Here is a 1,153,433-nt window from a genome sequence, read left to right on the forward strand (position 1 = left end):
TTTGACTTCATGACTATTTGCCTGAAGTTAAATTTGCAGATAGCAAGGCAGCGTTCATCTCTCTTACCCTATGTAGTCTTTTCAGTTTACCTGGGTTTTTGAACTAACGCCCTACGGCCCAGCCTATAATTTAAAAACTTCTCTAGCAGACACATTGTAACATTTGAATAACATAGAACAAAAGGTGGCAGTTATGGGAGATTTTAATCTGCATTTTGACTGTGCTGCATGTTTGAGTGCAGGCGTGTTGGCTTCATACAGGCATATGCCCTTCATTTAGTTAATGCTCATACGCACAAGTTCAGACGTACGCTGGACCCCTTTTTTTTTTTTCTTTCTAATGTTACGAGTTTAGTAGTGGATTCCCATTTCTTTGCTACACCTTTCCAAATCCCTAGGACGACATCTGCAGCTATACTCACCTTTTGGTCAGCCGGTTAGGACATGAATATGGGCCAAAAGTGACTTCTGCTGTTCTTACCCAAGCCGTGGTTACGAATCATCCCATTCTAAATTTGTGTAGATTCAGCACATTTTCAAGGAGAGGGATGGATCCTGGGTGTGCTTGATCAAATCACTGTTCTGACTGTCCATGTTAATAAAAGAACCAACCCTCGGAGGAGTGGTTTAATGATGAGCTGTTGTATTTAAAAGAACTCAGAAACCAGGTACAACTTGAGAGTTTATTGGCAACAGGTCAACACGTCTACTTCTTAAGATCAACCGTACACTGAGCCCCCCACGCTCCCACATTCCATAGATCTCTCCGGATTTCCACATTCCACCGCATACGACATTCCTTAAAGAAATCCCCCCCAATAACCTTAACAGAATATAACACATTTCCCCCCTTAATAAAAGAAATAAAAACAAAATATAACAATATTAAGTAAATGTAGGGGTATATTTATTTTCCCCTTTTACACGAACTCAGCCAATCGTGAAGATCTTTGCCTAGTACGGGCTTCATATTTCACTCTTGTGGCTTTGGAATCCTCTCGCACACCAATGGGAACATTCCTTAATTTTTGTACCATCGGTCTAGCATTCTCTTTCAGTCTAATCTTATGGCTGTCATTTTTTAACTTACCCAAGGTTTCAGAAAAAACGTGGGAATTTGGAAGAAATCCAATCTGTCTTATCACCATCCCCCACCAACATCACAGGTTCAGCAGCTCTAGTATTCAAAATTATCCCCAATTCTGCTTGGTCTCTCCACCCCAAAACATTGACCCCTTTTTCAGCTACATACATTTTGATTTCAGCAATACGTTCTTTAAAACTCACAGTAGTTTTCATGTACCCCACAACATTGATCGCTGTACCATCAAATCCCTCTGCCATAATATCTGATGGAGCCAAATCTGATACACTCCAAATAAATTTACATTTCTCAACAAAATAATCACGTGTGATGATTGTTCAAGGGGAACCAGAATCAGCCATGAGTTCTAATTCCTGACCTTCAATAAGTACAGTACACTTGGGCTGTTTCAGCTCCCTCCCAGCTTTGTCAATAAAATCATTCTTGAGAGACAAGACAATCCCTTTTTTTCCCTCTCTTCCTGCACACATGAGATTTTCTTTTTCACTCCACCCTCGCCCCTTTTGGTCTCCCTACATACTCTCGCAAAGTGCCCTAGCTTCCCACATTTGTTGCATTCTTTCCCAATAGCAGGACAACATGAGAAATTTGCTATGTGATTTAAACTTCCACATCTGTAACAAGACACTCAATCAATTTTATTATTCTTTTCATCTTTCTTAATTCCTGTAGTGCTCCGCGATGTGACTCTATATGAGACACTATTGTTCCCAACAGCTGCGACCACATCCCAGTCCGTTATTTTACTTTTTTCTGTGTCCTGTACCGTCTTCATCCACTTTTCTGATAGTTCCAATGCTTTTGCCGTATTGATTATGTCCTGTAATTTTGGATCACCCATAACTGCTCCTGAATTCTTCTGCTTCTCACATGCACGATGATCTGATCCCTGATCATCTCGTCAGTAATGGACCCAAAATTACAGTGCACGGATAGACTGCGCAGTCCTGTCAAAAATTCATCTTGTTGAGTTATAATATAAAATTTAAATCTATTCAACGCTATACTTGTGGTTGGTTTAAATCTATTCTCCAGCTTGCATAAGGCATCTTTGAAAACATCAATCTCTTCATCATGCTCATTGTGGTAATGTCCTGAAAATAAGTTGCCCTTCTGAGCCTAAACAATGTAACAAAATGTTCTTCTTTCTTTCGACATACCATCTTCGTCAATAGCTTTTAGATACGTTAAAAACTCCTCCTTCAACCTAGACCACGGTATAGGTGGGTCCCCTTTTAGTTGTAAAAATTTTGCAGGAGGATCGAATTGCATATTTATTTATGAAAGTGCAAAAATAATATATATATAACTCAAAGTAGCAGGTTTACAAGATTCAAAACGTAGTCTTTGGAGCTTAACCAGAGTTCAAGGGTACATTGATGTGAACATACAGCAAATGGTAAGCGTTAATGTCGTATTTTACCATTCACTTAAGTAATTTTCAATACATCAAGCATTTCAAAATATTCCGGCAGTGAGCGTCCAACACAATGCGCTCACACCGAGAAATAAATTATTCCTTTGCTAAGCAACGCTCAAGAGGCCTCCAAACAGGAAGAAGACCGACCGAACGCAGCGTGTGCGTCTTACGAAGCGAGCATGCGCTTCCTTGGGGCTGAGCGTTTACAAAAGAGCTCACATTCTTTCGGGGTTGTTGTTGCTAAGCAACTACAACCGCTCCTTGTAAAATACGCAGTGGTTTTGAAAAAAAAAAAAAACAGGATTTAACTGGGCATACCCAATGTACTTGCCCAGTACACAGTCGGTTCTTTGCCGCGTGTATCACCGACCGGCAGTCCAGCGTCTGGAAAGAGCGTCCTTCCGATAAATAGACAGGACACCAGGAACACGAAAACAGCATCCAGCAAGAACACCGTACACAGAAAGGGCCTCTCCGTGCTCGTCGCCAAATGTTGTATTTCATAGAACTCAGGAACCAGGTACAACTTGAGAGTTTATTGGCAACAGGTAAACACGTCTACTTCTTCATAAGATCAACCATACACTGAGCCCCCCGCGCTCCCACATTCCATAGATCTCCCCGGGCTTCCACATTCCACCGCATACTACATTCCTTAAAGCAATCGCCCCCCCCCCCCCCCCCAACCAAATAACCTTAACAGAATATAACATGAGCTACTTACTTTGGGAAAGAAACAGTTGAAACAAATATTGCGTAGGAATTTAAACCCTACTGGCAAAGCCAATTATTGAGTGCCTTTAAAGGATTATCCTAGACAGATCAAGCTACCTGTCAAACTTTCTATGCCAGGATAATTGAGATGGGCCAGAATTTTCGCAAACTTTCTCCCAATTGTAAAGTCATTATCATCTCTAGAGCGCATTGCACGCACCACCCCCTTGTCTGAGGAACAATACAATGATATTGCTCAGTTTTGTTTTTCTTCCAGGGTAGCCTGCATCTATCCCTCCTTTCCAGAGAAAGTTAGAGTTGTCCCTTGCCTGCTGGTTTGAATCTTCTGCTGACAACTTGAGACTCTCCACTTTTTACCCTGTTACGATCAAGGAACTGCTTTCTGTAGTTCCAGCTAAATCAGGTGCCCTGGTCGACCCTGTTTCTCCTCCGGTTATGGGTGTTGAAGATGCTTAGGGATGCTGTGTAACCAACAGTCGCCTTCCTGGCTCAAGCAATCCCATATAATCTATTCAGGTTTAGCTCCTCAACCCAGACTGAACTACACGAGGGTGAGTGTGGATCACATTCTCAAAATAACCTGTATCCAATTCCTCATGGATGATCTGATGGGGTACCTTGTCCCACAAGAGGCCCCTTAAACTTGTGTTCCCCTACCTGTATTCTTAGGAGAACCTGTATTCTCTTTAATCCGGGGCTGGACACTCAATCCTGATTAAATAATACTTAAATGGGTAATATTGTCACCTGTGATTAGCGCCTGCCCTTGCACTTAAAGCTAGATGTTTTGTTCTTCTTTGGACCCTCCATCATACCATAGGTTTATGTCACCTGGTGAGGTGTTCTGGCAACAGGTGTCGACGTCCCTCGGGGACAGCAGAAGTTCAGTTGCCTGAAACAGTTTCAGCAGTTTCCTTCTGGTGATAACTCTACTTTTGGGTGACCGAGCAGCTGCATGACTCCTCACATGAGTCCAGCAGACTTGGTTACAACTTTTGAGCCTTGGGTCCTGGTCTTTTGGGTTGCACGGTGGCGGGGGATTTCAGTCTGGTGATGTTGGCTACCAACTCATTCCAGCTGGCTTCTCTAGCTTTTGAGGCCTTGTGCTATGGACAGGAAGCCAGCCAACTGACTCGTGGAGTCTCTGCTTTTGAATGGGCTCAGAAGACAACTTCTCCACAGGCAGGATACAGCATACAGAGTTCTTGCATTCAGTAGCTCAAGGAGGAGGAGGTGCAGACCAACTTCTGTGCAGCATGTTTTCTTCCAATTCCAGGGTCAGCAGGGCAGTCCTCTTAACCCTCTTCTGGACGTTCTGCTAGTTGAGTCTAATTCTTTAGAAAAAAATGTCACTGGGTATATAAACATTGACAATAAATTCAAGGTTTCTTTTCATGACCTTAGAAATAACTCATCTACCATTCTGATAATGTATGTATGATAACACAGTAAGACCAGATCTTTAAAATGAATAATAACACTATTTTGTTCAGTGCAGGAGAAATACCAGCATCCTCAATCCACAAATAATAAAATAAAGAATCATGTATAGTATTCAAGTGTGTTTCGCGTAATATAACGTCACATTTCAATTTATTACAATAATCCACAATCTTGGCAGTCTTAACAGAGTAGTTGAGACCTTTGGTATACAGAGTATCATGACATTGCTTTAAACTCCTTCATAAGCCAATAATAATAAAAAATACTCTAAGCAGCAGCAGCAAAACTAATAGAGGAACTATCCATAGAACAAGTAAAGCTCAAATCTCAGCTATTTTATGATAAACACAAGGATCAGGGCACTAGCTCAGAGCGGAAGGTGGAGACCAGAATAGTCTGTAGAGCAGCTGGTTCCGTAAACAAAAAAATATCCTCCCCTTTGACGGTGAATCGAAATCTGGTTGGGCCAACAAGACTAGAATGGAATGGTCTCTGTTTTTGACGCACTGCGAGAAATCCCTTTCTGATGGATACAATTTGTATAGAATAGCCTTGGGTTATACCGATCTTGGAGCCATTCCACTGAACACCTTGTATTTTCCTCATATTTGCTAGTATTATTTTGGTGTGTTTATATCGTAGCGGTCTAAAGAGCATAGTTTGTGGATTACAATTCACAGAAGCCGCTTGAAGTCAATCTACTAATGGGTACTCTGATTCCTTTCTATTCCAAAGTCTCAATCAAAATAAATGCCTATGGTGTGAGGTATCCAGGTTTCAAGAAACTCATTGCAAGAGTTCACCTCACTTTGCGTTTTCCGGTAGACCAAAAGGTGTGCAAATTTCCTCTACTGTTGCGATCTTCATGTTCAGATAAATCTCTAGATAACGTTTTGACTCTACAGTTAGTAGCATCACTTCTTTTTCAAGAAAGAAGAGTCCTCTAGTAGGCCAATCCTAGATTCTACATCAGTAAGCCTACTTGCAAGGGTTCTAAAATCAGATTGGAATTTTTGTGTGTGCTGATGCATAGCATCAGTGTTTGTTTTTTTATTATTGAGCTACGTTGTGAAGAGCATCGAGGTGTTGTAGGATAATTTCAAGATCAGTGCTCTGATCTGTTGTTGGCTTAACTGGAGAATTGGGGCGAGGTGGTTCCGCTTCTGGGCGTTTAAGATTTTCTTTGGGGTCTTTGTCATTCATATCTTTTAGCTCTCTTTCATTTTGTAGTCTGCAATATCTATTAATCAATAGTACCAAAAGTGTAACTAAATCCTAGTTAAAACATCATATTACTCTTCACTAGTAAGAGGCAAATGGGTATGCAGTAGGTATGTAAAAATGTGAGACATCAGAAGATTAATCTACTGTAATACGATCAAACTCAAATTTTATGCACATAAAACTTCAGTTAGCCTGTATATTATTGTATAGATTCATATAGTTGGTGGGTTCATTTAGAGAAGAGTACTCTTATTCCACACAGCAGCAATAAGTGGAAGGGTATGGGAGATGTCCTAACATATGAATATATCTGCGTATCTTGCAAAAAGCAAAATAAAGTATAATGCAGCTGAAAGGGTGAAGGACCAGCACTTGTGATTGCCTCTAGGAGATAAAAGACCAAGGATAAAACAGTAACTCCACTTTGTTGTAGTGATGTGAGCACAAACATCTTATCGGTGTGTTTCAGAACATATGCATAAGCCCTAAAGTTGCAGGGATCATCGTGAGAAGATCTCTGCCCGATTTAAATGGAGAGGAAGAGCTGCAAGTACTGTAAAGCAGAGGTTCACTTATCCGTATTTGCAGCGGTGCGTATCAAACGAGAAGATAGAGCTTGCAAATATCTCAATAAGTGGCAGAGAGCTGATAAAAATAATGCAGTTCTCTGATAGAACGCATAGGCAGAAAAACAATTGCCTTACTGTTGAGCCAAAGTTTCTCAGAGGTGCAGACTGGTGGAAATCTGCTCACCTCCATCGTACCACAACCCTCGTTAATCCCCCTGAATGTTGTGTTCAGCTAAGACCATTGTCACACAACTTGTGACTTTCAGTAGTGCAAACGGTGCCTGGTGAGTCCATCAAGCCAGGGTCGGTGAGAAGCTGCCATCTCAGGCAGCCATTCTGCTTAGGCTCAAGCAACGCCTTTGACTCCTGATTTTTATTTAGTCCCCGTTTACCATGCTTTCAGTTTGTTCTGATGCTCATGCATTTTGAGTCTGTTAAGAATTTTGATCCCACTATCTTCTTTGTATTTCAGACTCTGATTCCAGTTGGGGGAATTGTCATTAATTTTTCACCTTGAAAGGTGCAGATAATCTAGTTATATTTCTCTTTATTTCCCAAATGCTTTTAAATAAGTCTCTGATGGGTGCATTTTCTTCACCGTATGAATGTTGCTTTCAGGCTTAAAATGTATCCAAAAACGTTTCTGCAGCAATCTCCCTCCAGGGACCAATCTTTCCTCACCCAATGCCCCATCACTGAGAGTTTGGTTGTTTAAGTCTCTTCCTCCCTGTGCGTTTCCTACCCGGATATGGGAATCGAGTAGGCTGGATAGTATGGGAAAGATGTTTTCTTCCACCAGCCTTGCATTGCAGCTGGTGAACACAACATGCGTGTCGGGCTGCTAGCCACACACACTGTGGGGACACAGTTGCAGACTCGCTGGGCAAACGATTTGGTCAACGATGGCACTTCAACATCACACCTGGCTGAGAACATCTGTTTTCTGGGGATGGCAAGGCTAACTTCATGAAAATGTCCTTCGATGGCACCCATCTCTCTGGAGAGGAGGTAGCCTCGGTGCTTGAGAGCTTTAAAGAATTGTGGGTTACAGCTAAGCCCTTGAGCCTCTCAGTTGTCCCATATCCCGTCTTTTGCGGATACAGAAGGGATGTTCCACTATACCAGCCCTTTGCCAGCCACCATCGTGCTCAGACTCCCTGGTGCGTATCTGCCCTGTGGGTCTGGTAGCCGGGTGTCTGCTACAACCACCAGCCCCTGGCAGCTGCAGCCTTCAGGCCCTCCTAATCTTGCCCTACAAGATCATGGTAGTCCAGTTGGTGGCGGTATCGTCCATCATTTACACCTCAGGCAGTTCATAACATGAGACAGGTGGGTTTTACAGATCATTTGGAGGGGCTATTGCCTCCCCTTTGAATCCTCCCCTCCCCAATACCTCTAACACACAATCTGGTGATAGGAGAAGATCTCGCCTTGCTCCACGAGGTGGTCACAACTCTCTTGGCCAAGAGAGACATAGAAAGGGTTCTGGTATTAGAAGTAGACGTTGGTTGCTATTCCCGATACTTTCTGATACCCAAAAAGAAGAAATTGAAACCCTCAATTTCTTCCTCAAAGAGGAGAAAGGATGCTGACATTGCCTCAGGTCTTTTCTGCCCTAGACCCAGGAGACTAGATGGTAGCGTTGAACTTGCAGTACACGTATTTCTATATTCCCATCCTTCCTGCTCACAGACATTACCTGCGGTTTACACTAGGCCATGAGCACTTAGAGGTCAGTGTGCTCCCCTTTGGCCTTACCAGCATCCCTCGGGTATTCACCAAGGTGATGGTGGTCGCAGCGTATCTACGGAGATTAAGGATGTCAGTCTTCCCCTATCTCGACGACTGGCTGTTGAAGGCTGGCTCACCCAGGTTGTTGTCTTCCACCTCAAGACTATGGAAGACCTCCTGCATTTGTTGGGGTTCACCATAAACATGCTTAAGTTGCACCTGAATCACTCTTAGACGCTCCCTTTCATCGGAGTCGTTCTGGACACAGTGCAGTTTTGGGCTTATCCTTCTGAGCAGCCAGTACAGGCTATGATACCAATGTTTCAGCCTCAATCCTAGGTTTCTGTGAGAATTACTCGCTGCTGGGCCTCATGGCCTTCTGCGTCCTGCTTGTGACATATGCCAGATGGCATATGCAGGCTGTGCAGTGGGACCTAAAGTTCCAGTGGGCGCAGCATCAAGGGAATCTCAGACGTGGTCCAGATCGCAGAGGGAACTACAAAGGATCTGCAGTGGTTGATAACAAACCACAAATGGGTTAGAGGCAGACTCCACTCCCTTTCTCCAACCAGATCTCACAGTGGTGACAGATGCATCACACCCCGGATGGGGGCGGCCATTTGGGAAGGGTGGAGATCAGAGGACTCTGCAAGCACCCCCCAACATCAGCGTAATATATTGAGGATGAGAATAGAAGTATAAATCGAATGATTGGACAAGCAGTATGTTTTTGAGTTTTCTTTTGAATGTTGTGTAAAGTACCCTCTTTTCGGCACGGTTACTCCCACGTTTTGCCTGCTGTCAGTGTTTTTTTTTTTTTTACTGTGTTCACTGGGATCCTGCTCTCCCATAACTTTGGTTGCTCCTGACTTGGAACACCCCACAATTGGCATACTGGTGCCCCCATGTAAGTCCCCAGTATAAGGTATAAAGGTACCCAGGGCTTTGGGGGTTCACCATGGGCTGCAACATGTATTACGCCACCCATAGGAGCCCGCGTAAAATGTGTCTGCAGGCCTGCCATTGCAGCCTGTGTGAAAAGGTGCACGCACCCTTTCACTGTAAGTCACCCCTGTGGCAGGGCTTCCTACCCCAGAGAGCAGGGTGCCAAGTACCCATGTGTGAGGGCACCCCTACATGAGCAGATGTTCCCCTATGAACTCAGCTCTATTTTTGTGGACTTTGTAAATGCAGGGAAGCCATTTTACCCATGTACTGGACATAGGTAGTGACCTATGTTCAGCTACATAATGGTAACTCCGAACTGGGGCATGTTTGGTATCAAGCATGTCGGAATCATACCCCAATACTGTTGCCAGTATTGGTTGTATGATTCCATGGACTCTGGGGGCTCCTTAGAGGACCCCCAGCTTTTTTCCTACAAGTTTGCAGGGCTTTCCCAGGCAGCCCGTGCTGCTGCCATCCTACAGACAGGTTTCTGCTCTCTAGCTGCTTGACAGCTCAAGTACAGCAAGGCAGAGCAAAGGATTTCCTTTGGGAGAGGGAGGCAATACCCTCTCCTTTTGGAAATAGGTGTTAAACGGCTTAGGAAGGTTAGCCTCCCAAGCCACTGGTTAGCTTTGAAGGGCACATTTGGTGCCCTCCTTGCATAAACTGGTTTGCACCAGAGCAGGGACCCGGTCCCTGCTCTGGTGCGAAACTGGACAATGGAAAGGGAAGTAACCCAAGGGGTGGTGCCCAGAGTTCCTCCGGGTAGCCACTTGAGTCTGCCATCCTGATTCTAAGATGGGCATAACCTCTGGGAGCATCTGAGTGGCCAGGAAAGGCAGTTGACATCACAGCCGCCTCCTGATAGGCAGTCAACCTGCTAGGTGACCAATCCCCCTTTCTGGGCTATTTAGGGTTTCCCTTTTGGGAGGATTTGACGTGCAAGATTCCAGCAGGATACCTATGCAACATTTACTTCACCTTTTGGCCACTGGAACTGCAACTGGGCACTCCAGGAACCAACAGTCTGCATCTACAATATTGTTTTTCGTCTCCTTCCAGCAACAGCAACATTTCCCCGGCTCTGCATCCTCTGTGGGCGACAAGTCTTCAGCCTGCACAAAAAGCAAGAAGGAATTTCCCTTGGAGTGAAGGAGTCACTCCCCTACATTTTCAAACACCTACTGCAAAGATAACCGGCTGCGTGGATCTCCTCTCATCCAGAGCTGCATGGATCCTGAATCACTGGTGGTGGTCTGGAGTAGTCCCCCCGCCACCCCCCCCACCGGTCCTCTCTACCAGCTATCCAACTTGGGAGTCGGTAAGCCCTCATCTCCCCACGCAGGACAGTAACCTCTTGCAGCTACCAAGGCTTGTTGGCATCTCCTCCAAAGGATCTTCAGCCTCCGTGTAGCCCCAGCACCCTTCCCTGAGACGCACAGATCTTTGCGTGCTTCTCCAGTGACGTGGGGCTTCTTTCAAGGTGTGCTATGTGGGCCTCGCTGTGACTCCACTGCTTGCTGCTTATGGTGGCTGCCTCCTTTTCCTGCAACTTTCCTCACTGCTGAGAGTCTCCCGGGACTCCCCTCTGTGGATTGAGCCCTCCTGGACTTTGCTGGTCACCAGCAGCTTTGCATTTCTTCTCCAACAACATTTGCCAACACTTGGTGGTTTTTCCATACCACTGGCCGAATGCATTCCTTCTTCAGGTGAGGGATATCGACCATCACTTCAGGAACTCTTCAGCTGCACTGCTGACTGTCTTCCTTCACCTTCGACCTGGCCTTGCATCCACAGACTGGTGGATAGTGTCTCCTGCAACGACTGGACACTCCATCACAAACTGGACTTGGTCCCCGTCCTTTGCAGGTCCTCTTCTGCCAGAATCCTCCTTTGGGTTCTTCCATTCTGGTCTGGATTCTGCACAGTCACTTTTCCAAGTCCTCCTGTTGGGTTTGGGGAAACCCATGTACTTACCTCTGGTAACTGGGGTTCACTCTGGTATGCACTGCTTGGGTTTTCTAGGTTTTCCAGCTCCCTTCTAACAATTCCACATCCTTGGGTGGGGGGCGGTAGTGCCCATTCCACTTATTTAGTGTACGGGTTGACCCTCCCCTAGATCCTTCACTATTTTCTATTACTTTTCTTTTTATGCTCTTTACTGATTGCTAAAGGGTATGTAAGATTGTTTTTACTTATCTCCAGTCGAGGGGACTGCCTGATGGTATTCTAATATTTATGATCCCCCAATAAATGACCTTTATTTTTGTAATACTGTGGTTCTTTCATGTGTGTAAGTGTTGTGTGACTACAGTGGTATTGCATAAGCTTTGCATTTCTCCTTGGCTGCTCCTCCACAGCTCTCTTCAGAGAACCCTGGCTTCCAAGACACTGTCTACACTTCACTAAAAGGGGGATACCTGGACCAGGTAAAAGGTGATAACACCATCGGTGCTCACCAGGCCAGCTTCCTCATTTGTGGTGCAGCAGTGGGATAAGACACTTGCAAATGCTTTACCACTTTGTCACAAGTCTCTTTCCACATGAAAGATCATTACTAGTTGTTAGGTACACACTGCATCTAGTGATTAGGATTCCTAGCTTCCTAATTTGGGTAAGTTAGGGGGTCTAGCAAAGCCCTTTCTCCACATGTTTCTAGGTAGCCTAGTTATTAGACAGGTGCACCCATATCATAGTAGCAAGATGTCTTCAGTGGATCACACAGGTCAGCTCTCAGACTCTCACAATGAGAGCTGTACTTTGCAAGAGTTGAGGGAGATATGTGCTTCAAGGAAGTTGAAGATAAGGAGAATCCAGACAAGTCTACTTCTGGGGTTACACTCCAGGCTGACCAAAGAAACTCAGGTAGCCAGGGGGAGGGGGCGGAGGAAGTAGAGACAGAATCTCCAGCCCTAGGTAGAGTAGATTTAGGCAACACTGGGGAGGGTGAGGAAGAATCTGGGGAACACCATAGCCCTGTTAGGAGCACAGTAAATAGTGACAAAGGTTATTTTAGTAGGCCCACTTTTACTCCTAGAGGGGTCAGAACCCTTGTCTCCTCAGTATCTGAAGGGACCCACTGCTCCAACTCAGAGGAAGGGAAGATTCCTTAGAGAACCTAGGAAACTGAGATTGGAGGAGGCCAAGCTGAGGCTGCAACAGCAGCAGTTAGCCCTAGATAGGGAGGCTAGACGCCAGACTATGCGATCCACTGTGTTTATGGATTGCTTCTCTTTAGGAGACTGCTGCTTCTCACGGTTGCGTTTATTCTCGGCCACCAGTGCAGCTAATAATTCTCCAAGAATTACCAATTTCAAAGCATTCCCGAACTACGCCATAGAGGTCTCTCCTGTGTTGTTCATTTGGAGGTAAGACATGATCGTATTGCGGTTAGAGGTGACCATTTTAAGGGAACAGAGCAGGAACTCCTGCTACCGCTGTTGGAGCCAGTAGGCTAAGGTGAGGGTAGGTGCGGCGTAAGAACATGATCAGAGAGGGAGCGTAGGGCAATGGATGTGTTGAATATAAATGCTAGTATAGAACGTGGGGAAAAGAAATAGTCAATACCTGCATACGTTTTATAGGCAGCAGAGTAGTCCCTAAAAGTTGGTGGGGGAGGGAGGTGTCACCAAACATCTTGTAGGCCGCATTCTGTGAGCCATTATATGCCTTTGTCCGCGAATGACCCCCATTTGGTCTTAGAGATGTCTAGATCGGTCTGAGTTCATAACCAGGTTCATGTCCCCCATGCGAACCACCCCAAAACCAGAATGGATGCATACGGAGTCTGAAGCAATGGCACCAGTGAGTTCAAGATAAAGGACTCCTTGTGTGTTTTGGCGGCCTAGTTGTTCAATAGTGCTAAGCGGAAGGAGCCCATCATAAATCTAAGCGACAAGGGACGCCCCTTTACGTCCGCTTCTGTGGGGAGGATATCCACTTTGACACCCTGGGGAAAAAAGAAAGGCACCTCCACCCTTTTTTGATAGAGCCAGAGGATCAGAACTGATGTGGGACCAGCAGGAGTGCATCCTATGGACATCTTTAGAGAGTAAAAGGGTCTTATGTAGGAGGCCGACATGACATCCTAATTGATCGAGGAGGTCCAGGACAGCCAGCCTCTTATTGGGGTTACTGAGGCCCCAAACATTAAGACTATGGATTTTGAGTTCTATAACAACTAATCGGTGTAAGCAATCGCCTAGGAAAGCCCCCTTGAGGGCCTAGGGAGAGCACCCCTACAAAACTGTCGGCCACCAATACCATGCATTCCAGTGTAAGGCAGGTGGGTTAAGAAAAGACGGTCAGCTTAAGGGACCAGAAGAAGTGGGAATTCGCCTTGGGACCCCTTGTTATCCACGAAACAAGGCATTCAGTATAGAAATACATGTTTTATTGTTTGGGGATAAAATAATAAATTTCAATACTTTGTTGCTAAATGTTTTCTTTCCACTTTTGTTCTTTTCTGTTGTTTCTCTTAAGATCATGGACTGTTTTCACCCTTTTTTCCTTCTTTTTTTTCTCATTCTCCTCTCCTTCATTCGTAGACTGCAGTTTTCTTTTTCATTTCCCTCCTTTCTTTTAATGTTTTAATTCTTCTGTCCTTCACCTCACATTTTCATGTTTCTATATACTTTATCTCTTTTCTTCCTCTCACCTCGTTGTCAGTTATTCCTTATGTGCATTCTTACTTTTTAGTGTTTTTTTGTTTACTTATTTCCTTCTTCACATTCTTTCATTGTCTTTCTCCTTCAACCCGTTCTTCTTTTCATCAAGCTTTACAATCTTTTTATATATATTCACTATTATTGCCCTATTTTTCCTCTTCCTTTGCTTATTTACTTTCTTCTAATCATTACTTTATCGCTTCCTATTCCCCATTTATTTTACTTTCCTTTCCTTCAACATTTGTTCATCCCTTTTGGTTCCCTTACTTTTTATATATATATATATATCTATCTAGCAGAAACGAAGTTGTCCTCATGTGAAAGCGCACTCCCAACAGGTTATATAAACGGGAAGAAAAAGCAAAGCCAGCAACTCACAGTGAATTCTTTAAGCAGTTTCATTATTCCAGGCCTTAAGTTATAAAATCATCTCTGGACACGTGTTTCAAGGTCAATCCTTTCTTCAGCAGAGAAAAATATAAAAGTGTTTCACCCTTGTAGGTGCAGCCAGTGCTGGAGGTGTTCCAGGCATCTCTTTCTTAATGCAAAGACCGGCATGGCTTCAGCTTGTCTAATTACAGGCCTCTCAAGTGAGCAGTGCATGCTGGTTGTGGTGGTCCTGCAATTTTTTCATTTTGCCCCAAGTGGGTTGCTGGAGCCAAACGAAATAATGAACCAAAGTGCAAAACCTTTGTAGGCGAATCCAAAGTAAAATTTGCTGTGAATAACCCAACCTGATTGCTCTTATGTGACAATCCATTTTTAGTCACACAGACCTGCTACGATGTGCAGTGGTGCTGCTTTCCCGACTGGACAGGCCGGTTAAAGAATTCACTGTGAGTTGCTGGCTTTGCTTTTTCTTCCCGTTTATATTAACCTGTTGGGATTGCGCTTTCACATGAGGACAACTTCGTTTTTGATAAATAGATATATATATATATATTAATTTAATCTTATTTTTCTTTTCCTCCTCCATTTATATTTATATATTTTCGCGTCTGACATTCAAACCTCGATCATTGTCTTATCGCTCCTGTTACTCACTTGAAAATTTTCATGGCTGGCCTCATTTGCTTTTCACTATTTCTACTGTTTAGTTTTCTTGATGATTGCTTCATTTCTGTTTTGTTTTCTTCCTACACTCCCTCCCTCATTTTTTGGATTGGAGCTTTTTCTCCAATCTCTTTTCCAGTACTTGTCTCTGCTTTACTCTTCACTCTTTTCTAGTAATTTCTTTCTGTATTCTTTCCCACAGTTTCTTCTTTTCACTAGTTGCCCACTCAAATGGGGAAAAAAACACTGGCAAGAAAAGAAAGACCTACAAAATAAAACCACACCTTCAGTTCTTGAAGACATTAGCTTGTAGAAAGTGTCATTTTGTTTCTTAGTTCCCAGTGACACACACACATGTTTCCGTAACAAAAATGTTCTCAGATTTTTGTTGTCAGGTTTTTTCCTGTTTTGCTGTCAAAGGAGGTGGCATGCAGGGAGAACGAGAGGGAGGCAGAAGGGGGAGGAGAGCGCAGTAGACAAAGCAGCTACAAGTCTTTTTTAAGCAGACTGGTGGGTGGTTAAAGTAGAAGCAGGGCTGGAGGAAAAATAATCAGAAAAAGATGAGGCACTCCCCCACCGCCCTTGTTGGGGCATCATCGAACTTTAAGTCTTTACAGTGGCTGCAGACAGGCCGATGTGCGGCGCAGGGGTAGTTCAGGGTGTAAGGGCACGACAGCTCCTTGATCACTCGCTTAACCTTATGGTAAACTTCTTTAAAGCGGTCTCCTTCAACGACCGCTGTAAAAGTAAGAGAAGTTAAAACAAGAGACTGATAGATGATCAAACTTCCTGAATTTGAATAAACAACTTCCCAAAGTTGCTAATCTTTCACTCTAACAAGTTTGATGTAATGAACTGTTCAGATCAGAAATTTAATATTTTGTTCGGCAAAACATTTGTTCTGCAACTAACATTTTCACAATGCAAGGGATCTAAATTCATTTTGTAGATGTTACGCAATTGCAGAAAAGTGTAAGTGGTATTATTAAGATATACCCTAGTCCTGCATTGTAAAAATAAACTATTTCTTATACTGCGACACCATATGTATCTACTTGTTTTGTTACATTGTAGTTTAATTTAGTGGTGTAGTATGCAAGAGTAGTGGATTCTTTTTAGCCTTGCACAAGTGAGTCTAGGGTAGGCCTGCTGCCCACTAAGATTTTGCTAGTATCCCGCCAGTCTAGAGAATGCTGGGCGTTTGTTGTTAGGATCCTCCCAAAGTCATCCTGTAAAGGGTGCACATATAGTCTGGTGTACAGTACAATTATTGCTGTGGAGGAAGCCGTCGTGGCCATCAGTTACATTACAGTTCTTACAGTCATAGGACGTGGTGTCTTAAAAAGAGGCAGCAGTTGCTGGAACGTCATCACCTCTATGGATTTGGGTGTGCCATCCCTGTATGTGCATTTAGTATGGACCCCAAGAAGGGTTGAATGAGTTGGAGATGTGACTTTTTCAGACTGACTGTGAAAGCAAGTAGGTGCAGTAAGGCCCTTGCTTGTTGAATGTGGGAGAGGGAATTGTTGTTTGCTTCTGGTCTTGATCAGACAATTGTCCAGATAAGAAAATACATGGATGGGGTGTCTGCCAGGCATGTGCTAAACACCCTTGGGGGGGGGGGGTGGAATTGGTAATGTTTTTCTGCTTACCATAAAACAAAAGGTAACAGTGGACTTCCGGACGCACTGTTGTGTTGAAATAAGTGTCCTTTCGGTCTAATGGTGCCGTGAAAATGTCCTTGTGTAGTAATGGGATATCGTCTTCTACGGTACCCATACGAAAATGTGATGATTGAATGGACTTCACAAAGACTGCGGAGCGATGATGGTCTTTAAGGTGCCGTCCTTCTAGGGAATGAGGAATTAGAGGGAGGCCACCCCTTGCTGGTGCGGTGGCACTGGTTTTAGAGCACCCTTTGACTGAAGCACTTTTACCTCTTTTTCTAGGAGTCGTAGGTGATCTGAACTCGGTATGTAATGATGAGGTCTGATTTTGGGAGGGCATTTGTGGAATTTGAGGCAGTGCCCTTCCAAACAACATATAGGACCTTCTGGTGTAATATAGAATGGTACCATTGTGACAGGAAGCTGGCAATTCCTCCCCCTACAGACGTAGGGTGATCCAGAGGAAGAGAAATTGAGTCACTTTTTTTCACGGCACCCAGCTTCTGTTGTGTAATGAAACTGATGCCAGTGCACTGGTGTGACGACATCATATCTGGCGACCACGACGGACGTGGAGTTGACTGAAGCCATCCATCAGCGTGCAGGGGCACAATTAAATGAAAAATGTCTCGATCCAGACTGATGCCTGGGCAAATTCAAAGGTAAGGAATTTGAAACTAGAATGTCTGTACCAGAGAGAACGTTACTATATGTAATTAACTTGTGACGTTGCTGGGGATTCCCTCCCCTCCCCTCCCCTCCCCAACATGACCTTCCACTGTGCTCCTCTGGGAGATCCCTGAGAAGCTTCTCTATAACCTCCCAGTGACATCTTATATCTTGATAGGCCACCAGATTTGACCTTGTGCCAATAAGTAGCAGTTCAGAAAGCCACCCCTTTCCCAGCTGTGTCTAGTTTTTCACATTCTTTACCTAAAGGAGGTGCATCGCCTGTAGTTAGAGGTGAAGGGCTCTTACATGGTGCATGTACTACAAGTGAGCAAGGTACGAGGCTTCTTTGATGTAGGGTGGATCATGAGTGGCTGGTTTATACATCTTTTCTATGCAGGTTGTGACAACGTGTTCCTACTATAGTTTTTAATCATACACTTGAGCATAGGGAGATGAGTGAAGGACCTATCTGTATTTGAGATGGTTTCTAGACATGAATCTTTGTCATCCTCAACAGTTTGCATCTTTATTTGATGATGTGAGGCTACATGACGGCATGCATTTTATCATCTGACTGGAATGCTTTCCCAAGTTATGGCACAGTGCTCTGTCAACACTATACATTTGACCCACAGGATGACCAAAGATCTTCCACCAACCCACACTGCACAGAGTAAATGGATCTTCCCCTGGTTCCTCCAGATAAAGAGTGATCCCTTGGTTTGAGTCACTGTAATGAGTATCTGACAGGGGCGGAGGAGTGCTCGGAAATGGTGGAAAACAAGACAGACTTGTGGTATGTGTGTACCCTCTTGGGAAAGGGTGATGGTAGGTGCAAAGGTGAATAGGGCTATTCTTCAGTTGCCGGAGGCCTGGAGCTGGAAACCTGGAAACAACCCTTCCAGTGCACAGATGAATAAGAAAACCTCCTTTGCCTTTCATTGAGTACATCTACAGCTGTTTTGTGCATTGACCGCTGGGTTTTATGGTGAGGCAGGAGCCATGAAGAAGGATGGTGCCCTTCACTGTTTTCAATGCTGAACCTGGAGGAGCATGCCTCAACGATGTTCGCTTTTTGCTCTGAGCTTTGTGGCAGACTACAATGATCTGCCTCAATTTTGGGGGGTGGATGAGACAGACATGGGTGCCACCGAGGTGCAGCTCTGGTCTTCATGTTTAGTCCTTAACTTCGTGGATTGCCACAACAATATGTCTATAATGTCATTTCTTCTTTTGTCTCTCTTCATCTTATGGAAAATATTCTGTACTTGGTGGGTTATGCTGTTTTGTACTGTAGATACGGCCTGGTCTTTTTCTGCACTTGTCATAATTATAGCTTGTATTTTTAGAATGTTTTACACTGATACTATGTATTTTGAGTTTATTCATTGCCATGGACATAGAAATGTTACAAAAGATTATAATGTATGTTTACAGCTGCCAAAGGTTTTTGGAATTCCTGTACCACACTAGGGCTACGTCAAGTTGCAGTCCAGTATGTATAGAGACGGTAAATGGTATTTGGTCTTGACTGTTAATAAAGGTGTGGATCTCTATTGTGACACGATGAATGTAATGCATGTTCCTTCTCTTTTTTTGGGTGGTGTGTCTCATAAACCAAGGCAGTTGTCGAGGTTATTTGCCATTTGCTCATTATTTTGTCTTTTAAAGGGCATGAGAGAACTCTTTTTGGGTGTGGTATCTTTTGTATTGTGATTGATGAAATATGTGGATGGAAGGTTCTTAGCCATATAAATGTGGGTGCTCAGACTTTCTACAAGGCTTTATATAGTTAACTGATGAAGGCGGAGTATGTGGATCCCGTTTGTACAATGGTAAAGTACACAGTGAAAATCATAGGTGTGCTACTGCTGTCTGGTGTAAGTTCATAGATGCACTTATGGTACTTCCTATCTTTTAATCTTTATTGCTGTAGACACGAGATGCATCATGAAGATGCAAAAAAAAAAAAAAGAAATGGTGCTCGGTCAGGGTATCTTAACGTATAAATCTATGGCTGCCCACTAAATGGAGCCTGTTCTTCTTTCATTATCTAAAACATTGGCACTTTTAGGCTCTGGTTCATACCTAATGTTTTACTTGAGAACATGAGCTGTCGACGCTGAGATTTTGCCAAGCGAATACTGTTGTCTACTATCAGGTACGAATGAGCAGTCCTGGTTTGGGTATTGAAACACGTTTGAGCTTAGTCAGTCTTTTGATGTTTGAACTGGGAGTTTATGTGGGAATGTGTTGTAATTACTGAGTTTACATAGTGATAGACTTTGGATTTTGTCTGTTCATATTTATGACGGCAGACTTGGCTGAGGTTTACTCATTTGGGTGGTTTGCTCTTTTGATTTTGCTCACTTTGCAGCTGTTTCATTAGACATATGGTGATACCTTAAATAGCTGAGTAGAGAATATTATGGGGTTGGCTTGTGACATAATGCTGTAATAGCTTTGACTGCACAAATCTAATTGTGTGACTTTCTCACATTTGTAGAGTCCTATGTGTGGTTTGGCATGTTTAGAAGATTATGATTGCCAGATTTCTGGATACCATAGGGGTGTGGAGATTCCCTGGGCGATTAGTGTATGAAGGCTTGATCTGTGGAAGTTGTCATACAAGTTGTGGTTGTAGGAAGTTATGGCTGTATTATGCTTCTTTTCTAATGTTCCATATTGACAAATGTAGCTCATTAGTGCCCCTGGTATGTTACTATTTGGGTGTAATCAGGAGAGGGTGACATTTCTTATGTTGTGAAGAGCTCTAATTGTGTTCAAATGTAAACGTTTCATTTTTGTTCAGTGCAAGTCTCTATACATTTTCATAAGTAACTGGTACTGTTTTCTGGTATAGATGTGTGTGTTATCTTACTTGGCACACTCTGTTTTCAGTTATTTCATGGATGTTTATTGCACTTGTCAAATGGTTCTTTTTTTGGCTATACTTATGCCTTTGTCCTTCATTTTACATGTCTCTTATTGTTTGGTTTGTCACAATTTAGGTTTCTTATTGCAATGTGTATTTTATTCAAAATATGTACAATTGTGTTAATTAGAATTCTGATTGTCAATTCTTTCACCATCTTTTAGCCATGAAGAAGCAGCAATTTCCCAAAACTCATGTTAGCGACTTCCTTGATAGGATTGCAACACAATATCACGTTATTGGAACTTTCTTTACAGAGCATTCTACTTAACAATTTGTTTTTTTTTTTTTTTTTTTTTGAGAATCGAAAAAATACACAACAGAAACATTTTATGCAGATACTTCACTTTTTTTTTTTTTTTTAAAAAGATGTGGCAATAATGGGAATTTCTTTTGAATTCTTTCTTTATAGAGAATTTTACTTATTTTTTTTTTCTTTTTTAGAAGGAAAAATATTCAAATAATATTTTATTCCATTAAAGAAACTTATTTGAACTTTCTTTAAAAAAGCAATCCACTTAACAATTTTTTTTTTTTTTTTAATAAAAATGCAGAAAATCAGTTTCCAATAAATGTAATTTATATTTCTTTAGATACGCAGATCATTTACGAAAACTTCCTTTACAAAGATTTCTACTTAACAATTTTTTTTTTTTTTTTTTTTCTCTTCCAAAAAAAAAAATTGCCTTCAATAATCTTTTGGAAAACTTTGTCTGTAACTTACAGCTCGATCACTTCTGCTGTTAATTATATGGAGGGAGAGGGGAAGAAGAGGGAGAAAGATAAGGAGGGGAGAGGGGAAGAAGAGAGAGAAGGAAGGAGGGGAAAGGGGTGAGAGATAGAAAGGAGAGGGGAAGAAGAGAGAAGGAAAGATGGGAAAAGGGGTGAGAAATAGGAGGGAAGAGGGGGAGAAAGATAAGGAGGGGAGAGGGGAAGAAGAGAGAGAAGGAAGGAGGGGAGAAAGATAAGGGGGGTGAGAAATAGAAAGGAGAGGGGAAGAAGAGAGAGAAGGAAGGAGGGAGAAAGATAAGGAGGGGAAAGGGGTGAGAAATAGAAAGGAGAGGGGAAGAAGAGAGAGAAGGAAGGATGGGAAAAGGGGTGAGAAATAGGAGGGAGAGGGGAAGAAGAGAGAAGGAAAGATGGGAAAAGGGGTGAGAAATAGGAGGGAAGAGGGGGAGAAAGATAAGGAGGGAAAAGGGGTGAGAAATAGAAAGGAGAGGGGAAGATGAGGGAGAAAGATAAGGAGGGGAGAGGGGAAGAAGAGAGAGAAGGAAGGAGGGGAAAGGGGTGAGAGATAGAAAGGAGAGGGGAAGAAGAGAGAAGGAAGGATGGGAAAAGGGGTGAGAAATAGAAAGGAGAGGGGAAGAGGGGGAGAAAGATAAGGAGGGGAGAGGGGAAGAAGAGAGAGAAGGAAGGAGGGGAGAAAGATAAGGAGGGTGAGAAATAGAAAGGAGAGGGGAAGAAGAGAGAGAAGGAAGGAGGGGAGAGGGGGAGAAAGATAAGGAGGGGAAAAGGGGTGAGAAATAGAAAGGAGAGGGGAAGAAGAGAGAAGGAAGGATGGGAAAAGGGGTGAGAAATAGAAAGGAGAGGGGGAGAAGAGAGAGAAGGAAGGAGGGGAAAAGGGGTGAGAAATAGAAAGGAGAGGGGAAGAAGAGAGAAGGAAGGATGGGAAAAGGGGTGAGAAATAGAAAGGAGAGGGGGAGAAGAGAGAGAAGGAAGGAGGGGAAAAGGGGTGAGAAATAGAAAGGAGAGGGGAAGAAGAGAGAGAAGGAAGGAGGGGAGAGGGGAAGAAGAGAGAGAAGGATGGGAAAAGGGGTGAGAAATAGAAAGGAGAGGGGGAGAAGAGAGAGAAGGAAGGAGGGGAAAAGGGGTGAGAAATAGAAAGGAGAGGGGGAGAAGAGAGAGAAGGAAAGGGAAAAGGGGTGAGAAATAGAAAGGAGAGGGGGAAAAGAGAGAGAAGGAAGGAGGGAAAAGGGGTGAGAAATAGAAAGAGGGAAGGAGGGAAAAGGGGTGAGAAATGGAGAGGGGGAGAAGAGAAGGAAGGAGGGGAAAAGGGGTGAGAAATAGAAAGGAGAGGGGGAGGAGAGAGATAAGGAAGGAGGGGAAAATGGGTGAGAGATAAGGAAGGAGGGAAAAGGGGTGAGAAATAGAAAGGAGAGGGTGAGAAGAAAGAAGGAAGGAGGGGAAAAGGGGTGAGAAATAGAAAGGAGAAGAGAGAGAAGGAAGCAGGGAAACGGGAGAGAAATAGAAAGGAGAAGAGAGATAAGGAAGGAGGGAAAAGGGGTGAGAAATAGAAAGGAGAGGGGGAGGGGGAGAAGGAAGGAGGGGAAAAGGGGTGAGAAATAGAAAGGAGAGGGGAAGAAGAGAGAGAAGGAAGGATGGGAAAAGGGGTGAGAAATAGAAAGGAGAGGGGAAGAAGAGAGAGAAGGAAGGATGGGAAAAGGGGTGAGAAATAGAAAGGAGAGGGGAAGAAGGAAGGAGGGAGAAAGATAAGGAGGGGAAAAGGGGTGAGAAATAGAAAGGAGAGGGGGAGAAGAGAAAGGAAGGAGGGGAAGGGGTGAGAAATAGAAAGGAGAGGGGAAGAAGAGAGAGAAGGAAAGATGGGAAAAGGGGTGAGAAATAGAAAGGAGAGGGGAGGGGAAGAAGAGAGAGAAGGAAGGAGGGGAGAGGGGGAGAAAGATAAGGAGGGAAAAGGGGTGAGAAATAGAAAGGAGAGGGGAAGAAGAGAGAGAAGGAAGGAGGGAGAAAGATAAGGAGGGGAAAGGGGTGAGAAATAGAAAGGAGAGGGGAAGAAGAGAAGGAAGGAGGGGGAAAGGGGTGAGAAATAGAAAGGAGAGGGGAAGAAGAGAGAAGGAAAGATGGGAAAAGGGGTGAGAAATAGGAGGGAAGAGGGGGAGAAAGATAAGGAGGGAAAAGGGGTGAGAAATAGAAAGGAGAGGGGAAGAAGAGAGAAGGAAGGGTGAGAAATAGAAAGGAGAGGGGAAGAAGAGGGAGAAAGATAAGGAGGGGAGAGGGGAAGAAGAGAGAAGGAAGGGTGAGAAATAGAAAGGAGAGGGGAAGAAGAGGGAGAAAGATAAGGAGGGGAGAGGGGAAGAAGAGAGAGAAGGAAGGAGGGGAAAGGGGTGAGAGATAGAAAGGAGAGGGGAAGAAGAGAGAAGGAAGGATGGGAAAAGGGGTGAGAAATAGAAAGGAGAGGGGAAGAAGAGAGAGAAGGAAAGATGGGAAAAGGGGTGAGAAATAGGAGGGAAGAGGGGGAGAAAGATAAGGAGGGAAAAGGGGTGAGAAATAGAAAGGAGAGGGGAAGAAGAGAGAGAAGGAAGGAGGGGAGAGGGGGAGAAAGATAAGGAGGGAAAAGGGGTGAGAAATAGAAAGGAGAGGGGAAGAAGAGAGAGAAGGAAGGAGGGGGGAGAAAGATAAGGAGGGAAAAGGGGTGAGAAATAGAAAGGAGAGGGGAAGAAGAGAGAGAAGGAAAGATGGGAAAAGGGGTGAGAAATAGGAAGGAGAAGGGGAGAAGAGAGATAAGGAGGCGAAAAGGGGTGAGAAATAGAAAGGAGAGGGGAAGAAGAGAGAGAAGGAAGGAGGGGAAAAGGGGTGAAAAATAGAAAGGAGAGGGGGAGAAGAGAGAGAAGGAAGGAGGGAAAGGGGTGAGAAAGAAAGGAGGGGGGAGAAGAGAGAAGGAAGGAGGGGAAATGGGGTGAGAAATAGAAAGGAGAAGAGAGAGAAGGAAGGAAGATAAAGGGGTGAGAAATAGAAAGGAGAAAAGAGAGAAGGAAGGAGGGAAAGGGGTGAGAAAAGGAAAGGAGAGGGGGAGAAGAGAGAAGGAAGAAGGGAAAAGGGGGTGAGAAATAGAAAGGAGAGGTGGAGAAGAGAAAGAGAAGGATGGGGAAAGGGGTGAGAAATAGAAAGGAGAAGAGAGAGAAGGAAGGAGGGTAAAGGGGTGAGAAAAGGAAAGTAGACGGGGAGAAGAGATATAAGGAAGGAGGGAAAGTGGTGAGAAATGGAAAGGAGAGTGGGAGAAGAGAGAAGAAAGGAGGGGAAAAGGGGTGAGAAATGGAAAGGAAGAGCGAAGGAAGGAGGGAAAAGGGGTGAGAAATAGAAAGGAGAGGGGGAGAAGAGAGAGAAGGAAAGAGGGAAAAGGGGTGAGAAATAGAAAGGAGAGGGGGAAAAGAGAGAGAAGGAAGGAGGGAAAAGGGGTGAGAAATGGAGAGGGGGAGAAGAGAAGGAAGGAGGGGAAAAGGGGTGAGAAATAGAAAGGAGAGGGGGAGGAGAGAGATAAGGAAGGAGGGGAAAATGGGTGAGAAATAGAAAGGAGAAGAGAGATAAGGAAGGAGGGAAAAGGGGTGAGAAATAGAAAGGAGAGGGGGAGAAGAAAGAAGGAAGGAGGGGAAAAGGGGTGAGAAATAGAAAGGAGAAGAGAGAGAAGGAAGCAGGGAAACGGGAGAGAAATAGAAAGGAGAAGAGAGATAAGGAAGGAGGGAAAAGGGGTGAGAAATAGAAAGGAGAGAGAGAAGGAAGGAGGGAAAAGGGGTGAGAAATAGAAAGGGGAGGGGGAGAAGAGAGAGAAGGAAAGAGGGAAAAGGGGTGAGAAATAGAAAGGAGAGGGGGAAAAGAGAGAGAAGGAAGGAGGGAAAAGGGGTGAGAAATAGAAAGAGGGAAGGAGGGAAAAGGGGTGAGAAATGGAGAGGGAGAAGAGAAGGAAGGAGGGGAAAAGGGGTGAGAAATAGAAAGGAGAGGGGGAGGAGAGAGATAAGGAAGGAGGGGAAAATGGGTGAGAAATAGAAAGGAGAAGAGAGATAAGGAAGGAGGGAAAAGGGGTAAGAAATAGAAAGGAGAGGGGGAGAAGAAAGAAGGAAGGAGGGGAAAAGGGGTGAGAAATAGAAAGGAGAAGAGAGAGAAGGAAGCAGGGAAACGGGAGAGAAATAGAAAGGAGAAGAGAGATAAGGAAGGAGGGAAAAGGGGTGAGAAATGGAGAGGGGGAGGGTGAGAAGAGAGAAGGAAGGAGGGGAAAAGGGGTGAGAAATAGAAAGGAGAAGAGAGAGAAGGAAGGAGGGAAAAGGGGTGAGAAATAGAAAGGGGAGGGGAGAAGAGAGAGAAGGAAGGAGGGGAAAAGGGGTGAGAAATAGAAAGGAGAGGGGGGAAGAGAGATGGGGAGGGGGAAAGAGGTGAGAAATAGAAAGGAGGGTCGTGAAGAGATAGAAGGAAGGTGGGGAGAAGGGGTGAGAAATAGAAAGGAGAGGGGGAGAAGAGAGATAAGGAAGGAAGGAGGGGAAAAAGGGTGAGAAATAGAAAGGAGAAGAGAGAGGGGGAAGGAGGGGAAAGGGTGAGGAAAGGAGAGGGGGAGAAGAGAGAAGGAAAGGAGGGAAAAGGGGTGAGAAATAGAAAGGGGAGGGGGAGAAGAGAGAGAAGGAAAGAGGGAAAAGGGGTGAGAAATAGAAAGGAGAGGGGGAAAAGAGAGAGAAGGAAGGAGGGAAAAGGGGTGAGAAATAGAAAGAGGGAAGGAGGGAAAAGGGGTGAGAAATGGAGAGGGGGAGAAGAGAAGGAAGGAGGGGGAAAGGGGTGAGAAATAGAAAGGAGAGGGGAGGGGAAGAAGAGAAGGAAGGATGGGAAAAGGGGTGAGAAATAGAAAGGAGAGGGGAAGAAGAGAGAGAAGGAAGGAGGGAGAAAGGGGTGAGAAATAGAAAGGAGAGGGGAAGAAGAGAGAAGGAAGGATGGGAAAAGGGGGGAGAAAGATAAGGAGGGGAAAAGGGGTGAGAAATAGAAAGGAGAGGGGAAGAAGAGAAGGAAGGAGGGGGAAAGGGGTGAGAAATAGAAAGGAGAGGGGAAGAAGGGAGAAGGAAGGATGGGAAAAGGGGTGAGAAATAGAAAGGAGAGGGGAAGAAGAGAGAGAAGGAAGGAGGGAGAAAGATAAGGAGGGGAAAGGGGTGAGAAATAGAAAGGAGAGGGGAAGAAGAGAGAGAAGGAAGGAGGGGAAAGGGGTGAGAGATAGAAAGGAGAGGGGAAGAAGAGAAGGAAGGAGGGGGGGAAGAGGTGAGAAAAGGAGAGGGGAGGGGAAGAAGAGAAGGAAGGATGGGAAACGGGAGAGAAATAGAAAGGAGAAGAGAGATAAGGAAGGAGGGAAAAGGGGTGAGAAATGGAGAGGGGGAGGGTGAGAAGAGAGAAGGAAGGAGGGGAAAAGGGGTGAGAAATAGAAAGGAGAAGAGAGAGAAGGAAGGAGGGAAAAGGGGTGAGAAATAGAAAGGGGAGGGGAGAAGAGAGAGAAGGAAGGAGGGGAAAAGGGGTGAGAAATAGAAAGGAGAGGGGGGAAGAGAGATGGGGAGGGGGAAAGAGGTGAGAAATAGAAAGGAGGGTCGTGAAGAGATAGGAAGGTGGGGAGAAGGGGTGAGAAATAGAAAGGAGAGGGGGAGAAGAGAGATAAGGAAGGAAGGAGGGGAAAAAGGGTGAGAAATAGAAAGGAGAAGAGAGAGGGGGAAGGAGGGGAAAGGGTGAGGAAAGGAGAGGGGGAGAAGAGAGAAGGAAGGAGGGAAAAGGGGTGACAAATAGAAAGGAGAGGGGGAGAAGAGAGATAAGGAGGGTAGGAATAAGGGGAGGGGAAAAAGGTGCGAAATAGAAAGGAGGGTCGTGAAGAGATGAGAGGGGGAGAAGAGAGATAAGGAAGGAGGGAAAAGGGGTGAGAAATAGAAAGGAGAGGGAGAAGGAAGGAGGGGAGAAGAGAGAGAAGGAAGGAGGGAAAAGGGGTGAGAAATAGAAAGGAGAAGAGAGAGAGGGAAGGAGGGAGGGAAAAGGGTGAGAAAAGGAAAGGAGAGGAGGAGAAGAGAGAAGGAAGGAGGGAAAGGGGTGAGAAAGAAAGGAGGGGGGAGAAGAGAGAAGGAAGGAGGGGAAAGGGGGTGAGAAATAGAAAGGAGAAGAGAGAGAAGGAAGGAAGATAAAGGGGTGAGAAATAGAAAGGAGAAAAGAGAGAAGGAAGGAGGGAAAGGGGTGAGAAAAGGAAAGGAGAGGGGGAGAAGAGAGAAGGAAGAAGGGAAAAGGGGTGAGAAATAGAAAGGAGAGGTGGAGAAGAGAAAGAGAAGGATGGGGAAAGGGGTGAGAAATAGAAAGGAGAAGAGAGAGAAGGAAGGAAGGAGGGTAAAGGGGTGAGAAAAGGAAAGTAGACGGGGAGAAGAGATATAAGGAAGGAGGGAAAGTGGTGAGAAATGGAAAGGAGAGGGGGAGAAGAGAGAAGAAAGGAGGGGAAAAGGGGTGAGAAATGGAAAGGAAGAGCGAAGGAAGGAGGGAAAAGGGGTGAGAAATAGAAAGGAGAGGGGGAGAAGAGGGATAAGGAAGGAGGGCAAGGGGTGAGAAATAGAAAGGAGAGGGGGAGAAGAAAGATAAGGAGGGAGGGAGGAAAAGGGGTGAGAAATAGGGAGGGGAGGAATAAGGGGAGGGGGAGAAGAGATAGGAGGGAGGAAAAGGGGTGCGAAATAGGGAGGGGAGAAATAAGGAACGGAAGGGGGAGGGGAGGAATAAGGAGAGGGGGAGAGGGAGGGAGGAAAAGGGGGGAGAAGAGAGATAAGGAGGGGAGGAATAAGGAGAGGGGGAGAAGAGATAGAAGGAGGGAGGAAAAGGGGTGAGAAATAGGTAGGGGAGGAATAAGGAGAGGGGGAGAAGAGATAGGAGGGAGCGAGGAAAAGGGGTGAGAAATAGGGAGGGGGAGGAGGGGGAGGAGAGAGATTAGGAGGGGAGGAATAGGGAGAGGGGGAGAAGAGATAGAAGGAGGGAAGAAAAGGGGTGAGAAATAGGGAGGGGAGGAATAAGGAACGGAAGAGGGGAGGAATGAGGGAGGGAGGAAAAGGGGTGAGAGATAAGGGGAGGAATAAGTAGAGGGGGGAGAAGAGATAGAAGGAGGGAGTAAAAGGGGTGAGAAATAGGGAAGGGAGGAATAAGGAACAGAAGGGGAGGGGAGGAATAAGGTGAGGGGGAGAAGAGATAGAAGGATGGAGGAAAAGGGGTGAGAAATAGGAAGGGGGAGGAGGGAGTGAAAAGGGGTGAGAAATAGGAGGGGGGAGAGAGAAGGAGGGAGGGAAAAGGGGTGGGAAATAAGGGGTGGGAAGTGATAAGGGGAAGAGGGGAGCAATAAGGAAGGGGAAGAGATGAGATAAGGAAGGGGGGAAGAAAAGAGGAGAGAAATAGGGAGGGGAGCAATAAGGAGAGGAGAAATAAGGAAGGGAAGGAGAGGACAGATAAGGGGTGGGGAGGGATAAGTGGAAGGAGGGAGGAAAAGGTGAGAGAAATAATGAGGGAGGGAAGGGGGAGATGGGGAAGATAAGGAGGGAGGAAAAAGGGGGGAGCAATGGGGAAGAGATGAGGAGTAAGGGGGGAGACATAAGGAAGGGGAAGAGGGGAGGAGAGGTAAGAAGGGAGAGGGATATGGGGTGAAGAGAGATGGGGAGCAATAATGATGGGGGAGAGATAAGTAGATGAGGGGAAGGGAGGTAAGGAGTGAAACATAAGGGGAGGGAGGGAGGGGAAGAGATGAGGGGGAGAGATAAGTGGGTGAAATGGGGGAAGAGATATAAGGAGCATGGGAAAGGGGAGAGAAGAGATAAGGGGAGAGAGATGATAAGGGGGGATGAGGGAGTGGAGTGATAATGGAAAGAGGGGGGAGGATTGAGAGAGTTGATAAGGGGAGAAAAGAGAAATGGCAAGAGAGATGAGGGATAGAGAGGTAAGCAGGGGAAGGGGAGAGATGGGGGGGGGAGATGAGGGTAGAAAGATGATAAAGGAGAGGGGAGCAATAATGGGGGAGAAAAGAGAAAGGGGAAGGGAGGTAAGGGAGAACGGGGGAGAAAGATAGTGGGAGAGGAGAGAGATAAGGGGAGCTATGGGGAGAGAGGAGGGGGGGGGGGAATGGGATATGGGGGGATGATGGAAGTATGATGAGGGTGTGGGGATATGGGGGGGGGGGGGGGTCTACTCATCCTGGAACCCCTAACCACACTGAGTTCATCTTACACTCTCTAATACACGTACGCTGATGACATCCAATAGTACCTGGAAATATTAGATCTCACTATACAACCTTACATAAAACAAATTAAGTTATAACCACCTCAAACACAATTCCTCTTACCCGCCCCACCCAGTCACTCCCTGGACATCGCAGAACAGATGAAACAACCAAAAGCTCCTAACTACATACCTCACATTATCAATTCAACAAGATCTTTAGGGGTAACACTTGACAAGAACTTTAATATGCAGGAACACACTTTCACATGAATATCTTACAGAAAAATAGAACACTTCCTAACACCTGAGGACCTCCAATCCACTGCCCATGCCATAGTGATCACTATGCTGGAGTATGGATGTCCTGCTAGTAGAAGAAAGTGTCTCTAAGAAAGAGTCTTCCTCTATAGCGTCTTCATGCTAGGGGACCGGATGATATGCCACTGCCCCAGCTGTAATTTCCTGGAATCATGTTGCATCCTCCAGTGCAAGATTATGGAGAGCCCTGTAGAATAAGAATCATTAAGTGAGTGATGTGGTGAGGCAGACAAAGGTGGCTGTAGAGGACTGCAGGTAGATCAGTGGCCTTCCCGAGAGGAAGCTAGCACTTCAATGGAGTAGGCGTGGCCTCAATGTGCAATCGCTTTTACTTTGGATCAAGGCTCTCCATCATCTGAATGTCTCAGTGGACTGTACGCAGGCATGGGTACTCACTGTCCTGAAGGAAGATCTTGCATCTGCATACCAAGCTCTATTTCAAAGTCAGATTGGGAGTCCAGTATGAAAAAAAAACCTTCCTCTGCTGCAGAGGCACTGTGTGATTCTTCCTCTTGTTCAGCAGAGTGGTGACTGAAGATGTCTGTTTTCTCTCCCAGGTCCTGGCACTGCATTTCTTTCTGTCGCCCCCGCCCCACAATCCAGGTACATTTTTTTTGACAAACAAAATCGACAAGCCTCCATTTTCCTCATTGGATTCAGAAGTCGTGTGCAGGGATTTCGTGTGGCAGCTGCGACAGAATCGAAATGGAGTCCATTCACATCATTGGTCAAACCCAATGAGATAATAAAGGCCTCAAGTGGAGCACATCATGGGTGACGATTTCTTCTGTTTTCAAAGGACAAGAGTGCACTGCAAAAAAAAAAACAACAACAGGTATAGGGGTTAACAGCGGACCAAAGGGAGCTCAGAAATTGTTCTCAAACTGCAGCACCGGAGAACACATCCACACCCGATCAAACAATGGAGTCGATGCCTATGCCCATTATAACCAAGAGAAGTGATTTTACCCCTTGACTTAAGAAAATTGTTCTAAGATAAACAACTTGCACACATCTAGACCCAACACTTGATGGCAGGAGTATGCAGAGCATGTGTATCTACAACCACAAATGCCATCAAACTTTATTTTAATGACAATTATTGGTACAGAGTGCCTACCATTTCTTAATCTGTTTTTTTGTATTGACTTTTGTCTATCGAATACTTCTAGAAATGACATTTTACCAAATGCGTAAGGAGAAATCATCTGCTGAAATGTGAATTATGTTTGTTTTATTAATTTGTTCGTGGAGTCAAGTTATTGAAAAAAAACATCCAGTCCCACTCTGTTGGCAAATTATAAAGAAATGGGTGGAATTTGTGTACAAACAGACAAAGAGGCCTGTTTCTGAGTGGTCCATTGACAACTGCAATAGTCTGCATCCTGTTTTCCGAAGATGGGTCACACAAAATATGGCAGATTTGCATACCAGGAAAGGAAACACATTATTTGTCTTAGCCCTGGTCTCAGAGCAGGGTTCTCTGAAACCACTCAGCTCTTTGCTCAGACGTAATGTCCTTACCAACAGCCCTCAGCAGCCCCACACCAATCTGCTTTATTATAATTGTCTCCTACCAATTACAGCATTTCCCTTTCCCAGGACTGTTCATAGGAGATGGGCCTACGCCTCAGGAAGGGGGTGATAGACGCAGACCACTAACCTGAGAAACTTTTGGTGAACTCCTGTTCCAATTTGTTGGCTCTGTCGAAGGCTTTCTACGCCTGCTCTTCTGTTATTCGCTTGTTATTTCTCTGCATGGAAGAGAATAATAAAATTCAACAGGGCATGTGTATATTTAGAATGAATAAACTCTGCAAACGTCATGAACTTGGTAGTATTTTTAATTTACTATACCCGTAGTCCCATTTGTTTTTGCTTGAGCACTTCTCATCTGTGGTGTGGGTTCTGTACTTTGTCCATGAAGCTGGAAATGTAAATTCTGCCACATTGTCTGACATGGCTCAGAAGCCTTTTCACCCAATTGGCTGTGTACCATGGGAGGAGCATTTTGGTGGACGAAATCCCTGCCAGAAACTGTACGGGCACAGGAGATATATCCCCAAAGACACATTACCACCCTAAGATGCTGCACAAGGGTCCCAGCATTTTAGTGACACTGTGCCTGCCTATTAGTGAAAGTCTGGCAGTCCTTCCATGGTAGCCTTTCAAAGGCTCTAACTCCACCAGACCCGTCATTCTGGAATGGGCAACTACTCAGATGCCAGTTGGTGGCACATGAGTGAACTCCTCCAGCAGGATGACCACCAACGAAGACGCACCCAGGACACCGGATGGCTGCTGTATATCAAAATGTTCAGTAATCTCTCCCTACAATTCTATAGTTTGTAATTTCTGAAAGTAGAAATAATCTTAGTGTACAAGTACCATTCCACAAGGCCAGCAAATTGTATCTGTTGCCAAATAGCACGTAAAAACAAGAAGTGTCAAAGCTAATCAGTCTTGGCTTAAAGTGCTAATGCATGCACCACATTAGACAGACACATGAAATGGAGCCAGCAGAAGTGGACAGAAAGAGTGATATTTGTAACATAATCCCTAATGCAGTTCAGTGCAAGCACTCGACTAGAGCAAGACACTCTCAAACAGCCAATCGCCTTAGCCTGAGAAATGCAAACTTCACTAGGCTGGGCCATGGCATGATTGACAAAGCCTCAGGCCAATGGCTGAAAAGGGCTGATCAAAGAAATCCAACTGCTAGAATGGGTAGGGTCTGGTTGTTGTTAACAATAGGTCGATTTGACAGATGAGCTGTCAATATCAACGTAGTAGGTTTTCACAAAGATAAAAGACAGGTTCCTCTTTCCCATAAAGTCACACATCATTAACTATTAGAAGAATCTCCGGTAAAAGTATAATTTGACAAATGGTATCCCAAATTTCAACAACATGAAGCTTCACAATTGTGTAACCTTTTTGTGACACAACCAGGTGGTGCTAGTCCTTATCCTGTGTGGGCAAGATTATTTTTAGTTGACATAATCTTATTGCACTTCAGTTCCATGAAGAAATTCTTCCTGTTACCTCTTGAGTCTCCAAGAGTTAGAGAGGTCAAGCAGTGAAGCCTTACTCCAGGAGGTGGAGGAGTTCAGAGGTTTAGAATACAACAGCAGACACCCACGGCCAAATTTATCAAGGTTCTGCATCGCCATCAAATCTGGAATTAGATTTGCCATGCACGGGCACCTAGCATAGCCCTAAGTGGCTTAGCAAATCTGGAGTAATGCAAGGCAGCGCAAATCGCTGACCTACGTTACTATACTCTGGGAAGTTCCTACTCATCCACCTATGGATTTTTGTGCATTCCCAGATTTACCAAGACAGGTAAACCTGAGAATGTGTCAACATGCTACACCTTCTCCTGGAGGGGCACAACAAAGAGAAAGATATATTTATCCTCATTTTTTCCTCTTTCTATGTGTGCTGTATTCGCACACCACAGCGCTATAGTGTCTGTGTTGTTGCTGGGCAACACATTGTGCACAAGGAGAAGGCAAGAATGTGCCATATAATGATAAAAATTACACATTCTAGCCCTCTCCCTTTCAGACACATTGCGATGCATGAAAGTATGAAAAATCTAGCTTTCAATGCGAAGTCGTCCCCAGGCATGACATCAGCACAGTCCATATATTTCCCTCCTATGACGCACTGACGTCAGTTTCTTTTGTGACTAGAAGCCGCAGAACAACACGCAACCACAGAGAAACTAGCAGTGAAATAGTGTATATGCAAACCAGGAAGGAAAGGGCACGTCGTGAGACATACAATAATAATAAAACAGCTAAGATCACCTCAAGCGAGACTGAGTACACAGTTCGCAAGTGGGGAGGATGGGTGGGCCAATAATAAAGCTGCAGCTGGTCTGTGGCTACCAGATAAAGCGTTACTGAAGTAAGTGCTTGTTCATCTGATAGAGACAACTAGCTGCAGATTCCTTATTTTAGAATTAGACAAGCAATCCCAATCCAGGAGGAGCAATGCAAAAGGGTCTCATCAGTCGCACAATGAACAACCTGGCAACAAAGAGGAAATAACCAGGCACGAGAAGATTACATAAATTACCAACAGGACAAAATGACCAGCATATCAATAGGGGATATGGGAAGACAGGACTGGAAAGGCAAGTCCCCACATGGCAGGGGGCACGACAAATGGGGCAGTCACAGCCACTAAAACAGTGGCACAAGAGAAAAGGATAACAATGTCTATTTGATCTCTGGAGATAGAAACTTAAAACATGTGAAAGAGAACGTGAAAAGAATAGACGGATAAGAAGTAAGAGAGACCAAAATTGGTATCAGATTGACTAGCGTAACCATGCAAGGGAGAACTATCTCACAGCAGATTTGAATAGCATCCCAGCAGAGCACACAAGCTAAGGCAGAAGGCAGTGATCTACCCGCAGAAAGAATAGAACACTCAAAAGTGTACAAGACAAGCAGTAATGGGTGCCCCAGAAGAACTAGGGAAAAAATAGCTCAAGAACCCAATGGGTTAATACAGTTGAAGGGACCAAAAAGGCTCACGCTAAAAGTGCAGCGTTTTCATACACAAGAACAACGCAGAGTGTTATAGAAGGGCTAAAGATAGAACCCTTGAAGTGGAAAAGGAACAACACAGGGTAAAAGAACCCGATGTCTCCATGTGTACACAATACAAAGAATTACCTTGAGAAAAGAAATGAACGGGAGAAGGGACCCCTGTCAATGAAAACAGCCACAAAGAGGCAACAGATGCAGCGATGGCTAGGAACTAAAGGCGGAATAATCATCTAGTCAAAAAGGGACCGACAGAACTGTGCAGCACAGAACAGACGAACAGAAGAAAGAAACAAAGCCATTTAATCCATGAGAGGAATCGGACCAGCCATGGCAACCAGAGAGAAAGACCAGGGCAGGAAAGTAACAAAGAAAATGGAGACACGTCATAGAGACAGACTCAGAATAGAGCCTTACCACTAAGAGCAAGGAAGTATGACCGTGGCCATAAGGGCACAAAAAATCCAGAGGGTAAGAACAACCGGAGGATGAGATGTTGATTGGAAGCCAAAGAAGAACCTGAGAAATATAAAAGGTGGAAAAGGAAAACACCTAGTGCATAGAATAAAGACAGTATCACCTCTGAGCCATAAGAGATGTAATGTCTGGGAAGGAACAGTAGGAAACAGTGTCCGTAAATAGGTGAAGATACAGGCAAGAGACACCCATGGATAGGAACAACCCCCAAAGGTATGCACAAAAGGGGAGCCAACCGACCTGACAACATCCACCCAACCAGTGACAATGGAAGGAATACAGACAATGTTAATAAATATGCAGCACACGTTCCAAGCAGCCACATTGAATAATGAAAGAAAGGAGGAAGTCCACTGAGGAAGCTGTAGGAAGCATGCATAACCCAAGGTTGTAACCAATACCATACCGCTCCTGCTGGAGGGAAAGGAACCGGAGAGGGAAGGCACTACAATAACAGAAAAGAACAAAGGAATCCCCTGTATAGGCAAAAAAAGAAAAGGTACAGCCTATGGAAGAGGTAGTTCTGTAATAGAACACACAAATAATAAAGAATAAAGAAACACGAGGTAAGGGGATTGACAACACCCTTCAAGACAGGGTGGAAACCTGCCAAAGGTATCAATATGGACCTACAAGCAGAAAAAGACAAAGTCTAATAGAGCACCAATAGCAGTAATCCTAAAAGAAGTTAGGAAAAAAGTGCCTCCCAGAGGAGTACAAGAACATATCCTTACTTGGTAAGAAGGAGGAAAATGTAGCAAATAACATGCACCAAAAAGCTCGAAAGAGCAAATGTCAAGCCAACAGAGATGATAGGCAATCCGCCTAGGGTCAAACTAAAGAAGAGGCAAATGTTGTCAAAAAGCACAACAAATAGATAATCACAATACGTGGTATAAAAAGATCAAGATCTGGCAGCGGTGATCCACCACTGGGAATGGTCAAATGATAACCAGGGCTCATGGCCATGCCTCAGAAATAGAGCTACTGCTCTACACGGCAATACACCGTTATGAAAGGGTAGGCTTCAAACACTTGTCAAAAGCATTTGGAGCACATGATTTTAACCACTAGTCCACCCATCCTTTAAGGGGTGGGGAGAACCATCAGTACAATGGTAAAACACTCAACATGGCGTAAAGCATCAACTAAGAACAGTAGTATGCTCTGGAGCGAACCAGAGGGCTGCAAGAAGTGCAAGAAACACAAAACAACAGAGAATGGGTATGTAACAGAACCCACACCTGGTAGGAACTTGGCAAATCAAAGAAGACTTGCAACGGAGTAGGTGGGTGGATACAGAAGAGGACAGTACATCAGTCCCCACCATGAGAATCCCGAAAACGGCGCAAGGCAGAATCTGAATGCGCCCCAAAAAGAGGCTTGCCATCAAATGGCATATCAAGAACAGCATCCCACACAGAAGCTGAAAAAATAGAAGACGAGAACCAAGCCCTGCGACTTATGGCAAAAGACGCAGCCATGAGCTGACCCACAGAATCGGTGGTATCCATGGCAGTGCAAACCATGATACGAGCAGCCTGCTTACCATCTCTGATCAAAGGCATCAGGGCAGTATGAGTATCCTCTGGGAGAGATGGCAAAAAACACTCCACGGAGTCCCACAAAGAATGTGAGAAGCAAGCCAACACACAGGAGGTGTTAGTGAAGCATAAGGCAGCACTAGAGGAAGCAAACATACCCCTGCCAGCAGCGTCCAGCTGTCAAGCCTCACAGTGCGGCAGGGCAGGAGGAATCTGCACCACGTCATGAATGCCCAAAGCAGTTTGCACCACAAAACCCCCAGCAGTAGGGTGGTGGCAAAAACATAACGATCCTCTTGTGCTGGCTGATGCCTGTGGGATGTAGAGCAATCCACAGAAGGACCGGAGACAGGGTTATTCCAGACATAGAGAAAAGAGACTTACAATAAGGCAGAAGGGCTTCAGAGGAAGACTGATCTAGATGAAAATCCAATAACAAGTCTTTAGATAGTTGCAACATTGGAAGTTGCAGTTGCAAAACAGCAGCCACCTGCCTTAACATATCTGCGAAGGCAGTACTGGCTTCTGTTGCCAATCCAGAGGAAGAGAGTAGTTTGTATGCCAGCAAGGAGTCCAGGCCACGTGCAGTGGCTAAATCAAGCATCCAGTCAGACGATAAACCCTTAAAAGGAGCCTTAGAAAGTGCAGAAGGCTCAGAAGTTGGATCCAGCCCAGTAACCCCATCCAATTCGAACAACGCCGCTCCCGGCTTCGGTGATGACATCGGCCAATGAGACATCGAATGGGGAAGCCTCCTTGGGAGCATCGTTGACCGACTCCAGGTAAATCAGAATATGAGTGTCGAGCAGAGTCGATTGGGCCATTGGTGCCATGAGGGGCATCGAGGCAAAAGGATCAGGTGGAGGAGACGGAGATTGCAAGAGGTCGTGCAGCGGCGCTGATCCGGCTCCAGAGTCAAGAGGCTGAACGGGCATTGAGGTTGAAACCGCCTGCTGAGACCCAGCCAGAGAACTCACCACCTCCTTAGGCCCCAAAGGCACCTCAGAGGGAGGGGAGGATCCAAAGATGGAATGCAGGGACATTCGGAGTCCCGTATTTGGGCCAGAGTCGCCCCAGCAATGAGATACGGCATAAGCAAAGGGGCCAACTCGAGCACGGACTGCACTGCAGGAGAGCACTAGGCGGTGACGCCATGCAGGAAGACTTACTTGGAGATGCCGATGGACCACCGGACATCTACGGAACTATACACAAACGGATTCTGGAACGCTCCTAGGACAGCAAAAGAAGAAGACGGACTCCGATGCAGCCGGTAAGACAACTTGTCTGCCCTCACCGCCAGGAGCTTCATACAACGCTTTCTCAAGGATTTGGGCTTCATACAATGCCACGCGTTGCAGCCTTTGGCATCGTGATGAGAACCCAAACACACCAAATTGGGGTCCGTAACCCACATTTGTTGGGTACAGGATCCACAGGGTTTAAACCTAGAAGGCACATACACTATTCAAGAAAAAACACCTGAACAAAATCAGGAGACAGGCCAAAAGGGCCCAAGGTACAACACTGGATCCAAAGAAAATTGACGTCAGCACATCGTCGGAGGAAATACATGGGCTTCGGTGACGTAATATCCGTAGATAGTTGCACCATTGGAAGTTGCAAAACAGCAGCCACCTGCCTTAACATATCTGCGAAGGCAGTACTGGCTTCTGTTGCCAATCCAGAGGAAGAGAGTAGTTTGTATGCCAGCAAGGAGTCCAGGCCACGTGCAGTGGCTAAATCAAGCATCCAATCAGACGATAAACCCTTAAAGGGAGCCTGAGAAAGTGCAGAAGGCTCAGAAGTTGGATCTACATCCAATTCGAACAGCGCCACTCCCGGCTTCGGAGATGACGTCGACCAATGAGACATCGAGTGGGGAAGCCTCCTTGGGAGCATCGTTGACCGACTCCAGGGAAATCAGAATAGGAGTGTCGAGCAGAGTCAATTGGGCCAATGGCGCCGTGAGGGGCATATAGGCAACAGGATGAGGTGGAGGAGACGGAGACTGCAAGAGATCATGCAGCGGCGCTGATCCGGCTCCGGAGTCAAGAGGCTGAACGGGCATGGAGGTTGAAACCGCCCACTGAGACCCCGCCAAAGAACTCACCACCTCCTTAGGGCCCAAAGGCACCTCAGAGGGAGGGTAGGATCCAGAGATGGAATGCAGGGACAAGTCGTAGTCCCGTATTTGGGCCAGAGTTGCCCCAGCACTGAGATACAGCATAAGCAAAGGGGCCGACTTAAGCGCAGACTGCACTGCAGGAGAGCGCGGGGCGGTGACGCCATCCGGGAAGACTTACTTGGAGATGCCGAGGGACCACCGGACATCTACGGAACCATACACGAATGACTCCGATGCAGCCAGTAAGACAACTTCAAACGATGCTCTCTCAAGGATTTGGGTTTCAAACAATGCCAGGCGTTGCAATTGTTGGCATCGTGATGAGAACCCAGACACCACAAACGCACCAAATGGGGGTACGGGACCCACATTTGTTGGGTACAGGATCTACAGGGTTTAAACCTATAAGGAATATACACTATTCAAGAAAAAAAACCTGAAAAAAAATCAGGAGAAAGGGCAAAAGGGCCCAAGGTACCACAACACTGGATCCGAAGAAAATTGACTTCAACTGAATCGAACGCAATGTGAATACAGACGCCCTATGGGCAGGTGACAGGTATGGGGAAAAAGAAGGGTCACCCTCCTTGATGTCAGAAGACAAAAATGCAGCTCCAGAAACTGTTTGCAGGAGAGGAATGCTATGTTCCCACTCCTCTCTGAGGCCGACCCACTCTTTTCTAGGGATGAGTGTTGGCATCAGGAAAAGTTTCCCAGAACGATGTTCACAGTAGTAGTCTTTGGACATCATCCAACACCAGAATTTTTGTTTATGACTTTATTTATTATTAGTTTTTCTTTTAAAAACAATACGTAATGCTTATTATGGTACCGAAGAGTGTTTAGAGAGAGGGAAAAGGGAGAATGATTTAGGTGCACACAGGGATAATGCAAAGACTCCGATGCCATAGAAGGCAACACTAGCTCAGTGGTTCCCAACCTTTTGACTTTTCTGGACCCCCACCTTTATCATTACTGGACCCACGGACCTCCCCCCACTGAATCTTTACTGTAATCTGGAGACCCCCCACTGAGTCATTACAGAAAGCTATGGACCTAATCTGTTAATATTATTTAATTTTCTGAGTAGTCGCGGAACCCCTGAGGAGGCTGTGCGGACCCCTATGTGTCCCCAGACCACAGATTGGAAACCACTGCTCTAGCTGGTTGAACGTGGGAGGAGACAGGTGTCAAGAGGAGAATGGTGAATTGTTTCATTATCATAAGTACGGGAAAAGATTTAGGTGTTCCATAATTAGCAAAAGTTTAGATGGTCACACCACAGAAAGTAGACCTTTGAATCAGGAGACACCTGCCACCAAATCTTTGGTGTTTGACAGGCGGAGCAAAATTCTGAGCTCCAAGCAATGAATCTGATTCCACATCTGTTACCTCAAATATCTGACCCACTGGACTTGGTTTATCACGAGTCCGATGATATTTCCAATACGAACAAAGTCAACCTAACCAAACTTCATGTTGGAGGAATTTCAAAATATATGTTCCACGAAAATAGTAGTTTTTCTAAGAAAATATTTATATAGCATAAAGAGAAAGGTAATAAGATAACGGAAGGAGGATGTAGAGGGGGGATGTAGTTAAATTATAATCAAGATAAGGGGGTAAAAACATGTGCATCAAAGTAATGTAAGGGCAGTAAATGGGGAAGAAAAGGGTCAAAGGGAACCCTCTACAAAAGAAGGATTAAAGGAGAGTTCAATATTGAATCTATAAAGGTTCAAACTGGACAAAACCATTATAAAAGATTTGCTGTAAAAAATAATTAAAACCACTTTCACTGTACAACCCAGTCCTAGGTTCAGTCCTGTAACTAACCAGTGCGACTGTCTAGTTTTTAAGATCATTGTTTGGTACTAGTTTTGAGGCCAGAGTTACCCCTCCCAGTGATACACAAGTACTAGTCTTTCTCTACTTACCAACCACTGGAATTGACACTACCTACCCCGCAGCCAGACCAGATACTCGCTGCGGCTGGCATGACCATTTGTAAGATTGTGCAGCCGGCGAGCAGATAAAGGGGTACCCATGAGACCTTGAATCAGCAGTCCAGGACAGAACATGGTGTTCTACTCACAAGATATTTTCAAGAGATTTCGGTCAGACGAAGACAGCAATGGGGTGTAGGTGCGCAGCCTGAAGCCGTCTCACAGCGTACGCAGACACGTCCAAGATGCAGTGCTTGCCCTGGATGTGGTAAATGATGAGGTTGGGGAGTGGATGAAGAGGGAAAAATGGTGGTTAGCTGGAGTCCCAGGCAGGAAAGTAGAGCAAAGGAAGAAAGGATGGTGGTGTGGGGAGAATGCATTGAAAGGATAAAGAAAATAATGCATCACAAATCTTTGAGGAGATCACAAAGCAGAAAACCCTCTCCTCAGGTCAGTCTTGAAATTTAAGAGATGAGGTGCTGAAACATCAACTGACAGCACAGAAAGAGTGACCAAGGAAATTGAGGGGGTACTACAAGATCCCCAAAAATGTGGCTTAATATCTCTCATCATTCCAATCGTATCTTATTCCAAGTGGGTGATGCCAGGTTCTCTGAAAAAAAACAGGCAAACTGCTGAGTTCATTCTCAGCTGGAATCACCCCTCAACCTGCATTCTTTGGACTGTGAAAAGACCCATCTGTGTACATGAGTATTTGGATAATATGGATACAAACTCATTATTATGCAGTGCAAAAAGGTTCTTGTGCTAAATCTTAAGCCCTCATGTCATGTCTTACAGTGTAGAGTATAAATGTGCCAAGGTGTAAGACTAGACCTGCAACGCGGCTGGCCAGAACCTCTTGTACGTCTTATACCACAACTCTTCAAACTGCTATCTTGACTTGCTTTTCCTTAGGACACCAACTAGTGGATCCTATCTGTGCCGGCATATTCGGCCCAGATGACCTCTAAGCACAGTCTATTCTTTCTCAATCATTTCCTAATCTCCCATCCATCTGCTCCCACGCCAGAACTTCCATATTGCTAAGTCTCTTTTCTCCAATTTGCTTGCCCACCGCCCAGGTCCTCATTTGTTTTTTGCTCATTTCTAATCCAAGGCTCCCTAGGTTTCTTTTTTTGGAGTGGATTCTTCTTTCTCTTTTGAAGGCTCTCCTGTGGCGATTTCCACTGCCAGTATGCTGCAGATTTTTTCAAGCTTGTCTACTGCAGAGTCCCCTTTCTCTTTTTTTGACTTATTAACTGTTGTTTGGCCCCAGTAGTGCTGTTTCTTGTTCCTCCAAGTCTTTTGCTTCTGACGTTCTGTCTTCTGCTCCCCAAGCTTACTTGAATTTGATTCAGTTTTCCATGTTCGGCATGACTGCTTGCTGCAATTATATAAGCTTGCGTATTGCGGATTCCCTTTCCTTGGATCGCTAATCTTTTCCGCTGTTGAGTCCCTTTCTCTAGTGCGCCACGCTGGCAGCTGATTCTCTTAACTGCTGACCTCGCTTGTCTGCTTCTATTTTCTTGTTTTCAGCAGCCTCAGTAATTCCACTTTCTCTTGCTTTTCATTCTTTGACACGTCTTGTGGCTTCTTGTTATCGCCTCGTACTGAGGTCTTGTTTAGTGTAGATTCTCATTCCGTTATCTACAAATCCATTAGGAGCTTTCCCTTGTATCATACAGTGCACTCTTCTGCTGACTTCCTATCATACCCTTATGCTGTTGTCTGTGACTGTCCTCCTCACAGGGAGATGCTAGTCACCTGCCCCTTAATGTTCCTCAAATAGTACCATTTGCTGTTCGAGTGCCTCACCTGTTCTGCCACTTTTCGTACAGACTGTACGCTGGTCCCGTATAAGTGGCTCTTGTACTGCCTAGCCTCGATGAATTTATGGCTCTGGGTATCTTCTCCATTTCGTCCTGGGATCCAACAAAGTGATAATCTCTTCCATCTACCTCGTATTCCCATTTTGGTTTTGTGGTGCCTGCAATGCGTGTGACACAATCATCAATATCAACTATCACAAACAAATAAAAAAACAATTAAGATTTTAAGAGTATTTTATATATATCTCAAGAGATGCCTATCAATATAGTTATATGAATAATCAAAACAAAATCTATTTCGTAGTAGCCTCTCTGTTCTTGGAAAAAACTAAATATTTTCATTTTTCATTAAAACATTTTTTTTTTCATTTTTACTTCAGACATATGGTGGTTGCTCTTACCAGCACTAAGTACATCTAAAAAGACTGGAATGGATTGTCAAATCTACACAAAACCTGAACTACCAATCTCCAGAAACCCTTTACCTTATGATGAGTGAATTTCCTTTATTTCTGCAGCATCTCTGTTGTTTTCCTGTGTCATTGGTTAACAAGACATCCTGCCTCTTCCAGTTGTTAGTGTTTTTATGTTCTATACAATCTAGTGCTTTGCCTTAGACTTGACCGACAAGTTTGGAGCTGCAAATACTACCAAACACGATTTAACCCCAAGAACAGTTGAAAAAGCCATTAAAGGAGATACGTGAGGCTTCTATTCATAAGATGTTGAAGTATACAGAAAGAGTGGGCTTACAGAGTGTTTCCAACTTACATTAAACCATGGGAGGCAGAGACCCCAAGAAACAGTCAGAGGTATCATAAACTAATACTTCATCTCCGAAAAGCTACTCACTCATAATAACAGAGGGCCTGTTTATAAGTTTCATTATTGGAACACCATATTGAAGGGTGGTGGTGAACATTACTTCTACCATCCTGATGGACTAACATCCATCAATTTTACAGATGACCACCGGCCCAACAGTCATTTCTGTAATTTGAAGGGAACTGCTATTGCGGTAGTTCTCTTCCAGATGCAAAACATTTGTTGGTTGGCCACCGTCTGTCTTGATGGTGGTCTCCAAAACTTTTAACATTTCTTTCCCTTTTTTATACCAAACCCCTAGCGATAAAAGACAGAAAACAAGCATTTACAATGCAATATGTCTTGCATTTGCTTGAGTTAGAGCTATTGGCATTTAATGCATAAGTGGACTTTTCTTGCCACATAAGTAAGTCAACCATACCGTATATTTTGGTCCTCTCTACAACATAATTCCAGTTGCCCTGCATATATGTCATGTAACAAATGGAATTAAAGTAGATGCTAAGGCAGAAACATGGTCCTCAGATGCATAAAGGAACAGCCATCTGCTTGGTGCAACCCCCACCCTCTCTGAGCTCAGCAGTGTATCGCCCACACAGACTCACAGGAGCAGCAGCATTTGTGACCAGATAAGAACATGATTTACAGCTCTGTTTACAGAAACGGACCACCAGAAGTTGGAGCTAGTAAAGGAATAGGGACTGGGGGAATAAACACTGTGTATGCACAAGCTGAATGAGGGGAACCTTTTGCAGTTTATTTACAGCCCTAACAGAACTGAAGCAGTAGAACTTGGAGCGAGTGTAAAAAACAAGCTTGTGAAGCGGAATGTAGAGATCTATTATTTATATATTTTTTTTAACTAATGAAACGCCATAATCAAGTTACAGAACAGAACAGAAATGGCATGAGTGGTGAATAATAAAATGGATCTGTGAAGGAAAATGAGCACCAGAGTTGGGGCAACTATCACCCTCCCGAGACAATCCAATACTGTTTTCACACCCTGCTTAAAACAAGGAAACAACCTTCCGAACTATAATTAGTGCCTAAAGGCCACGTTGATTTGTGTTGGTCAATACTTATTAAACCACCGAGGAGGCTTTCCTGTCTTCAGTCACTTCAGCACAATCTTGCTGTCAGCTACAGTCAAACTGTCAGCAAGCAAGCATAGCCTTCAAGAGCGAAAAGCACAATTGGAACTGCAACCATAAAAGCCATTTGTTCGTCTGGAAAAAGATGAGCACGCGCTTACATGTCCGCCGTATGGTCATTGTCAGCTCAAGTCTCACAACGTGTCACGCTGCTGGCAAAACTGAAGGGAAGTGAGGGAGAGGCAGCCAATCAAACACGAGTCAGCCATTCACGCTTCAAAACATCGCACCCATTTCCACTTCAGCGGACCCCAAATCTAGGACCAATGCCTTTTTAAGCAGGACCATGTAGCCAACAGACAAAATAATTTTAAAAGCCGCCAAATCGTATCCAAATGACAGGCAAAGTTCAAGTGTTTACTTGGCGTTGAAGCCGGGCGCTGATGCTGACAGGCATGTGCTTTCATTCCCTTTGTCCAAATATATATATGGGGTACAGATCATGGTTATTATGTAAACATAGCCTGGCAGTGGTTTCTTTACACATGCTACAAAGAAAATACAAATGAATCCTTTTCCACACCCATGGGCTACGAAACGAATACAATCTACGCTCTCAGTTGTTTGGAGTAGCAATCTTTGTTACATGCGGTCTTCATACAAAAGCATACCGAAAAAATATAATGCAAAAAAAAACACACAGCATTCCTTTTAAACTCAATTCTGGCGCTGACTGACATCATTCAACGGGTTTGCTAGGCACACTTTTCCATGCTGAAAAATGTTTTTCCAATAAGTAGAAAAGCAGGAGATGGAGAACAGCATAGTCTCCTTGAGTTGGGATGTTACGTCAGCAACCCTGACCGTACTGGGTTTATCTTCTGAAAGGCAGACTTCGACAGAAGAGGAATAGTTAAAAAATGAAAAATAAAACAGTTGACATAAGTGAGTCTATTCAAAATGCCGTGGCCACTATGAGTGCTAAGGGGAGACAGAAAAAGAACGAGCTGGACTTGGAAACACCTCTCTGTTGTCGTTTTGTTTGCAGAGGGAGCTGGGGGGGGGGGAGGGAGACCTGCTGGAGGAATTACCCGAGGAAGCATGACTGCTCTGAAATACAAACCCACAGTGTAAGACAACCAGGCAAAAACTTTAAAAAATCCCTTACAAAATAGATAAACCTGACAAAGAGTAGTAATACAGTACTTGGTGCCTGCTCTGAAAGAGAAAAAGGAGGGACAAAGAGGCAGAACTGACCACTAGCGAGCAAGGATTTTTAAAGGACACTGCAACCAACAAATGAAATTGCTTTAAGCCCACAGTATAAGTATACTTAAGTAAACACCAGGTCGAACACTTATGCTCAACCTAAAATGTACATTACACAGTTCAACCCAAATAGAGTGAGTGGTGTCATGCCCTTCCTCCAACAGCCCCTACTCTCTGGGTCTTAGTTGATGGAAACTTTATGGTCTGCCTATCTCTAAATGAAGAAAGGGACACAGAGTTTGGGTCACAGGGCACACTGTCTTCCAAACTCTAACTCGGATTCAAAGTCTCCTAAAAATGAATTGCGGGTGATATTTTGAAAACTTATCACTTAGTACAAAAAAAACCCTCACATGTTATTTACCCATCTTTCACACAGATTGTATTTTATCTCTAAATGAACTCACGTGGCACACAGGAACCAAATTTGTCGGGGAACTCAGACAGGAGGTCGTCATTCAATCTGTCCTTTGTGGGGCCGTGAATAATTATCGGTCAAACATTATGAACTAAGGAAATACAAAGAAAAACAAAGCCATGTAAGGATGGGGAGAAGAATGAACTATGAAAATACAAAGGAGGAAAGGGATGTAAAGAGTGAGAAAACATTACCAGAGGGGAGAAAGGGAGATGGTGCTTGAAATAGGCCTAGAAAGAAAAAGAGAATCGGATGCTGATAGAGAAAGCGGGCACTGGACCAAGCAAACAGGGAAAGGAAAGACAGACACAGATGAGGTATTCAGGAGCGGAGGAAGGCTGAGGACAGATATGAGAAACGGAAGAGGAACACAAAGAAGCATAACAGGAAAAAAGTGTGCAAAGAAGGGGAGAACTAAAGAACTAAAATACATACAGAAAATGGACACAGTAAGGAAACTATAAGCCAAAGAGGGCTACTGAGAGGAAGATGAGGATACCTTCCATTTGCATCACTGTTTCATAACTTAGGACAGAGTCTTCACGGCCTGGGAAAAACAACAACAAAGGAAATTAACAAGAGGACTGTGTAGTTCAGCCCTGTTGTGATCATCTAATGTCCCATTCATTCCAACCAGAAGCAGGAGAAGCTGTAAGGTAGGGTACAGATGTATCCGGAGAGACACTTGCGCACTGAGTAACAGGGATAATAGAAGAGCTTCAGGTCGGGGAGATGGGTGCATTGAGGGAGCTGTGTGTGGTATGCTAGCCAAGCAGAGACACACCGAGAAAAAATGGAAAATAAAAAGAACTTAAGTCATGATTAAAGTATGCTGCTAGGGATACCAGATGTGTTTCTACTGTGGTATTAAAGGGTGCTACAGGTTTTGATTGTGAAGCACTGGAATAGCGAGGGGTGCTGCACACCATGATTAGATGGTCTGGCAAAGTGGCGTGTAGTTCTGATTACTAGAAAATCACCGGGTGCTGCCTTCAGGGTTGCAGAGCATTGATCTTCTGATGTGTAGGCCCCAGTAATGGTGTAGCAGCAGGTGCTGCAGATCAGGGAGGAAGTCCGTCAAAAGACTTCATCCTAGAGGTAAGTAGCGAGCTAGGTGTAGTTTAGGATGGGGGTGCGATGGTAGAGCTGTCACTTGTTCCAAAGACAGAACAACAGCTGGTACTGCAAGCCCAAACTGAAGGGCAATGGCAAAGCTGTGTCAGGAACAGCAGTGGCGCTGCTAATCAGGGTGATGTGCATTACAACTGCTGTGAGTGAGTTGTCACTGTAGCAGATGTGAGGACTGCAGGATGAAGAGGTTTGCATCTTGTTAGCAAGGTGCTGTAGTTGGTCTTATGTGTTATGGGGAAGGGTGCTCCTTTTCAAACCCTAACAGCAGATGTAGAGAAAAGCCAGGAGGGAAAAAAGAAGCAGAGGAAGACGTACTCTGAGATCCCGTCCCAGACCCCCAGTCCTAAAGGAAAACGAAAGAGGAGAGAGATAAGGAGAAACTAGGATATACAGAGCCAAAAGCAAGTGTTGGGCATTACCCCAAACACACACACACACACACCTTAGACATCTTCAAGACCTGAGAACAATTCTGATCACATTTACTTTACATGCGACACAGCAATTCCTTTTTCTCTCACTAATCCCAACTTGAAATATCTGTTTTATTGTTATATCTATTTTGGTGATCTTATAATCCATGCTCTCCCTATCTAATGGTACAGCCATCTTAAGAGAAGTCCCTTAAAATGTAAAGTTAGCTCTGAGAAAGCAGGCAAGATTATCAAATCAGTTCTCAGGACTTCACCATTCGCACAGGAGGACCATCATCTGTGTGCTGTTTGGAACACAATCAGTGCAGAATGGCATAAAACTGGCAACAACACAACATTTTATAAATGGACAGTTCTACAACGGAGGTCAGATTAAACCTATATTCCAACAGATAATATGGAGAAAACACATTAATTACATGGAATGAAGCCTTGGGCAAGGATGTAAAACAGCAAGGTCTCGGTATCGGCAATGTTGACTTTTACAGGTCTTTTTTAATAGCTGTTGTTGGTGTAAATTTTTCTCATGCTTTCTTTAGCTTTGGACTAAGCTAGCAGTCCCCAGCTTTCCCCAGCAGAGCAGACATCAATCCTCAGCAACAATTGTGCACTTACTTTTGATTTTAGCCTCAACCACTCCCTTCTTTCCACTGTGGTGCGAAATGAAAAGAGTCAAGTGTTAGACGAGAAAATGGTGGCCTGCATCAGCCAAGCACTCATGGGCAGCAGGGAGTGGAAAGGAAAAATAAAGGCATATCACACAACACACTCACACATTTGACCAGAGCAAGCGTCCTTGCCTGAACTATTTAACTCTTATTTGATCTTTTCCATTGACAATGCATATCTTCTCAGCATGTAAAGGGGACATCAGCAGCTCATTGGTCTTCCTTGTCCGCGCTCACCCAGGAGACCAGAATTCCACTTGCCCCCTTTAAAACCTCACGTCCCACTCCAGGACAGTCACAACGATATGGTTTGAACAAGACCTAGTAATGGCTACAATATTTTGATGAAGAAAACATAATGCTACGGATGTGAAACTCGATAAACATCATATTATAATATTTCAGGATACTGGACAGTTGTTCATTTCTCAGAGACAACTTAAGATGGCTACACTTAATGAAAAACTGAGTCAAGATAGCAACTATCCTCTGTGCCTCACCAGTAAGTGTCTTCGGGCTCTCCTCTCATCCATTCTCAGTAACATTTAACTACAACATCTGCTTCACATCATCAGAGCCCAACCTGTCAGCCTGCATTCCCATGCTGATGAGACATAGTGACACCAATGAACGCAGGATGCCCTCCATGGTTTTGACGCGCTCAACCAGTTTGAAAGTTGGACAACAGATAATCTCAAACTGAACTCCCATTTCTCTATCCCTTTTGCAACCCTCAAACACCTTTGATACAGTTCTTAGAATATTTTACGTTTAGGCCCCCATGGCACCCACATCAAGGTCAAATCATCTTGGTATGAAGGTCGATCAGACTGCTCCCCATAATCAAAGGTGAACCCAGCCAAAAGCACCTTGTTCCAGTTTGATGGATGTTCAGTCTCAACCACACAGAATATGAAAACGTCTACATGCACATACTCTTTTCAGTTCTCCTGGAAAATAATTTCTAAACTGTAAAAGATCCAAATCACCGCAGTAAAAACTTTTATTGGCGAGAAACCAGGGCGGTCCACAAAAGGAAGGAGAAAACTATCCACATGGGCTCTCCATGAAGCAGCAATTGACTTTCAAAATTTTCACCATTCTGCACAGATTCTTCTGTGGCCAAATTCTGCTCATCAACATGCAAGCACTTTTTAACATAAAAACTTTGGAGATAATATTTGGTACCCAAGCACCATGAAAATTGGATATTCATAGTGAAGATGTCTCTAGGCAAGAAAAATAAAATATTTGTGACATGTAGTGCTTTCGATTCACATGCTGTGTATACTTCCACCAAATAGTGTCTGCCTCTGATGATTTTTACTTGTTTTTCTTGGAAGAAAGTCTTATCAAGACACAGGATCTAGTGACTCCACCTATTATTGGTATTGCGAATTGGCATCGGATCCATTATTAGATTGGAATTAAGATCTACAACAACGTAAGGCGACCGGGGAGGAGGATATTTGCATGGGAATCTACAGCACTACATGCCACTAACAGATGCTTACAGGGTAACATTTTCTCTTCGTGTCACATTTGGCTATAGATATACATGTTGTGGATAAACCATAAAGCCGTTCTCCTTAAAGCGGTTGCTCAGCCTGAGGATGTTGTCAAGACTGGAAAAGTGTATATAGGACAGCCTGGCCAACTCTAGCTTATTGTCTGACTAGGACATCCATGCAATAGTGTTTGGTAAATGTGAGGGGTGGACCGAGAAGCTGCTTTACAAATGCCAGCTAAAGGTCTATTACCTATGAAAGCCATAGAAGTCCCTTTCTTAGAAGTAGAATAAGGGCTGGGTTCTCTGTATACATCTGACCAACTAACGTATAACACCCACCTTGGAATCTGCACGTCCTTGTGTGGCTTGGAGTATGACATGAAAATGAGTTGTGTTTAACCAAACTATTTTGTGCTGTCAATGTAATACATTCACTCTCAACATCTAGAGTATGTAAGAACATGTTCTGCTACAGTCTCTGGGTGAGGGAAAAATGTTAAAATTCAACACTAGTGAGGGACCTTGGGTTTGTCCTGAGGACCACCCTATCGTGATGGACCTGAAAGAAAGGCTCTCTTAAAGCAATAGCGTGAATTTTGCCAACCCACTTGAGGGAAGTGAAGTTTACAGGGGAAGCCACCTTCCTGGGGAGAAATTGTAACTGGCAAGAGTGAAAGCATTCAAAAGACGGGCCCGTCAGTCTTGTAAGGGCTACGTTAAGGTTCCACACAGGAGCTGTAGGCATCCAAGGATGGATAACCTTTTTGAGACCTTCCATAAAGGCTTTAATGACTAGTATTCTGAACATAGAAGTATGATGTGTATTCTACATTGAGGCAGCTACAGCAACTAGATGTAACCTAATGGAAGTATAGACAAGGCCCAACATCTGCAAGTGGAGTAGGCAACAGACAATGTTTTCTACCAATCTTATGAGAAGATTGATGTGTTTGGGGAGACAGTAGTGCACAAAGCATTCCCATTTTCCTGGGGGTAAGACTGCATGCCTCTGAGTATAGACATACACTCTTCCAGAATGTTAAGAAAACTAAACTCTATAAAATCAGGAGCCAGATCGCCACGTTGAGATGCTGAGGGTTAGGATGGGGGAGACTGCTGTGGTTTTGTGTGAGAAGGTCTTCTGAAGAGGTTCTCATGGGAACTAGAGAAAGTTCTAGGAACGTGGAGTACCATTGCTGGCGCACCCAGGTTACTGCCAATAGGATGAGAATGACAGAAGTCTACCTCAGCCTTCAGACTGCAAACTGTAGAAGTAAGCGGTAAAGCTTAAGTAAATATCGGTGACCAGTTCATCCATGGTGCATTGCCCACGGACTGAGTGTGGTATCCCGGTGGTGAAGTTTGGGCATTTTGCTTTTTCTGCTGTGGCAAACAGGTCTATTCGTGAGAACCCCCAACATCAGAAGTAAGGGAGTAGGACCTAGGACTGGATTTACCTTTCATGGACTTGTTGAGGCGTCCTGCTGAGCAGGTCTGCCAGATCTTTGTCAGCACCTCAGGAACATGTTGGGTGAGCAGATGTACAATGTGATGTATTGCCCATTGTCAGATGCTCTGGGTTACACTGGACAGCTGTGCTAAGTGCATATTAGAACAATCTTGTCCTGTTTAATAGAATGAAATGCCCAGAGTGTGAGATGTATAGCGAGCAGCTCCAGGTGGTTGATGTGAAGGGATTGCTGGGCAGACATCCACATTCCCTGAACCGTGAGGTAATTGAGATGCGCCACCAGTGAGTGGGGTATCTGTGGAACTGTAACTGGAAGAAGGGCCACCCCTCCAACAGGTAGTGTTCCACCAATGCAGAGAGCAGTGTGTGCAAACCCCAAACCAACACTAGATCTTCTAGACCACTGTGCCACCAAACACTCCTGCAACCGGCCTATGTGCACTCAATGGGTGAGGAACTATGGCTATGCAAGATGCCTTTAGGCCGAACAACGCATTACGGTTCTGTCACCTGACAATCTTGCTGAAAAAGAGATAGCATGTTTTGGAAGTCTTGCACTTGTGGTGGACTGGGGAACGCCGCCCCAACAGTGCGTCTAGGATGGCCCTGGCGATGGGCTTCACTTGAAGGGGTTGGAGGTAGGATTTGGTCAGATTGATGGTGAAACCTAGTTCGTGTAAAGTCTGGATGTGTGCTAAGCATAGTTGGTACATGGCACACTTGCTCAGCCCAGTCGTTCAGGTAAAGAAAGACACAGATGCTGCTCGTCCTGAGAAGAGCCACTAAAACAGCAAGACATTTGGTAAAGAACATGGGGCTGTGGTAACCGTGAAAGGATGCACTTTGGAATGGTCATGTCTACTCGCCACAAGCCCCAGGTACCTTTGATGCATTAAGTGAATGGGTATGTGGACATAGGTGTTCTTCGGATTAATCACATGAAGTTGCCTTGCTGGAGTAGTGGTATGACATCTTGTAGAGTCACCATGTAGAAGTGCTCCAAAAGAAGGCATTTGTTGGGGGGGGGGTGGGGGGGGGGGTGTAAGGTCAATTATGGGTCTGAGGGAGCAGTCCTTCTTGGGGATAAGAAAGTATAAAGAGTAGACCCCTCTTCCGCAATTTTGAATCAGAACTGATTCTATGCCCCCATAGGTGAGTAAGGCCTATGTCTCCTCATGAAGGAGTTGCAAATTTTCTGTGGGCACTTTGTGTTGGTGGGGAGGAATGTATGGTGTTGTTTGAGTTCTAGACAGTATCCCTCTTGTACAGTGTTGAGAACCCTCTACCGATTCCACTTCTTTGGGTGGGGTCCATACTTTTGCATTCCACTTTCTTAGTATATGGTTTGGTCCCCGCTAGGCCTTCAGTATCACCTATTGCTGTTCACTGTTTTCTATTGTTTTTTTTATGCCAATGTCTGATTGCTACTGTACATACAAAAGTGTGTCTACTTACCTCCTATTGGAGTATTGCCTAAATAGTATTTTGGTATTTGTGTCACTAAATTAAAGTACCTACATTTTTGTAACACTGTGTGGTTCTTTAATGTGTGTAAGTGCTGTGTGACTACAGTGGTATTGCATAAACTTTGCATGTCCCCTAGATAAGTCTTGGATGCTCATCCATAGCTACCACTAGAGAGCCTGGCTTCCTAGACACTGACTACACCTCACTAATAGGGGGAACGTGAACCAAACCTGGTAATAAGATGATAATACCATAGGTAGTCACCACACACCAGGTCGGCTTCCTACATTGGTGGTGCAGTGGTGGGATAAGCACTTGCAATTGCCTTACTACTCTGTCACTTGGTACTTTCCGTAGCAAAGACAATTTACTAACTAGTAGGTACACACAGTACTTACTGTCAGCGGTGGAGTCTCCTAAGTTTGGGCAAGCTAGTGGTCTAGCATAGCCCTTGCTTCAAACGTCTTTGGGAGCCTAGTAGGCAGAGTAGTTTGGAACACCTACACCACTCTAGCTAGACATCATGTCCTCAGTAGAGCACACCTCTCAGGCCCTGGACTCCCAATATGAGGGTATGGCTTTCCAACAGTTGAGGGAGATGTGTGCTGATAGAAAACTGAAAACAGGGAGAAATTCCAGTAAAAGTCTGCTTCTAGTCCTACTCCTCCAGGATGAATAGAATCTGACCCCCTCAGTTCTATAGACAGTAGACTTGAATACTGAGAAGGGTCAGGAGGAACCCAGGGAATATCAGAAATGACCTATAAGCACTCAAAGTGCGGTTAGGAGCACTACGTGTAGTGGAGAGAGAAAGGCAGGGTATGGGGTTAGCTCTCCATGGTGGCAGCAGTTTTAGTTTCTGGGATACTAGGGTCAGAGAGGACTCTTGATTCCGGAAATCTGAACATGGTAGCCCCCCCCCTTACAAAGTGGAAGATGACACTTACAAGTGGTTCACTGCTTTGGAGAGGGCATGTAAAGTACAGAGGGTCTGCCAAAAGCAGTGGGCAGCAATTGTGTGGCTCTCCTTCTCTTACAAGGGCAGAGGCAGACTCCTTACTGGCAGAGAAAAGGATGCAGACAACTACACAGTTCTCACAACAGCACTGAACAATACAGAATAAAGTTCAGAGAGACCAGGAAAGAGTCCTCCCAAAACTGGATAGATTTTGTGGACTGTTCTATAAAGGCTCTGGAAGGCTGGTTGCATGGAAGCAAAGTCAGTGATTATCAGGGCTTGTACAACTTAATCTTGAGAGAGCACATTCTGAATAACTGTGTGTCAGGTATGTTGCACCAGCACCTGGTGGACTCTCATCTGACCTCTCCCCAAGAATTGGGAAAGAAGGAAGACAAGTGGGTCTGCACCAGGGTGAGTCGGAAATCTCACACAGGTGTGATCACAAAAAGAAAGAATCAGGTAAGCATCAGGAAAAGGGTGGTGACAAAGAAAAATCTAGGGGGTCTTCATCAGGCCTACAACATTCCTCTGGGGGTGGGGGCAAACCCTATTTCTCCAACTTCAAAAAGCCTTGGTGCTATAACTGTAAAAATAAAGACATCTCCTGCCCTAAGACGGACACCAAGCCAATCACCACTACTAACCCCACTTCTACTCCTAGTGCCCCTAGCCATAGCAGTAGTGGTGGGACTACTAACAATAGTCAGCCCAGGCAGTTAACTGGGCTTACTTTAGGGACTGTAGTAAGGTCTGGGTTGGTTAAAGAGACCATTGAGGCAGTGCTAGTCTCTGATTGGGGCATTGACCTTGCCAACCCTCCTACCTGTCCCCTTAACATGGGTAAGTATAGGCAGCATCCTCTGATAAATGGTGTTGAGGCTGAGGCCTACAGGGACACAGGCGCCAGTGTCACTATGGTGGCTGAAAAGCTTGTGTCCCCCTGAGCAACACCTACTTGGTCACACGGACACAGTGCCTGATGCTCATAGTAACACTTTGTGCCACCCCATGGCAGTTATTGATTTCAGCTGGGGTTGGAGGTTACTGGTCCTAAAAACGTTGTAGTGCCGTCAGACCTACCTGTAGAGTGTCTACTAGGGAATGACTTGGAAACGTCAGCTTGGAATGAAGTGGAGCTGTACAATCATGCAGCAATGCTGGCCATCACAGGGCATATTTATGCCCTTACCAGAGCACAGGCAAAGAAAAAGAAAGAACAAGGAACCTTGGAGCCTGTAACAATGGCCCAGGAGCTTCCTAAACCCAAGAACATGAAGAGTAAGAAAGTTCCCCCTGCTCAAACCTCCAGTGAGGATTCCTTGGAACCTTGGGTGGAACCTACACCAGAGGAGCTGCAAGCTAACACAGCTGAGCGCTAGGGTGCAGAGGGGCCGGCCAGGTAAGAGTCCAATAGGGAACAACAAACCTGTCCCACACTGGAGAACTTGAGGCAGCGAACTGGAGCACAAAAGGCAGCAGATTTCAATGGCACCCATAAGGTGTACTGGGAAGACAGTCTCCTATATTCAGTCAAGGGATCCCAAACCTGGTGCCACCACGAGGATGGTTCTCCCTTTGAAGTACAGAGAGTTTCTGCTGCCCTTAGCCCATGATATTCCTCTGGCAGGTCACTTGGGGCAAAGCAAAACTTGGGACAGGCTTGTCCCTCACTTTCACTGGCCCCACATGTCTGAAGACACTAAGAAGTTTTGTCGATCATGGGTCACCTGTCAAGCCAGTGGCAAAACAGGTGGCACCCAAAAGGTCCCCCTAATTCCATCTCCCGTGGTAGGGGAACCCTTTGAGAGGGTTGGGATAGATATTGATGGCTCCCTGGACCCTTCAACAACCTCTATGAACAGGTTCATACTGGTGGTAGTGCAACATGCCAAAAGGTATCCAGAGGCCATTCCTCTTAGGACTACTACAGCTCCTGCAGTGGCGAAATCCCTTCTTGGTATTTGCTCAAGAGTGGATTTTCCTAACCAGGTGGTATCAGACAGAGGTGCAAATGTCATGTCTGCTTACCTAAAAGCCATGTGGAAAGAGTGTGGTGTTACAGGTTCATCACTCCTTCCCATCCTCAAACCAATGATTTGGTAGAGAGGTTTAACAAAACTCTCAAAGGGATGATAATGGGGCTCTCTGAAACGCTCAGATGGAGATGGGATGTCCTATTAACATGCCTCCTCTTTGGCTATAGGAAGGTCCCTCAGAAAGGTGTGGGCTACAGCACATTTCAACTTCTGTTTGGGCATTCTGTTAGGGGTCCCCTTGCTCTTGTTAGAGAAGGCTGGGAGCAACCTCTCAAACCTCCTAAGCAAGACATAGTGAACTATGTACTTGGCCTCAGATCAAGGATGGCTGATTAAATGAAGTGGCCCACTAAAAACCTTCCGGCCAACCAGCAATTGCAGAAACAATGGTATGACCAGAAGGCTATGCTGACTGTATAGCAGCCAGGACAGAAAGTGTGGGTCCCGGAGCCTGTGATTCCCAGAGCACTCCAAGAAAAGCGGAGTGGTCCCCATACCATTGTTGAGAAAAAGGGCAAGGTTACCTACCTGGTAGACCTTGGCACTCACAGGAGCCCCCCCACAAGGTGCTTCATGTGAACTGCCGTAAGCCCTTATATGACGGGCTGATCTGACCCTGCTCATAGCAACTGAGGGACAGGAAGAAGAGTATGACCCTCTCCCTGACCTCTTCACCCTCTCTGCAGCTGATGGCTCAGTTCATGGGGTGGTACTGACTGACTGCCTCTCTCAGCCCAAAGGGAGGAGTGCAGACATCTCCTGGGAGAGTTCTCAGAACTGTTCTCACTGACACCTGATCAAACAACTTGGTGTGAACACACCATTGACACAACACAAGGGACAGTTATCTTATTAAGAGTAAAATTTACAGGCAACCTGACCATGCCAGCGACTGATTCATATCTGAAGTTCAGAAGATGCTATACCTAGGAGTCATGGAGCACTCAGAAAGCCCTTGGGCTAGCCCTGTGGTACATGTCTCAAAAACCCACTCCCAGAGTAGAAAAGGGGAGATGGGGTTTTGTGTAGACTACAGGGGTCTCAACACTATTACCAAAACAGATGCTCACCCTATCCCTAGGGCAGATGAGGTTATAGATACACTGACATCTGCCAAGTATCTAAGCACATTTGATCTGACTGCTGGATACTGGCAGATCAAGTTATCAAATGATGCTAAACCCAAAACAGCATTTTCTACCATTGGAGGGCACTATCACTTCACAGTGATGCACTTTGGACTGAAAAATGCACCTGCCACATTCCAAAGGCTGGTGAATACTGTTCCCCAAGGATTGGACGACTATAGTGCAGCTAATCTTGATGAGATAGCGGTATTAAACTCCACCTGGGAGGATCACCTGGTCCACCTGTGCCTCACAATGTGTGTGGTCTCCCTATCAAGGCCTCAAAGTGCCAGATAGGGCAGGGGAAATTGGTATATCTGGGCCACCTGGTAGGTGGAGTTCAGATTCAGCCACTACAGGGCAAGATCCAAACCATTTTAGATTGGACAGCTAGCCGCCACAAAGCTTTTGAGTATCTAAAACGGGCCATGTGCTCTGCACCTATTTTACGACCCCTATCTACTCCAAACAGCATATAGTTCAGACAGATGCTTCTGAGGTAGGGGTTGGGGCAGTCGTATCACAAATTAATGCAATGTGACCACAGCACACAGATATAAATAGTCCAGTCACGTAGCAAGGATATGTATCCCTGGTAGAGCGTTTGAGGTTGGAGAGAAATTACGTGAAGATCCCAAATTCGTTAGAGAAAGTGTCTTTAATTGTAGGCACAGTTTGCCTCAGGATTGCGCGTTCTTCAAAATACAGCCAACACGTGTTTCGTCACTCAGGTGACTTCATCAAGGCTGCAAGACAATGATAAAAGCAAACTTGTATGCAATAATACCTAGAATTTGGTAAGACATAAAATGTGTCCGATGGTAAACTAATACCAGTGCTTGCAAGAGGGAGGAAGTAGGAAATGTGCAACCCAAGTGAGTGAAGAGAGAGAGAGAGATGGTGGGCATGGTATCACAAATTAATACAGAGGGACAGGATCAACTTTTAGTTTTTATAAGCAGAAGGTTGAGCCCCAAGGAAAAGAGTTGGTCAGCCATAGAAAGGTAAGCCTTTGCTGTGGTTTGGGCTTTGAAAAAGCGAGACCATACTTGTTTGTCACTCACTTCCTTGTTCAAATAGACCACAAGCCCCTTCTATGGTTACAACAAATTAAAGGTAAAATCCCAAACTTTTGAGGTGGTCCATATCCCTACAGGGAATGGACTATACAGTGGAACACAGACCTGGGAGTAACCACTCCAAAGCAGATGGACTCTACAGATATTTCCACTTAGACAATGAAGATTCATCTGGACAAGGTTAGCCTTATTGTCCTTTGTTTGGATGGCATGCTTACTCTGAATTTCTGCCTGATGTCAGTATGTTTTGACTGTGTTCACTGGTATCCTGCTAACAAGGACCCCAGTGACTCTGCTCTCTCCCTCTAAATTTGGTTGCTGGGACTTCACACACCCCACATTTGGCATACTGGTGCCCCCATATAAGTCCCTAGTATATGGTACCTAGGTACTAAGGGCATTTGGGCACCATGTGTTCCCTGCCACCCAGGGGAGCCCATGTAAAATGTGTTTCCAGGCCTGCCAGTGCAGCCTGCATTAAAAGGTGCATGCACCCTTTCACCTCGGGTCACTGCACCAGGTCACTATAAGTCACCCCTATGGTAGGCCCTCCTAGCCCAGAGGGCAGGGTGCAGATACCTGTGAGCGAGGGCACCCCTACATGAGCAGAGGTGCCCCCACGAATTCCAGCTCCATTTCCTGGACTTCATGAGTGCAAGGATACCATTTTACGCATGTACTGGACATAGCTCACTACCTATGTCCAGCTACAGCATGGTAACCCCAAACCTGGGAATGTTTGGTTTCAAACGTGTCAGAATCATACCCCAGTACTGTTGCCAGTATTGGTTGTATGATTCTATGCACTCTGAGGACTCCTTAGAGGACCCCCAGCATTGCTCTTACCAGATTTCTGGGGTTATCCAGGCAGTCCATGCTGCTGCCGTCCTCAGATGGATTCCTGCCCTCCTACTGCTTGACCACCTCAAACCCAGGAAGGCAGAAGAAAGGATTTCCTTTGGGGGAGCGGGGTAACACCCTCTTCCTTTGGAAATAGGTGTTACATGGCTTGGGAAGGGTAGCCTCCCCAAGCCACTGGTATGCTCTGAAGGGCACATTTGGTGCCTTCCTTGCATAAACAAGGCTGCACCAGTTCAGGGACCTCCAGTCCCTGCTCTAGCATGAAACTGGATAATGGAAAGGGGAGTAACCACTTCCCTGTTCATCACAACCACAAGATGGTTGCCAGAGCTCCTCCAGATGGCCTCTTTATTCTGCCATCTTGAATCCAAGGTGGGCAGAGGCCTCTGGGAACATCTGAGAGGCCAGGTCAGGCAGGTGACCGCACTGCCGCCTCCTCACAGGTGGTCACCTGGCTAGGTGACCAATCCCCTTTCCAGGGCTATTTAGGGTCCTCAGATTCGATGTGAAAGAGACTGCAACAGGACTCCTCTGCAACATTTACTTCGACTTCTGGCCACTGGAACCACATCTGGACTCCACAGGAACCTACAATCTGCAGCTACAACAGTGACCCTCCCTGCAACATTGTTTCTCCGGGTCCTTCCAGCAACTGCGCCATTTCATGCAGCCTGGTTGCCGAGTCCAGCAAATAATTGAAAAAAGGCACCACAAATGCAAATGTCTTCATGATATTGGGACACCAGATGATGTGTGTTTTTGGATTTATAAAAAAGTTATTGATAATGGTGACATTGGTTCACAAGTCCCTGACCGAAGAGTGCCTACTTTAGATATTTCTGTGCTCCATGTGAAAAGCCAAAATGCAGTCAGGCACTGAGAAGTTACCCAGTAATTGAAGTGAGGTGACTCACTGTTCCATGCTGTAAACTCTGGTGGGTGGGAAAAAATGTGATTGACACAACAGATCAATCGATGAAGAAATAAGGCTGGAAGGGCCTTTATGTATGTTACACAGACAATTTTAGGAAAATCAAAAGGTCTTGGCTAATGGCAGACCTAAAAAGACATACTAATGCCTGGTTTATGCCACAGGGCTATTTTCAGCACATGCAATTTGAAACTCCCCGTCCAAAAATACAGGCTGCAAAATAAATATTAGCTACCACCACCCAGGAGTCTAGATGTAGAACTAGGGTTTCAACCTGGTCAGTTCTATACTGGCATAACAGTAAATATCAGAATAACACGCTTTAAATGTTAAAGGAAAAATGGGCTTGCTAAGAATTACTGCTGATGATATAATATAACTTTCTACTTAAGATTCCAGTCCCGGCCTTTGCAGAATCAGAAAACTTGAAGTAATGGCCGGTATTTGGGAAAAGTGTCACCCTATTTAGAACAGGTCGGCCAATCAGATTTTGCAGGCATTAACCTCAGTTATTTGCCAGGTGGCCACTGGATGATGGTAATCGAAGCCTCAGCAGGGATAGGTTGCTTTCATTTCCCATTCTTTTTCCCATATCTCCGTACTGTGTTGTCCACCTGTGAGCAGTTTTCTGCCATGTGTGAGGCCTTTCCTTCTCCCTTAAGTGACACAGTCTGGAGGGAGTGGTTCCAAGAGCACCAGGGAAGGGTTGAGGAGAGTTCATACTAGTGCCTGGTAGACACTGGATAACTCTGCTTGTATATGGAATGCACTATGGCTTGGAAGAGAGAGTGACACACAAAGAACTTAGGAGTGGAGGCAGTGCGAGGTGAAGCACAGAACAGTTAAAGTGTAAGGTCAGTGAGAGATGAGCCTGGGGTGCTTCCCTGCAGCAAATATTGACTGTCAGATTGCTCATCAGAGAGTTATACACTGAATACCAATCAACAGATGTTACTGCAGTCATCTGAGGGCAATATTAAACCATACTCTTCACAGAAACCCTCCACCAGTCAGAAAAGTCAATTCCCCCTACTCAGACCACTGCAGAGAAAAATATGTACTTATAATCGAGAAAATAAAAGGCTTCACAGCTGAAAGATGCTGATCCAGTCATGACAAAAAGAGGTTTTGAAATATCTTAAAAACTGAGTCAGAAACCTAATATACCAGGGTGGCATGTCAAAAGAGAAACTAAAGTTAAATGGTACCCATGGGGTTGTTTTATTAAACTATCAGAATTATGAGCCCTCACCAATTGGCTGCTCCTAATGAGAATGTGTGTAGGTGGATGCTATACATGAAAGCATCAAGGTGCCCAGAACCATAGGAAACAACAAAATGGATGGGATTCCAGCACTTTCCAGAACCTTGGGGGGGGGGGGGGAATGGGGGCTCAAGTCATTGTCCATCTAGGTGGGTTTCCAGAAACTCTGATGACCCATGACAATTACTCCATAGGAGATGAGTTGGAGTAGATCTTTATTTGAAGACAGCAAATATTTTGACTTAATTTTTGGATTAAGAATTTTGATTCTGAGGTAGAAGGGAGCAGAACTGTAAAGTCACTTGTACATCAAAGAGCGGCACTGGAACTGAAAATAGGTATCCACTCCAGTTCAGCGCATGAGTCCTTCTTGTGACTAAGACAGGTTCAGTCACCACTATAAACACTCCCTCTGCCACATTCTGTGCACGTTTGTGGATATTGATATCCTTTTGGACACACCTAAATATAAACAGACTCATTAATCCGATGTTGACCAAAGAACCGGCCCTGTGTGCAGGCAGGAATTACGGGCATCCCTACTGACCTTTTCCACCAGACTTCCCATCAAGAGATATCTATCTAAAAGTAGACGTAGGTTCCTTCGATTGCATGAAAGGGGAATCTCTTTGAAGAAGATTACTGACATGGTAGGTACTCAACAGCGCTGGGGCAACTGCGCCACATTCCTAGACTAATCTATTTATGCCGGAGATCACGATAATAGCAAATACATCAAATGTGATGATGGTGTGTCATTGGCATAGGCTTGAGAGGCCAGACCCCACCTTTGAATAATCCACAGAGGCGCAAAGAATAACTCTGAAAAGACAAGGGGATGGAGAGTCTGTGAAACCCTACAATTTGAAGCAGGGGGTGCAGACGAACAACAACTCCATTTAAACTGTGGTGCAGACTTCTGTAGCCATTGTAAGAGCATGCTGCGGTCAATCCTTTCAACATCACCTTGGTCCAAAAATTCTGAGATTCATCCTTACAGCAAAGTGTACTTGAAACATGTGTACCTGTGCAGGTTTCATGCTAGAGAGGTGATTGGAAGCAAGAAAAAAATGCAATTTCGCAAAATACCTCATTTTGCAAAGTTAATATGCTCACAAATCTTACTAAGCACTGACAGAAGGATGATCCAAATGAAAGCTTCATTTTACTCATTCACGCCGAGAGAAAGATTGTCTCAAATAATAAAAACTATAACGGTATTGGGTAGCTAACTTTACCCTAAAAGTTTTCAGAAATGCGGAGTGCGTGTGCATGTGGACAGGAAGAAAAAGGCTGAATAAACCAACGTAGAAAGGAAAAAACCTTGACATTTCAGTGACCAATCTGCAGAACATTTCACTCAAACCTCTAGTAAATTCTTATATACTTATTTAAGAAAGTGGCTCTGGTCAGTTAACATGGATGCTGAATCTCACAATTAGTTGTTAGTATTCCAGGCCGAGGGGTGTTCAGAGAGACATGATGGTTGGATGAAAATCACAAGGCGACTGACCCATGCAGAGTATAACTGGGCTGGTGACGTGCATGCCAAGACTGGAGAAACGTGTGGTAACCTCTTACCGTCGCTTGCTAGGAATGAAACTGACCTCGCTCTCTCCGTCAGGGTGCATCCATCTGGCTTGTCACCACGCTTCATCAGATGCATCGATGACATGGAGGATGTCACCAAAGAGGAAGCTCAGCGCTTGGCTCAAGAACCCGCAGTCCTTCGTCTTATAGTCGAAGATAGCCCTGTGGAGGAACACGATGCGGAGGTCAGTGAAAGAGCACAATCAAAGGTAGGATTGCTAGGGGCCACGAGCTGATCTGTCATGCCACCAGGGAAGGACAGTGTTAATTATAGAGGCAGGACATGAAGGAAGGCGAACACTTGTGCAGACACATCAGAGATGTAAATGCATTAAGGCTTGTGACTCTGGATAGGCTGCACGTCGCCACGGATGATTCATACTCCCAACCCACTGCGATGATGGATCTTGGCAACGCAACGTGACATCACAAGAGGGACCCATCAGATACCCCCGCAGACTGCCTTTCCACAATGCGGCTATCTCCAGTGCCCAGCAGGTAATGCAGAGCATGGACCTCTGCCTATGGAGGGACAGAATACTAACATTTTTCCCTGGGGCTTAGGAGGGATGTCCTAACTGCCTTTAATATTATAGAATAAGGTACGACCAACTATTCAGAAAAAAGGGTAAAAGTTATTTTGGCAGTGTGTGACTTGAGAGAAAAAGAAGCCCCAGAGGAAATGTAAAAAGAATTTTGATGACGAATTTCTGTCTTTAAAACATAGGTGCTGTGAGCACTTTAGTCTGCATATTTCACTATCCAGTCACTCCATTGCAGTCTCATTCCTTATTCCTAAGTCCCCCTGCTCCCAACTCCTTGTCACATCTTCCACCTAGTCCAGAGCGGGGAAGTGAGAGACTTTCTAACAGCCTTTCAATAACAGACTGCACTGTGTGGTTGCTCGACCTATGAACTGGAAACTGCAATGCTAACAACCTCCCATGTGGCCACTATCTGCAGAAAAAAAAGGTGACGAGGCAAATACTAGATTTTTAAGAACTTCTCACTAAGCACATGTTGGCACGTCGGTCCTTAATAAGTAAACTTACAAGGGGACGGGTATAGGTTGATGAGCCTTTTGATTTGTATAGGGTGTTCTTACCATACCTTCAACACAGAATCATTAATAAACAGAATAATCAATAACCATTAGTCAAATCAACAATCAATGGAGTCAGTAATTTTCACACACCATCTCTCTTCAGCCATGAATAACCACACCTTTAGGTATAAGTTTAGCAAGTTTATTCCCTATTCGTTAACAATACTAAGTCAGGAATCTTAATTCATCTCAACTCAAATTGGAAACAAATTTTTAATATACTCATTAATCAGCAAGTTGCAAAAGACGTGATCTAATCAAAGCTTGCATCAAAAGACATTTTAAGGCATCAACATATACCATTAGTAAAACCCAATTCAGCAAAACTATAACATCCATCAAGTTCAGCAAGATAGTCTGTCAACCATTTGTCTCTTTAATTTTGTCAGTTGTCATGAGAGTAACCTCAACTATCACAGATGAGCATCAGCATATGGGGCTTCATGAAAAACAAACAAGAACACAAATTTGGTAAACATCTACCTAAAGGAAGAACTAAGCTTAGGTGGTACCTAGAAAGAAAAGGCATGAAAATGCTATTCAGTCATTGTCATATCTAACTATCCACACTATGGGTCCGCAAGCAGAATCAGCCTTCGTCCTCAGGTCATCAGTCGATCAGCAAAACATGATGCTCTCAAAGAGTATGAGCCCAATGACAGAATCTCTTCTTCTGAACATTGCAGTAAGTCTGACTAAGATCTAATCTCTGAATCTGGTCTCCTCTGTCACGCTGTTATATCAAAGTTCCCCAAACCATCCCCCAATTTCCAACTGGTCAATTATTCGTACGTTATTACTCTACCCAAAAATGTCCCTTTACCAATTCTATGAATTCTAATCTTTTACAGTTCACATGTCGTTGATTGGTCTGCTTTACGATGTTCTCATCATCCGGCTCGTAGGGTATCAATTTTGTTGCATCTTCGTCTCCAGTCAGTGTCCTCATTGTTCACGTCCTGGGAAAGAACCCTTTGCTCATTTTACACACATTTAGTTACTTTACGAGAGACCTCGACTCCTGTCCGTCGGTTCCCATAGAAAGCCTCTGCTAAGCATTTTATTAAAACAATTAGCATTTCACCGTTAGTTCACTCTGTCAGCATTTTTCATTAAACGCTAAGAAATACAGCTTCTACATGAGGCCTGGCAAAACTAGGCCAAAACACTCGCTAAGTTAAGGCCTACAATTAATGAGCAATAACATACTTCATAACCCTTAATATCACATATTACTACATTAACCTAATACTTTTTCAATATTTCATATAGATTAATAATTATTTAGTACATTTCGTGAACACTGGTGGCCATTCTTCGAGGTAACATTTTCAAACGTGAACATTATTTTTCTACATAAGTCATTATTCAAAATTCATAAACATTCATTAATAATTTCTAATTAAGACATCTGCGTTAGCACCCACGACTGCAAAGGGAATTATTCTCAGCAGCCACGCTCTCATGCAACAGGCTTTCCTTTCGTCATCATAAAAACACTCCAAGCTAGGTATGGTTGGAACAACGTCACATTTTCAGGAAAACCCCATTACTATGTAAATTAATTCTAGTTAGCTTTATTTTCTTAAATGTATCTTTGGTATGTAACACTTACTTCTGTGTGGAATTCTTTCTCTTGGACCTACTGTATACACCGCCCTTCCTGGAGAGCGCAGAGCTACTTCAGTTGGAGAAGTTTGAGCATTGGTTACTCTGGACACTGTATCCCCCACATAGACTCAACGGAGGATCTGTTTTTCAAGTTCTGCACTGATACAAAAAAAGCAAACCTACCGTGTGCCACGTTTGGCTCCTTGTGCATTAGGGAATGAAACACACAGATTTTACTTCAGCCCATATACATTAAAATGTCCCCACCTGGACACAATTGGAGAAATTCAAGACATTTGTGATCCATTAATCATCTTAGTAAAAAAAAAAAGAGAGGAAAAAAAGAAAGAAATCTAAATGAGTATGGACTATTTGGATGCTTCCTTAATAAAGTTATAAGCTAATTTTGCTTAATAATTAGTCACATATTTCATCCCCAAAATGAAGAAAATGCATTTATTCTATTTTTTCTTGTGTCTCCAAGCAAAACGATTTGTGCTATTTTTTCTGTGAAAACAACATATTGAGGATTACAATCAGTTTCCTTCTCATTGCGCAAACAGCTAAAGTAGTAAAACAGTTTACTGTTGTTGTTTCTGCTGTGTCATCTTTTACCTACTAGCAACAAATGCTGCTATAGATGAGCTAGTGTATCTATAGTGTTTAAATGATTAAAGCTCAAAGATTTCCTTATAAGCTTGCTGCAGGTATAGCAGAATACAGAGGCTGCCTACTCTTGATTCCACACAATGCCGCTTTCATCCACCATTCTAAGCTTCTTTTCTCTTTATCTCACTCTTACAGATTCTTTTTCTACATTTCTTTCCTCGATCCTTTTCTGACAGTCTCTCTTTTGCTCTGAATCAGTGTCAGATGGTGAAAAAGACATTCCTGTACCCACCACATGCAAACTCCTGAGCAACTTAAGCAGTGGTTCTTGGACAGCCAGGAGCACAGAGGGAACCCTGAGCTGTAACAGCAGGTCCCCAGGCCCAGCCCTCCACCTACCTCTGTTGACCCTCAGCCAGCTCAAGGACCTGCATTCTCCCCGCGCCTCTCTCCTCTGCTGCATTCTACTTCCTCTTCCTGCCTCTGTGCCACTCTCTACACGAGCCTCTTCCTGCTCTCCTTCCTGTCTTTTCACCAGCCCCGCCCACCGCCTCCTAGCACTCCTCCGAGGACCTACTTGATGGTGGCCAAACAAAGGCAAGCCCATCTGCACCTGTCTGTACCTGGAACACACCCAGCACCAGGAACCCTCTCAGCTACAGGTCCTACCACTCTCCACACCACCAACCCTGGATGCTGCCATAAACACAGCCACCGAACCATAACACAGTACACGGTAGGAACTTTCACCTGCACTCTCTGCCACAACACACTCCCCCGCCAATCTCAGCAACACCCAGACCACACAAGGTTCAACACTAGCTACCCGCCATCAGCTCGTTTGCACCCTCAACACTCGTTCACTCAACAAACATGCCACATTGGCTTGGGACCTCACCAATACTCTTGTGCCGACAGTCTTCCTCATCAAGACCTGGCTCAATCCCATGTCTGCCTCTGACATCACCACCACCATACAAGCAGGATGCATAATCACCCATTGAACTGCATCAACAAGCCAGTAGGAGGAATCGCTGTCAGGCACAAAGACTCCATTAATTGCACCGCCCCCCACTGACAAAACCATCCAGGCAGTGGAACATCTAAACTTCACTATCCAAACGTACGAAAAATCCACCCTTAGGGGAACCCTTGAACTACCTTCTGCAACCGCATCACCAATTTCATTGCCCCCCTCACCATCGTCTCGAATGGCTGCACGTCTTGAAGACACAAGTGAGCCTAACTCCCTAAACCTCCTTGATGGCCTGAGCAACATCAGACTCAGTCAACCCATACACAACCCCACGCACATCCCAAGCCACATGCTTTACTCCATATTCACCTCCAACAACCGCCTCAAATACAGCCAAACCACTGAACTCGCATGGACCAACCACTACATTGATCATGTCATCATCACAACCCCCATGCCTCTGCCCCCTCCAGCGGAACCCAACACCACATGTTGCACCTGGAACAAGGCCTCAGAGCCCTGAAAGGAGCAAACCTTTACCCTCAACCCACCCAAACACCACAACAACGTGCACCAGGATGTCAGAAGCTTCAACTCGTGGATCACTGACTGTGCTGACATCATCGCCCAAGATGAAACACAGACGATCCACCAAGCAAGCCAGTTGGTACTCCTAGGACCACAGAATAGCCAAGCGTCACTGCAAGGACGCTGAAAGAAGGTGACGCACCAACAAAGACCAAACCAACAGAATCGCCTACAAATCAGCACTCAAAATATACCACCACCAACTAAGTGAAACAAAGTGAAAAACCCTGGCATCGTTCATCGAAGCTAACCCCTGTTGGGCATGGCTCTCATTAGGGAAAATCCTGACATTTTTTGCCTTTTCCTCCTAGCCTATATTGTCTCCCTGAAAGGAAGGGGTGTTGATTTAGGGAAAGACTGGCACTCAAGGCTTAAGTGATATCTGTGGGCTATAACCTAAAGTATCACACAGTGCACTCTTAGAGGACCACACCCCTGATCCCCCACTGCATGGCTAACCAAAACAGTTAACAAATATACACAAATAAGAGGCACAAGTTGTATACACATACATATATCAGAATGTACATGAGATGTCCATTGTGGTCACTATGATTATCCTTTGAAAAATCAAAAGTACACCGAACTGTGAGTCCTTAGAGCAGTGTAAAATATGATAATAAACATATAGCGAGGCACAGCAGTGTCCATTTAGTTCCTCCTCGGTTTAATGATAATACCCCACTCCAATTCAGTCCTCAAATCAATATTGCTGACTCACAATCTTGATATCTGAGGTTATTCCATTCAAACCCTCAGCCAACACGTGTTTCGTCCATCGACTTCCTCAGGGCTGAAAGTTGTACCAAAAAATCAACATCATCAAATATGGACTAATGTCAGATCCCAAAAGGGATTTCATGAGCCCGTCACCACTCCAAGACGTGGGATGGATAAAAGTAAACTTATAGGTAGAGCAAGTGCTATGAAGAAAAAGCAATGTTGTTCTCATAGAACATTGCGTGCCCCCCTGTGACTATCATGCATTGTGGATAGTAGTTATGTAGGGTAAATTTTCTTTTTTTCTTTTTCTCTTCCTTTCCTGCACTGGGATTGCCAGATCACGTAACAGTGCCAGTATGCCCCAATGGTGGCATATTTACCTTCTTTTTGTGTTATTCATTTAATATTTTTGTTTACTATTTGTCAGCAAGCCATTTCAGTCACTTTATGGGTACAATTTATGGTTTTTCTTTCTATCTGATACACATTTTGACTTATCATAACGACCAGGCAGTGACACTACTTAACTACTATCCACAATGCATGAAAGTCACAAGGGGGCACGCAGTGTTCTATGAGGACAACATTGCTTTTTCTTCATAGCACTTCCTCTACCTATAAGTTTACTTTTATCCATCCCACGTATCGGTGTGGTGACGGGCTCATGAAATCCCTTTTGGGATCTGACTTTAGTCCCAATTTTATGATGTCGATTTTTTTGGTACACCTTTCAGCCCTGATGAAGTTGATGGACGAAACACGTGTTGGCTATGGGGTTTGAATGGAATAACATCAGATATCAAGATTGTGACTCAGCAATATTGATTTGAGGACTGAATTGGAATGGGATATTATCATTAAACCGAAGAGGAACTAAATGGCCACTGCTTCGCCTCGTTATATGTTTATTATAATATTTTACACTGCTCTAAGGACTCACAGTTCGGTGTACTTTTGATTTTCCCTAGGATAATCATAGTGACCACAATGGACATCTCATGTACATTCTGATATATGTATGTGTATACAACGTGTGCCTCTTATTTGTGTATATATTGTCTCCCTGTCCTGGATCTTAGGACTTTGGACACTTCACTGATGTCGGGCAGTAGGGAAGTGAGCACCCCTTCCTACCGAAGATGGGGTATGGGGTTTGGGGGAGGATGTGGCCTGGGGTGCCACCCCTCCGACTGGCCCCAGACGATAGGAGTACTAAATACCGAGAGAAGGGGGGTTGTTGCAGCCCTGGTTACCAAGGGCAAGTCTGGCAAATGTACTGCCCATTTGGCATCCTGGTGACCATGTCCGAGACCTGATTGAGTAGGCTTGCAGGGCCAGCAGACACCTGCACTCAGGATAGGGACCACATGAGGGGGACTACACCCGAGTGTGCTCTACACTGCCCCCAGAGGGCCCTAGCAGAGGGGGTTGGTGGGTGGCATGGAACCAGGAAGGCACAACCCGAATGATGTGCTCAGGTGGGGTGGGTTGTTGGGGAACCCATACCGAAAGACAGACAGCCCGATCCCAAGGTTTCCTGATATGTGGCCATGGGCCACAAGCTTTGGACTCATGTGTGGGCAGAGTGGAGATGCAGGCGCGAACACTCCCTGACTGATGGACCGCGCTGCCCAACATGTGTGTCCAGCCATGGTTGGACCTGGAGTGTGCCTCAGGCCTAGAGGGCTGGGTAAAGTATGGACCTGGCTGGACCATACCAGCATACCCCCATGCTGGAGACCTCCCCCATGTGGTGCACTGGCGCAGTAGCCCAGAAGGTGAATAACTGCTGCTGAGCACCATACAACTCAAAAGCCTAGGAGCTCTGAGCATTTTCCCTCAGCCAGTACAGAGTGAATGTGCCCACACCATCCATATCATTTAGGTACAGGCACTGTTACCCCTGTGTGGGTTTGTATGCCCGGGCCAGGCCAAGTATGGATGGTGGATGGACTCTCCAACCCGGGCGTCCATGTCTACGACTGGATGGTGTGGTTCCTATGTGAATGGGCACATGGCCAAAGTGACCACAGCATGGTTGTTACACACAAGTATTCATGATAGGAGCGGAGTCTGAGGGCTCATGCCAACCGAGGTGCACAAGCACTGTGGTGGTGGAGGTGGTTAAAGTGTCACCTTGCTTGGCAGGTTGGTGTGGAGCTAGGGCATAAGTGCCCAAGAACTGACAAACAGTCCCGTGTGTTCGCAATGCCCATGAGAGCTGCTCAATCTGAAGGAAGCTGGCCTGGAGTGGTGAGCACCTATGGTGTTATCACCTTATAGCAGGTCCAGGTATCCCCTTTTAGTGAGGTGTAGGTAGTGTCTAGGAAGCCAGGCTCTCTAGAAGTAGCTGTGGATGAGCAGCCAAGTCTTATTTAAGAGACATAGCAAGCTTATGCAATACCACTGTAGTCACACAGCACTTACACACATGAAACAACCACACAGTGTTACAAAAATAAAGGTGCTTTACTATGGTAACACAAAAACCAAAATACTGTATAGGCAATACTCAACTAGCCGGTGAGTAAACAAACTGTTATATACAAATTAAAAGTCAGGAATTAGCATAAAAGGCAATAGAAAACAGCGAAAGCAATACTAAGTACTGAAGACTGGTGGGGAGCGGGGTTCAAACTATATACTATGAAAGTGGAATGCAACCTAACCTAAGGAAGTGCAATCGGTAGAGGGGAACTGGAGGAACTAGGAACCCCAGAACGTAAGTACCAGAGTGCCCCCAGCGACCAGGAGAAAAGAGTGAAATACCTTTCTCCCCAAACCCACCGAAAAGACTTCAGAATAGGATTTTGCAAGACCCAGATAAGACTGTAAAAAAACAAAGATGGATCCTGTTAAAGGAAAACCTGTAAAAGAAGGGGACCAAATCCAGGTCACATTGGAGCGTCCGGATGTGATAGGAGCCACTATCTACCTAAACGAAGACAGTCAGCAATGCAGCCCTGGAGCAGCTGAAGAGTTCCTGAAGTGATGCAGTCAACGTCCTACGCCGGAAGGATGATTCCATTTGGTCAGTGGTGTGGAAAAACCACCAACAAGTCTTGGCAAAGGCAGATGTCATTGGAGAAGAAATGTGGAGCTGCCGGGGACCAGCAAGGTCTAGGAGGTCTCAACCCACAGAGGGGAATCCTGGGTGACCCTCAGCAGTGAGGAGAGTCACAGAAAGAGGAGGCAGCATCCACAGGCAGCAAGCTCAGAAGCTGCGGTGAGGCCCACACAGCACACCTAGAAAGGAGTCCTACGTCGCTGGAGGAGCACGTAGAGGGCTGTGCGTCGCAGGGATGTGTGCTGGGGGATGGGGCTACACGGAGCCTGAGGATCCCTTGGAGGAGATGCCAACAAGCCTTGGTAGCTAAAAGAAACGCAGTACACGGGGGGTACTGTCCTGTAGGGAGAGACAAGGGCTTACAGTCTCCCAAGTTGGACAGCTGGTAGAGAGGACCAAGGGGACCACTCCAGACCACCACCTGTGATGCAGGATCCATGCAGCTATGGAGGAGAGGAGATCCACGCAGCCGGTCGCTGTTGCAGTTGGTGCCTGCGGATGCAGGGGAGTGGCTCCTTCACTTCAAGGGAGATTCCTTCTTGTGTCTTGTGCTAGCTCCTTCACTCCAAGGGAGATTCCTTCTTGCTTCTTGTGCAGGCTGAAGACTCGTCCCCCTCACAAGATGCACAGCCGGGCAAATGTTGCAGTTGCTGGAAGGAGCCAGAGAAACAATGTTGCAGAGCAGAGTTGTTACTGTAGATGCAGATTGTCAGTTCCTGGAGGATCCAGTTGTAGTTCCAGTGGCCAGAAGGTGAAGTAACCATTGCAGAGGAATCCTGCTGGAATTTTGCACATGGAATCTGAGGACCTATCCAAGAGGGAGACCCTAAATAACCCAAAAGGGGGATTGGTTACCTAGCAGAGTGACCACCTATTACGAGGGGTCTGTAATGTCACCTGGCTGTCCTCCCACTCAGATGCTCCCAGAGGCCTCTGCCCATCTCAGATTCAAGATGGCAGAATCAAGTGGCCCCTGGGGGAGCTCTGGGCACCACCCCTGAGGTGGTGATGGACAGGGGAGTGATTGCTGCCCTTTGCATTGTCCAGTTTTGCAAGAGAGCAGGGACTACAGGTCACTGGACTGGTGCAGCCCGGTTTATGTAAGAAGGGTACCAAATGTGCCCTTCAAGGCATTCCAGTTGCTTAAGAAGGCTACCCCTCCCAATCCATGTAACACCTATTTCCAAAGGGAGAGGGTGTTGCCTCCCTCTCCGAAAAGGATATCCTTTGTTCTGCCTTCCTCAGGTTGAGCTGGTCAAGCAGCAGGAGGGCAGAAACCTGTCACAGGTAGTGTACACTGATGAAATGGCATCCTCACACTTAGAAAGTTCAGGAAAATGGAGCTGGAGTTGGTAGAGGCACCTCTGCTCATGCAGGGGTGCCCTCACACACAGGTATCTGCACACTAGCCTTTGGGCTAGGAGGGCCTACCATAGGGGGTGGCTTACGGTGACCTGGTGCAGTGACCTGAAGTGAAAGGGTGCATGCACCTCTTCACACAGGCTGCAATGGCAGGCCTGCAGACACATTTTACATGGGCTCCCCCATGGGTAGCGTAATTCATGCTGTAGCCCATCAGGAACTCCTGGAGCCCCAATGCCCTGGTGACCATATAGTAGGGTCTTATATGGGGGCACTAGTATGCCAAATGTGGGGTGTGTTAAGTCCCAAGTAATCAAATTTAGGGGAGTGAGCACAATCACCGGGGTCCTGGTTATCAGGATTCCAGTGAAAAGAGTCTAGGCACACTGATAAAAACTGCCAAAAAGTGCAACTTTCCTATTACTGCCGCTCCCCCTTAAACAAAGGACAATAAGACTAACCTAGACCAGTTGAGTCTTCATTGTCTAAGTGCAAATATCTGGAGAGTCCATCTGCATTGGAGTGGTTACTATCAGGTCTATTTTCCACTGTATAGTCCATTCCCTCTAGGGAGCTGGACCACCTCAACAATTTGGGATTTTCACTTTTCATCTTTTTAAGCCATAGGAGGGGCTTGTGGTCTGTCTGGAAAATGAAAGTGAATACCAAACGGTTAGGGCCTCAGCTTCTTCAAGGCCCAGACCACAGCAAAGGCCTCCCTCTCAATGGCTGACCAAAGCTTCTCTCTGAGGGTCAACCTTCTACTTACAAAAGCAACAGGTTGATCATGGCCCTCTTAATTTAGATGTGAAAGTACTGCCCCTATTCCTACTTTCTTAGGAAGGGAGCAGAGTACATGGCCGGTTTCAGGTCATCAAATGCCTTTTGGCAGATAGCTGTCCACAAGACTTTCATTTAATGGTGCTACAATGAAACCATACCCGTTAATGAACCTCCTGTAATACAAAGTCAGGCCTAAGAAGGATCTGACTTGAGTCTGAGATGTAGGAGCAACCCAATCCATTATGGTTTGGATTTTGCCCTGGAGTAGCTGAATGTGGCCCCACCTACTAGATGGCCCAAATAAACCACTTTGCCCTGCCCTATCTGGCATTTTGATGCTTTGATAGTGAGGCCTACCTTTTTCATGGCTTCAAGTACATTTCCATGGTGGACCAGGTGATTCTTTCTGGTGGAGACAGCTATATCATCTAGATATGCTGCACTAAAGCTTTCCAGGCCTTGGAAAATGTGTTTCACCAACCTTTAAAATGTTGCAGGTGCATTCTTCAAACCAGAGGGCATCACAGTAAAGTGATAATACCCACTAGGTGCTGAGAATGCAGTTTTTGGTTTGGCATCATCTGATACTTTGATCTGCCATGAGATACTTTGCAGCAGCCAGAGTATCTATCAGCTCATCTGCCCTAGTGATTGGATGAGCATCAGTCCTGGTGACTATATTGAGGCCTCTGTAGTGAACGCAGAACCTCATCTCTCTCTTACCATTTTGAGAGTGAGTCTTGGGTACCAAGACTACAGGACTAGCCCAAGGTTTGTCTGAAGGCGCAATGACTCCTAAGTCAAGTATCTTTTGCATTTTGGCTTTGATGCATTCTCTGACATGTTCAGGCTGCCTATATATTTCGCTTTTTGCAGGCAGTCTCACCTGTGTCAATGATGTGTTTAGACCAGGAGGTTTGAACAGGGGTCAGTGAAAACAGTTTAGAGAACTGACCCTAGAGAATTTTACACTCATCTTTTCCTTCGTCAAAGAGGCAGTCAGCAAGAACTACTCCCTCTACTGAGTCATCTACTGGGTTGTGGGAGAAGAGGTCAGTTAAAGGGGCGCTCTCTTCTTCTTGACCTTCATCAGTGGCCATGAGCTAACTCATGTCAGCCCAGTCATAGCAAGCCTGTGGGGGGTTCTGAAAGTGCCTACGTCCACTAAGTAGGTGACCTCACCTTTCTTCTTCACAATAGTGTAAGTACCACTCCACTTATCTTAAAGTCCTCTGGGAGCCACAGGCTCCAGGACCCACCCTTTCTGTCCTGGCTCTTAAACAGTCAGCACAGCCTTTTGGTCATGCCACTGCTTTTGCAGTTCTTGGCTGGCCTCAAGGTTTTTAGATGCCCTATTCATGTATACAGCCACTCTGAATACTAGCACATAATCTAAAATGTCCTGTTTGAGGGGTTGCTCCCAACCCTCCCTCACAAGGACAAGTGTACCTAACAGCATGTCCAAACAAAAGCTCAACGGGGCTATAGCCCACTCCCTTCTGTGGAACTTTCTTGTAGGCGAAGAGGAGGCAAGGCAATAGGACATCCCATCTCCTCCTGAGTTTTTCTGAGAGTCCCATTATCATGCCTTTCTTTTTATTTAATCTCTCAACTAACCCATTTGTTTGTGGGTGATACCACAGTCCTTACACATGGCTTTAAGGTATGCAGACATGAACTTGGCACCTCTGTCTGGCACCACCTCCTTAGGAAAACCCACCCTGGGAAAGATTCACAGGAGGGCATTTGCCACTGCAGGAGCTGTACTCATCCTAAGGGGAATTGTTTCTGGGTAATTGGTGGCATGGTCCACCACCACCACCAGTAAAAACCTGTTCCCAGCTGCAGTTGGTTGGAGGGCCCAGGGGGCCAACAATGTCCACACCTACCCTCTCAAAGAGAACCTCATCCACTAGTAGTAGAATTAGGGGAGCCTTTGTAGTGTCAACTGTCTTCCCACTGGATTGACAGGTTACACAGGAGTAACAAAACTCCTTTGTATGCTCAGACATGTGTGGCCAGTGAAAGTGAGGGACAAGTTTGTCCCAAGTCTTGCTTTGCCCCAAATCTCATGCAAGGGAAATATGTGCTGAGGTCAATAAGAACTCTCTAAACTTTTGAGGAATGACCAACCTCCTGGCACCACCACGTTTGGGGTCCTTTGCCTCAGAATAAAGTAGGTTACTGTCCCAGTAGACCGTATGGGTCTCACTGAAATCTACTGCTTCCTGAGCTGCAGCTTACTGCCTCAGACTTTCTAGAGTAGGACAGGACTTCTGGTCTAGGCTAAGTTTCTTCCTGGTGGGTTCTCCTGCACTCAAGAGCTCAGCTATATCAGGTTTAAGCTCCTCTGGTGTAGGTTTCATCCAAGGAGCAGGTTTCTCTCCCTCAGGAGTGGGATTCTGAATACAAATCTGAACAGGGGAGTACCATTTTACCCTGCCTGCCTCTCTTTTTGGGAGCTTCCTGAGCCATTTTTCCAGGCTCCAGTGCTCCTCGCTCTCCCTCTTTCTAGATATGTGCACTGGTCAAAGCAAAGATGTGCCCATGGATTCCCAACATTACTGCATGTGATTCCATGAACTCTCCAAATCATTACCTAACAGACATCCTACAGGTAGGTCAGTGGATGCCACAACTTTCATTGGACCAGTAAACACCACCCCCAAGCTAAAGTCAACAACAGCCATGGGGTGGCACAGAGTTGCTGTGAGCGTCAGTAAATTGGTAAGCGTGACCAAGTAAGTGTTGTTCAGGTGACACCAGTTTTTCAGTCACCATTGTGACTGGCATCTGTGCCCCTGTAGGCCTCAGCCTCAACACCATTGATAAGGGGATGCTGCCTGTACTTACCCATATCAAGGGCACATGGTGGCAAGGTCAATGCCACAGTCAGAGACCAAAACTGCCTCAGTGGTCTCCCTGACTAACCAGAGTCCTCTCCAGTCCCCAGGGTGAGCCCAGCCTCACTCCTACCACTACTACTACCACTGCTATTGCTACTGCTAGGGGTAGAAGTGGTAGTAGCAGGCTTGGTACTCCTTTAGGACAGGTGCTGTCACCTGCCTTGTGGCCTTTTTGTCTCCCGATGTATGTAGGAGACTGGCCTGGCTTATAGTGGGTACCTTGTGGTAATTACACCCTGTGCCAGGTTCAGTTATCCCCTATTAGTAGAATCAAGGTGTTTCTAGCAGCTTAGGCTGATAGAAGGTAGCTATGGCAAAGCAGCTCAGGCTGAACTAGGAGACATGCAAAGCTCCTACTATACCACTTAAATCATATAGCACAATATCATAAGAAAACACAATAAATACTCAGAGTTACTAAAAATAAAGGTACTTTATTTTAGTGACAATATGCCAAAAGTATCTCAGAGGATACCCTCACTTAGGAGGTAAGTAATATACACAAAGTATATGTACACAAACCCAAAATAGGTAACTAACAGTAAGAAAAGTAGTGCAAACAATGTAGAATCACAATAGGATGCAATAGGCAAACATATGTCTAGGGGTAACACAAACCATATACTCCAAAAGTGGAATGCGAATCACGAATGGACCCCAGACCTATGGGAGATTGTAGAGGGTCGCTGGGACTGTAAGAAAACAGTAAGGGTGTCCAAAATACCACACCCCAAGACCCTAGAAAGTAGGAGTAAAGTTACTCTACTACCCCAGAAAGACACAATAGTCGTGATAGGGGGATTCTGCAAGAACCACCAGCAAAATACTGAAGACGGATTCCTGGACCTGAAAAGGAAGGGGACCAAGTCCAAGAGTCGCAATAGTGCCCAGGGGGGCACGAGCCCAGGAAACCCCGGATGAAGGTGCAAAAGGGCTGCCTCCGGGTGGAAGAAGCCGAAGATTCTGCAACAACGAAAAGGGCTAGGAACTTCTCCTTTGGATGGAAGATGTCTCACGGCGTGCTGGATGTTGCAGAAGTGTTTCCACGCAGAAATACATCAAACAAGCCTTGCTAGCTGCAAGCGTCGCGGTAGAGGTTTTTGAGTGCTGCTGGGGACCAGGAAGGACCAGTATGTCGCCCCTTGGAGGAGGAGACGGGGGGCGCTCAGCAACTCAGAGAGCCCCTGCAGAAGCAGGCAGCACCCGCAGAAGTACTGGAGCAGGCACTTGGACGTTCTGTGAACTCAGAGTCACAAAAGGAGGGTCCACCGACGTCGGAGTCCAACTCAGAGGGTTGAGCACTGCAGGACTGAGTGCTGGGGACCCAGGCTAGGCTGTGCACAAAGGAATCCTTGGAGAAGTGCACAGAAGCCGGAGCAGCTGCAAATCACGCAGTACACAGGTTTGCTGTCTGGCGTGGGGAGGCAAAGACTTACCTCCACCAAATTAGGACAGAAGGGCCACTGGACTATGGGAGACACTTGGACCCAACTCGTGTGTTCCAGGGACCACGCTCGTCAGGATGAGAGGGGACCCAGAGGACCAGTGATGCAGTCTTTTGGTGCCTGCGTTGGCAGGGGGAAGATTCCGTCGACCCACAGGAGATTTCTTCTTGGCTTCCAGTGCAGGGTGAAGGCAGACAGCCCTCAGAGCTTGCACCACCAGGAAACAGCCAAGAAAGCCGGCAGGATGAGGCGCTACAATGTTGCTGGTAGTCGTCTTGCTACTTTGTTGCGGTTTTGCAGGCATCCTGGAGCAGTCAGCGGTCGATCCTTGGCAGAAGTCAAAGAGGGAAGTGCAGAGGAACTCTGGTGAGATCTTGTATTCGTTATCTGAGGAATAACCCAGAGAAGAGACCCTAAAGAGCCAGAAATAGAGTTTTGGCTACCAAGAAAGGAGGTTTGGCTACCAAGAGAGGTAAGAACCTATCAGGAGGGGTCTCTGACGTCACCTGCTGGCACTGGCCACTCAGAGCAGTCCACTGTTCCCCCAACACATCTGAATCCAAGATGGCAGAGGTCTGGGACACACTGGAGGAGCTCTGGGTACCTCTCCTGGAAGGTACTGGTCAGGGGAGTGGTCACTCCCCTTTCCTTTGTCCAGTTTCACGCCAGAGCAGGGCTGGGGGATCCCTGAACCGGTGTAGAATGGCTTATGCAGAGATGGGCACCATCTGTGCCCATCAAAGCATTTCCAGAGGCTGGGGGAGGCTACTCCTCCCCAGCCCTTCACACCTATTTTCAAATGGAGAGGGTGTAACACCCTCTCTCAGAGGAAATCCTTTGTTCTGCATTCCTGGGTCGGGGCTGCCCAGACCCCAGGAGGGCAGAATCCTGTCTGAGGGGTTGGCCGCAGCAGCAGCTGCAGTGGAAACCCCGAAAAGGCAGTTTGGCAGTACCCGGGTTCTGTGCTAGAGACCCGGGGGATCATGGAATTGTCCCCCCAATACCAGAATGGGTTTGGGGTGACAATTCCATGATCTTAGACATGTTACATGGCCATGTTCGGCGTTTCCATGGTGACGCTACACATAGGTAGTGAACTATGTAAATGCACGCGTGTAATCGTGTCCCCGCACTCAGAAAGTTCGGGGAATTTGCCCTGAACGATGTGGGGGCACCTTGGTTAGTGGCAGGGCACCCATACACTAAGTAACTTGGCACCTAACCTTCACCAAGTGAGGGTTAGACATATAGGTGACTTATAAGTTACTTATGTGCAGTGAAAAATGGCTGTGAAATAACGTGGACGTTATTTCACTCAGGCTGCAGTGGCAGTCCTGTGTAAGAATTGTTAGAGCTCCCTATGGGTGGCAAAATAAATGCTGCAGCCCATAGGGAGCTCCTGGAACCCCAATACCCATGGTACCTAAGTACCATATACAAGGGAATTATATGGGTGTACCAGTGTGCCAATGAGAATTGGTAAAATTAGGCACTAGCCTGCAGTGACAATTTTAGAAAGCAGAGAGAGCATAAACACTGAGGTTCTGGTTAGCAGAGCCTCAGTTATACAGTTAGGCACCACACAGGGAACCCATACAGGGCATACACTATGAGCACTGGGCTCCTGCCTAGCAGGATCCCAGTGACACAAGGGCAACAACAAACATACATACAGTGAAAATGGGGGTAACATGCCAGGCAAAATGGTACTTTCCTACAATGTACCACCAAGGTTTCTTGTGGGAAGAGGAAGAAGACTTAGAACCCCCCCCAACCAAGAAGAGTTTTGTGTGCCTGATGAAAACTATTGCTTGTTTTATTTGTCCTCACCTTTGTCATGATTCTTGTAAGAATCCTCCTTCGTGTGGTCACCCCCTGTGAAAGTTTTCCCACCCACCCTGCATTTGTCTGCCATCTGTCCCTACTCTCGGGGAGTGGTCAGATCTGAGTCCACCAGATAGTGATGTATCTCATCAGATATACAATCGTTAAGAATGTGCTATCTCACAAGAAAATTGTACAAGCCCTGATAATCATGCACATTGCTGCCATGCAACCATTCTTCCTGATACTTGACAGAGCTGCCCACAAAATCTGTCCCATCCTGGAAGGACTCCTCCTTAATCTCCCTGAATTTGATTATATATTCCTCTGTGGTCAACCCAAATCCATCAAGGACTGCATTCTTAAGTGCATGATAATTGTCTGCATCACCCTTACCGACAGTGAGGAGTTTGTCCCTGCCTTTGTCAGAAAAGGAAAGCCACAGAATGGCTGCCCACTGTCTTGAGGGACCCTCTGTACCTTACAGGCCTCCTCCAAGGCAGTGAACCCCAGTGTAAGGTGGGACAATTTGAATTAGGTTCCTGGAGTCATAGTGTAGGAAGCTGGCCTGGAGTGTGGTGGGTACCTAAGGTGCTAACAAGAAAAACAAAATGCAGCAAGCTCATAGACAACGCACCGATCCCTATGAATACCTAATCATTCACAAAATTGAGTATACACATACTAGTTTTCAATCTCCATAGGCGTGCCACTCCACCAAGGCTCCTGCTGCATATAAAGCCTCAAAGGCAAGACTAACCCTACTAAAAGAAACCCAAAAAGGCGCTGCACCGCCACACGAGCACACACGTTGTATAAGGTGAAAAGAGAGTCCAGTGCTCCAATAGTGCAGATGAAAGATCCTTCTTTTTAATAATTCTTTGCAAGTCCAATACTTTGTGTTCTCGCAGTTCCCTAAATAAGGCAAAATAGTACAATGGATGGACAGCCTTGTGTTCTCACAGTTCCGTAAATAAAGCAAATGGTACAATGGATGGACAGCCAACGCATTTCCCCCACTTGAGGGACTTCTTCAGGGCTGTAATATAACATGAAACAAATGTATACAATATACACTCAGTTACAAGAACCCAATTACATAGAAACAAATAAGGTTCAAATTGAAAAAATAAATAAATAGAAGAAATACTACGTACCAACACGATATAGAGCACAGTAAAACAGGACGTAAGTGCATAAGGGTCATAAGTGCATTCTAGTGCGCACACATTGAGAGTAGTGTGATTACAAAGTGGCATATATCATGCAAAACTTAAAAGGGATGTGTAAGAAAGCACCAATGAAAAGTAAGCCAATGGAGAAATTGGACTCATCGAAAAAATGAACATGTAAGAACAGATATGTCCATACTTTAAAGGACAGAAGGATACAGGATATCACCCAGTGCCTGACCCTGTATAGGGCTGGAAGAACAAAGTCAAGAAATAATGTGTTAGATATAAAGATCAGAAGGAAAAACAAAAGTTCCTGTAGACAAAATATTATCTATGCCTTAGTGCAAGTTAATGGTAAAAAAACGTCAAGGTGAAGCGTGTAAAAGATAATGCACATAAGATTAAGCGTACCACAGTGGTATCCAGTCAGTCGCAATAATAAAAAAATAGCAGTACATACAGTACCTGATGAAAAAGAAAAGAACATGAGTCAAAAGAAATTGAAATATGGAAAGGCCAAAAATCAAGAGGGAAAGGAAGAAGTTTCTTTATCAAAACGGAAAGCACACTTTGTTTACTCAAAGGCGGGATCCTAGGGTGCCCAATGACCAATATCAGTTATAAAGAAAAATAAAATACATATGCGAGACAAGTATTAACGATTGAAAAGAAAAACATGAGACGAGCGGCAAAAAAGCCAAAATCTCAATCTTATCATAACAAAAAATTTAATCAAGGGTAAACTGAAAATATGCCCAATATCCAGTGTCGATTGTGTAGAAGAACTGAGTTAAAATACCAGGCATTGTGTTGATGGTAAACCATCTAAGCGTAAGCACGAGGCGGGCAAAAGTGTCCCTCATCAGTAAATCAAATAAGCATTCATAATAAACGCTCCAAAGTAAGAAGCGCTATGCCCACATAGCAAATGAAACAAAGTCAGAAAAAGAAACTATCTTACCAGATACGCTGGTGGCCGATAACATTCACGTCAGCAGTATAGAATAACGCGGTCAGAACGACTGTTAGAGTTAATGCGAAGCCAGTGGGAGTATAGTGCCGGTCCCAAACAAAAAACAAGCCAAACGGGCGCCCCCGTTCCAGGTGTCATTAATATATTGCACGGAACCCGGAAATCCGGGTGATGAAATTAAATAAAAATAGAAAATGGACTATAGCAGCGGCCATCTTGGAGCTGTTGTAAAATTCAAAAGATCAACCGATTGTTTTGCGCACAACCAGATGCTTCTACAGATGATTGACATTATTTTGTCCAGAAACTATTTTCTACACAATAATGAGTGGTTCCAACAGACACAAAGGACGGCAATGGGTTCAAAATTTGCCCCATCATATGCCTGTTTGTTCATGGGCTGGTATGAGAAAATACATGCCTGGGGCAAACATGCCTCGCCTTGGACTGATTTTATTGTTTTTTGGGGGAGATACATTGATGATATTATCATCATATGGAATGGGACTATTGATCAACTGACTATGTATCATGCATTCCTCAACAATAATCCTTACAATGTGCACTCAGCTTACACTACAGCAGAGATACTATTGACTTTTTGGACATCAGATTCTTTATAGAACAGAATAATATACAGAATGTCCTGTATAGGAAATCCACAGCATGTAATAGGCTTCTTCGTGCTACTAGTGCCCACCCTGTCTCGGTAATTCACAACATTCCATTCGGGGAAATGGTGCGTGTCAGACTTAATTGTAGCACTATTGCCAAATTTTGCACTCAGATTCAACTTACTAAACAAAGATTTATCAACAGGGGCTATAATGCCAAGATTTTGTCACAGGCAGCTCAACGTATTATGGATACTCCCAGAAAAGACACTCTGATAGTTAAATCACATGGAGACAACAAGAACCAAAAAGACTTTGTCATTTGTGACTCGTTACACTGTCCACAGTCAGGACATTTTCAAAATATTAAAACGCCATTGCCTCCTACTGACTGTAGTCCCGGGTCTCAAAGGACATATATCCAATAAACCCAAGATCACTTACCGCAGAGGATCAACCCTAAGGGACCATCTATGTCCTAGTTACATTTCTGCCCCCTAGTCCCACCACATGGCTTTCCACCAAACCAAGGGGATTTTACACGTCATGATTGCAACATTTGTATTTTTGGTTGCGATAAAGCTAAAGATTTTTGTTACAATAACACAAAGACATTTACTATCAATCACTTCATCAATTGCAATACTAAATTTGTTGTTTATGTTCTGGGATGTGTATGTAATAAAATCTATGTGGGCAGTAAGAAACGCTCTCTGAAACTTAGGATACAGGAACACCTACAAGCAATCAAAAAACATGACTTTGACTATCCATTAACAACACACATAGCATCGGTTCATCCTAATGATTCACTGATTTGGTTTCAGGGAATTGACCACGTTCCTATTCACCCTAGAGGGGGCAAAAGGGAATTGGCACTACGCCAAAGGGAGGCAGCCTGGATCTGCCGCCTGCGAGCGGTGGAATTGGGCCACAATACTGACCATGAATTTCACTATTTCCTATAGTGTAATATCTAGGTTTGCAACAGGACTATTCCAGATTAGGATTACAAATGTGTCATTAGGGCAGGCATACAGCCTATTTGATTGAACTCTTACTATTTTTAACTATTTTGTTTCATGTGGTATCATGTTCTATTTACTGTGGTCTTTGGAATACTCACCTTCAGTATGTATATATTTTTCTGCTCAAACTCCGTGTAATTATGTTTTTTATTTCCATATGGTTATACTGTACAATATTAGGATCAATATTAATACTTTGATTGGCCAGTAACTTTAATGTTTACATTTTTCACTTGTTCCGTTTGCCGAATATCTTGGAGTTTTTGGACGGATTTGCTCCTCTTTTGTTCACCCTTTTACTTTCTTTCTAAAATTACTTACATCTTTTTGGCATATTCACATTTCACGGTGGTATCCAGTCAGTCCTGTTTACATTATCTTGTTTTGGATGTTTGCTTCTACCAGCATGTTTTCTCTTTGTGACATTTTCTTGCCTTATATATTTTTTCGCTGAATATATTTTTTTTTGCTTAATATATATTTTTTTGCTTTATATTTTCTTTGTTTAATATTTTTGTGCTTTTTGAACACCGTATTTGGTGTTTCTATTAACCCCGTTTGTTGATCTTTTGAATTTTACAACAGCTCCAAGATGGCCGCTGCTATAGTCCGTTTTCTATTTTTGTTTCATTTCATCACCCGGATTTCCAGGTTCCGTGCAATATATTAATGACACCTGGAACGGGGGCGCCCGTTGGGCTTTTTTTTTTTTTTTTGGGACCGGCACTATACTCCTGCCGGCTTCGCATTAACTCTAACGGTTGTTCTGACCGCGTTATTCTATACTCTTGACGTGAATGTTATCGGCCACCAGCGTATCTAGTAAGATAGTTTCTTTTTCTGTCTTTGTTTCATTTGCTATGCGGGCATAGCGCTTCTTACGTTGGAGCGTCTATTATGCATGTTTATTTGATTTACTGATGAGGGACACTTTTGCCCGCCTCGTGCTTACGTTTAGATGGTTTACCATCAACACAATGCCTGGTATTTTAACTCCGTTCTTCTACACAATCGACACCGAATATTGGGCATCTTTTCAGTTTACCCTTGATTACATTTTTTGTCATGATAAGATTGAGATTTTGGCTTTTTTGCCGCTCGCCTCATGTTTTTCTTTTCAATCGTTAATACTTGTCTCGCATATGTATTTTCTTTTTCTTTATATCTGATATCGGTCATTGGGCACCCTAGGAGCCTGCCTTTGAGTAAACAAAGTGTGCTTTCCTTTTCATTAGGAAACTTCTTCCTTTCCCTCTTGATTTTTGGCCTTTCCATATTTCAATTTCTTTTGACTCATGTTCTTTTCTTTTTTGTCAGGTACTATATGTACTGCTATTTTTTTATTATTGTGACTGACTGGACACCACTGTGGTACGCTTAATCTTATGTGCATTATCTTTTACATGCTTCACCTTGACGTTTTTTTACCATTAACTTGCACTAAGGTATATATATTTTTTTGTCTGCAGGAACTTTTGTTTTTCCTTCTGATCTTTATATCTAACACATTATTTCTTGACTTTGTTCTTCCAGCCCTATACAGGGTCAGGCACTGGGTGATATCCTGTATCCTTCTGTCCTTTGAAGTATGGACATATCTGTTCTTAGATGTTCATTTTTTCGATGAGTCCAATTTCTCCATTGGCTTACTTTTCACTTGGTGCTTTCTTGCACATCCCTTGTAAGTTTTGCTTGATATATGCCACTTTTTAATCACACTACTCTCAATGCGTGCGCACTAGAATGCACTTACGACCCTTATGCACTTACGTCCTGTTTTACTGTGCTCTATATCGTGTTGGTACGTAGTATTTCTTCTATTTATTTATTGTTTCAATTTGAACCTTATTTGTTTCTATGTAATTGGGTTCTTGTAACTGAGTGTTGTTTCATGTTATATTACAGCCCTGAAGAAGCCCCTCAAGTGGGCGAAACGCGTTGGCTGTCCATCCATTGTACCATTTGCTTTATTTACGGAATTGTGAGAACACAAGGCTGTCCATCCATTGTACTATTTTACCTTATTTACATAACTGTGAGAACACAAAGTATTAGACTTGCAAATAATTTTTTAAAAGAAGGATCTTTCATCTGCACTATAGTAGCACTGGACTCTCTTTTCACCTTATACAACGTGTGTGCTCATGTGGCGGTGCACTGCCTTTTTGGGTTACCTAAGGTACTTAATCCTTCTACCAGGTATACCCTCTTAGAGAAGTGTAGGCAGTGTCTAGAAGCCAGGCTCTCTAGATGTTGCTGTGGATGAGAAGCCAAGGCTTTTCTAGGAGACATGCAAAGCTCATGAAATACCATGGTAGTCACACAGCACTGACACACATGAAAGAAAGCACTCAGTTGTACAAAAATAAAAGTACTTTAGTTTTGGAACAAATCACCACAAAATACTAGAAAGGTAACCCACCGTTAGGAGGTAAGTAATACACTAAATATATACACTAGTAATCAGAAACAGGTATAGAATAAGTTAGAAAACAGTGCAAATTGCATTAACCAATAGTGACCCTAGAGGGAGCAAAACCATATACTAAAACAATGTAATGCGAATAAGGTATCCCCACCTAGGTAAGTAAAATGTGTAGAGGGGAGTACTGGAAAACCACAGAGGTAACAAAGTACCCCCCCCAGCGACCAGGAATGCAGGAGTAACACACTCGATTTTCCCCAAACCACTCAAGAAGACACTCAGACAAGACTGTAAGAAAACCAATGGTGGATTCCTGAAGAACGAAGACCTGTGGAGAGAGGGGACCAAGGCCAAGAGTCACAGTGGAGTCCAGGAAGAGTAGGAGCTACTGCCCACTCAGCTGTGGATGCAGGAGTGGTCGACAGTGATGAAAAACAGGTCAGCATTGCAGCCCTGGAGCCATGGAAGAGTTCCTGGTGGATGCTGATGAAGTCCCACGCTGGAAGTAAGATTGCAGATGGGTGTCAGCGCAGGAATTCCACCAACAATCCTTGGCAAAGGCAAACTTGCAGTTGGTGGAAAAGAGGTGCTATCTGAGACCAGCAGGGCCCAAGAGGACTCAACCCAGGAGGGGGAGTCACAGGGGACCCTCGTCGCCACAGAGCATCCACAGGAGCAGAGGCAGCACCCACAGGACGAGGACACAGGAGTCGCAGAAGCCCACGCAGCACTACAAAAGAGGATCCCACATCACAGGAGAACCACGCAGGAAGCTGTGCTTTGGAGGATGGCGTTCTGAGAGCTGGGCCTACATGTTGCCTGAAGAACCCTTGAAGGAGATGCAAACATGCCTTGGCAGCTGCAAGAGATGCGGTGCACGGGGTACTGTCCTGTGTGGGAAGGCAAGTCGTTACTTTCACTAAAGTTGGAAAGCTGGCAGAGAGGACCAAGAGGACTACTTCGGACCACCACCCGTAATGCAGGATCCATGCAGTTCAGGATGAGAAAAGAACCTTGCAGCCGGTTATCGCTGCTGTAGGTGCCTGCGGTTGCAGGGAAGTGACTCCTTCACTCCAAGGGAGATTCCTTCTTCTTCATGTGCATGCTGAAGAGTTGCAGTCTTCAGAGGATGCACGGCTGGGGAAATGTTGCAAAGCTGGCAGAAGACATGGAAACAACGTTGCAGAAGAGTCTTCTTCGTTTTAGCAGCGTTTGTCGGTTCTTGGAGGGTCAAGTCGCGTTTCCAGTGGCCAGACTTCAAAGCAGAGGTTGCAGAGGAGTCCTGCTGGAATCTTGCAAGCCAAATCTGTGGGCCCACCCAAGACAGAGACCCTAAATAGCCCTGAAAGGGGGATTGGTCACCTAACCAGGTAAGCATCTATCAGGAGGGGGCTCTGACGTCACTAGCCTGGCCACTCAGATGCTGCCAGAGTTCCCTGCCAAACTTGGAAACAAGATGGTAGAACCCAGGGACCCTCCGGAGGAGCTCTGGGCACCACCCCAGGGGTGGTGATGGACAGGGGAGTGGTCACTTCCATTTCCATTGTCCAGTTTCGTGCCAGAGCAGGGACTGAGGGTCCCCTAATAAGTGTGGACTGGTTTATGCACAGAGGACACCAAATGCGCCCTTCAAAGCAAACCAGTGGCTTGGGGAGGACCCCTCCCAAGCCAGTCACACCTATTTCCAAGGGCAGAGGGTGTTACTTCCCTCTCCCAAAGGAAATCCTTTGTTTTGTTTTCCTAGGCTTGATCAGATCAAGCAGCAGGAGGGCAGAATCCTGTCTGAGGGATGGCAGCAGCTGGGCTGCCTGGAAAACCCGGTAAGACTGGTGGGTAGCAGTGCTTGGGTTCCTCTAAGGAGCCCCCAGAGTGCAAGGAATCATACCTTCAATTCTTGCAACAGTATTGGGGTATGGTTTCGACATGTTTGATACCAAACGTGCCTAGGTTCGGGTTTACCATTATGTAGCTGGACATAGGTAGTGACCTATGTCCAGTACACGTATAAAATGGCGTCCCCGCACTAACAAAGTCCAGGAAAATGGATCTGGAGTTTGTGGGGGCACCTCTGCTAGTGCAGTGGTGCCCTCACACAAGGGTACCTGCGCCGTGCCTCTGGGCTGAGAGGGTGCATGTACCCATTTCACGCTCGCTACAATGGCAGGCCTGTAGAACCCTTTGCATCCCTATGGGTGGCAGAATGACTGCTGCAGCCCATAGGGATCCCCTAGAACTCCCAATGCCCTGGGTACCTAGGTACCATATACTAGGGACTTGCGTGGGGGGACCAGTATGCTAATTGTGGTAAGAAAAAGTTATCAGCAACCAGATTTAGAGGAGAGAGCACAGTCACTGGGGTCCTGGTTAGCAGGATCCCAGTGAACACATTCAAACAGACTGACAAACAGGCCAAAAAGTGGGGGTTACCAAGCTAGAAATAGGCTTCTTTCCTACACCACCCACCCCCAAACGAAGAACAATAATGCTAACCTTGGCCAGTGATGATAGGTGGAGAGTAGCTCTGCAGTAGATTGGTTACTCCCTTTATCATCCACTATGTGGTTCCTTCCCTGTGGGGAGGTGAACCACCCAGTTTGGTTACTTTTACCTGAAGTACATTTAAACTGTGGACCCTGTGATTCCCTATTTTTAAGATGTGGTAAAGGTTTTAGAGTGGGGCAGGATGACTGTCCCTGGGTCCCTATGTTAGGACAGGGTTGCTGTGTGAGCAGGGATAGAGCAGGACAAAAAGGTTGTCCCAAAGTCTCTAAAGGAGGACAGGGGTGTTGTCCTACTTGGGGTACAGCAGGACAGGATTGCTGACCCAAGGGCTCTACATAAGGACAGGTTGGCTGTCCTAAGGTGTTGGGGTTAGTGTAGGGATGCTGCACTAATGTTTCTCTGGGAGGGCTGGAGGGTTGCTACAATTTTATAAGACAGGGCAGGTTTGCTGTTCTGTCTTAGGTTCCTCACAGAGAGGTTTTTACCCCTGGGAGCTCAACTGTGGCAGCTTTTGGCTCCTGTGGTACAGGCTCCACCCTGGGGGTGTATCCTCCCTCAGAGGAATGGGATCCTTATTGGGAAGATGTGCAAGGCATAATTTGGCATCCTGCATGCCTCTGTTTTTAGGAGTGTCCTGGGCCATTATTTCAGGTTCCAGCGCTCCTTCCCTACTTTGGTTTTTAGTCTCTTTCGAGATTAAATGGAACAATTGTTTGGGGATACCCAGTGTGGATGCATGGATAAGGAATGCTACCTCAGCCCAATATGAGGTATCTAGGTAATTTCTTAAGAGACACTCAACAAGTAAGCTAGGTGAGACTACTACCTGTTTAGGGCCAGTTACTCCACTCCAGCTAATGTGTACTACAACTAAGGGTAGGGGCTGAGTAGAGTTATTCACATCAGTGACTTGGTACTGGTGACCAAGAAGGTGTTGTGCAGGTGACACTAACTTTTCAGTAACTATGGTGCTACTGGCACCTGTGTCCCTGTAGGCCTCAGCCTCAACACTATTTACCTGAATCTGCTGCTTGTACTTATCCATATCAAGCGGACAAGCAGCTAGGGTGGCAAGGCCAGTGCCACCCTGAGAGACAGAAGCTGTCTTAGATAGATTCCACTATGGTCCCAAATGTGAACCCAACTACACTTTTGGGCTGACTACTGCCAGTAGTCCCACCACTATTACTACTACTACTAGGGGCACTAGGAGTGGAAGTGGATGTAGTAATGGTGGAAGGCTCTTTATCAGGGCAGGGGCTGTCCCCTGGCCTATGGCCTTTATTTCTGTACACATAGCACCAAGGCTTTTTAACATGTGCAGAAGAGGAAGAGGTTTTAGTCCCACCCTCAGAGGAGTTTTGTGGGCCTGATGGGGAGTCCTTACTTCTATCTTTGCCCCCATACTTGTACTGGGACTTACCTGTTTCCTTATCTTTGTCACTCTCAGTATGAGCGTTTCTGCTCACCCTTGTTCTGACCCATTCATCTGCCTTCTTTCTCACTTCTTGGGTAGATGTCAGATCTGAGACTACCAAGTACTGGTGCAACAAATCAGACACACAGAATTTTTGAGAATATGTGCTCTCAGAATTAGATTATACAAGCCATCAAAGTCACTGACTCTGCTACCATGTGTTCAGCCCTCCAAAGCTTTTACAGAGCAGTCAACAAAATCAATCCAATCCTGGGAGGACTCTTTTTTTGGTCTCTCTGAACTTGATCCTATACTATTCAGTAGTGAGACCAAATCCTTCAGGCAGAGCAGATTTCAAAACTGTGTAGTTATCAGCATCCTCCTCTCTGACAGTAAGGAGTCTATCTCTCCCCTTGTTGGAGAAGGAGAACCAAAGAATAGCAGCCCACTGTCTCTGGGGGAACTTCAGAACTTTACAGGCCCTTTCCAGAGCAGCAAACCACTTCTGGATTTCATCCCCACCTTGTATGGGGGAACAACTTTGCTAAGATTTCTGGAATCAGAGTCCTCCCTGACCCTAGGTTCCCTGAAAACAAAGCTGCTGCCACCATGGGTTGCTAACCCCAATTCCTGCCTCTCCCAATCTACGCCAAGGCACACCCTATCTAGAGCTAGCTGTTGCAGCTTCAGCTTGGCCTCCTCCAAACTGTTTCCTGAGCTCCCTGTCTAGAGAATCTTCTGCTGGAGTTGAGCAGTGTATCCCCTCAGATACTGAGATGACATGAGTGGCAGGATGAGGATCTGTCCCTAGGCGTACTAACCCTCTGAACTAGTCTCCTGGTTACAAAGGGAGGCCTACTAACATGGCCACCTTTGGCACTACCTGTGGTGCTCCCAGCTACCTAGTGGGTTTACTAGAGACCCTGTGATCCTCTGAGGGACCCTCCTCAGTGTCCGGATTCTCTCTTTCTATCACTGGTGGGGGTTAGAATCTGCATCCCCCTCTCTCTCCTCCAGGCTACCAGCTTGATCCTGGTCATCTTGGAGGAGAAGTCTTAAGAGCAGACTCTTATTAGGGTTCCTCCCAGACTTCAGTTTCCTACTCTTACACACTTCCCTCAGTTCCTGAAGGGTGAGGTCCTCATAGTGAGAACCCATGTTCTGAGATGTGCTAGGTATTGAAGACATGTTAGAGTGGTGTAGGGTGTGCCTAACCTCCCTAACTTCTAGTCTCTCTCATAGAAGTTTGGAGCAAGGGCTATACCTAGACCCCTCTCTTACCCAAACCCACCCTAGAGACTATGTCCTAAAACTAGATGTATGTGTATATCCTTAGCTAGTAAATAGTCTTTCCTGTGGAAAGTACAAAGTGACAGAGTGGCAAGGCAATTGCAAATGCTTATCCCACCAATGCCACCAATGTAGGAAGCTGGCCTGGTGAGTGGTGGATACCTAAGGTGCTTACACCTTCTACCAGGTCTAGGTATCCCCTCGTAGTGAAGTGTAGGCAGTGTCCAGACTCCAGGCTCTTTAGAGGTAGCGGTGGATGAGCAGCCAAGGCTTATCTAGGAGACATGCAATACCACTGTAGTCACACAGCACTTACACACATGAAAGAAAACACTCAGTTGTACAAAAATAATATTACTTTATTTTTTAAACAAATCACCACACAATACTAGAAAGGTAATCCACCCTTAGATGGTGATACATTAAATATATACACTAGTAATCAGAAACATGTATAGAACAAGTTAGAAAACAGTGCAAATTGCAATAACCAATAGTGACCCTAGGGAGAGCAATAAAAATAATGGAATGCAAATAAGGTACCCTGCACCTAGGTAAGTAAAATGTGTAGTGGGGAGCTGGGAGTACTAGAAAACTATAGAGGTAAGTAACAGAGTACCCCCAGCGACATGACCATGAATGCAGGAGTAAAACACTGGATTGCCCCTAAACCACCCAACAGGAATAAAAGAAGAAAAAGAAGAGACCCAGCCAAGACTGCAAGAAAACCAGCGTTGGATTCCTGAAGAAAAAAGACCTGTGGAGAGAGGGGATCAAGTCCAGGAGTCACAGTGGAGTCCAGGAAGAGTAGGAGTTACTGCCCACTCAACTGTGGATGCAGGAGTTGGTCGACGGTGATGAAGAACAGGTCAACACTGCAGCCCTGGAGCCAGAGACGAGTTCCTGATGGATGCTGATGACGTCCCACACTGGAAGGAATATTGCACATGGTTATCGGTGCAGGGATACCACCAACAAGCCTTGGCAAATGCAAACTCGCGGTTACTGGAAAAGAGGTGCTGCCGGGGACCAGCAAGGCCCATGAGGAATCAACCCAGGAGGGGAGCCACAAGGTATCCTCATTGTTGCAGAGTCCCACAGGAGCAGAGGCAGCACCCACAGGAGTCCCACAGGACGGGGACACGGGACTCACAGAAGAAGCCCACGCAGCACTACAAAAGAGGATCCCTCACCGCAGGAGAACCACGGAGGAGGCTGTGCTTTGCAGCATGGAGTACTAGGGGCTGGATCTACACGTCGTCTGAAGATCCCTTGGAGGAGATGCAAACAAGCCTTGGCAGGTGCAAGTGACGCTGTGCACAGGGTACTGTCCTGCATGGAAAGGCAAGGACTTACCTTCACTAAAGTTGGACAGCTGGCAGAGAGGACCAAGAGGACTACTTTGGACCACCACCCTTGATGCAGGATCCACACAGCTCAGGATGAGAGGAACCTACGCATCCGGTCATCACTTCTTGTAGGTGCCTGGGGTTGCAGGGAAGTGACTCCTTCCTTCCAAGGGAGATTCCTTTTTCTTCTTGTGCAGGCTGAGGAGTTGCAGTCTTTGGGGGATGCACAGCCGTTGCAAAGCTGGCAAGAGATGTGAAAACAAAGTTGCATAAGAGTCTTTTTCATTGTAGCAGCGTTTCTTGGTTCCTGGAGGGTCCAGTCACAGTTCCATTGGCCAGAGGTTGCAGAGGAGTCCTGCTGGAACCTTGCAAGCCAAATCTGAGGACCCACCCAAGAGAGAGACCCTAAATAGCCCTGAAAGGGGGATTTGGTCACCCAACCAGGTAAGCACCTATGAGGAAGGGGCTCTGACGTCACCTGCCTGGCCTGGCCACTCAGATGCTCCCAGAGTTTCCTACCAACCTTGGAAACAAGATGGCAGAACCCAGGGACCCTCTGAAGGAGCTCTGGGCACCACCCCTGGGGTGGTGATAGACAGGGGAGTGGTCACTTCCCTTTCCATTGTCCAGTTTCATGGCAGAGCAGGGACTTGGGGGTCCCTGAACCGGTGTGGACTGTTTTATGCACGGAACGCACCAAATGTGCCCTTCAAAGCAAACCAGTGGCTTGGGGAGGCTACCGCTCCCAAGCCAGGCACACCTATTTCCAAAGGGAGAGGGTGTTATCTCCCTCTCCCAAAGGAAATACTTTGTTCTGCCTTCCTGGGCTTGATCAGAACAAGCAGCAGGAGGGCAGAAACCTGTCTGGGGGAGGCAGCAGCTGGGCTGCCCGGAAAAACCTGTAAGGCTGGTGATAGCAATGCTGGGGGTCTTCTAAGGATCCCCCAGAGTGCATGAAATCATACAATTAATACTTGCAAAGGTATTGGGGTATCAGTGCAACATGTTTGATACTAAACATGCCTAGGTTCGGAGTTACCATTATGTAGCTGGACATAGTGGCCTATGTCCAGTACACATTTAAAATGGCGTCCCTGCACTCAAAGTCCAGGAAAATGGATCTGGGGTTTGTGGGGGCACTCCTGCTAGTGCAGGGGTGCCCTCAAACACAGGTACCTGCACCCTGCCCTCGGGGATGAGAGGGCATTCCATTGGGTGACATAGTGACCTGGTGTAGTGACCAGTAATGAAAAGGGGTGCAAGCAAGAGTTTCACGCAGTCTGCAATGGCAGGCCTGCAGAACCCTTTGCATGGGCTCCCTATGGCTGGCAGAATAACTGCTGCAGGCCACAGGGATCCCCTGCAACCCAATGCCCTGGGTACCTAGGTACCATTTACTAGGGACTCACATTGGGGGGGGGGCAGTATTCCAAGAGCACAGTCACTGGGGTCCTGGTTAGCAGGATGCCAGTGAACACAGTCAAACAGGCAAAAAAGTTGGGGTAACCAAGCTAGAAAGAGGCTACTTTCCTACACATAGTAGTCCTCCCTGACCCTGGTGTCCCTAAAGCCGTTGCTTCCACCATGGGATGTTCGACCCAAATTCTCCTTTCTGTTTCCACTGCCAAGGCCTCCTATCTAGGGCTAACTGTTGCTGCTGCAGCCTCAGTCTGGCTTCCTCTAGCCTCAGTTTTACTGAATTCTCTATCTAGGGACTCCTCCTCTAAGCTAGAGTGTTTAGTCTCTGCAGATACTATTGAGAAATTGGCATAGGCAGATGATGAGGATCTACCCCTCCTCCTGGAGGCCCTTTGCACCATCCCCCCTGGGAGTAAAAATGGACCTACTGGTGTGTCCCTTCTTTTTACTGCCATGAGGGCTCCCTACAGGACTAGTGTGTTCCCCAGTTTCTTCCTGACCCTCTCCAGTGAAATCTAGGTCTAGCCTATCTAAGACTGCAGGGCCAGTCTCTCCCTCTTGCTCTTCCTGGCATGCAGTGCTCTGGCTATCAGCTTGGAGGAGCATCTCTAGGAGAGAGTTATTTGGATTTCTCCCTGTCTACAGCTTCTTAGAAGCACACATCTCCCTCAATTCCTGAAAGGTGAGGCCCTCATACAGAGTCTGGGGCCTGAGCTATATTTTCTACTGAAGACATTTTTCCTAGAGCAGTGTGGGTGCACCTACCTACTCTAAGTAACTAGGCTTTCTAAACATTTAGAGAAAAGTTATGCCATACACCCAACCTACCTAAACTAGAAGCCTAGTGATGCTAACTACCAAGTGTAGTGTAACCTACAGACTAGTAGTAGACTTTTCTGTGGAAAGGTACCAGTGATAGAGTGGTAAGGCCTAGCCCACCGCTGCACCACCAATGTAGGACGCTGGCCTGGGGTGTGGTCAACACTTATGTTGTTTGCACCTTATACCAGGTCCAGGCAACCCCTAACAGTCAATGAAACAGTGTCTAGGAAGCCAGGGCTCTCTAGTGGTAGCTGTGGTGAGCAGCAAGGCTTATCTAGGAGGAGTGTAAAGCACTTGCAATACCACAGTAGTCAGACAGTAACTTATCTCACATGAAAGGAACCACACTGTGTTGCAAAAATAAAGGAACTCTATTACAATACCACTGAACTAGATTGCTTATAGGCAGTCCCCCAACTGGACATAAGTATACACTATATATATACATGCAGTAAGTATTAGGAATCAGCATAGAAAAACAACACACATTGGCAAGAAATAGTATAAAGTAGCTAGGGCCCTATAAGGGGGCAAAACCACACTGGTGGCTGCCGCAAATCTTGAGGGGCAGGTCGGAAGTGGGGGGTGAAAATAAAATAAATAAAAAAAACGTATCTTAATGGATGCTGTCTCCTGCCACTTCGTGCTCCTCTTCCTTCGATGTGATGTCCCAGCATTCACGGGGATACCAGCACAGGCTCCCCAGCAATCGTGGTGCTGCTTTCATGCTAAAGCTAGCATAAAAGCAGCGTCAGGATTGGTCTGAGCGGCTTGAACTGCCACTCAGACACAGTTTTGGGGCCTGTGCAGTTTCTCCAGCCTAGCTGTTAGACACAGCCTTGCTGGAGAAACCTAAGTGCCACAGGTGTGTTTGGCCGGCCAAACACGTGCACTCAGGTGTACTCTTTCCTCCTCCCCCTCCCACCTCAAGTGGCCCAGTCCGCCCCTCCCTTCACACGCTGCTGGCAGAACCAGCAGCAGAAAAATAAAACAATAGTGAACTATTGTTTTATTTTTCTGGTGCTGGCTCAGCCAGGGGGGGTGATACTCTTTCGCCATTACAAAGGGGCCGTACCTGACAAACCATATACTAAAATAGTGGAATGCGAAGTGAGGTCCCCATCCAAGGATATGGAGTAGGTAGGAGGGAGCTGGGAGAACTTGGGACCCCCCGAAGGTGTGTACCTAGATGACCGCCAGGGACCAGGAGAGCAGAGGTAAGTTATCTGGTCTTTCTCAAGAGTAACACAGGGACTTGGAAAAGGAAGTTTTCAAGAAAAGGACCAGTCCAGGGGAACTCAATGGTCTATTCTGGCAGAAGAGGACCTGCAAAAGAAGAGGACAGAGTTTAGTAGACGCAGGAGTGTTCAGGTGGAGCAGGAGCCACTACCTCTTCTGTGGATGAAAATAAGGGTCGACGATGCAAGATGAAGGCCAACTGTTGAGCTCTGGAGCAGTAGAGGAGTCCATGAAGTCATGCAGAAGCTGTCCCACGCTGGTCGATGGGTCGCAGTTGAATCAGTGGTCAGGATGACCACTAACAAGCCTTGGCAAATGCAAATCCCACAGAAGACGATTTTCAGAGCTGAAGAGGACTGTCAAGTTCCAGAGGACTCGACCCTTGGATGGGAGTCCAGGCTGACTCTCAGCTGTTAGGGGAGCCAGCAGAAGCACTTGTAACCCCATAGACAACCCACAGGCAGCAGGCACAGAAAATTGCAGCAAGGCCCAATCAGCACACCTGGAGAGGAGTCTCACATTGCTGGAGAAGCAGACAAGAGACTTTCCTTGCAAGGATGAAGTGCTGGAAGCCAATGTTACTTGGAATCTGAAGAGCCATTGGAGCAAGAGTCAACAAGCCTTGGTTGCTGCAAGAGGTGTGCTGTACAGTGTAGGAGGCTGGCCCTCTATATACTGTGCAAAGCTAAGCACACTGTGGGGGACCCTTAGAACATAGCAGGAGCCTCTTTGCAGGGCCCAGTGCGGCTGGGTGCAGAGTGAGTCGATGAGCCAGACGCTGTGCGCAAGGATGCCCTCAGAAGCAGGAGGTTTAGGTTGTTTCTGAAATTCCTTGACTTGGGCTTCCTCCTGGTCCTTTTACAGTCCCAGGTGGGCTGTTTTTTGAGATGTCTGAAGCTAGGTGACCAATACCCTGGGTATTGGTGCGGTTCAGCCACTGGAGAGCGCAGTGCCAACAAACTTAGCACACTGGCAGGGTTTGTCCTCACTGTCATTGGTGTGAAGTTTAGTCCGGCCACGGTGTCTGAATTCGAAGTTAGTGTCCGGTCAGTCAAGTGGACCTCACTGGCTTGTTGGTTCCTTATCAGTTTTGAGTCGTACCTCCACCCTGGAGGGAGTTCTCTGGCGATTTGAGAAGCCTGGAAGTCCTCTGGAGTTCTTTTCAGCTGTCTAGCAGCTCCTCAGCGGCAATTGTCAGGTTCTGGGTGCAGCAGGTAGGGTTTGGCGCCTTTCCTTTGTGCTACTCATGCCTTTGGATCTTCTTGGTGCTCGTCTTCTTCTGTCTGTTGATCCTGATTTGATGGTCTAGGGACTCCCACTAAATACTGTGTTTAGTGTGTGCTTTAGGGGGAACCTTGTAGTGGCCAATGGGGGCCACCTACCTTAGGGTGGCTACATCCCTAAGGGACCACTTTCAGTGGGCAGAGGTCACTTGCCTACACCTGATTGGCTATTTTCCTGACAGACAACGACCTGCTCATACACCTAAGATGGGTGGACAGAATTGTGGTGGGTTTTCCTGAAACAGGGTACAAATTTAAGAAAACAAATATTGACTTTTTCAGTGTCCAGTGACGAGTTATCAGACGAAGTAAAGAGCGTGGCACCCCACTTTTATAGCAAAGTGTGCGAAACTACAACCACCAAACACCATCAAGAAACTACAATAATTTGGCTTTTTCAATTTGGGCAGAACATACATTCCATATTATGAACAACTAATTAAACCACTTTGTGACTTGATACATCCAGACTGTTCAAGTAAATATTGGACAGTTGCACATACACACATTGTCAGAGCATTGTAGCAGGGCATGCTTGAAGCAAAGCACTTACACATGTGATAAAACAAACTTGGGCATCAGATTAATTGCTGGTGACATTGGATTCACCTAGGTAACATTCAATGAAGGCGATACCATCCCTATAGCATAGAAATCACATTGGTATTCAACAGATGAACAACAGTTTGCTCTCCCTGAAAACATTCTGATTGCTGTTCAAATGGTTGTCATAAAAGAGAGACCCCTAGCTCAGGGGAAACGCTGTTGGTGGCCAGGTCTATACAAACATGACAAACAGTATGTCCTTTGTTGTGACATCTGTCAACAAATAAAATAATCCATCAAACGCCCACCACTGACACCCTTCCTAATTTCCAACAAATAATTTCAATGTGTGTATCTGGACCATTGTGGACCGCTAACACCTGATGTTACATTTAAATTCATCTTAGTCGTTGTTCATTCTTGTTCCAGATTTCTATGGGTATGGCCACAACGATCAGCTGACGCCTTAACGGTTATTAAAGATTTGCATGTGTTCTTCTGGATATATGCAGTTGCGGCTTTCCATTCAGAGACGGTGCCTGCCTTTGCCTCCAGGGAATTCAGGGACACAAGAGGCGACAATAGGTGTCCAACTACATGTCTCATCTCTGTTTCATCCCGATGGAAACACCGTTGTGGATTGGAAGAACCGAGACTTAAAGCAATCCTTAACAGCTAGAGTATTAGGTTCAGGCCTTAGTTGGCTTAACCACCTGTATGGGGTCCAGACAGCCCCAAATAATCTGCCCAGAAGGTCTTTGGGAGGGGCCCCACCATAAGAGGTTTTGTTTGGCATGCCTGTGTATTCCCCAGATCTTGATTGCCCTGGCGCAATGGCAGTGGATACAACTTTTGATATAAATGAATGTGTCACTCTCTTACGGGAATTTACAACAGTTACGTGATAACTCATCTGCATGTGCAGCCACCTTAAGAATGAGGGCTTCACCAACATCTACCGGCTGGATTCCAAAATTTGGGGATCTGGTGCTTGGAAAGATAAGTGTAATAAATTTAATTTGGCCCTGCGTATCGAACACTGGTCCCTGTACTGGGAATACACGGTACCAGAACTGTCTTCCTACCACCTCTGATTGGTTAAAAAAAAAAAAAAAACGCTTTGTTTCAATTGACAATGTCTAGTTACACCATGTGGCCAGTTCTACAGAGTAGACCACCAGGAATCCTGAGCAGACCCCAAATCCCTCTCACTGCCAGTCAGGATGTGCCTCTTCAAAATTTCACCAACAGTAATGAGACTTCTTCGTGCTTGGGGAGGGTGGAAAATTAGCTTTCATTAGTAACCTTCTGTAAGGAAATGCCTCCTTGGCATGGTTACCCCCTGACTTTTTGCCTTTGCTGATGCCAAGTTATGATTTGAAAGTGTGCTGAGGCCTGCTAACCAGGCCCCAGCACCAGTGTTCTTTCCCTAACCTGTACTTTTGTTTCCACAATTGGCACACCCTGGCATCCAGGTAAGTCCATTGTAACTGGTACCTCTGGTACCAAGGGCCCTGATGCCAGGGAAGGTCTCTAAGGGCTGCAGCATGTCTTATGCCACCCTGGGGACCCCTCACTCAGCACAGGCACACTGCTTGCCAGCTTGTTTGTGCTAGTGGGGATAAAAAGACTAAGTCAACTTGGCATTCCCCTCAGGGTGCCATGACAACCTCACACTGCCTATAGGTATAGGTCAGTCACCCCTCTAGCAGGCCTTACAGCCCTAAGGCAGGGTGCACTATACCATAGGTGAGGGCATAAGTGCATGAGCACTATGCCCCTACAGTGTCTAAGCAAAACCTTAGACATTGTAAGTGCAGGGTAGCCATAAGAGTATATGGTCTGGGAGTCTGTCATGCACGAACTCCACAGCACCATAATGGCTACACTGAAAACTGTGAAGTTTGGTATCAAACTTCTCAGCACAATAAATGCACACTGATGCCAGTGTACATTGTAAAATACACCCTAGAGGGCATCTTAGAGATGCCCCCTGAAACCTTACCTTACAACCAGTGTAGGCTGACTAGTTTTAGCAGCCTGCCACACACCAGACATGTTGCTGGCCACATGGGGAGAGTGCCTTTGTCACTCTGTGTCTAGTAACAAAGCCTGTACTGGGTGGAGGTGCTTCTCACCTCCCCCTGCAGGAACAGTAACACCTGGCGGTGAGCCTCAAAGGCTCACCCCCTTTGTCACAGCACCCCAGGGCACTCCAGCTAGTGGAGTTGCCCGCCCCCTCCGGCCACGGCCCCACTTTCGGCGGCAAGGCCGGAGGAGATAATGAGAAAAACAAGGAGTCACTGGCCAGTCAGGACAGCCCCTAAAGTGTCCTGAGGTGACTCCGACTTTTAGAAATCCTCCATCTTGCAGATGGAGGATTCCCCCAATAGGGATAGGGATGTGCCCCCCTCCCCTCAGGGAGGAGGCACAAAGAGGGTGTAGCCACCCTCAGGGCTAGTAGCCTTTGGCTACTAACCCCCAGACCTAAACACACCCCTAAATCGAGTATTTAGAGGCTCCCAGAACACAGCAAGATAGATTCCTGCAACCTAAGACGAAGAAGGACTGCTGAGCTGAAAAACCTGCAGAGAAGACGGAGACACCCACTGCTTTGGCCCCAGCTCTACCGGCCTGTCTCCCCACTTCAAAAGAACTGCTCCAGCGACGCGTTCCACAGGGTCCAGCGACCTCTGAAGCCTCAGAGGACGACCCTGCATCTATAAGGACCAAGAACTCCCGAGGGCAGCGGCTCTGCTCCAAGAAAGAAGCATCTTTGCAACAAAGAAGCAACTTTGAAAGAACACAGGTTTCCCGCCGGAAGCGTAAGACTTTGCACTCTGCACCCGACGCCCCCAGCTCGACTTGTGGAGAACAAACACTACAGGGAGGACTCCCCAGCGACTGTGAGCCCGTGAGTAGCCAGAGTTGACCCCCCTGAGCCCCCACAGCGTCGCCTGCAGAGGGAATCCAGAGGCTCCCCCTGACCGCGACTGCCTGCTTCCAGGACCCGACGCCTGGTAAGGACACTGCACTCGCAGCCCCCAGGACCTGAAGGATCCGACCTCCAGTGCAGGAGCAACCCCCAGGTGGCCCTCTCCCTTGCCCAGGTGGTGGCTACCCCGAGGAGCCCCCCCCTTGCCTGCCTGCATCGCTGAAGAGACCCCTAGGTCTCCCATTGGATTACATTGCAAACCCGACACCTGTTGCACACTGCACCCGGCCGCCCCGTGCCGCTGAGGGTGTACTTTTTGTGCTGACTTGTGTCCCCCCCCGGTGCCCTACAAAACCCCTCTGGTCTGCCCTCCGAAGACGCGGGTACTTACCTGCTGGCAGACTGGAACCGGTGCACCCCATTCTCCATTGAAGCCTATGTGTTTTGGACACCACTTTGACCTCTGCACCTGACCGGCCCTGAGCTGCTGGTGTGGTAACTTTGGGGTTGCCCTGAACCCCCAACGGTGGGCTACCTTGGACCCAACTTCAAACCCTGTAGGTGGTTTACTTACCTGCAAAACTAACAAACACTTGCCTCCCCCAAGAACTGTTGAAAATTGCACTATCTAGTTTTAAAATAGCTTATTGCCATTTGTGTGAAAACGGTATATGCTATTTTGCTAATTCAAAGTTCCTAAAGTTCCTAAGTGAAATACCTTTCATTTAAAGTATTGTTTGTAAATCTTGAACCTGTGGTTCTTAAAATAAACTAAGAAAAGTTATTTTTCTATATAAAAACCTATTGGCCTGGAATTGTCTTTGAGTGTGTGTTCCCCATTTATTGCCTGTGTGTGTACAACAAATGCTTAACACTACCCTCTGATAAGCCTACTGCTCGACCACACTACCACAAAATAGAGCATTAGAATTATCTCTTTTTGCCACTATATTACCTCTAAGGGGAACCCTTGGTCTCTGTGCATGCTATTTCTCACTTTGAAATAGTACAGACAGAGCCAACTTCCTACATTGGTGGATCAGCGGTGGGGTACAAGACTTTGCATTTGCTGGACTACTCAGCCAATACCTGATCACACGACTAAATTCCAAAAATTGTCATTAGAAACTGATTTTTGAAATTTGAGCTATTTTTCTAAATTTTTAAAAGTCCTGCTAGGGCCTTGTGTTAGTCCCTGTTAGCATTTCTTTTAGAGTTGAAAAGTTTTGTAAAAGTTTGAATTAAGTTCTAGAGATAGTTTTAGATTCTTAAAAAGTATTCCAACTTTTAGAAACATAATGTCTAATGCAGAAGAGATAGTGATGGAACTAAACGTCACCCCTTACCTGCATCTTAGGATGTCAGAGTTAAGGTCTCTCTGCAAAACCAAAAAGATTAAAACTGGTTCAAACCCTACCAAAGTACAGCTCCAGGAGCTTTTGGGAGAGTTTGCTAAGAACAACCCCTCTGAGGATACCTTCCCAGAGGAGGAAGCTAGTGAGGTGGAGGATTTCCAACCCCCACTCCTAGTTAGGGAGAACAGGGTCCCTCAAACCCTGTCTCCACAAGTGATAGTCAGAGATGCTGCTTCTCTCACAGGAGAGTCCGGCAACTCTGTAAGCATTGAGGGCAGCCTCAATGAAGATGACCTCCGGTTCGCCAGGATGGTCAAAAGATTGGCTTTAGAGAGACAGCTCCTAGCCATGGAAAGGGAAAGACAAGAGATGGGTTTTGGTCCCATCAATGGTGGCAGCAACATAAATAGGGTCAGAGATTCTCCTGACATGTTGAAAATCCCAAAAGGGATTGTAACTAAATATGAAGATGGTGACGACATCACCAAATGGTTCACAGCTTTTGAGAGGGCTTGTGCAACCAGAAAAGTAAACAGATCTCACTGGGGTGCTCTCCTTTGGGAAATGTTCATTGGAAAGTGTAGGGATAGACTCCTCACACTCTCTGGAAAAGATGCAGAATCCTATGATCTCATGAAGGCTACCCTGATTGAGGGCTTTGGATTCTCCACTGAGGAGTATAGAATTAGGTTCAGAGGGGCTCAAAAATCTTCGAGCCAGACCTGGGTTGATTTTGTTGAGTACTCAGTAAAACACTGGATGGTTGGATTCAAGGCAGTGGTGTAAATGATTATGATGGGCTGTACAATTCGTGTAAGAACACCAGTTAAGTAATTGTTTCAATGATAAACTGCATCAGCATCTGGTAGACCTAGGACCAATTTCTCCCCAAGAATTGGGAAGGAAGGCGGACCATTGGGTCAAAACTAGGGTGACCAAGACTTCCACAGGGGGTGACCAAAAGAAAGGGGTCACAAAGACTCCCCAGGGGAAGAGTGTTGAGACATCCAAAGGAAAAAGTAAAGTGTCTTCTATAGGGCCCCAAAAACCTGCTCAGGAGGGAAGGTCCAGAGCCTCTTCACAATCCAATTTTGGGTACAAGGGTAAAAACTTTGATCCCAAAAAGGCCTGGTGTCGTAGCTGTAATCATCCAGGACACCAAACTGGAGACAGGGCCTGTCCCAAGAAAGGTTCCACTTCTAACTCTACTCCAGCTAACACTGGAATGGCCAGTCTCCAAGTGGGATCAACAGTGTGCCCAGAGCAACTCAGGGTCCACACTGAAGCTACACTAGTCTCTGAGGTTGGGGTGGATTTAGCCACACTGGCTGCCTGGCCCCCTAATATGCAAAAATACAGGCAGCAACTCTTAATTAATGGGCAAAGTGTAGAAGGCCTGAGGGATACAGGTGCAAGTGTCACCATGGTGACAGAGAAACTGGTTTCCCCTGGTCAATACCTGGCTGGACAAACTTATCCAGTCACCAACGCTGACAATCAGACTAAAGTACATCCCATGGCTATGGTAACTTTAGAGTGGGGAGGGGTCAATGGCCTGAAACAGGTGGTGGTCTCCTCAAATATCCCTGTAGACTGTTTGCTTGGAAATGACCTGGAGTCCTCAGCATGGGCTGAGGTAGAACTCAAAACCCATGCAGCCATGCTGGGTATCCCTGAACTGGTGTGTGTCAAGACAAGGGCACAGTGCAAGGCTCAGAGTGAAAAAGTGGTGTTGGAGCCTGGAAAAAGGGCCCAACCCTCCAAGAGAAAAGGAAAGAAGACTGGGGAACCAGCTTCAACACAACAAGAGAAAGAGAACCTCTCTTCCCAGGAAGAGGTTCTGCCCTCTGATGGAACTGAGCCCATGGAGTTAGAACCTTATCAGGTTGAGCTCCTAGGCCCAGGGGGATCCTCAAGGGAGAAGTTGTGTAAGGGGCAAGAAACCTGTCCCTCTCTTGAAGGCCTTAGGCAGCAAGCTGCTTTAGAGTCCAAAGGAAAAATAAGAGGAACACCTAGAGTCTATTGGGAAGATGGACTCCTTTACACTGAGGCAAGAGATCCCAAACCTGGTGCCACTAGGAGAGTGGTAGTGCCTCAGGAGTTTAGGGAGTTCATTCTGACCTTAGCTCATGATATTCCTCTTGCTGGGCATTTGGGACAGACCAAGACTTGGGAGAGATTAGTCAACCACTTCTATTGGCCCAACATGTCCCAGAAGGTCAAGGAGTTTTGTGTCTCCTGTGCCACCTGTCAAGCCAGTGGTAAGACAGGTGTACACCCAAAGGCCCCCCTCATTCCACTTCCAGTGGTGGGGGTCCCCTTTGAAAGAGTGGGTGTGGACATAGTGGGTAAACTTGAACCTCCCACAGCCTCCGGGAATCAATACATACTAGTAGTAGTGGATCATGCTACTAGATACCCCGAAGCAATTCCCCTTAGGTCGACTACTGCCCCTGCAGTAGCCAAAGCACTCATTGGTATTTTTACCAGAGTGGGATTTCCTAAGGAGGTGGTGTCTGACAGAGGTACCAACTTCATGTCAGCATACCTGAAACACATGTGGAATGAGTGTGGGGTGACATAAATTCACCACACCATATCATCCACAAACCAATGGTCTTGTTGAAAGATTTAACAAGACATTGAAAGGCATGATCATGGGGCTCCCTGAAAAACTCAAAAGGAGATGGGATGTCCTCTTGCCATGTCTGCTTTTCGCCTACAGAGAGGTGCCTCAGGAGGGAGTAGGGTTTTCCCCCTTTGAACTTCTGTTTGGCCATCCTGTAAGGGGACCACTAGCTCTTGTAAAAGAAGGCAGGGAGAGACCTCTTCATGAGCCTAAACAAGATATAGTGGACTATGTACTAGGCCTACGTTCAAGGATGGCAGAGTATATGGAAAAGGCAAGTAAAAACCTTGAGGCCAGCCAACAACTCCAGAAGTTGTGGTATGACCAAAAGGCTGCTATGGTTGAGTTTCAGCCAGGGTAGAAAGTCTGGGTTCTGGAGCCTATGGCTCCCAGGGCACTTCAGGACAGATGGAGTGGCCCTTACCCAGTGCTAGAGAGGAAGAGTCAGGTCACCTACCTGGTAGACCTAGGCACTACCAGGACCCCCAAAAGGGTGATCCATGTGAACCGCCTTAAACTCTTCCATGACAGGGCAGATGTGAATCTGTTGATGGCAACAGATGAGGACCAGGAAGCTGAGAGTGAACCTCGCCCTGATCTCCTCTCCATAGACCCAAAATATGGCTCAGTTGATGGAGTTATCTATTCAGACACCCTCTCTGGTCAACAGCAATCTGACTGTAGGAAGGTCCCGCAACAGTTTGTTGAGCTCTTTTCCCTAACCCCTGGTCAGACACACCTGTGTACCCATGATGTGGACACAGGAGACAGCATGCCTGTCAAAAACAACATTTTCAGACAGTCTGAACAAGTTAAGGAAAACATCAAGGTGGAAATCCACAAGATGCTGGAATTGGGAGTCATTGAGCACTCTGATAGCCCCTGGGCTAGCCCAGTGGTATTAGTCCCCAAACCTCACACCAAAGATGAAAAGAGAGACATGAGGATCTGTGTGGACTACAGAGGACTTAATTCTGTCACCAAGACAGATGCCCATCCCATTCCAAGGGCAGGTGAATTGATAGACAAACTAGGTGCTGCCAAATACTTAAGTACCTTTGACTTGACAGCAGGGTACTGGCAAATCAAAATGGCACCAGGAGCAAAAGAAAAGACAGCATTCTCCACACCTGATGGGCATTATCAGTTCACTGTTATGCCTTTTGGTTTAAAGAATGCCCCTGCCACCTTCCAAAGGTTGATGAATCAAGTCCTTGCTGGCTTGAAGTCCTTTAGTGCAGCTTATCTTGATGATATTGCTGTCTTTAGCTCCAACTGGCAGGATCACCTGGTCCACCTGAAGAAGGTTTTGAAGGCTCTGCAAGCAGCAGGCCTCTCTATCAAGGCATCCAAATGCCAGATAGGGCAGGTAACTGTGGTTTACTTGGGACACCTTGTAGGTGGAGGCCAAGTTCAGCCACTCTAGTCTAAGATCCAGACTATTCTGGACTGGGCAGCTCCAAAAACCCAGACTCAAGTCAGGGCATTCCTTGGCTTGACTGGGTACTACAGGAGGTTTGTGAAGGGATATGGATCTATAGTAACACCCCTCACAGAACTTACCTCCAAGAAAATGCCCAAGAAGGCAAACTGGACTGTAGAATGCCAACAGACCTTTGATACCCCAAAACAAGCAATGTGCACAGCACCAGTTCTCAAAGCTCCAGATTACTCCAAGCAGTTCATTGTGCAGACTGATGCCTCTGAACATGGGATAGGGGCAGTTTTGTCCCAAACAAATGATGATAGCCTTGACCAGCCTGTTGCTTTAATTAGCAGGAGGTTACTCCCCAGGGAGCAGCGTTGGGAGTGCCATTGAGAGGGAGGCCTTTGCTGTGGTTTGGTCCCTGAAGAAGCTGAGACCATACCTCTTTGGTACTCACTTTGTAGTTCAGACTGACCACAGACCTCTCAGATGGCTAATGCAAATTAAAGGTGAAAATCCAAAACTGTTGAGGTGGTCCATCTCCCTACAGGGAATGGACTTTATAGTGGAACACAGACCTGGGACTGCCCATGCCAATGCAGATGGCCTTTCCAGGTTCTTCCACTTAGAAAATGAAGACTCTCTTGGGAAAGGTTAGTCTCATCCTCTTTCGTTTGGGGAGGGGGTGGGGGGGGAGGTTGTGTAAGAAAATGCCTCCTTGGCATGGTTACCCCCTGACTTTTTGCCTTTGCTGATGCCAAGTTATGATTTGAAAGTGTGCTGAGGCCTGCTAACCAGGCCCCAGCACTAGTGTTCTTTCCCTAACCTGTACTTTTGTTTCCACAATTGGCACACCCTGGCATCCAGGTAAGTCCATTGTAACTGGTACCTCTGGTACCAAGGGCCCTGATGCCAGGGAAGGTCTCTAAGGGCTGCAGCATGTCTTATGCCACCCTAGGGACCCCTCACTCAGCACAGACACACTGCTTGCCAGCTTGTGTGTGCTGGTGGGGAGAAAATGACTAAGTCGACATGGCACCTCAGGGTGCCATGCCAACCTCACACTGCCGGTGGCATAGGTCAGTCACCCCTCTAGCAGGCCTTACAGCCCTAAGGCAGGGTGCACTATACCACAGGTGAGAGCATATGTGCATGAGCACTATGTCCCTACAGTGTCTAAGCAAAACCTTAGACATTGTAAGTGCAGGGTAGCCATAAGAATATATGGTCTGGGAGTCTGTCAAAAACGAACTCCACAGCTCCATAATGGCTACACTGAATACTGGTAAGTTTAGTATCAAACTTCTCAGAATAATAAACCCACACTGATGCCAGTGTTGGATTTATTAAAAAATGCACACAGAGGGCATCTTAGAGATGCCCCCTGTATTTTACCCAATTGTTCAGTGCAGGACTGACTGGTCTCTGCCAGCCTGCTGCTGAGAGACGAGTTTCTGACCCCATGCGGTGAGAGCCTTTGTGCTCTCCGAGGACAGAAACAAAGCCTGCTCTGGGTGGAGGTGCTTCACACCTCCCCCCTGCAGGGGAACTGTAACACCTAGCAGTGAGCTTCAAAGGCTCAAGCTTCGTGTTACATGCCCCAGGGCACTCCAGCTAGTGGAGATGCCCGCCCCCGTACACAGCCCCTACTTTTGGCGGCAAGTCCAGGAGAGATAATGAGAAAAACAAGGAGGAGTCACTGGCCAGTCAGGACAGCCCCTAAGGTGTCCTGAGCTGAGGTGACTCTGACTTTTAGAAATCCTCCATCTTGTAGAAGGAGGATTCCCCCAATAGGGGTAGGAATGTGACCCCCTCCCCTTGGGAGGAGGCACAAAGAGGGTGTACCCACCCTCAGGGCTAGTAGCCATTGGCTACTAACCCCCCAGACCTAAACACGCCCTTAAATTTAGTATTTAAGGGCTCCCCTGAACCTAAGAATTTAGATTCCTGAAACTACAAGAAGAAGGGGACTGCTGAGCTGAAAGACCCCTGCAGAAGAAGAAAAGGAGACACCAACTGCTTTGGCCCCAGACCTACCGGCCTGTCTCCTGCCTCCTAAAGAAACCTGCTCCAGCGACGCTTTCCCCAGGACCAGCGACCTCTGAATCCTCAGAGGACTGCCCTGGTTCAAGAAAGACAAGAAACTCCAGAGGACAGCAGCCCTGCTCCAAAAAGACTGCAACTTTGTTACAGAGGAGCAGATTTAAAGACCCCTGCAATCCCCGCAAGAAGCGTGAGACTTGCAACACTGCACCCGGCGACCCCTACTCGACTGGTGGAGAACCAACACCTCAGGGAGGACCCTCCGGCGACTCCAAGACTGTGAGTAACCAAAGTTGTCCCCCCTGAGTCCCCACAGCGATGCCTGCAGAAGGAATCCCCAGGCTCCCCCTGACTGCGACTGCCTGACTCTAAAGTCCCGACGGCTGGAAAAGACCCTGCACCCGCAGCCCCCAGCACCTGAAGGATCGGAACTTCAGTGCAGGAGTGACCCCCAGGAGGCCCTCTCCCTTAACCAGGTGGTGGCTACCCCGAGGAGCCCCCCCCCTTGCCTGCCTGCATCGCTGAAGAGACCCCTTGGTCTCCCATTGATTTACATTGGAAACCTGACGCTTGTTTCTACACTGCACCCGGCCGCCCCAGTGCCGCTGAGGGTGTACTTTTTGTGTGAGCTTGTGTCCCCCCCGGTGCCCTACAAAATCCCCCTGGTCTGCCCTCCGAAGACGCAGGTACTTACCTGCTGGCAGACTGGAACCGGGGCACCCCCTTCTCTCCATTGAAGCCTATGCGTTTTGGGCACCGCTTTGAACTCTGCACCTGACCGGCCCTGAGCTACTGGTGTGGTAACTTTGGGGTTGCTCTGAACCCCCAACGGTGGGCTACCTTGGACCCCAATCTTAAACCCCGTAGGTGGTTTACTTACCTGCAAAACCTAACAATACTTTACCTCCCCCAGGAACTGTGAAAATTGCACTGTGTCCACTTTTAAAACAGCTATTTGGGTTTTATGTGAAAAGTATATATGCTACTGTAATTATTCAAAGTTCCTAAAGTACTTACCTGCAATACCTTTCAAATGAGATATTACATGTAGAATTTGAACCTGTGGTTCTTAAAATAAACTAAGAAAATATATTTTTCTATAACAAAAACCTATTGGTCTGGAATTGTCTCTGAGTGTGTGTTCCTCATTTATTGCCTGTGTGTATGTACAACAAATGCTTAACACTACTCCTTTGATAAGCCTACTGCTCGACCACACTACCACAAAATAGAGCATTGGTATTATCTCTTTTTGCCACTATCTTACCTCTAAGGGGAACCCTTGGACTCTGTGCATACTATTCCTTACTTTGAAATAGTGCATACAGAGCCAACTTCCTACATGGATGAAGAGGGAAAAATAGTGGTTAGCTGGAGTCCCAGGCAGGAAAATTAAAGCAAAGGACGAAAGGTGGTGGTGTGGGGAGAATGCATTGAAAGGATAAAGAAAAGAATGCATCAGAAATCTTTGAAGATATCACAAAGCAGAAAACCCTCTCCTCAGGTCAGTCTTGTACTTTAAGAGATGAGGTGCTTAAACATCAACTGACAGCACAGAAAGAGTGACCAAGGAAATTGAGGGGGCACTACAAGATCCCCAAAAATGTGGCTTAATATCTGTCATCATTCCAATCGTATTCTTATCTTATTCCAAGTGGGTGAAGCCAGGTTCTCTGAAAAAAACAGGCCAACTGCTGAGTTCATTCTCAGCTGTAATCACCCCTCAACCTCACCCAGCATTCTTTGGATCTGTGTACATGAGTATTTGGATAATATGGATACAAACTCATTATTATGCAGTGCAAAAAGGTTCTTGTGCTAAATCTTAAGGGTTCATGCCATGTCTGATGGTGTAGAGTATAAATGTGCCAAGGTGTAAGACTAGACCTCCTGTAACGCAGCTGGCCAGAACCTCTTGTACGTCTTATACCACAACTCTTCAAACTGCTATCTTGACTTGCTTTTCCTTAGGACACCAACTAGTGGATCCTTTCTGTGCCGGCATATTCGGCCCAGATGACCTCTAAGCACAGGCTATTCTTTCTCAACCATTTCCTAATCTCCCATCCATCTGCTCCCACACCAGAACTTCCATATTGCTAAGTCTCTTTCCTCAAATTTGCTTGCCCACCGCCCATGTCCTTGTTTGTTTTTTGCTAATTTCTATTCCATGGCTCCCTAGGTTTCTTTTTTTGGAGTGGATTCTTCTTTCTCTTTTGAAGGCTGTCCTGTGGCTATTTCCACTGCCAGTATGCTGCAGAGTTTTTTAAAGCTTGTCTACTACAGAGTCCCCTTCCTCTTTTTTTTACTTATTAACTGTTGTTTGGCCCCAGTAGTGCTGTTATCTATGACTGTCTTCCTCACAGGGAGATGCTAGTCACCTGCCCCGTAATGTTCCTCAAAAATTACCCTTTGCTGTTCGAGTGCCTCACCTGTTCTGCCACTTTCGTACAGACTGTACGCTGGTCCCGTATAAGTGGCTGTTGTACTGCCCAGCCTCTGAATTTATGGCTCTAGATATCATCTCCATTTTCTCCTGGGATCCAACTAAGTGATAGTCTCTTCCATCTACCTCTTATTCCCATTTTAGTCTTGTGGTGCTTGCAATGCGTGTGACACAATCATCAATCTCAACTATCGCAAACAAATTTAAAACAATTAAGATTTTAAGAGTATTTTATGTATATCCCAAGAGATCCTTATCAATATAGTTATATGAATAATAAAAAAAATAAAAAAATTGTAGTAGCCTCCCTGTTCTTTGGAAAAACTAAATATCTTCATTTTTAATTAAATCTTTTTTTTTTTCATTTTTACTTCAGATGTATGGTGGTTGCTTTTACCAGCACTAAGGCACTAAGTACATCTGTAAAGTGTACACAAAACATGAATTACCAATCTCCAGAAACCCTTCACCTTATGATGAGTGAATTTCCTCTACTTCTGCAGCATCTCTGTTGTTTTCCTGTGTCATTGGTTAACAAGACATCCTGCCTCTTCCCGTTGTTAGTTTTTTTTATGTTCTATACAATCTAGTGCTTTGCCTTAGACTTGACAGACACGTTTTGAGCTGCAAATACTACCAAACAAGATTTAACCCCAACAACAATTGAAAAAGCCATGAAAGGAAATAAGTGATGCTTCAATTCATAAGAGATGTTTAAGTATACACAAAGAGTGAGCCTACAGAGTGTTTCCAACTCACATTAAACCATGGGAGGCAGAGACCCCAGGAAACAGTCAGAGGTATCATAAATTAATACTTAATCTCCGAAAAGCTACTCCCTCATAATAACAGAGGGCCTTTAAGTAGGACAAACAGAACACCATCTGGAAGGGTGGTGGTGAACATGACTTCTACCATGCTGATGGACTAACATCCATCAATTTTAGAAATGACCACCGGCCCAACAGTCATTTCTGTCATTTGAAGGGAACTGCTATCACGGTACTTCTCTTCCAGTTGCAAAACATTTGTTGGTTGGCCGCCGTCTGTCTTGATGTTCGTCTCCTATATTAAAATGTTTTTTTTTTTTATACCAAACCCATAGTGATAAAAGACAGAAAATAAGCATTTGCAATGCAATAGATCTTGCATTTGCTTGACTTAGAGCTGTTGGCGTTAAATGCATAAATTAACTTTTCTTGCCACATAAATAGGTCAACCATACCGTATAATTTGCTCCATTCTACAACATAATTCCAGTGGCCCTGCATATAAGTCATGTAACAAATGGAATTAAAGTAGACGTTAAGCCATCTGCTTGGTGCAACCCCCACCCTCTCTGAGCTCAGCAGTGTATCACCCACACGGACTCACAGGAGCAGCAGCATTTGTGACCAGATAAGAACACGATTTACAGCTCTGTTTACAGAAACGGACCAGCAGAACTTGGAGCCAGTGAAGGAATTGTAGCTGGCCACGTCGCACGTAGGGCGACAATAGAGGGGACAGCACCCTAGCGTCGCTCCCCTGTTAGGGAGGCATTTGGTCAGGAAGGGCCTCCGTACCTCTCCTTTATGGCCCCAAAGGTGTGAGAAGGGAGGAGTGAGGCCAGGAGGTCCTTTTAAGGGGTGACCTCGCTGGGCTGGGCCTCTTTGGAAGTAAGGCGAGCAACCTTCCACCCACCCCTACGACAGGGCGAACTAAGCCTTCATGCACTCATAGACGAAGAAATGGTCACATGTGAGACATACGTTTACAACACGATTTTTCTTTACAGGAAACTAAAGCATCGTCGCAAAGCGGAGTTACAGGGCGATCCTAAAGCTTCAAATTGGTTAAAAGGCCTCCAGATGGTGATTCCTGGAGCCAAAACCTATTCCTCAGGCTACTTCGAGCCTTTACGGCGGGGCCTGGGATGACGTGACGGCGCTCCTTAATCCCGCAAGGGACAGTTGAAATCCTGAGCAACTGTGGAGACTGGCCGGGGTCTCGCTCTGACTTGTCAGGAGCATGACAAAATTGATAAAGTGGTAAACCACAATAAAGGAACGAGCTGTAAGATGCTAAGCATGTTGGTGCAGAGAACACCAGACAGAACAGCTCTAGCTTTCTCAGGATGGGTGTCGGCCAATGTTTAATAACCTCATCTCCGACACCAGGATCGCCCGTAAGCTAACCCAACCTGTGTAAATAAAAAAACTTGCAACATATTATACCCACAAACGTTGTCCTAGCATTTATTATATTGCATGCATGATATTGTTGTAAACGCCAATTGCACACACCCTAAGGGACTAGGGGTAGCAGCGCTAGGGGACTGGGGGAATAAACACTGTGTATGCACAAGCTGAATGAGAGGAACCTTTTTGCAGTTTATTTACAGCCCTAACAAAACTGAAGCAGTAGAACTCTGAGCGAGTGGAAAAAAACAAGCTCGTGAAGCGGAATGTAGATTTCTATTATTATTTTAACTAATGAAACACCATCATCAAGTTACAGAACGGAACAGAAATGGCATGTGGTGGTGAATAATAAAATGGATCTGTGATGGAAAATGAGCACCAGAGTTGGGGCAACTATCACCCTCCCGAGACAATCCCATACTGTTTTCACACCCTGCTTTAAATAAGGTAACAACCTTCCGAACTATAAATAGTGCCTAAAGGCCACATTGATTTGTGTTGGTCAATACTTATTAAACCACCAAGGAGGCTTTCCTGTATTCAGTCACTTCAGCACAATCTTGCTGTCAGCGACAGTCAAGCTGCCAGCAAGCAAGCATGGCCTTCAAAAGCACAATTGGAACTGCAACCATAAAAGCCATTTGTTCGTCTGGAAAAAGATGAGCACGCGCTTACATGTCCGCCGTATGGTCATTCTCAGCTCAAGTCTCACAACGTGTCATGCTGCTGGCAAAACTGAAGGGAAGAGAGGGAGAGGCAGCCAATCAAACACTAGTCAGCCATTCACGCTTCAAAACATCGCGCCCGTTTCCACTTCAGCTCTGTATGCTGCTGCGGACCCCAAATCTAGGACCAATGCATTTGTAAGCAGGACCATGTAGCCAACAGACAAAATAATGTTAAAAGCCTCCAAATTGTATCCAAATGACAGGCAAATTCAAGAGTTTACTTGGTGTTGAAGCCGGGCGCTGCTGCTGACAAGCGTGTGCTTTCATTCCCTTTGTCCAAATATATATATGGGGTACAGATCATGGTTATTATGTAAACGTAAGCCTGGCAGTGGTTTCTTTACATATGCTACAAAGAAAATACAAATGAATCCTTTTCCACACCCATGGGCTACGAAACGAATATAATCTCCGCTCTCAGTTGTTTGGAGTAGCTTTCTTTGTTACATGCGGTCTTCATACAAAAGCATACCGAAAAAATATTATCCAAAAAAAAACCACATAGCATTCCTTTTAAACTCAATTCTGGGGCTGACTGACATCATTCAACGGGTTTGCTAGGCACACTTTTCCATGCTGAAAAATGTTTTTCCAATAAGTAGAAAAGCAGGAGATGGAGAACAGCATAGTCTCCTTGAGTTGGGATGTTACGTCAGCAACCCTGACCGTACTGGGTTTATCTTCTGAAAGGCAGACTTCAACAGAAGAGGAATAGTTAAAAATGAAAAATAGTTGACATAAGTGAGCCTATTCAAAATGCCGTGGCCACTATCAGTGCTAAGGGGAGACACAAAAAGAGCCAGCTAGCCTTGGAAACACCTCTCTCTGCTGTTGTTTTGTTTGCAGAGGGAGCTCGGGGGGGAAGGGAGACCTGCTGGAGGAATTACCTGAGGAAGCATGACTGCTCTGAACCACACACCCACAGTGTAAGACAACCAGGCAAAAACTTTTAAAAAGTCCCCTACAAAATAGATAAACATAACAAAGAGTAGTAATACAGTAGTTGGTCCCTGCTCTGAAAGAGAAAAACGAGGGACAAAGAGGCAGAACTGACCACTAGCGAGCAAGGATTTTTAAAGGACACTGCAGCCAACAAATGAAATTGCTTTAAGCCCACAGTATAAGTATACTTAAGTAAACACCAGGTCGAACACTTATGCTCGACCTAAAAATTACATTACACAGTTCACCTCAAATAGAGTGAGTGGTGTCATACCCTTCCTTCAACAGCCCCTACTCTCTGGGTCTTAGTTGATGGAAACTTTTTGGTCTGCCTATCTCCAAAGGAAGAGAAGGGACACAGAGTTTGGGTCACAGGGCACAATGGGGGTTATTACAACTTTGGAGGAGGTGTTAATCCGTCCCTAAAGTGACGGATATACCACCAGCCGTATTACGAGTTCCATAGGATATAATGGACTCGTAATACGGCTGGTGGTATATCCGTCACTTTTGGGATGGATTAACACCTCCTCCAAAGTTGTAATAACCCCCACTGTCCTCCAAACTCTAACTCTGGTTCAAAGTCTCCTGAAAATGAATTGCAGGTGATGGTTTGAAAACTTATCACTTAGTACAAAAAACCCTCATGTTATTTACCTATCTTTCACATAGACTGTATTTTATCTCTAAATGAACTCACGTGGCACACAGGAACCATATTTGTCATGGAACTTAGACAAGACGTCGTCATTCGCTCTCCTTTGTGGTGCTGAGAATAATTATCGGCCATACATAATGAGCTAAGGAAATACAAAGAAAGACAAAGCCTTGTAAGGACAGGGAGAAGAATGAGCTATGAAAACACAAAGGAGGAAAGGGATGTAAACAGTGAGAACACCTAGCAAGAGGGGAGAGTTGGAGGTGGTGCTTGAAACAGGGCAAGAAAGATAAAGAGAAGAGGATGCTGACAGAGAAAGCGGGCTCTGATCAAGCAAAAAGGGCAAGGAAAGACAGGCGCAGATGAGGTATCTGGGAGCCGAGGAAGGCTGGGGACAGATATGAGAAACGGAAGAGGGACAAAAAGAAGTGTAACAGGAAAAAAATATGCAAAGGAGGGGAGAACTAAATAAGAACTAAAATACATATACAAAATGGACACATTAAAGAAACTATAAGCCAAAGAGGGCTACTGAGGGGAAGATGGAAATACCTTCCATTTGCATCACTGTTTCATAACTCAGGACAGAGTCTTCACGGCCTGGGAAAAACAACAACAACGGAAATGAACATGAGGTCTGTGTAGTTCAGCCATGTTGTGATCATCTAATGTCCCATCCATTCCAACCAGCAGCAGGAGAAGCTGTAAGGTAGGGTACAGATGTATCAGCAGAGATACTTGAGCACTGGGTAGCAGGGATAATAGAAGAGCTTCAGGTCTGGTATATGGGTGCATTGAGGGAGCTGTATGTGGTATGCTAGCCAAGCAGAGATGCACCGAGAAAAAATGGAAAATAAAAAGAACGTAAGTCATGATTGAAGTATGCTGCTAGGGATACCAGATGTGTTTCTAATGTAGTCTTTAAGGGTACCACAGGTTTTGATTGTGAAGCACTGGAATAGCGAGGGGTGCTGCACACCACGATTAGATGGTCTGGCAAAGTGGCGTGTAGTTCTGATTACTAGAAAATCACCAGGTGCTGCCTTCAGGGTTGCAGAGCATTGATCGTCCAATGTGTAGGCCCCAGTAATGGTGTAGCAGCAGGTGCTGCAGAGCAGGGAGGAAGTCCGTCAACAGACTTCATCCTAGGGGTAAGTAGCGAGCTAGGTGTAGTTTAGGATGGGGGTCCAAAGTCAGAACAACAGCTGGTACTGCAAGATGGCAAAGCCATGTGTTGCTCGTACTACAGGAACAGCAGCGGCGCTGCTGATCAGGATGATGTGCATTACAACTGCTGTGAGTGAGTTGTCACTGGAGCAGATGTGAGGACTGCAGGATGCAATCTGACCTCTGGGTTTACATCTTGTTAGCAAGGTGCTGTAGTTGGTCTTGTGTGTTTTTGGGAAGGGTGCTCCTTTTCAAAAGTGAATGTAGAGAAAAGCCAGGAGGGAAAAGAGAAGCAAAGGAAGACGTACTCTGAGATCCCGTCCCGGTCCTCCGGTCCTAAAGGAAAGGGAAAGAGGAGAGAGATAAGACGGTAGCAGAAACTAGGATATATAGAGCCAAAAGCAAGTGTTGGGCATTACCCCAAACACACACCTTAGACACCTTCAGGACCTGAGAACATTTCTGATCACATTTACTTTACATGCAACACAGCAATTCCCTTTTCTCTCACTAATCCCAACTTGAAATATCTGTTTTATTGTTATATTTGTTTTGGTGACCTTACAATCCATGCTCTGCCCTATCTAATGGTACAGCCATCTTAAGAGAAGTCTCTTAATATGTAAAGCAAGCTCTGACAAAGCAGGCGAGAATATCAAATCATTTCTCAGATCTTCACCATTCGCACAGGAGGACCATCATCTGTGTGCTGTTTGGAACACAATCAGTGCAGAATGGCATAAAACTGGCTACAACACAACATTTTATGAATGGACAGTTATACAACGGAGGTCAGATTAAACCTAAATTACAACAGATAATATGGAGAAAACACATTAATTAGATGGAATGAAGTCTTGGGCAAGGATGTAAAACAGCACGGTCTAGGTATCGGCAATGTTGACTTTTACAGGTCTTTTTTAATAGCCGTTGTTGGTGTTAATTTTTCCCATGCTTTCCATAGCTTTGGACTTTACAAATATGAGTATTTTTTTCCCCCAGAGTAGAGGACATCAACCCTCAGCAACAATTGTGTACTTACTTTCGATTTTAGCCTCGACCACTCCCTTCTCTCCACTGTGGTGCGAAATGAAAAGAGACAAGTGTTAGACGAGAAAATGGTGGCCTTCATCAGCCAAGCACTCGTGGGCAGGAGGGAGGCGAAAGGAAACAAAAGGCATATTAGTCTTACAACACACTCACACATTTGACCAGAGCAAGCGTCCTCGCCTGAACTATTTAATTCTTATATGATTTTTTCCATTAACAATGCATATCTTCTCAACATGTCAAGGGGACATCAGCAGCTCATTGGTCTTCCTTGTCCGCGCTCACCCAGGAGACCAGAATTCCACTTGCCCCCTTTAAAAACTCACGTCCCACTCCAGGACAGTCACAACGCTATGAATTTGAACAAGACCTAGTAATGGCTACAATATTTTGATGAATAAAACATAATGCTACGGATGTGAAGCTCGATAAACATAATATTTGAGTATTTCAGGATACTGGACAGTTGTTTGTTTCTCGGAGACAACTTAAGATGGCTGCACTTAATGAAAAAATGAGTCAAGATAGCAACTATCCTCTGTGCCTCACCAGTGAGTGTTTTCGGGCTCTCCTCTCATCCCTTCTCAATAACATTTAATGACACCATCTGCTTCACATCATGAGAGCCCAGCACTCCCATGCTGAAGAGACATAGTGACACCAATGAACGCAGGATGCCCTCCATGCCTTTGTTGTGCTCAACCAGTTGGAAAGTTGGACAACAGACAATCTCAAACTGAGCCTGACTTAACGCATTCATGACTGAAATCCCATTTCTCTATCCCTTTTGCAACCCTCAAACACCTTTGATACATATTTTGCATTTAAGCCCCCATGGCACCCACATCAAGGTCAAATCATCTTGGTATGAAGGTCCATCAGACTGCTCCCCATAATCAAAGGTGAACCCAGCCAAAAGCACCTTCTTCCAGTTTGATGGCTGTTCAGTCTCATCCACACAGAATATGAAAACGTCTACATGCACATACTCTTTCCAGTTCTCCTGGAAAAGAATTTCAAAACTGTAAAAGATCCAAATCACCGTAGTAAAAACTTTTATTGGCGAGAAACCAGGGCAGTTCACAAAAGGAAGGAGAAAACTATCCACATGGGCTCTCCATTAATCAGCAATTGACTATCAAGATTGTCACCATCCCTAGGGCAGATGAGCTTATAGATACACTGGCATCTGCCAAGTATCTAAGCACATTTGATCTGACTGCTGGATATTGGCAGATCAAGTTATCAAATGATGCTAAACCCAAAACAGCATTTTCTACCATTGTTGGGCACTATCACTTCACAGTGATGCCCTTTGGACTGAAAAATGCACCTGTCACATTCCAAAGGCTGGTGAATACAGTTCCCCAAGGATTGGACGACTATAGTGCAGCTTATCTTGATGAGATAGCGGTCTTTAGCTCCACCTGGGAGGATCACCTGGTCCACCTGTGCCTCACAGTGTATGTGGTTTCCCTATCAAGGCCTCTAAGTGCCAGATAGGGCAGGGGAAATTGGTATATATGGGCCACCTGGTAGGTGGAGTTAAGATTCAGCCACTACAGGGCAAGATCCAAACCATTTTAGCTTTTATAAGCAGAAGGTTGAGCCCCAAGGAAAAGAGTTGGTCAGCCATAGAAAGGGAAGCATTTGCTGCGGTTTGGGCTTTGAAAAAGCGAGACCATACTTGTTTGGGACTCACTTCCTTGTTCAAACACACCACAAGCTCCTTCTATGGTTAAAACAAATTAAAGGTCAAATCCCAAACTTTTGAGGTGGTCCATATCCCTACAGGGAATGGACTATACAGTGGAACACAGACCTGGGAGTAACCACTCCAAAGCAGATGGACTCTACAGATATTTCCACTTAGACAATGAAGATTCATCTGGACAAGGTTAGCCTTATTGTCCTTTGTTTGGATGGCATGCTTACTCTGAATTTCTGCCTGATGTCAGTATGTTTTGACTGTGTTCACTGGTATCCTGCTAACAAGGACCCCAGTGACTGTACTCTCTCCCTCTAAATTTGGTTGCTGGGACTTCACACACCCCACATTTGGCATACTGGTGCCCCCATATAAGTCCCTAGTATATGGTACCTAGGTACTAAGGGCATTTGGGCACCATGTGTTCCCTGCCACCCAGGGGAGCCCATGTAAAATGTGTTTCCAGGCCTGCCAGTGCATCCTTCATTCAAAGGTGCATGCACCCTTTCACCTCGGGTCACTGCACCAGGTCACTATAAGTCACCCCTATGGTAGGCCCTCCTAGCCCAGAGGGCAGGGTGCAGATACCTGTGAGCGAGGGCACCCCTACATGAGCAGAGGTGCCCCCACGAATTCAAGCTCCATTTTCCTGGACTTCATGAGTGCAAGGATACCATTTTACGCATGTACTGGACATAGCTCACTACCTATGTCCAGCTACAGCATGGTAACTCCAAACCTGGGCATGTTTGGTATCAAACGTGTCGGAATCATACCCCAGTACTGTTGCCAGTATTGGTTGTATGATTCTATGCACTCTGAGGACTCCTTAGAGGACCTCCAGCATTGCTCTTACCAGATTTCTGGGGTTATCCAGGCAGTCCATGCTGCTGCCGTCCTCAGATGGATTCCTGCCCTCCTGCTGCTTGACCACCTCAAACCCAGGAAGGCAGAAGAAAGGATTTCCTTTGGGGGAGCGGGGTAACACCCTCTCCCTTTGGAAATAGGTGTTACATGGCTTGGGAAGGGTAGCCTCCCCAAGCTACGGGTATGCTCTGAAGGGCACATTTGGTGTCCTCTTTGCATAAACAAGGCTGCACCAGTTCAGGGACCTCCAGTCCCTGCTCTAGCATGAAACTGGATAATGGAAAGGGGAGTAACCACTTCCCTGTTAATCACAACCACAAGATGGTTGCCAGAGCTCCTCCAGATGGCCTCTTTATTCTGCCATCTTGAATCCAAGGTGGGCAGAGGCCTCTGGGAGCATCTGAGAGGCCAGGTCAGGCAGGTGACCGCACTGCCACCTCCTCACAGGTGGTCACCTGGCTAGGTGACCAATCCCCCTTCCAGGGCTATTTAGGGTCCTCAGATTCGATGTGAAAGAGACTGCAACAGGACTCCTCTGCAACATTTACTTCGAATTCTGGCCACTGTAACCACAACTGGACTCCACAGGAACCTACAATCTGCAGCTACAACAGTGTCCCTCCCTACAACATTGTTTCTCCGGGTCCTTCCAGCAACTGCGCCATTTCATGCAGCCTGGTTGCCGAGTCCAGCAAATAATTGAAAAAAGCCACCACAAATGCAAATGTCTTCATGATATTGGGACACCAGATGATGTGAGTTTTTGGATTTAAAAAAAGTTATTGATAATGGTGACATTGGTTCACAAGTCCCTGACCGAAGAGTGCCTACTTTGGATGTTTCTGTGCTCCATGTGAAAAGCCAAAATGCAGTCAGGCACTGAGAAGTTACCCAGTGATTGAAGTGAGGTGACTCACTGTTCCATGCTGTAAACTCTGGTGGGCGGGAAAAAATGTGATTGACACAACAGACCAATCGATGAAGAAATAAGGCTGGAAGGGCCTTTATGTATATTACACAGACAATTTTAGGAAAATCAAAAGGTCTTGGCTAATGCCAGACCTAAAAAGACATACTAATGCCTGGTTTATGCCACAGGGCTATTTTCAGCACATGCAATTTGAAACTCCCCGTCCAAAAATACAGGCTGCAAAATAAATATTAGCTACCACCACCCAGGAGTCTAGATGTAGAACTAGGGTTTCAACCTGGTCAGTTCTATACTGGCATAACAGTAAATATCAGAATAACATGCTTTAAATGTAAAAGGAAAAATGGGCTTGCTAAGAATGACTGCCGATGATATAATATAACTTTCTACTTAAGATTCCAGTCCCGGCCTTTGCAGAATCATAAAACTTGAAGTAATGGCTGGTATTTGGGAAAAGTGTCACCCTATTTAGAACAGGTCGGCCAATCAGATTTTGCAGGCATTAACCTCAGTTATTTGCCAGGTGGCCACTGGATGATGGTAATCGAAGCCTCAGCAGGGATAGGTTGCTTTCATTTCCCATTCTTTCTCCCATACCTCCGTACTCCAGTGCAGGAGCGACCCCCAGGCTACCCTCTGTCTAGCCCAGGTGGTGGCTACCCCGAGGAGCCCCCCTTGTGAATGCCTGCATCGTTGAAGAGACCCCCGGGTCTCCCCATTGATTCCTATCTGAAACCCGACGCCTGTTTGCACTCTGCACCCGGCTGCCCCTGTGCTGCTGAGGGTGTACTTTCTGTGCCTGCTTGTGTCCCCCTGGTGCCCTACAAAATCCCCCTGGTCTGACCTCCGAGGACGCGGGTACTTACCTGCTGGCAGACTAGAACCGGAGCACCCCTATTTCCATTGAAGCCTATGTGTTTTGGGCACCACTTTGACCTCTGCACCTGACCGGCCCTGAGCTGCTGGTGTGGTAACTTTGGGGTTGCCTTGAACCCCCAACAGTGGGCTACCTTGGACCCAACTTTGAACCCTGTAAGTGTTTTACTTACCTGTGAACATAACAATTACTTACCTCCCCCAGGAACTGTTGATTTTTGCAGTGTCCACTTTTAAAATAGCTTATTGCCATTTTTACCAAAACTGTACATGCTATTGTGATAATTCAAAGTTCCTAAGATACCTGAGTGAAATACCTTTCATTTGAAGTATTACTTGTAAATCTTGAACCTATGGTTCTTAAAATAAACTAAGAACATATATTTTTCTATATAAAAACCTATTGGCCTAGAGTAAGTCTTTGAGTGTGTGTTCCTCATTTATTGGCTGTGTGTGTACAACAAATGCTTAACACTACCCTCTGATAAACCTACTGCTCGACCACACTACCACAAAATAGAGCATTAGAATTATCTCTTTTTGCCACTGTTTTACCTGTAAGGGGTACCCTTGGACTCTGTGCACACTATTTCTTACTTTGAAATAGTATATACAGAGCCAATTTCCTACAAAGGCCCATTCCAGAGATTTAGCCTTACTTCATCTGACCTGGCGTTTCAGATCCTCCAAGATCTGGGATTTTTGATCAACAGTGAGAAGTCAGTAACACTCCCCTCGCAATGTATAGAATTCTTACGTTTTCAGGTGGATTCGGTCCAAGCCCAACTGAAGTTACCATTGGCAAAACGGACCTCGATCAGGAGAGAGTTACGGAAAGCCCTTGCCTCTCCGACTATATCATAATGGATTTTGGCCCGATTGTTGGGGCTTCTAGCTTCATCAATTCAGGCAATTTTCCCTGGTCCCTTGCATTATCGGGCTCTACAACGCCTAAAGATCCTGCACCTTCACAGGGGTCTAGCTTATACGGATCAGCCTCCGTTATCGGAGGAAGCCAAAATGGAGATTGTCTGGTGGCTGAACCATATGGAAGCATGGAACGGTAGAGCCATTTTTGCATCCTCTCCAGAGATTGTGATAGAATCGGATGCCAGCCAGTGGGGTTGGGGAGCTCGTTGTGGCTCGGTGGAGACGGGAGGACTGTGGTCTTCAGAGGAGTTGAGTCTGCACATCAATTGTTTGGAGCTGCTAGCGGGAGCCTTTGCAATTCACTCGCACTCCCCCAGCAAAGCCAGTTGTTGCATTCTGCTGCGAATGGACAACATATCAGTGGTGAGATATATCAATCGACTGTGCGGGACCAGATCTCACATGCTGGCGGAGATTGCCAAGGAGTTTTGTCATTATTGCCTTCAGAATCAGATCAATGTGATAGCGGAGTACATTCCAGGCCGCTCCAATGTGATGGCGGATTGGAACTCTCGTTTTCTGAAGGACGGCAGTGATTGGATGCTGCACCAATCGATTTTTCAGAGCCTCACAGAGAGATGGGTTTTCTGCTCAATAGATCTTTTTGCATCCCGCCTCAATTCCCAACTGCCTTGGTTTTTCAGTTGGAGACCGGATCCTTTAGCGAAGGGCTCGGATGCATTCCTTCAGGACTGGTCTCAGGACCTTCTATATGCCTTTCTCCCATTCTCAATGATTCAGAGGGTCCTTGCTCAAGTCAAAAGACAACTAGCCGAGATCCTTTTAGTGACACCTCTCTGGAAAGCTCAGGCCTGGTTTCCAGTTGCGAAGTCCCTATCATGTGCACCCCCGGTTTGTCTTCCATTGTTCCCATCCTTGTTTCTGGACCCATTGAGGTTTCCCCATCCTCTAGTAGTACAGGGCCAGTTAAGCCTCATGGCTTGGAGAATTTTCAGAGACGTTGGCAAGTACTGGGTGTTTCAGGAGAAGCTATGTTCTTCTTGTCTCAATCCTGAGCTCCCTCCACCCATAAACATGATAAAGCGTCCTGGAGGAGATGGGTGGGTTGGTGCAGTGAACGGAGTATTGATCCCTTGGGGGCCCAGATTTCCATGATTGCAAATTTTCTCTCGGAATTGGCTACTCAAGGTCGCGCCTACAGAACTGTTAATAATTTCAGATCTGCAATTTCTTCTGGTCATCCGCATTTGGACGATAAACCCGTTGGAGAGCATCCTTTGATTTCTAAAATCCTTCAGGGTGTTCAGATGGTTAATCCTCCTCAAACGGTTTTGTGGGACGTGAATGTTGTCCTTCGTTTTTATCAGGTCTAGGCTGTGCAATGACGACCTGTCGTGTAAGCAATTGTCTGCCAAACTTAACGTTCTTTTGTGTCTAATATCATGCAGACGCATATCAAATGTGAGAGCATTGGACTTGACAGGTAGAGTGTTTACTCCCTCAGTAGTCTCATTCACAGTTTCTAGACACACAAAAACTGCAACTAAGTGTATATCAGAACACAGCTTTTCCCCATAATCAGAAGTTGTATGTTGTACAATGTTTGAAGGCTTATGAAAGTTGTACCCGAGATTGTCGCAGGGATGTAGGGGGTCAATTGTTAATTTCTCTACAAAAACCTTATGGCCCTCTCTCAGCAGCTACTTTAGCTAGATGGGTTAAGTGGCTTTTGGAGGAAGCTTTTATAGACACTTCTATTTTTGGTGCTCATTCAATTCGGGAAACTATGGCATCTAAGTCTTTTGGGGCGGGCTCCAGATTGGAAGATATCATGGCAGCTGCAGATTGGTCTTTGGACAGCACGTTCAAGGTTTTTTTATCATAAACCTATTGTTGATATAGCATCTACTGTGGTGGATCAGCTTTAAACTAGCATAATCCGAAGCCTCCAGTCCTGACATAGAATAAAAAAAATTCTAGCAATCGCGTCAAGAATTTTCAATTCTGTTAAGGACACGGAGGCAAGGATTATCCCACCCTTTTACTAAAAACTATGATGTTTATTAGGTAGTAATCTTAAGCATACTTGTAATGATGAGATGTTTATATATGTCAAGTTTACCCCCCTTGAGATTTATTCTTTTCCAAATGGTATTGTTGGTAAATTTGCTTTATTCTTAGGTACAGGTAACAAAGGCGAATGATTCTTCGAACAGAGGTTGATTCGGGATCCAATCGTCGCCGTTGGTTGGACAGCATGTTCCGCTGCAAGTTGATGACTCGTCGGAGTGATGTTCGTCTGACGCAAAGAAAGAGGAAGGACTGTTGCTATGGTGACTCACATAGCAGGAGTTAGCCTGGGATTGGTCAGGCCGGACTACAAGTGTTCATGGGAGTTGTAGTTTTCTTTCTGTTAACTCTTTGGCTGCTGTTTTATGGTCAGTAAAGAAAGAGAAGCATAATCCTCGCCTCCGTGTCCTTAATATAATTGAAAATTCTTGACACAATAGCTAGAATTGTTTTTACTCCTTGTCACACCTAGTGCGGTGGGGTGCATTCCAGTCTTTTAGTAACAGACTGCACTGTGTGGTTGCTCAGCCTATGAACCGGAAACTGTGATGCTAACAACCTCCCATGTGGCCACTGTCTGGAGGAAGGAAAGGTGACGAGGCAAATACTCTATAAATGAAGTGGGGACTGGGAGATTATCTGGTCCAGTGCACAGTCTCCCTAGGATAAACCTATAATATCAATCAGGGTGCACTGTTCCACACTAGAGAAAGAATATATAAGGCAACCTATGTTTGTACTGAGTATCCTCAGGAGAGCCCTCAAGCACCCACTTGGGTGACTGATATCATCATCGGGCTTACTCCTCGCCAGACTGGTGCTGCAATGCCTGGCGGGCAACCCAGCAATCTGGGAATACAAAGGCTGCCTGTTCTTGATTCCATACAATGCCGCTTTCATCCACCATTCTAAGCTTCTTTTCTCTTTATCTCACTTACAGCTTCATTTTGTACATTTCTTTCCTCTATCCTTTTCAGACATTCTCTCTTTTGCTCTGAATCAGTGTCAGATGATGAAAAAGACATTCCTGTACCCACCACATGCAAACACCTGAGCAACTTAAGCAGTGGTTCTGGGATAGCCAGGAGCACAGAGAGAGCCTGAGCTGTAACAGCAGGTCCACAGGCCCAGCTCTCCACCTATCCCAGCCAGCTCCAGGACCCGCATTCTCCCCGCCCCTCTCTCCTCTGCTGCAGTCTACTTCCTCTTCCTGCCTCTGTGCCACTCTCTACTCAAGCGTCTTCCTGCATTTTCACCAGCCCCACCCACCGCCTCCTAGCACTCCTCCCAGGACCTACCTAATGGTGGCCAGACAAAGGCAAGCCCATCTGCGCCTGTCCGTACCTGGAACACACTCAGCGCCAGGAACCCTCACAGCTACACTCCTACAACCCTCCACACCACCAGCCCTGGATGCTGCCATAAACACAGTCACCAAACCACAACACGGTCCACGGTAGGAACTTTCACCTGCACTCTCTGCCCCAACACACTCCCAATCTCACCAACACCCAGACCACACAAGGTGGAACACTAGCTACCCGCTATCAGCTCGCTTGCACCCTCAACACTCGTTCACTCAACAAACATGCCACATAGGCTTGGGACCTTACCAGTACTTTTGTGCCGACAGTCTTCCTCATCAAGGCCTGGCTCAATCCCATGTCTGCCTCTGACATCACCACCGCCATACAAGCAGGATGCAGAGTCACCCAATGAACTGCATCAACAAGCCAGGAGGAGGAATCGCTGTCAGGAACAAAGACTCCATTAATTGCACCACCGCCCACTGACAAAACCATCCCAGCAATGGAACATCTCAATTTCACTATCCAAACATATGAGAAATCCACCCTTAGGGGAACCCTCGAACTAACTTCTGCAACCGCATCACCAATTTCATTGCCCGCCTCACCATCGTCTCGAAGGACTACATGTTCCTGGGTGACCTTGAAGACACAAGTGAGCCTAACTCCCTAAACCTCCTTGATGGCCTGAGCAACATCAGCCTCACTCAACCCATAGACAACCCCACGCACATCCCAAGACACATGCTTTACTCCATATTCACCTCAAACAACCACCTCAAATACAGCCAAACCACTGAACTCACATGGACCAACCAATAAATTGATCATGTCATCATCACAACCCCCATGCCTCCAGCAGAACCCAACACCACATGTTGCATCTGGAACAAGGCCTCAGACACCGAAAGGAGCAATCCTTTACCCTCCACCCGCCCAAACACCACAAAAACGTGCACCAGGATGTCAGAATCTTCAACACCTGGATCACTGATTGTGCTGACATCATTGCCTAAGATGAAACACAGACGATCCACCAAGCAAGCCAGTTGGTACTCTGAGGACCTCAGAATAGCCAAGCGTCACTGCAAGGACCCTGAAAGGAGGTGACGCACCAACAAAGACCAAACCAACAGAATTGCCTACAAATCAGCACTCAACCTATACCACCACCAACTAAGTGAAACAAAGCAAAAAACCCTGGCATCGCTCTTCGAAGCTAACCCCTGTTGGGCATGGCTCTCTTTAGGGAGAAATCCTGAAATGTTTTGCTTTTCCCTCCCAGCCTATATTGTCTCCCTGTCCTGGATCTTAGGACTTTGGACACTTCACCGAAGTCTGGCACTAGGGAAGTGAGCACCCCTTCCTACCGAAGATGGGGTATGGGGTTCGGGGGAGGACGTGGCCTGGGGTGCCACTCCGACTGTCCCCAGACGATAGGAGTACTAAATACCGGGAGAAGGGGGGTTGGTGCAGTCCTGGTTACCAAGGGCAATTCTGGCAAATGTGCTGCCCATTTGACAACCTGGTGACCATGTCCGAGACCTGATTCAGTAGGCTTGCAGGGCTAGCAGGCATCTGCACTCAGGATAGGGACCACGTGAGGGGGGCTACACCTGAGTGTGCTCTACACTACCCCCAGAGGGCCCTAGCAGAGGGGGTTGGTGGGTGGCATGGAACCAGGAAGGCACAACCCGAATGATGTGCTCAGGTGGGGTTGGTTGTTGGGGAACCCATACCGAAAGGAAGCCAGCCTGATCCCAAGGAGGGGAGCTGGTTCCCTGAACCGTGGCTATGGGCCACAAACTTCGGACTCATGTGTGGGCAGAGTGGAGATGCAGGCGCGGACACTCCCAGACTGAGGGACCGCGCTGGCCAACGTGTGTGTCCAGCCATGGTTGGACCTGGAGTGTGCCTTAGGCCTAGAGGGCTGGGTAAAGTATGGACCTGGCCGGACCATACCAGCATACCCACGTGCTGGAGACCTCCCCTATGTGGTGCACTGGCGCAGCAGCCCAGAAGGTGAATAACTGCTGCTGAGCACCATACAACTCAAAAGCTTAGGAGCTCTGAGCATTTTCCCTCAGCCAGTACAGAGTGAATGTGCCCACACCATCCATATCAGTTAGATACAGGCACTGTTACCCCTGTGCAGGTTTGCATACCCAGGCCAGGCCAGGCATGGATGGACTCTCCAACCCGGGGCATCCATGTCTACGACGGATGGTGTGGTTCCTGTGTGAATGGGCACATTGCCAAAGTGACCACGGCACGGGTAGTTACGCACAAGTATTCACAATAGGAATGGAGTCTGAGGGCTCATGCCAACCGAGGTGCACAAGCACCGTGGAGGTGGCCGAAGTGTCACCTTGCTTGGCAGGTTGGTGTGGAGCTAGGGCATAAGTGCCCAAGAACTTGCCAACAGTCACGTGTGTTCGCAATGCCCATGAGAGCTGCTCAATCTGAAGGAAGCTGGCCTGGAGTGTGGTGAGCACCTATGGTGTTATCACCTTATACCAGGTCCCGGTATCCCAATTAGTGAGGTGTAGACAGTGTCTAGGAAGCCAGGCTCTCTCGGGGTAGCTGTGGACGAGCAACCAAGGCATATCTAAGAGACATACAAAGCTTATGCAGTACCACTGTAGTCACACAGCACTTACACACATGAAAGAGCCACACAGTGTTACAAAAATAAAGGTACTTTACTATGGTAACACAAAAACCAAAATACTCTATAGGCAATACTCAACTAGCCGGTGAGTAAACATACTGTTATATACAAATTAGAACTCAGGAATTAGCATAAAAAGGCAATAGAAAACAGTGAAAGCAATACTAAGTACTGAAGACCGGTGGGGAGGGTGGGAGTCAAACTATATACTATGAAAATGGAATGCAACCTAACCTAAGGATGTGGAATCAGTTGAGGGGAGCTGGAGGAACTAGGAACTCCAAAACTTAAGTACCACAGTGCCCCTAGCGACCAGGAGAAAAGCGTGAAGTACCTAGTTCTCCCGAAACCTACCAAAAAGACTTCAGAATAGGATTTTGCAAGACCCAGATAAGACTGTAAAAAAACAAAGATGGATCCTGGTAAAGGAAAACCTGTAAAAGAAGGAGACCAAATCCAGTTCACGTTGGAGAGTCCGTTGTGATAGGAGCCACTACCCACCTGAACGAAGACAGTCAGCAGTGCAGCCCTGGAGCAGCTGAAGAGTTCCTGAAGTGATGCAGTCAACGTCCTACGCCGGAAGGAGGATTGCATTTGGTCAGTGGTGTGGAAAAACCACCAACAAGTCTTGGCAAAGGCAAATGTCATTGGAGAAGAAATGTGGAGCTGCCGGGGACCAGCAAGGTCCAGGAGGACTCAACCCACAGAGGGGAATCCTGGGTGACCCTCAGCAGTGAGGCAAGTCACAGAAAGAGGAGGCAGCATCCCCAGGCAGCAAGCACAGATGCTGCGGTGAGGCCCACACAGCACACCTAGAAAGGAGTCGCTGGAGGAGCACGCAGAGGGCTGTGCGTCGCAGGGATGAGTGCTGGGGCTACACGGAGCCCGAGGATCCCGTGGAGGCGATGCCAACAAGGCTTGGTAGCTAAAAGAAACGCAGTACACGGAGGGTACTGTCCTGTGGGGAGAGACAAGGGCTTACAGTCTCCCATGTTGGACAGCTGGTAGAGAGGACCAAGGGGACCACTCCAGACCACCACCTGTGATGCAGGATCCATGCAGCTATAGAGGAGAGGAGATCCACGCAGCTGGTCGCTGTTGCAGTTGGTGCCTGCGGATGCAGGGGAGTGGCTCCTTCACTTCAAGGGAGATTCCTTCTTGTGTCTTGTGCTGGCTCCTTCACTCCAAGGGAGATTCCTTCTAGCTCCCTTGGTCAGGCTGAAGACTTGTCACCCTCACAAGATGCACAGCCGGGAAAATGTTGCAGTTGCTGGAAGGAGCCAGAGAAACAATGTTGCAGAGCAGAGTTGTTACTGTAGATGCAGATTGTCAGTTCCTAGAGTTTCCAGTCGTGTTTCCAGTGGCCAGAAGGTGAAGTAACCATTGCAGAGGAATCCTGCTGGAATCTTGCACATCGAATCTGAGGAACTATCCGAGAGGGAGACCCTAAATAGCCCAGAAAGGGGGTTTGGTTACCTAGCAGGGTGACCACCTATCAGGAGGGGTCTGTAATGTCACCTGGCTGTCCTGGCCACTGAGATGCTCCCAGAGGCCTCTGCCCATCTCAGATTCAAGATGGCAGAATCAAGTGGCCCCTGGGGGAGCTCTGGGCACCACCCCTGAGGTGGTGATGGGCAGGGTAGGGATTTCTGCCCTTTCCATTGTCCAGTTTTGCACGAGAGCAGGGACTAGGGGTCACTGGACTGGTGCAACCCGGTTTATGCAAGAAGGGTACCAAACGTGCCCTTCAAGGCATTCCAGTGGCTTAGGGAGGCTTCCCCTCCCAATAATGTAACACCTACTTCCAAAGGGAGAGGGTGTTGCCTCCCTCTCCCAAAGGATATCCTTTGTTCTGCCTTCCTCAGGTTGAGCTGGTTAAGCAGCAGGAGGGCAGAAACCTGTCACAGGTAGTGATTTCGGTGTCCAGTACATGCATAAAATGGCGTCCTCACACTTACGAAGTTCAGGAAAATGGAGCTGGAGTTCGTAGAGGCACCTCTGCTCATGCAAGGGTGCCCTCACACACAAGTACCTGCACACTGGCCTCTGGGCTAGGAGGGCCTACCATAGGGGTGGCTTGCAGTGACCTGGTGCAGTGACCTGAAGTGAAAGGGTGCATGCACCTCTTCACACAGGCTGCAATGGCAGGCCTGCAGACACATTATACATGGGCTCACCCATGGGTGGCGTAATACATGATGTAGCCCATCGGGAACCCCCGGTGCCCCAATGCACTGGTGACCATATAGTAGGGTCTTATATGGGAGCACTAGTATGCCAATTGTGGGGTGTGTGAAGTCCCAAGTAATCAAATTTAGAGGAGAGAGCACAATCACTGGGGTCCTGGTTAGCAGGATCCCAGTGAAAAGAGTCTAAGCTCACTAATACCAGGCAAAATGTGGGGGTGACCATGCCAAAAAGTGCCTCTTCCCTTCAAACAAAAGACAATAAGACTAACCTAGACCAGTTGAGTCTTCATTGTCTAAGTGGAAATATCTGGAGAGTCCATCTGCATTGGAGTGCTTACTATCAGGTCTATTTTCCACTGTATAGTCTATTCCCTGTAGGGAAATGGACCATCTCAACAATTTGGGATTTTCATCTTTTTAAGCCATAGGAGAGCCTTGTGGTCTGTTTGAAAAAGAAAGTGAGTACCAAACGGTTAGAGCCTCAGCTTCTTCAAGGCCCAGACCACAGCAAAGGCCTCCCTTTCAATGGCTGACCAAAGCTTCTCTCTAAGGGTCAACCTTCTACTTATAAAAGCAACATGTTGATCCTGGCCCTTTTCGTTTAGTTGTGAAAGTACTGCCCCTATTCCTACTGCATCTGTCTGGACAATTAATTGATTGTAGCAGTCAGGGTGTCTTAGGATGATAACAGAGCACATGGCCTGTTTCAGGTCATCAAATGCCTTTTGGCATCTAGCTGTCCACAAGACCTTCTTTGGCATTCTTTTGGATGTGAGGTCATTTAAGGGTGCTACAATGAAACCACACCCTTTAATGAACCTCCTGTAATACCCAGTCAGTCCTAAGAAGGATCTGACTTGAGTCTGAATTGTAGGGGCAACCCAATCCATTATGGTTTGTATTTTGCCTTGGAGTAGCTGAATGTGCCCCTCATCTACTAGGTGGCACAAATAAACCACTTTGCCCTGCCCTATCTGGCATTTTGATGCCTTAATAGTGAGGCCTACCTTTTTCATGGCTTCAAGTACATTTCCATGGTGGACCAGGTGATCCTTTCTGGTGGAGCTAACGACAGCTATATCATCTAGATATGCTGAACTAAAGCTTTCCAGGCCTTGGAAAATGTGTTTAACCAGCCTTTAAAATTTTGCAGGTGCATTCTTCAAACCAAAGGGCATCATAGTAAAGTGATAATACCCACTAGGTGCTCGGAATGCTGTTTTGGGTTTGGCATCATCTGATAATTTGATCTGCCAGTATCCAGCAGTCAAATCAAATGTACTGAGATACTTGGCAGCAGCCAGAGTATCTATCATCTCATCTGCCCTAGTGATTGGATGAACATCAGTCCTGGTGACTATATTGAAGCCTCTGTAGTCAACACAGAACCTCATCTCTCTCTTACCATTTTGAGAGTGAGTATTGGGTACCAAGACTACAGGGCTAGCCCAAGGGCTGTCTGAAAGCACAATGACTCCCAAGTCCAGCATCTTTTGCACTTTGGCTTTGATGCATTCTCTGACATGGTCAGGCTGCCTATATATTTAGCTTTTTACAGGCAGTCTAACCTGTGTCAATGGTATGTTTAGACCAGGAGGTTTGACCAGGGGTCAGTGTAAACAGTTTAGATAACTGACCCAGGAGATTTTTACACTCATCTTTTCCTTCGTCGGAGAGGCAGTCAGCAAGAACTACTCCCTCTACTGAGGCATCTACTGGGTTGTGGGAGAAGAGGTCAGTTAAAGGGTCACTCTTTTCTTCCTGACGTTCATCAGTAGCCATGAGCAAAATCGTGTCAGCCCAGTCATAGCAAGCCTTCAGGCGATTCACATGAATCACCCTCTAGGGGGATTCTGGAAGTGCCTACGTCCAACTAAGTAGGTTAACTCACCTTTTTTCTTCACAATAGTGTAAGTACCACTCAATTTATCTTAAAGTCCTCTGGGAGCCACAGGCTCCAGGACCCACCCTTTCTGTCCTGGCTGGTAAACAGTCAGCACAGCCTTTTGGCCATACCACTGCTTTTGCAGTTCTTGGCTGGCCTCAAGGTTTTTAGATGCCCTCTTCATGTATTCAGCCATTCTGGATCGTAGGCCTAGCATATAGTCTAAAATGTCCTGTTTGAAGGGTTGCTCCCAACCCTCCCTCACAAGGGCAAGTGTACCTAACACCATGTCCAAACAAAAGCTCAACGGGGCTATAGCCCACTCCCTTCTGTGCAACTTCCCTGTAGGTGAAGTGGAGATAAGGCAATAGGACATCCCATCTCCTCCTGATTTGTTCTGAGTCCCATTATCATGCCTTTCATTTTATTTAATCTCTCAACTAACCCATTTGTTTGTGGGTGACACCACAATCCTTTTACATGGTCTAAGGTATGCAGACATGAACTTGGCACATCTGTCTGGCACCACCTCCTTAGGAAAACCCACCCTGGGAAAGATTCACAGGAGGGCATTTGTCACTGCAGGAGCTGTACTCATCCTAAGGGGAATTGTTTCTGGGTAATTGGTGGCATGGTTCACCACCACCAGTATAAACCTGTTCCCAGCTGCAGTTGGAGGGTCCAGGGGGCCAACAATGTCCACACCTACCCTCTCAAAGGGAACCTCATCCACTGGTAGTAGAATTAGGGAAGCCTTTGTAGTGTCACCTGCCTTGCCACTGGATTGACAGTTAACACAGAAGCGACAAAACTCCTTTGTATCCTCAGACATGTGTGGCCAGTGAAAGTGAGGGACAAGTTTGTCCCAAGTCTTGCTTTGCCCCAAATGTAATGCAAGGGAAATATGTGTCAAGGTCAATAAGAACTCCCTAAACTTTTGAGGAATGACCAACCTCCTGGTGCCACCACATTTGGGGTCCCTTGCCTCAGAATAAAGTAGGTTACTGTTCCAGTAGACCGTATGGGTCTCACTGAAATCTACTGCTTCCTGAGCTGCAGGTTACTGCCTCAGACTTTCTAGAGTAGGACAGGACTTCTGGTCTAGGCTACGTTTCTACCTGGTGGGTTCTCCTGCACTCAAAAGCTCAGCTGTATCAGGTTTAAGCTCCGCTGGTGTAGGTTTCACCCAAAGAGCAGGTTCCTCTCCCTCAGGAGTGGGATTCTGAATACAAATCTTAACAGGGGGTACCATTTTACCCTGCTTGCCTCTGCTTTTGGGAGCTTCCCGAGCCATTTTTCCAGGCTCCAGTGTTCCTTGCTCTTCCTCTTTCTAGACATGTGCGCAGGTCAAAGCAAAGATGTGTCCATGGATTCCCAACATTACTGCAAGTGCTTCCATGAACTCTCCAAATCATTACCTAACAGACATCCTACAGGTAGGTCAGTGGATGCCACAACTTCAATTGGCCCAGTAAACACTACCCCCAAGCTGAAGTCAACAACAGCCATGGGGTGGCACAGAGTGTTGTTGTGAGCGTCAGTAAATTGGTAAGTGTGACCAAGTAAGTGTTATTCAGGTGACACCAGTTTTTCAGTCACCATTGTGACTGGTACCTGTGCCCCTGTAGGCCTCAGCCTCAACACCATTGATAAGGGGATGCTGCCTGTACTTACCCATATTAAGGGCACAAGCAGCTATGGTGGCAAGGTCAATGCCACCCTCAGAGACCAAAACTGCCTCAGTGGTCTCCATGACTAACCAGAGCCCACTACAGTTCCCAGGGTGAGCCCAGCCTCACTACTACCACTGCTATTGCTACCTCTAGGGGTAGAAGTGGTAGTAGCAGGCTTGGTACTCCTTTAGGACAGGTGCTGTCACCTGCCCTGTGGCCTTTTTGTCTCCAGATGTACCACCAAGGTTTCTTGTGGGAAGAGGAAGAAGACTTAGACCTCCCCCACCAAGAAGAGTTTTGTGGGTCTGATGAAAACTATTGCTTGTTTTATTTGTCCTCACCTTTGTCATGATTCTTGGAAGAATCCTTCTTCTTGTGGTCACCACCTGTGGAAGATTTCCCACCTGACGTGGTGCAAACCCAATTATGTGCCATCTGTCCCTATTCTTGGGGAGTGGTCAGATCTGAGTCCACCAGATAGTGATGTATCTCATCAGATATGCAATTGTTAAGAATGTGCTCTCTCACAAGAAAATTGTACAAGCCCTGATAATCATGCACATTGCTGCAATACAACCATTCTTGCTGGTACTTGACAGAGCTGCCCACAAAATCAATCCCTGAATTTGATTCTATATTCCTATGTGGTCAACCCAAATCCATCAAGGACTGCATTCTTGAGTGCATGATAATTGTCTGCATCTCCCTTACCGACAGTGAGGAGTTTGGTCCCTGCCTTTTTCAGAAAAGGAAAGCCACAAGATGGCTGCCCACTGTCTTGAGGGACCCTCTGTACCTTACAGGCCCCCTCCAAGGCAGTGAACCCCTTGTGAATGTCATCCTCAATCTTGTAAGGTGGGACAATTGAATTAGGTTCCTGGAGTCATAGTGTAGGAAGCTGGCCTGGAGTGTGGTGGGTACCTAAGGTACTGACACCTTCTACCAGGTCCAGTTATCTCCTCTTAGTGAAGTGTAGGCAGTGTCTAGAAGCCAGGCTCTCTAGAGGTAGCTGTGGATGAGCAGCCAATGCTTATCTAGGAGACATGCAAAGCTCATGCAATACCACTGTAGTCACACAGCGCTTACACACATGAAAGTAAACACTCAGTTGTACAAAAATAAAAGTACTTTATTTTTGGAACTAATCACCACAAAATACTAGAAAGGTAACCCACCCTTAGGAGGTAAGTAATACACTAAATATATACACTAGTAATCAGAAACAGGTATAGAAAAAGTTAGAAAACAGTGCAAATTGCAATAACCAATAGTGACCCTAGAGGGAGCAAAACTATATACAAAAAAAAATGGAATGCGAATAAGGTATCCCCCCTAGGTAAGTAAAATGTGTAGAGGGGAGTACTGGAAAACCACAGAGGTAAGTAACAAAGTACCCCACAGCCACCAGGAATGCAGGAGTAACACTCGATTTTCCCCAAACCACTCAAACGGAGAATAAAAAGAAGACACTCAGACAAGACTGCAAGAAAACCAGCGGTGGATTCCAGAAGAAAAAATACCTGTGGAGAGAGGGGACCAAGTCCAAGAGTCACAGTGGAGTCCAGGAAGAGTAGGAGCTACTGCCCACTCAGCTGTGTATGCAGGAGTGGTCGACAGTGATGAAGAACAGGTCAGCATTGCAGCTGTGGAAGAGTTCCTGATGGATGCTGATGAAGTCCTACGCTGGAAATAAGATTGCAGATGGGTGTTGGCGCAGGAATTCCACCAACAATCCTTGGCAAAGGCAAACTTGAGGTTGGTGGAAAAGAGATGCTACCAGAGACCAGCAAGGCCCAAGAGGACTCAACCCAGGAGGAGGAGTCACAGGGAACCCTCATCGCCGCAGAGCATCCACAGGAGCAGAGGCAGCACCCACAGGACGGGGACACAGGAGTCACAGAAGCCCACGCAGCACTACAAAAGAGGATCCCACATCGCAAGAGAACCACGCAGGAAGCTGTGCTCTGGAGTATGGCATTCTGGGAGCTGGGGCTACATGTTGCCTGAAGATCCCTTGGAGGAGATGCAAACAAGCCTTGGCAGCTGCAAGAGATGCTGTGCACGGGGTACTGTCCTGCATGGGAAGGGAAGTCCTTACGTTCACTAAAGTTGGAAAGCTGGCAGAGAGGACCAAGAAGACTACTTCGGACCACCACCTGTAATGCAGGATCCATGCAGCTCAGGATGAGAAAAGAACCATGCAGCCGGTCATCGCTTGTTGTAGGTGCCTGCGATTGCAGGGAAGTGACTCCTTCACTCCAAGGGAGATTCCTTCTTTTTCTTGTGCAGGCTGAAGAGTTGCAGTCTTCGGAGGATGCACGGCTGGGGAAATGTTGCAAAGCTGGCAGAAGACATGGAAACGTTTTAGCAGCGTTTGTCGGTTCCTGGAGGGTCAAGTCGTGCTTCCAGTGGCCTGATGTCAAAGCAGAGGTTGCAGAGGAGTCATGCTGGAATCTTGCAAGCCAAATCTGAGGACCCACCCAAGACAGAGACCCTAAATAGCCCTGAAAGGGGGATTGGCCACCTAACCAGGTAAGCACCTATCAGGAGGGGGCTCAGACATCACCTGCCTGGCCACTCATGTGCTCCCAGAGTTCCCTGCCAAACTTGGAAACAAGATGGCAGAACCCAGGGACCCTCCGGAGGACCTCTGGGCACCACCCCAGGGGTGGCGATAGACAGGGGAATGGTCACTTCTCTTTCCATTGTCCAGTTTCGTGCCAGAGAAGGGACTGAGGGTCCCAAAATCAGTGTGGACTGGTTTATGCAGAGGACACCAAATGTGCCCTTCAAAGCAAACCAGTGGCTTGGGGAGGACCCCTCCCAAGCCAGTCACACCTATTTCCAAAGGTCAGAGGGTGTTACTTCCCTCTCCCAAAGGAAATCCTTTGTTCTGTTTTCCTAGGCTTGATCAGATCAAGCAGCAGGAGGGCAGAATCCTGTCTGAGGGGTGGCAGCAGCTGGGCTGCCGGGAAAACCTGGTATGACTGGTGTGTAGCAGTGCTTGAGTTCCTCTAAGAAGCCCCCAGAGTGCAAGGAATCATACCTTCAATACTTGCAACAGTATTGTTTGATACCAAATGTGCCTAGGTTCGGAATTACCATTATGTAGCTGGACATAGGTAGTGACCTATGTCCGGTAAACTTGGAAAATGGCGTCCCCGCACTAACAAAGTCCAGGAAAATGGATCTGGAGTTTGTGGGGGCACCTCTGGTAGTGCAGTGGTGCCCTCACACACGGGTACCTGCACCGTGCCCTCTGGGCTGAGAGGGTGCATGGACCCATTTCACGCAGGCTACAATGGCAGGCCTGTAGAACCCCTTGCATGGACTCCCTATGGGTGGCAGAATAACTGCTGCAGCTCATAGAGAGCCCCTAGAACCCCAATGCCCTTGGTACCTAGGTACCATATACTAGGGACTTGCGTGGGGGGACCAGTATGCTAATTGTGGTAAGAAAAAGTTATCAGCAACCAGATTTAGAGGAGAGAGCACAATCACTGGGGTCCTGGTTAGCAGGATCCCTGTGAACACATTCAAACAGACTGACAAACAGGCCAAAAAATTAGGGTTACCAAGCTAGAAAGAGGCTACTTTCCTACACCACCCACGCCCAAAACAAAGGACAATAATGCTAACCTTGGCCAGTTGATACTCTATTGTCTAAGTGGTGATAAGTGGAGAGTAGCTATGCAGTAGAGTGGCTACTCCCTTTATCATCCACTCTGTGGTTCCTTCCCTGTAAGGAGGTGAACCACCCTGTTTGGTTACTTTTACCTGAAGTACATTTAAACTGTGGACCCTGTGATTCCCTATTTTTAAGGTGTGGTAAAAGTTTTAGAGTGGGGCAGGATGACTGTCCCTGGTCCCCTATGTTAGCACAGGGTTGCTGTCCTAAAGGTTATAATGCTAGACAAGGGTGCTGTGTTAGCAGGGCTAGAGCAGGACAAAAAGGGTGTCCCAAAGTCTCTAAAGGAGGACAGGGTTGTTGTCCTACTTGGGGTATAGCAGGACAGGATTGCTGGCCCATGGGCTCTACATAAGGACAGGTTGGCTGTCCTAATGTGTTGGGGTTTATGCAGGGATGCTGCACTAATGTGTCTCTGGGAGGTCTGGAGGGTTGCTACAATTTTATAAGACAGGGTAGGTTTGCTGTTCTGTCTTAGGTTCCTCACAGAGAGGTACTTTTACTCCTGGGAGCTCAGCTGTGGCAGCTTTTGACTCCTGTGGTACAGACTCCACCCTGGGGGTGGTATCCTCCCTCAGAGGAATAGGATCCTTAGTGGGAAGATGGGCAAGGGATAATTTGGCATCCTGCATGCCTCTGTTTTTAGGAGTGTCCTGGGCCATTATTTCAGGCTCCTTCCCTACTTTGCTTTTTGGTCTCTTTTGAGCTTAAAGGGAACAATTGTTTGGGGATACCCAGCGTGGATGCATGGGTAAGGAACGCTACCTCAGCCCAATATGAGGTATCTAGGTAATTTCTTAAGAGACACTCAACAGGTAAGCTAGGTGAGCCTACTACCTGTTTAGGGCCAGTTACTCCACTCCAGCTAACGTGTACTACAACTAAGGGGAGGGGCTGAGTGGAGTTATTCACATCAGTGACTTGGTACTGGTGACCAAGAAGGTGTTGTGCAGGTGACACTAACTTTTCAGTAACTATGGTGACACTGGCACATGTGTCCCTGTAGGCCTCAGCCTCAACACCATTTATCTGAATCTTCTGCTTGTACTTACCCATATTAAGCAGACAAGCAGCTGGGGTGGCAAGGCCAGTGCCACCCTGAGAGACAGAAGCTGTTTTAGATAAATTCCACTATGGTCCTGTAGGAAGTTGGCTCTGTATGTGCTATTTCAAAGTAAGGAATAGCATGCACAGAGTCCAAGGGTTCCCCTTACAGGTAAAATAGTGGTAAAAATAGATAATACTAATGCTCTATTTTGTGGTAGTGTGGTCGAGCAGTAGGCTTATCCAAGGAGTAGTGTTAAGCATTTGTTGTACATACACATAGACAATAAATGAGGTACACACACTCAGAGACAAATCCAGCCAATAGGTTTTTGTATAGAAAAATATATTTTCTTAGTTTATTTTAAGAACCACAGGTTCAAATTCTACATGTAATATCTCATTCGAAAGGTATTGCAGGTAAGTACTTTAGGAACTTTAAATCATAAAAATTGCATGTATACTTTTCAAGTTATTGACAAATAGCTGTTTTAAAAGTGGACACTTAGTGCAATTTTCACAGTTCCTAGGGGAGGTAAGTTTTTGTTAGTTTTACCAGGTAAGTAAGACACTTACAGGGTTCAGTTCTTGGTCCAAGGTAGCCCACCGTTGGGGGTTCAGAGCAACCCCAAAGTTACCACACCAGCAGCTCAGGGCCGGTCAGGTGCAGAGTCCAAAGTGGTGCCCAAAACACATAGGCTAGAATGGAGAGAAGGGGGTGCCCCGGTTCCGGTCTGCTTGCAGGTAAGTACCCGCGTCTTCGGAGGGCAGACCAGGGGGGTTTTGTAGGGCACCGGGGGGGACACAAGCCCACACAGAAATTTCACCCTCAGCAGCGCGGGGGCGGCCGGGTGCAGTGTAGGAACAGGCGTCGGGTTCGCAATGTTAGTCTATGAGAGATCTCGGGATCTCTTCAGCGCTGCAGGCAGGCAAGGGGGGGATTCCTCGGGGAAACCTCCACTTGGGTAAGGGAGAGGGACTCCTGGGGGTCACTTCTCCAGTGAAAGTCCGGTCCTTCAGGTCCTGGGGGCTGCGGGTGCAGGGTCTCTCCCAGGCGTCGGGACTTTGGATTCAAAGAGTCGCTGTCAGGGGAAGCCTCGGGATTCCCTCTGCAGGCGGCGCTGTGGGGGCTCAGGGGGGACAGGTTTTGGTACTCACAGTATCAGAGTAGTCCTGGGGTCCCTCCTGAGGTGTTGGATCTCCACCAGCCGAGTCGGGGTAGCCGGGTGCAGTGTTGCAAGTCTCACGCTTCTTGCGGGGAGCTTGCAGGGTTCTTTCAAAGCTGCTGGAAACAAAGTTGCAGCCTTTCTTGGAGCAGGTCCGCTGTCCTCAGGAGTTTCTTGTCTTTTCGAAGCAGGGGCAGTCCTCAGAGGATGTCGAGGTCGCTGGTCCCTTTGGAAGGCGTCGCTGGAGCAGGATCTTTGGAAGGCAGGAGACAGGCCGGTGAGTTTCTGGAGCCAAGGCAGTTGTCGTCTTCTGGTCTTCCTCTGCAGGGGTTTTCAGCTAGGCAGTCCTTCTTCTTGTAGTTGCAGGAATCTAATTTTCTAGGGTTCAGGGTAGCCCTTAAATACTAAATTTAAGGGCGTGTTTAGGTCTGGGGGGTTAGTAGCCAATGGCTACTAGCCCTGAGGGTTGGTACACCCTCTTTGTGCCTCCTCCCAAGGGGAGGGGGGTCACAATCCTAACCCTATTGGGGGAATCCTCCATCTGCAAGATGGAGGATTTCTAAAAGTTAGAGTCACTTCAGCTCAGGACACCTTAGGGGCTGTCCTGACTGGCCAGTGACTCCTCCTTGTTGCTTTCTTTGTTCCCTCCAGCCTTGCCGCCAAAAGTGGGGGCCGTGGCCGGAGGGGGCGGGCAACTCCACTAAGCTGGAGTGCCCTGCTGGGCTGTGACAAAGGGGTGAGCCTTTGAGGCTCACCGCCAGGTGTTACAGCTCCTGCCTGGGGGAGGTGTTAGCATCTCCACCCAGTGCAGGCTTTGTTACTGGCCTCAGAGTGACAAAGGCACTCTCCCCATGGGGCCAGCAACATGTCTCTGGTGTGGCAGGCTGCTGGAACTAGTCAGCCTACACAGACAGTCGGTTAAGTTTCAGGGGGCACCTCTAAGGTGCCCTCTGTGGTGTATTTTACAATAAAATGTACACTGGCATCAGTGTGCATTTATTGTGCTGAGAAGTTTGATACCAAACTTCCCAGTTTTCAGTGTAGCCATTATGGTGTTGTGGAGTTCGTGTTTGACAGACTCCCAGACCATATACTCTTATGGCTACCCTGCACTTACAATGTCTAAGGTTTTGTTTAGACACTGTAGGGGTACCATGCTCATGCACTGGTACCCTCACCTATGGTATAGTGCACTCTGCCTTAGGGCTGTAAGGCCTGCTAGAGGGGTGTCTTACCTATACTGCATAGGCAGTGAGAGGCTGGCATGGCACCCTGAGGGGAGTGCCATGTCGACTTACTCGTTTTGTCCTCACTAGCACACACAAGCTGGCAAGCAGTGTGTCTGTGCTGAGTGAGAGGTCTCCAGGGTGGCATAAGACATGCTGCAGCCCTTAGAGACCTTCCTTGGCATCAGGGCCCTTGGTACTAGAAGTACCAGTTACAAGGGACTTATCTGGATGCCAGGGTCTGCCAATTGTGGATACAAAAGTACAGGTTAGGGAAAGAACACTGGTGCTGGGGCCTGGTTAGCAGGCCTCAGCACACTTTCAATTGTAAACATAGCATCAGCAAAGGCAAAAAGTCAGGGGGCAACCATGCCAAGGAGGCATTTCCTTACACAACCCCCCCCCCAAACGAAAGAGGATGAGACTAACCTTTCCCAAGAGAGTCTTCATTTTCTAAGTGGAAGAACCTGGAAAGGCCATCTGCATTGGCATGGGCAGTCCCAGGTCTGTGTTCCACTATAAAGTCCATTCCCTGTAGGGAGATGGACCACCTCAACAGTTTAGGATTTTCACCTTTCATTTGCATCAGCCATTTGAGAGGTCTGTGGTCAGTTTGAACTAGGAAGTGAGTCCCAAAGAGGTATGGTCTCAGCTTCTTCAGGGACCAAACCACAGCAAAGGCCTCCCTCTCAATGGCACTCCAACGCTGCTCCCTGGGGAGTAACCTCCTGCTAATGAAAGCAACAGGCTGGTCAAGGCCATCATCATTTGTTTGGGACAAAACTGCCCCTATCCCATGTTCAGAGGCATCAGTCTGCACAATGAACTGCTTAGAATAATCTGGAGCTTTTAGAACTGGTGCTGAGCACATTGCTTGTTTCAGGGTGTCAAAGGCCTGTTGGCATTCCACAGTCCAGTTCACTTTCTTGGGCATTTTCTTGGAGGTGAGTTCAGTGAGGGCTGTCACAATGGATCCATATCCCTTCACAAACCTCCTGTAATACCCAGTCAAGCCAAGGAATGCCCTGACTTGAGTCTGGGTTTTTGGAGCTACCCAGTCCAGAATAGTCTGGATCTTGGGTTGGAGTGGCTGAACTTGGCCTCCACCTACAAGGTGGCCCAAGTAAACCACAGTTCCCTGCCCTATCTGGCATTTGGATGCCTTGATAGAGAGGCCTGCAGATTGCAGAGCCTTCAAAACCTTCTTCAGGTGGACCAGGTGATCCTGCCAGGTGGAGCTAAAGACAGCAATATCATCAAGATAAGCTGTGCTAAAGGACTCCAAGCCAGCAAGGACTTGATTCACCAACCTTTGGAAGGTGGCAGGGGCATTCTTTAAACCAAAGGGCATAACAGTAAACTGGTAATGCCCATCAGGTGTGGAGAATGCTGTTTTCTCTTTTGCTCCAGGTGCCATTTTTATTTGCCAGTACCCTGCTGTCAAGTCAAAGGTACTTAAGAATTTGGCAGCACCTAATTTGTCTATGAGCTCATCAGCTCTAGGAATTGGATGAGCATCTGTCTTGGTGACAGAATTGAGCCCTCTGTAGTCCACACAAAACCTCATCTCTTTCTTTCCATCTTTGGTGTGAGGTTTGGGGACTAAGACCACTGGGCTAGCCCAGGGGCTGTCAGAGCGCTCAATTACTCCCAATTCCAGCATCTTGTGGACTTCCACCTTGATGCTTTCCTTAACATGGTCAGACTGTCTAAAGATTTTGTTTTTGACAGGCATGCTGTCTCCTGTGTCCACATCATGGGTACACAGGTGTGTCTGACCAGGGGTTAAGGAGAAGAGTTCAGGAAACTGTTGTAGGACTCTCCTACAATCAGCTTGCTGTTGGCCAGAGAGGGTGTCTGAGTAGATCACTCCATCTACTGAGCCATCTTTTGGGTCTGATGACAGAAGATCAGGGAGAGGTTCACTCTCTGCCTCCTGATCCTCATCTGTTACCATTAACAGATTTACATCAGCCCTGTCATGGAAGAGCTTAAGGCGGTTCACATGGATCACCCTCTTGGGGCTCCTGCTTGTTCCCAGGTCCACCAGGTAGGTGACCTGACTCTTCCTTTCTAGCACTGGGTAAGGGCCACTCCATTTGTCCTGGAGTGCCCTGGGAGCCACAGGCTCCAGAACCCAGACTTTCTGCCCTGGTTGGAACTCAACCAGTGCAGCCTTTTGGTCATACCAAAACTTCTGGAGCTGTTGGCTGGCCTCAAGGTTTTTGGTTGCCTTTTCCATGTACTCTGCCATTCTAGAGCGAAGGCCAAGTACATAGTCCACTATGTCTTGTTTAGGCTCATGGAGAGGTCTCTCCCAGCCTTCTTTAACAAGAGCAAGTGGTCCCCTTACAGGATGACCAAACAGAAGTTCAAAGGGTGAGAATCCTACTCCCTTCTGTGGCACCTCTCTGTAAGCGAAAAGCAGACATGGCAAGAGGACATCCCATCTCCTTTTGAGTTTTTCTGGGAGTCCCATGATCATGCCTTTTAATGTCTTGTTGAATCTCTCAACCAAGCCATTAGTTTGTGGATGGTAAGGTGTAGTGAATTTATAAGTCACTCCACACTCATTCCACATATGTTTCAGGTATGCTGACATGAAGTTGGTACCTCTGTCAGACACCACCTCCTTAGGGAAACCCACTCTGGTAAAGATACCAATGAGGGCCTTGGCTACTGCAGGGGCAGTAGTCGACCTAAGGGGAATAGCTTCAGGATACCTGGTAGCATGATCCACTACTACCAGGATATACATATTTCCTGAGGCTGTGGGAGGTTCCAGTGGACCAACTATGTCCACACCCACTCTTTCAAAGGGAACCCCCACCACTGGAAGTGGAATGAGGGGGGCCTTTGGATGCCCACCTGTCTTACCACTGGCTTGACAGGTGGGGCAGGAGAGGCAAAACTCCTTAACCATGTTGGACATATTGGGCCAGTAGAAGTGGTTGACTAACCTCTCCCACGTTTTGGTTTGTCCCAAATGTCCAGCAAGGGGAATGTCATGGGCCAATGTTAGGATGAACTCTCTGAACAGCTGAGGCACTACCACTCTCCTAGTGGCACCAGGTTTGGGGTCTCTGGCCTCAGTGTACAGGAGTCCATCTTCCCAATAGACCCTATGTGTTCCATTTTTCTTGCCTTTGGACTCTTCAGCAGCTTGCTGCCTAAGGCCTTCAAGAGAGGGACAGGTTTCTTGCCCCTTACACAGCTCCTCCCTTGAGGGTCCCCTGGGCCTAAGAGCTCAACCTGATAAGGTTCAAGCTCCAAAGGCTCAGTTCCCTCAGAGGGCAGAACTTCTTCCTGAGAAGAGAGGTTCCCTTTCTTTTGCTGTGTTGCAGTTGGTTTCCCAACTGACTTTCCTGTTCTCTTGGTAGGCTGGGCCATTTTTCCAGACTCCAGCTCTACTTTTTCACCCTGTGCCTTGCATTGTGCTCTTGTTTTCACACACACCAGTTCAGGGATACCCAGCATTGCTGCATGGGTTTTTAGTTCTACCTCAGCCCATGCTGAGGACTCCAGGTCATTTCCAAGCAGACAGTCTACTGGGATGTTTGAGGAGACCACCACCTGTTTCAGGCCATTGACCCCTCCCCATTCTAAAGTTACCATTGCCATGGGATGTGCTTTAGTCTGATTGTCAGCGTTGGTGACTGTATAGGTTTTTCCAGTCAGGTATTGGCCAGGGGAAACCAGTTTCTCTGTCACCATGGTGACACTGGCACCTGTATCCCTCAGGCCCTCTATTCTAGTCCCATTAATTAAGAGTTGCTGTCTGTATTTTTGCATGTTAGGCGGCCAGACAGCTAGTGTGGCTAAATCCACCCCACCCTCAGAAACTAGAGTGGCTTCAGTGTGGACCCTGATTTGCTCTGGGCACACTGTTGATCCCACTTGGAGACTAGCCATACCAGTGTTATCTGGATGGGAGTTTGGAGTGGAACCTTTCTTGGGACAGGCCTTGTCTCCAGTTTGGTGTCCATGCTGTTTACAGCTATGACACCAGGCCTTTTTGGGATCAAAGTTTTTACCCTTGTACCCATTGTTTTGTGAAGAGGCTCTGGGCCCACCCTCCTGTGCAGGTTTTTGGGGGCCTGTAGAAGACTCTTTACTATTTTTAGTTTTGGTTGTCTCATCACCCTTCCCCTGGGGAGTCTTTGTGACCCCTTTCTTTTGGTCACCCCCTGTTGAAGTCTTGGACACCCTTGTCTTGACCCAATGGTCCGCCTTCTTTCCCAATTCTTGGGGAGAAATTGGTCCTAGGTCTACCAGATGCTGATGCAGTTTATCATTGAAACAATTACTTAACAGGTGTTCTTTCACAAATAAATTGTACAGCCCATCATAATTACTTACACCACTGCCTTGAATCCAACCATCTAGTGTTTTCACTGAGTAGTCTACAAAGTCAACCCAGGTCTGGCTCGAGGATTTTTGAGCCCCCCTGAATCTAATCCTATACTCCTCAGTGGAGAATCCAAAGCCCTCAATCAGGGTACCCTTCATGAGGTCATAAGATTCTGCATCTTGTCCAGAGAGTGTGAGGAGTCTATCCCTACACTTTCCTGTGAACATTTCCCAAAGGAGAGCACCCCAGTGAGATCTGTTCACTTTTCTGGTTACACAAGCCCTCTCAAAAGCTGTGAACCATTTGGTGATGTCATCACCATCTTCGTATTTAGTTACAATCCCTTTGGGGATTTTCAACATGTCAGGAGAATCTCTGACCCTATTTATGTTGCTGCCACCATTGATGGGTCCTAGGCCCATCTCTTGTCTTTCCCTCTCTATGGCTAGGATCTGTCTTTCCAAAGCCAATCTTTTGGCCATCCTGGCTAACTGGATGTCCTCTTCACTGGGGTTATCCTCAGTGATTTCAGAGGTGTTGGTCTCTCCTGTGAGGGAACCAGCATCTCTGACTATTATTTTTGGAGTCAGGGTTTGAGGGACCCTGTTCTCCCTAGATAGGACTGGTAGGGGGGAATTTTCCTCCTGGTCACTATCCTCTTCCTCTGAGTTGCCACCCTCAGAGGGGTTGGCCTTTTCAAACTCTGCCAAAAGCTCCTGGAGCTGTATTTTGGTAGGTTTGGGGCCCATTGTTATTTTCTTTATTTTACAGAGTGACCTTAGCTCCCTCATCTTAAGATGGAGGTAAGGTGTGGTGTCGAGTTCCACCACAGTCACATCTGTGCTAGACATTTTGCTTCTAAAAGTTGGAATACTTTTTAAGAATCTACAACTGGTTCTAGAATCTAATTCAAACTTTTACAAACTTTTAAATTCTAAAAGAAATGCTAAACAGGATCTAACACAAGGCCCTAGCAGGTCTTTTAAGAATTTAGAAAACTTTTCAAATTGCAAAAATCAATTTCTAATGACAATTTTGGAATTTGTCGTGTGATCAGGTATTGGCTGAGTAGTCCAGCAAATGCAAAGTCTTGTACCCCACCGCTGATCCACCAATGTAGGAAGTTGGCTCTGTATGTGCTATTTCAAAGTAAGGAATAGCATGCACAGAGTCCAAGGGTTCCCCTTAGAGGTAAAATAGTGGTAAAAATAGATAATACTAATGCTCTATTTTGTGGTAGTGTGGTCGAGCAGTAGGCTTATCTAAGGAGTAGTGTTAAGCATTTGTTGTACATACACATAGACAATAAATGAGGTACACACACTCAGAGACAAATCCAGCCAATAGGTTTTTGTATAGAAAAATATCTTTTCTTAGTTTATTTTAAGAACCACAGGTTCAAATTCTACATGTAATATCTCATTCGAAAGGTATTGCAGGTAAGTACTTTAGGAACTTTAAATCATAAAAATTGCATGTATACTTTTCAAGTTATTGACAAATAGCTGTTTTAAAAGTGGACACTTAGTGCAATTTTCGCAGTTCCTAGGGGAGGTAAGTTTTTGTTAGTTTTACCAGGTAAGTAAGACACTTACAGGGTTCAGTTCTTGGTCCAAGGTAGCCCACCGTTGGGGGTTCAGAGCAACCCCAAAGTTACCACACCAGCAGCTCAGGGCCGGTCAGGTGCAGAGTCCAAAGTGGTGCCCAAAACACATAGGCTAGAATGGAGAGAAGGGGGTGCCCCGGTTCCGGTCTGCTTGCAGGTAAGTACCCGCGTCTTCGGAGGGCAGACCAGGGGGGTTTTGTAGGGCACCGGGGGGGACACAAGCCCACACAGAAATTTCACCCTCAGCAGCGCGGGGGCGGCCGGGTGCAGTGTAGGAACAGGCGTCGGGTTCGCAATGTTAGTCTATGAGAGATCTCGGGATCTCTTCAGCGCTGCAGGCAGGCAAGGGGGGGATTCCTCGGGGAAACCTCCACTTGGGTAAGGGAGAGGGACTCCTGGGGGTCACTTCTCCAGTGAAAGTCCGGTCCTTCAGGTCCTGGGGGCTGCGGGTGCAGGGTCTCTCCCAGGCGTCGGGACTTTGGATTCAAAGAGTCGCGGTCAGGGGAAGCCTCGGGATTCCCTCTGCAGGCGGCGCTGTGGGGGCTCAGGGGGGACAGGTTTTGGTACTCACAGTATCAGAGTAGTCCTGGGGTCCCTCCTGAGGTGTTGGATCTCCACCAGCCGAGTCGGGGTCGCCGGGTGCAGTGTTGCAAGTCTCACGCTTCTTGCGGGGAGCTTGCAGGGTTCTTTCAAAGCTGCTGGAAACAAAGTTGCAGCCTTTCTTGGAGCAGGTCCGCTGTCCTCAGGAGTTTCTTGTCTTTTCGAAGCAGGGGCAGTCCTCAGAGGATGTCGAGGTCGCTGGTCCCTTTGGAAGGCGTCGCTGGAGCAGGATCTTTGGAAGGCAGGAGACAGGCCGGTGAGTTTCTGGAGCCAAGGCAGTTGTCGTCTTCTGGTCTTCCTCTGCAGGGGTTTTCAGCTAGGCAGTCCTTCTTCTTGTAGTTGCAGGAATCTAATTTTCTAGGGTTCAGGGTAGCCCTTAAATACTAAATTTAAGGGCGTGTTTAGGTCTGGGGGGTTAGTAGCCAATGGCTACTAGCCCTGAGGGTGGGTACACCCTCTTTGTGCCTCCTCCCAAGGGGAGGGGGTCACAATCCTAACCCTATTGGGGGAATCCTCCATCTGCAAGATGGAGGATTTCTAAAAGTTAGAGTCACTTCAGCTCAGGACACCTTAGGGGCTGTCCTGACTGGCCAGTGACTCCTCCTTGTTGCTTTCTTTGTTCCCTCCAGCCTTGCCGCCAAAAGTGGGGGCCGTGGCCGGAAGGGGGCGGGCAACTCCACTAAGCTGGAGTGCCCTGCTGGGCTGTGACAAAGGGGTGAGCCTTTGAGGCTCACCCCCAGGTGTTACAGCTCCTGCCTGGGGGAGGTGTTAGCATCTCCACCCAGTGCAGGCTTTGTTACTGGCCTCAGAGTGACAAAGGCACTCTCCCCATGGGGCCAGCAACATGTCTCTGGTGTGGCAGGCTGCTGGAACTAGTCAGCCTACACAGACAGTCGGTTAAGTTTCAGGGGGCACCTCTAAGGTGCCCTCTGTGGTGTATTTTACAATAAAATGTACACTGGCATCAGTGTGCATTTATTGTGCTGAGAAGTTTGATACCAAACTTCCCAGTTTTCAGTGTAGCCATTATGGTGTTGTGGAGTTCGTGTTTGACAGACTCCCAGACCATATACTCTTATGGCTACCCTGCACTTACAATGTCTAAGGTTTTGTTTAGACACTGTAGGGGTACCATGCTCATGCACTGGTACCCTCACCTATGGTATAGTGCACCCTGCCTTAGGGCTGTAAGGCCTGCTAGAGGGGTGTCTTACCTATACTGCATAGGCAGTGAGAGGCTGGCATGGCACCCTGAGGGGAGTGCCATGTCGACTTACTCGTTTTGTCCTCACTAGCACACACAAGCTGGCAAGCAGTGTGTCTGTGCTGAGTGAGAGGTCTCCAGGGTGGCATAAGACATGCTGCAGCCCTTAGAGACCTTCCTTGGCATCAGGGCCCTTGGTACTAGAAGTACCAGTTACAAGGGACTTATCTGGATGCCAGGGTCTGCCAATTGTGGATACAAAAGTACAGGTTAGGGAAAGAACACTGGTGCTGGGGCCTGGTTAGCAGGCCTCAGCACACTTTCAATTGTAAACATAGCATCAGCAAAGGCAAAAAGTCAGGGGGCAACCATGCCAAGGAGGCATTTCCTTACAGGTCCCAAATGTGAACCCAACTACACTTTTGGGCTGACTACTGCCAGTAGTACCACCACTATTACTACTACTACTAGGGGAGTGGAAGTGGATGTAGTAATGGTGGAAGGCTCAGGGGCTTTATCAGGGCAGGAGCTGTCCCCTGGCCTATGGCCTTTATTTCTGTACACATAGCACCAAGGCTTTTTAACGTGTAGAGGAGGAAGAGGTTTTAGTCCCACCCCCAGAGGAGGTTTGTGGGCCTGATGGGGATTCTGTACTTATATCTTTGTCCCCATCCTTGACCTGGGACTTATCAGTTTCCTTTTTCTTATCTTTGTCACCCCCTGTATGAGTGATTCTGCTCACCCTTGTTCTGACCCATTTATCTGCCTTCTTTCTCAATTCGTGGGGAGATGTCAGATCTGAGTCTACCAAGTACTGGTGCAACAAATCAGACACACAATTATTGAGAATATGTGCTCTCAGAATTAGATTATACAAGCCATCAAAGTCACTGACTCTGCTACCATGTTTCCAGCCCTGCAAAGCTTTTACAGAGCAGTCCACAAAATCAATCCAGTCTTGGGAGGACTCTTTCTTGGTATCTCTGAACTTGATCCTATACTGTTCAGTAGTGAGACCAAATACTTCAGGCAGAGCAGATTTCAAAACTGTGTAGTTATCAGCATCCTCCTCTCTGACAGTAAGGAGTCTATCTCTCCCCTTGTCATAGAAGGAGAGCCAAAGAATAGCAGCCCACTGTCTCTGGGGGAACTTCAAAACTTTACGGGCCCTCTCCAGAGCAGCAAACCACTTCTGGATGTCATCCCCACCTTGTATGGGGGAGCAACCTTGCTAAGATTTCTGGAATCAAAGAGTCCTCCCTGACCCTAGGTTCCTTGAAACCAAAGCTGCTGCCACCATGGGGTGCTAACCCCAGTCCCTGTCTCACTCTCTCTCTACTGCCAAGGCCTCCCTATCTAGGGCTAGCTGTTGCAGCCTCAGCTTGGCCTCCTCCAACCTGTTTCCTGAGCTCCCTGTCTAGAGAATCTTCTGCTGGAGTTGAGCAGTTTGTCCCCTCAGATACTGAGATGACATGCGTGGCAGGATGAGGATCTGTCCCTAGGCATACTAACCCTCTGAACTAGTCTCCTGGTTACAAAGGGAGGCCTACTAACATGGCCACCTTTGGCACTTCCTGTGGTGCTCCCAGCTACACTAGTGGGTTTAGTAGAGACCCTGTGATCCTCTGAGGGTCCCTCCTCAGTGTCCGGATCCTCTCTTTCTAACACTGGTGGGGTTAGAATATACATCCCCCTCCCTCTCCTCCTGGCTACCACCTTGATCCTGGTCATCTTGGAGGAGAAGTCCTAAGAGCAGACTCTTATTAGGGTTCCTCCCAGACTTCAGTTTCCTACTCTTACACACTTTTGTCAGTTCCTGAAGGGTGAGGTCCTCATAGTGAGAACCCATGTTCTGAGATGTGCTAGGTATTGAAGACATGTTAGAGAGGGTAGGGTGTGCCTAACCTCCCTAACTTCTAGTCTCTCTCAGAGAAGTTTGGAGCAAGGGCTATACCTAGACCCCTCTCTTACCCAATCCCAGCCTAGAGACTGTGTCCTGAAACTAGATGTATGTGTATATTCCTAGCTAGTAAATAGTCTTTCCTGTGGAAAGTACAAAGTGACAGAGTGGTAAGGCAATTGCAAATGTTTATCCCACCAATGTAGGAAGCTGGCCTGGTGTGTGGTGGATACCTAAGGTACTTACACCTTCTACTAGGTCTAGGTATCCGCTCTTAGTGAAGTGTAGGCAGTGTGTAGACTCCAGGCTCTTTAGAGGTAGCTGTGGATGAGCAGCCAAGGCTTATCTAAGAGACATGCAATACCACTGTAGTCACACAGCGCTTACACACATGAAAAACACTCAGTTGTACAAAAATAAAAGTACTTTATTTTTGGAACAAATCACCACACAATACTAGAAAGGTAACCCACCCTTAGATGGTAAGTGATACATTAAATATATACACAAGTAATCAGAAATATGTATAGAAAAAGTTAGAAAATAGTGCAAATTGCAATAACCAATAGTGACCCTAGGGAGAGCAAAAACAACATGCTAAAAAGGTGGAATGCGAATGAGGTACCCCGCACCTAGGTAAGTAAAATGTGTAGAGGGGAGCTGGGAGTACTAGAAAACAATAAAGGTAAGCGACAGAGTACCCCCAGCAACCCGACCATGAATGCAGGAGTAAAACACTGGAGTTCCCCTAAACCACCCAACTGGAGTAAAAGAAGAAAAAGAAGAGACCCAGCCAAGACTGCAGAAAAACCAGCATTGGATTCCTGAAGAAAGAAGACCTGTGGAGAGAGCGGACCAAGTCCAGTAGTCACAGAGGAGTCCAGGAAGAGTAGGAGCTACTGCCCACTCAAATGTGGATGCAGGAGTTGGTCGACGGTGATGAAGAACAGGTCAGCATTGCAGCCCTGGAGCCAGAGACGAGTTCCTGATGGATGCTGATGGCGTCCCAAACTCGAAGGAATATTGCACATGGTTATCGGTGCAGGGATTCCACCAACAAGCCTTAGCAAAGGCAAACTTGCGGTTACTGGAAAAGAGGTGCTTCCGGGGACCAGCAAGGCCCATGAGGAATAAACCCAGGAGAGGGAGTCACAAGGGACCCTCATAGTTGCAGGGAGTCCCACAGGAGCAGAGGCAGCACCCACAGGAGTTCCACAGGACGGGGACACAGGAGTCGCAGAAGAAGCCCACGCAGCACTACAAAACAGGATCCCACACCGCAGGACAACCACGCAGGAGGCTGTGCTTTGCAGGGTTTCGTACTATGGGAGGACCAAGAGGACTACTCCGGACCACCACCCGTGATGCAGGATCCACACAACTCAGGATGAGAGGAGTCTACGCAGCCGGTCATCGCTTCTTGTAGGTGCCTGGGGTTGCAGGGAAGTGACTCCTTCCCTCCAAGTGAGAATCCTTTTTCTTCTTGTGCAGGCTGAAGAGCTGCAGTCTTCGGGGGATGCACGGCTGAGGAAATGTTGCAAAGCTGGCAAGAGACGTGGAAACAAAGTTGCATAAGAGTCTTCTTCATTGTAGCAGCGTTTGTCGGTTCCTGGAGGGTCCAGTCACAGTTCCATTGGCCAGAAGTTGAAGCAGAGGTGTCCTGCTGGAACCTTGCAAGCCAAATCTGAGGACCCACCCAAGAGAGAGACCCTAAATAGCCCTGAAAGGGGGATTGGTCACCTAACCAGGTAAACATCTATGAGGAAGGGGCTCCGACGTCAGCTGCCTGGCCACTCAGATGCTCCCAGAGCTCCCTGCCAACCTTGGAAACAAGATGGCAGAACCCAGGGACCCGCTGGAGGAGCTCTGGACACCACCCCTGGGGTGGTGATGGACAAGGGAGTGGTCAATTCTCTTTCCATTGTCCAGTTTCGTGGCAGAGCAGGGACTGGGTGTCCCTGAACCGGTGTGGACTGGTTTATGCACAGAACGCACCAAATGTGCTCTTCAAAGCAAACCAGTGGCTTGGGGAGGCTACCGCTCCCAAGCCAGTCACACCTATTTCCAAAGGGAGATGGTGTTATCCCCTTCTCCCAAAGGAAATCCTTTGTTCTGCCTTCCTGGGCTTGATCTGAACAAGCAGCAGGAGGGCAGAAACCTGTCTGGGGGGAGGCAGCAGCTAGGCTCCCCGGAAAACCCTGTATGTCTGGTGATAGCAATGCTGGGGGTCCTCTAAGGATCCCCCAGAGTGCATGGAATCATACAATTAATACTTGCAAAGGTACTGAGGTATGATTACGTCATGTTTGATACCAAACATGCCCAGGTTCGGAGTTACCATTATGTAGCTAGACATAGTGGTCTATGTCCAGTACACATTTAAAATGGCGTCCCTGCACTCAAATTCCAGGAAAATGGATCTGGAGTTTGTGGGGGACCCCTGCTAGTGCAGGGGTGCCCTCAAACAGAGGTACCTGCACCCTGCCCTCTGGGCTGAGAGGGCATACCATAGGGTGACATAGTGACCTGGTGTAGTGACCAGTAGTGAAAACGGGTGGACGCACCAGTTTCACGCAGACTGCAATGGCAGGCCTGCAGAACCCTTTGCATGGGCTCCCTATGGGTGCCAGAATAACTGCTGCAGCCCACATGGATCCCCTGCAACCCAATGCCCTGGGTACCTAGGTACCATTTACTAGGGACTCACATGGGGGGGGGGGGCGGCAGTATTCCAATTGTAGGAAGAAAACATTATCAGCAACCAAATTTAGAGAGAGCACAGTCACTTGGGTTCTGGTTAGCAGGATGCCAGTGAACACAGTCAAACAGACAAAAATGTTGGCGTAAGCAAGCTAGAAAGAGGCTACTTTCCTACACACAGTATTCCTCCCTGACCCTGGTGTCCCTAAAGCTGTTGCTGCCACCATGGGGTGTTCGCCCCCAATTCTCCTTTCTGTTTCCACTGCCAAGGCCTCCTATCCAGGGTTAACTGTTGCTGCTGCAGCCTCAGTCTGGCCTCTTCTAGCCTCAGTTTTGCTGAATTTTCTATCTAGGGACTCCTCCTCTAAGCTAGAGTGTTTAATCTCAGCAGATAATATTGAGAAATGGGCATAGGCAGATGATGAGGATCTACCCCTCCTCCTGGAGGCCCTTTGCACCATCCCCCTGGGAGTAAAAATGGACCTACTGGTGTGTCCTTTCTTTTCAATGCCATGAGTGCTCCCTACAGGACTAGTGTGTTCCCCAGTTTCTTCCTGACCCTCTCAAGTAAACTCTAGGTCTAGCCTATCTAAGACTGCAGGGCCAGTCTCTCCCTCTTGCTATTCCTGGCCTGCAGTGCTCTGGCTATCAGCTTGGAGGAGCATCTCTAGGAGAGATTTATTTGGATTTCTCCTTGTCTACAGCTTCCTAGAAGCACACATCTCCCTCATACTGAAAGTCTAGGGCCTGAGCTATGTTTTTTACTGAAGACATTTTCCCTAGAGTAGTGTGGGTGCACTAGGTAACTAGGCTTTCTAAACGTTTAGAGAAAGGTTATGCCATACACCCAACTTACCTGAGCTAGAAGCCTAGTGATGCTAACTACCAAGTGTAGTGTAACCTACAGACTAGTGGTAGACTTTTCTGTGGAAAGGTACCAGTGATAGAGTGGTAAGGCCTTGCCCACTGCTGCACCACCAATGTACGAAGCTGGCCTGGTGTGTGGTCGACACTTATGTTTGCACCTTATACCAGGTCCAGGCAACCCCTAGCAGTCAATGAAACAGTGTCTAGGAAGCCAGGGCTCTCTAGTGGTAGCTGTGGTGAGCAGCCAAGGCTTATCTAGGAGGAGTGTAAAGCACTTGCACCACCACCGTAGTCAGACAGTAACTTATCTCACATGAAAGGAACCACACTGTGTTGCAAAAATAAAGGTACTCTATTACAGTACCACTGAACTAGATTGCTTATAGGCAGTCCCCCAACTGGACGTAAGTATACACTATATATACACGCAGTAAGTATTAGGAATCAGCATAGAAAAACAACACACATTGGCAAGAAATAGTAGAAAGTAGCTAGGGCCCTATAAGGGGGCAAAACCACACCGGCCGCTGCCTCAAATCTTGAGGGGCAGGTCGGAAGTGGGGGATGAAAAAAAGTAAAAAGTACCTTAATGGATGCTGACTCCTGCCACCTCGTGCTCCTCTTCCTTCGATGTGATGTCCCAGCATTCACTGGGTTACCAGCACAGGCTCCCCAGCAATCGTGGTGCTGCTTTCATGCTAAAGCTAGCATGAAAGCAGCGTCAGGATTGGTCTGAGCGGCTTGAACTGCCACTCAGACACAGCTTTGGGGCCTGTGCAGTTTCTCCAGCCTAGCTGTTAGACACAGCCTTGCTGGAGAAACCTAAGTGCGCAGGTGTGTTTGGCCAGCCAAACACATGTGCACTCAGGTGCACTCTTTCCTCCTCCCCCTCCCACCTCAAGTTGCCCAGTCTGCCCCTCCCTTCACACGCTGCTGGCAGAACCAGCAGCAGAAAAATAAAACGATAGTGAACTATTGTTTTATTTTTCTGGTGCTGGCTCAGCCAGGGAGGTGGTACTCTTTCGCCATTGCAAAGGGGCCGCACCTGACAAACCATATACTAAAATAGTGGAATGCGAAGTGAGGTCCCCCACCCAAGGATATGGAGTAGGTAGGAGGGAGCTGGGAGAACTTGGGACCCCCCGAAGGTGTGTAACTAGATGACCGCCAGGGACCAGGAGAGCAGAGGTAAGTTATCTGGTCTTCCTAAAGAGTAACATAGGGACTTGGAAAAGGAAGTTGTGAAGAAAAAGACCAGTCCAGGGGAACTCAATGGTCTATTCTGGCAGAAGAGGACCTGCAAAAGAAGAGGACAGAGTTTAGTAGACGCAGGAGTGTTCAGGTGGAGCAGGAGCCACTACCCCTTCTTTGGATGAAAATAAGGGTCGACGATGCAAGATGAAGGCCAGCTGTTGAGCTCTGGAGCAGTAGAGGAGTCCATGAAGTCATGCAGAAGCTGTCCCACGCTGGTCGATGGGTCGCAGTTGAATCAGTGGTCAGGACGACCACTAACGAGCCTTGGCAAATGCAAATCCTACAGAAGACGATTTGCAGAGCTGAAGAGGACCGTCAAGGTCCAGAGGACTCAACCCTTGGATGGGAGTCCAGGCTGACTCTCAGCAGTTAGGGGAGCCAGCAGAAGCACTTGTAACCCCATAGACAACCCACAGGCACAGAAAGTTGCAGCAAGGCCCAATCAGCACACCTTGAGAGGAGTCCCACATTGCTGGAGAAGCAGACAAGAGACTGTCCTTGCAAGGATGAAGTGCTGGAAGCCAGTGTTACTTGGAATGTGAAGAGACCTTGTAGCAAGAGTCAACAAGCCTTGGTTGCTGCAAGAGTTGCGCTGCACAGTGTAGGAGGCTGGCCCTCTATATACTGTGCAAAGCTAAGCACACTGTGGGGGACCCTTATAGCAGGAGCCTCTTTGCAGGGCACAGTGCGGCTGGGTGCAGAGTGAGTCAATCAGCCAGACGCTGTGCGCAAGGATGCCCTCAGAAGCAGGAGGTTTGGGTTGTTTCTGAAATTCCTTGACTTGGGCTTCTTCCTGGTCCTTTTACAGTCCCGGGTGGGCTGTTTTTCGAGATGTCCGAAGCTAGGTGACCAATACCCTGGGTATTGGTGTGGTTCAGACACTGGAGAGCGCAGTGCCACCAAACTTAGCACACCGGCAGGGTTTGTCTTCAAGGTCATTGATGTGAAGTGTAGTCCGGCTACGGTGTCTGAATCCGAAGTTAGTGTCCGGTCAGTGAAGTGGACCTCACTGGCTTGTTGGTTCCTTATCAGTTTAGAGTCGTACCTCCACCCTGGAGGGAGTTCTCTGGCAATTTGAGAAGCTTGGAAGTCCTCTGGAGTTCTTTCCAGCTGTCTAGCAGCTCCCCAGCAGCAATTGTCGGGTTCTGGGTGCAGCAGGTAGGTTTTGGCGCCTTTTCTTTGTGCTACTCATGCCATTTGGATCTTCTTGGTGCTAGTCTTCTTCTGTCTGTTGATCCTGATTTCTTGGTCTAGGGATTCCCACTAAATACTGTGCTTAGTGTGTGCTTTAGGGGGAACCTGGTAGTGGCCAATGGGGGCCACCTACCTTAGGGTGGCTACACCCCCTAAGGGACCACTTTCGGTGGGCAGAGGTCACTTTCCTACACCTGATTGGCTATTTTCCTGACAGACGACGACCTGCTCACACACCTAAGATGGGTGGACAGAATTGTGGTGAGTTTTCCAGAAACAGGGTACAAATTTAAGAAAACAAATATTGCCTTTTTCAGTGTCCAGTGACGAGTTATCAGACGAAGTAAAGAGCGTGGCACCCCACTTGTATAGCAAAGTGCGCGAAACTACAACCACCAAACCCCATTGTAGGAAGTTGGCTCTGTATGTGCTATTTCAAAGTAAGGAATAGCATGCACAGAGTCCAAGGGTTCCCCTTAGAGGTAAAATAGTGGTAAAAAGAGATAATACTAATGCTCTATTTTGTGGTAGTGTGGTCGAGCAGTAGGCTTATCCAAGGAGTAGTGTTAAGCATTTGTTGTACATACACATAGACAATAAATGAGGTACACACACTCAGAGACAAATCCAGCCAATAGGTTTTGTATAGAAAAATATATTTTCTTAGTTTATTTTAAGAACCACAGGTTCAAATTTAACATGTAATATCTTGTTTGAAAGGTATTGCAGGTAAGTACATTAGGAACTTTGAATCATTTCAATTGCATGTATACTTTTTAAGTTATTCACAAATAGCTATTTCAAAAGTGGACACTTAGTGCAATTTTCACAGTTCCTGGGGGAGGTAAGTTTTTGTTAGTTTTACCAGGTAAGTAAGACACTTACAGGGTTCAGTTCTTGGTCCAAGGTAGCCCACCGTTGGGGGTTCAGAGCAACCCCAAAGTTACCACACCAGCAGCTCAGGGCCGGTCAGGTGCAGAGTTCAAAGTGGTGCCCAAAACGCATAGGCTTCAATGGAGAGAAGGGGGTGCCCCGGTTCCAGTCTGCCAGCAGGTAAGTACCCGCGTCTTCGGAGGGCAGACCAGGGGGGTTTTGTAGGGCACCGGGGGGGACACAAGCCCACACAGAAATTTCACCCTCAGCTGCGTGGGGGCGGCCGGGTGCAGTGTTAGAACAAGCGTCGGGTTCGCAATGGAAGTCAATGAGAGATCAAGGGATCTCTTCAGCGCTGCAGGCAGGCAAGGGGGGGCTTCCTCGGGGAAACCTCCACTTGGGCAAGGGAGAGGGACTCCTGGGGGTCACTTCTGCAGTGAAAGTCCGGTCCTTCAGGTCCTGGGGGCTGCGGGTGCAGTGTCTTTTCCAGGCCTCGGGACTTAGGTTTCAGAGAGTCGCGGTCAGGGGAAGCCTCGGGATTCCCTCTGCAGGCGGTGCTGTGGGGGCTCAGGGGGGACAGGTTTTGGTACTCACAGTCGTAGAGTAGTCCGGGGGTCCTCCTTGAGGTGTTGGTTCCCCACCAGCCGAGTCGGGGTCGCCGGGTGCAGTGTTGCAAGTCTCACGCTTCTTGCGGGGAGATTGCAAGGTTCTTTAAAGCTGCTCCTTTGGATAAAGTTGCAGTCTTTTTGGAGCAGGTCCGCTGTCCTCTGGAGTTTCTTGTCGTCGTCGAAGCAGGGCAGTCCTCAGAGGATGCAGAGGTCGCTGGTCCCTTTGGAAGGCGTCGCTGGAGCAGAGTTCTTTGGAAGGCAGGAGACAGGCCGGTGAGTTTCTGGAGCCAAGGCAGTTGTTGTCTTCTGGTCTTCCTCTGCAGGGGTTTTCAGCTAGGCAGTCCTTCTTGTTGTTGCAGGAATCTAATTTTCTAGGGTTCAGGGTAGCCCTTAAATACTAAATTTAAGGGCGTGTTTAGGTCTGGGGGGGTTAGTAGCCAATGGCTACTAGCCCTGAGGGTGGGTACACCCTCTTTGTGCCTCCTCCCAAGGGGAGGGGGTCACAATCCTAACCCTATTGGGGGAATCCTCCATCTGCAAGATGGAGGATTTCTAAAAGTTAGAGTCACCTCAGCTCAGGACACCTTAGGGGCTGTCCTGACTGGCCAGTGACTCCTCCTTGTTATTCTCATTATTTTCTCCGGCCTTGCCGCCAAAAGTGGGGGCCGGGGCCGGAGGGGGCGGGCAACTCCACTAGCTGGAGTGTCCTGCGGTGCTGTGACAAAGGGGTGAGCCTTTGAGGCTCACCGCCAGGTGTTACAGCTCCTGCCTGGGGGAGGTGTTAGCATCTCCACCCAGTGCAGGCTTTGTTACTGGCCTCAGAGTGACAAAGGCACTCTCCCCATGGGGCCAGCAACATGTCTCTAGTGTGGCAGGCTGCTGGAACTAGTCAGCCTACACAGACAGTCGGTTAAGTTTCAGGGGGCACCTCTAAGGTGCCCTCTGGGGTGTATTTTGCAATAAAATGTCCACTGGCATCAGTGTGCATTTATTGTGCTGAGAAGTTTGATACCAAACTTCCCAGTTTTCAGTGTAGCCATTATGGTGCTGTGGAGTTCGTGCAAAACAGACTCCCAGACCATATACTCTTATGGCTACCCTGCACTTACAATGTCTAAGGTTTTGCTTAGACACTGTAGGGGCACAGTGCTCATGCACTGGTACCCTCACCTATGGTATAGTGCACCCTGCCTTAGGGCTGTAAGGCCTGCTAGAGGGGTGTCTTACCTATACTGCATAGGCAGTGAGAGGCTGGCATGGCACCCTGAGGGGAGTGCCATGTCGACTTACTCATTTTGTTCTCACTAGCACACACAAGCTGGTAAGCAGTGTGTCTGTGCTGAGTGAGAGGTCTCCAGGGTGGCATAAGACATGCTGCAGCCCTTAGAGACCTTCCTTGGCATCAGGGCCCTTGGTACTAGAAGTACCAGTTACAAGGGACTTATCTGGATGCCAGGGTCTGCCAATTGTGGATACAAAAGTACAGGTTAGGGAAAGAACACTGGTGCTGGGGCCTGGTTAGCAGGCCTCAGCACACTTTCAATTGTAAACATAGCATCAGCAAAGGCAAAAAGTCAGGGGGCAACCATGCCAAGGAGGCATTTCCTTACACAACCCCCCCCCAAACGAAAGAGGATGAGACTAACCTTTCCCAAGAGAGTCTTCATTTTCTAAGTGGAAGAACCTGGAAAGGCCATCTGCATTGGCATGGGCAGTCCCAGGTCTGTGTTCCACTATAAAGTCCATTCCCTGTAGGGAGATGGACCACCTCAACAGTTTTGGATTTTCACCTTTCATTTGCATCAGCCATTTGAGAGGTCTGTGGTCAGTTTGAACTAGGAAGTGAGTCCCAAAGAGGTATGGTCTCAGCTTCTTCAGGGACCAAACCACAGCAAAGGCCTCCCTCTCAATGGCACTCCAACACTGCTCCCTGGGGAGTAACCTCCTGCTAATGAAAGCAACAGGCTGGTCAAGGCCATCATCATTTGTTTGGGACAAAACTGCCCCTATCCCATGTTCAGAGGCATCTGTCTGCACAATGAACTGCTTAGAATAATCTGGAGCTTTTAGAACTGGTGCTGAGCACATTGGTTGTTTCAGGGTGTCAAAGGCCTGTTGGCATTCTACAGTCCAGTTCACTTTCTTGGGCATTTTCTTGGAGGTGAGTTCAGTGAGGGCTGTCACAATGGATCCATATCCCTTCACAAACCTCCTGTAATACCCAGTCAAGCCAAGGAATGCCCTGACTTGAGTCTGGTTTTTTGGAGCTACCCAGTCCAGAATAGTCTGGATCTTGGGTTGGAGTGGCTGAACTTGGCCTCCACCTACAAGGTGGCCCAAGTAAACCACAGTTCCCTGCCCTATCTGGCATTTGGATGCCTTGATAGAGAGGCCTTCAGATTGCAGAGCCTTCAAAACCTTCTTCAGGTGGACCAGGTGATCCTGCCAGGTGGAGCTAAAGACAGCAATATCATCAAGTTCTCCAGTATTGGATCTTTCATAGATTCACATGCTTGAATCATCCCCGTTGTCGAGGTGGGAGCCTCACGGTAAACTTAAATATATAAAAAGCAGTAAGTCAGTAAAAGTAAAACCAGTAGGCCCTAGTAGGCCTCATAGGGTATTTTACAGTCTATCCACTTTGTTTTGTGAAAAGACCCAAACTTGAGTATCAACCAATCAGGATTCAGCCCCTCCCAAACACTCCCAACAGAGGCTGAATTCCCTCAGATTTTCTACCGCACGTCGTGTGAAGGGAGTCTCCCTGAGCTCTGCTCAGTTTTTTTCCTATTTTCTGACTGAAGATTGTTTTTTCTCTCAGGAAACTAGTTACAACTTTACTATGTCTGAAAAGGCAAAGAAGGGTCTGTTCAGAGACTGTGACAACTGTGGGAAGAAGAGACTACATATTGATGACCCCCACAAGAAGTGTATTTACTGCCTTCATCCAGACCATAAGGTGAGAGACTGCAAAATCTGTCGCACCTTTAGTCAAAAAACCCTCAAAGACCGAGAGGGTAGACTTCTCTTATGGCTGAAAAAACAGAAAGCCTTAGAGCATCCTTCATCAGACAGCGAAGAGTCACCACAAACTTCTCGCCCTCAGAAAAGAACAGGTGAGAGAGATAGAGGTGCGGATGAACCACCAAGAAAAATGCACAAAAAGACAAAACAAGTCTTAACTGAAGAGGCAGTTAAACATGGACCAAAAAAGGTTCATTCAGAACCTACTACGCCGTTACACCGGAAAAGCACCTCAAAGAAACCATCCCTGTCTCTGTCACCACAAAAAGAGCCAGAAAAACTCTTGTCGGTGAAAAAACAACCGTCGACGACCGCCCCTTTGACGACAGTGTCGACGGTAACAGCGACCACGGTATCGTCGACGTTCACAACACCATCCTCACCGATGATTATGACGTCGTCGCCGTTGTCATCGACGACGATTATTACTGCAAAAATCTTCAAAAGAGCTTCGTCGGCAACCACAGCGTCGACAGCGGAGGCCTCCTGGGTTCATAAATCATCCAGGGCACTCCCATCTACGCAAGATACGTCGGCGAAGCGACCGTCGTCGGTAAAATACCCGTCGACAAAGACGCAGTCATATACGGAAGCGTCGACGAGAGACCCGTCGACGAGAGACCCGTCGACGAGGGAACCGTCGACGAGGGAACCGTCGACGATGGAACCGACGATCACCACAGCATTAACAGTTTACAAACCTTGGGACATTTCACCAGATCATTCCTCATACCATCATGAGGACTCCACCAGATTCTTACCCCTTTCCCTTATTAATATAGGGGACAAGCCATCTGACATTTTGCCGATACATACATCACCAAGTAAAGTGCTGCCATACCCACCGCAACATCTTTTGGACGATGATGATGATGAGGATCAAGGAATGTTTGGGGCAGCTAGTAGCCCGTCCCAACTAAACGTCAAATGTCAAGAGTTTGATGAAGAAGAGGATCAATATTACCAGCATAGTTATGCTTCAACATCTTATCCACAGGCAAACCAACCATCGCCACTAGCTATGCCTAGCACATTAGTGACAGATTTACAACATATGTTGAAGGACTACTATAAAAGGTTCCCACCGTCAACTCAGTCCACGCCACCTAGACCTCAGAGTTACCAGCAAGCTCAAAATACTAATGTTTCCGAAAAGCCACAGGCTAGTAGACCTGTAACTAGCCAAGCTCCGGAAGCTTACCTCTCGTCGGACGATGAAAGGGAAGAGGGCGAGCTAGCAGATTCAGCGGCTAGTGAATGGGACGATTATCTCGTTCCCACACCATCTCCACCTCCAGCAGCTCCAGTGGATTCTCCTCTAGAAGACATAGGAGGTTTCCATAATATCATAGAGAGAGCGGCGAAACGTTTTGGCCTGGCAATTGTTTCCCATGAAACTGAGTGTTTTTTGTATGACTTTAAAGAGCCATCAAAGAGATCTGTAAGAGCCATACCGATTGTGGATTTCTTATGGCAGGAGGGTTTGAAGGCAATGAAAAACCCTGCAACAGTGCCTTCACAAATGCCAAGGCTAGAGAAAAAATACAAGGCCCCAGATGATTCTCCGGCCTGTTTAGTCTCACAGCCGAAACCTGACTCGGTTATATCACAGGCGGCTCAACGACGATCCAAAAACCCCTCTACGCCTATTGCGTCTCCCCCAGACAAAGAGGGAAGGATACTAGACAATATCGGTAAGAAATTCTCCTCGGTTGCTGCAGTAACGGTCAAGGCGGCCAATTCCCTCGCCATCCTGGGAAGGTACGATCGCCAGATGTGGGCAGACATGTCCGCTTTTGTAGATTCACTGCCAGAAGATCTCAAGGTGGAAGCTAAAAAGGTCTTGCAGGAGGGAGAAAGGGTCTCCGCAGAGATAATAGACAGTGCAATAGATATTTCCCTAACTGGTTTTCGACAATTAGCTGGAGCAGCAGTCCTGCGCAGACAAGGGTGGCTTAAAGCTACTTCATTCAGACCAGAAGTCCAGACTCGTGTTCTCGACATGCCCTTCGATGGAGAGCGTTTATTTGGCAAACATGTCGACGACATGCTGCAGGCTATCAAGACGGATACCGATACAGCAAAATCCCTAGGTACCCTGCAGTATAAAAAACTACCTTTTCGTGGAGCAAGGGGTAGAGGTAATTACTCCTTTCGAGGTGGATACCAACAATACAGGTCACAATATCCATCTTCCTCCACAGGACCAGGACATCAGCACCATCAACAACAGCAGCATTATCGATTACCACCAGCCGCAGCTTACAAACATCCGGCTAGAGGAAGAGGAGCTGCCCGAGGAAGAGATACAGGCAGAAAGCAATGACCAGCGGATAATCTCAACACCTCCCCAATCAATATTGAAGGTCGGAGGTCGCATCAATTCTTATTTCCCCAAGTGGAAGGCTATAACATCGGACAGATGGGTACTAGATGTAGTGACCAGAGGTCATACTCTGGAATTCATGCAAACACCACCGAGTGTCCCTCCATCGGGTACACCGCCTCCGAGGTTGAGCCAACTTCTCAGGGAAGTAAGAATAATGCTAACAAAAGGAGCAATAGAACCAGTCCCTTTATCTCAAAAGAACAAAGGATTCTACTCCCGGTTTTTTCTTTCTAAAGAAACCCTCAGGAGACTGGCGCCCCATCCTGGACTTGAGAGCACTAAACAAGTTTCTAAAGAAACAATCGTTCAGGATGGTAACGTTGCAGGATGTCCTGCGTCTCTTAAACACGGGAGATTGGATGGCATCCCTAGACCTCCAGGATGCTTATTTTCATATCCCCATATATCGCAAACATCGCAAATTTTTAAGGTTCAGGGTAGGACGTATGCACCTCCAATTCCGGGTTCTACCATTCGGTCTCAAATCAGCCCCCAGCATCTTCACAAAAATGTTAGCTCCAGTAGCAGCACATCTTCGCCAGTCAGGTATCCAGGTCTTCCCTTACCTGGACGACTGGCTTATAAAGGCACCCTCAAAATTCCAAGTAACAAATCATATTTCCTATTGCCTTCAATTGTTACACAGCCTGGGGTTTGTGGTCAACTACCAGAAATCTCAGATATACCCCAAACAAGAATTGAGTTTCTTGGGAGCAATTTTGGACACAGTACGCAGCAAAGCGTACCCTTCACACGAGAGGAAACAAAAGTTAACCTCTTTGGCAGACAACCTATCCAGAAAAAAGTTCGTTTCAGTCCGCATCTACAAATCATTGCTCGGAATGATATCATCGTGCATTCCGCTAGTCCCAGATTGCAGGCTCCATATGCGACCCCTGCAAGAGCAATTGGACATACAATGGACACAGGTCCACGGCTCCTTCGAAGACAAGATTCGCATAACGCCTCTAATGAAGAACACTATGAGGTGGTGGGCGACTCCAACCAATTTCTCAAAAGGGCTGTCTTTTCTTCTTCAAACACCAAGTTACATAGTAAAAACGGATGCCTCTCTAGAAGGATGGGGTGCACACTGCCAGGACCTGCAAATCAGCGGAATCTGGAATCAGCAAGAGAGCCAGCTCCACATCAATTATCTAGAACTCAAAGCAATACACTTAGCTCTAAAAGCTTTCTTGCCAAAGATACAATGTTCAAGCGTCTTAATCCGGACGGACAACATGACCAGCATGTTTTATCTAAACAAGCAAGGAGGCACAAGATCCCTACAACTCTCGCAGCTAGCCCAACAAATTTGGACATGGGCCATCAAACACAATATTTCACTAAAAGCGGAGCATGTGCCAGGACAGATCAATGTTCTAGCAGACACCCTGAGCAGGACAGTGATTCCTTATCACGAGTGGGAGCTAGACCAGAAAACTCTCAATGGCCTGTTTCTATTATGGGGCAAACCAAACTTAGACCTATTTGCCACTCTCGAGAACAAGAAATGCCAGTTCTACGCAAGTTGGCTTCCCCAAAAAGATTCGTGGGGGAATGCGTTTTCGATGAGATGGTCAGGAGTTTATGCCTACGCTTTTCCTCCGATCCCGCTCATTCCGAGAGTCATCAGAAAAATGAAGACGGAGGGGTGTCGACTTCTACTCATAGCTCCCAGATGGCCCAGACAAATATGGTATACAGAGCTCCTCATGCTCTCCGAACGACCACATCTACCACTCAGACAGAGTCCGACTCTTTTAACGATGCACCAGGGACAAGTCACACACCCACATCCGTCGTCTCTTCATTTGTCGGCTTGGCTCCTGAACACAATTAATACTTAAATCTAAAAATTTCCCCAGAGTGTAGAGACATCTTAGCAAAAGCTAGGGCTGACACTACCAACAAAACCTATAGACTTAAATGGAAACGGTTTTGTGTTTGGTGTGCAGCGAAAAATATACATCCTTTATCTTCTACTCCGGAACAGATACTTCCATATCTCCTGGCAAAATCAGGACTTGCATATTCTTCCATACGGGTACATCTGGCAGCAATTTCCAGATACCGCAGATCACCAGACAGACTCTCTTTGTGTTCCACAAGAATTGTCAAACAATTTATGAAGGGCCTTTTTCGGGTCTTCCCGCCAATTAGGAAACCTCCGCCTCTATGGTCATTGAATGTCGTGTTGATGCAGCTCATGAAAGCTCCTTTTGAGCCGATCCACAAAGCTGACCTAAAATTCCTCGCATGGAAAACAGCGTTACTGTTAGCTCTTACTTCGGCAAAAAGAGTCAGTGACATTCAGGCGTTCACTATCAAACAGCCGTTCCTCCAGTTTAAAAACTCAGGTGTCATCCTGCGGACAAATCCTAAATTCATTCCGAAAGTTCCCTCAACATTTCACTTAAATGAACCAGTCATCTTAAAAACCTTTTTTCCAAATCCGCAAACAGTGGCGGAAAAAACATTACATTCTCTCGATATTAAAAGATGTTTAAAGTTTTATCTACAGAAAACTCAGGCCATCCGCCAGTCGGATCAATTATTTGTAGCATTCGGCGGAACAAAGAAGGGACACGCGGTGTCCAAACAGACTTTAGCAAGATGGATTGGCCTGGCGATTCAATTCTGCCATTCAAAAGCAGGAAAGCCGCTCCACACCAGGGTGAGAGCCCACTCTACAAGATCGGTAGCCACTTCAGCTGCACTCTTTGCAGGTGTACCACTACATAGCATCTGTAGAGCAGCGACATGGTCCAGCCAACACACATTTACAAGACATTACTGTCTAGAGGAGACTAACCAGGTCGATACAGCAGTGGGACAAGCAGTGCTGAGGCATCTATTTCGTTAAGGTGAGCCTCTTACACATCCCACCACTACACTCGAGGTATGGTCATTAATGGTTCATTTTCTTATACTGTTTAACGTGTCGTATTCTCCATAATAATAGCATAAATTGTGTCAGGATTTCTTGCCACACACCTTTTATTCCTCTTATATTCGGATGTCTATGAATATAAATATAATTATATGTAAGTGCATATTTAAAACTGAACTAATGTGAATCACATCACGTATAGAATTACGATGGAATTACAGTCAATGTAATTCAGTAAGTAAGAAAACATTACTGCTCGTTACTCTGATTCAAGCATGTGAATCTATGAAAGATCCAATACTGGAGAAGAAAATGAGTTACTTACCTGTAACTGCAGTTCTCCAGTATTGGTATCTTTCATAGATTCACATGCGACCCACCCTCCTCCCCTCAGATGCTCCCCTATTATACAGATATTAAACTTCACACTCCTACTAGAAAATCTGAGGGAATTCAGCCTCTGTTGGGAGTGTTTGGGAGGGGCTGAATCCTGATTGGTTGATACTTAAGTTTGGGTCTTTTCACAAAACAAAGTGGATAGACTGTAAAATACCCTATGAGGCCTACTAGGGCCTACTGGTTTTACTTTTACTGACTTACTGCTTTTTATATATTTAAGTTTACCGTGAGGCTCCCACCTCGACGACGGGGATGATTCAAGCATGTGAATCTATGAAAGATACCAATACTGGAGAACTGCAGTTACAGGTAAGTAACTAATTTTCATAAGCTGTGCTAAAGGACTCCAAACCAGCAAGGACTTGATTCACCAACCTTTGGAAGGTGGCAGGGGCATTCTTTAAACCAAAGGGCATAACAGTAAACTGATAATGCCCATCAGGTGTGGAGAATGCTGTTTTCTCTTTTGCTCCAGGTGCCATTTTTATTTGCCAGTACCCTGCTGTCAAGTCAAAGGTACTTAAGAATTTGGCAGCACCTAATTTGTCTATGAGCTCATCAGCTCTAGGAATTGGATGGGCGTCTGTCTTGGTGACAGAGTTGAGCCCTCTGTAGTCCACACAAAACCTCATCTCTTTCTTTCCATCTTTGGTGTGAGGTTTGGGGACTAAGACCACTGGGCTAGCCCAGAGGCTGTCAGAGCGCTCAATTATTCCCAATTCCAGCATCTTGTGGACTTCCACCTTGATGCTTTCCTTAACATGGTCAGACTGTCTAAAAATGTTGTTTTTGACAGGCATGCTGTCTCCTGTGTCCACATCATGGGTACACAGGTGTGTCTGACCAGGGGTTAGGGAGAAGAGTTCAGGAAACTGTTGTAGGACTCTCCTACAATCAGCTTGCTGTTGGCCAGAGAGGGTGTCTGAGTAGATCACTCCATCTACTGAGCCATCTTTTGGGTCTGATGACAGAAGATCAGGGAGAGGTTCACTCTCTGCCTCCTGATCCTCATCTGTTACCATCAACAGATTTACATCAGCCCTGTCATGGAAGAGCTTAAGGCGGTTCACATGGATCACCCTCTTGGGGCTCCTGCTTGTGCCCAGGTCCACCAGGTAGGTGACCTGACTCTTCCTTTCTAGCACTGGGTAAGGGCCACTCCATTTGTCCTGAAGTGCCCTGGGAGCCACAGGCTCCAGAACCCAGACTTTCTGCCCTGGTTGGAACTCAACCATTGCAGCCTTTTGGTCATACCAAAACTTCTGGAGCTGTTGGCTGGCCTCAAGGTTTTTGCTTGCCTTTTCCATGTACTCTGCCATTCTAGAGCGAAGGCCAAGTACATAGTCCACTATGTCCTGTTTAGGCTCATGAAGAGGTCTCTCCCAGCCTTCTTTAACAAGAGCAAGTGGTCCCCTTACAGGGTGACCAAACAGAAGTTCAAAGGGTGAGAATCCTACTCCCTTCTGTGGCACCTCTCTGTAAGCGAAAAGCAGACATGGCAAGAGGACATCCCATCTCCTTTTGAGCTTTTCTGGGAGCCCCATGATCATGCCTTTTAATGTCTTGTTGAATCTCTCAACTAAGCCATTAGTTTGTGGATGGTATGGTGTAGTGAATTTATAAGTCACTCCACACTCATTCCACATGTGTTTTAGGTATGCTGACATGAAGTTGGTACCTCTGTCAGACACCACCTCCTTAGGGAAACCCACTCTGGTAAAGATACCAATGAGGGCCTTGGCTACTGCAGGGGCAGTAGTTGACCTAAGGGGAATAGCTTCAGGATACCTAGTAGCATGATCCACTACTACTAGGATATACATATTTCCTGAGGCTGTGGGAGGTTCTAGTGGACCAACTATGTCCACACCCACTCTTTCAAAGGGGACCCCCACCACTGGAAATGGAATGAGGGGGGCCTTTGGATGCCCACCTGTCTTACCACTGGCTTGACAGGTGGGGCAGGAGAGGCAAAACTCCTTAACCTTGTGGGACATATTGGGCCAGTAGAAGTGGTTGACTAACCTCTCCCACGTCTTGGTTTGTCCCAAATGCCCAGCAAGGGGAATATCATGGGCTAAGGTCAGAATAAACTCTCTGAACGACTGAGGCACTACCACTCTCCTAGTGGCACCAGGTTTGGGGTCTCTGGCCTCAGTGTACAGGAGTCCATCTTCCCAATAGACCCTATGTGTTCCATTTTTCTTGCCCTTGGACTCTTCAGCAGCTTGCTGCCTAAGGCCTTCAAGAGAGGGACAGGTTTCTTGTCCCTTACACAGCTCTTCCCTTGAGGGTCCCCCTGGGCCTAAGAGCTCAACCTGATAAGGTTCAAGCTCCAAAGGCTCAGTTCCCTCAGAGGGCAGAACTTCTTCCTGAGAAGAGAGGTTTTCTTTTTCTGACTGTGTTGCAGTTGGTTTCCCAACTGACCTTCCTTTTCTCTTGGTAGGCTGGGCCTTTCTTCCAGACTCCAGCTCTACTTTTTCACCCTGTGCCTTGCACTGTGCTCTTGTTTTTACACACACCAGTTCAGGGATACCCAGCATGGCTGCATGGGTTTTTAGTTCTACCTCAGCCCATGCTGAGGACTCCAGGTCATTTCCAAGCAGACAGTCTACTGGGATGTTTGAGGAGACCACCACCTGTTTCAGGCCATTGACCCCTCCCCATTCTAAAGTTACCATTGCCATGGGATGTGCTTTAGTCTGATTGTCAGCGTTGGTGACTGTATAGGTTTTTCCAGTCAGGTATTGGCCAGGGGAAACCAGTTTCTCTGTCACCATGGTGACACTGGCACCTGTATCCCTCAGGCCCTCTACACTTGTCCCATTAATAAAGAGCTGCTGCCTGTATTTTTGCATGTTAGGCGGCCAGGCAGCTAGTGTGGCTAAATCCACCCCACCCTCAGAGACTAGAGTAGCTTCAGTGTGGACCCTGATTTGCTCTGGGCACACTGTTGATCCCACTTGGAGACTAGCCATTCCAGTGTTACCTGGATTGGAGTTTGGAGTGGAACCTTTCTTGGGACAGGCCTTGTCTCCAGTTTGGTGTCCAGGCTGATTACAGCTACGACACCAGGCCTTTTTGGGATCAAAGTTTTTACCCTTGTACCCAGGATTGTTTTGTGAAGAGGCTCTGGGCCCACCCTCCTGTGCAGGTTTTTGGGGGCCTGTAGAAGACTCTTTACTATTTTTATTTTTGGCTGTCTCACCACCTTTCCCCTGGGGAGGTTTTGTGACCCCTTTCTTTTGGTCACCCCCTGTGGAAGTTTTGGACACCCTAGTCTTGACCCAATGGTCCGCCTTCTTTCCCAATTCTTGGGGAGAAATTGGTCCTAGGTCCACCAGATGCTGATGCAGTTTGTCATTGAAACAATTACTTAACAGGTGTTCTTTCACAAATAAATTGTACAGCCCATCATAATTACTTACACCACTGCCTTGAATCCAACCATCTAGTGTTTTTACTGAGTAGTCTACAAAGTCAACCCAGGTCTGGCTCGAGGATTTTTGAGCCCCCCTGAATCTAATCCTATACTCCTCAGTGGAGAATCCAAAGCCCTCAATCAGGGTACCCTTCATGAGGTCATAAGATTCTGCATCTTTTCCAGAGAGTGTGAGGAGTCTATCCCTACACTTTCCTGTGAACATTTCCCAAAGGAGAGCACCCCAGTGAGATCTGTTCACTTTTCTGGTTACACAAGCCCTCTCAAAAGCTGTGAACCATTTGGTGATGTCATCACCATCTTCATATTTAGTTACAATCCCTTTAGGGATTTTCAACATGTCAGGAGAATCTCTGACCCTATTTATGTTGCTGCCACCATTGATGGGTCCTAGGCCCATCTCTTGTCTTTCCCTTTCTATGGCTAGGATCTGTCTTTCCAAAGCCAATCTTTTGGCCATCCTGGCTAACTGGATGTCCTCTTCACTGGAGTTATCCTCAGTGATTTCAGAGTTGTTGGTCCCTCCTGTGAGGGAACCTGCATCTCTGACTATTATTTGTGGAGTCAGGGCTTGAGAAGCCCTGTTCTCCCTAAGTAGGACTGGAGGGGGGGAATTTCCCTCCAAGTCACTATCTTCATCCTCTGTGTTGCCATCCTCAGAGGGGTTGGCTTTTTCAAACTCTGCCAAAAGCTCCTGGAGCTGTACTTTGGTAGGTTTGGAGCCCATTGTTATTTTCTTTAGTTTACAGAGTGACCTTAGCTCTCTCATCTGTAGATGGAGGTAAGGTGTGGTGTCGAGTTCCACCACATTCACATCTGTGCTAGACATTATGCTTCTAAAAGTTGGAATACTTTTTAAGAAACTAAAACTGGTTCTAGAATCTAATTCAAACTTTTAACAAACTTTTAAACTCTAAAAGAAATGCTAACAGGGACTAACACAAGGCCCTAGCAGGACTTTAAAGAATTTAGAAAACTTTTCAAATTGCAAAAATCAATTTCTAATGACAATTTTTGGAATTTGTCGTGTTATCAGGTATTGGCTGAGTAGTCCAGCAAATGCAAAGTCTTGTACCCCACCGCTGATCCACCAATGTAGGAAGTTGGCTCTGTATGTGCTATTTCAAAGTAAGGAATAGCATGCACAGAGTCCAAGGGTTCCCCTTAGAGGTAAAATAGTGGTAAAAAGAGATAATACTAATGCTCTATTTTGTGGTAGTGTGGTCGAGCAGTAGGCTTATCCAAGGAGTAGTGTTAAGCATTTGTTGTACATACACATAGACAATAAATGAGGTACACACACTCAGAGACAAATCCAGCCAATAGGTTTTGTATAGAAAAATATCTTTTCTTAGTTTATTTTAAGAACCACAGGTTCAAATTTAACATGTAATATCTTGTTTGAAAGGTATTGCAGGTAAGTACATTAGGAACTTTGAATCATTTCAATTGCATGTATACTTTTTAAGTTATTCACAAATAGCTATTTCAAAAGTGGACACTTAGTGCAATTTTCACAGTTCCTGGGGGAGGTAAGTTTTTGTTAGTTTTACCAGGTAAGTAAGACACTTACAGGGTTCAGTTCTTGGTCCAAGGTAGCCCACCGTTGGGGTTCAGAGCAACCCCAAAGTTACCACACCAGCAGTTCAGGGCCGGTCAGGTGCAGAGTTCAAAGTGGTGCCCAAAACGCATAGGCTTCAATGGAGAGAAGGGGGTGCCCCGGTTCCAGTCTGCCAGCAGGTAAGTACCCGCGTCTTCGGAGGGCAGACCAGGGGGGTTTTGTAGGGCACCGGGGGGGACACAAGCCCACACAGAAATTTCACCCTCAGCGGCGCGGGGGCGGCCGGGTGCAGTGTTAGAACAAGCGTCGGGTTCGCAATGGAAGTCAATGAGAGATCAAGGGATCTCTTCAGCGCTGCAGGCAGGCAAGGGGGGGGCTTCCTCGGGGAAACCTCCACTTGGGCAAGGGAGAGGGACTCCTGGGGGTCACTTCTGCAGTGAAAGTCCGGTCCTTCAGGTCCTGGGGGCTGCGGGTGCAGTGTCTTTTCCAGGCGTCGGGACTTAGGTTTCAGAGAGTCGCGGTCAGGGGAAGCCTCGGGATTCACTCTGCAGGCGGCGCTGTGGGGGCTCAGGGGGGACAGGTTTTGGTACTCACAGTCGTAGAGTAGTCCGGGGGTCCTCCCTGAGGTGTTGGTTCCCCACCAGCCGAGTCGGGGTCGCCGGGTGCAGTGTTGCAAGTCTCACGCTTCTTGCGGGGAGATTGCAAGGTTCTTTAAAGCTGCTCCTTTGGATAAAGTTGCAGTCTTTTTGGAGCAGGTCCGCTGTCCTCGGGAGTTTCTTGTCGTCGTCGAAGCAGGGCAGTCCTCAGAGGATGCAGAGGTCGCTGGTCCCTTTGGAAGGCGTCGCTGGAGCAGAGTTCTTTGGAAGGCAGGAGACAGGCCGGTGAGTTTCTGGAGCCAAGGCAGTTGTTGTCTTTTGGTCTTCCTCTGCAGGGGTTTTCAGCTAGGCAGTCCTTCTTCTTGTTGTTGCAGGAATCTAATTTTCTAGGGTTCAGGGTAGCCCTTAAATACTAAATTTAAGGGTGTGTTTAGGTCTGGGGGGTTAGTAGCCAATGGCTACTAGCCCTGAGGGTGGGTACACCCTCTTTGTGCCTCCTCCCAAGGGGAGGGGGTCACAATCCTAACCCTATTGGGGGAATCCTCCATCTGCAAGATGGAGGATTTCTAAAAGTTAGAGTCACCTCAGCTCAGGACACCTTAGGGGCTGTCCTGACTGGCCAGTGACTCCTCCTTGTTATTCTCATTATTTTCTCCGGCCTTGCCGCCAAAAGTGGGGGCCGGGGCCGGAGGGGGCGGGCAACTCCACTAGCTGGAGTGTCCTGCGGTGCTGTGACAAAGGGGTGAGCCTTTGAGGCTCACCGCCAGGTGTTACAGCTCCTGCCTGGGGGAGGTGTTAGCATCTCCACCCAGTGCAGGCTTTGTTACTGGCCTCAGAGTGACAAAGGCACTCTCCCCATGGGGCCAGCAACATGTCTCTAGTGTGGCAGGCTGCTGGAACTAGTCAGCCTACACAGACAGTCGGTTAAGTTTCAGGGGGCACCTCTAAGGTGCCCTCTGGGGTGTATTTTGCAATAAAATGTCCACTGGCATCAGTGTGCATTTATTGTGCTGAGAAGTTTGATACCAAACTTCCCAGTTTTCAGTGTAGCCAATATGGTGCTGTGGAGTTCGTGCAAAACCGACTCCCAGACCATATACTCTTATGGCTACCCTGCACTTACAATGTCTAAGGTTTTGCTTAGACACTGTAGGGGCACAGTGCTCATGCACTGGTACCCTCACCTATGGTATAGTGCACCCTGCCTTAGGGCTGTAAGGCCTGCTAGAGGGGTGTCTTACCTATACTGCATAGGCAGTGAGAGGCTGGCATGGCACCCTGAGGGGAGTGCCATGTCGACTTACTCATTTTGTTCTCACTAGCACACACAAGCTGGTAAGCAGTGTGTCTGTGCTGAGTGAGAGGTCTCCAGGGTGGCATAAGACATGCTGCAGCCCTTAGAGACCTTCCTTGGCATCAGGGCCCTTGGTACTAGAAGTACCAGTTACAAGGGACTTATCTGGATGCCAGGGTCTGCCAATTGTGGATACAAAAGTACAGGTTAGGGAAAGAACACTGGTGCTGGGGCCTGGTTAGCAGGCCTCAGCACACTTTCAATTGTAAACATAGCATCAGCAAAGGCAAAAAGTCAGGGGGCAACCATGCCAAGGAGGCATTTCCTTACACCCATCAAGAAACTACAATCATTTGGCTTTTTCAATTTGGGCAGAACATACATTCCATATTATTAACAACTAATAAAACCACTTTATGACTTGATACATCCAGACTGTTCAAGTAAATATTGGACAGTTGCACATACACTCATTGTCAGAGCATTGTAGCAGGGCATGCTTGAAGTAAAGCACTTACACATGTGATAAAACAAACTTGGTCATCAGATTAATTGCTGGTGCCATTGGATTCACCTATGTAACATTCAATGAAGGCGATACCATCCCTATAGCATACAAATCACATTGGTATTCAACAGATGAACAACACTTTGCTCTCCCTCAAAACATTCTGACTGCTGTTCAGATGGCTGTCATTAAAGAGAGACCCTCAGCTCAGGGTTAACGCATTGCTGTTGTGACTGCAGTGCCAGCCTTACAAGCTGTGGCAAAAGCCAGTGTTCCAAACGCAAAAGCATTACATCCATGTTGGATTCATTGGGCCTCCTCTCTCGCTGCCACAGATGTTGATTATGTTTTGATCTAAGACTTCAGACACAGGAGTTCCTTCAATATGAACTTGAATACCCAACACCTACAAACATTTTGCCTCTTGATCAGTATCAAATGATAATATATACTGGTGGTTCAGCATAACCAGCAGTAAGCCCCAAAGATCAATACTCCACCGCTTGCGCCGCTGTGAGCAGATTCATGAGGGATGGCAAGTTCCACACTCAGAACACTTACATGCAGGACTTAGAGGACTGCACGGCACAATTGACCGAGCTTAAGGCTCTATTACTGGCAATGGAACATACGGATCCTGACCTTCTGTCATCCGTTGTGTGTGATTCGTACAATTGTGTCCAGTCCTTAAATAAATACCTGCATTACTGGCGCTAGAATGGATTCAGACATTCAAAAGGGAACTCTATCAAACACAGACTCCTGTGGGGGAAGGTGGCAGACCTAAAGGAGACACTACCAAATGCAGGAAACACCTTGGCTGATGAAGTAGCCAAGTCAGCAGTAGCCACGGCTTCTGTTGCTGAGATAACTCGTTCCAAGATGAGATTGGATAATGAAACACTGGCTGCTGTGAAAGCTCCAGTTGTCAGCAAGCCCTTGCCAAAGGCGTATTTTGCCAAATATCCTATCATCTAAGCGCTCAATGGTTAATGCCCCCGCTGCTCCGAACCAAATGCAGATCTCGTCCATATGCTGTAGAGCTGCACGGGGCTTGGGCTCTACTGGGAAGGGGTATTTAAGAGTATATCTGCAGTTACAGATAGAAGGCTTCCGACATCTTAAATGGTGGCCTTACTAGGGGAATTTCCCCGCCCAAACACCAAAACAACTACAAACAAGTAGATTGATTTGCCACTGTTGCTAGCCAAAAGGGAAATCACACTACACTGGAAAGATCCAGGGGGACCACATCTACAAAAATGGCAGAACACATTAATAAAATGATGCTGATGCAGAGGGGAGGGTGTTGCACCAGGAGGCAGCAAGAGATCGCATACCTGTAGACACACCACGGCAATGGAACCACTTGCTGGATGGCCTTAAGGAACCGAATGTAGAAACAGTGGACCAGGCCCAATCAGCTGATGAAACAGACAGTGACGAAGAACACAAACAGCAAAATGGGACTGGACTCTGCTCAAATCTGTTGACAAGATAGACAATGACAGAAACAGAGCGGACGCCTGAAGATAGGGAGCTGATGCGGGGGGAGGGGACCTAGGGAGGGGAAGGTTACGCAGGATGTTGTTTACACCTGTACTTGTTACCAACAAAACCAATAAAAAAAATATATATATTTTTAAATCTAAGCGCTCAAAATGTTGCATTTGCAGCAAAACCAGAAGCGGGGGATCATGTGATCCTCAACCAAGACCTAAGATTAGACCTAATAAAAGCCCAGCATGAAGGAATTGCTCCTGCCCATGGGGTTGTGGCAGCTACCGTTACAATATTACAAAAACGCTGTTGGTGGCCAGGTCTACACAAACACCACAAACAGTATGTCCTTTGTTGTGACATCTGTCAACAAATAAAATAATCCGTCAAACGCCCACCGCTGACACCCTTCCTAATTTCCAACAAATTATTTCAATGTGTGTATCTGGACCATTGTGGACCGCTAACACCTGATGTTACATTTAAATTCATCTTAGTCGCTGTTGATTTTTGTTCCAGATTTCTATGGGTATGGCCACAACGATCAGCTGGCGCCTAAATGGTTATTAAAGATTTGCATGTCTTCTTCTGGGCATATGCAGTTGCGGCTTTCCATTCAGAGACGGTGTCTGCCTTTGCCTCCAGGGAATTCAGGGACACCATAGGCGACAATGAGGGGTCCAACTACATGTCTCGTCTCAGTTTCATCCCGATGGAAACATCGTTGTGGAGTGGTAGACCGAGACTAAGCAATCCTTAACAGCTAGAGTATTAGGTTCAGGACTTAGTTGGCTTAACCACCTGTATAGGATCCAGACAGCACCAAATAATCTGCCCAGAAGGCCTTTGGGAGGGGCCACACCATATGAGGTTTTGTTTGGCATGCCTATGTATTCTCCAGATCTTGATTGCCCTGGTGCAGTGGCAGTGGATACAACTTTTGATATAAATGAATGTGTCACTCTCTTACAGGAATTTATAACAGTTATGTGATAACTCGTCTGCATGTGCAGCCACCTTGAGAATGAGGGCTTCGCCAACAATGTCTACCGGCTGGATTCCAAAATTTGGGGATCTAGTGCTTGGAAAGATTAGTGTAATACATTTAATTTGGCCCTGCATATCGAACACTGCCCCAGTACTGGGAATACACTGTACAGAATTGTCTTAATACCACCTCTGATTGCTTCCAAAGAAAACTGCTTTGTTTCAATTGACAAATTGAAGTTACACCATGTGGCCAGTCCTACAGAGTAGACCACCAGGAATCCTGAGCAGTTCCCAAATCCCTCGCACTGCCAGTCAAGATGTGCCTCTTCAAAATTTCACCAACAGAGATGAGAATTCTTCTTGGGGAGGGTGGAAAATTAGCTTTCATTAGTACCCTTCCCTACATCTTCAACAAGAAATATCCAAAGTTCTAAGCTCTATTACCCAAATTCAACACAAAGAGATGGAATCATTTACTACGAACCACCAAGGGACACATACGCCAGTTCTCCTTCTCTGACCCCAGCACCAGTGTTTGCCAACATCAACAATTCCTCTTCAAATTCTTCAATGTCTTCAGCAGCACCTGTATCAAGCACATGTAAGCTATTCAGCTGGCTTAAAACTATCTGTTTTGTCCATGGAATTATTTATGGGTCCTGTTAGATAAGCTTGCCTTCCTGGTCTGGATTGTGATAGATGGTCATTATCTTCCTGAACGTTCTGCTGTTGAACTGGTGGATGAGGTTTTGAAGCTTTAACTGTCCTCACATAAGGTCCGCAGAGACTTGTCCCTGGTGAACATTTCAGCTTCAGCTTCTAATGGGATTGTTGGGGATAAAGTATCATTTGATATATTCGGGCTGACACATGATTCAAATTCTTATAAATTCTTATGTATTCAAAGTCTCTACGATATAATAACACCTGGGTTGGTTTCTGATGACTGGGACGTGAAAACAGTCGATTCTTTGTTTTCTGAGCTTCAAAACTATATTGTGTTTAAAACTGAAGATGTTTACCAAACAACATCAAATTATTGATACCACGTTATACATAAAGCAAGCACCCCGAGAAACGTTTACAATTACACACAATGGAAACATTGTCCCACTCCACCAGTGGGGAGCTCTAAAACATATGTAGAAAAATGTGCATACTTTTCTGGACATGACGTCACAAATGCTGAGTGTTATTATTTCAAATAGACTCCTGTGAAATTGCACAATGTCCTGTTAACAGATACCAAATTGATCTATTCTGATACTTCTACTTCCCAGTTGGCTATTGAAGGATGTGAATATTGGTTGAAGTAGATCAACTTAAAGAGTGAGCTGGGCACCAGAAATTGGCAAATACATGGATGAGAAGCTGTGTTTAGAGTATGCCTCATTCTGCTGCAAATTATATATTTAAATTAAACTGTTCAACAAACAAGTTGTTTAGGCTTGGCAAAAATTAAGGAATTGAATGCACCCAGTATTTCAGCACCAGCTATATTTCACAAATGGCAAAAGATGTTAATTGTCCCTGTGAACAACTCAACGGGTGGGTCAAAATTTGAACATTTAATTCAACACTTTCAAGTCTTAATGGGTGGTTACTGTGGACAGTGGACACAGAGGGTTGTTAATGAGCATTTTGTAAACTTCACTGGGGGTTTTAGAGCAAGCCGACCTGATGCTAGTTACATAACATCACAACACTGGTAGCGTCACCACCTATAGTGTGGCCAAACTATGTTGACAATGGTTGAAATCTTCCACATTAACAGCTGTTAAAGAACACCTTAGTCTCCGGTCAGAAAACACAGACTTGCAAGATTTCTTGTTCGGTCCTAGAATACAATGCACAATGTGCTGCTCATATGCAGTATATAACAACATTTGGAAACTTTTGCAGAAAGAAGCCCACTGTCTGGTTGAGGCAATTAGATCAAGAACATTTGTAGAAAGCTCTGGCAGTTATAAATAATAGAATGAACTTCTTGTCCAACCACATTTACCCACTTAACAACACTTCCATCTGCAATTGACGACATTCAAAATGACATGTCATTATTACAACATGGACAGAGCTAGCTTAGATCCAATATGCAGTTAGGTTAGGAATTTTAGAAACAAGGTAACACTCAGTACATAGACTACGATTACAAGGCTCATTCAGAATTCAATCTCTAGTCCATGAGCAACAGTTCAAGCACCAAGGTTGGAAAGAGGCTGAACGTCAGGCCTTCTTAATACCTTACAGTATCAAATTTAGCAGTCCTAGTCAGATGTTAGCACAGCTGACATATCAGCTACTAACTCTGCAATTGCAAATGGGGAAGCTTTTCCCTCAGTAAAATAAAACTTGTGTTTTTTTATTTTTAGAACATGTAGAAATACATGTTTCATTGTTATAGGAAGTTGGCTCTGTATGTACTATTTCAAAATAAGAAATAGCATGCACAGAGTCCAAGGGTTCCCCTTAGAGGTAAGATAGTGGCAAAATGAGATAATTCTAATGCTCTATTTTGTGGTAGTGTGGTCGAGCAGTAGGCTCTTCAGAGGGTAGTGTTAAGCATTTGTTGTACACACACAGGCAATAAATGAGGAACACGCACTCAAAGACAATTCCAGGCCAATAGGTTTTTATATAGAAAAATATATTTTCTTATTTTATTTTAAGAACCACAGGTTCAAGATTTACAAACACTACTTTAAACTAAAGGAATTTCACTTAGGTATCTTAGGAACTTTGAATCATCACAATAGCATGTACAGTTTTGACAAAAATGGCAATAAGCTATTTTAAAAATGGACACTGCAATAATCAACAGTTCCTGGGGGAGGTAAGTATTTGTTAGGTTCACAGGTAAGTAAAGCACTTACAAGGTTCAAAGTTGGGTCCAAGGTAGCCCACCGTTGGGGGTTCAAGGCAACCTCAAAGTTACCACACCAGCAGCTCAGGGCCGGTCAGGTGCAGAGGTCAAAGTGGTGCCCGAAACACATAGGCTTCAATGGAAATAGGGGTGCCCCGGTTCCAGTCTGCCAGCAGGTAAGTACCCGCGAATTCGGAGGGCAGACCAGGGGGGTTTTGTAGAGCACCGGGGGGACACAAGCGGGCATGAAAAGTACACCCTCAGCGGCACAGGGGCGGCCGGGTGCAGAGTGCAATCAGGCATCGGGTTCGCAATAGGATTCAATGGGAGACCCAGGGGTCTCTTCAGCGATGCAGGCAAGGGAGGGCTCCACGGGGTAGCCACCACCGGGCTAGGAAGAGGGCCGCCTGGGGGTCGCTCTTGCACTGGAGTTCGGATCCTTCAGGTCCTGGGGGCTGCGGGTGCAGTGTGTTTCCCAGGCGTCGGGTTCTTTGAAGCAGGCAGTCGCGGTCAGGGGGAGCCTCTGGATTCCCTCTGCAGGCGGCGCTGTGGGGGCTCAACTCTAGCTACTCACGGGCTTGCAGTCGCCGGGTAGTCCTCCCTGTAGTGTTGGTTTTCCGCAGGTCGAGCCGGGGGCGTCGGGTGCAGAGTGGAAAGTCTCACGCTTCCGGCGGGAAACGTGAAGTCCTTGAAGTTGTTTCTTTGTTACAAGAAAGTTGCAGATGGTTGAACAGAGCTGCTGTTCACAGGAGTTTCATGGTCCTTGGGTGCAAGGCAGTCCTCTGAGGCTTCAGAGGTCACTGGTCCCTGTTGGATGCGTCGCTGTTGCAGTTTTCTTCGAAGTTGGGAGACAGGCCGGTAGGGCTTGGGCCAAAGCGGTTGTCGTCTCAGTCTTCACTGCAGGGCTTCAGGTCAGCAGTCCTTCTTCTTCTTTAGGTTGCAGGAATCTAGTTTCCTAGGTTCTGGGTGCCCCTAAATACTAAATTTAGGGGTGTGTTTAGGTCTGGGAGGGCAGTAGCCAATGGCTACTGTCCTTGAGGGTGGCTACACCCTCTTTGTGCCTCCTCCCTGTGGGGAGGGGGGGTACATCCCTACTCCTATTGAGGGAATCCTCCTTCTACAAGATGGAGGATTTCTAAAAGTAAGGGTGTAGGAAGTTGGCTCTGTATGCACTATTTCAAAGTAAGAAATAGCATGCACAGAGTCCAGGATTCCCCTTAGAGGTAAGATAGTGGCAAAAATAGATAATTCTAATTCTCTATTTTGTGGTAGTGTGGTCGAGCAGTAGGCTTATCAGAGGGTAGTGTTAAGCATTTGTTGTACACACACACAGGCAATAAATGAGGAACACACACTCTAAGGCAATTCGAGGCCAATAGGTTTTAATGTAGAAAAATATATATTTCTAGGTGCAGTGTGCAAACAAGCGTCGGGTTTGTAATAGGAATCAATGGGAGACCCAGGGGTCTCTTCAGCGATGCAGGCAGGCAAGGAGGGGGGGGGGCTCCTCGGGGTAGCCACCACTTGGGCAAGGGAGAGGGCCACCTGGGGGTCGCTCCTGCACTGGAGGTCGGATCCTTCAGGTCCTGGGGGCTGCGGTGCAGTGTCCCTACCAGGCGTCGGGTTCTTAGAAGCAGGCAGACGCGGTCAGGGGGAGCTTCGGGATTCCCTCTGCAGGCGTCGCTGTGGGGGCTAAGGGGGGGCAACTCTGGCTACTCACGGTCTCGCAGTCGCCGGGGAGTCCTCCCTGAAGTGTTTGTTCTCCACAAGTCGAGCCGGGGGCATAGGGTGCAGAGTGCCAAGTCTCACGCTTCCGGCGGGAAACACGAGTTGTTTCAAAGTTGCTTCTTTGTTGCAAAGTTGCAGTCTTTGGTGAACAGAGCCGCTGTCCTCTGGAGTTCTTGGTCCTTCTAGATGCGGGGCAGTCCTCTGAGGCTTCAGAGGTCGCTGGTCCCTGTGGAAAGCATCGCTGGAACAGTGTCTTTAGTCTTTATAAGTGGGGAGACAGGCCGGTAGAGCTGGGGCCAAAGCAGTTGGTGTCTCCGTCTTCTCTGCAGGGTTTTTCAGCTCAGCAGTCCTCTTCTTCTTAGGTTGCAGGAATCTGAGTTCCTAGGTTCTGGGGAGCCCTTAAATACTAAATTTAAGGGCGTGTTTAGGTCTGGGGGGTTAGTAGCCAGTGGCTACTAGCCCTGATGGTGGGTACACCCTCTTTGTGCCTCCTCCCTGAGGGGACGGGGGCACATCCCTAATTCTATTGGGGGAATCCTCCATCTGCAAGATGGAGGATTTCTAAAAGTTAGAGTCACCTCAGCTCAGGACACCTTAGGGGCTGTCCTGACTGGCCAGTGACTCCTCCTTGTTTTTCTCATTATCTCCTCCGGCCTTGCCGCCAAAAGTGGGGCCCTGGCCGGAGGGAGCGGGCAACTCCATTAGCTGGAGTGCCCTGGGGTGCTGTAACAAAGGGGGTGAGCCTTTGAGGCTCACCGCCAGGTGGTACAGTTCCTGCAGGGGGAGGTGTGAAGCACCTCCACCCAGTACAGGCTTTGTTACTAGCCACAGAGTGACAAAGGCACTCTCCCCATGTGGCCAGCAACATGTCTGGTGTGTGGCAGGCTGCTAAAACCAGTCATCCTACACGGATAGTCGGTTAAGGTTTCAGGGGGCACCTGTAAGGTGCCCTCTGGGGTTTATGTTACAATCAAATGTACACTGGCATCAGTGTGCATTTATTGTGCTGAGAAGTTTGATACCAAACTTCACAGTTTTCAGTGTAGTCATTATGGTGCTGTGGAGTTTGTGCATGACAGACTCCCAGACCATATACTCTTATGGCTACCCTGCACTTACAATGTCTAAGGTTTTTCTTAGACACCGTAGGGGCACAGTGCTCATGCACTTATGCCCTCACCTATGGTATAGTGCACCGTGCCTTAGGGTTGTAAGGCCTGCTAGAGGGGTGCCTGCATAGGCAGTGTGAGGTTGGCATGGCACCGTGAGGGGAGTGCCATGTCGACTTAGTCTTTTTATCCCCACTAGCACACACAAGCTGGCAAGCAGTGTGTCTGTGCTGAGTGAGGGGTCCCCAGGGTGGCATAAGATATGCTGCAGCCCTTAGAGACCTTGCCTGGCATCAGGGTCCTTGGTACCAGGGGTACCAGTTACAAGGGACTTACCTGGATGCCAGGGTGTGCCAATTGTGGAAACAAAAGTACAGGTTAGGGAAAGAACACTGGTGCTGGGGCCTGGTTAGCAGGCCTCAGCACACTTTCAACTCAAAACTTAGCATCAGCAAAAGCAAAAAGTCAGGGGGTAACCATGCCAAGGAGGCATTTTCTTACAGAGTGTTAGAAGTTGTTTTTCTTCTAAGAAGGTTTTGGAGTCACAAGATCGAATGACACCTCCTTTCTGTGATAGTGCGCATTGGGATCAAGTCCTTTGTTAGACTGTTTTCTTGCAGAAGAGAAACATAAAGAGTGCATAAGTGTATAAGTACATAAATAGCAAATAAATGAGATGTCCATAAAATGTATATACATATTTACAGAAAAAGTACCACAACCGCTACAGGCTTCCGGGGAGGAGGGAGGGCACATGTGAATCTGCAGCACAACATGCCACGAACAGATGTCTACTGGGTAAGTAACATTTTCTGTTTGATGGCATGTGTAGCTGCAGATACACATTCTTTGCATAGACTGTAAAGCATTCCCCTCCCAAAATAAGCAGTGGCTAGCCTGTAGGAGTTGGAGTAGTTAGAAATAGTGTTTTAAGCACCACTTGTCCAACATTTGCTTGTTTGTGAGATAAGATCCACATAGTAGTGTTTAGTAAATGTGTGTTGTAGGAAGTTGGCTCTGTATGTGCTATTTCAAAGTAGGGAATGGCATGCACAGAGTCCAAGGGTTCCCCTTAGAGGTAAAAAGAGATAATACTAATGCTCTATTTTGTGGTAGTGTGGTCGAGCAGTAGGCTTATCCAAGGAGTAGTGTTAAGCACTTGTTGTACATACACATAGACAATAAATGAGGTACACACACTCAGAGACAAATCCAGCCAATAGGTTTTGTTATAGAAAAATATCTTTTCTTAGTTTATTTTAAGAACCACAGGTTCAAATTTTACATGTAATAGCTCTTTTGAAAGGTATTGCAGGTAAGTACTCTAGGAACTTTGAATCATTACTTTAGCATGTATACTTTTTACATAAAACACAATAAGCTGTTTTAAAAGTGGACACAGTGCAATTTTCACAGTTCCTGGGGGAGGTAAGTTATTGTTAGTTTCAACAGGTAAGTAAGGCACTTACAGGTTTCAGTTTTTGGTCCAAGGTAGCCCACCGTTGGGGGTTCAGAGCAACCCCAAAGTTATCACACCAGCAGCTCAGGGCCGGTCAGGTGCAAAGGTCAAAGAGGTGCCCAAAACACATAGGCTATAATGGAGAGAGGGGGGGTGCCCCGGTTCCAGTCTGCCAGCAGGTAAGTACCCGCGTCTTCGGAGGGCAGACCAGGGGGGTTTTGTAGGGCACCGGGGGGGACACAAAGTAGCACAGAAAGTACACCCTCAGCAGCGCGGGGGCGGCCGGGTGCAGTGTGCAAACACGTGTCGGGTTTCCTTCAGTTTTCAATGGGAGACCAAGGGGTCTCTTCAGCGATGCAGGCAGGCAAGGGGGGGGGGGCTCCTCGGGGTAGCCGCCACCTGGGCAAGGGAGAGGGCCTCCTGGGGGTCACTCCTGCACAGAAGTTCCGTTTCTTTAGGGGCTGGGGGCTGCGGGTGCAGGGTCTTTTCCAGCCGTCGGGAAATGGAGTTCAGACAGTCGTGGTCAGGGGGAGCCTGGGGATTCCCTCTGCAGGCGTCGCTGTGGGGGCTCAGGGGGGACAACTTTGGTTACTCACAGTCGTAGAGTCGCCGGAGGGTCCTCCCTGAGTTGGTTGTTCTCCACCAGTCGAGTCGGGGTCGCCGGGTGCAGTGTTGCAAGTCTCACGCTTCTTGCGGGGAGTTGCAGGGGTCTTTAAATCTGCTCCTTGTAACAAAGTTGCAGTTCTTTTGGAGCAGGGCCGCTGTCCTCGGGAGTTTCTTGTCTTTTTCGAAGCAGGGCAGTCCTCAGAGGATTCAGAGGTCGCTGGTCCCTTGGAAAGCATCGCTGGAGCAGGTTCTTTGGAAGACAGGAGACAGGCCGGTAAGTCTGGGGCCAAGGCAGTTGGTGTCTTCTGTTCTTCCTCTGCAGGGGTTTGTCAGCTCGGCAGTCCTTCTTCTTGTAGTTGCAGGAATCTAGTTTCTAGGTTCAGGGAAAGCCCTTAAATACTAAATTTAAGGGCGTGTTTAGGTCTGGGGGGTTAGTAGCCAATGGCTACTAGCCCTGAGGGTGAGTACACCCTCTTTGTGCCTCCTCCCAAGGGGAGGGGGTCACATCCCTAATCCTATTGGGGGAATCCTCCATCTGCAAGATGGAGGATTTCTAAAAGTTAGAGTCACTTCAGCTCAGGACACCTTAGGGGCTGTCCTGACTGGCCAGTGACTCCTCCTTGTTGTTTTCTTTGTTTCCTCCAGCCTTGCCGCCAAAAGTGGGGGCCGTGGCCGGAGGGGGCGGGCAACTCCACTAAGCTGGAGTGTCCTGAGGTGCTGTGACAAAGGGGTGAGACTTTGAGGCTCACCGCCAGGTGTTACAGCTCCTGCCTGGGGGAGGTGTTAGCATCTCCACCCAGTGCAGGCTTTGTTACTGGCCTCAGAGTGACAAAGGCACTCTCCCCATGGGGCCAGCAACATGTCTCTAGTGTGGCAGGCTGCTGGAACCAGTCAGCCTACACAGATAGTCGGTTAAGTTTCAGGGGGCACCTCTAAGGTGCCCTCTGTGGTGTATTTTACAATAAAATGTACACTGGCATCAGTGTGCATTTATTGTGCTGAGAAGTTTGATACCAAACTTCCCAGTTTTCAGTGTAGCCATTATGGTGCTGTGGAGTTCGTGTAAAACAGACTCCCAGACCATATACTCTTATGGCTACCCTGCACTTACAATGTCTAAGGTTTTGCTTAGACACTGCAGGGGCACAGTGCTCGTGCACTGGTACCCTCACCTATGGTATAGTGCACCCTGCCTTAGGGCTGTAAGGCCTGCTAGAGGGGTGTCTTACCTATACTGCATAGGCAGTGAGAGGCTGGCATGGCACCCTGAGGGGAGTGCCATGTCGACTTACTCATTTTGTTCTCACTAGCACACACAAGCTGGTAAGCAGTGTGTCTGTGCTGAGTGAGGGTTCTCCAGGGTGGCATAATACATGCTGCAGCCCTTAGAGACCTTCCCTGGCATCAGGGCCCTTGGTACCAGAGGTACCAGTTACAAGGGACTTATCTGGATGCCAGGGTGTGCCAATTGTGGAATCAAAAGTACAGGTTAGGGAAAGAACACTGGTGCTGGGGCCTGGTTAGCAGGCCTCAGCACACTTTCAATTCAAAACATAGCATCAGCAAAGGCAAAAAGTCAGGGGGTAACCATGCCAAGGAGGCATTTCCTTACACAACCCCCCCAAACGAAAGAGGATGAGACTAACCTTTCCCAAGAGAGTCTTCATTTTCTAAGTGGAAGAACCTGGAAAGGCCATCTGCATTGGCATGGGCAGTCCCAGGTCTGTGTTCCACTACAAAGTCCATTCCCTGTAGGGAGATGGACCACCTCAACAGTTTTGGATTTTCACCTTTCATTTGCATCAGCCATCTGAGAGGTCTGTGGTCAGTTTGAACTAGGAAGTGAGTACCAAAGAGGTATGGTCTCAGCTTCTTCAGGGACCAAACCACAGCAAAGGCCTCCCTCTCAATGGCACTCCAACGCTGCTCCCTGGGGAGTAACCTCCTGCTAATGAAAGCAACAGGCTGGTCAAGGCCATCATCATTTGTTTGGGACAAAACTGCCCCTATCCCATGTTCAGAGGCATCTGTTTGCACAATGAATTGCTTGGAGTAATCTGGAGCTTTTAGAACTGGTGCTGCGCACATAGCTTGCTTCAGGGTGTCAAAGGCCTGTTGGCATTCTGCAGTCCAGTTTACCTTCTTGGGCATTTTCTTGGAGGTCAATTCTGTGAGGGCTGTCACAATGGATCCATATCCCTTCACAAACCTCCTATAGTACCCAGTCATGCCAAGGAATGCCCTGACTTGAGTCTGGGTTTTTGGAGCTACCCTGTCCAGAATAGTCTGGATCTTGGGTTGGAGTGGCTGAACTTGGCCTCCACCTACAAGGTGTCCCAAGTAAACCACAGTTCCCTGCCCTATCTGGCATTTGGATGCCTTGATAGAGAGGCCTGCAGATTGCAGAGCCTTCAAAACCTTCTTCAGGTGGACCAGGTGATCCTGCCAGGTGGAGCTGAAGACAGCAATATCATCAAGATAAGCTGCACTAAAGGATTCCAACCCAGCAAGGACTTGATTCACCAACCTTTGGAAGGTGGCAGGGGCATTCTTTAAACCAAAGGGCATAACAGTGAACTGATAATGCCCATCAGGTGTGGAGAATGCTGTCTTTTCTTTTGCTCCAGGGGCCATTTTGATTTGCCAGTACCCTGCTGTTAAGTCAAAGGTACTTAAGAATTTGGCAGCCCCTAATTTGTCTATGAGCTCATCAGCTCTGGGAATGGGATGGGCATCTGTCTTAGTGACAGAGTTGAGACCTCTGTAGTCCACACAAAACCTCATCTCTCTCTTTCCATCTTTGGTGTGAGGTTTGGAGACTAAGACCACTGGGCTAGCCCAGGGGCTGTCAGAGTGCTCTATTACTCCCAATTCCAGCATCTTGTGGACTTCCACCTTGATGCTTTCCTTAACTTAGTCAGACTGTCTAAATATTTTGTTTTTGACAGGCATGCTGTCTCCTGTGTCCACATCATGGGTACACAGGTGTGTCTGACCAGGGGTTAGGGAAAAGAGTTCAGCAAACTGCTGCAGGACGTTCCTACAGTCAGACTGCTGTTGGCTAGAGAGGGTGTCTGAGTAGATCACTCCATCTACTGAGCCATCTTTAGGGTCTGATGAGAGGAGATCAGGGAGAGGCTCACTCTCAGCTTCCTGGTCCTCATTTGTTACCATCAACAGATTTACATCAGCCCTGTCATGGAAGAGCTTAAGGCGGTTTACATGGATCACCCTCTTGGGGCTCCTGCTTGTGCCCAGGTCCACCAGGTAGGTGACCTGACTCTTCCTTTCTAGTACTGGGTAAGGGCCACTCCATTTGTCCTGGAGTGCCCTGGGAGCCACAGGCTCCAGAACCCAGACTTTCTGCCCTGGTTGAAATTCAACCAGTGCAGCCTTTTGGTCATACCACAACTTCTGGAGCTGTTGGCTGGCCTCAAGGTTTTTACTTGCCTTTTCCATGTACTCTGCCATTCTTGAGCGAAGGCCAAGTACATAGTCCACTATGTCTTGTTTAGGCTCATGAAGAGGTCTCTCCCAGCCTTCTTTAACAAGAGCAAGTGGTCCCCTTACAGGGTGGCCAAACAGAAGTTCAAAGGGTGAGAATCCTACTCCCTTCTGAGGCACCTCTCTGTAAGCGAAAAGCAGACATGGCAGGAGGACATCCCATCTCCTTTTGAGTTTTTCTGGGAGCCCCATGATCATGCCCTTTAATGTCTTGTTGAATCTCTCAACAAGGCCATTAGTTTGTGGATGATATGGTGTAGTGAATTTATAAGTCACCCCACACTCATTCCACATGTGTTTTAGGTATGCTGACATGAAGTTGGTACCTCTGTCAGACACCACCTCCTTAGGGAAACCCACTCTGGTAAAGATACCAATGAGGGCCTTGGATACTGCAGGGGCAGTAGTCGACCTAAGGGGAATAGCTTCAGGATACCTAGTAGCATGATCCACTACTACTAGGATGTACATATTTCCTGAGGCTGTGGGAGGTTCTAGTGGACCAACTATGTCCACACCCACTCTTTCAAAGGGGACCCCCACCACTGGAAGTGGAATAAGGGGGGCCTTTGGATGCCCACCTGTCTTACCACTGGCTTGACAGGTGGGGCAGGAGAGGCAAAACTCCTTAACCTTCTGGGACATATTGGGCCAGTAGAAGTGGTTGACTAACCTCTCCCACGTCTTGGTTTGTCCCAAATGCCCAGCAAGGGGAATATCATGGGCTAAGGTCAGAATAAACTCTCTGAAACCCTGAGGCACTACCACTCTCCTAGTGGCACCAGGTTTGGGATCTCTTGCCTCAGTCTACAGGAGTCCATCTTCCCAATAGACCCTATGTGTTCCATTTTTCTTGCCATTGGACTCTTCAGCAGCTTGCTGCCTAAGGCCTTCAAGAGAGGGACAGGTTTCTTGTCCCTTACACAACTCTTCCCTTGAGGGTCCCCCTGGGCCTAAGAGCTCAACCTGATAAGGTTCCAGCTCCATAGGCTCAGTTCCCTCAGAGGGCAGAACTTCTTCCTGAGAAGAGAGGTTCTCTTTTTCTTGCTGTGTTGCAGCTGGTTTCCCAGCTGACTTTCCTTTCCTCTTGGTAGGCTGGGCCTTTCTTCCAGACTCCAGCTCTACTTTTTCACCCTGAGCCTTGCACTGTGCTCTTGTCTTGACACACACCAGTTCAGGGATACCCAGCATGGCTGCATGGGTTTTCAGTTCTACCTCAGCCCATGCTGAGGACTCCAGGTCATTTCCAAGCAAACAGTCTACTGGGATATTTGAGGAGACCACCACCTGTTTCAGGCCATTGACCCCTCCCCACTCTAAAGTTACCATAGCCATGGGATGTACTTTAGTCTGATTGTCAGCGTTGGTGACTGGATAAGTTTGTCCAGCCAGGTATTGGCCAGGGGAAACCAGTTTCTCTGTCACCATAGTGACACTGGCACCTGTATCCCTCAGGCCCTCTACACTGGTCCCATTAATTAAGAGCTGCTGCCTGTATTTTTGCATGTTAGGGGGCCAGGCAGCCAGTGTGGCTAAATCCACCCCACCCTCAGAGACTAATGTAGCTTCAGTGTGACACCTGATTTGCTCTGGGCACACTGTTGATCCCACTTGGAGACTGGCCATTCCAGTTTTAGCTGGATGGGAGTTAGAAGTGGGATCTTTCTTGGGACAGGCCTTGTCTCCAGTTTGGTGTCCAGACTGACTACAGCTACGACACCAGGCCTTTTTGGGATCAAAGTTTTTACCCTTGTACCCAGAATTGTTTTGTGAAGAGGCTCTGGGCCCACCCTCCTGTGCAGGTTTTTGGGGGCCTGTAGAAGACTCTTTACTATTTTTGTTTTTGGCTGTCTCACCACCTTTCCCCTGGGGAGGTTTTGTGACCCCTTTCTTTTGGTCACCCCGTGTGGAAGTTTTGGACACCCTAGTCTTGACCCAATGGTCCGCCTTCTTTCCCAATTCTTGGGGAGAAATTGGTCCTAGGTCTACCAGATGCTGATGCAGTTTATCATTGAAACAATTACTTAACAGGTGTTCTTTCACAAATAAATTGTACAGCCCATCATAATCACTTACACCACTGCCTTGAATCCAACCATCTAGTGTTTTTACTGAGTAGTCTACAAAGTCAACCCAGGTCTGGCTCGAGGATTTTTGAGCCCCCCTGAATCTAATCCTATACTCCTCAGTGGAGAATCCAAAGCCCTCAATCAGGGTACCCTTCATGAGGTCATAAGATTCTGCATCTTTTCCAGAGAGTGTGAGGAGTCTATCCCTACACTTTCCTGTGAACATTTCCCAAAGGAGAGCACCCCAGTGAGATTTGTTCACTTTTCTGGTTACACAAGCCCTCTCAAAAGCTGTGAACCATTTGGTGATGTCATCACCATCTTCATATTTAGTTACAATCCCTTTAGGGATTTTCAACATGTCAGGAGAATTTCTGACCCTATTTATGTTGCTGCCACCATTGATGGGTCCTAGGCCCATCTCTTGTCTTTCCCTTTCTATGGCTAGGATCTGTTTTTCCAAAGCCAATCTTTTGGCCATCCTGGCTAACTGGATGTCCTCTTCAGTGGAGTTATCCTCAGTGATTTCAGAGAGGCTGGACCCTCCTATGAGGGAGTCAGCATCTCTGACTATTATTTTTGGAGTCAGGGCTTGAGAAGCCCTGTTCTCCGTAGATAGGACTGGTGGGGTGGAATCACCCGCCAAGTCACTATCATCATCCTCTGTGTTGCAAACCACAGAGGGGTTGGCTCTATCATACTCTGCCAACAGCTCCTGGAGCTGTAGTTTGGTAGGTCTGGAGCCCATTGTTATTTTTCTTATTGTACAGAGTGACCTTAGCTCTTTCATCTGGAGATGGAGGTAAGGTGTGGTGTCGAGTTCCACCACATTCATATCTGTACTAGACATTATTCTTCTAAAAGTTGGAATACTTTTTAAGAAACTAAAACTAGTTCTAGAATCTAATTCAAACTTTTAACAAACTTTTAAACTTCTAAAAGCAATGCTATCAGGGACTAACACAAGGCCCTAGCAGGACTTTAAAGAATTTAGAAAAAATAGTTCAAATTGCAAAAACAATTTCTAATGACAATTTTTGGAATTTGTCGTGTGATCAGGTATTGGCTGAGTAGTCCAGCAAATGCAAAGTCTTGTACCCCACCGCTGATCCACCAATGTAGGAAGTTGGCTCTGTATGTGCTATTTCAAAGTAAGGAATGGCATGCACAGAGTCCAAGGGTTCCCCTTAGAGGTAAAATAGTGGTAAAAAGAGATAATACTAATGCTCTATTTTGTGGTAGTGTGGTCGAGCAGTAGGCTTATCCAAGGAGTAGTGTTAAGCACTTGTTGTACATACACATAGACAATAAATGAGGTACACACACTCAGAGACAAATCCAGCCAATAGGTTTTGTTATAGAAAAATATCTTTTCTTAGTTTATTTTAAGAACCACAGGTTCAAATTTTACATGTAATAGCTCTTTTGAAAGGTATTGCAGGTAAGTACTCTAGGAACTTTGAATCATTACTTTAGCATGTATACTTTTTACATAAAACACAATAAGCTGTTTTAAAAGTGGACACAGTGCAATTTTCACAGTTCCTGGGGGAGGTAAGTTATTGTTAGTTTCAACAGGTAAGTAAGGCACTTACAGGTTTCAGTTTTTGGTCCAAGGTAGCCCACCGTTGGGGGTTCAGAGCAACCCCAAAGTTATCACACCAGCAGCTCAGGGCCGGTCAGGTGCAAAGGTCAAAGAGGTGCCCAAAACACATAGGCTATAATGGAGAGAGGGGGGGTGCCCCGGTTCCAGTCTGCCAGCAGGTAAGTACCCGCGTCTTCGGAGGGCAGACCAGGGGGGTTTTGTAGGGCACCGGGGGGGACACAAAGTAGCACAGAAAGTACACCCTCAGCAGCGCGGGGGCGGCCGGGTGCAGTGTGCAAACACGTGTCGGGTTTCCTTCAGTTTTCAATGGGAGACCAAGGGGTCTCTTCAGCGATGCAGGCAGGCAAGGGGGGGGGGCTCCTCGGGGTAGCCGCCACCTGGGCAAGGGAGAGGGCCTCCTGGGGGTCACTCCTGCACAGAAGTTCCGTTTCTTTAGGGGCTGGGGGCTGCGGGTGCAGGGTCTTTTCCAGCCGTCGGGAAATGGAGTTCAGACAGTCGCGGTCAGGGGGAGCCTGGGGATTCCCTCTGCAGGCGTCGCTGTGGGGGCTCAGGGGGGACAACTTTGGTTACTCACAGTCGTAGAGTCGCCGGAGGGTCCTCCCTGAGTTGGTTGTTCTCCACCAGTCGAGTCGGGGTCGCCGGGTGCAGTGTTGCAAGTCTCACGCTTCTTGCGGGGAGTTGCAGGGGTCTTTAAATCTGCTCCTTGTAACAAAGTTGCAGTTCTTTTGGAGCAGGGCCGCTGTCCTCGGGAGTTTCTTGTCTTTTTCGAAGCAGGGCAGTCCTCAGAGGATTCAGAGGTCGCTGGTCCCTTGGAAAGCATCGCTGGAGCAGGTTCTTTGGAAGACAGGAGACAGGCCGGTAAGTCTGGGGCCAAGGCAGTTGGTGTCTTCTGTTCTTCCTCTGCAGGGGTTTGTCAGCTCGGCAGTCCTTCTTCTTGTAGTTGCAGGAATCTAGTTTCTAGGTTCAGGGAAAGCCCTTAAATACTAAATTTAAGGGCGTGTTTAGGTCTGGGGGGTTAGTAGCCAATGGCTACTAGCCCTGAGGGTGAGTACACCCTCTTTGTGCCTCCTCCCAAGGGGAGGGGGTCACATCCCTAATCCTATTGGGGGAATCCTCCATCTGCAAGATGGAGGATTTCTAAAAGTTAGAGTCACTTCAGCTCAGGACACCTTAGGGGCTGTCCTGACTGGCCAGTGACTCCTCCTTGTTGTTTTCTTTGTTTCCTCCAGCCTTGCCGCCAAAAGTGGGGGCCGTGGCCGGAGGGGGCGGGCAACTCCACTAAGCTGGAGTGTCCTGCGGTGCTGTGACAAAGGGGTGAGCCTTTGAGGCTCACCGCCAGGTGTTACAGCTCCTGCCTGGGGGAGGTGTTAGCATCTCCACCCAGTGCAGGCTTTGTTACTGGCCTCAGAGTGACAAAGGCACTCTCCCCATGGGGCCAGCAACATGTCTCTAGTGTGGCAGGCGGCTGGAACCAGTCAGCCTACACAGATAGTCGGTTAAGTTTCAGGGGGCACCTCTAAGGTGCCCTCTGTGGTGTATTTTACAATAAAATGTACACTGGCATCAGTGTGCATTTATTGTGCTGAGAAGTTTGATACCAAACTTCCCAGTTTTCAGTGTAGCCATTATGGTGCTGTGGAGTTCGTGTAAAACAGACTCCCAGACCATATACTCTTATGGCTACCCTGCACTTACAATGTCTAAGGTTTTGCTTAGACACTGCAGGGGCACAGTGCTCGTGCACTGGTACCCTCACCTATGGTATAGTGCACCCTGCCTTAGGGCTGTAAGGCCTGCTAGAGGGGTGTCTTACCTATACTGCATAGGCAGTGAGAGGCTGGCATGGCACCCTGAGGGGAGTGCCATGTCGACTTACTCATTTTGTTCTCACTAGCACACACAAGCTGGTAAGCAGTGTGTCTGTGCTGAGTGAGGGTTCTCCAGGGTGGCATAATACATGCTGCAGCCCTTAGAGACCTTCCCTGGCATCAGGGCCCTTGGTACCAGAGGTACCAGTTACAAGGGACTTATCTGGATGCCAGGGTGTGCCAATTGTGGAATCAAAAGTACAGGTTAGGGAAAGAACACTGGTGCTGGGGCCTGGTTAGCAGGCCTCAGCACACTTTCAATTCAAAACATAGCATCAGCAAAGGCAAAAAGTCAGGGGGTAACCATGCCAAGGAGGCATTTCCTTACATGTGTGGTATGGACTATGTGGCTGCTTTGCACATATCTGCCATTGGTATACTTCCTAAGAATGCCATTGAAGCTCCTGTCTTTCTAGTAGAATGAGCTTTAGGATTTACTAGTAACTGTCTTTTAGCTTTCAGATGGCAAGCTTGAATAGACTTTACTATCCATTTGGCTAATCCCCGTGAGGTTTTTGAAACGCCACAAAGAGTTTGGACTTTCTGAATTTTTTTGTTTTATCTATATAATGCACAAGAGCCCTTTAAACATCAAGGGTATGAAGAGCTCTTTCACTAACTGAATCTGGCTGTAGAAAGAAGACTGGTAATTCCACTGACTGAATGATATGAAATGGTGAAACTAATTTTGGTAGGAATTTGGGGTTTGTCCTAAGGACTATTTTATTTTTGTGAATTTGAAAGAAAGGTTCTTTTAAAGTGAATGTTTGAATTTCACTAACCATTCTCAAGGAAGTAATTGCTACTAAGAAAGCAACCTTTCATGACAAAAACTGGAGAGTGCAAGAATGCATGGGTTTAAAAGGTGGACCCATAAATCTTGTGACCACGATGTTAAGATTACAGGCAAGAGCTGGTGGAGCTCTAGGTGGAATAATTATTTTAAAGCCATCCACAAAAGCTTTTACAACAGGAATTCTAAACAGAGAAGTATGCTGTCTGTTTTAGAGATAAGCAGCTATTGGTTTTAAATGAATTTTAATAGAGGAGTATGCAAGATTTGCTTTTTGTAAATGAAGCAAATAGACAATATTTTGTACTGATGCTTTAAGTGTGTTAATGTTTTGGGGTTGGCAGTAATCTACAAAATGTTTCCATTTAGCTGCATAACATTGTCTAGTTGTAGGTTTGCGTGCTTCCTTTAGAATATCCACCCATTCAAATGGAAGCTCTAGATAGCCAAATTCTACGACCTCAGGAGCCAAATCGCCAGGTTGAGCATACTGGGATTGGGATGCCTGATTTAACCTGTGTTCAGAGCCAATGGTCTGGTCTGTTTGGTAGTTTGTGATAAGGTACTACAGACAGATCCAACAGTGTTGTGTACCAGTGTTGACGTGTCCATGTGGGAGCTATGAGTATCATAGTGACAGAGGTGTGACAGATCTTGCTGAACAGAAATGGAATTAGTGGGAGAAGCAGAAAAGCGTAAGCAAATATCATTGACCAGTTGATCCATAGAGCATTGCCCTTGGATTGATGGTGTGGGTACCTGGATGCGAAGTTGGGGCCTTTTGCGTTTTCGCTTGTGGCAAAGAGGTCTATGTCTGGGGTTCCCCACATTGGGATATATTGTTTAATCACTTGCGGGTGAATCTCCCATTTGTGTACTTGTTGCTGCGTCCTGCTTAAGAGGTCCGCTAGTTGATTGTGTATCCCTCGGGTATACTCTGCTAATAATTGAATGGGATTGTGAATTGCCCCGTTCCAAATTGTGTGTGCTAACAGGGATAATTGAGGTGAGTGTTCCCCCCGTTTTTGCAGATAATACAGTGTGGTCCTGTTGTCTGTCCTTATTAACACTGTCTTGTGTGTGATTTTTGTTTGAAAAGCTTTGAGTGGTAGAAACACTGCTAGTAATTCCAAATGTTCTTTGTGATAAATTTGTTGAATTGAATTCCATTCCCCTTGTATGGTGAGGTTGTTGAGATGGGCTCCCTAACATATTCTTGATGCATCAGTTGAGATTATGGGCTGTGGCACAGGGTTCTGAAATGACCGCCCTTTTAATAAGTTGGTGTGATTCCACCACTACAGAGAGTGATAAGTCTGGCAGTCCAACACTATATCGTGGATGTGACCTTGTGCCCAAGACCATTGTTGCGAGAGACACTGCTGTAACGGTCTCATGTTTAGGCGTGCATTGGGTATTATTGCAATGCACAATGCCATCATTCCAAATAGTTTTGTGATCGACTTCATTGTTTTAGTGTGGTTGTATTGCAGTTGAGATACAAGATTGTGAAAAGCTTGAATTCTCACTGGGTTGGGGTATGCTAATGCTGATTGTGTGTTCAGAATTGCTCCTAGTTATGGTTGTATCTGTGCAGGCTGCAGGTGAGTTTTTTGATAATTGATTGTGAATCCTAGGGTAGGGTGTCCACTGTATACTGCGTGTGCGGTTGACAGGTTTGAATTGTACTAGCTTTTATGAGCCAGTCGTCCAGATACGGAAAGACATGTATGTGTTGTCTTCTGAGGAATGCTGCAACCACTGCCAGGCATTTGGTGAATACCCCTGGTGCTTCTTTTACTCCGAAGGGTAGTACTTTAAATTGATAGTGCTTTCCTGCTATAATACATTTTAGAGATTTTCGATGTGCCGGATGCATGGGAATGTGGAAATAAGCATCAATTTAATCTAATGCGGTCAAGTAATCTTGTTTCTGTAGCAGGGGAATGGTGTCCTGTAGAGTGACAATGTCAAAGTGTTCTGACAGAATGTACTGAATGAGGGGTCTGCGATCTAAGATTGGTACCATCTTTCTTTGGTAAGAGGAAGTATAGTTAATACACTCCCGACCCTTGTTGGGATATAGGTACCATCTCTATTGTACCTTTGAGTATAAGTGATTGTACCTCCTGTTTTAATAAATTGCGATGTTCCAGAGTAAGTTTGTGCAAGCGAGGGGGAATGTTTGGTGGAGTTGAGAAGTTCTAGGCAATAACCATGTTGGATAATTGCTAAAACCCGTTAATGGGTTTAGTAACGTTGTGCCATTGTTGGTAAGTTTTTTTCCAGTCTTCCTCCCACAGGAGATGTATGCTGTGTGGGGATCTGTAAAAAGTCACTGTTTGGTTGAGGTGGAGGGAGTGTTTGATTAATCTTTCTCTCTATAATCATTTCCTCTTTAAGAGCCTCTGAAGGAGCCTCTGTTGTAAATATGTGGCCCTTGTTTCTGTTGGGAAGTGGATGGCTCTGAGGTTGATGGTTTGAAACACCTCTAAACTTCGGCCTGCAAACAAGTCCCTGGGTAGGTGCAGTGTAAAGGGCACCCATAGCGTTAGCTGTATCAGAGTCTTTTTTTCAGCTTTTGTATGGCGGTATCAACCTTTGGCCCAAATAGGTGTTGCTTATCAAAGGGCATATTCAACACTGTCTGTTGTATTTCTGGTTTAAACCCAGAAATCCATGTGTGCCTCCTAATGATGACACTGGTGTTGAGATCCCTGCTGCTGTATCTGCTGCATCTATTACAGATCTAATTTGATTATTATAAATGACCCGCCCCTCTGCTAATATCTGTTGTGCCCTTTTCTGGTGTTCTGGTGTAAGGTACATAACAAATCTTCCATTTGGTCCCAGTGAGTTCTATCATATCTTGCCAGCTGTGCTTGAGAGTTTGCAATCCTCCAATGGTTAGCAGCTTGAGTTGCTAGTCTCTTTACAGCTGTGTCAAATTTAAGACTTTCCTTGCCTGGAGGAGGAGCATCCCCTGTAGATTGGCTACTTGCTGTTTTTCTTGCTGGACTGATGACTAAAGAGTCAGGTGGCGCTTGAGCTCTAATAAAAACCGGATGGGAGGGTGCAGGTTTATACTTTTTATCCACCCTTGGTGTAATAATTCTAGATTTTACTGGTTCCTTGAAAAAATCCTCTGCATGTGTAAGCATGCCTGGGAGCATAGGAACACACTTGATACTCCTTATGAGTAGGTGTTAGTATATCAAATAAAAAATCACCCTCAATGGGATCTGTATGTAACTCTACCTTATGATGTGCAGCTGCTCTAGCTATAATTGGATTGTAAGCGGGGGTATCTTCAGGTGGAGATGGTCTTGTGGTGTATAAATCAGGATCATTAGAAGGGATCGGATCTAAGTCCCATGGATCTATATCTTGTGTAGTGTCATATAAATCATCCCCAGGTGTTGAGATAGGGGATTGTGGAGAAGATTGTGTAGGTGAAAGTGGTGTAGTATCTGCTGGCAGAGAAGCAGGGAGTAAAGGGGAATGTGGTGGTGAAGGCTGTTGTGGTGCCTTTGGTTTCTCCTTCTGTTTAAATATTTTAGCAGGTAGAGGCCCAGTTTCTAAAGTCCATTTTCTTTTGATTTTTGGAGGAGGAGGAGAAGATATGAATCTTTCTGTTGTCATACGTAGATGGATTTTTCACTGTTTAGTGTCCATTGCTTCCATTTCAGAAGACTCCTCAGTAACTTGTGCATATTTTCCACCCTCAGGTTTCAGCACTGAAAGTTTGGAAACCGAATGCTTGAGTAGGGCCAAAAATGTCAGCTCCAAAAGCGTTGTTACTTTTTTTGGCTCCGAGGTGGAAGTCTCTGATTTTCGGCTCGAAACAGGTATAGCAAGCTGTTTGGTTGGTGCAGAATGCACTTTGGTCTTGTGTTTCAGTGCCGAACCCAAAGGTTGGTCATCTGATTGTATTTTTCGGGTCCAACAATGGCTGCCAAGCAGTGGGAGACCCAAGACCGGTGCTGAAGTCTTTTTGGTTGTTTTTTGTTGATGGGAAGGAGCTTATGTACTCACGTACTGCGCCAGTGGGATGGATTGGCTCTTGCCATCGCAATCTCGATCCGAATCGGAGTCTGCGATGGAAACTGTTGTGTGATGAGCCAATTCTTCTTGAGTGCTATTCCCCGAAGATGTCGGGCATTTGTTCCAAACACTTGGACGCCATCTCTAACCGACATGCTCTTTGATCCCTAAGAGTCTTCTTTGAACGAAAGGATGAACAAGCTTCACAGTTCTCTTCTCTGTGATCCGGATTAAGACAGATTGCACACACAGTGCTGATCGGTGTATGGAAACGTGGCGTGAGAGAGGGCAAAAGCGAAAATTTAGTCCTTTCCATCAGCCTGACATTGTTCAACTACTTATGTGATGAAGTGGGCCCAAGAAGGGCAAGGTCGCCCGTAAAGGGCGTTTAATCCACTGCGACGATTACAATCGAATAAAATGTGAGTTTGGAAAATGCAATCGGGAACTGTATCCACGTTTATAGAAAAGGAGAGAAGTCCAGATAGTACTGGAACGAGAAGAGACACATACAAACCAGACAGCAGAAACAAAAACAAAAAAAAATCAAAGGACTCAATGCCCATGCGCACTATCAGCAAGAGACTCCAGAACCTTCTTAGAAGAAAAACAACTTGTAACACTCCGAGCCCAACACTTAATAGCCGACTTATGCAAAGCATGTGTATCTGCAGCTACACATACCATCTAACACTGGTGACTACCTGTGGAAAATTCTACAGCCATACAGGAGTCCTATTAGGGATGGCATTGGTCGGTGCCACAATTAAATACCTCAAATGTCAATGCCAATCATTAGTTTTCACTTTAATTCACATCAATGAAAGGATGTCCTGCACAGCTTTCTCACTACCTACCCCCTTACTCTATTGATATAAGTGTCCAAAAGTTAACTGGGAGATCAACCTTTTTGGATGAACTATACATCTTCACCATATATTAACAGGAGAATAAACTTGAGATGACTAACTTGGGGCTCTGGTAAGTTGTTCAGAGTTCCACGTTTCCTAGCTAAAATGATGGTAGTAAGATACCACTACCTGACAAATGTTTAGTTTAAATCACTCGAGCCTTCAAGATAATCTGTTGAGCCCAAGAACTGGGGCAGGTAGACATAAATAAAAAATAATAATAGAAGAGTCAGAAAACATGACAATTTTATTTTTAGCAAAAGCTTTTTTCCCCTCTTTATTCATTATTAATATTTTTTATATCACACAAATTCACTAAAAAGGTAAAATCCACTGGCTCAGATTTTGTTATGTGAGTATTAGAACAGTGCAGTTAAAAAAGAAAGAATGGTGGATGGGCGGTGGGGAAGGGTTGAAGCCTGTTTATGGTTGTACTGACTAACAACATACCAATAAGAAAAAGCCAAAATCAAAGCAAAACAGACTAAAATGTCTCCAGGCCAAAAATTTAAATTACAGAGAAAATTGTATTTTACCTTGATCTGATTGTTCTACACGCCCAACAAAAACATAGGTTTATTTCTTTACACATTCTCTCATTGTTTTACGTGTACAAAATAAAATTCACTCACCCCCTCATTATACAGTACAGATATCTGCCTTCCCCAGTACGAACCAGTGTGATAGGGAAAGCATCAATATAGGTGAAAAAGGTGCAAAGGGAGGAATTGGGGGAGGGGGCTGTACCCAAGGCTTTATTATATACATAACAGCACCATTTGAAAGAAGACAATTTACCCAATACAAATGTGTTTTATTTGCTTTGTTAAAAATCCACACAGTATCGCAGAATCAACAATTGTTTGATTCTAAAATAAACACCCCCTTAGAGGAAAACACAAAAAATTATTACAAATCAGCAACCATAGAAGGGAATTCAAGATATTCATCAATAAATAAATAGGGTTTTAGATTGGATGCTTATGTGGTGTTTTCAGCAATGGTATTAAGTTTTATTTATTTTTTACTATTTATAGATCGGTAAATGTGTTTTGGTTTGTACTTTTATGGCAACTGCCGAATAAAGTTATTAAAAAAAAAAAAAAAAATAGAGAAGGGGGGTTGGGGGGGCATACCAAAAAGTTGGGACACTTTTATAAATAAGGTAATGTACAAAACCGTAAGGAGGTAATAATGCACAGATGCCAAAGTGGGGAACAGGTGGCTACTCTGTACTTCTCCCTTCAAAAGTGAAGTTAGAAGGGGAAAATATTTGGGAATACAACTGACCTGATGTACTTTTGTTCCCACAATTGGCACAGCCCTGGCACACAGATACGTCCCTTGTAAATGGTACCCCTGGCACCAAGGGCCCTGTGGCCAGGGAAGGTCTCTAAGGGCTGCAGCATGTATTATGCCACCCTGGGGACCCCTCACTCAGCACATGCACATTGCCTCAGAGTTTGTGTGTGCTGGTGGGGAGAAATTGACCAAGTCGAGATGGCATTCCCCTCAGAGGGCCATGCCCTCAACCCACTGCCTGTGGCATAGGCAAGTCACCCCTCTAGCAGGCCTTACAGCCCTATGGCAGGGTGCACTATACCACAGGTGAGGGCATAGTTGCATGAGCACAGTGTCTAAGCCAAACCTTACACATTGTAAGTGCAGGGTAGCCATATTGAGTATATGGTCTGGGAGTCTGTCAATTATGAACTCCACAGTTCCATAATGGCTACACTGAAATCTGGGACGTTTGGTATCAAACTTCTCAGCACAATAAATGCTCACTGATGCCAGTGTGATATTTATTGCAAAATGCACACAGAGGGCATCTTAGAGATGCACACTGAATACCAGTCCGACTCCTAGTGCAGGGCTGACCAGTTTCTGCCAGCCTGCCATAACCAGACGAGTTTCTGGCCACATGGGGTGAGTGCCTTTGTCACTCTGTGGCCAGGAACAGAGCCTGCACTGGGTGGAGGTACTTCTCACCTCCCCCTGCAGGAACTGTAACACCTGGCGGTAAGGCTCATGCCTTTTGTTACAGCGCCCCAGGGCATCCCAGCTAGTGGAGATGCCTGCCCCTCCAGCCACTGCCCCTCTTTTGGCTGCAAGGCTGGAGGAGATAATGAGAAAAACAAGGAGTCACCCACCAGTCAGGACAGCCCCTAAGGTGCCCTGAGCTGAGGTGACCCCCTGCCTTTAGAAATCCTCTATCTTAGTTTTGGAGGATTCCCCCAATAGGATTTGGGATGTGCCCCCCTCCCCACAGGGAGGAGGCACAAAGAGGGTGTAGCCACCCCCAGGACAGTAGCCATTGGCTACTGTCCTCCCAGACCTAAACACACCCCTAAAACTAGTATTTAGGGGCACCCCAGAACCCAGGAAATCAGATTCCTGCAACCTTAACAAATAAGACAGACTGCTGACCTACAAGCCCTGCAGAGAAGACAGAAGACAAAAACTGCTTTGGCCCCAGCCCTACCGCCCTGTCTCCTGACTCGAAAACCTGTAACCAGCGACGCATCCGACAGGGACCAGCGACCTCTGAAGCCTCAGACGACTGCCCTGGACTAAAGGACCAAGAAACTCCCGTGAGCAGCAGCTCTGCTCAATTTCAACAACTTTGCAACTTTCTTGCAACTTTAAAGAACTTCACTCTTCCCACAGGAAGCAAGAGACTTCACCCTCTGCACTCGACACCCCTGGCTCAATTTCCAGAGAACCAACACACCAGGGAGGACTCCCAGGTGACTGCGACCCCATGAGTAGACCAAGACAACCCCCCCTGGACCCTCACAGCGACAACTGCAGAAAGAATCCAGAGGCTCCCCCTGACCGCGACTGCCTGGAACGTATTGCCATTTTAACAAAAACTGCATATGTTATTGCTCTAATTCAAAGTTCCTTACTTACCTGTGTGGAGTACCTTGCATTGTATGTATTTACTTCAAATCTTGAACTTGTGGTTCTTAAATTAAACCAAGAAAATATATTTTTCTATATAAAAACTATTGGCCTGGAGTTAAGTCTTTGAGTGTGTGTTCCTCATTTATTGCCTGTGTGTGTACAACAAATGCTTAACACTACCCTCTGATAAGCCTACTGCTCGACCACACTACCACAAAATAGAGCATTATAATTATCTAATTTTGCCACTATCTTACCCATAAGGGGAACCCTTGGACTCTGTGCACACTATTTCTTACTTTGAAATAGTATATAAAGAGACAACTTCCTACAAAGAGGACCTGCATAAGAAGAGGAAAGCGTTCAGTCCACATAGGAGTGTTCCGGTGGGGCTGGAGGCACTACCCTCCCTTCTGTGGATAAAGATAAGTGTCGATGATTGAAGATGAAGGCTAGCTTTGGAGCTCAGGAGCAGCAGAGGAGTCCCTGAAGCCATGTAGAAGCTGTCCAATGCCAGTCGCCGTGTTTAAGTTGAGTCAGTGGTCAGGAGAACCACTAACAAGCCTTGGCAAGTGCAAACCTGGAAAGAAGAGGATTTGCAGAGCTGAAGAGGACTAACAAGGTCCAGGAGACTCGACCATTGGAGGGGAGTCCAGGCTGACACTCAGCAGTCTGGAGAGCCAGAAGAAGCAGTCGTAACCTCCACAGACAACCCATTGGCAGCAGGCACAGTAAGTTGTAGTTAGGCCCAGTCACCACACCTGGAGAGGACTCCCATGTCGCCGGAGAAGTAGAGGAGACTATCCTTGCAAGGATGAAGTGAGGGAGGCCAGGCCTACTTAGAACAGGAGTCAACAAGCCTCGGTTGCTCCAAGAGTCACGGTGCACAGGGATTCTGTCCTGCAAGGAGAAGCAAGGGCTCACTATTTCCCAGATGGATAGAAGGCAGAGAGGACCACTCATAACCACCACCTGTGTTGCAGGATCCACTTAGTTCCAGTGGAGAGCAGATCCCACCAGGTGGACGTGGTTGCCTTAGGTCCCTCCCTGCGGGGTAGTGACTACTTCACTCCAAGGGAGATTCCTTCTTGTTTCTTTATTCTTGCCAGTCCCAGAGGATGCACAGCTGTGGAAATGTTGCCATTGCTGGAAGTAGCCAGAGAGACGATGTTGCAAGGTGAGGTCCTCTCTGGATTTGGTGGCTTGTTTGGTTCCTGTGAAGTCCAGCAGCGGTTCCAGGAGCAGAAGAGGTTGATGCAGAGAAGTCCTGGTTGAGTCTTGCATCCTGAATCTGGAGACCCACCCACAGGGGAGTCCCTAAATAGCCCTAACAGGGGGCACTCTGGCAGGAGTTCAGGTCGTTTCTGAAGTACCTTGCCTGGGGCTTCCTCTAGGTCCTTTTACAGTCCCAGGTGGGCTGTTTTTTCAAGATGTCCGAAGCTAGGTGACCAATACCTCTGGGTATTGGTACAGTTCAGCCACTGGAGGGCACAATGCCACCAAACTTAGCACACTGGCAGGGTTTGTCCTCACAGTCATTGGTGTGAAGTTTGGTCCAGCTACGGTGTGTGGTTCCTAAGTTAGTGTCCGGTCAGTGAAGATGACCTCACTAGCTTGTTGGTTCCTTGCGGGTTTAGAATGGTAACTGCACCCTGGAAGGAGCTCTTGTGCAAATTGCAAAGCCTGGAGGTCCTCTGGAGATCTTTAGAGTTTTTCCAGTTGGCCAGCAGGTCATCAGCGGTGATTGTCAGGTCCTGGGTGCAGCAGCCAGAGTTTGGTGCAATTTCTTTGTACAGCAGGTCCACAGTTCTTGTGCCTTTGGATCTTCTTGGTGCTGGTCTTCTTCTGTCTGTTGAATCTGATTTCTTGGTCTACGGATGCCCACTAAATAGCTGTGTTTAGTGTGTGTTTTAGGGGGAACCTGGTAGTGGCTAATGGGCCATCTACTATAGGGTGGCTACACCCACTAAGTGACCATTTTGGCTGGGCAGAGGTCACTTTCCTACACCTGAGTAGCTATTTTCCTGACAAACAATGATCCTATCACACACCTAAGATGTGGTGGATTTTGCTGAAACAGGGTACAAATTAAATTTAAGAAAACAAAAAATTCCTCTCTCAGTGTCCTGTTTTTGGGATATGAAGTAAAGAGCCAGGCACCCCACTCTTTAGCAAAGTGCGCGCAACTACAACTACGAAACACCATCAAGAAGCTACAATCATTGGGCTTTTTCAATTTTGGCAGAACATACATTCTAGATTATGCACAGCTAATAAAACCACTTTATGACTGGATACATCCAGACTTTTCAAGTAGATACTGGACTGTTGAAAATACACGCATTGCCAGAGCATTGTAGCAGGACATGCTTGAAGCAAAACACTTACACACGTCATAAAACAAACTTGGTCTTCAGAGTAATTGCTGGTGCCATTGGGGTCACCAATTTAACAATCAATGAAGGTGATACCGTCCCTATAGCATAGAAATCATACTTATATTCAACAGCTAAACAACGCTTTGCTCTCGCTGAAAACATTCTAGTTATATCCATGAGGTGTGGTAGCTACCCTTTACGTACAAATGTTTCAATGGCATAAAGGTGATCTTTCCTAGCAGAAGAAAATGCAAGACTTCTGTGAGTCATTCGATAGTTTGTAAACAGCTGTCCTTGCATGAAGCATTTAATGCTTCAGTTGCAAATTTCTCTTGTTACCTGAAGGATGTTCCTGTCCCTTTCAATCGACCAGCGTTCCCGGTGCTCTCAAATGGGAGTTACGTAATGCTGAATGATATCAGCTGTGGTAAAATGCGAGCCGGAATTGGCTATGTAATTTCATTTTCCCACATTGTTACATCCTGCTGAAATGTGCTTTTCACCCAAACACATGAAATAAGAGTAGCAGAAATTAGGCTGTATATCGCTACTGCTAGTGTAAATTTTGACAAGTTGAGTAGACTGATGGCTCTTTTGTTTAAAAATCACCTGGCACTTACATCTGCTTGCAAGACCTTTGCTCTCCAAGTGGTGAGGTCATCTGCAGAGATATAGTTTCTTTTAAATACAACTTTTCCAAGACATTTTGGTGTCCATAGGTCACATTTTTAAAGCTGGGATTGTATACTTCTAGTTTTGTCAGCCCCCTTTCCTCTATATTTAGCATACTACCCTCAGCAATACACTATTGTTTTGAGTCTCTTTGGGGGAATTCCCTGTTACTTTGGCATTAATTGACAGCAATTTGCTGTTGGTATTCTTTCTTCCCAATAGCTGTCAATTTCAACAATGAGATCTGATGGCTTTTCCACCAGCCCAACTGTGTTGTGAATGCATGATGCAGTATTTTTTAGCACCACTCCTGGAAGAAGTGGATCCCAACTGGTCTTTGTCATTCAGACCTATTCTGAATTGCACGCAGCCCGTCTTTCGATGTTTGTGGTGCCCATTCAAACATGCACCGGGGAAGTGTGTCTTACCATGCAGCGCAAACCTTCCTTGGATGCTGGTCTGTTGCTGTTCTCAATGAGGTTTCACTACCAGACATGCACATTGAGGCTGCGATTGCTACTGGAAGCTTGCCAGGAGCCGCCATTTGTGGCTCAAGTAGCTCTTGGTGATACACCACTTGGCACCGCATTGGATGCTGCCAGCCACCATGGCCAGAGCTATGGCTGAGGCAACTGAGCATTAGTGCTCCCTCGCTTTCCTTGTCAACAAACTGGTTCCTTTACCATCTGCTGAAGTAGGGTCTTTCCTGGACTCAATAACAATTGCTGACATTGGTGATTTTCTAAAAGACCGTGATTATTGTTGATATTTGGCCTTAATTGATAATCCAGTTTTGCTAAAATTTTAAATTGACCTTTTTTAGTTTGGTTCATATTTCGGTCTGTTTTGCTTGTCGACATGGACATTTTGTCTCATTCACTGTATTTGAGCTTGCTTTTAGTAATTAATGTAGGATAGGTGGTTTTATTATAGACCTCTGCTCCTTTGAACCAACATCTTACACGAGCACATTATTCAGCTCTGGGCCTAGTTACATTTCACTTTTATTCCTTTTATTATCTTCATTTTAGTGGATATGTTTTTTTTCCTTTGATCAGTTGTTCTTCCTTGCAGAATCAGTTATTCATTTCTTTGCACAACATTTTCATCCTGCGCTCAACCCAAGGCTGTACATGATGTTTACTGAGTATTGGTGGTCCAAAGGGTACATTGACTATTCTACATAGAAAAATGTGTTGTCATATCAGGGCTGTTCCTAGAACAAGATATGTTATAAAATATCACACTTCCCACATCATCTTGAAGGGGACATTCCAGACAGTGTCGCAGTTTCTGATAAAACCTTTTGGTTTCTCTTCATATACGTCAGCAGACTAAGGGGGTCATTCTAGGGCCAACGACCGCGGAAGCACCGCCAACAGGCTGGCGGTGCTTCCTGGGCCATTCTGACCGCAGCAGTAAAGCCGCGGTCAGAAAAGGGGAACCAGCGGTTTCCCACCGGTTTTCCCCTGGCCCAGGGAATCCTCCATGGCGGCGCTGCTTGCAGCGCCACCATGGGGATTCCGACCCCCTTCCCGCCACCCTGTTCCTGGCGGTTGTTACCGCCAGGAACAGGATGGCGGGAACGGGTGTCGTGGGGCCCCTGCACTGCCCATGCCAGGGCCCCATAATGCTGCTTTGCAGACACTGAAAATCGCGATGGGTGCCACTGCACCCATCGCACACCAGCAACTCCGCCGGCTCCATCGTTGCTGGGTCTTTCCCGCTGGGCCGGCGGGCGGCCTTTTGGCAGTCGCCCGCCGGCCCAGCAGGAAAGCCAGAATGGCTGCCGCGGTCTTTTGACCGCGGTACGGTCATTCGGCGGTGCCCGCCGCGGTTGGAATGACCGCCTAAGAGACCTCTTCTTTACCTCTGCACAGATATGGGGGTTGGGCTTTCTTCTCCAGACCAGAAGGGTGGATTAGGGCTACCACTGATACCTGCTGTCATGTAGAAACTTAGGGTAGGTAGGAATGTTAGGCACAGTGGGACTCTTCCTGTGTTTCACTTTTTTGGTCTCTGTTGTAATAACGCTGTGTTTCATTACCCTCATCATTGCAAGTCATGCCTTTCTATATAGAAGGCAGTTGCTTTAATAAAACCTATTGAACCAAGATCCTGCTTCTGTTTTGTCCTTGCATGTATGAAAAGTGTATAATTCAGAGAAAGGGGTAAGATCTGTTCCACCACAACTTTCCTGAGGAGTCTGAGCTGAGTGTTTTGCGATACGCTGCCACAAATCACTTATACCTCTGCTAGCTAGCCAGAAAGAATAGGGCGACAGATGTCGCATGGTGTGGAATCAGACTCAGCCCCCCCCCCCCCCATGCTCAGTGGTGCTGCTGCCCAAATCTCAGCAGTCTCATTACCATTACTGGAGTCTACATCAATAGAGTCTCAAAACAGGAGGGGAGACAATTGAAAAGAGAATTTTCTCATCCACCAGTGTGGCTGTTCAATCCGGGAAGGCCAGCTGCCTCCTGGGGTTCAGCTGACCTTTGGTGGCTCAAGTCAGTCAGTCAGTCAGTCAAATAACTTTATTCGGCAATTGCCATAAAAGTACAAACGAAGACACATTTCCCAATCTATAAATAGTAAAATAAAACTTTAAAACCATTACTGGAAGCACCAGATGAACATCCAATCTGAAACCCCTTGACATACATAGATAAATATACTAGACATGATTAAAAATCACAAAGTCAGAAAAGTACAAATGTTTGCGTTAAAAAGATATACTATACGTACATAAAATATTTAAAAAGGAGTAGGCCTTTTCCTAATGCGTAAAGAAGCTGTGACAAAGTCTAATACATGGTGACAAATTTGGATATTAGGCAATCTCTGAAGGTATAGCAGGGCTTCCTTATAATGAATAGGTCTAAAAAGACGTAACGTGGGTAAAATAAAGGCCCCTCTAGGTGCAGCATATAAAGGGCAAAAAAGAAAAAAATGCAAAGTGCTCTGGGTTGATTTGGAGTCACAGGGACAAAGCGGTAAATCCTTTTTCCAGAAACATGGTTCAGGGAAAGCTACCTTAAAATGAATTAGATTAAGTCTAAAAAGTGTTAAAAAGGAAATTATTTTAAAACTTGAAAAACAAGACAAATAGGGTTCAAGGCATGGAACAGTCACAATCCGAGAATAAGAATCAAAAGATTTCAATTTCAGGGAACTATAAAATCTCAGCTCTGATATGTGCTTGGAATAAGTAGACTTCAAAACAGACCTAGAGTTTGTGGTTAATAGATGGGGATCATCAAACATATATCTAAGCCCTAGGTTCTCAAAGGAGTTTTGCAGAAACATAAGCCAGGGAATCCTATTTGAGTATTCCAATTGAAGACAATCAGTGATACAGTCTTGGACCAAACTTGCCATAGGGTTTGACCAACATTTGATCCACAGCAGTAGGGGAGCCATAAAGACCCTGTCCTCCAAAAAGCACTGACCCAGTTCTTCATGGCAGATTATGTTTGCGGTGCATTTTGGAACCAACAATAATCTGCGCAGGAATTTATTTTCTACACTCTGAAGAGACGGTATTTTATTATAGCCCCAGACGCCTGCCCCATAAAGGACTGATGCAGTGCATTTGGAATTATAAAGAGTTTTCAACTGAGCAGGGGGTCTGTGACCTAGTTTATTTGAAAAGCGAAAAATTGCTTCATTGTTCCTTATCAACTGTTGGAGCTTAAAATTAATGTGTGTCTTCCAGGACAAAGAAGAACTCATGTACATGCCTAGATAACAAAATTCTTTGACCTTATTAAGAGTGTGCCCTCCCATAGAAAATAGTTTAGACTTTGTATTGCGTGGGCCACAAGTCATAACAAAAGTCTTTGGGTAATTTACTTTCAGATCCAGATTCAGCATAAAATCGTAAAATACATCCAGTAGTCCCTGTAAACCGTTTGCAGTACGGGCAATTAAAACTGCATCGTCAGCGTATAATAAAACTGGAAGGTGTCTCTGACCCATCTTCGGTATGTCCTTTGCATGTTTTAAAAGTGAATCATAGAGCCCATTTATATAAATCAGAAAGAGAAAAGGGGCTAAGATACATCCCTGCCTTACGCCCCTAGTTGACGGGATGGGGGAGGTTCTCTGCCCATGTGAGCCGACCTGAACAGAAATTGTTAGGTCTGTGTGTAGGCGTTTAATAAGCTCCAATAGAGGCGGATCACAGCCTAAGGCTTCCAAAATTTGCCATAACTTTGACCTATTAACCATATCAAAGGCACTGGTTAGATCAATGAAAGCCATGTGAATAGACTCTTTTTTGACTGTCACATATTTGCTGAGTATCAGCTGCAAGTTTAAAACTTGCTCAACTGTGCCTACACCAGGTCTAAAACCAAATTGAATAGGGGATAAAATCTGGGCCTCGGACACCCAGTCTTCTAACCGGGACAAGATCACACTACCTAAAATCTTTGCCGTCGAATCAATAAGAGAGATTGGTCTGTAACAGGAAGGATCTTGGCTATTACCTTTTTTAAAGGTAGGAACAATAATGGCCGATTTCCATGAAAGGGGCACATTACTGTTTACCACACTATTCAAAACATTTGTAACTAGCGGACCCCAAAGATCAATTTCTGATTTATAAAGATCAGCGGGAACCCCATCGGGGCCGGGAGCTTTTCCCTGCCTTGATCTATTAATAGCATTTTTGACCTCGTGGAGGTCAAAAATAATGTTTGGGGCCTTAGTTTTGGAATCTAAATTGAAAAGTGCAGAAGGATTTACATGCAAATTCTCATAGGTTCCTGAACAGAAGACTTTCCTAAAATGAGTTAACCAGACATCCTCAGTAATAAGACAGTCATCGGCCAAAGAGTGGTGACCAGAAAAGTATGAGTGATTAATCACTTTCCAAAATTTAGAAGTGTCCTTCTGCTCAGATGCAGCCAAAAGATCGCCCCAGGCCCTGGACCTAATTTCTGATTTCCGTTTGTCAATGGCAGCCTTATAATCAACTCTGGCTATTTTAACTAATTGACGGGAGAGAGGAACTGCTTTAAGTGCATCTTTGAGTTTTTTGTGGGCAGATGAACACGCGGAGTCGAACCATCTGTGGGCCGCCGGCCCCTTCGCAGGCCTGTCCACCGCCAAGGCGCGTGAAATGTCAGTGCTTAAAAATTCAAATTCACGCACTATGCGGTCAGAATCTAACTGCTGGGAGAGACACATCTGAATCGAGTCCGACCTACTTCTTACAATTTCCTGGTTAAAAAGTTTTGGATCTATTTTGTCCCATTTTAAACGTATGCCACAGTTTGGATTATAAACAGTAGCAGCGCTCAAGCTTTTATTATTGGGTGCCTGAATAATTTTTAGGTCCAATATAATACTAAGGGGGTTATGATCACTCGCACAGTGGGGCGTAATCTTGAATTCTTGAATTACGTAAAAATCAGAGGAGCTGATAAGTATGAAATCGATAATACTCCCCCTCAAATTCCCTGTAAAGGTTGGTATATTGCAGGCGTCAGGGGCCAATTTCTCGGTAACATGGACCAAGTCAAATTTACAAGTAAAAAGGTTTAAGGCATCTCCTTCAGATGTATGGTTAAAATGAAATACTGACTCTCTGCCCTCAGCAGGAAAGGCACACAGGTCCATGTGTTCTTTGCTGCACAGAGGAGTGTTGAAATCGCCCACCCATATAATAATTAGGTCACTATTCTGCAAAGCATGTGAAGAATCTATAAAATCCGTTACCTCTTCCAAATGACCCATAAGGAGGCCCCGAGGGATATTGTTATAAAAGTTTAAAATAAGGATATCCTTTTGGCCACAAATAGAGACTAGGACAACCATAAAATAAAGGGAAGACCAGATTAAAGACACTTTTAAAAGCGGGAGATGTACGGAAACGAGAACTAAGAGGCCGCCACTAGCTCTCCCCATCTGGGAGGTTAATGCCGGCTGACACAAAGAGGTGAAACCGTTCAGGAGGAACGTATCTTTGGACCAGGTCTCCTGTAGACAGATTATATCGTAGGAGGAAATGAAGCTCTTCCAGTCCGAATTGTCAGATTTAGATCGCAGCCCTGCTATGTTCCAGCTAAGCAGAGTTAATGGTCTAGACACAGGACATGACATTAGAACTTTAGTATTTATAGGAGCTTTCAGGTCCAAATCAGGTTTTCCTGTGTCCCAGATACATTCAGCGTGGACATTCCCAGCCTTTGGTCTCTCCTTTTTAGAAGAACAGGGGTGGGTCACCGATAGTCAATCGTTCACGTCAAGGTGACTGAGAGTCGAGAACCGGTTGCTAGAGGGTACATTTACCTGTAAATGAAGCCTTTCAAAATCTGGTCTGCGAATACTAGAATTAGTGACAATGCGGTTTGGTAGGAGCACAGGGTCGTAAAAATGATACAGGGGATGTATTTGAATCCTGTTAGTTGACATTTTACAGTAGTCCAAATTGGTCAAAAAATTGTCTACTGAACGAGGATTAGCAAAATTTAAAACAACATAGTCTCCCTCCTCCAATACTTTGGAGTGTCCTACCCTCCTCACTCTTCGGGCCATGAGAATCTTATCATTGTGGAAACAATTGGATTTGAAATTGAAGTTCAACCAGTGACCAGCTTTTCTAATTAGGGAGTGGGTATCTTCTTGTTTGGAGCACTCCAGAGGAGGAACATTTGAGAGAACCAGAACGTACGGGTTGCAGGCAGGTGGTAAATGTAAAAAGTCTGCATGGTTAGTAAGTTTAGTAGGATCTTTGTCATGCGTTCTAGAGGAATAAACTTCCCTTATCGGCCCTGATGCAGGGTTGTCAGCGAAAGGTCCTTGACCAGAGACGGTTCGTGGATCAGGCAAAAAATTACTTACTCCTTGGGGTACCAAAGTAGGGGGGAGGAGTAGACTGATGTGCTGGTTCGGGGCTATGAAGTATTCCCGTGCATAAAGGACCTGGTTTTAAAAAACTAGATAAAAACCTGGTCACATCGTTACAAAAGCAATCGAGCTTCCTAGCGATCAAGGTGGAAATTTTTGCCTCAAGAGTTGCGCAAAAGGATTTGAGTGTCAAGTCAATAAAACTAGAAAGATCTTCAGGAGCATCCTTACTCGGAGGGCATTCGGGGAAGGAGACCAGGGGGATTGGGGGTTGGTCACTATGGGCCAGGGAGGTAGGTAGATTCTTATTGGAGCCCAGGGCCTTTTTTGTATTTTTGAGCTTTTTCCCGGCTCTCCTCTTCTTCAAAGGGGGAGAATCGGCCTGAGAGCAAGAGCTTTCAGGAGGAGGAATAGCTAAAAGGAGAGAAGAATTAATTTTGTCGGTTGTGGGGAGTATATCGGCGCCCAACTGGCTGGTATTCAGAGGCGAGATCAGTGATGAAGGACCAGTCCTTGGAAAAGTGGAAATATGGATGGTAGGTTCCAAGGGGGGGTGTTGAACAGTACTTTGGACAGCCCCAATCCTTTCTTCTACATGTTCAAGTTCGGATTCAATGGCCCCCATCACAGAGGATAAATAACTAGTGATGGAGGACTGAAGGGAGCTGGACCCGGCTTCCCCCTTCTGAACATTAGACTTTCTTTTCCCCATATTTGGTAACAAACTCACACAGTATCTGAAACAGCACCCCGATGGAGATTCCACAGGCAGAAGAAGTAGACGTTAGGGGGGGGGCCAGCCCGGCCTCTTCCGGTTGATGACGGGCGAAGGACGGGCCCGCCCTTGGCCCGGGCTTCGCCAGGGCGCCGCCCGCGCGCGTCCCGCGCAGCGGGAGCGCGGTACAGATTTAAAGGGCTCCTGCCCCTCCTCCAGTCACAGCGCTTCCCGCGACGGCGGGAGCGCGATTTACAAAATTAAAGGGCTCCTGCCCCTCCTCCGGTCACAGCGCTTCCCGCGACGGCGGGAGCGCGGTACAGATTTAAAGGGCTCCTGCCCCTCCTCCAGTCACAGCGCTTCCCGCGACGGCGGGAGCGCGATTTACAAAATTAAAGGGCTCCTGCCCCTCCTCCGGTCACAGTGGCTCAAGTCCTCCCAGATGCTCCTAAAGATCTCCCACCTGTCCTCGAAAGGCTATACTGGACTCTTGTGATGTGGCCAAGTACACAATTGTTTGTGGTGTGGACACCACCGATTTCACAGGGTGGCCATTGGCACTAGTGTAACCATTCATCCCCAACATTTGGCTGTGGTCAATCGTTTTTTCAGGAAATGTCCAGTTCCTGGACGGGGCTCAGCCATGTTACACAGCAGAAACCACTTTAGAGCGCTCAGTGTGAACAGTGCCATGGCATTCTTCCTGGGCTTATCTGCCCCACCACGCCAAAAGCATCAGTCCTATCACTCCTCTTTTGGCTTCTCTCGTTCTGTCAGCTAAAAAGACCTCAACAAGGTGCCTAGATGTTTCACAATTGAGGCCATGATGACCATCGACCCAATGGTCAAGAAAAATGTACAGTCCTGTACACTGCCCACCCCCTTTCAAGCCCACTTTCAAAACCCTTTTAGCGTGCTCTTAGTGCAGCACATCCATCTAGCAGGGTTCAATGTTTTTTGCCAGGTTGGCAGGCTGTAATATTGGATGGGTGGTTCTTATAAATTGTTAGGAAGGGATACGCCCTACCCTTCTTACATCTTTTTACTGCTGGGCATGCGGAGTTTCACTATGAATGGGTCACCCTAGTGACCCCCACACCCCACTGTAGGGAATGAGCTCCATATTTGACAGCAGCAAGAGTGTCCCTAACATGGATGAACCGTACAGGATTTGGAAGGTCTGTGTTTAGAGACTCAGAACTGTGAGGAAAATGGGTGTATTATATGGTGTGATCGAGTGACCACATTGTGTAATACTCATCACACCCTTTTTGGACCAGTAGGTTTCATCTGTTGAACCCTCAGCTCAATCCAGAGTACCTGTGGCACTGAGCAGCAAGGCTTAGGCAGAAGAAATATTGTCAATTTCTTCCTCAATTGTTTTGGTTCATGTAAGCAAATACCTCCTTGGCATGGTTACCCCCTAACTTTTTGCCTTTGCTGATGCTAAGTTATGATTGAAAGTGTGCTGGGACCCTGCTAACCAGGCCCCAGCACCAGTGTTCTTTCCCTAAACTGTACCTTTGTCTCCACAATTGGCCCAACCCTGGCCCTCAGGTAAGTCCCTTGTAACTGGTACCCTTGGTACCAAGGGCCCTGATGCCAGGGAAAGTCTCTAAGGGCTGCAGCATGTCTTAAGCCACCCTGGGGACCCCTCACTCAGCACATGCACACTGCCTCTCAGCTTGTGTGTGCTGGTGGAGAGAAAAGGACTAAGTCGACATGGCGCTCCCCTCAGAGTGCCATGCCAACCTCACACTGCCTGTGGCATAGGTAAGTCACCCCTCTAGCAAGCCTTACAGCCCTAAGGCAGGGTGCACTATACCACAGGTGAGGGCATATGTGCATGAACACTATGCCCCTACAGTATCTAAGCAAACCCTTAGACATTGTAAGTGCAGGGTAGCCATAAGAGTATATGGTCTGGGAGATGTCAAACACGAACTCCACAGTTCCATAATGGCTACACTGAAATCTGGGAAGTTTGGTATCAAACTTCTCAGTACAATAAATGCACCCTGATGCTAGTGTGCAATTTATTGTAACATACACCCAGAGCCCCCTGAATACCTACCCGACTTCTAGTGTAGGCTTACCAGTGTCTGCCAGCCTGCCACACACCAGACATGTTGCTGGCCACATGGGGAGAGAGCCTTTGTCACTCTGTGGCCAGGAACAAAGCCTGTACTGGGTGGAGGTGCTTCTCACCTCCCCCTGCAGGAACTGTAACACATGGTGGTGAGCCTCAAAGGCTCACCCCTTTTGTTACAGCGCCCCAGGGCATCCCAGCTAGTGGAGATGCCCGCCCCTCTGGCCACTGTCTCCACTTTTGGCGGCAAGGCTGGAGGGGATAATGAGAAAACCAAGGAGGAGTTACCCACCAGTCAGGGCAGCCCCTAAGGTGTCCTGAGCTGAGGTGACCCCTGCCTTGACAAATCCTCCATCTTGAGTTTAGAGGATTCCACAAATAGGATTAGAGATGTGCCCCGCTCCCCACAGGGGGGAGGCACAAAGAGGGTGTGGCCACCCTCAAGGACAGTAGCCATTGGCTACTGGCCTCCCAGACCTAAACACACCCCTAAATTCAGTATTAAGGGGCTCCCCAGATCCCAGGAAATCAGATTCCTGCAACCTGAGGAAACAAGGACTGCTGACCCACAAGGTTGCAGAGAAGGAGGAAGACGACAGCTGCTTTGGCCCCAGCCCTACTGGCCTGCCTCCAACTTCGAAAACCTGCTCCAGCGACACATCTGACAGTGACCAGTGACCTCTGAAGCCTCAGAGGACTGCCCTGGACTAAAGGGCCAAGAAACTCTGAACAGCGGCCCTGTTTAAAACCAGCTACTTCTTTGCAACAAAGAAGCAACTTTCAAAGACTGCATGTTCCCCGCCGGAAGCGTGAGACTTCACACTCTGCACCAGACACCCCCAGCTTGAGATCCAGAGAACAAACACCTCAGGGAGGACTCCCCGGCGACTGCGAGCCCGTGAGTAACCAGAGACGACCCCCCCCGATCCCCCACAGCGACGCCTGCAGAGAATCCAGAGGCTCGCCCTGACCTCGACTGCCTGTAACAAGCGACCCGACGCCTGGAACCAACACTGCACCCGCAGCCCCCAGGACCTGAAGGAACCGAACCTCAGCGCAGGAGTTACCCCCAGGCGACCCTCTGCCTTGCCCAGGTGGTGGCTGTCCCAAGGAGCCCCCCCTGAGCCTGCCAGCACCGCTAGAGTGACCCCTGGGTCCATCCATTGTTTTCTACCTGAAATCAGACACCTGCTTTGCACACTGCACCCAGCCGCCCCAGTGCTGCTGAGGGTGTGTTTTGTGTGCCTACTTGTGACCCCACCAGTGCTCTACAAAACCCCCCTGGTCTGCCCCCCAAGGACGCAGGTACTTACCTGCTGGCAGACTGGAGCCGGAGCACCCCTTTTCTCCATAGGTGCCTATGTGTTTTGGGCACCTCTTTGACCTCTGCACCTGACCAGCCCTGAGCTGCTGATGTGGTAACTTTGGGGTTGCCTTGAACCCCCCCCAACGGTGGGCTGCCTATATGCCCCAGGACTGAGACTTGTTAGTGTTTTACTTACCTCCTAATCTAATCTAACCTTTCCTTACCTCCCCCAGGAACTGTTGATTTTTGCACTGTGTCCACTTTGAAAATAGTTTATTGCCATTTTTACAAAGACTGTACATGATGTTGTTTTCATTCAAAGTTCCTAAAGTATCTAAGTGAAGTACCTTACATTAACTGTAAATCTTGAACCTGTGGATCTTAAAATAAACTAAGAAAATATATTTTTCAATATAAAAACCTATTGGCCTGGAGTAAGTGAGTGTGTGTTCCTCATTTATTGCCTGTGTGTGTACAACAAATGCTTAACACTACCCTCTGATAAGCCTACTGCTCGACCACACTACCACAAAATAAGGCGTTAGAATTATCTTTTTTTGCCATTATCTTACCTCTAAGGGGAACCCTTGGACTCTGTGCACACTATTTCTTACTTTGAAATAGTATATACAGAGCCAACCTCCTACAATTGGCAATACTCTGTTTTAAAAATGGACAGTGCAATTTTCAGAAACAGTTCCTTCGGGGAAGAAATGTTAGGTCGGTTAACAGGTAAGTACAACTCTTACAGTTTCAGTCTCCTGGGGTTAGGAAGTCCACAGGTTGCGGTTTGTTAACCCCAAACACCCACCACAAGCAACCCGGGGCCAGCCAGGTACAGAGGTATAGGCAAAATTAACATGGGCTCCTATGGAGATTGGGGGCACTCTGTTTCAGATCTGCAGGCAGGTAAGTACCCACGACTTCAGAGGTCAGGCCTGGGGGGTTTAGAGGATCACTGGAGGGGGTGGGGGAGAGGTGGGAGGGGGTGGGGAGAAGTTGGGGGGAAGGTGGGGGGAAGCACAATTAGGCACCAAACATACCCTCAGCGGCACTGGGCAGCTGGGTGTAGCGCGCAAACAAGATGTCAGGTCTCCAATGGTTCTCTATGAGGAGACCTCTGGGGCCACTCAAGCTGCAGGCGAGGTCCAGGGGGTCGTCTCGGGCAAACCACAGGCTGGGCAGGGAGGATGGACGCCTGCTGAATGTTGCTGCACCAGGGGTCGGTTTCTCTAAGGCCTAGGGGCAGTGGGTGCAGTGTGTCTTTAGACAACGGATATATTCATCTGGAGCTTTCGCAATCGTGTGTCGTCCTGCAGGGGTGGAGAGGTCAGCCCAGGGTAGGCACTTGATTGGAATCACCTGGGAGTCCTCTCTAGCTGGTTGGGCCACCTGGACATGGGTTGTGGACATCAGGTGCAGAGTGGTTAGGACTCGCGCTTTTGGAGTGAAGTGGGAACCCTTAGTTGTTGATTTCTTCTTGGACAGGGACGTTGTCCATGGATCTTGGTGCTTTTGGGTGCAGGGCAGTCCTCTGGAACTGGGCAGAGGTCGCTGGTCCTGCTGGATGTGTCGCTGTTCTTTTGCAGGTTCTTTGAAGGAGGAGACAGGCTGGTAGGGCTGGAGCCAAACCAGTTGTCTTCCTTCTTCTCTGCTGGGGGGTTCAGCTAAGCAGTCCCTTAGAGGTTGCCAGGAATCTGGTGAACTGGGTCCAGGAAGACCCTTAAATCCTAGATGTAGGGGCATTTTAGGGGTCAGAGGGCAGTAGCCAATGGCTGCTGGCTCTGGGGGTGGCTACACAATCCTTGTGCCCACTCCCTTTGGGGAGGGGGGGCACAAACCTAATCCTATTGGTCCCTGTCCTCCAAACCAAGACGTAGGATTCTACAGAGAGGGGGTCACCTCAGCTCTGGACACCTTTGAGGTGGACCTGACTGGGGTGGTCACTCTTTTCTGTTTTCCCTAATTTTCCCACCGGACTTGCAGCCAAAAGTGGGGGCTGTGTCCAGGGGGCGGGCATCTCCACTAGCTGAAGTGCCCTGGGGCACTGTAATCCGAGGCTTGAGCCTTTGAGGCTCACTGCCAGGTGCTACAGTTCCTGCAGGGGGAGGTGTGAAGCATCTCCATCCAGTGCAAGCTTTGTTTCTGACCACGGAATGCGCAAAGGCACTCACTCCATGTGGTCAGAAACTTGTCTGAAAGTGGCAGGCTGGCACAGACCGGTCAGTCCTACACAAGCAGTTTGTCTAACATACTGTGGGCATCTATAAGATGCCCTCTGTGTGCATTTTCCAATAAATCCCACACTGGCATCAGCAGGGGGGCTACTGTGCTGAGGAGTCTGATATCAAACTTCCCAGTATTTAGTGAAGCCATTATGGAGCTGTGGAGTTCGTACCAACAAACTCCCAGACCATATACTTAATATGGCCACACTGTACTTACAATGTCTAATAATAGACTTAGGCACTGTAGGGGCATATTGCTCATGCAGCTGTGCCCTCAATTGTGGTATAGTGCAGCCTGCCTTAGGGCTGTAAGGCCTTCTAGAGGGGTATCTTACCTATGCTACAGGCAGTGGGTTTTGGACATGGCACCCTGAGAGTGGTGCCATGTCGACTTTGCCTTTTTCTCCCCACCTGCACACGCATGCTGTGAGGCAGTGTGCATGTGCTGAGTGAGGTGTTCCTTGGGTTGGCAGCATAATGCATGCTGCAGCCCTTAGGGGCCTTCCTTGGACACAGGGCCCTTGGTACCAGGGGGTACCCTTTACTGCTTTGTTATAGTATTTCATGTGCGCCTCAAGAGATCGGTAGAGCATAAATATCAACTTTTGTTCTAAATAATATAACATTTCTTTAGATGATCCTTGAAATGGAAGACAAGAATTTTCACTAAGGTACAGTCTTTCACCACACCTAGGTCACATGGAATACAAGAGGGACCGACAGGACCAGGTAAACAAAGCTTTCTTGTTTTTTATTTTAATGCTTTGTGCGATAGCCCAGCAGCTTCTCACTGCTACTGGACTTAGGGTGACCACCCATCCATAAATTTCACAGTTCATCCGTTATTTGAAAGTCCAATCAGTTATCCGAAATAATTCTTTTTAAAGGACAGCTTTTGTCCATAATTCTGGGGATTTCAGCAATCCGCCCTCCCCAATCCGAGAAGCCTTAGAGGCATCAGCTGCCCCTCCCCGACCTTGCAAAGACTGTCAACTGGCCCATTGTCATTCTGTCTGTGGCCTGTTCTCACGTACAGAATGACAATGTGTCATGCTGCGGTTAGACTCAGAGGTGCATCAGCCCAGAGCATGCATCCCGCTTTGTCACGGGGCCAGTGCCACTGAAACAGGAGCCATGCTTGGAGGTGGGTCAGGGGGCGCAGCATTTTGAAATATCTGAGAGGGCTAAAGGCAAAGACCTAAAAATGCCAATCTAAAACTGGTGATTAATATATATGGAAAATGTCACTTACCCAGTGTACATCTGTTTGTGGTATGTGGTGCTGCAGATTCACATGCTATGCATAGGTCCCGCCATCTAGTGTTAAACACGGAGTGTTACAAGTTGTTTTTCTTTGAAGAAGTCTTTTTTTCTAGTCACAGGATCGAATAGCTCCTCCTTTCTGTAATAGTGTGCAGGGGCATAGACTCCTTTGTTAAGATTGTTTTCCACAGAAGGGTGTAGGAAGGAGTGATAGAGTCAAAGAATATAAATGTACAACTAAATGTAGTAAGTAAATAAGATGTCCAAGTAAAATATATGGAAAATGTCACTTACCCAGTGTACATCTGTTCGTGGGATGTTCTGCTGCAGATTCACATACTATGCATATTCTGCCATCTAGTGTTGGGCTTGGAGTGTTACAAGTTGTTTTTCTTCGAAGAAGTATTTTCGAGACACGTGATCGAGTGACTCCTCTTCGGCTCCATTGCGCACAGGCATCGACTCCATGTTAGACTGTTTTCCCGCAGAGGGTAAGGTAGGAGTGATAGAGTATAAAAAAAAGAGATGTCCATGCAAATGGAATATTATATATATATAGTAATGCTTTGTAAATGTATGCAGTGTTGACCAAGTGGCTGCTTTACAGATTTCGGCCATTGGTGTGTTTCCTAAGAAAGCCATTGTAGCTCCTTTTTTGCGGGTGGAGTGTGCCTTAGGTGTAACTAATAGCTGCCTTTTAGCGAACACGTTTGGGTGCATTTTACTATCCATCTAGCTAGCCATTGCTTTGAGACAGGGTTACCAGTATGTGGTTTTTGGAACGCCACAAATAATTGCTTGGTTTTCCTAAATGATTTAGTTCTATCTATGTAATACATTAGTGCTCTTTTAATGTCTAATGTATGCTGGGCTCTTTCTGCTATAGAGTCTGGCTGTGGGAAGAAGATTGGTAGTTCCACTATTTGATTGATATGAAACGGTGATATAACCTTTGGGAGAAATTTTGGGTTTGTTCGAAGTACCACTTTATGTTTGTGTACTTGTATGAATGGTTCTTGAATAGTGAAAGCTTGAATTTCACTAACTCTTCTTAATGAAGTGATTGCAACTAGGAAGGCAACTTTCCATGTTAGGTATTGAATTTGACATGAATGCATAGGTTCAAATGGTGGACCCATGAGTCGTGTGAGTACTATGTTTAGATTCCACGAAGGCACTGGAGGTGTTCTAGGTGGAATAATGCGTTTTAATCCTTCCACGAAGGCTTTGATAACAGGGACTCTAAATAAAGAGCTGTGTTGTATATTTTGCAAATACGCAGAGATTGCAGTGAGATGTATTTTAATGGACGAAAAGGCTAGATTTGCTTTTTGTAAATTAAGCAAATAACTTACAATGTCTTTTATTGACACTGAAAGAGGGGCGATTTGTTTAGATTGACAGTAGTATACAAACCTTTTCCATTTGTTTGCATAACACTGCCTGGTAGTGGGCTTTTTTGCCTGTTTAATTACTTCCATACATTCAGTCGGTAGTTGTAGATATCCAAACTCTATGATTTCAGGAGCCAAATAACTAGATTGAGCATTTTGGCAACTAATGCCTGATGAGTTGTTTGCTTTGGGTTAACAGATCTGGTCTGTTGGGGAGTCTGATATGTGGTACCACTGAGAGATCTAACAGCGTTGTGTACCAGGGTTGGCATGCCCACGTTGGTGCAATAAGTATGAGTTTGAGTTTGTTTTGATGCAGTTTGTTGACTAGAAATGGAATGAGCGGGAGAGGAGGAAAGCGTAAGCAAACATCCCTGACCAATTCATCCATAGAGCATTGCCCTTGGATAGAGGATGTTGGTACCTGGATGCTAAGTTTTGGCATTTTGCGTTTTTGCTGGTGGTGAATAGGTCTATGTCTGGCGTTCCCCAGTGGTGAAAGTATGTCTGAAGCACTTGGGGATGAATTTCCCACTCTCATGTTTGTTGATGATCTCGGCTGAGAACGTCTGCCAATTGTTTGTGTATCCCTGGAATGTATTGAGCTACTAGGTGAATGTTGTGGATTGCCCAATGCCAAATCTTTTGGGTTAGGAGGGACAGTTGAGATGAATGGGTCCCTCCTTGTTTTTTAGGTAATACATTGTTGTCATGTTGTCTGTTTTGATAAGGACGTTCTTGTGAGTGAGAAGAGGCTTAAAAGCTTTGAGTGCTAGGAATATGGCTAGCAATTCTGGGTGATTTATGTGAAATTGTTTGTGTTTGGTGTTCCATTGTCCTTGAATGTTGTGATTGTTGAGGTGTGCCCCCCCATCCAATCATTGATGCATCTGTTGTAAGTATGGTGTGAGGCACAGGGTCTTGAAAAGGCCGCTCTTTGTTTAGATTTGTGGAATTCCACCACTGAAGTGATATGCATGTCATCAACACTACACCTTGGAGTTGACCTGGTGCCTGGGACCATTGCTGTGCGAGGCATGTTGTAAAGGCCGCATGTGTAATCTTGCATTTGGGACAATGGCGATGCATGATGCCATCATGCCCAACAGTTTAATTACGAATTTGACCGTGTACTGTTTGTCTGGCTGAATTTGTGCTAGGACATTGTGAAGTGCTTGCACTCTTTGTGGACTTGGACTTGCAAGTGCTGTTTGTGTATTTAGCGTGGCTCCTAAATACTGTTGAATTTGCGCAGGTTGTAGGTGGTATTTTTGGTAGTTTATGGAGAACCCCATGCTGTGTAGGGTTTGTATTACATTATGTGTATGATTTTGGCACTGTGTATGACTGGTGGACTTTATTAGCCAATCGTCGCGATATGGGAAGACATGAGTGTGTTGTCTTCTTAGGTAGGCAGGCTACCACTGCCAAACATTTTGTAAAAACTCTTGGAGCTGTTATCCCAAAGGTTAACACTTCGGATTTGGTAATGTTTTCCTTGAATTACAAACCTGAGGTATTTTCTGTGCGCTGGATGGATGGGTATGTGAAAATACGCATCCTTGAGGTCTAATGTTGCCATGAAATCTTGCTGCTGCAGCAGTGGGACCACATCCTTTAGTGTTACCATGTGAAAGTGTTCTGACAGGATGTAAAGACAGAGATCTGAGATCTAATATTGGTCTTAAGGTTCCGTCTTTTTTGGGGATGAGGAAGTACAGTGAGTAAACCCCTGTTCGTATCTGATATTGTGGTACAAGCTCTATGGCTTGTTTGAGTAATAGCGATTTCACTTCTTGCAACAGTGAGATGCTGGGAGGAGAGATTGTGTGGTTATGGAGGTATATTTGGGGGAATTTGGGTTAATTCTATGCAATAACCATTACGGATAATAGATAATACCCAGTTGTCGGTTGTAATGGGTAGCCAATTGTTGTGGAACCTTTGCAGTCTTCCCCCCACAGGAAAGGTGTGAGTTGGGAAGAGATGGAGTAAGTCACTGTTTTGGCTGTGAGGCTTGTTTTGTTGGCTGATATTTTCCCCTGCCTCTGGGGAATTGGCCTCTCTAATTACCTCTGAACCCACCTCGTTGGTATTGAGGTTGGTAGGTTGGCTTTGATTGTGAAGTGGATGCCTCAGGTGTTTGTGCTCTAAAACCACCTCTGTATTGGGGTTTCCGAAAGGTTCCCCTGTATTGTGTCATATACAAAGCACCCATGGCTTTAGCGGTGTCTGAGTCTTTCTTCATTTTTTCAATAGCCATATCTACTTCAGGGCCAAAAAGCTGTTTCAGATTGAACGGCATGTTAAGGACTGCCTGTTGAATTTCAGGCTTCAACCCTGTAGAGCAAAGCCATGCGTGTCTCCGTATAGTAACAGCAATATTAATTCTTCTAGCTGCTGTGTCTGCAGAATCTAGGGCTGATCTAATTTGGTTATTGGTAATAGCCTGCCCTTCCTCGACTATTTGTTGTGCCCTTTTATGCTGGTCTTTGGGAAGATGTTGTATGATATCCTTCATCTCATCCCAATGGGCCCTATCATATCTAGCCAATAGTGCTTGGGAGTTGGCTATCCTCCATTGGTTGGCTGCCTTCGATGCTACCCTTTTGCCCGCAGCATCAAATTTTCTGCTCTCCTTGTCTGGTGGTGGTGCATCCCCAGATGACTATGAGTTGGCTCTCTTTCTGGCCGCGCTTACAACTACAGAATCAGGAGGCAGTTGTTGTGTAATGAATACCGGATCAGAGGGAGGTGGTTTATACTTTTTCTCCACTCTGGAAGTAATTATCCTGGCTTTGACAGGCTCTTGAAATATTTGGTGTGCATGCTTTAACATGCCTGGAAGCATGGGAAGGGACTGGTAGGTAGTGTGTGTAAAGGATAATGTGTTAAAGAGAAAATCAACCACTAAAGACTCTGTGTGCATGGCGACATTGTGGTAGGACGCCGTCTTAGCTAAAACCTGAGTATATCCGGTGCTATCCTCTGGTTGTGATGGTTTGGAGGGATAGCAGTCTGGGCTGTTGTCAGGAATGGGATCTGGATCATATAGATCCCATGGATCCACATTGTCTTGTTGTAAATCAAAATAATGTACAGAAGACTGTACAGGTGTGGGAGTAGTAGGTGGAGATACAAGCAGGTGAGAAGAATGAGGCGGAGACTGAGGAGGAGAAAATTGTGGAGGTGGAGATTTTAGTTTAGGCTTTGGTACTTTAGCTGGTGGCTGAGCAGTGTCCAATTGATCCTGAAAAACCAGCTTCCTCTTAGGCTTCAGAGGAGGTGCAGTTATGATCTTGCCAGTGTCCTTGTAAATGTGAATTCTGGCTTGCCTTTCATCTATGTCCTCCATTTGTGTGTGTTCCTCTGAAAATCTATGGCTTTAAGTACTTTGGAAAGTCCATGTTCCTCCGGATAAACTGGCCTTTTCGGCTCCGAAGCTGTTTTTTTCGGGATCCAAAGGCTGGGTGTGGATGTTGGCCTCGGCTCAAAGCGTTTTTCGAGGTTTCGACTCGAAGGTTCGATGTCTGCTAGTTTCTGAGCCAGTTGTTGCTTGGTCACTGAAGGTCTTTTTGCGGGTCGAGCCATGGCCTTCCGGCAGTGGCGTTCCCAAGGCTTTATGTTTGGGCTTGGCTGGGACAGGGGCAGGCGTACTCATGTGCTGTCCTGCCGTTACCGGTCTGTCCTCCTCAAACTCCTGCTCGGAGTGTAACCCTCGGACGGAGACTGCGGTGTGCATGATCTCCTCTTCCTCAACGTCTTCGACGCCATCTCCAGTCTTCGTGCTCTTCCGTCTCGGAGAGTTTTCTTTGAACGGAAGGATCTGCATGCCTCACAATTTTCCTCTCGATGGTCTGGGGAGAGAGAGAGATTACAGACAAGATGTTGGTCTGTATATGGAAATTTGGCGTGGCACTGAGGACAGAAGCTGAATGGGGTCCGGTCCATGAGGCTTCCACGTGGTCGCCCCAAAGGGCGAGTAAAGATGTTTGACCCGACGGTACCAAAGTTTCGATGAGAGATGGTACGCGATTGAAACAATACCGACAAGAATTAACGAGTTATAGAACTTTTCAGACTCAAACTATCGGAGCGAAAAGAAACACGTCCGAACCTGATGGTGGAAAGAAAACAATCTAAGATGGAGTCGATGCCCATGCGCAATGGAGCCGAACAGGAGGAGTCACTTGATCCCGTGACTCAAATACTTCTTCGAAGAAAAACAACTTGTAACACTCCGAGCCCAACACTAGATGGCAGAATATGCATAGCATCTGTATCTGCAGCTAAACATGCCATTGAACATGATGTACAATTAAACTGCAACTACAGGCTTCTGGGGAGGAGGGAGGGTGCATGTGAATCTGCAGCACCACATGCCACAAAGAGATGTTCACTGGGTAAGTGACATTTTCTTTTCAATGGCATGTGTAGCTGCAGATACACATGCTATACATAGACTAAAAAGCAGTCCTTCTCCCAGAACAGCGGTGGCTAGCCTGTAGGAGTTGAAGTAGTTTGAAATAAAGGTTTAAGTACTGCTTGACCAACATTTGCTTGTTGCTTTGAAAATACATCCGCACAGTATTGTTTTGTAAATATATGTGGAGTGGACCATGTGGCAGCTTTACGTAGGTCTGCCAATGGTATGTTACCTAGAAACGCCATGGAAACACCTTTTTACCTAGTGGAATGTTCTTTAGGGGTAATTAAAAGTTGTCTTTTTGCCTTGAAGTAACATGTTTGGCTGCATCTTACAATCCGTCTAGCTAATCCTTGTTTAGAGATAGGGTTTCCTTTATGTGGTTGTTGAAAAGCTACAAAAAGCTGTTTAGTTTTTCTAAACTCTTTTAATCTATTAACATAGTACATTAGAGTTCTTTTAAGGTCAAGAATATGAAGAGCTCTTTCAGCAGCTGAGTCTGGCTGTGGGACGAAGACTGCCAACTCCACTGTTTGGTTAATGTGAAAAGGAGAAACTACTTTTGGCAAAAAGTTTGGATTTTTCCTAAGTACTACTTAATGTTTGTTTACTTTGAAAAACGGTTCCTCCAGAGTGAATGCATGGATTTCACCAACTCTTCTTAAAGTAATTGCTACTAAGAAAGCAACGTTCCAAGTTAGAAATTGAATATCACATGAATGCATGGACTCGAATGGTGGTCCCATTAAGCTCGCGAGTACAATATTCAGATTCCATGCAGGAACAGGTGGTGTTCTGGGTGGAATAATATGTTTTAGTCCTTCCATGAAGGCTTTTATAACTGGGACTCTAAAGAGTGAGGTATGTTGTACAGTCTGCAAATATGCTGATATGGCAGTAAGATGCATTTTAATAGATGAGGAAGCTAAAATTGTAAATGAAGTAGGTAGCATACAATATCTTGTAATGATCCTCTAAGTGGGTCAGTATTTTTAGATTGACAGTAATAAACAAATAGTTTCCACTTGTTAGCATAGCATTGCCTAGTTGTAGGCTTGCATGCTTGTTTGAGAACTTCCATGCATTTTAATGGAAGTTGTAAGTTTCCGAATTCTATGACTTCAGGAGCCAAATCACTAAGTTCAGAGCACTGGGATTTGGATGTCTGATTTGTCCTTTGTTTTGTGTTAACAAATCCGGTCTGTTTGGAAGTTTGTAGTGAGGTACTACAGACCGGTCTAGGAGTATTCTGTACCAATTTTGTCGGGCCCGCATTGGGGCTATGAGTATCATGGTGAGAGAAGTCTGACGTAGTTTGTTGACCAGAAATGGAAGTAGTGGGAGAGGGGGAAAAGCGTAAGCCAATATCCCTGACCAGTTGATCCTTAGAGCATTGCCCTTGGACAGAGGGTGTGGGTGTCTGGATGCGAAGTTTTGGCATTTTGTGTTTTCGCTTGTTGCGAATAGCTCTATTTCTGGTGTTCCCCACTTTCAAAATTACTGATGAAGTACCCGAGAGTGAATCGCCCATTCGTGTATCTGTTAGTGTGTTCTTCTTAGGAGATCCGCTAGCTGATTGTGTATTCCTGGGATGTATTCTGCTAATAGATTAATGTGATTGTGATTTGCCCATTTCCATATTGTTTGGGCTAGAAGGGACAGTTTTGATGAATGTGTCCCCCCTTGTTTCTTTAGGTAACACATGGTCGTCATATTGTCTGTTTTTATCAAGACAGTCTTGTGTTTGAGCAGTGGTTGAAAAGCTTTTAGGGCGAGGAACACAGCTAATCTAAACGATTTATGCGATAATTTAGCTGTTTTGAATCCCATTCCCCTTGAATGGTAAGGTTGTTGAGATGAGCTCCCCTACCTATCATTGATGCATCTGTTAATATGGTCTGAGGCATAGGGTCTTGAAATGACTGCCCCTTCATTAAATGCTGATATTCCACCATTGAAGGGACCTATGTGTTTGGCGGTCTAACACTAAATCTTGCAATTGACCCTGTGCTTGAGCCCATTGCTGTGAGAGGCACTGTTGTAGTGTCCTCATGTTTAGTCTTGCATGCGGTACTATTGCTATGCATGATGCCACCATTCCCAATAGTTTCATGATAACCCTTACAGTGTATTGCTGATTTGGCTGCATTTGTGGTATGAAATTTTGGAAAGCTTGTGTCCTTTGTGGATTTGGACCGGCCAAGGCTTTTTGTGTATTGAGAATAGCACCTAGGTAAGGTTGCACCTGTGCTGGCTGAAGATGGGATTTTTGGTAGTTGAGAGTGAACCCTAATGTATGTAGGGTTTGTATTGTGTATTGAGTGTGTTGTTGACATTGTAGAAAATTGCTTGATTTTATTAGCCAATCGTCTAGATATGGAAAGACATGTATGTGTTGCCTTCTTAGGTAGGCTGCTATTACCACTAGACATTTTGTGAATACCCTTGGAGCTGTTACGCCAAATGGTAGAACTTTGAATTGATAATGTTTTCCTGCGATCACAAACATTAGGTATTTTCGATGAGCAGGATGTATGGTGATATGAAGGTATGCATCTGTAAGATTGAATGCAGTCAGGAAATCTTGTTTTTGCAGTAGTGGAATTACGTCCTGCAGAGTTACTATGTGAAAATGTTCTGACAGGATATATAGATTTAGTGGTCTGAGATCCAGAATGGGTCTGAGAGTACCATCCTTTTTGGGTATGAGTGAATATACTCCTGTTCCCTGTTTAGATTTCAGAACTGATTCTATTGCTTCTTTTAGAAATAAGGATTGCACCTCTTGCTGTAACAAAACGTTGTGTTCTGGGGACATTCTGTGATACCAATGGGGAATGTTTGGAGGAGTAGAAATGAGTTCTATGCAGTAACCATTGCGGATAATTGAAAGCACCCACTCATCTGTGGTGATGATGTGCCATTGGGAGTGGAATTGCTGCAGTCTGCCCTCCACAGGAGATGTGTGGGGCTGTGGTATACTGAGGAAGTCCCTGTTTGAGGGAATGGTGACACTGAGGCTTTAAATTTGCCTCTGAAATGTTTACCTCTTTAAGAGCCTCTAAACGCTCCTCTTTGGTAGTGCTGCTGACCTTGTTTAGCTTGCGAGGTGGAAGCCTCCGCAGTCAGGGGCTTGAAACCTCTAAATTATTGTTTACGTGTTAGTGTTAGTGTTTAGGGCTCCCATAGCTTTTGCAGTGTCAGAGTCCTTCCTGAGTTTCTCAATAGTTGTGTCAACCTCAGGTCCAAATAAATGTTTTGTATCAAAGGGCATATTGAGCACTGCTTGTTGGATTTCTGGTTTGAACCCTGAAGATCTTAACCATGCATGCCTATAGATGGTTATGCTAGTGTTTATTCTTCTAGCTGCTGTATTGGCTGCGTCAAGAGCAGTTCCTATTTGGTTATTGCTAATCGCTTGACCCTCTTCAACAATTTGTTGTGCTCTTTTTTGATGTTATTTTGGTAAGTTTTCTAAGAATTCCTGCATTTCCTCCCAGTGTGCCCAGTCATACCTTCCTAGCAAGGCTTGTGAATTAGCAATACACCATTGGTTAGCTGCTTGTGTAGCTAACCAATGGTGGTAACCCTTTTACCAGCTGCATCAAACTTTCTGCTTTCTTTGTCAGGGGGAGGGGTAACTCCTGAAGATTGGCTATTGGCCCTTTTTCTTGCAGTGCTGACTACAACAGAATCTGGTGGTACCTGTTGTGTGAGATAAATTGGGTCTGTTGGCGCAGGCTTGAGTTAAAATTCTAGCCTTAACAGGTTCTTTAAGGATGTCGTCTGCATGTCTAAGCATACCAGGCAGCATCGGCAAGCACTGGTATTGTGAGTGGGTGGAGGACAATGTGTTGAAAAGAAAATACTCCGCCAAAGGCTCAACATGCATTTGAACCCCATGGTATGCAGCTGCTCTCGAAATGACTTGTGTATAAGCTGTGCTATCCTCTGGTGGTGAAGGTTTGGACCGATAGAGGTCTGGGTCATTTAGTGGTATGTGATCTGGGTCATACAAGTCTCAGGGGTCAACTGTATCTCCATGTGAATATGTATGGGAATGTGGGTGAGGGAAATGGTGGTGGGGTAGTAGGTGGTGGAGAGAAAAAGTTGTGGCGAATGTGGTGGAGAAATCTGTATAGGTGATGGTTTCTCCTTCCTTTTAAATATCTTTGCTGGTGGTGGAGCAGTTTCAAGAGTCTCTTGAAACGCCAGCTTTCTCTTGGTTTGTGGAGGAGGTGAAGCAATGATCTTGCCAGTCTCCTTTTGGTTATGTATCCTCCTTTGTTTGGTGTCCATGATTTCAAGGATTGGTTGAATGTGTGAGTCATCAATTGCTTTTGAGCTGTGTTTTAATGGGCTTGAAAGGCTTTGTTCCTCTGTGTAAAAATATTTTTTGGGTTCCGAAGTGGTGGATAACTTTTGGTCCCAAAGATACAGACTGTGGTTTTCGGCTCCGAAGCCAGAAGTCTAATTTTCGACTCCGAAGAGTGTGGACGTTGGCTCAGCTCAGTTTTGAAGCTTTTAAGACTTGCTAGACTCTGGCATCGAAATAGGTGTGGCCTTTTTGGAAGCCGAACCCGAAGGTCAGTCGCCAACGATTTTCTTTTGGGTGGAACCATGACTCTTTGGCAGTGGTGCACCCAAGGCTTTAATAGTTCTCTTGGAAGTGGGCATAGGGGCAGGTGTACTCGCATGCCGAGCCACAGTGATCGGTTGGCTGGTCTCATCCGAGTCTGCTTCGGAGTTTGTGTCCTGAATCGAAACAGCCATCTGTGCCTGCTCTTCTAAGGTGTCAGTGGACTCTGTATGCTTCGACGCCATTTCGAGTCTCCTAGCTCTCCAATCACACAGTGTCTTTTTCGACCGGAACGACCAACAAGCCTCACAGTCTTCTGCTCGATGTTCGGAAGAGAGACAGAGATTACATATCACGTGTTGATCTGTATAGGGGAATTTTGTGTGGCATCGAGGACAGAATCAGAATAGAGTACGATCCATCAGGCTAAGGCGTGGTAGGTCTGAACAGGCCCGAATCTGGCACGAGCGCCCAAAAGGGCGTTTTCTGGTTTCTGATGGTACTATCGGCTCGATTACAGATGGAAACATAATCAAAACAATACCGACAGTAGAATTAAGTTAATATAAAGTTTCCGATTCGAAAGTCTTGGAGCGAGAGGAAACCCGTCTGAACACGACAGTGGAAAGAAAACAATCTAACAAAGGAGTCGATGCCCATGCGCACTATTACCGAAAGGAGGAGTTATTTGGTCCTGTGACTTGAAAAAAAAACGTATTCGAAAAAAAAAACTTGTATCACTCCGAGCCAAACACTGGATGGCGGGACCTATGCATAGAATGTATATCTGCAGCTACACATGCCATCGAACACATTCATTGAAGAAAAAAAAAAACAAAGGTTACAGGGGCGTTATAGTTAGGTTCTAAATTTACTCATACAAATTCAGTAGTTCTAGTTCTTTCAAGTAACTATAACTTGCACCCTAAGTTAACTATAACTTATGCCCTGGTCATCACAGTTTTCTTATCAATTTTACTGAAAATGTTGAAGTGATTGTAGATAAGTACCCTCTTTTTGGCATGGTTACCCCCACTTTTTGCCTGCTATCGGTGTGTTTTTTATTGTGTTTACTGGGATCCTGCTAACCAGGACCACAGTCACTGCTCTCTCCGTAAGTGTGGTTGCTTGAGACACCCCACAATTGGCATACTAGTGCCCCCATTTAAGTCCCTAGTATATGGTACTTAGGTACCCAGGACATTGATGCACCAGGGGTTCCCAGTGGGCTGCAGCATGTATTGTGCCACCCATGGGAGCCAATGCAAAATGTGTCTGCAGGCCTGCCATTGCAGCCTGCGTAAAAAGGTGAATGCACCCTTTCAATACACGTCACTACAACAAAGCACTAAGTCACCCTGAGGCATGGCCTACTAGCCTAGAGGGCAGGTGCAAGTACCTGAGTGTTAGGGAACCCCTGCATGAGCAGACGTGCCCCTACCAACTCCAGCTCCATTTTCCTGAACTTTGTAAGTGAGGGGAAGCATGTGAAACCTGTGTTCAGCTACATAATGGTACCTTCGAACCTGGGCATGTTAGTTATCTAAAATGCAGAATTAAGCCCTAATAGTGTTGCCAGTATTGGTTGTAGGATTCCGTGCACTTTGGGGGCTTCTTAAAAGCTCCTACCAGTCTTCTGCTGTTTTCTGGGCAGCTCATGCTGCTGCCACACCACAGACAGGTTTCTGCCCTCCTGCTGCTTGAACAGCTCAGCAGTGGAAGGTTGAACAAAGGAGTTCCTTCAGGAGAGGGAGGCAACCCCCTCTCTATTTGGAAATAGGTGTTACATGGCCTGGGAGGAATATCCTCTCCAAGCCACTGGTAAGCTTTGAACGGCACATTTGGTGCCCTCCCTGCATAAACCGATTAGACCCCAAACCCCTGAAAATCAGAACTCTTCTGCGACAAGGACACGGTCAGGAAGGACTGCTGTGTTGCCAGGGGCTACTTCCACGTCACACCACATTGCTGTGTTGGCCTGCTGCTGCTGTGAGCTGAACTGTCACCTTGCTGTTGCTCTGTTGTGTTGGCCTGCTGTATCTATCCTGCAGGAGAAAGATTGAACTCTTTCTGCCCCTGCCCCCAAACATCTTGAAGACTTGCCCCTGGTTGGACTGCAAGGTATTCAGGACTGCAGACCCAACTGTAAACATCCAGAGCTCAAGAACACCAACTCCCTCACCTCCCCCATCACACACACCTCACTAAAACACCATTCCAATAGCTTGCATTTGAAGAAACTTAAGGGAGAAGCAATTAAACAAAAATTAGGTCTCTACCTAGCACAAAAAAGTGCTACATACCATCTTCTAAAGATGGACTTGAATGCCATTTTAAACTGTCAACTCACAGGAACAAACCTTAGAGGAAACCTTGATCACTCTTTGCCATTCTCTCAAAATAAGCACAGACTCAAAAGTTCTGTTCAGTACTTTATTTTATAATAATGTGAAGCTGTGAAATGAGATAAGGCCTGGCCACCAAAGATTTCCTCCAAGAGGCTTCCTGTGGGAGGAGAGTCACCTACAAGAAAACAAGATGAAGAAAGTGAGTGAGGGTAGCTATGGCCACTTGAAATGTTGAAGCATCCAAAATGATCAACTAAGACTAACAGCTTCTTTACAGGTTTCGTCCATGGTCTGCTGTAGACCAAGCAGCTAACATTTCCCCCCTCAACCTACAGTGGAGAGATGGCTCTCCCAAGCATGGCAGTATATTAAAGTTAAGTAGGACAAGCATTTGCAATTCAATGGGTCTCACGTTTGCTCAAGTTGGAGCCATTAGTGTTGTAAACTTCTAACCAGACATTTCTTGCCACATAAGCTGAAAATGAAAAGCTATACAATTTCACATAAGGGAGCTGATTTAAAGCACCATGCCATGAGCGTGAAGGTGACTAATCAGAACAAAAAGAACAGCCCTGTTTCGTCACTGCATAGTAAAGAAAAAAAGAAGAAAAAAAAAAGAAACAAACATGCGTAATGTCGCAGTGTAAAACCTTGAATTCGTGAAGGAACGGTAGGATAACAGTATAATTTAACTGGTAGTCATGAAAAGCGCTCAATTACTGCCCAGCAAGATCACGCTGCCTACGAAATAAATAAAAATAGTAGTCCAGAAACCATACTGAAAACATGGAAGCCTATTATTTTTTCAGAAGTTGGCTGGTGCTCTCGAGGAGGGCTAAACACCAGAAAAAGCATGACATATACATGCCTTTCACTAATGAAATAAAGCAAATTTTAAAAGGCAAGTCCACGAACCAACGAAAGTGATGGGCGTGACATAGGCGTGGCTAAAAGCCCAGAGAGAAATTCCATCAGGGACAGAGCACATGCACGCTCGAACCTAAAATTAGTCTTGTGAACTGGCTTTAAATTGATATTTCACGTACACATACATCCCCCTTGGTAATCTTAATTCCTTGAAATTTGAATTGCTGGGTCACCTCTGGCAAGCAGAGATTACCACATTTGGGAGGTCATCCTTCTTATGAAACCAACACCCCTACATGCATGCAGTATGTCTGCATGTAGAGTTACACACTTCATAAGAACGTACAGAGAGCTGCAAAAGGTGACCCAGCAACTCAAGTTTTAAGGAGTGAAGATTACCAAAAGGGTCTATATAAATATGTGTACTTGAAACATCAGTTTAAAGCAGGATCCACTGGGGTCCTCTGCTATAAAACACATCTCTTGACATGGGACCAGGTTTAGAGTTCCCTTTTCCTCCTGTAAAAAGAAGGTCCAGGTTGTTTTCTATGCTCTTTGATCTCTTGTTTTACCATTTCCCTGCAGCCTCAGTTAAGGCTTTAGCCAAGTGATGAAAAGCTGGAGAGAGAGGGTGTGACGTAATTGCCTGAGCTGCCAACTTCTGAACTGGGAGAACCAGGTTCAAGTTTTGGCATCTCCTCAACATCCTGTGATTCTGGTTAAATAACTTAAGCTCTCAGTGCCTACAATTCAGCACCTTAAAACCCTCACAGGTGACTTGCCGCACTATTATAATCCAGGATTTGTAAAGCAAATGACAGATTTGTGCGAACTGTTAAATTCCCCATCCCTCCTAGCTAAGTCTTCATAATGTGAGCCTTCTCAGTCATGGTAAGCTTTATGGTCTGGACCATTAAACTCTTCTACATTCACCTTCCAAACCACATCCTATTGCAAAACAGTAGGATCTGCCTGTCACAGCCCTGACGCGGCACATCTGTTAGTTCGCAGATGTATTCTCATGGCACAGTAGGCTCCTCTTACCTCTTGATACATGTTCTATTCGCCCACATCCCTTCCACCTCCAGTCCTCATGCCCTTCCACCACCACCTCAGAAATCACTGATCCAAACTACTATAACAAATACAATCATATAAGTAACATACTTTTTTTTAGTGCATGCAACATACACAATTTATGAACCCATAACTTACTTTTCATAGTGAAGACAGTGTCAGATGCAAAGACAGGCTTCACACAGCAAAGTGGACACTTGAGCAACACCAGGTCAGCTGCAAAAAAAGCATAAAAAAACAAGACATTTGAATCTGAAACCACCAAGCACAGCGTGCATTTTTCAACGATAAGTACTACAAAACTTGGGCAGCGAATGCACCAAGCCAAGAGGGTGACTGATTTATCACAATAATGTATCAACTGCAAGACCCTATAACACTGCAGCCATAAATGCTCCAGCTTTTGCCTCACTCCATGAGTGCCACTTCTGGTTATAGGGAGAAAATGTGACTGCACTCTCTCAAGAAAGGCTCTCTGGGGTTTTCTTGGATGCCTTAAGTCGAGAAGAATAAGTTACTTACCTTCGGTAACGCTTTTTCTGGTGGATACAGTTACTACCTGTGGATTCCTCACCAAAAGAATTCTCCCCTCGCGCCAGCCTCGACGGAAATTTCTTCTAGCTCTGCACGTCGACGTCACAATCGCCCGACTCCACGCGACGCCACATGACGTCATCCAGGCAATAAGAAGCCCTCGTCGACGTGCAGACGTCAAGTTTCACCATTTTTTACGTGCCATAGAGGCGAACAGGTTAATCCTAAAGAGTACACGTTCATCCAGAATAGATGAAAATAAAAACATTTAATATAAAACTCAATAAAAATCAGTTTCGAATGCTCAATCCGAGACAGAAATAAATATATATCTATATGTACAATTCCAGTCCAAAATGTCCTTTTCACTATTTTAAATTGCAAAGGAAAAGTATATACAATGAAAACAGCCATAAGCATGTGAAAGCTATATACATATATATACAAGTCCAAGGATGCGCACCCAAAGAGATCTTGGCTTGACCAGTCAGGCAACGGGGAGGTGGGTGGGACCGTGAGGAATCCACAGGTAGTAACTGTATCCACCAGAAAAAGCGTTACCGAAGGTAAGTAACTTATTCTTCTGATGGATATACCTACCTGTGGATTCCTCACCAAAAGAATTGAGTCCCCTAGCAGTATAACCTCCGGTGGTGGGTGCCCGAATGGTCAAACCAAGAAATCCTGCAGCACCGAGTGAGCAAAATGGCCATCCCTCCTGACCTCAGAGTCCAAACAGTAATGCTTGGCAAAAGTATGGAGGGATGCCCAGGTCGCTGCCCTGCAGATGTCAGCCACAGGAACACCTCTGGCCAAAGCAGATGAAGCTGCTTTGGCGCTGGTGGAATGGGCATGAAGCCCCACAGGTGGATCTCTCTTCGCCAAAGAATAGCAGATCTTAATACATAGAATGACCCACCTGGATAGCGTTCTCTTGTGGACCGCTCTACCTTTCCTCTTCCCCACGTATCCAACGAAGAGCTGTTCATCCTGTCTGAACTCATTCGTCCTGGCGACGTAGAAGCTCAGTGCTCTTCGCGGATCCAGCCGATGGAGCCTCTCCTCCTTGGATGGGTGAGGTGGAGGGTAAAAGGAAGAGAGAGTAATTGACTGCCCCAGGTGAAAGGGTGTAACAACCTTCGGTAGGAAAGCCACCTTGGTCTTCAACACCACTTTGTCCTTGAAGAAGGAAAGGAATGGGGTTTTTACAGTTAGAGCCTGAAGCTCACTAACCCTTCTGGCAGATGTTATTGCCACTAGGAAAACAGTTTTAAATACTAGGAACCGTAAAGAACAAGAGTGCATGGGTTCAAACGGGGCTCCCATAAGAAAAGTTAAAACCAAATTAAGGTCTCACTGAGGCATAACGAATGGCGTGGGCGGATACTTATTAGTGAGTCCCTTTAGAAACTTTAAAACAATAGGTGACTTAAAGAAGGATGGTTGATCAGGAAGGCACGGAAAAGCAGATAGTGCAGACAGATAACCCTTAACAGTGGCAACTGAAAAACCTTTCTGTGCTAAATAGAGTGCAAATGACAGATAAACCAGCTTTTAAAGGATCTAAACTATTCTCTCCACACCAGCTTGTAAACTTAGCCCAACGATTCGCATAGATTGACTTGGTGGAGTGTCGCCTGGCCGATAGAATAACTTCCACCACATCTGGATGGAGAGAAAAGGAACTCAGATTGCCCCGTTCAATCTCCAGGCATGAAGATGCAGGCTCTGGAGGTGGGGGTGTAGAATCTGCCCCTGGAGGTCCACCCTGCAAGGGAGACGGAGCGGAGGGCACAGAGTGAGTTGGAGTAGGTCTGAATACCACACCCTTCTCTGCCAATCCGGAGCGATTAAGATGATTTGAACTCGGTCTTGGCGGATTTTCCTGAGAACTCGAGGAATCAAGGGTATGGGGGGGGGGAAACGCGTAAAGCAACTGACCCTTCCAGGACATCTGAAACGCGTCCCCCAAAGCTCCTTGCACTGGATACTGGAGGCTGCAAAATAGCGGGCACTGCGCATTTTCTTGAGTTGCAAACAGATCTATTTGTGGATATCCCCACATCCGAAAGATATACAGAACTAGATCTGGATGAAGACACCACTCGTGGTCGACCGAGCTGCGTCGACTGAGAATGTCTGCACGCACATTCAGGACTCCGGCCAAATGATGTGCAATCAAGCAGATCTTGTGGTCCTGAAGCCAGGACCAGAGCCGAAGAGCTTCTCTGCAGAGAAGATACGACCCCACTCCTCCCTGTTTGTTTATAAACCACATTGCGGTTGTGTTGTCTGTTAGAACCTGGACTGACTGACCGCGAATGGAAGGGAGGAAGGCCTTGAGTGCCAGCCGTACTGCCCGCAATTCTAACAGATTGATGTGTAATTTCTGTTCTACTGGAGACCAAAGGCCTTTGATCTCCAGGTCCCCCAGATGAGCTCCCCACCCTAGAGTGGAAGCATCTGTTACCACTGAGGCCACTGGTGGGGGTAGCGAGAACGGCCTTCCTTGAGACAGGTTGTCGACCACTGCCCACCACTGAAGATCCACTGCAGTGTCTCTGGAGATATTTATTGAGTCCTCGAGATCCCCTTTGTGCTGAAACCACTGCCTGCGGATGCACTACTGAAGAGCCCTCATGTGCCAGCGTGCATGAGTGACCAACAGTATGCAAGAAGCAAACAGACCGAGCAGACGAAGGACTTTGAGGATTGGAACTACCGCTCCATTTGGAATCAAAAAGCCTGTATGTCTTGAACCCGCTGTGGCGGAGGAAAGGCCCGATTCAATGTCGTGTCCAATACTGCCCCTATGAACAGGAAGCGTTGAGAGGGCTCCAGGTGAGACCTGGGTACATTGACTGAAAACCCCAGGTCGTACAACAATTGAGTCGTCGACTGGAGATGGCACCGCCCAAGCTCTGGAGTATTGGCTTTGATCAACCAATCGTCCAGATAGGGAAACACAGCGATCCCCTTTCTTCTGAGCTCTACCGCTACCACCGCCATCACCTTCGTGAAGACTCGAGGTGCTGAAGTAAGACCAAACGGGAGGACTGCAAACTGATAATGTTGCGATCCCACCACAAAACGGAGATACTTCCTGTGCGATCTGAGGATCGGAATATGAAAATACGCGTCCTGCAAATCGACCGACACCATCCAGTCCCCTTCGTTCAACGCCAAAAGAACCTGTGAGAGGGTCAGCATTTTGAACTTTTCCTATTTGAGGAACCAATTCAAAATCCTCAAGTCTAAAATCGGTCTTAGCCGACCATCCTTTTTGGGAATCAGAAAGTATCTTGAATAGCACCCCTGACCCCTCTCTTGCTCGGGAAACAACTCTATTGCACCTTTTTGTAATAGGGATAATACCTCCTGCTGTAACAGAAGATGATCTTCCGAACAGAAGGATGGGCGGGGAGGGAGGGTGGGAGGAAATTCTTGAAAGGGAAGAGCGTACCCCTTCTTCACAATGTCGATGACCCAGGAGTCTGATGTTATGACCTCCCACATTGGAAGAAAAAGGGAAAGTCTCCCCCCTACTGGAGACGAATGGACAGGGAATGGTGGAGGACTACGGCTGCTTTCCTTGCTGCACCCCTCCTGAGGAAGAGGCAGAGGCAGAGTGCTGCAAGGTGGCTCCTCTCGTACGGACTCTGCCCCTGAAGGATCTGTAAGGCAGGGTAGAAGCAGTTTGTTGTGGTCCTTGCAGTCTTCCTCGAAAGGAACCACGATCAAAACCTTTAAATCTGCGAAAGCCTCTAAAGGTGGATGAGGATCTAGCTGTTGCTCTGCTCTCTTTAAAGCGTTCTAAGGCAGAGTCAGCCTTAGAACCGAAGAGCCTTTCCCCATCAAACGGGAGATCCAGGAGCGTAGCCTGCACGTCCGTTGAGAAGCCAGATCTGAGCCAAGACTGCCTTCTAGAGACTATGGTCGTGCCCATAGCCCTAGCCACCGAGTCCGAAGTGTCCAAACCAGACTGGATGACTTGCGTCGCAGCCGCTTGAGCATCAGAAAAGAGTTGCAGCATCTCCTGTGATACATTAGAATGGCCCTTTGCCTCTTCCATAAGGGCATGTATGTAACGTCCCAGTATACATGTGGCGTTAGAAGATTTCAGGGCCATACTGCACGATGAAAAAGTCTTTTTAGCAGTATGGTCCATCTTTTTCGACTATCAGCAGGAACCCCAGGAAACGAGCCAGGAGAGAATCTGGAGGAACATGATGCTTGGACTACAAGGCTCTCCGGAGTTGGTTGCCTGGAGAGAAACACCGGATCCCCAGGCGCTGTCCTGTTGACTGCAGCGGTGGATACAGGCATCATCCAAATATCCTTTATAGGGTCCAGCAGAGCCTCATTGAATGGAAGAAGAGGCTCAGCAGAAGCAGATGTTGGATGGAGGACCTCAGTCAGCAAATTTCTCTTAACCTCTGCGGTGGGAAGAGTAATATCCAAAAAGTCTGCAGCTTTACGAATGACCTTATGGAATGTAGCTGCCTCCTCTCGGATCTCTCCAGGAGAAGCTAGATCCCACTCCGGGGTAGTGTCCAGGCCGCTAGCTGAGTCTAGACCCTGGAAGTCACCTGAGGGCTCAACAACTTCTCCTTCCTCCAGGTGTTGCCTTGCGTACTCTTCTTCTTCCAAGAGACGGAGGGCCAGACGCCTTGATCTAAGTCTAGACTCCAAGCCTGGAGTCGACAAGGCGTCAGCCGACGCCCTCCGTCGGCACTGAGCCTCGGATCCGTCCGAAGCCGGAGGCTCCGGCTCCACAGCGATCCTAGATGTCGATGGGATCCGAGGCGAATCTACCGGTGCCGTAACAGGTGTAGCCATCGGCGCCACTTCAGACGCAGTAGACATAAACGGGGTGAACGGCGCCGACTTGAAAGACGCCGGAACACCCAAGTCGTAGGCCAAAAGGACCAGACGGACCTGCGTGACTTCCACCCGGCGCCATGGAAGCAAAGATGTTAAACATAGCGTTCAAAAACGCTGCAGGATCCGATCCCGGAGTCGGGAAAGCCGGGTACTGTAGTTGCTGCACCGGCAAAGCTGCCGAAGAGGGTCCGGGTAACTCCTGGCCAGGAGAACCTTCAGGCCTCTGGAGAGGCTCGACCTCAAAGACCGACCCGGGTGACGTCGGGGTCGTCGGAGGAGGAGGGTTGACGGTCGGGCTTATCTCCCACGTCGGACGATGCCGAGCCGACGCAGAAGCCGATCTAGACCTGGACCGACCCTTGCTCGATCGGCGCCGAGATCCATGACGGCGCCGAGAGCCACTATGATGGTGGCGAGACCTCGAGGATCTCGACGAAGACTCCCTCCTATGACGCCTCTCTTTTCTTCTTCTTGGACCGAGCCAAGAATTAACTTCGCCTCTCTTTCTTTGAGCACCTTAGGGTTCATGCGCTGGCACGAACCGCATGCCTCGACCTCATGATCTGAACTAAGGCACCAGAGGCAGTTATCGTGGGGGTCGGTAACCGACATCCGACCCCCGCATTGGTTACAAGGTTTAAAGCCGGATTTTCTGGGCTGTGACATCGTAACCGTCAGTTGTTAACAGTAGCTCCCTGTGAGCCTCGAAGAAACAACCGTTATTCGGGCACGGAAAAAAGGGAACTGACGTCTGCACGTCGACGAGGGCTTCTTATTGCCTGGATGACGTCATGTGGCGTCGCGTGGAGTTGGGCGATTGTGACGTCATCGTCGACGTGCAGAGCTAGAAGAAATTTCCGTCGAGGCTGGCGCGAGGGGAGAATTCTTTTGGTGAGGAATCCACAGGTAGGTGTTTCCATCAGAAGTGTAAGATCAGACCAATCTCTTCCACTTCTCAGTTGACAGAAGTAGCTACAGCCAGATCACCCCTTGGGACACTCCAAGAAAAACAGGTAGCCCATGTGGCGCTACAGGCAGCCACGTGGAGCCCCAGCTAGGGTGCCAAAGTCAGGCTAAAACAGTAAGTTTTAAATCTGGTCATTTATATCAATCGCGGTACAGAAGCAAAATCTAATAAAAGGTGGACAAAGAAGAAAATTAAGAGGTAGGACAAAGGCTTGTCAGTATCTAACTAAATCACACACCTTAAAATTTTCTTAGTGGGTGTTAACGCCAGTCAGCACCCAAAGAGGTTTGTATCCAAAACGACCTCAGCAGCTACCCCTCATGTACACTAGCCGGAGGGAGGAAGCACCAGGCACCACAAGGACAATGTACAAAGGCTAGAGCCACCATATTAAGTTGAGACTAAGACAAAGATTAGCAGGTACCACTGATCTGCAGAGGCTCTCTTAAGGGCACATTTATAAGCCCCCTCTAATCCTCACCTCCTCCAAATCATTCCCAAATCCACTGCTTCATGTCCACCTCAGGACTTTGTAAAGACACATCTTACTCTAGCATTGCTACTATGGACACGCACACTTCACAAACCACTTTCAAGTGTTTGTAGAAAAATTATTGCATGAAGTACTATTACTGATCAATGAAATGTTGCAGGGAGAACGGTATTCACCATTTCATAGAAAGCACATCAAAATACCTTTTTACCAAAAGCACATGAAGCTGTAGATTCAATTTTAATCCTGAATTAGTTCTATTGGTTCATAACTCGAACACCCTTTTTAAGAACATATATAAATGCAGTCATGCTATATTGTTTATTGAAAATGCTTTTTTCTGGTAATAGCACATTTAAAACTATTTATTAACAGGGATTTACTATGGGACTGTTTCCCCTTTGTTAATGTGTATTCTACTGCAGAAATAATGCAGTCTAACACATGATATTGCTTACTGAATCCAGTTTATTTTATGATAATTTGCATTACATTCCCTTAAAATAGGACTTCCATGATTTAGTTGCCTCATTTTTTATTTCCAATCATATAAACCCATGTCTTACCCTTAATATTGCAGCTTAAGTTGATGGGTTCGAAGCAGATATGTAGGCAGATTAACGATCATCTATGGTTCAGGAATTGAAGCAGCACAGACACCAAAGGCCGATCTGAAGCTGTGGGAAATCTGTAATAGATAACAAGGATAAACTGGTACAATACTCTAATGGAGAAGCCAATATCTTCAGGTGGGAAAGTGGCTTAAATATTTGTGCATACTGTGCCAGCAATAAGTCATTCCAGTGTCAAAGCTAGCAGCTCTTCCTCCACCATAAGGAGTTCTCCTTCTAGAGATTTGAGATTATTTCACTGCGAGATGTCCGTTCTGAGTAGCCCTTGGGTGCCACAATGCAGGCTACCTCGAGAGAGGAGAAAGATTGGCACCAGTCCTTGCCACCCTACGTCTGATGTCTGCTCTACAACTGATTCACCCAGTTGATCCCCCCCCCCCCCAAAAAAAAAAAAACACGGGTGCCCACATGGGGTCCCGGCTGCACTGTTCAATCAGGTGTTGCAGCCTCTCGCACCCCTATTAAATTGACCAATCAAACTGCTTCCACCTTAAGCCACATTTAAATCCAACAATCTGCATTCACTAGGCAGTGGAAGAAAGTATCCTCTTTTGGGAATGGTTACCCCCACTTTTTGCCTGCTGTCAGTGTGTTTTGACCATTTTCATTTGGAGCCTGCTAACCAGGACCCCAGTGATTGTGTTCTTTCCCTCTAAACGTAGATGCACACCCCACAATTGGCATACTCGTGCCCCAGTGGCACCAGGGGTTCCCCATGGGCTGCAGCATGTATTGTGCCACCCATGGGAGCCCATGCAAAATGTGTCTGCAGGGCTGCCACTGCAGCATGTGTGAGAAGGTGCATGAACCCTTTCACTACAGGGCACTGCACAAAGTCAATATAGGTCACCTCTATTGTAGGCCCTCCTAGCCCAAAGGGCAGGGTGCAGGTACCCTTGTATGAGCAGAGGTGCCCCATTGAACACAAGGCCCATTAAACTGGACTTCATAAGTTTGGGGAAGCCATTTTACCCTGTGTCCAGCTACATAATGTTAGCACCGAACCTGAGCATATTTGGAATCAAACATGTCTGAATCATACCCCAATACTGTTGCCAGTATTGGTTGTATGATTCCATGGATTCTGGGGGCTCAGAGGACCCCTGCATTGTTCGTACTAGTCTTGTGGGGTTTTCTGGACAGCCCGCGCTACCACCCCTCAGACAAGTTTCTGCCCTCTCGCTGCTTGACCAGCTCAAGCAGGGGAAGCAGAACAAAAGTTTTCCTGTGGAAGAGCCAGGCAGCACCCTCTTCCCTGGAAATAGGTATTACATGGCTTTGGAAGGGTAGCCTTCCCAAGCAACTGGTATGCTTTGAAGGGCACATTTGGTGCCCTCCTTGCATAAACAAGTTTGCACCTGTCCAGGGACCCCTCTGACATGAAACTGGACAATGGAAAGAGAAGTGGCCACTCCCCTGTCCATCACCACTCCAGGGGTGGTGCCCAGAGCTCCTCCAGGTGGCCACTTGATTCTGCCATCTTGTATCCAAGGCGGACAGAGGCCCCTGGGAGCAACTGAGTGGCCACGTCAGGCAGGTGACTTCACTGCCCCCCACCCCTGATAGGTGGTCACCCTCAGGCACCAATTGCCACCTCAACCAAGTGCGTAGATATTCTCTCCTCTGGAGCTGTGTGGACCCTGCATCACAGCTGGTGGTCTGGAGTGATCCTCTTGATCCTCTCTAGCAGCTCTCCAACTTGGGAGATGGTAAGCCCTTGCCTCTCCTTGCAGGACAATACACTTGCGCACTGTGCCCTTGCAGCTACCAAGGCTTGTTTGTTGTTCCATGGGATCTTCAGGCTCTGTGTAACCTAGACCCCCAGCACTTCTTTCTGCAACACAGTCTCCTGCCTGCTGCTCTAGCGATGTGGGACTCATCTTGAGGTGTACTGAGTGGGCCTCACTGCGACTCCTGTGCCTGATGCCTGTGGGTCACCTGAGGGGCGCTCCCTCTTCTTGTGACTCTCATAGCTGCTGAGGGTCACCCCGGACTCCCCTCCTTGGGTTGAGTCCCCTGGGCCTTGCGGGTCGTCTTCAGCCTTGCAACTCGTGTTCTTTTGCATTTGCCATGGCTTGTTGGTGGTTCTCCAGTACCACTGACCGACTGCAATCCAACAACTGACGGACACCATCTGCATCACTTGATAAACTCGACCATCTCCTGTGGTGCACAGCTGGTCTTCTTCGTCCCCTGTCGACCTGGTCCTGCATCCACAGAAGGGCGAGTAGTGGCTCCTTCCACAACCGGACACTATTACAGACTGGACTTTGTTCCCTTCATTTGCAGATTCTCTTATTACATCTGCTGTCATAACACCATAGGTGCTCCCCACACACCAGGCCAGCTTCCTACATCAATCTTCTCAGCACAATGATCTCAAACTGATGCCAGTGTTGAATTTATTGTAAAACGCACACAGAGGGCACTTTAGGGATGCACCCTGTGTTTTATCCAACCCTCTAGAGTAGGGCTGACTGGTCTGTGCCAGCCTGCCACTAACAGACAAGTTTCTGATCCCCTGGAGGACCCATGGGATGAGAGCCTTTGTGTTCTCTGGGGTCAGGAACAAAGCATGCTTTGGGTGGATAAGCTTCACACCTCCCCCCTGCAAGAACTGCAACACTTGGCAGTGAGCCTCAGACTACTGTCTCATGTTACACTGCCCAGGGCACTCCAGCTAGTGCAAGATGCCCACTCCTTGGAGCAAGCCCCACTTTTGCCAGCAGGTCCAGTGGGAAAACTACTTAACACCAGGAGGTGTGCCCACTCCAGCTGGGGCAAACCCTAGGGTGCCCACAGCTAAGGTGAACCCCACCTGGTAGAATCCTCCATCTTGCTTTGGAGGGTGTTAGACAAAAGGGTCAGAAATGAGCCTCATGCACAGGAAAGGTGTAGCCACCCTTAGTGAGAAGCCATTAGCTACTGCCCTCTGACCCCTGTATTTAGTATTTAGGGGCACCCCTGAACCTTGCTCTTCAGTTTCCTGGTGACATCAAGGACTGAAGAGCTGACCCCAGCAGTGAAGACTACAGACGACAACTGACTTGGCCCCAGCTCTATCGCCCGGTCTGCAGCTTCAAGATTCTTGCGACAAAAAGGTGACGCATCCTGCAGGAACAGCGACCACTACAAACCCCCCCCGTGAGGACTGTCTGCCCAGCAGATAACCAAGAACTCCAGAGGACAGCAGCCCTGTCCAGAAGAAGCCTTCCACAGTTCAGAGAAGGTCCCTAGGTGATTCGGACCTCAAGTTCACCATGGCTTCACCCCTCCTGGCCAAAATGACGCTTCAGCGTGAATCCCGAGAAACCCCGAGACCACGACCAGAGCCAATGAAGATTCCCGATGCCCAAAGGTACCCACCACCCCCAACACCTTCAGTCCCTCAGGCCTAGCCGAATCTGACAGACGGTCCAGCAAGCACCTCTCCTACTTGTTCAGCCTTTGGTTTTCCACAACCAACCTCCTGGACCCAGCCTGCAGCATCTTTGTGACCCCACCCCCACCCCCAAGGAGTTCCCCCATTGAAAAGCATTGGGGCGACAGATGCTGAATTTGCACCCTTCACCCGATCGCCCCTGTGCTCCTGAGGGTGTGTTTGGTGCTGATCTGTGGCCTCCACACAGTGCTCACCTAAACTCACCAGGTCTGTGCCCTGAAGTCGCTGGTACTTGACTCCAACCTGCATCTTTCAGAGTGCCCCCATTCTTCATAGGATTCCATTGAAAACCTGATGCCAACTTTGACCTCTGCACCCGGCCGCCCTGTGTTGCTGGTGGTGCACTTTTGGGGTCAACCTGAACTTTGACTTGTGGACATTCTAACCCCCAAGACTGGGATCGTAAGTAAAGTACTTACCTGTTAACTGTATTAACACTTTTCCTCCCCTAGGACGGCTGAAGTTCCTATCAGAACTTGCAATGTCAACTTTTGAAATTGGAAAGTGTTCCTTGTAAACTGTTATATCTGCAAAACATAAACAACGTCTATTTGATATATAAGCATGATACAAACTTACAACTGTACTTACCTGCAAAAAAGATTATTTTGGTTCTAGAAATAAAGTAACAAAATATATTGTTGCTATATAAAAACTTTGGCATGGAGTTAGTCATTGCGTGTGCGCCTCATTTCTTGACTGTGTACAACAAATGCTTAGCACTCTGATAAGCGTAACTGCTCGATCACACTATCACAAAAGAGAGCATTAGTATTATCTACTTTAGCTTTTGTTAAGCCTCTGGGGATCCAATGGACTGTGCACAGTATTGAAAATGTCACTTACCCAGTGTACATCTGTTCGTGGCATCAGTCGCAGTAGATTTGCATGTTCTGCAATAGCTCGCCATCTGGTGTTGGGCCGGAGTGTTACAAGTTGTTTTTCTTCGAAGAAGTCTTTCGAGTCACGGGACCGAGTGACTCCTCCTTTTGTCTCCATTGCGCATGGGCGTCGACTCCATCCTCGATTGTTTTTCCCCGCAGAGGGTGAGGTAGGAGTTGAATTGTAGTAATAGTGCCCATGCAATGGAGTGACTAAGTATGCACTTATTTAAGGTTGAGATGATACATATATAAATAATTGAAGGTAACTTCCAAACTGCTACAGGCTCCCGGGGAGGCGGGTGGGCACATGCGAATCTACTGCGACTGATGCCACGAACAGATGTACACTGGGTAAGTGACATTTTCAGTTCGATGGCATCTGTCGCTGTAGATACGCATGTTCTGCAATAGACTAGTAAGCAGTTATTTCCCCAAAAGCGGTGGATCAGCCTGTAGGAGTGGAAGTAGTCTGAAATAATGTCCTTAATACAGCTTGACCTACTGTGGCTTGTTGTGCGGATAACACGTCTACACAGTAGTGCTTGGTGAATGTGTGAGGCGTAGACCATGTGGCTGCCTTACATATTTCTTGCATTGGGATGTTTCCTAGAAAGGCCATGGTAGCACCTTTCTTTCTGGTTGAGTGTGCCCTTGGTGTAATGGGCAGCTGTCGTTTAGCTTTAAGGTAGCAGATTTGGATGCATTTAACTATCCATCTGGCTATACCTTGTTTTGAAATTGGGTTTCCTGCATGAGGTTTTTGAAATGCAATAAAGAGTTGTTTAGTCTTTCTGATGTTCTTTGTTCTGTCGATGTAATACATTAATGCTCTTTTGACATCTAATGTATGTAGTGCCCTTTCAGCTACGGTATCTGGCTGTGGAAAGAACACCGGAAGTTCCACTGTTTGATTTAGATGGAACGGTGAAATAACCTTTGTCAAAAATTTAGGATTGGTCCTTAGGACGACTTTATTTTTGTGTAGTTGTATAAAAGGTTCCTGTATAGTAAACGCCTGAATCTCGCTTACTCTTCTCAGGGAAGTAATGGCGATGAGAAATGCCACCTTCCAGGTTAGGAACTGTATGTCGCAGGAGTGCATGGGTTCAAAAGGTGGACCCATAAGTCTAGTTAGGACAACATTTAGGTTCCATGAAGGAACAGGTAGTGTTCTTGGTGGTATAATTCTTCTAAGGCCCTCCATGAATGCTTTAATGACTGGTATTTTATATAGGGAAGTTGAATAGGTAGTCTGCAGGTATGCAGATATTGCTGCAAGGTGAATCTTAATGGAAGAGAAAGCTAGGTTAGATTTTTGTAAGTGAAGCAAGTAACCCACTACATGTTCTGGAGTTGTGTGTAATGGTTGTATTTGATTAATATGGCAGTAGCAAACAAACCTCTTCCATTTACTTGCATAGCAGTGCCTGGTGGATGGCCTTCTTGCTTGTTTTATGACTTCCATACATTCTTGGGTAAGTTGTAAGTGCCCGAATTCTAGGATTTCAGGAGCCAGATTGCTAGATTCAGCGATGCTGGATCTGGGTGTCTGATCTTTTGGTTGTGCTGTGTCAACAGATCTGGCCTGTTGGGCAATTTGATGCAGGGTACCACTGATAGGTCTAGCAGCGTTGTGTACCAGGGTTGCCTTGCCCAAGTTGGTGCTATCAATATGAGTTTGAGTTTGCTTTGACTGAGTTTGTTTACCAGGTAAGGAAGGAGAGGGAGAGGAGGAAAAGCGTAAGCAAATATCCCTGACCAGTTCATCCATAGGGCATTGCCTTGGGATTGCTTGTGTGGGTATCTGGATGCGAAGTTTTGGCATTTTGCGTTCTCCCTTGTCGCAAACAAGTCTATCTGAGGTGTTCCCCAGAGTTTGAAATAAGTGTTCAGTATTTGGGGGTGAATTTCCCATTCGTGGACCTGTTGGTGATCTAGAGAGAGATTGTCTGCGAGTTGATTTTGTATCCCTGGTATAAACTGTGCAATTAGGCGAATTTGGTTGTGAATTGCCCAATGCCAAATTTTTTGTGCTAACAGGCTTAACTGCGTGGAGTGCGTCCCTCCCTGCTTGTTTAGATAATACATTGTTGTCATGTTGTCTGTTTTGACGAGAATGTATTTGTGAACTATTATTGGTTGGAAAGCTTTTAGTGCTTGAAAAACTGCAAGAAGTTCTAGGTGATTGATATGCAGTTTTGTTTGATGTACGTTCCATTGTCCTTGTATGCTGTGTTGATCGAGGTGTGCTCCCCACCCTGTCATGGAAGCATCTGTTGTTATTACGTATTGTGGCACTGGGTCTTGGAAAGGCCGCCCCTTGTTTAAATTTATGTTGTTCCACCACAGAAGCGAGAGGTAAGTTTGGCGGTCTATTAACACCAGATCTAGAAGGTGACCCTGTGCTTGAGACCACTGTGATGCTAGGCATTGTTGTAAGGGCCTCATGTGCAGTCTTGCGTTTGGGACAATGGCTATGCATGATGACATCATGCCTAGGAGTTGTAATACCATCTTTGCTTGTATCTTTTGTGTTGGATACATGCGTTGTATGATGGTGTTGAAATTTTGAATTCTTTGTGGACTTGGAGTGGCTACTCCTTTTGATGTGTCTATTATGGCTCCCAGGTATTGTTGTACCTTGCGTGGCCGAATTTTGGATTTTGTGAAATTGACGGTGAACCCTAGTTTGAAGAGGGTTTGTATGATATGATTTGTGTGATTTGAGCACTCTATTAACGAATGGGCCTTGATTAGCCAGTCGTCTAGATATGGGAACACATGTATTTGCTGCCTTCTGATGTGTGCAGCGACTACCGCTAGACATTTGGTAAAGACTCTTGGTGCGGTTGTTAATCCGAAAGGCAGTACCTTGAATTGGTAATGTATTCCTTTGAATACAAACCTTAGGTATTTCCTGTGCGATGGGTGAATTGGTATATGGAAATAAGCATCCTTGAGGTCTAAAGTTGCCATGTAGTCGTGCAGCTTTAGCAATGGCAATACTTCTTGTAGTGTGACCATGTGGAAGTGGTCTGATTTGATGAAAGTGTTGACTACTCTGAGGTCTAGGATTGGTCTCAGTGTTTTGTCCTTCTTTGGTATCAGAAAGTACAGTGAGTAAACTCCTGTGTTTATTTGTGTGTTTGGCACTAATTCGATTGCATTCTTTTGCAATAGTGCCTGCACTTCTATCTCTAGGAGATTGGAATGGTGTGTTGTTAAATTTTGTGCTTTTGGTGGTATGTTTGGAGGGAACTGTAGAAATTCTATGCAGTAACCATGTTGGATAATTGCTAGAACCCAAGTGTCTGTAGTGATTTTCTCCCATGCTGTGTAATAATGACCTATTCGTCCCCCCACTGGTGTTGTGTGGAGGGGGTGAGTGACATGTGAGTCACTGTTTAGTAGTAGGGGTTTTGGGGCTTTGGAATCTTCCTCTATTTCTAGGGAATTGCCCTCCTCTATATTGTCCCCGAAAACCTCCTCTATACTGTCCTTGGTAACTGGACGGTGTGGCTTGTGAGGTGCTGGCTTGTGTGCTTTGACCCCGAAACCCCCCTCGAAAGGGCGTTTTACGGAATGAGCTGTAATTCCCTCTGCTCTGCGGGGAGTAGAGTGCGCCCATGGCTTTGGCAGTGTCCGTATCTTTTTTGAGTTTCTCAATCGCTGTGTCCACTTCTGGACCGAACAGTTCTTTTTCATTAAAAGGCATATTGAGAACTGCTTGTTGAATCTCTGGTTTAAATCCAGACGTTCGGAGCCATGCATGCCTTCTGATAGTTACAGATGTATTAATTGTCCGTGCAGCTGTATCTGCAGCGTCCATGGAGGAGCGGATCTGGTTGTTGGAGATGGCTTGTCCCTCCTCAACCACTTGTTTTGCCCTATTTTGGAAGTCTTTGGGCAGATGTTCGATGAGATGTTGCATCTCGTCCCAGTGGGCTCTGTCATAGCGCGCAAGTAGTGCCTGGGAGTTCGCGATGCGCCACTGGTTTGCAGCTTGTGCTGCGACTCTCTTACCAGCTGCATCAAACTTGCGGCTTTCTTTATCTGGGGGTGGTGCATCTCCAGATGTGTGAGAGTTGGCCCTTTTCCTAGCTGCTCCTACAACAACAGAGTCTGGTGGCAGCTGTGTTGTGATGAAAGCTGGGTCCGTAGGAGGCGCCTTGTACTTTTTTTCCACCCTTGGTGTGATTGCCCTACTTTTGACCGGGTCCTTAAATATGTCTTTTGCGTGCCGGAGCATACCAGGGAGCATAGGCAGGCTTTGGTAGGAGCTGTGGGTGGAGGAGAGTGTGTTGAACAAGAAATCATCCTCGACCTGTTCTGAGTGGAGGCTTACGTTGTGAAATTGTGCTGCTCTAGCCACCACCTGAGAGTACGCGGTGCTGTCTTCTGGTGGAGATGGTTTTGTAGGGTATGCCTCTGGGCTGTTATCTGACACTGGGGCGTCGTATAGGTCCCATGCGTCCTGGTCTTGGTCACCCTGGCTCATGGTGGTGTGAGCTGGGGAGTGTGATGGCGTTTGTGCTGGTGAAACGTTAATCACGGGCGGAGGAGAGGGTGGTGGTGTAACTCTTTTCACCACTTTTGGTTGTGGTGCTTGTTCCGTCTGGAACTCCAACCTTCTCTTTCTCCTAATGGGGGGAAGGGTGCTTATTTTTCCTGTCCCCTGCTGAATGAAAATACGTTTTTGCGTATGGTCCGCATCAGTTGCTTGTAGCTCTTCCTCAAACCTATGCTTCTGCATTTGGGAGGTTAGCGAGTGCTCTTCTGTATAAGAGCCTGAAGCTGGGTCGCTTGCAGTTTGTTTCGGCATCGAAACTTTGTCTGCGTGTTTTTTCGGCTCCGAGGTGACTTTTTTCCTTTTCGGGGCCGAAACCTCTCGGCGTCGATCTGTTTCGGTGCCGCTGTCTCGGCGTCGAGCCGTGTCCACACCGGCATCTCGGTGTCGAGGCTTGTCTCCAGCACTTTCTCGGTCCCGAGAAGGCTGCGTGCCGGTGTCTCGACCGGAGTCGGACGATCTCGGCACTGTTTGGGCCTTTTTCGGTGCCGACGGTCGGTCACCGATTTTATGGGTTGAGCCATGGCCTGGTGGCAGTGGCGTCCCCTGGGCCTTGTAAATGTTTCTTTGTGTGGTTTTCGACGTCTTACTCACGGTTTGTGTATCGTCGAATCCTTCGGAGTCTGAGTCTTGGATCGAGAAGGTACCTTCCTCTTCCTGTTCCTCGAACTCCCGTCGGGCTGTCGGTGCGGACGCCATTTGAAGTCTTCTGGCTCGACGGTCTCGGAGTGTTTTTCGGGACCGGAACGCACGACAGGCCTCGCAGGTGTCTTCGCTGTGCTCAGGTGACAGGCACAGGTTGCAGACCAAGTGTTGGTCTGTGTAGGGGTATTTATTGTGGCATTTGGGGCAGAAACGGAACGGGGTCCGTTCCATCGGCGTTCTTCAGCACGCGGTCGGGCCGACCAGGCCCCGACGGAGGATCGAAAAACTACCCCGAAGGGCACCGGAGCTCTTCGATCTTCGATGCGGTGTTGAATCTAAGTATGCCGATCCCGAACGCAACAATACCGACGAAAATCTTCCGAAATTAACTATTTTTTCTGTTCAGAAACTCGGAGCGACAGGAACACGTCCGAACCCTATGGCGGAAAAAAAACAATCGAGGATGGAGTCGACGCCCATGCGCAATGGAGACAAAAGGAGGAGTCACTCGGTCCCGTGACTCGAAAGACTTCTTCGAAGAAAAACAACTTGTAACACTCCGGCCCAACACCAGATGGCGAGCTATTGCAGAACATGCGTATCTACAGCGACAGATGCCATCGAACACCTCATTTTGGTATAGAATATACAGAGCAAGCTTCCTACAAGGACATCAGTCGCCACAGCACCACACAAAAGAACTAACCTCCTCTGTAGCCATTGTAGGAGGGAGAGACCAAGCCAGTGTCTGGGAAGTGTCCAGTCCACTGGCATCCACCAGATCCTCGTAGCAGTTGGCCTCTGTCTTCTGTTATCCACAAAGGTCCTCAGACCCCTCTCACACATCCCTCAAACTAGGTCTATCATACACATAAGGTACTAGCTCCTTCTTGGGGAGTCTGCTCCAGTTACCAGAGCCTGCGTCAGATAACACCCACCCAGCTCTGTCTTGGGAGCGGGGGATGAAGAGCGGAATAGTGCCACTGTAGGGTGCATGCGACAGCAGCACAGGAGCTGGCGCTGGGGAAGGTGGAAGTGGCTTGAATGGCACACCAGCGGGGACAGGTCACCAAAATATGAGGTGCATAGCCTAATAAAATTTGTATAACTGGCCTGGGGTCGCTCCGGCTCCTGGAAACTCTGGGAGACACATACACTGCCCAGGCTCCACCAAAAAGCCAGACCTGAAGTGCAGACACTCCATCAGATGTCTTCGACAGACATTGTGAAGTTGAATAACTGACTTCTTGCCGTTCTTGTGCTGGTGGGAATTAACCGATTTTTCCCAGTTACCTTGACAATGAGCGATTGGAGTGGCTGCATGGCAGATTTCGGGACGTTCCTCTTGTCCCAAGTCGTGAGTGTTGCATGTCGAGCAGCAAGAAGCTTGAGGAACCTCTCCCTCAAGGCCTTGGGGTGCATGCCCCAGCAACCTACACAGGTCTCTGAATCGTAGTTGCTCTTCAAATACTAGAGGCACATTAACTGTGGGTCAGTCGTTGACATCTGTCATTGATAGGCACCAAAGAGCTGGAAAGCAGCCTTCCTGGCTAACATCGTCGATGCAGCAGGAGACAAAAAAAAAAAAAGACGGAAAAAGGCAATTCAAAACAAACTGGGAGAAGCTCTTTTCCGGACCTGTGCTGACTTGTGTGGAAGTAAATAACTGATGTCTGTGTTCTAGGGTGAGAGCTATATAGGCATCACCGTCACTTATGGCGCAGGCAGAACTGCCGATGCCACAGAGTTGAACTACACCACCTACTGGTGCACATGGGTAGTTCCCACAAAAATAATTCTGGACCCAGTCTGATATATTGGGATTATTTTAAGGTAGGAAATCTGCATCTAGAAGTCCCTATCTGATGCCTGAATATCCAGGACTCGCTGCATAAAGATAGGCTCAAAAAAGCACTGCATCTAGAACAGCTGTGATGATGGGGAGCATCTGAGAGGAAGTCTGGTTTTATCTCAGTACACTAATGGTGATCCCCAGAAACTGCAATAGATTTGCGGAAGTCTGGAGGAGGGAGATGACTGTGACAAGCCCGAAGTCAACAGCTAATTGTTGAGGTAAGGAAAGACTGGAACGCCTGACCGCCACAGATGAGCTGCAACCACCACCATCACCTTGGTCAACACCAGAGGGGCATGACAAGGCTGAAGGTAGCGCAGTAAATTGAACGTACGCTGTGCCCCCGTAAACTTTTAATAATTTCTATGAGCAGGCAGGACAGGGATATGGAAATGTGTCCTACAATACCAAAACTACCATCAGTCTTCCGGGGCCAGGGCAGACAGGACTTGGCTGAGCATAAGCAAAAGTATTTCTCCTTTTTCACAAAGAGGAGGTGCAGGTCTAGGTTAGGACAAAGGCCCTCATCCTTCTTGGGCACAAAAAATTAATGGGAACAACCACCACGTTCTACTTCTAATGCCAGAACACAGTTGACGGCTCCCTTGGCGAAGAGCCAACACTTCCTGACAGAGCAAGAAGAGGTGGTCCTCTATCAGCCAGCCATATGAGGGTGGCATGGGTGGTCACAAACTGAATTAAGTATCCTCCCTTCGTGTGATGTGTAAAACTCAACCATCTGATGTTACTGACCTCCAGTAGTTAAGTGGTAGCATATCCTGAAGCCCACTGGATGCACATGATGGTCAGAGGGCAAACTAAAGGGGTTTGGAGGAGGCAGCTGCTGGGGGATGGTCAATAGGGAGGGGTTTGTGTACTGGCCTGACCTTTGGCTCCCTATCCCATGAGGTATGTGGCCACAAAAAGGCTGGAAAGCCTGTTGGCCGTGGTGGGTGGGAAGGTATGGACATGGTTGGATGCCCCTATCTGAAGTTATAGTCCCTCCAAGCATCACAGACAAACTAAGTGTGGCTCTGTCACAGACATCTGCCTGTGACAGGCCCCATATGGCTTAAAACCAGCTCCTTTCATTCCAGATATCTTGTCACAATAGAAAATAAAATCTCTCCAAAAAGGATTCTAAGAAATTTTAGAAAAAGTCAGGTCTTTCGTTTACATGCAGACAGTGCTATCTGGTATGTAAACGAAAGAATGTCAGCACCCTGGGAAGGCACGTATATACAGACTGCACAGCATTTCTGGCACGGATGTTGCCGAGCCAAACACCACCACCAGCGTGCAGGGGTACTGATGCTACACCATTGGAATTTAAGGTTACACTGAAGAGCCTGCATATGTCATCTTGCATTTGTCACTGGCAGGAGGCCATAAGGCCCAGCAGCCTCAGTCATTCGCACCAGAATCAAGGGTTGAAGCTACAACATCTGTATCACAGCCTGAATATTCTGGACTTGCCACTGGGTAGGATAAACCCTAAACTGCACTGTGTCCAGAACAGTTCCGATGAAAGGAGGCATCTGAGATGGAATTAGATGTGACTTCAGCACATTCATACTGAACCACAGCGAATGCATAAGGTCTGTTGTAGTCTGAAGGTGGGAGACAGACGGGGCGAGCCCGCCTTCAACAGCCAGTAGTCAAAGTAGGTGAAGACAAACCCCAGACCTGCACAGATGAGCTGCGACCACTGCCATCACCTTGGTGAACACCTGAGGGGCACTGGTAAGGCCAAGGGGAGCAAGGTGAACTGAAAGTGCTCGTGGCCCACCATGAACTACAAGTAACGTCTGTGGCCAGGAAAGACGGGAATGTGCAAGTAAGCGTCCTGCAAGTCCAACGCTACCATCCAGGCTCCTGGGAACAGGGTAGAAAGAACATGAGAGAGTGAGCATTTTGAACTTCTAATTGAAAAAGAGATTGGGGACTGAAGGTCTAGGATAGGGTGGAAGTCCTTGTCTTTTTGGACATCAGAAAGTAGCAAGAACAACAACCATGACCTGATTCTGGCACATTGGCTCTCTCTATGGCTCCGTTGGCCAAGAGAGCTGAACCTCTTAGGTGATAAGTGCCAAATGATTGACGGATGGTGGCATGGATGGAGGACTAGTCTCGAAGGGGAAGGAATAGCCCGTTTGGACTATCTATAAAATCCACCGCCAGTGGATCATGTGATGCAAATCCTGCCTCCGACTGGCCTCTGGTGGGGAATAGCCAGACTAGGAAGGTTTGGAGATCGCTGCGGCAGAGGGTGCCCCACGTCCCCAGGTATGCAGAGGCTGGGCAGCTTTTGCGGCACAGTGGCTGGAGGGGAATGTATGTGGTGGGATGCCCCTTCTGTAGCCACGAAAAGGGCAAAAAGCAGAATGAGGGGGGGGCGAACAGCAGCTTCAAGGGCCAAGGACCTGGCCATATCATGAGAAACCATGAAGTACTCTAGCGCAGGGTCTACTTTATCTCTAAAGAGACGTGTGCCATCAAAGGGCATGTCCATAAGGGTAGATTGGACATCCCTGGAAAAGCCAGCCACTCTGCCTAGTGGATCATGAACTTGCTGCATTCCTTCCGTCAGCAACAGCTTGAGAGAATACTGCCTGGGCCCGGCTTACCAGATCGTCAGATCATCACCAGGACTTGGAGTGGGACGGCGGGGGAGCTTGGTGGTGTTGCGGGGGACTACGACAGATCCCCGGACCTGCCTCTCAACCAAGATTGGGACCTTTGTGGAGCAAAGCACCAGACCACTAAGAGCTTTAGGATCCGCTCTCTCTAAGCCTTCGGATCCATGGAATGGAATTCTGAGCACAACTTTGGGTTGTGGTCACGCTCCAGACACCTTAAGCACACAATGTGTAGAGCAGTCATGAACATTGCCCACTAACAGGAAACCGCAGGGCTTGAACCCTGTCTTACACAATAACATCTTTGACACACCAGTACTTTAGGCACTCAATTCTTAGACAAAGTGAAAAAAAGGCCAGTCAAAATGCAACTGAGGGGTAACTCTTCTTCGGATCAGCGCTGGCTGGCACGGAAAAAAAAGAACGGACGTTAGCTGATCAATGCCACCAATGGCATGCAAGGGTACCACTCAATAAATATCTCCGGATCCAGACTGATGCCTGGTGGATATTCTAAGGTAAGGAGTCTGCAACTAGATGTCTCTATTAGTGATGACGAGCTTACAAATGATGAATAGATTAAATCTAAGTATTAATTAAGAACGACCTAGATTGACACCTTAACACTGAACATCAATTGAAAAAAATATATTCTGTAAGCTCTTATAAGTCAGTTATGCAACTAAATTGTTTATATGTTCAAGACAATCCACTCAAGACCTTGTGATTTAGAAGATGTCTACCCAACCTTAAAATCTAGAAATTAATACTGATAATACTCTGAACTGCTTCCGATCATTTTTACAATCTACATTCACAGTTAAACTGTTCTAGGTTTCTAGGTCCCAATTTTCACCCCATGGTGGGAGAAGCAGTATCAAGAGTGTGCTGTTTCTGCAGTTTAGACCCTCAGGCACCAACCATCCTGCATGAAAGAGGTAGGAGGTTCAAGAACAGGCTGTCGTTTTAGTGAATTAATAGACTCTGCAATCACAATTCCAAATGCATTCAGACACTTTTATTGTTTTTTTTTTTTTTAATTAAACCTGTAAATTTATTTTTTGTTGCTAACAAAGTCACATGGTCTACCTTCAAATCCCACTTTCCCCTATCCCAAACAGCCCTCCCTAACCCATTTCCAATTCACTCCAAAGAAGTCATGGCAACTTGCCCCGATAAGGTGAAAAATTAGACGCTGCCTAGCCAAAGTGCACACTCTGCAGCCAATCCTTAGAATGCATCTGCACAGTGCGATCATGGTGAAATACAATACAAGAACGTAACAAGCAAGTTCCCAAACCACCCAGCCCTCCCTCTACCCTAACCCCAAAAAAGAAGTACCAGCTTAACGTCTTTTGCAAACAAGTGATCAAAAGGAATACACATTAGCGACCTGTGATGTCCCCTACCCAAAACCCCATACACATTGTTTCCAAGTCTTTTAACACATTTTTAAAGATAATTTCAAAACATTTTAAAATATTTTTGCAGCATCAAAAGCATCTTTTTTGTACATTTAAGGCATCAGAACAACAAAAAAACAAAAAAACAAGTATACATTTCCATTTACAAAAGTTTTTTGATTTCATCTTTCACAAAATGTACACGACAGGCATCCAACAGTCCATCTCAGATGCACCTGTCCTAAACATGTCCACCATTTTAGGTGCACAGAGGCCTGCCACAGCATCCTTCCAGAAAGAAGCTGGAGCTCCTCAGGGAATAGCCTCCAGCCACAAAACTGTTCTGTATAGAGTTTTTATTTCCATTTGTTAAGTAGTCCTTACATTTTTCCAGATCCCCCTTTCTCTGGATTGCTTGGTGATGTTCACAGTCCCCTCCCAAGTGTCGTTTCAAAAAGAAGTCCTGACACTACAGAGAAAAAAATATATAGATTTTGGAGGGAAGCAAGGAAACCAGAGGCGATGCTGGACAAGTAAAGCGGCTCTTTGAGCAAAGCTTAAACACATCTGGTGGTTCTAGCTACAGGTTTACATTCAGTCCCAGACGTTTTAAACCAGTTGATACAAAACTTTACAAGACAATAAAAAATACATCAAAAACATCAATTGACGCGCTAGCCAGGAACAGCAGTGAGGCCGAGCAGGACGGACAGTGCAGCAGGTTTGTGCACTCCCATAAAGATCCATTAAAGGGATTTGCCGCTTCGACTGCCATGCTGCTGCTACTGGCGCACCTTCCCTGCTGAGGTCAGACAGGAAGAGGAGCAGCAGGCAGGCCGGATTGTCATGACATATCTGAGGACACCAACCCACGTGCAGCGCCGCCTCTGCCCTTCTTTGGATAATAACTATCACAATGTGCCACTAATGTGGACAAGGATCCAACGAGGGCAGCCCTCGCCAGTTCTCACTGTTTCCTGTACGAGGGGGTCAAGACAGACATCAAAACAAGAAAAAAAACACACACAAGGGGCTTGGTGAAAACAAAGCCCTCCTGGTTCAGCTTTAGGTTTCCAGGAAAGAATCTCACAAAATAAAAATCTCCCATAGCCTTTCAAGCTTACCACATCCCCCGACATTTGGCAACACCCACCCCAAAACTGTTTCACTCTGCTGCCAAGGGCTTTAGCATACCAGGTAATCAAGCTAGATGCTAGCCAGACCTGACCCTTATATTAAAGAGCAGCAGAATGGATACCCACCCCACAGACACAAATCACATCAGTAAAGAGAAACAGACATTTTAACTGTATTTTTTTTAGTTTTTAAACTGCAATAGTATATTAAAAGCAAACATTGTTTTCCTTATTGCTATATTTTTCTTAAAACAAAACCAGTAAAGTAATTCAATAATACTGCAGCAATGAGCACACACACCCATTAAAATAAGGCCCCCAACCCAAACACATCTCAACACTCTTGTATTGGGGAGGCAGAGGGGGAGAAGTATGTCTGATGCAAATACAGAACAAATAGAGTAAGTCTACAATAGTTGAAAAACACGTTTAGGACTGGGCTGGCGTATATCACAAACTGGCACTGTCTGAGGGTCCGGGAGTTATGGGTCTGGGAGGAAAAAAATGGTTCTTGTGCCATTTAGCTACTCTATAACTTATTGTGCCATTTAAGGGGGAAGACACCCGACAAAGCCCCTTTTTGCATGTGTGCATTATTGTTCTTGAAGACATGCATCTTTATGCCACTACACAAAACATCCATTTAAGGCACCCTTCTCCTCAGAGTTCCAAACGTGATGGGACAAGGCTGGAAAACACTTTCTCAATTGTCTTACCAACTGACAAGCTAAACAAGAATTGAGGCTGTCACATTGTAAGCAGAGTCGAAGCACGTTTAGGAGTCTGGAAAGATTCAGTGAATGCCTTGAATGTTATGTACAAAAAAAAATTGCTTCAACGCTTTGAACTGTGCTCTTGCCCAAAAATGGGCATCATAGTAAAAGGATGCATGCTTAAAGAATAGGCGTTCCTAAACTTTTTTTTTTAGTTTAAACGGGTTAAAATCAAGATGGAAATGTGCCGATTTTTGTGTTGCTTTAGGTCATTACACCCCTACAGTTTGTGGCCAAGAATCACTTGACAGAAAGCGTGCGTGTGACAGCTCTTCAGCTACAAGAATGTAAGGTTTTGTCCTTTCAACTCAGAAACCACTGACAAAGGCTGGGTCTCATGTAAGGCCTGTGGCGGACGAAAACCTGTGCCAAGCACTCAGATCACCAACCATTTGCGCAGTGCAGTTGCTGAACGGAAGGAGTTAAAATAATGAGCAGCTAACTAACAAAAGCAACAGATTGCAGTCACCCACAGCATTTCCTTGTATGAGTGTTCGCAAAAATACAGTAGAAACCAATGCATTCATTTACTCAAAGGCAGACACATTACGAAAGAAACCGCTCATCTTAATATCAGCACAAACATATGCTGCGCACAAACAGCAAGCGCAACCCGTCACATGCAAGGTGCGAGTTGACGTCAAGTTCGGTTTTTTCTCTTTGGGATCAGGCACTATTAGTTTTTCATTTACAATGGGTAAAGTAAAGGCACTCGTGCCAGAACGAAAAAAAAATTAACTAGGACCTACTCTCACCTGCTGGACAAATGAAGATCTCTGCACATACAAACACACGGGTGTAACATGCGCCCATCATTGAGGACAGACGCTCACAGCAGGCACAGTAACAAGGTACTACTGTTACTCTCCGGAGCAGGGCCTCAAAAGGAACCAACCATGCTAACCTGGGTGACGTGGCAGTCATTCAGGGTAACCTATTGTAGCATTGACACAAAATCGATGTATACAAAACGAATCTGAACTATAATTTCCATAAAGGAGACCCACATGTGGAGCCAGTGCATAATTTACTTAGGCTAGATATGCGCACATATGAACAGACCTCCCGTTCTAATGCGGGCGCACAAGCAAGAAACCACAGTATGTGCTCTTCTCACACAACCCATGCAAAAGAATCTTAAAGTACAGCTCGAGAATCTCAGAAATCCTCATCTGGCCGCCACTACACGCTCCCTCATCTGGCAGCTTTCAACTAAGGCCTATACGTGAATTTAGCAGCATTGTAATGAAAGGGGGGATTTACAAGGGAAACATGTGAAATGAGGGGAGGGAGGACAACATCTTCATACTAAAATCCAAGTAGACCATATGGAATAGAAAGGAACTAACATTGGCAAGTAGTGCCAAGAGTCAACCCTCAAAATATAGTGGTAGGACAAGATCACAAGCAAAATAACCAAATGCAGGCAAAACAAACAAAAAAATATATATTAAAAAAATAAACCCACCGCCCGTCTGTACAGTTTCGCTCTTTGGGGGCTGTGGGACACTAGCATTATTATGGAACATTCACCTAGCAAAAAGCTAGCTAAGGCTGACACTTGCTTCTAAAGGCAGATGCCACTACTCTATTGGCACCGCCTACAGAGGGCATATGCTCTTCCTCACATATACTCTACCACCCATTCATGAGCTGCTAGCACAGGAGTTGAGGCAACCCTTGAACCAACAGGTTGCAGCTTTGAATGCACTGAACAAGAAGGTTATACCTTCCAGTTAAAAGGCAACCACTGGTTTTGTCAGAACTTACAACGCAGAATGCCGGGCCGGCCACGAGCCACTCCGGAAACTGACCTTAATAAAAAAAACAGACATGAAAAATTGTACAATATTTTTGGATTAAGTTTTTTATCCAATGTCAGATGACTGCCATTTCTTTAAGAGACTTGGAGATTGGGTTGTGATGAACCTAGGCTCTCAAAAAAGACTACCTATTAAGTGCACAGCTTGGGAGACCTGTGAACCCAACTCAGATTATGAACAGAGGGTACTGTTCCACCGCCCTGCTGGCCCTAATATTATCCACCCTTTAAGAGTACCTTAAAAATAAGAGTACAAAAATTAGCACAAGGAAACTGAAATGTGGATTTTCTTCCGACTGAGTGCAAGCACTGATGGGAATTGTTTTACAAGATAATTCTATCAGTTTCCCCCAGCATGACAGGTATATACACAGCACAAAAGGGCACTAAAATGAGGAGGATCTACTACTATACTTGCGCAACTCTTAAGTTATCTAAATATCTTTTCAAAGATTTTTGTTGGAGGGGTGAGAGCAGAGAGAACAATTAAACTGCAAGGAAATAGGTAGTTTAGAAGATAATTCCTCTCCCTCTTTGACTATATGGTAATTATAGAGTTTATATCGACCTCCCCCTGCTTTCCTCCCCCAAAGGCGAACTGACATGACAAAAATGGCCAATGTCCACTTGGGTGGCAATAGTTTGCCAAAATACCAAAACAGCACATTTTTCATGCTTGCAACATTACATCAGAAGAACAAACATCAACGTTGCTGAATAGCAACATATTTCAATTTACAAAGCCAAAAGAACGTTAAAAACATATAGGAGATCACAGTATCATAATGCCAAATAAATGGAAAACGAGTTATGTCGGTGCAATGAATATAGTACCTTATTCACCCTTGTAATAAGTTATAACTCTAGCTACCAACTACTCTATCACACCTGCCCTCCGACTTTGGTCGAGTTTAAAAAGACGCAGAAAGATAAGGTGGAAGATTGGTACAAAAGACACATCAAGAACCTATCAGGGCAATGTCATAACTGAGGTTTAAATGGGACATATCATGCCTTGGAAACGGCAAAACAGGTCCTCCCTTCTATCACCCATTAAAACAGAAACCAAGCAATCTCAATCTCATCTCAGTCTCCGGTGGGAATCGAGCTGTAAAATGCATCAGCCCGACACCACTGTCTAATGGTAGCTCTTGCAACCAAAACTATTTTTTTTTTCTTTTTAAATTCTTTTTATTGTGATGCCCACTACAAAATTACATACTGCACACTTCGAAAACGTGTGAAACTAATTCGATGTTTGGTGCAATTTTTCAATACATTTCTGGCAAAACTATGGTCTGAGATTTCCTCTAAACAAAAAATGACTTGTTTTTCCTTAAGAAAAAGTGAATTCACAAGATAAACACTGTCGTTTAGTAAACAAATCAGCTAACTGAAGGACCAAATAACTTTTTCTACAGGGATGCAGGGGATGAAATAACCATAGGCGAAGTTTAGTAAACCAGTAGAAGTCCATTCTAACAAATACCCTGCCAACAACTTCTTGTGAAAAAGCAGCAAGTGGCATGCCGTGCTAGGTGTTAACTGCTTTCGCTGTTTTACGCAGAACTCTTGTAAACAGATGTTAACATCCCCAAAAAGGGCAAAAGGATCAACTTAAATGTAGAGAGAGCATCATACTCTCCTTCCGCACACACCAAAGCCCAGGAGGTTCAGAGAGACTGTCCAAGTATGCAACACATGACAAGTCTACCTATCAACCAGAATATTCAAAACGGTTAATACTTACGCTAGCGACACCCCGCATTTGACTTAACTTCAAAAACCGAGCAAAGTCATCGGTGGCAGAAGATGGCTTTGATGCCTGTGGCCACACTGCTGCTAAGCTCCCAATACATTCAACATTGCTTTGCACTCCTTTGAAAGCTTTTAGGGAGTCACAGTATGTCCCAAAATTGCCTGGTGGGAGGATGGTACGAACAGAGGGCCAAACCCAATACGCTCCCTTTTAGCCACTTGTACACGTCAACTGTGCATCTCTGCTTCCTGCTGTGAGGTTGTGGCCAATAAGCTACACTAGGAATTCAAAGGAAGTGAACAGCAGTAGGGTGACAGGGCAGCAGAGAAACAAGTGCAACGTAGAAATAATCTACATATTTCATTCAGTTTACAATAATCAACACAAAGGAGAAATTGGAAAAAGGAACAAAATCACATTTTCCACCTGAACGGCCTGGGCCCTACTCAAAGAAATGTCAGAGCAAAGAAAAGGCAGCATAAACAGTCCAGAGATTAAGAAAATGACAAAACAAATGTTTTACAAGTCTTAAGTGCCAAGACAATGTTCTGGAAAGAGGCACCATGACTGTAGCCACCTAAGCAGCCCCTACTGCTGATTCAAAGATAGGCAGGGAATGAAAGAACTTGTGTTTTGAGAAGGGTTTTTCCTAATTATCTTAAATGAACTAATATCTATCATTCCTCTAATGTAGTGTGAGGTGCTATAAACCCTGTCCCAACCCAATTCCCAAGCCCCTCAAAAAACATAGAATTAAAAAAAAAAAAAAAAAAAAACTCAACGAGGAACTGGCTGGTGAGTATATAAATGCATCGATTCAACTTAAAAAAAATATATATCGTATTAAAACAAAATGGCCTCTTAGCTAGAGAAAATATGCTGTGCACACTACATTTACAAACATACGCATACACACATCACAAAAATCCAGTTGTAGTATCAGTTAAGTGCATCTCTTCAAGTTTTCTTAAGCTTTTGAGAATTTAGTTCATACTTAGTTTTTTTGAAAATAACAGTGTTTTCAAGATTTTTTTGCTTTTCTTAAAAAAAATTCCTCCTGAAAAAAAAATCAGGTGTTTTGTTTTTCTTTTTTCAAACATTTGTTATATGTCTCTTAAAAAGTCTTTCATAAAGTGCTTTGGAGTTTAAGGTGCTTTGTGTACGTTGGAAGTGCGTGGAGGGGGAACTGCTCTTTCAATTTTCCTGAAAACATTCCCTCAGAGGTCCCTTCCTGGCCCCTCCCTCATCGCTGTCACTGGTCTCCTCCCACCATGCAGCAGGTGGGAAGTGCAGGATAGGTGCCCACTGACAGCACACGGGGCGGCTCTTCAGCTAAGACTGAAATGGCAAACAAAGGCAGTCAATGGATTCCTATGACGATGCAGTCTCAGTAGTCCTCAACTGTCTCCATTTCGCCTCCCGAAGAGCTGTGTAGCGAGTAGCCTGCAAAAAGGAAGGAACAAAGAAAAGTTAAAGTAATTCTTTATGAATATCTGGATTCACCTTAAAATGATCACTGAACTAATTTAGCTGTTCCACTGATTTGTCCGTAAAGTCAATATCACACATTCTATCACACTGAGGTGAAAAATCCATAATAACGAAAGGAAAGTAACTTGGTACAAAGTCAAAAGAAGGTCGGCATGATAAGTCCTCAATAAGTCATTTCAAAGGGACACTAAAGATTGCAACAGCAGTCATCCGAGAGATCGTGCTACCCCTTCCTGAACACACATCTCCCATACCTACCAATCCCTGCACCCTCCACCCCTACTGGACCCAAGGTTTTGGGCAGAACTTCATGTTTTGTGAACAGCTCTTTGACTCTAGTGAGCTAGACAATGATGCAAGCTCACACGAGGTTCGTAAATAACAAATTACTTACCTTAGGGGATTACCAATCTGGTAAAGACTATATGGATGCAGAGTTCTTGCCTCAGAATTATCCCCAGGCGTCGAAGTGGATCAGGAAAACTTTTTGTGAGCAGTAGCCCTGTGCGCCAGTATGTGGCATCATTGAGCTTCTGCATGCTTCCTCGGAGTTGTTTGTGCCGGAAAAGAAAGCATCACCCACAATAATAAACCTTCATTAACCCCAGTGATTTATTCATAAATGCATAGAGGGGGCATACCTTAGGGGTGTCCCCTGAAAACCTACCAGCTACTAATGTGCTGACTGACTGGTCCTTACCAGTTCAGCCACCAGTGACGTGTTTCTGGCTCCTAGCTCCCCTCAACGGTGGATTCTGGACGAGAAGAATCTGAGAAGGAAGAGGACAGTGTCCAGACCACTCAGATGTCCATAAGGTGCAGGTAGGCAATGCGCATCCTCCTAGACGTGAAGTTCCTGCAGATCAGTTAAGGAAGAATTCCAGCTGCGGACTCCAGGGGATGCAGAAAGATCCTAGGAGTCGCCAACGAGCTGTACCATGTGGCGCAGATTGCAGGCGTGCCAGTGGTCAGCAGGAGCACCAACAAGCATTGGCAAATGCAAGAAGTTGATCCAGGACGTATGCAGGATTTTGGGGACCAGCAAGATCCAGGAGACATGACCCTTGGAGGGGATTCAGAGCCAGCCCTCAGCACATGGGAGAGCCAGAAGGAATTATTGGAGCCCCCACAAGTGACCTAGTGGCAGCAGGCACAGGGAATCAGCAGGTAGGACTCAGCAGCACAACAATGCAAGATCCAACACTATAGGAGTTGAGAGTGGAAGCTGAACTTCGGAGTCGCAGAGTGCTGGAGCTTCTTGGAGCTTGAAGAGCTCCTGGAGAAAGTCAACAAGCCTCGGTAAAAGCAACAGTCGCGGGGCACAGGGGTTCCGTTCTAGAAGATGCAAAGGACCACCATCTCCTAAGTTGATAAGACGACAAGCAGGACAAAGAGAGGGTCATAGAACCACCACCTGTGTTGCAGAGCCGTTCGATGTCCATGACACAACCGGATCCACAAGCCGGTCTTTGTCTTCTGAGGCATCGAGTCTTGGTGTCTTCCTCTTCAAATAAGAGTCCCTCGAAGACGTATTGGTCATTGAGCTTTGTTGGTCTGCTCGCGACCTGTTCTTTTTTGATGCCAAAACATGCTTTCCTCGACCGTCTTTCGCCGACTTGGACTATTCAATCCCTCCTGTGGACACTCCTTGGAGAGATCCAATGGGCTCTTTTTGTCGTGGTGTGGTTGCAGTCCCTTGTGTTTGATTTACAGACCTCAGGCTGTTTTTGCGAGTCCGGTGAGTCTCAACTCTAGTTTCTTTGATATTTTTGTTGCCTGACCTTCGATGATCTTAACATCTGTGTCCAAAGTTTCTCCCTCTGCTTAGTCAACGACAATGTCCTCCTCAACACTGGACAGACCCAGGTCCCTTAGGGATAGTGTTGCCGGCTGACTCTGCATGCTGTGATGTGCCCACCTCTGTCTCGCTCTTAGCCTCAGCGTCTTTGAAGTAAATAGTGAGCAGGGGTTGCATTCCTTGCTCTGATGATTGAGAGAAAGACAGAAGTTGCTGACCGGGTGCTTGTCCTTCTGTGAGAACATGTGGTGGCAGTTCTCGCAATGCTGGAAAGGAATCTTCTCCATTTAGGCCTTTTCAAGGAGCCTCCTGAACGGGCAATCTGACAGGTCTTCTGAAATTGTCTTTTTTCTCCAGAAGTTCTCACTGGTGACGGTAACTACTTTGTGGAACTTTTTGGCGATTTCATGGAAATGTCTTCCCTAAACTACTTCCCTGTGTTGGAAATCCTGCAGCAGGCTTTCTGACCCAATGGTGGACAGGAAGCAGGACGACATTACAACGGGCACCAAATGGATGTTCCATTGACGCCCACCACCAAAAAAAAAAAACAATGAAGAGAATTCCGGACCAAACCACTAGATGGCAGAATAATGCACAACATGTGAATCCAGAAAAGATTCACATCTTTCCCCCAGGTAACAAGCCTCTTGGGTTTCTTTGTCCAATGCAGTGGTAGGTACAGCATTAGTATTTACTCTGTAAAAGGAGGCTTGGACCACCATGCTGGGTGTTGGATGAGGAATTTGGTCCCATAGGGTGGGGTGATGGCAGCAGGCAATTGTCCTATTCACAGGAGCCCCTGTGCACGACGTGGACCAGGCCTCAAGAAGGACATCCAGGAGTGCTTTATTAAACGGGAAAAAAGTTGACTCCCAGCTGAACCAGCAAAGCATTTGTCTTGACAGCGACGGAAGGTAGCTGAAGGAGCAGGAACGTTGTGACTCTCACCACCACCAGAGCAAATGAGGCTCCTTCTTCCATAGCCACGGTAGAAGAAGAGAATAAGCCAGTATGTGGGACGGTATCCAGTTCGCTGGCATCCACCAAACACTCCCAACCAGGTGTCCTTAGTGAGCTATAGAGGCTGGTATTTCTCAGGGTCCAGTGGCCTCTTCCATCCATCTGCAAGTGCTAGCCCATAAGAAGAGGGCTGAGATGGCATGGCTCCAATCGGCATCAGACAACACCTATCTGGCAGCGTGCTGGAGTTGGGGAATGAGAAAAGAGGTGGCGCTGGGGATGCTGGCAGTGGGGATGGTGCCAGATAAGGTAGAAACTACTGGACTGGTACCAGTCCCTCTTTGGATCCAAGGGGCCTGACCGGCACCAGGGGCCAAACCCACTGGTGGAAAACCAGTAGGGGCCTCTCCCAAACCCACAGGAACCTAAGGCACACCAGCGGGGATGGGCCACCCATATACAATGTTCATCACCTCAAAACTCGAGAAGTTGGGTGTGGGTCACGCTTTAGTTCCCGGAAACTCAGGGATCCCAAGACCTTCCTCTCGACAGAGATAAAGACCGTCTCACCTTCTCACATCAAGCAGCAGGGAGTTTGAGGGAGAGATTCCTCGAGGTCTTGGGGTGCATGGCTGTGGTAAAATGGCTCCTTGTTGTAGTTACCCCCCCCACTTTTTACCTGATATTGATGCAGACTTGACAGTGTGTGCTGGGACCCTGTTAACCAGGCCCCAGCACCAGCGTTCTTTCACTAAAAACGTACCACTGTTTCCACCACTGGCACACCCCTGGCACACAGATTAGCCCCTTGTAAAAGGTACCAGTGGTACCAAGGGCCCTGTGACAAGGGAAGGTCCCTAAGGGCTGCAGCATGTGTTGTGCCACCCTAAGGAACCCCTCACATGCACCAGGTGAGGGCATAGTTGCATGAGCAATATGTCCTTACAGTGTTAAAGTGCATTCTTCGACATTGTAAGTACATTGTGGCCATATTAAGTATATATGGTCTGGGAGTTTGTCAAAAATGAACTCCACAGATCCATAATGGCTACACTGAATACTGGGAAGTTTGGTATCCTACTTCTCAGAATAAAAAACCCACACTAATGCTAGTGCTGGATTTATTATTAAAAAATGCACACAGAGGGCATCTTAGCGATCCCCCTGTATTTTACCCAATCCTTCAGTGCAGGACTGACTGGTCTGTGCCAGCCTGCCACTGAGAGACTAGTTTCTGACCCCCCTGGGGTGAGAAGCCTTTGTGCTCTCTGGGGCCAGAAACAAAGCCTGCACTCGGTGGAGGTGCTTCACACCTTCCCCCTGCAGGAACTGTAACACCTAGCAGTGAGCCTCAAAGGCTCAAGCTTCGTGTTAGGGGAGATAATGAGAAAAACAAGGAGGATTCACCCCCTCAGCCAGGTTCACCCTTAAGGTGACCAGAGCCGAAGTGACCCCCTCCTTGGCGAATCCTCCTCCTTGTTTTGGAGGATTTAGCCCAATAGGGAAAGGAAGTGCTCCCCACCCCAAAGGGGGGGAGGGGGGGGGGGGGGCGGGGAGAAGCAAAAGGAGGGTGTAACCACCCTCAAGGACAGTAGCTATTGGCAACTGCACTGTGACCCTAACACACCCCTAAATTCAGTATTTAGGGGCGACCCTGAACCCAGGATTGGAGATTCCTGACAATCTCACAAGAAGGACTGCCGAGCTGAAAACCCCGCAGAGCAGAAAAGGAGACGACAACTGACTTGGCCCCAGCCCTACCAGCCTGTCTGCAGGACCAGCAACCCCTGACAAACTCCCAGGGGGCTGCCTGCATCACCGAGGACCACGAACTGCTGTGGGCAGGGCTGCTACCCAACCAGAAGAAAGGAAACTATCTTCAAAGGGACTCTCACCTCACTCCTGAAACGCAAGTCTCCACCACTCTGCACCCAACGCCCCTGGCCCGAGTCTGGAGAAACCAAGCAGCTAGAGAGGAACCCCAGGTGATTGACGATGCAACCTCCCTGCACTCCCAAGATGATGCCTGCAAGGGAATTCAGAAGACCCCCCCCTGACTGCCTATGCCCTAGACAAAGAAACCAGACGCCTAGAGAAGCACTGCACCCGCAGCCCCCAGCCCAGAGATAGACCAACCACCAGTGCAGCAACAACCAGCAGACGCCCTCTCCCTTGCCCAGTCGGTAGCTAGCCCGAAAACCCCTGGGTCGCTCCATTCATTCCTATACAAAACCCGATGCCCTGTTTGCACACTGCAACCGGCCGCCCCTGTGCCACTGAGTTTGGTTGCCTAATTGGGCCCCTGTGCTCAACTAAACACCCCTTATCTGCTACCTGATGACGCAGGTACTTACCTGATAGACTGGAACCAGAGCACCTCTAGTCTCCATAGGCGCCTATGATATTTGGGCCCCTCTTTGACCTCTGCAACTCACCGGCCCTGCGTCGCTGGTGCTGGGTGTTTGGGGTTGACGTGAACCCCCAACCGGGGGCTGCCTATGTCCTGGAGACATAACTTGTAAGTGCTTTACTTCCACATTAACCTAACTGTTTTTAACTCCTCCAGGAACTGTCGAATTTTGCACTGTGTCCACTTACAAAATAGCTTATTGCCATTTTATGCCAAACTGTGTACATGACAGTTTTGATTCAAAGTTCTAATTATACCTATGCAAAGTATCTTACATTTAATGTACTTACCTGCAATTAGAATCTTGTCAATCTAAAATTAAGAAAGGAAAATGTCACTTACCCAGTGTACATCTGTTCGTGGCATTAGTCGCTGCAGATTCACATGTTGTGCATAGTCCGCCGTCTGGTGTTGGGTCGGAGTGTTACAAGTTGTTTTTCTTCGAAGAAGTCTTTGAGTCCCGAGACCGAGGGACTCCTCCTCCTTTGTTCCATTGCGCATGGGCGTCGACTCCATGTTAGATTGTTTTCCCCGCAGAGGGTGAGGTAGGAGTTGTGTATGTTAGTAATAGTGCCCATGCAATGGAATGAATAAGTATGTACCAACTAAGGTTTAAGTAATATATTTACAAATGTACAAATGTTGAAGATAACTTCCAAACGGCTACAGGCTCCCGGGGAGGCGGGTGGGCACATGTGAATCTGCAGCGACTAATGCCACGAACAGATGTACACTGGGTAAGTGACATTTTCCGTTCGGTGGCATGTGTAGCTGCAGATACACATGTTGTGCATAGACTAGTAAGCAGTTATCTCCCCAAAAGCGGTGGCTCAGCCTGTAGGAGTGGAAGTAGTCTGAAATAAAGTTCTTAGTACGGCTTGACCTACTGTGGCTTGTTGTGCGGATAGCACGTCTACACAGTAGTGCTTAGTAAATGTGTGAGGCGTAGACCATGTGGCTGCCTTACATATCTCGTTCATTGGAATGTTTCCTAGGAAAGCCATGGTAGCGCCTTTCTTTCTGGTTGAATGTGCCCTTGGTGTAATGGTCAGTTCTCTGTTTGCTTTAAGGTAGCAGGTTTGGATGCACTTAACTATCCATCTGGCTATACCCTGTTTTGATATTGGGTTTCCTGTATGAGGTTTTTGAAATGCAATAAACAGTTGTTTTGTTTTCCTAATTTCTTTTGTTCTGTCAATGTAGTACATTAGTGCTCTTCTGATGTCTAATGTATGTAGTGGCCTTTCAGCTACTGAGTCTGGCTGTGGGAAGAACACTGGTAGTTCTACCGTTTGATTTAAGTGGAACGGTGAAATAACTTTTGGTAAAAAGTTTGGATTGGTTCTTAGGACTATCTTATTTTTGTGTATTTGAATAAAAGGTTCTTGTATAGTAAACGCCTGAATTTCACTTACTCTTCTTAGAGATGTGATGGCAATGAGAACTGCAACCTTCCACGTTAAGAATTGCATTTCGCAAGAGTGCATGGGTTCAAAAGGTGGGCCCATGAGTCTTGTTAAGACGATGTTGAGGTTCCATGAAGGAACAGGTGGTGTTCTTGGTGGTATAATTATTTTCAGGCCTTCTATAAACGCTTTAATGACAGGTATCCTAAATAGTGAAGTTGAATGGGTAATTTGCAGGTATGCAGATATTGCTGCGAGGTGTATCTTTATGGAAGAGAAGGCTAGATTTGATTTTTGTAAATGTAGCAAGTATCCCACTACATCCTTTGGAGATGCATGTAATGGTTTAACTTGATTATTATGGCAGTAGCAAACAAATCTTTTCCATTTGCTTGCATAGCAGTGTCTAGTGGATGGTCTTCTAGCTTGTTTTATGACTTCCATACATTCTTGGGTGAGGTTTAAATGTCCGAATTCTAGGATCTCAGGAGCCAGATTGCTAGATTCAGCGATGCTGGGTTTGGATGCCTGATCTGTTGTTTGTGTTGTGTTAACAGATCTGGTCTGTTGGGCAACCTGACATGGGGTACTACTGACAGGTCTAGTAGTGTTGTGTACCAAGGTTGTCTTGCCCATGTTGGTGCTATTAGTATGAGTTTGAGTTTGTTTTGACTCAATTTGTTTACTAGATATGGAAGGAGAGGGAGAGGGGGAAAAGCGTACGCAAATATCCCTGACCAGTTCATCCATAGAGCATTGCCTTGAGACTGCCTGTGTGGGTACCTGGATGCGAAGTTTTGGCATTTTGCGTTCTCCTTTGTTGCAAATAGGTCTATTTGAGGTGTCCCCCAAATTTTGAAGTAAGTGTTTAGAATTTGGGGGTGAATCTCCCATTCGTGGACCTGTTGGTGATCTCGAGAGAGATTGTCTGCTAGTTGATTTTGGATCCCTGGAATAAATTGTGCTATTAGGCGAATGTGGTTGTGAATTGCCCATTGCCATATCTTTTGTGCCAGGAGGCACAGCTGTGTCGAGTGTGTTCCCCCCTGTTTGTCTAGATAATACATTGTTGTCATGTTGTCTGTTTTGACAAGAATGTATTTGTGGGTTATGATGGGTTGAAATGCTTTCAACGTTAGGAATACTGCTAACAATTCGAGGTGATTTATATGCAGCTTTGTTTGATGTACGTCCCATTGTCCTTGGATGCTGTGTTGATTGAGGTGTGCTCCCCACCCTGTCATGGAAGCATCTGTTGTTATCACGTATTGTGGCACTGGGTCTTGGAAAGGCCGCCCTTTGTTTAAATTTATACTGTTCCACCATAGAAGCGAGATGTATGTTTGGCGGTCTATCAACACCAGATCTAGAAGGTGACCCTGTGCATGTGACCACTGTGATGCTAGGCACTGTTGTAAGGGCCTCATGTGCAGTCTTGCGTTTGGGACAATGGCTATGCATGAGGACATCATGCCTAGGAGTTTTAATACCGTCTTTGCCTGTATCTTTTGTGTTGGATACATGGCTTGTATAACCTTGTGAAAATTTTGAACCCTCTGTGGACTTGGAGTGGCTATTCCCTTTGTTGTGTTGATTGTCGCTCCTAAGTATTGCTGTGTTTTGCATGGCAGAATGTGAGATTTTGTATAGTTGATGGAGAAACCGAGTTTGTATGACATAATCTGTGTGGTGTGAACACTTTGTGAGGGAGTTGGTCTTGATTAGCCAATCGTCTAGGTACGGGAATACGTGTATATGCTGCCTTCTGATGTGTGCAGCTACTACTGCTAGGCATTTTGTAAATACTCTTGGTGCGGTTGTGATACCGAACGGCAACACTTTGAATTGGTAATGTATTCCCTTGAATACGAACCTTAGGTATTTCCTGTGCGAGGGATGTATCGGTATATGGAAATATGCGTCCTTTAGATCTAAGGTTGTCATGTAGTCTTGTTGCTTTAGCAGTGGTAACACGTCTTGTAGCGTGACCATGTGAAAATGTTCTGATTTGATGTAGGTGTTTAGTGTTCTGAGATCTATGATTGGTCTCAGTGTTTTGTCCTTTTTTGGTATTAGAAAGTACAGTGAGTAAATTCCTGTGTTTGTGTACATGGTACCAATTCAATTGCGTCCTTTAGCAGTAATGCTTGAACTTCTAGTTCTAGAAGGTCTAAATGCTGTTTTGACATATTCTGTGTTTTTGGTGGGACATTTGGAGGGAGTTGGAGAAATTCTATGCAATAACCATGTCGGATAATTGCTAAGACCCAAGTGTCTGTTGTTATCTCCTCCCAAGATTTGTAAAACTGACTTAGTCTTCCCCCCACTGATGTTGTGTGAAGGGGTTGAGTGACTTGTGAGTCACTGTTTGGTTGCAGGGGTTTTTGTACTTTGAAATTTTCCCCGGTTTCTAGGGAATTGTCCTCCTCTATACTGGCCCCGAAAGCCTCCCCTTTGGTACTGTCCCTGGTAGGTAGACGGTGTAGATTGTGAGGTGCTGGCTTGTGTGGCTTGACCCCGAAACCCCCCTCTGAAGTTTGTTTTGCGGAAGGTGCCGAAAGTGCCTCTGCCCTGCGGGGAATAGAGTGCGCCCATGGCCTTGGCTGAGTCCGTGTCCTTTTTCAATTTCTCAATTGCCGTGTCCACTTCGGGTCCAAACAATTGTTGTTAATTGAACGGCATATTGAGCACCGCTTGCTGTATTTCCGGTTTAAAGCCAGATGTGCGCAACCATGCGTGCCTTCTTATGGTTACTGCGGTATTTATTGTTCTTGCCGCTGCGTCCATAGAGGAGCGTATTTGGTTATTGGAGATGTTTTGTCCCTCCTCAACCACTTGTTTTGCACGTTTTTGAAATTCTTTGGGTAGATGCTCGATGAGATGCTGCATCTCGTCCCAATGGGCTCTGTCATATCGCGCTAGGAGCGCCTGAGAGTTCGCGATGCGCCACTGGTTTGCAGCTTGTACTGCGACCCTTTTCCCAGCTGCGTCGAACTTGCGGCTCTCTTTATCTGGAGGTGGTGCATCGCCTGATGTGTGCGAGTTGGCTCTCTTGCGAGCTGCCCCTACCACGACTGAATCTGGTGGCAGTTGTGAGGTGATAAAAGCAGGGTCCGTGGGCGGCGCTTTATATTTTTTCTCCACCCTTGGAGTAATCGCTCTACTTTTGACAGGTTCTTTGAAGATCTGCTTTGCGTGCCTTAGCATTCCTGGAAGCATAGGTAGGCTTTGGTAGGAGCTATGGGTGGAGGAGAGGGTGTTGAAAAGGAAGTCATCCTCAACAGGTTCTGCGTGTAACGACACGTTATGGAATTCTGCTGCCCTAGCTACCACCTGTGCATACGCTGTGCTGTCCTCAGGTGGTGAGGGCTTGGTAGGGTACGACTCAGGACTATTGTCTGATACTGGGGCGTCGTATAGGTCCCAAACGTCCTGGTCGTCTTGGCTCATGGTGGTATGAGCCGGTGAATGTGACGGAGTCTGTGCCGGTGATGTGTGAGTTACAGGTGGAGGAGAGGGTGGCGGAGTTACCTTCTTCACCATTTTTTGTGGTGTTTGTTCTTGTGTTTGGAACTCGAGTCTCCTTTTTCTCCTGATTGGGGGAAGAGTGCTGATCTTCCTTGTCCCACTTTGTATGAAGATCCGCTTTTGTGTGTGGTCTACATCAGTGGTCTGTAACTCTTCTTCAAATCTGTGTTTGCGCATTTGAGAGGACAGTGATTGTTCCTCTGTATATGAGCTGGCAGTTGGCTCGGTTGCTGGTCGTTTTGGCACCGAAACTGTGTCTCTGCTTGTTTTCGGCTCCGAGGAGAATTTTTTCTTTTTCGGCGTCGAGCTTTCTCGGCATCGATCTTCCTCAGTGCCGCTGTCTCTGCGTCGAGCAGCTTCGGTTCCGCTGTCTCGGCGTCGATCTTTTTCGGCAGCACTTTCTCGGTCCCGAGATTGCTGCGTGCCTGTGTCTCGACCCGAGTCGGACGATCTCGGCACCAGTTCGGCCTTTTTCGGTGCCGATGGACGGTCACCTACTTTATGGGTTGAGCCATGGCCTGTTGGCAGTGGCGTCCCCTGGGCCTTGTCTGTTTTCTTGTGTGGTGCTTGCTTCGACGTCTTACTCACGGTTTCTTCGACGTCGAATTCCTCCGAGTCCGATTCATGGATGGAGAAGGCTTCCTCTTCTTCTCCTTGTCCCTCGAACTCTCGGTGTCCTGTCGGCGTGGACGCCATCTGCAATCTTCTGGCTCGCCCGTCACGGAGCGTTTTTCGGGACCGAAACGCACGACAGGCCTCACAAGTTTCTTCCTTGTGCTCGGGCGACAGGCACAAGTTACAGACCAAATGTTGGTCTGTATATGGATATTTATTGTGGCATTTAGGACAGAATCGGAACGGGGTCCGTTCCATCAGTGTCGATGTTACACGCGGTCGGGCCGACCAGGCCCCGACGGGGGATCGAAATTACCCCGAAGGGCTACCGGAGCTCTTCACGATTCGGTGTCGATTCTATTCTTACCCGATACCGAGTGAAACAATACCGACGTAGTTTTCCGAAGTTAAGACTATCTTTCCGTCCCGAAACCCGGAGCGAAAAGGAACACGTCCGAACCCGATGGCGGAAAAAAAACAATCTAACATGGAGTCGACGCCCATGCGCAATGGAACAAAGGAGGAGGAGTCCCTCGGTCTCGGGACTCGAAAAGACTTCTTCGAAGAAAAACAACTTGTAACACTCCGACCCAACACCAGACGGCGGACTATGCACAACATGTGTATCTGCAGCTACACATGCCACTGAACATATCATTTTCTATATAAAAACCTATTGGCCTGGAGTTAAGTCATTGAGTGGGTGTTCTCACTTATTGCTTGTGTGTGTACAACAAATGCGTAACACTACCCTCTGATAAGCCTAACTGCTCAACCACACTACCATAAATAGAGCACTAGTATAATCTATCAATGCCTCCGTCAAGCCTCTTGGGGAACCCCTGGACTCTGTGCACACTATATTTCTCACTTTGAGATAGTATATACAGAGCCAGCTTCCTACAACGGCGCATCAACTGACAGGTCTTGGCCTCATGGTTGTCCTTGAGGCACCAGAGGCATACGAGGTGTAGATTCGTCAAAAGTTTGCCCATGACAAGCGCATCAGGTCCGGACTTGCTGCCAAAAGTTGGGGCTGTGTCCGGAGGGGCAGGCATCTCCACTAGTTGGGATGTCCTGGAACAACAGGCTGGAGCCTTTGTGGCTCACCGCCAGGTGTTACAGTTCCTGCAGGGGGAAGGTGAGAAGCACCTCCACCCAGTACAGGCTTTGTTCCTGGCCACAGAGTGACAAGATTCTGACCACATGAGGTGAATGCCTTTGTCTGGTTGTGGCAGGCTGGCAGAAACTGGTCAGCCCTGCACTAGGAGTCAGACTGGTATTCAGGGGGCATCTCTAAGATGCCCTCTGGGTGTATTTGACAATAAATCCCACACTGGCATCAGTGTGCATTTATTGTGCTGAGAAGCTTGATACCAAACTTCCCAGATTTCAGTGTAGCCATTATGGAACTGTGGAGTTCGTGTTTGAAAAACTCCCAGACCATATACTCTTTATGGCTACCCTGCACTTACAATGTCTAAGGGTTGGCTTAGACACTGTAGGGGCATAGTGCTCATGCAACTATGCCCTCACCTGTGGTATAGTGCACCCTGCCTTAGGGCTGTAAGGCCTGCTAGAAGGGTGACTTACCCATGCCATAGGCAGTGGGATGTGGGTATGGCACCCTGGGGGGAGTGCCATGTTGACTTGGTCATTTTCTTCCCACCAGTACACACAAGCTGTGAGGCAGTGTGCGTGTGCTGAGTGAGGGGTCCCCAGGGTGGCATAAGACATGCTGCAGCCCTTAGAAACCTTCCCTGGCCACAGGGCCCTTGGTGCCAGGAGTACCATTTACAAGGGACTTATCTGTGTGCCAGGGCTGTGCCAATTATGGGAACAAAGGTACAGTTTTAGGAAAGAACACTGGTGCTGGGGCCTGGTTAGCAGGGTCCCAGCACACTTTCAATCATAACTGGCATCAACAAAAGGCAAAACGTTAGGAGGTAACCATGCCAAGGAAGGCATTTCCCTACAATTGGTTACTGACTACTCCATTTCTGACAACTGGGAATAGTTTAAGCATGTTAAACTTGTAAGACCCTTGGTGAAACAACAGTGCCAGATATGATATTGCTCAGTCAAGTTTTTTTGTTTTTTTTTAATACTACAGGACCCTAAGAAAGAACCCTCCAGTGCTGCTGCAAGGTTAACATTTCTGCTCCTATCATACACATTAACCTTACTTTCCTCACTCCTGAATAGACCCACAACTAAAAGCTCAACTGGCTTGTGCCATTTGCCCACAATCTCATCAATCCAGATAGAGTGCATTCACAAGCATGGATTTTCATTCACCTGACAAGTAGCGCACTACAAAAAAATAACGAAACACTACATACCCAAAATACTGGGATCAGCGTGAAGCATCACGGGCCGCTTTTTCATCTTGCTAGCTTGGCTGCTGTCAAAGGATGGCTGCTTCGAGTTATGGTTTGCCTGAAACATGGACTGGAGGCTGCTGGGACTAAGCCACGGAGATTCCTGGACATGCCAGAAAGCAAAAGTGAACTTAGTTAAGGTTGTGACAGTTCATATGAATCAATACAAGAAATAATGCTAATTCGCACAATGGAATGTAGGTATGTTTAAAGGCCCGAACCACAGTGTACAAAAGAATTAACTCTACTGGAGACTGCATTGAGATCAACAGACAGAGGTGCTTCAGCAGGAATTAGACTGCAAAACAAGCATTTTTATGTTTGCTCGAGTTAAAACTATTGATGTTGTAAATTCGTAACTGGACTTTTCTTGCCACAAATTGAAAATGGAAAGTAAAACATTTGCCATAAGCAATTATCCATGTAACATGGTTGATGGCCAAGGTGGTAACAAAACTGCCCTAAGGAGGGACAAACGTAAAGCATTTGCCAATTGTAGGAAGTTGGCTCTGTATGTGCTATTTCAAAGTAAGGAATAGCATGCACAGAGTCCAAGGGTTCCCCTTAGAGGTAAAATAGTGGTAAAAATAGATAATACTAATGCTCTATTTTGTGGTAGTGTGGTCGAGCAGTAGGCTTATCCAAGGAGTAGTGTTAAGCATTTGTTGTACATACACATAGACAATAAATGAGGTACACACACTCAGAGACAAATCCAGCCAATAGGTTTTTATATAGAAAAATATCTTTTCTTAGTTTATTTTAAGAACCACCGGTTCAAATTCTACATGTAATATCTCATTCGAAAGGTATTGCAGGTAAGTACTTTAGGAACTTCAAATCATCAAAATTGCATGTATACTTTTCAAGTTATTCACAAATAGCTGTTTTAAAAGTGGACACTTAGTGCAATTTTCACAGTTCCTGGGGGAGGTAAGTTTTTGTTAGGTTAACCAGGTAAGTAAGACACTTACAGGGCTTAGTTCTTGGTCCAAGGTAGCCCACCGTTGGGGGTTCAGAGCAACCCCAAAGTCACCACACCAGCAGCTCAGGGCCGGTCAGGTGCAGAGTTCAAAGGGGTGCCCAAAACACATAGGCTAGAATGGAGAGAAGGGGGTGCCCCGGTTCCGGTCTGCTTGCAGGTAAGTACCCGCGTCTTCGGAGGGCAGACCAGGGGGGTTTTGTAGGGCACCGGGGGGGACACAAGCCCACACAGAAATTTCACCCTCAGCAGCGCGGGGGCGGCCGGGTGCAGTGTAGCAACAAGCGTCGGGTTTGTAATGGAAGTCAATGGGAGATCTAGGGATCTCTTTAGCGCTGCAGGCAGGCAAGGGGGGGGTTCCTCGGGGAAACCTCCACTTGGTCAAGGGAGAGGGACTCCTGGGGGTCACTCCTCCAGTGAAAGTCCGGTCCTTCAGGTCCTGGGGGCTGCGGGTGCAGGGTCTCTCCCAGGTGTCGGGACTTAGGATTCAAAGAGTCGCGGTCAGGGGAAGCCTCGGGATTCCCTCTGCAGGCGGCGCTGTGGGGGCTCAGGGGGGACAGGTTTTTGTACTCACAGTCTTAGAGTAGTCCTGGGGTCCCTCCTGAGGTGTTGGATCGCCACCAGCCGAGTCGGGGTCGCCGGGTGCAGTGTTGCAAGCCTCACGCTTCTTGCGGGGAGCTTGCAGGGTTCTTTAAAGCTGCTGGAAACAAAGTTGCAGCTTTTCTTGGAGCAGGTCCGCTGTCCTCGGGAGTTTCTTGTCTTTTCGAAGCAGGGGCAGTCCTCAGAGGATGTCGAGGTCGCTGGTCCCTTTGGAAGGCGTCGCTGGAGCAGGATCTTTGGAAGGCAGGAGACAGGCCGGTGAGTTTCTGGAGCCAAGGCAGTTGTCGTCTTCTGGTCTTCCTCTGCAGGGGTTTTCAGCTAGGCAGTCCTTCTTCTTGTAGTTGCAGGAATCTAATTTTCTAGGGTTCAGGGTAGCCCTTAAATACTAAATTTAAGGGCGTGTTTAGGTCTGGGGGGTTAGTAGCCAATGGCTACTAGCCCTGAGGGTGGGTACACCCTCTTTGTGCCTCCTCCCAAGGGGAGGGGGTCACAATCCTAACCCTATTGGGGGAATCCTCCATCTGCAAGATGGAGGATTTCTAAAAGTCAGAGTCACCTCAGCTCAGGACACCTTAGGGGCTGTCCTGACTGGCCAGTGACTCCTCCTTGTTTTTCTCATTATTTTCTCCGGCCTTGCCGCCAAAAGTGGGGCCTGGCCGGAGGGGGCGGGCAACTCCACTAGCTGGAGTGTCCTGCTGGGTTGGCACAAAGGAGGTGAGCCTTTGAGGCTCACCGCCAGGTGTGACAATTCCTGCCTGGGGGAGGTGTTAGCATCTCCACCCAGTGCAGGCTTTGTTACTGGCCTCAGAGTGACAAAGGCACTCTCCCCATGGGGCCAGCAACATGTCTCGGTTTGTGGCAGGCTGCTAAAACTAGTCAGCCTACACAGATAGTTGGTTAAGTTTCAGGGGGCACCTCTAAGGTGCCCTCTGGGGTGTATTTTACAATAAAATGTACACTGGCATCAGTGTGCATTTATTGTGCTGAGAAGTTTGATACCAAACTTCCCAGTTTTCAGTGTAGCCATTATGGTGCTGTGGAGTTCGTGTTTGACAAACTCCCAGACCATATACTCTTATGGCTACCCTGCACTTACAATGTCTAAGGTTTTGTTTAGACACTGTAGGGGTACCATGCTCATGCACTGGTACCCTCACCTATGGTATAGTGCACCCTGCCTTAGGGCTGTAAGGCCTGCTAGAGGGGTGTCTTACCTATACTGCATAGGCAGTGAGAGGCTGGCATGGCACCCTGAGGGGAGTGCCATGTCGACTTACTCGTTTTGTCCTCACTAGCACACACAAGCTGGCAAGCAGTGTGTCTGTGCTGAGTGAGAGGTCTCCAGGGTGGCATAAGACATGCTGCAGCCCTTAGAGACCTTCCTTGGCATCAGGGCCCTTGGTACTAGAAGTACCAGTCACAAGGGACTTATCTGGATGCCAGGGTCTGCCAATTGTGGATACAAAAGTACAGGTTAGGGAAAGAACACTGGTGCTGGGGCCTGGTTAGCAGGCCTCAGCACACTTTCAATTGTAAACATAGCATCAGCAAAGGCAAAAAGTCAGGGGGCAACCATGCCAAGGAGGCATTTCCTTACACCAATGATAAAGGATTTCTGAAATGCGAGCCCTTGAACGAGTGATAGTGACGGGGGTGCGGACGGCGTGGTTAAAACCCTACAAACTGATTACAACATGTCCGAGCGACCTAAAAAACAAAAGTGGTTCATAAGGTGGAATATCAGTTTCAGCAACAATCAACCACAGAGTGATTTGTAGCTTTGCAGGAATCAAATAAAAAAAAGAGCTGTAGGACGTTGGCTCTGTATGTACTATCAGATAGTGTGCACAGAGTCTAACGGTTCAGCTTAGAGGTTGATAGTGGCAAAATTAGATCATACTACTTTGTGGTAGTGTGGTCGAGCAGATAGGCTTATCAGAGGGTAGTGTTACGCATTTGTTGTACACACACAGGCAATAAATGAGAACACACACTCAAAGACAATTCCGGGCCAATAGGTTTTTATATAGAAAAATATTCCTTTCTTTATTTTAGAACCACAAGATTCAGAATACAAGTAAGTTAATTACAAGTTAGTTTATCAGATAAGTAAAGCACTTACTTACAAGTTCAGTCTCCGGTGCACAAGCAGCACACCGTTGGGGGTTGAAGTCAACCCCAAGCACCCAGCAACAGCAACACAGGGCCGGTCAGGTACAGAGGTCAAAGTAGGACCCAAATAATATGGGCGCCTATGGAGACTAGGGGTGCTCCGGTTCCAGTCTACTAGCAGGTTAGTGCCTGCGTCCTCGGGGAGCAGACCAGGGGAGTTTTGTAGAGCACTGCGGGGGTCACAAACAGGAACACAAAATACACCCTCAGCAGCACAGGGGCGGCCAGGTGCAGTGTGCAAACAAAGTGTCACGTTTAGTGTTGAAATCAATGGAGGGACCTGGGGGGGGTCACTGGCGATGCACGCAGGGCACAGGGGGGCTTCTTGGGCCAGCCACCGACTGGGCAAGATGAGGGCCGCCTGCTGGTCACTCCTGCACCGGTAGCTTGTTTCTCTCTGACCTGGGGGCTGCAGGTGCAGTGCTTCTTCCAGGCGTCTGGTTCTTTGTTGCCGGTCAGTCGCGGTCAGGGGGAACCTCTGGATTCTCTCTGCAGGTGTAGTCGTGGGTTGCAGGGAGGTCCGTCTCAGGGTGTCCACGTCGTGGGCGTCGCCTGGGGGTCCTCGCTGCAGTGTTTGTTTTTCTGGACACGAGCCGGGGCGTCAGGTGCAGAGTGTTAGAGACCCACGCTTCCAGAGTGAGGCTGGAGTCCATTTGTAGGAAGTTGGCTCTGTATGGAAAATGTCACTTACCCAGTGTACATCTGTTCGTGGCATTAGTCGCTGCAGATTCACATGTTGTGCATAGTCCGCCATCTGGTGTTGGGTCGGAGTGTTACAAGTTGTTTTTCTTCGAAGAAGTCTTTCGAGTCACGAGACCGAGGGACTCCTCCTCCTTTGCTTCCATTGCGCATGGGCGTCGACTCCATCTTCGATTGTTTTCCCCGCAGAGGGTGAGGTAGGAGTTGTGTTGTAGTAATAGTGCCCATGCAATGGAGTGACTAAGTATGTACCTATTTAAGGTTTAAATAATATATTTACAAATGTACAAAGCTTAAGCTAACTTCCGAACTGCTACAGGCTCCCGGGGAGGCGGGTGGGCACATGTGAATCTTCAGCGACTGATGCCACGAACAGATGTACACTGGGTAAGTGACATTTTCAGTTCAATGGCATCTGTCGCTGTAGATACACATGTTGTGCATAGACTAGTAAGCAGTGATCTCCCCAAAAGCGGTGGCTCAGCCTGTAGGAGTGGAAGTAGTTTGAAATAAGGTTCTTAACACGGCTTGACCTACTGTGGCTTGTTGTGCGGATAGCACGTCTACACAGTAGTGCTTGGTGAATGTGTGAGGCGTAGACCATGTGGCTGCCTTACATATTTCGTGCATTGGAATATTTCCTAGAAAGGCCATGGTGGCACCTTTCTTTCTGGTTGAGTGTGCCTTTGGTGTAATGGGCAGCTGTCGTTTTGCTTTAAGGTAGCAGATTTGGATGCACTTAACTATCCATCTGGCTATACCATGTTTTGATATTGGATTTCCTGCATGAGGTTTTTGGAATGCAATAAATAGCTCTTTAGTTTTTCTGATGTTTTTCGTTCTGTCAATGTAGTACATTAATGCTCTTTTGACATCTAATGTATGTAGTGCCCTCTTAGCTACGGAATCTGGCTGTGGGAAGAATACTGATAGTTCTACCGTTTGATTTAGGTGGAATGGTGAAATAACCTTCGGTAAAAATTTAGGATTAGTCCTTAGGACTACCTTATTTTTGTGTAGTTGGATAAAAGGTTCTTGTATTGTAAACACCTGAATTTCACTTACTCTTCTTAGAGATGTGATGGCGATGAGAAATGCAACTTTCCAGGTTAGGAATTGTATTTCGCAAGAATGCATAGGTTCAAAGGGTGGACCCATGAGTCTTGTTAAGACGATGTTGAGGTTCCATTAAGGAACGGGTGGTGTCCTTGGTGGTATAATTCTTTTGAGGCCTTCCATAAACGCTTTAATGACAGGTATCCTAAATAGTGAAGTTGAATGGGTAATCTGCAGGTACGCAGATATTGCTGCGAGGTGTATTTTAATGGAAGAGAAGGCCAGGTTCGATTTTTGTAAGTGTAGTAAGTAGCCCACTACATCCTTTGGAGATGCGTGTAATGGTTGAATTTGATTCTGATGGCAGTAGCAAACAAACCTTTTCCATTTGCTTGCATAGCAGTGTCTAGTGGATGGTCTTCTAGCTTGCTTTATGACTTCCATACATTCTTGTGTGAGGTTTAAGTGTCCGAATTCTAGGATTTCAGGAGCCAGATTGCTAGATTCAGCGATGCTGGGTTTGGATGCCTGATCTGTTGTTTGTGTTGTGTTAACAGATCTGGCCTGTTGGGCAACTTGACGTGGGGTACTACTGATAGGTCTAGCAGTGTTGTGTACCAAGGTTGCCTTGCCCATGTTGGTGCTATCAGTATGAGTTTGAGTTTGTTTTGACTCAATTTGTTTACTAGATATGGAAGGAGAGGGAGAGGGGGAAAAGCGTACGCAAATATCCCTGACCAGTTCATCCATAGGGCATTGCCTTGAGACTGCCTGTGTGGGTATCTGGATGCGAAGTTTTGGCATTTTGCGTTCTCCTTTGTTGCAAATAAGTCTATTTGAGGTGTTCCCCAAAGTTTGAAGTAAGTGTTTAGAATTTGGGGGTGAATTTCCCATTCGTGGACCTGTTGGTGATCTCGAGAGAGATTGTCTGCAAGTTGATTCTGGATCCCTGGAATAAACTGTGCTATTAGGCGAACGTGGTTGTGAATTGCCCAGCGCCATATCTTTTGTGCTAGAAGGCTCAGCTGCGGTGAGTGTGTCCCCCCCTGTTTGTTTAGATAATACATTGTTGTCATGTTGTCTGTTTTGACAAGAATGTACTTGTGAGTTATGATTGGTTGGAATACTTTTAGTGCTTGAAAAACTGCTAGCAGTTCCAGGTGATTTATGTGCAGTTTTGTTTGATGTACGTCCCATTGTCCTTGTATGCTGTGTTGATCGAGGTGTGCTCCCCACCCTGTCATGGAAGCATCTGTTGTTATTACGTATTGTGGCACTGGGTCTTGGAAAGGCCGCCCTTTGTTTAAATTTATACTGTTCCACCATAGAAGCGAGAGGTATGTTTGGCGGTCTATCAACACCAGATCTAGAAGGTGACCCTGTGCTTGTGACCATTGCGATGCTAGGCACTGTTGTAAGGGCCTCATGTGCAGTCTTGCGTTCGGGACAATGGCTATGCATGAGGACATCATGCCTAGGAGTTGTAATATCATTTTTGCTTGTATTCTCTGTGTTGGGTACATGCGTTGTATGATCTTGTTGAAATTTTGAATTCTCTGTGGACTTGGAGTGGTTAATCCTTTTGTTGTGTCTATTATGGCTCCTAGGTATTGTTGTACTTTGCACGGCAGAATGTGTGATTTTGCATAGTTGATGGTGAAACCGAGTTTGTAGAGGTTTTGTATGACCTGATTTGTGTGGTGTGAGCACCTTGTCAGTGAGTTGGTCTTGATTAGCCAGTCGTCTAGATACGGGAATACGTGTATTTGCTGCCTTCTGATGTGTGCAGCCACTACTGCTAGACATTTTGTAAAGACTCTTGGCGCGGTTGTTAACCCAAACGGCAATACTTTGAATTGGTAATGTATTCCTTTGAATACAAACCTGAGGTATTTCCTGTGCGACTGATGTATTGGTATGTGGAAATACGCGTCTTTGAGATCTAAGGTTGTCATGTAGTCCTGTTGCTTTAGCAATGGTAACACCTCTTGTAGAGTGACCATGTGAAAGTGTTCTGATTTGATGTAGGTGTTTAGTGTTCTGAGGTCTAGGATTGGTGTAAGGAAATGCCTCCTTGGCATGGTTGCCCCCTGACTTTTTGCCTTTGCTGATGCTATGTTTTCAATTGAAAGTGTGCTGAGGCCTGCTAACCAGGCCCCAGCACCAGTGTTCTTTCCCTAACCTGTACTTTTGTATCCACAATTGGCAGACCCTGGCATCCAGATAAATCCCTTGTAACTGGTACTTCTAGTACCAAGGGCCCTGATGCCAAGGAAGGTCTCTAAGGGCTGCAGCATGTCTTATGCCACCCTGGAGACCTCTCACTCAGCACAGACACACTGCTTGCCAGCCTGTGTGTGCTAGTGAGAACAAAACGAGTAAGTCGACATGGCACTCCCCTCAGAGTGCCATGCCAGCCTCTCACTGCCTATGCAAGTATAGGTCAGCCACCCCTCTAGCAGGCCTTACAGCCCTAAGGCAGGGTGCACTATACCATAGGTGAGGGTACCAGTGCATGAGCATGGTACCCCTACAGTGTCTAAACAAAACCTTAGACATTGTAAGTGCAGGGTAGCCATAAGAGTATATGGTCTGGGAGTCTGTTTTGCACGAACTCCACAGCACCATAATGGCTACACTGAAAACTAAGAAGTTTGGTATCAAACTTCTCAGCACAATAAATGCACACTGATGCCAGTGTACATTTTATTGCAAAATACACCCCAGAGGGCACCTTAGAGGTGCCCCCTGAAACTTAACCGACTGTCTGTGTAGGCTGACTAGTTCCAGCAGCCTGCCACACTAGAGACATGTTGCTGGCCCCATGGGGAGAGTGCCTTTGTCACTCTGAGGCCAGTAACAAAGCCTGCATTGGGTGGAGATGCTAACACCTCCCCCAGGCAGGAGCTGTGACACCTGGCGGTGAGCCTCAAAGGCTCACCCCTTTGTCACAGCCCAGCAGGGCACTCCAGCTTAGTGGAGTTGCCCGCCCCCTCCGGCCACGGCCCCCACTTTTGGCGGCAAGGCTGGAGGGAACAAAGAAAGCAACAAGGAGGAGTCACTGGCCAGTCAGGACAGCCCCTAAGGTGTCCTGAGCTGAAGTGACTAACTTTTAGAAATCCTCCATCTTGCAGATGGAGGATTCCCCCAATAGGGTTAGGATTGTGACCCCCTCCCCTTGGGAGGAGGCACAAAGAGGGTGTACCCACCCTCAGGGCTAGTAGCCATTGGCTACTAACCCCCCAGACCTAAACACGCCCTTAAATTTAGTATTTAAGGGCTACCCTGAACCCTAGAAGATTAGATTCCTGCAACAACAAGAAGAAGGACTGCCTAGCTGAAAACCCCTGCAGAGGAAGACCAGAAGACAACAACTGCCTTGGCTCCAGAAACTCACCGGCCTGTCTCCTGCCTTCCAAAGAACTCTGCTCCAGCGACGCCTTCCAAAGGGACCAGCGACCTCTGAATCCTCTGAGGACTGCCCTGCTTCGACGACGACAAGAAACTCCCGAGGACAGCGGACCTGCTCCAAAAAGACTGCAACTTTATCCAAAGGAGCAGCTTTAAAGACCCCTGCAATCTCCCCGCAAGAAGCGTGAGACTTGCAACACTGCACCCGGCGACCCCGACTCGGCTGGTGGAGAACCAACACCTCAGGGAGGACCCCCGGACTACTCTACGACTGTGAGTACCAAAACCTGTCCCCCCTGAGCCCCCACAGCGCCGCCTGCAGAGGGAATCCCGAGGCTTCCCCTGACCGCGACTCTCTGAAACCTAAGTCCCGACGCCTGGAAAAGACCCTGCACCCGCAGCCCCCAGGACCTGAAGGACCGGACTTTCACTGCAGAAGTGACCCCCAGGAGTCCCTCTCCCTTGCCCAAGTGGAGGTTTCCCCGAGGAAGCCCCCCCTTGCCTGCCTGCAGCGCTGAAGAGATCCCTTGATCTCTCATTGACTTCCATTGCGAACCCGACGCTTGTTCTAACACTGCACCCGGCCGCCCCCGCGCCGCTGAGGGTGAAATTTCTGTGTGGGCTTGTGTCCCCCCCGGTGCCCTACAAAACCCCCCTGGTCTGCCCTCCGAAGACGCGGGTACTTACCTGCTGGCAGACTGGAACCGGGGCACCCCCTTCTCTCCATTGAAGCCTATGCGTTTTGGGCACCACTTTGAACTCTGCACCTGACCGGCCCTGAGCTGCTGGTGTGGTAACTTTGGGGTTGCTCTGAACCCCCAACGGTGGGCTACCTTGGACCAAGAACTGAACCCTGTAAGTGTCCTACTTACCTGGTAAAACTAACAAAAACTTACCTCCCCCAGGAACTGTGAAAAGTGTCCACTTTTAAAATAGCTATTTGTGAATAACTTGAAAAGTATACATACAATTGAAATGATTTAAAGTTCCTGAAGTACTTACCTGCAATACCTTTCAAACAAGATATTACATGTTAAATTTGAACCTGTGGTTCTTAAAATAAACTAAGAAAATATATTTTTCTATACAAAACCTATTGGCTGAATTTGTCTCTGAGTGTGTGTACCTCATTTATTGTCTATGTGTATGTACAACAAATGCTTAACACTACTCCTTGGATAAGCCTACTGCTCGACCACACTACCACAAAATAGAGCATTAGTATTCTCTTTTTACCACTATTTTACCTCTAAGGGGAACCCTTGGACTCTGTGCATGCTATTCCTTACTTTGAAATAGCACATACAGAGCCAACTTCCTACAATTGGTCTCAGTGTTTTGTCCTTTTTTGGTATTAGGAAGTACAGTGAATAAACTCCTGTGTTTATTTGTGTTTCTGGTACTAGTTCTATTGCGTTCTTTTGCAATAATGCTTGAACTTCTGTTTCCAGAAGGTCTGAATGTTTTTTTGATAAATTCTGTGCTTTTGGTGGTATGTTTGGAGGGATTTGTAGAAATTCTATGCAATAACCATGTTGGATAATTGCTAAGACCCAAGTGTCTGTAGTTATTTCCTCCCATGCTTGGTAATACTGACCTATTCTTCCCCCCACTGGTGTTGTGAGGAGGGGATGAGTGACATGTGAGTCACTGCTTGGTTGTAGGGGTTTTGGGGCTTTGAAATTTTCCCCTATTCCTAGGGAATTGTCCTCTGTATTGGCCCCGAAAGCCTCCCCTCTGGTACTGTCCCTGGTAGCTGGACGGTGTGGTCTGTGAGGTGCTGGCTTGTGTGGCCTGACCCCGAAACCCCCCTCTAAAGGTTGTCTTGCGGAAGGTGCTGTAAGTGCCTCTGCTCTGCGGGGAGTAGAGTGCGCCCATGGCTTTAGCAGTGTCAGTGTCCTTTTTCAGTTTCTCAATTGCCGTGTCCACCTCTGGTCCGAACAGTTGTTTTTCTTTGAATGGCATATTGAGCACTGCCTGCTGTATCTCTGGTTTAAAACCAGACGTTCGTAGCCATGCGTGCCTTCTTATAGTCACAGATGTGTTAATTGTTCTCGCAGCTGTGTCCGCTGCGTCCATAGAGGAGCGTATCTGATTATTAGATATGTTCTGTCCTTCCTCAACCACCTGCTTCGCCCTCTTTTGCAGTTCCTTGGGTAGATGCTCAATGAGGTGTTGCATCTCGTCCCAATGGGCTCTGTCATAGCGTGCAAGTAGTGCTTGGGAGTTAGTGATGCGCCACTGGTTTGCAGCCTGTACTGCGACTCTCTTTCCGGCTAAATCGAACTTGCGGCTCTCTTTATCTGGGGGTGGTGCATCCCCAGATGTGTGGGAGTTGGCTCTCTTGCGAGCTGCTCCTACTACGACGGAATCTGGTGGCAGCTGTGTGGTGATGAAAACAGGGTCTGTGGGAGGCGCTTTATATTTCTTTTCCACCCTTGGTGTTATTGCCCTACTCTTGACCGGCTCCTTGAAGATTTCATTTGCGTGCCGAAGCATTCCTGGGAGCATAGGCAAGCTTTGGTAGGAGCTGTGGGTGGAGGAGAGGGTGTTGAATAAGAAGTCATCCTCGACTGGTTCTGAGTGGAGGTTTACGTTGTGGAACTCTGCCGCTCTAGCCACCACTTGTGAATAAGCCGTGCTGTCTTCTGGTGGTGAGGGCTTTGTGGGATACGCCTCTGGACTGTTGTCCGACACTGGGGCGTCGTATAAGTCCCAAGCGTCTTGGTCCTGGTCACCTTGGCTCGCAGTGGTGTGAGCCGGGGAATGTGATGGAGTTTGTGCTGGTGAAACGTTAGTTACAGGTGGAGGAGAGGGTGGCGGAGTTACCTTTTTCACCATTTTTGTTTGTGGTGCTTGGTCTGTTTGAAACTCCAGTCTCCTTTTTCTCCTAATTGGGGGAATGGTGCTTATTTTCCCTGTTCCTTCCTGTATGAAAATACGTTTCTGCGATTGGTCCACTTCGGTGGATTGCAACTCTTCCTCAAATCTATGCTTTCGCATCTGAGAGGACAGTGATTGCTCCTCTGAATAGGAACCGGTAACTGGGTCGGTTGCGGCTCGTTTTGGCACCGAAACCCTGTCTGTACTCTTTTTCGGCTCCGAGGTGACTTTTTTCTTTTTTGGAGTCAAAACCTCTCGGCGTCGATATTCCTCGGTGCCACTGTCTCGGCGTCGAGCCGTTTCGGCACCGCTATCTCGGCGTCGATCCTTTTCAGCAGCACTGTCTCGGTCCCGAGCAGGCTGCGTGCCGGTGTCTCGACCGGAGTCGGACGATCTCGGCACTGTTTCGGCCTTTTTCGGTGCCGACGGTCGGTCACCGAATTTATGGGTCGAGCCATGGCCTGGTGGCAGTGGCGTCCCCTGGGCCTTGTCACTTTTCTTGTGTGTTGCCTTCGACGTCTTACTCACAGTTCTTTGATCGTCGAATTCCTCGGAGTCCGATTCGTGGATCGAGAAGGCTTCTTCCTCCTCTTGTTCCTCGAACTCTCGGTGTGCTGTCGGCGTGGACGCCATCTGAAGTCTTCTGGCTCGACGGTCACGGAGTGTCTTTCGGGACCGGAACGCACGACAGGCCTCACAAGTCTCTTCACTGTGCTCAGGCGACAGGCACAGGTTACAGACCAAATGTTGGTCTGAATACGGGTATTTGTTGTGGCATTTGGGACAGAAACGAAACGGGGTCCGTTCCATCTGCGTTGTCTGACACGCGGTCGGGCCGACCAGGCCCCGACGGGGGATCGAAAGCTACCCCGAAGGGCACCGGAGCTCTTCAAACTTCGATGCGGTGTCGATTCTATCTAAGCCGATCCCGAACGCAACAATACCGACGTAATCTTCCGATAGTTAGCTAACTTTCCGTTCCGAAACTCGGAGCGACAGGAACACGTCCGAACCCGATGGCGGAAAGAAAACAATCGAAGATGGAGTCGACGCCCATGCGCAATGGAGACAAAAGGAGGAGTCACTCGGTCCCGTGACTCGAAAGACTTCTTCGAAGAAAAACAACTTGTAACACTCCGACCCAACACCAGATGGCGGGCTATGCACAACATGTGTATCTACAGCGACAGATGCCATCGAACATACAATTAGAGGCAAAATAAAAAGTAACCCTCTCCCTTAACGTAATACGTACGCATGCCCGAACACCCCGTCAATACTGTGGAAAGGACCACAGTAAGGTAATCATTAAGACAAACAAAACACAGCTAGAAACACTACCCATGACGGTGGGACAGTACTACCAAATGAGGTAGTGAAGATAAATCGATTTATTCTTATATGTAGACTGAAACTGCATTTCCTACAATTTTGGAACACAGAGCAGCATAACCTGCCACTGAGCAGAACCTCTTACCTTGTAATGGTATAGCCCATCCAAACCTACACTATAAGACAAACCTAAAATGTTTTTCTGATGGATACAACTACCTGTGGATTCCTCACCTAATGAATACTCCCATGGCGCCAGCATTCGACGGAAATCTTCTTCCTAGTCTCTGCACGTCGACGAGGACGTCACTCTAGCCCACGCGACGCCGTCTGACGTCATACAGGCAATAAGAGGTCCTCGACGACGTGCCGACGTCAGTTCCCTTTTTTCCGTGCATTCGAAACGGTTATCTTCGAGGGAGCAACTGTTACTTTCGTGGTTACAGTGTATTTTTTGCTGCGTAGTCCTTCGCTGCAGTAATAATGTCACAGAGAAAGTCAGGTTTTAAGCCTTGTCGTGAGTGTGGGGGCAAGATGTCAGTTACGGATCCTCACTCCGACTGTCTTTGGTGTTTAAGCTCAGACCACGACGTCTCGACTTGCGATTCATGCCAGCACATGAATCCAAAGGCCCTCAAGGAACGTGAGGCGAAGTTGTTTATGGCGAAGTCGAAGAAAGAAAAACATCATAAGAAGTCTTCTTCGCCAAGGCATCGGCGTCATCGAGACTCCCGCCGCCGTAGAGAATCACGGCGCCATTCGAGCAAGGAGACTCGTTCCAGGTCTTTGGATCGGCGCCGGAGGACTTGGGAGGTCAGTCCCACGGTCACGCCGCATCCATCGACGCCGTTGCCCTCTCCGGCGTCTCCGACTTCACCTGGACAGGCGTCGGTGATTGAAGCGCAGACGTCGAGGCCGGCGTCGGGGTCGCCTTCGATACAGGCACCCCAGTATCCGGCTTTTCCCACCCCTGGAGCCGATAGTACCGCATTCCTAAATGCGATGTATACCATCTTCCAACAGATGGCTCCAGGGGGTGCTCCGGCTGGCCCTTTGGCCTTTTCATTGGGTGATCTTGCGCCTCTACGGCCGGCACCCTTTATGCCCTTTCTCCCTTTTGGAAACGTGGGCTCGGCGCCGGCGGCCGCTCCGGAGGGATTGGCCCCGGAGATTTCCATCCCGTCGACGTCGGGATTTCGCCCTGCGACTCCGGTGGGTCCATCCGCTCCAAGTGCTCTTTCATCGGCGCCAAAGTTACCTGTGGCGCCGGACGCGGCGTCGGTAGCTTCTGAAGATCGGCGCCGATCTTCGGCGGAGGCATTGTCGACTCCGCGTATCGAGCAGAGGCTTCATTCGAGGAGACGTGCTCTCCGTTTATTAGAGGAGCAGGAGTACCAACGAGTCCTGGAAGAAGGAGAACTAGAGGACTCGGGTGATGGACTGCATGGTCTAGATACAGCCAGTGGGCTGGACACTTCCCCTGAGTGGGATCTTTCATCTCCAGGGGAATACACGGAGGAGGCTGCTTCCTTTCAGGCAGTGGTACGGAAGGCAGCTAGTTTTCTGGACCTGCCTTTGTCGGTGGCAGAGACAAAACCGAACCTTCTGACAGAGGTGCTTCATCCGGCCTCAGCTGCGGCAGAGCCTCTATTGCCCTTTAATGATGCTTTGCTGGATCCGGTGCTAGAGGTGTGGAAGAGACCAGTATCTTCCCCAGCGGTTCATAGAGCCGTAGCCAGGAGGTATCGAGCTGCACCAACTGACCCTGGCTTTCTTTCTAGGCACCCTACACTGGAGAGCTTGGTGGTGCAGGCCTCCTGTTTATCCAAATCAGCGCCTGGTTCTTTCCCGACGGTGCCTGGGGACAGAGACTCAAAGAAACTGGATGCGCAGTCCAAGAAAATCTTTTCATCCTGCAGTCTGGCGTTGAAGGCCACCAACGCAACTTGTATCCTGGGGAGATATGTTCATGCTCTTATGGATGACATTTCCTCATCATTTACGGAGCTTCCCCAGGGTCTTTTGGATGTTGTTTCAGATGCCCAGGCTGCTGCGACCCAGATTATTCAGGCTGGGCTGGATACGACCGACTCGGTGGCCAGAGCAATGGGCACGACTGTGGTGGCAAGGAGACAGGCCTGGCTCCGTAATTCTGGGTTTTCTGCAGATGTGCAGTCAACCCTTTTGGATCTCCCTTTTGATGGGGACAAGCTGGATGGGGACAAGCTGTTTGGCGCCAAGGCAGATTCGGCCTTGGAACGTTTCAAGGAGAGCAGGGCCACAGCCAAATCGCTAGGACTCCAAGCTCCTTCTTCCTCTGCCTCTTCCAGGATTTTCAGGAGGTTTCGGGGATTTGGGCGTGGCTCTTCCTCCTCTTCCTTTCAGGGGAGATTCCAGCAACCTGCCTCTTCCCATCCCTATAGATCTTTTAGAGGGAGAGGGAGGGCCCGCACCAGAGGAGCCTCTCAGCAGCACTCTGCCTCTTCCTCGTCCTCTGGAGGGGTGCAGCAGGGAAAGCAGCCTTAGGCTTCCACCATTTCCCACTCACTCCTCTCCTGTAGGGGGAAGATTACAGCATTTTCTCCGCAAGTGGAAGACTATTACAACGGACACTTGGGTTCTCAGTATTGTGGGAAAAGGCTACACCCTTCCCTTTCGGGAGTTCCCGCCCCTCATCCCGCCCCGCCCATCTTATTGTTCAGAAGAACACCTCCTGTTGCTAGAACAGGAGGTACAAGTCCTCCTTTCAAAGGGCGCGGTAGAATTGGTCCCAGAGCAGGAAAGGGGTCGAGGTTGTTACTCAAGGTATTTCCTGATTCCCAAGAAGGATGGTCGGTTGAGACCAATCCTGGACCTGAGGATCTTGAATTGGTTCCTCAAACAGGAAAAGTTCAAGATGCTGACCCTAGCTCAGGTGCTTTTGGCGTTGAACAAGTTAGATTGGATGGTGTCTGTCGACTTGCAGGATGCTTACTTTCATATCCCGATACTCAAGTCACACAGGAAGTATCTCCGGTTTATGGTGGGATCGCAGCACTATCAGTTTGCGGTCCTTCCGTTTGGTCTTACTTCAGCACCTCGAGTCTTCACGAAGGTGATGTCGGCGGTTGCGGCAGAGCTCAGAAGGAAGGGGATAGCAGTATTCCCTTACTTGGACGACTGGTTGATCAAAGCCAAGTCGCCGGAGCTTGTGTCGCATCATCTGCAGTCAACGACTCAGTTGTTGTTCGACCTGGGTTTTTCGGTGAACGAGCCCAAATCTCACCTGGAGCCCTCTCAGCGCCTCCTGTTCATAGGGGCAGTACTGGATACAACATTGAGTCGAGCCTTTCCTCCGCCTCAGCGGATTCAAGATATTCAGGAATTGGTTCCAATGTTTCGAAATGGAGCGGTAGTTCCAGTCCTCAAGGTCCTTCGTCTGCTCGGTCTGTTTGCCTCCTGCATTGTGTTGGTCACGCATGCTCGCTGGCACATGAGGGCTCTTCAGTGGTGCCTCCGAAGGCAGTGGTCTCAACACAAAGGAGATCTAGAAGGTGCTGTCAAGATCTCCAGAGATGCTGCTGTGGACTTGAAGTGGTGGATTGCGAGCAACAATCTTTCACAAGGAAAGCCGTTCGCGCAGTCGCCACCAGTGGCCACGGTCATAACGGATGCTTCCACTCTAGGGTGGGGAGCTCATCTGGGGGATCTGGAGATCAAAGGCCTTTGGTCTCCAGAGGAGCAGATGTTTCATATCAATCTGTTAGAGTTACGGGCTGTACGTCTGGCTCTCAAGGCCTTCCTCCCTTCCCTTCGTGGTCAGTCGGTACAGGTCGTGACGGACAATACTACCACGATGTGGTACATAAACAAACAGGGAGGAGTAGGGTCGTACCTTCTCTGCAGAGAAGCTCTTCGACTATGGTCCTGGGCAAAGGACCATCAGATTTGCTTGGTAGCAAATCATCTGGCCGGGGTCTTGAATGTACGTGCGGACGGTCTCAGTCGCCAATTCTTGGCAGACCACGAGTGGCGTCTCCATCCAGATCAAGCCCGTTTGATCTTCCAAAGGTGGGGGTTTCCTCGGGTAGATCTGTTTGCCACTCTGGAGAACGTGCATTGTCCGTTATTCTGCAGCCTCCAGTATCCGATGCAGGGAGCGTTAGGGGACGCGTTTCAAATAACCTGGTGCGGCCAGTTGCTTTACGCGTTTCCTCCCATACCCTTGATTCCTCGAGTATTGAGGAAGATTCGCCAAGACCGGGCGCTAGTCATCTTAATAGATCCGGATTGGCCAAGGAGGGTGTGGTACTCCGACCTTCTCCAACTCTCAATGTGCCCTCCGCTCCGTCTCCCTTTCAGGGCAGACCTCCTCTCGCAGTCGCAGGGTCAGGTTTTACACCCCAACCTCCAGAGTCTGCACCTACATGCCTGGAGATTGAACGGGGCAACCTGAGTTCCTTCTCTCTCCCGCCTGATGTAGTGGATGTTATATTAGCGGCCAGGCGACACTCCACTAAATCTATCTACGCTAATAGGTGGTTTTAAGGAAATGCCTCCTTGGCATGGTTGCCCCCTGACTTTTTGCCTTTGCTGATGCTATGTTTACAATTGAAAGTGTGCTGAGGCCTGCTAACCAGGCCCCAGCACCAGTGTTCTTTCCCTAACCTGTACTTTTGTATCCACAATTGGCAGACCCTGGCATCCAGATAAGTCCCTTGTAACTGGTACTTCTAGTACCAAGGGCCCTGATGCCAAGGAAGGTCTCTAAGGGCTGCAGCATGTCTTATGCCACCCTGGAAACCTCTCACTCAGCACAGACACACTGCTTGCCAGCTTGTGTGTGCTAGTGAGGACAAAACGAGTAAGTCGACATGGCACTCCCCTCAGGGTGCCATGCCAGCCTCTCACTGCCTATGCAGTATAGGTAAGACACCCCTCTAGCAGGCCTTACAGCCCTAAGGCAGGGTGCACTATACCATAGGTGAGGGTACCAGTGCATGAGCATGGTACCCCTACAGTGTCTAAACAAAACCTTAGACATTGTAAGTGCAGGGTAGCCATAAGAGTATATGGTCTGGGAGTTTGTCAAACACGAACTCCACAGCACCATAATGGCTACACTGAAAACTGGGAAGTTTGGTATCAAACTTCTCAGCACAATAAATGCACACTGATGCCAGTGTACATTTTATTGTAAAATACACCACAGAGGGCACCTTAGAGGTGCCCCCTGAAACTTAACCGACTGTCTGTGTAGGCTGACTAGTTCCAGCAGCCTGCCACACTAGAGACATGTTGCTGGCCCCATGGGGAGAGTGCCTTTGTCACTCTGAGGCCAGTAACAAAGCCTGCACTGGGTGGAGATGCTAACACCTCCCCCAGGCAGGAGCTGTAACACCTGGCGGTGAGCCTCAAAGGCTCACCCCTTTGTCACAGCCCAGCAGGGCACTCCAGCTTAGTGGAGTTGCCCGCCCCCTCCGGCCACGGCCCCCACTTTTGGCGGCAAGGCTGGAGGGAACAAAGAAAGCAACAAGGAGGAGTCACTGGCCAGTCAGGACAGCCCCTAAGGTGTCCTGAGCTGAAGTGACTCTAACTTTTAGAAATCCTCCATCTTGCAGATGGAGGATTCCCCCAATAGGGTTAGGATTGTGACCCCCTCCCCTTGGGAGGAGGCACAAAGAGGGTGTACCCACCCTCAGGTCTAGTAGCCATTGGCTACTAACCCCCCAGACCTAAACACTCCCTTAAATTTAGTATTTAAGGGCTACCCTGAACCCTAGAAAATTAGATTCCTGCAACAAGAAGAAGAAGGACTGCCTAGCTGAAAACCCCTGCAGAGGAAGACCAGAAGACAACAACTGCCTTGGCTCCAGAAACTCACCGGCCTGTCTCCTGCCTTCCAAAGAACTCTGCTCCAGCGACGCCTTCCAAAGGGACCAGCGACCTCTGAATCCTCTGAGGACTGCCCTGCTTCGACGACGACAAGAAACTCCCGAGGACAGCGGACCTGCTCCAAAAAGACTGCAACTTTGTTTCAAGAAGCAGCTTTAAAGAACCCTGCAACTCCCCGCAAGTAGCGTGAGACTTGCAACACTGCACCCGGCGACCCCGACTCGGCTGGTGGAGAACCAACACCTCAGGGAGGACCCCCGGACTACTCTACGACTGTGAGTACCAAAACCTGTCCCCCCTGAGCCCCCACAGCGCCGCCTGCAGAGGGAATCCCGAGGCTTCCCCTGACCGCGACTCTCTGAAACCTAAGTCCCGACGCCTGGAAAAGACCCTGCACCCGCAGCCCCCAGGACCTGAAGGACCGGACTTTCACTGGAGAAGTGACCCCCAGGAGTCCCTCTCCCTTGCCCAAGTGGAGGTTTCCCCGAGGAAGCCCCCCCTTGCCTGCCTGCAGCGCTAAAGAGATCCCTTGGTCTCTCATAGACTAACATTGAAAACCCGACGCTTGTTTCTACACTGCACCCGGCCGCCCCCGCGCTGCTGAGGGTGAAATTTCTGTGTGGGCTTGTGTCCCCCCCGGTGCCCTACAAAACCCCCCTGGTCTGCCCTCCGAAGACGCGGGTACTTACCTGCCAGCAGACCGGAACCGGGGCACCCCCTTCTCTCCATTCTAGCCTATGCGTTTTGGGCACCACTTTGAACTCTGCACCTGACCGGCCCTGAGCTGCTGGTGTGGTGACTTTGGGGTTGCTCTGAACCCCCAACGGTGGGCTACCTTGGACCAAGAACTGAACCCTGTAAGTGTCTTACTTACCTGGTAAAACTAACAAAAACTTACCTCCCCCAGGAACTGTGAAAATTGCACTAAGTGTCCACTTTTGAAATAGCTATTTGTCAATAACTTGAAAAGTATACCTGCAATTGAAATGATTCAAAGTTCCTAATGTACTTACCTGCAATACCTTTCAAACAAGATATTACATGTTAAATTTGAACCTGTGGTTCTTAAAATAAACTAAGAAAATATATTTTTCTATAACAAAACCTATTGGCTGGATTTGTCTCAGTGTGTGTACCTCATTTATTGTCTATGTGTATGTACAACAAATGCTTAACACTACTCCTTGGATAAGCCTACTGCTCGACCACACTACCACAAAATAGAGCATTAGTATTATCTCTTTTTACCACTATTTTACCTCTAAGGGGAACCCTTGGACTCTGTGCATGCTATTCCTTACTTTGAAATAGCACATACAGAGCCAACTTCCTACAGTGGTCTAAATTTGTTGCGTGGTGTGGAGAGAGGCAGATTGATCCCTTACATGCTCATCTATCGGACGTTTTGTCTTTTGCTCTCTCTCTAGCGCAGAAAGGTTGTGCAGTGGCTACCATTAAGGATTATTTGTCGGCCTTGTCAGCCTTCATTTGTCTTCCAGACCAACCATCGTTATTTAAATCCCCTATTGTTATCAGATTCTTGAAAGGTCTTCTAAATAAATATCCTCCAAAACCATTCGTTATGCCTCAATGGGATTTGTCCTTGGTCCTGACTTTCCTTATGGGGTCCCCTTTTGAGCCTATGCATTCTTGCCCCTTAAGGTATTTGGTTATAAAAACAGTTTTCCTGGTAGCTATAACATCTGCAAGGAGAGTGAGTGAGTTGCAGGCCTTATCGGTAAAGCCCCCTTATACAACTTTTTATGGGGATAAGGTGGTGTTGAGGACCAAGGCTGCTTTCCTCCCGAAGGTTGTTTCACCGTTCCATTTGGCTCAGACAATTACTTTGTCCACGTTCTATCCTCCGCCTCATCCTTCTAGAGAGGAAGAAAGACTGCACTGTCTGGACCCAAAGAGGGCGTTGAACTTCTTTATTGATAGAACAAAGGATTTCAGGCTGGAGGATCAGCTGTTCATCAGGTACGTGGGCAAGAGGAGAGGAAAGGCAGTCCACAAGAGAACACTCTCCAGGTGGGTGGTTCTTTGCATTAAAATCTGTTACTCTTTGGCAAAGAAGGACCCTCCTGAGGGCATTAGAGCTCATTCCACCAGAGCTAAGTCGGCCACTTCGGCCTTGGCCAGGGGTGTTCCTGTGGTTGACATCTGCAAGGCCGCAACTTGGTCGTCCCTTCACACTTTTGCGAAACATTACTGTTTGGACTCTGAGGTCAGAAGGGACGGTCATTTTGCACGGTCAGTGCTGCAGGATTTCTTGGTTTGACCATTTAGGCACCCGCCACCGGGCGTGGTACTGCTTTGGGACTCTATTCATTAGGTGAGGAATCCACAGGTAGTTGTATCCATCAGAAGAACGAGTTACTTACCTTCGGTAACGACTTTTCTGGTGGATACATTAGCTACCTGTGGATTCCTCACGGTCCCACCCGCCTCCCCGTTGCCTTTCTGGTCTTACCAAGTAATCCTTGAGTGCGCTCCTCTTGGTCTTCAAGGTTGCAATAGACGTTGTATATATGGATACGTGTGTATATTAGCTGTATATATATATATATATATATGTATATATATATTTTTGTGTACATACATGATTTGCATATATTTGTTCGTTATATTAAATTTACAGCTATTCATTGCAATATTGTGTATTTTACAAGGTTATGGGATGTTGCCTTGCTCTTTCATTGTATTGGGTGGTTGTTCTCATGCACGTAAAAAATGTTGGTACTGACGTCGGCACGTCATCGAGGACCTCTTATTGCCTGTATGACGTCAGACGGCGTCGCGTGGGCTAGAGTGACGTCCTCGTCGATGTGCAGAGACTAGGAAGAAGATTTCCGTTGAATGCTGGCGCCATGGGAGTATTCATTAGGTGAGGAATCCACAGGTAGCTAATGTATCCACCAGAAAATTTGTTACCAAAGGTAAGTAACTTGTTCATCTCTTGCAGAGAAAAGCTACAACTGCCCTCGTTAAAACTAAGTTGAGGACACTAATAATAATCATTTGGCATGAGATATACTTCCCCCAGGAAGAATAGCAGATATAATAAAAACATCTTCCAAATACTATAATGAAAATGTCACTTACCCAGTGTACATCTGTTCGTGGCATCAGTCGCTGGAGATTCACATGTTCTGCATAGCTCGCCATCTGGTGTTGGGTCGGAGTGTTACAAGTTGTTTTTCTTCGAAGAAGTCTTTCGAGTCACGGGACCGAGTGACTCCTCCTTCTGTCTCCATTGCGCATGGGCGTCGACTCCATCTTCGATTGTTTTCCCCGCAGAGGGTGAGGTAGGAGTTGTGTTGTAGTAATAGTGCCCATGCAATGGAGTGACTAAGTATGTACCTATTTAAGGTTAAAATAATATATATACAAATGTACCAAGTTGAAGCTAACTTCCGAACTGCTACAGGCTCCCGGGGAGGTGGGTGGGCACATGTGAATCTCCAGCGACTGATGCCACGAACAGATGTACACTGGGTAAGTGACATTTTCAGTTCGATGGCATCTGTCGCTGTAGATGGAATGGTTTCTTACCTGTAACTCCAGTTCTCTCGTAGGGGTATTTCCATGATAGTCATAAGCACTGAATAGTTCCGCGCGCCTGCGGGGACCCCGGAGCACTGTTGTGTAATATATTCTTAAGTGCAATCATCAGCTCCTTGACAAAAAGGTCTGTGAAAAACACTTAAGAATAACAATGTGCAGCCTATGTGAACAGCTACACAGGCCAAATTGTTAGAAGAAAAACCAGTTGTAGTGTAAATTCACGTTTAAACCTCAATTTATTCTATAAATACATAAATAAATACATTCTCATATTTTATTTACATCTCTCATGAGAATAAAACAATGTAGGGCAGTGTAGCCCATAGGCTGCCATTATACAGAATGAAAATAGAGCTGTGCCTTTAAGAAAGTAAAGTCTTCCTGTTTCCCATCATGCACAGCAAAAGGCAGTTGCCTCAGTTCTTTTTTGGAGGCTAGTAACCTGACATGAAGAAACAAAACATTTGTTGGAGTACCAACCTCAATAATATTCATGTTTTATGTCAACTCCACCGGGGAGGAGGGAGGGTTGCTTATGACTATCATGGAAATACCCCTACGAGAGAACTGGAGTTACAGGTAAGAAACCATTCCTTCTCTCGTAGGGGATTTCCATGTATAGTCATAAGCACTGAATAGAGTAGCAAGCCCATCCCCATAACCGCGGTGGAGTAGACATAAGAATACTGAGAAAACATGAATCATGCAAACAAATTCTTGAGCAAGGCCTGTCCAACCTGCGCATCTGCCCTAGCGTCTGTATCAAGGCAGTAATGCTTAGTAAAGGTATGGACCGACCTCCAAGTGGCAGCCTTGCATATTTCTGCCAAAGGGACATTTCTCATCAAGGCTACAGTAGCTGCTTTCCCTCTGGTAGAGTGGGCTTTTGGCCTACCACCAAGGGATTTGTTTGCTAACTGATAACATAACATTATACATGAAACAATCCACCTGGATAAAGATTGTTTAGATGTGCCCAAACCTGTTCTGATTGGGCCATAGTTAATAAAAAGCTGTTGTGATTTTCGAAAGCTTTTTGTCCTGTCCAAGTAAAATTTCAAGACTCTCTTTACATCCAGAGAGTGCAGAGTTCTCTCAGCAGGAGTAGCTGGATTCTGAAAGAAAGTCGGTAATGAAATTGTTTGGTTCACATGGAAGTCGGAGACTACCTTAGGTAAAAATTTTGGATGAGTTCTCATTACCACTTTCGCAGAATGAAAAACCGTGTAGGGTTCCTGAGCACAAAGGGCCTGGATTTCGCTGACCCTACGCGCTGAAGTGATTGCCACCAGAAAAGCAGCTTTCCATGTGAGATGCTGCAGCGATGCCTTATGTATCGGCTCGAATGGCGGCAGCATCAGACGTGATAAGACAACGTTCAGTTCCCATGGAGGAGAAGGCTTTCTAATGGGAGGAAAAACCTTCTTTAAACCTTCTAGGAAATCCTTAATAATCGGAATCCGAAAAAAGGAAGTTTGTGAAGGACTCTTTCTGTATGCCGTTATCGCCGCCAAGTAAACTTTTATTGACGACAGTTGTAAGCCCAATTTTGCCAAACTTAACAAGTATGGCAGGATAGATTGTTCTCCACAGGAAACCGGGTCAATGTTGTTGTGTAAACACCAAATGCAGAATCTCTTCCACTTGCTTGCATAGGCTGATCGTGTGGAAGGGCGCTTTGCTTCCTTCAGAATTTCCATACAGTCCTGAGGTAGGTTCAAGTGTCCATATTGCACTAGCTCAGGAGCCATGCTGCCAAACTCAACGATGAGGGGTTGGGATGAGATATCTGCCCTCTGAACTTCGTGAGAAGGTCCGGACGATATGGTAGCCTGATGTGTGGTTTGAGTGACCGGTGAAGAAGGTCTGGGAACCACCACTGGCGTGGCCACTCCGGAGCAATTAGGATCATTTTGGTCTGAGCATTGGACAGCTTCTGGAGGACCGCCGGAATCAGGGGAAGCGGTGGAAAGGCGTAAAGAAATGCTCCTGACCAGCTTATCCACAGGGCATTCCCCAGTGTCCCTGGATGGTAATATCTGGAGGCGAAGTTTTGGCATTTTTTGTTTTCTGGGGTTGCGAATAGGTCTGTAGAGGGGGTACCCCAGAGTGCAAAAATGGAATGAACGTCGTCGTCGTGTAGTACCCATTCGTGGTTCTCGTCCATTACCCGACTGAGGGCATCCGCTTGAACATTCTGGATGCCGGGCAGGTGAGTTGCCACTAGCGACAGGTTCCTGGCTAGAAGCCAATGCCAGATTGTCTGAGCCTCTCTGGATAAAATTCTGGACCTGGTGCCTCCTTGTTTGTTCACGTAGTACATAGTGGCCACGTTGTCTGTCTGGAGAAGGAGAGTTTCCGTTCTCAGAGAGGGAAGGAAGGCTTTGAGCGCAAGGTGGACTGCGCGAAGTTCCAGCAGGTTGATGTGATAGAGACTCTCTCTCTGCGACCACTCGCCTTGGACTCGAAGATGTTCCATGTGCGCCCCCCATCCGAGCAGTGACGCATCTGTTACGATGGTTTGAGATGGAGGCCGTTGTTGGAACGGAATCCCCACCAAGAGATTGCTGGGTAAACACCACCACTTGAGGGATTGTAGGGTGTGAGGAGAAAGAAGGACTTTGTTCTCCCAATCGTCCCTCAGTTGACACCACTGATCCTCCAGATTTTCCTGCAATGGTCTCATATGGAGGCGAGCATTGGGAACCAGATGGATACAAGACGCCATCGAGCCCAGTAGAGAAGCTATTATTCTTGCAGTGGCTTGAGGTCTTTCCTGCAGTTGTTTGTACTTTTGGAGAATCGATAACCGTCGTTCCTCCGAAGGAAACACCTTTCCTAGCCTGGTATCTACAATGGCCCCTAAGTAATGCAACCTCTGAACAGGTGTTGCTGTGGATTTCAGGAGATTGACTTGAAGACCAAGTTTTTGCAGCAGTTGTAGAGTCCATTCGAAATGTTGCTGTGCCTCGAGACAACTGGAGGCCTTTATGAGCCAATCGTCTAGATAGGGATAGACGAATATTCGCTGTTTCCTCAAGTGGGCGGCTACTACCGCCATGCATTTGGAAAAAGTTCTTGGCGCTGATTTTAGGCCGAAAGGTAGAACTGCAAATTGGTAATGGCGTTTTCCGACGGTGAACCTTAGGAATTTTCGATGTTTCTTGGTTACTGGGATATGAAAGTAAGCGTCGCAAAGATCTATCGCACATAGCCAGTCGCCCTGACGTAGATGTGGGTAAATTTGGTGTAAGGCTAACATCCTGAATTTTTCTTTGCGAATCCATTTGTTTGCTGTCCTCAGATGTAAGATGGGACGAAACTCTTGTTTGTCTTTTTTCGGTACAATGAAATATCTCGAATAAATCCCCTTCCCTTGTTGGCTGATGGGAACGGGTTCTATGGCTCTTTTTTGCAATAGGATATTGACCTCTAACTGTAGAGCTTCGAGATGGTGGTTGGCTGTTTTGGGTGGAACAGATGGTGGAGAACTGGTGAATCTGAGAGCGTAACCATGTCTCACAATATTCAATACCCAGGCGTCTGTTGTGATGCGTAGCCACTCGTCCAGATGATTTGAGATACTTCCCCCTACCGGAGTGGGTAACGGAGGAGGGGGAAGCAAAGATTCAGGGCTTAGACGTGGGAGCCTGTTGAGTTGCCTGAGTTTGAGGTGTTGAACGACCCCTTGTCGACCTTCGCTGAGAAGAGAAACCCCTTTGATGCTGCTGTTGTTGCTGCTGCTGGGGGCGCGAAGACATCCAGTGTGGCGACTGATACCGGTGGGTGAAAAGTCGTCGTTGATATGGCCGGAAAACCTTTCTTTGTTCTTTCGGTCTTTCCATGACTACTGCTTTCAGGGTATCTAGTTCAGCCTTCATTCTAGCCATCTCGTCATCGGCATGAGAACCGAACAAGGTGGAGCCCGAGAAAGGCAAGTTTTGTATTCTCTGCTGCGCTTCAGGTTTGAGTGATGTAAGTCTCAACCATGCATGCCTTCTGAGCGCTATCCCGTGTGCATAATTGTGTGCGGATAGCACCGAAGAGTCAGCTGCAGCACTTATAATTTGGTTAGAAACCATGGCTCCCTCACCCACGACCTCCAGGAAATCTTCCCTTTTATCCTTAGGAAGATGTTCCGCAAACTGCATTAAAGAGTCCCAGAGGGCACGGTCGTACCGCCCTAATAACGCAATAGCGCTGGCTGCCTTCATCGTGACGGCTGCAGTAGAACATACTTTTCGTCCTGCAGCATCTATCTTTCTGCTCTCTTTATCTGGAGGCGAAGAAGAAGATGGTGAGGTTGAATGCAGTTTCTTTGCCGCTACTATGACCACCGAATCAGGTACTGGGTCCGACCTCAAGAATAGAGGATCTTGTTCTGGTGGACGATATTTTTTAATAAGTCTGGAAGGAGCAGACTTTGTTGCGGCCGGTTCAAGGAAAATATCCATTGCTGGTTCAAGGAGACCTGGAACCAGTGGAAGCAAAGGTCTGGAAGATGTCCTGTGATGCAAGGTCTCGAAGATCACTGACGTCGATGGGGCAGGTACCGCCAGCGGGATGTTCAGCTTGGTCGCCCCTCGTACTAAGACCTCCTGGAACGTATTCACATCATCTATGGGGGACACTCTCGGGGACGGTGAGTCCGATAGGGTTGGAGAGTAGTCCCGTGTAGACGAAGAAGAACGCCTGTGATGTGAATGCTGAGATCTCTGTGATTCATGACGGTGCCGAGAGGAAGAAGAGCGTCTAGAGGAATGTCCCGAACGTCTTACAGACCGCGTTGGAGTCCTCAAAACAGACTCTGAAGGCGGAGCCGGAAGAGGCGCCGTAGGTGTTACCGGCGTCTGTGGCAATGGTGATTGTCGAGGATAGAGTTGTGGAGACGCTGGAAGGAGGAGGAGTGAAGCCGAGGATTCTGAGGTTGTATAAACCCTTCTAGGTCTTTTTGATTGTCTCGACGTCGACACACTCCTCGACGTCGAAGTACGGTGACGGCGAGTGCCCTTCGCCGTCGATTCTTCTCGCCGTTGAGAATCTCTCGACGACGACCCTCGACGTCGCCGTGATGACGGTGAACGCCTACGACGTCGAGCACCCCTCGACGTTGATCGCTCTCGCCGTGTCGATGGCGAGCTGGATTCAGATCTCCTCGACGTGGAACGTCCTCGCCGTGTCGACGGCGACCCAGATCTCGACGGCGAAAGTCCACCCTGTCTCGACGGCGAAATCGTCGTCGACGGCGAGCGATGTCTCTTTCTCGCCGGCGAACCACTCCTCGACGGCGAGCATGTTGGCGCCGTTCCTTGCCTCGACGTCGACGCCCTCGACGTCGTCAGAGACCTGTGCCGTTTTTGAGCTGGTCTGGTCGGAGTTATAGAGGAACCAGTGTGAGCCCTGGTAGAAGACTGACCTTCTCCTCGCTCTGTGGTAGAATGACCACTTTTCCTCCTGTCCTCTTTCGCCTGGAGTTGGATCTTCTCCCTGTCACGAAGGGTCCTTCTGGAGAAGGTTTTGCAGATGTCACACGACTCCGGTTTGTGGCTGGATGGAAGGCAAATTATGCAGACCCGATGTGGATCTGTTTTGGCCTTTTTTCTGCCACAAGAAGGGCATTTGTCCCGGGTCCCCGCAGGCGCGCGGAACTATTCAGTGCTTATGACTATAAATGGAAATCCCCTACGAGAGAAACACATGTTCTGCATAGACTAGTAAGCAGTTATCTCCCCAAAAGCGGTGGCTCAGCCTGTAGGAATGGAAGTGGTTTGAAATAATGTTCTTAACACGGCTTGACCTACTGTGGCTTGCTGTGCGGATAGCACGTCTACACAGTAGTGCTTGGTGAACGTGTGTGGCGTAGACCATGTGGCTGCCTTACATATTTCTTGCATTGGGATGTTTCCTAGAAAGGCCATGGTAGCACCTTTTTTTCTGGTTGAGTGTGCCCTTGGTGTAATGGGCAGTTGTCGTTTAGCTTTAAGGTAGCAGATTTGGATGCATTTAACTATCCATCTGGCTATACCTTGTTTTGATATTGGGTTTCCTGCATGAGGTTTTTGAAATGCAATAAATAGTTGTTTAGTCTTTCTGATGTTTTTTATTCTGTCAATGTAATACATTAATGCTCTTTTGACATCTAATGTATGTAGTGCCCTTTCAGCTACGGTATCTGGCTGTGGAAAGAACACTGGAAGTTCCACTGTTTGATTTAGATGGAACGGTGAAATAACCTTTGGCCAAAATTTAGGATTAGTCCTTAGGACGACCTTATTCTTGTGTAGTTGTATAAAAGGTTCTTGTATTGTAAATGCCTGAATCTCGCTTACTCTTCTTAGGGAAGTAATGGCGATGAGAAATGCAACCTTCCAGGTTAGGAACTGTATTTCGCAGGAGTGCATGGGTTCAAAAGGTGGACCCATAAGTCTAGTTAGGACAACATTTAGGTTCCATGAAGGAACAGGTGGTGTTCTTGGTGGTATAATTCTCCTAAGGCCCTCCATGAATGCTTTAATGACTGGTATCTTATATAGGGAAGTTGAATAGGTAGTCTGCAGGTATGCAGATATTGCTGCAAGGTGTATTTTAATGGAAGAGAAAGCCAGGTTAGATTTTTGTAAGTGAAGCAAGTAACCCACTACATGTTCTGGAGTTGTGTGTAATGGTTGTATTTGATTAATATGGCAGTAGCAAACAAACCTCTTCCATTTACTTGCATAGCAGTGCCTGGTGGATGGCCTTCTGGCTTGCTTTATGACTTCCATACATTCTTGGGTAAGTTGTAAGTGCCCGAATTCTAGGATCTCAGGAGCCAGATTGCTAGATTCAGCGATGCTGGATCTGGGTGTCTGATCTTTTGGTTGTGTTGTGTCAACAGATCTGGCCTGTTGGGCAATTTGATGTGTGGACTACTGATAGGTCTAGCAGCGTTGTGTACCAGGGTTGCCTTGCCCAAGTTGGTGCTATTAATATGAGTTTGAGTTTGTTTTGACTGAGTTTGTTTACCAGATAAGGAAGGAGAGGGAGAGGAGGAAAAGCGTAGGCAAATATCCCTGACCAGTTCATCCATAGGGCATTGCCTTGGGACTGTTTGTGTGGGTATCTGGATGCGAAGTTTTGGCATTTTGCGTTCTCCTTCGTCGCAAACAAGTCTATTTGAGGTGTTCCCCAGAGTTTGAAATAGGTGTTCAGAATTTGGGGGTGAATTTCCCATTCGTGGACCTGTTGGTGATCTCGAGAGAGGTTGTCTGCGAGTTGATTTTGGATCCCTGGTATAAATTGTGCTATTAGGCGAATTTGGTTGTGAATTGCCCAACGCCAATTTTTTTGTGCTAGCAGGCTTAACTGCGTGGAGTGTGTCCCCCCTTGCTTGTTTAGATAATACATTGTTGTCATGTTGTCTGTCTTGACGAGAATGTATTTGTGAACTATTATTGGTTGGAAAGCTTTTAGTGCTTGAAAAACTGCTAGAAGTTCTAGGTGATTTATATGCAGTTTTGTTTGATGTACGTTCCATTGTCCTTGTATGCTGTGTTGATCGAGGTGTGCTCCCCACCCTGTCATGGAAGCATCTGTTGTTATTACGTATTGTGGCACTGGGTCTTGGAAAGGCCGCCCTTTGTTTAAATTTATGTTGTTCCACCACAGAAGCGAGAGGTAAGTTTGGCGGTCTATTAACACCAGATCTAGAAGATGACCCTGTGCTTGAGACCACTGTGATGCTAGGCACTGTTGTAAGGGCCTCATGTGCAGTCTTGCGTTTGGGACAATGGCTATGCATGAAGACATCATGCCTAGGAGTTGTAATATCATCTTTGCTTGTATCTTTTGTGTTGGATACATGCGTTGTATGATGGTGTTGAAATTTTGAATTCTTTGGGGACTTGGAGTGGCTACTCCTTTTGTTGTGTCTATTATGGCTCCTAGGTATTGTTGTACCTTGCACGGCAGAATGTTGGATTTCGTGAAGTTGACGGTGAACCCTAGTTTGAAGAGGGTTTGTATGATCTGATTTGTGTGATTTGAGCACTCTATTAACGAATGGGCCTTGATTAGCCAGTCGTCTAGATATGGGAACACATGTATTTGCTGCCTTCTGATGTGTGCAGCGACTACCGCTAGACATTTGGTAAAGACTCTTGGTGCGGTTGTTAATCCGAAAGGCAGTACCTTGAATTGGTAATGTATTCCTTTGAATACAAACCTTAGGTATTTCCTGTGCGATCGGTGTATTGGTATATGGAAATACGCGTCCTTGAGGTCTAAAGTTGACATGTAGTCGTGTAGTTTTAGCAATGGTAATACTTCTTGTAGTGTGACCATGTGAAAGTGGTCTGATTTGATGAATGTGTTCACTATTCTGAGGTCTAGGATTGGTCTCAGCGTTTTGTCCTTCTTTGGTATCAGAAAGTACAGTGAGTAAACTCCTGTGTTTATTTGTGTGTTTGGCACTAATTCGATTGCATTCTTTTGCAATAGTGCCTGCACTTCTATCTCCAGGAGATTGGAATGGTGTGTTGTCAAATTTTGTGCTTTTGGTGGTATGTTTGGAGGGAATTGTAGAAATTCTATGCAATAACCATGTTGGATAATTGCTAGAACCCAAGTGTCTGTAGTGATTTCCTCCCATGCTTTGTAATAATGACTTATTCTTCCCCCCACTGGTGTTGTGTGGAGGGGGTGAGTGACATGTGAGTCACTGCTTAGTAGTAGGGGTTTTGGGGCTTTGAAATTTTCCTCTATTCCTAGGGAATTGCCCTCCTCTATATTGTCCCCGAAAACCTCGTCTGTACTGTCCCTGGTAACTGGACGGTGTTGCCTGTGAGGTGATGGCTTGTGTGCTCTGACCCCGAAACCCCCCTCTAAAGGGTGTTTGTAAGGAAATGCCTCCTTGGCATGGTTGCCCCCTGACTTTTTGCCTTTGCTGATGCTATGTTTACAATTGAAAGTGTGCTGAGGCCTGCTAACCAGGCCCCAGCACCAGTGTTCTTTCCCTAACCTGTACTTTTGTATCCACAATTGGCAGACCCTGGCATCCAGATAAGTCCCTTGTAACTGGTACTTCTAGTACCAAGGGCCCTGATGCCAAGGAAGGTCTCTAAGGGCTGCAGCATGTCTTATGCCACCCTGGAGACCTCTCACTCAGCACGGACACACTGCTTGCCAGCTTGTGTGTGCTAGTGAGGACAAAACGAGTAAGTCGACATGGCACTCCCCTCAGGGTGCCATGCCAGCCTCTCACTGCCTATGCAGTATAGGTAAGACACCCCTCTAGCAGGCCTTACAGCCCTAAGGCAGGGTGCACTATACCATAGGTGAGGGTACCAGTGCATGAGCATGGTACCCCTACAGTGTCTAAACAAAACCTTAGACATTGTAAGTGCAGGGTAGCCATAAGAGTATATGGTCTGGGAGTCTGTTTTACACGAACTCCACAGCACCATAATGGCTACACTGAAAACTGGGAAGTTTGGTATCAAACTTCTCAGCACAATAAATGCACACTGATGCCAGTGTACATTTTATTGTAAATTACACCCCAGAGGGCACCTTAGAGGTGCCCCCTGAAACTTAACCAACTGTCTGTGTAGGCTGACTAGTTCCAGCAGCCTGCCACACCAGAGACATGTTGCTGGCCCCATGGGGAGAGTGCCTTTGTCACTCTGAGGCCAGTAACAAAGCCTGGGTGCTAACACCTCCCCCAGGCAGGAGCTGTAACACCTGGCGGTGAGCCTCAAAGGCTCACCCCTTTGTCACAGCCCAGCAGGGCACTCCAGCTTAGTGGAGTTGCCCGCCCCCTCCGGCCACGGCCCCCACTTTTGGCGGCAAGGCTGGAGGGAACAAAGAAAGCAACAAGGAGGAGTCACTGGCCAGTCAGGACAGCCCCTAAGGTGTCCTGAGCTGAGGTGACTCTGACTTTTAGAAATCCTCCATCTTGCAGATGGAGGATTCCCCCAATAGGGTTAGGATTGTGTCCCCCTCCCCTTGGGAGGAGGCACAAAGAGGGTGTACCCACCCTCAGGGCTAGTAGCCATTGGCTACTAACCCCCCAGACCTAAACACGCCCTTAAATTTAGTATTTAAGGGCTACCCTGAACCCTAGAAAATTAGATTCCTGCAACTACAAGAAGAAGGACTGCCCAGCTGAAAACCCCTGCAGCGGAAGACCAGAAGACGACAACTGCCTTGGCTCCAGAAACTCACCGGCCTGTCTCCTGCCTTCCAAAGATCCTGCTCCAGCGACGCCTTCCAAAGGGACCAGCGACCTCGACATCCTCTGAGGACTGCCCCTGCTTCGAAAAGACAAGAAACTCCCGAGGACAGCGGACCTGCTCCAAGAAAAGCTGCAACTTTGTTTCCAGCAGCTTTAAAGAACCCTGCAAGCTCCCCGCAAGAAGCGTGAGACTTGCAACACTGCACCCGGCGACCCCGACTCGGCTGGTGGCGATCCAACACCTCAGGAGGGACCCCAGGACTACTCTAAGACTGTGAGTACCAAAACCTGTCCCCCCTGAGCCCCCACAGCGCCGCCTGCAGAGGGAATCCCGAGGCTTCCCCTGACCGCGACTCTTTGAATCCTAAAGTCCCGACGCCTGGGAGAGACCCTGCACCCGCAGCCCCCAGGACCTGAAGGACCGGACTTTCACTGGAGAAGTGACCCCCAGGAGTCCCTCTCCCTTGCCCAAGTGGAGGTTTCCCCGAGGAACCCCCCCCTTGCCTGCCTGCAGCGCTGAAGAGATCCCGAGATCTCTCATAGACTAACATTGCGAACCCGACGCTTGTTTCTACACTGCACCCGGCCGCCCCCGCGCCGCTGAGGGTGAAATTTCTGTGTGGGCTTGTGTCCCCCCCCGGTGCCCTACAAAAACCCCCTGGTCTGCCCTCCGAAGACGCGGGTACTTACCTGCAAGCAGACCGGAACCGGGGCACCCCCTTCTCTCCATTCTAGCCTATGCGTTTTGGGCACCACTTTGAACTCTGCACCTGACCGGCCCTGAGCTGCTGGTGTGGTGACTTTGGGGTTGCTCTGAACCCCCAACGGTGGGCTACCTTGGACCAAGAACTAAGCCCTGTAAGTGTCTTACTTACCTGGTTAACCTAACAAATACTTACCTCCCCCAGGAACTGTGAAAATTGCACTAAGTGTCCACTTTTAAAACAGCTATTTGTGAATAACTTGAAAAGTATACATGCAATTTTGATGATTTGAAGTTCCTAAAGTACTTACCTGCAATACCTTTCGAACGAGATATTACATGTAGAATTTGAACCTGTGGTTCTTAAAATAAACTAAGAAAATATATTTTTCTATATAAAAACCTATTGGCTGGATTTGTCTCCGAGTGTGTGTACCTCATTTATTGTCTATGTGTATGTACAACAAATGCTTAACACTACTCCTTGGATAAGCCTACTGCTCGACCACACTACCACAAAATAGAGCATTAGTATTATCTCTTTTTACCACTATTTTACCTCTAAGGGGAACCCTTGGACTCTGTGCATGCTATTCCTCACTTTGAAATAGCACATACAGAGCCAACTTCCTACATTGGTGGATCAGCGGTGGGGTACAAGACTTTGCATTTGCTGGACTACTCAGCCAATACCTGATCACACGACAAATTCCAAAATTGTCATTAGAAATTCATTTTTGCAATTTGAAATTTTTCTAAATTCTTAAAAGTCCTGCTAGGGCCTTGTGTGTTAAGTCCCTGTTTAGCATTGTCTTTTAGAGTTTAAAAGTTTGTTAAAAGTTTGAAATTAGATTCTAGAAACAGTTTTAGATTCTTTAAAAAGTCTTCCAACTCTTAGCAAAATAATGTCTGATACAGAGATGAATGTGGTGGAACTCGACACCACACCTTACCTCCATCTTAAGATGAGGGAGCTAAGGTCTCTCTGTAATATCAAAAAAATAACCATTGGCTCCAGACCTACCAAAATTCAGCTCCAGGAGCTGTTGGCAGAGTTTGAAAAAGCCAACCCCTCTGATGATGACCTCACAGAGGAAGAAATTAGTGACTTGGAGGCCAATGTCCCTCCTCCAGTCCTAAATAGGGAGAACAGGACCCCTCAAGTCCTGTCTCCAACTGTGTTAGTCAGAAATAGTGAGTCCCTCACAGGAGGGTCCCACATTTCTGAAATCACTGAGGATGCTCTCAGTGAAGATGACCTCCTGTTAGCCAGGATGGCCAAAAGATTGGCTTTAGAGAGACAGCTCCTAGCCATAGAAAGGGAAAGACAAGAGATGGGCCTAGGACCCATCAATGGTGGCAGCAACATAAATAGGGTCAGAGATTCTCCTGACATGTTGAAAATCCCCAAAGGGATTGTAACTAAATATGAAGATGGTGATGACATCACCAAATGGTTCACAGCTTTTGAGAGGGCTTGTGTAACCAGAAAAGTGAACAGATCTCACTGGGGTGCTCTCCTTTGTGAAATGTTCACTGGAAAGTGTAGGGATAGACTCCTCACACTCTCTGGAAAAGATGCAGAACCTTATGACCTCATGAAGGGTACCCTGATTGAGGGCTTTGGATTCTCCACTGAGGAGTACAGGATTAGGTTCAGGGGGGCTCAAAAATCCTCGAGCCAGACCTGGGTTGACTTTGTTGACTACTCCGTGAAAACACTAGATGGTTGGATTCAAGGCAGTGGTGTAAGTAATTATGATGGGCTGTACAATTTATTTGTGAAAGAACACCTGTTAAGTAATTGTTTCAATGATAAACTGCATCAGCATCTGGTAGACCTAGGACCAATTTCTCCCCAAGAATTGGGAAAGAAGGCGGACCATTGGGTCAAGACAAGGGTGTCCAAGACTTCAACAGGGGGTGACCAAAAGAAAGGGGTCACAAAGACTCCCCAGGGGAAGGGTGATGAGACAACCAAAACTAAAAATAGTAAAGAGTCTTCTACAGGCCCCCAAAAACCTGCACAGGAGGGTGGGCCCAGAGCCTCTTCACAAAACAATGGGTACAAGGGTAAAAACTTTGATCCCAAAAAGGCCTGGTGTCATAGCTGTAAACAGCATGGACACCAAACTGGAGACAAGGCCTGTCCCAAGAAAGGTTCCACTCCAAACTCCCATCCAGGTAACACTGGTATGGCTAGTCTCCAAGTGGGATCAACAGTGTGCCCAGAGCAAATCAGGGTCCACACTGAAGCTACTCTAGTTTCTGAGGGTGGGGTGGATTTAGCCACACTAGCTGTCTGGCCGCCTAACATGCAAAAATACAGACAGCAACTCTTAATTAATGGGACTAGAATAGAGGGCCTGAGGGATACAGGTGCCAGTGTCACCATGGTGACAGAGAAACTGGTTTCCCCTGGCCAATACCTGACTGGAAAAACTTACACAGTCACCAACGCTGACAATCAGAGAAAAGTACATCCCATGGCAATGGTTACTTTAGAATGGGGAGGGGTCAATGGCCTGAAACAGGTGGTGGTCTCCTCAAATATCCCAGTGGACTGTCTGCTTGGAAATGACCTGGAGTCCTCAGCATGGGCTGAGGTAGAACTAAAAACCCATGCAACAATGCTGGGTATCCCTGAACTGGTATGTGTGAAAACAAGAGCACAGTGCAAGGCACAGGGTGAAAAAGTAGAGCTGGAGTCTGGAAAAATGGCCCAGCCTACCAAGAGAACAGGAAAGTCAGTTGGGAAACCAACTGCAACACAGCAAAAGAAAGGGAACCTCTCTTCTCAGGAAGAAGTTCTGCCCTCTGAGGGAACTGAGCCTTTGGAGCTTGAACCTTATCAGGTTGAGCTCTTAGGCCCAGGGGGACCCTCAAGGGAAGAGCTGTGTAAGGGACAAGAAACCTGTCCCTCTCTTGAAGGCCTTAGGCAGCAAGCTGCTGAAGAGTCCAAAGGCAAGAAAAATGGAACACATAGGGTCTATTGGGAAGATGGACTCCTGTACACTGAGGCCAGAGACCCCAAACCTGGTGCCACTAGGAGAGTGGTAGTGCCTCAGCTGTTCAGAGAGTTCATCCTAACATTGGCCCATGACATTCCCCTTGCTGGACATTTGGGACAAACCAAGACGTGGGAGAGGTTAGTCAACCACTTCTACTGGCCCAATATGTCCAACATGGTTAAGGAGTTTTGCCTCTCCTGCCCCACCTGTCAAGCCAGTGGTAAGACAGGTGGGCATCCAAAGGCCCCCCTCATTCCACTTCCAGTGGTGGGGGTTCCCTTTGAAAGAGTGGGTGTGGACATAGTTGGTCCACTAGAACCTCCCACAGCCTCAGGAAATATGTATATCCTGGTAGTAGTGGATCATGCTACCAGGTATCCTGAAGCTATTCCCCTTAGGTCGACTACTGCCCCTGCAGTAGCCAAGGCCCTCATTGGTATCTTTACCAGAGTGGGTTTCCCTAAGGAGGTGGTGTCTGACAGAGGTACCAACTTCATGTCAGCATACCTAAAGCACATGTGGAATGAGTGTGGAGTGACTTATAAATTCACTACACCATACCATCCACAAACTAATGGCTTGGTTGAGAGATTCAACAAGACATTAAAAGGCATGATCATGGGGCTCCCAGAAAAACTCAAAAGGAGATGGGATGTCCTCTTGCCATGTCTGCTTTTCGCTTACAGAGAGGTGCCACAGAAGGGAGTAGGATTCTCACCCTTTGAACTTCTGTTTGGTCATCCTGTAAGGGGACCACTTGCCCTTGTTAAAGAAGGCTGGGAGAGACCTCTCCATGAGCCTAAACAGGACATAGTGGACTATGTACTTGGCCTTCGCTCTAGAATGGCAGAGTACATGGAAAAGGCAACCAAAAACCTTGAGGCCAGCCAACAGCTCCAGAAGTTTTGGTATGACCAAAAGGCTGCACTGGTTGAGTTCCAACCAGGGCAGAAAGTCTGGGTTCTGGAGCCTGTGGCTCCCAGGGCACTCCAGGACAAATGGAGTGGCCCTTACCCAGTACTAGAGAGGAAGAGTCAGGTCACCTACTTGGTGGACCTGGGCACAAGCAGGAGCCCCAAGAGGGTGATCCATGTGAACCGCCTTAAGCTCTTCCACGACAGGGCTGATGTGAATCTGTTGATGGTAACAGATGAGGATCAGGAGGTAGAGAGTGAACCTCTCCCTGATCTTCTGTCATCAGACCCAAAAGATGGCTCAGTAGATGGAGTGATCTACTCAGACACCCTCTCTGGCCAACAGCAAGCTGATTGTAGGAGAGTCCTACAACAGTTTCCTGAACTCTTCTCCTTAACCCCTGGTCAGACACACCTGTGTACCCATGATGTGGACACAGGAGACAGCATGCCTGTCAAGAACAAAATCTTTAGACAATCTGACCATGTTAAGGAAAGCATCAAGGTGGAAGTCCACAAGATGCTGGAATTGGGAGTAATTGAGCGCTCTGACAGACCCTGGGCTAGCCCAGTGGTCTTAGTCCCCAAACCTCACACCAAAGATGGAAAGAGAGAGATGAGGTTTTGTGTGGACTACAGAGGGCTCAATTCTGTCACCAAGACAGATGCTCATCCAATTCCAAGAGCTGATGAGCTCATAGATAAATTAGGTGCTGCCAAATTCCTAAGTACCTTTGACTTGACAGCAGGGTACTGGCAAATAAAAATGGCACCTGGAGCCAAAGAGAAAACAGCATTCTCCACACCTGATGGGCATTATCAGTTTACTGTTATGCCCTTTGGTTTAAAGAATGCCCCTGCCACCTTCCAAAGGTTGGTGAATCAAGTCCTTGCTGGCTTGGAGTCCTTTAGCACAGCTTATCTTGATGATATTGCTGTCTTTAGCTCCACCTGGCAGGATCACCTGGTCCACCTGAAGAAGGTTTTGAAGGCTCTGCAATCTGCAGGCCTCTCTATCAAGGCATCCAAATGCCAGATAGGGCAGGGAACTGTGGTTTACTTGGGCCACCTTGTAGGTGGAGGCCAAGTTCAGCCACTCCAACCCAAGATCCAGACTATTCTGGACTGGGTAGCTCCAAAAACCCAGACTCAAGTCAGGGCATTCCTTGGCTTGACTGGGTATTACAGGAGGTTTGTGAAGGGATATGGATCCATTGTGACAGCCCTCACTGAACTCACCTCCAAGAAAATGCCCAAGAAAGTGAACTGGACTGTGAATGCCAACAGGCCTTTGACACCCTGAAACAAGCAATGTGCTCAGCACCAGTTCTAAAAGCTCCAGATTATTCTAAGCAGTTCATTGTGCAGACTGATGCCTCTGAACATGGGATAGGGGCAGTTTTGTCCCAAACAAATGATGATGGCCTTGACCAGCCTGTTGCTTTCATTAGCAGGAGGTTACTCCCCAGGGAGCAGCGTTGGAGTGCCATCGAGAGGGAGGCCTTTGCTGTGGTTTGGTCCCTGAAGAAGCTGAGACCATACCTCTTTGGGACTCACTTCCTAGTTCAAACTGACCACAGACCTCTCAAATGGCTGATGCAAATGAAAGGTGAAAATCCTAAACTGTTGAGGTGGTCCATCTCCCTACAGGGAATGGACTTTATAGTGGAACACAGACCTGGGACTGCCCATGCCAATGCAGATGGCTTTTCCAGGTTCTTCCACTTAGAAAATGAAGACTCTCTTGGGAAAGGTTAGTCTCATCCTCTTTCGTTTGGGGGGGGGGGTTGTGTAAGGAAATGCCTCCTTGGCATGGTTGCCCCCTGACTTTTTGCCTTTGCTGATGCTATGTTTACAATTGAAAGTGTGCTGAGGCCTGCTAACCAGGCCCCAGCACCAGTGTTCTTTCCCTAACCTGTACTTTTGTATCCACAATTGGCAGACCCTGGCATCCAGATAAGTCCCTTGTAACTGGTACTTCTAGTACCAAGGGCCCTGATGCCAAGGAAGGTCTCTAAGGGCTGCAGCATGTCTTATGCCACCCTGGAGACCTCTCACTCAGCACGGACACACTGCTTGCCAGCTTGTGTGTGCTAGTGAGGACAAAACGAGTAAGTCGACATGGCACTCCCCTCAGGGTGCCATGCCAGCCTCTCACTGCCTATGCAGTATAGGTAAGAGACCCCTCTAGCAGGCCTTACAGCCCTAAGGCAGGGTGCACTATACCATAGGTGAGGGTACCAGTGCATGAGCATGGTACCCCTACAGTGTCTAAACAAAACCTTAGACATTGTTAGTGCAGGGTAGCCATAAGAGTATATGGTCTGGGAGTCTGTTTTACACGAACTCCACAGCACCATAATGGCTACACTGAAAACTGGGAAGTTTGGTATCAAACTTCTCAGCACAATAAATGCACACTGATGCCAGTGTACATTTTATTGTAAATTACACCCCAGAGGGCACCTTAGAGGTGCCCCCTGAAACTTAACCAACTGTCTGTGTAGGCTGACTAGTTCCAGCAGCCTGCCACACCAGAGACATGTTGCTGGCCCCATGGGGAGAGTGCCTTTGTCACTCTGAGGCCAGTAACAAAGCCTGCACTGGGTGGAGATGCTAACACCTCCCCCAGGCAGGAGCTGTAACACCTGGCGGTGAGCCTCAAAGGCTCACCCCTTTGTCACAGCCCAGCAGGGCACTCCAGCTTAGTGGAGTTGCCCGCCCCCTCCGGCCACGGCCCCCACTTTTGGCGGCAAGGCTGGAGGGAACAAAGAAAGCAACAAGGAGGAGTCACTGGCCAGTCAGGACAGCCCCTAAGGTGTCCTGAGCTGAGGTGACTCTGACTTTTAGAAATCCTCCATCTTGCAGATGGAGGATTCCCCCAATAGGGTTAGGATTGTGTCCCCCTCCCCTTGGGAGGAGGCACAAAGAGGGTGTACCCACCCTCAGGGCTAGTAGCCATTGGCTACTAACCCCCCAGACCTAAACACGCCCTTAAATTTAGTATTTAAGGGCTACCCTGAACCCTAGAAAATTAGATTCCTGCAACTACAAGAAGAAGGACTGCCCAGCTGAAAACCCCTGCAGCGGAAGACCAGAAGACGACAACTGCCTTGGCTCCAGAAACTCACCGGCCTGTCTCCTGCCTTCCAAAGATCCTGCTCCAGCGACGCCTTCCAAAGGGACCAGCGACCTCGACATCCTCTGAGGACTGCCCCTGCTTCGAAAAGACAAGAAACTCCCGAGGACAGCGGACCTGCTCCAAGAAAAGCTGCAACTTTGTTTCCAGCAGCTTTAAAGAACCCTGCAAGCTCCCCGCAAGAAGCGTGAGACTTGCAACACTGCACCCGGCGACCCCGACTCGGCTGGTGGCGATCCAACACCTCAGGAGGGACCCCAGGACTACTCTAAGACTGTGAGTACCAAAACCTGTCCCCCCTGAGCCCCCACAGCGCCGCCTGCAGAGGGAATCCCGAGGCTTCCCCTGACCGCGACTCTTTGAATCCTAAAGTCCCGACGCCTGGGAGAGACCCTGCACCCGCAGCCCCCAGGACCTGAAGGACCGGACTTTCACTGGAGAAGTGACCCCCAGGAGTCCCTCTCCCTTGCCCAAGTGGAGGTTTCCCCGAGGAACCCCCCCCTTGCCTGCCTGCAGCGCTGAAGAGATCCCGAGATCTCTCATAGACTAACATTGCGAACCCGACGCTTGTTTCTACACTGCACCCGGCCGCCCCCGCGCCGCTGAGGGTGAAATTTCTGTGTGGGCTTGTGTCCCCCCCCGGTGCCCTACAAAACCCCCCTGGTCTGCCCTCCGAAGACGCGGGTACTTACCTGCAAGCAGACCGGAACCGGGGCACCCCCTTCTCTCCATTCTAGCCTATGCGTTTTGGGCACCACTTTGAACTCTGCACCTGACCGGCCCTGAGCTGCTGGTGTGGTGACTTTGGGGTTGCTCTGAACCCCCAAAGGTGGGCTACCTTGGACCAAGAACTAAGCCCTGTAAGTGTCTTACTTACCTGGTTAACCTAACAAATACTTACCTCCCCTAGGAACTGTGAAAATTGCACTAAGTGTCCACTTTTAAAACAGCTATTTGTGAATAACTTGAAAAGTATACATGCAATTTTGATGATTTGAAGTTCCTAAAGTACTTACCTGCAATACCTTTCGAATGAGATATTACATGTAGAATTTGAACCTGTGGTTCTTAAAATAAACTAAGAAAAGATATTTTTCTATATAAAAACCTATTGGCTGGATTTGTCTCCGAGTGTGTGTACCTCATTTATTGTCTATGTGTATGTACAACAAATGCTTAACACTACTCCTTGGATAAGCCTACTGCTCGACCACACTACCACAAAATAGAGCATTAGTATTATCTCTTTTTACCACTATTTTACCTCTAAGGGGAACCCTTGGACTCTGTGCATGCTATTCCTCACTTTGAAATAGCACATACAGAGCCAACTTCCTACAGTGTTTTACGGAATGTGCTGTAATTCCCTCTGCTCTGCGGGGAGTAGACTGCGCCCATGGCTTTAGCAGTGTCCGTGTCTTTTTTGAGTTTCTCAATCGCTGTGTCCACTTCTGGACCAAACAGTTCTTTTTCGTTAAAAGGCATATTGAGAACTGCTTGCTGAATCTCTGGTTTAAATCCAGACGTTCGGAGCCATGCATGCCTTCTGATAGTTACAGATGTATTAATTGTCCGTGCAGCTGTATCTGCAGCGTCCATGGAGGAGCGGATTTGGTTGTTGGAAATGGTCTGTCCCTCCTCAACCACTTGTTTTGCCCTATTTTGTAGGTCCTTGGGCAGATGGTCAATGAGATGTTGCATCTCATCCCAATGGGCTCTGTCATAGCGCGCAAGTAGTGCCTGGGAGTTAGCGATGCGCCACTGGTTTGCAGCTTGTACTGCGACTCTTTTACCAGCTGCATCGAACTTGCGGCTTTCTTTATCTGGGGGTGGTGCATCCCCAGATGTGTGGGAGTTGGCCCTTTTCCTAGCTGCTCCTACAACGACAGAGTCTGGTGGCAGCTGTGTAGTGATGAAAGCCGGGTCTGTAGGAGGCGCCTTATACTTTTTTTCCACTCTAGGTGTGATTGCCCTACTTTTGACCGGCTCCTTAAAGATTTCTTTTGCGTGCCGGAGCATACCTGGCAGCATAGGCAGGCTTTGGTAGGAGCTGTGGGTGGAGGAGAGGGTGTTGAATAAAAAGTCATCCTCGACTTGTTCTGAGTGGAGGTTTACGTTGTGGAATTGTGCTGCTCTAGCCACCACTTGAGAATATGCTGTGCTCTCTTCTGGTGGTGAGGGCTTTGTTGGATATGCCTCCGGACTGTTGTCCGACACTGGGGCGTCATGTAAGTCCCTAGCGTCTTGATCCTGGTCACCTTGGCTCATGGTGGTGTGAGCCGGGGAATGTGACGGAGTTTGCGCTGGTGAGACGTTAATTACAGGTGGAGGAGAGGGTGGCGGAGTCACCTTTTTCACCATTTTTGTTTGTGGCGCCTGGTCTGTTTGAAACTCCAGTCTCCTTTTTCTCCTAATAGGGGGAAGGGTGCTTATTTTTCCTCTTCCCTGCTGTATGAAAATACGTTTTTGCGTATGGTCCACTTCGGTGGATTGCAGCTCTTCCTCAAACCTATGCTTTCGCATCTGAGAGGACAGTGATTGCTCCTCTGTATAAGAGCCTGGACCTGGGTCGGTTACGGGTTGTTTCGGCACCGAAACCCTGCCTGTATCTTTTTTCGGCTCCGAGGTGGCTTTTTTCTTTTTTGGAGTCGAAACCTCTCGGCGTCGATCTTTGTCGGTGCCGCTGTCTCGGCGTCGAGCCGTTTCTACACCGCTATCTCGGTGTCGTTGCTTTTCTCCAGCACCTTCTCGATCCCGAGAAGGCTGCGTGCCGGTGTCTCGACCGGAGTCGGACGATCTCGGCACTGTTTGGGCCTTTTTCGGTGCCGATGGTCGGTCACCGAATTTATGGGTGGAGCCATGGCCTGGTGGCAGTGGCGTCCCCTGGGCCTTGTCACTTTTCTTATGTGTTGTTTTCGACGTCTTACTCACGGTTCTTTGATCGTCGAATTCCTCGGAGTACGATTCGTGGATCGAAAAGGTTTCTTCTTCCTCTTGTTCCTCGAACTCTCGGTGCGCTGTCGGCTTGGACGCCATCTGAAGTCTCCTGGCTCGACGGTCACGGAGTGTCTTTCGGGACCGGAACGCGCGACAGGCCTCGCAAGTCTCCTCACTGTGCTCAGGTGACAGGCACAGGTTACAGACCAAATGTTGGTCTGTATACGGGTATTTGTTGTGGCATTTGGGACAAAAACGGAACGGGGTCCGTTCCATCGGCGTTGTTCGACACGCGGTCGGGCCGACCAGGCCCCGACGGGGGATCGAAAACTACCCCGAAGGGCCCCGGAGCTCGTCGATCTTCGATGCGGTGTTGAATCTAACTACGCCGATCCCGAACGCAACAATACCGACGAAAATCTTCCGATATTTACTAACTTTCCGTTCCGAAACTCGGAGCGACAGGAACACGTCCGAACCCGATGGCGGAAAGAAAACAATCGAAGATGGAGTCGACGCCCATGCGCAATGGAGACAGAAGGAGGAGTCACTCGGTCCCGTGACTCGAAAGACTTCTTCGAAGAAAAACAACTTGTAACACTCCGACCCAACACCAGATGGCGAGCTATGCAGAACATGTGTATCTACAGCGACAGATGCCATCGAACAGATATATTTCCACTGACATAGAAGCGAAACAAATGAATGATTAAGTAGTACACACACACACCTAGATAATATATGTATTTTTTTTTTGTTTAAATGTAAATGGGCCTTGGTAGAGTAGCAGAAACCAAGGTCAATATACAACTCTTATAATGATTAAGACCCTCTACAGATGACTAGAAAGGGTATCAATGATGAAAAAAATAGAAAATTTACCAGATTCTTTAACAAAAGAAAGGGAGTTTGATGAATCCATCATGACAACACTTCACCAAGTGTGAACCTAACAGTAGAGTCATGTAAAGATGGAAACAACTGTATCTATGTAAGCTATCAATAATTAATTTCAAACACAACAGATATAAATATTTTCAAATAGAAGAAGTGGCACCCCCGGGAAAGGGTAAAACTCTTCTGAAAAGATTTAAGTATTTAATGCAACTACAAAAACGTAGGACTCCTAAATAGTCCACTTCTATTAGTCTAAACTAAAAACTAAAAAAGAATCTACAACAAGATACATCTCTATGGCGGCCCATTATCAACTGACGCAAGTCATGAAAAAAAATAATGCTCAAAGAAAACGTTGCACCATAGAAAAGTCTACACTAAAGCATATAAATGACAAACTGCAATGAGTATCAAATATGAACCATTTAAGACTAAAATAATGAAAGTCTTATAGTCCTCAAGAAGATACTTTCTACTTATACAGTGCAGAAAACTCCCTCTTGTTGGCACTGTTAGCCCCCATTTTTTGCCTGCTTTCAGTGTGCTTAGACTGTTTTCACCTGGATCCTGCTAACCCGGCTCTCTCCTCAAAATCTGGTTACCTTGATAGCTTTTAATCCCCAGAATTGGCTTACTGGTGGGCCCTTGTAACTCCCTACTATGTGATACACTTAGGTACCCAGGGCACTGGTACACCAGGCCATGGGCAGCAGCTTGTATTATGCCACCCTTGGGAGCCCATGTAAACTGTCTGCAGGCCTGCCATTTACAGACTGCGTGAAAAGGCACATGCACCGTTTCACTGCTGGTCTCTACACTAGGTCACTGTAAGTCACCCCTGTGGTAGTAGGCCCTTCCAGCACGAAGGGCAGGGTGCATGTTCCTATGTGTGTTGGCACCCCTGCAAGAGGAGAGGTGCCCCTACGAACTTCAGTTCCAATTCCCTGCAATTCTTAAGTGCGGGAAGCCATCTTAGCTATGTACTAGAAACTGGTCACTATGTGTGTCCAGCTACACAATGGTAACGCAGCATGTCTGGTACCACTACTGATGCCAATATTGGTGGCATGATTCCATGCACTCTGGGGGCTCCTTAGAGACCCCCCCCCCCAGTATTGCTCCTACCAGTCTTCCAGGGTCTGCAAGCAGCCCACGCTGCTGCAGTCCCTCAGGCAGAATTATGCCCTCCTGCTACTTGACCAGCTCAAGCAGGGCAAAGTAGAACAAAGGTTTTCCTGTGGGGAAAGGGGTGCAACATCCTCTCCCTTGAAAATAGATGATACGAGGCTGCGGAGGGGTAGCCTCCACATGCCACCAGCTTTCTTTGAAGGACATATTTGTTGCCCTCGTTGCATAATCCGGTTTGCACCAGTCCAGGGCCCCTCAGTACCTGCTCTGTAACAAAACTGCACAAAGGAAAGGGGGGTGACCACTCCCCTGTCTATCACCACCCCAGGGGTGGTGCCCAGAGCTCCTCCAGGTGGCCACTTGATTCTGCCATCTTGAAACCAAGATGGGCAGAGGCCCCTGGGAGCATATGACTGGTCAGGTTGGTAAATTGAGGTCAGTGATCCCCCCCTACCCCCTATATTAGGTGGTCACCTAGCAAAGTGATCAAGCCTCTTTTTTTTGCTATTTAGGGTCTCTCTTGCGGGTGGTCTCTGCAACAACCACTACTGCTCCTGGCCACTGGACTTCACAGGAACCAAACAAGACTGCAACACAGACATCTCCTTGCAACATTGTTTCCGGAGCTCCTGTCAGCAACTTGCAACATTTTCCACGGCTGTGCATCTTCTGGAGTTTGCAAGACATCAGCTTCACCAAAGAAGCAAGAAGGAATATCCCTTGGAGTGAAAGAGCCACTCCTCTGCAGGCACCTAAAGCAATGATGTACAGCTGCTGGGATCTGCTGCCCTCTGGACCTGCTGAGTTTCTCCAACATAGATGTTGGTTCCGAGGAGTCTTCTGAATCCTTTATGCCTTCTATTCAACTTTTCACTAGACTAGACTGTCTCCTTCTCTTGCAGGCCCTCTTCATCCCGAATCCACTGTTTGGTTCCACTGACCAGGTCCTGCTCTTGCAATAATCCAATTTCAAGTGCCCATGTTAGCATATGGGACGACCAGGTAACTTATCTCTGCTCTCCTGGTCGCAGGGGGTCTTCTAGATATTTACCTCTTGGGGTGCCGTACCCTGCCAGTCCTTGGCTAAACTACTCCATATCCTCTGGCGGGGGACCCATTCACGCAATCAACTATTTTAGTATGGGGTTTGGCCCCAATAGGGTCATTGCCATTTCTTACAATTTCTGGTGTTTTTATGCTAATTCCTTATATCAGCCAGGACAGAAGGTGTGGGTCCAGGGCACTTTAGGACAAGTGGTCCACACTATTGTGGAGAGAAAGGGGGAGGTCACCTATCTAGAGGACCTAGGCACTCCTAGAAGCCCCCACAAGATGTTATTGGAGGCTCTGCAAAAAGCAGCCCTCACGGCATCAAGGTACCAGACAGGGCAGGGAAAGGTGGCTTATCTGGGCCACCTGGTAGGTTGAGGCCAGACTGATTCAACCACTCCAGGGCAAAATCCAAACCATCTTGGATTGGACTTCCCCAGAACTCAAACCCAGGTCCTAGGCAGGGTACTATAGGAGGTTCATTAAGAACAATTTTAGCCCCCATAAATTACCTCACATCCAAAAGGATACCCAAGACGTTTTGGGGCGAGCTTGCTGCCAGAAAACTTTTGAGCGACCTCAAACAGGTCATATGCTCTGATCCTACACTCAAAAGCCCTGATTACTCCAAGCAATTTCTTGTGCAGATGCTTCTGGGGTACGACAGTCTTCCACTACACCCTCTGCACTAGACTGCACGATGCCGGCATCCACAGCAAAGCCCTAGAGTGGATCCGCTCCTTCCTCACCGGCCATACCCAGAGAGTCAGGCGCGCACTGTTGACCTCACAATCAACAGATCACATGCAGTGTTCCTCAGGACCCCTCCCTGAGCCCTACCCTCTTCAACATCTACATTGCCCCGCTCTCTAACATCGTCAGAAACCACAGACTCAACATTGTCTCCTATGCCGACAATACCAAACTGATCCTCTCTCTCACCACCAAGCCTAGAACTGCAAAAAGCAACTTCCACAATGGAATGAGGGCAGTCACTGCCTGAATGAAGGACAGCTGCCTGAAACTCAACACTGATAAGACTGTGGTATTCATCCTGGGTCCCACGCCCTCTGCCTGGGACGACTCATTGTGGCCCTCAGTGCTCAGAAACCCACATCCACCCATCATCCTCGAGTCCTCACTCAGTGAACTGCCAAGTCAACACCATCTCATCCTCATGTTAGCACACTGTCAATTCTGAAAGATTTTCAAAGAGATCCCAATTGAATCCAGAAGAAGTCACCCAGACGCTCTTCACCAACAAATTAGACTATGGCAATGCACTCTATGCTGCACCACCGAAGCACTTCAAAAGAAACTGCAGAGAATCCAAAATGGTCTTGCCATACTCATCCTGAACGTCCCCCACCATAGCCACATCTCCAGCCACCAGAGACCTTCACTGGCACCTGATCAACAAAAGAACCCCCTTCAAGCTCCACATGCATGCATACAAAGGCCTCCACAACATCGTTCCAGCATACCTCAATCACCGCCTGACCTTCCACACGCCCACCAGATACCTCTGCTCCATCCAACAGGCCCTCGCCATAACCCCAAGGATATGCAAGCACACAGCTGGAGCAAGATCCTTCTCTTACCTCGCTGCAAAGACCTGATACGCTCTTCCGCTACACCTCATGCAATCACCCTCAGTACCTCAATTCAAGAAGAACCTCAAGACCTGGCTGTTCAAATGAACTACTACCCCCCCAGCTCCTTGAGACCCTCATGGGTAGTTAGCCATGCTCTACAAATACGCGGATTGATTTTAAACACTACATGGGGGTCATCCAATTGTTTCATAAATATACACTGTGTAATAAGCTCTCCACCCTTTGCCTGCACATACCTGCTGTCGTTGCTGGTTGGCTTTCTGTTTGGCACGGCGCTCTAAGAACTGCTTGGCAAACTCTTTGGCTTCAAGGGTGTCCCCCAAGTAGGATCTGATGTAGTCATGCACATCATACGGGGATTCTACTTCTTTTAGGAATGAGACAAAAGTTGCCGCTGGAAGAATGAAGAGAAATAAAACGATCACACCTTGTGGACTACAAATAGTTGCCACAAAAAACTAATCTGAGGTAAAGCCATCAAATGGTATTGGATAAGGATTTGTGTGGAGTCATCTAAACAGGTTTCATTACGTCTACCTTACACAATGTATCCACAGTCTTCCCACAAAGAAATAATATCCTTGAAAAGACCACTCCTACCACACCTGCCATCACTAGACCCTTTCTGGTGGGTACCATCGTAATTGATCTTTCATAATGAGAAAAAAAAGTACCTCACAAGTGGATCAACCCAGAGATGTACACACCATTAACAAATTGGCAAACTGTGTAGCCCCACGTACACAAAGAAAATGAACATAAGCAAAGGTCACAAATAGACAATAACATTTCTAACTTTACTTAAATGGCACCCAAACACCTATGTACAGAAATACCCAACAGTCTGAGTAACAAAGCATCATCGTTTATGGTCCTACACCCACTGATCACTATACTGTGCTACCAAAACGCCCTTAATATCAGTAAAACTGGTTTTGCCCCAAGTATATGTTCATGGAATTTTAAGAAGACTGAATGGATGTCTGTCTAGCTTCAGCGCCTGCAGCTTTCCTACCATCCAGGTTGTTGGAGGTGTTAAGAGCATGCAGCATCTGTTCACACCACTGTGTAAAGCCGTCCTGTGGCTTATGAATGCCTTGCAGTAACTTGAGAAGTTTCTCTTCCTCTTCAGTCTTCTTCCGGCTCTGGCGGCTGGGGATACCGTAAGAATCACTGTTATGGAAGTAGAGGACAGTGGTTACTAATCAAACTAAGTGGACACGAAAACAACTGCTTTAAAAGTTACAATTGCATTTAACAAAATAAAAAGGTAGATCGCAGGGACAAGAGAAGGGTCAGAGGGCTCTCAAATAACAAAAAGACTTCTGGCAGCATTTCCTACAAAACAAGCTATTGACATCTAGTTCATACATGGAAACATCTATGATTCAGGTGGGAGACTCCTGATTGTTCTTTTTTTTTTACAGCCATAAAAGCCTTTATTTTTCATGTCTCATGCTTAAAATTGGCTTTGTTTAAATATAAGCCATTGGGCAAAATTAATTGCCCCTGTTCCCTTATTTTTTTTGTTTAAAAATTTCCCACTTCTCTCTGAAAATGCTGGCTTGTATGCCAATTTCTTTGTCTCCATGTTTCACACATACCTTTGGGTGAAGGTTTAGCAAGAACAAAATTCTCTGGATTTTCTAATGACCAAAATAAATGCTGCTCATATGCTTCAACTAGCTTTCTTTTTAGTGGACACACAAAATACAGGCTCCGATTGAACATTCCAAAACGTATTTAAATAATCTTTCAGTTTCACACCCCTTTACTTTTTCTGGGAACCCAAAAGCAATGGAATTAGGGATGGACTGCAGAAGCCCTTCTAGCCCTGAGTGCATTTAATTAACTTCCTTCTCTGAGCCTTTAGCCCTCTCCAAAAACACCAATGACATACCTCAGGGACGGGCTGCTTCGGCTATTCTTGAGCCCAATGCTTCTCATGCCAGCACCAGCATTCTTCAGTCCCTCCTCCCAGGGACCAAGGCTACTGTTCTTCTCATGGCCTCCCCACAAGGGGCTGGACTCCCCCCACTGGGAAGACATGCTAGCCATGCCTGAGCTGCTCATGGTAAGACCTCCATGCTAGAAGATAAGATGAAAGAATACTATTGTAAAAAAGAGGTGAGATTGTAGAAGAGTTCATACGTGAAATAACATCACATTGAGCACCTAAAGGAACCCATAGGTGAAACTGATGAGAGAAAGGAGGACAGAGATGCAGGCGGTAACTGTAAGACAAGGTCAGGAAAAAAGAACTGAACAAAGGAACACATTAAAGACATGAAACATACACTTATTATTCGAACAGGAACTAAAAACATATTAGTCTTGCGAGCAAACTGGTATTCCTATTCTGCATTATAACAATTGATCTGCATCACAGTTAAACAATGAAAAAAGACTAAAGAATGTATCTGGGACAAATAAAAGGCACCTATCAAAGTGCTAAGAAACTCATTTCTGCCATCATTAATCAGAAACTCACTTCTGCCATCATTAATCAATCTACAGTATAGGTTGTGGTGCGGATACAGATAGTAATTGAATCAAGTTACCAAGAATGTGCTTTCTTTATGTGCAGCAGCTGTGCAAAGTTTAAAACTCACCACTCGTTGCTGCACCCGCTGTTGCTTCTGCAACAGGCGCTCATTCTCCTGCTGCTGAAGCTCAAGGACTGCCTTCATGGATATGCTCTTGGAGTGGCTGTTCCAAAGGGGTGGAGAACTCTGTTGCTGGCTATGCTGAAGTAACTTCAGGAGAAGCTCCTGCTGTTGGCGACACTGGTAGGGAAAAATAAGACAAGGGTTTGGTTCTCTAAAGAGTCTAAGAAAAGGACCAAGATAAAAGGAAAGCAATAAAGAACTCATATAGTACTATCCAATTCTGAGAGTGGCAGGACATTTAGCTAAACTCCGAGCTAAAAGACGGAAAAGCCAGCAGCAAAATTCAAGCGGCTCACATCTAATGAACTTCCATTGGATAACCACAAAAAGCCACCCGCTCAGACACATGAGCAGTCTCAGAGCTACTTTTGACTCATTATGAACACTGTATTAAGTACATAATAATCTAGGACACCTGAACAGTGTACTTTTAATTCATTGTTTATCCTTGCCCTCACCACACTCACTACTAAAACTGATGGATATTGACAGGGTAATACACCAGAACAAAACATCCGCAGGCAAATAGTTACTTGCATTTGATACAGGTAGATAGCTAATCTTCCTGTACATACATTTTCTTATGAATATTTCACCAGTCCAGTATGGACAACCATCAGCCAGTGTAGGAAGCCTGCTCTGTATGTACTATCTCAAAGTCAGAGATAGTGTGCACAGAGTCCAGGGGTTCCCCTTAGAGGTTGACAGTGGCAATAATAGATAATACTAATGCTCTATTTGTGGTAGTGTGGTCGAGCAGTTAGGCTTATCAGAGGGTAGTGTTAAGCATTTGTTGTACACACACAAGCAATAAATGGGAACACACACTCAAAGACTTAACTCCAGGCCAATAGGTTTTTATATAGAAAAATATTATTTTCCTCATTTATTTTAGAACCACAAGATTCAGAATTCAAGTTAGTACATAAGTTGTAAGGTACTTTGCATAAGTAAATATAGAACTTTGAATGAAAATAGTAATGTACACAGTATGGCATAAAATGGCAATAAGCTATTTTAAAAGTGGACAGTGCAAAATTGAACATTTCCTGGAGGGGTTAAGTAAAGGTTAGTTTGTCAGGTAAGTAAAGCACTTACAAGTTCAGTCTCCGGGGCAAAGGCAGCCCACCATTGGGTGGTTCAAGTCAACCCCAAACACCCCCAGCACCAGCAACATAGGGCCGGTCAGGTGCAGAGGTCAAAGAGGGGCCCAAATAGCACAGGCGCCTATGGAGACTAGGGGTGCTCTGGTTCCAGTCTGCTGGCAGGTAAGTACCTGCGTCCTCAGGAAGCAGACCAGGGGGGTTTTGTAGAGCAAAGGGAGGGTGGGGGGTGTCCCAAACAGGCACGCAGAATACACCCTCAGTGGCACAGGGGCGGCTGGGTGCAGTGTGCAAACAAGGCATCGGAGTTTGCGTTAAAATCAGTGAAGGGACTCGGGGGTCACTGGCGATGCAGGCAGGGCACATGGTGGGGGGGGGGGGGGGCAGCCATCGACTGGGCAAAGATGAGGGCCGCCTGTTGGTCACTCCTGCACCGGTAGTTGGTTCCTCACGGGCCTGGGGGCTGCGGGTGCAGTGCTTCTTCCAGGTGTCGGGTTCTTTGTTGCTGGGCAGTCGCGGTCAGGGGGATCCTCTGGATTCTCTCTGCAGGCGTCCCTTTGGGGGTGCAGGGAGGTCGTTTCAGGATGGACACGTCGTGGAAGTTGCCTGGTGGTCCTTGCTGCAGTGTTGGTTTCGCTGCACTCGGGCCGTGCGTGTCAACTGCAGAGTGTTGGGGACTCGCGCTTCAGGAGTGAAGTGTTACAGGTCCTGCAGGGAGAGGTGTGAGGCACCTCCACCCAGGATAGGCTTTGTTCCTGGTCACAGAGTGCACAAAGGCACTCACCCCATGTGGCCAGAAACTAGTTTGGAAGTGGCAGACTGGCAGAGACAAGTCAGCCTAGCACTAGCAGTTGGGCTGGCATGCAGGGAGTATCTCTAAGATGCCCTCTGAGTGCATTTCCTAATAAATCTCACACTGGCATCAGTGTGGATTTGTTGTGCTGAGAAGCTGGATAGCAAACTTCCCAGTATTCAGTGTAGCCATTAGGGAACTGTGGAGTTTGTGTTTGACAAACTCCCAAACCATATACTCTTTATGGCTACCCTGCACCTACAATGTCTAAGAATTGGTTTAGACACTGTAGGTGCATAGTACTCATGCAGCTATGCCCTCACCTGTGGTATAGTGCATCCTGCCTTAGGGCTGTAAGGCCTGCTAGACGAGTGACTTACCTATGCCACAGGCAGCGGGTTGTGGACATGACACCCTGAGGGGAGTGCTATGTCGACTTATTTTCTCCCCACCAGCATACACAAGCTGGCAAGCAGTGTGTCTGTGCTGAGTGAGGGGTCTCCAGGGTGGCATAAGACATGCTGCAGCCCTTAGAGACCTTCCCTGGCATCAGGGCCCTTGGTACCAGGGGTACCAGTTACAAGGTACTTACCTGGATGCCATGGTGTGCCAATTGTGGAAACCAAGGTACAGGTTAGGGAAAGAACACTGGTGCTGGGGTCTGGTTAGCAGGCCTCAGCACACTTTCAAATCATAACTTGGCATCAGCAAAGGCAAAAAGTCAGGGGGTAACCATGCCAAGGAGGCCTTACAAGAAGCCACTACCGACCTGTCTGGGAATGCAGAACCAGGTTGACGGTGAACGAAGACAGTCAGCAGTGCAGCACTGGAGCAGCTGAAGACTTCCTGAAGTGATGCAGTCGAAATCCCACGCATGAAGGATTGCAGTCGGTCAGTGGTGTGAAAAACCACCAACAAGCCATGGCAAAGGCAAATGTCATTGGGGAAGAAATGTGGAGCTGCTGGGGACAGGCAAGGTCCAGGAGGACTCAACCCATGGAGGGGAGTCCCAGGTGACCCTCAGCATTGAAGAGAGTCGCAGGAAGAGGAGGAAGCCCTCACAGGCGACCTGCAGCTAGCAAGCACAGGAGTCGCAGTGAGGCCCACGCAGCATACCTAGGAAGGAGTCCCAATTCGCTGGAGAAGAATGCAAAGGGCTGTGCATCACAGGGAAGAGGGCTGGGGCTACACGGAGCCTGGAAATTCCTTGGAGGCCATGCCAATGAGCCTTGGTAGCTGCAAGAGATGCAGAGCACAGGGGTACTATCCTGCATGGAAAGGCAAGGGCCTACAGTCTGAGTCGGACAGCTGGTAGAGAAGACCACTCCAGACCACCACCCATGAAGTGGGATCCACACAGCTCTGGAGGAGAGGAGATCCACACAGCCAGACATCGTTGCAGTTGGTGCCTGCGGATGCATGGGACTGACTCCTTCACTCCAAGGGAGATTCCGTCTAGCGTAGGCTGAAGTCTTGTCGCCCTCAGAGGATACACAGCTGGAGAAATGTTGCAGAAGGGAGCCTGAGAAACAATGTGGCAGAGTAGTTGCTGTGTGTAAGGAAATGGCTCCCTGCTGCAGTTACCCCCCCACTTTTTGCCTGATATTGATTCTGACTTGACTGAGAAGTGTGCTGGGACTCTGCTAACCAGGCCCCAGCACCAGTGTTTTTTCACTAAAAATGTACCATTGTTTCCACAATTGGCACACCCCGGCACACAGATAAGTCCCTTGTAAAAAGGTACCAGTGGTACCAAGGGCCCTGTGACCAGGGAAGGTCCCTAGGGACTGAAGCATATGTTGTGCCACCCTAAGGGACCCCTCACCTAACACATGCACACTGCCATTGCAGATTGTGTGTGTTGGTGGGGAGAAAAAGGCAAACCCGACATGGCATCCCCCTCAGGATGCCATGCACACAGAATACTGCCTGTGGCATAGGTAAGTCACCCCTCTAGCAGGCCTTACAGCCCTAAGGCAGGGTGCACTACACCACAGGTGAGGGCATAGCTGCATGAGCAATATGCCCCTACAATGTCCACGTCTATTCTTAGACATTGTAAGTATAGTGTGAACATATTAAGTATATGGTCTGGGAGTTTGTCAAAAACTAACTCCACAGCTCCATAATGGCTACAATGAATACTGGGAAGGCTCAAGCTTCGTGTTACAATGCCCCAGGGCACTCCAGCTTGTGGAGATCCCCGCCCCCTGGACACAGCCCCCACTTTTGGCGGCAAGTCCAGGGGGGAGATAATGAGAAAAACAAGGAGGAGTCACCCACCAGTCAGGACAGCCCCTAAGGTGTCCTGAGCTGAGGTGACCCCTGCCTTTAGAAATCCTCCATCTTGATTTTGGAGGACTCCCCCAATAAGAATAGGGATGTGCCCCCCTCCCCTCAGGGAGGAGGCACAAAGAGGGTGTAGCCAACCTCAAGGACATTAGCCATTGGCTACTGTCCTCCCAGACCTAAACACACCCCTAAATCGAGTATTTAGGAGTGACCCTGAACCCAGGAAATCAGATTCCTGCAACCTTAACAAGAAGAAGGACTGCTGACCTGAAGCCCTGCAGAGAAGATGGAGACGACAACTGCTTTGGCCCCAGCCCTACTGGCCTGTCTCCCCACTTCGAAGAAAACTGAAACAGCGACGCATTCAACAGGGACCAGCGACCTCTGAAGCCTCAGAGGACTGCCCTGCAACCAAGGACCAAGAAACTCCTGTGGACAGCGGCCCTGTTCAACAACCTGCTTGCAACAATGAAACAACTTTAAAGACTTCACGTTTCCCACCGGAAGCGTGAGACTTTCCACTCTGCACCCGGCTCGACCTGCGGAAAACCAACAATACAGGGAGGACTCCCTGGCGACTGCGAGCCCGTGAGTAGCCAGAGACGAAGCCCCTGTAACAAGGGACCCGACGCCTGGAACTAACACTGCACCCGCAGCCCCCAGGACCTGAAGGAACCGAACTCCAGTGCAGGAGCGACCCCCAGGCGACCCTTTGCCTAGCCCAGGTGGTGGCTACCCCAAGGAGCCCCCCGTGCCTGCATGCATCGTTGAAGAGACCCCCGGTTCTCCCCATTACTTCCTATCTGAAACCAGATGCCTGTTTGCACTCTGCAACCAGCTGCCCCAGTGCCGCTGAGGGTATACTTTCTGTACCTCTGCACCTGACCGGCCCTGAGCTGCTGGTGTGGTAACTTTGGGGTTGCCTTGAACCCCCAACGGTGGGCTACCTTGGACCCAACCTTGAGACTTGTAAGTGTTTTACTTACCTGTCAACTTAACCTTTACTTACCTCCCCCAGGAACTGTTGATTTTTGCACTGTGTCCCCTTTTAAAATAGCTTATTGCCATTTATACAAAGACTGTACATGATGAATGAGTTACTTACCTTCGGTAAAGACTTTTCTAGTGGATACATTAGCTACCTGTGGATTCCTCACCTAATGAATACCCCCATTGCGCCAGCTCTCGACGGAAATCTTCTTCCTAGCTTCTGCACGTCGACGAGGACGTCACAACTGCCCATGTGACGCCGCCTGACGTCATACAGGCAATAAGAGGGCCTCGCCGACGTGCCGACGTCAGTACCAACATTTTGTACGTGCCTGAGAATAATAGGCCATTGAGATGAAAGAACAAATTGCAAAATTTAATGATATTCTAAATAATTACATCATTCTAACCACTCAATTCTCCTTTTTCTCTTTTAAAAAAAATAAAATAAAAATAAAAAAATAAATATATGAGCAATATGTATACATATGAACATATGGAAAATGTCACTTACCCAGTGTACATCTGTTCGTGGCATTAGTAGCTGCAGATTCACATGCTGTGCACATCCCGCCATCTGGTGTTGGGCTCGGAGTGTTACAAGTTGTTTTTCTTCGAAGAAGTCTTTTCGAGTCACGAGACCGAGGGACTCCTCCCATTTTGACTCCATTGCGCATGGGCGTCGACTCCATCTTAGATTGTTTTCTCCGCAGAGGGTGAGGTAGGAGTTGTGTATGCTAGTAATAGTGCCCATGCAATGGAGTGAATGCGTATGTACATAATGAAGTTTAAAGTAATATATTTACAAATGTACAAATGTTTAAGATCTACTTCTGAACGACTACAGGCTCCAGGGGAGGCGGGTGGGCGCATGTGAATCTGCAGCGACTAATGCCACGAACAGATGTACACTGGGTAAGTGACATTTTCCGTTCGATGGCATGTGTAGCTGCAGATACACATGCTGTGCATAGACTAATAAGCAGTTATCTCCCCAAAAGCGGTGGTTCAGCCTGTAGGAGTTGAAGTAGTTTGAAATAATGTTCTTAGTACAGCTTGACCTACTGTTGCTTGTTGTGCAGTTAACACATCTACACAGTAGTGCTTGGTAAATGTATGAGGCGTAGACCATGTTGCTGCCTTACATATTTCGTTCATTGGAATATTTCCTAGAAAGGCCATGGTAGCACCTTTCTTTCTGGTTGAGTGTGCCTTTGGTGTAATAGGCAGTTCTCTTTTAGCTTTAAGATAGCATGTTTGAATGCACTTAACTATCCATCTAGCAATGCCTTGTTTTGAAATTGGATTTCCTGTATGAGGTTTTTGAAAGGCGATAAATAGTTGTTTTGTCTTTCGAATTAGTTTTGTCAATGTAGTACATTAGTGCTCTTTTGATGTCTAATGTATGTAGTACTCTTTCAGCTCCAGAATCTGGCTGTGGGAAGAACACTGGTAATTCTACCGTTTGATTTAATTGGAACGGTGAGATTACTTTTGGTAAAAATTTAGGATTGGTCCGTAGAACAACTTTATTTTTGTGTATTTGAATAAATGGTTCTTGAATGGTAAATGCTTGAATTTCACTCACTCTTCTTAGAGATGTGATGGCAATTAAAAATGCAACTTTCCACGTTAAGTATTGCATTTCACAAGAGTGCATGGGCTCAAAAGGTGGACCCATGAGTCGTGTTAAGACAATGTTGAGGTTCCATGAAGGAACCAGTGGTGTTCTTGGTGGTATAATTCTCTTTAGGCCTTCCATAAACGCTTTTATGACTGGTATCCTAAATAATGAAGTTGAGTGCGTAATTTGCAGGTAAGCTGAAATTGCCGTAAGATGTATTTTAATGGAAGAGAAAGCTAGTTTAGATTTCTGCAAGTGTAGTAAGTATCCTACTATCTCTTTTGCAGATGCGTGTAAAGGTTGGATTTGATTATTCTGGCAGTAATAAACAAATCTTTTCCACTTATTTGCATAACAGTGTCCAGTGGTAGGTTTTCTAGCCTGTTTTATGAACTCCATACATTCTTGTGTGAGGTCTAAGTGCCCGAATTCTAGGATTTCAGGAGCCAAATTGCTAGATTCAGCGATGCTGGATTTGGATGTCTGATCTGTTGTTTGTGTTGTGTTAACAGATCTGGTCTGTTTGGCAGTTTGATATGAGGTACTACTGAAAGGTCTAGTAGTGTTGTGTACCAAGGTTGCCTTGCTCATGTTGGTGCTATTAGTATGAGTTTGAGTTTGTTTTTACTCAACTTGTTTACTAGATATGGAAGAAGTGGGAGAGGGGGAAAAGCGTACGCAAATATCCCTGACCAGTTCATCCATAGTGCATTGCCCTGAGACTGATGTTGTGGGTACCTGGATGCGAAGTTTTGGCATTTTGAGTTTTCTTTTGTTGCAAATAGATCTATTTGTGGCGTTCCCGACATTTTGAACTAAGTGTTCAGTATTTGGGGGTGAATTTCCCATTTGTGGATCTGTTGGTGATCCAGAGAGAGATTGTCTGCTAACTGATTCTGAATCCCTGGAATAAATTGTGCTATTAGGCGAATGTGGTTGTGAATCGCCCAATGCCATATTTTTTGTGTTAGGAGACACAACTGTGTCGAGTGTGTTCCTCCCTGTTTGTTTAGGTAATACATTGTTGTCATGTTGTCTGTTTTGACAAGAGAGTGTATTTGTGGGTTATTATGGGTTGAAATGCTTTCAGAGCTAGAAATACCGCTAACAGTTCTAAGTGGTTTATATGAAACTGTCTTTGCTGAATGTCCCATTGTCCTTGGATGCTGTGCTGATTGAGGTGTGCTCCCCACCCTGTCATGGATGCATCTGTCGTTATTACGTATTGTGGCACTGGGTCTTGAAAAGGCCGCCCTTGGTTTAAATTTATACTGTTCCACCATTGAAGCGAGATGTATGTTTGGCGGTCTATCAACACCAGATCTAGAAGTTGACCCTGTGCCTGTGACCACTGTGATGCTAGGCACTGTTGTAAGGGCCGCATGTGCAACCTTGCGTTTGGGACAATGGCTATGCATGGGGACTTCATGCCTAGGAGTTTCATTACTAATTTGACTTGTATCTTTTGGTTTGGATACATGGCTTGTATGACATTTTGGAATGTTTGGACTCTTTGTGGACTTGGAGTGGCAATTCCTTTTACTGTGTTGATTGTTGCTCCTAGGTATTGCTGTGTTTGACACGGCAGAAGGTGTGACTGAGTAATTGATTGAGAAACCTAGTTTGTGTAGGGTTTCTATGACGTAATTTGTGTGTTGTGAACACTGTTTTTGCGTGTTGGTTTTGATTAACCAATTGTCTAGGTACGGGAACACATGTATTTGCTGCCTTCTGATATGTGCAGCTACTACTGCTAGACATTTTGTAAAAACTCTTGGCGCAGTCGTTATTCCGAATGGCAACACTTTGAATTGGTAATGTATCCCTTGGAATACAAACCTTAGGTACTTCCTGTGTGAAGGATGTATTGGTATATGGAAATATGCATCCTTTAGATCCAGTGTTGTTATGTAGTCTTGTTGTTTGAGCAGTGGGATTACTTCTTGTAATGTAACCATGTGAAAATGGCCTGATTTGATGTATGTATTTAATATTCTGAGATCTAGTATAGGTCTTAGTGTTTTGTCTTTTTTGGGTATCAGAAAGTACAGTGAGTAAACTCCTGTGTTTAGTTCTTGTTTTGGTACTAATTCTATTGCTTCTTTTTGGAGCAATGCTTGAACTTCTAATCCTAGAAGATTTATATGTTGTTTCGACATACTGTGTGTTTTCGGTGGGACTGTTGGAGGGAATTCGCGAAATTCTATGCAATAACCATGCTGGATAATTGCTAGTACCCAAGTATCTGTTGTTATTTCCTCCCAATGTTTGTAAAATTGGCTTAATCTTCCCCCCACAGGTGTTATGTGATGGGGATGTGTGACTTGTGAGTCACTGCTTATTTTGAGGACTTTTGGGGCTTTGGAATTTTCCTCTACCTCTTTGGAATTGTCCCCCTCTATATTGCCCCCGAAAACTTCCCCGCTGATATTGGCTTTGGTAAGTGGGCCTTGTTTGTGATGTTGTGGTTTCTGTAGGTTGTCCTCGAAACCCTCCCCTAAAAGGTGTTTTGCGAAAGGTGCCTCTGCTCTGCGGGGAGTAGAGTGCGCCCATGGCTTTTGGCGTATCAGTGTCTTTTTTGAGTTTCTCAATAGCAGTGTCGACTTCCGGCCCAAACAACTGCTGTTCATTAAATGGCATATTTAGCACGGCTTGTTGAATTTCCGGCTTGAAACCTGACGTGTGGAGCCATGCGTGCCTTCTTATTGTTATTGCAGTATTTACTGTCCTTGCAGCTGTATCTGCTGCATCCATTGAAGACCGTATCTGATTATCAGAGATACTTTGTCCTTCTTCCACCACTTGTTGTGCTCTTTTTTGGAACTCCTTGGGTAAGTGTTCTATCAAATTTTGCATCTCATCCCAGTGAGCTCTGTCATATCTTGCCAAAAGCGCTCGTGAATTGGCAATGCGCCATTGGTTTGCTGCTTGTGCTGCAACCCTTTTGCCCGCAGCATCAAATTTGCGACTCTTTGTCTGGAGGTGGTGCGTCTCCCGAAGTATGAGAGTTTGCTCTCTTACGAGCTGCCCTGACAACTACGGAGTCTGGAGTTAACTGCGTTGTAATATAAACAGGATCTGTTGGCGGTGGCTTGTACTTTTTCTCCACCCTTGGAGTTATGGCTCGGCCTTTAACACGATCCTGAAAGATTTGTTTTGAATGTTTTAGCATTCCTGGGAGCATAGGTAGTCTTTGGTACTGGCTATGAGTGGAGGTTAGCGTGTTAAACAAGAAGTCCTCCTCAATTGGTTCTGAATGCAAGGTGACGTTATGGAAAGCAGCTGCCCTTGCGATCACCTGTGTGTAAGATGTACTGTCCTCAGGAGGGGACGGCCTGGTAGGGTACGAGTCTGGGCTGTTGTCCGATATTGGAGCATCGTAAAGGTCCCGTGCATCGGGATCATCTTGACTCATGGCAGTATGAGTCGGTGAGTGCATCAGTGGAGGAGTTGCTACTGGTGATGTGTGCACTGATGGTGGCGGAGAAGGTGGTGGAGTTGTTTTCTTTGCCACCTTTGCCTGTGGCTCCTTGTCCTTTTTGTGAAAGGCAAGTTTTCTTTTTGTTTTAATTGGAGAAAGAGTGGTTATCTTCCCTGTGTCTTGATGAATGTGGAGCCTCCTTTGAGTATAGTCTGGCTCTACAGCTTGAAGTTCCTCTCCAAATCTATGTTGTTTCATTTGTGAGGCTAATCCTTGTTCCTCTGTATAGGAACCTGTTCTCGGCTCCGAGGCTGGATGTTTCGGAACCGAAACTTTTTCGGAGGTCTTTAGGCTCCGAAGAAACCTTTGTAATTTTCGGCGTGGTGGTGTGTCGGTGCCGAATTTGTTCGGTGCAGCTGTCACGGTGCCGAAATTTCTCAGAGCCGATGTATCGGGTCCGAGATTGCTGTGTGGCGGTATCTCGACCGGAGTCGGATGACTTCGACACCAGCGTGCCCTTTTTCGGTGCCTTGGCTCGGTCACCGCTTTTTTGGGTTAAGCCATGGCCTGTTGGCGGTGGCGTCCCCTGGGCTTTTGTTGACTTCTCGTGAGTCTTATGTTTCGACGTCTTACTCACGGTTTTCGGCGTTTCTTCGGCCTCAAGCTCTTCCGAGTCCAATTCGTGGATAGAGAAAGCTTCCTCTTCTTCATCGAAACGCTCTTGTTCTGTCGGCGTCGACGCCATCTGCAGTCTTCTGGCTCTTCAGTCTCTTAAAGTCTTTCTGGACCGAAACGCTCGACAGGCCTCACAAGTATCTTCCTTGGGCTCTGGGGACAAGCACAAGTTACAGACCAGATGCTGATCCGTATACAGATACTTGTTATGGCATTTTGGACAGAAGCGGAATGGGGTCCGTTCCATCAGCCTTGAATTCACACGTGGCCGGGCCGACCAGGCCCCGACCGGGGGATCGAAAAAACCCCAAAGGGCCACCGGAACTCTTCTAAATTCGGTGTCGATCTGTTGTAACTAACCCGATACCGAACGCAAACAATACCGACGTTTTTTCCGAGATTCTAACTAACTTTCCGACCCGAAACACAGAGCGAAAAGGAACACGTCCGAACCCGATGGCGGAAAAAAAACAATCTAAGATGGAGTCGACGCCCATGCGCAATGGAGTCGAAATGGGAGGAGTCCCTCGGTCTCGTCACTCGAAAAGACTTCTAAGAAAAACAACTTGTAACACTCCGAGCCCAACAACAGATGGCGGGATGTGCACAGCATGTGTATCTGCAGCTACACATGCCATCGAACATACCGAATATATACTAGTCCTCAAAACCAAGAAGAGCACACTCAAGAATTACTTGGTTAGACCAGAGAGGCAACAGGGAGGCGGGTGGGACGGTGAGGAATCCACAGGTAGCTAATGTATCCACCAGAAAAGTCATTCCCGAAGGTAAGTAACTCGTTCTTCTGATGGATACACTACCTGTGGATTCCTCACCTAATGAATAGAGTCCCAAAGCAGTACCGCACTCGGTGGAGGGTGCCTGAATGGTCAAACCAAGAAATCCTGCAGCACCGACCGTGCAAAATGGCCGTCCTTTCTGACCTCCGAGTCCAAACAGTAATGCTTCGCAAACATGTGAAGGGATGACCAAGTTGCGGCCTGGCAGATGTCAACCACAGGAACACCCCTAGCCAAGGCCAAAGAGGCCGATTTAGCTCTGGTGGAATGAGCTCTTATACCATCAGGGGGTTCTTTCTTAGCTAAAGAGTAACACACTTTAATGCAAACAACAACCCACCTGGAGAGTGTTCTCTTGTGGACTGCCTTTCCTCTCCTCTGTCCCACGTACCCGATGAAGAGCTGATCCTCCAGCCTGAAATCCTTCATCCTGTCTATATAAAAGCTTAGCGCCCTCCTTGGATCTAAGCAATGAAGTCTCTCTTCTTCCTTTGAAAGATGAGGCGGAGGATAAAACGTGGAAAGAGTAATCGTCTGGGACATATGAAAGGGTGAAACAACCTTTGGAAGGAAAGCAGCCTTGGTCCTCAACACCACCTTATCCCCATAAAAAGATGTATAAGGGGGTTTTACAGATAAAGCTTGCAACTCACTCACTCTCCTTGCAGAAGTAACTGCAACCAGAAAGACCGTCTTTAGGACCAATAATCTCAAGGGGCAAGAGTGCATAGGCTCAAAAGGGGACCCCATAAGGAAAGTTAGAACCAAGTTCAAATCCCACTGAGGCATAACGAAAGGAGTAGGAGGAAATTTATTCATAAGACCCTTCAAAAACCTAAGTACTATAGGGGACCGTAGCCACTGCACAACCCCTCTGTGCTAGAGACAATGCAAAAGACAAAACATCCGACAAGTGAGCACGTAAGGGATCGATCTGCCTCTCTCCACACCAAACCACAAATTTACACCACCTTTTAGCGTAGATAGATGTAGTGGAGTGACGCCTGGCCGCTAAGATAACACCCACTACATCAGGCGGGAGAGAGAAAGAACTCAGGCTGCCCCGTTCAATCTCCAGGCATGAAGGTGCAGGCTCTGGAGGTGGGGGTGTAAAACCTGCCCCTGCGACTGCGAGAGGAGGTCTGCCCTGAGAGGGAGACGGAGCAGAGGGCACAGTGAGAGTTGGAGAAGGTCCGTATACCATACCCTCCTTGGCCAATCCGGAGCTATTAAGATGACTTGGGCCCGGTCTTGGCGAATTTTCCTCAATACTCGAGGAATCAAGGGTATGGGGGGGAAACGCGTAAAGCAACTGGTCGCACCAGGTCCTCTGAAACGCATCCCCCAATGTTCCTTGCACCGGATACTGGAGGCTGCAGAATAACGGGCAGTGCGAGTTCTCCCGGGTGGCAAACAGATCTATCCGAGGAAACCCCCACATCTGGAAGATTAGACGGACTTGATCTGGATGGAGACGCCACTCGTGATCGGCCGAGAAATGGCGACAGACTGTCCGCACGTACATTCAAGACTCCGGCCAGATGATTTGCTACCAAGCAAATCGGATGGTCCTTTGCCCAGGACCATAGCTGAAGAGCTTCTCTGCAGAGAAGGTACGACCCTACCCCTCCCTGCTTGTTTATATACCACATCGCAGTAGTGTTGTCCGTCAGGACCTGAACCGACTGACCGCGAAGGGATGGGAGGAAGGCCTTGAGAGCCAGACTTACAGCCCGTAACTCTAACAGATTGATATGAAACATCTGTTTCACTGGAGACCAAAGCCCTTTGATCTCCAGGTCCCCCAGATGAGCTCCCCACCCTAGAGTGGAAGCATCCGTTATTACTGTGGCCACAGGCGGAGCTTGCGAGAACGGCCTTCCTCGGGAAAGATTGCCATCCGCAATCCACCATTTTAAATCCATGGCAGCATCTCTGGAGATCTTCACCGAACCTTCGAGATCTCCTTTGTGTTGAGACCACTGCTTTCGGAGGCACCACTGAAGAGCCCTCATGTGCCAGCGAGCATGCGTGACCAACAGTATGTAGGAAGCAAACAGACCGAGCAGACGTAGGACCTTGAGGACTGGAATAACTGCTCCACTTTGAAACATTGGAACCAACGCCTGAATGTCCTGAATCCGCTGAGGCGGAGGAAAGGCACGATTCAATGTTGTGTCCAGTACTGTCCCTATGAACAGGAGGCGCTGAGAGGGCTCTAGGTGAGATTTGGGCACGTTCACCGAAAAGCCCAGGTCGAACAACAACTGGGTTGTCGACTGCAGGTGATGCAACACGAGCTCCGGAGACCTGGCTTTGATCAACCAGTCGTCTAGATAAGGAAATACTGCTATCCCCTTCCTTCTGAGCTCTGCCGCAACCACCGACATCACCTTCATGAAGACTCGAGGTGCTGAAGTAAGACCAAACGGGAGGACCGCAAACTGATAGTGCTGCGACCCCACCACAAATCGGAGATACTTCCTGTGCGACTTGAGTATCGGGATATGAAAGTAAGCATCCTGCAAGTCGACAGACACCTTCCAATCTCCTTCGTTCAACGCCAAAAGCACCTGAGCTAGGGTCAGCATCTTGAACTTTTCCTGTTTGAGGAACCAATTCAAGATCCTTAGGTCCAGGATTGGTCTCAAACGACCATCCTTCTTGGGAATCAGGAAGTACCTTGAGTAACAACCTTGATCCCTTTCCTGCTCTGGGACCAACTCCACCGCGCCCTTTGAAAGGAGGACTTGAACCTCCTGTTCTAACATCAGGAGGTGTTCTTCTGAACAATAAGATGGGCAGGGCGGGATGGGGGGGGGGGGGGGGGGGGGCGGAAACTCCCGACAGGGAAGGGTATAGCCATTTCTCACAATGCTGGTAATCCAGGAGTCTGAAGTTATGACCTTCCGCTTGTGGAGAAAATTCAGTAACCTCCCCCCTACAGGAGTGGAGTGAGTGGGAATTGGTGGAAGCCTAAGGCTGCTTCCCCTGCTTCTCCCCTCCAGAGGAAGAGGCAGAGTGCTGCTGAGTGGCCCCCCTGGTACGGACCCTACCCCTCCCTCTGAAAGATCTATAGGAGAGAGCAGAGATGGGTTGCTGGAATTTCCCTCGAAAGGAGGAGGAGGAGAAGAAACCACAACCAAATCCTCGAAACCTCCTAAAAAATCTGGAGGAAGTAGAAGTGGCTTGCAAGCCCAGCGACTTGGCCGTGGCCCTGCTCTCTTTGAACCTTTCTAAGGCCGAATCCGCCTTGGCACCAAATAGCTTATCACCGTCAAAAGGAAGGTCAAGTAGGGTCGACTGCACATTAGAGGAAAATCCTGAGTTACAAAGCCAGGCCTGCCTCCTCATAACTACAGCAGTGCCCATTGCCCTAGCAACCGAGTCAGTTGTATCCAACCCAGATTGGATAACCTGAGTTGCAGCTGCCTGAGCGTCAGATACCAGGCTTAATAATTCCTGAGGAACCTCTGTGTGCGTTGATTTAATCTCGTCCATCAGGGCATAAATGTAGCTTCCTAAAATGCATGTAGCATTGGTGGACTTCAATGCCATGCTACATGACGAGAACACCTTTTTGGATGACACGTCCATCTTCTTGGAGTCTCTATCCGAGGGTACAACTGGAAAGGACCCAGGAGCAGAACTTGCTGAGCAGGAAGCCTGGACCACCAAGCTTTCAGGTGTTGGATACCTGTAGGAAGTTGGCTCTGTATGTGCTATTTCAAAGTAAGGAATAGCATGCACAGAGTCCAAGGGTTCCCCTTAGAGGTAAAATAGTGGTAAAAATAGATAATACTAATGCTCTATTTTGTGGTAGTGTGGTCGAGCAGTAGGCTTATCCAAGGAGTAGTGTTAAGCATTTGTTGTACATACACATAGACAATAAATGAGGTACACACACTCAGAGACAAATCCAGCCAATAGGTTTTTATATAGAAAAATATCTTTTCTTAGTTTATTTTAAGAACCACAGGTTCAAATTCTACATGTAATAGCTCATTCGAAAGGTATTGCAGGTAAGTACTTTAGGAACTTCAAATCATCAAAATTGCATGTATACTTTTCAAGTTATTGACAAATAGCTGTTTTAAAAGTGGACACTTAGTGCAATTTTCACAGTTCCTGGGGGAGGTAAGTTTTTGTTAGTTTTACCAGGTAAGTAGGACACTTACAGGGTTCAGTTCTTGGTCCAAGGTAGCCCACCGTTGGGGGTTCAGAGCAACCCCAAAGTCACCACACCAGCAGCTCAGGGCCGGTCAGGTGCAGAGTTCCAAGTGGTGCCCAAAACACATAGGCTAGAATGGAGAGAAGGGGGTGCCCCGGTTCCGGTCTGCTTGCAGGTAAGTACCCGCGTCTTCGGAGGGCAGACCAGGGGGGTTTTGTAGGGCACCGGGGGGGACACAGGTCCACACAGAAATTTCACCCTCAGCGGCGCGGGGGCGGCCGGGTGCAGTGTAGAAACAAGCGTCGGGTTCGCAATGTTAGTCTATGAGAGATCTCGGGATCGCTTCAGCGCTGCAGGCAGGCAAGGGGGGGATTCCTCGGGGAAACCTCCACTTGGGCAAGGGAGAGGGACTCCTGGGGGTCACTTCTCCAGTGAAAGTCCGGTCCTTCAGGTCCTGGGGGCTGCGGGTGCAGGGTCTCTCCCAGGCGTCGGGACTTTAGGTTCAAAGAGTCGCGGTCAGGGGAAGCCTCGGGATTCCCTCTGCAGGCGGCGCTGTGGGGGCTCAGGGGGGACAGGTTTTGGTACTCACAGTATCAGAGTAGTCCTGGGGTCCCTCCTGAGGTGTTGGATCGCCACCAGCCGAGTCGGGGTCGCCGGGTGCAGTGTTGCAAGTCTCACGCTTCTCGCGGGGAGCTTGCAGGGTTCTTTAAAGCTGCTGGAAACAAAGTTGCAGCTTTTCTTGGAGCAGGTCCGCTGTCCTCGGGAGTTTCTTGTCTTTTCGAAGCAGGGGCAGTCCTCAGAGGATGTCGAGGTCGCTGGTCCCTTTGGAAGGCGTCGCTGGAGCAGGATCTTTGGAAGGCAGGAGACAGGCCGGTGAGTTTCTGGAGCCAAGGCAGTTGTCGTCTTCTGGTCTTCCTCTGCAGGGGTTTTCAGCTAGGCAGTCCTTCTTCTTGTAGTTGCAGGAATCTAATTTTCTAGGGTTCAGGGTAGCCTTTAAATACTAAATTTAAGGGCGTGTTTAGGTCTGGGGGGTTAGTAGCCAATGGCTACTAGCCCTGAGGGTGGGTACACCCTCTTTGTGCCTCCTCCCAAGGGGAGGGGGTCACAATCCTAACCCTATTGGGGGAATCCTCCATCTGCAAGATGGAGGATTTCTAAAAGTTAGAGTCACCTCAGCTCAGGACACCTTAGGGGCTGTCCTGACTGGCCAGTGACTCCTCCTTGTTTTTCTCATTATTTTCTCCGGCCTTGCCGCCAAAAGTGGGGCCTGGCCGGAGGGGGCGGGCAACTCCACTAGCTGGAGTGTCCTGCTGGGTTGGCACAAAGGAGGTGAGCCTTTGAGGCTCACCGCCAGGTGTGACAATTCCTGCCTGGGGGAGGTGTTAGCATCTCCACCCAGTGCAGGCTTTGTTACTGGCCTCAGAGTGACAAAGGCACTCTCCCCATGGGGCCAGCAACATGTCTCGGTTTGCGGCAGGCTGCTAAAACTAGTCAGCCTACACAGATAGTCGGTTAAGTTTCAGGGGGCACCTCTAAGGTGCCCTCTGGGGTGTATTTTACAATAAAATGTACACTGGCATCAGTGTGCATTTATTGTGCTGAGAAGTTTGATACCAAACTTCCCAGTTTTCAGTGTAGCCATTATGGTGCTGTGGAGTTCGTGTAAAACAGACTCCCAGACCATATACTCTTATGGCTACCCTGTACTTACAATGTCTAAGGTTTTGCTTAGACACTGTAGGGGCACAGTGCTCATGCACTGGTACCCTCACCTATGGTATAGTGCACCCTGCCTTAGGGCTGTAAGGCCTGCTAGAGGGGTGTCTTACCTATACTGCATAGGCAGTGAGAGGCTGGCATGGCACCCTGAGGGGAGTGCCATGTCGACTTACTCATTTTGTTCTCACCAGCACACACAGGCTTGTAAGCAGTGTGTCTGTGCTGAGTGAGGGGTCTCTAGGGTGGCATAATACATGCTACAGCCCTTAGAGACCTTCCTTGGCATCAGGGCCCTTGGTACTAGAAGTACCAGTTACAAGGGACTTATCTGAATGCCAGGGTGTGCCAATTGTGGATACAATGGTACTTTTTAGGTGAAGGAACACTGGTGCTGGGGCCTGGTTAGCAGGGTCCCAGCACTCTTCTTAGTCAAGTCAGCATCAGTATCAGGCAAAAAGTGGGGGGGTAACTGCAACAGGGAGCCATTTCTTTACACAAGCCCCCCCCAGCCTACAGGCCAGGAGACTCAGCCCAAGCTGGGAGAGTCTTCCTAGTCTGTCAGGCGAGGAAGAGTAGGAGAAATAGGCTGGTTAGTTGCAGGGCCTACTCTGCCTTACATCCTTCTGTTCAGGTCATTCCCTTTGGGGAACTGACCCACTTCCACAGTGATAGGACCTAGTCTGAATTGCCTCTTGTCTGCCTCTTCAATGTCTCCACCCATTCTTTTTATTTTGGGTTTAGAGGTATCCACCTCTGCTAATCTTATCTTGGCCAGGGTTACCCCTAGCTTACCCATAGAGGTTACCCAGAGCTGGAGTAACCCCACCATGACCAATAGGGTCAGGGGGCCTAACTTGCTATTTGGCATGGGGTCAGACCACCATGCTAAGGATAGTGCAGCCATAAAGGCTAACACCCAGCAGAGGCCACTGACAGCTGTCAGTGCCCAGAACCACACCTTTAGCTCTTCACCTAAAAGGGAAGGGGCTAAGTTACAGGCTTCTTTGGGTTCAGGTTGCCTGTCTGCTGTATTGGAGTGGGGGGTTACCACATCTTGTAGTAAACACCCTTCTTCCACTCTTTCTTCTGTTAGCTGAGGAGCCACCCACTCAGGTTTAACAGTTGCCTGACTAGCCAGGACTTCTTGTGGGTCAGGTTGGACTTTATCAGGGCCATTTTTGGAGTTCTCCCCTACTGGAGCAGAATCTCCTTGGCTTGCTGTAACCTTGGCTAAAGGTTGTCCACCCCTCCTACTCTGTTTTCTTTTCTTCTTTTTCTGGGGCCTGCTCGCATTTACTGCAGAGGCAGGACTTCCAGAATCCTTGGGAGAGGACTGGCACTGGACCAGTTCCTCTCTTGAGCTCTGACTAACCTCTGGGTAGTCATTTCCAAGGAGACAATCAAGGGGGAGGTCTGTACTGACTACTACCCTTCTCCAGCTAAGAGTGCCACCCACTTCTATGGGCACTAAAGCCACAGGCCTCTTAGTGACCCTGTCTAGGCTAACTCTTACCCTGGCAGTCTCACCTGGGATGTACTGGTTTGAGAGCACCAGCCTGTCATGCACAATAGTGTGACTGGCACAAGTGTCTCTCAGGGCAGTGGTTGGGATTCCATTCACCAGTAGGTGGTGGAAGTGTCTACTTCCCTCTGGAATCTCCAAGTCACCTGTTGGGCCCTGTTTCCAGTTGAAGGCTAGGAAGACCTCCTCATCTGAGGAGTCATCTCCCATGGCTACACTGGTTACCCCTGGAATTTTGTTCTGTGGTTTGTTTTTGGGACAAGAAGTGTCCTTGGTGTGGTGCCCAGACTGTTTACAGTTGTGGCACCATGCCTTAGTGGCATCCCAGTTCTTACCCTGGTACCCACCTTTGTTTTGGGTTGTGTCTTGGGGCCCACCCACCTGTTCTGGTTTTTGGGGGCCTACAGAGGACTCTTTTTCTTTGTCTCTAGTGTCACCCACTTTCTCCTGGGGAGTTTTTGTAACCCCTTTCTTTTGGTCACCCCCAGTGGAAGTTTTGGTTACCCTAGTCTTGACCCAGTGGTCTGCCTTCTTTCCCAATTCTTGGGGAGAAATTGGACCTAGGTCTACCAGATACTGATGCAACTTTTCATTGAAGCAGTTACTTAAAATGTGTTCTTTCATAAACAAATTATAAAGCCCAACATAGTCACACACTTCATTTCCAGTTAACCAACCATCCAGTGTTTTTACTGAGTAGTCTACAAAATCAACCCAGGTCTGGCTCGAGGATTTTTGAGCCCCCCTGAATCTAATTCTATACTCCTCAGTGGAGAATCCAAAGCCCTCAATCAGGGTACCCTTCATGAGGTCATAAGATTCTGCATCTTTTCCAGAGAGTGTGAGGAGTCTATCCCTACACTTTCCAGTGAACATTTCCCAAAGGAGAGCACCCCAGTGAGATCTGTTCACTTTTCTGGTTACACAAGCCCTCTCAAAAGCTGTGAACCATTTGGTGATGTCATCACCATCTTCATATTTTGTTACAATCCCTTTGGGGATTTTTAGGATGTCAGGAGAATCTCTGACCCTATTTAAGTTGCTGCCACCATTGATGGGACCTAGGCCCATCTCTTTTCTTTCCCTTTCTATGGCTAGGAGCTGCTTTTCCAAAGCCAATCTTTTGACCATCCTGGCTAACAGGGGGTCATCTTCACTGGAGTTATCCTCAGTGATTTCAGAGGTGTTGGTCTCTCCTGTGAGGGAACCAGCATCTCTGACTATTATTTTTGGAGTCAGGGTTTGAGGGACCCTGTTCTCCCTAGATAGGACTGGTAGGGGGGAATTTTCCTCCAAGTCACTATCCTCTTCCTCTGAGTTGCTACCCTCAGAGGGGTTGGCCTTTTCAAACTCTGCCAAAAGCTCCTGGAGCTGTATTTTGGTAGGTTTGGGGCCCATTGTTATTTTCTTTATTTTACAGAGTGACCTTAGCTCCCTCATCTTAAGATGGAGGTAAGGTGTGGTGTCGAGTTCCACCACAGTCACATCTGTGCTAGACATTTTGCTTCTAAAAGTTGGAATACTTTTTAAGAATCTACAACTGGTTCTAGAATCTAATTCAAACTTTTACAAACTTTTAAACTCTAAAAGAAATGCTAAACAGGATCTAACACAAGGCCCTAGCAGGTCTTTTAAGAATTTAGAAAACTTTTCAAATTGCAAAAATCAATTTCTAATGACAATTTTGGAATTTGTCGTGTGATCAGGTATTGGCTGAGTAGTCCAGCAAATGCAAAGTCTTGTATCCCACCGCTGATCCACCAATGTAGGAAGTTGGCTCTGTATGTGCTATTTCAAAGTAAGGAATAGCATGCACAGAGTCCAAGGGTTCCCCTTAGAGGTAAAATAGTGGTAAAAATAGATAATACTAATGCTCTATTTTGTGGTAGTGTGGTCGAGCAGTAGGCTTATCCAAGGAGTAGTGTTAAGCATTTGTTGTACATACACATAGACAATAAATGAGGTACACACACTCAGAGACAAATCCAGCCAATAGGTTTTTATATAGAAAAATATCTTTTCTTAGTTTATTTTAAGAACCACAGGTTCAAATTCTACATGTAATAGCTCATTCGAAAGGTATTGCAGGTAAGTACTTTAGGAACTTCAAATCATCAAAATTGCATGTATACTTTTCAAGTTATTGACAAATAGCTGTTTTAAAAGTGGACACTTAGTGCAATTTTCACAGTTCCTGGGGGAGGTAAGTTTTTGTTAGTTTTACCAGGTAAGTAGGACACTTACAGGGTTCAGTTCTTGGTCCAAGGTAGCCCACCGTTGGGGGTTCAGAGCAACCCCAAAGTCACCACACCAGCAGCTCAGGGCCGGTCAGGTGCAGAGTTCCAAGTGGTGCCCAAAACACATAGGCTAGAATGGAGAGAAGGGGGTGCCCCGGTTCCGGTCTGCTTGCAGGTAAGTACCCGCGTCTTCGGAGGGCAGACCAGGGGGGTTTTGTAGGGCACCGGGGGGGACACAGGTCCACACAGAAATTTCACCCTCAGCGGCGCGGGGGCGGCCGGGTGCAGTGTAGAAACAAGCGTCGGGTTCGCAATGTTAGTCTATGAGAGATCTCGGGATCGCTTCAGCGCTGCAGGCAGGCAAGGGGGGGATTCCTCGGGGAAACCTCCACTTGGGCAAGGGAGAGGGACTCCTGGGGGTCACTTCTCCAGTGAAAGTCCGGTCCTTCAGGTCCTGGGGGCTGCGGGTGCAGGGTCTCTCCCAGGCGTCGGGACTTTAGGTTCAAAGAGTCGCGGTCAGGGGAAGCCTCGGGATTCCCTCTGCAGGCGGCGCTGTGGGGGCTCAGGGGGGACAGGTTTTGGTACTCACAGTATCAGAGTAGTCCTGGGGTCCCTCCTGAGGTGTTGGATCGCCACCAGCCGAGTCGGGGTCGCCGGGTGCAGTGTTGCAAGTCTCACGCTTCTCGCGGGGAGCTTGCAGGGTTCTTTAAAGCTGCTGGAAACAAAGTTGCAGCTTTTCTTGGAGCAGGTCCGCTGTCCTCGGGAGTTTCTTGTCTTTTCGAAGCAGGGGCAGTCCTCAGAGGATGTCGAGGTCGCTGGTCCCTTTGGAAGGCGTCGCTGGAGCAGGATCTTTGGAAGGCAGGAGACAGGCCGGTGAGTTTCTGGAGCCAAGGCAGTTGTCGTCTTCTGGTCTTCCTCTGCAGGGGTTTTCAGCTAGGCAGTCCTTCTTCTTGTAGTTGCAGGAATCTAATTTTCTAGGGTTCAGGGTAGCCTTTAAATACTAAATTTAAGGGCGTGTTTAGATCTGGGGGGTTAGTAGCCAATGGCTACTAGCCCTGAGGGTGGGTACACCCTCTTTGTGCCTCCTCCCAAGGGGAGGGGGTCACAATCCTAACCCTATTGGGGGAATCCTCCATCTGCAAGATGGAGGATTTCTAAAAGTTAGAGTCACCTCAGCTCAGGACACCTTAGGGGCTGTCCTGACTGGCCAGTGACTCCTCCTTGTTTTTCTCATTATTTTCTCCGGCCTTGCCGCCAAAAGTGGGGCCTGGCCGGAGGGGGCGGGCAACTCCACTAGCTGGAGTGTCCTGCTGGGTTGGCACAAAGGAGGTGAGCCTTTGAGGCTCACCGCCAGGTGTGACAATTCCTGCCTGGGGGAGGTGTTAGCATCTCCACCCAGTGCAGGCTTTGTTACTGGCCTCAGAGTGACAAAGGCACTCTCCCCATGGGGCCAGCAACATGTCTCGGTTTGCGGCAGGCTGCTAAAACTAGTCAGCCTACACAGATAGTCGGTTAAGTTTCAGGGGGCACCTCTAAGGTGCCCTCTGGGGTGTATTTTACAATAAAATGTACACTGGCATCAGTGTGCATTTATTGTGCTGAGAAGTTTGATACCAAACTTCCCAGTTTTCAGTGTAGCCATTATGGTGCTGTGGAGTTCGTGTAAAACAGACTCCCAGACCATATACTCTTATGGCTACCCTGTACTTACAATGTCTAAGGTTTTGCTTAGACACTGTAGGGGCACAGTGCTCATGCACTGGTACCCTCACCTATGGTATAGTGCACCCTGCCTTAGGGCTGTAAGGCCTGCTAGAGGGGTGTCTTACCTATACTGCATAGGCAGTGAGAGGCTGGCATGGCACCCTGAGGGGAGTGCCATGTCGACTTACTCATTTTGTTCTCACCAGCACACACAGGCTTGTAAGCAGTGTGTCTGTGCTGAGTGAGGGGTCTCTAGGGTGGCATAATACATGCTACAGCCCTTAGAGACCTTCCTTGGCCTCAGGGCCCTTGGTACTAGAAGTACCAGTTACAAGGGACTTATCTGAATGCCAGGGTGTGCCAATTGTGGATACAATGGTACTTTTTAGGTGAAGGAACACTGGTGCTGGGGCCTGGTTAGCAGGGTCCCAGCACTCTTCTTAGTCAAGTCAGCATCAGTATCAGGCAAAAAGTGGGGGGGTAACTGCAACAGGGAGCCATTTCTTTACAATACCTGGTAAGAAAACCTGGGTCAGCCGGTGCAACCCGATACCTCCTAGCCACAGATCTATTGACAGCTGAAGACGACACCGGCTTCTTCCAGACTTCCACTATGGGGTCCAGGAGCGCTTCATTAAAAATGGCAAAAGCGGCTCTGCTGATGTAGAGGCAGGGTGCAACACTTCTGACAATAAGTTCTGCTTGGCTTCAGTCACCGGCAAAGGGAGGTCCAGAAAGCCAGCTGCCTTCCTGATAATAGAATGAAAAGTGGCCGCCTCCTCTGTGTACTCCCCAGGTGATGACAAGTCCCATTCGGGGGAGGTATCTAGGCCACTAGCAGTGTCAAGTCCATGGAGACCCTCCCGAGACTCCTCGATCTCCCCTTCCTCCAAGGCTTTCCTCTGGTATTCCTGTTCTTCAAGGAGGCGGAGAGCAAGCCTCCTCGAGTGTAGCCTCTTCTCTACCCTCGGCGTCAACATGGCATCAGCAGACATCGAAGAATGACGCCGATCGTCGGATCCGTCAGACGCCGGGTCTACAGGCACCATAGCTGCCTTCGGTGCCGAACGAGGACCCGGAAGGTGTGAAGACTGACTCTGAGTCGGAGGAGGTCTAGACGGCGTCACTGGCTGAAAAATCGAAGCCGCAGGAGCCGAAGCCGTAGGAGCCGAAGCCACCGGAGCAGATACCGGCGCCGAGCCCACGTTCCCCAGGGGGAGAAAGGGCATAAAGGGTGCCAGTCGAAGTGGAGCCGGGGCACCCATGTTGAAGGCCAAAGGGGCCGAAGGAACCAGCCGGTCCACCACCTGGAGCCATCTGTTGGAAGATGGAAAACATCGCATTCAGGAATGCGGTACTGTCAGCTCCAGGGGCCGGGAAAGCCGGGTACTGGGGTGCCTGGTTCGAAGGAGACACCGACGCCGGTCTCGACGTCTGCATGGACGGAGAAAACATCTGAGGCTGCGGAACCTCGAACACTGAAGGAGGATGGCCCGATGACATGGGCGAAGTCGGTGAAGCCGGAGATGGTAACGGCGTCGTCGGCTGGGGAGTGACAGTGGGACTGACTTCCCAAGTATTCCGACGTCGAGCTGATGGAGACCTCTCCCTACTCGACCGGCGGCATGAATCTCGACGAGTCCCGATGACACCGATGAGACTTCGGTGACGATGACTTTCGATGATGTTTCCTCTCCTTCTTTTTCGACTTCGCAAGAAAGAGCTTGGCCTCACGCTCTTTCAAGGCCTTAGGATTCATATATTGACAAGAATCGCACTTGTCAACATCATGGTCGGAACTAAGACACCACAAGCAGTCAGAATGTGGGTCCGTTACCGACATTTTGCCACCACACTCACGGCAGGGCTTGAATCCTGACTTCCTTTGCGACATTGTAATCTCGCAAAGTAAAAATCGCCAAAAAACAAACTGTAACTGTTGATACAGCAACAGTAGCTCCCTCGAAGATAACCGGTTCGAATGGCACAGAAAAAAGGGAACGGACGTCGGTGAGGACCTCTTATTGCCTGTATGACGTCAGACGGCGTCGCGTGGGCAGTTCTGACGTCCTCGTCGACGTGCAGAAGCTAGGAAGAAGATTTCCATCGAGAGCTGGCGCAATGGGAGTATTCATTAGGTGAGGAATCATTAGGTGAGGAATCCACAGGTAGTGTATCCATCAGAAATTGTGATTATTCAAAGTTCCTAGAGTACCTAAGTGAAATATCTTTCATTTGAAGTATTACTTGTAAATCTTGAACCTGTGGTTCTTAAAATAAATTAAGAAAATATATTTTTCAATATAAAAAGCTATTGGCCTGGAGTAAGTCTTTGAGTGGGTGTTCCTCATTTATTGCCTGTGTGTATACAACAAATGCTTAACACTACTCCTTTGATAAGCCTACTGCTCGACCACACTACCACAAAATAGAGCATTATAATTATCTACTTTTGCCACTATCTTACCTCGAAGGGGAACCCTCGGACTCTGTGCACACTATTTTTTACTTTGAAATAGTATATACATAGCGAACTTCCTACACTGTAGATTGTCGGTTCCAGTGGCCACAAGGTGAAGTAAACGTTGCAGAGGAATCCTACTGGAATCTTGGACGTAGAATATGAGAACCCACCCAGGAGGGAGACCCTAAATAGACCAAAGAGGGGCACCTACCAGGATGACCTCCTATCAGGAGGGGGCAGTGATGTCACCTGCCTGGCTCCCAGAGGCATCTGCCCATCTTAGATTCAAGATGGCAGAATCAAGTGGCAACCTGGAGGAGTTCTGGGCACCACCCTTGGGGTGATGGACAGGGGAGCGGTTACTCCCCTTTCCATTGTCTAATTTCTGCCAGAGCTGGAACCGGGGGGGTCACTGGACAGGTGCCTACTGGTTTATGCAAGGAGGGCAACAAATGTGCTCTTCCAAGCATACCACTGGCTTGGGGTACCCCTCCCAAGCCAAATAACACAATTCTCCAAAAGGAGAGTGTAAAGAAATGGCTCCCTGTTGCAGTTACCCCCCACTTTTTGCCTGATACTGATGCTGACTTGACTGAGAAGAGTGCTGGGACCCTGCTAACCAGGCCCCAGCACCAGTGTTCCTTCACCTAAAATGTACCATTGTATCCACAATTGGCACACTCTGGCATTCAGATAAGTCCCTTGTAACTGGTACTTCTAGTACCAAGGGCCCTGATGCCAAGGAAGGTCTCTAAGGGCTGCAGCATGTCTTATGCCACCCTAGAGACCCCTCACTCAGCACAGACACACTGCTTACAAGCCTGTGTGTGCTAGTGAGAACAAAACGAGTAAGTCGACATGGCACTCCCCTCAGGGTGCCATGCCAGCCTCTCACTGCCTATGCAGTATAGGTAAGACACCCCTCTAGCAGGCCTTACAGCCCTAAGGCAGGGTGCACTATACCATAGGTGAGGGTACCAGTGCATGAGCACTGTGCCCCTACAGTGTCTAAACAAAACCTTAGACATTGTGAGTGCAGGGTAGCCATAAGAGTATATGGTCTGGGAGTCTGTTTTACACGAACTCCACAGCACCATAATGGCTACACTGAAAACTGGGAAGTTTGGTATCAAACTTCTCAGCACAATAAATGCACACTGATGCCAGTGTACATTTTATTGCAAAACACACCCCAGAGGGCACCTTAGAGGTGCCCCCTGAAACTTAACCGACTGTCTGTGTAGGCTGACTAGTTCCAGCAGCCTGCCACACCAGAGACATGTTGCTGGCCCCATGGGGAGAGTGCCTTTGTCACTCTGAGGCCAGTAACAAAGCCTGCACTGGGTGGAGATGCTAACACCTCCCCCAGGCAGGAGCTGTAACACCTGGCGGTGAGCCTCAAAGGCTCACCCCTTTGTCACAGCCCAGCAGGGCACTCCAGCTTAGTGGAGTTGCCCGCCCCCTCCGGCCACGGCCCCCACTTTTGGCGGCAAGGCTGGAGGGAACAAAGAAAGCAACAAGGAGGAGTCACTGGCCAGTCAGGACAGCCCCTAAGGTGTCCTGAGCTGAGGTGACTCTGACTTTTAGAAATCCTCCATCTTGCAGATGGAGGATTCCCCCAATAGGGTTAGGATTGTGACCCCCTCCCCTTGGGAGGAGGCACAAAGAGGGTGTACCCACCCTCAGGGCTAGTAGCCATTGGCTACTAACCCCCCAGACCTAAACACGCCCTTAAATTTAGTATTTAAGGGCTACCCTGAACCCTAGAAAATTAGATTCCTGCAACTACAAGAAGAAGGACTGCCCAGCTGAAAACCCCTGCAGCGGAAGACCAGAAGACGACAACTGCCTTGGCTCCAGAAACTCACCGGCCTGTCTCCTGCCTTCCAAAGATCCTGCTCCAGCGACGCCTTCCAAAGGGACCAGCGACCTCTGACTCCTCTGAGGACTGCCCTGCTTCGAAAAAGACAAGAAACTCCCGAGGACAGCGGACCTGCTCCAAAAAGACTGCAACTTTGTTTCAAGGAGCAGCTTTAAAGACCCTGCAATCTCCCCGCAAGAAGCGTGAGACTTGCAACACTGCACCCGGCGACCCCGACTCGGCTGGTGGAGAACCAACACCTCAGGGAGGACCCCCGGACTACTCTACGACTGTGAGTACCAAAACCTGTCCCCCCTGAGCCCCCACAGCGCCGCCTGCAGAGGGAATCCCGAGGCTTCCCCTGACCGCGACTCTTTGAACCTAAAGTCCCGACGCCTGGGAGAGACCCTGCACCCGCAGCCCCCAGGACCTGAAGGACCGGACTTTCACTGGAGAAGTGACCCCCAGGAGTCCCTCTCCCTTACCCAAGTGGAGGTTTCCCCGAGGAATCCCCCCCTTGCCTGCCTGCAGCGCTGAAGAGATCCCGAGATCTCTCATAGACTAACATTACAAACCCGACGCTTGTTTCTACACTGCACCCGGCCGCCCCCGCGCTGCTGAGGGTGAAATTTCTGTGTGGGCTTGTGTCCCCCCCGGTGCCCTACAAAACCCCCCTGGTCTGCCCTCCGAAGACGCGGGTACTTACCTGCAAGCAGACCGGAACCGGGGCACCCCCTTCTCTCCATTCTAGCCTATGTGTTTTGGGCACCACTTTGAACTCTGCACCTGACCGGCCCTGAGCTGCTGGTGTGGTGACTTTGGGGTTGCTCTGAACCCCCAACGGTGGGCTACCTTGGACCAAGAACTAAGCCCTGTAAGTGTCTTACTTACCTGGTTAACCTAACAAATACTTACCTCCCCTAGGAACTGTGAAAATTGCACTAAGTGTCCACTTTTAAAACAGCTATTTGTGAATAACTTGAAAAGTATACATGCAATTTTGATGATTTGAAGTTCCTAAAGTACTTACCTGCAATACCTTTCGAACGAGATATTACATGTAAAATTTGAACCTGTGGTTCTTAAAATAAACTAAGAAAAGATATTTTTCTATATAAAAACCTATTGGCTGGATTTGTCTCTGAGTGTGTGTACCTCATTTATTGTCTATGTGTATGTACAACAAATGCTTAACACTACTCCTTGGATAAGCCTACTGCTCGACCACACTACCACAAAATAGAGCATTAGTATTATCTATTTTTACCACTATTTTACCTCTAAGGGGAACCCTTGGACTCTGTGCATGCTATTCCTTACTTTGAAATAGCACATACAGAGCCAACTTCCTACATTGGTGGATCAGCGGTGGGGTACAAGACTTTGCATTTGCTGGACTACTCAGCCAATACCTGATCACACGACAAATTCCAAAATTGTCATTAGAAATTGATTTTTGCAATTTGAAAAGTTTTCTAAATTCTTAAAAGACCTGCTAGGGCCTTGTGTTAGATCCTGTTTAGCATTTCTTTTAGAGTTTAAAAGTTTGTAAAAGTTTGAATTAGAACCTAGAACTAGTTGTAGATTCTTAAAAAGTATTCCAACTTTTAGAAGCAAAATGTCTAGCACAGATGTGACTGTGGTGGAACTCGACACCACACCTTACCTCCATCTTAAGATGAGGGAGCTAAGGTCACTCTGTAAAATAAAGAAAATAACAATGGGCCCCAAACCTACCAAAATACAGCTCCAGGAGCTTTTGGCAGAGTTTGAAAAGGCCAACCCCTCTGAGGGTGGCAACTCAGAGGAAGAGGATAGTGACTTGGAAGAAAATTCCCCCCTACCAGTCCTATCTAGGGAGAACAGGGTCCCTCAAACCCTGACTCCAAAAATAATAGTCAGAGATGCTGGTTCCCTCACAGGAGAGACCAACACCTCTGAAATCACTGAGGATAACTCCAGTGAAGATGACCCCCTGTTAGCCAGGATGGTCAAAAGATTGGCTTTGGAAAAGCAGCTCCTAGCCATAGAAAGGGAAAGAAAAGAGATGGGCCTAGGTCCCATCGATGGTGGCAGCAACTTAAATAGGGTCAGAGATTCTCCTGACATACTAAAAATCCCCAAAGGGATTGTAACAAAATATGAAGATGGTGATGACATCACCAAATGGTTCACAGCTTTTGAGAGGGCTTGTGTAACCAGAAAAGTAAACAGATCTCACTGGGGTGCTCTCCTTTGGGAAATGTTCACTGGAAAGTGTAGGGATAGACTCCTCACACTCTCTGGAAAAGATGCAGAATCTTATGACCTCATGAAGGGTACCCTGATTGAGGGCTTTGGATTCTCCACTGAGGAGTATAGAATTAGATTCAGGAGGGCTCAAAAATCCTCGAGCCAGACCTGGGTTGATTTTGTAGACTACTCAGTAAAAACGCTAGATGGTTGGTTAACTGGAAATGAAGTGTGTGACTATGTTGGGCTTTATAATTTGTTTATGAAAGAACACATTTTAAGTAACTGCTTCAATGAAAAGTTGCATCAGTATCTGGTAGACCTAGGTCCAATTTCTCCCCAAGAATTGGGAAAGAAGGCAGACCACTGGGTCAAGACTAGGGTAACCAAAACTTCCACTGGGGGTGACCAAAAGAAAGGGGTTACAAAAACTCCCCAGGAGAAAGTGGGTGACACTAGAAACAAAGAAAAAGAGTCCTCTGTAGGCCCCCAAAAACCAGAACAGGTGGGTGGGCCCCAAGACACAACCCAAAACAAAGGTGGGTACCAGGGTAAGAACTGGGATGCCACTAAGGCATGGTGCCACAACTGTAAACAGTCTGGGCACCACACCAAGGACACTTCTTGTCCCAAAAACAAACCCCAGAACAAAATTCCAGGGGTAACCAGTGTAGCCATGGGAGATGACTCCTCAGATGAGGAGGTCTTCATAGCCTTCAACTGGAAACAGGGCCCAACAGGTGAGTTGGAGATTCCAGAGGGAAGTAGACACTTCCACCACCTACTGGTGAATGGAATCCCAACCACTGCCCTGAGAGACACTTGTGCCAGTCACACTATTGTGCATGACAGGCTGGTGCTCTCAAACCAGTACATCCCAGGTGAGACTGCCAGGGTAAGAGTTAGCCTAGACAGGGTCACTAAGAGGCCTGTGGCTTTAGTGCCCATAGAAGTGGGTGGCACTCTTAGCTGGAGAAGGGTAGTAGTCAGTACAGACCTCCCCCTTGATTGTCTCCTTGGAAATGACTACCCAGAGGTTAGTCAGAGCCCAAGAGAGGAACTGGTCCAGTGCCAGTCCTCTCCCAAGGATTCTGGAAGTCCTGCCTCTGCAGTAAATGCAAGCAGGCCCCAGAAGAAGAAGAAAAGAAAACAGAGTAGGAAGGGTGGACAACCTTTAGCCAAGGTTACAGCAAGCCAAGGAGATTCTGCTCCAGTAGGGGAGAACTCCAAAAATGGCCCTGATAAAGTCCAACCTGACCCACAAGAAGTCCTGGCTAGTCAGGCAACTGTTAAACCTGAGTGGGTGGCTCCTCAGCTAACAGAAGAAAGAGTGGAAGAAGGGTGTTTACTACAAGATGTGGTAACCCCCCACTCTAATACAGCAGACAGGCAACCTGAACCCAAAGAGGCCTGTAACTTAGCCCCTTCCCTTTTAGGTGAAGAGCTAAAGGTGTGGTTCTGGGCACTGACAGCTGTCAGTGGCCTCTGCTGGGTGTTAGCCTTTATGGCTGCACTATCCTTAGCATGGTGGTCTGACCCCATGCCAAATAGCAAGTTAGGCCCCCTGACCCTATTAGTCATGGTGGGGTTACTCCAGCTCTGGGTAACCTCTCTGGGTAAGCTAGGGGTAACCCTGGCCAAGATAAGGTTAGCAGAGGTGGATACCTCTAAGACCAAAATAGAAAGAATGGGTGGAGACATTGAAGAGGCAGACAAGAGGCAATTCAGACTAGGTCCTATCACTGTGGAAGTAGGTCAGTTCCCCAAAGGGAATGACCTGAACAGAAGGATGTAAGGCAGAGTAGGCCCTGCAACTAACCAGCCTATTTCTCCTACTCTTCCTCGCCTGACAGACTAGGAAGACTCTCCCAGCTTGGGCTGAGTCTCCTGGCCTGTGGGCTGGGGGGGGCTTGTGTAAAGAAATGGCTCCCTGTTGCAGTTACCCCCCACTTTTTGCCTGATACTGATGCTGACTTGACTGAGAAGAGTGCTGGGACCCTGCTAACCAGGCCCCAGCACCAGTGTTCCTTCACCTAAAATGTACCATTGTATCCACAATTGGCACACCCTGGCATTCAGATAAGTCCCTTGTAACTGGTACTTCTAGTACCAAGGGCCCTGATGCCAAGGAAGGTCTCTAAGGGCTGCAGCATGTATTATGCCACCCTAGAGACCCCTCACTCAGCACAGACACACTGCTTACAAGCCTGTGTGTGCTAGTGAGAACAAAACGAGTAAGTCGACATGGCACTCCCCTCAGGGTGCCATGCCAGCCTCTCACTGCCTATGCAGTATAGGTAAGACACCCCTCTAGCAGGCCTTACAGCCCTAAGGCAGGGTGCACTATACCATAGGTGAGGGTACCAGTGCATGAGCACTGTGCCCCTACAGTGTCTAAACAAAACCTTAGACATTGTGAGTGCAGGGTAGCCATAAGAGTATATGGTCTGGGAGTCTGTTTTACACGAACTCCACAGCACCATAATGGCTACACTGAAAACTGGGAAGTTTGGTATCAAACTTCTCAGCACAATAAATGCACACTGATGCCAGTGTACATTTTATTGCAAAACACACCCCAGAGGGCACCTTAGAGGTGCCCCCTGAAACTTAACCGACTGTCTGTGTAGGCTGACTAGTTCCAGCAGCCTGCCACACCAGAGACATGTTGCTGGCCCCATGGGGAGAGTGCCTTTGTCACTCTGAGGCCAGTAACAAAGCCTGCACTGGGTGGAGATGCTAACACCTCCCCCAGGCAGGAGCTGTAACACCTGGCGGTGAGCCTCAAAGGCTCACCCCTTTGTCACAGCCCAGCAGGGCACTCCAGCTTAGTGGAGTTGCCCGCCCCCTCCGGCCACGGCCCCCACTTTTGGCGGCAAGGCTGGAGGGAACAAAGAAAGCAACAAGGAGGAGTCACTGGCCAGTCAGGACAGCCCCTAAGGTGTCCTGAGCTGAGGTGACTCTGACTTTTAGAAATCCTCCATCTTGCAGATGGAGGATTCCCCCAATAGGGTTAGGATTGTGACCCCCTCCCCTTGGGAGGAGGCACAAAGAGGGTGTACCCACCCTCAGGGCTAGTAGCCATTGGCTACTAACCCCCCAGACCTAAACACGCCCTTAAATTTAGTATTTAAGGGCTACCCTGAACCCTAGAAAATTAGATTCCTGCAACTACAAGAAGAAGGACTGCCCAGCTGAAAACCCCTGCAGCGGAAGACCAGAAGACGACAACTGCCTTGGCTCCAGAAACTCACCGGCCTGTCTCCTGCCTTCCAAAGATCCTGCTCCAGCGACGCCTTCCAAAGGGACCAGCGACCTCTGACTCCTCTGAGGACTGCCCTGCTTCGAAAAAGACAAGAAACTCCCGAGGACAGCGGACCTGCTCCAAAAAGACTGCAACTTTGTTTCAAGGAGCAGCTCTAAAGACCCTGCAATCTCCCCGCAAGAAGCGTGAGACTTGCAACACTGCACCCGGCGACCCCGACTCGGCTGGTGGAGAACCAACACCTCAGGGAGGACCCCCGGACTACTCTACGACTGTGAGTACCAAAACCTGTCCCCCCTGAGCCCCCACAGCGCCGCCTGCAGAGGGAATCCCGAGGCTTCCCCTGACCGCGACTCTTTGAACCTAAAGTCCCGACGCCTGGGAGAGACCCTGCACCCGCAGCCCCCAGGACCTGAAGGACCGGACTTTCACTGGAGAAGTGACCCCCAGGAGTCCCTCTCCCTTACCCAAGTGGAGGTTTCCCCGAGGAATCCCCCCCTTGCCTGCCTGCAGCGCTGAAGAGATCCCGAGATCTCTCATAGACTAACATTACAAACCCGACGCTTGTTTCTACACTGCACCCGGCCGCCCCCGCGCTGCTGAGGGTGAAATTTCTGTGTGGGCTTGTGTCCCCCCCGGTGCCCTACAAAACCCCCCTGGTCTGCCCTCCGAAGACGCGGGTACTTACCTGCAAGCAGACCGGAACCGGGGCACCCCCTTCTCTCCATTCTAGCCTATGTGTTTTGGGCACCACTTTGAACTCTGCACCTGACCGGCCCTGAGCTGCTGGTGTGGTGACTTTGGGGTTGCTCTGAACCCCCAACGGTGGGCTACCTTGGACCAAGAACTAAGCCCTGTAAGTGTCTTACTTACCTGGTTAACCTAACAAATACTTACCTCCCCTAGGAACTGTGAAAATTGCACTAAGTGTCCACTTTTAAAACAGCTATTTGTGAATAACTTGAAAAGTATACATGCAATTTTGATGATTTGAAGTTCCTAAAGTACTTACCTGCAATACCTTTCGAACGAGATATTACATGTAAAATTTGAACCTGTGGTTCTTAAAATAAACTAAGAAAAGATATTTTTCTATATAAAAACCTATTGGCTGGATTTGTCTCTGAGTGTGTGTACCTCATTTATTGTCTATGTGTATGTACAACAAATGCTTAACACTACTCCTTGGATAAGCCTACTGCTCGACCACACTACCACAAAATAGAGCATTAGTATTATCTATTTTTACCACTATTTTACCTCTAAGGGGAACCCTTGGACTCTGTGCATGCTATTCCTTACTTTGAAATAGCACATACAGAGCCAACTTCCTACAGAGAGGGTGTTGCCTCCTTTTCTAAAGGAAATCCTTTGTTCTGTCTTCCTGGGCTTGAGCTGGTCAAGCAGCAGGAGGGCAGAAACCGGTCTGTAGGACAGCAGCAGCACTTGCTGCCCAGGAAAAACCTACAAATAGGTAGGAGCTAAGCTGGGGATCATCTAAAAAGCCCCTGAGTGCATGGAATCATACAACCCATAAAGGCAACACTATTGGGGAATGATTCAGACATGTTTGATACCAAACATGCCCAGGTTCTGAGTTACCATTATGTAGGTGGACACCTGTGTCCAGTACACATGTAAAATGGTTTCACCACACTTATGAAGTCCAGCAAAACAGAGCTGGAGTTCGTAGGTTACGTGCACCCTGTCCTCTGGGCTAGGAGGGCCTGTCGTAGGGATGACTTGCAGTGACCTGTAGTGAAAGGGTGCATGTACTTTTCCACGTGGACTGCAATGGCAGGCCTGCAGACATTTTGCATGGACTCCCATGGGTGGCATAATACGTGCTGCAGCCCCTGGAGATCTCCTGGTGTCTCAAAGCCCTGGGTAATTAAGTACCATATACTGGAGACTTACATGGGGGCACCAGTATGGCAAATGTGGGGTGTACAAAGTCGGGAGAAACCAAATTTAGGGGGAGGGAGCACAGTCACGGGTCCTGGTTAGCAGGATACCAGTGAGCAGTCAAAACACAGACAGCAGGCAAAAAGTGAGGGTAACCATGCCAAAACGAGGGTAATTTCCTATAGCATTCAAAAGAAAACATAAAAAAATACTCTTTGTCCAATCATTTGATTTATGCTTCTAACTTCATACTCAATAGGTTATGTTGATGTTGGGTGGTGCTTGCATTACCACCGAGGATCATAATTACATGCCCTCTGTACCTGTTTCCTCCTGAACAGCTCCTCTTCTTCACGACGTTTCTGCTCCTCCTGCAGTCTCTTCTCTTCCCGGCGTTTCCTCTCCTCCTCAGCCACCCTCTTAGCCCTGAGTTCTGCATCTCGTCGTTCTTGAAGCTTTGGGGAAGGGGGGGAAAAAAAGAAACAAAAAAAAAAATAAGCAAAACTCAGCCTTTGCTTTTTTTGCTTTAATACAAAAATACATCAGGCTTTTTGCTAGAGAAAGGACTAGGGGAAAAAACAGCGCGACTGGCTGCCAGCTGGGACACAGGTACAAGGCTCCTTTCAATCACAAGCCAGATGTTGTTTGGATTTTTTCTTAACATACGAAAACAGACACTTCCATCTTTGTGTTTTACATCTACTTGCAATTTGTGGTGAAAAAGTGAGAAATCCATGCTAAGCAGACAAATTTGCATCCATCCGACTTTCACCATTGCAAGCATGTATGGAATTGGTAGTTTGCTTAGAAGTTGCTTACAATCAGAAATGCCTAGACTAACTGCAGATTCCCTACCTTAGAATATTCCCCTGGCGTCAGATTAGATCAAGAAGTTTTCCAGCAGTACCCCTGCACACCATTAGGTGGCATCATTTGGCTCATCAGTTTTGCCCATGCAAAACAATGCTGTACCCTGGTTATACAGAGTCTCAACCATATCAGTGTAGGAAGCTGGCTCTTTAAATAGTGGACCAAAATGAGGTATAAGTTAAATATATATGTAACGCTTCTTGCTGATCATGTTATTAACAGGTTTATTTCCACAATAAGCCGATGCCGTCAGTGCTCCCTCTCCGACCACAGCCAATACCCAACACTCAGAGCATCTTGGAATGTCGAGTTGTAGGAAGTTGGCTTTTTATATACTATTTCAAAGTAAGAAATAGTGTGGACAGAGTCCAAGGGTTCCCCTTAGATGTAAGATAGTGGCAAAAGTAGATAATTCTAATGCTCGGTCTTGTGGTAGTGTGGTCGAGCAGTAGGCTTATCAGAGGGTAGTGTTAAGCATTTGTTGTACACACACAGACAAATGAGGAACACACACTCACAGACTTACTCCAGGCCAATAGGTTTTTATATTGAAAAATATATTCTTAGTTTATTTTAAGAACCACAGGTTCAAGATTTGCAGTAAACACTTTAAATGCAAGGTACTTCACTTAGATACTTAAGGAACTTTGAATAAAAGCAATATCATATACAGTCTTTGTAAAAATGCAATAAGCTATTTTCAAAGTAGGCGCCTATGGAGAACAGGGGTGCTCTGGTTCCAGTCTGCCAGCAGGTAAGTACCTGTGTCCTCGGTGGGGGGTGTTGGGGGTGGGGGCAGGCAGACCAGGGGTTTTTTGTCAAGCACATGGGGGGAGACAAGTAGGCACACAAAACACGCCCTCAGCGGCACAGGGGTGGCCGGGTGCACTGTGCAAAGTAGGCATCGGGTTTCAGGTAGAAAACAATGGAGGGACCTGGGGATCACTCTAGCGGTGCAGGGGGGGGGGCTTCTCGGGATAGCAACCACCTGGGCTAGGCAGAGGGTCACCTGGGAGTCACTCCTGCGCTGAAGTTCGGTTCCTTTAGGTCCTGGGGGCTGCGGGTGCAGTGTTGGCTCCAGGCGTCGGGTCCCTTGTTACAGGCCGTCGCGGTCAGGGCGAGCCTCTGGATTCTCTGCAGGCGTCGCTGTGGGGGATCGGGGGGGGGGGGTCGTCTCTGGTTACTCACGGGCTCGCAGTCGCCGGGGAGTCCTCCCTGAGGTGTTGGTTCTCTGAATCTCGAGCCGGGGGAGCCGGGTGCAGTGAGAAGTCTCTCACTTCCGGCGGGAAAGTGCAGTCTTTGGAAGTTGCTTCTTTGTTGCAAAGAAGTAGCTGGTTTTGAGCAGAGCCGCTGCTCACGGGAGTTTCTTGGTCCTTTAGTCCAGGGCAGTCCTCTGAGGCTTCAGAGGTCACTGGTCCCTGTCGGATGCGTCGCTGGTTGCAGGTTTTCTAAGTTGGAGACATGCCGGTAGGGCTGGGGGCCAAAGCAGTTGTCGTCTTCCTCCTTCTCTGCAGGCTTGTAGGTCAGCAGTTGTTTCTTCAGGTTGCAGGAATCCGATTTCCTGGGTTCTGGGGTGCCCCTAAATACTGAATTTAGGGGTGTGTTTAGGTCTGGGAGGGCAGTAGCCAATGGGGGGCTCATGCCTAATCCTATTGGGGGAATCCTCCAAACTCAAGATGGAGGATTTCTAAAGGCAGAGGTCACCTCAGGACACCTTAGGGGCTGTCCTGACTGGTGGGTGACTCCTCCATGTTTTTCTCATTATCTCCTCCAGCCTTGCCGCCAAAAGTGGGGGCAGTGGCCGGAGGGGCGGGCATCTACACTAGCTGGGATGCCCTGGGGCGCTGTAACAAAAGGGCTCTGCCTTTGAGGCTCACCGCGAGGTGTTACAGTTCCTGCAGGGGAGGTGAGAAGCACCACCACCCACTACAGGCTTTGTTCCTGGCCACAGAGTGACAAAGGCACTCTCCCCATGTGGCCAGCAACATGTCTGGTGTGTGGCAGGCTGGCAGAAACTAGTCAGCCCACACTGGAAGTCGGGTATGTTTTCAGGGGGCATCTGGGTGTATGTTACAATAAATTGCACACTGGCATCAGTGTCAGTGTGCATTTATTGTGCTGAGAAGTTTGATACCAAACTTCCCAGATTTCAGTGTAGCTCCCAGACCATTTACTCTTATGGCTACCCTGCACTTACAATGTCTAAGGTTTTGGTTAGACACCGTAGGGGCATAGTGCTCATGCACATATGCCCTCACCTGTGGTATAGTGCACCCTGCCTTAGGGCTGTAAGGCCTGCTAGAGGGATGACTTACCTATGCCACAGTCAGTGTGAGGTTGGCATGGCACTCTGAGGGGAGTACCATGTCGACTTAGTTATTTTCTCCCCACCAGCACACACAAGCTGTGAGGCAGTGTGCATGAGTGAGGGGTCCCAAGGGTGGCATAAGACATGCTGCAGCCTTTAGAGACCTTCCCTGGCATCAGCACCCTTGGTACCAGGGGTACCAGTTACAAAGGACTTCTGTGTGCCAGGGCTGTGCCAATTGTGGAAGCAAAGGTACAGTTTAGGGAAAGAACACTGGTGCTGGGACCTGGTTAGCACGGTTCCAGCACACTTTCAATCATAACGAATCATCAGCAAAGGCAAAATGTCAGGGGGTAACCATGCCAAGGAGGCATTTCCTTACAAATGGCAAGTAGCCACAGATGCTGGAAATGGACTGAAGACTGCTTTCCTTGAGGAGATAACTTTCTTTGAACCTTGTTGGTCATCTTGACTGACTTCCTGCTGGAGTTGATCACTGAAAATAACTAAGAACTTGTCAATGTTTTGCTTGAAAAAGTCAGTGTAAAATTTGCTGAATTTGCCATTCCTTGTTCATGGTTTAGTGAAAAGGAATGGTTTCTTACCTGTAACTCCAGTTCTCTCGTAGGGGTATTTCCATGATAGTCATAAGCACTGAATAGTTCCGCGCGCCTGCGGGGACCCCGGAGCACTGTTGTGTAGTATATTCTTAAGTGCAATCAACAGCTCCTTGACAAAAAGGTCTGTGAAAAACACTTAAGAATAACAATGCGCAGCCTATGTGAACAGCTACACAAGCCAAAATTGTTAGAAGAAAAAACAGTTGTAGTGTAAATTTCACATTTAAACCTCTATTTATTCTATAAATACATAAATAAATACATTCTCATATTTTATTTACACCTCTCATGAGAATAAAACAATGTAGGGCAGTGTAGCCCATAGGCTGCCATTATACAGAATGAAAATAGAGCTGTGCCTTTAAGAAAGTAAAGTCTTCCTGTTTCCCATCATGCACAGCAAAAGGCAGTTGCCTCAGTTCTTTTTTGGAGGCTATTAACCTGACATGAAGAAAAACAAAACATTTGTTGGAGTACCAACCTCCATAATATTCATATTCTGTGTCAACTCCACCGGGGAGGAGGGAGGGTTGCTTATGACTATCATGGAAATACCCCTACGAGAGAACTGGAGTTACAGGTAAGAAACCATTCCTTCTCTCGTAGGGGATTTCCATGTATAGTCATAAGCACTGAATAGAGTAGCAAGCCCATCCCCATAACCGCGGTGGAGTAGATATAAGAATACTCAGAAAAAACATGAATCATGCAAACAAATTCTTGAGCAAAGCCTGTCCAACCTGAGCATCTGCCCTAGCGTCTGTATCAAGGCAGTAATGCTTAGTAAAGGTATGGACCGACCGCCAAGTGGCAGCCTTGCATATTTCTGCCAAAGGGACATTTCTCATCAAGGCTACAGTAGCTGCTTTCCCTCTGGTAGAGTGGGCTTTTGGCCTACCACCAAGGGATTTGTTTGCTAAGTGATAACATAACATTATACATGAAACAATCCACCTGGATAAAGATTGTTTAGATCTGCCCAAACCTGTTCTGATTGGGCCATAGTTAATAAAAAGCTGTTGTGATTTTCGTAAGCTTTTTGTCCTGTCCAAGTAAAATTTCAATACTCTCTTTACATCCAGAGAGTGCAGAGTTCTCTCAGCAGGAGTAGCTGGATTCTGAAAGAAAGTCGGTAATGAAATTGTTTGGTTCACATGGAAGTCGGAGACTACCTTAGGTAGAAATTTTGGATGAGTTCTCATTACCACTTTTGTAGAATGAAAAACCGTGTAGGGTTCCTGCGCGCAAAGGGCCTGGATTTCGCTGACCCTACGCGCTGAAGTGATTGCCACTAGAAAAGCAGCTTTCCATGTGAGATGCTGCAGCGATGCCTTGTGTATCGGCTCGAATGGCGTCAGCATCAGACGTGATAAGACAACGTTCAGTTCCCATGGAGGAGAAGGCTTTCTAATGGGAGGAAAAACCTTCTTTAAACCTTCTAGGAAATCCTTAATAATCGGCATCCGAAAAAAGGACGTTTGTGAAGGACTCTTTCTGTATGCCGTTATCGCCGCCAAGTGAACTTTTATTGACGACAGTTGTAAGCCCGATTTTGCCAAACTTAACCGGTATGGCAGGATAGATTGTTCTCCACAGGAAACCGGGTCAATGTTGTTGTGTAAACACCAAATGCAGAATCTCTTCCACTTGCTTGCATAGGCTGATCGTGTGGAAGGGCGTTTTGCTTCCTTCAGAATTTCCATACAGTCCTGAGGTAGGTTCAAGTGTCCATATTGCACTAGCTCAGGAGCCATGCTGCCAAACTCAACGATGAGGGGTTGGGATGAGATATCTGCCCTCTGAACTTCGTGAGAAGGTCCGGACGATATGGTAGCCTGATGTGTGGTTTGAGTGACCGGTGAAGAAGGTCTGGGAACCACCACTGGCGTGGCCACTCCGGAGCAATTAGGATCATTTTGGTCTGAGCATTGGACAGCTTCTGGAGGACCGCCGGAATCAGGGGAAGCGGTGGAAAGGCGTAAAGAAATGCTCCTGACCAGCTTATCCACAGGGCATTCCCCAGTGTCCCTGGATGGTAATATCTGGAGGCGAAGTTTTGGCATTTTTTGTTTTCTGGGGTTGCGAATAGGTCTGTAGAGGGGGTACCCCAGAGTGCGAAAATGGAATGAACGACGTCGTCGTGTAGTACCCATTCGTGGTTCTCGTTCATTACCCGACTGAGGGCATCCGCTTGAACATTCTGGATGCCGGGCAGGTGAGTTGCCACTAGCGACAGGTTCCTGGCTAGAAGCCAATGCCAGATTGTCTGAGCCTCTCTGGATAAAACTCTGGACCTGGTGCCTCCTTGTTTGTTCACGTAGTACATAGTGGCCACGTTGTCTGTCTGAAGAAGGAGAGTTTCCGTTCTCAGAGAGGGAAGGAAGGCTTTGAGCGCAAGGTGGACTGCGCGAAGTTCCAGCAGGTTGATGTGATAGAGACTCTCTCTCTGTGACCACTCGCCTTGGACTCGAAGATGTTCCATGTGCGCCCCCCATCCGAGCAGTGACGCATCTGTTACGATGGTTTGAGATGGAGGCCGTTGTTGGAACGGAATCCCCACCAAGAGATTGCTGGGTAAGCACCACCACTTCAGTGATTGTAGGGTGTGAGGAGAAAGAAGGACTTTGTTCTCCCAATCGTCCCTCAGTTGACACCACTGATCCTCTAGATTTTCCTGCAATGGTCTCATATGGAGGCGAGCATTGGGAACCAGATGGATACAAGACGCCATCGAGCCCAGTAGAGAAGCTATTATTCTTGCAGTGGCTTGAGGTCTTTCCTGCAGTTGTTTGCATTTTTGGAGAATCGATAACCGTCGTTCCTCCGAAGGAAACACCTTTCCTAGCCTGGTATCTACAATGGCCCCTAAGTAATGCAACCTCTGAACAGGTGTTGCTGTAGATTTCAGAAGATTGACTTGAAGACCAAGTTTTTGTAGCAGTTGTAGAGTCCATTCGAAATGGTGCTGTGCCTCGAGACAGCTGGAGGCCTTTATGAGCCAATCGTCTAAATAGGGGTAGACGAATATTCGCTGTTTCCTCAAGTGGGCGGCTACTACCGCCATGCATTTGGAAAAAGTTCTTGGCGCTGATTTTAGGCCGAAAGGTAGAACTGCAAATTGGTAATGGCGTTTTCCGACGGTGAACCTTAGGAATTTTCGGTGTTTCTTGGTTACTGGGATATGAAAGTAAGCGTCGCAAAGATCTATCGCACATAGCCAGTCGCCCTGACGTAGATGTGGGTAAATTTGGTGCAAGGCTAACATCCTGAATTTTTCTTTGCAATTCCATTTGTTTGCTGTCCTCAGATCTAAGATGGGACGAAACTCTTGTTTGTCTTTTTTCGGTACAATGAAATATCTCGAATAAATCCCCTTCCCTTGTTGGCTTCTGGGAACGGGTTCTATGGCTCTTTTCTGCAATAGGATATTGACCTCTAACGGCAGAGCTTCGAGATGGTGGTTGGCTGTTTTGGGTGGAACAGATGGTGGAGAACTGGTGAATCTGAGAGCGTAACCATGTCTCACAATATTCAATACCCAGGCGTCTGTTGTGATGCGTTGCCACTCGTCCAGATGATTTGCGATACTTCCCCCTACCGCAGTGGGTAACGGAGGAGGGGGAAGCAAAGATTCAGGGCTTAGACGTGGGAGCTTGTCGAGGTGTCTGGGTCTGAGGTGTTGAACGACCCCTTGTCGACCTTCTGGAGAAGCCCCTCTGATGCTGCTGCTGTTGCTGTTGCTGAGGGCGTGAAGACGTCCAATGTGGAGCCTGATACCTGTGGGTGAACAGTCTTCTTTGATATGGGCGGAATCCTTTTCGCTGTTCCTTAGGTCGCTCCATGCCTACCGCTTTCAGGGTATCCAGCTCCGACTTCATTCTGGCCATCTCATCATCGGCATGAGAGCCGAACAAAGTGGAGCCTGAGAAAGGCAGGTTCTGTATCCTCTGCTGTGCTTCGGGTTTAAGCGATGTAAGCCGCAGCCATGCATGTCTCCTGAGCGCTATACCATGAGCATAGTTATGTGCGGATAGTGTTGAAGAATCCGCCGCAGCACTTATAATCTGGTTAGAAACCATAGCTCCCTCGCTCACGACCTCTAGGAAATCTTCCCTTTTGTCCCTAGGGAGATGCTCCGCGAACTGCAGTATAGAGTCCCAGAGGGATCGATCATATCTCCCTAATAAAGCAGTGGCACTGGCTGCTTTCATGGTGATGGATGCCGTCGAGCATACTTTTCTTCCTGCAGCATCGATCTTTCTGCTCTCTTTGTCTGGGGGAGCAGAGGAAGACGGTGACGTCGAATGCGATTTCTTCGCTGCCACTATAACTACCGAGTCTGGTACTGGGTCCGACCTCAAGAATAGAGGATCTTGCTCTGGTGGACGGTACTTTTTAATGAGTCTGGAAGGAGCAGACTTTGTTGTAGCCGGCGTGAGAAAAATGTCCATTGCTGGCTCAATAAGACCCGGAACCAGTGGAAGTAAAGGTCGTGAAGATGTCCTTTGATGCAAGGTCTCTAAGATCACTGATGTCGATGGGGCCGGAGCTGCTAGCGGGATATTCAGCTTGGTTGCCCCTCTTACTAAGACCTCCTGAAAAGTGTTGACATCATCTATGGGAGACACTCTTGGGGATGGTGAGTCCGATAAGGTTGGAGAGTAGTCTCGTGTGGACGATGAAGAATGTCCATGATGTGATTCCTGACGACGGTGCCTAGAGGTAGATGTACGCCTCGAGGAATAACCAGAACGCCCTGCAGATCGCGTTGGAGTCCTCGGAACAGGTTCTGGAGGAGGCGCCGGAAGAGGAGCCGTAGGTGTTACCGGCGTCTGTGGTAACGGCGACTGCCTTTGCGAGAGCTGTGGCGATGCTGGAAGTAGGATAAGCGAGGCCGAGGATTCCGAGGTTGTATAAACCCTTCTAGGCCTCTTAGATGGTCTTCTCGACGTCGAAGCACTCCTCGACGTCGAACTGCGGTGACGGCGAGTGCCTCTAGACGTCGACTCGTCTCGCCGCTGAGAATCTCTCGACGACGAACCTCGACGTCGGTGCAGTGACGGTGAACGCCTCCGACGGCGAACACTCTCTCTCGACGGCGATCTCCCTCGCCGTGTCGACGGCGAGCCCGACTCGGATCTCCTTGACGTTGACTGTGTTCGCCGTGTCGACGGCGACCCAGATCCTCTCAACGTCGGGTGTCTTCGCCGCCTCGACGGCGAAATAGCTGTCGACGGCGAACGATGCCTTTTTCTGGCCGGCGAAGCACTCCTCGACGGCGAACATGTTGGCGCCGTTCCCTGCTTCGACGTCGACGCTCTCGACGTCGTCGGAGATCTATGTCGTTTTTCAGCAGGTCTGGAAGGAGTCATGGAGGAAACAGGTTGAGCCCTGGTAGAAGTCTGACCTTCTCCTCGCTCTGTAGTGGAATGGCCACTTTTTCTCCTGTCCTCTCTCGCCTGAAGTCGGATCTTCTCTCTATCACGAAGGGTTCTTCTAGAGAAGGTTTTACAAATGTCACACGACTCCGGTTTGTGGCTGGATGGAAGACAAATTATACAGACCCTATGTGGATCTGTTTTAGCCTTCTTTCTTCCACAAGAAGGACATTTATCAAAAAGTGAAGGCATTTCTAACTAGAAAAAACCTCCAAATTCTGTCAGAATTTGACAGAAATCAGTAGAAAATGATCACTCAAAGGTAAAAACGTCGAGTGAAAATGAAATTCAGAAGATATTTCAATGAATTTCTGTCACAAAAGCTTTTGTGAGGTAGAGCTCAATGCTTCAGGGTCCTGTCAGCAGGAGCCGGAAAAAAGAACTGAGGCAACTGCCTTTTGCTGTGCATGATGGGAAACAGGAAGACTTTACTTTCTTAAAGGCACAGCTCTATTTTCATTCTGTATAATGGCAGCCTATGGGCTACACTGCCCTACATTGTTTTATTCTCATGAGAGGTGTAAATAAAATATGAGAATGTATTTATTTATGTATTTATAGAATAAATAGAGGTTTAAATGTGAAATTTACACTACAACTGTTTTTTCTTCTAACAATTTTGGCTTGTGTAGCTGTTCACATAGGCTGCGCATTGTTATTCTTAAGTGTTTTTCACAGACCTTTTTGTCAAGGAGCTGATGATTGCACTTAAGAATATACTACACAACAGTGCTCCGGGGTCCCCGCAGGCGCGCGGAACTATTCAGTGCTTATGACTATACATGGAAATCCCCTACGAGAGAAATGATATTTCTTGTAAAATCTGTAACTCTGAAACCCGTCAGTGGATCTTTATTTTGGTATCTATATAAAAAAAAAAAAAATCAAATCTATTTTCTATGAATTTGTGTTTGGTTTATGATGTGTAGAGTTTCTTTCTTCAATTGTTTTGCTGCTGATTAAATACTTTACTCTCGTTCCTTTAAATAGGCCGGACTGCTTGGAACCACAGCTACTCAGGGTTGAGCTACGGCTTAATAAATGAAACCTGACTGGTCCTAAAGGGTTTAGTAGTGTATTATACGGTGAGGTTACACAACCAACACCATATAATTGACCCCATTTCCTCACAGCAAATAAGAAATAATCTAACCTTTTACATTACAGTAAAATAACATATGCCTCGATAACTGAATTAAGGGACAACTCTTACCAAGTGTTTGGAAGGTTGTGGGAGACTACTGTCAGACTCAAGTCTGAAGGCATCTTGAGTCAGAAGTCTGAGCAGGTTATTACAGAACATTACAGCTTTAGTTAACAGCAGTCAAGGGATACTTCATTGGAAGCCTGATTCAATATGGCACTTTGGACAGTGAGTGCTGTGCAAGGCGCCTACTACCCAGAGCAAGGGAGACTAACCAAGGCCAAGAGGCCATACAAGGGCATAAAGGGCCCACTGATTACAAGCCATGTTTAAAAGAAAAAGGGGAATCCCCTGGAGTTATGCCTCTCACTCATGGATAACTATTTAGTATTTCATTGGAGGCCTAATAATGCTACTAGGAGCTAAGTTTGTCGAGCTTGGACGACTCAATACAGTTTACACTGGCTAATTAACAATTCTTTCAGGGATTGGCTAATGGAGCTCAGAGTTACGGTTTCATTAGCTGCCGGTTTCTAGTATTTAGAAATCAGACAACACTCCTCAGTGGGCACCAATGACAATCAATTCTTCGTGAACTATTTAGTCCACTGGTTCCTAAACAGTGCTTCCAAGGTCTGCGTTTCTCCAGCTATACATATAGCATAATATTTGATTGCTTACTACTCCTAAATATGTTAACTATCAGAATAAGAAAAAGTATCTTTTCTCACACTCAATTCAACACTTCATGTGAATGTGCAGCAAAGTCACCGTACATGCCATCAAACCTCACGCACCTCTCCAAATACTTCCCTTATAGGACAAACTACAAGTGACAACCTCTTCAAATATGCTCTCCATACAGTCACACAGGAACTCGATACAAAGAGAAGTACTTTGCTTCCTAGTGAAGAATATGAAGCATAGTAAAAATGCTACCATCAAATAAACAAGAGTTTCAGTTTTCAAGTGCTGCACTTACTTTATGTTGCAGTTGAAGGTGTTCTAAGATTGGACCCTGAGTTGAAGAATTAATTGGTAAATCCCATAAACTGGCTTCACCGCCTGAAAAACATAAAATATTACAGAAGGAAGATTAAATAAAATAAAGATGTGCAGATTACAAGTAATAACAGACTGAGGAATATGCAATGTCTTATAATACTGTAAGGAAATGCCTCCTTGGCATGGTTACCCCCTGACTTTTTGCCTTTGCTGATGCTATGTTTTGAATTGAAAGTGTGCTGAGGCCTGCTAGGAAGTTGGCTCTGTATGTGCTATTTCAAAGTAAGGAATAGCATGCACAGAGTCCAAGGGTTCCCCTTAGAGGTAAAATAGTGGTAAAAATAGATAATACTAATGCTCTATTTTGTGGTAGTGTGGTCGAGCAGTAGGCTTATCCAAGGAGTAGTGTTAAGCATTTGTTGTACATACACAGACAATAAATGAGGTACACACACTCAGAGACAAATCCAGCCAATAGGTTTTGTTATAGAAAAATATATTTTCTTAGTTTATTTTAAGAACCACAGGTTCAAATTTAACATGTAATATCTTGTTTGAAAGGTAAGTACATTAGGAACTTTGAATCATTTCAATTGCATGTATACTTTTCAAGTTATTCACAAATAGCTACTTTAAAAGTGGACACTTAGTGCAATTTTCACAGTTCCTGGGGGAGGTAAGTTTTTGTTAGTTTTACCAGGTAAGTAAGACACTTACAGGGTTCAGTTCTTGGTCCAAGGTAGCCCACCGTTGGGGGTTCAGAGCAACCCCAAAGTTACCACACCAGCAGCTCAGGGCCGGTCAGGTGCAGAGTTCAAAGTGGTGCCCAAAACGCATAGGCTCCAATGGAGAGAAGGGGGTGCCCCGGTTCCAGTCTGCCAGCAGGTAAGTACCCGCGTCTTCGGAGGGCAGACCAGGGGGGTTTTGTAGGGCACCGGGGGGGGGACACAAGCCCCCACAGAAATTTCACCCTCAGCGGCGCGGGGGCGGCCGGGTGCAGTGTTAGAACAAGCGTCGGGTTCGCAATGGAAGTCAATGAGAGATCAAGGGATCTCTTCAGCGCTGCAGGCAGGCAAGGGGGGGCTTCCTCGGGGAAACCTCCACTTGGGCAAGGGAGAGGGACTCCTGGGGGTCACTTCTGCGGTGAAAGTCCGGTCCTTCAGGTCCTGGGGGCTGCGGGTGCAGGGTCTTTTCCAGGCGTCGGGACTTAGGTTTCAGAGAGTCGCGGTCAGGGGAAGCCTCGGGATTCCCTCTGCAGGCAGCGCTGTGGGGGCTCAGGGGGGACAGGTTTTGGTACTCACAGTCGTAGAGTAGTCCGGGGGTCCTCCCTGAGGTGTTGGTTCTCCACCAGCCGAGTCGGGGTCGCCGGGTGTAGTGTTGCAAGTCTCACGCTTCTTGCGGGGAGATTGCAGGGTTCTTTGAAGCTGCTTCTTTGGATAAAGTTGCAGTCTTTTTGGAGCAGGTCCGCTGTCCTCGGGAGTTTCTTGTCGTCGAAGCAGGGCAGTCCTCAGAGGATTCAGAGGTCGCTGGTCCCTTTGGAAGGCGTCGCTGGAGCAGAGTTCTTTGGAAGGCAGGAGACAGGCCGGGGAGTTTCTGGAGCCAAGGCAGTTGTTGTCTTCTGGTCTTCCTCTGCAGGGGTTTCAGCTAGGCAGTCTTTCTTCTTGTTGTTGCAGGAATCTAATTTTCTAGGGTTCAGGATAGCCCTTAAATACTAAATTTAAGGGCGTGTTTAGGTCTGGGGGGTTAGTAGCCAATGGCTACTAGCCCTGAGGGTGGGTACACCCTCTTTGTGCCTCCTCCCAAGGGAAGGGGGTCACATTCCTATCCCTATTGGGGGAATCCTCCTTCTACAAGATGGAGGATTTCTAAAAGTCAGAGTCACCTCAGCTCAGGACACCTTAGGGGCTGTCCTGACTGGCCAGTGACTCCTCCTTGTTGCTTTCTTTGTTCCCTCCAGCCTTGCCGCCAAAAGTGGGGGCCGTGGCCAGAGGGGGCGGGCAACTCCACTAAGCTGGAGTGCCCTGCTGTGCTGTGACAAAGGGGTGAGCCTTTGAGGCTCACCGCCAGGTGTTACAGCTCCTGCCTGGGGGAGGTGTTAGCATCTCCACCCAGTGCAGGCTTTGTTACTGGCCTCAGAGTGACAAAGGCACTCTCCCCATGGGGCCAGCAACATGTCTCTAGTGTGGCAGGCTGCTGGAACCAGTCAGCCTACACAGATAGTCGGTTAAGTTTCAGGGGGCACCTCTAAGGTGCCCTCTGTGGTGTATTTTACAATAAAATGTACACTGGCATCAGTGTGCATTTATTGTGCTGAGAAGTTTGATACCAAACTTCTCAGTTTTCAGTGTAGCCATTATGGTGCTGTGGAGTTCGTGTAAAACAGACTCCCAGACCATATACTCTTATGGCTACCCTGCACTTACAATGTCTAAGGTTTTGCTTAGACACTGTAGGGGCACAGTGCTCATGCACTGGTACCCTCACCTATGGTATAGTGCACCCTGCCTTAGGGCTGTAAGGCCGGCTAGAGGGGTGTCTTACCTATACTGCATAGGCAGTGAGAGGCTGGCATGGCACCCCGAGGGGAGTGCCATGTCGACTTACTCATTTTGTTCTCACTAGCACACACAAGCTGGTAAGCAGTGTGTCTGTGCTGGGAGAGGGGTCTCTACGGTGGCATAATACATGCTGCAGCCCTTAGAGACCTTCCCTGGCATCAGGGCCCTTGGTACCAGAGGTACCAGTTACAAGGGACTTATCTGGATGCCAGGGTGTGCCAATTGTGGAATCAATGGTACATTTTAGGTGAAAGAACACTGGTGCTGGGGCCTGGTTAGCAGGGTCCCAGCACACTTCTCAGTCAAGTCAGCATCAGTACCAGACAAAAAGTGGGGGGTAACTGCAACAGGGAGCCATTTCTTTACACCTGCTAACCAGACCCCAGCACCAGTGTTCTTTCCCTAACCTGTACGTTTGTATCCACAATTGGCACACCCTGGCATCCAGTTTGGCTGTGCCAATGTCTAAACCAAACCTTAGACATTGTAAGTGCAGGGTAGCTGTAAGGAAATGCCTCCTTGGCATGGTTACCCCCTGACTTTTTGCCTTTGCTGATGCTATGTTTTGAATTGAAAGTGTGCTGAGGCCTGCTAACCAGGCCCCAGCACCAGTGTTCTTTCCCTAACCTGTACTTTTGATTCCACAATTGGCACACCCTGGCATCCAGATAAGTCCCTTGTAACTGGTACCTCTGGTACCAAGGGCCCTGATGCCAGGGAAGGTCTCTAAGGGCTGCAGCATGTATTATGCCACCCTAGAGACCCCTCACTCAGCACAGACACACTGCTTACCAGCTTGTGTATGCTAGTGAGAACAAAATGAGTAAGTCGACATGGCACTCCCCTCAGGGTGCCATGCCAGCCTCTCACTGCCTATGCAGTATAGGTAAGACACCCCTCTAGCAGGCCTTACAGCCCTAAGGCAGGGTGCACTATACCATAGGTGAGGGCACCAGTGCATGAGCACTGTGCCCCTACAGTGTCTAAGCAAAACCTTAGGCATTGTAAGTGCAGGGTAGCCATAAGAGTATATGGTCTGGGAGTCTGTCAAACACGAACTCCACAGCACCATAATGGCTACACTGAAAACTGGGAAGTTTGGTATCAAACTTCTCAGCACAATAAATGCACACTGTAGGAAGTTGGCTCTGTATGTGCTATTTCAAAGTAAGGAATAGCATGCACAGAGTCCAAGGGTTCCCCTTAGAGGTAAAATAGTGGTAAAAATAGATAATACTAATGCTCTATTTTGTGGTAGTGTGGTCGAGCAGTAGGCTTATCCAAGGAGTAGTGTTAAGCATTTGTTGCACATACACATAGACAATAAATGAGGTACACACACTCAGAGACAAATCCAGCCAATAGGTTTTTGTATAGAAAAATATCTTTTCTTAGTTTATTTTAAGAACCACAGGTTCAAATTCTACATGTAATATCTCATTCGAAAGGTATTGCAGGTAAGTACTTTAGGAACTTCAAATCATCAAAATTGCATGTATACTTTTCAAGTTATTGACAAATAGCTGTTTTAAAAGTGGACACTTAGTGCAATTTTCACAGTTCCTAGGGGAGGTAAGTATTGGTTAGGTTAACCAGGTAAGTAAGACACTTACAGGGCTTAGTTCTTGGTCCAAGGTAGCCCACCGTTGGGGGTTCAGAGCAACCCCAAAGTCACCACACCAGCAGCGCAGGGCCGGTCAGGTGCAGAGTTCAAAGTGGTGCCCAAAACGCATAGGCTAGAATGGAGAGAAGGGGGTGCCCCGGTTCCGGTCTGCTTGCAGGTAAGTACCCGCGTCTTCGGAGGGCAGACCAGGGGGGTTTTGTAGGGCACCGGGGGGGACACAAGCCCACACAGAAATTTCACCCTCAGCAGCGCGGGGGCGGCCGGGTGCAGTGTAGAAACAAGCGTCGGGTTTGTAATGTTAGTCTATGAGAGATCTCGGGATCTCTTCAGCGCTGCAGGCAGGCAAGGGGGGGATTCCTCGGGGAAACCTCCACTTGGGCAAGGGAGAGGGACTCCTGGGGGTCACTTCTCCAGTGAAAGTCCGGTCCTTCAGGTCCTGGGGGCTGCGGGTGCAGGGTCTCTCCCAGGCGTCGGGACTTTAGGTTCAAAGAGTCGCGGTCAGGGGAAGCCTCGGGATTCCCTCTGCAGGCGGCGCTGTGGGGGCTCAGGGGGGACAGGTTTTGGTACTCACAGTATCAGAGTAGTCCTGGGGTCCCTCCTGAGGTGTTGGATCGCCACCAGCCGAGTCGGGGTCGCCGGGTGCAGTGTGGCAAGTCTCACGCTTCTTGCGGGGAGCTTGCAGGGTTCTTTAAAGCTGCTGGAAACAAAGTTGCAGCTTTTCTTGGAGCAGGTCCGCTGTCCTCGGGAGTTTCTTGTCTTTTCGAAGCAGGGGCAGTCCTCAGAGGATGTCGAGGTCGCTGGTCCCTTTGGAAGGCGTCGCTGGAGCAGGATCTTTGGAAGGCAGGAGACAGGCCGGTGAGTTTCTGGAGCCAAGGCAGTTGTCGTCTTCTGGTCTTCCGCTGCAGGGGTTTTCAGCTGGGCAGTCCTTCTTCTTGTTGCAGGAATCTAATTTTCTAGGGTTCAGGGTAGCCCTTAAATACTAAATTTAAGGGCGTGTTTAGGTCTGGGGGGTTAGTAGCCAATGGCTACTAGCCCTGAGGGTGGGTACACCCTCTTTGTGCCTCCTCCCAAGGGGAGGGGGTCACATTCCTAACCCTATTGGGGGAATCCTCCATCTGCAAGATGGAGGATTGTTAAAAGTTAGAGTCACTTCAGCTCAGGACACCTTAGGGGCTGTCCTGACTGGCCAGTGACTCCTCCTTGTTGCTTTCTTTGTTCCCTCCAGCCTTGCCGCCAAAAGTGGGGGCCGTGGCCGGAGGGGGCGGGCAACTCCACTAAGCTGGAGTGCCCTGCTGGGTTGTGACAAAGGGGTGAGCCTTTGAGGCTCACCGCCAGGTGTCACAGCTCCTGCCTGGGGGAGGTGTTAGCATCTCCACCCAGTGCAGGCTTTGTTACTGGCCTCAGAGTGACAAAGGCACTCTCCCCATGGGGCCAGCAACATGTCTCTGGTGTGGCAGGCTGCTGGAACTAGTCAGCCTACACAGACAGTCGGTTAAGTTTCAGGGGGCACCTCTAAGGTGCCCTCTGTGGTGTATTTTACAATAAAATGTACACTGGTATCAGTGTGCATTTATTGTGCTGAGAAGTTTGATACCAAACTTCCCAGTTTTCAGTGTAGCCATTATGGTGCTGTGGAGTTCGTGTTTGACAGACTCCCAGACCATATACTCTTATGGCTACCCTGCACTTACAATGTCTAAGGTTTTGTTTAGACACTGTAGGGGTACCATGCTCATGCACTGGTACCCTCACCTATGGTATAGTGCACCCTGCCTTAGGGCTGTAAGGCCTGCTAGAGGGGTGTCTTACCTATACTGCATAGGCAGTGAGAGGCTGGCATGGCACCCTGAGGGGAGTGCCATGTCGACTTACTCGTTTTGTCCTCACTAGCACACACAAGCTGGTAAGCAGTGTGTCTGTGCTGAGTGAGAGGTCTCCAGGGTGGCATAAGACATGCTGCAGCCCTTAGAGACCTTCCTTGGCATCAGGGCCCTTGGTACTAGAAGTACCAGTTACAAGGGACTTACCTGGATGCCAGGGTCTGCCAATTGTGGATACAAAAGTACAGGTTAGGGAAAGAACACTGGTGCTGGGGCCTGGTTAGCAGGCCTCAGCACACTTTCAATTGTAAACATAGCATCAGCAAAGGCAAAAAGTCAGGGGGCAACCATGCCAAGGAGGCATTTCCTTACACACACTGATGGCAGTGTACATTTTATTGCAAAATACACCACAGAGGGCACCTTAGAGGTGCCCTCTGAAACCTAACCGACTATCTGTGTAGGCTGACTGGTTCCAGCAGCCTGCCACACTAGAGACATGTTGCTGGCCCCATGGGGAGAGTGCCTTTGTCACTCTGAGGCCAGTAACAAAGCCTGCACTGGGTGGAGATGCTAACACCTCCCCCAGGCAGGAGCTGTAACACCTGGCGGTGAGCCTCAAAGGCTCACCCCTTTGTCACAGCACCGCAGGACACTCCAGCTAGTGGAGTTGCCCGCCCCCTCCGGCCCCGGCCCCCACTTTTGGCGGCAAGGCCGGAGAAAATAATGAGAATAACAAGGAGGAGTCACTGGCCAATCAGGACAGCCCCTAAGGTGTCCTGAGCTGAAGTGACTAACTTTTAGAAATCCTCCATCTTGCAGATGGAGGATTCCCCCAATAGGATTAGGGATGTGACCCCTTCCCCTTGGGAGGAGGCACACAGAGGGTGTACCCACCCTCAGGGCTAGTAGCCATTGGCTACTAACCCCCCAGACCTAAACACGCCCTTAAATTTAGTATTTAAGGGCTTCCCTGAACCTAAAGATTTAGATTCCTGCAACTACAAGAAGAAGGACTGCCGAGCTGACAAACCCCTGCAGAGGAAGAACAGAAGACACCAACTGCCTTGGCCCCAGACTTACCGGCCTGTCTCCTGCCTTCCCAAGAACCCTGCTCCAGCGACGCTTTCCAAGGGACCAGCGACCTCTGAATCCTCTGAGGACTGCCCTGCTTCGAAAAAGACAAGAAACTCCCGAGGACAGCGGCACTGCTCCAAAAGAACTGCAACTTTGTTACAAGGAGCAGATTTAAAGACCCCTGCAACTCCCCGCAAGAAGCGTGAGACTTGCAACACTGCACCCGGCGACCCCGACTCGACTGGTGGAGAACAACCAACTCAGGGAGGACCCTCCGGCGACTCTACGACTGTGAGTAACCAAAGTTGTCTCCCCTGAGCCCCCACAGCGACGCCTGCAGAGGGAATCCACAGGCTCACCCTGACGCGACTGTCTGAACTCCATTTCCCGACGGCTGGAATAGACCCTGCACCTGCAGCCCCCAGCCCCTAAAGAAACTGAACTTCTGTGCAGGAGTGACCCCCAGGAGGCCCTCTCCCTTGCCCAGGTGGTGGCTACCCCGAGGAGCCCCCCCCTTGCCTGCATCGCTGAAGAGACCCCTTGGTCTCCCATTGAAACCTGAAGGAAACCCGACGCGTGTTTGCACACTGCACCCGGCCGCCCCCGCGCTGCTGAGGGTGTACCTTCTGTGCTACTTTGTGTCTCCCCCCGGTGCCCTACAAAACCCCCCTGGTCTGCCCTCCGAAGACGCGGGTACTTACCTGCTGACAGACTGGAACCGGGGCACCCCCTTCTCTCCATTATAGCCTATGTGTTTTGGGCACCTCTTTGACCTTTGCACTTGACCGGCCCTGAGCTGCTGGTGTGATAACTTTGGGGTTGCTCTGAACCCCCAACGGTGGGCTACCTTGGACCAAAAACTGAACCCTGTAAGTGCCTTACTTACCTGTTGAAACTAACAATAACTTACCTCCCCCAGGAACTGTGAAAATTGCACTGTGTCCACTTTTAAAACAGCTTATTGTGTTTTATGTAAAAAGTATACATGCTAGAGTAATGATTCAAAGTTCCTAGAGTACTTACCTGCAATACCTTTCAAAAGAGCTATTACATGTAAAATTTGAACCTGTGGTTCTTAAAATAAACTAAGAAAAGATATTTTCCTATAACAAAACCTATTGGCTGGATTTGTCTCTGAGTGTGTGTACCTCATTTATTGTCTATGTGTATGTACAACAAATGCTTAACACTACTCCTTGGATAAGCCTACTGCTCGACCACACTACCACAACATAGAGCATTAGTATTATCTCTTTTTACCACTATTTTACCTCTAAGGGGAACCCTTGGACTCTGTGCATGCTATCCCTTACTTTGAGATAGCACATACAGAGCCAACTTCCTACATTGGTGGATCAGCGGTGGGATACAAGACTTTGCATTTGCTGGACTACTCAGCCAATACCTGATCACACGACAAATTCCAAAAATTGTCATTAGAAATTGATTTTTGCAATTTGAAATTTTTCTAAATTCTTTAAAGTCCTGCTAGGGCCTTGTGTTAGTCCCTGTTAGCATTTCTTTTAGAGTTTAAAAGTTTGGTAAAAGTTTGAATTAGATTCTAGAACCAGTTTTAGTTTCTTAAAAAGTATTCCAACTTTTAGAAGAATAATGTCTAGTACAGATATGAATGTTGTGGAACTCGACACCACACCTTACCTCCAACTCCAGATGAAAGAGCTAAGGTCACTCTGTACAATAAGAAAAATAACAATGGGCTCCAGACCTACCAAACTACAGCTCCAGGAGCTGTTGGCAGAGTATGATAGAGCCAACCCCTCTGTGGATGGCAACACAGAGGATGATGATAGTGACTTGGAGGGTGATTCCCCCCCACCAGTCCTATCTAGGGAGAACAGGGCTTCTCAAGCCCTGACTCCAACAATAATAGTCAGAGATGCTAGCTCCCTCACAGGAAGGACCAGCACCTCTGAAATCAGTGAGGATAACTCCAGTGAAGAGGACATCCAGTTAGCCAGGATGGCCAAAAGATTGGCTTTGGAAAGACAGATCCTAGCCATAGAAAGGGAAAGACAAGAGATGGGCCTAGGACCCATCAATGGTGGCAGCAACATAAATAGGGTCAGAGATTCTCCTGACATGTTGAAAATCCCCAAAGGGATTGTAACAAAATATGAAGATGGTGATGACATCACCAAATGGTTCACAGCTTTTGAGAGGGCTTTTGTAACCAGAAAAGTGAACAGATCTCACTGGGGTGCTCTCCTTTGGGAAATGTTCACAGGAAAGTGTAGGGATAGACTCCTCACACTCTCTGGAAAAGATGCAGAATCTTATGACCTCATGAAGGGTACCCTGATTGAGGGCTTTGGATTCTCCACTGAGGAGTATAGGATTAGATTCAGGGGGGCTCACAAATCCTCGAGCCAGACCTGGGTTGACTTTGTAGACTACTCAGTAAAAACACTAGATGGTTGGATTCAAGGCAGTGGTGTAAGTGATTATGATGGGCTGTACAATTTATTTGTGAAAGAACACCTGTTAATGAAAATGTCACTTACCCAGTGTACATCTGTTCGTGGCATCAGTCGCTGTAGATTCGCATGTTTTGCAATAGCTCGCCATCTGGTGTTGGGCCGGAGTGTTACAAGTTGTTTTTCTTCTAAGAAGTCTTTCGAGTCACGGGACCGAGTGACTCCTCCTTTTGTGTCCATTGCGCATGGGCGTCGACTCTATCCTCGATTGTTTTTCCCCGCAGAGGGTGAGGTAGGAGTTGTATTGTAGTAATAGTGCCCATGCAATGGAGTGACTAAGTATGTACCTATATAAGGTTGAAATGATATATATACAAATAGTTGAAGGTAACTTCCGAACTGCTACAGGCTCCCGGGGAGGCGGGTGGGCACATGCGAATCTACAGCGACTGATGCCACGAACAGATGTACACTGGGTAAGTGACATTTTCAGTTCGATGGCATCTGTCGCTGTAGATACGCATGTTTTGCATAGACTAGTAAGCAGTTATCTCCCCAAAAGCGGTGGCTCAGCCTGTAGGAGTGGAAGTAGTCTGAAACAATGTTCTTAATACGGCTTGCCCTACTGTGGCTTGTTGTGCGGATAACACGTCTACACAGTAGTGCTTGGTGAATGTGTGAGGCGTAGACCATGTGGCTGCCTTACATATTTCTTGCATTGGGATGTTTCCTAGAAAGGCCATGGTAGCACCTTTCTTTCTGGTTGAGTGTGCCCTTGGTGTAATGGGCAGCTGTCGTTTAGCTTTAAGGTAGCAGATTTGGATGCATTTAACTATCCATCTGGCTATACCTTGTTTTGATATTGGGTTTCCTGCATGAGGTTTTTGGAATGCAATAAATAGTTGTTTAGTCTTTCTGATGTTTTTAGTTCTGTCAATGTAATACATTAATGCTCTTTTGACATCTAATGTATGTAGTGCCCTCTCAGCTACGGAATCTGGCTGTGGGAAGAACACTGGAAGTTCTACTGTTTGATTTAGATGGAACGGTGAAATAACCTTTGGTAAAAATTTAGGATTAGTCCTTAGGACGACCTTATTCTTGTGTAGTTGTATAAAAGGTTCTTGTATTGTAAACGCCTGAATCTCGCTTACTCTTCTTAGGGAAGTAATGGCGATGAGGAATGCAACCTTCCAGGTTAGGAACTGTATTTCGCAGGAGTGCATGGGTTCCAAAGGTGGACCCATAAGTCTAGTTAGGACAACATTTAGGTTCCTTGAAGGAACAGGTGGTGTTCTTGGTGGAATAATTCTTTTAAGGCCCTCCATGAATGCTTTAATGACTGGTATCCTATAAAGGAAAGTTGAATAGGTAGTCTGCAGGTATGCAGATATTGCTGCAAGGTGTATTTTAATGGAAGAGAAAGCTAGGTTAGATTTTTGTAAGTGAGGCAAGTAACCCACTACATCTTTTGGAGTTGCGTGTAATGGTTGGATTTGATTAATATGGTAGTAGCAAACAAACCTCTTCCATTTACTTGCATAGCAGTGCCTGGTGGATGGCCTTCTGGCTTGCTTTATGACTTCCATACACTCTTGTGTAAGCTGTAAGTGTCCGAATTCTAGGATTTCAGGAGCCAGATTGCTAGATTCAGCGATGCTGGATCTGGGTGCCTGATCTGTTGGTTGTGTTGAGTTAACAGATCCGGTCTGTTGGGCAGTTTGATGTGTGGACTACTGATAGGTCTAGCAGCGTTGTGTACCAGGGTTGCCTTGCCCAAGTTGGTGCTATTAATATGAGTTTGAGTTTGTTTTGACTGAGTTTGTTTACCAGATAAGGAAGGAGAGGGAGAGGAGGAAAAGCGTAGGCAAATATCCCTGACCAGTTCATCCATAGGGCATTGCCCTGGGACTGCCTGTGTGGGTATCTGGATGCGAAGTTTTGGCATTTTGCGTTCTCTTTTGTCGCAAACAAGTCTATCTGAGGTGTTCCCCAGAGCTTGAAGTAAGTGTTCAGAGTTTGGGGGTGAATTTCCCATTCGTGGACCTGTTGGTGATCTCGAGAGAGATTGTCTGCGAGTTGATTCTGAATCCCTGGGATAAACTGTGCCATTAGGCGAATTTGGTTGTGAATTGCCCAATGCCATATCTTTTGTGCCAACCGGCTCAACTGCGTTGAGTGTGTCCCCCCTTGCTTGTTTAGATAATACATTGTTGTCATGTTGTCTGTTTTGACGAGAATGTATTTGTGAACTATTATTGGTTGGAAAGCCTTTAGTGCTTGAAAAACTGCTAGCAGTTCTAGGTGATTTATATGCATTTTTGTTTGATGTACGTTCCATTGTCCTTGTATGCTGTGTTGATCGAGGTGTGCTCCCCACCCTGTCATGGAAGCATCTGTTGTTATTACGTATTGTGGCACTGGGTCTTGGAAAGGCCGCCCTTTGTTTAAATTTATATTGTCCCACCATAGAAGCGAGAGGTAAGTTTGGCGGTCTATTAACACCAGATCTAGAAGGTGACCCTGTGCTTGTGACCATTGTGATGCTAGGCACTGTTGTAAGGGCCTCATGTGCAGTCTTGCGTTCGGGACAATGGCTATGCATGAAGACATCATGCCTAGGAGTTGTAATATCATCTTTGCTTGTATCTTTTGTGTTGGATACATGCGTTGTATGATGTTGTTGAAGTTTTGAATTCTTTGTGGACTTGTAGTGGCTACTCCTTTTGTTGTGTTTATTATGGCTCCTAGGTACTGTTGTACTTTGCACGGCAGGATGTTTGATTTTGCGAAGTTGACGGTGAACCCCAGTTTGTAGAGGGTTTGTATGATTTGATTTGTGTGGTGTGAGCACTTTGATAACGAATGGGTCTTGATTAGCCAGTCGTCTAGATACGGGAATACATGTATTTGCTGCCTTCTGATGTGTGCAGCGACTACTGCTAGACTCTTGGTGCTGTTAAACCGAAAGGCAATACTTTGATTGGTAATGTATTCCTTTGAATACCAACCTTAGGTATTTCCTGTGCGATGGATGTATTGGTATATGGAAATACGCGTCTTTGAGGTCTAAGGTTGTCATGTAGTCGTGTAGTTTGAGCAATGGTAGCACTTCTTGTAGTGTGACCATGTGAAAGTGGTCTGATTTGATGTATGTGTTTACTATCCTGAGGTCTAGGATTGGTCTTAGCGTCTTGTCCTTCTTTGGTATTAAGAAGTACAGTGAATAAACTCCTGTGTTTATTTGTGTGTTTGGTACTAATTCGGTTGCATTCTTTTGCAATAGTGCTTGAACTTCTGTCTCCAGGAGCTCGGAATGATGTTGTGATAAATTTTGTGCTCTTGGTGGTATGTTTGGAGGGAATTGTAGAAATTCTATGCAATAACCATGTTGGATAATTGCTAGAACCCAAGTGTCTGTAGTGATTTCCTGCCATGCTTTGTAATAATGACCTATTCTTCCCCCCACTGGTGTTGTGTGGAGGGGATGAGTGACATGCGAGTCACTGCTTAGTTGCAGGGGTTTTGGGGCTTTGAAATTTTCCCCTATTCCTAGGGAATTGCCCTCCTCTGTATTGGCCCCGAAAGCCTCCCCTGTACTGTCCCTGGTAACTGGACGGTGTTGCCTGTGAGGTGCTGGCTTGTGTGGCCTGACCCCGAAACCCCCCTCTAAAGGGTGTCTTGCGGAAGGTGCCGTAGTTTCCTCTGCTCTGCGGGGAGTAGAGTGCGCCCATTGCTTTAGCAGTGTCCGTGTCCTTTTTAAGTTTTTCTATTGCTGTGTCCACTTCTGGACCGAACAGTTCTTTTTCATTGAAAGGCATATTGAGAACTGCCTGCTGTATCTCTGGTTTAAACCCAGACGTTCGTAGCCATGCATGCCTTCTGATGGTCACGGATGTATTAATTGTCCTTGCAGCTGTGTCTGCTGCGTCCATGGAGGAGCGTATCTAGTTGTTTGAAATGTTTTGACCTTCCTCAACCACTTGCTTTGCCCTTTTTTGTAGGTCTTTGGGTAGATGTTCAATGAGGTGTTGCATCTCATCCCAATGGGCTCTGTCATAGCGCGCAAGTAGTGCTTGAGAGTTGGCGATGCGCCACTGGTTTGCAGCCTGTGCTGCGACTCTCTTTCCAGCTGCATCGAACTTGCGGCTTTCCTTATCCGGGGGTGGTGCATCCCCAGATGTGTGGGAGTTGGCCCTTTTCCTAGCTGCTCCTACAACGACGGAATCTGGTGGCAGCTGTGCAGTGATGAAAACAGGGTCTGTAGGGGGCGCCTTATACTTTTTTTCCACTCTTGGTGTGATTGCCCTACTTTTGACCGGCTCCTTAAAAATTTCTTTTGCGTGCCGGAGCATACCAGGGAGCATAGGCAGGCTTTGGTAGGAGCTGTGGGTGGAGGAGAGGGTGTTGAATAAAAAGTCATCCTCGACCTGTTCTGAGTGGAGGCTTACATTGTGAAATTGTGCTGCTCTAGCCACCACTTGAGAATACGCAGTGCTGTCTTCTGGTGGAGATGGCTTCGTAGGGTATGCCTCCGGGCTGTTATCTGACACTGGGGCGTCGTATAAGTCCCATGCGTCCTGATCCTGGTCACCCTGGCTCATGGTGGTGTGAGCTGGGGAATGTGATGGAGTTTGTGCTGGTGAGACGTGAATTACAGGTGGAGGAGAGGGTGGTGGAGTAACCTTTTTCACCACCTTTGTTTGTGGTGTTTGTTCAGTTTGGAACTCCAGTCTTCTCTTTCTTCTAATAGGGGGAAGGGTGCTTATTTTCCCTGTTCCCTCCTGTATGAAGATACGCTTTTGCGTATGGTCTACATCGGTAGATTGCAGCTCTTCCTCGAACCTATGCTTTCGCATTTGGGAGGTTAGTGAATGCTCCTCTGTATAAGAGCCTGAAACTGGGTCGGTTGCAGGTTGTTTTGGCACCGAAACCCTGTCTGCATCTTTTTTCGGCTCCGAGCTGACTTTTCTTTTTTTCGGGGCCGAAACCTCTCGGCGTCGATCTTCGTCGGTGCCGCTGTCTCGGCGTCGAGCCGTGTCTACACCGCTATCTCGGTGTCGATGCTTGTCTCCAGCACTTTCTCGGTCCCGAGAAGGCTGCGTACCGGTGTCTCGACCGGAGTCGGACTGTCTCTGCACTGTTTGGGCCTTTTTCGGTGCCGACGGTCGGTCACCGAATTTATGGGTCGAGCCATGGCCTGGTGGCAGTGGCGTCCCCTGGGCCTTGTCAATCTTCTTATGTGTTGTTTTCGACGTCTTACTCACGGTTTGTGGGTCATCGAATTCCTCGGAGTCCGATTCGTGGATCGAGAAGGTACCTTCCTCTTTTTGTTCCTCGAACTCTCGGTGGGCTGTCGGCGCGGACGCCATTTGAAGTCTTCTGGCTCGACGGTCTCGGAGTGTTTTTCGGGACCGGAACGCACGACAGGCCTCGCAGGTGTCTTCACTGTGCTCAGGTGACAGGCACAGGTTACAGACCAAGTGTTGGTCTGTATAGGGGTACTTGTTGTGGCATTTGGGACAGAAACGGAACGGGGTCCGTTCCATCGGCGTTCTTCAGCACGCGGTCGGGCCGACCAGGCCCCGACGGGGGATCGAAAAACTACCCCGAAGGGCACCGGAGCTCTTCGATGCGGTGTTGAATCTAACTACGCCGATCCCGAACGCAACAATACCGACGAAAATCTTCCGAATTTAGCTATCTTTCCGTTCCGAAACTCGGAGCGACAGGAACACGTCCGAACCCGATGGCGGAAAAAAAACAATCGAGGATAGAGTCGACGCCCATGCGCAATGGACACAAAAGGAGGAGTCACTCGGTCCCGTGACTCGAAAGACTTCTTCGAAGAAAAACAACTTGTAACACTCCGGCCCAACACCAGATGGCGAGCTATTGCAAAACATGCAAAACATGCGTATCTACAGCGACAGATGCCATCAAACGTAATTGTTTCAATGATAAACTGCCTCAGCATCTGGTGGACCTAGGACCAATTTCTCCCCAAGAATTGGGAAAGAAGGCGGATCATTGGGTCAAGACTAGGGTGTCCAAAACTTCCACAGGGGGTGACCAAAAGAAAGGGGTCACAAAACCTCCCCAGGGGAAGGGTGGTGAGACAGCCAAAAACAAAAATAGTAAAGAGTCTTCTACAGGCCCCCAAAAACCTGCACAGGAGGGTGGGCCCAGAGCCTCTTCACAAAACAATTCTGGGTACAAGGGTAAAAACTTTGATCCCAAAAAGGCCTGGTGTCGTAGCTGTAGTCAGTCTGGAAACCAAACTGGAGACAAGGCCTGTCCCAAGAAAGATACCACTTCTAACTCCCATCCAGCTAAAACTGGAATGGCCAGTCTCCAAGTGGGATCAACAGTGTGCCCAGAGCAAATCAGGTGTCACACTGAAGCTACATTAGTCTCTGAGGGTGGGGTGGATTTAGCCACACTGGCTGCCTGGCCCCCTAACATGCAAAAATACAGGCAGCAGCTCTTAATTAATGGGACAAGTGTAGAGGTCCTGAGGGATACAGGTGCCAGTGTCACCATGGTGACAGAGAAACTGGTTTCCCCTGGCCAATACCTGACTGGACAAACTTATCCAGTAACCAATGCTGACAATCAAACTAAAGTACATCCCATGGCAATGGTAACTTTAGAGTAGGGAGGGGTCAATGGCCTGAAACAGGTGGTGGTCTCCTCAAATATCCCTGTAGACTGTTTGCTTGGAAACGACCTGGAGTCCTCAGCATGGGCGGAGGTAGAACTAAAAACCCATGCAGCCATGCTGGGTATCCCTGAACTCGTGTGTGTCAAGACTAGGGCACAGTGCAAGGCACAGGGTGAAAAAGTAGAGCTGGAGTCTGGAAAAATGGCCCAGCCTACCAAGAGGAAAGGAAAGTCAGCTGGGAAACCAGCTGCAACACAACACCAAAAAGAGAACCTCTCTTCTCAGGAAGAAGTTCTGCCCTCTGAGGGAACTGAGCCTATAGAGCTGGAACCTTATCAGGTTGAGCTCTTGGGCCCAGGGGGACCCTCAAGGGAAGAGTTGTGTAAGGGACAAGAAACCTGTCCCTCTCTTGAAGGCCTTAGGCAGCAAGCTGCTGAAGAGTCCAAAGGCAAGAAAAATGGAACACATAGGGTCTATTGGGAAGATGGACTCCTGTACACTGAGGCAAGAGATCCCAAACCTGGTGCCACTAGGAGAGTGGTAGTGCCTCAGAGTTTCAGAGAGTTTATCCTGACCTTAGCCCATGATATTCCCCTTGCTGGGCATTTGGGACAAACCAAGACGTGGGAGAGGTTAGTCAACCAGTTCTACTGGCCCAATATGTCCCAGAAGGTTAAGGAGTTTTGTTTCTCCTGCCCAACCTGTCAAGCCAGTGGTAAGACAGGTGGGCATCCAAAGGCCCCCCTCATTCCACTTCCAGTGGTGGGGGTCCCCTTTGAAAGAGTGGGTGTGGACATAGTTGGTCCACTAGACCCTCCCACAGCCTCAGGAAATATGTACATCCTAGTAGTAGTGGATCATGCTACTAGGTATCCTGAAGCTATTCCCCTTAGGTCAACTACTGCCCCTGCAGTAGCCAAGGCCCTCATTGGTATCTTTACCAGAGTGGGCTTCCCTAAGGAGGTGGTGTCTGACAGAGGTACCAACTTCATGTCAGCATACCTAAAACACATGTGGAATGAATGTGGGGTGACTTATAAATTCACTACACCATATCATCCACAAACTAATGGCCTTGTTGAGAGATTCAACAAGACATTAAAGGGCATGATCATGGGTCTCCCAGAGAAACTCAAAAGGAGATGGGATGTCCTCTTGCCATGTCTGCTTTTCGCTTACAGAGAGGTGCCTCAGAAGGGAGTAGGATTCTCACCCTTTGAACTTCTGTTTGGCCACCCTGTAAGGGGACCACTTGCTCTTGTTAAAGAAGGCTGGGAGAGACCTCTTCATGAGCCTAAACAAGACATAGTGGACTATGTACTTGGCCTTCGCTCAAGAATGGCAGAGTACATGGAAAAGGCGAGTAAAAACCTTGAGGCCAGCCAACAACTCCAGAAGTTGTGGTATGACCAAAAGGCTGCACTGGTTGAATTTCAACCAGGGCAGAAAGTCTGGGTTCTGGAGCCTGTGGCTCCCAGGGCACTCCAGGACAAATGGAGTGGCCCTTACCCAGTACTAGAAAGGAAGAGTCAGGTCACCTACCTGGTAGACCTGGGCACAAGCAGGAGCCCCAAGAGGGTGATCCATGTAAACCGCCTTAAGCTCTTCCATGACAGGGCTGATGTAAATCTGTTGATGGTGACAGATGAGGACCAGGAAGCTGAGAGTGAACCTCTCCCTGATCTCCTCTCATCAGACCCTAAAGATGGCTCAGTAGATGGAGTGATCTACTCAGACACCCTCTCTAGCCAACAGCAGTCTGACTGTAGGAAGGTCCTGCAGCAGTTTGCTGAACTCTTTTCCCTAACCCCTGGTCAGACACACCTGTGTACCCATGATGTGGACACAGGAGACAGCATGCCTGTCAAAAACAAAATATTTAGACAGTCTGACCAAGTTAAGGAAAGCATCAAGGTGGAAGTCCACAAGATGCTGGAATTGGGAGTAATTGAGTACTCTGACAGCCCCTGGGCTAGCCCAGTGGTCTTAGTCCCCAAACCTCACACCAAAGATGGAAAGAAAGAGATGAGGTTTTGTGTGGACTACAGAGGGCTCAATTCTGTCACCAAGACAGATGCTCATCCCATTCCTAGAGCTGATGAGCTCATAGACAAATTAGGGGCTGCCAAATTCTTAAGTACCTTTGACTTGACAGCAGGGTACTGGCAAATCAAAATGGCCCCTGGAGCAAAAGAAAAGACAGCATTCTCCACACCTGATGGGCATTATCAGTTCACTGTTATGCCCTTTGGTTTAAAGAATGCCCCTGCCACCTTCCAAAGGTTGGTGAATCAAGTCCTTGCTGGGTTGGAATCCTTTAGTGCAGCTTATCTTGATGATATTGCTGTCTTCAGCTCCACCTGGCAGGATCACCTGGTCCACCTGAAGAAGGTTTTGAAGGCTCTGCAATCTGCAGGCCTCTCTATCATGGCATCCAAATGCCAGATAGGGCAGGGAACTGTGGTTTACTTGGGACACCTTGTAGGTGGAGGCCAAGTTCAGCCACTCCAGCCTAAGATCCAGACTATTCTGGACTGGGCAGCTCCAAAAGCCCAGACTCAAGTCACGGCATTCCTTGGCTTGACTGGGTACTATAGGAGGTTTGTGAAGGGATATGGATCCATTGTGACAGCCCTCACAGAACTCACCTCCAAGAAAATGCCCAAGAAAGTAAACTGGACTGTAGAATGCCAACAGGCCTTTGACACCCTGAAGCAAGGTATGTGCACAGCACCAGTTCTAAAAGCTCCAGATTACTCCAAGCAATTCATTGTGCAAACAGATGCCTCTGAACATGGGATAGGGGCAGTTTTGTCCCAAACAAATGATGATGGCCTTGACCAGCCTGTTGCTTTCATTAGCAGGAGGTTACTCCCCAGGGAGCAGCGTTGGAGTGCCATTGAGAGGGAGGCCCTTGCTGTGGTTTGGTCCCTGAAGAAGTTGAGACCATACCTCTTTGGTACTCACTTCTTAGTTCAGACTGACCACAGACCTCTCAGATGGCTGATGCAAATGAAAGGTGAAAATCCAAAACTGTTGAGGTGGTCCATCTCCCTACAGGGAATGGACTTTATAGTGGAACACAGACTTGGGACTGCCCATGCCAATGCAGATGGCCTTTCCAGGTTCATCCACTTAGAAAATGAAGACTCTCTTGGGAAAGGTTAGTCTCATCCTCTTTCGTTTGGGGGGGGGGGGGGGGGGGGGGGGGGGGGGGGGGTTGTGTAAGGAAATGCCTCCTTGGCATGGTTACCCCCTGACTTTTTGCCTTTGCTGATGCTATGTTTTGAATTGAAAGTGTGCTGAGGCCTGCTAACCAGGCCCCAGCACCAGTGTTCTTTCCCTAACCTGTACTTTTGATTCCACAATTGGCACACCCTGGCATCCAGATAAGTCCCTTGTAACTGGTACCTCTGGTACCAAGGGCCCTGATGCCAAGGAAGGTCTCTAAGGGCTGCAGCATGTCTTATGCCACCCTGGAGACCTCTCACTCAGCACAGACACACTGCTTGCCAGCTTGTGTGTGCTAGTGAGGACAAAACGAGTAAGTCGACATGGCACTCCCCTCAGGGTGCCATGCCAGCCTCTCACTGCCTATGCAGTATAGGTAAGACACCCCTCTAGCAGGCCTTACAGCCCTAAGGCAGGGTGCACTATACCATAGGTGAGGGTACCAGTGCATGAGCATGGTACCCCTACAGTGTCTAAACAAAACCTTAGACATTGTAAGTGCAGGGTAGCCATAAGAGTATATGGTCTGGGAGTCTGTCAAACACGAACTCCACAGCACCATAATGGCTACACTGAAAACTGGGAAGTTTGGTATCAAACTTCTCAGCACAATAAATGCACACGGATGCCAGTGTACATTTTATTGCAAAATACACCACAGAGGGCACCTTAGAGGTATCCCCTGAAACCTAACCGACTATCTGTGTAGGCTGACTGGTTCCAGCAGCCTGCCACACTAGAGACATGTTGCTGGCCCCATGGGGAGAGTGCCTTTGTCACTCTGAGGCCAGTAACAAAGCCTGCACTGGGTGGAGATGCTAACACCTCCCCCAGGCAGGAGCTGTAACACCTGGCGGTGAGCCTCAAAGGCTCACCCCTTTGTCACAGCACCGCAGGACACTCCAGCTAGTGGAGTTGCCCGCCCCCTCCGGCCCCGGCCCCCACTTTTGGCGGCAAGGCCGGAGAAAATAATGAGAATAACAAGGAGGAGTCACTGGCCAGTCAGGACAGCCCCTAAGGTGTCCTGAGCTGAGGTGACTAACTTTTAGAAATCCTCCATCTTGTAGATGGAGGATTCCCCCAATAGGATTAGGGATGTGACCCCCTCCCCTTGGGAGGAGGCACAAAGAGGGTGTACCCACCCTCAGGGCTAGTAGCCATTGGCTACTAACCCCCCAGACCTAAACACGCCCTTAAATTTAGTATTTAAGGGCTTCCCTGAACCTAAAGATTTAGATTCCTGCAACTACAAGAAGGACTGCCGAGCTGACAAACCCCTGCAGAGGAAGAACAGAAGACACCAACTGCCTTGGCCCCAGACTTACCGGCCTGTCTCCTGCCTTCCAAAGAACCCTGCTCCAGCGACGCTTTCCAAGGGACCAGCGACCTCTGAATCCTCTGAGGACTGCCCTGCTTCGAAAAAGACAAGAAACTCCTGAGGACAGCGGCACTGCTCCAAAAGAACTGCAACTTTGTTACAAGGAGCAGATTTAAAGACCCCTGCAACTCCCCGCAAGAAGCGTGAGACTTGCAACACTGCACCCGGCGACCCCGACTCGACTGGTGGAGAACCAACACCTCAGGGAGGACCCTACGGCGACTCTATGACTGTGAGTAACCAAAGTTGTCCCCCCTGAGCCTCCACAGTGACGCCTGCAGAAGGAATCCCGAGGCTCCCCCTGACCGCAACTGCCTCAACTCCATTTCCCGACGGCTGGAAAAGACCCTGCACCCGCAGCCCCCAGCACCTAAAGGAAAGGAACGGAACTCCTGTGCAGGAGTGACCCACAGGAGGCCCTCTCCCTTGCCCAGGTGGTGGCTACCCCGAGGAGCCCCCCCCCCCCTTGCCTGCCTGCGACGCTGAAGAGATCCCCTGATCTCTCATTAAAAACCATTGGAAACCCGAAGCGTGTTTGCACACTGCACCCGGCCGCCCCCGCGCTGCTGAGGGTGTACTTTTTGTGCTGACTTGTGTCCCCCCCCGGTGCCCTACAAAACCCCCCTGGTCTGCCCTCCGAAGACGCGGGTACTTACCTGCTGGCAGACTGGAACCGGGGCACCCCTTTCTCTCCATTGAAGCCTATGTGTTTTGGGCACCTCTTTGACCTCTGCACCTGACCGGCCCTGAGCTGCTGGTGTGATAACTTTGGGGTTGCTCTGAACCCCCAACGGTGGGCTACCTTGGACCCAAAACTGAAACCTGTAAGTGACTTACTTACCTGTTAAAACTAACATTACTTTACCTCCCCCAGGAACTGTGAAAATTGCACTGTGTCCACTTTTAAAACAGCTTATTGTGTTTTATGTAAAAAGTATACATGCTAATGAAATGATTCAAAGTTCCTAAAGTACTTACCTGCAATACCTTTAAAATGAGATATTACATGTAGAATAAAATAAACTAAAAAAATATATTTTTCTATAACAAAACCTATTGGCTGGATTTGTCTCGGAGTGTGTGCTCCTCATTTATTGCCTGTGTGTATGTACAACAAATGCTTAACACTACTCCTTTGATAAGCCTACTGCTCGACCACACTACAACAAAATAGAGCATTAGTATTATCTCTTTTTGCCACTATCTTACCCCTAAGGGGAACCCTTGGACTCTGTGCATACTATTCCTTACTTTGAAATAGTGCATACAGAGCCAACTTCCTACAAATACCAATTAACCATAATCAAATACACACACACACAAAGAAACTTTGCTCAAGTGAAGTCCCTGAAACAAACATAACATCTATTTTTGGAGGAGTTGAGAGTGTAGGCTAACTTCAAACTGGGAGTGTGGAGCCATGAAGTGCACTGACACTGGTGTGTCCAAAGTGGGGCTCTGAAAGGGATCATACCTAACCCTAGAAACCTGTCTGCAGTTCGGGGAGGATTGATATGTCGGGAAGGATTCTGTGGCTGTAGGAAAGTACCCTTTTTTTTGGCATGGTTCCTTCCACTTTTAGTCTGCTGTCAGTGTGTTGTGACTGTTTTCACTGGGATCCTGCTAACCAGGACCCTAGTGACTGTGCTCTCTACCTCTTAATTTGGTTGGTTAGGACTTGGCACACCACACAATTGCCATACTGGTGCCCCCATATAAGTCCCTACTATATGATACTTAGACACCCAGGGCACTGGGGCACCAGGTGTTCCCCATGGGCTGCAGCATGTATTGTGCCACACATGGGCGGCCATGCAAAATGTGCCTGCAGGCCTGCCATTGCAGCCTGCATGAAAAGGTGCATGCAACGTTGAAGAACCCTAGTCAGAAACTGAAGGGTAGCTCTTCTCCTGAACAGCCCCTAGTTATGGCGTGAAAAGAAAAGAACTGATGCCAGAGTGACTGTCTGGAGCCTATATAGATACCTCAATGTCACTTTCGGTGCCAGCGATGCCGACGTCAGAGACAGAGCTAATCAACACCACCTAAGGGCACACAGGGATAAAGCTTGCGAAAAATCTTCTTGATCCAGGCTAACACTGGAGAATTCAAAGGTACGGAATCTGCGGCTAAAAGTATATCAGATACCTAAGTGGCTTCCTGTAGGAGGGAGGTAACATCTCCCTGGCCTACAATTCCTCATTGCTCGCCTTCCTGAGAGTTGCTGGCACATCTCTCCAGGATGACAGCTATCGGTTTTGTGGAACAGGCTCCATGTGTGCCCGTGAAGGTACAGGAATTTGAAAGGCAACAAAGTGGCAACTTAATTAAAGCTGCACACTGCAGCAAGTTACATTAATTTCGACGAGTTACAAGTGGGGCTTAATAAAACAAGTTGTTGGATACCTGAGAGTGCCCACTTTGGTCTCGCTGTTCAGGAGTTAGCAGCTGAGGGGTCAGCACGTAATCCTGCACTTGCCAATTAGGCAACCAAGTCTTTCCATAGTAAAAACATTTTCTCTTTTTTACTGTCAGGATATGTAAAACTATATGGATATCACTGTAAAAGCTCATGGATCTCATCTAGGCGTGGTGGTGAAGCAGAACGCTGGTATTGACTGCCCTACCCAAGTAATCAGTGGTGTCCAGCCCCCAATCTAAAGATTTACTCCACAGCATCTTGCCCATCTTGAATATTCGGAGCAAATTTGGGGCAAACAGGTCATCAGGGACCACTGGTAAGATTTCACACACCATGGTCCATGAGGTGCTGTTAACATCCTAAGAGGCAACTGGAGTTGACCGATCTGAGGGCTAGGGTGGCAGATGACAATATTCTTTTCCCAAAGCCCCATGCATTTGAACTTCCTATCTGGAGGCGTAGTAGGAAAAGTTAAGGTTCAACCTGCCAGTGAAACCTTGCACTATACGTCTCTGTGGAGAAAGGAGCGGGAGGGGAAAAAGATAGATCCCTGGAGCAGGCCCGTGCACTGGACAATTTGCCTATTTACAAGTGGCCGAGATCCAGAGAGCTCAAGTGACCATTAAAGTATCTGTAAGGGCCTCACTGCACGAGAGAGAGGAGCAGCTCTGAAGAAGTCTGCCCAGGCAGCAGGACTTTGGTGGGAACAAAAAGGTTTTACATGTATAGATGGCAGTTGGAGGTCGAGAACTTCCGTAGCAGTCCTGATGAGCATGGTAAAAGATACTGACTCCTCTGTCGAAGGGCCAGTGGAGAGTGTAGGCCAGTTTGAGGGGATGTATTTAACCACTGGCAACTTGAAGGTCCAGAAATAAATTCTCTTCATAAAGGTAGGAAACGGCATTTTCATCATGGGGTTCTGGATCCAGAAAAATGTGTTCATTATCAATTCCTATCCAAGTCCAAATCAGACTGCGTCTGAGGTCAAGTTTGTCACCACTTTGGTTGAGGTCAAGCTGGAATTGCTTCAGAGTTCTAAAGGACAGCATTGGTGATTGAAAACTAGTGAGGATCTCGACTCCAGGACAGAAGCTGGGCCAGGTCTCAGCCCCACAGTCGTAACACCCCCTGCAGTGGTGTCTAGCTGCATCCTTCTGATCCCTGAAGCTCATAGGCATATCAAAAGGAGCTGGTAGGGTTCCTAATATATGCAATGTGGCCTCCATGAAGGCTTCAATAGTTGCAGCATCACATAAGGACCCTGGAATTTGGGTTGGATCAGCATAAGTTGAGGGATCAGCTCTGTTGTGGGCAAGCGGGACCTAGATCAACAGGCACCATGACGTCATTGTGAGTTTTCTTGATAAGAGCGGTATAAAAAAGGGGAGTCACATTTAGACTAACTATTTCTTGGGATATGACTTATCTGACTACTTGAAGTGGGAAAAGAAGTGCTCTTGAGAACGGTCCCAAGAGTGAGAAATCTTTTGCTTATTCGAGCAAGAGCAGGCCTTTGATGCTTATCAGCTGTGTTTATCAGCGTATAGCTTGGCAGTCTCATGTAGCCATAGGGTTTGCCTGGTGCAGTCATACAACTAGACACCGGAAACATCCCTCATGCCATACAGCAGTCCTTGCAGGTTTGAAGCCTGTAGTGTGTGAGTGGGGTGAAGTGTGTTTGAGACATCATTTACCATTCTAAATTTTGAAAAAATAGGTTCTGTCAAAAGAAAAGAAACAAGGGAGCAAACTCGTAATCCACATTGGAAGGTGCAGAAGAAAACAAATACAACTCGCAGGGGTGGAGGCTGTATGTGGTTCCAGCAGCATTTTTAGAGCAGGTTGAAATGGTATAGCACGAATACTTCTACCTGCACCTGAGGAAACTGCTAAGAAAAATCTCTAGAACCAGTCTGGTGCCTGGCAGTATTCACATGCTGTGGAATCTGCGGAAAGTGGTAGCTATCAAACATTTTCTCTAGGGCTTCATTTGTTTTGACAGAAATGTTTATTAAAGAGGATCCCCACTTTACCATAACTGACCCTCCAACAATTCCAGACAATGAGTGGGCAGGCTGCTCATTAATTCAATGGAGACTCCTAAGATCCAGGACTAGGATTACAAGCAAAATATTTCCTTTACTTCGTAGAATGCCCCTAATAGTCCAACACGGGAATAGAGCCACAAACTGCAGCCTGACTGAGGGTAATAAGAACCATTTACTCAATACAGCAGTGTAAAGTGTGTGAAGACTCAAAGGGAGTACACATCAAGGATACAAGGATTAGGTTAAGACCACACTGCTGCATAACAAAGGCAGAAGGAGGAAAAAATTGTATAAGATATTTCAAAAACACACATCACAACAGGTGATTTAAGTAAAGAAGGCAGGTGTGGCAGCTGTAAAGACACTCAAAGAGCTGAAAGGTATCCTTTCACTGTGCCCAAAATCAAGACCTGTGATAAAGAACACATTAACAAAACAGGCAACATGGCCTGGAGGTGTTCTCTGTCACATGCCAGCCAGACAACAAACCTGTCAAACAACGACGAAATGTGCATACATTTTGTTGAGGAATGCATAGCTGCCACTATGACTTGAATTACCTCCAGTGAAAGGTCAAAGGTGTTCAGATGTGACTGCACAATCAAGAAGGTGGAAAATGCAGAGGGCTGGGCATAAAACCCTGCCCTGTTGCTAAAACTGCAGATCCTCTCTGAGGGGCAGCCTGATCAGAGGACAGATGCTCATGCCCAAGAGATCTGGATATCATACTCTACGTGCCCAATCCAGGGCAGCTAGGATGACTAGGGCCCATAAGTTCCTTGTAAGGAAATGCCTCCTTGGCATGGTTGCCCCCTGACTTTTTGCCTTTGCTGATGCTATGTTTACAATTGAAAGTGTGCTGAGGCCTGCTAACCAGGCCCCAGCACCAGTGTTCTTTCCCTAACCTGTACTTTTGTATCCACAATTGGCAGACCCTGGCCTCCAGATAAATCCCTTGTAACTGGTACTTCTAGTACCAAGGGCCCTGATGCCAAGGAAGGTCTCTAAGGGCTGCAGCATGTCTTATGCCACCCTGGAGACCTCTCACTCAGCACAGACACACTGCTTGCCAGCTTGTGTGTGCTAGTGAGGACAAAACGAGTAAGTCGACATGGCACTCCCCTCAGGGTGCCATGCCAGCCTCTCACTGCCTATGCAGTATAGGTAAGACACCCCTCTAGCAGGCCTTACAGCCCTAAGGCAGGGTGCACTATACCATAGGTGAGGGTACCAGTGCATGAGCATGGTACCCCTACAGTGTCTAAACAAAACCTTAGACATTGTAAGTGCAGGGTAGCCATAAGAGTATATGGTCTGGGAGTTTGTCAAACACGAACTCCACAGCACCATAATGGCTACACTGAAAACTGGGAAGTTTGGTATCAAACTTCTCAGCACAATAAATGCACACTGATGCCAGTGTACATTTTATTGTAAAATACACCACAGAGGGCACCTTAGAGGTGCCCCCTGAAACTTAACCGACTATCTGTGTAGGCTGACTAGTTTTAGCAGCCTGCCACAAACCGAGACATGTTGCTGGCCCCATGGGGAGAGTGCCTTTGTCACTCTGAGGCCAGTAACAAAGCCTGCACTGGGTGGAGATGCTAACACCTCCCCCAGGCGGGAATTGTCACACCTGGCGGTGAGCCTCAAAGGCTCACCTCCTTTGTGCCAACCCAGCAGGACACTCCAGCTAGTGGAGTTGCCCGCCCCCTCCGGCCAGGCCCCACTTTTGGCGGCAAGGTCGGAGAAAATAATGAGAAAAACAAGGAGGAGTCACTGGCCAGTCAGGACAGCCCCTAAGGTGTCCTGAGCTGAGGTGACTCTAACTTTTAGAAATCCTCCATCTTGCAGATGGAGGATTCCCCCAATAGGGTTAGGATTGTGTCCCCCTCCCCTTGGGAGGAGGCACAAAGAGGGTGTACCCACCCTCAGGGCTAGTAGCCATTGGCTACTAACCCCCCAGACCTAAACACGCCCTTAAAGTTAGTATTTAAGGGCTACCCTGAACCCTAGAAAATTAGATTCCTGCAACTACAAGAAGAAGGACTGCCCAGCTGAAAACCCCTGCAGCGGAAGACCAGAAGACGACAACTGCCTTGGCTCCAGAAACTCACCGGCCTGTCTCCTGCCTTCCAAAGATCCTGCTCCAGCGACGCCTTCCAAAGGGACCAGCGACCTCGACATCCTCTGAGGACTGCCCCTGCTTCGAAAAGACAAGAAACTCCCGAGGACAGCGGACCTGCTCCAAGAAAAGCTGCAACTTTGTTTCCAGCAGCTTTAAAGAACCCTGCAAGCTCCCCGCAAGAAGCGTGAGACTTGCAACACTGCACCCGGCGACCCCGACTCGGCTGGTGGCGATCCAACACCTCAGGAGGGACCCCAGGACTACTCTAAGACTGTGAGTACAAAAACCTGTCCCCCCTGAGCCCCCACAGCGCCGCCTGCAGAGGGAATCCCGAGGCTTCCCCTGACCGCGACTCTTTGAACCTAAGTCCCGACACCTGGGAGAGACCCTGCACCCGCAGCCCCCAGGATCTGAAGGACCGGACTTTCACTGGAGGAGTGACCCCCAGGAGTCCCTCTCCCTTGACCAAGTGGAGGTTTCCCCGAGGAACCCCCCCCCTTGCCTGCCTGCAGCGCTGAAGAGATCCCTAGATCTCCCATTGACTTCCATTACAAACCCGACGCTTGTTTCTACACTGCACCCGGCCGCCCCCGCGCTGCTGAGGGTGAAATTTCTGTGTGGACTTGTGTCCCCCCCGGTGCCCTACAAAACCCCCCTGGTCTGCCCTCCGAAGACGCGGGTACTTACCTGCAAGCAGACCGGAACCGGGGCACCCCCTTCTCTCCATTCTAGCCTATGTGTTTTGGGCACCACTTTGAACTCTGCACCTGACCGGCCCTGAGCTGCTGGTGTGGTGACTTTGGGGTTGCTCTGAACCCCCAACGGTGGGCTACCTTGGACCAAGAACTAAGCCCTGTAAGTGTCTTACTTACCTGGTTAACCTAACAAATACTTACCTCCCCTAGGAACTGTGAAAATTGCACTAAGTGTCCACTTTTAAAACAGCTATTTGTGAATAATTTGAAAAGTATACATGCAATTTTGATGATTTGAAGTTCCTAAAGTACTTACCTGCAATACCTTTCGAATGAGATATTACATGTAGAATTTGAACCTGTGGTTCTTAAAATAAACTAAGAAAAGATATTTTTCTATATAAAAACCTATTGGCTGGATTTGTCTCTGAGTGTGTGTACCTCATTTATTGTCTATGTGTATGTACAACAAATGCTTAACACTACTCCTGGGATAAGCCTACTGCTCGACCACACTACCACAAAATAGAGCATTAGTATTATCTATTTTTACCACAATTTTACCTCTAAGGGGAACCCTTGGACTCTGTGCATGCTATTCCTTACTTTGAAATAGCACATACAGAGCCAACTTCCTACATTCCTGATCTTCAGAACTCAAGGACAGGAGAGTTATCGACCAGAAGGCATACAGTAGTACAGAGTCCCAACGAAGGAGGAACGGGTCTCAGAGACATTCCTTGGAAATTCCAAAGCTCAACTGCTGACATTTTATGTTCTCAGCTGTGGCAAATAGACTGAGCCAAGCTTCTACCTATGCGTGGAAGAGACCTCACACCAATTCCTAGTGTCGGTGCTATTAGTGATCTGCTAGGCAGGTGGTTAAGCCTTTTCCAGAGGGCCACAGCCCTGTTGCATCCTGTTTTTGCAATACCTCAGAATGGTCTGGGAGCATCTGCACAGCCTTGCTAGAACGGAGTGCAGGAAGGCTTTCAATGACAAGTGGATGGCCCTCAGCTCCAGAAAGTGATATGGAGTCTGGCATCTCCTGCAGGCCATAGACCTCTGATCTCCACCTTTCCCAAGTGGCCAGTCCAACCCAGAAGCGATGAACTGTCCGTCTGTTACGGATGGGGCAAGGAGTGATGTCTGCCACGGACCCAATTGCGGTCAGGCACAACAAAGTAAAGTTACAGCCCAGACGTTTGGTCTGCCTTCTCCAGTCATGATTTTCCACAGAAAGAAAAATGTTAAAGCCACAGCTACTAAATTCAACTGCAAGTGTCCTTACAGTAATAGCTGTAGGATATCACTTACAGCCCATAGAGGGGTTGGGGTTCAGGCAACAGCTAGCAATTACAAATATCCTCTTCATCCCCTTGTATCCCTTTTTATGTGAAGCTTATCCGATTCACCAATCTTGTCACAAGGTGCCAGTAGGGGCAGGCTGGCAGAATTTCTTCAGCAGTGGCAGAGAATAACCTCAAACAAAAGGATTAAACTGGTGTGTAAAGAAATGGCTCCCTGTTGCAGTTACCCCCCACTTTTTGCCTGATACTGATGCTGACTTGACTGAGAAGTGTGCTGGGACCCTGCTAACCAGGCCCCAGCACCAGTGTTCTTTCACCTAAAATGTACCATTGTTTCCACAATTGGCACAACCCTGGCACCCAGGTAAGTCCCTTGTAACTGGTACCCCTGGTACCAAGGGCCCTGATGCCAGGGAAGGTCTCTAAGAGCTGCAGCATGTCTTATGCCACCCTGGAGACCCCTCACTCAGCACAGACACACTGCTTGCCAGATTGTGTGTGCTGGTGGGGAGAAAACGACTAAGTCGACATGGCACTCCCGTCAGGCTGCCATGCCAACCTCACACTGCCTATGGCATAGATAAGTCACCCCTCTAGCAGGCCTTACAGCCCTAATGCAGGGTGCACTATACCATAGGTGAGGGCATAGGTGCATGAGCACTATGCCCCTACAGTGTCTAAGCAAAACCTTAGACATTGTAAGTGCAGGGTAGCCATAAGAGTATATGGTCTGGGAGTCTGTCATGCACGAACTCCACAGCACCATAATGGCTACACTGAAAACTGTGAAGTTTGGTATCAAACTTCTCAGCACAATAAATGCACACTGATGCAAGTGTACATTTTATTGTAACATGCACCCCAGAGGGCACCTTAGAGGTGCCCCCTGAAACCTTAACCGACTACCCGTGTGGGCTGACTAGTTTTAGCAGCCTGCCACACACCAGACATGTTGCTGGCCACATGGGGAGAGTGCCTTTGTCACTCTGTGGCTAGTAACAAAGCCTGTACTGGGTGGAGGTGCTTCACACTCCCCCCCCCCCCCCCCCCCCCCCTTGCAGGAACTGTAACACCTAGCAGTGAGCCTCAAAGGCTCAAGCTTCGTGTTACAATGCCCTAGGGCACTCCAGCTACTGGAGATGCCCGCCCCCTGGACACAGCCCCCACTTTTGGCGGCAAGTCCAGAAGAGATAATGAGAAAAACAAGGAGGAGTCACTGGCCACTCCGGACAGCCCCTAAGGTGTCCTGAGCTGATGTGACTGACTTTTCGAAATCCTCCATCTTGCAGATGGAGGATTCCCCCAATAGGGATAGGAATGTGCCCCCCCCTCCCCTCAGGGAGGAGGCACAAAGAGGGTGTAGCCACCCTCAAGGACAGTAGCCATTGGCTACTACCCTCCCTGACCTAAACACACCCCTAAATTCTGTATTTAGGGGCTCCCCAGAGCCTAGGAACTCCGATTCCTGCAACCTAAGAAGAAGAGGACTGCTGAGCTGAAAAACCCTGCAAAGAAGACAGGGACACCAACTGTTTTGGCCCCAGCTCTACCGGCCTGTCTCCCCACTTCTAAAGACACTGCTCCAGCGACGCTTTCCACAGGGACCAACGACCTCTGAAGCTTCAGAGGACTGCCCTGCATCAAGAAGGCAAAGAAGCAACTTTGAAACAACTTGTGTTTCCCGCCAGAAGCAGGAGACTTGACACTCTGCACCCGATGCCCCCGGCTCGACTTGTGGAGAACAATCACTTGAGGGAGGACTCCCCGGCGACTGCGAGACCGTGAGTAGCCAGAGTTGACCCCCCCTGAGCCCCCACAGCGACGCCTGCAGAGGGAATCCAGAGGCTCCCCCTGACTCCGACTGCCTACTTCAAAGACCTGACACCTGGTAAAGGCACTGCATCCGCAGCCCCCAGGACCTGAAGGATCCCACCTCCAGTGCAGGAGCGACCTCCAGGTGGCCCTCTCCATTGCCCAGGTGGTGGCTACCCCGAGGAGCCCCCCCCCCCCCCCCTTGCCTGCCTGCATTGCTGAAGAGACCCCTTGGTCTCCTATTGCTTTCTATTGAAAACCCGACGCTTGTTTGCACACTGCCCCCGGCCGCCCCCACGCTGCTGAGGGTGTACTTTCTGTGTGGACTTGTGTCCCCCCCGGTGCCCTACAAAACCCCCCTGGTCTGCCCTCCGAAGACGCGGGTACTTACCTGCTGGCAGACCGGAACCGGGGCACCCCCTTCTCTCCATTGAAGCCTATGTGTTTTGGGCACCACTTTAACCTCTGCACCTGACCGTCCTTGAGCTGCTGGTGTGGTAACTTTGGGGTTGCTCTGAACCCCCAACGGTGGGCTACCTTGGACCCAAACTTGAACCCTGTAGGTGGTTTACTTACCTGCAAAAACTAAAACTCTTACTTTCCCCAGGAACTGTTGAAAATCGCACTGTCTAGTTTTAAAATACCTATAAGTCATTTATGTGAAAACTGTATATGCTATTTTGCTAATTCAAAGTTCCTAAAGTACCTACCTGCAATACCTTTCATTTGAAGTATTACATGTAAATCTTGAATCTGTGGTTCTTGAAATAAACTAAGAAAATATATTTTTCTATACAAAAACCTATTGGCCTGGAATTGTCTCTTAGTGTGTGTTCCTCATTTATTGCCTGTGTGTGTACAACAAATGCTTAACACTACTCCTTTGATAAGGCTACTGCTCGACCACACTACCACAAAATAGAGCATTAGAATTCTCTCTTTGGATAAGTTACTTACCTGTAAATCCTAATTCTCTTCCAGGGGTATCCTCATCAAAGTCATAAACATTGAATATTCCCGCCCTTGTGCGGGGACCCCGGAGCATATATAAAATACACACATATAAAGTATGAAATATGCACGAAAAATATATACAGGGAGTGCAGAATTATTAGGCAAGTTGTATTTTTGAGGATTAATTTTATTATTGAACAACATCCATGTTCTCAATGAACCCAAAAAACTCATTAATATCAAAGCTGAATATTTTTGGAAGTAGTTTTTAGTTTGTTTTTAGTTTTAGCTATGTTAGGGGGATATCTGTGTGTGCAGGTGACTATCACTGTGCATAATTATTAGGCAACTTAACAAAAAAAAATATATACCCATTTCAATTATTTATTATTACCAGTGAAACCAATATAACATCTCAACATTCACAAATATACATTTCTGACATTCAAAAACAAAACAAAAACAAATCAGTGACCAATATAGCCACCTTTCTTTGCAAGGACACTCAAAAGCCTGCCATCCATGGATTCTGTCAGTGTTTTGATCTGTTCACCATCAACATTGCGTGCAGCAACAACCACAGCCTCCCAGACACTGTTCAGAGAGGTGTACTGTTTTCCCTCCTTGTAAATCTCACATTTGATGATGGACCACAGGTTCTCAATGGGGTTCAGATCAGGTGAACAAGGAGGCCATGTCATTAGATTTCCTTCTTTTATACCCTTTCTTGCCAGCCACGCTGTGGAGTACTTGGACGCGTGTGATGGAGCATTGTCCTGCATGAAAATCATGTTTTTCTTGAAGGATGCAGACTTCTTCCTGTACCACTGCTTGAAGAAGGTGTCTTCCAGGAACTGGCAGTAGGACTGGGAGTTGAGCTTGACTCCATCCTCAACCCGAAAAGGCCCCACAAGCTCATCTATGATGATACCAGCCCAAACCAGTACTCCACCTCCACCTTGCAGGCGTCTGAGTCGGACTGGAGCTCTCTGCCCTTTACCAATCCAGCCACGGGCCCATCCATCTGGCCCATCAAGACTCACTCTCATTTCATCAGTCCATAAAACCTTAGAAAAATCAGTCTTGAGATATTTCTTGGCCCAGTCTTGACGTTTCAGCTTGTGTGTCTTGTTCAGTGGTGGTCGTCTTTCAGCCTTTCTTTCCTTGGCCATGTCTCTGAGTATTGCACACCTTGTGCTTTTGGGCACTCCAGTGATGTTGCAGCTCTGAAATATGGCCAAACTGGTGGCAAGTGGCATCGGGGCAGCTGCACGCTTGACTTTTCTCAGTTCATGGGCAGTTATTTTGCGCCTTGGTTTTTCCACACGCTTCTTGCGACCCTGTTGACTATTTTGAATGAAACGCTTGATTGTTCGATGATCACGCTTCAGAAGCTTTGCAATTTTAAGAGTGCTGCATCCCTCTGCAAGATATCTCACTATTTTTGACTTTTCTGAGCCTGTCAAGTCCTTCTTTTGACCCATTTTGCCAAAGGAAAGGAAGTTGCCTAATAATTATGCACACCTGATATAGGGTGTTGATGTCATTAGACCACACCCCTTCTCATTACAGAGATGCACATCACCTAATATGCTTAATTGGTAGTAGGCTTTCGAGCCTATACAGCTTGGAGTAAGACAACATGCATAAAGAGGATGATGTGGTCAAAATACTAATTTGCCTAATAATTCTGCACTCCCTGTATATAGCATTTTTAGTAGACATATCTTTCATACTAAACTCATATATACATGTGTAAAACAGCAATGCAGGCTATAATCATAAACAGGCTAAAATGCTTTATTTCTCTGAAGTTTTTTTTTTTTTATTTTTTTTTTTAATCATTATAAAATTACAATAGAGAATAAATATCTACCCAAGCCCCCAAAACTGGGCTTAGGGAAATAAGCAGTAGTAATCACTAGAGAAAGAGAGAAAAAAAACTACATTGAAAAACAATGGAGCATTCTTAGCCAATAGGCTGCATGCAGGTTAACACAGGAGAACCATAAAAACTTTGGCACCATGCCTTTAAGACCCTGAGCACCTCCAGTATCCCACCATGCCTCAGGGGTGAAGGAGAGGTGACAGTTGGTTCACAGTTAGGTCAGTACTTTTTTACGGTGACAATCTGTGTAACCGATTCGAAAGATAGTCTGTCCTGCACTTCTAGGAGACGTGCGTCCGGGGAGAGGGTGGGTTGTTTATGACTTTGATGAGGATACCCCTGGAAGAGAACTAGGATTTACAGGTAAGTAACTTATCCTTCTCTTCCAGGGGATACTCATCAATAGTCAAACATTGAATAGATTAGCAAGCCCATCCCTAAACTCTGCGGACTGTCTAATAGAAGTGCAGGAATAGATACGCATCATGCAAACAAATTTCTCAGAGAGGCCTGCCCCACTTGGGCATCTGCTCTTGCATCTGAGTCCAAACAGTAATGTCTAGTAAATGTATGTACAGACTTCCATGTAGCAGCCTTACAAATTTCAGATATTGGAACATTGTTAAGGAGGGCAGCAGTAGCCGCTTTTCCCCTTGTGGAATGCGCTTTAGGTGTAGCTAGTAGTTGTTTGTTAGCCAACTGGTAAGCATTAACAATACAAGAAAGTATCCATCTTGATATTGTTCATTTAGATGCTGCCTCTCCTGTCCTCAAATGACCATAATTTACAAACAAGTGGTTGGAATGTATAATCAATTTTGTTTTATCCAAATAAAATTTCAGCACTCTTCAAATCTAGGGAGTGCAACGCTTTCTCTGCCGGAGTCTCCGGATTGGGGAAGAAAGTCGGTAGAGAGATTGTCTGATTGATGTGGAATTCTGACACCACCTTCGGTAGGAATGATGGGTGAGTTCGCAGAACCACTCTATTGTCGTGAAAAACTGTGTACGGTTCTTTGGAAGACAAAGCCTGAATTTCACTGACCCTCCTCGCGGAAGTAATGGCTACCAAAAAAGCCGTCTTCCACATAAGGTGTTGCAAAGAGGCTTTGTGTATAGGTTCGAAAGGAGGGCCCATAAGTTTTGACAATACTATGTTCAGTTCCCATGGAGGAGAGGGTCTCCGAATGGGCAGAAAAACGTTTTTCAAACCTTCTAAGAAATCCTTGACTACTGGTTTCGTAATGAAAATGTCACTTACCCAGTGTACATCTGTTCGTGGCATCAGTCGCTGTAGATTCGCATGTTTTGCATAGCTCGCCATCTGGTGTTGGGCCGGAGTGTTACAAGTTGTTTTTCTTCGAAGAAGTCTTTCGAGTCACGGGACCGAGTGACTCCTCCTTTTGTCTCCATTGCGCATGGGCGTCGACTCCATCTTCGATTTCATTTTCCCCGCAGAGGGTGAGGTAGGAGTTGAATTGTAGTAATAGTGCCCATGCAATGGAGTGACTAAGTATGTACCTATTTAAGGTTGAGATGATACATATACAAATAGTTGAAGGTAACTTCCAAACTGCTACAGGCTCCCGGGGAGGCGGGTGGGCACATGCGAATCTACAGCGACTGATGCCACGAACAGATGTACACTGGGTAAGTGACATTTTCAGTTCGATGGCATCTGTCGCTGTAGATACGCATGTTTTGCATAGACTAGTAAGCAGTTATCTCCCCAAAAGCGGTGGCTCAGCCTGTAGGAGTGGAAGTAGTTTGAAATAATGTTCTTAATACGGCTTGACCTACTGTGGCTTGTTGTGCGGATAACACATCTACACAGTAGTGCTTGGTGAATGCGTGAGGCGTAGACCATGTGGCTGCCTTACATATTTCTTGCATTGGGATGTTTCCTAGAAAGGCCATGGTAGCACCCTTCTTTCTGGTTGAGTGTGCCCTTGGTGTAATAGGCAACTGTCGTTTAGCTTTAAGGTAGCAGATTTGGATGCATTTAACTATCCATCTGGCTATACCTTGTTTTGATATTGGGTTTCCTGCATGAGGTTTTTGAAATGCAATAAATAGTTGTTTAGTCTTTCTGATGTTCTTTGTTCTGTCAATGTAATACATTAATGCTCTTTTGACATCTAATGTATGTAGTGCCCTTTCAGCTACGGTATCTGGCTGTGGAAAGAACACTGGAAGTTCCACTGTTTGATTTAGATGGAACGGTGAAATAACCTTTGGCAAAAATTTAGGATTAGTCCTTAGGACGACCTTATTCTTGTGTAGTTGTATAAAAGGTTCTTGTATTGTAAACGCCTGAATCTCGCTTACTCTTCTTAGGGAAGTAATGGCAAGGAGAAATGCAACCTTCCAGGTTAGGAACTGTATTTCGCAGGAGTGCATGGGTTCAAAAGGTGGACCCATAAGTCTAGTTAGGACAACATTTAGGTTCCATGAAGGAACAGGTGGTGTTCTTGGTGGTATAATTCTCCTAAGGCCCTCCATGAATGCTTTAATGACTGGTATCTTATATAGGGAAGTTGAATAGGTAGTCTCTGCAGGTATGCAGATATTGCTGCAAGGTGTATTTTAATGGAAGAGAAAGCCAGGTTAGATTTTTGTAAGTGAAGCAAGTAACCCACTACATGTTCTGGAGTTGTGTGTAATGGTTGTATTTGATTAATATGGCAGTAGCAAACAAACCTCTTCCATTTACTTGCATAGCAGTGCCTGGTGGATGGCCTTCTGGCTTGCTTTATGACTTCCATACATTCTTGGGTAAGTTGTAAGTGCCCGAATTCTAGGATCTCAGGAGCCAGATTGCTAGATTCAGCGATGCTGGATCTGGGTGTCTGATCTTTTGGTTGTGTTGTGTCAACAGATCTGGCCTGTTGGGCAATTTGATGTAGGGTACTACTGATAGGTCCAGCAGCGTTGTGTACCAGGGTTGCCTTGCCCAAGTTGGTGCTATTAATATGAGTTTGAGTTTGTTTTGACTGAGTTTGTTTACCAGGTAAGGAAGGAGAGGGAGAGGAGGAAAAGCGTAAGCAAATATCCCTGACCAGTTCATCCATAGGGCATTGCCTTGGGACTGTTTGTGTGGGTATCTGGATGCAAAGTTTTGGCATTTTGCGTTCTCCTTCGTCGCAAACAAGTCTATTTGAGGTGTTCCCCAGAGTTTGAAATAGGTGTTCAGAATTTGGTGGTGAATTTCCCATTCGTGGACCTGTTGGTGATCTCGAGAGAGGTTGTCTGCGAGTTGATTTTGGATCCCTGGTATAAATTGTGCTATTAGGCGAATTTGGTTGTGAATTGCCCAACGCCAAATTTTTTGTGCTAGCAGGCTTAACTGCGTGGAGTGTGTCCCCCCTTGCTTGTTTAGATAATACATTGTTGTCATGTTGTCTGTCTTGACGAGAATGTATTTGTGAACTATTATTGGTTGGAAAGCTTTTAGTGCTTGAAAAACTGCTAGAAGTTCTAGGTGATTTATATGCAGTTTTGTTTGATGTACGTTCCATTGTCCTTGTATGCTGTGTTGATCGAGGTGTGCTCCCCACCCTGTCATGGAAGCATCTGTTGTTATTACGTATTGTGGCACTGGGTCTTGGAAAGGCCGCCCTTTGTTTAAATTTATGTTGTTCCACCACAGAAGCGAGAGGTAAGTTTGGCGGTCTATTAACACCAGATCTAGAAGATGACCCTGTGCTTGAGACCACTGTGATGCTAGGCACTGTTGTAAGGGCCTCATGTGCAGTCTTGCGTTTGGGACAATGGCTATGCATGAAGACATCATGCCTAGGAGTTGTAATATCATCTTTGCTTGTATCTTTTGTGTTGGATACATGCGTTGTATGATGGTGTTGAAATTTTGAATTCTTTGGGGACTTGGAGTGGCTACTCCTTTTGTTGTGTCTATTATGGCTCCTAGGTATTGTTGTACCTTGCACGGCAGAATGTTGGATTTCGTGAAGTTGACGGTGAACCCTAGTTTGAAGAGGGTTTGTATGATCTGATTTGTGTGATTTGAGCACTCTATTAACGAATGGGCCTTGATTAGCCAGTCGTCTAGATATGGGAACACATGTATTTGCTGCCTTCTGATGTGTGCAGCGACTACCGCTAGACATTTGGTAAAGACTCTTGGTGCGGTTGTTAATCCGAAAGGCAGTACCTTGAATTGGTAATGTATTCCTTTGAATACAAACCTTAGGTATTTCCTGTGCGATGGGTGTATTGGTATATGGAAATACGCGTCCTTGAGGTCTAAAGTTGACATGTAGTCGTGTAGTTTAGCAATGGTAATACTTCTTGTAGTGTGACCATGTGAAAGTGGTCTGATTTGATGAATGTGTTCACTATTCTGAGGTCTAGGATTGGTCTCAGCGTTTTGTCCTTCTTTGGTATCAGAAAGTACAGTGAGTAAACTCCTGTGTTTATTTGTGTGTTTGGCACTAATTCGATTGCATTCTTTTGCAATAGTGCCTGCACTTCTATCTCCAGGAGATTGGAATGATGTTTTGTCAAATTTTGTGCTTTTGGTGGTATGTTTGGAGGGAATTGTAGAAATTCTATGCAATAACCATGTTGGATAATTGCTAGAACCCAAGTGTCTGTAGTGATTTCCTCCCATGCTTTGTAATAATGACTTATTCTTCCCCCCACTGGTGTTGTGTGGAGGGGGTCAGTGACATGCGAGTCACTGCTTAGTAGTAGGGGTTTTGGGGCTTTGAAATTTTCCTCTATTCCTAGGGAATTGCCCTCCTCTATATTGTCCCCGAAAACCTCCTCTGTACTGTCCCTGGTAACTGGACGGTGTTGCCTGTGAGGTGCTGGCTTGTGTGCTCTGACCCCGAAATCCCCCTCTAAAGGGTGTTTTACGGAATGTGCTGTAATTCCCTCTGCTCTGCGGGGAGTAGACTGCGCCCATGGCTTTAGCAGTGTCCGTGTCTTTTTTGAGTTTCTCAATCGCTGTGTCCACTTCTGGACCAAACAGTTCTTTTTCGTTAAAAGGCATATTGAGAACTGCTTGCTGAATCTCTGGTTTAAATCCAGACGTTCGGAGCCATGCATGCCTTCTGATAGTTACAGATGTATTAATTGTCCGTGCAGCTGTATCTGCAGCGTCCATGGAGGAGCGGATTTGGTTGTTGGAAATGGTCTGTCCCTCCTCAACCACTTGTTTTGCCCTATTTTGTAGGTCCTTGGGCAGATGGTCAATGAGATGTTGCATCTCATCCCAATGGGCTCTGTCATAGCGCGCAAGTAGTGCCTGGGAGTTAGCGATGCGCCACTGGTTTGCAGCTTGTGCTGCAACTCTTTTACCAGCTGCATCGAACTTGCGGCTTTCTTTATCTGGGGGTGGTGCATCTCCAGATGTGTGGGAGTTGGCCCTTTTCCTAGCTGCTCCTACAACGACAGAGTCTGGTGGCAGCTGTGTAGTGATGAAAGCCGGGTCTGTAGGAGGCGCCTTATACTTTTTTTCCACTCTTGGTGTGATTGCCCTACTTTTGACCGGCTCCTTAAAGATTTCTTTTGCGTGCCGGAGCATACCAGGGAGCATAGGCAGGCTTTGGTAGGAGCTGTGGGTGGAGGAGAGTGTGTTGAATAAAAAGTCATCCTCGACCTGTTCTGAGTGGAGGCTTACATTGTGAAATTGTGCTGCTCTAGCCACCACTTGAGAATACGCAGTGCTGTCCTCTGGTGGAGATGGCTTCGTAGGGTATGCCTCCGGACTGTTATCTGACACTGGGGCGTCGTATAAGTCCCATGCGTCTTGATCTTGGTCACCCTGGCTCATGGTGGTGTGAGCTGGGGAATGTGATGGAGTTTGTGCTGGTGAGACGTTAATCACAGGTGGAGGAGAGGGTGGTGGGGTAACTTTTTTCACCACTTTTGTTTGTGGTGTTTTTTCACTTTGGAACTCCAATCTTCTCTTTCTTCTAATAGGGGGAAGGGTGCTTATTTTTCCTGTCCCCTGCTGTATGAAAATACGCTTTTGCGTATGGTCTACATCCGTTGAGTGTAGTTCTTCCTCAAACCTATGCTTTTGCATTTGGGAGGTTAACGAGTGCTCTTCTGTATAAGAGCCTGAAACTGGGTCGGTTGCAGTTTGTTTTGGCACCGAAACCCTGTCTGCATCTTTTTCCGGCTCCGAGGTGACTTTTTTCTTTTTCGGGGCCGAAACCTCTCGGCGTCGAACTTCTTCGGTGCCGCTGTCTCGGCGTCGAGCCGTGTCTACACCGGTATCTTGGTGTCGATGCTTGTCTCCAGCACTTTCTCGGTCCCGAGAAGGCTGCGTGCCGGTGTCTCGACCGGAGTCGGACGATCTCGGCACTGTTTGGGCCTTTTTCGGTGCCGACGGTCGGTCACCGAATTTATGGGTCGAGCCATGGCCTGGTTGCAGTGGCGTCCCCTGGGCCTTGTAAATCTTCTTCTGAGTGGTTTTCGACGTCCTACTCACGGTTTGTGTATCGTCGAATCCTTCGGAGTCCGATTCTTGGATCGAAAAGGTTCCCTCCTCTTCTTGTTCCTCGAACTCCCGGTGGGCTGTCGGCGCGGACGCCATCTGAAGTCTTCTGGCTAGATGGTCTCGGAGAGTTTTTCGGGACCAGAACGCACGACAGGCCTCGCAGGTGTCTTCACTGTGCTCAGGTGACAGGCACAGGTTGCAGACCAAGTGTTGGTCTGTATAGGGGTATTTATTGTGGCATTTGGGACAGAAACGGAACGGGGTCCGTTCCATCGGCGTTCTTCTGCACGCGGTCGGGCCGACCAGGCCCCGACGGGGGATCGAAAAAATTACCCCGAAGGGCACCGGAGCTCTTCGATCTTAGACGCGGTGTTGAATCTAACTTTGCCGACCCCGAACGCAACAATACCAACGAAAATCTTCCGAAATTAGCTATCTTTCCGTTCCGAAACTCGGAGGGACAGGAACACGTCCGAACCCGATGGCGGAAAAAAAACAATCGAAGATGGAGTCGACGCCCATGCACAATGGAGACAAAAGGAGGAGTCACTCGGTCCCGTGACTCGAAAGACTTCTTCGAAGAAAAACAACTTGTAACACTCCGGCCCAACACCAGATGGCGAGCTATGCAAAACATGCGTATCTACAGCGACAGATGCCATCGAACAGAAGGATTCCTGAGAAGGTGACTTCGATAGGCTGTAGTGGCAGACAAATGTACCTTAATAGATGATACCTGCAGACCGGACTTTGCCAGATGGAGTAAGTAAGACAATATGACATCCTCCTGAGCCCGTATGGGATTCTGACCTTGTTGACAGCACCATATGTAGAACCTCTTCCACTTAAACGCGCAAGAACGCCGCGTGGAAGGTCGTCTGGACTCTTTCAAAATGTTCATGCACTCCTGCGACAGCCCTAGGTGCCCATACTGCAGGAATTCAGGAGCCATGCTGTCAAGCTCAGAGAGGGTAGGTTGGGATGCAGAACCCTGCCCTCCATCCTGCTCAGAAGATCCGGTCTGCACGGCAGCCTCCTGTGAGGTTGTTCCGATAGGTTGAGGAGATCTGTGTACCAGAATTGACGGGGCCATTGCGGCACTATGAGAATCATTCTGGTGCTGGATCTGTAAAGTTTGTTGATCACTACCGGTATGAGGGGAATCGGTGGAAAAGCATAGAGAAATATCCCTGACCAGTCGATCAACAGGGCATTCCCTCGAGATCCCGGACGGTAGAACCTGGATGCGAAGTCTGGGCAGTTCTTGTTTACTTCGTCTGCGAAGAGAACCAATTGAGGCCGACCCCATTGAGCAAAGATGTCTTCGACGACTTCGCCGTGTAGGACACAATCGTGGGCATCCTCTAGGTGTCTGCTCAGGAAATCTGCTTCCACGTTTTGTTGACCTGGTAGGTGAACCGCTGTAAGTGACATTCCTCTGGCCAGGAGCCAATGCCAGATTGTTTGGGACTCCCGAGATAGGGGTAGGGATCTCGTTCCCCCCCGTCTGTTCAAATAATACATTGTGGTTGTATTGTCCGTTTGTATTAGGAGAGATTTCCCCTGAATCGATGGAGCAAAAGACTTGAGAGCCAGATGGACCGCTCTGAGCTCCAGCAGATTGATGTGGTACTTCCTTTCGTTGTCAGACCACAGGCCCTGAGCTTGAAGGGGACCTAGATGAGCCCCCCCATCCCTGACGAGACGCATCCGTTACCAGAGTGTCTGATGGAATTACCTGGTGAAACGGAGCCCCTACTGACAGGTGAGGTCTGTGCAGCCACCATTGCAATGACTGACGTGCTGCTATCGGTAGCCGCACTCTGTCCTCCCAGCAACCTGTCCTTTGGCTCCAGTTCTCCAACGCCTCTTGGAGGGGCCTCATGTGCAGCCTGGCATTTGGGACAATGAAAATGCATGATGACATGGAGCCCAGCAGAGATGTCACCTGACGGGCCGTAGGTGCGTCGGATTTTAACAGGTCTTGACACTTCCTCTTTATTGATAATAGTCGTTCCTCCGAAGGATACACTCTTTGGAGCTGTGTGTTTAGTATAGCTCCCAGGTAGTGGAGGTTCTGTGTTGGAATCAAGGTGGACTTTTGGTAGTTGACTTGAAGACCTAGAGACTCGAAAACCTTGAGCACAATGTCCCGATGGTTTCTCGCCTGATCCGGAGAGGAAGCTTTCAGTAGCCAGTCGTCTAGGTATGGGTAGATGAAGATTTTTTGTTTTCGAAGATGTGCCGCTACCACTGCCACACATTTCGAGAAGAGGGGGGGGGGGGGGGGGGGGGGCAGATTTCAGGCCGAATGGTAGCACTTTGAACTGATAGTGCTGTGAGGCTATCTGGAAGCGCAAGAATTTCCGATGCTTGGGAGCTATCGGGATGTGAAAGTATGCATCCTGCAGGTCGATGGAGCACATCCAGTCTCCCTGATGTAGCTGAGGGAAAATTTGGTGAAGAGCCAGCATCCTGAACTTCTGTTTTCTTATGTACTTGTTCCGAAGCAGTAAGTCCAGAATCGGTCTGAAAACGCCCTCTCAGCCTTTTTTCGCAACCAGAAAATAACGGGAGTAAACCCCCTTACCTCTGTGCGCAAGTGGAACCTTTTCTATTGCCTTCTTTCGTAAGAGGGCGAGAGCCTCTTTGTGCAGTAGGCTGACATGAGATGGATTGCATTTGGCTGGTGGCAAGTGCGGTGGAGGTTGTCTGAAAAGAAGAGAGTAGCCATTTTCGACAATGTTGAGCACCCATTTGTCTTTTGTGATAGAGTGCCACTCGTGAAGAAAATCTGTGATACTTCCCCCCACCGGAGTGGTGCACAGTGTCGATGGAAGCAAGATCTCATTGTTTGGCTGGCGCTTTTGGTGTGGACTGTTGAGGTCTACTTGACCCTCGCTCCTTTGGGGCCTTACGAGCCTGAAAAAGAGGGCGTCCCTGCCTTTGCTATGGCCTCTGGGACCAGTGAGGGGTTTGAACCCTCTGCTGGAAAGGGCGCCTGTCATAAGGCCTATACCTCCGCCTGAAGTCCTTCTTCCTTTCCAGGCCTACTGCCCTCATGGTGTCCACTTCGGTCTTCATGCGTGCCATTTCTTCATCCATATGGGTACCAAACAGCGAGTTCCCGTTGAATGGAAGATTTAGGATGCGCTGTTGTGCTTCCTGTTTTAAACCAGTCAGTCTCAGCCAGGAAGACCTTCTTGCACAGATTCCATGTGCGTACCCATGTGCAGCTAAGTCTGCCCCATCTGCCGCTGCGCTGATGACTTGGTTGGATACCAGACATCCCTCTTGCAGGATCTCTTTGAAGTCCTGTCTGTCTTCCCTAGGTAACTTTTCTGTGAACCTGTTGAGAGTCCCACAGAGAACGGTCATACCTGCCCAGGAGTGCAGACGCGCTGGAGACTTTCATTATAGATGTCGCCGTGCCGCACATTTTTCTCCCCAGAGAGTCTAGATGCCTGCTCTCTTTGTCCGGTGGGACCGTGGAGGATGATGCCACCGAGTGAGTTTTTCGGGCTGCGGCCAATATTACGGAGTCCGGTGGCGGATCCGTTCTTAGGAATAAAGGATCCTGTTCAGGCGCTTTATATTTTTTCAAAATCCTAGCCGGAGCAGATTTGAGGGTGGCTGGCGCCAAAAAAGTGTCCATGGTTGGCTGCAACAGACCAGGCACTAGCGGCAGTAGCTTTTTCGAAACAGCTCTATGTTGTAGAGTCTCAAAAATGACTGACGAGGAGGTAGATGGTTCTGGAACCTCTATATTTAACTTCTGTGCTCCCCTGAAAAGTACCTCATTAAAAGTAGTGATGTCATCCACCGGTGAGACTCTAGCTGGTGGAGAATCTGTTAAGGTGGGGGAGTAAAGTCCGACGGATGACCCTGATGACGACCAAGAGGGCCGTGTGTCGTGATCGTGACCTAGATCGTCGCTGGAAACGTGACCTGCTGCGAGACGCTGTAACAGAGCGCCCAGGCCTCGTGGTCAGTTGACAAGAAGCAGAACGAGCCCGTCCTGCCGGCGCTGTTGATGATGGTGTTCTCGGGAGAGAGGCAGTAGGAGAGTACATTCGTGAATACTGCGAATTCGGGGAGGCCGCTGGTCTATTAAGGCTCTCCAACCATCTTGGAGACAAACTGATGGGTGAAACATGCCCGATGATGCAGCTCTCGAACGAGAAGAATCGCTCCGTATGGAGACCACTGGAGATGGAGCGGCCTTATCTGCTGGCGGAAGGCGATGTTCTACTCCCTGCGAGACAGGTAAAACATGTGTCAGCGTCGACGGCTGTGCTGACGTCGAAGGGCGCGCCGCCGGTTGTTCTTGCCTCGACGTTGAGTGTCTTGACGTCGAACGGCGATCTCTGGACCTCGACCTGCTCGCCGTCGTGTGCCTCGACGTGGAGCGGTGGGTGGCCGACGGCGGATGTCGCTCTTGCCGCCGTGGCGATTTTGACGTCGGGTGGCGTGTGGCCTTCAGTGGCGAACGGGCACACCGGTGATGGCTCGACATCGATTGGCAGGCTGCCGTCGACGGAGATATGCCCCTGCGATGGCCATGTTCTCTCGACGTCGGGAGGGTCACCGTCAACGGCAATCTATGGCGGTGAGATGGTGGCAGCGACGACGTCGACGGGGAACAAACAGGTACTTACTTTCCTACCTGCTGACGTCGACCTAGCCTTTCTCTCCTGAGAGTGGCTTGTTGGCTGCCTGGGAAGCGAAGAGGATGATGTTTTCTGCCTCTCGTGAAGCCCATGAAGCCTGATCTTTTCTCTGTCCTTCAGAGTCCTCTTTGACATGTTCTTGCAGTGTTTGCAAGTGTTAGGACAGTGACTCTGAGGCAGGCACACAATACAAAGAGTGTGTGGATCTGACTGGGCCTTCTTCCCACAAGAGGGGCATTTGACAAAAAGGGAAGGCATTTTTCTGTCAGGAAAAAACTGCCAAACTCAGACAATGATGTTAGATGTCGAGTAAAACAGGAAAAAACGCTGTTTTAAAGTATTTTTCTGCGAAAAACTCAGAAAAACTGAGAGCTCAATGCTCCAGGATCCTCTCAGAAGAAGCCGGAAAAAAGAACTGACCTAACTGTGAACCAACTGTCACCTCTCCTTCACCCCTGAGGCATGGTGGGATACTGGAGGTGCTCAGGGTCTTAAAGGCACAGTGCCAAAGTTTTTATGGTTCTCCTGTGTTAACCTGCATGCAGCCTATTGGCTAAGAATGCTCCATTGTTTTTCAATGTAGTTTTTTTCTCTAGTGACTACTGCTTATTTCCCTACGCCCAGTTTTGGGGGCTTGGGTAGATATTTATTCTCTATTGTAATTTTATAATGATTAAAAAAATTTAAAAATAAAAAACTTCATAGAAATAAAGCATTTTAGCCTGTTTATGATTATAGCCTGCATTGCTGTTTTACACATGTATATATGAGTTTAGTATGAAAGATATGTCTACTAAAAATGCTATATATATATATATATATATATTTTTCGTGCATATTTCATACTTTATATGTGTGTATTTTATATATGCTCCGGGGTCCCCGCACAAGGGCGGGAATATTCAATGTTTATGACTATTGATGAGGATCCCCTGGAAGAGAATTGCCACTATCTTACCTCTAAGGGGAACCCTTGGACTCTGCATACTATTCCTTACTTTGAAATAGTGCATACAGAGCCAACTTCCTACATAGTGTCATCTTTTTTTCTCCCCTCTGTCATCTGTGAAGAACCGCCCCTTCCATTAAGCCATTGCCCCCACCTAAATGTCTTTATGGGGCAAATCTCCTCAATATTCAAAAGGAGCAAAATAATTCATCCCTTCAACATCCCTCCCTCTGAGCGGTCAGAGATGGCACTCAACACACTGTCTCATCTTGAAGAAGCATGGAGGTCTCAGGTAATTCTCAACCTCGGGCTCTTGGAACAAGAATGGTGGTGTTTCAACATATCCTTTTTGGCCTTCATTTACAACACAAGTTCTCATTAGATTTTTTTGGATGCATATATTTTAAAATATTGATTTGTCACCAAAGACAATATTTGTTTTACAGCTGAACAGTCCATTTCCAGTTTACAGCAGTACCATTTGTTCTGTTCCCCGGACAAAGGGTGTTCACAAAAGTAGAGGCAATCTTTATTTAAATATATTGGCATCACACTAAACATTTTGCAAATAGGAGCCTAGGTCTGATTAACCCCTCTCAAATTTGCCACAGAAAAATATCAGCCGGAAGCAAGGAAATAGGAAAGTACTGATGAAGGGCATTAGTTGGAGACCCCACAGCTTTATATGGGGTATATAATTATATTAAAGCCTATAAATCTGAGGAGGAAACCTTGCTGTAGTAGGAGGTTGAATCACCTTCCACAAGCAGTAACAGTTCCACAGAAACTAAAACAAGTACCCTGAAGTAGCAGAACAGACTGATCTTAATCAGCCTGGCTTAAAAGGAAGTCAAATATTAGTAGAGGGGGTACAGAAAGAGTAGTGGCTAAGGATAGAGGGGCTAGTTAATATGTCGGCTTGGTGGTGCAACAGGGAATGTAATGATTGCTTTAGACATAGGAGAAGGTATATTCATGGAGGTAGATGTCATGTCATGAGATCGGTCTAGAGAAATAAATGCGGGCAACTTCAGCCGACGTTTAGGACTTTGTGGGTGGAATAGAACTCCCAATTATGATATTGAAGGTCGGAGGGGAGCAACAAGTCACTGGATTTATCAGATGCACACTTTTTCTATAGTTATACAAGCTATCATTCTACATTTTCAAAATGTATTTTACTTTATAGAAACAATCCCATGGAAACCACAGAATCTCCAGTGACAGTCCACAGTCATAAACATCCTAAGTATATAATGCTTTTAACGGGGAGCAACAGTTTAGAAATAATTTGCCATTAGCCTCCACAGACTTCCAATAGAGGCTTCTCAGATAACCTCCAAAGGAACGCCCTGTGATGCAGTCAGTCATTTTTACCTGCTTGCTGTGAAGCTGAGGTATGTAAGTCCCACATGGAACCTGAATCTGGCACAGACATCGACCTGTTCATAGATGGAATAATTCCTGGCTCTCCGCTTCTGAAACACAAAAACATCAAATCTCTCATTAGGTTTTATCTAGATCATGTTAAGACAAAAGCTCAACGTTTCATAACTCTACAATATTTCTGCCATGGAGTGGCATAAATAAGTCAGAATTTAAAAAAGGACTGATATTCAGTACATCCTTCTTACAAAAAACGTACGCAATGGAGGTACAAAGCTTCAGTGACACTGAAGTCTCCCCAGCAAAATAAGGCAAATATGAGGCACTCCATTCTATTGACAAATACAAAAAGGAGGAACAGTGCAAATTATTCCCTCTCTGCTAGGAGAATTCTGATTCACCAGAATTTCAAGATTCCACTTCCATATTTCTCTTAATTGCCAGGTAATCAGTGGGTAAATAACCTAGAGATTTCAATATAGTAAATTTTACTCCCCTTAGTAAGGTAAGCCCTTCAGTCTCAGCTCATATGTATGTGACAGTCTGAGCAGACAGAACACATGTGTAAGAATGTATTTACTTCACTTTTACTCAAGTTAATAAGTGTTGATATGTTTCACAGTTTCATATGCTCAAATCATTTTCTATTGTCAGGTTGGGAATCCCCAGTAATTTTAAATAGACATAAAACAGTGCTAAAACGACAATCAGGCAAAACTACTATTAATAGCACATTCACGTAATTTGAGCGGACGCCAACTTCATCCAGAAGTTGGGGATGAGATGAGCACCCAACTCCCCAAAAGACGCACACAGCTCAAAATGTCATAGAACAGGTCTGTTGTAAGTGAATCACTAAATGGGATTCAGATCCTAAAGCTTAATCCAGAATATGGAGCAGTCAAATCTTCAAATAAGCAGCAAGCAGACACAAAACAAATGCTGCAGATGCACCTGCCCACCTGAAGAGACTTTTGCAGTATTCAAATCCAGGTAGCATTGTTAAATGACTGTCCGCCTGGTGTTCAATGCTGCGTGGCGCATGACAGGAGAGAGACAACTGTGTGTAGACATATTTTTAGTAGACTGTGCATTCACTTTGCCCCACAGAGGGAGTTTTGCTTTTCTGGCGCAAAAGGTTATGCATGCTGCTAGCCAACAAGCGATGCCTTGTTTTGCATAATGGTGGCCAAAACCTGTGCACTCAAGTTTTGGTCCTTTCCAAATAGAATTTTAAAAATCTGCGAACATCCAGTAATTGTAGTGCTTTTTCCGATTCTGAAAGAGTAAAAGACAAGGTGCTAATGCAGGTGAAAGTCCAATAGTATCTTTGGCATACATTTGAAAGCTGTGGGAATGGGGAGCTCAAACTGATGAGAAGGGTCAAACTAGTCCGTTCATGAATTATTGATCAATCTTCTCTGAAAATATGGAAGAATCATAGGAGATTCTGGCAGTAAAGCCAGATGGGTCGTGATGGTCTTCGCTTGAACTAAACAAGTTTGCTTCTGGGGAGTGGGGGCGGGGTGTGTCAGCGGCACTCGTGGGGGCTCCAACTTCTGCTGGCATTTTTGCTAGTCCCCAAAAACTTGCAAATACTTCCTCTGCTTCTGCTTGCATTTGCCAGTGTTTGTTGGCAACCCAGCTGGTCACTGACCCTCCTGCAATCAAGATATAATCAATGGACAGCTTGTAGGCCACTCCTGGGATGTTTGGCAGGTCTTGGACCCCGCAGCTGAACCTCTTCCACTGACTTGCAGGAACTTCACCTTCAGGAGGGTGGGCATTGCCACCTGCACCACCTAGGCACCGCCAAGGGTGCTGGAGACTCTCCACTTCCTCTGTAGGTCCTCCACACCCGGAATCTGTCCATGGGTTCCACCGGCCTGGTCCACGCGTCATGACAGCTGCTGGACAATCCGAAGCTTCCATTGACTTCAAACAGAGTAGCTTCTGCATCCAGGTCCATGGTGTAGGTACTCCTGTCTTCTGGGAATCCTAGGGGAGGGGCACTCTCCATCCTTCCAATTGTCTGCTGGTTTCCATGGGGTCCACTGGAAGGGTCCTGAATTTCGCAAACTCCAACCACTACTCTTTGCGTTAGCCTATGTGACCACTGGCTGGGTAACTTATCTTGCACCTGGTCGCTGGGCTAACTACCACACTTACCTTGGTTGAGTTCACTTTTTCACATCCCACTTTTTAAGAATATGGTTTGGCTCTCCCATAGGGCCTTGTGTTTTTTTATGCTATTTCTGGTGGCTACTTTGTGTACATACTGTGTGTAGTTATCTCCAAAGGGAGATATACCAATGTTAGTCTAGTAGCAATGCTGTAATAAAGTATCCTTTATTTTTTCCACACTTGTGTGCGAGTTACAATCTGACTACTATGGGATTTCAAGTGCTTCATATTCCTCCTGGATAAGCTTTAGCTGCTCGCCTTGGCTACCCCTAGAGTGCTTTTGCTATTTGAGCACCTACTCAGCATCACTAAGAGTTGCCTGGACTCAGTATAGGGTGCCATACCACAGGAGTACACCATAAACTGAGCTAGCCTCCTACAATGTGCTGGAAATTCATCTTCAGCTCCCCATGGGCTGCAGCATGTATTATGCCACCCATGGGAATCCATCAAAAGTGTATCTGCAGGCCTGCCATTGGAGCCTGCATGAAAGGGGTATGCACCCATTTCACTACAAGTAAATGCACTAGGTCACTAAGTCACACCTACGACAGGCCCGCCTAGCCCAGAGGGTAGTGTCCAAGCACCTGTGTGTAAAGGCACCCCTGCACAAGCATAGGTGCCCCCACAAACTCCAGCTCCATTTTACTGGAATTTGTGAATGCGGGAACGCCTTTTTATGCGTGTTTTGGACATAGGTCACTACTGATGTCCAGCTACATAATGGTAACTCCGATCCTAAGCATGTTTGGTATCAAACATGTCTGAATCATATCGCAAACAGTTGCCAGTATTGGTTGTATGATTCAATGCACTCTTGGAGGCCCTTAGAGGATCCCCAGCTTTGATCCTACCTGTATGCAAGGTTCTCTCAGACAGCCTGTGCTACTGCCATCCTACAGACCGGTTTCTGTCCTCCTGCTCCTTGACCAGCTCAACCCCAGGGAGGCAGAACAAGGTATTTACTTTAGGAGAGGGAGGCAACACCCTCTCCCTTTGGAAATAGGTGTTACATAGCTTGGAAGGGGTAGCTTCCCCAAGCCACTGGTCTGCTTTGAAGGGCACATTTGGTGCCCTCTGTGCATAAACCAGTGTGCACCAGTTCAGGGACCTCCAGTCCCTGCTCTGGCACCAAAGTGATCATTGGAAATGGAAGTTACCACTCACCTGTTCATCACCATCCCAGGGCTGGCGCCCAGAGTTCCTCCAGGTGGCCACTTGATTCTGCCATCTTGAATCCAATGTGGCAGAGGCCTCTGGGAGCATCTGAGTGGCCAGATCAGGCAGGTGATATCACAGCCCCCTCCTGATAAATGGTCACCCTGGTAGGTGACCAATCCTCCTTTTAGGCCTATTTAGGGTCTCCCCCTTGGGTGGATCCTCAGATTCAACGTGCAAGATTACAGCAGGACTCCTACACAACATTTACTTTGACTTCTGGCCACTGGAGTTCAAAGGAACCTACAATCGGCTCCTTTCAATAATATTTCCCTAGCTGTGCATCCTCTGAGGATGGCAAGTCTTCAGTCTCCACTGAGCAGCAAGAAGGAATCCCTTGGAGAGGAGTCACTCCCCTGTATTTGCAGGCACCAACTGCAACAACAACTGGCTGCATGGGTCCTCTTTCCTGTAAAACTGCGTGGATGTTGCAACACAGGTGGTGCTCGAGTGATCCCCTTGGTCTCCCTTTATCAGCTGTCCAACTTAGGAGGTGGCGAGTCTTTGCCTCTCCTTGCAGGACAATGCCCCTGTGCACCGCTACTTTTGCAGCTACCAAGGCTTGTGAGGTTTTGTAGGAAGTTGGCTCTGTATATACTATCTCAAAGTGAGAGATAGTGTACATAGAGTCCAAGGATTCCCCTTAGAGGTTGATACTGGCAAAATTAGATAATACTAATGCTCTATTTGCGGTAGTGTGGTCGAGCAGTAGGCTTATATGAGGTTAGTGTTAAGCATTTGTTGCACAAACAGGCAATAAATGAGGAACACACACTCAAAGACTTAACTCCAGGCCAATGGGTTTTATATTGAAAAATATATATTTTTATAATTAATCTTTAGAACTACAAGATTCAACATTTGAGGTAAGTATATAAAATGCAAGGTACTTCACACAGCTAAGTATAGAACTTTGATTTAAAATAGTAGTACACACAGTTTTGGTTAAAATGGCAATACGCTATAGTCAGTCTCCTGGGCATAGGCAGCCCACCATTGGGGGTTCAAGGAAATAGGTTTTTATATAGAAAAATATATTTTCTTAGTTTATTTTAAGAACCACAGGTTAAAGATTTGAAGTAAACACATCAAATGCAAGGTACTTCACATAGGTAGGTTAGGAACTCTTTGTTAAAATGGTAATAAGCTATTTTGAAAGTGGACACAGTGCAAAATCGACAGTTCTTGAGGGAGGTTAAGTTTGGTTAGGTTTCTCAGGTAAGTAAAGCACTTACACAATCAGTCTCCTGGGCATAGGCAGCCCACCGTAGGGGGTTCAAGGCAACTCCAAAGCCACAGCACCACCAACACAGGGCCAGTCAGGTGCAGAGCCCAAAGGAGGGCCTAAAACCCATAGGTGCCTATGGAGAACAGGGGTGCTCCATTTCCAGTCTGCTAGAAGGTAAGTACCTGCGTTCTCAGGGAGCAGACCAGGGGTTTTTGTAGAGCACTGTGACTGTGGAAGGGGGGGGGGGGGGGGGGGGGGGGGGTTAAGAAAGCCCACAAAACACACCATCTGCAGCAAAGGGGCGGCTGGGTGCAGTGGACAAAGTAGGCGTCGGGTTTGCTATTGAAAGGAATGGGGGGACCCCGGGGGTCAATTAGGCGATGCAGGCAGGGCACAGGGGGGCTTCTCAGGCCACCGGCTGGGCTAGGATGAGGGCCACCTGCTGGTCACTCCTGCACTGCTAAGTGGTTCCTCTTGGTCCAGGTGTCTGGTTCCTTTGTTTCCAGGCAGTCACGGTCAGGGGGAGCCTCTGGATCCTCACTGCAGGCGTCACAGTGGGGGTTGGGTGTCATCTCAGGATGTCCACGTCATTGGAGTCACCTGGGAGTCCTCTCTGCAGTGTTGGTTTCTCCAAACTCTAGCTGGGGGCGTCGGGTGCAGAGTGTGAAGACTCACGCTTCTGGCAGGAAGTGGACTCTCTTTAAAAGTTGCTTTAAAGTTGCAAAGTTTCTGCAGTTTCTGAACAGTGCTGCCGTTCTCAGGAGTTTCTTGGTCCTTTAGGTGCAGGGCAGTCCTCAGAGGTCACTGGTCCCGTCAGATGCGTCGCTGGGCAGGTTCTTTTGAGTCTGGAGACAGGCCGGTATGGCTGGGGCCAAATCAGTTAGTGTCTGTCGTCTCTGCAGGGCTTTCAGCTCAGCAGTTCTTTCTTTAAGTTGCACGAATCTGATTTCCTGGGTTCAGGGTTGCCCCTAAATACTAAATTTACGGGTGTGTTTAGGTCTGGGGGGCAGTAGCCAATGGCTACTGTCCTGGAGGGTGGCTACATCTTGTATCCTATTGGGAGAATCCTCCAAAACCAAGATGGATGATTTCTTAAGGAGGGGTCACATCAGCTCTGGTCACCTTAGGGGTGGACCTGGCTGAGGGGGTGACTCCCATGTTTTTCTCATTAGCCCATGTTTTTCTCATTATCTTCCCGGACCTGCCACCAAAAGTGGGGGCTGTGTCTATGGGGCAGGCATCTCCACTAGCTGGAGTGCCCTGGGGCGTTGTAACACCAGGCAGGAGCCTTTGAGGCTCACCACCAGGTGTTACAGTTCCTGCAGGGAGAGGTGTGAAGCACCTCCACCCAGGGCAGGCTTTGTTCCTGGTCACAGAGTGCACAGAAGCACTCACCCCATGTGGCCAGAAACTAGTCTGGAAGTGTCAGGCTGGCAGAGATCGGTCAGCCTAGCACTTAGCAGTTGGGCTGGCATGCAGGGGGCATCTCTAACATGCCCACTGTGTGCATGTTTCAATAAATCCCACACTGGCATCAGTGTGGATTTATTGGGCTGAGAAGTTTGATACCAAACTTCCCGGTATTTAGTGTAGCCATTATGGAACTGGAGTTCGTGTTTGACAAACCCCAAGACCATATACTCTTTATGGCTACCCTGCACTTACAATGCCCAAGAATTGGCTTAGACAATGTAGGGGCATAGTGCTCATGCAGCTATGCCCTCACCTGTGGTATAGTGCACCCTGTAGTAGCGCTGTAAAGCCTGGTAGAGGGGTGACTTACCTATGCCACAGGCAGTGGGTTGTGGGCATGGTACCCTGAGGGGAGTGCCATGTCGACAGTCTTTCTCCCCACCAGCACACACGCTGTGAGGCAGTGTGCATGTGCTGAGTGAGGGGTCACCAGGGTGGCATAATACATGCTGCAGCCCTTAGAGACCTCCGCTGGCCACAGGGCACTTGGTACCAGGGGTACCTCGTATAAGGGACTTATCTGTGTGCCAGGGCTGTGCTAATTTTGGAGACAAAGGTACAGTTTAGTGAAAGAACACTGGTGCTGGCATCTGATTAGCAGGGTCATAGCACAATTTCAATTAAATCTGGCATCAACAAAAGGCAAAACGTTAAGGGGTTACCATGCCAACAGTGGCATTTTCCTACAAGGGACTTACATGGGACACCAGTATGCCAATTGTGGAGTGTAAGTCAAGAACAACCAAATTTTGAGGGAGAGAGCACAGTCACTGCGGTCCAGGTTGGCACTATCCCAGTGAACACAGTCAAAAAACACTGACAGCAAGTGGGGGGTAACCATGTCAAAAGGAGGGTACTTTCCTACAAATGGGGTTACAGTTGAAGTACAGAGACACTGGTGCCAGTACCACCATGGTAATTGAGCAACTGTCCTCAGATCAATACTTGACTGGTGAGACATACAGTCCTTAATGCTTATAATCAGGCTAAGGTAGATCCGAAGGCAATAGTATCCTTAGAATGGGGAGGGGGTTACTGGCTAAAAGAAGGTGACGGTATCTCCTGCAATTCCTGTACCATGTCTGCTGGGCAATGATCTGGAGTCCTCAGCTTCTAAACAGATATCAGATCAGGTCCTCTCCCCTCAGGGAGAAGACCTGTCTGCCCCAGAGGTGACTGAACCCTAGGAATTTGGGCCTTACACAGCATAGCTATTAAGCCCAGGGGGACCCTCTGGGGAAGATCTGTGCCATGGGCAAATAACCTGTCCCACTCTTGAAAGCCCGAGACAGCAAGCTGCTGATCAGGAAAAGGGATATATTAATTGCTCTTACAGGACCTATTGGGAGGATGCACTCCTTTACACTGAGGCCAGAGATCCCAAACCTGTTGCCACTAGGAGAGTGATAGTGTCTCAGCAGTTCATAGAGTTTCTTCTCACACTGGCCAATGACATAACCCCTAGCTGGGTACCCTGGCCAGGCTAAAACATGGAGTAGGTAGGTTAGTGAACTCCTTCTACTGGCCAGGTATGTCCCAGAAGACAGAACCCCCCCCCCCCCTCCCCAAAAGGCCTCCTTAATCAACTACCAGTTGTTGGAGTCGCTTTTGAGAAGGTAAGGGTTGACATTGTCGGTCCTCTTGACCCTCCAACTGCATTAGGAAACCAAGTTATACTGGTTGTAGTGCATTATGCAACCAGGTCTACTGAAGCGATTCCCCAGAGGACTGCTACTGGCCCTGCAGCAATTTGGGACCTCATTGGTATCTTTACCAGAGTGGACATTCCAAAGGAGAGTGTGTCAGAGGTATGAACTTCAAGTCTCGCTATCAAACGCAAGTGGGCTGAATTTGGAGTTATCTTTAAGTTCACTACCCCATATCACCTATAACCAAATGGCCCTGTTGAGAGATTCAAGACATTGAAAGGTATGAATGGTGGACTCCCTGAAAAACTCAGGAGATGGGATGTATAACTTACATGCCTGCTTTTTGCTTACAGGGAAGTGCCACAGAAGGGAACTGTAAGGAAATGCCTCCTTGGCATGGTTGCCCCCTGACTTTTTGCCTTTGCTGATGCTATGTTTACAATTGAAAGTGTGCTGAGGCCTGCTAACCAGGCCCCAGCACCAGTGTTCTTTCCCTAACCTGAACTTTTGTACCCACAATTGGCAGACCCTGGCATCCAGATAAGTCCCTTGTAACTGGTACTTCTAGTACCAAGGGCCCTGATGCCAAGGAAGGTCTCTAAGGGCTGCAGCATGTCTTATGCCACCCTGGAGACCTCTCACTCAGCACAGACACACTGCTTGCCAGCTTGTGTGTGCTAGTGAGGACAAAACGAGTAAGTCGACATGGCACTCCCCTCAGGGTGCCATGCCAGCCTCTCACTGCCTATGCAGTATAGGTAAGACACCCCTCTAGCAGGCCTTACAGCCCTAAGGCAGGGTGCACTATACCATAGGTGAGGGTACCAGTGCATGAGCATGGTACCCCTACAGTGTCTAAATAAAACCTTAGACATTGTAAGTGCAGGGTAGCCATAAGAGTATATGGTCTGGGAGTCTGTCAAACACGAACTCCACAGCACCATAATGGCTACACTGAAAACTGGGAAGTTTGGTATCAAACTTCTCAGCACAATAAATGCACACTGATGCCAGTGTGCATTTTATTGTAAAATACACCACAGAGGGCACCTTAGAGGTGCCCCCTGAAACTTAACCGACTATCTGTGTAGGCTGACTAGTTTTAGCAGCCTGCCACAAACCGAGACATGTTGCTGGCCCCATGGGGAGAGTGCCTTTGTCACTCTGAGGCCAGTAACAAAGCCTGCACTGGGTGGAGATGCTAACACCTCTCCCAGGCAGGAATTGTCACACCTGGCGGTGAGCCTCAAAGGCTCACCTCCTTTGTGCCAACCCAGCAGGACACTCCAGCTAGTGGAGTTGCCCGCCCCCTCCGGCCAGGCCCCACTTTTGGCGGCAAGGCCGGAGAAAATAATGAGAATAACAAGGAGGAGTCACTGGCCAGTCAGGACAGCCCCTAAGGTGTCCTGAGCTGAGGTGACTCTAACTTTTAGAAATCCTCCATCTTGCAGATGGAGGATTCCCCCAATAGGGTTAGGATTGTGACCCCCTCCCCTTGGGAGGAGGCACAAAGAGGGTGTACCCACCCTCAGGGCTAGTAGCCATTGGCTACTAACCCCCCAGACCTAAACACGCCCTTAAATTTAGTATTTAAGGGCTACCCTGAACCCTAGAAAATTAGATTCCTGCAACTACAAGAAGAAGGACTGCCTAGCTGAAAACCCCTGCAGAGGAAGACCAGAAGACGACAACTGCCTTGGCTCCAGAAACTCACCGGCCTGTCTCCTGCCTTCCAAAGATCCTGCTCCAGCGACGCCTTCCAAAGGGACCAGCGACCTCGACATCCTCTGAGGACTGCCCCTGCTTCGAAAAGACAAGAAACTCCCGAGGACAGCGGACCTGCTCCAAGAAAAGCTGCAACTTTGTTTCCAGCGGCTTTAAAGAACCCTGCAAGCTCCTCGCAAAAGGCGTGAGACTTGCAACACTGCACCCGGCGACCCCGACTCGGCTGGTGGCGATCCAACACCTCAGGAGGGACCCCAGGACTACTCCAAGACTGTGAGTACCAAAACCTGTCCCCCCTGAGCCCCCACAGCGCCGCCTGCAGAGGGAATCCCGAGGCTTCCCCTGACCGCGACTCTTTGAATCCTAAGTCCCGACACCTGGGAGAGACCCTGCACCCGCAGCCCCCAGGACCTGAAGGACCGGACCTTCACTGGAGGAGTGACCCCCAGGAGTCCCTCTCCCTTGACCAAGTGGAGGTTTCCCCGAGGAACCCCCCCCTTGCCTGCCTGCAGCGCTGAAGAGATCCCTAGATCTCCCATTGACTTCCATTACAAACCCGACGCTTGTTTCTACACTGCACCCGGCCGCCCCCGCGCTGCTGAGGGTGAAATTTCTGTGTGGACTTGTGTCCCCCCCGGTGCCCTACAAAACCCCTCTGGTCTGCCCTCCGAAGACGCGGGTACTTACCTGCAAGCAGACCGGAACCGGGGCACCCCCTTCTCTCCATTCTAGCCTATGTGTTTTGGGCACCACTTTGAACTCTGCACCTGACCGGCCCTGAGCTGCTGGTGTGGTGACTTTGGGGTTGCTCTGAACCCCCGACGGTGGGCTACCTTGGACCAAGAACTGAACCCTGTAAGTGTCGTACTTACCTGGTAAAACTAACAAAAACTTACCTCCCCCAGGAACTGTGAAAATTGCACTAAGTGTCCACTTTTAAAACAGCTATTTGTGAATAACTTGAAAAGTATACATGCAATTTTGATGATTTGAAGTTCCTAAAGTACTTACCTGCAATACCTTTCTAATGAGCTATTACATGTAGAATTTGAACCTGTGGTTCTTAAAATAAACTAAGAAAAGATATTTTTCTATACAAAACCTATTGGCTGGATTTGTCTCTGAGTGTGTGTACCTCATTTATTGTCTATGTGTATGTACAACAAATGCTTAACACTACTCCTTGGATAAGCCTACTGCTCGACCACACTACCACAAAATAGAGCATTAGTATTACCTATTTTTACCACTATTTTACCTCTAAGGGGAACCCTTGGACTCTGTGCATGCTATTCCTTACTTTGAAATAGCACATACAGAGCCAACTTCCTACATTGGTGGATCAGCGGTGGGGTACAAGACTTTGCATTTGCTGGACTACTCAGCCAATACCTGATCACACGACAAATTCCAAAATTGTCATTAGAAATTGATTTTTGCAATTTGAAAAGTTTTCTAAATTCTTAAAAGACCTGCTAGGGCCTTGTGTTAGATCCTGTTTAGCATTTCTTTTAGAGTTTAAAAGTTTGTTAAAAGTTTGAATTAGATTCTAGAATCAGTTTTAGTCTCTTAAAAAGTATTCCAACTTTTAGAAGCATAATGTCTAGCACAGATGTGAATGTGGTGGAACTCGACACCACACCTTACCTCCATCTACAGATGAGAGAGCTAAGGTCACTCTGTAAACTAAAGAAAATAACAATGGGCCCCAAACCTACCAAAATACAGCTCCAGGAGCTTTTGGCAGAGTTTGAAAAGGCCAACCCCTCTGAGGGTGGCAACTCAGAGGAAGAGGATAGTGACTTGGAGGACAATTCCCCCCTACCAGTCCTATCTAGGGAGAACAGGGTCCCTCAAACCCTGACTCCTAAAATAATAGTCAGAGATGCTGGTTCCCTCACAGGAGAGACCAACACCTCTGAAATCACTGAGGATAGCCCCAGTGAAGAGGACATCCAGTTAGCCAGGATGGCCAAAAGATTGGCTTTGGAAAGACAGATCCTAGCCATAGAGAGGGAAAGACAAGAGATGGGCCTAGGACCCATCAATGGTGGCAGCAACATAAATAGGGTCAGAGATTCTCCTGACATGTTGAAAATCCCCAAAGGGATTGTAACTAAATATGAAGATGGTGATGACATCACCAAATGGTTCACAGCTTTTGAGAGGGCTTGTGTAACCAGAAAAGTGAACAGATCTCACTGGGGTGCTCTCCTTTGGGAAATGTTCACAGGAAAGTGTAGGGATAGACTCCTCACACTCTCTGGACAAGATGCAGAATCTTATGACCTCATGAAGGGTACCCTGATTGAGGGCTTTGGATTCTCCACTGAGGAGTATAGGATTAGATTCAGGGGGGCTCAAAAATCCTCGAGCCAGACCTGGGTTGACTTTGTAGACTACTCAGTGAAAACACTAGATGGTTGGATTCAAGGCAGTGGTGTAAGTAATTATGATGGGCTGTACAATTTATTTGTGAAAGAACACCTGTTAAGTAATTGTTTCAATGATAAACTGCATCAGCATCTGGTAGACCTAGGACCAATTTCTCCCCAAGAATTGGGAAAGAAGGCGGACCATTGGGTCAAGACAAGGGTGTCCAAGACTTCAACAGGGGGTGACCAAAAGAAAGGGGTCACAAAGACTCCCCAGCAGAAGGGTGATGAGACAACCAAAACTAAAAATAGTAAAGAGTCTTCTACAGGCCCCCAAAAACCTGCACAGGAGGGTGGGCCCAGAGCCTCTTCACAAAACAATGGGTACAAGGGTAAAAACTTTGATCCCAAAAAGGCCTGGTGTCATAGCTGTAAACAGCATGGACACCAAACTGGAGACAAGGCCTGTCCCAAGAAAGGTTCCACTCCAAACCCCCATCCAGGTAACACTGGTATGGCTAGTCTCCAAGTGGGATCAACAGTGTGCCCAGAGCAAATCAGGGTCCACACTGAAGCTACTCTAGTTTCTGAGGGTGGGGTGGATTTAGCCACACTAGCTGTCTGGCCGCCTAACATGCAAAAATACAGACAGCAACTCTTAATTAATGGGACTAGAATAGAGGGCCTGAGGGATACAGGTGCCAGTGTCACCATGGTGACAGAGAAACTGGTTTCCCCTGGCCAATACCTGACTGGAAAAACTTACACAGTCACCAACGCTGACAATCAGAGAAAAGTACATCCCATGGCAATGGTTACTTTAGAATGGGGAGGGGTCAATGGCCTGAAACAGGTGGTGGTCTCCTCAAATATCCCAGTGGACTGTCTGCTTGGAAATGACCTGGAGTCCTCAGCATGGGCTGAGGTAGAACTAAAAACCCATGCAGCAATGCTGGGTATCCCTGAACTGGTGTGTGTGAAAACAAGAGCACAGTGCAAGGCACAGGGTGAAGAAGTAGAGCTGGAGTCTGGAAGAATGGCCCAGCCTACCAAGAGGAAAGGAAAGTCAGTTGGGAAACCAACTGCAACACAGCAAAAGAAAGGGAACCTCTCTTCTCAGGAAGATGTTCTGCCCTCTGAGGGAACTGAGCCTTTGGAGCTTGAACCTTACCAGGTTGAGCTCTTAGGCCCAGGGGGACCCTCAAGGGAAGAGCTGTGTAAGGGACAAGAAACCTGTCCCTCTCTTGAAGGCCTTAGGCAGCAAGCTGCTGAAGAGTCCAAAGGCAAGAAAAATGGAACACATAGGGTCTATTGGGAAGATGGGCTCCTGTACACTGAGGCCAGAGACCCCAAACCTGGTGCCACTAGGAGAGTGGTAGTGCCTCAGCTGTTCAGAGAGTTCATCCTAACATTGGCCCATGACATTCCCCTTGCTGGACATTTGGGACAAACCAAGACGTGGGAGAGGTTAGTCAACCACTTCTACTGGCCCAATATGTCCAACATGGTTAAGGAGTTTTGCCTCTCCTGCCCCACCTGTCAAGCCAGTGGTAAGACAGGTGGGCATCCAAAGGCCCCCCTCATTCCACTTCCAGTGGTGGGGGTGCCCTTTGAAAGAGTGGGTGTGGACATAGTTGGTCCACTGGAACCTCCCACAGCCTCAGGAAATATGTATATCCTGGTAGTAGTGGATCATGCTACCAGGTATCCTGAAGCTATTCCCCTTAGGTCGACTACTGCCCCTGCAGTAGCCAAGGCCCTCATTGGTATCTTTACCAGAGTGGGTTTCCCTAAGGAGGTGGTGTCTGACAGAGGTACCAACTTCATGTCAGCATACCTAAAGCACATGTGGAATGAGTGTGGAGTGACTTATAAATTCACTACACCATACCATCCACAAACTAATGGCTTGGTTGAGAGATTCAACAAGACATTAAAAGGCATGATCATGGGGCTCCCAGAAAAACTCAAAAGGAGATGGGATGTCCTCCTGCCATGTCTGCTTTTCGCTTACAGGGAGGTACCACAGAAGGGAGTAGGGTTCTCACCCTTTGAACTTCTGTTTGGTCATCCTGTAAGGGGACCACTTGCCCTTGTTAAAGAAGGCTGGGAGAGACCTCTCCATGAGCCTAAACAGGACATAGTGGACTATGTACTTGGCCTTCGCTCTAGAATGGCAGAGTACATGGAAAAGGCACCCAAAAACCTTGAGGCCAGCCAACAGCTCCAGAAGTTTTGGTATGACCAAAAGGCTGCACTGGTTGAGTTCCAACCAGGGCAGAAAGTCTGGGTTCTGGAGCCTGTGGCTCCCAGGGCACTCCAGGACAAATGGAGTGGCCCTTACCCAGTACTAGAGAGGAAGAGTCAGGTCACCTACTTGGTGGACCTGGGCACAAGCAGGAGCCCCAAGAGGGTGATCCATGTAAACCGCCTTAAGCTCTTCCACGACAGGGCTGATGTCAATCTGTTGATGGTAACAGATGAGGATCAGGAGGCAGAGAGTGAACCTCTCCCTGATCTTCTGTCATCAGACCCAAAAGATGGTACAGTAGATGGAGTGATCTACTCAGACACCCTCTCTGGCCAACAGCAAGCTGATTGTAGGAGAGTCCTACAACAGTTTCCTGAACTCTTCTCCTTAACCCCTGGTCAGACACACCTGTGTACCCATGAGGTGGACACAGGAGACAGCATACCTGTCAAGAACAAAATCTTTAGACAGTCTGACCATGTTAAGGAAAGCATCAAGGTGGAAGTCCACAAGATGCTGGAATTGGGAGTAATTGAGCGCTCTGACAGCCCCTGGGCTAGCCCAGTGGTCTTAGTCCCCAAACCTCACACCAAAGATGGAAAGAAAGAGATGAGGTTTTGTGTGGACTACAGAGGGCTCAATTCTGTCACCAAGACAGATGCCCATCCAATTCCAAGAGCTGATGAGCTCATTGACAAATTAGGTGCTGCCAAATTTCTAAGTACCTTTGACTTGACAGCAGGGTACTGGCAAATAAAAATGGCACCTGGAGCAAAAGAAAAGACAGCATTCTCCACACCTGATGGGCATTATCAGTTTACTGTTATGCCCTTTGGTTTAAAGAATGCCCCTGCCACCTTCCAAAGGTTGGTGAATCAAGTCCTTGCTGGCTTGGAGTCCTTTAGCACAGCTTATCTTGATGATATTGCTGTCTTTAGCTCCACCTGGCAGGATCACCTGGTCCACCTGAGGAAGGTTCTGAAGGCTCTGCAATCTGCAGGCCTCTCTATCAAGGCATCCAAATGCCAGATAGGGCAGGGAACTGTGGTTTACTTGGGACACCTTGTAGGTGGAGGCCAAGTTCAGCCACTCCAACCCAAGATCCAGACTATTCTGGACTGGGTAGCTCCAAAAACCCAGACTCAAGTCAGGGCATTCCTTGGCTTGACTGGGTACTACAGGAGGTTTGTGAAGGGATATGGATCCATTGTGACAGCCCTCACTGAACTCACCTCCAAGAAAATGCCCAAGAAAGTAAACTGGACTGTGGACTGCCAACAGGCCTTTGACACCCTGAAACAGGCAATGTGCTCAGCACCAGTTCTCAAAGCTCCAGATTATTCTAAGCAGTTCATTGTGCAGAATGATGCCTCTGAACATGGGATAGGGGCAGTTTTGTCCCAAACAAATGATGATGGCCTTGACCAGCCTGTTGCTTTCATTAGCAGGAGGTTACTCCCCAGGGAGCAGCGTTGGAGTGCCATTGAGAGGGAGGCCTTTGCTGTGGTTTGGTCCCTGAAGAAGCTGAGACCATACCTCTTTGGGACTCACTTCCTAGTTCAAACTGACCACAGACCTCTCAAATGGCTGATGCAAATGAAAGGTGAAAATCCTAAACTGTTGAGGTGGTCCATCTCCCTACAGGGAATGGACTTTATAGTGGAACACAGACCTGGGACTGCCCATGCCAATGCAGATGGCCTTTCCAGGTTCTTCCACTTAGAAAATGAAGACTCTCTTGGGAAAGGTTAGTCTCATCCTCTTTCGTTTGGGGGGGGGTTGTGTAAGGAAATGCCTCCTTGGCATGGTTGCCCCCTGACTTTTTGCCTTTGCTGATGCTATGTTTACAATTGAAAGTGTGCTGAGGCCTGCTAACCAGGCCCCAGCACCAGTGTTCTTTCCCTAACCTGAACTTTTGTACCCACAATTGGCAGACCCTGGCATCCAGATAAGTCCCTTGTAACTGGTACTTCTAGTACCAAGGGCCCTGATGCCAAGGAAGGTCTCTAAGGGCTGCAGCATGTCTTATGCCACCCTGGAGACCTCTCACTCAGCACAGACACACTGCTTGCCAGCTTGTGTGTGCTAGTGAGGACAAAACGAGTAAGTCGACATGGCACTCCCCTCAGGGTGCCATGCCAGCCTCTCACTGCCTATGCAGTATAGGTAAGACACCCCTCTAGCAGGCCTTACAGCCCTAAGGCAGGGTGCACTATACCATAGGTGAGGGTACCAGTGCATGAGCATGGTACCCCTACAGTGTCTAAATAAAACCTTAGACATTGTAAGTGCAGGGTAGCCATAAGAGTATATGGTCTGGGAGTCTGTCAAACACGAACTCCACAGCACCATAATGGCTACACTGAAAACTGGGAAGTTTGGTATCAAACTTCTCAGCACAATAAATGCACACTGATGCCAGTGTGCATTTTATTGTAAAATACACCACAGAGGGCACCTTAGAGGTGCCCCCTGAAACTTAACCGACTATCTGTGTAGGCTGACTAGTTTTAGCAGCCTGCCACAAACCGAGACATGTTGCTGGCCCCATGGGGAGAGTGCCTTTGTCACTCTGAGGCCAGTAACAAAGCCTGCACTGGGTGGAGATGCTAACACCTCTCCCAGGCAGGAATTGTCACACCTGGCGGTGAGCCTCAAAGGCTCACCTCCTTTGTGCCAACCCAGCAGGACACTCCAGCTAGTGGAGTTGCCCGCCCCCTCCGGCCAGGCCCCACTTTTGGCGGCAAGGCCGGAGAAAATAATGAGAATAACAAGGAGGAGTCACTGGCCAGTCAGGACAGCCCCTAAGGTGTCCTGAGCTGAGGTGACTCTAACTTTTAGAAATCCTCCATCTTGCAGATGGAGGATTCCCCCAATAGGGTTAGGATTGTGACCCCCTCCCCTTGGGAGGAGGCACAAAGAGGGTGTACCCACCCTCAGGGCTAGTAGCCATTGGCTACTAACCCCCCAGACCTAAACACGCCCTTAAATTTAGTATTTAAGGGCTACCCTGAACCCTAGAAAATTAGATTCCTGCAACTACAAGAAGAAGGACTGCCTAGCTGAAAACCCCTGCAGAGGAAGACCAGAAGACGACAACTGCCTTGGCTCCAGAAACTCACCGGCCTGTCTCCTGCCTTCCAAAGATCCTGCTCCAGCGACGCCTTCCAAAGGGACCAGCGACCTCGACATCCTCTGAGGACTGCCCCTGCTTCGAAAAGACAAGAAACTCCCGAGGACAGCGGACCTGCTCCAAGAAAAGCTGCAACTTTGTTTCCAGCGGCTTTAAAGAACCCTGCAAGCTCCTCGCAAAAGGCGTGAGACTTGCAACACTGCACCCGGCGACCCCGACTCGGCTGGTGGCGATCCAACACCTCAGGAGGGACCCCAGGACTACTCTAAGACTGAGTACCAAAACCTGTCCCCCCTGAGCCCCCACAGCGCCGCCTGCAGAGGGAATCCCGAGGCTTCCCCTGACCGCGACTCTTTGAATCCTAAGTCCCGACACCTGGGAGAGACCCTGCACCCGCAGCCCCCAGGACCTGAAGGACCGGACCTTCACTGGAGGAGTGACCCCCAGGAGTCCCTCTCCCTTGACCAAGTGGAGGTTTCCCCGAGGAACCCCCCCCTTGCCTGCCTGCAGCGCTGAAGAGATCCCTAGATCTCCCATTGACTTCCATTACAAACCCGACGCTTGTTTCTACACTGCACCCGGCCGCCCCCGCGCTGCTGAGGGTGAAATTTCTGTGTGGACTTGTGTCCCCCCCGGTGCCCTACAAAACCCCTCTGGTCTGCCCTCCGAAGACGCGGGTACTTACCTGCAAGCAGACCGGAACCGGGGCACCCCCTTCTCTCCATTCTAGCCTATGTGTTTTGGGCACCACTTTGAACTCTGCACCTGACCGGCCCTGAGCTGCTGGTGTGGTGACTTTGGGGTTGCTCTGAACCCCCGACGGTGGGCTACCTTGGACCAAGAACTGAACCCTGTAAGTGTCGTACTTACCTGGTAAAACTAACAAAAACTTACCTCCCCCAGGAACTGTGAAAATTGCACTAAGTGTCCACTTTTAAAACAGCTATTTGTGAATAACTTGAAAAGTATACATGCAATTTTGATGATTTGAAGTTCCTAAAGTACTTACCTGCAATACCTTTCTAATGAGCTATTACATGTAGAATTTGAACCTGTGGTTCTTAAAATAAACTAAGAAAAGATATTTTTCTATACAAAACCTATTGGCTGGATTTGTCTCTGAGTGTGTGTACCTCATTTATTGTCTATGTGTATGTACAACAAATGCTTAACACTACTCCTTGGATAAGCCTACTGCTCGACCACACTACCACAAAATAGAGCATTAGTATTATCTATTTTTACCACTATTTTACCTCTAAGGGGAACCCTTGGACTCTGTGCATGCTATTCCTTACTTTGAAATAGCACATACAGAGCCAACTTCCTACAGGAACCTTCAAGGTTCTGTTTGGGTATTCTGTGAGGGGACCAGTACGTCTAGTGAAGGAAGGCTATGAGAGGGCTCTCAAGGAAACTAAAAAGGATATTGTGGACTAAGTGCTTGGCCTTCGCTCTCGAAGGGTTGAGTACACGGAAAAAGCATCCAAAAACCTTGAGGCCAGCCAAGAGTGCCAGAAGCTCTGGTAAGACCAAAAGGCTATTGTAAGGAAATGCCTCCTTGGCATGGTTACCCCCTGACTTTTTGCCTTTGCTGATGCTATGTTTTGAATTGAAAGTGTGCTGAGGCCTGCTAACCAGGCCCCAGCACCAGTGTTCTTTCCCTAACCTGTACTTTTGTATCAACAATTGGCACACCCTGGCATTCAGGTAAGTCCCTTGTAACTGGTACTTCTAGTACCAAGGGCCCTGATGCCAAGGAAGGTCTCTAAGGGCTGCAGCATGTCTTATGCCACCCTGGAGACCTCTCACTCAGCACAGACGAACGAGTTACTTACCTTCGGTAACGACTTTTCTGGTGGATACATTAGCTACCTGTGGATTCCTCACCTCATGAATACTCCCATGGCGCCAGCATTCTACGGAAATCTTCTTACTAGTCTCTGCACGTCAACGAGGACGTCACTGTCTCGCACGCGACGCCGTCTGACGTCATACAGGCAATAAGAGGTCCTCGACGACGTGCGGACGTCAGTACCAATCATTTTTTACGTGCATGAGAACAACCAGGCAATGCAATGAAAGAACAAAGCAACATCCATTATATTGTAAAAATACACCACATTGTATGAATAACTGTAAATCTTTTTTTATGTACATATATATATATATATATATATATATATAAAACTATTTCTTTTAAAAATATATACACACACCAAGTATATACATAAAGATATATACACATATACCTATATATATATATATAAACATATTATATATATACATCTATTGCACCCTCAAAGATCAAGAGGAGCGCACTCAAGGATTACTTGGCAAGACCATAAAGGCAACGGGGAGGCGGGTGGGACCGTGAGGAATCCACAGGTAGCTAATGTATCCACCAGAAAAGTCGTTACCGAAGGTAAGTAACTCGTTCTTCTGATGGATACAACTACCTGTGGATTCCTCACCTCATGAATAGAGTCCCAAAGCAGTACCACGCCCGGCGGTGGGTGCCTAAATGGTCAAACCAAGAAATCCTGCAGCACTGACAGTGCAAAATGGCCGTCCCTTCTAACCTCAGAATCTAAACAGTAATGTTTTGCAAAAGTGTGAAGGGACGACCAAGTTGCGGCCTTGCAGATGTCGACCACAGGAACACCTTTGGCTAAGGCCGAAGTGGCCGACTTAGCTCTGGTGGAATGAGCTCTAATGCCCTCAGGAGGATCCTTCTTTGCCAAAGAGTAACATATTTTAATGCAAAGAACAACCCACCTGGATAGTGTTCTCTTGTGGACTGCCTTTCCTCTCCTCTTGCCCACGTATCCAATAAACAGCTGATCCTCCAGCCTGAAATCCTTTGTTCTATCGATAAAGAAACTCAACGCTCTCTTTGGATCCAGACGGTGCAGTCTTTCTTCCTCTTTGGAAGGATGAGGCGGAGGATAGAACGTGGACAAAGTAATTGCCTGAGCCAAATGGAAGGGTGAAACAACCTTCGGGAGGAAAGCAGCCTTGGTCCTCAACACCACCTTATCCCCATAAAAAGTTGTATAAGGGGGTTTTACTGATAAGGCCTGCAACTCAATCACTCTCCTTGCTGATGTTATAGCTATCAGGAAGACTGTTTTTAAAAACAAATACCTCAAGGGGCAAGAATGCATAGGTTCAAAAGGGGACCCCATAAGGAAAGTCAGGACTAAGGACAAATCCCATTGCGGCATAACGAATGGCTTTGGAGGATATTGATTTAGAAGACCTTTCAAGAATCTGATAACAATAGGGGATTTAAATAAAGATGGTTGGTCTGGAAGACATATGAAGGCTGACAAGGCCGATAAATAACCTTTAATGGTAGGCACTGCACAACCTTTCTGCGCCAGAGATAGAGCAAAAGACAAAATGTCCGATAGATGAGCTTGTAAAGGATCAATCTGCCTCTCTCCAAACCACGCAACAAATTTAGACCACCTATTAGCGTAGATAGATTTAGTGGAGTGTCGCCTGGCCGCTAATATAACATCCACTACCTCAGGCGGGAGAGAGAAGGAACTCAGGTTGCCCCGTTCAATCTCCAGGCATGTAGGTGCAGACTCTGGAGGTTGGGGTGTAGAACCTGCCCCTGCGACTGCGAGAGGAGGTCTGCCCTGAAAGGGAGACGGAGCGGCGGGCACGTTGAGAGTTGGAGAAGGTCGGAGTACCACACCCTCCTTGGCCAATCCGGAGCTATTACGATTACTAGAGCCCGGTCTTGGCGAATCTTCCTCAATACTCGAGGAATCAAGGGTATGGGAGGAAACGCGTAAAGCAACTGGCCGCACCAGGTCATTTGAAACGCGTCCCCCAATGCTTCCTGCATCGGATACTGAAGGCTGCAGAACAACGGACAATGCGCGTTCTCTCGAGTGGCGAACAGATCTACCCGAGGAAACCCCCACTTCTGGAAGATTAAACGGACTTGATCTGGATGGAGACGCCACTCGTGGTCTGCCGAGAAGTGGCGACTGAGACCGCACGCACGTTCAAGACTCCGGCCAGATGGTTTGCTATCAAGCAAATCCGATGGTCCTTTGCCCAGGACCATAGTCGAAGAGCTTCTCTGCAGAGAAGGTACGACCCCACTCCTCCCTGCTTGTTTATGTACCACATCGTGGTAGTATTGTCCGTTAGGACCTGTACCGACTGACCACGAAGGGAAGGGAGGAAGGCCTTGAGAGCCAGACGTACAGCCCGTAACTCTAACAGATTGATGTGAAAAATCTGTTCCTCTGGAGACCAAAGACCTTTGATCTCCAGATCCCCCAGATGAGCTCCCCACCCTAGAGTGGAAGCATCCGTTATGACTGTGGCCACTGGTGGCGACTGCTGGAACGGTTTTCCTTGTGAAAGATTGTTGCTTGCAATCCACCACTTCAAATCCACAGCAGCATCTCTGGAGATCTTGGCAGTACCCTCTAGATCCCCTCTGTGTTGAGACCACTGCCTTCGGAGGCACCACTGAAGAGCCCTCATGTGCCAGCGAGCATGCGTGACCAACAGAATGCAGGAGGCAAAAAGACCGAGCAGACGAAGGACCTTGAGGACTGGAACTACCGCTCCATTTCGAAACATTGGAACCAAATCCTGAATATCTTGAATCCGCTGAGGCGGAGGAAAGGCCCGACCCAATGTCGTATCCAGTACTGCCCCTATGAACAGGAGGCGCTGAGAGGGCTCCAGGTGAGATTTGGGCTCGTTCACCGAAAAGCCCAGGTCGAACAACAACTGGGTTGTTGACTGCAGATGACGCAACACAAGCTCCGGGGACTTGGCTTTGATCAACCAATCGTCCAAGTAAGGGAATACTGCTATCCCCTTCCTTCTGAGCTCTGCCGCAACCACCGACATCACCTTCGTGAAGACTCGAGGTGCTGAAGTAAGACCAAACGGAAGGACCGCAAACTGGTAGTGTTGCGATCCCACCACAAACCGGAGATACTTCCTGTGTGACTTGAGTATCGGGATATGAAAGTAAGCATCCTGCAAGTCGACAGACACCATCCAGTCTTCCATGTTCAACGCCAAAAGCACCTGTGCTAGGGTCAGCATCTTGAACTTTTCCTGCTTGAGGAACCAATTCAAGATCCTCAGGTCCAGAATTGGTCTCAAACGACCATCCTTCTTGGGAATCAGGAAATACCTTGAGTAAACTCCTTGACCCCTTTCCTGCTCCGGGACCAACTCCACCGCGCCCTTTAAAAGGAGGACTTCTACCTCCTGTTCTAGCAACAGGAGGTGTTCTTGTGAACAATACGAAGGGCGGGGCGGAAAATCCCGAAAGGGAAGGGTGTAGCCTTTTCCCACAACACTGAGAACCCAAGTGTCCGACGTAACAGTCTCCCATTTGGTGAGAAAATGCTGTAATCTTCCCCCTACAGGAGAGGAGTGAGTGGGAAAAGGTGGAAGCCTAAGGCTGCTTCCCCTGCTGCACCCCGCCAGAGGATGAGGAAGAGGCAGAGTGCTGCTGAGAGGCTCCCCTGGTGCGGACCCTACCCCTCCCCCTAAAAGATCTATAGGGGTGGGAAGAGGCAGGTTGCTGATATCTTCCCCGAAAGGAAGAGGAGGAAGAGCCACGCCCAAATCCACGAAACCTCCTGAAGAATCTGGAAGAGGCCGTGGAAGAAGGAGCTTGGAGTCCCAACGACTTAGCCGTGGCCCTGCTCTCCTTAAAACGTTCCAAGGCCGAATCAGCCTTAGCCCCAAACAGTTTGTCCCCATCAAACGGGAGATCCAACAATGTGGACTGTACATCTGCCGAAAAGCCCGAGTTACGTAGCCAGGCCTGTCTCCTTTCCACCACAGTTGTGCCCATTGCTCTGGCTACCGAGTCGGTGGTATCCAGTCCCGTCTGGATAATTTGGGTCGCAGCAGCCTGGGCATCAGAGACAAGATCCAAAAGACCCTGGGGAAGCTCTGTAAACGAAGAGGAGATGTCATCCATCAGAGCATGAATATACCTCCCCAGGATACAGGTCGCATTAGTGGCTTTTAACGCCAGACTGCAGGACGAAAAAATCTTCTTCGACTGCGCCTCTAGCTTTTTTGAGTCTCTGTCCCCAGGCACCGTCGGGAAAGAACCAGGCGCTGATTTGGACGAACAGGAGGCCTGCACAACCAAGCTCTCCGGCGTAGGGTGCCTAGATAGGAAACCAGGATCAGTTGGAGCCGTCCGATACCTCCTGGCCACGGCTCTGTGAACTGCTGGGGAAGATGCCGGCTTCTTCCACACCTCTAAAACCGGATCCAGCAGAGCGTCATTAAAAGGTAATAGAGGCTCTGCCGCGGCTGAGGCCGGATGCAACACCTCTGTCAAAAGGTTTTGTTTCGCCTCCACCACCGGCAAAGGCAGGTCCAAAAAACTAGCTGCCTTCCGTACCACTGTATGAAAGGAAGCAGCTTCCTCGGTATATTCCCCCGGGGACGAAAGGTCCCACTCAGGGGAAGTGTCCAGCCCACTGGCCGACTCCAGTCCACGCAGCCCATCACCCGAGTCCTCTAGCTCTCCTTCCTCTAGGGCTCGTTGGTACTCCTGCTCCTCTAGTACCCGGAGAGCACGCCTCCTTGAATGCAGTCGTTGCTCAATCCGCGGAGTCGACAACACCTCCGCCGAAGTCGGAGATCGGCGCCGATCTTCCGAAGCCACCGACGCCGCATCCGGCGCCACAGGTAACTTCGGCGCCGACTGAAGAGCAGATGAAACGGATGGACCCACCGGAGTCACAGGCCGAAATCTCGACGTCGACGGGATGGAAATCCCTGGGGCCAATCCCTCCGAAGCCATCGGAGCGGCCACCGGCGCCGACACTGGCGCCGAGCCCACGTTCCCAAACGGGAGAAAGGGCATAAAGGGTGCCGGCCGAAGAGGCGCAGGATCACCCAAAGAAAAGGCCAAAGGCCCAGCCGGAGCACCCCCTGGAGCCATCTGTTGGAAGATGGCATACATCGCATTCAAGAATGCGGAACTATCGGCTCCAGGGGTGGGAAAAGCCGGATACTGGGGTGCCTGACTCGGAGGCGACCCCGACGCCGGCCTCGGCGTCTGCGCCGGAGAAAACACCTGAGGCTCCAATACCTCAATCACCGACGCCTGTCCAGGCGAAGTTGGAGACGTCGGAGAGAGCAACGGCGTCGAAGGATGCGGCGTCACCGTGGGGCTGACCTCCCATGTCCTCCGGCGCCGATCCGGAGACCTGGAACGAGCCTCCCTTGAATGACGCCGAGATTCTCTACGGCGCCGGGAGTCTCGATGACGCCGATGTCTTGGAGAAGACTTTTTCTTGTGATGCTTCTCCTTTGACTTGGCCATAAACAGCTTCGCCTCGCGTTCTTTAATGGCCTTCGGATTCATGTGCTGACACGAATCACAAGTCGAGACGTCGTGGTCGGAGCTCAAACACCAAAGGCAATCGGAATGAGGATCCGTCACCGACATCTTGCCTCCACACTCACGACAAGGCTTAAATCCAGACTTTCTCTGCGACATTATTTCCACAGAGAAAGAGTACGCAGCAAGATATACACTGTAACCGCAAGAGTAACAGTTGCTCCCTCGAAGATAACCGTTTCGAATGCACGGAAAAAAGGGAACTGACGTCCGCACGTCGTCGAGGACCTCTTATTGCCTGTATGACGTCAGACGGCGTCGCGTGCGAGACAGTGACGTCCTCGTCGACGTGCAGAGACTAGTAAGAAGATTTCCGTAGAATGCTGGCGCCATGGGAGTATTCATGAGGTGAGGAATCCACAGGTAGTTGTATCCATCAGAAATACTGCTTACCAGCTTGTGTGTGCTGGTGAGGACAAAACAAGTAAGTCAACATGGCACTCCCCTCAGGGTGCCATGCCAACCTCACACTGCCTATGCAGTATAGATAAGTCACCCCTCTAGCAGGCCTTACAGCCCTAAGGCAGGGTGCACTATACCATAGGTGAGGGTACCAGTGCATGAGCACTGTGCCCCTACAGTGTCTAAGCCAAACCTTAGACATTGTAAGTGCAGGGTAGCCATAAGAGTATATGGTCTGGGAGTCTGTCAAACACGAACTCCACAGCACCATAATGGCTACACTGAAAACTGGGAAGTTTGGTATCAAACTTCTCAGCACAATAAATGCACACTGATGCCAGTGTACATTTTATTGTGAAACACACCCCAGAGGGCACCTTAGAGGTGCCCCCTGAAACTGTATCCAACTATCTGTGTAGGCTGACTGGTTCCAGCAGCCTGCCACACTAGAGACATGTTGCTGGCCCCATGGGGAGAGTGCCTTTGTCACTCTGAGGCCAGTAACAAAGCCTGCACTGGGTGGAGATGCTAACACCTCCCCCAGGCAGGAGCTGTAACACCTGGCGGTGAGCCTCAAAGGCTCACCCCTTTGTTCCAGCACCGCAGGACACTCCAGCTAGTGGAGTTGCCCGCCCCCTCCGGCCACGGCCCCCACTTTTGGCGGCAAGGCCGGAGAAAATAATGAGAACAACAAGGAGGAGTCACTGGCCAGTCAGGACAGCCCCTAAGGTGTCCTGAGCTGAAGTGACTCTAACCTTTAGAAATCCTCCATCTTGCAGATGGAGGATTCCCCCAATAGGATTAGGGATGTGACCCCCTCCCCTTGGGAGGAGGCACAAAGAGGGTGTACTCACCCTCAGGGCTAGTAGCCATTGGCTACTAACCCCCCAGACCTAAACACGCCCTTAAATTTAGTATTTAAGGGCTTCCCTGAACCTAAGAATTTAGATTCCTGAAACTACGAGAAGAAGAGGACTGCTGAGCTGAAAAACCCCTGCAGAGGAAGAACAGAAGACACCAACTGCTTTGGCCCCAGACTTTCCGGCCTGTCTCCTGCCTTCCAAAGAAACCTGCTCCAGCGACGCTTTCCAAGGGACCAGCGACCTCTGAATCCTCTGAGGACTGCCCTGCTTCAAGAAAGACAAGAAACTCCCGAGGACAGCGGCACTGCTCCAAAAGAACTGCAACTTTGTTTCAAGGAGCAGATTTAAAGACCCCTGCAACTCCCCGCAAGAAGCGTGAGACTTGCAACACTGCACCCGGCGACCCAGACTCGACTGGTGGAGAACCAACACCTCAGGGAGGACCCTCCGGCGACTCCAAGACTGTGAGTAACCAAAGTTGTCCCCCCGCAGCCCCCACAGCGACGCCTGCAGAGGGAATCCCGAGGCTCCCCCTGACCGTGACTGCCTGAACTCCATTTCCGACGGCTGGAAAAGACCCTGCACCCGCAGCCCCCAGCACCTGAAGGAACGGAACTCCGGTGCAGGAGTGACCCCCAGGAGGCCCTCTCCCTTGCCCAGGTGGTGGCTACCCCGAGGAGCCCCCCCCTTGCCTGCATCGATGAAGAGACCCCTTGGTCTCCCATAGGAAACTATTGGAAACCCGACGCTTGTTCCCACACTGCACCCGGCCGCCCCCGCGCTGCTGAGGGTGTACTTTTTGTGCTGACTCGTGTCCCCCCCGGTGCCCTACAAAACCCCCCTGGTCTGCCCTCCGAAGACGCGGGTACTTACCTGCTGGCAGACTGGAACCGGGGCACCCCCTTCTCTCCATTGAAGCCTACGTGGTTTGGGCACCTCTTTGACCTTTGCACCTGACCGGCCCTGAGCTGCTGGTGTGATAAATTTGGGGTTGCTCTGAACCCCCAACGGTGGGCTACCTTGGACCCAAAACTGCAACCTGTAAGTGACTTACTTACCTGTTAAAACTAACAATAACTTACCTCCTCCAGGAACTGTGAAAATGGCACTAAGTGTCCACTTTTAAAACAGCTATTTGTGGTTTATGTGAAAAGTATAAATGCTACTGTAATTATTCAAAGTTCCAAAAGTACTTACCTGCAATACCTTTCAAATGATATTACATGTAGAATTTGAACCTGTGGTTCTTAAAATAAACTAAGAAAAGATATTTTTCTATAACAAAACCTATTGGCTGGATTTGTCTCTGAGTGTGTGTTCCTCATGTATTGCCTGTGTGTATGTACGACAAATGCTTAACACTACTCCTTGGATAAGCCTACTGCTCGACCACACTACCACAAAATAGAGCATTAGTATTATCTCTTTTTGCCACTATCTTACCTCTAAGGGGAACCGTTGGACTCTGTGCATACTATTCCTTACTTTGAAATAGTGCATACAGAGCCAACTTCCTACAGCTATGCTGGTGGAGTTCCAAACAGGGCAGGAGATGTGGGTTTTGGAGCATGTGGCTTCTGGTGGCTCTCCAAGACAAATTGAGTGGACTCCACCCTATCCTAGAGAGAAAAAGAGAAGTCACCTACCAGGTAGACTTTGGCTCTTGCAGGAACCCCAAGAGGGTCATCCATGTCAATCGCCTTAAACCTTAACATGACAGGGCTGAGATGACCATGCTCATGGTCACTGAAGAGGGGCAGGAAGCAGAGAGTGAACCGTTCCCTGGCCTCTCCAAGAACCCGCAAGATGATTCAGGTGAAGGAGTGGTCTCTTTTAGGCACCCTTCACTAACCAACAGCAGACTGACTACAGGCAAGTCCAGCATCAGTATGCTGAGCTCTTCTCTTTGACCCCTGGTCCGAACAACTGGTGTACACATGAAGTGGGCATTGAGGACTGCCTATGTGTCAAAAACAAAATCTACAAGCATTCTGATCAAGTCAACTAAAGCATCAAATCTAAAGTAAGCAAGATGATGGAGAAATGAGAGTCATTGAACACTCCAGCCCAGTTGTCTTTAGTCACCAAACCTAACACAGGGCGGAAAGAAAGAGTTGAGGTTTTGTGTGAACAATTGGGACCTCAATGCTGTAACCAAAACTGATGCACACCCAATTCCTAGGGCTGATGATATAATAGTCAGGTTGAGGACAGCCAAATATCTCTCAGTACTACTGATCTCACGTAAGGGTACTGGCAGCTAGGTCGGACCCTTGGAGTAAAAAAAAACAACAAAAAAAAAAATCTGCATTGTCAACCCCAGATGGGCATTATCAGTTTACTGTTATGCTTTTTGGAGTGATGAATGCCCCTGCCATCTTCCAAAGGTTGGTGAATAAAGTCCTGGCTGGGTTGGAAGACTTTAGTGCAGCATATCTTGATGGTATTGCGGTCACTTGGTCCACCTTGGCCAGGTCCTTGAGGCTCTAAAGTGCAGTCCTCACTATCAAGGCAAGCAAGTGCTAGGTGGGGCAGGGCACAGTTGTATACTTCAGACACCTTGTAGGTGGGGCCAAGCTCAACCACTAAAACCCAAGATCCAGACAATTCTGAACTGGGAAGCTCCACCAACCCAGACACAAGTCAGGGCATTCCTTGGCTTGACTGAGTATTGCAGGGGGTTTGTGAAGGTGTATGGTACCACTGTGGCACCCCCTCAGAGAAACGACCTCCAAGAAGATGCCAAAGAAAGTGAAAAGGACAGTTAAACCTGTCAAAAGGCTTTGACACTCTGAAGGAAGCAATGTGCTTAGCACCTATTCTGAAAGCTCCAGATTATACAACGGACTTCACTGAGCAGACAGATGACTGAACATAGGATAGGAGGGGTCCTATCCCAAATCCATGATGGCCACGACCAACTTGTACTTTCATTAGCAGGAGGTCAACTCCCCAGAGAGCAATACTGCAGTGCCATTGATAGTGAAACCTTTGCTGTGGTCTGGTCCCTGAAGAAGTTGAGGCCATACCTTTTTGGCTCTCACTACATTGTTCAATCGGACCACAGGCCTCTCAGATGGCCAATGCAAATGAAAGGTGAAAAACCTAAACTGTTAAGTTGGTTCATCTCCCAACAGGAAACCGACTTTACAGTTGAAACACAGGCCTGGGACTAACCATGCCAAATATAACAGCCTTTACAGGTTCTTCGACTTAGAAAATGAACAGTCTAGCGAAAGGTTAGTTTTATCCTCTTTCTTTCATTTCGGAGGGAGTCATGTACTAAAGTGCCTCTTTTTGACATGGTTACCCGCACGTTTTGCATGGTACTTGATGTGATTCACTGAAAGTGCACTGGGTTCATGCTAACCAGGTCTCAAATGCCAGATCTCTTTCCCAGACCTGTACAATGTCTCCCTATTTGGCAAACCATTTGGCACCCTCTAAGTGCCTAAGTGTCTATAAAGATATTTGCTATTATATATAAATTGGTGTGGGTGTCCTTCTTAAGTAATGTGTTTCATTTATTGACTATTTTGTGTATTTGTGGATGTCTTGCACGCCTCTGTGTTAAGTCTAAGGCTATTAAACCACACTACCTCCAAGTGGAGCAGTTTGGGATCAAAAGGGAACCCCTGGACTCTACACAGTATATCTAGTTATTGACATACCTTATAAAGAGTCACCGTCCTACAACAGGCATAAACTTGTACTCTACCTCCCAGCTTAGTTTCTTCCATTCACTATGATCCCTTCAGAACAGAACAATAAAGTTATTTCTAGTAGTAAAAACTGAGATGTGCAGGTACCTTCATTCACTAAATGGGAAGGTAGGCTTCTGCTTCTCAGAGGAACAAATGTTGCACAGGTACACAATTGGAACTTTAGGGAGGGAGAGTGGGGAAGGAGTTAAGTGTGAGAGACACAAGCCAACCAATGATGATACTGGGAAAACGAGTCCGGATGCAGTGAATAGTGTGTACCTGGGTTTGAGAGTCTGTAGTTGCTGCAGAAACACTGCAAGTTGCTGCTGCTGCTGTGGTGTCAGGTCACCTGTAGCTGCCTTCACTTGTAGAGCACACTGCGCGGACTGCAGCCTGCTAGGCAATGGCAATTGGGTGGGGACGGAGAGACGTGGTCGGACATCGAGATGAGACAAACATTGAGTACAAAAAGGTAGGATGAAGAGAAACAAGATTGAAGAGCAAGCGTAAGGGAGGTGAGACAGACTCAACAGATAGACAAACGCTTTGACAGACTAAAGCAACAAGATTGAAAGAAGAACACTAACAGGGAAACATGGGAAATACTAAAACCAAGAAGCAAGAGCAAACATTGGGGAAATACCACCATGCATGCTAAAAGGATAAAGTAGCAAGGGAAAAGATGAGGAAGAGCAAGTGGAAAAATCAAACACTTTGGTATTCTAACATCACAAACCTATCAGCTACAGAAGTTAAAGGAACAGGAACCAAACAACCTATTGATCGTTGGTTGGAACCCTACCTAACAACCCTTCCCACAGTAAGTGCAACAAAACTGGTAGGGCAAATATCAATGGGAACATGGTAGTCGAAAACAATTTGAAAATTCGTCAGACGTTTTGTGGCCATAAGAGATCAAAACAAATGAGCGCTCTTAACTTTTGTGGAGGGGAAAAGTGGAAAAAATGCCCTACATGACAAGATCAGCAAAGTGTCCTTTATTTTGCTCTTAAATATAAAAACAACTTAAATCCTTTCTTTATAAAAGCTGTAATACTGACGCAATGATTAACAAATAAAGGATTTAAGGTTATGAACTGGATTCAATCCACCAGATTTATTTTTCATATTATATTTCCGTAACTTGTTTCAGACATTTCAAATCAAAATATATTGATTGATGTTTTCTAACCAGGCCATCACAATAAACACTAAGCTATTCACACCAATTGTTAATTTATACAAATTTATCCTTAATCTTTCGCAGGCATTTTATAGAATTTCTTTAAAACTTTTAAAGTCCATTTATCAATGTGCGTTACTGTGTAAATTACTTTCTTAAATGTAGATGTAGATAGATAGTTCAGTCTTGTACAAATCCATTAATAAGCCTTCAGTATTTACACAAATTACAGGATCACATAACATGTTATAAATGTTCTACAACATTTCATGCCAACAATCTTTTCTTTTTTTGATCGTGCCCAATTTCCTCTTTGCAATTCAACCTTTTTTTTATTTTATTTTTTAAGATTTGGTGCTGCAGTCAAATTAACTCCGGTCTGAAAATAAGACTAATAAGGGAAATGAACAACTATTTTCAGTTTTTTCATTATTCCTGCAAAGAGTTTGGATGAAAATTACATCATGACTTTCTATCTGGCTGGCACTTTGTTTCTCCACTATTTTCTTTTCTTTCTTTCAGATGCTGTGTAGTCAAAAAAACAGTAGTGCCGTCTTTAAATCAAGGGCTTGCGAGCAGAGTCAGAAGATGTCAAGAACAAAGATATAAGTACAGTCTGCCACTGCCAAGCAAGCTTAAATATCCCCACAGCAAGGATTGGTAAAGGTGTCAATGGATGACCAGTATCAGTTTTAAATCTATCTTCTAATGGTTTGTGTCCTCAGTTAGCCATTGTAGCTCACTTTTTTCCACATGGAATTTGTTCGGGGAGAACAGCGTAATGTGTGCTTGGCTTTAGCAGAATATGGCTGAATGCACCTGGGAAATTATCTGTAGGAAGCTGGACTGGTGTGTGATGAGCACCTATGGTGTTATAACATTATACCAGGTCCAGGCATCCCCTATTAGTGAGTTGTAGACAGTGTCTAGGATGTCAGGGATCTCTAGAGGTAGGTGCGGATGAGCAGCCAAGACTTATCTAGGAGACATGCAAAGCTTATGCAATGCCACTGTAGTCACACAGCACTTACACACCATGAAAGAACCAGAGAGTTTTACAAAAATAAAGGTACTTAATTATAGTAACACAAATACTAAAATATTGTAGTCAATAATCCACTAGGAGGCGAGTAAACACCATCATATAAACATTAAAAGTCAGTAATCAGCATAGAAAGCAATAGGAAACATTAAGTACAATAGGAGGGAGGTAGATCAAACTATATACTAAATAAGTGGAATGTGAAAGGCAGTCCCCCACCCAAGGAAGTGAAATCCGTGGACGGAAGCTGGAGGAACTAGGAACCCCAAATGTTAAGTACCAGGATGCGCCCTCTCCCCCCCAGCGACCAGGAGAGAATAGTTAAGTACCTGATTCTTCCCGAAACCAACAGGAGAACTTTGGGAAAGGACTGTGCAAAACCCAGACAAGACTGGAAGAAACCAAAGGTGGATCGTGACAGAAGAGGACTTGTGTAAGGAAATGCCTCCTTGGCATGGTTACCCCCTGACTTTTTGCCTTTGCTGATGCTATGTTTTGAATTGAAAGTGTGCTGAGGCCTGCTAACCAGGCCCCAGCACCAGTGTTCTTTCCCTAACCTGTACTTTTGATTCCACAATTGGCACACCCTGGCATCCAGATAAGTCCCTTGTAACTGGTACCTCTGGTACCAAGGGCCCTGATGCCAGGGAAGGTCTCGAAGGTCTGCAGCATGTCTTATGCCACCCTGGAGACCCCTCACTCAGCACAGACACACTGCTTGCCAGCTTGTGTGTGCTGGTGAGAACAACGAGTAAGTCGACATGGCACTCCCCTCAGGGTGCCATGCCAGCCTCTCACTGCCTATGCAGTATAGGTAAGACACCCCTCTAGCAGGCCTTACAGCCCTAAGGCAGGGTGCACTATACCATAGGTGAGGGCACCAGTGCATGAGCACTGTGCCCCTACAGTGTCTAAGCAAAACCTTAGACATTGTAAGTGCAGGGTAGCCATAAGAGTATATGGTCTGGGAGTCCGTCAAACACGAACTCCACAGCACCATAATGGCTACACTGAAAACTGGGAAGTTTGGTATCAAACTTCTCAGCACAATAAATGCACACTGATGCCAGTGTACATTTTATTGTAAAATACACCACAGAGGGCACCTTAGAGGTGCCCCCTGAAACCTAACCGACTATCTGTGTAGGCTGACTGGTTCCAGCAGCCTGCCACACTAGAGACATGTTGCTGGCCCCATGGGGAGAGTGCCTTTGTCACTCTGAGGCCAGTAACAAAGCCTGCACTGGGTGGAGATGCTAACACCTCCCCCAGGCAGGAGCTGTAACACCTGGCGGTGAGCCTCAAAGGCTCACCCCTTTGTCACAGCACCGCAGGACACTCCAGCTAGTGGAGTTGCCCGCCCCCTCCGGCCCCGGCCCCCACTTTTTGGCGGCAAGGCCGGAGAAAATAATGAGAATAACAAGGAGGAGTCACTGGCCAGTCAGGACAGCCCCTAAGGTGTCCTGAGCTGAGGTGACTAACTTTTAGAAATCCTCCATCTTGCAGATGGAGGATTCCCCCAATAGGATTAGGGATGTGACCCCCTCCCCTTGGGAGGAGGCACAAAGAGGGTGTACCCACCCTCAGGGCTAGTAGCCATTGGCTACTAACCCCCCAGACCTAAACACGCCCTTAAATTTAGTATTTAAGGGCTCCCCTGAACCTAAGAATTTAGATTCCTGCAACTACAAGAAGAAGGACTGCTGAGCTGACAAACCCCTGCAGAGGAAGAACAGAAGACACCAACTGCCTTGGCCCCAGACTTACCGGCCTGTCTCCTGCCTTCCAAAGAAACCTGCTCCAGCGACGCTTTCCAAGGGACCAGCGACCTCTGAATCCTCTGAGGACTGCCCTGCTTCGAAAAAGACAAGAAACTCCTGAGGACAGCGGCACTGCTCCAAAAGAACTGCAACTTTGTTACAAGGAGCAGATTTAAAGACCCCTGCAACTCCCCGCAAGAAGCGTGAGACTTGCAACACTGCACCCGGCGACCCCGACTCGACTGGAGGAGAACAACCAACTCAGGGAGGACCCTCCGGCGACTTTACGACTGTGAGTAACCAAAGTTGTCCCCCCTGAGCCCCCACAGCGACGCCTGCAGAGGGAATCCCCAGGCTCCCCCTGACCGCGACTGTCTGAACTCCATTTCCCGACGGCTGGAAAAGACCCTGCACCCGCAGCCCCCAGCCCCTAAAGAAACGGAACTTCTGTGCAGGAGTGACCCCCAGGAGGCCCTCTCCCTTGCCTAGGTGGTGGCTACCCCGAGGAGCCCCCCACTTGCCTGCACCGCTGAAGAGACCCCTTTGTCTCCCATTGAAAACTGAAGGAAACCAGACGCTTGTTTGCACACTGCACCCGGCCGCCCCCGCGCTGCTGAGGGTGTACTTTCTGTGCTATCTTGTGTCCCCCCCGGTGCCCTACAAAACCCCCCTGGTCTGCCCTCCGAAGACGCGGGTACTTACCTGCTGGCAGACTGGAACCGGGGCACCCCCTTCTCTCCATTATAGCCTGTGTGTTTTGGGCACCTCTTTGACCTTTGCACCTGACCGGCCCTGAGCTGCTGGTGTGATAACTTTGGGGTTGCTCTGAACCCCCAACGGTGGGCTACCTTGGACCAAAAACAGAAACCTGTAAGTGACTTACTTACCTGTGAAAACTAACAATAACTTACCTCCCCCAGGAACTGTGAAAATTGCACTAAGTGTCCACTTTTAAAACAGCTTATTGTGTTTTATGCAAAAAGTATACATGCTAAAGTAATGATTCAAAGTTCCTAGAGTACTTACCTGCAATACCTTTCAAAAGAGCTATTACATGTAAAATTTGAACCTGTGGTTCTTAAAATAAACTAAGAAAATATATTTTCCTATAACAAAACCTATTGGCTGGATTTGTCTCTGAGTGTGTGTACCTCATTTATTGTCTATGTGTATGTACAACAAATGCTTAACACTACTCCTTGGATAAGCCTACTGCTCGACCACACTACCACAAAATAGAGCATTAGTATTATCTCTTTTTACCACTATTTTACCTCTAAGGGGAACCCTTGGACTCTGTGCATGCTATTCCTTACTTTGAAATAGCACATACAGAGCCAACTTCCTACAACTTGCAAAAGAAGGGTACCAAGTCCAGTTTGAGTTGGAGTGTTTGGCTATGGCAGGAGCCACTACCCACCTTTCTGTGGATGCAGGACTAGGTCGACAGTTGATGAAGAAAGTCAGCAGTGTAGCACAGGAGCAGAAGTGATTAAAGTGATGTCCAAAGTCAGCCGTAGTGATGCAGTCAGGGTGCCTGAAAACCACCAACAAGCCTTGGCAAATGCACTGATGTCCAAAGTCAGCCGTAGTGATGCAGTCAGGGTCCCTGAAAACCACCAACAAGCCTTGGCAAATGCAGGGGTCGGAAAAGAAGCAAGGCCCAAAGGACTCGGTCCAAGGAGGGAGTCCAAGGTGACCCTCAGCAGCTGTGAGTCCCAAGAGGAAGCAGCCCCTTCAGGCAATCCACAGGCAGCAGGCACAGGAGTCGCAGTGAGGCCCACTCAGCACACCTCAAGAGGAGTCCCATATCGCTGGTGCAGCAGGCAGGAGACTGCTTTGCAGGGAAGAGTGCTGGAGGCCAGGGCTACACGGAGCCCGGAGAGCTCTTGGAGGAGAAACAAACAAGCCTTGGTAGCTGCAAGAGTCGCGGTGCACAGGGGTACTAACCTGCAAGGAGAGGCACAGGCTTACTGTAGGTAGTTGGCTCTGTATTGAAAATGTCACTTACCCAGTGTACATCTGTTCGTGGCATCAGTCGCAGTAGATTCCCATGTTCTGCAATAGCTCGCCATCTGGTGTTGGGCCGGAGTGTTACAAGTTGTTTTTCTTCGAAGAAGTCTTTCGAGTCACGGGACCGAGTGACTCCTCCTTTTGTCTCCATTGCGCATGGGCGTCGACTCCATCCTCGATTGTTTTTCCCCGCAGAGGGTGAGGTAGGAGTTGAATTGTAGTAATAGTGCCCATGCAATGGAGTGACTAAGTATGCACTTATTTAAGGTTGAGATGATACATATATAAATAATTGAAGGTAACTTCCAAACTGCTACAGGCTCCCGGGGAGGCGGGTGGGCACATGCGAATCTACTGCGACTGATGCCACGAACAGATGTACACTGGGTAAGTGACATTTTCAGTTCGATGGCATCTGTCGCTGTAGATACGCATGTTCTGCAATAGACTAGTAAGCAGTTATTTCCCCAAAAGCGGTGGATCAGCCTGTAGGAGTGGAAGTAGTCTGAAATAATGTCCTTAATACAGCTTGACCTACTGTGGCTTGTTGTGCGGATAACACGTCTACACAGTAGTGCTTGGTGAATGTGTGAGGCGTAGACCATGTGGCTGCCTTACATATTTCTTGCATTGGGATGTTTCCTAGAAAGGCCATGGTAGCACCTTTCTTTCTGGTTGAGTGTGCCCTTGGTGTAATGGGCAGCTGTCGTTTAGCTTTAAGGTAGCAGATTTGGATGCATTTAACTATCCATCTGGCTATACCTTGTTTTGAAATTGGGTTTCCTGCATGAGGTTTTTGAAATGCAATAAAGAGTTGTTTAGTCTTTCTGATGTTCTTTGTTCTGTCGATGTAATACATTAATGCTCTTTTGACATCTAATGTATGTAGTGCCCTTTCAGCTACGGTATCTGGCTGTGGAAAGAACACCGGAAGTTCCACTGTTTGATTTAGATGGAACGGTGAAATAACCTTTGGCAAAAATTTAGGATTGGTCCTTAGGACGACTTTATTTTTGTGTAGTTGTATAAAAGGTTCCTGTATAGTAAACGCCTGAATCTCGCTTACTCTTCTCAGGGAAGTAATGGCGATGAGAAATGCCACCTTCCAGGTTAGGAACTGTATGTCGCAGGAGTGCATGGGTTCAAAAGGTGGACCCATAAGTCTAGTTAGGACAACATTTAGGTTCCATGAAGGAACAGGTAGTGTTCTTGGTGGTATAATTCTCCTAAGGCCCTCCATGAATGCTTTAATGACTGGTATTTTATATAGGGAAGTTGAATAGGTAGTCTGCAGGTATGCAGATATTGCTGCAAGGTGAATCTTAATGGAAGAGAAAGCTAGGTTAGATTTTTGTAAGTGAAGCAAGTAACCCACTACATGTTCTGGAGTTGTGTGTAATGGTTGTATTTGATTAATATGGCAGTAGCAAACAAACCTCTTCCATTTACTTGCATAGCAGTGCCTGGTGGATGGCCTTCTTGCTTGTTTTATGACTTCCATACATTCTTGGGTAAGTTGTAAGTGCCCGAATTCTAGGATTTCAGGAGCCAGATTGCTAGATTCAGCGATGCTGGATCTGGGTGTCTGATCTTTTGGTTGTGCTGTGTCAACAGATCTGGCCTGTTGGGCAATTTGATGCAGGGTACCACTGATAGGTCTAGCAGCGTTGTGTACCAGGGTTGCCTTGCCCAAGTTGGTGCTATCAATATGAGTTTGAGTTTGCTTTGACTGAGTTTGTTTACCAGGTAAGGAAGGAGAGGGAGAGGAGGAAAAGCGTAAGCAAATATCCCTGACCAGTTCATCCATAGGGCATTGCCTTGGGATTGCTTGTGTGGGTATCTGGATGCGAAGTTTTGGCATTTTGCGTTCTCCCTTGTCGCAAACAAGTCTATCTGAGGTGTTTCCCAGAGTTTGAAATAAGTGTTCAGTATTTGGGGGTGAATTTCCCATTCGTGGACCTGTTGGTGATCTCGAGAGAGATTGTCTGCGAGTTGATTTTGTATCCCTGGTATAAACTGTGCAATTAGGCGAATTTGGTTGTGAATTGCCCAATGCCAAATTTTTTGTGCTAACAGGCTTAACTGCGTGGAGTGCGTCCCTCCCTGCTTGTTTAGATAATACATTGTTGTCATGTTGTCTGTTTTGACGAGAATGTATTTGTGAACTATTATTGGTTGGAAAGCTTTTAGTGCTTGAAAAACTGCAAGAAGTTCTAGGTGATTGATATGCAGTTTTGTTTGATGTACGTTCCATTGTCCTTGTATGCTGTGTTGATCGAGGTGTGCTCCCCACCCTGTCATGGAAGCATCTGTTGTTATTACGTATTGTGGCACTGGGTCTTGGAAAGGCCGCCCCTTGTTTAAATTTATGTTGTTCCACCACAGAAGCGAGAGGTAAGTTTGGCGGTCTATTAACACCAGATCTAGAAGGTGACCCTGTGCTTGAGACCACTGTGATGCTAGGCATTGTTGTAAGGGCCTCATGTGCAGTCTTGCGTTTGGGACAATGGCTATGCATGATGACATCATGCCTAGGAGTTGTAATACCATATTTGCTTGTATCTTTTGTGTTGGATACATGCGTTGTATGATGGTGTTGAAATTTTGAATTCTTTGTGGACTTGGAGTGGCTACTCCTTTTGATGTGTCTATTATGGCTCCCAGGTATTGTTGTACCTTGCGTGGCCGAATTTTGGATTTTGTGAAATTGACGGTGAACCCTAGTTTGAAGAGGGTTTGTATGATATGATTTGTGTGATTTGAGCACTCTATTAACGAATGGGCCTTGATTAGCCAGTCGTCTAGATATGGGAACACATGTATTTGCTGCCTTCTGATGTGTGCAGCGACTACCGCTAGACATTTGGTAAAGACTCTTGGTGCGGTTGTTAATCCGAAAGGCAGTACCTTGAATTGGTAATGTATTCCTTTGAATACAAACCTTAGGTATTTCCTGTGCGATGGGTGAATTGGTATATGGAAATAAGCATCCTTGAGGTCTAAAGTTGCCATGTAGTCGTGCAGCTTTAGCAATGGCAATACTTCTTGTAGTGTGACCATGTGGAAGTGGTCTGATTTGATGAAAGTGTTGACTACTCTGAGGTCTAGGATTGGTCTCAGTGTTTTGTCCTTCTTTGGTATCAGAAAGTACAGTGAGTAAACTCCTGTGTTTATTTGTGTGTTTGGCACTAATTCGATTGCATTCTTTTGCAATAGTGCCTGCACTTCTATCTCTAGGAGATTGGAATGGTGTGTTGTTAAATTTTGTGCTTTTGGTGGTATGTTTGGAGGGAACTGTAGAAATTCTATGCAGTAACCATGTTGGATAATTGCTAGAACCCAAGTGTCTGTAGTGATTTTCTCCCATGCTCTGTAATAATGACCTATTCGTCCCCCCACTGGTGTTGTGTGGAGGGGGTGAGTGACATGTGAGTCACTGTTTAGTAGTAGGGGTTTTGGGGCTTTGGAATCTTCCTCTATTTCTAGGGAATTGCCCTCCTCTATATTGTCCCCGAAAACCTCCTCTATACTGTCCTTGGTAACTGGACGGTGTGGCTTGTGAGGTGCTGGCTTGTGTGCTTTGACCCCGAAACCCCCCTCGAAAGGGCGTTTTACGGAATGAGCTGTAATTCCCTCTGCTCTGCGGGGAGTAGAGTGCGCCCATGGCTTTGGCAGTGTCCGTATCTTTTTTGAGTTTCTCAATCGCTGTGTCCACTTCTGGACCGAACAGTTCTTTTTCATTAAAAGGCATATTGAGAACTGCTTGTTGAATCTCTGGTTTAAATCCAGACGTTCGGAGCCATGCATGCCTTCTGATAGTTACAGATGTATTAATTGTCCGTGCAGCTGTATCTGCAGCGTCCATGGAGGAGCGGATCTGGTTGTTGGAGATGGCTTGTCCCTCCTCAACCACTTGTTTTGCCCTATTTTGGAAGTCTTTGGGCAGATGTTCGATGAGATGTTGCATCTCGTCCCAGTGGGCTCTGTTATAGCGCGCAAGTAGTGCCTGGGAGTTCGCGATGCGCCACTGGTTTGCAGCTTGTGCTGCGACTCTCTTACCAGCTGCATCAAACTTGCGGCTTTCTTTATCTGGGGGTGGTGCATCTCCAGATGTGTGAGAGTTGGCCCTTTTCCTAGCTGCTCCTACAACAACAGAGTCTGGTGTCAGCTGTGTTGTGATGAAAGCTGGGTCCGTAGGAGGCGCCTTGTACTTTTTTTCCACCCTTGGTGTGATTGCCCTACTTTTGACCGGGTCCTTAAATATGTCTTTTGCGTGCCGGAGCATACCAGGGAGCATAGGCAGGCTTTGGTAGGAGCTGTGGGTGGAGGAGAGTGTGTTGAACAAGAAATCATCCTCGACCTGTTCTGAGTGGAGGCTTACGTTGTGAAATTGTGCTGCTCTAGCCACCACCTGAGAGTACGCGGTGCTGTCTTCTGGTGGAGATGGTTTTGTAGGGTATGCCTCTGGGCTGTTATCTGACACTGGGGCGTCGTATAGGTCCCATGCGTCCTGGTCTTGGTCACCCTGGCTCATGGTGGTGTGAGCTGGGGAGTGTGATGGCGTTTGTGCTGGTGAAACGTTAATCACGGGCGGAGGAGAGGGTGGTGGTGTAACTCTTTTCACCACTTTTGGTTGTGGTGCTTGTTCCGTCTGGAACTCCAACCTTCTCTTTCTCCTAATGGGGGGAAGGGTGCTTATTTTTCCTGTCCCCTGCTGAATGAAAATACGTTTTTGCGTATGGTCCGCATCAGTTGCTTGTAGCTCTTCCTCAAACCTATGCTTCTGCATTTGGGAGGTTAGCGAGTGCTCTTCTGTATAAGAGCCTGAAGCTGGGTCGCTTGCAGTTTGTTTCGGCATCGAAACTTTGTCTGCGTGTTTTTTCGGCTCAGAGGTGACTTTTTTCCTTTTCGGGGCCGAAACCTCTCGGCGTCGATCTGTTTCGGTGCCGCTGTCTCGGCGTCGAGCCGTGTCCACACCGGCATCTCGGTGTCGAGGCTTGTCTCCAGCACTTTCTCGGTCCCGAGAAGGCTGCGTGCCGGTGTCTCGACCGGAGTCGGACGATCTCGGCACTGTTTGGGCCTTTTTCGGTGCCGACGGTCGGTCACCGATTTTATGGGTTGAGCCATGGCCTGGTGGCAGTGGCGTCCCCTGGGCCTTGTAAATGTTTCTTTGTGTGGTTTTCGACGTCTTACTCACGGTTTGTGTATCGTCGAATCCTTCGGAGTCTGAGTCTTGGATCGAGAAGGTACCTTCCTCTTCCTGTTCCTCGAACTCCCGTCGGGCTGTCGGTGCGGACGCCATTTGAAGTCTTCTGGCTCGACGGTCTCGGAGTGTTTTTCGGGACCGGAACGCACGACAGGCCTCGCAGGTGTCTTCGCTGTGCTCAGGTGACAGGCACAGGTTGCAGACCAAGTGTTGGTCTGTGTAGGGGTATTTATTGTGGCATTTGGGGCAGAACCGAAAGGGGTCCGTTCCATCGGCGTTCTTCAGCACGCGGTCGGGCCGACCAGGCCCCGACGGAGGATCGAAAAACTACCCCGAAGGGCACCGGAGCTCTTCGATCTTCGATGCGGTGTTGAATCTAAGTATGCCGATCCCGAACGCAACAATACCGACGAAAATCTTCCGAAATTAACTATTTTTTCTGTTCCGAAACTCGGAGCGACAGGAACACGTCCGAACCCGATGGCGGAAAAAAAACAATCGAGGATGGAGTCGACGCCCATGCGCAATGGAGACAAAAGGAGGAGTCACTCGGTCCCGTGACTCGAAAGACTTCTTCGAAGAAAAACAACTTGTAACACTCCGGCCCAACACCAGATGGCGAGCTATTGCAGAACATGCGTATCTACAGCGACAGATGCCATCGAACATACTATTTCAAAGTAAGAAATAGTGTGCACAGAGTCCAAGGGTTCCCCTTAGAGGTAAGATAGTGGCAAAAAGAGATAATTCTAATGCTGTATTTTGTGGTAGTGTGGTCGAGCAGGAGGCTTATCAGAGGGTAGTGTTAAGCATTTGTTGTACACACACAGGCAATAAATGAGGAACACACACTCAAAGACCAAAGACCTACTCCAGGCCAATAGGATTTTATATAAAAAAAAATATTTTCTTAGTTTATTTTAAGAACCACAGGTTCAAGATTTACAAGTAATACTTCAAATGAAAGGTATTTCACTCAGGTGTTCTAGGAAATTTGAGTAATCACAATAGCATGTACAATTTTGACAAAAATGGCAATGAGCTATTTTAAAAGTGGGCACAGTGAAAAAAAATCAACAGTTCCTGGGGGAGGTAAGTAAATGTTAAGTTCACAGGTAAGTAAAACACTTACAGGGTTCAAAGTTGGGTCCAAGTTAGCCCACCATTGAGGGTTCAAGGCAACCCCAAAGTTACCACACCAGCAGCTCAGGGCCGGTCAGGTGCCAAAGAGGTGCCCAAAACACATAGGCTTCAATGGAGAACAGGGGTGCCCCGGTTCCAGTCTGCCAGCAGGTAAGTACCCGGGTCCTCGGAGGGCAGTCCAGGGGGGTTTTGTAGGGCACTTGGGAAGGGGGGGGGGGGGGGGGGGGGGGGGGGGGGGAGAGGGTAGAGACACAAGCAGGCACAGAAAGTACACCCTCAGCAGCACAGGGGCAGCCGGGTGCAGAGTGCAAACAGGCGTTGGGTTTTGTATTGAAAGCAATGGGGAGACCCGGGGGTCTCTTCAACGTTGCAGGCAGGCACAGGGGGAGCTCCTCGGGTAACCACCACCTGGGCTAGGTAGAGGGTTGCCTGGGGGTCGCTCTTGCACTGGAGTTTGGTTCCTTCAGGTCCTGGGGGCTGCGGGTGCAGTGTGGGTTCCAGGCGTCGGATCCCTTGTTAAAGGCAGTCGCGGTCAGGGGGAGCCTCTGGATTTCCTCTGCAGGCGTCGCTGTGGGGGCTCAGGGGGGGTCGTCTCTGGCTACTCACGGGCTCGCAGTCGAGTCCTCCCTGTAGTGTTGGTTTTCCACAGGTCGAGCCGGGGGCGTCGGGTGCAGAGTAGAAAGTCTCACGCTTCTGGCAGGAAATCTGAAGTCCTTAAAGTTGTTTCTTTGTTGCAAGAAACTTGCAGATTGTTGAACAGGGCTGCTGTTCACAGGAGTTTCTTGGTCCTTGGTCGCAGGGCAGTCCTCTGAGGCTTCATAGGTCGCTGGTCCCTGTTGGATGCGTCGCTGTGGCAGTTTTCGTCAAAGTTGGGGGACAGGCCAGAAGGGCTGGGGCCAAATCAGTTGTCGTCTCAGTCTTCACTGCAGGGCTTCAGGTCAGCAGTCATCCTTTAGGTTGCAGGAATCTAGTTTCCTAGATTCTGGGGGGGCCCTAAATACTGAATTTAGGGGTGTGTTTAGGTCTGGGAGGGCAGTAGCCAGCGGCTACTGTCCTTGAGGGAGGCTACACCCTCTTTGTGCCTACTCCCTGGGGGGAATGGGGCACATCCCTAATCCTATTGGGGGAATCCCCCATACACAAGATGGAGGATTTCTAAAAGTAAGGGTCACCTCAGCTCAGGACACCTCAGGGGCTGTCCTGACTGGTGGGTGACGACTTCTTGTTTTCCTAATTACCTCCTCCAGCCTTGCCACCAAAAGTGGGGGCAGTGGCCGGAGGGGCGGGCATCTCCACTAGCTGGGATGCCCTGTGGCGCTGTAACAAAGGGGGTGAGCCCTTGAGGCTCACCGCCAGGAGTTACAGTTCCTGCAGGGGGCGGTGAGAAGCACCTCCACCCAGTACAGGCTTTGTTCCTGGCCACAGAGTGACAAAGGCACTCTCCCCATGTGGCCAGCAACATGTCTGGTGTGTGGCAGGCTGGCAAGAACTAGTCAGCCTACACTGGAGGTCGGGTATGTTTTCAGGGGGCATCTCTAAGATGCCACCTGGGTGTATTTTACAATAAATTGCACACTGGCATCAGTGTGCATTTACTTGATACCAAACTTCCCAGTTTTCAGTGTAGCCATTATGGTGCTGTGGAGTTCGTGTTTGACAAACTCCCAGACAATATACTCTTATGGCTACCCTGCACTTACAATGTCTAGGATTTTGCTTAGACACTGTAGGGGCATAGTGCTAATGCACTTATGCAGTCACCTGTGGTATAGTGCACACTTAGTAACACAAAAGGATGATGGACTTGAGTGCTGACAATGCAAACACTCGCCCCCAGTCACAGATCTGGGTTTAATCCATCGTTCTTTTGCTCACCATGCCACCCCAGTTTGGACCCAGCCATATGCAAATCAGTCTTGACCCTATTCCTCATGGGAACAGTCCAGCCTGAACTGCCAGGCCAGGTCCTCCTTGGACCGGAAACAACCATCCTAGGTTCACCCTGCCTTAGGGCTGTAAGGCCTGCTAGAGGGGTGACTTACCTATGCCACAGGCAGTGTGACGCTGGCATGGCACTCTGAGGGGAGTGCCATGTTGACAGTCATTTTCTCCCCACCAGCACACACAAGCTGTGAAGCAGTGTGCATGTGCTGAGTGAGGGGCTCCTAGGGTGGCATACAACATGCTGCAGCCCTTAGAGATCTTCCCTGGCATCGGGGCCCTTGGTAACAGGGGTACCAGTTACAAGGGACTTACCTAGGTGCTAGGGTTGTGCCAATTGTGGAGACAAAGGTACAGTTTAGGGAAAGAACACTGGTGCTGGGGCCTGGTTAGCAGGGTCCCAGCACACTTTCAAGTCATAACTTAGCATCAGCAAAAGCAAAAAGTCAGGAGGTAACCATGCCTAGGAGGCATGTCCTTACAGTTAGGAACTTTGAATTAAAGCAATACCATATACAGTCCTTGTTAAAATGGCAATAAGCTATTTTAAAAGTAGACACAGTGCACAAATCAACAGTTCCTGGGGAGGTAAGTAAAGGTTAGATTGTGAGATAAGTTAGACACTTACGAGTCTCAGTTCCTGGGCATAATAAGCCCACCGTTGGGGGCTCTAGGCAACCCCAAAGTTACCACACCAGCAGCTCAGGGCGGGCCAGTCTCGTGCAAAGGTCCAAGAGGTGCTCAAAACACATAGGCGCCTATGGAGAACAGGGGTGCTCCAGTTTCAGTCTGCCGCAGGTAAGTACCCAAGGCCTCAGGGGGGTTTTGTAGAGCACAGGGGAAGAAAGCGGGGGGGGGGGGGGAGACACAGAAGTAGGTTCACGGAACACACCCTCAGCGGCACAGGAGCGGCTGGGTGCAGTGTGCCAAGCAGGCACTGACCACTACTGAATCTGGGAGCAGCTGTTGGGTGATAAAAATGGGATCTGAGGGTGGTGGCTTGTACTTTCTCTACCCTTGGGGTTATAGCCCTTCCTTTAACCGGTTCTTGGAATATTAGCTGCGCATGTTTGAGCATACCGGGGAGCACGGGTAGGCTTTGGTATGTGGCATGAGTTGAGGACAATGTATTGAACAAGAAGTCGTCCTCTAGAGGTTGTGTGTGACTGGTGACGTGAAAAGCTGCTGCCCTAGCTAGAACCTGTGTATATGAGGTGCTATCCTTAGGTGGCGATGGCTTAGATGGTTAGCACTCTGGACTATTGTCTGAGACTGGGTCATCAGAGATCCCATGGATCTGTGTCCTGTTGTGACTGCATAGTCTGTGATGGAGACTGTGCAGTGGGTGTAGCCGGCGGGGAGACAGTCAATTGAGGGGAGTGAGGAGGAGACTGGTGAGGAGAAAACTGGGGAGGCAGAGATTTCTCTTGGCACTTTAGCCATTGGCTGATCAGTTTCCAAACGTCTGTGGAAGGCCAGTTTTCTTTTTGTTTTGAGAGGAGGTGCTGTGAGGCTCTTGCCAGTGTCCTTGTGGATCTGTATCCTGGCCTGTTTTCATCAAAATCCTCCATTTGTTGTAATTCCTCCTCAAATCTATGGCTTTCTTTTAATTGTATCGAAAGTCCATGCTCCTCTATATAGGAATGTTTTTTCGACTCTGAAGCTGGGTTTTTTCGGCACCGAAGGGCCTGGAGTAGCTGTTGGCCTCAGTTCTGATATATATATATATATATATATATATACATGCTGTGCACATCCAGCCATCTGGTGTTGGGCTCGGAGTGTTACAAGTTGTTTTTCTTCGAAGAAGTCTTTTTGAGTCACGAGACCGAGGGACTCCTCCCATTTCGGCTCCATTGCGCATGGGCGTCGACTCCATCTTAGATTGTTTTCCCCCGCAGAGGGTGAGGTAGGAGTTGTGTATGCTAGTAATAGTGCCCATGCAATGGAGTGAATGCGTATGTACATAATAAAGTTTCAAGTAATCTATTTACAAATGTACAAATGTTTAAGATCTACTTCTAAACGGCTACAGGCTCCCGGGGAGGCGGGTGGGCGCTTGTGAATCTGCAGCGACTAATGCCACGAACAGATGTACACTGGGTAAGTGACATTTTTCGTTCGATGGCATGTGTAGCTGCAGATACACATGCTGTGCATAGACTAGTAAGCAGTTATCTCCCCAAAAGCGGTGGTTCAGCCTGTAGGAGTTGAAGTAGTTTGAAATAATGTTCTTAGTACAGCTTGACCTACTGTTGCTTGTTGTGCAGTTAGCACATCTACACAGTAGTGCTTGGTAAATGTATGAGGCGTAGACCATGTTGCTGCCTTACATATTTCGTTCATTGGAATATTTCCTAGAAAGGCCATGGTAGCACCTTTCTTTCTGGTTGAGTGTGCCTTTGGTGTAATAGGCAGTTCTCTTTTAGCTTTAAGATAGCAGGTTTGAATGCACCTAACTATCCATCTAGCAATGCCTTGTTTTGAAATTGGATTTCCTGTATGAGGTTTTTGAAAGGCGATAAATAGTGGTTTTGTCTTTCGAATTTGTTTTGTTCTGTCAATGTAGTACATTAGTGCTCTTTTGATGTCTAATGTATGTAGTGCTCTTTCAGCTACAGAATCTGGCTGTGGGAAGAACACTGGTAATTCTACCGTTTGATTCAAGTGGAACGGTGAGATTACTTTTGGTAAAAATTTGGGATTTGTTCGTAGAACAACTTTATTTTTGTGTATTTGAATAAATGGTTCTTGAATAGTAAACGCTTGAATTTCACTCACTCTTCTTAGAGATGTGATGGCAATTAAAAATGCAACTTTCCACGTTAAGTATTGCATTTCACAAGAGTGCATGGGCTCAAAATGTGGGCCCATGAGTCGTGTTAAGACAATGTTGAGGTTCCATGAAGGAACTGGTGGCGTTCTTGGTGTTATAATTCTCTTTAGGCCTTCCATAAACGCTTTTATGACTGGTATCCTAAATAATGAAGTTGAGTGCGTAATTTACAGGTAAGCTGAAATTGCAGCCAGATGTATTTTTATGGAAGAGAAAGCTAGTTTTGCTTTTTGCAAATGTAGTAAGTATCCTACTATATCTTTTGTAGATGCGTGTAAGGGTTGAATTTGATTATTATGGCAGTAATAGACAAATCTTTTCCATTTATTTGCATAGCAGTGTCTAGTGGTAGGCTTTCTAGCCTGTTTTAGGACCTCCATACATTCTTGTGTGAGGTCTAAGTGTCGGAATTCTAGGATTTCAGGAGCCAAATTGCTAGATTCAGCGATGCTGGATTTGGATGCCTGATCTGTTGTTTGTGTTGTGTTAACAGATCTGGTCTGTTTGGTAGTTTGACATGAGGTACTACTGACAGGTCTAGTAGTGTTGTGTACCAAGGTTGCCTTGCCCATGTTGGTGCTATTAGTATGAGTTTGAGTTTGTTTTGACTCAACTTGTTTACTAGATATGGAAGGAGTGGGAGAGGGGGAAAAGCGTAAGCAAATATCCCTGACCAGTTCATCCATAGCGCATTGCCCTGAGACTGCTGTTGTGGGTACCTGGATGCGAAGTTTTGGCATTTTGAGTTTTCCTTTGTTGCAAATAGATCTATTTGTGGTGTTCCCCAAATTTGGAAGTCAGTGTTCAGTATTTGGGGGTGAATTTCCCATTCGTGTGTTTGTTGGTGATCTCGAGAGAGATTGTCTGCCAACTGGTTCTGAATCCCTGGAATAAATTGTGCTATTAGGCGAATGTGGTTGTGAATCGCCCAGTGCCATATTTTTTGTGTTAGGAGGCACAACTGTGTCGAGTGTGTCCCTCCTTGTTTGTTTAGATAATACATTGTTGTCATGTTGTCTGTTTTGACAAGAATGTATTTCTGGGTTATTATGGGTTGAAAAGCTTTCAGCGCCAGAAATACTGCTAACAGTTCTAAGTGATTTATGTGAAACTGCCTCTGATGTATGTCCCATTGTCCTTGGATGCTGTGTTGATTGAGGTGTGCTCCCCACCCTGTCATGGAAGCATCCGTTGTTATGACGTATTGTGGCACTGGGTCTTGGAAAGGCCGCCCTTGGTTTAAATTTGTACTGTTCCACCATAGAAGCGAGATGTATGTTTGGCGGTCTATCAACACCAGATCTAGAAGTTGACCCTGTGCTTGTGACCATTGTGATGCTAGGCACTGTTGTAAGGGCCGCATGTGCAATCTTGCGTTTGGGACAATGGCTATGCATGAAGACATCATGCCCAGGAGTTTCATTACCATTTTGACTTGTATCTTTTGGGTTGGATACATGGCTTGTATTACCTTGTGAAATGTTTGAACCCTTTGTGGACTTGGAGTGGCAATCCCTTTTGCTGTGTTGATTGTCGCTCCTAAGTATTGCTGTGTTTGACACGGCAAAAGGTGTGACTTCGCGTAGTTGATGGAGAAACCTAGCTTGTGAAGGGTCTGTATGACATATTTTGTGTGCTGTGAACACTGTTTTAACGTGTTGGTTTTGATTAACCAGTCGTCTAAGTATGGGAACACATGTATTTGCTGCCTTCTGATATGTGCAGCTACCACTGCCAGGCATTTTGTAAAAACTCTTGGCGCAGTTGTTATTCCGAATGGCAACACTTTGAATTGGTAATGTATTCCTTGGAATACGAACCTTAGGTATTTCCTGTGTGAAGGATGTATTGGTATATGGAAATACGCATCTTTTAGGTCTAGTGTTGTCATGTAGTCTTGTTGTTTGAGCAGTGGGATTACGTCTTGTAATGTGACCATGTGAAAGTGGTCTGATTTGATGTAGGTATTTAGTGTTCTGAGATCTAGTACTGGTCTCAGAGTTTTGTCCTTTTTGGGTATTAGAAAGTACAGTGAGTAAACTCCTGTCTTTTTTTGTAGATTTGGTACTAATTCTATTGCGTCCTTTTGTAGCAATGCTTGAACTTCCAGTCCTAGAAGATCTATATGTTGTTTTGACATATTGTGTGTTTTCGGTGGGATGTTTGGAGGGAATTGGAGAAATTCTATGCAATAACCATGCTGGATAATTGCTAAGACCCAAGTGTCTGTTGTTATTTCCTCCCAAAGTTAGTAAAATTGGCTTAGTCTTCCCACCACAGGTGTTATGTGATGGGGTTGTGTGACTTGTGAGTCACTGTTTATTTTGAGGAGTTTTGGGGCCTTGGAATTTTCCTTGATTTCTTGGGAATTGGCCCCTTCTATATTGCCCCCGAAAACCTCCCCTTTGATATTGACCCTGGTAAGTAGGCCTTGTTTGTGAGGTTGTGGTTTCTGTGGGTTGACTTCGAAACCCTCCCCTAAAAGGTGTTTTCCGAAATGTGCCTCTGCTCTGCGGGGAGTAGAGTGCGCCCATGGCTTTGGCTGTATCGGTGTCTTTTTTGAGTTTGTCAATGGCAGTGTCCACCTCCGGCACAAACAATTGCTGTCCATTAAATGGCATATTGAGCACAGCTTGTTGGATTTCTGGCTTGAACCCTGAAGTGCGCAGCCATGCGTGCCTTCGTATCGTGATTGCAGTGTTTATTGTCCTTGCAGCTGTATCTGCTGCATCCATGGAAGACCGTATCTGATTATTTGAGATACTTTGTCCTTCTTCCACCACTTGTTGCGCTCTTTTTTGGAACTCCTTGGGTAAGTGTTCGATGAAATGTTGCATTTCATCCCAGTGAGCTCTGTCGTATCTTGCCAAAAGTGCTTGTGAATTGGCAATACGCCATTGATTTGCTGCTTGTGCTGCAACCCTTTTTCCTGCAGCATCAAATTTGCGGCTCTCCTTGTCTGGAGGTGGTGCGTCTCCTGAGGTATGAGAGTTGGCTCTTGTAGGAAGTTGGCTCTGTATGTGCTATTTCAAAGTAAGGAATAGCATGCACAGAGTCCAAGGGTTCCCCTTAGAGGTAAAATAGTGGTAAAAATAGATAATACTAATGCTCTATTTTGTGGTAGTGTGGTCGAGCAGTAGGCTTATCCAAGGAGTAGTGTTAAGCATTTGTTGTACATACACATAGACAATAAATGAGGTACACACACTCAGAGACAAATCCAGCCAATAGGTTTTGTTATAGAAAAATATCTTTTCTTAGTTTATTTTAAGAACCACAGGTTCAAATTCTACATGTAATATCTCATTCGAAAGGTATTGCAGGTAAGTACTTTAGGAACTTTAAATCATAAAAATTGCATGTATACTTTACAAGTTATTGACAAATAGCGGTTTTAAAAGTGGACACTTAGTGCAATTTTCACAGTTCCTGGGGGAGGTAAGTTTTTGTTAGTTTTACCAGGTAAGTAAGACACTTACAGGGTTCAGTTCTTGGTCCAAGGTAGCCCACCGTTGGGGGTTCAGAGCAACCCCAAAGTCACCACACCAGCAGCTCAGGGCCGGTCAGGTGCAGAGTTCAAAGTGGTGCCCAAAACACATAGGCTAGAATGGAGAGAAGGGGGTGCCCCGGTTCCGGTCTGCTTGCAGGTAATTACCCGCGTCTTCGGAGGGCAGACCAGGGGGGTTTTGTAGGGCACCGGGGGGGACACACGCCCACACAGAAATTTCACCCTCAGCAGCGCGGGGGCGGCCGGGTGCAGTGTAGAAACAAGCGTCGGGTTCGCAATGTTAGTCTATGAGAGATCTCGGGATCTCTTCAGCGCTGCAGGCAGGCAAGGGGGGGGTTCCTCTGGGAAACCTCCACTTGGGCAAGGGAGAGGGACTCCTGGGGGTCACTTCTCCAGTGAAAGTCCGGTCCTTCAGGTCATGGGGGCTGCGGGTGCAGGGTCTCTCCCAGGCGTCGGGACTTAGGATTCAAAGAGTCGCGGTCAGGGGAAGCCTCGGGATTCCCTCTGCAGGCGGCGCTGTGGGGGCTCAGGGGGGACAGGTTTTGGTACTCACAGTATCAGAGTAGTCCTGGGGTCCCTCCTGAGGTGTTGGATCTCCACCAGCCGAGTCGGGGTCGCCGGGTGCAGTGTTGCAAGTCTCACGCTTCTTGCGGGGAGCTTGCAGGGTTCTTTCAAGGCTGCTGGAAACAAAGTTGCAGCCTTTCTTGGAGCAGGTCCGCTGTCCTCGGGAGTTTCTTGTCTTTTCGAAGCAGGGGCAGTCCTCAGAGGATGTCGAGGTCGCTGGTCCCTTTGGAAGGCGTCGCTGGAGCAGGATCTTTGGAAGGCAGGAGACAGGCCGGTGAGTTTCTGGGGCCAAGGCAGTTGTCGTCTTCTGGTCTTCCTCTGCAGGGGTTTTCAGCTAGGCAGTCCTTCTTCTTGTAGTTGCAGGAATCTAATCTTCTAGGGTTCAGGGTAGCCCTTAAATACTAAATTTAAGGGCGTGTTTAGGTCTGGTGGGTTAGTAGCCAATGGCTACTAGCCCTGAGGGTGGGTACACCCTCTTTGTGCCTCCTCCCAAGGGGAGGGGGTCACAATCCTAACCCTATTGGGGGAATCCTCCATCTGCAAGATGGAGGATTTCTAAAAGTTAGAGTCACTTCAGCTCAGGACACCTTAGGGGCTGTCCTGACTGGCCAGTGACTCCTCCTTGTTGCTTTCTTTGTTCCCTCCAGCCTTGCCGCCAAAAGTGGGGGCCGTGGCCGGAGGGGGCGGGCAACTCCACTAAGCTGGAGTGCCCTGCTGGGCTGTGACAAAGGGGTGAGCCTTTGAGGCTCACCGCCAGGTTTTACAGCTCCTGCCTGGGGGAGGTGTTAGCATCTCCACCCAGTGCAGGCTTTGTTACGGGCCTCAGAGTGACAAAGGCACTCTCCCCATGGGGCCAGCAACATGTCTCTGGTGTGGCAGGCTGCTGGAACTAGTCAGCCTACACAGACAGTCGGTTAAGTTTCAGGGGGCACCTCTAAGGTGCCCTCTGGGGTGTGTTTTGCAATAAAATGTACACTGGCATCAGTGTGCATTTATTGTGCTGAGAAGTTTGATACCAAACTTCCCAGTTTTCAGCGTAGCCATTATGGTGCTGTGGAGTTCGTGTTTGACAGACTCCCAGACCATATACTCTTATGGCTACCCTGCACTTACAATGTCTAAGGTTTTGTTTAGACACTGTAGGGGTACCATGCTCATGCACTGGTATCCTCACCTATGGTATAGTGCACCCTGCCTTAGGGCTGTAAGGCCTGCTAGAGGGGTGTCTTATCTATACTGCATAGGCAGTGAGAGGCTGGCATGGCACCCTGAGGGGAGTGCCATGTCGACTTACTCGTTTTGTCCTCACTAGCACACACAAGCTGGCAAGCAGTGTGTCTGTGCTGAGTGAGAGGTCTCCAGGGTGGCATAAGACATGCTGCAGCCCTTAGAGACCTTCCTTGGCATCAGGGCCCTTGGTACCAGAAGTACCAGTTACAAGGGACTTATCTGGATGCCAGGGTCTGCCAATTGTGGATACAAAAGTACAGGTTAGGGAAAGAACACTGGTGCTGGGGCCTGGTTAGCAGGCCTCAGCACACTTTCAATTGTAAACATAGCATCAGCAAAGGCAAAAAGTCAGGGGGCAACCATGCCAAGGAGGCATTTCCTTACACAACCCCCCCCCCCCAAACGAAAGAGGATGAGACTAACCTTTCCCAAGAGAGTCTTCATTTTCTAAGTGGAAGAACCTGGAAAGGCCATCTGCATTGGCATGGGCAGTCCCAGGTCTGTGTTCCACTATAAAGTCCATTCCCTGTAGGGAGATGGACCACCTCAACAGTTTAGGATTTTCACCTTTCATTTGCATCAGCCATTTGAGAGGTCTGTGGTCAGTTTGAACCAGGAAGTGAGTCCCAAAGAGGTATGGTCTCAGCTTCTTCAGGGACCAAACCACAGCAAAGGCCTCCCTCTCAATGGCACTCCAACGCTGCTCCCTGGGGAGTAACCTCCTGCTAATGAAAGCAACAGGCTGGTCAAGGCCATCATCATTTGTTTGGGACAAAACTGCCCCTATCCCATGTTCAGAGGCATCAGTCTGCACAATGAACTGCTTAGAATAATCTGGAGCTTTTAGAACTGGTGCTGAGCACATTGCTTGTTTCAGGGTGTCAAAGGCCTGTTGGCATTCCACAGTCCAGTTCACTTTCTTGGGCATTTTCTTGGAGGTGAGTTCAGTGAGGGCTGTCACAATGGATCCATATCCCTTCACAAACCTCCTGTAATACCCAGTCAAGCCAAGGAATGCCCTGACTTGAGTCTGGGTTTTTGGAGCTACCCAGTCCAGAATAGTCTGGATCTTGGGTTGGAGTGGCTGAACTTGGCCTCCACCTACAAGGTGGCCCAAGTAAACCACAGTTCCCTGCCCTATCTGGCATTTGGATGCCTTGATAGAGAGGCCTGCAGATTGCAGAGCCTTCAAAACCTTCTTCAGGTGGACCAGGTGATCCTGCCAGGTGGAGCTGAAGACAGCAATATCATCAAGATAAGCTGTGCTAAAGGACTCCAAGCCAGCAAGGACTTGATTCACCAACCTTTGGAAGGTGGCAGGGGCATTCTTTAAACCAAAGGGCATAACAGTAAACTGATAATGCCCATCAGGTGTGGAGAATGCTGTTTTCTCTTTTGCTCCAGGTGCCATTTTTATTTGCCAGTACCCTGCTGTCAAGTCAAAGGTACTTAAGAATTTGGCAGCACCTAATTTATCTATGAGCTCATCAGCTCTTGGAATTGGATGAGCATCTGTCTTGGTGACAGAATTGAGCCCTCTGTAGTCCACACAAAACCTCATCTCTTTCTTTCCATCTTTGGTGTGAGGTTTGGGGACTAAGACCACTGGGCTAGCCCAGGGGCTGTCAGAGCGCTCAATTACTCCCAATTCCAGCATCTTGTGGACTTCCACCTTGATGCTTTCCTTAACATGGTCAGATTGTCTAAAGATTTTGTTCTTGACAGGCATGCTGTCTCCTGTGTCCACATCATGGGTACACAGGTGTGTCTGACCAGGGGTTAAGGAGAAGAGTTCAGGAAACTGTTGTAGGACTCTCCTACAATCAGCTTGCTGTTGGCCAGAGAGGGTGTCTGAGTAGATCACTCCATCTACTGAGCCATCTTTTGGGTCTGATGACAGAAGATCAGGGAGAGGTTCACTCTCTGCCTCCTGATCCTCATCTGTTACCATCAACAGATTTACATCAGCCCTGTCATGGAAGAGCTTAAGGCGGTTCACATGGATCACCCTCTTGGGGCTCCTGCTTGTGCCCAGGTCCACCAGGTAGGTGACCTGACTCTTCCTTTCTAGCACTGGGTAAGGGCCACTCCATTTGTCCTGGAGTGCCCTGGGAGCCACAGGCTCCAGAACCCAGACTTTCTGCCCTGGTTGGAACTCAACCAGTGCAGCCTTTTGGTCATACCAAAACTTCTGGAGCTGTTGGCTGGCCTCAAGGTTTTTGGTTGCCTTTTCCATGTACTCTGCCATTCTAGAGCGAAGGCCAAGTACATAGTCCACTATGTCTTGTTTAGGCTCATGAAGAGGTCTCTCCCAGCCTTCTTTAACAAGAGCAAGTGGTCCCCTTACAGGGTGACCAAACAGAAGTTCAAAGGGTGAGAATCCTACTCCCTTCTGTGGCACCTCTCTGTAAGCGAAAAGCAGACATGGCAAGAGGACATCCCATCTCCTTTTGAGCTTTTCTGGGAGCCCCATGATCATGCCTTTTAATGTCTTGTTGAATCTCTCAACTAAGCCATTAGTTTGTGGATGGTAAGGTGTAGTGAATTTATAAGTCACTCCACACTCATTCCACATATGTTTCAGGTATGCTGACATGAAGTTGGTACCTCTGTCAGACACCACCTCCTTAGGGAAACCCACTCTGGTAAAGATACCAATGAGGGCCTTGGCTACTGCAGGGGCAGTAGTCGACCTAAGGGGAATAGCTTCAGGATACCTGGTAGCATGATCCACTACTACCAGGATATACATATTTCCTGAGGCTGTGGGAGGTTCTAGTGGACCAACTATGTCCACACCCACTCTTTCAAAGGGAACCCCCACCACTGGAAGTGGAATGAGGGGGGCCTTTGGATGCCCACCTGTCTTACCACTGGCTTGACAGGTGGGGCAGGAGAGGCAAAACTCCTTAACCATGTTGGACATATTGGGCCAGTAGAAGTGGTTGACTAGCCTCTCCCACGTCTTGGTTTGTCCCAAATGTCCAGCAAGGGGAATGTCATGGGCCAATGTTAGGATGAACTCTCTGAACAGCTGAGGCACTACCACTCTCCTAGTGGCACCAGGTTTGGGGTCTCTGGCCTCAGTGTACAGGAGTCCATCTTCCCAATAGACCCTATGTGTTCCATTTTTCTTGCCCTTGGACTCTTCAGCAGCTTGCTGCCTAAGGCCTTCAAGAGAGGGACAGGTTTCTTGTCCCTTACACAGCTCCTCCCTTGAGGGTCCCCCTGGGCCTAAGAGCTCAACCTGATAAGGTTCAAGCTCCAAAGGCTCAGTTCCCTCAGAGGGCAGAACTTCTTCCTGAGAAGAGAGGTTCCCTTTCTTTTGCTGTGTTGCAGTTGGTTTCCCAACTGACTTTCCTTTCCTCTTGGTAGGCTGGGCCATTCTTCCAGACTCCAGCTCTACTTGTTCACCCTGTGCCTTGCATTGTGCTCTTGTTTTCACACACACCAGTTCAGGGATACCCAGCATTGCTGCATGGGTTTTTAGTTCTACCTCAGCCCATGCTGAGGACTCCAGGTCATTTCCAAGCAGACAGTCCACTGGGATATTTGAGGAGACCACCACCTGTTTCAGGCCATTGACCCCTCCCCATTCTAAAGTAACCATTGCCATGGGATGTACTTTTCTCTGATTGTCAGCGTTGGTGACTGTGTAAGTTTTTCCAGTCAGGTATTGGCCAGGGGAAACCAGTTTCTCTGTCACCATGGTGACACTGGCACCTGTATCCCTCAGGCCCTCTATTCTAGTCCCATTAATTAAGAGTTGCTGTCTGTATTTTTGCATGTTAGGCGGCCAGACAGCTAGTGTGGCTAAATCCACCCCACCCTCAGAAACTAGAGTAGCTTCAGTGTGGACCCTGATTTGCTCTGGGCACACTGTTGATCCCACTTGGAGACTAGCCATACCAGTGTTACCTGGATGGGAGTTTGGAGTGGAACCTTTCTTGGGACAGGCCTTGTCTCCAGTTTGGTGTCCATGCTGTTTACAGCTATGACACCAGGCCTTTTTGGGATCAAAGTTTTTACCCTTGTACCCATTGTTTTGTGAAGAGGCTCTGGGCCCACCCTCCTGTGCAGGTTTTTTGGGGCCTGTAGAAGACTCTTTACTATTTTTAGTTTTGGTTGTCTCATCACCCTTCCCCTGGGGAGTCTTTGTGACCCCTTTCTTTTGGTCACCCCCTGTTGAAGTCTTGGACACCCTTGTCTTGACCCAATGGTCCGCCTTCTTTCCCAATTCTTGGGGAGAAATTGGTCCTAGGTCTACCAGATGCTGATGCAGTTTATCATTGAAACAATTACTTAACAGGTGTTCTTTCACAAATAAATTGTACAGCCCATCATAATTACTTACACCACTGCCTTGAATCCAACCATCTAGTGTTTTCACTGAGTAGTCTACAAAGTCAACCCAGGTCTGGCTCGAGGATTTTTGAGCCCCCCTGAATCTAATCCTATACTCCTCAGTGGAGAATCCAAAGCCCTCAATCAGGGTACCCTTCATGAGGTCATAAGATTCTGCATCTTGTCCAGAGAGTGTGAGGAGTCTATCCCTACACTTTCCTGTGAACATTTCCCAAAGGAGAGCACCCCAGTGAGATCTGTTCACTTTTCTGGTTACACAAGCCCTCTCAAAAGCTGTGAACCATTTGGTGATGTCATCACCATCTTCATATTTAGTTACAATCCCTTTAGGGATTTTCAACATGTCAGGAGAATCTCTGACCCTATTTATGTTGCTGCCACCATTGAAGGGTCCTAGGCCCATCTCTTGTCTTTCCCTCTCTATGGCTAGGATCTGTCTTTCCAAAGCCAATCTTTTGGCCATCCTGGCTAACTGGATGTCCTCTTCACTGGGGTTATCCTCAGTGATTTCAGAGGTGTTGGTCTCTCCTGTGAGGGAACCAGCATCTCTGACTATTATTTTTGGAGTCAGGGTTTGAGGGACCCTGTTCTCCCTAGATAGGACTGGTAGGGGGGAATTTTCCTCCAAGTCACTATCTTCTTCCTCTGAGTTGCCACCCTCAGAGGGGTTGGCCTTTTCAAACTCTGCCAAAAGCTCCTGGAGCTGTATTTTGGTAGGTTTGGGGCCCATTGTTATTTTCTTTATTTTACAGAGTGACCTTAGCTCCCTCATCTTAAGATGGAGGTAAGGTGTGGTGTCGAGTTCCACCACAGTCACATCTGTGCTAGACATTTTGCTTCTAAAAGTTGGAATACTTTTTAAGAATCTACAACTGGTTCTAGAATCTAATTCAAACTTTTACAAACTTTTAAACTCTAAAAGAAATGCTAAACAGGATCTAACACAAGGCCCTAGCAGGTCTTTTAAGAATTTAGAAAACTTTTCAAATTGCAAAAATCAATTTCTAATGACAATTTTCGAATTTGTCGTGTGATCAGGTATTGGCTGAGTAGTCCAGCAAATGCAAAGTCTTGTACCCCACCGCTGATCCACCAATGTAGGAAGTTGGCTCTGTATGTGCTATTTCAAAGTAAGGAATAGCATGCACAGAGTCCAAGGGTTCCCCTTAGAGGTAAAATAGTGGTAAAAATAGATAATACTAATGCTCTATTTTGTGGTAGTGTGGTCGAGCAGTAGGCTTATCCAAGGAGTAGTGTTAAGCATTTGTTGTACATACACAGACAATAAATGAGGTACACACACTCAGAGACAAATCCAGCCAATAGGTTTTGTTATAGAAAAATATCTTTTCTTAGTTTATTTTAAGAACCACAGGTTCAAATTCTACATGTAATATCTCATTCGAAAGGTATTGCAGGTAAGTACTTTAGGAACTTTAAATCATAAAAATTGCATGTATACTTTACAAGTTATTGACAAATAGCTGTTTTAGAAGTGGACACTTAGTGCAATTTTCACAGTTCCTGGGGGAGGTAAGTTTTTGTTAGTTTTACCAGGTAAGTAAGACACTTACAGGGTTCAGTTCTTGGTCCAAGGTAGCCCACCGTTGGGGGTTCAGAGCAACCCCAAAGTCACCACACCAGCAGCTCAGGGCCGGTCAGGTGCAGAGTTCAAAGTGGTGCCCAAAACACATAGGCTAGAATGGAGAGAAGGGGGTGCCCCGGTTCCGGTCTGCTTGCAGGTAAGTACCCGCGTCTTCGGAGGGCAGACCAGGGGGGTTTTGTAGGGCACCGGGGGGGACACAAGCCCACACAGAAATTTCACCCTCAGCAGCGCGGGGGCGGCCGGGTGCAGTGTAGAAACAAGCGTCGGGTTCGCAATGTTAGTCTATGAGAGATCTCGGGATCTCTTCAGCGCTGCAGGCAGGCAAGGGGGGGGTTCCTCGGGGAAACCTCCACTTGGGCAAGGGAGAGGGACTCCTGGGGGTCACTTCTCCAGTGAAAGTCCGGTCCTTCAGGTCCTGGGGGCTGCGGGTGCAGGGTCTCTCCCAGGCGTCGGGACTTAGGATTCAAAGAGTCGCGGTCAGGGGAAGCCTCGGGATTCCCTCTGCAGGCGGCGCTGTAGGGGCTCAGGGGGGACAGGTTTTGGTACTCACAGTATCAGAGTAGTCCTGGGGTCCCTCCTGAGGTGTTGGATCTCCACCAGCCGAGTCGGGGTCGCCGGGTGCAGTGTTGCAAGTCTCACGCTTCTTGCGGGGAGCTTGCAGGGTTCTTTCAAGGCTGCTGGAAACAAAGTTGCAGCCTTTCTTGGAGCAGGTCCGCTGTCCTCGGGAGTTTCTTGTCTTTTCGAAGCAGGGGCAGTCCTCAGAGGATGTCGAGGTCGCTGGTCCCTTTGGAAGGCGTCGCTGGAGCAGGATCTTTGGAAGGCAGGAGACAGGCCGGTGAGTTTCTGGGGCCAAGGCAGTTGTCGTCTTCTGGTCTTCCTCTGCAGGGGTTTTCAGCTAGGCAGTCCTTCTTCTTGTAGTTGCAGGAATCTAATCTTCTAGGGTTCAGGGTAGCCCTTAAATACTAAATTTAAGGGCGTGTTTAGGTCTGGGGGGTTAGTAGCCAATGGCTACTAGCCCTGAGGGTGGGTACACCCTCTTTGTGCCTCCTCCCAAGGGGAGGGGGTCACAATCCTAACCCTATTGGGGGAATCCTCCATCTGCAAGATGGAGGATTTCTAAAAGTTAGAGTCACTTCAGCTCAGGACACCTTAGGGGCTGTCCTGACTGGCCAGTGACTCCTCCTTGTTGCTTTCTTTGTTCCCTCCAGCCTTGCCGCCAAAAGTGGGGGCCGTGGCCGGAGGGGGCGGGCAACTCCACTAAGCTGGAGTGCCCTGCTGGGCTGTGACAAAGGGGTGAGCCTTTGAGGCTCACCGCCAGGTGTCACAGCTCCTGCCTGGGGGAGGTGTTAGCATCTCCACCCAGTGCAGGCTTTGTTACTGGCCTCAGAGTGACAAAGGCACTCTCCCCATGGGGCCAGCAACATGTCTCTGGTGTGGCAGGCTGCTGGAACTAGTCAGCCTACACAGACAGTCGGTTAAGTTTCAGGGGGCACCTCTAAGGTGCCCTCTGGGGTGTGTTTTGCAATAAAATGTACACTGGCATCAGTGTGCATTTATTGTGCTGAGAAGTTTGATACCAAACTTCCCAGTTTTCAGCGTAGCCATTATGGTGCTGTGGAGTTCGTGTTTGACAGACTCCCAGACCATATACTCTTATGGCTACCCTGCACTTACAATGTCTAAGGTTTTGTTTAGACACTGTAGGGGTACCATGCTCATGCACTGGTATCCTCACCTATGGTATAGTGCACCCTGCCTTAGGGCTGTAAGGCCTGCTAGAGGGGTGTCTTACCTATACTGCATAGGCAGTGAGAGGCTGGCATGGCACCCTGAGGGGAGTGCCATGTCGACTTCCTCGTTTTGTCCTCACTAGCACACACAAGCTGGCAAGCAGTGTGTCTGTGCTGAGTGAGAGGTCTCCAGGGTGGCATAAGACATGCTGCAGCCCTTAGAGACCTTCCTTGGCATCAGGGCCCTTGGTACCAGAAGTACCAGTTACAAGGGACTTATCTGGATGCCAGGGTCTGCCAATTGTGGATACAAAAGTACAGGTTAGGGAAATAACACTGGTGCTGGGGCCTGGTTAGCAGGCCTCAGCACACTTTCAATTGTAAACATAGCATCAGCAAAGGCAAAAAGTCAGGGGGCAACCATGCCAAGGAGGCATTTCCTTACAGCTCTCTTACGAGCTGCCCCGACAACTACTGAGTCTGGTGTTAGTTGTGTTGTAATATAGATTGGATCTGTTGGCGGTGGCTTGTACTTTTTCTCCACCCTTGGAGTTATGGCTCTGCCTTTAACTGGATCCTGAAATATTTGTTTTGAATGTCTTAGCATTCCTGGGAGCATGGGAAGGCTTTGGTACTGGCTATGGGTGGAGGATAGGGTGTTAAACAGAAAGTCATCCTCAATTGGCTCAGAATGTAAGGTGACGTTGTGGAATTCGGCTGCCCTTGCGACCACCTGTGTGTAGGATGTACTGTCCTCAGGTAGTGACGGTTTTGTAGGATAGGAGTCTGGGCTGTTGTCAGACACTGGAGCATCGTAAAGGTCCCATGCATCGGGATCATCCTGACTCATTGTAGTATGAGCTGGTGAGTGCATCAGTGGTGGAGTTGTTGTTGGTGATGCATGTATTGATGGTGGTGGAGACGGTGGTGGGGTTGTTTTCCTTGCCACCTTTGCTTGTGGTTGCTTGTCCTTTTGTTGAAAGGCAAGTTTCCTTTTTATTTTGATTGGGGGAAGAGTGGTTATCTTCCCTGTGTCCTCATGAATATGAAGCCTTCTCTGTGTGTAGTCAGGCTCTCCAGCTTGAAGCTCCTCTCCAAATCTATGTAATTGGGAGGTTAATCCTTGTTCCTCTGTATAGGAACTAGTTTTTGGCTCCGAGGCTGGATGTTTCGGAACCGAAACCCTTTCGGAAGTCTTTTTAGGCTCCGAAGAAACCTTCTTGGTTTTCGGCGTGGTGTCTCGGTGCCGAAATTCTTCGGTGCCGCTGTCTTTGTGCCGAAGTTTCTCGGAGCCGCTGTCTCGGCTCCGAGGTTGCTGTGTGGCGGTATCTCGACCGGAGTCGGATGACTTTGTAGTGTGGTTAGTTTTACGTATACTTTGCGCATTCGCTTCAGGCTTTAGGCCTCTGTGCACTTTGCCCTAAATATATTTTATTCATTTGCTAACAGTTTAGTGCCTCTGTGCCCTTTATTCTAAATGCTTTCTATTAGGCTTCGTACTATTATTTTACAGAATAGCCAGTTCTACGGTGTTGTTTTTTATTCATATCACACTGTTTTGCCTACTTCAGCACTGGAGTTCTTCATAACATATTCACTCTGTGCTTCAGTCAAGGATACAGTCTGGTACATTGCCGATAGACGTGGTAGGAGTTTAGACTTGGCATTCCTGCGTAGGGACATTTTGTGATCACGATGACATGTTAGTTATAAAATCACTTCCTTGTCCCAATACATGCGAGAGGGAGATTCCGACCAGGGAACCACAACTAGACGCTGACTGCCTCGTTGCAGATGCTGACCCAGATCACAGGCCTTTTCTCAGGTATGAGGGTGTCTGTCTCCCTAGTGACACAGAAAGGCAAGCTGGAAGCTTAACATGCTGTGCTCTAAATAGAACAAGCAGTGGGAGAGTAGAAACGGTTAGGAATTATGATAGCTTTATTCTTATGTTTTACTCTCCTGGTGACTATATCAATCCTACTATGTTGTATTGTTCTGGTTATTTCGGCTCACGCCTTAATATCTAAAATACAGTCGTTTTATTAAAACATTATATAAAACTTATACTGTCTTTGTCATTTGTATATGAGACCATATTGTGAATGAGAGAGTTGGTTTGGATCTGAGTGACCACGACTTCCCTGAGAAGTTCCAAAGATGTCATGCGCTCGGCTGCCCAATCATCTCTTCCCTGTGGGAGAAATGAGGCACTGCTAGCTAGCCGGAGCAACAACCGGATTTAGGGTGACAAAGTTCCTTACACGTGGGTCAGACTCAGTCCCCCCACATCGTTATCGATCCTGCTGCCTAGAAATCCAGTAGTCTCATTTAGGATAATGAGAGCCCACGCGACATGGCGCCGCCAACGATTGGTCTGGCTCTAATGTTTAGGTCCGACTGACTCTCTCGGTCTCGTATATATTTTGACTCCTCGGTTCCGTATGCGGAGACGTCCGTGGGGCTGAGGGTTTCCGCCACCACGGGTTAGGTACATCCTATTGCTTCGTGGTTGGTTGTTCAAGCTTGAACTTTGAAAGGAAAGACCCCGATATTGGTGTGCCTTCTCTGTCCTAGAGATTTTTGTTTGTTTTGTTTTTTGTTATACAAATGGCGAATCCAGTTGTAGTAAATATACCGCTTAATATGCGATTTCCGCTCACGGGTCATCTGATAGCACATGGACTGACAGTCCAGGGGGGTCCGGTCACTTTTGTGGTGGACGCCCATGCAGCCTATAGATCAGAACTTTTTTTATTCTTGGGTCGTATCTCCAGCAGCTGATGGGGGTACAAATACTTTTCACGAATATACTGTTGCGAATGTCCCTGGACAATACAGGGCTTATGCATACTTAGAAATACCTTTATCTTATCAAGAACACCATAATTGGCTTGATGGTGCCCTCCCACACTCAGTAACACCAGTAAGGTTAGGTCCGTTGAGTAATGATGGTCCGACCTGGCCTTTATTGGCTACATATACACCATATCCTGGAGTGGCAAATGTGGCAGTGGCTGAAGTGCGTCGTTTATATATGGAATTAACTGCAACGTACAGACGACTAGTTCAGTTTGTGATGCAGACATTAAAGACTAATGCAGCGCGTGCTGCCCCAGCGGACCCACAAGCGGTGGTACCGGGAATCAATCCGGCCACTGTACACTCAGTTATGGGAAAGGTGCCGGCTAAACGTGAGGAGACTCCATTTTGGCTGGCGCAAAAAATTAATACGCTGGAAGCAGTATTTCCCCATACGGGACCTCAGGATAAGCATAGAATTTTGACGATGTGTTTGCCGTATGGGATGGTTCCTACGGTGGACCTTTGTAATACTTGGGGCACGGTGTTTGCCGCACTCTATACTACAGCACACGGTACACCGACATTGGCTAATTTGCCGGAGGTGCTTAAACAAATTCAGGATGAATATGGGGCTGCCCCTGCCTTGGATTTAGGCATGCAATTGATGGGTAATTTTGATGCGGTTTCTTCTATTATTTTGAGTAATCTCAAGGGGGAGGCTGTAGCACTAGCAGTGCGAATGCGTCTTCAGGACGTTCCGCAGATTAATCAGGAGCGGGAACTTCCGAGAATAATAGCTGAAACTTATTCTAGTATTGGTCGTGATAGCCTAGGGGCTCGACCACAGAAACCACAATTGCAGGGTAAAAATAATAAGGATAATGCTAAGCAACAGCAACCTGAGGGTGCAAAAAAGCGCTGGGAAAAGAAACAGCAAACACCTAAAAAAGATGGGGGACAGTCTCCGCAACCGGAGACCCAGCAGAATAGGTATAATCTCAGAAATAGAGATAATTTGAAAACGCCTGATCGATATCAATATACTGATACACGCCAATCTCGTTCCTTTCAGGACTCCTCTGAGAAGAGAAGTGAGAGAGGTGGGCGGTCAGAGCGGAGGACGGAGTACGTGAAACCAAGACAGGATTCGCAACGCTCAGCGGAGGTTTCTATTAAACAAGAAGAGAAACCGCTGCAACAAAAACAACAATTTAAAAAGAAGAAAGTGGCAGCGGTCTCTGTTAGACATGCCGCTCAAGAAGAGAGTTCTCTTGACGAACAGGACATGGGCGTTAGCACTGTTAGACAGCGCGGCAGAGGTCACAATAGTTCGCCGGAGTCTTCTAGAGCTTCTGGAGGTGAAAACTACTGATGACTTCATACAAGTCGAGACGGCGGATATGCGAGTCTCTGATCCTGATCGAGTATATCTAGTAACTCTACGATTAGAAGGAGACATTGACCGCATTGTACACGCCATCTTTTGGGACCATGTGGTAAAATCATATGATGTCCTGTTGGCCGAACAAGATTGGCCACCTGACTTTGTTCGCGACTGTCCGGTTGGGGAGGAGGTTATTGCGCCTTCCTTTTCACCACTTGTTCTGAGAGAACTAGCGGAGTCCTATAGTAAATCATGGGCTCTAGCACAGGCCCCCGCCCTATATAGAAATAATGTGGGGTGGGATAGACAATCACCTTATCATGTAATTCCAATAAAAGTCGAACCTCAGCCACAACCGCAATATTCTATTAAATTTGAGGCAAGGGCATCGGTTAGGAAAATTCTTACACAATTGGAGTATTAAGGTGTGATTGAGCCTTGTGTCTCGCCGATGAATAACCCCTTATTTCCGGTTGCTAAACGGGACCATTCCTATAGGATAGTGGTGGATTACAGACATTTGAATAGTCATACACGCACATATGCAATACAGAATTCACATAGCGCTGCGCTTATGAATAATATAGTGCGTAAAAAATACAAAACAACATTGGATATCTCGAATTGATTTTTCTGCCAGAATATAGCGCCCGAAAGTCGGGACTATACCAGTTTCAGTGCGTTTGGCTCTCAGAATTTTTTTTGTCGTTTACCCCAGGGGTATAAGAATAGCCCAGGACTGTTTTCGGATCGTGTGATTGAACTTCTACACGAGTTGGACCCTGAGGCGTTATCATATGTTGATGACATATATTTGACGGACGATGAGATTCTACAACATCTCAACATCTCAGACGATTGAGCATACACACATACTGCGAGAGTTGCAGAATGATCTCTTGGCGGTTAATCACTTACACACACGGGACAATAAAACACATTTGGTCATCAGGGTGATTCCTGGGGCTCTTGGATTTACGTATGTCACCTTTAATGAAGGGGAGACAGTCCCGATAGCATACAAGTCCCACTTGTATTCTGCTGCAGAACAACGTTTTGCACAGACTGAGAAAATTCTCACTGCAGTACAGATAGCTGTGATCAAAGAAAGACCGCTTGCCCAGGGCCAACGCATCATTGTTGTTTCCCCGATTCCGGCCTTAGAGGCTGTTACAAAAGCGAGTGTTCCTAATTCGAAAGCTTTACACCCGTGGTGGATACAATGGGCTACGTCTTTGACAGCCACTGATGTGGATTACGTATTTGACCCTAAGCTGCAGACTCAAGAATTTCTTCAATATGAAATGGAATACCCGGTTCCTGCTGGCACGTTGCCTATAGACCAATATCAAGTGGTCATTGTAAGGAAATGCCTCCTTGGCATGGTTGCCCCCTGACTTTTTGCCTTTGCTGATGCTATGTTTACAATTGAAAGTGTGCTGAGGCCTGCTAACCAGGCCCCAGCACCAGTGTTCTTTCCCTAACCTGTACTTTTGTATCCACAATTGGCAGACCCTGGCATCCAGATAAGTCCCTTGTAACTGGTACTTCTAGTACCAAGGGCCCTGATGCCAAGGAAGGTCTCTAAGGGATGCAGCATGTCTTATGCCACCCTGGAGACCTCTCACTCAGCACAGACACACTGCTTGCCAGCTTGTGTGTGCTAGTGAGGACAAAACGAGTAAGTCGACATGGCACTCCCCTCAGGGTGCCATGCCAGCCTCTCACTGCCTATGCAGTATAGGTAAGACACCCCTCTAGCAGGCCTTACAGCCCTAAGGCAGGGTGCACTATACCATAGGTGAGGGTACCAGTGCATGAGCATGGTACCCCTACAGTGTCTAAACAAAACCTTAGACATTGTAAGTGCAGGGTAGCCATAAGAGTATATGGTCTGGGAGTCTGTCAAACACGAACTCCACAGCACCATAATGGCTACACTGAAAACTGGGAAGTTTGGTATCAAACTTCTCAGCACAATAAATGCACACTGATGCCAGTGTACATTTTATTGTAAAATACACCACAGAGGGCACCTTAGAGGTGCCCCCTGAAACTTAACCGACTGTCTGTGTAGGCTGACTAGTTCCAGCAGCCTGCCACACCAGAGACATGTTGCTGGCCCCATGGGGAGAGTGCCTTTGTCACTCTGAGGCCAGTAACAAAGCCTGCACTGGGTGGAGATGCTAACACCTCCCCCAGGCAGGAGCTGTGACACCTGGCGGTGAGCCTCAAAGGCTCACCCCTTTGTCACAGCCCAGCAGGGCACTCCAGCTTAGTGGAGTTGCCCGCCCCCTCCGGCCACGGCCCCCACTTTTGGCGGCAAGGCTGGAGGGAACAAAGAAAGCAACAAGGAGGAGTCACTGGCCAGTCAGGACAGCCCCTAAGGTGTCCTGAGCTGAGGTGACTCTGACTTTTAGAAATCCTCCATCTTGCAGATGGAGGATTCCCCCAATAGGGTTAGGATTGTGACCCCCTCCCCTTGGGAGGAGGCACAAAGAGGGTGTACCCACCCTCAGGGCTAGTAGCCATTGGCTACTAACCCCCCAGACCTAAACACGCCCTTAAATTTAGTATTTAAGGGCTACCCTGAACCCTAGAAAATTAGATTCCTGCAACTACAAGAAGAAGGACTGCCTAGCTGAAAACCCCTGCAGAGGAAGACCAGAAGACGACTACTGCCTTGGCTCCAGAAACTCACCGGCCTGTCTCCTGCCTTCCAAAGATCCTGCTCCAGCGACGCCTTCCAAAGGGACCAGCGACCTCGACATCCTCTGAGGACTGCCCCTGCTTCGAAAAGACAAGAAACTCCCGAGGACAGCGGACCTGCTCCAAGAAAGGCTGCAACTTTGTTTCCAGCAGCTTTAAAGAACCCTGCAAGCTCCCCGCAAAAGGCGTGAGACTTGCAACACTGCACCCGGCGACCCCGACTCGGCTGGTGGCGATCCAACACCTCAGGAGGGACCCCAGGACTACTCTAAGACTGTGAGTACAAAAACCTGTCCCCCCTGAGCCCCCACAGCGCCGCCTGCAGAGGGAATCCCGAGGCTTCCCCTGACCGCGACTCTTTGAATCCTAAGTCCCGACACCTGGGAGAGACCCTGCACCCGCAGCCCCCAGGACCTGAAGGACCGGACTTTCACTGGAGGAGTGACCCCCAGGAGTCCCTCTCCCTTGCCCAAGTGGAGGTTTCCCCGAGGAACCCCCCCCTTGCCTGCCTGCAGCGCTGAAGAGATCCCTAGATCTCCCATTGACTTCCATTACAAACCCGACGCTTGTTTCTACACTGCACCCGGCCGCCCCCGCGCTGCTGAGGGTGAAATTTCTGTGTGGACTTGTGTCCCCCCCGGTGCCCTACAAAACCCCCCTGGTCTGCCCTCCGAAGACGCGGGTACTTACCTGCAAGCAGACCGGAACCGGGGCACCCCCTTCTCTCCATTCTAGCCTATGTGTTTTGGGCACCACTTTGAACTCTGCACCTGACCGGCCCTGAGCTGCTGGTGTGGTGACTTTGGGGTTGCTCTGAACCCCCAACGGTGGGCTACCTTGGACCAAGAACTGAACCCTGTAAGTGTCTTACTTACCTGGTAAAACTAACAAATACTTACCTCCCCTAGGAACTGTGAAAATTGCACTAAGTGTCCACTTTTAAAACAGCTATTTGTGAATAACTTGAAAAGTATACATGCAATTTTGATGATTTGAAGTTCCTAAAGTACTTACCTGCAATACCTTTCGAATGAGCTATTACATGTAGAATTTGAACCTGTGGTTCTTAAAATAAACTAAGAAAAGATATTTTTCTATATAAAAACCTATTGGCTGGATTTGTCTCTGAGTGTGTGTACCTCATTTATTGTCTATGTGTATGTACAACAAATGCTTAACACTACTCCTTGGATAAGCCTACTGCTCGACCACACTACCACAAAATAGAGCATTAGTATTATCTCTTTTTACCACTATTTTACCTCTAAGGGGAACCCTTGGACTCTGTGCATGCTATTCCTTACTTTGAAATAGCACATACAGAGCCAACTTCCTACATTGGTGGATCAGCGGTGGGGTACAAGACTTTGCATTTGCTGGACTACTCAGCCAATACCTGATCACACGACAAATTCCAAAATTGTCATTAGAAATTGATTTTTGCAATTTGAAAAGTTTTCTAAATTCTTAAAAGACCTGCTAGGGCCTTGTGTTAGATCCTGTTTAGCATTTCTTTTAGAGTTTAAAAGTTTGTAAAAGTTTGAATTAGATTCTAGAACCAGTTTTAGTTTCTTAAAAAGTATTCCAACTTTTAGAAGCATAATGTCTAGCACAGATGTGAATGTGGTGGAACTCGACACCACACCTTACCTCCATCTACAGATGAGAGAGCTAAGGTCACTCTGTAAACTAAAGAAAATAGCAATGGGCCCCAAACCTACCAAAGTACAGCTCCAGGAGCTTTTGGCAGAGTTTGAAAAGGCCAACCCCTCTGAGGATGGCAACTCAGAGGATGAAGATAGTGACTTGGAGGGAAATTCCCCCCCTCCAGTCCTACTTAGGGAGAGCAGGGCTTCTCAAGCCCTGACTCCACAAATAATAGTCAGAGATGCTGGTTCCCTCACAGGAGGGACCAACAACTCTGAAATCACTGAGGATAACTCCAGTGAAGAGGACATCCAGTTAGCCAGGATGGCCAAAAGATTGGCTTTGGAAAGACAGATCCTAGCCATAGAGAGGGAAAGACAAGAGATGGGCCTAGGACCCATCAATGGTGGCAGCAACATAAATAGGGTCAGAGATTCTCCTGACATGTTGAAAATCCCCAAAGGGATTGTAACTAAATATGAAGATGGTGATGACATCACCAAATGGTTCACAGCTTTTGAGAGGGCTTGTGTAACCAGAAAAGTGAACAGATCTCACTGGGGTGCTCTCCTTTGGGAAATGTTCACAGGAAAGTGTAGGGATAGACTCCTCACACTCTCTGGACAAGATGCAGAATCTTATGACCTCATGAAGGGTACCCTGATTGAGGGCTTTGGATTCTCCACTGAGGAGTACAGGATTAGGTTCAGGGGGGCTCAAAAATCCTCGAGCCAGACCTGGGTTGACTTTGTTGACTACTCAGTGAAAACACTAGATGGTTGGATTCAAGGCAGTGGTGTAAGTAATTATGATGGGCTGTACAATTTATTTGTGAAAAAACACCTGTTAAGTAATTGTTTCAATGATAAACTGCATCAGCATCTGGTAGACCTAGGACCAATTTCTCCCCAAGAATTGGGAAAGAAGGCGGACCATTGGGTCAAGACAAGGGTGTCCAAGACTTCAACAGGGGGTGACCAAAAGAAAGGGGTCACGAAGACTCCCCAGCAGAAGGGTGATGAGACAACCAAAACTAAAAATAGTAAAGAGTCTTCTACAGGCCCCCAAAAACCTGCACAGGAGGGTGGGCCCAGAGCCTCTTCACAAAACAATGGGTACAAGGGTAAAAACTTTGATCCCAAAAAGGCCTGGTGTCATAGCTGTAAACAGCATGGACACCAAACTGGAGACAAGGCCTGTCCCAAGAAAGGTTCCACTCCAAACTCCCATCCAGGTAACACTGGTATGGCTAGTCTCCAAGTGGGATCAACAGTGTGCCCAGAGCAAATCAGGGTCCACACTGAAGCTACTCTAGTTTCTGAGGGTGGGGTGGATTTAGCCACACTAGCTGTCTGGCCGCCTAACATGCAAAAATACAGACAGCAACTCTTAATTAATGGGACTAGAATAGAGGGCCTGAGGGATACAGGTGCCAGTGTCACCATGGTGACAGAGAAACTGGTTTCCCCTGGCCAATACCTGACTGGAAAAACTTACACAGTCACCAACGCTGACAATCAGAGAAAAGTACATCCCATGGCAATGGTTACTTTAGAATGGGGAGGGGTCAATGGCCTGAAGCAGGTGGTGGTCTCCTCAAATATCCCAGTGGACTGTCTGCTTGGAAATGACCTGGAGTCCTCAGCATGGGCTGAGGTAGAGCTAAAAACCCATGCAGCAATGCTGGGTATCCCTGAACTGGTGTGTGTGAAAACAAGAGCACAATGCAAGGCACAGGGTGAAAAAGTAGAGCTGGAGTCTGGAAAAATGGCCCAGCCTACCAAGAGAACAGGAAAGTCAGTTGGGAAACCAACTGCAACACAGCAAAAGAAAGGGAACCTCTCTTCTCAGGAAGAAGTTCTGCCCTCTGAGGGAACTGAGCCTTTGGAGCTTGAACCTTATCAGGTTGAGCTCTTAGGCCCAGGGGGACCCTCAAGGGAGGAGCTGTGTAAGGGACAAGAAACCTGTCCCTCTCTTGAAGGCCTTAGGCAGCAAGCTGCTGAAGAGTCCAAAGGCAAGAAAAATGGAACACATAGGGTCTATTGGGAAGATGGGCTCCTGTACACTGAGGCCAGAGACCCCAAACCTGGTGCCACTAGGAGAGTGGTAGTGCCTCAGCTGTTCAGAGAGTTCATCCTAACATTGGCCCATGACATTCCCCTTGCTGGACATTTGGGACAAACCAAGACGTGGGAGAGGTTAGTCAACCACTTCTACTGGCCCAATATGTCCAACATGGTTAAGGAGTTTTGCCTCTCCTGCCCCACCTGTCAAGCCAGTGGTAAGACAGGTGGGCATCCAAAGGCCCCCCTCATTCCACTTCCTGTGGTGGGGGTGCCCTTTGAAAGAGTGGGTGTGGACATAGTTGGTCCACTGGAACCTCCCACAGCCTCAGGAAATATGTATATCCTGGTAGTAGTGGATCATGCTACCAGGTATCCTGAAGCTATTCCCCTTAGGTCGACTACTGCCCCTGCAGTAGCCAAGGCCCTCATTGGTATCTTTACCAGAGTGGGTTTCCCTAAGGAGGTGGTGTCTGACAGAGGTACCAACTTCATGTCAGCATACCTAAAGCACATGTGGAATGAGTGTGGAGTGACTTATAAATTCACTACACCTTACCATCCACAAACTAATGGCTTAGTTGAGAGATTCAACAAGACATTAAAGGGCATGATCATGGGGCTCCCAGAAAAACTCAAAAGGAGATGGGATGTCCTCCTGCCATGTCTGCTTTTCGCTTACAGGGAGGTACCACAGAAGGGAGTAGGGTTCTCACCCTTTGAACTTCTGTTTGGTCATCCTGTAAGGGGACCACTTGCCCTTGTTAAAGAAGGCTGGGAGAGACCTCTCCATGAGCCTAAACAGGACATAGTGGACTATGTACTTGGCCTTCGCTCTAGAATGGCAGAGTACATGGAAAAGGCAACCAAAAACCTTGAGGCCAGCCAACAACTCCAGAAGTTTTGGTATGACCAAAAGGCTGCACTGGTTGAGTTCCAACCAGGGCAGAAAGTCTGGGTTCTGGAGCCTGTGGCTCCCAGGGCACTCCAGGACAAATGGAGTGGCCCTTACCCAGTGCTAGAGAGGAAGAGTCAGGTCACCTACCTGGTGGACCTGGGCACAAGCAGGAGCCCCAAGAGGGTGATCCATGTGAACCGCCTTAAGCTCTTCCATGACAGGGCTGATGTGAATCTGTTAATGGTAACAGATGAGGATCAGGAGGCAGAGAGTGAACCTCTCCCTGATCTTCTGTCATCAGACCCAAAAGATGGCACAGTAGATGGAGTGATCTACTCAGACACCCTCTCTGGCCAACAGCAGGCTGATTGTAGGAGAGTCCTACAACAGTTTCCTGAGCTTTTCTCCCTAACCCCTGGTCAGACACACCTGTGTACCCATGATGTGGACACAGGAGACAGCATGCCTGTCAAGAACAAAATCTTCAGACAGTCTGACCATGTTAAGGAAAGCATCAAGATGGAAGTCCACAAGATGCTGGAATTGGGAGTGATTGAGCGCTCTGACAGCCCCTGGGCTAGCCCAGTGGTCTTAGTCCCCAAACCTCACACCAAAGATGGAAAGAAAGAGATGAGGTTTTGTGTGGACTACAGAGGGCTCAACTCTGTCACCAAGACAGATGCCCATCCAATTCCAAGAGCTGATGAGCTCATTGATAAGTTAGGTGCTGCCAAATTTCTAAGTACCTTTGACTTGACAGCAGGGTACTGGCAAATAAAAATGGCACCTGGAGCAAAAGAAAAGACAGCATTCTCCACACCTGATGGGCATTATCAGTTTACTGTTATGCCCTTTGGTTTAAAGAATGCCCCTGCCACCTTCCAAAGGTTGGTGAATCAAGTCCTTGCTGGCTTGGAGTCCTTTAGCACAGCTTATCTTGATGATATTGCTGTCTTTAGCTCCACCTGGCAGGATCACCTGGTCCACCTGAAGAAGGTTTTGAAGGCTCTGCAATCTGCAGGCCTCTCTATCAAGGCATCCAAATGCCAGATAGGGCAGGGAACTGTGGTTTACTTGGGCCACCTTGTAGGTGGAGGCCAAGTTCAGCCACTCCAACCCAAGATCCAGACCATTCTGGACTGGGTAGCTCCAAAAACCCAGACTCAAGTCAGGGCATTCCTTGGCTTGACTGGGTACTACAGGAGGTTTGTGAAGGGATATGGATCCATTGTGACAGCCCTCACTGAGCTCACCTCCAAGAAAATGCCCAAGAAAGTGAACTGGACTGTGGACTGCCAACAGGCCTTTGACACCCTGAAACAAGCAATGTGCTCAGCACCAGTTCTGAAAGCTCCAGATTATTCTAAGCAGTTCATTGTGCAGACTGATGCCTCTGAACATGGGATAGGGGCAGTTTTGTCCCAAACAAATGATGATGGCCTTGACCAGCCTGTTGCTTTCATTAGCAGGAGGTTACTCCCCAGGGAGCAGCGTTGGAGTGCCATTGAGAGGGAGGCCTTTGCTGTGGTTTGGTCCCTGAAGAAGCTGAGACCATACCTCTTTGGGACTCACTTCCTAGTTCAAACTGACCACAGACCTCTCAAATGGCTGATGCAAATGAAAGGTGAAAATCCTAAACTGTTGAGGTGGTCCATCTCGCTACAGGGAATGGACTTTATAGTGGAACACAGACCTGGGACTGCCCATGCCAATGCAGATGGCCTTTCCAGGTTCTTCCACTTAGAAAATGAAGACTCTCTTGGGAAAGGTTAGTCTCATCCTCTTTCGTTTGGGGGGGGGTTGTGTAAGGAAATGCCTCCTTGGCATGGTTGCCCCCTGACTTTTTGCCTTTGCTGATGCTATGTTTACAATTGAAAGTGTGCTGAGGCCTGCTAACCAGGCCCCAGCACCAGTGTTCTTTCCCTAACCTGTACTTTTGTATCCACAATTGGCAGACCCTGGCATCCAGATAAGTCCCTTGTAACTGGTACTTCTAGTACCAAGGGCCCTGATGCCAAGGAAGGTCTCTAAGGGATGCAGCATGTCTTATGCCACCCTGGAGACCTCTCACTCAGCACAGACACACTGCTTGCCAGCTTGTGTGTGCTAGTGAGGACAAAACGAGTAAGTCGACATGGCACTCCCCTCAGGGTGCCATGCCAGCCTCTCACTGCCTATGCAGTATAGGTAAGACACCCCTCTAGCAGGCCTTACAGCCCTAAGGCAGGGTGCACTATACCATAGGTGAGGGTACCAGTGCATGAGCATGGTACCCCTACAGTGTCTAAACAAAACCTTAGACATTGTAAGTGCAGGGTAGCCATAAGAGTATATGGTCTGGGAGTCTGTCAAACACGAACTCCACAGCACCATAATGGCTACACTGAAAACTGGGAAGTTTGGTATCAAACTTCTCAGCACAATAAATGCACACTGATGCCAGTGTACATTTTATTGTAAAATACACCACAGAGGGCACCTTAGAGGTGCCCCCTGAAACTTAACCGACTGTCTGTGTAGGCTGACTAGTTCCAGCAGCCTGCCACACCAGAGACATGTTGCTGGCCCCATGGGGAGAGTGCCTTTGTCACTCTGAGGCCAGTAACAAAGCCTGCACTGGGTGGAGATGCTAACACCTCCCCCAGGCAGGAGCTGTGACACCTGGCGGTGAGCCTCAAAGGCTCACCCCTTTGTCACAGCCCAGCAGGGCACTCCAGCTTAGTGGAGTTGCCCGCCCCCTCCGGCCACGGCCCCCACTTTTGGCGGCAAGGCTGGAGGGAACAAAGAAAGCAACAAGGAGGAGTCACTGGCCAGTCAGGACAGCCCCTAAGGTGTCCTGAGCTGAGGTGACTCTGACTTTTAGAAATCCTCCATCTTGCAGATGGAGGATTCCCCCAATAGGGTTAGGATTGTGACCCCCTCCCCTTGGGAGGAGGCACAAAGAGGGTGTACCCACCCTCAGGGCTAGTAGCCATTGGCTACTAACCCCCCAGACCTAAACACGCCCTTAAATTTAGTATTTAAGGGCTACCCTGAACCCTAGAAAATTAGATTCCTGCAACTACAAGAAGAAGGACTGCCTAGCTGAAAACCCCTGCAGAGGAAGACCAGAAGACGACTACTGCCTTGGCTCCAGAAACTCACCGGCCTGTCTCCTGCCTTCCAAAGATCCTGCTCCAGCGACGCCTTCCAAAGGGACCAGCGACCTCGACATCCTCTGAGGACTGCCCCTGCTTCGAAAAGACAAGAAACTCCCGAGGACAGCGGACCTGCTCCAAGAAAGGCTGCAACTTTGTTTCCAGCAGCTTTAAAGAACCCTGCAAGCTCCCCGCAAAAGGCGTGAGACTTGCAACACTGCACCCGGCGACCCCGACTCGGCTGGTGGCGATCCAACACCTCAGGAGGGACCCCAGGACTACTCTAAGACTGTGAGTACAAAAACCTGTCCCCCCTGAGCCCCCACAGCGCCGCCTGCAGAGGGAATCCCGAGGCTTCCCCTGACCGCGACTCTTTGAATCCTAAGTCCCGACACCTGGGAGAGACCCTGCACCCGCAGCCCCCAGGACCTGAAGGACCGGACTTTCACTGGAGGAGTGACCCCCAGGAGTCCCTCTCCCTTGCCCAAGTGGAGGTTTCCCCGAGGAACCCCCCCCTTGCCTGCCTGCAGCGCTGAAGAGATCCCTAGATCTCCCATTGACTTCCATTACAAACCCGACGCTTGTTTCTACACTGCACCCGGCCGCCCCCGCGCTGCTGAGGGTGAAATTTCTGTGTGGACTTGTGTCCCCCCCGGTGCCCTACAAAACCCCCCTGGTCTGCCCTCCGAAGACGCGGGTACTTACCTGCAAGCAGACCGGAACCGGGGCACCCCCTTCTCTCCATTCTAGCCTATGTGTTTTGGGCACCACTTTGAACTCTGCACCTGACCGGCCCTGAGCTGCTGGTGTGGTGACTTTGGGGTTGCTCTGAACCCCCAACGGTGGGCTACCTTGGACCAAGAACTGAACCCTGTAAGTGTCTTACTTACCTGGTAAAACTAACAAATACTTACCTCCCCTAGGAACTGTGAAAATTGCACTAAGTGTCCACTTTTAAAACAGCTATTTGTGAATAACTTGAAAAGTATACATGCAATTTTGATGATTTGAAGTTCCTAAAGTACTTACCTGCAATACCTTTCGAATGAGCTATTACATGTAGAATTTGAACCTGTGGTTCTTAAAATAAACTAAGAAAAGATATTTTTCTATATAAAAACCTATTGGCTGGATTTGTCTCTGAGTGTGTGTACCTCATTTATTGTCTATGTGTATGTACAACAAATGCTTAACACTACTCCTTGGATAAGCCTACTGCTCGACCACACTACCACAAAATAGAGCATTAGTATTATCTCTTTTTACCACTATTTTACCTCTAAGGGGAACCCTTGGACTCTGTGCATGCTATTCCTTACTTTGAAATAGCACATACAGAGCCAACTTCCTACAGTCATGTATACCGATGGCTCTGCGCAACCAGCGGCTGGGACTAAACAACAGTATTCTGCTGCATGTGCGGTGGTGAGCGGCACTATGGAGGGGGAAGTCTTATGTCCCCGACATACTTATACTAAAACCTTGGGAGATTGCACGGCGCAGCTGGCTGAGCTCAAAGCTCTTTTGTTAGCGTTGGAGCATGCAGAGCCGGCGATATTGACCTTGCTGGTCTGTGACTCCTACTACTGTGTGCAATCTTTCAATGAATATCTGCACTATTGGAAAATGAATGGGTTCAGAGATTCTAAAGGCAACACCATTAAACATAAATTGTTGTGGGGTAAGGTTGCGGGTCTGAAAGAAACGCTTCCTAAAGTCCATGTTGTACATACACTTGGACACCAGCGCGTTGGAATACACGTTGCTGGGAATACTTTGGCTGATGAGGCTGCAAAGTCGGCGGTGGCTATCGCCACTGTAGCCGCAGTGACTCGTTCGAGTTCCAAACCAGACAGAGATCTCGGCTGCCATAAAAGCTACGGCTGATGGCACGCCATTTCCTAAAGGATTCCCTTCTAAATATAGTTACTGCTTGAGTGGTACACTAAATGCTGTTGTTAATTGTAAGGAAATGCCTCCTTGGCATGGTTGCCCCCTGACTTTTTGCCTTTGCTGATGCTATGTTTACAATTGAAAGTGTGCTGAGGCCTGCTAACCAGGCCCCAGCACCAGTGTTCTTTCCCTAACCTGTACTTTTGTATCCACAATTGGCAGACCCTGGCATCCAGATAAGTCCCTTGTAACTGGTACTTCTAGTACCAAGGGCCCTGATGCCAAGGAAGGTCTCTAAGGGCTGCAGCATGTCTTATGCCACCCTGGAGACCTCTCACTCAGCACAGACACACTGCTTACCAGCTTGTGTGTGCTAGTGAGAACAAACCGAGTAAGTCGACATGGCACTCCCCTCAGGGTGCCATGCCAGCCTCTCACTGCCTATGCAAGTATAGGTCAGTCACCCCTCTAGCAGGCCTTACAGCCCTAAGGCAGGGTGCACTATACCATAGGTGAGGGTACCAGTGCATGAGCATGGTACCCCTATAGTGTCTAAACAAAACCTTAGACATTGTAAGTGCAGGGTAGCCATAAGAGTATATGGTCTGGGAGTTTGTCAAACACGAACTCCACAGCACCATAATGGCTACACTGAAAACTGGGAAGTTTGGTATCAAACTTCTCAGCACAATAAATGCACACTGATGCCAGTGTACATTTTATTGTAAAATACACCACAGAGGGCACCTTAGAGGTGCCCCCTGAAACCTAACCGACTATCTGTGTAGGCTGACTGGTTCCAGCAGCCTGCCACACTAGAGACATGTTGCTGGCCCCATGGGGAGAGTGCCTTTGTCACTCTGAGGCCAGTAACAAAGCCTGCACTGGGTGGAGATGCTCACACCTCCCCCAGGCAGGAGCTGTAACACCTGGCGGTGAGCCTCAAAGGCTCACCCCTTTGTCACAGCACCGCAGGACACTCCAGCTAGTGGAGTTGCCCGTCCCCTCCGGCCCCGGCCCCCACTTTTGGTGGCAAGGCCGGAGAAAATAATGAGAATAACAAGGAGGAGTCACTGGCCAGTCAGGACTGCCCCTAAGGTGTCCTGAGCTGAGGTGACTAACTTTTAGAAATCCTCCATCTTGCAGATGGAGGATTCCCCCAATAGGGTTAGGATTGTGACCCCCTCCCCTTGGGAGGAGGCACAAAGAGGGTGTACCCACCCTCAGGGCTAGTAGCCATTGGCTACTAACCCCCCAGACCTAAACACGCCCTTAAATTTAGTATTTAAGGGCTACCCTGAACCCTAGAAAATTAGATTCCTGCAACTACAAGAAGAAGGACTGCCTAGCTGAAAACCCCTGCAGAGGAAGACCAGAAGACAACAACTGCCTTGACTCCAGAAACTCACCGGCCTGTCTCCTGCCTTCCAAAGAACTCTGCTCCAGCGACGCCTTCCAAAGGGACCAGCGACCTCTGAATCTTCTGAGGACTGCCCTGCTTCGACGACGACAAGAAACTCCCGAGGACAGCGGACCTGCTCCAAAAAGACTGCAACTTTATCCAAAGGAGCAGATTTAAAGACCCCTGCAACTCCCCGCAAGAAGCGTGAGACTTGCAACACTGCACCCGGCAACCCCGACTCGGCTGGTGGAGAACCAACACCTCAGGGAGGACCCCCGGACTACTCTACGACTGTGAGTACCAAAACCTGTCCCCCCTGAGCCCCCACAGCGCCGCCTGCAGAGGGAATCCCGAGGCTTCCCCTGACCGCGACTCTTTGAAACCTAAGTCCCGACGCCTGGAAAAGACCCTGCACCCGCAGCCCCCAGGACCTGAAGGACCGGACTTTCACTGCAGAAGTGACCCCCAGGAGTCCCTCTCCCTTGCCCAAGTGGAGGTTTCCCCGAGGAAGTCCCCCCTTGCCTGCCTGCAGCGCTGAAGAGATCCCTTGATCTCTCATTGACTTCCATTGCGAACCCGACGCTTGTTCTAACACTGCACCCGGCCGCCCCCGCGCCGCTGAGGGTGAAATTTCTGTGTGGGCTTGTGTCCCCCCCGGTGCCCTACAAAACCCCCCTGGTCTGCCCTCCGAAGACGCGGGTACTTACCTGCTGGCAGACTGGAACCGGGGCACCCCCTTCTCTCCATTGAAGCCTATGCGTTTTGGGCACCACTTTGAACTCTGCACCTGACCGGCCCTGAGCTGCTGGTGTGGTAACTTTGGGGTTGCTCTGAACCCCCAACGGTGGGCTACCGTGGACCAAGAACTGAACCCTGTAAGTGTCTTACTTACCTGGTAAAACTAACAAAAACTTACCTCCCCCAGGAACTGTGAAAATTGCACCAAGTGTCCACTTTTGAAATAGCTATTTGTGAATAACTTGAACAGTATACATGCAATTGAAATGATTCAAAGTTCCTAATGTACTTACCTGCAATACCTTTCAAACAAGATATTACATGTTAAATTTGAACCTGTGGTTCTTAAAATAAACTAAGAAAAGATATTTTTCTATACAAAACCTATTGGCTGGATTTGTCTCTTAGTGTGTGTACCTCATTTATTGTCTATGTGTATGTACAACAAATGCTTAACACTACTCCTTGGATAAGCCTACTGCTCGACCACACTACCACAAAATAGAGCATTAGTATTATCTATTTTTACCACTATTTTACCTCTAAGGGGAACCCTTGGACTCTGTGCATGCTATTCCTTACTTTGAAATAGCACATACAGAGCCAACTTCCTACACCACCTGTATGGAGTACAGAGAGCACTTAACTTGCCTAGACGGTCACTGGGGGGTCGTACTTCATATGAGTGCCTGTTTGGAACACAAATGTATGTTCCTGATCTAGATGGTCCTGGTGTGGAGGCGGCAGATACGCCCTTTGACATAAATGATCGTGTCACTGTTTTGCAGGATTTACAACAATTCCGTGAAGATAACTCTTCTGCAAGTGCTGCCTCCTCCGGAATTAAGGATGAGCCAGTAACACCTACTGGTTGGATACCCAGGATTGGGGATCTAGTGCGTGAAAAGGTCGCAGTAAAGAAAGAATTTGGTCCTTCTTATTGAGCACCTGTCCCGGTGTTAGGGGTGAGCGGCACGAGAACTGTGATTTTACCGCCGCTGCAAGGGGCCAAAGGAAATCGTTTTGTTTCCATTGATAATGTCAAGTTACAACATGTGGCCGATTCTGCACAGCAGACCAAGAGGGACACCCAGTAGTTCCGGCATCCCTCTCACTACTGGGGAAGAAGTCCTGCTGCAGGTGATTTGCACCGAAATTATTTCCTCTCCGAGCTTGGGGAGGGTGGAAGATGATCTTGCAGTTGTTCCACAGTCAACGATTGATATCGATTCTTTTGATCAAGTTGCTGTACGTTCTACTGATGTTTCTGAACACGTGATTTATAGCGTACCTAGGAGGGAACCTCCATCTGCTTCTTTGTTCACTGTTGCACCTTTTGCAAGAACTGCCTCTGGCTGCTTCAACAACGCGGATGCGGCTGTATCCAGCTCTTCGTCTTCGCTGTCTTCAGTCCGAGGTCAACGTAAGCTACTAAGTTGGCTTAAAAGTACATACTTTGTTATTCCTTGGAACTATTTGTGGCTTTTTATGGCTATAATGAGACTTTTTTTATGGTTGGGATTTGTGGTTACTTTTTTTCTGGTAATACATGGTCATTTTCTTCCTGATCGATCAGACATTGAGCACGTGGAGACTGTGTTGAGACCACATTTTACGTCTCATATGGTTCGAAGAGACTTATCCAATGTGAACATTTCTGCAATACCAATTCCGGATGGGATTGTGTGGGATAAAGTAATGTTTGATATATATGGTCCCATTGAATTGATTCAAATACCGTATGTCCTCAAGTTATCAATGGATGATATTGTCATACCAGGCATTGTTTCTGATGATTGGGATGTGAAGACGGTAGATTATATGCTAAAAGATTTGCAATATTATACTGTCTATGACGATGAAGATGCTTACCAATTTAGAGATAATCATGGTGATATGTTTTGCTACAACTATTATGGACACCACTTTATTCACAAAGCGAGTAGCCCCAAGTCCATATTTAATTATGTACAATGGGAACATTGCTCGACTCCTCCACAAGGGAGTTCGAAAATGTATAATGATAAATTTGCATATTTTTCTGGGCATGATCAGCGAAATGCTAAGTCTTACTATTTTAAGGTGGCACCGTATTCCAATACGCAAATTTTGTTGACCGATACTAAATTACTATATTCAAATTCGTTTGTATCTAAACTTTCGGTCGAAGGATATGAATACTGGTTGAAGACTGTTGACTTGAAGTGTTTGGGGTACAAAAAAATTGGCAGATGCAAGGCAGGGATACGTTGTTTAGAGCATGCATTATCCCTGTGCAAATGATTTTCCTCAATGACACAGTACAACAGACTAGTTGTTTGGGCTTGGCGTCGATTAGGGAGTTGACTTTGCCTGGTATACCTGTCCCTTCTAAATTAAATAACTGGCAGCACTATGTGAATGCTACTTTTAGTGAATTTACGCATTGGGTCCAGAATGGTACGCTTAACGCTTCATCGTTACATCCGGGCGGGTGGTTATTGTGGCCTGTAGACACTAATCAGTGTCATCAAAGTTTTGTTACCTCTTCAGGGGGGTTCAGGACTAGTAGGGCAGACCCTCGTTACATTTCACCAGAACATGCTGATATAATAACTACATACAGCGTGGGGAAACTTTGTCAACAATGGTTGAGGTACTCCATGCTGGATGCGGTTAAGTCACACCTCAAGTTACTGTCTAATGGTACTGATTTACAAGATTTCTTATCAGGTCCCAAGGTGCCCCGGAGAAAAAGGTTCTTATACGAAGTGTATAATGAGTTTTGGAAACTTTCCCAGCAGGAGGCTGCAGCCCGGTTATGGCAGATTGATCAAGAAAATCTGCTGCAGACTTTGTCTGTTGTTGATAATGGCAGGCATACCCTTTCTGACCGTGTTTACACGATTGACAACGTTGTCTCTTCTGCTATTGACATTATAAAATCGGATATGTCTTCTTTATATCATGGGCAGAGTCAGACACGATCTATCATGCAGCTGGGTTGGACACTTCAGACCTTGAAGGCGGGTTGCGTTCCATGGCAGCACGTTCGTGCCAGAGAGATCTTTATCTCCTTTAATTTAACTCGTCAACAACAATTGATGGCTAAGAAGGAAGCGACGTATGTTATGTTAAATATAGAAAAATTGGAGAAACTGCCTTTCACGGTGGCTGAGATTCCGTCAGCTGAGTGGTTGATTCATGGGGTTATTAATTTGCCTATCTCCACTCTGCAATTTACTTCTTGTTTGAAGCACATTCCGCTGGGTAGATATGAACTATTGGGTGACAGTTACATACACGAGGTGTGGGAGCTTCCTTTTCAGTACAGATGTGTTAATGGTTTGAGGGAGGTTTTTCTTAGCGGTAGCGACTGCGAAGCTTCTGTTAGCCATTCCATGGTTTGTGAACAGCTGTCCTTGCACGGAGCGTGTAACGCTTCGATTGCTAACTTAGCTTGTTATCTGAAGGGAGTTCCAGTCCCGGTTATTAAAAACACTTTCCAGGTGCTTTCTAACAGCAGTTACATTGTTCTTAACAGCGAACGCTGCTGTGGCATGCGTGCCGGAATAGTTTACGTCGTTGTCGTCAACAAGGCCGCTACGTGCTGCGGGAAGGTGTTGTTTCCCCCTACTTAATTTAGGGAGGTAGCGGACATCTGGTCTCATATTGCTACTTCCAAGGTTGATTTCGACAAGTTGAGTCGGCTGAAAGCTTTATTGTTTCAAAAGCAGGTGGCCCTTACATCTGCTAGCGAGACCTACGCACTTCAAGTGGCAAGGTCATCGGCAGAGATACAGTCCCTTTTGAATACTAACTTTCCGAGTCACTTCGGTGAACTTGTGGGACGTATATTTAATGCATCCAGCACTGCTGGTATTGCTCATTTTTTCAAAGCCGTTGGTGTTGGTTTTGTTCACACCTTCTCTTCAATATTCGGTTTGATACCTTCGGCGATACACTCTATTTTCGGAAGCTGTAGGAAGTTGGCTCTGTATGTGCTATTTCAAAGTAAGGAATAGCATGCACAGAGTCTAAGGGTTCCCCTTAGAGGTAAAATAGTGGTAAAAATAGATAATACTAATGCTCTATTTTGTGGTAGTGTGGTCGAGCAGTAGGCTTATCCAAGGAGTAGTGTTAAGCATTTGTTGTACATACACATAGACAATAAATGAGGTACACACACTCAGAGACAAATCCAGCCAATAGGTTTTGTTATAGAAAAATATATTTTCTTAGTTTATTTTAAGAACCACAGGTTCAAATTTAACATGTAATATCTTGTTTGAAAGGTATTGCAGGTAAGTACATTAGGAACTTTGAATCATTTCAATTGCATGTATATTTTTCAAGTTATTCACAAATAGCTATTTCAAAAGTGGACACTTAGTGCAATTTTCACAGTTCCTGGGGGAGGTAAGTTTTTGTTAGTTTTACCAGGTAAGTAAGACACTTACAGGGTTCAGTTCTTGGTCCAAGGTAGCCCACCGTTGGGGGTTCAGAGCAACCCCAAAGTTACCACACCAGCAGCTCAGGGCCGGTCAGGTGCAGAGTTCAAAGTGGTGCCCAAAACGCATAGGCTTCAATGGAGAGAAGGGGGTGCCCCGGTTCCAGTCTGCCAGCAGGTAAGTACCCGCGTCTTCGGAGGGCAGACCAGGGGGGTTTTGTAGGGCACCGGGGGGGACACAAGCCCACACAGAAATTTCACCCTCAGCGGCGCGGGGGCGGCCGGGTGCAGTGTTAGAACAAGCGTCGGGTTCGCAATGGAAGTCAATGAGAGATCAAGGGATCTCTTCAGCGCTGCAGGCAGGCAAGGGGGGGCTTCCTCGGGGAAACCTCCACTTGGGCAAGGGAGAGGGACTCCTGGGGGTCACTTCTGCAGTGAAAGTCCGGTCCTTCAGGTCCTGGGGGCTGCGGGTGCAGGGTCTTTTCCAGGCGTCGGGACTTAGGTTTCAGAGAGTCGCGGTCAGGGGAAGCCTCGGGATTCCCTCTGCAGGCGGCGCTGTGGGGGCTCAGGGGGGACAGGTTTTGGTACTCACAGTCGTAGAGTAGTCCGGGGGTCCTCCCTGAGGTGTTGGTTCTCCACCAGCCGAGTCGGGGTCGCCGGGTGCAGTGTTGCAAGTCTCACGCTTCTTGCGGGGAGTTGCAGGGTTCTTTAAAGCTGCTTCTTGAAACAAAGTTGCAGTCTTTTTGGAGCAGGTCCGCTGTCCTCGGGAGTTTCTTGTCGTCGTCGAAGCAGGGCAGTCCTCAGAGGATTCAGAGGTCGCTGGTCCCTTTGGAAGGCGTCGCTGGAGCAGAGTTCTTTGGAAGGCAGGAGACAGGCCGGTGAGTTTCTGGAGCCAAGGCAGTAGTTGTCTTCTGGTCTTCCTCTGCAGGGGTTTTCAGCTAGGCAGTCCTTCTTGTAGTTGCAGGAATCTAATTTTCTAGGGTTCAGGGTAGCCCTTAAATACAAAATTTAAGGGCGTGTTTAGGTCTGGGGGGTTAGTAGCCAATGGCTACTAGCCCTGAGGGTGGGTACACCCTCTTTGTGCCTCCTCCCAAGGGGAGGGGGTCACAATCCTAACCCTATTGGGGGAATCCTCCATCTGCAAGATGGAGGATTTCTAAAAGTTAGAGTCACCTCAGCTCAGGACACCTTAGGGGCTGTCCTGACTGGCCAGTGACTCCTCCTTGTTATTCTCATTATTTTCTCCGGCCTGGCCGCCAAAAGTGGGGGCCGGGGCCGGAGGGGGCGGGCAACTCCACTAGCTGGAGTGTCCTGCGGTGCTGTGACAAAGGGGTGAGCCTTTGAGGCTCACCGCCAGGTGTTACAGCTCCTGCCTGGGGGAGGTGTTAGCATCTCCACCCAGTGCAGGCTTTGTTACTGGCCTCAGAGTGACAAAGGCACTCTCCCCATGGGGCCAGCAACATGTCTCTAGTGTGGCAGGCTGCTGGAACTAGTCAGCCTACACAGATAGTCGGTTAAGTTTCAGGGGGCACCTCTAAGGTGCCCTCTGGGGTGTATTTTGCAATAAAATGTACACTGGCATCAGTGTGCATTTATTGTGCTGAGAAGTTTGATACCAAACTTCCCAGTTTTCAGTGTGGCCATTATGGTGCTGTGGAGTTCGTGTAAAACAGACTCCCAGACCATATACTCTTATGGCTACCCTGCACTTACAATGTCTAAGGTTTTGCTTAGACACTGTAGGGGTACAGTGCTCATGCACTGGCACCCTCACCTATGGTATAGTGCACCCTGCCTTAGGGCTGTAAGGCCTGCTAGAGGGGTGTCTTACCTATACTGCATAGGCAGTGAGAGGCTGGCATGGCACCCTGAGGGGAGTGCGATGTCGACTTACTCGTTTTGTCCTCACTAGCACACACAAGCTGGCAAGCAGTGTGTCTGTGCTGAGTGAGGGGTCTCCAGGGTGGCACAAGACATGCTGCAGCCCTTAGAGACCTTCCTTGGCATCAGGGCCCTTGGTACTAGAAGTACCAGTTACAAGGGACTTATCTGGATGCCAGGGTCTGCCAATTGTGGATACAAAAGTACAGGTTAGGGAAAGAACACTGGTGCTGGGGCCTGGTTAGCAGGCCTCAGCACACTTTCAATTGTAAACATAGCATCAGCACAGGCAAAAAGTCAGGGGGCAACCATGCCAAGGAGGCATTTCCTTACAGAAGCATTTTTGGGGGTTTCCCAATTACTTTGGCTTTATTGGCTGGAGTTTTGCTATTGTTACTATTTTTTCGCAATGGCTGTCCCGCCGCGACGAGATCCTATATTGCTGCTCCCGTCAGCGCAGCTGTGTCGTGAACGCATGATGCAGCGTTTTGGAGCTACACTCCTGGCTCATTTGGAGTGTGACTGGTCTTTGTCATTCAGACCGGTTTTGGATTGTGTGCAACCCGTGTTTCGATGCCTTTGGTGCTCGTTTGAACATGCACTGGCTTTCTGTCTCTCACTGCAGCGCTCTCCAGTGGTCGATCCTGATCTGTTGATGTTCCCGATTAGGGCTCATTCCCAGACTTGTGCACTACGGTTGTGTTTGCTTCGTGAAGCGGTTTATGAGATTCCCTTCCTGGAGGAAGATGGTTTTGTCTCTCTCTTGGCACCACACGGGGTGCCGCCCTGAATGATTTTGGGGCCTTGGAACACACCTGCTCCATGGTACTTTGTGGCGTGGATCTTCCGATATTGACATATCACGATGTGGAGGAGCTTCTACGTTCTATTGCTTCTGTCTGACAATTGGATTTTTTTTTTTCCCCGACTAAATTGACACTATATTGCAATTCGTTCTATCGTCACATGTTTCCTAAATTTATGACTTTGTTGTCTTCTCATCTTGTCGAAATGTTGTGTTTAAATTTAGGTCATGTTTTTTATGTTATTAGAACCACTTGCTACCGACAAGGGGAGGGTGTAGTGTGGTTAGTTTTATGTATATTTTGCGCATTCGCTTCAGGCTTTAGGCCTCTGTGCACTTTGCCCTAAATATATTTTATTCATTTGCTAACAGTTTAGTGCCTCTGTGCCCTTTATTCTAAATGCTTTCTATTAGGCTTCGTACTGTTATTTTACAGAATAGCCAGTTCTACGGTGTTGTTTTTTATTCATATCACACTGTTTTGCCTACTTCAGCACTGGAGTTCTTCATAACATATTCACTCTGTGCTTCAGTCAAGGATACAGTCTGGTACATTGCCGATAGACGTGGTAGGAGTTTAGACTTGGCATTCCTGCGTAGGGACATTTTGTGATCACGATGAAATGTTAGTTATAAAATCACTTCCTTGTCCCAATACATGCAAGAGGGAGATTCTGACCAGGGAACCACAACTAGACGCTGACTGCCTCGTTGCAGATGCTGAACCAGATCACAGGCCTTTGCTCAGGTATGAGGGTGTCTGTCTCCCTAGTGGCACAGAAAGGCAAGCTGGAAGCTTAACATGCTGTGCTCTAAATAGAACAAGCAGAGGGAGAGTAGAAACGGTTAGGAATTATGATAGCTTTATTCTTATGTTTTGCTCTCCTGGTGACTATATGAATCCTACTATGTTGTATTGTTCTGGTTATTGCGGCTCACGCCTTAATATCTAAAATACAGTCGTTTTATTAAAACATTATATAAAACTTATACTGTCTTTGTCATTTGTATACGAGACCATATTGTGAATGAGAGAGTTGGTTTGGATCTGAGTGACCACGACTTCCCTGAGAAGTTCCAAAGATGTCATGTGCTCGGCTGCCCAATCATCTCTTCCCTGTGGGAGAAATGAGGCACTGCTAGTTAGCCGGAGCAACAACCGGATTTAGGGTGACAGAGTTCCTTACACGTGGGTCAGACTCAGTCCCCCACATCGTTATCGATCCTGCTGCCTAGAAATCCAGTAGTCTCATTTAGGATAATGAGAGCCCACGCGACAACTTCGCCCCCAGCGTGCCCTTTTTCCGGTGCCGATGATCGGTCACCTATTTTTCGGGTTAAGCCATGGCCTGTTGGCGGTGGCGTCCCCTGGGCTTTTGTGGACTTCTCGTGAGTCTTGATTTTCGACGTCTTACTCACGGTTTTGGATGTTTCTTCGGCGTCGAGTTCTTCAGAATCCGACTCTTGGACGGAGAAAGCTTCTTCTTCCTCCTTGAAACGATCTTGACCGGTCGGCGTGGACGCCATTTGTAGTCTCCTGGCTCTTCGGTCTCTCAGCGTCTTCCTTGACCGAAACGCTCGACAGGCTTCACAAGTATCCTCCTTGTGCTCGGGGGACAAGCACAAGTTACAGACCAGATGGTGATCTGTATACGGATACTTGTGATGGCATTTTGGGCAGAAGCGGAATGGGGTCCGTTCCATCAGCCTTGAAGTCGCACGTGGCCGGGCCGACCAGGCCCCGACAGGAGATCGAAAAAACCCCGAAGGGCCACCGGAGCTCTTCAAAACTCGGTGTCGATTTGTTCTAACTAACCCGATACCGAACGCAAACAATACCGACGTTTTTTTCCGAGATTCTAACTAACTTTCCGACCCAAAACACGTCCGAACCCGATGGCGGAAAAAAAACAATCTAAGATGGAGTCGACGCCCATGCGCAATGGAGTCGAAATGGGAGGAGTCCCTCGGTCTCGTGACTCGAAAAGACTTCTTCGAAGAAAAACAACTTGTATCACTCCGAGCCCAACACCAGATGGCGTGATGTGCACAGCATGTGTATCTGCAGCTACACATGCCATCGAACATACATATATATATTTTTTTTTTTGTGTGTGTGTGAAATCACTCAAAAACCAAAATTCTAGAGCCAGTTTTGCACAAATTAAAAAAAAGTCTGATATTATTGATATGTGCTTAACCAATGAGATAAATCAACTTGAGATTTATGCTTAGTAAATACTGCAAAAACTCAGGCCAAAGTGTGGTAGAGAAGGTAAGAATCCAATACAGACTACCTCTGGTCCTATTGCCCTTTCTATATACATTGGTGTGCAGGAGAGAGCACAAGCCTTTGCTCAGGCGAAGAGAATGAACCAAAAAATGGCTAATAGCTCCAGGGCTTCTACACCTCTAGCAATCAAGGCAGGATGCCAGAACTAACTAGAGTCTGCCACGTTCAATGGATTGTGAGCTCCACCAACCCAATAACGACATACTGTACTTGTTGCTAGCTAGTTATGGTGGACTTCTGAACCTTCAAACCAGTCACCCTCTAAAAAGCACAATATCATAGCCTTGTGTTGAAGTTTATTAGCTCTTGTGGTCTCTGGTGAAGATCTCAACAGAGGAAATTGAAAATGGGTTAGTTTCACTCAGGCAAAAAAACAAAAAACAAAAAACAGAATAGTTATCAAGTAAGTGGCTTTCAGTGACTGGGACAAGGAGAAAGGGAACAAATGGAGGTTGGGACCACAAACATGAGCAGCATCAAACCAACAAAAGAACCACAATTCCGTACCAAACACTTCACCGCCCCACCCATGGGCCTCAGATTGCACGGACAAAAAACATTCATCCTAGTGAAGTTATTTGAACTATGGAGATCTTTTCTGGGGAAAGCCAGGGTACAGGTAAAATGGCCCGGGACCCAGGACTACACCTACTGCGCAATCACAAAAAGTGACAGAAGTGCATGGGTAAAGAGGGTTGGAGCCTCTCTTATTCTTACTCGAAACTGGTGATAATGTTTGAGTGTCAGAGGAATCTGAGAACAGCTCAGATGTTAGGACAAAGCAAAATACATGACATGGATAACTTCCAGTGGGTTTTCATTATTGATAGGTTAACAGAAGGAAAAATATGTTAACTGAGAAACGCCTATAATGGCTGAGTGGCACAGCTTTATTAAGCCATAAAAGGATCTTTGTCCCAACGTCTGAAATTAATTACCTCAAGTACCAAATTAAACTTAATCAACTTTCAAGAGATGAAAGGTTTCCCTACTTAATATGTGGACCAAATTAAAAGCTGTCAACCATCAGCTCCAATTACCAGCTGTAAGATTTCACAACTTTAGCTCAAATACTGAAAGGCAAAACATTCACATTTTAAACCAGAAGTGTCACACCAGGGTGCAATAACCAACTATTACCATCAGATATAATGTTCTACCAACCAGTCTTAAGACTATATGATAAACCACTAGGATATTTTAATAAAACGTTGCTGTATTGCATATACCCTGTAGTATTGTGACTTGCTGTAGCCTATTCAAATCCTGATGCCAGACAACCTCTGGTCTGAAACTTTTCTTGAACCAACACTATTCTGCAGTGCTATCCTTAGTTCTTTATGTATCATCTTTGGCACATTAGTGAGAAAGTTATGTTTGCCTCTTATTCAAACATGTAAGATTCAATATAATATCAGTCATGGCGTGTTCATTTTGGATTCTAACCCTGCCCCCAAAGAGATTCTTGGATTTGAATGGAAACCTGTGAAGTGCAGTTAGTGTTTTTTTTTTTTTTTTTTGTTTTTAAAGCTGCCCTTTACTTTTCTGTAGACAGTACAATATCTTCTTCCTCTCCAGCGCTGGTTTCTAAATGACTGACCAGATGTTGGGGAAGACCTTTTTCACAGGGGACGAGCCTTCAGATACTGTGGCATACAAGTGACCACTTCCAATCAAATGGAATGCAACATGTGTCAAGAGTTGTGCATTTTATTTGAAATCATACTTGATGCTCTTTGGAACATTTGTGGTAACAGATTGCTTAAATGTTTTATTAACTGGACTATACTAAGTATTTTCCCTGGGAGGGTAGGAAAGGTAAATTGTATTTCCACCAGTCTAATGACAAAGTATAATAACAAGTGCACATTTTTTAACAGAGACCTCATAATAAAGGTTCATGGACATGATAAATATAGAAACAGCACTCAGTTGTCCCTCCAAGATGCTAAGAGAACATTAGGCCACTTTAAATTGCAGGAAGGAATGCCAGGAGTAACAGATAAAATTGTTGTGATGTTGCACACCATTTAATTTTTAGCAGTTTAACAAGCTTGGCTTCATCATCGTAGATTAAAATGGGCTTGAACTGGGAAAATACACATGACAAAAGGATGGCAGATCCACTAGAAAGGTGACAAAATATTCAGGAAATATTAGCTGACATTATTTACAAAGATGCCTATGCTATAAAGCTCTAGCCAAAGGTGCTTTCATGCCACCTCCAGGGCCAAGCCACCAGCTAGCAAATTCTGTTGGGAGGTGGGTACAAGACTCCCCTGCACCCCTCAAACCCCACATGCTGACAAGTGGGCTCCTTGGGATTTTCTGTGCTGTAAAGAAATGAGCAACAGAGCTTCTGCGAACCCACTGTACTGTCAGACAAGCACACTCCTCAAGCACACATCTGAAACTGTGTGCATGTGCTCCTAGCAGCCATCGTCATCAGCTGATCAAACTTAACGATAGTTAACACAATTACTTAGTTATAAGGATCAGATTATTTCAAATCTGCAATTCAGTTATACAAACCAACAAAGAACCTGAAGTCAATCAATCAGATTTATAGAGCAGTGTATATCACCCGTGAGGGTACCTTGGCACTGGCAGGGTACAGTTGATAGCCGAACAGCAAGGTGTTCAGGGACTTCTGGAACTCTGGCAGAGATGGGTAGCTCGGTTTGATGAAAGGGTAGCTCATTCCATGTCTTTGCTGGTAGGAAGGAGACGGAGCAACCTCTGCATCTGCTATGCTGGATATTTGGGTGAGAGTTAGAGAAAGGTACGCTGTGCGGAGGTGTCTGGTAGGGTAATGGAAGTTCAGGCAGTTGTGGGCCTTGGTGTTCGTGGTGTCTCCTGAGAGGATGAGTTGTGTCACTGGCATAGAATTAGATGTTGAAGCCTTGGCTTTTGGCAATGCTAGCCAGAAGTGTCGTAAGTGTTGAAGAGGGTGAGGCTGAGGTAGGATCCTTGGGAAACACCACAGGTTATTTCCTTTGGTTTGGAGGTGAAGTGGGGAAGGCAAACCTTTTGCATTCTTCTGGTGAGGAAAAAGACGATTCATCCGAGGGTGGCTTTTTGGATGCCTAGGTTGTGCAGCCTTGTGATGTGTGTGGTGGCTGCCGCGAAGTCTAGAAGGACCAGAGCTACAGTCTCTCCTCTGTCGAGTAGGGTTTGAATAGCATTGGCAGCTGCAATGAGCCGTCTCGGTGCTGTGGTTGCTGTAGAATCCGAATTGGGAGGAGTTGAGTAGGAGGTTCCATTCCAGATGTAGAGAGAGTTCTTGATTGACAGCCTTTTCTAATACTTCGGCTGGGAACAAGAGCAGGCAAATTCGTCAGTATGTGTTGAGTTTGCTGGGGTCTGCCAATGGTTTCTTGAGTATGGCGATGACTTCTGCATGTTTCCAGTCCTGGTGCTGGAGGAAAATGGCCATTGCAATGGAGGTACTGAACAAAGTGGCGAGTACATGGAGGATTCTGGCATCGCCTGGGTTGAAAACCTGGTGAGGACAGGGGTTGGTTGGAGCCCATGAGTGGACAGTTATTGATTCAGACGAGGCGAATCCAGTGAGGCGAGCTGGCTCCATTCGGTTAGTCAGATGTCTGTGGTGGTAGTAGGGTCGTTGTGCAGCTTGACGACGTTGTGACTGTGGGCTGGGGTTAGATGTTTCTTTAGATGTTGACAATCTTGTTGTGATAGAGGTTTGCAAGACTGTCAGAGTTTTTCTGTGAGGGGGTTATTTTGTTTGCTGCAGCTAAGGAATTGGATAATTCTTTATCACTGTAGAAGAGTTCTTTGCTGGTATTGGAGCTTGATTCCATGTGTGAGGCTAAAACCTTTTTCTTTGGGCAGTCTTGAAGGTAGTCTCGTCTGTCGTGTCCTTGCTGGTGGGGCATCTTCTTCGATACCAAACATGCCTAGGTTCGGAGTTATGATTATGTAGCTGGACATATGTAATGACCTGTGTCCAGTACACGTGTAAAATGGCATCCCCGCACTGATGAAGTCCATAAAAATGGAGCTGAGTTCGTGGGGGCACCTCTGCTCATGCAAGGGTGCCCTCACACAAGTACTTGCACCCTGTCCTCTGGGCTAGGAGGGCCTACCATAGGGGGGGACTTAAGAGTGACCTGGTGCAGTGACTTATAGTGAAAAGGGTGCATGCACCCTTTCAAGCAGACTGCAATGGCAGGCCTGCAGATACATTTTCCATTGGCTCCCCATGGGTGGCATAATACATGCGGGTAGATATTGATGCCATTGTGGTTGTTGGGATGTAAGTTGAGGTGGCTGAGAAAAAAGTAGTTGTTGCAATCAATATCAAGGGGGGACGATTATGTCGGCAATCAAGTTGCAAAAGGCTGGCCATAGTCCTGGAGGACGGTAGGCAAGGGAGCTCCTGATGGTTTTGCTGTCTGTCTGGATGCTGAAGTTGAGGTGGGTGGTGTGATGTCGTCATTTGAGGTAGTGTACTGAAGGGATTCCTTGTGTGTGATGGTGATCGCTCAGCCAGGCTTGTTGATGAGGGTGCGGTGGGTAATCCTGTCGCCTTAGGGTATTGCGATGGCAATGTCTGGTGCAGAAGTGAAGTTGAGCCACATCTCAGTGAGGAAGAGGTCGGTGGTGAGAGGGAGGAGAAAAGGTCTGGAGTGGTGGCAGTGTATATTGCAGTGTCCAGGGTCAAGTGTAGAGCTCAGCGATGGTGTTATCTTTGGGGCAGGGGGAGGGAAAGGGTTGTGGCACTGGGTGCAGTCGAGGTATGAACGTGCTTTGAGGTGCAAACATGCTTGCATTTGGAGTGCTTACTGTGCGGTTGTGCTGCAGCCTTTATTAAGTAGGTCCTGGGATGGGTGGGGCTTCTGTTGACAGAAAGAACGGTGAGTGGGTAAACCTGGGCAGTTGTAGTGTCTATGTCAGGCTGGAAAAAGCATGAACTGGAGGCCACAGCCAAGTAAAGTTAAAAGCTTTTTCCCGTAATAAAAGTGATTGATGGAGTAAATCATTCAATCGTGATTGTAATCTATGCAACTGACACTTGGCCACACCCACAAGGACTAACCTGTTCATCAACTGCAGATACTGTTGGTGCTGGAGCTGCTGATATAGTGCTGCAGCTGCCAGCTCCTGCTGCTTCTTCAGTCTCTCCTGGTCCATGTTACCCTGCAAAAGACGATATAACTTATGTCTGAGAAGCAATTATAAGACAAAGTGGTAAACGTTAGTACACTACAGCAACAGTATTGCTATTTCCCAAACCATTTTGTGAAGATTTTTCTTAGAGCTTGGGAAGATTAATATGATTGAGCTATAGCTGGTAGGGATATAATTATAATGCACATGGTAGGAAGTTGGCTCTGTATGTACTATTTCAAAGTAAGAAATAGCATACAGAGTCCAAGGGTTCCCCTTAGAGGTAAGATAGTGGCAAAAGGAGATAATAGTAATGCTCTATTTTGTGGTAGTGTGGTCGAGCAGTAGGCTTATCAAAGGACTAGTGTTAAGCATTTGTTGTACACACACAGGCAATAAATGAAGAACACACACTCAGAGACAATTCTAGGCCAATAGGTTTTTGTATAGAAAATGAAAATGTCACTTACCCAGTGTACATCTGTTCGTGGCATCAGTCGCTGAAGATTCACATGTTGTGCATAGCCCGCCATCTGGTGTTGGGTCGGAGTGTTACAAGTTGTTTTTCTTCGAAGAAGTCTTTTGAGTCACGGGACCGAGTGACTCCTCCTTTTTGTCTCCATTGCGCATGGGCGTCGACTCCATCTTCGATTGTTTTCCCCGCAGAGGGTGAGGTAGGAGTTGTGTTGTAGTAATAGTGCCCATGCAATGGAGTGACTAGGTATGTACCTATTTAAGGTTTAAATAATATATTTACAAATGTACAAAGCTTAAGCTAACTTCCGAACTGCTACAGGCTCCCGGGGAGGCGGGTGGGCACATGTGAATCTTCAGCGACTGATGCCACGAACAGATGTACACTGGGTAAGTGACATTTTCAGTTCGATGGCATCCGTCGCTGTAGATACACATGTTGTGCATAGACTAGTAAGCAGTTATCTCCCCAAAAGCGGTGGCTCAGCCTGTAGGAGTGGAAGTAGTTTGAAATAAGGTTCTTAACATGGCTTGACCTACTGTGGCTTGTTGTGCGGATAGCACGTCTACACAGTAGTGCTTGGTGAACGTGTGAGGCGTAGACCATGTGGCTGCCTTACATATTTCGTGCATTGGAATATTTCCTAGAAAGGCCATGGTGGCACCTTTCTTTCTGGTTGAGTGTGCCTTTGGTGTAATGGGCAGCTGTCGTTTTGCTTTAAGGTAGCAGATTTGGATGCACTTAACTATCCATCTGGCTATACCTTGTTTTGATATTGGGTTTCCTGCATGAGGTTTTTGGAATGCAATAAATAGCTGTTTAGTTTTTCTGATGTTCTTTGTTCTGTCAATGTAGTACATTAATGCTCTTTTGACATCTAATGTATGTAGTGCCCTCTCAGCTACGGAATCTGGCTGTGGGAAGAATACTGGTAGTTCTACCGTTTGATTTAGGTGGAATGGTGAAATAACCTTCGGTAAAAATTTAGGATTAGTCCTTAGGACTACCTTATTTTTGTGTAGGTGGATAAAAGGTTCTTGTATTGTAAACGCCTGAATTTCACTTACTCTTCTTAGAGATGTGATGGCGATGAGAAATGCAACTTTCCAGGTTAGGAATTGTATTTCGCAAGAATGCATAGGTTCAAAGGGTGGACCCATGAGTCTTGTTAAGACGATGTTGAGGTTCCATGAAGGAACGGGTGGTGTCCTTGGTGGTATAATTCTTTTGAGGCCTTTCCATAAACGCTTTAATGACAGGTATCCTAAATAGTGAAGTTGAATGGGTAATCTGCAGGTATGCAGATATTGCTGCGAGGTGTATTTTAATGGAAGAGAAGGCCAGGTTCGATTTTTGTAAGTGTAGTAAGTAGCCCACTACATCCTTTGGAGATGCGTGTAATGGTTGAATTTGATTCTGATGGCAGTAGCAAACAAACCTTTTCCATTTGCTTGCATAGCAGTGTCTAGTGGATGGTCTTCTAGCTTGCTTTATGACTTCCATACATTCTTGTGTGAGGTTTAAGTGTCAGAATTCTAGGATTTCAGGAGCCAGATTGCTAGATTCAGCGATGCTGGGTTTGGATGCCTGATCTGTTGTTTGTGTTGTGTTAACAGATCTGGCCTGTTGGGCAACTTGACGTGGGGTACTACTGATAGGTCTAGCAGTGTTGTGTACCAAGGTTGCCTTGCCCATGTTGGTGCTATCAGTATGAGTTTGAGTTTGTTTTGACTCAATTTGTTTACTAGATATGGAAGGAGAGGGAGAGGGGGAAAGCGTACGCAAATATCCCTGACCAGTTCATCCATAGGGCATTGCCTTGAGACTGCCTGTGTGGGTATCTGGATGCGAAGTTTTGGCATTTTGCGTTCTCCTTTGTTGCAAATAAGTCTATTTGAGGTGTTCCCCAACGTTTGAAGTAAGTGTTTAGAATTTGGGGGTGAATTTCCCATTCGTGGACCTGTTGGTGATCTCGAGAGAGATTGTCTGCAAGTTGATTCTGGATCCCTGGAATAAACTGTGCTATTAGGCGAACGTGGTTGTGAACTGCCCAGCGCCATATCTTTTGTGCTAGAAGGCTCAGCTGCGGTGAGTGTGTACCCCCCCGTTTGTTTAGATAATACATTGTTGTCATGTTGTCTGTTTTGACAAGAATGTACTTGTGAGTTATGATTGGTTGGAATACTTTTAGTGCTTGAAAAACTGCTAGCAGTTCCAGGTGATTTCTGTGCAGTTTTGTTTGATGTACGTCCCATTGTCCTTGTATGCTGTGTTGATCGAGGTGTGCTCCCCACCCGTCATGGAAGCATCTGTCGTTATTACGTATTGTGGCACTGGGTCTTGGAAAGGCCGCCCTTTGTTTAAATTTATACTGTTCCACCATAGAAGCGAGAGGTATGTTTGGCGGTCTATCAACACCAGATCTAGAAGGTGACCCTGTGCTTGTGACCATTGCGATGCTAGGCACTGTTGTAAGGGCCTCATGTGCAGTCTTGCATTCGGGACAATGGCTATGCATGAGGACATCATGCCTAGGAGTTGTAATATCATTTTTGCTTGTATTCTCTGTGTTGGGTACATGCGTTGTATGATCTTGTTGAAATTTTGAATTCTCTGTGGACTTGGAGTGGCTAATCCTTTTGTTGTGTCTATTATGGCTCCTAGGTATTGTTGTACTTTGCACGGCAGAATGTGTGATTTTGCATAGTTGATGGTGAAACCGAGTTTGTAGAGGTTTTGTATGACCTGATTTGTGTGGTGTGAGCACCTTGTCAGTGAGTTGGTCTTGATTAGCCAGTCGTCTAGATACGGGAATACGTGTATTTGCTGCCTTCTGATGTGTGCAGCCACTACTGCTAGACATTTTGCAAAGACTCTTGGCGCGGTTGTTAAACCAAACGGCAATACTTTGAATTGGTAATGTATTCCTTTGAATACAAACCTGAGGTATTTCCTGTGCGACTGATGTATTGGTATGTGGAAATACGCGTCTTTGAGATCTAAGGTTGTCATGTAGTCCTGTTGCTTTAGCAATGGTAACACCTCTTGTAGCGTGACCATGTGAAAGTGTTCTGATTTGATGTAGGTGTTTAGGCCCATATTTATACTTTTTTTGCGTCGCATTTGCGCCGCTTTTTGACGCAAAAACGGCGCAAACTTACAAAATACAATTGGATTATGCAAGTTTGCGCCGTTTTTGCGTCAAACAATGACGCAAATGCGGCGCTAAAAAAGTATAAATATGGGCCTTAGTGTTCTGAGGTCTAGGATTTGTCTCAGTGTTTTGTCCTTTTTTGGTATTAGGAAGTACAGTGAATAAACTCCTGTGTTTATTTGTGTTTCTGGTACTAGTTCTATTGCGTTCTTTTGCAATAATGCTTGAACTTCTGTTTCCAGAAGGTCTGAATGTTTTTTTGATAAATTCTGTGCTTTTGGTGGTATGTTTGGAGGGATTTGTAGAAATTCTATGCAATAACCATGTTGGATAATTGCTAAGACCCAAGTGTCTGTAGTTATTTCCTCCCATGCTTGGTAATACTGACCTATTCTTCCCCCCACTGGTGTTGTGTGGAGGGGATGAGTGACATGTGAGTCACTGCTTGGTTGTAGGGGTTTTGGGGCTTTGAAATTTTCCCCTATTCCTAGGGAATTGTCCTCTGTATTGGCCCCGAAAGCCTCCCCTCTGGTACTGTCCCTGGTAGCTGGACGGTGTTGTCTGTGAGGTGCTGGCTTGTGTGGCCTGACCCCGAAACCCCCCTCTAAAGGTTGTCTTGCGGAAGGTGCTGTAAATGCCTCTGCTCTGCGGGGAGTAGAGTGCGCCCATGGCTTTAGCAGTGTCAGTGTCCTTTTTCAGTTTCTCAATTGCCGTGTCCACCTCTGGTCCGAACAGTTGTTTTTCATTGAATGGCATATTGAGCACTGCGTGCTGTATCTCTGGTTTAAAACCAGACGTTCGTAGCCATGGGTGCCTTCTTATAGTCACAGATGTGTTAATTGTTCTCGCAGTTGTGTGCGCTGCGTCCATAGAGGAGCGTATCTGATTATTAGATATGTTCTGTCCTTCCTCAACCACCTGCTTCGCCCTCTTTTGCAGTTCCTTGGGTAGATGCTCAATGAGGTGTTGCATCTCGTCCCAATGGGCTCTGTCATAGCGCGCAAGTAGTGCTTGGGAGTTAGCGATGCGCCATTGGTTTGCAGCCTGTACTGCGACTCTCTTTCCGGCTGCATCGAACTTGCGGCTCTCTTTATCTGGGGGTTTTGCATCCCCAGATGTGTGGGAGTTGGCTCTCTTGCGAGCTGCTCCTACTACGACGGAATCTGGTGGCAGCTGTGTGGTGATGAAAACAGGGTCTGTGGGAGGCGCTTTATATTTCTTTTCCACCCTTGGTGTTATTGCCCTACTCTTGACCGGCTCCTTGAAGATGTCCTTTGCGTGCCGAAGCATTCCTGGGAGCATAGGCAAGCTTTGGTAGGAGCTGTGGGTGGAGGAGAGGGTGTTGAATAAGAAGTCATCCTCAACTGGTTCTGAGTGGAGGTTTACGTTGTGGAACTCTGCCGCTCTAGCCACCACTTGTGAATAAGCCGTGCTGTCTTTTGGTGGTGAGGGCTTTGTGGGATACGCCTCTGGACGGTTGTCCGACACTGGGGCGTCGTATAAGTCCCAAGCGTCTTGGTCCTGGTCCTGGTCACCTTGGCTCGCGGTGGTGTGAGCCGGGGAATGTGATGGAGTTTGTGCTGGCGAAACGTTAGTTACAGGTGGAGGAGAGGGTGGCGGAGTTACCTTTTTCACCATTTTTGTTTGTGGTGCTTGGTCTGTTTGAAACTCCAGTCTCCTTTTTCTTCTAATTGGGGGAAGGGTGCTTATTTTCCCTGTTCCTTCCTGTATGAAAATACGTTTCTGCGTATGGTCCACTTCGGTGGATTGCAACTCTTCCTCAAATCTATGCTTTCGCATCTGAGAGGACAGTGATTGCTCCTCTGAATAGGAACCGGTAACTGGGTCGGTTGCGGCTCGTTTTGGCACCGAAACCCTGTCTGTACTCTTTTTCGGCTCCGAGGTGACTTTTTTCTTTTTTGGAGTCGAAACCTCTCGGCGTTGATCTTACTCAGTGCCACTGTCTCGGGGTCGAGCCGTTTCGGCACCGCTATCTCGGCGTCGATCCTTTTCAGCAGCACTGTCTCGGTCCCGAGCAGGCTGCGTGCCGGTGTCTCGACCGGAGTCGGACGATCTCAGCACTGTTTCGGCCTTTTTCGGTGCCGACGGTCGGTCACCGAATTTATGGGTCGAGCCATGGCCTGGTGGCAGTGGCGTCCCCTGGGCCTTGTCACTTTTCTTGTGTGTTAACTTCGACGTCTTACTCACAGTTCTTTGATCGTCGAATTCCTCGGAGTCCGATTCGTGGATCGAGAAGGCTTCTTCCTCCTCTTGTTCCTCGAACTCTCGGTGTGCTGTCGGCGTGGACGCCATCTGAAGTCTTCTGGCTCGACGGTCACGGAGTGTCTTTCGGGACCGGAACGCACGACCGGCCTCGCAAGTCTCTTCACTGTGCTCAGGCGACAGGCACAGGTTACAGACCAAATGTTGGTCTGAATACGGGTATTTGTTGTGGCATTTGGGACAGAAACGAAACGGGGTCCGTTCCATCTGCGTTGTCTGACACGCGGTCGGGCCGACCAGGCCCCGACGGGGGATCGAAAGCTACCCCGAAGGGCACCGGAGCTCTTCAAACTTCGATGCAGTGTCGATTCTATCTAAGCCAATCCCGAACGCAACAATACCGACGTAATCTTCCGATAGTTAGCTAACTTTCCGTTCCGAAAGCGACAGGAACAGGTCCGAACCCGATGGCGGAAAGAAAACAATCGAAGATGGAGTCGACGCCCATGCGCAATGGAGACAAAAGGAGGAGTCACTCGGTCCCGTGACTCGAAAGACTTCTTCGAAGAAAAACAACTTGTAACACTCCGACCCAACACCAATGGCCCTGATGCCAGGGAAGGTCTCTAAGGGCTGCAGCATGTCTTATGCCACCCTAGGGACCCCTCACTCAGCACAGATACACTGCTTGCCAGCTTGTGTGTGCTGGTGGGGAGAAAATGATTAAGTCGACATGGCACTCCCCTCAGGGTGCCGTGCCAACCTCCCACTGCCTGTGGCATAGGTAAGTCACCCCTCTAGTAGGCCTTACAGCCCTAAGGCAGGGTGCACTATACCCCAGGTGAGGGCATATGTGCATGAGCACTATGCCCCTACAGTGTCTAAGCAAAACCTTAGACATTGTAAGTGCAGGGTAGCCATAAGAGTATATGGTCTGGGAGTCTGTCAAACACGAACTCCACAGCTCCATAATGGCTACACTGAATACTGGGAAGTTTAGTATCAAACTTCTCAGAATAATAAACCCACACTGATGCCAGTGTTGGATTTATTAAAAAATGCACACAGAGGGCATCTTAGAGATACCCCCTGTATTTTACCCAATTGTTCAGTGCAGGACTGACTAGTCTGTGCCAGCCTGCTGCTGAGAGACGAGTTTCTGACCTCATGCGGTGAGAGCCTTTGTGCTCTCTAAGGACAAAAACAAAGCCTGCTCTGGGTGGAGGTGCTTCACACCTCCCCCCTGCAGGAACTGTAACACCTAGCAGTGAGCTTCAAAGGCTCAAGCTTCGTGTTACAATGCCCCAGGGCACTCCATCTAGTGGAGATGCCCGCCCCCTGGACCCAGCCCCCACTTTTGGCGGCAAGGCCGGAGAAAATAATGAGAATAACAAGGAGGAGTCACTGGCCAGTCAGGACAGCCCCTAAGGTGTCCTGAGCTGAGGTGACTCTGACTTTTAGAAATCCTCCATCTAGCAGATGGAGGATTCCCCCAATAGGGATAGGAATGTGACCCCCTCCCCTTGGGAGGAGGCACAAAGAGGGTGTACCCACCCTCAGGGCTAGTAGCCATTGGCTACTAACCCCCCAGACCTAAACACGCCCTTAAATTTTGTATTTAAGGGCTACCCTGAACCTAAGAATTTAGATTCCTGCAACAACAAGAAGGACTGCCTAGCTGAAAACCCCTGCAGAGGAAGACCAGAAGACAACAACTGCCTTGGCTCCAGAAACTCACCGGCCTTTCTCCTGCCTTCCAAAGAACTCTGCTCCAGCGACGCCTTCCAAAGGGACCAGCGACCTCTGAAGACTGCCCTGCTTCGACGACGACAAGAAACTCCCGAGGACAGCGGACCTGCTCTAAAAGACTGCAACTTTATCCAAAGGAGCAGCTTTAAAGAACCCTGCAATCTCCCCGCAAGAAGCGTGAGACTTGCAACACTGCACCCGGCGACCCCGACTCGGCTGGTGGAGAACCAACACCTCAGGGAGGACCCCCGGACTACTCTACGACTGTGAGTACCAAAACCTGTCCCCCCTGAGCCCCCACAGCGCCGCCTGCAGAGGGAATCCCGAGGCTTCCCCTGACCGCGACTCTCTGAAACCTAAGTCCCGACGCCTGGAAAAGACCCTGCACCCGCAGCCCCTAGGACCTGAAGGACCGGACTTTCACTGCAGAAGTGACCCCCAGGAGTCCCTCTCCCTTGCCCAAGTGGAGGTTTCCCCGAGGAAGCCCCCCCTTGCCTGCCTGCAGCGCTGAAGAGATCCCTTGATCTCTCATTGACTTCCATTGCGAACCCGACGCTTGTTCTCACACTGCACCCGGCCGCCCCCGCGCCGCTGAGGGTGAAATTTCTGTGTGGGCTTGTGTCCCCCCCGGTGCCCTACAAAACCCCCCTGGTCGGCCCTCCGAAGACGCGGGTACTTACCTGCTGGCAGACTGGAACCGGGGCACCCCCTTCTCTCCATTGAAGCCTATGCGTTTTGGGCACCACTTTGAACTCTGCACCTGACCGGCCCTGAGCTGCTGGTGTGGTAACTTTGGGGTTGCTCTGAACCCCCAACGGTGGGCTACCTTGGACCAAGAACTGAACCCTGTAAGTGTTGTACTTACCTGGTAAAACTAACAAAAACTTACCTCCCCCAGGAACTGTGAAAATTGCACTAAGTGTCCACTTTTAAGATAGCGATTTGTGAATAACTTGAAAAGTATACATGCAATTGAAATGATTCAAAGTTCCTAATGTACTTACCTGCAATACCTTTCAAACAAGATATTACATGTTAAATTTGAACCTGTGGTTCTTAAAATAAACTAAGAAATGAAAATGTCACTTACCCAGTGTGTAGGAAGTTGGCTCTGTATGTGCTATTTCAAAGTAAGGAATAGCATGCACAGAGTCCAAGGGTTCCCCTTAGAGGTAAAATAGTGGTAAAAAGAGATAATACTAATGCTCTATTTTGTGGTAGTGTGGTCGAGCAGTAGGCTTATCCAAGGAGTAGTGTTAAGCATTTGTTGTACATACACATAGACAATAAATGAGGTACACACACTCAGAGACAAATCCAGCCAATAGGTTTTGTTATAGAAAAATATATTTTCTTAGTTTATTTTAAGAACCACAGGTTCAAACTCTACATGTAATATCTAATTCGAAAGGTATTGCAGGTAAGTACTTTAGGAACTTTAAATCATAAAAAATGCATGTATACTTTTCAAGTTATTGACAAATAGCTGTTTTAAAAGTGGACACTTAGTGCAATTTTCACAGTTCCTAGGGGAGGTAAGTTTTTGTTAGTTTTACCAGGTAAGTAAGACACTTACAGGGTTCAGTTCTTGGTCCAAGGTAGCCCACCGTTGGGGGTTCAGAGCAACCCCAAAGTCACCACACCAGCAGCTCAGGGCCGGTCAGGTGCAGAGTTCAAAGTGGTGCCCAAAACACATAGGCTAGAATGGAGAGAAGGGGGTGCCCCGGTTCCGGTCTGCTTGCAGGTAAGTACCCGCGTCTTCGGAGGGCAGACCAGGGGGGTTTTGTAGGGCACCGGGGGGGGACACAAGCCCACACAGAAATTTCACCCTCAGCAGCGCGGGGGCGGCCGGGTGCAGTGTAGAAACAAGCGTCGGGTTCGCAATGTTAGTCTATGAGAGATTTCGGGATCTCTTCAGCGCTGCAGGCAGGCAAGGGGGGGGTTCCTCGGGGAAACCTCCACTTGGGCAAGGGAGAGGGACTCCTGGGGGTCACTTCTCCAGTGAAAGTCCGGTCCTTTAGGTCCTGGGGGCTGCGGGTGCAGGGTCTCTCCCAGGCGTCGGGACTTAGGATTCAAAGAGTCGCGGTCAGGGGAAGCCTCGGGATTCCCTCTGCAGGCGGCGCTGTGGGGGCTCAGGGGGGACAGGTTTTGGTACTCACAGTATCAGAGTAGTCCTGGGGTCCCTCCTGAGGTGTTGGATCTCCACCAGCCGAGTCGGGGTCGCCGGGTGCAGTGTTGCAAGTCTCACGCTTCTTGCGGGGAGCTTGCAGGGTTCTTTCAAGGCTGCTGGAAACAAAGTTGTAGCCTTTCTTGGAGCAGGTCCGCTGTCCTCTGGAGTTTCTTGTCTTTTCGAAGCAGGGCAGTCCTCAGAGGATGTCGAGGTCGCTGGTCCCTTTGGAAGGCGTCGCTGGAGCAGGATCTTTGGAAGGCAGGAGACAGGCCGGTGAGTTTCTGGAGCCAAGGCAGTTGTCGTCTTCTGGTCTTCCTCTGCAGGGGTTTTCAGCTAGGCAGTCCTTCTTCTTGTAGTTGCAGGAATCTGATTTTCTAGGGTTCAGGGTAGCCCTTAAATACTAAATTTAAGGGCGTGTTTAGGTCTGGGGGGTTAGTAGCCAATGGCTACTAGCCCTGAGGGTGGGTACACCCTCTTTGTGCCTCCTCCCAAGGGGAGGGGGTCACAATCCTAACCCTATTGGGGGAATCCTCCATCTGCAAGATGGAGGATTTCTAAAAGTTAGAGTCACCTCAGCTCAGGACACCTTAGGGGCTGTCCGGACTGGCCAGTGACTCCTCCTTGTTGCTTTCTTTGTTCCCTCCAGCCTTGCCGCCAAAAGTGGGGGCCGTGGCCGGAGGGGGCGGGCAACTCCACTAAGCTGGAGTGCCCTGCTGGGCTGTGACAAAGGGGTGAGCCTTTGAGGCTCACCGCCAGGTGTCACAGCTCCTGCCTGGGGGAGGTGTTAGCATCTCCACCCAGTGCAGGCTTTGTTACTGGCCTCAGAGTGACAAAGGCACTCTCCCCATGGGGCCAGCAACATGTCTCTGGTGTGGCAGGCTGCTGGAACTAGTCAGCCTACACAGACAGTCGGTTAAGTTTCAGGGGGCACCTCTAAGGTGCCCTCTGGGGTGTATTTTGCAATATAATGTACACTGGCATCAGTGTGCATTTATTGTGCTGAGAAGTTTGATACCAAACTTCCCAGTTTTCAGTGTAGCCATTATGGCGCTGTGGAGTTCGTGTAAAACAGACTCCCAGACCATATACTCTTATGGCTACCCTGCACTTACAATGTCTAAGGTTTTGTTTAGACACTGTAGGGGCACAGTGCTCATGCACTGGTACCCTCACCTATGGTATAGTGCACCCTGCCTTAGGGCTGTAAGGCCTGCTAGAGGGGTGTCTTACCTATACTGCATAGGCAGTGAGAGGCTGGCATGGCACCCTGAGGGGAGTGCCATGTCGACTTACTCATTTTGTTCTCACTAGCACACACAGGCTTGTAAGCAGTGTGTCTGTGCTGAGTGAGGGGTCTCTAGGGTGGCATAAGACATGCTGCAGCCCTTAGAGACCTTCCTTGGCATCAGGGCCCTGGGTACTAGAAGTACCAGTTACAAGGGACTTATCTGAATGCCAGGGTGTGCCAATTGTGGATACAATGGTACATTTTAGGTGAAGGAACACTGGTGCTGGGGCCTGGTTAGCAGGGTCCCAGCACTCTTCTCAGTCAAGTCAGCATCAGTATCAGGCAAAAAGTGGGGGGTAACTGCAACAGGGAGCCATTTCTTTACACAGTGTACATCTGTTCGTGGCATCAGTCGCAGTAGATTCGCATGTTCTGCAATAGCTCGCCATCTGGTGTTGGGCCGGAGTGTTACAAGTTGTTTTTCTTCGAAGAAGTCTTTCGAGTCACGGGACCGAGTGACTCCTCCTTTTGTCTCCATTGCGCATGGGCGTCGACTCCATCTTCGATTGTTTTTCCCCGCAGAGGGTGAGGTAGGAGTTGAATTGTAGTAATAGTGCCCATGCAATGGAGTGACTAAGTATGCACCTATTTAAGGTTGAGATGACACATATATAAATAATTGAAGGTAACTTCCAAACTGCTACAGGCTCCCGGGGAGGCGGGTGGGCACATGCGAATCTACTGCGACTGATGCCACGAACAGATGTACACTGGGTAAGTGACATTTTCAGTTCGATGGCATCTGTCGCTGTAGATACGCATGTTCTGCATAGACTAGTAAGCAGTTATTTCCCCAAAAGCGGTGGATCAGCCTGTAGGAGTGGAAGTAGTCTGAAATAATGTTCTTAATACAGCTTGACCTACTGTGGCTTGTTGTGTGGATAACACGTCTACACAGTAGTGCTTGGTGAATGTGTGAGGCGTAGACCATGTGGCTGCCTTACATATTTCTTGCATTGGGATGTTTCCTAGAAAGGCCATGGTAGCACCTTTCTTTCTGGTTGAGTGTGCCCTTGGTGTAATGGGCAGCTGTCGTTTAGCTTTAAGGTAGCAGATTTGGATGCATTTAACTATCCATCTGGCTATACCTTGTTTTGAAATTGGGTTTCCTGCATGAGGTTTTTGAAATGCAATAAAGAGTTGTTTAGTCTTTCTGATGTTTTTTGTTCTGTCAATGTAATACATCAATGCTCTTTTGACATCTAATGTATGTAGTGCCCTTTCAGCTACGGTATCTGGCTGTGGAAAGAACACTGGAAGTTCCACTGTTTGATTTAGATGGAACGGTGAAATAACCTTTGGCAAAAATTTAGGATTGGTCCTTAGGACGACTTTATTTTTGTGTAGTTGTATAAAAGGTTCCTGTATTGTAAACGCCTGAATCTCGCTTACTCTTCTTAGGGAAGTAATGGCGATGAGAAATGCCACCTTCCAGGTTAGGAACTGTATTTCGCAGGAGTGCATGGGTTCAAAAGGTGGACCTATAAGTCTAGTTAGGACAACATTTAGGTTCCATGAAGGAACAGGTAGTGTTCTTGGTGGTATAATTCTCCTAAGGCCCTCCATGAATGCTTTAATGACTGGTATCTTATATAGGGAAGTTGAATAGGTAGTCTGCAGGTATGCAGATATTGCTGCAAGGTGTATTTTAATGGAAGAGAAAGCTAGGTTAGATTTTTGTAAGTGAAGCAAGTAACCCACTACATGTTCTGGAGTTGTGTGTAATGGTTGTATTTGATTAATATGGCAGTAGCAAACAAACCTCTTCCATTTACTTGCATAACAGTGCCTGGTGGATGGCCTTCTGGCTTGTTTTATGACTTCCATACATTCTTGGGTAAGTTGTAAGTGCCCGAATTCTAGGATTTCAGGAGCCAGATTGCTAGATTCAGCGATGCTGGATCTGGGTGTCTGATCTTTTGGTTGTGCTGTGTCAACAGATCTGGCCTGTTGGGCAATTTGATGCAGGGTACCACTGATAGGTCTAGCAGCGTTGTGTACCAGGGTTGCCTTGCCCAAGTTGGTGCTATCAATATGAGTTTGAGTTTGCTTTGACTGAGTTTGTTTACCAGGTAAGGAAGGAGAGGGAGAGGAGGAAAAGCGTAAGCAAATATCCCTGACCAGTTCATCCATAGGGCATTGCCTTGGGATTGTTTGTGTGGGTATCTGGATGCGAAGTTTTGGCATTTTGCGTTCTCCCTTGTCGCAAACAAGTCTATCCGAGGTGTTCCCCAGAGTTTGAAATAAGTGTTCAGAATTTGGGGGTGAATTTCCCATTCGTGGACCTGTTGATGATCTCGAGAGAGATTGTCTGCGAGTTGATTTTGGATCCCTGGTATAAACTGTGCTATTAGGCGAATTTGGTTGTGAATTGCCCAATGCCAAATTTTTTGTGCTAGCAGGCTTAACTGCGTGGAGTGCGTCCCCCCCTGCTTGTTTAGATAATACATTGTTGTCATGTTGTCTGTTTTGACGAGAATGTATTTGTGAACTATTATTGGTTGGAAAGCTTTTAGTGCTTGAAAAACTGCTAGAAGTTCTAGGTGATTGATATGCAGTTTTGTTTGATGTACGTTCCATTGTCCTTGTATGCTGTGTTGATCGAGGTGTGCTCCCCACCCTGTCATGGAAGCATCTGTTGTTATTACGTATTGTGGCACTGGGTCTTGGAAAGGCCACCCCTTGTTTAAATTTATGTTGTTCCACCACAGAAGCGAGAGGTAAGTTTGGCGGTCTATTAACACCAGATCTAGAAGGTGACCCTGTGCTTGAGACCACTGTGATGCTAGGCATTGTTGTAAGGGCCTCATGTGCAGTCTTGCGTTTGGGACAATGGCTATGCATGAAGACATCATGCCTAGGAGTTGTAATACCATCTTTGCCTGTATCTTTTGTGTTGGATACATGCGTTGTATGATGGTGTTGAAATTTAGAATTCTTTGTGGACTTGGAGTGGCTACTCCCTTTGATGTGTCTATTATGGCTCCTAGGTATTGTTGTACCTTGCGCGGCAGAATGTTGGATTTTGTAAAGTTGACGGTGAACCCGAGTTTGAAGAGGGTTTGTATGATCTGATTTGTGTGATTTGAGCACTGTATGAACGAATGGGCCTTGATTAGCCAGTCGACCAAATATGGGAACACATGTATTTGCTGCCTTCTTATGTGTGCAGCGACTACCGCTAGACATTTGGTAAAGACTCTTGGTGCGGTTGTTAATCCGAAAGGCAGTACCTTGAATTGGTAATGTATTCCTTTGAATACAAACCTTAGGTATTCCCTGTGCGATGGGTGTATTGGTATATGGAAATAAGCATCCTTGAGGTCTAAAGTTGCCATGTAGTCGTGTAGTTTTAGCAATGGCAATACTTCTTGTAGTGTGACCATGTGGAAGTGGTCTGATTTGATGAAAGTGTTCACTACTCTGAGGTCTAGGATTGGTCACAGTGTTTTGTCCTTCTTTGGTATCAGAAAGTACAGTGAGTAAACTCCTGTGTTTATTTGTGTGTTTGGCACTAATTCGATTGCATTCTTTTGCAATAGTGCCTGCACTTCTATCTCCAGGAGATTGGAATGGTGTGTTGTTAAATTTTGTGCTTTTGGTGGTATGTTTGGAGGGAATTGTAGAAATTCTATGCAATAACCATGTTGGATAATTGCTAGAACCCAAGTGTCTGTAGTGATTTTCTCCCATGCTTTGTAATAATGACCTATTCTTCCCCCCACTGGTGTTGTGTGGAGGGGGTGAGTGACATGTGAGTCACTGTTTAGTAGTAGGGGTTTTGGGGCTTTGAAATCTTCCTCTATTTCTAGGGAATTGCCCTCCTCTATATTGTCCCCGAAAACCTCCTCTATACTGTCCCTGGTAACTGGACGGTGTGGCTTGTGAGGTGCTGGCTTGTGTGCTTTGACCCCGAAACCCCCCTCGAAAGGGCGTTTTACGGAATGTGCTGTAATTCCCTCTGCTCTGCGGGGAGTAGAGTGCGCCCATGGCTTTGGCAGTGTCCGTATCTTTTTTGAGTTTCTCAATCGCTGTGTCCACTTCTGGACCGAACAGTTCTTTTTCATTAAAAGGCATATTGAGAACTGCTTGTTGAATCTCTGGTTTAAATCCAGACGTTCGGAGCCATGCATGCCTTCTGATAGTTACAGATGTATTAATTGTCCGTGCAGCTGTATCTGCAGCGTCCATGGAGGAGCGTATCTGGTTGTTGGAGATGGTCTGTCCCTCCTCAACCACTTGTTTTGCCCTATTTTGTAAGTCCTTGGGCAGATGTTCAATGAGATGTTGCATCTCGTCCCAGTGGGCTCTGTCATAGCGCGCAAGTAGTGCCTGGGAGTTCGCGATGCGCCACTGGTTTGCAGCTTGTGCTGCGACTCTTTTACCAGCTGCATCGAACTTGCGGCTTTCTTTATCTGGGGGTGGTGCATCTCCAGATGTGTGAGAGTTGGCCCTTTTCCTAGCTGCTCCTACAACGACAGAGTCTGGTGGCAGCTGTGTAGTGATGAAAACCGGGTCCGTAGGAGGCGGCTTATACTTTTTTTCCACCCTTGGTGTGATTGCCCTACTTTTGACCGGCTCCTTAAAGATGTCTTTTGCGTGCCGGAGCATACCAGGGAGCATAGGCAGGCTTTGGTATGAGCTGTGGGTGGAGGAGAGTGTGTTGAATAAGAAATCATCCTCGACCTGTTCTGAGTGGAGGCTTACGTTGTGAAATTGTGCTGCTCTAGCCACCACTTGAGAGTACGCGGTGCTGTCTTCTGGTGGAGATGGCTTTGTAGGGTATGCCTCCGGACTGTTATCTGACACTGGGGCGTCGTATAGGTCCCATGCGTCCTGATCTTGGTCACCCTGGCTCATGGTGGTGTGAGCTGGGGAGTGTGATGGAGTTTGTGCTGGTGAAACGTTAATCACGGGCGGAGGAGAGGGTGGTGGTGTAACTCTTTTCACCACTTTTGGTTGTGGTGTTTGTTCCGTCTGGAACTCCAACCTTCTCTTTCTCCTAATGGGGGGAAGGGTGCTTATTTTTCCTGTCCCCTGCTGAATGAAGATACGCTTTTGCGTATGGTCCACATCAGTTGCTTGTAGCTCTTCCTCAAACCTATGCTTCTGCATTTGGGAGGTTAGCGAGTGCTCTTCTGTATAAGAGCCTGAAGCTGGGTCGCTTGCAGTTTGTTTCGGCATCGAAACTTTGTCTGCGTGTTTTTTCGGCTCCGAGGTGACTTTTTTCCTTTTCGGGGCCGAAACCTCTCGGCGTCGATCTGTTTCGGTGCCGCTGTCTCGGCGTCGAGCCGTGTCCACACCGGCATCTCGGTGTCGAGGCTTGTCTCCAGCACTTTCTCGGTCCCGAGAAGGCTGCGTGCCGGTGTCTCGACCGGAGTCGGACGATCTCGGCACTGTTTGGGCCTTTTTCGGTGCAGACGGTCGGTCACCGAATTTATGGGTCGAGCCATGGCCTGGTGGCAGTGGCGTCCCCTGGGCCTTGTAAATGTTCCTCTGAGTGGATTTCGACGTCTTACTCACGGTTTGTGTATCGTCGAATCCTTCGGAGTCGGAGTCTTGGATCGAGAAGGTACCTTCCTCTTCCTGTTCCTCGAACTCCCGTTGGGCTGTCGGTGCGGACGCCATCTGAAGTCTTCTGGCTCGACGGTCTCGGAGTGTTTTTCGGGACCGGAACGCACGACAGGCCTCGCAGGTGTCTTCGCTGTGCTCAGGTGAGAGGCACAGGTTGCAGACCAAGTGTTGGTCTGTGTAGGGGTATTTATTGTGGCATTTGGGGCAGAAACGGAACGGGGTCCGTTCCATCGGCGTTCTTCAGCACGCGGTCGGGCCGACCAGGCCCCGATGGAGGATCGAAAAACTACCCCGAAGGGCACCGGAGCTCTTCGATCTTCGATGCGGTGTGGAATCTAAGTACGCCGATCCCGAACGCAACAATACCGACGAAAATCTTCCGAAATTAGCTAATTTTCCGTTCCGAAACTCGGAGCGACAGGAACACGTCCGAACCCGATGGCGGAAAAAAAACAATCGAAGATGGAGTCGACGCCCATGCGCAATGGAGACAAAAGGAGGAGTCACTCGGTCCCGTGACTCGAAAGACTTCTTCGAAGAAAAACAACTTGTAACACTCCGGCCCAACACCAGATGGCGAGCTATTGCAGAACATGCGTATCTACAGCGACAGATGCCATCGAATGAAAATGTCACTTACCCAGTGTACATCTGTTCGTGGCATCAGTCGCAGTAGATTCGCATGTTCTGCAATAGCTCGCCATCTGGTGTTGGGCCGGAGTGTTACAAGTTGTTTTTCTTCGAAGAAGTCTTTCGAGTCACGGGACCGAGTGACTCCTCCTTTTGTCTCCATTGCGCATGGGCGTCGACTCCATCCTCGATTGTTTTTCCCCGCAGAGGGTGAGGTAGGAGTTGAATTGTAGTAATAGTGCCCATGCAATGGAGTGACTAAGTATGCACTTATTTAAGGTTGAGATGATACATATATAAATAATTGAAGGTAACTTCCAAACTGCTACAGGCTCCCGGGGAGGCGGGTGGGCACATGCGAATCTACTGCGACTGATGCCACGAACAGATGTACACTGGGTAAGTGACATTTTCAGTTCGATGGCATCTGTCGCTGTAGATACGCATGTTCTGCAATAGACTAGTAAGCAGTTATTTCCCCAAAAGCGGTGGATCAGCCTGTAGGAGTGGAAGTAGTCTGAAATAATGTCCTTAATACAGCTTGACCTACTGTGGCTTGTTGTGCGGATAACACGTCTACACAGTAGTGCTTGGTGAATGTGTGAGGCGTAGACCATGTGGCTGCCTTACATATTTCTTGCATTGGGATGTTTCCTAGAAAGGCCATGGTAGCACCTTTCTTTCTGGTTGAGAGTGCCCTTGGTGTAATGGGCAGCTGTCGTTTAGCTTTAAGGTAGCAGATTTGGATGCATTTAACTATCCATCTGGCTATACCTTGTTTTGAAATTGGGTTTCCTGCATGAGGTTTTTGAAATGCAATAAAGAGTTGTTTAGTCTTTCTGATGTTCTTTGTTCTGTCGATGTAATACATTAATGCTCTTTTGACATCTAATGTATGTAGTGCCCTTTCAGCTACGGTATCTGGCTGTGGAAAGAACACCGGAAGTTCCACTGTTTGATTTAGATGGAACGGTGAAATAACCTTTGGCAAAAATGTAGGATTGGTCCTTAGGACGACTTTATTTTTGTGTAGTTGTATAAAAGGTTCCTGTATAGTAAACGCCTGAATCTCGCTTACTCTTCTCAGGGAAGTAATGGCGATGAGAAATGCCACCTTCCAGGTTAGGAACTGTATGTTGCAGGAGTGCATGGGTTCAAAAGGTGGACCCATAAGTCTAGTTAGGACAACATTTAGGTTCCATGAAGGAACAGGTAGTGTTCTTGGTGTTATAATTCTTCTAAGGCCCTCCATGAATGCTTTAATGACTGGTATTTTATATAGGGAAGTTGAATAGGTAGTCTGCAGGTATGCAGATATTGCTGCAAGGTGAATCTTAATGGAAGAGAAAGCTAGGTTAGATTTTTGTAAGTGAAGCAAGTAACCCACTACATGTTCTGGAGTTGTGTGTAATGGTTGTATTTGATTAATATGGCAGTAGCAAACAAACCTCTTCCATTTACTTGCATAGCAGTGCCTGGTGGATGGCCTTCTTGCTTGTTTTATGACTTCCATACATTCTTGGGTAAGTTGTAAGTGCCCGAATTCTAGGATTTCAGGAGCCAGATTGCTAGATTCAGCGATGCTGGATCTGGGTGTCTGATCTTTTGGTTGTGCTGTGTCAACAGATCTGGCCTGTTGGGCAATTTGATGCAGGGTACCACTGATAGGTCTAGCAGCGTTGTGTACCAGGGTTGCCTTGCCCAAGTTGGTGCTATCAATATGAGTTTGAGTTTGCTTTGACTGAGTTTGTTTACCAGGTAAGGAAGGAGAGGGAGAGGAGGAAAAGCGTAAGCAAATATCCCTGACCAGTTCATCCATAGGGCATTGCCTTGGGATTGCTTGTGTGGGTATCTGGATGCGAAGTTTTGGCATTTTGCGTTCTCCCTTGTCGCAAACAAGTCTATCTGAGGTGTTCCCCAGAGTTTGAAATAAGTGTTCAGTATTTGGGGGTGAATTTCCCATTCGTGGACCTGTTGGTGATCTCGAGAGAGATTGTCTGCGAGTTGATTTTGTATCCCTGGTATAAACTGTGCAATTAGGCGAATTTGGTTGTGAATTGCCCAATGCCAAATTTTTTGTGCTAACAGGCTTAACTGCGTGGAGTGCGTCCCTCCCTGCTTGTTTAGATAATACATTGTTGTCATGTTGTCTGTTTTGACGAGAATGTATTTGTGAACTATTATTGGTTGGAAAGCTTTTAGTGCTTGAAAAACTGCAAGAAGTTCTAGGTGATTGATATGCAGTTTTGTTTGATGTACGTTCCATTGTCCTTGTATGCTGTGTTGATCGAGGTGTGCTCCCCACCCTGTCATGGAAGCATCTGTTGTTATTACGTATTGTGGCACTGGGTCTTGGAAAGGCCGCCCCTTGTTTAAATTTATGTTGTTCCACCACAGAAGCGAGAGGTAAGTTTGGCGGTCTATTAACACCAGATCTAGAAGGTGACCCTGTGCTTGAGACCACTGTGATGCTAGGCATTGTTGTAAGGGCCTCATGTGCAGTCTTGCGTTTGGGACAATGGCTATGCATGATGACATCATGCCTAGGAGTTGTAATACCATCTTTGCTTGTATCTTTTGTGTTGGATACATGCGTTGTATGATGGTGTTGAAATTTTGAATTCTTTGTGGACTTGGAGTGGCTACTCCTTTTGATGTGTCTATTATGGCTCCCAGGTATTGTTGTACCTTGCGTGGCCGAATTTTGGATTTTGTGAAATTGACGGTGAACCCTAGTTTGAAGAGGGTTTGTATGATATGATTTGTGTGATTTGAGCACTCTATTAACGAATGGGCCTTGATTAGCCAGTCGTCTAGATATGGGAACACATGTATTTGCTGCCTTCTGATGTGTGCAGCGACTACCGCTAGACATTTGGTAAAGACTCTTGGTGCGGTTGTTAATCCGAAAGGCAGTACCTTGAATTGGTAATGTATTCCTTTGAATACAAACCTTAGGTATTTCCTGTGCGATGGGTGAATTGGTATATGGAAATAAGCATCCTTGAGGTCTAAAGTTGCCATGTAGTCGTGCAGCTTTAGCAATGGCAATACTTCTTGTAGTGTGACCATGTGGAAGTGGTCTGATTTGATGAAAGTGTTGACTACTCTGAGGTCTAGGATTGGTCTCAGTGTTTTGTCCTTCTTTGGTATCAGAAAGTCCAGTGAGTAAACTCCTGTGTTTATTTGTGTGTTTGGCACTAATTCGATTGCATTCTTTTGCAATAGTGCCTGCACTTCTATCTCTAGGAGATTGGAATGGTGTGTTGTTAAATTTTGTGCTTTTGGTGGTATGTTTGGAGGGAACTGTAGAAATTCTATGCAGTAACCATGTTGGATAATTGCTAGAACCCAAGTGTCTGTAGTGATTTTCTCCCATGCTGTGTAATAATGACCTATTCGTCCCCCCACTGGTGTTGTGTGGAGGGGGTGAGTGACATGTGAGTCACTGTTTAGTAGTAGGGGTTTTGGGGCTTTGGAATCTTCCTCTATTTCTAGGGAATTGCCCTCCTCTATATTGTCCCCGAAAACCTCCTCTATACTGTCCTTGGTAACTGGACGGTGTGGCTTGTGAGGTGCTGGCTTGTGTGCTTTGACCCCGAAACCCCCCTCGAAAGGGCGTTTTACGGAATGAGCTGTAATTCCCTCTGCTCTGCGGGGAGTAGAGTGCGCCCATGGCTTTGGCAGTGTCCGTATCTTTTTTGAGTTTCTCAATCGCTGTGTCCACTTCTGGACCGAACAGTTCTTTTTCATTAAAAGGCATATTGAGAACTGCTTGTTGAATCTCTGGTTTAAATCCAGACGTTCGGAGCCATGCATGCCTTCTGATAGTTACAGATGTATTAATTGTCCGTGCAGCTGTATCTGCAGCGTCCATGGAGGAGCGGATCTGGTTGTTGGAGATGGCTTGTCCCTCCTCAACCACTTGTTTTGCCCTATTTTGGAAGTCTTTGGGCAGATGTTCGATGAGATGTTGCATCTCGTCCCAGTGGGCTCTGTCATAGCGCGCAAGTAGTGCCTGGGAGTTCGCGATGCGCCACTGGTTTGCAGCTTGTGCTGCGACTCTCTTACCAGCTGCATCAAACTTGCGGCTTTCTTTATCTGGGGGTGGTGCATCTCCAGATGTGTGAGAGTTGGCCCTTTTCCTAGCTGCTCCTACAACAACAGAGTCTGGTGGCAGCTGTGTTGTGATGAAAGCTGGGTCCGTAGGAGGCGCCTTGTACTTTTTTTCCACCCTTGGTGTGATTGCCCTACTTTTGACCGGGTCCTTAAATATGTCTTTTGCGTGCCGGAGCATACCAGGGAGCATAGGCAGGCTTTGGTAGGAGCTGTGGGTGGAGGAGAGTGTGTTGAACAAGAAATCATCCTCGACCTGTTCTGAGTGGAGGCTTACGTTGTGAAATTGTGCTGCTCTAGCCACCACCTGAGAGTACGCGGTGCTGTCTTCTGGTGGAGATGGTTTTGTAGGGTATGCCTCTGGGCTGTTATCTGACACTGGGGCGTCGTATAGGTCCCATGCGTCCTGGTCTTGGTCACCCTGGCTCATGGTGGTGTGAGCTGGGGAGTGTGATGGCGTTTGTGCTGGTGAAACGTTAATCACGGGCGGAGGAGAGGGTGGTGGTGTAACTCTTTTCACCACTTTTGGTTGTGGTGCTTGTTCCGTCTGGAACTCCAACCTTCTCTTTCTCCTAATGGGGGGAAGGGTGCTTATTTTTCCTGTCCCCTGCTGAATGAAAATACGTTTTTGCGTATGGTCCGCATCAGTTGCTTGTAGCTCTTCCTCAAACCTATGCTTCTGCATTTGGGAGGTTAGCGAGTGCTCTTCTGTATAAGAGCCTGAAGCTGGGTCGCTTGCAGTTTGTTTCGGCATCGAAACTTTGTCTGCGTGTTTTTTCGGCTCCGAGGTGACTTTTTTCCTTTTCGGGGCCGAAACCTCTCGGCGTCGATCTGTTTCGGTGCCGCTGTCTCGGCGTCGAGCCGTGTCCACACCGGCATCTCGGTGTCGAGGCTTGTCTCCAGCACTTTCTCGGTCCCGAGAAGGCTGCGTGCCGGTGTCTCGACCGGAGTCGGACGATCTCGGCACTGTTTGGGCCTTTTTCGGTGCCGACGGTCGGTCACCGATTTTATGGGTTGAGCCATGGCCTGGTGGCAGTGGCGTCCCCTGGGCCTTGTAAATGTTTCTTTGTGTGGTTTTCGACGTCTTACTCACGGTTTGTGTATCGTCGAATCCTTCGGAGTCTGAGTCTTGGATCGAGAAGGTACCTTCCTCTTCCTGTTCCTCGAACTCCCGTCGGGCTGTCGGTGCGGACGCCATTTGAAGTCTTCTGGCTCGACGGTCTCGGAGTGTTTTTCGGGACCGGAACGCACGACAGGCCTCGCAGGTGTCTTCGCTGTGCTCAGGTGACAGGCACAGGTTGCAGACCAAGTGTTGGTCTGTGTAGGGGTATTTATTGTGGCATTTGGGGCAGAAACGGAACGGGGTCCGTTCCATCGGCGTTCTTCAGCACGCGGTCGGGCCGACCAGGCCCCGACGGAGGATCGAAAAACTACCCCGAAGGGCACCGGAGCTCTTCGATCTTCGATGCGGTGTTGAATCTAAGTATGCCGATCCCGAACGCAACAATACCGACGAAAATCTTCCGAAATTAACTATTTTTTCTGTTCCGAAACTCGGAGCGACAGGAACACGTCCGAACCCGATGGCGGAAAAAAAACAATCGAGGATGGAGTCGACGCCCATGCGCAATGGAGACAAAAGGAGGAGTCACTCGGTCCCGTGACTCGAAAGACTTCTTCGAAGAAAAACAACTTGTAACACTCCGGCCCAACACCAGATGGCGAGCTATTGCAGAACATGCGTATCTACAGCGACAGATGCCATCGAACCATATATTTTTCTATACAAAACCTATTGGCTGGATTTGTCTCTGAGTGTGTACCTCATTTATTGTCTATGTGTATGTACAACAAATGCTTAACACTACTCCTTAGATAAGCCTACTGCTCGACCACACTACCACAAAATAGAGCATTAGTATTATCTCTTTTTACCACTATTTTACCTCTAAGGGGAACCCTTGGACTCTGTGCATGCTATTCCTTACTTTGAAATAGCACATACAGAGCCAACTTCCTACAGTCTCCCATTGACTCCTATTACAAACCCAACGCTTGTTTGAACACTGCACCCGGCCACCCCCGCGCTGCTGAGGGTGTACTTTCTGTGTGGACTTGTGTCCCCCCCCCCCGGTGCCCTACAAAACCCCCCTGGTCTGCCCTCCGAAGACGCGGGTACTTACCTGCTGGCAGACTGGAACCGGGGCACCCCCTTCTCCATTGAAGCCTATGCGTTTTGGGCACCACTTTGAACTCTGCACCTGACCAGCCCTGAGCTGCTGGTGTGGTAACTTTGGGGTTGCTCTGAACCCCCAACGGTGGGCTACCTTGGACCCAAATCTGAACCCCGTAGGTGGTTTACTTACCTGCCAGAACTAACAATTACTTACCTCCCCTAGGAACTGTGAAAATTGCACTAAGTGTCTAGTTTTAAAATAGCTATATGTGTTTTATTTGAAAAGTATATATGCTATTGTGATTATTCAAAGTTCCTAAAGTACTTACCTGCAATACCTTTCATACAAAGTATTACATGTAGAATTTGAACCTGTGGTTCTTAAAATAAACTAAGAAAATATATTTTTCTATACAAAAACCTATTGGCCTGGAATTGTCTCGATGTGTGTTCCTCATTTATTGCCTGTGTGTATGTACAACAAATGCTTAACACTACTCCTTTGATAAGCCTACTGCTCGACCACACTACCAAAAAATAGAGCATTAGTATTATCTCTTTTTGCCACTATCTTACCTCTAAGGGGAACCCTTGGACTCTGTGCATACTATTCCTTACTTTGAAATAGTGCATACAGAGCCAACTTCCTACAGCCTCTTTGCGTAATAGGCTCATGTGAGACGGATTGCATTTGGTTGGCGTCAAGTGAGGAGGAGGTTGTCGGAAAAGAAGAGAGTACCCATTCTCGACAATGTTGAATACCCATTTGTCTTTTGTTATGCCACGCCACTCGTGAATGAACGCTGTGATACTCTCTCTCTCAACCCCCCCCCCCCCCTCAAACCGGAGTGGTGCACGGTGCTAAGGGAAGCAAGTCCTCATTGTTTTGCTGGAGTTTTGGGTGTGGACTGCTGTGGTCTGCTTGACCCTCGGTCTCTCGTGGCCTTACGAGATTGGAAAAGTGGGCGTCCTTGCCTCTGCTATGGCCTCTGGGACCAATGAGGGGTTTGAACCCTCTGCTGAAAAGGGCGCCTGTCGTAAGGTCTATATCTTCGCCTTAAGTCAATTTTTCTCTCCAGGCCCACTGCTCTCATAGTGTCCACTTCCGTCTTCATACGCGCCATCTCCTCATCTGTATGGGTTCCAAAAAGCGAGTTCCTGTTGAACAGAAGGTTCAGGATACGCTGCTGCGCTTCCTGCTTCAATCCTGTCAGTCTCAACCAGGAAGACCTTCTTGCACAAACCCCATGCGCATAACCATGTGCAGCTAAGTCTGCCCCATCTGCTGCTGCGCTGATGAACTGATTGGAGACCAGAGACCCCTCCTGAAGGATCTCCCGAAAATCCTGCCTAGGCAATTTTTCTGCGAACCTGCTCAGTGAGTCCCAGAGTGAACGGTCATATCTGCCTAGGAGTGCGGAAGTGCTGGAGACCTTCATCATGGAAGCTGCCGTGTCACACATCTTCCTCCCCAGAGAGTCTAGGTGTCTACTCTCCTTGTCTGGTGGAACCGTGGAGGGCGATGCCACTGAGTGGCTTCCGGGCTGCGGCCAATATGAGTCCGGCGGTGGATCCGTCCTGAGAAACAAAGGATCTTGTCCAGGTGCTTTATATTTCTTCAAGATCCTAGCAGAAGGTGTCCATGGTTGGTTGTAACAGATCAGGCACTAGCGGTAGCAACTTCTTTGAAACCGCCTTATGTTGCAGGGTTTCAAAGATGACGGATGAGGAGGTTGAAGGTTCTGGGACCTCTATGTTTAGTTTTTGTGCTCCCCTGAGAAGCACCTCGTTAAAGGTTGTGATATCGTCCACCGGGGAAACTCTAGCTGGTGGAGAATCCGTTAAGTTCGGGGAGTACTGTCTTTGAGAGGACCCCGACGATGACCAAGAGGGAGGCCTTCTGCGATGGTGTGACCGTGACCTAGATCGTCTGTGGGAGCGTGACCTGCTCAGAGATGCTGTAGCAGAGCGTCGAGGCCTCTTGGTCGACTGGTGAGACGCAGAACGAGCTCGTCCTGCCCGCGCTATTGACAGATGGTGTTCTCGGGAGAGAGGCAGAAGGAGAGTACATCCTCAAATACTGCGAGTCTGGGGAGGCAGTCGTTCTATTAAGGCTCTCCAACCACCTTGGTGACAAGTTGATGGGCGAGACATGCCCAGACGATGCAGCTCTCGACCGAGATGAACCACTTCTTATGGAGACCACCGGAGATGGAGTGGTCTTATCCGCCGGCGGAAGCCGATGCTCTGCTCCTTGCAAAAAAGGCAAAGCCTGTGTCGACGTCGACAGCTGCAACGACTAAGGGAGTGCCGTAGGTTGTTCTGGTCTCAACGTCGAGCGCCTCGATGGTGACCGGCGATCCCTTGACCACGACCTGCTCGACGTCATGTGCCTCGCCATCGAGTGGTGGGTCGTCGACGGCGGATGTCTTCGTTCTCGCCGTTGAGGCGATTTCAACGTCGTTTCCTTTCACATCGATGGGTGCGAGGCCTTCAGCGGCGAATGGGCACGCCGGTGATGGCTCGACGTCAATCGGTGGGTTGCAGTCGATGGAGATCTGCTCCTGCGGTGGCCATGTTCTGCCGACGTCGAATCCTTCGACGTCGGTCGGGTCGCCGTCGACAGCGATCTATGACGGTGTGATGGTGGCAGCGATGACGTCAACAGGGAACAAACAGGTATCTTCCTACCTGCTGACGTCGATCTAGCCTGTCTCTCCTGAGAATGGCTTGTTGGCTGCCTGGGTAGCCTGATCTTCTCCCTGTCCTTCAGAGTCCTTTTTGACATATTCTTGCAGTGTATGGAAGTGTCAGGGCAGTGACTCGGAGGCAAGCACACAATACAGAGTGTATGTGGATCTGACTGGGCCTTCTTCCCACAGGAAGGGCACTTCACAAAAAGAGAAGGCATTTTTCAGTCAGGAAAAAACTTCTAGACTCAGACAAAGGTGTTAGATGTCGAGTGAAAGCAGAAAAAACGCTGTTTTGAAGTATTTTTCTGAAAAAAACTCAGAAAAACTGAGAGCTCAATGCTCCAGGATCCTCTCAGAAGAAGCCGGAAAAAAGAACTGACCTAACTGTGAACCAACTGTCACCTCTCCTTCGCCCCTAAGGCATGGTGGGATACTGGAGGTGATCAGGGTCTTAAAGGCACGGTGCCAGAATTTGTATGGTTCTCCTGTGTTAACCTGCATGCACCCTATTGCCTAAGAATGCTCCATTGTTTTCAATGTAGTTTTTTCTCTGATGTTACTACTGCTTAATTCCCTAGGCCCAGTTATGGGGCTTCGGAGAATATTTTCTCTTATTGTAATTTTGAAAAGGACTGTTTAAAAAAAAAAAAAAAACTCCATAGAAATAAAGCATTTTAGCCTGTTTATGAGTATAGACTGCATTCCTGTTTTACACATGTATATATGAGTTTAGTATGAAAATTTGTCTACTAAAAATGCTATGTATATTTTTTCCTGCATTTTCATATTTTATATGTGTGTATTTTATATATGCTCTGGGGTCCCCACACAAGGGCGGGAATATTCAATGTTTATGACTATTGATGAGGATCCCCTGGAAGAGAAAGAGTATATGATCTGGGAGTCTGTCAATTATTAACTCCACAATTCCATAATGGCTACTCTGAAATCTGGGAAGTTTGGCATCAAACTTCTCAGCACAATAAATACACTCATGCCAGTGTGGGATTTATTGTAAAAATACACCCATAGGGCATCTTAGAGATGCCCCTGAATACCAGTCCGACTCCTAGTGCTAGGCTGATCAGTTTCTGCCAGCCTGCCACAACCAGACGAGTTTCTGGCCACATGGGTTGAGTGCCTTTGTCACTCTGTGGCCAGGAACAAAGTCTGCACTGGGTAGAGGTGCTTTTCACCTCCCCCTGCAGGAACTGTAACACCTGGCGGTGAGCCTCAAAGGTTCATGCCTGTTACAGCACCCCAGGACATCCCAGCTAGTGGAGATGCCCGCCCCTCCAGACACAGCCCCCACTTTTGGCGGCAAGGCCAGAGGAGATAATGAGGAAAACAGGGAGAAGTCACCTACCAGTCAGGACAGCTCTTAAGGTGCCCTGAGCTGAGGTGTCCCTTGCCTTTAGAAATCCTCCATCTTGAGTTTGGAGGATTCCCCCAATAGGAATAGGGATGCCCCCCCCCCCCTCCCCCTCCCTTCAGGAAGGAGGCACAAAGAGGGTGTAGCCACCCACATGGACAGTAGCCTACACACACCCCTATATTGAGTATTCAGGGGTGACCCTGAACCCAGGAAATCAGGTTCCTGCAACCTGAAGAAAGAAGGACTGCTGACCTGAAAGCCCCGCAGAGATGACAGAGACCAACTGACTTTGCCCCAGCCCTACCAGCCTGTCTCCAGACTCAACTTGCACATCAACGTATCCAGCGGGACCAGCAACCTCAGAGGACTCCCCTACACCTAAAGGATCAAGAAATTCCCGAGAACAGCAGCAAGTTTCAGAAACTGCAACAACTTTCCAACTTTGAAACAACTTTAAAGAGACTCTCACTTCCAACCAGAAGCGTGAGTCTTCACACTCTGCACCTGAACCTCCCAGCTCAAGTCCAGAACAAAAAATGCCGCAGAGAGGACTCCCAGGCGACTCCAACGGTGTGGACACCCGGAGTCGACCCCCCTGCACCCCCACAGCGACGCCTGCAGAGAGGACCCAGAGGCTCCCCCTGACTGCGACTGCCTGGTAACAAAGGAACCCGACGCCTGGACCAAGCACTGCATCCGCAGCCCCCAGGACCGAGAGGAACCACCTACCAGTGCAGGAGTGACTAGCAGGCGGCCCTCATCCTAGCCCAGTTGGTGAATGTCCCGAGAAGCCCCCCCCCCCCATGCCCTGCCTGCATCACCTAAGTGATCCCCGAGTACCTCCATTGCTTTCAATAGCAAACCCGACGCCTACTTTGCCTACTGCACCTGGCCGTTTGTGGAATTCAGGGCCCTTCCCAGCGGACCCCGAGGAAACCAGCAGGAAAGAGGATGAAGGGTGACCCAAGCCGAGGCTACCCAAAAGACAGTACCTACACCAGGGACCTTAGGGTGGCACAACATATGCTGCAGCCCTTAGGGACCTTCCCTAGTCACAGGGCCCTTGGTACCACTGGTACCTTTTACAACGGACTTATCTGTGTGCCAGGGGTGTGCCTATTGTGGAAACAATGGTACATTTTAGGTGAAAACACAGGTACTGGGGCCTAGTTTGCAGGGTCCCAGCACACTTCTCAGTCAAGTCAGCATCAGTATCAGGCAAAAAGTAGGGGGTAACTGCAACAGGGAGCCATTTCCTTACACTCCTTCACTCTAAGGGAGATTCCTTCTTGTGCAGGCTGAAGAATTGCTATCTTCTGAGAATGCACAGCCGGGGAAATGTTGCAAAGCTGGCAGAAGCCGTGGAAAGTTGCCTAAGAGTCTTCTTCGTGGGTTGCAGGTCTCTGGAGGGTCCAGTTGTGGTTCCAATGGCCAGATGTTTAAGTGGAGATTGCAGAGGAATCTTGCTGGAGTCTTGCACGCAGGAACTGAGGACCTACCCAAGAGAGACCCTAAATAGCCCTGAAAGTGAGATTGGTCACCTAGCCAGGTAAGCACCTATCAGGATGGGGCTCTGACATCACCTGCCTGGCCACTCAGATGCTCCCACAGTTCCCTGCCAACCTAGGAAACATGGCTGAACCCATGGACCCTCTGGAGGAGCTCTGAGCACCACACCCCTGGGGTGGTGATGGACAGGGGAGTGGTCAGTCCCCTTTCCCTTGTCCTGTTTCCCGCCAGAGCAGGGACTGGGGGTCCCTGAACTGGTGTGGACTGGTTTATGCACAGAGGGCACCAAATGTGCCCTTCAAAGCAAAACCAGTGGCTTTGTGAGGCTACCCCTTCCAAACTTCCCAGATTACAGTGAAGCCATTATGGAGCTGTGGAGTTCATGTTTGACAAACTCCCATACCATTTACTCTTATGGCTACTGTAAGGAAATTCCTCCTTGGCATGGTTACCCCCTGACTTTTTGCCTTTGCTGATGCTATGTTTTGAATTGAAAGTGTGCTGAGGCCTGCTAACCAGGCCCCAGCACCAGTGTTCTTTCCCTAACCTGTACTTTTGAATCCACAATTGGCACACCCTGGCATCCAGGTAAGTCCCTTATAACTGGTACCCCTGGTACCAAGGGCTCGGATGCCAGGGAAGGTCTCTAAGGGCTGCAGCATATCTTATGCCACCCTGGGGACCCCTCACTCAGCACAGACACACTGCTTGCCAGCTTGTGTGTGCTGGTGAGGACAAAACGAGTAAGTCAACATGGCACTCCCCTCAGGGTGCCATGCCAACCTCACACTGCCTATGCAGTATAGATAAGTCACCCCTCTAGCAGGCCTTACAGCCCTAAGGCAGGGTGCACTATACCATAGGTGAGGGCACCAGTGCATGAGCACTGTGCCCCTACAGTGTCTAAGCCAAACCTTAGACATTGTAAGTGCAGGGTAGCCATAAGAGTATATGGTCTGGGAGTCTGTCAAACACGAACTCCACAGCACCATAATGGCTACTCTGAAAACTGGGAAGTTTGGTATCAAACTTCTCAGCACAATAAATGCACACTGATGCCAGTGTACATTTTATTGTAAACTACACCCCAGAGGGCACCTTAGAGGTGCCCCCTGAAACTTTAACCAACTACCTGTGTAGGCTGACTGGTTCTAGCAGCCTGCCACACTCGAGACATGTTGCTGGCCCCGTGGGGAGAGTGCCTTTGTCACTCTGAGGCCAGTAACAAAGCCTGCACTGGGTGGAGATGCTAACACCTCCCCCAGGCAGGAGCTGTAACACCTGGCGGTGAGCCTCAAAGGCTCACCCCCTTTGTTCCAGCACCGCAGGGCACTCCAGCTAGTGGAGTTGCCCGCCCCCTCCGGCCACGGCCCCACTTTTGGCGGCAAGGCCAGAGGAAATAATGAGAATAACAAGGAGGAGTCACTGGCCAGTCAGGACAGCCCCTAAGGTGTCCTGTGCTGAAGTGGCTCTAACTTTTAGAAATCCTCCATCTTGCAGATGGAGGATTCCCCCAATAGGGCTAGGATTGTGACCCCCTCCCCTTGGGAGGAGGCACAAAGAGGGTGTACCCACCCTCAGGGCTAGTAGCCATTGGCTACTAACCCCCCAGACCTAAACAAGCCCTTAAATTTAGTATTTAAGGGCTCCCCTGAACCTAAGAATTTAGATTCCTGCAACTTACAAGAAGAAGAGGACTGCTGAGCTGAAAACCCCTGCAGAAGAAGAAAGAAGACACCAACTGCTTTGGCCCCAGTCCTACCAGCCTGTCTCCTGCCTTCTAAAGAAACCTGCTCCAGCGACGCATTCCCAAGGACCAGCGACTTCTGAATCCTTAGAGGACTGCCCTGTTTCAAGAAAGACTAGAAACTCCTGAGGACAGCGGCCCTGTTCCAAAAAGACTGCAACTTTGTTTCAGAGGAGCAGATTTAAAGACCCCTGCAATCCCCGCAAGAAGCGTGAGACTTGCAACACTGCACCCGGCGACCCCGACTCGACTGGTGGAGAAACAACGCTACAGGGAGGACCCTCCGGCGTTTCCAAGACTGAGTAACCAAAGTTGTCCCCCCTAAGCCCTCACAGCGACGCCTGCAGAGGGAATCCCGAGGCTCCCCCTGACCGCAACTGCCTGACTCTAAAATCCCGACGGCTGGAAAAGACCCTGCGCACCCGCAGCCCCCAGCACCTGAAGGATCGAAACTCCAGTGCAGGAGTGACCCCCAGGAGGCCCTCTCCCTTGCCCAGGTGGTGGCTACCCCAAGGATCCCCCCCCTTGCCTGCCTGCACCGCTGAAGAGACCCCTTGGTCTCCCATTGACTCCCATTGGAAACCCGACGCTAGTTTGCACACTGCACCCGGCCGCCCCCGCGCTGCTGAGGGTGTACTTTCTGTGTGGACTTGTGTCCCCCCCGGTGCCCTACAAAACCCCCCTGGTCTGCCCTCCGAAGATGCGGGTACTTACCTGCTGGCAGACTGGAACCGGGGCACCCCCTTCTCTCCATTGACGCCTATGTGTTTTGGGCACCTCTTTGACCTCTGCACCTGACCGGCCCTGAGCTTCTGGTGTGGTAACTTTGGGGTTGCTCTGAACCCCCAACGGTGGGCTACCTTGGACCCAAAACTGAACCCTGTAGGTGGGTTACTTACCTGCAAAAACTAACAATACTTTACCTCCCCCAGGAACTGTGAAAATTGCACTGTGTCCACTTTTAAAACAGCTATTTGTGTTTTATGTGAAAAGTATATATGCTACTGTAATTATTCAAAGTTCCTAAAGTACTTACCTGCAATACCTTTCAAATAAGATATTACATGTAGAATTTGAACCTGTGGTTCTTAAAATAAACTAAGAAAATATATTTTTCTATAACAAAACCTATTGGCTGGATTTGTCTCTGAGTGTGTGTACCTCATTTATTGCCTGTGTGTATGTACAACAAATGCTTAACACTACTCCTTTGATAAGCCTACTGCTCGACCACACTACCACAAAATAGAGCATTAGTATTATCTCTTTTTGCCACTATCTTACCTCTAAGGGGAACCCTTGGACTCTGTGCATGCTATTCCTTACTTTGAAATAGCACATACAGAGCCAACTTCCTACAGCTACCCTACACTTACAATGTCTAAGGTTTTGCTTAGACACTGTAGGGGCATAGTGCTAATGCAAGTATGCCCTCACCTGTGGTCTAGTGCACCCTGCCTTAGGGCTGTTAGGCCTGCTGGAGGGGTGACTTACCTATGCCACAGGCAGTGTGAGGTGGGCATTGCACTCTGAGGGGAGTGTCATGCCGACTTACTCATTTTCTCTCTGCCAGCACACACAAGCTGAGAGGCAGTGTGCTTGTGCTGAGTGAGGAGTCCCCAGGGTGGCTTAAGACATGCTGCAGCCCTTAGAGACCTTCCCTAGCATCATGACCCTTGGTACCAGGGGTACCAGTTACAAGGGACTTCATTGAGTGCCAGGGTTGTGCCAATTGAGGAGACAAAGGCACAGTTCAGGGAAAGAACACTGATGCTGGGGCCTGGTTAGCAGGGTCCCAGCACACTTTCAAATCATAACTTGGCACCAGCAAAGGCAAAAAGTTAGAGGGTAAACTGCCAAGGAGGCATTTCCTTACAAGAACCAAAACAATTGAGGAAAAAATTGACTATTTCTTCTGCCTAAACCTTGCTGCTCAGTGCCACAGGTACCCTGGATTGAGCTGAGGGTTCAACAGATGAAACCTACAGGTCCAAAAGGGGTGTGTTGAGTATTACACGATGTGGTCACTCTATCACACCATATAATACACTCATTTTCCTCACAGTTCTGAGTCTCTAAACACTGACCTTCCAAATCCTGCATGGTTCATCCATGTTAGGGACACTCTTGCTGCTGTCAATTATGGAGCTAACTCCCTACAGTGGGGTGTGGGGGTCACTAGGATGACCCATTCATAGTGAAACTCCGCATACCCAGCAGTAAAAAGATGGCATACCTCCAGCGTATTCAAAGACTGTCTAGTTCACTACAGCAAAAAGGGCAGATCAAAAAAGTACATAAGGTAGAGCAGTATAGCTTTTTCAAGCCATGAGAATTCCTGTGCCCCAATAAGATGCCAGGCAGATAGTTCTACAAAAGGAATTATTATGAAGATATATATGTTGGAATTTCAATCTGAGGGTGCATTCAACAGAAAAAACGAATCCTGGAACCTATTGATGTAACTACCAGGGCATAGCAATACAATTTAGAATATGGAGAAATAAGTGCAATTTTAAAATTACTATTATGGATCTATCTGCAATGTGGCAACAAAAACAGTAATATGACAAATTAAAAATGCAGAATGGCTATCCTTGCAATGATTTTCTGAGTCGATCCTGCCCTTATGATAAAGGCTCACAGGATATCAAGCGCTTCTGTATACTTGGGTCAACACTGAACTTAACTGTCCCTGTGTTACCACCTCACACCCATGTTGTTGGTCGGAGGAAACAATGAATACTGGTGGCATTCCACTGAAACTAGCTAGTCCTAAAGGTTACATGCTATCACTTCATGATACATTTAGGAATGAGCGAGTTCACTATCATGTGTAGAAGTCAAATAACATGAGTGGTAGACTGATCAGTATGTAGCAAGGATGCTCACAGAAATAATGATCTCATATTGTTTTAGGTAGAAGATGCTCAAGAGGAGAGCCCCTTACCAGCAGCGGTGGTGGTGATGGTCCAGGAGCAAAAGGCACTCTTCCCCACATTTTAATAACTTCACCAAGGGGCTGGAAGCCCTCGTCACAGCCTCTCTTGACATGAAGAGTCATGGCAAAATACCCAGCTTGGAACCACTCCGCCATCTCCTGTGTTGTGAAAGGACCTGTAAAGGAGGGACAGTAGTAGAGGGAGATTTTGAAAACCATTGTTTCGAAGCACCTAAAATAATCTGCCATAAAACGTTTTAAGCCTAGCTTACCACTTCCTCTCTGCAGTCATTAACGGTAAAATATTGGTCAAATGCAGGATCCCGGATCACACATTTTTCAAACAATTACCTGTCATCACTAAACAGGTTATACTAATACAGCCATGCCATGCATCTTCCTGCCTTAAGAGTGTCGGGTCCATATAACTGCAACTTTCCCTTCACAAAGTATTTATTTTGACTTCAGAAAATATCTAAAATAGTTTGTGAGACACGCAGATAGACAGCAACAGGGCATCATGGCACTAGTGGAGGACACTGAACAGAAAAGGCAGGGTTAGAAATTAAACCAATAGTGTAGGAAGTTGGCTCTGTATGCACTATTTCAAAGTAAGGAACAGTATGCACAGAGTCCAAGGGTTCCCCTTAGAGGTAAGATAGTGGCAAAAAGAGAATACTAATGCTCTATTTTGTGGTGGTGTGGTCGACCAGTAGGCTTATTAAAGGAGTAGTGTTAAGCATTTGTTGTATGTAGGAAGTTGGCTCTGTATGTGCTATTTCAAAGTAAGGAATAGCATGCACAGAGTCCAAGGGTTCCCCTTAGCGGTAAAATAGTGGTAAAAAGAGATAATACTAATGCTCTATTTTGTGGTAGTGTGGTCGAGCAGTAGGCTTATCCAAGGAGTAGTGTTAAGCATTTGTTGTACATACACATAGACAATAAATGAGGTACACACACTCCGAGACAAATCCAGCCAATAGGTTTTGTTATAGAAAAATATCTTTTCTTAGTTTATTTTAAGAACCACAGGTTCAAATTTAACATGTAATATCTTGTTTGAAAGGTATTGCAGGTAAGTACATTAGGAACTTTGAATCATTTCAATTGCATGTATACTTTTCAAGTTATTCACAAATAGCTATTTTAAAAGTGGACACTTAGTGCAATTTTCACAGTTCCTGGGGGAGGTAAGTTTTTGTTAGTTTTACCAGGTAAGTAAGACACTTACAGGGTTCAGTTCTTGGTCCAAGGTAGCCCACCGTTGGGGGTTCAGAGCAACCCCAAAGTTACCACACCAGCAGCTCAGGGCCGGTCAGGTGCAGAGTTCAAAGTGGTGCCCAAAACGCATAGGCTCCAATGGAGAGAAGGGGGTGCCCCGGTTCCAGTCTGCCAGCAGGTAAGTACCCGCGTCCTCGGGGGGCAGACCAGGGGGGTTTTGTAGGGCACCGGGGGGGGGGGACACAAGCCCACACAGAAATTTCACCCTCAGCGGCGCGGGGGCGGCCGGGTGCAGTGTTAGAACAAGCGTCGGGTTCGCAATGGAAGTCAATGAGAGATCAAGGGATCTCTTCAGCGCTGCAGGCAGGCAAGGGGTGGCTTCCTCGGGGAAACCTCCACTTGGGCAAGGGAGAGGGACTCCTGGGGGTCACTTCTGCAGTGAAAGTCCGGTCCTTCAGGTCCTGGGGGCTGCGGGTGCAGGGTCTTTTCCAGGCGTCGGGACTTAGGTTTCAGAGAGTCGCGGTCAGGGGAAGCCTCGGGATTCCCTCTGCAGGCGGCGCTGTGGGGGCTCAGGGGGGACAGGTTTTGGTACTCACAGTCGTAGAGTAGTCCGGGGGTCCTCCCTGAGGTGTTGGTTCTCCACTAGTCGAGTCGGGGTCGCCGGGTGCAGTGTTGCAAGTCTCACGCTTCTTGCGGGGAGATTGCAGGGTTCTTTAAAGCTGCTCCTTTGGATAAAGTTGCAGTCTTTTTGGAGCAGGTCCGCTGTCCTCGGGAGTTTCTTGTCGTCGTCGAAGCAGGGCAGTCCTCAGAGGATGCAGAGGTCGCTGGTCCCTTTGGAAGGCGTCGCTGGAGCAGAGTTCTTTGGAAGGCAGGAGACAGGCCGGTGAGTTTCTGGAGCCAAGGCAGTTGTCTTCTGGTCTTCCTCTGCAGGGGTTTTCAGCTAGGCAGTCCTTGTTGTTGCAGGAATCTAGTTTCTAGGTTCAGGGAGAGCCCTTAAATACTAAATTTAAGGGCGTGTTTAGGTCTGGGGGGTTAGTAGCCAATGGCTACTAGCCCTGAGGGTGAGTACACCCTCTTTGTGCCTCCTCCCAAGGGGAGGGGGTCACATCCCTAATCCTATTGGGGGAATCCTCCATCTGCAAGATGGAGGATTTCTAAAAGTTAGAGTCACCTCAGCTCAGGACACCTTAGGGGCTGTCCTGACTGGCCAGTGACTCCTCCTTGTTATTCTCATTATTTTCTCCGGCCTTGCCGCCAAAAGTGGGGGCCGGGGCCGGAGGGGGCGGGCAACTCCACTAGCTGGAGTGTCCTGCGGTGCTGTGACAAAGGGGTGAGCCTTTGAGGCTCACCGCCAGGTGTTACAGCTCCTGCCTGGGGGAGGTGTTAGCATCTCCACCCAGTGCAGGCTTTGTTACTGGCCGCAGAGTGACAAAAGCACTCTCCCCATGGGGCCACCAACATATCTCTAGTGTGGCAGGCTGCTGGAACCAGTCAGCCTACACAGATAGTCGGTTAAGTTTCAGGGGGCACCTCTAAGGTGCCCTCTGTGGTGTATTTTACAATAAAATGTACACTGGCATCAGTGTGCATTTATTGTGCTGAGAAGTTTGATACCAAACTTCCCAGTTTTCAGTGTAGCCATTATGGTGCTGTGGAGTTCGTGTAAAACAGATTCCCAGACCATATACTCTTATGGTTACCCTGCACTTACAATGTCTAAGGTGTTGCTTAGACACTGTAGGGGCACAGTGCTCATGCACTGGTACCCTCACCTATGGTATAGTGCACCCTGCCTTAGGGCTGTAAGGCCTGCTAGAGGGGTGTCTTACCTATACTGCATAGGCAGTGAGAGGCTGGCATGGCACCTTGAGGGGAGTGCCATGTCGACTTACTCATTTTGTTCTCACTAGCACACACAAGCTGGTAAGCAGTGTGTCTGTGCTGGGTGAGGGGTCTCTAGGGTGGCATAATACATGCTGCAGCCCTTAGAGACCTTACCTGGCATCAGGGCCCTTGGTACCAGAGGTCCCAGTTAGAAGGGACTTATCTGGATGCCAGGGTGTGCCAATTGTGGAATCAAAAGTACAGGTTAGGGAAAGAACACTGGTGCTGGGGCCTGGTTAGCAGGCCTCAGCACACTTTCAATTCAAAACATAGCATCAGCAAAGGCAAAAAGTCAGGGGGTAATGATGCCAAGGAGGCATTTCCTTACACAACCCCCCCCCCAAACGAAAGAGGATGAGACTAACCTTTCCCAAGAGAGTCTTCATTTTCTAAGTGGAAGAACCTGGAAAGGCCATCTGCATTGGCATGGGCAGTCCCAGGTCTGTGTTCCACTATAAAGTCCATTCCCTGTAGGGAGATGGACCACCTCAACAGTTTTGGATTTTCACCTTTCATTTGCATCAGCCATCTGAGAGGTATGTGGTCAGTCTGAACTAGGAAGTGAGTACCAAAGAGGTATGGTCTCAGCTTCTTCAGGGACCAAACCACAGCAAAGGCCTCCCTCTCAATGGCACTCCAACGCTGCTCCCTGGGGAGTAACCTCCTGCTAATGAAAGCAACAGGCTGGTCAAGGCCATCATCATTTGTTTGAGACAAAACTGCCCCTATCCCATGTTCAGAGGCATCTGTTTGCACAATGAACTGCTTGGAGTAATCTGGAGCTTTTAGAACTGGTGCTGTGCACATAGCTTGTTTCAGGGTGTCAAAGGCCTGTTGGCATTCTACAGTCCAGTTTACTTTCTTGGGCATTTTCTTGGAGGTGAGTTCTGTGAGGGCTGTCACAATGGATCCATATCCCTTCACAAACCTCCTGTAGTACCCAGTCAAGCCAAGGAATGCCCTGACTTGAGTCTGGGTTTTTGGAGCTGCCCAGTTGTAAGGAAAAGCCTCCTTGGCATGGTTGCCCCCTGACTTTTTGCCTTTGCTGATGCTATGTTTACAATTGAAAGTGTGCTGAGGCCTGCTAACCAGGCCCCAGCACCAGTGTTCTTTCCCTAACCTGTACTTTTGTATCCACAATTGGCAGACCCTGGCATCCAGATAAGTCCCTTGTAACTGGTACTTCTAGTACCAAGGGCCCTGATGCCAAGGAAGGTCTCTAAGGGCTGCAGCATGTCTTATGCCACCCTGGAGACCTCTCACTCAGCACAGACATACTGCTTGCCAGCTTCTGTGTGCTAGTGAGGACAAAACGAGTAAGTCGACATGGCACTCCCCTCAGGGTGCCATGCCAGCCTCTCACTGCCTATGCAGTATAGGTAAGACACCCCTCTAGCAGGCCTTACAGCCCTAAGGCAGGGTGCACTATACCATAGGTGAGGGTACCAGTGCATGAGCACTGTACCCCTACAGTGTCTAAACAAAACCTTAGACATTGTAAGTGCAGGGTAGCCATAAGAGTATATGGTCTGGGAGTCTGTTTTACACGAACTCCACAGCACCATAATGGCTACACTGAAAACTGGGAAGTTTGGTATCAAACTTCTCGGCACAATAAATGCACACTGATGCCAGTGTACATTTTATTGCAAAATACACCCCAGAGGGCACCTTAGAGGTGCCCCCTGAAACTTAACCGACTATCTGTGTAGGCTGACTAGTTCCAGCAGCCTGCCACACTAGAGACATGTTGCTGGCCCCATGGGGAGAGTGCCTTTGTCACTCTGAGGCCAGTAACAAAGCCTGCACTGGGTGGAGATGCTAACACCTCCCCCAGGCAGGAGCTGTAACACCTGGCGGTGAGCCTCAAAGGCTCACCCCTTTGTCACAGCACCGCAGGACACTCCAGCTTAGTGGAGTTGCCCGCCCCCTCCGGCCCCGGCCCCCACTTTTGTCGGCAAGGCCGGAGAAAATAATGAGAACAACAAGGAGGAGTCACTGGCCAGTCAGGACAGCCCCTAAGGTGTCCTGAGCTGAGGTGACTAACTTTTAGAAATCCTCCATCTTGCAGATGGAGGATTCCCCCAATAGGGTTAGGATTGTGACCCCCTCCCCTTGGGAGGAGGCACAAAGAGGGTGTACCCACCCTCAGGGCTAGTAGCCATTGGCTACTAACCCCCCAGACCTAAACACGCCCTTAAATTTAGTATTTAAGGGCTACCCTGAACCCTAGAAAATTAGATTCCTGCAACAACAAGAAGAAGGACTGCCTAGCTGAAAACCCCTGCAGAGGAAGACCAGAAGACAACAACTGCCTTGGCTCCAGAAACTCACCGGCCTGTCTCCTGCCTTCCAAAGAACTCTGCTCCAGCGACGCCTTCCAAAGGGACCAGCGACCTCTGAATCCTCTGAGGACTGCCCTGCTTCGACGACGACAAGAAACTCCCGAGGACAGCGGACCTGCTCCAAAAAGACTGCAACTTTGTTTCAAGAAGCAGCTTTAAAGAACCCTGCAACTCCCCGCAAGAAGCGTGAGATTTGCAACACTGCACCCGGCGACCCCGACTCGGCTGGTGGAGAACCAACACCTCAGGGAGGACCCCCGGACTACTCTACGACTGTGAGTACCAAAACCTGTCCCCCCTGAGCCCCCACAGCGCCGCCTGCAGAGGGAATCCCGAGGCTTCCCCTGACCGCGACTCTCTGAAACCTAAGTCCCGACACCTGGAAAAGACCCTGCACCCGCAGCCCCCAGGACCTGAAGGACCGGACTTTCACTGCAGAAGTGACCCCCAGGAGTCCCTCTCCCTTGCCCAAGTGGAGGTTTCCCCGAGGAAGCCCCCCCTTGCCTGCCTGCAGCGCTGAAGAGATCCCTTGATCTCTCATTGACTTCCATTGCGAACCCGACGCTTGTTCTAACACTGCACCCGGCCGCCCCCGCGCCGCTGAGGGTGAAATTTCTGTGTGGGCTTGTGTCCTCCCCGGTGCCCTACAAAACCCCCCTGGTCTGCCCTCCGAAGACGCGGGTACTTACCTGCAAGCAGACCGGAACCGGGGCACCCCCTTCTCTCCATTGAAGCCTATGCGTTTTGGGCACCACTTTGAACTCTGCACCTGACCGGCCCTGAGCTGCTGGTGTGGTAACTTTGGGGTTGCTCTGAACCCCCAACGGTGGGCTACCTTGGACCAAGAACTGAACCCTGTAAGTGTCTTACTTACCTGGTAAAACTAACAAAAACTTACCTCCCCCAGGAACTGTGGAAATTGCACTAAGTGTCCACTTTTGAAATAGCTATTTGTGAGTAACTTGAAAAGTATACATGCAATTGAAATGATTCAAAGTTCCTAATGTACTTACCTGCAATACCTTTCAAACAAGATATTACATGTTAAATTTGAACCTGTGGTTCTTAAAATAAACTAAGAAAAGATATTTATCTATAACAAAACCTATTGGCTGGATTTGTCTCGGAGTGTGTGTACCTCATTTATTGTCTATGTGTATGTACAACAAATGCTTAACACTACTCCTTGGATAAGCCTACTGCTCGACCACACTACCACAAAATAGAGCATTAGTATTATCTATTTTTACCACTATTTTACCTCTAAGGGGAACCCTTGGACTCTGTGCATGCTATTCCTTACTTTGAAATAGCACATACAGAGCCAACTTCCTACAAGGGTCACCGCCAGGTGTTACAGTTCCTGCAGGGGAGGTGTGAAGCACCTCCACCCAGTACAGGCTTGGTTCCTGGTCACAGAGTGCACAAAGGCACTCACCCCATGTGGCCAGAAACTAGTCTGTAAGTGGCAGGCTGGCAGAAACTGGTGAGCCTAGCACTAGTAGTTGGGCTGGTATACAGGGGGCATCTCTAAGATGCCTTTTGTGTGTATTTCTCAATAAATCCCACACTGGCATCAGTGTGGGTTTATTGTGCTGAGACGTTTGATACCAAACTTCCCAGTATTCAGTGCAGCCATTATGGAACTGTGGAGTTCGTGTTTGACAAACCCCCATACCATATACTCTTTATGGCTACTCTGCACTTACAATGTCTAAGAACTGGCTTACACACTGTAGGGGCATAGTGCTCATGCAGCTATGCCCTCACCTGTGGTACAGCGCACCCTGCCTTAGGGCTGTAAGGCCTGCTAGAGGGGAGACTTACGTAAGCCACAGGCAGTGGTGGGGGTTGCGGGTATGGCACTCTGAAGGGACTGCCATGTCGACTTAGTCATTTTCTCCCCACCAGCACACACAAGCTGTGAGGCAGTGCGCATGTGCTGAGTAAGGGGTCCCCAGGGTGGCATAATACATGCTGCAGCCCTTAGAAACCTTCCCTGGCCACAGGGCCCTTGGTACCAGAGGTACCATTTACAAGGGACTTATCTGTGTGCCAGGGCTGTTCCAATTGTGGAGACAAAGTTACAGTTTAGAGGAAGAACACTGGTGCCTTGTTAGCAGGGTTCCAGCACATTTTCAATCATAACTAGCATCAACAAAACGCTAAAAGTTAGGGGGTAACTATGCCAACAGTGGCATTTTCCTACAACCCCTCCCCAAAATAAAACAAAAGAGGATGAGACTAACCTTTCCCAAGAGAGTCTTCATTTCTAAGTGGAAGAACCTGGAAAGGCCATCAGCATTGGCATGGGCAGTCCCCGGTCTGTGTTCCACTACAAAGTCCATACCCTGTAGGGATATGGACCACCTCAAAAGTTTAGGGTTGTCGCCTTTCACCTGCATAAGCCATCTGAGAGGTCTGTGGTCAGTTCGAACTATAAAGTGAGTACCAAAGAGGTACGGTCTCAGCTTCTTCAGGGACCAAACCACAGCAAAGACCTCCCTCTCAATGGCAATCCAACGCTCCTCCCTGGGGAGTAACCTCCTTCTAATAAAAGCAACAGGCTGGTCAAAGCTATCATCACTGGGTTGGGATAGGACTGCTCCTATCCCATGTTCAGAGGCATCAGTCTGCACAATGAATTGCTTAGAATAATCTGGAGCTTTCAAAACTGGTGCTGAACACAGCTTCTTTCATTCAGTTTCCAAAGGCCTTTTGACAGTCCAAGGTCCAGTTAACCTTCCAGGGCATTTTCTTGGAGGTAAGTTCTGTGAGGGTAGTCACTATGGATCCATATCCCTTCACAAATCATCCTATAGTAGGCAGTCAAGCCAAGGAATGCCCTGACTTGAGTCTGGGTTTTTGGAGCAAGGTGTCCCAAGTAAATCACTGTACCCTGCTGTAAAGAAATGGCTCCCTGTTGCAGTTACCCCCCACTTTTTGCCTGATACTGATGCTGACTTGACTGAGAAGTGTGCTGGGACCCTGCTAACCAGGCCCCAGCACCAGTGTTCCTTCACCTAAAATGTACCATTGTATCCACAATTGGCACACCCTGGCATTCAGATAAGTCCCTTGTAACTGGTACTTCTAGTACCAAGGGCCCTGATGCCAAGAAAGGTCTCTAAGGGCTGCAGCATGTCTTATGCCACCCTAGAGACCCCTCACTCAGCACAGACACACTGCTTACAAGCCTGTGTGTGCTAGTGAGAACAAAATGAGTAAGTCGACATGGCACTCCCCTCAGGGTGCCATGCCAGCCTCTCACTGCCTATGCAGTATAGGTAAGACACCCCTCTAGCAGGCCTTACAGCCCTAAGGCAGGGTGCACTATACCATAGGTGAGGGTACCAGTGCATGAGCACTGTGCCCCTACCGTGTCTAAACAAAACCTTAGACATTGTAAGTGCAGGGTAGCCATAAGAGTATATGGTCTGGGAGTCTGTTTTACACGAACTCCACAGCACCATAATGGCTACACTGAAAACTGGGAAGTTTGGTATCAAACTTCTCAGCACAATAAATGCACACTGAAGCCAGTGTACATTTTATTGTAAAATACACCACAGAGGGCACCTTAGAGGTGCCCCCTGAAACTTAACCAACTATCTGTGTAGGCTGACTGGTTCCAGCAGCCTGCCACACTAGAGACATGTTGCTGGCCCCATGGGGAGAGTGCCTTTGTCACTCTGAGGCCAGTAACAAAGCCTGCACTGGGTGGAGATGCTAACACCTCCCCCAGGCAGGAGCTGTGACACCTGGCGGTGAGCCTCAAAGGCTCACCCCTTTGTCACAGCCCAGCAGGGCACTCCAGCTTAGTGGAGTTGCCCGCCCCCTCCGGCCACGGCCCCCACTTTTGGCGGCAAGGCTGGAGGGAACAAAGAAAGCAACAAGGAGGAGTCACTGGCCAGTCAGGACAGCCCCTAAGGTGTCCTGAGCTGAGGTGACTCTGACTTTTAGAAATCCTCCATCTTGCAGATGGAGGATTCCCCCAATAGGGTTAGGATTGTGACCCCCTCCCCTTGGGAGGAGGCACAAAGAGGGTGTACCCACCCTCAGGGCTAGTAGCCATTGGCTACTAACCCCCCAGACCTAAACACGCCCTTAAATTTAGTATTTAAGGGCTACCCTGAACCCTAGAAAATTAGATTCCTGCAACTACAAGAAGAAGGACTACCTAGCTGAAAACCCCTGCAGCGGAAGACCAGAAGACGACAACTGCCTTGGCTCCAGAAACTCACCGGCCTGTCTCCTGCCTTCCAAAGATCCTGCTCCAGCGACGCCTTCCAAAGGGACCAGCGACCTCGACATCCTCTGAGGACTGCCCCTGCTTCGAAAAGACAAGAAACTCCCGAGGACAGCGGACCTGCTCCAAGAAAAGCTGCAACTTTGTTTCCAGCAGCTTTAAAGAACCCTGCAAGCTCCCCGCAAGAAGCGTGAGACTTGCAACACTGCACCCGGCGACCCCGACTCGGCTGGTGGAGATCCGACACCTCAGGCGGGACCCCAGGACTACTCTGATACTGTGAGTACCAAAACCTGTCCCCCCTGAGCCCCCACAGCGCCGCCTGCAGAGGGAATCCCGAGGCTTCCCCTGACCGCGACTCTTTGAATCCTAAGTCCCGACGCCTGGGAGAGACCCTGCACCCGCAGCCCCCAGGACCTGAAGGACCGGACTTTCACTGGAGGAGCGACCCCCAGGAGTCCCTCTCCCTTGACCAAGTGGAGGTTTCCCCGAGGAACCCCCCCCTTTGCCTGCCTGCAGCGCTGAAGAGATCCCTAGATCTCCCATTGACTTCCATTACAAACCCGACGCTTGTTTCTACACTGCACCCGGCCGCCCCCGCGCTGCTGAGGGTGAAATTTCTGTGTGGGCTTGTGTCCCCCCCGGTGCCCTACAAAACCCCCCTGGTCTGCCCTCCGAAGACGCGGGTACTTACCTGCAAGCAGACCGGAACCGGGGCACCCCCTTCTCTCCATTCTAGCCTATGTGTTTTGGGCACCACTTTGAACTCTGCACCTGACCGGCCCTGAGCTGCTGGTGTGGTGACTTTGGGGTTGCTCTGAACCCCCAACGGTGGGCTACCTTGGACCAAGAACTAAGCCCTGTAAGTGTCTTACTTACCTGGTTAACCTAACAAATACTTACCTCCCCTAGGAACTGTGAAAATTGCACTAAGTGTCCACTTTTAAAACAGCTATTTGTGAATAACTTGAAAAGTATACATGCAATTTTGATGATTTGAAGTTCCTAAAGTACTTACCTGCAATACCTTTCGAATGAGATATTACATGTAGAATTTGAACCTGTGGTTCTTAAAATAAACTAAGAAAAGATATTTTTCTATATAAAAACCTATTGGCTGGATTTGTCCCTGAGTGTGTGTACCTCATTTATTGTCTATGTGTATGTACAACAAATGCTTAACACTACTCCTTGGATAAGCCTACTGCTCGACCACACTACCACAAAATAGAGCATTAGTATTATCTCTTTTTGCCACTATCTTACCTCTAAGGGGAACCCTTGGACTCTGTGCATGCTATTCCTTACTTTGAAATAGCACATACAGAGCCAACTTCCTACACCTGCCCTATCTGACATTTGGATGACTTGATAGAGAGGTCTGCTGCTTGCAGGGCTTGCAAAACCTTTTTCAGGTGGATCAGGTGATCCTGCCAGGGGAGCTAAAGACAGCAATATCATCTAGATATGCTGCACTAAAGGACTCCAAGCCAGCAAGGACATGATTCCCCAACCTTTGGAAGGTGGCAGGGGCATTCTTTAATCCAAAGGGCATAACAGTAAACTGATAATGCCCATCAGGTGTGGAGAATGCTGTCTTTTCTTTTGCTCCAGGTGCCATTTTGATTTGCCAGTACCCTGCTGTCAAGTCAAAGGTACTTAATTATCTGGCAGCACCTAGTTTGTCAATTAATTAATCTGCCCTTGGAATGGGATGGATATCTGTCTTGGTGACAGAGTTGAGCATTCTGTAGTCCACACAAAACCTAATCTCTCTCTCTTTCCATCCTTGGTTTGAGGACCAAGACCACTGCGCTAGCCCAGGGACTGTCAGAGTGCTCAATCAATCCCAATTCCAGCATCTTGTGGATTCCACTTTGATGCTTTCCTTGACTTGGTCAGGCTTTTATTCTTGACAGGTAAACTGTCTCGACATCATGGGTATACAGGTGTGTCCGACCAGGGGTCAAAGAAAAGATCTCAGCAAACTGCTGGAGGACTTGCCTGCATTCAGTTTGCTGTTAGCCAGAGAGGGTGTCTGAATAGATCACTCCATCTACTGACCCATCCCTTAGGGTCAAGGGAGAAGAGGTCAAGGAGAGGTTCACTCTCTGCTTCCCGATCCTCATCAGTAACCATCAACATGGTTAGGTCTTCCCTGTCATTTTAGAGTTTAAGGCGATTAACATGGATCACCATCTTTGGTGTCCTGCTAGTACCCAGGTCCACTGAGTGACCTGGCCCTTGTTTTCAAGCACTGGGTAAGGCCCACTCCATTTGTCCTGGAGTGCCCTGGGAGCCCCAGGCTCCAGAACAGACTTTCTACCCTGGCTGAAATTCAACCATTGCAGCTTTTTGGTCATACCACATCTTCTGGAGTTGTTGGCTGGCCTCTAGGTTTTTGCTTGCCTTTCCATGTACTCTGCCATCCTGGAGCGGAGGCCTAGTACATAGTCCACTACATCTTGTTTACGCTCTTGGAGAGGGCTCTCCCAGCCTTCTTTTACTAGTGACAGTGGTCCCCTTACAGGATGGCCAACCAGAAGCTCAAAGGGGGAAAACTCTACTCCCTTCTGTGGCACCTCTCTGTAGGTGAAAACTAGGCATGGCAATGAAAATGTCACTTACCCAGTGTACATCTGTTCGTGGCATCAGTCGCTGGAGATTCACATGTTCTGCATAGCTCGCCATCTGGTGTTGGGTCGGAGTGTTACAAGTTGTTTTTCTTCGAAGAAGTCTTTCGAGTCACGGGACCGAGTGACTCCTCCTTCTGTCTCCATTGCGCATGGGCGTCGACTCCATCTTCGATTGTTTTCCCCGCAGAGGGTGAGGTAGGAGTTGTGTTGTAGTAATAGTGCCCATGCAATGGAGTGACTAAGTATGTACCTATTTAAGGTTAAAATAATATATACAAATGTACAAAGTTGAAGCTAACTTCCGAACTGCTACAGGCTCCCGGGGAGGTGGGTGGGCACATGTGAATCTCCAGCGACTGATGCCACGAACAGATGTACACTGGGTAAGTGACATTTTCAGTTCGATGGCATCTGTCGCTGTAGATACACATGTTCTGCATAGACTAGTAAGCAGTTATCTCCCCAAAAGCAGTGGCTCAGCCTGTAGGAATGGAAGTTGTTTGAAATAATGTTCTTAACACGGCTTGACCTACTGTGGCTTGCTGTGCGGATAACACGTCTACACAGTAGTGCTTGGTGAATGTGTGTGGCGTAGACCATGTGGCTGCCTTACAGATTTCTTGCATTGGGATGTTTCCTAGAAAGGCCATGGTAGCACCTTTTTTTCTGGTTGAGTGTGCCCTTGGTGTAATGGGCAGTTGTCGTTTTGCTTTAAGGTAGCAGATTTGGATGCATTTAACTATCCATCTGGCTATACCTTGTTTTGATATTGGGTTTCCTGCATGAGGTTTTTGGAATGCAATAAATAGTTGTTTAGTCTTTCTGATGTTTTTCGTTCTGTCAATGTAGTACATTAATGCTCTTTTGACATCTAATGTATGTAGTGCCCTCTCAGCTACGGAATCTGGCTGTGGGAAGAACACTGGTAGTTCCACTGTTTGATTTAGGTGGAACGGTGAAATAACCTTTGGTAAAAATTTAGGATTAGTGTAAGGAAATGCCTCCTTGGCATGGTTGCCCCCTGACTTTTTGCCTTTGCTGATGCTATGTTTACAATTGAAAGTGTGCTGAGGCCTGCTAACCAGGCCCCAGCACCAGTGTTCTTTCCCTAACCTGTACTTTTGTATCCACAATTGGCAGACCCTGGCATCCAGATAAGTCCCTTGTAACTGGTACTTCTAGTACCAAGGGCCCTGATGCCAAGGAAGGTCTCTAAGGGCTGCAGCATGTCTTATGCCACCCTGGAGACCTCTCACTCAGCACAGACACACTGCTTGCCAGCTTGTGTGTGCTAGTGAGGACAAAACGAGTAAGTCGACATGGCACTCCCCTCAGGGTGCCATGCCAGCCTCTCACTGCCTATGCAGTATAGGTAAGACACCCCTCTAGCAGGCCTTACAGCCCTAAGGCAGGGTGCACTATACCATAGGTGAGGGTACCAGTGCATGAGCATGGTACCCCTACAGTGTCTAAACAAAACCTTAGACATTGTAAGTGCAGGGTAGCCATAAGAGTATATGGTCTGGGAGTCTGTCAAACACGAACTCCACAGCACCATAATGGCTACACTGAAAACTGGGAAGTTTGGTATCAAACTTCTCAGCACAATAAATGCACACTGATGCCAGTGTACATTTTATTGCAAAATACACCCCAGAGGGCACCTTAGAGGTGCCCCCTGAAACTTAACCGACTGTCTGTGTAGGCTGACTAGTTCCAGCAGCCTGCCACACCAGAGACATGTTGCTGGCCCCATGGGGAGAGTGCCTTTGTCACTCTGAGGCCAGTAACAAAGCCTGCACTGGGTGGAGATGCTAACACCTCCCCCAGGCAGGAGCTGTGACACCTGGCGTGAGCCTCAAAGGCTCACCCCTTTGTCACAGCCCAGCAGGGCACTCCAGCTTAGTGGAGTTGCCTGCCCCCTCCGGCCACGGCCCCCACTTTTGGCGGCAAGGCTGGAGGGAACAAAGAAAGCAACAAGGAGGAGTCACTGGCCAGTCAGGACAGCCCCTAAGGTGTCCTGAGCTGAGGTGACTAACTTTTAGAAATCCTCCATCTTGCAGATGGAGGATTCCCCCAATAGGGTTAGGATTGTGACCCCCTCCCCTTGGGAGGAGGCACAAAGAGGGTGTACCCACCCTCAGGGCTAGTAGCCATTGGCTACTAACCCCCCAGACCTAAACACGCCCTTAAATTTAGTATTTAAGGGCTACCCTGAACCCTAGAAAATTAGATTCCTGCAACAACAAGAAGAAGGACTGCCTAGCTGAAAACCCCTGCAGAGGAAGACCAGAAGACAACAACTGCCTTGGCTCCAGAAACTCACCGGCCTGTCTCCTGCCTTCCAAAGAACTCTGCTCCAGCGACGCCTTCCAAAGGGACCAGCGACCTCTGAATCCTCTGAGGACTGCCCTGCTTCGACGACGACAAGAAACTCCCGAGGACAGCGGACCTGCTCCAAAAAGACTGCAACTTTGTCCAAAGGAGCAGCTTTAAAGACCCCTGCAATCTCCCCGCAAGAAGCGTGAGACTTGCAACACTGCACCCGGCGACCCCGACTCGGCTGGTGGAGAACCAACACCTCAGGGAGGACCCCCGGACTACTCTCCGACTGTGAGTACCAAAACCTGTCCCCCCTGAGCCCCCACAGCGCCGCCTGCAGAGGGAATCCCGAGGCTTCCCCTGACCGCGACTCTCTGAAGCCTAAGTCCCGACGCCTGGAAAAGACCCTGCACCCGCAGCCCCCAGGACCTGAAGGACCGGACTTTCACTGGAGAAGTGACCCCCAGGAGTCCCTCTCCCTTGCCCAAGTGGAGGTTTCCCCGAGGAAGCCCCCCCTTGCCTGCCTGCAGCGCTGAAGAGATCCGTTGATCTCTCATTGACTAGCATTGCGAACCCGACGCTTGTTCCTACACTGCACCCGGCCGCCCCCGCGCTGCTGAGGGTGAAATTTCTGTGTGGGCTTGTGTCCCCCCCGGTGCCCTACCAAACCCCCCTGGTCAAACCCCCTCCGAAGACGCGGGTACTTACCTGCAAGCAGACCGGAACCGGGGCACCCCCTTCTCTCCATTCTAGCCTATGCGTTTTGGGCACCACTTTGAACTCTGCACCTGACCGGCCCTGAGCTGCTGGTGTGGTAACTTTGGGGTTGCTCTGAACCCCCAACGGTGGGCTACCTTGGACCAAGAACTGAACCCTGTAAGTGACTTACTTACCTGGTAAAACTAACAAAAACTTACCTCCCCCAGGAACTGTGAAAATTGCACTAAGTGTCCACTTTTAAAGTAGCTATTTGTGAATAACTTGAAAAGTATACATGCAATTGAAATGATTCAAAGTTCCTAATGTACTTACCTGCAATACCTTTCAAACAAGATATTACATGTTAAATTTGAACCTGTGGTTCTTAAAATAAACTAAGAAAATATATTTTTCTATACAAAACCTATTGGCTGGATTTGTCTCTGAGTGTGTGTACCTCATTTATTGTCTATGTGTATGTACAACAAATGCTTAACACTACTCCTTGGATAAGCCTACTGCTCGACCACACTACCACAAAATAGAGCATTAGTATTATCTATTTTTACCACTATTTTACCTCTAAGGGGAACCCTTGGACTCTGTGCATGCTATTCCTTACTTTGAAATAGCACATACAGAGCCAACTTCCTACAATTAGTCCTTAGGACGACTTTATTTTTGTGTAGTTGTATAAAAGGTTCTTGTATTGTAAACGCCTGAATTTCGCTTACTCTTCTTAGAGATGTAATGGCGATGAGAAATGCAACCTTCCAGGTTAGGAACTGTATTTCGCAAGAGTGCATGGGTTCAAAAGGTGGACCCATGAGTCTTGTTAAGACAACATTTAAGTTCCATGAAGGAACAGGTGGTGTTCTTGGTGGTATAATTCTTTTAAGGCCTTCCATGAATGCTTTAATGACTGGTATCCTATATAGGGAAGTTGAATAGGTAGTCTGCAGGTATGCAGATATTGCCGCAAGGTGTATTTTAATGGAAGAGAAGGCTAGGTTAGATTTTTGTAAGTGAAGCAAGTAACCCACTTCGTCCTTTGGAGTTGCCTGTAAAGGTTGGATCTGATTATGATGGCAGTAGCAGACAAACCTCTTCCATTTACTTGCATAGCAGTGCCTAGTGGACGGCCTTCTGGCTTGCTTTATGACATCCATACATTCTTGGGTAAATTGTAAGTGTCCGAATTCTAGGATTTCAGGAGCCAGATTGCTAGATTCAGCGATGCTGGATCTGGATGTCTGATCTGTTGGTTGTGTTGTGTTAACAGATCCGGCCTGTTGGGCAATTTGATGTGGGGTACTACGGATAGGTCTAGCAGTGTTGTGTACCAGGGTTGCCTTGCCCAAGTTGGTGCTATTAAGATGAGTTTGAGTTTGTTTTGACTCAATTTGTTTACCAGATAAGGAAGGAGAGGGAGAGGAGGAAAAGCGTAGGCAAATATCCTTGACCAGTTCATCCATAGGGCATTGCCTTGGGACTGCCTGTGTGGGTATCTGGATGCGAAGTTTTGGCATTTTGCGTTCTCTCTTGTTGCAAACAAGTCTATTTGAGGTGTTCCCCAGAGTCTGAAGTAAGTGTTTAGAATTTGGGGGTGAATTTCCCATTCGTGGACCTGTTGGTGATCTCGAGAGAGATTGTCTGCAAGTTGATTCTGGATCCCTGGAATAAACTGCGCTATTAGGCGAATGTGGTTGTGAATTGCCCATCGCCATATCTTCTGTGCTAGAAGGCTCAACTGCGTTGAGTGTGTCCCCCCCTGTTTGTTTAGATAATACATTGTTGTCATGTTGTCTGTTTTGACAAGAATGTATTTGTGAGTTATAATTGGTTGGAAAGCCCTTAATGCTTGAAAAACTGCTAGCATTTCAAGGTGATTTATATGCAGTTTTGTTTGATGTACGTTCCACTGTCCTTGTATGCTGTGTTGATCGAGGTGTGCTCCCCACCCTGTCATGGAAGCATCTGTTGTTATTACGCATTGTGACACTGGGTCTTGGAATGGCCGCCCTTTGTTTAAATTTATACTGTTCCACCATAGAAGCGAGAGATAAGTTTGGCGGTCTATTAACACCAGATCTAGAAGGTGACCCTGTGCTTGTGACCATTGTGATGCTAGGCACTGTTGTAAGGGCCTCATGTGTAGTCTTGCGTTCGGGACAATGGCTATGCATGAAGACATCATGCCTAGGAGTTGTAATATCATCTTTGCTTGTATTGTTTGTGTTGGATACATGCGTTGTATGATCTTGTTGAAATTTTGAATTCTTTGTGGACTTGGAGTGGCTACTCCTTTTGTTGTGTCTATTATGGCTCCCAGGTATTGTTGTACTTTGCACGGCAAAATGTTGGATTTTGCAAAGTTGACGGTGAAACTTAGTTTGTAGAGGGTTTGTATGATTTGATTTGTGTGTTGTAAGCACTTTGTTAGTGAATTGGTTTTGATTAGCCAGTCGTCTAGATACGGGAATACATGTATTTGCTGCCTTCTGATGTGTGCAGCCACTACTGCTAGACATTTTGTAAAGACTCTTGGTGCGGTTGTTAAACCAAAAGGCAATACTTTGAATTGGTAATGTATTCCTTTGAATACAAAGCGTAGGTATTTCCTGTGCGACGGATGTATTGGTATATGGAAATACGCGTCTTTGAGGTCTAAGGTTGTCATGTAGTCCTGTAGTTTTAGCAATGGTAACACTTCTTGTAGCGTGACCATGTGAAAGTGGTCTGATTTGATGTAGGTGTTTAGTATTCTGAGGTCTAGGATTGGTCTCAGTGTTTTGTCCTTTTTTGGTATTAAGAAGTACAGTGAATAGACTCCTGTGTTTGTTTGTGTGTTTGGTACTAATTCGATTGCATTCTTTTGCAATAGTGCTTGAATGAAAATGTCACTTACCCAGTGTACATCTGTTCGTGGCATCAGTCGCAGTAGATTCGCATGTTTTGCAATAGCTCGCCATCTGGTGTTGGGCCGGAGTGTTACAAGTTGTTTTTCTTCGAAGAAGTCTTTCGAGTCACGGGACCGAGTGACTCCTCCTTTTGTCTCCATTGCGCATGGGCGTCGACTCCATCTTCGATTGTTTTTCCCCGCAGAGGGTGAGGTAGGAGTTGAATTGTAGTAATAGTGCCCATGCAATGGAGTGACTAAGTATGCACCTATTTAAGGTTGAGATGATACATATATAAATAATTGAAGGTAACTTCCAAACTGCTACAGGCTCCCGGGGAGGCGGGTGGGCACATGCGAATCTACTGCGACTGATGCCACGAACAGATGTACACTAGGTTAGTGACATTTTCAGTTCGATGGCATCTGTCGCTGGAGATACGCATGTTTTGCATAGACTAGTAAGCAGTTATCTCCCCAAAAGCGGTGGATCAGCCTGTAGGAGTGGAAGTAGTCTGAAATAATGTTCTTAATACGGCTTGACCTACTGTGGCTTGTTGTGCGGATAACACGTCTACACAGTAGTGCTTGGTGAATGTGTGAGGCGTAGACCATGTGGCTGCCTTACATATTTCTTGCATTGGGATGTTTCCTAGAAAGGCCATGGTAGCACCTTTCTTTCTGGTTGAGTGTGCCCTTGGTGTAATGGGCAGCTGTCGTTTAGCTTTAAGGTAGCAGATTTGGATGCATTTAACTATCCATCTGGCTATACCTTGTTTTGATATTGGGTTTCCTGCATGAGGTTTTTGAAATGCAATAAATAGTTGTTTAGTCTTTCTGATGTTTTTTGTTCTGTCAATGTAATACATCAATGCTCTTTTGACATCTAATGTATGTAGTGCCCTTTCAGCTACGGTATCTGGCTGTGGAAAGAACACTGGAAGTTCCACTGTTTGATTTAGATGGAACGGTGAAATAACCTTTGGCAAAAATTTAGGATTGGTCCTTAGGACGACCTTATTCTTGTGTAGTTGTATTGTAAACGCCTGAATCTCGCTTACTCTTCTTAGGGAAGTAATGGCGATGAGAAATGCCACCTTCCAGGTTAGGAACTGTATGTCGCAGGAGTGCATGGGTTCAAAAGGTGGACCCATAAGTCTAGTTAGGACAACATTTAGGTTCCATGAAGGAACAGGTGGTGTTCTTGGTGGTATAATTCTCCTAAGGCCCTCCATGAATGCTTTAATGACTGGTATCTTATATAGGGAAGTTGAATAGGTAGTCTGCAGGTATGCAGATATTGCTGCAAGGTGTATTTTAATGGAAGAGAAAGCCAGGTTAGATTTTTGTAAGTGAAGCAAGTAACCCACTACATGTTCTGGAGTTGCGTGTAATGGTTGTATTTGATTAATATGGCAGTAGCAAACAAACATCTTCCATTTACTTGCATAGCAGTGCCTGGTGGATGGCCTTCTGGCTTGTTTTATGACTTCCATACATTCTTGGGTAAGTTGTAAGTGCCCGAATTCTAGGATTTCAGGAGCCAGATTGCTAGATTCAGCGATGCTGGATCTGGGTGTCTGATCTTTTGGTTGTGCTGTGTCAACAGATCTGGCCTGTTGGGCAATTTGATGCAGGGTACTACTGATAGGTCTAGCAGCGTTGTGTACCAGGGTTGCCTTGCCCAAGTTGGTGCTATCAATATGAGTTTGAGTTTGTTTTGACTGAGTTTGTTTACCAGGTAAGGAAGGAGAGGGAGAGGAGGAAAAGCGTAAGCAAATATCCCTGACCAGTTCATCCATAGGGCATTGCCTTGGGACTGTTTGTGTGGGTATCTGGATGCGAAGTTTTGGCATTTTGCGTTCTCCCTTGTCGCAAACAAGTCTAGCTGAGGTGTTCCCCAGAGTTTGAAATAAGTGTTCAGAATTTGGGGGTGAATTTCCCATTCGTGGACCTGTTGGTGATCTCGAGAGAGATTGTCTGCGAGTTGATTTTGGATCCTTGGTATAAATTGTGCTATTAGGCGAATTTGGTTGTGAATTGCCCAACGCCAAATCTTTTGTGCTAGCAGGCTTAACTGCGTGGAGTGCGTCCCCCCTTGCTTGTTTAGATAATACATTGTTGTCATGTTGTCTGTTTTGACGAGAATGTATTTGTGAACTATTATTGGTTGGAAAGCTTTTAGTGCTTGAAAAACTGCTAGAAGTTCTAGGTGATTTATATGCAGTGTTGTTTGATGTACGTTCCATTGTCCTTGTATGCTGTGTTGATCGAGGTGTGCTCCCCACCCTGTCATGGAAGCATCTGTTATTACGTATTGTGGCACTGGGTCTTGGAAAGGCCGCCCTTTGTTTAAATTTATGTTATTCCACCACAGAAGCGAGAGGTAAGTTTGGCGGTCTATTAACACCAGATCTAGAAGGTGACCCTGTGCTTGTGACCATTGTGATGCTAGGCACTGTTGTAAGGGCCTCATGTGCAGTCTTGCGTTTGGGACAATGGCTATGCATGAAGACATCATGCCTAGGAGTTGTAGTACCATCTTTGCGTGTATCCTTTGTGTTGGATACATGCGTTGTATGATGGTGTTGAAATTTTGAATTCTTTGTGGACTTGGAGTGGCTACTCCTTTTGATGTGTCTATTATGGCTCCCAGGTATTGTTGTACCTTGCGCGGCAGAATTTTGGATTTTGTGAAATTGACGGTGAACCCTAGTTTGAAGAGGGTTTGTATGATATGATTTGTGTGATTTGAGCACTGTATTAACGAATGGGCCTTGATTAGCCAGTCGTCTAGATATGGGAACACATATATTTGCTGCCTTCTTATGTGTGCAGCGACTACCGCTAGACATTTGGTAAAGACTCTTGGTGCGGTTGTTAATCCGAAAGGCAGTACCTTGAATTGGTAATGTATTCCCTTGAATACAAACCTTAGGTATTTCCTGTGCGATGGGTGTATTGGTATATGGAAATAAGCATCCTTGAGGTCTAAAGTTGCCATGTAGTCGTGTAGTTTTAGCAATAGCAATACTTCTTGTAGTGTGACCATGTGAAAGTGGTCTGATTTGATGAAAGTGTTCACTACTCTGAGGTCTAGGATTGGTCTCAGCGTTTTGTCCTTCTTTGGTATCAGAAAGTACAGTGAGTAAACTCCTGTGTTTATTTGTGTGTTTGGCACTAATTCGATTGCATTCTTTTGCAATAGTGCCTGCACTTCTATCTCCAGGAGATTGGAATGGTGTGTTGTCAAATTTTGTGCTTTTGGTGGTATGTTTGGAGGGAATTGTAGAAATTCTATGCAATAACCATGTTGGATAATTGCTAGAACCCAAGTGTCTGTAGTGATTTCCTCCCATGCTTTGTAATAATGACCTATTCTTCCCCCCACTGGTGTTGTGTGGAGGGGGTGAGTGACATGTGAGTCACTGTTTAGTAGTAGGGGTTTTGGGGCTCTGAAATCTTCCTCTATTTCTAGGGAATTGCCCTCCTCTATATTGTCCCCGAAAACCTCCTCTATACTGTCCCTGGTAACTGGACGGTGTTGCTTGTGAGGTGCTGGCTTGTGTGCTCTGACCCCGAAACCCCCCTCGAAAGGGTGTTTTACGGAATGTGCTGTAATTCCCTCTGCTCTGCGGGGAGTAGAGTGCGCCCATGGCTTTGGCAGTGTCCGTATCTTTTTTGAGTTTCTCAATCGCTGTGTCCACTTCTGGACCGAACAGTTCTTTTTCATTAAAAGGCATATTGAGAACTGCTTGTTGAATCTCTGGTTTAAATCCAGACGTTCGGAGCCATGCATGCCTTCTGATAGTTACAGATGTATTAATTGTCCGTGCAGCTGTATCTGCAGCGTCCATGGAGGAGCGGATCTGGTTGTTGGAAATGGTCTGTCCCTCCTCAACCACTTGTTTTGCCCTATTTTGTAAGTCCTTGGGCAGATGTTCAATGAGATGTTGCATCTCGTCCCAGTGGGCTCTGTCATAGCGCGCAAGTAGTGCCTGGGAGTTCGCAATGCGCCACTGGTTTGCAGCTTGTGCTGCGACTCTTTTACCAGCTGCATCGAACTTGCGGCTTTCTTTATCTGGGGGTGGTGCATCTCCAGATGTATGAGAGTTGGCCCTTTTCCTAGCTGCTCCTACAACGACAGAGTCTGGTGGCAGCTGTGTAGTGATGAAAACCGGGTCTGTAGGAGGCGCCTTATACTTTTTTTCCACCCTTGGTGTGATTGCCCTACTTTTGACCGGCTCCTTAAAGATTTCTTTCGCGTGCCGGAGCATACCAGGGAGCATAGGCAGGCTTTGGTATGAGCTGTGGGTGGAGGAGAGTGTGTTGAATAAAAAATCATCCTCGACCTGTTCTGAGTGGAGGCTTACGTTGTGAAATTGTGCTGCTCTAGCCACCACTTGAGAATACGCGGTGCTGTCTTCTGGTGGAGATGGCTTCGTAGGGTATGCCTCCGGACTGTTATCTGACACTGGGGCGTCGTATAGGTCCCATGCGTCTTGATCTTGGTCACCCTGGCTTATGGTGGTGTGAGCTGGGGAGTGTGATGGAGTTCGTGCTGGTGAGACGTTAATCACGGGCGGAGGAGAGGGTGGTGGGGTAACTCTTTTCACCACTTTTGGTTGTGGTGTCTGTTCAGTTTGGAACTCCAACCTTCTCTTTCTTCTAATGGGGGGAAGGGTGCTTATTTTTCCTGTCCCCTGCTGTATGAAGATACGCTTTTGCGTATGGTCCACATCAGTTGATTGTAGCTCTTTCTCAAACCTATGCTCTTGCATTTGGGAGGTTAGCGAGTGCTCTTCTGTATAAGAGCCTGAAGCTGGGTCGCTTGCAGTTTGTTTCGGCACCGAAACCCTGTCTGCGTGTTTTTTCGGCTCCGAGGTGACTTTTTTCTTTTTCGGGGCCGAAACCTCTCGGCGTCGATCTTCTTCGGTGCCGCTGTCTCGGCGTCGAGCCGTGTCCACACCGGCATCTCGGTGTCGAGGCTTGTCTCCAGCACTTTCTCGGTCCCGAGAAGGCTGCGTGCCGGTGTCTCGACCGGAGTTGGACGATCTCGGCACTGTTTGGGCCTTTTTCGGTGCCGACGGTCGGTCACCGAATTTATGGGTGGAGCCATGGCCTGATGGCAGTGGCGTCCCCTGGGCCTTGTAAATCTTCCTTTGTGTGGTTTTCGACGTCTTACTCACGGTTTGTGTATCGTCGAATCCTTCGGAGTCCGATTCTTGGATCGAGAAGGTACCTTCCTCTTCCTGCTCCTCGAACTCTCGGTGGGCTGTCGGCGCGGACGCCATCTGAAGTCTTCTGGCTCGACGGTCTCGGAGTGTCTTTCGGGACCGGAACGCACGACAGGCCTCACAGGTGTCTTCACTGTGCTCAGGTGACAGGCACAGGTTACAGACCAAGTGTTGGTCTGTATAGGGGTATTTATTGTGGCATTTGGGGCAGAAACGGAACGGGGTCCGTTCCATCGGCGTTCTTCAGCACGCGGTCGGGCCGACCAGGCCCCGACGGGGGATCGAAAAACTACCCCGAAGGGCACCGGAGCTCTTCGATCTTCGATGCGGTGTTGAATCTAAGTACGCCGATCCCGAACGCAACAATACCGACGAAAATCTTCCGAAATTAGCTAATTCTCCGTTCCGAAACTCGGAGCGACAGGAACACGTCCGAACCCGATGGCGGAAAAAAAACTATCGAAGATGGAGTCGACGCCCATGTGCAATGGAGACAAAAGGAGGAGTCACTCGGTCCCGTGACTCGAAAGACTTCTTCGAAGAAAAACAAATTGTAACACTCCGGCCCAACACCAGATGGCGAGCTATTGCAAAACATGCGTATCTACAGCGACAGATGCCATCGAACCTTCTATTTCCAGAAGTTCGGAATGTTGTTTTGATAAATTCTGTGCTTTTGGTGGTATGTTTGGAGGGAATTGTAGGAATTCTATGCAATAACCATGTTGGATAATTGCTAAGACCCAAGTGTCTGTAGTTATTTCCTCCCATGCTTTGTAATAATGACCTATTCTTCCCCCCACTGGTGTTGTGTGGAGGGGGTGAGTGACATCTGAGTCACTGCTTGGTTGTAGGGGTTTTGGGGCTTTGAAATTTTCCTCTATTCCTAGGGAATTGCCCTTCTCTGTATTGGCCCCGAAAGCCTCCCCTGTACTGTCCCTGGTAGCTGGACGGTGTTGCCTGCGAGGTGCTGGCTTGTGTGGCCTGACCCCGAAACACCCCTCTAAAGGGTGTCTTGCGGAAGGTGCTGTAGGTTCCTCTGCTTTGCGGGGAGTAGAGTGCGCCCATGGCTTTAGCAGTGTCAGTGTCTTTTTTAAGTTTTTCGATTGCCGTGTCCACTTCTGGTCCGAACAGTTGTTTTTCGTTGAATGGCATATTGAGCACTGCCTGCTGTATCTCTGGTTTGAACCCAGACGTTCTTAGCCATGCGTGCCTTCTAATGGTCACAGATGTATTAATTGTTCTTGCAGCTGTGTCTGCTGCGTCCATAGAAGATCGTATCTGGTTATTTGATATGTTCTGTCCTTCCTCAACCACCTGCTTTGCCCTCTTTTGTAGTTCCTTGGGAAGATGCTCGATGAGGTGTTGCATCTCATCCCAATGGGCTCTGTCATAGCGCGCAAGTAGTGCTTGAGAGTTAGCGATGCGCCACTGGTTTGCAGCTTGTACTGCGACTCTTTTCCCAGCTGCATCGAACTTGCGGCTCTCTTTATCTGGGGGTGGTGCATCCCCAGATGTGTGGGAGTTGGCTCTTTTCCGAGCTGCTCCTACTACGACGGAATCTGGTGGCAGCTGTGTGGTGATGAAAACAGGGTCTGTAGGAGGTGCCTTATACTTCTTTTCCACCCTTGGCGTTATTGCCTTACTTTTGACCGGCTCCTTGAATATTTCCTTTGCGTGCCGAAGCATACCTGGCAGCATAGGCAGGCTTTGGTAGGAGCTGTGGGTGGAGGAGAGGGTGTTGAACAAAAAGTCAACCTCGACTTGTTCTGAGTGGAGGTTTACGTTGTGGAATTGTGCTGCTCTAGCCACCACTGAGCTGAGCTGTCTTCTGGTGGTGAGGGCTTTGTTGGATATGCCTCCGGACTGTTGTCCGACACTGGGGCATCCTATAAGTCCCAAGCGTCTTGATCCTGGTCACCTTGGCTCATGGTGGTGTGAGCCGGGGAATGTGACGGAGTTTGTGCTGGTGAGACGTTAATTACAGGTGGAGGAGAGGGTGGCGGAGTCACCTTTTTCACCATTTTTGTTTGTGGCGCCTGGTCTGTTTGAAACTCCAGTCTCCTTTTTTTCCTAATAGGGGGAAGGGTGCTTATTTTTCCCGTTCCCTGCTGTATGAAAATACGTTTTTGCGTATGGTCCACTTTGGTGGATTGCAGCTCTTCCTCAAACCTATGCTTTCGCATCTGAGAGGACAGTGATTGTTCCTCTGTATAAGAGCCTGGACCTGGGTCGGTTACGGGTTGTTTCGGCACCGAAACCCTGCCTGTATCTCTTTTCGGCTCCGAGGTGGCTTTTTTCTTTTTTGGAGTCGAAACCTCTCGGCGTCGATCTTCGTCGGTGCCGCTGTCTCGGCGTCGAGCCGCTTCTACACCGCTATCTCGGTGTCGTTGCTTTTCTCCAGCACTTTCTCGATCCCGAGAAGGCTGCGTGCCGGTGTCTCGACCGGAGTCGGACGATCTCAGCACTGTTTTGGCCTTTTTCGGTGCCGATGGTCGGTCACCGAATTTATGGGTGGAGCCATGGCCTGGTGGCAGTGGCGTCCCCTGGGCCTTGTCACTTTTCTTCTGTGTTGTTTTCGACGTCTTACTCACGGTTCTTTGATCGTCGAATTCCTCGGAGTCCGATTCGTGGATCGAAAAGGTTTCTTCTTGTTCCTCGAACTCTCGGTGCGCTGTCGGCGTGGACGCCATCTGAAGTCTCCTGGCTCGACGGTCACTGAGTGTCTTTCGGGACCGGAACGCGCGACAGGCCTCGCAAGTCTCTTTACTGTGCTCAGGTGACAGGCACAGGTTACAGACCAAATGTTGGTCTGTATACGGGTATTTGTTGTGGCATTTGGGACAAAAACGGAACGGGGTCCGTTCCATCGACGTTGTTCGACACGCGGTCGGGCCGACCAGGCCCGACAGGGGATCGAAAACTACCCCGAAGGGCACCGGAGCGCGTCGATCTTCGATGCGGTGTTGAATCTAACTACGCCGATCCCGAACGCAACAATACCGACGAAAATCTTCCGATATTAACTAACTTTCCGTTCCGAAACTCGGAGCGACAGGAACACGTCCGAACCCGATGGCGGAAAGAAAACAATCGAAGATGGAGTCGACGCCCATGCGCAATGGAGACAGAAGGAGGAGTCACTCGGTCCCGTGACTCGAAAGACTTCTTCGAAGAAAAACAACTTGTAACACTCCGACCCAACACCAGATGGCGAGCTATGCAGAACATGTGTATCTACAGCGACAGATGCCATCGAACAAGGACATTCCATCTCCTTTTGAGCTTTTTATGGAGCCCCATGATCATGCCCTTCAATGTCTTGTTAAATCTCACCACAAGACCATTGGTTTGTGGATGGTATGGTGACTTTTAGGTCACCGCACATTTATTCCACATATGTTTTAGGTAAGCTGAGATGGAGTTAGTACCTCTGTGAGAAACCACCTTCTTAGGAAATCCCGCTCTGGTAAAGATACAGTTGAGTGCTTTGGCTACTGCAGGGGCAGTAGTGGACCTAAGGGGAATTGCCTCAGGGTACGTGGTAGCATGATCCACTACTACCAGTAAATATTAGTTCCCTGATGCTGTGGGAGGTTCAGGTGGACCCACTATGTCAACTCCCACTCTCTCAAAGGGGACCCTCACCACTGGAAGTGGTATATGAGGGGAGCATTTGGATGGCCACCTCTCTTGCCACTTGCTTGACAGGTGACACATGAGCTGCAAAACTCCCTTACCTTCTGGGACATTTTGGGCCAGTAGAAATGGTTGACTAACCTCTCCCATGTCTTGGTTTGTCCCAAATGCCCAGCAAGGGGAATGCCATGGGCTAAGGTAAGGATGAATTCCCTAAACTCCTGAGGCACTACCACTCTCCTAGTGGCACCAGGTTTGGGATCTCTTGCCTCAGTGTAAAGGAGTCCATCTTCCCAATAGACCCTGTGGGATCCACTGACATTTCCATTTTCTTGCTCAGCTGCTTGCTGTCTTAGGCCTTCAAGAGTGGGACAAGCCTTTTGTCCCTGGCACAGCTATTGCCTTGAGGGTTTCCCTGGGCCCAAGAGCTCTACCTGATAAGGCTCCAGCTCCATGGACTCTGTTCCCTCAGAGGATAGGACATCTTCCTGAGAAGAAAGGTTCTGTTTCTTGTGCTGTGCAGAAGCTGGTTCCCTAGTCTTCTTTCCTTTTTTCTTGGAAGGCTGGGCCATTATTTCAGACCCCTACACTTCTTTTTCACCCTGTGCTCTAGTCTTAACACACACCAGTTGAGGGATACCCAGCATGGCTGCATGGGTCTTGAGCTCTACCTCAGACCATGCTGAGGACTCCAGATCATTCCCTAGCAAACACTCTACTGGGATTGCAGAGGAGACTACCACCTCTGCAATCCCAGTGACCCCTCCCCATTCTAAAGTTACCATTGCCATGGGATGGACTTTAGTTTCACTGTCAGTATTAATGTCAAGCCAGATACTGTTCTGGGGAAGCCATTTTGTCTGTCACTGGCACCTGTATCCCTCAGGGTTTCTACCTTATTCTCAATTATCAAGAGCTGTAGCCTGTATTTTTGCATGTTAGGCGGCCAGGCAGCTAGTGTGGTTAAATCCGCCCCACTCCCGAGACTAAAGTAGCTTCAGTGAGAACCTTTATTTGCTCTGGGCACACTGTTGATCCCCACCTGGAGATGGGCTATTCCAGTGATAACAGTAGTAGTTGTGGGACTTTATTTGGGACAGGCCTTGTCTTCAGTTTGGTGTCCATGCTGTCTACAGTTGCGACACCAGGCCTTCTTGGGATCAATGTTTTTACCGGCTTGGGCCCACCCTCCTGGGCAGTTTTTTGGGACCCTTGTGAAGACGATTTTTGTCCTTGGATGTCTCACCACTCTTCCCCTGGGGAGGCTTTATGACCCCTTTCTTTTGGTCACCCCCTGTGGAAGTCTTGGTCACCCTTGTCTGGACCCAGTGGCGTGCCTTCTTTCCCAATTCTTGGGGAGAAATTGGACCTAGGTGTAGGAAAATGGCTCCTTGTTGCGGTTACACCCCCCCTCCCCCAACACACTTTTTGTCTGATATTGATGCTGACGCACCCACACAGGAGCCCATTTTATTTTATGCCTTTATTCACCTGTTTCTAAGTATATTTCTTTGTGTACCTCTCTCCGGTTAGAAAATATAGAAGATATATAAAATTCAATTAGTGTTTATTATTTTTTTAACACTGGTGTAGTTCTGTCTTGTGTGTACATCAGGGACTAATCTGTGTGGTATTTGCAACTGCTTTACACCCTCCCAGATAAGTCTTAGCTGCTTTTGATAGATACCCTTTGACAGCTCTGGTGATCTAGAACCTCTTACACAATCACTAAGGGTTGTCTGGACTCAGTACAGGGTGCATCACGTATGGGTTTACACGCTATACTGAGCAAGCCTCCTATACTTTAAACCTCCAAAATACACAAGTGGCATTAGTGGAGATTAAACCAGGAGAACGGGAGGAGCTGTGTAAATGAACAGTCAGTTTTTCCAACTGTTGGCCACGGTCACAATTTCAATAACATGTATGTAAACAAAAACTTCCACCTACATTAAACCTATGAAACAACAAAAAGTTAGACAAGATGGCCTGGGGAGGCTGTCACGCATTCCAGTGAAGGACAGATATGACTTGTTGACAGTATAGCAGCAGGTGTTGGAGTACATGGACAGGGACTTAAGTGAAATAACATGCATGAGATGGAGAGCCATGTTGAATTGACTGAATTCTGATCAAATTAAAGTCAGCTCTTGGAGGACTACAAGACTGTACGATTGTCATTAACCTGAAAGTCAAGGCAGCAGCAAAAGAGCTTGTAATGCAAAAGAAACAACCACCATACGGAGTGGATGAGAAGGGAATAGGTAGGACTAGATGTCAGATACAAGATGCATTCGCACTAGAAGAGAATATCAAAAGAATATAAAGGAATGCTACCGTACTCTGGTCCTAATCTATTATTTAAATACCAATAAATTATATGGGGTATTATCCAAACAATAACTAATCACTTAGACACATTGCCAGTGACCCTGAACTTAAGAATAGAGTTACCTACTAAAATAGCAACATCCAAACAATTCAGATAATGTTAATTTCACCCTACTTAAATAGAAGCTTGCTCTTTTCATTCCTTCCCTGAGGCACATCTTTATATATAAGCACTGAGAAAAACTATCAATTCACCTTAATCATGAATTGCAGCCTCGCCTGTTCTAGTACTGGGCCCTATAATACTCAAACATACCTACAGCTTTCTCATTCTCAGTAAAGCACCAACAGGACAGTTTTTAATAGTAATTTAAGCAGATAAAAAACAAACGGATGGTAACCACAATACAGTCTGATCGAGCCCTTTCCCCGAACGACTGATAAGAATCAAGAGCCGACATTCTGTGAGAAACTAATGTTAATCCATACCCTGGATCTCTCCCTGGGGATCCTTGTAAAACCACTTCATAGCAGCTTCATGGGAGAGTGGCAAGGCGGCCGCCGTGTTTCGCTGCTCCTGCATAGTCTGTGTAAACCTTTCTTCCTCCAAAGAACTGTCCTGCAAAGAAGCCACCAACTTCTCGGCCTCCTGAAAGAAAAAAGAGAAGTCATTAGAAAGACATTTATACTATACCTTCCTTCCAAAGGAAACCAATTAACCTATCTTAGCCATTAAGGCAACTCACAAAAGTACTATCCTTCTACCACACTAGCTGCAGATTCCCCACATCATGAATCTGCTCTAGATATCAGGCTGAATCCAGAACATTGGCAGTTCCACTCAGACTGACAGGCAACACCATGGCTAATGGAGGCATGTTCTGGGCCTCAATTTTCTGAATAAGGAGGCCATGTCCAAAATAAGTAATTGAAAAAACACCACCTCCAAAAACTCCACAGGTCAACATGACAAAGGAAAACTATAATAGTTGAAGGAAAAGTAAAGGCCACAACGAGTGACCACATGCAACAATGAGCTTAATAGGGTGCTAGAATCAGAACCGTCCACCAGAGGTACAAGGGAGATCCCTATCAGTGAGCAAACAGCCTGCAAATTTGAGTGCTCTAAGCAGTCACAGGGAGCAGGACCAATGAGCAAAAACTGGCCTATCTCTTGACTCGAAAACCTGCAACCAGCGACGCATCCAACAGGGGCCAGCGACCTCTGAAGCCTCAGAGGACTGCCCTGACCCCCAGGACCAAGAAACTCCAGTGAGCAGCAGCTCTGCTCAAAAACAGCTACATCTTTGCAACTAAGAAGCAACTTTTAAAGAACTCACTCTTCCAGCCGGAAGCGTGAGACTTCACACTCTGCAACCAATGCCCCTGGCTTCAGATCCAGAGAACCAACACCACAGGGAGGACTCACCTGCAACTGCGACCCCATGAGTAGCCTGAGACGACCCCCCCCGGACCCCTGACAGCGACGCCTGCACAGAGAATCCAGAGGATCCCCCTGACCCAGACTGCCTGTAACAAGGGACCCGACGCCTAGACCAAGCACTGCACCCGCAGCCCCCAGGACCAGAAGGAACTGAACCTCAGTGCAGAAGTGAACCTCAGGTGGCCTTCTGCCTAGCCCAGGTGGTGTCTGGCCCGAGAAGTGCCCCCGTGCATGCCTGCACCACTAGAGTGACACCCGGGTCCCTCCATTGTTTCCAAAACAAAACCAGACTCCTGCTTTGCACACTGCACCTGGCCGTCCCTGTGCAGCTGAGGGTGTGTTTTGTGTGCCTACTTGTGTGGTAACTTTGGGGTTGCCCTGAACCCCCAACGGTGGTCTACCATGGACCTAACTTTGAACCCTGTAGGTGGTTTACTTACCTGCAAAACTGTTAAACACTTACCTCCCCCAGGAACTGTTGAAAATTGCACTGTCTAGTTTGAAAATAGCTTATTGCCATTTTTGTGAGAACTGTACATGCTATTTTGCTGACTCAAAGTTCCTAAAGTACCTACCTGAACTACCTTTCATTTGAAGTATTACTTGTAAATCTTGAACCTGTGGTTCTTAAAATAAACTAAGAAAATATATTTTTCTATATAAAAACCTATTGGCCCGGAATTGTCTTTGAGTGTGTGGTCCTCATTTATTGCCTGTGGGTGTACAACAAATGCTTAAGACTACCCTCTGATAAGCCTACTGCTCGACCACACTACCACAAAATAGAGCATTAGAATTCTCTCTTTGCCACTATCTTACCTCTAAGGGGAACCCTTGGACTCTGTGCATGCTATTTCTTACTTTGAAATAGTACATACAGAGCCAACTTCCTACACTTCGTAACAAAGGAACCAGACGCCTGGACCAAGCACTGCACCTGCAGCCCCCAGTACAGAGAGGAACCACCAACCAGCATGCAGCCCTCATCCTAGCCTAGTTGGTGGCTGGCCCGAGAAGCCCCCCTGTGCCCTGCCTGCCTCGCACAAGTGACCCCCGGGTCCCTCCATTGCTTGCCTACTGCACCCGGCCAACCCTGTGCCGCTGAGGGTGTGTTTTATGGGCTTGGGTGTGTTTCCCCCTCCCCAACCCCCCCGCTCTACAAAACCCCCCCTGGTCTGCTCCCCCGAGGACGCAGGTACTTACCTGTAAGCAGACTGTGGTTCTTAAAATAACCTCACTTGTAAGTGTCTTACTTACCTCGCAATCTAACCAATACTTACCTCCCCCACAAACTGTTGATTTTTGCACTGTCTACTTTTAAAATAGCTTATTGCCATTTTAACAAAAACTGTATATGTTATTGCTCTAATTTAAAGTTCCTAAATTACCTGTGCGGAGTACGTTGCATTTTATGTATTTACTTCGAATCTTGAACTTCTGGTTCTAGAAATAAATAAATTAAGAAATGAAAATGTCACTTACCCAGTGTACATCTGTTCGTGGCATCAGTCGCTGTAGATTCGCATGTTTTGCATAGCTCGCCATCTGGTGTTGGGTCGGAGTGTTACAAGTTGTTTTTCTTCGAAGAAGTCTTTCGAGTCACGGGACCGAGTGACTCCTCCTTTTGTCTCCATTGCGCATGGGCGTCGACTCCATCTTCGATTGTTTTTCCCCGCAGAGGGTGAGGTAGGAGTTGTATTGTAGTAATAGTGCCCATGCAATGGAGTGACTAAGTATGTACCTATTTAAGGTTAAAATAATATATATACAAATAGTTGAAGGTACCTTCCGAACTGCTACAGGCTCCCGGGGAGGCGGGTGGGCACATGCGAATCTACAGCGACTGATGCCACGAACAGATGTACACTGGGTAAGTAACATTTTCAGTTCGATGGCATCTGTCGCTGTAGATACGCATGTTTTGCATAGACTAGTAAGCAGTTATCTCCCCAAAGCGGTGGCTCAGCCTGTAGGAGTGGGAGTAGTCTGAAACAATGTTCTTAATACGGCTTGACCTACTGTGGCTTGTTGTGCGGATAACACGTCTACACAGTAGTGCTTGGTGAATGTGTGAGGCGTAGACCATGTGGCTGCCTTACATATTTCTTGCATTGGGATGTTTCCTAGAAAGGCCATGGTAGCACCTTTCTTTCTGGTTGAGTGTGCCCTTGGTGTAATGGGCAGTTGTCGTTTAGCTTTAAGGTAGCAGATTTGGATGCATTTAACTATCCATCTGGCTATACCTTGTTTTGATATTGGGTTTCCTGCATGAGGTTTTTGGAATGCAATAAATAGCGGTTTAGTTTTCCTGATGCTCTTTGTTCTGTCAATGTAATACAGTAATGCTCTTTTGACATCTAAAGTATGTAGTGCCCTCTCAGCTACGGAATCTGGCTGTGGGAAGAACACTGGAAGTTCCACTGTTTGATTTAGATGGAACGGTGAAATAACTTTTGGTAGAAATTTAGGATTAGTCCTTAGGACGACCTTATTTTTGTGTAGTTGTATAAAAGGTTCTTGTATTGTAAACGCCTGAATCTCGCTTACTCTTCTTAGAGAGGTAATGGCGATGAGAAATGCAACCTTCCATGTTAGGAACTGTATTTCGCAGGAGTGCATGGGTTCAAAAGGTGGACCCATAAGTCTAGTTAAGACAACATTTAGGTTCCATGAAGGAACAGGTGGTGTTCTTGGTGGAATAATTCTTTTAAGGCCCTCCATGAATGCTTTAATGACTGGTATCCTATATAGGGAAGTTGAATAGGTAGGCTGCAGGTATGCAGATATTGCTGCAAGGTGTATTTTAATGGAAGAGAAAGCTAGGTTAGATTTTTGTAAGTGAAGCAAGTAACCCACTACATGTTTTGGGGTTGCGTGTAATGGTTGGATTTGATTAATATGGCAGTAGCAAACAAACCTTTTCCATTTACTGGCATAGCAGTGCCTGGTGGATGGCCTTCTGGCTTGCTTTATGACTTCCATACATTCTTGGGTAAGTTGTAAGTGTCCGAATTCTAGGATTTCAGGAGCCAGATTGCTAGATTCAGCGATGCTGGATCTGGGTGTCTGATCGTTTGGTTGTGTTGTGTTAACAGATCCGGCCTGTTGGGCAGTTTGATGTGGGGTACTACTGATAGGTCTAGCAGCGTTGTGTACCAGGGTTGCCTTGCCCAAGTTGGTGCTATTAATATGAGTTTGAGTTTGTTTTGACTGAGTTTGTTTACCAGATAAGGAAGGAGAGGGAGAGGAGGAAAAGCGTAGGCAAATATCCCTGACCAGTTGATCCATAGGGCATTGCCGTGGGACTGCCGGTGTGGGTATCTGGATGCGAAGTTTTGGCATTTTGCGTTCTCTTTTGTCGCAAACAAGTCTATTTGAGGTGTTTCCCAGAGCGTGAAGTAAGTGTTCAGAATTTGGGGATGAATTTCCCATTCGTGGACCTGTTGGTGATCTCGAGAGAGATTGTCTGCGAGTTGATTCTGAATTCCTGGGAAAAATTGTGCTATTAGGCGAATTTGGTTGTGAATTGCCCAACGCCATATCTTTTGTGCCAGCAGGCTCAATTGCGTTGAGTGCGTCCCCCCTTGTTTGTTTAGATAATACATTGTTGTCATGTTGTCTGTTTTGACGAGAATGTATTTGTGAACTATTATTGTTGAAAAGCCTTTAATGCTTGAAAAACTGCTAGCAGTTCTAGGTGATTTATATGCAGTTTTGTTTGATGTATGTTTCATTGTCCTTGTATGCTGTGTTGATCGAGGTGTGCTCCCCACCCTGTCATGGAAGCATCTGTTGTTATTACGTATTATGGCACTGGGTCTTGGAAAGGCCGCCCTTTGTTTAAATTTATATTGTTCCACCATAGAAGCGAGAGGTAAGTTTGGCGGTCTATTAACACCAGATCTGTAAGGTGACCCTGTGCTTGTGACCACTGTGATGCTAGGCACTGTTGTAAGGGCCTCATGTGCAGTCTTGCGTTTGGGACAATGGCTATGCATGAAGACATCATGCCTAGGAGTTGTAATATCATCTTTGCTTGTATTCTTTGTGTTGGATACATGCGTTGTATGATGTTGTTGAAATTTTGAATTCTTTGTGGGCTTGGAGTGGCTACTCCTATTGTTGTGTTTATTATGGCTCCTAGGTATTGTTGTACCTTGCGCGGCAGAATGTTGGATTTTGCGAAGTTGACTGTGAACCCTAGTTTGTAGAGGGTTTGTATGATTTGATTTGTGTGTTGTGAGCACGTTATTAACGAATGGGTCTTGATTAGCCAGTCGTCTAGATACGGGAATACATGTATTTTCTGCCTTCTGATGTGTGCAGCGACTACTGCTAGACATTTGGTAAAGACTCTTGGTGCGGTTGTTAAACCGAAAGGCAGTACCTTGAATTGGTAGTGTATTCCTTTGAATACAAACCTTAGGTATTTCCTGTGCGATGGATGTATTGGTATATGGAAATACACGTCTGAGGTCTAATGTTGTCATGTAGTCGTGTAGTTTCAGCAATGGTAACACTTCTTGTAGTGTGACCATGTGAAAGTGGTCTGATTTGATGTATGTGTTTAGTATTCTTAGGTCTAGGATTGGTCTTAGCGTTTTGTCCTTCTTTGGTATTAAGAAGTACAGTGAATAAACTCCTGTGTTTATTTGTGTGTTTGGTACTAACTCGATTGCGTTCTTTTGCAATAGTGCTTGAACCTCTATCTCCAGGAGCTCGGAATGATGTTTTGACAAATTTTGTGCTCTTGGTGGTATGTTTGGAGGGAATTGTAGAAATTCTATGCAATAACCATTTTGGATAATTGCTAGAACCCAAGTGTCTGTAGTGATTTCCTCCCATGCTTTGTAATAATGACCTATTCTTCCCCCCACTGGTGTTGTGTGGAGGGGGTGAGTGACATGTGAGTCACTGCTTAGTTGTAGGGGTTTTGGGGCTTTGAAATTTTCCCCTATTCCTAGGGAATTGCCCTCCTCTATATTGGCCCCGAAAGCCTCCCCTGTACTGTCCCTGGTAACTGGATGGTGTTGCCTGTGAGGTGCTGGCTTGTGTGGCCTGACCCCGAAAACCCCCCTCTAAAGGGTGTTTTGCGGAAGGTGCTGTAATTTCCTCTGCTCTGCGGGGAGTAGAGTGCACCCATGGCTTTAGCAGTGTCCATGTCCTTTTTAAGTTTCTCAATCGCTGTGTCCACTTCTGGACCGAACAGTTCTTTTTCGTTGAATGGCATATTGAGAACTGCCTGCTGAATCTCTGGTTTAAACCCAGACGTTCGTAGCCATGCATGCCTTCTGATGGTCACAGATCTATTTATTGTTCTTGCAGCTGTGTCTGCTGCGTCCATGGAGGAGCGTATCTAGTTGTTTGAAATGTTCTGTCCTTCTTCAACCACTTGCTTTGCCCTCTTTTGTAGGTCTTTGGGTAGATGTTCAATGAGATGTTGCATCTCATCCCAATGGGCTCTGTCATAGCGCGCAAGAAGTGCCTGTGAGTTAGCGATGCGCCATTGGTTTGCAGCTTGTGCTGCGACTCTCTTTCCAGCTGCATCGAACTTGCGGCTTTCTTTATCTGGGGGTGGTGCGTTCCCAGATGTGTGGGAGTTGGCCCTTTTCCTAGCTGCTCCTACAACGACAGAATCTGGCGGCAGCTGCGAAGTTATGAAAATAGGGTCTGTAGGAGGCGCTTTATACTTTTTTTCCACCCTTGGTGTGATTGCCCTACTTTTGACCGGCTCCTTAAAGATGTCTTTTGCGTGCCGAAGCATACCAGGGAGCATAGGCAGGCTTTGGTAGGAGCTGTGGGTGGCAGAGAGGGTGTTCAATAGAAAGTCATCCTCGACTTGTTCTGAGTGGAGGCTTACATTGTGGAATTGTGCTGCTCTAGCCACCACCTGAGAATATGCAGTACTGTCCTCTGGTGGTGATGGCTTTGTAGGGTATGCCTCCGGACTGTTATCTGACACAGGGGCGTCGTATAAGTCCCATGCGTCCTGATCCTGGTCACCTTGCCTCATGGTGGTGTGAGCCGGGGAATGTGATGGAGTTTGTGCTGGCGAGACGTGAATTATAGGTGGAGGAGAGGGTGGCGGAGTAACCCTTTTCACCATTTTTGTTTGTGGTGTTTGGTCAGTTTGAAATTCCAGCCTTCTCTTTCTCCTAATAGGGGGAAGGGTGCTTATCTTTCCTGTCCCCTGCTGTATAAAAATACGTTTCTGCGTATGGTCTACATCGGTGGATTGCAGGTCTTCCTCAAACCTATGCTTTCGCATTTGGGAGGTCATTGATTGCTCTTCGGTATAAGAGCCTGAAACTGGGTCGGTTGCAGGTTGTTTCGGCACCGAAACCCTGTCTGCATCTTTTTCCGGCTCCGAGGTGGCTTTTTTCTTTTTCAGAGTCGAAACATCTCGGCGTCGATCTTCATCGGTGCCGCTGTCTCGGCGTCGAGCCGTGTCTACACCGCTATCTCGGTGTCGATGTAGGTCTCTAGCACTTTCTCGGTCCCGAGAAGGCTGCGTGCCGGTGTCTCGACCGGAGTCGGACGGTCTCGGCACTGATTGGGCCTTTTTCGGTGCAGACGGTCGGTCACCGAATTTATGGGTGGAGCCATGGCCTGGTGGCAGTGGCGTCCCCTGGGCCTTGACAATCTTCTTATGAGTGCTTTTCGACGTCTTACTCACGGTTCGTGGATCGTCGAATTCCTCGGAGTCCGATTCGTGTATCGAAAAGGTCTCTTCCTCTTCCTGTACCTCGAACTCTCGGTGCGCTGTCGGCGTGGACGCCATTTGAAGTCTTCTTGCTCGACGGTCTCGGAGTGTTTTTTGGGACCGGAACGCACGACAGGCCTCGCAAGTGTCTTCACTGTGCTCAGGTGATAGGCACAGGTTACAGACCAAGTGTTGGTCTGAATAGGGGTATTTTTTGTGGCATTTGGGACAGAAACGGAACGGGGTCCGTTCCATCGGCGCTCTTCTACACGCGGTCGGGCCGAGCAGGCCCCGACGGGGATCGAAAACTACCCCGAAGGGCTCCGGAGCTCTTCGATCTTCGATGCGGTGTTGATTCTGACTACGCCTATCCCGAACGCAACAATACCGACGAAAATCTTCCGAAATTTAGCTGTTTTTCCGTTCCGAAACTCGGAGCGACAGGAACACGTCCGAACCCGATGGCGGAAAAAAAACAAATCGAAGATGGAGTCGACGCCCATGCGCAATGGAGACAAAAGGAGGAGTCACTCAGTCCCGTGACTCGAAAGACTTCTTCGAAGAAAAACAACTTGTAACACTCCGACCCAACACCAGATGGCGAGCTATGCAAAACATGCGTATCTACAGCGACAGATGCCATCGAACATTATATTTTTCTATAGAAAAACCTATTGGCCTGGAGTTAAGTCATTGAGTGTTTGTTGCCACTGTAGGAAGTTGGCTCTGTATATACTATTTCAAAGTAAGAAATAGTGTGCACAGAGTCCAAGAGTTCCCCATACAGGGAGTGCAGAATTATTAGGCAAGTTGTATTTTTGAGGATTAATTTTATTATTGAACAACAACCATGTTCTCAATGAACCCAAAAAACTCATTAATATCAAAGCTGAATATTTTTGGAAGTAGTTTTTAGTTTGTTTTTAGTTTTAGCTATGTTAGGGGGATATCTGTGTGTGCAGGTGACTATTATTGTGCATAATTATTAGGCAACTTAACAAAAGAAAATATATACCCATTTCAATTATTTATTATTACCAGTGAAACCAATATAACATCTCAACATTCACAAATATACATTTCTGACATTCAAAAACAAAACAAAAACAAATCAGTGACCAATATAGCCACCTTTCTTTGCAAGGACACTCAAAAGCCTGCCATCCATGGATTCTGTCAGTGTTTTGATCTGTTCACCATCAACATTGCGTGCAGCAGCAACCACAGCCACCCAGACACTGTTCAGAGAGGTGTACTGTTTTCCCTCCTTGTAAATCTCACATTTGATGATGGACCACAGGTTCTCAATGGGGTTCAGATCAGGTGAACAAGGAGGCCATGTCATTAGATTTCATTCTTTTGTACCCTTTCTTGCCAGCCACGCTGTGGAGTACTTGGACGCGTGTGATGGAGCATTGTCCTGCATGAAAATCATGTTTTTCTTGAAGGATGCAGACTTCTTCCTGTACCACTGCTTGAAGAAGGTGTCTTCCAGGAACTGGCAGTAGGACTGGGAGTTGAGCTTGACTCCATCCTCAACCCGAAAAGGCCCCACAAGCTCATCTTTGATGATACCAGCCCAAACCAGTACTCCACCTCCACCTTGCTGGCGTCTGAGTCGGACTGGAGCTCTCTGCCCTTTACCAATCCAGCCACGGGCCCATCCATCTGGCCCATCAAGACTCACTCTCATTTCATCAGTCCATAAAACCTTAGAAAAATCAGTCTTGAGATATTTCTTGGCCCAGTTTTGACGTTTCAGCTTGAGTGTCTTGTTCAGTGGTGGTCGTCTTTCAGCCTTTCTTACCTTGGCCATGTCTCTGAGTATTGCACACCTTGTGCTTTTGGGCACTCCAGTGATGTTGCAGCTCTGAAATATGGCCAAACTGGTGGCAAGTGGCATCGTGGCAGCTGCACGCTTGACTTTTCTCAGTTCATGGGCAGTTATTTTGCGCCTTGGTTTTTCCACACGCTTCTTGCGACCCTGTTGACTATTTTGAATCAAACGCTTGATTGTTCGATGATCACGCTTCAGAAGCTTTGCAATTTTAAGAGTGCTGCATCCCTCTGCATGATATCTCACTATTTTTGACTTTTCTGAGCCTGTCAAGTCCTTCTTTTGACCCATTTTGCCAAAGGAAAGGAAGTTGCCTAATAATTATGCACACCTGATATAGGGTGTTGATGTCATTAGACCACACCCCTTCTCATTACAGAGATGCACATCACCTAATATGCTTAATTGGTAGTAGGCTTTCGAGCCTATACAGCTTGGAGTAAGACAACATGCATAAAGAGGATGATGTGGTCAAAATACTCATTTGCCTAATAATTCTGCACTCCCTGTAGAGGTAAGATAGTGGCAAATGTAGATCATTCTAATGCTCTATTTTGTGGTTGTGTGGTCGAGCAGTAGGCTTATCAGAGGGTAGTGTTAAGCATTTGTTGTACACTCACAGGCAATAAATGAGGAACACACACTCAAAGACTTAATCCAGGCCAATAGGTTTTTATATTGAAAAATATCAGGTTCAAGATTTACATTAAACACTTTAAATGTAAGGTACTTGTAAGGAAATGCCTCCTTGGCATGGTTGCCCCCTGACTTTTTGCCTTTGCTGATGCTATGTTTACAATTGAAAGTGTGCTGAGGCCTGCTAACCAGGCCCCAGCACCAGTGTTCTTTCCCTAACCTGTACTTTTGTATCCACAATTGGCAGACCCTGGCATCCAGATAAGTCCCTTGTAACTGGTACTTCTAGTACCAAGGGCCCTGATGCCAAGGAAGGTCTCTAAGGGCTGCAGCATGTCTTATGCCACCCTGGAGACCTCTCACTCAGCACAGACACACTGCTTGCCAGCTTGTGTGTGCTAGTGAGGACAAAACGAGTAAGTCGACATGGCACTCCCCTCAGGGTGCCATGCCAGCCTCTCACTGCCTATGCAGTATAGGTAAGACACCCCTCTAGCAGGCCTTACAGCCCTAAGGCAGGGTGCACTATACCATAGGTGAGGGTACCAGTGCATGAGCATGGTACCCCTACAGTGTCTAAACAAAACCTTAGACATTGTAAGTGCAGGGTAGCCATAAGAGTATATGGTCTGGGAGTCTGTCAAACACGAACTCCACAGCACCATAATGGCTACACTGAAAACTGGGAAGTTTGGTATCAAACTTCTCAGCACAATAAATGCACACTGATGCCAGTGTACATTTTATTGTAAAATACACCACAGAGGGCACCTTAGAGGTGCCCCCTGAAACTTAACCGACTATCTGTGTAGGCTGACTAGTTTTAGCAGCCTGCCACAAACCGAGACATGTTGCTGGCCCCATGGGGAGAGTGCCTTTGTCACTCTGAGGCCAGTAACAAAGCCTGCACTGGGTGGAGATGCTAACACCTCCCCCAGGCAGGAATTGTCACACCTGGCGGTGAGCCTCAAAGGCTCACCTCCTTTGTGCCAACCCAGCAGGACACTCCAGCTAGTGGAGTTGCCCGCCCCCTCCAGCCAGGCCCCACTTTTGGCGGCAAGGCCGGAGAAAATAATGAGAATAACAAGGAGTCGTCACTGGCCAGTCAGGACAGCCCCTAAGGTGTCCTGAGCTGAGGTGACTCTAACTTTTAGAAATCCTCCATCTTGCAGATGGAGGATTCCCCCAATAGGGTTAGGATTGTGACCCCCTCCCCTTGGGAGGAGGCACAAAGAGGGTGTACCCACCCTCAGGGCTAGTAGCCATTGGCTACTAACCCCCCAGACCTAAACACGCCCTTAAATTTAGTATTTAAGGGCTACCCTGAACCCTAGAAGATTAGATTCCTGCAACTACAAGAAGAAGGACTGCCCAGCTGAAAACCCCCGCAGCGGAAGACCAGAAGACGACAACTGCCTTGGCTCCAGAAACTCACCGGCCTGCCTCCTGCCTTCCAAAGATCCTGCTCCAGCGACGCCTTCCACAGGGACCAGCGACCTCGACATCCTCTGAGGACTGCCCCTGCTTCGAAAAGACAAGAAACTCCCGAGGACAGCGGACCTGCTCCAAGAAAAGCTGCAACTTTGTTTCCAGCAGCTTGAAAGAACCCTGCAAGCTCCCCGCAAGAAGCGTGAGACTTGCAACACTGCACCCGGCGACCCCGACTCGGCTGGTGGAGATCCAACACCTCAGGAGGGACCCCAGGACTACTCTGATACTGTGAGTACCAAAACCTGTCCCCCCTGAGCCCCCACAGCGCCGCCTGCAGAGGGAATCCCGAGGCTTCCCCTGACCGCGACTCTTTGAACCCAAAGTCCCGACGCCTGGGAGAGACCCTGCACCCGCAGCCCCCAGGACCTGAAGGACCGGACTTTCACTGGAGGAGTGACCCCCAGGAGTCCCTCTCCCTTGATCAAGTGGAGGTTTCCCCGAGGAACCCCCTCCTTGCCTGCCTGCAGCGCTGAAGAGATCCCGAGATCTCTCATAGACTAACATTGCGAACCCGACGCTTGTTTCTACACTGCACCCGGCCGCCCCCGCGCCGCTGAGGGTGAAATTTCTGTGTGGGCTTGTGTCCCCCCCGGTGCCCTACAAAACCCCCCTGGTCTGCCCTCCGAAGACGTGGGTACTTACCTGCAAGCAGACCGGAACCGGGGCACCCCCTTCTCTCCATTCTAGCCTATGTGTTTTGGGCACCACTTTGAACTCTGCACCTGACCGGCCCTGAGCTGCTGGTGTGGTGACTTTGGGGTTGCTCTGAACCCCCAACGGTGGGATACCTTGGACCAAGAACTGAACCCTGTAAGTGTCTTACTTACCTGGTAAAACTAACAAAAACTTACCTCCCCCAGGAACTGTGAAAATTGCACTAAGTGTCCACTTTTAAAACAGCTATTTGTGAATAACTTGAAAAGTATACATGCAATTTTGATGATTTGAAGTTCCTAAAGTACTTACCTGCAATACCTTTCGAATGAGATATTACATGTAGAATTTGAACCTGTGGTTCTCAAAATAAACTAAGAAAAGATATTTTTCTATACAAAACCTATTGGCTGGATTTGTCTCTGAGTGTGTGTACCTCATTTATTGTCTATGTGTATGTACAACAAATGCTTAACACTACTCCTTGGATAAGCCTACTGCTCGACCACACTACCACAAAATAGAGCATTAGTATTATCTCTTTTTGCCACTATCTTACCTCTAAGGGGAACCCTTGGACTCTGTGCATACTATTCCTTACTTTGAAATAGTGCATACAGAGCCAACTTCCTACAGTACTTCACTTAGATACTTTAGGAAATTTGAATGAAAGTAAAACTTGTTTTTGTTCAAAGAACATTTGAGTCAGTCTCCTCCTCTCAGTAATACTGCGCATGGGCATTGAGTCCTTTGTTAGATTGTTTGTCCACTGGCGGGAGAGCGAAGTAGTGAAAAGAGTATATAGTAGGATACAAAAAAAGGTGTCCATGCAATGTATTTATGTAGGAAGCTGGCTCTGTATATAATATACCAAAATGAGAGGTAGTGTGCACAAAGTCCAGGGGTTCCCCAAGAGGCTTGACAGAGGCAATAATATATAATACTAATGCTCTATTTGTGGTAGTGTGGTCGAGCAGTTAGGCTTATCAGAGGGTAGTGTTAGGCATTTGTTGTACACATTCATTCAAGCAATAAATGAGAACACACTCAGACGTAACTCCAGGCCAATAGGTTTTTATATAGAAAAATATTCTTTTGTTAATTTATTTTTATGACCACAAGATTCAGATTGCAGGTAAGTATATTAAATGTAAGGTACTTTGCATAGGTATAGTTAGAACTTTGAATCAAAACAATAATGTACAGTTTTTCATAAAACGGCAATAAGCTATTTTAAAAGTGGACACTGCAAATTTCAACAGTTCCTGGGGGAGGTAAGTAGAATTTGATTAATATGGTAAGTAAAGCACTTACTAATTCAGTCTCCGGGGCATTGGCAGCCCACCGTTGGGGGTTCAAGTCAACCCAAACCCCCAGCACCAGCAACACAGGGGCACTCAGGTGCAGAGGTCAAAGAGGGGACCAAATAACATAGGCACCTATGGAGACAGGGGATGCTCTAGTTCCAGTCTGCTGGCAGGTAAGTTCCCGCCTCCTAAGGGGGGGGGGGGGGGGGGGGGGGGGGAGACCAAGAGGGTTTAGTAGAGCACTGGGGGGGCCCAAGTAGGCACACAAAACACACCCTCAGCGGCACAGGGGTGGCGGGGTAAAGTGGGCAAACAGTGCGTCGGATTTTCAATAGGATTCAACGGGGGGAGGAGGGGAGGAATGAGACAGGCCGCTACTGCTGGGACCAAAGCAGTTGTCTTCCCCCGTCCCTGCGGGGCTTTTCAGCTAAGCAGTCATCCTTCTTCGTAGGTCGTCAGGAATCTGATTTCCTGGGTTCAGGGTTGCCCCTAAATGCTAAATTTAGGGTGTTTTAGGGCTGGAGGGCAGTAGCCAATGGCTACTGTCCTTGAGGGTTGCTACACCCTCCTTGTACCTACTCCCTTTGGGCAGAGGGGTACATCCCTATCCTATTGGGCTAAATATCCAAAACAAGTTGGAGGATTCTTTTAAGGAAGGGGTCACCTCAGGACACCTTAGGGGTGGGCCTGGCTGAGGGGGTGACTCATTATCTCCCTGGACTTGCCGCCAAAAGTGGGGGCTGTGTCCAGGGGGTGGCCATCTCCACTAGCTGGAGTGCCCTGGGGCGCTGTAACATCAGGCTTGAGCCTCACCGCCAGGTGTTACCGTTCCTGCAGGAGGAGGTGTGAAGTACCTCCACCCAGGACAGGCTTTGTTCCTGGTCACAGAGTGCACAAAGGCACTCACCCCGTGAGGACAGAAACTGGTCTGAAAGTGGCAGGCTGGCAGAGACTGGTCAGACTAGCACTAGCAGTTGGGCTGGCATCTCTAAGATGCTCTCTGTGTGTACTTCGATAAAGTCCACACTGGCATCACTGTGGCTTTATTGCGCTGAGAAGTTTGATACCAAACTTCCCAGATTTCAGTGTAGCCATTATGGAACTGTGGAGTTTGTGTTCGACAAACTCCCAGACCCTATACCCTTATGGCTACACTACACTAGCTTGTTTTATGACCTCCATACATTCTGGTGTGAGGTTTAAGTGTCCAAATTCTAGGATTTCAGGAGCCAAATTGCTAGATTCAGCGATGCTGGGTTTGGATGCCTGATCTGTTGTCTGTGCTGTGTTAACAGATCTGGTCTGTTGGGTAGTTTGACATGAGGCACTACTGACAGTCTAGTAGTGTTGTATACCAAGGTTGTCTTGCCCATGTAGGTGCTATTAGTATAAGTTTGAGTTTGTTTTGACTCAATCTGTTTACTAGATATGGAAGAAGAGGGAGAGGGGGAAAAGCGTACGCAAATATCCCTGACCAATTCATCCATAGAGCATTGCCTTGAGACTGCTGGTGTGGGTACCTGGATGCGAAGTTTTGGGCATTTTGCGTTCTCTTTTGTTGCAAATAGGTCTATTGGATAAGTTACTTACCTGTAAATCCTAGTTCTCTTCCAGGGGTATCCTCATCAAAGTCATAAACATTGAATATTCCCGCCCTTGTGCGGGGACCCCGGAGCATATATACATAAAATACATACATATTATCATGTGTAAAACAGCAATGCAGGCTATAATCATAAATAGGCTAAAATGCTTTATTTCTATGCAAGTTCTTTTTTTTTTTTTTTTTTTTTTATATTATAAACTCACAATAGATCATAAATATCTACCTAAGCCCCAAAAACTGGACTTAGGGAAGTAAACAGCAGTAAATAGCAGAGAAAAATAGAAAAAAACACATTGAAAAACAATGAAGCATTCTTAGCCAATAGGCTGCATGCAGGTTAACACAGGAGAACCATAAAAACTTTGGCACCGTGCCTTTAAGACCCTGAGCACCTCCAGTATCCCACCATGCCTCAGGGGTGAAGGGAAGGTGACAGTTGGTTCACAGTTAGGTCAGTACTTTTTTACGGTGACAATCTGTGTAACTGATCAGAAAGATAATCTGTCCTGCACTTCTAGGAGACTTGAGTCCGGGGAGGAGGGTGGGTTGTTTATGACTTTGATGAGGATACCCCTGGAAGAGAACTAGGATTTACAGGCAAGTAACTTATCCTTCTCTTCCAGGGGATCCTCATCAATAGTCATAAACATTGAATAGATTAGCAAGCCCATCCCTAAACTCTGCGGACTGTCTGAAAGAAGTGCAGGAAAGAATACATATTCATGCAAATAGATTTCTAAGAGAGGCCTGCCCCACCTGGGCATCCGCTCTTGCATCAGAGTCTAAACAGTAATGCTTAGTAAAGGTATGCACAGACTTCCATGTAGCAGCCTTACAAATCTCGGAAATTGGTACATTGTTAAGGAGGGCAGCAGTAGCCGCTTTTCCCCTTGTGGAATGTGCTTTTGGCCTAGCCAGTAATTGCTTATTAGCCAGTTGGTAAGTGTTAACAATACAAGACACAATCCATCTTGATATTGTTCGTTTAGACGCTGCCTCTCCTGTTCTTAAATGACCATAATTCAGAAACAAATGGTTAGAATGTCTAATCGGTTTTGTTTTGTCCAAATAGAATTTCAGCACTCTTTTCAAGTCTAAAGAATGCAATGCTTTCTCAGCCGGAGTCTCCGGATTGGGAAAGAAAGTCGGTAGAGATATAGTCTGATTGATATGGAATTCTGACACCACCTTCGGAAGGAAAGATGGGTGAGTTCGCAGAACCACTCTATTATCGTGAAAAACCGTGTACGGTTCTCTGCAAGACAGAGCCTGAATTTCGCTGACCCTCCTCGCTGAAGTAATGGCCACCAAAAAAGCCGTCTTCCACGTAAGGTGCTGTAAAGAGGCCTTGTGGATAGGTTCAAAGGGAGGGCCCATAAGTTTTGACAGGACTACATTCAGTTCCCATGGAGGAGAAGGTCTCCGAATGGGAGGAAAAACCTGTTCGATGGCATATGTTGCTGCAGATACACATGTTTGGCACAGTCCGCTGCCTGGTGTTGGGCTCGGAGTATTACAAGTTGTTTTTCTTCGAAGAAGTCTTTTTGGTCACGGGACCGAAGGACTCCTCCCTCCTCGGCTCCATTGCGCATGGGCGTCGACTCCATCTTAGATTGTTTTTTTCCGCTGTCGGGTTCGGACGTATTCCTTTTCGCTCCGTGTTTCGGTTCGGAAAGTTAGTCAGAATCTCGGAAGAAAGCGTCGGTATTGTTCCGTTCGGTATCGGGATAGTTAGGTACATCGACACCGATCATCGGAAGACTTTGGGGTAGTTTCGATCCCCCATCGGGGCCTGGTCGGCCCGACCGCGTGCGTCATCGAAGCCGATGGAACGGACCCCGTTTCGTTTCTGCCCAAAATGTCACAGTAAGTATCCTTATACAGATCAGCACTTGGTCTGTAACTTGTGCTTGTCCCCCGAGCACAAGGAGGATACCTGTGAAGCCTGTCGAGCCTTCCGGTCCAGAAAAACACTCCGGGACCGAAGAGCCAGGCGTCAACAAATGGCGTCCACGTCGACAAAAAAACGTTTCGACGAGGAAGAGGAAACATTCTCGGTTCCGGAATCAGAATCCGGAGACTCCGACGTCGAACAACAGCAACAAACTGTGAGTAAGACGTCGAAAAGTAAATCCATCGACAAACCGAAAGCCCAGGGGACGCCACTGCCAACAGGCCATGGCTCGACCCATAAAACAGGCGACCCGTCGAAGCCGCCGAAAAAGGGCACGCCCATAGCGAAGACACCCGACTCCGGTCGAGGGACCGCCATGGAGCAACCTCGGAGCCGAGAAAGCGGCTCCGAGAGACAAAAACAAGATACCGGCACCGAAAAACATCGGCACCGAGAATCCATGCCGAAAGGAACAAAAATTCTGTCGGTGCCGAAACCGAAAAAAGATTCTCTCTCGGCGCCGAAAAATACCACACCTTCATCCTACTCAGAGGAACAAGGAATAAGTGGCCAAATGCACAGATTTGGACAAGAGCTCCAAAGTGTAGAATCGGACTACACACAAAAGAGACTGTACATCCAGCAAGACACAGGGAAGATATCAACCCTTCCCCCAATCATGAGGAAAAGAAGGATCGGACTTCCAAAGGATAACGCACAACCACAAGCCAAAGTGGTTAAAAAAGTCACGCCTCCGCCCTCTCCACCACAGGCATCGCCGGCACAAACACCGCCACAAATGCACTCACCAGCGCAAACTACCATAAGTCATGACGATCAGGATCAAGACGCTTGGGACCTGTATGACACCCCAGTGCCGGACAATGATCCCGAGTCATACCCCACAAAGCCGTCACCGCCAGAGGACAGTACCTCATACTCGCAACTGGTGGCTAGGGCAGCAGAATTCCACAATGTCCAACTGCATTCCGATCCTATAGAGAATGATTTTTTATTTAACACCCTCTCGGCTACACACAGCCAATATCAATGTCTCCCAATGCTACCAGGGATGTTACGACACGCAAAACAAATTTTTGAAGAGCCCGTAAAATCAAGAGCCATCACCCCAAGGGTGGATAAAAAATACAAACCACCACCCACAGACCCAGTGTTTATTACTTCGCAGTTACCACCTGACTCCGTGGTAGTAGGGGCAGCTCGCAAGAGAGCAAATTCACATACATCTGGCGACGCCCCACCTCCGGACAAAGAAAGCCGAAAATTTGATGCGGCAGGAAAAAGAGTAGCATCACAGGCAGCCAACCAGTGGCGCATCGCAAATTCACAAGCGCTGCTGGCCAGATATGACCGCGCACACTGGGACGAGATGCAACTTCTCGTAGACCATCTTCCCCAGGAATACCAAAAAAGGGTGCAGCAAATAGTTGAAGAGGGACAAACGATCTCAAACAATCAAATCCGCTCTTCACTAGACGCAGCCGATACTGCAGCAAGAACAGTCAACACTGCTGTCACCATAAGGAGACACGCTTGGCTACGCACTTCAGGCTTCAAACCTGAAATCCAGCAGGCTGTCCTTAATATGCCCTTCAACGAGAAACAACTTTTTGGCTCTGAAGTGGATACAGCCATTGAAAAACTTAAAAAGGACACAGACACGGCCAAGGCCATGGGCGCACTCTACTCCCCGCAGAGCAGAGGCTCTTTCAGAAAAACTCCATTTAGAGGGGGGTTTCGTGGCCAACCCACAGACACCACCAGCCAACAAACAAGAACCACACCATATCAGGGTTCCTTCCAAAGGGGAGGTTTCAGGGGATATCGGGGGGGTCAATTCCCAAGGAGTAGGGGAAGATTCCAGACTCCAAAAACACCTCCACCTAAACAGTGACTTTCAAGTCACGCAACCCCTTCACTCAACACCAGTGGGGGGAAGACTAAGCCAATTCTACCAATCTTGGCAACAGATTACAACAGACAATTGGGTATTAGCAATAATCCAACATGGCTATTGCATAGAATTCCACAACTTCCCACCAAACATCCCCCCCAAAACACGCAAAATGTCACCACAACATTTAGAACTTTTAGGACTAGAAGTTCAAGCACTACTGCAAAAGGATGCAATAGAGTTAGTACCAGTACAACAAAAAAACACAGGAGTTTACTCCCTGTACTTTCTAATTCCAAAAAAAGACAAAACATTAAGACCAATATTAGATCTCAGGACACTAAATACCTACATCATATCGGACCATTTTCACATGGTCACACTACAAGACATCATTCCACTGCTCAAACAGCAAGATTACATGACCACATTAGACCTAAAGGATGCGTACTTTCATATACCAATACACCCTTCTCACAGAAAGTACCTACGGTTCGTATTCAAAGGAATACATTACCAATTCAAGGTGTTGCCATTCGGAATAACAACTGCACCAAGAGTGTTCACAAAATGTCTAGCAGTAGTAGCAGCACACATCAGGAGACAACAGATACATGTGTTCCCTTACCTAGACGATTGGCTAATCAAGACCAACACAGTAAAAAAATGCGCAAACGACACCACATTTGTCATACAAACCCTTCACAAACTGGGGTTTTCCATCAACTATACAAAATCACACCTAGAACCGTGTCAAACACAACAATATCTAGGAGCAACCATCAACACATCAAAAGGAATTGCCACTCCAAGTCCACAAAGAGTGCAGGCATTCCACAAGGTAATAAGTGCTATGTTTCCAAACCAAAAGATACAAGCAAAATTTGTGCTAAAACTTCTAGGCATGATGTCATCATGCATAGCCATTGTCCCAAACGCAAGACTACACATGCGTTCCTTACAACAGTGTCTAGCATCACAATGGTCACAGGCACAGGGTCAACTTCAAAATCTGGTGTTGGTAGACCGCCAAACATACCTCTCGCTTCTATGGTGGAACAGCAAAAATTTAAACAAAGGGCGGACATTTCAGGACCCAGTGCCTCAATACGTTATAACAACAGATGCTTCCATGACAGGGTGGGGAGCACACCTCAATCACCACAGCATTCAAGGACAATGGGATATACACGAAACAAAATTTCATATCAATTACCTAGAACTGTTAGCAGTATTTCTAGCGTTAAAAGCCTTCCAACCCATAATAACACACAAATACATTCTTGTCAAAACAGACAACATGACAACAATGTATTATTTAAACAAACAAGGAGGAACACACTCAACACAATTGTGCCTCCTAACACAAAAAATTTGGCAGTGGGCGATTCACAACAACATTCGCCTAATAGCACAATTTATTCCAGGAATACAAAACCAACTAGCAGACAACCTTTCGCGAGACCACCAACAAGTCCACGAATGGGAAATTCACCCCCAAGTTCTGAACAAGTACTTTCAAATTTGGGGAACACCCCAGATAGATTTGTTCGCAACAAAAGAAAACTCAAAATGCCAAAACTTCGCATCCAGGTACCCACACCGCGAATCACAAGGCAATGCTCTATGGATGAGTTGGTCAGGGATATTTGCGTACGCTTTTCCCCCTCTCCCTCTCCTTCCATATCTGGTAAACAAGTTGAGTCAAAACCAACTCAAACTCATACTGATAGCACCCACATGGGCAAGACAACCTTGGTATACAACTCTACTAGACCTTTCACTAGTACCGCATGTCAAACTACCCAACAGGCCAGATCTGTTAACACAACACAAACAACAGATCAGGCATCCAAACCCAGCATCATTGAATCTGGCAATTTGGCTCCTGAAATCCTAGAATTCGGACACTTAGACCTCACACAAGAATGCATGGAGGTCATAAAACAAGCTAGAAAACCTTCCACTAGACACTGCTATGCATCTAAGTGGAAAAGATTTGTTTACTACTGCCACGCCAATCAAATACAACCATTACATGCCTCTACTAAAGACATAGTAGGATACTTACTACATTTGCAAAAAGCAAATCTCGCTTTTTCATCTATAAAAATACACCTCGCAGCAATATCTGCTTACCTACAAACTACTCATTCATCGTCTCTATTTAGAATACCAGTTATTAAAGCATTCATGGAAGGGCTAAAAAGAATTATACCACCAAGAACACCACCAGTTCCTTCATGGAATCTTAACATCGTCTTAACAAGACTCATGGGTCCACCTTTCGAACCCATGCATTCCTGTGAAATGCAATATCTAACCTGGAAGGTCGCATTTCTCATTGCAATCACATCCCTCAGAAGAGTAAGTGAAATACAGGCATTTACCATACAAGAACCATTTATTCAAATACACAACAATAAAATAGTTCTAAGAACAAATCCAAAATTTCTGCCAAAAGTAATCTCACCATTCCATTTAAATCAAACAGTAGAATTGCCAGTGTTCTTCCCACAACCAAATTCTGTGGCTGAAAGGGCACTACATACATTAGACATCAAAAGAGCACTAATGTATTACATTGACAGAACAAAGCTAATCAGGAAAACAAAACAACTGTTCATAGCTTTTCAAAAACCACACATAGGAAATCCAATCTCTAAACAAGGCATTGCTAGATGGATAGTCAGATGCATTCAAACATGCTATCTTAAAGCCAAAAGAGAATTGCCTATTACACCAAAGGCACACTCAACCAGAAAGAAAGGTGCTACAATGGCCTTTCTAGGAAACATTCCTATGAGCGAAATATGTAAGGCTGCAACCTGGTCTACGCCTCATACGTTTACTAAACACTACTGTGTAGACGTACTAAATGCACAACAAGCTACAGTGGGCCAAGCTGTACTAAGAACATTATTCCAAACTACTTCAACTCCTACAGGCTAAACCACCGCTTTTAGGGGAGGTAACTGCTTTAGTCTATGCCAAACATGTGTATCTGCAGCAACATATGCCATCGAACTGAAAATGTCACTTACCCAGTGTACATCTGTTCGTGGCATTAGTCGCTGCAGATTCACATGTACCCTCCCTCCTCCCCGGGAAGCCTGTAGCCGTTTAGAAGTAGATCATAAATCTTAAACATCTGAACATTTGTAAATAATTATTAGAAACTCTTAACGTACATACATATTCACTCCATTGCATGGGCACTATTTATACCAAACAACTCCATCCTCACCCTCTGCGGGGAAAACAATCTAAGATTGAGTCGACGCCCATGCGCAATGGAGCCGAGGAGGGAGGAGTCCTTCGGTCCCGTGACCAAAAAGACTTCTTCGAAGAAAAACAACTTGTAATACTCCGAGCCCAACACCAGGCAGCGGACTGTGCCAAACATGTGAATCTGCAGCGACTAATGCCACGAACAGATGTACACTGGGTAAGTGACATTTTCATTTTCAAGCCTTCTAAGAAATCCTTGACTACAGGTATCGTAAAGAAGGATTCCTGAGAAGGCGACTTACGATACGCTGTAATTGCAGACAAATGAACCTTAATAGAAGATACCTGCAGACCAGACTTCGCCAGATGAAGCAAATAGGACAGTATGACATCCTCCTGAGCTCGTATGGGATTTATACCTTGTTGAGAGCACCAGATGTAAAATCTCTTCCACTTAAAAGCGTAAGAACGCCGCGTGGAAGGTCGTTTTGACTCTTTCAAGATGTTCATGCACTCCTGTGAGAGCCCTAGGTGCCCATACTGTAGGAATTCAGGAGCCATGCTGTCAAGCTGAGAGAGGGAAGGTTGGGATGTAGGATTCTGCCTTCCATTCTGCTCAGGAGATCCGGTCTGCACGGCAACCTCCTGTGAGGTTTTTCCGATAAGTTGAGTAGATCCGTGTACCAGAATTGGCGGGGCCATTGTGGCGCTATCAGAATCATTCTGGTTCTGGAGTTGTAAAGTTTGTTGATTACTGCCGGTATGAGGGGAATCGGTGGAAAGGCGTAGAGAAATATCCCTGACCAGTTGATCAACAGGGCATTCCCTTGAGATCCCGGACGGCAGAACCTGGATGCGAAGTCTGGGCATTTCTTGTTTGCTTCGTCTGCAAAGAGATCCAACTGGGGTCGACCCCATTGACCGAAGATGTCCTCGACGACTTCGTCGTGTAGGACCCAGTCGTGCGCGTCTTCTAGATGTCTGCTCAGGAAATCTGCCTCTACGTTTTGCTGACCTGGCAGGTGTATCGCTGTGATAGACATTCCCCTGGCCAGGAGCCAATGCCATATCGTTTGGGACTCTCGAGACAGAGGTAGTGATCTTGTTCCCCCCTGTTTGTTCAGGTAATACATTGTGGTTGTATTGTCTGTCTGAATTAGGAGAGATTTCCCCTGAACCAATGGAGAGAAAGATTTGAGAGCCAGATGGACCGCTCTGAGCTCCAGTAGATTTATGTGATAGTTCTTTTCCTTGTCGGACCACAGACCCTGGGCTTGGAAGGAACCCAGATGAGCACCCCAACCCTGAAGAGACGCATCCGTTACCAGAGTGTCGGCTGGAATTGTCTGGTGAAACGGAGAACCTATCGACAGGTGAGGTCTGTGCATCCACCATTGTAGTGATTGAAAAGCCGCTGCTGGTAGTCGTACTCTGTCCTCCCAGCGACCAGTCTTTTGGCTCCAGTTGTTCTCTAATGCCTCCTGAAGGGGCCTCATGTGTAGCCTGGCGTTCGGGACAATGAAGATGCATGAAGCCATGGAGCCCAGAAGCGATGTCACCTGACGAGCAGTAGGTGCATCGGCTGTTAATAGTTGTTGACACTTCCTGTGGATTGATAAAAGTCGTTCCTCCGAAGGATACTCTCTTTGGAGCTCTGTGTTTAGTATAGCTCCCAGGTAGTGGAGGTTTTGTGTTGGAATCAAGGTTGACTTGTTGTGGTTGATTTGAAGACCTAGAGACTCGAAAGTTCTTAGTACAATGTCTCGATGTTTTCTCGCCTGATCCGGAGAGGAAGCCTTCAATAGCCAGTCGTCCAGGTAGGGGTAGACGAATATTTTTTGCCTTCGAAGATGTGCCGCTACCACTGCTACACATTTTGAAAAGACTCGGGGTGCAGACTTCAGGCCGAATGGTAGGACTCTGAATTGGTAGTGCTGTGACGCTATCTGGAAACGTAAGAATTTCCGATGTTTGGATGCTATTGGGATGTGAAAATATGCATCCTGTAGGTCGATGGAGCACATCCAGTCTCCCTGATGCAGTTGCGGAACAATCTGGTGAAGGGCTAGCATCCTGAACTTCTGTTTTCTTATGTACTTGTTCAGGAGCCGTAAGTCCAGAATTGGCCTGAAGATGCCCTGTTGACCTTTTTTCGCCACCAGAAATTAACGGGAGTACACCCCTTTTCCTTTTTGTGCCGGAGGAACCTTTTCTACAGCTTTCTTTTGTAGGAGTGCAAGAACTTCCTTGCGTAGCAGGCTGAGATGAGAAGGAAAACATCTTGCTGGCGGCAAGTGTGGCAGAGGTTTTTTGAAAAGGAGAGAATAGCCATGTTCGACAATATTGAGCACCCATTTGTCTCTTGTGATGGAGTGCCACTCGTGAAGATGATGCGTAATACTTCCCCCCACCGGAGTGGTGCACAGTGCTGAGGGAAGCAATGCTTCATTGCTTTGTTGGTGTCTTTGCTGTAGACTGTTGAGGTCTACTTGCCCCTCGGTCTCTTGTGGGTCTACGTGCCTGAAACAGAGGACGTCCCTGTCGTTGTTGTGGCCTCTGAGACCAGTGAGGGGTTTGAACCCTCTGCTGGAATGGTCGTCTGTCGTACGGCCTGTACCTCCGCCTGAAGTCTTTCTTACGTTCCAGGCCCACTGCCCTCATAGTGTCCACCTCCGTTTTCATTCGGGCCATCTCTTCATCCGCGTGGGTACCGAACAACGAATTCCCGCTGAATGGGAGGTTTAAAATGCGTTGCTGTGCTTCCTGTTTCAGACCCGTGAGCCGTAGCCAGGAAGACCTCCTAGCGCAGATTCCGTGCGCATACCCATGCGCATACCCATGCGCAGCCAAATCCGCCCCGTCCGCCGCCGCGCTGATGACCTGGTTAGATACTAGGCCCCCTTCCTGCAAGATTTCCTGGAAGTCCTGTCTATCTTCCCTGGGCAACTTTTCTGTAAATCTGTGGAGTGAGTCCCACAGAGAGCGGTCATATCTGCCCAGAAGTGCTGAGGCGCTGGAGACCTTCATAGCAGATGCCGCCGTACCGCACATCTTTCTCCCCAGGGAGTCTAGGTGTCTGTTCTCCTTATCCGGGGGGACTGTGGAAGATGATGCCACAGAGTGTGTTTTTCTGGCTGCGGCTAAGATAACAGAGTCCGGTGGCGGATCCTTCCGCAGGAATAAAGGATCTTGCTCCGGAGCTTTGTACTTCTTTTGAATCCTAGCCGGGGCAGACTTGAGAGTGGCTGGATTCAGAAAGGTGTCCATAGTAGGTTGCAGCAAACCCGGTACTAGTGGCAGCAGTTTTCTCGAGACTGATCTGTGTTGTAGGGTCTCAAAGATAACTGAGGATGAGGTGGCCGGCTCCGGTACCTCAATATTTAGTTTCTGCGCTCCCCTTAAAAGAACCTCATTAAAAGTGGTGATATCATCCACTGGTGAGATCCTAGCAGGTGGAGAATCTGTCAGTGTGGGGGAGTAGCGCCCAACAGACGATCCTGAAGAAGACCAAGAAGGTGATCTTCTGTGTGGTGTTCGCGACCTGGTTCTCCTTCGGGAACGAGACCTGCTACGAGAAGCTGTAGCAGAGTGTGCAGGTCTTGTGGTCGGCTGACGAGAAGCAGAACGAGCCCGTCCTGCTCTAGCTGTAGGCGATGGCGTTCTAGGTAATGAGGCAGTAGGAGAATACATCCTAGAGTATTGGGAATCCGGGGATGCTGCCGGTCTATTCAGGCTCTCTAACCATCTGGGTGATAGAGTGATGGGAGAAACATGCCCCGATGAGCCCACTCTGGAATGGGATGATGCACTCCGTATAGAGACCACCGGTGAGGGAGCTTTATCCGCTGGCTCTACTGCCTGTGACACAGCTGAAGGTTGTGTCGACGTCGATTGCATCCTCGACGTCGAAAGTTGCGATGGCTGGGCTGTTCTCGGCGAAGGTCTTGACGTCGAAGGCCTCGACGTTGAATGTCTTGACGCCGATCGCGGGACCTGGACCTACTCGCCGTCGTGTGTCTCGACGTTGAGTGGCGAGTGGTCGACGGCAGATGTTCATGCCGTCGTGGTGTTTTTGGCGTCGTGTCCTTCGACGCCAAGGGGCGAGATGTTCTCGACGGCGAACGGGAGCGCCGGAGATGGCTCGACGCCGAACGGCGGTCTGCTGTCGACGGAGATATACCCCTGTGCTGTCCATGCTTCGACGCTTTGTCCCTCGACGTCGGTCTGGTCACCGTCGACGGCGATCTATGCCGGTGAGACGGTGGCGCCGATGACGTCGATGGAGAACAAACAGGCACAATCCTACCTGTCGACGTCGATCTGGCCATTCCTTCTGTTGTAGGCCTGGGAAGTGAAGAGGATGTTGACTTTTTCCTCTCCTGAAGCCCATGTAGCCTGATTTTCTCTCTGTCTTTGAGAGTCCTCCTTGACATCTTCTTACAATACTTGCAGGTGTCAGGACAGTGACTCTGTGGCAGGCAGACAATACACAGAGAGTGTGGGTCTGACTGGGCTTTCTTCTTCCCACAAGAAGGACATTTTACAAAAAGAGATGGCATTTTCTGTCAGAAAAGACTGCCAAACTCAGACAAAAGATGTTATCTGTCGAGTAAACAGGAAAAACACTATTTTTAGGGATTTTTCTGAAGAAAAAACTCAGAAAAACTGAGAGCTCAATGCTCCAGGATCCTCTCAGAAGAAGCCGGAAAAAAGAACTGACCTAACTGTGAACCAACTGTCACCTTCCCTTCACCCCTGAGGCATGGTGGGATACTGGAGGTGCTCAGGGTCTTAAAGGCACGGTGCCAAAGTTTTTATGGTTCTCCTGTGTTAACCTGCATGCAGCCTATTGGCTAAGAATGCTTCATTGTTTTTCAATGTGTTTTTTTCTATTTTTCTCTGCTATTTACTGCCGTTTACTTCCCTAAGTCCAGTTTTTGGGGCTTAGGTAGATATTTATGATCTATTGTGAGTTTATAATATAAAAAAAAAAAAAAAAAAAAAAAAACTTGCATATAAATAAAGCATTTTAGCCTATTTATGATTATAGCCTGCATTGCTGTTTTACACATGATAATATGTATGTATTTTATGTATATATGCTCCGGGGTCCCCGCACAAGGGCGGGAATATTCAATGTTTATGACTATTGATGAGGATCCCCTGGAAGAGAATGAGGTGTTCCCCAAATTTGGAAGTAAGAGTTTAGAATTTGGGGGTGAATCTCCCATTCGTGTACTTGTTGGTGATCCCGAGAGAGATTGTCTGCTAGCTGATTCTGGATCCCTGGAATAAACTGTGCTATTAGGCGAATGTGGTTGTGAATTGCCCACTGCCATATCCTTTGTGCTAGGAGACACAGCTGTGTCGAGTGTGTTCCCCCCCGTTTGTTCAGATAATACATTGTTGTCATGTTGTCTGTTTTGACAAGAATGTATTTGTGGATTATGATGGGTTGAAATGCTTTCAACGCTAGGAATACTGCTAACAATTCGAGGTGATTTATATGAAGCCTTTTTTGATGTACGTCCCATTGTCCTTGGATGCTGTGTTGATTCTGGTGTGCTCCCCACCCTGTCATGGAAGCATCTGTAGTTATCACGTATTGTGGCACTGGGTCTTGGAAAGGCCGCCCTTTGTTTAAATTTATACTGTTCCACCATTGAAGCGAGATGTATGTTTGGTGGTCTATAAACACCAGATCTAGAAGTTGACCCTGTGCATGTGACCATTGTGATGCTAGGCACTGTTGTAAGGGCCTCATGTGCAATCTTGCGTTTGGGACAATGGCTATGCATGAGGACATCATGCCTAGAAGTTTTAACACTTTCTTTGCATGTATTTTTTGTGTTGGATACATGGCTCATATGACTTTGTAAACATTTTGAACCCTTTGTGGATTGGAGTGGCTATCCCCTTTATTGTGTTGATTGTCGCTCCCAAGTATTGCTGTGTTTGGCACGGCAGAATGTGTGACTTTGTATAGTTGATGGAGAACCCTAGTTTGTAGAGGGTTTGTATGACATAATCTGTGTGGTGTGAACACCTTGTTAGGGAGTTGGTCTTGATTAGCCAATCGTCTAGGTAGGGGAACACGTGTATTTGCTGTCTTCTGATATGTGCAGCTACTACTGCTAGACATTTTGTAAAGACTCTCGGTGCGGTTGTTATACCGAACGGCAACACTTTGAATTGGTAATGTATTCCCTTGAATACGAACCTTAGGTATTTCCTGTGGGAGGGATGTATCGGTATGTGGAAATACGCGTCTTTTAGATCTAAGGTTGTCATGTAGTCTTGCTGTCTCAACAGTGGTAATACGTCCTGCAGCGTGACCATGTGAAAGTGTTCCGATTTGATGTAGGTGTTTAATATTCTGAGATCTAAGATTGGTCTCAGTGTTTTGTCTTTTTTTGGTATTAGAAAGTACAGTGAGTAAACTCCTGTGTTTCTTTGTGGACCTGGTACGAATTCTATTGCGTCTTTTTGTAGTAATGCTTGAACTTCCAGATCTAGCAGGTCTAAGTGCTGTTTTGACATATTCTGTGTTTTTGGTGGGACGTTTGGAGGGAATTGGAGAAATTCTATGCAATAACCATGCCGGATAATTGCTAAGACCCAAGTGTCTGTTATCTCCTCCCAAAATTTGTAGAACTGGCTTAGTCTTCCCCCCACTGGTGTTGTGTGAAGGGGTTGAGTGACTTGTGAGTCACTGTTTGGTTGGCAGGGTTTTGGGACCCTGAAATTTTCCCCGGTTTCTCGGGAATTGTCCCCCTCTGTATTGGCCCCGAAAGCCTCCCCTTTGGTACTGTCCCTGGTAGGTAGACGGTGTTGTTTGTGAGGTACTAGCTTGTGTGGTTTGACCTCGAAACCCCCCTCTGAAGGTTGTTTTGCGAAACGTGCCAAAAGTGCCTCTGCCCTGCGGGGAATAGAGTGCGCCCATGGCCTTAGCTGTGTCAGTATCTTTTTTCAATTTCTCAATTGCCGTGTCCACTTCGGGTCCAAACAATTGTTGTTCATTGAACGGCATATTGAGCACTGCCTGTTGTATCTCCGGTTTGAAGCCGGATGTGCGCAACCATGCGTGCCTCCTTATGGTTACCGCGGTATTTATTGTTCTTGCAGCTGTATCCGCTGCATCCATAGAGGAACGTATTTGGTTGTTGGAGATATTTTGTCCCTCCTCAACCACTTGTTTTGCCAGTTTCTGGAATTCTTTGGGTAGATGCTCGATGAGATGCTGCATCTCGTCCCAATGGGCTCTGTCATATCGCGCTAGGAGCGCCTGCGAGTTAGCGATGCGCCACTGGTTTGCAGCTTGTACTGCAACCCTTTTCCCAGCTGCGTCGAATTTGCGGCTCTCCTTGTCCGGAGGTGGTGCGTCGCCTGATGTGTGCGAGTTGGCTCTTTTACGAGCCGCTCCTACGACAACTGAGTCTGGTGGCAGTTGTGATATGATAAAAGCAGGGTCTGTGGGCGGTGCTTTATATTTCTTCTCCACCCTTGGAGTTATTGCCCTGCTTTTGACAGGTTCTTTGAAGATCTGTTTAGCGTGCCTTAGTATTCCCGGGAGCATAGGAAGGCTTTGATAATTGCTATGGGTGGAGAAGAGGGTGTTGAAAAGGAAGTCATCCTCGACAGGCTCTGCGTGCAACGACACGTTATGGAACTCTGCTTCCCTAGCTACCACCTGTGCATACGCTGTACTGTCTTCAGGTGGTGAGGGCTTCGTAGGGTACGACTCAGGGCTATTGTCTGATACTGGGGCGTCTTAGCGATCCCACGCATCCTGGTTATCTTGGCTCATAGTGGTATAAGCTGGTGAATGTGACGGAGTCTGTGCCGGTGATGTATGAGTTACCGGTGGTGGAGAGGGTGGTGGAGTTACCTTCTTTACCACTTTTGCTTGTGGTGTCTTTTCTTGTGGTTGGAAATCGAGTTTCCTTTTCCTCCTGATTGGGGGGAAGAGTGCTGATCTTCCCTGTACCATTTTGTATGAAGATCCACTTTTGGGTGTGGTCTACATCTGTGGTTTGTAAATCTTCCTCAAACCTGTGTTTGCGCATTTGGGAGGACAGTGATTGTTCCTCTGAGTACGAACTGACTGTTGGTTCGGTTGCTGGTCGTTTAGGCACCGAAACCGTGTCTTTTGTTGTTTTCGGCTCCAACGAGATTTTTCTCTTTTTCGGTGTCGAACATTCTCGGCGTTGCTGTCTCGGTGTCGACCCTTTTCTGCAGCACTTTCTCGGTCCCGAGATTGCTGCGTGCCTGTGTCTCGACCCGAGTCGGACGACCTCGGCACCAGTTCGCCTTTTTTTCGGTGCCGATGGACGGTCACCTACTTTATGGGTTGAGCCATGGCCTGTTGGCAGTGGCGTCCCCTGGGCTTTGTCTGTTTTACCGTGTGGTGCTTGCTTCGACGTCTTACTCACGGTTTCTTCGACGTCGAATTCTTCCGAGTCCGATTCATGGATGGAGAAGGCTTCTTCTTCTTCTCCCTGTTCCTCGAACCCTCGTTGTCCTGTCGGCGTGGACGCCATCTGCAACCGTCTGACTCTTCGGTCACGGAGCGTTTTTCTCGACCGAAACGCTCGACAGGCCTCACACGTTTCTTCCTTGTGCTCGGGCGACAGGCACAAGTTACAGACCAAATGTTCGTCTGTATAGGGATATTTACTGTGGCATTTAGGACAGAATCGGAACGGGGTCCGTTCCATCAGTGTCGATGTTGCACGCGGTCGGGCCGACCAGGCCCCGACGGGGGATCGAAATTACCCCGAAGGGCTTCCGGAGCTCTTCAGGATTCGGTGTCGATTCTAATCTAACCCGATACCGAACGAAACAATACCGACGTAGTTTTCTGAAGTTATGACTATCTTTCCGTCCCGAAACACGGAGCGAAAAGGAACACGTCCGAACCCGATGGCGGAAAAAAAACAATCTAAGATGGAGTCGACGCCCATGCGCAATGGAAACAAAGGAGGAGGAGTCCCTCGGTCTTGTGACTCGAAAAGACTTCTTCGAAGAAAAACAACTTGTAACACTCCGACCCAACACCAGACGGCAGACTATGCACAGCATGTGTATCTGCAGCTACACATGCCACCGAACACTCAGTTATTAACTGCTGTCAGTATCCTTCCATAGGCAAAAGTCTGTGCTGAGTGATCTCTGTGTCTAGCTTTAACTAACAATCTCTGTGTCTGTCATCAAAATGAAGACAGGGTTAGTGGTGGTGACAGCTGAGTGGCTACAAGTGGAGACCTGGGCGCAGGCGTAGTCCTAGCCAGGCCATAGTTGTGCATGAGGCAGATGTCGGTCACCTGACAACAAGGAAGGACCCATCAGCTCCATGGAGCCTGACTGAACCATTGTGCTCAGAAAAGCATCATTGCATGCAAGTAAGGAACTCTGTTTTATGGGCCCAGTGACAACATATCTGGTAGAAACCAATGCATATACCGAAAGTTCACCGCCTACTGGTGCTAGAAAACTTTAACAAAATTTCCTGTTCCTGTCTTGCACCTGGGGAGATTCAAAAGAAGAAGAATCTTCAGTAATAAGTATCAATCAGAAGCACAGGGACTAAGCAGTGCCTTCCTTGATTGGCATAATCTAAAAGCGAAAAAACAATTAAAATAAAACAACTCAACTGAGCTACACACCAAGAACATTAACCACAAAACAGCAAATGCTTAAGTAACCTACAGAATTCAGTTTGTAGACAAAAATAGCAAAAAACATTTGTGTTAACAGAGCTCTGAAGAAGACGACCTTCCACAAAGTGTGGCTGTAAACCTGAGGTGCGGTGGCAGAGTTAATCTCCTTTGTTGAACTTTAGGTCATTTCTAATGATGTGCAGGGGGTATTAATGCATATGTTTTTCTACATATTTTTATGGAAATTTGATCTCACTGTTATGTTAGCATGGATGTCCCAGCTTGACAAAGGGGAATGGTTCAAGCATGTGGATCTATTCAGATCCAATGCTGGAGTACAGGCAGACACATACTGACTAGACATTCCTCCTACTGTTATCTATTGCGGTATACAGAATTCTCTGTTTCTAAAGCACTCCAACTCTGAAGTACTAAAATTGAGTACATACTATTTCAAGTTGGAGTGCACCAATACTGTGGCCCTGGGAAATCACCGGCAAAAAACCTTACTCAATGCTTATGTTCTGTTCGAAGCAATATACTTTCAACTAAATTATTTAAATTAGGAACTCAAGTCATTGCTCCCTTACCTGCTGAAGATGCTTCATGCCATCATCATCCTCGGGGTCCCCAACAGAAAATTCAGTAGCAGCAGCTGTTGTGGTGGAGGAAGGAGAAGAGGACAAGTTGGCAAGCACACCAGGGCTTAGCTGGGATGGCTGGCTGAATGATTCAAGCTCTTAGAGAAGAGAAACACAAAAGCCAAAAGTTTAATCAAGTAGCCATGTGCAAGGAAAAAACACTTCAGCTGAGAAACCAGAGTTTACAGGACCAAGCAACATTATGTTACAGTGAAGAAAATGTGAATTTGTTCATTGTTGGCAAGTTTTCAGTGCCAATAAGAAAAATAAACTGCAGCAACTGTACTAAATGACAGGAGTGATTGCATTTTTCTCCCTCACAAATGTCATGGTTTATCTGACCACATGCCTCAGCTGAATGAAAGAAAAAAAAGTTACTTGCCTGTAATTGTAGTTCTCCAGTATTAGCACCTTTGATAGATTCACAGGCTTGAATCATCCCCATAGTCGAAGGGTGTAGGAAGTTGGCTCTGTATGTGCTATTTCAAAGTAAGGAATAGCATGCACAGAGTCCAAGGGTTCCCCTTAGAGGTAAAATAGTGGTAAAAAGAGATAATACTAATGCTCTATTTTGTGGTAGTGTGGTCGAGCAGTAGGCTTATCCAAGGAGTAGTGTTAAGCATTTGTTGTACATACACATAGACAATAAATGAGGTACACACACTCAGAGACAAATCCAGCCAATAGGTTTTGTTATAGAAAAATATCTTTTCTTAGTTTATTTTAAGAACCACAGGTTCAAATTTAACATGTAATATCTTGTTTGAAAGGTATTTCAGGTAAGTACATTAGGAACTTTGAATCATTTCGATTGCATGTATACTTTTCAAGTTATTCACAAATAGCTATTTCAAAAGTGGACACTTTTCACAGTTCCTGGGGGAGGTAAGTATTTGTTAGTTTTACCAGGTAAGTAAGACACTTACAGGGTTCAGTTCTTGGTCCAAGGTAGCCCACCGTTGGGGGTTCAGAGCAACCCCAAAGTTACCACACCAGCAGCTCAGGGCCGGTCAGGTGCAGAGTTCAAAGTGGTGCCCAAAACGCATAGGCTTCAATGGAGAGAAGGGGGTGCCCCGGTTCCGGTCTGCTTGCAGGTAAGTACCCGTGTCTTCGGAGGGCAGACCAGGGGGGTTTTGTAGGGCACCGGGGGGGACACAAGCCCACACAGAAATTTCACCCTCAGCGGCGTCGGGTTCGCAATTGAAGTCAATGAGAGATCAAGGGATCTCTTCAGCGCTGCAGGCAGGCAAGGGGGGGCTTCCTCGGGGAAACCTCCACTTGGGCAAGGGAGAGGGACTCCTGGGGGTCACTTCTGCAGTGAAAGTCCGCTCCTTCAGGTCCTGGGGGCTGCGGGTGCAGGGTCTTTTCCAGGTGTCGGGACTTAGGTTTCAGAGAGTCGCGGTCAGGGGAAACCTCGGGATTCCCTCTGCAGGCGGCGCTGTGGGGGCTCAGGGGGGACAGGTTTTGGTACTCACAGTCGTAGAGTAGTCCGGGGGTCCTCCCTGAGGTGTTGGTTCTCCACCAGCCGAGTCGGGGTCGCCGGGTGCAGTGTTGCAAGTCTCACGCTTCTTGCGGGGAGATTGCAGGGGTCTTTAAAGCTGCTCCTTTGGATAAAGTTGCAGTCCTTTTGGAGCAGGTCCGCTGTCCTCGGGAGTTTCTTGTCGTCGTCGAAGCAGGGCAGTCCTCAGAGGGTTCAGAGGTCGCTGGTCCCTTTGGAAGGCGTCGCTGGAGCAGAGTTCTTTGGAAGGCAGGAGACAGGCCGGTGAGTTTCTGGAGCCAAGGCAGTTGTTGTCTTCTGGTCTTCCTCTGCAGGGGTTTTCAGCTAGGCAGTCCTTCTTGTTGTTGTTGCAGGAATCTAATTTTCTAGGGTTCAGGGTAGCCCTTAAATACTAAATTTAAGGGCGTGTTTAGGTCTGGGGGGTTAGTAGCCAATGGCTACTAGCCCTGAGGGTGGGTACACCCTCTTTGTGCCTCCTCCCAAGGGGAGGGAGTCACAATCCTAACCCTATTGGGGGAATCCTCCATCTTCAAGATGGAGGATTTCTAAAAGTTAGAGTCACCTCAGCTCAGGACACCTTAGGGGCTGTCCTGACTGGCCAGTGACTCCTCCTTGTTATTCTCATTATTTTCTCCGGCCTTGCCGCCAAAAGTGGGGGCGGGGCCGGAGGGGGCGGGCAACTCCACTAGCTGGAGTGTCCTGCGGTGCTGTGACAAAGGGGTGAGCCTTTGAGGCTCACCGCCAGGTGTTACAGCTCCTGCCTGGGGGAGGTGTTAGCATCTCCACCCAGTGCAGGCTTTGTTACTGGCCTCAGAGTGACAAAGGCACTCTCCCCATGGGGCCAGCAACATGTCTCTAGTGTGGCAGGCTGATGGAACTAGTCAGCCTACACAGACAGTCGGTTAAGTTTCAGGGGGCACCTCTAAGGTGCCCTCTGGGGTGTATTTTGCAATAAAATGTACACTGGCATCAGTGTGCATTTATTGTGCTGAGAAGTTTGATACCAAACTTCCCAGTTTTCAGTGTAGCCATTATGGTGCTGTGGAGTTCGTGTAAAACAGACTTCCAGACCATATACTTTTATGGCTACCCTGCACTTACAATGTCTAAGGTTTTGTTTAGACACTGTAGGGGTACAGTGCTCATGCACTGGTACCCTCACCTATGGTATAGTGCACCCTGCCTTAGGGCTGTAAGGCCTGCTAGAGGGGTGTCTTACCTATACTGCATAGGCAGTGAGAGGCTGGCATGGCACCCTGAGGGGAGTGCCATGTCGACTTACTCGTTTTGTCCTCACTAGCACACACAAGCTGGCAAGCAGTGTGTCTGTGCTGAGTGAGAGGTCTCCAGGGTGGCATAAGACATGCTGCAGCCCTTAGAGACCTTCCTTGGCATCAGGGCCCTTGGTACTAGAAGTACCAGTTACAAGGGACTTATCTGGATGCCAGGGTCTGCCAATTGTGGATACAAAAGTACAGGTTAGGGAAAGAACACTGGTGCTGGGGCCTGGTTAGCAGGCCTCAGCACACTTTTAATTGTAAACATAGCATCAGCAAAGGCAAAAAGTCAGGGGGCAACCATGCCAAGGAGGTATTTCCTTACAAAGGGGTAACCCACTGTACCATAATAAAAGCAGTGAAAAATATTACCATAGCCTACAATGGCAACATTCATTCACTTTAGTAACATCCATATCATTTAAAAGGAAACTAACTCAAGCCACCCAGGTGACACCACACAGAGCCTGATTCCCTCAGATTTTTGCTGGCAAGCAGTAGCACCAAAGCAGCAAACCACCGAATAGACTTTTGTTAGCGCTTCCACATAGCCCAGCAGAGCCTGGAGGGAATCGGGGGCAAGATCCTGGCTAGTAATACAGAATTCCGAAAATTATCTAGGTTCCATAGGATGTGGCCAATGCAGTGTGTAAGGTGCTGTGTAACCTGGGTAGGATAAATCTGTCAAGTGCAGAGGATTGATGCCCCTCTGTCACATCCGTGGCCGAGCGGAGCTTGAGTCTGCAAACAGGTCGGCGACCATATTTAAATGGAGGGAAGCAAGAGTCAGACACTCGCATGAGAGAGGGAGCCACAGGTTGTTAGCAAGGGGGATGTGTGGTGAATAAAGGGAGTAGAAGCCTAGATAGCTGAGAAGTTTTGTCCATGCCCTGGAGGTTGTTGGGAGACTATTTCCTCTGGATTTCGACAGGTCTTTAGGCTTCAGGCCAGAAAGAGATGCAGAGGGTGTAAGGAAATGGCTCCTTGGCATGGTTACCCCCTGACTTTTTGCCTTTGCTGATGCGAAGTTTTGATTTGAAAGTGTGCTGATGCCTGCTAACCAGGCCCCAGCACCAGTGTTCTTTCCCTAACCTGTACTTTTGTTTCCACAATTGGCACACCCTGGCATCCAGGTAAGTCACTTGTAACTGGTACCCCTGGTACCAAGGGCCCTGATGCCAGGGAAGGTCACTAAGGGATGCAGCATGTCTTATGCCACCCTGGGGACCCCTCACTCAGCACAGACACACTGCTTGCCAGCTTGTGTGTGCAAGTGAGGACAAAACGAGTAAGTCGACATGGCACTCCCCTCAGGGTGCCATGCCAACCTCACACTGCCTATGCAGTATAGATAAGTCACCCCTCTAGCAGGCCTTACAGCCCTAAGGCAGGGTGCACTATACCATAGGTGAGGGCACCAGTGCATGAGCGCTGTGCCCCTACAGTGTCTAAGCCAAACCTTAGACATTGTAAGTGCAGGGTAGCCATAAGAGTATATGGTCTGGGAGTCTGTCAAACACGGACTCCACAGCACCATAATGGCTACACTGAAAACCGGGAAGTTTGGTATCAAACTTCTCAGCACAATAAATGCACACTGATGCCAGTGTACATTTTATTGTAACATACACCCCAGAGGGCACCTTAGAGGTGCCCTCTGAAACCTTAACCGACTATCCGTGTAGGCGGACTGGTTTTAGCAGCCTGCCACACACCAGACATGTTGCTGGCCACATGGGGAGAGTGCCTTTGTCACTCTGTGGCTAGTAACAAAGCCTGTACTGGGTGGAGATGCTTATCACCTCCCCCGGCAGGAACTGTAACACCTGGCGGTGAGCCTCAAAGGCTCACCCCCTTTGTTACAGCACCCCAGGGCACTCCAGCTAGTGGAGTTGCCCGCCCCCTCCGGCCACGGCCCCAATTTTGGCGGCAAGGCCTGAGGAGATAATGAGAAAAACAAGGAGGAGTCACTGGCCAGTCAGGATAGCCCCTAAGGTGTCCTGAGCTGAGGTGACACTGACTTTTCGAAATCCTCCATCTTGCAGATGGAGGATTCCCCCAATAGGGATAGGAATGTGCCCCCCTCCCCTCGGGAGGAGGCACAAAGAGGGTGTACCCACCCTCAGGGCTAGTAGCCTTTGGCTACTAACCCCCCAGACCTAAACAGGCCCTTAAATTTAGTATTTAAGGGCTCCCCAGAACCTAGGAACTCAGATTCCTGCAACCTAAGAAGAAGAGGACTGCTAAGCTGAAAAACCCTGCAGAGAAGACGGAGACACCAACTGCTTTGGCCCCAGCTCTACCGGCCTGTCTCCCCACTTCTAAAGATACTGCTCCAGCGACGCGTTCCCAGGGTCCAGCAACCTCTGAAGCCTCAGAGGACTACCCTGCATCTAGAAGGACCAAGAACTCCCGAGGACAGCGGCTCTGTTCACCAAAGAAGCAACTTTGAAACACACGTTTCCCGCCAGAAGCTTGAGACTTTGCACTCTGCACCAGACGCCCCCGGCTCGTCTTGTGGAGAACAAACACCACAGGGAGGACTCCCCTGCGACTACGAGACCGTGAGTAGCCAGAGTTGACCCCCCTGAACCCCCACAGCGACGCTGCAGAGGGAATCCCGAGGCTCCCCCTGACCGCGACTGCCTGCTTCAAAGACCCCACACGCCTGGTAAGGACACTGCACCCGCAGCCCCCAGGACCTGAAGGATCCGACCTCCAGTGCAGGAGCGACCCCCAGGTGGCCCTCTCCCTTGCCCAGGTGGTGGCTACCCCGAGGAGCCCCCCTTTGCCTGCATCGCTGAAGAGACCCCTTGGTCTCCCATTGCTTTCTATTGAAAACCCGACGCCTGTTTGCACACTGCACCCGGCCGCCCCCGTGCCGCTGAGGGTGTACTTTCTGTGTGGACTTGTGTCCCCCCCGGTGCCCTACAAAACCCCCATGGTATGCCCTCCGAAGACACAGGTACTTACCTGCTGGCAGACTGGAACTGGGGCACCCCCTTCTCCATTGAAGCCTATGCGTTTTGGGCACCACTTTGACCTCTGCACCTGACCGGCCCTGAGCTGCTGGTGTGGTAACTTTGGGGTTGCTCTGAACCCCCAACAGTGGGCTACCTTGGACTCAAACTTGAACCCCGTAGGTGGTTTACTTACCTGCAAAAACTAACAAACTCTTACTCCCCCCCAGGAACAGTTGAAAATTGCACTGTGTCTAGTTTTAAAATAGCTATATGTCATTTATGTGAAAACTGTATATGCTATTTTGCTAATTCAAAGTTCCTAAAGTACCTACCTGAAATACCTTTCATTTGAAGTATTACATGTAAATCTTGAACCTGTGTTTCTTCAAATAAATTGGCCTGGAATTGTCTCTGAGTGTGCGTTCCTCATTTATTGCTTGTGTATGTACAACAAATGCTTAACACTACTCCTTTGATAAGCCTACTGCTCGACCACACTACCACAAACTAGAGCATTAGTATTATCTCTTTTTGCCACTATCTTACCTCTAAGGGGAACCCTTGGACTCTGTGCATACTATTCCTTACTTTGAAATAGTGCAAATGTTGCAGTATTGAAGTGGGGAGACAGGCCGTTGGAGCTGGGGCCAAAGCAGTTGGTGTCTCCTTCCTCTCTGCAGGACTTTCAGGTCAGCAGTCCTTCTTCGTCTTAGGTTGCAGGAATCTATTTTCCTAGGTTCTGGGAGCCCCTAAATACTCGATTTAGGGGTGTGTTTAAGTCTGGGGGGTTAGTAGCCAATGGCTACTAGCCCTGAGGGTGGCTACACCCTCTTTGTGCCTCCACCCTGAGGGGAGGGGGGCACATCCCTAATCCTATTGGGGGAATCCTCCATCTGCAAGATGGAGGATTTCTAAAAAAAGTCAGAGTCACGTCAGCTCAGGACACCTTAGGGGCTGTCCTGACTGGCCAGTGACAAGATAGATTCCTGCAACCTGAAGACGAAGAAGGGCTGCTGACCTGAAGCCCTGCAGAGAAGACGGAGACACCAATGGCTTTGGCCCCAGCCCTACCGGCCTGTCTCCCCACTTCAAGAAAAACTGCAACAGCGACGCGTCCCCCAGGGTCCAGCGACCTCTGAAGCCTCAGAGGACTACCCTGCATCTAAAAGGACCAAGAACTCCTGAGGACAGCGGCCCTGTTCCACAAAGACTGAAACTTGCAACAAAGAAGCAACTTTTAAAAGGACTCCACATTTCCTGCCGGAAGCGTGAGACTTTGCACTCTGCACCCAACGCCCCCGGCTTGACCTGCGGAGAAACAACACTACAGGGAGGACTCCCCGGCAACTGCGACCCTGTGAGTAGCCAGAGTTGACCCCCCTGAGCCCCCCCAAGCGACGCCTGCAGAGGGAATCCAGAGGCTCCCCCTGACCGCAACTGCCTGCTTCTAAGAACCCGACGCCTGGTAAAGACACTGCACCGCAGCCCCCAGGACCTGAAGAATCCAACCTCCAGTGCAGGAGTGACCCCCAGGAGGCCCTCTGCCTTGCCTAGGTGGTGGCTACCCCGAGGAGCCCCCCCACCCCTTCCCTGCCTGCTTCACTGAAGGGTGTTTGCACTCTGCACCCGGCCGCCCGGTGCAACAGAGGGTGTACTTTTTGTGCTAACTTGTGCCCCTTCCCCCAGTGCCCTACAATACCCCCCCTGGTCTGCCCTTCGAAGACGCGGGTACATAGCAGCTGGCAGACTAGAACCGGGGCACCCCCTTCTCCATCGAAGCCAATGCGTTTTGGGCACCACTTTGACCTCTGCACCTGACCGGCCCAGAGCTGCTGGTGTGGTAACTTTGGGGTTGCTCTGAACCCCCAACGGTGGGCTACCTTGGACACAACTTTGAAGCCTGTAGATGGTTTACTTACCTGCAAAACTAACAAACACTTACCTCCCCCAGGAACTGTTGAAAATTGCACTGTGTCTAGTTTTAAAATAGCTCACTGTCATTTTTGTGAGAACTGTACATGCTATTTTGCTGACTCAAAGTTCCTAAAATACCTAAGTGAAATACCTTTCATTTGAAGTATTACTTGTAAATCTTGAACCTGTGGTTCTTAAAATAAACTAAGAAAATATATTTTTCTATACAAAAACCTATTGGCCTGGAATTGTCTCGGAGTGTGTGTTCCTCATTTATTGCCTGTGTGTGTACAACAAATGCTCAACACTACCTTAACACTACCCTCTGATAAGCCTACTGCTCGACCACACTACCACAAAATAGAGCATTAGAATGAAAATGTCACTTACCCAGTGTACATCTGTTCGTGGCATTAGTCGCTGCAGATTCACATGTTTAGCACAGTCCGCTGCCTGGTGTTGGGCTCGGAGTATTACAAGTTGTTTTTCTTCGAAGAAGTCTTTTTTGGTCACGGGACCGAAGGACTCCTCCCTCTTCGGCTCCATTGCGCATGGGCGTCTACTACAATAGTGCATACAGAGCCAACTTCCTACACATCCCCCCCTGAGGAAGAGGAAGGGTGCTGCTGCTGGGTGGCCCCTCTAGTGCGGACCCTACCCCTCCCCCTAAATGATCTATAAGGGAGGCTCGAAGACTGCTGGCCTGCCTGCTGCGATCTCGCACGAAAGGAAGCCCCTCGTCCAAAACCTCGCAGCCGTCTAAAGGGGGTCGAAACAGCCTGCAGGCCCAAGGGTTTAGCAATGGCTCTACACTCCTTAAAGCGCTCTAACGCAGTCTCAGCTTTAGTGCCAAATAATTTAGCCCCATCAAAAGGCAAGTTTAAGAGTGTGGCTTGAACATCCGATGAGAATCCAGATGTACGCAACCAAGCATTACAGCTGGTGGCAATAGAGGTCCCCATGGCTCTAGCAACAGAGTCCGTGGTGTCCAGCCCCGACTGTATGACTTGCGTAGCCGCTGCCTGGGCATCTGAGAGGAGACCATGCAAGTCTTGGGGCATGTCCAGTAACGCTGCCTTTGCCGAATCCATTATTGCGTGAATGTATCTGCCTAGGATACACATAGCATTAGCAGATTTCAATGCCATGCTGCACAAGAAAACAACCTTCTTGGCCGACTGCTCCATGCGCTTGGACTTCCTGTCAGATGGTACACCAGGAAAGGAGCCAGGAGCAGACCGTGAAGAACAGGATGCCTGCACGACCAGACTCTCTGGAGACTGATGTTTCTAAGGAAATTTGGGGTCTCCAGGTGTAGACCTATACCGTCTGGCCACCGACCTGCTCACTGCCGACAAAGAAACAGGTTTCTTCCACACCTCCCCTATGGGATACATGAGAGCTTCATTAAATGGTAACAGTGGATCCGCAATGGCCGTGGCAGGATGAAGCACCTCCGTCAGGATATTGGTTTTAACCTGTGCCATAGGAAGGGGGAGTTCCAAGAAATCAGCAGACTTCCTGATGACAGAATGGAACGTGGCTATTTCCTCAGTATATTCCCCTGGTGAGGCCAAATCCCACTCCAGGAAAGTATCCAGTCCACTGGCCGTGTTCAACCCCTGAAACTCACTCTGGGGCTCCGCAATCTCCCCTTCCTCAAGGAGCTGCCTCTGGTACTCTCTCTCCTCCAACAACCTGAGGGCCTTTCTCCTGGACCGCAATTTGGCCTCCAGCCCCGGCGTCGACATGGGAGTGTAACAACGTCTGAGAGTGGCGCAGAGAAGGCGTCATCACAGGATCCCCGGATCCTCCAGACGCCAGAGATGGATCCATCGGCGCCGTGGATACACGACCTGCACCCATCAACGCTATTCGGCTTCTAGACTCCTCTATCTCAACGGACACCGGCGTTGAAGGCCTCTCCCTCGTTGTCAACGTCTGCACCGCTGGCACCGGGCTTGTGTCTCCTGCCGGATAGAATGGCATAAACGGCGTCTGCCTGTACGGAGCCGGAATACCTAAGTTAAATGCCAGGGGACCAGTGGGGCCAGCCGGTGCACCACCTCCCGGTACCATGTTCTGAAAAATAGTAAACATGGCATTAAGAAATGCCGCCGGATCGATACCCGGAGCCTGGAAGGCAGGATAGTCTTGAGGAGCCGGAGCCCGACTCGAATCCTGAGCGCCTGGATGCACCGGAGAGGCATGTTGACTGAGGCTCCACCACCTCAAAGACCGACGGCGCCGGAAAAGATTGTGGAGTCAACGGTTGAGGAGACACCGTCGGGCTGACCTCCCAGGACTTACAGCGTCGGGGTGACGGAGACCTCGACTCCGACCGGCTTCCTCTGGATGGACGCCTGGAGTCACAACGCCGCTTCTTGTGACTCGACTTCCCCGACGATGATCTATGGTGCCTTTTTCTCTCCTTCTTAGCTTTTGCTAAGAATAATTTAGCCTCACGTTCTTTCAAGACTTTAGGGTTCCTTTTTTGGCATGAACCACATTCCTAGACGTCGTGGTCTGAACTCCGGCACCAAAGACAGTAGTTATGGGGGTCAGTAACCCACATCCGACCTCCGCATTCCCTGCAAGGCTTGAAGTCTGACTTCTTCAGGGGCCGACATGTCGACAAAAACACAAAGTATCCCTCCGAACAGCAAACAATACAGGTAGCTGGAAAAGTAACCATTATCGAAGGCACGGAAAAAAGGGAACTGACGTCAGCACACCGGCGAGGGCCTCTTATTGCCTCGATGACGTCAGGCAGAGCCGCGTGAAGTCGGGCAATTGTGAGGTCCTCGCCGACGTGCAGAGCTGGAGAGAAGTTTGTCGAATGCTATGCATGGGGAGAATTCATTAGGTGAGGAATCCACAGGTAGTTTTATCCATCAGAATGTGAACATTTTTGTAGACACCATTTTATTAAATGGTATTCACATCAACCTATATTCTAATTTCTAGCCCTGCACCACCACTTGAGGCAAGTCTAATTGCACGACCCCAGTATTAAGAAAGAATTTGGTCATGAACTTCAAATTTCCCAGCACTGCGGCCCATGACATCTAAAGTAAACAATATCTTTTGTTGCACCTGATATTCAGTTAACACTGACTGACCTGGGATCCCACATCTAGAAAACGGAATGGATAAGTTACTTACCTGTAAATCCTAGTTCTCTTCCAGGGGTATCCTCATCAAAGTCATAAACATTGAATATTCCCGCCCTTGTGCGGGGACCCCGGAGCATATATAAAATACACACATATAAAGTATGAAATATGCACAAAAAATATATATATAGCATTTTTAGTAGACAAATTTTCATACTAAACTCATATATACATGTGTAAAACAGCAATGCAGACTATAATTATAAACAGGCTAAAATGCTTTATTTCTATGGAGTTTTTTTTTAATAGCCCTTTTCAAAATTACAATAAGAGAAAATAATATTTACCAAAGCCCCATAACTGGGCCTAGGGAAACAAGCAGTAGTAACAGAGAAAAAGAAGAAAAAACTACATTGAAAAACAATGGAGCATTCTTAGCCAATAACCTGCATGCAGGTTAACACAGGAGAACCATAAAAATTCTGGCACCGTGCCTTTAAGGCCCTGAGCACCTCCAGTATCCCACCATGCCTCAGGGGTGAAGGAGAGGTGACAGTTGGTTCACAGTTAGGTCAGTACTTTACGATGACAAGCTGTGCAGCAGATTCAAAAGATAGTCTGTCCTACACTTCTAGGAGACGTGCGTCCGGGGAGGAGGGTGGGTTGTTTATGACTTTGATGAGGATACCCCTGGAAGAGAACTAGGATTTGCAGGTAAGTAACTTATCCTTCTCTTCCAGGGGATCCTCATCAATAGTCAAACATTGAAGATAAGCAAGCCCAACCCTTGACTCTGCGGACTGTCCAATAGAAGTGCAGGAATAGATATGTATCATGCAAACAAATTTCTCAGAAAAGCTTGCCCAACTTGGGCGTCTGCTCTTGCATCGGAGTCCAAACAGTAATGCCTAGTAAATGTATGTACAGACTTCCATGTAGCAGCTTTACAAATTTCAGAGATTGGAACATTATTAAGAAGGGCAGCAGTAGCCGCCTTTCCCCTTGTCGAATGCGCCTTAGGTATAGCAAGTAGTTGCTTGTTAGCCAATTGATATGCATTAACAATACAAGAAACTATCCATCTAGATATGGTGCATTTTGATGCTGCCTCTCCTGTTCTCAAATTACCATAATTTACAAACAAGTGGTTGGAATGTCTAATCTAAGGAGTGCAAGGCTTTCTCCGCCGGAGTCTCCGGATTGGGGAAAAAAGTTGGTAGAGAAATAGTCTGATTGATGTGAAATTCTGACACCACCTTCGGTAGGAATGATGGGTGAGTTCGCAGAACTACTCTATTCTCGTGGAAGACTGTACGGTTCTTTGGAGGACAAAGCCTGAATCTCACTGACCCTCCTTGCGGAAGTAATGGCTACCAAAAAAGCCGTCTTCCACGTAAGGTGTTGCAAAGAGGCTTTGTGTATAGGTTCGAAAGGAGAGCCCATAAGTTTTGATAGCACTATGTTCAGCTCCCATGGAGGGGAGGGTTTCCGAATGGGTGGAAAATCTTTTTTCAAACCTTCTAAGAAATCCTTGACTACTGGCCTTGTAAAAAAGGATTCCTGAGAAGGTGACTTACGATAGGCTGTAATGGCCGATAAATGTACCTTAATAGATGATACCTGCAGACCCGACTTTGCCAGATGGAGTAGGTAAGACAGTATGACCTCCTCCTGAGCCAGTATAGGATTCCGACCTTGCTGACGACACCATATGTAGAACCTCTTCCACTTGAACGCATAAGAACGCCGCGTGGAAGGTCGTCTGGACTCCTTCAAGATGTTCATGCACTCCTGCGAGAGCCCTAGGTGCCCATACTGCAGGAATTCAGGAGCCATGCCGTCAAGCTCAGAGAGGGTAGGTTGGGGTGAAGTATCCTGCCCCCCAGCCTGCAAAGGAGATCCGGTCTGCACGGCAGCCTCCTGTGAGGTTGTTCCGACAGGTTAAGGAGATCTGTGTACCAGAATTGACGAGGCCATTGCAGAGCTATGAGAATCATTCTGGTGCTGTGTAGGAAGTTGGCTCTGTATGTGCTATTTCAAAGTAAGGAATAGCATGCACAGAGTCCAAGGGTTCCCCTTAGAGGTAAAATAGTGGTAAAAGAGATAATACTAATGCTCTATTTTGTGGTAGTGTGGTCGAGCAGTAGGCTTATCCAAGGAGTAGTGTTAAGCATTTGTTGTACATACACATAGACAATAAATGAGGTACACACACTCAGAGACAAATCCAGCCAATAGGTTTTTATATAGAAAAATATATTTTCTTAGTTTATTTTAAGAACCACAGGTTCAAATTCTACATGTAATATCTCATTCGAAAGGTATTGCAGGTAAGTACTTTAGGAACTTCAAATCATCAAAATTGCATGTATACTTTTCAAGTTATTCACAAATAGCTGTTTTAAAAGTGGACACTTAGTGCAATTTTCACAGTTCCTAGGGGAGGTAAGTATTTGTTAGGTTAACCAGGTAAGTAAGACACTTACAGGGCTTAGTTCTTGGTCCAAGGTAGCCCACCGTTGGGGGTTCAGAGCAACCCCAAAGTCACCACACCAGCAGCTCAGGGCCGGTCAGGTGCAGAGTTCAAAGTGGTGCCCAAAACACATAGGCTAGAATGGAGAGAAGGGGGTGCCCCGGTTCCGGTCTGCTTGCAGGTAAGTACCCGCGTCTTCGGAGGGCAGACCAGGGGGGTTTTGTAGGGCACCGGGGGGGACACCAGCTCACACAGAAATTTCACCCTCAGCAGCGCGGGGCGGCCGGGTGCAGTGTAGAAACAAGCGTCGGGTTCGCAATGTTAGTCTATGAGAGATCTCGGGATCTCTTCAGCGCTGCAGGCAGGCAAGGGGGGGGTTCCTCGGGGAAACCTCCACTTGGGCAAGGGAGAGGGACTCCTGGGGGTCACTTCTCCAGTGAAAGTCCGGTCCTTCAGGTCCTGGGGGCTGCGGGTGCAGGGTCTCTCCCAGGCGTCGGGACTTTGGATTCAAAGAGTCGCGGTCAGGGGAAGCCTCGGGATTCCCTCTGCAGGCGGCGCTGTGGGGGCTCAGGGGGGACAGGTTTTGGTACTCACAGTATCAGAGTAGTCCTGGGGTCCCTCCTGAGGTGTTGGATCTCCACCAGCCGAGTCGGGGTCGCCGGGTGCAGTGTTGCAAGTCTCACGCTTCTTGCGGGGAGCTTGCAGGGTTCTTTAAAGGCTGCTGGAAACAAAGTTGCAGCCTTTCTTGGAGCAGGTCCGCTGTCCTCGGGAGTTTCTTGTCTTTTCGAAGCAGGGGCAGTCCTCAGAGGATGTCGAGGTCGCTGGTCCCTTTGGAAGGCGTCGCTGGAGCAGGATCTTTGGAAGGCAGGAGACAGGCCGGTGAGTTTCTGGAGCCAAGGCAGTTGTCGTCTTCTGGTCTTCCTCTGCAGGGGTTTTCAGCTAGGCAGTCCTTCTTGTAGTTGCAGGAATCTAATTTTCTAGGGTTCAGGGTAGCCCTTAAATACTAAATTTAAGGGCGTGTTTAGGTCTGGGGGGTTAGTAGCCAATGGCTACTAGCCCTGAGGGTGGGTACACCCTCTTTGTGCCTCCTCCCAAGGGGAGGGGGTCACAATCCTAACCCTATTGGGGGAATCCTCCATCTGCAAGATGGAGGATTTCTAAAAGTTAGAGTCACCTCAGCTCAGGACACCTTAGGGGCTGTCCTGACTGGCCAGTGACTCCTCCTTGTTGCTTTCTTTGTTCCCTCCAGCCTTGCCGCCAAAAGTGGGGGCCGTGGCCGGAGGGGGCGGGCAACTCCACTAAGCTGGAGTGCCCTGCTGGGCTGTGACAAAGGGGTGAGCCTTTGAGGCTCACCGCCAGGTGTCACAGCTCCTGCCTGGGGGAGGTGTTAGCATCTCCACCCAGTGCAGGCTTTGTTACTGGCCTCAGAGTGACAAAGGCACTCTCCCCATGGGGCCAGCAACATGTCTCTGGTGTGGCAGGCTGCTGGAACTAGTCAGCCTACACAGACAGTCGGTTAAGTTTCAGGGGGCACCTCTAAGGTGCCCTCTGTGGTGTATTTTACAATAAAATGTACACTGGCATCAGTGTGCATTTATTGTGCTGAGAAGTTTGATACCAAACTTCCCAGTTTTCAGTGTAGCCATTATGGTGCTGTGGAGTTCGTGTTTGACAGACTCCCAGACCATATACTCTTATGGCTACCCTGCACTTACAATGTCTAAGGTTTTGTTTAGACACTGTAGGGGTACCATGCTCATGCACTGGTACCCTCACCTATGGTATAGTGCACCCTGCCTTAGGGCTGTAAGGCCTGCTAGAGGGGTGTCTTACCTATACTGCATAGGCAGTGAGAGGCTGGCATGGCACCCTGAGGGGAGTGCCATGTCGACTTACTCGTTTTGTCCTCACTAGCACACACAAGCTGGCAAGCAGTGTGTCTGTGCTGAGTGAGAGGTCTCCAGGGTGGCATAAGACATGCTGCAGCCCTTAGAGACCTTCCTTGGCATCAGGGCCCTTGGTACTAGAAGTACCAGTTACAAGGGACTTATCTGGATGCCAGGGTCTGCCAATTGTGGATACAAAAGTACAGGTTAGGGAAAGAACACTGGTGCTGGGGCCTGGTTAGCAGGCCTCAGCACACTTTCAATTGTAAACATAGCATCAGCAAAGGCAAAAAGTCAGGGGGCAACCATGCCAAGGAGGCATTTCCTTACACAACCCCCCCCCCAAACGAAAGAGGATGAGACTAACCTTTCCCAAGAGAGTCTTCATTTTCTAAGTGGAAGAACCTGGAAAGGCCATCTGCATTGGCATGGGCAGTCCCAGGTCTGTGTTCCACTATAAAGTCCATTCCCTGTAGGGAGATGGACCACCTCAACAGTTTAGGATTTTCACCTTTCATTTGCATCAGCCATTTGAGAGGTCTGTGGTCAGTTTGAACTAGGAAGTGAGTCCCAAAGAGGTATGGTCTCAGCTTCTTCAGGGACCAAACCACAGCAAAGGCCTCCCTCTCAATGGCACTCCAACGCTGCTCCCTGGGGAGTAACCTCCTGCTAATGAAAGCAACAGGCTGGTCAAGGCCATCATCATTTGTTTGGGACAAAACTGCCCCTATCCCATGTTCAGAGGCATCAGTCTGCACAATGAACTGCTTAGAATAATCTGGAGCTTTTAGAACTGGTGCTGAGCACATTGCTTGTTTCAGGGTGTCAAAGGCCTGTTGGCATTCCACAGTCCAGTTCACTTTCTTGGGCATTTTCTTGGAGGTGAGTTCAGTGAGGGCTGTCACAATGGATCCATATCCCTTCACAAACCTCCTGTAATACCCAGTCAAGCCAAGGAATGCCCTGACTTGAGTCTGGGTTTTTGGAGCTACCCAGTCCAGAATAGTCTGGATCTTGGGTTGGAGTGGCTGAACTTGGCCTCCACCTACAAGGTGTCCCAAGTAAACCACAGTTCCCTGCCCTATCTGGCATTTGGATGCCTTGATAGAGAGGCCTGCAGATTGCAGAGCCTTCAAAACCTTCTTCAGGTGGACCAGGTGATCCTGCCAGGTGGAGCTAAAGACAGCAATATCATCAAGATAAGCTGTGCTAAAGGACTCCAAGCCAGCAAGGACTTGATTCACCAACCTTTGGAAGGTGGCAGGGGCATTCTTTAAACCAAAGGGCATAACAGTAAACTGATAATGCCCATCAGGTGTGGAGAATGCGGTTTTCTCTTTTGCTCCAGGTGCCATTTTTATTTGCCAGTACCCTGCTGTCAATTCAAAGGTACTTAGGAATTTGGCAGCACCTAATTTATCTATGAGCTCATCAGCTCTTGGAATTGGATGAGCATCTGTCTTGGTGACAGAATTGAGCCCTCTGTAGTCCACACAAAACCTCATCTCTTTCTTTCCATCTTTGGTGTGAGGTTTGGGGACTAAGACCACTGGGCTAGCCCAGGGGCTGTCAGAGCGCTCAATTACTCCCAATTCCAGCATCTTGTGGACTTCCACCTTGATGCTTTCCTTAACATGGTCAGATTGTCTAAAGATTTTGTTCTTGACAGGCATGCTGTCTCCTGTGTCCACATCATGGGTACACAGGTGTGTCTGACCAGGGGTTAAGGAGAAGAGTTCAGGAAACTGTTGTAGGACTCTCCTACAATCAGCTTGCTGTTGGCCAGAGAGGGTGTCTGAGTAGATCACTCCATCTACTGAGCCATCTTTTGGGTCTGATGACAGAAGATCAGGGAGAGGTTCACTCTCTGCCTCCTGATCCTCATCTGTTACCATCAACAGATTCACATCAGCCCTGTCGTGGAAGAGCTTAAGGCGGTTCACATGGATCACCCTCTTGGGGCTCCTGCTTGTGCCCAGGTCCACCAAGTAGGTGACCTGACTCTTCCTCTCTAGTACTGGGTAAGGGCCACTCCATTTGTCCTGGAGTGCCCTGGGAGCCACAGGCTCCAGAACCCAGACTTTCTGCCCTGGTTGGAACTCAACCAGTGCAGCCTTTTGGTCATACCAAAACTTCTGGAGCTGTTGGCTGGCCTCAAGGTTTTTGGTTGCCTTTTCCATGTACTCTGCCATTCTAGAGCGAAGGCCAAGTACATAGTCCACTATGTCCTGTTTAGGCTCATGGAGAGGTCTCTCCCAGCCTTCATTAACAAGGGCAAGTGGTCCCCTTACAGGATGACCAAACAGAAGTTCAAAGGGTGAGAATCCTACTCCCTTCTGTGGCACCTCTCTGTAAGCGAAAAGCAGACATGGCAAGAGGACATCCCATCTCCTTTTGAGTTTTTCTGGGAGCCCCATGATCATGCCTTTTAATGTCTTGTTGAATCTCTCAACCAAGCCATTAGTTTGTGGATGGTATGGTGTAGTGAATTTATAAGTCACTCCACACTCATTCCACATGTGCTTTAGGTATGCTGACATGAAGTTGGTACCTCTGTCAGACACCACCTCCTTAGGGAAACCCACTCTGGTAAAGATACCAATGAGGGCCTTGGCTACTGCAGGGGCAGTAGTCGACCTAAGGGGAATAGCTTCAGGATACCTGGTAGCATGATCCACTACTACCAGGATGTAGGAAGTTGGCTCTGTATGTGCTATTTCAAAGTAAGGAATAGCATGCACAGAGTCCAAGGGTTCCCCTTAGAGGTAAAATAGTGGTAAAAAGAGATAATACTAATGCTCTATTTTGTGGTAGTGTGGTCGAGCAGTAGGCTTATCCAAGGAGTAGTGTTAAGCATTTGTTGTACATACACATAGACAATAAATGAGGTACACACACTCAGAGACAAATCCAGCCAATAGGTTTTTATATAGAAAAATATATTTTCTTAGTTTATTTTAAGAACCACAGGTTCAAATTCTACATGTAATATCTCATTCGAAAGGTATTGCAGGTAAGTACTTTAGGAACTTCAAATCATCAAAATTGCATGTATACTTTTCAAGTTATTCACAAATAGCTGTTTTAAAAGTGGACACTTAGTGCAATTTTCACAGTTCCTAGGGGAGGTAAGTATTTGTTAGGTTAACCAGGTAAGTAAGATACTTACAGGGCTTAGTTCTTGGTCCAAGGTAGCCCACCGTTGGGGGTTCAGAGCAACCCCAAAGTCACCACACCAGCAGCTCAGGGCCGGTCAGGTGCAGAGTTCAAAGTGGTGCCCAAAACGCATAGGCTAGAATGGAGAGAAGGGGGTGCCCCGGTTCCGGTCTGCTTGCAGGTAAGTACCCGCGTCTTCGGAGGGCAGACCAGGGGGGTTTTGTAGGGCACCGGGGGGGACACAAGTCCACACAGAAATTTCACCCTCAGCGGCGCGGGGGCGGCCGGGTGCAGTGTAGAAACAAGCGTCGGGTTCGCAATGTTAGTCTATGAGAGATCTCGGGATCTCTTCAGCGCTGCAGGCAGGCAAGGGGGGGGTTCCTCGGGGAAACCTCCACTTGGGCAAGGGAGAGGGACTCCTGGGGGTCACTTCTCCAGTGAAAGTCCGGTCCTTCAGGTCCTGGGGGCTGCGGGTGCAGGGTCTCTCCCAGGCGTCGGGACTTTAGGTTCAAAGAGTCGCGGTCAGGGGAAGCCTCGGGATTCCCTCTGCAGGCGGCGCTGTGGGGGCTCAGGGGGGACAGGTTTTGGTACTCACAGTATCAGAGTAGTCCTGGGGTCCCTCCTGAGGTGTTGGATCGCCACCAGCAGAGTCGGGGTCGCCGGGTGCAGTGTTGCAAGTCTCACGCTTCTTGCGGGGAGCTTGCAGGGTTCTTTAAAGCTGCTGGAAACAAAGTTGCAGCTTTTCTTGGAGCAGGTCCGCTGTCCTCGGGAGTTTCTTGTCTTTTCGAAGCAGGGGCAGTCCTCAGAGGATGTCGAGGTCGCTGGTCCCTTTGGAAGGCGTCGCTGGAGCAGGATCTTTGGAAGGCAGGAGACAGGCCGGTGAGTTTCTGGAGCCAAGGCAGTTGTCGTCTTCTGGTCTTCCGCTGCAGGGGTTTTCAGCTGAGCAGTCCTTCTTCTTGTAGTTGCAGGAATCTAATTTTCTAGGGTTCAGGGTAGCCCTTAAATACTAAATTTAAGGGCGTGTTTAGGTCTGGGGGGTTAGTAGCCAATGGCTACTAGCCCTGAGGGTGGGTACACCCTCTTTGTGCCTCCTCCCAAGGGGAGGGGGTCACAATCCTAACCCTATTGGGGGAATCCTCCATCTGCAAGATGGAGGATTTCTAAAAGTTAGAGTCACCTCAGCTCAGGACACCTTAGGGGCTGTCCTGACTGGCCAGTGACTCCTCCTTGTTGCTTTCTTTGTTCCCTCCAGCCTTGCCGCCAAAAGTGGGGGCCGTGGCCGGAGGGGGCGGGCAACTCCACTAAGCTGGAGTGCCCTGCTGGGCTGTGACAAAGGGGTGAGCCTTTGAGGCTCACCGCCAGGTGTCACAGCTCCTGCCTGGGGGAGGTGTTAGCATCTCCACCCAGTGCAGGCTTTGTTACTGGCCTCAGAGTGACAAAGGCACTCTCCCCATGGGGCCAGCAACATGTCTCTAGTGTGGCAGGCTGCTGGAACCAGTCAGCCTACACAGATAGTTGGTTAAGTTTCAGGGGGCACCTCTAAGGTGCCCTCTGTGGTGTATTTTACAATAAAATGTACACTGGCATCAGTGTGCATTTATTGTGCTGAGAAGTTTGATACCAAACTTCCCAGTTTTCAGTGTAGCCATTATGGTGCTGTGGAGTTCGTGTAAAACAGACTCCCAGACCATATACTCTTATGGCTACCCTGCACTTACAATGTCTAAGGTTTTGTGTAGACACTGTAGGGGCACAGTGCTCATGCACTGGTACCCTCACCTATGGTATAGTGCACCCTGCCTTAGGGCTGTAAGGCCTGCTAGAGGGGTGTCTTACCTATACTGCATAGGCAGTGAGAGGCTGGCATGGCACCCTGAGGGGAGTGCCATGTCGACTTACTCATTTTGTTCTCACTAGCACACACAGGCTTGTAAGCAGTGTGTCTGTGCTGAGTGAGGGGTCTCTAGGGTGGCATAAGACATGCTGCAGCCCTTAGAGACCTTTCTTGGCATCAGGGCCCTTGGTACTAGAAGTACCAGTTACAAGGGACGTATCTGAATGCCAGGGTGTGCCAATTGTGGATACAATGGTACATTTTAGGTGAAGGAACACTGGTGCTGGGGCCTGGTTAGCAGGGTCCCAGCACACTTCTCAGTCAAGTCAGCATCAGTATCAGGCAAAAAGTGGGGGGTAACTGCAACAGGGAGCCATTTCTTTACACAAGCCCCCCCCAGCCTACAGGCCAGGAGACTCAGCCCAAGCTGGGAGAGTCTTCCTAGTCTGTCAGGCGAGGAAGAGTAGGAGAAATAGGCTGGTTAGTTGCAGGGCCTACTCTGCCTTACATCCTTCTGTTCAGGTCATTCCCTTTGGGGAACTGACCCACTTCCACAGTGATAGGACCTAGTCTGAATTGCCTCTCGTCTGCCTCTTCAATGTCTCCACCCATTCTTTCTATTTTGGTCTTAGAGGTGTCCACCTCTGCTAACCTTATCTTGGCCAGGGTCACCCCTAGCTTACCCAGAGAGGTTACCCAGAGCTGGAGTAACCCCACCATGACCAATAGGGTCAGGGGGCCTAACTTGCTATTTGGCATGGGGTCAGACCACCATGCTAAGGATAGTGCAGCCATAAAGGCTAACACCCAGCAGAGGCCACTGACAGCTGTCAGTGCCCAGAACCACACCTTTAGCTCTTCACCTAAAAGGGAAGGGGCTAAGTTACAGGCCTCTTTGGGTTCAGGTTGCCTGTCTGCTGTATTAGAGTGGGGGGTTACCACATCTTGTAGTAAACACCCTTCTTCCACTCTTTCTTCTGTTAGCTGAGGAGCCACCCACTCAGGTTTAACAGTTGCCTGACTAGCCAGGACTTCTTGTGGGTCAGGTTGGACTTTATCAGGGCCATTTTTGGAGTTCTCCCCTACTGGAGCAGAATCTCCTTGGCTTGCTGTAACCTTGGCTAAAGGTTGTCCACCCTTCCTACTCTGTTTTCTTTTCTTCTTCTTCTGGGGCCTGCTTGCATTTACTGCAGAGGCAGGACTTCCAGAATCCTTGGGAGAGGACTGGCACTGGACCAGTTTCTCTCTTGGGCTCTGACTAACCTCTGGGTAGTCATTTCCAAGGAGACAATCAAGGGGGAGGTCTGTACTGACTACTACCCTTCTCCAGCTAAGAGTGCCACCCACTTCTATGGGTACTAAAGCCACAGGCCTCTTAGTGACCCTGTCTAGGCTAACTCTTACCCTGGCAGTCTCACCTGGGATGTACTGGTTTGAGAGCACCAGCCTGTCATGCACAATAGTGTGACTGGCACAAGTGTCTCTCAGGGCAGTGGTTGGGATTCCATTCACCAGTAGGTGGTGGAAGTGTCTACTTCCCTCTGGAATCTCCAACTCACCTGTTGGGCCCTGTTTCCAGTTGAAGGCTATGAAGACCTCCTCATCTGAGGAGTCATCTCCCATGGCTACACTGGTTACCCCTGGAATTTTGTTCTGGGGTTTGTTTTTGGGACAAGAAGTGTCCTTGGTGTGGTGCCCAGACTGTTTACAGTTGTGGCACCATGCCTTAGTGGCATCCCAGTTCTTACCCTGGTACCCACCTTTGTTTTGGGTTGTGTCTTGGGGCCCACCCACCTGTTCTGGTTTTTGGGGGCCTACAGAGGACTCTTTTTCTTTGTTTCTAGTGTCACCCACTTTCTCCTGGGGAGTTTTTGTAACCCCTTTCTTTTGGTCACCCCCAGTGGAAGTTTTGGTTACCCTAGTCTTGACCCAGTGGTCTGCCTTCTTTCCCAATTCTTGGGGAGAAATTGGACCTAGGTCTACCAGATACTGATGCAACTTTTCATTGAAGCAGTTACTTAAAATGTGTTCTTTCATAAACAAATTATAAAGCCCAACATAGTCACACACTTCATTTCCAGTTAACCAACCATCTAGTGTTTTTACTGAGTAGTCTACAAAATCAACCCAGGTCTGGCTCGAGGATTTTTGAGCCCCCCTGAACCTAATCCTGTACTCCTCAGTGGAGAATCCAAAGCCCTCAATCAGGGTACCCTTCATGAGGTCATAAGATTCTGCATCTTTTCCAGAGAGTGTGAGGAGTCTATCCCTACACTTTCCAGTGAACATTTCCCAAAGGAGAGCACCCCAGTGAGATCTGTTCACTTTTCTGGTTACACAAGCCCTCTCAAAAGCTGTGAACCATTTGGTGATGTCATCACCATCTTCATATTTTGTTACAATCCCTTTGGGGATTTTTAGGATGTCAGGAGGATCTCTGACCCTATTTAAGTTGCTGCCACCATTGATGGGACCTAGGCCCATCTCTTTTCTTTCCCTTTCTATGGCTAGGAGCTGCTTTTCCAAAGCCAATCTTTTGACCATCCTGGCTAACAGGGGGTCATCTTCACTGAGAGCATCCTCAGTGATTTCAGAAATGCTGGACCCTCCTGTGAGGGAAGCAACATTTCTGACTATCATTTTTGGAGACAGGGCTTGAGAGGCCCTGGTCTCCCTATTTAGGACTGGAAGGGGGGAATTGCCCTCCAAGTCACTAATTTCTTCCTCTGTGAAGTCATCCTCAGAGGGGTTGGCTTTTTCAAACTCTGCCAACAGCTCCTGGAGCTGAATTTTGGTAGGTCTGGAGCCAATGGTTATTTTCTTTATATTACAGAGAGACCTTAGCTCCCTCATCTTAAGATGGAGGTAAGGTGTGGTGTCGAGTTCCACCACATTCATCTCTGTATCAGACATTATTTTGCTAAAAGTTGGAAGACTTTTTAAAGAATCTAAAACTGTTTCTAGAATCTAATTTCAAACCTTTAACAAACTTTTAAACTCTAAAAGACAATGCTAAACAGGGACTTAACACACAAGGCCCTAGCAGGACTTTTAAGAATTTAGAAAAATTTCAAATTGCAAAAATGAATTTCTAATGACAATTTTGGAATTTGTCGTGTGATCAGGTATTGGCTGAGTAGTCCAGCAAATGCAAAGTCTTGTACCCCACCGCTGATCCACCAATGTAGGAAGTTGGCTCTGTATGTGCTATTTCAAAGTAAGGAATAGCATGCACAGAGTCCAAGGGTTCCCCTTAGAGGTAAAATAGTGGTAAAAAGAGATAATACTAATGCTCTATTTTGTGGTAGTGTGGTCGAGCAGTAGGCTTATCCAAGGAGTAGTGTTAAGCATTTGTTGTACATACACATAGACAATAAATGAGGTACACACACTCAGAGACAAATCCAGCCAATAGGTTTTTGTATAGAAAAATATCTTTTCTTAGTTTATTTTAAGAACCACAGGTTCAAATTCTACATGTAATATCTCATTCGAAAGGTATTGCAGGTAAGTACTTTAGGAACTTCAAATCATCAAAATTGCATGTATACTTTTCAAGTTATTCACAAATAGCTGTTTTAAAAGTGGACACTTAGTGCAATTTTCACAGTTCCTAGGGGAGGTAAGTATTTGTTAGGTTAACCAGGTAAGTAAGATACTTACAGGGCTTAGTTCTTGGTCCAAGGTAGCCCACCGTTGGGGGTTCAGAGCAACCCCAAAGTCACCACACCAGCAGCTCAGGGCCGGTCAGGTGCAGAGTTCAAAGTGGTGCCCAAAACGCATAGGCTAGAATGGAGAGAAGGGGGTGCCCCGGTTCCGGTCTGCTTGCAGGTAAGTACCCGCGTCTTCGGAGGGCAGACCAGGGGGGTTTTGTAGGGCACCGGGGGGGACACAAGTCCACACAGAAATTTCACCCTCAGCGGCGCGGGGGCGGCCGGGTGCAGTGTAGAAACAAGCGTCGGGTTCGCAATGTTAGTCTATGAGAGATCTCGGGATCTCTTCAGCGCTGCAGGCAGGCAAGGGGGGGGTTCCTCGGGGAAACCTCCACTTGGGCAAGGGAGAGGGACTCCTGGGGGTCACTTCTCCAGTTAAAGTCCGGTCCTTCAGGTCCTGGGGGCTGCGGGTGCAGGGTCTCTCCCAGGCGTCGGGACTTTGGATTCAAAGAGTCGCGGTCAGGGGAAGCCTCGGGATTCCCTCTGCAGGCGGCGCTGTGGGGGCTCAGGGGGGACAGGTTTTGGTACTCACAGTATCAGAGTAGTCCTGGGGTCCCTCCTGAGGTGTTGGATCTCCACCAGCCGAGTCGGGGTCGCCGGGTGCAGTGTTGCAAGTCTCACGCTTCTTGCGGGGAGCTTGCAGGGTTCTTTCAAGGCTGCTGGAAACAAAGTTGCAGCCTTTCTTGGAGCAGGTCCGCTGTCCTCGGGAGTTTCTTGTCTTTTCGAAGCAGGGGCAGTCCTCAGAGGATGTCGAGGTCGCTGGTCCCTTTGGAAGGCGTCGCTGGAGCAGGATCTTTGGAAGGCAGGAGACAGGCCGGTGAGTTTCTGGAGCCAAGGCAGTTGTCGTCTTCTGGTCTTCCTCTGCAGGGGTTTTCAGCTAGGCAGTCCTTCTTCTTGTAGTTGCAGGAATCTAATTTTCTAGGGTTCAGGGTAGCCCTTAAATACTAAATTTAAGGGCGTGTTTAGGTCTGGGGGGTTAGTAGCCAATGGCTACTAGCCCTGAGGGTGGGTACACCCTCTTTGTGCCTCCTCCCAAGGGGAGGGGGTCACAATCCTAACCCTATTGGGGGAATCCTCCATCTGCAAGATGGAGGATTTCTAAAAGTTAGAGTCACCTCAGCTCAGGACACCTTAGGGGCTGTCCTGACTGGCCAGTGACTCCTCCTTGTTGCTTTCTTTGTTCCCTCCAGCCTTGCCGCCAAAAGTGGGGGCCGTGGCCGGAGGGGGCGGGCAACTCCACTAAGCTTGAGTGCCCTGCTGGGCTGTGACAAAGGGGTGAGCCTTTGAGGCTCACCGCCAGGTGTCACAGCTCCTGCCTGGGGGAGGTGTTAGCATCTCCACCCAGTGCAGGCTTTGTTACTGGCCTCAGAGTGACAAAGGCACTCTCCCCATGGGGCCAGCAACATGTCTCTGGTGTGGCAGGCTGCTGGAACTAGTCAGCCTACACAGACAGTCGGTTAAGTTTCAGGGGGCACCTCTAAGGTGCCCTCTGTGGTGTATTTTACAATAAAATGTACACTGGCATCAGTGTGCATTTATTGTGCTGAGAAGTTTGATACCAAACTTCCCAGTTTTCAGTGTAGCCATTATGGTGCTGTGGAGTTCGTGTTTGACAGACTCCCAGACCATATACTCTTATGGCTACCCTGCACTTACAATGTCTAAGGTTTTGTTTAGACACTGTAGGGGTACCATGCTCATGCACTGGTACCCTCACCTATGGTATAGTGCACCCTGCCTTAGGGCTGTAAGGCCTGCTAGAGGGGTGTCTTACCTATACTGCATAGGCAGTGAGAGGCTGGCATGGCACCCTGAGGGGAGTGCCATGTCGACTTACTCGTTTTGTCCTCACTAGCACACACAAGCTGGCAAGCAGTGTGTCTGTGCTGAGTGAGAGGTCTCCAGGGTGGCATAAGACATGCTGCAGCCCTTAGAGACCTTCCTTGGCATCAGGGCCCTTGGTACTAGAAGTACCAGTTACAAGGGACTTATCTGGATGCCAGGGTCTGCCAATTGTGGATACAAAAGTACAGGTTAGGGAAAGAACACTGGTGCTGGGGCCTGGTTAGCAGGCCTCAGCACACTTTCAATTGTAAACATAGCATCAGCAAAGGCAAAAAGTCAGGGGGCAACCATGCCAAGGAGGCATTTCCTTACATGCTGGATCTGTAAAGTTTGTTGATCACCGCAGGTATGAGGGGGATCGGTGGAAAAGCGTAGAGAAATATCCCTGACCAGTCAATCAACAGGGCATTCCCTCGAGATCCCGGACGGTAGAACCTGGATGCGAAGTCTGGGCATTTCCTGTTTACCTCGTCTGCAAAGAGATCCAATTGAGGCCGACCCCATTGAGCGAAGATGTCTTCGACGACCTCGTCGTGCAGGACCCAATTGTGGGCGTCCTCGAGGTGTCTGCTCAGGAAGCCTGCCTCCACATTTTGTTGACCTGGTAGGTGAACTGCTGTAAGCGACATTCCTCTTGCTAGGAGCCAATGCCAGATTGTCTGAGACTCCCGAGATAGTGGCAGGGATCTCGTTCCCCCTTGCCTGTTCAAATAATACATTGTGGTCGTATTGTCCGTCTGCACTGAGAGATTTCCCCTGAATCGATGGAGCAAAAGACTTGCGAACCAGATGGACTGCTCTGAGCTCCAGCAGGTTGATGTGGTACTCTTTCGTTGTCGGACCACAGGCCCAGAGTCTGAAGGGAACCGAGATGAGCTCCCCATCCCTGAAGAGACTCATCCGTTACCAGCGTGTCGGATGGGATTACCTGGTGAAACGGAGCTCCTACTGACATCCACCATTGCAATGACTGACGTGCTACTATCGGAAGTCGCACTCTGTCCTCCCAGCGGCCTGTGCTCTGGTTCCAGTTGTTCTCCAGCGCCTCTTGGAGAGGCCTCATATGTAGCCTGGCATTCGGGACAATGAAAATGCACGAGGCCATGGAGCCCAGTAGAGATGTCACCTGACGGGCCGTAGGTGCGTCGTACCTCAGCAGGTCTTGACACTTTCTGTTTATTGATAATAGTCGTTCCTCCGAAGGATACACTCTTTCGAGCTCTGTATCCAGTATTGCTCCCAGGTAGTGGAGATTTTGCATTGGAATCAAGGTGGACTTTTGGTAGTTGACTTGTAGACCTAGAGACCTGAAAACACTGAGCACAATGTCCCGATGGCTTCTCGCCTGTTCCGGAGAGGAGGCCTTCAGTAGCCAGTCGTCTAGGTATGGGTAAATGAAGATTTTTTGCTTCCTTAGATGTGCCGCTACCACTGCTACGCATTTTGAGAAAACGCGAGGGGTAGATTTCAGGCCGAATGGTAGGACCTTTAACTGATCGTGCTGTGAGGCTATCCGGAAGCGTAGGAATTTCCGATGCTTGGGAATGATCGGGATGTGAAAATACGCATCCAGTCTCCCCGATGTAGCAGAGGGAAAATCTGGTGAAGAGCCAGCATCCTGAACTTATGCTTTTTTTATGTACATGTTCAGTAGTTGTAAGTCCAGAATCGGTCTGAAAACTCCCTCTCGACCTTTTTTCGCTACTAGAAAATAACGGGAGTAGACCCCGTTCCCTCTGTGCGCGACTGGAACTTTTTCTATTGCTTTTTTCCGTAAAAGGGCGTGAGCCTCTTTGCGCAATAGGCTCCTGTGAGACGGATTGCATTTGGTTGGTGGCAAGTGAGGAGGAGGTTGTCGGAAAAGAAGAGAGTACCCATTCTCGACAATGTTGAGCACCCATTTGTCTTTTGTTATACCACGCCACTCGTGAATGAACTCTGTGATACTTCCCCCCCCACCGGAGTGGTGCACGGCGTTAAGGGAAGCGAGTCCTCATTGTTTTTCTGGAGTTTTGGCTGTTGACTGCTGTAGTCTACTTGACCCTCGGTCCCTCGTGGCCTTACGAGATTGAAAAAGTGGGCGTCCTTGCCTCTGCTGTGGCCTCTGGGGCCAATGAGGGATTTGAACCCTCTGCTGAAAAGGGCACCTGTCGTAAGGCCTATATCTTCGCCTGAAGTCCTTTTTTCTCTCCAGGCCTACTGCTCTCATGGTATCCACTTCCGTCTTCATGCGCGCCATCTCCTCGTCTGTATGGGTACCAAACTGTGAGTTCCCGTTGAACAAAGATTTAGGATACGCTGTTGCGCTTCCTGCTTCAATCCTGTCAGTCTCAACCAGGAAGACCTTCTTCCACAAACCACATGTACGTACCCATGTGCAGCTAAGTCTACCCCATCTGCTGCTGCGCTGAGGACCTGATTGGAGACCAGACATCTCCTGGAAATCCTGCCTGTCCTCCCTAGGCAATTTGTCTGCAAACCTGTTCAGAGGGTCCCAGAGTGAACGCTCATATCTGCGTAGGAGTGCAGAAGCGCTGGATACCTTCATCATGGACGCCGCCGTGCCACACATTTTCCTCCCCAGAGAGTCTAGATGCCTGCTCTCCTTGTCAGGTGGAACAGTGGAGGATGATGCCACTGAGTGTTTTTCGGGCTGCGGCCAATATGACTGAGTCCGGCGGCGGATCCGTCCTGAGGAACAAAGGATCTTGTTCAGGCGCTTTATATTTCTTCAAGATCCTAGCCGGAGCAGATCTGAGGGTGGCCGGTGCTAAAAAGGTGTCCATGGTTGGCTGCAACAGACCAGGCACTAGCGGCAGCAGCTTTTTTGAAACCGCCGTATGTTGCAGGGTTTCAAAGATGACGGATGAGGAGGTTGAAGGTTCTGGGACCTCTATGTTTAGTTTTTGTGCTCCCCTGAGAAGAACCTCGTTAAAGGTTGTGATGTCATCCACCAGAGAGACTCTAGCTGGTGGAGAATCTGTTACGGTGGGGGAGTATTGTCTGACAGAGGACCCCGACGATGACCAAGAGGGAGACCTTCTGTGATGGCGTGACCTTGACCTAGATCGTCTCTGGGAGCGTGACCTGCTCCGAGATGCTGTAGCCGAGCGCCCAGGCCTCACAGTCGACTGGTGAGAAGCAGAACGAGCCCGCCCTGCCCGCGCTGTTGGCAATGGTGTTCTCGGAAGAGAGGCCAAGGGAGAGTACATCCTCGAATACTGCGAGTCTGGGGAGGCAGTCGGTCTATTAAGGCTCTCCAACCTCCTTGGTGACAAGTTGATGGGCGAGACATGCCCAGACGATGCAGCTCTCGACCGAGATGAACCACTTCTTATGGAGACCACCGGAGATGTTGGAGTGGTCTTATCCGTTGGTGGAAGCCGATGCTCTGATCCCTGTAAGACAGGTAAGACCGACGTCGACAGCTGCAACGACAAAGGAAGCGTCGCAGGTTGCCCTGGCCTCGCCGTCGAGTGCCTCATCGTTGACCGGCGATCCCTTGACCGCGACCTGCTCGCCGTCGTGTGCCTCGCCGACGAGTGGTGGACCGCCGACGGCGGATGTCCTCGTTCTCGCCGATGAGGCGATTTCGACATCGCCTTCCTTGACGTCGAGGGGTGCGAGGCCTTCGGCGGCGAATGGGCACACCGGTGATGGCTCGACGTCGATGGGTGGGTTGCCATCGACTGAGATCTGCCCCTGCGGTGGGCATGTTCTCTCGACGCTGTGTCCTTCGACGTCGGTCGGGTCGCCGTCGACGGCGATCTATGACGGTGTGATGGTGGCAGCGATGACGTCGACGGGGAACAAACCGGTATTTTCCTACCTGCTGACGTCGATCTAGCCTGTCTCTCCTGAGAATGGCTTGTTGGCTGCCTGGGAAGCGAAGAGGATGATATATTCTGCCTCTCATGAGGACCATGAAGCCTGATCTTCTCCCTGTCCTTCAGAGTTCTTTTTGACATGTTCTTGCAGTGTTTGCAAGTGTCAGGGCAGTGACTCTGAGGCAAGCACACAATGCAGAGAGTGTGTGGATCTGACTGGGCCTTCTTCTTCCCACAGGAGAGGCACTTCACAAAAAGGGAAAGCATTTTTCAGTCAGGAAAAAACTTCCAGACTCAGACAAAGATGTTAGATGTCGAATAAAGGTGGAAAAAACGCTGTTCTGAAGTATTTTTCCGAGAAAAACTCCGAAAAACGGAGAGCTCAATGCTCCAGGATCTTCTCAGAAGAAGCCGGAAAAAAGAACTGACCTAACTGTGAACCAACTGTCACCTCTCCTTCGCCCCTAAGGCATGGTGGGATACTGGAGGTGATCAGGGTCTTAAAGGCACGGTGCCAGAATTTTTATGGTTCTCCTGTGTTAACCTGCATGCAGCCTATTGGCTAAGAATGCTCCATTGTTTTTCAATGTAGTTTTTTCTTCTTTTTCTCTGATGTTACTACTGCTTATTTCCCTAGGCCCAGTTATGGGGCTTTGGTAAATATTTTCTCCTATTGTAATTTTGAAAAGGGCTATTTAAAAAAAAAAAAAAACTCAATAGAAATAAAGCATTTTAGCCTGTTTATAATTATAGTCTGCATTGCTGTTTTACACATGTATATATGAGTTTAGTATGAAAATTTGTCTACTAAAAATGTTATATATATATATATATATTTTTTGTGCATATTTCATACTTTATATGTGTGTATTTCATATATGCTCCGGGGTCCCCGCACAAGGGCGGGAATATTCAATGTTTATGACTATTGATGAGGATCCCCTGGAAGAGAATGTAAACTTCTACACTTCCAATGTACAAGTCCAAATTAAAAAATGATCGAAGTCAATTCTTGACAGCTCCGTTTTTCCTTAAGACTCTTATTGTTTCATTTTCCAGAAGCCACACGATTTTGAGTGTTCGATTTGCCACAATGCTCTTATTGAGCTAACAGCATAAATCATCACTGTGGTTCCAGGAGGACAATACATCTCAAGAGGAACACCACCGAATTCAATGGAACCAAAGCAGCAACTGAAAAGGCCAAAAGGTAACTAAAAAAAACAAAATGTTGAAGAAAAAAAAAATTCTTAAATTGTTCCAATTTATGCAAGTGAAATATAAAAAAATAAAAAATCCAAGCCACTCAGTTTAGTCTCAAACTATAAATTACGTAAGATATTCATTGTGCCTTGCAGCCATACAACTGCATTGTGAAGCAAGTATTGATTTCTGTACTAAAACATTTTTTTTATTTTTTTTATTATTTTTTTTACCTTCAGCAACTGACTTCAGAGCCTTCTCATTGTTTATCAGTGGAGTAAGGACTTCGGACTCAGACAAATTAGTCAGCGCACTTTCGCATTCACTAGTGGTGGCAGCAGCAAAAGGGTGTCCAGGGACCCAGGTGAGGTCCGAAGGAGGAGCAGGCGTGGGAGAAGAGGAGAATGTTTCTGTAGGCCTTTCATCAGCACTCTGGATCATTTCTTTAGCATCTAGAAAAAGTAAGATTGAATAACGTTTTTTGTTGTATTATTAAGTTGAATGCTACCCCTAACAGTCCCTTTGAGTTTTCACGAACAAGAGCTAGCCTGAAGCTTAAATGATAAGGAAATGTAGGAAGCTATATTCAAAGTGAGCAAGAAATCAAAAGAAAACAACTTCATGATCCATACAGATGTGATCCCATTATTAAAGTATCAAATGCTACCTGCCTCAAACAGCAATAAGGGAATTAAGTTAATGTAAAACTATTAAGCCCTTGTGCCTAAGGAGCAGTATGTGCTAACTCAAAGTTCTTGCAATCTTCTTGACTGCAGCTTTACTCGCCCAGGATTTTCTTTTGGGCTACTCTACAACTGTCTGGCCATAGGAAAAACAATCTTAGTAAAAGTTGCAACCAAGCAGAAATTACTGGCAATGTTAAAACAAAAGATAATGTTTATAAATTACAAACAAAAATCTCTAGGCTCTGGTCAGACAAATGCCTGCAAGTAAAGAAAGTTATTAAAACAGGTAAATTTCCGACAATGCCCTCAATTCAGCTAGATATTTTACTTCCCATAGGTTATCTGCAAATGCATAAAAAAAAATAAAAAAAAGACTGTAGGAAAACACCCTTTTTGGCATGGATTGACCCTACTTTTTGCCTGCTATCTGATGTGATTTCCTCTCCAAGTTTAAAGGGTTCCTGCTAACCAGGTTCCCAGAGCCAGATCTCTTTCCTTAAATTGTACAGTTGTGTAAGGAAATGGCTCCCTGTTGCAATTACCCCCCACTTTTTGCCTGATACTGATGCTGACTTGACTGAGAAGTGTGCTGGGACCCTGCTAACCAGGCCCCAGCACCTGTGTTCTTTCACCTAAAATGTACCATTGTTTCCACAATTGGCACATCTCCTGCACACAGATAAGTCCCTTGGAAAAGGTGCCAGTGGTACCAAGGACCCTGTGACCAGGGAAGGTCCCCTAAGGGCTGCAGCATATGTTGTGCCACCCTAAGGGACCCCTCAACTAACACATGCACACTGCCATTGCAGATTGTGTGTGTTGGTGGGGAGAAAAAGGCAAAGTCGACATGGCATCTCCCACAGGATGCCATGCACACAAAATGCTGCCTGTGGCATAGGTAAGTCACCCCTCTAGCAGGCCTTACAGCCCTAAGGGCAGGGTGCACTATACCACAGGTGAGGGCATAGCTGTATGAGCAATATGCCCCTACATTGTCTAAGTCTATTCTTAGACATTGTAAGTACAGTGTGGCCATATTAAGTATATGGTCTGGGAGTTTGTCAAAAACGAACTCCACAGCTCCATAATGGCTACACTGAATACTGGGAAGTTTGGTATCAAACTCCTCAGAATAATAAACCGACACCGATGCAAGTGTTGGATTTATTAAAATAATTCACACAGAGGGCATCTTAGAGATGCCCCCTGTATTTTACCCAATCCTTCAGTGCAGGACTGACTGGTCTGTGCCAGCCTGCTGCTGAGAGACGGGTTTCTGACCCATGTGGTGAGGGCCTTTGTGCCCTCTGAGGCCAGAAACAAAGCCTGCTCTGGGTGGAGGTGCTTCACACCTCCCCCCTGCAGGAACTGTAACACCTAGCAGTGAGCTTCAAAGGCTCAGGCTTCGTGTTACAATGGCCCAGGGCGCTCCAGCTAGTGGAGATGCCCACCCCCTGGACACAGCCCCCACTTTTGGCGGCAAGTCCAGGTGAGATAATGAGAAAAACAAGCCATGTCGACTTAGTCATTTTCTCCCCACCAGCACACACAAGCTGGCAAGCAGTGTGTCTGTGCTGAGTGAGGGGTCCCCCAGGGGGGCATAAGACCTGCTGCAGGCTTTAGAGACCTTCCCTGGCATCAGGGCCCTTGGTACCAGGGGTACCAGTTACAAGTGACTTACCTGGATGCCAGGGTGTGCCAATTGTGGAAACAAAGGTACAGTTTTAGGGAAAGAACGCTGGTGCTGGGGCCTGGTTAGCAGGCCTCAGCACACTTTCAAATCATAACTTGGCATCAGCAAAGGTAAAAAGTCAGGGGGTAACCATGCCAAGGAGGCATTTACCCCGAGGAGCGCCCCCGTGCCCGCCTCCATCGTTGAACAGACCACCAGGTCTCCCCATTGATTCCTATTGAAAAACTGATGCCTGCTTGCACTCTGCACCCGGACGCCCCTGTGCCGCTGAGGGTGTAATTTCTGTGCCTGCTTGTGTTCCCCCCGTGTGTCCTACAAAACCCCCCTGGTCTGCCCTCCGACATCGTGGGTACTTACCTGCTCGCAGACTGGAACCGGGGCACCCCTATTTCCATTGAAGCATATGAGTTTTGGGCACCACTTTGACCTCTGCACCTGACCGGCCCTGAGCTGCTGGTGTGGTAACTTTGGGGTTGCCCTGAACCCCCAACGGTGGGCTATCTTGGACCCAACTTTTAACCCTGTAGGTGGTTTACTTACCTGCAAAAGAAAATAAGTTACTGACCTGTAACTGTAGTTCTCCAGTATTGGTATCTTTCATAGATTCACATGCTTGAATCATTCCCCGTCGTCGAAGTGGGAGTCCCACGGTACATAGAAAGCAATAAATAGAGAAAAACTTTTCTTTCTTTTTTTTTTTTTTTTTTTCATTGAAGTCAATAGGAAAAAACACATTCAAATGTAGAACTATCAGCCTCTTTAGAAAGAGCCCAAACTTCAACCAATCAGGCGTGACCACCCTCTTAGAACCCTCAGCACAGAGGCTCAGTCTGTCCGATTTCTCCGCACTAGTGTACACAGGAAAAAATCCCAGAAGGTGAGCCTCTCTGGGGAGGAGGGTGGGTCGCATGTGAATATATGAAAGATACCAATACTGGAGAACTACAGTTACAGGTAAGTAACTTATTTTCTTCTCCAGTATTAGGGTATCTTTCATAGATTCACGTGCTTGAATCAGAATAGCCAGCAGTAAGGATAAGTTATTATTTTCTTGTAGTACCAACAGAATGCATAAACATAATGCATGTTGACTGAATGTATATAAGCAATTAAATCTGCAAATTAAGAGCTAATCATTTTAAAGTACATGTAGTATCCATCCATTATATATATCTATATATATATATTATACCTATCCATATCCACATAAACATTTACCCATGTATATAAATACATATACCTCCATGTAGTAAAGAAAAATATGTGTATTCCTAACTGCATATAAGAAGCGTATACTCTAAATTACATATGAAATAATACACAGAGGACGGGGGGTAAAGTTTATAGGCTCACCTTATGTGAACAAATTGCGCAAAACTGCTTGTCCTACCGCAGCATCCACCTTGTCCGTAGCTTCCAGGCAGTAATGCTGGGTGAAAGTATGAGGATGTGTCCATGTCGCTGCCTTGCAGATTTGGTCCAGAGGTATTCCAGCGAACAGAGCTGTGGAAGTGGATACCGCTCTAGTGGAATGCGCCGGGACCTTAGATGATAATGGCTTTCCCGCCAACTGGTGGGTCAACTGAATGGCAGCAGAAATCCAGCGCGCTATAGTTTGCTTAGTAACTGCGCTACCGCGATTGACCTTTCCAAAGCTGATAAACAACTGTTCAGATTTACGGAAAGCACTTGTTCTTTCTATATAGAACTTTAAACAGCGCTTAATGTCTAACGAATGCAGAGCTCGTTCAGCTGCCGTTTGAGGATTTGGAAAAAATGTTCGTAGAACTACTGATTCGTTTAAGTGAAAAGATGATGGAACTTTAGGTATAAACCTTGGATTCGTTCTCAAAATGACCACCTCTGGCTTGAATTGAAGGAAAGGTGGAGAAATTGTAAATGCCTGGATATCGCTGACTCTCCTTGCCGATGTCAAGGCTAAAAGAAGGGCCGTTTTAAAAGAAACGAACTTCAAATCCACTCTATGAATAGGCTCGAACGGATGTTTCATTAATTGGGAGAGCACAATGTTCAGATGCCATTGTGGTGCAGGACGATGAATTGGTGGATATTTTCTGAACAAACCTTTAAGAAATTGATTTATTATTCTGGCGGACCACAGTGAAGGTGACTGAGAGGTCCGTCGGTAACAAGATATGGCAGCCAAATGCACTTTAATCAATGAATGCGAAAGACCGGATTTAGCCAAATGTAGTAAGTATGGCAAGATTTGTTCAGGGAATGATGTTAGAGGATGGATGCTGGAAGCTGCGCACCACAAACAAAACCTCTTCCACTTGAATTTGTATGTGCGATTCGTAGACTGGGCTCTGGCACAGGCAAGTATCTCTCTGCACTCCGGAGGAATATTCAATCCATCAAATTCATAGAATTCAGGAGCCAGGCTGATAAACGAAGAGATGTCGGGTTGGGATGACGAACCTGACCCTGGCTCATTGTCAGCAGATCCAGAATTGCCTTCAGCCGAATGTGAGGTTGTTCCGATAGCAATAGAAGTTCTGTGAACCAGAACTGGCGTGGCCATCTCGGAGCGATTAGAAGAATCCTGCATCGCTCCCTCTTCATCTTTAGCAGAAGTCTCGGGATGAGTGGAAGCGGGGGAAAAGCGTATGCATAAATCCCTGACCATCTGATCAAAAACGCATTCCCCCTCGAACCCTTCTGCGGACGCCAGCTTGCGAAGTGTCGGCATTTCTTGTTGTCCTTGGTCGCGAATAAATCTAGGGTGGGTTTGCCCCAAAGGCGAAAGAGATTGTCGAGAACCGATTGATTGAGTTCCCACTCGTGGCAGCTGGTTCGATTCCTGCTCAAGGCATCTGCCCAGATGTTGGTGATCCCTGGGAGATGTTCTGCTCGGATGTTGATTCCCTGCTGAATCACCCAATGCCACAGCTTCTGCGCCTCCAGGGATAATGCTCGAGATCTTGTGCCTCCTTGCTTGTTGATATAGTGCATGACCGTGGTGTTGTCTGTCCTTATCAACACTGAAGAGTCTTTGATGTTCATGAGGAAGGATTTGAGTGCCAAAGACACCGCTCTGAGCTCTAATACATTTATGTGGAGAGTTGATTCTTGCATAGACCATTTTCCCCTCACGGAAAGATCCTGTAAATGAGCACCCCATCCCTCCAGGGATGCGTCCGTTGTTACTATGTGCATGGTCCTGTCTTTCAGAAACCTTGGTGAACACTCTTGGAGCCGACTTGAGGCCAAACGGAAGCACTCTGAACTGGTAGTGAATGCCTGCGACCCTGAACCGCAAGAATTTCCGATGATTGGGGTGAATTGGAATGTGAAAATATGCGTCCTGAAGATCTAGCGAGGTCATAAAATCCCCTCGGTTGAGGAGGCTCAGAACGTCTTGAAGAGAGATCATGCGAAAAGATTGCTTCTTGAGGTATTTGTTGAGCGATCGAAGGTCGAGAATAGGTCTCCAGTCTCCGTTCTTCTTCCTGATAAGGAAAAAAACGGGAGTAAAAACCTATTCCCCTCTGGTTTCTTGGTACGATCTCTATTGCTCTCTTGCTCATTAAGATAGCAATCTGTTCCATAAGCTCGTTGAGATGGGCTGGCGGGGGGCCTCTTGGTGGTACTTGAGGAGGAGACTGGTTGAATTCTAGTGTATGTCCCCGATTGATAATATCCAAAACCCATCTGTCTGTTGTTATTCTGGACCATTGGTGTAGAAATCCGGAAATTGTGCCCCCTATACGAGTGTTGGTGCAGGGGCTGGGTGCAGGCACTTGATGAGGGTCACTGCTTTCTAGCCGTATCCTTGGGTCTGAAAGCAGACTTTCCTCTCGTTTGCTGTTTGAAGCGAGCTGATGTTTGCTGGCGAAAGGAATGCTGTTGTTGCTGGCCATAAGTTGAGCGATATTGCCCTTGGTAAGAGGAGTACGGTCTATATTGTTGAAAACCTCCTCTGTGTGAAAAAGTACCTCTCCCTCTCGCTCCTCGAAAGGGTTGCTGTAGGAAGTTGGCTCTGTATGTGCTATTTCAAAGTAAGGAATAGCATGCACAGAGTCCAAGGGTTCCCCTTAGAGGTAAAATAGTGGTAAAAATAGATAATACTAATGCTCTATTTTGTGGTAGTGTGGTCGAGCAGTAGGCTTATCCAAGGAGTAGTGTTAAGCATTTGTTGTACATACACATAGACAATAAATGAGGTACACACACTCAGAGACAAATCCAGCCAATAGGTTTTGTATAGAAAAATATCTTTTCTTAGTTTATTTTAAGAACCACAGGTTCAAATTCTACATGTAATATCTCATTCGAAAGGTATTGCAGGTAAGTACTTTAGGAACTTCAAATCATAAAAATTGCATGTATACTTTACAAGTTATTGACCAATAGCTGTTTTAAAAGTGGACACTTAGTGCAATTTTCACAGTTCCTGGGGGAGGTAAGTTTTTGTTAGTTTTACCAGGTAAGTAAGACACTTACAGGGTTCAGTTCTTGGTCCAAGGTAGCCCACCGTTGGGGGTTCAGAGCAACCCCAAAGTCACCACACCAGCAGCTCAGGGCCGGTCAGGTGCAGAGTTCAAAGTGGTGCCCAAAACACATAGGCTAGAATGGAGAGAAGGGGGTGCCCCGGTTCCGGTCTGCTTGCAGGTAAGTACCCGCGTCTTCGGAGGGCAGACCAGGGGGGTTTTGTAGGGCACCGGGGGGGACACAAGCCCACACAGAAATTTCACCCTCAGCAGCGCGGGGGCGGCCGGGTGCAGTGTAGGAACAGGCGTCGGGTTCGCAATGTTAGTCTATGAGAGATCTCGGGATCTCTTCAGCGCTGCAGGCAGGCAAGGGGGGGATTCCTCGGGGAAACCTCCACTTGGGCAAGGGAGAGGGACTCCTGGGGGTCACTTCTCCAGTGAAAGTCCGGTCCTTCAGGTCCTGGGGGCTGCGGGTGCAGGGTCTCTCCCAGGCGTCGGGACTTTAGGTTCAAAGAGTCGCGGTCAGGGGAAGCCTCGGGATTCCCTCTGCAGGCGGCGCTGTGGGGGCTCAGGGGGGACAGGTTTTGGTACTCACAGTATCAGAGTAGTCCTGGGGTCCCTCCTGAGGTGTCGGATCTCCACCAGCCGAGTCGGGGTCGCCGGGTGCAGTGTTGCAAGTCTCACGCTTCTTGCGGGGAGCTTGCAGGGTTCTTTAAAGCTGCTGGAAACGAAGTTGCAGCTTTTCTTGGAGCAGGTCCGCTGTCCTCGGGAGTTTCTTGTCTTTTCGAAGCAGGGGCAGTCCTCAGAGGATGTCGAGGTCGCTGGTCCCTTTGGAAGGCGTCGCTGGAGCAGGATCTTTGGAAGGCAGGAGACAGGCCGGTGAGTTTCTGGAGCCAAGGCAGTTGTCGTCTTCTGGTCTTCCGCTGCAGGGGTTTTCAGCTAGGCAGTCCTTCTTCTTGTAGTTGCAGGAATCTAATTTTCTAGGGTTCAGGGTAGCCCTTAAATACTAAATTTAAGGGCGTGTTTAGGTCTGGGGGGTTAGTAGCCAATGGCTACTAGCCCTGAGGGTGGGTACACCCTCTTTGTGCCTCCTCCCAAGGGGTGGGGGTCACAATCCTAACCCTATTGGGGGAATCCTCCATCTGCAAGATGGAGGATTTCTAAAAGTTAGAGTCACTTCAGCTCAGGACACCTTAGGGGCTGTCCTGACTGGCCAGTGACTCCTCCTTGTTTTTCTCATTATTTTCTCCGGCCTTGCCGCCAAAAGTGGGGCCTGGCCGGAGGGGGCGGGCAACTCCACTAGCTGGAGTGTCCTGCTGGGTTGGCACAAAAGGAGGTGAGCCTTTGAGGCTCACCGCCAGGTGTGACAATTCCTGCCTGGGAGAGGTGTTAGTATCTCCACCCAGTGCAGGCTTTGTTACTGGCCTCAGAGTGACAAAGGCACTCTCCCCATGGGGCCAGCAACATGTCTCGGTTTGTGGCAGGCTGCTAAAACTAGTCAGCCTACACAGATAGTCGGTTAAGTTTCAGGGGGCACCTCTAAGGTGCCCTCTGTGGTGTATTTTACAATAAAATGTACACTGGCATCAGTGTGCATTTATTGTGCTGAGAAGTTTGATACCAAACTTCCCAGTTTTCAGTGTAGCCATTATGGTGCTGTGGAGTTCGTGTTTGACAGACTCCCAGACCATATACTCTTATGGCTACCCTGCACTTACAATGTCTAAGGTTTTGTTTAGACACTGTAGGGGTACCATGCTCATGCACTGGTACCCTCACCTATGGTATAGTGCACCCTGCCTTAGGGCTGTAAGGCCTGCTAGAGGGGTGTCTTACCTATACTGCATAGGCAGTGAGAGGCTGGCATGGCACCCTGAGGGGAGTGCCATGTCGACTTACTCGTTTTGTCCTCACTAGCACACACAAGCTGGCAAGCAGTGTGTCTGTGCTGAGTGAGAGGTCTCCAGGGTGGCATAAGACATGCTGCAGCCCTTAGAGACCTTCCTTGGCATCAGGGCCCTTGGTACTAGAAGTACCAGTTACAAGGGACTTATCTGAATGCCAGGGTGTGCCAATTGTGGATACAATGGTACATTTTAGGTGAAGGAACACTGGTGCTGGGGCCTGGTTAGCAGGGTCCCAGCACTCTTCTCAGTCAAGTCAGCATCAGTATCAGGCAAAAAGTGGGGGGGTAACTGCAACAGGGAGCCATTTCTTTACAGTTGCCTTTTGTACTGAAGCGTTGCAAGTGACCTGGCTGTTTCAGTGTCTGACTTGATCGACTGCAATGCATCGTCGACATGTTTTCCAAATAAAAGTTCGCCATCATATGGCATGTCTAGAACTTTCAACTGAACTTCCGGCCTAAAAGAGGTAGCCTTTAGCCACCCTTGGCGTCTTAGAACCGCAGCACCGGCCAATTGTCTGAAACCTGTAGAAGAAACATCAATGGCCGAGTCTATGATTTCGGCCGAAATCTTTTCTCCTTCTTGAAGAATTCTGCGTGCCTCTGCCCTACTGGATTCAGGTATCATGTCAATGAATTGTGACATGTCAGACCACATCTGACGATCGTATCTCCCCAGTATTGCTAGAGAATTGGCGGCTCTAACAGTGGTGGCAGCCATGGTTGAAATTTTTTTACCTATGGAGTCCAGACGCTGTCCTTCCTTGTCTGGAGGGGCAGTCAGAGAAGCTGACGGATTCCTGGATCTTCTCTGAGCTGCTTGGGAGATAACCGAATCCGGCTTAGGATGGCTGATTAGACATGCTGGGGAGTTGTCAGGTGCCTTATATTTCTTTTCTAGTCTGGGCAAGACTGCAGGAATGGAGGACGGAGTCTGCATGACCTTTAAGCCTTCTTCCCAGATGAAATAGACTATGGGAATGGCCCTTACCGATTTTCTAGTGTCCTCTTTAAAATCATAAAGAAAACAATCTGATTGTTTTGACGTAATCGGTAGCCGGAATCTTTTGGCAGCTCTCTCCATGACACTATGGAAACCCCCAATGTCCTGAGGAGGAGAGTCTACTGGCGGTGGTGTAGACGGAGATGGAGTCTGAATTTGATACTCATCCCATTCCGGTATTAAAGAGTCTGAGTCTTGTATCTCCCCTTCTTCCTGTTCCTCCTCGGATGACGGTGACTCAATAGTCTGAACCGATGGAGGTGCTGTGGTAGGGTCTGGTAATGTGGAAGGTCTAGCTGGAGTGGACACTGGTGTCTGCTGAGGCTGTACCGGTGTAGAAGAACCAGGCGGGGGAAACCTCGCATAGTAGTCCTGCATCATTTGCTGAAGGTTGTTAATCAATGATACCGGCATTTGTACTGTCTGTTCTGGTTGTTCGAAATGCCCTTGATCCTGTCGGTGGGAAAATTGCTGAAGATCCTCCTCTTGGCATTTTATACGTAGTTCGGACGGACTATGCGCTACCGGAAAAAATCCGTCATCAGAGTACCCATCACCATCATCATCATCATCATCAGCAAAAAGATGCTGCGGAGGAACGGGTGTAACCTTGCTGGGCGATGTATGCGATGGTTGTAATACAGAGGACCTGACCTGTACAGGCAAAATCCTTTGCGGTAGGTAAGGAGATGTTCCAGGAAAATAAACCGTCGACGGAGCTGTCGTCGACGGAGCAGGCGTCGACGGAGCAGGCGTCGACGGGGTTGACAACAACTGAGTTTTCGCGATCCGGTGCGTCGATGGAATCTTCGTCGGCGAAACCGACGGCGACCTCCTGAATCTCTTAGTCGATGAATGTGTCGATGGTAAAGATTTTAGCTTCTTACCCGTCGACGGCTTCTTAATGATCTTCAAAGTGTGCGACGACGACGGACCATACTTGAGACTCACCGATGTTATCGTCATAGACGACCGCGGAGATGAAGTCACTATCATCGGAGACGGAGGGGCTGTAAACTTAGCCGTCATCGTAGTCGTCGTCACAGGTAGAGCTATCGTCGACGGAGCGCTCGTCGACGGTGTAGATTATTTGGACGTCGACGGAGGCAGAGAACTGGAAGGCTTTTTAAGCTTCTTTGAAGAAGAAGCAGGTTTTGATGGTTCTGAGTGAACCCTGCCACTTGCTACCTTAGATGTTGAAGGTAGATCCCTGGTGTCCTTAAAAGCATGCAGCTTTTTGGCTGACTTAGTGCTTGCAGGGGATAGGCTCTCCACAGACCTCTTTCTTTTCTTTGAGGTCACTGCAGTGTCACTCTTCTTCAGAAAGAGCTTCTCTTGCCTTCTTTTTCTGGAGCCAAAGTAGGAGCCTGGCTTCTCTGTCCCTCAGAGTCTTATTAGGAAAGGTCCTGCAGATCTTACAGTCCTTGACCTTATGCTCTGGATGTAAGCAATAGATACATTCTTTGTGAGGGTCCTCACAGTGAAGTCTCAATTTGCCACAGGTCCCACAAGGCCTAAAAAGGCCTTTTCTTGTAGACATGATGGAAAAAAGTCTTGAAGAAAAAATGAAGTGAAAATTTCTAAGGATTTCTCTTGAAGAGATGGAAAACTGAGCAGAGCTCAGGGAGACTCCCTTACACACGACGTGCAGTAGAAAATCTGACAGACTGAGCCTCTGTGCTGAGGGTTCTAAGAGGGTGGTCACGCCTGATTGGTTGAAGTTTGGGCTCTTTCTAAAGAGGCTGATAGTTCTACAATTGAATATGTTTTTTCCTATTGACTTCAATGAAAAAAAAAAAAAAAAAAAAGAAAAGTTTTTCTCTATTTATTGCTTTCTATGTACCGTGGGACTCCCACTTCGACGACGGGGAATGATTCAAGCATGTGAATCTATGAAAGATACCCTAATACTGGAGAACTAACAAATACTTACCTCCCCCAGGAACTGTTGATTTTTGCAGTGTCTATTTTTAAAATAGCTTATTGCCATTTTTGCCAAAACTGTACATGCTATTGTGATAATTCAAAGTTTCTAAGATACCGGAGTCAAATACCTTTCATTTACAGTATTGTTTGTAAATCTTGAACCTGTGGTTCTTAAAATAAACTAAGAAAAAATATTGTTCTATATAAAAACCTATTGGCCTGGAATGGTCTTTGAGTGTGTGTTCCTCATTTATTGCCTGTGTGTGTACAACAAATGCTTAACACTACCCTCTGATAAGCCTACTGCTCGACCACACTACCACAAAATGAAGCATTAGAATGATCTCTTTTTGCCACTATCTTACCTGTAAGGGGAACCCTTGGACTGTGCACACTATTTCTCACTTTGAAATAGTATATACAGAGCCAACTTCCTACACCGGTCTATCAACACTAGATCTTGAAGATGACTGTAAGGAAATGCCTCCTTGGCATGGTTACCCCCTGACTTTTTGCCTTTGCTGATGCTATGTTTTGAATTGAAAGTGTGCTGAGGCCTGCTAACCAGGCCCCAGCACCAGTGTTCTTTCCCTAACCTGTACTTTTGATTCCACAATTGGTACACCCTGGCATCAAGATAAGTCCCTTGTAACTGGTACCTCTGGTACCAAGGGCCCTGATGCCAGGGAAGGTCTCTAAGGGCTGCAGCATGTCTTATGCCACCCTGGAGACCCCTCACTCAGCACAGACACACTGCTTGCCAGCTTGTGTGTGCTGGTGAGAACAAAACGAGTAAGTCGACATGGCACTCCCCTCAGAGTGCTATGCCAGCCTCTCACTGCCTATGCAGTATAGGTAAGACACCCCTCTAGCAGGCCTTACAGCCCTAAGGCAGGGTGCACTATACCATAGGTGAGGGCACCAGTGCATGAGCACTGTGCCCCTACAGTGTCTAAGCAAAACCTTAGACATTGTAAGTGCAGGGTAGCCATAAGAGTATATGGTCTGGGAGTCTGTCAAACAGGAACTCCACAGCACCATAATGGCTACACTGAAAACTGGGAAGTTTGGTATCAAACTTCTCAGCACAATAAATGCACACTGATGCCAGTGTACATTTTATTGTAAAATACACCACAGAGGGCACCTTAGAGGTGCCCCCTGAAACCTAACCGACTATCTGTGTAGGCTGACTGGTTCCAGCAGCCTGCCACACTAGAGACATGTTGCTGGCCCCATGGGGAGAGTGCCTTTGTCACTCTGAGGCCAGTAACAAAGCCTGCACTGGGTGGAGATGCTAACACCTCCCCCAGGCAGGAGCTGTAACACCTGGCGTTGAGTCTCAAAGGCTCACCCCTTTGTCACAGCACCGCAGGACACTCCAGCTTAGTGGAGTTGCCCGCCCCCTCCGGCCACGGCCCCCACTTTTGGCGGCAAGGCTGGAGGAAACAAAGACAACAACAAGGAGGAGTCACTGGCCAGTCAGGACAGCCCCTAAGGTATCCTGAGCTGAAGTGACTAACTTTTAGAAATCCTCCATCTTGCAGATGGAGCATTCCCCCAATATGATTAGGGATGTGACCCCCCTCCCCTTGGGAGGAGGCACAAAGAGGGTGTACCCACCCTCAGGGCTAGTAGCCATTGGCTACTAACCCCCCAGACCTAAACACGCCCTTAAATTTAGTATTTAAGGGCTTCCCTGATCCTAAAGATTTAGATTCCTGCAACTACAAGAAGAAGGACTGCTGAGCTGAAAAACCCCTGCAGAGGAAGAACAGAAGACACCAACTGCCTTGGCCCCAGACTTACCGGCCTGTCTCCTGCCTTCCAAAGAACCTGCTCCAGTGACGCTTTCCAAGGGACCAGCGACCTCTGAATCCTCCTGGGACTGCCCTGCTTCGAAAAAGACAAGAAACTCCAGAGGACAGCGGCCCTGCTCCAAAAGAACTGCAACTTTGTTACAAGGAGCAGATTTAAAGACCCCTGCAACTCCCCGCAAGAAGCGTAAGACTTGCAACACTGCACCCGGCGACCCCGACTCGACTGGTGGAGAACAACCAACTCAGGGAGGACCCTCCGGCGACTCTACGACTGTGAGTAACCAAAGTTGTCCCCCCTGAGCCCCCACAGCGACGCCTGCAGAGGGAATCCCCAGGCTCCCCCTGACCGCGACTGTCTGAACTCCATTTCCCGACGGCTGGAAAAGACCCTGCACCCGCAGCCCCCAGCCCCTAAAGAAACTAAACTTCTGTGCAGGAGTGACCCCCAGGAGGCCCTCTCCCTTGCCCAGGTGGTGGCTACCCCGAGGAGCCCCCCCCTTGCCTGCCTGCATCGATGAAGAGACCCCTTGGTCTCCCATTGAAACCTGAAGGAAACCCAACACGTGTTTGCACACTGCACCCGGCCGCCCCCGCGCTGCTGAGGGTGTACTTTCTGTGCTACTTTGTGTCCCCCCCGGTGCCCTACAAAACCCCCCTGGTCTGCCCTCCGAAGACGCGGGTACTTACCTGCTGGCAGACTGGAACCGGGGCACCCCCTTCTCTCCATTGAAGCCTATGTGTTTTGGGCACTTCTTTGACCTTTGCACCTGACCGGCCCTGAGCTGCTGGTGTGATAACTTTGGGGTTGCTCTGAACCCCCAACGGTGGGCTACCTTGGACCAAAAACTGAAACCTGTAAGTGACTTACTTACCTGTGAAATCTAACAAAACTTTACCTCCCCCAGGAACTGTGAAAATTGCATTTTGTCCACTTTTAAAACAGCTTATTGTGTTTTGTGCAAAAAGTATACATGCTAAAGTAATGATATAAAGTTCCTAGAGTACTTACCTGCAATACCTTTCAAATGAGATATTACATGTAAAATATGAACCTGTGGTTCTTAAAATAAACTAAGAAAATATATTTTTCTATAACAAAACCTATTGGCTGGATTTGTCTCTGAGTGTGTGTACCTCATTTATTGTCTATGTGTATGTACAACAAATGCTTAACACTACTCCTTGGATAAGCCTACTGCTCAACCACACTACCACAAAATAGAGCATTAGTATTATCTCTTTTTACCACTATTTTACCTCTAAGGGGAACCCTTGGACTCTGTGCATGCTATTCCTTACTTTGAAATAGCACATACAGAGCCAACTTCCTACAATGACGATGTGCCTGTGACCATTGTTTTGCAAGGCACTGTTGTAAGGGCCGCATGTTTAGTCTTGCATTTGGGACAATGGCGATGCATGATGCCATTATGCCCAACAGTTTCATGACAAATTTGACTGTGTACTGTTGGTTTGGCTGGATTTGTGGTAATATGTTGTGGAAAGATTGTACCCTTTGTGGACTTGGGCTTGCAAATGCTCTTTGGGTGTTTAATGTGGCTCCTAAATACTGCTGAACCTGCGCTGATTGTAGGTGTGCTTTTTGGTAGTTTATTGAGAACCCTAGTGTGTGTGTAGGGTGTTTATTACATAACATGTATGGTATTGGCACTGTGTTTGACTGTTTGCTTTTATTAGCCTGTCGCCGAGATATGGAAAGACATGGATATATTGTCTTCTTATGTAGGCTGTGACTACGGCAAGGCATTTTGTAAATACCCTGGGAGCTGTTGTTATCCCGAAAGGTAATACTTGGAACTGGTAATGTTTTCCTTGTATTACAAATCTGAGATATTTTCTATGCGCTGGATGGATAGGTATGTGAAAATACGCATCTTTTAGATCCAGTGTTGCCATAAGATCTTGTTGTAACAATGGGACTACATCCTGTAGTGTTACCAAGTGAAAGTGTTCTGATAGGATGTAAAGATTGAGAGTTCTGAGATCTAGTATTTGTAGGAAGTTGGCTCTGTATGTGCTATTTCAAAGTAAGGAATAGCATGCACAGAGTCCAAGGGTTTCCCTTAGAGGTAAGATAGTGGCAAAAAGAGATAATACTAATGCTCTTTTTTGTGGTAGTGTGGTCGAGCAGTAGGCTTATCAAAGGAGTAGTGTTAAGCATTTGTTGTACATACACACAGGCAATAAATGAGGAACACACACTCAGAGACAAATCCAGCCAATAGGTTTTGTTATAGAAAAATATATTTTATTAGTTTATTTTAAGAACCACAGGTTCAAATTCTACATGTAATATCTCATTTGAAAGGTATTGCAGGTAAGTACTTTAGGAACTTTGAATCATTTCATTAGCATGTATACTTTTTACATAAAACACAATAAGCTGTTTTAAAAGTGGACACAGTGCAATTTTCACAGTTCCTGGGGGAGGTAAAGTAATGTTAGTTTTAACAGGTAAGTAAGTCACTTACAGGTTTCAGTTTTGGGTCCAAGGTAGCCCACCGTTGGGGGATCAGAGCAACCCCAAAGTTATCACACCAGCAGCTCAGGGCCGGTCAGGTGCAAAGGTCAAAGAGGTGCCCAAAACACATAGGCTTCAATGGAGAGAAGGGGGTGCCCCGGTACCAGTCTGCCAGCAGGTAAGTACCCGCGTCTTCGGAGGGCAGACCAGGGGGGTTTTGTAGGGCACCGGGGGGGGGACACAAGTCAGCACAAAGTACACCCTCAGCAGCGCGGGGGCGGCCGGGTGCAGTGTGCAAACACGCGTCGGGTTTTCAATGGTTTCCTATGAGAGATCAAGGGATCTCTTCAGCGTTGCAGGCAGGCAAGGGGGGGGGGGGGGCTCCTCGGGGTAGCCACCACCTGGACAAGGGAGAGGGCTTCCTGGGGGTCACTCCTGCACAGGAGTTCCGTTCCTTTAGGTGCAGGGGGCTGCGGGTGCAGGGTCTTTTCCAGACGTCGGGAAATGGAGTTCAGGCAGTCGCGGTCAGGGGGAGCCTCGGGATTCCCTCTGCAGGCGTCGCTGTGGGGGCTCAGGGGGGACAACTTTGGTTACTCACAGTCTTGGAGTCGCCGGAGGGTCCTCCCTGAGTTGTTGGTTCTCCACCAGTCGAGTCGGGGTCGCCGGGTGCAGTGTTGCAAGTCTCACGCTTCTTGCGGGGAGTTGCAGGGGTCTTTAAATCTGCTACTTGAAACAAAGTTGCAGTTCTTTTGGAGCAGGGCCGCTGTCCTCGGGAGTTTGTCTTTCTCGAAGCAGGGCAGTCCTCAGAGGATTCAGAGGTCGCTGGTCCCTTAGAAAGCGTCGCTGGAGCAGGTTTCTTTGGAAGGCAGGAGACAGGCCGGTGAGTCTGGGGCCAAAGCAGTTGGTGTCTTCTGTTCTTCCTCTGCAGGGGTTTTTCAGCTCAGCAGTCCTCTTCTTCTTGTAGTTTCAGGAATCTAAATTCTTAGGTTCAGGGGAGCCCTTAAATACTAAATTTAAGGGCGTGTTTAGGTCTGGGGGGTTAGTAGCCAATGGCTACTAGCCCTGAGGGTGAGTACACCCTCTTTGTGCCTCCTCCCAAGGGGAGGGGGTCACATTCCTATCCCTATTGGGGGAATCCTCCATCTGCAAGATGGAGGATTTCTAAAAGTTAGAGTCACTTCAGCTCAGGACACCTTAGGGGCTGTCCTGACTGGCCAGTGACTCCTCCTTGTTTTTCTCATTATTTTCTCCGGCCTTGCCGCCAAAAGTGGGGACCGTGGCCGGAGGGGGCGGGCAGCTCCACTAGCTGGAGTGTCCTGCGGTGCTGGAACAAAGGGGTGAGCCTTTGAGGCTCACCGCCAGGTGTTACAGCTCCTGCCTGGGGGAGGTGTTAGCATCTCCACCCAGTGCAGGCTTTGTTACTGGCCTCAGAGTGACAAAGGCACTCTCCCCATGGGGCCAGCAACATGTCTCTAGTGTGGCAGGCTGCTGGAACCAGTCAGCCTACACAGATAGTCGGTTAGGTTTCAGAGGGCACCTCTAAGGTGCCCTCTGGGGTGTATTTTACAATAAAATGTACACTTGTGTAAGGAAATGCCTCCTTGGCATGGTTGCCCCCTGACTTTTTGCCTTTGCTGATGCTATGTTTACAATTGAAAGTGTGCTGAGGCCTGCTAACCAGGCCCCAGCACCAGTGTTCTTTCCCTAACCTGTACTTTTGTATCCACAATTGGCAGACCCTGGCATCCAGATAAGTCCCTTGTAACTGGTACTTCTAGTACCAAGGGCCCTGATGCCAAGGAAGGTCTCTAAGGGCTGCAGCATGTCTTATGCCACCCTGGAGACCTCTCACTCAGCACAGACACACTGCTTGCCAGCTTGTGTGTGCTAGTGAGGACAAAACGAGTAAGTCGACATGGCACTCCCCTCAGGGTGCCATGCCAGCCTCTCACTGCCTATGCCAGTATAGGTCAGTCACCCCTCTAGCAGGCCTTACAGCCCTAAGGCAGGGTGCACTATACCATAGGTGAGGGTACCAGTGCATGAGCACTGTGCCCCTACAGTGTCTAAGCAAAACCTTAGACATTGTAAGTGCAGGGTAGCCATAAGAGTATATGGTCTGGGAGTCTGTTTTACACGAACTCCACAGCACCATAATGGCTACACTGAAAACTGGGAAGTTTGGTATCAAACTTCTCAGCACAATAAATGCACACTGATGCCAGTGTACATTTTATTGCAAAATACACCCCAGAGGGCACCTTAGAGGTTCTCCCTGAAACTTAACCGACTGTCTGTGTAGGCTGACTAGTTCCAGCAGCCTGCCACACTAGAGACATGTTGCTGGCCCCATGGGGAGAGTGCCTTTGTCACTCTGAGGCCAGTAACAAAGCCTGCACTGGGTGGAGATGCTAACACCTCCCCCAGGCAGGAGCTGTGACACCTGGCGGTGAGCCTCAAAGGCTCACCCCTTTGTCACAGCCCAGCAGGGCACTCCAGCTAGTGGAGTTGCCTGCCCCCTCCGGCCCCGGCCCCCACTTTTGGCGGCAAGGCCGCAGAAAATAATGAGAATAACAAGGAGGAGTCACTGGCCAGTCAGGACAGCCCCTAAGGTGTCCTGAGCTGAGGTGACTAACTTTTAGAAATCCTCCATCTTGCAGATGGAGGATTCCCCCAATAGGGTTAGGATTGTGACCCCCTCCCCTTGGGAGGAGGCACAAAGAGGGTGTACCCACCCTCAGGGCTAGTAGCCATTGGCTACTAACCCCCCAGACCTAAACACGCCCTTAAATTTAGTATTTCAGGGCTACCCTGAACCCTAGAAAATTAGATTCCTGCAACAACAACAAGAAGGACTGCCTAGCTGAAAACCCCTGCAGAGGAAGACCAGAAGACAACTACTGCCTTGGCTCCAGAAACTCACCGGCCTGTCTCCTGCCTTCCAAAGAACTCTGCTCCAGCGACGCCTTCCAAAGGGACCAGCGACCTCTGAATCCTCTGAGGACTGCCCTGCTTCGACGACGACAAGAAACTCCCGAGGACAGCGGACCTGCTCCAAAAAGACTGCAACTTTATCCAAAGGAGCAGCTTCAAAGAACCCTGCAATCTCCCCGCAAGAAGCGTGAGACTTGCAACACTGCACCCGGCGACCCCGACTCGGCTGGTGGAGAACCAACACCTCAGGGAGGACCCCCGGACTACTCTACGACTGTGAGTACCAAAACCTGTCCCCCCTGAGTCCCCACAGCGCCGCCTGCAGAGGGAATCCCGAGGCTTCCCCTGACCGCGACTCTCTGAAACCTAAGTCCCGACGCCTGGAAAAGACCCTGCACCCGCAGCCCCCAGGACCTGAAGGACCGGACTTTCACTGCAGAAGTGACCCCCAGGAGTCCCTCTCCCTTGCCCAAGTGGAGGTTTCCCCGAGGAAGCCCCCCCCTTGCCTGCCTGCAGCGCTGAAGAGATCCCTTGATCTCTCATTGACTTCCATTGCGAACCCGACGCTTGTTCTAACACTGCACCCGGCCGCCACCGCGCCGCTGAGGGTGAAATTTCTGTGTGGGCTTGTGTCCCCCCCGGTGCCCTACAAAACCCCCCTGGTCTGCCCTCCGAAGACGCGGGTACTTACCTGCAAGCAGACCGGAACCGGGGCACCCCCCTCTCTCCATTGAAGCCTATGCGTTTTGGGCACCACTTTGAACTCTGCACCTGACCGGCCCCGAGCTGCTCTGAACCCCCAACGGTGGGCTACCTTGGACCAAGAACTGAACCCTGTAAGTGTCGTACTTACCTGGTAAAACTAACAAAAACTTACCTCCCCCAGGAACTGTGAAAATTGCACTAAGTGTCCACTTTTGAAATAGCTATTTGTGAATAACTTGAAAAGTATACATGCAATTGAAATGATTCAAAGTTCCTAATGTACTTACCTGCAATACCTTTCAAACAAGATATTACATGTTAAATTTGAACCTGTGGTTCTTAAAATAAACTAAGAAAATATATTTTTCTATACAAAACCTATTGGCTGGATTTGTCTCTGAGTGTGTGTACCTCATTTATTGTCTATGTGTATGTACAACAAATGCTTAACACTACTCCTTGGATAAGCCTATTGCTCGACCACACTACCACAAAGTAGAGCATTAGTATTATCTATTTTTACCACTATTTTACCTCTAAGGGGAACCCTTGGACTCTGTGCATGCTATTCCTTACTTTGAAATAGCACATACAGAGCCAACTTCCTACAACTTGCATCAGTGTGCATTTATTGTGCTGAGAAGTTAGATACCAAACTTCCCAGTTTTCAGTGTAGCCATTATGGTGCTGTGGAGTTCGTGTAAAACAGACTCCCAGACCATATACTCTTATGGCTACCCTGCACTTACAATGTCTAAGGTATTGCTTAGACACTGTAGGGGCACAGTGCTCATGCACTGGTGCCCTCACCTATGGTATAGTGCACCCTGCCTTAGGGCTGTAAGGCCTACTAGAGGGGTGACTTATCTATACCTGCATAGGCAGTGAGAGGCTGGCATGGCACCCTGAGGGGAGTGCCATGTCGACTTACTCGTTTTGTTCTCACCAGTACACACCAGCTGGCAAGCAGTGTGTCTGTGCTGAGTGAGGGGTCTCCAGGGTGGCATAAGACATGCTGCAGCCCTTAGAGACCTTCCTTGGCATCAGGGCCCTTGGTACCAGAGGTACCAGTTACAAGGGACTTACCTGGATGCCAGGGTGTGCCAATTGTGGATCCAAAAGTACAGGTTAGGGAAAGAAAACTGGTGCTGGGGCCTGGTTAGCAGGCCTCAGCACACTTTCAATTCAAAACATAGCATCAGCAAAGGCAAAAAGTCAGGGGGTAACCATGCCAAGGAGGCATTTCCTTACAGTATTGGTCTCAATGTTCTGTCTTTTTTGGGAATGAGGAAATACAGGGAGTAAACCCCCTGTTCCTTTTTGATGAAGTGGTACAAGCTCTATGGCTCGTTTGAGTAATAGTGACTGTACCATCTTGGTTTGCAACATTGAAATGTGTTGAGAGGACAGTTTGTGTGGTTTTGGAGGTATATCTAGAGAAGACTGTGCGAACTCCATGCAATAACCATGTTGGATAATGGATAAGACCCAAGTGTCTGTTGTGATGAGTAACCAGTGTGAGTGGAACTTTTGCAGTCTTCCTCCCACAGGTTAAGTGTGGTGAGGAAAGATGTGGATGAAGTCACTGTTTGGTATGTGTGGGTTTGCTTTGAGGGCTGATATTTGCCTCTAGTTCTGGGAAATTATCCTCTGTAGGTTCCCCGAAACCCCCCTCTCTGGTATTGTGTCTGATAAGAGCATTTGGTTTGTGAGGTAGATGGCTCAGATGTTTGGGGTTTAAAGCCTCCCCTATATTAAGGCTTTCGAAATGAGCCTCTGTATTGGGTTGAGTAAAGTGCCCCCATAGCTTTGGCAGTGTCGGCGTCTTTTTTCATTTTCTCAATGGCTGTATCAACCTGTGTGCTAAATAGTTGGTGTTCGTTAAAAGGCATGTTAAGAACAGCCTGATGGATTTCAGGTTTAAAGCCTGACAATCGAAGCCATGAGTGTCGCCTAATGGTAGTTCTTGCGGCTTTGTCTGCAGAGTCTAACGCCGACCTGATCTGATTATTTGTAATTGCCTGTCCCTCCTCTACTATTTGCTGGGCTCTTTTCTGTTGATCTTTGAGGAGATGCTGGATAAGGTCTTTCATCTCGTCCCAGTGGGCCCGGTCATATCTGGCCAGTAGCGCTTGGGAATAGGCTATACACCATTGATTAGCTGCTTGTGATGCCACCCTTTTACCAGCAGCATCAAATCTTTTACTTTCTTTATCTGGTGCGTCCCCAGACTGGGAGTTAGCCCTCTTCCTTGCTGCGCTGACCACTACAGAATCTGGGGGGTAGCTGTTGGGTAATAAAAGCTGGGTCTGAAGGAGGCGGCTTATATTTCTTTTCTACCCTAGGAGTGATTGCTCTTGCTTTAACTGGTTCCTGAAAGATTTGATGCACATGTTTTAACATGCCAGGAAGCATGGGTAGACTCTGGTAGGTGGCTTGAGTCAAGGACAACGTATTAAATAAAAAATAATCCGCAAGAGGTTCTGTGTGCATGGCTACGTTATGATATGACACTGCCCTAGATAGAACCTGCGTATATGAGGTGCTATCCTCTGGGGGTGATGGCTTTGACGGATAGCACTCTGGACTATTGTCAGAATCATCATAAAGGTCCCATGAGTCAGTCTCATCCTGGTGTGACTGTGTAGTGGGGGTAATAGGTGGGGAGACAGTTAGGTGAGGAGAATGAGGAGGAGACTGGTGTGGTGAGAACTGAGGAGACAGATTTTTGTCTCTATTTTGGCACTTTAGCCGGTGGCTGGTCAGTGTCCAAATGTCCTTGAAAGGCCAGCTTCCTCTGTTTTTAGAGGAGGTGCAGTGAGGATTTTGTCAGTGTCTTTCTGAATTTGGATTCTGACCTGTTTTTCGTCAAATTCCTCCATTTGCTTAAGTTCTTCCGCAAATCTATGGCTTTCTATCAATTGCTTGGAAAGTCCATGCTCCTCTGTATATGTGTGTTTTTTCGTCTCCGAAGCCGGTTTCCTCGGGATCAAAAGGCCTGGAGTAGTTGTTGGCCTCAGGTCCGAGAGGGATTTTCGTGGCTTCGACTCGATGGGTCAGTGCTGGAGGATTTCGGAGCCTGTGCTTCGGCTCGAGTCTGAAGGCTTCGGTGGTGTGGCCTTTTTCAGTGCCGAAAATGTTGCTTTGTCACCAGAAGTTTTCTTACGGGTGGAGCCATGGCCTTCTGGCAGTGGAGTCCCCGTGGCCTTGTGTTTGGGCTTGGATTGGGTCGGGCAAGCATACTCACGTGCTGGCCCGCTGTTATCGTGCTCAGAGTCGGACCCCCTGACGGAGACTGTGGTGTGGATCATCTCCTCCTCTTCTGCGTCGAGGCGTTCGGTGCTTCTGGACGCAATCTCTAACCTTCGCACTCTTCTGTCTCGCAGAGTCTTTTTCGAGCGGAAGGATCTGCAGGCCTCGCAAGTATCCTCTCGGTGGTCTGGAGATAGACACAGGTTAGACTAGATGTTGGTCCGTGTAAGGGTACTTGGCGTGGCACCAAGGGCAGAATCTAAACTGGGTCCGGTCCATGAAGCTTCGATGAGACTTTTGGTCAGGCCAGAGTTGGGCACGGGTGCCCCGAAGGGCAAGTAGATATCGGTGTCCGCCACTACCGAAGTGTCGATGATAGATTGTACACGATCTCTAACCTTCGCACTCTTCTGTCTCGCAGAGTCTTTTTCGAGCGGAAGGATCTGCAGGCCTCGCAAGTATCCTCTCGGTGGTCTGGAGATAGACACAGGTTAGACTAGATGTTGGTCCGTGTAAGGGTACTTGGCGTGGCACCAAGGGCAGAATCTAAACTGGGTCCGGTCCATGAAGCTTCGATGAGACTTTTGGTCAGGCCAGAGTTGGGCACGGGTGCCCCGAAGGGCAAGTAGATATCGGTGTCCGCCACTACCGAAGTGTCGATGATAGATTGTACACGATCAAAAACAATACCGATGAATTTAGAGAGTTTGTATTACTTTTCCGACTCGAACTACCGGAGTGAAAATAAACACATCCGAACCGGATGGCGGAAAGAAAACAATCTAAGATGGAGTCGATGCCCATGCGCAATGGAGTCCAAAAGGAGGAGTCACTCGGACCTGTGACTCGAAAAGACTTCTTCGAAGAATTACAACTTTTAACACTGAGCCCAACACTAGATGGCAGGACCTGTGCATAGCATGTGTATCTGCAGCTACACATGCCATCGAACATATATATACATATTGAAAATGTCACTTACCCAGTGTACATCTGTTCGTGGCATTAGTCGCTGCAGATTCACATGCTGTGCATAGTCCGCCGTCTGGTGTTGGGCTCGGAGTGTTACAAGTTGTTTTTCTTCTAAGAAGTCTTTTTTCGAGTCACGAGACCGAGGGACTCCTCCTACTTTGGTTCCATTGCGCATGGGCATCGACTCCATCTTAGATTGTTTTCCCCGCAGAGGGTGAGGTAGGAGTTGTGTATGCTAGTAATAGTGCCCATGCAATGGAATGAATAAGTATGTACAAAATGAAGGTTAAAGTAATATATTTACAAATGTACAAATGTTGAGGATTACTTCCAAACGGCTCCAGGCTCCCAGGGAGGCGGGTGGGCGCATGTGAATCTGCAGGGGGTAAGTGACATTTTCAGTTCTGTGGCATGTGTAGCTGCAGATACACATGCTGTGCATAGACTAGTAAGCAGTTATCTCCCCAAAAGCGGTGGTTCAGCCTGTAGGAGTGGAAGTAGTTTGAAATAAAGTTCTTAGTACGGCTTGACCTACTGTGGCTTGTTGTGCAGATAACACATCTACACAGTAGTGTTTAGTAAATGTATGAGGCGTAGACCATGTTGCTGCCTTACATATTTCGTTCATTGGAATATTTCCTAGAAAGGCCATAGTAGCACCTTTCTTTCTGGTTGAGTGTGCCTTTGGTGTAATAGGCAGTTCTCTTTTTGCTTTAAGATAGCAGGTTTGGATGCATTTTACTATCCATCTGGCAATACCTTGTTTTGAAATTGGATTTCCTGTATGAGGTTTTTTGAAGGCAATAAATAGTTGTTTTGTCTTCCTAATTTCTTTTGTCCTGTCAATGTAGTACAGTAGCGCTCTATTGATGTCTAATTTATGTAGTGCTCTTTCAGCTATTGAACCTGGCTGTGGGAAGAACACTGGTAATTCCACTGTTTGGTTTAAGTGGAACGGTGAGATAACCTTTGGTAAGAATTTTGGATTTGTTCTTAAAACGACTTTATTTTTGTGAATTTGAATAAATGGTTCTTGTATGGTAAACGCCTGTATTTCACTTACTCTCCTTAGAGATGTAATGGCAATGAGAAATGCAACTTCCACGTTAAGTATTGCATTTCACAAGAAAGGTGGACCCATGAGCCTTGTTAAGACAATGTTGAGGTTCCATGAAGGAACAGGTGGTGTCCTTGGTGGTATAATTCTATTTAGGCCCTCCATAAACGCTTTAATGACAGGTATTCTAAATAGGGAAGTTGAATGAGTAATCTGCAGGTAAGCAGATATTGCTGCGAGATGTATCTTTATGGAAGAGAAAGCTAGATTTGATTTCTGTAAATGTAGTAAATATCCTACTACATCTTTCGGAGATGCATGCAATGGTTGAATTTGATTATTATGACAGTAACAAACACATCTTTTCCATTTACTTGCATAGCAATGTCTAGTGGAAGGTTTTCTAGCTTGTTTGATGACCTCCATACACTCTTGAGTGAGGCCTAAGTGTCCAAATTCTAGGATTTCAGGAGCCAAATTGCTAGATTCAGCGATGCAGGGTTTGGATGTCTGATCTGTTGTTTGTGTTGTGTTAACAGATCTGGCCTGTTGGGTAGTTTGACATGAGGTACTACTGACAGGTCTAGTAGTGTTGTATACCAAGGTTGTCTTGCCCATGTTGGTGCTATTAGTATGAGTTTGAGTTTGTTTTGACTCAATCTGTTTACTAGATATGGAAGGAGAGGGAGAGGGGGAAAAGCGTACGCAAATATCCCTGACCAATTCATCCATAGAGCATTGCCTTGGGATTGCCGGTGTGGGTACCTGGATGCGAAGTTTTGGCATTTTGCGTTTTCTTTTGTTGCAAATAGATCTATTTGTGGTGTTCCCCAAATTTGGAAGTAATTGTTCAGGATTTGGGGGTGAATTTCCCATTCGTGGACCTGTTGGTGATCCCGAGAGAGATTGTCTGCTAGCTGGTTCTGGATCCCTGGAATAAATTGTGCTATTAGGCGAATGTGGTTGTGAATTGCCCAATGCCATTTTTTTGTGTGTTAAGAGACACAACTGTGTCGAGTGTGTTCCCCCCTGTTTGTTTAGATAATACATTGTCGTCATGTTGTCTGTTTTGACAAGAATGTATTTGTGGGTTATCATGGGTTGGAATGCTTTCAATGCTAGAAATACTGCTAACAGTTCTAGGTGATTTATATGAAACTTTCTTTGATGTATGTCCCATTGTCCTTGGATGCTGTGTTGATTGAGGTGTGCTCCCCACCCTGTCATGGAAGCATCTGTTGTTATCACGTATTGTGGCACTGGGTCTTGGAAAGGCCGCCCTTTGTTTAAATTTGTACTGTTCCACCATAGAAGCGAGATGTATGTTTGGCGGTCTATCAACACCAGATCTAGAAGTTGACCCTGTGCATGTGACCATTGTGATGCTAGGCACTGTTGTAAGGGCCGCATGTGCAATCTTGCGTTTGGGACAATGGCTATGCATGAGGACATCATGCCTAGGAGTTTTAATACCATCTTTGCATGTATGTTTTGTGTTGGATACATGGCTTGTACCACCTTGTGAAAATTTTGAACCCTTTGTGGACTTGGAGCGGCTATCCCTTTTGTTGTGTTGATTGTCGCTCCTAAGTATTGCTGTGTTTGACACGGCAGAAGGTGTGACTTTGCATAGTTGATGGAGAAACCCAGCTTGTAAAGGGTTTGTATAACATAATCTGTGTGGTGTGAACACTTTGTTAGCGAGTTGGTCTTGATTAGCCAATCGTCTAGGTACGAAAACACGTGTATTTGCTGCCTCCTGATGTGTGCGGCCACTACTGCTAGACATTTTGTAAAGACTCTTGGCGCTGTTGTTATTCCGAATGGCAACACTTTGAATTGGTAATGTATTCCTTTGAATACGAACCTTAGGTATTTCCTGTGCAAGGGATGTATCGGTATATGGAAATACGCGTCTTTTAGATCTAACGTTGTCATGTAGTCTTGCTGTTTCAGCAGTGGTATTACGTCTTGTAGCGTGACCATGTGAAAGTGGTCTGATTTGATGTAGGTGTTTAGTGTTCTGAGATCTAATATTGGTCTCAGAGTTTTGTCCTTCTTTGGTATTAGAAAGTACAGTGAGTAAACTCCTGTGTTCTTTTGTGGACTTGGTACTAATTCTATTGCGTCTTTTTGCAGTAATGCTTGAACTTCTAGTCCTAGAAGGTCTATATGCTGTTTTGACATATTGTGTGTTTTTGGTGGGACGTTTGGAGGGAGTTGGCGAAATTCTATGCAATAACCATGTTGGATAATTGCTAAGACCCAAGTGTCTGTTGTTATTTCCTCCCAAGATTTGTAGAATTGGCTTAGTCTTCCCCCCACTGGTGTTGTGTGAAGGGGTTGTGTGACTTGTGAGTCACTGTTTATTTTGAGGGGTTTTGGGACCTTGAAATTTTTCCCCGGTTTCTTGGGAATTGGCCCCCTCTGTATTGGCCTCGAAAGCCTCCCCTTTGATATTGTCCCTGGTAGGTAGGTGGTCTTGTTTGTGAGGTGCTGGCCTCTGTGGCTTGACCCCGAACCCCCCCTCTGAAAGTTGTTTTGCGAAATGTGCCTCTGCCCTGCGGGGAATAGAGTGCGCCCATGGCTTTGGCTGTGTCCGTGTCCTTCTTTAATTTTTCAATTGCAGTGTCCACTTCCGGCCCAAACAATTGTTGTTCATTAAACGGCATGTTGAGCACTGCCTGCTGTATCTCAGGTTTGAAGCCAGAGGTGCGCAGCCATGCGTGCCTCCTTATCGTCACAGCAGTATTTATTGTTCTTGCTGCTGTATCTGCTGCATCCATAGAAGAACGAATCTGGTTGTTGGAGATATTTTGTCCCTCCTCAACCACTTGTTGCGCTCGTTTCTGGAATTCTTTGGGGAGGTGCTGGATGAGATGCTGCATCTCGTCCCAATGGGCCCTGTCGTAGCGCGCTAGGAGTGCTTGAGAGTTGGCGATGCGCCACTGGTTTGCAGCTTGTGCAGCAACCCTTTTCCCAGCTGCATCAAACTTGCGGCTCTCCTTATCTGGAGGTGGTGCGTCGCCTGATGTTTGCGAATTGGCTCTTTTACGAGCTGCTCCTACGACTACTGAATCTGGTGTCAGTTGTGACGTAATGAAAGCAGGGTCTGTGGGCGGTGCCTTGTATTTTTTCTCCACCCTTGGAGTTATTGCTCTGCTTTTAACTGGCTCCTTAATGAAAATGTCACTTACCCAGTGTACATCTGTTCGTGGCATTGGTCGCTGCAGATTCACATGTTGTGCACAGTCCGCCATCTGGTGTTGGGTCGGAGTGTTACAAGTTGTTTTTCTTCGAAGAAGTCTTTCGAGTCACGAGACCGAGGGACTCCTCCTCTTTGCTTCCATTGCGCATGGGCGTCGGCTCCATCTTAGATTGTTTTCCCCGCAGAGGGTGAGGTAGGAGTTGTGTGTGTTAGTAATAGTGCCCATGCAATGGAATGAATAAGTATGTACAAATTAAGGTTAAGTAATATATATATATATATATATACAAATGTACAAATGTTGAAGATAACTTCCAACGGCTACAGGCTCCCGGGGAGGCGGGTGGGCACATGTGAATCTGCAGCGACCAATGCCACGAACAGATGTACACTGGGTAAGTGACATTTTCAGTTCGATGGCATCTGTTGCTGCAGATACACATGTTGTGCATAGACTAGTAAGCAGTTATCTCCCCAAAAGTGGTGGCTCAGCCTGTAGGAGTGGAAGTAGTCTGAAACAAAGTTCTCAGTACGGCTTGACCTACTGTGGCCTGTTGTGCGGATAGCACGTCTACACAGTAGTGTTTAGTAAATGTGTGAGGCGTGGACCATGTGGCTGCCTTACATATTTCGTGCATTGGAATGTTTCCTAGGAATGCCATGGTAGCGCCTTTTTTTTCTGGTTGAGTGTGCCCTTGGTGTAATGGGCAGTTGTCTCTTTGCTTTAAGATAGCAGGTTTGGATGCACTTAACTATCCATCTGGCTATACCTTGTTTTGATATTGGGTTTCCTGTATGAGGTTTTTGAAATGCAATAAACAGTTGTTTTGTTTTCCTAACCTCCTTTGTTCTGTCGATGTAGTACATTAGTGCTCTTTTGACATCTAATGTATGTAGTGCCCTTTCAGCTACTGAGTCTGGCTGTGGGAAGAACACTGGTAACTCTACCGTTTGATTTAAGTGGAACAGTGAAATAACCTTTGGTAGGAATTTAGGATTGGTTCTTAGTACAACCTTATTTTTGTGTATTTGGATAAAAGGTTCTTGTATTGTAAATGCCTGAATTTCACTTACTCTTCTTAGAGATGTGATGGCAATGAGAAATGCAACTTTCCAGGTTAAGAATTGTATTTCGCAAGAATGCATGGGTTCAAAAGGTGGTCCCATGAGTCTTGTCAAGACGATGTTAAGGTTCCATGAAGGAACAGGTGGTGTTCTTGGTGGTATTATTCTTCTTAGGCCTTCCATAAATGCTTTAATGACGGGTATCCTAAACAGTGAAGTTGAATGGGTAGCCTGCAGGTATGCAGATATTGCTGCAAGGTGTATTTTAATGGAAGAGAAGGCTAGATTTGACTTTTGTAAGTGTAGTAAGAATCCCACTACATCTTTTGGGGATGCGTGTAATGGATGAACTTGATTATTATGGCAGTAGCAAACAAACTTTTTCCATTTGCTTGCATAGCAGTGTCTAGTGGATGGTCTTCTAGCTTGTTTTATGACTTCCATACTTTCTTGAGTGAGGTTTAAATGTCCGAATTCTAGGATTTCAGGAGCCAGATTGCTAGATTGAGCGATGCTGGGTTTGGATGCCTGATCTGCTGTTTGTGTTGTGTTAACAGATCTGGCCTGTTGGGTAACTTGACGTGTGGTACTACTGACAGGTCTAGTAGTGTTGTGTACCAAGATTGTCTTGCCCATGTTGGTGCTATTAATATGAGTTTGAGTTTGTTTTGACTCAATTTGTTTACTAGATATGGAAGGAGAGGGAGAGGGGGAAAAGCGTATGCAAATTTCCCTGACCAGTTCATCCATAGGGCATTGCCTTGAGACTGTGTGTGGGTACCTGGATGCGAAGTTTTGGCATTTTGCGTTCTCTTTTGTTGCAAATAGGTCTATTTGCGGTGTACCCCAAATTTTGAAGTGTTTAGGATTTGGGGGTGAATCTCCCATTCGTGGACCTGTTGGTGATCTCGAGAGAGATTGTCTGCTAGTTGATTTTGGATCCCTGGAATAAACTGTGCTATTAGGCGAATGTGGTTGTGAATTGCCCATTGCCATATCTTTTGTGCTAGGAGACATAGCTGTGTCGAGTGTGTTCCCCCTTGCTTGTTTAGGTAATACATTGTTGTCATGTTGTCTGTTTTGACAAGAACTTATTTGTGGGTTATGATGGGTTGAAATGCTTTTAGTGCCAGGAATACTGCTAGTAATTCGAGGTGATTTATATGCAGTTTTGTTTGATGTACGTCCCATTGTCCTTGGATGCTGTGGTGATCGAGGTGTGCTCCCCACCCTGTCATGGAAGCATCTGTTGTTATTACGTATTGTGGCACTGGGTCTTGGAACGGCCGCCCTTTGTTTAAATTTGTACTGTTCCACCATAGAAGCGAGATGTATGTTTGGCGGTCTTATCAACACCAGATCTAGAAGGTGACCCTGTGCATGTGACCATTGTGATGCTAGGCACTGTTGTAAGGGCCTCATGTGCAGTCTTGCGTTTGGGACAATGGCTATGCATGAGGACATTATGCCTAGGAGTTTTAAAACCACTTTTGCCTGTATTTTTAGTGTTGGATACATGGCCTGTATGACCTTGTGAAAATTTTGAACCCTTTGTGGACTCGGAGTGGCTAATCCTTTTGTTGTGTTGATTACCGCTCCTAAGTAGTGCTGTATTTTGCACGGCACAATGTGTGATTTTTTGTAGTTGAGGGAGAACCCGAGTTTGTAGAGGGTTTGTATGACATACTCTGTGTGTTGTGAACACTTTGTTAGCGAGTTGGTCTTGATTAGCCAATCGTCTAGATACGGGAATACGTGTATTTACTGCCTTCTGATGTGTGCGGCTACTACTGCTAGGCATTTGGTAAATACTCTTGGTGCGGTTGTTATACCGAACGGTAAGACTTTGAATTGATAAGTGTATTCCCTTGAATACAAACCCTAGGTATTTCCTGTGCGAAGGATGTATCGGTATGTGGAAATACGCGTCTTTGAGATCTAAGGTTGTCATGTAATCTTGTTGCTTTAGCAGTGGTAACACCTCCTGTAGCGTGACCATGTGAAAGTGGTCTGATTTGATGTAGGTGTTTAGTATTCTGAGATCTAAGATTGGCCTCAGTGTTTTGTCCTTTTTGGGTATTAGGAAGTACAGTGAATAGACTCCTGTGTTTATTTCTGTACTTGGTACCAGTTCTATTGCTTCTTTTTGCAGTAGTGCTTGAACTTCTATTTCTAGGAGGTCTAAATGCTGTTTTGACATTTTTTGTGTTTTTGGTGGGATATTTGGAGGGATCTGTAGAAATTCTATGCAATAACCATGTTGGATAATTGCTAAGACCCAAGTCTCTGTTGTTATATCCACCCACGATTGATAAAACTGACTTAGTCTTCCCCCCACTGGTGTTATGTGGAGGGGTTGAGTGACTTGTAAGTCACTGTTTGGTTGTTGGGGTTTTGGGGCTTTGAAATTTCCCCCGGTTTCTCGGGAATTGTCCCCCTCTGTACTGGCCCCGAAAACCTCCCCTTTGGTACTGTCCCTGGTAGGTAGACGGTGTTGATTGTGAGGTGCTGGCTTGTGTGGCCTGACCCCGAAACCCCCCTCTGAAGGTTGTTTTACGGAAGGTGCCGAAAGTGCCTCTGCTCTGCGGGGAGTAGAGCACGCCCATGGCCTTGGCTGTGTCAGTGTCCTTTTTCAGCTTAATCGCCGTGTCAACCTCTGGTTCGAACAATTGTTGTTCGTTGAACGGCATATTGAGTACTGCTTGCTGTATTTCTGGTTTAAAGCCAGATGTGCGTAACCATGCGTGCCTTCTGATGGTTATTGCAGTGTTTATTGTTCTTGCAGCTGTGTCCGCTGCATCCATGGAGGAGCGTATTTGGTTATTGGAGATGTTTTGTCCCTCCTCAACCACTTGTTTTGCCCGCTTTTGAAATTCTTTGGGTAGATGCTCGATGAGATGCTGCATCTCGTCCCAATGGGCTCTGTCATAACGCGCTAGGAGCGCCTGAGAGTTTGCGATGCGCCACTGGCTTGCAGCTTGTACAGCGACTCTTTTCCCAGCTGCCTCGAATTTTCGGCTTTCATTATCCGGGGGTGGTGCATCGCCCGATGTGTGTGAATTGGCTCTTTTGCGAGCTGCTCCTACCACGACTGAGTCTGGTGGCAGTTGAGAGGTGATAAAAGCAGGGTCTGTGGGAGGTGCTTTATATTTTTTCTCTACCCTTGGAGTGATCGCTCTACTCTTGAGAGGGTCTTTGAAGATTTGCTTCGCGTGCCTTAGCATTCCTGGAAGCATAGGCAGGCTTTGGTAGCTGCTATGGGTGGAGGAGAGGGTGTTAAAAAGGAAGTCATCCTCAACAGGTTCTGTGTGTAACGACACGTTGTGGAATTCTGCTGCCCTAGCTACCACCTGCGCATACGCTGTGCGGTCCTCGGGTGGTGAGGGCTTGGTAGGGTATGACTCTGGGCTATTGTCTGACACTGGGGCGTTGTAGAAGTCCCAAGCATCTTGGTCATCTTGGCTCATGGTGGTGTGAGCCGATGAATGTGACGGAGTTTGTGCCGGTGATATCTGAGTTACAGGTGGAGGAGAGGGTGGCGGAGTTGCTTTCTTTGCCACCTTTGCTTGTGGTGTCAGTTGTTCAGTTTGAAACTCTAGTCTCCTTTTTCTCTTGATTGGTGGGAGAGTGCTAATCTCCCCTGTTCCACTCTGGATGAAGATCCTCTTTTGTGTATGGTCTACATCAGTAGTCTGTAACTCCTCTTCAAACCTGTGTTTACGCATTTGAGAGGACAATGATTGTTCCTCTGAATATGAGCCGGTAGTGGGTTCGGTTACTGGTTGTTTTGGCACCGAAACTGTGTCTTTTTTTGTTTTCGGCTCCAAGGCGAATCTCTTCTTTTTCGGAGTCGAGCCTTCTCGGCGTCGATCATCCTCGGTGCCGCTGTCTCTGCGTCGAGCAGCGTCGGCTCCGCTTTCTCGGCGTCGATCTTTTTCGGCAACACTTTCTTGGTCCCGAGAATGTTGCGTGCCTGTGTCTCGACCCGAGTCGGACGATCTGGGCACCAGTTCGGCCTTTTTCGGTGCCGATGGACGGTCACCTTTATGGGTTGAGCCATGGCCAGTTGGCACTGGCGTCCACTGGGCCTTGTCTGTTTTCTTGTGCTGTGTGCTTTTCGACGTCTTACTCACATTTTCCTCGACGTCGAATTCATCCGAGTCCGATTCATGGATGGAGAAGGCTTCCTCTTCTTCTCCTTGTTCCTCAAACTCTCTGTGTTCTGTTGGCGTGGACGCCATCTGTAGTCTTCTGGCTCGACGGTCACGGAGCGTTTTTCGGGACCGGAACGCACGACAGTCCTCACAAGTTTCTTTTGTGCTCGGGTGACAGGCACAAGTTACAGACCAAATGTTGGTCCGTATATGGATATTTGTGGCATTTAGGACAGAATCGGAACGGGGTCCGTTCCATCGGTGTCAATGTTACACGCGGTAGGGTCAATCAGGCCCCGACGGGGGATCGAAATTACCCCGAAGGGCTACCGGAGCTCTTCACGATTCGGTGTCGATTCTAACTATCCCGAGCGAAACAATACTGACGTAATTTTTCGAAGTATTGACTATCTTTCCGTCCCGAAACCCGGAGCGAAAAGGAACACGTCCGAACCCGAGGGCGGAAAAAAAACAATCTAAGATGGAGCCGACGCCCATGCGCAATGGAAGCAAAGAGGAGGAGTCCCTCGGTCTCGTGACTCGAAAGACTTCTTCGAAGAAAAACAACTTGTAACACTCCGACCCAACACCAGATGGCGGACTGTGCACAACATGTGTATCTGCAGCAACAGATGCCATCGAACAAATCTGTTTAGCGTGCCTTAGCATTCCTGGGAGCATAGGAAGGCTTTGATAATGGCTATGGGTGGAAGACAGGGTGTTAAAGAGGAAGTCATCCTCGATAGGCTCCGAATGTAGCGATACATTATGAAATTCGGCTGCCCTAGCTACCACCTGTGCATATGCTGTACTGTCCTCAGGTGGTGAGGGTTTAGTTGGGTACGACTCTGGGCTATTGTCCGATACCGGAGCTTCATAGAGGTCCCATGCATCCTGATCATCTTGGCTCATGGTGGTATGAGCCGGTGATTGTGGTGGAGTCTGTGCCGGTGATACATGAGTTGACGGTGGTGGAGAGGGTGGTGGATTTACCTTCTTTGCCACCTTTGCTTGTGGTTGCTTGTCTTGTTGCTGGAATGAAAATGTCACTTACCCAGTGTACATCTATTCGTGGCATCAGTCGCAGTAGATTCGCATGTTTTGCAATAGCTCGCCATCTGGTGTTGGGCCGGAGTGTTACAAGTTGTTTTTCTTCGAAGAAGTCTTTCGAGTCACGGGACCGAGTGACTCCTCCTTTTGTCTCCATTGCGCATGGGCGTCGACTCCATCTTCGATTGTTTTTCCCCGCAGAGGGTGAGGTAGGAGTTGAATTGTAGTAATAGTGCCCATGCAATGGAGTGACTAAGTATGCACCTATTTAAGGTTGAGATGATACATATATAAATAATTGAAGGTAACTTCCAAACTGCTACAGGCTCCCGGGGAGGCGGGTGGGCACATGCGAATCTACTGCGACTGATGCCACGAACAGATGTACACTGGGTAAGTGACATTTTCAGTTCGATGGCATCTGTCGCTGTAGATACGCATGTTTTGCATAAACTAGTAAGCAGTTATCTCCCCAAAAGCGGTGGATCAGACTCTAGGAGTGGAAGTAGTGTGAAATAATGTTCTTAATACGGCTTGACCTACTGTGGCTTGTTGTGCGGATAACACGTCTACACAGTAGTGCTTGGTGAATGTGTGAGGCGTAGACCATGTGGCTGCCTTACATATTTCTTGCATTGGGATGTTTCCTAGAAAGGCCATGGTAGCACCTTTCTTTCTGGTTGAGTGTGCCCTTGGTGTAATGGGCAGCTGTCGTTTAGCTTTAAGGTAGCAGATTTGGATGCATTTAACTATCCATCTGGCTATACCTTGTTTTGATATTGGGTTTCCTGCATGAGGTTTTTGAAAGGCAATAAATAGTTGTTTAGTCTTTCTGATGTTTTTTGTTCTGTCAATGTAATACATCAATGCTCTTTTGACATCTAATGTATGTAGTGCCCTTTCAGCTACGGTATCTGGCTGTGGAAAGAACACTGGAAGTTCCACTGTTTGATTTAGATGGAACGGTGAAATAACCTTTGGCAAAAATTTAGGATTGGTCCTTAGGACGACCTTATTCTTGTGTAGTTGTATAAAAGGTTCCTGTATTGTAAACGCCTGAATCTCGCTTACTCTTCTTAGGGAAGTAATGGCGATGAGAAATGCCACCTTCCAGGTTAGGAACTGTATGTCGCAGGAGTGCATGGGTTCAAAAGGTGGACCCATAAGTCTAGTTAGGACAACATTTAGGTTCCATGAAGGAACAGGTGGTGTTCTTGGTGGTATAATTCTCCTAAGGCCCTCCATGAATGCTTTAATGACTGGTATCTTATATAGGGAAGTTGAATAGGTAGTCTGCAGGTATGCAGATATTGCTGCAAGGTGTATTTTAATGGAAGAGAAAGCCAGGTTAGATTTTTGTAAGTGAAGCAAGTAACCCACTACATGTTCTGGAGTGGTGTGTAATGGTTGTATTTGATTAATATGGCAGTAGCAAACAAACCTTTTCCATTTACTTGCATAGCAGTGCCTGATGGATGGCCTTCTGGCTTGTTTTATGACTTCCATACATTCTTGGGTAAGTTGTAAGTGCCCGAATTCTAGGATTTCAGGAGCCAGATTGCTAGATTCAGCGATGCTGGATCTGGGTGTCTGATCTTTTGGTTGTGCTGTGTCAACAGATCTGGCCTGTTGGGCAATTTGATGCAGGGTACTACTGATAGGTCTAGCAGCGTTGTGTACCAGGGTTGCCTTGCCCAAGTTGGTGCTATCAATATGAGTTTGATTTTGTTTTGACTGAGTTTGTTTACCAGGTATGGAAGGAGAGGGAGAGGAGGAAAAGCGTAAGCAAATATCCCTGACCAGTTCATCCATAGGGCATTGCCTTGGGACTGTTTGTGTGGGTATCTGGATGCGAAGTTTTGGCATTTTGCGTTCTCCCTTGTCGCAAACAAGTCTATCTGAGGTGTTCCCCAGAGTTTGAAATAAGTGTTCAGAATTTGGGGGTGAATTTCCCATTCGTGGACCTGTTGGTGATCTCGAGAGAGATTGTCTGCGAGTTGATTTTGGATCCCTGGTATAAATTGTGCTATTAGGTGAATTTGGTTGTGAATTGCCCAACGCCAAATCTTTTGTGCTAGCAGGCTTAACTGCGTGGAGTGCGTCCCCCCTTGCTTGTTTAGATAATACATTGTTGTCATGTTGTCTGTTTTGACGAGAATGTATTTGTGAACTATTATTGGTTGGAAAGCTTTTAGTGCTTGAAAAACTGCTAGAAGTTCTAGTTGTTATTACGTATTGTGGCACTGGGTCTTGGAAAGGCCGTCCTTTGTTTAAATTTATGTTGTTCCACCACAGAAGCGAGAGGTAAGTTTGGCGGTCTATTAACACCAGATCTAGAAGGTGACCCTGTGCTTGTGACCATTGTGATGCTAGGCACTGTTGTAAGGACCTCATGTGCAGTCTTGCGTTTGGGACAATGGCTATGCATGAAGACATCATGCCTAGGAGTTGTAGTACCATCTTTGCGTGTATCCTTTGTGTTGGATACATGCGTTGTATGATGGTGTTGAAATTTCGAATTCTTTGTGGACTTGGAGTGGCTACTCCTTTTGATGTGTCTATTATGGCTCCCAGGTATTGTTGTACCTTGCGCGGCAGAATTTTGGATTTTGTGAAATTGACGGTGAACCCTAGTTTGAAGAGGGTTTGTATGATATGATTTGTGTGATTTGAGCACTGTATTAACGAATGGGCCTTGATTAGCCAGTCGTCTAGATATGGGAACACATGTATTTGCTGCCTTCTTATGTGTGCAGCGACTACCGCTAGACATTTGGTAAAGACTCTTGGTGCGGTTGTTAATCCGAAAGGCAGTACCTTGAATTGGTAATGTATTCCCTTGAATACAAACCTTAGGTATTTCCTGTGCGATGGGTGTATTGGTATATGGAAATAAGCATCCTTGAGGTCTAAAGTTGCCATGTAGTCGTGTAGTTTTAGCAATGGCAATACTTCTTGTAGTGTGACCATGTGAAAGTGGTCTGATTTGATGAAAGTGTTCACTACTCTGAGGTCTAGGATTGGTCTCAGCGTTTTGTCCTTCTTTGGTATCAGAAAGTACAGTGAGTAAACTCCTGTGTTTATTTGTGTGTTTGGCACTAATTCGATTGCATTCTTTTGCAATAGTGCCTGCACTTCTATCTCCAGGAGATTGGAATGGTGTGTTGTCAAATTTTGTGCTTTTGGTGGTATGTTTGGAGGGAATTGTAGAAATTCTATGCAATAACCATGTTGGATAATTGCTAGAACCCAAGTGTCTGTAGTGATTTCCTCCCATGCTTTGTAATAATGACTTATTCTTCCCCCCACTGGTGTTGTGTGGAGGGGGTGAGTGACATGTGAGTCACTGTTTAGTAGTAGGGGTTTTGGGGCTCTGAAATCTTCCTCTATTTCTAGGGAATTGCCCTCCTCTATATTGTCCCCGAAAACCTCCTCTATACTGTCCCTGGTAACTGGACGGTGTTGCTTGTGAGGTGCTGGCTTGTGTGCTCTGACCCCGAAACCCCCCTCGAAAGGGTGTTTTACGGAATGTGCTGTAATTCCCTCTGCTCTGCGGGGAGTAGAGTGCGCCCATGGCTTTGGCAGTGTCCGTATCTTTTTTGAGTTTCTCAATCGCTGTGTCCACTTCTGGACCGAACAGTTCTTTTTCATTAAAAGGCATATTGAGAACTGCTTGTTGAATCTCTGGTTTAAATCCAGACGTTCGGAGCCATGCATGCCTTCTGATAGTTACAGATGTATTAATTGTCCGTGCAGCTGTATCTGCAGCGTCCATGGAGGAGCGGATCTGGTTGTTGGAAATGGTCTGTCCCTCCTCAACCACTTGTTTTGCCCTATTTTGTAAGTCCTTGGGCAGATGTTCAATGAGATGTTGCATCTCGTCCCAGTGGGCTCTGTCATAGCGCGCAAGTAGTGCCTGGGAGTTCGCGATGCGCCACTGGTTTGCAGCTTGTGCTGCGACTCTTTTACCAGCTGCATCGAACTTGCGGCTTTCTTTATCTGGGGGTGGTGCATCTCCAGATGTGTGAGAGTTGGCCCTTTTCCTAGCTGCTCCTACAACGACAGAGTCTGGTGGCAGCTGTGTAGTGATGAAAACCGGGTCTGTAGGAGGCGCCTTATACTTTTTTTCCACCCTTGGTGTGATTGCCCTACTTTTGACCGGCTCCTTAAAGATTTCTTTCGCGTGCCGGAGCATACCAGGGAGCATAGGCAGGCTTTGGTATGAGCTGTGGGTGGAGGAGAGTGTGTTGAATAAAAAATCATCCTCGACCTGTTCTGAGTGGAGGCTTACGTTGTGAAATTGTGCTGCTCTAGCCACCACTTGAGAATACGCGGTGCTGTCTTCTGGTGGAGATGGCTTCGTAGGGTATGCCTCCGGACTGTTATCTGACACTGGGGCGTCGTATAGGTCCCATGCGTCTTGATCTTGGTCACCCTGACTTATGGTGGTGTGAGCTGGGGAGTGTGATGGAGTTCGTGCTGGTGAGACGTTAATCACGGGCAGAGGAGAGGGTGGTGGGGTAACTCTTTTCACCACTTTTGGTTGTGGTGTCTGTTCAGTTTGGAACTCCAACCTTCTCTTTCTTCTAATGGGGGGAAGGGTGCTTATTTTTCCTGTCCCCTGCTGTATGAAGATACGCTTTTGCGTATGGTCCACATCAGTTCATTGTAGCTCTTCCTCAAACCTATGCTTTTGCATTTGGGAGGTTAGCGAGTGCTCTTCTGTATAAGAGCCTGAAGCTGGGTCGCTTGCAGTTTTTTTCGGCACCGAAACCCTGTCTGCGTGTTTTTTCGGCTCCGAGGTGACTTTTTTCTTTTTCGGGGCCGAAACCTCTCGGCGTCGATCTTCTTCGGTGCCGCTGTCTCGGCGTCGAGCCGTGTCCACACCGGCATCTCGGTGTCGAGGCTTGTCTCCAGCACTTTCTCGGTCCCGAGAAGGCTGCGTGCCGGTGTCTCGACCGGAGTCGGACGATCTCGGCACTGTTTGGGCCTTTTTCGGTGCCGACGGTCGGTCACCGAATTTATGGGTGGAGCCATGGCCTGATGGCAGTGGCGTCCCCTGGGCCTTGTAAATCTTCCTTTGTGTGGTTTTCGACGTCTTACTCACGGTTTGTGTATCGTCGAATCCTTCGGAGTCCGATTCTTGGATCGAGAAGGTACCTTCCTCTTCCTGCTCCTCGAACTCTCGGTGGGCTGTCGGCGCGGACGCCATCTGAAGTCTTCTGGCTCGACGGTCTCGGAGTGTCTTTCGGGACCGGAACGCACAACAGGTCTCACAGGTGTCTTCACTGTGCTCAGGTGACAGGCACAGGTTACAGACCAAGTGTTGGTCTGTATAGGGGTATTTATTGTGGCATTTGGGGCAGAAACGGAACGGGGTCCGTTCCATCGGCGTTCTTCAGCACGCGGTCGGGCCGACCAGGCCCCGACGGGGGATCGAAAAACTACCCCGAAGGGCACCGGAGCTCTTCGATCTTCGATGCGGTGTTGAATCTAAGTACGCCGATCCCGAACGCAACAATACCGACGAAAATCTTCCGAAATTAGCTAATTCTCCGTTCCGAAACTCGGAGCGACAGGAACATGTCCGAACCCGATGGCGGAAAAAAAAACAATCGAAGATGGAGTCGACGCCCATGCGCAATGGAGACAAAAGGAGGAGTCACTCGGTCCCGTGACTCGAAAGACTTCTTCGAAGAAAAACAACTTGTAACACTCCGGCCCAACACCAGATGGCGAGCTATTGCAAAACAGGCGTATCTACAGCGACAGATGCCATCGAACGTCAAGTTTCCTTTTCCTCCTGATTGGGGGAAGAGTGCTGATCTTCCCTGTACCCTCTTGGATAAAGATACGCTTTTGCGTGTGATCTACTTCTGCTGTTTGTAATTCCTCCTCAAATCTGTGTCTTTTTAGTTGGGAGGACAGTGATTGTTTCTCTGAGTAGGAACTGGTTTTCGGTTCGCTTGCCGGGTGTTTTAGCACCGAAACCGTGTCTTTAGTCTTTTTCGGCTCCAACAAGATTTTTCTCTTTTTCGGTGTCGTGCCCTCTCGGTGCCGACCATCTTCGGTGCCGCTGTCTCTGTGCCGAGCAGCTTCGGTGGCGCTGTCTCTGTGCCGAGCAGCTTCGGTGGCGCTGTCTCTGTGCCGAGCCTTTTCTGCACCACTCTCTCGGTCCCGAGATTGCTGAGTGCCTGGGTCTCGACCTGAGTCGGACGACCTCGGCACCGGCTTGCCCTTTTTCTGTGCCGATGGACGGTCACCTACTTTATGGGTTAAGCCATGGCCTGTTGGCAGTGGCGTCCCCTGGGCATTGTCTGACTTTTCGTGTGATCTTTGCTTCGACATCTTACTCACGGTTGGTTGCTCTTCGACGTCGAATTCTTCGGAATCCAACTCGTGGATGGAGAAAGTTTCTTCCTCTTCCTCCTCCTCTTCGAACCTTTGATGTCCTGTTGGCGTGGACGCCATCTGCAACCTCCTGGCTCTTCGGTCTCGGAGTGTTTTTCGCGACCGAAAGGCGCGACAGGCCTCACACGTTTCCTCCTTGTGCTCGGGGTACAGGCACAAGTTACAGACCAAATGTTGGTCCGTATAGGGATATTTATTGTGGCATTTAGGACAGAATCGGAACGGGGTCCGTTCCATCAGTCTCGATGTTGCACGCGGTCGGGCCGACCAGGCCCCGACGGGGGATCGAAAATACCCCTAAGGGCTACCGGAGCTCTTCAAGATTCGGTGTCGATTCTAATCTAACCCGATACCGAACAAAACAATACCGACGTATTTTCCTGAGATTCTGACTAACTTTCCGACCCGAAACACGGAGCGAAAAGGAACACGTCCGAACCCGATGGCGGAAAAAAAACAATCTAAGATGGAGTCGACGCCCATGCGCAATGGAACTAAAGTAGGAGGAGTCCCTCGGTCTCGTGACTCGAAAAAAGACTTCTTCGAAGAAAAACAACTTGTAACACTCCGAGCCCAACACCAGACGGCGGACTATGCACAGCATGTGTATCTGCAGCTACACATGCCACCGAACACATATATACACACACACACATCTCCATGCTAGTACTTACCATTTTCTACTTCTTTAGCATTTCCTTCACTGGTTTCCTCTCCATCTTCCTTTCCATCCAGCCTCTCATCTTCGTCCTCCAATCCTTGGAAGTCCAGCTCCTGCTCCTCTGGTATGGCATCCCTTGGATTCTTCTAGAAAGGAAGAATATTATAACCAGTCATTGCCATGCACGCTTTCTGCAACCACAAACTACATGATCCTTTTAAAATCTGTAGTTAATTGGACTCCAGCCTAAGTTCAACCACCAGGCATAACTCAAAATACTTCCATCACCAACTATTTGAGACAACCCTTCAATCAAGCCAACTAAAGTGTCGATCAGCACCTAAACCACACGGAAAAAAAAAAATTAAACAGTGGTAACTGACTGAGTTCTAATTTAATTCCCACCCATGTCCTGGTACCTGGTGCACTGGCGCATGTCCTTTTGCAAAACAGGCTTATGGATTAGCCAAGGCAATTTATATGCATTTCTGCATAGCGGCAAAGGGAACACTACCCCTTTATGAGCATCCCCACCACCGATGTCCACATAGCACTAACTAGCAACTGTCTCCCAGGAATTGATCTGTTTTTTTATGTTTATACAAAGAGACCATCAATAAGGACATGGGCCCTTCAACAGTAGCTAAGCCCAGGGTGACTTAGTTATTGCTTGAAAGTTTATTTGTTTCTCCTATATTAACTTACTAAGGAGATTCCAACACTTTTCATAAATCTAATTTATTGAATGGCCTATCAAAGGGGGTGGACAGAATACAAAATAACGCTGGAAGTGAGACAATAAGATATACAAACCTCCTCACTCCACAACACAATATAATATAATAGTCAGTAGGAAACAAGCATTACATGATTGCAAGAATGCACAACTTTAAACACAATAACAGAGCCTCCTCCTTTCGTTGAATTCCACAAGAAGCTTAAGATCTGGCTTTTCAATTAACCAATGGACCATTAGCAGGGGTAGGCACACACAACTGTTCAGCACCAGGATACCCTCTCTGGCGACAGTGTGCTTTACAAATGAACACATTAGTTACCTTCAGTAATGCTTTTTCTGGGGGATACAGTATCTACCTGTAGATTCCTCACATTTTAAATATCCCAACATTCTATGGTAACATTTCTTCATAGCAATCCACGTTGACGAGGACGCCATCTGAAATCATCAGAGCCATAAGAAGTCCTCATCAACATGCTGAAGTCAGTTTCCAGCCACTTTTTCTATGCCTTGGAGGCAAACTGGTGAAACCAACATCACAAATCCAATAGTATGCTGCAAATTACATCTATAAACAATTATGTCCATGAACTAGAAAAAACATTTGTAGGAAGTTGGCTCTGTATGTGCTATTTCAAAGTAAGGAATAGCATGCACAGAGTCCAAGGGTTCCCCTAAGAGGTAAAATAGTGGTAAAAAGAGATAATACTAATGCTCTATTTTGTGGTAGTGTGGTCGAGCAGTAGGCTTATCCAAGGAGTAGTGTTAAGCATTTGTTGTACATACACATAGACAATAAATGAGGTACACACACTCAGAGACAAATCCAGCCAATAGGTTTTGTATAGAAAAATATCTTTTCTTAGTTTATTTTAAGAACCACAGGTTCAAATTTAACATGTAATATCTTGTTTGAAAGGTACTGCAGGTAAGTACATTAGGAACTTTGAATCATTTCAATTGCATGTATACTTTTCAAGTTATTCACAAATAGCTATTTTTAAAAGTGGACACAGTGCAATTTTCACAGTTCCTGGGGGAGGTAAGTTTTTGTTAGTTTTACCAGGTAAGTAAGACACTTACAGGGTTCAGTTCTTGGTCCAAGGTAGCCCACCGTTGGGGGTTCAGAGCAACCCCAAAGTTACCACACCAGCAGCTCAGGGCCGGTCAGGTGCAGAGTTCAAAGTGGTGCCCAAAACGCATAGGCTTCAATGGAGAGAAGGGGGTGCCCCAGTTTCAGTCTGCCAGCAGGTAAGTACCCGCGTCTTCGGAGGGCAGACCAGGGGGGTTTTGTAGGGCACCGGGGGGGGACACAAGCCCACACAGAAATTTCACCCTCAGCGGCGCGGGGGCGGCCGGGTGCAGTGTTAGAACAAGCGTCGGGTTCGCAATGGAAGTCAATGGGAGATCAAGGGATCTCTTCAGCGCTGCAGGCAGGCAAGGGGGGGCTTCCTCGGGGAAACCTCCACTTGGGCAAGGGAGAGGGACTCCTGGGGGTCACTTCTGCAGTGAAAGTCCGGTCCTTCAGGTCCTGGGGGCTGCGGGTGCAGGGTCTTTACCAGGCGTCGGGACTTAGGTTTCAGAGAGTCGCGGTCAGGGGAAGCCTCGGGATTCCCTCTGCAGGCGGCGCTGTGGGGGCTCAGGGGGGACAGGTTTTGGTACTCACAGTCGTAAAGTAGTCCGGGGGTCCTCCCTGAGGTGTTGGTTCTCCACCAGCCGAGTCGGGGTCGCCGGGTGCAGTGTTGCAAGTCTCACGCTTCTTGCGGGGAGTTGCAGGGTTCTTTAAAGCTGCTTCTTGAAACAAAGTTGCAGTCTTTTTGGAGCAGGTCCGCTGTCCTCGGGAGTTTCTTGTCGTCGTCGAAGCAGGGCAGTCCTCGGAGGATTCAGAGGTCGCTGGTCCCTTTGGAAGGCGTCGCTGGAGCAGAGTTCTTTGGAAGGCAGGAGACAGGCCGGTGAGTTTCTGGAGCCAAGGCAGTTGTTGTCTTCTGGTCTTCCTCTGCAGGGGTTTTCAGCTGGGCAGTCCTTCTTCTTGTTGTTGCAGGAATCTGATTTTCTAGGGTTCAGGGTAGCCCTTAAATACTAAATTTAAGGGCGTGTTTAGGTCTGGGGGGTTAGTAGCCAATGGCTACTAGCCCTGAGGGTGGGTACACCCTCTTTGTGCCTCCTCCCAAGGGGAGGGGGTCACAATCCTAACCCTATTGGGGAATCCTCCATCTGCAAGATGGAGGATTTCTAAAAGTTAGAGTCACCTCAGCTCAGGACACCTTAGGGGCTGTCCTGACTGGCCAGTGACTCCTCCTTGTTGCTTTCTTTGTTCCCTCCAGCCTTGCCGCCAAAAGTGGGGGCCGTGGCCGGAGGCGGGGGGCAACTCCACTAAGCTGGAGTGCCCTGCTGGGCTGTGACAAAGGGGTGAGCCTTTGAGGCTCACCGCCAGGTGTCACAGCTCCTGCCTGGGGGAGGTGTTAGCATCTCCACCCAGTGCAGGCTTTGTTACTGGCCTCAGAGTGACAAAGGCACTCTCCCCATGGGGCCAGCAACATGTCTCTAGTGTGGCAGGCTGCTGGAACTAGTCAGCCTACACAGACAGTCGGTTAAGTTTCAGGGGGCACCTCTAAGGTGCCCTCTGGGGTGTATTTTGCAATAAAATGTACACTGGCATCAGAGTGCATTTATTGTGCTGAGAAGTTTGATACCAAACTTCCCAGTTTTCAGTGTAGCCATTATGGTGCTGTGGAGTTCGTGTTTGACAAACTCCCAGACCATATACTCTTATGGCTACCCTGCACTTACAATGTCTAAGGTTTTGTTTAGACACTGTAGGGGTACCATGCTCATGCACTGGTACCCTCACCTATGGTATAGTGCACCCTGCCTTAGGGCTGTAAGGCCTGCTAGAGGGGTGACTGACCTATACTTGCATAGGCAGTGAGAGGCTGGCAGGGCACCCTGAGGGGAGTGCCATGTCGACTTACTCGTTTTGTTCTCACTAGCACACACAAGCTGGAAAGCAGTGTGTCTGTGCTGAGTGAGAGGTCTCCAGGGTGGCATAAGACCTGCTGCAGCCCTTAGAGACCTTCCTTGGCATCAGGGCCCTTGGTACTAGAAGTACCAGTTACAAGGGACTTATCTGGATGCCAGGGTCTGCCAATTGTGGATACAAAAGTACAGGTTAGGGAAAGAACACTGGTGCTGGGGCCTGGTTAGCAGGCCTCAGCACACTTTCAATTGTAAACATAGCATCAGCAAAGGCAAAAAGTCAGGGGGCAACCATGCCAAGGAGGCATTTCCTTACAACATTCAACATAAATTTTTTTGTTTTTGCACACGTAGACAAGCAACGGGGAAGTGGTGCATCAGTGAGGAATCCAAGGGTAGATACTGTATCCACCAGAAAAAACGCAACTTGTTGGTCTGGTGGATACATCTACCTGTGAATTCCTCACCTTTTTAATAGAATCCACAAGCAGTCATGCACACACAGAAAGAGCAAAAAAAAATGTCCCTCCTCACCATGGAGTCTAAGCAATAATGCTTTGAAGGAGTGTGGTGGGAGGCCCAAGTTGCCACTTTACAAATGTCAGCTATTGGCACATTGCAGGAAAGTAACCTCTTTCTGTCAGTGTGTTTTGACTATGTTCACAGAGATCCTGGTATTCCTAAATTTGGTTGCTCCCCTGCCCCCCCCCACCGGCATTCTGGTGCCCCCATACAAGTCCCTACTATATGGTGCATGGGTACCAGGGCACTGGGGCACCGGGGGTTCTCCATGGGCAGCAGCATAAATTGTGCCACCCATGGAGGCCCAATCAAAATGTGTCTGTAGGCCTGCCATTGCAGCCTGCGTGAAAAGGTGCATGCACCCTTTCACTACAGGTCACTGCACCAGTTTACTGTAAGTCACCCCTTTTGAAGACCCTCCTAGCCCATAAGCAGAAATGCCCCTACCAACTTCAGCTCCATTACACTGGACTTCGTAAGTGCTGGGAAGCCATTGGTAATTCGGAACCTGTGCATGTTTGGTATCAAACATGTCGGAATCATACCCCAACACTGTTGTCAGTATTGGTTATATGATTCCATGCACTCTAGGGGCTCCTTGGAGGATCCCCAACATTGCTCCTAAAAGCCTTGTGGGGTTTTCTGGGCAGCCTGTGCTGCTGCAACCCCTCAGACACGTTTCTGCCCTCCTGCAGCTTGACCAGCTCAGGCAGAACAAAGGATATCCTGTGAGAGGGCGGTAACACCCTTGCCCTTGGAAATAGTAGTTACATGGATTGGGAGGGGTAGCCTCCCCCAAGCCACTGGTATGCTTTGAGGGGCACAACGGTGCCCTTCTTGCATGAACCAGTTTGCACCTGTCCAAAAACACCCAGTCCTTGCTCTGGTGTGAAACTGGACAAAGGAAAGGAGTGACCACTCCCCTATCCATCACCACCCTAGAAGTGGTGCCTAGAGCTCCTCCAGGTGCCCACTTGATTCTGCCATTTTGGTCCTTTACCAGGTGGCCAACTTGGGAGATGGTATGCCCTTGCTTCTCCATGCAGGACAGTACCTGTATGCACTGCGACTCTTTCAGCTACCAAGGCTCTGAAACTCGTCCCTCAGTGTCAGGCTGACACAGACCAGTCAGTCCTGAACTGAAGGAATGGGTAAAATACAGGGGGCATCTTCTAGGATGCCCCCTGTGTTAATTTTTTAATAAATCCAGCACTGGCATCAGTGTGGGTTTATTCTGCAAAGTTTGATACCGAACATCCCAGTGTTCAGTGTAGCCATTATGGAACTGTAGAGTTAATTTGACAAACATCCAGACCATATACCTAATATGGCCATGCTGTACTTACAATGTCTAAGAATAGACAGACACTGTAGGGGCATGTTGCTCATGCAGATATGCCCTCACCTGTGGTATAGTGCACCCTGCCTGGGGGCTGTAATGCCTGCTAGGGGTGTGACTTACCTATGCCATAGGGAGTATTTTGTGTGCATGGCATCATGAGGGGGATGCCAAGTCGACTTTGCCTTTCTCTCCCCACCAACACACACAATCTGCAATGGCAGTGTGCATGTGTTAGGTGAGGGGTCCCTTAGGGTGGCAGTATGAATGTATATAATCTATTTAAACAATCTCCTGCAAAGAATGAAAAACCAGAGAAACCATTCTAGACCCAATTACTAGATAGTGGAACAATGCACAGCAAGTGAATTCAGAAAGATCATACTGCGTAATTTTAGAGTTATGGGTTCTTTTCACCTCTATACGGAGCAGTATTTCTGGAACAGGCCCCCACCCTTAACATATGGCAAGCGGAATGTTGTGCTCATCTATTCCTTTCCTGCAGAGACACTGCAAAGCAAACTTCTTACACAAACCGGTGTGTGGTAATAATCATATCCACTAAAAACACATGTTGCCACTCTCAAAATAAACATTTTTTATAGCAAAAATATTTAATTCCAAAACTATACATGTCAAGTACCTTTAGGGACATAAAAGCCCCTGATGAGTCAAAGGTCCCCATTTCATCATCTTCATCATCCATGCACCATTCAGGCAAACCATCCTTGTCATCTTCAAAGCTGTCACTGTTAGCTCGATTCCTCCGTTGCCCTCGTTCATCTTCCTTATCCCGGAATTCAAAGTCAAACTTTTTCCGTGAACCTCCATGCTCTCTCCAGCCTGCAGAACGAGGAGCATCTGATGGGCAAAGGGGAAAGGAAAGATTTAACACAGTAAAGGAATGCTCATAACAGTACCAAATCCAGGCCTTCTTTATACTACTCCATAAGGAGATACTAGATACTTGTGAAATGCAACAGAGAAAACAAACCAGTTACTTGCTGTAGGAATCTGGCTCTGTATATGCTATGTCAAAATGAGAGTGGAGGGATTCCCCAGAAGGTTAAAGAAGGTAAATACTAAGGCTCTTATGTGGCAGAGTGGTCAAGCAATTAGGCTTATCAGAGGGTAGAGCAAAGCATTTGTACACAGACAATAGGGGAAGAATATACTGAATGACTAACTCAAGGCCAATTGTTTTTTTTTTTTAGAAGACAAAGCAGTTTACAACTAAGTAGCAATTTTCTATTTCAAATTTTGAAACTTAGTGCAGTATTCTGTAAGAGTTGGAATCTGTAGAGGAGAGCTGGAGGAACTAGCAACCCTGAAAGTAAGTACCAGGGTGCCTCCCAGCATCCAAGAGAGAAGAGGTAAGTACCTGGTTTATCCCCAAACCCACAAGTAAACTTTGTGTGAAAGGACTGTGCGGGACCTGAAGAAACCAAAGGTGAATCCTGACAGAAGATGACCTGCAAATGAAGGAGACCACAACCAGTTCAAGTTGGAATGTACTACTGGGGCAGAAGCTACTACCCACCCTTCTGGAGATGCAGAACCAGGTCAACGGTGAAGACAAGAAGTCAGCTGTGCAACATTGGAGCAGCAGAAGAGCCCCAAAAGAGATGCAGGCAATGGCCCACATCGGAAGAAGAGCTGCAATTAGTCAGTGGTGTTGAAAAACCATCAACACGCCTTGGCAAAGGCAAAAGTCGCAGATGAAGAGAGAAAGCTGCTGGGGACCAGGAAGGTCCAATGGTACTCAACCCAAGAAAGGAACTTCCAGGTGACCCTCAGCAGTGAGCAGAATATGAAGACGAGGATGCACCCCCCACAGGCAACTCACAGGTAGCAGGCACACGAGTCGCACTGAGGCCCACTTGGCACACCTGGAGACAAGCCCCACATTGGTGGAACAGAACACAGGAGACTGCTTTACAGGTGATGGAGGCTGGGATTTCACAGAGCCTGAAGATCCCTTGGAAGAAGAGCCATCAAGCTGTGGTAGCGGCAAGAGTCGCGGTGCACAGGGGTACTGTCCTGCAAGGAGATGCAAGGGCTTACCATCTACCAAGTTGGACAGCTGGTAGAGAGAGCCAAGGGGACCACTCCAGACCACCACCTCTGATGCAGGATCCACCCCGTTCCGTAGGAGAGGATCCACGCAGCCAGACGTCGTTGCAGTCAATGCCTGCTGATGCAGGGGAGGGACTCCTCCACTCCAAGGGAAATTCTCTTACTTTTTGTGCAGGATCATCACCCTCAAGAGGATGCACAGCTAGGGAAATGTTGCAGTTGCTGGAAGGAGCTGGAGAAACAATGTTGAAGAGTGGAGACGTCCCTGGAGTTGCAGAGTGTGGGCTCCTGGAGGATCCAGTTGTAGTCCCGGTGGCCAGAAGATTAAGTAAACAATGCAGAGGAGTCCTGTTGGAATCGTGCACGTCAAATGTGAGGACCCATCCGAGAGAGAGACCCTAAATAGCCCAGGAAGGGGGATTGGTTACCTAGCAGGGGGCTTTGACGTCACCTACCTGACCTGGCCACTCAGATGCTCCCAGGGGCCTCTGCTCACCTTGGATTCAAGATGGGAGAATCAAGTGGCCACCTGGAGGAGCTCTGAGCACCACCTCTGGGGTGGTGATGGACATGTGAGTGGTCACTCCCCTTTCCATTGTCCAGTTTTGCAGCAGAGCAGGGAGCGGGTTTCCCTAGACTGGAGTAAACCAATTTATGAAAAGAGGGCACCAAATGTGCCCTTCAAAGCATACCAGTAGCTTGGAGAGGCTATCCCCGCCAAGTCATGTAACACCTATTTCCAAGGTAGAGGGTGGTACAACCTCATGCCACAGGAAATCCTTTGTTCTGCCTTCCTCTGCCTGAGCTGGTCAAACAGCAGAAGGGCAGAAACCTGTAAGGGGTGGCAGCAGCGTGGGCTGCCCGAAATACCCCAGAAGACTAGTAGGAGTAATGTTGGGGGTCCTTTAAGGAGCCTCCAGAGTGCATGGAATCATACAACCAATACTGGAAACAGTAGTGGACATGATTCTGACATGTTTGATGACACTTACGAAGTCCAGTGTAATTGGGCTGGAGCTCGTAGGGTCACGTCTGATCGTGCAAGGGGGCCCTCACACAAGTACCTGCAACCTGCCCTCTGGGCTAGGGGGCCTGCCACAGGAGTGACCTACAGTGACCTGTAGTGAAAAGGTGCATGCACTTTTTCAAGCAGGTTGCAATGGCAGGCCTGCAGACACATTTTGCATGGGCTCCCATGGGTGGCACAATACGTGCTGCAGCCCATAGGGAAACCCTGGTGTCCCTATGCCCTGGGTACTAAAAGTACAATATACTAGGGACTTATCTGGGGGCACCAGTATGTCAATTGTGGTGTGTGCTAAGCAAACAAATTTAGAGGGAGATAGCAGTCACCAGGATCCTGGTTAGCAGGATCCCATTGAACACACACAAAACACACTGACAGCAGGCAAAAAGTGGGGACCATGCCAAAAAGAGGGTGCTTTCCTACAGAGCCAAACTACAACTTTGGACTGATTACTACTATTACTGTTACCACTACTATTGCTAGGGGCACTAGAGGTAGAAGTGGTATTAGTAGTGGTAGGAGGATCGGTGCCATTCTTAGGACAGGTGCTTGTCACCTCCACTATGGCATTTTTGCTTACAAATCAAGCACCAATGTTTCTTAAAAGTTGAGGAAGAGGATTTCGTCCCACTCCCCAGAAGAGTTTTGTGGGCCTGATGAAGACTTAAGTTTTATCTTGGTCCCCCACCTTTGCCCTGATGGTTACCTTCTTCCTTATTTTTGTAGTCACTCCTTGTTTGGGTTTCTCTACTCACCATGGTACGGACCCACCTGTCTGCCTTCTTTCCCAGTTCATGGGGGGACGTCAGATTAGAGTCCACCAGGTACTAATGCAGCTGATCAGAAATACAGTTAGTCAAAATGTGCTCTCTTAGAACCAAATTGTATAAGCCCTGGCAGTCACTCACTTTGCTCCCATGCAACCAGCCTTCCACAGCCTTAACTAAACAGTCCACAAATGCTACCCAATCTTGGGAGGACTCCTTTTTGGTTTCCCTGAACTTAATTCTGTATTTTACAGTGTTTAAGCCAAAACCATCTAAAAGTGCATTTTTGAGTGCTGCATAATCATCTGAATCTTCTTCTCTGACACTGAGGAATTTGTCTCTGCCTTTGTCAGAAAAGGAGAGCCACAAGATCGCTGCCCACTGTCTTTTGGGGACCTTCTGTACTTGACAGGCCCTCTCAAAGCAGTGAACCATTGATGAATATCATCTCCCACCTTGTAAGATGGGACTATCTTGCTAAGGTTCCTAGAATCATAGTAGTCCTCCCTGACCCTGGTGTCCCTGAAGCCTAGATTGCTGCCACCATGGGCAGCTTACCCCAAATTCTGTCTCTCCCTTTCCGCTGCTAAGGCCTCCTTATCTAGGGCTAGCTGTTGCAGCTGCAGCCTCAGCTTGGCCTCCTCCAACCTAGGTTTCCTAAGCTCCTTATCTAAGGAATCTCCCCAGAGTTTAAGCAGTGGGTCTGTAAGGAAATTCCTCCTTGGCCTGGTTACCCCCTGACTTTTTGCCTTTGCTGATGCTAAGTTTTGATTTGAAAGTGTGCTGAGGGCCTGCTAACCAGGCCCCAGCACCAGTGTTCTTTCCCTAACCTGTACTTTTGTTTCCACAATTGGCACACCCTGGCATCCAGGTAAGTCCCTTGTAACTGGTACTCCTGGTCCCAAGGGCCCTAATTCCAGGGAAGGTCTCTAAGGGCTGCAGCATATCTTATGCCACCCTGAGGACCCCTCACTCAGCACAGACACACTGCTTGTCAGCTTGTGTGTGCTAGTGAGGATAAAAAGACTAAGTTGACATGGCACTCCCCTCAGGGTGCCATGCCAACCTCACACTGCCTACAGGTACAGATAAGTCACCCCTCTAGCAGGCCTTACAGCCCTAAGGCAGGGTGCACTATACCATAGGTGAGGGCATAAGTGCATGAGCACTATGCCCCTATAGTGTCTAAGCAAAACCTTAGACATTGTAAGTGCAGGGTAGCCATAAGAGTATATGGTCTGGGAGTCTGTCATGCACGAACTCCACAGCACCATAATGGCTACACTGAATACTGGGAAGTTTGGTATCAGACTTCTCAGGACAATAAATGCACACTGATGCCAGTGTACATTTTATTGTAACATACACCCCAAAGGGCACCTTAGAGGTGCACCCCTTAAACCTTAACCGACTACCCGTGTAGGCTGACTGGTCTTAGCAGCCTGCCACACTCCAGACATGTTGCTGGCCTCATGGGGAGAGTGCCTTTGTCACTCTGTGGCTAGTAACAAAGCCTGTACTGGGTGGAGATGCTTATCGCCTCCCCCTGCAGGAACTGTAACACCTGGTGGTGAGCCTCAAAGGCTCTCCCCTTTGTTACAGCACCCCAGGGAACTCCAGCTAGTGGAGTTGCCCGCCCCCTCCAGCCACGGCCCCACTTTTGGCGGCAAGGCCGGAGGAGATAATGAGAAAAACAAGGAGTCGTCACTGGCCAGTCAGGACAGCCCCTAAGGTGTCCTGAGCTGAAGTGACTAACTTTTAGAAATCCTCCATCTTGCAGATGGAGGATTCCCCCAATAGGGATAGGAATGTGCCCCCCTCCCCTTGGGAGGAGGCACAAAGAGGGTGTAGCCACCCTCAGGGCTAGTAGCCATTGGCTACTAACCACCCAGACCTAAACACCCCCCTAAATTTAGTATTTAGGGGCTCCCCAGAACCTAGTAACTCAGATTCCTGCAACCTAAGAAGAAGAGGACTGCTAAGCTGAAAAACCCTGCAGAGAAGACGGAGACACCAACTGCTTTGGCCCCAGCTCTACTGGCCTGTCTCCCCCCTTCTAAAGACACTGTTCCAGCAACGCTTTCCCCAGGGACCATCGACCTCTGAAGCCTCAGAGGACTGCCCTGCATCTAGAAGGACCAAGAACTCCTGAGGACAGCGGCTCTGTTCACCAAAGACTGCAACTTTGCAACAAAGAAGCAACTTTGAAACAACACGCGTTTTCCGCCGGAAGCGTGAGACTTGGCACTCTGCTCCCGACGCCCCCGGCTCGACTTGTGGAGAACAATCACTTCAGGGAGGACTCCCCGGCGACTGCAAGACCGTGAGTAGCCAGAGTTGACCCCCCTGAACCCCCACAGCGACGCCTGCAGAGGGAATCCCGAGGCTCCCCCTGACCGCGACTGCGTGCTTCAAAGACCCAACACCTGGTAAGGCACTGCATCCGCAGCCCCCAGGACCTGAAGGATCCGACCTCCAGTGCTGCCCAGGTGGTGGCTACCCCGAGGAACACCCCCCCCCCCACCCCCCCCCCCCTTTTTGCCTGCCTGCATCGCTGAAGAGACCCCTTGCCTTGGTCTCCCATTGCTTTCTATGGAAAACCTGATGCTTGTTTGCACACTGCACCCGGCCGCCCCCGTGCCGTTGAGGGTGTACTTTCTATGTGGACTTGTTTCTCTCTCTTCCCCCCCCCCTCCTCAGTGCCCTGCAAAAACCCCCTGGTCTGCCCTCCGAAGACGGGGGTACTTACCTGCTGGCAGACTTGAACCGGGGCACCCCTGTTCTCCATTGAAGCCTATGTGTTTTGGGCACCTCTTTGACCTCTGCACCTAACCGGCCCTGAGCTTCTGGTGTGGTAACTTTGGGGTTGCCTTGAACCCCCAACGGTGGGCTACCTATGCCCCAACTTTGAGACTTGTAAGTGTTTTACTTACCTTCAAACCTAACCTTCACTTACCTCCCCCAGGAACTGTTAATTTTTGCACTGTGTCCACTTTGAAAATAGCTTATTGCATTTTTACAAAGACTGTATATGATATTGCTTTTAATCAAAGTTCCTAAAGTATCTAAGTAAAGTACCTTACATTTAAAGTATAACTTATAAATCTTGAACCTGTGGTTCTTAAAATAAACTAAGAAAATATATTTTTCAATATAAAAACCTATTGGCCTGGAGTAAGTCTGAGTGTGTGTTCCTCATTTATTGCCTGTGTGTGTACAATAAATGCTTAACACTACCCTCCTGATAAGCCTACCGCTTGACCACACTACCACAAAATAGAGCATTAGAATTATCTACTTTTGCCACTATCTTACCTCTAAGGGGAACCCTTGGACTCTGTGCACACTATTTCTTACTCAGAAATAGTATATACAGAGCCAACTTCCTACACAGGACAATCATGGACTTTTGCACAGTTATCAAGGTATGGATCAGTGCCTGCTTTGGGATGAACAGAAGCCCAACCGGGTCAGTGCAGTAATCAGACTGAGTGCCTGCAGTTCCATGGGGCCAGAAAGTGGTCCAGAGAAAATCAGTATTGTCAGGAAAAGTTGCAGCATGGCCTCCTTGAAGGTCTACACTTGCTGCAGCGTGGACAACAGACTGAGGAACAGACTGGAGGTCGACTATATATTTGACAGGGAGAGTCAGATCCTTTGAATACCAATTGCCTAACTTTTCCACAGAACAGAAGTGAAGGTACTGAGGGGAGCACTGCTTGGACTGTGCTTACGGCAGGTCTTGTACCTAGAATTTCTGTTTTACCTACCAATGGAGAGACATGGAATGGACTGTGGCTTAGACCAGGATCTCCCCCCTTGACTCTGAGTTTAATCTGCCCAGTTAATGGCGTTTGGCGACATACAATTTTGCTTCCCACTCACCGCTGTCATCCAGTGCCTCAGGGAGAATTAGTTGCAGGACATAATGTCATGCTGAGACCCTAGACAAGGCAGACAGACCTGGTGTAGAACTCCAACATATATCTGCCTTCACAGCATGGTTTGAATCCCGTTGTCTTCGGAGAGAATTTCTCTAGCACACTGTGCTAAACAAAAAGGATTTTGGAGTTGATAAAACAAAGAAAATGTTTGAATGCAAAACCCAGGATACAGACCGAAGGACAGGAAGAGTTGTGGATCCAGTCTAGGGGAAATTCAAAAGGTGAAGAATCTCCAGTTAAAAGTATCTCTTGTTTCTCAGTGCTTTTAATCAACCTTTCCAGCATGAGTGCCCTTCTTTGTACCTTCTTTGCTCCAACTATGGAATAACCTCTACTCATTTAAAGAAGATTACGACCGCCAGTATGAAAATTAGTTACTTACCTGTAACTGCAGTTCTCCAGTATTGGTATCTTTCATAGATTCACATGCTTGAATCATCCCCGTCGTCGAGGTGGGAGCCTCACGGTAAATTGAAATATATAAAAAGCAGTAAGTCAGTAAAAATAAAACCAGTAGGCCCAAGTAGGCCTCATAAGGTATTTTACAGTCTATCCACTTTGTTTTGTGAAAAGACCCAAACTTGAGTATCAACCAATCAGGATTCAGCCCCTCCCAAACACTCCCAACAGAGGCTGAATTCCCTCAGATTTTCTATTAGGAGTGTGAAGTTTAATATCTGTATAATAGGGGAGCCTCTGAGGGGAGGAGGGTGGGTCGCATGTGAATCTATGAAAGATACCAATACTGGAGAACTGCAGTTACAGGTAAGTAACTAATTTTCTTCTCCAGCATTGGATCTTTCATAGATTCACATGCTTGAATCCGAGTAACGAGCAGTAATGTTTTCTTACTTACTGAATTACATTGACTGTAATTCCATTGTAATTCTATACGTGATGTGATTCACATTAGTTCAGTTTTAAATATGCACTTACATATAATTATATTTATATTCACAAACATACGAATATAAAAGCAATAAAATGTGTGTGGCAAGAAATCCTGACATAGTTTATGCTATTATTATGGAGAATACGACACGTTAAACAGTAGAAGAAAATGAACCATTAATGACCATACCTCGAGTGTGGTGGTGGGATGTGTAAGAGGCTCACCTTAACGAAATAGATGCCTCAGCACTGCTTGTCCCACTGCTGTATCGACCTGGTTTGTCTCCTCTAGACAGTAATGTCTTGTAAATGTGTGTTGGCTGGACCATGTTGCTGCTCTACAGATGCTATGGAGTGGTACACCTGCAAAGAGTGCCGCTGAAGTGGCTACCGATCTTGTAGAGTGGGCTCTCACCTTGGTGTGGAGCGGCTTTCCTGCTTTTGAATGGCAGAATTGAATCGCCAGGCCAATCCATCTTGCTAAAGTTTGTTTGGACACCGCGTGTCCCTTCTTTGTTCCGCCGAACGCTACAAATAATTGATCCGACTGGCGGATGGCGTGAGTTTTCTGTAGATAAAACTTTAAACATCTTTTAATATCGAGAGAATGTAATGTTCTTTCCGCCACTGTTTGCGGATTTGGAAAAAAGGTTTTTAAGATGACTGGTTCATTTAACTGAAATGTTGAGGGAACTTTCGGAATGAATTTAGGATTTGTCCGCAGGATGACACCTGAGTTTGTAAACTGGAGGAACGGCTGTTTGATGGTGAAAGCCTGAATGTCACTGACTCTCTTTGCCGAAGTAAGAGCTAACAGTAACGCTGTTTTCCATGCCAGAAATTTTAGGTCAGCCTTGTGGATCGGCTCAAAAGGAGCTTTCATGAGTTGCATCAACACAACATTCAATGACCATAGAGGCGGGGGTTTCCTAATTGGCGGGAAAACCCGAAAAAGGCCCTTCATAAATTGTTTGACAATTCTTGTGGAACACAAAGAGAGTCTATCTGGTGATCTGCGGTATCTGGAGATTGCTGCCAGATGTACCCGTATGGAAGAATATGCAAGTCCTGATTTTGCCAGGAGCAGGAGATATGGAAGTATCTGTTCCGGAGTAGAAGATAAAGGATGTATATTTTCCGCTGCACACCAAACACAAAACCGTTTCCATTTAAGTCTATAGGTTTTGTTGGTAGTGTCAGCTCTAGCTTTTGCTAAGATGTCTCTACACTCTGGGGAGATTTTGAGATTTAAGTATTCATTGTGTTCAGGAGCCAAGCCGACAAATGAAGAGACGACGGATGTGGGTGTGTGACTTGTCCCTGGTGCATCGTTAAAAGAGTCGGACTCTGTCTGAGTGGTAGATGTGGTCGTTCGGAGAGCATGAGGAGCTCTGTATACCATATTTGTCTGGGCCATCTGGGAGCTATGAGTAGAAGTCGACACCCCTCCGTCTTCATTTTTCTGATGACTCTCGGAATGAGCGGGATCGGAGGAAAAGCGTAGGCATAAACTCCTGACCATCTCATCGAAAACGCATTCCCCCACTAATCTTTTTGGGGAAGCCAACTTGCGTAGAACTGGCATTTCTTGTTCTCGAGAGTGGCAAATAGGTCTAAGTTTGGTTTGCCCCATAATAGAAACAGGCCATTGAGAGTTTTCTGGTCTAGCTCCCACTCGTGATAAGGAATTACTGTCCTGCTCAAGGTGTCTGCTAGAACATTGATCTGTCCTGGCACATGCTCCGCTTTTAGTGAAATATTGTGTTTGATGGCCCATGTCCAAATTTGTTGGGCTAGCTGCGAGAGTTGTAGGGACCTTGTGCCTCCTTGCTTGTTTAGATAAAACATGCTGGTCATGTTGTCCGTCCGGATTAAGACGCTTGAACATTGTATCTTTGGCAAGAAAGCTTTTAGAGCTAAGTGTATTGCTTTGAGTTCTAGATAATTGATGTGGAGCTGGCTCTCTTGCTGATTCCAGATTCCGCTGATTTGCAGGTCCTGGCAATGTGCACCCCATCCTTCGAGAGAGGCATCCGTTGTTACTATGTAACTTGGTGTTTGAAGAAGAAAAGACAGCCCTTTTGAGAAATTGGTTGGAGTCGCCCACCACCTCATAGTGTTCTTCATTAGAGGCGTTATGCGAATCTTGTCTTTGAAGGAGCCGAGGACCTGTGTCCATTGTATGTCCAATTGCTCTTGCAGGGGTCGCATATGGAGCCTGCAATCTGGGACTAGCAGAATGCACAATGATATCATTCCGAGCAATGATTTGTAGATGCGGACTGAAACGAACTTTTTTCTGGATAGGTTGTTTGCCAACGAGGTTAACTTTTGTTTCCTCTCGTGTGATGGGTACGCTTTGCTGCGTACTGTGTCCAAAATTGCTCCCAAGAAACTCAATTCTTGTTTGGGGTATATCTGAGATTTCTGGTAGTTGACTACAAACCCCAGGCTGTGTAACAAATGAAGGCAATAGGAAATATGATTTGTTACTTGGAATTTTGAGGGTGCCTTTATAAGCCAGTCGTCCAGGTAAGGGAAGACCTGGATACCTGCCTGGCGAAGATGTGCTGCTACTGGAGCTAGCATTTTTGTGAAGATTCTGGGGGCTGATTTGAGACCGAATGGTAGAACCCGGAATTGGAGGTGCATACTTCCTACCCTGAACCTTAAAAATTTGCGATGGTTGCGATATATGGGGATATGAAAATAAGCATCCTGGAGGTCTAGGGATGCCATCCAATCGCCCGTGTTTAAGAGACGCAGGACACCCTGCAACGTTACCATCCTGAACGATTGTTTCTTTAGAAACTTTAGTGCTCTCAAGTCCAGGATGGGGCGCCAGTCTCCTGAGGGTTTCTTGAGAAGGAAAAACCGGGAATAGAATCCCTTGTTCCTTTGAGATAAAGGGACTGGTTCTATTGCTCCTTTTGTTAGCATTATCCTTACTTCCCTGAGAAGTTGGCTCAACCTCAGAGGCGGTGTACCCGATGGAGGGACACTCGGTGGTGTTTGGATGAATTCCAGAGTATGACCTCTGGTCACCACATCTAGTACCCATCTGTCCGATGTTATAGCCTTCCACTTGGGGAAATAAGAATTAATGCGACCTCCGACCTTCAATATTGATTGGGGAGGTGTTGAGATTATCCGCTGGTCATTGCTTTCTGCCTGTATCTCTTGCTCGGGCAGCTCCTCTTCCTCTAGCCGGATGTTTGTAAGCTGCGGCTGGTGGTAATCGATAATGCTGCTGTTGTTGATGGTGCTGATGTCCTGGTCCTGTGGAGGAAGATGTATATTGTGACCTGTATTGTTGGTATCCACCTCGAAAGGAGTAATTACCTCTACCCCTTGCTCCACGAAAAGGTAGTTTTTTATATTGCAGGGTACCTAGGGATTTTGCCGTATCGGTATCCGTCTTGATAGCCTGCAGCATATCATCGACATGTTTGCCAAACAAACTCTCTCCATCGAAGGGCATGTCGAGAACACGAGTCTGGACTTCTGGTCTGAATGAAGTAGCTTTAAGCCACCCTTGTCTGCGCAGGACTGCTGCTCCAGCTAATTGTCGAAAGCCAGTGAGGGAAATATCTATTGCACTGTCTATTATCTCTGCGGAAACCCTTTCTCCCTCCTGCAAGACCTTTTTAGCTTCCACCTTGATATCTTCTGGCAGTGAATCTACAAAAACGGACATGTCTGCCCACATCTGCCGATCGTACCTTCCCAGGATGGCGAGGGAATTTGCCGCCTTGACCGTTACTGCAGCAACCGAGGAGAATTTCTTACCGATATTGTCTAGTCTCCTTCCCTCTTTGTCTGGGGGAGACGCAATAGGTGTAGAGGGGTTTTTGGATCGTCGTTGAGCCGCCTGTGATATAACCGAGTCAGGTTTCGGTTGTGAGACTAAACAGGCCGGAGAATCATCTGGGGCCTTGTATTTTTTCTCTAGCCTTGGCATTTGTGAAGGCACTGTTGCCGGGTTTTTCATTGCCTTCAAACCCTCCTGCCACAAGAAATCCACAATAGGTATGGCTCTTACAGATCTCTTTGATGGCTCTTTAAAGTCATACAAAAAACACTCAGTTTCATGGGAAACAATTTCCAGACCAAAACGTTTCGCCGCTCTCTCTATGATATTATGGAAACCTCCTATGTCTTCTGGAGGAGAATCCACTGGAGCTGCTGGAGGTGGAGATGGTGTGGGAACGAGATAGTCGTCCCATTCACTAGCCGCTGAATCTGCTAGCTCGCCCTCTTCCCTTTCGTCGTCCGACGAGAGGTAAGCTTCCGGAGCTTGGCTAGTTCCAGGTCTACTAGCCTGTGGCGTTTCGGAAACATTAGTAGTTTGAGCTTGCTGGTAACTCTGAGGTCTAGGTGGCGTGGACTGAGTTGACGGTGGGAACCTTTTATAGTAGTCCTTCAACATATGTTGTAAATCTGTCACTAATGTGCTAGGCATAGCTAGAGGCGATGGTTGGTTTGCCTGTGGATAAGATGTTGAAGCATAACTATGCTGGTAATGTTGATCCTCTTCTTCATCAAACTCTTGACATTTGACATTTAGTTGGGACGGGCTACTAGCTGCCCCAAACATGCCTTGAACGTCATCATCCTCATCGTCTAAAAGATGTAGCGGTGGGTATGGCAGCACCTTACTTGGTGATGTATGCATCGGCAAAATGTCAGATGGCTTGTCCCCTATATTAATAAGGGAAAGGGGTAAGAATCTGGTGGAGTCCTCATGATGGTATGAGGAATGAGCTGGTGAAATGTCCAAAGGTTTGTAAACTGTTAATGCTGTGGTGATCGTAGGATCCATCGTCGACGGTTCCCTCGTCGACGGTTCCCTCGTCGACGGCTCCCTCGTCGACGGCTCCCTCGTCGACGGCTCCCTCGTCGACGGTACTGTCGTCAACGGTACTGTCGTCAACGGTACTGTCGTCGACGGGTCTCTCGTCGACGCTTCCGTCCATGACTGCGTCTTTTCCTTAGTCGACGGTCCCTTCGTCGACGGGTATTTTAGCGACGACGGTCGCTTCGCCGACGTAGTTTGCGTAGATGGGAGTGCCCTGGATGATTTGTGAACCCAGGAGGCCTCCGCTGTCGACGATGTGGTTGCCGACGAAGCTCTTTTGAAGATTTTTGCAGTAATAATCGTCGTCGATGACAAAGGCGACGACGTCATAATCATCGGTGCGGATGGTGTTGTGAACGTCGACGATACCGTGGTCGCTGTTACTGTCGACACTGTCGTCGACGGGGCGGTCGTCGACGGTTGTTTTTTCACCAAAAAGAGTTTTTCTGACTCTTTTTGTGGTGACAGAGACAGGGATGGTTTCTTTGAGGTGCTTTTCCGGTGTAACGGCGTGGTAGGTTCTGAATGAACCTTTTTTGGTCCATGTTTAACTGCCTCTTCAGTTAAGACTTGTTTAGTCTTTTTGTGCATTTTTCTTGGTGGTTCATCCGCACCTCTATCTCTCTCACCTGTTCTTTTCTGAGGGCGAGAAGTTTGTGGTGACTCTTCGCTGTCTGATGAAGGATGCTCTAAGGCTTTCTGTTTTTGCAGCCATAAGAGAAGTCTACCCTCTCGGTCTTTGAGGGTTTTTTGACTAAAGGTGCGACAGATTTTGCAGTCTCTCACCTTATGGTCTGGATGAAGGCAGTAAATACACTTCTTGTGGGGGTCATCAATATGTAGTCTCTTCTTCCCACAGTTGTCACAGTCTCTGAACAGACCCTTCTTTGCCTTTTCAGACATAGTAAAGTTGTAACTAGTTTCCTGAGAGAAAAAACAATCTTCAGTCAGAAAATAGGAAAAAAACTGAGCAGAGCTCAGGGAGACTCCCTTCACACGACGTGCGGTAGAAAATCTGAGGGAATTCAGCCTCTGTTGGGAGTGTTTGGGAGGGGCTGAATCCTGATTGGTTGATACTCAAGTTTGGGTCTTTTCACAAAACAAAGTGGATAGACTGTAAAATACCTTATGAGGCCTACTTGGGCCTACTGGTTTTATTTTTACTGACTTACTGCTTTTTATATATTTAAATTTACCGTGAGGCTCCCACCTCGACGACGGGGATGATTCAAGCATGTGAATCTATGAAAGATCCAATGCTGGAGAATTTGTGAAAGCAATTTAAAAATTCTCCCTTCTGTTACATGTCTTATTTTGCTCCTTGTGATACAGCTCTTCTTTAGCAGCAGGATGCAGGGTGGACCAGCACTTTATAAATAGCACAAGCAATCAGGCCAGCCATCTCTTCATCAGAAACAGAGTGCTTTTCCAATCATGTGAATATAATGTCCGAGCACTTTGTGGATTATGATTCAGAGGTGCCATCCTACTTTAAATGAATTAACTGACAACAAGTCAACCTTTGCTGTCTCCCTTCCTGAAAAAAGGTGATAAACAAGATGGCTATTGGGTGTCCATTAGTAGGCAATGGCATCAACCGTTTGTCTGGCATATGGTGGTGTAGAGGAGTAGAAGCACTGTACATGGACATGCCTAAATTTCACTCACCTGGGCTGGTGGACCGCCACCTTTCACTATCTCTTCTTGCCACAGCCAGTCTCCAGCCATTTTCATCATCCTCTTCCTGCTGCTGCTGTTGCTGCTGCTGCTGCTGCTGCTGCTGCTGCTGTTCCTCACGAAGAGTTCGCCAGTTGTCACTGTCTGAGCGCGCAAACTCTTTTCGAGCTGTGGCACTGGAGTCATCAAATACAGCACGCACTAGGGGATTAAGCAAGACAAAATTATTTTTCTGACTATGCCTTTTAGAACACAGCACTACACATTAAGGTAAAACTTACACACAACTTTGCACTGTTTGTGACGTGACTAATGTTTTGCTTAAAGAGCAAGCACCTGAACCAATGTAGCAAACCAGGAGCAAAGAACAATACATCTGCATGCTAAAAAAGTGAAGCCTATGAAAATAAATGTTTAAAATTAAGATCAAAATAACTTTCTCTCCTACAGTACATCCAGTAGTTAGTCTAGTCTAACCCACTGCCAACCACTGAAAAGCTTGTTTCACCTCATCATGCACAGTTCTGGACCTTTATTATCAATGGAAACACATTATATGTCCCACTATTAACTGATCCTAAACAATAAACCTTTTAGATTAATGAAACTGGCATTGGTTAGTTAGAACTAAGGATGTGCATTGACAACAGATTCCCATCTCTGCAGTGTGCAATAACCAAAAGAACGGATCAAACCAGGACTCAAATGTGATGACCAAAAAAGACAATATTCATAGTACATGTGCAAAGCAGTTGCTTGCCCTTGAGGTCTTTCCTTCATACAAAGAATTTAATAGAAAAGTTAGATCTTTTCTAAATTCATATGAGGCGACTCACCTTCCATACTATATTCTGCTAGTTGGACTTGCACTGGTGCCAAGGAACAATCTCATTAAGGTTTATACCACAAACAAATTCCTTCACATTCACAGAGAATTTTGAAATGTTACTTTTTGCTCCTTTATTTATAAATACATTAATCCAACATTTATTTTTCTAAGCCGTTGGGTACCTTAACTAGTTTCACAGACCACAGGTTAAGAATCATTGGTCTATATGATGTGCTTGAAGGATTGTGGGGTCTAGTTTTTGTCCAACTGGGGCTGCCTGAGCTGAAAGCCTAGCCAACCTACAGCTTTTTATATGTAATTAGATGTAGTTCCTAAACTCCCTGGCTTCTGGAGAAGGTAGTCTGAGATCAGAGGAGCTGGGACTTGTAATTTCTTTGCTGTTCCTAGCCAGGCAGAGTAACAACAAAAGGCCAACATTAGCTATATAAAAGAGCACAATGCTATGAGCGGAGCAGATTTCATTCTGGTTGGAGAACCTACACTAACCTGATGAGACAAACCCAACCAACACTATTATAGTTTAATGAGCAAGCCCTGCGAACACAGACATGCAGGGTTTTGTACACATAGCGATAAAGACAATATACTGGAGTAAGTCCCTTGCATATAAGCAGCTTTAGCCCACCACCAAATACCACCTGCATGTCTCTTGTTTGGACACAAATAATCAGAATAGCTTTGAAAAGATGTGTCATCTTGCCTGTAGGAAAATGGTTCCCTGTTACAGTTACCCAACCTACTTTTTGCCTGATATTGATGCTGACTTGACTAAGAAGTGTGCTGGGACCCTGCTAACCAAGTCCCAGCACCAGTGTTCTTTCACTAAAAGTGTACCATTGTTTCCACATTTGCCACACAGATTACTCCCTTGTAAAAGGTACCAGTGGTACCAAGGGTCCTGTGACCAGGGAAGGCCCGTAAGGGATGCAGCATGTGTTGTGCCACATTAAGGGACCCCTCACCTAAAACATGCACACTGCCATTGCAGATTGTGTGTGTTGGTGGGGAGAAAAAGGCAGTGTTGACAGGGCACCCCCCCCCTTAGGATGCCATGCACACAAAATACTGCCTGTGGCATAGGTAAGTCACCCCTCCAGCAGGCCTTAAAGCCCTAAGGCAGGGTGCACTATACCACAGGTGAGGGCATATCTGCATGAACAATATGCCCCTACAGTGTCTAAGTCTATTCTTAGACATTGTAAGTATAGTGTGGCCATATTAAGTATATGGTCTAGGAGTTTGTCAAAACAAACTCCACAGTTCCATAATGGCTACACTGAATACTGGGAAGTTTGGTATCAATCTTCTCAGAATAATAAACCCACACAGATGCCAGTGCTGTATTTATTAGAAAATGCACACAGAGGGCATCTTAGAGATGCTCCCTGTATTTTACCCCCAATCCTTCAGTGCAGGACTGACTGGTCTGTACCAGCCTGCCACTGAGACGAGTTCCTGACCCGCTGGGGTGAGAGCCTTTGAGTTCTCTGGGGCCAGAAACAAAGCCTGCACTGGGTGGAGAAGCTTCACACCTCCCCCATGCAGGAACTGCAACACCTAGCAGTGAGCCTCAAAGGCTCAACTTTCGTGTCACAATGCCCCCTGGGCACTCCAGCTACTGGCGCTGCAATGTCTGACGGGCTCCCCCCAAAGGGGGGCTCTTTGCCGGAGATCTTTTTATTGATGATGCCACAGAACCAATTATGGGTCTGAAGAGAGAAATCAAAATAGGAAATAAATTTGGCTCAGAACCCTCACTAAATATTCATTTATTCATTGATGTTGGGTGGTGGCCAAGATTAAAAATAACAAGGGAGTGAAATAGAGATAATGCTCAAACACTCACTAGAAAAAAGATAAAGCGTAGAGGAAGTCAGTGATTACCAGACATTCCTCAATATGCGGTCGACATGTTTCGCGTCTTTTGGTCCACAAGGATCCTATGACGCTTCTTCAGGACCTATCATTAAACTTCTCCAAGTCTTGAGGAATGCCTCAACTACCACTAGACACTTTGTGAATACCCTGGGGGCGGTTGTCACCCCGAATGGTAAAACCTTGAATTGATAACGTTTCCACGTAATGACCAATATGAAGTATTTGGGTTGTGCTGGATGAATGGGAATGTCAAAGTATGCATCCGTCAGATCTAAAGCAGTCATTAAGTCACCTTCATGTTACAGTGGAATGATACCTTGTAGAGTAACCAAATGAAAATGCTCTAAGATAATGAATTGATTGAGCAGTCTGAAATCTAGAAACGGTCTCAGTGACTCATCTTTCTTTGGTAAAAGGAAGTATAGGGAGTATACTCCTAACCCTTGCTGTGAGAGAAACTGTCTCTATAGCCCCTTTGAGAAGGAATTGTACCTCTTTTAAAAGACTAAGATGGTCTTGTGAATGTTTGTTAATGCAAGGGGGAATATTTGGTGGAGTGGAGATGAACTCTAGACAGTAACCATGTTCGATAATTGATAGAACTCACTGATCTATGGTGACATTGGACCATTGTGGCTAGAAATGCATCAGTCTTCTCCCTACTGTAGAGGTGTGAGCCAGTGGAATGTGTAAGTAGTCACCGACGTGTATTTTGGAGGCAGACCCCCTAGAGGCAGAGGCCTTTCCTCTACCATTATTGTTTGCACCTTTGTAACAATCTCTAAAGGAATCTCTATTATAGAAGTTGGTTCCTTGCTTGGTTTGGGAGGTGGAAGGCTCAGTAGATGATGGTTTGAAGCATTCGCCAAATTGTTGGCGATTAAAATTACCCCTTCGTAGTGTAGTGAGTAAGGACCCCATTGCCTTTGCTGTTTCAGAATCCTTCTTGATCCTTTCTATGGTGGTGTCAACCTCCTGAACAAACAAGTGTTCCCTGTCAAAAGGCATGTTAAGAAATGCCTCCTGAATTTCTGGCTTGAAGCATTAACATCTGAGCCAAGCATGCCTTCTGATAATACTGGTAATTAATACCACATGCTGCGGTAACAGCTGCATCTGTGGCACACCTAATAGAGTTCTTTGAAATAGTATGGCCCTCAAACTATTTTCTATCCCCTTTAGCAATGCTTATCTGGGAGGTACTGGAGAAAATCCCCCCTTTCATCCCAGTGGGCCCTGTCATAGCGTTCCAAGAGTGTCTGCTGTGAGAAAGTAGCCTCTTTCTAGCATGGTTACCCCCACTTTTGGCCTGTTTGTGTGTGTCCGTATGTTTTGCCTGTCACTGGGATCCTGCTAGCCAGGACCCCATTTCTCAGTTTGTGGCTAATGTGTGTGCCTGTGTAGTGCCTAACTGTCACTGAGTGTAGGAAGTTGGCTCTGTATGTGCTATTTCAAAGTAAGGAATAGCATGCACAGAGTCCAAGGGTTCCCCTTAGAGGTAAAATAGTGGTAAAAATAGATAATACTAATGCTCTATTTTGTGGTAGCACCAGTGTTCTTTCCCAAACCTGTACCTTTGTCTCCACAATTGGCACACCCAGGCATCCAGGTAAGTCCCTTGTAACTGGTACCCCTGGTACCAAGGGCCCTGATGCCAGGGAAGGTCTCTAAGGGCTGCAGCATATCTTATGCCACCCTGGGGACCCCTCACTCAGCACAGACACACTGCTTGCCAGCTTGTGTGTGCTGGTGAGGACAAAACGAGTAAGTCAACATGGCACTCCCCTCAGGGTGCCATGCCAACCTCACACTGCCTATGCAGTATAGATAAGTCACCCCTCTAGCAGGCCTTACAGCCCTAAGGTAGGGTGCACTACACCATAGGTGAGGGCACCAGTGCATGAGCACTGTGCCCCTACAGTGTCTAAGCAAAACCTTAGACATTGTAAGTGCAGGGTAGCCATAAGAGTATATGGTCTGGGAGTCTGTCAAACACGAACTCCTCAGCACCAGAATGGCTACACTGAAAACTGGGAAGTTTGGTATCAAACTTCTCAGCACAATAAATGCACACTGATGCCAGTGTACATTTTATTGTAACATACACCCCAGAGGGCACCTTAGAGGTGCCCCCTGAAACCTTAACCGACTACCCGTGTAGGCGGACTGGTTTTTAGCAGCCTGCCACACTCCAGACATGTTGTTGGCCACATGGGGAGAGTGCCTTTGTCACTCTGTGGCTAGTAACAAAGCCTGTACTGGGTGGAGATGCTTATCACCTCCCCCTGCAGGAACTGTGTAGGAAGTTGGCTCTGTATGCACTATTTCAAAGTAAGGAATAGTATGCACAGAGTCCAAGGATTCCCCTTAGAGGTAAGATAGTGGCAAAAAGAGATAATACTAGTGCTCTATTTTGTGGTAGTGTGGTCGAGCAGTAGACTTATCAAAGGAGTAGTGTTAAAGTTCAAGTTTGGGTCCAAGGTAGCCCACCGTTGGGGGTTCAGAGCAACCCCAAAGTTACCACACCAGCAGCTCAGGGCCGGTCAGGTGCAGAGTTCAAAGTGGTGCCCAAAACGCATAGGCTTCAATGGAGAAGGGGGTGCCCCGGTTCCAGTCTGCCAGCAGGTAAGTACCCGCGTCTTCGGAGGGCAGACCAGGGGGGTTTTGTAGGGCACCAGGGGGGACACAAGTTAGCACAGAAAGTACACCCTCAGCAGCACGGGGGTGGCCAGGTGCAGTGTGCAAACACGTCAGGTTTCCAATGGAAATCAATGGGAGACCAAGGGGTCTCTTCAGCGATGCAGGCAAAGGGGGGGGGGGGGGGGGGGGGGCTCCTCGGGGTAGCCACCACCTGGGCAAGGGAGAGGGCCTCCTGGGGGTCAGTCCTGCACTGGAGTTCTGATCTTTCAGGTCCTGGGGGCTGCGGGAGCAGAGTCTTTTCCAGGCGTCGGGATCTGGGAAGCAGGCAGTCGCGGAAGCCTCGGGATTCCCTCTGCAGGCGTCGCTGTGGGGGCTCAGGGGGGACAACTTTGGTTACTCACAGTCTCGTAGTCACCGGGGAGCCCTCCCTGAAGTGTTGTTTCTCCACAAGTCGAGCCGGCGGCGTCGGGTGCAGAGTTGCAAGTCTCACGCTTCCGGCTGGAAACGCAGTTGTCTTGAAGTTGCTTCTTTAGAAACAAAGTTGCAGTCTTGGGTGAACAGAGCCGCTGTCCTCGGGAGTTTCTTGGTCCTTCTAGAGCCGGGCAGTCCTCTGAGGATTCAGAGGTCGCTGGTCCTGGGGAAAGCTTCGCTGGAGCAGTGTCTTTTAGAAGTGGGGAGACAGGCCGGTAGAGCTGGGGCCAAAGCAGTTGGTGTCTCCGTCTTCTCTGCAGGGTTTTTCAGCTTAGCAGTCCTCTTCTTCTTAGGCTGTAGGAATCTGAGTTCCTAGGTTCTGGGGAGCCCCTAAATACTGAATTTAGGGGTGTGTTTAGGTCTGGGAGGGCAATAGCCAATGGCTACTAACCTGGAGGGTGGATACACCCTCTTTGTGCCTCCTCCCTGAGGGGAGGAGGGCACATTCCTATCCATATTGGGGGAATCCTCCACCTCAGCTCAGGACACCTTAGGGGCTGTCCTGACTGGCCAGTGACTCCTCCTTGTTTTTCTCATTATCTCTCCTGGACTTGCCGCCAAAAGTAGGGGCTGTGTCCTTGGGACGGGCATCTCCACTAGCTCGAATGCCCTGGGGCATTGTAACACGAAGCCTGAGCCTTTGAGGCTCACTGCTAGGTGTTACAGTTCCTGCAGAGAGAGGTGTGAAGCACCTCCACCCAGAGCAGGCTTTTGTTTCTGTCCCCAGAGAGCACAAAGGCCTACACCACATGGGGTCAGAAACTCGTCTCTCAGCAGCAGGCTGGCACAGACCAGTCAGTCCTGCACTGAACAATTGGGTAAAATACAGGGGGCATCTCTAAGATGCACTCTGTGTGCATTTTTAATAAATCCAACACTGGCATCAGTGTGGGTTTATTATTCTGAGAAGTTTCATACTAAACTTCCCAGTATTCAGTGTAGCCATTATGGAGCTGTGGAGTTCGTTTTTGACAGACTCCCAGACCATATACTCTTATGGCTACCCTGCACTTAGTGTCTAAGGTTTTGTTTAGACACTGTAGGGGCATAGTGCTCATATGCCCTCACCTGTGGTATAGTGCACCCTGCCTTAGGGCTGTAAGGCCTGTTAGAGGGGTGACTTACCTATGCCATAGGCAGTGTGAGGTTGGCATGGCACCCTGAGGGGAGTGCCATGTCGACTTAGTCATTTTCTCCCCACCAGCAAACACAAGCTGGTAAGCAGTGTGTCTGTGTTGAGTGAGGTGTCCCTATGGTGGCATAAGACATGCTGCAGCCCTTAGAGACCTTCCCTGGCATCAGGGCCCTTGGTACCAGGGGTACCAGTTACAAGGGACTTATCTAGGTGCCAGGGTTGTGCCAATTGTGGAGGCAATGGCACATTTTAGGTGAAAGAACACTGGTGCTGGGGCCTGGTTAGTAGGGTCCCAGCACACTTCTCAGTCAAGTCAGCATCAGTATCAGGCAAAAAGTGGGGGGTAACTGCAACAAGGAGCCATTTCTTTATAAACTGTAACACCTGGCGGTGAACCTTAAAGGCTCTCCCCCTTTGTTACTGCACCCCAGGGCATTCCAGCTAGTGGAGTTGCCCCCCCCCCCCCCCTCCGGCCACGGCCCCACTTTTGGCGGCAAGGCCGGAGGAGATAATGAGAAAAACAAGGAGTCGTCACTGGCCAGTCAGGACAGCCCCTAAGGTGTCCTGAGCCGAGGTGACTGACTTTTAGAAATCCTCCATCTTGCAGATGGAGGATTCCCCCAATAGGGATAGGAATGTGCCCCCCTCCCCTCAGGGAGGAGGCACAAAGAGGGTGTACCCAGCGTGAGACTTGCCACTCTGCACCCGACGCCCCCGGCTCGACTTGTGGAGAACAAACACTTCAGGGAGGACTCCCTGGCGACTGCGAGACCGTGAGTAGCCAGAGTTGCCCCCCCCTGAGCCCCCACAGCGACGCCTGCAGAGGGAATCCCGAGGCTCCGCGACTGCCTGCTCCTCAGATCCCGACGCCTGGTAAAGACTCTGCACCCGCAGCCCCCAGGACCTGAAGGAACCGAACTCCAGTGCAGGAGTGACCCCCAGGAGGCCCTCTCCCTTGCCCAGGTGGTGGCTACCCCGAGGAGCCCCCCCCCCCCCCCCCCCGCATCGCTGAAGAGACCCCTTGGTCTCCCATTGATTCCTATTACAAACCTGACACTTGTTTGCACACTGCACCCGCCTGCCCCCGCGCTGCTGAGGGTGTACTTTCTGTGTGCACTTGTGTCCCCCCCCGGTGCCCTACAAAACCCCCCTGGTCTGCCATCCGAAGACGCGGATACTTACCTGCTGGCAGACTGGAACTGGGGCACCCCCTTCTCAATTGAAGCCTATGCGTTTTGGGCACCACTTTGACCTCTGCACCTGACCGGCCCTGAGCTGCTGGTGTGGTAACTTTGGGGTTGCTCTGAACCCCCAACGGTGGGCTACCTTAGACCCAAACTTGAACCCCGTAGGTGGTTTACTTACCTGCAAACACTAACTAACTCTTACTCCCCCTAGGAACTGTTGAAAATTGCACTAAGTGGCTAGTTTTAAAATAGCTATATGTGATTTATGTGATAACTGTATATGCTATTTTGCTAATTCAAAGTTCCTAAAGTACCTACCTGCATTACCTTTCATTTGAAGTATTACATGTAAATCTTGAACCTGTGGTTCTTATAATAAACTAAGAAAATATATTTTTCTATAAAAAAACCTATTGGCCTGGAATTGTCTCTGAGTGTGTGTTCCTCATTTATTGCTTGTGTATGTACAACAAATGCTTAACACTACTCCTTTGATAAGCCTACTGCTCGACCACACTACCACAAAATAGAGCATTAGTATTATCTCTTTTTGCCACTATCTTATCTCTAAGGGGAACCCTTGGACTCTGTGCATACTATTCCTTACTTTGAAATAGTGCATACAGAGCCAACTTCCGACACTCACCTTATGCAAATAAATTACGTAACACTGCTTGTCTTGCCGCGGCATCCATCCTGTTAGTAGCATCCAGGCAGTAGTGTTGGGTAAAGGTGTGAGCATGCGTCCACGTTGCCGCTCTAGAGATTTGGTTCAGAGGAACTCCTGCGAATAGAGCTGACGAAGTGGATATCGCTCTAGTGGAATGCGCCTGGACATTGGACGATATCGGTTTTCCTGCTAACTGGTGGCAGAGTTGTATGGTAGAAGAGATCCAGCGTGCTATGGTTTGTTTGGAAACAGCCTTGCCGCTATTGATCTATCCATAGCTAATAAACAGTTGTTCAGATTTACGAAAGCGGTTAGTCCTTTGTATGTAGAATTTCAGACATTGTTTAATGTCTAGGGAATGTAATGCTCGCTAAGCTGGAGTTCGAGGATTTGGAAAAAAAATTCTCAAAACCACCGGCTTGTTTAAATGAAAGGTCGAAGGAACCATGGGGATACATTTTGGATTTATTCTTAGAATTACCATATCAGATTTAAATTGCAGAAAAGGTGTTGAGACTGAATGCCTGGATGTCGCTAACCCTCTTCGCGAAAGTGAGGGCCAGAAGGAGAGCTGTTTTCAAAGAGATATATTTCAGGTCTGCTTTGTGAATAGGATCAAATGGATTCTTCATCAATTGGGAGAGCACAATATTTAAATGCCAGGAAGGTGGAGGATGGTGACTCAGCGGAAACATCCTGAACAAGCCTTTTAGAAATTGCTTTATTATCCTGGATGACCATAAAGATATTAACTCTGATGTCCGTCGGAAACGGGCTATAGCAGCGAGGTGGACCTTAATAGATGAGTGGGAAAGACCTGACCGCTAAATGCAACAGGTATGGAAGGATCTGTTCTGGAGAGGACTTCAGAGGATGAACGTTAGAAGTTGAACACCATATGCAGAACCTCTTCCACTTAATCTTATACGTGTAATTCGTAGACTGGGCACTGGCACAGGCAAGCACTTCCCTGCAGTCTGAAGGGATATCTAGGCCGTCAAGCTCATAGAATTCAGGAGCCAGGCTGATAATCAAAGAGAAGTCGGGTTGGGATGACGGACCTACCCCGATTCATCGTTAGCAAGTCTGGTGCTGGTCTCAGCCGTATGTGAGGCTGTTCCGAGAGCAATAGAAGCTCCGTAAACCAAAACTGGCGCGGCCATTTGGGAGCAATCAATAGAAGCCGGCATGGTTCCCTCTTCATCTTCTACAGAATTCTCGGGATGAGCGGGAGCGCGGGAAAAGCGTAGGCATAAATCCCTGGCCATTTGATCAAAAACGCATTCCTCTTTGATCCTCTCTGCTGTCGCTAGCTTGCGAAGTGTTGGCATTTTCTGTTCTCTCTGGTCGCAAACAGATCCAGACTGGGTCTGCCCCAACGACGAAAGAGGCGGTCGAGAATTGTCTGATTGAGTTCCCATTCGTGACAGCTGGTTCGAGTTCTGCTTAAGGCATCTGCCCACGTGTTGGAAGCCCCCGGAAGATGTTCCGCTCTGATCGATATCCGATGCCGAAGCACCCAATGCCACAGTTCCTGTGCCTGCAGAGACAGCGCCTGTGATCTTGTACCCCCCTGCTTGTTGAGGTAATGCATGAATGTGGTGTTGTCGGTTTTTATCAACACCGAGGAACCATTGATGTTGGTGAGGAAGGCCTTGAGTGCCAAGGAAACTGCTCTTTATTCTAATACGTTTATGTGGAGAGTCGATTCCTGTGTGGACCATCTCCCTCTCACTGATAGGTCTTGTAAGTGTGCGTCCCATCCCTCTAAGGATGCATCTGTTATAATGTGCACTGGTTTGTCTTTCAGGAAGGAGAGACCCTCCGAGATGAGGGGGGTACCCTTCCACCATTTGAGGGCTTGTCTCGTTGATGGAGTTATTCGAACTATATCGTCGAAAGATCCTTCTATTTGCTTCCACTGAGTGTCCAATTGCTGCTGAACTGTTCTCGTGTGTAGACGACAGTTTGCTATCAACAGAATGCATGAAGAAAGTGTAGGAAGTTGGCTCTGTATGTGCTATTTCAAAGTAAGGAATAGCATGCACAGAGTCCAAGGGTTCCCCTTAGAGGTAAAATAGTGGTAAAAAGAGATAATACTAATGCTCTATTTTGTGGTAGTGTGGTCGAGCAGTAGGCTTATCCAAGGAGTAGTGTTAAGCATTTGTTGTACATACACATAGACAATAAATGAGGTACACACACACTCAGAGACAAATCCAGCCAATAGGTTTTGTATAGAAAAATATCTTTTCTTAGTTTATTTTAAGAACCACAGGTTCAAATTTAACATGTAATATCTTGTTTGAAAGGTATTGCAGGTAAGTACATTAGGAACTTTGAATCATTTCAATTGCATGTATACTTTTCAAGTTATTCACAAATAGCTATTTTAAAAGTGGACACTTAGTGCAATTTTCACAGTTCCTGGGGGAGGTAAGTTTTTGTTAGTTTTACCAGGTAAGTATGACACTTACAGGGTTCAGTTCTTGGTCCAAGGTAACCCACCGTTGGGGGTTCAGAGCAACCCCAAAGTTGCCACACCAGCAGCTCAGGGCCGGTCAGGTGCAGAGTTCAAAGTGGTGCCCAAAACGCATAGGCTTCAATGGAGAGAAGGGGGTGCCCCGGTTCCAGTCTGCCAGCAGGTAAGTACCCGCGTCTTCGGAGGGCAGACCAGGGGGGTTTTGTAGGGCACCGGGGGGGACACAAGCCCACACAGAAATTTCACCCTCAGCGGCGCGGGGGCAGCCGGGTGCAGCGTTAGAACAAGCGTCGGGTTCGCAATGGAAGTCAATGAGAGATCAAGGGATCTCTTCAGCGCTGCAGGCAGGCAAGGGGGGGGCTTCCTCGGGGAAACCTCCACTTGGGCAAGGGAGAGGGCCTCCTGGGGGTCACTTCTGCAGTGAAAGTCCGGTCCTTCAGGTCCTGGGGGCTGCGGGTGCAGGGTCTTTTCCAGGCGTCGGGACTTAGGTTTCAGAGAGTCGCGGTCAGGGGAAGCCTCAGGATTCCCTCTGCAGGCGGCGCTGTGGGGGCTCAGGGGGGACAGGTTTTGGTACTCGGTCGTAGAGTAGTCCGGGGGTCCTCCCTGAGGTGTTGGTTCTCCACCAGCCGAGTCGGGGTCGCCGGGTGCAGTGTTGCAAGTCTCACGCTTCTTGCGGGGAGATTGCAGGGTTCTTTAAAGCTGCTCCTTTGGATAAAGTTGCAGTCTTTTTGGAGCAGGTCCGCTGTCCTCGGGAGTTTCTTGTCGTCGTCGAAGCAGGGCAGTCCTCAGAGGATTCAGAGGTCGCTGGTCCCTTTGGAAGGCGTCGCTGGAGCAGAGTTCTTTGGAAGGCAGGAGACAGGCCGGTGAGTTTCTGGAGCCAAGGCAGTTGTTGTCTTCTGGTCTTCCTCTGCAGGGGTTTTCAGCTAGGCAGTCCTTCTTCTTGTTGTTGCAGGAATCTAAATTCTTAGGTTCAGGGAAGCCCTTAAATACTAAATTTAAGGGCGTGTTTAGGTCTGGGGGGTTAGTAGCCAATGGCTACTAGCCCTGAGGGTGGGTACACCCTCTTTGTGCCTCCTCCCAAGGGAAGGGGGTCACATTCCTATCCCTATTGGGGGAATCCTCCTTCTACAAGATGGAGGATTTCTAAAAGTCAGAGTCACCTCAGCTCAGGACACCTTAGGGGCTGTCCTGACTGGCCAGTGACTCCTCCTTGTTTTTCTCATGATCTCTCCTGGACTTGCCGCCAAAAGTGGGGGCTGGGTCCAGGAGGCGGGCATCTCCACTAGCTGGAGTGCCCTGGGGCATTGTAACACGAAGCTTGAGCCTTTAAAGCTCACTGCTAGGTGTTACAGTTCCTGCAGGGGGGGGAGGTGTGAAGCACCTCCACCCAGAGCAGGCTTTGTTTCTGTCCTCAGAGAGCACAAAGGCTCTCACCGCATGAGGTCAGACACTCGTCTCTCAGCAGCAGGCTGGCACAGACCAGTCAGTCCTGCACTGAACAATTGGGTAAAATACAGGGGGTATCTCTAAGATGCCCTCTGTGTGCATTTTTTAATAAATCCAACACTGGCATCAGTGTGGGTTTATTATTCTGAGAAGTTTGTTACTAAACTTCCCAGTATTCAGTGTAGCCATTATGGAGCTGTGGAGTTCGTTTTTGACAGACTCCCAGCCCATATACTCTTATGGCTACCCTGCACTTACAATGTCTAAGGTTTTGCTTAGACACTGTAGGGGCATATGCCCTCACCTGTGGTATAGTGCACCCTGCCTTAGGGCTGTAAGGCCTACTAGAGGGGTGACTTACCTATGCCACAGGCAGTGGGAGGTTGGCATGGCACCCTGAGGGGAGTGCCATGTCGACTTAGTCATTTTCTCCCCATCAGCACACACAAGCTGGCAAGCAGTGTGTGTGTGCTGAGTGAGGGGTCCCTAGGGTGGCATAAGACATGCTGCAGCCCTTAGAGACCTTCCCTGGCATCAGGGCCCTTGGTACCAGGGGTACCAGTTACAAGGGACTTACCTAGGTGCCAGGGTTGTGCCAATTGTGGAAACAATGGTACATTTTAGGTGAAAGAACACTGGTGCTGGGGCCTGGTTAGCAGGGTCCCAGCACACTTCTCAGTCAAGTCAGCATCAGTATCAGTATCAGGCAAAAAGTGGGGGGTAACTGCAACAGGGAGCCATTTCTTTACAGAAAGCATCCCCAGAAAAGACTTGTAGGTCCGAACAGAAGCGGACCTTCTTCTGCTGAGACAGGTTGCTAGATCTTGAAGTCACTTCTGTCTGTCGTGCGAAGCAAAGGCTCTCGCTTGGACTGTGTTCGAGACGCTCCTAAAAAGGCGATGTTCTGCGAAGGATCTAGATGAGACTTGGGGTAATTGACTGTTAAACCTAGTGTCTTGAAGAGAGATAAACATGTTCTTGTTGCCCTGGCAGCTTTTAACGTTGTTTGTGCTTTTATTAGCCCGTCGTTTAAGTACGGGAACACCTGAATCCCTTGTTGCCTGAGGTAGGCTGCAACTGGTGCCAAGACCTTGGTGAAAACTCTTGGGGCCGATCTGAGGCCAAAAGGCAACACTCTGAACTGGTAATGAGTGCCTGCAACCCTGAACCGTAAGAATTTCTGATGACTGGGGTGAATAGGAATGAAGAAATACACGTCCTGGAGATCCAAGGACGTCATGAAATCTCCCTGGTTGAGTAGGCGTAGGACATCTTGAAGGGAGATCATGCAAAATGATTGCTTCTTGAGGAATTTGTTGAGAGAACGAAGGTCTAAAATAGGTCTCCAGTCTCCTGTCTTTTTCCGTATAAGGAAGAAACAAGAGTAGAAGTCTGTTCCCCTCTGATTTCTCGGTACGATCTCTATTGCTCCCTTCTCTATCAAGATGGCAATCTGCGTTAGGAGTTCCTTGAGATGGGCAGGTGGGGAACCCCTCTGTGGTACGTGAGGGGGAGGCTGATTGAATTAAGTGTATGTCCTCTGCTGACAATATCGAGTACCCATTTGTCTGATGTAATCTGGGACCATTGGTGGAGGAAATTGGAAATTCTGCCCCCTATCAGAGTGTTGGTATAGGGGCTGTGTAGGAAGTTGGCTCTGTATGTGCTATTTCAAAGTAAGGAATAGCATGCACAGAGTCCAAGGGTTCCCCTTAGAGGTAAGATAGTGGCAAAAAGAGATAATACTAATGCTCTATTTTGTGGTAGTGTGGTCGAGCAGTAGGCTTATCAAAGGAGTAGTGTTAAGCATTTGTTGTACATACACACAGGCAATAAATGAGGAACACACACTCAGACAATTCCAGCCAATAGGTTTTTGTATAGAAAAATATATTTTCTTAGTTTATTTTAAGAACCACAGGTTCAAATTCTACATTTAATATCTCATTTGAAAGGTATTGCAGGTAAGTACTTTAGAAACTTTGAATAATTACAGTAGCATATACACTTTTCACATAAAACACAAATAGCTGTTTTAAAAGTGGACACTTAGTGCAATTTTCACAGTTCCTGGGGGAGGTAAAGTATGGAAAATGTCACTTACCCAGTGTACATCTGTTCGTGGCATTAGTCGCTGCAGATTCACATGCTGTGCACATCCCGCCATCTGGTGTTGGGCTCGGAGTGTTACAAGTTGTTTTTCTTCGAAGAAGTCTTTTTTCGAGTCACGAGACCGAGGGACTCCTCCCATTTCGACTCCATTGCGCATGGGCGTCGACTCCATCTTAGATTGTTTTCCCCGCAGAGGGTGATGTAGGAGTTGTGTATGCTAGTAATAGTGCCCATGCAATGGAGTGAATACGTATGTACATAATGAAGTTTAAAGTAATAGATTTACAAATTTACAAGTGTTCAAGATCAACTTCTAAACGGCTACAGGCTCCCGGGGAGGCGGGTGGGCGGATGTGAATCTGCAGCGACTAATGCCACGAACAGATGTACACTGGGTAAGTGACATTTTCCGTTCGATGGCATGTGTAGCTGCAGATACACATGCTGTGCACCGACTAGTAAGCAGTTATCTCCCCAAAAGTGGTGGTTCAGCCTGTAGGAGTTGAAGTTGTTTGAAATAATGTTCGTAGTACAGCTTGACCTACTGTGGCTTGTTGTGCCGTTAACACATCTACACAGTAGTGTTTGGTAAATGTATGAGGCGTAGACCATGTTGCTGCCTTACATATTTCGTTCATTGGAATATTTCCTAGAAAGGCCATGGTAGCACCTTTTTTCCTGGTTGAGTGTGCCTTTGGTGTAATAGGCAGCTCTCTCTTTGCTTTAAGATAGCAGGTTTGAATACACTTAACTATCCATCTAGCAATGCCTTGTTTAGAAATTGGATTCCCTGTATGAGGTTTTTGGAAAGCAATAAATAGTTGTTTTGTTTTTCGAATTAGTTTTGTTCTGTCAATGTAGTACATTAGTGCTCTTTTGATGTCTAATGTATGCAGTGCTCTTTCAGCTACAGAATCTGGCTGTGGGAAGAACACTGGTAATTCTACCGTTTGATTCAAGTGGAACGGTGAGATCACTTTTGTTAAAATTTTGGATTTGTCTGTAGAACTACTTTATGCTTGTGTATTTGAATAAATGGTTCTTGTATGGTAAATGCTTGAATTTCACTCAGTCTTCTTAGAGATGTGATGGCAATCAAAAATGCAACTTTCCATGTTAAATATTGCATTTCACAAGAGTGCATGGGTTCAAAAGGTGGACCCATGAGTCATGTTAAGACAATGTTGAGGTTCCATGAAGGAACTGGTGGTGTTCGTGGTGGTATAATTCTCTTTAGGCCTTCCATAAATGCTTTTATGACTGGTATCCTAAATAATGAAGTTGAGTGCGTAATTTGCAGGTAGGCTGAAATTGCGGTCAGATGTATCTTTATTGAAGAGAAAGCTAGCTTTGACTTTTGCAATTGTAGTAAGTATCCTACTATATCTTTGGCAGATGCGTGTAAGGGTTGAATTTGATTATTATGGCAGTAATAAACAAATCTTTTCCACTTATTTGCATAGCAGTGTCTAGTGGTAGGTTTCCTAGCTTGTCTTATGACCTCCATACATTCTTGTGTGAGGTCTAAGTGTCCGAATTCTAGGATTTCAGGAGCCAAATTGCTAGATTCAGCGATGCTGGATTTGGATGTCTGATCTGTTGTTTGTGTTGTGTTAACAGATCTGGTCTGTTTGGTAGTTTGACATGAGGTACTACTGAGAGGTCTAGTAGTGTTGTGTACCAAGGTTGTCTTGCCCATGTGGGTGCTATAAGTATGAGTTTGAGTTTGTTTTGACTCAATTTGTTTACTAGATATGGAAGGAGTGGGAGAGGGGGGAAAAGCGTAAGCAAATATCCCTGACGAGCTCATCTATAACGCATTGCCCTGAGACTGATCTTGTGGGTACCTGGATGCGAAGTTTTGGCATTTTGAGTTTTCTTTTGTTGCAAATAGATCTATTTGTGGTGTTCCCCACATTTGGAAGTAAGTGTTTAGTATTTGGGGGTGAATCTCCCATTCGTGGATCTGTTGGTGATCCCGAGAGAGATTGTCTGCTAACTGGTTCTGAATTCCTGGAATAAATTGTGCTATTAGGTGAATGTGGTTGTGAATCGCCCAATGCCATATTTTCTGTGTTAGGAGACACAACTGTGTCGAGTGTGTGCCTCCCTGTTTGTTTAGGTAATACATTGTTGTCATGTTGTCTGTTTTGACAAGAATGTGTTTGTGTCTTATTATGGGTTGAAATGCTTTGAGCGCTAGAAATACCGCTAGCAGTTCTAAGTGATTTATGTGAAACTGTTTTTGCTGTATGTCCCATTGTCCTTGGATGCTGTGTTGATTGAGGTGTGCTCCCCACCCTATCATGGAAGCATCTGTTGTTATTACGTATTGTGGCACTGGGTCTTGGAAAGGCCGCCCTTGGTTTAAATTTATACTGTTCCACCACTGAAGCGAGATGTATGTTTGGCGGTCTATCAACACCAGATCTAGAAGCTGACCCTGTGCTTGTGACCATTGTGATGCTAGGCACTGTTGTAAGGGCCGCATGTGCAACCTTGCGTTTGGGACAATGGCTATGCATGAAGACATCATGCCTAGTAGTTTCATCACCAGTTTGACTTGTATCTTTTGATTTGGATACATGGTCTGTATCACATTGTGAAATGTGTGAACTCTTTGTGGACTTGGAGTGGCAATCTGTAGGAAGTTGGCTCTGTATGTGCTATTTCAAAGTAAGGAATAGCATGCACAGAGTCCAAGGGTTCTCCTTAGAGGTAAGATAGTGGCAAAAAGAGATAATACCAATGCTCTATTTTGTGGTAGTGTGGTCGAGCAGTAGGCTTATCAAAGGAGTAGTGTTAAGCATTTCTTGTACATACACACAGGCAATAAATGAGGAACACACACTCAGACAAATCCAGCCAATAGGTTTTGTTATAGAAAAATATATTTTCTTAGTTTATTTTAAGAACCACAGGTTCAAATTCTACATGTAATATCTCATTTGAAAGATATTGCAGGTAAGTACTTTAGGAACTTTGAATAATTACAGTAGCATATATACTTTTCACATAAAACACAAATAGCTGTTTTAAAAGTGGACACTTAGTGCAATTTTCACAGTTCCTGGGGGAGGTAAAGTATTGTTAGTTTTAGCAGGTAAGTAAATTACCTACAGGGTTCAGTTTTGGGTCCAAGGTAGCCCACCGTTGGGGGTTCAGAGCAACCCCAAAGTTACCACACCAGCAGCTCAGGGCCGGTCAGGTGCAGAGGTCAAAGAGGTGCCAAAACACATAGGCTTCAATGGAGAGAAGGGGGTGCCCCGGTTCCAGTCTGCCAGCATGTAAGTACCCGCGTCTTCGGAGGGCAGACCAGGGGGGTTTTGTAGGGCACCGGGGGGACACAAGTCCACACAGAAAGTACACCCTCAGCCGCGCGGGGGCGGCCGGGTGCAGTGTGCAAACAAGCGTCGGGTTCTCTGTAGATTTCAATGGGAGACCAAGGGGTCTCTTCAGCGGTGCAGGCAGGCAAGGGGGGGGCTCCTCTGGGAAGCCACCACCTAGGCAAGGGAGAGGGCCTCCTGGGGGTCACTCCTGCACTGAAGTTCCGTTCCTTCAGGTGCTGGGGGCTGCGGGTGCAGGGTCTTTTCCAGCCGTCGGGACTTTAGGATCAGGCAGTCGTGGTCAGGGGGAGCCTCAGGATTCCCTCTGCAGGCGTCGCTGTGCGGGCTCAGGGGGGACAACTTTGGTTACTCACGGTCTCGGAGTCGCCGGAGAGACCTCCCTGAGGTGTTGGTTCTCCACCAGTCGAGTCGGGGTCGCCGGGTGCAGTGTTGCAAGTCTCACGCTTCTTGCGGGGATTTGCAGGGGTCTTTAAATCTGCTCCTCTGTAACAAAGTTGCAGTTCTTTTGGAGCAGTGCCACTGTCCTCTGGAGTTTCTTGTCTTTCTTGAAGCAGGGCAGTCCTCTGAGGATTCAGAGGTCGCTGGTCCTTTGGAAAGCATCGCTGGAGCAGGTTTCTTTAGAAGGCAGGAGACAGGCCGGTAGGTCTGGGGCCAAAGCAGTTGGTGCCTTCTTTTCTTCTTCTGCAGGGGTCTTTCAGCTCAGCAGTCCTCTTCTTGTAGTTTCAGGAATCTAAATTCTTAGGTTCAGGGAAGCCCTTAAATACTAAATTTAAGGGCGTGTTTAGGTCTGGGGGGTTAGTAGCCAATGGCTACTAGCCCTGAGGGTGGGTACACCCTCTTTGTGCCTCCTCCCAAGGGGAGGGGGTCACAATCCTATCCCTATTGGGGGAATCCTCCATCTGCAAGATGGAGGATTTCTAAAAGTTAGAGTCACTTCAGCTCAGGACACCTTAGGGGCTGTCCTGACTGGCCAGTGACTCCTCCTTGTTATTCTCATTATTTTCCCCGGCCTTGCCGCCAAAAGTGGGGCTGTGGCCGGAGGGGGCGGGCAACTCCACTAGCTGGAGTGCCCTGTGGTGCTGGAACAAAGGGGGTGAGCCTTTGAGGCTCACCGCCAGGTGTTACAGCTCCTGCCTGGGGGAGGTGTTAGCATCTCCACCCAGTGCAGGCTTTGTTACTGGCCTCAGAGTGACAAAGGCACTCTCCCCATGTGGCCAGCAACATGTCTCGGTTGTGGCAGGCTACTGGAACCAGTCAGCCTACACAGATAGTCGGTTAAGGTTTCAGGGGACACCTCTAAGGTGCCCTCTAGGGTGTATTTTACAATAAAATGTACACTGGCATCAGTGTGCATTTATTGTGCTGAGAAGTTTGATACCAAGTGTAGGAAGTTGGCTCTGTATGTGCTATTTCAAAGTAAGGAATAGCATGCACAGAGTCCAAGGGTTCCCCTTAGAGGTAAAATAGTGGTAAAAATAGATAATACTAATGCTCTATTTTGTGGTAGTGTGGTCGAGCAGTAGGCTTATCCAAGGAGTAGTGTTAAGCATTTGTTGTACATACACAGACAATAAATGAGGTACACACACTCAGAGACAAATCCAGCCAATAGGTTTTGTTATAGAAAAATATCTTTTCTTAGTTTATTTTAAGAACCACAGGTTCAAATTCTACATGTAATATCTCATTCGAAAGGTATTGCAGGTAAGTACTTTAGGAACTTCAAATCATAAAAATTGCATGTATACTTTACCAGTTATTGACAAATAGCTGTTTTAAAAGTGGACACTTAGTGCAATTTTCACAGTTCCTGGGGGAGGTAAGTTTTTGTTAGTTTTACCAGGTAAGTAAGACACTTACAGGGTTCAGTTCTTGGTCCAAGGTAGCCCACCGTTGGGGGTTCAGAGCAACCCCAAAGTCACCACACCAGCAGCTCAGGGCCGGTCAGGTGCAGAGTTCAAAGTGGTGCCCAAAACACATAGGCTAGAATGGAGAGAAGGGGGTGCCCCGGTTCCGGTCTGCTTGCAGGTAAGTACCCGCGTCTTCGGAGGGCAGACCAGGGGGGTTTTGTAGGGCACCGGGGGGGACACAAGCCCACACAGAAATTTCACCCTCAGCGGCGCGGGGGCGGCCGGGTGCAGTGTAGAAACAAGCGTCGGGTTCGCAATGTTAGTCTATGAGGGATCTCGGGATCTCTTCAGCGCTGCAGGCAGGCAAGGGGGGGGTTCCTCGGGGAAACCTCCACTTGGGCAAGGGAGAGGGACTCCTGGGGGTCACTTCTCCAGTGAAAGTCCGGTCCTTCAGGTCCTGGGGGCTGCGGGTGCAGGGTCTCTCCCAGGCGTCGGGACTTTGGATTCAAAGAGTCGCGGTCAGGGGAAGCCTCGGGATTCCCTCTGCAGGCGGCGCTGTGGGGGCTCAGGGGGGACAGGTTTTGGTACTCACAGTATCAGAGTAGTCCTGGGGTCCCTCCTGAGGTGTTGGATCTCCACCAGCCGAGTCGGGGTCGCCGGGTGCAGTGTTGCAAGTCTCACGCTTCTTGCGGGGAGCTTGCAGGGTTCTTTCAAGGCTGCTGGAAACAAAGTTGCAGCCTTTCTTGGAGCAGGTCCGCTGTCCTCGGGAGTTTCTTGTCTTTTCGAAGCAGGGGCAGTCCTCAGAGGATGTCGAGGTCGCTGGTCCCTTTGGAAGGCGTCGCTGGAGCAGGATCTTTGGAAGGCAGGAGACAGGCCGGTGAGTTTCTGGAGCCAAGGCAGTTGTCGTCTTCTGGTCTTCCGCTGCAGGGGTTTTCAGCTAGGCAGTCCTTCTTCTTGTAGTTGCAGGAATCTGATTTTCTAGGGTTCAGGGTAGCCCTTAAATACTAAATTTAAGGGCGTGTTTAGGTCTGGGGGGTTAGTAGCCAATGGCTACTAGCCCTGAGGGTGGGTACACCCTCTTTGTGCCTCCTCCCAAGGGGAGGGGGTCACAATCCTAACCCTATTGGGGGAATCCTCCATCTGCAAGATGGAGGATTTCTAAAAGTTAGAGTCACCTCAGCTCAGGACACCTTAGGGGCTGTCCTGACTGGCCAGTGACTCCTCCTTGTTGCTTTCTTTGTTCCCTCCAGCCTTGCCGCCAAAAGTGGGGGCCGTGGCCGGAGGGGGCGGGCAACTCCACTAAGCTTGAGTGCCCTGCTGGGCTGTGACAAAGGGGTGAGCCTTTGAGGCTCACCGCCAGGTGTCACAGCTCCTGCCTGGGGGAGGTGTTAGCATCTCCACCCAGTGCAGGCTTTGTTACTGGCCTCAGAGTGACAAAGGCACTCTCCCCATGGGGCCAGCAACATGTCTCTGGTGTGGCAGGCTGCTGGAACTAGTCAGCCTACACAGACAGTCGGTTAAGTTTCAGGGGGCACCTCTAAGGTGCCCTCTGTGGTGTATTTTACAATAAAATGTACACTGGCATCAGTGTGCATTTATTGTGCTGAGAAGTTTGATACCAAACTTCCCAGTTTTCAGTGTAGCCATTATGGTGCTGTGGAGTTCGTGTTTGACAGACTCCCAGACCATATACTCTTATGGCTACCCTGCACTTACAATGTCTAAGGTTTTGTTTAGACACTGTAGGGGTACCATGCTCATGCACTGGTACCCTCACCTATGGTATAGTACACCCTGCCTTAGGGCTGTAAGGCCTGCTAGAGGGGTGTCTTACCTATACTGCATAGGCAGTGAGAGGCTGGCATGGCACCCTGAGGGGAGTGCCATGTCGACTTACTCGTTTTGTCCTCACTAGCACACACAAGCTGGCAAGCAGTGTGTCTGTGCTGAGTGAGAGGTCTCCAGGGTGGCATAAGACATGCTGCAGCCCTTAGAGACCTTCCTTGGCATCAGGGCCCTTGGTACTAGAAGTACCAGTTACAAGGGACTTATCTGGATGCCAGGGTCTGCCAATTGTGGATACAAAAGTACATTTTAGGTGAAGGAACACTGGTGCTGGGGCCTGGTTAGCAGGGTCCCAGCACTCTTCTCAGTCAAGTCAGCATCAGCATCAGGCAAAAAGTGGGGGGTAACTGCAACAGGGAGCCATTTCTTTACACCAAGCTTCCCAGTTTTCAGTGTAGCCATTATGGTGCTGTGGAGTCCGTGTTTGACAGACTCCCAGACCATATACTCTTATGGCTACCCTGCACTTACAATGTCTAAGTGTAGGAAGTTGGTTCTGTATGTGCTATTTCAAAGTAAGGAATAGCATGCACAGAGTCCAAGGGTTCCCCTTAGAGGTAAAATAGTGGTAAAAAGAGATAATACTAATGCTCTATTTTGTGGTAGTGTGGTCGAGCAGTAGGCTTATCCAAGGAGTAGTGTTAAGCATTTGTTGTACATACACATAGACAATAAATGAGGTACACACACTCAGAGACAAATCCAGCCAATAGATTTTGTATAGAAAAATATCTTTTCTTAGTTTATTTTAAGAACCACAGGTTCAAATTTAACATGTAATATCTTGTTTGAAAGGTATTGCAGGTAAGTACATTAGGAACTTTGAATCATTTCAATTGCATGTATACTTTTCAAGTTATTCACAAATAGCTATTTTAAAAGTGGACACAGTGCAATTTTCACAGTTCCTGGGGGAGGTAAGTTTTTGTTAGTTTTACCAGGTAAGTAAGACACTTACAGGGTTCAGTTCTTGGTCCAAGGTAGCCCACCGTTGGGGGTTCAGAGCAACCCCAAAGTTACCACACCAGCAGCTCAGGGCCGGTCAGGTGCAGAGTTCAAAGTGGTGCCCAAAACGCATAGGCTTCAATGGAGAGAAGGGGGTGCCCCGGTTCCAGTCTGCCAGCAGGTAAGTACCCGCGTCTTCGGAGGGCAGACCAGGGGGGTTTTGTAGGGCACCGGGGGGGACACAAGCCCACACAGAAATTTCACCCTCAGCGGCGCGGGGGCGGCCGGGTGCAGTATTAGAACAAGCGTCGGGTTCGCAATGGAAGTCAATGAGAGATCAAGGGATCTCTTCAGCGCTGCAGGCAGGCAAGGGGGGGCTTCCTCGGGGAAACCTCCACTTGGGCAAGGGAGAGGGACTCCTGGGGGTCACTTCTGCAGTGAAAGTCCGGTCCTTCAGGTCCTGGGGGCTGCGGGTGCAGGGTCTTTTCCAGGCGTCGGGACTTAGGTTTCAGAGAGTCGCGGTCAGGGGAAGCCTCGGGATTCCCTCTGCAGGCGGCGCTGTGGGGGCTCAGGGGGGACAGGTTTTGGTACTCACAGTCGTAGAGTAGTCCGGGGGTCCTCCCTGAGGTGTTGGTTCTCCACCAGCCGAGTCGGGGTCGCCGGGTGCAGTGTTGCAAGTCTCACGCTTCTTGCGGGGAGTTGCAGGGTTCTTTAAAGCTGCTCCTTTGGATAAAGTTGCAGTCATTTTGGAGCAGGTCCGCTGTCCTCGGGAGTTTCTTGTCGTCGTCGAAGCAGGGCAGTCCTCAGAGGATTCAGAGGTCGCTGGTCCCTTTGGAAGGCGTCGCTGGAGCAGAGTTCTTTGGAAGGCAGGAGACAGGCCGGTGAGTTTCTGGAGCCAAGGCAGTTGTTGTCTTCTGGACTTCCTCTGCAGGGGTTTTCAGCTAGGCAGTCCTTCTTCTTGTTGTTGCAGGAATCTAATTTTCTAGGGTTCAGGGTAGCCCTTAAATACTAAATTTAAGGGCGTGTTTAGGTCTGGGGGGTTAGTAGCCAATGGCTACTAGCCCTGAGGGTGGGTACACCCTCTTTGTGCCTCCTCCCAAGGGGAGGGGGTCACAATCCTAACCCTATTGGGGGAATCCTCCATCTGCAAGATGGAGGATTTCTAAAAGTTAGAGTCACCTCAGCTCAGGACACCTTAGGGGCTGTCCTGACTGGCCAGTGACTCCTCCTTGTTGCTTTCTTTGTTCCCTCCAGCCTTGCCGCCAAAAGTGGGGGCCGTGGCCGGAGGGGGCGGGCAACTCCACTAAGCTGGAGTGCCCTGCTGGGCTGTGACAAAGGGGTGAGCCTTTGAGGCTCACCGCCAGGTGTCACAGCTCCTGCCTGGGGGAGGTGTTAGCATCTCCACCCAGTGCAGGCTTTGTTACTGGCCTCAGAGTGACAAAGGCACTCTCCCCATGGGGCCAGCAACATGTCTCTAGTGTGGCAGGCTGCTGGAACTAGTCAGCCTACACAGACAGTCGGTTAAGTTTCAGGGGGCACCTCTAAGGTGCCCTCTGGGGTGTATTTTGCAATAAAATGTACACTGGCATCAGTGTGCATTTATTGTGCTGAGAAGTTTGATACCAAACTTCCCAGTTTTCAGTGTAGCCATTATGGTGCTGTGGAGTTCGTGTTTGACAAACTCCCAGACCATATACTCTTATGGCTACCCTGCACTTACAATGTCTAAGGTTTTGTTTAGACACTGTAGGGGTACCATGCTCATGCACTGGTACCCTCACCTATGGTATAGTGCACCCTGCCTTAGGGCTGTAAGGCCTGCTAGAGGGGTGTCTTACCTATACTGCATAGGCAGTGAGAGGCTGGCATGGCACCCTGAGGGGAGTGCCATGTCGACTTACTCGTTTTGTCCTCACTAGCACACACAAGCTGGCAAGCAGTGTGTCTGTGCTGAGTGAGAGGTCTCCAGGGTGGCATAAGACATGCTGCAGCCCTTAGAGACCTTCCTTGGCATCAGGGCCCTTGGTACTAGAAGTACCAGTTACAAGGGCCTTATCTGGATGCCAGGGTCTGCCAATTGTGGATACAAAAGTACAGGTTAGGGAAAGAACACTGGTGCTGGGGCCTGGTTAGCAGGCCTCAGCACACTTTCAATTGTAAACATAGCATCAGCAAAGGCAAAAAGTCAGGGGGCAACCATGCCAAGGAGGCATTTCCTTACACTAAGGTTTTGCTTAGACACTGTAGGGGCACAGTGCTCATGCACAGGTGCCCTCACCTATGGTATAGTGCACCCTGCCTTAGGGCTGTAAGGCCTGCTAGAGGGGTGACTTATCTATACTGCATAGGCAGTGTGAGGTTGGCATGGCACCCTTAGGGGAGTGCCATGTCGACTTACTCGTTTTGTCCTCACCAGCACACACAAGCTGGCAAGCAGTGTGTCTGTGCTGAGTGAGGGGTCTCCAGGGTGGCATAAGATATGCTGCAGCCCTTAGAGACCTTCCCTGGCATCAGGGCCCTTGGTACCAGGGGTACCAGTTACAAGGGACTTATCTGGATGCCAGGGTGTGCCAATTGTGGATACAAAAGTACAGGTTAGGGAAAGAACACTGGTGCTGGGGCCTGGTTAGCAGGCCTCAGCACACTTTCAAATCAAAACATAGCATTAGCAAAGGCAAAAAGTCAGGGGGTAACCATGCCAAGGAGGCATTTCCTTACAGGTTGGGTGCAGCCAACTGATGAAGGTCAGTGTTTTCATGCTGTTTCTTTGGCTTTATAAGCCGATTTTCCTCTCACAGCTTGCCGGAAGTGTGTGGATGACGGTTGTCGATAAGTATGCGGCTTCTGCTGGCCAATGGTGGAATGCAATTGGCCCTGGAAGGATGAGTATTGGCGGTACTGGTGTGAGCCGCCTCTATAAGAATAGAGCCCCCTTCCTCTCGCTCCTCAAAAGGGCTGCCTTCTGTATTGCAATGTACCCAGGGATCTGGCTGTTTCGGTGTCTGTCTTAATAGATTGCAAAGCATCATCTACATGCTTACTGAACAAGAGCTCACCATCATAGGGCATGTCCAGTATCTTTAATTGCACCTCTGGTCTAAACGATGTACCTTTCAGCCACCCTCGACGCCTGAGTACGGCCGCTCAGGCTAACTGGCGGAAACCTGTAGACAAGACATCTATGGCACAGTCTATAATCTCAGCCGAGATCTTCTTACCCTCCTGTAATATTTTGCGCGCTTCCGCTCTACTATCTTCAGGCAGTAGCTCTATAAACTGCGACATGTCGGACCACATCTGACGGTCTTATCTTCCCAGGATTGCCAGGGAATTCGCTGCTCTGACTGTAGTGGCCGCCATAGTTGAAAAATCTTTGCCAATCGTATCTAACCGTCGTCCCTCCTTATCCGGGGGGGGGCAGTCAAAGATGAAGACAGATTTCTGGATCTTCGCTGAGCTGCCTGTGATATGACAGAATCCGGCTTAGGGTGACTAACCTAACATGCTGGAGAGTTGTCTGGTGCTTTGTATTTCTTTTCGAGTCTTGGTAGTACTGCTGGTATAGAAGATGGGGTCTGCATGACCTTAAGCCCCTCTTCCCAAATGAAGTCAACAATGGGTATTGCTCTTACTGACTTCCTAGTGTCCTCTTTGAAGTCATATAGGAAACAGTCTGACTGCTTTGATTTTATTGGCAGTTGAAATATTTTTGCAGCTCTTTCCATCACACTGTGGAAACCACCAATGTCCTGTGGTGGAGAGTCCACCGGTGGTGGCGTAGAAGGGGATGGCACATGGATCTGATATTCATCCCATTCCTGAATGAGCGAGTCAGTGTCTTGAATTTCACCTTCCTCCTGCTTGTCCTCTGACGAAGGTGGATCAATATCCTGCCCAGATGAAGGAACTGGGATAGGTTCCGTAGAATCCGATGGCCGACCAGAGTAGATATCAGCGTGTGTGGAGGTTGTACTGGAGTAGTGGAGCCAGGTGGAGGGAATCTAGTGTAATAGTCCTGCATCATCTGCTGAAGATTGGCTATCAAACAGACAGGCATCTGGATCGTCTGCTCCTGAGGTTGTAGGTGACTCTGCGGCTGTTGACCTAAATAGAGCTGGTCACTCTCCTCTTCATCCTACTCCTGACATTTAATGCGTAGTTCTGAAGGGCTATGTGCCACCGGGAAAAAACCGTCATCTGAATATATATCATCCTCCTCCTCCTCATCAGCAAACAGATGCTGCGGGGGTACTGGCGCGACTTTACTAGGAGACGTATGAGAAGGTAACAGGTGAGTAGATTTACTCTTTATCGGCAGAATCCTTTGAGGTAAGTAAGGAGATGCTCCATATTGTTTGGATAAAGACTCAGGAAATTGAGCCGTTGACGGAGTTGTCGTCGGCGGTACGTTAGTCGATGGTGTTCTCGTTGACGGTGTAGGTGTCTACGGAGCCGCCGTTAGCGGTGTCGTCATCGGCGGTGCGAGCGTCGACGGAGCTGCCGTCGACGGTGCAAGTGTCGACAGAGGTGTCGACGACTGAGCTGGAGTCATCGGCGACGGCTTCGATGGCAAAGTAGATTGTCGCGCCGTCGTCGATGCGTCCGTCGGTGGGATCGTCGACGATGAGCTTTGGAGCTTACCCGTTGATGAGTGAGTTGCTGATAGAGACCTCACCTTTTTCCCCGCCGACGGTCTCTTTGTAATCTTTAAGGTGTGAGCAGGTGAGGGACCGTATTTTAAGCTCACCGACGTTATGGTTAAGCTGACAACAAGATGAAGTAATAATCATTGGTGACGACAGAGCTGTAAATGTGGCAGTCGCTGTTGTCTATGAAGGAAGACCTGCCGTCGACGATGCGGTCGTCGACGGTGGTAGAGAACTTGAAGATCTTTTGAGCTTTTTTGATTTGGTAGCTGGAGTAGATGGCTCAGAACGAACCTTACCACCATGTTCCCTGGACGTTGATGGGTGTTCCTCAGGTCTGTCCTTAAACACATGCAGCTTCTTAGCTGACTTACTGCTCTTGGGGGAGAAGCTCTCTACAGTCCTTTTCCTCTTTCTTGAGGCCACTGATGTATCGCTGTCCTCCTCCTCAGAGAAAGTTTCTCTGGATTTTTGCTTTTGAAGATAAAGCAGGAGCCTGGCTTCTCTGTTTCGGAGAGTCTTATTAGGAAATGTCCTGCAGATCTTGCAATCCTTGACCTTATGTTCAGGATGGAGACAGTATATGCAGTCCTTGTGAGGGTCTTCACAATGAAGCCTTAACTTTCCACAGGTACCACAAGGTCTAAACAAACCTTTTCTAGCTGTAGACATGATGGAGAAAGAACTACAGCGAAGCTAAGAGTGAAAGCTGAATAATATCTCCTGAAGAGAAAGTAAACTGAGCAGAGCTCAGGGAGACTCCCTTACACACGACGTGCGGCAGAAAATCTGAGAGACTGAGCCTCTGTGCTGAGGATTCTAAAGGGGTGGTCTCGCCTGATTGGCTGAACTTTGGGCCTTTCCTAATGAGGCTGATAGCTAGGAAAGTGAATATATTTTTGCCATTGACTACAATGAAAAAAAAAAAAGGGGGGGGGGGATTTATCTATTTATTGCTTTCTATGTACTGTGGGACTCCCACTTCGACGACGGGGAATGATTCAAGCATGTGAATCTATGAAAGATACCCCAGTACTGGAGCAGCACTCTGTCTCAGTGCCTGTGGGCAGATGGGCCCCTTCTTTCACATCCTATGGGAGTGTACAGTACTGCCGCAATACTGATCTGCAGTGGTGGAGTGCCTAGGTCGACGTAGGGGAGGTATGGCATAGTGGTCTCCGCCAAACAATGTATTCATAATATCTGGGGGCCAGGCATGATTAGGCAGGGCGCAGCAGACAGATGGCATTGGGCTTGGCAGTGACAAAAAAAATAAAAAAATAGAGTGATCATGGGGTACCAGATTGCCTTCGGACCTTAGACATGGAAGCAAGACTAACAGGTGCAAGTTAGCCAAAAAGGTGGTGTATGAACATAGAGGGTGTCCCCAGAAGTGAAAGAAAATTTGCAAGGGCTGGAACTCATAGGGGCCTGGCCTAAGGAGACTTTGCACCATTAGGTGAAGAGGCGGGAACTTTGAGGGGTTCTCTGAGAGAAACATACAATGAGCTAAGAAACGAAGGTGGGATCAGGGAGACTTGGACAAGGGCTTGAAAATATTCTGAGATGTATGGTAGTGCTAATATTAAAGGCTCTGCTTGTATGGCAAATCTCCACAAAAGGCATGCTAAAAAAAACAGTCAACAAAAGTTGGAAAAAAGGTCAAAAGTGACCAAGGTAACTCTTCGGATCTGCGCAGTTGGCAATGAATATACTGATGTAAGTTCCCGGATTTGGGAAGGGGATATAGGTACCACACATGTTCCTCCTGCCGAAGATGCATCTGACGCAGAGACGATCAATGCCACCTACTAGCCAGCAGAGGTACGGATCAAGATTATCCAGATGGACACCTGGGGAATATTCTAAGGTAAAGATCCTATGGTTAGAAGACTATCACAAAAGGTTAGCATCATTTGCTTATATCTGTCGACTCCCAGATGTCAAGGTACTCAGTTATCCTCATCAGACGTCTTATATGAAGGGCAAAGCCATTTGAGGATGAAGGGCCTGCAAACCTAGATTCGCAGCCTCTTGTAAGGACCCTTCTGCAAAAAGTTTTTGTTAAGTGGTTGCTGTCACTGCGCAGCTAGGTTGAACTGGCTTTGTGTCACTTGCTTCTGAAATTGAAGGGTGAAGAAAGTTCTTCCTTGTCCCTTTATTTGACATACCACCTCGTGAAAGGACCTTTCATGGGCTGTAGTGCATTATTACCTTAACATTTTCATCTTTCTTTAATTCTGTCTTGCTTCTTCACGCTCTACAGGCATTGGTCAACTTCATGGTCAATGACGTTCCCCTGCACCTCTTGTGAGATGCAAAGCCAAGCGTGCCTGCAAAGCACTGTTTCAGTCGACAGTTGCTTTGTAGCGGTTTTCGCAAAGTCTAGGTCTGATTTCAGACAAATTGGCATTATTTTTCCCCTTGATCAGTGCCTTAGTCCTTTTTGGTTTTCTTCAGGAAAATGTGACAGTAAGTATTAAATGTGTTCACAGTGACAATTTGCAAAGGTGCACCAGAGTTGGCAATCCTCCACTGAGTGACTGAAGCTCTCTCCATCCTCCTCTCCACTGCCTCCAATCCACTGCCTCCAACCTCTAACTTAAGATCCTATGCTAATGTCCTATATTGTTCCTCCTATCCTTGGCTTTAAAGCTTTAGCGTTCAGTGGTCTGTCTAAAACCTCCTAGCCTGCTGTGAAATACTAGGGAGATTGCAAATACTTATTTTCCTGTAAACTGGGCCCACTGTCTTGAGAAGAAAGCGTGTGATCTCAACTTACATCTGAGTCCCCAAAGGCATCTGCTGCAATTAAAAAAAAAACATGATACATATATCTGTCATTAGGTCGGGATGCTCAGGAAGGATTTAATTCCATCTCCTTCTCTGGGGAGTCTGCCTCTCGTATGGTATCTTTTTACTTTGTAAAAGATGAATGCCATTTCCTATGTATCTACGCCCAACTGTGTGCATTGGAATTTCTCATTTTCTATCTTAGCAACCTCCTGCAGTCCTTCCATTAAGGAAGTTCCAGATTCTATCTAGGTTTTTCGACCTCCCCCTTACAGGTTTAGGAATCCTGTGTGCTGCACAGATTCTTCAAAATAATATTCGATATTTATTTCTACCTCATGTTCCTTTTTTTTTTTGTTTTTTTTTTTTCGAACAACAATGTAAGTGCCAAAGGCATTTGTGCACCTCTGGGGATCTTCCTTTGAGGCTTCCTGCCTCTTCTTTCCATTTCAAGATAGACTGTCCTCAGAAATCGAGCCGATACCTTCCGGCAACTTCTTCCCTTTGACCTTACTTTGGACCAAGTAGAATGGGAAGTAAAGGGGCTCCTGGACTGAAGATGTTCTCAACATCAAGAGTTTCTGCTTGTGCAACAGAATATCATCGCTTGAAGCTTGACTTCAATATCCAGATCTGAAGCCCCAGAACATTTTTACTTTGTGGCACTAAAGGATATCAGTCTGTTCCCCCCCTCCCCCCTCCCCCTTCCCCCCTCCTAACCCCACCCCCAACCCCCCAGCTGAACGTTTGGACTCTACAGTGATATCGCCGAGTTCAGTTTGGCAGGGTCCCTCTGACCTTCCATCTTGATACCCTCCTCAGAGAAGCCAAAGCCTCCATGACAGAGCTTTTTAACTCTTCAGTTCCAAATCAGACTTATGTAAAATATCCACAACTGCCCACAGGCAAATAAGACTGTCCCCTTGAGTACTTCAGTTTTCAGCCAAAAAAGAAAACCTGCTTGGCAACCTTCACACAGATGTAAAATACCTATTGGGTATTTGTCATTCAATTTGAATGTCCAAGGACAATTAGGGCAGACCTTAAAGATTGCTGTCATAGTACAAAATGGTGTTTAGGAATCTCAGGGATTTCACTTTTATAAATTCTCAGTCTCTGACTACATCAGAGGCTCCTTAAGAATATTCCTGAAAACCTTGACCCAGCTCCAACCATCACCTCCGATGCACTCTGGATCATAACGGTTCATCAAGGTCCCTCAAATTATTCAAAATAAATAAATAAAATCGAGAGCTTACTTGATGCCCGTTCCAAGCCCAATAATGGAAAAAAAGAATCTAAGATTAAGATCACATAAGGGGGCATTCTGGGATGATGATTGTAAAGAAATGGCTCCCTGTTGCAGTTACCCCCCACTTTTTGCCTGATACTGATGCTGACTTGACTGAGAAGTGTGCTGGGACCCTGCTAACCAGGCCCCAGCACCTGTGTTCTTTCACCTAAAATGTACCATTGTTTCCACAGTTGGCACAACCTGGCACCTAGGTAAGTCCCTTGTAACTGGTACCCCTGGTACCAAGGGCCCTGATGCCAGGGAAGGTCTCTAAGGGCTGCAGCATGTCTTATGCCACCCTAGGGACCCCTCACTCAGCACAGACACACTGCTTGCCAGCTTGTGTGTGCTGGTGGGGAGAAAATGACTAAGTCGACATGGCACTCCCCTCAGGGTGCCATGCCAACCTCACACTGCCAATGGCATAGGTAAGTCGCCCCTCTAACAGGCCTTACAGCCCTAAGGCAGGGTGCACTATACCACAGGTGAGGGCATAGGTGCATGAGCACTATGCCCCTACAGTGTCTAAGCAAAACCTTAGACATTGTAAGTGCAGGGTAGCCATAAGAGTATATGGTCTGGGAGTCTGTCAAAAACGAACTCCACAGCTCCATAATGGCTACACTGAATACTGGGAAGTTTGGTATCAAACTTCTCAGAATAATAAACCCACACTGATGCCAATGTTGGATTTATTAAAAAATGCACACAGAGGGCCTCTTAGAGATGCCCCCTGTATTTTACCCAATTGTTCAGTGCAGGACTGACTGGTCTGTGCCAGCCTGCTGCTGAGAGACGAGTTTCTGACCTCATGCGGTGAGAGCCTTTGTGCTCTCTGAGGACAGAAACAAAGCCTGCTCTGGGTGGAGGTGCTTCACACCTCCCCCCTGCAGGAACTGTAACACCTAGCAGTGAGCTTCAAAGGCTCAAGCTTCGTGTTACAATGCCCCAGGGCACTCCAGCTAGTGGAGATGCCCGCCCCCTGGACCCAGCCTCCACTTTTGGTGGCAAGTCCAGGAGAGATAATGAGAAAAACAAGGAGGAGTCACTGACCAGTCAGGACAGCCCCTAAGGTGTCCTGAGCTGAGGTGACTGACTTTTAGAAATCCTCCATCTTGCAGATGGAGGATTCCCCCAATAGGGATAGGATTGTGACCCCCTCCCCTTGGGAGGAGGCACAAAGAGGGTGTACCCACCCTCAGGGCTAGTAGCCATTGGCTACTAACCCTCCAGACCTAAACACGCCCTTAAATTCAGTATTTAAGGGCTTCCCTGAACTTAAGAATTCAGATTCCTGAAACTACAAGAAGAGGACTGCTGAGCTGAAAAACCCCTGCAGAGGAAGAACAGAAGACACCAACTGCTTTGGCCCCAGACTCACCGGCCTGTCTCCTGCCTTCCAAAGAAACCTGCTCCAGCGACGCTTTCCAAGGGACCAGCGACCTCTGAATCCTCTGAGGACTGCCCTGCTTCAAGAAAGACAAGAAACTCCAGAGGACAGCGGTACTGCTCCAAAAGAACTGCAACTTTGTTTCAAGGAGCAGATTTAAAGACCCCTGCAACTCCCCGCAAGAAGCGTGAGACTTGCAACACTGCACCCGGCGACCCCGACTCGACTGGTGGAGAACCAACACCTCAGGGAGGACCCTCCGGCGACTCCAAGACTGTGAGTAACCAAAGTTGTCCCCCCTGAGCCCCCACAGCGACGCCTGCAGAGGGAATCCCGAGGCTCCCCCTGACCGCCTGAACTCCATTTCCCGACGGCTGGAAAAGACCCTGCACCCGCAGCCCCCAGCACCTGAAGGAACGGAACTCCGGTGCAGGAGTGACCCCAGGAGGCCCTCTCCCTTGCCCAGGTGGTGGCTACCCCGAGGAGCCCCTCCCTTGCCTGCATCGCTGAAGAGACCCCTTGGTCTCCCATAGGAAACTATTGGAAACCCGACGCGTGTTCCCACACTGCACCCGGCTGCCCCCGCGCTGCTGAGGATGTACTTTTTGTGCTGACTCATGTCCACCCCGGTGCCCTACAAAACCCCCCTGGTCTGCCCTCCGAAGACGCGGGTACTTACCTGCTGGCAGACTGGAACCGGGGCACCCCCTTCTCTCCATTGAAGCCTATGTGTTTTGGGCACCTCTTTGACCTTTGCACCTGACCGGCCCTGAGCTGCTGGTGTGATAACTTTGGGGTTGCTCTGAACCCCCAACGGTGGGCTACCTTGGACCCAAAATTGAAACCTGTAAGTGACTTACTTACCTGTGAAAACTAACAATACTTTACCTCCCCCAGGAACTGTGAAAATTGCACTGTGTCCACTTTTAAAACAGCTTATTGTGTTTTATGTAAAAAGTATATAAGCTTCTGTGATTATTCAAAGTTCCTAAAGTACTTACCTGCAATACCTTTCAAATGAGATATTACATGTAGAATTTGAACCTGTGGTTCTTAAAATAAACTAAGAAAATATATTTTTCTATAACAAAACCTATTGGCTGGATTTGTCTCTGAGTGTGTGTTCCTCATTTATTGCCTGTGTGTATGTACAACAAATGCTTAACACTACTCCTTTGATAAGCCTACTGCTCGACCACACTACCACAAAATAGAGCATTAGTATTATCTCTTTTTGCCACTATCTTACCTCTAAGGGGAACCCTTGGACTCTGTGCATACTATTCCTTACTTTGAAATAGCACATACAGAGCCAACTTCCTACAATGCTCAATGAGCCATGCAGGCTCCACTTAAGTAGACTAGTACCATGAGTAGGAAAATAAGTTTTGTAAACCAGCACTTGAGGACCTATCAACTTGATTGTGAAAATATGTGCAGCATGTGAAACTAGAAGAGACTTAACTCCGCAAAACAAAGAATGTTTGTTATAGTCAGCGAGGAGCATGGTAAAATAACCTGCCAAAATAAAATAAAACATGAAGACAGCAGAGATAGATTTCTTTGTAAACAGTGTAGGTGGCAAAGGGGTGGAGACTAAAAATAATTGTGTTCAGTTAACAGCTACTGTACTACTCTACCAGACCCCTTCCAGTGTGTTATGAATTGCTTGAAGAGAGGCCGACAGTGTGTCGAGCTGAGGGTTGGAGAGGAAATATCAAGCCTGTGTATGTGCCCCAGTTAAAATAAACAAGAGCAAACCTATCACACAAAGAGGAGATAATGTTCACTCAATGGCAAAACTAGGCTTATGTCTTAAATGTGCTAACAAACGAGGATATACCAGTATGATAAATACAAAGCACAACTTGAACTTACAGGCTGTCATTTGAACTATGACAGACATTGTTTCTCCATGACTCTAAATACAGGGCACTGCCAAAATTAACAGCTTTCAATGCGACATTCGAATTTAATAGGCCTTATCATACCTCCAGTGCAATAAAGGTCCATTCTAATGGGACTACATAACAAATTAGAACTGTTATCAATAAAAACTTGCCTATTGCCTTTTACCCCCCACCCCACCCCACCCCACCTCCTTCCAAGCAACTGAAAGTGAGACTATAATTGAAGAGCTTATTAAACTGAACCACACATTTCTGTTATGCCAGTTTTATCAATGGTATAATTATACATCAAAGCATACCTCCATCGGCACGCCGGGCTGGTTTTTCGAACCTTCGCTCTCCCCTAATGTCAATTAGGAACAAAATAAAAAGAAAGAAATTAGAAAAAACCGAAATCAGGAACACGACAGGCTAACAACTTTAATTCTAAATTTAAAATGAGCAAACACCATTAACAAGGATTATTAAAAATCTAAGAAAAATATGCAAGTGTCGCTGCCAGTCCTGCAAATCAAACATCTCCTAAAATTAAGATCGCACATCTGCCAAGTCTACATGGCAAATAACTCAAGGCTCTGTGTAAAGAAATGGCTCCCTGTTGCAGTTACCCCCCACTTTTTGCCTGATACTGATGCTGACTTGACTGAGAAGTGTGCTGGGACCCTGCTAACCAGGCCCCAGCACCAGTGTTCTTTCACCTAAAATGTACAGTTGTTTCCACAATTGGCACAACCCTGGCACCCAGGTAAGTCCCTTGTAACTGGCACCCCTGGTACCAAGGGCCCTGATGCCAGGGAAGGTCTCTAAGGGCTGCAGCATATCTTATGCCACCCTGGGGACCCCTCACTCAGCACAGACACACTGCTTGCCAGCTTGTGTGTGCTGATGAGAACAAAACGAGTAAGTCGACATGGCACTCCCCTCAGGGTGCCATGCCAACCTCACACTGCCTATGCAGTATAGATCAGTCACCCCTCCAGTAGGCCTTACAGCCCTAAGGCAGGGTGCACTATACCATAGGTGAGGGCATATGTGTATGAGCACTATGCCCCTACAGTGTCTAAGCAAAACCTTAGACATTGTAAGTACAGGGTAGCCATAAGAGTATATGGGCTGGGAGTCTGTCAAAAACGAACTCCACAGCTCCATAATGGCTACACTGAATACTGGGAAGTTTAGTATCAAACTTCTCAGAATAATAAACCCACACTGATGCCAGTGTTGGATTTATTAAAAAATGCACACAGAGGGCATCTTAGAGATACCCCCTGTATTTTACCCAATTGTTCAGTGCAGGACTGACTGGTCTGTGCCAGCCTGCTGCTGAGAGACGAGTGTCTGACCTCATGCGGTGAGAGCCTTTGTGCTCTCTGAGGACAGAAACAAAGCCTGCTCTGGGTGGAGGTGCTTCACACCTCCCCCCTGCAGGAACTGTAACACCTAGCAGTGAGCTTCAAAGGCTCAAGCTTCGTGTTACAATGCCCCAGGGCACTCCAGCTAGTGGAGATGCCCGCCTCCTGGACCCAGCCCCCACTTTTGGCGGCAAGTCCAGGAGAGATAATGAGAAAAACAAGGAGGAGTCACTGGCCAGTCAGGACAGCCCCTAAGGTGTCCTGAGCTGAGGTGACTCTGACTTTTAGAAATCCTCCATCTTGTAGAAGGAGGATTCCCCTAATAGGGATAGGAATGTGACCCCCTCCCCTTGGGAGGAGGCACAAAGAGGGTGTACCCACCCTCAGGGCTAGTAGCCATTGGCTACTAACCCCCCCAGACCTAAACACGCCCTTAAATTTAGTATTTAAGGGCTCTCCCTGAACCTAGAAATCAGATTCCTGCAACAAGAAGAAGGACTGCCTAGCTGAAAACCCCTGCAGAGGAAGACCAGAAGACAACAACTGCCTTGGCTCCAGAAACTCACCGGCCTGTCTCCTGCCTTCCAAAGAACTCTGCTCCAGCGACGCCTTCCAAAGGGACCAGCGACCTCTGAATCCTCTGAGGACTGCCCTGCTTCGACGACGACAAGAAACTCCCGAGGACAGCGGACCTGCTCCAAAATGACTGCAACTTTATCCAAAGGAGCAGCTTTAAAGACCCCTGCAATCTCCCCGCAAGAAGCGTGAGACTTGCAACACTGCACCCGGCGACCCCGACTCGGCTGGTGGAGAACCAACACCTCAGGGAGGACCCCCGGACTACTCTACGACTGTGAGTACCAAAACCTGTCCCCCCTGAGCCCCCACAGCGCCGCCTGCAGAGGGAATCCCGAGGCTTCCCCTGACCGCGACTCTCTGAAACCTAAGTCCCGACGCCTGGAAAAGACCCTGCACCCGCAGCCCCCAGGACCTGAAGGACCGAACTTTCACTGCAGAAGTGACCCCCAGGAGTCCCTCTCCCTTGCCCAAGTGGAGGTTTCCCCGAGGAAGCCCCCCCTTGCCTGCCTGCAGCGCTGAAGAGATCCCTTGATCTCTCATTGACTTCCATTGCAAACCCGACGCTTGTTCTAACACTGCACCCGGCCGCCCCCGCGCCGCTGAGGGTGAAATTTCTGTGTGGGCTTGTGTCCCCCCCGGTGCCCTACAAAACCCCCCTGGTCTGCCCTCCGAAGACGCGGGTACTTACCTGCTGGCAGACTGGAACCGGGGCACCCCCTTCTCTCCATTGAAGCCTATGCGTTTTGGGCACCACTTTGAACTCTGCACCTGACTGGCCCTGAGCTGCTGGTGTGGTAACTTTGGGGTTGCTCTGAACCCCCAACGGTGGGCTACCTTGGACCAAGAACTGAACCCTGTAAGTGTCGTACTTACCTGGTAAAACTAACAAAAACTTACCTCCCCCAGGAACTGTGAAAATTGCACTAAGTGTCCACTTTTAAAATAGCTATTTGTGAATAACTTGAAAAGTATACATGCAATTGAAATGAATCAAAGTTCCTAATGTACTTACCTGCAATACCTTTCAAACAAGATATTACATGTTAAATTTGAACCTGCGGTTCTTAAAATAAACTAAGAAAAGATATTTTTCTATACAAAACCTATTGGCTGGATTTGTCTCTGAGTGTGTGTACCTCATTTATTGTCTATGTGTATGTACAACAAATGCTTAACACTACTCCTTGGATAAGCCTACTGCTCGACCACACTACCACAAAATAGAGCATTAGTATTATCTCTTTTTACCACTATTTTACCTCTAAGGGGAACCCTTGGACTCTGTGCATGCTATTCCTTACTTTGAAATCGCACATACAGAGCCAACTTCCTACACTCTGTTCCTGGTGCTGTTTGAGTTCACATGTTACAATTAGGTGCAGCAGTAGTAACCAATTACAAGATGCATATGCAGTACCACTCGACCTAAAGCTAGCTAGCACAATAAATGCATCTTATTTCTGTGCAATAAGTACAATAATAAAACGATTATGTTACTTACTCTTTAAGCATCTGTTCGTGGCATGTAGTGCTATAGGCTCACATGCTCTGCATACTCCTGCCATCTAGCGTTGGGTCTGGAGTTCTGCAAGTTTTTCCTTCAAAGAAGTTTTTCAGTCATGAGGTCGAGTGATGACTCCTCTCGATATTGCGCATGGGCATTCACTTCATTGTTAGATAGTTTTCCCATAGGCGGATTTAAAAGGAGTGAAAGGTAAGTGTGAGGAAAGATTTCCATACAAAGAACAAATGTACAAGGTGTAACTGAAGGGGCCACAGGCGTCTAGGGAGGAGGGAGGATGCATGTGAATATACAGCACTCCATGCCACGAACAGATGCTTACTTGGTAACAATCAGTTTGATGGCATGTGTGGCTATAAATACAAAAGCTCTAGACTATAAAGCAGTCCCTCCTTAAAAGTGGTGGCGAGCCTGTGGGAGTTGTGGCAGTCTGATAAATGGTAATAGCACTGCCTGATCTACAATGTCTTGTTGGTATGCGAAAACATCAACACAGTAGAGCCTGGTCTAGGTGTGTGATGTAGATCACGTAACTGCCTTACAAATGTCAGCTATGGGAATGTTTCCAGGAAAGGCCATAGTAGCTTCCTTTTTACGAGTGGAGAGTGCTCCGTGAGGAACAGGTAAAGGTCTCCTGGCCTTAATGTAGCAAGTTTAATATATCTGGCTATACCCGATTTGGATAAAAGGTTGCCTTTATTAGGTGGAGAAAAGGCTACTAAGAGTTTTTTGTTTTTCAAAAGGTTTTAGTTCTATCTATGCAGAATATGAGCTCTGTTAACATCTAAGGTATGAGAGCTCTTTCTGCAAGAGAACCTGTTTGCGGGGGAAAAAACTGGGATCTCAATGGATTGAGGTGAAACTGAAACTACCTTGGGTAGGAATTTAGTATTAGCACGAAGAACAACTCTGTCTGTATTTGGGAAAAATTTTCTTCTAAGATTAAAGCCAGGAGCTCACTAACACGCCTGAGTGAGGTACTGGCAACTTTGAATGCCACCTTCCATGACAAACAGAATTGGGGATGAGCGAGGAAGCTCACATGGGGGACCCTTGAGTCTAATAAGGACAATGTTATGGTTGGGAAGGGTGGGGGGGTTGGGGTGCTGGAGGAACCTGAGGTGTAACAACTTTTGAGTCCTATTCGATTTTGAAGATAGGCAGTGTAGGAAAATGGCTCCCTGTTGCAGTTACAACAGGAGTCACCTACCAGTCAGGATAGCCCCTAAGGTGCCCTGCGCGGAGGTGACCCCTGCCTTTAGAAATCCTCCATCTTGGTTTTGGAGGATTCCGCCAATAGGATTAGGGATGTGCCCCCCTCCCTTCAGTGAGGAGGCACAAACAGGGTGTAGCCATCCTCCAGGACAGTAGCCATTGTCTACTGCCCCCCCCAGGACCTAAACACACCCCTAAATTAGGTATTTAGGGGCTCCCCGGATCCCAGGAAATCAGATTCCTGCAACCTCAACAAGAAGGACTGCTGACCTGAAGGCCCCACAGAGACAACAGATGACAAATGACTTGGCCTCAGCCCTACCGGCCTGTCTCCAGACTCAAAGAACCTGCACAGCGACGCATCCAGTGGGAACAGCGACCTCTGAGGACTCAGACGAATGCCCTGCATCCAAAGGACCAAGAACCACCCGAGAACAGGGGCACTGTTCAGAAACAGCAACAAACTGGCAACTTTTAAACAACTTTAAAGAGACTCTCACTTCCCGTCCGAATCGTGAGTCTTCTCACTCTGCACCTGACGCCCCAGGCTCAAGGTCAGGACAACCAACACAGCAGAGAGGACTCCTTGGCGACTCCAACGACGTGGACACCCTAAGGCGACCCCCCTGCACCTCCACAGCGACGCCTGCAGAGAGGATCCAGAGGTTCCCCCTGACCGCGACTGCCTGGTAACAAAGGAACCGAACACCTGGACCAAGCACTGCACCCGCAGCCCCCAGGACCAAGAGGAACCAGCTACCAGTGCAACCAAGGCAACGAAAAGCTGTTTAGTTTTCCTAAATTCATAATACATTAGAGTTCTTTTAAGGTCAAGAGTGTGAAGGGCTCTTTCTTTCTGCAGTTGAATCTGGCTGTGGGAAGAAGACTGGCAATTCCACAGTTTGGTTTATTTGAAAATGTGATAAAACTTTTGGCAAAAATTTTAGATTAATTCTAAGTACAACTTTATGTTTGTGTACTTGGAAAAAAGGTTCCTCAAGAGTAAATGCCTGTATTTCATTAACTTCTTAATGAAGTAATTGCTACTAGGAAAGCAACTTTTCAGGTTAAAAACTGAATCTCACAGGAATGCAAGGGTTCAAAAGGGTGGCCCATTAGTATTGTGAGTACAATATACAGATTCCAAGCAGGAACAGGTGGTGTTTTAGGTGAAATAATACGTTTTAGTCCTTCCATGAAGGCTTTGATAAATGGGACTCTAAAGAGAGGTAAGTTGTATAGTATGCAAATATGCTGATATTGCAGTAAGATGAATTTTAATAGATGAGAAAGCTAAATTTGACTTTTGTAAATGAAGTAAGTTGCATACAGTATCTTGTGTTGATGCTGAAAGTGGGTCCGTATTTTTAGATGGACATTGTCTAGTCGTAGGCTTGCATGTGTGTTTGAGAACTTGCATGCGTTCTAATGTCGGTGTCTTGGATGGAAACTGCAGCCTGCGCCTGTGCTACCTCAAGGGTGCCGACACTGGGTAAGTGACATTTTCCGTTCGGTGGCATGTGCAGCTGCAGATACACATGCTATGCATAGACTACAAAGCAGTTTTTCCTCCCATAAAAGCGGTGGTTAGCCTGTAGGAGTTGAAGTTGTTTGAAATAATGTTCTTAGTACAGCTTGGCCTACTGTGGCTTGCTGCGCTGCTAACACATCTACACAGTAATGTTTGGTAAATATATGTGGTTTTGACCAAGTAGCTGCTTTACAGATTTTAGCAATTGGTATATTTCCTAAGAAAGCCATTGTAGCCCCTTTTTTCTTTGTGGAATGTGCTTTAGGTGCAACTAAGAGCTACCTTTTAGCTTTTAGGTAACATGTTTGGATACATTTTACTATCCACCTTGCTAAACCTTGTTCTGAAATGGGGTTACCAGTAGGTGGTTTTTGGAAAGCCACAAATAACTGTTTAGTTTTTCTAAATGATTTTGTTCTATGTAATACATTACGGCTCTTTTAATATCTAATGTATGCAGGGCTCTTTCTGCCACAGAATCTGGCTGTGGGAAGAAGACTGGTAGTTCCACTGTTTGATTGATATGAAAAGGTGACAACTTTTGGAAGAAATTTATGGTTAGTTCGTAGTATGACTTTATGCCTGTGTACTTGTATCAACGGTTCTTCAATTGTGAAAGCTTGAATTTCAGTAACTCTTTGCAATGAAGTGACTGCGACTAGGAAGGCAACTTTCCATGTTAGGTATTGAATCTGGCATGAGTGCATAGGTTCAAATGGTGGTCTCATAAGTCGTGTGAGCACTATGTTTAGATTCCACGAAGGCGCTGGAGGCGTTCTAGGTGGGATGATGCGTTTTAATCCTTCCATGAAGGCTTTAATAACAGGAACTCGAAATAAAGAGCTGCGCTGTATATTTTGCAAGTACGCGGAGATTGCAGTGAGATGTATTTTTATGGAGGAGAAAGCTAAATTTGCTTTTTGCAAATGAAGCAAATAACATACAATGTCTTGTATTGATGCTGACACAGGGGTAATTTGTTTAGATTGACAGTAATGCACAAATCTTTTCCATTTGTTGGCATAACACTGCCTGGTAGTGGGTTTTCTTGCTTGTTTAATTACCTCCATACATTCAGTTGGTAGTTGTAGATACCCAAATTCTATGACCTCAGGAGCCAAATCGCTAGATTGAGTATGTTGGGATTTGGATGCCAGATCTGATGTTTGTTTAGTGTTAACAGATCTGGTCTGTTTGGGAGTTTGATATGTGGTACTACTGACAGGTCTAATAGTGTTGTGTACCAGGGTAGATGTGCCCACGTTGGCGCTATGAGTATCAGTTTGAGCGTGTTTTGAAGCAGTTTGTTAACTAGAAATGGAACGTGCTGGAGAGGGGGGAAAGCTTAAGAAAATATCCCTGACCAATTTATCCATAGAGCATTCCCCTTGGATAGGGGATGTGGGTACCTGGATGCTAAGTTATAGCATTTTGCATTTTCGCTGGTGGCGAACAGATCTGTCTGGTGTTCCCCATTGTTGAAAGTATAGTTAAAGCACTTGAGGGTGAATCTCCCATTCGTGTGTTTGTTGCTGATCTTTGACGAGAACATCTGCCAATTGGTTGCGTATCCCTGGAATGTATTGTGCTACCAGGTGAATTTTGTTGCTGATTGCCCATTGCCAAATTTTTTGAGTTAGGAGGGAGAGTTGGGATGATTGGGTCCCTCCTTTTTTGTTTAGGTAATACATGGTTGTCATGTTGTCTGTTTTGATAAGGATATTCTTGTGAGTGAGAAGAGGCTGAAAAGCTTTGAGTGCTAGGAATACAGCTAGCAACTTCAAGTGATTTATGTGTAACTGTTTGTGTTAGGCGTCCCATTGTCCTTGAATGTTGTGATTGTTGAGGTGAGCTTCCCAGCCAATCATTGAAGCACCTGTTGCAAGTACGGTCAGAGGCACGGGGTCTTGAAATGGCCACCCTTTGTTTACGTTTGCAGAATTCCACCACTGAAGGGACATGTATGTTTGGAGGTCTATCAACACTAGATCTTGAAGTTGACCCTGTGCCTGTGACCATTGCTGTGCAAGGCACTGTTGTAAAGGCAGCATGTTTAGTCTTGCATGTGGGACAATGGCAATACAGGATGCCATCATGCCCAATAGTTTGACGAATTTGACAGTGTACTGTTGGGCTGGCTGTATTTGTGGCAATATATTGAGAAATGCTTGTATTTTGTGGACTTGGGCTTGCGAACGCTGTTTCTGTATTTAGTGTTGCTCCTAAATACTGTTGAATTTGTGCAGGTTGTAGGTGGGATTTTTGGTAGTTTATGGAGAACCCTAGGGTGTGTAGGGTTTGTATTACATAATGCGTATGGTTTTGACACTGTGTATGACTGTTGGATTTTATTAGCCAATCGTCCAGATATGGAAAGACATGAATGTGTTGCCTTCTTAGGTAGGCTGCAACTACCGCCAGGCATTTTGTGAATACTCTGGGAACTGTCATTATTATTCCGAAGGGTAACACTTTGAACTGATAATATTTTTCTTGAATGACAAACCTGAGATATTTTCTGTGCGCTGGATGGATGGGTATTTGAATATACGCATCTTTGAGGTCTAATGTTGCCATAAAATCATGTTGTTGAAGTAGTGGGACATCCTGTAGTGTTACCATGTGAAACTGTTCTGACAGGATGAAAATATTGAGGGTTCTGAGATCTAATATTGGCCTTAAGGTTCCATCCTTTCTGGGAATGAGGAAACGCAGTGAGTAAACTCCTGTTCCTATTTGATTTTGTGGCACTGCCTCTATTGCTTGTTTGAGTAATAGAGATTTTACTTCCTTTTGCAAGAGGGAGATATGTTGTGTGGAGAGGTTGTGTGGTTTTGGTGGAATATCTGGTGGAGTTTGTGTCAATTCTATGCAATAGCCATTGCGGATAATTGATAATACCCAGCTGTCTGTGGTAATGGGTAGCCAATTGTTGTGGAACCTTTGCAGTTTCCCCCCCCCACAAGTGAGGTGTGAACTGGGAAGGAATGGCTCAAGTCACTGCTTTGTTTGTTGTGAGACTTGTTTTGCTGCCTGATATTTTCCCCTGCCTCTGGGGTACTGGCTCTAAGTACTTTTGAAACCACCTCGTTGATATTGAGGTTGGTAGGACGACTGTTTGTGAGGTGGATGCCTCAGTTGTTTGGGCTCTAAATCCACCTCTGTATTGGGGTTTACAAAAGGATCCCCCGTATTGCGTGGTATACAAGGCACCCATGCCTTTTGCTCTGTCAGTCTTTTTCCATTTTTTTTTTTTTACAATCGCCGCCCTAGCTATGACCGGAGTGTAGCCTGTACTATCCTCTGGTGGTGAAGGCTTAGAGCGATAGCAATCTGGGTTATTGTCTGGAATGGGGTCTGTATCATAAAGATCCCATGGATCCACACTGCCCTGCTGCAAATCGAATGTGTACTGGTGACTGCATAGGTGTAGGACTAGCAGGGAGAAAAATAAGTAATTGAGGAGAGTAAGGAGGAGAAAATTGAGGAGGTGGAGATTTCTCTTAGGTTCTTGCCACTTTAGCTGGAGGCTGAGCAGTGTCCAATTCTTCCTGAAAGGCTAATTTCCTCTTTGGCTTTGGAGGAGGTGCTGTTACAATTCTGCCAGTCTCTTTATGGATGTGAATCCTGGCTTGCCTTTCATCCATTGCTTCCATTTATTAGTGTTCCTCAGTAACCTTATGGCTTTCTTTGAGTGCTTGTGAAAGTCCATGTTCCTCTGTGTAAATTAGTGAAGCTGTTTTTTTTTCGGTATCAAAAAAGTCGGGACGAGGATGGTCTCGGCTCCGAAAATGATTTTTGAGATTTCAACTTGAAGGATCGATATTTGGTGGCCTCGGAGACAAAGCCTCGGCTCTAGTCCGATAGCTTGGCCTTTTTCGGTGCTGAAGTTGTGGGTTGGTCAGCGAAGGTCTGTTTTCGGGTTGAGCCATGGCCTTCTGGCAGTGGAGTCCCCAAGGCCTTATATTTGGGCTTGGCTGGGACATGTGCAGGTGTACTCACACTCACGTGCTGTCCTGCCTTGACCTGTCTGTCCTCTTCCGACTCCTGCTCGGAGTCAGATCATCAAACGGAGACAGCCGTCTGCATGATCTCCTCCTCTTTGACGTCGAGACGTTCAGTGCTCTTGGATGCCATCTCGAGTCTCCGTGCTCTTCTGTCTCGAAGCGTTTTCTTGGAGCGGAAGGATCTGCAGGCCTCGCAATTTTCTTCTCGATGGTCTGGGAAAGGCAGAGATTACAGACGAGATGTTGGTCCGTGTAGGGAAATTTAGCGTGGCACAGAGGACAAAAGCAGAATGGGGTCCGGTCCAGGAGGTTTCCACGCGGTTGCCCGAGTTGGGCGCGGACGCCCCGAAGGGCGAATAAAGATGTTCGACTCGACGGTACCGAAGTGTCAATAGAAGATAGAACGAGATCGAAACAATACCAACTAGAATTAGAGTATTGAAACTTTTCCGACTCGAAGTATCGGAGCGAAAGGAAACACGTCCGAACCAGATGGCGGAAAGAAAACAATCTAACATGGAGTCGATGCCCATGCACAATGGAGCCGAAGAGGAGTCACTCTATCCCGTGACTTGAAAATACTTCTTCCAAGAAAAACAACTTGTAACACTCCGTGCCCAACACTAGATGGCAGATGACGTATGCATAGCATGTGTATCTGCAGCTACACATGCCACCGAACATATATACATACACAAAAAAAGTTGTCCCTGGACAAAAAGCGCATTCCCAACTTTCATGTGTGTGAGTGCTGTGTGACTACAGTGGTATTGCATGAGCTTCGTATGTCTCTTAGATAAGCCCTGGCTGCTCATCCACAGCTACCAACAGAGAGCCTGGCTTCTAGACCCTGCCTTCACTTCACTAAGAGGGGATAGCTGGACTTAGTATATGGTGTAGTTAACACCACACAACAGCCAGCTTCCTACACCTTCTCTGGAGCATGTATTGTTTCCTGACCTCAGAGCACTGGCTCTCGCATAAAGGGGGGTCAGACAGGCTGGTTGACACTGGTCAGTCAGCACACTAAAAGACTAGTTGATTTCAAGGGGAACCTCTAAGGTGCCCTCTGGGTGCATGTCATAATAAATACACTAGTGGCAGCAGTATGGATTTATTAAGACAATGTGTTTGATACCAAACACCATAGGTTTTAGTAAAGCCATCAAGGAGCTGGGGTACTCATAATGACCAGTGGCCTGTACATATGCTTGAAAAAGGCTTCCCTGTTCACTAGTACCACCTAGTAACTGAACTAGACAGCACAGGGGCATATCTTCTCTTGCAGCTATGTCTTCACATGTAATATAAGGCACCCTGCCTTAGGGGTATAAGGCCTGCTGTGGAAGTGACTTACATATATTCGAGGCAGTGACTTTGGCATGGTATAGGAAGCTGGCTCTCTATGCAGTGTGCCAAGGTTGGGCCACACTATTAAGATAGTGCAAATGACATGACCCTTGTTAGATAGGGAGGCTGAGAAAAAGGGGTCCCAAAACACTCTACCCCCCACCCCCCATATGCTGTGTTCAGTACATCATCTTTAACCACGCACACTCCCCATTCCTTCTTCGTTGTGCTCATCTTAAATGCTTCACTTTTGTTGGTGCATTGTGCTAAATGACCCTCCTTTGCATGCCAAGTTCTCGTCAAGGGAGCTTTCACTAAGATGACATTTTTGATGACCATAATACTGTCACGCTTCTTCTCCTCCTGTTACAGCATGTGATGGCCTCTCCTCCCTCCATGCTCTAACAAGAGGAAGTTTGACTTAGTGTGATGGCCGACAAAAACACAATGACTACAGTTCCTCTCAGTCAGGGTGGATTTTTTTTTTTCTAGGTCTGGGTGATCCCAGATTGCATTCTTCTCTCAGTGCTTAGAGATGCTTAAATTTTATTGACTACTTGGCTAACATTTCCACTAAGTATCCATTTCTCAAAAAGCCACACCCAATAATAAACAATCCCATTTTGATGACCCTATAAAACACTGGTCTTTATCCCTGCAAGCTTACTGGCCACAGACCGATTTCAGTCGTTCCCTGTTGCAAATAAAGACTCGCCATGTTTATATCAGACATGGCTTTTGAAATCCTCAAAGACTTTGTAGGAAGTTGGCTCTGTATATACTATTTCAAAGTAAGAAATAGTGTGCACAGAGTCCAAGGGTTCCCCTTAGAGGTAAGATAGTGGCAAAATTAGATAATACAAATGCTCCATTATGTGGTAGTGTGGTCGAGCAGTAGGCTTATCAGAGGGTAGGGTTAAGCATTTGTTGTACATATACAGGCAATAAATGAGGAACAAAGACTCAAAGACTTACTCCAGGCAAATAGGTTTTTATACTGAAAGATATATTTTCTTAGTTTATTTTAAGAACCAAAGGCTCAAGATTTGCAGTAAATACTTTAAATACAAGGTACTTCACTTAAGATACTTTAGGAACTTTGAATAAAAGCAATATCATATACAGTCTTTGTAAAAAAAATATATATTTTTTAAAATATCGCAATAAGATATTTTCAAAGTGGACACAGTGCAAAAATCAACAGTTCCAGGAGGAGGTAAGTAAAACACTTACAAGTCTCAGTTCTGGGGCATAGGCAGCCCACCGTTGGGGGTTCAAGGCAACCCCAAAGTTACCACAGCAGCATCTCAGAGCCGGTCAGGTGCAGAGGTCAAAGAGGTGCCCAAAACACATAGGTGACTATGGAGAAGAAGGGTGCTCCGGTTCCAGTCTGCCAGCAGGTAAGTACCTGCGTCTTCAGGGGGCAGACCAGGGGGGTTTTGTAGAGCACTGGGGGAGCAACAAGTAGGCACATAAAACACACCATCAGCGGCACAGGGGCAGCCGGGTGCAGTGTGCAAAGCAGACATCAGGTTTTGTATTGGTTTCGATTGAGGGATCCGGCGGTCACTCTAGCGGTGCAGGCAGTCACTAGGTGTGGGGGGCTTCTCGGACCAGCCACCACCTGGGATAGGCAGAGGGTCACCTGGGGGTCACTCCTGCGCTAAGGTTCGGTTTCTGCCGGTCCTGGGGGCTGCGGATGCAGTGCTGGTTCCAGGCGTCTGGTCCCTTGTTACGGGCAGTCGCGGTCAGGGGGAGCCTCTGGACTTTCTCTGCAGGCGTCGCTGTGGAGGCTCAGGGGGGGGGGGGGGGGGGGTCGTCTCTAGTTACTCACTGGCTCACAGTCGCCGGGGAATCCTCCCTGATGTGTTTGTTATCTGGATCTCGAGCCGGGGGCATCGGGTGCAGAGTGTGAAGTCTCACGCTTCCGTCAGGAAACGTGCAGTCTTTGGAAGTTGCTTCTTTGTTGCAAAGAAGTAGCTGGTTTTGAGCAGGGCCACTGCCCGAGGGAGTTTCTTGGTCCTTTAGTCCAGGGCACTCCTCTGAGGCTTCAGAGGACACTGGTCCCTGTCGGATGCATCGCTGGTTGCAGGTTTTCGAAGTTGGTGACAGGCCGTTAGGGCTGGGGCCAAAGCAGTTGTCGTCGTCCATCTTCTCTGCAGGCTTGTAAGTCAGCAGTCCTCGTTTCTTCAGGTTGCAGGAATCTAGTTTCCTAGGTTCTGGGGTGCCCTTAAATACTGAATTTAGGGATGTGTTTAGGCCTGGGAGGGCACTAGCCAATGGCTACTGTCCTTGAGGGTGGCTACACCCTCTTTGTGCCTCCTCCCTGAGGGGAGGGGGCACATCCTTAATCCTATTGGGGGAATCCTCCAAAACCCAAGATGGAGCATTTCTAAAGGCAGGGGTCACCTCAGTTCAGGACACCTTAGGGGCTGTCCTGACTGATGGGTGGACTCCTTGTTTTTCTAATTATCTCCTCCAGCCTTGCCGCCAAAAGTGGAGGCAGTGGCCGGAGGGGTGGGCATCTACACTAGCTGGGATGCCCTGGGGCGCTGTAACAAAAGGGCTGAGCCTTTGAGGCTCACCACCAGGTATTGCAGTTCATGCAGGGGAGGTGAAAAGCACCTCCACCTAGTAGAGGCTTTGTTCCTGGCCACAGAGTGACAAAGGCACTCTCCCCATGTGGCCAGCAACATGTCTGGTCTGTGGCAGGCTAGCAGAAACTGGTCAGCCTACACTAGAAGTCGGATTGGTATTCAGGGGGCATCTCTAAGATGCCCTCAGGGTGCATGTTACAATAAATAAATTGCACACTGGCATCAGTGTGCATTTATTGTGCTGAGAAGTTTGGTACCAAACTTCCCAGTTTTCAGTGTAGCCATTATGGAACTGTCGAGTTCATGTTTGACTAACTCCCAGACCATATGCTCTTATTGCTACCCTGCACTTATGTCTAAGGTTTTTCTAAGACACTGTAGGGGCATAGTGCTCATGCACATATCCCTTCACCTGTGGAATAGTGCACCCTGGCTTAGGGTTGTAAGGCCTGCTAGAGGGGTGACTTACCTATGCCACAGGCAGTGTGAGGTTGGCATGGCACTCTGAGGGGAGTGCCATGTCGACTTAGTCTTTTTCTCCCCACCAGCATACACAAGCTGTGAGGCAGAGTGCATGTGCTCAGTGAGGGGTCCCCCAGGGTGGCGTTAGACATGCTGCAGCCCTTAGAGACCTTCCCTGGCATGAGGGCCCTTCGTACCAGGGGTACCAGTTACAAGGGACTTATCTGAGTGCCAAGGTTGTGCCAATTGTGGAGACAAAGGTACAGTTTAGGGAAAGAGCACTGGTGCTAGGGACTGGTTAACAGGGTCCCAGCACACTTTCAATCAAAACTTAGTGTCGGCGAAGGCAAAAAGTCAGGGGGTAACCATGCCAAGGAGGGATTCCCTTACAGACTTCCATTGCTGAACAAGTGGCTTCCTCTTACCATGGTTTTACTTTATGCAATTTCACATATCTTGTAGTAGCAGATCAATATATATTTTGTAATAATAATATAACTAAACTACTGAATAGAACAGTTTAATAAGAATACAACCCTGTAAGGAAATGCCTCCTTGGCATGGTTACCCCCTGACTTTTTGCCTTTGCTGATGCTAAGTTTTGATTTGAAAGTGTGCGGAGGCCTGCTAACCAGGCCCCAGCACCAGTGTTCTTTCCCTAAAACTGTACTTTTGTTTCCACAATTGGCACACCCTGGCATCCAGGTAAGTCCCTTGTAACTGGTACCCCTGGTACCAAGGGCCCTGATGCCAGGGAAGGTCTCTAAGGGCTGCAGCATGTATTATGCCACCCTGGGGACCCCTCACTCAGCACAGACACACTGCTTGCCAGCTTGTGTGTGCTGGTGGGGAGAAAATGACTAAGTCGACATGGCACTCCCCTCAGGGTGCCATGCCAACCTCACAATGCCTATGGCATAGATAAGTCACCCCTCTAGCAGGCCTTACAGCCCTAAGGCAGGGTGCACTATACCACAGGTGAGGGCATAGGTGCATGAACACTATGCCCATACAGTGTGTAGGAAGTTGGCTCTGTATGTGCTATTTCAAAGTAAGGAATAGCATGCACAGAGTCCAAGGGTTCCCCTTAGAGGTAAAATAGTGGTAAAAAGAGATAATACTAATGCTCTATTTTGTGGTAGTGTGGTCGAGCAGTAGGCTTATCCAAGGAGTAGTGTTAAGCATTTGTTGTACATACACATAGACAATAAATGAGGTACACACACTCAGAGACAAATCCAGCCAATAGGTTTTGTTATAGAAAAATATATTTTCTTAGTTTATTTTAAGAACCACAGGTTCAAATTTTACATGTAATAGCTCTTTTGAAAGGTATTGCAGGTAAGTACTATAGGAACTTTGAATCATTACTTTAGCATGTATACTTTTTACATAAAACACAATAAGCTGTTTTTAAAAGTGGACACAGTGCAATTTTCACAGTTCCTGGGGGAGGTAAGTTATTGTTAGTTTCAACAGGTAAGTAAGGCACTTACAGGTTTCAGTTTTTGGTCCAAGGTAGCCCACCGTTGGGGGTTCAGAGCAACCCCAAAGTTATCACACCAGCAGCTCAGGGCCGGTCAGGTGCAAAGGTCAAAGAGGTGCCCAAAACACATAGGCTATAATGGAGAGAAGGGGGTGCCCCGGTTCCAGTCTGCCAGCAGGTAAGTACCCGCGTCTTCGGAGGGCAGACCAGGGGGGTTTTGTAGGGCACCGGGGGGGACACAAAGTAGCACAGAAAGTACACCTTCAGCAGCGCGGGGGCGGCCGGGTGCAGTGTTAGAACAAGCGTCGGGTTCGCAATGTAAGTCAATGAGAGATCACGGGATCTCTTCAGCGCTGCAGGCAGGCAAGGGGGGGCTTCCTCGGGGAAACCTCCACTTGGACAAGGGAGAGGGACTCCTGGGGGTCACTTCTGCAGTGAAAGTCCGGTCCTTCAGGTCCTAGGGGCTGCGGGTGCAGGGTCTTTTCCAGGCGTCGGGACTTAGGTTTCAGAGAGTCGCGGTCAGGGGAAGCCTCGGGATTCCCTCTGCAGGCGGCCCTGTGGGGGCTCAGGGGGGACAGGTTTTGGTACTCACAGTCGTAGAGTAGTCCGGGGGTCCTCCCTGAGGTGTTGGTTCTCCACCAGCCGAGTCGGGGTCGCCGGGTGCAGTGTTGCAAGTCTCACGCTTCTTGCGGGGAGTTGCAGGGTTCTTTAAAGCTGCTTCTTGAAACAAAGTTGCAGTCTTTTTGGAGCAGGTCCGCTGTCCTCGGGAGTTTCTTGTCGTCGTCGAAGCAGGGCAGTCCTCAGAGGATTCAGAGGTCGCTGGTCCCTTTGGAAGGCGTCGCTGGAGCAGAGTTCTTTGGAAGGCAGGAGACAGGCCGGTGAGTTTCTGGAGCCAAGGCAGTTGTTGTCTTCTGGTCTTCCTCTGCAGGGGTTTTCAGCTGGGCAGTCCTTCTTGTTGTTGCAGGAATCTAATTTTCTAGGGTTCAGGGTAGCCCTTAAATACTAAATTTAAGGGCGTGTTTAGGTCTGGGGGGTTAGTAGCCAATGGCTACTAGCCCTGAGGGTGGGTACACCCTCTTTGTGCCTCCTCCCAAGGGGAGGGGGTCACATTCCTATCCCTATTGGGGGAATCCTCCTTCTACAAGATGGAGGATTTCTAAAAGTCAGAGTCACCTCAGCTCAGGACACCTTAGGGGCTGTCCTGACTGGCCAGTGACTCCTCCTTGTTTTTCTCATTATCTCTCCTGGACTTGCCGCCAAAAGTGGGGGCTGGGTCCAGGGGGCGGGCATCTCCACTAGCTGGAGTGCCCTGGGGCATTGTAACACGAAGCTTGAGCCTTTGAAGCTCACTGCTAGGTGTTACAGTTCCTGCAGGGGGGAGGTGTGACGCACCTCCACCCAGAGCAGGCTTTGTTTCTGTCCTCAGAGAGCACAAAGGCTCTCACCGCATGAGGTCAGACACTCGTCTCTCAGCAGCAGGCTGGCACAGACCAGTCAGTCCTGCACTGAACAATTGGGTAAAATACAGGGGGTATCTCTAAGATGCCCTCTGTGTGCATTTTTTAATAAATCCAACACTGGCATCAGTGTGGGTTTATTATTCTGAGAAGTTTGATACTAAACTTCCCAATATTCAGTGTAGCCATTATGGAGCTGTGGAGTTCGTTTTTGACAGACTCCCAGCCCATATACTCTTTTGGCTACCCTGCACTTACAATGTCTAAGGTTTTGCTTAGACACTGTAGGGGCATAGTGCTCATGCACATATGCCCTCACCTGTGGTATAGTGCACCCTGCCTTAGGGCTGTAAGGCCTACTAGAGGGGTGACTTACCTATGCCATAGGCAGTGGGAGGTTGGCATGGCACCCTGAGGGGAGTGCCATGTCGACTTAGTCATTTTCTCCCCCATCAGCACACACAAGCTGGCAAGCAGTGTGTCTGTGCTGAGTGAGGGGTCCCTAGGGTGGCATAAGACATGCTGCAGCCCTTAGAGACCTTCCCTGGCATCAGGGCCCTTGGTACCAGGGGTACCAGTTACAAGGGACTTACCTAGGTGCCAGGGTCGTACCAATTGTGGAAACAATGGTACATTTTAGGTGAAAGAACACTGGTGCTGGGGCCTGGTTAGCAGGGTCCCAACACACTTCTCAGTCAAGTCAGCATCAGTATCAGGCAAAAAGTGGGGGGTAACTGCAACAGGGAGCCATTTCTTTACAATAACTCCAGTGAAGAGGACATCCAGTTAGCCAGGATGGACAAAAGATTGGCTTTGGAAAGACAGATCCTAGCCATAGAAAGGGAAAGACAAGAGATGGGCCTAGGACCCATCAATGGTGGCAGCAACATAACTAGGGTCAGAGATTCTCCTGACATGTTGAAAATCCCCAAAGGGATTGTAACTAAATATGAAGATGGTGATGACATCACCAAATGGTTCACAGCTTTTGAGAGGGCTTGTGTAACCAGAAAAGTGAACAAATCTCACTGGGGTGCTCTCCTTTGGGAAATGTTCACAGGAAAGTGTAGGGATAGACTCCTCACACTCTCTGGAAAAGATGCAGAATCTTATGACCTCATGAAGGGTACCCTAATTGAGGGCTTTGGATTCTCCACTGAGGAGTATAGGATTAGATTCAGGGGGGCTCAAAAATCCTCGAGCCAGACCTGGGTTGACTTTGTAGACTACTCAGTAAAAACACTAGATGGTTGGATTCAAGGAAATGGTGTAAATGATTATGATGGGCTGTACAATTTATTTGTGAAAGAACACCTGTTAAGTAATTGTTTCAATGATAAACTGCATCAGCATCTGGTAGACCTAGGACCAATTTCTCCCCAAGAATTGGGAAAGAAGGCGGACCATTGGGTCAAGACTAAGGTGTCCAAAACTTCCACAGGGGGTGACCAAAAGAAAGGGGTCACAAAACCTCCCCAGGGGAAAGGTGGTGAGACAGCCAAAAATAAAAATAGTAAAGAGTCTTCTACAGGCCCCCAAAAACCTGCACAGGAGGGTGGGCCCAGAGCCTCTTCACAAACCAATCCTGGGTACAAGGGTAAAAACTTTGATCCCAAAAAGGCCTGGTGTCGTAGCTGTAATCAGCCTGGACACCAAACTGGAGACAAGGCCTGTCCCAAGAAAGGTTCCACTCCAAACTCCAATCCAGGTAACACTGGAATGGCTAGTCTCCAAGTGGGATCAACAGTGTGCCCAGAGCAAATCAGGGTCCACACTGAAGCTACTCTAGTCTCTGAGGGTGGGGTGGATTTAGCCACACTAGCTGCCTGGCCGCCTAACATGCAAAAATACAGGCAGCAGCTCTTTATTAATGGGACAAGTGTAGAGGGCCTGAGGGATACAGGTGCCAGTGTCACCATGGTGACAGAGAAACTGGTTTCCCCTGGCCAATACCTGACTGGAAAAACTTATACAGTCACCAATGCTGACAATCAAACTAAAGCACATCCCATGGCAATGGTAACTTTAGAATGGGGAGGGGTCAATGGCCTGAAACAGGTGGTGGTCTCCTCAAACCTCCCAGTAGACTGTCTGCTTGGAAACGACCTGGAGTCCTCAGCATGGGCTGAGGTAGAACTAAAAACCCATGCAGCCATGCTGGGTATCCCTGAACTGGTGTGTGTAAAAACAAGAGCACAATGCAAGGCACAGGGTGAAAAAGTAGAGCTGGAGTCTGGAAAAATGGCCCAGCCTACCAAGAGAAAAGGAAAGTCAGTTGGGAAACCAACTGCAACACAGTCAGAAAAAGAGAACCTCTCTTCTCAGGAAGAAGTTCTGCCCTCTGAGGGAACTGAGCCTTTGGAGCTTGAACCTTATCAGGTTGAGCTCCTAGGCCCAGGGGGACCCTCAAGGGAGGAGCTGTGTAAGGGACAAGAAACCTGTCCCTCTCTTGAAGGCCTTAGGCAGCAAGCTGCTGAAGAGTCCAAGGGCAAGAAAAATGGAACACATAGGGTCTATTGGGAAGATGGACTCCTGTACACTGAGGCCAGAGACCCCAAACCTGGTGCCACTAGGAGAGTGGTAGTGCCTCAGTCGTTCAGAGAGTTTATTCTGACCTTAGCCCATGATATTCCCCTTGCTGGGCATTTGGGACAAACTAAGACGTGGGAGAGGTTAGTCAACCACTTCTACTGGCCCAATATGTCCCACAAGGTTAAGGAGTTTTGCCTCTCCTGCCCCACCTGTCAAGCCAGTGGTAAGACAGGTGGGCAACCAAAGGCCCCCCTCATTCCACTTCCAGTGGTGGGGTCCCCTTTGAAAGAGTGGGTGTGGACATAGTTGGTCCACTAGAACCTCCCACAGCCTCAGGGAATATGTACAGGGAGTGCAAAATTATTAGGCAAGTTGTATTTTTGAGGATTAATTTTATTATTGAACAACAACCATGTTCTCAATGAACCCAAAAAACTCATTAATATCAAAGCTGAATATTTTTGGAAGTAGTTTTTAGTTTGTTTTTAGTTTTAGCTATGTTAGGGGGATATCTGTGTGTGCAGGTGACTATTACTGTGCATAATTATTAGGCAACTTAACAAAAAACAAATATATACCCATTTCAATTATTTATTATTACCAGTGAAACCAATATAACATCTCAACATTCACAAATATACATTTCTGACATTCAAAAACAAAACAAAAACAAATCAGTGACCAATATAGCCACCTTTCTTTGCAAGGACACTCAAAAGCCTGCCATCCATGGATTCTGTCAGTGTTTTGATCTGTTCACCAACAACATTGCGTGCAGCAGCAACCACAGCCTCCCAGACACTGTTCAGAGAGGTGTACTGTTTTCCCTCCTTGTAAATCTCACATTTGATGATGGACCACAGGTTCTCAATGGGGTTCAGATCAGGTGAACAAGGAGGCCATGTCATTAGATTTCCTTCTTTTATACCCTTTCTTGCCAGCCACGCTGTGGAGTACTTGGACGCGTGTGATGGAGCATTGTCCTGCATGAAAATCATGTTTTTCTTGAAGGATGCAGACTTCTTCCTGTACCACTGCTTGAAGAAGGTGTCTTCCAGGAACTGGCAGTAGGACTGGGAGTTGAGCTTGACTCCATCCTCAACCCGAAAAGGCCCCACAAGCTCATCTTTGATGATACCAGCCCAAACCAGTACTCCACCTCCACCTTGCTGGCGTCTGAGTCGGACTGGAGCTCTCTGCCCTTTACCAATCCAGCCACGGGCCCATCCATCTGGCCCATCAAGACTCACTCTCATTTCATCAGTCCATAAAACCTTAGAAAAATCAGTCTTGAGATATTTCTTGGCCCAGTCTTGACGTTTCAGCTTGTGTGTCTTGTTCAGTGGTGGTCGTCTTTCAGCCTTTCTTACCTTGGCCATGTCTCTGAGTATTGCACACCTTGTGCTTTTGGGCACTCCAGTGATGTTGCAGCTCTGAAATATGGCCAAACTGGTGGCAAGTGGCATCGTGGCAGCTGCACGCTTGACTTTTCTCAGTTCATGGGCAGTTATTTTGCGCCTTGGTTTTTCCACACGCTTCTTGCGACCCTGTTGACTATTTTGAATGAAACGCTTGATTGTTCGATGATCACGCTTCAGAAGCTTTGCAATTTTAAGAGTGCTGCATCCCTCTGCAAGATATCTCACTATTTTTGACTTTTCTGAGCCTGTCAAGTCCTTCTTTTGACCCATTTTGCCAAAGGAAAGGAAGTTGCCTAATAATTATGCACACCTGATATAGGGTGTTGATGTCATTAGACCACACCCCTTCTCATTACAGAGATGCACATCACCTAATATGCTTAATTGGTAGTAGGCTTTCGAGCCTATACAGCTTGGAGTCAGACAACATGCATAAAGAGGATGATGTGGTCAAAATACTCATTTGCCTAATAATTCTACACTCCCTGTATATCCTAGTAGTAGTGGATCATGCTACTAGGTATCCTGAAGCTATTCCCCTTAGGTCAACTACTGCCCCTGCAGTAGCCAAGGCCCTCATTGGTATCTTTACCAGAGTGGGTTTCCCTAAGGAGGTGGTGTCTGACAGAGGTACCACCTTTATGTCAGCATACCTAAAACACATGTGGAATGAGTGTGGGGTGACTTACAAATTCACTACACCATACCATCCACAAACTAATGGCTTAGTTGAGAGATTCAACAAGACATTAAAAGGCATGATCATGGGGCTCCCAGAAAAGCTCAAAAGGAGATGGGATGTCCTCTTGCCATGTCTGCTTTTCGCTTACAGAGAGGTGCCACAGAAGGGAGTAGGATTCTCACCCTTTGAACTTCTGTTTGGTCACCCTGTAAGGGGACCACTTGCTCTTGTTAAAGAAGGCTGGGAGAGACCTCTTCATGAGCCTAAACAGGACATAGTGGACTATGTACTTGGCCTTCGCTCTAGAATGGCAGAGTACATGGAAAAGGCAAGCAAAAACCTTGAGGCCAGCCAACAGCTCCAGAAGTTTTGGTATGACCAAAAGGCTGCAATGGTTGAGTTCCAACCAGGGCAGAAAGTCTGGGTTCTGGAGCTTGTGGCTCCCAGGGCACTTCAGGACAAATGGAGTGGCCCTTACCCAGTGCTAGAAAGGAAGAGTCAGGTCACCTACCTGGTGGACCTGGGCACAAGCCGGAGCCCCAAGAGGGTGATCCATGTGAACCGCCTTAAGCTCTTCCATGACAGGGCTGATGTAAACCTGTTGATGGTAACAGATGAGGATCAGGAGGCAGAGAGTGAACCTCTCCCTGATCTTCTGTCATCAGACCCAAAAGATGGCTCAGTAGATGGGGTGATCTACTCGGACACCCTCTCTGGCCAACAGCAAGCTGATTGTAGGAGAGTCCTACAACAGTTTCCTGAACTCTTCTCCCTAACCCCTGGTCAGACACACCTGTGTACCCATGATGTGGACACAGGAGACAGCATGCCTGTCAAAAACATTTTTTTTTTAGACAGTCTGACCATGTTAAGGAAAGCATCAAGGTGGAAGTCCACAAGATGCTGGAATTGGGAGTAATTGAGCGCTCTGACAGCCCCTGGGCTAGCCCAGTGGTCTTAGTCCCAAAACCTCACACCAAGGATGGAAAGAAAGAGATGAGGTTTTGTGTGGACTACAGAGGGCTCAACTCTGTCACCAAGACAGACGCCCATCCAATTCCTAGAGCTGATGAGCTCATAGACAAATTAGGTGCTGCCAAATTCTTAAGTACCTTTGACTTGACAGCAGGGTACTGGCAAATAAAAATGGCACCTGGAGCAAAAGAGAAAACAGCATTCTCCACACCTGATGGGCATTATCAGTTTACTGTTATGCCCTTTGGTTTAAAGAATGCCCCTGCCACCTTCCAAAGGTTGGTGAATCAAGTCCTTGCTGGTTTGGAGTCCTTTAGCACAGCTTATCTTGATGATATTGCTGTCTTCAGCTCCACCTGGCAGGATCACCTGGTCCACCTGAAGAAGGTTTTGAAGGCTCTGCAATCTGCAGGCCTCTCTATCAAGGCATCCAAATGCCAGATAGGGCAGGGAACTGTGGTTTACTTGGGCCACCTTGTAGGTGGAGGCCAAGTTCAGCCACTCCAACCCAAGATCCAGACTATTCTGGACTGGGTAGCTCCAAAAACCCAGACTCAAGTCAGGGCATTCCTTGGCTTGACTGGGTATTACAGGAGGTTTGTGAAGGGATATGGATCCATTGTGACAGCCCTCACTGAACTCACCTCCAAGAAAATGCCCAAGAAAGTGAACTGGACTGTAGAATGCCAACAGGCCTTTGACACCCTGAAACAAGCAATGTGCTCAGCACCAGTTCTAAAACCTCCAGATTATTCTAAGCAGTTCATTGTGCAGACAGATGCCTCTGAACATGGGATAGGGGCAGTTTTGTCCCAAACAAATGATGATGGCCTTGACCAGCCTGTTGCTTTCATTAGCAGGAGGTTACTCCCCAGGGAGCAGCGTTGGAGTGCCATTGAGAGGGAGGCCTTTGCTGTGGTTTGGTCCCTGAAGAAGCTGAGACCATACCTCTTTGGGACTCACTTCCTAGTTCAAACTGACCACAGACCTCTCAAATGGCTGATGCAAATGAAAGGTGAAAATCCAAAACTGTTGAGGTGGTCCATCTCCCTACAGGGAATGGACTTTATAGTGGAACACAGACTTGGGACTGCCCATGCCAATGCAGATGGCCTTTCCAGGTTCTTCCACTTAGAAAATGAAGACTCTCTTGGGAAAGGTTAGTCTCATCCTCTTTCGTTTGGGGGGGGGGGGGTTGTGTAAGGAAATGCCTCCTTGGCATGGTTGCCCCCTGACTTTTTGCCTTTGCTGATGCTATGTTTACAATTGAAAGTGTGCTGAGGCCTGCTAACCAGGCCCCAGCACCAGTGTTCTTTCCCTAACCTGTACTTTTGTATCCACAATTGGCAGACCCTGGCATCCAGATAAGTCCCTTGTAACTGGTACTTCTAGTACCAAGGGCCCTGATGCCAAGGAAGGTCTCTAAGGGCTGCAGCATGTCTTATGCCACCCTGGAGACCTCTCACTCACCACAGACACCCTGCTTGCCAGCCTGTGTGTGCTAGTGAGAACAAAACGAGTAAGTCGACATGGCACTCCCCTCAGGGTGCCATGCCAGCCTCTCACTGCCTATGCAGTATAGGTAAGACACCCCTCTAGCAGGCCTTACAGCCCTAAGGCAGGGTGCACTATACCATAGGTGAGGGTACCAGTGCATGAGCATGGTACCCCTACAGTGTCTAAACAAAACCTTAGACATTGTAAGTGCAGGGTAGCCATAAGAGTATATGGTCTGGGAGTCTGTTTTGCACGAACTCCACAGCACCATAATGGCTACACTGAAAACTGAGAAGTTTGGTATCAAACTTCTCAGCACAATAAATGCACACTGATGCCAGTGTACATTTTATTGCAAAATACACCCCAGAGGGCACCTTAGAGGTGCCCCCTGAAACTTAACCAACTGTCTGTGTAGGCTGACTAGTTCCAGCAGCCTGCCACACTAGAGACATGTTGCTGGCCCCATGGGGAGAGTGCCTTTGTCACTCTGAGGCCAGTAACAAAGCCTGCACTGGGTGGAGATGCTAACACCTCCCCCAGGCAGGAGCTGTAACACCTGGCGGTGAGCCTCAAAGGCTCACCCCTTTGTCACAGCACCGCAGGACACTCCAGCTAGTGGAGTTGCCCGCCCCCTCCGGCCCCGGCCCCCACTTTTGGCGGCAAGGCCGGAGAAAATAATGAGAATAACAAGGAGGAGTCACTGGCCAGTCAGGACAGCCCCTAAGGTGTCCTGAGCTGAAGTGACTAACTTTTAGAAATCCTCCATCTTGCAGATGGAGGATTCCCCCAATAGGGTTAGGATTGTGACCCCCTCCCCTTGGGAGGGGGCACAAAGAGGGTGTACCCACCCTCAGGGCTAGTAGCCATTGGCTACTAACCCCCCAGACCTAAACACGCCCTTAAATTTAGTATTTAAGGGCTACCCTGAACCCTAGAAAATTAGATTCCTGCAACAACAAGAAGAAGGACTGCCTAGCTGAAAACCCCTGCAGAGGAAGACCAGAAGACAACAACTGCCTTGGCTCCAGAAACTCACCGGCCTGTCTCCTGCCTTCCAAAGAACTCTGCTCCAGCGACGCCTTCCAAAGGGAACAGCGACCTCTGCATCCTCTGAGGACTGCCCTGCTTCGACGACGACAAGAAACTCCCGAGGACAGCGGACCTGCTCCAAAAAGACTGCAACGTTATCCAAAGGAGCAGCTTTAAAGACCCCTGCAATCTCCCCGCAAGAAGCGTGAGACTTGCAACACTGCACCCGGCGACCCCGACTCGGCTGGTGGAGAACCAACACCTCAGGGAGGACCCCCGGACTACTCTACGACTGTGAGTACCAAAACCTGTCCCCCCTGAGCCCCCACAGCGCCGCCTGCAGAGGGAATCCCGAGGCTTCCCCTGACCGCGACTCTCTGAAACCTAAGTGCCGACGCCTGGGAAAGACCCTGCACCCGCAGCCCCCAGGACCTGAAGGACCGGACTTTCACTGCAGAAGTGACCCCCAGGAGTCCCTCTCCCTTGCCCAAGTGGAGGTTTCCCCGAGGAAGCCCCCCCTTGCCTGCCTGCAGCGCTGAAGAGATCCCTTGATCTCTCATTGACTTCCATTGCGAACCCGACGCTTGTTCTAACACTGCACCCGGCTGCCCCCGCGCCGCTGAGGGTGAAATTTCTGTGTGGGCTTGTGTCCCCCCTGGTGCCCTACAAAACCCCCCTGGTCTGCCCTCCGAAGACGCGGGTACTTACCTGCTGGCAGACTGGAACCGGGGCACCCCCTTCTCTCCATTGAAGCCTATGCGTTTTGGGCACCACTTTGAACTCTGCACCTGACCGGCCCTGAGCTGCTGGTGTGGTAACTTTGGGGTTGCTCTGAACCCCCAACGGTGGGCTACCTTGGACCAAGAACTGAACCCTGTAAGTGTCTTACTTACCTGGTAAAACTAACAAAAACTTACCTCCCCCAGGAACTGTGAAAATTGCACTAAGTGTCCACTTTTAAAATAGCTATTTGTGAATAACTTGAAAAGTATACATGCAATTGAAATGATTCAAAGTTCCTAATGTACTTACCTGCAATACCTTTCAAACAAGATATTACATGTTAAATTTGAACCTGTGGTTCTTAAAATAAACTAAGAAAAGATATTTTTCTATACAAAACCTATTGGCTGGATTTGTCTCTGAGTGTGTGTACCTCATTTATTGTCTATGTGTATGTACAACAAATGCTTAACACTACTCCTTGGATAAGCCTACTGCTCGACCACACTACCACAAAATAGAGCATTAGTATTATCTCTTTTTACCACTATTTTACCTCTAAGGGGAACCCTTGGACTCTGTGCATGCTATTCCTTACTTTGAAATAGCACATACAGAGCCAACTTCCTACAGACTGCCTAAATATTTTGTTTTTGACAGGCATGCTGTCTCCTGTGTCCACATCATGGGTACACAGGTGTGTCTGACCAGGGGTTAGGGAAAAGAGTTCAGCAAACTGCTGCAGGACCTTCCTACAGTCAGACTGCTGTTGGCCAGAGAGGGTGTCTGAGTAGATCACTCCATCTACTGAGCCATCTTTAGGGTCTGATGAGAGGAGATCAGGGAGAGGCTCACTCTCAGCTTCCTGGTCCTCATCTGTTACCATCAACAGATTTACATCAGCCCTGTCATGGAAGAGCTTAAGGCGGTTTACATGGATCACCCTCTTGGGGCTCCTGCTTGTGCCCAGGTCTACCATGTAGGTGACCTGAATCTTCCTTTCTAGTACTGGGTAAGGGCCACTCCATTTGTCCTGGAGTGCCCTGGGAGCCACAGGCTCCAGAACCCAGACTTTCTGCCCTGGTTGAAATTCAACCAGTGCAGCCTTTTGGTCATACCACAACTTCTGGAGTTGTTGGCTGGCCTCAAGGTTTTTACTTGCCTTTTCCATGTACTCTGCCATTCTTGAGCGAAGGCCAAGTACATAGTCCACTATGTCTTGTTTAGGCTCATGAAGAGGTGTAGGAAGTTGGCTCTGTATGTGCTATTTCAAAGTAAGGAATAGCATGCACAGAGTCCAAGGGTTCCCCTTAGAGGTAAAATAGTGGTAAAAAGAGATAATACTAGTGCTCTATTTTGTGGTAGTGTGGTCGAGCAGTAGGCTTATCCAAGGAGTAGTGTTAAGCATTTGTTGTACAGACAATAAATGAGGTACACACACTCAGAGACAAATCCAGCCAATAGGTTTTGTTATAGAAAAATATCTTTTCTAAGTTTATTTTAAGAACCACAGGTTCAAATTTAACATGTAATATCTTGTTTGAAAGGTATTGCAGGTAAGTACATTAGGAACTTTGAATCATTTCCATTGCATGTATACTTTTCAAGTTATTCACAAATAGCTACTTTAAAAGTGGACACTTAGTGCAATTTTCACAGTTCCTGGGGGAGGTAAGTTTTTGTTAGTTTTACCAGGTAAGTAAGACACTTACAGGATTCAGTTCTTGGTCCACGGTAGCCCACCGTTGGGGGTTCAGAGCAACCCCAAAGTTACCACACCAGCAGCTCAGGGCCGGTCAGGTGCAGAGTTCAAAGTGGTGCCCAAAACGCATAGGCTAGAATGGAGAGAAGGGGGTGCCCCGGTTCCGGTCTGCTTGCAGGTAAGTACCCGCGTCTTCGGAGGGCAGACCAGGGGGGTTTTGTAGGGCACCGGGGGGGACACAAGCCCACACAGAAATTTCACCCTCAGCGGCGCGGGGGCGGCCGGGTGCAGTGTTAGAACAAGCGTCGGGTTCGCAATGTAAGTCAATGAGAGATCGAGGGATCTCTTCAGCGCTGCAGGCAGGCAAGGGGGGGCTTCCTCGGGGAAACCTCCACTTGGGCAAGGGAGAGGGCCTCCTGGGGGTCACTTCTGCAGGGAAAGTCCGGTCCTTCAGGTCCTGGGGGCTGCGGGTGCAGGGTCTTTTCCAGGCGTCGGGACTTAGGTTTCAGAGAGTCGCGGTCAGGGGAAGCCTCGGGATTCCCTCTGCAGGCGGCGCTGTGGGGGCTCAGGGAGGACAGGTTTTGGTACTCACAGTCGTAGAGTAGTCCGGGGGTCCTCCCTGAGGTGTTGGTTCTCCACCAGCCGAGTCGGGGTCGCCGGGTGCAGTGTTGCAAGTCTCACGCTTCTTGCGGGGAGTTGCAGGGTTCTTTAAAGCTGCTTCTTGAAACAAAGTTGCAGTCTTTTTGGAGCAGGTCCGCTGTCCTCAGGAGTTTCTTGTCGTCGTCGAAGCAGGGCAGTCCTCAGAGGATTCAGAGGTCGCTGGTCCCTTTGGAAGGCGTCGCTGGAGCAGAGTTCTTTGGAAGGCAGGAGACAGGCTGGTGAGTTTCTGGAGCCAAGGCAGTTGTTGTCTTCTGGTCTTCCTCTGCAGGGGTTTTCAGCTAGGCAGTCCTTCTTCTTGTTGTTGCAGGAATCTAATTTTCTAGGGTTCAGGGTAGCCCTTAAATACTAAATTTAAGGGCGTGTTTAGGTCTGGGGGGTTAGTAGCCAATGGCTACTAGCCCTGAGGGTGGGTACACCCTCTTTGTGCCTCCTCCCAAGGGGAGGGGGTCACAATCCTAACCCTATTGGGGGAATCCTCCATCTGCAAGATGGAGGATTTCTAAAAGTTAGAGTCACCTCAGGACACCTTAGGGGCTGTCCTGACTGGCCAGTGACTCCTCCTTGTGGCTTTCTTTGTTCCCTCCAGCCTTGCCGCCAAAAGTGGGGGCCGTGGCCGGAGGGGGCGGGCAACTCCACTAAGCTGGAGTGCCCTGCTGGGCTGTGACAAAGGGGTGAGCCTTTGAGGCTCACCGCCAGGTGTCACAGCTCCTGCCTGGGGGAGGTGTTAGCATCTCCACCCAGTGCAGGCTTTGTTACTGGCCTCAGAGTGACAAAGGCACTCTCCCCATGGGGCCAGCAACATGTCTCTCGTGTGGCAGGCTGCTGGAACTAGTCAGCCTACACAGACAGTCGGTTAAGTTTCAGGGGGCACCTCTAAGGTGCCCTCTGGGGTGTATTTTGCAATAAAATGTACACTGGCATCAGTGTGCATTTATTGTGCTGAGAAGTTTGATACCAAACTTCCCAGTTTTCAGTGTAGCCATTATGGTGCTGTGGAGATCGTGTTTGACAAACTCCCAGACCATATACTCTTATGGCTACCCTGCACTTACAATGTCTAAGGTTTTGTTTAGACACTGTAGGGGTACCATGCTCATGCACTGGTACCCTCACCTATGGTATAGTGCACCCTGCCTTAGGGCTGTAAGGCCTGCTAGAGGGGTGACTGACCTATACTTGCATAGGCAGTGAGAGGCTGGCATGGCACCCTGAGGGGAGTGCCATGTCGACTTACTCGTTTTGTTCTCACTAGCACACACAAGCTGGCAAGCAGGGTGTCTGTGCTGAGTGAGAGGTCTCCAGGGTGGCATAAGACATGCTGCAGCCCTTAGAGACCTTCCTTGGCATCAGTGCCCTTGGTACTAGAAGTACCAGTTACAAGGGACTTATCTGGATGCCAGGGTCTGCCAATTGTGGATACAAAAGTACAGGTTAGGGAAAGAACACTGGTGCTGGGGCCTGGTTAGCAGGCCTCAGCACACTTTCAATTGTAAACATAGCATCAGCAAAGGCAAAAAGTCAGGGGGCAACCATGCCAAGGAGGCATTTCCTTACAAGAGGTCTCTCCCAGCCTTCTTTAACAAGAGCAAGTGGTCCCCTTACAGGGTGGCCAAACAGAAGTTCAAAGGGTGAGAATCCTACTCCCTTCTGAGGCACCTCTCTGTAAGCGAAAAGCAGACATGGCAGGAGGACATCCCATATCCTTTTGAGTTTCTCTGGGAGCCCCATGATCATGCCCTTTAATGTCTTGTTGAATCTCTCAACAAGGCCATTAGTTTGTGGATGATATGGTGTAGTGAATTTATAAGTCACTCCACACTCATTCCACATGTGTTTTAGGTAAGCTGACATGAAGTTGGTACCTCTGTCAGAAACCACCTCCTTAGGGAAACCCACTCTGGTAAAGATACCAATGAGGGCCTTGGCTACTGCAGGGGCAGTAGTCGACATAAGGGGAATAGCTTCAGGATACCTAGTAGCATGATCCACTACTACTAGGATGTACATATTTCCTGAGGCTGTGGGAGGTTCTAGTGAACCAACTATGTCCACACCCACTCTTTCAAAGGGGACCCCCACCACTGGAAGTGGAATGAGGGGGGCCTTTGGATGCCCACTTACCACTGGCTTGACAGGTGGGGCAGGAGAGGCAAAACTCCTTAACCTTCTGGGACATATTGGGCCAGTAGAAGTGGTTGACTAACCTCTCCCACGTCTTGGTTTGTCCCAAATGCCCAGCAAGGGGAATATCATGGGCTAAGGTCAGAATAAACTCTCTGAAACCCTGAGGCACTACCACTCCCCTAGTGGCACCAGGTTTGGGATCTCTTGCCTCAGTGTACAGGAGTCCATCTTCCCAATAGACCCTATGTGTTCCATTTTTCTTGCCTTTGGACTCTTCAGCAGCTTGCTGCCTAAGGCCTTCAAGAGAGGGACAGGTTTCTTGTCCCTTACACAACTCTTCCCTTGAGAGTCCCCCTGGGCCCAAGAGCTCAACCTGATAAGGTTCCAGCTCCATAGGCTCAGTTCCCTCAGAGGGCAGAGCTTCTTCCTGAGAAGAGAGGTTCTCTTTTTGGTGTTGTGTTGCAGCTGGTTTCCCAGCTGACTTTCCTTTCCTCTTGGTAGGCTGGGCCATTTTTCCAGACTCCAGCTCTACTTTTTCACCCTGTGCCTTGCACTGTGGCCTAGTCTTGACACACACCAGTTCAGGGATACCCAGCATGGCTGCATGGGTTTTTAGTTCTACCTCAGCCCATGCTGAGGACTCCAGGTCGTTTCCAAGCAGTCTACTGGGATATTTGAGGAGACCACCACCTGTTTCAGGCCATTGACCCCTCCCCACTCTAAAGTCACCATTGCCATGGGATGTACTTTAGTTTGATTGTCAGCATTGGTGACTGGATAAGTTTGTCCAGTCAGGTATTGGCCAGGGGAAACCAGTTTCTCTGTCACCATGGTGACACTGGCACCTGTATCCCTCAGGCCCTCTACACTTGTCCCATTAATTAAGAGCTGCTGCCTGTATTTTTGCATGTTAGGGGGCCAGGCAGCCAGTGTGGCTAAATCCACCCCACCCTCAGAGACTAATGTAGCTTCAGTGTGACACCTGATTTGCTCTGGGCACACTGTTGATCCCACTTGGAGACTGGCCATTCCAGTTTTAGCTGGATGGGAGTTAGAAGTGGTATCTTTCTTGGGACAGGCCTTGTCTCCAGTTTGGTGTCCAGACTGACTACAGCTACGACACCAGGCCTTTTTGGGATCAAAGTTTTTACCCTTGTACCCAGAATTGTTTTGTGAAGAGGCTCTGGGCCCACCCTCCTGTGCAGGTTTTTGGGGGCCTGTAGAAGACTCTTTACTATTTTTGTTTTTGGCTGTCTCACCACCTTTCCCCTGGGGAGGTTTTGTGACCCCTTTCTTTTGGTCACCCCCTGTGGAAGTTTTGGACACCCTAGTCTTGACCCAATGGTCCGCCTTCTTTCCCAATTCTTGGGGAGAAATTGGTCCTAGGTCCACCAGATGCTGATGCAGTTTATCATTGAAACAATTACTTAATAGGTTTTCTTTCACAAATAAATTGTACAGCCCATCATAATCATTTACACCATTGCCTTGAATCCAACCATCTAGTGTTTTTACTGAGTAGTCTACAAAGTCAACCCAGGTCTGGCTCGAGGATTTTTGAGCCCCCCTGAATCTAATCCTATACTCCTCAGTGGAGAATCCAAAGCCCTCAATCAGGGTACCCTTCATGAGGTCATAAGATTCTGCATCTTTTTTAGAGAGTGTGAGGAGTCTATCCCTACACTTTCCTGTGAACATTTCCCAAAGGAGAGCACCCCAGTGAGATTTGTTCACTTTTCTGGTTTCACAAGCCCTCTCAAAAGCTGTGAACCATTTGGTGATGTCATCACCATCTTCATATTTTGTTACAATCCCTTTGGGGATTTTCAACATGTCAGGAGAATCTCTGACCCTATTTATGTTGCTGCCACCATTGATGGGTCCTAGGCCCATCTCTTGTCTTTCCCTTTCTATGGCTAGGATCTGTTGTTCCAAAGCCAATCTTTTGGCCATCCTGGCTAACTGGATGTCCTCTTCACTGGAGTTATCCTCAGTGATTTCAGAGAGGCTGGACCCTCCTGTGAGGGAGCCAGCATCTCTGACTATTATTTTTGGAGTCAGGGCTTGAGAAGCCCTGTTCTCCCTAGATAGGACTGGTGGGGGGGAATCACCCTCCAAGTCACTATCATCATCCTCTGGGTTGCCATCCACAGAGGGGTTGGCTCTATCATACTCTGCCAACAGCTCCTGGAGCTGTAGTTTGGTAGGTCTGGAGCCCATTGTTATTTTTCTTATTGTACAGAGTGACCTAAGCTCTTTCATCTGGAGATGGAGGTAAGGTGTGGTGTCGAGTTCCACCACATTCATATCTGTACTAGACATTATTCTTCTAAAAGTTGGAATACTTTTTAAGAATCTAAGACTAGTTCTAGAATCTAATTCAAACTTTTAAACTTCTAAAAGCTATGCTAACAGGGACTAACACAAGGCCCTAGCAGGACTTTAAAGAATTTAGAAAAAATAGTTCAAATTGCAAAAACAATTTCTAATTACAATTTTTGGAATTTGTTGTGTGATCAGGTATTGGCTGAGTAGTCCAGCAAATGCAAAGTCTTGTACCCCACCGCTGATCCAATGTAGGAAGTTGGCTCTGTATGTGCTATTTCAAAGTAAGGAATAGCATGCACAGAGTCCAAGGGTTCCCCTTAGAGGTAAAATAGTGGTAAAAAGAGATAATACTAATGCTCTATTTTGTGGTAGTGTGGTCGAGCAGTAGGCTTATCCAAGGAGTAGTGTTAAGCATTTGTTGTACATACACAGACAATAAATGAGGTACACACACTCAGAGACAAATCCAGCCAATAGGTTTTGTTATAGAAAAATATCTTTTCTTAGTTTATTTTAAGAACCACAGGTTCAAATTTTACATGTAATAGCTCTTTTGAAAGGTATTGCAGGTAAGTACTCTAGGAACTTTGAATCATTACTTTAGCATGTATACTTTTTACATAAAACACAATAAGCTGTTTTTAAAAGTGGACACAGTGCAATTTTCACAGTTCCTGGGGGAGGTAAGTTATTGTTAGTTTCAACAGGTAAGTAAGGCACTTACAGGTTTCAGTTTTTGGTCCAAGGTAGCCCACCGTTGGGGGTTCAGAGCAACCCCAAAGTTATCACACCAGCAGCTCAGGGCCGGTCAGGTGCAAAGGTCAAAGAGGTGCCCAAAACACATAGGCTATAATGGAGAGAAGGGGGTGCCCCGGTTCCAGTCTGCCAGCAGGTAAGTACCCACGTCTTCGGAGGGCAGACCAGGGGGGTTTTGTAGGGCACCGGGGGGGACACAAAGTAGCACAGAAACTACACGCTCAGCAGCGCGGGGGCGGCCGGGTGCAGTGTGCAAACACGCGTCGGGTTTCCTTCAGTTTTCAATGGGAGACCAAGGGGTCTCTTCAGCGATGCAGGCAAGGGGGGGGCTCCTCGGGGTAGCCACCACCTGGGCAAGGGAGAGGGCCTCCTGGGGGTCACTCCTGCACAGAAGTTCCGTTTCTTTAGGGGCTGGGGGCTGCGGGTGCAGGGTCTTTTCCAGCCGTCGGGAAATGGAGTTCAGACAGTCGCGGTCAGGGGGGGCCTGGGGATTCCCTCTGCAGGCGTCGCTGTGGGGGCTCAGGGGGACAACTTTGGTTACTCACAGTCATAGAGTCGCCGGAGGGTCCTCCCTGAGTTGGTTGTTCTCCACCAGTCGAGTCGGGGTCACCGGGTGCAGTGTTGCAAGTCTCACGCTTCTTGCGGGGAGTTGCAGGGGTCTTTAAATCTGCTCCTTGTAACAAAGTTGCAGTTCTTTTGGAGCAGTGCCGCTGTCCTCGGGAGTTTCTTGTCTTTTTCGAAGCAGGGCAGTCCTCAGAGGATTCAGAGGTCGCTGGTCCCTTGGAAAGCGTCGCTGGAGCAGGGTTCTTTGTAAGGCAGGAGACAGGCCGGTAAGTCTGGGGCCAAGGCAGTTGGTGTCTTCTGTTCTTCCTCTGCAGGGGTTTTTCAGCTCAGTAGTCCTTCTTGTAGTTGCAGGAATCTAAATCTTTAGGTTCAGGGAAGCCCTTAAATACTAAATTTAAGGGCGTGTTTAGGTCTGGGGGGTTAGTAGCCAATGGCTACTAGCCCTGAGGGTGAGTACACCCTCTTTGTGCCTCCTCCCAAGGGGAGGGGGGTCACATCCCTAATACTATTGGGGGAATCCTCCATCTGCAAGATGGAGGATTTCTAAAAGTTAGAGTCACTTCAGCTCAGGACACCTTAGGGGCTGTCCTGACTGGCCAATGATGACTCCTTGTTGTTTTCTTTGTTTCCTCCAGCCTTGCCGCCAAAAGTGGGGGCCGTGGCCGGAGGGGGCGGGCAACTCCACTAAGCTGGAGTGTCCTGCGGTGCTGTGACAAAGGGGTGAGCCTTTGAGGCTCACCGCCAGGTGTTACAGCTCCTGCCTGGGGGAGGTGTTAGCATCTCCACCCAGTGCAGGCTTTGTTACTGGCCTCGGAGTGACAAAGGCACTCTCCCCATGGGGCCAGCAACATGTCTCTAGTGTGGCAGGCTGCTGGAACCAGTCAGCCTACACAGATAGTCGGTTAGGTTTCAGGGGGCACCTCTAAGGTGCCCTCTGTGGTGTATTTTACAATAAAATGTACACTGGCATCAGTGTGCATTTATTGTGCTGAGAAGTTTGATACCAAACTTCCCAGTTTTCAGTGTAGCCATTATGGTGCTGTGGAGTTCGTGTTTGACAGACTCCCAGACCATATACTCTTATGGCTACCCTGCACTTACAATGTCTAAGGTTTTGCTTAGACACTGTAGGGGCACAGTGCTCATGCACTGGTGCGCTCACCTATGGTATAGTGCACCCTGCCTTAGGGCTGTAAGGCCTGCTAGAGGGGTGTCCTACCTATACTGCATAGGCAGTGAGAGGCTGGCATGGCACCCTGAGGGGAGTGCCATGTCGACTTACTCATTTTGTTCTCATTAGCACACACAAGCTGGTAAGCAGTGTGTCTGTGCTGAGTGAGGGGTCTCTAGGGTGGCATAATACATGCTGCAGCCCTTAGAGACCTTCCCTGGCATCAGGGCCCTTGGTACCAGGGGTACCAGTTACAAGGGACTTATCTGGGTGCCAGGGTGTGCCAATTGTGGAATCAAAAGTACAGGTTAGGGAAAGAACACTGGTGCTGGGGCCTGGTTAGCAGGCCTCAGCACACTTTCAATTCAAACATAGCATCAGCAAAGGCAAAATGTCAGGGGGGTAACCATGCCAAGGAGGCATTTCCTTACACAGTGTCTAAACAAAACCTTAGACATTGTAAGTGCAGGGTAGCCATAAGAGTATATGGTCTGGGAGTCTGTCATACACGAACTCCACAGCAGCATAATGGCTACACTGAAAACTGGGAAGTTTGGTATCAAACTTCTCAGCACAATAAATGCACACTGATGCCAGTGTACATTTTATTGTAAAATATACCCAGAGGGCATCTTAGAGATGCCCCTGAAAACATACCCGACTTCCAGTGTGGGCTGACTAGTTTTGCCAGCCTGCCACACACCAGACATGTTGCTGGCCACATGGGGAGAGTGCCTTTGACACTCTGTGGCTAGTAACAAAGCCTGTCCTGGGTGGAGATGCTTCTCACCGCCCCCTGCAGGAACTGTAACACCTGGCAGTAAGCCTCAAAGGCTCACCCACTTTGTTACAGCACCACAATGCATCCCAGTTAGTGGAGATGCCCGCCCCCTCCGGCCACGGCCCCAATTTTGGCGGCAAGGCCAGAGGAGATAATGAGAAAAACAAGGAGTCACTGGCCAGTCAGGACAACCCCTAAGGTGTCCTGAGCTGAGGTGACTGACTTTTAGAAACCCACCATCTTGCAGATTGAGGATTCCCCCTTTAGGATTAGGGATGTGTCCCCCTCCCCTCAGGGAGGAGGCACAAAGAGGGTGTTGCCACCCTCAGGGCTAGTAGCCATTGGCTACTAACCCCTCAGACCTAAACACACCCCTAAATTGAGTATTTAGGGGCCCCCAGAACCTAGGAAGATAGATTCCTGCAACCTGAAGACGAAGAAGGACTGCTGACCTGAAGCCCTGCAGAGAAGACGGAGACACCAACTCCTTTGGCCCCAGCCCTACCGGCCTGTATCCCCACTTCAAGAAAAACTGCAACAGCGACGCATTCCACAGAGTCCAGCGACCTCTGAAGCCTCAGAGGACTACCCTGCATCTAAAAGGATCAAGAACTCCCAAGGACAGCGGCCCTGTTCCACAAAGACGGCAACTTAGCAACAAAGAAGCAACTTTTAAAGACCACGCATTGCCTGCCGGAAGTGTGAGACTTTCCACTCTGCACCCGACGCCCCCGGCTCGACCTGCGAAGAACCAACACTACAGGGAGGACTCCCTGGTGACTGCGACCCTGTGAGAAGCCAGAGTTGACCCCCCTGGGCCCCCACAGCAACGCCTGCAGAGGGAATCCAGAGGCTCCCCCTGACCCCGACTGCCTGCTTCAAAGAACCCGACGCCTGGGAAACACATTGCACCCGCAGCCCCCAGGACCTGAAGGATCCGACCTGCAGTGCAGGAGCGACCCCCAGGTGGCCCTCTCCCTTGCCCAGGTGTTGGCTACTCCGAGGCCCCCCCTCCCCCCCCCCCCCCCCCTTCTTGCCTGCCTGCTTCGCTGAAGAGACCCCTGGGTCTCCCATTGAAACCAAACGCCTGTGTAAGGAAATGCCTCCTTGGCATGGTTACCCCCTGACTTTTTGCCTTTGCTGATGCTATGTTTTGAATTGAAAGTGTGCTGAGGCCTGCTAACCAGGCCCCAGCACCAGTGTTCTTTCCCTAACCTGTACTTTTGATTCCACAATTGGCACACCCTGGCATCCAGATAAGTCCCTTGTAACTGGTACCTCTGGTACTAAGGGCCCTGATGCCAGGGAAGGTCTCTAAGGGCTGCAGCATGTATTATGCCACCCTAGAGACCCCTCACTCAGCACAGACACACTGCTTACCAGCTTGTGTGTGCTAGTGAGAACAAAATGAGTAAGTCGACATGGCACTCCCCTCAGGGTGCCATGCCAGCCTCTCACTGCCTATGCAGTATAGGTAAGACACCCCTCTAGCAGGCCTTACAGCCCTAAGGCAGGGTGCACTATACCATAGGTGAGGGTACCAGTGCATGAGCACTGTGCCCCTACTGTGTCTAAGCAAAACCTTAGACATTGTAAGTGCAGGGTAGCCATAAGAGTATATGGTCTGGGAGTCTGTTTTACACGAACTCCACAGCACCATAACGGCTACACTGAAAACTGGGAAGTTTGGTATCAACCTTCTCAGCACAATAAATACATTTTATTGTAAAATACACCACAGAGGGCACCTTAGAGGTGCCCCCTGAAACCTAACCGACTGTCTGTGTAGGCTGACTGGTTCCAGCAGCCTGCCACACTAGAGACATGTTGCTGGCCCCATGGGGAGAGTGCCTTTGTCACTCTGAGGCCAGTAACAAAGCCTGCACTGGGTGGAGATGCTAACACCTCCCCCAGGCAGGAGCTGTAACACCTGGCGGTGAGCCTCAAAGGCTCACCCCTTTGTCACAGCCCAGCAGGGCACTCCAGCTTAGTGGAGTTGCCCGCCCCCTCCGGCCACGGCCCCCACTTTTGGCGGCAAGGCTGGAGGGAACAAAGAAAGCAACAAGGAGGAGTCACTGGCCAGTCAGGACAGCCCCTAAGGTGTCCTGAGCTGAAGTGACTAACTTTTAGAAATCCTCCATCTTGCAGATGGAGGATTCCCCCAATAGGATTAGGGATGTGACCCCCTCCCCTTGGGAGGAGGCACAAAGAGGGTGTACTCACCCTCAGGGCTAGTAGCCATTGGCTACTAACCCCTCAGACCTAAACATGCCCTTAAATTTAGTATTTAAGGGCTCTCCCTGAACCTAGAAATCAGATTCCTGCAACAACAAGAAGAAGGACTGCCTAGCTGAAAACCCCTGCAGAGGAAGACCAGAAGACAACAACTGCCTTGGCTCCAGAAACTCACCGGCCTGTCTCCTGCCTTCCAAAGAACTCTGCTCCAGCGACGCCTTCCAAAGGGACCAGCGACCTCTGCATCCTCTGAGGACTGCCCTGCTTCGACGACGACAAGAAACTCCCGAGGACAGCGGACCTGCTCCAAAAAGACTGCAACTTTATCCAAAGGAGCAGCTTTAAAGAGCCCTGCAATCTCCCCGCAAGAAGCGTGAGACTTGCAACACTGCACCCGGCGACCCCGACTCGGCTGGTGGAGAACCAACACCTCAGGGAGGACCCCCGGACTACTCTACGACTGTGAGTACCAAAACCTGTCCCCCCTGGGCCCCCACAGCGCCGCCTGCAGAGGGAATCCCGAGGCTTCCCCTGACCGCGACTCTCTGAAACCTAAGTCCCGACGCCTGGAAAAGACCCTGCACCCGCAGCCCCCAGGACCTGAAGGACCGGACTTTCACTGCAGAAGTGACCCCCAGGAGTCCCTCTCCCTTGCCCAAGTGGAGGTTTCCCCGAGGAAGCCCCCCCTTGCCTGCCTGCAGCGCTGAAGAGATCCCTTGATCTCTCATTGACTTCCATTGCGAACCCGACGCTTGTTCTAACACTGCACCCGGCCGCCCCCGCGCCGCTGAGGGTGAAATTTCTGTGTGGGCTTGTGTCCCCCCCCGGTGCCCTACAAAACCCCCCTGGTCTGCCCCCCGAGGACGCGGGTACTTACCTGCTGGCAGACTGGAACCGGGGCACCCCCTTCTCTCCATTGGAGCCTATGCGTTTTGGGCACCACTTTGAACTCTGCACCTGACCGGCCCTGAGCTGCTGGTGTGGTAACTTTGGGGTTGCTCTGAACCCCCAACGGTGGGCTACCTTGGACCAAGAACTGAACCCTGTAAGTGTCTTACTTACCTGGTAAAACTAACAAAAACTTACCTCCCCAGGAACTGTGAAAATTGCACTAAGTGTCCACTTTTAAAGTAGCTATTTGTGAATAACTTGAAAAGTATACATGCAATTGAAATGATTCAAAGTTCCTAATGTACTTACCTGCAATACCTTTCAAACAAGATATTACATGTTAAATTTGAACCTGTGGTTCTTAAAATAAACTAAGAAAAGATATTTTTCTATAACAAAACCTATTGGCTGGATTTGTCTCTGAGTGTGTGTACCTCATTTATTGTCTATGTGTATGTACAACAAGTGCTTAACACTACTCCTTGGATAAGCCTACTGCTCGACCACACTACCACAAAATAGAGCATTAGTATTATCTCTTTTTACCATTATTTTACCTCTAAGGGGAACCCTTGGACTCTGTGCATGCTATTCCTTACTTTGAAATAGCACATACAGAGCCAACTTCCTACAGCCTGTTTGCACTCTGCACCTGGCCGCCCCTGTGCAGCTGAGGGTGTACTTTTTGTGCTGACTTGTGTCCCCCCTCCCCCCCCCCTCCCCTCCTCCCCCCCCCCCTCCCAACCCTCCCCCCCCCCAGTGCCGTACAAACCTCCTCTTGTCCGCCCACCTAAGTCGCGGGTACTTACTTGCTAGTAGACTGGGACCAGGGCACCCCCTTCTCCATTGAAGCCTATGCGTTTTGGGCACCACTTTGACCTCTGCATCTGACCGGCCCTGAGCTGCTGTTGTGGTAACTGTGGGTTGCCCTGAACCCCCAATGGTGGGCTACCTTGGACCCAACTTTGAACCCTGTAAGTGCTTTACTTATCTGAACTACTAACAAATACTTACCTCCCCCAGGAACTGTTGAATTTTGCACTGTCTAGTTTTAAAATAGCTTATTGCCATTTTTGCCAAAACAGTACATGCTATTTTGTTGATTCGAAGTTCCTAAGATACCAGAGTGAAATACCTTTCCTTTAAAGTATTGTTTGTAAATCTTGAACCTGTGGTTCTTAAAATAAACTAAGAAAATATATGTTTCTATACAAACACCTATTGGCCTGGAATTGTCTTTGAGTGTGTGTTCCTCATTTATTGCCTGTGTGTGTACAACAAATGCTTAACACTACCCTCTGATAAGCCTACTGCTCGACCACACTACCACAAAATAGAGCATTAGAATTATCTCTTTTTGCCACTATCTTACCTCTAGGGGGAACCCTTAGACTCTGTGAATGCTATTGCTTACTTTGAACTAGTACATACAGAGCCAACTTCCTACAGCCACCAGGAATGCTGTTCTAAGTGTTAGTATTTGTACTGTGGCCTTATGTAATGGTTCAAATGGTGCCTTCAATAACTGTGTGAGTACCACATTTAAAAATCATGTGGGTGCTGGAAGCTTTCTTGGTGGTGCAATCCTTTTTGCTCCTTCCAGAAATCTTAATGACTGGGGCTGTGAAGAAGCCTCTTCTTATGGAACCACCTTTTGTATGCCACTATTGCTGTCAAGTGTACTTTTAGCGATGCAAATAGTAACTTGCAGTCTATGAGGTATGATAGATATTTTAATACTGTTGCATCCTTTGTATTCTTTAATAATAACCCATATTTAGGACATCATAAAGACTATATTTTCAATTTTTCTATGTAGCATTTTCGTGTTGCTGGCTTTCTTGCTTCCCTTAGAACAACCATTGTGTTTTCTGGGATCTTTAAATGATCAAACTTTAAGTCTTCAGAACCCAAGCTCAAAGACACTGGTTCTGGGTGTAGTACCTTTTCCTCTTCCATTGACACTGGATCCTGTTGTTTTGGTAAACTCATATTGTTTCCTTGAGCTATTTCTATTAGTTCTGAGAACATGTTTGCATATTGCTACTCTTAAGTGTCTGTGTGTGAGTGTCACTTCCAAAAGATCTGTTTGAAAACCTTCGGAATTAGTTACCATTCGTATGAGCATGATGCTTCTGTGCTCGGCTTATCTGCCTCTGTATTGTCCTTCCTCTTGAGATGGATTGTGGTTATTTCCATTTTCCTCTGTACAGCCCATTCCCAGAGTTCTTGGGCTAGTCTTAAAGATTTCCTAAGAGCTCTTTCTTTAAGGCTTTTAAAGGCTAAGAACACTATTTTTGGTTGCAACAAATTCATGTGTTGTACCGCATCTTATTCCTTCTAAACTCCTTCACCTTGAGCAAGTCCATGTGAGCTACCTAACCCATTTGAGGGATCTGATATTGTCACTGTTGGTGTTGGCTGTACAAATTACTCCCATGAGTTGTGTGATCTGTTCCACCACGCCATCTCCCCCTTGTACCTTTGTGTAACATCCACTAGATCTTCCCAACTGCCTGTTGCATGTGACCATTGGCTTTGTACCCATTCCTGCATATCACATGTTTAGTCTCACATATGGAATCAGTGGGATGCATGATACTATCTTCCCTAGCATGTTCCCCTGTGTGCTCACTGTTAGAGCTTGGCCAGTCTGGTATTGGACTGTTTCCAGCAGTGATGACTATTCTCTTTTCGTTGGCGTACACCTTTCTTTGAAGTGAGTTGATTCTTGCTCAAAGAAACATTTTTTCTGCTCTGGACTCGGTGATGACGTCCCTATGATTATAGAGAATCCCAAAGTGTGAAAAAAGTTTTCATGACTTGCTGAATAGGTCTCTTGCACTTGTGGGAGTTTGCGCTGACTAGCCAGTGGTCTAGGTAGGGATAGGCATGTATGCCCTGTCGTCTTAGGTGTGCTGCTACATCCAATAGTCACTCTAAAAACTCTTGGGCAGACATTATCCTGAATGCCAGAAATGTCAACTAGTAGCAAGTTTTGTTTACAACAAACCTGAGTTACTTTCTGTGTTTTGCCTTCAATGGGATGAGTGCCTGCAAAGTAGTCATCCTCAATTTTTGAGTCCTCAAACTTGTTTATAAATCCGAGGCCTAGGATTGGGCACAGAGGATCCATCCACCTTTGGTGTTAGGAAATATGCAGAGTAATTTCCCTTGTTTATTTCGGACCTTGGCACTGCTTGTTATTCTTTTTTTCTTTTTTTCTCACCAGCAATCCCTCTATCTCCTTGAGAAGACTTTGTTTCTTCTTTTCTTTTGAGTGAACTTTTTTGGTCCCATTGTTGGGGGCATCTGGTCTAATTCTATGCAGTAACCACATTAAATTACATTTAGGATCCACTTGTCTGATGTTATCTTTACCCAGTCCTGAAGTATTTTTTTTTTTTTTTTTTTTTACTGTACCTCCCACTGGTGGTTTGTGTAGGAGTGTGTGATCTCATTCACTGGTGTTATTTATGAGAGGTTGTGGAGTCTTAAGAAGTCACTTGTTGGTGGGGGCTGTGCCTCCCAATGAGGCTGTCCTCTGCCTCAAGTTCTTCCCCAAAATGACTGTCGTTATTGCTGCTGGAACTGCAAGCTCTTCTGTGCTGCAGGTGCTTGGTTTCCTCCTTGATACACCTAGTGAGATGCTGTAGGAAGTTGGCTCTGTATGCACTATTTCAAAGTAAGGAATAGTATGCACAGAGTCCAAGGGTTCCCCTTAGAGGTAAGATAGTGGCAAAAAGAGATAATACTAATGCTCTATTTTGTGGTAGTGTGGTCGAGCAGTAGGCTTATCAGAGGAGTAGTGTTAAGCATTTGTTGTACATACACAGGCAATAAATGAGGAACACACACTCAGAGACAAATCCAGCCAATAGGTTTTGTTATAGAAAAATATCTTTTCTTAGTTTATTTTAAGAACCACAGGTTCAAATTCTACATGTAATATCTCATTTGAAAGGTATTGCAGGTAAGTACTTTAGAAACTTTGAATCATTACATTAGCATGTATACTTTTCACATAAAACACAATAAGCTGTTTTAAAAGTGGACACGTAGTGCAATTTTCACAGTTCCTGGGGGAGGTAAAGTATTGTTAGTTTTGTCAGGTAAGTAAATCACTTACAAGTCTCAGGTCTGGGTCCAAGGTAGCCCACCGTTGGGGGTTCAGAGCAACCCCAAAGTTACCACACCAGCAGCTCAGGGCCGGTCAGGTGCAGAGGTCAAAGAGGTGCCCAAAACACATAGGCTTCAATGGAGAGAAGGGGGGTGCCCCGGTTCCGGTCTGCCAGCAGGTAAGTACCCGCGTCTTCGGAGGGCAGACCAGGGGGGTTTTGTAGGGCACCGGGGGGGGACACAAGTTCACACAAAAAGTACACCCTCAGCGGCACTGGGGCGGCCGGGTGCAGTGTAGAAACAAGCGTCGGGTTTTCAATGTAAATCAATGAGAGACCAAGGGATCTCTTCAGCGTTGCAGGCAGGCCAGGGGGGGGGCTCCTCGGGGTAGCCACCACCTGGGCACGGGAGAGGGCCTCCTGGGGGTCACTCCTGCACAGAAGTTCCGTTCCTTCAGGTGCTGGGGGCTGCGGGTGCAGGGTCTTTTCCAGCCGTCGGGACTTTAGGTTCAGGCAGTCGCGGTCAGGGGGAGCCTCGGGATTCCCTCTGCAGGTGCCGCTGTGGGGGCTCAGGGGGGACAACTTTGGTTACTCACGGACTCTGAGTCGCCGGAGGGTCCTCCCTGAGGTGTTGGTTCTCCACCAGTCGAGTCGGGGTCGCCGGGTGCAGTGTTGCAAGTCTCACGCTTCTTGCGGGGAGTTGCAGGGGTCTTTAAATCTGCTCCTTTGAAACAAAGTTGCAGTTCTTTTGGAGCAGTGCCGCTGTCCTCGGGAGTTTCTTGTCTTTCTTGAAGCAGGGCAGTCCTCTGAGGATTCAGAGGTCGCTGGTTCTTTGGAAAGCGTCGCTGGAGCAGGTTTCTTTGGAAGGCAGGAGACAGGCCGGTAAGTCTGGGGCCAAAGCAGTTGGTGTCTTCTGTTCTTCCTCTGCAGGGGTTTTTCAGCTCAGCAGTCCTCTTCTTGTAGTTTCAGGAATCTAAATTCTTAGGTTCAGGGAAGCCCTTAAATACTAAATTTAAGGGCGTGTTTAGGTCTGGGGGGTTAGTAGCCAATGGCTACTAGCCCTGAGGGTGGGTACACCCTCTTTGTGCCTCCTCCCAAGGGGAGGGGGTCACATTCCTATCCCTATTGGGGGAATCCTCCTTCTACAAGATGGAGGATTTCTAAAAGTCAGAGTCACCTCAGCTCAGGACACCTTAGGGGCTGTCCTGACTGGCCAGTGACTCTTCCTTGTTTTTCTCATCATCTCTCCTGGACTTGCCGCCAAAAGTGGGGGCTGTGTCCAGGGGGCGGGCATCTCCACTAGCTGGAGTGCCCTGGGGCATTGTAACACGAAGCTTGAGCCTTTGAAGCTCACTGCTAGGTGTTACAGTTCCTGCAGGGGGGAGGTGTGAAGCACCTCCACCCAGAGCAGGCTTTGTTTCTGTCCTCAGAGAGCACAAAGGCTCTCACCGCATGAGGTCAGACACTCGTCTCTCAGCAGCAGGCTGGCACAGACCAGTCAGTCCTGCACTGAACAATTGGGTAAAATACAGGGGGTATCTCTAAGATGCCCTCTGTGTGCATTTTTTAATAAATCCAACACTGGCATCAGTGTGGGTTTATTATTCTGAGAAGTTTGATACCAAACTTCCCAGTATTCAGCGTAGCCATTATGGAGCTGTGGAGTTCGTTTTTGACAGACTCCCAGACCATATACTCTTATAGCTACCCTGCACTTACAATGTCTAAGGTTTTGCTTAGACACTGTAGGGGCATAGTGCTCATGCACCTATGCCCTCACCTGTGGTATAGTGCACCCTGCCTTAGGGCTGTAAGGCCTACTAGAGGGGTGACTTATCTATACTGCATAGGCAGTGTGAGGTTGGCATGGCACCCTGAGGGGAGTGCCATGTCGACTTACTCGTTTTGTTCTCATCAGCACACACAAGCTGGCAAGCAGTGTGTCTGTGCTGAGTGAGGGGACCCCAGGGTCGCATAAGATATGCTGCGGCCCTTAGAGACCTTCCCTGGCATCAGGGCCCTTGGTACCAGTTACAAGGGACTTACCTGGATGCCAGGGTGTGCCAATTGTGGAATCAAAAGCACATTTTAGGTGAAAGAACACTGGTGCTGGGGCCTGGTTAGCAGGGTCCCAGCACACTTCTCAGTCAAGTCAGCATCAGTATCAGGCAAAAAGTGGGAGGGTAACTGCAACAGGGAGCCATTTCTTTACAGATGCTCCCAACTGAAAACGACCTCTTCCCTTGTGCCTTCATATTCATACTGTTCCCCTTCACATACTCCCAGTAAACTGTAATGCTCCATTTGATTTTGTGGTTTTGTTGCCCTTTTTGGGCTATTTCAAGAAGCCATCAACTGTGCTCCAAAACATCTGCTCACCGTTAACGAGGGTATTTAGTACTTTTGCTTGCACCTCCAACTTGAAACCTGAAATTCGCAACCATGAGTGACGGCGTAGGTTGATGCCTATCACTGTTTGTTGCCTGGAGGTGTCTGCTGCATCCATTGCTGATTTAAGCCATGAGATGGGAATGTTCTTGTCTTCCTTTAACAGGTGTGCAACTCTTTTCCTGTATTGTTTAGGCAGCTGTTTCATCATTTCTGCCATCTCTTCCCAATGCCAGCAATTTAGAAGGTCATTTGAATTTGTAATGCACCACTGGTTGGCAGCATTGCAATCATATTTTCAACCCGTGAGGTCTATCCTCTTACTCTCCTTGTCTGGAGGCGGGCCAGATACAGATTGGATGCTGGCTCTCTTCCCGGCTGTTGAGTTGATGATCGAATCATCTGCCACACTTCCCTTGCTGTATGCAGGGTCTTTTTATGAATACTTATATTTGTGTTTCTCTGCCTTTGTGTTATAGCTCCACAAGTTGCGGGTTCCTTGAACGATTCCTTTCCTTAGAAGCACTGGAAGGAACTGATCCCTTGCCTGTGTTGGTGAAACTGTTTCCAGCAGGAAACATGACTGAGGTTTTTCCTCTTCCAGCAGCACCCAATCTTGTCCGCAGCCTTCTTAATCACCTGATTGTATATTCAAATATCATCTAGAAGTGATGGCCTCGAGGGATTGATATCTATCCCCCCTCCTCCGGGGAGTCTGTATCACAATCCTGCCAATGGAACTGTTCTTCTGAGACCTGGAACCTTCCTCCCATTTGTTCCTCCTCCACTTCTTAAAGACGTTCTTCCTGCTCCTTTGGCTCTGGTGTTAAAGGAGGCTCAATTTTTATCTTTCTCCCTGGTTCTTTTTATGGCGGAGTTTTATTAGGTATTCAAAAACCCTTAGAGGATTCATCAAACTCTTTACTTTTGGATAAGGGAGGCCATTTCGGTCTTGAGGTGTCTTTTTCTCCTTCTCTAAAGTGCATTCTTTTGTATCGCGGCCCAGCATCCCCTTTCTTTTCAATGTCCAAGATTACTCTGAGGATGCTTCAGTCGACTAGGTTTGTTGTTCCTCTCGAGAACCTCACCCCTCTTTTTGACTAAACGTCTTTTCCCAGTCCCTCCTCTGACAACATTTTTTCCCAGGGCATCTTTCTCCTGTGGTGTCCCTTTCGAGGGATCATAGGAGTTCTCTGTGTCTTGCATGTCTGCGGTGATGAGTGTTTTGACACTGAGACTCCCTTCAACGCCCTTAAGTCCAACGTTTGTGGCTCTGACAATTTCTTCAGGGTCGATAAGTCTTACTCTTGGCTTTAGTTGCCTGAGCTTCAACATCTTTGATTTTCATGTCGGCGTCTTCAATTTCTCCATCAGCAACTCTGTTGATGTGTGGTACTCCTAGCTCGACAAACCCAGGTCCCCTGGGGATGCAGTCTGCTGTCCCTTCATGTATGATGTGCTCACCTCTGCCTCTCTCTCACCCACAACACTTTTGGTGTGAACAATAAACCAGCGTAGACGAGATTGCTTCAATAGTCAATGAGTTGTGAGGGTGAAAACTGGGTGATGGCCCGTCTGCATAAACTTGTGACAATTTAGGCAGCACTGGAACAGAGTCTTTTCCATTAGTCTGTGCAGAGATTCCCCAGTCCGGGTAGCCTCAAATAAACTGTTAAAATAATTCTTCACCTTCTACTTGAAATCTTTGTGTTCCTCTCCAAATTTTGATGAACCTTTCATCAAATTCCGCACAAACATTCTAAATTTGTCGTCCTTATTTTGGTGAGCCTTCAGCCACGAATCCAGACCCAACATCGGGAAAAAAGAATCTGAAGATGTCAAACAAAGGTGGGAGCTTCAGGAGGAAGATGTACAACATCACAGGATACACCAAAAGGGGGTCCGATGACGCACAACAAAAACAAAATAAAGTAGGATTACAACATAGGGGAGAATTCTGATCCCAACCACTAGATGGCGGAATGCTGCACAGCATGTCAATCAGCAGATACTTTGCCCTATAGGACAATACGGTGCTCTTCCTTGCCACAGTAAACAGAACTAAAATGTCAGCAAGTGGCCGGCGTAAACCTGCTTTATGCACCCAAGGATGACATGAGAATATCAAGGCACCATTAGCCCATATCAATCAGCAGGTACCAAGCTAAGAAAAGAATCAAAGGCACACTAGGGATTAAGTTACTTTACCTATCATCCCAGCTTTGACTCCTATGAATCTCTCGGGCTCCACGACCAAAGGCCACCTCTCCATCTTCAATACTTCTTTGGTAAAATCCACTCTCTCCTCTACCCCGGCCTGAAAAGGGGACAAAATTCAAGTGTTATAGGCTCTCCTGTCATCCTAAAGAAAGTCGAATCACCATCCAAATAGTGATTATTCTAAACCTATATGCAGAAATGCTTACTTCTTAAGACACCCAAATAACTCCTCTCTTAACTTAGCCATGACAGTGCATCGGTATGCAAATAACCATATCTTAAATGCATTGAATCCACTCCACCACTGTTAGATGAGTCCCTGTAAGGAATAGTCTTTGTACTTTTTCTTCAAAGTCTCACTCCTAAAGTGGACAAGAGAACATGAGTTCAGCAGAAAGGCAGTTTGAGGGTACTTACCATTTGTGAGATCTATTTCGAGAGTCACAGGGTAATCGGGGTATTTGATCATTAACCGTAAAAACTAGAGTTGTTTACTGTAAGGAAATGCCTCCTTGGCATGGTTACCCCCTGACTTCTTGCCTTTGCTAATGCCAAGTTATGATTTGAAAGTGTGCTGAGGCCTGCTAACCAGGCCCCAGCACCAGTGTTCTTTCCCTAACCTGTACCTTTGTTTCCACAATTGGCACACCCTGGCATCCAAGTAAGACCCTTGTAACTGGTACCCCTGGTACCAAGGGCCCTGATGCCAGGGAAGGTCTCTAAGGGCTGCAGAATGTCTTATGCCACCCTGGGGACCCCTCACTCAGCAGAGACACTGCTTGCCAGCTTGTGTGTGCTGGTGGGGAGAAAATGACTAAGTCGACATGGCACTCCCCTCAGGGTGCCATGCCAACCTCACACTGCCTGTGGCATAGATAAGTCACCCCTCTAGCAGGCCTTACAGCCCTAAGGCAGGGTGCACTATACCATAGGTGAGGGCATAGGTGCATGAAGTACCTTTATTTTTGCAACACTGTGTGGTTCCTTTCAGGTGTGATAAGTTAATGTGCGACTACTGTGATATTATAAGTGCTTCACACTAGATAAGTCTTGGCTGCTCCCCACAGCTACAACTAGAAAAGCTGGCTATCTAGACACTGTAATACTATCTAATAAAGGCTGCCTGGACCCACTAAAAGGGGTGACACCGAGGGTGTCCACCACACACTAACCCAGCCTCCTACACACCTTCATTTCTTTGATAGTAATTGCTCTGTTTAGCCAAGAATCCACCCTCAATTTTGAAGTGGGGGGTGTTCTGTCAGGGATTCTACCTACGTTTATTTTGGTGCCTCTGCCTCTTGTGGCAGAAAATGGATTGATTTATCAATGTATGGCCCCTGATTTCTTAATGGTACCTTCAGTATCGTAGATCATTTCCTCGCCACTGGACAGACCTTCATCCTTAAGGGCTTGAGAGAGTAAACAATGCTCTTTATTTTTGACTGCTATGAATATATACTCTTTATGACACAGTTGGAAGGTCTGCATATATGTTTACTGAGCAAAAAAAAGTGGCTCACCTCTTCCACGGGCACTGCCCCGCCCGCGGGCGACACCTCCTGGGGGGAGCCCAGCTCCTTTACCCATGAGTCGCAGCACAGCAACACTGTTCACAGACATCGAAAAGTTCCTCTGTGGAAACAAGGATTGGAGGTTACCATACACACACCAAAAGAATGTTTCAAGTGCTAGAAGAAAAGTTTTGCCCTTTTCGCAAGTGTGAAGAAAGACAAACAGGCAGAAATTGTAGAAGACTGGAAAGAAATGCTGTATGAAACAGGAACAGGAGCAACATCAGGAAATCAGGATGAAAAGAAAGTGCAAGTTAAGTCAACTCTAGAACCAATGCATATTAAAAAATGAACTAACCGAAGGACAAAACTTGAAAAACATGCACAACCATGATAGAAAAGCACTTGCAATTGTGTACTTCCATGAAGACTATAGGAAATTCTTAAGTACAAAATAAACAACTCATCCTTCGAATAAAATGTCTGGTGTGAACATCCGGAAGAAGTGCAATGACATCACAAAGACACCAAATGGAGGATCCGCCAATGCCCACCGACAAAGGTATTAAAGGTGCACTATACCATAGGTGAGGGCATAGGTGCATGAGCACCATGCCCCTACAGTGTCTAAGCAAAACCTTAGACATTTTAAGTGCAGGGTAGCCATAAGAGTATATGGTCTGGGAGTTTGTCAAACACGAACTCCACAGTTCCATAATGGCTACACTGAAAACTGGGAAGTTTGGTATCAAACTTCTCAGCACAATAAATGCACACTGATGCCAGTGTGCAATTTGTTGTAAAATACACCCAGATGGCATCTTAGAGATGCCCCCTGAAAACATACCCGACTTCCAGTGTGGGCTGACTAGTTTCTGCCAGCCTGCCACACACCAGACATGTTGCTGGCTGCATCGGGAGGGTGTCTTTGTCACTCTGTGGCCAGGAACAAAGCCTGTACTGGGTGGAGGTGCTTCTCACCTCCGCCTGCAGGAACTGTAACACCTGGCGGTGAGCCTCAAAGGCTCACCCCCTTTGTTACAGCGCCACATGTCATCCCAGCTAGTGGAGATGCCCGCCCCTCCGGCCACTGCACCCACTTTTGGTGGCAAGGCTGGAGGAGATAATGAGGAAAACAAGGAGGAGTCACCCACCAGTCAGGACAACCCCTACGGTGTCCTGAGCTGAGGTGACTCTTACTTTTAGAAAGCCTCCATCTTGTAGAAGGAGGATTACCCCAATAGGATTAGGGATGTGCCCCCCATCCCACAGGGAGGAGGCACAAAGAGGGTGTAGCCACCCTGTAAAGAAATGGCTCCCTGTTGCAGTTACCCCCCACTTTTTGCCTGATACTGATGCTGACTTGACTGAGAAGTGTGCTGGGACCCTGCTAACCAGGCCCCAGCACCAGTGTTCTTTCACCTAAAATGTACCATTGTCTCCACAATTGGCACAACCCTGGCATCCAGGTAAGTCCCTTGTAACTGGTACCCCTGGTACCAAGGGCTCTGATGCCAGGGAAGGTCTCTAAGGGCTGCAGCATGTCTTATGCCACCTAAGGGACCCCTCACTCAGCACAGACACACTGCTTGCCAGCTTGTGTGTGCTGATGGGGAGAAAATGACTAAGTCGACATGGCACTTCCCTCAGGGTGCCATGCCAACCTCACACTGCCTGTGGCATATGTAAGTCACCCCTCTAGCAGGCCTTACAGCCCTAAGGCAGGGTGCACTATACCACAGGTGAGGGCATATGTGCATGAGCACTATGCCCCTACAGTGTCTAAACAAAACCTTAGACACTAAGTGCAGGGTAGCCATAAGAGTATATGGTCTGGGAGTCTGTCAAAAACGAACTCCACAGCTCCATAATGGCTACACTGAATACTGGGAAGTTTAGTATCAAACTTCTCAGAATAATAAACCCACACTGATGCCAGTGTTGGATTTATTAAAGAATGCACACAGAGGGCATCTTAGAGATGCCCCCTGTATTTTACCCAATTGTTCAGTGCAGGACTGACTGGTCTGTGCCAGCCTACTGCTGAGAGACTAGTTTCTGACCCCATGTGGTGAGGGCCTTTGTGCTCTCTGAGGACAGAAACAAAAGCCTGCTCTGGGTGGAGGTGCTTCACACCTCCCCCCTGCAGGAACTGTAACACCTAGCAGTGAGCTTCAAAGGCTCAGGCTTCGTGTTACAAGGCCACAGGGCACTCCAGCTAGTGGAGATGCCCGCCCCCTGGACACAGCCCCCACTTTTGGCGGCAAGTCCAGGAGAGATAATGAGAAAAACAAGGAGTCGTCACTGGCCAGTCAGGACAGCCCCTAAGGTGTCCTGAGCTGAGGTGACACTGACTTTTAGAAATCCTCCATCTTGCAGATGGAGTATTCCCCCAATAGAAATAGGGATGTGCCCCCCTCCCCTCAGGGAGGAGGCACAAAGAGGGTGTAGCCACCCTCACGGACAGTAGCCATTGGCTACTGCCCTCCGAGACCTAAACACACCCCTAAATTCAGTATTAAGGGGCTCCCCAGAACCTAGGAAACTAGATTCCTGCAACCTAAGAAGAAGAGGACTGCTGAGCTGAAAAACCCTGCAGAGAAGACGGAGACACCAACTGCTTTGGCCCCAGCTCTACCGGCCTGTCTCCCCCCTTCGGAAGAAAACTGCTCCAGCGACGCTTTCCCCAGGACCAGCGACCTCTGAATCCTCAGAGGACTGCCCTGCTCTAAAAGGACCAAGAAACTCCAGAGAACAGCAGCCCTGTTCACCCAAGACTGCAACTTTGTTACCAAAGAAGCAACTTCAAGACAACTGCATTTCCCGCCAGAAGCGTGAGACTTGCAACTCTGCACCCGACGCCCCCGGCTCGACTTGTGGAGAAACAACACTTCAGGGAGGACTCCCCGGCGACTCCGAGACTGTGAGTAACCAAAGTTGTCCCCCCTGAGCCCCCACAGCGACACCTGCAGAGGGAATCCCAAGGCTCCCCCTGACCGCGACTGCCTGACTCTCAGATCCCGACGCCTGGAAAAGACCCTGCACCCGCAGCCCCCAGGACCTGAAGGATCAGAACTCCAGTGCAGGAGTGACCCCCAGGAGGCCCTCTCCCTTGCCCAGGTGGTGGCTACCCCGAGGAGCACCCCCTTGCCTGCATCGCTGAAGAGGCCCCTTGGTCTCCCATTGAAACCTATTACAAACCAGACGCGTGTCTGAACACTGCACCCGGCCGCCCCCGTGCTGCTGAGGGTGTACTTTCTGTGCTAACTTGTGTTCCCCCCCCCCCGGTGCCCTACAAAACCCCCCTGGTCTGCCCTCCGAAGACACGGGTACATACCTGCTGGCAGACCGGAACCAGGCCACCCCCTTCTCCATTGAAGTCTATGCGTTTTGGGCACCACTTTGAACTCTGCACCTGACCGGCCCTGAGCTGCTGGTGTGGTAACTTTGGGGTTGCTCTGAACCTCCAACGGTGGGCTACCTTGGACCCAAACTTGAACCCCTAGGTGGTTTACTTACCTGCAAGAACTAACCATTACTTATCTCCCCTAGGAACTGTGAAAATTGCACTGTCTAGTTTTAAAATAGCTATATGTGTTTTATTTGAAAAGTATATCTGCTATTGTGATTATTCAAAGTTCCTAAAGTACTTACCTGCAATACCTTTCATGCAAAGTATTACATGTAGAATTTGAACCTGTGGTTCTTAAAATAAACTAAGAAAATTTATTTTTCTATACAAAAACCTATTGGCCTGGAATTGTCTCGGAGTGTGTATTCCTCATTTATTGCCTGTGTGTATGTACAACAAATGCTTAACACTACTCCTTTGATAAGCCTACTGCTCGACCACACTACCACAAAATAGAGCATTAGTATTATCTCTTTTTGCCACTATCTTACCTCTAAGGGGAACCCTTGGACTCTGTGCATACTATTCCTTACTTTGAAATAGTGCATACAGAGCCAACTTCCTACACACCCTCAAGGACAGTAGCCATTGGCTACTGCCCTCCCAGACCTAAACACACCCCTAAATGGAGTATTTAGGGGCCCCCAGAAAAAGAAAGAGAACTCCTGTGAGGAGAACTGGAAGGACTGCCAGCTTTAGAAGACACCAGTTTGGTCTTTTTATGAGACTTTTTAGGTAGATCCTCAGAGTGGTGGGCTTGAGGAGATCTGCCTCTTTTCTGTGGTTTTCTGGAGGACGTTGTAGATTCCTCATTGTCAGAACCGGACACTGGATTAGATCTGGACTTCAACTTCTGGAGCCAAATTAGTAGTCTACCCTCTCTGTCTTTGAGGGTTTTGTTGGAAAAGGTCCTGCAAACCTTGCAGTCTTTGGCCACATGGTCAGGGTAGAAGCAATAAATGCAGTCCTTGTGTGGGTCCTCAAAGTGAAGTCTTTCCCCCCCCCCCCCACAGGTCTTACAGGCTCTGAAAAGGCTTTTCTATATCGGACATTATGAATTATCCTCAAAATAGAGCTCCCTTAAGTAAAGTAAGAAGAGGACACCTTACTTGCTGTAGGAAATGCTCTTTTCTGAAGAAAAATAGTAGAAATGAACTTCTGCTCAGTCAAATCTTCAGAGAGTTCACTGGAGACTCCCTAGCACGACGTGCGGTAGAATATCTGAGGGAAGGGAGCTCCTCTCTGGGGGGGTTCTAGAGGGAGGGGAAGCCTGATTGGCTGGGCCTTGCTTTAGTCCTTTTTACTCATAGTGATAAGGACAGCCTACTAAGGTGAACGCCTTTAGGCCTTTTTTCATTGCAGTAGCTTATGTGTATAGCTGTTTTGATTTACCAGGGCTTCCATCTCGACGACGGGGAAGGATTCAAGCATGTGAATCTATGAAAGTTCCAATACTGGAGTAATGAAAAACAAAGAGGAGTCACCCACCAGTCAGGAGAGCCCCTAAGGTGTCCTGAGCTGAGGTGACCCCCTGTCTTAAGAAATCCCCCATTCTGTTTTGGAGGATTCTCCCAATAGGATTAGGGAGGTCTCTCATTCCCAACAACTTTGCAACTAAGAAACAACTTCCCTGAGGGTGGCATAATATATGCTGCAGCCCTCAGGAACCTTCCCTGGCCCTTGGTAGCAAGTGTACCTTTTACAGGGGACTTATCTGTGTGCCAGGGTTGTGCCAATTGTGGCAACAAAAGTACAGTTTTACGGAAAGAACACTGGTGCTGGGGCCTGGTTAGCAGGGCCCCAACACACTTTCAATTATAACTGGCATTAACAAAAGGCAAAAGTGTGTGTGTGTGTGTGTATGTGGGGGGGGGGGGGGGGGGGGGGGGGCTACCAAAGCCAGCAGTGGCACTTTCCTACAGGATAGTATGAGGTTATCCCATCAGGACTTTACACAACTCCATGAGCTACCAGGGACCCTCTTCATTACACACGCTCACATCACAACAGCACATGGGAACTAGTAGGCATTTAGTTAAATGGCTCTACAGAGGCATACAATCCCACTTGCATGTCTTTTACCCCACGGAGGGTCACATGGGAAACCGACCATGCCATGTATTCCACAACGAAGAATGGAATTTCTTAATGGGATATCCAAGCTTAATATTCCAAAACAGTAGGTTCATACCTTACATCTTCAAAATTACACTAGATGTTCTCTCTCCAACCCTCCTCCTGTGCTCGCAAAGATGGCACACGTGTTGTAGTCCTGTGCCATGCTGCTTCCTTACTGGGTTAACATCAGGAAGGACCTAGTCCTTATTGAGACGTAATGGAACACTGTGTTAGGACTCTACTCTAGACCCAAAACATAAAAAACGTCAACACAATTCATAGACCTAGTGCTTCTTCTGGCAGATAACACGCCATTGGAAATCCTCCTCTTCCTCCACACCTTTAGTGAATGGATGCAAGAAAAGGTCTGGCAATGGGAATTAGCTTAGAGTTCTTCACTCAGTAGAGAGGAATAAATGACTGTATAAACAGCCCATAGCCATGGAATGAGATGCCGTTTTAGAAAGCTTTACAGCGCAGGGAGAGGACAGTGACTAATCCCATGCGGCACAAAGTTGAAATCTTTGGTTGACTAATATCACTGAGGATTCCTCCTCCCTCCCCCCCCCCAACACTTGTTTTGCATGGTGGACACTGGGTTATTTTGTCAGTTACACAATGGGACCTTCTCCAATTCATTATTCATTCCGTTCTTATTTTTTTCCAAAATTACGAGTTGCTGGGGAATATGGCAGATATGTTTAGTTGGATGAGGGAGTAGGGGGTTTGTTTTCCAGACATGTACTACTTTATACTGTATTGTTATCTGCACCATTATGTTCAATAACTGTGGAAGTGAAATATCTACCTGTTATACTGACTAAGCTGCATATATGTCAACTGCACTTCTGATGTACATTCCACCAGTTGCTCTCTGGGTCTATCTATATGACACACTTATACATGTCTTGTTTATGAAAACCCAATAAAATAGTTATTTTTAAAAAAATGTACCACAATGCATGTGTTCAGCTAGTTAGGGTTACTGAGCTGGGTCTCTGTGTATCTAAGAACATATTTACCTGATACTGATTTGATGATGCGTGCCATCATCATTGACAACATACTAACATTTCTCCAGTACATAAATCTATTACAATACTATGCAAACTTGTACTTCAGCACCCGTCCTTGTTTTTAATCTCTGAACTACCACCCCACCTCTCCCCCCCTCCCCCCCCCCCCCAAATACCACACTGCTGACAATCCTACCTGTTCTTCCTCTGTTAAAGGGACAAGCGCAAGAGGCTGAAGAGGCTCATCCTGAAGAATGACAGCAAACTCTTTATCTTCCATTTCTTCCGGAACCTGCCAAGGAAAGAGTCAGTTTGTTAAGCATCTCATAGAGCAAAGGGCTAATGTTCAATACGGACTTTAACATGAACAAAAAAGAAAAGCCAAAGTTGAAGCACTAGGTGGCAGAACCAAGTGGAGCTCAAATATGCCTGTTTAGATGAACTAACAGATTCAAGGACCAGCAAATAACTAATTGCTTATCTTATATGGTATACTGTCATAGAAAGCAGAGGGAAGAAAGAACAGCGCATAAGAAAAGTCCATTGCTAAGCAATATAAGCACCCTGCAACATACTATACTAAGAGAGTACAAAGAATTATGATGTGGGTATGGTCTCCCTAGCTGCCATGGACTAATTTTTATATGAGCTATCCTTGCCTCCGACTACACTGGATCAGCAGTTGGAACATTAGGAACCCATCACATTGATGGAGATTCAGCATGGTATTTAAGTCCTTGCTACAGGTCAAACCCCCGGCCCGATGGACTAACATTGGTATTCTATAAGCTTAAGCCTCATTACTAGTACCCAGTCTGCTCAGGCTCTACAAGAAGCACTACACACCACGCGCCTCTGATATCTGCCCGTATTAACATGGGGAGGAAGGGTGTCTCATTCCAGACTCCTCTTCACTCTGGCTGTAGAGCCCCTGGCTATAGCTCTCCACGCCCAGGGACATGAGTGGGGAATACCCATGGGTGACAGTACGCATGTGGTATCCCTTCACACGGACATTCTCCTTATTGACCTGTGCAAACTTTCTCACTTTCCCACACCCATCTCTGCCACGCTTACCACCTTTGCAGCATTGCCCGTTCTCCTGGTTAACTGGTCCAAACCCTGTTTTTTTCCATTCTTGACTACAACGTCTAATCCTGGCCCAATCCCCTCTGTTCCATCCGTGCTCTAGCAACCAGACACCTTCAGTTAATTTGGGATACAGGTCTACCACTCAGATAGTAATCTACTAGATGGGAACCTACTGTGCAAGAAGGCCTCTCAGAAATCTCAACTGGCCTTTTAAAAGATTGCCTCTGTCAGACACCTTTTAAAAATGGTTGCTCTACTTTGCCTGCTCGAATTTTTTTTGTTAACCTCCATTTGCATATTCCAGCCTCCTCCTCTTGCTCTTTCAAGTGCACCATCGGGGACATTATAAGGCACAACTCCAGCTGCAGGGTAGCACTTACCAAACTATACAGAGACATGGGCCAGGACTGACTTGCACTCCAAAAATTTGAAATCCACTACCTTGGAGCCCAATTGCAGTGGATATTTTGTTAGTTAGCTGCTCGAAACTCGAATGACATGGCCACATTGTCCCCACCTTGGAAGCTTCCTGACATACTTTGCGTATTCTATCCTTGCGCTAAGCATCCCACACCTAAAGGCCCACTACTGCATGTAGCGTATCGCTACTTCCGTAGAAGCCTTCATCTCAATAAAAAGATGATTCTCTAAGCACCGGCCAATGCCCTACTGGGGAAGCCACGTGGCTCACACTACATCACAGGCAGCTGGAATTTACACATTAAGGGATCTATATGACAACCATACTCTCCTCGTCTAGGACACCTTGAAGGAGGAGAATGGTATACACCTCATGGAGGTTTCCTCCTACACTGCTCCATCAGTGACACGCTGTGGCAGGCATGGGGAGTGAAGAGCCCAAGAGCCTCCCACACACACTTGACCCTGCAATACTTACACGGCAGTCACTGGTAGACACTTGGTGCATTGGCTGGCAGATTCCCCAAGACATCACACCTCCCCACCACTCATTACTCCGTGACCGATGGGAGACTGCTCGGGGCACACCGTACAGACAGGCAATGGTCCAGCCTACTGGAAATCCCATCAAAGGTGCTGCGCAATGACTAATTCCATCTTATACATTATTTTATTATCCACCATGCCTATTTATGCCCTGTTAAAATATACTGATACTTTCATCAGACCCATGCAAAATGTCCACGCTGCCACCTACTGGATGCAGACCTGTTACACATGTTATGGTCGTGCCCCAAACTACAGAGCAACTGGACCGCGGTGATGCTGCGGTTGTTGCACTACAAGTACTGCATAGTCCCTTTTACACTGGAGACTTGCTGTAGGAAGTTGGCTCTGTATATACTATTTCAAAGTAAGAAATAGTGTGCACAGAGTCCAATGGGTCCCCTTAGAGGTAAGATAGTGGCAAAATTAGATAATTCTAAGGCTCTATTTGGTAGTAGTGTGGTTGAGCAGTAGGCGTATCAGGGGGTAGTGTTAAGCATTTGTTGTACACACAGGCAATAAATGAGGGACACACACTCAAAGACTTACTCCAGGCCAATAGGTTTTTATATTGAAAAATATATTTTCTTATTTATTTTAAAAACCACAGGTTCAGGATTTGCAGTAAACACTTAAAATGCAAGGTACTTCACTTAGATACTTTAGGAACTTTGAATAAAAGCAATATCATATACAGTCTTTGTAAAAATGGCAATAAGCTATTTTCAAAGTGGACAGTGCAAAAATCAACAGTTCCTGGGGGAGGTAAGTAAAAGTTAGATTAGGAGGTAAGTAAAACACTTACAAGTCTCAGTTCTGGGGCATAGGCAGCCCACCATTGGGGGTTCAAGACAACCCTAAAGTTACCACACCAGCAGCTCAGGTGCAGAGGTCAAAGAGGTGCCCAAAACACATGTGTGCCTATGGAGAACAAGGGTGCTCCGGTTCCAGTCTGCCAGCAGATAAGTACCTGCGTCCTCAGGGGGCAGACCAAGGGGGATTTGTAGAGCACTGGGGGGAGGGGGGAGACACAAGTAGGCAGACAAAACACACCCTCATTGGCACAGGGGTGTCCGCTTGCAGTGTGCAAAGCAGGCATCGGGTTTCAGGTAGAAGACAAAGGAGGGACCTGGGGGTCACTCTAGCGGTGTAGGCAGCCACAGGGGGGGGGGGGGGGGGCTTCTCGGGACAGCCACAACCTGGGCTAGGTAGATGGTCGCCTGGGGTCACTCCTGCGCTGAAGTTCGGCTCCTTCAGGTCCTGGGGGCTGCGGGTGCAGTGTTGGTTCCAGGAATCGGGTCCCTTGTTACAGGCGGTCAGGGGGAGCCTCTGTATTCTCTCGGCAGGTGTCGCTGAACGGGTTGGGGGGGGTCATCTCTAGTTACTCACAGGCTCGCAGTCGCCGGGGAGTCCTCCCTGAAGTGTTTGTTCTCTGGATCTCGAGCCGGGGGTGTTGGTGCAGAGTGTGAAGTCTCACACTTCCAGCGGGAAACGTGCAGTCTTTGAAAGTTGCTTCTTTGATGCAAAGAAGTAGCTGGTTTTGAACAGGGCCGCTGTTAACTGGGGTTTCTTGGTCCTTTAGTCCAGGGTAGTCCATCTGAGGCTTCAGAGGTCGCTGGTCTCTGTCGGATGTATCACTGGAGCAGGTTTCCGAAGTTGGAGACAGGCCGGTAGGGCTGGGGCCTAAGCAGTTGTCTTCCTCGTCCTCTGCAGGCTTGTAGGTCAGCAGTCCTTGTTTCTTCAGGTTGCAGGAATCTGATAGCCTGGGATCTGGGGAGCCCCTAAATACTGAATTTAGGGGTGTGTTTAGGTCTGGGAGGGCAGTAAGCCAATGGCTACTGTCCTTGAGGGTGGCTACACCCTCTTTGTGCCTTCTCCCTGTGGGGAGGGGGGCACATCCCTAATCCCATTGGGGGAATCCTCCAAACTCAAGATGGAGGATTTCTACAGGTAGGTGTCACCTCAGCTCAGGACACCTTAGGGCTGTCCTGACTGGTGGGTAACTCCTTGGTTTTCTCATTATCTCCTCCAGCCTTGCCGCCAAAAGTGGGGGCAGTGGCCGGAGGGGCGGACATCTCCACCAGCTGGGATGCCCTGGGGCGCTGTAACAAAGGGGGTGAGCCTTTGAGGCTCACCGCCAGGGGTTACAGTTCCTGCAGGGGGAGGTGAGAAGCACCTCCACCCAGTACAGGCTTTGTTTCTGGCCACAGAGTGACAAAGTCACTCTCTCCCATCCCCAGGTGGCCAGCAACATGTCTGGTGTGTGGCAGGCTGACAGAAACTGGTCAGCCTACACTGGAAGTCGGGTAGGTATTCAGGGGCATCCTGAAGATGCCCTCTGGGTGTATGTTACAATAAATTGCACACTGGCATCAGTGTGCATTTATTGTGCTGAGGCGTTTCATACCAAACTTCCCAGTTTTTAGTGTAGCCATTATGGTGCAGAAGAGTTTGTGTTTGACAAACTCCCAGACCATTTACTCTTATGGCTACCCTGCACTTACAATGTCTAAGGTTTTGCTTAGACACTGTAGGGGCATAGTGCTCATGCACATATGCCCTCACCTGTGGTATAGTCCACCCTGCCTTAGGGCTGTAAGGCCTGCTAGAGGGGTGATTTACCTATGCCACAGGCAGTGTGAGGTGGGCATGGCACTCTGAGGGGAGTGCCATGTCGACTTAGTAATTTTCTCCCCACCAGCACACGCAAGCTGAGAGGCAGTGTGCATGTGCTGAGTGAGGGGTCCTGAGGGTGGTATAAGACATGCTGCAGCCCTTAGAGACCTTCCCTGGCATCGGGCCCTTGGTACCAGGGGTACCAGTTACAAGGGACTTGCCTGAGTGCCAGGGTTGTACCAATTGTGGAGACAAAGGTACAGTTTAGGGAAAGAACACTGTGCTGGGGCCTGGTTAGCAGGGTCCCTGCACACTTTTAAATCATAACTTAGCATCAGCAAAGGCAAAAAGTTAGGGGGTAACCATGCCATGTTGTAAGGGTCTCATGTTTAGTCTTCCATGTGGAATGCCAACATTCCTAGAATTTTCATGATAAATCTCACAGTGTATTGTTGATTTGGCTGTATGTGTGGGATGAGATTTTGGAAAGCCTGTATCCTTTATTTGGATATGCTAAGGCTTTGAGTATTTAGAACACACCTAGGTAAGTTTGTACTTGTGCTGGTTGAAGGTGTGATTTTTGGTAATTTAGCGTGAACCCTAGTGTGCACAGGGTTTGTTTTTCATAATGAGTGTGGTGTTGGCATTGTGTAAAATTGCTTGATTTTATTAGCCAATCGTCTAGATATGGAAAGACGTGAATGTGTTGTCTTCTTAAGTAGGCTGCTACTACTGCTAGACGTTTTGTTAACACCCTTGGAGCTTTTATGCTGAATGGCAAAACTTTGAACTGGTAATATTTTCATGCTATGACGAACCAGAGGTATTTTCTGTGAGCTGGATGAATGGGTATATGGAAATACTCATCTTTGAGGTCAAAAGCAGTCATGTAATCTTGTTTCTGTAGTAGTGGCATGACATCCGACAGGGTTAACATGTGAAAATGTTCTGACAGGATGTATAGACAGAGGCCTGAGGTCTAGTATAAGCCTTAGAGTGACATCTTGTTTGGGGATGAGGAAGTATAGTGAGTATACTCCTGTTACCCGTTGAGAATGTGGGACCAATTCTATTGCTTGTTTTAGCAGTAGGGATTGTACTTCCTGTTTTAACCGAACTTTGTGTTCTGGGGACAATTTGTGGTAACGTGGTGGAATGGTTGGAGGGGCAATAGCCACTGTGGATAATTGATAATACGCAATTGTAGGAAGTTGGCTCTGTATGCACTATTTCAAAGTAAGGAATAGTATGCACAGAGTCCAAGGGTTCCCCTTAGTGGTAAGATAGTGGCAAAAAGAGATAATACTAATGCTCTATTCTGTGGTAGTGTGGTCGAGCAGTAGGCTTATCAAAGGAGTAGTGTTAAGCATTTGTTGTACACACACAGGCAATACATGAGGAACACACACTCAGAGACAATTCCAGGCCAATAGGTTTTTGTATAGAAAATGAAAATGTCACTTACCCAGTGTACATCTGTTCGTGGCATCAGTCGCTGAAGATTCACATGTTGTGCATAGCCCGCCATCTGGTGTTGGGTCGGAGTGTTACAAGTTGTTTTTCTTCGAAGAAGTCTTTCGAGTCACGGGACCGAGGGACTCCTCCTCTTTGTCTCCATTGCGCATGGGCGTCGACTCCATCTTAGATTGTTTTTCCCGCAGAGGGTGAGGTAGGAGTTGTGTTGTAGTAATAGTGCCCATGCAATGGAGTGAATAAGTATGTACCTATTTAAGGTTTAAATAATATATTTACAAATGTACAAAGCTTAAGCTAACTTCCGAACGGCTACAGGCTCCCGGGGAGGCGGGTGGGCACATGTGAATCTTCAGCGACTGATGCCACGAACAGATGTACACTGGGTAAGTGACATTTTCAGTTTGATGGCATCTGTCGCTGTAGATACACATGTTGTGCATAGACTAGTAAGCAGTTATCTCCCCAAAAGCGGTGGCTCAGCCTGTAGGAGTGGAAGTAGTTTGAAATAAGGTTCTTAACACGGCTTGACCTACTGTGGCTTCTTGTGCGGATAGCACGTCTACACAGTAGTGCTTGGTGAACATGTGAGGCGTAGACCATGTGGCTGCCTTACATATTTCGTGCATTAGAATATTTCCTAGAAAGGCCATGGAAGCGCCTTTCTTTCTGGTTGAGTGTGCCCTTGGTGTAATGGGCAGCTGTCTTTTTGCTTTAAGGTAGCAGATTTGGATGCACTTAACTATCCATCTGGCTATACCTTGTTTTGATATTGGGTTTCCTGCATGAGGTTTTTGGAATGCAATAAATAGTTGTTTAGTCTTTCTGATGTCTTTTGTTCTGTCAATGTAGTACATTAGTGCTCTTTTGACATCTAATGTATGTAGTGCCCTCTCAGCTACGGAGTCTGGCTGTGGGAAGAACACTGGTAGTTCTACAGTTTGATTTAGGTGGAACAGTGAAATAACCTTTGGTAAAAATGTAGGATTGGTCCTTCGGACTACCTTATTTTTGTGTATTTGGATAAAAGGTTCTTGTATTGTAAACGCTTGAATTTCGCTTACTCTCCGTAGAGATGTGATGGCGATGAGAAATGCAACTTTCCAGGTTAGGAACTGTAATGCGCAAGAGTGCATGGGTTCAAAAGGTGGACCCATGAGTCTTGTTAAGACAACATTGAGGTTCCATGAAGGAACGGGTGGTGTCCTTGGTGGTAGGTATAATTCTTTTAAGGCCTTCCATAAATGCTTTAATGACCGGTATCCTAAATAGTGAAGTTGAATAGGTAATCTGCAGGTATGCAGATATTGCCGCAAGGTGTATTTTAATGGAAGAGAAGGCTAGGTTTGATTTTTGTAAGTGTAGCAAGTAACCCACTACATCCTTTGGAGATGCGTGTAGTGGTTGGATTTGATTATGATGGCAGTAGCAAACAAACCTTTTCCATTTGCTTGCATAGCAGTGCCTAGTAGATGGTCTTCTGCTTTAGGACTTCCATACATTCTTGTGTAAGGTCTAAGTGTCCGAATTCTAGGATTTCAGGAGCCAGATTGCTAGATTGAGCGATGCTGGATCTGGATGCCTGATCTGTTGTTTGTGTTGTGTTAACAGATCTGGTCTGTTGGGCAACCTGACATGGGGTACTACTGACAGGTCTAGCAGTGTTGTGTACCAGGGTTGCCTTGCCCATGTTGGTGCTATCAGTATGAGTTTGAGTTTGTTTTGACTCAATTTGTTTACTAGATATGGAAGGAGAGGGAGAGGGGGAGGGGGAAAAGCGTATGCAAATATCCCTGACCAGTTTATCCATAGGGCATTGCCTTGGGACTGCCTGTGTGGGTATCTGGATGCAAAGTTTTGGCATTTTGCGTTCTCTTTTGTTACAAATAGGTCTATTTGAGGTGTTCCCCAGAGTTTGAAGTAAGTGTTTAGAATTTGGGGGTGAATTTCCCATTCGTGGACTTGTTGGTGATCTCGAGAGAGATTGTCTGCAAGTTGATTCTGGATCCCTGGAATAAACTGTGCTATTAGGCGAACGTGGTTGTGAATTGCCCATCGCCATATCTTTTGTGCTAGAAGGCTCAGCTGCGTTGAGTGTGTCCCCCCCTGTTTGTTTAGATAATACATTGTTGTCATGTTGTCTGTTTTGACAATAATGTATTTGTGAGTTATGATTGGTTGGAATACTTTTAGTGCTTGAAAAACTGCTAGCAGTTCCAGGTGATTTATGTGCAGTTTTGTTTGATGTACGTCCCATTGTCCTTGTATGCTGTGTTGATCGAGGTGTGCTCCCCACCCTGTCATGGAAGCATCTGTCGTTATTACGTATTGTGGCACTGGGTCTTGGAAAGGCCGCCCTTTGTTTAAATTTATACTGTTCCACCATAGAAGCGAGAGGTATGTTTGGCGGTCTATCAACACCAGATCTAGAAGGTGACCCTGTGCTTGTGACCATTGTGATGCTAGGCACTGTTGTAAGGGCCTCATGTGCAGTCTTGTGTTCGGGCCAATGGCTATGCATGAGGACATCATGCCTAGAAGTTGTAATATAATTTTTGCTTGTATTCTCTGTGTTGGATACATGCGTTGTATGATCTTGATGAAATTTTTAATTCTTTGTGGACTTGGAGTGGCTAATCCTTTTGTTGTGTCTATTATGGCTCCTAGGTATTGTTGTACTTTGCACGGCAGAATGTGTGATTTTGCATAGTTGATGGTGAAACCGAGTTTGTAGAGGTTTTGTATGACCTGATTTGTGTGGTGTGAGCACCTTGTCAGTGAGTTGGTCTTGATTAGCCAGTCGTCTAGATACGGGAATACGTGTATTTGCTGCCTTCTGATGTGTGCAGCCACTACTGCTAGACATTTTGTAAAGACTCTTGGTGCGGTTGTTAAACCAAACGGCAATACTTTGAATTGGTAATGTATTCCTTTGAATACAAACCTGAGGTATTTCCTGTGCGACTGATGTATTGGTATGTGGAAATACGCGTCTTTGAGATCTAAGGTTGTCATGTAGTCCTGTTGCTTTAGCAATGGTAACACCTCTTGTAGCGTGACCATGTGAAAGTGTTCTGATTTGATGTAGGTGTTTAGTGTTCTGAGGTCTAGGATTGGTCTCAGTGTTTTGTCCTTTTTTGGTATTAGGAAGTACAGTGAATAAAGAACGAGTTACTTACCTTCGGTAACGACTTTTCTGGTGGATACATTAGCTACCTGTGGATTCCTCACCTAATGAATACTCCCATGGCGCCAGCATTCGACGGAAATCTTCTTACTAGTCTCTGCACGTCGACGAGGAAGTCACTCTAGCCCACGCGACGCCGTCTGACGTCATACAGGCAATAAGAGGTCCTCGACGACGTGCGGACGTCAGTACCAATCATTTTTTACGTGCATGAGAACAACCAGGCAATGCAATGAAAGAGCAAGGCAACATCCCATTACATTGTAAAAATACACAACATTGCATGAATAACTGTAAATCTTTTATATATATATATATATATAACTCTCTCTTTTTAAAATATATATCTACACATCAAGTATATACACAAAGATATATACATATATACATATAATATATACAACATCTATTGCACCCTCAAAGACCAAGAGGAGCGTACTCAAGGATTACTTGGCAAAACCAGAAAGGCAACGGGGAGGCGGGTGGGACCGTGAGGAATCCACAGGTAGCTAATGTATCCACCAGAAAAGTCGTTACCGAAGGTAAGTAACTCGTTCTTCTGATGGATACAACTACCTGTGGATTCCTCACCTAATGAATAGAGTCCCAAAGCAGTACCACGCCCGGCGGTGGGTGCCTAAATGGTCAAACCAAGAAATCCTGCAGCACTGACCGTGCAAAATGGCCGTCCCTTCTAACCTCAGAATCCAAACAGTAATGATTTGCAAAAGTGTGAAGGGACGACCAAGTTGCGGCCTTGCAGATGTCGACCACAGGAACACCTCTGGCCAAGGCCGAAGTGGCCGACTTAGCTCTGGTGGAATGAGCTCTAATGCCCTCAGGAGGATCCTTCTTTGCCAAAGAGTAACAGATTTTAATGCAAAGAACAACCCACCTGGATAGTGTTCTCTTGTGGACTGCCTTTCCTCTCCTCTTGCCCACGTATCCAATAAACAGCTGATCCTCCAGCCTGAAATCCTTTGTTCTATCAATAAAGAAGCTCAACGCCCTCTTTGGGTCCAGACGGTGCAGTCTTTCTTCCTCTTTGGAAGGATGAGGCGGAGGATAGAACGTGGACAAAGTAACTGCCTGAGCCAAATGGAAGGGTGAAACAACCTTCGGGAGGAAAGCAGCCTTGGTCCTCAACACCACCTTATCCCCATAAAAAGTTGTATAAGGAGGTTTTACTGATAAGGCCTGCAACTCACTCACTCTCCTTGCTGATGTTATAGCTATCAGGAAGACTGTTTTTAAAACCAAATACCTTAAGGGGCAAGAATGCATACGTTCAAAAGGGGACCCCATAAGGAAAGTCAGGACCAAGGACAAATCCCATTGCGGCATAACGAATGGCTTTGGAGGATATTTATTTAGAAGACCTTTCAAGAATCTGATAACAATAGGGGATTTAAATAAAGATGGTTGGTCTGGAAGACATATGAAGGCTGACAAGGCCGATAAATAACCCTTAATGGTAGCCACTGCACAACCTTTCTGCGCTAGAGACAGAGCAAAAGACAAAACGTCCGATAGATGAGCATGCAAAGGATCAATCTGCCTCTCTCCACACCACGCAACAAATTTAGACCATCTATTAGCGTAGATAGATTTAGTGGAGTGTCGCCTGGCCGCTAATATAACATCCACTACCTCAGGCGGGAGAGAGAAGGAACTCAGGTTGCCCCGTTCAATCTCCAGGCATGTAGGTGCAGACTCTGGAGGTTGGGGTGTAGAACCTGCCCCTGCGACTGCGAGAGGAGGTCTGCCCTGACAGGGAGACGGAGCGGAGGGCACATTGAGAGTTGGAGAAGGTTGGAGTACCATACCCTCCTTGGCCAATCCGGAGCTATTAGGATGACTAGAGCCCGGTCCTGGCGAATCTTCCTCAATACTCGAGGAATCAAGGGTATGGGAGGAAACGCGTAAAGCAACTGGCCGCACCAGGTTATTTGAAACGCGTCCCCCAACGCTCCCTGCATCGGATACTGGAGGCTGCAGAATAACGGACAATGCGCGTTCTCTCGAGTGGCAAACAGATCTACCCGAGGAAACCCCCACCTCTGGAAGATTAAACGCACTTGATCTGGATGGAGACGCCATTCGTGGTCAGCCGAGAATTGGCAACTGAGACTGTCCGCACGCACGTTCAAGACTCCGGCCAGATGGTTTGCTATCAAGCAAATCTGATAGTCCTTTGCCCAGGACCATAGTCGAAGAGCTTCTCTGCAGAGAAGGTACGACCCCACTCCTCCCTGCTTGTTTATGTACCACATCGTGGTAGTATTGTCCGTTAGGACCTGTACCGACTGACCACGAAGGGAAGGGAGGAAGGCCTTGAGAGCCAGACGTACAGCCCGTAACTCCAACAGATTGATGTGAAACATCTGTTCCTCTGGAGACCAAAGTCCTTTGATCTCCAGATCCCCCAGATGAGCTCCCCACCCTAGAGTGGAAGCATCCGTTATGACTGTGGCCACTGGTGGCGACTGCTGGAACGGCTTTCCTTGTGAAAGATTGTTGCTTGCAATCCACCACTTCAAATCCACAGCAGCATCTCTGGAGATCTTGACAGTACTCTCTAGATCCCCTTTGTGTTGAGACCACTGCCTTCGGAGGCACCACTGAAGAGCCCTCATGTGCCAGCGAGCATGCGTGACCAACCGAATGCAGGAGGCAAACAGACCGAGCAGACGAAGGACCTTGAGGACTGGAACTATCGCTCCATTTCGAAACATTGGAACCAAATCCTGAATATCTTGAATCCGCTGAGGCGGAGGAAAGGCCCGATCCAATGTTGTATCCAGTACTGCCCCTATGAACAGGAGGCGCTGAGAGGGCTCTAGGTGAGATTTGGGCTCGTTCACCGAAAAACCCAGGTCGAACAACAACTGGGTTGTTGACTGCAGATGATGCGACACAAGCTCCGGGGACTTGGCTTTGATCAACCAGTCGTCCAAGTAAGGGAATACTGCTATCCCCTTCCTTCTGAGTTCTGCCGCAACCACCGACATCACCTTCGTGAAGACTCGAGGTGCTGAAGTAAGACCAAACGGAAGGACCGCAAACTGATAGTGCTGCGATCCCACCACAAACCGGAGATACTTCCTGTGTGACTTGAGTATCGGGATATGAAAGTAAGCATCCTGCAAGTCGACAGACACCATCCAGTCTTCCTTGTTCAACGCCAAAAGCACCTGTGCTAGGGTCAGCATCTTGAACTTTTCCTGCTTGAGGAACCAATTCAAGATCCTCAGGTCCAGGATTGGTCTCAAACGACCATCCTTCTTGGGAATCATGAAATACCTTGAGTAACATCCTCGACCCCTTTCCTGCTCTGGGACCAACTCCACCGCGCCCTTTGAAAGGAGGGCTTGTAACTCCTGTTCTAGCAACAGGAGGTGTTCTTCTGAACAATAAGAAGGACGGGGCGGGATGAGGGGCGGGAACTCCCGAAAGGGAAGGGTGTAGCCTTTTCCCACAATACTGAGAACCCAAGTGTCCGTTGTAACAGTCTTCCATTTGGTGAGAAAATGCTGTAATCTTCCCCCTACAGGAGAGGAGTGAGTGGGAAATGGTGGAAGCCTAAGGCTGCTTCCCCTGCTGCACCCCGCCAGAGGATGGAGGAAGAGGCAGAGTGCTGCTGAGAGGCTCCTCTGGTGCGGACCCTACCTCTCCCCCTAAAAGATCTATAGGGATGGGAAGAGGCAGGTTGCTGATATCTTCCCCGAAAGGAAGAGGAGGAAGAGCCACGCCCAAATCCACGAAACCTCCTGAAAAATCTGGAAGAGGCCGTGGAAGAAGGAGCTTGGAGCCCTAACGACTTAGCCGTGGCCCTGCTTTCCTTAAAACGTTCCAAGGCCGAATCAGCCTTGGCTCCAAACAGTTTGTCCCCATCAAACGGGAGATCCAACAATGTGGACTGTACATCCGCAGAAAAGCCCGAGTTACGGAGCCAGGCCTGTCTCCTTGCCACCACAGTTGTGCCCATTGCTCTGGCTACCGAGTCGGTGGTATCCAGTCCCGTCTGGATAATCTGGGTCGCAGCAGCCTGGGCATTTGAAACAAGATCCAAAAGACCCTGGGGAAGCTCTGTAAATGATGAGGAAATGTCATCCATCAGAGCATGAATATACCTCCCCAGGATACAGGTTGCGTTGGTGGCCTTTAACGCCAGACTGCAGGACGAAAAAAATCTTCTTGGACTGCGCCTCTAGTTTCTTTGAATCTCTGTCCCCAGGCACCGTCGGGAAAGAACCAGGCGCTGACTTGGATGAACAGGAGGCCTGCACCACCAAGCTCTCCGGCATAGGGTGTCTAGACAGAAAACCAGGGTCAGTCGGAGCCGCCCGATACCTCCTGGCCACGGCTCTGTGAACTGCTGGGGAAGATGCCGGCCTCTTCCACACCTCTAACACCGGATCCAGCAGAGCGTCATTAAATGGCAAAAGAGGCTCCGCCGCAGATGAGGCCGGATGTAGCACCACTGTTAGAAGGTTTTGTTTAGCCTCCACCACCGGCAACGGCAGGTCCAAAAAACCAGCTGCCTTCCGTACCACTGCATGAAAGGAAGCAGCCTCCTCCGTGTATTCTCCCGGGGACGAAAGATCCCACTCAGGGGAAGTGCCCAGCCCACTGGCCGACTCCAGACCACGCAGCCCATCACCCGAGTCCTCTAGCTCTCCTTCCTCCAGGGCTCGTTGGTACTCCTGCTCCTCTAATACACGGAGAGCACATCTCCTCGAATGAAGCCGTTGTTCAATACGCGGAGTCGACAATGACTCCGCCGAAGTCGAAGATCGGCGCCGATCTTCAGAAGCCACCGACGCCGCGTCCGGCGCCACAGGTAACTTCGGCGCCGACGAAAGAGCAGTTGAAGCAGATGGACCCACCGGAGTCACAGGCCGAAATCCCGACGTCGACAGGATGGAAATCCCCGGGGCCAATCCTTCTGAAGCCACCGGAGCGGCCACCGGCGCCGACACTGGCGCCGAGCCCACGTTCCCAAAAGGGAGAAAGGGCATAAAGGGTGCCGGCCGAAGAGGCGCAGGATCACCCAATGAAAAAGCCAAAGGCCCAGCCGGAGCACCCCCTGGAGCCATCTGTTGGAAGATGGCATACATCGCATTCAAGAATGCGGAACTATCGGCTCAAGGGGTGGGAAAAGCCGGATACTGGGGTGCCTGTCTCGGAGGCGACCCCGACGCCGGCCTCGACGTCTGCAACGCCGGAGAAAACACCTGAGGCTCCAATACCTCAATCACCGACGCCTGTCCAGGTGAAGTTGGAGACGCCGGAGAGGGCAACGGCGTCGAAGGATGCGGCGTAACCGTGGGACTGATCTCCCATGTCCTTCGGCGCCGATCCGAAGACCTGGAACGAGTCTCCTTCGAATGACGCCGAGATTCCCTACGGCGCCGGGAGTCTCGATGACGCCAATGTCTTGGAGAACAAGACTTCTTGTGATGCTTCTCCTTCGATTTCGCCATAAACAGCTCGCCTCACGTTCCTTGAGGGCCTTTGGATTCATGTGCTGGCATGAATCACAAGTCGAGACGTCGTGGTCGGAGCTCAAACACCAAAGGCAATCGGAATGAGGATCCGTCACCAACATCTTGCCTCCACACTCACGACAAGGCTTGAATCCAGACTTTCTCTGCGACATTATTACCACAGCGAAAGACTACGCAGCAAAAATACACTGTAACCACAAAAGTAACAGTTGCTCCCTCGAAGATAACCGTTTCGAATGCATGGAAAAAAGGGAACCGACGTCCGCACGTCGTCGAGGACCTCTTATTGCCTGTATGACGTCAGACGGCGTCGCGTGGGCTAGAGTGACGTCCTCGTCGACGTGCAGAGACTAGTAAGAAGATTTCCGTTGAATGCTGGCGCCATGGGAGTATTCATTAGGTGAGGAATCCACAGGTGGTTGTATCCATCAGAACTCCTGTGTTTATTTGTGTTTCTGGTACTAGTTCTATTGCGTTCTTTTGCAATAATGCTTGAACTTCTGTTTCCAGAAGGTCTGAATGTTGTTTTGATAAATTCTGTGCTTTTGGTGGTATGTTTGGAGGGATTTGTAGAAATTCTATGCAATAACCATGTTGGATAATTGCTAAGACCCAAGTGTCTGTAGTTATTTCCTCCCATGCTTGGTAATACTGACCTATTCTTCCCCCCACTGGTGTTGTGTGGAAGGGATGAGTGACATGTGAGTCACTGCTTGGTTGTAGGGGTTTTGGGGCTTTGAAATTTTCCCCTATTCCTAGGGAATTGTCCTCTGTATTGGCCCCGAAAGCCTCCCCTCTGGTACTGTCCCTGGTAGCTGGACGGTGTTGTCTGTGAGGTGCTGGCTTGTGTGGCCTGACCCCGAAACCCCCCTCTAAAGGTTGTTTTGCGGAAGGTGCTGTAAGTGCCTCTGCTCTGCGGGGAGTAGAGTGCGCCCATGGCTTTAGCAGTGTCAGTGTCCTTTTTGAGTTTCTCAATTGCCGTGTCCACTTCTGGTCCGAACAGTTGTTTCTCATTGAATGGCATATTGAGCACTGCCTGCTGTATCTCTGGTTTAAAACCAGACGTTCGTAGCCATGCGTGCCTTCTTATATTCACAGATGTGTTAATTGTTCTTGCAGCTGTGTCCGCTGCATCCATAGAGGAGCGTATCTGATTATTAGATATGTTCTGTCCTTCCTCAACCACCTGTTTCGCCCTTTTTTGTAGCTCTTTGGGTAGATGCTCAATGAGGTGTTGCATCTCGTCCCAATGGGCTCTGTCATAGCGCGCAAGTAGTGCTTGTGAGTTAGCGATGCGCCACTGGTTTGCAGCTTGTACTGCGACTCTCTTTCCGGCTGCATCGAACTTGCGGCTCTCTTTATCTGGGGGTGGTGCATCCCCAGATGTGTGGGAGTTGGCTCTCTTGCAAGCTGCTCCTACTACGACGGAATCTGGTGGCAGCTGCGAGGTGATGAAAACAGGGTCTGTGGGAGGTGCTTTATATTTCTATTCCACCCTTGGTGTTATTGCTCTACTCTTGACCGGCTCCTTGAAGATTTCCATTGCGTGCCGAAGCATTCCTGGGAGCTGTAGGAAGTTGGCTCTGTATGTGCTATTTCAAAGTAAGGAATAGCATGCACAGAGTCCAAGGGTTCCCCTTAGAGGTAAAATAGTGGTAAAAATAGATAATACTAATGCTCTATTTTGTGGTAGTGTGGTCGAGCAGTAGGCTTATCCAAGGAGTAGTGTTAAGCATTTGTTGTACATACACATAGACAATAAATGAGGTACACACACTCAGAGACAAATCCAGCCAATAGGTTTTTATATAGAAAAATATCTTTTCTTAGTTTATTTTAAGAACCACAGGTTCAAATTCTACATGTAATATCTCATTCGAAAGGTATTGCAGGTAAGTACTTTAGGAACTTCAAATCATCAAAATTGCATGTATACTTTTCAAGTTATTCACAAATAGCTGTTTTAAAAGTGGACACTTAGTGCAATTTTCACAGTTCCTAGGGGAGGTAAGTATTTGTTAGGTTAACCAGGTAAGTAAGACACTTACAGGGCTTAGTTCTTGGTCCAAGGTAGCCCACCGTTGGGGGTTCAGAGCAACCCCAAAGTCACCACACCAGCAGCTCAGGGCCGGTCAGGTGCAGAGTTCAAAGTGGTGCCCAAAACACATAGGCTAGAATGGAGAGAAGGGGGTGCCCCGGTTCCGGTCTGCTTGCAGGTAAGTACCCGCGTCTTCGGAGGGCAGACCAGGGGGGTTTTGTAGGGCACCGGGGGGGACACAAGCCCACACAGAAATTTCACCCTCAGCAGCGCGGGGGCGGCCGGGTGCAGTGTAGAAACAAGCGTCGGGTTTGTAATGGAAGTCAATGGGAGATCTAGGGATCTCTTCAGCGCTGCAGGCAGGCAAGGGGGGGGTTCCTCGGGGAAACCTCCACTTGGTCAAGGGAGAGGGACTCCTGGGGGTCACTCCTCCAGTGAAAGTCCGGTCCTTCCGGTCCTGGGGGCTGCGGGTGCAGGGTCTCTCCCAGGTGTCGGGACTTAGGATTCAAAGAGTCGCGGTCAGGGGAAGCCTCGGGATTCCCTCTGCAGGCGGCGCTGTAGGGGCTCAGGGGGGACAGGTTTTTGTACTCACAGTCTTAGAGTAGTCCTGGGGTCCCTCCTGAGGTGTTGGATCGCCACCAGCCGAGTCGGGGTCGCCGGGTGCAGTGTTGCAAGTCTCACACTTCTTGCGGGGAACTTGCAGGGTTCTTTAAAGCTGCTGGAAACAAAGTTGCAGCTTTTCTTGGAGCAGGTCCGCTGTCCTCGGGAGTTTCTTGTCTTTTCGAAGCCGGGGCAGTCCTCAGAGGATGTCGAGGTCGCTGGTCCCTTTGGAAGGCGTCGCTGGAGCAGGATCTTTGGAAGGCAGGAGACAGGCCGGTGAGTTTCTGGAGCCAAGGCAGTTGTCGTCTTCTGGTCTTCCTCTGCAGGGGTTTTCAGCTAGGCAGTCCTTCTTCTTGTAGTTGCAGGAATCTAATTTTCTAGGGTTCAGGGTAGCCCTTAAATACTAAATTTAAGGGCGTGTTTAGGTCTGGGGGGTTAGTAGCCAATGGCTACTAGCCCTGAGGGTGGGTACACCCTCTTTGTGCCTCCTCCCAAGGGGAGGGGGTCACAATCCTAACCCTATTGGGGGAATCCTCCATCTGCAAGATGGAGGATTTCTAAAAGTTAGAGTCACTTCAGCTCAGGACACCTTAGGGGCTGTCCTGACTGGCCAGTGACTCCTCCTTGTTGCTTTCTTTGTTCCCTCCAGCCTTGCCGCCAAAAGTGGGGGCCGTGGCCGGAGGGGGCGGGCAACTCCACTAAGCTGGAGTGCCCTGCTGGGCTGTGACAAAGGGGTGAGCCTTTGAGGCTCACCGCCAGGTGTCACAGCTCCTGCCTGGGGGAGGTGTTAGCATCTCCACCCAGTGCAGGCTTTGTTACTGGCCTCAGAGTGACAAAGGCACTCTCCCCATGGGGCCAGCAACATGTCTCTGGTGTGGCAGGCTGCTGGAACTAGTCAGCCTACACAGACAGTCGGTTAAGTTTCAGGGGGCACCTCTAAGGTGCCCTCTGTGGTGTATTTTACAATAAAATGTACACTGGCATCAGTGTGCATTTATTGTGCTGAGAAGTTTGATACCAAACTTCCCAGTTTTCAGTGTAGCCATTATGGTGCTGTGGAGTTCGTGTTTGACAGACTCCCAGACCATATACTCTTATGGCTACCCTGCACTTACAATGTCTAAGGTTTTGTTTAGACACTGTAGGGGTACCATGCTCATGCACTGGTACCCTCACCTATGGTATAGTGCACCCTGCCTTAGGGCTGTAAGGCCTGCTAGAGGGGTGTCTTACCTATACTGCATAGGCAGTGAGAGGCTGGCATGGCACCCTGAGGGGAGTGCCATGTCGACTTACTCGTTTTGTCCTCACTAGCACACACAAGCTGGCAAGCAGTGTGTCTGTGCTGAGTGAGAGGTCTCCAGGGTGGCATAAGACATGCTGCAGCCCTTAGAGACCTTCCTTGGCATCAGGGCCCTTGGTACTAGAAGTACCAGTTACAAGGGACTTATCTGGATGCCAGGGTCTGCCAATTGTGGATACAAAAGTACAGGTTAGGGAAAGAACACTGGTGCTGGGGCCTGGTTAGCAGGCCTCAGCACACTTTCAATTGTAAACATAGCATCAGCAAAGGCAAAAAGTCAGGGGGCAACCATGCCAAGGAGGCATTTCCTTACACAACCCCCCCCCCAAACGAAAGAGGATGAGACTAACCTTTCCCAAGAGAGTCTTCATTTTCTAAGTGGAAGAACCTGGAAAGGCCATCTGCATTGGCATGGGCAGTCCCAGGTCTGTGTTCCACTATAAAGTCCATTCCCTGTAGGGAGATGGACCACCTCAACAGTTTAGGATTTTCACCTTTCATTTGCATCAGCCATTTGAGAGGTCTGTGGTCAGTTTGAACTAGGAAGTGAGTCCCAAAGAGGTATGGTCTCAGCTTCTTCAGGGACCAAACCACAGCAAAGGCCTCCCTCTCAATGGCACTCCAACGCTGCTCCCTGGGGAGTAACCTCCTGCTAATGAAAGCAACAGGCTGGTCAAGGCCATCATCATTTGTTTGGGACAAAACTGCCCCTATCCCATGTTCAGAGGCATCAGTCTGCACAATGAACTGCTTAGAATAATCTGGAGCTTTTAGAACTGGTGCTGAGCACATTGCTTGTTTCAGGGTGTCAAAGGCCTGTTGGCATTCCACAGTCCAGTTCACTTTCTTGGGCATTTTCTTGGAGGTGAGTTCAGGGAGGGCTGTCACAATGGATCCATATCCCTTCACAAACCTCCTGTAATACCCAGTCAAGCCAAGGAATGCCCTGACTTGAGTCTGGGTTTTTGGAGCTACCCAGTCCAGAATAGTCTGGATCTTGGGTTGGAGTGGCTGAACTTGGCCTCCACCTACAAGGTGTCCCAAGTAAACCACAGTTCCCTGCCCTATCTGGCATTTGGATGCCTTGATAGAGAGGCCTGCAGATTGCAGAGCCTTCAAAACCTTCTTCAGGTGGACCAGGTGATCCTGCCAGGTGGAGCTAAAGACAGCAATATCATCAAGATAAGCTGTGCTAAAGGACTCCAAGCCAGCAAGGACTTGATTCACCAACCTTTGGAAAGTGGCAGGGGCATTCTTTAAACCAAAGGGCATAACAGTAAACTGATAATGCCCATCAGGTGTGGAGAATGCTGTTTTCTCTTTTGCTCCAGGTGCCATTTTTATTTGCCAGTACCCTGCTGTCAAGTCAAAGGTACTTAGGAATTTGGCAGCACCTAATTTATCTATGAGCTCATCAGCTCTTGGAATTGGATGAGCATCTGTCTTGGTGACAGAATTGAGCCCTCTGTAGTCCACACAAAACCTCATCTCTTTCTTTCCATCTTTGGTGTGAGGTTTGGGGACTAAGACCACTGGGCTAGCCCAGGGGCTGTCAGAGCGCTCAATTACTCCCAATTCCAGCATCTTGTGGACTTCCACCTTGATGCTTTCCTTAACATGGTCAGATTGTCTAAAGATTTTGTTCTTGACAGGCATGCTGTCTCCTGTGTCCACATCATGGGTACACAGGTGTGTCTGACCAGGGGTTAAGGAGAAGAGTTCAGGAAACTGTTGTAGGACTCTCCTACAATCAGCTTGCTGTTGGCCAGAGAGGGTGTCTGAGTAGATCACTCCATCTACTGAGCCATCTTTTGGGTCTGATGACAGAAGATCAGGGAGAGGTTCACTCTCTGCCTCCTGATCCTCATCTGTTACCATCAACAGATTCACATCAGCCCTGTCGTGGAAGAGCTTAAGGCGGTTCACATGGATCACCCTCTTGGGGCTCCTGCTTGTGCCCAGGTCCACCAAGTAGGTGACCTGACTCTTCCTCTCTAGTACTGGGTAAGGGCCACTCCATTTGTCCTGGAGTGCCCTGGGAGCCACAGGCTCCAAAACCCAGACTTTCTGCCCTGGTTGGAACTCAACCAGTGCAGCCTTTTGGTCATACCAAAACTTCTGGAGCTGTTGGCTGGCCTCAAGGTTTTTGGTTGCCTTTTCCATGTACTCTGCCATTCTAGAGCGAAGGCCAAGTACATAGTCCACTATGTCCTGTTTAGGCTCATGGAGAGGTCTCTCCCAGCCTTCTTTAACAAGGGCAAGTGGTCCCCTTACAGGATGACCAAACAGAAGTTCAAAGGGTGAGAATCCTACTCCCTTCTGTGGCACCTCTCTGTAAGCGAAAAGCAGACATGGCAAGAGGACATCCCATCTCCTTTTGAGTTTTTCTGGGAGCCCCATGATCATGCCTTTTAATGTCTTGTTGAATCTCTCAACCAAGCCATTAGTTTGTGGATGGTATGGTGTAGTGAATTTATAAGTCACTCCACACTCATTCCACATGTGCTTTAGGTATGCTGACATGAAGTTGGTACCTCTGTCAGACACCACCTCCTTAGGGAAACCCACTCTGGTAAAGATACCAATGAGGGCCTTGGCTACTGCAGGGGCAGTAGTCGACCTAAGGGGAATAGCTTCAGGATACCTGGTAGCATGATCCACTACTACCAGGATATACATATTTCCTGAGGCTGTGGGAGGTTCTAGTGGACCAACTATGTCCACACCCACTCTTTCAAAGGGAACCCCCACCACTGGAAGTGGAATGAGGGGGGCCTTTGGATGCCCACCTGTCTTACCACTGGCTTGACAGGTGGGGCAGGAGAGGCAAAACTCCTTAACCATGTTGGACATATTGGGCCAGTAGAAGTGGTTGACTAACCTCTCCCACGTCTTGGTTTGTCCCAAATGTCCAGCAAGGGGAATGTCATGGGCCAATGTTAGGATGAACTCTCTGAACAGCTGAGGCACTACCACTCTCCTAGTGGCACCAGGTTTGGGGTCTCTGGCCTCAGTGTACAGGAGTCCATCTTCCCAATAGACCCTATGGGTTCCAGTTTTCTTGCCCTTGGACTCTTCAGCAGCTTGCTGCCTAAGGCCTTCAAGAGAGGGACAGGTTTCTTGTCCCTTACACAGCTCTTCCCTTGAGGGTCCCCCTGGGCCTAAGAGCTCAACCTGATAAGGTTCAAGCTCCAAAGGCTCAGTTCCCTCAGAGGGCAGAACTTCTTCCTGAGAAGAGAGGTTCCCTTTCTTTTGCTGTGTTGCAGTTGGTTTCCCAACTGACTTTCCTGTTCTCTTGGTAGGCTGGGCCATTTTTCCAGACTCCAGCTCTACTTTTTCACCCTGTGCCTTGCACTGTGCTCTTGTTTTCACACATACCAGTTCAGGGATACCCAGCATTGCTGCATGGGTTTTTAGTTCTACCTCAGCCCATGCTGAGGACTCCAGGTCATTTCCAAGCAGACAGTCCACTGGGATATTTGAGGAGACCACCACCTGTTTCAGGCCATTGAACCCTCCCCATTCTAAAGTAACCATTGCCATGGGATGTACTTTTCTCTGATTGTCAGCGTTGGTGACTGTGTAAGTTTTTCCAGTCAGGTATTGGCCAGGGGAAACCAGTTTCTCTGTCACCATGGTGACACTGGCACCTGTATCCCTCAGGCCCTCTATTCTAGTCCCATTAATTAAGAGTTGCTGTCTGTATTTTTGCATGTTAGGCGGCCAGACAGCTAGTGTGGCTAAATCCACCCCACCCTCAGAAACTAGAGTAGCTTCAGTGTGGACCCTGATTTGCTCTGGGCACACTGTTGATCCCACTTGGAGACTAGCCATACCAGTGTTACCTGGATGGGAGTTTGGAGTGGAACCTTTCTTGGGACAGGCCTTGTCTCCAGTTTGGTGTCCATGCTGTTTACAGCTATGACACCAGGCCTTTTTGGGATCAAAGTTTTTACCCTTGTACCCATTGTTTTGTGAAGAGGCTCTGGGCCCACCCTCCTGTGCAGGTTTTTGGGGGCCTGTAGAAGACTCTTTACTATTTTTAGTTTGGGTTGTCTCATCACCCTTCCCCTGGGGAGTCTTTGTGACCCCTTTCTTTTGGTCACCCCCTGTTGAAGTCTTGGACACCCTTGTCTTGACCCAATGGTCCGCCTTCTTTCCCAATTCTTGGGGAGAAATTGGTCCTAGGTCTACCAGATGCTGATGCAGTTTATCATTGAAACAATTACTCAATAGGTGTTCTTTCACAAATAAATTGTACAGCCCATCATAATTACTTACACCACTGCCTTGAATCCAACCATCTAGTGTTTTCACTGAGTAGTCAACAAAGTCAACCCAGGTCTGGCTCGAGGATTTTTGAGCCCCCTGAACCTAATCCTGTACTCCTCAGTGGAGAATCCAAAGCCCTCAATCAGGGTACCCTTCATGAGGTCATAAGATTCTGCATCTTTTCCAGAGAGTGTGAGGAGTCTATCCCTACACTTTCCAGTGAACATTTCCCAAAGGAGAGCACCCCAGTGAGATCTGTTCACTTTTCTGGTTACACAAGCCCTCTCAAAAGCTGTGAACCATTTGGTGATGTCATCACCATCTTCAAATTTTGTCACAATCCCTTTGGGGATTTTTAACATGTCAGGAGAATCTCTGACCCTATTTATATTGCTGCCACCATTGATGGGTCCTAGACCCATCTCTTGTCTTTCCCTTTCTATGGCTAGGAGCTGTCTCTCTAAAGCCAATCTTTTGGCCATCCTGGCTAACAGGAGGTCATCTTCACTGAATGCATCCTCAGTGATTTCAGAAATGTGGGACCCTCCTGTGAGGGACTCACTATTTCTGACTAACACAGTTGGAGACAGGACTTGAGGGGTCCTGTTCTCCCTATTTAGGACTGGAGGAGGGACATTGGCCTCCAAGTCACTAATTTCTTCCTCTGTGATGTCATCATCAGAGGGGTTGGCTTTTTCAAACTCTGCCAACAGCTCCTGGAGCTGAATTTTGGTAGGTCTGGAGCCAATGGTTATTTTCTTTATATTACAGAGAGACCTTAGCTCCCTCATCTTAAGATGGAGGTAAGGTGTGGTGTCGAGTTCCACCACCTGCATCTCTGTATCAGACATTATTCTGCTAAGAGTTGGAATACTTTTTTAAGAATCTAAAACTGTTTCTAGAATCTAATTCAAACTTTTAACAAACTTTTAAACTCTAAAAAGACAATGCTAAACAGGGACTTAACACACAAGGCCCTAGCAGGACTTTTAAGAATTTAGAAAAATTTCAAATTGCAAAAATGAATTTCTAATGACAATTTTGGAATTTGTCGTGTGATCAGGTATTGGCTGAGTAGTCCAGCAAATGCAAAGTCTTGTACCCCACCGCTGATCCACCAAGGTAGGAAGTTGGCTCTGTATGTGCTATTTCAAAGTAAGGAATAGCATGCACAGAGTCCAAGGGTTCCCCTTAGAGGTAAAATAGTGGTAAAAATAGATAATACTAATGCTCTATTTTGTGGTAGTGTGGTCGAGCAGTAGGCTTATCCAAGGAGTAGTGTTAAGCATTTGTTGTACATACACATAGACAATAAATGAGGTACTGTAGGAAGTTGGCTCTGTATGTGCTATTTCAAAGTAAGGAATAGCATGCACAGAGTCCAAGGGTTCCCCTTAGAGGTAAAATAGTGGTAAAAAGAGAATACTAATGCTCTATTTTGTGGTAGTGTGGTCGAGCAGTAGGCTTATCCAAGGAGTAGTGTTAAGCATTTGTTGTACATACACATAGACAATAAATGAGGTACACACACTCAGAGACAAATCCAGCCAATAGGTTTTTATATAGAAAAATATCTTTTCTTAGTTTATTTTAAGAACCACAGGTTCAAATTTTACATGTAATATCTCGTTCGAAAGGTATTGCAGGTAAGTACTTTAGGAACTTCAAATCATCAAAATTGCATGTATACTTTTCAAGTTATTCACAAATAGCTGTTTTAAAAGTGGACACTTAGTGCAATTTTCACAGTTCCTAGGGGAGGTAAGTATTTGTTAGGTTAACCAGGTAAGTAAGACACTTACAGGGCTTAGTTCTTGGTCCAAGGTAGCCCACCGTTGGGGGTTCAGAGCAACCCCAAAGTCACCACACCAGCAGCTCAGGGCCGGTCAGGTGCAGAGTTCAAAGTGGTGCCCAAAACACATAGGCTAGAATGGAGAGAAGGGGGTGCCCCGGTTCCGGTCTGCTTGCAGGTAAGTACCCGCGTCTTCGGAGGGCAGACCAGGGGGGTTTTGTAGGGCACCGGGGGGGACACAAGCCCACACAGAAATTTCACCCTCAGCAGCGCGGGGGCGGCCGGGTGCAGTGTAGAAACAAGCGTCGGGTTTGTAATGGAAGTCAATGGGAGATCTAGGGATCTCTTCAGCGCTGCAGGCAGGCAAGGGGGGGATTCCTCGGGGAAACCTCCACTTGGGTAAGGGAGAGGGACTCCTGGGGGTCACTTCTCCAGTGAAAGTCCGGTCCTTCAGGTCCTGGGGGCTGCGGGTGCAGGGTCTCTCCCAGGCGTCGGGACTTTAGGTTCAAAGAGTCGCGGTCAGGGGAAGCCTCGGGATTCCCTCTGCAGGCGGCGCTGTGGGGGCTCAGGGGGGACAGGTTTTGGTACTCACAGTCGTAGAGTAGTCCGGGGGTCCTCCCTGAGGTGTTGGTTCTCCACCAGCCGAGTCGGGGTCGCCGGGTGCAGTGTTGCAAGTCTCACGCTTCTTGCGGGGAGATTGCAGGGTCTTTAAAGCTGCTCCTTGAAACAAAGTTGCAGTCTTTTTGGAGCAGGTCCGCTGTCCTCGGGAGTTTCTTGTCTTTTTCGAAGCAGGGCAGTCCTCAGAGGAGTCAGAGGTCGCTGGTCCCTTTGGAAGGCGTCGCTGGAGCAGGATCTTTGGAAGGCAGGAGACAGGCCGGTGAGTTTCTGGAGCCAAGGCAGTTGTCGTCTTCTGGTCTTCCGCTGCAGGGGTTTTCAGCTGGGCAGTCCTTCTTCTTGTAGTTGCAGGAATCTAATTTTCTAGGGTTCAGGGTAGCCCTTAAATACTAAATTTAAGGGCGTGTTTAGGTCTGGGGGGTTAGTAGCCAATGGCTACTAGCCCTGAGGGTGGGTACACCCTCTTTGTGCCTCCTCCCAAGGGGAGGGGGTCACAATCCTAACCCTATTGGGGGAATCCTCCATCTGCAAGATGGAGGATTTCTAAAAGTCAGAGTCACCTCAGCTCAGGACACCTTAGGGGCTGTCCTGACTGGCCAGTGACTCCTTCTTGTTGCTTTCTTTGTTCCCTCCAGCCTTGCCGCCAAAAGTGGGGGCCGTGGCCGGAGGGGGCGGGCAACTCCACTAAGCTGGAGTGCCCTGCTGGGCTGTGACAAAGGGGTGAGCCTTTGAGGCTCACCGCCAGGTGTTACAGCTCCTGCCTGGGGGAGGTGTTAGCATCTCCACCCAGTGCAGGCTTTGTTACTGGCCTCAGAGTGACAAAGGCACTCTCCCCATGGGGCCAGCAACATGTCTCTGGTGTGGCAGGCTGCTGGAACTAGTCAGCCTACACAGACAGTCGGTTAAGTTTCAGGGGGCACCTCTAAGGTGCCCTCTGGGGTGTGTTTTGCAATAAAATGTACACTGGCATCAGTGTGCATTTATTGTGCTGAGAAGTTTGATACCAAACTTCCCAGTTTTCAGTGTAGCCATTATGGTGCTGTGGAGTTCGTGTAAAACAGACTCCCAGACCATATACTCTTATGGCTACCCTGCACTCACAATGTCTAAGGTTTTGTTTAGACACTGTAGGGGCACAGTGCTCATGCACTGGTACCCTCACCTATGGTATAGTGCACCCTGCCTTAGGGCTGTAAGGCCTGCTAGAGGGGTGTCTTACCTATACTGCATAGGCAGTGAGAGGCTGGCATGGCACCCTGAGGGGAGTGCCATGTCGACTTACTCGTTTTGTTCTCACTAGCACACACAGGCTTGTAAGCAGTGTGTCTGTGCTGAGTGAGGGGTCTCTAGGGTGGCATAAGACATGCTGCAGCCCTTAGAGACCTTCCTTGGCATCAGGGCCCTTGGTACTAGAAGTACCAGTTACAAGGGACTTATCTGAATGCCAGAGTGTGCCAATTGTGGATACAATGGTACATTTTAGGTGAAGGAACACTGGTGCTGGGGCCTGGTTAGCAGGGTCCCAGCACTCTTCTCAGTCAAGTCAGCATCAGTATCAGGCAAAAAGTGGGGGGTAACTGCAACAGGGAGCCATTTCTTTACAGGTACACACACTCAGAGACAAATCCAGCCAATAGGTTTTTATATAGAAAAATATCTTTTCTTAGTTTATTTTAAGAACCACAGGTTCAAATTCTACATGTAATATCTCATTCGAAAGGTATTGCAGGTAAGTACTTTAGGAACTTCAAATCATCAAAATTGCATGTATACTTTTCAAGTTATTCACAAATAGCTGTTTTAAAAGTGGACACTTAGTGCAATTTTCACAGTTCCTAGGGGAGGTAAGTATTTGTTAGGTTAGCCAGGTAAGTAAGACACTTACAGGGCTTAGTTCTTGGTCCAAGGTAGCCCACCGTTGGGGGTTCAGAGCAACCCCAAAGTCACCACACCAGCAGCTCAGGGCCGGTCAGGTGCAGAGTTCAAAGTGGTGCCCAAAACACATAGGCTAGAATGGAGAGAAGGGGGTGCCCCGGTTCCGGTCTGCTTGCAGGTAAGTACCCGCGTCTTCGGAGGGCAGACCAGGGGGGTTTTGTAGGGCACCGGGGGGGGACACAAGCCCACACAGAAATTTCACCCTCAGCAGCGCGGGGGCGGCCGGGTGCAGTGTAGAAACAAGCGTCGGGTTTGTAATGGAAGTCAATGGGAGATCTAGGGATCTCTTCAGCGCTGCAGGCAGGCAAGGGGGGGGTTCCTCGGGGAAACCTCCACTTGGTCAAGGGAGAGGGACTCCTGGGGGTCACTCCTCCAGTGAAAGTCCGGTCCTTCCGGTCCTGGGGGCTGCGGGTGCAGGGTCTCTCCCAGGTGTCGGGACTTAGGATTCAAAGAGTCGCGGTCAGGGGAAGCCTCGGGATTCCCTCTGCAGGCGGCGCTGTAGGGGCTCAGGGGGGACAGGTTTTTGTACTCACAGTCTTAGAGTAGTCCTGGGGTCCCTCCTGAGGTGTTGGATCGCCACCAGCCGAGTCGGGGTCGCCGGGTGCAGTGTTGCAAGTCTCACGCTTCTTGCGGGGAACTTGCAGGGTTCTTTAAAGCTGCTGGAAACAAAGTTGCAGCTTTTCTTGGAGCAGGTCCGCTGTCCTCGGGAGTTTCTTGTCTTTTCGAAGCCGGGGCAGTCCTCAGAGGATGTCGAGGTCGCTGGTCCCTTTGGAAGGCGTCGCTGGAGCAGGATCTTTGGAAGGCAGGAGACAGGCCGGTGAGTTTCTGGAGCCAAGGCAGTTGTCGTCTTCTGGTCTTCCGCTGCAGGGGTTTTCAGCTAGGCAGTCCTTCTTGTAGTTGCAGGAATCTAATTTTCTAGGGTTCAGGGTAGCCCTTAAATACTAAATTTAAGGGCGTGTTTAGGTCTGGGGGGTTAGTAGCCAATGGCTACTAGCCCTGAGGGTGGGTACACCCTCTTTGTGCCTCCTCCCAAGGGGAGGGGGTCACAATCCTAACCCTATTGGGGGAATCCTCCATCTGCAAGATGGAGGATTTCTAAAAGTTAGAGTCACTTCAGCTCAGGACACCTTAGGGGCTGTCCTGACTGGCCAGTGACTCCTCCTTGTTGCTTTCTTTGTTCCCTCCAGCCTTGCCGCCAAAAGTGGGGGCCGTGGCCGGAGGGGGCGGGCAACTCCACTAAGCTGGAGTGCCCTGCTGGGCTGTGACAAAGGGGTGAGCCTTTGAGGCTCACCGCCAGGTGTCACAGCTCCTGCCTGGGGGAGGTGTTAGCATCTCCACCCAGTGCAGGCTTTGTTACTGGCCTCAGAGTGACAAAGGCACTCTCCCCATGGGGCCAGCAACATGTCTCTGGTGTGGCAGGCTGCTGGAACTAGTCAGCCTACACAGACAGTCGGTTAAGTTTCAGGGGGCACCTCTAAGGTGCCCTCTGTGGTGTATTTTACAATAAAATGTACACTGGCATCAGTGTGCATTTATTGTGCTGAGAAGTTTGATACTAAACTTCCCAGTTTTCAGTGTAGCCATTATGGTGCTGTGGAGTTCGTGTTTGACAGACTCCCAGACCATATACTCTTATGGCTACCCTGCACTTACAATGTCTAAGGTTTTGTTTAGACACTGTAGGGGTACCATGCTCATGCACTGGTACCCTCACCTATGGTATAGTGCACCCTGCCTTAGGGCTGTAAGGCCTGCTAGAGGGGTGTCTTACCTATACTGCATAGGCAGTGAGAGGCTGGCATGGCACCCTGAGGGGAGTGCCATGTCGACTTACTCGTTTTGTCCTCACTAGCACACACAAGCTGGCAAGCAGTGTGTCTGTGCTGAGTGAGAGGTCTCCAGGGTGGCATAAGACATGCTGCAGCCCTTAGAGACCTTCCTTGGCATCAGGGCCCTTGGTACTAGAAGTACCAGTTACAAGGGACTTATCTGGATGCCAGGGTCTGCCAATTGTGGATACAAAAGTACAGGTTAGGGAAAGAACACTGGTGCTGGGGCCTGGTTAGCAGGCCTCAGCACACTTTCAATTGTAAACATAGCATCAGCAAAGGCAAAAAGTCAGGGGGCAACCATGCCAAGGAGGCATTTCCTTACAGGAGCATAGGCAGGCTTTGGTAGGAGCTATGGGTGAAGGAGAGGGTGTTGAATAAGAAGTCATCCTCGACTGGTTCCGAGTGTAGGGACACGTTGTGGAACTCCGCTGCTCTAGCCACCACTTGTGAGTATGCTGTGCTATCTTCTGGTGGTGATGGCTTTGTAGGATACGCCTCTGGACTGTTGTCCGAGACTGGGGCGTCGTACAAGTCCCAAGCGTCTTGGTCCTGGTCACCTTGGCTCATGGTGGTGTGAGCCGGGGAATGTGATGGAGTTTGTGCTGGTGAAACGTTAGTTACAGGTGGAGGAGAGGGTGGCAGAGTTACCCTTTTCACCATTTTTGTTTGTGGTGCTTGGTCTGACTGAAACTCCAGTCTCCTTTTCCTCCTAATAGGGGGAAGGGTGCTTATTTTCCCTGTTCCTTCCTGTATAAAAATACGTTTCTGAGTGTGGTCCACTTCGGTGGATTGCAACTCTTCCTCAAATCTATGCTTTCGCATCTGAGAGGACAGTGATTGCTCCTCTGTATAGGAACTAGTAGTTGGGTCGGTTGCGGGTCGTTTTGGCACCGAAACCCTGTATGTACTCTTTTTAGGCTCCGAGGTGACCTTCTTTTTCGGAGTCGAACCCTCTCGGCACCGATCTTCCTCGGTGCCGCTGTCTCTGCGTCGAGCAGTTTCGGCTCCGCTATCTCGGCGTCGATCTCTTTCAGCAGCACTTTCTCGGTCCCGAGAAGGCTGCGTGCCGGTGTCTCGACCGGAGTCGGACGATCTCGGCACTATTTCGGCCTTTTTCGGTGCCGATGGTCGGTCACCGAATTTATGGGTGGAGCCATGGCCTGGTGGCAGTGGCGTCCCCTGGGCCTTGTCACTTTTCTTGTGTGCTGGCTTCGACGTCTTACTCACAGTTCTTTGTTCTTCGAATTCCTCGGAGTCCGATTCACGGATCGAGAATGTTTCATCTTCCTCTTGTTCCTCGAACTCTCGGTGAGCTGTCGGCGTGGACGCCATCTGCAGTCTTCTGGCTCGACGGTCACGGAGTGTTTTTCGGGACCGGAACGCACGACGGGCCTCGCAAGTCTCTTCACTGTGCTCAGGCGACAGGCACAGGTTACAGACCAAATGTTGGTCTGTATACGGGTATTTGTTGTGGCATTTAGGACAGAAACGGAACGGGGTCCGTTCCATCAGCGTTGTTTTACACGCGGTCGGGCCGACCAGGCCCCGACGGGGGATCGAAAACTACCCCGAAGGGTACCGGAGCTCTTCACTCTTCGATTCGGTGTCGATTCTATCTAAGCCGATCCCGAACGCAACAATACCAACGTAATTTTTCCGATATTCAGCTAACTTTCCGTTCCGAAACCCGGAGCGAAAGGAACACGTCCGAACCCGATGGCGGAAAGAAAACAATCGAAGATGGAGTCGACGCCCATGCGCAATGGAGACAAAGAGGAGGAGTCCCTCTGTCCCGTGACTCGAAAGACTTCTTCGAAGAAAAACAACTTGTAACACTCCGACCCTACACCAGATGGCGGGCTATGCACAACATGTGTATCTACAGCGACAGATGCCATCGAACATATATTTTCTTAGTTTATTTTAAGAACCACAGGTTCAAATTTTACATGTAATACTTCAAATGAAAGGTATTGCAGGTAAGTACTTTAGGAACTTTGAATAATCACAATAGAATATATACTTTTTAAATAAATCACATATAGCTATTTTAAAACTAGACACTTAGTGCAGTTTTCAACAGTTCCTGGGGGAGATAAGTATTTGTTAGTTTTTGTAGGTAAGTAAACCACCTACTGGGTTCAAGTTTGGGTCCAAGGTAGCCCACCGTTGGGGGTTCAGAGCAACCCCAAAGTTACCACACCAGCAGCTCAGGGCCGGTCAGGTGCAGAGTTCAAAGTGGTGCCCAAAACGCATAGGCTTCAATGGAGAAGGGGGTGCCCCGGTTCCAGTCTGCCAGCAGGTAAGTACCCGCGTCTTCGGAGGGCAGACCAGGGGGGTTTAGTAGGGCACAGGGGGTGGGGACAAAATTTAGCACAGGAAGTACACCCTCAGCAGCACGGGGCGGCCAGGTGCAGTGTGCAAACACACGTCGGGTTTCCAATGTAAATCAATGGGAGACCAAGGGGTCTCTTCAGCGATGCAGGCAAGGGGGGGGGGGGAGGGCGCTCCTCAGGGTAGCCACCACCTGGGCAAGGGAGAGGGCCTCCTGGGGGTCACTCCTGCACTGGAGTTCCGATCTTTCAGGTCCTGGGGGCTGCGGGTGCAGAGTCTTTTCCAGGCGTCGGGATCTGGGAGTTAGGCAGTCGCGGTCAGGGGGAGCCTCAGGATTCCCTCTGCAGGCGTCGCTGTGGGGGCTCGGGGGGGGGGGGGGGGGCAACTCTGGCTACTCACAGTCTCGTAGTCGCCGGGGAGTCCTCCCTGAAGTGCTGTTTCTCCACAAGTCAAGCCGGGGGCGTCGGGTGCAGAGTAGCAAACCTCACGCTTCCGGCGGGAAACGCAGTTGTCTTGAATTTGCTTCTTTGGAAGCAAAGTTGCAGTCTTTGGTGAACAGGGCCGCTGTTCTCTGGAGTTTCTTGGTCCTTCTAGAGCAGGGCAGTCCTCTGAGGATTCAGAGGTCACTGGTCCTGGGGAAACCGTCGCTGGAGCAGTGTCTTTAGAAGGGGGGAGACAGGCCGGTAGAGCTGGTGCCAAAGCAGTTGGTGTCTCCGTCTTCTCTGCAGGGTTTTTCAGCTCAGCAGTCCTCTTCTTCTTAGGTTGCAGGAATCTGAGTTCCTATGTTCTGGGGAGCCCTTAAATATTAAATTTAAGGGCGTGTTTAGGTCTGGGGGGTTAGTAGCCAATGGCTACTAGCCCCGAGGGTGGGTACACCCTCTTTGTGCCTCCTCCCTGAGGGGAGGAGGGCACATCCCTAATCCTATTGGGGGAATCGTCCATCTACAAGATGGAGGATTTCTAAAAGTCAGTCACCTCAGCTCAGGACACCTTAGGGGCTGTCCTGACTGGCCAGTGACTCCTCCTTGTTTTTCTCATTATCTCTCCTGGACTTGCCGCCAAAAGTGGGGGCTGTGTCCAGGGGGCGGGCATCTCCACTAGCTGGAGTGCCCTGGGGCATTGTAACACGAAGCCTGAGCCTTTGAGGCTCACTGCTAGGTGTTACAGTTCCTGCAGGGGGAAGGTGTGAAGCACCTCCACCCAGAGCAGGCTTTTGTTTCTGTCCTCAGAGAGCACAAAGACCCTCACCACATGGGGTCAGAAACTCGTCTCTCAGCAGCAGGCTGGCACAGACCAGTCAGTCCTGCACTGAACAATTGGGTAAAATACAGGGGGCATCTCCAAGATGCCCTCTGTGTGCATTTTTAATAAATCCAACACTGGCATCAGTGTGGGTTTATTATTCTGAGAAGTTTGATAAACTTCCCAGTTATCAGTGTAGCCATTGTGGAGTTTGTTTTTGACAGACTCCCAGACCATACACTCTTATGGCTACCCTGCACTAACAATGTCTAAGATTTTGCTTAGACACTGTAGAGGCATAGTGCTCATGCACATATGCCCTCACCTGTGGTATAGTGCACCCTGCCTTGAGGCTGTAAGGCCTGCTAGAGGAGTGACTTCCCTATGCCACAGGTAGTGTGTTGTGGGCATGGCACCCTGAGGGGAGTGCCATGTCGACTTAGTCCTTGTCGCCACCACCAACACACACAAGCTGTGAGGCAATGTGCATGTGCTGAGTAAGGGGTCCAGGAGGGTGGCATAATACATGCTGCAGCCCTTCGACACCTTCCCTGGCCACAGGCCCTTGGTACTAGGGGTACCTTTTTACAAGGGGCTTATCTGTGTGCCAGGGTTGTGCCAATTGTGGAGACAAAAGGTACAGCTTTAGGGAAAAAAACACTGGTGCTGGTTAGCAGGGTCCCAGCACACTTTCAATCATAACTAGCATCAACAAAAAGCAAAATGTTAGGGGGTAACCATGCCAAAAGTGGCATTTTCCTGCATATATCTCTGCAGTACACATGTAGCATTCAGAGATTTTAAGGCCATGCCGCCTAAGGGGGAAACACTTTTTAGACTGCTCCATATGTTTTGACTCCCTATCAGATGGGGTCGTAGGGAACGATCCTGGAGCGGACCGTGTAGAACAAGAAGCTTGCACTATGAAGTGCTCAGTTGTTGGATGCTAGGACAGGAATTGAGGATCACCTGGAGCAACCCTATACCTTCTAGTCAGTCTTAGAAACTGCTGGTGTCGTAACTGGCTTCCTCCTTATCTCCAATATGGGCTCTGTGAGGGCATCATTGAAAGGGAGGAGAGGCTCAGAAGAAGTTGTAGGATGCAAAAACTCAATCATATTTGTTTTCAACTCTGATGCAGGAAGTGGTAAGTCTAAAAACGTGGCTGCCTTCCTCATCACCCCAAAGTAAGTAGTTGCTTCTACCGTGAGTTCACCTCCAGGGAATAAAAGCTCCCACTCAAGGGATGTATCCAACCCACTAGCAGGGTCTAGAGCCTGGAAACAAGCTGCAGGCTCCGGAATTTCTCCTTCCTCCAATAGCTGTTCTTGATACGCTTGCTCCTCAAGTTTCAAGGCCCTCCTTCTCAACCTTAGCCTGGACAAACATGGCGTCCGAGTTAACCAACAAAGACGCAGGTTTCAAAGTAGAAGGTAGCACTGGCGGAGGGAAGGGAGGCAAATCCACACTCCGTGCCGATCGGGATTCATCCGGCGCCGGTATCGACTCCATCGGCACTGCTGGCATCATCATTTGGGGTAGAGGTGGAGACATTGACACGAAGCCAGTACCCTCACATGGAATCGCAGGAAGAAACGGTACAAACAGGGCTTGCTTATACGGTGCCAGCAACGCCGGCGTGAATGCCAACAGACCCATTGGACCAGCAAGTGCACCGGAGGGGACCATCGCCCTGTTAAATATGCTAAACAGAGCATTGAGGAATGATGATGGATCCACTCCCGGAGCTGGGTAAGGCAAGAAACCCTTGTTCCCCTTGAGGTGGCTGAGCTGAATTTGTTGCTCGAACACCAGACTCCTGACCATGAGAACATGCAGGAGAAAAATGAGCAATTAGACTTGCTGGGGACTCTGAGATCTCAATCAAGGTTGATGTCGGAGAAGCCTGCTGGACCCTTGTGGCTGAGGATACACTGTAGGGCTGACCTCCCACGCTATATGGCAGCATCTTGTCAGAGACCAATCCTAGGATTAACGGTATCAGGACTCATGCAGTCTGCGTCGCTTCTTATGAGACCTCAAGGATCTATGCAACAAAGTATCCCTGGTCTTCGATCTTTGGCGACCTCTCTGCTCTTTCTTAGCTTTCGCCAAGAAAAGCTTAGCCTCTCCTTCAAAGTCTTCGGGGTCGTACGCTGGCAGGACTCGCAACCCTCCACGTCGTGATCAGAGCTCAGCCACCAAAGGCAATTTTGTGTGGATCCGTCACCGACATGTGGCCTTTGCACTCGCTTGGTTTAAATCCCGATTTGTTCAGTGGAGACATTGTTGCGCTACAAAAAAATTCCTCAAAACAGTTTACTACGAAGAGGTAGAAAAAAGAAAAGAAAAAAAAAACCGATTACATCGAAGGCGGAAGAAAGGGAACTGATGACAGCATGCCAGCGAGGACTTCTTTTGGCTCTGTTAACGTCAGCCGGAGTCGTGCCACTGTGACGTTAAGAGCTGGGAAGAACATTTCCGTTTAATGTTGGCGCATTGGGAGATTTCATAAGGTGAGGAATCCACAGGTAGTTGTATCCATCAGAACTCTTATTTTTAATTGGCATAAATTCTGAAATCTTTATTATTACAAGCCCTAACTATTGTCAAATGACATTTCTAATTCAGATTATAGTATATAGCACTGTTACATGTTTCATCTGTCATGGTACGTATAACATCTTCGGACACCACACGTATTAAAATGCATATACTGTCAACTAGTGTATGTCATTGTAAGAACACTGCCTTTAAAAACAAAATCTGATTCAAACAAAAAAAAGATGATGGTGGGTATGGTGAAGAGTGTTTAAAAGCTGCCTGTGTAAAATTACCTTATCATCTTTGACATAAAGTGCTAACATTTCTTCTCTCCCATAACGGTACTCAGCTAACTTGTACTTTGGCATGGCAGGAGAAGGAGGAGGTGATGTAACACCACCGCCACTGGCCAGTGCACGGAGCCTGAAGAAATAAAAAAAAAAAAAAAAAGTTTAAATAAATAAAATCCAGCAATCAGTTAAAGAGCAGTTTTTTTAAAAAACAAAGGAAATCGCACAAAGTAATTAGTGAGACATTTTACATCAAATGACATTCAATCTTGAAGATGGCAGGATAAGAGGTTAAGAAAAGAGCAGTTTCTCCCCTGGAAAAAGTTACTTATAATACTAGATTTCAACCAAGAGGTTCAGAAAAGAGAGCAGTTTCTCCCCTGGAAAAAGTTACTTATAATCTTAGATTTCAACCAACAGTAGCATCAAGTATCTCAAACATCTACTATTCCCATGTGCAAAACGATTTCTAAAATGTTTTAAACACCACCCAATTTGAAAATACGGTTCTTTGGCTTTTAGGAACTTTAAAAAATAAAAAAAAGGCTGTTCATAGGAAACAGCATAGATATCTCTTCCTCATATACACTGCCCAAATGTTTTCTTAGACTTCAAATTCAGAATCTTTCACTGGTAGACTCAGGAGACGCTTGCTTCTAAAATCTTGCCGGTTTCTCAATGATCCTTCAGCCTAGAGGTAGGTGCCCTTAAAAGATGAACGGTAGTGAATGGCCAGGTTCAACAATGAAAATCTTTAATGAGTGGGATCCTGCTGACCATCCCAGATAAGAAATCTGAAAAATCTGAAAAGCTCTTATGTGGTATGGCAAGTAGATCTGGAAACCACCATGGTCAGTCACTTGGTTCTAAATAACTAGAGGCAGTGTCTTTATTTCAGGTTTCTTTATGGTTAAGTTTATTTCTGTGGACCCACAATGGCAAGATACATCTGTGATGATTCAGTTGATAAATCATTCTTGCACTTAAATGCAGTATTCTTTAACTAGACTATAGTGACATTAGCTACACCTGATGGATTGACTGCTATGATCTGCAGGATGTGTTGAAAATCAATACCATGTATCATTGGAGCTCCCTGATACGATCATGGACCTCATGTCACCAGTTAACACCCTTGAGAGCCAACCCAACAGCAATACATCCCTCAGAGAAATGCATCCAATGCATGTTTGGCAACAGACAAAAGTCAATACAATTAAGAAAATTCATAATTTTAAAATATGCTCCTGTACGCAGACTTTTTTTTTCCAGAAGGCAGTAGGATAGTCTTCATCTCTGTCCTGACCCTGCACGCTTACCAAGTCTAGCACACCTAACATCTTTTAAGGTCATCTGCAGACACATCCCTCTATGAATCTCCTACACAGCCTCCTCTTAGTCTAAACTACAGACCAAACAGGTAAAACAGACAAAATAAGCTAGGACCTCAACATTTTTCCCTCAGTCCAGTAACACCCCATAAGCATCCCCAGCAACTACACTAAGTGCACAAGCAAACCTACTACACTCCAACACTGTAAATAAACATATCAATAACAAAGCATTCCAACAGCAGCACACTGGAACGCATGGCATCAGCTCCTCCAGTGTCCAAGGTCAGGCATGTATTATGATCGAGTGGACCAACCAATTTGCCCCGCCCTTCACAATAGCATATATTACAAGTCAACATCAAGGACAATCGAAATGCGGAATAGAAAACAGCTACTCATCCTGTAAGCATCATTTTATAGCGTGTGGTGTTGCAGATTCACATGCTCAGCAAAATATTACTATCTAGTACTGGGCCCACACGTTTTACTTTTTTTTCTTCAAAGAAGCCTTGAGTCTTGAGATGGGGTGGGACTACTCTGTGTATAGCTCGAGCATGGCACAGATTCCATGTTAGATTGTTTTCACACAGTAGTTGAAACATGTATGGTGTGTGAGCGTATACAGGGAGCATGAAACAATGCATACGGAAAATGTCACCTACTTAGTGTACATCTGTTTGCAGCATGTAGTGCTGCAGATTCACATGCTGTGCATATTCCGCCATCTAGTGTTGGACTGAGTGTTACAAGTTGTTTTTCTTCAAAGAAGCTTTTTACAAGTCACAAGGTCGAGTGACTCCTTCTCTCGGTGATAGTGCGCATGGCCATCGAGTCCTTTGTTAAGACTGTTTTCACACAGAAGGGTGAAGTAAGGAGTGAAGAATTGTATATGTACATATGTGGAAAATGTCACTTACCCAGTGTACATCTGTTCGTGGCATTAGTCGCTGCAGATTCACATGCTGTGCACATCCCGCCATCTAGTGTTGGGCTCGGAGTGTTACAAGTTGTTTTTCTTCAAAGAAGTCTTTTCGAGTCATAAGATCGAGGGACTCCTCCCATTTCGGCTCCATTGCGCATGGACGTCGACTCCATCTTAGATTGTTTTCCCCGCAGAGGGTGAGGTAGGAGTTCCCGGGGAGGCGGGTGGGCGCATGTGAATCTGCAGCGACTAATGCCACGAACAGTTGTACACTGGGTAAGTGACATTTTCCGTTCAGTGGCATGTGTAGCTGCAGATACACATGCTGTGCATAGACTAGTAAGCAGTTATCTCCCCAAAAGCGGTGGTTCAGCCTGTAGGAGTTGAAGTCGTTTGAAATAATGTTCTTAGTACAGCTTGACCTACTGTGGCTTGTTGTGCAGATAACACGTCTACACAGTAGTGCTTAGTAAATGTATGAGGCGTAGACCATGTTGCTGCCTTACATATTTCGTTCATTGGAATATTTCCTAGAAAGGCCATGGTAGCACCTTTTTTTCTGGTTGAGTGTGCCTTTGGTGTAATAGGCAGCTCTCTCTCTGCTTTAAGATAGTAGGTTTGAATTCACCTAACTATCCATCTAGCAATGCCTTGTTTTGAAATTGGATTTCCTGTATGAGGTTTTTGAAAGGCAATGAATAGTTGTTTTGTCTTCCTAATTAGTTTTGTTCTGTCAATGTAGTACATTAGAGCTCTTTTGATGTCTAATGTATGCAGTGCTCTTTCTGCTACCGAATCTGGCTGTGGGAAGAACACTGGTAATTCTACTGTTTGATTTAAGTGGAACGGTGAGATAACCTTTGGTAAGAATTTTGGATTTGTCCTTAGAACTACCTTATTCTTGTGTATTTGAATAAATGGTTCTTGTATGGTAAATGCCTGAATCTCACTCACTCTTCTTAAAGATGTGATGGCAATGAGAAATGCAACTTTCCACGTTAAGTATTGCATTTCACAAGAATGCATGGGCTCGGAAGGTGGACCCATGAGTCTTGTTAAGACAATGTTGACGTTACATGAGGGAACAGGTGGTGTCCTTGGTGGTATAATTCTCTTTAGGCCTTCCATAAACGCTTTAATGACTGGTATTCTAAATAGGGAAGTTGAATGAGTAATCTGCAGGTAAGCAGATATTGCGGTGAGATGTATCTTTATGGAGGAGTGTAAGGAAATGCCTCCTTGGCATGGTTGCCCCCTGACTTTTTGCCTTTGCTGATGCTATGTTTACAATTGAAAGTGTGCTGAGGCCTGCTAACCAGGCCCCAGCACCAGTGTTCTTTCCCTAACCTGTACTTTTGTATCCACAATTGGCAGACCCTGGCATCCAGATAAGTCCCTTGTAACTGGTACTTCTAGTACCAAGGGCCCTGATGCCAAGGAAGGTCTCTAAGGGCTGCAGCATGTCTTATGCCACCCTGGAGACCTCTCACTCAGCACAGACACCCTGCTTGCCAGCTTGTGTGTGCTTGTGAGGACAAAACGAGTAAGTCGACATGGCACTCCCCTCAGGGTGCCATGCCAGCCTCTCACTGCCTATGCAGTATAGGTAAGACACCCCTCTAGCAGGCCTTACAGCCCTAAGGCAGGGTGCACTATACCATAGGTGAGGGTACCAGTGCATGAGCATGGTACCCCTACAGTGTCTAAACAAAACCTTAGACATTGTAAGTGCAGGGTAGCCATAAGAGTATATGGTCTGGGAGTTTGTCAAACACGAACTCCACAGCACCATAATGGCTACACTGAAAACTGGGAAGTTTGGTATCAAACTTCTCAGCACAATAAATGCACACTGATGCCAGTGTACATTTTATTGTCAAATACACCCCAGAGGGCACCTTAGAGGTGCCCCCTGAAACTTAACCGACTATCTGTGTAGGCTGACTAGTTTTAGCAGCCTGCCACAAACCGAGACATGTTGCTGGCCCCATGGGGAGAGTGCCTTTGTCACTCTGAGGCCAGTAACAAAGCCTGCACTGGGTGGAGATGCTAACACCTCCCCCAGGCAGGAATTGTCACACCTGGCGGTGAGCCTCAAAGGCTCACCTCCTTTGTGCCAACCCAGCAGGACACTCCAGCTAGTGGAGTTGCCCGCCCCCTCCGGCCAGGCCCCACTTTTGGCGGCAAGGCCGGAATAAAATAATGAGAAAAACAAGGAGGAGTCACTGGCCAGTCAGGACAGCCCCTAAGGTGTCCTGAGCTGAAGTGACTAACTTTTAGAAATCCTCCATCTTGCAGATGGAGGATTCCCCCAATAGGGTTAGGATTGTGACCCCCTCCCCTTGGGAGGAGGCACAAAGAGGGTGTACCCACCCTCAGGGCTAGTAGCCATTGGCTACTAACCCCCCAGACCTAAACACGCCCTTAAATTTAGTATTTAAGGGCTACCCTGAACCCTAGAAAATCAGATTCCTGCAACTACAAGAAGAAGGACTGCCCAGCTGAAAACCCCTGCAGCGGAAGACCAGAAGACGACAACTGCCTTGGCTCCAGAAACTCACCGGCCTGTCTCCTGCCTTCCAAAGATCCTGCTCCAGCGACGCCTTCCAAAGGGACCAGCGACCTCGACATCCTCTGAGGACTGCCCCTGCTTCGAAAAGACAAGAAACTCCCGAGGACAGCGGACCTGCTCCAAGAAAAGCTGCAACTTTGTTTCCAGCAGCTTTAAAGAACCCTGCAAGCTCCCCGCAAGAAGCGTGAGACTTGCAACACTGCACCCGGCGACCCCGACTCGGCTGGTGGCGATCCAACACCTCAGGAGGGACCCCAGGACTACTCTGATACTGTGAGTACCAAAACCTGTCCCCCCTGAGCCCCCACAGCGCCGCCTGCAGAGGGAATCCCGAGGCTTCCCCTGACCGCGACTCTTTGAACCTAAAGTCCCGACGCCTGGGAGAGACCCTGCACCCGCAGCCCCCAGGACCTGAAGGACCGGACTTTCACTGGAGGAGTGACCCCCAGGAGTCCCTCTCCCTTACCCAAGTGGAGGTTTCCCCGAGGAATCCCCCCCTTGCCTGCCTGCAGCGCTGAAGAGATCCCGAGATCTCTCATAGACTAACATTGCGAACCCGACGCTTGTTTCTACACTGCACCCGGCCGCCCCCGCGCCGCTGAGGGTGAAATTTCTGTGTGGACTTGTGTCCCCCCCGGTGCCCTACAAAACCCCCCTGGTCTGCCCTCCGAAGACGCGGGTACCTACCTGCAAGCAGACCGGAACCGGGGCACCCCCTTCTCTCCATTCTAGCCTATGCGTTTTGGGCACCACTTTGAACTCCGCACCTGACCGGCCCTGAGCTGCTGGTGTGGTAACTTTGGGGTTGCTCTGAACCCCCAACGGTGGGCTACCTTGGACCAAGAACTAAGCCCTGTAAGTGTCTTACTTACCTGGCTAACCTAACAAATACTTACCTCCCCTAGGAACTGTGAAAATTGCACTAAGTGTCCACTTTTAAAACAGCTATTTGTGAATAACTTGAAAAGTATACATGCAATTTTGATGATTTGAAGTTCCTAAAGTACTTACCTGCAATACCTTTCGAATGAGATATTACATGTAGAATTTGAACCTGTGGTTCTTAAAATAAACTAAGAAAAGATATTTTTCTATATAAAAACCTATTGGCTGGATTTGTCTCTGAGTGTGTGTACCTCATTTATTGTCTATGTGTATGTACAACAAATGCTTAACACTACTCCTTGGATAAGCCTACTGCTCGACCACACTACCACAAAATAGAGCATTAGTATTATCTATTTTTACCACTATTTTACCTCTAAGGGGAACCCTTGGACTCTGTGCATGCTATTCCTTACTTTGAAATAGCACATACAGAGCCAACTTCCTACATTGGTGGATCAGCGGTGGGGTACAAGACTTTGCATTTGCTGGACTACTCAGCCAATACCTGATCACACGACAAATTCCAAAATTGTCATTAGAAATTCATTTTTGCAATTTGAAAGTTTTCAAAATTCTTAAAAGTCCTGCTAGGGCCTTGTGTGTTAAGTCCCTGTTTAGCATTATCTTTTAGAGTTTAAAAGTTTGTTAAAAGTTTGAATTAGATTCTAGAAACAGTTTTAGATTCTTTAAAAAGTCTTCCAACTCTTAGCAAAATAATGTCTGATACAGAGATGCAGGTGGTGGAACTCGACACCACACCTTACCTCCATCTTAAGATGAGGGAGCTAAGGTCTCTCTGTAATATCAAAAAAATAACCATTGGCTCCAGACCTACCAAAATTCAGCTCCAGGAGCTGTTGGCAGAGTTTGAAAAAGCCAACCCCTCTGATGATGACATCACAGAGGAAGAAATTAGTGACTTGGAGGCCAATGTCCCTCCTCCAGTCCTAAATAGGGAGAACAGGACCCCTCAAGTCCTGTCTCCAACTGTGTTAGTCAGAAATAGTGAGTCCCTCACAGGAGGGTCCCACATTTCTGAAATCACTGAGGATGCTCTCAGTGAAGATGACCTCCTGTTAGCCAGGATGGCCAAAAGATTGGCTTTAGAGAGACAGCTCCTAGCCATAGAAAGGGAAAGACAAGAGATGGGCCTAGGACCCATCAATGGTGGCAGCAATATAAATAGGGTCAGAGATTCTCCTGACATGTTAAAAATCCCCAAAGGGATTGTGACAAAATATGAAGATGGTGATGACATCACCAAATGGTTCACAGCTTTTGAGAGGGCTTGTGTAACCAGAAAAGTGAACAGATCTCACTGGGGGGCTCTCCTTTGGGAAATGTTCACTGGAAAGTGTAGGGATAGACTCCTCACACTCTCTGGAAAAGATGCAGAATCTTATGACCTCATGAAGGGTACCCTGATTGAGGGCTTTGGATTCTCCACTGAGGAGTACAGGATTAGGTTCAGGGGGGCTCAAAAATCCTCGAGCCAGACCTGGGTTGACTTTGTTGACTACTCAGTGAAAACACTAGATGGTTGGATTCAAGGCAGTGGTGTAAGTAATTATGATGGGCTGTACAATTTATTTGTGAAAGAACACCTATTGAGTAATTGTTTCAATGATAAACTGCATCAGCATCTGGTAGACCTAGGACCAATTTCTCCCCAAGAATTGGGAAAGAAGGCGGACCATTGGGTCAAGACAAGGGTGTCCAAGACTTCAACAGGGGGTGACCAAAAGAAAGGGGTCACAAAGACTCCCCAGGGGAAGGGTGATGAGACAACCAAAACTAAAAATAGTAAGGAGTCTTCTACAGGCCCCCAAAAACCTGCACAGGAGGGTGGGCCCAGAGCCTCTTCACAAAACAACGGGTACAAGGGTAAAAACTTTGATCCCAAAAAGGCCTGGTGTCACAGCTGTAAACAGCATGGACACCAAACTGGAGACAAGGCCTGTCCCAAGAAAGGTTCCACTCCAAACTCCCATCCAGGTAACACTGGTATGGCTAGTCTCCAAGTGGGATCAACAGTGTGCCCAGAGCAAATCAGGGTCCACACTGAAGCTACTCTAGTTTCTGAGGGTGGGGTGGATTTAGCCACACTAGCTGTCTGGCCGCCTAACATGCAAAAATACAGACAGCAACTCTTAATTAATGGGACTAGAATAGAGGGCCTGAGGGATACAGGTGCCAGTGTCACCATGGTGACAGAGAAACTGGTTTCCCCTGGCCAATACCTGACTGGAAAAACTTACACAGTCACCAACGCTGACAATCAGAGAAAAGTACATCCCATGGCAATGGTTACTTTAGAATGGGGAGGGGTCAATGGCCTGAAACAGGTGGTGGTCTCCTCAAATATCCCAGTGGACTGTCTGCTTGGAAATGACCTGGAGTCCTCAGCATGGGCTGAGGTAGAACTAAAAACCCATGCAGCAATGCTGGGTATCCCTGAACTGGTGTGTGTGAAAACAAGAGCACAATGCAAGGCACAGGGTGAAAAAGTAGAGCTGGAGTCTGGAAAAAGGGCCCAGCCTACCAAGAGAACAGGAAAGTCAGTTGGGAAACCAACTGCAACACAGCAAAAGAAAGGGAACCTCTCTTCTCAGGAAGAAGTTCTGCCCTCTGAGGGAACTGAGCCTTTGGAGCTTGAACCTTACCAGGTTGAGCTCTTGGGCCCAGGGGGACCCTCAAGGGAGGAGCTGTGTAAGGGGCAAGAAACCTGTCCCTCTCTTGAAGGCCTTAGGCAGCAAGCTGCTGAAGAGTCCAAGGGCAAGAAAACTGGAACCCATAGGGTCTATTGGGAAGATGGACTCCTGTACACTGAGGCCAGAGACCCCAAACCTGGTGCCACTAGGAGAGTGGTAGTGCCTCAGCTGTTCAGAGAGTTCATCCTAACATTGGCCCATGACATTCCCCTTGCTGGACATTTGGGACAAACCAAGACGTGGGAGAGGTTAGTCAACCACTTCTACTGGCCCAATATGTCCAACATGGTTAAGGAGTTTTGCCTCTCCTGCCCCACCTGTCAAGCCAGTGGTAAGACAGGTGGGCATCCAAAGGCCCCCCTCATTCCACTTCCAGTGGTGGGGGTTCCCTTTGAAAGAGTGGGTGTGGACATAGTTGGTCCACTGGAACCTCCCACAGCCTCAGGAAATATGTATATCCTGGTAGTAGTGGATCATGCTACCAGGTATCCTGAAGCTATTCCCCTTAGGTCGACTACTGCCCCTGCAGTAGCCAAGGCCCTCATTGGTATCTTTACCAGAGTGGGTTTCCCTAAGGAGGTGGTGTCTGACAGAGGTACCAACTTCATGTCAGCATACCTAAAGCACATGTGGAATGAGTGTGGAGTGACTTATAAATTCACTACACCATACCATCCACAAACTAATGGCTTGGTTGAGAGATTCAACAAGACATTAAAAGGCATGATCATGGGGCTCCCAGAAAAGCTCAAAAGGAGATGGGATGTCCTCTTGCCATGTCTGCTTTTCGCTTACAGAGAGGTGCCACAGAAGGGAGTAGGATTCTCACCCTTTGAACTTCTGTTTGGTCATCCTGTAAGGGGACCACTTGCCCTTGTTAAAGAAGGCTGGGAGAGACCTCTCCATGAGCCTAAACAGGACATAGTGGACTATGTACTTGGCCTTCGCTCTAGAATGGCAGAGTACATGGAAAAGGCAACCAAAAACCTTGAGGCCAGCCAACAGCTCCAGAAGTTTTGGTATGACCAAAAGGCTGCACTGGTTGAGTTCCAACCAGGGCAGAAAGTCTGGGTTCTGGAGCCTGTGGCTCCCAGGGCACTCCAGGACAAATGGAGTGGCCCTTACCCAGTACTAGAAAGGAAGAGTCAGGTCACCTACCTGGTGGACCTGGGCACAAGCAGGAGCCCCAAGAGGGTGATCCATGTAAACCGCCTTAAGCTCTTCCACGACAGGGCTGATGTCAATCTGTTGATGGTAACAGATGAGGATCAGGAGGCAGAGAGTGAACCTCTCCCTGATCTTCTGTCATCAGACCCAAAAGATGGCACAGTAGATGGAGTGATCTACTCAGACACCCTCTCTGGCCAACAGCAAGCTGATTGTAGGAGAGTCCTACAACAGTTTCCTGAACTCTTCTCCTTAACCCCTGGTCAGACACACCTGTGTACCCATGATGTGGACACAGGAGACAGCATGCCTGTCAAGAACAAAATCTTTAGACAATCTGACCATGTTAAGGAAAGCATCAAGGTGGAAGTCCACAAGATGCTGGAATTGGGAGTAATTGAGCGCTCTGACAGCCCCTGGGCTAGCCCAGTGGTCTTAGTCCCCAAACCTCACACCAAAGATGGAAAGAAAGAGATGAGGTTTTGTGTGGACTACAGAGGGCTCAATTCTGTCACCAAGACAGATGCTCATCCAATTCCAAGAGCTGATGAGCTCATAGACAAATTAGGTGCTGCCAAATTCTTAAGTACCTTTGACTTAACAGCAGGGTACTGGCAAATAAAAATGGCACCGGGAGCAAAAGAGAAAACAGCATTCTCCACACCTGATGGGCATTATCAGTTTACTGTTATGCCCTTTGGTTTAAAGAATGCCCCTGCCACCTTCCAAAGGTTGGTGAATCAAGTCCTTGCTGGCTTGGAGTCCTTTAGCACAGCTTATCTTGATGATATTGCTGTCTTTAGCTCCACCTGGCAGGATCACCTGGTCCACCTGAAGAAGGTTTTGAAGGCTCTGCAATCTGCAGGCCTCTCTATCAAGGCATCCAAATGCCAGATAGGGCAGGGAACTGTGGTTTACTTGGGCCATCTTGTAGGTGGAGGCCAAGTTCAGCCACTCCAACCCAAGATCCAGACTATTCTGGACTGGGTAGCTCCAAAAACCCAGACTCAAGTCAGGGCATTCCTTGGCTTGACTGGGTATTACAGGAGGTTTGTGAAGGGATATGGATTAATTGTGACAGCCCTCACTGAACTCACCTCCAAGAAAATGCCCAAGAAAGTGAACTGGACTGTGGAATGCCAACAGGCCTTTGACACCCTGAAACAGGCAATGTGCTCAGCACCAGTTCTAAAAGCTCCAGATTATTCTAAGCAGTTCATTGTGCAGACTGATGCCTCTGAACATGGGATAGGGGCAGTTTTGTCCCAAACAAATGATGATGGCCTTGACCAGCCTGTTGCTTTCATTAGCAGGAGGTTACTCCCCAGGGAGCAGCGTTGGAGTGCCATTGAGAGGGAGGCCTTTGCTGTGGTTTGGTCCCTGAAGAAGCTGAGACCATACCTCTTTGGGACTCACTTCCTGGTTCAAACTGACCACAGACCTCTCAAATGGCTGATGCAAATGAAAGGTGAAAATCCTAAACTGTTGAGGTGGTCCATCTCCCTACAGGGAATGGACTTTATAGTGGAACACAGACCTGGGACTGCCCATGCCAATGCAGATGGCCTTTCCAGGTTCTTCCACTTAGACAATGAAGACTCTCTTGGGAAAGGTTAGTCTCATCCTCTTTCGTTTGGGGGGGGGGGTTGTGTAAGGAAATGCCTCCTTGGCATGGTTGCCCCCTGACTTTTTGCCTTTGCTGATGCTATGTTTACAATTGAAAGTGTGCTGAGGCCTGCTAACCAGGCCCCAGCACCAGTGTTCTTTCCCTAACCTGTACTTTTGTATCCACAATTGGCAGACCCTGGCATCCAGATAAGTCCCTTGTAACTGGTACTTCTAGTACCAAGGGCCCTGATGCCAAGGAAGGTCTCTAAGGGCTGCAGCATGTCTTATGCCACCCTGGAGACCTCTCACTCAGCACAGACACCCTGCTTGCCAGCTTGTGTGTGCTTGTGAGGACAAAACAAGTAAGTCGACATGGCACTCCCCTCAGGGTGCCATGCCAGCCTCTCACTGCCTATGCAGTATAGGTAAGACACCCCTCTAGCAGGCCTTACAGCCCTAAGGCAGGGTGCACTATACCATAGGTGAGGGTACCAGTGCATGAGCATGGTACCCCTACAGTGTCTAAACAAAACCTTAGACATTGTAAGTGCAGGGTAGCCATAAGAGTATATGGTCTGGGAGTTTGTCAAACACGAACTCCACAGCACCATAATGGCTACACTGAAAACTGGGAAGTTTGGTATCAAACTTCTCAGCACAATAAATGCACACTGATGCCAGTGTACATTTTATTGTCAAATACACCCCAGAGGGCACCTTAGAGGTGCCCCCTGAAACTTAACCGACTATCTGTGTAGGCTGACTAGTTTTAGCAGCCTGCCACAAACCGAGACATGTTGCTGGCCCCATGGGGAGAGTGCCTTTGTCACTCTGAGGCCAGTAACAAAGCCTGCACTGGGTGGAGATGCTAACACCTCCCCCAGGCAGGAATTGTCACACCTGGCGGTGAGCCTCAAAGGCTCACCTCCTTTGTGCCAACCCAGCAGGACACTCCAGCTAGTGGAGTTGCCCGCCCCCTCCGGCCAGGCCCCACTTTTGGCGGCAAGGCCGGAGAAAATAATGAGAAAAACAAGGAGGAGTCACTGGCCAGTCAGGACAGCCCCTAAGGTGTCCTGAGCTGAAGTGACTCTAACTTTTAGAAATCCTCCATCTTGCAGATGGAGGATTCCCCCAATAGGGTTAGGATTGTGACCCCCTCCCCTTGGGAGGAGGCACAAAGAGGGTGTACCCACCCTCAGGGCTAGTAGCCATTGGCTACTAACCCCCCAGACCTAAACACGCCCTTAAATTTAGTATTTAAGGGCTACCCTGAACCCTAGAAAATCAGATTCCTGCAACTACAAGAAGAAGGACTGCCCAGCTGAAAACCCCTGCAGCGGAAGACCAGAAGACGACAACTGCCTTGGCTCCAGAAACTCACCGGCCTGTCTCCTGCCTTCCAAAGATCCTGCTCCAGCGACGCCTTCCAAAGGGACCAGCGACCTAGACATCCTCTGAGGACTGCCCCTGCTTCGAAAAGACAAGAAACTCCCGAGGACAGCGGACCTGCTCCAAGAAAAGCTGCAACTTTGTTTCCAGCAGCTTTAAAGAACCCTGCAAGCTCCCCGCAAGAAGCGTGAGACTTGCAACACTGCACCCGGCGACCCAGACTCGGCTGGTGGCGATCCAACACCTCAGGAGGGACCCCAGGACTACTCTGATACTGTGAGTACCAAAACCTGTCCCCCCTGAGCCCCCACAGCGCCGCCTGCAGAAGGAATCCCGAGGCTTCCCCTGACCGCGACTCTTTGAACCTAAAGTCCCGACGCCTGGGAGAGACCCTGCACCCGCAGCCCCCAGGACCTGAAGGACCGGACTTTCACTGGAGGAGTGACCCCCAGGAGTCCCTCTCCCTCGCCCAAGTGGAGGTTTCCCCGAGGAATCCCCCCCTTGCCTGCCTGCAGCGCTGAAGAGATCCCGAGATCTCTCATAGACTAACATTGCGAACCCGACGCTTGTTTCTACACTGCACCCGGCCGCCCCCGCGCCGCTGAGGGTGAAATTTCTGTGTGGACTTGTGTCCCCCCCGGTGCCCTACAAAACCCCCCTGGTCTGCCCTCCGAAGACGCGGGTACCTACCTGCAAGCAGACCGGAACCGGGGCACCCCCTTCTCTCCATTCTAGCCTATGCGTTTTGGGCACCACTTTGAACTCCGCACCTGACCGGCCCTGAGCTGCTGGTGTGGTAACTTTGGGGTTGCTCTGAACCCCCAACGGTGGGCTACCTTGGACCAAGAACTAAGCCCTGTAAGTGTCTTACTTACCTGGCTAACCTAACAAATACTTACCTCCCCTAGGAACTGTGAAAATTGCACTAAGTGTCCACTTTTAAAACAGCTATTTGTGAATAACTTGAAAAGTATACATGCAATTTTGATGATTTGAAGTTCCTAAAGTACTTACCTGCAATACCTTTCGAATGAGATATTACATGTAGAATTTGAACCTGTGGTTCTTAAAATAAACTAAGAAAAGATATTTTTCTATATAAAAACCTATTGGCTGGATTTGTCTCTGAGTGTGTGTACCTCATTTATTGTCTATGTGTATGTACAACAAATGCTTAACACTACTCCTTGGATAAGCCTACTGCTCGACCACACTACCACAAAATAGAGCATTAGTATTATCTATTTTTACCACTATTTTACCTCTAAGGGGAACCCTTGGACTCTGTGCATGCTATTCCTTACTTTGAAATAGCACATACAGAGCCAACTTCCTACAAGGAGAAAGCTAGATTTGATTTTTGCAGATGTAGTAAATATCCTACTATATCTTTTGGAGATGCGTGCAATGGTTGAATTTGATTATTATGGCAGTAACAAACAAATCTTTTCCATTTATTTGCATAGCAGTGTCTAGTGGAAGGTTTTCTAGCTTGTTTTATGACCTCCATACATTCCTGTGTGAGGTCTAAGTGTCCGAATTCTAGGATTTCAGGAGCCAAATTGCTAGATTCAGCGATGCTGGGTTTGGATGCCTGATCTGTTGTTTGTGTTGTGTTAACAGATCTGGTCTGTTGGGTAGCTTGACATGAGGTACTACTGACAGGTCTAGTAGTGTTGTATACCAAGGTTGTCTTGCCCATGTTGGTGCTATTAGTATGAGTTTGAGTTTGTTTTGACTCAATCTGTTTACTAGATATGGAAGGAGAGGGAGAGGGGGAAAAGCGTACGCAAATATCCCTGACCAATTCATCCATAGAGCATTGCCTTGGGATTGATGGTGTGGGTACCTGGATGCGAAGTTTTGGCATTTTGAGTTTTCTTTTGTTGCAAATAGATCTATTTGAGGAGTTCCCCAAATTTGAAAGTAAGTGTTCAGTATTTGGGGGTGAATTTCCCATTCGTGGGTTTGTTGGTGATCCCGAGAGAGATTGTCTGCTAGCTGGTTTTGGATCCCTGGAATAAATTATGCTATTAGGCGAATGTGGTTGTGAATTGCCCAATGCCATATTTTTTGTGTTAGGAGACACAACTTTGTTGAGTGTGTCCCCCCCTGTTTGTTTAAATAATACATTGTTGTCATGTTGTCTGTTTTGACAAGAATGTATTTGTGGGTTATCATGGGTTGAAATGCTTTCAACGCTAGAAATACTGCTAACAGTTCTATGTGATTTATGTGAAACTTCCTTTGATGTATGTCCCATTGTCCTTGGATGCTGTGTTGATTGAGGTGTGCTCCCCACCCTGTCATGGAAGCATCCGTTGTTATGACGTATTGTGGCACTGGGTCTTGGGAAGGCCGCCCTTTGTTTAAATTTGTACTGTTCCACCATAGAAGCGAGAGGTATGTTTGGCGGTCTATCAACACCAGATCTAGAAGTTGACCCAGTGCATGTGACCATTGTGATGCTAGGCATTGTTGTAGGGGCCGCATGTGCAATCTTGCGTTTGGGACAATGGCTATGCATGAGGACATCATGCCTAGGAGTTTTAATACCATTTTTGCTTGTATCTTTTGTGTTGGATACATGGCCTGTATCACCTTGTGAAATGTTTGAACCCTTTGTGGACTTGGAGTGGCTATCCCTTTTGTTGTGTTGATTGTCGCTCCTAAGTATTGCTGTGTTTGACACGGCAAAAGGTGTGACTTTGCATAGTTGATGGAGAAACCCAGCTTGTGAAGGGTCTGTATGACATACTTTGTGTGACGTGAACACCTTGTTAGTGTGTTGGTTTTGATTAACCAGTCGTCTAAGTAAGGGAACACGTGTATCTGCTGCCTTCTGATATGTGCAGCTACTACTGCCAGGCATTTTGTAAAGACTCTTGGCGCAGTTGTTATTCCAAATGGAAAACTTTGAATTGGTAATGTATTCCTTTGAATACGAACCTTAGGTATTTCCTGTGGGAAGGATGTATTGGTATGTGGAAATACGCATCCTTTAGGTCTAATGTTGTCATGTAGTCTTGCTGTTTGAGCAGTGGGATTACGTCTTGTAATGTGACCATGTGAAAGTGGTCTGATTTGATGTAGGTATTTAGTGTTCTGAGATCTAGTATTGGTCTCAGAGTTTTGTCCTTCTTTGGTATTAGAAAGTACAGTGAGTAAACTCCTGTGTTTTTTTTTGTAGGCTTGGTACTAATTCTATTGCGTCCTTTTGTAGTAATGCTTGAACTTCTAGTCCTAGAAGATCTATATGCTGTTTTGACATATTGTGTGTTTTCGGTGGGACGTTTGGAGGGAATTTGTGAAATTCTATGCAATAGCCATGTTGGATAATTGCTAAGACCCAAGTGTCTGTTGTTATTTCTTCCCAAGATTTGTAGAATTGGCTTAGTCTTCCCCCCACTGGTGTTGTGTGATGGGGTTGTGTGACTTGTGAGTCATTGTTTAGTTTGAGGGGTTTTGGGACCTTGAAATTTTCCCAGACTTCTTGGGAATTGGCCTCCTCTATATTGTCCCCGAAAACCTCCCCTTTGATATTGACCCTGGTAGGTAGGTGGTCTTGTCTGTGAAGTGTTGGTTTCTGTGGGTTGACCCCGAAACCCTCCCCTAAAAGGTGTCTTCCGAAATGTGCCTCTGCTCTGTGGGGAGTAGAGTGCGCCCATGGCTTTGGCTGTATCAGTGTCCTTTTTTAGTTTTTCAATGGCAGTGTCTACCTCCGGCCCAAACAATTGCTGTTCATTAAACGGCATATTGAGCACAGCCTGTTGGATTTCGGGTTTGAACCCAGAAGTGCGCAGCCAAGCGTGCCTCCGTATTGTGACTGCAGTGTTTATTGTCCTTGCAGCTGTATCGGCTGCATCCATGGAAGACCGTATCTGATTGTTCGAGATACTTTGTCCCTCTTCCACCACTTGTTGCGCTCTTTTTTGGAACTCTTTGGGAAGGTGTTCGATGAAATGTTGCATTTCATCCCAATGAGCCCTGTCGTATCTTGCCAAGAGTGCTTGGGAGTTGGCGATACGCCACTGATTTGCTGCTTGTGCTGCAACTCTTTTTCCCGCTGCATCAAATTTGCATCTCTCCTTGTCTGGAGGTGGTGCGTCGCCTGATGTATGAGAATTGGCTCTTTTACGAGCTGCCCCCACAACTACTGAGTCCGGTGTTAGTTGTGTTGTAATAAATATTGGGTCTGTGGGAGGTGCCTTATATTTTTTCTCCACCCTTGGAGTTATGGCTCTGCCTTTAACAGGCTCCTGAAATATTTATTTTGAGTGCCTTAGCATTCCTGGGAGCATGGGAAGGCTAGCTATGGGTGGAGGACAGGGTATTAAAGAGAAAGTCATCCTCAATAGGTTCCGAATGTAGTGAGACATTGTGGAATTCGGCTGCCCTTGCGACCACCTGTGCATATGATGTACTGTCCTCAGGTGGTGACAGTTTTTTTGGATAGGAGTCTGGACTATTGTCAGACACTGGGGCGTCGTAGAGGTCCAATGCATCGGGATCATCTTGGCTCATTGTGGTATGAGCTGGTGAGTGCGTTAGTGGTGGAGTTTGCGCCGGTGATGCATGTTGTAGGAAGTTGGCTCTGTATGTGCTATTTCAAAGTAAGGAATAGCATGCACAGAGTCCAAGGGTTCCCCTTAGAGGTAAAATAGTGGTAAAGAGAGATAATACTAATGCTCTATTTTGTGGTAGTGTGGTCGAGCAGTAGGCTTATCAGAGGAGTAGTGTTAAGCATTTGTTGTACATACACAGACAATAAATGAGGTACACACACTCAGAGACAAATCCAGCCAATAGGTTTTGTTATAGAAAAATATCTTTTCTTAGTTTATTTTAAGAACCACAGGTTCAAATTTTACATGTAATATCTCATTTGAAAGGTATTGCAGGTAAGTACTCTAGGAACTTTGAATCATTACTTTAGCATGTATACTTTTTACATAAAACACAATAAGCTGTTTTAAAAGTGGACACAGTGCAATTTTCACAGTTCCTGGGGGAGGTAAGTTTTTGTTAGTTTTGTCAGGTAAGTAAATCACTTACAAGTCTCAGGTTTGGGTCCAAGGTAGCCCACCGTTGGGGGTTCAGAGCAACCCCAAAGTTATCACACCAGCAGCTCAGGGCCGGTCAGGTGCAAAGGTCAAAGAGGTGCCCAAAACGCATAGGCTATAATGGAGAGAAGGGGGTGCCCCGGTTCCAGTCTGCCAGCAGGTAAGTACCCGCGTCTTCGGAGGGCAGACCAGGGGGGTTTTGTAGGGCACCGGGGGGGACAAGTCCGCACAGAAAGTACACCCTCAGCAGTGCAGGGGCGGCCGGGTGCAGTGTGCAAACAAGCGTCGGGTTTCCTTTAGTTTTCAATGGGAGACCAAGGGGTCTCTTCAGCGATGCAGGCAGGCAAAGGGGGGGGCTCCTCGGGGTAGCCACCACCTGGGCAAGGGAGAGGGCCTCCTGGGGGTCACTCCTGCACAGAAGTTCCGTTTCTTTAGGGGCTGGGGGCTGCGGGTGCAGGGTCTTTCCCAGCCGTCGGGAAATGGAGTTCAGACAGTCGCGGTCAGGAGGAGCCTGGGGATTCCCTCTGCAGGCGTCGCTGTGGGGGCTCAGGGGGGACAACTTTGGTTACTCACAGTCGTAGAGTCGCAGGAGGGTCCTCCCTGAGTTGGTTGTTCTCCACCAGTCGAGTCGGGGTCGCCGGGTGCAGTGTTGCAAGTCTCACGCTTCTTGCGGGGAGTTGCAGGGGTCTTTAAATCTGCTCCTTGTAACAAAGTTGCAGTTCTTTTGGAGCAGTGCCGCTGTCCTCGGGAGTTTCTTGTCTTTTTCGAAGCAGGGCAGTCCTCAGAGGATTCAGAGGTCGCTGGTCCCTTGGAAAGCGTCGCTGGAGCAGGGTTCTTTGGAAGGCAGGAGACAGTCCGGTAAGTCTGGGGCCAAGGCAGTTGGTGTCTTCCGTTCTTCCTCTGCAGGGGTTTTTCAGCTCAGCAGTCCTTCTTCTTGTAGTTGCAGGAATCTAAATTCTAGGTTCAGGGAGAGCCCTTAAATACTAAATTTATGGGCGTGTTTAGGTCTGGGGGGTTAGTAGCCAATGGCTACTAGCCCGGAGGGTGAGTACACCCTCTTTGTGCCTCCTCCCAAGGGGAGGGGGTCACATCCCTAATCCTATTGGGGGAATCCTCCATCTGCAAGATGGAGGATTTCTAAAAGTTAGAGTCACCTCAGCTCAGGACACCTTAGGGGCTGTCCTGACTGGCCAGTGACTCCTCCTTGTTGTTTTCTTTGTTTCCTCCAGCCTTGCCGCCAAAAGTGGGGGCCGTGGCCGGAGGGGGCGGGCAACTCCACTAAGCTGGAGTGTCCTGCGGTGCTGTGACAAAGGGGTGAGCCTTTGAGGCTCACCGCCAGGTGTTACAGCTCCTGCCTGGGGGAGGTGTTAGCATCTCCACCCAGTGCAGGCTTTGTTACTGGCCTCAGAGTGACAAAGGCACTCTCCCCATGGGGCCAGCAACATGTCTCTAGTGTGGCAGGCTGCTGGAACCAGTCAGCCTACACAGATAGTCGGTTAGGTTTCAGGGGGCACCTCTAAGGTGCCCTCTGTGGTGTATTTTACAATAAAATGTACACTGGCATCAGTGTGCATTTATTGTGCTGAGAAGTTTGATACCAAACTTCCCAGTTTTCAGTGTAGCCATTATGGTGCTGTGGAGTTCGTGTAAAACAGACTCCCAGACCATATACTCTTATGGCTACCCTGCACTTACAATGTCTAAGGATTTGCTTAGACACTGTAGGGGCACAGTGCTCATGCACTGGTGCCCTCACCTATGGTATAGTGCACCCTGCCTTAGGGCTGTAAGGCCTGCTAGAGGGGTGTCTTACCTATACTGCATAGGCAGCGAGAGGCTGGCATGGCACCCTGAGGGGAGTGCCATGTCGACTTACTCGTTTTGTTCTCACCAGCACACACAAGCTGGCAAGCAGTGTGTCTGTGCTGAGTGAGGGGTCTCCAGGGTGGCATAAGACATGCTGCAGCCCTTAGAGACCTTCCCTGGCATCAGGGCCTTTGGTACCAGAGGTACCAGTTACAAGGGACTTATCTGGATGCCAGGGTGTGCCAATTGTGGAATCAAAAGTACAGGTTAGGGAAAGAACACTGGTGCTGGGGCCTGGTTAGCAGGCCTCAGCACATTTTCAATTCAAAACATAGCATCAGCAAAGGCAAAAAGTCAGGGGGTAACCATGCCAAGGAGGCATTTCCTTACACATGTGTTGATTGTGGTGGAGAAGGTGGTGGTGTAACTTTCTTTACCACCTTTGCTTGTGGTTGCTTGTCCCCTTGTTGGAAAACAAGTTTCCTTTTCATCTTGATTGGGGGAAGGGTGGTTATCTTCCCTGTGTCTTCCTGGTTGTGAAGCCTCCTTTGAGTGTAGTCAGTCTCTACAGTTTGAAGCTCTTCCCCAAATCTATGCAATTGGGTGTTTAGTCCTTGTTCCTCTGTATAGGAACTAAGTTTCGGTTCCGAGGCTTTTTTCGGGACCGAAACCGTTTCGGTAGGCTTTTTAGGCTCCGAAGAAGATTTTTGATTTCGGTGTGGGATCTCGGTGCCGAACATCTTCGGTGCCGCTGTCTCTGCGCTGAATTTTCTCGGAGCCGGTGTCTCGGCTACGAGGTTGCTGTGTGGCAGTATCACGACCGGAGTCGGACGACTTCGACACCAGCATGCCCTTTTTCGGTGCCGTGGCTCGGACACCTAGTTTTTGGGTTAAGCCATGGCCTGTTGGCAGTGGCGTCCCCATGGCTTTTGTGGACTTTTCGTGAGTCCAAATTTTCGACGTCTTACTCACGGTTATGTCTTCGGCATCGGATTCCCCCGAATCCGACTCGTGGATTGAGAGCGCTTCCTCTTCGTCCTCGAACCGTTGTTGTCCTGTCGGCGTGGACGCCATTTGGAATCTCCTGGCTCTTCGGTCTCTGAGCGTCTTCCTCGACCGAAACGCTCGACAAGCTTCACACGTATCCTCCTTGTGCTCGGGGGACAGGCACAAGTTACAGACCAGATGCTGATCCGTATACGGATATTTATTATGGCATTTAGGACAGAAGCGGAACGGGGTCCGTTCCATCAGTCTTGAAGTCGCACGCGGTCGGGCCGACCAGGCCTCGACGGGGGATCGAAATTACCCCAAAGGGCCACCGGAGCTCTTCAAGATTCAGTGTCGATTTGTTCTAATTAACCCGATACCGAACGCAACAATACCGACAATTTTTTCCGAGATTCTAACTAACTTTCCGACCCGAAACACAGAGCGAAAAGGAACACGTCCGAACCCGATGACGGAAAAAAAAACAATCTAAGATGGAGTCGACGCCCATGCACAATGGAACCGAAAGGGGAGGAGTCCCTCGGTCTCGTGACTCGAAAAGACTTCTTCGAAGAAAAACAACTTGTAACACTCCGAGCCCAACACCAGACGGCGCACTATGCACAGCATGTGTATCTGCAGCTACACCTGCCATCGAACACATATATACACACACATACATATATCAATATGGTCTTCAGATGAGTTTATATTTCTTTTGTGCCCATTGTGTCTATGACGGCTTCATTGAAGACTGGTAAATTTGGTATCTAACTTCTAAGCACAATAAACCCACACTGATGCCATTGGTACATTTATTGTAAAATGTACACAGAGCCTATTTGACCCAAACCTCTAGTGTAGGGCTGACCGGTCTCGGCCAGCCAGCCACTAACAGACAAGTGTCTGACCCCATGGGGAGAGAGCCTTTGTGCTCTCTGGGGTCAGGGACAAAGCCTGCTCTGGGTGAAGGTGCTTCCACCACCACCCTTCCCTCCCCCCACAGGAAATGCAACACTCAGAGGTGAGCCTCAAAGGCTTCTGTCTCCTGTAACATTGCCCCTAGACACTGCAGCCAGTGGAAGTACCGGGAGGAGTGTCCACCCCAGCTAGGACCACCCCTAGGCTGCCGAGAGCTGAGGTGAAGCCCTCCTGGCAGAGTCCTCCATCTTGCTTTGGAGGGAATTAGCCAGTAGAGATAGCTAAGTTCCTCTCTCCCCAAAGGGAGTGGGCACAGTAAGGGTGTAGCTACCCTCAGGGACAGTAGCCATTGGCTACTGCCCACTGAACCCTGTAAGACCATTAAATCTAGTATTTAGGGGCACCCCTGAACCTTGCTCTTCAGATTTGTGGCAATCTGAAAAGAACAATAAGGACTGAAAAGATGCACCAGCAGAGAAGACTCCAGACGACAACTGAACTGGCCCCAGTCCTACTGGCCTGTCTACGGCTTCAAGAATCCTGATACAAGAAGGCGACTTGTCCTGCAGGATCAGCCACCTCTTCAAACTTTTTTTTTTTTTTGCAAACTGCAGAGCCTTTAGCTAAGCTTCCAGGCCCAATAGGAGAAAGAAAAAAATTTGAAGATGGCGACCACGAGTGGCAGCTTCAGAGAAAGGCGGCCAGATAGGACACCAAATGTGGGACCATAGATGCCCAAAGAACAAATAAAATAACGAATAAAAAGAGAGGACTACTACACTTTGCATTTAAAAAAGCAATCACATGTAGAGGAATGGCACACCTAATAGCTCTGAACAATGAAAAAACTCAAAATCAAGACAGGAGATAAACTGGCACAAAACAGAGATGCGACTAGAAGCAAACAAGTTTGGAACAAATTAGGATAACCTACACATGAGGACGCCTCAAACCAGGCATGGCCACACAAAGCTCAGTACGTCTGGAGACCAACACTTTACGTTCAAGCCAACAGGAACACCAACTTAGTGTAATGTAGTACAGATATCAGTTCAATAGACATGGAAAATGCCACTTACCCAGTGTACATCTGTTCGTGGCATGCTCCACTGCGGATTCACATGCTGTGAATACATCTGCTATCTAGTGTTGGGCTCGGAGTGCAGCATACAAGATAATGTAGGCTATTTACTTCATTTACAAAAATCAAATTTAGCATTCTCGCTGCAATTTCCACATATTTGCAAAATATACAGAACAGCTCTTTACTTAGAGTTCCTGTTATTAAAGCCTTCATGGAAGGTTTAAAACACATCATCCCTCCCAGAACACTGCCAGTTCCTTCGTGGAATTTAAACATAGTGCTTACGCGACTTATGGGCCCAACATTTGAACCTATGCACTCATGTCAAATGCAATTCTTAACATGGAAGGTTGCCTTCCTAGTCGCAATTACATCATTGTGAGGAGTTAGTGAAATTCAAGCTTTCACTATTGAAGAACCGTTAATACAAGTACAGAAAGTCGTGCTACGAACTAACCCTAAATTTCTTCCTAAAGTAGTATCACCTTTTCATAGCAAACAAACAGTGGAACTACCAGTCTTCTTTCCATAGCTAGATTCTGTGGCAGAAAGAGCTCTACATACATTAGACATTAAAAGAGCTCTAATGTACTACATCGATAGAACAAACCCATTCAGGAAAACTAAACAGCTATTTGTAGCTTTTCAAAAACCTCATACTGGTAACCCCATTTCAAAACAAGGTTTAGCAAGATGGATAGTAAAATGCATCCAAACATGTTACCTTAAAGCTAAAAGACAACTCTTAGTTGCACCTAAAGCACCCTCCACAAGGAAGAAAGGTGCTACAATGGCCTTCTTAGGAAATATACCAATGGCTGAAATATGTAAAGCAGCTACTTGGTCAACACCACATACATTTACTAAACATTATTTTGTAGATATTTTATCAGCACAGCAAGCCACAGTAGGTCAAGCAGTACTAAGAACATTATTTCAAACAACTTCAACTCCTACAGGCTAACCACCGCTTTTATGGGAGGAATAACTGCTTGTAGTCTATGCACAGCATGTGTATCTGCAGCTACACATGCCATCAAACGGAAAATGTCACTTACCCAGTGTACGTCTGTTCGCAGCATGTTCCGCTGTAGATTCACAAGCACCCACTTTTCTTTATACTCTATCACTCCTACATTACCCTCTGCGGGAAAACAATCTAACATGGAGTTGATGCCCATGCGCAATGAAGCCGAAGAGAAGGAGTAACTCTATCCCGTGACTCAAAAACACTTCTTCGAAGAAAAACAACTTGTAACACTGCAAGCCCAACACTAGACGGCAGACGTATGCACAGCATGTGTATCTGCAGCTACACATGCCATCGAACATATATATATATATATATATATATATAAAAAGAATATCCATACCATTCTGGTCCAAAGTTGAGAGTCTCAGCAGCCATAGCTCTCTCCCCTTTTAATCCTTTATTTTCCTCTACAGTGACCTGAAAGACAAGGAGTGACACATTAATTAATTGGCGTAGAACTGTAACTTTACAAATTGAGACCTCAAAGACATATCAGAAAAGGCTAGGCATGTGAATCCTTTATCATCAATGCTCCCAATGCCATTTGGCAAAGGACACAAGACAGGTGCTTTGATTAGCCACTCACATTAATAATCTACCTTGAATAAATACCTTTAGAGTCAATGGGATTCAATGTTCACTACCATTTAACTGTTGGACCGCCTTCAAGGGAAAACCATGGGGGCAGTAAGGTCGAAGTAGCAGGAGCAAATAAGCATTGGCAAAGCCAATAGGTCTTGCTTATGCGAGGTGCATTTGCTTTATTAATGTGTTATACACTAGTGTGGCTGCTGTTCAGCATGGCTAAAAGTTAGTGGAGTGGATTAGATTGGGGTGGGAAACATTTGGGTGTATTGGGGTAAAATGGGAATGCCAGTGCAGTCTTAGAATCCAGCGTTGCCCCTAGAAAGACATTTGTTACTGTCATGGAGACTACTACTTATGGTTTAAGGAAAACCCTAAGCGTTCAAAGGTTGTTATCACAGCATGAATGTTCCTATGGCGTTTTTGTTTTGTCTTTGCCTTCACCAGCCAGTTGTCTAGGTATGGTAGCACATGTACACCCTTCCTTCTCAGAAAGGCTGCAACTGCTGTGAGTATTTTTTTTAAAGACCCTTGGTGCCAACTTTATCCCGAATGGTAAGACTCTGAACTGGTAGTGTAGTTTGAGTACACATTGTAGGTACGTTTTGTGTGCTTGATTCATGGGTATGTGCAAATAGGCATCCTTCAAATCTAATGTCATATACTCCTTTTTTGTAGGAGTGGAAATGCTCCCTCAAGTGTTGCCATCTTGAAATGTTGACGGATGATCTTGTTCATGAACCTCAGGTCCAGTTTGGCCTTAGAGTGAGGCCTTGTTTTAAAACCAAGAAGTAAAATGAGTAGTTTTGTTTTGTTCCCTTACTCGTACCTTTTCCGTTGCTTGCTTTTGTTTAAGTTCTTTGACTTCCTTCCTGAGTTGTACGAGTTCCACATTGACACTTTTTGTTTGTGAGATTTGTGGTGTTTTTATTAGTTCTATGCAGTACCCATTTTGTATCAAGTTTAAAATCAAATTACCTGTGGTGATTTCAGTTTACTGTTGTGGGTAGTTTCCAAGTCTGCCTCCCACTGGTGTTTTGTGGGGGCTTGTTTGGTTGCAGAGTCACTTACTGGTAGCTCCTGCTGTTCCTAAGGAGGTTTGTCCTCTTTCCCTTCCTCTAGAACAAAAAGGACTGCCTTGCAGGATGTTGCCACTGTTGGTACATGGTCTGTAGTGCATTTTTTAGGAGCTGCTTTGGCCTTGGTGCTGTTGTTGACCCGATGACCAAAAAGCGTCTTCCTCTGAAGGGTTTTTTGATGATGGAGGTTGGTATTTCCTGCTTAAAGCCCCATATTCTGAGGCAGACATGGTTTCTTAATGTTGTGCCCGTGCACATTTGCCTGGTCCCATTGTTGATGACTGTAACCATTTAGCAGTGCGTTTGAATTGGCAATTCACCAATGCACTGCCACTTCATTCCATCTTTCAGCCCACCATGTCTAGCCTTTCGCTTTCCTTTTCTGGTGAAGGCCGGGTTTAGGTTTGTGAATTGCTCCTCCTCGTGGCAGAAGTGAAAATGAAGAAATCTGCTGGAGTCCTCGCATGAATAAACCTGGGATCTTTGTTTGAAGGCTTAGATTTATTTTCCACTCGAGGGGTGACTGCAGTGGCTGTGGTAGGTTCCTTGAATGTCACTTTGCCTTGATCCAAAATGCTAGGCAGCATTGGGAGGGATAGGCTCCCCTTATTGGCAGGCGTTATTGGCAGGAGAAAACATGAATCTCTCGTCATACTCCAGTGTACCCAATATGTTTCTACAGCCCTTCTTACAGACTATTGTACATTGTGAAGACGTGGGGTGGTGATGTCCACAAGGGTTGTGTGTCTACCTCTACTTCTGTTTCAAGGTTGACTCAACACCTCGGCGAATCCTCCTGCTCTTTTTTTCGCCTTCAAAAAAACTCTTCAAGAGGTTCCCAGGGATAGTGGAGCTTCCAAGGCAGGTTACTCTTCATCAGCGTCGAGAGCCGTTAAAGGTTTGCTTGGAATACTGATTTCCCTTTATGAGTTGAACACCTTTTTTGTGTTGGACAAGCACTGTTATTTCTGCTTCTAGCATTCGCCTCTTCCTTTTGACCTCTTGCACTTTTTCACCGTCAGGGTTGTCTTTGCTTTTTGGCGTTGACCGTTCAGTCTCCAAAGGTTTTGGCTTCGCCTTCGAGGTCTCTCAGCCAGAAGACCCTTTCAGCACTTTTACCACATTGCCATAGTCAGTATCGTGTGGTTTGGTTCCATGGGCTTCTTTTGTTCGTTGTTGACCTTCAATCCTCTGTTTCCCGGACGTAAAAGTGGTCGGGTGTGCTTTTTTCTCTCCAAGGATTCACCTCTGAGCCTTTCCGCATTTTGATTACATTATGAAACTTTGTTTTAGTGACAGTCACCGCCTTCTTGTCCGCTTGTCGCTTTTCAAAGTCTGCTTCTAGTATCTTGTTGTCCGAACCTCCGCTTGCTGTTTCTTTGAAGTTCTCGTCATCATTGCTAGACAGTCCTAGATCTTTTAGAAACATATGTGGCTGCTGAACAACCCCCATGGTCTGCCCTCCGAGCATGAAGGTACTTACCTGTTGGCAGACTGCAACCAGGAACCTATGTGTTTTGGGCACCTCTTTGACCTCTGCACCTGGCCGGCCCTGAGCTGCTGGTGTGCTAACTTTGGGGTTGCCTTGAACCCCTAACGGACGGCTGCCTAAGCCCAGGAACTTAAACTTGTAAGTGTCTTACTTACCTCATAATCTAACCAATACTTACCTCCCCCACGAACTGTTGATTTTTGCACTGTCTACTTTTAAAATAGCTTATTGCCATTTTAACAAAAACTGTATATGTTATTGCTCTAATTCGAAGTTCCTAACTTACATGTGAGGAGTACCTTGCATTTTATGTATTTACTTCAAATCTTGAACTTGTGGTTCTAAACATAAATTAAGGAAATATATTTTTCTATACAAAAACCTATTGGCCTGTAGTAAGTCTTTGAATGTGTGTTCCTCATGTATTGCCTGTGTGTGTACAACAAATGCTTAACACTACCCTCTGATAAGCCCAATGCTTGACCACACTACCACAAAATAGAGAATTAGAATTATCTAATTTTGCAACTATCTTAGCTCTAAGGGGAATCCCTGGACTCTGTGCACACTATCACTCACTGTGAGATAGTATATACAGAGCCAATTTCCTACAGACTGCAGCAAGGGTGTCAAGGTTTCGATTTGTGATGGAAGGAGGCTGGACCGAAACCAAAAGAGGTCAGTCAGCAGTGTTGGGAAAGGCCATGCCAGAGGAAGCCTTACGAGAAGCCAGACATATCCAATGGCACCACAGCAGAAACAGAATACTTGGAAACATTTTTAAAGAGTTGCAGTATGACCTACTTGAGGGCTTTCATCTGCAGTCAACAATGGCATAAGAAACTGGCGCATCAGCTCAAAAGCTGGGTGGGCTCTGGATCGGATGTTGGCGCAAGTGATGAGATCAATTGCCACAAAAGCGAATTGTCGAGTAAATGTTTAGAAGTATTCGGGACACTGAAAAAGCTGGGAACATAGCTGTGGATCCGTCAGAGTTCAGTAAAAGAGCAACTTATGTCAGTATGCAGAGAGGACACCTACCTGCAGCAGTGCGTAATTAAGTCCTGAGGCAGGACAGTGGTGGAGGCAGTAAATGGTGCCACATACTGGGGCAGAGGAGCTATTGCAGAGTTTTCTATTTCAAAAAGGCCGATATGCAACAATGAAGGAATGAGGGGCTGAGAGTAGCCATCAGAAAGGTGTCCTGAGACTTCATGCACAAGTAGATGTATCGCGTTCTTATGAATATTACTGAGAAGACTATAATGAAGGTGCTCTTTTTTGACAATGCGTGCTAGGGGACACAAAAGTGGACCTACAATACAACAAAGCAATATAGACAAGAGTGGCTTGACCTCTATCCAGTAAGCAGATGACCTCCATAATGATTCATAAAGACTTCACTCAAGGCACAGGAGAGGTAATGGGCACTTAGTCCTTGAGCTAGTCAAGCACTGAAGACTGGTGCTGCCACGGGAGCATTGACATTCTCCCAACTCGTTCATGCTCAGATACCTACTATCACTCAGCTATAAGTTTGAAAGCAATGATGTAATAGCTCAATAAATTTAATCACACTTCACCTTGGAGTCTCAGAGTAAAACTATGTTGGGAAAGAGGGCAGAAAATAAGGATGTTTAATTAAACCAATCAGATTGACAGTAGTATATCTTTCAACTTAAAAAACTGATATTAAAAAAAAAAAAATACTACTTATTGATCGTTTTAGTATTTGTCAGAATATTGAGGCGCTTACCTGGGTCTCGTATTCCAAGGCAATTCACAAAAAACTTTGTATTAAGGACACGTTTAACACTGAAAATCTAAGAGAAAAACAAAAATGAAAGGCATGCATGAGCAACATTGAAATTAAGATGGAACACAACACCTCCAATACATATGCTGTTTTGATCATCTACCTACTTAGATGAGTTTGCTCCAGAGTAGCTTCACTAAACAGGGTAAAACAAACCGTTTTTGGACATTCTGCATCTGATATAGGGTACTTTCCCGCCCAGTGTTGGCTTACTAATACCAAATTGCAGCTATCAGTGTTGCACATTGATTTCCACACCAAGACAGTGAGGCAGGGGCATCTAAATGAAACAAATGAAATAAGCTTGCAGAATAGAGAACATTGTTTGATCCAGAATACAGCTGGCAGACAGGGGCATTCATCTTCTATTCAAACTGAACAAAACAGTTCAATTAAACTGAGGCTGAGTAGTGGAAAGAAGGGCAACGTGCAGGGAAAATTATTTTTTAAATCAAAGTACTAAAAAAGCAACTTGTTTTCTAAAAACGATTACAATAATACTACTAAGTTACTTTACAAATAATTGCTGTGTTATTGACATTTAACTAGCATTCATCACCATGGCATGTGGCCAATTTATATCCATGCCAGTCCCTAAGCTTCAAAGTTTCTACATTTACTTATTTGTAAACTCAAAGCAGAGGGAGGGTGGTGTACGTCAGCAAGAAAATACATTCTCCATCAAAAATATGGTTACCATTTGTAAGTAACAAAAGAACGAGTTACTTACCTTCGGTAGCGACTTTTCTAGTGGATACATTAGGTACCTGTGGATTCCTCACCTAATGAATACTCCCATGGCGCCAGCATTAGACGGAAATCTTCTTCCTAGCTTCTGCACGTCGACGAGGACGTCACATTCGCCCACACGACGCCGTCTGACGTCATACAGGCAATAAGAGGTCCTCGCCGACGTGCCGACGTCAGTACCAACATTTTTTACGTGCCTGAGAACAATAATCCAATGCAATGAAAGATAAAGGCAACATCTCATAACATTGTAAACTACACATCTTTGCAAGAAGATGGCTATAGATTTAATAAAACCTCTTTTTTTTTTTTTTAAACAATACATATATACACTAAATATGTATATACAAAAATAAATAAATATATACAAATATCCATATATACATAATCTATTGCAGTCCTAAAGACCAAGAGGAGCACACCCAAGGATTACTTGGTAAGACCAAAAAGGCAACGGGGAGGCGGGTGGGACCGTGAGGAATCCACAGGTAGCTAATGTATCCACCAGAAAAGTCGCTACCGAAGGTAAGTAACTCGTTCTTCTGATGGATACAACTACCTGTGGATTCCTCACCTAATGAATAGAGTCCCAAAGCAGTACCGCGCCCGGAGGTGGGTGCCTGAATGGTCAAACCAAGAAATCCTGCAGCACTGACCGTGCAAAATGGCCGTCCCTTCTAACCTCAGAGTCCAAGCAGTAATGTTTCGCAAAAGTGTGAAGGGACGACCAAGTTGCGGCCTTGCAGATGTCGATCACAGGAACACCCCTAGCCAAGGCCGAAGTGGCCGACTTAGCCCTGGCGGAATGAGCTCTAATACCATAAGGAGGATCCTTCTTTGCTAAAGAGTAACAAATTTTAATGCAAAGAACAACCCACCTGGAGAGTGTTCTCTTGTGGACTGCCTTTCCTCTCGCCCACGTATCCGAAGAAAAGCTGATCATCCAGCCTGAAATCCTTCGTTCTGTCTATGAAGAAGCTTAACGCCCTCTTTGGGTCCAAGCGATGAAGTCTTTCTTCTTCCTTTGAAGGATCAGGCGGAGGATAGAACGTGGACAGAGTAATTGTCTGGGCCAATTGAAAGGGTGAAACCACCTTCGGAAGGAAAGCAGCCTTGGTCCTCAACACCACCTTATCCCCATAAAAAGTTGTATAAGGGGGTTTTACCGATAAAGCCTGCAACTCTCACTCTCCTTGCAGATGTTATGGCCACCAGGAAAATTGTTTTAATAACTAAGAACCTTAAGGGGCAAGAATGCATAGGCTCAAAAGGGGACCCCATAAGGAAAGTCAGGACCAAGGACAAATCCCATTGAGGCATAACGAAGGGTTTTGGAGGGTATTTATTCATAAGGCCCTTCAAGAATCTAAGTACTATAGGAGATTTAAAGAACAATGGTTGGTCTGGAAGACAAATGAAGGCTGACAAGGCAGACAAGTAACCTTTAATAGTAGCCACTGCACAACCTTTCTGCGCTAAAGACAAAGCAAAAGATAAAACATCTGACATATGAGCACGTAAGGGATCAATCTGTCTCTCCCCACACCATACCACAAATTTAGACCACCTATTAGCGTAGATAGTTTTAGTGGAGTGTCGCCTGGCCGCTAAGATAACATCCACTACATCAGGTGGGAGAGAGAAGGAACTCAGGTTGCCCCGTTCAATCTCCAGGCATGAAGGTGCAGGCTCTGGAGGTTGGGGTGTAAAACCTGCCCCTGCGACTGCGAGAGGAGGTCTGCCCTGAGAGGGAGACGGAGCGGAGGGCACATTGAGAGTTGAAGAAGGTCGGAATACAACACCCTCCTTGGCCAATCCGGAGCTATTAAAATGACTTGGGCCCGGTCTTGGCGAATTTTCCTCAATACTCGAGGAATCAAGGGTATGGGGGGAAACGCGTAAAGCAACTGGTCGCACCAGGTTCTCTGAAACGCATCCGCCAACGCCCCCTGCACCGGATACTGGAGGCTGCAGAATAACGGACAGTGCGAGTTCTCCCGGGTGGCAAACAGATCTATCCGAGGAACCCCCCACAACTGGAAGATCAGACGGACTTGATCTGGATGGAGACGCCACTCGTGGTCGGCCGAGAAATGGCGACTGAGACTGTCCGCACGTACATTCAAAACTCCGGCCAGATGATTTGCTACCAAGCAAACCTGATGGTCCTTTACCCAGGACCATAGTCGAAGAGCTTCTCTGCAGAGAAGGTACAACCCTACTCCTCCCTGCTTGTTTATATACCACATTGCGGTAGTATTGTCCGTCAGGACCTGAACCGACTGCCCGCGAAGGGATGGGAGGAAGGCCTTGAGAGCCAGACGTACAGCCCGCAACTCCAACAGATTGATATGAAAAATCTGTTCCTCTGGAGACCAAAGCCCTTTGATCTCCAGATCCCCCAGATGAGCTTCCCACCCTAGAGAGGAAGCATCCGTTATGACCGTGATCACTGGTGGCGACTGCGTGAACGGCCTTCCTTGAGAAAGATTGTCGCCCGCAATCCACCACTTCAAGTCCGTAGCAGCATCTTTGGAGATCTTGACAGAACCTTCGAGATCTCCTTTGTGTTGAGACCACTGCCTTCGGAGGCACCACTGAGGAGCCCTCATGTGCCAGCGAGCATGCGTGACCAACAGTATGCAGGAGGCAAGCAGGCCGAGCAGACGAAGGACCTTGAGGATTGGAACGACCGCTCCACTTCGAAACATTGGAACCAACTCCTGAATATCTTGAATCCACTGAGGCGGAGGAAAGGCTCGATCCAATGTTGTATCCAGTACCGCCCCTATGAACAGGAGGCGTTGAGAGGGCTCTAGGTGAGACTTGGGCACATTCACCGAAAAGCCCAGATCGAACAACAACTGGGTTGTCGACTGTAGATGGTGCAACACAAGCTCCGGGGACTTGGCTTTGATCAACCAGTCGTCTAGGTAAGGAAATACTGCTATCCCCTTCCTCCTGAGCTCTGCCGCAACCACCAACATCACCTTTGTGATGACTCGAGGTGCTGAATTAAGACCAAACGGGAGGACCGCAAACTGATAGTGCTGCGACCCCACCACAAAACGGAGATACTTCCTGTGCGACTTGATAATCGGGATGTGAAAGTAAGCATCCTGCAAGTCGACAGACACCATCCAATCTCCCTTGTTCAACGCCAAAAACACCTGAGCTAGGGTCAGCATCTTGAACTTTTCCTGTTTGAGGAACCAATTCAAAATCCTCAGGTCCAGGATTGGTCGCAATCGACCATCCTTCTTGGGAATCAGGAAGTACCTTGAGTAACAACCTTGACCCTTTTCCTGCTCTGGAACCAACTCCACCGCGCCCTTTGAAAGGAGGACTTGAACCTCCTGCTCTAACAACAGGAGGTGTTCTTTCGAACAATAAGATGGGCGGGGCGGGATGGGGGGCGGAAACTCCCGAAAGGGAAGGGTGTAGCCTTTTCCCACAATGCTGGTAACCCAGGTGTCTGATGTGATAACTTCCCACTTGTGAAGAAAATGCAGTAACCTTCCCCCTACAGGAGAAGAGTGAGTGGGAATTGGTGGAAGCCTAAGGCAGCTTCCCCTGCTGCACCCCTCCAGAGGACGAGGAAGAGGCAGAGTGCGGCTGAGAGGCTCCCCTGGTACGGACCCTAGCCCTCCCTCTAATTGATCTAAAGGTGAGAGAGGAGGTAGGTTGTTGGAATCTCCCCCGAAAGGAAGAGGAGGATGATCCACGACCAAATCCTCGAAACCTCCTAAAAAACCTGGAGGAGGTAGAAGAAGCGGCTTGCAGTCCTAATGACTTGGCCGTGGCCCTGCTTTCTTTAAACCTCTCCAAGGCCGAATCCGCTTTGGCACCAAAAAGTTTGTCCCCATCAAACGGGAGGTCCAACAGAGTCGACTGCACGTCCGAAGAAAACCCTGAGTTGCGAAGCGAAGCCTGGCTCCTCGCAACCACCGCCGTGCCCATTGCTCTAGCCACTGAGTCAGTTGTATCCAACCCAGATTGGATAACCTGGGTTGCAGCAGCCTGAGCATCCGACACGATATTCAAGAGTCCTTGAGGAAGCTCTGTATGCGATGATGTTATCTCGTCCCTAAGAGCATAGATGTACCTCCCCAAGATACATGTAGCGTTGGTGGACTTCAGCGCCATGCTACAAGATGAAAATATTTTCTTCGACTGCGAGTCCAACTTTTTGGAGTCTCTGTCCCCCGGCACTGTTGGAAAAGATCCAGGCACAGATCTAGCAGAGCAGGAAGCCTGGACCACCAAGCTCTCCGGCGTAGGGTGTCTGGACAGAAAGCCAGGGTCAGATGGTGCAGCCCGATACCTCCTGGCCACACAGCTATTAACAGCAGAGGAAGATACCGGCATCTTCCAGACCTCCAATACCGGTTCAAGCAAAGCCTCGTTGAATGGTAAAAGAGGCTCTGCCGCAGTAGAGGCCGGATGTAAGACCTCAGTTAGTAAATTTTGTTTCGCCTCAGCCACCGGCAAAGGCAGTTCAAGGTAGTTAGCCGCCTTCCTTACTACAGCATGAAAAGTGGCTGCCTCCTCAGTATACTCCCCTGGTTACAAGTCCCACTCAGGGGAAGTATCAAGGCCACTAGCTGTATCCAGTCCATGAAGACCTTCAGAATCCTCAATTTCACCTTCTTGCAGGACCCGTTGATATTCCTGTTCCTCCAAGAGACGGAGAGCACATCTCCTAGAATGTAACCTCTCCTCAATACGCGGCGTCGACATGGCGTCTGCCGAAGTCGAGGAACGGCGCCGATCGCCGGATCCATCCGACGCCATGTCAGGCGCCACAGGAAGCTTCGACGCCGAGCTAGGAGCCGGATGAAGAGAGGTGCGTCTCAGAGTTTCAGATGGTCATGACGGGGTCACTGGCCGAAACCCCGAAGTCGATGGAGCTGAAACCTCTGGGGCCGAAACTTCTGGAGCCACCGGAGCCGACACCGGCGCCGAGCCCACATTACCCAAGGGGAGAAAGGGCATGAAGGGTGCTGGCCGTAGCGGCGAAGGAGCACCCAAGCTGAAAGCCAACGGGCCCGAAGGACCAGTCGGAGCACTGCCTGGAGCCATCTGTTGGAAGATGGTGAACATCGCATTTAAAAATGCAGTATTATCGGCTCCAGGGGCCGGGAAAGCCGGATACTGGGGTGCCTGGATCGAAGGCGACCCAGACGCCGGCCTCGACGTCTGCGACGCCGGAGAGAACACCGGAGGCTGTGGCACCTCAATCACTGAAGACGTCTGCCCAGGCGAAGTCGGCGAAGCTGGAGAAGGCAACGGCGTCGATGGATGTGGAGTGACTGTGGGACTGACCTCCCAAGTCTTCTGACGCCGAGCCGACGGCGACCTCGATCGAGACCGCTTCTTGCTCGAATGGCGTCGTGAGTCCCGACGGCGCCGGGAGTCTCGATGACGCCGATGAGACCTCGGCGAGGAGGACTTTCTATGATGTCTCTTCTCCTTTCTCTTCCACTTCGCCATAAAGAGTTTGGCTTCACGCTCCCTAAGGGCTTTCGGATTCATGTGTTGACATGAATCACATGTAGCTACGTCTTGGTCGGAACTTAAGCACCACAAGCAGTCAGAATGTGGGTCAGTAATGGACATCTTGCCCCCAACACTCCTGACAGGGCTTGAAACCAGACTTCCTCTGAGACATAGTAACCTCAGAGAAAAAACACGCAGCAGAAAAAAAACACACTGTAACTTCGAAAGCAACAGTAGCTCCCTCGAAGATAACCGTTTTGAATGGCGCGGAAAAAAGGGAACTGACGTCGGCACGTCGGCGAGGACCTCTTATTGCCTGTATGACGTCAGACGGCATCGCGTGGGCAAATGTGACGTCCTCGTCGACGTGCAGAAGCTAGGAAGAAGATTTCCGTCGAATGCTGGCGCCATGGGAGTATTCATTAGGTGAGGAATCCACAGGTAGTTGTATCCATCAGAATGGATACTTCTCAGTAGGAATAATTTTGGAGCCTGAAGAGACATGAACAATTTTGTTTTACAGCACAAATCCTTTTCTGGATTTACATGCTGTGCATCTGATCATGTTCTGGTATTTGGTTTTTAGGAAGGGTTGGTTGAAACGTGAACAAGTTAGCAAACAGGTGTTGTATCTGTTCCACCGTTCCTTTATCTGGATGTCTACATGTTTCGCAAAGGTATGTGGGAGTGATCAAGTTATGCAGATGATGCTAATGGGAAGGTTCGCCAGGGTCATTAAGTTAGCACCCTTCTTCCTGGCCGAGTGTGTCCTGGGGCATGTAGGTACATTTTTCCTGCCTTTGTGTGGTCCATTTGGATAGTGTCCACTCCATCACGCAATCATTCCCAGCATACCTTTGCTTGTCCTGGAAAGGAAGGTGAAGAGCTGGTTCCCCCTTTGAATTGCTTTCGTCCCTTGAGGGTACTACATGAGTGCTCCTCGCACATCCTAAGTGTCTAATGCCCTTTCTGGTTGACATGACATTACAATACCGCCTTATGTAAAATTGGAGTATTTATTTGTTTGTAAAATGACTTTGCCTTGTATAGTTTAAGGTATCGTCCCTGGATCCTGAGTGCTTGCAACTCGCTACTATCTTTCTTCCAAAAATCTTTTCACCATGAGTAGTGTGAAGAGACTGATTCCGGTTGTTCCTCTGGTGTACAAGACTAGGGCAGCCAGGTGGACCTTTAGTGATACAGGTCAGGCTGCCGTCTAGAACATGGGTGAGGTATGTTAGCACTGTACAGTGTTCAGCCCTGGTTTATCGTTTTTCCATGCACCAGTGAATGTATCTCATCCACTTGGCCGCACAGCACTTCCAATGGCTAGGCTTTCTAGAATCCTCCATGATCATCTTTCTCCTGTGGGGGAAGCTGCAGGTTTCCAAATTCTCTGAATTCAGGAGCCATGCTACCAGGTTAAATGTGGCGGGTTCTAGGTGACACTTTCCCACTTTGCATTTTTTGACATGCCCTGTGTTTCTTTGATCAGTATGATTTGTCCTTTGGTCTGAATAACGTGTCTGTTTGGCTTTTTCCAGTGCCACTGGGATCAAAGGAATCTGCGAAAGGATATAAGCAAAACCCCCTAACCAGCCTATCAACAGGACATTCCCTTCGGACTGGTGGTGTAGAAACCTGGATGGGAAGTCTTGGGATTTTTCATTTTCAACTTGCTAACAGGTCTATGCTTGGTGTGCCCTCTGTCTTAACACAATGTCAAGTACTTGCTACTTTATCTTCCATTCGTGGAGGTGCTTTCTTGTCTGTTCAATACTTCTGCCTGTGATCTGTTTCCCTGGGAAGAGTATTGTTACTAGGGTAGTGTAACGTTGGACTAACCATTTCCATCTCTCTTGCACAAGTTTGGACAGTGGGAACAACTTTGCTCCTTCCTGTTTGTTGAGGTAGAACATACTTGTGTTGTTCATTTGGATAAGCACTGCCCGCCTCTTCACGAACATCTGGAATGCTTTCAGTGCTAGTAAGACTTTCCTTAGTTGCAATTAGTTTATGTGCTTCACTGCGTCCACTGGACTCCAAGAGTCATCTGACCTTCAGATTGTCCATGTGTGCTCCCCAGCCCTTGAGGGATATGTCAGTTATGGTCACCCTGGGTGGTGGTAATCAGAATAGTGAGACCTGGGGTATGAGTTCAACATGTATGATACCAAACATGCCCAGGTTCAGAGATACCATTATGTAGCTGGACCTAGGTAGTGACCTATGTCCAGTACACAAGTAAAATGGCATCCCCGCACTCACAAAGTCTAGGAAAATGGATCTGGAGTTTGTAGGGGCACCTCTGCTAGTGCAGGGGTGCCCTCACACAGGTACCTGCACCCTGCCCTCTGGGCAGAGAGGGCCTACCATAGGGATGACATACAGTGACCTGGTGTACTGACCTGCAGTGAAAACAGGTGACTGCACCCGTTTCACACAGGCTGCAATGGAAGGCCTGCAGAACCCTTTGCATGGGCTTCCTATTGGTGCCAGAGTAACTGCTGCAGCCCATAGAGTTCCCCTGGAACCCAAATGCCATGGGTACCTAGGTACCATATACTGGGGACTTAGATGGGGGGACAGTATGCCAATTGTGGGAAGAAAAAAAAAGAGCAGTTTGGAGGAGAGAGCAAAACTACTAGGGTCCCGGTTAGCAGGAACCAAGCAGACAAAGTCAAACATACGGACCACAGACAGAAAATGGGGGTAACCATGAAAGAAAGAGGCTTTTTTCCTACAAACACCTATCTCAAAAACATCAAACTTCCAAAGATGCGCAATGTCGACCAATTCAAAATAAATAAATAGATAAACACAAAAAATAGAAAGCTATTAACTTAAATAAGGAAGACAGACAAATCAAAATAAAAAATTTATAGAGCGCGCTTCTCACCCGTGAGGGTCTCAAGGCGCGAGTGGGGGCGGGGGGCAGGGAGGGTCACTGTTCGAACAACCATGTCTTGAGGTTCTTTCTGACGAGCAGGAGGTCTTTGGTTTTGTGAACGTTGGTGGGGAGGGAGTTCCAGGTTTTGGGGGCGAGGTAGAAGGACCTGTCTCCTGTGGTGGTGCGTTGGATGTGGGGGGACTGTGGCTAGGGCGAGGTCGGCTGATCAGAGGTTGTGTGTGGAAGTTCACTCTTTCGTTGAGGTAGGTTGGGCCGGTGTTGTGGAGGGATTTGTGTGCGTGGATGAGGATCTTGAATGTGATTCTCTTGTCTATGGGGAGCCAGTGAAGGGATTTGAGGTGTGGTGAGATACGTTTGTGGCGGGGGAGGCCAAGAGACGAGGTGTGCGGCTGTGTTCTGGATTCTCTGGAGTTTGCGTTTGAGTTTGAGTGTGGTGCCGGCGTAGAGGGCGTTACCGTAGTCTAGTCTGCTGCTGATGAGTGCATGGGTGACTGACTTCCTGGTCTCTGGGGGAATCCATTTGAAGGATTTTTGTTTAAGAGTGCGGAGTGTGTGGGAGCAGGAAGAGGTTAGAGCATTCATTTGCTGTGTAATGGAGAGAGAGGGGTCCAGGATGCTACTGAGGTTGCGTGCATGGTTTGCAGGGGTGGGTGCGGGGCCTAGGGCAGTGGGCCACCAGGAGTCGTTCCATGTGGTTTTGTTGGGGCAGAAGATGATGATGATCTCGGTTTTGTTGGAGTTAAGCTTGAGGTGGTTAGTTGTCATCCAGTTGGCGGTGTCGAGGAGTTCATGGTTTTTTCGGTTTCTTTGTGTGTGGTGGGGGGGTCATGAGTGGAGGTTGGGTGAGTGAGGGGTGTGTGTAGAGGGTGTGTGTGGTATGAAGTTGTTGTGGATGTCCAGGATTTTGTGGTGGAAGTGGTTGGAAAGGGCGTCACATAGGCGCTGTGTGTGTGAGGGGTCTATGTTGCTGGCTTTGGGTTTGGCAAGTTCATTAATGATGGTGAAGAGTTCTTTGCTTTTTTAAGAGTTGTTGTCAAGGCGTGTCTTGTAGTGATCTCTGTTGGCGGTGCGTATGAGTTGGTGATGGGTGCGAATGGTGGTTTTGACGGTGGAGAAGTTGGTTGTAGAAGGTTCTAGTCGCATATTTTCTCAGCTTGGCGGCATTTGTGCTTGGAGTCTTGGAGTTCGGGGGTGAACCATGGGACGTTCTTGATGTTGCAGGTGGTGATCTGTTTTCTGAGGGGGGGCTAGTGTGTCTGCACAGGTGGTGTTCCATTTAGAGAGGTTGTGTGCTCCTGTGTTGGGGTCGTTGGTGTTTGGGGGGGGGGGGGTGGTTGTGAGCCAGTTGGGAGTTCAGGCGTTCTGTGGGGATCTTGGTCCCACATGCGGTAGGCTGTGGTGTGTTGATGGTGGTGTGTGGGGAGTTTGGTGAAGGAGAAGTGGACGCAGTGGTGGTCAGTCCAGAGGAGTTTGGTGGTGTGGGTGTAGGCTATGTGTTGGCTTGAGGTGAAAATTGCGTCAAGCGTGTGTCCTGCTGAGTGGGTGGGTGCGGTGACCAGTTGTTTGAGTCCGAGGTTGGTGAGGTTGTCTATGAGGGAGGTAGAGTTGTGGTCTTGGAGGTTTTCCAGGTGAAAGTTGAAATCACCGAGGAGGATGTAGTCTGTGGAGGTGAGGGTGTGCAAGCTGATGGTGTCGCAGAAGGCGGGGTGTAAGGAAATGCCTCCTTGGCATGGTTACCCCCTGACTTTTTGCCTTTGCTGATGCTATCTTTTGAACTGAAATGTGCTGAGGCCTGCTAACCAGGCCCCAGCACCAGTGTTCTTTCCCTAACCTGTACTTTTGTTTTCACAATTGGCACACCCTGGCATCCAGGTAAGTCCCTTGTAACTGGTACCCCTGGTACCAAGGGCCCTGATGCCAGGGAAGGTCTCTAAGGGCTGCAGCATATCTTATGCCACCCCGGGGACCCCTCACTCAGCACAGACACACTGCTTGCCAGCTTGTGTGTACTGGTGAGGACAAAACGAGTAAGTCGACATGGCACTCCCCTCAGGGTGCCATGCCAAACTCACACTGCCTATGCAGTATAGATAAGTCACCCCTCTAGCAGGCCTTACAGCCCTAAGGCAGGGTGCACTATACCATAGGTGAGGGTACCAATGCATGAGCACTGTGCCCCTACAGTGTCTAAGCAAAACCTTAGACATTTTAAGTGCAGGGTAGCCATAAGAGTATATGGTCTGGGAGTCTGTCACACACGGACTACACAGGACCATAATGGCTACACTGAAAACTGGGAAGTTTGGTATCAAACTTCTCAGCACAATAAATGCACACTGATGCCAGTGTACATTTTATTGTGAAATGCACCCCAGAGGGCACCTTAGAGGTGCCCCCTGAAACCTTAACCAACTACCCGTGCAGGCTGACTGGTTCTAGCAGCCTGCCACACTCGAGACATGTTGCTGGACACATGGGGAGAGTGCCTTTGTCACTCTGTGGCTAGTAACAAAGCCTGCACTGGGTGGAGATGCTATCACCTCCCCCAGGCAGGAGCTGTAACACCTGGCGGTGAGCCTCAAAGGCTCACCCCTTTGTTCCAGCAGCACAGGGCACTCCAGCTAGTGGAGTTGCCCGCCCCCTTCGGCCACGGCCCCACTTTTAGCGGCAAGGCCGGAGGAAATAATGAGAATAACAAAGAGGAGTCACTGGCCAGTCAGGACAGCCCCTAAGGTGTCCTGAGCTGAGGTGACTCTAACTTTTAGAAATCCTCCATCTTGCAGATGGAGGATTCCCCCAATAGGGATAGGAATGTGACCCCCTCCCCTTGGGAGGAGGCACAAAGAGGGTGTACCCACCCTCAGGGCTAGTAGCCATTGGCTACTAACCCCCCCAGACCTAAACACGCCCTTAAATTTAGTATTTAAGGGCTCCCCTTAACCTAGGAACTCAGATTCCTGCAACCTAAGAAGAAGAGGACTGCGGAGCTGAAAAACCCTGCAGAGAAGACGGAGACACCAACTGCCTTGGCCCCAGCTCTACCGGCCTGTCTCCCCCCTTCGGAAGAAAACTGCTCCAGCGACGCTTTCCCCAGGACCAGCAACCTCTGAATCCTCAGAGGACTGCCCTGCTCTAAAAGGACCAAGAAACTCCAGAGAACAGCCGCCCTCTTCAACAAAGACTGCAACTTTGTTTCCAGAGGAGCAACTTTAAAGACCCCTGCAATTCCCGCCAGAAGCGCGAGACTTGCAACACTGCACCCGGCGACCCCGACTCGACTGGTGAAGAAAACGCTACAGGGAGGACCCCCAGGCGACTCCAAGACTGTGAGTAACCAAAGTTGTCCCCCCTGAACCCCACAGCGACGCCTGCAGAGGGAATCCCGAGGCTCCCCCTGACCGCGACTGCCTGACTCTAGGATCCCGACGCCTGGAAAAGACCCTGCACCCGCAGCCCCCAGGACCTGAAGGATCGGAACTCCAGTGCAGGAGTGACCCCCAGGAGGCCCTCTCCCTTGCCCAGGTGGTGGCTACCCCGTGGAGCCCCCCCCCTTGCCTGCCTGCACCGCTAAAGAGACCCCTTGGTCTACCATTGATTCCTATTACAAACCTGACGCTTGTTTGCACACTGCACCCGGCCGCCCCCGCGCTGCTGAGGGTGTACTTTCTGTGTGGACTTGTGTCCTCCCCGGTGTGCCCTCCAAAACCCCCCTGGTCTGCCCTCCGAAGACGCGGGTACTTACCTGCTGGCAGACTGGAACCGGGGCACCCCCTTCTCCATTGAAGCCTATGTGTTTTGGGCACCACTTTGAACTCTGCACCTGACCGGCCCTGAGCTGCTGGTGTGGTGACTTTGGGGTTGCTCTGAACCCCCAACGGTGGGCTACCTTGGACCCCAATTTGAACCCCGTAGGTGGTTTACTTACCTGCAAGAACTAACAATAACTTACGTCCCCTAGGAACTGTGAAAATTGCACTTAGTGTCCACTTTTAAAATAGCTATATCTGTTTTATGTAAAAAGTATATATGCTATTGTGATTATTCAAAGTTCCTAAAATACTTACCTGCAATACCTTTCAAATGAGATATTACATGTAGAATTTGAACCTGTGGTTCTTAAAATAAACTAAGAAAATATATTTTTCTATTAAAAAAACCTATTGGCTGGATTTGTCTCCGAGTGTGTGTTCCTCATTTATTGCCTGTGTGTATGTACAACAAATGCTTAACACTACTCCTTTGATAAGCCTACTGCTCGACCACACTACCACAAAATAGAGCATTAGTATTGTCTCTTTTTGCCACTATCTTACCTCTAAGGGGAACCCTTGGACTCTGTGCATACTATTCCTTAATTTGAAATAGTGCATACAGAGCCAACTTCCTACACGGGGCGTGGTCTGTAGATTAATGTACCTCTGAGGGTGGAGTTGTTGTTAATGTGGATCAGGAAGTGCATGTGTTCTGTGTTGTCAATAGTGTCTTGGGAGCTGGTGGTGACTTGGATGGTGTTCCTGTGTAGAATGGCGATGCCACCATCTGGCCTATTGAGGCGGACTTTGCGTTGGAGTTTGTATCCCTTGGGGGTGGCGATGGATATGTCGGGTTCCGAGGAGGGGTTTGTCCAGGTTTCCGTGAGGAAGGCGATGTCAGGTGAGTGTGATGTGATAAGGTCCCAGAGTTCTATGGCATGTTTGTGAAGGGAGCGGGTGTTGAGGAGCAGGCAGTTGAGGTGGTTGTGGTGGATAGTATTGGTGTGGTGCATGAGGGTGTTGTTGCAGGGTGTGTTCTGGCTGTGGGCTGGTGTGCGGCAGGGCTGGTTGGTGAGGGTGGGAGCAGAGCAGGTGAGTATTGCGTTGGGGGTGTTGTGTTTGTTGTCTGAGGGGGTCACTATGGTTGGTGTGAGGGATGAGGAGCAGGAGAAATGACAGGTGTGGCAGGTGAAGGGGCCATGAGTGTGTGTGGGGCTGGAAGACACTGAAAGGTTTCTCAGCAAGCTTTTACATTGCTCTCCAAAATACCTTTTTGACTAATGCACTACAACTGGTAAGACATGCCAAAACTTCACAGAAACTACAAGAGTAGCAAGAGCAAAACAAGGATCCACAAGAGAAAAAAATTAAGCAAATTACTCTACTCATGGTAGACTGCAAAATCTATGAAAAGCTTTAGCAGCAAGATTAGAAAAACTTCTCCACTCGAAAATTAATCCAGTTTGTAAGGAAATGCCTCCTTGGCATGGTTACCCCCTGAATTTTTACCTTTGCTGATGCCAAGTTATGATTTGAAAGTGTGCTGAGGCCTGCTAACCAGGCCCCAGCACCAGTGTTCTTTCCCTAACCTGTACCTTTTTCTCCACAATTGGCACACCCTGGCATCCAGGTAAGTCCCTTGTAACTGGTACCAAGGGCCCGGATGCCAGGGAAGGTCTCTAAGGGCTGCAGCATATCTTATGCCACCCTGGGGACCCCTCACTCAGCACATGTACACTGCTTGCCAGCTTGTGTGTGCTAGTGGGGAGAAAATGACTAAGTTGACATGGCACTCCCCTCAGTGCCATGCCAACCTCACACTGCCTATGGCATAGATAAGTCACCCCTCTAGCAGGCCTTACAGCCCTAAGGCAGGGTGCAGTATACCACAGGTGAGGGCATAGGTGCATGAGCACTATGCCCCTACAGTGTCTAAGCAAAACCTTAGACATTGTAAGTGCAGGGTAGCCATAAGCGTATATGGTATGGGTGTCTGTCATACATGAACTCCACAGCACCATAATGGCTACACTGAAAACTGGGAAGTTTGGTATCAAACTTCTCAGCACAATAAATGCACACTGATGCCAGTGTACATTTTATTGTGAAATACACCCATAGGGCATCTTAGAGATGCCCCCTGAAAACATACCCGACTTCCAGTGTGGGCTGACTGGTTTTGCCAGCCTGCCACACACCAGACATGTTGCTGGCCACATGGGGAGGGTGCCTTTGTCACTCTGTCGCCAGGAACAGTACCTGTACTGGGTGGAGGTGCTTCTCACCTCCCCCTGCAGGAACTGTAACACCTGGCGGTGAGCCTCAAAGGCTCACCCCCTTTGTTACAGCGCCACAGGGCATCCCAGCTAGTGGAGATGCCCGCCCCTCCGGCCACACCCCCCACTTTTGGCGGCAAGGCCGGAGGAGATAATGAGAAAAACAAGGAGTCGTCACTGGCCAATCAGGACAACCCCTAAGGTGTCCTGAGCTGAGGTGACGGACTTTTAGAAATCCTCCATCTTGCAGATGGAGGATTCCCCCAATAGGATTAGGGATGAGCCCCCCTCCCCTCAGGGAGGAGACACAAAGAGGGTGTAGCCACTCTCAGGGCTAGTAGCCATTGGCTACTAACCTCCCAGACCTAAACACACCCCTAAATTGAGTATTTAGGGCCCCCCAGGACCTAGGAAGATAGATTCCTGCAACCTGAAGACGAAGGACTGCTGACCTAAAGCCCTGCAGAGAAGACAGAGACACCAACTGCTTTGGCCCCAGCCGTACCGGCCTGTCTCCCCACTTCAAGAAAAACTGCAACAGCGACGCGTCCCCCAGGGTCCAGCAACCTCTGAAGCCTCAGAGGACTACCCTGCATCTAAAAGGACCAATAACTCCAGAGGACAGCGGCCCTGTTCAAAAGAAACTGCGACTTTGCAACAAAGATGCAACTTTTAAAGACCACACGTTTCCCGCAGGAAGCGTGAGACTTTCCACTCTGCACCCGACGCCCCCGGCTCAACCTGCAGAAAACCAACACTACAGGGAGGACTCCCCGGCAACTACGAGCCCATGAGTAGCCAGAGTTTACCCCCCCCTGGGCCCCCCACAGCGACGCCTGCAGAGGGAATCCAGAGGCTCCCCCTGTCCGCGACTGCCTGCTTCAAAGAACCAGACGCCTAGGAAATCCAGTGCACCCGCAGCCCCCAGGACCTGAAGGATCCGACGTCGAGTGCAGGAGCGACCCCCCAGGTGGCCCTCTCCCTAGCCCAGGTGGTGTCTACCCCGAGGAGCCCCCCCCCCCCCCCCCCCCATCGCTGAAGAAACCCCTGGGTCTCCCACTGAAACCTATTGCAAACCTGACACCTGTTTGCACTCTGCACCCGTCCGCCCCCGTGCCGCTGAGGGTGTACTTTTTGTGCTGACTTGTGTCCCCCCCCCCCCCCCCGGTGCCCTACAAAACCCCCCTGGTCTTCCATCCGAAGTCACGGATACTTACCTGCTGGCAGACTGGAACCATGGGCACCCCTATCTCCATTGAAGCTTATGTGTTTTGGGCACCTCTTTGACCGGCCCTGAGCTGCTGGTGTGGTAACTTTGGGGTTGCTCTGAACCCCCAACGGTGGGCTACCTTGGACCCAACTTTGAACCCCATAAGTGCTTTACTTACCTGTGAACTTAACATTTATTTACCTCCCCCAGGAACTGTTGATTTTTGCACTGTGTCCAATTTTAAAATAGTTTATTAACATTTTTGCCAAAACTGTACATGCTATTGCGAGGATTCAAAGTTCGTAAGATACCTGAGTGAAATACCTTTAATTTAAAGTATTGTTTGTAAATCTTGAACCTGTGGTTCTTAAAATAAACTAAGAAAATATATTTTTCTATACAAACACCTGTTGGCCTGGAATTGTCTTTGAGTGTGTGTTCCTCATTTATTGCCTGTGTGTGTACAACAAATGCTTAACACTACCCTCTGATAAGCCTACTGCTCGACCACACTACCACAGAATAGAGGATTCGAATTATCTCTTTTTGCCCACCGTTGGGGGTTTAGAGCAACCCCAAAGTTACCACACCAGCAGCTCAGGGCCGGTCAGGTGCAGAGTTCAAAGTGGTGCCCAAAACGCATAGGCTTCAATGGAGAAGGGGGGTGCCCCGGTTCCAGTCTGCCAGCAGGTAAGTACCCGCGTCTTCGGAGGGCAGACCAGGGGGGTTTTGTAGGGCACCGGGGGGGGACACAAGTTAGCACAGAAAGTACACCCTCAGCAGCACGGGGGTGGCTGGGTGCAGTGTGCCAACACACGTCAGGTTTCTCGTTGAAGTCAATGGGAGACCAAGAGGTCTCTTCAGCGATGCAGGCAGGCAAGGGGGGGGGCTCCTCGGGGTAGCCACCACCTGGGCAAGGGAGAGGGCCTCCTGGGGGTCACTCCTGCACTGGAGTTCCGATCCTTCAGGTCCTGGGGGCTGCGGGTTCAGGGTCTTTTCCAGGCGTCAGGATCTGAGTCAGGCAGTCGCGGTCAGGGGGAGCCTTGGGATTCCCTCTGCAGGCGTCGCTGTGGGGGCTCAGGGGGGACAACTTTGGTTACTCACAGTCTCGGAGTCACCGGGAAGTCATCCCTGAAGTGTTGTTTCTCCACCAGTCGAGTCGGGGTCGCCGGGTGCAGGGTTGCAAGTCTCACGCTTCTGGCGGGAAATGTTGTCTTTAAGTTGCTTCTTTGGAAACAAAGTTGCAGTCTTGGATGAACAGGGCCGCTGTTCTCGGGAGTTTCTTGGTCCTTTTAGAGCAGGGCAGTCCTCTGAGGATTCAGAGGTCGCTGGTCCTGGGGAAAGCGTCGCTGGAGCAGTTTTCTTCCGAAGGGGGGAGACAGGCCGGTAGAGCTGGGGCCAAGGCAGTTGGTGTTTCCGTCTTCTCTGCAGGGTTTTTCAGCTCAGCAGTCCTCTTCTTCTTAGGTTGCAGGAATCTAAGTTCCTAGGTTCAGGGGAGCCCCTAAATACAGAATTTAGGGGTGTGTTTAGGTCGGGGAGGGCAGTAGACAATGGCTACTAGCCCTGAGGGTGGCTACACCCTCTTTGTGCCTCCTCCCAAGGGGAGGGGGTCACATTCCTATCCCTATTGGGGGGATCCTCCATCTGCAAGATGGAGGATTCCTAAAAGTCAGAGTCACTTCAGCTCAGGTTGCTTTAGGGGCTGTCCTGACTGGTCAGTGACTCCTCCTTGTTTTTCTCATTATCTCCTCCGGCCTTGCCGCCAAAAGTGGGGCCGTGGCTGGAGTGGGCGGGCAACTCCACTAGCTGGAATGCCCTGTGGTGCTGGAACAAAGGGGGTGAGCCTTTGAGGCTCACCGCCAGGTGTTACAGTTCCTGCAGGGGGAGGTGAGAAGCATCTCCACCCAGTACAGGCTTTGTTACTAGCCACAGAGTGACAAAGGCACTCTCCCCATGTGGCCAGCAACATGTCTCGAGTGTGGCAGGCTGCTAAAAACCAGTCAGCCTACACAGGTAGTTGGTTAAGGTTTCAGGGGGCACCTCTAAGGTGCCCTCTGGGGTGTATTTCACAATAAAATGTACACTGGCATTAGTGTGCATTTATTGTGCTGAGAAGTTTGATACCAAACGTCCCAGTTTTCAGTGTAGCCATTATGGTGCTGTGGAGTTCGTGTTTGACAGACTCCCAGACCATATACTCTTATGGCTACCCTGCACTTACAATGTCTAAGGTTTGGCTTAGACACTGTAGGGGCCCAGTGCTCCTGCACTGGTGCCCTCACCTATGGTATAGTGCACCCTGCCTTAGGGCTGTAAGGCCTGCTAGAGGGGTGACTTATCTATACTGCATAGGCAGTGTGAGGTTGGCATGGCACCCTGAGGGGAGTGCCATGTCGACTTACTCGTTTTGTCCTCACCAGCACACACAAGCTGGCAAGCAGTGTGTCTGTGCTGAGTGAGGGGTCCCCAGGGTGGCATAAGATATGCTGCAGCCCTTAGAGACCTACCCTGGCATCAGGGCCCTTGGTACCAGGGGTACCAGTTACAAGGGACTTACCTGGATGCCAGGGTGTGGCAATTGTGAAAACAAAAGTACAGGTTAGGGAAAGAACACTGGTGCTGGGGCCTGGTTAGCAGGCCTCAGCACACTTTCAATTTAAAACATAGCATCAGCAAAGGCAAAAAGTCAGGGGGTAACCATGCCAAGGAGGCATTTCCTTACAATTATGATATGCATTATGTATTTGTAAAGAAATGGCTCCCTGTTGCAGTGACCCCCCACTTTTTGCCTGATACTAATGCTGACTTGACTGAGAAGTGTGCTGGGACCCTGCTAACCAGGCCCCAGCACCAGTGTTCTTTCACCTAAAATGTACCATTGTCTCCACAATTGGCACATCCCTGGCATCCAGGCAAGTCCCTTGTAACTGGTACCCCTTGTACCAAGGGCCCTGATGCCAGGGAAGGTCTCTAAGGGCTGCAGCATGTCTTATGCCACCCTAGGAACCCCTCACACAGCACAGACACTGCTTGCCAGCTTGTGTGTGCTGGTGGGGAGAAAATGACTAAGTCAACATGGCACTCCCCTCAGGGTGCCATGCCAACCTCACACTGCCTGTGGCATAGGTAAGTCACCCCTCTAGCAGGCCTTACAGCCCTAAGGCAGGGTGCACTATACCACAGGTGAGGGCATATGTGCATGAGCACTATGCCCCTACAGTGTGTAAACAAAACCTTAGACATTGTAAGTGCAGGGTAGCCATAAGATTATATGGTCTGGGAGTCTGTCAGAAACGAACTCCACAGCTCCATAATGGCTACACTGAATACTGGGAAGTTTAGTATCAAACTTCTCAGAATAATAAACCCACACTGATGCCAGTGTTGGATTTATTAAAAAATGCACACAGAGGGCATCTTAGAGATGCCCCCTGTATTTTACCCAATTGTTCAGTGCAGGACTGACTGGTATGTGCCAGCGTGCTGCTGAGAGATGAGTTTCTTACCCCAGGGGATGAGAGCATTTGTGCTCTCCGAGGACAGAAACAAAGCCTGCACTGGGTGGAGGTGCTTCACACCTCCCCCCTGCAGGAACTGTAACACCTAGCAGTGAGCCTCAAAGGCTCAGGCTTCGTGTTACAATGCCCCAGGGCACTCCAGCTAGTGGAGATGCCCGCCCCCTGGACACAGCCTCCACTTTTGGCGGCAAGGCCGGAGGAGATAATGAGAAAAACAAGGAGGAGTCACTGGCCAGTCAGGACAGCCCCTAAGGTGTCCTGAGCTGAGGTGACTCTGACTTTTAGAAATCCCCCAATAGGGATAGGAATGTGACCCCCTCCCCTTGGGAGGAGGCACAAAGAGGGTGTAGCCACCCTCAGGGCTAGTAGCCATTGGCTACTAACCCCCCAGACCTAAACACGCCCTTAAATTTAGTATTTAAGGGCTCCCCTGAAACTAGGAACTCAGATTCCTGCAACCTAAGAAGAAGAGGACTGTTGAGCTGAAAAACCCTGCAGAGAAGACGGAGACACCAACTGCTTTGGCCCCAGCTCTACCGGCCTGTCTCCCCCCTTCGGAAGAAAACTGCTCCAGTGACGCTTTCCCCAGGACCAGCGACCTCTGAATCCTCAGAGGACTGCCCTGCTCTAGAAGGACCAAGAAACTCCCGAGAACAGCGGCCCTGTTCACTCAAGACTGCAACTTTGTTTCCAAAGAAGCAACTTTAAAACGACTGCGTTTCCCGCCAGAAGCGTGAGACTTGCAACTCTGCACCCGACGCCCCCGGCTCGACTTGTGGAGAAACAACACTTCAGGGAGGACTCCCCGGCGACTCCGAGACTGTGAGTAACCAAAGTTGTCCCCCCTGAGCCCCCACAGCGACGCCTGCAGAGGGAATCCAGAGGCTCCCCCTGACCGCGTCTGCCTGACTCTCAGATCCCGACGCCTGGAAAAGACCCTGCACCCGCAGCCCCCAGGACCTGAAGGATCGGAACTCAAGTGCAGGAGTGACCTCCAGGAGGCCCTCTCCCTTGCCCAGGTGGTGGCTACCCCGAGGAGCGCCCTCCCCCCCCCCTTGCCTGCATCGCTGAAGAGACCCCTTGGTCTCCCATTGATTTACATTGGAAACCCGACGTGTGTTTGCACACTTCACCCGGCTGCCCCCGTGCTGCTGAGGGTGTACTTTCTGTGCTAACTTGTGTGTCTCCCGGTGCCCTACAAAACCCCCTGGTCTGCCCTCCGAAGACGCGAGTACTTACCTGCTGGCAGACTGGAACCGGGACACCCCCTTCTCCATTGAAGCCTATGTGTTTTGGGCACCACTTTGAACTCTGCACCTGACTGGCCCTGAGCTGCTGGTGTGGTAACTTTGGGGTTGCTCTGAACCCCCAACGGTGGGCTACCTTGGACCCAAACTTGAACCCCGTAGGTGGTTTACTTACCTGCAAGTAAGTAACAATTACTTACCTACCCTAGGAACTGTGAAAATTGCACTGTCTAGTTTTAAAATAGCTATATGTGTTTTATTTGAAAAGTATATATGCTATTGTGATTATTCAAAGTTCCTAAAGTACTTACCTGCAATACCTTTCATGCAAAGTATTACATGTAGAATTTGAACCTGTGGTTCTTAAAATAAAACTAAGAAAATATATTTTTCTATACAAAAACCTATTGGCTGGATTTGTCTCTGAGTGTGTTTACCTCATTTATTGTCTATGTGTATGTACAACAAATGCTTAACACTACTCCTTTGATAAGCCTACTGCTCGACCACACTACCACAAAATAGAGCATTAGTATTATCTATTTTTGCCACTATCTTACCTCTAAGGGGAACCCTTGGACTCTGTCCATACTATTTCTTACACTGAAATAGCGCATACAGAGCCAACTTCCTACAGTATTTGATATACTTTATTTGTTCCCTCATATTTTATTCTTGAATCATTGCCAGATTATTGGTATATTTTCTTCTGTTTTAGGATCTGATAATAAAGGCGTAGTTTCGTGAGGACTAGATTATCTCGCCAGTTTGGACAATGGCTACAGTTGTTTGGCTTTGTTGGGCTCTTGGAGAACCCAGATGAAGATCAGGTTGTTTTGTTCCGATTATTTGCAAAGAAATAGGAAGGACTAAAGAGACAGACATTTATATGGAGTGCAGGCCTGGGAATGGCCACTATGGACTACCAGGATTGTTGGGTTATGTAGTTTTTTTGTTGGTTAATGTTGATTGGTTGCTGTATTTTCTCAGTAAAGAAAGAAAAAGCATAATCCTCACCCCTGTGTCCTTAACAGAATTGAAACTTATTGACGTGACAGCTAGAACATTTTCTATTCACATGCAGCCCACCCCACCTCCTTACAATGAGACTATGCAACAGGGGTAGGAGTAGAAGTAAAAAATATGAATCTGAAAATAGCTATCACACACAGAGGATTCCTGGAACATAGTCTGGGGACCTATCACCAAATGGTTGACAACATATTATATATTTAAAAATAAAATAAAAAAAAGTAAGAACAAAACAGCATTCTGGAACCAAACACTGAATAGCAGAAAACTGTACAGCTTGTAAATCCAGAAGTGATTCAGAGAGCAAAACCGATACTACTGCAGCCTTTTGTTAGGGAGCCTGAACGTCATCTAAAAGCGGACGGTGGTCTGAACTCAATAAGTGGCAGGATGTGGGGAGCGGGTGGGTGAAATCTAACAGTAACCTTCCTGCACCTTAGATAGTACCCACTGATTTGAAGTGATTCTTCTATCTTTCCCTGACATCAGTTAGGTGGATGGGAGAGGAAGGAAAGGGGGTTGGGAGAATACAGATTTGTAGCTGTTGGTTGCCTGAAAGCACTGCTGTAAAGGTTAATAAGGTTGTCTCAAATTTGAGCCCTCTGGTGTGGCACCTCCTCAAACAACCAATGTAGACGGCACCGGCCCAACAAGGAGCAGCCCAATGATTAAGCATGACACCCATTTGGGTGTGTGAGGGCTCCAACTTCTGTGCATTAGGATCACTTCGTGCAGGATTTTAACAGACATCTTTAGCTATAGGAAAAGCTCATCCTTTTTTTGTTTACTAAAGTAGTACAGCCTGATCTATGGACACACCTACATCACCATGCATCCAAGCTTATCCAGAATGACATGACAGTCAATATGTTAATTTTATTTACCCTTGCAAGTGCCTAGAAAGAGACCGGAAGATATGGATGGGTGGTATACATCTACACAGGGGTGGGAGGAAGAAATGGGTTTAGCACTACCTCACATGCAAATGTTATCTCTTTTTACAATTTTACATTGTCAAATTGCATGCTATCCAAAAAAAAGGCTTCTCTATATTCCTCAAGATTGATTGCTCCCTCCAATTTCTTTCGAATGACACTCTACTCTCCATCCTCTGCATGCCTCCTGCCTCGGAGCCCAGCCCACTCTAAGTTAAAGCATGTCTGCCTTAATTTCTAATGGATTTCCGCAAACATCCCAAGCTTCATCTCATCGCAACATCTTTGAAAGCCATAACCCTGAAAGCTAATCAAATTGCCTCTACCTCAATTAATAATCCACGAGTCATTTGTATGGAGTCACATCCCATGCCCACTAATGATTACACCCAATGCCTATTGATTTACTCTAATTCATATAAACTGCAGTAAATGCATGAAACTTTCCTTGGAGCACAAGACTGATCTCAATAGCCAATAACCCATGATCTCTGGGTGGCCCACATACCTAAAGGTCAGAGCAGCACGCTGTCCAGCATAAAGCATTTCAATGCTTTGTCATGGGCAGTAAAAGATATGCAATGCACGTACAATGTAGCACATATGGAAAACAAGAACATATGTTCGCTCGTAAGATTTCTCAAATGAAATTAAAAACGTAGTTCCCCGAATGTGATCAGTGGAAGTATAAAAGTTAGCCAATCGGATGGTAAAGAACCTATGCTCCAGGGACAAACAAACACAAGAGGAAGAAAAGTCACTAAATAAAAAGGAAACAAATGAGACTGACAAAGCCAGCCAATGGTAAGCAACAGGTCAGTCCAAAATTTCATTTTGTGTTTCGAAAGCAAGAAAAGGAGCCACTGTAAGTTCCCAAAATCTAAGGCACCAAAAGATGAGCGGCAAAAAGCTCTCACAAACAGCAGTTAAGGAGGAGCAGAAGCAATGCTAAAAGTGTATGCATATTTAATGTTCACTTTTGGAAATTAGTGATGTCATCTTCCATTAAACCTATGTACACAGCTGATATTCCAAGCTAGTACTATGAAGCTTTTGGGAGGGTCATTTCTATTTGTTGAAGGGCCCTGACCTTTTTTCTGGATCTTTATGGAGCTGAGTGATGTCCAAGAGCAGCTGTTTTTTGCCTTTAGTAATGCTAAGGATTGCATGTAGTATGTATAAGCTAAAGCTTCAGTAAGTGGAATTCATCTTGTTGCAGTGAGAACTTCCTGATGAAGACCCTAAGGAAAATCCTTTCAGGAACAGCCTCTTGTAGCTATTTTATATCTATTTTAACACAATTTGAGTGCATGCCCTAAAACTGGTCACAGAGTATTAGACTGACACTGAATGATACTCTTCATATGACTGAATGCCATTTGCATACTGATTAACACCACCACCTGTTCCAAGGAGTCTTCAGCATGAGTATTTCCATTTTCCCTCCTTTGTAAGGCTCAACCTCAAAGCTAAGAAAGTACCTAGAGACTTACAGCATCCTAAAGTCGCTCCGTGTGTGCCCCCCCTCCTCCCAAGCTGCATTAAGTTGCTGCGCTCTTTCCTCAGTAGTATAGTTATGACAATTTGGGATTCCAACCAGGTAGTCTTTCCGGTTATATTTTTTACTACAAGTTAAAAGAAGCTGGGGCTGAATATAAATAATGAAAAAAAATATCAACCTTAAGGCGGCTACAAAAGAGCAAAAATGCAATCTCACACAATAAAAAAAAAAAAAAAAAACTGTTGCGAAGTTCAAATAGGCTTTAAGAAATAAATAGATGGGGTGAAGCTGTCCAAGAGACAAGATGGCCATGATCTTCTGACCTCCTGCTTGGTACCTCTTTTGCCAGCTTCGGAACTTCTGACATAGTAGGCTCTTTCCACGGAGCACTCCAAAATCAAAGCTCTGCTATGTCAGATGAGGTTTTTTTGGTGTCACCTGCACTCACCAATAGTTGAACTGCTTATTTGCACAGACTGTCCAAGTCAGTGGTAAAAATTATCTTTCTATGCGAGAGGTAAGGAGTAGCTGCGGTGACCGACACTACAGCATAAAGTGGGGCAGAAATATAACGAAGGAGTGAAGGAAGGGTCTGTTACTTTGGAAGCAAGCTGGAGAAACCCATGTGTACCTCTGCTGGAAGCCTGTGCCCCAAACACATATGGGACCTGGATTTTGGCCTCCTGGCATGAGGAGGACATTGCCCTGTAAGCAGTCCCCCTGGTGGCCAACAGATGAAGCCTTCCACTGTGTGCCCAGACCACCAGATTGACTGCATGCAAGATCTTCACTAGAAACAGGGCATATCTGGAGCAGAGCGGGAAACTGGCACCAATGACTGGATGAAGCCGTGTACGCAAGAAAGGGCTAGGAATATTTCTTTGCCCTTTTGGAAAGCTACACCAAGAACTAGCAAAGATGAATCATTGAATTCAACAGAAGAATTAGCTACAATACAGTGGGGAAGGCCCTGATGTGGTCCTACAATGCCATAGTGATGTGAGGGAAGAGTCATGAATTTTTGCTACACGACATGGAAAAGAATTTGAAGGGGGTGTCCGGTATGATAACAGGTATAGGGAATAACATGAAGTTTCAGGAAGTAAAATAATGAGTCTAATACTGTTGAGATGTTGCTTAATCTAAAGGGAAAATTAAAACTAAAAAAACAGAGAAGAGGTACCCATATTACAATTTTGGAAGTACCTGTTGAGGCTGATGTAGATTATCTTTTGATCTGCCAAAATCCTACCTCAGTTACTGGGAATACCACAAGATAAGGGCTGAGATATAGTGGTATTGGTTTTCAGGCCTTCCACAGAATCCAAAGAACTCAGAGAAGCCACTGTTGCCCTCCAAATGGCAGTGGCCAAGTCATCTGATATGACACTAGATTCTAAAGGTAACAGTGTGATAAAGAGCAAGTTACGTGCCTTCTGTTACTATTCCTGATTGATACTGTATCATCTATCTATGGAAAGTAAAGATTTTGCTTGCAACGTGATCACATTTCCATAACTGAGGTTCATAAACATCTACATCTTAGTTGTGTAGACAGGCGGAGGATAACGTCTTGAAACGCCTTCTCAGTCTCAATAACAGATACCTTATCTATTACTGCAAAACAAAAACAAAATATCCAAAATACTAATAGGCTGAAAGTGCCTAAACCAAGTTATGAGAAAGCAAAAACTGGTGGCCAAGTAGTGAAACATGGCTTTCTTACTCTCAGTATTGCCATTTTCCCCACAGATCATACCCATTCTATCACTTTCATATCAGATACTTTGCAGATTAAGAAAAAGAATGGGGAAGTTATGGTGGCTTGAGGAGAATTAATGAGGCATAAAGTTAGGTGCTGTATTGCAATCCCGTCAGTACCACATGAAGGGGTATTTCCCTCCGGGACACAGGTAAAGCTGAAGACTAATTCAGTTCTTAAAAGGGATTTAAGAGCTGCAGGAATACATGATACAAAGGTCAAGGAAAGGTCAAATATAAACAAACAGGTCTATTCCACCTCATGAACCCGAAGGGTTAAAATGCAATGCCAAGAATATTACAGCTCTTCAGGCCCACCCACATAAATAAATAAAATCACTCAAAATCAGCAATGCAAGACACCAGAAAAATTAATACTTTCCAGCAAGGGTGACCTACAGAAACAAAAATCAAACCTGCTAATGTATGTAAGATACTTGGAACCAAGTGAAAACCTAAGTGGACAAACATCACTAGCAGTTACACATGCGTAGGAATTATTTTCTCACCGTACTCTTATTACCAACTCATTGCCTCTACTAGTTTATTTCTTTGGCTTCCATGATGGTCAGATCAGATGGCCTTCTTTCTGCATACTTGATGTATACTTACAGTAATTATAGGAACATGTCCAAACAATGGCGAGGACTGTTGTCTTGTAGAAGCTGTGTTACACTAACTTACTGATACATAAATGTCCCTAATTATAAGATGCACTGAAGATCATAATCCAATAATACCTTTTTTTGCAATTAAGTGGAATGCAAGGATAAAAAACAAATGCTTGCCAAAGCAAAATTGATGTAGACCTGCTAAACTTATGCAACTGGAATCAACCTTGCTCTACAAACGTCCTAAGTCTACAAGTACTCCAAAGCAGTTCTAACAGCACGAGCACTGTATATTTAAAAAAAAATAAAAAAAAGGGGAGCCATATCAGACTGATTCAGAACCTAAAAGAGCTACCCTGACAATCTTGAAAACATTCCAACTCTTGTACGAATCATCAATATTGAGGTATTCTTTGACTTTCTCTCAGAAGACAACCTCAAGCCCTTGGACAGCACTGGCAGAAGAACATCTCATTTGAGATGACTGAGTAACTGTATTGCTGATTTACAGATTTTACTATTAATTTGAAGTTTATTTTTTATTTTTATTTTTTTTAAATATAGCTACATTTTCTTATGAACTAAAGCGATGGAAGTGGATTGATGTGATCCAGGAACATTAAATTCTCAAACACTTTCATTGTCACAGCAACGCGGAGGAAAAAAAAAACAGAAAAAAAAAACACAGCTCTAAACGCTTTGTTGAAAGACTCACAATGAGATGCCGACCTTTTAGAATGTGTCTTTAAGGGCCCTTAGCATTCATCACAACATTACTTGAACCGTGCCCTGTGTAAGAAAGCAGGGGCAAATACTGGTAAAGCTAGACAGGTTGTGTCCCTACTCAAGTAACTGAAAACGAGGAGCACTAATAAAAAATATATATATATATATATATATATATATATATATATATATATATATATATATATATATATATATATATATATATAAATAAAATATTTTATTTTATTTAATTTTTTAAACTTACGGTTGAGGTGGGGGGTGCAGGTCGTCGTGGCTTCCTGCAATCTCGTCACTTATTCATCGCATCAGCACTGCAGTGTTTCCACCAGGGAGGTTAGTTTGGTTTGCGTTTGTGCCAGGGGGATACTTAAGGGTAGGGGTAGGGAAAGGGAGCAGGAGAGGGATGAAAGGAATGAAGAGTAGGAGAAGCTTTCAAGTGCGCTCTGGTTTTCCCATCAGCAGTTTAAAGGTCTTCACATCTGAATTTTAAATCTGGAAAGCAAATGGGAAACAAATACAAAGTTAAAAGGATGCGAATGAGAGAGCCTTGACACCTTAAGAAATGTGCCAGCAAAAAGAACAGCAACATTACAGGCGGATTTGACTCCTACTACAAATAAACCTTACTGTCCAATACGGATCAACCCCAGCCCCTTTTTTTGTTTAATACACAGAAGTATACAATTTAAAGATTTTTTTTCCTTTTGTTACAAGAATGCAAAAATTATTACTTTAACAAAGTCAACTGTTTAAAGTCTCATTTTGAAGTTAAACAGATGCATCTGCAGCACATCTCTTTAAACTATTCCAACTATAGTCAGTATCACAAAGAACGAGACAAAGCTCCTCCGCACATTCGCTAGCATTAAATATCAACAAGGTTTCTACAAAACAGTAAATAGCTAGTATGGTGCATATAAGCTTTACCCAAGGCACCAAACCATACCTACTCATTTGTTTTGTGAACAGAACGCTATTTGTACATGCAAAAGATGATAACATTGTGCCATGTCAAAGGAAACCAAAACAAGCAAACAACGTTGAGTATTCACAGTGCAAGATTTGCCAATATGGCCCCACACAGCAGGAGTAAAAATGGTCAAAGCAACGTATCTTGCGAACAATCTATGGTATTATGTGCTACAGAATCAGTTTGCATTGAAGGCCAGCAATATAAAATTACAACCAGCTCTGTCCCAATATGACAAAGAATGTATAAACTGAAAGCAAGAAAAACATTCTCCTACCCGCCTACCGCAACATGCAGCAAGCACTCCCTCCCTCCTCAAACCGCAGGAATCCTGAAGATACTGTAAGAGCAAGACAACGCTACCCTAACGCTGACTGCCTTATGTCCACCCCTGGGGATCAGCAGCAACAGTAGCAGATCAGTAACACAATCCCAATATCTAGGCACCATCTGTCCAGGGACCTAGGGAGGGCAGGTAGACCTTGTGTACACACACTGAATAGAAACATTTCCAGCATCCTTGTTCTCGCTTCCCTGAAAGTCAGCCAATACCATGTCCCAGTGAACTCAATATTCTTCCAGTGCATTGTAATTCTATGCTTGGCATGCACTAAGACTATGGCCAATAAATTGACAGGTGACCTTGTGTTTGGCAGGGTGTCCGTTAAGGCCCTGGAGACAGAGCAGGGGTGTAGGAGTTGGGGCACGAGCCATAGCATCTGCCAGACTGTGCACTACCTCAGCCCAATAAAAGGTCATTGATAGCACCGCCAGAGCATAGGAGGAAATCTCCAGTACCTATTAGATAGCGCAAGTAGCCAAGCGGGGTTGGTAGAAGATAGACACAGAGTTTCCGGAATGTAAGGTATGCCCTGCGAAGAACCTAAAAATGTACGAGTTTAAAAATAGGAATTCCAGGTGATTTTAGGTGCCACCTCCCACAATTTAACCTAGTCTTCTCTGTCAAAGGGGCCCCCAGGTCAGTCTCCCACTGACCACGCAGCACCATGAGCAGGGAAAAACAAATCTGCTCACAGTGCAGTATATAAACCCCAGACCACCCGATGGATGTTAGAGGCGTCACACAGATATCGGCAGTCAGGGTACCATGCAGGGAAAACAGACTTGCCAGAATGTCTAATTCTGCAAATAAGTTAGCAAAAGCCCACAACACACCAGGCCTGCTGCCTTCCAGTCTAGTAGGCACCCTTCATCTACTTCATGTAATTGCTTGACCAACGCCCGCAGCAGGAGATCTAGAGAGTATGGGGGAATCAGACACACACACGCACACACGCACACACGCGCAACCTTATCCAGTAGGTCCTGAGCACTGTCTGATCATGTCAACCCGCAAGGGCTGCTCGTCGAGGGTTGAGTAGAAGGGTCCATAGTTGCTGCAAATTGAGGGGCTCCAGCAATCGCAGCATCCCAGAGCTTCTCTCTCAGGAATTCAACCCATACACCATTACAGCTGTTGGAAGCTGCAGCTTGGACAGAGACTCGCTGTTGTCCCTTATTCCTTTATCCCCAATGAGATCAATAAGAATGGAATCCAGGTCCCTGAATCCAATGCGCGGAATCATCAGCTGGAGCACTGCATAAAAGTACAAAAGGCGAGGCAGCACCACCTTCTTCACCACGGTAATGTGACCTGCCACCAATAGGGGTAGTGATCTTTAAATTTCAACTTCAAGATCTTGCACCATGATCGGTTACCAGGGCATGCCACCTATGCCTCCATGGATAGGGTAGAGGCTGGTCTTCGGCCTATTAATATGTAGGCGAGACACCTCCCAAAAGGCCGTAAGGAGACTGGCTCTGTGCGCAGGTCATGCAGGAAGAGCACAATATCATCCAAATACTGCAGATTCAGACAAACAATGCCCTGTATACGACTACCTTAAAAGCCTCAGACTCCACAAAGGAAGAGGAAGCAGAGCCAGTGTTTTCATCGAAAAAATACTGAATGCCTCCTCTTATTGTCTTGGGACCGTAGGACCCTCGAGACTCGCCACCTTCAGGCGCCAGTTAGGTGTACAGGTGTGCATCCCACCCCATCACAATGTCTGCAGCAGGGGATTACAGTCAGAGATAGTTTGACTCAAATATGCAATGGATGTGATGGCCCCTAGGATGTCAAGGGAGGATAATAAAAAAATAAAAAAAAAGTCAAGGCAGAGGTGTAGCACATATATGATCGAATGAAAGGAACAGTCTTGAACCTGCAGGTGTTGATGCTTCCACCTCTCCACTAAGCCCCAGTGAGCCTGCCAAGAAGAGAAACCCTTTGCCAAGCAGACAGTAGGGGAAGCCTGGAGTGGGGTTGAGACTGATCCAAACCAATGTTGGCCATTCAGTTAAAAATCGGCATAAGCAACAAGCACATATAGGAATAAAAGGGGCTTGTACCGGTACAGCGTATCAAAACTCAGAGGTTGGTCAATATTAGGGGCATAAACTTTAACAAATGTAACCGTCTGTCCAACAGGCCCGTCAAGACAGATTAATGCCCCTTCGAGTCAATGGTGCTACTTAGTAACTCGAACCAGAACACCCTGTTTCACCCATAGCCGGATCCCCTAGGTGAAGGCCAAATATGTGGTGTACAGTGGCCAGTGACAACTCGCAACCGTTCGCAGAATAACAAGGCGTATTTAATGTCAAGGTCTCACTTTGCACGAGGGTCGCTGGTGCTGGACCGCAAAGGGTAAAGTCTGGGAAATGCATCACCCTACTGTTATCAACCCACAGTTCTCCAAAGCCTCTGGTGCACTTAAGGATGTGGTCTCTCTCCTCGGGGGACTAACTGGTGGGCACTATCTGGACCTCTAACGCAAAAAAGGGGATAAGCCCTAGAGTGACACCTTCTCTCACAGCCTGACCCTCGCACAGCATAAACCAGGCATGCGGCCACTAGTTCACCTGCCCCCACTTCAAGGAGCAGCAACTCCCCTCTGTTGCTGTCCGTCCTGTGGGGCTCCCGGGATTTCCAGGTTGGGCATTCCCAGTCCATTATGGCCCTACTGGGTGCCACACAGTCAAAAACAAACATAATCAAACAGTTGACATTTTGCAGGCAATACAGGACTCCAAGATGGCAATGGAAGCTCAATTGGGAGACATACAAGTTGAGACTGGCCTGATGCGAGCAGATCATACAGAGCGGGTAGATGAGGCAGAGACTGGCTGATGCACACAGTCCTAATTAATAAGGTTGCGAAGTTCTTCTCAAATGATATAGCGCCCAGGGTCCCAGGCTGTCCCCCCGGCACCAGAAGAGACCCCAGACTCCTGAGATGCCATAGGTGGTGGGTCACTGCTGATCTCTTTCAGATATGAGGGGGTCCTTGGTTGCTGGCACATGTATCTCTGAGGCCACAGAAGAGACAATGAATATGGACAAGAGACGCCTTAACTGCAAGCTTCACGGCTGAGCCCAATGCAGGGAGCAAATGCAATAGGTCCCTCCAGTTAGTTTTCCGCATGGGCATGTTCTTGATGTAGGTATATATTTCACAACAGTTTCACTGTTTTGGATGTTGTGGCATGAGGCCGATAGGTGTTCAGGCCTGGGATAAGGGAGTTTAGCACATTTGTTTGATGTTTTTTTTACTACCTGGCTGATGCCGTGGGTGGCAAGGTGATGAGGGTAGATGGGTGAGGGGGTAGTAGAGTGTTGAGTATTTTGAAGACTTTGAAATATTCTGTTTGCAAATATGGCTGCCCTTCTTAGAGACTTGACTTGGAATATCCATGGTACGGCGACACCCAGCTAGGAAACACATAATATATGCTCATCTCTGGCACAGACATGTTCAGTTTGCCTGCCTACAGAAGACACCTGACAGTGGGGGAGCTAGATAAAGTCAGTAAACGTTTGGAGTGTTCAAGTATATGGCACGGGATACTCAACCTATGCCTGAGGTGTCCTAGTTTGGGTTGTCCCAAAGGTACCGTTCTTGAAACACAGGCTCCTGGTTGACAAGGACGGCTGTTATGTGATCCTTGAAGGATCCCTCAACGGGTGCCTGTTTTATTTTTTAGTATCTCTCTATGCACCAAACACCTCACAGGGAGTTTCAGGATCCCTCCCCCACTCTCCACCTGCCCCCACCCCCAAACCTATCCTCCCCCCCCCCCCCCCAACCTGCTTCCCCTCCAGCCCACCAACTCTACTGCTTGACCCTTAGGCTCCGGGGCAATGGGGTGGTGACTTTAATTGTATACATAACACAGATTTAGACCGTTCAGTCCCCCCGCTCCCAGGCACACAATGTATACAGGCAATAAAACACTTCCAACAATGGTCCTGGTCCTTCTGTTTACACAGAGTTTGGGTGCCCAGGAAAATTAGGTATTCCTACTACACACCAGGAAACTAGGTTCATTCTAGATTATTTCTTCTGCAAAACCGACTCCTGGCCCCTTATCCATAGCTCTGAATATATAGGCAGGACTTAGTCCGACCACAATCCCCTGCAGACTACACGCTCCAGTGGAGGGATGGGGAGAGCCTTTACCCCAAAGTAGCGGCTCCTGACTAAGCATTGTGAGGTACGGTGTACAGGAACCCCATCGCCATGCACCTCACCCAGTATTTTGCGGATGGGATCTTTGGACTCTAGCGGGCTTGTTTGGGATGCCTTAAAAGTAGTTATGAGGGGCCCCTGCATCATTACATGAGGAGCTCGGACAACCGTCACGCACTGGGTATAGAGACATGCCTGCGAGCAGTTGAAATGGCGGTATTAACAGCACCTGCCACCCATCCCCCAACTTGCAGCCCTCCATCCTCATTATAAGGTGTAGATGGACGATTGTGCGCTCTTGATTGTAATACCCCCTTGGCCTGACAAAATGCTGTTAGTGATAAGTGGAGACCCACATTGGTATGGTTGCAGCGGTTGAAGATCCCTAGGATCCCAATGGGCGCTATAAGAGACACCATGGGTCGTGTGATGAATACACAGCTTTGACAAAAATTAATTATTCACACAATATTAAGAACGGCTGTGACACACTCTCCCCCCACCCCCCAAAAAATAAAAACCATGGTGCTTTTTGTGCTAGCCATGGAGCCACTGGCTGTTCAGTTGCACACCAGGGGCTCGGCGTGGGTCTTTAGGGTTGGGATGGTCTGGCACACTGTCTTTGTATGCGGATGTCTTCTAGGTGTATTTAAGGGACCATGCACTTACCCTCCCAGCCCTCTATGCCCTGCTTGATCTTTTTGGCGATATGACGGGCCTCATGGTTAACTGGGGCAAGTCCTGTATTTTTCCAGTGCGCTGGGTCGAACCTGAACGTCGCCTGGAGCCGGCAGGGGAGCGGCCCCCCTCCCAGAGCTTCAAAACCTTATGTTACCAAGGGGCAAACGTATATTACACGGGCAAAGACCTCCTTGACGGAAATTATAGTAAGACTATGACTTCACTCCATCAATCCATGCAATTTTGGATGCAGCTGCCCCTCTCACCCATGGGCAGAACATCAACAGTGGAAATGCCAGTTTTTCCGGGGCACTTATATGTTTTTGCTGCCTTGACGGAGATCCCACCAAGATTTTTTTTTGATGCTCTGCGTAGTCTGGAGTCTGAGCTCGTCGCTCTCAATGCTCCAGTACCCCAAGTTCTAAGGGAGGCTGGGGACTGCAGCAGCCCGACTTTAGTGGCCTGAAGCGATGGCTTGCTGGAGATAAGACTGGGGAGGATGAATATGTTCGGGTGGACTTGAAGGATGTGAATTTATTAAACTGGCTGCTCTCCCTGAGAAGCCCTTCTAAAGAAAAGGGTAGACTTACACTTGTGGCCAGACACACATTTGGGCCATTTACATGCAACTTTGTCACGCACCGGTTCCGTATGCCCCGCAGTTACCTGTCTGGAGTGTGCCTGCTCTCAAAACTTTGCTTGAGACGCACAACCCTTTCCCCTGGCAAGACGCAAGGTGTTCCGCTCTCCTTCCAGGGTCTGAGGAAATCCACTGACTTCTTTCTGGCTGAAGACTCATGTCCTAACATTTATTTTAATCGTCCCCTCTTTACTTGGGTACTAGACCATGATTTTTATACCATATCTGGATCCCTTATCCTCGATATCCCTGCACATTTACTCCATATATCGTAAGCGTGGGATGACCAAGGACAAAGCACAACACCCTGGGTGTGTGTGAGGCCATCCGTATATTTTAATAAATCCCCTCTAGGTCCTGCCTACAAAAACTGGGACACTGAAATCATCCAGAACTGGATAATTACCCATGCAAAAGGATGAGTTGCTCTCGCACATGAGCACAAAGAAGGGGTATGCTTGCTTTTTTGCATTATTGCTGAGGAGCTCTTCACTTTCAGTTTTTTGTGGTTGCAAACACTATGTGGAAAATGATAGTAATTCCTTAACAGTTGATTCGCTGAATTTTAAAGCTAAATTCTTGTGATTGAAAGAAAAATAATCTGATATAGGAAATTGCAAAGTTGATAATGCTAAATGTTCTAGCATTCACAACAAGAATTTTTCAATTCTATTAAGGACACAGAGGCAAGGATTATGCTTCTCTTTCTTCACTTTAATTGTGACAGCAGCCAATCAGAAGTAAATACAGAAAAAAACTATAAATCCGAAGTGTATCCACAACACGTCATAACCATAGATGCAGTCCCCCTCTATAACACGGACACTCAATGAACAACTCCTCTTTCTTTGCATCAAACAACCCGTAGGACAAATCAAGAAGACGAACTTGTAAAATGAAGAGGGTGCGAAATCCAACAACCCTCTGTATCCTTAGAATAATGCGCTGGAGACACGTCAGTCATTTTTTTTCAGTACCTGCAAAGGAGATGAAAATACTAGGCCATAAAACTGAACCAGGATAAAACAATCACATAGGAAGTAACAGAGGGAAAAGCACTGGAATACAGTAATCTCAATGAAACAGTAAACACAATTATAAAAGAAATAGACTGCGGTGCGGTTGGGATAATCCTTGCCTCTGTGTCGTTAATAGAATTGAAAAATTCTTAACGCGAATGCTAGAATTTTTTTTTTATTCTAGGTCAGGACCGGAGGCTCCAATTAGGCTTGTTTAAAGTGGACCCATCACTACCGACGCAATATCCACAATAGGTTTATAATAAAACGATTTGAGCGTAGATTCAGAAGACCAATCTGCAGCTCTTAAACTGTCTTCTTAACGGGAACCTAAGGCAAAAGATTTTGAAGCCATGGCCCCTCTAGTGGAATGAGTGCCAAATTTTGAAATATCAATGCCTGCTTCCTTCCAAAAGCCAGCAAACCCATCTGGCCGGCGTAGCAGACTAAACAGGGTGATAAGGTTTAACCAAAGGAATCAACAACTGTTCCCCATTTCGGAACAAAATTCTTCTGCACTTACCTCATAAGCTCTGAGACATTGTACTACACACAATTTGGGATTGTTCACAAAACTAGGATAAGAGACCGATTTCAAATTACACTTAGTAAGACAGGAAATAAAAAAAATAATAATAAAAAAAAAAAAAATCAGTCCTTCAAAAGAAAAAACCCTGCCAGCCAAATCTAAAGCTCTAACACCAGAATCCTGTTTGCAAGAGATTAAACATAATAACAGTGAGTTTAGCAGGTAGTTGTTTCCTGGAAAAGATTCTATTAGGCAGCTACGACTCCAAAACTCTTAAGACTATATTCACATCCCCAAGGGAAGAAAAGCGTGGATGAGGAGGATAAGCCAACCTTATGCCCTTCAAAAGCTTACAAACATTGGGTATCTCCCCACAGGTTTACCATCCACAGGCATATGACCCGCCTAAATGGCCGGCCAATAATTCTTAACTGAACTGTGAGCTAAACCGGATAAAGCTACAGAGGATAAAAAAAAAAAAGATATTAGGACCAGACTGCAATCCACTGAAGACAGATCATTGTTCCATGCATTGCACCAAGAACACCATTGTTTCCAAGAGGAAGCAATCTCCTGTGGGTACTGGAAGACCAGGATCCTGCAATGAAATCGGAAGATTCCTGCAGAAGTCCTGGGATACTTCCTCTTTCCCTGAAAGACGCCTCACTACTAGGGACAGTTGCCCCGAGAAAATTAGAGGATGAGGAAGGCCCAGAGGATCCAGGAGGAGGTTGGGTCGAAACAGAATCAAAATCAGAAGGTCGCAACTTAATTCCAGAGCTACTGGGAACCAAACCTGGGACCTCCAGAGAGGAGTCACTAGAATGAGATCCACCCGCTGGCGACAGATATGAGCCATAACCCTGGGAATCGTTAAGAAGGGAGGAAACTCATAGCCTAGACCCCGATACCAGTTCTGGAGAAAAGCATCTGTCGCTATAGCCTCTGAATCTGGTCTCCAGCTGAAAAATGTCCTCATCTGCCAATTGAGCCAGGATGCAAACAGAACTACCGAGAAGGAACCCCACAGGGAGCGGAGAACTCAAAAGATCTTGGGATGAAGCCTCCAGTCGCTGAAATGTCGAAGGTGATGAGTGCGCCAATCTGCAACCGAACTGCTGCTCCCTGGAAGGTACTCCGGTACCACTGAAATCCAGTGTTGCTGACAAAAATGCCAAAAATCCTTGGCAATCTCCGCCAGAATGCGAGACCTGGTTCCACCCAACTTGTTGACCTATCTCCCTGCTGAGATATTGTACATACAAAGCAGGATACAACAATTCGTCTTGACATGAGACAGCCTCTTGATTGCAAATGAGCCAGGTAGAAGCTCCAGACAACTGATATGGAGATCCAACTCTGCTTTGGTCCAATGACCCCCCTATGAAAACAGACCCGCAACGAGCTCCCCAGCCCCAAAGACTGGCGTCAGACTCTATCACAATCTCAGGGGAGGAACCAAGATGGTCCTGCCATTCCAAGCCTCCATGTGGTATAACTACCAACGCATCTCTGAGCAAGCCTCCTCCGAAAGTGGAATCTGGTCCACATAACAGAGACCTCTTTGAAGAGGAAAAATGTTTTATCTCTGCAGAGCCCTGTAATGGGGAGGACCCGGAAATATCGCTTGAATGGAGGTCGAGAGCAGGCCCACCATGCGGGCAATTGCCCTCAATGATAGTCTGTCTGGACAACAGTAACCTCAATTCTCTCTTGATCAGACAAATCTTCTGAGGATAGAGGATCAACTGAGCTAGAGTAAAATCTACCCGAAAACCCAGAAAATCCAACCTCGGAGATGGAATTAAGCCCTACTTCTGGGCTTTGATAAGGACAAGGGCATTGCACCATAATGATAATGTCGCCTAGATAAATTATGAGACGGACCCCTCGAGCACGAAGAGACTACCACCGGCTTCATCACCTTTGAGAAGCACCAAGGGGCCAAGGAAAGGCCAAAAGGAAGGACCTTGTACTCGTACCAAAAAGGTCTTCAACAGAAACTGGAGGAATCAACAGTGGGGAGGAAAAATAGGAATGGTCAAGTAAGCATCCCTTAAATCTAACCAAACCATGCAGTCTCGTCCCTGGAGGATATCCCTCAGTAAGTGGATGCACTCCATCTTGAAATGCCGATAAACCAAACACCAGTTGAACTCTTTGAGGTTCAATACGAGGTGGGAGCCACCTCCCTTTTTGTCCACTAGGAATACTGAACTGAGAAACCCCATCGGATGAATAGAAGTCTCGACAATAGCGTCTTTTTTCTGAAGAGATGAGGTTTCAGCAGAAATTAAAGTGCGATCTTGAAGGGAAAAATATGTCAGACGTGGAAGAGATGTCTGAAAAAGGGACTCAAAACTCTAGCTTGAATCCTTGAATGGTTTCAAAGACCCAGGCGTTGCAAGTAATTTTGCACCAACCTTGCAAAAAACGCCCCGTCCTGCCCCCTAAAATAACCTCTGAGCTTAAAATAAGGATCACCTGTATATCCTGCATCATGGGAGTAGGGCTGGGTGCCTCTAGACGTCCCTCTGCGGAATCTGGAGCAACATGCTCTCGGGCGAGAAGGGTAGAAGGTGGACACTGAGGAAACCTGGAAACCACCTCTCCCCTGGTGATAGTATCCCAGCTGAGGCCTTTGCTGGTTGAAACGGGCAAAGGTACGCCCTCTGTAGCGTCCGCCCGCCCCTGAAAAAGTGGATGAAGAACCCTTTTAATAGACCCCTGGGCTTTGTCCAAACTGGCATATGTTGCCGCAAAATTAGAAAGCTCCTTGAGGAAAGGAGAACCGAAAAGCAAAACCTGAGCCAAAGAACCAGACTTTGATTAAGAAAGGTCTGCCAACTTTGGATCCATCTTTGAGTGTCTACGTTCATTGGAAATTGCACAGTTAGCGTTCCCCATAAAACATAAGGCCCCTTGAGCCCAACCAACCAGAACATCAGGGTCAATAGTGGCACCAGACTCCTTGACCCGAGAGCCCATCTCCAAAATCTTGGAGAAGGGATCAGTCACGTCTAGAAGTTTGTCTTGGCCATCACGTCAGGCACAATCGATCCCCTTATTTAAATAAGTTTTCAAAGGATCCACATAAGTGACAAGAGTAGGTACCAGTTCAGGTGTCACTGTCACTTTAGAGGTAAAATCCAGTCTTGGACACTCAGAACGTAATCTGGAGTGAACCTCCTTTTTGAACCAATAACTAATGTGGGATTCCACATAGTGAGCTTCTTCTGCCAGGGGAAACCATAAATTAGAAAGGGGGATGCACAATGTCCTCCGGTTCAAAAGTAAGAACTTTTGGCAGAGGAGTAGAATCATCCTAGTGGTGCGATTTCTTATTGCGTTTTTTTTTGGGGGGGGGGGGGGGGGGGGAGATAATCCTCTTGGTCTGAGAAATGCTCTGAAGAGGAGGAAGCCAAATCATTCTTGGACTTCGACTTTGGGGCATTAGAAGCATTTTAGTCATGATTCCTGGCCAGGGACCTGATAAGACTCTCAAAGTCAGCAGCATGCGGATTCTTGCCTGGATTGAAGGCCTGTGAGCCTGCAGCCAGGGAGGGATCCTGGACTACCTGAGATCCAGAAGGAGCCACCCATCCCTGTTGTTCAGTGAAACCAATTAAAAATGGTGTTTAATAGGCCTGATAGCCTGGGTCAATGCTTGATTGACTATATGCTGCACACCAGCATCCAGGGCACAGACAAGGTCCTGCTCAAAGGAACCAGCAGGATCATCCACATAATATTCATCACTTCCTTGATCCTCATATGCAGCCATACTGACAGGAATATATAAATACAAAGGAGCAGAAATGCACGTGATGCAGGACCAATTGGGCAGAAAAAAACAGCCAACAGCAGTTTAAAATAGTAATGGGATGTGGAGGGAGCTCTGCCTTGACATAAACAGGTCCAAACTGTGTAGAAATTATTGCAACCCCAGGGATCTCACACTTGGGGCGTAATTCAGGGAGGAAATACATCCAAAACGCTTTGCCAAGAGACAGGGACACGATTCTCAGTGTGTTCAATAAAAATCTCTTGTGCGCAAAAAAAAAAAAAAAAAAAAAAAAAAAAAATCGCATTCTGCGCTTGCGCGGTAGAAAGGGTTGTCAGAAATAGATAGAGGAACGCACGGCATCACTGCACGTCCTCACTCCCACTCCAACAAATTAAGAGCCGAGCGGCTGCGTCAGCGGGGCAAAAGACGCTCCCAAACGTGAAAGGAAAGAATAATAAAAACGAGCGCAGAGCAAGATCCTAAAACACACCAATAATCAACAACAAGTCACGAATATACAAGATTCACAGCAAAACGAGAAAGCACCTAACTGGCTGCGAAGCAGCAAAGAAAGAGTTGTTCATTGCGTGTCAGTGGTATATAGGGGGACTGCCTCTATGGTTATGACGTGTTGTGGATACACTTGGAATTTGTAGTTTTTTCTGTATTTACTTCTGATTGGCTGCTGTCAAAATCACAGTGAAGGAAGAGAAGCATAATCTGAGCTTCTGGTCCTGACACAGAATCACATCCTAACAATACAATATGAAATGGTTGTGGAGTTCCAACAGGCCTACGTCAATTACATTGTTTGGGGTCAAGGACAACAGGTTTTCATGTTTTTGTACGTTGGACAAGTAGTCCCTACTCCCCCTCCCCCTGCAACACAAACCCTCTGATTGCCAATTTACAGTACCACATTCTAGAGCAGGAAAAGGAATTGTCTGCAGCTGAGGTAGTGTGTGTCCACATGTTAATGCTGTTCGAAGTTGTATTTATGGCTCATTAATGCGCAGCTTTAATTATTAAGGTGAGTGCTCTAAATGTTGTAAGCTAGTACGCACTATTGACAGTGCGTCAAGTAAAATAAAAAATAAAAAAAAACGTACAGACATTTGTAAAGTTAAACAATATTGGGCTACGTATAAACGTTCACAGAATGCTCTCCGATAAGATGCAAATATCTGCAAAAGCTTGAAAGCAAGATTGATGATACTTTGCTTTAAAAAAATTTAAAAAAAGTCACAAAAATGCAACTAGGAAAAAACATGTTCGCTAAAGTACTGTGAAATTTTTGGTACCATTCCTTTGAAGTATCATTTAGTAAGATGTGTTGATTCATGCTAGAAATTCCAAAACAATATTCATAATGGAACATCAGTGTAACTAGTTTTAACAAGATACAGACAAACATGAAAATATACAAGCACTGGCAAAACCAATAGTTCAGACATTGGTTGTCAGTCTTTTGGTGTTGTAAATGTGTGTGTGTCTTGTTTTGACATGGCTTTTGTAAAACTCTTTTACACCAACCATGGAAGAATTTTTACTTCTGATCCTTGTCAGCAATGTGGTTCCAACCTTTCTCAGGATGGGAAATGATTGGTGAAAAATCCTTAAAACATTCAAGTTAGAAGCTTTGCATAGACTCAAAAGGGATTCCAACCATGGAATTAATGCTTACCACTGCCTCCAGGCCCAGTATGTGGATCTGCAGAAAGGTGGCAAAATAAGGAAACTGCTAGCATTCAAGCCCTATTATGGTATTAGCACTAGAATAATCAGAGGTTATTACGCGAGCTCTTATATGAGACTGCCATAATTTGTCACCGCACTACATGGCACCAAAGGGAAAAGTAGATTTTTTTTTAACAGGACAAGCTTTATGAAGCAACCGGTCCCATCTGCAAACAGATATTTTATTAAATACCACACCCCTGATGTGATGAAGCAGATGATATGAACTATAATAGCACAATTGATCAGGGGTACAGAGACATCAGGATCTCATACTGGTGGATGGATTTGCCCTCAGCATTCAAAAGTTCCTCCAAACCTTTAAAAACAAAGACTTGTTTTCTACCAACATGCCATTGTTTCTTAGGTGTGGGGCAGGACACACAGGTACATTTAGTAGATATCATTACCAGAGAGTGCTGAAGAAATCTGCATGAACAGTAAAGGTTATTAATTTGAATGTGTTGAAGACCAGAAGGTACACAACTATGGGAGACATGCTAGCCAAATTTCTCACCTTAAATCAGATTAAAATACAGTACAGTATACCTGAAATAAGTTTTCGCAATAATCAGTTTTTCAAGGCTGAAAATTAAGAAGGGGCAAAAATCCCCTATTCCCCATGGTCCTGGTGCTCAGAGGGACTTCAGAAAGGTTCATCTATTATATAATTACTCTATTAAATCCTTTGTGTGGAAAAAGAATTGGGGCTAGCGGGTGAATCCCCTGTAACTTCCACTAATGTTCAATATACAAAGGGAAACCAGGTTGATGAAGTGAGATTTGTAACCAAGATATCTACTGACGGTCTCTTTAAGGGGTGTTGTGCATGCATTTCTGGACTTTTTGCAACATAAATTGGTCAACACTGCCACATAAATAAGTCCTTTCTGTCACATAATTCCAGGGGTCCTGCATATAGCTAAAGGGCTAATATAGCCAGACTGGAATATTTTTTTTAAAACGCAAACTACTCCAGGTGCAAAACAAAAGTTACAGCCATAAGAAAGCTTAAAAATACACTGAATGGTGGGTGGGGTTATTATTTTGGGGTCCCCACTAATCTAGTGTGGGGTGCCCAGCGATGATATAGACAGAAAGAGCACATTGTGGTGAACATTTTCAAGGTGGTCCCGTTGCCCTAGTACCACCACAAGCTACGTTACAAGCAAAAATGTTTTGTAAATAGAATGCCCTGCAAAGCATTATGGGGCAAATTTCCAAGTGCCTCAAATAGTATAGTATGTTAACTGCAATGCTGAGAACAGTCCCTAGAGGACCCAACAATAACAATAGTATCTCTAAGAAACATGTCATGTAACCATACAGATAGCCCCTAGAAGGCATAACCACATGTAAACAGAATGGCAGAAAATAATGCACAAAAAGAACGAGTTACTTACCTTCGGTAGCGACTTTTCTGGTGGATACATTAGCTACCTGTGGATTCCTCACCTCATGAATACTCCCATGGCGCCAGCATTCGACGGAAATCTTCTTACTAGTCTCTGCACGTCGACGAGGACGTCACTGTCTCGCACGCGACGCCGTCTGACGTCATACAGGCAATAAGAGGTCCTCGACGACGTGCAGACGTCAGTACCAATCATTTTTTACGTGCATGAGAACAACCAGGCAATGCAATGAAAGAGCAAGGCAACATCCATTATATTGTAAAAATACACCACATTGTATGAATAACTGTAAATCTTTTTATGTACATATATATATATATATATAAAACTCTCTCTTTTAAAATATATACACACACCAAGTATATACATAAAGATATATACACATATACATATATATATATATATATATAAATATATTATATATACATCTATTGCACCCTCAAAGACCAAGAGGAGCGCACTCAAGGATTACTTGGCAAGACCATAAAGGCAACGGGGAGGCGGGTGGGACCGTGAGGAATCCACAGGTAGCTAATGTATCCACCAGAAAAGTCGCTACCGAAGGTAAGTAACTCGTTCTTCTGATGGATACAACTACCTGTGGATTCCTCACCTCATGAATAGAGTCCCAAAGCAGTACCACGCCCGGCGGTGGGTGCCTAAATGGTCAAACCAAGAAATCCTGCAGCACTGACCGTGCAAAATGGCCGTCCCTTCTAACCTCAGAATCTAAACAGTAATGTTTTGCAAAAGTGTAAAGGGACGACCAAGTTGCGGCCTTGCAGATGTCGACCACAGGAACACCTCTGGCTAAGGCCGAAGTGGCCGACTTAGCTCTGGTGGAATGAGCTCTAATGCCCTCAGGAGGATCCTTCTTTGCCAAAGAGTAACATATTTTAATGCAAAGAACAACCCACCTGGATAGTGTTCTCTTGTGGACTGCCTTTCCTCTCCTCTTGCCCACGTATCCAATAAACAGCTGATCCTCCAGCCTGAAATCCCTTGTTCTATCGATAAAGAAGCTCAACGCTCTCTTTGGGTCCAGACGGTGCAGTCTTTCTTCCTCTTTGGAAGGATGAGGCGGAGGATAGAACGTGGACAAAGTAATTGCCTGAGCCAAATGGAAGGGTGAAACAACCTTCGGGAGGAAAGCAGCCTTGGTCCTCAACACCACCTTATCCCCATAAAAAGTTGTATAAGGGGGTTTTACTGATAAGGCCTGCAACTCACTCACTCTCCTTGCTGATGTTGTAGCTATCAGGAAGACTGTTTTTAAAACCAAATACCTCAAGGGGCAAGAATGCATAGGTTCAAAAGGGGACCCCATAAGGAAAGTCAGGACTAAGGACAAATCCCATTGCGGCATAACTAATGGCTTTGGAGGATATTGATTTAGAAGACCTTTCAAGAATCTGATAACAATAGGGGATTTAAATAAAGATGGTTGGTCTGGAAGACATATGAAGGCTGACAAGGCCGATAAATAACCTTTAATGGTAGCCACTGCACAACCTTTCTGCGCCAGAGATAGAGCAAAAGACAAAACGTCCGATAGATGAGCATGTAAGGGATCAATCTGCCTCTCTCCACACCACGCAACAAATTTAGACCACCTATTAGCGTAGATAGATTTAGTGGAGTGTCGCCTGGCCGCTAATATAACATCCACTACCTCAGGCGGGAGAGAGAAGGAACTCAGGTTGCCCCGTTCAATCTCCAGGCATGTAGGTGCAGACTCTGGAGGTTGGGGTGTAGAACCTGCCCCTGCGACTGTGAGAGGAGGTCTGCCCTGAAAGGGAGACGGAGCGGCGGGCACGTTGAGAGTTGGAGAAGGTCGGAGTACCACACCCTCCTTGGCCAATCCGGAGCTATTAAGATTACTAGAGCCCGGTCTTGGCGAATCTTCCTCAATACTCGAGGAATCAAGGGAATGGGAGGAAACGCGTAAAGCAACTGGCCGCACCAGGTCATTTGAAACGCGTCCCCCAACGCTTCCTGCATCGGATACTGAAGGCTGCAGAACAACGGACAATGCGCGTTCTCTCGAGTGGCGAACAGATCTACCCGAGGAAACCCCCACTTCTGGAAGATTAAACGGACTTGATCTGGATGGAGACGCCACTCGTGGTCTGCCGAGAAATGGAGACTGTCCGCACGCACGTTCAAAACTCCGGCCAGATGGTTTGCTATCAAGCAAATCCGATGGTCCTTTGCCCAGGACCATAGTCGAAGAGCTTCTCTGCAGAGAAGGTACGACACCACTCCTCCCTGCTTGTTTATGTACCACATCGTGGTAGTATTGTCCGTTAGGACCTGTACCGACTGACCACGAAGGGAAGGGAGGAAGGCCTTGAGAGCCAGACGTACAGCCCGTAACTCTAACAGATTGATGTGAAAAATCTGTTCCTCTGGAGACCAAAGACCTTTGATCTCCAGATCCCCCAGATGAGCTCCCCACCCTAGAGTGGAAGCATCCGTTATGACTGTGGCCACTGGTGGCGACTGCTGGAACGGCTTTCCTTGTGAAAGATTGTTGCTTGCAATCCACCACTTCAAATCCACAGCAGCATCTCTGGAGATCTTGACAGTACCCTCTAGATCCCCTCTGTGTTGAGACCACTGCCTTCGGAGGCACCACTGAAGAGCCCTCATGTGCCAGCGAGCATGCGTGACCAACAGAATGCAGGAGGCAAAAAGACCGAGCAGACGAAGGACCTTGAGGACTGGAACTACCGCTCCATTTCGAAACATTGGAACCAAATCCTGAATATCTTGAATCCGCTGAGGCGGAGGAAAGGCCCGACCCAATGTTGTATCCAGTACTGCCCCTATGAACAGGAGGCGCTGAGAGGGCTCTAGGTGAGATTTGGGCTCGTTCACCGAAAAGCCCAGGTCGAACAACAACTGGGTTGTTGACTGCAGATGACGCAACACAAGCTCCGGGGACTTGGCTTTGATTAACCAATCGTCCAAGTAAGGGAATACTGCTATCCCCTTCCTTCTGAGCTCTGCCGCAACCACCGACATCACCTTCGTGAAGACTCGAGGTGCTGAAGTAAGACCAAACGGAAGGACCGCAAACTGGTAGTGTTGCGATCCCACCACAAACCGGAGATACTTCCTGTGTGACTTGAGTATCGGGATATGAAAGTAAGCATCCTGCAAGTCGACAGACACCATCCAGTCTTCCATGTTCAACGCCAAAAGCACCTGTGCTAGGGTCAGCATCTTGAACTTTTCCTGCTTGAGGAACCAATTCAAGATCCTCAGGTCCAGAATTGGTCTCAAACGACCATCCTTCTTGGGAATCAGGAAATACCTTGAGTAAACTCCTTGACCCCTTTCCTGCTCCGGGACCAACTCCACCGCGCCCTTTAAAAGGAGGACTTCTACCTCCTGTTCTAGCAACAGGAGGTGTTCTTGTGAACAATACGAAGGGCGGGGCGGGATGAGGGGCGGAAACTCCCGAAAGGGAAGGGTGTAGCCTTTTCCCACAACACTGAGAACCCAAGTGTCCGACGTAACAGTCTCCCATTTGGTGAGAAAATGCTGTAATCTTCCCCCTACAGGAGAGGAGTGAGTGGGAAATGGTGGCAGCCTAAGGCTGCTTCCCCTGCTGCACCCCGCCAGAGGATGAGGAAGAGGCAGAGTGCTGCTGAGAAGCTCCCCTGGTGCGGACCCTACCCCTCCCCCTAAAAGATCTATAGGGATGGGAAGAGGCAGGTTGCTGATATCTTCCCCGAAAGGAAGAGGAGGAAGAGCCACGCCCAAATCCACTAAACCTCCTGAAGAATCTGGAAGAGGCCGTGGAAGAAGGAGCTTGGAGTCCCAACGACTTAGCCGTGGCCCTGCTCTCCTTAAACCGTTCCAAGGCCGAATCAGCCTTAGCCCCAAACAGTTTGTCCCCATCAAACGGGAGATCCAACAATGTGGACTGTACATCTGCCGAAAAGCCCGAGTTACGGAGCCAGGCCTGTCTCCTTTCCACCACAGTTGTGCCCATTGCTCTGGCTACCGAGTCGGTGGTATCCAGTCCCGTCTGGATAATTTGGGTCGCAGCAGCCTGGGCATCAGAGACAAGATCCAAAAGACCCTGGGGAAGCTCTGTAAACGAAGAGGAGATGTCATCCATCAGAGCATGAATATACCTCCCCAGGATACAGGTTGCATTGGTGGCTTTTAAAGCCAGACTGCAGGACGAAAAAATCTTCTTCGACTGCGCCTCCAGCTTTTTTGAATCTCTGTCCCCCGGCACCGTCGGAAAAGAACCAGGCGCTGACTTGGACGAACAGGAGGCCTGCACAACCAAGCTCTCCGGCGTAGGGTGCCTAGATAGGAAACCAGGATCAGTTGGAGCCGTCCGATACCTCCTGGCCACGGCTCTGTGAACTGCTGGGGAAGATGCCGGCTTCTTCCACACCTCTAAAACCGGATCCAGCAGAGCGTCATTAAAAGGTAATAGAGGCTCCGCCGCGGCTGAGGCCGGATGCAACACCTCTGTCAAAAGGTTTTGTTTCGCCTCCACCACCGGCAAAGGCAGGTCCAAAAAACTAGCTGCCTTCCGTACCACTGTATGAAAGGAAGCAGCTTCCTCGGTATATTCCCCCGGGGACGAAAGGTCCCACTCAGGGGAAGTGTCCAGCCCACTGGCCGACTCCAGTCCACGCAGCCCATCACCCGAGTCCTCTAGCTCTCCTTCCTCTAGGGCTCGTTGGTACTCCTGCTCTTCTAGTACCCGGAGAGCACGCCTCCTTGAATGCAGTCGTTGCTCAATCCGCAGAGTCGACAATACCTCCGCCGAAGTCGGAGATCGGCGCCGATCTTCCGAAGCCACCGACGCCGCATCCGGCGCCACAGGTAACTTCGGCGCCGACTGAAGAGCAGTTGAAACGGATGGACCCACCGGAGTCACAGGCCGAAATCTCGACGTCGACGGGATGGAAATCCCTGGGGCCAATCCCTCCGAAGCCACCGGAGCGGCCACCGGCGCCGACACTGGCGCCGAGCCCACGTTCCCAAACGGGAGAAAGGGCATAAAGGGTGCCGGCCGAAGAGGCGCAGGATCACCCAAAGAAAAGGCCAAAGGCCCAGCCGGAGCACCCCCTGGAGCCATCTGTTGGAAGATGGCATACATCGCATTCAAGAATGCGGAACTATCGGCTCCAGGGGTGGGAAAAGCCGGATACTGGGGTGCCTGACTCGGAGGCGACCCCGACGCCGGCCTTGGCGTCTGCGCCGGAGAAAACACTTGAGGCTCCAATACCTCAATCACCGACGCCTGTCCAGGCGAAGTTGGAGACGCCGGAGAGGGCAACGGCGTCGAAGGATGCGGCGTCACCGTGGGGCTGACCTCCCATGTCCTCCGGCGCCGATCCGGAGACCTGGAACGAGCCTCCCTTGAATGACGCCGAGATTCTCTACGGCGCCGGGAGTCTCGATGACGCCGATGTCTTGGAGAAGACTTTTTCTTGTGATGCTTCTCCTTTGACTTGGCCATAAACAGCTTCGCCTCGCGTTCTTTAAGGGCCTTCGGATTCATGTGCTGACATGAATCACAAGTCGAGACGTCGTGGTCGGAGCTCAAACACCAAAGGCAATCGGAATGAGGATCCGTCACCGACATCTTGCCTCCACACTCACGACAAGGCTTAAATCCAGACTTTCTCTGCGACATTATTTCCACAGAGAAAGAGTACGCAGCAAGATATACACTGTAACCGCAAGAGTAACAGTTGCTCCCTCGAAGATAACCGTTTCGAATGCACGGAAAAAAGGGAACTGACGTCTGCACGTCGTCGAGGACCTCTTATTGCCTGTATGACGTCAGACGGCGTCGCGTGCGAGACAGTGACGTCCTCGTCGACGTGCAGAGACTAGTAAGAAGATTTCCGTCGAATTCTGGCGCCATGGGAGTATTCATGAGGTGAGGAATCCACAGGTAGTTGTATCCATCAGAACCGTATATTTAGCCCCAAGTGCATACATATTTTCAGGGCTATCAGACCTACTATAGAGATATTACAATCAAAGCCCTTAAAAAACAAGCTACTCTCTGTTGTAAAAGAAAAGTTTCAGCCATGAGAGAGCTTAAAAACTGAATGTTGGGATGGATTATTATTTTGGAGTCCCCACTAACAGTGTGGGGACCCAAACATGACCTAGAGAGTAAGCGTTGTACTGAATGTTTTGGTGGTGGCACCATTGTCCTAAGACAACCACATGCTGAGATATGGGCAAAAATGTTTTGAAACAAAATGCTCGCAAAGCACTAGGTACGATTTTCTGAGCACAGTGCATATTATAGTATTGGCTGTGCTGCGCCATGAGAGCCGCTTTGATGATTTCTATGTTTTTATTCAGGTAAAGCATTTAACAATTACAAGGGTTTTTTGAAAGCCATGGAGCACGGCAAAAGCAAAACTGGGATGACTCTGATTAGGTAACAGTGTGAACAATGTGACGAGCGCTCCAATACCGCCAATCGAGTATGCACGGTTCATGCTCAAAGCGCCATAGAGCACGAAGAGTCTGCAAAGCCTAACAAAAGAGCCCAAAGGCTGGACAAACGTAAAGCATTTGTCAATGACATCAAGGGATTGTTTAAAGGCAAGCCCAGAAACAAATGAAAGTGATAGGCGGGTTTAAAGCCCACAGAATAGATTACAACAGGTTGAAAAGCAGCGCTTGCATGCTCTTACGCTGGACCTAAAAAAGAACATAACAGCAACAAAAACTTCTGACTTAGGAGGTTTAAAGTAGATCTGCCCCTTTCTATGCGTAGGTACACACTTTGAGAGCACTACCAATTTTGCTGGTGAACAGCCAGATGGCAAGGGAAGGCTTGAAAACAAGCACAAGTCCATTTTGCACACTCCATGGTGAGAAAGTGAAGTGCTTATCAATCCCATTCAAGAAGAGAATCATGTCTTAACACCGGTGCCAGTGAGCTTCAGCGCTTAGGATTACAAACATGAAGAGATTTCAGTTCACGATTTTCTGTTACACAAGTAATGAGTAAAAATAGATATGGCATTACTATGGACTGTAGTCCATCTAACTGCACGAGCACGCACAACTTCCCCAAGATAGTTGCAGAGTAACTGCTCAAAGAGCACCAAATTGTGGTGAGCCAAGCGAACAATTTATGACTGAATACATTCGGATATTACTTTCATCTATCTCAAAAGATGAGGAGCCTCTGCAAGTACAGAAGGAAAAGAACCTTACATAGGTAAGCAATGGCAAAGCCAAACATTCTTGTTTATGCGAGAGCTATTGTCTTTGCCAATGTCTTTTAGCCATGTTGTACAGCAGCGTGCCTAAAACATGGGGGGAATAAAGAGCTATGATGCAGCCAAAGTTATTTTTCCCCAGTGTGATGGACAAGTGCGGGGGGCAACAGCAAGGGGAAACAATGACAAGTAGGAGTGGGTAAGGGCATCAACAGAGAAAAGGGGTGGGTGGAAGCAGAAAGGCGCACCAGGACAATAGGGAGTGCGGGACAGAGAAGAAATAGTACAGCAAGAACAGCGCAAGGTGACACCCAGGACACACTGGCTAATTAAGAGGCAGGAAAGAAGAGGGACAATGAAGCCAACAAATGGTAAGCAATGCGCAGGCTTAGTCCACATTACATACATACACTTACCGAGCTTCCCGCTAACCTGCCTGCTCGGGGGATACCCCGTCCAAAAAAAAGCATAAAGTTAACACCTGTTTCACAGACCTAGCCCTAATATTAGCACGAACGGAGATCACTATGCACTGGAAAGACCCTAAGGGACCCAACCTAAACAAGTGGAAAGTGGGAGCTTTGCAAATGGCCGGACTGAGAGTGTTATTCGAAGAAGCGAGACGGCGACAGGAAACATTCGACAATGCCAAGGTATAGGAGCATGTAGTGGTTTGCCTCACAAAAACCAGTGCTGCACTCTCCTGACCATTCCCAGACCCACAGGGAACACCAGCTAGACTAATCAGCGGGACAGCTTTACATACACACATAATCGTGAACACACAGAGCTCAAAAGACTTGAGGTCTTGAACAGAGGTGAGCTCAATGTATAACATCTTAGGATATTGGGAACATATAACTGGGAGGGGGTTTGGGAAGTTTCAGACTTTCAAAGAGGACTTGTTGGTCTGTTTTCCAGAACTATAATTGACTGCTTCAAGTTAATGTGTAAAACTCAATAAAACATGTGGGCAGGCTCATAGACCTTTATTGTAAGCAATACCCCTTGCAGCAACCCCCCCCAAAAATTAAAAAATTAAAAAAAAAGAAAGCTGCCCCATCCACTGAGAAACATCCTTTACCATGCAAATATGTATATAAGGTAAATACGGGCTTAGCATGTGGATGGATGAAAAGGGGAGGTAAGATTAATTTTAGAGTTAAGGAGTGGACAGTGGTAAAGGAAGGTAAGAGCAATTGTATAGCATAGGGATGCATAATGTAGGAAGTTGGCACTGTGTATACTATCTCAAAGTGAGAGATAGTGTGCACAGAGCCCAAGGGTTCCCCTTAAAAGTTGATAGTGGCCAAATTAGAGAATACTAATGATCTATTTTGTGGTAGTGTGTTCAAGCAGTAGGCTTATCAGAGTAGTGTTAAGCATTTGTTTTGCACACACACACACACACACACACACAGGCAACAAATGAGGAACACGCTCAAAGACTTACTCCAGGCCAATAGGTTTTTAGATTGAAAAATATCTTATCTTAGTTTATTTTTTAGAACCACAAGATTCAAATTTGAGGCACGTAAATAAAATGCAAGGTACTTAACACAGGTAAGTATAGAACTTTGATTTAAAACAGTAGTACACACAGTTTTGGTTAAAATGGTAATAGCTATTTTAAAAGTGGACAGTGCAAAAATCAACAGTTCCTGTGGGAGGAAAGTATTGGTTCGTTTTTCAGTTAGTAAAGCACTTAGTCAGTCTCACGGGCATAGGCAGCCCACAGTTGGGGGTTCAAGGCAACCCAAGAGCCACCGCACCAGCAACACAGAGCCGGTCAGGTGCAGAGGTCAAAGGAGGGCCCAAAACACATAGGCGCCTATGGAGAACAGGGGTGCTCCTGTTCCAGTCTGCTAGCAGGTAAGTATCTGCGTCCTCTGGGAGCAGATCAGAGGGGTTTTGTAGAACACTGGGAGTGGGTGGGGTACACACACCAACACACAAAACACAACCTCAGCACCACAGGGGCAGCCGGGTGCAGTGTGCAAAGTAGGTGTCAGGTTTGCTGCAGAAATTAATGAAGGGGCCGGGGAGTCACTCTGGCAATGCAGGCAGGGCACAGGGGGGCTTCTCGGGCCAGGATGAGGGCCCCCTGCTGGTCACTCCTGCACTGGTAGGTGGTTCCTCTCGGTCCTGGGGGCTGCGGGTGCAGTGCTTGGTCCAGGCATCTGGTTCCTTTGTTACCAGGCAGTCGCAGTCAGGGGGGAGCCTCTGAATCCTCTCTGCAGGCGTCGCTGTGAGGGTGCAGGGAGGTCGACTCAGGGTGTCCACGTTGCTGGAGTTGCCTAGGAGTCCTCTGCTGTGTTGGATGTCCTGAAGTCGAGCCGGGGGCGTTGGGTGCAGAGTGTGAAGACTCACGCTTCTGGCAGGAAGTGAGAGTCTCTTTAAAGTTGCTTCTTTGTTGAAATGTTGTTGCTGTTTCTGGACATAGCCGCTTTCCTCAGGAGGTTCTTGGTCCTTCAGGTGCAGGTCAGTCCTCAGAGGTCGCTGGTCCCGCTGGATGCATCGCTGTGCAGGTTCTTTGAGTCTGGAGACAGGCCGGTAGGGCAGGGGCCAAGTCAGTGGTCATCTCTGCAGGGCTTTCAGGTCAGCAGTCCTTGATGTAGGTTGCAGGAATCTGATTCCCTGGGTTCAGGGTCATCCATAAATACTAAATTTAGTAGTGTGTTTAGGTCTGGGGGCAGTAGCCAATGGCTACTGTCCTTGAGGGTGGCTACACCCTCGTTGTGCCTCCTCCCAGAGGCTAGGGGGGCACATCCCTATTCCTATTGGGGGAATCCTCCAAAACCAAGATGGAGGATTTCTTAAGGCAGGGATCACCTCAGCTCAGGAAACCTTAGGGGCTGTCCTGACTGGTGGGTGGCGACTCCTTGTTTTTCTCATTATCTCCTCTGGACTGGCCACCAAAAGTAGGGGCTGTGTCCGGAAGGGCTGGCATCTCCACTGACTTGGATGCCCTGGGGCACTGTAACAAAAGGCATGAGCCTTTGAGACTCACCGCCAGGTGTTACAGTTCCTGCAGGGGGAGGTGAGAAGCACCTCCACCCAGTGCAGGCTTTGGTCCTGGCCACAGAGTGACAAAGGCACCCACCCTATGTGGCCAGAAACTCATCTGGTTGTGGCAGGAACTGGTCAGCCTAACATTAGGAGTCAGGCTGGCATACAGGGGGCATCGCTAAGATGCCCTCTGTGTCCATTTTTCAATAAATCCCACACTGGCATCGGTGTGGATTTATTGTGCTGAGAAGTTTGATACCAAACTTCCCAGATTTCAGTGTAGGCATTATGGAACTGAGGAGTTCATGTTTGACAAACTCCCAGACCATATACTCTTTATGGCTACCCTGCACACTTACAATGTCTAAGGTTTGGCTTAGACACTGTAAGGGCATAGTGCTGATGCAACTGTGCCCTCACCTGTGGTATAGTGTAACCCTGCCTTAGGGCAGTAAGGCCTGCTAGAGGGGTCACTTACCTATGCCACAGGCAATGGGTTGAGGGCATGGCACTCTGAGGGAAGTGCCATGTCATAGTTTTTTTTTCTTCCCACCAGCACACACAAGCTGTGAGGCAGTGTGCATGTGCTGAGTGAGGGGTCCCCAGGGTGGCATAATACATGTTGCAGCCCTTAGAGACCTTCCCTGGCCACAGGGCCCTTGGTACCAGGGGCACCAGTTACAAGGGACTTGTGCCAATTGTGGGAACAAAGGTACAGTTTAAGGAAGTAACAGTGGTGCTGGGGCCTGGTTAACAGGGTCCCAGCACACTTTCAATCATAACTGGCATCAACAAAAGGCAAAAAGTTAGGGGGTAACCATGTCAAGGATGGCATTTCATTACAGATGCATAGTGGTTAAGGAAGTCGAAGTTAATTTAAAATTTTAGGGTGGGGAGTGGTAAAGGAAGGTTAGGAGTAAATGCAACACGCATTTGCAATGCAATGGGTCTTGCATTTCGCCGAGTTAGAACTATTAGCGTTGTATACTCCTAACCAGAGTTTTCTTACCACATTAAATGAAAAAAAATAAAAATAAAAATAGAACTAGCATGCTCGCCCTGTGTAAAATACAGTGCAATCTCACTGCTAAATAAAGAGAAAAAGTAGTCCAGAAACCATCAGGAAAACATGGTGCATCGTATGTTTCCAGTAGTTGGTTGGTGCGCTCGAGGAGGGCTAAACACTGGAAAAGTCATGACTTATGCATGTTTTTCACAAATGAAAGCAAGTGGATTTTAGAAGCAAGCCCACGAACCAATGTAAGGGACTGACGTGACATGGGCGTTGTTAGAAGCCCAAAGAGATTTCTTCAGGGGACGGAGCGCTTTTCGCTCTCCCCTAAAAAGGGGTCTTGGAAACCTCACCTCCCAAAAAATAATTATAAGAGATTAAAAATAAGTAAACCAAATTTAGGTGTGGGTCATAGTTTAGAAAGGTACGGGTAATTTTAGAGTGATGGGGTGAGAAGTAAATGACGGTTGGGGGTAATAAGAGGGTTGAGAGGACGACCCCCCCCCAAAAAAAAAAAAAACAATTAAATATAATATATATTGCCTTACCATGCGTGGTAAAGGCTTCATTGTAAAGGCATGCCCAGAAATATCATACAATACCCCAAAGTGCAAATGACATGGGACCACCAGGTGTCTAATACACACAGACTGCAAGAGACACTGTCTTCTCAAATAAGTACCTGCAAAGCCAAAAAGTCTGGAGTTGGCTGCTGACCTTTGGCTTCGCCAGTGCTCATTTAGTGTATGAATGGCTTTTGCATGAAGACACAAATCATGTATTGTACAAAGACATGCACTGACCAAAATCATATTATACATACACAAATATAAAAGCAAATGTTGCAACAGTAGTTCCTCAAACTAAACTGGATAAGTTTACTGTGCACATTTTGAAAAAATGGAACGTCACTTAGTATCAGTTAAGCCAATGACTGAAGTCGACCCACACTCCATGTTGTGGTCGGCAAAAATAAAATGTGAATGACACTACAGCACAGAAAAATTATTGAAGGGGCTTACTAAAACTACCAGTACTTTTCATGTTAACGTCGAACCTAAATGCATGTAGTGCTGGGAGTAGATTTACCATAGGAGGTACACAGTTGAGGAGCATAAAGCACATTCTTGAAGACGCCAGCTGTCCTATGCACAACTACCACAGAACAAGCAAAAAACAATGTTCACATAGTTAAAACGCCTGGGGAGGGAACTCGGCACACAAAGGAGGGACACCAATAAAAATGAAGCATAAGACAAGCACAACATAGAATGAATAGCAAAAGTGGGCGTGGTTAAAAGCCCACAGAGAGATTACAACAGGCTAGAGCGCTTGCGTGCTCGAACCTAAAAAGTAAGTACCTGTTATAGGTGTGCAGAGGTGTTGCTTGGTCAGTAGGATTTGCGGAGGGGGAGGGGGGGGGGGGGGACATGTGGGGGGGAGGTGAGCTTCAGATTTCCCAACAATCATGCTGCAACGTTTTGTTAGAATACATTACTTGAGAAGCAGGGCACATGATAGCAGCTTAAAGGGTAATGGAAGGAGAGAAGTGCAGATCACACTATTTTTCAAACTAACCCAGTTTTAAGAACTTCAAAACAGAGACGAGAGTGTGTGTGACTATTTTTATCAGTGTGATCATGTAAAAATCCAATGTGAAATGCGACAGACCTCACCATACCCGACGGAAAACACCTGTACCCAACTATTTACAACAGACTACATTTTTTGCGGGGTTGGGGGGTGTAACACCCTAAACATCCCCTCTTAAGCTACGATCCTGTAGGTATGTCTGAAAATACACAAGCCACACCAAGTGCTACACAATACAAACTTCGGCAGTAAACAATCAAGGTTTATTTCACAGCACGTGTATGCCATGGGCACTAACAGCAACTCACAAACGGACTCTAAGTACAGAATGCACAAAGGTGATACGTCCTGGATGTAGCTGTATCATACAGCACACAGGGTTGAACAAAGTTTAACTTTATTACAGAGTACATATGCCGCTTTAGAATAAGTATTTTTATTAGAAAGGACAGTCCAGCTTTGTTACACACTACGCTAGAGTCCAGATCAACAGTTCGGAGTGCAGCATTTTTACAGAGATCAGTTTGGCAGTCGAGAGTGCAGCTTAATCGCATTCTACACAAGGCTGTTCCATTACAAATGCAGATGCCATCCATACAGTGTAGAGCTTTATCACAGTCCTAAGCAGACATCAAGTCCACCCATTGAGAAATCCCCATCTGCTGTAGCTGGACGGAGGGATCACCACACAAACGTCTGGAGTGGTTCAGGTCAGAGGTACGTTTTATTTCATGTTAGGCTATATTACAGCCCGAGAGGTCCTGCTAGGGCTATAATCACCCAGCACAGAGACACCAACATTCCATGCATCTGCAGGTTCTCACAAACATCAATACTCCACAGTATGCCCATCCAGCCCACGCAACATTATTACTTCATCCCCTTTCCTTTCACACAGCCTCTGCATCGCTACCAAATCGATTATGTAAAGCCACTCCGTAGTTAAGCGCCCGTCCAGACGGTAGAACGACACCGTCAATTGTACAGCGACGGCCCATTGACAACTAGGCTGTCCATTCAACCCTTCCTTCTTTTCAATGCCATTGTTTCCACAAATAAGCAAGCCCACTGTCAATGGGCGGTTACTGTGGATATGCCTTGACTTCATTCTGCTGCCGGCTCTTGACTGGAGCACATGACAACCGTACACACAGCAACTTGAAAACTATTCAAGAAGAAAAAATGGTTAATGCCATACCCATTTAAGAGAATTAAAAAAAAATGTCTAAGCGTGGAGTTGATACAGATTAAACCACGTGCAGGTTTTTCTGTAAATGTCTTAAAATAAAATAAAAAGAGTTTATAAAACCCAACAAAGACAGTCTGTAGTAGTGTGATAAGATACGTTTTGAGCACCGATAAACTAGTGCCTAGTTTGTTGATAATATCCTAGACTCATATTTTGATCATTAATACTGACTTTTAGTCAAATCATTATCACCCACTTTAAAGACCACATTAAACAGTCCTTCAAATTTCGCCCAAAGTGAGATGCATTCCGACTGCCGTGCATGCGACCGGACAGCATCTACCCTTGCCTCATACAAGCCAAATTGATTTAAACATCAAAAGCATGGATCCACCTAACTTATTGTACTTGTGCATCGCACAAAACATCTTCCAATTTTACAAAGAAGGTTACAGGGTATATAAAAAAAAAAAACAAGATCGCAATATGTAGTCAAGTATGAAAGAGAGGCCGTTTCATTTGCGACCTCCCTCTGTTCTAGTCCAGCGAAGTGAGCTCAAAATGTAGGTCACTAGATCCTTAACAGGGGCGCCAAGAACATACAACTGTGCCTATAAATACCAGTGTACTGCCATAGCTCTCAACATGTCAGTTTAGCCGTCGGCCCTCAGACACTGCGATGTCTCTCTAGCCCAGAGGTCTTCAAACTGGGGGGCTGGCCCCCCTGGGGGGGGGTGCTCAAGTGATCACAGGGGGCGCCAGAGTATGGCCAAAAGAAGCAGTATACAGATAACAGGCATTTGTTTAAGCAGAAGCATGTTATTGCAATTTTTAAAATATAACAGTACTTAACTGCAATGTTTAAATAGGTCTAGACATATTTAAACATTGCCATCTTTATAAAACAATTGTGAAAAATTCTGAGGGGGGGGGGGCAATGATCTCTATTTTTCAAGTGGGGGGCGGCATTCAAAAGTTTGGAGACCACTGCTGTCTAGCCTTTAGTTCAATACCTGAGATCTAAATGAGAAACTGCTTGCTTTCTGTCTAAAAATAAAGTTAAACAATTAAGCATTACTCCACTGATAGTCTATACTGCCAATGAGATGTTAATAATCTACTAACAAACACACACTGCAGCCCACATCAAATCGGGACGAATCTAATACGGTAAAATAGCCCAGCCGAAATATGCAGTCACAGGTGGACTACTGACAGGAAACATTTCTATTCTTCCTTCAGATGTCGGTAAAACAAGTACTTTGAGCTCGGTCATCAGCTATATTTTTTAAGTTTAAAAAGACATACGGTATAAACACGCATTATTTGCGGGTTCTGTAAGCCACGACTTCCCAATGCAATTTCCGAACGTGTCAACATTAGAACTATGCTTGGGAAGGGTACAGCCTTCAACTTGTCAATATCTGAATGTCAGGGGACCGTCACTGAAGTGTCGCACACTCATTTCAAATTTTAATTGAAAAAAATGTCAAACTGGAATAGGAAACTAACTATTCGTTTGTCGAAAAGTAAAAACCACGTGACTGCTATGCATAGCACCATTGGTCAGCTGCACAAACTTGCAAAAATGCAAGTAAACATAGGCAGCAACGCCACCTTTGCAGGAATGCACATCACATCCAGAAAGGGCAAATCTTAACCGGTCAATAGAAAGCACCCCCACACAGAAACAAAGTAGTAAACACCCAATCTTATCTCCCGGGAAGTTAGGGGTAGCCATTTCGCTCAACATTCATAAATAGTGGCACACCGACACTAATCCAATAGGACAACTTGCACAAACTGGAGAGGCATTTTGGAGATTGCGCCAAATGACGGCCTTTTATTTTTTAAATTGAAACGTAGGGGTGCTCCCCGAATGAGACGTCTGGGCCACGTGATGAGGCGGTGGGTGTGAGGAGAGCGTCCCTCCATTCCGTGCTCAGAAGTAGCCTCCTCCCACCCCCTTCCGCCACAGGGCCTCAGACCTCGTTCACACACACACACACCCCCAGCCACCCCCACTCACCCGCAGCGGGCAGGCCGCTCTGTCCCAGCTGACAGCTGTGGTTTTGAAGGAGACGGGCCCCTGCGGCTATCCAGAGGGGGCGGCTCTCGCCAAAGCGAGGGGGTCGGCGAGAGGGGGTGGGGGGGCGCGGCCTCCTCCTCGGTCTCGCGCCGCCCTTAGGCCCGGGGCTGATAGATAGGGGGCGGCGTCCCGGAAGGGCACGCTCTCCCTCCGCCCTGCTCTCCGCTGCCGGGCGCCCCGTGTTCCCCGCCGCTGTCACTCTCTGTTGGCTCTCCTCCTCAGCTCCGCGGTTGCCGTCTCCTCTCGCTCTCCTCCTCCCTTCTGTTTTCGTGTTTGTACAAGATGGCCGCCCTCGCCCGTCTCGTCACGTGACCTAGTGCGAACGGGGAGGGGGTGGTGCGAGGAGAAAGATGTGTACGGCGAGCACAGGCGGCGTGCGGACGCTGCAAACGTCAAGAGGCGCACGCGCTCAACTCTTGCGTCGCAGTCAGTGCGCGCTAGTGCGTCAGGCAAAGCGTTCTAGGTTTCGGTTTAGTTGATTTGAAAGGAGTGCGGGTACAACGTTTCAGGAAGGGGGCGGGGCACCTTTGCATAACGTATCGCTTTCTGGTCTCAGTGGGCTCGTGGACGGCCCGTTATGGCTGGTGACGTAGCTGGTATTGGACGAACCGTATGTCAACTGAAACAGAAGAAAGACAGGCCGTTTGTGTAATCCCAGTATGTGAGACTAAACGACCGTCGCTAAACCGATAGGTCTGCTTTTTCATTATTAAGGGCGAGATTTTCTATTTCTTCCTTTTCACGTGAGTGGGTGAACGTGAGATTTAGCCTATGGATGCTGGAAGCAGGTATGTTTTTTTTGGCCAGTATTTTGTTAGAGGGTCATTTAGGTGCCCAGGACTGCAGGACCTGCCCAGCCAACTTTCAGGACCGGAGGAGAAGATTATGGTTTACTTTTCAATTTATTTACACTTCAGAAGACTTTTAACAAACCAAAACTACATGCTCCATTATTCACAGCAAAAAAACTACAATGAGAAATGTTCTAGCATTTGCATTAAGAATTTTTCAATTCTATTAAGGACACGGACGCAAGGATTCTGCTTCTCTTTCTATGCTTTTATCTTAACAGCAGCCAATTACAAAGAACTTTTAATACACTACATATCCTATGAACCCAATTATACCACATGACCAACCATAGAGACAAGCCCTATAAAACCTGAGGAATAACACACTTTCTCTTTCTTTGCAAACCAACACAGTAAATTCATTGAATCTGGAAGACCAACATGAAAAAAACTGAAAAAACATCTTGAATCAAGAGACAGGACCAGCCCATCGACGGCATGGGCATAGTAGGAGAAACTCACAAAGAAAATCCCAGAGGCACTTGAGGGTAGAAGACCAATGTTCTTGTTCCTTGAAAAAAGAAGAGCGACGAAAACCCCAAATCCATCTAAATCTGAAGAAATGTGCTGGAAAAACGTCCTAGTTATTTCAGTCCTTTATGTCAAAACAAAATGTTTGACGGTCCAGATCTCTTGTCCTAGTAAGTGCCCTATACTTTGTCAGTGGGTTAGACTAGGGGTATGGACCAAATTATTTGTCTTCTGTGCCTGAAAGAAAATGAAAGAAACCAAGCCATAAAACTGAACCTGGATAAAATAATCCTATAGGTAGAAACAGGGAGGGAAAAGCACTGGAATATGGTAAATATTTGAATGAAAACAGTAAACAATTATAAAACCAGTAGTAGCAATCACAACTTTAACAGTGCGGGTGGGATAATCCTCGCATCTGTGTCCTTAATAGAATTGAAACATTCTTCATGCAAATGCTAGTTTTTTTTTTTTATTCTGTGTCAAGACCGGAGGCTCTGATTATGCTTGTTTAAAGCTGACCCACCACCACGATGCAATATCCACAATATGTATACAAAAAAACAATTTGAACATAGATTCAGATGAACAATCTGCAGCTTCTAGTCGGGAACCCAAGACAAAAGATTTTGAGGCCATGGCCCTTCTAGTGGGATGAGAAATATCAATCCCCGCTTCACCCAAGAGCCAACAAACCCATCTGGCAAAAGCAGCAGACGAAACAGGGTGATAGGGTTTAACCAATGAAATAAATAACTGCCCCCCCTATCAGAACGGAATTCTTCTGTACTTACCTCATAAGCTCTGAGACACTGTATTACACACAATTTGGGATTATCCACAAAACTAGGATAAGAAACAGATTTCAAATTACACTTAGTACGACGGGAAATAGAAAAAGTTACTCCCTCAGAGGAGAAAATTCTGCCTGCTAAATCCAGGGCTCGAACATCAGAAACCTGCTTGCATGATATTAAACATAATAACATAGTGAGTTTGGCTGAAAGTTGTTTCCTTGAAAGGAAACTATTATCCGGCCAACACTCTAAAAATCGTAAAATAATATTCACATCCCAAAGGGTAGAATAACGAGGACGAGGAGGATTAGCCAACCTTATACCTTTCCAGAGCTTACAAACGATGGGCAATTCTTTCACAGCTTTACCATCTATAGGCAAATGACCTGCCGAAATGGCCAACCGGTAATTATTAACTGATCGATACGCCAAACCAGACGAAGCTAATGAAGACAGAAAATTCAGGATTAAACTACAATCCGCTGAAGGATCAGCGTTCAGTGCACCACACCAAGAACACCATTGGTTCCAAGTGGCAGCATATCTCTTGTGGGTACTGTAAGACCAGGATCCTCCAATGCACGCGGAAGACTCCTGCGAAAGGCCCGGGACAATCCATCTTTCCCTGAAAGACACCAAGCCACTAGGGCTAGTTGTCCCAAAAGAATAAGAGGATGAGGAAGGACCAGAGGATCCAGAAGGAGGTTCTGCCTGAACAGGATTAAGAGAGGATGACAGCAACTCAATTCCAGAGCCACCGGAAACCATGACTGGGACCTCCCAAGAGGAGTCACCAGAAAAAGATCTGCTTGCTAACGACGGACCTGAGCCAACACTCTGGGAATCATCAAGAAGGTCAGGAACGCATACCCTCGATCCAACGACCAATCCTGGAGGAAGGCGTCTGTCGCTAATGTTTCCAGATCCGGCCTCCAACTGACAAATCTCTTCATTTACCGATTAAGGCGGGAAGCAAAAAGATCGATCTTGTAAGGACCCCACCAAGCATGGAGAGGTCGAAAAACTTTGGGGTGAAACCAGTTGCTGAAATCCCGAAGGTGTCCAGAATTCCAATCTGCAACTGAATTGCTGCTTCCTGGCAGATACTCCGCCACCACCGAGATCCGGTGCTGAAGGCACAAGTGCCAACATCCTTGGCAATCTCCGCCAGAATGCGAGATCTGGTCCCTCCCCAATTTGTTGACATATTTCATTGCCGAGATGTTGTACATTTGAAGAAGTATACAGCAATTCGCCTTGAGAGGGGACAAACTCTTGATTGCAAACAAGCCTGCAAGAAGCTCCAGACAATTGATATGAAGGTCCAGTTCTGCCATGGACCAGCGACCCCCGTCGAGATCGATCCGCAACAGGCCCCCCCAAACCCAAAGACTGGCATCGGATTCTATCACAATCTCTGGGGAGGAACTGAAGATGGCCCTGCCATTCCAAGCCTCCATGTGGTCCAACCACCACCTCACCTCCGACCGAGCCTCCTCTGTAAGAGGAACCTGTTCCGCATATTTGAGGCCTCTCTGAAGATGAGAAATATTCAACCTCTGCAGGGCTCTGTAATGTAGCGGCCCTGGGAAAATCACCTGGATGGAGGAAGAGAGCGGGCCCACCATGCGGGCAATCGCCCTCAATGAAACAGTCTGTCTGGACAAGAGTAACCTCAATTCTCTCCTGATTAGAAGAATCTTCTGAGGGGGAAGGATCAACTGAGCTCTGATGGAATCTACCCATAAGCCCAGAAAATCCATCCACTGAGACGGAATTAAGGCCGACTTCTGGGCATTGATTATGAACCTCAGACCCTGAAGAAGGGAAATAGCCCACTCCAGTTGAGAGAGGACTAGACTGGGACACTGAGCCATGATAAGAATGTCGTCAAGATAAATTATTACAAGCACCCCTCTCGCACAGAGAGACTCGACTACTGGTCACATCACCTTCGTGAAGCACCATGGGGCCGAAGATAGGCCAAAAGGAAGAACCTTGTATTCGTAACAAAGACTGTCCCACTGAAACTGGAGGAAATGACGGTGGGGAGGGAATATAGGAATGGTCAGATAAGCATCCTTTAAATCTAGGCGAACCATCCAGTGTCCTTCCTGCAGGATATCTCTCAATAAGTGGATGCCTTCCATCTTGAAATGACGATAGATCAGGCATCCGTTGAACTCTTTGAGATTCAAAACAAGACAGGAACCACCCTCTTTCTTGTCCACTAAAAACACAGATCTGAGAAATCCTACTGGATGCTTTAAAACCTCAACAATAGTGCCTTTTTTCAAAAGCAATGAGCTTTCTGCAGAAATGAAATTGCTCTCCTGAAGGGACACCAGACTCCTTGGCTTGAAAACCCATCATGGTCAGAGGACCAGTCACGTCCAAAAGCTTGTCCTGTCAACCACACCAGGCACAATCTATGCCTTTCTGTGGGTCTTTAGAAACGTTTTTCAAATAAGTGACCAGAGTAGAATCCAGCTCAGGGGTTTCAGTCACCTTAGAAGGAAAATCATGTCTCGGACATTCAGAATGCAATCTGGAGCAAACTTCCTTCTCAAATCCATGTCTAATATGGGATTCTACATAGTCAGCTACTTCAGCCGGAGGCAACCATAAGGAAGATCGGGGTGACTTTTGGCGCAGGAATAGGCTCTTCCTGGAGACACAACTTCTTTTTGCGCTTCCGGTGGGGAGGGATCCTCCCCTTGGTCAGACGAAGACAAAGCTAAATCCTCCTTGGACTTCGACGTCTGGGAGGAAGCAGCATTATAGTCATGATCCCTGTCCGGTGTCCTGATAAGGCTCTCAAAGTCCACTGCATGCGGATTGTGACCTTGTTTGAGGCCTTGTGAACTGCCTGACAAGGAAGGCTCTGTGATCGCCTGAGCCCCAGATTGAGCCACCCATCCTTGCTGCTCAGCAAAACCAATAAGATGCTGCTTAATGAGCCTGATAGCCTGAGCAAAGGCTTGATTGACTGTGTGACGCACCCAAGCGTCTAAAGCATAGACAGAGTCATGCTCAAAGGATCGAGCAAAGTCATCCACATAATACTCATCATCTTCTTGGTCATCATAAGCATTCATGCTGACAAGGGAACAGAGGACCCCAATGGAGCTGAAAAATAGGTGATGCAGATCAAATAGGGCGGAATATCAGCCCTGAAAGGGCAAATATATATACTTATTTAATATATATTCAATGTTCAGATGTGGAGGGAGCTCTGCCCAACAGCAAACAGGCCCAGCCTACAATTAAATTATTGCAACCCCAAATATAAATCAGCTTTGGGGCGTCGATTGGGGAGAACACAGCCAGCAAGGTGAGGAGACGAATACACGCGTCTCAGCGTGTTCGTAAAGCACTTGCTTCGCACATATGTGCTAATAAAAGATGCTGTAGAAATAGAAAGAGGACTGCACTGCAACACCGTGCGTCCTCACTCCTATCTCCCACTCCACTGTCAAGGGAAAGTGAGCCAATCGGCTGCCCCCGGGAGGAATAAACGCTCCCAAACAATTAAAATTACAAAACACAAACTTTCCAAAAAACATAATTACCCATAGAATATGACATCACAGTATCAGTACCAATCACAGTACATCCTGTAATATATACTCGTTAACATCCATAACACTTCCTCTTTCTTTGCTGCTTTGTGAAAGATAAATACCGGACTTCATTTTTTATTGAACCTGCATAACCCAATCGATAATTGCCTTATTTCGGCAGGGCGCGTAGGTTAAAGCAGTGCGTGTCCCTCCTTGAGGAGATTATCATTTAGACTGTATTGCACTTGCTTTTGTTTTTGTTTCAGCAGCATGCGTAGATCGAGGCAGCGCTCATCCCTCCTTGCGGGAAATTATCCTTTAGACCGTCGCCTCCCGGAGTGACAAAAGCGGTTTGACTTTGGCTGCTGGCATCGCTTCACTCCGGCGGTGGGGGAGGAATCAGGCCGATTACATATTGCTGCACCCAGCGGAGGTACGGGGAAGCAAGGGGAACACAGCGCATTGTGCAAGGACCGTAGTCTTCTTTCTGGCTCGCTGCATGTGCGTGCTCCCCCCATGGGTCAGTTTCCAGAATTGAATCAGGAAAGAGAGCCCACGCTGTCAGACTCGGCAGGTTAGAGTCGGCTACCGCATGAGTTTTGGCGGTAAAGCAGAGATAAAAAAAATCAGTAAGACGATTAGAAGCAAGAGCTTATTGTCAGGTGGATTCTGCCTCTCTTTACGGCCTTATGTTTCTGGGGAACTCTCCACTATATTAATCACTGCACAGACCCTCCTATCCAATCACTAATATTAACATTTGTGACAATGAGCGAAAGACAGAACCAAGACAATGCCACATACCTCTAGGAACAGGAGAACTTACTCCTTGCAGAGAACATTGTACATTCCCTGGACGCATCAGTTGATACAGCCCCTGCGGTTGTACTACAACCAATTGCTAGACAGCTGAAGAGATATGCCCCGACAGTCCCTCCCTATGACCAGCCCAACCCCATGCCCATCACTAGCCGCAAGGAAGAACGGGCCCCAAATGGCCCCATGCAGCCTCTGTGGCCTGACTTTTGCAATCCACAGCCTGAGACCACCAATAATTGGCACAACCCTCCTCCAGCGCTCAGGCTCTCTTTCCCCTCCAGTCTCAGATGAATAATGCTCCCCTCAGTCTGATTCGGACGACACACATCCCCAAAAATGACACACCTCAGATGACCAACAGCCCCCCCCCCCACTTCCTCTTCCACTGAAAGTATATATGCCACGTCTACCCTCAACTTTGATCCAGTCGCGATTATCCACCCCATGTCCTCAGACTGGACTCCCCTACCTGTAGTTGCAGACTACGCCCCCGCAAGAGTACGAAAAGTCTTAGATAAGGACGTCAGGAACCGCCTACAGTCCAAATGTCCTCGTCCTGATATCCCCGACAAGATAGCCCTGACTCCCGAACCTAGCAACGTTCACTAAACACTCCACTAAGGACCCAAAAGGGGCATAGACAGATTATGGAAGTCCTGCCAGGCCAAAGTCTTAGACCTTGCAGGCCCATCATGCAATATTTTAGACCTGTCAGTTACTGAAAAATAATCCAGCTCTATGATAGACCCTGGCACCCTAGCAGGATGGGCTCAGCCCACATAATGCATCCTGGGCAATGCAAATTACGCCATCTCCATGGAAAGGAGAAGATCAATCTTGTTGCGCATAGATCCCAAGTTGGCAGATCTAGCTAATGCTGAGCTGGGGCCCCTGGCTAATGGGTTCCTGTTCAGAGACAAATTTGTAAAAGACTTGGGCAAGTTTGTCCGTACGTTTACAGCCCTCGGCAAGACCCAGACATCTTTGAAAAAGGTATTTCAAAATCACATTTTTGCCAGGGCCGGCAGAAATAGAGGGTGTCTGTCCAGCCGCTCCACTGCACGCAGCCCTCATCCAAGCTACACCTCTTCGGGCAGAGGGTACTCATCTCAACCCAGAGACACCTTCTACACCCACCAGAGCATGGGCAGGTCGGGCACTCTTTAACCGAGTTGGCTTCCGGAGCAACTACAATTCTAGCTCCAATCCGCAAGGTAAGCTTGATTTCCCCCCAAACTGGGGGGGGGGGCAGATTTTTTCTGCACAATTGGTCATTACTGACATTAGATCAATGGGTACTGGAGACAATGACAGGTTTTCATCTAGAATTTTTTGGGAATCTGCAAAGCAAATTCATTCTTCCCAACTAGATCAAGCCTTAATTCAACAAGAGATACACCACTTGCTAATCTAAGACACAATTGTCCCGTGTCAGCCAGACTCTTTGGTGTTTTGCAACATTATCTTGACATTGAACAAGAAAGGAGGGGGATCACATCTAGTAATCAACTTGAAAGAGTTCAACAGTTGGATTCTTTATCTCCACTTCAAGATGGAAGGAATCTATCTTCTCAGAGACATTCTCCGAGAGGGCGACTGGATGGTATGATTGGACCTAAAAGATGACTATCTCACGATTCCAATTTTTCCTCTGCACAGGAAGTTCCTACAGTTCAGTTGGGGCGATCAATGGTTCAACTTCAAAGTCCTATGCGGTCTCTCATCCGCCCCTGGGGGCTTCACCAAGATTATGCGCCCGGTGGCGGAGAATCTCCGTTCCCAGGGAGTTTGAATGATCATCTATTTAGACAGCATACTGCTTATGACCGAAAACGTCCAGTCACTCACACAACAATTAGAATGGACCATTCAGTTGCTCCAGGATCTAGGTTTTCTGATCAATACAAAGAAATCCGATCTGACACCAGCTCGTTAGATGGAATTTCTGGGTTTCCAGATCGACTCTTCTATTCCTCTTCTTTCCCTTCCATCCCAGAAGTTACGCACAATCCAGAAGGAGATCAGGTCCAGTCTCCGCAGACACGATCTCCCTCAGGATACTTGCCAGGATAGTAGGTTTACTAGATTCTTCCATACAAGCCATCTTTCCAGCGCCTCTGCATTACAGAGCGCTCCAACACCTAATTACCTCCATAAAGGCCTCACATACGCAGAGCTTATAGATCTCACCCTATAGACTCGCAGCAAACTTCAGTGGTGGCTGGACCACATGTTCGCATGGAACGGCACAGCCATCTTCGGCTCTCGGCCAGATGTTATACTAAAATCAGACACCAGCAAGTGGGGTTGAGGGAGCCAGGTGCAACTCCATTTCCACAGGAGGCCGCTGGACACGCAAAGAGTCTCACCTTCACATAAACTGCTTGGAGCTGTTAGCAGGCTCCTTTGCCATAAAAACTCTGATCCCACGTTCCAACTCTTGCATACTACTGCGCATGGACAGCATTTCAGCGGTCCGTTATGTCAACAAGGTAGGCGGGTCGAGATATCGAGTTCTAGCAGAGATAGCGAAGGCCTTTTGGCACTACTGCCTCCAGAATCAGAATACTGTTATAGCGGAATACCCCCTGGGCCAACTTAATACAATAACGGACTGGAATTCCAGATATCTCTGAGACCCCAGCGAATGGAAACTCCATTAATCAGTATTCCAGGTTCTTCAAAAGAGATGGGGCCAATGTCACATAGATCTATTTGCATCTCGCCTCTCTCATCAGCTGCACCGTTTCTTCTCTTAAAGACTGGATTTCATAGCCGTGGACACAAATGCCTTCCTTCATCAGTGGACTGGGCCTCTTCTGTATGCTTTTCCCCCATTCATAATGACACCAAGAGTAGCAACTCAAACCCTACAACAGAAGGCAGAACTGATCCTGATCACTCCTCTATGGAGCACTCAACCTTGGTTTCCAGTTCTTCTGGAAATATCCAGGGACCCTCCGGTTCAGATCCTCTCAATCCCAGGGATCTTGTTAGACCCAGCGGGTCTGCCCCATCCTCTTCCCTATCAGAACAAACTGTAGCTCATGACTTGGCACATTTCCGGCAACATTGGTATCTGCAGAACCTTTTGGAGCCATCTACTCTCTTTCATATCCACTTCCTGGTAAAATTCAATTCATAAACGCTACACTTAGGCCTGGCGTAGATGGTGGGTTGGTGCGACACACGGAGTCTGGATACCTTGGGGGCCCCCATTGCTTTTATAGTTAATTTCTTTGCAGAGATGTCATCCGAAGGCTTAAGCTACTTCTCGGTCAATAATTACCGATCAGCCGATTCAGCATGTCACATGTTCATTGATGGGAAACCAGTTGGAGCACACCCTCTGGTAAGTAGGGTGGGGAGAGGTATCCCTTGGACTAATCCTCCGAAACCAAAATATGTACATTTATAGGATGTTAATATTATCCTAAATTTCTTACGACGCTGACCTTGCAACGCCAATCTGTCTAGGAAACAACTTTCAGCCAAACTGACTATATCACTGTGCTTAATATCATGTAGAAGGGTGTCAGACATGAGATCTCAGGATATTTCTGGTGGAGTTTACTCCCCAGATGGAGTTACCTTTTCTATGTCCAGAAGAACAAATCTTTTTCCAGACAAGTAACTTATCCTAGTTTTTTCTGAAGATTCTAAACTGTGCATTGTACAATGTTTTAAGAGAATACGAGTGTTGCACCAGAGAGTATTGACAGTCTCCTGGAGGTCGTCTCCTGATTTTGCTTCAGAAGCCTTTCCATCCAGTATTTTCGGCTACATTAGCTCGCTGGGTGAGATGGATTCTGGCTGAGGCGGGAGTTGATACTTCAATATTTAGGGGCTCATTCTGTACAAGATGCCATTGCATCAAAAACCTTTTCTCTGGGATCCTAGTTGCAAGACATAATAAGAACAGCAGATTGGTCATCCGACTCTATATTTAAAACATTTTATTATAAACCGATTGTAGATGTAGTCTCTATTGCTTTACAGCAGCTTAGAACAAGTATACTCCGAAGCCTCCGGTCCTGAGATAGAATAAAAATGTCCTATCTTATGCACCAATAATGTTCAATTCTATTAAGGACACAGAGGCGAGGATTATCCCACCCAATCACTATAACTACTCCCCACCCAGAAAATGGTCAACTGTGTATATGGACAATTAGATGTTCAATAAAGTGATTTTGAATTGTGTTTCATACTTTCTCGAGTTTTGGATACTTTAATTGATGTGCTTATTTGACATATGACGGATGGTGTACAGTTGTGCAATCTAAAGCCATATCCAACTGAATGTTACGATGCTATTTTTCTCCTTTTTCCCAATTGCCGATCAGAAGACCGGGTGATGTACAAGAGATGGACCTCGTTCTCTCTTCAGGCCTGTTAGCATGTCAGTTCCTTGGACTCTGTCACCTCCTCGGTTAGATCCAGTCCATTGATTTCTTGTTAAGAATTTTTTTCATTCATGTTCTAAGGCTTATTATCCTCAGTGCAAGAAAGAAGAAATGTTATGGATGTTGTCGAGTATATATTACAGGACGTACTGTGATTGGTACTGATACTGTGATATCATATTTTATGGGTGATGTTTTTTGAAAAGTTTGATTTTATTGGCTGCTGTGTTTGTATGGTAATAAACAGCAAAGAAGGAGAAGCATAATCCTCACCTCCGTGTCCTTAATCAAATTGAAAATTCTTGGTGCGTCAGCTAGAACATTTTTTATTCTGTGTCAGGACCAGAGGCTCAGATTATGCTTCTCTTTTTTATTACTCAAAATACAACATAGGACAGCCAAACACAAAACATCAACTACATATGCCAACATGCTTAATCCAATATGTCCACCAGTTACAACACCTTTGACCCTAAAGATCTGAATACCATCTTGAAATCCTCTTTCTTCGCTGCTCGGCAGACCAAAGATAAGTGCTTTCACTTTTTCATTGAATTGATTTGATACCAGCGTTTAAGTGTACAGAATTGCCTCCTTACCGGCGTAGACCGTACGGCCATCTTTGCGCTGGGCTGGACGAGATTCTCTAGGCCAAGTGTACTCTGTAATGTTTTTACTGCGTGCCGCTTCAGCCCTCCGTCGGAAGTGGCACGCTCGGCTTAGTTACTTTAAGGCTTGCGCCAAGATAAGAGTCGAGCACCAGCGCTCGGCTTAGCGATCCTTGCAGCAGGCTTGTGCCAGCATGCGCTACCATGCAGCTAGGTAGCACAGCTTTCATGTCAGTCTCTTTCCCCAGTGCAGTGTGGTTCCTGAAGTCAGCACCTGTTTAGAGCCTCCCCTTATCGGCCTAGGCCGAGAACCAGGGACATGTGCGTAGCCCAATTGGGCTACATCTAGTAGGCTGTTGGGCTACATGCAGCCCTCTGTCAATTTCCTCCTTATCCGACGTGTTCCTTGAACGCTCGGCATCGTGCGCATATTTGGAATTCCTTTCTGTACGCGGTGAGGATGTCGCCGCAGTCAGCAATAACAGAGCAAGCCCTGTAATAAGAGTGGAGTGCACGCTCGTTTAGTGATTTCTTTCAATTTTGCTCACCCTGACGCCCTCATAACACCTCAAGGGCTGCAATAATTCACAGCACAGCTTAAGCTGAGGAGCTCAAAGAAAAATCTTTAATTGTACCAGGGGTGGCTTCCCCCTATTATTTCAGCAGCGCATTTGGCTGCACATTTGGTGGTACATCATTACAGGCTCAAAAATTTCAGAAGATGACCGACGAGGTACCCCTTTGAGGAGGAGGAATATGGGTAATACTATGAAGATAATTCACAAGGTCATCTTTTAGGTAGTGGTCTGTCTGAAGCAATCCTTCAACGGGGAGCTAGAGGCTGCTGTCCCTCTTACAATCAATCAAGCCTTGGTTGCAACATGGAAACCTGTTACTAACCAATTGGAGATGTTCGCCAGACGGCAAGGTTATAACCAACCGGCCAACTCGGACCTGGTTTAAGGGGGTCAAGCCCAACCTCGAAAGGCAAAGGCCAAATCATGTTCTTGGCCTGACGCAATATCGTCCCTAACCTAGGGTCCCATGGGAGACCATCAATACTGCTCGGCCCCTTCCACTTCTAAGGAGGTCCTTTCATAAGGCAAGGCATCCTCACAAGCAGACTTATCCAAATCGGATTCCTCATATTCAGACCAGGAGGTCCTTCCTAAATGCAAAACAGCGAAGAAGTCCTCCTCTCCCAAGCAGTCAGGCCCTTCACGATCTCCATCCAGTCCCTTCTATTTCAACCCTGAGGTCATTGTACATCCCAGATCAGCCAAATGGGCACCTGTGCAGGCTGTGGCAAGCTATCTCCATGACAAGTTGTGCAAATGTTTTGATAAGGAAGTGGGCAACAGACTCCGAGCCAAGTGCCCCAGACCAAATATTCCCAACAAAGTTGCAGAAACACTGGAAATTGAGTCTAGCAGGTTGACCTTCTTGAAACGCTTTTCCAAGGACCCAAAAAAAGGTATCGACCATGCATGGCAATCCTGTCAGGACAAATTGCTAGATCTATTGGGTCCATTTGCAAAGATTTTGGAGATGACCCTTGAGGCCCAGGAGACTGGCACCCCTATTGACCCAGGCGTACAGGCGGAATGGACGTAGAGGTCTATAAGCCTATTAGGGAACACCAATTGCGCCATTTCATCGGAAAGGCGCAAGTCCCTTTTGATGCAAATTGATTCCAACTTGACAGAGTTGACAAATTTGTCAAGGACATAGCTAAGTATGTCACCACTTTCACTACCTTCGACAAGGTGCAGGCCAACCTAAAGAAGGTTTTTCATTCGGGCCTTTTTGGGCGGGCCGGGCAAAGTAGGGGCCGCTCATCAGGGCACCACTATTTCCAAGGCACTCAAAGAGGATCCCTGGGCCGCAGTAGGGGAGACTGGCAATACTCCACCAGACGAGGAACCTTCTTTACTTCTCAGTCCCACTTCCCCAGATGACAAGCTCAGCATGGAGGCTCCAGGAACAGCTACCGGACAGCCTTTTCATCAGTTAAGGATCCTCAACCCATCTAAGGTTCACCTGTGAGGTCGAGTTCAATATTTCCTTCACAATTGGAGTCAATTGACTCAAGGTGCATGGGTATTGCAGATGGTTCGGGGTTTCCATCTGGAATTTTATCAGACTCCTCAACAGCAGAAACCCCTCTCCCCTCTGCATTTTTCCCTATAAGAATTCAACTTTTCTCTGCAATTTTCCCCTACAAGAATCCAACTTTATGGACTGTAGGAGAGCGCCGGAGGAAGCCCAATCATGGCGCTCTCCGAACGCCTCGCCAGATCGACAACCCCGTCGTCATGGAGACGCATCGGGAAGGAGGCGGAAGTCGGCCCCGGAGTTCCGGGTTGCCGAGAGTGAAGAAGGGCACGGCGGGACGAGATGGGACTCCTCCTCAGGACGTAAGACGGACCCCGAGGGAGAGACGGCCGGAAAGCGCGAGACGAGGAGAAACGGAGAGCCAGACGCCCGAGAAGAGACGGAGAGAAGCGTCAACCCGGAATACCCGAGAAGAGAGACGGAAGAAAGGACGGAAGAGCCACCCCGAGAGGAGACGGAGGACGCGACAGCCTGCCACGGCCCAGGAGGGTCGTGGCTGGACAAGGTACGTGCCTTAGTAAAGGGCCACAGCAGAACCCAGGGAAGGGGAAGGGTAGGAGGAGAGGGGAGGACTGAAAGGGGGAGGAAAGGGGAGGAAGGGAGACAGGGTGACTACCTCTAAGGGGAGAGCGCCTGAAGTGGGGCAAGTTCCCTGGGCACCCTAACAACCACGTATGCTGCCTGACACTAGGAAAGAAACCCATTCACCTCCCCACTAAAAAGGATAGAGTAACCCTTCCGTCACTCCCCCCACCCCCCTTTCTTAGTTCACTTCCTCTCCCATACCCCCACACAGAACCAAAACCGTGCTTACCCTCCCCACTTACCGGCTGCCACCTTGTTTTTGTTCTTCCGAGGAAACCTGCCGCCAAGATACCGGAACACGCCACCTGGAAGGAAAAGGAAGGGAAAGGAATAAGCAACCCACCTGAGACGGATAGAGACCAGAGAGGGAGAAAAGGAAAGGAAAACAGAACCCAGAACCACCGGTTACTCACAGACTGTTCTAAGTTATTCTCCCCCTTATCTACCGCCAAGAACAATAAAAAGCACGTAAACCCCTATAAAGGGTAGTTAACCTCAGTGTTTGTGTCCTCTATCACCCCTACACCACACCCATCGCCTACAGTGGTGTCAGAAGTGGGATTTGGACAGATACGGGATAATGGAGGACAAGTCCAGCATGGAAGAAATGATTAAGCAGTTGGCCGAAGGGCAGCGCCATCTCCAGCTAGTCTGGGAAGCCCAGCAACGAGAGGCCAAAGAGGATAGGGAGGCCCTACAGTCGGCATTGAAAAGCCAGGCCACCATTATGGCCAATAATCAGCTAGTTCATGAGACTGCCATACAAAAGCTGACCGACACTATAGCCGCAAGTAAGGTGCATCCCAATGTGCCCAGTTCAGTCCTACAAAAATACCAAGAAGGAGAAGACCCTGACTCGTTTTTTACTAACTTTGAGAGAGTCGCTTCCAGTGCTCAATGGCCGGCAGAGAGGTGGGGTCAGTATATAGCTCCCCTCCTGACAGGAACCCTCCAATCCGCTTATCAGGCCGCAAACCCAGGAGGTGTCACCCCGTATGCCGAGATAAAGAAGAGTATTTTGGAACGAGTCGGACATGATGTCGAATACTATAGAACTAGGTTCCGGAAAGTAAGATGGGGACCCCATGAAGACCCTCGGACATACTATTACCGGGTGAAGGATCTAGGGTTGAAGTGGCTGGGACCACTAGGAGCGGAACGTGAGGACATAATTAAGGCGATTATTCTGGAGCAGTATCTAGATTCCCTACCGCCCCATACCCGACACTGGATCCGACAACACCCCAATATAGATACTGAGACAGCGGTTGATCTAGCTTGTGCTTATCACAGATCAGGAGAGGGTAAACCACAACCCGTCCGCCCCATGGGGAAACCACCAATAACCCCTACTCAATTCCACACACGACGAGCAACCGAAGAGACCGGCCTACCTAGAAACCCGGAGAGAAGCCCGATGCAGCAACCCCAATGTTTTAACTGTGGGGAGTGGGGCCATATCGCTCGTGGATGTCCCAGAAAGCAGGAGGGTATAGAGCCAATGGAGATAGGCATGACTAGAGGCAGAGTCTTATGCCTAGGAAAGAGTAGTGTGTCCTTTAAGTACCCCCTGATGGTCAACGGAAAACTTGTTATGGCCTTAATTGACTCCGGGTGTAGTCAGTCAGTAGTCCGACGTAGTCTGATTCACCAGATACCACCCCCTGAGGACCAATGGGTTACGATATGCTGTGTTCATGGAGATCGAGCCCAGTATCCGCTTCTCAACATAGACATAGGCTGGGACGGACATATAGACAGTCTGCCTGTGGGGCTCATGGACAACCTAATAGAGGAATGTGTAATAGGAACGGACTATCAAAGGTTCGACGACCTCTTAGACAGGACCAGACAGAAAAACCCAGCGGACAACTGGTGGGGTGACGCGCCATTCCGAGATGATGCTATACCTAGCCATCCCACTAGACGGAAGCTAACACGAAAGGAGAGGAGAACGGAGAAACAGAGATACGCCTGGCAACAGGACCAACAAAACAAAGAAGGGGTCATGGCCCTCCTAGACGCAGCCCCCACATCGTTTAGAATGAGTCAACACGAGGATCCCACCTTAAAACATGCTTGGAAAAATGCTAAAACCGCCTCAACTGGAGAGGTAGGTCCTTACTTCTTGACCTCAAAAGATCTGTTATATAGGGTCACCACCAAAACAAATGGGGAGAAAAGACAGCTCGTCGTTCCCGAATCCTACCGAACCCAGATACTCTTCCTAGCCCACAACCAACCAGGGGGAGGACATTGTGGCAGGGAAAAAACAGAAGAATACTTACTCAGGCGGTTTTACTGGCCGGGAGTATATGCCCATATCAGAAGGTACTGCGCTCAATGTCCTAAGTGCCAACTTGTGGAGCCAGGAACCCTCCGTAAAGCACCGTTACAACCCCTACCTCTGATTGATATACCATTCAAACGGGTCGGTATGGACATAGTTGGTCCTCTGTTACCGTCTAGTAAAGGGCATACCCACATTCTCGTGCTCGTAGACTACGCAAGTAGGTACCCCGAGGCCATTCCCCTTTCCAGCACCACTACGAAAAACGTAGCACAAGCTATGATATCTTTCTTTTCCCGGGTAGGATTTCCCGAAGAAGTCCTTACGGACCAGGGAACCCCATTCATCTCAGGACTGATGAAACAAATCTGTACATCCCTAGGGGTTCAACAGATAAAAACATCTGTCTACCATCCCCAAACGGATGGATTGGTCGAACGGTATAATCGCACCATAAAAACCCTTTTAAGGAAAGTGGTGAATGAGACAGGTAAGGACTGGGATCAGAAGCTTCCCCTAGTATTGTACGCGATAAGGACACATGAACAATCCTCCACTGGGCATAGCCCGTTTGAACTGGTATTTGGGAGACAACCAAGAAACCTTCTAGATATGGCAGTGGAACTCTGGGAGGAGGAGGAGAACGAAGAACGTCCTATCCTAGACTATGTCCATAAGCTAAAAACCCAACTCCAATCAGTATGGGAGGACGTAAGGCAGCATCTAACAGAAGCCCAAAATAACCAAAAGACTTACTATGACCAGGGTACCAAACTCAGGATCTTACAACCCAATGACAAAGTGTTAATCCTCAGGCCCACCTCAGAGCACAAATTAATTGCCAAATGGCAGGGACCATACAAAATCATAAAAAGAGTTACCCCCGTTACCTATTTATTAGAATTAAGAGATAATCCAAGGCGAACCCAGATTTACCACATTAACCTATTAAAGAAATGGGAAGAACCCGCTAGCAATAACTTAGCATTAGCGAGGGGATGTCTGATCACGCCAACTCAACCTTTAGGGTTGGAATTGTGCCCCACCTCACTGTATGACCCTCAACAGCTCCCCAAAATCAGTGAGTCCCTTTCCGAGATAGAGACCCGACAAATGACGGAGTTAGTCCACCGTCATGCCTATTTTTTTTCTGAACTACCGGGGAAAACAGCACTGGTCCAGCATCACATTAGAACCCCGGAAGGAAAAGTAGTACGACAACGACCTTATCGAATTCCCGAGGCAAGGAAAACCCTCATAGAAGAGGAAGTCGATAAAATGTTGCGTTTAGGAGTTATTGAAACCTCTACCAGCCCATGGTGTTCTCCGATTGTCATAGTGCCGAAGCCGGATGGCTCTATCCGCTTCTGCATTGACTTCCGGAAGCTCAATGAGATATTCCTTTTTGATACATACCCCATTCCTCGGGTAGATGAAGTCTTGGAGAAGATAGGGCAAGCCCGATATATGACTACTATTGATCTGACAAAGGGGTATTGGCAGATCCCCTTAGCACCCTCGGACAAGGAAAAAACGGCGTTCGTATCCCCTTCAGGCCTGTATCAATTCACGGTGCTCCCTTTCGGGCTTCATGGTGCCCCAGCAACGTTCCAACGACTAATGGATCAACTACTAAGACCCTACCATGATTTTACAGCCGCATATCTTGATGATATTGTTATTTTTAGTTCTACCTGGTCTACCCACCTCCTTCACCTGGATAAAGTGTTCTCCGCACTATCCGCGGCCGGGCTTACCGCCAACCCAAAAAAATGTGTACTAGGGCAGACCCAGATAGCCTACCTAGGTTACGTTATTGGGAATGGGCTCTTGAGTCCCCAAAAGGATAAAGTAGCCACCATTCGACATATTCCCCTCCCTACCACAAAGAAGGAACTTCGCTCCTTTCTGGGGCTAGTTGGATACTATCGAAGGTTCATCCCTCAATACTCTACTATCACAGCCCCCCTTACGGACCTCCTAAAAAAACAATATCCGACGGTCCTACCTCCTTTTTCCCCCTCCCAACTTCAGGGATTCCAGTGGCTCAAGGAAGCCCTTACAACCGAACCAGTATTGCGTTGTCCCGATTTTGCCAGGCCCTTCCATCTTTTTACGGACGCATCCAATGTCGGGTTAGGGGCCGTGTTGGCACAACCTGACCGCCAGGGACATGAACATCCAATAGTCTACATCAGTAGGAAGCTATTACCTAGGGAAACGAACTACCCCACTATAGAAAAGGAATGTTTGGCCATTAAATGGGCAATCGAATGTTTGCAGTATTACCTCCTGGGACGCCCATTCATCCTCTTCACCGATCATGCGCCTTTGACATGGTTGGCTTCCCATAAAGACACCAATTCCAGAGTACTCCGCTGGTTCCTTGAACTGCAACCCTTTACTTTTCAGATCCGCCATATCCCTGGGGCTCGCCAATGTCCCGCAGACTTCCTCTCCCGCTGCCCTGACTCCTCGGGCCTATACCAGTCCCGATCGTGGGAAGGGGTGTGTAGGAGAGCGCCGGAGGAAGCCCAATCATGGCGCTCTCCGAACGCCTCGCCAGATCGACAACCCCGTCGTCATGGAGACGCATCGGGAAGGAGGCGGAAGTCGGCCCCGGAGTTCCGGGTTGCCGAGAGTGAAGAAGGGCACGGCGGGACGAGATGGGACTCCTCCTCAGGACGTAAGACGGACCCCGAGGGAGAGACGGCCGGAAAGCGCGAGACGAGGAGAAACGGAGAGCCAGACGCCCGAGAAGAGACGGAGAGAAGCGTCAACCCGGAATACCCGAGAAGAGAGACGGAAGAAAGGACGGAAGAGCCACCCCGAGAGGAGACGGAGGACGCGACAGCCTGCCACGGCCCAGGAGGGTCGTGGCTGGACAAGGTACGTGCCTTAGTAAAGGGCCACAGCAGAACCCAGGGAAGGGGAAGGGTAGGAGGAGAGGGGAGGACTGAAAGGGGGAGGAAAGGGGAGGAAGGGAGACAGGGTGACTACCTCTAAGGGGAGAGCGCCTGAAGCGGGGCAAGTTCCCTGGGCACCCTAACAACCACGTATGCTGCCTGACACTAGGAAAGAAACCCATTCACCTCCCCACTAAAAAGGATAGAGTAACCCTTCCGTCACTCCCCCCCCCCCCCTTTCTTAGTTCACTTCCTCTCCCATACCCCCACACAGAACCAAAACCGTGCTTACCCTCCCCACTTACCGGCTGCCACCTTGTTTTTGTTCTTCCGAGGAAACCTGCCGCCAAGATACCGGAACACGCCACCTGGAAGGAAAAGGAAGGGAAAGGAATAAGCAACCCACCTGAGACGGATAGAGACCAGAGAGGGAGAAAAGGAAAGGAAAACAGAACCCAGAACCACCGGTTACTCACAGACTGTTCTAAGTTATTCTCCCCCTTATCTACTGCCAAGAACAATAAAAAGCACGTAAACCCCTATAAAGGGTAGTTAACCTCAGTGTTTGTGTCCTCTATCACCCCTACACCACACCCATCGCCTACATGGACACAGAAATCCAAGAGTTGCTGCAGAAATTCACCATAGCATTCTGCGAACTTCATCCTGTAGGTTTTTGCAGCAACATCACTCTAGTGCAGAAAGGAGGAGGAGGAGACCGTTTGGTTATAAACCTGAGAGATTTCAATTTCTACATGGTATATCTACAGTTCAAATTAGAACCTGAGAGATTTCAATTTCTACATGGGATATCTACACTTCAAAATAGAAGGTCCGCATCTGTTGCCAGATTTACTTATGGCAGGGGTCTGCATATCTCACTATTCCCATTTTCTGCTTGCACTCGCAAGTTCAGGTGGCGGGACAGATGGCTAGAGTATTTAGTTCTGACTTTCGAGCTTTCTTTAGCACCTTGGTGTTTCACCAAGATGCTCAAACCTGTGGTAGGTCACCTGCAAGAGAAATGGGTTCACATGATCATAAATCTCGACTAAGTGTTGACCATGGCACAGTCCCAAAAACTAGTTCTCCTTCACCTCCAGATCTCTCTTTTGCAGGACCTAGGATTTATTGCAACAAGAGCAAATCGAGTCTTTGCCCATCCTGGACCTTAGAGTTTCTGGGGTTTGGGATCAATTCAGAGACGCTCCTTGTTGCTTCCCAGGACCAAACTACGGGACACCAAGAAGGAACTGAAGCAGTCCTGTCTCGCACCTCGGTGAGAATGATTGCTCACATTGTGGGCCTCTTAGCCACCTTGATACAAGCGATATTCCCAGGTCTCCTACAATACAGAGCCTTACAAAGGCTAAAGATTCAACATTTGAGGAAGGGCCTTGCTTACTCCGATCAGGTCCCTCTGTCCGAAGAGGTAAGAACGGAGATCAGATGGTGGCTGAGGCACATGGAGTGCCATATGCAGATCACATCAGAGACGATAATAGAATCCAACGCCAGTCGGTGGGGTTGGGGAGCTCATTGCGGGAATATCTCGACGGGAGGGAGATGGTCCCAGAAGGAGCTTCAATTACACATCAGTTGCTTGGAACTATTAGTGGGGTTGTTTGCCATCAAGGCCCTATGGCCCAAGAAAGTATCTTTTTGCATTCTACTCAGAATGGACAATAAATCAGTGGTCTGGTACATCAACAAACTGGGAGGTGCCAGATCGCCTCTTCTTGCGGGGATAGCCAAGGATTTCTGGCATTATTGCCTAACCCACAATCTTTCAGTCATAGCGGAATACATTCCTGGATAATCCAGTGTGGTGGCGGACTGGAACTCCAGGTACCTGGTGGACCACAGCCACTGGAAACTCCTTCTGCAGATATTCCAATTGATCCAGAATGTGTGGGGACCTTGCTTGTGATCCTCTTCTGCGCCTTCCGGGGTCGCAGGAGATACTGTCAGGGCTCTAAGGGGTGTTGCATCCTCTGGTGGTATCGGGACAACTGTCTCTGATGGCCTGGAGGCTTTCAGACGACAGTGGTGTTTGTCAGGCAATTCGGAGTCAGCTTCAAGTTTCATTAGTAAGGCCTGGGCCCCTTCCACTCGAAAAAGGTAGTCCTCAGCATAGCGATCTTGGCAGAATTGGTGCCTGGAAAGGTACGTGGATCCCATGGCAGCAGAAGTGTTTGAAATAGTAAATTTCCTGTCTCAAAAGGCATCGGAAGGTCGTTCTTACAGGTCGGTAAATAACTTTTGATGCGCTATTTCAGAGGGGCATGCACAGGTCAATAATAACCAAGTGGGAATTAATCCTGTAATTTGTAAACGTCTTAAAGGCATTTGAGTGTCTAACCCTCCCAAACCAAAATATTCCTTTTTGTGGGATGTGAACTTGGTTCTCCATTTATTTGAGAGATGGCCTGATAATGTGCATTTGACTAGGAGGCAGTTGTCTGCCAAGTTAGCCATGTTATTATGCCTCACTTCCTGTAGACGGACATCAGATGTGAAGCCTCTGGACTTTACAGGTAGAGTATTTATGCCTGAGGGTGTTTCTTTTAATATCACAAAAAGAACGAAAATGTTGTCAAACTATATTGAGTATTATGCTTTTTCATTTAATGTCAAATTGTGTGCTGTTAATTGTTTGAAATCATATGAAGAATGAACTAAAACATTGAGGGCTGATGTTTCAGGGCAGCTATTGATTTCTCTGCAAAAGCCTTTTAGGCCTGTCTCAGAGGCTACCGTTGCCAGATGGCTCAGAGCAGTAACGGCCAAAGCAGATATTGATGTGGAACAATTTGGGGCTCACTCAGTTCGGGGGCAATGAATTCTTGGTGCCAAGGCAAGCAAATGTTTCACTCCTTTTCTTTCCTTTCTGCTTTGGTGGACAGATAAGTGCTAACATTTTCCTCTCCTATTATAAGTATTTTCATTTAATCCTTTATTGTGTTACACGTTTGCCTAAGGTCGTCGGGGGTAACCCTCAGGGCTCCTTTTGTGGCCAGGAAGGCTTTGTCCAATCACTGGGACTGCACCCGTGTGGTGTCACCCAAGGAGCTTTTCCTCTGTGAGACAGGCTATGCCCGACTTGCTTAACTGGAGATAGGTTATCGGAAGCACAGAGCCTTGTCTCTAGTGGTACCTTCCCCATGACGCCTGGAAGCCTGGTATGTCCAACGGGGTCCGTATTGTTGATTATAAAGTTAGCAGCAAGGTGCCTGTATCCATTTGGGTTAGTATTACAGAGCTGAACTTGACACCCATCTCTGGCAGCACGGTTCTGTAGCGCGACACGCATATTTAGGCCCCTGTAAGACCCGGCCCAAGTGTTAATTAGTTGTTTAATACCCTTGAGACGTTTAGGGTGATTAAAGACCAAAGTACTGTCTATTGCACATTCTAATGTGCCCAAAATTCAGCTAACTCAGCTTTAGTGCCATATTTAGGCACATGGTGCTTGCGCACATGAGTTGCTCCTCTTTAATTAGAGCCATATTTGAACAGCCATCGTTTTCCAAAGTTCTCCCCACAGTGGCAGTTAAATAAGTGCATGCTTTGCATATTGCATGTAAAATGGCTGAATATATGGATGGAAGTCAATATCAGTCTTGGCAACTCATGAAGAATTCTGCGAGGCAATGGACGTTTCTATCCAACAGGCCATGGCCTTAGCGATCACGCCCCTAGAACACCACCTCCTCCAAATTGCCTACAGCGCTTCTGATCCTCTGCACCCGTGGATGCTACAGTCAAGCACCCACCTAAGTACAAAGCTGCCGCTGACGCTAACCTGAACACCTTTGAATGCCTAAAAAAGGCATTCCTGTATCAACCGCCCCCTTTTGGCCTTGATGATACTCTTGTGGCGCTCTCTGATTTGACAGACTATGGGAACCTCCCTCTTATAAAGACGGGGAGAATGGTGACTCTCCTGGGGACTGAAACAGGACCCTTCAAACCCTGTCTTTCATCCCCTAAGCCTGGCCTCTCCGAGGACCTGGACGGTACATCCAATATGTTATATTCCAATGACCTTATCCACCCCAGGTCAGCCGAGTGGACGCCCACACCTAAGATGGCCAAGCACGTAGCTGAGTGCATGCACAAATCTTTAGAGAAGGAAGTACGAGCTTGCCTGTGAGCCAAATAGCCACATCCCTTCTTAGCAGACAAGGTAGTCCTTACCCCAGAAATTGGTCACAGAATGGCCACCTTTCTTTCCAAGTATATTAAGGACCCGAAGAAAGGTATAGATAGGTCCAGGAGTTTGTGCCAGGCCAAACTGTTAGATGTGCTAGGCCTTTTAACAAAATGTTTTTGCGCTGGCGGAGGAGGCTCAGGCCTCAGGAACCCCCCTTGACCTGGAGTCCCTATCTGGATGGCCACAATGTGTGATTATCTTCTTAGGGAAGGTAAATTGTGCGGTATTAACAGTATCTCTTCTTATTAAGGCGGACCCAAAATAGGTGGGGTCAGGCCATGTGGCCCAAGGAGACCTGTTTGGCAACCCGTTCATTAGAGAATTTGGGAAAGTTTGTCTCCACGTTCACATCTCTGAACAAGGCACAGGCATCCATACATTTGTTTCAGCCATGCATTTTTGTCAGGGTCAGTTGTAGCAGGGGGCGCTCGCCTGGCCATTTCTTCACACAAGCCCCCTCCAGAGGTCCAACAACTTGAGGTTTTTTCTTCAAGGAGAGGACAACGATTAATGAATGATTGATGGAGAGGACAAAGAGGCAGAGGCCATGCCTCATTCAGAGGATAAACCCACGGAAGCCAATCAGGTGAGTGTGAGTACCCTTTCCTAACTGGAAGTGGGAGGCAGGTTGGCGCTATTCAGCCACAACTGGAAAGAGCTCACCTCAGAAGCATGGGTCCTTCAGACAGTTCAGGTTTTTCGTATAGAATTCTAGGGTACTACAGGTCAACCTTGTCAACCCAGACTGCTGTCGCTTTCGGTTGCCCAGTGCGCTCTCATAGATCAGGCGGTGGCAGACCTACTGAGCAAAGGGGCTATTGTTCAATCTTTTCTCCACCCATGAGGTTTTTTAAGTAATATTTTCTGGTGAAGAAAAGGGATGGAGGCTATTAGCCAGCAATAAACCTCTGAGAATTCACCGTTTGGTTTGTTTATCGCCATTTTAGTATGGGGGGTATCCATCTAATGCGTGTTCTATGGCAACCCTGGGACTGGATGTTTCACCTCGAACCTCAAGGACGCATATCTGACTGTCCGTATCTTCATGCCACTTCACAGGTCCCTCCAGTTTCTATGACAAGATCAGGTGTTCAGATCACAAACCCTTCCTTTCGGGCTGTCCTTGGTGCCTTGATGTTTCACCAAGGTCCTCAAGCCTGCGAAGGAGGTGCTCAGGGCACGCACAGGTCCACCACCTGATCACCAATTTGGACGATTTTGCTCTTGGTGAACCAATGCCCGACTCAACTCAAAGATCAGTTGAACTTAATGATTTAACTTCTGGAATCCCTTGGGTTCATCATAAACAAACGGAAATCTGTTGATCCCGTCCACGGAAACTACCTTCTTAGGGTTTGTCATCAACTCCAGGGATCAAACCTTCAGTCTTCCCTCACCGAAAATATCCAAGATTCGGAAGGACCTGAGACTTACTCTCGACCAGCCATCAACGTCGCTATATCAAGTGGGTGGGAGGTTTACTCTCTTCGCCTCCATGTACTTAAGAGAATTGATCATTTCCGTAACGCTTGCTAAGAAATTTTTCATTCTATGTCAGAACTGGTGGCTCAGATTTCACCCCTCCATATTTTACTGCAAATTATTTGTAGTCAATCAAAACATAAAACATACATACCAACCTGCCCAATTCAGGCAGGAGACTACATATTTCATAGGTAGTTTCCCTTGTCCCAATTCCTGCATGCATAAACCAATATATGCCAACATTTCAATGCAGGCAAGTGGGAGATTTAAAAAAAAATAGCATGAAGAATATATTTTCCCCATTGATGTATATTGAAATAGAAGGCAATCTGCCTGAATCGGGTCTATTAGCATTTCATTTTTGGCAGTACAAACAAAACAGAGTTCTAAACTCTGTTTTGTATGCACTATGTAGAACTGCAAAAAATAAAATGTTGAGGTCAGTCACATGCTCTAATCTCCCTCTCCAAGAATTAATTACAAAGCATTAACTTGTGATGTCAGAAGTAATTCTTGGATGGGGAGATGGGAGCATGTGTGACAGTCATCTCATTTCACTTTTGCCTTGTTCCCAACATATCATGAATCGGCAATCCTGAGCAGGTTCCTGCATACAAGCATCAGGAAGCGGGAGACTAGCCTTGAAATCGGTAGTCTCCCGCCTGAATCTGGAGTTGGCATGGTTGTGAACCTGATTCCTCAAAGGGCTTCTGCCAACAGGGACTGGTCTAGTGAGTCTTGGAGTTTGCACTGCCAGTAACCTGCATCTGTAGGCCAGCACACAGTACTTTTGTCACACCCTCAGTGCCTGCCACTTTCTCCTGCTCCTAACAGACAAGGGAAAAAAACACAAATTTGCACTTCTGATATCCGTTCCTGCACCAGCAAACTTGCAAAGTCCTATACGTGACAATAGACCTGTTTCAGGTCGATGGGAGAAATATATTCTCCTGATTATTTTTTTTAAATCTCCCATTTTACTCTTCTAAAATGTTGACATGTATGCATTAAACTATGTTTCCCATGAAACCAGTCACAAATAAGGGCATACACCAAAACCAATCAGGGCATACCCCCCTATATTAGTCCAAGGCACGAACAACCCCTCATCTTTATTTGCTAGTGGTACCTTTGATAAGTCAACCTCTTTCCGTTGTGGTTAAAACTTGCATGGATAACACTTATTCGCTATGTTCAATGATATGTTTCCCTCATTTTGTTTAGTGTTATGCACTAGCATTTATTGGATCCTTCTAAGCACCATACATCTCTCATTCATTTCCTTTATATTCACATTTGTGTTGTGACTCCCCTGTCGCAGACCCCTCTTCCTCACTCTTGCTGGATGACCCACCTACTCGCGGCTAGATACAATTCGAGCTGTTAGTTTACTCTACAAGCGCCTGTCAAATACCACATGCTGACTCCCAAGGCCTATGGTGGTGACTTGATCTGTTTTCTGATAATTCACTACCTCCAGCTATGCTGTACCCCTACTAGCAGAGTCCAGTGGGACCTTATAGTATTTGGAATACAGGGTTGTCCTGAGGAGCTGGAATCATAGCCGGCTATGGCTTCAATCCCTAAGAAACCTGTATATTGGTTTGGGGCTGGTCCTACTGGTTGTACTTTGTACATCCCCCCTGCAACTTAACCCCTTGTATATTTGGGGATGTATTGTTAATTTACCAACAAGCTGCCTTTTTACCACAGCTATAGATCATCCAACTTATCGTCTGCTAACCACTATGAGCTCTGTAACAAAGAGGAGTTCTATATGGGGGAAGAACTACTTGAGGTGCTGGACAATTCTGTTCAGCATTGACATTAATGCACTCACCTTAGCCCTACAGCCCTTCACTAGACAGTTGCACTAAATAGCCTAACTTGTTCTGATCATCCCTCCCGAAGTTCCATTAGAATTTCTTGCCCCTACACCTGCCCCTCAAAGGGAGTTACAGCAACAGGACACTAGTAACTGGCCCCACTCTGCTGCCCTCGCCAAGCTCTCTAAATACTTAATGGTTGACAATCTGTACATCGCTACCCGAAGTTTGCGTCCCTGCTGTCCTCAGCTCCCATCCTTGATTTCTGGAATGACATATCAGGCTCATCTGACCCTTTGGGGTATCCCATGTCTTCTGCTGATCTGCCTCCAATGAATGAAAAGAAATCCATTTTGACTCATCAATTAGTAGAATTCCTAGGGCCTTATTACATATAGGGCAAACCTTTCCATTTTTTCCAAAGCACACCTTCAAACTGGTGCTCCTTGCGCAAACAGGTAAAGTGCATCCCATTGTTTTTTAATGCAGTGCCTTCAGGGCAGCCACAAACTCATGCTTCCCTACGGGCAGCATATTCAAGTGAAATATGGAGCAGCTGCTTCAAAGCGCCTCCATGTTTCACTGTGCAGATGGCACCCTGCCTGCACTTTAAAGAGGGATTAGAGATCCCTTTGCAGGTGGGAGCAGTGAGTGACTGCACCCACCTGCAAGAGTATATCTGGGGGTGGTCTATGGACACTCAGCCATCGACACGCTGCCTTAAGGGGGCACACTGACAGTGTGCCACCTTTTTGTAGCGCACTTTCAGCGTGCCTCCTGCCAGCTTCTTCACCTTTGTGCCTGCATCCATAATACGGCACAGGGGCAAAGAGATTTCCTTATTTGCATTGTGCCACAGCTCCTTCCAAATGAGGGAACGCCTTCTGGAGATAGAACTGGTGATACATGTGCTCCAGCACTACAATTGTCTGTGGCCCCTTCTTTAATACCACAGTGCCCCTGGTGGGATGGGCACAAAGCAGACACACATGCCCATTGTACCCTTAGGGGCACTTTCTGTAACAGGAAGCAATCTTTGGCTTGAAACCGGAGATAATTGAATCGGATGCAAGCAGGTGGGGCTGATAAGCCAGATGTGGTTGATCTCCACTGGCAGCTGATGTCCACAGAGGAGCTAGGTCTATACTTCAACTGTCTGGAGTTGTTGGCAGGGTAATTTACTGCCAGAATCTTACCCTCCACACACTTGAAGTCAAGTTGTATTCTTTGGATGGATAATGATTTGGCGGTCCAGTTGTCAACAAACTAGTCTGCTAAAAGTCTGGATTGTTAGTGGAGATTGCCAAAGATTTTTGTCATTATTGGCTGTATCGAAGATTTCAGTAGTGGTGGATTATCTGCTTGGTCACACCTGTGTGATAGCCAACTAGAATTCTTTGCATGTCAGGGATTGGAGGCTTCAACCTAAACTATTTCAGTATCTGCAACAGTTGTGGGGCCTATGCCAAATGGATCTTTCTGCCTCCAGCCTCAACAGACAGGTGTCGCAAATTTTTCAGTTGGAAAACAGACTGGCTCTGGCAACAGACGCCCTCTTTCAGGATTGGAGCAAGTGCCTGCTGTACACCTTTCACTCCTTTGTTATGATCCCAGAGGGAATTCCCCTTAGGTGAGGAGAGAGAAGGTGAGGTTTATTCTTGTGACTATGCTCTGGAGAGCACAGTCTTGGTTTCTTAGCCTGTTAGAGCTCTTTGGCGACCTTCCAATTAGTCTTCCTTCCTTCCCGGAACTTCTGGTGAATTCGGTGGGGAAGCTTCAGCCTCTAGTTCTGGAATGTTGCATGGCAAATTTCAGGTGTCCTTGGCAACTGTCTGGCCTTTCGCAGCAGCCCGAGTTCTTCATTCATCAATTGTTGTCCTTCGGTACCCATAGCTGATATTTTTCAGCCTTGCACCAATGGTTATGTTGGTGTGATTCACAACACATGGATCCCGTGGTGGAAGACCTGCCTTAAGTGATAAGTTTTCTTTATTCCTCAGCAGTGGTGGGGCTGGCCTTTCGTTCTGTGAATACACTGTCAGCATGCACACTGTATGCTCAATACAAGAACAATTCTACAGTGAGCATAGCTTTAGCATTTTTAAATTGCTTCTGTGTAATATTTCCATGTTTTTGTAGTGGGTGTGTATGACAATTTTGTACTGTTTGTCAGTAGAACTGAAGTTAGGGCACAGAAATATAGAAGTACAGGTAGTCATTATCTCAGAGTACCCTTTTGTACCTGAGAAGACCTGGTAGCTCTTATCAAAAATATTGTACCAGTGCTTAAAAGTTCTGTTTCTGTCAGTTTCAAACTAAAGAGGTGCAGGTACTCATTTTATTCTCATTGTTTATAACATGCCATCTTGCTGTTTTTAGAATATTCTGTGTAGTTGTTTTGTATGTACTTAGAAACAGATTGTTATTGTAATAATAAATACATTTTACTTAAAAGTGTTAATTCTTTTTAGTACAGTGTGTGTGATAATGTGAATAAAGATATAGGTCTTATATTGTTACCACAGAGTCTCTAATCCCTTCTTAAGGATTGTTGGTAACCCAAGAGCAACAACTCTATTTCATTAACAAATTGAGTAGTATTCAGCAGGGCTACAATAACCTGTCTTTTACATTCACTGTTAGTGTATTGAACCAAGTTCATCCATGCCACACATGGTTGGAAAAGCACACCTTGTGATACGCCGAAGTCTTAGCATACGCAACAGGCTCCTACCGCTCCGGAGAACAACTAGTACTACAGTTTCAGAAGGCAGTTTGGTCCTCCCCTTATCTTGACAGTATCAGGTTGGAGTGATCGAATCATGCCCTCTTCCCTAGATTCAACTAGCCCCTGCAGTCTTCCTTGTGACTCAAAGTCCTCTCGAATATGCCTCCAGAAAAAAGCACCTGAAACCCTTGGGTCAGCTGCTTGTGCCACTTCCTTGCCTCAGGACAGTCAAGTGAGCAGCCCAATTCAATGGAAGCCTTTCTCACTAGGCATAGTCCTAGAGGATCGTCACCTTGTTTTTACAGTATTTACCATCAACAGACACGACTCAAACTTTACCAACACTCCTGCCCCCTGCTTCTCTTCCTTGTATTGGGCAAGGTCAGCCAGCAAATAAATTGCTGCGGATCGGAGAGATGGGTTTGGAAAAATCAGAGACCGATGGTGAGAACCCTAGAGAAGAGAGGGGCATGACCCATCCCTAGACAGCTGCCTCAATCTCTGATAAACTCTTATTAAAATCTTGGAAGTGATTTCAGGAACACATTGGAAGGAAAAATTGATTCTGAGGTGTTTGGCTTAGGTCTTCTTTGAGAGGACTAGGACAAGCTCAGTGAGAGGGTAAGCCACAACAAGGTGGTTATCTAAAACTTACAACTCAAGGCACAAGAACTTTCTGACAGAATTAAGTTTTTAGAAAGTAGATGACATGGAAGGACGGGCATGTTGCCACAACGGCTGTATCATCTGAATGCCTGAGGGGTTGGAGGATCAAAATTGAAATTAGCTGAAATCAACATTGGTTCCACAGAACCTATCACCATTGTTCACTGTGGCTAGAGATTATTGAGTACTGTTATTCCATCCGACCCGCAGACCTCTCTGAGACCCACTGTGGTGAAAATTGTAAACTATGTGACAGAGATGCCATTTTCCAACTAACTTTGAATGCCAAAGGTTGTGAAATAGAGGGAAGCAACGTTGTGATTTTTCCCAATCACACATAGACTATTCAGCACCAGTGTGCATTGTTTATAAAGTAAAGTGCAAACTCAGAGATACAGGCCTCAAATATGCCCTTTATTTCCTACCAAGCTGAAGGTACTGGCTGACCACAAAAATATTAAAGATGACAGAGTACCTGCATCCACAGAGACACTTTATAATTAAATAAGGGCAAGTACAGAAGGCTCAAGAGAACAGTCACATGCACTCAGTAACCCACCATCTCCTTTAGCCAGTAATAGTGACTGACAGAAGCACATTACTCATTAGTTTTAGTGTTTGGATGTAGGTCTCCATCCTTTGGAGGGTAGTTGGCTAATAGAGTCAGGCAGGCATGGAAGTAATGGAGTCTGTAGGTTAAATCCACTCCCTATTGAGTATTACAAGGACCCGTTTCTATCATACATAGGCTTCAGACAGGCAATAGATTTGAAATTGCTTGACACACTTGGGTTCACATTAGCCCCCATCTAACAGTGTTTGTGAGCTGAAGAATGATGGGCTTGAACACAATGAAAAAGAGAAACAGCATTTGTGTATTCCTCAAACATAGATGGGCCAACATGGTCTTTAAGAAACTCAATGGCGGTAGAGGGGGTTGGCTGTAGAGAAGGTTGAGAGGACTATATTTTTTTACACCAGTTATTCAACATACACCTAGAGGGGGCTTATTTGTGTAAGGCAGAGAACCCTTTTTGTGCCGATTTCCACCGACATAACAAAGGGAGGTATGTTATTTTTGAGGATGAACTGAATTGTATTATGAAGCCACTAGGCTGCATTTACATCCCCCACTAATACCAACAATGAATGCGTGTATTGATATTTGATATGATAACTTAGTAAGATTCCGGAGAAGGGTGCCTGCTAGGTTTTCTAAATGGGTATATTTGCAGTGGATAGTAGGTGGGGATTTCAACTGTGTATTACACGTTAACCAAGAAAGACCATACCTTGTTACTCCGCACTCTGCCATGGTTATCAGAAAACCCTTACACAATGGATGTTTCACTCATCACCATCTGATATGCGGTGAAGTAGAAATCCAAATGCTAAGAAACATTCGTCATATCATTATCTCCGTGCAACTGGACCAAATGCTTAGCTCTGATACATTACTACTTCGTGCATTCCAGTCAGAATACGTGGATAGAACAAAGTCAGAAGGAGGAAGAATATTACCATGGCTAATTAAGAGGGATCATTCAGTTTCACCAACTGAACAAAAGAGTACTGTCTTTAAACTCTGAACACAGGGATATAATGGAAGACCCAATCACAGAACTGGGGCTGAAAGGGATGCTATGGGAACTGGCAACTCCTAACAGAGTTCTGCAGCATGTATGCAGAAGAGCTTGTGGCTGCATTACCTATTTTATATGTGGCATTTTTTTCAAGCTAACAAATTAATAGCTTCTTTGAGAGGCTCTTATTGTATTATTGCCTAATCCTGGAAATGGCCCTCTTGATGTCTTTTCATACAGACATCTTAGCACTCTAAATGCAGATTATAAAGTAAGATAGTAGACAATTAACTTTTACCAATACCACCAGGCTTGATCAGTATGGATCAGAACTGTTTCATCCCAGGCCGAAAGTACTTCCTGAACATTAGACAGTTGGTCAGAGTTTTGGAAACCAAGCCCTCTAGCTGGCCTTACCCAGGGTTCCTTATGGTTGAGCTTGAAAGGCCTTTGACACCCTAAATTGGTGGTACATGTTCGCAGTCCTGGGAAAATTAGGTCTGGGCTTTGATATGATTTGTTGGGTCTAATTTCTCTAAACCGATCTGATTGCCAGAGTTCGAACAGATAAATTGATTTCTGAACTCAACCTCGAAGCAGATATCCTGTATCTACACTCCTGTTCTCCCAGATGATAGAGCCTATAGTGTCCAGGCAGCTAGAAGAGGGGCTAAAATTGAGTATATCTTTGGAAGATTGCATTCACGCATTCTCTTTATATATGCCAAAGACCTGTTGTTCTACAGAACGATATATGGAATTCGATGGGACAGATAGCTTGAAACTTATTGGTTCAGGGATGTGCCTGGCTTAGGATAAACTGAGTTAAGACTTGCTTGAACACAATTGAGCTGGGCAGTGACAGAAACGTTTGGGGCTATTTGGAACTGTATACCACTTAGATCAAGACTTGCTCGATGGTAATCCACCTCCTGCCACAAATGCCCTAAGATCACAGGATTGGTTTCTGTTATATGGTAGTTTATTGGAAGGGACTTCTGCATTATGCTTTCTCACAATTTGTATAACTTCTTTAGTCTTCACTATTGGCACCTAGAAAATTCTTTAACACTTTGGATGCTATATTGAGTGATCTGATTTGGAACACAGGCAGAGGCGGGTCTCTATGAGTAAGCTAAAACTCAGTGGGCTAGGAGCCCCCGATTTTGAGCATTACTATCTAGCTCAGTGGCGTAACAAAGGCCCACAACCTTCGTGATGTGGGGAGCAAGCTTCAGGCCCCCCCACCTTTCCCCCTCAGCACAGTATCTGTACCTGAGAGCTTCTGAGTAAGTCCGGAGGAGGGCCCCCTCAAGTTTTGTTACCCCATTGATCTAGCTACTCACATTCAATGGGTTGCATGCTGGCTAGCGGGGCATTCACTGATAGAGACTGGTTTACCAGAAGCACTTTTCCAGCTGACCAAATTATAGGAACTTCTCCTGCCTAACACCCCCTCACGTTCTAAACTCAATGTAGCTATGGGATGTTATATGAGGAGCTTAAATATAGCCAAAAGTGTAAGCCTTTAAACCTCAATTATCCCACTCACTTAGATGGGACTCTGGTTATGAGTAGAAATTAATAGTAGATGGATTCTGGTACAGCCTTTTGTGACACAGTGGGAAAGTGCATTGACAAACCCACACCGAGTGTCCTGCAGTATTACACTGAAATATATTCAGTACAACATTTTACACACAGTTTACCTCACATCTAGCAGACTCAGCACAATCTTTGCAGGTGCTAGTTCAAACTGCCTCATAATATGTTACGAACGTACCTCCATGTGGTTATTTTTTGGAGCAGGTTGACAAACATTAGCATCTGCATTGGGAAGAACAAACCAGGAGGATATAGGTAGCTGCTTACTAGGCTTTTCAGTCAGGCAAAGAACTGCAGTGAAGGCCTCATAATCCTAAGCTTGGCCTTACTTTTAGCAAAGAGAGACATTACAATGAACTGGAAGACCACAACTCACCCGTCTGTGTGCTTGGGAGTAACACTTTGATGGTTAGAAGCTGACAACATGGCACTTCATACTGAAGAGGTGAGTTCACTTGCACACATTTCCTGTCACACAGCTGTGGGATTGGTAGAAATCCTGAAAACTAAAACAATGATGATACCAGAATCTCCTAATCCAACACTCACATACCTGATATGACATTTACAAGTAAAAACAATTCTTACCAGCATCACACAACTTCTTTATCTAAAAAGATATCCCATTTGACCATCTGCTTGGCCCACTCCCCCCGCCTGACTACACATGCAGCTCAGTGACTGCCTGAGGCATGAGAAGATATATGTAAGTAAATGGCTCCCTGTTGTAGCTACCCCCCACTTTTTGCCTGATGCTGATGCTGACTTGACTGAGAAGTGTGCTGGGACCCTGCTAACCAGGCCCCAGCACCAGTGTTCTTTCACCTAAAATGTACCATTGTTTCCACAATTGGCACAACCCTGGCACACGGATAAGTCCCTTGTAAAAGGTACCAGTGGTACCAAGGGCCCTGTGACCAGGGAAGGTCCCTAAGGGCTGCAGCATATGTTGTGCCACCCTAAGGGACCACTCACCTAACACATGCACACTGCCATTGCAGATTGTGTGTGTTGGTGGGGAGAAAAAGGCAAAATCGACATGGCATCACCCTCAGGATGTCATGCACACAAAATACTGCCTGTGGCATAGGTAAGTCACCCCTCTAGCAGGCCCTACAGCCCTAATCCAGGGATGCCCCTACATTGTCTAAGGCTATTCTTAGACATTGTAAGTACAGTTGTGGCCATATTAAGTATATGGTCTGGGAGTTTGTCAAAAACGAACTCCACAGCTCCATAATGGCTACACTGAATACTGGGAAGTTTGGTATCAAACTTCTCAGAATAATAAACCCACACTGATTCCAGTGTTGGATTTATTAAAAAATGCACACAGAGGGCACCTTAGAGATGCCCCATGTATTTTACCCAATTGTTCAGTGCAGGACTGACTGGTCTGTGCCAGCCTGCTGCTGAGAGACCAGTTTCTGACCCCATGTTGTGAGGGCTTTTGTGCTCTCTGAGGACAGAAACAAAAGCCTGCTCTGGGTGGAGGTGCTTCACACCTCCCTCCTGCAGGAACTGTAACACCTAGCAGTGAGCCTCAAAGGCTCAGGCTTCGTGTTACAATGCCCCAGGGCACTCCAGCTAGTGGAGATGCCCGCCCCCGGACACAGCCCCCACTTTTGGTGGCAAGTCCAGGGGAGATAATGAGAAAAACAAGATGGAGTCACCCACCAGTCAGGACAGCCCCTAAGGTGTCCTGAGCTGAGGTGACCCCTGCCTTTAGAAATCCTCCATCTTGATTTTGGAGGATTCCCCCAATAGGAATAGGGATGTGCCCCCCTCCCCTCAGGGAGGCACAAAGAGGGTGTAGCCACCCTCAAGGACAGTAGCCATTGGCTACTGCCCTCCCAGACCTAAACACCCCCCTAAATTCAGTATTTAGGGGCTCCCCAGAACCTAGGAAACTAGATTCCTGCAACCTAAGACGAAGAGGTACTGCTGACCTGAAGCCCTGCAGAGAAGACGGAGACACCAACTGCTTTGGCCCCAGCCCTACCGGCCTGTCTCCCCACTTCAAGAGAAACTGCAACAGCGACACGCTCCCCAGGGTCCAGGACCCCTGAAGCCTCAGAGGACTACCCTGCATCTAAAAGGACCAAGAACTCCCGAGGACAGCGGCCCTGTTCCAAAGAAACTACAATTTGCAACAAAGACACAACTTTTAAAGGACTGCACGTTTCCCGCCGGAAGCGTGAGACTTTCCACTCTGCACCCAACGCCCCTGGCTCGACCTGCGGAGAAACAACACTACAGGGAGGACTCCCCGGCGACTGCGACCCTGTGAGTAACCAGAGCTGACCCCCCCCTGAGCTCCCACAGCGACGCCTGTTGAGGGAATCCAGAGGCTCCCTCTGACCTCAACTCGCTGCTTCAAAGAACCTGACGCCTGGGAAACCCACTGCACCCGCAGCCCCCAGGACCTGAAGGATCTGACCTCCAGTGCAGGAGCAACCCCCAGGCGGCCCTCTTCCTAGCCCAGGTGGTGGCTACCCCGAGGAGCCCCCCCCTTGCCTGCCTGCATCGCTGGAGAGACCCCTGGGTCTCCCATTGAAACCTATTGTGAACCCGACGCCTGTTTGCACTCTGCACACGGCCGCCCCTGTGCCGCTGAGGGTGTACTTTCTGTGCCTGCTGGTGTACCCTCCCCACCCCCCCGGTGCCCTACAAAACCCCCCTGGTCTGCCCTCCGAAGTCGCGGGTACTTACCTGCTGGCAGACTGGAACCGGGGCACCCCTATTTCCATTGAAGCCCGTGTGTTTTGGGCACCACTTTGACCTCTGCACCTGACCGGCCCTGAGCTGCTGGTATGGTAACTTTGGGGTTGCCCTGAACCCCCAACGGTGGGCTACCTTGGACCCAACTTTGAACCTTGTAAGTGCTTTACTTACCAGTGAAACTAACAAATACTTACCTCCCCCAGGAACTGTTGATTTATGCACATAGTGTCCAATTTTAAAATAGCTTATTGCCATTTCTGCCAAAATTGTACATGCTATTGTGATGATTAAAAGTTCCTAAGATACCTGAGTGAAATACCTTTCATTTAAAGTATTGTTTGTAAATCTTGAACCTGTGGTTCTTAAACTAAGAAAATATATTTTTCTATATAAAAACCTATTGGCCTGGAATTGTCTTTGAGTGTGTGTTCCGCATTTATTGCCTGTGTGTGTACAACAAATGCTTAACACTACCCTCTGATAAGCCTACTGCTCGAGCACACTACCAAAAAATAGAGCATTAGAATTATCTCTTTTTGCCACTATCTTACCTCTAAGGGGAACCCTTGGACTCTGTGCATGCTATTTCTTACTTTGAAATAGCACATACAGAGCCAACTTCCTACAATATACATAGAGAAATACTAATACATACACCCCATCATGCATTGGGCAAAGAGATTAAAGAAGATTCTTTTCACCCCTAGTGTTATTCTACAATAAGTACAATGAACGAGTTACTTACCTTCGGTAACGATTTTTCTGGTGGATACATTAGCTACCTGTGGATTCCTCACCTAATGAATACTCCCATGGCGCCAGCATTCGACGGAAATCTTCTTACTAGTCTCTGCACGTCGACGAGGACGTCACTCTAGCCCACGCGACGCCGTCTGACGTCATACAGGCAATAAGAGGTCCTCGCCGACGTGCCGATGACAGTACCAACATTTTTTATGTGCATGAGAATAATAATAACCCAATGTAATGAAAGAGCAAAGCAACATCTCTTAATATTGTAAATCACACAACATTGCAATAAAATAGCTGTAGATTTAATATAACCTTCTTTTTTTTTTTTTTTAAACAAATAAATATATATATACATACGAATCATGTATATACACAATATATATAGATTTATATATAAATATACACATATATACAAATATCATATATGCAAAATGTATTGCAACTTTGAAGACCAAAAGGAGCACACTCAAGGATTGCTTGGAGAGACCAAAAAGGCAACGGGGAGGCGGGTGGGACCGTGAGGAATCCACAGGTAGCGAATGTATCCACCAGAAAAATCGTTACCGAAGGTAAGTAACTCGTTCTTCTGATGGATACAACTACCTGTGGATTCCTCACCTAATGAATAGAGTCCCAAAGCAGTACCACGCCCGGCGGTGGGTGCCTAAATGGTCAAACCAAGAAATCCTGCAGCACTGACCGTGCAAAATGACCGTCCCTTCTGACCTCAGAGTCCAAACAGTAATGTTTCACAAAAGTGTGAAGGGACGACCAAGTTGCGGCCTTGCAGATGTCGACCACAGGAACACCCCTGGCCAAGGCCGAAGAGGCCGACTTAGCTCTGGTGGAGTGAGCTCTAATGCCCTCAGGCGGATCCTTCTTTGCCAAAGAGTAACAGATTTTAATGCAAAGAACAACCCACCTGGAGAGTGTTCTCTTGTGGACTGCCTTTCCTCTCCTCTTGCCCACGTATCCGACAAACAGCTGATCCTCCAGCCTGATATCCTTCATTCTGTCGATATAGAAGCTCAACGCCCTTTTTGGGTCCAGGCGATGTAGTCTTTCTTCCTCCTTTGAAGGATGAGGCGGAGGATAAAACGTGGACAAAGTGATTGTCTGAGCCAAATGGAAGGGTGAAACAACCTTCGGAAGGAAAGCAGCCTTGGTCCTCAACACCACCTTATCCCCATAAAACGTTATATAAGGGGGTTTAACCGATAAGGCCTGCAACTCACTCACTCTCCTTGCAGATGTTATAGCTACCAGGAATACTGTTTTAATAACCAAATACCTTAAGGGGCAAGAATGCATAGGCTCAAAAGGGGACCCCATAAGGAAAGTCAGGACCAAGGACAAATCCCATTGAGGCATAACGAATGGTTTTGGAGGATATTGATTCAGAAGACCTTTCAAGAATCTGAGAACAATAGGGGATTTAAATAACGATGGTTGGTCTGGAAGACAAATGAAGGCTGACAAGGCCGACAAATAACCCTTAATGGTAGCCACTGCACAACCTTTCTGCGCTAGAGACAGTGCAAAAGACAAAACATGTGACAGATGAGCGTGTAAGGGATCAATCTGTCTCTCTCCACACCACATAACAAATTTAGACCACCTATTAGCGTAGATAGATTTAGTGGAGTGTCGCCTGGCCGCTAAGATAACATCCACTACATCAGGCGGGAGAGAGAAGGAACTCAGGTTGCCCCGTTCAATCTCCAAGCATGTAGGTGCAGACTCTGGAGGTTGGGGTGTAAAACCTGCCCCTGCGACTGCGAGAGGAGGTCTGCCCTGAGAGGGAGACGGAGCGGAGGGCACAGTGAGAGTTGGAGGTCGGAGTACCATACCCTCCTTGGCCAATCCGGAGCTATTAAGATGACTTGGGCCCGGTCTTGGCGAATTTTCCTCAACACTCGAGGAATCAAGGGTATGGGGGGAAACGCGTAAAGCAACTGGTCGCACCAGGTTATCTGAAACGCGTCCCCCAACGCTCCCTGCATCGGATACTGGAGGCTGCAGAATAACGGGCAATGCGCGTTCTCTAGAGTGGCAAACAGATCTATCCGAGGAAACCCCCATATCTGGAAGATTAGACAGACCTGATCTGGATGGAGACGCCACTCGTGGTCTGCCGAGAATTGGCGACTGAGACTGTCCGCACGTACATTCAAGACCCCGGCCAGATGATTTGCCACCAAGCAAATCTGATGGTCCTTTGCCCAGGACCATAGCCGAAGAGCTTCTCTGCAGAGAAGGTACGACCCTACTCCTCCCTGTTTGTTTATGTACCACATCGTGGTAGTATTGTCGGTCAGGACCTGTACCGACTGACCACGAAGGGATGGGAGGAAGGCCTTGAGAGCCAGACGTACAGCCCGTAACTCCAACAGATTGATATGAAACACCTGTTCCTCTGGAGACCAAAGCCCTTTGATCTCCAGATCCCCCAGATGAGCTCCCCATCCTAGGGTGGAAGCATCCGTTATGACCGTGGCCACTGGTGGCGACTGCGCGAACGGCTTTCCCTGTGAAAGATTGTTGCCCGCAATCCACCACTTCAATTCCACAGCAGCATCTCTGGAGATCTTGACAGTACCTTCTAAATCTCCCTTGTGTTGAGACCACTGCCTTCGGAGGCACCACTGAAGAGCCCTCATGTGCCAGCGAGCATGCGTGACCAACAGAATGCAGGAGGCGAACAGACCGAGCAGACGAAGGACCTTGAGGACTGGAACTACCGCTCCATTTCGAAACATTGGAACCAATTCCTGAATATCTTGAATCCGCTGAGGCGGAGGAAAGGCTCGACTCAATGTTGTATCCAGTACTGCCCCTATGAACAGGAGGCGCTGAGAGGGCTCCAGGTGAGATTTGGGCTCGTTCACCGAAAAGCCCAGGTCGAACAACAACTGGGTTGTTGACTGCAGATGATGCGACACAAGCTCCGGGGACTTGGCTTTGATCAACCAGTCGTCCAAGTAAGGGAATACTGCTATCCCCTTCCTTCTGAGCTCCGCCGCAACCACTGACATCACCTTTGTGAAGACTCGAGGTGCTGAAGTAAGACCAAACGGGAGGACCGCAAACTGATAGTGCTGCGACCCTACCACAAACCGGAGATACTTCCTGTGCGACTTGAGTATCGGGATATGAAAGTAAGCATCCTGCAAGTCGACAGACACCATCCAATCTTCCTTGTTCAACGCCAAAAGCACCTGTGCTAGGGTCAGCATCTTGAACTTTTCCTGTTTGAGGAACCAATTCAAGATCCTCAGATCCAGGATTGGTCTCAACCGACCATCCTTTTTGGGAATCAGGAAGTATCTTGAGTAACAACCTCGACCCCTTTCCTGCTCTGGGACCAACTGTACCGCGCCCTTTGAAAGGAGGACTTGAACCTCCTGTTCTAGCAACAGGAGGTGTTCTTCTGAACAATAAGATGGGCGGGGCGGGATGAGGGGCGGGAACTCCCGAAAGGGAAGGGCGTAGCCTTTCCCCACAATGCCGAGAACCCAAGTGTCCGTTGTGATAGACTTCCACTTGTGGAGAAAATGCTGTAATCTTCCCCCTACAGGAGAGGAGTGAGTGGGAAACGGTGGAAGCCTAAGGCTGCTTCCCCTGCTGCACCCCTCCAGAGGACGAGGAAGAGGCAGAGTGCTGTTGAGAGGCTCCTCTGGTACGGGCCCCACCCCTCCCCCTCCCTCTAAATGACCTATAGGGGAGGGAAGAGGCGGGTTGCTGGAACCTCCCCCGAAAGGAAGAGGAAGAAGAGCCACGCCCAAATCCCCGAAACCTCCTGAAAAATCTAGAAGAGGCAGAGGAAGAAGGAGCTTGCAGTCCTAACGATTTGGCTGTGGCTCTGCTCTCCTTAAATCGTTCCTTGGCTCCAAACAGTCTGTCCCCATCAAACGGGAGGTCCAGCAGGGTCGACTGCACATCCGCAGAAAACCCTGAGTTTCGGAGCCAGGCCTGTCTTCTTGCCACCACAGCCGTGCCCATCGCCCTGGCCACCGAGTCGGTCGTGTCCAGCCCAGACTGGATAATCTGGGTCGCGGCAGCCTGGTCGTCCAAGACCACATCCAAGAGACCCTGGGGGAGCTCCGTAAATGAAGACGAAATATCATCCATCAGAGCATGGATGTACCTCCCCAGAATGCACGTTGCGTTGGTGGCCTTCAACGCCAAACTGCATGACGAAAATATTTTCTTGGACTGCGCATCCAGTTTCTTGGAGTCTCTGTCTCCAGGCACCGTCGGGAAGGAACCAGGCGCTGACTTTGAGGAACAGGAGGCTTGCACCACCAAGCTCTCCGGCGTAGGGTGTCTAGAGAGAAAGCCAGGGTCAGATGGTGCAGCTCGATACCTCCTGGCCACAGCCCTATGAACGGCCGAGGAAGACACCGGCTTCTTCCACACCTCCAACACCGGATCCAGCAAAGCCTCATTAAATGGCAAGAGAGGCTCAGCTGCAGCAGAGGCCGGATGCAATACCTCTGTCAGCAAATTCTGCTTCGCCTCTGCCACCGGCAAAGGCAGGTCCAAAAAGCTCGCTGCCTTCCTCACCACAGCATGAAAGGAAGCAGCCTCCTCCGTATATTCCCCTGGAGATGAAAGGTCCCACTCAGGGGAAGTGTCCAGCCCACTGGCTGTATCCAGACCATGTAGTCCGTCTACAGAGTCCTCAATCTCTCCCTCCTCTAAGACTCGCTGGTACTCCTGCTCTTCTAAAAGACGGAGAGCACGCCTCCTCGAATGAAGTCTCTCCTCGATACGCGGAGTCGACATGGCCTCCGCCGACGTCGAAGAACGGCGCCGATCTCCAGAAGCATCTGACGCCGCGTCCGGCGCCACAGGCAGCTTCGGCGCTGAGGTAGGAGCCGGAGGACGAGGTCTTGGAGCCGATGAACCAACCGGAGTCACAGGGCAAAATCCTGACGTCGACGGAAGGGCAACCTCCGGGGCCGAAACATCCGAAGCCACCGGAGCGGCCACCGACGCCGGCACCGGCGCCGAGCCCACATTCCCAAAAGGGAGAAAGGGCATAAAGGGTGCCGGCCGAAGAGGCGCAGGATCACCCAACGAAAAGGCCAAGGGCCCCGAAGGACCAGCCGGAGCAGCTCCTGGAGCCATCTGCTGAAAGATGGTATACATCGCATTAAGAAACGCGGTACTATCGGCTCCAGGAGTGGGAAAAGCCGGATACTGGGGTGCCTGGATCGAGGGCGACCTCGACGCCGGCCTCGACGTCTGCGACGCCGGAGAAAACACAAGAGGCTGCACCACCTCAATCACCGACGCCTGACCAGGCGAAGTCGGTGACGCCGGAGAGGGCAACGGCGTCGATGGATGCGGCGTGACCGTGGGGCTGACCTCCCAAGTCCTCCGACGCCGAGCCGAAGGTGACCTCGAACGAGACTCCTTGCTGGAATGACGTCGTGAGTCTCTACGGCGCCGGGAGTCTCGATGACGCCGGTGAGACCTTGGCGAAGAAGACTTCTTATGATGTTTCTCCTTCTTCTTTGACTTTGCCATGAATAACTTGGCCTCACGCTCTTTGAGGGCCTTCGGATTCATGTGTTGACATGAATCGCAAGTCGAGACGTCGTGGTCGGAGCTCAAACACCATAGACAGTCGGAGTGAGGATCTGTAACTGACATCTTGCCCCCACACTCTCGACAGGGCTTGAAACCCGACTTCCTCTGAGACATTATTACCGCAGAGAAGACTACGCAGCAGACAATACACTGTAACCACGAAGGTAACAGTAGCTCCCTCGAAGATAACCGTTTCGAATGCACGGAAAAAAGGGAACTGTCATCGGCACGTCGGCGAGGACCTCTTATTGCCTGTATGACGTCAGACGGCGTCGCGTGGGCTAGAGTGACGTCCTCGTCGACGTGCAGAGACTAGTAAGAAGATTTCCGTCGAATGCTGGCGCCATGGGAGTATTCATTAGGTGAGGAATCCACAGGTAGTTGTATCCATCAGAAATTGCAATTACTTAATTTACTTGTAGTTTATTTATTAGGTCAATGTTCTACGTAATTTCTATATTCTGTCTCTTCTTAATGGTTTTAAGGCGTAACACCCTAGTTAATTTATCCTTTGATAATAATCTCGGACACATAAATCTGTAAACAGTGCGCCTTAGATAAAATTCAAACATGATCATATTGCTATACAAATATGTAACATTATATACACTGGCTTTATGTTTGTAGTATGCCAATAAAGAAGACATCTCCATCCCTCTCTATAGTGTTAGTGATCCACAGTTATTTAAGCCATTTTGTCCCCTTATTAACATAAAGTCTATTCATCAACTACCTGATTTAAACAAGCACTATGCCATGTTTACGTACAATTATTCAGTGGTCACATTCCAGACCTAACCATAAGATATAAGACTGCAACAGGTTCTATACTGTATATTCTAAGCGGAATTCATAATTTGGTACAGGTTTTCTACTCAGAAAGCTCGGAGGTAATCTCATGTTCAGCGGGTTGGCAACTATAGCCCCACAGCTTGATTTTATATGCACCTTTAGCCTGCTCTACGGACCCAGAGTATTAGAGTCAAAAGAAAACCACAGGTCAGACATACCCATTTTCTTAAAGGCCTTACAAATGTGTTCAAGCCAGCCCAAATAATGACCACTCTCTAAGTTCAAGATGTCCTGGAGCGTGTCTCACTAATAACTCTGGTGTCTCTCACAATCACATGCAATATAGAACAAGAATTTGTTTAGCAGGTGATATGGTGTCCATTGTACCAAGATCCAGTGCTATAAATGGAAATGTTGAAGTGCCGATACTCATTCTTTGGGGTATCTGTTTGCTCCTGAAAAGTGCCGATACTCTCCTTTTCAAACTATAGAGACATAGGTACTCAGGACCAGACAATACCTTCCCATTTAAAGCATTCGAAGATCCATAAATTATGGAATTATGGAGGCATTAAGGTGTAGTTTACAGAGCTGCTTTAGGAACCTTCCATCACAACTGTTCAAATTGGACACATTAGTGTGTCCCTCTAGTTGAGTTGTGTTAATCCACCTTGACCTTGGGCCCTAAAAACTTCTACTGCTGGGCAAATGTTTCCAAAACAAGGATGTAACATTTTTTTCCAGCACCAATATTAGTGTCATCATTGACACAATGGTCCTCAACTACCATACTCATGACCATACTCATGACCAAGAAAATAGTAAGACAGCCCACAGGCCGAACTCCTTTGTAAACACAAAAGGGTCCTGAGGAATTCCTGGCAGAGTCCCATTGAATCCTGGCAAAACTCCCCTTGTAAAGTCTAATTGACATAAATAGAATGCCGGTGTGGTGCCCTGCTCAAACAGAGAAGACGGTAGGATTTGCTGTGTACATTATCAATGGCACAGCATAGATCAACTAATACCACGTAAACTGTAGATTTCCTTAGCACATATCTTGAAACATAAATCTAAAAGCCTGTCTAGTCTATTTTTTTTTCCAGAAGCCTGCTTGACATTGGGACAACATATTATTTTTTATCATACACTGAGTTCTCAAGTCTGGACAGTAATGCCCAAGCAAACATTTAAATGTCTGGGGCTAATTGGTGAATAGAGTTCCGAGTTGTTTCTGTCACCTTCCTCAAAAAGAGGGACAATTTCTATTCACAACCAAGAAGCAGAAACTGGTGTTCCATTCAAGATTACATTGCTCAAGAAGTAGTATATCGTCCTTCCAGTTCGGATTATAGCTTATACATATCAGCTGACATTCTCTTGAGGCAAGGTGCATTGCCCTTTTTTGTCTGTATATGGCAGACATAATCTGCTCCAGATTGAAGGCTTCAAGATGATAACTGATAATACCAATCAGAGAATGAGAAGTCACTTCCAGAGTATAATGATGAAAAGTGTGAGTACCATACAATCTCAGTAATAAAAAAAATGTATGTCTCATAGAACTTTCTTGCCAGAGGCAATAACAGACCAAATTTAGGGTCTGTTGTTCCCTGGCTGTCAATACTTCGTGTAGCTCCTGCCAGTTCTTTTCATGTTCACTAAGGTTTGTGTTGAAATCTTGTAGCGTTAATTTCCTAACTGTTGACGCCTTCAATTGTTGAAATGAAGGCAGACCTTGAAAGCCTATAGTCATTGCCAAAAAAGTGGTCTCTTGTATGGTAAATTGATCTCCTTACTGGAACTGACTTGGACAGGAGCGGAGCGAAATATTTTACTAAAGCAATGTATAGAGCAGTGGACATATTAGTGGAGCTTTAAGCTAGTAATGTCTGCTGCCATTAAGAGAATAAACAAAGAATTGTTTCTCAACAGGATAGTAGAACTTAAATCTCATGTTTTAGTCCCCTGTGATTAGTCACTACGAGGAGATCACTGTATGCAGACACAGGGCCAAATTTATAATTGGATTGTGTTGCCCTGGCATCACACATGGTAACGCCAGGGCAACGCAATCCTTAAGTCCGATTCACCCAGCCACACAGGGCTGCCTTTCGTGGACCCACGTTACCTTGTAAATCTGAAGGAATGCAAGGCAGCGCAAGTCACTAGCTTGTGTTACTCTGCACCACAACGGCTTTACATAGCTGGAGCATACGTGCTCCCATGCATCCCCTGTGTATTTTTGGTGCATTCTCAGATTTACCACGACTGGTAAGCCTGGGAATGTGTAAAACTTGTACACTTCTTGATAAAGACACAACAACGAGGAGTACTTTGGTTATTTCTCCTCTGTTTTTTATTTCTAAGTGTGCTGAATTTTGCACCACACTTAAAAAGAGGAGAATGCCTCAAGGATTGTTTTTGTGCAGGTGTATTCCTGCACACAAAAACAATCCTGCCTGCAACACAGACCCACCCCCCACACCATGGGTACCTGAATTAGCGCTACGCAGCCAAAATACATCAGCACGAGGAAAAAGCAAGAATGCGCCATATCTTGTCTTGCGGCTTTGCGCTGCATCAAACTTTGATAAATCTGTGCCTTAATGTGCACGCTTCTTAAGATACTGAATTGCTCAAGGGAAAGAATCAAGGTGTTGTGAACACTTTACATGCAGCACTGAACTTCAATATACAAAGTCCTACCCCAAGGCTGAACATCAAAACATAAAATCAGTCACATACCATTATTAACTGTTCAATACCTAGGAGAGTCTGAGTGGAACCTTCCATTACAGGTGCTGGTGCAAGCAGCCCACCGACCTTTGAGCCAATTTTAATTTCCTCTAAATGAGGAAAGGAATACCCCAAACTTGGTCTTTTTCTTTGGTCACTGCTGAGTAATATTTGATAAACTCAAAGGAGACATTATAGCCCACAACTATGACTGAATAAGCTTGTGTCTGTTCCTCGTGTGACTACCAGTATTATGAAGACTGTCATCAAAGGCAGGAAATGTAAATGAATCTCCTCTTTATTATGTCCTGTATCATAAACATTAAAAAGCATAATCTGATCACCAAAAAAAACGTTATCAATAAATGCCTGATGATGAAATTGGAGTATCAGTTGAGGAGGATAAGTACCCACTTCAAGTAATAACTACAGACCTTGTCAGGGTGGACCACTGAAGTGACTAAATAAACCAGAGCTCAAACACCTGGTAGCTATCGCAAAAGCAGACACGCTTAACCCAGACATAATGTGTACAGAATTTATGCAGTACTAGGATAGTAATGAAGTCGAAATACAAAAAAAATAAAAATCCTAAAGCAATTTTAGAAATATATAATCAAATTTAATAAACAAAATAACACAAGTATGACAGAAATCCAGTAAAAGGAAGTGAAGATATGAATGTTGAAAGTTTTAAGTAGAACTAGCACCAACAAGTACAAAGTACCAATGATAGTCAATGGTCATGGTAGCCCGGGACCTAGGAGCAGCTTGTCATTGACTACCACGGAGCTCAGTTGGAAACCCCAGCCAGGCTTGTCCTTGTCAATGATTTTCCATTTTGACTTGGGGCCTGATTTAGAACTTATCAGACAGAATACTCCGCCAGAAATGTGACCGATATCCCGTCCGCAGCATTACAATCCATATAGGATAAAATGGGATCATAATACGGCGGAAGGGATATCGGTCACATTTGTGGCGGAGTACTCACCTCCACCTAGTTCTAAATCAGGCCCATAGTCCTTTAAGTCACAAGCTATTACATGAGTATACTCTGAGTCCCCTGACACCCAGAGGCTGGGGGCTTTACAGTCTGACAATCCTGTTTTATGCCTTTTGGGTTAGCACCAGCTGCCACTGTTTGCCAAAGGCTTATGATAGAATTGTGTGGCGATACGCTAGGTATTGTTTTGTTTCAGGATGGTATTTTACTTATTGGAAAGAACATCATGCAAAATTTACAAAAGTAATGGAAATTTGTAGGAAAAAAAAAGAGGTTGACATCTGAAATCAATAAGGGAAGATTAGTTGAGAGGAAAGCCTTGTATTTAGGACCTGGAATTATGAAATTAGTGATGGCTGGATTAAGCTCAAGGAAAGGTTGTTGGAAGCCATCTGTGATGGGTCGCTCCGATCCGACCCACACAATTCTCGAGCTTGTTCTGACACTGCCACTTTTACCCCAGAAGCTAACAGAGAGGACGGCTCTCTCATTGGTTTGCTGCCACCACCACGGGACCAGACGATGGTTAAAACAGGGATTCCTCCCTTTCCCGAGGAGGAGGTCGGGAGTTGGAGCTGGAATACCCCGGAGCTGACTAACGCCGAGGACTGGACGGATCGAGAGGACGCTGACCGAGGAGCCACGGAGACCGCCTTCCGGATGAGCGGAACGACATTGGATTCTGGAGCGGAAGAGTCCCATTGTGAAATCGAAGACCGCTGGCCCCGGGGAGCCTATGATTGAGCCGCCACGCACACAACCAGTAAGCGAAGAGGGAAGGGCAGGAAAGAAGCCAGCCAGGAGAGTGGAAGAAGAGAAAGAGCAAGGGAGAACCAGGGAGGGAAATAAGAGAGTGAAGAGAAAAGACAGGGACAAGAAAGGAGAGAGGAAAGGAAAAGAGAAGATAAAGAATTCCAGAACCAAACCCACACTTACCGTATCTATTCTCTTGTGTTTCCCCGCGAGGTCTTGGAAAAAAGAAAGGAAGAAGAAGACGAGATAGAGTGTCCAGAAAGGGGACGTGATCGCAACCTACCAATTCTCAACAACTATCCATTATCTTTACCATATATACTGTTTAAAGACCAATAAAGACCGTCTACCAAAACCACGCAGTCTGGCGTCATAAATCAGCCATCCTCGTACACCATCAAAATAGCTTCTGCACTGCAATCAAAGGATGATCTCTTGTCAGTATTTTGGAATGGCTGAGTTTGTTCCAGTCCAGGTCCCGTTGCCACAGATCAGCTAGGCATTGGAAGGAAAGGCATCTTTTAGCTTGTATCCCAGTAGCTTGAATAGGCCATCAGCCTTATGTCCCTTGGTGACCACTTCTTTGTCCTGTATTCAAGAGAGCGAGCAGGCCCAGTCCTCCAGGCCTCTTTGCAGTTTGCAGGCAGCAAGTTCAGTCTTCTGATCTTCCATGGGTCCAGAAATGTTCTGAAGTGGGTGCCTGAAAATGCAACATTTATGCCTGGCACAAGCTTGTGTGTGTGAATGACCCCTGGGGACACCCTAAATATTAGGGTAAGGTCAACAAGGCAAGCCCTGCCCACTCTGGGTATTTTCAAGGGTGCAAAGTCTTTAGCTACAGTAAACTCTAGCTAGGTGTGTCCACGCGAAGGGTACTATCGTACTGCTGGGTGAATCTAGAAGGAGGATTGTCCACAAAACTTGAAGGTCTATGCGTGAGCCTTGCTTTGCAGTTGAGGGCCACCTTGAACAGCCCTTATGCACACTGTAATGGGTTGTTGGAAACTTTAGATTAATGGAGTACTGTCTAAGCTGTGTTCTGTTGGAATGTTGCGCATTTTATCTAGAATCTCTTTTACTTGTACATACCATTAGAGGAAAGGAGAGAAGAAGATGGTAGCAGAGAAGCATCATTGACTATGGGATGTCCAGACGACTAAAGGCCAATTTAAGAAATAACATGTCTCAACAAATTTGGCGATGAAATCTAAACAACCCAGCAGATCCATGGTGAGAGGATTGCTTGAATCTGTAAATATCTGTTTTGAAGGATTTACTGTTTCTGAGAAAATGTTGAGAATGTGACCAGTGATACAAGGAAAGGATTTCCAGTGCTAGCAGAAGGTGTGAGATCTACTGGGCACAAACCCCAATAAATGGATAAGAAACTGACCCGGTAACTGTAGCTGACCTGACTCATGATTTCACATCCTTTTTGCTGCTTGTGCGCACATTTAAGAGAACCACTATGCGTTCCCTTTGGTGCATCCTTGTCACACTCAAGGACAGAACATGACTACAATTAACTGATGTACAACAGGAACCACATATACGTTAAAAGTTACCAGCATACAACCTGTCTCCGACACATTTTACTAGGATACAACGTGCTGCTGCTGTACATTAACACTCAAGCTGAGTGAATTTACTCTTCCTGACATTTAACGTAATGCTGACATGGATAGATGCCAATCTGAGTTTTATTTTATAATGCAAGGACATATATGGAACATACCTCACTAGTAATTGGTATACTTAACTTCTATTGGAAGTTAGTGTTTTTTTTGTTTATGTTCCTACAAAGTATTGGACTCCTATACGTCAAGCTTAACAGGGAAAAATGAATATTACAAAAATACTTCTTGGCCAAACTTTCTAAGGGAGTGTACTTTTCTAATTAAATGTAATTTATACTCTGTTATGTCTTCCGCAAACATGGCAACTTACAACTTCTGAATATACATGCTCCAAGGGTATTTTTTTCACTGCGTGGTAAACTGAGTATGACTGGGCAGAAAGGAAAGAGTATTTTCTTAAATATATTTCCACAAATGAGGATGAACGTATAGTACTGTCACCTGGAAGAAAAAGAAAAGGTTGTTTTGCACTGCCTGGATATAATTATATGCAACAAAAAAAATGTAGAGGGACAGGTGATACTGGTGCCTTTGTCAATTATATCACTGACTTAGACAAACATTTCTCACCATCTGTGTGCATCGAGATCACACGATAGACTTTATTACAGTGAAAACAAGAGAAGAAAAAAAAAAGCAAATCTATATATCAGCTTTAAAGAAATTAGCAAAAATGTGTGAGTTTGGCACTTTACATTATAAACACGTCCATGATCAGGTGGTCATGCAAGGCATACAGGACAATTGTGGATTAGTGGAAATTTGCCTCTACGTGCTGTTATTGCCATAATTAATAAAGCTGAGTTATCAGAGAGATTTGCAAAAGCAGCTCTGCATTCAAAAACTAAGGCCCGTATTTATACTTTTTTAGTGCCGCATGTGTGCCGCTTTTTGATGCAAAAGCGGCGCAAACTTACAAAATACAATTGAATTTTTGCTTTTGCTGCAAAAAAATGACACAGGCGTGGCGCTAAAAAAGTATAAATATGGGCCTATGGGTGTGTGTGGTACTCTAAATAAAATATCTAAAGGAAAAAGAAGTGATATAGATACAAATTAAAGATTAACACAACTAACAAATTGTTACATTTGTATTATTAGACAACACACAGCTAAATTTATCAGATTTTCAGCTCACAGTGCCAAATGTTTGGAGCGTGCGATAATAGGACATTTTTCATAGATATGCAAAAGGATGAACAAGAAATACCACGTTTGAGAGACTTAAAGAGCTAATCTGTAGATTTCAAATAGAAAGTTGTAGTGAATGTAAAAGTGAATGAACATAAACCGACTTTTGGAGGAGGATCTTTGTGGGTCACAAGAAATTCAGAGTCTCCATGTATCATAATTGCAAAAAGAGTATGCAAGCAGGAATTGTGTGTCCAAAATTAGGAGTGAATCGAAGCACTCAAACATAAATCCTGAAAGCTATTCTCATTATAGCATAGAAATGTTGGGGTACGGGCATATGGCCTTTAAAATAGAAAGAATGTGTGTAAATTGAATATTGCCAAAGATGGTCCATCTGTTTCAGAGTAGAAAGCTTAGTGTGCATTATATATCATTCTGATGGATACAACTACCTGTGGATTCCTCGCCTAATGAATTTTCCCCATGCGCCAGCACCCGACGGAATTTTTTTTCTAGCTCTGCACGTCGACGATGACTTCACAATTGCCCGACTCCTATGCGATGCCGTCATCCAGGCAATAAGAGGTCCTCGTTGGCGTGCAGACGTCAGTTCCCTTTTTTCCGTGCCTTCGAGTAACGGTTATTTCTTCGAGGCTCCAGGGATTTACTGTTTCACTCCGAGTGTTACTATGTCTTAGTCACGTAAATCGGGGTTTAAACCCTGTAGGGAGTTCGGTGGCCGATTGTCGGTGACAAACCCACACGAGAATGGCCTCTGGTGTTTGAGTTCTGACCATGAAGTCGAGGAGTGCGGTTCATGCCAGCGTATGAATCCGAAAGCACTCAAGGAGCGGGTGGCCAAGTTATTCTTGGCGAAATCAAAGGAGAGACATCACCATCGTACGTCTTTCTCTAAATCTTCGATGTCCCACAGACGTCATCGAGGCTCCCGGCGCCGGCATGGATCATGGCGTCGGTCGAGTAAGGACCGATCCTGCTCGAGGTCGCCATCAGCTCAATGCCGTAAGACATGGGAGGTTAGTCAGACAGTAACACCTCCGCCTCAGATGACTCCTATTTCTCCTGCATCTCCGCTATCGGTCTATGAGGTCGATCCTCATCAGGATCCGGAGTTTTCACCGGCGCAGACGGAGATGCCCGAACCGACGCCAGTGTCACCTCAGGCGCCGACTCCATAGGGATATCCTGCATTCCGGGCACCAGGTACAGACCCTTCCGCATTTCTAAATGCGATGTTTAGCAATTTTGCCAACATGGCTCCAGGAGGTGGCCTGTCTGGACCTTCAGGTCCTTTGGCATATGACATGGGTGTTCCGGCTACGTACAGACAGACGCCCTTCATGCCTTTCCTTCCCACGGGAAGTGCTGGCTCGGTGCCGGTACCAATGGCGTCACCTAGAAGTTCTGTGACGCCGACATCGTCTGCTGCCCCAGCGCCAATGAGTTCACCACAACCTCAATCAACGCTGAAGAGGCCTTAGAGCACCGATGGATCCGGCGTCGGTTGAATCCGAGGATCAACGCCGACCAAGGTTTTCGGCGTCACCTTATCGACGCCGAGAATTGAGGCCTGGCTGCGCTCCAGGAGATTGGCTCTGAGGCTGCTTGAGGAGCAGGAATACAAGAGACAGTTCTTGGAAGAGGGTGAGATCGCAGAGCCCCTGGGAGACCTACAGGGCTTGGACAATGCCAGTGGGTTGGACACTTCCCCGGAGTGGGACTTAGCATCTCCTGGGGAGTACACCAAAGAGGCTGCTTCTTTCCATTCGGTGGTGAGGAAGGCGGCAGATTTTCTTGACCTTCCTCTTCCAGCTGCTGAAATAAAAACTAACATTCTCACACCCTTCTTCAGCTGTGGCGGAGCCAGTTCTTCCATTTAATGAGGCACTCATAGACCCGATAATGGAGGTGTGGAAGAAGCCTGTGACTTCGACAGCAGTGAATAGGTCAGTGTCAAGGAGGAACCGGGTGGCTCCTGGGGATCCAGGTTTCTTGTCAAAACATCCAACTCCAGAGAGCTTGGTGGTGCAGGCCTCATGTTCCTCCCACACAGCTCCAGGATCTTTTCCAGGGGTCCCTTCGGACAGGGAACCCAAGAGAATGGACCAATCTGCAAAAATGGCATTCTCTTCATGCAGCATGGCCCTGAAATCAACAAATGCAACCTGTATCTTGGGCAGGTACATCTATGCCCTGATGGACGAAGCCAAGACGACACATCCTGGATTGTCTCCGGAGGTTCTGAACCTTTTGACGGTCGCTCAGGTGGCGGCAACTCAGGTCATCCAATCTGGACTTGACACGTCTGATTCCGTGGCCAGAGCAATGGGCATGTCCATAGCAACAAGAAGGCATGCCTGGCTACGATCTTCAGGATTCTCTCCCGATGTGTAGTCGACCCTACTTGACTTACCTTTTGATGGGGATAAACTCTTCAGGACGAAGGCTGACTCGGAGCGGTTCAAGGAGAGTAGGGCCACTGCAAAGTCATTAGGCTTGCAGGCCTCCGTCTCCACGCCCTCACGAACATTCAGGAGGTTCAGAGGGTTTGGGTGTGCCTCTTCCCTTTGAGGGAGATTTCAGCAGACAGGCCAGCAGGCTGCCTCTACTCACCCGCATAGATCATATAGGGGAAGGGGTAGGGTTCGTACCAGAGGGGCCACCCAGCAGCACTCTGCCTCTTCCTCTTCCTCCAGAGGGGTGCAGCAGGGAAAGCAGCCTTAGTCCTCCATCAATCCCTTCGCATGCATCTCCTGTAGGGGGGAAGTTATCTCAGTTCCTCCACAGGTGGGAGTCAATAACATCGGACTCCTGGGACACCGATATTGTGGGGAAAGGCTATACTTTTCCTTTTCGGGGGTTTCCCCCTCCCATTCCTCCCCGCCCCTTCTTCTGTTCGGAAGACCATCTCCTTTTATTACAACAGGAGGTTCTAGTCCTTTTGTCAAAAGGTACAGTAGAGTTGGTTCTAGAGCAGGAGAGGGGTCAGGGCTGTTATTCAAGATATTTCCTGATCCCCAAAAAGGATGGTCGGTTGAAGCCAACCTGGACCTGAGGATTTTGAATTGGTTCCTCAAACAGGAAAAGTTCAAAATGCTGACCCTAGCACAGGTGCTTTTGGCATTGAACAAAGGGGATTGGATGGTGTCTGTCGACGTGCAGGATGCTTACTTTCTCAAGTCAAACAGGACTATCTCCGGTTTGTGGTGGGATCGCAACACTATCAGTTTGCGGTCCTGCCGTTTGGTCTTACTTCAGCACCTTGAGTCTTCACGAAGGTGATGGCGGTGGTTGCAGCAGAGCTCAGAAGGAGGGGGATAGCAATATTCCCTTACCTGGACGATTGGTTGATCAAAGCCAGGTCTCCGGAGTTCCTGCTGCACCATCTGCAGATCATAACCCAGTTGTTGTTCAATCTGGGCTTTTCTGTGAACGTCCCCAATCTCACCTAGAGCCCTCTCAACGCCTCCTGTTCATAGGGGCAGTACTGGACACAACAATGAGTCGGGCCTTTCCTCCGCCTCAGCGGATTCAGGACATTCAGGCGTTGATTCCAATCTTTCAGAATGGAGCGGTCGTTCCAGTCCTCACGGTCCTTCGTCTGCTCGCTTCTTGCATTCTGTTGGTCACTCATGCACGCTGGCACATGAGGACTCTTCAGTGGTGCCTCCGCAGGCAGTGGTTTCAACACAGAGGGGATCTCGAGGAGTCGATAAAGATCTCCAGAGACACTGCAGCGGATCTACAATGGTGGGCTGCGGACGCCAACCGTTCCCAAGGACGGACGTTTTTGCTACATTCTCGAGTGGCCATGGTGATAACGGATGCTTCCACTCTAGGGTGGGGAGCTCATCTGGGGGACCTGGAGATCAAAGGTCATTGGTCTCCAGTGGAACAGATGTTTCATATCAATCTGTTGGAATTGCGGGCGATACGTCTGGCTCTCAAGGCCTTCCTCCCTTCCCTTCGCGGTCAGTCAGTTCAGGTCCTAACGGACAACACTATCACGATGTGGTATATAAACAAGCAGGGAGGGGTGGGGTCGTACCTTCTCTGCAGAAAAGCTCTGCGACTCTGGTCCTGGGCACAGGCCCATCGGATTTGCTTGGAAGCAAACCATCTGGCCAGAGTTTTGAACGTACGTGCGGACAGTCTCAGTCTGCACATCTCGACCGATCACAAGTGGCAACTTCATCCAGACCTGGTCCTTTGCATCTTCCAGATGTGGGGGTTTCCTCAGATAGACCTGTTTGCCACTCGGGAGAACGCGCACTGCCCGTCGTTCTGCAGCCTCCAGTATCCGGTGCAAGGAGCGCTGGGGGGGGGCGCTTTTCAGATGCCCTGGTACGGCCAGATGCTCTACCTGTTTCCCCCATACCTTTGATTCCTCGGGTTCTGAGGAAGATTCGCCAAGACCGGGCCCAAGTCATTTTAATAGCTCCGGATTGGCCAAGAAGGGTGTGGTATACAGACCTTCTCCAACTCTCACTGTGCCCCCTGCTGTGTCTCCCTCACAGGGCAGACCTCCTCTCGCAGTCGCAGGGGCGGTTCTACACCCCCACCTCCAGAGCCTGCACCTACATGCCTGGAGATTGAACGGGGCAATCTGAGTACCTTTTCTCTCCCACCAGAAGTGGTGGACGTTATATTATCGGCCAGGCGACACTCCGCCAAACCTATCTATGCAAGCAGGTGGGCTAAATTTGTGACTTCGTGTGGAGAGAATCAAATTGATCCCTTGCGTTCCCACTTATCGGACATTTTGTAATTTGCGCTGTCCTTAGCGCAGAGGGGTTGTGCAGTTGCGACTGTTAAGGGTTACTTGTCCACACTGTCAGCCTTTCTGTGTCTACCAGACCAACGCTCCTTGATTAAGTCCCCAATAGTTTTGAGGTTCATTAAGGGTCTCACTAACACGTTTCCGCCCACTCCATTCGTTATGCCGCAGTGGGATTTGTACTTAGTGTTAGCATTTCTGATGGATTCACCATTTGAACCAATGCATTCCTGTTCCTTAAGGTTATTAGTTTTAAAAACTGTTTTCCTGGTTGCCATTACGTCAGCTAGGAAGGTGATTGAGCTCCAGGCTCTTAGTGTGGAACCCTATACACTTCCTTTTATAGGGACATGGTGGTGTTAAGGACCACGGCAGCTTCCTTACCAAAGGTTGTTACGCCCTTTCATGTAGGCCAGTCTATCACACTTTCCTCCTTTTATCCTCCACCTCATCCATCAAGGGAGGAAGAGAGACTACACCAACTAGATCCAAGAAGAGCATTGAGCTTTTTCGTCGACAGGACGAGAGTTCAGACAGGAGGATCAGCTCTTCGTCGGTTACGTGGGGAAGAGGAAAGGCAATGCTGTCCACAAAAGAACACTTTTCAGGTGGGTCATTCTTTGCATCAAATTGTGTTATTCTTTAGCAAAAAAGGAACCTCCTGTTGGGATAAGAGCCCATTCCACCAGGGATAAGGCGGCCTCTTCAGCCTTAGCTAGAGGTGTTCCTGTGGTTGACATCTGCAAGGCCGCAACTTGGGTATTCCTCCACACGTTTGCTAAACATTATTGTTTGGATTCTGAAGTCCGGGGGGGTGGCCATTTTGCATAGTCCGTGCTGCAGGATTTCTTGGTTTGACCATTCAGGCACCCACCACCGAGTGCGGTACTGCTTTGGGACTCTATTCATTAGGTGAGGAATCCACAGGTATTTGTATCGATCAGAAGAACAAGTTACTTACCTTTGGTACCGCCTTTTCTGGTGGCTACACTAGCTACCTGTGGATTCCTCATGAATTTCAACACTAGATCTTTCTACGCATATCACCAAATTAGTTTACATTTTGACAGTTGTTCACATTGACTGTTTATTACATCATTTGGTTGTTTCCAGTTCTGTTGTATGCCTTTTGAATTGGCACCGCTGCCACTGTTTTCCAACAGCTTATGACAGAATTGTGTGGTGATATGCCAGGTATTGTTTCGTTTCAAGATGACATCTTAGTTACTGGAAGGAACAAGCAAGTTTGTGAAAGTAAAGGATTTTTTTAGAGGAAAAAAAGGTTGGCTTCTGAAATCCATAAAGGCAGGTTCGCTGAGAGGAAAACCACATATTTGAGACCTTGAAATTAGTGACGGCTGGATTAAGCCCAAGGAAAAGCTGTTGCAAACAATCAAAACAGCTTCTGCACTGCAATTGAAGGATTATATCAGGTCAGTTTTTAGGAATGGATGAGTTTGTTCCACATTTAAAAAAAAAAAACCTTTAAAAAAAAAAAAACATATGCACTTTTTACTGAAAAACAAAACTAAATTTGATTGGTCAAATGAATGGCAAGTTTTGTTTGATAAAACCCAGAGCCATTTCCAGGTTTCACTGAGGATTATGTGCTTCTCATAACAAATCCAAGGTTCATTCCCAAGGTCCCATCTCAATTTTGTCTTAATTAACCTATTGTACCTTGTAGTTTTTCCTCAAATCCGGCTTCTCTGGCTGAAAAGTCTCTCCATACGCTGGATATCAAACTATATCCTAAATTTGATTTACATGGTACTAAACAAATATGTGAACCTGATCAACTTTTAGTGTAGTATTGACAATCCCAACAAGGTACTTCAGCCACAAACGCAACTATTGCAAGATGGATTCCTGCTACCATCTGGTTTTTCAATTCAAAGGCTGGCAAACTTCTTAGTCAAAGCAAGAGTGCACTCAACAAGGGCAGTGTCCACTTTGGCTGCCCAGTTGCAGGCATTCCATTGGTAAAGATATGCTGTGCTGCTACGTGGAAAAGCACCCACACATTCATGCAGCACTACTGCCTGGAACCTGCGCACCACAGTCATGCAGCTGTAGGACAGGGGTTTTTACATCATATATTCCAATAAGGTGAGCCTCTGTTCAAAGAGGTGTTTTTTGTATTTATGTATAGAGCCATATAACGTTTTACACTGCATGACTGTCATCATGTATGGCGCAATTACACTTGATATATATAAATATATTACATTGTTACCAACCATCCTCAAAGGGTACTTAAGATTAGCAGTAAGGCAGCAGTTGGACAGGTTTTACTACACCACTTATTTTAATAAGGGGAGACCCTTTTGGCTCTGCGTGTTTATGTATTCATGCACATTATAATATATGATGTGTATATATGTGTTTATATATCAATTTAATATATTGCATATTAATGTTATGTATATATTTTCTACCCACCTTCTGCTATTTTTGCAAGTACTATAATGATATACACATACAGAACTGCTTGCTATTCTGATTCAAGCATATGAAAGTTCCAATACTGGATAAGAAAATATGTTACTTACCTGTAACTGCAGTTCTCCAGTATCAGTATCTTTCATAGATTCAAGTGCAACCCACCTTCCTCCCCCGAGAGGCTCCCCCTATAGCTTGAGTTATGTTATTACCACTTGTGCTAAAACAATCTGTGGGATGCAGCCTCTCTTGGGAGTATTCTACAGTGTGCTGTTGCCTGATAGGATCAAACTTGAACTATGACCATTTTTTTTTTTAATGACCGATAAGCTATTGAAGTGACTGTTCATTGCCATAAGCCTATGGTAATGATACATACTGCTTTATTATGGCACATTGAGACTCTCACTTCGAGGATGGGAAATGGTTCAAGAATGTGAATCTATGAAAGATACCAATACTGGAGTACTGCAGTTGCAGATAAGCAACTCATTTTCTTCCTCCTGGCTCAAAACCTCTCATGCAAGCAAGCATTTCAAATGTGCTTTTTTAAAATATTTGGCCACTTTTCAGTTTCAACCTGCAACACTGCCTCACCCCCAATTTATGACAAATTGCCTCCAGAAAAACCCTCAGACATTTGTTCTGCCTGCCCCTTCTGTCTCTCGCCTTCACCCCCCCCCCCTATTTGTCTCCTTTACCACAAGTGAAATGGAGCCCCTGATAGTAAGCATGTTTAACACATCTAAATCAAAGTGTCACACAGATTATTACGCAAGGATCCACTTAGGTAAACTGTTTTGACCTTTAACTGGAGAAAGACCGTTGGCAATCAATGGTGAATAGGGGGATAAGGCCTCTGTCCCATGACTACAAATTTGCTGCCACCATTGACAATCACCAAATAGACGTGTTAGGGGGAACCTCACTAATGAGAGTAAAATTCCAGTGATCCACACTCTTCAGAGCTCAGCTCAGATGACAAGCGGAAAAGTAAACTGATTAGGCACTGCAGTGGACATGCATGATTATCAAATTCAAAGGAGGAAAGGGAGTGCTTATCAACACAGCAGAAGGCATGGTCCCGCAGCTTTAGTGACTCATGAAGAAGACTTCACCCATCCAGGTAGTCATTCCACTTATTGCATTAAAACCCACATCATATTTTACCACCCTGGTCTTTGCACAGCATTCACAATACCAAACCAAAATACATTACTTCGCTGTTGCCACATGTGAAATGTATGTCTTTGAAACTTGCCACCCGCGACTAAAAAATGAAGACAGCTGCTTCCTCCAGTTACTTTTCAGCGTTATGCTTAGCAACCTACAGGTCACATTGGTTTGGCGCCTTTACCTTTAGATCTTTAACCCTGAAAAACTGTCTGTCTTTCAAATGGCATTTTACAACCATAGTTTTCCAAACCAAGCACCCTCATAGTTAGGCTGTGCCACGAAACCGTTCAATCAGTAAAATAAGCTTTTAAGGGTTTTCTTTCAAGTTCGAGCACATTTTAACCACGGACTCTTTTTCATTCCGTTCAGTTCCCATTTACTAAGCACAAGTCTCAACAAAGCCCACGTCTACTACTCATCACATCTGTTATCAAACTGAAACCAGTCTCAGTGGACTCAGTCAAGTGTGGATACTTGAAGGTGAGTATATACAGCTTACTGAGCATAGGCAAAAAAACATTTAAAAGCCAATCAAACTGTTGTGGGTAAACTATAGTCTCATAACTCATGCAGTTGTTACTCTGAGGAATCTCTGGCTCTAGGTGGCTTTGCATGACGCCTCATGGTGTTTTGGGGAGTTCAGTTATTCCTGTTGTACACTACAAAGTTTCCAAATAGAGTTTATACCACAGCTATGAAGTCTGGAGTGGATTTGGTTATAGTCACAACACAAACTGGCACTAGGTTTGCTGCACAATTAACTGCACCCCCACTGCTGAATGACTTCCCTCAACCAGTGGACTTTTTCCTCACATTATTTTATTAGAAAGTGATTGTTCGCACTTCATAAACCTGAAATAAAACTTCAAATTATGCCATAACCTACGGACTTCAGTACCATCCCAGAAGGTTAGCAGAGGCATGAGGGCGCTGTCCACTGAGTATCTTAAGTTGAGATATTTGCATTGTATTTACAGTGACCAACGTTTGCCCACTTCTGCTTCCATCTTATTTTCCAAAAAAAATTCCCGACAAGCTCCTCACTTCAAACATTTGCTACACCTTCACAAATATCTTTTTTATAGTAAAGCCACAAGGTATTGATAAAAAAAGACCTGCACTTCTTACACAAAACTGTGCATCTCATGCACCCTATTTCTTGCCCAGTCCTTTGTCAGTAACATTGTCTTTATCTGAATCTTTTCCGCTTTGGACAGGTTGACAGCCAACACAAAACAATCATGGTTTGTCCTGCACACCTCTGGAATTTGGAAGCTCCCGAAAGACTTTAATATGGATAGCAGAGTTGTTCCGCGTTCTGGCCATGGGCTCGCCCTCATCACCCTCAGGTTCCAGATCGTCCACAAGCTCCACAGTAGAGGTACTAGCAGCTACCTGGAGAGCACCAAAGCTGCTAGCCTCAAGCTGTAGTGCTATGTTTATGGCACGATTTATGGCAAGTCCCAAACCATGGATGCAGATGTCATTGAAGTTTCCACTGTTCAGAAGTTTCTGGCAGCGACTGAGCTGGGCTTTGAAGTCAGTTTTCATGCTAACATAGACGTCATTCTTACGGCGTGGGAGCTTGTGGGGCAGGCGCTTGCGCAGAGTGTACTCCACCTGGTCCATCTCCACCTCAGAGCAGCTGGCAGTCTTAGCCTCTGGGAAAGATGGATAGTTTTCTGCCATGTTTCTAAATGGTATGAAAAGAAAAGAGCAATCAATAGGCTGCATTACCCGACCTCATCCAGAGGTTTCATCGGCTTCATTGCCAATGAAGATAGTCAATATGAAAGCTAGTTATATCTGCTGGCCAAACGCATCTGCTGATTAATGGACGAGCCTTCCGGCATCTCTGACAGTGATACTGGCAAGAAGGCTCAGCTGGTGACTGCACTTGCTATAGACACCATTTGAAATCTGATCATAGGTTTAAACCATCCTCAAAACAATGCAGAGAGCTAAAGATGCTTTCCGCGCCGCCCTACATGCAGGTCACAAGTTTAGAACCTTGCAAGATTATTCACTGGGTACATGCTTTTTTGAATTTCACAATTTTTGATCTAAATAGTTCAGTAAGTTATATGCCTGCTACCAACACGTTTGACTCCATGTAGGGATAACTCAAACTTTCCCAGTTCATCAAATGAATGGCAATTAGTTATTTCTATAGTTTTAAAAAAGGCAATGCCTTCCCCACAACAAACCTGAACAAATTCAAATAAACTGAAAAACATAAATGGGTGTTGGTTTATCAGTAGATCTCGTGAGAAAACATTTGGTCTATTGGTGATATGAATCATCTCAGTGAATGGAACAAATATACTACAAAAGATCCTTTTAGTAGTGTTTCACTTTAATGAAACTTACTAGTTACAGCAGTCTTAATCAGAACAATGTTACGCACTTAATAAACAAGAAAATCTCTCTCCTACGTACCGGATGATGGTTTTCAGACTTTTTTTGACTGGAATTCCGCCCTTATCTTGTTCACTATGACAGTTGAGCAGCAAATTCCATTATGTGTATCAGTTAAACTAAACACTACATGTGTTCTATGACTCAGTTAGGATCATAATTGAGAATTATTTTTCAAATCTCATTACTGGCTAAAGGGGTGATCTTGGAACACTAGGCTGATTAACTTCTTGCCTCATTAAAAAGGTATGTAAAAGGAGAAGTCATGCTAACATATCACAGCCAATAGGAGTGAAACTGAAACTTTTTTAGAACTGAGTTTGTTTCCCCAACAACCCTGATTAAGAGGGAACTGCGGTATTAGTACCTGTTGTGTAATTGCAAACAAGGGAAGCAGTTGCCCAGAACGTATTGTTTGGAGTCAAAGACAATTTTCCATGTTTATTTTGCCCACTGTACAAGTAGCCCCATTTTACTCATCCAAGAAGGAATAAAATTGGCATATTTTAAAAAACGCCTTGCTGCAAGCTGGTCTTGATTTTATACTTCTGAATGGATATTTGCATATAATAAAGGGAGCGTTGTAAGTAGCCTAAAATTGTTACATTTACACAAATGAAAAACAGATAAACAGTGATATAATGTTGCTTTCTCAAACTTAGTACGTAAGGTATGCTTGTCTGCAGATATATTTTAAAAATATTTTTTTTTACATAACATAGAAACCAAACTTAAGAGTATCTTGGGATCAGGTGCAATTTAGTAGCAGAAATCAAGAACGTATGTGATGTAATAGCCAGAGCTGCTGATTTTAGACTGGGACTCCAGGTTTGCATTGCAGCATCAGCTCAACATCCTGTGATTAATCTCACTGTGACAAAAAAAAAAACTAATGTGTCCTTTGTAATGTAATTGATGCACATGTAATGTGCTCCAAAACCTTCAGGTCGAGTTCGCTCTTTATAAAATTACAAAAAAAGTATGCTTATTACAGCACCAATAAACCAAAGTTATGAATTTTGGACGAATTTCTCAGTTGGTGTGTTGGGGAATAAATTATCTCTCTGAGACCAAATTATAACTATTTAAAATTCTGGTTAAATATTTTTTAGTTTGCCCCAATATTACTTTGCTACATTTAAAAATAAAACTACAGCGCTCATTGTTGTCATAGTTGATTGTCTAGTTATTCAGAGAATCCAGTATTAAAAGTAATGCAAGGCAGATTACCTGCTTAAACATATGGTCAGGTGGCTTACCAGAGCTAAATCGGATGTCGTCTGGATAAACTATGTTAGATTTATTTATTTTTTATTTATTTTTTAAGTATTTGGCTTATCGAATTCCTCACAGCTGAGGTTGTAGTAAGGCTTGGTTAGGGGACCTTTAGCTGCTCTAGTAAGAGCAATGCCTCAGCAGATGTGCAGAAGGATGACTTTCTGTAATGAGTTACTTATATTGAATGAAACTCACCAAGCTCTACTAATAGTATTAGTGACCATATCAAACAAGGTTAAATTAGTGACCTACATATGTAAGATTTCTAGAAGAAATCCCTTCAGTGCATCAGGCATGGTTGCCAGCAGTAATGTAAAACAAGCATTTGCAATGCAACGGGCTTGCATTTCTCTGAGTTAGAGCTATTAGCAGTTGTAAACTCCCAACCAGAGTTGCCACATTAAATGGAAAAAAAGAGTGCTATTGCGCTGCTACAGTTCACTTGTAGTGAAACCTATCGGCAAAAGTGCAATTAACTATGTAACAGGGTCAATGTCATGCAAAGCACAGAAGTAGGACAAGAAATCGTAGACCTAGAAAAACCTTGTGAACTGCATTTTAGCACGAGCAAATAAGCAAGTGTAAATTGTCGCGTGCTAAAATCTGTTAAGCGTTTACAAATTATTTTTTCATCCAACTACTCTCCCACCCCCAATTACGGAAAAAGTTTAACTTCTGCGTCAAAAGTAAATTTCCAATCTTTCTCCATTTGGGAGAAAATTAGAGCTGAGCAGGTGAAAATCCCTAAAACATGCATGTTATAGGACCTCCAGCACACTGATCTGTGGAAAGGTGGCAATATAAAGGAATTACTAGTATTCAAACCCAACTATATTATGAGCGCTGGCATTCTATCATCAGAAGTTTTATATAACGAAATTGTTGCAATAATTTCTCGCTGCACTACATGGCACCAATGGAGTACTTTTTTTTACGGGACATGGATTTATTTTATCAACTTGTCCCATGGGCAAGTAGAATGCCACACCCCGGAATCTATTTTTATTTCTATATCTGTATGTGGTACAAAATACTCAGATGTTGTTTAACCCTCCAATAGTAGAGTTTGGGGAAAAATGTGGACCCCTTCTCACACATGTCAAAGACTGGAAGACTTTGTGATACATGAAGAAAGCTGAGGACATTTGTGATTTTTTTTTTTTTTTTACTAGGACAGGTCCATTTCAAATGCTGCTGCAATGTAAAGTGGCTGGACTTTTTATGAATGCTTAAAAAAAAACACATAGGCTGAGAGTAAAATTTTAAATTGATTTTTTTTTTGTTACCGATTTTACCCAAATTAAAATATTCATTTAACATTTTTTGAGGACCAGAACATGAAGGCAAGATTTCAAATGTAGGCTATGCAGGTGGTTGCAGGAGACACACAACTGGCTGTCCTATTTTACCAGCACTGGAACTTGTGACCTAAGGAATGCACGCTATTGCTGTATGCCACTAATACGCAGAACAGACCTCCAGGTCTTCATGAATAAAACATATGTTAGATGAAAAGATCTCTACTGTAAGCAAAAACTGTCTAATCCAGATTATAACCAGGGCCACTGAAATTATACAATTGTGCGGCTGCAGCATTTTTCGCAAAATTATTATATTTGCCCAATAATCTGCAGATAAAAAATATATATATTTCTAGCTCTAACGGTTCAAAAGTTACAAAAAATGCAGTGACAACTGTTGCTACGGAGAGGAAGACCCTTTAAAAAGGTTGATTGTTCACCTATCGGTTGGCAAGTGCTATTTTTGGATTAAACTCGTACTAATGTGGTGCAACCTATGTCCAGAAAATGTCAAGAATTGTAACAAGTCTTTGCAATGTAATGCAATGGATCTTGTGATTGCTAATAGCTCTAACTCGAGCGAAGTAAATTCCAAATTGGACTTTTCTCACCACATAAACTGAAAATGAAAAGTAAAATAGTTGCAATAAGCGAGCCGATTCAAAGCGTCGCGGCCGCCAAGAGCATATTATGAAAGAGACATGCAAAAGGAAAAAAGTTCATTTGCAGTCGATCATATTGGCAAAAGTGCAATTATCGATGTAACAGTGTCAATGGCCAAGGCAGTAACAAAACTGCCCCAAAGAGGAACAAATGTAAAGTATTTACCACTGATAACAGGATTTTTGAAAGGCAAACCCATGAACGAGTGATAGTGATGGGCATGCGGTGAGAGTGCTTAAAAGCCCACAGAGAGATTACAACAGGCTAGAGACACTTGTGAGCTCGACCTAAAAATGACAAAACAATAAATTACTACTATAACAGAATGCATTCCATTACACAGCAGAATTTGAGTTTTCTTGTTGCATAACTAAGTGAACACTATCGCATAATTTGACCCTCCTCTGCAGCTAGAATTCCCATGGCCATGATTATAACTCAGGACTTGCGAAAAACTGAGACGTTACAGCTGGTGCATCAGCCAGAGAATGTGTCCTATTCCAGACTATCAAAATGAGCCAGAGCAATTGTACGAACACATTTGTCTCTTTAATGAACGCAAAGTTATTATTATTTTTTTAATAAGGCACTGGCAGAGAATGAGCTGCCACTGTTACTTGTGACCGTCACCCAACAATCTAATAAAATGCGCTGCAGTCGGTGCAAGCTAACCACTTGTAACCTCAAGTATGTGCAAAAACCTCGGGCTCAAGCATCTAGGATGACAGGTTTTCAAAACAGATGATGCCGTCATTTTAGAAAAGCCAGATGTTCAAAAACAAAACGGGAGAATGTTTTTCCACCACTGGCCTCTACTGAAGCAGGTTATAGCGGGAGAGCGCCGAAATAAAGCTTTTCCTTAAACACCTGGAGTCTCCCGCCAGATTCGGGCAGAGGTACGCATGCAGAGGTAAGCACCAGAGGAGTCTCCGGCGGCTGCAGCGAAGGGGCTGCGTTACCTTCTGTCACCGAGCTGCAGCCCCTCGGAGGGAAAATTCTGACGGAAATCGGGCGCAGATAAAATATAAGTGATCTAGAATTTTACGGAAGGAGCGAAACCAAAGAGGGGACCAAAGCGTCTCTGTGTTAGCTCCTGCCGGCTCCTCTACAGCCGCGGTCCCGGCTTCCTACCGAGGAACCTCCGTCGCAGGCCCCTGCCTCCACCAGCCGCTATAACACTCAGCTCAATGTGGCCACTTCCGGCCACCGGAGCCACACGGTCTGTACCCTGCGCCAAGACCGCGTCGCTTCCGGTGCGTCTCCAGCTGCACCGCAGCAATTGCGTCCGTACTGCGAATAGCGTACGTCCGCCCCAGAGCCACGCCCCCTCCCGTACGTCACGTCGTCCTCGCCAAAAGTGCGTGCTTCCAGTACCGTGTAACGCCCGGTACGTCGGTGCTGGCTGTAGTCCGCAGCACGGCACCGCCTGGGATAGCTACCTCTATTTTATCATAAATAGTAGTTTATTAGTTTTAGTTTGGCGCGCGTGATATTGAGTTACTTGGCAGGCGCGGGAGCAATATAGTCTGACTTGTATACGTTAATTACTCGTTATCCTTACCACGCTTTGCTTCTTGATAATTTCACTACTTGGCATGTGGAAACTAGGGGGTAGGATATAGTGTGATGAGGGGCGTTGAAGAAACTGAATTTATGGGGAAGGGGGAACACAATTTTAGGGGACACTACATATTCTCCGGGGAAACGGGAGTAGCCTCGGTACAGGGAAATCTTAACCCCTTCGCTGCCAGGCCTTTCCCCCTCCTGGCAGTTTGCGCTTAGGCCCTCATAACTTTTTGTTCACATAAGCTACCCACGCCAAATTTGCGTCCTTTTTTTCCAACATCCTAGGGATTCTAGAGGTACCCAGACTTTGTGGGTTCCCCCGAAGGAGACTAATAAATGAGCCAAAATACAGTGAAAATGTGTTTTTGTTTTTTTTAAAAATTGGGAAAAAGGGCTGCAGATGGCGGCTCGTGGTTCTTCCCCTGAAAATGGCATCAACAAAGTGTTTGCGGTGGCAAGATCACCAGCTTTCAGGAACAGGCAGACTTGAATTAGAAACCCCCATTTTTCAATACAATTTTGACATTTAACTGGGACATACCCCATTTTTACTAGTTTTGTGCTTTCAGCCTCCTTCCAGTTAGTGACCAAAATGGGTGATAAACCAATGCTGGATCCCAGAAAGCTAAACATTTCTGAAAAGTAGACAAAAATCTGAATTCATCAAGGGGTCATTTGTGTAGATCCTACAAGTGTTTCCTACAGAAAATAACAGCTGAAATAAAAAAATACTGTTTGAGGTGAAAAAAACAGCCATTTTTCTCCACGTTTGACTCTGTAACTTTTTCCTGCAATGTCAGATTTTTTAAAGCAATATACGTTACTTCCACTTGACTCTTCTGGTTGCGGGGATATATAGGGCTTGTAGGTTCATCAAGAACCCTATGTACCCAGAGCCAATAAATGAGCTGCATCTTGCAATGGGTTTTTATTCTATACCGGGTATACAGCAATTCATTTGCTGAAATATAAAAAGTGAAAAATAGGTATCAAGAAAACCTTTGTATTTCCAAAATGGCCACAAGATAAGGTGTTGAGAAGCAGTGGTTATTTCCACATCTCTGAATTCCGGGATGTCCATACTAGCATGTGAATTACAGGGCATTTCTCAAATAGACGTCTTTTTTACACACTGTCTTACATTTGGAAGGAAAAAATGTAGAGAAAGACAAGGGGCAATAACACTTGTTTTGCTATTCTGTGTTCCCCCACGTCTCCAGATAAAAATGGTACCTCACTTGCGTGGATAGGCCTAGAACCCCCAACAGGAAATGCCCCAAAACACAACGTGGACACATCACATTTTCACAAAGAAAGCAGAGCTGTTTTTTGCAAAGTGCCTAGCTGTGGATTTTGGCCTCTAGCTCAGCCGGCACCTAGGGAAACCTAGCAAACCTGTGCAGTTTTGAAAACTAAACACCTAGGGGAATCCAAGATGGGTTGACTTGTGGGGCTCTGACCAGATTCTGTTACCCAGAACCCTTTGCAAACCTCAAAATTTGGCCAAAAAAACACTTTTTCCTCTCATTTCGGTGACAGAAAGTTCTAGAATCTGAGAGGAGCCACAAATTTCCTTCCACCCAGCGTTCCCCCATGTCTCCCGATAAAAATGGTACCTCACTCGTGTGGGTAGGCCTAGCGCCCACGAAAGGAAATGGCCCAAAACACAACGTGGACACATCACATTTTTTCACAGAAAACAGGTGTTTTTTTTACAAAGTGCCTACCTGTGGATTGTGGCCTCTAGCTCAGCCGGCACCTGGGGAAACCTAGCAAACCAGCGCATTTTTGAAAACTAGACACCTAGGGGAATCTAAGATGGGGTGACTTGTAGGGCTCTGACCAGGTTCTGATACCCAGAATCCTTTGCAAACCTCAAAATTTGGCCAAAAAAACCCTTTTCCTCTCATTTCGGTGAAATAAAGTTCTGGAATCAGAGAGGAGCCACAAATTTCCTTCCACCCAGCGTTCCCCCAAGTCTCCAGATAAAAATGGTACCTCACTTTTGTGGGTGGGCCTACTGCCCGTGAAAGGAAATGCCCCAAAACACTAACAAGACACATCAAAATTATAAAATACAAAACTACCTGTTTTTGCAGGGGGGCACCTGCGTTTTTGGTCCTGGGCTCAGCAGCCTTCTAGGGAAACCTACCAAACCCAGACATTTCTGAAAACTAGACACCCGAGAGAGTCCAGTGAGATGTGGCTTGCGTGGATCCCCCAATGTTTTCTTACCCAGAATCCTCAGCATACCTCAAATTTAGCTAAATAAAAAAATCAAATTTTTCCTGCATTTCTGGGTGGGATCACCGCACTGGTACACATTTCATACCACTCAATGTTCCCCTCAGTCTCCAGGGAAAAATGCTACCTCATTTGTGTAGGTGGGCCAAGTGCTTGTGAAAGGGAAGAGCCAAAAACATGTCGATATTGAGGGGGAACAAAGGGGGTCCAAAAGTGCAGTTTGCAAAAAAACATTTTTAGGCTGACAAGTGCAGCAGAAGTTTTATCAGTATAGATGAGACAATGCTGGGTGGTAGGAATTTTGTGGATTCCTGCATATTCCGGAAGGTTCCATCACAAAAACGTGAGAAAAATGTGTGATTTCCAGCAAAGTTGGAGGTTTGCAGGGGATTGTGGGTACAAAAATGGTGCGGGGTACATGTGAAACACACCACCCTGGAATCACCCAGATGTTTAGTTTTCAGATGTGTCTAGGTCTTGTGGATTTTTCTACATGGTAGCGTCCCAAAGTCCATAAAGTGCAGCCCTCACCATTCCAAGTGGGATGGTTTTGAGAGTAAGCCAAGCTCTCATGGCCCAAATGTAAAACTAAAACCCAAAATAATCAAAGGTCTTCTTGCTTGCTGTGGGATAAGATGTTTTAGAGTGCGGGGGAGAGCTGAAAGACTGTTAGTCCCTTCAGTTGAGTTGGGGGCGTAACCAGGCCCATACTGGTTGGTAGCCACCACCCCAATATATATATATTTTTTAAAATTCCCTGGCACCCAGTAGACTTTCTGCCCTACCGGGGTGTGGATCAGGGGTAATTGCTCCATCTGCCCACTGGTGGGCAGAACAACTTTGGCCCCATTTATTTGGGGTGGGGTATGGCCATACCCCCACCCTCTTATTTTTGAAAAAAAAACGTCCCTGGCCTCTGGTAGGCTTTCTGCCCCCCTTGGGGGCAGATGGGCCTTCCAAAAATAGGCCCATCTGCCCCCAATGGGGGGCAGATATGGCCAACAGTAAAGTGCCCCCATGGGGAGCTACTCTTACCCAAGGGGCTGCCCCCCTAAAGAAAACACATGCGTACACACACAAAAAAATACTTTTTTTTTATCCCTGGCGCCTAGAGGTTTCTGCCACACCTAAGGGCAGATCGGCCTAAAATAAATTCCCCCCCCTCCCACGGGGAGCGACCGTTGCCTAAGGGGTTGCTCCCCACCTCTAAAAAACAAAACAAAAACAAAAAAACATTTGTTTTTGTATCCCTGGCGCCTAGAGGCTTGTACCCCCCCCCCACCCCTGGGGGCAGATCGGCCTAATAGCAATAGGCCAATCTGCCCCCGGGGAGGGTCAGAAAAGGCCTAAAATAAATTCCCCCCCCCCCAGTAGCCTAAGAGGTAGCTCCCCACCTCTAAAAAACAAAACAGAACAAAAAACAAATCCCAAAAAAATGTATCCCTGGTGTCTAGAGGCTTCTGCCCCCCCCGGGGCAGATCGGCCTAATAACAATAGGCCGATCTGCCCCCAGGGGAGGCAGAAATGGCCAAAAATAAATTTGCCCCCCCCCAGCCCCCTGGGGAGCAACCCTTACCTACGGGGTCGCTCCCCTTGCGTGAAATTGGCGCAGAAAAAAAAGATCCCCAGGGCCTAGTGGTTTCGGCCCCCCTTGGGGGCAGATTGACCTAAAATCGGCTGGAAATGGTCTAAATACAATTTGCCCCCCAGGGGAGCGACCCTTGCCTAATGGGTCGCTCCCCATCTCTAAAAAAACAAACAAAAAATAAAAACACCCAAAAAAAATTAGTCCTGGCGCCTAGAGGTTTCTGCCCTCCCTGGGGGCAGATCGGCCTAATAACAATAGGCCGATCTGCTCCCAGGGGGTCAGAAATGGCCTAAAATAACCCCCTCCCCCTGGGGAGTGACCGTTGCCGGGGGGGGCAGAAATGGCCTAAAATAAATTTGCCCCCCCCCCACCCCCCCCGGAGCAACCCTTGCCTACGGGGTCGCTCCCCTTGCGTGACATTGGCGCAAAAAAAAAAAAAAGATCCTCGGTGCCTCGTGGTTTCTGCCCCCCTTGGGGGCAGATTAACATAAAATCGGCCGATCTGCCCCCAAGGGGGGCAGAAATGGTCTAAATACAATTTGCCCCCCCCAGGGGAGCGACCCTTGCCTAATGGGTCGCTCCCCATCTGTAAAAAAACAAACAAACAAAAAAAACACACAAAAAAATAGCCCTGGCACCTAGAGGTTTCTGCCCTCCCTGGGGGCAGATCGGCCTAATAACAATAGGCCGATCTGCCCCCAGGGGGTCAGAAATGGCCTAAAATAAATTTGACACCCCCCTTAGCCCCCCCCCCCCTCCCCCGGGGAGCTACCCTTGCCTACAGGGTTGCTTCCCTTGCGTGACATTGGCGCAAAAAAAAAGTTCCCCGGTGCCTAGTGGTTTCTGCCCCCCTTGGGGGCAGGTTGACCTAAAGTCGGCCGATCTGCCGCCCAGGGGGGTAGAACTGTTCTAAATACAATTTTCCCCCCAGGGGAGCGACCCTTGCCTAATGGGTCGCTCCCCATCTCTAAAAAAACGAACGAACAAAAAAAGACACAATTTTTTTTTTAGCTCTGGCGCCTAGAGGTTTCTGCCCCCCCTGGGGAAAGATCGGCCTAATAATAACAGGTCGATCTGCCCCCCAGGGGCGGCAGAAATGGCCTAAAATAAATTTGACACCCCCCTCAGGCCCCCCCCCCCCTCCCCCGGGGAGCTACCCTTGCCTACAGGGTCGCTCCCCTTGCGTGACATTGGCGCAAAAAAAAGATCCCCGGTGCCTAGTGGTTTCTGCCCCCGTGGGTGCAGATTGACCTGAAATCAGCTGATCTGCCCCCACAGGGGGCAGAAATGGTCTAAATACAATTTGCCCCTGTAGGAAGTTGGCTCTGTATGCACTATTTCAAAGTAAGGAATAGTATGCACAGAGTCCAAGGGTTCCCCTTAGAGGTAAGATAGTGGCAAAAAGTGATAATTCTAATGCTCTATTTTGTGGTAGTGTGGTCGAGCAGTAGGCTTATCAGAGGAGTAGTGTTAAGCATTTGTTGTACATACACAGGCAATAAATGAGGAACACACACTCAGAGACAATTCCAGGCCAATAGGTTTTTGTATAGAAAAATATATTTTCTTAGTTTATTTTAAGAACCACATGTTGAAGATTTACAAGTAATACTTCAAATGAAAGGTATTTCATGTAGGAACTTTAGGAACTTTGAATTAGCAAAATAGCATATACAGTTTTCACATAAATGACATATAGCTATTTTAAACTAGACTGCATTTTTCAACAGTTCCTGGGGGAGGTAAGTGTTTGTTAGTCTTTGCAGGTAAGTAAACCACCTACGGGGTTCAAAGTTGGGTCCAAGGTAGCCCACCGTTGGGGGTTCAGGGCAACCCCAAAGTTACCACACCAGCAGCTCAGGGCCGGTCAGGTGCAGAGGTCAAAGTGCTGCCCAAAATGCATACTCTTCAATGGAGAAGGGGGTGCCCCGGTTCCAGTCTGCCAGCAGGTAAGTACCCGCGTCTTCGGCGGGCAGACCAGGGGAGTTTTGTAGGGCACCGGGGGGGACACAAGTCAGCACAGAAAGTACACCCTCAGCGGCACAGGGGCGGCCGGGTGCACTGTGCAAACAAGCGTCGGGTTCGCAATAGGATTCAATGGGAGACCAAGGGGTCTCTTCAGCGATGCAGGGAGGCAAGGGGGGGCTCCTCGGGGTAGTCACCACATGGGCAAGGGAGAGGGCCACCTGGGGGTCGCTCCTGCACTGTAGGTCGGATCCTTCAGGTCCTGGGGGCTGCGGGTGCAGAGTCTTTACCAGGCGTCGGGTCTTTGAAGCAGGCAGTCGCGGTCAGGGGGAGCCTCGGGATTCCCTCTGCAGGCGTCGCTGTGGGGGCTCAGGGGGGTCAACTCTGGCTACTCACAGTCTCCTAGTCGCCGGGGAGTCCTCCCTGTGGTGTTTGTTCTCCACAAGTTGAGCCGGGGCCGTCGGGTGCAGAGTGCAAAGTCTCACGCTTCCGTCGGGAAACGTGTGTTGTTTCAAAGTTGCTTCTTTGTTGCAAAGTTGCAGTCTGTGGGGAACAGAGCCGCTGTCCTCTGGAGTTCTTGGTCCTTCTAGATGCAGGGTAGTCCTCTGAGGCCTCAGAGGTTGTTGGACCCTGGGAACGCGTCGCTGGAGCAGTGTCTTTAGAAGTGGGGAGACAGGCCGGTAGCGCTGGGGCCAAAGCAGTTGGTGTCTCCGTCTTCTCTGCAGGTTTTTCAGTTCAGCAGTCCTCTTCTTCTTAGGTTGCAGGAATCTGAGTTCCTAGGTTCTGGGGAGCCCCTAAATACTGAATTTAGGGGCGTGTTTAGGTCTGGGGGGTTAGTAGCCGATGGCTACTAGCCCTGAGGGTGACTACACCCTCTTTGTGCCTCCTCCCTGAGGAGAGGGGGCACATCCCTAATCCTATTGGGGGAACCCCCCATCTGCAAGATGGAGGATTTCTAAAAGTCAGAGTCCCCTCAGCTCAGGACACCTTAGGGGCTGTCCTGACTGGCCAGTGACTCCTTGTTTTTCCCATTATCTCCTCCGGCCTTGCCGCCAAAAGTGGGGCCGTGGCCGGAGGGGGCAGGCAACTCCACTAGCTGGACTGCCCTGGGGTGCTGTAACAAAGGGGGTGAGCCTTTGAGGCTCACCGCCAGGTGTTACAGTTCCTGCAGGGGGAGGTGAGAAGCACCTCCACCCAGTACAGGCTTTGTTACTAGCCACAGAGTGACAAAGGCACTCTCCCCATGTGGCCAGCAACATGTCTGGTGTGTGGCAGGCAGCTAAAACTAGTCAGCCTACACGGATAGTCGGTTAAGGTTTCAGGGGGCACCTCTAAGGTGCCCTCTGGGGTGTATGTTACAATAAAATGTACACTGGCATCAGTGCGCATTTATTGTGCTGAGAAGTTTGATACCAAACTTCACAGTTTTCAGTGTAGCCATTATGGTGCTGTGGAGTTCGTGCATGACAGACTCCCAGACCATATACTCTTATGGCTACCCTGCACTTACAATGTCTAAGGTTTTGCTTAGACACTGTAGGGGCATAGTGCTCATGCACTTATGCCCTCACCTATGTTATAGTGCACCCTGCCTTAGGGCTGTAAGGCCTGCTAGAGGGGTGACTTATCTATACTTCATAGGCAGTGTGAGGTTGGCATGGCACCCTGAGGGGAGTGCCATGTCGACTTAGTCGTTTTATCCCCACTAGCACACACAAGCTGCCTAGCAGTGTGTCTGTGCTGAGTGAGGGGTCGGCATGGGTGGCATAAGACATGCTGCAGCCCTTAGAGACCTTCCCTGGCATCAGGGCCCTTGGTACCAGAGGTACCAGTTACAAGGGACTTACCTGGATGCCAGGGTGTGCCAATTGTGGAAACAAAAGTACAGGTTAGGGAAAGAACACTGGTGCTGGGGCCTGGTTAGCAGGCCTCAGCACACTTTCAAATCATAACTTGGCATCAGCAAAGGCAAAAAGTCAGGGGGTAACCATGCCAAGGAGGAATTTCCTTACACAACCCCCCCCCCAAACAAAAGAGGATGAGACTAACCTTTCCCAAGAGAGTCTTCATTTTCTAAGTGGAAGAACCTGGAAAGGCCATCTGCATTGGCATGGGCAGTCCCAGGTCTGTGTTCCACTATAAAGCCCATTCCCTGTAGGGAGATGGACCACCTCAACAGTTTTGGATTTTCACCTTTCATTTGCATTAGCCATCTGAGAGGTCTGTGGTCAGTCTGAACTACAAAGTGAGTACCAAAGAGGTATGGTCTCAGCTTCTTCAGGGACCAAACCACAGCAAAGGCCTCCCTCTCAATGGCACTCCAACGCTGCTCCCTGGGGAGTAACCTCCGGCTAATGAAAGCAACAGGCTGATCAAGGCCATCATCATTTGTTTGGGACAAAACTGACCCTATCCCATGTTCAGAGGCATCAGTCTGCACAATGAACTGCTTGGAGTAATCTGGAGCGTTGAGAACTGGTGCTGTGCACATTGCTTGTTTCAGGGTGTCAAAGGCCTGTTGGCATTCTATAGTCCAGTTTACCTTCTTAGGCATTTTCTTGGAGGTAAGTTCTGTGAGGGCTGTCACTATAGATCCATATCCCTTCACAAACCTCCTGTAGTACCCAGTCAAGCCAAGGAATGCCCTGACCTGAGTCTGGGTTTTTGGAGCTGCCCAGTCCAAAATAGTCTAGATCTTAGGCTGGAGTGGCTGAACTTGGCCTCCACCTACAAGGTGATCCAAGTAAACCACAGTTCCCTGCCCTATCTGGCATTTGGATGCCTTGATAAAGAGGCCTGCTGCTTGCAGAGCCTTCAAAACCTTCTTCAGGTGGACCAGGTGATCCTGCCAGCTGGAGCTAAAGACAGCAATACCGTCCAGATAAGCTGCACTAAAGGACTCCAAGCCAGCAAGGACTTGATTCACCAACCTTTGGAAGGTGGCAGGGGCATTCTTTAAACCAAAGGGCATAACAGTAAACTGATAAAGCCCATCAGGTGTGGAGAATGCTGTCTTTTCTTTTGCTCCTGGTGACATTTTGATTTGCCAGTACCCTGCTGTCAAGTCAAAGGTACTTAAGTATTTGGCAGCACCTAGTTTGTCAATCAATTCATCTGCCCTTGGAATGGGATGGGCATCTGTCTTGGTGACAGAATTAAGTCCTCTGTAGTCCACACAAAACCTCATCTCCCTCTTTCCATCTTTGGTGTGAGGCTTGGGGACTAAGACCACTGGGCTAACCCAGGGGCTGTCAGAGTGCTCAATGACTCCCAATTCCAGCATCTTGTGGACTTCCACCTTGACGCTTTCCTTAACTTGGTCAGACTGTCTGAATATTTTGTTTTTGACAGGCATGCTGTCTCCTGTGTCCACATCATGGGTACACAGGTGTGTCTGACCAGGGGTTAGGGAAAAGAGCTCAGCAAACTGTTGCAGGACCTTCCTACAGTCAGATTGCTGTTGACCAGAGAGGGTGTCTGAATAGATCACTCCATCGACTGAACCATCTTTAGGGTCTGTGGAGAGGAGATCAGGGAGAGGTTCACCCTCAGCTTCCTGGTCCTCATCTGTTGCTATCAACAGATTCACATCTGCCCTGTCATGGAAGAGTTTGAGGCGGTTCACATGGATCACCCTTTTGGGGGTCCTGCTAGTGCCTAGGTCTACCAGGTAGGTGACCTGACTCTTCTTTTTTAGAACTGGGTAAGGGCCACTCCATCTGTCCTGAAGTGCCCTGGGAGCCACAGGCTCCAGAACCCAGACTTTCTGCCCTGGTTGAAATTCAACCACAGCAGCCTTTTGGTCATACCAAAACATCTGGAGCTGTTGGCTGGCCTCAAGGTTTTTACTTGCCTTTTCCATATACTCTGCCATCCTTGAACGTAGGCCTAGTACATAGTCCACTTTATCTTGCTTAGGCTCATGAAGAGGTCTCTCCCAGACTTCTTTCACAAGAGCTAGTGGTCCCCTTACAGGATGGCCAAACAGAAGTTCGAAGGGGCAAACCCTACTCCCGTCTGAGGCACCTCTCTATAGGCAAAAAGCAGACATGGCAAGAGGACATCCCATCTCCTTTTGAGTTTTTCAGGGAGCCCCATGATCGTGCCTTTCAATGTCTTGTTAAACCTTTTAACAAGACCATTGGTTTGTGGATGGTATGGTGTGATGAATTTGTAAGTCACCCCACACTCATTCCACATATGTTTCAGGTATGCTGACATAAAGTTGGTACCTCTGTCAGACACCACCTCCTTAGGAAATCCTACTCTGGTAAAAATACCAATGAGTGCTTTGGCTACTGCAGGGGCAGTAGTCGACCTAAGGGGAATTGCTTCAGGGTATCTAGTAGCATGATCCACTACTACTAGTATGTATTGGTTCCCTGAGGCTGTGGGAGGTTCAAGTGGACCCACTATGTCCACACCCACTCTTTCAAAGGGGACCCCCACCACTGGAAGTGGAATGAGGGGGGCGTTTGGGTGCTACCTGTCTTACCACTGGCTTGACAGGTGGCACAGGAGACACAAAACTCCTTGACCTTCTGGGACATGTTGGGCCAATAGAAGTGGTTGACTAATCTCTCCCACGTCTTGGTCTGTCCCAAATGCCCAGCAAGAGGAATGTCGTAAGCTAAGGTTAGAATGAACTCCCTAAACTCCTGAGGCACTACCACTCTCCTAGTGGCACCAGGTTTGGGATCCCTTCCCTTAGTGTAATGGAGTCCATCTTCCCAATAGACTCTATGGGTTCCTGTTATTTTTCATTTGGACTCTTCAGCAGCTTGCTGCCTAAGGCCTTCAAGAGAGGGACAGGTTTCTTGCCCCTTACACAACTGTTCCCTTGAGGGTCCCCCTGGGCCTAGGAGCTCAACCTGATAAGGTTTGAACTCTATAGGCTCAGTTCCCTCAGAGGGCAGAACCTCTTCCTGGGAAGAGAGGTTCTCTTTTTCTTGTTGTGTGGAAGCTGGTTCCCCAGTCTTCTTTCCTTTTCTCTTGGAGGGTTGGGCCCTTGTTCCAGGCTCCAACACCACTTTTTCACCCTGAGCCTTGCACTGGGCCCTTGTCTTGACACACACCAGTTCAGGGATACCCAGCATGGCTGCATGGGTTTTGAGTTCTACCTCAGCCCATGCTGAGGACTCCAGGTCATTTCCAAGCAAACAGTCTACAGGGATATTTGAGGAGACCACCACCTGTTTCAGGCCATTGACCCCTCCCCACTCTAAAGTTACCATAGCCATGGGATGTACTTTAGTCTGATTGTCAGCGTTGGTGACTGGATACGTTTGTCCAGCCATGTATTGACAAGGGGAAAACAGTTTCTCTGTCACCATGGTGACACTGGCACCTGTATCCCTCAGGCCTTCTACACTTTGCCCATTAATTAAGAGTTGCTGCCTGTTTTTTTGCATATTAGGGGGCCAGGCAGCCAGTGTGGCTAAATCCACCCCACCCTCAGAGACTAATGTAGCTTCAGTGTGAACCCTGATTTGCTCTGGGCACACTGTTGATCCCACTTGGAGACTGGCCTCCAGTGTTAGCTGGAGTAGAGTTAGAAGTGGAACCTTTCTTGGGACAGGCCTTGTCTCCAGTTTGGTGTCCTGCTGATTACAGCTACGACACCAGGCCTTTTTGGGATCAAAGTTTTTACCCTTGTACCCAAAATTGGATTGTGAAGAGGCTCTGGGCCCACCCTCCTGAGCAGGTTTTTGGGGCCCTGTAGAAGACTCTTTACTATTTGTCCCTTTGGATGTCTCAACACTCTTCTCCTGGGGAGGCTTTGTGACCCCTTCCTTTTGGTCACCCCCTGTGGAAGTCTTGGTCACCCTAGTCTTGACCCAATGGTCCGCCTTCTTTCACAATTCTTGGGGAGAAATTGATCCTAAGTCTACCAGATGCTGATGCAGTTTATCATTGAAACAATTACTTAACAGATGTTCTTTCACAAATAAATTGTACAGCCCATCATAATCATTTACACCACTGCCTTGAATCCAACCATCCAGTGTTTTCACTGATTAGTCAACAAAATCAACCCAGGTCTGGCTCCAGGATTTTTGAGCCCCCCTGAACCTAATTCTATACTCCTCAGTGGAGAATCCAAAGCCCTCAATCAGGGTAGCCTTCATGAGGTCATAGGATTCTGCATCTTTTCCAGAGAGTGTGAGGAGTCTATCCCTACACTTTCCAGTGAACATTTCCCAAAGGAGAGCACCCCAGTGAGATCTGTTCACTTTTCTGGTTGCACAAGCCCTCTCAAAAGCTGTGAACCATTTGATGATGTCATCACCATCTTCATATTTAGTTACAATCCCTTTAGGGATTTTCAACATGTCAGGAGAATCTCTGACCCTATTTATGTTGCTGCCACCATGGATGGGACCAAAACCCATCTCGTGTCCTTCACTTTCTATGGCTAGGAGCTGTCTCTCTAAAGCCAATCTTTTGACCATCCTGGCTAACAGTAGGTCATCTTCACTGAGGCTGTCCTCAGTGATTCCAGAGTTGCTGGACCCAACTGTGAGAGAACCAGTATCTCTGACTATCACATTTGGGACCAGGGCTTGAGGAGCCCTGGTCTCCCTATCTAGGACTGGAGGTGGGATTTCTTCCACATCACTAGTTTCCTCCTCTGTGAGGTCATCCTCAGAGGGGTTGTTCTTGGCAAACTCTGCCAAAAGCTCCTGGAGCTGTAATTTGGTAGGGTTTGAACCAGTTCTAACCTTTTTTATTTTGCAGAGAGACCTTAACTCTTTCATCCTAAGATGCAGGTAAGGGGTGATATCGAGTTCCATCACATTCTCTTCTGCATTAGACATTATGGGGGTCATTACAACCCTGGCGGACGGTGTTAAAGCGGCGATAATACTGCAAACAGGCCGGCGGGCAAAAAAAGGGAATCATGACTGTAAGGAAATGCCTCCTTGGCATGGTTGCCCCCTGACTTTTTGCCTTTGCTGATGCTATGTTTACAATTGAAAGTGTGCTGAGGCTTGCTAACCAGGCCCCAGCACCAGTGTTCTTTCCCTAACCTGTACTTTTGTATCCACAATTGGCAGACCCTGGCATCCAGATAAGTCCCTTGTAACTGGTACTTCTAGTACCAAGGGCCCTGATGCCAAGGAAGGTCTCTAAGGGCTGCAGCATGTCTTGTGCCACCCTGGAGACCTCTCACTCAGCACAGACACACTGCTTGCCAGCTTGTGTGTGCTAGTGAGGACAAAACGAGTAAGTCGACATGGCACTCCCCTCAGGGTGCCATGCTAGCCTCTCACTGCCTATGCAGTATAGGTAAGACACCCCTCTAGCAGGCCTTACAGCCCTAAGGCAGGGTGCACTATACCATAGGTGAGGGTACCAGTGCATGAGCATGGTACCCCTACAGTGTCTAAACAAAACCTTAGACATTGTAAGTGCAGGGTAGCCATAAGAGTATATGGTCTGGGAGTCTGTCAAACACGAACTCCACAGCACCATAATGGCTACAATGAAAACTGGGAAGTTTGGTATCAAACTTCTCAGCACAATAAATGCACACTGATGCCAGTGTACATTTTATTGTAAAATACACCACAGAGGGCACCTTAGAGGTGCCCCCTGAAACTTAACCGACTGTCTGTGTAGGCTGACTAGTTCCAGCAGCCTGCCACCCCAGAGACATGTTGCTGGCCCCATGGGGAGAGTGCCTTTGTCACTCTGAGGCCAGTAACAAAGCCTGCACTGGGTGGAGATGCTAACACCTCCCCCAGGCAGGAGCTGTGACACCTGGCGGTGAGCCTCAAAGGCTCACCCCTTTGTCACAGCCCAGCAGGGCACTCCAGCTTAGTGGAGTTGCCCGCCCCCTCCGGCCACGGCCCCCACTTTTGGCGGCAAGGCTGGAGGGAACAAAGAAAGCAACAAGGATGAGTCACTGGCCAGTCAGGACAGCCCCTAAGGTGTCCTGAGCTGAAGTGACTCTAACTTTTAGAAATCCTCCATCTTGCAGATGGAGGATTCCCCCAATAGGGTTAGGATTGTGACCCCCTCCCCTTGGGAGGAGGCACAAGGAGGGTGTACCCACCCTCAGGGCTAGTAGCCATTGGCTACTAACCCCCCAGACCTAAACACGCCCTTAAATTTAGTATTTAAGGGCTACCCTGAACCCTAGAAAATTAGATTCCTGCAACTACAAGAAGAAGGACTGCCTAGCTGAAAACCCCTGCAGAGGAAGACCAGAAGACGACAACTGCCTTGGCTCCAGAAACTCACCGGCCTGTCTCCTGCCTTCCAAAGATCCTGCTCCAGCGACGCCTTCCAAAGGGACCAGCGACCTCGACATCCTCTGAGGACTGCCCCGGCTTCGAAAAGACAAGAAACTCCCGAGGACAGCGGACCTGCTCCAAGAAAAGCTGCAACTTTGTTTCCAGCAGCTTTAAAGAACCCTGCAAGCTCCCCGCAAGAAGCGTGAGACTTGCAACACTGCACCCGGCGACCCCGATTCGGCTGGTGGCGATCCAACACCTCAGGAGGGACCCCAGGACTACTCTAAGACTGTGAGTACAAAAACCTGTCCCCCCTGAGCCCCCACAGCGCCGCCTGCAGAGGGAATCCCGAGGCTTCCCCTGACCGCGACTCTTTGAATCCTAAGTCCCGACACCTGGGAGAGACCCTGCACCCGCAGCCCCCAGGACCTGAAGGACCGGACTTTCACTGGAGGAGTGACCCCCAGGAGTCCCTCTCCCTTGACCAAGTGGAGGTTTCCCCGAGGAACCCCCCCCTTGCCTGCCTGCAGCGCTGAAGAGATCCCTAGATCTCCCATTGACTTCCATTACAAACCCGACGCTTGTTTCTACACTGCACCCGGCCGCCCCCGCGCTGCTGAGGGTGAAATTTCTGTGTGGGCTTGTGTCCCCCCCGGTGCCCTACAAAACCCCCCTGGTCTGCCCTCCGAAGACGCGGGTACTTACCTGCAAGCAGACCGGAACCGGGGCACCCCCTTCTCTCCATTCTAGCCTATGTGTTTTGGGCACCACTTTGAACTCTGCACCTGACCGGCCCTGAGCTGCTGGTGTGGTGACTTTGGGGTTGCTCTGAACCCCCAACGGTGGGCTACCTTGGACCAAGAACTAAGCCCTGTAAGTGTCTTACTTACCTGGTTAACCTAACAAATACTTACCTCCCCTAGGAACTGTGAAAATTGCACTGTGTCCACTTTTAAAACAGCTATTTGTGAATAACTTGAAAAGTATACATGCAATTTTGATGATTTGAAGTTCCTAAAGTACTTACCTGCAATACCTTTCGAATGAGATATTACATGTAGAATTTGAACCTGTGGTTCTTAAAATAAACTAAGAAAATATATTTTTCTATATAAAAACCTATTGGCTGGATTTGTCTCTGAGTGTGTTTACCTCATTTATTGTCTATGTGTATGTACAACAAATGCTTAACACTACTCCTTGGATAAGCCTACTGCTCGACCACACTACCACAAAATAGAGCATTAGTATTATCTATTTTTACCACTATTTTACCTCTAAGGGGAACCCTTGGACTCTGTGCATGCTATTCCTTACTTTGAAATAGCACATACAGAGCCAACTTCCTACATTGGTGGATCAGCGGTGGGGTACAAGACTTTGCATTTGCTGGACTACTCAGCCAATACCTGATCACACGACAAATTCCAAAATTGTCATTAGAAATTCATTTTTGCAATTTGAAATTTTTCTAAATTCTTAAAAGTCCTGCTAGGGCCTTGTGTGTTAAGTCCCTGTTTAGCATTGTCTTTTAGAGTTTAAAAGTTTGTTAAAAGTTTGAAATTAGATTCTAGAAACAGTTTTAGATTCTTTAAAAAGTCTTCCAACTCTTAGCAAAATAATGTCTGATACAGAGATGAATGTGGTGGAACTTGACACCACACCTTACCTCCATCTTAAGATGAGGGAGCTAAGGTCTCTCTGTAATATCAAAAAAATAACCATTGGCTCCAGACCTACCAAAATTCAGCTCCAGGAGCTGTTGGCAGAGTTTGAAAAAGCCAACCCCTCTGATGATGACCTCACAGAGGAAGAAATTAGTGACTTGGAGGCCAATGTCCCTCCTCCAGTCCTAAATAGGGAGAACAGGACCCCTCAAGTCCTGTCTCCAACTGTGTTAGTCAGAAATAGTGAGTCCCTCACAGGAGGGTCCCACATTTCTGAAATCACTGAGGATGCTCTCAGTGAAGATGACCTCCTGTTAGCCAGGATGGCCAAAAGATTGGCTTTAGAGAGACAGCTCCTAGCCATAGAAAGGGAAAGACAAGAGATGGGCCTAGGACCCATCAATGGTGGCAGCAATATAAATAGGGTCAGAGATTCTCCTGACATGTTAAAAATCCCCAAAGGGATTGTGACAAAATTTGAAGATGGTGATGACATCACCAAGTGGTTCACAGCTTTTGAGAGGGCTTGTGTAACCAGAAAAGTGAACAGATCTCACTGGGGTGCTCTCCTTTGGGAAATGTTCACTGGAAAGTGTAGGGATAGACTCCTCACACTCTCTGGAAAAGATGCAGAATCTTATGACCTCATGAAGGGTACCCTGATTGAGGGCTTTGGATTCTCCACTGAGGAGTACAGGATTAGGTTCAGGGGGGCTCAAAAATCCTCGAGCCAGACCTGGGTTGACTTTGTTGACTACTCAGTGAAAACACTAGATGGTTGGATTCAAGGCAGTGGTGTAAGTAATTATGATGGGCTGTACAATTTATTTGTGAAAGAACACCTGTTAAGTAATTGTTTCAATGATAAACTGCATCAGCATCTGGTAGACCTAGGACCAATTTCTCCCCAAGAATTGGGAAAGAAGGCGGACCATTGGGTCAAGACAAGGGTGTCCAAGACTTCAACAGGGGGTGACCAAAAGAAAGGGGTCACAAAGACTCCCCAGGGGAAGGGTGATGAGACAACCAAAACTAAAAATAGTAAAGAGTCTTCTACAGGCCCCCAAAAACCTGCACAGGAGGGTGGGCCCAGAGCCTCTTCACAAAACAATGGGTACAAGGGTAAAAACTTTGATCCCAAAAAGGCCTGGTGTCATAGCTGTAAACAGCATGGACACCAAACTGGAGACAAGGCCTGTCCCAAGAAAGGTTCCACTCCAAACTCCCATCCAGGTAACACTGGTATGGCTAGTCTCCAAGTGGGATCAACAGTGTGCCCAGAGCAAATCAGGGTCCACACTGAAGCTACTCTAGTTTCTGAGGGTGGGGTGGATTTAGCCACACTAGCTGTCTGGCCGCCTAACATGCAAAAATACAGACAGCAACTCTTAATTAATGGGACTAGAATAGAGGGCCTAAGGGATACAGGTGCCAGTGTCACCATGGTGACAGAGAAACTGGTTTCCCCTGGCCAATACCTGACTGGAAAAACTTACACAGTCACCAACGCTGACAATCAGAGAAAAGTACATCCCATGGCAATGGTTACTTTAGAATGGGGAGGGGTCAATGGCCTGAAACAGGTGGTGGTCTCCTCAAATATCCCAGTGGACTGTCTGCTTGGAAATGACCTGGAGTCCTCAGCATGGGCTGAGGTAGAGCTAAAAACCCATGCAGCAATGCTGGGTATCCCTGAACTGGTGTGTGTGAAAACAAGAGCACAATGCAAGGCACAGGGTGAACAAGTAGAGCTGGAGTCTGGAAGAATGGCCCAGCCTACCAAGAGAACAGGAAAGTCAGTTGGGAAACCAACTACAACACAGCAAAAGAAAGGGAACCTCTCTTCTCAGGAAGAAGTTCTGCCCTCTGAGGGAACTGAGCCTTTGGAGCTTGAACCTTACCAGGTTGAGCTCTTAGGCCCAGGGGGACCCTCAAGGGAGGAGCTGTGTAAGGGACAAGAAACCTGTCCCTCTCTTGAAGGCCTTAGGCAGCAAGCTGCTGAAGAGTCCAAAGGCAAGAAAAATGGAACACATAGGGTCTATTGGGAAGATGGACTCCTGTACACTGAGGCCAGAGACCCCAAACCTGGTGCCACTAGGAGAGTGGTAGTGCCTCAGCTGTTCAGAGAGTTCATCCTAACATTGGCCCATGACATTCCCCTTGCTGGACATTTGGGACAAACCAAGACGTGGGAGAGGTTAGTCAACCACTTCTACTGGCCCAATATGTCCAACATGGTTAAGGAGTTTTGCCTCTCCTGCCCCACCTGTCAAGCCAGTGGTAAGACAGGTGGGCATCCAAAGGCCCCCCTCATTCCACTTCCAGTAGTGGGGGTTCCCTTTGAAAGAGTGGGTGTGGACATAGTTGGTCCACTAGAACCTCCCACAGCCTCAGGAAATATGTATATCCTGGTAGTAGTGGATCATGCTACCAGGTATCCTGAAGCTATTCCCCTTAGGTCGACTACTGCCCCTGCAGTAGCCAAGGCCCTCATTGGTATCTTTACCAGAGTGGGTTTCCCTAAGGAGGTGGTGTCTGACAGAGGTACCAACTTCATGTCAGCATACCTAAAGCACATGTGGAATGAGTGTGGAGTGACTTATAAATTCACTACACCATACCATCCACAAACTAATGGCTTGGTTGAGAGATTCAACAAGACATTAAAAGGCATGATCATGGGGCTCCCAGAAAAGCTCAAAAGGAGATGGGATGTCCTCTTGCCATGTCTGCTTTTCGCTTACAGAGAGGTGCCACAGAAGGGAGTAGGATTCTCACCCTTTGAACTTCTGTTTGGTCATCCTGTAAGAGGACCACTTGCCCTTGTTAAAGAAGGCTGGGAGAGACCTCTCCATGAGCCTAAACAGGACATAGTGGACTATGTACTTGGCCTTCGCTCTAGAATGGCAGAGTACATGGAAAAAGCAACCAAAAACCTTGAGGCCAGCCAACAGCTCCAGAAGTTTTGGTATGACCAAAAGGCTGCACTGGTTGAGTTCCAACCAGGGCAGAAAGTCTGGGTTCTGGAGCCTGTGGCTCCCAGGGCACTCCAGGACAAATGGAGTGGCCCTTACCCAGTGCTAGAAAGGAAGAGTCAGGTCACCTACCTGGTGGACCTGGGCACAAGCAGGAGCCCCAAGAGGGTGATCCATGTGAACCGCCTTAAGCTCTTCCATGACAGGGCTGATGTGAATCTGTTGATGGTAACAGATGAGGATCAGGAGGCAGAGAGTGAACCTCTCCCTGATCTTCTGTCATCAGACCCAAAAGATGGCACAGTAGATGGAGTGATCTACTCAGACACCCTCTCTGGCCAACAGCAAGCTGATTGTAGGAGAGTCCTACAACAGTTTCCTGAACTCTTCTCCTTAACCCCTGGTCAGACACACCTGTGTACCCATGATGTGGACACAGGAGACAGCATGCCTGTCAAAAACAAAATCTTTAGACAGTCTGACCATGTTAAAGAAAGCATCAAGGTGGAAGTCCACAAGATGCTGGAATTGGGAGTAATTGAGCGCTCTGACAGCCCCTGGGCTAGCCCAGTGGTCTTAGTCCCCAAACCTCACACCAAAGATGGAAAGAAAGAAATGAGGTTTTGTGTGGACTACAGAGGGCTCAATTCTGTCACCAAGACAGATGCTCATCCAATTCCAAGAGCTGATGAGCTCATAGACAAATTAGGTGCTGCCAAATTCTTAAGTACCTTTGACTTGACAGCAGGGTACTGGCAAATAAAAATGGCACCTGGAGCAAAAGAGAAAACAGCATTCTCCACACCTGATGGGCATTATCAGTTTACTGTTATGCCCTTTGGTTTAAAGAATGCCCCTGCCACCTTCCAAAGGTTGGTGAATCAAGTCCTTGCTGGCTTGGAGTCCTTTAGCACAGCTTATCTTGATGATATTGCTGTCTTTAGCTCCACCTGGCAGGATCACCTGGTCCACCTGAAGAAGGTTTTGAAGGCTCTGCAATCTGCAGGCCTCTCTATCAAGGCATCCAAATGCCAGATAGGGCAGGGAACTGTGGTTTACTTGGGACACCTTGTAGGTGGAGGCCAAGTTCAGCCACTCCAACCCAAGATCCAGACTATTCTGGACTGGGTAGCTCCAAAAACCCAGACTCAAGTCAGGGCATTCCTTGGCTTGACTGGGTATTACAGGAGGTTTGTGAAGGGATATGGATCCATTGTGACAGCCCTCACTGAACTCACCTCCAAGAAAATGCCCAAGAAAGTGAACTGGACTGTGGAATGCCAACAGGCCTTTGACACCCTGAAACAAGCAATGTGCTCAGCACCAGTTCTAAAAGCTCCAGATTATTCTAAGCAGTTCATTGTGCAGACTGATGCCTCTGAACATGGGATAGGGGCAGTTTTGTCCCAAACAAATGATGATGGCCTTGACCAGCCTGTTGCTTTCATTAGCAGGAGGTTACTCCCCAGGGAGCAGCGTTGGAGTGCCATTGAGAGGGAGGCCTTTGCTGTGGTTTGGTCCCTGAAGAAGCTGAGACCATACCTCTTTGGGACTCACTTCCTAGTTCAAACTGACCACAGACCTCTCAAATGGCTGATGCAAATGAAAGGTGAAAATCCTAAACTGTTGAGGTGGTCCATCTCCCTACAGGGAATGGACTTTATAGTGGAACACAGACCTGGGACTGCCCATGCCAATGCAGATGGCCTTTCCAGGTTCTTCCACTTAGAAAATGAAGACTCTCTTGGGAAAGGTTAGTCTCATCCTCTTTCGTTTGGGGGGGGGGGGTTGTGTAAGGAAATGCCTCCTTGGCATGGTTGCCCCCTGACTTTTTGCCTTTGCTGATGCTATGTTTACAATTGAAAGTGTGCTGAGGCCTGCTAACCAGGCCCCAGCACCAGTGTTCTTTCCCTAACCTGTACTTTTGTATCCACAATTGGCAGACCCTGGCATCCAGATAAGTCCCTTGTAACTGGTACTTCTAGTACCAAGGGCCCTGATGCCAAGGAAGGTCTCTAAGGGCTGCAGCATGTCTTGTGCCACCCTGGAGACCTCTCACTCAGCACAGACACACTGCTTGCCAGCTTGTGTGTGCTAGTGAGGACAAAACGAGTAAGTCGACATGGCACTCCCCTCAGGGTGCCATGCCAGCCTCTCACTGCCTATGCAGTATAGGTAAGACACCCCTCTAGCAGGCCTTACAGCCCTAAGGCAGGGTGCACTATACCATAGGTGAGGGTACCAGTGCATGAGCATGGTACCCCTACAGTGTCTAAACAAAACCTTAGACATTGTAAGTGCAGGGTAGCCATAAGAGTATATGGTCTGGGAGTCTGTCAAACACGAACTCCACAGCACCATAATGGCTACAATGAAAACTGGGAAGTTTGGTATCAAACTTCTCAGCACAATAAATGCACACTGATGCCAGTGTACATTTTATTGTAAAATACACCACAGAGGGCACCTTAGAGGTGCCCCCTGAAACTTAACCGACTGTCTGTGTAGGCTGACTAGTTCCAGCAGCCTGCCACCCCAGAGACATGTTGCTGGCCCCATGGGGAGAGTGCCTTTGTCACTCTGAGGCCAGTAACAAAGCCTGCACTGGGTGGAGATGCTAACACCTCCCCCAGGCAGGAGCTGTGACACCTGGCGGTGAGCCTCAAAGGCTCACCCCTTTGTCACAGCCCAGCAGGGCACTCCAGCTTAGTGGAGTTGCCCGCCCCCTCCGGCCACGGCCCCCACTTTTGGCGGCAAGGCTGGAGGGAACAAAGAAAGCAACAAGGAGGAGTCACTGGCCAGTCAGGACAGCCCCTAAGGTGTCCTGAGCTGAAGTGACTCTAACTTTTAGAAATCCTCCATCTTGCAGATGGAGGATTCCCCCAATAGGGTTAGGATTGTGACCCCCTCCCCTTGGGAGGAGGCACAAGGAGGGTGTACCCACCCTCAGGGCTAGTAGCCATTGGCTACTAACCCCCCAGACCTAAACACGCCCTTAAATTTAGTATTTAAGGGCTACCCTGAACCCTAGAAAATTAGATTCCTGCAACTACAAGAAGAAGGACTGCCTAGCTGAAAACCCCTGCAGAGGAAGACCAGAAGACGACAACTGCCTTGGCTCCAGAAACTCACCGGCCTGTCTCCTGCCTTCCAAAGATCCTGCTCCAGCTACGCCTTCCAAAGGGACCAGCGACCTCGACATCCTCTGAGGACTGCCCCGGCTTCGAAAAGACAAGAAACTCCTGAGGACAGCGGACCTGCTCCAAGAAAAGCTGCAACTTTGTTTCCAGCAGCTTTAAAGAACCCTGCAAGCTCCCCGCAAGAAGCGTGAGACTTGCAACACTGCACCCGGCGACCCCGATTCGGCTGGTGGCGATCCAACACCTCAGGAGGGACCCCAGGACTACTCTAAGACTGTGAGTACAAAAACCTGTCCCCCCTGAGCCCCCACAGCGCCGCCTGCAGAGGGAATCCCGAGGCTTCCCCTGACCGCGACTCTTTGAATCCTAAGTCCCGACACCTGGGAGAGACCCTGCACCCGCAGCCCCCAGGACCTGAAGGACCGGACTTTCACTGGAGGAGTGACCCCCAGGAGTCCCTCTCCCTTGACCAAGTGGAGGTTTCCCCGAGGAACCCCCCCCTTGCCTGCCTGCAGCGCTGAAGAGATCCCTAGATCTCCCATTGACTTCCATTACAAACCCGACGCTTGTTTCTACACTGCACCCGGCCGCCCCCGCGCTGCTGAGGGTGAAATTTCTGTGTGGGCTTGTGTCCCCCCCGGTGCCCTACAAAACCCCCCTGGTCTGCCCTCCGAAGACGCGGGTACTTACCTGCAAGCAGACCGGAACCGGGGCACCCCCTTCTCTCCATTCTAGCCTATGTGTTTTGGGCACCACTTTGAACTCTGCACCTGACCGGCCCTGAGCTGCTGGTGTGGTGACTTTGGGGTTGCTCTGAACCCCCAACGGTGGGCTACCTTGGACCAAGAACTAAGCCCTGTAAGTGTCTTACTTACCTGGTTAACCTAACAAATACTTACCTCCCCTAGGAACTGTGAAAATTGCACTAAGTGTCCACTTTTAAAACAGCTATTTGTGAATAACTTGAAAAGTATACATGCAATTTTGATGATTTGAAGTTCCTAAAGTACTTACCTGCAATACCTTTCGAATGAGATATTACATGTAGAATTTGAACCTGTGGTTCTTAAAATAAACTAAGAAAAGATAATTTTCTATATAAAAACCTATTGGCTGGATTTGTCTCTGAGTGTGTTTACCTCATTTATTGTCTATGTGTATGTACAACAAATGCTTAACACTACTCCTTGGATAAGCCTACTGCTCGACCACACTACCACAAAATAGAGCATTAGTATTATCTATTTTTACCACTATTTTACCTCTAAGGGGAACCCTTGGACTCTGTGCATGCTATTCCTTACTTTGAAATAGCACATACAGAGCCAACTTCCTACAATGACCCTGGCGGAAACCGCCAACAAAGACAGCCACTTTAACACACCGCCCGCCACGGCGGTACAGACAAGCAGCGCGGCGGTGACCGCCAACAGACAGGCGGAAGACAATGTACCGCCCATAGTATTACAACCCGCCAATCCGCCACCTTTTCCGGGGCGGATTCACCGTGGATAAAAACACGGCGGAAACAGTTGCTGCAATGGGAAAACGCTCACCTGAACACATCCCACGAGGAACAAGGACTCCATGGAGCCGGAACTACAAATACTCCCTGCGCTTGTCTTTCTGCTCCTCTACGACCACCATCTACGTAGGCGCCGAAGACAACGGTGAGTACTGCACCTACGACATGGGGGAGGGTGGAGACAAAAGTTAGGGGGACACCCACGAAACACCCCCACCCCCACCCTCGCATATTACAACATACACACCAATGCATTTCCAAACATCACAGTAACAACCCACAATCCCCCCGGAAGAATGCAAAGACAAAGCGAAATCCGTTCAAACATTGTAATGTTGCAATAAACAAGTCTTACAAAAATATACAGATATATACGAAAATCTGGCAGAAATATATACAGTACGAGAAGTAGTGCAGATATGTACATATCAATGTCCGTGCACCACTAGTCCAAAAATGCATGGGCGAGGCCCACAAAAGATACCTGACCACAATCGGAGAGAACACTGCCGGGGCATCAGATAGAAATACTACAGGCACCTCAGGGGGAAGGGAAGGGGGGGCACCTCAGCCGGATGAGTGCAAAGCCAGATCCACGACGGGGCTCCATGCCCATTGATGTATCCTGGGGAGTGCAAAGCCACAGTCTCTCAAGTCTCTATAGTGGGTGGCCTGCCCACTGTGCCATCCTGGGGAGTGCAAAGCCACAGTCTCTCAAGTCTCTACAGTGGGTGGCTTGCCCACTGTGCCATCCTGGGGAGTGCAAAGCCTCAATTTCGCAAGTAGATAACATCCGCCAGTGGCTCGTGAGGGAGACTGGTGCCCAGACTGGATTAGTCTCCCCGTGAAAGTTCCTGTCCCGTCAGTGTCCCAGCTGCACATGGGATAACGATGCTTGATGTGGCGGTCTATTCATTCTTACTCGGTGCATGCCCTGTTCACCGGGCTTCACCATGGCGGTCATTGCCCTGTTCAGCGGTGCTTTGCCATGGCGGTGCTTGCCCTGTTCAGAGGTCTTCACCATGGCGGTTCGGGACTGTTCAGCGGTGCTTTGCCATTGCGGTTCTGGACTGTTCAGCGGTCTTCACCATGGCGGTCATTGCCCTATTCAGCGGTGCTTTGCCATGGCGGTGCTTGCCCTGTTCAGCGGTCTTCACCATGGCGGTTCGGGACTGTTCAGCAGTGCTTTGCCATGGTGGTTCTGGACTGTTCAGCGGTCTTCACCATGGCGGTCATTGCCCTGTTCAGCGGTGCTTTGCCATGGCGGTGCTTGCCCTGTTCAGCGGTCTTCACCATGGCGGTTCGGGACTGTTCAGCGGTGCTTTGCCATGGCGGTTCTGCTACGGACATTGGTGTGTGGCATGACGTTCCATAGACTGGGCATTGGTGTGTGGCATGACGTTCCCTAGACTGGGCATTGGTGTGTGGCATGACGTTCCCTCATAGCCCACCTGGGCTGTGGCAGCCGGGGCACTCCTGGGTACTGACTCTAGCGATGGTCTCCTGACCAGTGACAATACTTGGGCCCTCCTGGGTACTGACTCCGGCGGTGGTCTCCTGACCAGTGACGATACTTGGGCCCTCCTGGGCTATGACTCCGTCGGTGGTCTCCTGACCAGTGACGATACTTGGGCCCTCCTGGGCACTGACTCCGGCGGTGGCGGTGGTCTCCTGACCAGTGACGATACTTGGGCCCTCCTGGGCTATGACTTCGGCGGTGGTCTCCTGACCAGTGACGATCCTTGGGCCCTCCTGGGCACTGACTCCGGCGGTGGTCTCCTGACCAGTGACGATACTTGGGCCCTCCTGGGCACTGACTCTGGCGGTGGCGGTGGTCTCCTGACCAGTGACGATACTTGGGCCCTCCTGGGCTATGACTCCGGCGGTGGTCTCCTGACCAGTGACGATACTTGGGCCCTCCTGGGCACTGACTCCAGTGGTGGTCTCCTGACCAGTGACGATACTTGGGCCCTCCTGGGCACTGACTCCGGCGGTGGCGGTGGTCTCCTGACCAGTGACGATACTTGGGCCCTCCTGGGCTATGACTCTAGCGGTGGTCTACTGACTAGTGACGATACTTGGGCCCTCCTGGGAACTGACTCCGGCGGTGGTCTCCTGACCAGTGACGATGGTGCTGGCGGTTGGGTCTCGACTGCCGGGAATGATGGCACCCTTCTCCGCCGTGATACTCACAACAGGCTGGGCAGACTTCCTCTGGCCCTTCCCCACCTTTGGTGGAGTCACAGCTGACTCTCCAATCCCCTTGGAGCCCATGTGAGTTGTTTTCCCACCAGGAGTCTTCACACGGTCCCGTCGTCCACTCTCCATTTAAAGAGCCTTTACAGGGGGTGGGCTGCCAGTGCCTTGGCTCCGGGTCACACTGCCTGCCCTGGTGGCCGGTGCACTCCACATACCTTGAACAGGCACCACTTGCAATGGAGGCTTTTTGGCTGAGGCGCTACGACGGGACTGATGAATTGGAGGGGGTGAGGGTGGGGGTGTGTTATAGCATGCAGGTAGGGTGGGGGATATGATAGTTAAGGTTTGACTTACCAGTGTCCCATCCACCACCGACTCCTCTGAGGCCCTCTGGATGCATGATGGTCAAGACTTGCTCCTCCCATGTTGTTAGTTGTGGTAGAGAAGGTGGGGGTCCGCCGCCAGTCCGCTGAACCGCGATGTTGTGTCTGGAGACTGTTGAACGCACCTTCCCCCGTAGGTCGTCCCACCTCTTCCTGATGTCCTCCCTATTTCTTGGGTGCTGTCCCACAGCGTTGACCCTGTCCACGATTCTGCACCATAGCTCCATCTTCCTGGCTATGGAGGTGTGCTGTACCTGTGAGCCAAATAGCTGTGGCTCTACCCGGATGATTTCCTCCAGCATGACCCTGAGCTCCTCCTCGGAGAAGCGGGGGTGTCTTTGGCGTGACATGGGGTGGTGTGTGTGATGTGTGGGGCGGTGTGAGTGTTGATGTGTGTGGTGATGTGTAGTGGTGTGTGGTGTTTTGTGCGTGGATGTGGTGTGGATGATGGTGTTGTGTGCCTCTGTATGGTGGTGTTGTCTTGGCTGTGCTGTCTCTCTGGCCTTCGTCCGTGAATTGTGGTCGTAGGGGTTTGTGGGTGATGTGTGTGTGTGTTTTATATTGTATTGGGTGTGTGGGAGTGGTGTTTGTATGTGTATCAGGTGTGTGTATTTGGAATTGTCCAATGTGGCGGTGTTTTGGAGATGTGTGTGTATTTTGAGCACGGAGGTGTATACCGCCAATGGAATACCGCGGTTGAAAGACCGCTGCGTGGATTCGTGGGTCGTAATAGCATGGGCGTGTTTCTGTTGGCGTGGAGGTGGAGGTTTTGTATTCGCCACTTTAACACTGACCTTTGGTGTGGCAGAGTCATGTGGGTGTCTGTATTTCGGCGGATTCCGAGATGTGTGTCATAATAGCTGTAGCGGACTACCGACGCCGCCGCAGTGTATTGGCGGTCTTCTGCACGGCGGTGAGCGCATTTTACCACCAATGTTGTAATGACCCCCTATGTTTCTAAAAGTTGGAATACTTTTTTAGAATCTAATACTATCTCTAGAACTTGATTCAAAATTTTACAAAACTTTTAAACTCTAAAAGAAATGCTAACAGGGGCTAACACAAGGCCCTAGCAGGACTTTTAAAAATTTTGAAAAATAGCTCAAATTTCAAAAGTCTGTTTCTAATGAAAATTTTGGGAATTTAGTTGTGTTATTAGGTATTGGCTGAGTTAGTCCAGCAAATGCAAAGTCTTGTACCCCACCGCTGATCCACCAATGTAGGAAGTTGGCTCTGTATGCACTATTTCAAAGTAAGGAATAGTATGCACAGAGTCCAAGGGTTCCCCTTAGAGGTAAGATAGTGGCAAAAATAGATAATTCTAATGCTCTATTTTGTGGTAGTGTGGTCGAGCAGTAGGCTTATCAGAGGAGTAGTGTTAAGCATTTGTTGTACATACACAGGCAATAAATGAGGAACACACACTCAGAGACAATTCCAGGCCAATAGGTTTTTGTATAGAAAAATATATTTTCTTAGTTTACTTTAAGAAACACAGGTTCAAGATTTACAAGTAATACTTCAAATGAAAGGTATTTCATGTAGGAACTTTAGGAACTTTGAATTAGCAAAATAGCACATACAGTTTTCACATAAATGACATATAGCTATTTTAAAACTAGACAGTCCATTTTACAACAGTTCCTGGTGGAGGTAAGGGTTTGTTATTCTTTGCAGGTAAGTAAAGCACCTACGGGGTTTAAAGTTGGGTCCAAGTTAGCCCACCGTTGGGGGTTCAGGGCAACCCCAAAGTTACCACACCAGCAGCTCAGGGCCGATCAGGTGCAGAGGTCAAAGTGGTGCCCAAAACGCATAGACTTCAATGGAGAAGGGGGTGCCCCGGTTCCAGTCTGCCAGCAGGTAAGTACCCGCATCTTCGGAGGGCAGACCAGGGGGGTTTTGTAGGGCACCGGGGGGGACACAAGTCAGCACAGAAAGTACACCCTCAGCGGCACGGGGGCGGCCGGGTGCAGTGTGCAAACAAGCGTCGGGTTCGCAATAGGATTCAATGGGAGACCAAGGGGTCTCTTCAGCAATGCAGGCAGGCAGGGGGGGGGCTCCTCGGGGTAGCCACCACCTGAGCAAGGGAGAGGGCCACCTAGGGGTCGCTTCTGCACTGGAGGTCAGATCCTTCAGGTCCTGGAGGCTGCGGGTGCAGAGTCTTTACCAGGCGTCGGGTCTTTGAAGCAGGCAGTCGCGGTCAGGGGGAGCCTCGGGATTCCCTCTGCAGGCGTCGCTGTGGGGGCTCAGGGGGGTCAACTCTGGCTACTCACGGTCTCGTAGTCGCCGGGGAGTCAGGTGCAGAGTGCAAAATCTCACGCTTCCGGCGGGAAACGTGTGTTGTTTCAAAGTTGCTTCTTTGTTGCAAAGTTGCAGTCTGTGGGGAACAGAGCCGCTGTCCTCGGGAGTTCTTGGTCCTTCTAGATGCAGGGTGATCCTCTGGAGCTTCAGAGGTTGCTGGACCCTGGGAACGCGTCGCTGGAGCAGTGTCTTTAGAAGTGGGGAGACAGGCCGGTTGAGCTGGGGCCAAAGCAGTTGGTGTCTCCGTCTTCTCTGCAGGTTTTTCAGTTCAGCAGTCCTCTTCTTCTTAGGTTGCAGGAATCTGAGTTCCTAGGTTCTGGGGAGCCCCTAAATACAATGGCTACTAGCCCTGAGGGTGACTACACCCTCTTTGTGCCTCCTCCCTGAGGAGAGGGGGGCACTTCCCTAATCCTATTGGGGGAATCCTCCATCTGCAAGATGGAGGATTTCTAAAAGTCAGAGTTCCCTCAGCTCCGGACAGCTTAGGGGCTGTCCTTAATGGCCAGTGACTCCTCCTTGTTTTTCTCATTATCTCCTACGGCCTTGCTGCGAAAAGTGGGGCCGTGGCCGGAGGGGGCGGACAACTCCACTAGCTGGAGAGCCCTGGGGTGCTGTAACAAAGGGGGTGAGCCTTTGAGGCTCACCACCAGGTGTTACAGTTCCTGCAGGGGGAGGTGAGAAGCACCTCCACCCAGTACAGGCTTTGTTACTAGCCACAGAGTGACAAAGGCACTCTCCCCATGTGGCCAGCAACATGTCTGGTGAGTGGCAGGCTGCTAAAACTAGTCAGCCTACACGGATAGTCGGTTAAGGTTTCAGGGGGCACCTCTAAGGTGCCCTCTTGGGTGTATGTTACAATAAAATGTACACTGGCATCAGTGCGCATTTATTGTGCTGAGAAGTTTGATACCAAACTTCACAGTTTTCAGTGTAGCCATTATGGTGCTGTGGAGTTTGTGCATGACAGACTCCCAGACCATATACTCTTATGGCTACCCTGCACTTACAATGTCTAAGGTTTTGCTTAGACACTGTAGGGGCATAGTGCTCATGCACTTATGCCCTCACCTATGGTATAGTGCACCCTGCTTTAGGGCTGTAAGGCCTGCTAGAGGGGTGACTTATCTATACTTCATATGCAGTGTGAGGTTGGCATGGCACCCTGAGGGGAGTGCCATGTCGACTCAGTTGTTTTATCCCCACTAGCACACACAAGCTGCCTAGCAGTGTGTCTGTGCTGAGTGAGGGGTCCCCATGGTGGCATAAGACATGCTGCAGCCCTTAGAGACCTTCCCTGGCATCAGGGCCCTTGGTACCAGAGGTACCAGTTACAAGGGACTTACCTGGATGCCAGGGTGTGCCAATTGTGGAAACAAAAGTACAGGTTAGGGAAAGAACACTGGTACTGGGGCCTGGTTAGCAGGCCTCAGCACACTTTCAAATAATAACTTGGCATCAGCAAAGGCAAAAAGTCAGGGGGTAACCATGCCAAGGAGGCATTTCCTTACAGCCCCCCAGGGGAGCGACCCGTGCCTAATGGGTCGCTCCCCATCTCTATAAAAACAAGCAAACAAAAAAAAAACAGAAAGAAAAACTTTGCCCTGGCGCCTAGAGGTTTCTGTCCCCCCTGGGGGCAGATCGGCCTAATAACAATAGGCCGATATGCCCCCGGGGTGGAGGCAGAAATGGCCTAAAATAAATTTGTCCCCCCCACCACCCCCAGGGAGCGAAACAAAAGATCCCCGGTGCCTAGATTGACCTAAAGTTGGCCGATCTGCCCCCAAGGGGGGCAGAAATGGTCTAAATACAATTTGCCTCCCCAGGGGAGCGACCCTTGCCTAATGTGTCGCTCCCCATCTCTAAAATAACGAATGAACAAAAAAAAAGCCAACATTTTTTTAGCTCTGGCGCCTAGAAGTTTCTGCCCCCCCGGGGGCAGATCGGCCAATAACAATAGGCCGATCTGCCCCCGGGGGGGCAGAAATGGCCTAAAATAAATTTGACACCCCTCTCAACCCCCCACCCTTTCCCCGGGGAGCTACCCTTGCCTACGGGGTCGCTCCCCTTGCGTGACATTGGCGCAAAAAAAAGATCCCCGGTGCCTAGTGGTTTCTGCCCCCCTTAAGGGCAGATTGACCTAAAATCTGCTGATGAAATGGTCTAAATACAATTTGCCCCTCCAGGGGAGCGACCTTTGCCTAAGGGGTCGCTCCCCATCTGTAAAACAAAAAAAAACAAAAGAAATCCCTGGTGCCTAGGCTTCCCCTTCCATCCCTGCGTTGGGGGGTGGGGAGGAACCCCTCTGGGCTCTGTGCCAGGGACGTAATGGTTACGTCCTGGGCACACGAGCACTGTGCCGCAGGACGTAACCATTAAGTCCGCAGCACAGAAGGGGTTAAAGGTTTGGGGGCTCTGCGCCAAACCTATTCTGTGGGCCCCTCTTTGGAACAGCTTTACATTTATGATCCATTTTCAGCTCTTTCATGCTCTCTTTGGCCAGGTCACTGACAGTGAACAGGCACACTGGTTCGACTTCTAAATGTGTTTACATCTAATATATTAGGGGAGAATGATGTGTGTTTTCAATATTGTAACACAGAAGCAACTCACATGTATTACTGCAAATAATCTGTGTCACACTCTCCAATTTCTCATATGTGTTTTGATCTAAAAGAAACTTTTATGGATTTTGCATGAAATATAAAAATACCTTTCTCTGCAAAATATCGAATCAACACACACATCACCCACATTAAAAATAAATGACAGTGAAATGTTATATAAAAACAATCTATTTAAAAATTATTAAAAGCCATCACGGCATGACTCTGGAGAAAGCCTGGGGCCCCTGGCCAGAACCCACTTTGCCTATGCCTTAAAACGCATTGGGGACTTTCGATTGGCACTATACAAATTGTGCGTGACTTGTGAGCCGTGGACTCCAATAATTGTACACAATTGCATAGTTTTGTAGTGAAATTGAAGGCTAGTCATATACTCACAGCTATAGCTGGAGGTTTCCCATTGCCATTTGTGTGACATTTCCACGTTTGGGGCATGCATATGTGTGACATTCCCATGCCTTACGGTGACACCTTGAGTGACACTCAATTGCAATGCTTAAAAACTTTGCTCGATAAACAGACATTTGCGGTGAGCAAATCTAGAGTGTTGCTGGTGTTGCAGGGTGCTCCTTACTAGAGCTGCTCTCCACCTAAACTTGGGAACTACCCAGAGTTCTCTCTTCTTTTTTGCATAATTTATGCGTCACTCTAACCCTGAAAGGGATTTGTTATGACTTATACTGGGTGCGCCCTTGTGTCTGGACAAAGCTAAACTGCTCTGAAGAGTTCTGGTGGGAGCAAAAGATCTGTCAGAGGTTGCTTTTTCCTCATTTCAGGTTGGCTTGGATGGTACTTTATCAGTCTAAAGCTGTAATACTGTTCCTGGAGTGGTAAATGGCTTTTGTCATTTTACATCTAGTAAGGTTGGCACTGTGTCAAACCTATGCTTAAAGACTTTGCTGTACAAAGAGCACATTACTTTGGCCCATATTTATACTTTTTTAGCACCACATTTGTGATGTTTTTTTAAACAAAAATGGTGCACACTTACAAAATACAATTGTATTTTGCAACTTTGCACCGTTTTTGCATAAAAAAAATTATGCAAATGTGGCGCTAAAAAAGTATAAATAGGAGCTTTTGTCACTATCTAGCGCGGGGTGCATACCACTGTGCTGATCCAAAGCTTAAAAACTTTGCTGGATAAACAGACATTTGAGGTGAGCAAATCTAGAGTGTTGCAGGGTGCTCCTTACTAGAGCTGCTTTCCACCTAAACTTGGGTACTACCCAGAGTTCTCTCTTCTTTTTTGCATAATTTATGCGTCACCCTAGGGGAAAGGGATTTGTTTTGACTTATACTGGGTGCTCCCTTGTGTCTGAGCAAAGCTAAACCTTTCTGATGATCTCTGTTGGGAGCAAAACACATGTCAGAGGTTGCTTTTACTCATTCTAGGTTGGCTTGGATGATACTTTACCAGTCCAAATCTGTAATACTGTGCCTGGAGTGGTAAATGGCTTTTGTCATTTTAGAGCTTAGCAACGTTGGTACTGTGTCAAACCTATGTTTAAAGACTTTGCTGTACAATTGGTAAAGACTTTGTCACTATCTAGGTCGGCGTGGATAGCACTGTGCTGTTCCAATGCTTAAGGACTTTGTTAGATAAACAGACATTTGAGGTAAGCAAATCTAGAGTGTCGCTGGTGTTGCAGGGTGCTCCTTACTAGAGCTGGTCTCCACCTAAACTTGGGAACTACCCAGAGTTCTCTCTTCTTTTTTGCATAATTTATGTGTCACTCTAACCCTGAAGGGGATTTGTTTTGACTTATACTGGGTGCTCCCTTGTGTCTGGACAAAACTAAACCGCTCTGATAGGAGCAAAACATGTGTCAGAGATTGCTTTTACTCCTTTCAGGTTGGCTTGGACAGTTCTTTATCAGTCTAAAGCTGTAATACTGTTCTTGGAGTGGTAAATGGCTTTTGTCATTTTACAGCTCGGCAAGGTTGGCACTGTGTCAAACCTGTGCTTAAAAACGTTCTTGTACAAAAGACTTTGTCACTATCTAGCTCAGCGTGCATAGCCCTGTGCTAATGCAATGCTTAAAAACTTTGCTAGATAAACAGACATTTGAGGTGAGCAAATCTAGAGTGTTGCTGGTGTTGCAGGGTGCTCCTTACTAGAGCTGGTCTCCACCTAGACTTGGGAACTACCCAGAGTTCTCTCTTCTTTTTTGCATAATTTATGCGTCACTCTAACCCTGAAAGGGATTTGTTTTGACTTATACTGGGTGCGCCCTTGTGTCTGGACAAAACTAAACCTTTCTGATTAGCTCTGGTGGGAGCGAAACACGTGTCAGAGATTGCTTTTATTCATTCCAGGTTTGTTTGGACGATATTTTACCAGTCCAATGCTGTAATACTGTGCCTGGAGTGGTAAACGGCTTTTGTCATTTTACAGTCTGGCAAGGTTAGCCACTGTGTCAAACCTATACTTAAAGACTTTGTTACTATCTAGCTCGGTGTGGATAGCACTGTGCTGATCCAATGCTTAACAACTTCGCTAGATAAACAGACATTTGAGGGGAGCAAATCTAGAGTGTTGCTGGTGTTGCAGGGTGCTCCTTACTAGAGCAGGTCTCCCCCTAAACTTGGGAACTACCCAGAGTTCTCTGTTCTATTTTGCATAATTTATGCGTCACTCTAACCCTGAAAGGGATTTGTTTTGACTTATACTGGATGCTCCCTTGTGTCTGAGCAAAGCTAAACCTTTCTGATGATCTCTGTTGGGAGCAAAACACGTGTCAGAGTTTGCTTTTACTCATTCTAGGTTGGCTTGGATGATACTTTACCAGTCCAAATCTGTAATACTGTGCCTGGAGTGGTAATGGCTTTTGTCATTTTAGAGCTCAGCAATGTTGGTACTGTGTCAAACCTATGCTTAAACACTTTGTCACTATCTAGCTTGGTGTGCATCGGACTGTGCTGATCCACTGCTTACAAACTTTGCTAGATTAACAGACATTTGAGGTGAGCAAATCTAGAGTGTCGCTGGTGTTGCAGGGTGCTCCTTACTAGAGCTGGTCTCCACCTAAACTTGGGAACTACCCAGAGTTCTCTCTTCTTTTTTGCATAAGTTATGCTTCACTCTAACCCTGAAAGGGATTTGTTTTCACTTATACTGGGTGCTCCCTTGTGTCTGGACAAAGGTAAACCTTTCTGATTAGCTCCTATGGGAGCAAAACACGTGTTAGGGTTTTGCTTTTATTCATTCCAGGTTGGCTTGGACAGTACTTTACCAGTCCAAAGCTGTAATACTGTGCTTGGAGAAGTGAATGGCTTTTGTCATTTTACAGCTCGGCAAGGTTGGCATTGTGTCAAACCTATGTTTAAAGACTTTGCTGTAAATTTGGTAAAGACTTTGTCACTATCTAGGTCGGCGTGGATAGCACTGTGCTGTTCCAATGCTTAAGGACTTTGTTAGATAAACAGACATTTGAGGTGAGCAAATCTAGAGTGTCGCTGGTGTTGCAGGGTGCTCCTTACTAGAGCTGGTCTCCACCTAAACTTGGGAACTACCCAGAGTTCTCTCTTCTTTTTTGCATAATTTATGTGTCACTCTAACCCTGAAGGGGATTTGTTTTGACTTATACTGGGTGCTCCCTTGTGTCTGGACAAAACTAAACGGCTCTGATAGGAGCAAAACATGTGTCAGAGATTGCTTTTACTCCTTTCAGGTTGGCTTGGACAGTTCTTTATCAGTCTAAAGCTGTAATACTGTGCCTGGAGTGGTAAATGGCTTTTGTCATTTTACAGCTCGGCAAGGTTGGCACTGTGTCAAACCTGTGCTTAAAAACTTTCTTGTACAAAAGACTTTGGGGGTGATTCCGAGACCGGCGGGCGGCGGAGGCCGCCTGCCAGTCTACCCCCGACAGAATACCGCTCCGCGGTCACAAGACCGCAGAGGGTATTTTGAGATTTGCCCTAGGCTGGCGGGCGGCCGCCAAAAGGCCGCCCGCCAGCCCAGGGCAAATCTACCTTCCCACGAGGACACCGGCTCCGAATGGAGCCGGCGTAGTGGGAAGGTGCGACGGGTGCTGTTGCACCCGTCGCCTATTTCAGTGTCTGCTTTGCAGACACTGAAATACTTTGTGGGGCCCTCTTACGGGGGCCCCTGCAGTGCCCATGCCATTGGCACTGCAGGGGTCCCCAGGGGCCCCGCGGCACCCCCTACCGCCATCCTGGAACAGGATGGCGGTAGGGGGTGTCAGAATCCCCATGGCTGCGGAGCGCGCTCCGCAGCCATGGAGGATTCACCCGAGCAGCGGAAAGTCGGCGGGAGACCGCCGACTTTCCGTTTCTGACCGCGGCTGAACCGCCGCGGTCAGAATGCTCGAGGGAGCACCGCCAGCCTGTTGGCAGTTCTCCCGTGGTCGGTGACCCTGGCAGTCACTGACCGCCAGGGTCAGAATGACCCCCTTTGTCACTATCTAGCTCAGCGTGCATAGCCCTGTGCTAATCCAATGCTTAAAAACTTTGCTAGATAAACAGACATTTGAGGTGAGCAAATCTAGAGTGTTGCTGGTGTTGCAGGGTGCTCCTTACTAGAGCTGGTCTCCACCTAAACTTGGGAACTACCCAGAGTTCTCTCTTCTTTTTTGCATAATTTATGCGTCACTCTAACCCTGAAAGGGATTTGTTTTGACTTATACTGGGTGCGCCCTTGTGTCTGGACAAAACTAAACCTTTCTGATTAGCTCTGGTGGGAGAGAAACACGTGTCAGAGTTGCTTTTATTCATTCCAGGTTTATTTGGACGATACTTTACCAGTCCAACGCTGTAATACTGTGCCTGGAGTGGTAAACGGCTTTTGTCATTTTACAGCTTGGCAAGGTTAGCACTGTGTCGAACCTATACTTAAAGACTTTGGCCCGTATTTATACTTTTTGACGCTAATCTGCGCTAACGCAGTTTAGCGTCAAAAAAATTAACGCCGGCTAACGCCATTCTGAAGCGCCATGCGGGCGCCGTATTTATAGAATAGCGTTAACCGGCGTTAGCCGACCGGCGCTGCCTGGTGTGCGTGAAAAAAAACCACGTACACCAGGCAGCGCTGGCGTAGGGGAAAAATGGCGTATGGGCGTCTAAAAATGGGGCAAGTCAGGTTGAGGCAAAAAAATCGTCTTAACCCGATTTGCGCCATTTTTTTACGACGCCCATCCCCCATCAACATGACTCCTGTCTTAGCAAAGACAGGAGTCATGCCCCCTTGCCCAATGGCCATGCCCAGGGGACTTATGTCCCCTGAGCATGGTCATTGGGCATAGTGGCATGTAGGGGGGCACAAATCAGGCCCCCCTATGCCACAAAAAAAAATTAAAAAAAATACTTACCCCAACTTACCTTTACTTCCCTGGGATGGGTCCCTCCATCCTTGGGTGTCCTCCTGGGGTGGGCAAGGGTGGCAGGGGGTGTCCCTGGGGGCAGGGGAGGGCACCTCTGGGCTCCTTCAGAGCCCACAGGTCTCTTAACGCCTGCCCTGACCCAGGCGTTAAAAAGAGGCGCAAATGTGGGGTTTTTTGCCCCGCCCACTCCCAGGCGTCATTTTTGCCCGGGAGTATAAATACCACGCACATGCCTCGGAGTCATTTTTTAAGACGGGAATGCCTCCCTTGCATATCATTAACGCAAGGGAGGTGTTCACGCCAAAAAATGACGCTAACTCCATGAACTTTGGCGCTAGACGCGTCTAACGACAAAGCATAAATATGGAGTTAGTTTTGCGTCGAATTTGCGTCGAAAAAAACGACGCAAATTCGGCGCAAACGGAGTATAAATATGCCCCTTTGTTACTATCTAGCTCGGTGTGGATAGCACTGTGCTGATCCAATGCTTAAAAACTTCGCTAGATAAACAGACATTTGAGGGGAGCAAATCTAGAGTGTTGCTGGTGTTGCAGGGTGCTCCTTACTAGAGCAGGTCTCCACCTAAACTTGGGAACTACCCAGAGTTCTCTGTTCTATTTTGCATAATTTATGCGTCACTCTAACCCTGAAAGGGATTTGTTTTGACTTATACTGGGTGCTCCCTTGTGTCGGGACAAAGCTAAATCTCTCTGTTGAGCTCTGGTGGGAGCAAAAAACGTGTCAGGGGTTGCTTTTATTCATTCCAGGTTGGCTTAGATGGTCCTTTACCAGTCCAAAGCTGTAATACTGTGTCTGAAGTGGTAAATGGCTTTTGTTATTTTACAGCTTGGCCCTGTGTCAAATCTATGCTTAAAGACTTTGTCACTATCTAACTCGGTGTGGATAGCACTGTGCTGATCCAATGCTTAAACACTTTGCTAGATAAACAGATATTTGAGGGGAGCAAATCTAGAGTGTTGCAGGGTGCACCTTACTAGAGCTTAACTCCACCTAAACTTGGAAACTACTCAGAGTTCTCTCTTTTTTTTCCATAATTTATGTGTCATTCTAACTCCGAAAGGGATTTGTTTTGACTTATACTGGGTGCTCCCTTGTGTCTTCACAAAGCTAAGGGGCATATTTATACTCTGTTTGCGCCGAATTAGCGTCGTTTTTTTTTACGCAAATTCGGCGCAAAACTAACGCCATATTTATACTTTGGCGCTAGACGCGTCTAGCGCCAAAGTATGAGTAAAGAGCGTCATTTTTTAGCGTGAACGCCTTCCTTGCGTTAATGAGATGCAAGGTAGGCGTTCCCGTCCAAAAAAATGACTGCGACGCAAATGCGTCGTATTTATATTCCCGGGCAAAAATCACGCCCGGGAGTTGGCGGGGCAGAAAACCCCGCATTTGCGCCACTTTTTAACGCCTGGGTCAGGGCAGGCGTTAAGGGACCTGTGGGCTCAAAATGAGCCCACAGCTGCCCTCCCATGCCCTCAGGGACCCCCCCTGCCACCCTTGCCCACCCCAGGAGGACACCCAAGGATGGAGGGACCCACCCCAGGGACATTCAGGTAAGTTCAGGTAAGTATAAATATTATTTTTTTTAATATTTTTTTGTGGCATAGGGGGGCCTGATTTGTGCCCCCCTACATGCCTCAATGCCCAATGACCATGCCCAGGGGACATAAGTCCCCTGGGCATGGCCATTGGGCAAGGGGGCATGACTCCTGTCTTTACTAAGACAGGAGTCATGTAAATGGCGTCTGGGCGTCGTTAAAAATGGCGCAAATCGGGTGGAGGCGATTTTTTGCGTCAACCTGACTTGCACCATTTTTAAGACGCCCTAGCGCCATTTTTCCCTACGCCGGCGCTGCCTGGTGTACGTGGTTTTTTCCACGCACACCAGGCAGCGCCGGTCGGCTAACGCCGGCTGACGCCATTCAATAAATACGGCGCCCGCATGGCGCTTCAGAATGTCTTTAGCCGGCGCAAAAATTTTTGACGCTAAACTGCGTTAGCGCAGTTTTGCGTCAAAAAGTATAAATATGGCCCTAAATCTCTCTGATGAGCTCTAATGGGAGCAAAACATGTGTCAGGGGTTGCTTTTACTCATTCCAGGTTGGCTTGGACGGTACTTTACCAGTCTAAAGCTGTAATACTGTGCCTAGAGTGGTAAATGGCTTTTGTCATTTTACAGCTCGGCAAGGTTGGCACTGTGTCAAGCCTATGCTTAAAGACTTTGGCCAATATTTATACTTTTTTAGCACCGCATTTGCGCAGGTTTTTGACGCAAAAGTGGTGCAAACTTACAAAATACAATTGTGTTTTGTAAGTTTGCGCCGCTTTTGCGTCAAAAAGTGGTGCTAAAAAAGTATAAATATGGGCCTTTGTCACTATCTAGCTTGGCGTGGATAGCACTGTGCTTATCCAATGCTTAAAAACTTTGGGCCATATTTATACTTTTTGACGCAAAAGTGCGCCGCCGCAGTTTTGCGCCAAAAAATTTAATGCCGGCTAACGCCATTTCGTAGCACTGTGCGGGCGTCAAATTTATACTTTGACGCACGGCGGCGCAATCAACAGGTGGGAGTCATTATTTTTGACACACAGCGCGGAGTCAAGTCGTAAAGGAAAACGACGTTAACGCGGCGGAAATGACTGTGGGTCGATTTACGACACCAGAACCCGGATATGCGCCGTTTTTTTTACGCAATAGCGTAAAAAAAAACACGAACACTGCAAGTGCACCAGAGGAGAGCCAAAATGGATCCCAGATTCCACTACAGACCCCAGGAAGATGACAGCAGACCAGGAACCAGCCAGGACGATCCATACAAGAACCAGGACATTTATATAAAGAAAAGAAAGTGTCGCTTCAGTGCAGAGGAGCAGGAAATCCTGGTTAAAGAGGTGACGGAACACCAGCACCAACTGTTTGTCACCTCAAAGTTGCCAATCAGTAGGAGAGAGGCCATATGGCAACAAATTGTTGACAAGATCAACAGTGTGTCTGAAGTACGCAGGACAGTCACCGAGTGTAAGAAACGCTGGCATGACTGCAAACGTAGGACAAAGGAAAAAATGGCAAGGAACAGGAAGGCAGCACTGAAGACTGGAGGTGGGAGTCCAGCACACCTGGACCACATGGAGGAGATGGTCGCAGCCATCAGGCCTGAGGAGATGGTCACAGGGATTCAAGGACAGGACAGCGCAGACTACCACGAGACAACACACATGCAGGGTAAGTCGCATGGGGAATTAAAATACAATAATGTTGACTGTAAGCGGGGGGAAATACCTACTACACATTGCATGTAAGTCTTCATATACATGGAGTGGCATGGGTAAAGGGGCACCGCAGGGGGGCATGGCCTGTACAGACAGAAGCTGGGGCACAACATTACACTACACCAACAACAGTCCTTTGGGGGCATGCTGTCATGCCAACTATGGAGCAAAGGGAAAGCCTCGATAGGAGGGAAGGCCACTACGTCAAACTTACATCCTGGCATTTGTCAGCCAACATATCTCCTACATTAACTAGGGCCCTATTAGCAATCCTCTAGCCAAAACGACAACTGCAATGTAACTGCCACAACAGTTGACACTACCACCTCTGATCTGTGTGCAGCTCAAGTAGCAAATGGCAGTAACCTCCCCATGGAACATACATACCTAAATTAGGGGGTGAGGATGACATCTGCAACAATCTCCTGAAACAAGACAAAGGCCCCAGTACACGCAAATGTCAATGCCCATAGGTGTCACAAACATCAGCCAATGTAAACAACAATTGGAGTGGCACAGCACTAAGGACACACCCATGCTGCATATGTCAGGGTCCTTCCCGTGCCTGGCAAACAAGGCAACATCACAAAAGTCATACTGCTCAGACAACAGCATTAAGGAGGGGACACATGGAACTGGTCACTGAAATACACCTGCACAGTCAGAGGGGGAAATAGGACACTGATACGACTATCAGGGCAATCCAATGTAACACACATTACCCAACATCAGCAGGACACACTAACAATATCAACATCCATATCACATCATAACATTGCCATGCATAGGATATGCTACATGTCAATTACATTTAAGTCAATGTGAACGATCAGGGATTGGGGCAGGTCCTGAGAGTCAATTGTGCTGCCAGGACCATCAGAACACCCACAGCCAGTGAAAGGTCTCACCATGAGAATGGATATACACGGAGGGTCGAGTAGGACAAAAAGGTGGCTATTCTCTATTTGGTATAAAGCAACACCTAGAGGCGATGAGGCTGACAAGTCTGATAACTCAATAACATACATGTGACACACAGGTGGGCCATAGGCCTATAACAATGCCCATCTGAAGGACAGCAGATACCAATACCAAACAAGATCACAAAGTGAATTCATCAAAAGGCAGGCACGTCACGTCAAAACTGTCACAACACAGACACACTAATTGTACCCTGTTTCATTGCAGAGGAAGATGGATCACCTGCCGATATGCCTGTCCCAGATTTCCCTGATGACATGGATGACGAGCCCATAAACATTCCCCAGGAGTCCATCCAAAAGGTCCTTGAAACCCTCCAGACCCCACTTTCAGTCACAAGGAGAAGCCCAGAACAAGCAGCCATCACAGAAGAACCACCCACTACCCCAATTGCAAGACCTGCCAGCTCCAATACAGCTGAGGACTCTGACCACACTGGCACCAGCTTTGAAAGAACTGTAGTTGGAGTACAGCGGGAGCTGGCCAAGGAGGTGCGGGTGGGGATGCAAACTATGGCAGCCAGCCTTGAGGGGGTGCGCTCGTGCATGATGTCATCTGCAGATCAGGCAGCAGCTATGCAAGCCCTAACTGCAAGGACTACAAGAAACTGTCAAGGAATTCACCACTGCAGTAAGGGAGTTGCCACAACACCTCGCACCCCAAACCTTCCACTGCATGCACAAATGCAATCATGACTCCCTCAGGGCCGACCTGGCTGCCTACCATCGTGATGTGGCTGCTATTCTCAAAAACCAGCAGACCCTCCTTGCTGCAGTACTGCCCTTAAGACCTTCACAGGGAGCAGCGACCGGGATGTTTGACTCCACGTCTTCTAACACTGAGGTGTATGTTGCCCCTTCACAACCAACAACAACAAGGACAAAGCAGGCAACACACACATCAGAAGAAGAAGACATGGAACAGATCACATTCACACGGAAGAGTACCCGGAGCACTAGTCCCTGCACCATGGACTACTATGACCAAGGTCCTATGTTTTGTCAAATGCCAGTCTTACTACAACTATACTCAATTACTGTTCTGCTAACCACTGTATAACTTGTCAGCATTGCCAGTGAATGTCTCTCTCCTACTAATCGGCAAATCCTGTCCCTCTGCACTGTCTGTAACATCACCCCAGCATGTCAGGAGCATTATCCACACCCCTTCTGTAGGATCACCATGTAAGATTGCAGTAGAACGGACTCAGCAAACATGGACAATGTACATATTGCACTACAGCACCTATCAATAAATTGCACCTGCACACCAAATATGTCTCTGTGTAATTTGACACATCAACTGTGCAGTAGATAACACAAATGTGCCTGTGTGACAACCATGTAGCTTGTCAATACAACTGTCCTGACATCATGTAGTCAGATACATCTGTGCAGTGGCCAGGATTGCATCATAGCCTGCCCATCCTGAGGAGAATAACTGATGAAGGGAGAAACCACACACAGTCATGCTGTGTTGTACAGAATAATGCTTCATCAAGAGAAATCAAAGTCAACTAATAGTGGCTGATAAATGTTGTCACCATGCAATACTAACACATTGAATTATGCAGTCTAATCTAAGCAAACACTACAAAACACAGCATCAATCAACCTTTCTGAGTAAACAACCAAATAGGTAATCATGCTGAATTTTAGCACAAATGATCAATGTCAGTTATGAAGACAAGAAGACAAGAGTGTTAACAAGACCTCATCTTCAAAGATGTCCCTGAACATCACACTGCAGTCCGACCTAAAAATGTCCCCACAATACCAAGTCTGGAAGCACACTTTGTGACGTAGAAAACATACTCATTGACACAAATCCTTTGTGATCCATGTCAACTCCGATTGTGGTTCTAACAAATGGTTGATACTTACCAAGGTAGCACAGGGGTAGCTGCCACTTTAAACCTCAGTTTGTTTTGGTTTGTAGCATAGGACACAAATGTCATAGAACAACAATCACCTACACTGATGGCAAGGCCATGATCAAGTAGCAGTTAACACATAATGCAAAGGGTTATCTATATATTTATTCATAACTAATCACACCAGAGGCAACTAAGGGAAAAGTCATACCTACACTAATCTAACCTGACTACTCATTACCCACAACTGTCCCTAACTAACCTAAGCTAAACTTACTCTACACATATAATGAATCGACCTAAACATCAACCCCCCACCCACCATTAGGAGACAGGACACATGCAGGACAACACATACTAACCTACACACATACTATACTATCCTAAACAATCATATATTGTTTTGTAAATGTTTTGATTTTTTTTTATTTTTTTTATTTTTCTTTATTTCTTAAACACACAGGAACCCCAACATTGACCCCCACCCACACACTTAATAATGAAAAGTAGAAAAAATCAGGACCCCCCACCCTCCTTCCTAACACTAACTAAGCTAACAACCTATACTAACCTAACACTAATCCCCCAAGCCCACTAATCATGATAACAAGGAAGGAGGAGGGAGGGGAGGGAATTATGTACATTGAACATATCAGTCCTAGAGGTTGGCCCTCCGTAAGGTCCGCCTGATAGACCTGACCGCTTCTTGATGTAGGCCACATCCTGGCTAAGCTTGTCCACCTTCCTCATAAATTTGTCCATTTTGCGTTCCAAAGCCTGGAATGCCGCAGGGTCGATTGGAGGTGCTGCTGCTGTTTGGGTCCCGGCAGAGGTGCTCTGTGTGGGTGTTGAGCCTAGCCCACTGGACTGTCCTGCACTGCTGGGTCCTGGTTGTGCTGCAGAGGCAGGGACAACTGTCCCCACTGTGGCTGGGACCACTTGGGGAGAACCGGTGGTTGTGGTGGCTGTAGTGGGCAACCTTCGGCCACCCTGTGGTGAAGCCCACCATGCTCCGGAGGCCCGATCCGACTGGTATTTACGGGCCATCCGTCGGAACCCCGACTGCACCTGTAAGATGTGTTGGTACCTCATGGCCCGCCTCTCAAATTCATGCCTCTGTGCGGCACTCATGTTTGCAACTGTGAAGACAAAGGGCAACTATTTACCATAGGAACTGCATTGTGTGGAACAGCACAAGTGGTCAATTTGACAATACATTTACTGTACTTGTAATAGCCCATATCACCATACAGATCATTGAAAGTCTCAGAGGAAGTACATGGGAAGCCTGCATACAAAGGTCATCTCACACATAGCATATACAATAATCTACATGATGGGTAACAACTGCCAATAACTTGTCATCAAAGTACTTACAGTTGCAGCTAACAATCATGTTGCACCTCCTCCGCCTATTGCCTGGACTACATATGTCAGTGTATGGGATAACAATCACAAACTTCAAGGTCTGCAATTTGTAATGGGATTTGCTAGTATAGAACTCATGTGCCATAACTGAGTGTGTACACTAGGTTTAAAACCATATTTCATATAATCACAAGTATGTGTAACATACTGGTTGCTTCAGTCCTAGGTACCCTATTCACAAACCCATGCCTGTCTTTGAGGGGGGGGGGGGGAAGAACAACAAACAATCCCAAAATAGATGCACACCCAGGAGTGTATAGAAAGCTCAACATGTTTTTGCCTCCACACACACACCACCAGTGAAGGGCTATCAACAAATTGGAGTCAGCTAAACCTTGTCCTATCCAAGGTCCACACATGTCAAAATGTACTGACCTAGGCCAACATCATATACTTCTAGTGAGGCATATTTTTCTACAGACACAGAGGAGCAAGAACACCCATGATCACGAATAGCATGCACACCTAGGCCGTTGCACTCTAGTCCCACACACTTCTAGTACAACTTGTGGAAGTACATGCTCACGGAAGATCCAACCTACAGTGTACTCAGTACATCGGTTAATAGGGAAGCAGCAGATTTCAGACAAGCCATTTGCAGAAGCTATCTGGGAGAATGTCAGTCTGACATGCAGACTCAGTCCGAGACGAGTCCCAGTTCAACTTTTAAAGTAACTAGTGTATTCCACATGACTCACCCCATTTCCCATAGCGGGCCCTACAGGAATGGCCTACAGACCCAAGATCAGACAAATGGATAAGCATAGGTCAACTCAAAATGAAGTGATAACTGAAATCCCACTAATGGAACAAGACTAATGATTGGGCAGCGCATCAAACCTTGCAATCTGTTCAACACACAGTAGTCCATCACACATCACCAGCAAACACAAAACATACCACACATGTCAACACTCACTGTAGGTGTCGGGGTCCTCAAAACGAGCCACCTCTCCCACTGTGTACAGCGCTGGTCCACCTGTAAAGCATGGAAGGAAGAATATGCTCCGAATCCGTGCACTGACAAACAATTTCAAATACAAACACAATGTGATAATCTGACATGAGTAATGAAACACTTTCACACATGCTCATACTGCATGGAATAATTCCTGTGCAACATTTACATAGGATGGGTCTCCTGCTACAGTTACACACACTTCTACACACATGCAGTGGCCCGAACTGTCATGTGGTGGCAAACATGCACCTCCATTAGTGTGCAGCAACAATATAGGTGTGTATTCATCTCATCATGTGCATCCAAGAGAGACATCCAAAAGCTGGTTACTTGAGGACTGCATGACCTGTCAAACAGCCTATGTGGTCATGACACATTTGTGACAGTTAGGTACATGGTACAGAGGGCCAGGTACTTTGGCAATACCTCATGTTGTTACAGTTTCATAAATTGATGTGTCCATACAATGGTGATTGGCACCAAACATAGATGTTTGTACCCTAGTCCATACCTTTGGCCTGCCATCCCTATTCGGATTTTGGCACAAGTGACAATAAATACCTGTCTAATATGTTAGCTGAGGGCACCTGAGTCCTTTACAAATATGGTTCATGTTCAGATCTGGCATGTATCAATAAAATGTGAAGGAGCACATTTATCACGAACAGGCATGGCACTTCCGTGAACACTTTCCCTACACACTAACCAGACACACATGTGACATATGTGTGGGCCACATTGCTAACTTCAATTGACGTGAAGGCAGCACTCATTTTCAGCATCATGTAGGGTTTCAAATGTCAGTCTAGCTATAGCGTCAACATATGTAGGTATGATGTTACTACATCCATACTTCACTGGCTATTGTGACATGTAGAGTCCTGATTGCCTCATTAATGTGTCGCTTGTCTGACACAAAGGCGGCACTACATTACATTCTGCTACAAGCAACCTGTATGTGTGGAAAACATGAGCTGCCTGACTGCTAGCATTTGTCATCCTTCACCTAGTGCATCAATTACCCTGTATGTTTCCCTAGCATTACACACAGTCAGCTACTTATCTGGCAGATTGGGTACCAATCATCACATGTCACTACACAGCTTTAAATTGTGCACATTTACATGATCTGTACTCACCAACATGGCCACCAATCCTGATTCCCATGTGGTCCAGCAGATCTTGCTCCCTGGAGATCAGGTCAGCCCAGCGGTGCTTCAATTGATGGTCATTCCGTTGGCTCCCATACAGACGCACCAAGTGATGGCGCACCTTCCCCCACCTGACTTTTCGGGTCTCCGTGTGATACCCCTGTATCACCCTACCCCCAGCCTCCAGCATAAGTGGGAGGAAATGGCAAACCAGCCATTTAAACACCCCCAATTCCTCCTCACCCATCCTGGAAAGCCGTGGCCTACCAGACGTTTAAGCACTGAAAAAGGGGAAAAAGTAGTAGAAAAAAAGAAAAGGGGGAAATGTAGAAAGGTAGAGTGAGGAAATACAAAGAAAACTTAACAAATAGAAGAGCCCAACTATCCCCTATATCACAGTACCCACAACAGACTCCCACAGACAATAAATACAACACTGGACTGGACAAATTTATACAACACAGACTCAGACAGTATTCTACAACAATATATTGATGACAAAACAACAAGTAAGATGGCACTCTGGACACAAAAGCACTAATACATAGGACAACACTTTGCACACAACCACACAGTCTAGAATAATCAGAGACTGCAAAGTGAAAGTGAAAGTACACCCACTGTACAGAATCTGTAAACAGGATATCCTATTACATCACATCCTGCATAACATGGCCGCCGTTTTTTTCCATTATGCGTCATATTTTCACGCATACAGCTTGTGCGTCATATTTTTTGACACACAGGAGTGCAGATAATGCAGAGTCAAAATATTTTTCATAATTGGGAATTAATATTTGTTTGCAGCATATTTTACAGTTCTAGAGGTGAAAATTAAGCCGCAGCCAATTATGATATCTATTTATGAAAAATATTTTTGACTCTGCATTATTTGCACTCCTGTGCGTCAAAAATTATGACGCACAAGCTGTATGCGTGAAAATATGACGCATTATGACAAATATGTATTTCATTTGTCCAAATGAGAAATGGAATTTTGCATGACAAAATGGTGCTAAGTGATAAACTTTGGGGTTTGCTATAGCAAATGTCCCTTATAGGATGTATAGAAGGTATTCACAGTGCAATAGTAATGATTGGCCAGAATGGATATTACTCATAATTGTGCACATATGTAGGTAATTGCTGATTGCAAATTTCAAAATATGAAAGAGATACCAGGATGTATTCCTTAGCAAAATTGTGAGCACATGTATCAAGCTATTCCAAATTGCATAAAGGCCAATTAGGTAATGCAGTTGTCTCCTAAACCTTTTTAGGGGGTAACCGTGTCCTAATTACGAGTTAATGTACCTAAAATGTGTTTCACTATTGACATGTAGGGCACACATGCACCTTATGCATGTGTGTGCTTCACATGTGCATAAAAAATGTATATTTGGGGTGCAGCAGAGGGGGACTTAGGCCCCCAGCACCCTGGGGTTTGCTGTTCCTGACTTGCAACTTTATCCAAGGTTTTCCTAAATTCAGTAATGCTAAACCATTGGCAGCAGGCCCATGGAAGCAAATTGAGTATGATTCTCTGTTTGCTAATATGTAATCCCATTTGCCCATTTTACGTTTGCCCTATTGATTCTTTGGAGAATTCTGACATACCATTTAGCATTGATTTAATAGCAAAATCTAAACGTTCCTTATGTCATGATAGCAAATAGGTTGTTGATGTATGTGGCCCTTTATGCATTACCTGGTTTAGTGGCATGTTTCATTCTTCCTGCTAGGTTACAACTGGGACACTACTGTGATAGGCTGCTTGAAACCATTTTGTTGATTGGATGGTACATGTACATGTGTGTGGTCCAATGTTGATCCAGTATCAACTGTTAAGGTGTATGTTGTCACTGTAACGTCCAGGTGTCATCATGAGTTATTGGCAGCTAATCGTGTATCTAATGAGTATCGTTTGTAGCTAAATGTGACAAAAGACATTGAGGACATGGATGCATGGATACACGTGGATGGTCCCACCCTGTCACTGAAGACGTGTAATGAGACTTTCAACTGGGCAACCGTGGTGTGCTGCGTGAGAGAATGTCTCAGGTGTCTGGATCCGGCATGTGTCATTGCAACATTTGTACTCAAGTTGGCCTCTGTGGATGGAAATGCATCAGGAAACATCATAGCCTCTGTGCAGAAGTAAATGGCTGGTATTCAGCACACACAACTCATCTCTATTATTTGAACAATGTTACTCAGCGTGTGAACTGTCAGGGTCCTCATATGTGTTGACTTTTCATGGACATTATCTGAGGTTGCTGGTTCTGCTGGAGGCCACGTACACCATCAAACGCTATGGGCCAGGTACACTGTCACGCTTTGTAGTTTAGGCATTAATGAGGCCCAGACAACGGAAGGGCCATGATTTAGCTATTCAAGGGCACTGTCACAAATATGATACAAATAACAGTCAGATGATGCAATACAATGTATTTGAGTATACATTGATGAGGCAAATGACAAATTAGCCTCTGAGGTACGAGAGGTTTTGGACAGCAAGTGTGGTCCATAGGTGGACACCGGGTATCTTTAGGGTGACCCACGGACAGGTGCCAGTCAGGCTGACAGGATGCTGGGTCAATCAGGAGCCAGCTCTTTCACAAATTACATGATCAGTGGTCTGACTAGGACTGGTCAGAGGGAGGAGTAGACAGTTGACATGTCACACTGTGTATGTCCTGTGTTGTCTTGAAGGTGACAGATGAACCCTGATAAAGTGTTACACGGCAACATTAGTAGCAATGCGTAATGGTGTAATTGCCCAAATGCCAATATCTATGCTGTAGGAGGCATCAGCAGGGACGGGGCATGTAAATTTGGGTGGTGTGCATGGAGGGGATCAATGGTGTGGCCTCCATCAGTGTCTCACTAGTCCTGTTGGATGAGATTTGCTTTAAAATGGCCTACAGTACCTTTCACATGAGAATCACTCTACAGGTGATACCAGGCCTTAAAAACTCCAAGCCAGTGTATTATATGAGCTGAGTTCCATGCAGTGAGATGGTACTATGACAATGGTAGGCATAGGAAAGGGTGTGGCACACTGGATGACTCTTGTGAGTGTGTGTATGTAGATGAGGGAATCTCAGGGTACACATATCAGCATTCCAGGGACCTCTTCAGACAGGTGGGGTGTGACCAGCCGCATGGGTGTGTAAGGTTTTTAGAAAAGGGCTGACACGTAGATGGGATGTGATGTGCTGGATGCTTGTCATATGTGTGGCACTTGTGCTGTGTATGTTCTGCTTATGTGTAACTCTAGTGACAGATAGTCATTGCAAAGATTGTAAGTAGTTGGAATTACTGCTGCCAAGAGTCTGGTAATACATTCCTGTTCCTGAAGCAAAAGCATGTCAACTGCCTGATGTATGAGGCCTGTTTTCCCCTAGTTGAGTGATGGTGTTTTAGTTGTGTGCCATCTGCTGCGATGAACCATGTTTCCTACATGTATGTGTGTAATAGGTGTGGTCCTCAGCTATTGACCTTCAAAGGTGAACTGTACAGGATGTCAGTCATTTACATTGTGTGTGTATGTGACCGTTGTATGATAGGCATTACATTTGTAGTGTATTTTTCTGTGTCCTGATTGTTATATCATTAATGCTCCATGAGACGACATTCTTCTTCTGATATTTAGAGCTAAAGGTGTGCAGAAATGAATAGCTAGACCATGATGTGGTGGTTGTTATCAGTGTTTATTTACAATAGTTCATTAAGTGGTGATGGTGATAATTATGAAAAGAAATTGTTCACAATGTGTTGGCGCCTACGCACTCCAGCAGCCATGTTTGGTTGTTCCCCCTCCTGTTGCAGGCCAGCATCCTCCTCTTCCTAGTCTTCAGGCATGAATGGGTCTGGTTCGAGGAGGGGAATGTTCCTTTTGACACAAATGTTGTGCAATATTGCAAATGTGAGGATGATCCTACAGACCATCTTGGGGGAATATAGTAGGCTACCACCAGTGATGTCGAGGCAGCGGAACCTTGACTTGAGGATGCCGAAGGTCCGCTCGACAATGCTGCGTGTCCTCTTATGGGCGTTGTTGTATGCCTGCTCTGCAGCAGTACTCGGGTTGCCAAATGGTGTCATTATCCATGGCTGGATGCCATACCCCTGTCAAGCTGAAAGAGAAAAAGAATGGGATCATGTTGATGTCGCTTGCACTATTGAAAAGACCTCCAATGGCAGTAGTTGTCTTGTGTTGTCTGTGACTATTTAGTGTACTAACGTGACATCCTATACTTGTAGGCTATACCATCTGCATTGTGTTGTTTCCTTGGCTGAGCAAGTGTTTGTCTGCTAATAGTTTGTCATCAGTATGTTTTGGGATTTTCAGTGCAGTGTGCCCTCCCTAGCATTGTGACTTGTGATACAGGTGTCCTTGTGTCTTCACTTGGGGTGAGTAGATAGTTCAATGTAGAGTTTCATTTATAAGTGTTGTTAGCACGTTCATATGAAAGTACCCTGGACATCCCATACCTTTAGACTTAGGCAGTGTATTAATGTAAAGGTCATTGGGACACTTACAATTTGCAAGGTGACATTTCGGCTACCACACTCATTAATGTCTTCACATTAGGCTGTACAGTAAATTCCGATGTGTGACAGGTTCAATGGTGACTTAAGAACCATGGCTAGTGATGTCAGGACCTCAGTGTGTTCCTGTGTAGATGTTGCTGTTGTGGTGTATGTGTTGTGTGTCCTAGAGGGTTGCTGTGCAGTGTGTATATTAGTAGGTTTTAGTACTTACCAACAAGTAGTCCATTGCCATACCGTCCATCCTGGAAGTGTTGGTTGATGGTGCAGTGACGGAAGATGAATGAGTCATGGACACTTCCAGGATATTTAGCCACGATGTTGGTGAACATTCCTTGGTGATCGACAATGGCCTGCACGTTGATTGAATGTGTGTGCTTCCTGTTGCGGTAGAGGTGTTCTGTTGCAGCAGGTGGCACAAGGCGTACATGTGTGCAGTCGATTGCACCAACGACGTGTGGGAAGCCACTGATTGAGTAGAACCCCCTGTTTAGTTTCCTGCTGCTTCTGCAGTGTGTTAGGGAAGCAGATGTGGCGGGGTGTCAGGTGAATGATGGCATCCAGTACTTTGGGCAGAAATGCGGAGAATGATGGTTGTGATATTCCGCCAACCAGGGCATCAGTTGTTTGAAAAGAGCCACTTGCCAGCATGTGAAGTACGGCAAGCAGCTTTGTTTCTGTTGGTATGGTGTGGGGTGTCACCAAAGTGGGGGCCAACTGCTGTTCAATGTTTCTCAGCAGCTGCTGTATGGCCTGACAGTTCAACCGGTACCTCTGTATGATGTCGTGTTCCCTGAGGCCCTGAAGGGTGGTTCTTGGGCGGAATATCCTCTCCTGCCTTCTGCGCTGCCTTTGGGGTCCCTGCTGGTGTTGTTGTAGCTGCTGTTGTTGCTGCTGGGCTCTGCGTCTGCGTGCACACTGGATAAGAATCACCTCCATGTCTCCCTTTTGCTGCTCTGCTGCTCTCATGTTTGTTCTGTGTGTTCTGATTAAATACAGGTGTGTTTGCCCCATTTTAACGCCTGCCCTGACCAGGCGTTAAATTTTGACGCAAATCGGGCTGTGCGCCATTTTCTCGCTCCGCCTCCCGGCCGTGCGTCATTTTTGCCCAAAAGCATAAATACGACGCACGGGCGTTTAAGTTATTTTTTGGACGGGAACGTCTACCCTGCATATCATTAACGCAGGGCGGGTTGCTACATCCAGAAAATGACGCACACAGCGGAATTTTGTCGTCTGCGGGCTCGGGCGTCAAAGTTTAAATACGGGGCAATGTTTGCGCTGATTGTGCGTCAAAATTTTTGACGCACAATCGGCGGAAACGGAGTATAAATATGCCCCTTTGCTCTATAAACAGACATTTGAGGCGAGCAAATCTAGAGTGTTGCTGGTGTTGCAGGGTGCTCCTTACTAGAGCTGCTCTGCACCTAAACTTGGGAACTACCCAGAGTTCTCTCTTCTTTTTTGCATAATTTACACGTCACTCTAACCCTGAAAGGGATTTGTTATGACTTATACTGGGTGCTCCCTTGTGTCTTGACAAAACTAAACAGCTCTGATGGGAGCGAAAGATGTGTCAGAAGTTCTGTTTACTCATTTCAGGTTGGCTGGGACTGTACTTTATCAATCTAAAGCTGTAATAGTGTGCCTGGAGTAGTAAATGGCTTTTGTCATTTTATAGCTCAGCAAACTGGGTACTGTGTCAAACCTATGCTTAAAGACTTTGCTTTACAAAGGGCAAAATACTTTGTCACTATCTAGCTCGGTGTGGATAGCACTGTGCTGATCCAATGCTTAAAAACTTTGCTAAATCAAAAGACATTTGAGGTGAGCAAATCTAGAGTGTTCCTGGTGTTGCAGGGTGTTCCTTACTAGAGCTGTTTTCCAACTAAACTTGGGAACTACCCAGAATTCTCTCTTCATTTTGCATAATTTATTCATCACTCTAACCCTGAAAGGGATTTGTTTTGACTTATACTGGGTGCTCCCTTGTGTCTGAACAGAGCTAAACCTCTCTGCTGAGCTCTGGTGGGAGGGAAACACGTGTCAGGTGTTGCTTTTAGTCATTTCAGGTTGGCTTGGACGGTACTTTACCAGTCCAAAGCTATAATACTGTGTCTGGAGTGGTAAATGGCTTTTGTCATTTTACAGCTCAGCAAGGTTAGCACTGTGTCAAAACTATGCTTAAAGACTTTGCTGAACAAATGGCAAAATACTTTGTCACTATCTAGCTCGGCGTCGATAGCACTGTGCTGATCCAATGCTTAAAAACTTTGCTACATAAACAGACATTTGAGGTGAGCAAATCTAGAGTGTTACTGGTGTTGCAGGGTGGTCCTTACTAGAGCTGGTTTCCACCTAAACTTGGGAACTACCCAGAATTCTCTCTTCATTTTGCATAATTTATTCATCACTCTAACCCTGAAAGGGATTTGTTTTGACTTATACTGGGTGCTCCCTTGTGTCTGGACAAAGCTAAAACACTCTGATAGGAGCAAAACATGTGTCAGAGGTTGCTTTTACTCCTTTCAGATTGGTTTAGACAGTACTTTACCAGTCTAAAGCTGTAATACTGTACCTGGAGTGGTAAATGTTTTTTGTCATTTTACAGCTTGGCAAGGTTGGCACTGTATAAAACGTGTGCTTAAAAACTTTGTTGTACAAAAGACTTTTTCACTATCTAGCTCAGCATGCATATCCCTGTGCTGATTCAATGCTTAAAAACTTTGCTTGATAAACAGACATTTGAGGTGAGCAAATCTAGAGTGTTGCAGGGTGCTCCTTACTAGAGCTGCTCTCCACCTAAACTTGGGAACTACCCAGAGTTCTCTCTTCGTTTTTGCATAATTTATGCATCACTCTAACCCTGAAAGGGATTTGTTTTGACTTATACCGGGTGCTCCCTTGTGTCTGGACAAAACTAAACCTTTCTGATTAGCTTGACACGTGTAAGAAATTGCTTTTACTCATTCCAGGTTTGTTTGGACAGTACTTTACCAGTCCAAAGCTGTAATACTGTGCCTGGAGTGGTAAATGGCTTTTGTCATTTTACAGCTGGGCAAGGTTGGCACTGTGTCAAACCTATGCTTAAAGACTTTGTCACTATCTAGCTCGGTGTGGATAGCACTGTGCTGATCCAATGCTTAAAAACTCTGCTAGATAAATAGACATTTGATGGGAGCAAATCTAGAGTGTTGCTGGTGTTGCAGGGTGCTCCTTACTAGAACTGCTCTCCACCTAAACTTGGGAACTACCCAGAGTTCTCTCTTCTTTTTTGCATAATTTATGTGTCACTCTAACCCTGAAAGGGATTTGTTATGACTTATACTGGGTGCTCCCTTGTGTCTGGACAAAGCTAAACCGCTCTAATGAGTTCTGGTGGGAGCAAAAGATGTGTCAGAGGTTGCTTTTTCTCATTTCAGGTTGGCTTGGATGGTACTTTACCAGTCTAAAGCTGTAATACTGTGCCTGGAGTGGTAAATGGCTTTTGTCATTTTACAGCTCAGTAAGGTTGGCACTGTGTCAAACCTATGCTTAAAGACTTTGCTGTACAAAGAGCACAATACTTTGGCCCATATTTATACTTTTTTAGCGCCATATTTGTGATGTTTTTTGACGCAAAAACGGCGCACACTTACAAAATACAATTGTATTTTGCAACTTTGCACCGTTTTTGCGTAAAACAATTATGCAAATGTGGCGCTAAAAAAGTATAAATATGAGCTTTTGTCACTATCTAGCGCGGGGTGGAAACGACTGTGCTGATCGAAAGCTTAAAAACTTTGCTGGATAAGAAAATAAGTTACTTACCTGTAACTGTAGTTCTCCAGTATTGGTATCTTTCATAGATTCACATGCTTGAATCATTCCCCGTCGTCGAAGTGGGAGTCCCACGGTACATAGAAAGCAATAAATAGAGAAAAAACTTTTTTTTTTTTTTTTTTCATTGAAGTCAATAGGAAAAAACATATTCAATTGTAGAACTATCAGCCTCTTTAGAAAGAGCCCAAACTTCAACCAATCAGGCGTGACCACCCTCTTAGAACCCTCAGCACAGAGGCTCAGTCTGTCAGATTTCTCCGCACTAGTGTACACAGGAAAAAATCCCAGAAGGTGAGCCTCTCTGGGGAGGAGGGTGGGTCGCATGTGAATCTATGAAAGATACCAATACTGGAGAACTACAGTTACAGGTAAGTAACTTATTTTCTTCTCCAGTATTAGGGTATCTTTCATAGATTCACATGCTTGAATCAGAATAGCCAGCAGTAAGGATAAGTTATTATTTTCTTGTAGTACCAACAGAATGCATAAACATAATGCATGTTGACTGAAAGTATATAAGCAATTAAATCTGCAAATTAAGAGCTAATCATTACAAAGTACATGTAGTAACCATCCATTATATATATATATATATATATATATATATATATATATATATATATAATACCTATCCATATCCACATAAACATTTAGACATGAATATAAATACATATACCTCCATGTAGTCAAGAAAAAATATGTGTATTCCTAACTGCATATAAGAAGCGTATATTCTAAATTACATATGAAATAATACACAGAGGACGGAGGCTCAAGTTTATAGGCTCACCTTATGAGAACAAATTGCGCAAAACTGCTTGTCCTTCCGCAGCATCCACCTTGTCCGTAGCTTCCAGGCAGTAATGCTGGGTGAAAGTATGAGGACGTGTCCATGTCGCTGCCTTGCAGATTTGGTCCAGAGGTATTCCAGCGAACAGAGCTGTGGAAGTGGATACCGCTCTAGTGGAATGCGCCCGGACCTTAGATGATAATGGCTTTCCCGCCAACTGGTGGGTCAAGTGAATGGCAGCAGAAATCCAGCGCGCTATAGTTTGTTTAGTAACTGCGCTACCACGATTGACCTTTCCAAAGCTGATAAACAACTGCTCAGATTTACGGAAAGCACTTGTTCTTTCTATATAGAACTTTAAACAGCGCTTAATGTCTAACGAATGCAGAGATCGTTCAGCTGCCGTTTGAGGATTTGGAAAAAATGTTCGTAGAACTACTGGTTCGTTTAAGTGAAAAGATGATGGAACTTTAGGTATGAACCTTGGATTCGTTCTCAAAATGACCACCTCTGGCTTGAATTGAAGGAAAGGTGGAGAAATTGTAAATGCCTGGATATCGCTGACTCTCCTTGCCGATGTCAAGGCTAAAAGAAGGGCCGTTTTAAAAGAAACGAACTTCAAATCCACTCTATGAATAGGCTCGAACGGATGTTTCATTAATTGGGAGAGCACAATGTTCAGATGCCATTGTGGTGCAGGACGATGAATTGGTGGATATTTTCTGAACAAACCTTTAAGAAATTGTTTTATGATTCTGTCGGACCATAGTGAAGGTGACTGAGAGGTCCGTCGGTAACGAGATATGGCAGCCAAATGCACTTTAATCGATGAATGCGAAAGACCGGATTTAGCCAAATGTAGTAAGTATGGCAAAATTTGTTCAGGGGATGATGTTAGAGGATGGATGCTGGAAGCTGCGCACCACAAACAAAACCTCTTCCACTTGAATTTGTATGTGCGATTCGTAGACTGGGCTCTGGCACAGGCAAGTATCTCTCTGCACTCCGGAGGAATATTCAATCCATCAAATTCATAGAATTCAGGAGCTAGGCTGATAAACGAAGAGATGTCGGGTTGGGATGACGAACCTGACCCTGGCTCATTGTCAGCAGATCCGGAATTGCTTTCAACCGAATGTGAGGTTGTTCCGATAGCAATAGAAGTTCTGTGAACCAGAACTGACGTGGCCACCTCGGAGCGATTAGAAGAATCCTGCATCGCTCCCTCTTCATTTTTAGCAGAAATCTCGGGATGAGTGGAAGCGGGGGAAAAGCGTATGCATAAATCCCTGACCATCTGATCAAAAACGCATTCCCCCTCGAACCCTTCTGCGGACGCCAGCTTGCGAAGTGTCGGCATTTTTTGTTGTCCTTGGTCGCAAATAGATCTAGGGTGGGCTTGCCCCAAAGGCGAAAGAGATTGTCGAGAACCGATTGATTGAGTTCCCACTCGTGGCAGCTGGTTCGATTCCTGCTCAAGGCATCTTCCCAGATGTTGGTGATCCCTGGGAGATGTTCTGCTCGGATGGTGATTCCCTGCTGAATCACCCAATGCCACAGCTTCTGCGCCTCCAGGGATAATACTCGAGATCTTGTGCCTACTTGCTTGTTGATATAGTGCATGACCGTGGTGTTGTCTGTCCTTATCAACACTGAAGAGTCTTTGATGTTCATGAGGAAGGATTTTAGTGCCAAAGACACCGCTCTGAGCTCTAATACATTTATGTGGAGAGTTGATTCTTGCATAGACCATTTTCCCCTCACGGAAAGATCCTGTAAATGAGCACCCCATCCCTCCAGGGATGCGTCCGTTGTTACTATGTGCATGGTCCTGTCTTTCAGAAATGACAACCCGTCTGAGACTAGGGGAGTTTCTTTCCACCACCTGAAAGCCTGTTTCGCTGCAGGGGTGATTTGTACTAGCTCGTCGAAAGAGCCTTCTGTCTGTTTCCATTGTGTAGGAAGTTGGCTCTGTATGTGCTATTTCAAAGTAAGGAATAGCATGCACAGAGTCCAAGGGTTCCCCTTAGAGGTAAAATAGTGGTAAAAAGAGATAATACTAATGCTCTATTTTGTGGTAGTGTGGTCGAGCAGTAGGCTTATCCAAGGAGTAGTGTTAAGCATTTGTTGTACATACACATAGACAATAAATGAGGTACACCCACTCAGAGACAAATCCAGCCAATAGGTTTTGTTATAGAAAAATATCTTTTCTTAGTTTATTTTAAGAACCACAGGCTCAAATTTAACATGTAATATCTTGTTTGAAAGGTATTGCAGGTAAGTACATTAGGAACTTTGAATCATTTCAATTGCATGTATACTTTTCAAGTTATTCACAAATAGCTATTTTAAAAGTGGACACAGTGCAATTTTCACAGTTCCTGGGGGAGGTAAGTTTTTGTTAGTTTTACCAGGTAAGTAAGACACTTACAGGGTTCAGTTCTTGGTCCAAGGTAGCCCACCGTTGGGGGTTCAGAGCAACCCCAAAGTTACCACACCAGCAGCTCAGGGCCGGTCAGGTGCAGAGTTCAAAGTGGTGCCCAAAACGCATAGGCTATAATGGAGAGAAGGGGGTGCCCCGGTTCCGGTCTGCTTGCAGGTAAGTACCCGCGTCTTCGGAGGGCAGACCAGGGGGGTTTTGTAGGGCACCAGGGGGGACACAAGCCCACACAGAAATTTCACCCTCAGCGGCGCGGGGGCGGCCGGGTGCAGTGTTAGAACAAGCGTCGGGTTCGCAATGTAAGTCAATGAGAGATCAAGGGATCTCTTCAGCGCTGCAGGCAGGCAAGGGGGGGCTTCCTCGGGGAAACCTCCACTTGGGCAAGGGAGAGGGACTCCTGGGGGTCACTTCTGCAGTGAAAGTCCGGTCCTTCAGGTCCTGGGGGCTGCGGGTACAGGGTCTTTTCCAGGCGTCGGGACTTAGGTTTCAGAGAGTCGCGGTCAGGGGAAGCCTCGGGATTCCCTCTGCAGGCGGCGCTGTGGGGGCTCAGGGGGGACAGGTTTTGGTACTCACAGTCGTAGAGTAGTCCGGGGGTCCTCCCTGAGGTGTTGGTTCTCCACCAGCCGAATCGGGGTCGCCGGGTGCAGTGTTGCAAGTCTCACGCTTCTTGCGGGGAGTTGCAGGGTTCTTTAAAGCTGCTTCTTGAAACAAAGTTGCAGTCTTTTTGGAGCAGGTCCGCTGTCCTCGGGAGTTTCTTGTCGTCGTCGAAGCAGGGCAGTCCTCAGAGGATTCAGAGGTCGCTGGTCCCTTTGGAAGGCGTCGCTGGAGCAGAGTTCTTTGGAAGGCAGGAGGCAGGCCGGTGAGTTTCTGGAGCCAAGGCAGTTGTTGTCATCTGGTCTTCCTCTGCAGGGGTTTTCAGCTAGGCAGTCCTTCTTCTTGTTGTTGCAGGAATCTAATTTTCTAGGGTTCAGGGTAGCCCTTAAATACTAAATTTAAGGGCGTGTTTAGGTCTGGGGGGTTAGTAGCCAATGGCTACTAGCCCTGAGGGTGGGTACACCCTCTTTGTGCCTCCTCCCAAGGGGAGGGGGTCACAATCCTAACCCTATTGGGGGAATCCTCCATCTGCAAGATGGAGGATTTCTAAAAGTTAGAGTCACCTCAGCTCAGGACACCTTAGGGGCTGTCCTGACTGGCCAGTGACTCCTCCTTGTTGCTTTCTTTGTTCCCTCCAGCCTTGCCGCCAAAAGTGGGGGCCGTGGCCGGAGGGGGCGGGCAACTCCACTAAGCTGGAGTGCCCTGCTGGGCTGTGACAAAGGGGTGAGCCTTTGAGGCTCACCGCCAGGTGTTACAGCTCCTGCCTGGGGGAGGTGTTAGCATCTCCACCCAGTGCAGGCTTTGTTACTGGCCTCAGAGTGACAAAGGCACTCTCCCCATGGGGCCAGCAACATGTCTCTAGTGTGGCAGGCTGCTGGAACTAGTCAGCCTACACAGACAGTCGGTTAAGTTTCAGGGGGCACCTCTAAGGTGCCCTCTTTGGTGTATTTTACAATAAAATGTACACTGGCATCAGTGTGCATTTATTGTGCTGAGAAGTTTGATACCAAACTTCCCAGTTTTCAGTGTAGCCATTATGGTGCTGTGGAGTTTGTGTTTGACAGACTCCCAGACCATATACTCTTATGGCTACCCTGCACTTACAATGTCTAAGGTTTTGTTTAGACACTGTAGGGGTACCATGCTCATGCACTGGTACCCTCACCTATGGTATAGTGCACCCTGCCTTAGGGCTGTAAGGCCTGCTAGAGGGGTGACTGACCTATACTTGCATAGGCAGTGAGAGGCTGGCATGGCACCCTGAGGGGAGTGCCATGTCGACTTACTCGTTTTGTTCTCACTAGCACACACAAGCTGGCAAGCAGTGTGTCTGTGCTGAGTGAGAGGTCTCCAGGGTGGCATAAGACATGCTGCAGCCCTTAGAGACCTTCCTTGGCATCAGGGCCCTTGGTACTAGAAGTACCAGTTACAAGGGACTTATCTGGATGCCAGGGTCTGCCAATTGTGGATACAAAAGTACAGGTTAGGGAAAGAACACTGGTGCTGGGGCCTGGTTAGCAGGCCTCAGCACACTTTCAATTGTAAACATAGCATCAGCAAAGGCAAAAAGTCAGGGGGCAACCATGCCAAGGAGGCATTTCCTTACACAACCCCCCCCAAACGAAAGAGGATGAGACTAACCTTTCCCAAGAGAGTCTTCATTTTCTAAGTGGAAGAACCTGGAAAGGCCATCTGCATTGGCATGGGCAGTCCCAGGTCTGTGTTCCACTATAAAGTCCATTCCCTGTAGGGAGATGGACCACCTCAACAGTTTAGGATTTTCACCTTTCATTTGCATCAGCCATTTGAGAGGTCTGTGGTCAGTTTGAACTAGGAAGTGAGTCCCAAAGAGGTATGGTCTCAGCTTCTTCAGGGACCAAACCACAGCAAAGGCCTCCCTCTCAATGGCACTCCAACGCTGCTCCCTGGGGAGTAACCTCCTGCTAATGAAAGCAACAGGCTGGTCAAGGCCATCATCATTTGTTTGGGACAAAACTGCCCCTATCCCATGTTCAGAGGCATCTGTCTGCACAATGAACTGCTTAGAATAATCTGGAGCTTTTAGAACTGGTGCTGAGCACATTGCTTGTTTCAGGGTGTCAAAGGCCTGTTGGCATTCCACAGTCCAGTTCACTTTCTTGGGCATTTTGAGGTGAGTTCAGTGAGGGCTGTCACAATGGATCCATATCCCTTCACAAACCTCCTGTAATACCCAGTCAATCCAAGGAATGCCCTGACTTGAGTCTGGGTTTTTGGAGCTACCCAGTCCAGAATAGTCTGGATCTTGGGTTGGAGTGGCTGAACTTGGCCTCCACCTACAAGGTGGCCCAAGTAAACCACAGTTCCCTGCCCTATCTGGCATTTGGATGCCTTGATAGAGAGGCCTGCAGATTGCAGAGCCTTCAAAACCTTCTTCAGGTGGACCAGGTGATCCTGCCAGGTGGAGCTAAAGACAGCAATATCATCAAGATAAGCTGTGCTAAAGGACTCCAAACCAGCAAGGACTTGATTCACCAACCTTTGGAAGGTGGCAGGGGCATTCTTTAAACCAAAGGGCATAACAGTAAACTGATAATGCCCATCAGGTGTGGAGAATGCTGTTTTCTCTTTTGCTCCAGTTGCCATTTTTATTTGCCAGTACCCTGCTGTCAAGTCAAAGGTACTTAAGAATTTGGCAGCACCTAATTTGTCTATGAGCTCATCAGCTCTAGGAATTGGATGAGCATCTGTCTTGGTGACAGAGTTGAGCCCTCTGTAGTCCACACAAAACCTCATCTCTTTCTTTCCATCTTTGGTGTGAGGTTTGGGGACTAAGACCACTGGGCTAGCCCAGGGGCTGTCAGAGCGCTCAATTACTCCCAATTCCAGCATCTTGTGGACTTCCACCTTGATGCTTTCCTTAACATGGTCAGACTGTCTAAAAATTTTGTTTTTGACAGGCATGCTGTCTCCTGTGTCCACATCATGGGTACACAGGTGTGTCTGACCAGGGGTTAGGGAGAAGAGTTCAGGAAACTGTTGAAGGACTCTCCTACAATCAGCTTGCTGTTGGCCAGAGAGGGTGTCTGAGTAGATCACTCCATCTACTGAGCCATCTTTTGGGTCTGATGACAGAAGATCAGGGAGAGGTTCACTCTCTGCCTCCTGATCCTCATCTGTTACCATCAACAGATTTACATCAGCCCTGTCATGGAAGAGCTTAAGGCGGTTCACATGGATCACCCTCTTGGGGCTCCTGCTTGTGCCCAGGTCCACCAGGTAGGTGACCTGACTCTTCCTTTCTAGCACTGGGTAAGGGCCACTCCATTTGTCCTGGAGTGCCCTGGGAGCCACAGGCTCCAGAACCCAGACTTTCTGCCCTGGTTGGAACTCAACCATTGCAGCCTTTTGGTCATACCAAAACTTCTGGAGCTGTTGGCTGGCCTCAAGGTTTTTGGTTGCCTTTTCCATGTACTCTGCCATTCTAGAGCGAAGGCCAAGTACATAGTCCACTATGTCTTGTTTAGGTTCATGAAGAGGTCTCTCCCAGCCTTCTTTAACAAGAGCAAGTGGTCCCCTTACAGGGTGACCAAACAGAAGTTCAAAGGGTGAGAATCCTACTCCCTTCTGTGGCACCTCTCTGTAAGCAAAAAGCAGACATGGCAAGAGGACATCCCATCTCCTTTTGAGTTTTTCTGGGAGCCCCATGATCATGCCTTTTAATGTCTTGTTGAATCTCTCAACTAAGCCATTAGTTTGTGGATGGTATGGTGTAGTGAATTTGTAAGTCACTCCACACTCATTCCACATGTGTTTTAGGTATGCTGACATGAAGTTGGTACCTCTGTCAGACACCACCTCCTTAGGGAAACCCACTCTGGTAAAGATACCAATGAGGGCCTTGGCTACTGCAGGGGCAGTAGTCGACCTAAGGGGAATAGCTTCAGGATACCTAGTAGCATGATCCACTACTACTAGGATGTACATATTTCCTGAGGCTGTGGGAGGTTCCAGTGGACCAACTATGTCCACACCCACTCTTTCAAAGGGGACCCCCACCACTGGAAGTGGAATGAGGGGGGCCTTTTGGTGCCCACCTGTCTTACCACTGGCTTGACAGGTGGGGCAGGAGAGGCAAAACTCCTTAACCTTCTGGGACATATTGGGCCAGTAGAAGTGGTTGACTAACCTCTCCCACGTCTTGGTTTGTCCCAAATGCCCAGCAAGGGGAATATCATGGGCTAAGGTCAGAATAAACTCTCTGAACGACTGAGGCACTACCACTCTCCTAGTGGCACCAGGTTTGGGGTCTCTGGCCTCAGTGTACAGGAGTCCATCTTCCCAATAGACCCTATGTGTTCCATTTTTCTTGCCCTTGGACTCTTCAGCAGCTTGCTGCCTAAGGCCTTCAAGAGAGGGACAGGTTTCTTGTCCCTTACACAGCTCTTCCCTTGAGGGTCCCCCTGGGCCTAAGAGCTCAACCTGATAAGGTTCAAGCTCCAAAGGCTCAGTTCCCTCAGAGGGCAGAACTTCTTCCTGAGAAGAGAGGTTCTCTTTTTCTGACTGTGTTGCAGTTGGTTTCCCAACTGACTTTCCTTTTCTCTTGGTAGGCTGGGCCATTTTTCCAGACTCCAGCTCTACTTTTTCACCCTGTGCCTTGCATTGTGCTCTTGTTTTTACACACACCAGTTCAGGGATACCCAGCATGGCTGCATGGGTTTTTAGTTCTACCTCAGCCCATGCTGAGGACTCCAGGTCATTTCCAAGCAGACAGTCTACTGGGATGTTTGAGGAGACCACCACCTGTTTCAGGCCATTGACCCCTCCCCATTCTAAAGTTACCATTGCCATGGGATGTGCTTTAGTCTGATTGTCAGCGTTGGTGACTGTATAAGTTTTTCCAGTCAGGTATTGGCCAGGGGAAACCAGTTTCTCTGTCACCATGGTGACACTGGCACCTGTATCCTTCAGGCCCTCTACACTTGTCCCATTAATAAAGAGCTGCTGCCTGTATTTTTGCATGTTAGGCGGCCAGGCAGCTAGTGTGGCTAAATCCACCCCACCCTCAGAGACTAGAGTAGCTTCAGTGTGGACCCTGATTTGCTCTGGGCACACTGTTGATCCCACTTGGAGACTAGCCATTCCAGTGTTACCTGGATTGGAGTTTGGAGTGGAACTTTTCTTGGGACAGGCCTTGTCTCCAGTTTGGTGTCCAGACTGACTACAGTTTCGACACCAGGCCTTTTTGGGATCAAAGTGTTTACCCTTGTACCCAGGATTGTTTTGTGAAGAGGCTCTGGGCCCACCCTCCTGTGCAGGTTTTTGGGGGCCTGTAGAAGACTCTTTACTATTTTTATTTTTGGTTGTCTCACCACCTTTCCCCTGGGGAGGTTTTGTGACCCCTTTCTTTTGGTCACCCCCTGTGGAAGTTTTGGACACCCTAGTCTTGACCCAATGGTCCGCCTTCTTTCCCAATTCTTGGGGAGAAATTGGTCCTAGGTCTACCAGATGCTGATGCAGTTTGTCATTGAAACAATTACTTAACAGGTGTTCTTTCACAAATAAATTGTACAGCCCATCATACTTACTTACACCACTGCCTTGAATCCAACCATCTAGTGTTTTTACTGAGTAGTCTACAAAGTCAACCCAGGTCTGGCTCGAGGTTTTTTGAGCCCCCCTGAATCTAATCCTATACTCCTCAGTGGAGAATCCAAAGCCCTCAATCAGGGTACCCTTCATGAGGTCATAAGATTCTGCATCTTTTCCAGAGAGTGTGAGGAGTCTATCCCTACACTTTCCTGTGAACATTTCCCAAAGGAGAGCACCCCAGTGAGATCTGTTCACTTTTCTGGTTACACAAGCCCTCTCAAAAGCTGTGAACCATTTGGTGATGTCATCACCATCTTCATATTTAGTTACAATCCCTTTAGGGATTTTCAACATGTCAGGAGAATCTCTGACCCTATTTATGTTGCTGCCACCATTGATGGGTCCTAGGCCCATCTCTTGTCTTTCCCTCTCTATGGCTAGGATCTGTCTTTCCAAAGCCAATCTTTTGGCCATCCTGGCTAACTGGATGTCCTCTTCACTGGAGTTATCCTCAGTGATTTCAGAGTTGTTGGTCCCTCCTGTGAGGGAACCAGCATCTCTGACTATTATTTGTGGAGTCAGGGCTTGAGAAGCCCTGCTCTCCCTAAGTAGGACTGGAGGGGGGGAATTTCCCTCCAAGTCACTATCTTCATCCTCTGTGTTGCCATCCTCAGAGGGGTTGGCCTTTTCAAACTCTGCCAAAAGCTCCTGGAGCTGTACTTTGGTAGGTTTGGGGCCCATTGCTATTTTCTTTAGTTTACAGAGTGACCTTAGCTCTCTCATCTGTAGATGGAGGTAAGGTGTGGTGTCGAGTTCCACCACAGTCACATCTGTGCTAGACATTTTGCTTCTAAAAGTTGGAATACTTTTTAAGAATCTAAAACTGGTTCTAGAATCTAATTCAAACTTTTACAAACTTTTAAACTCTAAAAGAAATGCTAAACAGGATCTAACACAAGGCCCTAGTAGGTCTTTTAAGAATTTAGAAAACTTTTCAAATTGCAAAAATCAATTTCTAATGACAATTTTGGAATTTGTCGTGTGATCAGGTATTGGCTGAGTAGTCCAGCAAATGCAAAGTCTTGTACCCCACCGCTGATCCACCAATGTAGGAAGTTGGCTCTGTATGTGCTATTTCAAAGTAAGGAATAGCATGCACAAGGTCCAAGGGTTCCCCTTAGAGGTAAAATAGTGGTAAAAAGAGATAATACTAATGCTCTATTTTGTGGTAGTGTGGTCGAGCAGTAGGCTTATCCAAGGAGTAGTGTTAAGCATTTGTTGTACATACACATAGACAATAAATGAGGTACACCCACTCAGAGACAAATCCAGCCAATAGGTTTTGTTATAGAAAAATATCTTTTCTTAGTTTATTTTAAGAACCACAGGCTCAAATTTCACATGTAATATCTTGTTTGAAAGGTATTGCAGGTAAGTACATTAGGAACTTTGAATCATTTCAATTGCATGTATACTTTTCAAGTTATTCACAAATAGCTACTTTAAAAGTGGACACTTAGTGCAATTTTCACAGTTCCTACGGGAGGTAAGTTTTTGTTAGTTTTACCAGGTAAGTAAGACACTTACAGGGTTCAGTTCTTGGTCCAAGGTAGCCCACCGTTGGGGGTTCAGAGCAACCCCAAAGTTACCACACCAGCAGCTCAGGGCCGGTCAGGTGCAGAGTTCAAAGTGGTGCCCAAAACGCATAGGCTATAATGGAGAGAAGGGGGTGCCCCGGTTCCGGTCTGCTTGCAGGTAAGTACCCGCGTCTTCGGAGGGCAGACCAGGGGGGTTTTGTAGGGCACCGGGGGGGACACAAGCCCACACAGAAATTTCACCCTCAGCGGCGCGGGGGCGGCCGGGTGCAGTGTTAGAACAAGCGTCGGGTTCGCAATGTAAGTCAATGAGAGATCAAGGGATCTCTTCAGCGCTGCAGGCAGACAAGGGGGGGCTTCCTCGGGGAAACCTCCACTTGGGCAAGGGAGAGGGACTCCTGGGGGTCACTTTTGCAGTGAAAGTCCGGTCCTTCAGGTCCTGGGGGCTGCGGGTGCAGGGTCTTTTCCAGGCGTCGGGACTTAGGTTTCAGAGAGTCGCGGTCAGGGGAAGCCTCGGGATTCCCTCTGCAGGCGGCGCTGTGGGGGCTCAGGGGGGACAGGTTTTGGTACTCACAGTCGTAGAGTAGTCCGGGGGTCCTCCCTGAGGTGTTGGTTCTCCACCAGCCGAGTCGGGGTCGCCGGGTGCAGTGTTGCAAGTCTCACGCTTCTTGCGGGGAGTTGCAGGGTTCTTTAAAGCTGCTTCTTGAAACAAAGTTGCAGTCTTTTTGGAGCAGGTCCGCTGTCCTCGGGAGTTTCTTGTCGTCGTCGAAGCAGGGCAGTCCTCAGAGGATTCAGAGGTCGCTGGTCCCTTTGGAATGCGTCGCTGGAGCAGAGTTCTTTGGAAGGCAGGAGACAGGCCGGTGAGTTTCTGGAGCCAAGGCAGTTGTTGTCATCTGGTCTTCCTCTGCAGGGGTTTTCAGCTAGGCAGTCCTTCTTCTTGTTGTTGCAGGAATCTAATTTTCTAGGGTTCAGGGTAGCCCTTAAATACTAAATTTAAGGGCGTGTTTAGGTCTGGGGGGTTAGTAGCCAATGGCTACTAGCCCTGAGGGTGGGTACACCCTCTTTGTGCCTCCTCCCAAGGGGAGGGGGTCACAATCCTAACCCTATTGGGGGAATCCTCCATCTGCAAGATGGAGGATTTCTAAAAGTTAGAGTCACCTCAGCTCAGGACACCTTAGGGGCTGTCCTGACTGGCCAGTGACTCCTCCTTGTTGCTTTCTTTGTTCCCTCCAGCCTTGCCGCCAAAAGTGGGGGCCGTGGCCGGAGGGGGCGGGCAACTCCACTAAGCTGGAGTGCCCTGCTGGGCTGTGACAAAGGGGTGAGCCTTTGAGGCTCACCGCCAGGTGTTACAGCTCCTGCCTGGGGGAGGTGTTAGCATCTCCACCCAGTGCAGGCTTTGTTACTGGCCTCAGAGTGACAAAGGCACTCTCCCCATAGGGCCAGCAACATGTCTCTAGTGTGGCAGGCTGCTGGAACTAGTCAGCCTACACAGACAGTCGGTTAAGTTTCAGGGGGCACCTCTAAGGTGCCCTCTTTGGTGTATTTTACAATAAAATGTACACTGGCATCAGTGTGCATTTATTGTGCTGAGAAGTTTGATACCAAACTTCCCAGTTTTCAGTGTAGCCATTATGGTGCTGTGGAGTTCGTGTTTGACAGACTCCCAGACCATATACTCTTATGGCTACCCTGCACTTACAATGTCTAAGGTTTTGTTTAGACACTGTAGGGGTACCATGCTCATGCACTGGTACCCTCACTTATGGTATAGTGCACCCTGCCTTAGGGCTGTAAGGCCTGCTAGAGGGGTGACTGACCTATACTTGCATAGGCAGTGAGAGGCTGGCATGGCACCCTGAGGGGAGTGCCATGTCGACTTACTCGTTTTGTTCTCACTAGCACACACAAGCTGGCAAGCAGTGTGTCTGTGCTGAGTGAGAGGTCTCCAGGGTGGCATAAGACATGCTGCAGCCCTTAGAGACCTTCCTTGGCATCAGGGCCCTTGGTACTAGAAGTACCAGTTACAAGGGACTTATCTGGATGCCAGGGTCTGCCAATTGTGGATACAAAAGTACAGGTTAGGGAAAGAACACTGGTGCTGGGGCCTAGTTAGCAGGCCTCAGCACACTTTCAATTGTAAACATAGCATCAGCAAAGGCAAAAAGTCAGGGGGCAACCATGCCAAGGAGGCATTTCCTTACACATTGGTTGTCTAGTTGTTGCTGAAGAGTCCTCATGTGGAGGCGACAGTTCCTTATCAATGGAATGCAAGACGATAGTATCCCTAGAAAAGACTTGTAAGTCCGCACTGAAACTGACCTTTTTTTGCTGAGCCGAGCTGCTAAGTTTCGAAGTCTCTGTCTTCTGTCCTGTGAAGCAAAGGCTTTCGCTTGTAAAGTGTCCAAGATGGCTCCTAGAAACGTGATATTCTGAGTGGGCTCTGTGTGAGATTTGGGGTAATTGACCGTCAAACCCAAAGCTCCGAAAAGGGAGAGACATGTTTCCGTGTCTCTGGCAGCCTTCGACGCTGTACGTGCCTTTATTAGCCAGTCGTCTAGGTAAGGGAACACCTGTACCCCTAATTGTCTGAGGTGGGCTGCCACTGGCGCCAAAACCTTGGTGAACACTCTTGGGGCCGACTTGAGGCCAAACGGAAGCACTCTGAACTGGTAGTGAATGCCTGCGACCCTGAACCGCAAGAATTTCCGATGATTGGGGTGAATTGGAATGTGAAAATATGCGTCCTGAAGATCTAGCGAGGTCATAAAATCCCCTCGGTTGAGGAGGCTCAGAACGTCTTGGAGAGAGATCATGCGAAAAGATTGCTTCTTGAGGTATTTGTTGAGCGATCGAAGATCGAGAATAGGCCTCCAGTCTCCGTTTTTCTTCCTGATAAGGAAAAAACGGCAGTAAAAACCTATTCCCCTCTGGTTTCTTGGTACGATCTCTATTGCTCCCTTGCTCATTAAGATAGCAATCTGTTCCATAAGCTCGTTGAGATGGGCTGGCGGGGGGCCTCTTGGTGGTACTTGAGGAGGAGACTGGTTGAATTCTAGAGTATGTCCCCGATTGATAATATCCAAAACCCATCTGTCTGTTGTTATTCTGGACCATTGGTGTAGAAACCCGGAAATTGTGCCCCCTATACGAGTGTTGGTGCAGGGGCTGGGTGCAGGCACTTGATGAGGGTCACTGTTTTCTAGCCGTATCCTTGGGTCTGAAAGCAGACTTTCCTCTCGTTTGCTGTTTGAAGCGAGCTGATGTTTGCTGGCGAAAGGAATGCTGTTGTTGCTGGCCATAAGTTGAGCGATATTGCCCTTGGTAAGAGGAGTACGGTCTATATTGTTGAAAACCTCCTCTGTGTGAAAAAGTACCTCTCCCTCTCGCTCCTCGAAAGGGTTGCCTCTTGTACTGGAGCGTTGCAAGTGACCTGGCTGTTTCAGTGTCTGACTTGATCGACTGCAATGCATTGTCGACATGTTTTCCAAATAAAAGTTCGCCATCATATGGCATGTCTAGAATTTTCAACTGAACTTCCGGCCTAAAAGATGTAGCCTTTAGCCACCCTTGGCGTCTTAGAACCGCAGCACCGGCCAATTGTCTGAAGCCTGTAGAAGAAACATCAATGGCCGAGTCTATGATTTCGGCCGAAATCTTTTCTCCTTCTTGAAGAATTCTGCGTGCCTCTGCCCTACTGGATTCAGGTATCATGTCAATGAATTGTGACATGTCAGACCACATCTGACGATCGTATCTCCCCAGTATTGCTAGAGAGTTGGCGGCTCTAACAGTGGTGGCAGCCATGGTTGAAATTTTTTTACCTATAGAGTCCAGACGCCGTCCTTCCTTGTCTGGAGGGGCAGTCAGAGAAGCTGACGGATTCCTGGATCTTCTCTGAGCTGCTTGGGAGATAACCGAATCCGGCTTAGGATGGCTGATTAGACATGCTGGGGAGTTGTCAGGTGCCTTATATTTCTTTTCTAGTCTGGGCAAGACTGCAGGAATGGAGGACGGAGTCTGCATGACCTTTAAGCCTTCTTCCCAGATGAAATCGACTATGGGAATGGCTCTTACCGATTTTCTAGTGTCCTCTTTAAAATCATAAAGAAAACAATCTGATTGTTTTGACGTAATCGGTAGCTGGAATCTTTTGGCAGCTCTCTCCATGACACTATGGAAACCCCCAATGTCCTGAGGAGGAGAGTCTACTGGCGGTGGTGTAGACGGAGATGGAGTCTGAATCTGATACTCATCCCATTCCGGTATTAAAGAGTCTGAGTCTTGTATCTCCCCTTCTTCCTGTTCCTCCTCAGATGACGGTGACTCAATAGTCTGAACCGATGGAGGTGCTGTGGTAGGGTCTGGTAATGTGGAAGGTCTAGCTGGAGTGGACACTGGTGTCTGCTGAGGCTGTACCGGTGTAGAAGGACCAGGCGGGGGAAACCTCGCATAGTAGTCCTGCATCATTTGCTGAAGGTTGTTAATCAATGATACCAGCATTTGTACTGTCTGTTCTGGTTGTTCGAAATGCCCTTGATCCTGCCGGTGGGAAAATTGCTGAAGATCCTCCTCTTCATCCTCCTCTTGGCATTTTATACGTAGTTCGGACGGACTACGCGCTACCGGGAAAAATCCGTCATCAGAGTACCCATCGCCATCATCATCATCAGCAAAAAGATGCTGCGGAGGAACGGGTGCAACCTTGCTGGGCGATGTATGCGATGGTTGTAAAACAGAGGACCTGACCTGTACAGGCAAAATCCTTTGTGGTAGGTAAGGAGATGTTCCAGAAAAATAAACCGTCGACGGAGCTGTCGTCGACGGAGCACTCGTCGACGGAGCAGGCGTCGACGGAGCAGGCGTCGATGGAGCAGGCGTCGACGGGGCCGTCGGTGTAGTTGGTGGTATCATTGTCGATGAAGGAGCCGTCGACGAAGCCAATGACACTGCGTCACCCGTCGACGGGGTTGACAACGACGGAGTTTTCGCGATCCGGTGCGTCGATGGAATCTTCGTCGGCGAAACCGACGGCGACCTTCTGAATCTCTTCGTCGACGATGGTAAAGACTTTAGCTTCTTACTCATCGACGGCTTCTTAATGATCTTCAAAGTGTGCGACGACGATGGACCATACTTGAGACTCACCGATGTTATTGTCGTAGACGACAGCGGAGATGAAGTCACTATCATCGGAGACGGAGGGGCTGTAAACGTAGCCGTCGTCGTAGTCGTCGTCACAGGTAGAGCTATCGTCGACGGAGCGCTCGTCGACGGTGTCGTCGACGGTGTCGATTTTTTGGACGTCGACGAAGGTAGAGAACTGGAAGGCTTTTTAAGCTTCTTTGAAGAAGAAGCAGGTGTTGATGGTTCTGAATGAACCCTGCCACTTGCTACCTTAGATGTTGAAGGTAGATCCCCGGTGTCCTTAAAAGCATGCAGCTTCTTGGCTGACTTAGTGCTTGCAGGGGATAGGCTCTCCACAGACCTCTTTCTCTTCTTTGAGGTCACTGCAGTGTCACTCTCTTCTTCAGAAAGAGCTTCTCTTGCCTTCTTTTTCTGGAGCCAAAGTAGGAGCCTGGCTTCTCTGTCCCTCAGAGTCTTATTAGGAAAGGTCCTGCAGATCTTACAGTCCTTGACCTTATGCTCTGGATGTAAGCAATAGATACATTCTTTGTGAGGGTCCTCACAGTGAAGTCTCAATTTGCCACAGGTCCCACAAGGTCTAAAAAGGCCTTTTCTCGTAGACATGATGGAAAAAAGTCTTGAAGAAAAAATGAAGTTAAAAGTTCTAAGGATTTCTCTTGAAGAGATGGAAAACTGAGCAGAGCTCAGGGAGACTCCCTTACACACGACGTGCGGTAGAAAATCTGACAGACTGAGCCTCTGTGCTGAGGGTTCTAAGAGGGTGGTCACGCCTGATTGGTTGAAGTTTGGGCTCTTTCTAAAGAGGCTGATAGTTCTACAATTGAATATGTTTTTTCCTATTGACTTCAATGAAAATGAAAAAAAAAAGAAAAAAAAAAAAAAAAAAAAAATCTCTATTTATTGCTTTCTATGTACCGTGGGACTCCCACTTCGACGACGGGGAATGATTCAAGCATGTGAATCTATGAAAGATACCCTAATACTGGAGAAACAGACATTTGAGGTGAGCAAATCTAGAGTGTTGCAGGGTGCTCCTTACTAGAGCTGCTTTCCACCTAAACTTGGGTACTACCCAGAGTTCTCTCTTCTTTTTTGCATAATTTATGCATCACCCTAACCCTGAAAGGGATTTGTTTTGACTTATACTGGGTGCTTCTTTGTGTCCGAGCAAAGCTAAACCTTTCTGATGATCTCTGGTGGGGGCGAAACATGTGTCAGAGGTTGCTTTTACTCATTCCAGGTTGGCTTGGATGATACTTTACCAGTCCAAATCTGTAATACTGTGCCTGGAGTGGTAAATGGCTTTTGTCATTTTAGAGCTCAGCAACGTTCGTACTGTGTCAAACCTATGCTTAAAGACTTTGTCATTATCTAGCTTGGTGTGTATAGGACTGTGCTGATCCAGTGCTTAAAGACTTTGTTAGATAAACAGACATTTGAGGTGAGCAAATCTAGAGTGTCGCTGATGTTGCAGGGTGCTCCTTACTAGAGCTGGTCTTCACCTAAACTTGGGAACTACCCAGAGTTCTCTCTTCTTTTTTGCATAATTTATGCGTCACTCTAACCCTGAAAGGGATTTGTTTTCAGTTATACTGGGTGCTCCCTTGTGTCTGGACAAAGTTAAATCTTTCTGATTAGCTCTGGTGGGAGCAAAACACGTGTTAGGGTTTGGTTTTATTCATTCCAGGTTGGCTTGGACGGTACTTTACCAGTCCAAAGCTGTAATACTGTGCTTGGAGGAGTGAATGGCTTTTGTCATTTTACAGCTCAGCAAGGTTGGCACTGTGTCAAACCTATGTTTAAAGACTTTGCTGTACAATTGGAAAATACTTTGTCACTATCTAGGTCGGCGTGGATAGCACTGTGCTGATCCAATGCTTAAACACTTTGTTAGATAAACAGACATTTGAGGTGAGCAAATCTAGAGTGTCGCTGGAGTTGCAGGGTGCTCCTTACTAGAGCTGGTCTTCCCCTAAACTTGGGAACTACCCAGAGTTCTCTCTTCTTTTTTGCATAATTTATGCGTCACTCTAACCCTGAAGGGGATTTGTTTTGACTTATACTGGGTGCTCCCTTGTGTCTGGACAAAACTAAACCGCTCTGATAGGAGCGAAAATGTGTCAGAGATTGCTTTTATTCCTTTCAGGTTGGCTTGGACAGTACTTTATCAGTCTAAAGTTGTAAAACTGTGCTGGGGTGGTAAATGGCTTTTGTCATTTTACAGCTTGGCAAGGTTGGCACTGTGTCAAACCTGTGCTTAAAAACTTTGTTGTACAAAAGACTTTGTCACTATCTAGCTCAGCGTGCATAGTCCTGTGCTGATCCAGTGCTTAAAGACTTTGTTAGATAAACAGACATTTGAGGTGAGCAAATCTAGAGTGTCGCTGGTGTTGCAGGGTGCTCCTTACTAGAGCTGGTCTCCACCTAAAGTTGGGAACTACCCAGAGTTCTCTCTTCTTTTTTGCATAATTTATGCATCACTCTAACCCTGAAAGGGATTTGTTTTGACTTATACTGGGTGCTCCCTTGTATCTGGACAAAACTAAACCTTTCTGGTTAGCTCTGGTGGGAGCGAAAAACGTGTTAGATGTTGCTTTTATTCATTCCAGGTTGGCTTCAACGGTACTTTACCAGTCCAAAGCTGTAATACTGTGCCTGAAGTGGTAAATGGCTTTTGTCATTTTACAGCTTGGCACTGTGTCAAACCTATGCTTAAAGACTTTGTCACTATCTAACTCGGTGTGGATAGCACTGTGCTGATCCAATGCTTAAAAACTTTGCTAGATAAACAGACATTTGAGGGGAGCAAATCTAGAGTGTCGCTGGTGTTGCAGGGTGCACCTTACTAGAGCTTAACTTCACCTAAACTTGGAAACTACTCAGAGTTCTCTCTTTTTTTTTGCATAATTTATGCGTCATTCTAACTCCAAAAGGGATTTGTTTTGACTTATACTGGGAGCTCCCTTGTGTCTTCACAAAGCTAAATCCCTCTGATGAGCTCTGGTGGGAGTGAAACACGTGTCAGGGGTTGCTTTTACTCATTCCAGGTTGGCTTGGATAGTACTTTACCAGTCTAAAGCTGTAATACGGTGCCTAGAGTGGTAAATGGCTTTTGTCATTTTACAGCTCGGCAAGGTTGGCACTGTGTCAAACCTATGCTTAAAGACTTTGTCACTATCTAGCTTGGCGTGGATAGTACTGTGCTGATCCAATGCTTAAAAACTTTGCTCGATAAACAGACATTTGAGGTTTAGCAAATCTAGAGTGTTGCTGGTGTTGCAGGGTGCTCCTTACTAGAACTGGTCTCCACCTAAACTTGGTAACTACCCAGAGTTCCCTCTTCTTTTTTGCATAATTTATGCGTCACTCTAACCCTGAAAGGGATTTGTTTTGACTTATACTGGGTGCTTCCTTGTGTGTGAACAGAGCTAAACTGCTCCGATAGGAGCTAAATATGTGTCAGAGCTTGCTTTTACTTGTTTCAGGTTGGCTTGGATGGTACTTTACCCGTCTAAAGCTGTAATACTGTGCCTGGAGTAGTAAATGGCTTTTGTCATTTTACAGCTCAGCAAGGTTGGCACTGTGTCAAACCTGTACTTAAAAACTTTGCTGTACAAAAAGCAAAAGACTTTGTCACTATCTAGCTTGGCGTCAATAGCACTGTGCTGATCCAATGCTTAAAAACTTTGCTAGATAAACAGATGTTTGAGGTGAGTAAATCTAGAGTGTTGCAAGGTGCACCTTACTAGAGCTGCTCTCCACCTAAACTTGGGAACTACCCAGAGTTCTTTTTTCTTTTTTGCATAATTTATGGTTCACTCTAACCCTGAAAGGGATTTGTTTTGACTTATACTGGGAGCTTCTTTGTGTTTGGACAAAGCTAAACCTCTTTGATGATCTCTGGTGGGAGCGAAACAAGTGTTAGGGGTTGCTTTTACTCATTCCAGGTTAGCTTGGACGATACTTTATCAGTCCAAAGCTGTAATACTGTGCGTGGAGTGGTAAATGGCTTTTGTCATTTTACAGCTCTGCAAGTTTGGCACTATGTCAAACCTATTCTTAAAGTCTTTGCTGTACAAATGGTAAATGACTTTGGGCCATATTTATACTTTTTGACGCAAAACTGCGCCATTTTTTGTGCCATTTTGTGATGCAATAGCGTCAAAAAAACACAAGTGGATGCCTTCTTCCACTGGTTCTGGAGGGGGCCTTGTGCCCAGTGTGCTTCATCCTGCCACTGAAAAGTGGGTGCAGAGTGCACCTAAGTTCCCCAGAGAGCACAGAAGTCGTGATAGGGGAATTCTGCAAGGAAGATATGCGCCATTTTTTGATGCAATAGCGTCAAAAATACCAGCGAACACTGCCATTTCACCAGAGGAGAGCCAAAATGGATCCCAGATGCCACTACAGACCCCAGGAAGATGACAACAGACCAGGAACCAGCCAGGAGGACCCACACAAGAACCAGGACACTTATAAGAATAAAAGAAAGTGTTGCTTCAGTGCAGAGGAGCAGGAAATTGTGATTAAAGAGGTGACGGAACACCAGCACCAACTGTTTGTCACCTCAAAGTTGCCAATCAGTAGGAGAGAGGCTATATGGCAACAAATTGTAGACAAGATTAACAGTGTGGCTGAAGTACGCAGAACTGTCATCGAGTGAAAGAAACGCTGGCATGACTGCAAGCGCAGGACCAAGGAAAAGATGGCCAGGAACAGGAAGGCAGCACTGCAGACTGGTGGGGGGAGTCCAGCACACCAGGAGACCCTGGACCACATGGAGATGATGGTCGCAGCCGTCAACCCTGAGGAGATCGTCACAGGGATTCAAGGACAGGACAGCACAGACTACCACGAGACAACGCACATGCAGGGTAAGTCGCATGGGGAATTAAAATGCAATAATGTCGTCTACAACCGGGGGGTGGATACCGACCACAAAATGCATGTAAGGATTAGTTACTTACCTGTAAATCCTAGTTCTCTTCCAGGGGTATCCTCATCAAAGTCATAAACATTGAGGCCCATATTTATACTTTTTGACGCTAAACTGCGCTAACGCAGTTTAGCGTCAAAAAGTTTTGCGCCGTCTAACGCCATTCTGAAGCGCCATGCGGGCGCCGTATTTATGGAATGGCGTTAGACGGCGCAATCAGACCGGCGCTGCCTGGTTTGCGTGGGAAGAAACCACGTAGACCAGACAGCGCCGGCGTAGGGGGAAAATGGCGCATGGGCGTCTTAAAATGGGGCAAGTCAGGTTACGTCGAAAAAATCGTCTTAACCCGACTTGCGCCATTTTTTAACGACGCCCATCCCCCATCAACATGACTCCTATCATTGTAAAGATAGGAGTCATGCCCCCTTGCCCAATGGCCATGCCCAGGGGACTTCTGTCCCCTGGGCATGGTCATTGGGCATAGTGGCATGTAGGGGGGCACAAATAAGGCCCCCCTATGCCACCAAAATAAAATATAAAAAATAAAAAATAAAACTTACCTGAACTTACCTGAATGTCCCTGGGGTGGGTCCCTCCATCCTTGGGGGTCCTCCTGGGGTGGGCAAGGGTGGCAGGGGGGGTCCCTGGGGGCATGGGAGGGCACCTGTGGGCTCATTTTGAGCCCACAGGCCCCTTAACGCCTGCCCTGAGCAGGCGTTAAAAAGTGGCGCAAATGCGCCGTTTTTAGCCACGCCAACTCCCGGGCGTCTCTTTTGCCCGGGAGTATAAATACCACGTAAAGGCCTGGGAGTCATTTTTTAGACGGGAACGCCTCCCTTGCATATCATTAACGCAAGGAAGGGGTTCACGCTAAAAAATGACGCACATTCCGGGAACTTTGGCGCTATTCGCCTCTAACGCCATAGTATAAATATGGCGTTAGTTGGCGTTAGTTTTGCGTCGAAATTGCGTCAAAAAAAACGACGCAATTTCGGCGCAAACGGAGTATAAATATGGCCCTGAAGCCCATATTTATACTTTTTGACGCTAAACTGCGCTAACGCAGTTTAGCGTCAAAAAGTTTTGCGCCGTCTAACGCCATTCTGAAGCGCCATGCGGGCGCCGTATTTATGGAATGGCGTTAGACGGCGCAATCAGACCGGCGCTGCCTGGTTTGCGTGGGAAGAAACCACGTAGACCAGACAGCGCCGGCGTAGGGGGAAAATGGCGCATGGGCGTCTTAAAATGGGGCAAGTCAGGTTACGTCGAAAAAATCGTCTTAACCCGACTTGCGCCATTTTTTAACGACGCCCATCCCCCATCAACATGACTCCTATCATTGTAAAGATAGGAGTCATGCCCCCTTGCCCAATGGCCATGCCCAGGGGACTTCTGTCCCCTGGGCATGGTCATTGGGCATAGTGGCATGTAGGGGGGCACAAATAAGGCCCCCCTATGCCACCAAAATAAAATATAAAAAATAAAAAATAAAACTTACCTGAACTTACCTGAATGTCCCTGGGGTGGGTCCCTCCATCCTTGGGGGTCCTCCTGGGGTGGGCAAGGGTGGCAGGGGGGGTCCCTGGGGGCATGGGAGGGCACCTGTGGGCTCATTTTGAGCCCACAGGCCCCTTAACGCCTGCCCTGAGCAGGCGTTAAAAAGTGGCGCAAATGCGCCGTTTTTAGCCACGCCAACTCCCGGGCGTCTCTTTTGCCCGGGAGTATAAATACCACGTAAAGGCCTGGGAGTCATTTTTTAGACGGGAACGCCTCCCTTGCATATCATTAACGCAAGGAAGGGGTTCACGCTAAAAAATGACGCACATTCCGGGAACTTTGGCGCTATTCGCCTCTAACGCCATAGTATAAATATGGCGTTAGTTGGCGTTAGTTTTGCGTCGAAATTGCGTCAAAAAAAACGACGCAATTTCGGCGCAAACGGAGTATAAATATGGCCCTGAATATTCCCGCCCCCGTGCGGGGACCCCGGAGCATATATATATAAAATACATACATATTATCATGTGTAAAACAGCAATGCAGGCTATAATCATAAATAGGCTAAAATGCTTTATTTCTATGCAAGTTTTTTTTTTTAGTTTTTTTTTTTATATTATAAAATCACAATAGATCATAAATATCTACCTAAGCCCCAAAAACTGGACTTAGGGAAGTAAACAGCAGTAAATATCAGAGAAAAATAGAAAAAACCACATTGAAAAACAATGAAGCATTCTTAGCCAATAGGCTGCATGCAGGTTAACACAGGAGAACCATAAAAACTTTGGCACCGTGCCTTTAAGACCCTGAGCACCTCCAGTATCCCACCATGCCTCAGGGGTGAAGGGAAGGTGACAGTTGGTTCACAGTTAGGTCAGTACTTTTTTACGGTGACAATCTGTGTAACTGATCAGAAAGATAATCTGTCCTGCACTTCTAGGAGACTTGAGTCCGGGGAGGAGGGTGGGTTGTTTATGACTTTGATGAGGATACCCCTGGAAGAGAACTAGGATTTACAGGTAAGTAACTAATCCTTCTCTTCCAGGGGATCCTCATCAATAGTCATAAACATTGAATAGATTAGCAAGCCCATCCCTAAACTCTGCGGACTGTCTGAAAGAAGTGCAGGAAAGAATATATATTCATGCAAATAGATTTCTAAGAGAGGCCTCCCCCACCTGGGCATCCGCTCTTGCATCCGAGTCTAAACAGTAATGCTTAGTAAAGGTATGCACAGACTTCCATGTAGCAGCCTTACAAATCTCGGAAATTGGTACATTGTTAAAGAGGGCAGCAGTAGCCGCTTTTCCCCTTGTGGAATGCGCTTTTGGCCTAGCCAGTAATCGCTTATTAGCCAGTTGGTAAGAGTTAACAATACAAGACACAATCCATCTTGATATCGTTCGTTTAGACGCTGCCTCTCCTGTTCTTAAATGACCATAATTTAGAAACAAATGGTTAGAATGTCTAATCGGTTTTGTTTTGTCCAAATAGAATTTCAGCACTCTTTTCAAGTCTAAAGAATGCAATGCTTTCTCAGCCGGAGTCTCCGGATTGGGAAAGAAAGTCGGTAAAGATATAGTCTGATTGATATGGAATTCTGACACCACCTTCGGAAGGAAAGATGGGTGAGTTCGCAGAACCACTCTATTATCGTGAAAAACCGTGTACGGTTCTCTGCAAGACAGAGCCTGAATTTCGCTGACCCTCCTCGCTGAAGTAATGGCCACCAAAAAAGCTGTCTTCCACGTAAGGTGCTGTAAAGAGGCCTTGTGGATAGGTTCAAAGGGAGGGCCCATAAGCTTTGACAGGACTACATTCAGTTCCCATGGAGGAGAAGGTCTCCGAATGGGAGGAAAAACCTTTTTCAAGCCTTCTAAAAAATCCTTGACTACAGGTATCGTAAAGAAGGATTCCTGAGAAGGCGACTTACGATACGCTGTAATTGCAGACAAATGAACCTTAATAGAAGATACCTGCAGACCAGACTTCGCCAGATGAAGCAAATAGGACAGAATGACGTCCTCCTGAGCTCGTATGGGATTTATACCTTGTTGAGAGCACCAGATGTAAAATCTCTTCCACTTAAAAGCGTTAGAACGCCGCGTGGAAGGTCGTTTCGACTCTTTCAAGATGTTCATGCACTCCTGTGAGAGCCCTAGGTGCCCATACTGTAGGAATTCAGGAGCCATGCTGTCAAGCTCAGAGAGGGAAGGTTGGGATGTAGGATTCTGCCTTCCATTCAGCTCAGGAGATCCGGTCTGCACGGCAACCTCCTGTGAGGTTTTTCCGATAAGTTGAGTAGGTCCGTGTACCAGAATTGGCGGGGCCATTGTGGCGCTATCAGAATCATTCTGGTTCTGGAGTTGTAAAATTTGTTGATTACTGCCGGTATGAGGGGAATCGGTGGAAAGGCGTAGAGAAATGTCCCTGACCAGTCGATCAACAGGGCATTCCCTTGAGATCCCGGACGGCAGAACCTGGATGCGAAGTCTGGGCATTTCTTGTTTGTTTCGTCTGCAAAAAGATCCAACTGGGGTCGACCCCATTGACCGAAGATGTCCTCGACGACTTTGTCGTGTAGGACCCAGTCGTGCGCGTCTTCTAGATGTCTGCTCAGGAAATCTGCCTCTACGTTTTGCTGACCTGGCAGGTGTACCGCTGTGATAGACATTCCCCTGGCCAGGAGCCAATGCCATATCGTTTGGGATTCTCGAGACAGAGGTAGTGATCTTGTTCCCCCCTGTTTGTTCAGATAATACATTGTGGTTGTATTGTCTGTCTGAATTAGGAGAGATTTCCCCTGAACCAATGGAGAGAAAGATTTGAGAGCCAGATGGACTGCTCTGAGCTCCAGTAGATTTATGTGATAGTTCTTTTCCTTGTCGGACCACAAACCCTGAGCTTGGAAGGAACCCAGATGAGCACCCCAACCCTGAAGAGACGCATCTGTTACCAGAGTGTCGGCTGGAATTGTCTGGTGAAACGGAGAACCTATCGACAGGTGAGGTCTGTGCATCCACCATTGTAGTGATTGAAAAGCCACTGCTGGTAGTCGAACTCTGTCCTCCCAGTGACCAGTCTTTTGGCTCCAATTGTTCTCTAATGCCTCCTGAAGGGGCCTCATGCGTAGCCTGGCATTCGGGACAATGAAGATGCATGAAGCCATGGAGCCCAGAAGAGATGTCACCTGACGAGCAGTAGGTGCATCGGCTGTTAATAGTTGTTGACACTTCCTGTGGATTGATAAAAGTCGTTCCTCCGAAGGATACACTCTTTGGAGCTCTGTGTTTAGTACCGCTCCCAGGTAGTGGAGGTTTTGTGTTGGAATCAAGGTTGACTTGTTGTGGTTGATTTGAAGACCTAGAGACTCGAAAGTTCTTAGTACGATGTCTCGATGTTTTCTCGCCTGATCCGGAGAGGAGGCCTTCACTAGCCAGTCGTCCAGGTAGGGGTAGACGAATATTTTTTGTCTTCGAAGATGTGCCGCTACCACTGCTACACATTTTGAAAAGACTCGGGGTGCAGACTTCAGGCCGAATGGAAGGACTCTGAATTGGTAGTGCTGTGACGCTATCTGGAAACGTAAAAATTTCCGATGTTTGGATGCTATTGGGATGTGAAAATATGCATCCTGTAGGTCGATGGAGCACATCCAGTCTCCCTGATGCAGTTGCGGGACAATCTGGTGAAGGGCTAGCATCCTGAACTTCTGTTTTCTTATGTACTTGTTCAGGAGCCGTAAGTCCAGAATTGGCCTGAAGAGGCCCTGTTGACCTTTTTTCGCCACCAGAAAGTAACGGGAGTACACCCCTTTTCCTTTTTGTGCCGGAGGAACCTTTTCTACAGCTTTCTTTTGTAGGAGTGCGAGAACTTCCTTGCGTAGCAGGCTGAGATGAGAAGGAAAACCTCTTGCTGGCGGCAAGTGTGGAGGAGGTTTTTTGAAAAGGAGAGAATAGCCATGTTCGACAATATTGAGCACCCATTTGTCTTTTGTGATGGAGTGCCACTCGTGAAGATGATGCGTAACACTTCCCCCCACCGGAGTGGTGCACAGTGTTGAGGGAAGCAATGCCTCATTGCTTTGTTGGTGTCTTTGCTGTAGACTGTTGAGGTCTACTTGACCCTCGGTCTCTTGTGGATCTACGTGCCTGAAACAGGGGACGTCCCTGTCGTTGTTGTGGCCTTTGAGACCAGTGAGGGTTTTGAACCCTCTGCTGGAATGGTCGTCTGTCGTACGGCCTGTACCTCCGCCTGAAGTCTTTCTTACGTTCCAGGCCCACTGCCCTCATCGTGTCCACTTCCGTTTTCATTCGGGCCATCTCTTCATCCGCGTGGGTACCGAACAACGAATTGCCGCTGAATGGGAGGTTTAAAATGCGTTGCTGTGCTTCCTGTTTCAGACCCGTGAGCCGTAGCCAGGAAGACCTCCTAGCGCAGATTCCGTGCGCATACCCATGCGCAGCCAAATCCGCCCCGTCCGCCGCCGCGCTGATGACCTGGTTAGATACTAGGCCCCCTTCCTGCAAGATTTCCTGGAAGTCCTGTCTATCTTCCCTGGGCAACTTTTCTGTAAATCTGTGGAGTGAGTCCCACAGAGAGCGGTCATATCTGCCCAGAAGTGCTGAGGCGCTGGAGACCTTCATAGCAGATGCCGCCGTACCGCACATCTTTCTCCCCAGGGAGTCTAGGTGTCTGCTCTCCTTATCCGGGGGGACTGTGGAAGATGATGCCACAGAGTGTGTTTTTCTGGCTGCGGCTAAGATCACAGAGTCCGGTGGCGGATCCTTCCGCAGGAATAAAGGATCTTGCTCCGGAGCTTTGTATTTCTTTTGAATCCTAGCCGGGGCAGACTTGAGAGTGGCTGGAGACAGAAAAGTGTCCATAGTAGGTTGCAGCAAACCCGGTACTAGTGGCAGCAGTTTTCTCGAGACTGATCTGTGTTGTAGGGTCTCAAAGATAACTGAGGATGAGGTGGCCGGTTCCGGTACCTCAATATTTAGCTTCTGCGCTCCCCTTAGAAGAACCTCATTAAAAGTGGTGATATCATCCACCGGGGAAATCCTAGCAGGTGGAGAATCTGTCAGTGTGGGGGAGTAGCGCCCAACAGACGATCCTGAAGAAGACCAAGAAGGTGATCTTCTGCGTGGTGTTCGCGACCTGGTTCTCCTTCGGGAACGGGACCTGCTCTGAGAGGCTGTAGCAGAGTGTGCAGGTCTTGTGGTCGGCTGACGAGAAGCAGAACGAGCCCGTCCTGCTCTAGCTGTAGGCGATGGCGTTCTCGGTAATGAGGCAGTAGGAGAATACATCCTAGAGTATTGGGAATCCGGGGATGCTGCCAGTCTATTCAGGCTCTCTAACCATCTGGGTGATAGAGTGATGGGAGAAACATGCCCCGATGAGCCCGCTCTGGAATGGGATGATGCACTCCTTATAGAGACCACCGGTGAGGGAGCTTTGTCCGCTGGCTCTACTGCCTGTGACACAGCTGAAGGTTGTGTCGACGTCGATTGTATCCTCGACGTCGAAGGTTGCGCTGACTGGTCTGTTCTCGACGTCGAAGGTCTTGACGTCGAAGGCCTTGACGTTGAATGCCTTGACGTTGAATGCCTTGACGCCGATCGCGGGACCTGGACCTACTCGCCGTCGTGTGTCTCGACGTTGAGTGGCGAGTGGTCGACGGCGGATGTTCATGCCGTCGTGGTGTTTTTGGTGTCGTGTCCTTCGACGCCAAGGGGTGAGACGTTCTCGACGGCGAACGGGAGCGCCGGAGATGACTCGACGCCGAACGGCGGCCTGCCGTCGACGGAGATGTACCCCTGTGTCCATGCTTCGACGCTTTGTCCTTCGACGTCGGTCTGGTCACCGTCGACGGCGATCTATGCCGGTGAGACGGTGGTGCCGATGACGTCGATGGAGAACAAACAGGCACAATCCTACCTGTCGACGTCGATCGGGCCATTCCTTCTGTTGTAGGTCTGGGAAGTGAAGAGGATGTTGACTTTTTCCTCTCCTGAAGCCCATGTAGCCTGATCTTCTCTCTGTCTTTGAGAGTCCTCCTTGACATGTTCTTACAATACTTGCAGGTGTCAGGACAGTGACTCTGTGGCAGGCAGACAATACACAGAGAGTGTGGGTCTGACTGGGCTTTCTTCTTCCCACAAGAAGGACATTTTTCAAAAAGAGATGGCATTTTCTGTCAAAAAGACTTCCAAACTCAGACAAAAGATGTTATCTGTCGAGTAAACAGGAAAAATGCTATTTTTTAAGGATTTTTCTGAAGAAAAACTCAGAAAAACTGAGAGCTCAATGCTCCAGGATCCTCTCAGAAGAAGCCGGAAAAAAGAACTGACCTAACTGTGAACCAACTGTCACCTTCCCTTCACCCCTGAGGCATGGTGGGATACTGGAGGTGCTCAGGGTCTTAAAGGCACGGTGCCAAAGTTTTTATGGTTCTCCTGTGTTAACCTGCATGCAGCCTATTGGCTAAGAATGCTTCATTGTTTTTCAATGTGTTTTTTTCTATTTTTCTCTGATATTTACTGCTGTTTACTTCCCTAAGTCCAGTTTTTGGGGCTTAGGTAGATATTTATGATCTATTGTGATTTTATAATATAAAAAAAAAAAAAAAAAAAAACTTGCATAGAAATAAAGCATTTTAGCCTATTTATGATTATAGCCTGCATTGCTGTTTTACACATGATAATATGTATGTATTTTATATATATATGCTCCGGGGTCCCCGCACGGGGGCGGGAATATTCAATGTTTATGACTATTGATGAGGATCCCCTGGAAGAGAAGTCATCTTATACATGGAGTGGCATGGGTAAAGGGGCACTGCAGGGGGGCATGTCCCGTTATGAGAAGACCTGGGGCACACCATTACACAATACCAACAACAGTCCCATGGGGGCATGCTGTCATGCCAACGATGGAGCAAAGGGAAAGCCATGCCAGGAGGGAAGGCCACAACATCAAACTGACATCTCGGCACACGTCAGCCACCATACCCCTACATTAACTAGGGCCCTATTAACAACCTCTAGCCATACCGACAACTGGAATGTAACTGCGACAACAGTTGCCATTACCACCTCCGCTCTGTGTGCAGCTCAAGTAGCCAATGGCAGTAACCTCCCCATGGATCATACACACCTAAATTAGAGGGTTTAGGATGACAAAGTTAACAATCCCCTGAAACAAGACAAAGGCCCCAGTACTCTCAAATGTCAATGCCCATACTTGTCGCTAACATCAGCCAATGTAAACAACAATAGGAGCAACACAGCACTAAGGACACACCCATGCTGCATATGTCAGGGTCCATCCTGTGCCTGGGTAACAATGCAACATCCCAAATGTCATACTGCTCAGACAACAGCATTGAGGGGGGTGGGCATGTAACCGGTCACTGAAATACACCTGCACAGTCATAGGAGGAAATAGGACACTGATACCATTATCAAGGCAATCCAATGTAATACACATTCCCCAACATCAGCAGTACACGTTACCAATGTCAACATCCATATCAGATCATAACATTGCCATGCATAGGATATGCCACATGTCAAATACATTTAAGTAGATGTGAAAGATCAGAGACTGGGGCAGGTCTAGATTGTTACGTGTTCTGCCAGGGCCATCAGAACACCCACAGCCAGTGAAAGGTCTCACCATGAGAATGAATGTAGACGGAGGCTTGAGTAGGACAAGAAGGTGGCAATTTTCTATTTGGCCTAAACCAACACCTAGAGGCGATGATGCTGACAAGTCAAATAACTCAATAACATACATGTGACATGCAGGTGGGCCATAGGCTTGGAAGAATGCCCATCTGAAGGACTGGAGCAATTAACACAAAACAAGATCACAAAGTGAATTCATCAAAAGGCAGGCACGTCACATCAAAATTGCCACAACACAGACACACTAATTGTACCCTTTTTCATTGCAGAGGAAGATGGATCTCCTGTGGATATGCGTGTCCCAGATTTTCCTTGATGACATGGATGACGAGCCGATAAACATTCCCCAGGAGACTATCCAAAAGGTCCTTGAAACCCTCCAGACCCCACCTTCAGTCACAAGGAGGAACACAGAACAAGCAGCCATAGCAAAGGATCCACCCACCACCCCAACTGTAAGATCTGCCAGCTCCAATACAGCTGAGGACTCAGAGGACACTGGCACCAGCTTTGAGAGAACTATGGGCCATATTTATACTTTTCGACGCACAACTGCGCCAACGCAGTTGTGCGTCAAAAAATTTAACACCGGCTAACGCCATTCTGAAGCGCCATGCGGGCGCCGTATTTATTCAATGACGTTAGCCGGCGTTAGCCGGCGGAGCTGCCTGGTGTGCTAAAAAAAAAATGACTTACACCAGGCAGCGCCGGCGTAGGGGAATATGGAGCTTGGGCGTCAAAAAATGGGGCAACTCAGGCTGAGGCAAAATTTTCGCCTCAACCCGATTTGCGTCGTTTTTTTTTACTCCCAACCCCCATTGAAATGACTCCTGCCTTAGCAAAGACAGGAGTCATGCCCCCTTGCCCAATGGCCATGCCCAGGGGACTTATGTCCCCTGGGCATGGTCATTGGGCATAGTGGCATGTAGGGGGGCACAAATAAGGCCCCCCTATGCCACCCAAAAAAAATATATATACTTACCTGAACTTACCTTAAGTTCCCTGGGATGGGTCCCTCCATCCTTGGGCATCCTCCTGGGGTGGGCAAGGGTGGCAGGGGGTGTCCCTGGGGGCATGGGAGGGCACCTCTGGGCTCCTTCCGAGCACCGCTGTCCTGCACCGGTGGCAATTCTGGGGCCTGGAAGTCCAGCAGATGTAGGACCAACAGTCCCAGCTGTGGGTGGGGCCACCTGGCTTGGATTGGTGGTTGTGCTGGTGGTGGCTGCGGTGGGCAAAGTAGGGCCACCCTGTGGGAAGGCTCTCCATGCCCCAGAGGCCCGTTCATGGCGATATCGTGGGCCATTCTCCTGAACCCTGACTCCACCAGCAGGATGTGCTGGTATCTCATGGCCCGGTGCTGGAATTCACGGACCTGGTCTGGGGTCATGTTTGCAGCTGTGAAGACAAATGCAGATATTCTACATTAGGAACTGCATTGTGTGAAATGGCACAAGTGGGTTAATCAGACAATACATCTACTGTACTTGTAACAGCTCATATCACAATACAGATCATTGAATGTCCCTGAGGAAGTACATGGCAGGCCAGCCTACAAAGGTCACATCACACATAGCACATCCATAACCTACAAGATGGGTAACAACTGGCTTTGACTTGCAATCTGAGTTCTGCCAGTTATCAGCTACGAATCATGCTGCATGTCCTCCGCCAAAACCTGGGCTACAAATGTCAGTGTACGGAAAGCAAAACTAAAGCCACATGGTCTGCAAGTTGTAACTGGACTTGCCAGTATAGTACCAAGTGCCAAACCTGAGTGGGTATACTAGGTTGCAACCAAACCGTCACTTATTCACATGTATGTGTAACATACTGGTAGCATCACTACTAGGTACCCCATTCACAAACCCATGCCTGTGTTTGAGGGTGGGGGGGTGGATAAACAACTATCAATTTCCAACATGTACACCGAGGAGTGTATAGACAACTCCACACGTGCTTGGCTCTACAAACACACCACAGGTAAGGCCTATCAACAATAAGGAGTCAGCAAACCCTAGACCAATCATAGGGCCACACATGTCAGGAAATGCAGAACTTGGTACACAACATATACTTCCAGTAAGGCCTGACTTACATCAGACACAGAGTTGCAAGAACACCCATGAGCATGAATTGCATGCAGACCTAGGCCATTGCACTCTAGTTCCACATACTTGTAGCACTACATGCGGAAGTACATGCTGCTAGGAGGTTCTACCTACTGTTTCATAATTACGTAGGTAAATAGGGAAGCAGATGTCTATTGGAAAGCAATTTGCTGTACCAATCTTGGAGAATGTGGGTCTGACAGACTGACTAAATCTGAGCTGACTTCCAGTGTGACTCTTGTTGATACAAGTGTCATCCACATGACTAACCCCTGTACTCACAGTGGGGCCTACAGGAATGGCCTACAATCCCTACATAATACCATTGGATACGCATTGGCCAACTCAAAACATGTGAGAAACTGAATTCCCACTCATGGAACAAGAGAAAAGCTTGCCCAACGCATCACACCTTGCTATGCGTTCAACACACACAAGTCCATAACCAGCAAACACAACACATAAGAGACATATCAACACTTACTGGAGTGGTCGGGGTCCTCAAATGTCGCCACCTCTCCCACAGTGTAGGGTGCCAGTCCACCTGTAAGGTATGGAAGGAAGAAATGTGCTCAAAGGAATAAGGAATAAGGAAATGGCAGCCATTCAGACATGATGGTTCTGCATCTGATATAGCATGGCCAACTTGTATATATCATGGATATCCTGTGACAGTTACACACATATCTGCACACATACATAGGCCCTATCTATCATGTGGTTGCACACATACCCCGTAATTGGTGAGCAGAAAAAAATATGGAGTGTAATCGTTTCATCATGTGCATCCAAGAGAGACATCCAAATCCTGGTTACTTGAGGACTGCATTACCAGTCAAACATGCCTTGTGGCCATGACACATTAATGACACATAGGTACAATGTACAGAGGGAGGGGCAGGGACTTTTGTAAGCCCCCCTGTTGTTACTTTTGATTCAATTGATGTGGCCCAGCTATGGTGATTTGCACCAACCATGGAGATGTAAAGCCATGTGCATACACCTGGACTGCCATCCATATTTGGAATGTGGCACAACTAACTCCAACAAACATTCTAAGATGTTAGCTGAGGGCACCTTGCACCTTTTCACAATGTTTTCAAATCCAGAACTGACTGTATCCAAAAAGATCAAGGAACACAATAATCCCAAACATTCATAGTACTTCTGTGAACGCTTTCCTTCCACACTCACCAGACTCACATGAGACATATGTCTGAGCCACTTTGCTATTATCAATTGATGTGAAGGCAGCACTCATTTTCAGCATCATGTAGTGATTTAAAGTCAGTCCAGCTATTGCCTCAACACAGTTAGCCAATATGTTGGTACATCTTTACTTCTCTGTCAATAGTACCCTATATAGACATGATTAGCTCCTATTTTGTTTGGTTTTCTGACAAAAAGGCCGCACCAATTTACTTCATGGAAAAGTATCCTGTAAGTTTGCTGAGCACGTGCTACCTGACAGCTAGCAATTGTGATCCATGCCATAGTGCATCAATTATCCCTTTATGTTTCCCCAGCATTCCACACAGTCAGCAAGTTAGCTGGCAGACATTGTACAAATCCTCTTATGTCACTACAGAGCATTTAATCGTGCACATTTACATGATTAGTACTCACCAACAGTGTCACCAATCATGATTCCCAGGTGGTCCAAGAGATCTTGCTCCCTGGTGATGAGGTCAGCCCACTGGTGCTTCAGTTGGTGGTCACTCCTCTGGCTGGCATACACACGCTGCAGGTGATGCAGCACCTTTCCCCACCAGATTCAGCGCGCCTCTGTTGGATACCCCTGTATCACCCTGCCTGGACCATGAGTGGCAAGAAGTGGCACACAAGCCAGATGAAGCCCCCCAAATCCTCTTCACCCATCCTGCCAAGACGTGGCCTACCACACAAACTTGAAAAGTGAAAGGGACTACAGGTTAAAGAAATAGAAAGGGGAAAAGGGGGAAAGTAGGGGTACAAATACAGATGAAAAGTAAACTTAACCACTAAAAGAGCCCAACTATCCCCAAACTAACACTACCCACAACAGACTCCCACAAACAACAAAAACACAAGATAAATGGACAAATGTAGACAAAACACAGTAGTACAGTATACAGCAACAATATTTATTTCACAAATGGACTTCACAGATAGCACACAGGACAAAAAAGCACAAAATCTCAGCACACCACTCACTACACAGCCACACAGTCTAGAAGGATCATAGGCTGCAAAGTGAAAGTGAAAGTACACCCATTGTACATGATCTGTAAACAGGATATCCTATTACATCACTTCCTGTATGAAAAGTCCTGCCTTTTTCGCGGTATGCATCATTTTTTGTCTACCAAAACTGTATTTGCGTCATTTTCTTTGACGCACAGGAGTGAAAATTAGCCCGCATCCACATAACAGTACATGGCCTGTACAAATATCTGGATGCGGGCTAATTTGCACTCCTGTGCATCAAAAAAAATGAAGCAAATGCAGTTTTGGTAGACAAAAAATGACGCATAACGCTAGGAACGTCAAAATTTCAGTGCATTAACTGGTTTTGGACAATTTTTCTTGTTTTTTTGTTATGTTACATTTGGGACACATCAGAGATAGGCTGATTGAAGACACTATGGTGTTGATGGTGTATGTTCACAAGTGTGACATCATACTGCAGCGGACCATGATCCGCTACTCCCTTCACAGTATTTTTACGGTTGGCTGAAGCAATAGTTGGTCATAAGTGTGACCTACATATATGTGTTGCACAAATTGTGCATGTTTGGCATAAGGAGAGGATAGCAATGTGACGCACATATGTACAATACCTAAATGCCTTTGGCTCAAAGTGTGTTCTTTGGCAATTAATGTATTTGTTGACCAATTGTGTGTGTATCACATGAAGCACTGTGCAGATCCAATGCGTAAAAACTTTGCTAGATAAACAGACATTTGAGGTGAGTAAATCTTGAGTGTCGCTGGTGTTGCAGGGTGCTCCTTACTAGAGCTGCTCTCCAACTAAACTTGGGAACTACCCAGAAATCATTACACATGGAGAGAGGAAGAGGGAGGAGGGGGGATAAATATGGAGGAACACTCCGTACTTAGCTCCCTATAATTCAAAGTACACACGAAAGTACGGGGTTCTCTAGAAGCGGACGTCGCGGATATTAGCGTAGTCCTGGGTTGTATGTATTCCTATTTGGAAGGGTAAAGTCAGTGGAATGTCAGTTGGAAATTACCGAGTGGAACAGCGAGGGGTGGGAAGAAAGGGAATTTCCTTTTACGGACTAGGTGTTCTCACACACTATATAGTGTCATGCTTCATCATTTGACCACCTAGACCCACCCAGGTAGGACAGTGCCACCTGGGCGGACTCAACCTCACTGTTAAAGGAACAGGAGGGAGTGCGTAAATAAACTTGTTTCTGGAAAGATCGGGATCCAGCTAATCTACTGAAAAACTAAAAACACCTAAGCAGACACCTGTGAAGAGCAACAAATTTAATGGTGGTGTCTGACTGGTGTAGTTAAAAAGGGGGGTTGGGACACCTCTGTGAGGACAAGGACTCACAGGGTCACCTAACTAATTACTAGCCAACATGTTTCTGCCCTCAAAAGTGAGCCAATGAAGGTCTCGGGGCATTCGTCAGGGCCTAGGATCCCTACGTCTCACGTTGGAGGAAAATACTCTATGGGGAAATCAAAGAGTGAGAAAATGAAAAAAGAATGATCTACATTACCCAAGGAATTACCTTGAGGCGGCCTATGGGGAGAAAAACAATTAATTAGCACTCTGGTGGCACACAGCACTGCAAAACCAACCAACTACACACGTGTCAAGGGGATGCATTCATGCACGAAACACATATGTTCAAAAAAGGTAAAATACATGCGTGGAGTGACTGAGTGGGTATATCTACACAAGTGGACAGTCCTATCACTGCAGGGAATTATAGTTCTTACCCTTTTCTTAGAGGCAGCTAGCCTCTGGTATCCAGGAGGGGGAGTGTCCCCTTATAGTCACACACTAAGGGATAGAGATGAACATAAAGACGAAGTGAGGAGAGGAACAGAAGTAGGCAGAATAGATACAGAGGGAGCAATAGGGGGGGGAAAGCAAGTTCCCATTAGGAACCCACTATTGCTGGTAGAAAAATACTGGTTAAGAGAAACCGAAGTGACTATAGACAAAAAAAGTTAGATTAAAAGCAATAAGGGCTTATCTGTGTTGCCTGTGATCCGGTATGCCACTCACTACATCAAAGGGGACGCTCGCCGTGCGCCTACTTCGTCCTCTCCTTGGACCGCTTGTGACAAGTGGCTGAGGGAGAACGGTCTATTTATGGCTGTAGGAAATTCCAGGTGCGCCCTGTTAGCGCGTAAATTGGAGTTCAATTAATGTTAATCACCGCCGCGGGCCTCTTTGCGTTACTAGCCTCGATATGATTGCCGTAATGGCGGGCGCACCGGCCAAGCCGGGGCGCCGGCATGAATGTGATCGAGTGCAAAGGCGGGCCTCTTTAGGTTGATGGCGCGATGTGCTTTGCCGCACCCGCGGGCGCCCCAGCAGTGCTGGGGCGCCGGCATGAATGCGGGCGAGTGCAAGGGTGGGGCCCGAGCCGGAAGATTCCGGCCCGAGCGCCACCAGCGGAAGGCTCGCGTTTACAGTGGCCGCTGGGAAATGTAGTTCCCAGCGGTCCCGTAGCCCAAAGGGCTAAGAAAGAAAGAAAAAACGAGGAAAACGAGGGAAAGGAGGAGGGAGAAGGGGGAACAAAACGTTTTGTTCCCCCTTCTCCCTCCTCCCTTTCTTTCGTCCCCCCCCTCTTTTTTCCCCCCCCTCTCCTTCCTTTTCTTTATCCTTTCCCTCGTTTTCCTCGTTTTTTCTTTCTTCCGGCTCGGGCCCCACCCTTGCACTCGCCCGCATTCATGCCGGCGCCCCAGCACTGCTGGGGCGCCAGCGGGTGCGGCAAAGCACATCGCGCCATCAACCTAAAGAGGCCCGCCTTTGCACTCGATCACATTCATGCCGGCGCCCCGGCTTGGCCGGTGCGCCCGCCATTACGGCAATCATATCGAGGCTAGTAACGCAAAGAGGCCCGCGGCGGTGATTAACATTAATTGAACTCCAATTTACGCGCTAACAGGGCGCACCTGGAATTTCCTACAGCCATAAATAGACCGTTCTCCCTCAGCCACTTGTCACAAGCGGTCCAAGGAGAGGACGAAGTAGGCGCACGGCGAGCGTCCCCTTTGATGTAGTGAGTGGCATACCGGATCACAGGCAACACAGATAAGCCCTTATTGCTTTTAATCTTACTTTTTTTGTCTATAGTCACTTCGGTTTCTCTTAACCAGTATTTTTCTACCAGCAATAGTGGGTTCCTAATGGGAACTTGCTTTTCCCCCCCTATTGCTCCCTCTGTATCTATTCTGCCTACTTCTGTTCCTCTCCTCACTTCGTCTTTATGTTTATCTCTATCCCTTAGTGTGTGACTATAAGGGGACACTCCCCCTCCTGGATACCAGAGGCTAGCTGCCTCTAAGAAAAGGGTAAGAACTATAATTCCCTGCAGTGATAGGACTGTCCACTTGTGTAGATATACCCACTCAGTCACTCCACGCATGTATTTTACCTTTTTTGAACATATGTGTTTCGTGCATGAATGCATCCCCTTGACACGTGTGTAGTTGGTTGGTTTTGCAGTGCTGTGTGCCACCAGAGTGCTAATTAATTGTTTTTCTCCCCATAGGCCGCCTCAAGGTAATTCCTTGGGTAATGTAGATCATTCTTTTTTCATTTTCTCACTCTTTGATTTCCCCATAGAGTATTTTCCTCCAACGTGAGACGTAGGGATCCTAGGCCCTGACAAATGCCCCGAGACCTTCATTGGCTCACTTTTGAGGGCAGAAACATGTTGGCTAGTAATTAGTTAGGTGACCCTGTGAGTCCTTGTCCTCACAGAGGTGTCCCAACCCCCCTTTTTAACTACACCAGTCAGACACCACCATTAAATTTGTTGCTCTTCACAGGTGTCTGCTTAGGTGTTTTTAGTTTTTCAGTAGATTAGCTGGATCCCGATCTTTCCAGAAACAAGTTTATTTACGCACTCCCTCCTGTTCCTTTAACAGTGAGGTTGAGTCCGCCCAGGTGGCACTGTCCTACCTGGGTGGGTCTAGGTGGTCAAATGATGAAGCATGACACTATATAGTGTGTGAGAACACCTAGTCCGTAAAAGGAAATTCCCTTTCTTCCCACCCCTCGCTGTTCCACTCGGTAATTTCCAACTGACATTCCACTGACTTTACCCTTCCAAATAGGAATACATACAACCCAGGACTACGCTAATATCCGCGACGTCCGCTTCTAGAGAACCCCGTACTTTCGTGTGTACTTTGAACTACCCAGAAATCTCTCTTTTCTTTTGCATAATTTATGCGTCACTCTAACCCTGAAAGGGATTTGTGTTGACATATACTGGGTGCGCCCTTCTGTCTGGACAAAGCTAAACTACTCTGATGAGCTCTGGTAGAAGCAAAACACGTGTCAGGGGTTGCTTTTACTCATTCCAGGTTGGCTTCAACAGTATGTTACCAGTCCAAAGCTGTAATATCGTGCCTGGAGTAATAAATGGCTTTTGTCATTTTACAGGTTGGCATGGTGTCAAACCTATGCTTAAAGATCTTGCTGTTCAAATGGCAAAAGACTTTCTCACTATCTATATCGGCGTGGATAGCACTTTGTTGATCCAATGTTTAGAAACTTTGCTAGATAAACAGACATTTGAGGTGAGCAAATCCAGAGTGTCACTGGTGTTGCAGGGTGCTCCTTACTAGAGCTGCTCTCCACCTAAACTTGGGAACTACCCAGAGTTCTCTCTTCATTTTTGCATAATGTATGCATCACTCTAACCCTGAAAGGGATTTGTTTTGACTTAAACTGGGTGCTCCCTTGTGTCTTGACAAAGCTAAATCTCTCTGATGAGCTCTGGTGGGATTGAAACACATGTCAGGGGTTGCTTTTACTCATTCCAGGTTGGCTTGGACGATACTTTACCAGTCCAAAGCTGTAATACTGTTTCTGGGGGAGGTAAATGGCTTTTGTCATTTTACAGTTCAGCAAGATTTGCACTGTGTCAAACCTATGCTTAAAGACTTTGGCCCATATTTATACTTTTTGACGCACAACTGCGCCAATGCAGTTGTGCGTCAAAAATTTTACCGCTGGCTAACGCCATTCCAACGCACCTTGCGGGCGCCTTCTTAATGGAATGACGTTACCCGGCGCTGCGGACTGGTGTGCGTAAAAAAAATGACTCACACCAGGCAGCGCCGGCGTAGGGGAAAATGGGGGTTGTGCGTCACAAAACGGGGCAAGTCAGGTCTGAGGCAAAATTCAGGCCTCAAACCGGATTTGCGCCATTTTTTGGGACGCCCAACCTCCATTGACATGACTCCTGTCTTAGCAAAGACAGGAATCATGCCCCCTTGCACAATTGCCATGCCCAGGGGACTTATGTCCCCTGGGCATGGTCATTGGGCATAGTGGCATGTAGGGGGGCCCAAATCAGGCCCCCCTATGCCACAAAAAAATCTGAAAAAAAAACTTGACCGAACTTACCTTTACTTCCCTGGGATGGGTCCCTGCATCCTTGGGTGTCCTCCTGGGGTGGGCAAGGGTGGCAGGGGGTGTCCTTGGGGGCAGGGGAGGGCACCTCTGGGTTCCTTCCGGGGCCCACAGGTCCCTTAACGCCTGCCCTGACCCAGGCATTAAAAAACAGCGCCCATCAGGCTGTGCGCCGTTTTTTAAGGCCCACCCCCTCCTGTGTGTCGAAATGACGTCAGAGTATAAATATGGGGCACATGCCTTAAAGTCATTTTTTGGAAGGGAACGCCTACCTTGCATATAATTAACGCAAGGCTGGTTCCCCCTTCCAAAAAATGACGCACATGGTGGATTTTTGACGCCCGTGGGGTCGGACGTCAAAGTATAAATATGGGGCAGGGTTTGCGCCGGTTGTGCGTCAAAATGTTTGACGCACATTCGGCGCAAACAGAGTATAAATATGCCCCTTTGTCACTATTTAGTTCGGCGTGGATAGCACTGTGCTGATCCAATGCTTAAAAACTTTGATAGATAAACAGACATTTGAGGTGAGCAAATCTAGAGTTTCGCTGGTGTTGCAGGTTGCTCCTTACTAGAGGTGCTCTCCATCTAAACTTGGGAAGTACCCAGAGTTCTTTCTCCTTTTTTGCATAGTTTATGCATCACTCTAACCCTGAAAGGGATTTGTTTTGACTTATACTGGGTGCTCCCTTGTGTCTGAATAAAGCTAAACCTTTCTAATGAGCTCTGGTGGGAGAGAAAAACGTGTTAGGGGTTACTTTTATTCATTCCAGGTTGGCTTGGATGGTCCTTTACCAGTCCAAAGCTGTAATACTGTGCCTGGAGTGGTAAATGGCTTTTGTCATTTTACAGCTTGGCAAGGTTGGCACTGTGTCAAACATATGCTTAAAGACTTTGCTGTACAAATGGCAAAAGACTTTGGTCCTCATTACAACCTTGGTGGGCGGAAAGATTGACCGCCGGGCGGCTGCCAATGCAACAGCACTTCCGCCGGGGCCATCAGGAGATCCTCGCTGGGCCGGTAGGGCTCTCGGCTGCAACACAGGACCCAGCGGTGTTGCAATCGTGCGACGGGTGCAGTTGAACCCCTCGCGATTTTCACTGTCAGCATGGCAGACAGTGAAAAGCTGCACTGGCAGGGGTCCCCTGCCCTGCCCATGCCAGTGGCATGGGCAGTCCAGGGACCCCACGACTCCCCTTACCGCCAGCCTTTTCATGGCAGTTCAAACTGCCATGAAAAGGCTGGCGGTAGGGGGACTTATAATCCCCTGGGCAGCACTGCAAGCAGCGCTGTCACGCTGAAATAAAACTGCCGGGACCACTGTGGCAGAAAACCCTTGGTGCGACCGCAGTGCTTACGCCGCGATCATAATTCCTTTTGAAGCACCGCCAGCCTGCTGGCGGTGCTTCCTCCAGAACAGCCCTGGCAGTCTTTGACTGCCAGGGTTGTAATGACCCCCTTTGTCACTAGCTCGGCGTGGATAGCACTGTGCTGATCCAATGCTTAAAAACTTTGCTAGATAAACAGACATTTGAGGTGAGCAAATCTAGAGTGTCACTGGTGTTGCATGGTGCTCCTTACTAGAGCTGCTCTCCACCTAAACTTGGGAACTACCCAGAGTTCTCTCGTAGGGGATTTCCATGTATAGTCATAAGCACTGAATAGTTCCGCGCGCCTGCGGGGACCCCGGAGCACTGGTGTGAAGTATATTCTTAAGTGCAAATACCAACCCTTTGAAAAAAGGTTTGTCAAAAAACACTTAAGAATAACACTGTGCAGCCTATGTGAACAGCTACACAGGCCAAATTGTTAAAAGAAAAAACAGTTGTAGTGTAAATTCACGTTTAAACATCTATTTATTCTATAAATATATTAACAAATACATTCTCATATTTTATTTACACCTCTCATGAGAATAAAACAATGCAGGGCATTGTAGCCCATAGGCTGCCATTATAGAGAATGAAAATAGAGCTGTGCCTTTAAGAAAGTAAAGTCTTCCTGTTTCCCATCATGCACAGCAAAAGGCAGTTGCCTCAGTTCTTTTTTCCGGCTCCTTCTGACAGGACCCTGAAGCATTGAGCTCTACCTCACAAAGTTTTTTGTGACAGAAATTCATTTAAAATCTTTTGAATTTCAATTTCACTCGACGTTTTTAACATTGAGTGATCATTTCCTACTAGTTTCTGTTAAATTCTGACAGAATTTTGAGGTTTTTCTAGTTTAGAAATGCCTTCACTTTTTGACAAATGTCCTTCTTGTGGCAGAAAAAAGGCTAAAACAGATCCACATAGGGTCTGCATAATTTGTCTTCCATCCAGCCACAAACCAGAGTCGTGTGACATCTGTAAAACCTTCTCCAGAAGAACTCTTTGTGATAGGGAGAAAATCCGACTTCAGGCGAGAGAGGACAGGAGAAAAAGTGGCCATTCCACCACAGAGCGAGGAGAAGGTCAGGCTTCTACAAGGGCTCAATCTGTTTCCTCTATAACTCCTACCAGACCTGCTGAAAAACGGCACAGGTCTCCAACGACGTCGAGGGCGTCGACGTCGAGACAGGGAACGGCACCAACATGTTCGCCGTCGAGGAGTGGTTCGCCGGCGAGGAAAAGACATCGTTCGCCGTCGACAACCATTTTGCCGTCGAGATGACGTGGACACCCGACGTCGAAAGGATCTGGGTCGCCGTCGACATGGCGAGGACGTTCCACGTGGAGGAGATCCGAGTCAGGCTCGCCGTCGACACGGCGATGACGATCAACGTTGAGAGAGAGTGCTCGCCGTCGGAGACGTTCGCCGTCACCACAACGACGTCGAGGGTCGTCGTCGAGAGGTTCTCCACGGCGAGAGGAATCGACGTCCAGAGGTCGCCGTCACCGCTCTTCGACGTCGAGGAGTGTGTCGACGTCGAGACGACAATCAAAGAGGCCTAGAAGGGTTTATACAACATCGGAATCCTCAGCCTCACTTATCCTGCTTCCAGCATCTCCACAGCTCTCGCCTCGGCAGTCGCCGTTGCCGCAGACACCGGTAACACCTACGGCTCCTCTTCCGGCTCCTCCTTCAGAGTCTGTTCCGTGGACTCCAACGCGATCTGTAAGGCGTTCTGGACATTCTTCTAGACGTTCTTCTTCCTCTCGGCACCATCGTTATGAATCACGACAGAGATCTCAGCATTCACATCATAGACATTCTTCTTCGTCTACACTGGACTACTCTCCAACCCTATCGGACTCACCGTCCCCGAGAGTGTCCCCCATAGATGATGTGAATACATTCCAGGAGGTCTTAGTGCGAGGGGCAACCAAACTGAATATCCCGCTGGCGGTGCCGGTGCCATTGACGTCAGTAATCTTCGAGACCTTGCATCACAGGACATCTTCAAGACCTTTGCTTCCACTGGTTCCGGGTCTTATTGAACCGGCAATGGACATTTTTCTTACACCGGCTGCAACAAAGTCTGCTCCTTAGACTTATTAAAAAATACCGTCCACCAGAACAAGATCCTCTATTCTTGAGGTTGGACCCAGTACCGGACTCGGTGGTTATAGTGGCAGCAAAGAAATTGCATTCTACGTCACCGTCTTCCTCTTCACCTCCAGATAAAGAGAGCAGAAAGATCGATGCTGCAGGAAGAAAAGTATGCTCTACTGCATCCATCACCATGAAAGCAGCCAGTGCCACTGCTTTATTAGGGAGATATGATCGAGCCCTCTGGGACTCTGTACTGCAGTTTGCGGAGCATCTTCCTAAGGACAAAAGGGAAGATTTCCTGGAGGTCGTGGGCGAGGGAGCTATGGTTTCTAACCAAGTTATAAGTGCTGCGGCGGATTCTTCGATACTATCCGCACATAGCTATGCTCATGGAATAGCGCTCAGGAGACATGCATAGCTGCGACTTACATCGCTTAAACCTGAAGCACAGCAGAGAATACAAAATTTACCTTTCTCAGGCTCCACTTAGTTCGGCTCTCATGCCGATGACGAGATGGCCAGAATGAAGTCTGAGCTGGATACCCTGAAAGCAGTAGGCATGGAACGACCGAAAGAACAGCGAAAGGTATTCCGCCCATATCAACGAAGACTGTTCACCCACAGGTATCAGACTCCACATTGAATGTCTTCACGCCCCCAGCAACAGCAAGAGAAGCAGCATCATAGGGGTTTCTCCACACAACGAAGGTCGACAAGGGGTCGTTCAACACCTCAAACTCAAGCAACTCGACAGGCTCCCGCGTCTAAGCCCTGAATCTTCGCTTCCCCCTCCTCCGTTATCCACTCCGGTAGGGGGAAGTATCTCAAATCATCTGGACGAGTGGCTACGCATGACAACAGACGCCTGGGTATTGAATATTGTAACATTTTTACGTTCTCAGATTCACCAGTCCTCCACCATCTGTTCCACCCAAAACAACCAGTCGACACCTCGAAGCTCTTCAGTTAGAAGTCACCATTCTATTACAAAAAAGAGCCATAGAACCCGTCCCGATCAGCCAGCAACGGAAGGGGATTTATTCGAGGTATTTCCTTGTGCCCAAAAAAGACAAGCAAGAGTTTCGTCCCATTTTAGATCTAAGGACAGCAAACAAGTGGATTCGCAAAGAGAAATTCAGGATGCTATCCTTGCACCAAATTTACCCACATCTTCGTCAGGGCGACTGGCTCTGTGCAATAGACCTTTGCAACGCTTACTTTCATATTACGGTGACCAAGAAACATCGAAAATTCCTAAGGTTCACCGTCGGAAAACGTCATTACCAATTTGCGGTTCTGCCCTTCGGCCTCAAATCAGCGCCGAGGACTTTTTCCAAATGCATGGCGGTGGTAGCCGCCCACTTGAGGAAACATTGAATATTTGTCTACCCCTATCTAGACGATTGGCTCATAAAGGCCTCCAGTTATCTAGAGGCACAACAACATTTCAAATGGACTCTACAGCTGTTGCAGAAGCTCGGTCTTCAAGTAAATCTCCTGAAATCCCCAGCAACACCTGTTCAGAGGTTCCATTACTTAGGGGCCATTATAGATACCAATCTAGGAAAGGTGTTTCCTTCGGAGGAACGACGATTATCGATTCTCCAAAAGTGCAAACAACTACAAGAGACTCCACAGACCACTGCAAGAGTAATAGCTTCTCTACTGGGCTCGATGGCGTCTTGTATCCATCTCGTTCCCAATGCTCGCCTCCATATGAGACCATTACAGGAAAACCTGGAGGATCAATGGAGTCAACTAATGAACGAATGGGAGAGCAAAGTCCTCCTTTCTCCCCACGCCCTACAGTCCCTCAAGTGGTGGTGTCTACCCGACAATCTCTTGGTGGGGATTCCGTTCCAACATCGGCCTCCAGCTCAAACCATTGTAACAGATGCGTCACTGCTCGGATGGGGAGCGCACATGGAACATCTTCGAGTCCAAGGCAAGTGGTCACAGAAAGAGAGTCTCTATCATATCAACCTGCTGGAGCTTCGCGCAGTCCACCTTGCGCTCAAAGCTTTCCTTCCCTCTCTGAGAGCGGAAACTCTCCTTCTCCAGACGGACAACGTGACCACTATGTACTACGTAAACAAACAAGGAGGCACCAGGTCCAGGATTTTATCCAGAGAGGCTCAGACAATCTGGCATTGGCTTCCAGCCAGGAACATGTCGTTAGTAACAACTCACCTGCCTGGCATCCAGAATGTTCAAGCGGATGCTCTCAGCCGCGTAATGGACGAGAACCACGAGTGGGTTGTACACGACGACGTCGTTCATTCCATTTTCGCACTATGGGGTACCCCCTCTATAGACCTATTCGCAACCCCAGAAAACAAAAAATGCCAAAACTTCGCCTCCAGATATTACCATCCAGGGACACTGGGGAATGCCCTGTGGATAAGCTGGTCAGGAGCATTTCTTTACGCCTTTCCGCCGCTTCCCCTGATTCCGGCGGTCCTCCAGAAGTTATCCAATGCTCAGTCCAAAATGATCCTGATTGCTCCGGAATGGCCACGCCAATGGTGGTTCCCAGACCTTCTTCACCGGTCACTCAAACCACACATCAGGCTCCCTTATCGTCCGGACCTGCTCACAAAGTTCAGAGGGCAGATATTCCTTCCCAACCTCTCATTGTTGAGTTTGGCAGCATGGCTCCTGAGCTAGTGCAATATGGACACTTGAACTTACCTCAGGATTGTATGGAAATCCTGAAAGAAGCAAAGCGCCCTTCCACACGATCCACTTATGCAAGCAAGTGGAAGAGATTCTGCGTGTGGTGTTTAGACAACAACATTGACCCGATATCCTGCGGAGAGGAGTCTATTCTGCCATACTTGCTAAGTTTGGCAAAATCGGGCTTACAATTGTCATCAATAAAGGTGCATTTGGCGGCTCTAACAGCATACAGAAAGAGCCCCTCACAAACTTCCTTTTTTCGAATCCCAGTTATTAAGGACTTCCTGGAGGGTTTAAAAAAGGTTTTTCCTCCCATTAGAAGACCATCTCCTCCATGGGAACTGAATGTTGTCCTATCGCATCTGATGCTACCTCCATTCGAGCCAATACATAAGGCATCACTTCAGCATCTCACATGGAAAACTGCTTTTCTAGTGGCAATCACTTCAGCGCGTAGGGTCAGCGAAATCCAGGCCCTTTGCGCTCAAGAACCCTACACGGTTTTTCATTCTGCGAAAGTGGTAATGAGAACCCATCCAAAATTTTACCTAAGGTAGTCTCCGACTTCCATGTGAACCAAACAATTTCATTACCGACTTTCTTTCAAAATCCAACTACTCCTGCTGAGAGAACTCTGCACTCTCTGGATGTAAAGAGAGTCTTGAAATTTTAGTTGGACAGGACAAAAAGCTTACGGAAATCACAACAGCTTTTTATTAACTATGGCCCAGTTAGAACAGGGTTGGGCACGTCTAAACAATCTTTATCCAGGTGGATTGTTTCATGTATAATGTTATGTTATCAGTTAGCAAACAAATCCCTTGGTGGTAGGCCAAAAGCCCACTCTACTAGATGGAAGGCAGCTACTGCAGCCTTGATGAGAAATGTCCCTTTGGCAGAAATATGCAAGGCTGCCACTTGGAAGTCGGTCCATACCTTTACTAAGCATTACTGCCTTGACACAGATTCTAGGGCAGATGCGCAGGTTGGACAGGCCTTGCTCAAGAATTTATTTGCATGATTAATGTTTTCTCAGTATTCTTCTGTCTACTCCACCGCGGTTATGGGGATGGGCTTGCTACTCTATTCAGTGCTTATGACTATACATGGAAATCCCCTACGAGAGAAGAAATGGTTTCTTACCTGTAACTCCAGTTCTCTCGTAGGGGTATTTCCATGATAGTCATAAGCAACCCTCCCTCCTCCCCGGTGGAGTTGACATAGAACATGAATATTATCGAGGTTGGTACTCCAACAAATGTTTTGTTTCTTCATGTCAGGTTACAAGCCTCCAAAAAAGAACTGAGGCAACTGCCTTTTGCTGTGCATGATGGGAAACAGGAAGACTTTACTTTCTTAAAGGCACAGCTCTCTTTTCATTCTGTATAATGGCAGCCTATGGGCTACACTGCCCTGCATTGTTTTATTCTCATAAGAGATGTAAATAAAATATAAGTATGTATTTGTTAATATATTTATAGAATAAATAGATGTTTAAACGTGAATTTACACTACAACTGTTTTTTCTTTTAACAATTTGGCCTGTGTAGCTGTTCACATAGGCTGCACAGTGTTATTCTTAAGTGTTTTTTGACAAACCTTTTTTCAAAGGGTTGGTATTTGCACTTAAGAATATACTTCACACCAGTGCTCCGGGGTCCCCGCAGGCGCGCGGAACTATTCAGTGCTTATGACTATCATGGAAATACCCCTATGAGAGAACTGGAGTTACAGGTAAGAAACCATTTCTTCTCTCTTCTTTTTTTTGCATAATTTATGCATCACTCTAACCCTGAAGGGGATTTGTTTTGAGTTATACTGGGTGCTCCCTTGAGTCTTGACAAACCTAAACCTCTCTGATAAGTTCCGGTGGGAGCGAAACACGTGGTAGGGGTTGCTTTTATTCATTCCAGGTTGGCTTGGACAGTACTTTACCAGTCCAAAGCCGTAACACTGTGCCTGGAATGGTAAATGGCTTTTGTCATTTTACTGCTCAGGAAGGTTGGTACAGTGTCAAATCTATGCTTAAAGACTTTGCTGTACAAATGGCAAAAGATTTTGTCACTATCTAGCTAGGCATGGATAGCACTGTGCTGATCCAATGCTTAAAAACTTTGCTAGATAAACAGATATTTGAGGTGAGCAAATCTAGAGTGTTGCTGGTGTTGGAGGGTGCTCTTTACTAGAGCTGCTCTCCACCTAAACTTGGGAACTATCCAGAGTTCTCGCTTCTTTTTTGCATAATTTATGCATCACTCTAATCCTGAAAATGATTTGTTTTGACTTATATTGGGTGCTCCCTGGTGTCTTGACAAAGTTAAATTTTTCTGATGAGTTCTGGTGGGAGCGAAACACGTGTTAGGGGTTGCTTTTACTCATTCTAGGTTGGCTTGGACGATAGTTTTCCAGTCCAAAGCTGTAATACTGTGCCTGGAGTGGTAAAAGGCTTTTGTCATTTTACCACTCTGCAAGGTTGGTACTGTGTCAAACCTATGCTTAAAAACTTTGCTGTACAAATGGCAAAAGACTTTGTCACTATCTAGCTCGGCGTGGATAGCACTGTGCTTATCCAATGGTTAAAAACTTTGCTAGATATACAGACATTTGAGGTGAGCAAATCTAGGGCCATATTTATACTTTTTGACGCAAAACTGCGCTAACGCAGTTTTGCATCAAAAAAATTAGCGCCGTCTAATGCCATTTTGAAGCGCCGTGCGGGTGTCAAATTTATACTTTGACGTACGGCGGCGCAACCAACAGGTGGGAGTCATTATTTCGTGACGCACACAGCGGCGTTCCGTCGTAAAGGAAACCAACGTAAAGGCGACGCACATCACTGTGGGTCGATTTACGACAGCGCAATCCGGAAATCGCTGTTTTTTTTCACGCTATTGCGTTACATTTTTGCACGAAAACTGCCCTTCAGCAGAGGAGAGACAAAATGGATCCCAGAGGCCACTACAGACCCCAGGAGGATGACAGCAGACCAGGAACCAGCCAGGAGGATCCATACAGGAACCAGGAATTTTTCAAAAAAAAAAGAAAGTGTCGCTTCAGTGAAGAGGAGCAGGAAATCCTGGTGAAAGAGGTGACGGAACACCAGCACCAACTTTTCATCTCCTCTAAATTGCCACTCAGTAGGAGAGAGGCCATATGGAAACAAATAGTGGACAAGATCAACAGTGTGGCTGAAGAACGCCGCACAGTCACTGAGTGTAAGAAACGCTGGCATGACTGCAAACGTAGGACAAAAGAGAAAATGGCCAGGAACAGGAAGGCAGCAATGCAGACTGGAGGGGGGAGTCCAGCACAACAGGAGGCCCTGGACCACATGGAGGAGATGGTCGCAGCCGTCATCCCTGAGGAGATCGTCACAGGGATTCAAGGACAGGACAGCGCAGACTACCACGACACAACACACATGCAGGTTAAGTCACATGGGGAATTAAATTGCAATAATGTAGACTGTAACAGGGGGGGAAATACCTACTACACAATGCATGTAAGTCTGCACATATATGAACTGGCATGGGTAAAGGGGCACAGCAGGGGGGCATGCCCAGCACAGACTGAAGCTGGGGCACGACAAAATACAGCAACAACAACAGTCCCATGGGGACATCCTGTAATGATAACAATAGAGCCAAGGGAAAGCAGCGACAGGTGGGAAGGCAACTACCTCAAACTCACATCCAGGCACTTGTTTTGTAAAATCTATCCCACATCAACTAGGTCCCTATCAGTAATCCAGTAGCCAAAATAACAACTGCAATGTAACTGCCACAACAGCTTACAATAACACTTCTCATCTCTGTGCAGCTACAGTACCAAATGGCAGGAACCTCCCCATGGAATATACATACCCAAATTAGGGGGTGAGGATAACATCCTCACCAATTCATAGAAATAAGACAAAGGCACCAATACACTCAAATGCCGAATGTCCATACCTGACACATACATAAGCCAAAGTAAACAGCAATTGGAGCCACACAGCACTAACGACACACACATGCTGCATACGTCAGGGTCCCTCACGTGCCTGGCTAACAAGGCTACATCACTAATGTCATACTGCTCAGACAACACCTGAGGAGGGGACACAGGCAACTGGTCACTGAAACACACCTGCAAAGTCTGACAACCAAATAGGACCTACATACGATAAACAGGCCAATCCAATTAAACACACACGACCCAACATCATCTTCAAACATCAACAATGTTTACATCCATACCACATCCTAACATTAACATGCATAGGTAATGCCACGTAACATGTACAGTTCATGCAATGTGAATAAAAAGTGTATAGGGCAGGTCCTGAGAGGCAAGTGTGCTGGCAGGGCAGTCACAACACCCACAGTCAGTCAAAGTGTATTGTGGCAAGTGTAACGTATACATTGCGCATTAGCCTCAGGCTGTAGGCCTTTGTGCACCTTACCCTGAATGTACTTTTACTAATTTGCTCACATCAAAGAGCCTCAGAGCACTTTGCACTAAATGCTTCTCATTGGCCTTCCTATCAGTTAATATAGCAAATAGCCAGTCCTAGGGTGTTGTAAATTAGTCAAATCACACTGTTTTGCCTACTTCTGCACTGGAGTTTGCCAGAACATATTCACTCTGTGCCCCAGTCAAGGATACAGTCTGGTACATTGCTGATAGATGTGGTAGGGGTTAAGATTTGGCATTCCTGCGTAGGGAAACTTTGTCATCACGATGACATATGACTTATAAAATCACTTCCTTGTCCCAAGACACGCAAGAGGGAGTTTCCAAACTGAGAAACACAACTAGATGCTGCCTGCCTTGCTGCTGATGCACAACCAGATCACAGGCCATTCCTCTGATATGAGGGATGATGTCTCCCCAGTGATTCCGACAGGCAAGCTCCAAACGTAACATGCTGTGCTATACATAGAACAAGCAGAGGGAGAGTAGAAACTGTTAGGCACCATGATAGCTGTGTACTAATGTATTACTCTCCTGCGGACTATTTCAATTCTAACAGTGTGTATTGTTTGGGTTATTGTGGCTCACACCTAAATATCAACAAGTCAGTTGTACAATTAAACCTCATATTAAACAAATACTGTCTTTGTCATTTGTGTATGGGAACATACCGGAAAAGAGACAATTGTGTAGGATCTGAGTGACCACCACTTCCCTGAAAAGTTTCAAAGATGTCATGCGCTCGGATGTCTAAACATTCCTTTGCTGTGGGAGACCAGAGGCACTGCTAGTTAGTCTGAGCAAAAAGAAATATCAGGGTGACTGAGTTATTTACAAGTGGGTCAGACTTAGTCCCCCACACCATTAGCTATCCTGCTGCCTAGAAAGCCAGTAATCACATGTAGGATAATGAGAGCCCACCCAACAAAATGTCCCTCCATACCAATAGTAAAACACTGAGGGAGGAGTAGGACAAAAACACGCCTATTCCTAAACAATTACAAAGCAACACCTAGAGGCGATCAGGCAGACATGTCTGATAGCTCCATATCATACATGTGACACACAGGTGGGCCATAGGCCTACAACAATGCCCTATGATGGACAGCAGATACCAAGACAAACACAGATCACAAAGTTAAGGCATCCAAAGGCTTGTATCTTAGTGCAAAATTGTCACAACACAGACACACTAATTGTACCCTGTTTCATTGCAGAGGAACACGGATCTCCTGCCGATATGCCTGTCCCTGAGTTCCCTGAAGACATGGATGACGAGCCCATAAACATCACACAGGAGACCATTCAAATGGTCCTTGAAAGCCTCCAAACCCCACCTTCAGTCACAAGGAGGAGCACAGAAGAAGCAGCCACCACAGGAGAACCACCCGCCACCCCAATTGTAAGACCTGCCAGCTCCAACACAGCTGAGGACTCTGACGACACTGGCACCAGCTTCGAAAGAACCGTTGTTGGGGTACAGCGGGAGCTGGCCAAGGAGGTGCGGGTGGGAATGCAAACTATGGCAGCCAGCCTTGAGGGGGTGCGTTCGTGCATGATGTCTACTGCTGATCAGGCAGCTGCTATGCAAGCCCAAACATCGCTCTTGCAGGAACTTTTAAAAACACAGAAGGAAATCTGCACAGCTGTCATCCAGTTGACACAACAACTACAACTGCAAGGCAGTCAACGTGTGCACGAATGCAACATAGAACCCCTCAGGGCGGACCTGGCTGCCTACCATCGTGATGTGGCTGCCATTCTGAAAAACCAGCAGGCCCTCCTTGCTGCTGTACTGCCCTTCATAACTCCACAGGGAGCAGCCCCCGGGATGTCTGCCTCCATGTCTTCTAACACTGAGGTTTGTGTTGCCCCTTCACAACCAACAACAACAAGGACACACCAGGCAACACACACATCAGAAGAAGAAGACATGGAACAGATAACATTCACCCGGAAGAGTACCCGGAAGCCCTAGTCCCTGCACCATGGCCTACTCTGACCAAGGTCCTACGTTTTGTCAAAGGCCAGTCTCACAACAACTACACTCAATGACTGTTTGGCAATCCACTGTATGACTTGTCCCCATTGCCAGTGAATGTCTCTCTCCTACTATTTGCCAATTCCTGTCCCTCTGCACTGTCTGTGACATCACCCCAGCATGTCATGAGCATCATCCACACCCCTTCTGTAGGCTCACCATGTAAGAATGCACCAGAACGGACTCAGCAAATATGGTGAATGGACAATTTGCACTACAACACCTATAAATAAATAGCACTTGCACACCTATTGTGTCTCTGTGTCATTTCACACTTCAACTGTGCAGTACCTAACTCCAAAGTGGCTGTGTGGCAACCATGTCGATTCTCTATACTACTGTCCTGATTTCATGTATACTGAAACATCTGTGCAGTGGCCAGGATTGCATCATAGCCTTACCATACTGCAGTGGTTCCCAAACTTTTTCGACCTGCGGCTCCCTTCACCTATATTTGCCATTGCCCGCGGCTCCCCATTATGTTACTTTTTTTTTTTTCGGGTGGGCGATGTAAGCCCAGCCTCGGGAGTACTTTAATTATATCAACAAGCATAACATGGATGTTTTGTATGTTTCCTCCTCCCTACTAGACCACATCTCCAATTCAACCTCTCATTCTTAAACATCTAAAACATGTAGCCACATCTCCCCCCTGTGTCACACTTGCTGTCCTCAATGCACGTATTTTCTTCTCTGTTTACAACGTCATTACATTGCCTTGACCACACACACATCTCACACCTCACCTTTGGTGCACACATTCTGCCTTCAATCTGGACACTTTCTCCTCTAAAACTACTTAACAGTACTTGATCATTCACCAGTGCTTAATTTGTGCTTGTTGTTTCCGGTGCTAAGGAAGAGAAAAACGAAATAGTGTCACAATGGGAGAAAACAGAAAGCTGCAAGAGTGAGCTGAAGGGGCAGGGAGTGGCTTTAAAATCATTGAAGAGGCCTGAGATGGCTTCAGTATTACACTGCCTCAGTATTCCATTTTCGCACATTTAATTGCAGCAGCCACATGTTTAAAAGGAGGACTTTGGGCACCGGCACGTTTTTATTTACAAATTAAGCACTGACGTTCACACTCCCACTCTGCAGTTTCTTGAGAATTTAGGAGGCACCGCTGCCTTAAATTATTTCCAAGGCTTCAGCTTTTGATAACTGTGCTTTCCAAGTTCCACTTGGTCTGTACCTCCCATAGCCGTTTTTCTGGCACCCAACGAAAATTGCCTTCCCCTGGCAGTAAGACTCAGTAAGTAATCTGATTTGGGCATGCAAGTGAGGGAGGACTGTGGTCCTATATTTTATTTTTAACAATTTACTAGCATTTAGTTAACACAAATGGGGAAAAAAGGAAAGGTGTGCTTAATAATGAGAAAAGGGTGGAAGGCTAATCTTTCACAAAGCAGAAATGCTGCACTTTTCCCCTGGACTTGTCATCAGCAAGGAACTAATAATTCTAATAATGTCTTCTAACCTAAATAAACACACTCAACTTCTGTGTGTGTGCTGAATCAAGCTGTTAGCAGTTTTCTCCTGTCCGGAAACTACACAGGGGCCTCGTGCTCACCCCTGGGAAATATCCATCTGTTTTAAAAACAGAACATTAGTTATTAATAATACTATAACTACTATATCGGCGCTGCTTATGAGAATTTCCTGCACATTCCTGTGATCTCCGGTCCTGCCGTGCCCTCTCTCTCACCCTAGATTAGAAACCCTAATAATAATAATTATAATTACCTGATTATTGTAAATTCAACAAGGAACACGTCCGATGTGCGCACTTCAATGAGGATCCCACGGGAGCAATAACATTCCAGTGCTCTCTTCTGAATTTCCGACCGGCTGGCAATGACGAAGGCTTTTATTTAAGAACTAATCACGTTTGGTGAAACCATGCTGCAGACGGCAAGACCTTGACAGGTGGGGCTTATGTAACTCCCCCACATAAAATGCTAATGAGTTACTCGGCCGCAAAATACTTTTAACTCGTCATAAACAGGTCATTTATAAAATGCACGCATAAATCTTTTTTTAAATGTTCATATCATGTTTCCAAAATGTGCGGGGCGCCCCTGGCAACTTTTAACGGCGCACCAGGGTGCCGCGGCGCACAGTTTGGGAACCACTGCCATACTGAGTAAAATCACTGATGAAGGAACTAAGCACACACAATCATGCTGTGTTGGACAGAATGATGCACCATCTATCGCTATTCCAGAGAACAAATGGTGGCTGAGAAATGTAGGCACCATGCAATACTTAAATAAGAATTAATGCCGCATAATGTAAGGAATCATGAACAAATTACACTGCATCAATCACGCTTACGGAGTATGCTTCCATGAAGGAAAGTCATGCTGAATCAGTACACACATGATGTAGGTCAGCAATGAAAGCAACAATACAAGAGTGTGAACAACTCCTCATCTACAAAGATCTCCCTGAACTTCACACTGCTGTCCGACCTATCAATTTACCCACATTAACAAGTCTGGAAGCACTCTTTGTGAAGTAGGATACATACCAAAACAAAACCTTGGTGATCAATGCACACTACCAATGGTGGGTCGCCCAAATGGTGGATACTTAGGCCCGTATTTATACTTTTTGACGCTAAACTGCGCTAACGCAGTTTAGCGTCAAAAATTTTTGCGCCGGCTAACGCCATTCTGAAGCGCCATGCGGGCGCCGTATTTATTGAATGGCGTTAGCCGGCGCAAGCAGACCGGCGCTGCCTGGTGTGCGTGGAAAAAAAACACGTACACCAGGCAGCGCCGGCGTAGGGAAAAATGGCGTTAGGGCGTCTTAAAAATGGCGCAAGTCAGGTTGACGCAAAAAAATCGTCTTAACCCGATTTGCGCCATTTTTAACGACGCCCAGACGCCATTTACATGACTCCTGTCTTAGTAAAGACAGGAGTCATGCCCCCTTGCCCAATGGCCATGCCCAGGGGACTTATGTCCCCTGGGCATGGTCATTGGGCATAGTGGCATGTAGGGGGGCACAAATAAGGCCCCCCTATGCCACCCAAAAAATTTTTTAAAAAAAATGTATACTTACCTGAACTTACCTGAATGTCCCTGGGATGGGTCCCTCCATCCTTGGGTGTCCTCCTGTGGTGGTCAAGGGTGGCAGGGGGGGTCCCTGGGGGCAGGGGAGGGCCCCTGTGGGCTCATTTTGAGCCCACAGGCCCCTTAACGCCTACCCTGACCCAGGCGTTAAAAAGTGGCGCAAATGCGGGGTTTTTTGCCCCGCCCACTCCCGGGCGTGATTTTTGCCCGGGAGTATAAATACGACGCTTTTGCGTCGCCGTCATTTTTTTAGAGGGGAACGCCTTCCTTGCATCTCATTAACGCAAGGAAGGCGTTCACCCAAAAAAATTACGCTATTTGCCCATACTTTGGCGCTAGACGCGTCTAACGCCAAAGTATAAATATGGCGTTAGTTTTGCGCCGAATTTGCGTAGAAAAAAACGACGCAAATTCGGCGCAAACGGAGTATAAATATGCCCCTTAACACGTTAGCACACGGGTAGCTGGGATGTTAAACCTCCATTTCCTGGGGATGGTGATCATAGGACACAAATGTCATACTAAAACATTCTGCTACACTGATGTCAAGGCCATGATAAAGTAGCACCTAGCGCATCATGTAAAGGGTTAACTATATATTTATTTCAATTGAGTAATACAAGAGGCAACTAAGGGAAAGGTAAACCTACACTAATCTAACCTGACTACTCCTAACCCACAACTGTCCCTAACTAACCTAAGCTAAACTTACTCTACACATGTAACGAAACGATCTAAACATCAACCCCCCACCCACCATTATGAGACAGGACACATGCAGGACAACACTAACTAACCTACACACATACTATACTATCCTAAACAAACATATATTTTTGGGGAATTTTCTGAATATTTTTTTTTTAAAATTATTTTTTTAAACATGAATCCCAACATTGCCCCCCACCCACCCACCCACACAAAAAAATAAGATAGAAAGAATAAGGACCCCCCACCCTCTTCCCTAACACTAACTAAGCTAATTACCTATACTTATCCTAATACTAATCCCCAAAACCCAACTAACAGTAGAAAATAGGAAAGAGGTGAGAGGGGAGGGGTAAAAGTTCAAAAGGGCAAACGCGCTACAGGTTTGCCCTCCGTAGTGTGCGCCTGATGGAGCGGACCCTTATTTTGATGTAACTCATGTCCTCGCTCAGGTTGTCCACCTTTTTCACTAACTTGTCCAATTTTCTGGTCAATGCCAGGAAGGCAGCTGGGTCCACAGGAGGGTCTGTGCTGGTTTGCGTGCCGGCGGAGGTAGATGTTGTGGCAGGAGTTGGTTGGCCACGGGACAGTCCTGCTACCACCACACGGCTGGGTCCAGGTCTGGAGAAAGATGCAGGGTCCATTGCTGCAGATGTTGCTGGGTCCACTTGGGCAGACCTGGTGGATGTGCTGTTGGTGGTTGTTGGTGGCAATGTCGGGGGAGCCTGTGGTGTGGCCCACCACGCCCCGGAGGCCCGATCAGATTGGTACTTGCAGCCCATCCTCCGATACCCACACTGCACCTGCAGGATGTGCCTGTATCTCATGGCACGCCGCTCAAAATGGTTGCGATCTGCGGCACTCATGTTTGCAGCTGTGAAGAGAAAAGGCAAATATTTACCTTTGGATTTGCATTGGGTGGAATAGCACAATGGGTTATTTGTACATTACTAGAAATGTATTAGTTGCAGCAATTGTCACAACATAGTTCACGGAAGGGCTCAGAGGAAGTACATGTGAAGCATGCATACATAAGGGCATATCACACCTAGCATATCCATGTCTCTACATGATGGATGACATCACCCTAAACTACTCATCCAAATCATACCTAAGGCATTTGACATCATGGCAGCACCTCTTCCGCATACTGACTTCACTACATATGTCACTCTATGTGATAACAATCACACTCCTCACTCAATCCCATTTGGAATTAGTTGTGTGCTAAGATTGAACCCATGGGCCATAACCAAATGTCTACACTAGGGGCCAGATGTAGGAATTTGGAAAATGCGACTAGCAATTTGCAATGCAGAACGGTGTCTCTGACACCGTCTGCGAGTCGCTATGGGGTCGCTAAGACCCACCTCATTAACATCAATGATGTGGGTTCCAAGTTGCGCCACCTTAGAGACTATGGGCACTCACGGGGATGGAGGCCTGCTGGGAACAGCAGACCTCCATGGCCGTGACTGCTTTTAAATAAAGCAGGTTATTTTTCCCCAAGTGTAGGCCGTTTACCTGAAAGGAAAATGAGCTGCACTTAGAAATAAATTACAACAACTTCAATCTTGGATAATTTCACGTCAGTTTGTGGTCCCTTGGACCACTGGCTGTTTTGTACAGGATTATTTAGGTCCACTCACAAAGGTGAAGGGTTACAATGGGGACCCCTTCCAGTTAGCAAGTGGGTTACCATCCACTTCAAGTGGATGATAACTGCGACTCACTTTGCAACCACGTACTCGGTTGCAAATGGAATTGCATACCACTGTGAGTTGCAAATAGGTCTGGAAAACCCCTTCATATTTTGGATTTGGAAAAGCATTTAGCAAATATGTTCATTATCACCAAATACATTTCGGAATAGGAAACAGACGTTTGCAACTCACAAACAGAAATTTATGACATTTGCAACTTGTTAACAGTTTGCAACATCTGGCCCTAGGTACTAACTCAAGTCACAAAAGGTGTCAAGTACGTGTAACATACTGGTTGCTACAGTCCTAGGTACCCTTTTTCACATTAACATGGCAGTCTTTGAGGGTGGTGTGGGAAGAACAACCAACAATCCCATGTTCAATGCACACCCAGGAGTGTATAGAAAGTTCAACAAGTATGTTCCTTCACACACAACACCTATGAATGGCTAGCAACACGTGGGAGTCAGCCAAACATTGTCACATCCAAGGTCCACACATGTCAAAATGATATGACTTAGGCCAACGTGACATACTATAGTGAGGCATGTTTTACAACACACACAGAGGAGGTAGAACACCCATTCTCATGATTCGACAGAACACCTAGGCCATTGCACTCAAGTCACACACACTTCTAGTTCACCTTGTGGAAGTACATGCCCCCGGAAGATCCAACCTACAGTGTACACAGTCCATCCTCAACTAGGAAGAAGCACTTGTCATCAAAGCCATGTGCCTAAGCTATATGGGAGACTGTCAGTCTGATATGCAGACTCAGTTCATGCCAAGTCCCCGACCAAGTCTTACATTGACCAGTGTATTCCAAATGAGTCATCCCATTCCCCATTGCGGCCCAACTGGACTGACCTACAGCCCCTCAATCTGAGAGATGGCTAGGTATTGCTTTACAGAAACAGAAGTCCTATTTGATATAACACTAAAACAACAATGCCAATGAACGGCCAGCGCATCAAATCATGAATTCTCTTGAACACACAGTAGTCCATCATGCTTCATTACCAAACAATGAAAATAGCACTCAGGCGACACTCACTGTAGGTATCGGGGTCCTCAAAATGTGCCACCTCTCCCACAGTGTAAGGGGCTGGTCCACCTGTAAAGCATGAAAGGAAGAATATACTCAGACTGGGTGAACTGACAAATAATTTCTGTTACAATGACACTGTGTGAATATGACATGATAATGATACACTTTCCCACATGCTCATACTGCATGGATGACTTTGTATTCAACATTAACATTGGATGAGTCTCCTGCTACAGTTACACACCCTACTACACACATGCAGTGGCCAGGACAGTCAGGTGTCGTCCAAGTCAACCCTCCATTAGTATGCCCCAACAATAATGTTATCCATACATCTCAGCATGTGCATCCCAGAGAGACATCCCAAAACTGGTTCAATGAGGACTGCATGACCACTCACAATCAAACTGGCTAGGTGGACATGTTCAACACACAGCAACCACACACACATGTGACATATCTGTGGACAACATATCTAACTTCATGTGACGTGAAGGCACCACGCATGTATAGCATCATCATGGGTTTCAAATTTTCTGTCTAGCTATGGCGTCTACATATGTAGGTATGTTGTTTCTACATGACTTACTCACTGGCCATTATGACCTGTAGAGTACAAATAGAGCCGTTAACGTGTTGCTTGTCTGACACAAATGCAACACTACATTACATGCAGCTACAGGCATCTGGTATGTGTAGAAAAAATGAGCCATCTGACTGCTAGCATAGGTCTTCATACACATTGTGCAACAAATACACATTAGGGCACATATGTATACCTTTGTAGCGCAGCATCTGCATCATGTTGTCACGCAGAGAGGGGGCAAACTTGCAAAATACAGATATTTGTTGTAAGTTGCTGCTGTTTTTGCGTGAAAATGTGGTTAAAAAATGGGGATATATGTGTATAAACATGGGCCTAGGTTTACCTAGCATTACACACAGTCAGCTACTTATCTAGCAGATTGGGTAACAATCATCACATGTTCCCACACAGATTTCTATTATTCCCATGTAATTGATTTGTACTCACCAACATGGCCACCAATCCTGATTCCCAGGTGGTCCAGCAGGTCCTGTTCCCTGGTTATCAGATCTGCCCAGCGGTGCTTCAATTGATGGACATTGCGCATGCTCCCGTAGACCCGGACCAGGTGATGGCGCACCTTCTCCCACCGGATTTTCCTTGCCTCCGTGTGATACCCCTGTATCACACGGCCCCCAGCCTCCAGCGTCAGTGGGAGGAAATGGCAAACTAGCCATATGAATCCCCCCAATTCATCCTCACCCATCCTGGACAGGCGAGGCCTACCTGACATATTGACAGCAAGAGTAATTTACAAATGAAATAAGAAAGTAAAAGTGGGAAATGGGGAAAGGTAGAAGTGTGAAGGAAAATGAAAAAGGAGAAAAATAGCCCAACTAACCCCAAAAACTATGCTACCCACAACAGACTCCCACAGACAATACAAACAAAAACAGGAATAGACAAAACTAGACTAAACAGACTGAGACAATGTTATGCAACAAGAATAGATTCACAAAAAGACAAAATACAAGGTACACAGGACACAAAAGCAGTAAAACACAGGACAACACCTTTCACACAACCACACAGTCTAGATAAATCTGAGACTGCAAAGTGAAAGTGAAATTCAACTCCCAGTACAGATTTTGTAAACAGGATATCCTATTACATCACTTCCTTGAGAAAATGGCCGCCGTTTTTATTTTCCCGTTATGCGTCATATTTTCACGCATACACAATTGTGTGTCATTTTTTTTAACGCATAACATTGCACATGATGCCGAGTCAAAAATTATGATATGAATATTAATAATTTTTTAATGTACATGAGAGGACCAACATATTGTCCATGTTGCGTCATTTTTACCACGCATACATCATGGGCGTCATTTTTTTCCACGTACAGTAGTGCACATGATGCTGAGTCAAAAAATATGATATGAATATTAATATTTTTTTAATGTACATGAGATGACCAACATATTGTCCATGTTGCGTCAATTTTACCACGCATACATCATGGGCGCCATTTTTTTCCACGTACAGTAGTGCACATGATGCTGAGTCAAAAAATATGATATGAATATTAATATTTTTTTAATGTACATGAGATGACCAACATATTGTCCATGTTGCGTCAATTTTACCACGCATACATCATGGGCGTCATTTGTTTCCACGTACAAGAGTGCACATGATGCTGAGTCAAAAAATATGATATGAATATTAATATTTTTTTAATGTACATGAGATGACCAACATATTGTCCATGTTGCGTCAATTTTACCACGCATACATCATGGGCGTCATATTTTTTCCACGTACAAGAGTGCACATGATGCTGAGTCAAAAAAATATATGATGTAAGTTATACTTTGATGGGTAAATATGTGCAACTTTTGGATACAGTTATATTTGACTCTGCATTCTATGCACTCATGTACGTGAACAAATTATGACGCCTATGCTGTATGCGTAGAATTTTGAATTTTTTTTTTTAATATGTCTTCATGTTTTTAACCTGGGGAAGGTGATGTGTCATGGTCAAACGGTGCTATGTGATACACATTTGTGGTTGGATATGACAAATGTCCGTTGTGGTATGTATAGAAGGCATTCACACTGTAATGTTTAGGATACAGTAAATAATGTATTGACCATATTTGTCAACATATTTTGGGTAATTGCTGATGGCTATTTTGAAATGATGGATGGGATACCATGATGTATTCCTTCTCCAAAATGTGTCCACAATTATGATGGTGATGCTTTTATCTGTAGTCCTAACAGGGAGTGCAATAGTCACTTACAGTTTTTATGGGGCTAACCATGTCCCATTATGATTTTGTGTTTCTGATTTGTGTTGGACTTTTGACATGTAGCCCACACATGTGCCTCATGCATGTGTTTAGTTCACAAGTACAAGATTCTTGTATGTTTGGGGGGCGGTAGAGGTGGACTTAGGCCCCCAGCACCCTAGGATTTGACCATCCTGAATAGCTACTGTATCCATGTGTTTTATTTATTATCTTATGGCAAACCTGCAGCAGCAGGCTAATGTAAGGCCATATGGTATGAATGACTGTTGACCATTCATTCATCTCATTAGCCCATTTGACGTTTGCAGTAATGATGATTTGGAGCAAACTTGCATACCATTTTCCAATTACTATGTTTGCAAGACTCTCAGCGTTCCTGATGTGCTGATGAAAATTATTTAGTTGTTGTCTGTGTCCCTTTCTGCATTACCTGGTTTAGTGGCATGTTACATTCTTCCTGCTAGGTTCAAACTGGGACACAACTGTGATGGTCTACTTTTAGATATTAGGTTGATTGTGTGACATATGTGTACATGTGTGTTGGAATGTGGATCCACTATCACCTGTCTGGGTGTATGTTGTCACTGTAACTTCATGGTCTCCTCCTGAGTTAGTGGCAGCTAATGTTGTTCCAATTGTGTATTGCTCATATCACACACTTGAGAGAAGCCATTGATGACATGGTCACGTACACATGGATGGTCCCACCCTGTCTCTGAACACGTGTGATGTGACTTTCAAATGATCTAAATTTTTGGGCTGGGTGAGAGACTGTCTCAGGTGTTTGGATCCGGCATGTGTAATTGCCACATTTGGACTCCTGTTGGCCTCTGTGTATGTTAATGTATCATGTCACATCCTACCCTCTGTGCATACATTTGTGATGTTAATTTTGGTTGTCATGATTGTTATAGCATTATTGCTCAATGAGACGACATTCTTCTTCAGCAATATCAAACTAAAGATGGTCAGAAATGCATAGGCCAAAGCATGATGTGGTGTTTGTTATCTGTGTTTATTTACAAGTGTGGAATACAAGTTATTATGATACATTAAGAAAAAAAATTATTGACAAGCTGTTGGCGCCTACGCACTCCTGCTGCCGTGTTAGGTTGTTCCCCCTCCTGTTGCAGGCCAGCATCCTCCTCTTCGTCATCCTGAGGCATGTCTGGGTCCAGTTCAAGGAGGGGAATATTCCTTTTTACACATATATTGTGCAATATGGCACAAGTGAGTATGATCTTACAGACTATCTCTGGGGAATAGAGTAGGCTACCGCCAGTGATGTCAAGGCAGCGGAACCTTGACTTTAGGATCCCAAAGGTCCGCTCCACAATGCTGCGTGTCCTCTTGTGGGCGTCATTGTATGCCCGCTCAGCAGCAGTATTTGGGTTCCCAAATGGTGTCATTATCCAAGGCTGGATGCCATACCCCTGATCAGCTGAAAGAGAAACACAGAATGGGATCAATTAGATGTAGGAGGCACTGTTGTACGGATCTTTGATGGCAGTAGTTGTCTTGTGTTGTCTGTGACTCTTTTGTGTACTAATGTGACGACCTATGGTTGTTGGTGAAAACTTTGGCATTGAGATTTGTTCCTTGGCTGAGCAAGTGTTTGTTGGCTAACTGTTTGTCAGCAGTATGTATTTGTTTTTCCAGTACAGTGTGTCCTCCCTAGCATTGTGACTTGTGATACAGGTGTCCGTGTGTCCTCACTGGGGGTGTGATGATAGTTCCATGCAGAGTTGAAACATGAAAGTGTATTTGAAACGTTCATATGAACATACCCAGGCCATCCCATACCTTTAAACTTATGCATTGTATTAGTGTACAGGTTATTGTGAGACTTCCAATTTGCAAGGTGACATTTGGGCAACCACAGTCATTAATGTCTTCACATTAAGCTGTAGAGTAAATTTCAATGTGTGACAGGTTCAATGGTGACTTCTGAAACATGGCTAGTGATGTGAGTACCTCAGTGTGTTCCTGGCTAGGTGTTGCTATTGTGGTATATGTGTTGTTTGTCCTAGAGGATTTCTGTGCAGTGTGTATATGAGTTTGGTTTTTGTCCTTACCAACAAGTAGTCCATTGCCATATCGTCCATCCTGGAAGTGTTGGTTGATGGTGCTGTGACGGAAGATGAATGCGTCATGTACACTCCCAGGATATTTAGCCACAATGTTGCTGATCAGTCCTTGGTGATCGACTATGGCCTGCACATTGATTGAATGTGTGTGCTTCCTGTTGCGGTAGAGGTGTTCTGTTGCAGCAGGTGGCACAAGGCGTACGTGTGTGCAGTCGATTGCACCAAGGACGTGCGGGAAGCCACTGATGGCGTAGAACCCCTGTTTAGTTTCCTGCTGCTCCTGCAGTGTGTTTGGGAAGCAGATGTGGTGGGGTGTCAGGCGAATGATGGCATCCAGTACTTTAGGCAGGAATGCGGAGAATGATGGTTGTGATATTCCACCAACTAGGGCACCAGTTGTCTGAAACGAGCCACTTGCCAGCATGTGAAGTACGGCAAGCAGCTTTGTTTCTGTTGGGATAGTGCGGGGAGTCACTAAAGTGGGGGCCAACTGCTGTTCAATATTTCTCAGCAGCTGCTGAATGGCCTGCCAGTTCAACCGGTACCTCTGGATGATGTCCCGTTCCCTGAGGCCATGCAGGGTTGTTCTTGGGCGGAATATCCTCTCCTGCCTTCTGCGCTGTCTTTGGGGTCCCTGCTGTTGTTGTTGTAGCTGCTGTTGTTGCTGCAGGGCTCTGCGTCTACGTGCACGCTGAAGAAAAAGCACCTCCATGTCTCCCTGTTGCTGCTCTGCCGCTCTGTTGTTTGTTCTGTGTGTTCTGATTAAGTACAGGTGTGTTTGCCCCATTTTAACGCCTGCCCTGACCCAGGCATTAAAATTTCACGTTATTCGTGCTTTGCGTCATTTTCTTGCGCCGCCTACGGCCCGGGAGTCATTTTTGCCCGGAAGCATAAATACGACGCACCACTGTGTTCGTGGTTTTTTGGACGGGAACGCCTACCCAGCATGTCATTAACGCAGGGCGGGGTGCCGCTTCCAGAAACTGACACACATAGCGCCATCTACCTTTTGCGCCGGCTCGGGTGTCAGGGTTTAAATATGGGGCAACGTTTGCGCTGAATGTGCGTCAACATTTTTGACGCACATTCGGCGCAAACAGAGTATAAATATGCCCCCTAGAGTTTTGCTGGTGTTGCAGGGTGCTCCTTACTAGAGCTGCTCTTCACCTAAACTTTGGAACTACCCAGAGTTCTCTCTTCTTTTTTGCATAATGTATGCATTACTGTAATGCTGAAAGGGATTTGTTTTGACTTAAACATGGTGCTCCCTTGTGTCTGGACAAAGCTAAACCTCTCTAATGAGCTCTGGTGGGAGCGAAACACGTGTCAGGAGTTGCTTTTACTCATTCCAGGTTGGCTAGGACGGTCCTTTACCAGTCCAAAGCTGTAATACTGTAACTGGAGTGGTAAAAAGCTTTTGTCATTTTACAGCTCGGCAGGGATGGCACTGTGTCAAAACCTATGCTTAAAGACTTTATCACTGTCTAGTTCGGCGTGGATAGCACTGTGCTGATCCAATGCTTAAAAACTTTGCTAGATAAACAGACGTTTGAGGTGAGCAAATCTAGAGTGCTGCTGGTGTTGCAGAGTGCTCCTTAGTAGAGCTGCTCTCCACCTAAACTTGGGAACTACCCTGAGTTCTCTCTTCTTTATTGCATAATTTATGTGTCACTCTAACCCTGAAAGGGATTTGTTTTGACTTATACTGGGTGCTCCCTTGTGTCTGGACTAAGCTAAACCTCTGTGATGAACTCTGGTGGGAGCGAAACACATGTCAGTGGTTGCTTTTACTCATTCCAGGTTGGCTTGGACGCTACTTTACCAGTCCAAAGCTGTAATACTTTGCATGGAGTGGTAAATGGCTTTTGTCATTGCATAGCTTGGTAAGGTTAGCACTGTGTCAAACCTATGCTTAAAGACTTTGTTGTACAAATGGCAAAAGACTTTGTCACTGTTTAGGTCGGCATGGATAGCACTGTGCTGATCCAATGCTTAAAAACTTTGCTAGATAAACAGACTTTTGAGGTGAGCAAATCTAGGGTGTTGCAGGGTGCTCCTTACTAGAGCTGCTCTCCACCTAAACTTGGGAACTACCCAGAATTCTCTCTTCAATTTTAGCATAATTTATGCATCAGTCTAACCCTGAAAGGGATTTGTTTTGACTTCTACTTGGTGCTCCCTTGTGTCTGGACAAAGCTAAATCTCTCTAATGAGCTCTGGTGGGTGCGAAACACGTGTCAGGGGTTGCTTTTATTCATTCCATGTTGACTTGGACGATTCTTTACCAGTCCAAAGCTGTAATACTTTGCATGGAGTGGTAAATGGCTTTTGTCATTTTATAGCTTGGCAAGGTTAGCACTGTGTCAAACCTATGCTTAAAGACTTTGCTGTACAAATGGCAAAAGACTTTGTCACTGTCTAGGTCGGCATGGATAGCACTGTGCTGATCCAATGCTTAAAAACTTTGCTAGATAAACAGACTTTTGAGGTGAGCAAATCTAGGGTGTTGCAGAGTGCTCCTTACTAGAGCTGCTCTCCACCTAAACTTTGGAACTACCCAGAGTTCTCTCTTCTTTTTTGCATAATTTATGCATTACTGTAATGCTGAAAGGGATTTGTTTTGACTTAAACATGGTGCTCCCTTGTGTCTGGACAAAGCTAAACCTCTCTAATGAGCTCTGGTGGGAGCGAAACACGTTTCAGGAGTTGCTTTTACTCATTCCAGGTTTGCTAGGACGGTCCTTTACCAGTCCAAAGCCGTAATACTGTACCTGGAGTGGTAAAAAGCTTTTGTCATTTTACAGCTTGGCAAGGATGGCACTGTGTCAAAACCTATGCTTAAAGACTTTGGCCCATATTTATACTTTTTGACGCTAAACTGCGCTAACGCAGTTTAGCGTCAAAAAGTTTTGCGCCGTCTAACGCCATTCTGAAGCGCCATGCGGGCGCCGTATTTATGGAATGGCGTTAGACGGCGCAATCAGACCGGCGCTGCCTGGTTTGCGTGGGAAAAAACCACGTAGACCAGACAGCGCCGGCGTAGGGGGAAAATGGCGTATGGGCGTCTTAAAATGGGGCAAGTCAGGTTACGTCGAAAAAATCGTCTTAACCCGACTTGCGCCATTTTTTAACGACGCCCATCCCCCATCAACATGACTCCTATCATTGTAAAGATAGGAGTCATGCCCCCTTGCCCAATGGCCATGCCCAGGGGACTTCTGTCCCCTGGGCATGGTCATTGGGCATAGTGGCATGTAGGGGGGCACAAATCAGGCCCCCCTATGCCAAAAAAAATAATTAAAAAAAAATAAAAAAATACTTACCTGAACTTACCTGAATGTCCCTGGGGTGGGTCCCTCCAGCCTTGGGTGTCCTCCTGGGGTGGGCAAGGGTGGCAGGGGGGGTCCCTGGGGGCAGGGGAGGGCACTCTGGGCTCATTTTGAGCCCACTTGTCCCTTAACGCCATGCCTGACCCAGGCGTTAAAAAGCGGCGCAAATGCGCCGTTTTTGGCCACGCCCACTCCCGGGCGTCTCTTTTGCCCGGGAGTATAAATACCACGTAAAGGCCTGGGAGTCATTTTTTAGACGGGAACGCCTCCCTTGCATATCATTAACGCAAGGAAGGGGTTCACGCTAAAAAATGACGCACATTCCGGGAACTTTGGCGCTATTCGCCTCTAACGCCATAGTATAAATATGGCGTTAGTTGGCGTTAGTTTAGCGTCGAATTTGCGTCGAAAAAAACGACGCAAATTCGGCGCAAACGGAGTATAAATACGGCCCTTTATCACTGTCTAGCTCGGCGTGGATAGCACTGTGCTGATCCAATGCTTAAAAATTTTGCTAGATAAACAGACATTTGAGGTGAGCAAATCTAGAGTGTCATTGGTGTTGCATGGTGCTCCTTACTAGAGCTGCTCTCCACTTAAACTTGGGAACTACCCAGAGTTCGCTCCTCTTTTTTGCATAATTTATGCATCACTCTAACCCTGAAGGGGATTTGTTTTGACTTATACTGGGTGCTCCCTTGTGTCTTGACAAACCTAAACTTTTCTGATAAGCTCCGATGGGAGCGAAACACGTGGTAGGGGTTGCTTTTATTAATTCCAGGTTGGCTTGGATAGTATTTTACCAGTCCAAAGCTGTAACACTGTGCCTGGAATGGTAAATGGCTTTTGTCATTTTATAACTCAGGAAGGTTGGCCCAGTGTCAAAGCTATGCTTAAAGACTTTGCTGTACAAATGGCAAAAGATTTTGTCACTATCTAGCTAGGCATGGATAGCACTGTGCTGATCCAATGCTTAAAAACTTTGCTAGATAAACAGATATTTGAGGTGAGCAAATCTAGAGTGTTTGTGGTGTTCTAGGGTGCTCTTTACTAGAGCTGCTCTCCACCTAAACTTGGGAACTACCCAGAGTTCTCGCTTCTTTTTTGCATAATTTATGTGTCACTCTAACCCTGAAAATGATTTGTTTTGACTTATACTGCGTGCTTCTTTGTGTCTGGACAGAGCTAAACCTCTCTGGTGGGAGCAAAACACGTGTCAGGGGTTGCTTTTACCCATTCTAGGTTGGCTTGGATGGTACTTTACTAGTCCAAAGCTGTAATACTGTGCATTGGGTGGTAAATGGCTTTTGTCATTTTACAGCTCGGCAAGGTTGGCCCAGTGTGAAACCTATGCTTAAAGACTTTGCTGTACAAATAGCAAAAGATTTTGTCACTATCTAGCTTGGCATGGATAGCATTGTGCTGGTCCAATGCTTAAAACCTTTGCTAGATAAACAGACGTTTGAGGTGAGCAAATCTAGAGTGTAGCTGGTGTTGCAGAGTGCTCCTTACTAGAGCTGCTCGCCACCTAAACTTGGGAACTACGCAGAGTTCTCTTTTCTTTTTTGCAAACTGTATGCGTCACTCTAACCCTGAAAGGGATTTGTTTTGACTTATACTGGGTGCTCCATTGTGTCTGAACAAAACTAAAGCTTTCTGATTAGTTCTGGTGGGAACAAAACACGTCTCAGGGTTTGCTTTTACTCATTCCACGTTGGCTTGGATGGTACTTTACCAGTCCAAAGCTGTAATACTGTGCCTGGAGTGATAAATGGCTTTTGTCATTTTACAGCTTGACAAGGCTGACACTGTGTCAAACCTATGCTTTAAGACTTTGCTGTACAAATGGCAAAATACCTTGTCACTATCTAGCTCGGTGTGGATAGCACTGTGCTGATCCAATGCTTAAAATCTTTGCTAGATAAAGAGACATTTGAGGTGAGCAAATCTAGAGTGTCGCTGGTGTTGCAGAGTGCACCTTCCTAGAACTGCTCTCCACCTAAACTTGGGAACTACCCAGAGTTCTCTCTTCTTTTTTGCATAATTTATGCATCACTCTAATCCTGAAACGTATTTGTTTTGACTTATATTGGGTGCTCCCTGCTGTTTTGACAAAGTTCAATCTTTCTGATGAGTTCTGGTGGGAGCGAAACACGTGTTAGGGGATGCTTTTACTCATTCTAGGTTGGCTTAGATGATAGTTTTCCAGTCCAAAGCTGTAATACTGTGCCTAGAGTGATAAAAGGCTTTTGTCATTTTATCACTCTGCAAGGTTGGTACTGTGTCAAACCTATGCTTAAAAACTTTGCTGTACAAATGGCAAAAGACTTTGTCACTATCTAGCTCGGCGTGGATAGCACTGTACTGATCCAATGCTTAAAAACTTTGCTAGATATACAGACATTTGAGGTGGGCAAATCTAGAGTTTTGCTGGTGTTGCAGGGTGCTCCTTACTAGAGCTGCTCTGCACCTAAACTTTGGAACTACCCAGAGTTCTCTCTTCTTTTTTGCATAATGTATGCATTACTGTAATGCTGAAAGGGATTTGTTTTGACTTAAACATGGTGCTCCCTTGTGTCTGGACAAAGCTAAACCTCTCTAATGAGCTCTGGTGGGAGTGAAACACGTGTCAGGAGTTGCTTTTACTCATTCCAGGTTGGCTAGGACGGTCCTTTACCAGTCCAAAGCTGTAATACTGTACCTGGAGTGGTAAAAAGCTTTTGTCATTTTACAGCTCGGGAAGGATGGCACTGTGTCAAAACCTATGCTTAAAGACTTTGGGGCATATTTATACTCCGTTTGCGCCGAAATTGCGTCGTTTTTTTTAACGCAATTTCGACGCAAAACGAACTCCATATTTATACTTTGGCGTTAGACGCGTCTAGCGCCAAAGTTCATGGAGTTAGCGTCATTTTTTTGCGTGAACACCTTCCTTGCGTTAATGAGATGCAAGGTAGGCGTTCCCGTCTTAAAAAATGACTCCCAGGCATGTGCGTGGTATTTAGGGCCATATTTATACTTTTTGGCGCAAAACTGCGCTAACGCAGTTTTGCGCCAAAAAAATTAGCGCCGGCTAACGCCATTCTGAAGCGCCATGCGGGCGCCGTATTTATTGAATGCCGTTAGCCGGCGTTAGCCGACCGGCGCTGCCAGGTGTGCGTGAAAAAAAACGACGTACACCAGGCAGCGCCGGCGTAGGGAAAAATGGCGTTTGGGCGTCCCAAAATGGGGCAAGTCAGGCTGAGGCAAAAAAATCGTCTTAACCCGATTTGCGCCATTTTTTTGGGGCGCCCAGACGCCATTAACATGACTCCTGTCTTAGCAAAGACAGGAGTCATGCCCCCTTGCCCAATGGCCATGCCCAGGTGACTTATGTCCCTTGGGCATGGTCATTGGGCATAGTGGCATGTAGGGGGGCACAAATCAGGCCCCCCTATGCCACAAAAAAAAATGTAAAAAAATACTTACCACAACTTACCTTTTCTTCCCTGGGATGGGTCCCTCCATCCTTGGGTGTCCTCCTGGGGTGGGCAAGGGTGGCAGGGGGTGTCCCTGGGGGCAGGGGAGGGCACCTCTGGGCTCATTCTGAGCCAACCGGTCCCTTAACGCCTGCCCTGACCCAGGCGTTAAAAAGAGGCGCAAATGCGGGGTTTTTTGCCCCGCCCACTCCCGGGCGTCATTTTTGCCCGGGAGTATAAATAGCACGCACTTGCCTGGGAGTCATTTTTTAAGACGGGAACGCCTACCTTGCATCTCATTAACGCAAGGAAGGTGTTCACGCAAAAAAATAACGCTAACTCCATGAACTTTGGCGCTAGACGCGTGTAACGCCAAAGTATAAATATGGAGTTAGTTTTGCGTCGAATTTGCGTCGGCGCAAACGGAGTATAAATATGCCCCTTATACTCCCGGGCAAAAATTAGGCCCGGGAGTGGGCGGGGCAAAAAAAAACCGCATTTGCGCCTCTTTTTAACGCCTGGGTCAGGGCAGGCGTTAAGGGACCTGTGGGCTCAGAATGAGCCCAGAGGTGCCCTCCCCTGCCCCCAGGGACACCCCCTGCCAACCTTGCCTACCCCAGCAGGACACCCAAGGATGGAGGGACCCATCCCAGGGAAGAAAAGGTAAGTTGTGGTAAGTATTTTTTTTAATTTTTTTTTGTGGCATAGGGGGGCCTGATTTGTGCCCCCATACATGCCAGTATGCCCAATGACCATGCCCAGTGGACATAAGTCCCCTGGGCATGGCCATTGGGCAAGGGGGCATGACTCCTGTCTTTGCTAAGACAGGAGTCATGTTAATGGCGTCTGGGCGCCCAAAAAAAATGGCGCAAATCGGGTTAAGACGATTTTTTTGCCTCTTCCTGACTTGCCTCATTTTTGGACGCCCAAACGCCATTTTTCCCTACGCCGGCGCTGCCTGGTGTACGTCGTTTTTTTTCACCCACACCAGGCAGCGCCGGTCGGCTAACGCCATTCAATAAATACGGCGCCCGCTTGGCGCTTCAGAATGGCGTTAGCCGGCGCTAATTTTTTTGGCGCAAAACTGCGTTGGCGCAGTTTTGCGTCAAAACGTATAAATATGGCCCTTTATCACTGTCTAGCTCGGCGTGGATAGCACTGTGCTGATCCAATGCTTAAAAACTTTGCTAGATAAACAGACGTTTGAGGTGAGCAAATCTAGAGTGCTGCTGGTGTTGCAGAGTGCTCCTTAGTAGAGCTGCTCTCCACCTAAACTTGGGAACTACCCTGAGTTCTCTCTTCTTTATTGCATAATTTATGTGTCACTCTAACCCTGAAAGGGATTTGTTTTGACTTATACTGGGTGCTCCCTTGTGTCTGGACTAAGCTAAACCTCTGTGATGAACTCTGGTGGGAGCGAAACACATGTCAGAGGTTGCTTTTACTCATTCCAGGTTGGCTTGGACGCTACTTTAACAGTCCAAAGCTGTAATACTTTGCCTGGAGTGGTAAATGGCTTTTGTCATTGCATAGCTTGGTAAGGTTAGCACTGTGTCAAACCTATGCTTAAAGACTTTGCTGTACAAATGGCAAAAGACTTTGTCACTGTTTAGGTCGGCATGGATAGCACTGTGCTGATCCAATGCTTAAACACTTTGCTAGATAAACAGACTTTTGAGGTGAGCAAATCTAGGGTGTTGCAGGGTGCTCCTTACTAGAGCTGCTCTCCACCTAAACTTGGGAACTACCCAGAATTCTCTCTTCAATTTTAGCATAATTTATGCATCACTCTAACCCTGAAAGGGATTTGTTTTGACTTCTACTTGGTGCTCCCTTGTGTCTGGACAAAGCTAAATCTCTCTAATGAGCTCTGGTGGGTGTGAAACACATGTCAGGGGTTGTTTTTATTCATTCCATGTTGACTTGGACGATTCTTTACCAGTCCAAAGCTGTAATACTTTGCCTGGAGTGGTAAATGTCTTTTGTAATTTTATAGCTTGGCAAGGTTAGCACTGTGTCAAACCTATGCTTAAAGACTTTGCTGTACAAATGGCAAAAGACTTTGTCACTGTCTAGGTCGGCATGGATAGCACTGTGCTGATCCAATGCTTAAAAACTTTGCTAGATAAACAGACTTTTGAGGTGAGCAAATCTAGGGTGTTGCAGGGTGCTCCTTACTAGAGCTGCTCTCCACCTAAACTTTGGAACTACCCAGAGTTCTCTCTTCTTTTTTGCATAATTTATGCATTACTGTAATGCTGAAAGGGATCTGTTTTGACTTAAACATGGTGCTCCCTTGTGTCTGGACAAAGCTAAACCTCTCTAATGAGCTCTGGTGGGAGCGAAACACGTTTCAGGAGTTGCTTTTACTCATTCCAGGTTTGCTAGGACGGTCCTTTACCCGTCCAAAGCTGTAATACTGTACCTGGAGTGGTAAAAAGCTTTTGTCATTTTACAGCTCGGCAAGGATGGCACTGTGTCAAAACCTATGCTTAAAGACTTTGGCCCGTATTTATACTTTTTGACGCTAAACTGCGCTAACGCAGTTTAGCGTCAAAAAACTTTGCGCCGGATAACGCCATTCTGAAGCGCCATGCGGGTGCCGTATTTATTGAATGGCGTTAGCCGGCGCAAGCAGACCGGCGCTGCCTGGTGTGCGTGGAAAAAAACCACGTACACCAGGCAGCGCCGGCGTTGGGAAAAGTGGCGCTATGGCGTCTTAAAAATGGTCCAAGTCAGGTTGATGCAAAAAATCGCCTCCACCCGATTTGCGCCATTTTTAACGACGCCCAGACGCCATTTACATGACTCCTGTCTTAGCAAAGACAGGAGTCATGCCCCCTTGCCCAATGGCCATGCCCAGGGGACTTATGTCCCCTGGGCATGGTCATTGGGCATAGTGGCATGTAGGGGGGCACAAATAAGGCCCCCCTATGCCACCCAAAAAAAATAAAAAATAAACATTTATACTTACCTGAATGTCCCTGGGATGGGTCCCTCCATCCTTGGGTGTCCTCCTGGGATGGGCAAAGGTGGCAGGGGGGGTCCCTGGGGGCAGGGGAGGGCACCTGTGGGCTCATTTTGAGCCCACAGGCCCCTTAACGCCTACCCTGACCCAGGCGTTAAAAAGTGGTGCAAATGCGGGGTTTTTTGACCCGACCACTCCCGGGCGTGATTTTTGCCCGGGAGTATAAATACGACGCATTTGCGTCATCGTCATTTTTTTACACGGGAACACCTTCCTTGCATCTCATTAACGCAAGGAAGGCGTTCACGCAAAAAAATGACGCTATTTGCCCATACTTTGGCGCTAGACGCGTCTAACGCCAAAGTATAAATATGGCGTTAGTTTTGCGCCGAATTTGCGTCGAAAAAAACGACGCTAATTCGGCGCAAACAGAGTATAAATATGCCCCTTTATCACTGTCTAGCTCGGCGTGGATAGCACTGTGCTGATCCAATGCTTAAAAACTTTGCTAGATAAACAGACATTTGAGGTGAGCAAATCTAGAGTGTCACTGGTGTTGCATGGTGCTCCTTACTAGAGCTGCTCTCCACCTAAACCTGGGAACTACCTAGAGTTCTCTCTTCTTTTTTGCATTATTTATGCATCACTCTAACCCGGAATGGGATTTGTTTTGACTTATACTGGGTGCTCCCTTGTGTCTTGACAAACCTAAACTTCTCTGATAAGCTCCGATGGGAGCGAAACACATGGTATGGGTTGCTTTTATTCATTCCAGGTTGCCTTGGACGGTACTTTACCAGTCCAAAGCTGTAACACTGTGCCTGGAATGGTAAATGGCTTTTGTCATTTTATAGCTCAGGAAGGTTAGCACAGTGTCAAATCTATGCTTAAAGACTTTGCTGTACAAATGGCAAAGGATTTTGTCACTATCTAGCTCGGCATGGATAGCATTGTGCTGGTCCAATGCTTAAAAACTTTGCTAGTTAAACAGACATTTGAGGTGAGCAAATCTAGAGTGTAGCTGGTGTTGCATGGTGCTCCTTACTAGAGCTGCTCTCCACCTAAACTTGGGAACTACCCAGAGTTCTCGCTTCTTTTTTGCATAATTTATGTGTCACTCTAACCCTGAAAATGATTTGTTTTGACTTATACTGGGTGCTTCTTTGTGTCTGGACAGAGCTAAACCTCTCTGGGGGGAGCAAAACACGTGTCAGGGGTTGCTCTTACTCATTCTAGGTTGGCTTGGATGGTACTTTACCAGTCCAAAGCTGTAATACTGTGCATAGAGTAGTAAATGGCTTTTGTCATTTTACAGCTCAGGAAGGTTAGCACAGTGTCAAATCTATGCTTAAAGACTATGCTGTACAAATGGCAAAATACCTTGTCACTATCTAGCTCGGTGTGGATAGCACCGTGCTGATCCAATGCTTAAAATCTTTGCTAGATAAAGAGACATTTGAGGTGAGCAAATCTAGAGTGTCGCTGGTGTTGCAGGGTGCACCTTCGTAGAACTGCTCTCCACCTAAACTTGGGAACTACCCAGAGTTCTCTCTTCTTTTTTGCATAATTTATGCATCACTCTAATCCTGAAACGGATTTGTTTTGACTTATATTGGGTGCTCCCTGGTGTCTTGACAAAGTTAAATCTTTCTGATGAGTTCTGGTGGGAGTGAAACACATGTTAGGGGTTGCTTTTACTCATTCTAGGTTGGCTTGGACGATAGTTTTCCAGTCCAAAGCTGTAATACTGTGCCTGGAGTAGTAAAAGGCTTTTGTCATTTTAGCTCTCTGCAAGGTTGGTACTGTGTCAAACCTATGCTTAAAAACTTTGCTGTACAAATGGCAAAAGACTTTGTCACTATCTAGCTCGGCGTGGATAGCACTGTGCTGATCCAATGCTTAAAAACTTTGCTAGATATACAGACATTTGAGGTGAGCAAATCTAGAGTGTCACTGGTGTTGCATGGTGCTCCTTACTAGAGCTGCTCTCCACCTAAACTTGGGAACTACCCAGAGTTCTCTCTTCTTTTTTGCATAATTTATGCATCACTCTAACCCGGAAGGGGATTTGTTTTGACTTATACTGGTTGCTCCCTTGTGTCTTGTCAAACCTAAACCTCTCTGATAAGCTCCGATGAGAGCGAAACACGTGGTAGGGGTTGCTTTTATTCATTCCAGGTTGGCTTGGACGGTACTTTACCAGTCCAAAGCTGTAACACTGTACCTGGAATGGTAAATGGCTTTTGTCATTTTATAGCTCAGGAAGGTTAGCACAGTGTCAAATCTATGCTTAAAGACTTTGCTGTACAAATGGCAAAATATTTTGTCACTATCTAGCTAGGCATGGATAGCACTGTGCTGATCCAATGCTTAAAAACTTTGCTAGATAAACAGATATTTGAAGTGAGCAAATCTAGAGTGTTGCTGGTGTTGCAGGGTGCTCTTTACTAGAGCTGCTCTCCACCTAAACTTGGGAACTACGCAGAGTTCTCGCTTCTTTTTTGCATAATTTATGTGTCACTCTAACCCTGAAAATTATTTGTTTTGACTTATACTGGGTGCTTCTTTGTGTCTGGACAGAGCTAAACCTCTCTGGTGGGAGCAAAACACGTGTCAGGGGTTGATTTACTTATTCTAGGTTGGCTTGGATGGTACTTTACCAGTCCAAAGCTGTAATACTGTGCATAGAGTAGTAAATGGTTTTTGTCATTTTACAGATCGGCAAGGTTGGCACTGTGTGAAACCTATGCTTAAAGACTTTGCTGTACAAATGGCAGTAGATTTTGTCACTATCTAGCTCGACGGGGATAGCATTGTGCTGGTCCAATGCTTAAAAACTTGGCTAGATAAACAGACATTTGAGGTGAGCAAATCTAGAGTGTAGCTGGTGCTGCAGAGTGCTCCTTACTAAAGCTGCTCTCCACCTAAACTTGGGAACTACGCAGAGTTCTCTTTTCTTTTTTGCAAACTGTATGCGCCACTCTAACCCTGAGAGAGATTTGTTTTGACTTATACTGGGTGCTCCATTGTGTCTGAACAAAACTAAAGCTTTCTGATTAGTTCTGGTGGGAACAAAACACGTCTCAGAGTTTGCTTTTACTCATTCCATGTTGGCTTGGATGGTACTTTACCAGTACAAAGCTGTAATACTGTGCCTGGAGTGATAAATGGCTTTTGTCATTTTACAGCTTGACAAGGCTGACACTGTGTCAAACCTATGCTTTAAGACTTTGCTGTACAAATGGCAAAATACCTTGTCACTATCTAGCTCGGTGTGGATAGCACCGTGCTGATCCAATGCTTAAAATCTTTGCTAGATAAAGAGACATTTGAGGTGAGCAAATCTAGAGTGTCGCTGGTGTTGCAGGGTGCATCTTCGTAGAACTGCTCTCCACCTAAACTTGGGAACTACCCAGAGTTCTCTCTTCTTTTTTGCATAATTTATGCATCACTCTAACCCAGAAGGGGATTTGTTTTGACTTATACTGGGTGCTCCCTTGTGTCTTGACAAACCTAAACCTCTCTGATAAGCTCCGATGGGAGCGAAACACGTGGTAGGGGTTGCTTTTATTCATTCCAGGTTGGCTTGGACGGTACTTTACCAGTCCAAAGCTGTAACACTGTGCCTGGAATGATAAATGGCTTTTGTCATTTTATAGCTCAGGAAGGTTAGCACAGTGTCAAATCTATGCTTAAAGACTTTGCTGTACAAATGGCAAAAGATTTTGTCACTATCTAGCTCGGCATGGATAGCATTGTGCTAGTCCAATGCTTAAAAACTTTGCTAGATAAACAGACATTTGAGGTGAGCAAACCTAGAGTGTAGCTGGTGTTGCAGAGTGCTCCTTACTAGAGCTGCTCGCTACCTAAACTTGGGAACTACCCAGAGTTCTCTCTTCTTTTTTGCATAATTTATGCATCACTCTAACCCGGAAGGGGATTTGTTTTGACTTATACTGGGTGCTCCCTTGTGTCTTGACAAACCTAAACCTCTCTGATAAGCTCCGATGGGAGCGAAACACGTGGTAGGGGTTGCTTTTATTCATTCCAGGTTGGCTTGGACGGTACTTTACCAGTCCAAAGCTGTAACACTGTGCCTGGAATGATAAATGGCTTTTGTCATTTTATAGCTCAGGAAGGTTAGCACAGTGTCAAATCTATGCTTAAAGACTTTGCTGTACAAATGGCAAAAGATTTTGTCACTATCTAGCTCGGCATGGATAGCATTGTGCTAGTCCAATGCTTAAAAACTTTGCTAGATAAACAGACATTTGAGGTGAGCAAACCTAGAGTGTAGCTGGTGTTGCAGAGTGCTCCTTACTAGAGCTGCTCGCCACCTAAACTTGGGAACTACCCAGAGTTCTCTCTTCTTTTTTGCATAATTTATGCATCACTCTAACCCGGAAGGGGATTTGTTTTGACTTATACTGGGTGCTCCCTTGTGTCTTGACAAACCTAAACCTCTCTGATAAGCTCCGATGGGAGCGAAACACGTGGTAGGGGTTGCTTTTATTCATTCCAGGTTGGCTTGGACGGTACTTTACCAGTCCAAAGCTGTAACACTGTGCCTGGAATGATAAATGGCTTTTGTCATTTTATAGCTCAGGAAGGTTAGCACAGTGTCAAATCTATGCTTAAAGACTTTGCTGTACAAATGGCAAAAGATTTTGTCACTATCTAGCTCGGCATGGATAGCATTGTGCTAGTCCAATGCTTAAAAACTTTGCTAGATAAACAGACATTTGAGGTGAGCAAACCTAGAGTGTAGCTGGTGTTGCAGAGTGCTCCTTACTAGAGCTGCTCGCCACCTAAACTTGGGAACTACCCAGAGTTCTCTTTTCTTTTTTGCAAAATGTATGCATCACTCTAACCCTGAAAGGGATTTGTTTTGACTTATACTGGGTGCTCCATTGTGTCTGAACAAAGCAAAACCTTTCTGATTAGCTCTGGTGGGAACAAAACACATCTCAGTGTTTGCTTTTGCTCATTCCACGTTGGCTTGGATGGTACTTTACCAGTCCAAAGCTGTAATACTGTGCCTGGAGTGGTAAATGGCTTTTGTCATTTTACAGCTTGGCAAGGCTGACACTGTGTCAAACCTATGCTTTAAGACTTTGCTGTACAAATGGCAAAATACCTTGTCACTATCTAGCTCGGTGTGGATAGCACCGTGCTGATCCAATGCTTAAAAACATTGCTAGATAAAGAGACATTTGAGGTGAGCAAATGTAGAGAGTTGCTGGTGTTGCAGGGTGCACCTTCGTAGAATTGCTCTCCACCTAAACTTGGGAACTACCCAGAATTCTCTTTTCTTTTTTGCAAAATGTATGTGTCACTCTAACCCTGAAAGGGATTTGTTTTGACTTATACTGGGTGCTCCATTGTGTCTGAACAAAGCTAAACCTTTCTGATTAGCTCTGGTGGGAACAAAACACGTCTCAGGGTTTCCTTTTACTCATTCTAAGTTGGCTTGGATGGTAGTTTACAAGTCCAAAGCTGTAATACTGTGCTTGGAATGGTAAATGACTTTTGTCATTTTACAGCTTGGCAAGGCTGATACTGTGTCAAACCTATGCTTTAAGACTTTGCTGTACAAATGGCAAAATACCTTGTCACTATCTAGCTCGGTGTGGATAGCACCATGGTGATCCAATGCTTAAAAACTTTGCTAGATAAAGAGACATTTGAGGTGAGCAAATCTAGAGTGTTGCAGGGTGCACCTTCCCGGAACTGCTCTCCACCTAAACTTGGGAACTACCCAGAGTTCTCTCTTATTTTTTGCATAATTTCTGCATCACTCTAATCCTGAAAGGGATTTGTTTTTACTTATATTGGGTGCTTCCTGGTGTCTTGACAAAGTTAAATCTTTCTGAGGAGTTCTGGTGGGAGCAAAACACGTGTTAGGGGTTGCTTTTGCTCATTCTAGGTTGGCTTGGACGATAGTTTTCCAGTCCAAAGCTGTAATACTGTGCCTGGAGTGGTAAAAGGCTTTTGTCATTTTACCACTCTGCAAGGTTGGTATTGTGTCAAACCTATGCTTAGAAACTTTGCTGTACAAATGGCAAAAGACTTTGTCACTATCTAGCTCAGCGTGGATAGCACTGTGCTGATCCAATGCTTAAAAACTTTGCTAGATATACAGACATTTGAGGTGAGCAAATCTAGAGTTTTGCTGGGGTTGCAGAGTGCTCCTTACTAGAGCTGCTCTCCACCTAAACTTTGGAACTACCCAGAGTTCTCTCTTCTTTTTTGCATAGTTTATGCATTACTGTAATGCTGAAAGGGATTTGTTTTGACTTAAACATGCTGCTCCCTTGTGTCTGGACAAAGCTAAACCTCTCTAATGAGCTCTGGTGGGAGCGAAACACGTGTCAGGAGTTGCTTTTACTCATTCCAGGCTGCCTAGGACGGTCCTTTACCAGTCCAAAGCTGTAATACTGTACCTGGAGTGGTAAAAAGCTTTTGTCATTTTACAGCTCGGCAAGGACGGCACTGTGTCAAAACCTATGCTTAAAGACTTTGCTGTACAAATGGAAAAAGATTTTGTCACTATCTAGCTAGGCATGGATAGCACTGTGCTGATCCAATGCTTAAAAACTTTGCTAGATAAACAGATATTTGAGGTGAGCAAATCTAGAGTTTTGCAGGGTGCTCTTTACTAGAGCTGCTCTCCACCTAAACTTGGGAACTACCCAGAGTTCTCGCTTCTTTTTTGCATAATTTATGTGTCACTCTAACCCTGAAAATGATTTGTTTTGACTTATACTGGGTGCTTCTTTGTGTCTGGACAGAGCTAAACCTCTCTGGTGGGAGCAAAACACGTGTCAGGGGTTGTTTTTACTCATTCTAGGTTGGCTTGGATGGTACTTTACCAGTCCAAAGCTGTAATACTGTGCATAGAGTAGTAAATGGCTTTTGTCATTTTACAGCTCGGCAAGGTTGGCACTGTGTGAAACCTATGCTTAAAGACTTTGCTGTACAAATGGCAAAAGATTTTGTCACTATCTAGCTCGGCGTGGATAGCATTGTGCTGGTCCAATGCTTAAAAACTTTGCTAGATAAACAGACATTTGAGGTGAGCAAACCTAGAGTGTAGCAGGTGTTGCAGAGTGCTCCTTACTAGAGCTGCTCTCCACCTAAACTTGGGAACTACCCAGAGTTCTCGCTTCTTTTTTGCATAATTTATTTGTCACTCTAACCCTGAAAGGGATTTGTTTTGACTTATACTGGGTGCTCCATTGTGTCTGAACAAAACTAAAGCTTTCTGATTAGTTCTGGTGGGAACAAAACACGTCTTAGGGTTTGCTTTTACTCATTCCACGTTGGCTTGGATGGTACTTTACCAGTCCAAAGCTGTAATACTGTGCCTGGAGTGATAAATGGCTTTTGTCATTTTACAGCTTGACAAGGCTGACACTATGTTAAACCTATGCTTTAAGACCTTGCTGTACAAATGACAAAATACCTTGTCACTATCTAGCTCGGTGTGGATAGCACTGTGCTGATCCAATGCTTAAAATCTTTGCAAGATAAAGAGACATTTGAGGTGAGCAAATCTAGAGTGTCGCTGGTGTTGCAGTGTGCACCTTCCTAGAACTGCTCTCCACCTAAACTTGGGAACTACCCAGAGTTCTCTCTTCTTTTTTGCATAATGTATGCATCACTCTAATCCTGAAACGGATTTGTTTTGACTTATATTGGGTGCTCCGTGGTGTCTTGACAAAGTTAAATCTTTCTGATGAGTTCTGGTGGGAGCAAAACACGTGTTAGGGGTTGCTTTTACTCATTCTAGGTTGGCTTGGATGGTACTTTACCAGTCCAAAGCTGTAATACTGTGCATAGAGTGGTAAATGGCTTTTGTCATTTTACAGCTTGGCAAGGTTGGCCCAGTGTTGCTTAAAGACTTTGCTGTACAAATGGCAAAAGATTTTGTCACTATCTAGCTCGGCATGGATAGCATTATGCTGGTCCAATGCTTAAAAACTTTGCTAGATAAACAGACATTTGAGGTGAGCAAATCTAGAGTGTAGCTGGTGTTGCAGAGTGCTCCTTACTAGAGCTGCTCGCCACCTAAGCTTGGGAACTACCCAGAGTTCTCTTTTCTTTTTTGCAAAATGTATGCGTCACTCTAACCCTGAAAGGGATTTGTTTTGACTTATACTGGGTGCTCCATTGTGTCTGAACAAAGCTAAACCTTTCTGATTAGCTCTGGTGGGAACAAAACACGGCTCAGTGTTTGCTTTTACTCATTCCACGTTGGCTTGGATGGTACTTTACCAGTCCAAAGCTGTAATACTGTGCCTGGAGTGGTAAATAGCTTTTGTCATTTTACAGCTTGGCAAGGCTGACACTGTGTCAAACCTATGCTTTAAGACTTTGTTGTACAAATGGCAAAATACCTTGTCACTATCTAGCTCGGTGTGGATAGCACCGTGCTGATCCAATGCTTAAAAACGTTGCTAGATAAAGAGACATTTGAGGTGAGCAAATCTAGAGTGTAGCTGGTGTTGCAGAGTGCTCCTTACTAGAGCTGCTCTCCACCTAAACTTGGGAACTACGCAGAGATCTCTTTTCTTTTTTGCAAACTGTATGCGTCACTCTAACCCTGAAAGGGATTTGTTTTGACTTATACTGGGTGCTCCATTGTGTCTGAACAAAACTAAAGCTTTCTGATTAGTTCTGGTGGGAACAAAACACGTCTCAGGATTTGCTTTTACTCATTCCACGTTGGCTTGGATGGTACTTTACCAGTCCAAAGCTGTAATACTGTGCCTGGAGTGATAAATGGCTTTTGTCATTTTACAGCTTGACAAGGCTGACACTGTGTCAAACCTATGCTTTAAGACTTTGCTGTACAAATGGCAAAATACCTTGTCACTATCTACCTCTGTGTGGATAGCATTGTGCTGATCCAATGCTTAAAATCTTTGCTAGATAAAGAGACATTTGAGGTGAGAAAATCTAGAGTGTCGCTGGTGTTGCAGGGTGCACCTTCCTAGAACTGCTCTCCACCTAACCTTGGGAACTACCCAGAGTTCTCTCTTCTTTTTTGCATAATTTATGCATCACTCTAATCCTGAAACGGATTTGTTTTGACTTATATTGGGTGCTCCCTGGTGTCTTGACAAAGTTAAATCTTTCTGATGAGCTCTGGTGGGAGCGAAACACGTGTTAGGGGTTGCTTTTACTCATTCTAGGTTGGCTTGGACGATAGTTTTCCAGTCCAAAGCTGTAATACTGTTCCTGGAGTGGTAAAAGTCTTTTGTCATTTTATCACTCTGCAAGGTTGGTACTGTGTCAAACCTATGCTTAAAAACTTTGCTGTACAAATGGCAAAAGACTTTGTCACTATCTAGCTCGGCGTGGATAGCACTGTGCTGATCCAATGCCTAAAAACTTTGCTAGATATACAGACATTTGAGGGGAGCAAATCTAGAGCCATATTTATACTTTATGATGCAAAACTGCGCTAACGCAGTTTTGCATCAAAAAAAATTTGGGCTGGCTAACGCCATTTTGAAGCGCCGTGCGGGCGTCAAATATATACTTTGACGTACGGTGGCGCAACCAACAGGTGGGAGTCATTATTTCGTGACGCACACAGCGGCGTTACGTCGTAAAGGAAACCAACGTTAACGCGACGCACATCACTGTGGGTCGATTTACGACAGCGCAACCCGGAAAGCGTTGTTTTTTTTGACGCTATTGCATCAAATTTTAGTGCGAAAACTGCCCTTTCAGCAGAGGAGAGCCAAAATGGATCCCAGATGCCATTACAGACCCCAGGAGGATGACAGCAGACCAGGAACCAGCCAGGAGGATCCATACAGGAACCAGGACATTTTTAGAAAAAAAAGAAAGTGTCGCTTCAGTGAAGAGGAGCAGGAAATCCTGGTGAAAGAGGTGACGGAACACCAGCACCAACTGTTCATCACCTCTAAATTGCCACTCAGTAGGAGAGAGGCCATATGGAAACAAATTGTGGACAAGATCAACAGTGTGGCTGAAGAACGCTGCACAGTCACTGAGTGTAAGAAACGCTGGCATGACTGCAAACGTAGGACAAAAGAAAAAATGGCCAGAAACAGGAAGGCAGCAATGCAGACTGGAGGGGGGAGTCCAGCACAACAGGAGGCCCTGGACCACATGGAGGAGATGGTCGCAGCCGTCATCCCGGAGGAGATCGTCAGAGGGATTCAAGAACAGGACAGCGCAGACTACCACGACACAACGCACATGCAGGGTAAGTCGCATGGGGAATTAATATGCTATAATGTTGACTGTAACAGGGGGGGAAATACCTACTACACAATGCATGTAAGTCTGCACATATATGAAGTGGCATGGGTAAAGGGGCACGGCAGGGGGGCATGGCCAGCACAGACTGAATCTGGGGTACGACAAAATACAGCACCAACAACAGTCCCATGGGGACATCCTGTAAGTACAACAATAGAGCCAAGGGAAAGCAGCGACAGGTGGGAAGGCCACTACGTCAAACTTACATCCAGGCACTTGTCTTGCAAAATCCATCCTACATCAACTAGGTCCCTATCAGTAATGCAGTAGCCAAAACAACAACTGCAATGTAACTGCCACAACAGTTGACAATAACACCTCTCATCTCTGTGCAGCTATAGTACCAAATGGCAGGAACCTCCCCATGGAACATACATACCTAAATTAGGGGGTGAGGATGACATCCGCAACTATTCATAGAAATAAGACAAAGGCACCAGTACACTCAAATGCCGAATGTCCATACCTGACACATACATAAGCCAAAGTAAACAGCAATAGGAGCCACACAGCACTAAGGACACACACATGCTGCATACGTCAGGGTCCCTCACGTGCCTGGCTAACAAGGCTCCATCACTAATGTCATACTGCTCAGACAACAACATTGAGGAGGGGACACAGGCAACTGGTCACTGAAACATACCTGCAAAGTCTGACAACCAAATAGAACCTTCATACGATAAAAAGGCCAATCCAATTAAACACACATGACCCAACATCATCTTCAAACATCAACAATGTTTACATCCATACCACATCCTAACATTGACATGCATAGGAAATGCCACGTCACATGTACATTTTGGCCAATGTGAATAAAAAGTGTGTGGGGCAGGTCCTGAGAGGCAAGTGTGCTGCCAGGGCATTCACAACACCCACAGTCAGTCAAAGTGTAGTCATGTAAGTGTAACGTTTACTTTGCGCATTAGCTTCAGGCTTTAGGACTTTGTGCACCTTACCCTGAATGTACTTTTACTCATTTGCTCACATCTAAGAGCCTCAGAGCACTTTGCACTAAGGCCCATATTTATACTTTTTGACGCTAAACTGCGCTAACGCAGTTTAGCGTCAAATAGTTTTGCGCCGGCTAACGCCATTCTGAAGCGCCATGCGGGCGCCGTATTTATTGAATGGCGTTAGCCGGCGCAAGCAGACCGGCGCTGCCTGGTGTGCGCGAGAAAAACCACGTACACCAGGCAGCGCCGGCGTAGGGGGAAAATGGCGCATGGGCGTCTTAAAATGGGGCAAGTCAGGTTACGTCGAAAAAATCGTCGTAACCCGACTTGCGCCATTTATTTTCGACGCCCATCCCCCATCAACATGACTCCTATCATTGTAAAGATAGGAGTCATGCCCCCTTGCCCAATGGCCATGCCCAGGGGACTTCTGTCCCCTGGGCATGGTCATTGGGCATAGTGGCATGTAGGGGGGCACAAATCAGGCCCCCCTATGCCAAAAAAAATTATTTAAAAAAAATAAAAAAATACTTACCTGAATGTCCCTGGGGTGGGTCCCTCCAGCCTTGGGTGTCCTCCTGGGGTGGGCAAGGGTGGCAGGGGGGGTCCCTGGGGGCAGGGGAGGGCACTCTGGGCTCATTTTGAGCCCACTTGTCCCTTAACGCCATGCCTGACCCAGGCGTTAAAAAGCGGCGCAAATGCGCCGTTTTTAGCCACGCCCACTCCCGGGCGTCTCTTTTGCCCGGGAGTATAAATACCACGTAAAGGCCTGGGAGTCATTTTTTAGACGGGAACGCCTCCCTTGCATATCATTAACGCAAGGAAGGGGTTCACGCTAAAAAATGACGCACATTCCGGGAACTTTGGCGCTATTCGCCTCTAACGCCATAGTATAAATATGGCGTTAGTTGGCGTTAGTTTAGCGTCGAATTTGCGTCGAAAAAAACGACGCAAATTCGGCGCAAACGGAGTATAAATACGGCCCTAAATGCTTCTTATTGGCCTTCCTATCAGTTAATTTAGCAAATAGCCAGTCCTACGGTGTTGTTAATTAGTTAAATCACACTGTTTTGCCTACTTCTGCACTGGAGTTTGCCAGAACATATTCATTCTGTGCCCCAGTCAAGGATACAGTCTGGTACTTTGCCGATAGACGTGGTAGGGGTTAAGATTTGGCATTCCTGCGTAGGGACATTTTGTCATCACGATGACATATGACTTATAAAATCACTTCCTTGTCCCAAGACACGCAAGAGGGAGTTTCCAAACAGCGAACGACAACTAGACGCTGCCTGCCTTGCTGCAGATGCAGAACCAGATCACAGGCCATTCCTCTGATATGAGGGATGATGTCTCCCCAGTGATTCAGACAGGCAAGCTCCAAGCTTAACATGCTGTGCTATAAATAGAACTAGCACAGGGAGAGTAGAAACTGTTAGGCACCATGATAGCTGTGTACTAATGTATTACTCTCCTGCTGACTATTTCAATTCTAACAGTTTGTATTGTTTGGGTTATTGTGGCTCACACCTAAATATCTACAAGTCAGTTGTACAATGAAACATCATATTAAACAAATACTGTCTTTGTCATTTGTGTATGAGAACATACCGGAAAAGAGAGAATTGTGTAGGATCTGAGTGACCACGACTTCCCTGAGAAGTTCCAAAGATGTCATGCGCTCGGATGTCTAAACATTCCTTTGCTGTGGGAGACCAGAGGCACTGCTAGTTAGCCAGAGCAAAAAGAAAGAATCAGGGTGACAGAGTTAATTACAAGTGTGTCAGACTTAGTCCCCCACACCATTAGCTATCCTGCTGCCTAGAAAGCCAGTAATCTCATGTAGGATAATGAGAGCCCACCCAACAAAATGTCCCTCCATAAGAATAGTTAAACACGGAGGGAGGAGTAGGACAAAAACATGCCTATTCCAAAATAATTACAAAGCAACACCTAGAGGCGATCAGGCAGACAAGTCTGATAGCTCCATATCATACATGTGACACACAGGTGGGCCATAGGCCTACAACAATGCCCTATGAAGGACAGCAGATACCAAGACAAACACAGAGCACAAAGTTAAGGCATCCAAAGGCTTGCATCTTATTGCAAAATTGTCACAACACAGACACACTAATTGTACCCTGTTTCATTGCAGAGGAACATGGATCTCCTGCCGATATGCCTGTCCCTGAGTTCCCTGATGACATGGATGACGAGCCCATAAACATCCCACAGGAGACCATCCAAATGGTCCTTGAAAGCCTCCAAACCCCACCTTCAGTCACAAGGAGGAGCACAGAAGAAGCAGCCACCACAGGAGAACCACCCGCCACCCCAATTGTAAGACCTGCCAGCTCCAACACAACTGAGGACTCTGACGACACTGGCACCAGCTTCGAAAGAACCGTCGTTGGGGTACAGCGGGAGCTGGCCAAGGAGGTGCGGGTGGGGATGCAAACTATGGCAGCCAGCCTTGAGGGGGTGCGTTCGTGCATGATGTCTTCTGCTGATCAGGCAGCTGCTATGCAAGGCCGAACATCTCTCTTGCAGGAACTTGTCAAAACACAGAAGGAAATCTGCACAGCTGTCATCCAGTTGACACAACAACTACAACTGCAATCCAGTCAACGTGTGCACGAATGCAACATAGAACCCCTCAGGGCCGACCTGGCTGCCTACCATCGTGATGTGGCTGCCATTCTCAAAAACCAGCAGGCCCTCCTTGCTGCTGTACTGCCCTTCATAACTCCACAGGGAGCAGCCCCCGGGATGTCTGCCTCCATGTCTTCGAACACTGAGGTGTGTGTTGCCCCTTCACAACCAACAACAACAAGGACAAACCAGGCAACACACAGATCAGAAGAAGAAGACATGGAACAGATAACATTCACACGGAAGAGTACCCGGAAGCACTAGTCCCTGCACCATGGCCTACTTTGACCAAGGTCCTACGTTTTGTCAAATGCCAGTCTCACTACAACTACACTCAATGACTGTTCGGCAATCCACTGTATGACTTGTCCCCATTGCCAGTGAATGTCTCTCTCCTACTATTTGCCAATTCCTGTCCCTCTGCACTGTCTGTGACATCACCCCAGCATGTCAGGAGCATCATCCACACCCCTTCTGTAGGATCACCATGTAAGAATGCACCAGAACGGACTCAGCAAACATGGTGAATGGACATTTTGCACTACACCACCTATAAATAAATAGCACTTGCACACCTATTGTGTCTCTGTGTTATTTCACACTTCAACTGTGGAGTACCTAACTCCAAAGTGGCTGTGTGGCAACCATGTAGATTCTCTATACTACTGTCCTGATTTCATGTATACTGAAACATCTGTGAAGTGGCCAGGATTGCATCATAGCCTTACCATACTGAGGAAAATAACTGATGCAGGGACTAACCACACACAATCATGCTGTGTTGGACAGAATGATGCACCATCTATAGCTATTCTAGACAACTAATGGTGGCTGAGAAATGTAGGCACCTTGCAATACTTAAATAAGAAATAATGCCGCAAAATGTAAGGAAACATAAACAAATTACACTGCATCAATCACCCTTACGGAGTATACTTCCATGAAGGAAAGTCATGCAGAAATGATGTAGGTCAGCAATGAAAGCAACAAGACAAGAGTGTGAACAACTCCTCATCTACAAAGATCTCCCTGAACTTCACACTGCTGTCCGACCTATCAATTTACCCACAATAACAAGTCTGGAAGCACTCTTTGTGAAGTAGGATACATACCAACACAAAACCTTGGTGATCAATGCACACTACCAATGGTGGGTCTCCCAAATGGTGGATACTTACCAAGTTAGCACACGGGTAGCTGGCATGTTAAAACTCAATTTCCTGGAGATGGCGAGCATAGGACACAAATGTCATACTAAAACATTCAGCTACACTGATGTCAAGACCATGATAAAGTAGCACCTAACGCATCATGTAAAGGGTCAACTATATATTTATTTCTATTGAGTAACACAAGAGGCAACTAAGGGAAAGGTAAACCTACACTAATCTAACCTGACTACTACTAACCCACAACTGTCCCTAACTAACCTAAGCTAAACTTACGGTACACATGTAACGAAACGATCTAAACATCAACCCCCCACCCACCATTATGAGACAGGACACATGCAGGACAACACTTACTAACCTACACACATACTATACTATCCTAAACAAACATATATTTCTTTGTAATTTTTTGAAAGTTTTTTTTTTTTTTTTTTTAAACAGGAATCCCAACATTGCCCCCACCCACCCACCCACACAAAAAATAAAGATAGAAAGAATAAGGACCCTCCACCCTCTTCCCTAACACTAACTAAGCTAATTACCTATACTTACCTAATACTAATCCCCAAAACCCAACTAACAGTAGAAAATAGGAAAGAGGAGAGAGGGGAGGGGTAAAAGTTCTACAGGGCAAAAGTCCTACAGGTTCGCCCTCCGTAGTGTCCACCTGATGGAGCGGACCCTCTTTTTAATGTAGCTCATATCCTGCCTCAGGTTGTCCACCTTCTTGACAAGCTTGTTAATTTTTCTTGTTAATGCCAGGAAGGCAGCTGGGTCCACAGGAGGGTCTGAGCTTGTTTGTGTGCCGGCGGAGGTTGAGGTTGTGGCAGGAGTTGGTTGGCCACTGGACTGTCCTGCTACCACAACACGGCTGGGTCCAGGTCTGGAGGAAGAGGCAGGGTCTATTGTTCCAGACGTTGCTGGGGCCACTTGGGGAGACCTGGTGGATGTGGTGTTGGTGGTTGTTGGTGGCAATGTAGGGGGAGCCTGTGGTGTGGCCCACCACGCCCCGGAGGCCCGATCCGAATGGTACTTGCGGGCCACCCTCCGGTACCCACACTGCACCTGCGGGATGTGCCTGTATCTCATGGCACGCCGCTCAAAATGGTGGCGATCTGCGGCACTCATGTTTGCAGCTGTGAAGAGAAAAGGCAAATATTTACCTTTGGAATTGCATTGGGTGGAATAGCACAATGGGTTATTTGTACATTACTAGAAATGTATTGGTTGCAGCAATTGTCACAACATAGTTCACGGAAAGGCTCAGAGGAAGTACATGTGAAGCATGCATACATAAGGGCATATCACACCTATCATATCCATGTCTCTACATGATGGATGACATCACCCTAAACTACTCATCCAAATCATACCTAAGGCATCTGACATTATGGATGCACCTCTTCCGCATACTGACTTCACTACATATGTCACTCTATGTGATAACTATCACACTTCTCACTCAATGCCATTTGTAATTAGTTGTGTGCTAAGATTGAACCCATGGGCCATAACCGAATGTCAACACTAGGGGCCAGATGTAGGAAGATGGAAAATTGCCACTAGCAATTTGCAATGCAGAACGGTGTGTCCGACACCGTCTGCGAGTCGCTAGGGGTCGCTAAGACCCACCTCATTAACATCAATGAGGTGGGTTCCAAGTTGCACCCCCTTAGCCACTATGGGCACTCACGGGAATGGAGGCCTGCTGGGAACAGCAGACCTCCATGGCCGTGACTGCTATTAAATTACGCAGGTTATTTTTTCCCAAGTGTAGGCCGTTTACCTGAAAGGAAAATGAGCTGCACTTAGAAAAAAATACAAAAACTTCAATCTTGGATTATTTCAGGGCAGTTAGTGGTCCCTTGGACCACTGGCTGTTTTGTACATGATTATTTAGGTCCACTCACAAAGGTGAAGCGTTCCTATGGGGACCCCTTCCAGTTATCAAGTGGGCTACCATCCACTTCAAGTGGATGATAACTGTGACTCACTTTGCGACCACGTACTCGGTTGCGAATGGAATTGCATACCCCTTCCTATTTGGGATTTGGAAAAGGATTTTGCAAGTATGTTCAGAATCACTAAATACATTTCTGAATAGCAAACAGACGTTTGCAACTCACAAAGAGCAATTTATGACATTTGCAACTTGTAAACAGTTTGCTACATCTGGCCCTAGGTTCTAACTCAAGTCGCAAAAGGTCGCAAGTACGTGTAACATACTGGTTGCTACAGTCCTAGGTACCCTGTTTCACATTAACATGGCAGTCTTTGAGGGTGGTGTGGGAAGAACAACCAACAATCCCATGTTCAATGCACACCCAGGAGTGTATAGAAAGTTCAACAAGTATGCGCCTTCACACACAACACCTATGAAGGGCTAGCAACACGTTGGAGTCAGCCAAACATTGTCACATCCAAGGTCCACACATGTCAAAATGCTATGACTTAGGCCAACATCACATACTATCAGTGAGGCATGTTTTACAACACACACAGAGGAGCAAGAACACCCATTATCATGAGTCGACAGAACACCTAGGCCATTGCACTCAAGTCACACACACTTCTAGTTCACCTTGTGGAAGTACATGCCCCCGGAAGATCCAACCTACAGTGTACACAGTCCATCCTCAACTAGGAAGATGCACTTTTCATCAAAGCCATTTGCCAAAGCTATATGGGAGAATGTCAGTCTGATATGCAGACTCAGTTCATGCCAAGTCCCTGACCAAGTCTTACATTGACCAGTGTATTCCAAATGACTCATCCCATTCCCCATTGCGGCCCAACTGGAATGACCTACAGCTCCTAAATCTGAGAGATGGCTAGGTATTGCTTTACAGAAACAGAAGTCCTATTTGATATAACACTAAAACAACAATGCCAATGAACGGCCAGCGCATCAAATCATGAATTCTCTTGAACACACAGTAGTCCATCATGCTTCATTACCAAACAATGAAAATAGCACTCAGGCGACACTCACTGTAGGTATCGGGGTCCTCAAAATGTGCCACCTCTCCCACGGTGTACGGGGCTGGTCCACCTATAAAGCATGAAAGGAAGAATATACTCAGACTGGGTGAACTGACAAATAATTTCAGTTACAATGACACTGTGTGAATATGACATGGTAATGATACACTTTCCCACATGCTCATACTGCATGGATGAATTTGTATTCAACATTAACATTGGATGAGTCTCCTGCTACAGTTACACACCCTACTACACACATGCAGTGGCCAGGACAGTCAGGTGTTGTCAAAGTTACCCCTCCATTAGTATGCCCCAACAATAATGTAATCCATACATCTCAGCATGTGCATCCCAGAGAGACATCCAAAAGCTGGTTCCATGAGGACTGCATGACCCCTCACAATCAAACAGGCTAGGTGGACATGTTCAACACACAGCAACCAGACACACATGTGACATATGTGTGGACAACATATCTAACTTCATGTGACGTGAAGGCAACACACATTTATAGCATCATCATGGGTTTCCAATTTTCTGTCTAGCTATGGCGTCTACATATGTAGGTATGTTGTTACTACATGACTTACTCACTGGCCAATATGACCTGTAGAGTACAAATAGAGGCATTAACGTGTTGCTTGTCTGACACAAATGCAACACTACATTACATACAGCTACAGGCATCTGGTATGTGTTGAAAACATGAGCCATCTGACTGCTAGCATTGGTCTTCCTACACATTGTGCAACAAATACACATTAGGGCACATATGTATACCTTTGTAGCGCAGCATCTGCATCATTTTTTGACGCAGAGACGGGGCAAACTAGCAAAATACAAATATATTTTGTAAGTTGCTGCCGTTTTTGCATGAAAATGTGGCGCAAAATTGGGGATAGAAATGTATAAACATGGGCCTAGGTTTCCCTAGCATTACACACAGTCAGCTACTTATCTAGCAGATTGGGTAACTATCATCACATGTCCCCACACAGATTTCTATTATTCCCATGTAATTGATTTGTACTCACCAACATGGCCACCAATCCTGATTCCCAGGTGGTCCAGCAGGTCCTGTTCCCTGGATATCAGATCTGCCCAGCGGTGCTTCAATTGATGGACATTGCGCATGCTCCCATACACCCGGACCAGGTGATGGCGCACCTTCCCCCACCGGACTTTCCTTGCCTCCGTGTGATACCCCTGTATCACACGGCCCCCAGCCTCCAGCATCAGTGGGAGGAAATGGCAAACTAGCCAAATGAATCCCCCCAATTCATCCTCACCCATCCTGGACAGGCACGGCCTACCTGACATATTGACAGAAAAAAATAGACAAATGAAATAATCAAGTAAAAGTGGGAAATGGGGAAAGGTAGAGTTGTGAAGGAAAAAGAAAAAAGAGAAAAATAGCCCAACTAACCCCAAAAACGATGCTACCCAGAACAGACTCCCACAGACAATACAAACAAAAACCGGATTAGACAAAACTAGACTAAACAGACTGAGACAATATTATGCAACAAGACTAGGATCACAAAAAGACAAAATACAAGGTACACAGGACACAAAAGCAGTTAAACACAGGACAACACCTTTCACACAACCACACAGTCTAGATAAATCTGAGACTGCAAAGTGAAAGTGAAAGTTAACTCCCAGTACAGATTTAGTAAACAGGATATCCTATTACAACACTTCCTGCAGAAAATGGCCGCCGTTTTTATTTCCCAGTTATGCGTCATATTTTCACGCATACACAATGTGCGTCATTTTTTTTGACGCATAACATTGCACATGATGTACAGTCCAAAAAATATGATATGAATATTAATAAATTAATAAGGTACAGGAGATGTCCAACATATTGTCCATGTTGCGTCAAAATTACCACGCATACATCATGGGCGTCATATTTTTTCCACGTACAGGAGTGCACATGATGCTGAGTCAAAAAATATGATATGAATATTAATAAATTAATAAGGTACAGGAGATGTCCAACATATTGTCCATGTTGCGTCAAAATTACCACGCATACATCATGGGCGTCATATTTTTTCCACGTACAGGAGTGCACATGATGCTGAGTCAAAAAATATGATATGAATATTAATAAATTAATAAGGTCCAGGAGATGTCCAACATATTGTCCATGTTGCATGAAATTTACCACGCATACATCAGGGGCGTCATATTGTTTCCACGTACAGGAGTGCACATTATGCAGAGTCAAAAAATTATATAATGAAAAATATAATTTGATGGCTAAATATAAGAAACATTTTTAAAAATGTGTATTTGACCCTGCATTCTGTGCACTCATGTACGTGAACAAATTATGACCCCCATGCTGTATGCGTAGAAATTTTAGCAATTTTTTATTTATGTATTCATTTTTTTAACTTGGGGAAGGTGATTTGTCATGGCCAAACGGTGCTATGTGATACACATTTGTAGTTAGCTATGACACATGTCCGTTGTTGTATGTATAGAAGGCATTCACACTGTAATATTTAGGATACATTAAAAAATGTATTAACCATATTTGACCACATATTTTGGGTAATTGCTGATGGCTATTTTGAAATGATGGATGGGATACCATGATGTATTCATTCTGCAAAATGTGTCCACAATTAGGATGGTGATGCTTTTATCTATAGTCCGAACAGGGAGTGCAATTGTCACTTACAGTTTTTATGGGGCTAACCATGTCCCATTATGAATTTGTGTTTCTGATTTGTGTTTGAGTTTTGGCATGTAGCCCACACATGTGCCTTATGCATGTGTTTAGTTCACAAGTACAAGATTCTTGTATATTTGTGGGGCGGTAGAGGAGGACTTAGGACCCCAGCACCCTAGGATTTGCCCATCCAGATTAGCTAATGTATCCATGGCTTTTATTTATTCTGTTATGCAAAACCTGCAGCAGCAGGCTATTGTAAGGCCATATGGTATGAATCACTGTTAACCATTCATTCATCTCATTAGCCCATTTGACGTTTGCAGTATTGATGATTTGGAACAATCTTGCATACCATTTTCCAATGACTATGTTTGCAAAACTCTCAGCGTTCCACATGTGCTGAAGAAAAATATTTAGTTGTTGTCTGTGGCCCTTTCTGCATTACCTGGTTTAGTGGCATGTTACATTCTTCCTGCTAGGTTCAAACTGGGACACAACTGTGATGGGCTGCTTTCAAATATTAGGTTGATTGTATGACATATGTGTACATGTGTGTGGGAATGTGGATACACTATCACCTGTCTGGGTGTATGTTGTCACTGTAACTTCAAGGTCTCCTCATGAGTTAGTGGCAGCTAATGTTGTTCCAATTGGGTATTGCTCATCTCACACACTTGAGAGAAGCCATTGATGACATGGTCACGTACACATGGATGGTCCCACCCTGTCTCTGAACACTTGTGATGAGACTTTCAAATTATCTAAATTTTTGGGCTGGGTGAGAGACTGTCTCAGGTGTCTGGATCAGGCATGTGTAACTGCCACATTTGTACTCCTGTTGGCCTCTGTGTATGGTAATGTATCATGTCACATCCTACCCTCTGTGCATACATTTGTGATGTTTATTTTTGGTGTGATGATTGTTATAGCATTCTTGCTCAATGAGACGACATTCTTCTTCAGCAATTTCAAACTAAAGGTGGTCAGAAATGCATAGGCCAAAGCATGATGTGGTGTTTGTTATCTGTGTTTATTTACAATTGTGCAATACGAGTTATTATAAGAAATTATGAAAAAAAATTATTGACAAGCTGTTGGCGCCTACGCACTCCTGCTGCCGTGTTAGGTTGTTCCCCCTCCTGTTGCAGGCCAGCATCCTCCTCTTCGTCATCCTCAGGCATGTCTGGGTCCGGTTCCAGGAGGGGAATGTTCCTTTTTACACAAATATTGTGCAATATGGCACAAGTGAGTATGATCTTACAGACCATCTCTGGGGAATAGAGTAGGCTACCGCCAGTTATGTCAAGGCAGCGGAACCTTGACTTTAGGATCCCAAAGGTCCGCTCCACAATGCTGCGTGTCCTCTTGTGGGCGTCATTGTATGCCCGCTCTGCAGCAGTATTTGGGTTCACAAATGGTGTCATTATCCAATGCTGGATGCCATACCCCTGATCAGCTGAAAGAAAAACACAAAATGGGATCAATTAGATGTAGGAGGCACTGTTGTACAGATCTTTGATGGCAGTAGTTGTCTTGTGTTGTCTGTGACTCTTTTGTGTACTAATGTGACAACCTATGGTTGTTGGTGAAAACTTTTGCATTGAGTTTTTTTCCTTGGCTGAGCAAGTGTTTGTTGGCTAACCGTTTGTCCGCAGTATGTATTTGTTTTTCCAGTACAGTGTGCCCTCCCTAGCATTGTGACTTGTGATACAGGTGTCCGTGTGTCTTCACTGGGGGTGAGATGATAGTTCCATGCAGAGTTGAAACATGAAAGTGTAGTTAACACGTTCATGTGAACGTACCCAGGCCATCCCATACCTTAAAACGTATGCAATGTATTAGTGTACAGGTTATTGTGAGACTTCCAATTTGCAAGGTGACATTTAGACAACCACACTCATTAATGTCTTCACATTAAGCTGTAGAGTAAAATCAAATGTGTGACAGGTTCAATGGTGACTTCTGAAACATGGCTAGTGATGTGAGTACCTCAGTGTGTTCCTGGCTAGGTGTTGCTATTGTGGTGTATGTGTTGTTTGTCCTAGAGGGTTGCTGTGCAGTGTGTATAAAAGTTTGGTTTTTGTCCTTACCAACAAGTAGTCCATTGCCATACCGTCCATCCTGGAAGTGTTGGTTGATGGTGCTGTGACGGAAGATGAATGCGTCATGTACACTCCCAGGATATTTAGCCACAATGTTGCTGATCAATCCTTGGTGATCGACTATGGCCTGCACGTTGATGGAATGTGTGTGCTTCCTGTTGCGGTAGAGGTGTTCAGTCGCAGCAGGTGGCACAAGGCGTACGTGTGTGCAGTCGATTGCACCAAGGACGTGCGGGAAGCCACTGATGGCATAGAACCCCTGTTTAGTTTCCTGCTGCTTCTGCAGTGTGTTAGGGAAGCAGATGTGGAGGGGTGTCAGGCGAATGATGGCATCCAGTACTTTTGGCAGGAATGCGGAGAATGATGGTTGTGATATTCCACCAACCAGGGCACCAGGTGTCTGAAACGAGCCACTTGCCAGCAGGTGAAGTACGGCAAGCAGCTTTGTTTCTGTTGGGATAGTGCGGGGAGTCACTAAAGTGGGGGCCAACTGCTGTTCAATATTTCTCAGCAGCTGCTGAATGGCCTGCCAGTTCAACCGGTACCTCCGGATGATGTCCCGTTCCCTGAGGCCATGCAGGGTTGTTCTTGGGCGGAATATCCTCTCCTGCCTTCTGCGCTGTCTTTGGGGTCCCTGCTGTTGTTGTTGTGGCTGCTGTTGTTGCTGCAGGGCTCTGCGTCTACGTGCACGCTGAAGAAAAAGCACCTCCATGTCTCCCTGTTGCTGCTCTGCTGCTCTGTTGTTTGTTCTGTGTGTTCGAATTAAGTACAGGTGTGTGTGCCCCATTTTAACGCCTGCCCTGACCCAGGCGTTAAAATTTGACACTATTCGTGCTTTGCGTCATTTTTTAGCTCCGCCTTCCGGCTGGGAGTCATTTTTGCCCGGAAGCATACATTTTTTGGACGGGAACGCCTACCCTGCATGTCATTAACGCAGGGCGGGGTGCCGCTTCCAGAAACTGACGCACATAGCGCCATTTTCCTTTTAAAGACTTTGCTGTACAAATGGCAAAAGATTTTGTCACTATCTAGCTCGGCATAGATAGCAGTGTGCTGATCCAATGCTTAAAAACTTTGCTAGATAAACAGATATTTGAGGTGAGCAAATCTAGAGTGTTGCTGGTGTTGCAGGGTGCTCTTTACTAGAGCTGCTCTTTACTAGAGCTGCTCTCCACCTAAACTTGGGAACTACCCAGAGTTCTCGCTTCTTTTTTGCATAATTTATGTGTCACTCTAACCCTGAAAATGATTTGTTTTGACTTATACTGGGTGCTTCTTTGTGTCTGGACAGAGCTAAACCTCTCTGGTGGTAGCAAAACACGTGTCAGGGGTTGCTTTTACTCATTCTAGGTTGGCTTGGATGGTACTTTACCAGTCCAAAGCTGTAATACTGTGCATAGAGTAGTAAATGGCTTTTGTCATTTTACAGCTCGGCAAGGTTGGCACTGTGTGAAACCTATGCTTAAAGACTTTGCTGTACAAATGGCAAAAGATTTTGTCACTATCTAGCTCGGCGTGGATAGCATTGTGCTGGTCCAATGCTTAAAAACTTTGCTAGATAAACAGACATTTGAGGTGAGCAAATCTAGAGTGTAGCTGGTGTTGCAGAGTGCTCCTTACTAGAGCTGCTCTCCACCTAAACTTGGGAACTACCCAGAGTTCTCTTTTCTTTTTTTGCAAAATGTATGCATCACTCTAATCCTGAAAGGGATTTGTTTTGACTTATATTTGGTGCTCCCTGGTGTCTTGACAAAGTTAAATCTTTCTGATGAGTTCTGGTGGGAGCGAAACACGTGTTAGGGGTTGCTTTTGCTCATTCTAGGTTGGTTTAGATGATAGTTTTCCAGTCCAAAGCTGTAATACTGTGCCTGGAGTGGTAAAAGGCTTTTGTCATTTTATCACTCTGCAAGATTGGTACTGTGTCAAACATATGCTTAAAAACTTTGCTGTACAAATGGCAAAATACTTTGTCACTATCTAGCTCGGCGTGGATAGCACTGTGCTGATCCAATGCTTAAAAACTTTGCTAGATATACAGACATTTGAGGTGAGCAAATCTAGAGTTTTGCTGGTGTTGCAGGGTGCTGCTTACTAGAGCTGCTCTCCACGTAAACTTTGGAACTACCCAGAGTTCTCTCTTCTTTTTTGCATAATTTATGCATTACTGTAATGCTGAAAGGGATTTGTTTTTACTTAAACATGGTGCTCCCTTGTGTCTGGACAAAGCTAAACCTCTCTAATGAGCTCTGGTGGGAGTGAAACACGTGTCAGGAGTTGCTATTACTCATTCCAGGTTGGCTAGGACGGTCCTTTACCAGTCCAAAGCTGTAATACTGTACCTGGAGTGGTAAAAAGCTTTTGTCATTTTACAGCTCGGCAAGGATGGCACTGTGTCAAAACCTATGCTTAAAGACTTTATCACTTTCTAGCTTGGCGTGGATAGCACTGTGCTGATCCAATGCTTAAAAACTTTGCTAGATAAACAGACGTTTGAGGTGAGCAAATCTAGAGTGTTGCTGGTGTTGCAGAGTGCTCCTTAGTAGAGCTGCTCTCCACCTAAACTTGGGAACTACCTTGAGTTCTCTCTTCTTTATTGCATAATTTATGTGTCACTCTAACCCTGAAAGCGATTTGTTTTGACTTATACTGGGTGCTCCCTTGTGTCTGGACTAAGCTAAACCTCTCTGATGAACTCTGGTGGGAGCGAAACACATGTCAGAGGGTGCTTTTACTCATTCCAGGTTGGCTTGGACGCTACTTTATCAGTCCAAAGCTGTAATACTTTGCCTGGAGTGGTAAATGGATTTTGTCATTTTATAGCTTGGCAAGGTTAGCACTGTGTCAAACCTATGCTTAAAGACTTTGCTGTACAAATGGCAAAAGACTTTGTCACTGTCTAGGTCGGCATGGATAGCACTGTGCTGATCCAATGCTTAAAAACTTTGCTAGATAAACAGACTTTTGAGGTGAGCAAATCTAGGGTAACTACCCAGAATTCTCTCTTCAATTTTAGCATAATTTATGCATCACTCTAACCCTGAAAGGGATTTGTTTTGTCTTCTAGTTGGTGCTCCCTTGTGTCTGGACAAAGCTAAGTCTCTCTAATGAGCTCTGGTGGGTCTGAAACATGTGTCAGGGGTTGCTTTTATTCATTCCATGTTGACTTGGACGATTCTTTACCAGTCCAAAGCTGTAATACTTTGCCTGGAGTGGTAAATGGCTTTTGTCATTTTACAGCTCAGCAAGGTTAGCACTGTGTCAAATCCATGTTTAAAGACTTTGCTGTACAAATGGTGAAAGACTTTGTCACTATTTAGTTCGGCATGGATAACACTATGCTGATCCAATGCGTAAAAAGTTTGCTAGATAAACAGACATTTGAGGTAAGCAAATCTAGAGTGTGGTTGGTGTTGCAAGGTGCTCCTTACTAGAGCGGCTCTACACCTAAACTTTGGAACTACCCAGAGTTCTCTCTTCTTTTTTGCATAATTTATGCATCACTCTAACCCTGAAAGGGATTTGTTTTGACTCATACTGGGTGCTCCCTTGCGTCTGGTGTAAGGAATGCTTCATTGGCATGGTTACCCACTGACATTTTGCTAACCAGGCCCCAGCACCAGTGCTCTTTCCCTAATCTGTACCTTTGTCTCCACAATTGACACACCCTGGCATCCAGGTAAGTTCCTTGTAACTGGTACCCCTGGTACTAAGGGTCCTGATGCCAGGGAAGGTCTCTAAGGGCTGCAGCATGTCTTATGCCACCCTGGGGACCCCTCACTCAGCACAGAGACACTGCTAGGCAACTTGTGTTTGCTGGTGGTGAGAATATGACTAAGTGGACAAAGCACTCCCCTAGGGTGCCTTGCCAACCTCACACTGCCTATGGCATAGATAAGTCACCCCTCTAGCAGGCCTTACAGCCCTAATGCAGGGTGCACTATACCATAGGTGAAGGCATAGGTGCATGAGCACTATGCCCCTACAGTGTCTAAGCAAAACCTTAGACATTGTAAGTGCAGGGTAGCCATAAGAGTATATGGTCTGGGAGTCTGTCATACACGAACTCCACAGCACCATAATGGCTACACTGAAAACTGGGAAGTTTGGTATCAAACTTCTCAGCACAATAAATGCACACTGATGCCAGTGTACATTATTGTGAAATACACCCAGAAGGCATGCTAGAGATGCCCCCTGAAAACATACCTGACTTCCAGTGTGGGCTGACTAGTTTTGCCAGTCTGCCACACACCAGACATGTTGCTGGCCACATGGGGAGAGTGCATTTGTCACTCTGTGGCTAGAAACAAAACCTGTACTGGGTAGAGGTGCTTCTCACCTCCCCCTGCAGGAGCTGTAACACCTGGTGGTGAGCCTCAAAGGCTCACCCCCTTTGTTACAGCACCACAGGGCATTCCAGCTAGTGGAGATACCCGCCCCCTCCGGCCACAGCCCCACTTTTGGCAGCAAGGCCGGAGGAGATAATGAGAAAAACAAGGAGGAGTCACTGGCCAGTCAGGACAACCCCTAAGGTGACCTGAGCTGAGGTGACTCTGACTGTTAAAAATCCTCCATCTTGCAGATGGAGGAGTCCCCCAATAGGATTAGGGATGTGCCCCCCTCCCCTCAGGGCTCAGGGCTAGTAGCCATTGGCTACTAACCCCCCAGACCTAAACACACCCCTAAATTTAGTATTTAGGGACCCCCAGAACCTAGGAAAATAGATTCCTGCAATCTGAAGTGAAGAAGTACTGCTGACCAGAAAGCCCTGCAGAGAAGACAGAGACACCAACTGCTTTGGCCCCAGCCCTACCGGCCTGTCTCCCCACTTCAAGAAAAACTGCAACAGCGACGCGTTCCCCAGGGTCCAGCGACCTCTGAAGCCTCAGAGGACTACCCTGCATCTAAAAGGACCAAGAACTCCCGAGGACAGTGGCTCTGCTCCAAAGAAGAAACAACTTTGCAACAAAGAAACAACTTTTAAAGGACTGCGGCCCATATTTATACTTTTTGACGCTAAACTGCGCTAACGCAGTTTAGCGTCAAAAAATTTAGCGCCGTCTAACGCCATTCTGAAGCGCCATGCGGGCGCCGTATTTATGGAATGGCGTTAGCCGGCGCTAGCAGACCGGCGCTGCCTGGTGTGCGTGGAAAAAAACCACGTAGACCAGGCAGCGCCGGCGTAGGGGGAAATGGCGTTAGGGCGTCTTAAAATGGGGCAAGTCAGGTTGAGGCAAAAAAATCGCCTCAACCCGATTTGCGCCATTTGTTTCGACGCACAGACGCCATTTAAATGACTCCTGTCTTAGTAAAGACAGGAGTCATGCCCCCTTGCCCAATGGCCATGCCCAGGGGACTTATGTCCCCTGGGCATGGTCATTGGGCATAGTGGCATGTAGGGGGGCACAAATAAGGCCCCCCTATGCCACCAAAAAAAATTAAAAAATATAAAAAATTATACTTACCTGAACTTACCTGAATGTCCCTGGGGTGGGTCCCTCCATCCTTGGGTGTCCTCCTGGGGTGGGCAGGGGTGGCAGGGGGGGTCCCTGGGGGCAGGGGAGGGCACCTGTGGGCTCATTTTGAGCCCACAGGCCCCTTAACGCCTACCCTGACCCAGGCGTTAAAAAGTGGCGCAAATGCGGGGTTTTTTGACCCGACCACTCCCGGGTGTGATTTTTGCCCGGGAGTATAAATACGACGCATTTGCGTCGCCGTCAGTTTTTTTAGACGGGAACGCCTTCCTTGCATCTCATTAACGCAAGGAAGGCGTTCACGCAAAAAAATGACGCTATTTGCCCATACTTTGGCGCTAGACGTGTCTAACGCCAAAGTATAAATATGGTGTTAGTTTTGCGCCGCATTTGCGTCGAAAAAAACGACGCTAATTCGGCGCAAACAGAGTATAAATACGGGCCTGCATGTTTCCCGCCGGAAGCGTGAGACTTTCCACTCTGCACCCAACGCCCCCGGCTCGACCTGCGGAGAAACAACACTACAGGGAGGACTCCCCGGTGACTGCGACCCTGTGAGTAGCCAGAGTTGACCCCCCGGAACCCCCACAGCGACGCCTGCAGAGGGAATCCAGAGGCTCCCCCTGACCGCGACTGCCTGCTTCTAAGAACCCGACACCTGGTAAAGACACTGCACCTGCAGACCCCAGGACCTGAAGGATCCGACCTCCAGTGCAGAAGCGACCCCCAGGTGGCCCTCTCCCTTGCCTAGGTGGTGGCTACCACGAGGAGCCCCCCCCCCTTTGCCTGCCTGCTTCGCTGAAGAGACCCCTGGGTCTCCCATTGAAACCTATTGCAAACCTGACGCCTGTTTGCACTCTGGACCCGCCCGCCCCGTGCCTCTGAGGGTGTACTTTTCGTGCTGACTTGTGTCCCCCTCGGTGCCCTACAAAACCCCCCTTGGTCTACCCTCCGAAGTCGCGGGTACTTACCTGCTGGCAGACTGGAACCGGTGCACCCCCTTCTCTATAGAAGCCTATGCGTTTTGGGCACCACTTTGACCTCTGCACCTGACCGGCCCTGAGCTGCTGGTGTGGTAACTTTGGGGTTGCCCTGAATCCCCAGCGGTGGGCTGCCTTGGACCCAACTTTGAACCCTGTAGGTGGTTTACTTATCTGCAAAACTAACAAATACTTACCTCCCCCAGGAACTGTTGAAATTTGCAGTGTGTCTAGTTTTAAAATAGCTTATTGCCATTTTTGTCAAGACTGTACATGCTATTTTGATGATCAAAGTTCCTATGATACCTGAGTGAAGTACCTTTCATTTAAAGTATTGATTGCAAATCTTGAACCTGGGGTTCTTAAAATAAACTAAGAAAATATATTTTTCTATATAAAACCCTATTGGCCTGGAATTGTCTTTGAGTGTGTGTTCCTCATTTATTGCCTGTGTGTGTACAACAAATGCTTAACACTACCCTCTGATAAGCCTACTGCTCGACCACAGTACCACAAAATAGAGCATTAGAATTATCTCTTTTTGCCACTATATTACCTCTAAGGGGAACCCTTGGACTCTGTGCATGCTATTTCTTACTTTGAAATAGTATATACAGAGCCAACTTCCTACATTGGTGGATCAGCGGTGGGGTACAAGACTTTGCATTTGCTGGACTACTCAGCCAATACCTGATCACACAACTAAGTTCCAAATATTGTCATTAGAAACTGATTTTTGAAAGTTGAGCTATTTTTCAAAATTTTGCTGCTAGAGCCTTGTGTTACTCCCTGTTAGCATTTCTTTTAGAGTTTAAAGGTTTTGTACAAGTTTGAATTAAGTTCTAGAGATAGTTTTAGATTCTTAAAAAGTATTCCAACTTTTAGAAACATAGGTGGTCATTCCAACCCTGGCGGTCGGTGTTAAAGCGGCGGACAACCCGCCAACAGGCAGGTGGTAAAAAAAATGGAATTCTGACCCTGGCGGAAACCGCCAACACAGACCGCCACTTTAACACTCCGACCCCCACTGCGGGACAAACAAACAGCGCAGCGGTCACCGCCAACAGACAGGCGGCAGACAATGTACCGCCCACCCTATCACAACTCTCCAATCCGCCACCTTTTCCGGGGCGGGAGCCCCGCCGATAAAAACACGGTGGAAACAGAGTACGAACGGGAAAATGCTCACCTCTACACACTCCACGAGGAATCTGGACAGCATGGAACCCGAACTACACATCCTACCAGCAATTGTCTACCTGCTCCTCTACCAGGAGCACGAACGCCGGCGCAGAAGACAACGGTGAGTACTGAACCTACGACACAGGGGAGGGGGGAGGAGAAAAGGTTACGGGCACACACATACGCGACACCCCCCCCCCCAACTACCTACACACTAATGCAGTGTAACACCTCAGAGTGACAACCCCCAAACCCCCCGGAAGAATGCAAAGACAAAAAAATATATCGAAATCCAAATATATTGTAAGGCTAAGTAAATAAGTAATTCGAACATCCTATAACTATATACACATATGTAAATTGTCCCGTCAAAATTGGCTTACAGTCATCGTACGTGGGCCAATGGTCCTCAACACATGGGCAAAGCCCACACAGGAGACCCGAATCCATTGGAGAGAACACTGCAGGGGCATCAGATAGTAAAACTACAGGCACCTCAGGGGGAAGGGAAGGGGGGGCACCTCAGCCAGATGAGTCCACAACGCTAGATCCACGAGGGGCCTCCATGGCCACTGTTCAATCCTGGGGAGTGCAAAGCCACAGTCTCTCAAGTCTCTGCAGTGGGTGGTTTGCCCACCGCTTTTTCCTGGGGAGTGCAAAGCCACAGTCTCACAAGTCTCTACAGTGGGTGGCCTGCCCACTGTGCCATCCTGGGGAGTGCAAAGCCACAGTCTCACAAGTCTTTACAGTGGGTGGCCTGCCCACTGTGCTATCCTGGGGAGTGCAAAGCCACAGTCTCTCAAGTGGATGACAGACTCCACTGGTACTGGAGGAGTCTTGGTGCCCAGAGTGTATCGTGCAGCCCTGCCCGACACTGATCCGGGCCTGCCCCTTCTGCCAATGGGCCAGCGGTGCTTGAGATGAAGGGCCCAGTGGAGCGGTGCTTGAGAGGAAGGGCCCAGCGGAGCGGTGCTTGAGATGAAGGGCCCAGCGGAGAGGTGCTTGAGAGGAAGGGCCCAGCGGAGCGGTGCTTGAGAGGAAGGGCCCAGCGGAGCGGTGCTTGAGATGAAGGGCCCAGCGGGGCGGTGCTTGAGAGGAAGGGCCCAGCGGAGCGGTGCTTGAGAGGAAGGGCCCAGCGGAGCGGTGCTTGAGATGAAGGGCCCGGCGGAGCGGTGCTTGAGAGGAAGGGCCCGGCAGAGCGGTGCTTGAGAGGAAGGGCCCAGTGGAGCAGTGCTTGAGATGAAGGGCCCAGCGGAGCGGTGCTTGAGATGAAGGGCCCAGCGGAGCGGTGCTTGAGAGGAAGGGCCCAGCGGAGCGGTGCTTGAGAGGAAGGGCCCAGCGGAACGGTGCAGAGACGGCGGGGCCCTGTTCAGCGGTGCAGGTCTTGAAGGGCCCTGTTCAGCGGTTCTTGAGACGGCGGTGCCCTGTTCAGCGGTGCTGGTCTTGAAGGGCCCTGTTCAGCGGTGCTGGTCTTGAAGGGCCCTGTTCAGCGGTGCAGGTCTTGAAGGGCCCTGTTCAGCGGTTCTTGAGACGGCGGTGCCCTGTTCAGCGGTGCTGGTCTTGAAGGGCCCTGTTCAGCGGTGCTGGTCTTGAAGGGCCCTATTCAGTGGTTCTTGAGACGGCAGTGCCCTGTTCAGCGGTGCAGGTCTTGAAGGGCCCTATTCAGCGGTTCTTGAGACGGCGGTGCCCTGTTCAGCCGTGCTGGTCTTGAAGGGCCCTGTTCAGCGGTGCTGGTCTTGAAGGGCCCTGTTCAGCAGGTGCAGGTCTTGAAGGGCCCTGTTCAGCGGTTCTTGAGACGGCAGTGCCCTGTTCAGCAGTGCTGGTCTTGAAGGGCCCTGTTCAGCGGTGCAGGTCTTGAAGGGCCCTGTTCAGCGGTGCTGGTCTTGAAGGGCCCTATTCAGCGGTTCTTGAGACGGCGGTGCCCTGTTCAGCGGTGCAGGTCTTGAACGGCCCTATTCAGCGGTTCTTGAGACGGCGGTGCCCTGTTCAGCGGTGCTGGTCTTGAAGGGCCCTGTTCAGCGGTTCTTGAGACGGCGGTGCCCTGTTCAGCGGTGCTGGTCTTGAAGGGCCCTGTTCAGCGGTGCTGATCTTGAAGGGCCCTGTTCAGCGGTTCTTCACATCTGTCTCCAGGGCACCAGATCCGGACAATAGATGGTGTTCACTCGCCATCCGACTTTTCGCTTGCGGGGCCCTCCTGTGCTGGTGTCCCGTGCCCGTGGGTGTCCTCCTTCACCCCAGGAATGGGGCTGGTTGGGCCCTCCTGGGCTGCTCGCCTGCTGCCGGACTTGTCGGCCGTGCTTCCCTTGCCATCCTTCCGTGAGTCTCTGTGGCCCTTGCCTCCCTTTGTAGATGTGCCAGGTGGCACCCCACTTCCTGACGGTGCCAGGGTGGTGGCTGTGGAGGCTGCCGTCTCTGTCCTCTCGCGCCGGGCCTTCCCTTTTTTAGATTTTTTCCCAGGGGGTGGGCTGGGTCCCTTTGCTGCTGGCCGATGTGGCTGCCCTCGAAGGTGGTGGACTCCAATATCCCTGGTCTATGGTCCTTGTAGGTCCAGGGGTTGTGGTGGCTGAGGTGCTGATTGGACTTTTACGAGATGGAGGGGGTGGGTCAGGTGATGGAAAGAGGTTAATTTTTTAGAGGAATTTTTTTTTCGGAGCAATGGGAAGGGTAGGTGGAGTGGGTATGGGAGTGGAGGAAGAGGATGTGGTTGTAGGAGAGTCAAGTGTGCTGTCTTTGGGTGCAGGTGCTTGTGACGGAGGCTGTCGTGAGGTGGATGGCTGTTGGGTGGGTGGCTGCCTGCGTTTGTGTGGTTTGGATGAGGGGGTGACAGAAACAGTGGGAGAGGACACAGGGGAATGGCAGTGGGGGTGGTGACTGCACGTGTGCGGAGTGTTCTGGTGGGTGTGCTGGTGATGGACGTAGTGGATGATGATGTTGTGCATGCAAGTGTGAGTGGAGACGTCACAGGGAGGGAGGAGGGAGACGAGGAGGAGGGGGACACAGAGGAGGCAGTGGCTGTTGGCATGTCTGCATGTGGATGTTGCTTGTGTGAATGCTTGTGAGATGTGTGGTGCTTATGTCTGGATGAGCTGCCCTTGGGTGTTGAGGTGTGTGCAGGCTGGTCTGTAGGTGTGTCTGGGATAGGCAGAGGAACAGGGAGGTGGGACTGGGTGGAGGGAGTTGGAGGAGGGAGGCTGGAGACAGGGACAATGGCTGCCGTCAGTGCTGAGGCCAGAGCGTTGAACGATCGCTGATGGGCAGCCTGACCTGAATGAATGCCCTCCAGGTATGCATTGCTCCGATGCACCTCCCTTTCTACCCCCTGGATGGCATTCAAAAGGGTAGACTGCCCAACAATGAGCATCTGGAGGTCAATGACCTCCTCACAGAGGGCAGCAGGGGTAACTGGGGCAGGGCCTGAGGTGCCTGGGGCGAAGGAGATGCCCGCCTTGGTGTGCGAGCGGGCACGGGGCGAACGCTGAGGGGCTGCTTGGAGGGCGGAGCTGGTGCGCTGGGTGGCGGCTGTACCTGTTGTTGCGGTGGGCACGGATGTTGCCGCCACCACAAGGGAGCTCCCTTCCGAGGACGTGTCGGTGTCGCTGATGTCTCCACGTGTCCCCGTTGTGGTGCCCCCCTCGCCCTCCGTCTCACTGGTGAAATCAGAGTCCGTTGCATGGCCCTCCGGGGCCATGTGAGATACAGCTCCCTCGTGCTCCAATGCCACTTCCCCTCCGCCAGATGATGCTAATGCACACATGAACAGGAAGAGCAGACAAAAAAGGGGGGGGGGAACATGAAGACATGTTGAGTGCATGCATTGGCAACACAGTTGGCGGAGAGGACAGACACAGAAGCCCCCTGCACTACGCCGCGCACTTGGGGTACACTACTCAATCAGTGAGACCTGGCCTACAAGCCAATGGACGACAACTGCACACATAGGTGACACAGGGCCATGGATAGCTGTACTTGGCACCCTACAGAGGTGGGGGGCGGGGGCACAGGGCCATGCCTTACGGAGGGGACTAGCCTACAGAAAGCGCCCTGGCCTACGGATACCCACATCCCTCCTCCCCCACCCAGACACCTCCACTGCGCGCTAAGATAGCAGAATGTGCTTGTACTCACCCCCTTGTGTCTGCTGTGATGTCCTCACGCGCCCATCCAAATCTGGGTAGGCCACCGCCAGGATCCGGGACATCTGGGGGGTCAATTGACGACTGGCACCCCTCCTACGTTGGGAGGCCATCCCCAGCAAAGCCTCCGCGGTCTTTCTGCTCCCGCGGCGGATGTCCTCCCACCTCTTGCGGCAGTGGGTGCCCCGTCTGTTGTGGACCCCCAGGGTCTGGACGTCCTTGGCGATGGCACGCCAAATGTCTATTTTCTGATGAGCGCTGACCTATGTGACACGTACAGGGAGAGAAAATAAAATATCAACATTTTCTGCATGCTCGATGTGAGTGGCCCCCCCTCCCCACCCTTGCCATGTGGCACATGCTCTCATCTGTTGTTTGATGCGTTCATTCACCCCACTCAACCCAGGCATTGGCCACAAAGCATAATCCCAGTGTACTAACCTGTTGGTCTGGAGGACCGTAGAGTAGCGCATACTGGGGGAGGACCCCATCCACGAGTTTCTCCAATTCTTCAGAAGTGAAGGCAGGGGCCCTTTCCCCAGTCGCAGCAGCCATTGTCTCTTCCAGACCGAGGTCACAGCAGCACTTGCAGTATAGGTCCTCTCCTGTGGATGATCAGGTCTCGAGTGATTAATCAGATAGAAAATGGCGGTCACGCCCGCGGCGGTGCGTACCGCGGCGGTGCGTCCCGCGACCGCCGGCGCACTTCGTCATTGGCTCCTGAAACCCATAGGGTTCAATGTTAACCAATGCGGCTTTGCACCGCGGTCTTTGACCGCCTACCACCACGGTGTGCCACGCCAGCGCATTGACCTCACATCCCATTGTCACATTTCACAGGTCAGGCAGCCGCCATTTCAAGCGCCCACATGGCTTAATTTCTACTGCGTCACACAGGCCTAGGCCTTGCATTGCCACTCATACAATCCATTCAATGCATAGAGAATCGTGTACTGTGCAAGCTGTGGGAACGTACCTGTGGGTTGCTTGACTCTGTGCTCCATGTTGTCCTTCCTAGGCACCGTCCGCTGGGACTTGCAAGGAGATGGAGGAATGTTCCCGTGTACAGACCGCTGGTGGACCTGTCGACAATGGAAGAAAGACATGTCATACTGACATACAGACTTGACCGAGCCACTATACAGGAACTGTGTGCCCAGCTGGAGCCAGACCTGATGTCACCCATCCGCCAACCCACAGGGATCCCCCCTCTAGTGCAGGTTCTGTCAGTACTCCATTTTTTGGCAAGTGGGTCATTTCAATCTACAGTGGCCATTTCATCAGGGATGTCTCAGCCTATGTTTTCAAAGGTGTTGTCCAGAGTGTTGTCTGCCCTGATGAAATACATGCAGAGCTACATTGTTTTCCCTGAGGTGGGCGATTTGGCTACAGTGAAGGGTGATTTCTATGCCCTTGGACATATTCCCAACATCATTGTTGCCATTGATGGGACCCATGTGGCTTTGGTTCCCCCCAGAGAAAGTGAACAGGTGTATAGGAACCGAAAAAGTTATCATTCGATGAATGTCCAGGTGGTCTGTTTGGCTGACCAGTACATCTCCCATGTAAATGCCAAGTTCCCTGGGTCAGTGCATGACGCCTACATCATGCGAAATAGCAGCATCCCTTATGTGATGGAACAGCTACAGAGACACAGTGTGTGGCTAATTGGTGACTCTGGTTACCCCAACCTGTCCTGGCTACTGACCCCAGTGAGGAATCCCCGGACCAGGGCAGAGGAATTGTACAATGAGGCCCATGGGCGTACTAGGAGGGTGATTGAGCGGACCTTCGGCCTCCTGAAGGCCAGGTTTAGGTGCCTTCATATGACAGGTGGATCCCTAATGTACTCACCGAAGAAGGTGTGTCATATCATCGTGGCCTGCTGTATGCTTCACAACCTGGCTTTGCGACGCCAGGTGCCTTTCCTGCAGGAGTATGGTCCAGATGGTGGTGTTGTGGCAGCGGTGGAACCTGTGGAGAGTGAAGAGGAGGAAGACGACGGGGACGACACAGACAACAGGGACAGAGTGATACTACAGTATTTTCAATAACACACAGGTAAGAATCAACACCAGCATTTTACAATTACTTACAGTCTCCTGCCTCTCTACTGTCTGGCCTATTCCCCCAGTGTATGTTAACTGAGTTGTGACTTTCCCTTCAAATTTCAGAGATGTGGGCCCCACTGCGTGACCTCTGCTTTGTTTCCCCATGGACTACAGCTGTGTGACAGTGGTATGTTCTCATCACTATGTAACTGGACATTTTGGCAGCATTAGGTCTAATACATTTGTTCACAATACAGGCAGACTCCGGATTATTTTTGTGCAATAAGTGATTTTATTAAAGTGCTGAATTTATGGTCATGGTTGAAAATCGGTGATGGGTGATGGTGGAAAAATGTCCATGGCAGAGTCCAGATTTTCAGTCTCACAGGTGCATTGTCCATATGCCTGTGGAAGGATGGAGCAGGGGCAGTTTAAGGTTGGACAGGGTGACAATGTGGGACAGTGGGATGCCATCAGGGGGTATCCTTTGCTGGCGGGTGTCTTGGCATCCTACTCTGTCTTCTTTCGAGATCTCAGGCCCGCTTGCGGGGTGGTTCTTCTTCTGCAGGGGGTGGGGTTCTGGTGGCCTGTTGTTGTGTGGGGGCCTCCTGTCCACTAGCGCCGCCTGAGGTGGTAGCCTGTTCTTGGTCCATGCTAGTGACAGGGGCCCTTTGTGGTGCCACATGGTCCCGCAATGTGGTGACAATCTGGTTGAGTTCCCCGACGATGGTGCCCATTGCGGAACTGATGCTTTGGAGTTCTTCCCTGAACCCCATGTACTGTTGCTCCTGCATGACCTGGATCTCCTGGAACCTGGCCAGTACCGTCGCCATTGTCTCCTGGGAGTGGTGATATGCTCCCATGATGGAGGAGAGGGCCTCGTGGAGAGTGGGTTCCCTGGGCCTGTCCCCCCCCTGTCGCACAGCAGCCCTCCCAGTTCCCCTGTTTCCCTGGGCCTCTGTCCCCTGTACTGTGTGCCCACTACCACTGCCCCCAGGTCCCTGTTGTTGTTGGGGTGGTGGGTTAACCTGGGTGCCCTGTAGTGGTGGACACACCACTGATTGACGTGTCCTGGAGACAGAGGCATGGGCCCGCTGGGTGGGAGCTGTGCTGGTGTTCCCAGAGGGGGTTAGGTCTGCTGTGGCCTGTGGCTGTGTGAGGGGGACCGACTGTCCCGAGGTCCCAGATGGGCCGGGCTGGTCATCTGGGTCCAGGGAGACAGAGCTGCTGTCATCACTGGTGGCCTCTTCTGGGGGTGGGATGGACATTTCTGGACCCTCCTGGGCAGTGTGGTGGCGTTCGGGTCCTGCAGGGGTATAGAAGTATGGTTATTGCTTCAGTGTGTGCCATATCGTGCAATGGGTGGGTGCCCGTGTACCCCAGGGCTGGCATTCCTGTGTGGGGGCTTTTGTGAGGGTGGCTTGTGGGGGAGATGTGTATGTGCAGTGGGCATGCTTTGGTGATGGGTGTCCATTCTTTGTGGACGCATGCAGGGCTAGGTGTTGGGATGGGTGGGTTGTGATGGTGAGCCATTTGCAAGGATTTGGGGTGATGGGGGTGGGGGTGAGGGTGGGGGTATGATTTGGGATGCAGGTGGGGTGGGGGGGATGAAGTAGTGAAGATGAGACTTACCAGAGTCCATTCCTCCAGCTACTCCTGCGAGGCCTTCAGGATGCAGGATGTGCAAGACTTGCTCCTCCCATGCTGTAAATTCTGGGGGAGTAGGTAGGGGTCCGCCGCCAGTCTTCTGCACCGCAATGTTGTGCCTTGATACCATGGAACGCACCTTCCCCCGTAGGTCGTTCCAGCGCTTCCTGATGTTGTCCCGCTTTCGTGGATGCTGTCCCACAGCGTTGACCCTGTCCACTATTCTTTGCCATAGCTCCATCTTCCTGGCAATGGTGGTGTGCTGCACCTGTGTCCCGAAGAGCTGGGGCTCAACCCAAACTATTTCCTCCACCATGACCCGGAGTTCAGCGTCTGAAAACCGGGGGTGTCTTTGGGGTGCCATGGGGTGGTGTGGATGAGGTGTGGGGTGGTGTATGTGTTGTAGAGTGTGGTGAGTGTGGTGATGTGTGGTGTTTTGTGCGTGGATATTGTGTGGGTGATGGTGTGGTTTGCCTCTGTGTGATGGTGTTCTCTATTCTGTGCTGTCTCTCTCTGGCTTTCTGTCGTTTTTTTGGGTCGTAAGGGTGTGTGGGTGATGTGGGTGTGTGTTTTATATTGTATTGGGTGTGTGGGAGTGTTCTGTGTATGTGTATCAGGTGTGTGTATTTTAAATTGTCCAATGTGGCTGTGTTTTGAATATGTGTGTGTATTTTGACCGCAGCAGTGTGTACCGCCAATGGAATACCGCGGTTGAAAGACCGCCGCGTGGATTCGTGGGTCGGAATGGAATGGGCGTATTTCTGTTGGCGTGACGGTGGAGGTTTGGTCATCGCCAGTTTTACGCTGGCCTTTGGTGTGGCGGACTTTTGTGGATGTCGGGTTTTTGGCGGTTTGCCAGTTGCAGGTCAGAATGACCGTGGCGGTTTACCGTGCCCGCGGCGGTGTTATGGCGGTCTTCTGACCGGCGGTAAGCGCCTTTTACCGCCGAGGTCAGAATGACCCCCATAATGTCTGCTGCAGAAGAGATAGTGATGGAACTCAACCTCACCCCTTACCTGCATCTTAGGATGTCAGAGTTAAGGTCTCTCTGCAAAATCAAAAAGATAAAGACTGGTTCAAACCCTACCAAAGTACAGCTCCAGGAGCTTTTGGCAGAGTTTGCTAAAAACATCCCCACTGATGAGATCTTCACAGAGGGGGAAGCTAGTAATGAAGAGGGAAATCTTCCACCCCTCTCCTAGTTAGGGAGCCCAGGGTTTCTCCAACCCTGACTCCAGAAGTGATAGTCAGAGATGTTGCTTCTCTCACAGGAGAGTCCAACAACTCTGCAAGCATTGAGGGCAGCATCAATGAAGATGACCTCCTGCTAGCCAGGTTGGCCAAAAGATTGGCTTTGGAAAGACAGATCCTAGCCATAGAAAGGGAAAGACAAGAGATGGGCTTAGGTCCCATCAATGGTGGCAGCAACATAAATAGGGTCAGAGATTCTCCTGACATGCTAAAAATCCCAAAAGGGATTGTAACTAAATATGAAGATGGCGATGACATCACCAAATGGGTTACAGCTTTTGAGAGGGCTTGTGCAACCAGAAAAGTAAACAAATCCCACAGGGGTGCTCTCCTTTGGGAAATGTTCACTGGAAAGTGTAGGGATAGACTCCTCATACTCTCTGGAAAAGATGCAGAACCCTATGACCTCATGAAGGCTACCCTGATTGAGGGCTTTGGATCCTCAACTGAGGAGTACAGGATTAGGTTCAGGGGGGCTCAAGAATCCTCGAGCCAGACCTGGGTTGATTTTGTTGACTTCTCAGTCAAAACACTGGATGGTTGGATTCATGGCAGTGGTGTAAATGATTATGATGGGCTGTACAATTTATTTGTGAAAGAACACCTGTTAAATAATTGTTTCAATGATAAACTGCATCAGCATCTGGTAGACCTAGGACCAATTTCTCCCAAAGAATTG

At 47.5% G+C, this 1,153,433-nt stretch overlaps 2 protein-coding genes, 1 long non-coding RNA gene and 1 pseudogene across 4 annotated transcripts; all 4 read right to left on the bottom strand.

Annotated features, from left to right (window-relative positions):
* Positions 1–15,445: 15,445 nt before the first annotated feature.
* Positions 15,446–62,173, bottom strand: LOC138267272 (disks large homolog 4-like; annotated as a pseudogene).
* Positions 62,174–232,490: 170,317 nt separating this feature from the next.
* LOC138266847 (uncharacterized) lies at positions 232,491–244,342 on the bottom strand. Its single transcript, XR_011199740.1, has 3 exons — positions 241,800–244,342; positions 234,494–234,571; positions 232,491–232,586 (listed from the first exon to the last, which is right to left on the bottom strand). It is a non-coding gene; the product is annotated as an uncharacterized lncRNA (long non-coding RNA).
* Positions 244,343–262,227: 17,885 nt separating this feature from the next.
* GIGYF1 (GRB10 interacting GYF protein 1) lies at positions 262,228–919,070 on the bottom strand. The gene is made up of 26 exons (XM_069215543.1): positions 918,689–919,070; positions 887,559–887,806; positions 859,505–859,571; positions 854,933–855,009; positions 831,108–831,237; positions 795,660–795,755; positions 788,927–789,038; positions 787,392–787,500; positions 739,345–739,388; positions 704,146–704,355; positions 689,558–689,775; positions 683,352–683,484; positions 642,133–642,351; positions 611,144–611,292; positions 578,666–578,825; positions 548,724–548,890; positions 514,824–514,924; positions 421,911–422,011; positions 374,376–374,458; positions 363,337–363,468; positions 328,179–328,352; positions 327,467–327,654; positions 326,582–326,739; positions 325,803–325,960; positions 277,344–277,485; positions 262,228–264,233 (listed from the first exon to the last, which is right to left on the bottom strand). The coding sequence occupies exons 4-26, from the start codon at positions 854,965–854,967 to the stop codon at positions 264,178–264,180; spliced, it is 3,075 nt and encodes a 1,024-aa protein (XP_069071644.1). The 5' UTR covers positions 854,968–855,009; positions 859,505–859,571; positions 887,559–887,806; positions 918,689–919,070; the 3' UTR covers positions 262,228–264,177.
* A 59,551-nt stretch (positions 919,071–978,621) lies between these two features.
* POP7 (POP7 homolog, ribonuclease P/MRP subunit) lies at positions 978,622–984,707 on the bottom strand. Of its 2 annotated transcripts, none has more exons than XM_069215545.1 (2): positions 984,612–984,707; positions 978,622–979,513 (listed from the first exon to the last, which is right to left on the bottom strand). In XM_069215545.1, exon 2 carries the CDS (start codon positions 979,507–979,509, stop codon positions 979,060–979,062), a length of 450 nt encoding a protein of 149 aa, XP_069071646.1. In that variant the 5' UTR covers positions 979,510–979,513; positions 984,612–984,707; the 3' UTR covers positions 978,622–979,059. The 2 variants fall into 2 exon arrangements, with proteins under 2 accessions (XP_069071646.1, XP_069071645.1); XM_069215544.1 differs by having other exon boundaries at positions 984,440–984,695.
* Positions 984,708–1,153,433: the final 168,726 nt, after the last annotated feature.

The sequence above is a fragment of the Pleurodeles waltl genome, chromosome 12 (genome assembly GCF_031143425.1).
Source record: "Pleurodeles waltl isolate 20211129_DDA chromosome 12, aPleWal1.hap1.20221129, whole genome shotgun sequence".
Taxonomy (NCBI): domain Eukaryota; kingdom Metazoa; phylum Chordata; class Amphibia; order Caudata; family Salamandridae; genus Pleurodeles; species Pleurodeles waltl.

Excerpts from the sequence above, each read along its gene's own strand:
- GIGYF1 (XM_069215543.1), bottom strand. The coding sequence starts at position 854,967 with ATGGCTGCTGAGACTCTCAACTTTGGACCAGAATG. Across the intron at positions 374,459-421,910 it reads CTCAGCTTCACAGCAAGCAG|GCGGTGAAGCCAGTTTATGG; the intron begins GTAAAAATGACT and ends TATGTTTTTCAG. Across the intron at positions 328,353-363,336 it reads AGCTGTTCAGGAGGAAACAG|TGTCGCCAACAGCAGGAGCT; the intron begins GTACAGAGGGCA and ends TTTCCCTACCAG.
- POP7 (XM_069215545.1), bottom strand. The coding sequence starts at position 979,509 with ATGGCAGAAAACTATCCATCTTTCCCAGAGGCTAAGACTGCCAGCTGC.